This window comes from Dermacentor variabilis, chromosome 1 (assembly GCF_050947875.1).
Source record: "Dermacentor variabilis isolate Ectoservices chromosome 1, ASM5094787v1, whole genome shotgun sequence".
NCBI classification, from domain to species: Eukaryota; Metazoa; Arthropoda; class Arachnida; order Ixodida; family Ixodidae; genus Dermacentor; species Dermacentor variabilis.
In genome coordinates this window covers 105216330-106213258 of record NC_134568.1, presented here as the reverse complement: position 1 = coordinate 106213258, position 996929 = coordinate 105216330, and the positions used below count along the sequence as shown (strand labels likewise).

The 996929-nt window shown below is 45.8% G+C and overlaps 8 protein-coding genes, 1 non-coding gene and 1 pseudogene across 31 annotated transcripts; 7 read left to right on the top strand and 3 right to left on the bottom strand.

Annotated features, from left to right (window-relative positions):
• Positions 1-28435: 28435 nt before the first annotated feature.
• MICU1 (Mitochondrial calcium uptake 1) lies at positions 28436-107247 on the top strand. Of its 5 annotated transcripts, XM_075692408.1 has the most exons (12): positions 28446-28945; positions 30664-30844; positions 45128-45290; positions 46655-46692; positions 46853-46897; positions 55083-55191; positions 66297-66379; positions 69553-69747; positions 70428-70571; positions 91064-91172; positions 105191-105280; positions 105646-107247. In XM_075692408.1, the coding sequence occupies exons 1-12, from the start codon at positions 28710-28712 to the stop codon at positions 105798-105800; spliced, it is 1548 nt and encodes a 515-aa protein (XP_075548523.1). In that variant the 5' UTR covers positions 28446-28709; the 3' UTR covers positions 105801-107247. The 5 variants fall into 5 exon arrangements, 4 of the variants coding, with proteins under 4 accessions (XP_075548540.1, XP_075548549.1, XP_075548523.1 ...); XM_075692425.1 differs by lacking the exons at positions 105191-105280; positions 105646-107247 and adding an exon at positions 92728-92909 and having other exon boundaries at positions 28436-28945; XM_075692434.1 differs by lacking the exon at positions 70428-70571 and having other exon boundaries at positions 28437-28945.
• A 6876-nt stretch (positions 107248-114123) lies between these two features.
• LOC142582530 (uncharacterized) lies at positions 114124-282755 on the top strand. Of its 5 annotated transcripts, none has more exons than XM_075692360.1 (22): positions 114124-114270; positions 119319-119623; positions 141199-141672; positions 148251-148359; positions 150172-150287; positions 151793-151874; positions 165333-165468; positions 165573-165626; positions 172482-172582; positions 189857-189948; positions 195623-195741; positions 195832-195904; positions 196401-196631; positions 200638-200731; positions 200812-200958; positions 201043-201136; positions 201228-201375; positions 202699-202982; positions 215396-215631; positions 256105-256406; positions 259279-259485; positions 278197-282755. In XM_075692360.1, exons 2-22 carry the CDS (start codon positions 119435-119437, stop codon positions 281023-281025), a joined length of 6117 nt encoding a protein of 2038 aa, XP_075548475.1. In that variant the 5' UTR covers positions 114124-114270; positions 119319-119434; the 3' UTR covers positions 281026-282755. The 5 variants fall into 5 exon arrangements, with proteins under 5 accessions (XP_075548475.1, XP_075548512.1, XP_075548485.1 ...); XM_075692370.1 differs by lacking the exon at positions 114124-114270 and adding an exon at positions 114333-114456; XM_075692378.1 differs by lacking the exon at positions 114124-114270 and adding an exon at positions 114920-115007.
• A 17690-nt stretch (positions 282756-300445) lies between these two features.
• Positions 300446-448891, top strand: LOC142582501 (uncharacterized). Of its 5 annotated transcripts, none has more exons than XM_075692305.1 (17): positions 300446-300665; positions 303981-304101; positions 309399-309641; positions 350486-350568; positions 366919-366976; positions 383444-383580; positions 393990-394090; positions 394212-394372; positions 397282-397380; positions 405975-406089; positions 407863-407935; positions 409375-409440; positions 414626-414698; positions 415361-415488; positions 416656-416736; positions 444790-444841; positions 448764-448891. In XM_075692305.1, the coding sequence occupies exons 1-16, from the start codon at positions 300610-300612 to the stop codon at positions 444839-444841; spliced, it is 1647 nt and encodes a 548-aa protein (XP_075548420.1). In that variant the 5' UTR covers positions 300446-300609; the 3' UTR covers positions 448764-448891. The 5 variants fall into 5 exon arrangements, 4 of the variants coding, with proteins under 4 accessions (XP_075548420.1, XP_075548430.1, XP_075548451.1 ...); XM_075692315.1 differs by having other exon boundaries at positions 300446-300681; XR_012828451.1 differs by lacking the exon at positions 415361-415488 and having other exon boundaries at positions 448764-448835.
• On the bottom strand, positions 445916-468697 carry mRpS18B (mitochondrial ribosomal protein S18B). Its single transcript, XM_075692348.1, has 7 exons — positions 468515-468697; positions 468015-468180; positions 463355-463452; positions 462119-462190; positions 459916-459982; positions 455040-455099; positions 445916-446068 (listed from the first exon to the last, which is right to left on the bottom strand). Exons 1-7 carry the CDS (start codon positions 468671-468673, stop codon positions 445995-445997), a joined length of 696 nt encoding a protein of 231 aa, XP_075548463.1. The 5' UTR covers positions 468674-468697; the 3' UTR covers positions 445916-445994.
• A 294-nt stretch (positions 468698-468991) lies between these two features.
• Positions 468992-532787, top strand: LOC142582493 (serine/threonine-protein phosphatase 1 regulatory subunit 10-like). 2 transcript variants are annotated; one of them, XM_075692294.1, is made up of 10 exons: positions 468992-469319; positions 469872-469941; positions 513988-514085; positions 523053-523242; positions 523683-525024; positions 526470-526716; positions 527004-527079; positions 528464-528893; positions 530780-531061; positions 532297-532787. In XM_075692294.1, the coding sequence occupies exons 2-10, from the start codon at positions 469939-469941 to the stop codon at positions 532416-532418; spliced, it is 2790 nt and encodes a 929-aa protein (XP_075548409.1). In that variant the 5' UTR covers positions 468992-469319; positions 469872-469938; the 3' UTR covers positions 532419-532787. The 2 variants fall into 2 exon arrangements, with proteins under 2 accessions (XP_075548409.1, XP_075548399.1); XM_075692284.1 differs by lacking the exons at positions 468992-469319; positions 469872-469941 and adding an exon at positions 493627-493773.
• A 4585-nt stretch (positions 532788-537372) lies between these two features.
• On the top strand, positions 537373-669584 carry tst (superkiller complex helicase subunit twister). 10 transcript variants are annotated; one of them, XM_075692223.1, is made up of 26 exons: positions 537373-537577; positions 538752-538816; positions 541546-541588; positions 543608-543725; positions 545224-545333; positions 550785-550902; positions 552175-552232; positions 559141-559301; positions 573781-573846; positions 575315-575449; positions 595418-595563; positions 595665-595811; positions 597866-597950; positions 604058-604164; positions 604545-604673; positions 604785-604842; positions 607037-607363; positions 607869-608005; positions 608693-608912; positions 626304-626600; positions 633064-633218; positions 641416-641617; positions 643596-643925; positions 651336-651476; positions 659011-659212; positions 662770-669584. In XM_075692223.1, the coding sequence occupies exons 4-25, from the start codon at positions 543627-543629 to the stop codon at positions 659209-659211; spliced, it is 3429 nt and encodes a 1142-aa protein (XP_075548338.1). In that variant the 5' UTR covers positions 537373-537577; positions 538752-538816; positions 541546-541588; positions 543608-543626; the 3' UTR covers position 659212; positions 662770-669584. The 10 variants fall into 10 exon arrangements, with proteins under 10 accessions (XP_075548338.1, XP_075548330.1, XP_075548362.1 ...); XM_075692215.1 differs by having other exon boundaries at positions 541531-541588; XM_075692257.1 differs by having other exon boundaries at positions 537405-537462; positions 541531-541588.
• On the bottom strand, positions 588162-589222 carry LOC142582448 (uncharacterized; annotated as a pseudogene).
• A 20599-nt stretch (positions 669585-690183) lies between the features above and the next one.
• On the bottom strand, positions 690184-789065 carry LOC142582441 (nose resistant to fluoxetine protein 6-like). Its single transcript, XM_075692168.1, has 14 exons — positions 788281-789065; positions 755628-755827; positions 755442-755547; positions 752071-752158; positions 750917-751008; positions 749612-749782; positions 747449-747542; positions 744687-744773; positions 743224-743389; positions 711012-711091; positions 707527-707649; positions 702016-702350; positions 696476-696618; positions 690184-694843 (listed from the first exon to the last, which is right to left on the bottom strand). Exons 1-14 carry the CDS (start codon positions 788993-788995, stop codon positions 694580-694582), a joined length of 2664 nt encoding a protein of 887 aa, XP_075548283.1. The 5' UTR covers positions 788996-789065; the 3' UTR covers positions 690184-694579.
• Positions 789066-897975: 108910 nt separating this feature from the next.
• Positions 897976-962430, top strand: LOC142582436 (aldo-keto reductase family 1 member B1-like). The gene is made up of 11 exons (XM_075692157.1): positions 897976-898254; positions 925017-925102; positions 925975-926142; positions 929999-930115; positions 930670-930747; positions 934494-934610; positions 939376-939482; positions 944797-944878; positions 952272-952355; positions 957727-957809; positions 960696-962430. The coding sequence occupies exons 2-11, from the start codon at positions 925025-925027 to the stop codon at positions 960736-960738; spliced, it is 957 nt and encodes a 318-aa protein (XP_075548272.1). The 5' UTR covers positions 897976-898254; positions 925017-925024; the 3' UTR covers positions 960739-962430.
• On the top strand, positions 914423-914495 carry TRNAL-CAA (transfer RNA leucine (anticodon CAA)). Its single transcript has one exon. It is a non-coding gene; the product is annotated as a tRNA-Leu (tRNA).
• Positions 962431-996929: the final 34499 nt, after the last annotated feature.

Here is a 996929-nt window from a genome sequence, read left to right as displayed (position 1 = left end):
AAGGCGGACGGGCGAGTACAGGTGGAGGCGCAAGCGGGCAAGGGCATGGCGGAAGCAATGACCAAGGCGCGGGAAGTAGTTGGGGTCAGCACGGAGAGCGACAGCTTGGTCATTATGCATTCTGGGCTCAATGACGTGCTTAAGGGGAGAAGCCAGGACCTTGAGAGGCACATTGAGACTGGGCTGAGTAAGCTTAGAGAGGCCTCCGGGAGGGTGCATGTGACCATATGCACTATCCCAGAGGTCCAGGGCCAGGCTTTACCAGGTAGAAAGGAGGGTGGTTGAGGCCAATCGGGTCATTAGGAGTCTGAGCGGACGACTCGGGTACAGCGTGATGGAGGTCAACAGGGACGTGTACGGAACCGGCCTCTGGCCTTTTGTGCAGGATGGCATTCACTACAGTGGTGCCACTGGCAAAAGGATAGGGGGCAGGATGGGTCGCCAGGCAACAGCTTTTTTAGGGGGACCCAAAGCCCTGAAAGAAGCAGTGTAGGCGTGGACGATTCGAGGCAGGAGCCACAAACACGCAAACATCGGTACTGTAGGAGAGGTGACAGGAATAAGCGCAAGAGCCAAATTAAGTCAGACATAGGGTTCATTAACATGCAAGGTGGCAGAAATAGGCTAAAGTGGGAGGAAATCGAAGAACAACAAAGGCAGGAGAACTTAATGGTTTATGGGTTTGTAGAGACACATCTTAGGGACATGGAACAACCGCCCTGTAACCCTCATTATGCATGGGAATACTGCAACAGAGTGCAGGGTAGCAGAAAGGGTGGGGGAATTGGAGCACTCATTCATAAAAATACAAATTGGCAAAGGGTCAAACAGGAATGCAAGGAGGATTTATGGCTAAAAGGAAAAGTAGCTGGGGCGAAAACACTTTAGGCTTTGTATACCTTTGGACAGGATCAAATGCTAAAGAGGAAAACAAAAAATGTTGGATTGTATAGCAGCGGACATCAATGAGCTAGGAAAAGGATGTGAAGTAATTGTATTAGGAGACATGAATGCGCATGTTGAAGATATGGATGGGTACAAAGACTCCACAGGTAACATGCTGCTGGATATGTGTGGGAGGCTTAACTTAGTTGTCTGTAACTCTACTGAAAAGTGTGACGGGATCATAACATGGGAGGTAGGGTGTCGACACTCGACAATAGATTATGCTTTAATGTCACATAGGATGTACGATAGATTAGGAGCCATGATTGTAGATGAACAGGGCTCCAGAAGTATAGGTAGCGACCACAAACGTATCAAGTTGAGTTTTAAGAGGGAAACTAAAGCACGAACGACGCGCGAGGAAACGCCAGATGTGATTTTTTACTCAGAAGACCAAGTGGAAATAGCGGCCAAACAAATTGAAGAGGAAATATCAGAGGGTACTGAAACTGATTGGACTTACCCAAAGTTAATGAGACTATTTGAGCGTGAGCTAGGTAAGGCGCGAGTCAGGAAAACAAGGCAAGGGATACGAAAACTCAAGAGCTGGTGGGATGAAGAGGTTAAGAAGGCCATAAAGAAACGTCAGGAAGCCTCCAGGGAACACAGGTATTCCAAAAGTAAGGGAGAACCTGAAGCAGAAGTAGAGAGGAAATGGGTAAACTACATAAAATGCAAAAGGGAAGCAGCCTATTTGATCAACGAGAAAATCAAGACAAAAGGGTCCCAATGGCTGTCAAAAATAAGCAATAAAAAAGATAAACAGGCAGCTAGAAAATTCTGGCAACATCTGAACTCCTTGGGTAATAGGACAAGCCTAGAGCAGAGGTATATAGTAACAGCACAAGGTACTCGGTTGGAAGGAGAGGAGGCAATGGAGCATATAGGAACCATGATGAGGGAAAAATTTACAAAACAGAGAAATGATACATGCAGTATGTCGGCGAGGGATAGCCCGGTCAACCCACTGCTTTTGCTTGGACAAAAAGAGTGGGAAAGGGCTGAGAAGAGGGTACCAAGTAGCACATCGGCAGGCCCCGATGGTATTCCAATTATGTTAATAAAGAAATTGGGCCCGAAATCTAAGAAAGCATTGAGGGACGTGGTGAGTAAAATGCTAGTGGATGGTAAAGTACCTGACGAATGGAGGCTAAGTAGGATGAGAATGATATATAAGGGAAAGGGGGACAAAGCTGACATAAATAACTACCGGCCTATAACAGTGACGTCAGTGGTTTACAGGGTGGTTATGCAGATTATAAAGGACAGACTGCAGGCATGGGTAGAGAACGAGGGGGTACTTGGAGAGCTACAAAATGGGTTCCGGAAGCACAGGAGGCTAGAAGACAATCTGTTCTCGCTAACACAGTGCTTTGAAATAGCTGAAAAGGAACACAGACCCCTATGGCTGGCTTTTTTGGACATCAAGGGAGCCTATGACAGTGTACTTCAAGAGGGCTTGTGGGGCATTCTGGAAACTTTAGGAGTGCGAGATGGAGTAACCAATTTCTTAAAAGATATCTATAAAGGTAACCGGGTGATTATACAATGGGAAAAGCAGGTTTCGGAGCCTGTAATGATTCGGCGGGGGCTTAGGCAGGGGTGCCCATTGTCACCTCTGATGTTTATGCTGTATCTACAAGGTTTAGAGGCCAAAATACAGCAAAGCGGACTCGGCTTCAACCTATCATTTTTCAAACAAGGAAAATTGATTGAACAGTCATTACCAGGACTGATGTACGCGGATGATATTGTATTAACGGCTGACAATGCAGAAGATCTGCAGGAATTAATGGACATATGTGGTACAGAAGGAGACAGATTAGGCTTGAAGTTTAGCAAAGAAAAATCAGCAGTCATGATTTTTAATGATAACATTTGCGGCGAGCATAAGATACAGGAGGCCACGCTGGAGATATTCGATAAATACAAGTACCTTGGGGTGCGGATAAATAATGGCATTGAGTATCTGACAGAGTACGAAAAATATCTAACGACTAAAGGTAACAGAAGTGCAGCGATTATGAAGAGTAGGGCACTGTGGAACTACAATAGGTACGAGGTAGTACGAGGGATATGGAAGGGGGTAATGGTGCCAGGCCTGACTTTTGCCAACGCAGTTCTATGTATTAGAACAGAGACCCGGCAACAGTTGGAAATTAGGCAACGTGGTGTGGGCAGGCTTGCTCTGGGAGCACATGGCAAGACACCAAATCTTGGAGTGCAGGGGGATCTGGGATGGTCTTCTTTCGAGGGCAGAGAGGCTAGTAGCAAGATAGCATTTGAGGAGCGATTGAGAAAAATGGGGGAAATTCGGTGGGCTAGGAAGGTTTTCAGTTACTTATACACGAGGAATGTTGACAAGAGGTGGAGGAAGCGAACTAGAAAATTGACAAGCAAATACTTGGGCAGCAGCGGGGGGACAAGTAAGGTATCATCCGTCAAGAAAAAGGTTAAGGAGACAGAGAGGGGTATGTGGAGTACAGAGATGCAAACCAAATCGGCATTGGAGACATACAGGACGTTTAAGCAAGAAATAGTCAAAGAAAATATTTACGATAACTCTAAGGGAAGCTCATTGTTGTTTGAAGCCAGGACAGGTGTACTGCGGACTAAAACGTACCGAGCCAGATACCAGGAGATAGATTTGGTGTGCGAGGCGTGTGGAGAGGAGGAGGAAACGGCTGAACACCTGCTACTTGCTTGTAAACAACTTCACCCTGCAGTTGAATCTAACGGGGAACTATTCAAAATCTTTGGGTTTTAAAGACAGTGAAAATAGAATAGACTTTGAACAGGTAGAAATAACTAAACGGAGACTATCTGATTGGTGTATAATATCAACACAAAAGTAAAGGAGTAAATACATAGGTATGCATGCATATAGAACCATTAAAGGCTAGGTGGCGCGCGCCGCCGCCGCCCGATTCAAAGGGTTGAGCCTCAATCATCCATCCATCCATCCGTGCTCCAGCACTTTCGGCCGTCATCGCAAAAAGAGGCACGTTTTCGCCGCCGGACAATACACTACCCTATTCCAATACAACATAGCGGGAGCCCCAAAAGCTGCCCCAAAAGATTTGCGTCAACAAACATGACAGCACCCATCGAAGCGACGGCTCTAACCTAGCACCAAATTTAGCTCGATTCGAGGTAACTTGTGAACTTCACAAGCTAGCAGAAGTGACTGCGGTTGTCGCTTCCTCTCAACTAGCATGTTTTATCAAGACTGATTCATTAGACCCCGCTGATTCCGAATTCGATTGTGGATTTTATGGCTCGTAGGTCTAACACGGCTTAGCTTGGCTGGTGAAGGCACGTAAAGTTGTTTACTCAAAAGTAAGCACAACTAATTGTTTGCTGCTTATAAAATAACCTCTAAATTGTAATTAAACACGAAAGTCAAAATTGGTATTTTTATCATAAAATGGCATATTTTATTTAATTATTTCTAATAGGGTTTCTTTGACGCCATAGTGGCGCTGTCAGCGCAAGACACTATCCGCAAACGCAAGGCCTTACACTCTTCACTCTTAGAAAAATTTACACTCTTTGGATATTATCTTGTCCCACACTCTTACACTCTAAGAAAAGTTTACACCCTTTGGAGTGCCCCTCCTGTCACACAACGATAATCGCCATCTGCCTTGATGCGTTTCCTTTCTTTAACGCTGCGAGCCCGGTACTTTCCAGTAACGAACGACACGCGCGTTATCAGCATGATAGCATTTCCGACAGGAAAGTAGCGGGCGCGGCGTTTTCAAGAAAGGAAACGCATCAAGGTAGATGGCGATTAACGTTGTGTGGCAGAAGGGGCACTCCAAAGGGTGTAAACTTTTCTTAGAGTGTACACTCTTCACTCTTAGACAAATTTACACCCTTTGGGGCGTATCTTGTCCCACAACTATAATCGTCATCCGTGCTGCCCGCGTTTCCTTTCTTTAACGCTGCGAGCCCGGCACTTTTTAGTCAAGAACGGCATGCACCTTATCAGTGTGACGCATCATTCTCGACAGGAAATTAGCGAGCGCAGAGTTTTCAAGAAAGGAAACGCAAGCAAGGCAGATGACGATTATTGTTGTGGGACAAATATACACCCCAAGGGGTGTAACCGTGTTAAGAGTGTTAGAAATATTTACACCCGTTGGGGCGTATCTTGTCCCACAACAGTAATCGTCATCTGTCTTGCCCGCGTTTCCTTTCTTTAACGCTGCGAGCCCGGTACTTCCCAGTCACGAACGGCATGCGCGTTATCAGTGTGACGCAGCTTCTCGAAAGGAAAGTAGCGAGCGCTGAGCTTTCAAGAAAGGAAACTCGGGCAAGACAGATGCCGATTATTCTTGTGGGACAAGATAAGCCCCAAAGGGTGTAAATATTTCTAAGAGTGTAGGCAAAGTTACACCCTTTGCGTTGCCCCTTCTGCCACACAACGATAATCGTCATCTGCCTTGATGCGTTTCCTTTCTTGAAAACACCGCGCCTGCTACTTTCCTGTCGGGAATGCTATCATGCTGATAACGCGCATGCCGTTCGTTACTGGAAAGTACCGGGCTCGCAACGTTATAAAGAAAGGAAACGCATCAAGGCAGATGACGATTATCGTTGTGTGGCAGAAGGCGCACTCCAAAGGGTGTAACTTTGCCTACACTCTTACACTCTACACTCTTAGAAAAATTTACACCCTTTGGGGCGTATCTTGTCCCACAACAATAATCGTCATCTGTTTCGGCCGCGTTTCCTTTCTTTAACGCTGCGAGCCCGGTACTTCCCAGTCACGAACGGCATGCGCGTTATCAGTGTGACGCAGCATTCTCGACAGGAAAGTAGCCAGAGCCGAGTTTTCAAGAAAGGAAATGCCAGCAAGGCAGATGACGATTATTGTTGTGGGACAAATACACACCCCAAAGGGTGCAACCGTTTTAAGAGTGTAAAAACAGTTTGCACCCTTTGAGGTGTATACTTCATGCTCTTCTTATTTTATTTCAACTACCCTTGAATAAACAGTGCAAGTTTCGCACTGCACTAGCAAATCGTCTCGCCCCTGCTTGGTCGCCATGATCTACGGATGCCTGCAGCCCGCCGACAACGCCACGCTACCCAATAAGAAATGTCGGTCGAGCTTCGATAGGCAGGCGCCGCTACTTCTCGGCAGCAGTACGGTACGCTACCCTGGGGTACGCAACAAGCTGGCTGGCAGCGATTGGGATACGGAATCCTGGAGACCCCAACTTGGACGACAACTACGAGATAGTAGCCTCTTCGTCCTGGCGACAACGTTCGGAAGGAAGGTGTCCGGATCATGACTGCATATGGTGAGTGCACGGCTTTTGTTCACTGAGATATCACTTGGCTTTTACGTATTTTTTGGAAAGTACATAGCAGTGATTTTTCTTTAAACCGTTGACGGAAGTTTGAGTACGTCAAGGTTGTATAGAGTGAAGGTTTGGCAGCACTAAGGGCAGCCATGAACTTGAAGGCACTAAAGAAGCCGGAATTGTTGAGCTTGGCCAAAGAGTTGGGCCTCCAAATTGCCGAATCAAAGAGAAAGCCGGAGATCATTGAGGCGATCGAAGCGACCGGGGCAGACGACGAGGAACTGACGGAATGCCTAGAGAGCATTAAAGAGAGAGAGGAAGAGCGTAAGCGCCTAGAGAAAGAGGAAAAAGAAGAGCGTAAGCACCTAGAGGAAAAAGAAGAGCGTAAGCGCCTAGAGGAAAAAGAAGAGCGCGACCGTGTTGCACGCGACGCACTCGAAATGAAGCGCCTAGAGATTGAGCTTCTGAAAGCACAAAGTAGCGAAAGACCTAGCACAGAGGCACGTGAAAGCGAGCGCAGAATGACAGACTTGATGGCACCCTACGCAGTAGGAGGGGACATAGGTCTTTTTCTGGTACAGTTTGAGCGCACGTGTGAGAAGGCAAAATTCGCGAGAAACACGTGGCCGCAACGCTTGCTTACGTTGCTGCCACGTGAGGTAGCTGATATTATCGCCCGCATGAGGAAGGAAGAAGCAGAGGACTTCGATGAAGTCAAAGCAAATCTGCTTAAAAAGTATAGATTATCAGCTGAAGCATTCAGGCGAAAGTTCAGGGAAGTCGAGAAGACCAAAAGTGAGTCATATTCAGATTCTGCGTACACCTTGGAGGTAAACCTGAAGGAATGGCTCAGAGAAGAGGGTGCACTCGGCGATGCCGAAAAGACAATGCAGTGCGTTGCCTTAGAACAGTTCTACCGCCGGCTGCCAGTAAACATCAAGCATTGGGTTCAGGATAGGCCAGGCGTAGACACTGTTACGAGGGCGGCCGATCTCGCTGAGGAGTACGTAACTCGCCGTGCGGACGAAGGCAGCGAAGCTCCTAAGGAGGAGATGAATAAATGCAGACCCGACAAGCTAAAACGATGGTCAAAGTCGAGTCGGTATAAAACAAAGGAAAGATCAGATTCAGGGAAAAGTAGTGACGAGGACAGCGAAGGAGAAAAGGAGTCACCCGAACAGAGGGCAGAAAAGCAAAAGAAAAAGGCTTTCGAGGCCAAGAAACCAGTAGTTTGCTACAACTGCCGGCAAACGGGGCATATCTCCGTGGGATGCAGAAATCCCAAACTAGTGTTGATGTCACTAAGTAGTAACGCAGAGAATCTGAACTTGCTCGAACCGTACATTCGAGACCTCATGGTAAACGCCAAACCGTGTAGAGTGCTTCGCGACTCGGCAGCCACAGTGGACGTAGCGCATCCGTCGTACGTAGAGGCAGGCCAGTTCACGGGGGAATGTGCTTCGATAAGGCAAGCCGTAGAGGCCTTCAGTGTTTGTCTCCCGGTGGCCAAAATTCGTATTGAAGGCCCTTTCGGAGTACTGGACACTGAAGCCGCCGTCTCGGCACATCTTCCGCCGCAGTATCCGTATTTGTTTTCTAACAAATCAGAGGATTTGCTACGACGCAAGGGAATCGGGTTTAGTGAGGGAACAGTGCAAGCCCTAACTCGTTCCAAGGCAAAGGAGATCGTGGCTAAAGCAGTGGGTGAAAGTCCAGTGGTGAAAGAAACCGGTTTGACAGCTGATTGGTCAACTAGTACTGAACAGGATAGCCCTATAGGGGATGAGGCGGAAAGTACGCCAGCTAATGAAATAACCAGGAAAGCAACGGAGCCTGAAATGTCGCGAGAGGCAGAATGTAGGAGAAAGTTGTTAAACGTAAGCCCTGCCAGAATGATTGTTGAGCAGGAAATGCGTAAAGCACAAAACAATGCTGAGCATTACTATGACAGGACGGCTCGCACGCGACGCTTTGAAGTGATGATCCTGAAACCCTCGTTGAAAAACAAACTAGAGGTTCAATGGGAAGGACCGGTTGACATAATTCAGAAATTATCTGAAACAAACTACGTAATCACGGTACCGGGAAAACGAAGGACACCACAAGTGTACCATAGCAATCTACTTAAACCCTACAGGCAGCGGGAAGCCATTGTGACCCTGTCCCTTAACCAACCTGAGGAAATGCCCGTCGACTTTCCAGAGTTACCAGCAGTGACGGAGACAAAAGACATTGACGAGACCATTGATAAATTAGTAGAACAGGCGGAGTTGAATCCCATTCAGAGGGCCGAACTTAGGGAACTCGTGTTTGAATTTAAAGACGTATTTTCAGACACACCGGGCAGGACGACTGCGATCGTTCACGATATCGAGTTAACCTCGTCGGACCCTGTTCGTTCGAAAGCTTATTGCGTTTCGCCTCGTCAACGTGAAGTCATGACAGCTGAAATAAACAAGATGCTAGAGCTAGGTGTAATCGAGCCAGGAGAGAGTGATTATACCTCGCCTCTTATCTTTGTTGAGGTCCCAGGAAAAGAGCCGCGGCCATGTATCGACTACCGCAGGCTCAATTTGATCACGAAGGACCAGACTTATCCGATACCGCATATCGAGGAAAGGCTTGAGAAAGTGAGCAGTGCTAATTTCATCTCTACGCTCGATTTAGTCAGAGGGTATTGGCAGGTTCCATTGACCGAGAGGGCAAGCAGGCTTGCAGCGTTTATTTCCCCGATGGGAACCTTTCGTCCGAAAGTCCTGAGTTTTGGATTAAAGAATGCGCCATATTGCTTCTCTAGCCTTATGGACCAGGTGCTACGAGGAATGGAGGACTTTGCACTTCCCTATCTCGATGACATAGCTATCTTTTCTTCATCATGGGCGGACCATATGCAACACCTGCGAACCGTGTTGTGTCGGCTACGAGCGGCCAACTTAACTGTTAAGGCTCCCAAATGCCAATTAGGGCGCGCGGAGGTAGCTTATCTAGGTCATGTAATAGGGCAAGGCCATCGTCGGCCTTCCGAGGTTAAACTGACCGCGATAGACAACTTCCCGCAACCACGCACCAAGCGGGACATCACATCATTCCTTGGCTTGGCGGGTTATTACCAAAGATATATTCCGCGGTATTCCGAGATTGCGAGTCCTTTAACGGATGCTCTCAGAAAAACAGAACCACAAACGGTAAAGTGGGATGACGCGAAAGAAAAGGCTTTTAGTATGCTGAAGAACGCACTAACGAGTCAGCCAGTGTTGAACGCGCCCGACTACTCTAAGCCATTCATTCTTCAGTGTGATGCCAGTGACAGGGGTATGGGGGTGGTGCTTTGTCAAAAGAAAGATGACGAGAACGAACATCCTGTACTGTACGCCAGTAGAAAGCTTTCAGTTCGTGAGGAAGCATACAGTGCATCAGAAAAGGAATGCGCCTGCGTAGTTTGGGCGGTACAGAAGCTAGCTTGCTATATCGCTGGCTCAAGATTCACCATAGAGACTGACCACTGTCCCCTCACATGGCTGCAGTCCATGTCTACGAAAAACGGTCGTCTTTTGCGCTGGAGCTTGGCTCTTCAACAGTACACCTTCGATATTCGCTACAAGAAGGGTAAGCTTAACGGCAATGCCGACGGTTTAAGTCGTTGCCCCTAGAGTATCGAAAGCCTCATGCTCATCCGGGTTTCCGTGGCATTTTTTTCGTGCATTCATATGTTTTTCCGAAGTGAAGCCGATTGTTAGCTGATTTTAATAACCACGTCATAACGCTTTCAAGAAATGGCTGTTTTTAGTGTTCAGGGGGGAGGAGGCGCGTAGGAAATGGGAAAGGTGTAGCGGGTTTTCTTTTTTGTTAAAAGCCGGGTGTGTCTTGGGGGAGAGTGGCCTTGTGCTCGCTGCTTTGTGGTTGTGGGAACGGCACTGTTCCGGGGTGATTGCTTGCCCACGCAGGAGACGAAAAGTTGCGAGACCTGCTTGCAAAGACCAATTTCACCGGACCGGACCAAGGAGAAAAGTCACAAGAGCGCCACGAGAACGGATGGCCACTCCCCGGAATCTACCTGCTACGAACGAAGGGTTCGTGACCTCTACGGGGAATCCTGTTACCGAAACGCCGATCTCTCGTACAGCGGCTGCTGGCCCCTACACGTCGGGATCTTCCTCCCCCGCCGGAGATGCTGTTAGGGTTGGCGTCTGACACCACGTGGCGACAGGTCATTCACCCTACCCCCTGAGCCGGAGCCCACGGGCGACCTCATCCCCTTCCCCTTCTCTTGGCCGGACCCCACGGCGCCGGAGAGGTCATTCACCCGACCTTCTCCCCGGATTCGTCGAAAAGAGGATCGACTTCTCCTTCCTGTGCTCGGTATTGCTGGAGGAGGGGCCCTCTCTCCGTGCCTGTCACGTGTCATTCGACGGAAGCAAGATCCCGCCCACAACTTGTAGAGAGCCTATTTAAGGGGCTCCGAAATGTACTTTGGGAGACTTCTTACTTCAGACTTCTTACTTCATGCTTTTCTTATTTTCTTTCAACTACCTTTGAATAAACAGTGCAAGTTTCGCACTAGCAAATCGTCTCGCCCCTGCTTGGTCGCCATGATCTACCGGATGCCTGCAGCCCGCCGACAACGCCACGCTACCCAATAAGAAATGTCGGTCGAGCTTCGATAGGCAGGCGCCGCTGCTTCTCGGCAGCAGTACGGTACGCTACCCTGGGGTACGCAACAACCCCAAAGGGTAGTTTTTAGAGTGTACACTCTTAGAAAAATTTACACCCTGTGGGGCGTATCTTGTCCCACAACAATAATCGTCACCTGTCTTGCCCGCGTTTCCTTTCTTTAACGCTGCGAGCCCAGTACTTCCTAGTCACGAACGACATGCGCGTTATCAGTGTGACGCAGCATTCTCGACAGGAAAGTAGCCAGAGCCGAGTTTTCAAGAAAGGAAACGCCAGCAAGGCAGATAACGATTATTGTTGTGGGACAAATACACACCCCAAAGGGTGCAACCGTTTTAAGAGTGTAGGCAAAGTTACACCCTTTGGAGTGCCCCTTCTGCCACACAACGATAATCGTCATCTGCCTTGATGCATTTCCTTTTTTAACGCAGCAAGCCCGGTACTTCCCAGTCACAAACGGCGTGCGCGTTATCAGTGTGATGCAGCATTCTCGACAGGAAAGTAGCGAGCGCCGAGTTTTCAAGAAAGGAAACGGAAGCAAGGCAGATGACGATTATCGTTGTGGGACAAATATACGCCCCAAAGGGTGCAACCGTTTTAAGAGTGTTCGAAGAATTTACACCCTTTGGGGTTTATCTTGTCCCACAACGATAATCGTCATCTGTCTTGCCCCGCGTTTCCTTTCTTTAACGATGCGAGCCCGGTACTTCCCAGTCACGAACGGCATGCGCGTTATCAGTGTGATTCTCGACAGGAAAGTAGCGAGCGCCGAGTTTTCAAGAAAGGAAACGCAAGCAAGGCAGATGACGATTATCGTTGTGGAACAAATATACACCCCAAAGGGTGCAACCGTTTTAAGAGTGTTAGAAAAATTTACACCCTTTGGGGTTTATCTTGTCCCACAACGATGATCGCCATCTGTCCTGCCCGCGTTTCCTTTCTTTCACGCTGCGAGCCCGGCACTTCCCAGTACCTATACAACCTATATGCACACACCCTCTTTCTGTAGAAAGAGGGTGTGCATTTCTACAGAAAGGGGGTGTGTGTATAGCCCCTGTTTTAAGCGACATCTTTTAGCTTCAAAAGACAACCTGTTAAAGCAGTGCTTATCGGGGACAAATGTGATGTAGATCTTTAGATTTGTGGATGATTTTTTTTCAGTGTTCTTAGATTGTGACGGTCCAGAATTGGAGACCCAGTCATCATTAGTATTGTCAGTTTCAAAGAGTCTTGCACCCTCTAACGGCCCTGACTCACGAACTTCCGGCCGATAACTGTTTAAGATTTTTAGATTTGGAAATTACTTTCTCATCATGTCTTGTGTGCTGGCAGTTCAAGCCAAGGGCTAGCAAACCCATCCTCTCCTATCATTCAGCTCACTCAAAAGTACTAAAAATAGCCATCATTTAATCATGTTTAACCAACGCTCTTAACAAGGCATGTGTGCATCGGCTGCAAAGCAGTTTTCATTGTCAGGCCAGCCGCCTCAGAGGGGCAAGTTATCCCCACCATGTGATCACATCTGTTGCAGAAAAAAACAAAAAAATGCTCAGGCAGCTCAAGGAACCTAACGTTGTAAACCAGCTAGCTGGGTCGAACAGGCCCTTCTGAAAGCAGGTGTGCTATCATTCCATATGTTCACGGCATATCTCACAATCTGAAAAAAGTAGGCAAACGAGCTGGTGTTAGGGATTTATTTTCCGCACCGAAACGTCTTGGTACCCGCCATGGTTGCTCAGTGGTTATGGTGTTAGGCTGCTGAGCACGAGGCCGCGGGATCGAATCCCGGCCGCGGCGGCCGTATTTCGATGGGGGCGAAATGCGAAAACACCCGTGTACTTAGATTTAGGTGCACGTTAAGGAACCCCAGGTGGTCAAAATTTCCGGAGTCCGATCGACTACGGCATACCTCATAATCAGAAAGTGGTTCTGGCACGTAAAACCCCATAATTTAATTCTTAAACGTCTTGGTTTGATGTGTGCCAAGGTGAACGCAGGACATCGGGAAAATAAACAGGTGTGCGCAAAAAAATATGGGCAGAAGCATGTCGGATGTGCAAAGAAAGTAGTTTATTCGGTTCCCTTGTCGTGTGGTTCATCATATGTGGGCCAAGCGGGCAGATATCTGAATGATATATAATTGCATGAGCATCGATATAAGATGGAAAACCAGCTCTCCGGTGACATAAGTGCGCATTACATTGTAAGGCTCACAAGTGCATTCCAGATTTCGACAGAACCTGTGTTTTGAACAGAGCTGATGATCAACTGACAAGGGAGATACTGGAACCGCTTGAGATAAAGTGTGGTGATGATTGCATCAGTGAAGCCTCAGTTTCCCTTTCGGCAAAGAAACTGGCGTATCTTGGGAGCGGCACTTAGAAGTTGTTCTGTATTGCGGTTTCCTTGTGCGATGCAGATGACGGCTCTGTTTCTTCTTGTTGTTTTGATCCTTGACAGCAGGTATTTATTCCTGTGCCAAGAAATAAAACGCTCAGTTGTTAGTGCGCCCACGTGGTTGTCTCCTCGTGTCTCCTTCCTACGTCCGTTGTTCTATTTGGCGCCTTCGTTGTAATCAGACCTTGTGAAGTCATCTTACCTCGCAAGAAGACCCTTCCTCACCTCACCCTCACCGCAACCACGCTTCGCCTGTTACAGACCAATGTATACATACCCCTCCCTCACAAGCTATCACATCATATACCCCGACATCTACCCAAGCCAGACGTGCAAGATCTGTAAAACTAAATCAGCAACACTCCCCCACATGCTATGGGAGTGCGAACATCAACACCCAGACCTTAATCCCGTGACCCTATCGTCGAGATGGAACGCCGGCCTGCGCAGCTCCCATCTCGCCGACCAACTCTGGGCTACCCAGCAGGCCTACGAAGCGGCGAAGAGGCAAGACCTCGACGTCCCATCGTGGGAGGCCTAGGCCCAGCTGACTAAACTGCTGGTTCTCATAAAAGTTCACACTCTCTCTCTCCAAAGGGAATCGTAGAATAACATAGTACATATGATCTTGAATTACATAGCGCGAAGTGTATAGACAGAGACTAGAAGCGACAGGACGAGCGCTCATCCTGTCTGCTTCTAGTCTCTGTCTGTGTCACTTCGCGCTACAATTCAAGATCATGTTACCGTACCAACTCGCCCAACTTTCTATCCTTTAGCATTACATAGTACAATGAAGACACAATTAGTACATGACCGGGGTAGTTGGAGAAGTATGGGAGAGGCCTTTGCCCTGCAGCATAGAGTTAGTAGCCCTGCAGTGGGCGTAACTAGGCTGATGATGATGATGAGTACAATGAAAGCCGACACTGTGGCCGCAATGCGCGCGCAATCAGCGAGCGGCATTAAAAAAAAAGAAAATAGAATGAAATAAAGATGAGAAAGAAAGGCATCTATTCCTAAGGCATAAATACGTGTCATAACTAATTACAAAGGGGAACCAGCGCTGGATAGGCGGCGCGTCGAAAAGAGTAGTGTTCCTGTATATGCTCCCTGCGGGAGCATATTTCGTAAGCCTTTTTCGTAAAGAAGCTAGCGCCATCAAGTGAAGAAATGACGAAAAAAGCTTTTTAAGCTTTATATATTTTCACAGTGTGTCGCGGCGAGCACGTGCGTTTCTTTAACGGTTGCGCCTAGCTGCCTCCCAAATCTAGCACCTACGGCTCCGGTCGTGCTGCGCTATGGTTTCGGAAGCATTAGTTGGCCTGAAGACATTCCATATTTCTCTGGCTAGACATAAAAAATTCTAATGTTACTGCGCGACAGCAGTCAATGGAGAAGAAAGCTTTATCGCATCAGCTGACTCGCGCAAGCAAAGGTTTGAACAACGCTGGCTACATTTAGCATTAATTACATAAATTTAGCGGATGCATCTCAGCGCCGAGTCCTCATCCGCATGCGCATATTTAAAAACACATAGACAGCTTAGTCGCGCGTGCGCCGGCAGTACGCGCACACAACTCGTATTACAAGGCAGCTTCCCTCCCACATAATTCTTGGCAATGAATGGATAATATTTACCTTTCGTATCTTTCGCTTGGTGAGGTGACGTTGGAAGGGGCTTGGCGGTGGTATTACGAAGCAAAAATGGTTGGTACATATGCCGGATGGTGCATGCTATTGCTCATTTTGTTTCCGACGAAATGCCGACTGCAGATTCTGCTGTTTGGTACTGTCTGCCACGGCTTACCGTCTTAACTATCGAATAAGCCAAGCACACGCGCGAAATTCGATTTAGAAACCAGCCCGACTACCGCTTGGCCGCGGGCGACAAGACGGGAACTTACTCCGCTCGCCTGACCGCTTGGATCCAACGCGCCGCCTCTATTCTTGTTCGTAGGGTTTAGATGGAAAGCTAGACTCAGAAGGATACATCCTCCCTCATCCCGACATAGCCGTGGCACTTGTATTGGCGGCGAGGAGTTACGGAGTCGCCATCTATATGAAGCGCCTCGCTGGCGTAGTATGAGGGATCATGCGGCGCGCTCCTCATAGGTTTTGCTGTCAGCGCTCACTGAAAACATCACGCGCGAGCTCTCCCGGACATTTCTATAAGTACTTTCGAAACGAGAGAAGGTTCTTACTTGCTAAATAATAATATTGGGCAAACTGAAAGCACACAATCGTTTACAGACGCTATCTCCTTACCGAATACGTACAGTGAACGCCACTGCGCGCGGTCGCCGCGATGGAGTCTCCCGAACCGGCTTCTTGCGTGAAAGGTAGGTAAACGCTGAGAGCAAACTATGTGAAATATGTTCTGATAGTGTTTGTATAACTAAATGAAGCGTAATAGAACGAAGCCTCAATGCAGCGATCGCGCAGATTCGCAGCGACCGACTGCGCGTCTGCATGCTTGTCCGCGCACTGTTTCGCTTTCTCCGCGCGCGCGCGTTTTCGCACCGTGCCATGAGCGTTAGGCCGCAGAATATGAGCATTTGACAGTATACAAGCAACCATTGTTGCGTGGGCGCTATCAGAGCTGTTCAAAAATAATTTCATTGTAGAGACTTCGACGCCTACGGGGACTGTGATGTCCCGTCGCGACGATTCAATCTTTTTTTTTCTTCTAAATTCTTTTACCTTTCGATATTATTTCTCGAGTTGCGTCGCACTGTATGTTTATCGGTGTTCTCAGCGTGCAATTTCCTGCTGCTCCTTTTTTGTAATCCAGTGCATTAATTCATAACACAAACATGACCATATGCCATGCTTTTTTTAAATGTGCTTCTTACCGCTGCCTTTCCGCTCCACTGAACTTGCGAGCATCTATAGCATCGACAAGTTCATAGACCAAACCGTCATGACATTAGTCGGGCAGCGGACTCGGGCGAGCGTCTCAGTGCGCTGTTACGTTTCGCCTACGACGCGCGGTTTAGCCGGCGCGGCTGCAACAAAGCGGCAGACATTTTGGCCCGTTCGGCGTCGCCGCTACGCCTCCCCGCCAAGCGCGTCCAGGCATGTTCCGATGCCGCGTGTCTTCATGTGCGTGTGTGAGTGTATGTGCATATTGGTGCCCACGCTTGCCGAAGCGCGGCAGCCGGGGAGAGGAGCTCCCAACAACTGTGAAGCGAGGGGGTCTGACAGGCGCCGACACGACAGTGTGAGCCACCTTCTCCTCCCCATTGTGCCCGACCGGCGGCGACACGACAGTGTGAGCCACCTTCTCCTCCCCATTGTGCCCGACCGGCGGCGACACGACAGTATGAGCCATCTTCTCCTCCCCATTGTGCCCGACCGGCGGCGACACGACAGTGTGAGCCACCTTCTCCTCCCCATTGTGCCCGACCGGCGGCGACACGACAGTATGCGTCACCTTATCCCATTGTGCCCGAGCGGCACAGTCACGTGCTCGTCTATAGAGGGGTTCCTTCTTGCCCTCAACTGCGAGAGTATAAAAGCAGCTGCCCCCGGACGCCAAAGGAGGGCTCCGATTTCTTCTGTTGAGTAAAGTGCACTCCCGTCTCTCTACTTCGGTCAACCTGACCGCCAACTCTTTGCGATGTTAGAATAAACAAGTTGTTTTGTTGTTAACAGTCGACTCATGCTTTGCCGGGACCTTCGGATGCTTCCAGTTGTACCCCAGGCCGCCAGGCCAACGCTACCCTTGGGGCTTGCGACCCAGGTGCAACAACGGGCGTCAGCGCCGAGTTCCCAACAACTCGTACCAGCGGTGCGACTACAACAACTGTCTGCCAGCGGTGAGATCGCGACAACGGAGGCCAGCAGCGAAGAGATGCAGTTGACTGTATGCTGAGCAGCTCAACAACGATCCGGGAGCAGTGCAACGAGCCCTGTGTGATGACTGGTTGCCTGCAGCGGAACGACTGCGCTGAACTCTTGGCTGCGAAGTTTGGTGAGTGCGGGACTTTCTTCTTCTGAGCTTTGCCAGGCTTTTGTTAGTGTCAGAAACAGAGCTGGTAATTGTGGTTGTCGTTGCTGCCGGGTTAGATTGCGGCAAGACAATAATAGGCAGTAGAGAAAGCAGCATTCAGAGCAGCCATGGATTTGAAGTCGTTGCGCAAACGGAAATTGCTGGAGCTTGCAAGAGAGTTGGGTCTGGATGTCTCAGACAAACTCAGAAAACCTGAACTGCTAAGGGCTATTCTTGAGTTAGAAGCTGAGGATGACGAGCTGTCGGAATGCCTTGAGACCATTGAGGAGAGGGAGACTGCAAAAAAAACAGGAGCGAGAACGTAAAGAACAAAAAGAGAAAGAAAAAGAAGAGCGCGACCACGCTTTGGAAATGAAGCGTCTCGAGGTAGAGATGGAACGCGCTCGTAATGGAAGTCAGGCACACGGTGCAGGAGAACGAGTATTGTTCAAAATGACTGACCTGATGCGGCCGTTTAAGCTTGGAGAGGACATTGGTTTGTTCCTGGTTAACTTTGAGCGAACGTGCGAGAAGCAGGGGTTCTCTCGGGAAACGTGGCCACAGCGCTTGCTCATTTTGTTACCCGGCGAGGCGGCCGACGTAGTCGCTCGCTTGGATAGAGAGGAGGCAGAGGATTTCGACAAAGTGAAATCGAGTCTGCTAAAAAAGTACAGGCTGTCAGCGGAGGCGTTCCGTCGGAAGTTTCGGGAAAATGAGAAAGGCAGAAGTGAGTCATACACAGAGTTTGCGTACAGGCTTATGTCAAACATGCAGGAGTGGCTCAAAGAAGAGAAAGCGTTTGGTGACCACGAGAAAGTTCTGCAGTGTTTCGGGCTAGAACAGTTTTATAGTCGGTTACCGGAGAACGTGCGGTACTGGGTCTTGGATAGGCCAGACGTTAGTACAGTGGCTAAAGCCGCCGAGCTAGCCGAGGAGTTTGTGACGCGTCGGGCTCGCGGAGCTAAGGACGGTCAAAAGGGTGAATTTGGCTCCAAGTTTGAGAGGCCAAAGTTCACACCCATGAGAGCAAGGGGCGACACACGTAGTGCGGATGAAAGGAGACGGCGGAGACGGCGGCAAAACGAACGAAAGGAGACGGCGGCAACCGAAGCCGAACGCAGAAAACGGTTCGAGATGAGGCAAGCGCGCGTTTGTTATACGTGCCAGAAGCCGGGTCACTTTTCGGCGCAGTGTCCGGAAACAACACCAAAAGTTGTGTTTTTTTCATTATGCAGCACTGACGAGAACATGAAGCTTCTCGAGCCTTACATGCGAGACCTCCTCGTGAACGGGAAAGAGTGCCGAGTGCTTCGCGATTCCGCAGCTACGATGGATGTAGTTCACCCCTCTTACGTAGAACCCCATATGTTCACGGGCGAGTGCGCATGGATCAAACAAGCCGTGGAAGCTCATAGCGTGTGTCTGCCGGTAGCAAAAGTGCTTATTGAAGGACCTTTCGGAGCGCTTGAGACGGAGGCGGCAGTGTCTTCTATGCTGCCCCCCCAGTACCCATACCTATTTTCAAACAGGTCCGATCACCTCCTGCGCGAGAAGGGGCTTTTGTTTGGTGAGGCTAGCGTTCAGGCCTTAACCAGATCGAAGGTTCGGGAGCTCGCTGCGAAGGCGGTAGTTGCGGGGCCGACGTTATCAAACAATGAGAAAGGGTCAGAGGCGCAGCAAGCCGATATTCAGAGCACGCCCGAACTGAATAAACTTGAGTCTGTAACGTTAAAGGCACCAGATACCGGAGAGGAAAATCCCGATGCGGGAAAGTTAGAAAAGCTATCTGCAGATTTGCTCATCGCGCCTACGTCAGACGGACTTGATAGGTTGCTAAAAGTCAGCCGGTCGGCTTTGATAGCCGGGAAAAAGAAGGATGGTAGCCTAGAAAACATACGCTGCAATGTCAAGGAAGGTATCGCCAGGAAAAATGCGCGTTTTGTGGGAAGAGGTGGAGTCCTGTACCGGAAGTATCTAGACCACAGAGGAGTGGAATTCGATCAGCTGATCGTTCCTCAATGCTATCGTCAGGATCTGTTGCGCTTGACGCATGGGGGTTCGTGGTCCGGACACCTTGGAGTTAAGAAAACTAAGGACCGTCTCTTGCAAGAGTACTATTGGCCAGGGTGTTTTCGGGACGCAGACCATTTCGTGAGGACATGTGACACCTGTCAGCGGGTGGGCAAACCAGGGGACAAATCGAGGGCGCCGTTGAAGTTGGTACCTATCATTACGGAGCCTTTTAGACGGCTCGTTATTGATACAGTGGGACCTCTGCCGGTAACAGCCACGGGGTACAGACACATTTTGACTGTGATCTGCCCAGCGACAAAGTTCCCTGAAGCAGTGCCGCTTAAAGAACTCAGCTCAGTTGAGATAGTCAATGCACTACTGTCCATATTTGCGCGAGTTGGTTTTCCTGCGGAAATCCAATCAGATCAGGGCACAGTGTTTACTAGCGCTTTGACGACAACTTTTCTCGAAAGGTGTGGGGTAAAGCTGCTACACAGCTCAGTGTACCACCCACAGTCGAATTCCGTTGAGAAGCTCCACTCCGTCATGAAGCGCGTGTTGAGAGCATTGTGTTTTGAACATCGAACTGACTGGGAGCTGTGTCTGCCTGGGGTGATGTTTGCATTAAGGACCGCGCCGCATGCAGCTACGGGGTTTTCGCCAGCTGAGCTGGTGTACGGTCGCTCGCTTCGGTCTCCGCTTCGCATGCTTCGAGAATCGTGGGAAGGCAGGGGCGACGACCCAGTCGTGGTGGAGTACGTGCTTAAGCTCCTCGAACGCTTAAGAAGGGCACAGGAGTTGTCAGGTGAAGCAATGGCAAAAGCCCAGCAGAGGGCCAAGGTTTATTATGATCGGACAGCCAGGGCCCGTCGTTTTGAGGTAGGCGATGAGGTCATGATATTGCGCACATCGCTAAACAACAAACTAGACGTGCAGTGGGAGGGCCCAGCACGAATTGTTCAGAAACTGTCGGACGTTAACTACGTGGTAAGTCTGCCAGGAAAGCGGAAAGCACAGCAAGTTTACCACTGTAATCTGCTCAAACCTTATAGACAAAGGGAAGCAGTGGTGTGCATGATGGTAAACGTTCCTGAAGAGCTTCCGGTCGAGCTTCCGGGACTAGGCTCAGTGACGAACAGGGAAGACACCGGTCAAGTCATTAGTGACTTAGTCAGTGGAGCATCGCTGTCGCGTGAGCAGAAAACCGAACTACACCAGCTCTTACAAGAGTTTCAAGGTCTGTTCTCTGAGAGGCCTGGTAGGACTTCTGTCCTTACTCATGACATAGAACTTACCTCCCCAGAGCCAGTACGATCCAAGGCGTACCGGGTGTCACCCCGCCAGAGCGATATTATGGAGGCTGAGGTAAAGAAAATGCTACAGCTCGGTGTTATTGAGGCAGGTGAGAGTGATTATACCTCCCCTTTGATTTTAGTTGAGGTACCGGGCAAGGAACCTCGTCCTTGCGTCGACTACCGCAGGCTTAATTCCATCACTAAGGATCAAATTTATCCGATCCCTAACATCGAGGAGCGCCTTGAGAAAGTTAGTAGCGCTCAGTTTATTTCCACCCTAGATCTTGTCAGGGGTTATTGGCAGGTTCCACTTACAGAAGAGGCTAGTAGGTATGCGGCGTTCATTTCACCAATGGGAACATTCCGTCCTAAAGTGTTGAGTTTTGGTTTGAAGAACGCGCCATACTGTTTTTCAAGCCTCATGGATAAAGTGTTGCGAGGACAGCAAGAATTCGCTTTACCGTATCTAGACGACGTAGCGATATTCTCCGCATCCTGGTCTGAGCATATGGCACACTTGCGGGCAGTGCTAACCCGCCTGCGCGAAGCGGGCTTGACAGTAAAGGCTCCTAAGTGCCAGTTAGCACAGGCCGAGGTTGTCTACCTCGGTCACGTGATTGGTCAGGGTCGTCGCCGCCCCTCTGAAATAAAGGTGGCCGCTGTGCGAGACTTCCCGCAACCGCGCACGAAGACCGATATTCGGTCGTTCTTAGGTGTCGCCGGCTACTATCAGAGGTACATCCCCAGGTACTCTGATATCGCGGCTCCCCTGACGGATGCTCTAAGAAAAACAGAGCCTCAAACAGTCGTCTGGGACGAGACAAAGGAAAGAGCTTTTAGCGCCCTAAAGAGTGCCCTAACAAGCCAGCCTGTGCTACGATCGCCAGACTATACAAAAGGGTTCGTTGTTCAGTGCGATGCTAGTGAGCGAGGCATGGGCGTTGTACTGTGCCAACGGGAAAATGGAGAAGTAGAACACCCCGTCCTGTATGCTAGTCGTAAGCTGACCAGTCGTGAACAGGCGTATAGCGCCACCGAGAAAGAGTGTGCATGTCTCGTGTGGGCCGTTCAGAAATTGTCATGCTATCTAGCCGGCTCGAGGTTTATCATTGAGACGGATCACTGCCCTCTCCAATGGCTGCAGACCATCTCTCCCAAAAATGGCCGCCTCCTGCGCTGGAGCCTCGCTTTGCAACAATATTCCTTTGAGGTGCGTTACAAAAAGGGGAGTCTCAACGGTAACGCCGATGGCTTAAGTCGAAGCCCCTAACGTAGGAATCAGCCTCAAAATTGTTTGTTACTGATGTTTTTCTTCCTGAGGCAGGATTTTTAACATATTGCTTTTGTTTAGTGTTTCAAAGTGATGACATGCTTTCTAGTGCAATTTTCCAATTTGTGGACGCGTTCTAAGTGCTGCTAGACTACTGTAAGGAACTAGGCAGTGGTATAGAAGGGGAAAGAGCCTGGCAGGGCTTAGTGAGGGTTGTGCCGTGCTTGCTGACTGAGCGGTTGAGTTTCAGCGTAGTTCTAACGCTTGCCGGGAACGAGAACAAAAATGTGCACTCTCCCGAAGTCACTTTGCAGTGTCCTGTGCGAACCTGAACGAGAGAACGAGGCCTTCTCTGTGCGCTGCGCTCAAGAAACGTCGAGGGACGCCCGACTTCGGTTATGAGCATCATCGAGCGACATCCCTCCGGACAGCGGATGCAGTCCCCTGTCCATCGGGATCTCCTTCCCCCGGCGGGGCGGTCTGTTACGTTTCGCCTACGACGCGCGGTTTAGCCGGCGCGGCTGCAACAAAGCGGCAGACATTTTGGCCCGTTCGGCGTCGCCGCTACGCCTCCCCGCCAAGCGCGTCCAGGCATGTTCCGATGCCACGTGTCTTCATGTGTGTGTGTGAGTGTATGTGCATATTGGTGCCCACGCTTGTCGAAGCGCGGCAGCCGGGGAGAGGAGCTCCCAACAACTGTGAAGCGAGGGGGTCTGACAGGCGCCGACACGACAGTGTGAGCCACCTTCTCCTCCCCATTGTGCCCGACCGGCGGCGACACGACAGTGTGAGCCACCTTCTCCTCCCCATTGTGCCCGACCGGCGGCGACACGACAGTATGAGCCACCTTCTCCTCCCCATTGTGCCCGACCGGCGGCGACACGACAGTATGCGTCACCTTATCCCATTGTTGCCGAGCGGCACAGTCACGTGCTCGTCTATATAGAGGGGTTCCTTCTTGCCCTCAACTGCGAGAGTATAAAAGCAGCTGCCCCCGGACGCCAAAGGAGGGCTCCGATTTCTTCTGTTGAGTAAAGTGCACTCCCGTCTCTCTACTTCGGTCAACCTGACCGCCAACTCTTTGCGATGTTAGAATAAACAAGTTGTTTTGTTGTTAACAGTCGACTCATGCTTTGCCGGGACCTTCGGATGCTTCCAGTTGTACCCCAGGCCGCCAGGCCAACGCTACCCTTGGGGCTTGCGACCCAGGTGCAACAACGGGCGTCAGCGCCGAGTTCCCAACAACTCGTACCAGCGGTGCGACCACAACAGCGCGTTTTCAGAACATCGCAGACCGGGCGACGTAGCAGAAATCTTCCTCGCGTCTGTGCTTCCTGCATACCCGAGTTGCAGCCGATGACTGTTTGCCGGTTTTATGTTTCGCGAGCCAAGCTTTACGCAGCTTCTTGTCCTGCGGCTACGTGTGAATAAGGCTGACACCGGGCTCCGTTGCGTACGTCCGGCACTGCGGCACCGAGCAGTAGCCTACCATGTTGCGCGCCTTCAAAGGCAGCCACTACCTATTGTAGTGCTTTGAAGCGTTGTAAAGGAGACACTCGAAGCGGGAAAATTTCACCACTAAATGAGGACGGCAGCGTACGAGGGAATTTAAACTCGTTTTCAGCTCGCTTCGGCGCTCCCGAAGCAGCCGACGCGGCCGCTATGTCCACGTGATCCCTCCTAGCACGTCACGCCGACGGTGGCGTCAGCTTTTCCAGTGGTGGAGCTCGAGGCCAATACGTACCAGTATCGTCGGCGTCCTTTTGTTTACCTTCGACTTTCAGGGCACGCAACGCCACTACCAGTAGCAATTTTCGTCCGCGGTAGCGGCTGCATTGTGCATGTTCTGACCGCCAAAGCGGCGCTGCAGGCGTCGTGAAAACTGCAGCGCTGGTTCCCCTATGCATAGAGTTACTATGCTGACTCTAGAGGACAAGCTACCCATAGGGCCCATGCATTGAAATCGGGAACCGCAAGAGCGCCGCCATGTTGCTACGCGCCGAGGTTGCCAGCTCCTGAGACGCTTGCTAGACTTGGTGACAGTAGTCAGTTTTAATCCGGCAACAGTAGCAGCGTAGCAGCATGGCGTCTCGCTTGTACTGTCGCAAAGCCGGTCGTGTACTGTCGTGATCTGCGCGTGCAGCCGTGTGTTTGGGCTTTATAAGTTGGTTCTTTATTCTATGTTGCGGGACGGTGCGGGTGTGGTCCATGTTGGCCGTACAGGTGGCAGTTATGCAACCGAGGGATGATCCTGCTGAAGTTTCCGGTGGTATGCGGTTTTCAGCGGTCACGCCTGTTGCAGGAGTGTCACTCGACGAGGTTACGAGCTCGAAGCTGTGGTCAGATTCCTCGTTGGCGTTCCGTAATTCTCTTCGCACGGGCGCGGTATGTTGCAAAAGCCGCTTTCGCGATCTATCGTCGCGGCGATAGATCGGGATTTTTTATTATTATAAGCACTGATCCATTTGGGGTAGGGCACATGTAACCTACAAACGGAAGTATCAGGAGAGCACCTGAGATTATAATAAAGCAGGCGGCGCAGGAACTCCAGGGCACCCAAGGGACAGTGGGGGGATCAAAGCTCGAAGCAGAATGGTACGTAGGTATGGGGCCGCCGAGGCATGTGTGTGCCAGGGAGTGTTCGCACGGACAGCTCCCCTGGCACGCGCAGCAGAGCCTCGCAAGGTCGAGATACCTTAAAGGCACCTGCGCTCATCATTTTTCTTTTGCCTCGGTGCAGTGTGCACGATTAAAGAGAATAATATGGAGGGCATCCGGTGCAGTCGCGAATGCGTCATGACAAATGTAGCTCGCGTCGCCTGGCGTGTGCAGTAATACCAGAGTTGGTTGTGTGAACTTTATGCATAATACGCTTTGTTACGGTACCTTAACGCAATGGGTCTAGAGGACGGTGTTGGTACATTTTTTCGTACCGCCCTAATCCTATACCCCCTACTACAAACACACACACACATACCCCCCTCTTTTTATGTATACATACAATTCCTTGCCATGACGGATCCATAGCCTCCTTTATTTTTGAAAAATAGAGGAGGCTATGGACCAATTGACCAGTTCAAGTTGTCAACTTGTCAGTAACTGTCATAGGAATCACTGTATTAAACACAATTCCACGATCGGATTGTTTACTTTCATTTTTTGTTGTAACACTGAGGACTACATAGAACTTTATTTTGTATATGTGAGAGAAGTATGTGGATATCACGAGCTTAAGCCAATGTGCGATACACAGACAAAGCAGCTGCTACAACATGAACTGCATTGAGGGCCACACAACACATACGTAATTAAAGGTGCAAAATATAGGGGGAAGCTTCAAAATACGCTCTGTAGCACTGCAAAGTGTAACATATATTGTATGTGTACAATAAATGTTCAAAAATACAATGCATCAATGTCCCATTTGCCTTCAAGTTTATTATCAAGTTCAAGTTTACTGAAGTTTATTATGAGCATATGTACAACAGGAATCTACTGACACACCCGCAGTCAAGGTTGCTGTTCCGAGGTGTGCTGGCTGCCTCAGTGTAAGAAAAAGAAATTGGGTGAATGTCGACACCAGTGCCACTGCTTCTTGCCTCTGACCTGCACGTGCCTCCACGGCATCTTTGTGCACAAGTGTGCTGGCGTGGCGAGGCGTAGGAGTCATCCGAGAGAAAGAGTATCGTTTACATGGAGAAGTGGCTGTTCACATTGCCTGCCGCTTTCCCTCAAATGTTTCCTTGGCGACTAGGGTGACACACCCGCAGTCAAGGTGGCTGTTCGAGGTGTGCTGGCTGCGTAAACGAAAGGAAAAGAAAGAAATTAGACGAATGTCGATACCAGTGCTATTGCTTCTTGCCTCTTACCTGCATTTGCCTCCATGGCCTCTTGGCTTGCAGAGTCTGTATGAGGGAGCTGCTGTGACTAGGTGTAGGCATTGTCTAAGCAAAAAGAAAAGGCCATTCAAATGGGATATTATTGAAATCAATGCAGTTATGTCTGCTTCTTGCACTCTTCTTGCCCAAAAATTTTCAAACATAGTGTCCAGTACACACCAGGACTTTGACTGCTTTTGCTTTTTACCTGCAGGTGTTGCTGCGAGATCCTTAGTATGGCTGCGTGCAGCATTGTAACACTTGGTGGAGGCATTTGAAGTGGTAGCCAAAAATATAAAGAATCATCATTGTCTGCACGAATGCTTTCAATTTCTAAATGCAGTGGTAACTATCACTATTAGTGCAAGGCCCCCCACATCTATGCGGCAAGTTCCATAGCTCGAAACTGAATTTTTCCTTTAGTGTTTCACAAGGCGTCTGATATGTCCACATTAGATGTGATGTGTTTGTTTTTATTTATCCCAGTATGGAGAGAGCATCATTAAATTGTTTTTTTATTTTTGCTTGTCTTGTTCTTTGGTTTATTTCTGAATTTATCAAGCACCAGTCTCATAATGCTAAAATGACTTATGTAATGGCAATCAGCTTTTGTTTTGCAGAAAAACAACGCATTTCCTGACCCATTGTTTGACATCCCCTCACTCGCATAATTTTGCAGAGTATTCTACCTATATTGACTTGCTTGACCTCCACTAAAGAACCTTGCATTTTCAAATACGACTCTTTCCTTAAAATCATTCGACACTTCTCATAATTTCTGTACCTTGGGCTTTGATACTCTGCATTCACCATTTATGCTTGTTTCTGACTAAAAATGTCTTTTTTAATTTAGAGCTTAAATTTTACCTTTGGAACACACGGAAGGGCTTGCCATTGCATATCTGCATAAAAGGGAAACATGTTTCATTAAACATTTGCAAAATCCAATTGAAGATTGATGAATGCAGCTTGCAGTGTGATATGACTGAATGAGCCATAAAAGTAACTCATTTCACTTGGTAAATTAAAGCACACATTAGTGTGATGTGCAAGATACGTTACACTAACGTGGTGGGTTCTCTTGCTTATACAGCAAAATAATCGGTGCGCGAGAAAAAAATTATTTTTGCATACCCCTTGTACACACTGATTTAAGGAGAATGAGCTGGAGCTGTCCACATGATCTACTTATTTTACCTGCGAGCATGGTCAACAAAAATGTGTCCCAGCTGCTTAGTGGTACTCGGGATTATGTCAGTATTGCATATGTGCCTGTTGTCTAAAATAATTGAATTTTGAAAATGCTCGCAGGGATCTGAAGTGCATATCTTCAGTTTATGGATACATGTAAAAGACTCAGCATCAAGTGCAAGTGAACGTTCCCGCAGGCCCGGAGTCAATCATGCAAATAGATTCGCTGCACAAATTTGTGACCAGAAAAGATATTCCACATGAAATGGCATGCAAGGAAGTGTTGAAAATATTACACAGTTAATAAAACGCCTACGCTATTAATATGTGGGTTGATGCACTCGTTATGCAAAACAGAGGTGAGGCGTGCAGACAGGACACAAGAGTAGAGTACTTACAAGCAAACAACACGAGCGCCGCCCACATCTCTACTCTTGTGTCCTGTCTGCACGCCTCACCTCTGTTTTGCATAATGAATCCTTACCAAGTAGCTGAGCTTTCTGCCGTTCTAAGTCTCGATGCACTCGATTTCGTCCGCATTAGGCATTCGCCTCTTGATTACTTCGTGGCACAGAAATACTCGGCATCAGGCTGTTTGTCTGCTGTGACCTTTGTAGAAGCATGATTGTTCAAAGTGCAACAATTAAACAGATTCTTTGAGTTGCTTGCGGCTTCGCCAGTACAATTCCGGTGCGCTGGTCCGCCTGTGCAGCAATTTCCTACTGAAGGGAAACCTGCAAATAAAAACACCGCTCCGCATGCAGAAAAATGCTCTACTGTGACGCTTCTCAAACGATTGTGAGGCACCACAAGAGCTGCCTATTCGCGTGATATTCTCAACAAGGAGATACATTTGTTTACTTACATGTGAAGGTATATGCCAGAGCACTTCGGGGCTTCGGTGGCACACAAGGCACGAGTGTGTGTGCCATAGCGTCCGATGTCGACGCGCGATCGCATGTCAAACCTAAACTGTACGAAACTACTACGCATCCAAAAAAACAGATTCGAAACCGAAATTCGCGTCATCCTTTATTGCAAGAATGCGTACATCGTGATTTACATAAGTCTCGGACTTAGCGATCGCTTTCTATAAACTTAATATTAACGTATCACCTTCATAAAGCCATCAGGTATGCGTTTTTAGATGAGAAAGCATAAGCTTGCTTTCAGCTCTTTCAATAGTAATTGCGCTGGCCACATTGACCAGTAGCAACAGGGCGGCGCCCTAGAGGTTCCCACTTTTCCGGCCCAGCTTTTCCTCTGGAGTTGTTCTACTAACTCTATGCCCCTACGTTTTCCCTACCAGCGCACGAAGTAGTGCGAATCATAGAGTTTACTCTATGGTGCGAATGACCCTTCCAAGTAGTAGCGGTGGTAACGCCAGCAGTTTCCAACGGCGCGACCTTGATGCGGCCCAATCCACATCGATCGCAGCGCCGCCACAGTATTTTTCATCGTCGCGCGTCTCACTGCAAAGCATGCGCCGCCCAAGCCGCTCGCCCCACTCAACCGTATTCTAGTACACTCTACCAATGCCTCCTTTCGTAGGAGTAGTGACAGTGTAGTGGTATAGTAGCTGTAGTTTTCTCGCGTTCCTCGGCTTTACTTTAAGCTCGTTGTTGCGATAACGCGATTCCCGAATGCTACAGCTGTGCTAGATATTGCAACTTTCGGTTCCATATTATGCGACCTTGGCACATCGACGATTCTTAAGCGACGTTACCTTGAGAACCAGAGATGTTGCCTTTATTGCGCAGAAGTCTTCCCATAGCTGCGAGGCTGCGATATAGCTGCTCGCCTCGTTATGTTGTTGACGCTCATCGAATACTTATTGTGGGCTCGTCATTCGACCGAAACAATATAAGAACTCACTATGATTTTGGCCATAAAAAGAGGAAAACACCGATGTATGAATACGTCTGTTGTTTCGGCGTCTTCTTGGGCACCGTCTGTGTTTTCGTCGACTACGAGGCGTAAGTGCGCTGCAGCTTCGTTATTTTAGCAGTTATCGTTCTTAATCTAGTCGTGCTTTTTCTTTCATGTATACGCCACTAATATTCGATATTCACATTATTCATATACACTTGCAGGTATCCGCTACGCAGTGGACATAACTTAGCAACTGCGCAAGAAAAACCTCTTTTATGTGATGCTCTTTATTTAATAATAAACAATTGGCATAATTAAAACAATGTCGCAATCAAGTTTGAACCTTGAAGCATCCCCACAGTCACGCAATTTGCCATGACTGCTGCTTCATGCACAACTTTTCAAGTGTTCTGAAGCACCAGCGTGAATATGACTGAAGTGCTTAGATTTTTAACCCCAGAAAGCCCATTGATCATTCCGCATCAAGGGAAACAGAACTTGGATCATCTTAATTTCTTACTATGTACCATGCACAAAAAGTAAGGTCAATGTTATTGGGTTGTAAATTAGTTATGGTATTCATTAATTGGCGATTGGTTTGCTAGCTATCCACCACTGAAGCTTCGCTACAGCATATAAAATATGCTGCTATAATACAATTTGTGTTATGCCTCCTGCGCTTCAATTAGTGTGTTGATATATCAAACTTGGTGTATCAAATATAATGCTGGTCATTGTGGGGCTAAAGGAGTATACCGAGAAAAATAGTCATGGTTTTATTTCTTAATTGAATAGCTGTCGACCCAGCAATCGCGCTATGGAGCCTCAGTACCTCGAGAGTAGAACATTTAATAATTTATTACTTTGCCTTTTAATGCGACCAGTTCAAAATGTGCGCCAAGTGCAGCATGGCTTTGGGCAGTGAAGAAGACTATTTACATCGTAAAAACCTGATGCAGCGGTCTTGTGATTCCAGACACTACTGACGTGCACATACAGTAGGATTGTCCTGCCAAAAGCAGAGTCCATTCAGCACTCCACGCCACAAGAAGGGAGAGGAAGTTCCCCTACTTTTCCAAGAAAATTAAGCAAACAAATATTTGAGGGACTGATTTGGCAGCTTTCGGCCACATGGTGATTGTATGGCCTTCTACCACCACAACGGGCTGACTAGTGGGCTCCTTTAATTTGTGATACCATATGACCACTACCTTCCCTTTCAGTGTCATAATGAGTCCTTTCTGACGTGCCATGCACGCCCACAGCTGCACGGCACGTGAAAAGGTCCAGCCCCTCTGCACTTGATGCAGATTTTGAACATGTATAAAATGCACTGTAATTAATTATTTGTGGTGCTCTCGAGGAATTGAGCCTTTGTACCGTAATTGCAAAGTAAACAGTAAAGTGAACAGTTGCCTAAAAAAATGAAAAAAAAAATAAATGTGGGTCACAATGTTATCATAGTTAGGTAATCTATGACGATGAGCAAAACGTGAACAAAATGAATGCAGGAGCCAACGTTTCGACAAGTGGACTTGTCTTCCAAGGAAGGCAAGTCCACTTGTCGAAACGTTGGCACCTGCATTCACCTTGTTAACGTTTTGCTCCATCGTCTTGAATTTCCATCTCCCGCATTCCCCGTCTTTTCCTTAGATAATCTATGTACTAATAAGTGTTATGTTTGTGCAAATCGAAGTTAGGTAAGACGGTTTGATTGCTACTTTTGTTTTACTACAACTTTGTTTTTTCACTACCGGCACAATGCTTCTAGTTTTGTGCTGAAGTTCCTAATTCAGTCCTGTTTAAAATTCTATCCTTTCAGGCTTGGTGAGAAGATGGAGGATGGGATTGAGGCAGTACGGAAGTACTTTCGTGTATCCTCAGAGAGTAGTGTGTCACATCCTGGTGGTAGTGACGGTGAAGAGGACTCTGATGTTGAAGAAACAAAAGGAAAAAGCAAAGGAAAGAAAAAGAAAGACAAGCCTGGGTTTCGCGACAGAAAAGCAAGTTGATTGCTAAATATATAAAAGAACTTCATGATAAAAGCAGGAATAAGTAGATATGCCTGCGTTCACATCTGATATGTAACATTGTACCATTCTTAATGATGTGGACGATCAGCATGTGTAATTTTTATTTTATGTTCTGAGAATATTTTATGATCTATCATCTGAGAGTGATTTTTGTGAAAAAAGCACCAGCACACATTTTTCATTATAAATGTTGACCATGTAATTACGGCATAAAGTCCCAATTCATCAAGAGCACAACAAAGGAATATTAACGTCAGGTTTGAATCATAGGTTAGTTGGTTCAACATTAGGAAAGATAAATCAGTGCTAAGCACGTGGGTGAATGGAAGATGCAAGACCACACACGGGTGCTGAATAACTTCGTTTCCTTTCTTGTGCATATGTATCGTGCGTCCCAGCTAACATGGGCCAAGTGGTTAGGAAAAAAAAATAGCTATGAGATAGGACGATAGGACCAACGGCGTCTTGTTTACGCTCGCATTGTGCATGCTGGTGAATTTTTTATCATTGATTGCCTAATTAGCCAAAACTAATTGCCTACATTAATAATTATTGGCATAATTGCATAAGCTTGAATGTAAAATTGTGCATCACATTCGAAAGCATCATATTCCAAGAGTTTCTAACTTGTTAAATTTTCTCCCATTGTCTTTTCTGCATTTCAAAGTTCAAAATACAAAAAAGAATACAAAATAAATGCAGGCCCGTGTGTTTGCCTGCCGCATGACATGTCACATAGCACTTTTGTATTTGTTTTGCGAGCTTTCTTTGAAGCTTGGAAAAAGCTTTTATGTAGAACATATTTGAGCAACAGAAAGCTGGATCGTGAATTTTTCAGGATGGTCTGCAATTCTCTCATTTATACTTTTGCTCCGAGTATAATATTTGAGAAGTTCATTAATTAATAATAACAAATTATGATGTTAGGCGAAATACAAAAAATAGTCTGACTTGCTCCAAGCAACGGCGAACAACATTACCTTGCCAGCTATGTGGCACTTGCACATTTTTAAATTTTGGTACAAGTTACATGGGACATGTGGTGTATGCATGCATGCAAGCGAATAAAATGAAGCTGTTAGTGCCTGTGTGTGTGTCTTGCATCTTCCTTTTGTCCATGCCTTTTGTGCTGCTTTACCATTCCTAATTACATTAGCTTTTGCTGTGACTGGTTCAAAACATGCACCAAGTTCAGCATGGCTTTAGATGTGGAGCAGAAGGCTGCTTATATCATGGAAGCTAGTGTTGGTCACATTGTACTGCATACCACTGATGCACATGTGAACACTTTGAATGTTCCTTCAGAAGCAAAGTCCATTGAGCACTCGATTGGATAAGGGGGACAGAAGGTTCCAAGCACCCTTTAGATTATCAGAAAAGCAGCAGCAGAGGACCAGGACAAATACATAGAAATGCAGAATGAAGGATGGAAGGGCTTATTTTTCAGCATGCAGCCAGCTTTCGGCGACATAGTCATTGTATGGCCTTGAAGCATTCTAGTGGGCTGACTAGTGTGCACATAAGTGGTTTGTGGTACCATGTGATCACTACCTTCAGGTTGTTATACAACCACTTTCCTGATTTTTGTGTGAAGTCTTGCTGCACTTGGCATTATGTAATCATTTGTTGTGCTTCTTTGATGTTTCATGCCATAAGTAAGGGGTCAACATCTACACAAAGAAGGAAAGAAAATAAAAAAAGAAACGACATGTTTTTGTCAATACGTAAAGAAAAATTTAAATATGTTAAATCTTTTTTCCCCACGTTCTTGTTGGAAGGCTTTACTAATTTGATGTGGAGGAAAAACGTGTCAAACTACAGTGCCCGAAGCGGTTTTCATGTAAATGGTATAAAAACATGAATTCATGTCACTTCACAATGCAGCCTTTTTTGGCAAGTACTGCTTAACCAGAAGTCCAAACCTTAATAATTGTGGAGAGCAAAATTTATAGCTTTCTTTTTTCTTTAAAATGCTAAGAAATTTGTTGCTTGAATTATATGCAAAACTCCACAAGCATGCTTATTTTACATAACTCGAATGTCGCCATTTAGATGACAGTGCACATTTTAATGCGGGTAAAAATTAAGGAACACATTTGAACATGCTGCCTTCCTGTTCCTTAGTGAGCGAACCCCAACTTGCTCCCACATTTGAATGTGGCATCTACTGTCAATGGTGCTGCCCAAGTATTGTAGAATAGCCTACCTGCAGAGTTTTTGCACATCAGCCTTTATGGAGCTTTGCACAGAGTTTCCAAATAAGCACCAGATTCTCCAAAAATTCACAAAGTAGGTTTTATTGAGTAGTCTTCATTTGAGTGCCTAACAACCAGGCACTCAGTGCAATGTTGCTGTAGGTCAAATGCCATCTTTGGCAGCTGTTAATGCAAATAAAGTGGTCCTAGAAAATGAAGACCTTTCAGCTCATATTTCCCTCTGGCAGCACAGTCACTATGCATGCTTTTCTTCCCGCCACGTGCACGACAGCAGCCACTTTTTTTTTTTGTAAAATGCATGTGTCCTTGTCGCGGCATTTCACTGCTCTCAATTGCACCCAGTATTATATCTGAAAAACCGAAAGCAGTATTTTCATGACAATTATATTATCAAATAATGCTACACTTTGATGAATTTAGTGTTATTGGAAATAGCATACAATTTTAAGGAAGAAAATAAAAACTTGGGGGTGTCTCAACTTTTCTAATGCTTTTGTTCAGCTGGTTAACATGCTTCCGAAAACAGCCAGCCTAGTAGAGCAAATTAAAGGCTACAAAATCGGCATGTGTGGCATTAATATTATCACCAACAACTCTTGGCATTTAGTTTTGGTTTGCTAGAAAAAAGCCTTCATGTACAATGATCATGTGTAACCAGCTGGCATAACAAAATAAAGTCGTGCATGTGAGGAAGAAGGTTTATTGAGAAGATGAGCAGAGAGGTCAGCATGAGGTGCAGTGCTTAAGCCAGCTATTTTGCATGGGACAATGGAAAGAGCACCATGATGGATCACGGTGATGGAGAGGGAAAAAGCTACAATTGTGTCAATTTCTGACAGTATTTAAGAGCCTACCGTGGATCACTGTGTCTGGTCTGGAACATGTACTGTAATTTGCAAAGAACTAAACTCCTTTTTCCTGTGCACATGATAGTTTACATTATTTAAAACAGTAATTGTTTTCTCCTTTCATAGCCATTACCTGCGTCATCAAGCATAATTTGTGCTGGAGTATTAGTTTGTTGTAATAAGGACAAAAGGAGGCAGGAAATGAAGGTCCGCGGGCATCGTAACTGTCGGACTTCTCAGTGGACATCTGACCTGACCTGCAGCCATGAGAAAGGCAAAGGCTGAACAAAATTATGCGCAGTGCCAATATTACCGTCACCTGCTTGTATCATGTCTCCTTAAAGGGACACTAATGCAGAACAATAAATTAGTTTAGACTAATAAAGCATTGTTTGAGAACCCTGCAGGCAGTCATTTCAAAATAATAGTTTGATAATTAGATGAGAAAATGAAGGTTGAAGTATCGGCATTTGAGTTTTGTGCCGAAACCCTGACGCCGGTTGTGACGTCAGGGATTCCAAAGTATGTTTTCACATTTGGGCCGCGTTGGCTGAGTAAAGGTTGCTGAAACTTGCTATGTTTAATTTCTGGTTCCTTTCGAACACGATGTAGTCAATCTGTCTCGCTATGTAAGTAAGTAGGCCCTAGAAGATGCCATTAAAATCCATGACGTCACAGCGACCAGGTGCAGGAACTTCAAGGAGGCGTCGCCACCCATCTTTCGTTCTAGTGCTTTTTTTGGCTTACCAAGCATCTTATTGTGGCAAGGGTGGTGTTTTTAGTGTCTTAGAAAGGTAATTTAGTGATGCAGAAGAAATCATTTTTCTCTTTAGTGTCCCTTTAAAATATGCGACTCCACTCTGAGTTGAAGTGGACAGACTGCAACTTTAGTGAAGAAACGTCTTGACTTGTGTCTGCGAGGAGGTGCTCTATTAAAACAACTTTGGAGAGTCACAGACTTCAAGGCATCAGTATGAACATATTCCTAAGGCCATTAAGCAGATTAAGTTTGCTAAGTTGAGAATTGTGATTTGTGTTCAGTTGCCATAGCAATAAACGGTGGGGCAAGAATATACAGAATTTGATGGAATTGCAAAGCAGCTAGATGTATGAATAAGTTTATACGTCAAAAATTTGTGCATGTAACACACAATTGAAACCTGCGCCATTCTCAGACAAATTTAAGCGATTGTGAAGTGCTTCAGCATCAAGATTACTGCATTGAGGATGCATAAACTAGAATGCCTTAAGCAATGTAGCTGTGCTCTGCGTCCACACAGCATTCACACACTCTGAAGCGCAAGCTCGTATTCCCAGTACATTCCTTGTTGCCATGCAAGTTATGGTGACAATTGGCAGCAAGGCCATGTGTGATCACCAGTCATGCAAAAGCTGCAGTGAAACCGTAATTTGGCAATTTCATCATGTATCCTAAAGGGAACAGTTGAAAAAAGGATTGTTAGTAAGTCATCTTAATTAGCTTCCTGGATATTGCAGTTTGTGATGAAAGTAATGACTGCCTCTTTAGGTAGTCATTACTTGCATCATGAAACAGATCAAATTACACTGTATTCTTGATGCAATATTTTATTAAACTGTTCGTACTAAAAAAATTATGATAGAACAAAATTGTAGAGGATGTGTGGTGGTTTAAGCACAATTATGTTTCGGTAGTTTCGAATCTTTTTTTTTTTCTTATGATGAATTTTAATAGCATATATTTAGGTATAAACACATACAAGCTTTGTGATTGTTTGATATCTGCAAAGAATAATTATTTGTGGTGGTGCTCAACTTAGATTGGCTGAGTAATGTATATTTTTGGTTTCGGGTCTCCAAAATTCTGTTTCTGCATAACTTGAGTATGCAAAGTATAACGTAGGTGTGAGCTATGCTTTCCAGTGCTAGTAAAAATATTGTCTTCACTGAATTGACAAAACAGCACCTGGCATTTTTTAGCACCTTTGTGGTTTCCAAATGGTGAGGTGTGGCTCGTCTTTGAGAATGATGTGATCCATTCTGCCAAATTTATTTGCTTTATTGCCCGTACCATGAATGACAGTAAACTTAAGGCACTTGAGTTATTAGCAAGAAAACTAGCCTTGTTCAGCTGAAAAATTTTTTAATTTTTGCCACACACTACATAAAGCAGCACTGCTTCTAGTTGTCCCTCATTCATAGTAATTAAGATTTGTACAAATGCGCTCTGTGTGGCAAGAATCACGGCGAATTTTTAACCATGTGCTTGAGCCAACTTTTTCCTAATTGTATCATTGATATTGGCCACTATCTTGCTATCATTAAATAGCTGTTTGGACATTTCGAGGTTCCTGTATGCCTTTTATGTGCAGTTTTGAAGAAACACCTCTTTCAGAATTGTGTTAGCACTTTCTTGATAGAGGCAGCAGCTTTTCAATGGAAACATTTCGCATAAAGCACAAATTTCACTTTCTCAAATTCTTTCCACACTAACTGGGCTACTGGTTATGTAGCAGTGTTGCTCATTTCATGGCTCTTTTGCAGAGTGCTATGAAGGCACTCACAAAGTCACACAGGAAATGTACAGGAGTTGTGAAGTTAACTTTTACTTTTGAGCACAGTGTGACTATTTTTTTTATAAGCATCACTTAACTAGTGTCATCCACTTGTCACAGCTTGTAGCTTTGTTGTGATAAACTGCTCTTAAAGAGCCATTACAGTCGTTATTCACCGTCTGTCACTTTTCTGGCGTACAGAGCTTCTGCCACTAGTAAAGGTGATTTGTTTGCTATATTGTAGGTGTTGTTTGCCCCCCCTCCCCCTCTCTCTCCTTTCTTTTCATTTATTATTATTATTATTATTATTATTATTATTATTATTATTATTATTATTATTATTATTATTATTGATGTTTTTTCTGTCATCCTTGTGAATATTGATAACTCCTTAAGGGAATGTGTTCATGTACTTAGACGAATATTTCATAGTAAGGGCCTAAAATAATATATAATGCCATAAAAGTTTGATGCATTGTGGGATAGTGGTTCATGCATCAGTTTAGGATATTAACAGCTATTTGACAAGGCACTTTAAATACATTCTGTATTGAGTTCCCAATGAATGACAGTGCATATCTCAGAATGGATGACATTTCAGCTGTGCCTTTTTGTATTTCACTAGAATACTTGGTGAGCACGAATAGTGTTAAGATTGTGTTTTGGATTCTATGCATGATTATCTGACAAGTCTTCTCAATTAATACTCTTGAATTCAATGTTTCGAAAGCATATTAAACTTATTCATGTTGCTTCAAGATCTGCTTTTGCAGTATTTCCTAAAAAGTATGTCCTTGTCAGTATAGAATTTGGTAAAAAAATATATTATCCAGCTTCTATAAACTATTTTTGAACAAAATTGTTTTGTTAAGAAAAAAAAATAAAAATGGGTCTTTTAGGCATATTCCAACTAGTAAATGACATTAAGCCATTGGCTTATCAGTAAAAAAAATGTTAAGGGGGGGGAAATACATGAAATATGTGCTTTATGTCTCCATTCATGACAGTATTATGCATTATGAGAATATTGAATGGTAATACAATATTTTCACATATTCTTTTTTTTTTAATGGTAATAACTTATAAGGCCTTATTTGGTTCACATTGCTTTATATAGTTTGTTAACGAAGCTTTAATAGTTTGTTAACGAAGCTTCCCCTCAAGTCTAAATATTGTAAGGCAGTTTGTCGTGTGCGTATCACGGACACGCATGCTTATATCGCCTTCCGTTTCTCTACCACGGTTACGCTTTAAAACCACGGCGCTGCAAGTTTGCTTCAGAGACTTTCCCTTCCTTCCCTCTTCTCCGCCCTTAAACTGGCTCTCTTAACTACTACACGCACAGACAAAGCAACAGCGCGCGCTTTAGATCCTATAGATGAGATGAATATTTACAATTATTTTATAATTATATTCGAGTGCTGATTGCCGTGTTATAGTTTGTTAACGAAGCTTCCCCTCAAGTCTAAATATTGTAAGGCAGTTTGTCGTGTGCGTATCACGGACACGCATGCTTATATCGCCTTCCGTTTCTCTACCACGGTTACGCTTTAAAACCACGGCGCTGCAAGTTTGCTTCAGAGACTTTCCCTTCCTTCCCTCTTCTCCGCCCTTAAACTGGCTCTCTTAACTACTACACGCACAGACAAAGCAACAGCGCGCGCTTTAGATCCTATAGATGAGATGAATATTTACAATTATTTTATAATTATATTCGAGTGCTGATTGCCGTGTTATAGTTTGTTAACGAAGCTTCCCCTCAAGTCTAAATATTGTAAGGCAGTTTGTCGTGTGCGTATCATGGACACGCATGCTTATATCGCCTTCCGTTTCTCTACCACGGTTGCGCTTTAAAACCACGGCGCTGCAAGTTTGCTTCAGAGACTTTCCTTTCCTTCCCTCTTCTCCGCCCTTAAACTGGCTCTCTTAACTACTACACGCACAGACAAAGCAACAGCGCGCGCTTTAGATCCTATAGATGAGATGAATATTTACAATTATTTTATAATATATTCGAGTGCTGATTGCCGTGTTATAGTTTGTTAACGAAGCTTCCCCTCAAGTCTAAATATTGTAAGGCAGTTTGTCGTGTGCGTATCATGGACACGCATGCTTATATCGCCTTCCGTTTCCCTACCACGATTGCGCTTTAAAACCACGGCGCTGCAATACTGCTTTCCTCTCCTTCCTTCTTCTCCGCCCTTAAACTGGCTCTCTTAACTACTACACGCATAGACAAAGCAACAGCGCGCGCATGCGATCCCATAGATGAGATGAATACATATATATAGAAAAGTATCAGTCATAGCTCTCGTAGTATAGCCTTCTGAGCCGTTTCCCTTTTTTTTTTCTTTTTTTTTCTTTGAAAGAAGTCCTATTAGGGTTATTATAATTACACGAAGGTATTTCGCCCTTGCCAGCAGCAGTACTTAAGATAGCTATTCCGGCGGCTAGCTTCCCACGCTATGCGTGCCGCCCTCGCACCTGTTTAAGCTTTTTCCTAGACGCTAGAGCTATACAATGTCCGCGCAACCTTGAGCGATCGGAAAGCGCGTTTTCCACCCTTGGCCGGCGGAGAGGGGAGACTTCGTTCCGGCCGCGAAGCTCTCTACATCTCAGTAAGGTGCCTGGTGGTGGTCTCGTGCTGACGATGCCCTCTCGGTGAGTGCATATTTCCCCCCTCATCTTTTAAGAGATTCAATACATACAAGCATTTGTCTCGCAAACCAGATTTATTTCAAGGGAGTTTTCCACGTCTCAATAATTTCTCTCGTCGTATACGAGTGCTGATTGCCGTGTTATAGTTTGTTAACGAAGCTTCCCCCCAAGTCTAAATATTGTAAGGCAGTTTGTCATGTGCGTATCATGGCCATGCATGCTTATATCGCCTTTCCGTTTCTCTACCACGGTTGCGCTTTAAAACCACGGCGCTGCAAGTTTGCTTCAGAGACTTTCCTTCCCTCTTCTCCGCCCTTAAACTGTCTCTCTTAACTACTACACGCAGAGACAAAGAAACATCGCGCGCTTTAGATCTTATAGATGAGATGAATATTTACAATTATTATTAGGGTTATACTTATATTCGAGTGCTGATTGCCGTGTTATAGTTTGTTAACGAAGCTTCCCCTCAAGTCTAAATATTGTAAGGCAGTTTGTCGTGTGCGTATCATGGACACGCATGCTTATATCGCCTTCCGTTTCTCTACCACGGTTGCGCTTTAAAACCACGGCGCTGCAAGTTTGCTTCGGAGACTTTCCTTTCCTTCCCTCTTCTCCGCCCTTAAACTGGCTCTCTTAACTACTACATGCACAGACAAAGCAACAGCGCGCGCATGCGATCCCATAGATGAGATGAATACATATATATAGAAAAGTATCAAGTCATAGCTCTCGTAGTATAGCCTTCTGAGCCGTTTCCCTTTTTTTTTTTCTTTTTTTTTCTTTGAAAGAAGTCCTATTAGGGTTATTATAATTACACGAAGGTATTTCGCCCTTGCCAGCAGCAGTACTTGAGATAGCTATTCCGGCGGCTAGCTTCCCACGCTATGCTTGCCGCCCTCGCACCTGTTTAAGCTTTTTCCTAGACACTAGAGCTATACAATGTCTGCGCAACCTTGAGCGATCGGAAAGCGCGTTTTCCACCCTTGGCCGGTGGAGAGGGGAGACTTCGTTCCAGCCACGAAGCTCTCTACATCTCAGTAAGGTGCCTGGTGGTGGTCTCGTGCTGATAATGCCCTCTCGGTGAGCGCATATTTCCCCCCTCATCTTTTAAGAGATTCAATACATACAAGCATTTGTCTCGCAAACCAGATTTATTTCAAGGGAATTTTCCATGTCTCAATAATTTCTCTCGTCGTATACGAGTGCTGATTGCCGTGTTATAGTTTGTTAACGAAGCTTCCCCTCAAGTCTAAATATTGTAAGGCAGTTTTCCTAGTCTCTAAAGCCACTCGAGTTCATGCTGCTCCTCTGGCGGCCATTTTTCCAAGAAATTATGCCTTCCAACCACTCAGAATCAGCAAAAATCGACTGCCGCGGACAACATCAGTCCCTTTCCACATAAGTATGAGGCTCGGAGCAGGAGCTATGGCGCTTGAAAGTAACCGTTGGCTTGACGAACCAACCGACTGAGCTACCTTTCCGGGCAACATTGAAGGATCACGAGTTCAAATCACATGTTATGTTCCTTTTTTCCCCCCTTTTTTTTTCTTTTAATGTATTTTCCTTCATTTTATCACTGTACGGAAACCCTCCTAAAAAAAAAATATTATATATCCTCAATTATGTGTGGCCACACATGTGCAGGTCATAAATACCAGGTTCTCTAGCCGAGTGCCATCCATGCGGTATAACCGAGCTCAGATTGGTCCACCTTGACTGATCAAATAGGGCACCACTGTAGGTTAAATGAGGCGTACAACTCCTGCGGGACCCGCCGTGGTTGCTCAGTGGTTATGGTGTTAGACTGCTGAGCACGAGGTCGCGGGATCGGACCCCGGCCACGGCGGCCGCATTTCGATGGGGGCGAAATGCGAAAACACCTGTGTACTTAGAATTAGGTGCGCGTTAAAGAACCCCAGGTGGTCGAAATTTTCGGAGTCCTCCACTATGGCGTGCATAATCAGAAAGTGGTTTTGTCACGCAAAACCCCATAATTCAATTTTTAATTTAACTCCTGCGGGGACGGTAGAGTATCCGTCTCCAGTGCAAGAGGACCGTGATTCAAATCCCGGTGCCGCGCAATTCTCCACCGGAAAATACAAAAAAAAACCGTGTGTTGAGAAAATTGCACAAACAGGCCTGGAGTGTGGCCTGATCCCGGTGACCAGAACCGGTAACGCACTCTCTCACCAGAGCAGGATTGGCCACCCTGGTGCAGTACTTGGCCACAACCTCCTATATGAATACAACAATCAAACCCCAGCCCTCAGTCCCCAGCAGCCGCGAAGCAACTGACCACGGCGGCGGTCAGATCTGTGACGCTGCAGAGGGTGCTAAGAATACCTGGCTCCGGACAGGCCGCCATTGGAATCTGAACCTGGCAACGTTTAACGTTAGAATGCTATCTAGTGAGGCGAGTCTAGCAGTGTTATTGGAGGAATTAAAGGATAGTAAATGGTATATAATAGGGCTCAGTGAGGTTAGGAGGACAAAAGAAGCATATACAGTGCTAAAAAGCGGGCATGTACTGTGTTACCGGGGCTTAGCGGTGAGACGAGAACTAGGAGTCGGATTCCTGATTAATAAAGAAATAGCTGGTAACATACAGAAATTCTATAGCATTAACGAGAGGGTGGCAGGTCTTGTTGTGAAACTTAATAAGAGGTACAAATTGAAGGTGGTACAAGTCTATGCCCCTACGTGCAGTCATGATGACCAGGAAGTCGAAAGCTTTTATGAAGACGTGGAATCGGCGATGGGTAAAGTCAAAACAAAATACACTATACTGATGGGAGACTTCAATGCCAGGGTAGGCAAGAAGCAGGCTGGAGACAAGTCAGTGGGGGAATATGGCATAGGCTCTAGAAATAGCAGAGGAGAATTATTAGTAGAGTTTGCAGAACAGAATAATATGCGGATAATGAACACCTTTTTCCGCAAGCGGGTTAGTCGAAAGTGGACGTGGAGGAGCCCGAATGGTGAGACTAGAAATGAAATCGACTTCATACTCTGCGCGAACCCTGGCATCATACAAGATGTAGACGTGCTCGGCAAGGTACGCTGCAGTGACCATAGGATGGTAAGAACTCGAATTAGCCTAGACTTGAGGAGGGAACGGAAGAAACTGGTACACAAGAAGCCAATCAATGAGTTAGCGGTAAGAGGGAAACTAGAGGAATTCCGGATCAAGCTACAGAACAGGTATTCGGCTTTAACTCAGGAAGAGGACCTTAGTGTTGAAGCAATGAACGACTATCTCATGGGCATCATTAAGGAGTGCGCAATAGAAGTCGGTGGTAACGCCGTTAGACAGGAAACCAGTAAGCTATCGCAGGAGACGAAAGATCTGATCAAGAAACGCCAATGTATGAAAGCCTCTAACCCTACAGCTAGAATAGAACTGGCAGAACTTTCTAAGTTAATCAACAAGCGTAAGACAGCGGACATCAGGAACTATAATATGGATAGAATTGAACAGGCTCTCAGGAACGGAGGAAGCCTAAAAACAGTGAAGAAGAAACTAGGAATAGGCAAGAATCAGATGTGTGTGTTAAGAGACAAAGCCGGCAATATCGTTACTAATATGGATGAGATAGTTCAAGTGGCTGAGGAGTTCTATAGAGATTTATACAGTACCAGTGGCACCCACGACGATAGTGGAAGAGAGAATAGCCTAGAGGAATTCGAAATCCCACAGGTAATGCCAGAAGAAGTAAAGAAAGCCTTAGGAGCTATGCAAAGGGGGAAGGCAGCTGGGGAGGATCAGGTAACAGCAGATTTGTTGAAGGATGGTGGTCAGATTGTTCTAGAGAAACTGGCCACCCTGTATACGCAATGCCTCATAACCTCGAGCGTACCGGAATCTTGGAAGAACGCTAACATAATCCTAATCCATAAGAAAGGGGACGCCAAAGACTTGAAAAATTATAGACCGATCAGCTTACTGTCCATTGCCTACAAGGTATTTACTAAGGTAATCGCAAATAGAATCAGGAACACCTTAGACTTCTGTCAACCAAAGGACCAGGCAGGATTCCGTAAAGGCTACTCAACAATAGACCATATTCACACTATCAATCAAGTGATAGAGAAATGTGCAGAATATAACCAACCCTTATATATAGCTTTCATTGATTACGAGAAAGCGTTTGATTCAGTCGAAACCTGAGCAGTCATGGAGGCATTACGGAATCAGGGTGTAGATGAGCCATATGTAAAGATACTGGAAGATATCTATAGCGGATCCACAGCCACCGTAGTCCTCCACAAAGAAAGCAACAAAATCCCTATAAAGAAAGGCGTCAGACAGGGAGATACGATATCTCCAATGCTATTCACAGCATGTTTACAGGAGGTATTCAGAGGCCTGGAGTGGGAAGAATTGGGGATAAAAGTTGATGGAGAATACCTTAGCAACTTGCGATTCACTGATGATATTGCCTTGCTTAGTAACTCAGGAGACCAATTACAATGCATGCTCACTGACCTGGAGAGGCAAAGCAGAAGGGTGGGTCTGAAAATTAATCTGCAGAAAACTAAAGTATTGTTTAACAGGCTCGGAAGAGAACAGCAGTTTACGATAGGTAGCGAAGCACTGGAAGTGGTAAGGGAATACATCTACTTAGGGCAGGTAGTGACCACGGATCTGGATCATGAGACTGAAATAACCAGAAGAATAAGAATGGGCTGGGGTGCGTTTGGCAGGCATTCTCAAATCATGAACAGCAGGTTGCCACTATCCCTCAAAAGGAAAGTGTATAACAGCTGTGTGTTACCAGTACTCACATATGGGGCAGAAACCTGGAGGCTTACGAAAAGGGTTCTGCTGAAATTGAGGACGACGCAACGAGCTATGGAAAGAAGAATGATGGGTGTGACGTTAAGGGATAAGAAAAGAGCAGATTGGGTGAGGCAACAAACGCGGGTAAACGACAGCTTAGTTGAAATCAAGAAAAAGAAATGGGCATGGGCCGGACATGTAATGAGGAGGGAAGATAACTGATGGTCACTAAGGGCTACGGACTGGATTCCAAGGGAAGGGATGCGTAGCAGGGGGCGGCAGAAAGTTAGGTGGGCGGATGACATTAAGACGTTTGCAGGGACAACATGGCCACAATTAGTACATGACCGGGGTAGTTGGAGAAGTATGGGAGAGGCCTTTGCCCTGCAGTGGGCGTAACTAGGCTGATGATGATGATGATGATATTTTTGGTAGTTACTATTATGCTTAAAAAAGACAGTGATGTTTATAAATGTAGCATATGTTTTTATAGTCATCATTACTTCTGTGATTATGAATTTGTAATTCAAGAATTTCAAGGTTGATAACTTTTTAAATAAATGTACACTTATTGAAACACTTCTTGTCCAAAAGGCTACTGTATTTCTCTCTTCAAAGCTTTGTTGGATAAAGCACATTGCCTGTGGTAATTAACAACTCACATATTTTGTTACAAACATGTTACAAGGAAAGTCCTTGGCTTTACTGTCTGGAATGTAAAATATAATTTGCCCTTGATTAGGTTATCTGGTAAGCAGCTTCTGTTGGGGGAGCACAATTAAACATTGTAAAAGATGGAAGTAAATTAATAAGACTATCTGCTGAGCAAGTGCAGATGCTTTACAAATGCTTAGCCGCTGTGCAAGGATGACATTGTGATGCAAATTAAAGCATTCACACTTCGTGTGTTTTCTTTGTGAATGTGTTGGTTTGCACTACAATGTCTTCATACACGTGAAACAGCTACACAGCAAGAAGTTACCATTTTTTTTTTTCTACTGTGTTTGTACTGACCTTAGGCTACTTCTTAACCTGTATGTTGCCTGGTGCTGGCGTAGATGTAAGGAGTCCTGCTCTTTACCTGCTAGAGTTGACCGATATCCACAGTGTCTTAAGGCAAACTTGTATGTAGGAGCATTACATTGAAAATTGAAGCTTTCTGCAAGAGTGAGTTCTTGTTTTTTAACTTGTCTTTAATATTTTCCTAACTGCAGATTATTGAGTATGAGAACCGTATTCGAGCTTACTCTACTCCAGACAAAATATTTCGTTACTTTGCCACCATGAGAGTCTACAATGAGGCTGGCGATTCTGAAATTTTCATGTCACCCCAAGACTTCCTTCGTTCTATAACACCTGGTACCAAGCAGCCTGAAGGTGAGAAAGTTTGGCCTGTTGTCACAGCCAACTCTGACAAGTCTTGAATGCACCAGTGTGTAGCCGACTTGTAGATATGTCTGCCACACGTGCTCGTGTGGTGATAGATATGTGTTGCTGCTGTACGGCAAATAATTTTCTGGCTTCGTGTCTGGTGCAGGCACTGCCATTTTTTCTCTGCATATGCTGTTCAGAAGGATAACTTTCATGATATAACTTTCATGAAAGTGTGTTAGCTAATACTTAATTGATTTGGTGCACATGTGCCCTCTAATTAGCATTTGGTGGCACCTGGTGTTTTTGTTGTATCTTATTGCTTGTTAGAGAATATTCTTTTACACTCTAACCTTATTTGTTTGGCATTATGCTAGATTCCATATTTCATAATGCTGTAGTGTGTGAAGATATGTCAATTACATCGTCTCATGCTATGGGTAATCTAATTGTTATGCCTCAAACCTGTTGTCTTTAATCTTCACTTCCTAGAAAATTCCCGGCTTCCTGAAGTTTGAGTATAATATTGTTTTGGTTATACAGTTGAATCCCAGTGCTACGAAAACCAATTTTACCAATTTCTCTATTTTACAAAGAAATTCAAATTCCCCAAATGCTTTCCATTATGTATAATGTATTTACCAATTCGATCTTCTGAAAGAAATCACTTCCATCGCTTCCGATATTACGAAGCCGCCCTGAAGAAAAAAGGCAGAGAAACAACAAAAATGCTGCAAGACATCGACTTTGCAGACTATGTAAGCCTTGATGCCAACAGACATGGTCGCAACAGAAAATTTGTATGACGAGGACGTTGTGGAGCTTGTTGCTGACGCAGAACAAGTGTCAGAAGGTGGCGACATGGACGCAAACATTGATTGTATGCTGACAGTTAGCGAGGTCATGGACATCATCGACCTCCCCAGGTGATTTGCTGGGTCTCGAGAAGGAGGGGAAGAGTCTCTCATCGCTTTTGCGAGCTATGAGAGCTGCATGATGCCCTTACTATTTTTTTAATTCACTGTTGCCTACTATCTTTATATTTTTTTATTTTACAAAATTCTTGATTTTATGAAGGCCTGACGTTCCCCATCGAGTTTCTGAAATTAGGGTTCAACTGTACTGATCATTGAGCACTGCTGTTTATGCTGAAATGCTGCACGTGAAGTCAGGTACATCTCTGCAGCTATTATGACTACCATTGTAATGTTACATTTGTTCCATGCATCACAGCTTTTAGACATCAAATTTTTTTATGGTGCAAGAAGCAGCCCGGCCTTGTGACAATAAACAGCACTGTTCTTGTTTTTTCATTTGTTTATTTGCTTGCTTGTTCGCTTTGTCATCCCTTGCTTTTTGTCACCTCATAGGCTATGGACTTGACCAGTACAAGAGAATCGACATACGTGTAAGTAACTTCCTAGAGGGTCGCAGCTTAGTTGACAGTTCATACCCTTGCTTGTAACCTTTCTGCTGACAGCTCTTTCTGTGTTTGATTAAGCTGAATGACTGGATGGGTGGCGCTTCCATTAACCATTCTTGTTCTTTTCTCTTTGCTTGCTGCTTAGACTGATAATGCTTCTGGAAACAGTTACAAGGTGTCTGCTGACATGGTGTGTGTGCCATCTTCCTTCCCCATTCCTTCCTATCTGCTTTCTCTATAGCCAGTGATGGGCACTGACGGCTTTGTGAGGTACTGATCTGGGAATTAAATTTTTCTGGTCAAATAAGTCATGTCTAGAATGTAGTCATACTTCAACAAACATGCTTGATTGCCCTTTGTTCTGAGTAGCTAGTGTCTGGTTAATGTACAGTTGACATGTGTACTAGCTTATTCGAGGCCGTAATGAGACTTGGAAATAGAAAAGAAATTGTATACTCTAACCGTGCTAGTACTTTGGTTATACACATAAATATTGTTTTATATAAATACATTTATTTGTTCAAGAAGCATTGGAGAGTGCACAGTCAACATTGACATTGTAAAAAACTACTAAAGCTGCATTATGTAAGTGAGCATGAAATTTGCCTTGTAATAATTACAACTCCTGTTAAAATAGTGGTTATAAATAGCCATCGTTTGGGATTCAGGATATAAATTAGGCCTGCTAAAACTAGGCGAGGGCCTCTTGTTAACACATGGTTGTAGAAAGCCATGCATGCATGCTTGCATTATGCGTTAGGGTGGCTAGAACTGGAAGGTGTGAAAACTGGCCACTCCAAGCTTGCCGGGTGGCTGATCCTGCTGCAGTGGCGCTATCATCAGGGGCACAGGGCGCCGTAGCTGCTCGTGGCATCTGTGGCATTGCACTCGTGCCATGTGTTGCTTGCTTTTCACATGTTTAAGTTATGTCACCAGATGTTTAGCATTCAGCAACAGTAGTTCCCTTTCACGGTTTTGAAATATTGATGATAGGCCATTACAAAGATGGTTTTGTAATGAATTGCACCGCACAGGCACATTTCGAACCAACTTTTTTTGGGGGAAAAACAACGTGCACAGTATAAACTGGTAAATATGATAATCACTCATAGTGAGCTGCCATTTTCAATTTAAGATCTTCCTAGGGTAGATTGAAAATAGGTATTGTTATCAGGAGATAACATGTCTTCGATGCATTCACTGTTCTCTGGTGCCGCCAACACAGATGCTGCCGCCATTGGGGTCACGACCAGGTCACCATTTGGGTCAGGTGCATTTATGCGAACAAGTCAAGTTCAAATTACAGTAGTGAAGGAAAAGATATGATATTTTGCATTTGGATCCTGTGAGTTAAACTGCTCAGAATGTTGGTGCTGCCTTTTGCCTGACTGCTAGTGTAGGGCGATAGTCTCTTGAACACGCACTGCCACCTTACTTTATTCTCGCCGCATAGTCCACTGACCGTGCACATAATTTGTGTAATCTGAGAATGTATCAGAAGAAAACCATATATACCACTCAGTATGTGAAAATATGTGCATGCTGGTGAGAGAAATTTTAATATGATATGTGAATAGGTTAGCCAAGCAAAAGGCTGGGCATGCTACTACAGGTTTAATATATTTGAATTTTTATTAGAAAAAGTACAAGGTCATACAAGAAACATGTTGAGAACCATCTGGATCCATAGTATCATGCTAATGTGGATCCATGCAGAGATTGTAACAACAATACATGCATAAACATATAGGCAGGAGACACCTTTATACATCAAAGTAGCAACATAAAAGATTAGCATAAAAACCCAAGTTTAACAAATAATGCAGTTCTTTGTAATAATGCTTAAGCATCACAAAAAAGGCTTTATGTTTCTTTAGCTGAACAGGAAGGTTGTTCCATAAAGAACAACCAACTCTAGAAAGCCATCTTTTTCCATAGACATTCTTTACTGGTGGCTTCAAGAAGTTATACATTCATAGCCTCTTGTCTTGAAATGGGCAGGCAGAAAAACTTAACGGTGAAGTGGGACATTGCTAGTTAAAGACTTATACACAGTCATTGTAGTTTTGTCATTTATTAGTAGGTGTAGGGGCACGATTTGGTATTGAGAAAAGAGGGGTTTGGTAGAGGTCACATAATTGTAGAATTACTATTATTGCAGGAATATAAGTGGTTTTATCTAAGAATCGTATGTATTGCCCCAAGATTCTATACGATAATGTATTTGACTGTGAAATAGGGCAAAATAGATCGTTCTCAATGCCACTACATTAAAGAAATGGCAGCATTTGAAAAGCGTAAAGCAGGCAATGCCAAGCTTTTAGCACAGACAGTCAATATACATTCTCCAGTTGGAATGATAGTCTAATGCAACATCTAAGTATGTTAGGTTACTGACTCTTTTTATAGGTTATCCTTCAGCCTGAAGCACACACCGAGTGCATTGCTGTAGCTTTATGAGAAGAATGCATCCCCATATATTTTGTATTCTTAATGTATAGGAGCAGTTTATTGGCATGAAGCTAATCACAAATTAGCATTGTTTCTTTGTTAGCTGCACGGAAAGCTTCAGCCATGGACTCATGTGCACAAATGAGAGCAGCGTCATCTGCATACATGACAGGAGTGAAGTTATGTAGCATTAATGGAAGGTCATTCACATATAGTGAAAATAAAATGAGTCCCGACACTGATCCTTGGGGGACATCCTATGTAACTGGGAGAAAATCTGAATTAGTATTGAAAAACCAAGCCATTTGTTGTCTCTTTGTAAGGGACTTCGAAAAATTCAAGACATGCCCCCCATGGAAGCCATAGCGTTCTGTTTAAGTAGTATACCATGATGAACAGAATTGAAAGGTTTTTTAATATCAATGAAAATACCAATTACAATCACATTATTGTTTACGTAGGAATTTATCATATCTAAAAGAGATAACACTGTAGTGGAGGTTGATCTCTTGCTCCGAAAACCATGCTGGCTAGGTGTTAATTTACACAGATTCTCAATCAAGTAAATTTAGTACCCACTTGCAATAAGTTTTTCAAATACTATGTTAATGGTACTTAGTACAGATATTGGACGGAGTTATCTAGAAGGTTATGGTCTCTATTATTGTGTTTTGGAATCGCCTCGGCTAGTTTTAAGAGGTCTGGGTAAGTACCTGTGTAAAATGTGTGATTAAAGATTGTAGCCAATGGAGCACAAAGAATTTCTGTGCACTTTTGTAATATAAATAGTGATACCTCATAACACCCGACACCACAGTTGCATGGCATGGTATTAACGACCGTGACAATTTTCTTGACAGTTATGTCAATGTATTCAAAAGAATTGACAATCCTATTTGGAACGGTACCGAGCGGACATCACGGAAGGAGTTCGCAATTTCTTTACCAGTGTTACAAAAATAATGATTGAAAGTCAAAACTATTAGGTCGGATGATATTCCCATCATTCTTATATCAAGCATAGGGGTAGGTTTTATTACAGAGTTTAATCTGCCATGTTATTTTTGAGTTTCTAGAATTTTTAGCAATGAGCTGTGAATAGTAGTGTTTCTTGCAAGTATGGCTGACTCGCATCACCTTGTTTTGGGCTGCCCGGAATTTCGCTTCGTAGTACGGGTTACCTTTATTTTGTTTAACTTGGGTGTACCAACAGTCTTTTTTTCTTTATCAGTTGTAAAATAGCATTGGTCATTCACAGACAAATAGGCTCATGATGATACCTTTTCTTGCGTGTTACTATAGACTGCACAATGGCTTCCGTTATATTACAAATTAATAGTATGCCATATTGTTAGTGTGCATCTTCTGTATGGTCTGGCACAATATCATTAACTGCTAAAAAGCTATGTTTTAAAATGCAAAGATCAATTGTTTCAATAAGTTGGTGTTTGTTGGGTAGTGTTATCAGTATGGGGAAAAGAAATAATAGTCAGGTAATGATCCAAAATTACTGTATCATAATTGTTGCACTTGCTGGTTGTTGTGTCTAAATTGCACAGTATATGGTCGATTGATGTTGAGGAAGTAGCAGTGACCCTGGTGGGACTCGTAATGATGTTATAAAAACTATAGGAGCTAATAAGGGGAAAGTATTCGTTGCTGTCATTTTTTTTGGGAGTCACTGTTGAAATTCATGCTGCTCCTGCACACGCTGCCCCTCTTCGAGTTTTTGTGCGAGTGGATGCTTGTGCTTTTTTTTTCCTCTTGTCCTTTAATATTTTTTTATATGTATTAAACCTGCAGTAGCATGGCAAGCCTTTTGCTCAGCTGACCTCTCCACCTACAATTTCTCTCACCAGTGCACATGTATTTTCACATACTGGTTGATGTTATGATTTTCTTGTGATACATTCTTAATAAACAAGGCATGTGCAAGTTGGGTTGGCTATGTGACGTGAATGAAATAAGACGGCAGTCGTAGCTACGGTTCATGTTGTTCATGTCGCACTTTAAGCACCTAGGGGCAACAAGCGTTTGGTAACCTACTTGTAGAGGGCAGGTTAATTGATATGTGTGCATTGTCTACATGCTTAAATGGCTGTTAACATTTTTTGCCATTGCAGTATATATTGATAGTTAGACACTAAATTTAAAATAAACATCATTGTGCTACTCATTGACTGCCATATTTTGGCAGTCATTGAAGGAAGTATCCATTGCCTCCGAGAAATAAGAAATCACTTTCAACTTTATTAAGTAGGGTCCTTGTGTAACACGCATTCAGTTTTTCTGTCATTTTCTCAGTGATAACATGCTAAATTGAAAATACCCATCAGCAAATCACTGAATTTTTTCAGATGAACTGCAGTTATTATTGTTACTATCCAGTTTATTTTATAAGAGCATTGTCACTTTGAAAAGCAAGCACTAATCGGAAATGATCGTCAGATGATAGCACCTATTTAGCACTATAGAAGCACATGTCACTTCACAGACGTTGTTTCTTTCAGTTGATGTAATTTGCCGTAAACTGCCCATCACTCTTTACTCTCTGTCTCTGTTGTCTCTCCTGCTTTGATTGCATAGTAGTGTTTCTTAGCGCATTTTAGATATTAATCTATCTTAACGCTTTATTAGATTGTGGTAAATATCTCTGTTATCACTAACTTTTTTTCATTCCATAAATGTTTATACTTCTGTGATCTATGAATACATTTGTGTGTTTAAGATTATTTTTGTGTAGTTGGCCACTGACTTGATTGCACTTTATTTCTGGTCTAACTGTACTAAAGCAAAGCCCGCTATTTTATATATAATTGACTGTGCGACACTGTTTCGCAAAAATGCATATCCCAGAGCATTATTGAGGCATATATTTGATCCCATTGTGTCTGCTTTCACTTAAGCATGTAAACTAAATGGAAAAAGTTTTACTAAACCTGGCAAAATTATATTTCACGCAAAAGTAATGTGTTGAAAAGATTAACTGTATATGATTCATTACGCTGCCTACAAAAGCCAGAAACAGACGCTGTCATTTGCGTGTTTTCTATTTCATTTTCTTTTGAGCACCTTGGAAGACATGAAAGTTATGTATCATTCAATTTACATGGGATGTGGATGAAGCTATCTGGAGATTGAAGTTCATTGAGCTGAATAAATCAAGGTGTTTAAAATGTAGTCATTAAAGGACAAAAAGAAGCAAAAAACTTAAGGTACTGCTAAAGCTTTCAAGTGAATGTATTTGGCTTGTCTTTAAGTAAAGCATCATAGAAACTTTAGCATTACAATTATGCTCTCAAGGTAAAATTTAGTGTATGTGTGTGTGTGTGTGTGTGTGTGTGTGTGTGTGTGTGTGTGTGTGTGTGTGTGTGTGTGTGTGTGTGTGTGTGTGTGTGTATATATATATATATATATATATATATATATATATATATATATATATATATATATATATATATATGCACCTGTATTATTTGCCGCTTGGACAGAATTGACTGTTGAGGTTCCATGAAGGTATTGTGTATAGCCCCAATCACACTATCTAAAACATTTGAACAGTGCATTCTGGGGTGCAAAGGCAGCATTTACCAATGCCCAATAAGCTCAAAATGCGTGACTTTGTCTGTACACTGTTGTTTTTAATACAAGACTCTAACATTGCAAAATTAATTTTCAGCTTTTTGCAAAACAATAACTACAAGTATGGTAGCTCTGCTGGGCTGTAACTAATGAATGGGAAAAGAAATTAGCGGGATTCTCGATGTATACAGGGTGTGAGGAAAGTCACTGCCTGTTTAACTTTTTTCAATAACTTACAAATTTGTTAGTGAGCATTCATTGAACGAATTTTGCATGTTAAAATTCTACAATTTTGGGCAACCAGTCAAGTATAGCATCCATGGATTGTCACAGAAACTGTGCTGGAATGTTCATGAAGGCATCTCAGGTTTGCACCTCCAGTTAATCCATGGTCTCCTGGTTGGTATGTTTATTGTTCCCTTGGCCAGCCTCATAGGAAAAAAATTGCTTGCTGCCGTATTATGGCTGCAAAATTTCATTCTGGGCAGCCAGTTGAGCATGCTCATGCATGGTGAAATATCATGCAATTCCAGGAGTCTTCTGTTTACCTAAATTGGCATTGCAGCTTGTTAACAACTACTACTGTCTGTATGGCAGAAAACCCTGTGAACCCCTGTCTATTATGGAGTGAGTTTTGCCCATACAGGGTCTGTCCTGAAAATAAGAAGAATGAGTATAGCACACACTTTATTTGACAGAATCTTTCAATACACCTAGTATTCTCCAAAATAAGAACCTTAATTGGGCATTGACACAGCAAGCCCAGTAAGTTTCCCACTGTTTGTAGGCGTCTTGGAAGTATTTTTCTGCAATCTTGTTGAGCACCTTTGTTGCAGCCCTTTGGACATCTTCGGTGACATTTCAATGCATGTTTTATTCTCAGAAATGGGAAGAAGTCACAGGGAGAGAGGTCAAGGCTGTATGGTGGCTGGAGAAGCGTGATTATGCCTTGTCCGGTCAAAAACTCCCTGGCAGCGAGTGTTATGTGCGATGGAGTATTGTCGTGGTGCAGAACCTGCATGGCGCGGTTCCAAAGTTCGCTCCATTGTTGCTGTAACTCAGTGACAAAATAGGGGTACACTCTTAAGCACGTAGACTTGCTTCACCTGTCGAAGCCAACTGAGCTCATCGCGTTGTGAAGCTGAAGGTTCCCCCACCTTTGCCCACACCAGTTTCCTGATCAAGGCACGTGTACACAATGTCACGTCTTTATAACTATGCTCAAACAGTGTGGCTGTCTCCTTACTTTCAGGACAGACACTGTATAACGGTATAAGTTTTTGTTTTATAGGAATGTGAAATACGCAATATAGGTACTTATAATACAGACACCTTGTGCTGCCAGCTATAAGTACTAGTAGGAGTAAAACGTTGGAAGAAACATGGAACTATTGTGGTGTTAGGTATGCTCGCAAGAAATGGCTTTTAACAATCTTTATAGCAGTAAAAAAGTTCAACTTGACTGTTCAGCTGGGATGAGAACTCAAAACTCAGTGATATGAACTGCTACTGGTAGCACATGTGGTGCTAAACTGAATTACCTGCCAGTTGGTTATTTCCTCTTGATTTGTGGCAAGGCATGAAACATTAGCTTAGTGTCAAAGCACACAATTAAAGATTTTAATCAAAAGTATACAGATTGCCATGTTATGCTGAAACTTTATCACCTGGTTGCATAGTGGAAATCATGTTGTAAACAACTGAAGGCTGTGCATATTGTTGCGGTTCACTGAGCACTGAAGTGGACAGAGATCTTTAATTGTGAGAACGGGTGTTGTTCTGCAAGAGCAGACCCAGGCTAAGTTGTCTTTATTCTTCTCTTGAACCTGCTTGCATGCTCAATGTCATTCTTTTAATCAACATGGTTTGGCACAGATAGAGTCACAGCAATATTATGAGTTATTTTTACCTTTGAAATCCATATGAGCACAAGTAGTGCAACGAGAGACCAACGTATGGCCTGATTGCAGCTTTGGTCCCATCAGTGGCATGTGCAATTTTGACAAATATTCTCCATTCAGTCTTTGCATACCCAAACACCAACATGTATGCCTTTTGCATTCTTTTGTACTCTCTTTGCATACTTTTGTGCACCTGGCTAATGGTGTCTCCTAACTTTAGGTCTCCTATTTCTTACACTTCCTAGTGAAGGCGTCTCACAACACCTGACCTCTTTTAGTGCCCTATTTTTCTGCACTGCAGGTAAACACAGAACCTTCAAATTTTTTTTAAGCACTGGAGATTGTCTAGCTGTGTCTTTGTTTGACTTCCCAAGCTCTTTAGGTATTTGAAGGACACTGCATTGAATAAGAGTGTTACATGCATTCTACCATTTGTTTCAGGATGAGAAAGTATTTTCAGGACTAAGCAAAGACAGCATTTTTTACAAGCTGAGTTCGTCTGGCTTGATCAGCTTTTCGGATTACATTTTCCTGCTCACCATACTGTCAGGTGAGGCCCTCGATGCACAATAATAGAAAATAATTAAGCAAGCACTGGGAGACACCAAGATATGCATATAATGAAAGTTTAGTTTCACACAGACAGCACTTCATCTTGGGATGCCACATGCATTCTACATTGAAAAAATAAAGCATCATTGCATTTTAAGTTTTTATGTGTTATTTGCATGCAACATTAAAAGTGTAATCAAGAGATGAATCAGACCAGCTCTTTTTAAAACTCATGTCAAACTTGTCAGTCAACAATAGGTAGATATCAAAGAATACTTTTTCGCCTTTCTTACACTAATATTCCTCCTGCATGATATGAAATATACCTAGTTTTAGCGAGTGCAAAGCAGTGTGTATGTATAGAATAATCGTGTACAATGCTAGTTGTGCACCTTACACCGAAATATGTTCTGTGTAGGTGCTTTGAAGGCTTTCTGCTGCGAGGTATTATTTTGTACGAGACTAATGATGCTCTTCATGTCTGTGCTACCACTAGCAACAGTTTCCTTCAGTGCCAATTTCTTCAGAAGTATTATTGTGGAGGTATAGCACAAAGGGTAAATGAGGATGTAAACAAGACAAGGATGAGGATTTGTCTTGTCTGCTACTTAACCTTAACGCTGTACCCCCCACCGATAACGGATCACCAACTACCCCAAGCAGTCACCTTGCACATCAAAAGCACATTATTATGACCTGTAATCATGCTTTTTGTAGCGTCCTGTGTCTAACCTCTGCAAAACAATGTAGGTACAGTCGACGCTCATTACAACGGACCCTGATAATCCAAAAAAACGTCAATTTTATTCCGTAATATCCGAAATGCCTCACTTCCAAAAATTTTGCCGCGATGCCTAACAACTTTATTGCAAAGAGTGAGTGACGAACGTCCAAAGTAAAAAACAGAAAGTCGCAGTTTCGCCCGAAAGGCGAAGCATCGATTGCGATAGCAAATTAAGCAAGATAAGTGTGGCAGCAGCAGCGAGCGAATTGAACATCATGCTCTCTCTCGCTCCAACCCAAACTAAACGTCGAAAGCACAGCACATACAAAGCTGCCAACACCAGGCACACTTTGTCCACATCGCAGATCCCTTTGAAGAAGAGGTCCGAGTGGACGCGCACTTTGTTCACATCGCACATTGCTTTCAAGATAAGGCGCCTGCGTGGGCGCGCACTTTGTCCACATCGCACGCAGATCGCTTTCAAAATACAGCGGCCGCGCGCGGCCGCGCCATTAACAGCGGCCATTGGCGTAGACCCCCCCCCCTCTTCCCCTCGCGTCTCGTCCCCCCCTGTGCCTCGCGCGCAAAAGAGGGCGTGCTTCCGCCCCACTTTCCTCCCTCTCTCGCGCGCAAGATATTGAGCCACGATCATCGGCTGACCCTCGCAAGTCAGATGCCAGCTCGTGTCGACACAGCAAAAGTCAGTTTTATACGCCCGATGTTGACAAAAATTGATGCTAATTTCATTCACTGTAGCTGTTACTCCATTATAGCGCGGTCCGTTAAAAGCAAACGTCGTTGCATTAATACAGAGTTTTAGAATAGGGGCCCCAAAAGTTCGGGGCCCTAAAAAGCTTTGTGTATTTTAGTGTAGTGGCACACAGGAATGAAAAGTTTTAGAATAGGGCTTTGCGTTTGCGAATAGCGTCTTGCGCTGACAGTGCCACTACGTCTAAGAAAAGCTATTAGAAATAATTAAATAAAATATACCATTTTATGAATAGAAGAGTAATTTTGAATTTCGTGTTTTCGCATTTAATTACGATTTAGAGGTTATTCTATGAGCAGCAAACAATTAGTTGCACTTAGTTTTGAGTAACCAACCTGACGTGCCTGCGGCCAAGCTAATTTGTGTTAGGCCTACGAGCCATGAAATCAACAATCGAATTCAGAATCAGCGGTATCTAATGAATCAATCTTCATAGCACACGTTAATTGATAGAAAGTGATAACTGCAGTCACTTCTCCTAGCTTGTGAAGTTCACACGTTACCTCGAATCGAGCCCAGTTTAGTGCTAGGTTAGAGCTGTAGCTTCGACGGGTGCCGCTGTGTTGATGCAAATCTTTTGGGGCAGCTTTTGGGGCTCCCGCTAAATCAGTGAAATAGCCTGCCCGACGCAAAGCCCAAATGCAGTTTGCGTCTCGCACATGTGCAGTGGCTTCGACGCTATTTCTTTGGGGCCCCTATTCTAAAACTCTCTAATGAAATAGGTAGAACAAACTAAGGCTGAAATATGGTCCGTTATATCCGAAAACCTGTTGTACGCGGTTTCGTTGTAATGAGCATAGACTGTAACATCATTTTAACTTTACTGAGAAAAGTATTATAATACAGTAGTTTATTAGCTATAGTATTTGAAAGCCTGACAAAATATAAAATGTGTTTCTTTGTTACAAGATCTGTCATCATCCTATTTTACTGTCAAATCAGAGATTACAGTTTCTTGCTAATCAACTTCACTTGCATCAACTACTGATGTTAACATTTTGAGGTGGTGCTAATGCTTGTCGTTTTGTTGAACTGTTGAGGGACGTTGAGAAACAAAATAAATTTTAGTACTTTTTCTTTGGAATCTACAATAGCCAACGATTAACTTGTCATGTGTTATTTGACTCTGTGATCTGTGGTTTTCTGCCTTACTTCCTACTTTGAATCCCAAATTTCTAATTTTTTGTACTATAGTGGAAATTAGTACTTGATTGTTTGTAAATGGTGCAACTTGTTCCATAAGTGTTAACGATGGTTGAACAAATATGGAAACACTGTCAAGCCATCAACTGTTTTGGAATGTTTGAAAAAGGGTGGTTTCCCATTCACATGCACTAGCGTGGAAAGCTTGCTGTGTGGTCACCCATTAAAATTGAGCTGGCTCTGAGCCAATTTGACCTGAAGAAGTATACGAACACTGAAGCAAACATTGAAGTCAGCCAGCCACTGGCCGGCAAAGAAAGCATGTGCCAAGCCACATGTGAGATTCAGGATGACAGCAGCAGTGATGCTAAGCAATTTAGGACACAAGCAACTGTATCTTGAGTGCAAAAGGTTCTTGCAGGGTGGTTTTTCACACAGCGAGCCGATGTCAGCAAGGCCTTGCTGTCTGTATCAGCCATGTAAAATCATTTTTGGAATACCTGGTTTTACAGGTAGTGACCACCGTAATGAGACACTTCTATAAATCAGTGTTTAATTTACTTTAAGTTTGAAGCATATCATCTAATTTGAACTTCAGGTAACTTAGGCCACTTCTGTCTCACTGAGGTGAAATTGGTGGAAAACCAACTGTACTATGGAAAATGTCTAGCCTAGTGTGATGCTGAACACTTATTCTGTTCAAAGGACTTGAAATAATGCTTGCCTTAATATTAATGTGAAAGCACCATATGCCCCATTACGCGAAAACCTGGCGTTGTAGTCGGCGGCATGACCGATTGATAGTGCCAAAAATGGCTGATGGCAAAGAGTAAAGCCATATAAAAACATACTTCATCAAATTTCTCAAGGGAGCGCGTGTAAGCAAAGTAAATTAATGCCTTTGAAAAAAAAATTAGGTATATTTCAGTCTGGGTGGGCAGCAAACCCGGGCCTCCGGGGTGCGAAACGAGCACGCTTCCCCAACACCACAGGACCTCCACGGTTCTGGTTGAATAAATGTGAGCCTAGTGCATGCATCATTGTGCATGTAATGTCGCAGCCATCTGGCTGATTAAACGTGTGGCCTGGTGCGTGCATCGTTGGGCACGTGACGGCATAGCCAATGGGTAGAAGGTGGCGTCACGTCATGAGTGTATAAAATAAGTGTATAAAATAAAAAGCATTATTGTCCAATTGAATGCTGCTGAGTGGTCCTTTGAGTTAAGAACTCCTCGCGGGCAAGCATGTGCGTTGAGACACTTAGTGCTTATTCATTTGGCCTTACCGAGGTGCAGCTAAAGTGCAGGTGAGAGCTTGCGCGGACAAGGAACGCACAGAAAAACATACTTCACCAAAGTGACTATAATACTTTCGCATTCCCACACATAAACAGTCTTAAGTGTCTCTGCCAAATTTTTTTCTCTTGCTCATAATGTTTAAATGATGGTTAAATGATTATGTGGTGATCATGGCTGTTTCAATGTATCTTGCATGAATTGTCTCTTTGTATTACTCATGTTCTGTTGGTTAGCTTCGAAGAAAAGTGAGTGTTCCTGCCTGTCACTCATCGCTGTTTTTCTATCTACTATCCTCGTAATTGTGTTGTAGTTAGCTGTAAAATAAATGCAGTGAAAGCACTGTAGGCTTAGAATTTTTGCTCAAACATTACATTAATTATCATTTATTTGTAGATGTGCAGTTTTCACAGAGAAATATGAATGGGTCTCCTTATATTTTCTCTTTTTAAGTTGTGTAGCTCTGAAAATCTGGATGATGTAATGGATGCTCGTTGTCATCCTCTTATTTAAAAAAAAAAAGGAAACCTTTAGATTTTCCAGAAACTATTTGCAATTTCATGTTTTAAAAAGCCTTTTAAATGGTTAATTTTTGATCAGACTTGCCCAGAACGTTTTGCAAGACACTCACTTTAGGGCTACGCTTTGTGATAATGATGACCCCTGTTAATTATGTAAACTTCATTTAGGTACAAAAATATCAAGATATGTATTTCTAAGAGAAGCATTCATAAATTTATATGCAACCATGTCAACTCGGTCTCCTGCTAGCTTTATGCACATGAATGGATACAACTTTCTTGTACATCCGGCAAGGTTTAACGCGACCCGGGCTCAGGTCTCCCACGAGGGAACGTCAAGGCCCTGCCTGAACGCTGCCTCACGGGCTTGCTGGACTGCCCACCTCTGGATTCCGAGGTCTGAGCTGCGCAGAGCGGCGGCCCACCTCGACGACAGGGTCTCCGGAGTAACTGCCATCCCTCCTATAACTACATTGCACCCCCACAGCATGTGTTTGAGTGTTGCTGGTCCTTCCTGGCACAATTTGCACGTGTCGTCCTGATGCTTATCTGGGAAGATACGTTTCAGACGGAATGGATTAGGGAAGGTGTTTGTCTGGAGTTGCCTCCAGGCGACGGCCTGCCTCCTGTTCAATTTGGGACTTGGTGGTGGGTATATCCTTCTGGCGTTCAAATATGCACTGGTTATGTTGTTGTATCTGGTGAGCCTGTCCCGTTCTGCTCGAGAAGCATTCGCTGTCGTTCGAGAGGCGTTGCCCTGTTTGGCACGGCGGGTCATGTCTCACGCCGTCTGGTGCACCGTCTCGTTTAGGTTCGGGAGCGCATCGCCTTCCGTGGTGACGTGCGCGGGGAACCATATGATCCTTGAGCTCGCGGTTTTGGATCTGCCCGCTTAAGCCAGAATGGACAGGGCTTCCTTGGAAATTTGACCTTTGGCATAATTCTTTACTGCCGTTTGTGAGTCACTTAGTACGACTTCGCATTCCTGTTCTGTGAGGGCCAGCGCAATCGCTACTTCCTCTGCTATTTCCGAGTGTTTGGTGTATACACTACATGTGATTCTGATTTTGGATGCTGCGTCTATGACTACCGCGGTGTATTTTTGGCCGTTCAGATATTCGGCTGCGTCGACAAAGCGTGCGTTTCTCTCCCTGCCGGATGAACGGAGCAGAGCCTCGGCTCTTGCCTTTCTTCTACCTCGGTTGTTATCAGGGTGCATGTTTCTTGGGATGGTTGCCACCGTAATGGTGTCTCTGATTTTGTTAGGGATTTGCATTTTCTGGCCGTGCTGGTTGTGGTACGTTATGCCGAGCGTGTTCATAATGTACCTTCCCGTCGTGGTGGTCGACAGGCGTTCGAGCTGCGAGATGCGTTGTGCTTCGGCTATTTCTTCTAGGGTGTTGTATATGCCCAGCTGAGCCAGGAGCTCGGTGCTCGTCGATTTCAGGTGGCCCAGGGCTATCTTGTACGTTTTCCTTATGAGCGTGTTGTTCTTGTTCTTTTCCGCGATGTACCAGCTGTGGTAGGCGGCTAAGTATGCGATGTGGCTGACAACGAATGAGTGGATCAGTTGAATGAGGTTTTCTTCCTTCATGCCCGCGTGTCTATTGGTTATTCTCTTTATGAGTCTCGTGGCGCTGGTGACTTTGCGTTCGATCTTACTCGCGGTTTCGCCGTTAGCTCCGTTGGCCTCAATGATCATTCCGAGGATTTTGATCTTGTTTACTTTGGTGATTGCATTTCTGTCTTGGGTGTACAGGCCGATTTCCTCGTACTCCAGGGGTCCTGTGTAGCTCTTTAGTGGCATGCCTCTGCGCTTGGGCCGGTAAAGAAGTAGTTCGGACTTGCTCGGGGAGCATTTGAGGCCCGTTCCTTGGAGGTACTCTTCGACTTTGTGAATGGCCGTTTGTAGTACGTGTTCAATTTGGTCGTCACTGCTGCGGTCCGCCTAAATCGTTATATCGTCTGCGTATATAGCGTGGTGGATTCCTTCGATTTCCCGTAGTTGGCTGGGGAGACCCAGCATGACTAAGTTGAAGAGGAGCAGAGATATAACTGAGCCCTGGGGGGTACCTGCACTTCCCTGGGTTCGTTTTTCAGACTCGAGGTCGCCAATCGTCAGGGTGGGGCTTTGCGATTGTCCAGAAAGTCCCTCATGTAGTTGTAGGCCCTTTCCCCCAGGTTCAGATTAAACACTTGTTTAAGGATCGACTCGTGAGCGACGTTGTCGAATGCTTTCTCCTGGTCTAGTCCTAGGATGGCTCTGGTGTTTCTAGTCTTGTCGTCAAGGATCTGGTTCTTTAGTTGTAACATGATGTCCTGTGTGGACAGGCGGGATCGGAAGCCTATCATTGTGTGCGGGTAGGCTTCCGTCTCTTCTAGATGGCTGTTGATACGGTTCAGGAAGGCGTGTTCCAAGACCTTATCCATGCGCGACGTGATAGAAATTGGGCATAGGTTCTCCAAACTCAACGGCTTTCTGTGCTTGGGTATGAGGATAGCCTTGGATCTCTTCCACTGCTCCGGGATGCGGCCTTCTCTCCAGCACTTGTTCATATAGCCCGTGAGTTTGGTGACAGATTTGTTGTCCAGGTTTTTGGGCGTTTTGTTGTTAACGCTGTCCAGTCCTGGGGCTGACTTGCCGTTGAGTCCTTGGAGTGCCCTTCTGATTTCCGCCTCACTGAAGTCTTCATCTAACTTGGGACTAGGACTGCCAGTGTACCAGCCGTGCTCGACCATCGGTCGTTGCGGGAGGTACTTGTCGCAGAGTTTCATGATGATTTGATTCTCGCTCGCCGCCCCTTTTTCTTTGTGCAGAAGTCTCTGCATGTCAGCTCTTTGCTTGGATTTGCTTTGGGTTTCGCTCAAGAGGTGCCTCAGCAGTTGCCACGTACTTCCGTTGTGGAGTTGGCCATCCCCGGCGTTGCAGACTTCGTCCCACTGTTGCTTGCTCAAGGTTTTGCAGTGCTCTTTGATTTGTTTGTTTAGTTCGGCTATCTTTTTCCTCAGCTTTCGATTGAGCTGCTGGCCTTGCCATAAGGTTTTTATGGATTTCTTGGCTTCCCAGAGGTGGGCAAGGCGACTGTCCATCTTCTCCGTCAGGAATTCGGGAGTGGTAGTTTGCGTGGCCTCCCCGACATCCCTGGTCAGGTCCGCGATCCATCTGTCAATGTCACCGATCGGCTCGTCGTCTAGCCTGATATCCTGGTGCTTGCGGAACTTGTCCCAGTCCGTCCATTTGAAGCTTTTGACCGGGAGGGTGGTTCCTGCTCGGTGGATCGGGGGTTCCTGCTCGATGATTGCTAAGTCCGGTGTGGTATCTCTTGCAACCGAATTGACAATACGTGTTGGGGCGCTGGAGTCCGTGATGAGCGTGTATTCCAACTCTTGCAAGTCCTGCCATAACTGTTTGCCCTTGGTTGTGGTGTGGCCGTATCCCCAGGTATGGCACGGCACGTTGAAGTCCCCACCCACTATTAGCGGGTTCAGGCCGGCGAGCTCGGCCGCTGTTTTGAGCAGGGAGAGAAAACGCTGCTGTCTTTTGGATGGGTTACGGTATATGTTCAGTATAAAGATGCTATTCTTTTGCGTTCTGTTAGGAATAATTTCTATCATTATATGCTCGGCCTGCGGGCCTTTAATCTCATGTTCTATGTGTACTAGGCCCTTTCTGATTAGTGTGGCGATGCCCCTATTCTTTTGGAATTTAGGGACGAGGGCGTGGTAGCCCGGGATAGTGGCCGACGCGCCCACGGTTTCTTGTAGCATTATCACATCAGGTTTTGGTTGGATGTTTCTTACGTGTTGTTGTAGGACAGGTTTTTTCCTGGCCAGACCTCTGCAGTTCCACTGCCAGACCAATAGCTCTTTACCATGTCTGGCCATCCTGGAGTCTTGAATAAGGAGCTGTTGAGAAACTGGAGCGGTGCGCGGGGGGCGGTGCCACCATGGGGACGTCTGAGATTACAGGATTTATATTATGAGTTCCCGTGTTCGGCTGTGGTGATTGCGACAGCGACGGTGCCCACATCGCACATTCTTCGAGCTTGACCACCCTGGTTGTGAGGCCGGATATGGCGGGAGACAGATTGCTGATTGCACTTTGTAGTTCGGTAAGCATGGCTTTTATTTCCGATGGCGCCTGTTCGGCGCGGCTGGTGTCTTGGCTTTGTACGGCTCGCTTTTTCGCGGGTGGGGTGGCTTTGTCCTGTTCCTCGCCATTGTTGCTCGGAGCAGGAGTGCTGACGGGAGTAGGTTTAGGGGGTTGCGCGGGAGGCGCGACCTTTCTCAGTTCGCGTACCTCTTGGGTTAGCTGTTGTATTAGGCTCCTGAGCATGGCGTTCTCACATTTTATTTCTGCAGTAATCTCATTGTCTATGTTCTTTGTGACCTGCGGTTCTGAGGCAGTTACTCTGTAGACTGCCTCAAAACCTGATCATATGCCTTGGCACACCCTTGACCGCGTCTGCCCAGCTCACCTTTTCTGGGAGGGCCTGGACGGATCTGGACCTGGCTCGGCCCGGACCCGGGATGCGACTGCGAGCTCTGCTCCTTAACTGGCTGTGCTGGCGGGATTGAGGGGTCCCGGTATCCGACGTCGATCTGGACCTGGCCCAGCCTCTGGATCTGGATCTTGGCTTTTGCGGGGCGGGGGCTTGCTCTGCTCCGAATTCCTTGACTACCTCAAGTTCTGCTTCCGCTTTGGCGCTTTTCCTTTCCCATCTTCGTTTCTTGACTATATACGGGGTCTTGAACTTTGCTCGGCAGGATTTGTCTGCCGTGGGATGTTTCCCTCTGCATAGGCGGCAGTTTGGGGTGCACTGGTGATTGAGGTCTGGGTTCTTGGCACCGCAGCCCCTGCAGATCTTGTCCTGGGGATTTGGGCAGACGTCCATACGGTGCCCCAGTCTACCGCATTGGTGACAGATGTCGACCTGCTTCCTGTACAGCGAACAGCGAAGCAGAGTGCCTCCGTACCTGACGAGAGTGGGCACTTTTAGGCCTTCGAAGGCGATGATGACTGTGGTCGTGTTGCTAAGACGCTTGGCTGCTAGGGCTGTCGGGTTCCTGTCGTTGACAGTCTTGGAGATAATGGTCATGGAGTCTTCTTCAAGAGGTATGCCTCGGATGACCCCCTTGGCTGTATGATCGGGTGCCGTTTATGCACCTGATCATATGCCGTTTGTGATGATGATGATGACATCACTTAAATCTTTACATTGTTTATCACCTGAAGTATTGCATCAAAAAGTGATGCCATGGTCTCTGTATGGTTCACTGCAGCACCTCTTATGAATGTGTTGATGTTGTCCGCTGCAAATCAAAATAACCTATTGTCTGAAATATCATCTTATCTGATATTGTGCAGCAGCCAACATCTAAGAACTGTGATTCCGCAATAGGAAATGTTGCATTGCATACATATTGTTGCACCTTCATGTGCACAACCACCAGACGAAAAGTTGTGTTCTGCACCATATGCATAAACGTGCAGACAGTTTGATAGCAAAATTTTAGGCAACTCTGGTAGATTCCCTGTTTAACCGTTTCAGTGTCACTGACACTGGTACATTTCCACATTTCTGTCCAGCCATGTTTTCGTTTGAAATTCCTTTTGTCAGGTAGGAATGTCAGGACCACACCAGGAGAGCATTTGCTGTTATCTGTATCAATTTTGTCATTTCTGTACCACAAAAAATAAACCATTCTGTTCGTTTTATGATATCCATGACAAAAACTCGACGCTGGGGTACATCACCTGTGAAAAAACCCGCCACTGAAAGGGTTGATATCATGTTTGACTGCATTTTCCTTGTAATTGACACTGAATATAGCTTTGAAATACCTGCTGTGAGAATATAATGTTTTTGTTAATTGATTGATTGATGTGTGGTTTTTAATGGTGAAAGGACCAGCTATGGCCAAAGAGCACCAATAATGCTTTTGTGCTGCACATGTTAAGTGGCCTGGTTTCTAACTGAATAGGTTCCTGTCGAAAAAGAAAAGGCACCCGAAAAGTTCACAACAGGGGATGCATTCTCGGATAGCCACTTTCGGGGATATCCCTTACAAAAAAATTTATAAAAAGTCTATAGACAGTCTATAGACTGTCTATAGACTGTCTATAGACTTTCTATAAAAGTTTTGTAAGGGATCACTTTCAGTGCGTGCTTATTGGCTGGTTTAGAAAAAAACACTCAAATCATACAACATGCCGTGTGCTACGTGATCATTTCAACAATATAAAAGTGTTGCCATTTGTTGGGCGTGTTTGTAAACTGAAAGCATATTTAGCGCCAGCAAACAAAGATGGAAGGGAGACGACACCACAATGCGCATTGTGGTGTCGTCTCCGTTCCGTCCTTGTTTGCTGGCGTTAAATATGCTTACAAAAGTGGTCGTGTGAAAATACATCCCCAGTAGTTACTTATTTTCACACCTATTTTAGTGTAACAAGTCTAGTTCATGCTTGACATTGTCTGAAAGCAACCGCAATTCTCAAGCCTCACTCTTTGTCTGAGTTTATCAACCACGGATATCTTTGTACACAAATTACATAGCGTGTTCTCTTTGTACATATTTATTTTGCCAAGCACATGGTAAAAGCACTCCAAATATAACAATTAATTTTGCAAACTTGTTTATTTTTAGCATCAAAGCATCAGTTCGAGATTGCATTTCGGATGTTTGACCTGAATGGAGATGGCAACGTGGACTATGATGAGTTTGAAAAGGTAGTCATTGTGCTGTGTTTTTCTTGTGCATGATAATTGTAATAGAGTTTCACTTGACCTTTCGTCAAGAACATTAAGTAAAGACAGACAGGAACTGGGCTGATGCACGTCAGCTCATAAGGCCATGCAGATTGGATTTTCTCCTAGATGGCGGCACTCAGAATGGTCCAGCGTGATGGCCACTGCATGTACATGTGCCACCTGTTTTTTCACGTGTGCTCCATGCCTTCTGCAGCCTTGAAGCTCTTGTCGTTTGCTAGCAGCTGCCACAAGGTGCTTGTACCACGATAGATTTATTTGCTTCTGCATAATAAACAGCATTCTCTATGTGAATGCCTGCATAATATTGTACATGCATTGATCTGTGTTTTTATTCTAACAATGTTAATGATCATGTGCTTACCATTGCTTTGTTTTTGCTCAGATTTTGAATTTCAATCACATATTTTGGTCTGCATTGTCCAATGCGCCTTTTTCATTACAGGTAACAACACTGCTGTATGGGTGGAAAACAATGCCATATGGATTCAATCCAACATTACTCTCTCTGTTTGTGTGTGCATCCTTGCATGTGTGCATGATCAATATGAGAACACTCGCTGTAGTGGCTGATTGGTTAAAACCACACTTGCACCTAATCATCAGGCAGCACATATTTCTTGCCAATACAAAAAACAAAATATTTGTTGCATCAGTGATCCATTATTTTATTCCTACTCATATTAGTTAAAGGCATCGATAAAATTTATAGTTCACATGCCATTCAAGGCAAGCATTGTGCGAGACTTCCAGTTAAGCATGTGAATGCTAGTTGGACCAGATTCAAGGTTTATGCAGCAGTTTATTATTTTCACTTTCCACTGCAGATGCATAAAGAGTTAGTGTTTCTGTGCATCGTCATGATGTTGTTTCGTTGCTACTGCTGTGTGTGGATTTTTGATCAGTGTTGATAGGAATAATTTTACAACTTGTCAATTGTTGGGAGGAGTATGAGGGTAAACAAAGGGCTTGCTAACCTGTGAGAAATGAGGTGGTGAGAAAAGGAGGAGGAGAAGATAAAACATTTATTGAAAAAAAAAGAGAAGCAGGTGTCTTTCTGCTTGTGCGGGAAGGCGCCCTCAGGCCAGGACTCCTGCAGCTCTTGCCGTCTCCCAGGCCAGCTGCACCAGTTGCTGCTGGTCATGAGGGTCTGAGCTAGTTAGCACAGCCACCCACTGCTCGGGTGTAGGGTTGGGTATTTTCGGGGCTGCCTTTATGTTGGGGCACACCTATGTGGTGTGATACAGGAAGGCACGGTCGTTACAAAAGAGATATTTGTACGAGTATAGTGTATGGTGTATTACGTGTAGTCTGCTTAAATGTGTTGATTTGTAATTATCCCCATGCTACGGCATCTTCGCGTGAGAGGGTCTTGTGTGGAGGTGGGTATTGTCCTATTTTCAATCTGTGGTGTTGTAGTATGGCGTTGTATTGTAAAGGTACGGGCAGCATATATGTGGCCATATCCCTCTCTTGTGGCGGCCGGGAGGCATGCGCTTGGGCTACAGCATGCGCACACTGACTTCCACAGAGGGACTCGTGTCCTGGAGTCCATACTATTTCAACGTCTGGAAATTGGGAGGCTAGAAGAGTCACAGCAAAGACTATGTGCATGACATCGCTGTGGAAGAAACTGCATCACCAGTTGCAGAGTTGGCACTCCCGTCTGTCGTGATAGCCAAGAGCATGTAGTTTAAGCCCCGCTACACAACCAGAGCAGACACTGGTCCTGGTTGGTGAAGCCAAGCAGTAAGGATTTTAATGCAAACATAGTTCTGTAACATCCTAGAGAGTTAAGAAAACATTTGTCTTGTCTTCATCTTCCATAACCTTGGAGTTGTGGAAATGCAATAGGGGCCCCCGTTGATGGCCCAGTAACTGCTGCAGTTACAGGCAGTGTGGTCTGTATGCCTTTGACAAAGGCTGTACACATATAGTCAAACATTAGTACTAAAACAGATTGTTAGATGCAGTAAAGCAAGTCTAAAATGTACCTGGCCATTGCTTTATTCCAGTGAGTTTTGTTCTGTTATTCAGAAACCGAAAACAAAAGGGTATGGGTTATAGTGAGGCAAAGTTTTGTTTCTTTGCAGCTTGAAAAATGTAAGCAAGATGCAAAATGTCCCAAAAGTTACTCATAAATTAACTCATAAAAGTTACTCATAATTGTTGTGTATCTGTCATCCTGTGCGCAGAAATATGTGTTTTGTGTGTCTAAGCTAATTTTAATAACAAACAGAGCTCACCTCAGGCAAAAAAGGTTTTGCCTGTTGTAGTGTGGAACAACGTTTTGACAAAACAGGTGTGGCTATGCATTACTTGTTGGCACCACGGCATGTATACACTTTTATGGCAGACGTTAGGTATAATAAACTAATTTTCTCCCAGGTACAGTTGCAGTTTATATTTTCAAGCTTAAAATTAGACATAGCCACTGCTTAAGGTATACCTGTGTGAGATGGGAGACTCGCATGCATACATGCTCTGCTCGTTGCATCAGTTTGAAAAATAAATTAGTGGATGCTGTAGTGTGGGGAAGGCAGGATTTTTGTCGCTAGCTCCAAGCATTTTGGCTGTAAGTTCTCATGTAATATTGATTTTATTTTAATAATGCAGCATAGTGTGTAGGATACATGGTAAATTACAGGGTTAAAGGTTTATTGACACAAACATGCTGTCACACTTTTTTTTTTCCGGCTTGATGCCTGAATTCCATAGCACCATAGCAGCAACAAAAACAATTGCGTCACTGTTAAATGCAATCAGTCAAAGATGTGTGCCACACGAAGTGCTGCTTTGGACATGAAGCTGAAAATGTCAGTATGTCACGAAAACTGAAAGTAGTAGTCAGGTGATATCACAAACCACTCATGTACAGGCTAGTCAGCACAGGGCAGTAGTTGAAGGGCACACAGTTTGGTGTTTGTGGCATTTTAAGTTCCCATTCACTAAAATGTCATCACTAATAAGTGATGATGATACTAATATGCTAGTATGCATGACCATAGAGCTTAGTGCTCATCATTGTACACGTTTAGCACAGGAGTTGCTGTTGTCTGGTAAGGGCTGCCTGGCAACTGTGACACTGTTTAGCCTGCTTGATGTCTAGAGCATGTATAATGGTTTGAATGCAGGTGCAGACAATAATCAGGCACCAAACTAGCTTTGGCATGCGGCACAGGGACCACCAGACAACGGGTAGCATCTACAGGGGAGTGAGCAGTGCTCTTTGCAACTACTTTTTTGGCCCCAAGCTTGACAAAAAGCTCACAGTAGAAAAGTTTTTGAACTTTCAACGGCAGTTGCAGACTGAAATCCTCACCCTAGAGGTAAGTGTGCAGAAGCTCTGCGGATTTATTTTTCTGGATTCTATCACTCTGGGTCAGAATGATAACTCACTTTCCCATGTGGCTTCGTAAGCTTCTTGCTGCTCTGCTGTCATCTATTACCTTTATGTCACCCTTTTATCTTTTGTAGCATCCAGATAGCCATGAGAAATTAGCATTCTGATATCACAGATTATTTATGTCAGCTCAACTATGTGATTTTATTAAAATGGGCATGATTAAACTTTTATGAAATTGATGTGCCTATGGTTATTCTTACTGCATGTTGCATACTCTTGGACAGGCTCTTTTTTACAACCATGTTTCAATGCTCATCATGTCTGCTTCTGCGACTCATCAGTGTGTCTTTTCAATGGTTCCTTTGTTCACTGTGTATCAGCAGGCCCAAAAAGTGGCTCTTCTAAGTTTTTTATGTTGTTCACGATAGCATAGGTCTAGAGGAAGATTCATGTCTAATTTCTTTCATTGTTATGTTTCTTCTAAAATTCATTGGTGAAAGCCCATCTGCCTGAAGCAAGAAATGCTCATAAAAGCTTCTCACAAAATGAATGTAGACCTTTAACTTCATTTACCAGCAGAGTCAAGTACTCTGCATGAATGGCACACTGAAGATGGAGTGCTCTGCCAGGTGTGCCATTGAATTTTTGTGCATTAACTTTCAGTTCATGCGTAAAGAGCCTGATGAACAAGGCATGATTAGAGAGTGGGACTTTGCTGACCTGTTGTTGACTTACGCTGGACTCAATGACAAAAAGAAGTCTCGTATGATCAAACGTATAAAAAAAAAGTTCAAGAGCCAGTCAGAGGTATGTGATCTTCCATTTAATTTTTGCTCAGTCGTTTTGATTTATCTCTTAGCTTAGGTGTTGCTTTGGGATGTTGAACCCCATTATTATTATTGTAAGGCAGAGAAACTCAAGCTATGACAAAGTTTATATGAGATTCAGCCATTATGTTGATAAATATGGCTTACACTGTGTGGCAATAAAGTTGGTGGACAGTGAGTGGACATAAAAAGTGCAAAGCATTAAGGGAAACAGGGTGTCTACCAACCGGGAAAACCGGGAATTCTCAGGAATTTTGAGTAATCTGGAAAAACTCAGTGAAAACTCGGGGAATTTGTGCCTCTGTCAGGGAAAACTAGCTGTAATTTTATTGAAAGGGTCGAAAGTCACGGTAATGCTGGCGTGAGTAGCAGACAGGAATTGTAATGAATCATCTTGGACGCCCTGTTGTCGGCTGGAGGAGTTGACAGTGTGCTGTCAACGACCGACTTTCCGGATTCCCGATAATTTGGACGGCTACGCGGCACCACCACGTACCCTTTCAATTTATCAGAACGTCTGAAATTTCGGACGCAAGAACTCTTTGCCGTCCAATTTTCCGGACGTTTTGCCGTGACCGCAGATGCGAAACGGCATTAATTTGCCATCTGCTATTTTGATTACCTCGCCGCCTCGAACAGGCGCTCTCGTACGCAGATTCGCTGCCACCACTGTAGCAACGCTAGGCCTAGCTGCTTCGGCGTTCGCTATGAAGCTTCTTGCCGTTGGGCGCCGTGTTTTTTATTTAAAGGATTCGCTACTGCCAGCAATGGCACAGATTCCGCCTTGTGGTCCTCGCGATTGGCTTAGAAGCTTGGAAACCACGGTGCGTTGCATAATGCCGGTTCCCGAAAGTCAGCATCGCCTCAGTACAGAAATGTTACTTGGTGAAGCATACGCAAAAGTATTGCAGTAAAGCATAACAAGCGTGGAAAGGGGCTATTGCCACAGGACACAGTATGTATTCCTTAATTATACACGCATGCACCCGGTATTTCCTGTCACAGTACGAGCACCGATATGCCTAATACATGTACCGACAGGCCTTGAGAGCGTTTTCGAATGTGCCTGTGGCGGTTTGAGCCCTTAAGGGCACTAAATGACAACCATTTATTTTTTTCCAACTGGCCGATTTTTCGGATGTTTTCGCGGCCCCTAGGGAGTTCAAAAAATCGAATGTGAACTGTGCAACTGACCAAGAAGGTGCTTAAAATGGTCCGTGGGACGAACGAGGTGCGGAAGGAAGACAAGAACATAAAGTACCTACGCATTGAGGAAAGAACGGGAAAGGAAGCGTGCTGTCGCCGTTTTGAAGGAGCTTGAGCTTAAAAAACAAAGTGTTGGCTGATGCCGAGATGCAGGTGTCCCTGATCCAAACCAAAATAAACTCTTTAAAGCAGTGAAACACAACGCTGAGGCGTTGTGGGCGGGCTGAAAGTATGTCAGGACAGTTGAGGTTGACTTAAGAGCTGTTGAGAGAGAATCCCAATTGTGACAAAGTTCGGGGCTCATACCACTGAGCTTGCTGTCAATTGATAGAAATAGCTCATATTTGCTTCTATATGTATCTCCTTTTTATTCGTATTTGAGAATGTCCGAATCGATTTGCATATTTTTAAAGACATTTTATTTGCTGTGCATTTTACTAACCCCTCCCTTTATTCTCTTTTTGAATAACATAAACACTACACCTTAGTATTCAAATTGGCTTAAGTAATTCTTTTTTAATATTTTTTTCGTATGCTTACTTGAGAGTGACAACATCGGGCAGTAATGGTTTCAGCCCATCTTGACATAAAACATAGTTCTGCATCATTCAGGGAATTTTGCGAAGGCACTCAGGGAAAACCTGGAAAACTCAGGGAATTTGGAAATGTCTACTTGGTAGACACCCTGGGGAAATTTTTGTCATAGCTGTGCAAAGTGGCCTTACTAGCGTTCATCCTGTGTTCCTGCTTGTCCCTGTGTCATTTTTTGTGCTATGTATCCCAGTCTGTATGTATCCCACCAACACGCGCAAACTTCTTCCCTGCTTACTCCTTCTCCATTCAGACTTTGGTTGCTTCAGTAGGTGATTACAATTGTTTCTTAAGAGGGCCCTACACTACTTTCTGAACATTAGTCACTAGGCAATACTGCCATAAACATCAGAGCCAAATATCATTCTTGTACATGCAGCTGGGAGCCTACAATGTTGCTTAAAATGCTACCTACCCTTCCAACTTTTCAAAAACCCTGCCACGGTTTTTTCCTTACTCTTATAGAAGAGTACTCACAATGACTACTGGGAAGATTTCTTCGTAAGTCATGACTAAGCTCCAACAAAAAGCAGAGAAATGTCGTCACTGTGGCGCATAGGTGGGAAGTTCACTTTTCCGAGGGGGGAGGGGGCGACCAGCTTTCCAAACCTCATATTTATAATATATATATATATATATATATATATATATATATATATATATAATATTGCAAGGGGGGTTTATTTGGCTAGTAGAGCAGCAGCGACAAACTCAGCACCAGCAGGTAGGGCGCAGCCAGCGAACGAACTGGGTACGAGTCACGCGATGGCAACGGGGCTTTTCAGCCTGCCGATCTTCTTCGTTACAATCACCCCCGGAATTGAAGAGTAGCCATCCTGGCGACCTAGGAAGAGGTGGGCGGATCGTAATAACGCTTCAGCCGGTCAATGTGTACAGTCTCTCGCCCCCGACGACGCAGATCGGGGGATAGCGATAGGGGTGTGACCACGTAATTAACTGGTGATGTTTGCACAACAACGCGGTAGGGCCCCTGGTACTTTGGGAAAAGCATGGACGAAAGGCCAGGAGCAGCAACAGGCGGGACCCAAAGCCACACGAGTGAGTCGACGGGGAAGGGGTGATGGGGAGGATTGAGGTCATGACGTTCTTTTTGGTGGCACTGTTGAGCAGACATCAAAGAACGGGCCAGTTGTCGGCATTTCTCGGCGTGCTGAGCAACAGCAAAAACAGGTGAGCATTCAGCAGGGCCCGGCCAGTACGGGAGAACCGTGTCAATGGTGCTGGAGGGATTGGGGCCGTAAAGCAGAAAGAATGGCGAGAATCCAGTAGTGGCTTGAGAGGCAGTGTTATATGCGTAAGTGACGAAAGGAAATACAAGATCCCAGTTGGAGTGATCAGGTATAGCATAAGTTCTGTTGAATCGTGCTGTTAAGCCATTGGTCTGTGGATGATAAGCAGTAGTAGTGCGGTGAACAATTTGGCATTCAGATAGGAGTGACTGCAGGACGTCCAAGAGGAATGCGCGGCCCCGATCGCTCAACAGTTCACGAAGTGCGCCATGGCGGAGAACGAAGTTGTTTAGAATGAACGAGGCGACATCTTTTGCTGATGCGGCAGGCAAGGTGGCGGTTTCAGCATACCATGACAAATAATCTACAGTGACAACAATCCACCGGTTGCCAGCGCCAGTAGATGGGAGAGGCCCGTGTATATCAATGTCGATACGGTCAAATGGCTGAGCTGGGCAGGGAAGTGGTTATAGAGGTGCGGCGGAGAGATGCAGGACACATTTGCGTCACTGGCAGGCAATGCAGGAGTGTGCGTATTTGTGGACGAAGGTGTACATCTCTCGCCAATAATATCGTAGGCGAAGCCGTGTGTAGGTTTTTGACACTATGCCATGACCACACTGTGGGTCAGAATGAAAAGCGGAGCATAAATCTTGTCGTAGGTGGGGAGGCACTACTAATAGCCATTTGCGGCCGTCAGTGTGGTAGTTGCGGCGGTATAAAGGTCCGTCACGGATTGTGAAATGCTGCGCCTGTCGGCATAATGCTCGAGGTGCCGAAGTTGCCGGAGGATTTGACAAAAAGTCGAATATCATGACGATCCATGGGCCTTTTCTTTGCTCCGATGCCATGTCCAGGATGTCAAGTGGTGAGATGTCATGTGTGTAGGTAGAAGTGCTGCTGTCTGAAGTAACTGGGGAGCGCGAGAGGGCATCGGCGTCAGAGTGTTTGCGTCCAGAGCGATAGACGACACGGATATCATATTCCTGGATTCGAGGGCCCACCGAGCAAGGCGGCCCGATGGGTCTTTTAGGTTAGACAACGAGCAAAGAGCGTCACCACGTCAACGCGTTGACAGTAGAGATATGGACGAAATTTTTGAAGAGCCCATACTATAGCCAGGCACTCTTTTTCTGTTACTGAGTAATTGGCCTCAGGTTTCGTGAGGGCATGACTGGCATAAGCGACTATGTATTCGGCATTAGTGTTCTTGCGTTGTGCGAGCACGGCACCAAGGCCGACACCACTGGCGTCAGTGTGAAGTTCTGTAGGTGCGCTTGGATCAAAATGGCGCAAGATTGGTGAAGACGTGAGTAGGTGATGAAGAGTCGTAAAGGCATCATCTGAGGCTTGTGACCAAGCAGAAAGTTCATTGTCGTTTTGGAGAAGTTGGTTTAGTGGTGCGATCACAGTAGTGAAATTGCGAACGAAATGTCGAAAATAGGAGCATAGCCAATGAAGCTGCGTAGTGCTTTCAAGTTAGTGGGCTTTGGATGCCTTCTTTGGAGACAATGTTGCGTACTATAGTCAGTTTTCGAGCTGCAAATCGGCACTTCTTTAAGTTAAGCTGGAGACCAGCATTCCGGAGACAGGTGAAAACTTGATGTAAATGCCGAAGATGGGTTGGAAAATCAGGGGAAAAGACGACAACGTCGTCAAGGTAGCAGAGACAAGTATGCCACTTGAGGCCACGGAGGATGCCGTCCATCATACGTTCAAAGGTGGCGGGCGCATTGCACAGACCAAACGGCATTACAGTGAATTCATATAAGCCGTTTGGTGTTACAAACGCGGTTTTAGAACAGTCGGCGTCAGCCATGGGCACCTGCCAGTAGTCAGAGCGGAGATCTAAGGAGGAAAAAAACTCTGCTCCTTGCAAACAGTCAAGTGCGTCGTCAATATGTGGCAACGGGTATACATCCTTCTGGGTAATCTTGTTAAGTCTTCGATAATCGATGCAAAGTCGTATGGTGCAATCTTTTTTTTTAACTAGGACGACTGGTGATGCCCAGGGACTACTAGAAGGCTGGATGACACCGCAATTTAGCATATCGTTCACCTGGTCAGTGATAACGCGACTTTTTGTTGCCGATACTCAGTAGGGACGCTGTCGAATTGGTGCATGGCTCCCAGTGTCGATAGTGTGCGAAACAGTCGCTGTACGGCCAAGTAATGTTGCTTGGCAGTCAAAAGAGGAAGAGAAGCCTTGGAGCAAGCGAAGAAGTTCGTTGCGCTACGTCGTCGTAAGGTCACTAGCAATAGCTGGCGTAAAAGAACGTGGCAGTGACTGAGGAGGCGATGTCTCGAGAGCAGCAAGATAAGTGGAGTCGTTCATCATGTCAAATATTGAATATGAGGTCAGTGGCTCTGCTCTGCCAAGGCTTTCACGGCGGCTTAAAGTAATTGGCTCAGCCGATGGGTTTGAGACGCACATGAGAGAGGCGCCAGCTTTGAACTCGAGGACGGCGAACAGCAGTGGTAGTGAACGGCGGCGAACTAAAAGTTCAGACGGAGCGAAGGGTACTATGCCGTCATCTACAGGGACACTAGAGATACTGACAAGAGTGGAAGACCAGGCAGGTATAACGGTGTCTTCTGAAACAGTGATTTTGCGACAATGGTCCTTATGGTCAGTGATAATATTGGTCGAAAACTGAAACAGCTCAATTTCAGCGTGGCCGCAGTCAATGATCGCATGATGTGTGGAGAGAAAGTCCCAACCTAATATGACGTCGTGTGAGCATGATGGCAACACGATGAATTCTATGATATAGAGGACCTCCTGAATTACGACACGAGAAGTGCAGGCGCTGGATGGCTTGACGTGCTGCGCGTTGGCAGTTTGAAGAGACAGTCCAAAAAGCGGCCTTGTCACTTTTCCCATCTTGCGGCAAATACGGGCATCTACTGCTGAAAGTACAGCGCCGGTGTCGACAAGTGCTAGCGTCAATGTTCCTTCTATTGCGACTTTAATAACATTCTTTGGGGAAGTGTCAGGCCTTATACATTTCGCTGACACCGCACTTATCGCCTCCTGAACTGCGATATTTAGTTTTCCTGGCGCAGAGGGCTCCGCCGCCGGTGCATGGGGGAAAGGGAGCGGCGGCGAGGAGAAGGTGAACGATGAGCGGCGGAGAATGCGGTGTCGACGGCAGGAGGAGATTCAAAGGTGTCCTAATGGTTGCGGCGTTGTTGGAAATGTGGCGCATATGGACGCACATTGTTGGGGGCGTTCGGTGTAAGCAGGCGACAGTGACGTGCCACGTGTCCAGCACGGCCACAATAAAAACAAATCGGATGGTTGTATTCCGTGCGCCAATGGTCTTGAGGTCGTGCATAGTGCACCAGTGGACGAACTGGAGGGGATATGGGTGGGCGCAAAGGTGGGCGAAGGGGGCCGTAGGTCTGTGGTGCAGGCCTCATCACGACTTCAGCATACGTCAGAGGAGCGGTCGTCGGAGCCTGCTGGAGAGAAGGCGAAATGTGGTCCTTGATGACAGATGGGAGAGTGGGCGCCAACGGAGTACTCGGCTGGCCGTGTGTAAGTGTAATCAAGGAAAGCTGACAAGCCACCTCTTCACTGACAAACTGCTTGATCTGTAGCTGCAGTGAAGTGTTATCCGGGGCAGCAGCCAAGCTCGACATTGAAGTGGCCTGAGGTGTAGATTGGCGGGTAGCTACGCATTGTCTGCGCAGTTTGTCGAAGCTTTGAAGACTGACGAGTTCAGAGACTTTCGATGAATTTTTTGCCAACAGCATCTGGAAGGCGTTGTCTTGAATGCCTTTTAAGATATGGTGGATCTTCTCGGCATCAGCCATTGTGACGTCGACACGGTTTCAGAGGTCGACAGCATCTTCTATACAGCTAGTAATTGTCTCCCCGCACTGTTGCGCACGGCCATGCAAACGTTGCTCGGCGCGAAGGTTGCGAACTGCGGGGCGCCCGAATACCTCTGTCACGCTAGTCTTGAAGGCCGTCCACGTCGTCAGATCACGTTCGTGGTTGCGGTGCCACACGCTGGCGACACGGCTCAAATAAAACTACACGTAATTCAGTTTTTTGGTGTCATCCCAGTGGTTGTGGATGCTCACCCGGTCGTAGTCAGCGAGCCAGTCTTCTATGTCATGGTCTTCGGTACCACTGAAGATGGGTGGGTCGCGTTGACGCAACAGGCTAGGGCAGACCACTGTAGTCACCGGGGCAGCGGGTTGTGGTTGTGGTGGTCCTTCTTCCGGCATTATGAAGACGGGCTGCAGTGTCCGATTACGAAGTTCCAGGATTCCGATTGTACCCAGCAGCTCCACCAAATGTAAGGGGGGTTTATTCGGCTCATGGAGCAGCAGCGACAAACTCAGCACCAGCAGGTAGGGCGCAGCAGCCAGCGAACGAACTGGGTACGAGCCACGCGATGGCAACGGAGCTTTTCAGCCTGCCGATCTTCTTCGTCACAATATATATATATATATATGTGTGTGTGTGTGTGTGTGTGTGTGTGTGTGTGTGTGTGTGTGTGTGTGTGTGTGTGTGTGTGTGTGTGTGTGTGTTATTAATATGTTTCGGGTGCTCTGACCACGCACGAAATGCAAAAAGCAATGGAATGTGCATAGAATGTTTCAAAACCCTGGCTCTGGTCTCACTGCATCGAAAGAGCACGCACGCAGCTATATTTCGCGCCAGAAACTAATAGCTTCAGACGAAAGCCAAATTAAAGTGAGCGTTTTATTTTTCATGAAAGTGCATTCGTGCTGCAAAAACAGGTTCGCGTCCAAAAATTAAAAGCGAAATAAACAGACCGGGAAACGACCAACGTGTAGAGAAAAGGCAATACCGATGTGTTCAAGAAATTAAATGTACCACTGATCAGAATTGGCAATTGGGACGGCTGCATGAAAAAAAAAAAAAAAAGGAAACACCCGATTTCAGTGTGCCCTTATTATCTTATGAAATCGTAAGTGCTGATGAACACCAGCTCCTGCCTAGAGGACGTGTTCGAATAGGTCTCATTCTGCAGCTACACAGTACTGCGTCCGCTTTATCACATCTTCAGTGGCTTTCTTGATGACCGATGCTCGAATTCTACGGCAGACATCTGTTATCCTTGCCTTGAGCTAATCTGATGTCCGATCAGATTAGTAAGCATGATCTGTAATGATCGATCATGTAAGCATGATCTTTCATCATCATCATCATCAGCCTGGTTACGCCCACTGCAGGGCAAAGGCCTCTCCCATAGTTCTCCAACTACCCCGGTCATGTACTAATTGTGGCCATGTTGTCCCTGCAAACTTCTTAATCTCATCCGCCCACCTAACTTTCTGCCGCCCCCTGCTACGCTTCCCTTCCCTTGGAATCCAGTCCGTAACCCTTAATGACCATCGGTTATCTTCCCTCCTCATTACATGTCCAGCCCATGCCCATTTCTTTTTCTTGATTTCAACTAAGATGTCATTTACCCGCGTTTGTTCCCTCACCCAATCTGCTCTTTTCTTATCCCTTAAAGTTACACCCATCATTCTTCTTTCCATACCTCGTTGCGTCGTCCTCAATTTCAGCAGAACCCTTTTCGTAAGCCTCCAGGTTTCTGCCCCATACGTGAGTACTGGTAAGACACAGCTGTTATACACTTTTCCCTTCTTGAGGGATAGTGGCAACCTGCTGTTCATGATTTGAGAATGCCTGCCAAACGCCCCCCAGCCCATTCTTATTCTTCTGATTATTTCAGTCTCATGATCCGGATCCGTGGTCACTACCTGTCCTAAGTAGATGTATTCCCTTACCACTTCCAGTGCCTCACTACCTATTGTAAACTGCTGTTCCCTTGCGGGACTGTTAAACATTACTTTAGTTTTCTGCAGATTAATTTTTAGACCCACCCTACTGCTTTGCCTCTCCAGGTCAGTGACCATGCATTGCACTTGGTCCCCTGAGTTACTAAGCAAGGTAATATCATCAGCGAATGTCAAGTTGTTGAGGTATTCTCCATCAACTTTTATCCCCAATTCTTCCCACTCCAGGTCTCTGAATACCTCCTGTAAACATGCTGTGAATAGCATTGGAGAGATCGTATCTCCCTGTCTGACGCCTTTCTTTATTGCGATTTTGTTGCTTTCTTTATGGAGGACTACGGTGGCTGTGGAGCCTCTATAGATATCTTCCAGTATTTTTACATATGGCTCATCTACACCCTGATTCCGTAATGCCTCCATGACTGCTGAGGTTTTGACTGAATCACACGCTTTTTCGTAATCAATGAAGGCTATATATAAGGGTTGGTTATATTCTGCACATTTCTCTATCACCTGATTGATAGTGTGAATATGGTCTATTGTTGAGTAGCCTTTACGGAATCCTGCCTGGTCCTTTGGTTGACAGAAGTCTAAGGTGTTCCTGATTCTATTTGCGATTACCTTAGTAAATACTTCGTAGGCAACGGACAGTAGGCTGATCGGTCTATAATTTTACAAGTCTTTGGCGTCCCCTTTCTTATGGATTAGGATTATGTTGGCTTTCTTCCAAGATTCCGGTACGTTCGAAGTCATGAGGCATTGTGTATATAGGGTGGCCAGTCTTTCTTGGACAATGTTCCCACCATCCTTCAACAAGTCTGCTGTTACCTGATCCTCCCCAGCTGCCTTCCCCCTTTGCATAGCTCCCCAAGGTGTTCTTTACTTCTTCCGGCGTTACTTGTGGGATTTCAAGTTCCTCTAGACTATTCTCTCTCACATTATCGTCATGGGTGTTACTGGTACTGTATAAATCTCTATAGAACTCCTCAGCCACTTGAACTATCTTATCCATATTAGTAACGATATTGCCGGCTTTGTCTCTTAACGCATACATCTGATTCTTGCCAATTCCTAGTTTCTTGTTCACTGCTTTTAGGCTTCCTCCGTTCCTGAGAGCATGTTCAATTATATCCATATTATACTTCCTTATGTCAGCTGTCTTACGCTTGTTGATTAACTTCGAAAGTTCTGCCAGTTCTATTCTAGCTGTAGGGTTAGAGGCTTTCATACATTGGCGTTTCTTGATCAGATCTTTCGTCTCCTGCGATAGCTTACTGGTCTCCTGTCTAACGGAGTTACCACCGCCTTCTATTGCGCACTCCTTAATGATGCCCCTTGCGGAAAAAGGTATTCATTATCCGCATATTATTCTGTTCTGCAAACTCTACTATCTTTCTTATCTTTCACATAACCCCAAAGAAAGAAATCGAGTGGAGAGAGGTCAAGTGAACTAGCCGGGCAATTTACAGGCCCGTGCCTTCCAATCTATTGCGCATGAAAAGTCGCATCCTGCCAGTTTCGTGCTCGGCTGCTGCTCTGTACTGGTGCTCTGTCTTGCTGATACCACAGAAGTGGAAGACTTGACAGGGGGACTTCACGGAGAAACTCATCCACCACTCCTTCAGGGATTTCATCCACGTAACGCCGTCCAGTCAGTGTGTTATCGAAGAAGGTGGGACCGATTACAGCACCGGCGTAAATTCCGCACCCCACGTTGAACGACCGCTGTTACTGGTGCCGATTGCGCTTTACGCAATGTGCATTGTAGTGACTGCAATAGTGTGCATTATGCAAATTTACCTGGGCGTTTCTCTAAAAATGGGCTTCATCTGTGCACATGATGTTGCTCAAAAAGTCCGGTGAATCATCGGCTTTTGTGAGGACCCAGTTTGAGAAATCTAGACAATTCTACAGGTCCCTATCTTCCAAGCATTTGTGCTGGTTAAGGTGGTATGGTTGAAAGGCCGTCGTTTAGAATCCTCCGAACTGATGACTTGAAAATTGGTACCTGAGGAGCCACGTCCCGCATGCTAGCATGAGGGTTTGAGGCCATAAATGCTAGAACATCCGTGCGTAGGCTGGAACTCAAAGATGGAGTCTTATGCCACTGTTTCTTGAAGCTGCCGGTTTGTCTCAAGTTTTCATCATTTCTGATGGTAGGCCACGTGTTCGGTCTACGGCCACACTTCCCATGACTGATATATAGTTGCAGACTTCCTCTTGTCATTATTTGCAGCTCCCAAAGCAAGGATAATTTTTACTTTCTGGTCATTAGAGAAAGACATGGTGACTGGGATGAAACGAAACACACCTTTAAACATTTGCACTGACGTGAATTCACTTTTGTGGTGATAGCTTTTGTGGCAAAAAAAAAAAGAAAGAACCATCCGTCCACTTTATTTATGCTAAAGCAACAGCTATCATAGCTTTTTTCCAACTAACACCAAACGCGACGTGTTATTATGGCCAAGGCGTGGCAGATAAGGCACTAGCTTGATCCCGATGTTTTTCTTTATTTCCTTTATTTTGTTATGGCTAACTCAGAGGGAGCTTGTTCGAGGACACTGGTTTATGATGTGGGTGGGATGCCAATCACGTGGTATTCTTCATATTTCGGGGGGTTTGTGTATCGTCAGAAAAAAATTAGTGCGTAATTTGTACGTCACTGAAAATACTGCACTTAGATGTTCTTGGCTCTGCCTATAAATGCCTCACTGACAATTTGATAATTATGATATTACACCTTGAGGTAGAAAATTAGTTACGATTACCAAAATAAATCTCAGTAATGAAAAAAATTACTGGCAGCTACTCTACTGTACCGGAAACAATATGCACGAGGTTTTCTTCGAGTAACGCAATTGCTCTTTTTTTTTAATCAAGTGCATGCTAGTTGGCTGGGACATCCTGTATATATTTATGACCTCTGCGTGCAAGTGACGATGTTTCTATTCCTTATACATGTCGTAAATTATGAGATGTTTTTCATGTGTCGTTAGCATTGCTTAATGGAAAGAGAAGCAATAATGAGACGCATATCATTCACGTGCATTTCACACGCCGTTGATAAAAGACTCTGCCGAAGCGGCCACTGAAGTTGGCAGGTTTTTTTTTTTTCAGGGTCAAAAAAGCACACAAACCAATTTGAAATGAGGTTAACATACAGCAACATATTCATTCTCTAAGCATAGGGTATCCCTACCTTTAGGAATAATTTTTAATTGGCTACCTCTTTCTCTTTAAAAAAATATAATAAACATTGTCCTGTGTCTGTATTTAAATATACTGTGTATGTGCATGGTGTTTACAGTGGAAATTTAAAACAGTGTTGATGTGAGAAAATATGGATGAGGCAGCCGCTGCTGGTACTTCTAATGTGGTTGTTCTCTATTGTCAGGGTTTGCAGAAATAAAAGAAAGTATAAATTAAAATTCGAGCACGTCCGTGCCAACAATGATGCAGTAATCTATTAGCCACAATAAAATTTTAAGTGAAAAGGTCGAGGCAAGTAAAAAAATATCTAAAATGATGTGGGTGACAAAACTCTGGCAATGACACGTTTAGGTGTGGGGGGGGGGGGGAGACTTTGGCATCGCCGGGGAGGGGTGGGGTGCGCTCGGGCCCCAGAGCCCCCCGTAGTCGGCGCCTATGCTGTGGTGCCATCTGGTCGTGAATGGTGATACTGCTGAACTTATCCTATTGCCGCCAAGATGGGTGGTGTGGTGGAGTGTTGCAGTAGCCAATCTCAAGGTCATGCCAGCGCGAAACCTTAGCAGGATGATGGGCAGAGCATAGTGGGCATTGCTTCTCGTGTACACAATTCACTCTAGGAGCGACAACAAGGACAGAAAGGCTGTGAAAACACAGCAGTGGCAGCGTTATAGTTCCATTAATATAACTCACATTATGTAGCTTTCTTCTTGGAGAGGAGGTGCCTGTAATATCAGACACATTATGCACCTTTCATAAAAGGTGTAGAATTCATTGGGACCCGCTTGATTTGTGCAACCACAGTTTTTATGGTGTCAACACTTGTGGAACTTATTTTCCACGGTCATGTCCATATTAGAAATATTAAGTAAGTTGATGGAAGATATGTATCGTTGAGACCAAGGACTTCAGACGTGGCTAGGAACAGTATCACTAACGATGCAAAATAGGTTAGTATGTTGTCAAGGTGGAGCCAACTGCAACGAACCTAGTGTAGAAAAATCTTGCCTAGATTTCCCGTGAGAAGTGCCCAGATGTTCTTACTCTTTGCGCCCACTTCTTTTCTCCACTACTGCTCATTCAATGATTTGGCTGCAGCAGCTAGCACACATGTGCTACGACTTCAGTTAGACTTGCTTACAACTCTTACCCCCCCCCCCCCGCTTATGCCTCTACATCTACCCTGAAAAGGCATTGGTCCCATGTTAGATCTCCAGACCAAGACAATTTTTTCTTCAACCACAAAGCTTTCTTTCTGAGAAGCCTGTACAGGTTTCCTTAGTAGCTTCATGCTACAGTCAGGTGGATGACAATTTTTTCTTATACAACTGGAATAGTAGATTTGGATAAGCCTCAGACATGAAAAAATAGTTAATGTACAGGAAGAAAGCCTTGTTGAAATGCAGTGGGCCAGAAAGACACCTATGCATTTCGGAAGGTTGTTCAATATAAATCATTGCCAGCAAAAACAAAAAAAGAGGAGTATCTACTGCATATACATTGCACGTCACCCATGTGTAGAGCGCGCAAACGCTGGCCGCCGCCAAGACGCTCCGGAGCCAGCCAGCAACGTCTAGCGATAGTGGCTGGGCCCGAGATTAGATGCGTCAGTTGTGCGTGCCCAGACACTTCTTATCTCGAGCCCAGCAGCCACTGTTAGATGTCGCTGGCTGTCTCCGGAGCACCTCGGCGGCTGCTGTTCCCGCACGCTACACGAGGGTGATGTACACTGTACATACAATATGTTTTTTTTTTCTTTTTCTTTTTTTTAATGGCGAATCAGCCAGCAAAGTGGAGGAAAGTTCACGAAAATATTTTCACCCACCCGACTGTGGCACTAAGCTATAGATTTCTGATATGGATTTCTCAGAAAGAAAGTTTCGCAGTTGAAGAAAACTTTGACCTGGTTCGGGATTTTTTATGAAACAGCTACGAGCATAGTGATCGTGACAGTTTTGCAGAGGAGTTGTAAGGAGAGGGAGACATACTTTGCCACTAATAACATGCGATTCAGAAAACTAACCAAATTTTTTTCATGTTTCATTAGAATCATGGGGGCACTGATTTATATAGCAAATTTAGAGGCAGTCACATTTGAGTGCATTCCCATTTTCTTTCTTTATCTTGAATATTGCGCCTAATTTGAAATTATTTGAAAATTTTCAACACTCTATCCAGGCGATATTGACACTGATGTGGGGCTCCTGCACTGCAGGACGGCGCACGCAAAGGTCGGCGCCATGAAAAATGATGAAGCATGTTGTAAGCTGCACGCTCTTCTTCTGGGCCGCCGTTAAAGAGAAGCGTCTATTTTGTAAGACTCCATCTTCAATCTGCGTTACATTTTTCTGGTGGAGGTGTGGGGCACATGCAACCACTCCCAGATCGAACACCATCTACAAGCCCAGTACGAAGTCCGGTCGAGCTGACTCCTGTTCACGTATGGACAAGCCATTGACTTCAAGGACTGCCACCTGAGCATGAGTCTCTACCCAATCGAGTCAGAAGGATGAGTACATCGGTTCCGTCTTCTTCCTCAGCCACACTGACCGAGGTCGTCCTTAACCAGGCTCGAATCCCCACGTCCTTCCATGGGGAAACCTTCGAGGATGTTGAGGACTGGCTCGGTCATTTTGAGCGTGTTGTAGAATTCAACAGCTGGACTCGAGAGTGCAAGCCTCGCAACGCCTACTTTGCCCTTGAGGACTATGCATGGACATGGTTTGAGAACTGTAATAATTGTAATTATGGGGTTTTACGTGCCAAAACCACTTTCTGATTATGAGGCACGCCGTAGTGGAGGACTCCGGAAATTTCGACCACCTGGGGTTCTTTAACGTGCACCTAAATCTAAGTACACGGGTGTTTTCGCATTTCGCCCCCATCGAAATGCGGCCGCCGTAGCCGGGATTCGATCTCGCGACCTCGTGCTCAGCAGCCCAACACCATAGCCACTGAGCAACCACGGTGGGTGGTTTGAGAACTGTGAGGAGGCCCTATCGACATAAGACGAATTCCGATGGCAGCTAATCAGCACATACGCCAGCCTCGATCACAAGGAGCGAGCTGAATCCGCAATTCAGGCTAGAGTACAGAGGCCGAACAAAAGCATCGCAATGTTTGTTGAAGATATGTGCCGACTTTTCCGACACGCGAATCCGACCATGCTGGAAAAAAAGAAGCTCAGGAACTTGATGCGCGGTGTCAAGCAAGAGTTATTCGGTGGCCTAATACACAACCCACCTAAGACCGTTGCGGAGTTTCTTGCGGAAGCCATATCAATGGAAAAGGCGCTGCAGCAGTGAACAAGGCAGTACAACCGCCACGTGTCAACCCTGTCGCATGACCCTCTTGCTATACCCTTGGACAATACCGGTGCCTTGTTTGAGCTCATTAGGCTTGTTGTTTGAGAAGAGCTCCAAAAGCTTCAGGTGGCTCCAGCATCGGTACAGCAACTCGCTCTGGCTGAGGTCGTCCGGGAGGAAATCAGACAGGCAGTCTAAGTCCCAGAGCGAAGTGAGACACCACAGCACGAGGTACGGCAGCCACAGCCTCGCATGTAGTATGGGGAAGCTGCACGAAGTTCGTTGTCCCCGATTTTTCATGATGTGAGCGACGTCCCGGACTTTCGTGGTGGGCGTGCCATTGAACAAGCAGCTGGCGACTTCAGGCCTCACCGCACGCCATTCATGGCTGAAACACGACCACCCTGTAAGAGTGACATATGGCGCACTGCAGACGGGAGACCCTTGTGTTTTCATTGCCGTGAAGCCAATCGCCTCTACAGAGTGTGTCCTTACCACCGAGCTGGGCTCCGTGGATTTTCACTGAATGCGCTGTGCCCGCGCAATGGTGAACGCCCCCTAGAGATTTAAGCCTACCTTGCAGACGCCAGTATCTCGTTTGCCCCACAATTCCGTGACCCCCGGTCACCGTCACCCGCCCGAAACAGGTCTTCCAGCCCCCTCCTCACGCCGAGTGCAACAAGGCATTGCTCATCCAGCCCTGCCTCCCAGGAAAACTGAGTCCAGCGACCTGCGGAGGTGAGGTCGCTGATGTTGTGAATGCTGAAGATCCTGCACTAGTCGACCACAATATGACATAATTGAGATGCAGAGAAAGCAGTGTAGTTTGGTGTCAGTATCTTGCGATGTACCAGTTACCATAGATGACCGCGAAGTCACGGCGTTAATCGACACGGCTGCGGACATGTCTGTTATGACCCAGAATCTCGCGCGTATACTGAACAAAGTTTCGATGCAATGGACCGGAACTCAGATTTGTACTGCAGGAGGGCACCTCATAACTCCAATGGGCCGGTGCACGGCACGAGTCAACATTTGGGGTTTCACTTACATCGGTGACTTCGTCATTCTTCACGAATGTTTAAAGGACCTTATACTTGGCATGGATTTCCTTCAACCAAACAGTGCCATCATTGACCTGCAAGAGTCTAGTGACCTGCAAGAGTCTAGAGTCAGCTTTGATACTACGCAAGCCATAGCGAACAGTAATGGCAACTCGTTTTGCGTAGCTGACAATCACGTCACGTTGCCACCCAAGAGCAGCGTGCTTGCCCTTGTCTGATGCGACATGGAGGACGACGCCGAAGGAATTGCTGAGGCAAACATCCCCCTGCAGCTTGAGCACCACATTTGCATAGCCAGAGGGCTTCTTCAGGTGCGAAACAAATGTTTAGTCGTTTTGCTAACAGACTTTAGCAACGAGTATCGGCATGTACCGCGAGGAACGACAATCACATTTCTCCGCGAAATCATTGATGTTACTGACATTGCCACATTGGAAATCGCATCGTCTCAGCAATCTGAGTTACCAGCCTAAAAGAATGGATTAACGTTAACACTGCTCTGCCAGACCATCATAAGGCCGTCTACTGAGTCTCGTGAATGAATTTGCGGACTGTTTTTCAGCGTCATCCAAAGTACGGCGCATGTCTATCATGAAGCATCGCATTACTGTATTACGGACGAGTCCGCACGTCCTGTTCGTCAGCATCTTTACAGAGTGTCTCCAGTGGAAAGGGAAGTGATCAAGCATCAGGTGAAAGAGATGCTCCAAGACAATGGGATCCAGCCGTCCACAAGCCCGTGGGGCTCCCCTGTAGTGTTAGTCAGAAAGACAACACACTACGCTTCCGTGTAGATTACAGAAAGTTGAACCATGTCACCAAGCGCAATGTTCATCCATTGCCACGCATCAACAACGCGTTGGATCGTCTACAACATGCCAAGTTTTTTTCTTCCTTGGTTCTTAAAGCAGGGTATTGGCAAGTCGATGTTGATGAACAGGATTGTGAAAAAACAGCGTCTGTGACACCTGACGGGCTTTATGAGTTCAACATTCTCCCCTTCGGTCTTTGTTCCTCACCTGCCACCTTTCAGCAGATGATGGATACCGTGCTTGCTGAACTCAAACGGCAAACCTGCCTCATATACTATGACGACGACGTCGTGTTCTCGAGCACGTTTGACGAAGATCTCGCACGACTCGAGAGTGCCCGCGTTGCGATCCCTTCTGCCGGCCTTCATATCAAGCCTGAAAAATGCTACTTCGGGTTCCAAGAGCTCAAATTTCTTGGCCATGTCGTTGGTCCTACAGGCGCCCAACCAGACCCCGACAACTTAGCTGCCGTCACCGAGTTTTCACCACCCACAGACAAGAACGCTGTCCAATGCTTTCTTGCTTTATGTGCATATTATAGGTGCTTTGTCGAGGGATTCTCCAGAATTGCTGAGCCTCTGACACGGCTTACGCGCGACAATGTGCCTTTCATTTGGGCGGACGAGCAGCAGCAGTCGTTCAATGAATTGTGCAAGTGTTTGCAAGCGGCCCCAATACTTGCTCATTTCGACGAAGACGCTGACACTGAAATTCATACTGATGCCAGCAATGCGGGTCTCTTCACAGTTCTTGTACAGTGGCAAGCTGGTGCGGAATGCACCATTGCTTATGCGAGCCGCAGCCTCACCAAGGCTGAGAAAAACTACTCAACCACTGAAAAAGAATGCTTAGCGGTTGTGTGGGCAATTAGTCAATTCCGACCCTACTTGTACGGTAGACCCTTTAAGGCTGTAGGCTGTCAGCGATCACCACGCTCTCTGCTAGCTTGCCAACCTCAAGGATCCTTCAGGCAGACTAGCCCGTTGGAGCCTGCGCTTGCAAGAGTACGACGTTACAGTTGTCTACCAGTATGGAAGGAAGCACAGTGACACTGACTGTTTGCCATGCGCACCACTCCCTACGACGTCATCGGACCCTGACCATGACTTGCCATTTGTCGGCATTGTCGGCATTATCGATGCCATAAAGATGGCTGAGTACCAGTGCGCTGACCCTGAGCTGCTGCCGCTGATCGAGCACCTTCAAGGAGTTGAAGGTGTTTTACCCTGCTCGCTCGTACGCGGCTTATCATCGTACTATTTGCACAACAACATCCTTTACAAAAAAACTGCGGAAGCGGTCCAAATACGTACCTCCTTGTCATGCCGTCGGCACTGCGCCAAGACATGTTGCAAGCCTGCCATGATGATCCATGCGCGGGACACCTGGGATTCGCTAAGACATTAGCGATGATATGACAGAAGTATTACTGGCCCTAGCTTTTTTCTTCTGTGCAACGGTACGTGAAGACCTGCTGCGATTGTCAGCGCCGCAAGAAACCACCATTTAAACTGGCTGGCTTTCTCCACGCTGTGGACCCTCCTCAAGCACCGTTCCAACAAATAAGAATGGATCTACTTGGGCCATTCCCAGTGACCTCTTCACGCAACGGATAGCTATTCGTCGCTACCGACTACTTAACCCGGTACGCTGAAACCAAAGCTATTCCACAAGCAAACTTGTATGAAGTGGCCAAATTCTTTGTATGCCACATCGTTCTACGACATGGTGCACCATCTGTTCTCATCATCGACCGCAGTACAGCCTTTACAGCCGAACTTATGCAGGGTGTTCTCCAGCTGACGGTTAGCTCCTACCGCAAGAGCACTGCGTATTACCCTCAAACCAATGGATTAACGGAATGTCTGAACAGAACGCTGGCTGATATGCTCTCCGTGTATGTCGACGTAGAGCGCAAGACGTGGGACGAGATTTTACCCTATGTGACCTTCGCGTATAACAATGCTGTACAGGAGACTACACAGTTTATGCCGTTTAAACTTGTATACAGGCGCCACATCACGTCAACACTTGACGCCATGCTACCTCTGGCCGATAATAGCCCGACCAACGAACACGTGGAAGAGTTTGTACAAAGAGCTGAAGAAGCACGCCAGCTTGCTTGGCATCGTATCCGGAGCCAACAGCATACCGACACCCTTACAACTAGAGTCGACGCGACGTCCATTATGATACCGGCGCCTACGTGTGGGCCTGGATGCCCATCCGTCACCGTGGACTCTCTGAAAAGTTGCTCCGCCAGTATTTGGTTGCTGCAAGGTTACACACCGCCTCAGTGACGTGACCTACGAAGTCTTCCCCTGCAGTTCTGACCCCGGTTCGCTCCGTCATCGTCCTTGCACTGAAGTTGTTCATGTAGTAACATGAAACCCTACTATGCGCCTACATGAACACCGAGATGCACCTGAGAAGCTCCATTTCTTGTTGTCGCTGAAAAAAATTGTTTATGGGACCGAGACGGTCGCTTTTCGCACGGGGGGCAATTGACACTGATGTGGGGCTCCCACACTATGGGATGGCGCGCGCAAAGGTTGGCGCCATGAAAGACGATGAAGCGTGTTGTAAGCTGCACGCTCTTCTTCTGGCCCGCCATTAAAGAGAAGCGTCTATTTTGTAAGACTTCGTCTTCAATCCACGTTACATTTTACGTTACAATATTGAAACCGAGCACACCAGGAGTGCAGGAAAGGCAGCCCTGAAATTATGTCGGGTGGAAATTCCCTGTCATGAAGTGCATAATGGAGTTTGAATGATGGCATGTTGTGGCAAATACTGATACAGCACATCGCAGCAAATGCTTACCAGGCAAAACATGTGGTATCGATACCTGCCTCAACGTGCTGCAACTAAAGCTTCGTTTTGCTTTTCGCCACATGAAGTGACAAAAAGTGAAGAGCAGTAGTGAATTTGTTGCTTGTATCTGAGCAATAGTTCTTCCTGCACATTCTGCTCAGCAACACCGGATTTTAACATAGATTTTACTGATTTACATAGTTAATAATTGAAAATTTGAATTTGAGAAACTTGCAGCTTATTTTGGTTCATTTACGAGGAAGCATAATTAATGTCATATCCTCATCTATGTACGAATGACAGTAATATTGTGCAATCTGTTTTCATTTTAGATGTGACATTAATATTTTCTGGAATTCTTCAGTGTTTATTGTTTTTTTAACAGTGATGTTTAACATTATCCGCATGCTTGCTTCCTTATACCTAAACACAGGGTATCAGTCTTGAAGACTACCTCCAGTTCTTCCACTTCCTAAGCAACATTACAGAAGTGGACACTGCACTGACATTTTATCACATAGCGGGAGCTTCCATTGATGAAGGTATGTGTAAATTTCTAATAGATCTTGCAAAACTGAAAATTCAGCTACAGCCAGAAGGTGGTCCTAAGAAGTGTCACCAGGCTTGATAGTTGTAAGTTTGAGGAACTTGATAGCTAATAATCTATGCTTGGGTATAGTGTATGAATGATCATACAGTTGAACCCACTTATAATGATACCGGTTTTAACAATATATCGGTTATAACAGTTAGAAGCTGCTGCACCGTCAACTTTTGTATGTTTTCCATGCTTGAATAAACCGCTTGCTACAATGCCCCGATACTGCATTATCGGTTATAACGATGAAGTCTGGCTGCTGGGTGTCCAAGCCAAAAGGCAGCAAAATGCGAAATCCTTGAAAAGAAAAGAAGAAAATTAGAAATTCGAGCTTCTGCACGATGGCCCACTACCCCAACGGCTGCCGTGCGCTTGTTTTCCAGCCTTCACCGTGTGCCTCTCTCCCGTCGCTGTTCCACCCTCCATACGCAAATGGACTGCGCCTGTAGCTCTGCGCCATGCCACCCTTCGAAACACGAATGGACCGTGCCATCTGCACTGCTCGCACGTTGCTTGCTCGCTCCTCATTCAGCGCAGTTCTGCAAACAGCTTAATCGCTCGCATTTGTCTTGTTGGTTGCATTGAAATCGTTCCTTGCCACATGGTTTCTCAGTCTTACTTGACTCGCCGCTGAAACGGAAGATGGCTGATCTGCCCACTGATCATCGGCAATGCACGACGTTGCCGGTGAAAAGAAAATGCATGGCTATAGATTTGAAAACAAAGTGCTTCTAACCGATGAGGCGATTGTTGCGAACGTGCTTGCATCAGATAGCGACAGTGACGACAGCAGAGATGACGTGGTAGGGAAGGCTGCCTCAACAGGCAGCGTTCCCAGGCAGCCAACAGGAGGCCTGGCAGATGATTCAGCCCCTCCAGAGTTCCTTCCGAGGAACCTTCCGCTGCACTTTGTTGAGCACCTAGATGCCTTGGAGAAGGATGTCGGCAAGCTTCGCATAAAGCATACAAGGCTGACGGACATTGGGTTTTCTTATGCAAGCCAGTGAGAATTACGTGGCGAGATGCCTGTGGCAATCTTGCCTCGGCGTTCCTTCTGGATTTCTCAAGCTGACAGGCTGCCACGGCAACCTTCTTGCATATTTTAAAATGCTCCTTTTGGGGCCGTCAAAGCAATGCCTCGGCGGTGCTCACATATCGCTTGCCACCTGTGACTCCTCTTTGCAGTTGTTATAACAGTGCCATTCTTTAATGCCAACAGCCGTGGCTTGTTACACACGATCGAAGCGCCCAAGAAGCAGTTAAATGAGTGAACACAATCAGCAGCTGGATGAAGGAAGGTGGTGGGGAGTGGCACTGGCTTCCCCGCCATTATAGTTTTCTCACAACAGCTCAGCTATCCCCCTATTTTGATTTTTTCATTAACAATTATCGGTTATAACTATGGAATTTTCATGGCACTTGACTATTGTTATAAGTGGGTTCGACTGTATATACTAAGAATTTATAGACAATTTAGCCTAAGTGAAGTTCCATTGCAGTTGGCCTTCAAGGCTCAAGAAAAATCTACCTGCCACCAGGGGTGCAGGCTTGTGACGTTCGGAATGCAAACCATTACGAAGAATGCGCTACTTTGCATTTCATAAAGACAAGAGATGTGTGCCAAAAGCTGAAGCGTCAAGAAAAGGGCGCGGCCACTTGTTCCTAGTGCCCATATTTGATGAATTTTGAGTTGATATTCATGCAATCTATGGTGCACCGAGGTGTTGTTGTGGGCACAGTGTATTTGTTTATATACTATATATTTTTCATGGATTTTTCATGGGTTTTCTTTCTTGTTCGAAAAAAGGTCAGCACAAATCCTAGGTAGCTTTGAATGCTTTTTGTTGGTCATTTCTCTACATCTTCCACACAACATGTAGAAAAGAATAAAGGGAGAAAAGTCACAGTTTCACCCGAAAGGTAAAACATTGATTGTGATATATAGACAGCTATACAAAGTAAAGTTAGTCATTTTATCAGCTGCATAAACTGCTGTAAACATTCACTTTCTAATTAAATTAACATGCACATTGTCATGCATGCACAGGCAAACACGAACACATCTCACTCGATGACTGCAGATGCTTGCTGTCAGAATGTTGGCGTTATGAAGAGTGGCAGCAGCAGCCAGTGAATTGCCCTTCGTGCTGCCTCTTGTTTCAATCAATGCAAATTAGGCACGTGAGAACACAGCACACAGGAAGCCATCAGCTATCTTGACCAGTGAATTACCCTTCATGCTGCCTCTCGTTTCAACGCAAATTAGGCACGTGAGAACATACGACACGAAGCCATCAGCCATCTCAGGTTCGTCAGCCTTCAAACCCACCACAGATTGTCTCCAAGATAGGAAGCGATCAGCCGCCGCAGCTGGACTAGAAGAAATGCGCACTAACCTGCCCCTCTCCCCCTTGAGCATGTTAAAAGATGGCGTGTGCCCTTGCTGCCTTTCTCCCTTGCGAGTATGAGGAGACACTGCTGCATCAAACCACCAACCTTCCTGGCTCACCCTTGCAAGCTTTCGGCGCATGGCTGCAATCTTATCGCACTTGGACTTTATATGGAACATCACGGTGATGCTAATGATGACAGCAGAAATTCGCCTGGAGTGTCCATATAATTGTTATCGCAAGAAGTAATGTTCACTGACTCTGATCAGTGTCGTCGAACAATATTTAGCAGAAGATCGATTATATAGGCTTATTCATGGTTCCGCCGCAGGCTCCATAAAGGCAGTGTAAAATGGCAACAGATAGTTTATATGCCAAATGAGGGTTTATTAAAGGGCCCTTGAAACGGTTCGGACAAATTTTGTAGACGCGTAGGGTAGAGCTAAAGTTAATCATTCGCACCACAATTTGTGTGAAACGTCTCATATTAAGAGAGCTACGGGCGATTACAAGTTACCCTCCTCCATAGTCATGCATTTTCTCCTCAACTCGTGCTCTGAGTGATTGGGGCTAAGCTCCGCCTTCACTGGCTCTGCGTCATGATGGCACGTCGTGTCGTCGACTTCCAGTTCTCTAGGAGCGAGCACACGAAGCCTCTCCAAACTCTCCGCCCTCTGCTTGGCAGTCGACCCCAAGCAAGAGTTATTGAAGCAGCGTGCGTTGCGAGCATTCTGTCACAACGCCGAACATGTCTGATATTCCGGTAACCACAGGTGAGCTGGGCATTTCGGCGTAACAGTGGAGCCATAAACTCAAGCTGATAAAGGAACTTTAGCGTAGACGTATGTGAGCTGCCTGATCGGTCTCCACGGTCCAGCCACCCGTAGGCGCAGAGCTTAATCAGCCAAACAAAGAGCTAATATTGCTCTAACCAAGTGTAAAACATTTCAAACATTTACAAAAATAAGTATTAACGATTACACTCCTGCGAAAAATTTACACCAGCAGCAAAAAAGAATACATTTCGTTACTGCTACTGTGTGTGGTTGAGATCTGTGCCACCAGGTGGCTGCACCGTGCAGACCATTCACATTTGCGCTTCTGCTCATCCCATGAAACGACACGGTCATCTGACCGTGCCTGGCCCTGTACCCTTGCGCTTAAGTTTACCCTAATACCGGACTCGTGAAACACCATTGCGTTAGTAATCTTCTGTTGTAAAGTGACGGCCACAAAAGCGCAAATTCTGGTGCCGATCGGATAGCGGCACTCCGATGTGCTGCAGCCAATCCGCCTATCTGCTGCCTTGCAGAGGGACACGATGTCGCAGCTTGACATATTGCCAGTCGCTACGTTTGCAGTCCACAATGCAACAAAGTCGAACCATAATGCTCGCGAAAAGACTGGGACCGACTCTGACCGCGGAGCACTCGTCAAAATGGAGCGCTTTGTAACACAAGCAGATGACGCTTGCTGTGTGCTGGAAGTGCTCAAGTGTAGTAAGAAATTGTTCTTGTGCATTCTCTTTCTGTTACTTTCTTTTCATAGAAATAACTAACATTCCAACTATTACGAACATCATTTGTTCACAATCAAGGTGGAAAAATTATCGATGACGCGTCTTGGGCAGCCAATCGGACAGCTTGCCCTACTGACGTCAATCGGGTGATTTGCGTCATATGGGTAGGGGCGGCTGAAAATTACGCCGAGCAGTGTGCTGCGATCGGCAACGATGTACATCTTTAAAACCTTATAATAAATTACACGCTTTGCATGGAGCACTTAGATGCGTCAATTAATGATCAGAAGGACCTAATCTAACGACTCAGTACGTTTGTATAAGATCGTCAAAATCGTTTCAGGGTCCCTTTAAGATTTTCTGACTCAGTTTGTGCAAGGCACATTGTGAGCATCATTGCCGCAAATACAATTTTGTCTTTTGCATGTTCTTCCACCTTTAATGTCTGTCATTTGGCCGCTAAATTTGACTAAACCCGGAGCTTCACGTCCTCAACTTGCGGTCTGTAGTGGTAAAATTCTGATTTTGTGTCGTGTGGTCATGCAGAAACTATAGTAATCGGAGTCCCATTAAATATTTTGGGTCGAGAAGCTTAACAAAATCAAGCAGCTTGGTTGTTGGCATGTTGCACTAACATCCCGGTAACCAGACGTGCACGTCCGAAATATGTTAGAATGTTATATACATGGCGTTCACCCCTAATTGACGCAGACTTAGTAATAGAGTGCTCAAGTGAGCCGTAAAATTGACAAAAAGAATTGCTGAGCTATACACTGAGCAGACCGCACTACTTACTCATTCAGCCGAGAGCACAACTTCCTTTCCCAACTACTCCATAAAAAGAGCGCCATTTCAAATCATCTTTAGCTGGTCCACATAGTATGCAAACATGTAAGAATTACACAAAACATTCATAATGCATTGTATAGCACAAAACAAGTTTCATTTTCGGGCTGCTAAGTTAAAATGTGCCAGCAAACACCCCCACACTAAAAAGATGCCGATGCTGGATTGCTTAGGCTTAGATACCAGGGCTAAACGCTAGCCAACACATGGCTATGTGGTTGCTACTGAACACATACATCTCGCAGAATTTAGCGAATTCATTCAAAATAAGAGTTTTGGTGCGGGCTGGTACAGCTTGATGGTTTGGCGCAAAATGGCGCATTTGGCGCAGTAGTTCCATCCCTGCAAATAACACAAAGGTAGGTAACAGGTCACAAGTTTACAGGTCAGCTAGGCAGTCCTGCCTTAAAACGTCAGGACCCCACACATAATTTTGGATTATGCTTGCTAACTGGTGCGTATAGAACTTCGCCCGTCGAGAGTTTATATGCCAAAAGCAGTGAGCCCAGCTTGTTGCACTGAAGAGCCTTTCTCACAATTTCATGTGTCTTAAGCACTAGAGGACTATCAAACCATATATGCCAAACCACGAACAGATTACACCACTATGTAAACAAGCCACACACCATGCGACCACTTGATCTGCGCTTCGAAAAATTTTCCAAGAATACAATATCTTGAGCAATGCACTCTGTGTTGCTGAAAGACCTAGCAGACTGCCCTCATGGCATGATATTGCACATTTTTGAAATTTTACTCTTGCACATCACAAAAAGAAAAACACCACATGAATACATGTTATAAGACTTTTTAGAATTTTACGAAAATTATAAGAACTACATTCAACTTTACATTGACGGGTCAAAGACAGAAAAACATGCTGGAAGTGCAATTGTGTCTGAACACTGGGAAAATTGTGTTAGAGTGCCACAGTTTGTTTCGGTTTTTACAGCCAAAGTATACGACCTGTTTATAGCTCTAGGGAAAATTGTAAGAAAACTTATAAAAGGGCGGTTGTATACTCGGAGTTGCTAAGTAGACTACAGGCTCTCCATAGAATGTCAGAGTGCAAACCTCTTTTAGGCGACATTTTGAGGATGCTATGCAAGTATGAAAATCACAGTAAGGTGATTCATCTCTCTCAAGTTCCTAGCCATGTGGGTATCCCGGGAAATGAAAAAGCAGATAAACGTGCATCAGGGGCAGCTCATGAAAGAGTAACAAAAAAGAAGGTTTCATACTGCGACTTTATCCAAGTAGTCTGCACTGCGATTGCCTCAAAGTGGCAATACAAATGTGACTCTAAAATAAAATAATAAACTGCAAATCTTGAAACCCATACTCAAGGAATGGAAGACATCTCACCACAAGGAATGCTTTATGGAAGTTATTGTATGCCACATTTGTATAGGGCACACACACTTTACAAACAATTTTTTATTTAGATATGAAGAACAACCAGTGCGTAATAGGTGCCAACAACCCCTTACCGTGAACTTATTTTAATAACGTGTCTGCCACGTCGGAACATATCTGCTGCTTGAGAAGGTAAAACAAAAATATTTTTATGAGCTTTGCAAAACACTAAAGTCACTTCATCCTTCTTTGGCCTTATAGGAACATTCACTCATATCTGTTGATTATGCTTGTAAGTTTTTAGAGCAACAGGTTTTTTTTTAAAACAACTGTAAAGTAATGTTTTTGTTGCCTCAAGGGATTTTATATAACTATACAATCTCACCTTGTGACTGGTTCATCATAGCCTAAGTTGCTTTTGTGCCATAATACCCTACATAACTAACAGAATGGTTGAGTTGAGGTGGGGCCATCTCAGCCCCTTTCTTTGCCACATCCAAGATAACTCTAGCACCCACTCTCGCAGAGTCCTTGCCACTCCAGAGCAGAGTTGCGGAGTGGGGCCGTCCATTCCATTTCCATTCTGCTCCAAAGAGTGAAAATACTCATTAATTCCACTTCTTTTAACTCCTTGGAATGGTGAGAGTTTGACTACTCCCCCTTCTGGAGTGGCTGACCTGAACCATTCCATTCCTCCAACTCCAGTAAATGAAATTCTTTCTCTGTAATTGTTTACTACTAAAACGATATTTTAGAAGTCTTAACAATGTTAGAAATAATGTAAAGTGCAAATTTTTTGCACAAGGAACATGTTCGCTGTCTATTATTTCTGCAGCATGGTATTGCATGTACTCTCTCTGGCGTCTACTGTTTTAAAGTGAAGCCTTCTTTGTGAGCACTCCAAAGCTTTCCTGACCGTGATTAGGTGCTGCTGTCTTGCCAGATAGCTCATACCATACTTAAAAAACAAAACAGAAACTGAATTACTGCCCTATGATGGGATTGAACCTCGGTCCTCCAGTGCAGCAGCCCAATGCTCTAACCACCAGACCATTATCGCTTGTATACTCCTGTATACTTCTGTCATGCCAACGCCAACTGGCTCTTTTGAGATGATTGCCGTGTGTGTCACATTGCATAGCATGGGTGCACAACAGCACTTGTTCACGTGTTAGCTTCCTTTATACCAAAGATGCAGGAACAAAATGGGCAAATTTATAGCATTTGATTAATTGCTTCACAAAAACTTCACTGCACATAAATTCCAAGATATGCATTGGATCTACATAATTTTCTTAAAACAAGTGTTCTGTGAATTTTGATTATTGCAAGAACTTCTCTGCCTATGTGCTGTGAAAAGTATCACAAGCCCTCAAAAGAAGCATTGCATAAACACTCAGATGGTAGAGCACATGACTGGTCAATACGGTGCCCATAAATAAGGAGCCTTATTTCACAAACACATATACAAGATGTGTACTAAAGACATTTGCATGTGTAATACGACTAGACAAATCATAAGTAGCCAACAAACACTGACACCAAGGACAACTAGGGGAAATTACTTGTGCTTAATAAATGAAATAAAGAAACGATAAATTAATTGAAATGAAAGCGGATGAAAAAACAACTTGTCGCAGGTGGCAACCAAACCCACAACCTTCGCATTTCGCGTGCGATGCTCTACCAATTGAGCTACCGCGGCGCCGTTTTCCCATCCACTTTCTTGGGTATTTATGTGTCCTAGTAGAACCCAGGGAGCGCGAAATGCAAAGGTTGTGGGTTCGATTCCCACCTGCGGCAAGTTGTTTTTTCATCGACTTTAATTTCCATTAATTTATTGTTTCTTTATTTCGTTTATTAAGCACAAATAATTTCCCCTATGTTGTCCTTGGTGTCAGTGTTTGTTGGCTTCTTATGATATGACTAATAAAAATCGAGCCCCTCAGTTAACCCCCTTTCTTCTCGTTGATTACATAACGAGAGTCTCGAATCCGGCAACATTGATGCCTTCAGGTAGCATATGTGGGTTTATTGACCAGTTGCCTTCACCCAAAAAGGTCACGTTCTCATGACGCCTGCAGCAAAAAGGACGTGTCGATGCCAAAATGTGATCTTTCTGCAAAATTTGAGCAAGAACAGTGCGGCGGTGAGCGCAATATCTTTGAACCCGCGCAACCAAATATTCAGGGCCCTGTATGTACTATCCTCTACAGCTGCCAACTTGTGGCTGCTGAAGTTAGCTTCACTTTTTCATATGTTTTAGGCAGCTCACGACCACATCTAACACTGCAACACAAGCAAGGCTTGCCTTCTTAATGACATCCACCATTTCCAAAAATCTGTAAGTCATCCAGAACTCATTTGCATAAAGCAAAGCAGAAAATAATCTTGCGCCATTGTGTATGCCATGCATCCAGCTAGATTATTAAAGTGAAGCTCTATACCTCTATCATCCAAAGAAATTTTTGTGTCGTTGTGGTAAGCAAAAAACTCCCCATATGTGGGCCGATCCTGGAGATAGTGCAATGCCAGTCTAACCCACGGTGGAGGTGTAGCAGGCATTAAGCACTGCCCATATGTCGGCCGATCCTGAATATAGTGCAATGCCGGGCCGACCCGCGGCGGAGGTGAAGCAAGTGTTAGGCACTCCCCATACGTGGGCCGATCCCGAAGATAGTGCATTGCCGGGCTGAACCGCGGCAGCGGTGAAGCAGGCGTTAAGCACTCCCCATATGTGGGCCGATCCTGGAGATAGTGCAGTGCCGGGCCGACCCGCGGCGGAGGTGCAGTTCACCATTAAGGGGCCAACATACACAGCTTCGTTGGTCATCCTTCTTCACAGAGTGAAAGGTCACTGCGATTTTTTCTGTCACGTTGAGAACTAACATAAAAGTGAAACACATTGATGTGTTTCACAGAGCAATCTTTTTTCATTTTTTATCTTCTGGCATAAGAAAAGGCACCATTTTTTTCAAGCCACCTCTCTTGCCTCCTGTTATCACACTTTCTGGATACTCAACAGTGTGCAAAAAAATGTGATGTGCATTCCAAATCACCGTGACTAATTCAAGGTACAACAGTTTGTGACGTCGTTTTTGGACTGCGTCCTTGTGCCGTAGATCAAGTGTGCTCTTGCTAGACCAAATCATAGTTCTCTACAAATAGAAGATGTCTTTAAATGCACTTCATTCTCGTAACGCAGAAAGGTCCCCATATTTTCAGAAGTGTAGAATGTCAAGAATACAGTGTTGTTTATAATTACTGTGGCAGCTGTAGTCACCCATAGGTAGATACTGAAAGAACCAGTGGGAGAAATGCAATACAGTATGTCTTTTATTTTGGACCACAAACAATTTTAAAGGATTGCCTGTGGCAGAGAGCATAATTCTAGTCAAATGAGCTGAATTACCTAGAGGCGGACATTATATGCACAAGAAATTGAAATGCACATTTAACTAATTAACAAAATCTAGCTTATTAACATTTTATGAATTACTCAAACTCGACGGCTACATTTCAATTTATGAATTGTAGCATGCAAGCCCGCAAGACGATACACTTGAACATTTTTGAGGATGACACTAGTTTCTAGAGATTTGTTCTCAAAGTTTGTAACAAAATACGTGGGCATTCCAGTGACTCTTGTGCTTGTATGCGTAAAATGGCGATGTTTTAAAAAGGCATGTATATAAACCATGTATATAAACATGTTCACTGACACAATTCAAGAGTTGGTACTTTGCGCTTCATCTGTCCTTGTCATAGTCCCGGAGCACCTTTCTTTTATATTTCTCTTTTAGCTCCCAAATAATATATGTCCTTGTCATAGTTGTTCATATTTTCCGTGCTAAACTCGGTGCAGCATAATCACAAATGTGCACCAACTAGCCCTGTTCATTGCTTCATTGAACAGTAGTAAATTTTTATGGCAAGTTTCACGGCGCATACCTTGAAACCTAATTGATTCTTAGAAGCCATTCCAAGTGGACATGCCTTGCAAAGTGGATATGCCAGCTACAATTCGTAAATTGCATTATATGCCATGAAGTAAATAATGGAAGGTTAGTGTATTTTGTTAATTAGTCAATTATGCATTTTGATTTTTCATGGGAGTAATGTTCGCTGTTTAGAGTAATCCAGCTGAAGGACTACAATTGTGCTATCTGCAACAGGCAATTAAACAAAAATTCTGTATGGGTTAAAAAAAAATAGCGCCCTGTATATTGGCCATGTCTAGTTTAGTCCAAATGTCAAATTTACCAGTTTGATTGTGTCGCACAAAATCGGCATTTACAGTTCTAGTACTATATACATATTCCATTCCAGCTCCATTCCAGAAACTCAGGCTCCCATTCCTATTCCCTCCTGGTGTTTAAAAATGTGGTATGATCCGAAATCAATTCAACTCTGCAGTTGCCATTCCAGTACTCTTCTCCACAGTATGCTCATTTGTATTTTCAGCACACGCCCCACCCCGTCTCTTCAGAAGCAAAGCATGTCATGCAGAAAAGAACATAGTGTACCTCTTGTGCCATCTATAGAGAGGTTGTGTAAGCACACAATAGGCTTGCAAGTTAAATTTCTAACCACTGCTGGAGCAAATGTCTCAGTGCTGTGTTGCTTTGCCTCGGCAGGGCAGCCATGGTGAACGAGTGTGGCAGGTCTGTCTGCATATATATAAAGAGATTTATGAACTTTTGATGAATTCTGAATCAGAATAAACTGAAAACAGGGCATCAGTTTCTGTGTAGCATGAAATGTCTGCTCAACCAACAAACACACAAGAAAAGTGGCTGGGGCTGAGGATAAAACTGGCCATGGTTAGTGTGGAAGGTTCATCCACCCAGACTATAACAGACAAAGGAATTTATTAAACTGTTCACAAATACTGAAATGGAAGAAAGTGATTACAAAAAAACCAGCCTTTATGTAGCATAATGACTCTGACAGACGAAGGAATTTATTAAACTGTTCACAAATACTGAAGAAAGTGATTATGAAAAACCAGCTTATATGTAGCATAAACAACACATTAAAAGAAACACACATAGGGGCTGAGGAGCAATTTGGGGGGAAAAATATGCAGATCCTACATACCGTGGGAATCAACATTATGCGAAGCATTTTGCAGGTAGCTGTCTACCCAGCACCATTTGCTGTTCGAAGAATTACCAGAGGGATCAAGCAGTTATGTGTTTGATGTGAGGCTGTGTGTGACAATAGAAGCAAGACAATGGCGAGGGCATCACGACAGTTCTTTTTCTACTCATGGGAAGAAACATACAACCGGTTCCGTTACGACCTGGGTCGATCCCACAGTGTCTTCGTAGTGTTATGAGCTACAAGAAAAGGACTAAGGAGCATGGGCCGAACCCAGAGGTGCTGCAGTGTAACACAGCATCTCAAAGTGTTAACTGCCATGAAGCAAGAATTGGAGAAACTGGCTCATTCTCGTTCATGACGCAAGGGAAAAACGGTGGAAATTGTGTCTGGTCAAATGGAAAGCTGCAGGCGTGTGTGTGCTCTAGCTTGTGCTTTGTCATGTGATGCACACACCAGTTGTCTCTAAGAGCTAGTTGGCATTGGCACGAAAGGAAAAAGCATAGGATTGTGGCCTAATAGAGCATCAGGAGGCTGCTGTGCTCACAATCAGAGGGTTGATCCTACCATCGAACACTTGGATTTTCTTTTTATTGAAATGAGGCAGCACAGGAACCTACCTACTGTAAAGTGCCTGGAATGAGCCAAATAATGCTTTGCATTAAAATGTGTCAATGCATTGACTGTTGTAAGGAGTATGCTTAACTGGTACTTAGAGCTTTACTTAATGCACTAAAATGTTGAGGTGGGTATTCACGCCATCTCATGTACATGAACCAAGGAACCCATTAGTTTTTCATGTGTTGATTGCAACCAGCATGTAATGTAATAAGCAGAAATGTCATCTTTAAGCATTTGTAAATGAGTACCAACCCTCTGCCAGATCAAGGAGTTGTTCAGGTGTTATAATCTTTAATATTATGACGTCCGCAACTATCTACCTCTTCCTTTATTCATGTTCTACGTTCTAAAATACAAAGCTGTCTTGGTTTTGGTGTTTTTCAATTTTAACGGAAAACCCCAACCATGCCTATTAGGCATGTTGTTTCTAATTTGCTTGTGATAATACTTTCAAAGTTAGGCTGTTACAGAGGCATTTTGTTTGGTTGATTCAGTGGCACAGTCTCAATGCACAACACTGCAGACTTTCTTTAAAGCACAACTTTGAAGACTTGGGAGGAGATGCACCTAAGAGATCAATCTTCATTAGTAATAAAGCTAACTGGATGAAATTTATACAAAGTATAGAATGTAATATACCATTTTCGAATGTGTTTTTAGTTTCTTAGTATGTTATCTGGTTATTTTTCTGTGCCCCACCAAAAAGTACGAAAGTATGGTTTCTTATGCAAGGTTGGGGGCTTCATACTAGGCCTAGGAGTGTGTTATAAAATTACCTATATTGCTCCTTATAGACAATTTATTGCAAGTAAGCTAGAAAATGATTTTCTTTTCATTTGATTAGTTTTTTAAAAGTTGTTCCTCTCGAATATATTTATAGAGTATATTGATCACACCCACCGTGGTTGCTCAGTGGCTATGCTGTTGGGCTGCTGAGCACGATGTCACGAGATCGAATCCCGGCCACAGTGGCTGCATTTCGATGGGGGCGAAATGCGAAAACACCCATTTACTTAGATTAGGTGCATGTTAAAGAACCCCAGGTGGTAGAAATTTCCAGAGTCCTCCACTACGGCGTGCCTCATAATCAGAAAGTGGTTTTCCCCGTAATTTAAATATTGATGATTGGTTTGGTATTTGCTGTATATTACAATAAAACCTAGATACTTACATTCTGCAAAGTCTTGTGGATGTGCATCGTATATCTGGCTGAGATTGAGTCACATTAAGTGGTTTAAGAATTTTTGTGCACAAGCACTAAAAACAACCGAAGATTGAAAAAAGAAAATCATGAAGTTGAAAGTTTCTACACATTCTTAATACTATTGCAGATGATCAGTTTACATGAGATTTGCAGAGAATGGAGACTAGTTATTCCAGAAGTAAATTAAAACTGAAATTCTCCTTCTGCACAGGTGATACCCACAGAACCCCTACGAGCTTCCTCTAAGTCTTTGTGGCTCTTGTTCAACCACAGGATGGCTATAGAAGTGACCATATCTCCACAACAGTGCATGAAGCAAATCTTGCTTTTGGGCACAGCAAACAAATCTCACTGTTCAGAGATGCGGACACATTTTGGATTTTGCTTAAAACACAACAAGACAACAGCTTTTCATCTGTCAGCCTCTAATATGCAAAAAGCATGGCCTTCGCCTGAGAACTCGTGAAAATTGGAGAATGAGCTGTTGTCAACTCAGCCAGGGCTAGTGCTTGCTTGTACTTTCACCACGGAAACTCGGCATCTAGGTAAAACTTGTGGTTGCGATCCTCATTGCTCGAGCGTGAATGGAAAAATGAAGCTTCTATAGCTATTATGCCTCAATTAGAATCATTTTTCCGTCTTTCAGTTGGAGAAACGCCTTGCTTTGTTTTTTCCAAATGAGAATAGATAGATTGAATTATAATATTGCAACCAATATCTGAAAAATTATTTTTAAAAAGAAAAACACAATTTTTCTACTCGCATCTCTCCTTTAGATGTCATGTTATAGCTACTAATGCCATGTTATAGCTACTAATGGGTCATGCAAAGAAGTCCAGAAGTTTAGATACATACTGTTTCTTTTTTGGTGTTTATATGCTGAATAAAAATTAGTACTGCTTTTTGCACTTTCTTTCTTCAAGCTACCTTGAAACATGTGGCGAGAACTGTTGCTCATGTGGACCTCAGAGACTATGTCATTGATGTCATCTTCACTCTGTTTGATGAAAACTGTAAGTACATCATGTTGCCTTATGTACTACCATAACCACATTAGCTATAAAAGTTTTCATTGCCCGAAGTTCTAGCTTTCAGTGAACAACAGATTATTTGCATAATGAGTGTGTTGTTCTGGACAAGTTTACCATCTGTAACAGTATTGAGGCTTTTAGCATGCTAATTATATAATGGTACTGAGGTGTGATGTCAAGTATAACGGGTCAGCAAAACAAATCTAGCGACTTTTTAAAGGCATCTACCCAGAGTCTGATAAAATGAACACAATTGATTTAGTAAGAGAATACATGTACATGTATTCTCTTGCTAAATCAATGCATAGTGTGTAAGTTATCTTCAAATAATCTTGCTTGCTTTGCAGTGGACGGTCAGCTAAGCAACAAAGAATTTGTCTCAGTGATGAAAGAACGCCTTCACCGTGGTCTTGAAAAGCCAAAGGATACAGGATTCGTAAAACTCATCAACTCTGCGTGGAAGTGTGCAAAGTTGAAAAAGCCAGTGCTTCTTGACATATAATAGAGGCTCAGTTTTGTGTGTGGCTTTATATGATTCATTGTTTTTAGCGTGTGACAGTTGCCTACAGCATTACCAAATAATCTTTATTGAATATGAATGCATGCTCCCTTTTGAGTGTTTCCTCTTGTGAAATCATTTGTTAGCGAGAGCTCTGTTGTGAAATATTTTTTCCTGATCAAGTGATTTGCGAGTCAAAATTCTGAAAATAACTTCAGATTGGTTTTAACTATGCTATGTGCAAGAATTATGTAGTCCATTGGAATGTTGTTCTGAGATGGTTAGACCAAAAAAGCTGTTTCTTGTTAGTATAGAAAGTAAAGGGAAACTACATCGAACAGTCCAATTAAGCAGTGCCCTAGTACAGTCGACTCCCGTTAATTCGATTTTTTGCTACCCTAAGATTTGGTCCAATTATCAAACAGTGGCAAAATGAACTAATTCAAATCTTTTAGTTGCTTTGAGTAGTCTGCAATATAGTTTCGCTTCTTGCTCTTGAATTGCAACTCAACTAGCGTGCAGTGAAGAGCACTTACATATTTAAATGCTGCCTCAGCATCAGACAAAAAGAAAAATTCCACATTGTTGAGCCCAGCCTCAACATCAACTGCACTCAGTGGCTCCAGTAGGGCACTGTCGGCAACATTGTCAATGTCGCTCTCAATCACTACAGTCTGTGCGGGCTGTCATGTAGTTGACAATGTTGTCGTCCTTCAGTGGCGCTGTGTAATTGCCACATGACGCCATGCTGAATGGACAAAGCAGACTGCTGAGTATGGGAGCATGACACGTCACGAAACAAGTAGGAACGGCTGGCTTCACGGGAAGTAGGAGCACCAGACACTACTAGATAAAATTAAAACAGCTTCCCGCCTACGGAAACAGTAGCGCCATCTGCTAAATTTCTGGTGTTCTCAAGCTTTTAGTACTGCTGCGTGCATGAGGAAGTGTCAGTGGGGGTTGAATTAACTGAAGCAGCATGCTATCCTGTTCAAACTAAATGGGTTTTTCACCCATAGTACTGTATGGTTTCTGGCTAGGACTTGCCAGTGCATAGGGATTAAGCGAAAAGTCAAATTAACCGAATGTCGAATTAACGGGAGTCTACTATAATTTTTTCAAGCAGGAAACGAGAGAGATATTTTAAAGCAAGGGGCAGTCCTTCGAGCTGCAACACCAACTTGATATTGACCCCTCTCTTTCGTTACCATATTCAGGGCCTTCCCAGGGGCCCCAAATACCTGAAGTGTGCAGAATACCTGTCCCTAGAGTACAGTGTTCTCGCATTTAACACACAAAAGCAGTCAGCATTCTCCACCTTGCCCTCCAGCCACTACTGGCACTTCTTTGGCAAGTTATAAAACGTTGGTCAAGGACTGGTCGGTGACCAACCAACTGGAAGTGAATGCTGGACATTGGTGTGACAATAAAGTTTCTTTCTTGCCTCAGATCAATGAGTCAACTTTTTGTAGTTAATATCTCACATTTACAGATGCCACCAGTGCTTGCATGACATGCATATGGTCAATGACAATCTTCAATCTCACTTTATAGTTGCTTTATTTCGCTTTATAGTGAAGTGGAAGCTCTCTGGTCAGACGTCGAGTACTCCTACAATTGAAGGAGAGTCGTGGCATAGACAGCTTGGTGAAATTAGTGTGGTTATGTGATTGGTGTCATATACATTTATGTGAACATGCACACACTGTGTGCACTGCTGTCTGCGCACTTTGTGGGTGGATGGTAAAACGAATCCTGCCTGGCTGTCAATCGGGCATTACTTCATCAGTAGTGCTTAGTAGTGAATTGGAGATCACATAAGGAACGACTGGGGTTCAGCAACCTTGTAGGAGTTTCATTTTATGCCTATCTTTGACTTCACAAGAGAGATATAAAGGTCTACTGGAGGAGATTGTTGTGAAGCTGTTGCTCACTGACATGTGCCAAATTGTGTTTCACAAGGTATGGATTGTGGAATAATTATGCCAGTATTATATTTTGGAAACCATGACTCCGAATATTTGCCATATTACATGCTTGAATGTTGTTGTTTTTTAAATAAATGCTGGCGTTATATCTTTTACTAATTTTTTGCATTAGATGAAACTCGGAACCCCAGAAAAAATATTGGCAAACCTCAGAGTGCCCTAAAATCTTTAATAGTCCTTTTTTTTTTTTAATTTACGATGGTGTATCTGCATATGACATCCTCCAGTGCACTACATCTGCAGGCTTGGAGTGGCACCTGACCACGGCAAAAAATGACGAGAGCGAGTGGGGCTATACTAATCCAGCTACAACCAAATTAGGAAGGCCCACTAAGCTTGAACAAAGACACTCCCTCACCAGAACAGGAATTAGCCTCCCTGGTGCAGTATTCGGCCACAACCTCCCCAATGATATCTACAATTAACTCATGAACCTCAGTCCTCGGCAGCTGTGGAGCACCTGTCCAAGGCGGCGTTCAGACCTGTAACGGAGCAGAGGGTGCTAAGGATTTCTGGGTCCGGGCAGGCCGCCAATGGAAACTGACCCTGTCAACCTTTAATTGCCAAACTCTGTCGAGTGAGGCTAGCTTAGCAGCACTGTTCGAGGAAATATCAGACATTGTTTGGGATATCATCGGCCTTAGTGAGGTTAGAACTGGTGAGGCTTATACGTTGCTGAATAACAGCCATGTCCTCTGCTATAGAGGTCTGCCAGATAAGAAGCAATACAGAGTAGGATTTTTAATCCATAAGGACATAGCAAGCAACATTGACGAATTCTACAGCATTAATGAAAGCGTAGCTGTAGTCGTAATCAAACTTAATAAGAAGTATAGAATAAAGGTAGTACAAGCCTACTCTCCAACATCCAGCCACGACAATGAGGAAGTAGATCAGCTTTATAAAGATATTGAATTAGCAGTGAGAAAAGTGCAAACTCAATATACAGTAGTAATGGGTGAATTCAAAGCAAAAGTGGGGAAAAAGCAGGCGGGTGAACAGGCAATTGGCAACTACGGCATCGATTCTAGAAACGCTAGAGGAGAGGTGCTGGTAGAATTCGCAGAAAGGAATTAGCTGAGAATAATGAACATCTTTTTCAGGAAGTGTAGCAACAGAAAGTGGACCTGGAAAAGCCCTAATGGTGAAACAAGGAATGAAATTGATTTCATACTTTCTGCCGATCCCAGCATAGTTGAGGATGTAGAAGTGATTGGTGGGGTAAAGTGCAGTGATCATAGGTTAGTGAGGGCCAGGATTCAGCTCAATTTGAAGAGAGAAATAGTAAAATTGGTCAAGAAGAAACAGGTAAACTTAAAAGCAGACAAATTTAGGCTGGTACTTGCAAACAAATATGCAGCCTTAGAACAGAGACATGAAGATGACATAGAGGTAATGAATGAAACCGTAACTAGGCTGGCTTCACAGGCAGCAATTGAAGTGGGAGGCAGAGCATCAAGGCAACCAGTAGGCAAGCTCTCCCAATTAATGGAGGACATAAAAAATAAATCGCAAAGAATCAAAGTGTCCAACTCAAGAGATAAGATAGATTTCGCGGAATTGTCAAAACTGATGAGGAGAACAAGGAGAAAATAAAGGATATTAGAAATTATAATGCGAGAAATACTGAAGAAGCCATAAAAAATAGACGCAGCCTGAAATCAGTGAGAAGGAAACTTGGCATAGGACAAACCGAGATGTATGCACTGAAAGATAAGCAGGGTAATATCATCAGCAATCTCGAAGGTATAATAAAAGCAGCAGAAGAATTCTATACTAACCTGTACAGTACCCAGAAGACTTGGGAGTACTCCATTCGAAACAATAATGAACAGGATACAGAAACTCCTCTTATAACTAGAGATGAGGTCAGAAGGGCCTTGCAAGACATGAAATGGGGAAAAGCGGCAGGAGAAGATGGAATAACAGTCGATTTAATCAAAGATGGAGGAGACATAATGCTTGAAAAACTGGAGGCCCTCTATACGAAATGTCTATCAACTGCAAGGGTCCCAGAAAACTGGAACGATGCAAACATTATACTAATCCACAAAAAGGGAGACGTTAAAGAATTGAAAAATTATGAGCCGATTAGCTTACTCACAGTATTATATAAAATATTTACCAAAATAATATCCAATAGGATAAGGGCAACACTGGACTTAGTCAACCAAGGGAACAGGCGGGCTTCAGGAAGGAATTCTCTACAATGAATCACATCCATGTCATTAATCAGGTTATCGAGAAATCTGCACAGTACAATAATCCTCTCTATGTGGCTTTCATAGATTATGGAAAATCATTTGATTCAGTAGAGATATGAGCAGTCATAGTGGCATTGCATAATCAAGAAGTACAGACCGCTTATGTAAATACCTTGGAAAATATCTACAGAGATTCCACAGCCACCTTAATTCTACACATGTAGGAAGATACCTATAATGAAAGGAGTCAGACAAGGAGACACAATCTCTCCAATGCTATTCAGTGCGGGCTTGGAAGAAATATTCAAGCTATTAAACTGGGAAGGTTTAAGAGTAGGGATCGACGGCGAATACCTCAGCAACCTTCGGTTTGCCAATGACATTGTTCTATTCAGCAACGCTGCAGACGAGTTACAACAAATGATTAAAGACCTTAACAGAGAGAGTGTAAGAGTGGGACTGAAGATTAATATGCAGAAGACAAACATAATGACGAACAACCGGCCAAGGGAACAAGAATTCAGGATCGCCAGTCAGCCTGTAGAGTCTGTGAAGGAGTACGTTTACCGAGGTCAACTAATCACAGGGAACCCTGACTATGAGAAGGAAATTCACAGAAGAATAAAAATGGGTTGGATCGCATACAGCAGACATTGCCAGCTCCTGACTGGAAGCTTACCGTTATCATTGAAAAGGAAGGTATACAATCAGTGCATTTTACCAGTGCTGGCATAAAGGACAGAGTCCTGGAGACTGACAAAGAAACTTGTGAACAAATTGAGTACTGCGCAAAGAGCAATGGAACGAAGAATGCTAGGCATAACTTTAAGAGACAGAAAGAGAGTGGTTTGGATCAGAGCGCAAACGGGTATAGGCGATATTCTAATAGACATTAAGAGAAAAAAAATGGTGCTGGGCAGGTCATGTAATGCGCAGATTAGATAACCGTTGGACCATTAGGGTGACAGAATGGGTACGAAAAGAAGGGAAGCGCAGTAGAGGATGACAGAAGACTAGGTGGTGTGACGAAATCAGGAAATTTGTGGGTGCTAGTTAGAATCGGCTGACGCAGGACAGGGGTAATTGGAGATGGCGGGCAGAGGCCTTCGTCCTGCAGTGGACATAAAATAGGCTGATAATGATGATTGTGATGACTCCCCAATTTCATCAGTGCCTGTGTGACGTATACATATAGAAAAATCAAACAAACATCAGACAAATGCAAAACTCTCTGTGCTTAAAATTTTTGTTCATGATAAGACTGCTGAGATATCTTGCCATCAGGAGCTTGCACTTTTTTAATAGTTATTGGGAAAAAAGTGTTGCTTTTGGTCATTTGTTTTACTTTCATGTAGACAGGCCAAACACAAGCAGTTCCACTTGTAGTAAATTTAACATAGGCCCTGTGAGAGAGTTGTGCTGCATGAGCTCAGCATAAATGATTATAAAAAATGGGCTGGGTAAACTAAATAAACACTTTTCTTGTAACCCACATTAGCTAGGTTGTTGCCATGTGCAGCCATCATTGAACCCGTCTATACAGCATTAATGTGTTTCACAGTATGCTGTAGAGCGAAGAATGACATCCTAGTCTATAACCACTAGGTTTAATAGACAGTGCTTGTGCTTCAGGACTGACACACAATTTATATAGTATTAAGCGCCATGCTTTGAATCTGGCAGGTGCTGTGGGACATTTATTTTGGGCTGCAGTGCATCATTATCATCAGCTTATTTTATGTCCACTGCAGGACGAAGGCCTCTCCCTGCGATCTCCAATTACCCCTGCCCTGTGCCAACTGATTCCAACTAGCGCCCACGAATTTCCTAATTTTATCGCTCCACCTGGTATTCTGCCATCCTCGACTGCGTTTCCCTTCTCTTGGTACCCATTCTGTCACCCTAATGGTTAAACAGTTATCTAATCTGTGCATTACATGACCTACCCAGCACCATTTCTTTCTCTTAATGTTAATTAGAATATAGTCTATACCCATTTGCTCTCTGATATTTACGTAAGCGGTCTGTACTCCTTGATTACGTATGCCTCTTGACTGCTGGTATCTCTACTGAATCGAATGCCTTTTCATAATCTATGAAAGCCATATAGAGAGGCTGATTGTACTCTGCAAATTTCTCGATTACCTGATTGATGACATGGATGTGATTCTTACAGTTTTCTGGCACCCTTCCAGTCGATAGACACTTTGTATAAAGAGCCGCCAGTTTTCCAAGCATTATGTCTCCTCCATCTTTGATTAACTCGACTGTTATTCCATCTTATCCTGCCGCCCTTCCTTGTTTCATGTCTTGCAAGGCCCTTCTGACCTCACCACTAGTTGTAGGAGGAGTTTCTGTATCATGTTAATTACTGTTTCGCATGGAGTTATCCAGAGTCCTCTGGGTACTGTACAGGTCAGCATAGAATTCTTTCGCTTCATTTATTATACCTTCGAGATTGCTGATCATATTATCCTGCCTATCTTTCAGTGCATACATCTTGGTTCGTCCTACGCCAACTTTCGTTCTCAATGATTTCAGGCTGCGTCCATTTCTTACGGCTTCTTCAGTCTTTCTCGCGTTATAATTTCAAGTATCACTTATTTTCGCCTTGTTGATCAGTTTTGACAGTCCGCGAATTCTATCTTATCTCTTGAGTTGGACACTTCCATTCTTTGTCATTTCTTTATTAGGTCCTTCGTTAATTGGGAGAGCTTGCCTACTGGTTGCCTTGGTACCTTGCCTCACACTTCAATTGCTGCCTGTGAAGCCAGACTAGTTACAGTTTCATTCATTACCTCTATGTCATCTTCATCTCTCTGTTGTAAGGCTGCATATTTGTTTGCAAGTACCAGCCTGAATTACAGCGAAGCTGTATATCTCTACCGTCCAAGGAAATTTTCGTGTCGTTGATAGCAAAAAACTCCCCATACATGGGCCAATCCCGGAGACAGTGCAATACCGGCCCGACGTGCAGTGGAGGTGAAGCAGGCATTAAGCACTCCCCGTGCGTGGGCCTATCCCAGAGATAGTGCAATGCCGGGCCGACCCGAGGCTGAGGTAAGGTTAGTTTTAAAGTGAAAGATCTTTGTATTTTGGTGTGATCAATGGAGTGAAGCATTTAGCTTTGTGTCAAGTTAAATATTTATCTTGAAATTTTACCAATTTCTCATGAACCACTGGCACCACTTGGTCAACCAAATTTTCCTCACCTATACATCAGCTGACATGCACCTCTCACATATTGAAATAGTGAGTGTTGGGTATGTCAATGACGAGAATTGCTGCAGTGTGTTTATGTACAAGTATGCTCCTCGAAAGGAGTTTCTAGTGTCACATCAAGGTTAGGGCCCACCTAGGCTTTTCTTTTCCCTTCCTTCGGTTTTCATGTTGGTTCAAAGTCTAATTCAGAGGCTAATTGGGTCCAGTTGTGTTCAAAAAACTAATTGGACCTGTTGGATTTTTCCAATGGGTGTCCCAAAGCACAATTGGAAATTTCCAACTGGTTTGAGCAATTTTATTTACTGGTCTCTTTTCTTTTGTTGTGTTCGCACTATATCTTTCGACTACGCCTTGCTGGCGCAACTTAACGCGAAGTGTTCGCAGCAATGGACGTTAGAAATACGACGAACATCGGAAGATACTAAAAGTCTAGCCGCTGATGTATCCAAAGTAGTCCAATTTGCGTACATGAGAAATGCTCCCGTGAATGGGAGACTTTTTGGCGTATTAACTACACATAGCAACATCGTTGCTATTTTACGTTATTTACTTTTATACTCGCCAAAATATACACTAGTAGTGCACAAAATATTGGTAACAAAGCAGCTAGGAACTCAACCGCAAATATAAGTGACGTGTGTGAATCTATGTAAAGAGATGCGGCGAACATCAGGTACCACCTGTGATACCGCACCAGACGCATGCATTTTGGTCCTGCAAGCATTGCTACCCGTGGCGCTAAGACATTCTCAACGCTTACGAAATGGTCATCGGGCACTACATCTTATCACACAGCTCCGTGCTTCTGAAAAGCGAAACCCGCGAAACCACCAGTGGCAATAAAGAAAAACTACCAAAACACCGGCTTCGACGGCCGCGCGAGAAAATGTCTACGGTAGCGCTAACTTTTCCCCTGGTGCCAGGAAAGGAACATCAATGGCCTCGTTTTGATTTCTGATCAGCCATATTTACATTGGCTGTGTTTTTACTCGAATTACATTTGATTTACGCGTGGGTCTCCTCTGTTATACTTGTGCGTAGATTCAGGAATCGTCAGAGGTAAGTCCACCGTTGTTGGTTTTGCATGCGTTGTGAGGAACGCCCTAAAAATAACTGGCAAACACGGGCGACACGGTCCGGTCCGCTGCGCTCGCGGGTCGATGTTCGCGGGTTTTATGTCACTATTTGTTCCCATGAAGGCACTTGATGTGAAGATTTGCACTACAGCTCAGTCGCATTTTCCAGGTGAGCCTGTGGAAAATATTTTATGTAACTTAAGCCGTGTCGCCATCGTCTAACATTTAACCACTCCACATGACTGTTACCACTGTCTGTTCTTTGTCCGCCATTTTCTTGTTTAAGCCGCTATGATCAGCGTGAAATCGTGGGATTCGGCTAGTTAGTAAAAAGAAGTAGTCATTGTGAACTCATAAACATGCGCCTAGGTCCGTTTCCTTATCTGTCACTGACAGCAATGTGGATGGCACGATCAAGAGGCCGGGCTTGACTCGAAAGAAAATGGTTGGCGCTTTCTCTGCCGTTACTCAAATTAAGCCTATTCGTTGGTGCGCTGTTTTTCAGCTTTTCGCTGCGACCAGCGCGAGAACGACAGGGAAAAAAAATAAAAGTGAGAGGGGAAGCGACGTTTCGTGTCATTGAAATTATGTGTCGCTGTGGGTTGCCTGTCGTCCATCTTCGGTAGGTGGTGTGTACTGAAATGTGTGGCCCGAGTGACTAGGTTTCGAGACGTCGGCGGAGAAAAAGGACGCGTTCATTCGCTTGCGTTTGGCGTGCAGGTTCGTTGGAATACCAATAGAGCCGTGGCTGTCTTTTGGGCGGCAGGTGGTAGTGGCTGTAGCGGTGCGGATTAGTGACCGACAGGGCAGCGTGTCCCTGTCATTCGCGGGTATGCAAGCGTACGGAATCCGCAATGGCATCTGGCGTTTCGAGGTGTAGCTTGCCGACGGCTAAGTGCGACTTCTCGGGAGACCTTCGCGCTCGCTTCCGTGCGGATGGATCGATTTGTTGCTGGCGGTTTCGAAATGTATCAGTTTGAAACACGTCTCTACTAGCGCTTTTGTCTACGCTAAACGGCGCTGACCCCACTGCGTTCCGCTCGCGCGTCGCTCCAAGGCACCGGTATTGCGGCGGTCTTTTTCCTTCATAGAAGTAGTTATACAAAGGCCATGTCGGCATGAGAATGTGTGTTGGTGAGTGCCTGAAACTTCTATTTGTTCCAAAAGGATTCCTTGCCGATAATGCTATCAATCTCGCTTTGCCGGGCGTGGTTTTACTTTTGAAGTCTGCTAGATTACCGACAATTCGGTTGCTTCATGTCATCACCCTTTCTTGCCGACGTCTTCACTGCGCAATTTCCCTCTATTATGACAAACCACGCGTCACATTCCCCTCCCGCGAGGCTTCTGCGCAGTTCTGTCATCTTACGACTCGATTCCTGCATATTTAGTTATGGGAGGCTGGTCTATTCTTTTTTGTGCATTATTTTGGAGAGCTCCATCATGTGAAGCAACTGCACAATCGTGGGAGCTTTAACTGCCCTGTTGTCTTCGAAATCAACGCGATGCGTTAACTCGTGTTGCTAACTGCTGCTTGTTTTTCCATATGCCACTGCGAAAAATGTGGATAGTGTGTACAGTCAGCATCTTGCAGTGTTTTTACGAGATTTCTTCGTACACAAACTTTTGGCGGCCTGGTGTTGCAGTGGAAAAATCGGCAACCTTTGCTCCTGGATTTTCGCACACTTAATGCATAATGTACTTCGCACACATAATTTTCGCACCCTTAATGTGACTAAAGCCCTATGGGTAATGTATTCCTATGGACGATCTGCAGTACGTGGTTAATTGAAAATGTGACGTGAGCAAATCTACAGTTAGTGATCATTCATAAAACTTGGCGATGAGCATTAATGCTTCAAGCATACCATGCTGCTTTTTTTGTGTGTGGTGCTGTGTTCATGCTTACAAGAGAAGCAGCAGTTCCGCAACTACTTCCTTGTTGATTTGTGAGACAGTCCTGCAAAACGACGGTGACGTCAGCGTGTCTCAAGAATTTACATTATGCTCATAAACTGCTGCTAAAATCTTCGTTTCTTGCTCTCCTTAAAGTCGGTCAAAATATTCCTTTCTTGGGTTGACATTTTGTCTTCAACTTAATTACATGGTTTATCTGTGATCGCTTTCTCCATCTTGGAAATGGTTCTAGGGTTCCTGTCGCTGTCTTTTAAAGAGTACTGACCTGATATTTTCGACTGTTAAATTTCTTGCTTTAAATGAAGGTCCCATACCTCTAAACTCGTAAAATACTGACGCGCCTTAGATCACCCTAATTCATTTATTATAATAGCTTTTCTACAATCAGTTTCGGTTTTGTTTCCCGGGAGGCGATTGTCGTGGCGTCATGACTCAGGTGGTGGTCACGTGGGAGCAAGACCGCGATGTTTTGACATTCGTTCGGTCGTCTGCTGTGCCGCTACATGGGGCCTCACAACGAGTAGCAGCATAGGAGACGACAAATGAGCGCCAAAGCGTCGTGATGTCCTGCTCACATGTGGCCACCTACCTCCTGCGTCATGTTGTCACGACAATCGCTTCCCACGAAACTGAAACTTGTAGTAGAATATCTATTGCGATAAATGAATTAGGATGCTGTAAGGCTGGCCAGTATTTTTATAGAGTTTATAGCTCTGGGAAATTCACTTAACACAAAAACAAAAGTTGAGTAGAAAATATTATGCCAATACTTGAAGTTATCTTAAAGTCAGTTAACATCGCTTTAAATTGGTGCATGTTGGTGAAACTGTTTTCAAGTGCACAAGATGCATTTGTACTCAAAGCAGGTGTACTTAAAATACAAATTGTGCAAAGTGGGGATGCATGGCTTGGGCACACAGTGGTAGTAGTCCCAAGCTGCTGCATACCATTGCTAGACCTTTCATTGAAGACAGTCATGTGTTATGTGGACGCAGATTTCTGTGGTTGTGAATTGGGCTGGTTGGTACATTTTGAAAACCAGCTTCTGCAGTGCACTGATGTGGAACATACTAAGGTGGCAAAGACATAAGCCTTGTATGTATATGTCCCCTTCCTGTGACCTGTTTTGTCATGCTGTTTGTTTTCCCAGACAAGATCTTTGCTGCACTTCTCTTGATTATACAAAAGCTGCAGGTACTGCCAATAGTGTGTGGATGTTGGGAACTTTAATGGTTGGTTAGTATTATTATTGCCTCTGATATGCACTGCAGCACTGGTGCAACTGTAAAGAAGTAATTTGTCTTCTATTGTCAGGGCTTCTTGAGTCACTCTCACAACTTTTTAAAATTTTGGTTCTCATGACGTACAGGGCTGCCGTTCACCTTGTAATGGGACGATCTCTTAGAGTTTTGTTGTCAGCAGTGGTATACACTGGTTCATGAATGGAAGTAGTTTTCTCTACATTTATTGCTTTAATTATATTGACAATGTATTTTTTCTTGTTGAAATTTGTTTAACTTTTGTAACAGAAAACATGACATGCTGATTACAACAGTTATCTTTTTTATGGGCAACTGAATGAAGAAACATTGCTGCATGTGAGAGATGCTATGACAGCACCACCATTAATTACGATTTCTCTTATAAGACATGGCCAAAAGGCATGCTATGCACATCAGGTTTGTGACAACTGTTTGTGTTAAATACTAAAATGTGCTTTAGGTTTACAGCCATAGTATATTTTACCTTAAGAGAACCGCGACTTCGTCTGACGTCCTGTCTGAAGTCGCGGTTCTTTTCCTCTCTAAAAATACACACACATGTTTTGTCCTGTTGAAAGATGCCTGAAGGCTGCTTTAATTCAAGGAATTCTGCCTTTGCATTATTTAATAAAAAAGCAGTTGCAACATGCTGTTTGTGGCATAGAAGTATGGTGGAAATACTTGCTCTCTTTTCTTCTATTGTACAATTCATAAATGATGTTTTTCAGGAAACTTTGGAAAATGTTTATAAAATATTAAGCTTTCCTTGCCTTTTAGCAGAACATGTGCCGATATGTTCTGTCAAAATGTGAAGTAATTATGAACTCGTGTGCCCATGTTAAACAATAGGGTCGGCTTGCCTACACTTGCTTTGCTCGCCTACACTGAAGCTGACTGCACCACTGTGACATTTTTATATCACATTTTGCTGCTTGCTTGCTGTAAGTTTATCAAGACAAGCTGCTTATGCTGACGTTTTCACATTCGCTGTAATCTTACTTTGCTGAGTGGGATTGCTTCAAGACTGAACAAGTCGCCCATTAGTGATCAATTGTATTTGTACCTCCACCTTGAAAACACTTTTGTGTACTGTTTTACTGCACCAGTGCACTTAAGGGAACAAAAAGTGTGAGAAACCAGAAACAATTTGTAATGGGATGTCAGCTTGATTATGGTACACAAACCTGTTAAAAATTGTGGTCGTAAAGGTGGGCCAATATCTAAGGGAACACCCCTGTACTAAGTTGGCAACTCCAGCAGATGTTTGAACCTTGCACTTCTACCTGTCACATAGCTGTTATGTGGAATAGCCTCAATACGTTTCTTTTATTATTATTCTGCAAGAACATGTTCGATGCAGACCTGTCACATTTGGTATATTTTAATAGCGCATTCTTTCACATTGTTTTCAAAGTGTTTTAAGTTCTATTGGGTATGGAGCTTTCTTCTACTGTAAGTGGAGTTTTACTATATTTATTAGCAAGGCTTTACTGTAACTTTACTGGCTTGTTTTACAGCTTGCTCTAGACAGAGGCAACAACATGCCTTGCAGAATGAGTTGCGTACAAAGGAATCAGTTCTATGGAACACTGCGGTTTTCTTTCTTTTATTTGTTTTATTTTTTGCGGCATTTTCTTTAACATATAGCATCAAAGAAAGGGACAAAGCTTGCTAAGGTTGTATATACATAATCTCAGCATCTGGCTGTTTGTGTTATTTCGTGTTATACCTGCATAAAATGCACCAGCTAGTTCTGTATTGAGCTGTTTTCCTTGATTGTTGTGCTCAATGTCTGTCTCTGTTGGATATGTTGTAGGCTTTGATATATGCCTGTGTTTGGGTATCTCTGCAGTGTTGAGCCCCTTGTTGGGGGCATGGAGTTTGGCTAGGGCTGCGGTGGCAGAGGGACGTGTCTCGCCGGGCCTGGCACTTTTGGGCCATGTGGTACACGCCAGCTGAGTGGCGGCCATGAGGGAGCAGCAGGACGAGGCCGGCCTGTCCCTGGGCCAGGCCCGGCGGCTCATTGAGGTCATCCGCAAAATAAAGAGCCAGAAGCAGCGGCCCTCACTTGAGCGCATCGGCCATGCCTTGGGCCATCGCGCAGATCTGGTGGAGCGTCAGCTGGAGCTGGCAGTTGCCAAGGGCTTTGTCCTCAAGGTGTGTTGCCCTTTACTCTGATTAGGAAGGTCTTTTACAACCCAACATTATTAATAAAGACGGCATGCAAAAGGAGGAAACAGAAGTACAATGGTGGACTTGTCACTGCTGCGCGTTGCAGTGCTGACTTGTACACTTTGTACCCGCATCCTTGTTTCGAGCACTGTGCTTACTGTGTCAATGAATGTGTCAATGAATTTGTCGGTACTCAAACTTGAGCACTGTTGCTTGCTTTCACTGCACCTAGTTTCTGAATGGAGTTCTCATTGTCAGATTTTGCAGATCCATTCTTGCAAATGATTGTGATAAGGCATGTAGCTCTTTTCTATTTGTCAACATATGACCTGTACAGGCATTTGCTATTGCCCTGCTTTATACCTGTGTCTCACACACACATTTTGACTCCCTTAAAATAATGGAGCGCGAGACTTCCTAAAGGAGTTGACCTCAAAAAAGTTGCGCTTGTGTCACACGTGAACTAGCAAGTTTTAAAAAAAAGCCACCAGGGGGGCATTAGGTACTGTTTCGTTTACATATGTGCACAAAAATTTCACATCTAATTCTGCCTATAGCTAATAACCTAATGGTCCTTCAGTAAAGAAGGCTTTTATAAGAACTTTATTCAAAAAATTCACTATTACTATAAAAAAAGTAAAGTGCATTCGATAAACATAAGCAATGATGGCAGCAATGCTGGCAACCTTGTGCGCACCCATGTTTTGAATATGGCATGGTGTGGCTACTGATTCTTCTTTCTTTTTTTGTTTATTGGGTTCCCTGACCGCAACATTGTGCCTGAAAGTTTCACAAGGGTTCCTTGCTATGGACCCTGCCCAACTTCTGCATTGTTCATGTTGCATGTGATGGGGCACGATCGCGACATGCGATCAGTAAACTTTGCAATGAAAAAGAGAATCAAGAGGCTCTGGATGAAGAGTATAGAGCTGCAGCAGGCATAAATGTGATCAAGCGGCACATAAACAAACAAAAGCCTTAACAAAAACAAAAATTAGTTTTTTTTTGTTGTATCTTAAGCACAGCCCTTAAGCTGTCAAAGGAGATCACTGAACAAGCTCCCTTCAACAAAAGAAAGCTTCATTAAACTCTCTTGGCAGAAGGGTGACTGTGTGACACTAAGAGCGTGTCACTCGAGATAAAGACGAAGGATTTAAAAGAAGCTCATGGGCGGCCATGTGACGAGTATTATTCTCTCTCTTTCCGACTCTCTTGTAGTGTGACTCATAGGAGCGCAACATTATATATACCCACAGGGGTCACCAAAGGGCCATGGCATCATACTCGCTGCTTGCATCATATATACACATGCTGTGTTCGTTTCGCCAACAAGGCTCCCATCTTAGCGCCATAAATTTTTTAAACAATTAAGTGGTTCTGCAGTCCAGTTGCATACAGGGTTTAGATTTTCTTTTTCTATCCTTTTTTTTTCCTGCATAAATTTTTTTTTGCAAAGATAAATCTTTGGTAACCCACTACATACATGTGTGCCCACTGCTATAGAACGAGAATATTTTGTGGCCTGCCAATTACTCTTGATGTAGTAGGCATAGAAAGGCATGTCAGAGTGTAGTTGGTAATGCTGCCTCAATGCACCCAGTATGTGAAAAACCATAGTCAACATGGTTTTTGTGAGTTGGCAATTTATGATAGTCCTGAATTTATACAAACTGACCTAACTGAGCAAGAGGCATAATTTATAGCATGGCTGCATGGTTTTAGCGATTGGCAGAATAACCGACTTTTTACCCAATTTATTCCAGCCTTCACAATCCATGGTCCTCATTAGTGCAGTAAGTTCATGCTTGTGGTGTCTGGCACGACCTTACTCACAAATTCAATTGTTGTGGGGCTTTCATGGGCTCTGATATATTACTTTTTGTCCCATGCTTTCACCTTATAAGCGAATTGCCTCAGTTGAAGTTTGAAGGTGAAATGTGTAATTTATAATGATGACGTCTAATAGAAAGGCAATGAGTCTTGCATTAAAAAGCAATGCAAGAATGGAGTGCGGTAGCGCAAAATATTACATACTGCACTTGGTATAGTGATTCAAGCAGCTGAGTACCACTTCATCCAGTGACCATCATACAGAAAGTATACTGTTGGTCAAAAGTATATGGGCTGTGTTGCCTGTGACCCCCATGCTGACTACAGGCTGTTTAAGGCAGTTCATCTATCATGGCTTGAATTCTTATTCCCTAGTGAATGAACTAGTATTGTACTTGCCATGCAGAGTTCCAGAAGTGTCAACGATGCCATGTGAATTGCACCACATAGCCGAATGGCATATATGGTTAAGGTACAAGTAGCTTGTATATATTAACAAAGGCTGTACATGATTCACCATGTGCAATGTAAACATGACAATATTATCCAAAATGATAGAACTGTGCTTACCAGACAGGTATTGCAACTATGTCCTTTTCTTAATTAAGTCAGCTTTTCCACAAGGAAGCTTGTCAGCATGACAACGCAACTTAATTTCGAAACCAACAGATAGGTAGCATGTTTACTGATGTAGAACATGTCGATGTGGTCCCTGTGACATCATGTGAAAGTTAGTACTGGCCTGTGAAGCTTGCACTTTTATTTAAGCAGCGGCTGGTGCCACAATTAGTTTCACACTAGTGCAGCATGGAGAAGCAAACTCAATGATAAGAAAAATGGTGCATAGTACTTTAGTCATTATTGGTATTTCTGTGGGTGAGTGGTGTTCTCGTCTTTACTGTAATAAGAAGCGAAAAAAAATCGGCGGCAGTTATGTAATATAAGTAGCTGCCAAGTTACTGAATGCCGTTAAGGGGTGGTTTGAGGGGCCCTGAACCACTTTTTATTGAACTGGAGAAATGCATTTGAAGTTAAAATAGGGTTTGCTGAAAAAGTACTTAAATGTGTTCTGCAGAAGCAGAGTTATTGGCAATCAAATACACCCTTCATGGTGCTTCCAGTCCTCCTTCAATGCCTTGCACAGTGCTATGGCTACAGCGGATTGGGACATGCCCACAAAGCCATGCCTACTGAATGTCGCTGTGGCTGGCGCGCAGTTCAAATTTTGTTTTTGATGTTCACGTAGACGCCACTACTTACGAGTTTGGCATCTATGACGCACCAAACAAGCGAAACACAGTTGTCTTCAGCAAGCTGCAGTGCGCTTAGCCAGCGGACTTGTCGTGGTAACCCGCAGCAGCTGCGGTATCTACGCTACATAGAAGACTGTAGCTACTTGTAACTCTTGTGCTTATGTGCAGCATTTGATTCGTGCATGACGGCTAGAGTGCATGCTTGCACTCATATGCTCGTCTGGCCAAGCTAAGTGATGCGGACTGGCTTTGTCCTGCACCAGCTTGACCGACGGATAGCAGCCACATCCAACTTGCACATTTTGCAAGTCTGCCAAGGTGTCTAACCAAGAGTGGCTAGGAGTGAGTGCGCGCTGGCAAGCATGCGTGTGGTCTGACGTTAAGGTTCGTGTGGCTTGAAGCTAATTCGGTGCACAAAATTAGTTGAAATTAGCGAGACCGGACGACTACGATACTGATAAGCAGGGTGACCAAAGTTTAATTCCTACGCGGGTGGTTGCAGTCGTGGCCGAGCAGACGATAGTCGGCTTCTTCTGGAAGTGCGTAATTATTATCAAAATTCGAAAGCAGATTTTTGCTTACTTCAGCCTGTTTATTGAACTTCGTCAATAAATATAGACAGTAACAATAGGAAGAAGTGCACTGATCCAAACACCCTTCTTGATTGATGTCAGCTATTGGCCAATAGCAGCCGCATATGGGAATCTGCTATATTACAAAATAGTGTCCAGAAAGAGTGAGGAGCAGGCTTCTGTTGAAAAGAGAGCATTTCAGAGAAAGGTGACTTCACGCTCCGTTTGTGAGCTTCACATGCCACGCACGGCTGCAAAACTTGGCTGAGATGTTCACAGAAGCGTATGCTCTCCGCAGACTGATTTTTCACCAAACCCAAGGGGTGATTCAGGACCACATCAGATTTTTCCAAGATGCAGCTGGTTTCGATTTTTCACATACCTCTGCATTTTCCCCTAGCCTCTTATTTTTCTTCTTCTTCTTTCAAGGCATTCAAGTTCTGAAAAAAAAAAAACTTACAGAAAAAAAAAATAAATGCTAAAAGGATTTTGTGTTTAAGAAAGAAAAAAAGTTATCTGCCTTTCTTTTTTTTTTACCCAGTGAGTTTTCCAAATTCCGTATGCCTAATGTATTTGGAAGGTTAAATTGCTCTGTGGTGTCTGGAAGTGTGCATTACAGCATTGATAATTTGCCCCATAAGAAACCAAAATTACATTTCATTTCATTGCATGATGTTACATATGTACTTCTACCCGCCGTGGTTGCTCAGTGGCTGTGGTGTTGGGCTGCTGAGCGTGAGGTCGCGGGATCGAATCCCGGCCACGGCGGCCGCATTTCGATTGGGGCCGAAATGCGAAAACACCCGTGTGCTTAGATTTAGGTGCACGTTAAAGAACCCCAGGTGGTCGGAATTTCCGGAGTCCTCCACTATGGCGTGCCTCATAATCAGAAAGTGGTTTTGGCACGTAAAACCCCATAATTTAATTTTAACATATGTACTTCTCAGAAATTACTTATCCAGTTAAATTTCATAGTGTAAATATGGAAATATCTTGCGCTCTGTTGGACATGACAGCTCTTTGTTGAATGAAGGCTACCAAGATGCTTTCCAGAGATAGTAGTGACCACATGAAATGCAAGGACCATTTTTAAAGTTACTGAACTGTTTTTATGATAATCATATATAGCAGCAATGTCTGATCATTTCTCTGCTTGCTACTTTGGTGTTTTTATGTGTACGTCATGTGTAACTGCTATTTTATATTTCTAATTCTGTGAATTGACAAAACTTTGTCAAATTTTGCAATACAAGAAGTGAGATTCTTCAGAAATTTTACTGTATACTGTACAAGAATCATTCATATAGTAAATTTATATGCCAAACTAATGCAGTTTTTTTTTTTTTTTTTGCCCTGTGATTGGGAAGGATGTAGGGCTAAGGCGGTAGCACTCACCACAAACTAAATTTATGCTTAGTAGGTACTTCAGTAAGGGATGCATGCAGTTCAGCTCAATTAAGATTGTATCACAAATTCACATTTACAACTATCTTAGTTTGCAGCCTAGGCTTTTGGGTGTCTGGAATGGAGTATGTCTGGCCAAAGTTACGAATTCCATTCTGGATTTTCCTGATTGCATATGCTGTGTCACTTCATCAGCAGTTATTGAAATTCACTCAAAAGCTCCGTTATGGCACTGACACAGATTGCCAAGTTTTCACCCTAAAGAAAGTACTTTTTTTTTCTTTTCTTTCTTTTTTTCATATTTAATTAATCTGTAGTAAGCATTTAAGACCTCATCATCTGTACTGGCTATAGCATGGTCATGTGCTTATGCTTAAGTGCAAATTAAAGAACCCAGGTAATCATAAGCAAAAGCTTCTTTACAGTGTCTCTCATAGCCGAGGTGTTTCTTTTGAATCAGCTGCCAAAAATTAATATTTACCTTCTTCATCCAGTTAGTCAATGAAATTTCATCCTCCCTTTGGATGCTATAAGCTCTGGCATTGGTCCGAATAAGATAATGCATGTCTTATTGCATGCTGGAGGTGCATGTATGGTGCATACTGTTATTGTTGCCGCAAGCTTTGTTATCCACACGTCATAGTGACTATAACTAATGTAAATTTGCAAGATTACAATGAAGCTAGATAAAGCTAAAAGTGTTTAGAAAGTTGTGCATCAAACTCGCATTCAGCGGGGCCCTTTACATTATGTGCTCCCAAATAAGTTGCCTAAGCTTTGGGTCACTTCCCTTTTCTGAAGCACAGCTGTGGTATGACCTGTGAAAAACTGTGATGTGGATTTGGCTTGATGGGCATTTGCACTGCAGTTTTGAACATACAGTAGTGCAGTCTGATAGTAAGTGATGAATTTGGGTGGGTAGTGCAAACTTCAGCTAGGTGCAGAGTTCTGCTGTCAGCGGAAAGTAGAACCAGTTTCATGGCTTTGTTTGTGGCTCCAGCGTTGTTCTTGCATTTATCTGACTGTTATCTTTTAGCACAGTACTTTGTTGGCGAATTGCTCTGTTCATTTTGTCTTCTTTTTTTCCCATGGGTTTTATATGTTGCGCCACAGTACATAGGATTATCCGAGTGTTAGATGGCTGAAGATAGATATCCACATTCGATGGATCTTGTCTGCAGTGTATTGAACCAGAACTGAACCAAAAACTGAAAACAAATTGTTTTTTTGTGAACCACAATGTTACAATCTTTTTTATTCTGGGATGAAACTAAAGAAAGCATAACAATTTTTAAGTTCAGGTTGGCCACCTTCTCTGGAGCTTTTTCATCCATTCATTGCCTGCACTTGCGGCTCAACCATGCTACCTCATTTGTAAATGCACACGAGCTTGCTGTCATTTTAGAAGTGGCGGCACCAGTGGGAAAAGTAGAGCAGTGTGAAAGATGGAAGGGAAAACTCAAGACACGTACAATGCTTGTATGTGTCTAGAGTTTTCCCTGTGGTCCATTTCTTTCCCGCTGTTTTACCATTCCTTATGTCAAACCAACTAGGCCAAGCTTGCTTACTGAGCACCATTAGTGTGGTTTTCAGTGTGCCGTGTCAGGAGGCAGGCATGTTAGTACTAATAAACTATTCAGTGTTTGCCATTCGTGGCCATCAAATCTGGTGGTGAGAGACCTATTGGGTATGAGGGCCACCATTGGGAGCGCTGGTGCTGCAGTCATTCTTGCTTCGAAAGTGGGATTATGTGACATGCCTTTGCTGCAAGGAGTACGCGCGGTGATATTATTCTGTGATTTAGGTGGGTTTATTTTATTTTGAATGTTCAAAAATGTTTCCCCTCATCACTGAATAGTATTGACTTGTGTTAGAACGAGAGAAAATTTGCTCTGGGCAATAAATGTTTCTTAATACGTTCATCGCGGTACAACACCAGCCAAGGCTGGGATTTGTTCTTGTTCTGGCCGGATGGCTTGTTTAGAATGCAGCAACAAGTCGTGGTCTATGCAAAAGTAAACTGATCAGAGATTTTTTCAACAACCTTAATCGGTTAGAGATCACTCCTCGGAATTTAGTTATCTCGGTAAGTTTTGTCAGAGGTTGCGAGTGTTCAAGATTTGTCTGGGTTACAGTTGTTGGTAATGTTTGCCATGGGGGGGGGGGGGGGAGCATTTGACCCTTTTTTTTTCATCAGCAGTGTAAATAAAAATGGGGGGGGGGCCTTGGCTGCTTATTACGTAAAGTGTGAACAAAACAAAAATATGACCTCTCCCCCCCACTCCCCCTCTCACTTTGGAGCTTTGTGCTTTTTATTTCTTCTGTTCTCTTCAAGCCTTTTCTACGACAAAAACAAACGTACACAAGAAATTGTCTGCGTTGTCATGCCCCCCATTGTCATACACACCATCGTCATGCACCGGTATGCATGCAAATCAGACATGATCATGTCTGATCAGACATGATTATGCAGGCTAATAATAATGTGTGCTGAACCTGAAGGCTCTGCAATGTATGGCAACAGAACTTAAACTGCTGCAGAAATTTGTCAACTAACAATATTTAAGGCAACTCGGGCGATTTTTCAATGTCCACTGATGTTAATAAAATTTCGAATATATGTTCTCTTTTGCATTCTGATTATCTGTGTCAAACTATGTGGCTGCAAGTCATTTAGTTTTCCTGAAAGTGAATTTTAAAAATTGGTTGCATTCCCGACTTGCGACTTCCCACTGGCCACCCTGAATTTGTGAAGTCCGAGACTACACCCCACTGTCGCTGAAATTGTCACTTAAATCGCCGCTATCTAGTTTGGAAACTCTGTAAAAGCTTCCTGTGTCGTCAGGAGCCATCATCAGCTTCGCTTCTTTGCTGTTAGAACTATGTGTACTGTTTGTTTAGCATGCATTCTGCGTGTTTACATTATGCTGGTGTAGGATCTGACATCATTGACTCATCGTGACGTCACACGAAGCAGCTACCTGTTTCGGTTTTGCTATCGTGTTTATTCGTTATTTAAAATTATTGATGAAATTCTGAGCAAATTGAACTACCCTACAGGTGACAAGACCATCAGTGCCTTTTGAAAGTAACAATATCTTAATCTGGTTAAAAGAAAAAGAACGCCGGAGTTGCTTTTTAAGTGTTCGAGGATGATACTTGCAGCATCAAGTTACACAGATAACTAAGCCGCATTTCCTATATATAGATGGCCCAAGATAATGATCTGACTGATCTGAAGAATGCAATACAGGTATGTGTGGATGTTTAATTCTGAACATCTATGACAAGATCCCATCAGAGTGTTCAAACCAACTAAAAGCTGTCAATTTACAAGATATGACTGGCTGCATTGGCTGCTTATACCTTGCTTCACGTATTCCTGAGCTTCACAACTTGTTTTTTTTTTATAGTATATGCACTCTTTAAAATTTCCCCCAAGAATTTAACAACTGTGAGGCTTCTGTAGAAACTACCATACTTTCTATTTTTGCGATATGCCAAGCAAAATCTGATGCACATCGGCATGGAGAAACACCATATATTCTTATACAGCATATAAAACCTTGAAATCGTAGCAAGGAGCAAGCGCTCTGAGAGAGAGAGTAAAACGCCTTTATTAATAATATTCGAATGGCGAGAGCAGTGTGGGAGGAACCCTCAGTCCAGGGTCCCTAAGATGATTCTGGCGATCTTTCGAGCCCGTTGTATCACAGCTCGGAGGACCTCGGGAAGTCCGTCGCGGAGGGCATCGTCCCACAGCTCTTTGTTGCGTAGGGGGTACAGGAGAGTTGGCAAGGGAGGAAAGAGGTTTGCAGTGCACTCAATCGTGACATGGAAGATTGTGGGCGAGCTGCCACAGCCAGGGCAACGATCTGCATAACAGTGTGGGTAGAATTTATTGAGAGAGACAAGATTTGGAAAAGTTGCAGTTTGTAACTGGCGTAATGCCACTGCTTCCTCCCGCGAGAAGGACGGCGGTGGTTCGGCGTGGGTGCGACGAATGCGTGTATAATGACTGAGTATGTCTTTGTAACGGAGCAAGGGATCCCCCCAATCTGAACTAGTCGCCTCACCACGCCGAGTCGCCCGGAGGGAAATTTCTCGCGCAACCGTATGTGCGCGTTCGTTACCCGTCAGCGAGGTATGACCAGGGGTCCAGAGTAAGTGGATGCGGGGAGGTGTGGTTGGTGTATTATGTGGGGTCTGTTTGAGAATTTAGTGCGCCGCTCTCGGAATGCCATGTCCTGATAGGAACGCCCGGCATGCCTGTTGCGAGTCCGTCAATATATACACTTCCTCAGGAACACGGATGGCGTTTCGAATTGCAAGAGCAACATCGAGAATTTCTCCGTAAGCGGCATTTGTTCCGCGCATTGCAGCAGAGTCTCTCAGGGATTCGGTGCCATCCAAAACTACCGAGGTATAGCCCTCTTGAGTGCGTGATGTGTCCTTGTATAAAGTATGTGTTTCCGGGATGTTTGCAAGCATGCGGCCAATGTATTGTACACGGGCTTTGCGCCGCCCTTTGTCATGCTCGGGGTGCACATTACGTGGCAATGGATGAATACTTAGTGCTTGGCGTATTGCTGACGACAAGATCGTTGGACGGGTTTCAGACTCAAGGGGTGGGACAGAGTATCCTAGCCATGTGAGAAGATGGCGGCCAGTAGGAGTGAGTAGGAGGCGCTGGCGATGGCTGACCCAATGTGCCTCTAGCAGCTCGCCTAGTTTGTTATGTGTCCCTAAGTTAAGGAGACGGTGTGTGGAAGTATAGTTCGGGAGGCCATGGGCCAGCTTCGTCGCTTTGCGAATCATTGCGTCTATGCAAAGTTGTTGCGCTTGGGTCAACCGCTGAACGCTGAAATGGGAGATGGTATGTAAGGCGGCTGATCACGCATGCCTCCACCAAGCGCAGCAGGTCCTCTTCTCGAAGGTCCGAGCGCCTGTTGGAGACCCTCTGGATCATGGCCAGAATTTGCTCAATCTGTCTGGATAGAAGGGAAACAGTGTAGTTTGACCTGCCATCCGCTTGGACGTGTAGGCCGAGGATACAAGCACAATTAACCTGTTGTATCGGTGTGCCATCCACGTGCACAGTGATAGGGGGAGTAGAGGAACGGCTCTGGTGGCGAATGATTATGAGCTCCGACTTTTCCGGAGCACATCTTAAGCCGCGTTTTCTCGCGTACTCGGAAACTGTATCGACTGATTGCTGCAGTCGGTCCTGGATGGCTCCGTCGGAACCCTGTGGTGACCAGATAGTAATGTCATCCGCATAAATAGCGCGGGCAACATCAGGGATCTGGTCGAGTAGCCGGGGGAGCCCTGCGAGCGCGATATTGAATAGAGTAGGGGGAAAAACTGAGCCCTGGGGTGTCCCACGTCCTACAAGGCGAATCGTACCGGATTGATGCGGTCCCATTCCTACGGTGGCTGTGCGATCTCGAAGAAATGCGTGGATATAGTTGTACATACGAATTCCACAGTGTGAATGTGCAACATTGCGAAGGATGAGGTCATGTTCAACATTATCGAATGCCCCTTTTAGGTCTAAGGCGATGAGTGCTCTCGTTTGGTCGGATGACGGAGGTCCTATGACTTCCTCCCGCAATTGTAAAAGCACATCTTTGGCAGACAGATTAGCCCGATATCCGAATTGAGAGTTAGAAAAGAATGATTTTTCCTCGAGGAAGGGCTGCAGACACCGCAAGAGTACATGCTCCATGAGCTTACCAATGCAGGATGTTGGGGAGATGGGTCGTAAGTTTTCAACCTTAACAGGCTTGCCCGGTTTGGGGATCAGTGTGATGTCGGCGTGTCGCCATGCTTGGCGAAGCACGCCCTTGCGCCAGCAATCATTGAAGATATGGGTGAGGTAGTTAATATCCGCTTCACTAAGGTTACGAAGGGTGGCGAATCGGATGTGGTCGGCTCCCGGTGCCGTGTTGCGGCGTAGGTCTTGTAGGACCACCCGCACCTCGTCAGATGTGATGTCTGCATCGAGCAATTCGTTCTCCTCGCCTACATAAGGATAGTCAGGGTACTGCGGTGGCGGGCCTGTGGGTATGAAATGCTTCTCTAGCTCTCTGAGGAGTGTCGAGACATCGTCCCTGTACTCGTGCATTAGGATGTGCAGCTGTTGAAATGTTTTTCCCTTCGTTGCGGTGGGATCTGTGAGTGAGCGAAGAATCGACCACGTTTTTGCTGTGCTCAATGTGCCTGAGAGGCGATCGCAAAATCCTCGCCAGTTATTCCTCGTAAGGATCTCTGCATACTCCTGAGATTCCCGTGTAATTTGATCTATACGTTTCCTAAGTTTGTGGTTGAGGCGTTGTCGTTTCCATCGTCGTGTCAACCCTCTGCGGCCGTTCCAAAGATGAAGTAAACGCGGGTCTATGTCAGGTGTCTCGGTTGTGGTGCGCAATGTGCTCGTGGCGGCCTCTAGATCTTGTGCGAGAGAGTCAAGCCAGCGTTCGTACCCTTGGCGCTCAGGTGGGTCCTGGCGACGTTCCCTGAATTTCGCCCAATACGTTATACGCACATTTCGCTCGGGTCTGCGCGCACCCCGTACTGATAAGGTGGTCGCTACAATGTAGTGGTCACTACCAAGGTGCTCCTCTAAAGGCCCGTTGCAGCGACTGGGCCAGTATTGTGCACGAAGGTAAGGTCAGGGCATGTGTCACGAGATACGCTGTTGCCCATCCGAGTGGGGTGCTCGGGGTCGGTAAGCAGTGTGTATCTCATGTTACAGATGGCATTCCATAAGCGGGTCCCTTTAGCCTGCGATTTAACGTAACCCCATGCAGTATGCGGAGCGTTAAAGTCGCCGGCCACCACACAACCCGTCCAAACCTACCAAATTGTTAGTAGGTGCTGAAAACAGTGCGTTCGCGAACGGGGGTAACTGTGTGCATTGAGTGTAAAGAGACTCTCGCTGCGTTTACCTTGCGTAAATATTTCCAATATTTGGTGAGGAATGTCAATGTTAGTGGTATGCATGCGACATGTAACATGTTTCGAAACTAAGGCTCCCACAAGAGGAGAGACACCCGAGAGCGTGCTGTAGCCGGATAAAGAAGGGGTGCAATTGACTTCCTGTAAGAGGATGACATTGGGAGGGTTCGTGGATGTGGCGATATACTGCTGTAGGGAACCTCGTTTTCGGCGGAATCTCCTACAATTCCACTGCCACACCACTAGTTGCTCCGCGTTACGCGGCGCCATCATCATTGCGAGAGGAAGCAGGTGGTCGTGCATAGGGATGCGGGCGCCGGGTGCCCACATTTGAAGGTCGCGGCCAAGAGCCTTGGTTGGAAAGCGCGCTTTCGTTGTTACCGCTAAGCTCGGGAACTTGCATGCGTGCGAAAGTGCACTCTATACATGATTTCACTTGCTCCGTAATCCCTATTTAAAGGACCTCCATTTGGCGTTCTATCCTATCCATAGCCGCCTGCATACTAGTGCTCATGTCCACCACCAGCGCGTCCATTTGTTTTTGCAGGCGCTCACAGCGCGCCTCCATGTCAGAATGTAGGCGGGCTATTCCTATTAGAGGATCGGGATTTGGTAACGCATTGGTAATAGGGGAAGGGGTAGGGAGAGATTTACGGGGCGGAGCGAGCTGTAGGGGACCCTCCGCCCGACCTACCTCCCGAGGCGCCTCCATTGCTGTTTTCTTCTCCGGGGTCCGCTGCACCCCTGAAGGGACCAGGGTCACCTTGGCTGGGGCGTTGGTCTGCAGGGCCTTCTTGCAGGGTTGTTGGGAAGATGGGGAACGAGGGCGCTTCTCTGGGAGGCGCACCGATGCCTCGCAGGATCGGGACCGAGACTTGAACTTGCGACAGGATCTCGAACGGGTCTCCGACTGGACTTTTCTAGTCTCCTTCGTTGGGGCGCGTGACGTTCGGGTCTCCGCCGTATCTGTGGTAGTGGTCGGGTCGCTGGATGGTTGGAGTTCACGCTGCTCTTTCTCGAGAGCTTTCCGAACCCGAGCTTTGTTCAGTGTCTGCCTAGCACGCCGCGGGCAGTTTGGATCCGCTGTAGGGTGGGTCCCGTCACAGGATCTGCAGTGTGGGGTGCACGGATGTGACGGGGTGGGGTTGTCAGTCCCGCACGTCGCGCAAATGACCACGTGCGGCGTAGGACAGTAATCAGCCCAATGGCTGAGCTTGTGACATATCTTGCAAACCAGTTGGCAGGGTCCATGGGGGTAGCAGTGGAGTTCTGCACCATAGAAACGCACGTAGCGAGGCACTTTAAGTCCTTCAAATGTTACCAACGCAACGTTGGTTTGACCCATCATTCATGCTTGAAGTATTTGAGTTTCAGGAGCCACAAGCTCATCTACTAGCTTGGAAGACGGTGTACCCGGCAAAAGGCCAGGAACAATTCCCTTGCATGAGTTATCTGGGGCGGCAAAATATGTTGTGATGGGATAGACCCGCTGACCGAGGTTCAGCTCCCTCACCTTGTACAATGCGTCTGCTACGTGTGACTGGGGTGTGCTGATGATTGCCAAGTTCTGCTGAGGTCGCAGTCGGAATATGATGTCCTGACGATCCTCAGTGGTCAAGTTGGCTGCACTTCACTGAGAGCACTGGCGAGTTCTGGGTGCGTCCACATATCGAGACAAAGTCCTCCGTGAGGCCGCAGAATTATCTTTTCATCGTGCAAAGGAAGTTGAGGCAGGTTCCGATTCCGAATGCGCTTGCGTACGGTAGGCTGGGAGGTGTCCGAAATGCCCAAGATGTTCTCGGAGGGTAGCGTCTTAACGCGCGTTTGACGGATGCGTCACTTATGTATGACTGTCTTCCAACAGCCACCTGTGTCATCGTCAGTTTTGTCGTCGTAAATGTTTGGGGCAGCATCTTCCTCCATCCTTTCCCTGGTCGGAGTGTCCACCTCTCGCTGTTGGGAGGGAAAATTGGCGACGATGGGATCGGCGGCCACTCCCGCGGTATACACCTCGGGCGTCTTTGTTGTTGTTGAGGAACGCGCGCCGGCGTTCTTTATTGCCGAGTGTGTCTCCTGCTCGTTGGAAAATGATGTTGCGGTAGATAAATTCTCCATCGAAACGGACCGGTGAATTGGCCGAAGGCCCTTTGCACGCCAGTTTAGAACATGGGCCTCGGAAGAGCTGGTCGCTTGGCGCTCTTGGTTCATGGTGTAGAAAACACGCCAAGGCAGCTATGGCCACGGCAGGGGCAGCCGCGTTGGAACTGCTTCAGAGCTGTAGAGGCGCGGGGAGCGGCAACAAAGTCCCGGGAAGAAAATGCGGTCGGTGGGAAACGGTGAGAAAGCCGCTTCCCATAAGACTCCCGGCGAAAGCGGCCTGGGCAAGGGCTGTCAAGGGCGATCGGTGAAGGTCGCGTAGTCTCGGTGGTTGCGGAGTGCGCCGACGACACGTCCGTTCACTTCGGCCGACCGATTGGAACTCCGCGCTCTGAATAAAACTCCTACATTGGACTGAAATCTTGTGGCAGTATCACAAAAAAACGCACACAATGGCACCGAAGGGAATCTAACTTTACATGTCATATTTGCACTGATGGCAGGCGGTGCCACGATACGGTACACCCAATAATTTCTGAAATGAAGTGCTTTCCAGCTGGGTGCTTGCTGTTCATCACACTGCTATATCAACTGAACTAGGTGCAATGGAAGTGACATAATGCTTTTGAATTGTTTTTGCACAATGTGACTGTTTTGACTATTTGCTGCACGAAAAAGCATCTGTGCCTCTTTTTCTTTTTTTAATTGAATAGCTTTCTTTAACCACAAGAATGGCTCTTTGACCCATTTTTGTGGTTGGTGGTCCATGGTTGGCGGTTGGCAGTCTGGGGTCAGACTTCGCCGCCGATACAAAGGCACCAATGCTAAGTGCGCATACTATTGCACAACCGAGTTGTGGATTGCATTCGCCGCTGAGCAAGATGCACATGCTGTCGTTTGAGAAATTAGGCGTCTGAATGTTTATAGGGTCACCTTTCCCGCTGCTGCTCACGTCATTGGAGGCAACCCACGTGACGAATTGGCTTATATGTAAAGCCACTTTTACAACCGCTACAGATGTGCTGCTTAATGACTGTTCTCTGCGGAATTATGCCATGAAACAACAAACGCTACCTTAATATCCTCACTGCAACAAATATACGTCTTCAAGTGCATCATTCCTTTTATAAGGCAATTAGCTTTCTTGAAGCATTCAGCTATTCGTTTACATTGACATTCATTGCCGATGTTTCTGGCACAATCTTTTTATTCAGTCTTTTTGTCAGCTCAGGAGCACAGTCGAGTTTTAATGCAAATCATCCATGGCTTTTTGCAAATCATCCATGGGTTTTTGTTAAGTAATTTGCTGTATTTAGGTTTCTGTGTGGCCTTGTGCAAGACCGTTTCTTCTTTCTTACATGTACGTGTCAAAAAGGAAAAAATGAGTGATCAGGGCAAAAATTGTTTTGAACAAAGAGACACTCATAAAATAAAAAAAGCAACACACAAACTATGTTCTGTAAACTATGTTAATAAGCAGATGGCTCTCTTCAGTGTGGAGTGCAGAGGTCCAGCAGCCTACGCTGTGTGCCAAATTAGGGTGAAACAGAGTATTGGGGGCGAGGACTTATGGAGTCGCCATCTGTCAGAAGCGCCTCTCTTGCGTAGTATGAGGGATGATGCGGCACGCTCCTTATAGTTTAATAAAAACACCACGTGGCAGCCCTCCTGGACATTTCTGTAAGTACTCTCAAAACGAGGGAAGTTTTTTTACTGTCAAAATAATAATCTTGGGCAAACTGAAAGCATAGAATCATTTGCAGACGCTATCTCTTCACCGAATATGTACAGTGAACACCACTGCGCGCGGTCGCCATGATGGAGTCGCCCGAACTGGCTTCTTGTGGAAAGGTAGGCAAATGCTGAGACTAAACTATGTGAAATATGTTCTTATGATGGGCTGTCTGTATAACCGAATGGAGCATAACAGAATGAAGCCTCAACGCAGTGATTGCACGGGTTCACAGCGAACGATTGCGCGTCTGCATGCATGTCCGTGCACAATGTTTTGCTTTCTCTGCGAGCGCATTTTCGTACCGTGCCGCGAGCTTTAGGCCGCAGTATGAGCATTTGACAGTACACAAGCAACCATTGTTGCGTGCAGGTTATCAGAGCTGTTCGAAAGTAATTTCGTCGACGCCTATAGAGACTGTGATGTGCCGTTGCGACGATGCAATCTTTTTTTTTCTTGTAAATTCTTGGACGTCTCAATGTTACTTCTGAAGTTGTGTCGCATTGTATGTTTATCGGTCTTCTCGGCGTGCGATTTGCTGCTGATTTTTCGTAATCCAGGGGCCGTATTCTGTAGCGGTTCGCTTTGGAACCGGTTCGGACTGGCTGTTGCCATTGGTCGGCGCTTCGTTGTCGTCATCCTTGGTGGGCGGGACGACAAATTTTGTTGTCACACATGTTGTCAATCATCTGGACAGGAACCGGTTCCCTGCTACGAGAGGAACCGCGGAGAAATGGTTCGCTCGAGGGTCGCGCGCGGTGGCGAGCTTGATGTGGAGGGTTGCTAGGGCAACCGTGGCTGCTGGCTAATCTCGCGCCAGCTGACGAGCCGGCACCTAGACGAGACGAGACAGAGACGGCAATGGCGGCTCCTTTGGTTGTGCTGCTGGCGAGCGCCGAAAGACGACGCGATGAGAGGCAACGACGCGATGCGTTCGGCATGGCCGAAGAAGAGTTTCGAAGGCATTTTAGGCTCTCCAAAGACATAGTGCGACGTCTTTGCGATGCGCTGGAAGAACATCTCGGACCTCAAAGATTTCGTGGTGTCGACACTATGATGAAAGTGCTGTGCGCGCTGCGGTTTTTGCCACCGGGAGCTTTCAACAGTGCGTCGGGAATGAAGAAGCGATTGCACTGACGCAGCCTTCGGTCGGCCGGATCATTACAGCTGTCGCCAAGGCCATTATGGTTGCGGGCAAAGAAAAAGGATGAGTTAGATTCCCATCCACGGCGCGACAGAAAGTTGCCGTCAGCTGCTGGCCCAACACACACGACGCCTTTGCTAGGTAGGGGTGCTCCTCGACAAATGAAACGAGTATTTCGTGCTGCCTCGCTAAAACATAAGGACCCAGCTGCCTGTCCTTGTGCGGCGACATCGTTTCGGTTTCGGCGCGCGAACAAGTCCAAAACGTAAACAAAGCGAGGCAAGTTGTTTGCATAACGTATAGTACACCACCTAGCGACTAAATAAGAAAACAACACAAATAATATTACAACTCCCAGTTGCCGCCTGTGCCACAACTCACATTTATTACTGAAAATGATATTTGCAAGTGTTCTCACAAACCACTGTTTTTTTTTTATCAAACCTGCAACATCCTTCAATTGCTATACCGTCCCCCAAGTACAAACAAAAATGATGTGATCTACCGGCAGACCGCTGCTCGCTGATTGGTTCCCCTCACGCCGCCCCGTTCCACTCTTTCTCCGAGTGACTTAATCCAGACGTAACAACCAGACCGAACCGGTTCCAAAGCGAACCGCTACAGAATACAGCCCCAGTACATTAATTCATAACACAAACATGACCATGTGCCATGCCCTTTTTTTTTAATGTGCTTCTTACCGTTCCCTTTCCATTCCAGTGAACTTGCCAGAATCTAGCATCAACAAGTTCATAGACCAAATAAAGAGTCATGACATTAGCCGGGCAGTGGATGTGGGCGAGCATCTCAGTGTGCGTTTTCTGCCACTTACCGAACATCACAGTCCCGACGCCATAACAGAAATTTTTCTCCCGTATGTGCTTGCCGCATGCCCGAGTTCTAGCCGGTGGCTGTTTGCCGGTTCTAAGTTTCACGAGCCAAGCTTCACGCAGATTTTTGTTTTGTGGCTACGTGTGAATAAGGCTGACTCTGTTGCGTACGTCCGGCACTGCGGCACCAATCAGTAGCCCGCCATACTGCTCGTCTCCAAAAGCAGCCACTACCTATTATAGGGCTTTCAAATGCTGTTAACCAGATACCCAAGGTGGGAAAACCTCACCACTTAATCAGAACTGCAGCGCAGGTGGGACTTTAAACTTTCGCTTTCAGTTCGCTTTGGCGCTTCTGAAGCAGCCGACGCAGCCGCTGTATCCACGTGATCCCTCATGCCATGTCACACCGACGGTGGTGCGAGCTTTTCCAGTGATGGAGCTTGCCCCCAACAGAGAAAACATGGCCATCCTTTTGGTGCTTCAGAGCTAAGCACAGGGTTGCGGGATCGAATCATGGCCAGGGCGGCCCGATTTTGATGGGGGTGAAATACGAAAACACTTGTGTACTTAGATTTAGGTGCACGTTAAAGAACTCTGGGTGGTCCAAATTTTTGGAGTCCCCCACTACGGCATGCCTCATAATCAGATCGTGGTTTTGGCACATAAAACCCCATACCATACTTCATACCATGAAAAGCATATGCAAATTTCTTCTAGTGTAGTATAAATGAGGTGCTGCCCTCCGTAGGGATACTGGGGGTGCCAATGGCTCTATGCCTCGGTACACTGCGCACCACCTTGGCACACCGGGCACCACGGTTGGCGCACGCCTGCCCATCAACCATGGTCTGGTACAAGCTCGAGGAAACAGTGGACAATAACCATGTGTACACTCTGAAAGCATTTATGATTGCAACTAACACGTTGAGCAGGCCAGCTAGCTAGAGTTTACATCACTGAAGGTTCCCTCGAAGAGAATACTACGCTAGGTAAAGAGGGGCTTCCGACTTGCCAGCTGAGGACACAGGTGGCGGCTGCGATTGCCACAGCAAAAACATGGTTGACTAACCATGTGCGAGAAAACGGGAGAGGCGGTGGAGACTTCCACACTCGCTGCTGGCTGGAGACCAAAGAAACTGGCAATGTCGGAGGGACCTCATGTGACACGCCTGGTGGTGCTGTTAACTTTTGTGACTCCCATGCACAACCCTCATGAAGGCTTTTCCTCTCCCCAAACGTACTTGGCACGCCTGCCTGACATTTGCCGCGGGAGACCGTCTTGGGACCTGGATTCCCACACCTCATGCACAAATGCTGTTGACTGGAATTATCAATAGTTAAAAAAAATTGCTGAAAAGTGCCACAACAAACATAACGAAAAAATCTCCAAATGGGCACATGTGTCAAGCACTTTCCAACATTTAGGGCGGTATTCTCAGGCGATCACTTTCAGAGATAGTTCCACTTTTACAAGTCTTCGGGTGACTCGGCACCGAATGTGTCCATGTATACAGCCGACAGCATTTTCTGGCATTGTGCCAGCTGCTTGCTATCTTCGCAAGTGCCAAAAGTGCTGTCAGCTCTGTACTTCGACATGTCCAGTGTAGTCTCTCACGAAAGTGAAACTACCTTTGAAAATAATAATGACAAAGAAAAATAATGCCTCTGATGGAAACCGGCATTTTCACTTATCAGGCCTCTTATCAGGTGCCTTCACCTTGTCCATCAAATGACATAATTACGCAATGTATAGATAAATAACCATTCGAACTCTTCTCAAAATAACAGCACAACTTATTCCGCAGCAGAACGTTGCACACTGTTATGATCATCTCATGTTTCGTAACAGCTCATTGCTGCCAAACCACAGCATAAAATTTGAGAATGCTGCAGTATGGGCACATTCATGGAATGAATTTTCAGAAATAAAGAACTGATTTCCGAGGCTGATTGAAGGCTCGAACATGCGTGCACACATAGTGCGGGGTGCTCCGTGTGCCTTAATGCCAGCAGAAACTACGGCTGTGCCCACTTAAATCAGTTCAGTATGACTCAAAGAAACATTTCCCATATGGAAGATGCCATGTCATACTAATAGACCGCACAAGTGGAACAGCAACCAGGAACTGCCACTGAGCGTATAGCTGGCATACAACACCGAGCGCTCGCCTAAGCCAGCAAGCCAGACTGCTCATAGATGGAACTTTGCCTACACAATATGGCAGCGTCCATGAAGAAAAAGTCTATACATATACCTTGAATATTACATTAAGATTCCATCAAATAAAATTCACTTATAGGATGGCCACAGTATCTGTACCCAAGATGTTTTTAATGTGTTAGCATTAGGAGTGGAAAAGTGGAAAAAAGTGTGTGAAGTGTAAGAAGCCAGTCACATGGTAGAAGTATGTATAGGTTTATATAGAAACTGCATAAAAAAAGACCCGCCGTGGTTGCTCAGTGGCTATGGTGTTCGGCTGCTGAGCATGAGGTCGCGGGATCGAATCCCGGCCACGGCGGCCACATTTCGATGGGGGCGAAATGCGAAAACACCCGTGCGCTTAGGTTTAGGTGCACGTTAAAGAACCCCAGGTGGTCAAAATTTCCGGAGTCCTCCACTACGGCGTGCCTCATAATCAGAAAGTGGTTTTGGCACGTAAAACCCCAAATATTATTATTGCATGAAAAAAGACACACGAAACAGAAAGGACACGCAATTGTCTTTCATCATTCTTATCTATGTCTATGCTTGACTTTGAGTTAAACATTAAAAAGCTGTGAAGTTCTGTCTTGACTTGTTAAATTTCTTGTTGAGAGGCTATTTCACTATGGGTGCACGTTTGTTAATTTATTAGGATAAGTTTAATTTGCATTAGAAAGACAGAATAGTCACATCATTCCAGTTCTGGAGCAACCATCTTAACAAACTGCTCTCAAGGTATATGCGTTGCAAACAAACAAGCATGGATGTAGATCATGAGGAGACATTCATGTCTGCAAAGTATTACATTTACATACACTTCGAAAATGGCACAAAATTCAAATGAAAGTCTATGCACCCTTCTCGGATGAGCTGCTTTCCTTGCCATTATAGACATCACCTGTGTACCATTTCCGTGTAACTTGCGTAACACCTGCAGCACAGATATAGCCAGCAGCGTTGTGACAACTCTAATTCCTGCGAATTGCAGAGTGCACAATATCACTCCCGAAATGAGCTGTGCAGCATGAGCAGAAGAGGGGGGAGGTGGAATTTAGGTTGTAAGTTGTGTGAGCCTGCAGCTCTAATGCATGGGAAAAGGCAGAAGAATGTTGCTTGCAGATGCTGGTTGATGCAACAGGAGTGAGCTCCTTATGGAATGCCAGCTCACCTACCTGCAGCATGGCCTTGCAATATTTGCTTCTATCTTCATCTTTATTGAACCCTCTCTAAAAATTTTTGTAGTAGAATGTTCCCCAGATGGAGCTGTACAACTTCCAGCATGTAACCAAGTTTCCAGCAGGGCCTGCTGAGGGGCCCTTTAAAATTCTCTTGCATGTTTTTATAATGTAGATGGATATTGTAACAGGTCGCAGATGTCTCATTTGTTAGCATAGTTAAATTGGGAATTGTAGAGATGTTGTGTAGCAGCAGCTTTCATACTTGCTGTGAAATTCTCTTCTGTGGAATATGCATAAATGGGATGTGGTGTTGTCATCAAGGGAGTAATGACAATTATGGGTATTTCTCCTTGGCAGGTAATGAACAAGGGCCAATGTTCGTACAAGGATGCTGAGACATTGAAGCTTACCATTAAGAAGAAATGTGCTGCTACGTCATCTGTGTCCTCAGCGGCCGGCGGCGGCCCTGGGCGAGCCCGTGCTGCAGCGGTAGCGGCTGCTGCCGCTATCGGTGCAGGCATCCACCGGCGTACGGACCTTATGCACTCTGCAGTCGAGGCTGTGCGTGCCCTTGGGGAGAAAGGTGGCTCAACTTTTCGTGCCATCGTCAAGTTTGTGCGGCAGGCACTGCGGTTGGACCCTGGAGTGCGGTTGCGGCTTGCTGTGAAGCGTGCTGTCACAGCAGGCCGCTTGGTGCGTGTAGGTCGTCTTTACCGACTGCCAGGCAGTGAGAGTGATGAGTCTGAAAGTGACTCTGATGATGAACTTGATGCCAGTGGCCGTCTGGGAGTAGGCAAGAATGGGGACATTGCAGGAAGGACAGGCCACAAGGTAGGTTGGCTGAACTTTTTCATTTGCTTGAAAAAAAGTATGATAGCACCAGTCGTTGCTTTATGTGCTTGTGGCTTTTTTTATTGAGCCCTAGTCATTAATTTGTAATTTTGGAACTTTTCAAGGTCATTGCGGGGCCAACAATGCAAAGCATGCATTAAAGTAGTCCTCATACAGCTAGCCAAGCATTAAGTAGAACGATTATCTATATCTGTAAGTCTAGATTATCGAAAAGCTTTCCATTGTGTGCGGTTTTGTGTAGAAATTTGTAAGAACTGGGACTATGTTGCCAAAGTGGCACTTGGAAGGACAGTCATGCCAAATCTATTCCAAGCAAAGCTTATGGTTCAACAGTGGAAGTGTCAATTTCTATGGCTTACCTCTGTAGTCATAACCTGAATCATGCACACTATTGTCATGCTCAAACTAAGGGTGAAGCTGGAACATCCAAATAAAAGTTCAGGCAGAGTCAACATTTGCAATGAAGTTCTTGTGCTTTGCATGTGTGCAGCCATGATGGAAATATCTAATGCATTTCTGCTCTTGTTTGTGCAAACAGCTGATAAGCCACCATTGCATGAAGCTGGCTGACTTATCAAACTGTTTAACTATCCCAGCTCTCCCATGTTTCTTGTAATGTCTATGAATTTAGGCTTGGTCTGCGATTTTACAAAAGTTGTGCCAAATTTTACTAAGAAGTTATATTTGCCAAAGTGTTCTAAAAGTTTTGCAAGATGGGGTGGTGCAAGATTGCAGAAGAAAAAGAAATGCCAGAAGGAACTGAACTACTTGCACCACACTCTTGTGGCACTGCAAGACGCCATATGCAGCAAGCATATAGCCTCCTGTGTACTTTTCACTGCCTGCACAATGTCTCCGGCGAAGCTGTCCAACCTTTATAAAGGTTAACCATTGGTAATCTAAAGTGTGCATGCACTGCACAAAAAATAAGTGCTTAGGGCAGGCTTAAACAAAACTTGCTATCTGCTGTGTTTATTATCATGATGTGCAGCTTTGTCTTGCTGGCTCATCAAAATTTCACTTGCGCTGATTCGCACAGTGGAAAATCTTCTGTATTTTTTTTGTTACTTCTAAGACTACCAATCTGTAACAGTGTTACCTGTTGCTTGCTTTTCTACCTATCTTGCTGTGGTAGATCGTTTTGCTGTGGCTGATGGCCTGTAATTCCAGTTTATGACTGGTTTGAAGTCAAAAGTCATGGGAGTATGCGGTGTGGATCATGGGAATTAAGTTGCCAGGGGGTATTCTTGCATTGGAAGGCCTGTTGAAGAACCATGTTAAAAGCTACTGACAGATGCAGCACAAGCTGCGTCTGTCAAGAGACTGGAAAGCTGTCTCTGTTGGCGAATAGTAAATGTGTATATTTACTGCGAAGCTAAATTATCTAACACATTTTTTTAGTCATTGCAGTATTACTTTTAGATTTGCACTGTTTTGAAGAAAGTCCCCATTAAATTTGCCCTGCATATAAATGCGCCCTCCAACTTAGCTTTGGGGAAAAAGTGCATTTATTATACGAAGAAGTATGGGGGGGGGGCACATCTAACTTTTACAGATTGATTGCTATGGAAGCAAGTTTTGTTACTGTTTATGCGAGTCTACTATCACTTTAAATTTAAATGTGAACAGGTTGATAGCAACTAATATGTGTTTGTGTTTTTTAGATTGCTTACATTTGTAATACTGTTTGATGCAAGCTACAAAATGTACATTTAGGATTGCACCACCCTTAGAACATGACTAGACGAAAATGATATCCTTAGAAATTAGTGATTCATTGTCGCCCTTTCGTGTAATTATGTGTAAAAGATGTGATCAGCTTTTTTTTTTTTTTCTGTTTGCATTGCAATTTATGCTGGTGGTACAAAATGCCCTTATGCTGGATGCCTAATTTAATTTTGAGTAGCTGGCAGCAGGTTTCTCAGCCTTCCAGATATTGTCACTTCTTTTGAACTTCCAATTATCAAATCAACCAACCTGTGACTGCTAGCCTAATTTAATGCAGTTGGCTCCTGTTAATTTGACCCCTGTGGGATCACAAGATTTGGTTTAATTATCTGAAAAGTTGGTGCGTGCGTGCTAACCAGCAAAGTTGGAACATCCGGTGAAGGTGAATTTCAGGATAGAAATAAGGTAAGTTAGGGCTTTAGAAATGTATGGGTGGTGGGCCAAGATTTGCAGTCGTGATGAAATTCACCTAAAAATTGAAATAACCAGAGTCGAATTGATGGAAGCCTGCTGTACTTCGATTTTTTTTTCCTGCTGTCAGTATAAGACGAAAATTTGCTCTTAAATGTTGTTTCTTCTAAATTGTCCAATTGTTTTTGACATGAGAAAAATTGTGTTGAAAGGACTGCTGCTGTCTTCTTTTGTGTGTGTGAAATTTTTAACTGTGAAAGTAATTGAATAACCTGGAAAAGTCAGGGAATATTGAAAACGGGAATTAACTAGACACCCTGTGAACCTCTTGTTCAGTATTGACTTTGATAATTTGACTTCAGTAATTTCTTTGATAGAAAGCCTCTCGGAGGTTTCAGAATGTAGGATTGGCAGTTTATTGGTAGAAAAGTTTTTTTTTAAATGCTGGCTTTGAGCCATCCTACATGCAAATGCACTACAGTCAAATGCACTCCTTATTGGGAGTGATATATATCAAAATATTTCTTCGGAACTCTGGTGCCACATTTCTTAACACCACACGATAGTTTTCTCGTGGCAGTGGGAACAAATTGTTTGTCCTGCAGAATCGCAGTGTGGTTCAATCGGCCAAATAAATTTTGTTTTCAGCAAATATTGGCTCTTTGCCTGTAATGACTTGTAGATACAAGCTTTCTGGTACATGACTGCTGTGGGCCTTTGAAATGTGAGCAGATCAGCATTATCACTTCCTACCATGTAACGCTAGAAAGTATTTACGCACATTAAGAAGCTATGTCAGGGTGTCTACCAACTGGGAAAACGGGAATTCTCAGGGAGTTTGAATAGTCTTGAAAAACTCAGGGAATTAGTGCTTCTATCAGAGAAAATTATCCGGAATTTTATTGAAAGGGAACGATAGTCGCAATAATGCTGGCTCGAGTGACAGAGAGGAATCGTAATGAATCATCTTTGATGCCGTGTTATCGGCTGGAAGAGTTGCCAGTGTACAGTCAAGGACCAATTTTCTGGACGGCCGATTTTTTGGAAAATGCCCGATAATTCGGACGGCTTCACGGCACCACCACGTACGTACGCAGTATGGTTAATGTATAAGAACGTATGAAATTTTGGACGCAACAACTCTTCGCTGTCCCAATTTCCCAGACTTTTGGCCGTGACCGCATGTCTGAAATGGCATTAATCAAAGCCACCACCAATTTTGATTGACCATTTTGATTATCTCGCCGCCTCGAACTGGCAATCTCACACGCATATCCGCTGGCAGCCGTAGCCACCGCAGCGGCAACACTAGGCCAAGCTACTTTGACATTCGCTACTGTTAGCGATTCGCCGCTGTTAACAATGGCGCCTACTCAGCCTTTGTAATCCTCGCCAATGGCTTCGAAGCTCGGAAAGCACGGCGTATTGCATTATGCCGGTTTCCAAAAGTAAGCTTCGCCTCAATGTAATTTTACGCGGCGAAGCGTACGCAAAGCATTGCAGTCAAGTTTAACAAGTGTGGGATGGGACAATTGTGACGGGACCCAGTATGTAGTCCTTAAATATACACATGTGCACCTGCTGCCTCCTGTCACAGCACGAGCACCAATATGCCTAATAAGTGTACTGGCTGGCCTTCAGAGCTTTTTCGGACGTGCCTGTGGTGATTTCAGCCCTTAAGAACAGTAAAAGCATGCATTCATTTTTTCGGATGTTTTCATGGCCCCTAGGGAGCCCGAAAAATCGGACGTTGACTGTCCACAAGACCAAGAGGATGCTTCAGATGGTCCGTGCGGTGAACGTTGGTTGGAAGAAGGACATTAACAGAAAGAACCGACACATTGAGGAATAAACGGGAAAGGAAGTGTGCCGCCGCTTCTTTCAAGGAGCTTGAGCTCAAAACACACTGTTGGCTGACGCCGAGATGCAAATGTCCCTCATTCAAACCAAAATGAACTCTTTAAAGCGAAGAAACGCAACACTGAAGTGTTGTGCACAGGCTGAGAATGTCAGGACAGTTGAGGTTGACTTCCCAGCTGCTGAGAGAGAATCTCGCTTGTGACAAAGTTCGGGCCTCATACCATTGGGCTCGCTATCAGTTGATAGAAATAGCTCATATTCGAAAGTATTTGTTTCTATATGCATCTCCTTTTTATTCATATTTAAAAATGTTCGACTCAACATGCAGTAAGTTTTACCATTTTTTTTTTTGTCAAAGATATTTTATTCGCTGTGTGTTTTACTAATCCCTCCCTTCTGTTTTCTTTTTGAATAAAGTAAACACTACTCCTTACTGTTCAAGCTCTATTAAGTCATCTTTCTTATTTTTAAATATGCATAGTAGAGAGTGACAGCATTGGGTGGGACCTGTCAGCCTGTCTTGACATAAAACAAAGTTCTGTGCCGCTTAGGCAGTTTTGCAAAGGCACTCAGGGAAAACTTGGAAAACTCGAGAGATATGGAAATGTCAACGTGGTAGACATCCTGTATGTAAGAAGTCAAAGAATAACGCTTCTTGCTTATATAGCACCACTGTTTGTTGCAATGGTTTGGTGAAATCTCTCCACTCCATCCTTGTTAGCCTATATCGGGTGATTATAAAAGGCTTCGACTCTTCATTATGACATTTGATTTGCTATCCAATGTCCTATTACCAGGTGCATGGGTTCCACAATCTGAGCGTTAGACGCGACTGCAACATACTGTAGCATTTGCTCTGATAGACAATTACATCATAATCATAATCAGCTCTGTTAGCAGAAGCTTGCAGCCACAATTTACTTCTACAATGTTTCACTAATACTCTATTAGTCTGAAAAAGACTTTCAGAAGAGAGCAAATAAAAGCTCTTCATCGTATTTCATGTATCATCTAAGCATAAATTATTTTGCTGTTTATAGTAGTTTGTGGTATGTACAAGAAAGGGGAGAACTTTATCTATAAAAATTTTTTTGGATTTATCTATTCCAGTCAGGATTGCTTCTCCATGAATTGGCATGCCACAGAACTACACGTTAAGAAACATGCTCAGGTCCAGTTACGCTTGTTTTTTATGCTTACACACATTCTGCAATGTTTTTTTTCTTCTTGCTATGTCTTGTGTGCGCTCTTCCGATCTATCTCGTGTGTGATTTGTATTTGTTTTTTGTTTGGTGAGCAATGAGTACTTACACATGGAGGCGGTTTTCAGTGACATTCAAGATGCAAGTTGTAGACTTCACTATGGTGGCATGACTGCTCAGTGCCAGTTTGGTGTTGGCAAACAGCCTGAAGACCAGGCATGGTTGGCTTCTAACTATGATCTGTCATCCCTCGTTTCCCTCAAGGCACTCGAGCAGAAGGCACTTTTGGTTCTACTATAGCAAAGGTGATTTCTGACCGTAGAAGCACAAAACCAAACTTTACAAGCACGCGCGCCGACTGTGGGAAAAAAAAAAAGAAAAAAAAAAAACAGCTGCGGGTGCCGCAAACAAGAACCAGTTTTGTCCCCTATACCCTAACACATATCGCTGCCTCCCCCCCCCTCCCTCCCCAGAAAAAACAAAAATGAAAAATCAGTATAATGCATTACTTTGTGCCATGGGACTGATGGAAAATAATTATACACAAATCTGTACTATTATTTTCGTGCTCTCATACATTCCATATTCGGCTGTAACGATCAACACAGAGACCAAATGCCTGCATTCCGTCGCTACAGTGCGGCCGTGTGATGAATGCTCCGATGGAGGCACCAGCGAAAAGAGAAAAACACACAAAAACGTTCGGCTGCTCCCATCCAGCTGCTGGAAGTCTGAGGGAGATCGATCGTCGCAATGCGTGGTGAGCGTGCGAGACTCTCTCGCCACTTCCAGCGGCAGTTTACGCCGGGCTGAGTTTTTCCGATCAAACCAGGTAGCCGGCGGGAGTAAAATTTTTGGATGTCGAGGGTCGAGTGGACGCTGCCGGGCGAATTTCATCGCTTTGATGCTGGTTTTCCGCTCTATGTATCCTGGCCTTAGGACATTATTTCGTGGGCATCGTGCAGTGCATCCAAAACTTGGATGCACTTGTGGCTTTGTGTGGGAGCTTCATGCGTGCTCGCTACCAGTAACAATGAATTCATTTGGCTGCATAGCTGCAGCACCCTTGTGAGAATAAACTCATTTCATCAATTGTTTCCCACCCCCCCTCCCTTAAGCAGGGGTTGACCTATGTTCCCACCCAACCTGTATTGGTATTTATATGGTACTGTTTACCTTAGATGTAGTAAAAGGATGTCATTATTTTTCTTTATATTTAGTTTAGTGCTGAAAATTGAATGTGATTTCGGTTTTACCAGTATATTGCATGCAATTTCAGAGTGATCAGGTGGAGAGCTTTTTAAAACCAAATATTCTTTGCAAATGATGTGCTAAGTTTCACATATTTATGTGCAGAGGAAGTCAGCACTCCAGGGACGCTGCTCGGTTTGTCATGGAACATCAAGGAACAACAGAAATGGAGTGGCTGAGGAACTTCTTTCTTGTCACTCATGCACACTTTCAGGTGAGCGCTACTCCTGCCATGTTCTAGGCTGAGGCCTAGAAAACGAAAGGAAAAAGGAGTTCATTTGCTAATTTCAAATGCTTGAAATGTAAAGATGTTTTGACAGATCAACCTTATGGTGTGTTTCTCTAATACCACCACTGCTGTTGCAAAGGATGATGGTGGTGGCAGTCCTTAGTGAACGGAATTGAAAGTTTAATTAGAAGTGCGTAGCCCTGTTCTTCAATTTTATTTTACCCGCTGTGGTGGCTCTGTGGCTATATAGCATTCTGCTGACAAACTCGCGGGTTCAATTCTTCATTCAAGCAGAGGCAGACTGCAAAATAAGCTTGTGTACTGAGTGTTGGGTGCACTTTAAAGGACAACCAATGCACACTATTTTCTATCATGCTTTTTTTATCATGTAACAGACAACACTGAAGACTAATGTTATTTGGAATTACAACCGTAAAATTTTTGTAGTTCTTGCTACAAAGTGAGACTCAGACCTTGTTATATGGAACACTTATTTAACAAACTATCGAATACAATGAAGAAATTAAAAAATTTGGTTGGTCACGCTTTATTTCAATGGGCTAACCTACGGCTTTAATAAAACCAAAACTCACTCGCAAGTGAAAACAGGTTTCTTGGTAGGCAGGCATTTCGGAGTGGTATTCTCGGTCAACAATTTTTTAAGATATGATCGCCTTCACGTGACTTGGCACCATGTACGAGCAACGGCATTTCTAGCACTGTAAGATAGCGTGCGAGAAGTGCTATAGTCTGTAGATGCCAACGCTTCCGGTGCTGACTCACGTGAAGTCTTGCAAAAGTGATTGCGTCAGTGGCAGGAATTGACCAAGAATACGGCCCCTGGGTGCTGTGAACTAGAATATATGTACAGGCAGTGCGCCAACTGCCAACCAACATGTGCCGCAGTTTATTACGCGTGTTGTGCGAAGGTGTGCTCGTAGCGGTGGCATGGTCGTTCATTATTGAATGTGTCTGGCTAACCGCAACTTCAGTCACTGCCTGTCCAGAGCGCTCGTCTGGCGTCTGAGCAAACGCGCACTCTAGACCGATCGTGCTCCACCAAGTGCACAATGTAGTTCCCCGTGATGCACCTTCCATAGTCAGTTCAATAGTCGTGGGGGAAAAAAAAAAGATATTGCAACAACTAATGTTCAGAGGTGTGGTAGCGTTCACGGGTCGTGCCGCGTGATGTTTGCATGCAATTGATTGGTTGGCGGGCAGGCATTAGTTTTGCTGGGCTCCGACATGGCTGGCACACTGCTCAACAGCTGTTATAGCTGGGATCGGCCACATGGCACCGAATGGCCGATGTTGCGGCAGCTTGCTAGTCATGTCGGGTGGCGTGCTTGGCACAATGCCACGAGGATGCTGTCACCCGTCTACAGCGACGAGTCAGTTGCTAGTCACGTGAAATGCATGAAAAGTTATTTTATCCCTGAAAGTGAATGACCGAGAATACCGCACTTGCTGGGTGGCTTGCAATGCCGACGCAAGGCTTCATGCTTGTGTTTCATTTCACGTAAACACAATATGACTCTTTTTGTCACCAATATTAGTGTGTACTTTTATAACGAATATCTGATATAATTAAGTAGTGTTAGTGGCAGCTATGACTTAATTATAATGATCTTGATCTTGATTGTATTCTGGAAATCTTCCCGAGGCATGAATGCAGCTCATAATACTGCACATGTCATGATGTTAGTTTATGACTAATTTGTGATTATTTTGCACTACAACTCAGTGTGATATGAAGGTGCACTTAACAAGGTCCTTTGTCATTCACTTTTATCTCAGCCCATCCGTCCTGTCTCAAGCACACTAAGGAGCTGGCGCTGGTTCTTCAAAACTCCAGCAAGTGGCAGTGTTCCCAGTGCAGGATGTGTTCTCATTGTGGTAACAAGAAAGAGGGGGTAAGCGGTAGGCCCTTCTTGTGACAATAATTTAGTCTACTGTAGCCTTTTTTTTATCCCCACTTCTAGGTTATAAGTGCAATGTCTCTTCAGTAGGTGTGTGCAAATACTCAAATATCACCTAATCGAATTGAGTAGTGAATGTCCGAATAATTCGATTTGCAAATCAAGTCTTTACCGTTCGATTTCCTGAATATTCAACATATTCGGTGTAGAGACCCATGCAGTGTCGCATGTGCTATGGAGCCTCTCGTGCTCGCTGCCGCCAAGGCGAGCGTTTCACTTCGTTTTCGACTCAAAAGGAGTGCTGAGCGCACTGCGGACGCACTGCCCCGGCTGATGCAGTAGCTGACTAGCAGACTTTGTCACTGCGAACGCTCCCTCATGTCGACCCAATGCAAGTGTTGCACGCACATAGCACCTGAACGTTGCAATCTGCACAGTGGCACCATGTAGGCCGGGGCCGCCTCTGTTGGTACAAGCTTCGTCCGGGTCGACAGGACCGATCGAAATGATAAGATGCGGACAGAGGTAGTGAGGGGTAGCGAGTATCGCACAAACTTGCTATGACTCGGGATTTTGGATTCTTTGACAGGTGGCAAATCATGCCTAACCTCACGATGAAACTGTGCAGATGGTGCCTGCTCCTACTGTCAAAGTGGTGATCGTGTGGAATGGTGATCAAGTCATGTGACACGCAGTATTTTCGTATGTTGTGCAGATTGGCCTTAGGATAACCCAACTGCGTAATGTTGGTTTAGTCCTGTATTTTGGAGAAAAGCCTTTGGAGAAAATTTTCTGTGCAATAAATAAAAGATTGCCACAAAACCTGTCCACTTTTGTACTGAATATCAATGAGGTTCTTAGTATAACAAAATGTCGCTAATTCATTTAAGTTTCAGAAAGGAAAAAAAAAAGCACTCTATTGTATTAAACAGAAATTGTAATGTTAAAAAAAATATTTTTCAGATCTTCATATACTAGAACTGAGCTGTATTCAGTATTGGCATGTTAATTTGGTGTTCCCTTCAATAAGATTAGACCGTACTGTATAACTTGATAAGGTACCAAAGTTACTCATAGCTTGCAACATTACTGTTATGCAATGGTAGGAGCCTTTTAAGTAATGTGCAGCACTGTATTTTCTCGCCCAAAATTTGTAAGCGTTCAATTTAATAAAAAAACATTTGCGATTTGATATTCATTTTGGAATCTACTATTTGGTATTTGCACACCCCTACTTGTCAGCTTGCTGAATTTGGGGTAGACAGTAGACTCCATTTGAGACATGAATGAGAAAACCTTGAAAATGTTTTCATTTTATACTTCCATCATAACAGAAGTCGCGCAGAGATGGTTGAACTGCTCAACCTGTCAGAAAATTTTGGCTTAACAAAGCTTGTCTTAAAGGTATAACATCTCAGTGTTGGCTCTCAGTATTGTATTTGTAACAAAACAGATATGTTTCATCGGCATGGTGTTATGTTCTGCTGCTTGTCTTTCAGGAGCATTTGCTGTGTTGTGAAATCTGTGATTCCCATTTTCATCTTCGATGCCTGAAGCCCCCCTTGCTCAAGGCACCAAAAGGTATTGACTCTATTGTACATGTTTATGAGGACTGCAATAGATCTTCAGTGACTGGGATCAGTAGAGTTTATTTAGAAGCCTTGTAAAGTGTCATGTGTACCACATGCTGGCATAAATATATTTTATTCTTGGCTATTGAATAGTGTAACTTGTTCATGTGGGATTAGCAGTAACAAGGGCATCATTTTACAGTCTGCTTGCATCGGTTGTATTCTAAAAAAATTAACTAAATTTAGGGGTTTTATGTGCAAAACCAGGATCTGATTATGAGGCACACCATTGTATTGGGGGACTTCTGATCTACTTGGGCTGCTTGGTGTTTAATACGTGTATTTAAATCAAATGTAAAATATGTAAAATATTTTTTTACTTAGTACATCATTTTGCTAGGAAGGGCCTTGCCAAGATGACTGCATTGTAGTTCTTTGTCAGCTGTATCGTGTCTGTGATCTATTTATCACCAAACTTAGGGAAGTAATAAACACAGCAGGCACTGCTGTGTGTACAGCCTAGTTATTTTTTATCATGCTTAGTATTTGCTTCTGGAATCTGAATTTTATGTGCAAGTTTTAGGAGAGAATGCCATAAATGCTGAAATCATAACATTGCATTTACTGTACGTCGTTATAACATTGCTAGAAGATTAATGCAGATGTACTTTATAAAGTAAGCTGGGTTTTTGTGTATGCTACAAGGGCGTGCTTGTTCTCAAAGTACATATGATGGATTTTCTACGTCTATTTCGCCAGAATATTTTTTCGTTGGCTAGAAAAACTTTATACAGTTGTAGGTATAAATAGGGATTACGGGTCAGGTCAATATTATTTCTATTGCTCCTTTTCTTTCCGTCGACAAAGATGGTGATGCACCTGTATTCAGACATTATAATAGTGAACAACCCCAAAGTGAATTTAGGTAAATCAAAAACAATTTATATGTCATATGTGGCTTTTTGTAAATATATATCATTTATCCATGGTTTTATTAAACATTGAAAAGTGAGTAGGAGAGAAAACTGAATGCAAAGACAATGTATATTGCTCTTTAAATGAGATGAGCTATATAACAAAAGTTCGGTAACCCTGAGTAAGAACCAGCGCTGGATTCGTCTCATGATAGGCAAGAAAAGTATAACAAATATAATTTATTCGGATATCACTCAGCAAAGCATGCAACAGTGTTGTAATGCAAGAAATCGACTGGCATAGCAGAAGAGACTGCAAGTAATGTTGAATGTTTTACTTGTCTCTCATGTTCGCATCCATCACAAAATATAATTTCTTTATCTCTATCAAATAAATTTATTCGCACTGCGTGCATCTCAGACGGCAGCACCAGAACTTTCTCTATTACCTACTTTAAGGATATGCCGTACACACTTGGAACAATAAAAACATCAGCCTAACAAATCATAATTACCACTAAAATACAAATTTTGCAATGAGGAAGTAACTAGACCTGAGTAATGTTAGTGTGGCTCTTCGTTGCAAGCATTTTACTTCAAGAAATTCCCAGATGTAACATCTGTTCGAGGACCTTCATCAGCTTTTGTTCACGTAAAGGCCCAGTGTACCTTATAAAGTATGCCATTGTAAGCATAATTCATGAAACTTTCACAATGCAGTTACAGTGTGAAAATGTCATTGGGTAGCAAAAATCAACCACCCCTTCCGGTCTGTGAAGATGGTCGAACAGCGAAGCTGTGTTGTGCTGTTGTTGAGCTTTGGCTTCTCGGGCATACAGCTTGGGGTCGGCCTCCCGGCACTGCAGATGTGTTTTCGCGTCTTGGGCGTGCACTTCGGTATCGGCCTCCCGGCGCTGCCGTTTAAACTTGGCATCTCTGGCGTGCAGCTCGGGGTAGGCCCTACGACGGCGAGCCTGTTCACAAGCCAACTCTAGGTGATGCTCGCTGTAGGCACCTTATTCCTCAGCAGTACGCACTACTCGTGGTCTTCCCATAGTTGTAGCTGGGATAGAATGTGCGGAACCACTAATCCGATGCTCCTTATATCGGCAGCAAGGCCCACCACTGGAGATGAGGGCACTGTAATTGTTTTGACGATTGGTTGGATTGGTTCGACGATAGACGTTTTGTGTTTCTTAGTGAGGTTACACAAACCTTCGGCTGCGATGGGAAGAAGGAAGTAGGTGACGTATGCCCGCAGTCTGCCGTTGTCACTTGCATTCGATGTCTCGAGTTTGCTTGGTGGCGTGGTTAGCAGCATCTGCCCAGCATTGCCACTTGCGGTTCTTCAAAATGAAATTGCTCCAAAATTAAATCTGTCCGTCATGTAAGACAATGAATGGCTCATACCCCTGTAAATGTGGCCTCCCCATTTTGACAGAGGAAAAGTGAAATTCTGCGCTGGAATGACGAGCAGCAACAGAGCCAGCTCTGGAAGAAGATGATGACAAACGCAGGAGCAGTGGCACCAGCGCGTTCGCACAGTAGCACCAAGGGGCGCCAATGAGCCATCTGTAGAGGAAGAAGACAATGCTCGAGCCATTACCGATGATAGTTTTGGCGAAGTTCGATAACTACGCCATAAGGTTCGCATAAACAGCGTTGCTGTAAAATAAATCAAATCTGGTAGGTGGATTTTTCTTGAGCCTTAAAGACCAACTGCAACGAAACTTCACTAGGGCTAAATTGTCTATAAATTCTTAGCATATACAGTTGAACCCACTTTTAGGAGTTGTCAAGTGCCGCGAAAATTCTATTGTTATAACCGATAATTGTTATAACCGGGGTGCATGAAAAAATTAAAAGAGGGGGATAGCAGAGCTGTTGTGAGAAAACTATAAAGGCGGGGAGGCCAGTGCCCCCATCCCCACCACATTCGTCCATCCGGCTGCTGGTTATATTCACTCGTTTAACTGCTTCCTGGGCGCTCCGATCGCGTGTAACAAGCAGGTTGCGTTAAGAATGGCACTGCTGTAAAAACTGCAAAAAGGAGTCACAGGTGGCAAGCGATATGCGAGCACCGCCGAGGCATTGCTTTGGTGGCCCCAAAAGGTGCCTTTTAAAAAATGCGATAAGGTTGTTGCAGCAGCCTGTCAGCTTGAGAAATCCAAAAGAAACACCGAGGCGAGATCGTCATAAGCATCTTGCTACATAATTCTCACTGACAACGTTGAGGCAGTCTTCCCTACCATGTCATCACTGCTGTAGTCACTGTGGCTAGCCGATGCAAGCACGTTTGCAACAATCGCCTCATTGGTGAGAAGCACTTAGTTTGCAAATCTATAGCCATGCACTTTCTTTTCACCGGCAACGTCGTGCATTGCCGATGATGAGCGGGTGGACCAGCCATCTTCCGTTTCAGCGGCGAGTCAAATGAGGCTGAGGGAACCACGTGGCCAGGAACAGTTTCAATGCAACCAACGAAGACGAACACGAGCGATTAAGCTGTTTGCAGAACTGCGCTGAATGAGGAGCCAGCGAGCAACATGCGAGCAGCACAGCTGGCAAGGTCCATTAGTGTTTCGGAGGGTGGCGCGCCGTAGAGCTATGGGCGCAGCCCATTTGTGTTTGGAAGGGTGGAAGGGCAATGGGAGAGAGGCATTTTGCGCTTCTTTGCATTGGATGCATCGAACTAAATGAACGAAAGCATTTGTGGCACAGCGCCAGAAGTGCTGTCAGTAGGAACCGCATGCTGCATTTGTCACGAAGGAGAACACGAAGCAGCAGCCATGGAGTCTCCAGAGCGCAATGGGCAAAACTTTATCACGGCCAGAGTCCAACCTGTCTGCCCACGACTTTGTGTGCACTTAGTACCGAGCCCATGTCTGGGCTACAGAGTAGACCCCTCTAGCCTAGCCATGCCGAGCCTCAGCTACTTATCATCCTTTACTACAGGTGGCGGTAGTTGTCTGATCAGTCTGCAAGTCCAGCGTTTCCAATGTGCCAGGCAGCAGCCAGTCGGATACGTCATGCCGGAGACGCCAAGATCGCTAAAATTTTATCCTGAGCTTTAAATGTGACCAGCAGCTCCATGGTGATCAGTTGTTGCCGCAGCGGAAACATACAAGTGCGGGACGAGCGAGCACTTTCTTTGTTGAAGGCACAAACTCAACACGCTCGCATCAGTGAACCCTAATTCTGTCAGTCAGCATCACATCACTCACATCGCAAGCTATTATTCCTGCGGCTGCTGTCCCTGTCACAGATCTGAAGCCTTTCTTACGAAAGAAACTGCGAAGCCACTGGCAACGCTTGTGGGACATGGAAACAGAATAAGCTTCAGTTGATTAAGCCACAGTTAGGTTTCTGGCCCCTGGAAACGAAAACATGACGAACTGATGTCCTATTCTGTCGACTCAGGGTGGGACACACCTATGGCACCCTCAATTTTTTACTGACTGGAAATGAGCCTCCAACCTTTGGTAGATGTGGTGAGAGGCTGACCGTTCTCCACGTCCTCCTGGAGTGTCATTAAGCCAAAGCTGAGAGAAAAATTCTCCTCTTGTATATCGCCAACACACTCCCTCTCCATCCAGCAATGTTTCTTGGTGCAGAACCGTTCTTTGACACCAAAGAAGTTCTAGGTTTCTTGAACGATGTCGACTTGCAAGTTTTTAGTCCCATAAATTCATGGCACATCTCTTTCCAGAGGATGCCGCTGGGAAGGTAGTTTTTTATAGCACATTCTTCCAGGCCCGTGCATCTTAAGGGCTCTGTTAAGGCAGTAGTGCTTATTGTAAATGTTTATATATGACATATTTCACTATATCATCATTATTTCACAATGTAGCTTTCGTCTTTATTGTACAGCTTATTAACCATTGGCATAATTTTATCTCAAATGGGTTTTATGCACTTTACAGCGACTGTTTTTTAGGCTCTTTTACAGCCATGTAACATCTACCCTTCGCCATTCATGGCTCTACTGCGAACTCATTAACACCGACTAGGTGCTCTTTGGCCACATTTGGCCCTTGTGCCACAAAACACCATTCATCATCATCAGCATGCTGCTGGTCAGCCAAGCTAGCACACAATGCACCCTAGCTGTTCCAGTGGCTCAGGTGTGTGGTAGGACATGTTCTATTCCCACGCCAGCTACACTAGACTGTAAAGTGTTCAATTTTCGCTGACATAGCATTAATGTGCCATGCGTGGATTGTACCTGCATTAAACCGGACTATATATGCACCTTTAGCTTGGCCACACCAATGCGCTCTTCTTTGAGCAGAGGCAGAACATATTGAGGCTCTGCTTGGGCAACATAGACAACCAGATAGAGATAAACAGCTCGACTCAGAGAATACTTTGCATTAAAAGGACATCACAGGTGCGCAACGGTGTTAGTACAGCTCACGAAGCAGCTACCAAAGTGTACTAATTCTGGCCAGCAGACCTGCGGGACCTGATCGCTGATACGTGGGAATGGTATACTACAAGCAAGGGAAGTAGACGACCGAGGCGCTGGTTCTCTGCGGTTTGCATACGTCACTTCCGGCGACTGGTAATGGTGTTTTTTTTTAGTTTCAATATGAAAAACAAATTTTTGAAAGTATTTTGTGGAGTACCCACTCATTTCAAGTGTCAAATTTTCCACAGAGGCTAAGCGATTTGTAATGGAGCTTTTTACACGGACCAGTTTCGTTGCAGTTGGCCTTTAAGAGGAAGATTTAGCTCGGGTGCTCCTATCTAAATACATGTAAAAGGAGAATTCGTTTTTCTCCGCAACCACTGAACCAAATTTGACAAGGTTTGTTGCATTTAAAAGAAAAACTCAAAATCTAGTGACTGTTGGTTTCGAATTTTTGAGTTATGTCGTCAAATTTTTATTAAAAGTTGGCAAAAATAGAAAATATTCAGAAAACGAAACTATCTAGTTTACAACTCTGTAACTCAACAACAAAAAATGATAATACAATTCTGTGAATTGCATATAATAGTACATCTAAAGCGGACAAAATTGATATGTCACTCATGAATCTAAACAAATTTAGTAATATGGAAATTGTGGGGAGCACACGCGCCCATCTTCCCCCGCGCTGTCGCGTCGAGAGCCGGCATAGACAGCGGAGAGGCGCACTATGCCCTCTCCCAATTCTCCCTCGCTCTCGCGACGCGCGCGCGCCCTTCTTCCCCAATTTGCGGGCAGGTAGCTGACGGGCGAGGAGGACATTCCCCTCGTCCAGGTAAAAAGGTACAAAACAGCGCGACCGGGGGAGACCCTCGCTCTCTGAGGCCGGACCCCTAACCTGCCGGGCTGGAGTACCTGCCGCAACCCGTGAGTGACCACGTTGCCTGACTATCCCGGGCAACGAGGCCAGCGTATTTATTACTGTTACAGAGAGGACGTCCCTCTGCCAGTGTTCTTTATTGCCGGTAGCAATAAACGTTCTTACAGTTGACGCCGCTGGTTGCCTTATTCGTTCGAACCCGACGTAGCCGCGATTCCCGCGCTACGGGTTGGGGAGTAAAACAAAGCGACTGCGTGGGGCAAATGTGGGGGTTCCACTCTGCGTGCGGCTAGGGCTGAAGGCGAGCTCCGGATCTAGCACCACGCAGTCGCTTTGTGTTACTCCCCAACCCGTAGTGTGGAAATCGCGGCTACGTCGGGTTCGATCGAATAAGGCAACCAGCGGCGTCAACTGTAATGGTACGTTCACACTGAGGAATCCGGCGTCTACAGCGAATGGAATTCTCCTGCCGCCGAAAATTGCGTAGTTCACATTGCTTGCAGACCGCGCCGCCGGAAAGACATACAGTGCCATCTGCCCCATAAAGTGCTAACCTCCAATCAAGCGCGGGATATCCCGGATGTTCGCGTGGCTCGAAATTGCGCAGTTGTCTCCGCTCGCGTCGAGTTCGTGTGTTTATGTTGCGCGTCTCCACGATTATTTGGAAAGACAATGATGAACCCCGAGCAAGAAGAGGCAGTACTGCTCGGCCTGTTGGCAAGCACCTTTCTGGCGATGCATGATGTGCAGAAGCATTCGCCTAAGCTCGCGACCGATCTTGTGCCACAAGTCGTCCTTCAGAACGTTGTCTTTGGGCTTCAAGTGGCGCTTATCGTAGAGGACTGGGTGGTTGCGCACCAGTTCGATGAGCATTTCGGATGTGGATGTCGCGGCGGACTTTGATGACTGCGACATGACGTGAGACTCTGCCACCATCTTTGGAAGTTCTGTTTCGCGCTCCCCGATTGGTCAGCGCCGCGCAGCGGCGAGGCAATCCGGCGGCAGCTGCCACAAAAATCGCTATGGGAGCGATCGGCGTGGAAGGGGCTATTCCGGCGGATCTCGCCGCCGCCGAACTGGGCGCCGCTCCAGACGCCGAATGTCTCGGTGTGAACGGGGCATAAGAACGTTTATTGCTACCGGCAATAAAGAACACTGGCAGAGGGACGTCCTCTCTGTAATAGTAATAAATAGGCTGGCCTTGTTGCCCGGGATAGTCAGGCAACGTGGTCACTCACGGGTTGCGGCAGGTACTCCAGTCCGGCAGGTTAGGTGTCCGGCCTCAGAGAGCGAGGGTCTTCCCCGGTCGCGCTGTTTTGTACCTTTCTTACCTGGGCGAGGGGAATGTCCTCGCCCGTCAGCTACCTGCCCGCAAATCCGGGAGGAAAGGCGCGCGCGCGTCGCGAGAGCGAGGGAGAATCGGGAGAGGGCCTCTCCCCCTGTCTATGCTGGCTCTCGACGCGACGGCGCGGGGGAAGATGGGCGCGTGTGCTCCCCACAAAAATACAGCTTTTTGCAGAACCCGTGTAACCAACATAACAAATTCACGTATGATGTAAAATGACACGCCAAATGTGTCCGCTTTGGATGATCTATTGGATGCCGTTTATAGAACTGCAATATCTACTGTTGATGCAGAGCTATGAATTTGTAAACTTCATGCTTCTATTTTTTTTCAAACTGTCGAATATTTAAAAATTTTTTAAAACAAAAATTCAAGCCCTAAATCGAAATTCGGCTTCCAACAGTCACTAGAATTTAACTTTCTCTCTCAAATGCAACAAATTTCATTAAAATCGGTCCAAGGGTTTTCTCAGAAAAAACGTTTTTTGCATTTTACATGTATTTTGAACAGGCGGCGTCGGAGTTGGGCCCGAGCTAAAGCTTCCTCTTAAGGGGCGAGGCTACCTTGGAGACCGAACATTTTTAATTTTTTTAGGATATCCGTATGAAACTTTCAGGGTACGTTGACACCACCGAACTATGAGGAACTGCAATGTTTCATGAGGATGTGTTTATTAGTTCCAGAGTTATTGAGGTCTAACTAGGTGGTTCATGTATATGCCTGAGGAAGAGCCTGGAGAAATGCCAGGACATCGTAGGAAGCTGAAATTCACTGTGATGATCCCTTGCTAGATATCCCATGGGGCTAAAGAGCCATTTTCTTTAATTTCCCCTCCAAAAAAATTTTTAAGACAACTTTGACGTTGATGTAGCCAGCAATGACCACATTCATCAAAAATGAATTGCTTATTATAAATTAACTGCACAAGCTTTCAAAAAAAGAAGCCTGTTACCCTCTGGCAAAGTCATTCAGGAACAGAATAAAAAAAACTGCATACAAATCTGAAGAGCGGTTCTTAAGATATTGCCTTCCCCAGCACCACTACTAGCAAAAAAATCCATTCCGAGAAAACAGCCCTTGTTGAACGCATGTGTTTTTTATTAGAAAGCTCCTGCGGAGCTTTTAATTAACTCTTGCGGCTCCAGGCACACTCAATATGTTGGATTTTCGACTGGCGACAGCTGACAGCACAGTTCCGCCGCTGAAAAGTGTCTACGCAGTCAGCACTCTCTGCGGAAGATCGGAATTTCGATGCTCATACAAGACGAACATCGCGCTCCTGCGCACCGAACTTCTGCACTGTCTTCGGCTTTGCCGGCATCACGTACAGCAAAGAACTAGCGAAAAAAAAAAAGCTGAGAAAATCTAAAATATAGTGCAAGGCGATGAGCAGCTCGCAAGCTCATGTTGAGGCGGACGGAGCAAGGGGCAACAACGACGTGAGCATGGCGAGCGCGGCATCAAAGAGAGCAGCCGTCGCCGTCTGCGCAGCGGCCAATGGCAGGTGCGCTTTAGCCCGCAAGATTTGAACGCGCTGCTCCGGCAATCAGCGCTCCGTATTGCATCGCAGGAAAACGCCATAATGCCTCAACCGCGCTGACGATGCCATTTTGCAAGGTGGCAAAACAGAGACGAAGAATTCACGGTCAAAACGACACCAAAATGGCGCGGGCAGGACGCATGGGCCAGGAATGGCGCGCGCGCGAAGTTTGACTGCATTTCGGCATTTGCGCGTGTTTTGTGGGCCACAGTGGCCTGAAATGTTGCGTTCTTTTTTTTTGTACTTTGCGGTTGAATTAGGTGTTGATAATTACAGAACAGAGTTTATGAGACATACAACCCAAAAATATGGTTTTTCAAAAACCGACTTTTTCAAGATTTTTCGGTTTTCGAGGGCTGCGTCCCCCCTTAAGGGTGGGGTGTGACTTTGAAAGGTGCTATGAAAGAATTGCAATCAGAGGAGTCATGAACATGGTTGTGCTTTTTAATTTCTTCTTATGGTATCAGTTATACAGTCGCTTCTTGTTAATTCGAACTTCTGGTTTATTCGAACTGATGCTGTGGTACTGTCAAAGTTGTGTATTTCAATGAGCGACAATGCCCGGTAATTTGAATGCGAAAGCATATGTGACAGTTAATTCAAACATGCTCTGCTCCGACAGTGTTCTCAGCAGCGAGCCAAACCACGTGGCAGCGCCTCCAACCGGCATTACTTTGACGCTATCATAAAGAAAAGGCTTAGACCACTCAACGCCGCACGAAAAAAAAAAAAAAAAAGAAGTGGCGCTTTTCCTAGCTTTTGCAGCCCTTGAGAAAGCATGGCTCAGTGCCACGAAGAAAGAAACGTGGCAGAAATTTCACCCTCTCTCAAATGACAAGGTCGCCATTTCTGCGTTGCACCGTAGCCCCTGCCACACTAGCGGCAAAATGCGCGCTGTTGTAGGACCGGTCTGGGCGGATTTATGCGGCTCGCCGCGGAGGCAAGCGAGCCGTGAGCGGAGGAGACCAATGAGAGCGGCCCCTACAGTGGCGTACTTGCGGGGAGCTGGTGTCATGCAGACCCTACCGACTGCTGTATTCATGCTCGCGTCTGGTTCAGCCGGACCGCTTGTTTCACACTATCGTCTGCTAGCATCAGCTCTCACTTGCACTTATTTTGGTTGGCTTGGTTTGGACTTGTCCACACTTTCTTTTTACAATGATGAGTCTAAACTGAGACGTCCCAATGGAAAGGTTGTTGGAGACAGTGCACCATATGAGATTCTGTACGGCAAGACAGGCCCTGAACACAAGGCCACCCAGTACCTCATCGGCCGTGTCCGTTTAATGCGGTGACGCCGCAACAGAAGGGAGCACACCAACTTGATTATGATCAGTGGCAATGACTTCGTCATCTTCATAAGACATGACTCGTGTTAAGAACGCAGGACGAAGAACGTAAACACGACGCTGATCCGTCAGCAGACGAAGGAAGAAGCACGCAGAGGGAAGCAGCAGCGGAGGCCCAGTCCAGCCTTGGCAACTCTGCTGCTTCGGTGGCAGTCTTAGGGCCGAAACACGATCAATCTGCCCGTCCGTTCCGTCCTCGTCCGCCCGCGTGCAAATGCCTGTCTGGTCGTCTGGGCCACAAACGGACAACCGGCCCCCAAGTTTGCCATCGCTAGTCTGAGGCGGTCGGCATCAGGCGTCTTCACGGAAAACATGGCACTTGCTCGAAGCGAAGCGGGGACACAATGGCTAAGCTACAACCGCGTCAGAAACAGTATTTTTCTCGTTTTTGTGATTTTTACTGGAGTTATACAGCACCCGCGGAGATAGTCATAGAAGGCAACAAGCTGGTGTACCCTTCCAGGCCTCAGCAGTGCATGCAATCGGCGACAGAGACGGGAACGCAGGAAATCCGTGTTGTGTTTACGATAACGCCAGAAAAAATATTTGAAGCTGTTGACAACGTGATTTTTTTGTGCCGCGCTTCGCGTTTGCGTCGCAAAGGAGAAGTCCATCACATACATGTGCATTCTGAGCAGGACACATGTTCAGAGCGTGGCGAAATGAAAAAGTGTCAGATCAGCGCACCCAGTGTATGCAATTCGTATGTGTTTTGCATATTCATTTCGTTGCTGCAAAGTGATGAACGCCAGTCCTTTACAACTTTCGGAAATTATGATACGATCAGTAGTGATAAGGTTTTGTCTTCTCGTTACCGCTGTCATTTTGCGTGCGAGCCGTTTTGACAGATGCGATGCGCCGTGGTGACAACCACGTTCGACCTGTGTTCTTGCTGTTACAAAGTGTGTTCACAAGATGCACATTGTGATATAGACATGCGATGTGTTGCAGTTTTACTGGGTGTAAAAGTGCGCACTTTATTGCGATGTGCGTGTGCTCAGAAGTGACTTGTTTATAAGTGTTGGCGATCGCGTTTTCTTTTGTAGTTCCCTGAGATAAGTCCTATCACACCGACCTTTTCTGCTTCGTATATGTATTGTTTGTTTCAGCAGCTGTTACTGCACTTTTGAAGGTGCTTCTATCGGTGGGGTACCCACCGTGGTTGCTCAGTGGCTATGGTGTTGGGCTGCTGAGCACGAGATCGCGGGATCGAATCCCGACCATGGCGGCCACATTTCGATGGGGGCGAAATGCGAAAACACCCGTGTACTAAGATTTAGGGGCACGTTAAAGAACCACAGGTAGTTAAAATTTCCGGAATCCTCCACTACGGCGTGCCTCATAATCAGAAAGTGGTTTTGGCACGTAAAACCGCATAATTTAATTTAATTTTTTTAAACCCATAACCACATGCGTGCGATGCATGATCCAGCGAACGCTGGGCGATTGCACCACTCGGCAAAAAGAGAGTGGCGAGTGGCAGTCGCACCGTATTCTTCAATAAATGTACCAACACAGTGCGTGGCGAAAATACGAACTTGTAGAAAGATTAAACAGATGGCGCGGCCAGTCCAGGAGTACCAGCTCTGCGCTCGAGCGCGAAATTTTGAAATTGTGCATTCCCAAGTGTTACAGTATATTTTTTGAAAGCTAAAGGCATGCATTGTCAAAAACATGCAAAATCAGAAAATTTATATTTTGCACCATAAGGAGTCTCACCCCAACTTAATGGGTTAATAGGAATGTTGATTGTCTTGAATAGAACTATCTTCACCCTCGATTATTGACCGAATTTGGCTCCCATAATGGCTGCTTGCTCGGATTGGACAGTGCGTGTTGATGTTGGGCAGTGGTTCCTCAACAGCAGCCTTTAGCAATCTAAAGCATGGTATGGCTGTTCGTTAGTCTCCCTTTTAATGATGCTACCCATACATAGCAGGGTAGCAGGTTTATTAACCAGGACGCCACATTGAGCCTCCCCTTCATGGTGCTACCCATATGAAGCAGTGTAACAGGTTTATTGGTGACCAGGACGCCACATGGAGGGTGATGTGGTTGTTCAAGTTCACTGCCAGTAACTCTTGGATTGTGCAGGCCTTGTGGGAGTAAATAAATCCACTAAAGAGTGGCGCGTGATGGCATTGTGCACAGAAAACCACTTAATGCTCCTCCATGATTGCCATAATTGGCTTTTCAGGGCTCTCACTTACCATGACCTCCATCTTTAGAATATCAAATGCTTGAATGGCGTTTGACCACTGGCAACACTTATTTGTAAGGTGACTAGGACAGCGTACGGGTTTTATCTCCTATGTTAGGCTGGAAGCTGATACCCTCGAATAAATGTGCTGGATAGGTGACAGAGGGGTTGGTGAAAACAAAGTGCCCAGACTTATCAGAATGATAAGGTTTTTGTGTATGGCAAGTCGAAGCCGTGTTCTCAAATACCTTGCACACGCAGTATGCAGCAAGGACTGAACATTGATTCCTCTGTTATGCTTTCTTACTTAGACTCCTTGTACAGAAAATAAATTCAGATTAATGCAGTGTGACGCATATTTCTCTTTGGTGGCATAAACACCCAAGACTTGCTTTCCTGTACAGTTGGCAACCAAATTTTTAGACATGGCCGATAATTTGGACACTTTATGTCACCACCCTGTACCCCATAGAGCCTATGTATAAGACCATTTGAAATTTTGTGTGCAAAAACTCTTTACCGTCCAGTTTTCCAGACTTTTTGCCATTACTGCAGGTCCGAAACAGCATTAATCGTAGTCACCACTGGTGCCATTTTGATTATCTCACAGCCTTGAACCGACGCTCTTGTACGCTGGTTTACTGGTAGTCACATCTACCAGCACAGAAACACTAGGCCTAGCTGGTTCAGTTTAGAGCTAGCAAGCTTCTTGCTGTTCTGTGCTGTGTTTTTAATCCGGAGACTCCCACTACATCATGCCTCTTAATCACGTAAAACCCCAAAATTGAATTAATTTTTATTTTTGACTCCATTTTGATTTCCTTAACAGGATCTTGGAAGTGTGCATCTTGCTCAAGGAAGAGGCTGAAGAGCATCAACTTTGTAAATAACTTGGCATCAAAAATCAAGCAGAAAAACAAACGTTTTCATAATGGCATGATGCGGAAACAGAAGATTACTACACTGTAAGTAATAGACCCACATTTCTTCTGTTTTGTCCCTCGTGCGTGTGGGATAAAATGCTTGCCTGCTACTTACGTTCCTGCCTACTCTGTGCGATGCCTCACAGTGAAAGGGCGACCACAGATGGTGTGAAGGTTTGCCGCTCTAAGTTGCATAACAGGTACGTAGCTAGTGCCATTATATGGTACTCACATGCTTTTAGTGCTTTAGTTGTGCAAACTTATTTATACATGTAATTTTGTTTTGTGCCTGCTGAATAACTGCTGTGTGGGATGATTTTTTTTTTTTTATTGGTAACTGAAAAATGTTCTCAAGCCTTGGTAAGTTGACAGAAGCAGGGTGTCTACCAACTGGGAAAACCGGGAATTCTCAGGGACCTTGAATAGTCTAGAAATACTCGGGGAAAACTCATGGAATTAGTGCTTCTGTCAGGGAAAATTAGCTTTAATTTTATTGAAAGGGAAGAAAAGTCACCGTAATGCTGGCTCGAGTAACAGGAATTGTAGCACATCCTCTTTGACGCCATGTTGTCGGCTGGAGGAGTTGCCAGTGTACAGTCAACGACCGACTTTCCGGATGCCCGATAATTCGGGCACTCTCACACGCAGATATCCTCTGGCAGCCGTAGCCACCACCGTGGCAATGCTAGGCCTAGACGCTTCGACGTTCGCTATTAAGCTTTGTTGCAATGCTCTGCCACGTTTCTCAGTGAAAGAATTTCCCGCTGTCAGCAATGGCACTGGCTCCACCTTTGTGGTCCTCGCCATTGGCTTCGAAGCTCGGAAAACACAACGCATAAAGTCGATTCTCGAAAGTCAGCTTCGTCTCAGTACAGCAATATTATGCGGTGAAGCATATACGAAAGTATTGCAGCAAGGCATAAGCGTGCGAAGGGGCAGTTGTCACAGGACACAGTATGTACAGTGGAACCCCGTTTATACGTTTTTCACTGGACCGGGGAAAAAAAACGTAACAGCCGGGAAAACGCAACAGTGAGGAAAGCTCCGAAAATGAATGAAAAAATGCAGCTTCAACTATAGACAATTTATTTCCACAGAGTGCGCTTAGGACTTAAAAAAGTCTATAATGGTGGCTTGCCGTTCCTTTCGCTCGCTAGAAATCGCCACACGTTTCTCAATAGCCTGGAAGAGGCCGCATTGCTGTCAGCGTCGCTGTGAGGTGCGACGTACCTGCGGAGGAGGTCCAGAGCCGCGACGGCTTCTCCAAAGCTAGGATTTGGAAACTCCCCGACATTATGCGGCTCGTGCTCCTCATCGTCACCGTGCCACGGCAATGGACGAAGGAATATCCGCGGGAAATTTTGCCCTCTTTGGCGTAATCATGCTAACATGCTAATGATTGTTTAGTATTACTGCGGAGCGCGCGCGTCCGAGCAGCCCGGTTGCGTGCAGCGGGCCGTGGGAGAAATGTAAACAAGAGAGGAGAACTGGCCCGATAGGCGGAGCAACGCCACGAGCAACGCCAACTTCTGGTTTCACTTTAGCTTCACAAAGAGTGACGTCAGGGCCTCTCCTGAGTTTCCTTCTTCCTCCGTTTCCAACAACGATGCGGTGACCGTAATCACAGTGATGATAGCGAGAGCATTTTTCACGAATGGCCACTTAGTGGCGGCCTCTCGAACTGGCGTGCGGCTTCTTGCAGCCAGTTCCATAGCCAAGCCCGGCCTTGCCCAGCCAAAACTCGTCAAAAGCCAAAATGGCGGTTGGAACAACGCGTTGCCTAGTTTAGCCCAGGCGGGTGCGGGGTGCTAAGTTGCGACATATCATGCGGGAACGTTTTCACAGCTACTACGTAACCGCGGGGTTCCTTATACATTGTATCCTATGGAAGCAATGCCGGGACCGGATGAAAACGACGTAGCAGCCGGGAAAACGCAGCAGTGAGGAACGTAACAGCGGGGTTCTACTGTATTCTTTAATTATACATGCATGCATCCACCATCTCCTGTCACAGTATGAGCACCGATATGCCTAATAAGTGTACTGGCAGGACTTCAGAGCTTTTTTGTATGTGCCTGTGGCGATTTGAGCCCTTAACCTTTTCGCTGTCGACCTTTCTGGCCGTGACGCACCCCCAGTGTCGGCTTGGTTTCAGGGAACGCGCATAACAGGGCATGAACATAGCAATTTATTTTTGATTATGATTGGTATAAAATAACATAGTCAATGGAATATGCACATATCAGTGTTCTGCAGCTGTTGTTAGTAAACATCATCATCATCAGCCTGACTATAACATTCATTCAACATCCGAATCTGATGATGCGGAACTCGTCTTTTCCTCGCATGGGACGTATCGGTACGTCTGTGACAGTGAAAGGGTTAGGGCCAGTAAAAGGCACACATTCATCTTTTTTTTTTTTTTTTTCGAACTGCCCGATTTTTCGGACGTTGACTGTGCAAATGACCAGGAGGGTGCTTCAAATAGTTGTGGGGCGAACGTGCGGCATGAGAAGGACAAGAACAGAAAGGACCTATGCATTGAGATATGAACGGGAAAAGAAGCATGCCACCACTTCTTTGAAGGAGCGCGAGATAAAAAAGCGGTGTTGGCTGACGCCAAGATGCAGGTATTCCTCAGACAAACCAAAATAAAACTTAAAGTGGTGAAACGCAACACTGAGGCGTTGTGCACAGCCTGAGTGTATGTCAGGACAGTTGAGGTTGATTAACCAGCTGTTGAGAGAGAATCTCACTTGTGACAAAGTTCGGGCCTAATACCAATGAGCTTGCTATCAGTTCATAGAAATAGCTTGTGTTCAAAAATATTTGCTCTGTATGCATCTACGTTTATTCGTATTTGAGAATGTTAGACTCTAATTGCAATGGGTTTTACCATCTTTTTCAAAGATATTTTATTCACTGTGCATTTTACTAACCCCTTCACTTCCGTTTTTTTTTTTTGAATAAGATAAACACTACTCCTTTCTATTCAAACTGGATTAAGTCCCTTATTTTTTAAATTTTTTAACAAGCTTATTAGAGAGTGACAACATTGGGCGACGTGGTGTCAGCCCGTCTTGACATAAAGCAAAGGCATACGTCACTCAGGGAATTTCGCAAAGGCACTCAAGGAAAACCTGCGAAACTTGGGGAACTTGGAAATGTCAACTTGGTAGACACATTGCAGAAGGCATACTTAAATAAAGAAATCATATTGGCCACTGCCTTTTGAGTTCTGCAAATTTTTTTATGAAAGCTTATACTGGGCTTTTGTATGAAGTGCAAATTGTTGGTTGTCTACTTGATACTGAAGGACCAATGAAATACGACTGAGGTGCAGAGCTTCTTTTTTCCTTGGAATTTCTGACGTTCCTGTGGTTTGTAGTGGTTAGGTTGTTGCTTCAGCAACTCTTGCAGTATATTCTTGAAGGGCCCTTGAAACACAGAAAATGTGACATCATGCTGGTATGTGAGGATGCTTCTGTAATGGCATGAAGAGCGGCGCAATGCATGATATCCTCCTAAGACCCCTTGAACATTGTCCTCAGTCTTTTAGAGCACAGATCTTAGGCACCCATTCCTGCGGCATGCGTGGCTGTTGGCGTCACTCGTCACTGAGCGAACGAACACAACGAAGCATAATACAAACTCGGGGTATGAAAGTTTGAAAGGAGCGCTAGGTGGAAAGCAGAGGAGGAGGGTACGGTAAAAGCCTAAGAAATGCGTAGTGCCATGCAAGACTGGCTCTGCGGCAACGATGACTATGAGGTGGCACCAGAGTAGCATGCATCGTCTGTTCACCGATAATGCCACCAATACCATATACGGAAACAGCTCTGCATGAGTGGAGGTTTGTCTGCAGCTGCTGCTTTGAATCACACCCACACGTCACCCACATGCTGCCTCTCGCAATATCCTGATTAGAGAGGCAGTCGCGCCACACTTCATTCCGTTTGCAATGTGCTGCACAAGACAGATTGTCCGCACCAGCCAATTTCACGCAAAATGGAAACGCATATAGAGTTGCACCTAAATTTCACATTAGGGAATAGCGTAATAGTCTGCAAATGTTTTCAAAACTAACTCGGAAGCGATTACTCAAACACAGTCAACGTCCCCGTTTTTCAGACTTCCTAGGGGCCGCAAAAATGTCAGTAAAATCAGGTAGTCTGAAAAAAATGAATGCATGCCCTTTACTGTCCCCAAGGGCTTAAATTTCCACAGGCATGTCTGAACTAGCTCTGAAGGCCTGCTAGTACAGTTATGTATCGGTGCTTGTACTGTGACAGAAGGTGGCAGTTACATGTGTGTAGAATGAAAGAATACATACTGTGTCTTGTGACAGCAGCCCCTTTCCATTCTTGCTATGCTTCACTACAATACACTGCATATGCTTGATCGCATAACGCAGCTGTATTTCGCTAGAATAGTAGCTTGGGCTTGTTGGTTTTCCATCCTGGCGTTAACAGTGCAAAACTTAGAAGGGACACGAGACGAGAAGACGACACCACAAGTGCTGACTTTCAACAATGTTTATTTGAAAAAAAAACACGGCTTCTTATACCTTTGCCCACACATGCCACAGACACGTCATTGCTCATCATATGAAACATGCGCTTTTTTGCACTCAGGATAATGATAGTATGTGCAAAAGCTCCAGTTCTTTTGTTAGTAACAAGGATGGCGTGCTAACACATTGGTTACGCGAAGCCCGGCAATCTCTGCTGCCTTAGTTATCTCCCGAACCAGCTGGTCATTGTGTTTTTTTAGCACTTCACAGCGTCTGAATTCTGCGGCACAAGCTTTAGAGGGGCAATCCCTGACCTGGATACCTAGATTCCTGTTTGCCTGCTCGATGCTAAGTTTATGTTCCTTTAGTCTTTTGTTCGTGCATCTTCCAGTTTGCCCTATATACTTCTTCCCACATTTCAAAGGTTAGAATACACCACGGCTTCTGTTGGTGTTACGGCTCTGGTCCTTGTTGCTTTATCGGCTCTTCTGCATTGACGCGTCGGCAGAGGCTTTTCAGTTTTACCGAGGCAGTAAGCGCAACATTAACTCCAGCTTTGCTCCTTATCTTTTTCAAGTGGTGAGATATGTTGTGCACGTAAGGCAGGGCCACGGTCCTTCGCTTTTCTTGAATTTTTGTGTTCTCGCCACCTTGCTCGCCATTGACACGCTCAAGTTTTAGGTTCTTGCTCATTCGTTCCGCAACAGACACAAGAAGGTGCGACGGGTAGCCATCCCCAGTAAGGCGGTCAACCTGTCAACAAAAACTTTGTTCCATCGCGTGGATGCACAATTTTTTAAGTGCATTTGTTAGACAAAGATTTGCAATGGCTCTTTTCACCAGTTTTGAGTGCACTGATTGGAATGGCAGTGGTGCCTAATCGCCTCTGGGTTCATAGGCCCAGCAGACCTTCCTCCTAGAGAGCTTGAGTCTGAGATAAAGGAATCTCTAAGACCCTTGCGTGGGGACCTCGTGGGTATTGGCAAGTGGCTGAAGCGCATGAATAAAGCGTGTCACTGCCTCCAAAACTGCGTCACCTGAATTTGCGCCTTGGCCATCACAGAGAACTAAGTAATTATCAACATAACAAAAGACTGTTCGGACTCTGTGATGGCTGTGGCACGAATTCAGATGACGCAGTTTTGGATCGTGCCGATGAAACCGTGCCACCTCGCGACTTTGGCAGTTCCAGCTCGACGACAGAGTGAGCAAGCACGCTTAGCAGCCTTGGCTATGCACTCTTTCTCGCAAAAATGGAAGTGCTTAGATTCGCATGCAAACTTTTTTTCAAATGTTTTTGTGAAAATAGTGGGGGGTGCTTAGAATCGGGTTGTCTAGAATAACTGTATTTGGGTCTTGGGAGGATATCATGCTCAGACTCTCTTTGTTTGCCATGGTTTTGATGCAGAAGCTCGCACTTAAAGACCAGAAGGCCATCATCTAGTTTGCAGGAGGTGTTTAAGATTGTTGAACGCTGTGTGGGGCGAGTGCCAGCTAACGACTGATGCCATCTTTGATATGTGCTTACGAAATGTTGCGCAGAACTGCTGCCATGAATTCGCAATTACCATGAACGCAATTGCACATGAATTCTATGAAATTACCTGGACTGCTGCAATGAAATTAACTGGAGTGCAATACAATATAAGTCAATGTTTGCTTTATTAAGAATAAGTTCTCTTTTGTTTTCTATTCCACTATTTGGCTTGGGTTGCATTATTTGACAGCACAATAGTTTGGCTGATGGTTGGCCCTGTATGATTTGCTAGAACATCTGTTTTATAAGTGTGCCTACTTTGCTGCCTCAGGTTGCATCATAATCATCATCTCATTTTTTTTAATGAACATCTTCCCTTTAGCAGCCATAATAATTCCTTGTAAATGGCCAGCACATAACTTGCACAAATTTGTTCCATAGTTGCTAACCTGAACCTGATTTGAACCTGTGTTTGTGAGGATTGCAAGCGTCATGCCTGCTAATTCTTGGAAGCCTAGACATCTAATTAGCTATAAGTGAGTCAAGATGAAAAATGTTTTGTGCTGCAAATCCTGCATGTGAAGGCTCTAGACTAGAATGGTCATCCTTGCTCTAGGTTGTGTTAATGTAAGCATTCTCTTCAATGACATATACGACAATGCTAATTTGCTGTTATTCACTTTAATGGGTGCTTATATGGTGGCACTGTAAGAGGATGTGCGAGTTTCTCATACTTCTAAAACCATTTTGCTACAGATCTCAAATAGGGCAGATTAGGAATGCTTGCTGCTTGTCTTTAGGCGTGATTTATTAAATTACTGCTTTGTAGATTTCTACTTGTAGCAGTGGCAGCTGTGTAGAAAAAAAAAAAAAAAAAACTTGCGTCATTGCAGAACCAAATGATTGCAAATGAAGTAGCATTTTTTTTTTAATGAAGAAACTGGACCTTTGTACCGTTGAAATTCTGTTCACTTTCTTTTGTTGCAACTTATTGTGCTTGCTTCAGACAGAAAAATTATTGCATTTATGTTTTCTCATTCATTTGTCATGCACTTTTGGAACCAGGAAAGATGTGAAGCTGGCAGCACCACTGAGAGCTAGGCGGCCTGCAAACTGTCTTACTACATCAAGATCTTCTTCAAAAAAGGAAACTTCAAAGTTGACACGTAAGTGTAATTTTCGTTGCCTTTGCACCCCCCCCCCCCCCACCTCTCGAAAACATATACAGTCGAACCCACATGCAACTATATTCCAGTGCCATGAAAATATTATTGTTATAACAGGTTTACATGAAAGAAATCAAAACAGGGGAATGGCAGAGCTGTTACGAGAAAACCATAACAGCGGGGAGGCCAGTGCCCCTCCCCACCACCTTCCTCCATCCGGCTGCTGATTGTGCTCACTTGTTTAACTCTGTTCCTGCATGCTCGACAACTTCGACGCAACCAACAAAGACGAGCACGAGTGACTTAATTTTTGGCAGAATGCGCAGAATTGGGGAACAGCGGTCAATCTGGGAACTGCACAGCACTATTATTTATTTATTTATTATTTATTATTAGTTGCTGCAGTCCATTCATGTTTTGGAGGGTGGAACGGTGACTGAAGAGGCGACAAGGCTGGTGATGCAGAGAAGGCTGAAAAATGAGCGCTTGACGTCCGTTGGGGCGGTGGGCAATCGTGCAGCAGCTCGAATTTCTCTTTTTCTTTTTATTTCCAATTATATAGACACTCAAGATGCATTTCTGCCGTCAGCATCACCATGAGGTTCTGTATAAAGTCGAAAGGCAATGAAATCTTTGCTGCACACCACATGCTGTATGTGCTAGTGAAAGCGTGCGAGGGTCAGCCAGTGATCGCGGCTCAATCTCGCACGCACAAGGGAGGGAAGCGCAAAGGAAGCGCGAGGCTCCACGCTTCCGTCGCATGAGTGTTCGGAGGGATGGAGGAGGGAAGGAAAGAGCGAGGGAGGGCAGGCGGGCGCGAGGGCTTATTCTACTCCAGATGGCCTGGGTGGCTGCATGCGCCCGTTCGGGCCGCTGTATCTTGAAAGCCATCTGCAATGGGGACACAATCTGCCGCACGCTATGGGTACGTTCGATTCGCCCGCACCACCTGAACCAGTTCACGAGGTGCTGCACCCTGCCATTCGTTTCAGCGGTGTAGCAGTGGCGCCCTCTGAACCACGACGTTCATTTCAAAAGATGCAGGACTGGTTCATGATTTTAGTACATTCACTCCACTCTCGGTGCCAACTTGGTGCAGGCCTGCAAGGGTGCGATCTTGTATGCGTCCCAAAATAGAATGGAGGCGGTCTGTTCCACCGAGCCGCACCCGATTGGTCAATTTGAAGCGTGACGAATGCCATGACATCAGTTGTGACGCGAGATCTGCTGTCAATCAGTCTGTGTCGTCTGCTATCGGACGAACGCAACAGAACGGACCGCCTATTTCGTGACGTAAAGAACGGACCGCCTCCGTTCGATTTTGCAACGCATACAAGATCGCACCCCAAATGCAAAGCAGTGGCACAGCAGATGACGCAGCACCCGAGAGCGAGCACCATCAAAACCCCGTTTACGCGCGTCTGATGTGTCTACGCAAGTGTAGTATGTATTTACGACCCAGAAGCCGATCATACCTGCAGTTCAGGACCTCAAACTTGCACACTCCGTGCACATTCTTCTGACATAACATACCGCCTGCACCGTGTCTGCACCTTTGCATTCGTTTTGAGTGTCTCACTGGGCCTGCACCTCAGGAATCGAGCTGCACAATTTCTGAATTCCTCGTGAACCACTGTGAACTGGTTCACAGTGGTGCAAGCGAATCGAACAAACCCTGTGTTTTCGCGGCTTAATTCGCGTTCATGCCAGACTTGGCATAAAGGTTAATTCACTCGCTGCTGCTACCGCACTTCCTCGCTCCAGCGTTTTGACAGCGAGTGAGATGTATTCCGCGGTCATCGAGTGAGTTGTGTTCATGTTTGCTTGTGCGCTCGTGACACCGTGCTTGTTAATCTAGTTAGTATACGTACCGTATTTACTTGAATCTAGGCCAACCCCGAATGTCCGACGCCAGAAAAAATAAACTTGCCTCTAATGTAGGCCGAACAAAAAAAAGCGAGGACAGCATTCACAATATGATAAAAGCATTTATTTAATATGAACATACCGAGCTCACTCTACGTCGTTACCGTCGCTAGCCTCGTCCCTATAGCCCAGGCCACACAATCACTTGCGGACGCTCGCAAGCCCACCTCCGCACTCCCATGCAGGCAATGAATAGCTCCTCTCTGTTATTGCGCCCTTATCTTCGTTAGCGCTCTCATCTGCTCATTGCGGCACATGCAGAAGCATCTGCCATTGCCCCTTCCAGACGTTTTTCCCATTGATGTTGAAGTCCTGCCTGGCTTACTATGCCTCTGTGGATAGCACAACTTTTCGTTTGAAAGCCGCACTATAGTGGCATCGCCTGTTTGGTGCCATTACAATAACGCCACGCCACATGCCGATACCATAGAATAAAGAACTAGCTCAGATACGACACAGGTCAAAGTGACATCGCTCGTGTAGTTCAGTTGGCTACTAGCCCTACTGCCGTATTTACTCGCATAATGATTGCACTTTTTTGTCAGAAAAATTGACGCAAAATCAGGGGTGTAATCATTACGCGGGTTAAATTTCCCACGAAAAGAAAAAAAAAACAACTTTTTTAGGCCCACGTTTGCTACGCGACACCAAAACAAAAATGGCGGCTGGCGGAGCAAGCAGAACGCGCCGAACACGATTTCTTTTTCTTCTCGTGAGTACATTACTCGCATTGAAACAGTTTCTTCCGTATCAGTAATGAATGATGTTAATATCGGCAAGTTTGCGGCAATAACGTAGCCGTGTCCACTTTGAGGGGACAGAAACAGATGGGCGCGCTTAGCTGCCAGTGACATAGAAACACATGGCCGGCATGCTGCGGAAACCATCTGTCTTCACTACTGTCCTAATACGGCACATTTCTGCTAAGGGTGCGTGAATATCTTAGCTGTGTTACAAGCGTCGGCGTATGAATAGGGTACACTTTAACATATCGCTGTGAACGTGGCTACTATCGTTGCCGCTCGCGATTTGTTGCGTGCCCACGAGTGCAGATGAGAAGAATCGAAAGGCGCCATTTTTGTTGTTGTTGACCACAACCATTATAAAGCCTACACATAATAAAGGCAAGTTTGGTTGCAGCTTTTTTTTAGTCATGGAAGTGCAGAAAGTGATGAAAGTAATGAAATGAGGAGTCTACTTAAGAATGTTTGATGCATGCAGACCACTTGGTTTGTCTTGAAGCGTCGTTTGCGTAGCATTTGACAGATGGTAAGCGCTCAATATTAGCTAGACTTGGCACGCGACATATCGCTGCGGCAAGTTCGGGGTGCGATCATTACACGAAAAATATTTTAAAAATCGAATTTTGACGACAAAATTCAGGGGTGCGATCATTACGCGACGGCGAACATTAACGCGAGTAAATTCAGTAATAGCGGCTGCGATACTGACTTTTCTAGATGGAGCTAGCTATGCACCGTATTTATCATTTTCATTCACAAACTGGCATGTATTTTTAAGATCCTCGAAGCTAAGCCGACCATAGAGTTTTGTATATGATTATCTGAAAAAAAAAATCTGCCTATATTCAAATAACTACGGTATTTTTACAAGTTTATTCGATGGATAAAACTACCATCCTTACTTTGTATAGCTGCCCGCCAATTTGCTATAGTAATCGATGCTTTGCCTTTCGGGTGAAACTGCGACTCTTTCGTTTTAAGGATTTCGCATTTCATTACCTTTCAGCATCGACACCTAGCAGCCAGACTTCATAGTTATAACCGATAATGCGGCATGGGGGCATTGTAGTAAGCAGGTTATTTCACCATAAAAGATACAATAGTTCACAGTGCAGTAGCTTCTCGTTGTTATAACTGATATTTTGTTAGAACTGGTATCATTAGAAGTGGCTTCGACTGTACCATAAAAGTGCCATTTTCACAAATGTAATTGGGATTTGTTATTTCGTAATTTCTGTTTTTTCTGATTCAAAACCTGTGCCAAATTTAATGCAATGCTGTTTTGTTGAGGGAGCTATACCTACTTAGGTCACTTAGGTTGCTCTGTTCGCTGGTGATAAATAAGGAACTTGGGAGTACAGTGAAACCTTATTAAACCGTAGTTGGCCTGACCTAGTACTGCTTAACCGAAATAGCATGAGATCGCCCACTTACCTGTCAAAAACTGACCTCAGGGCGACTGCGATGAAAGGGAAAAAAACATGCAATATTTCTTCACTTCACGCGACCAACATGTTATTTTCGTTTGATGCCATGGCGGCCTAGCACCGACGACAGCGGCCTCAGACTTCCTCAAGCTGCGAGCCAGGTTTTCAAAGCCAGCTCCCTCTTCTCGGCAAATACTCTCATGGCAGATTCCTCGTTGGCGTTGAATATTCTCCGTTCATATTCAGAATATTCAGAAGAATAAGAATGGGCTCGGGTGCGTTTGGTAGGCATTCTCCGATAATGAACAGCAGGTTGCCATTATCCCTCAACAGAAAAGTATATAACAGCTGTGTCTTACCAGTACTCATGTACGGAGCAGAAACCTGGAGGCTCACGAAAAGGGTTCTTTCTACTTAAATTGAGCACGACACAACGAGCTATGGAAAGAAGAATGATAGGTGTAACGTTAAGGGATAAGAAAAGAGCAGATTGGGTGAGGGAACAAACGCGAGTTTCTGACATCTTAGTTGAAATCAAGAAAAAGAAATGGGCATGGGCTGGACATGTAATGAGGAGGGAAGATAACCGATGGTCATTAAGGGTTACGGACTGGATTCCAAGGGAAGGGAAGCGTAGCAGAGGGCGGCGCAAAGTTAGGTGGGCAGATGAGATTAAGAAGTTTGCAGGGACAACATGGCCACAATTATTAGTACATGACCGAGGTAGTTGGAGAAGTATGGGAGAGGCCTTTGCCCTGCAATGGACGTAATGATGGTGATGATGATGATCCTTTGTTCACAGGCGCGGTACCGTTGCAGAAGTTGCGGGACACCTTTTCATTGTGGGGTGCTGTTCTCATTGCAAAGATTGCATTCATGAGGCGGACGTAACGTGCAGCTTCGGCCACTGTCGGGCCTGAATCGCTCGTGCTGACGCTTTCTGTGTCATCCTTATCACTGTCGCTAGGCAACACTGTGGCAACAACAGAGGCAACGATGGCGAAAAGTCGAACCTCGTAACTGACATCTCTTCGCAGTCACAGCAGCGCTGCCGAGCAACTTCTTCGCATTCCAAATGCCACACACCGTAGTCAACAGTAGACCCATGTCGCGTGTCAGCACCAACTTCTTTGTGTCACATTCGATAGCACGAAAATTGTCTTAATTTTTCTTCTATGCTGAGCACTTGGAGTCTTTTTTTATCCGAGCTTCGGCATGACGCTAGTCCTCGCTTCCCCGATGCCACAACGCACTCTGGCACGGCACTGAAATGATGTTGATGTGGCTTCATGCACAAACGCACACAACCTTCGCATTTCACGATGGTTAAGTGTGCATTGTGAAGGTTTGTGCACCGTCAAAGTTTGTGAGTGGTGGCGCTGGCTAACACTTCCAGAGTTAGTTGTAGTTGTAAAGCATAAATACCCAAGAAAGTGGATGAGAGAACGGCGCTGCGGTAGCGCAATTGGTAGAGCATCGCACATGAGATGTGAAGGTTGTGGGATTGTTCCCCACCTGCGGCAAAGTTGTTTTTTCATCCATTTTAATTTCCATTAATTTATTGTTTCTTTATTTCTTTTATTAGGCACAAGTAATTTCCCATATGTTGTCCTTGGTGTCAATGTTTTTTGGCTTCTTATACTATGAATAATGTGTGCTTGGTCTGGTACAGTCAGAGAGCTGCTATCAAGCGTTGGCGCTCCTAAGGCAAGCGTTGGCGTTCCTCTTGGCATTCAAACTTGAACACCACTGATGGGCTGCACGTAGTCTCTCATAATGAAATGCGGTTCAAGGTGTGACTCGTGCACAGCGCTATTGGCGTCAAGTGGCTTGTCAAGCCTATAGAGGTTACGCTCCTACAGAAGTCGTCGTTCTTCATCTTTCGGGCCTTTAAGATAACTCACAACTTTGTTGCACACGCGCATATCCAGTTGTGCAACCTGGTGTGTAACAATGGTTTAGACGGCTTTTTTAGCCATTTCACAAGGATAAACAAGCACATGACACGGAAAAAGTCAAGCCAGCCATGCCACAGAGCAAACTAGATGGGAAGAGTGGGCGATAACACCGCCGCCGCTACTTTGACCACAAGCAGGGACAGGGGCAAGCAGGCGCTTCGGTCGCACCACTAGAAAGCCTTCTAGTTCACTACACTTTCAAGCAGCACCGCACCGGATCGCACAAGCCAGAGAGCAGAAAGGCTCGCCAAGCACCCTTTCCTCCTCCCCGATAAAAAGGTCTAAGTAATCGGTTGGCTAAACATCCTACCAAAGCTAAACTAATGTAACCAAGAATTGTTTGGGTACTTTAGGAAGGCAGATATTTTTTGATGACGCTATTGCAAACAAAAATTCCCCCCTCAAAGCTGGAGATAATTTTCAACCACATTAACACTCTTGGTGAGGTGCACTCAACAGTCTCCATTATTACGTCTGAAAGTACACTGCAGTAGTACAGAGAAGGAAAGCAGTCATGAATATGCCACAGGCATGAACTATACGGTGGGCAGCACTTTTGTGGTTGAAGCAGTATGTAAAGCTTTGTAATGCAGTGATGTGTTTATCACTGAGCCAACAATAAAAAGTCAGAAAGTACTCCAAAAAGTACTGTATTTACCCAATTGTTGCGCGAGTTTTTTAAATGATTTTTGTTGCTTGAACTTGACCCTCGCATTACATTTGAATAACGGCATAATGTACCATTTTAAAGCAAATATTCTAAATTCAGCGGTTTTTAAATGCTACATTGGCAACCTGCAACTTTACGTCTCAATTCAATCCACACAGAAGTCGACTGAAGACTTTCTTTTGTAGGAATCGGTGCCATTTTTGCTGTCCTTATGCCTGGTGTTACGGTTAGGGTGCTGCATTACCCTGCGGCCTTTTGCACTTCTACTACATTCATTCGCAATGTTATGGCAACACAGTGTTCAGTATGACGGCCGCTTCGAGAGACCAGTCATTTTTGTGGCCAAGGAGCTGGGAAACTCTGCTGCAGCGGTGTCTCGACGTCAACGAGGTGACAATTCTTGGATGGTGGCACCATTGGGAGGCCCGTTGTGAATGTGGGGCTGGTCGGAAGGGCTTTGTTATGGCCTGGTACTGTCCTCAAGGGAATGGTTATGCGGTCTTTTAAGGACTACTTAATCTCACCGAGCTCAACAGCATGGATAACTTGGCTCGTTTTGGCACCGAACCCTTCGAAGTATATACCCAACAGCACTCTTGGCACTGATGACAAGCTTGAAACATTTGTCAGGGATGCTTTCGGTGCTGAGTCATGCGAAAGTTTGCAAAATTAAAACTATCCCCTAAAGTAATTGCTTGAGAATACCGCCCTAGGAAAGCTCAGTTTCTTGCTCAGAAGACTATGATAAATTATGATAATTCCTCTTTCCGTTAATGTTGTTAGATTCGTGTTATTATTTTTTTTCCCCAGCCTGAAAAGTCTACCCTCACGTTACAATCGTGGTCGTGTTACATTCTAGTAAATACGGTAAGCGCAAGCATGACCTTAACTTGTTTTCCTAGCACCTAGTCCTGCTGCACCCTTTCTGGAACAGGTACATTGAAGCAATTTTTCTTAGGCAAGGTAGTCATTTTCTTGGTTATAACACCAACTACTAGGCTCAGTAAAATAATCTATGCTTGGATTGTATATGAGATATGATACAGAGCTTTCAGGCGCTCCCCCATCTGTTTGTTTTCCTAAACTGATACAGTATTAGTGAAACATTGTTGAAGTGATATTAAAATTATGGGTGCAAGGTTTTGATTTCCGAGTTGATTGTGATTATTATGCAATCGTCTATCACTGCAAATGTTACAGTACTGTTGCAATTGCATTTAACGTTCAACATAAGCACTTGGTAATAAGACATTGGATAGAAAGTTACTGAAATGTCGTGGTCAGGAGTCAACGCCTTTTATAATCACTGGATATAATCGAACAAGGATGGAGTGTAGAGGTTTCGCCAAACCATTGCAATATACTGCACTGGTATACGAGCAAGATGCGATATTCTTCACTACTTGCATGCCTTCTTTATGCATACAAATGCATTCTAGCACTACAGCGTGGGAAGCAATAAAGCTGACATGCGCCCATTTCAAAAGCCAATAGCCGCCATATACCAGAAAGCTTATATTTATAAGTCATTGCATTAAGGAGCCAACTGTATTTGCTGGAAGCACAAAATTGGTTTGCCCAATTGGACAGAATTGTGGTTCTACAAATAGGAAAACAGACTGCACCTACTGTAATAAGAAAACTATCGTGCGTTCGGAGAAATGTGAAACCAGATGTCGGAAGTAAATAGCCTAAATGCTCTCGCTCCAATAAGGTGGGCATTTGCCTAGTATTCTATAGGTAGCAAGGCTCAAAACCAACAGTTACACAAAAATTTTCTATCAGTAAACTGCTGATGTGACATTCTGATGCCTTTTAAAATTCACTTGTCAAAGTTTAGGCATATATGGGAGAAGGACTACATACAGTGAAACCTTGTTACTGTGGACACCACATTAACTCCTTAGATCAGTGAACTTTTCAGAGATCCCTTGCCAACTGCTTATAGCTTCAATGTAAAGATATTTCAGTACTACGAACTTCAGAATACCGAACTTTTCGGATAACAACCAATATTCAGTTTCCATGTCAACACCCTAGTACTATGAACTAATATTCTGGAATCTGAGGATTCTTAGATTTCCACATATCTTTTACGGCAGGTGGAACAGTAGGCTAGCAGGCAACAAGGCGCAGAAAGCAGATGCTGCCGCGCATGGCTTCGCAGAACCGGAGATGGCGCCAGAGGGGGAAAAAACAAAAGCAGGCTTTTTTTTTTTTGTACAAAGGTAGCGACTCATTAGGTTTTGCAAGCGCGTGCTCTGAGCAGACAAGTGTTGCCTAGCAATGGAGGCGCGTCTCTTCCTTCTTTCACCCATGTTTCTCGGCACACCTTTATTTTTGTTTCGAGCTTCTTTCTGCAGTCGTATCAGCTATGCGCTCAAAGATATGTAACCTCTGTGCTCACGGGGATGCTAAACGGTCACACTTTGTCATTTATGTGCTTGGACTTTGGAATAGTTAAGGATTTTCGCCTCAAGCGAAACATTTGTGCTGTCTATGGCAAGGAATGTTAAAAAGAAACAAAAAAATTTTAAAATTCATCGACAATTATCATCCTCCTCAGCCTGGTTACGCCCACTGTGTGGAGAACCCTTGTGGGCGTAACCACATGCCCACTGTGTGGTTACGCTCACTGTGAGGAGAACCCCCCCCGTGCTCTTGGGACAAAGGAACGACAACACAGTAGTGCAAACAGTCACAAGGACATTTATTGTACCTTTCATAGATCAATGCCTGCTAGCCGAGTTGCTATCCACAAAACATGCCGATGGGCACGCGACAAATCTAGAAGTCCGACTCACCGCGACCGGATAGCGAGCGAATATCTTCGCCCCATGCTGGATCCCAACGCCTGGTCACTCGCGTGTACGGTCACACGAACGGTGGCGCGTTCGAAGTCGGCCACGCGAGACGGTCTCGCAGAAGCATGGGTCGGCGCACGCGCTGCACGGCACGTCCGCACCGCTTGACGATCTCGAATCCAAGAGGAGAAGCGCCTTCCGCTCCCGCACCCAAGTAACCCCGCCGGTAGCAGCGCAACACTCGCGCCATCTCTCGCACTGCGCTTCAACCACATCGACCGCCGCGGGCGTCATGCAGGCCATGCGGCGAAGCGGGATTGCAGGAGATGGGGGAAAACAACATATCTGGGGACGCGCGAGATTCGCGCATCCCTACACCCTTAACGTTACACCCATCATTCTTTTTTCCATAGCTCGTTGCGTCGTCCTCAATTTAAGTAGAACCCTTTTCGTAAGCCTCCAGCTTTCTGCCCCGTAGGTGAGTACTGGTAAGACACAGCTATTATACACTTTTCTCTTGAGGGATAATGGCAACCTGCTGTTCATGATCTGAGAATGCCTGCCAAATGCACCCCAGCCCATTCTTATTCTTCTGATTATTTCCGTCTCATGATCCGGATCCGCCGTCACTACCTGCCCTAAGTAGATGTATTCCCGTACCACTTCGAGTGCTTCGCTACCTATTGTAAATTGCTGTTCTCTTCCGAGACTGTTAACCATTACATTAGTTTTCTGCAAATTAATTTTTAGACCCACTCTTCTGCTTTGCCTCTCCAGGTCAGTGAGCATGCATTGCAATTGGTACCCTGAGTTCTAAGCAAGGCAATATCATCAGCGAATCGCAAGTTACTAAGGTATTCTCCACTAACTTTTATCCCCAATTCTTCCCAATCCAGGTCTCTGAATGCCTCCTGTAAACACGCTGTGAATAGCATTGGAGAGATCATGTCTCCCTGCCCGACGCCTTTCTTTATTGGGATTTTGTTGCTTTCTTTATGGAGGACAACGGTGGATGTGGAGCCGCTGTTGATATCTTTCAGTATTTTTACATACGACTCGTCTACACCCTGATTCCGTAATGCTTCCATGACTGCTGAGGTTTCGACAGAATCAAACGCTTTCTCGTAATCAATGAAAGCTATATATAAGGGTTGGTTATATTCCGCACATTTCTCTATCACCTGATTGATAGTGAGAATATGGTCTATTGTTGAGTAGCCTTTACAGAATCCTGCCTGGTCCTTTGCTTGACAGAAGTCTAAGGTGTTCCTGATTCTATTTGCGATTACCTTAGTAAATAGTTTGTAGGCAACTGACAGTAAGCTGATCGGTCTATAATTTTTGAAGTGTGTGGCGTCTCCTTTCTTATGGATTAGGATTATGTTAGCGTTCTTCCAAGATTCCGGTACATTCGAGGTCATGAGGCATTGCGTATACAGGGTGGCCAGTTTCTCTAGAACAATCTGCCCACCATCCTTCAACAAATCTGCTGTTACCTGATCCTCCCCAGCTGCCTTCCCCCTTTGCATAGCTCCCAAGGCTTTCTTTACTTCTCCCGGTGTTAATTGTGGGATTTCAAATTCCTCTAGACTATTCTCTCTTCTATTATCATCGTGGGTGCCACTGGTACTGTATAAGTCTCTATAGAACTCCTCAGCCACTTGAACTATCTCATCCATATTAGTAATGATATTGCTGGATTTGTCTCTTAACGCATACATGTGATTCTTGCCAATTCCTAGTTTCTTCTTCACTGTTTTTAGGCTTCCTCCGTTCCTGAGAGCATGTTCAACTCTATCCAAATTATGCTTCCTTATGTCAGCTGTCTTCTGCTTGTTGATTAAGTTCGAAAGTTCTGCCAGTTCTATTCTAGCTGTAGGGTTAGAGGTTTTCATACATTGGCGTTTCTTGATCAGATCTTTCGTCTCCTGCGATAGCTTACTGATATCATGTTTAGCGGAGTTACCACCGACTTCTATTGCACACTCCTGAATGATGTCCACAAGATTGTCGTTCATTGCTTCAACACTAAGGTCCTCTTCCTGAATTAAAGCCGAATACCTGTCTGTAGCTTGATCTGGAATTCCTCTATTTTCCCTCTTACCGCTAACTCGTTGATCGGTTTATGTACCAGTTTCTTCCGTTCCCTCCTCAGGTCTAGGCTAATTTGAGTTCTTACCATTCTATGGTCACTGCAGCGCACCTTGCTGAGCACGTCCACATCTTATATGATGCCAGGGCTAGTGCAGAGTATGAAGTCTATTTCATTCCTAGTCTTGCCGTTCAGGCTCCTCCACGTCCACTTTTGGCTATCCCGCTTGCGCAAGAAGGTATTCATTATCCGCTTATTATTCTGTTCCGCAAACTCTACTAATAACTCTCCCCTGCTATTCCTAGTGCCTATGCCATATTCCCCCACTGCCTTGTCTCCACCCTGCTTCTTGCCTACCTTAGCATTGATGTCACCTCTCAGTATAGTGTATTCTGTTTTCACTCTACCCATCTGCCAATTCCACGTCTTCATAGAAGCTTTCGACTTCGTCATCATCATGACTGGATGTAGGGACGTAGACCTGTACAGCCTTCCTTTTGTACCTCTTATTAAGTTTCACAATACCTGCTACTCTCTCGTTAATGCTATAGAATTCCTGTATGTTACCAGCTAAATTCTTATTAATCAGGAATCCGACTCCTAGTTCTCGTCTCTCCGCTAAGCCCTGGTAGCACAGGACGTGCCCGCTTTTCAGCACTGTATATGCTTCTTTTGGCCTCCTAACTTCACTGAGCCCTATTATATCCCATTTACTGCACTCTTAATTCCTCCAAGAGCACTGCTAGACTCGCCTCACTAGGTAACGTTCTAGCGTTAAACGTTGCCAGGTTCATATTCCAATGGCGGCCTGTCTGGAACCAGGGATTCTTAGCACCCTCTGCTGCGTCGCAGGTCTGACTGCCACCGTGGTCAGTTGCTTCGCAGCTGCTGGGGACTCGGGGCCGAGGTTTGATTGTTGTGTTCATATATCCTGCTCTGGTGAGCGAGTGCGTTAACGGTTCTGGTCACCGGGATCAGGCTACACTGGCCTGTTTATGCAATTTTATCTACATGCTGATTTTTTTTTTAATCCAGTGGAAAATTGCGCGCGACAGGGATTCGAACCACGGACCTCTTGCACACCTGGTGGGTGTTCTACCTCAACGCTACTGCCACACCTCACTGCTGCACCTCACCGATGCACCTCACCGACGATTATGATACTCCCTAATGCGAAACTTGAGCGCAGCTGTATATGTGTTTTCATTTTGTGACATATTGGCTGACGTAGACAATCTGTCTCATGCGGCACATTCAAAACAGAGAGAAGTGTGCGGTGACTGCCTCGCTAATTGGGAGATCATGACAGGCAGTGAATGGGTGATGCTTGGGCACGATTCACAGCAGCTACCGCAGACATGCAGCGCTTTGTTTCCATATACAGTCAGAGCCCCTTGTAACGATACCGGTTTTAACAACATATTGGTTATACAGTCGAACCCACTTACAACAATATTCAAGTGCCACAGAAAGTCCATTGTTATAACTGATAATTGTTGTAACCAGGTTGCACAAAAATATCTAAATAGGGGGATGGCAGAGCTGATGTGAGAACACTATAATGGTGGGAGGCCAGTGCCCCTCCCCACCACCTTCCTCCATCCTGCTGCTGATTGTGTTTGCTTGTTCCTGGACTGCTTCCTGGACGATCCGATCGCGTGCAACAAGGTGCGGCTGTCAGCGTTAAAGAATGGCACTGCGATAACAACTGCAAACAGGGGTCACGGGTGGCCCCAAAAGGGGCCTTTTAAAAATGCGAGAAGGTTGCTGCGGCAGCCTGTCAGCTTGAGAAATCCAGAAGAAACGCTAAGGTGAGATCGACACAAGCATCTCGCCATGTACTTCTTACTGGCTTGCACGAGAAAACCCTATGTCCATCAGCCTTGCATGCTTTACATGAAGCTTGTTGACATCCTTCTCAAAGGCTTCCAGGTGCTCCACGTAGTGCAGTGGAAGGTTCCTCGTGAAAATGAAGTCCCGGAGGGACTGAATTATCTGCTGGGCCTCCTGTGAAGACAACGTTGAGGCAGCCTGCCCTACCATGTCATCGCTTGCATCCTCGCCGTTGCTATCCGATACAAGCATATTCGCGGCGATCGCCTCATCGGTTAGAAGGACTTAGTTTCCAAATCTATAGCCGTGCACTTTCTTTTCACCGGCAACGCGGTGCATTGCTGATGAACAGGGGGTGCATCAGCCATCTTCCGTTTTGGCGGCGAGTCAGACCAACTGTTTGCTAAATGAGGCTGAGAAACCACATGGCCAGGAACGATTTTGACGCAACCAACAAAGACGAATGCAAGTGATTAAGCTGTTTGCAGAACTGCGCTGAATGAAGAGCCAGGGAGCAACATGCGAGCAATCTGCGAGTAGCGCAGTTGACGCGGTCCATTCGTGTTTCAGAGGGTGGGACAGCTTAATGTTATGAGCGCAGCCCATTCGTGTTCAGAGGGGTGGAAAGGCGACAGGAGAGAGGTGCGCACAGATGGCTAAAAAATGAGTGCGTGGTGGCTGTTGAAGCAGCGGCCAGTCATGCAGCAACTCGAATTTCTCGGTTTTTTTTTTCTTTTCAGGGATTTTGCATTTAACCACCTTTCGACTCGGACACCCAGCAGCCAGACTTCATGGTTATAATCGATAATGCGGCATCGGTGCATTGTAGTAAGCAGGTTATTTCACCATGGAAAACATACAGACGTTGACAGTGCAGCAGCTTCTCATTGTTATAACTGATATATTGTTAAAACTGGTATCGTTATAAGTGTGTTCAACTGTAACAAGAAAAGCTGTGCACCGTCAACTTTTGTATGTTTTCTATGGGGCAATAACCCACTTAATACAATGTCCCCATGCTGCATTATCGGTTATAACGATGAAGTCTGGCTGCTAGGTGTCTATGCCAAAAGGTAATGGAATGCAAAATCCTTAAAAACAAAAAAGAAAAAGTGAAATGCGAGCCGCTGCACAATCCCCCGCTACCCGAACTGCCGCCACACGCTTCTCTCTACGAGAGATGCACGCCAGCCTCATGCACATCTCTCCCGTCGCCCTTCCGAACAAGAATGGGCTGCGCCCATTGCTCTGCGCTGCGCCGCAGTCCAAAACAAAATTGCGCCGTGCTAACTCCGCTGACAATACTGCCGGCACTGCTCCCAGATTCGGGCGTCCTACCCAGATTGCTTGCTGGGCCAGGCCCTTACAGTTGGTTCATTAATCTATGGCCCTTATTATGGGCAATTCTGCTAACGGATTAAGTCACTCGTGCTTGTCTTTGTTTGTTGGGACTCGCCGCTGAAACACAAGATGGCTCATCCACCCGTTGATCATCGGCAATGCACGGCATTGCCGGTGAAAAGAAAGCGCACTGTTCCACTGCTTCTAACCGATGTGGCAGTTGTCATGAACGTGCTTGCACATGATAGCGACAGTGACGGCCACGATGGTAGCGCTGACGCGTTATGGCAGGCTGCCTCAACATTGTCCCCATGGAAGGTCCTGTAGATGATTCAGCCCCTCATCGGCTTGTTCTCACAAGGGACCTTCCGCTTCGCTATTTGGAGCACCTGGACACCCTGGAGAATGATGTCGACAAGCTTCGCATAAAAAGCAAGGCTGACGGGCATGCAGTTTTCTCGTGGAAGCCAGTGCAAAGTATGTGGGGAGATGCTTGTGGTGATCACGTCCAAGCGTTTCTTTTGGATTTTGCAACCTGAGATTCTGTCGCGGCAACCTCCCCGCATTCTATAAAAGGTGCCTTTTGGGGCCACCAAAGTGATGCCTCGACGGAGCTCCCATGTCACTCTCCGCCCGTGACCCATCATCGCAGTTCTTATTGGAACACCGACAGCCGTGGCTTGTTAACAACACATGATCGGAGTGCGCGGGAGGAGAGTTCAAGCTAAACAAGTCAACACAATCAGAAGCCTGATGGAGGAAGGTGGCGGGGAGAACTGGCCTCTCCGCCATAATAGTTTTCTCGGAACAGCTACGCCATCCCCCATTTTTATTTTTTATTTTCATGCAACCCGGTTATAACAAATATAGGTAATAACAATGAAATTTTCGTGGCACTTGAATATTGCCAACTCTAGCATCGGTGTACAGACAATGGCGCGCTACTCTGGCGCCATCTCGTAGCGATTGTTGCCACAGTGACACTACAGTTTTCTTCTCGCGCTTTCACCATACCCTCCTCCTCTGCTTTCTGCCTCATGGTTCTGCTGCACCTCCTTCTCTGCTTTCCTCCTCACATTCTCTTTGCTGTCGACATCTTTCATCCTTGCTGTGCTCTGCATTTGCTCGCTTACGCCGAGGTCACAGGAACGGCCGCCCAAGACATGCGCTCTAAAAGTAACAGTGCTCTTTAGAGGCGACATGGAGCTTCTTCTTTGTTGATGTTTTTTTTGGTGTCAGTGTCTCTTTTGCACGCTACACTGTATATATGGTGTTGCTTGATGGCGGAATCTATGGAAAATAGCGACAGCGTGGGCCGAAAGCCAACAGCGAAGTTTTGGGGGAGAGTGCATATGGTGAAAAATTGATGGGCAAAACGTTTAATTTTGAGGCTTTGACTATTCACTAAAACAACATTTCAGAATAATAAACAATTTGCCGCAGTCCCCTGAAGTTTGTTGTATTGAGATTTCACTGTACTGTGGTGTCCTTGACAGTGGTCCCTTTTCATTCTTGGCATGCATCACCGCAATACATAGCATATGCTTCACCACGTAACACCGCTGTATAGTGGCAAAGGTGAGCTTCAAGAACTGGCATTATACAATGCTTTATCCTTGCCATACTTTTCATCGGCGAGGGTAACAAAGCAGAGTCAGTGCCATTGCTGACGGCAGTGAATTCTATAAATGAAAAACATGGCACTGAACTGCAGGAAGCTTGGTAGTGAACTACGAAGCTGCAACGGCTGCTAGTGGATCAGCATGTGAGAGGGCTGCTTTGATGCTGTGAGATAATCAAAACAGTGGCAGTGGAGGCTTCGATTATTACTGTTTCAGACCTTTGGTCACTGTATAAAGTCCAGAAAATTGGATGACGAAGGGCTTCAGCATCCATTGTTTTGGACGTCCTTACACATTGACATCGATGTAATGTTGCCGCGAAGGCATCAAGTATCGGGCATTTCAGGCGGCCGAAAAATCGGTTGTATACTGTATCTCGTCCTACCTAACCAAGATGTTAGACCTTGCGCTATAATCATATGTAACCGTATATGTATATTCTTCATGCATCCAGAGTTTCAAAGCATGGCTCTGAACTCCATCAGTGCTAACAGCTGGAACTTGATCATCTTGATTTGAACGAGTTAGATGAATCGGAACGGCTGTTTATAGAATTTTTCTTCTATTAGCATTTCTGCATTTCATATGTATTTGAATAGGAAAAGCAGAGTTAGCCTCAATATAATTCCTTATAAGCCCAATCTCTTATCATTTGATTCAGTTGTATACTTGCAATGCAAAACCTGTGGCAGAATCTGTGGTAGTAAGTTTCACGTTGCTGGGAAGTGCGGTTTTGCAATAAAGAATATGCAGTTGTCAAGCTAATGCAGCTGGCTATAATAAAACTACAGAAATTATAGTGTAAACTACAGTGTATTGCACATAACTGACATGGTATCAATCTTCTTCATATTTCAGGGAGCACTCGTGATACACCATCAGATTTGCCTCCATCTGTCTCTGATAAAGATGTGAAGACATTCAAGAAAGCACAGGAGATAGCATTAAAGGTAAGGAAACACATATTTTTGTTTAATAAGGTTAAAGGTTAATTTGACCTTGCCATGGTGGGCCTACCAGAGTCATGTGCTATTTCGTGTCATCAAGTGCTTATTAGACTTTACATGTGTTTGGCTGTATAAAAAAGTCCCTGAACAGGGAAGCTCTAAAGTATTACTGCTATATTTGCTCAAATCTACATTGACCCCGAAATTTGTAAATCCAGAAAAAAAAAAAACTTATATGTAAGCCGAATGAAAAAAAGACACTTGATTGAGAAAAGAACATGCATTTTACAGGGTGTCTAGCGATCTCGAAAATCTGGAAAGATCATGAAATTGTCAGGTACATTCTTGTTTTACCTAGGGAGTCGTAGAAAATGGCCAAGGAAATGAGTTTCAAATTCCCACAGGCCGGCTGCCCCACGAAACCTTTGCTTAACCAAAAAAATTGACTCGTGCCACGGGGTAGTACTCGGGGTAGTAATTACACAAGTAATTATAAAAATGGAATAATTAACAGTCAGCTGAATAATTCATACAATTGATCCTAATGCAATGCATTGGAAGAATATTCATAACCGGTTATACTAGACATACAAACAGCTGATGTGGCTAATTGTAGAAAGTAATTAAATGAAAACCGAAATTTCTGAGGAGAGCAACTGCCGTGACCTTAGGAGACGCACATGATTGATCAGACTGATTACGCCCCACTGTTGGGCCAGTACGAAGCAAGCGTTCTTATAACTTCTTCCCTACCAAAAACAATGAAGGCAAGGAAAAAAGAACCTGCTCTTAAAAATTTATTTAGCGCTATTTCAGGGGCTCACAGAAAAAGATTGGTGACATAAGAAGTATTTTGAAGCCAGAAGCTGTGTCCACAAGTTGTAAAAACGCCTCTTGAGCTGGTCACACCCATTTTATTTTAATGCCCACATTGCCTAATATATGGGGCCCTCCTTTGAAATCGGGGTAAACCATGATGCTGCCTGATAGATAAATCGCACGATTTGAATGCTTCGGAACTATTTGCTGAGGTGTACTTGGACTTCGAAAAAGTGTCTGTAATTCTGCATACTGGTAGCGAACAGTGTGATTTGCGAGAATGCTTGCTGCCTTGTTCTCTTTTTTTAACGGCTGTCCGAGCCGAAATATAGCGTCTTCCCATGGAAGCTCAGTAAACCATGGCTTAGGCTGGAAAAGGCGCATGATTTGATTACCCGCTAGTTTTCGCACAGGAGTACTTGGCTTTAGAAAAACTGTCCACAAATGTGGACACTGGTAGTGAAGAGGATAAAGCCAACATTTTAATTTATAAGCTGAACAAGGAGGCAGGAATATTGTTGCCTTTACAAGCACTTTACAAGGCCTCATAAAATTTTTGCATCTACCATCTCCAGAGTTATATAGCTGTCACTGCTGTGACATCTTAATCCTGGCTGAAGTAAGCATGTCAGCATGATTCCTGCGTTCTGAGGATGCCCCCTGTCACCTGTAGCATAGGCAGTCCCTTCATTCTTCTTCTTTCTTTTTCTCGTGTCATTTCGTGCAAATCGCAAGTCAAAGGTGGATGGGGGTTGCTTCAGGACGTTAAACTCCACGAATCAATCGAATTAACATTAATTGTAAGGTGGTGGCATGTGGCCATCTCTTCAACAATGCTCTCACTATGAGCCTATCATTATGCGGTGAACCCTGGTCCATTCAGGTTTCCACAACAGAGCCGAATAACAGTGCTGGAAGACATTTGTGCAGCTAAGAAAAGCCTGTACAGTAAAAGCTCGTTAATTCGGATCTTACGGGACCGGGAAAAACGTCTGAATGCCGAATTAATGAATGAACAGGAAAAACAACATTAAAATCAAGTTGGAGAAGCATACCTTTATTTACTGAAGTATTTTGCAATAGTTGTCTGCTTTTTCGCGCAGATTCTGGCTGACACAATTTTTCTTAACCTTTCCAAGTGGCCAACAGCCCAGAAACTGTCGGAAGTGCTCAGGCAAATGTCCTCCAATATCAAAAGCGCCTCCTTGACTTCTCGTGAGGTGCGATGAGGTCGTGGCTGCACCTCCTCACATGACTCTTCGTCTGAATCATGGTCTTCCCGGTGCACCCGTGACATCATTAATAATTCTTCATCGGTCAGGAGACCAGTTCTGGCGACACAATCATCAATCGTGATGTAGTCCTGAAGGGTCACATATGCGGGAAGGACAGCATTGAAAATTGGGCAGTCATCATCGGTGGACTCGACTGACACCTCGTCGGCTACTGCCGCATGCTCGGGCCTCACAGAACCACTGTGCCGAAAACAGTTGGTGATGACTTGGGGAGCTGTATTTTTCCACACGTGGCTGATGATGTGCACTGCACCGAGTAAGTCCACTCCATACAGCTTTCCAACTTTTGAGCATAAGATCATTCGCTGTAGCAGGTGCTTTCGGTACTTCGACTTCATGTAGTGAATGATACCCTGGTTCATTGGCTGAAGGGCACATGTAGTGTTGGGTGGCAAAAAAACTACCTTGATGCTCTCAGTTCGACTGTACAGTTATGGTGCACTGCAGTTGTCAAGAACCATAATTATCTTGCGGTCCTTAGACGTGAAGTGCCGGCCTAACTGCTGCAGCCACCCTCGAAAAATGTCCGAGGTCATCCAAGCCTTCCTGTTCGCTCTCTACTTGACATGAAGGCTTTTGATGTTTTTAAAACAATGTGGCTTATGCGCCTTCCCGATGACAAGTGGCAAGCGCTCCGTGCCAGTCATATTGGCGGCAAGAAGCACAGTTATCCTTTGCTTGCACTTCTTGCCACCAATGCACGGGTCCCCTTTGAAGGTCACCGTCTTGTCGGGCAGAGCTCCGAAAAAATAGAGCAGTTTCGTCTGCATTGAACACGTCACTTGGCTCATATGTGGTGATGTGCTCAAGCAGCTTCAAATTTTTCCACTGGTTGGTCATGCTTTCGTCAACGCTGGCCTTTTCACCACACACACTTCTGAAGACGAGTTCGCGTCTCTCTCGAATCCTCGCGAACCACCCTTCTGAAACTCTGAACGATTCAATGTTCATCATTGCAGCGCACTTCTCACCTTGTGCCATGATGAAAGGTCTGCTCAAAGGCAGATGTGCGTTGCGACAGTCAGTAACCCACTGGAGCAAAGCTTCTTCAAGCTGGGGATGAGCTGTGGTTCGCAACCGCTTTCTTGATGCATGAAACTTATTGCTTTCGAAGACTTGAAGAATCTGTTGTTCATTTTTCACGTACGTTCCCAACAAGCTCCGCTTCACGTGGTACTTGGTCATAACGTGTTGTCGCGATTCGCCGTTCTTCAAAGCCTGCAAAATTTCCACCTTAGTCTCCAAGTTCCTGGCTTCGTACTTCTTCTGCTTTGCTGGCGTTGCAATCACTGTAGTGCACGTATCACTCTAGTGGCCACCAGAGTGATGGATAAGAATACATTCAATGGAGAACAAGTTACTGAGTATGGGTCGGCAAGGATGATGGAATTTCGTCCAATGATGCCATGATCCAGTTTGCCAGCTGGCTCAGCAAAGCTTGCTTGATGCATCTGGTTGGAGTGAGCTTTACGAAACCCCAGTTCACTCATAACTAAAATATGCATCTGCCATTTGGGATAACAATCAAGCATCACTAACCGTAAACCTTAAAGCAATTCAAAATCAAGCAGCTCGCTTTATTTTATCTAACTGTTCCTGCCATTCCAGTGTTACATGTATGATAAAAAAAACTGAATCTGCCGGATCTTTCATTATGCCGCAAATGTGCTTGTCTTTGCTTATTCCACAAGGTTTATCACTCTGACCATGTGCTCAAGAATCAACTTATCACTCCACCTTTCTACGTTTCATCCTGTTCTGACCACAGATATAAAGTTGCTGTCCCATCCTGCCGAACGAACAAGTATCATGATTCTTTTTTACCCTGCACAAGTGTCGACTGGAACCACCTTCCTGCTTCCATCATTTAGATCAAAGATATATTTTCATTCAGAACAGCAGTCTACCACGCTATCGCTTAACATTGTCTGCATATTACATTGGTTTGTTATGTACCACTCCTTTCGGTAGTGCCTTAGGGCCTTGAAAGTATGTATAATAAATAATAAATAAATACTCATCCAATGTCAGCCAGTCGTTACAATGTTACCGAACCCTGTCCTTGAACGGCTTCTCCATAGAGACCTCAAGCGATTGCTGTTGGGTCGTCATGCCACCGGGTATGATATGTAACAAAATTGTGCAAAGGAACTTCTTTGGTTCAAGTAAGCTGTATTGCACAAGCCCGAAATCGCAAAATTTAGTATCTGCAAATATGTCTAAAGTCCTTGATTTGCAAACTATTGGGGCAGTGAAGTATTAACGTTTTGCAGTGTGACAAAATTTTCAATGTCAAATTGTCGAATAACAAAGCTATTCTATTCGTGTTGGAAATTTTCAAATATTCACACTTTCATGCTTAATACTTCTTGTCTCCAGTCTTTCTCTATCTGAAGATAGATTACTATGCCATGTTCAGTGAGCAAAGTGCACGCTTAGGATGATGTGAGGGCATTGCTCCTGGATAATTAGAAGGTACATAATAAAGCCCAAGCGGCCGTAAACCATCACACTTGAGGTGCATTCTTCAAGTCACAAGGTAGCTATTTGTAAAGGCTTGTTAATTGAAATTACATAAGACTGGGGAAGATGTACAAATTATCTGAATCTCGAATTATTAAATGGACCAAAAAAATAAACAAATGTTTACTGCATCAGTATGGCTTAATTTAGTGAATAGTTGTTGCTCTCATTTTCGCTGCGCAGAATCTGCACATAAACTAATTTTGTCAGTGATAAGCCTTGCAGTGTTCAGGGCCTCGTGCCGTTTATCATAGTGTGGCAGTGGCAGGACACACATTTTAATCCAAATAGGCGTGCTCCACTGCCATACTTGTTTCTGTATTATTTTGCTACCATTGAGCAAACTCGCAACTAATCGTCCATCAGATTGTAGTCGGTGCGCTTGACGTTGCACACAGCCTGCAATAAAAACACCTTTTATTTTTAATAGTACCGTAGCGCTTATTCAACTTTGCCTGGCAGAAAACTAAAATTAAACCATTGCTTGCTGCAGGTGCCAAAGCGACTATTGTAAAAGAATCTATATTTGCTACAATAGCGACTAGGGCCCTGTCAACATAATGCCAATGCTGTGTTGTTGCATTAGGCATGAAAAAAAAATCAACGTATTCATATGTGCTGCTTTTTACGTCGTATGTTAGCATTGCCTTACAGGTTCTCTGAAATAATCACTGCGTGGCCCAATACTTCAGAATTAACAAGCTTTCACATTTTCCCGCCGTGGTTGCTCAGTGGCTATGGTGTTGGGCTGCTGAGCACGAGGTCGCGGGATGGAATCCCGGCCACGGCAGCCGCATTTCGATGGGGGCGAAATGTGAAAACACCCGTGTACTTAGATTTAGGTGCATGTTAAAGAACCCCAGGTGGTCGAAATTTCCGGAGTCCTCCACTACGGCGTGCCTGATAATCAGAAAGTGGTTTTGGCACGTAAAACCCCATAATTACATTAAATTCACATATTAGTGCTTTTCACTTTTCATACTGACCTTTATTTCTTTGTGCCTAAAACGTGGTGTTGTGTTGTCTGCTGTGTTTCACAGACGATGGGCCAGGATATAGTCGTACCTGACCACCAGACAAGGTGCCCTGCTGCTATTGAGTTCGGCCAGTACGAAATACAGACTTGGTACTCATCGCCCTACCCCCAGGAGTATGCCAGGTAGGGCAAGTGCCCATCACAAATTACATTCAATTTTGTTTTCAATGTTCTCTGCAGTAACACTTTTTACATTTTCCATGTTTTGTTTAGGCTTCCAAAGCTCTTCCTTTGCGAGTTTTGCCTCAAGTACATGAAGAGCCGAAGCATATTGTCAAGGCATCTGGTAAGCCTGATGGTCTCTTGCAAGGCCAATGTTTCTGTTGGCTTTTTGTTTTTCCCCTGCTAAATTCCATAACTATACCATTAACTGTTAAAAGGGCCAGCAACATGTGACAAATTTGTCGAATTCATTTGGCATTAAAGGGCATCATTCAGAAACGTCCTTCAGTAAGAAATATTTGAATGCATTGTGCAAGAGTGCACTTATTGATAATCAGGATGTCACACTGTCTTCACAGTTGTCCCACTTTATTCATACCATACATGCTGGAGGCTATAGTGGAGCAGGATGTTGCCCACAGTACTAGCAGACAAAATCTGTGTCGCTGTGGTGCACTTGACCACAGAGACATGTTTGGAGAAAAAATTGGCAGCCCCAGAAAGGCCAAAAATGCCTGTTTTCTAAAATGTTTTCTTAAATGAACTAATGACATGCAACAAGGCAAAATTTTACCAAACATGTCTTTGCCTTTTCTTTGCTGCGCATGTTCTGTACCCAGCGAAAGTGCACCTGGTTTCACCCGCCTGCCACGGAGATCTACCGCAAGGGTGAGGTATCTGTGTTTGAGGTCGATGGAAATGTGAGCAAGATCTACTGCCAGAACCTCTGCTTGTTAGCCAAGCTTTTCTTGGACCACAAGACCCTTTACTATGATGTGGAGCCCTTTCTATTTTATGTGCTCACCAAGAATGATGCAAAAGGCTGCCACCTGGTGGGATACTTTTCTAAGGTATGCATATGCTTTCCATGTCCTTGTTTTCTGGCTGTACATATGTTAGCAAAATAGTGGCATAGAAAGTTTTTTTTTTTCCTCTGGCATAGCAAAATGCATATATATACAGAGAGATACCAGGTACTGCAGACATTTCTTAATGGTTAGTTGCTGTTAAAAAAAGTCGCACTTTCGCCCGAAAAGCGAAGCACTGATTGCGATACCAAATTAGTAGATCACTATACAAAGTAAGGATAGTAGCTTTATCAGCCGTATAAACTTGTGAACATTTGCTTACTAACTAAATTAACAAGCAGTGTCGTGCACACAGGTCAACATGAACACCTCTAACTCGATGACCACGCACGCTCGCTGTCAAAACACTAGTGAGGAATCGTGACAGCAGCAGCGAGCAAATCGCCTTTCATGCTGTCTCACTTCAATGTAATTGAAACGTCGAAAGCACAGCGTGTACGAAGCTAGCAGCATTAGGCGCACTTCCACACACCGCAGATCGCTTTCAAGATATGGTGCCCGCGCGGACGCACCGTAAGCCGCAGCGGCCGATTTCACTCACACATACCGCATACGGGGCGCAGCGACAACGTTATGGTGTTTGGACTTTACACGGCGAGGGCAGAAATGCACTTGGGGTGTCCATATAATTGCTATCACAGTAATAGAGAAATTTACATTGCAGGCATGTGGGGGTACCTTGATGAGCACCTGTGCTCATCAAAGTAGAACTTAGCATGTACCCACTGCTTACCTTTTCCTGGCAAATGCATACTCTTGGAGAACAAGTAAATTAGCCCAGTCACTTACGTGTATTTTACTGTTGGTTCTTTGCTGTTGCATAATGGTATAAACAGGGTGTCTACCAACCGGGAAAACCGGGAATTCGCAGGAATGTTGAATAGCCTGGAAATAATACTCTGGGAAAACTCAGGGAATTTGCTTCTATCAGGAAAAATTAGCTGGAATTTTATTGAAAGGGAATGAAAGTCGTGGTAATGCTGGTTCGAGTAACAGAGGAATCGTAACTAATTGTCTTTTATGCCGTGTCGTCGGCTGGAGGAGTTGCCAGTGTACAGTGAACCACCGATTTTCCTGACGCTCGATAGTTCGGACGGCTTTGTGCCTCCACCACATACCCCATAGAACCTATGTACAAGGACGTCTAAAATTTCGGGTGCAATAACCCTTTGCTGTCCAATTTTCCGAACTTTTTGCCATGACCGCAGGTCTGAAATGGCATTAATCAAAACTACTACCGCCGCTATTTTGATAACCTCCATGCGTCGAATGGCGCTCTCGCACGCAGTTCCGCTGGCAGCTGTAGCCACTGCCGCGGCAATGCTAAGCTTAGCTGCTTCAATGTTTGCTATTAAGCTTCTTGCCATTCTGCGCCGCGTTTTCCATTGAAAGAATTTGCCGCTGTCTGCAATGGCACCGACTCCACCTTCGTGGTTCTTCCGGATGGCTTCGAAGCTCGAAAGCTCAATTATGCATGTGGCATAATGCCGGTTCCCGAAATTCGGTCTCGCCTCTAAATAGCAGTGTTACGTGGTGAAGTATACGCAAAGGTATTGCAGTGAAGCATAACTAGCGTGTGAAGCGTCAACTGTCATGGAAAACATTATGCATTCTTTCATTATACACGCGTGCACCCGCCATCTCCTGTCACAGTATGAGCACCAGTATGCCTATTAAGTGTACTGGCAGGCCGTCGGAGCTTTTTCGGGTGTGCCTGGGGGGATTTAGCCCTTAAGGCCAGTAAAAGACGTGCATTTATTTTTCCGACTGCCCGATTTTTCGGACGTTTCCGTGGCCCCTAGGGAGTCCGAAATATGGGATAATGACTGTACAACTGACCAAAACGATGTTTCAAATGGTCCGTTGGGCGAGCGCACGTCAGAAGGGGGACAAGAATAGAAAGGACCTATGCACTGAGGAATGAATGGGACAGGAAGTGTGCCGCCGCTTCTTTGAAAGAGTTTGAGCTCAAGAAATAAAGTGTTGGCTGACACCGAGGTGCAGGTGTCCCTAATACAAACCGAAATAAACCTTTTAAAGCAGTAAAATACAATACTGAGCCTTTGTGCACTGGCTGTGAGAGTATGTCAGGACAGTTGAGGTTACCAGCTGTTGAGAGAAAATCTCATTTGTGACAAAGTTTGAGTCTCACACCAATAAGCTTGCTATCAGTTGATAGAAGTAGCTCATCTTCGAAAATATTTGCTTCTGTATGCACCTCCTTTTTGTGCCTATTTGGGGCATGTCCGACAGTGGGTTTTACCATTTTTTTAAAGATATTTTTTTTTTGCTGTGCATTTTACTAACGCCTCCTTTCTGTTTTCTTTTTGAATAAAGTAAGCACTACTCCTTACTGTTCAAACTGGATTAGGTCATTTTTTATTTTTAGCATGCTTAGTAGAGAGTGAAACCATCAGGCGACATGGTGTCAGCTTATCTTGACACAAAACGAAGTTCTGCGTCACTCAGGGAATTTTGAAAATGCACTTGGGGAAAACCTGGAAAACTCAGGGAATTTGGAAATGTCAACTTGACAGACACTTTTATAAATTTTCACCCCCCCTCTCATTTTACATTTATTTGTCCCATTTGACTTTGTAAGTGTAAAGTATACCGTTCGCAACAGCTGTGTGAATTGCCCATAATGTGACGATTTTTGTTCCACTACAGTTTTTCATCAGTATTTTACATTGTCCCTGCCATCTTAGCTCCTTGATTATAATTCACTCGCTGGTGCAGTGTTCTGGTTTTGTAATTTTCAGACAAGTCATTAAATCTATATGAATGCAATTTTTATTGTATGATCAATTAGTTACTACAGAACTATGCCTTCTTTCTGTGTTGTACTGTACATCATGCTAAGGATGCTAAGTTACTTATACCAAGAAATATGCATGATGGCATGACAGTGGTTTATTAATAGCAATTAACTTTTTTTTTTTCAAATATTGGATAATGTATTTTGCTAGTGACAAATATGCAAGCTGCAGTGCTATCACATGGATACACACACGTGGAGCAGCATTCACGTCGTCATAGCAACTATTCTGCTGTGCTTGCTGGTATGCCCTGAGGCTGAAGTAATCACAAGTAGCAATCATCAAGTCTAGAAAATAGAAGGCTGTCTACTTAGGGAAAGGTTAAATAATTGCTGGGCTGTTATAAAATTGGGCCCAATTATTTGAGCTCTATTGCAATTGAAACTTGAAATGTTACATGGCATAGTCAACCATAAAGTTTTACGGAGCATAAGATTTGAGAAAATCTGAATATCTCCGCAGCCTCACAACGCAGTCTGGTATTCCCACAAAGTGCCTCGAGCAGCCAGTCGCGCGGAAATTTTGCATGCATTTGCGGGCTTCTTTCACGCTCCGAAAAACACTTTCAGCAACAGAAACCTGTACCGGGAGTTTTTCATGTCGGTCTACAATTTTTCATTGACACTTTTCATCTAATTATAATATTTGAGAAGTTGAATAAATAAGAATAATGATCTAATTAGGCAGAATGAAAAAATAATTTGAGTATTTCCAAGCAACGGCAAACAACATTACCTTGGTTCTGTACAGCTACGTGGCATTCGCATACTTTTAAACCATGGCTAAAGTTAGCTGGGACACGCTGTATAATAAAACAATGTGTTACTTTTCAATCTCTGCTGTTCCAAGTTTGCTGCTGCTTGTGTGCTGCGTCTAAAGGTAAATTATCTGGTCCATGTGCCAATGAACAACATATCATACTAAATAAAGATAATTACTGTTAACAAAGCTGTATGTGTCTCATAGTAAGCATGTGCTAAGGACATGCTTAAAAATAAAAGTGTACTATTCCCAACCCCTCTGGGTGTCCTGACCATGAGATTATTACAAATTTTAAAGTTTGCAGGTTGGCAGGTTTGGAGCTATAACACACTGATAGGGTGTGCATGTTTTGCTTCTTGTGCCTGCTTGTCCCAAGCACTGACCAGCCTTTTATTTTTCTGTTTAAGGAGAAGCACTGTCAGCAGAGATACAATGTGTCTTGCATCATGACCATGCCACAGTACCAGAGGCAGGGATTTGGACGCTTTCTCATTGACTTTAGTAAGATCTTTACTTTTTTTGTACTTCAGTACATGCACCATAAAATGCTTAGCTGAAACATATTCCAATTACTGTTGCAGGCTACCTGCTGTCTCGGAAGGAGGGGTTGACTGGGACACCCGAGAAACCCCTCTCTGACCTCGGCCGCATCAGCTACATGTCCTACTGGAAAAGCATCCTGCTCGAGTTCCTCAATAACTACAAGGACAGCCACATCTCCATTCAATGTGCGTCTCTTGCTATGTTTTCCTTGGTTTCTTTGTTCTTGAGAGAGAGGGTGTAATTGTTTTATTTTTTTCTCTCCACTTCAGGTTTGTCCTCGTCAACTGGTCTTAATATTCATGACATTGCAGCTACACTGCAGCATCTTAACATGTTCAAGAAAATTGGTAGTGAGAAAAGCCGGTGAGTGCACTAGCTGCTGGAAACTGCACTAGAAAACAGTTTTGGGGGTGTTTGACCATTGGGGTTGTTTGTGCTCTCCGTGTTGTTACAGCATAGTCATCAGCATCGACAAACAAATGCTCAGTGAGCATATGGCAAAGGTTCACTCTGGAAAGGACCGGAGAATTATCTTGGACCCTGAGTGTCTTCGCTGGACGCCCCTGGTCACTCAGCCACAGTTCAAGGATGAAGAGCCTGAGGTTTGATTGAGCTCTTATCTCCTTGATTTTTTTCCTTCCCGATGTTTTTTCTTTTGCTAATTTTAATCTTGTTTGCAAATGTCTAAGTACAGTTAACATGATCTAATGCACATTTTTCCTGTCAGCTCAAGCAGCGCCAAGTTTCTTTCTTTATTATTATTATTATTTTTCTCATCCAGCTGAACTAAAGGAGGAAAAAGTTAAGGATAGGCTGCTTTATGAACGACTGTTTCAGGCAACATACCAGAAAGAAATTTTTTTCTTGCTTGGTTTTCGTATTGAGCACAGAGTGTTTTGCGAAATCTCTTTTGCCAACACTTAATGACAGGCAACAAATGTCATTTGTTGGTTTAGAGCAGGAACACAGGATGAGGAAGGAGTTTGGCACGTGGCTCTCTCTCTTTTGAAAGCACGGTCCAGTTAGAGAAGACAGACCAATGCAAGGCCTCTGGCTGCAGTGGTAGGACACTCATGATGTAAAGCAAATGCAATGTACTATGGTTTACACATGACAAGCGCTGCCTGTACAGGTTCCAAACAAAGTAAAGCCATAGGTTGCTTGGAATGAAGCCCACTTCTAGTTTCTGCCTGGTGGTATGGCAAAAGCTTTGGCAAAATATTTTTCATTTTGTTCGTTTGCTTATTCTTGGTGTAAGTTGCACATTTAAATGAGAAGTAATAAATTTTTCCCCCTGGTACTTGTATATCTCATACTTAAAGAGGTTAATTAAGATGCAGAAACTTCCATTGCATAAAACTTAGGAAGCAAAAAAAAAATTGGTGTTCTTGCAGAATCACAGCCCAAATTTTATGAAGCAGAAACATGACAACACAATAGAATGATTTTATTAGAACTTGCAGAGGGTATCAGCACCTCCATGACATCGCTACAGCGCTTTGTTTTAAGAAGCAGCTTTCTTTTAAACATGCACTTGGCTGCTGCACATGTATGACAGTGACCCGTTAAAATTGGCAGAAGTTTCATTACTGAGAATGTGTTTATAATTTGTTTCTATAATAAGAAAGTAACAGAAAGAGAATGCACAAGAACAGTTTCTCACTACACTTAAGCACTTCCAGCACACAGTAAGCGCCGTCTGCTTGTTTTACAACGTGCTCCATTTTGACAAGAGCTCCGCTGTCGGAGTCTTCGCGAGCACTATGTTTAGAATTGAAGCCCTGCCCTGACTTTGGTGTTGGGCAGTGGCAGATGCTGTAAGCACTTTGGGGTTATTGTGCATGATTTCTTATAGTATATGCATTTCCTGGCATGCAACGTTTGTTTACACTTCCATAATATAAATTGCTGGGGCTTCCTTTCAGGAGGAAGAGCAGCAGAAACATCAGCAACAAAAACAGCAACAAAAGCAGCAACAAAAGCAGCTACAAAAGCAGCAGCAGCAGCAGCAGCAGCAGCGCCAGCAACGTCACCACCCAAGAGATACACCTGTAGTTGAGGAGGTAAAGAAGAAACGACCAAAGTTGATGTCACCTGCTGTTACTGCAGCTGCAGAGCAACGTGCTCAAAAACAGCCTGCACCCATAAAGAAACCGAACCGTCGCCGTAAGCGTAGGATACCCTGGCTAAAAAGGAAGCCGGCCAGAAGGTGAGTGCCCTGGTTTCATTTTTCATGAAGCTTACATTAGCTGCATATTGACTTAAGGGGGGACACAGGTTTTAGAGACCAAGAAATTGCGAAAAAATCAATATCTTGAAAATGGTATTTTTGGAATTTCCAACTATTATTCTACCACATTTCCAAATTTTGCGCATTCTAAATCAATATTTTAGCCGTAAAATAAATTTTTGGCACCAGTGTAGGCTAAATATCAGCCAAAGTTTCCATGAAAAAGTGCTTTTCCCACGGCACGTGACGGCCCCCGCAGTTGTTGGGTTGCACCGACCCGTACATCATTTCAAAGAGCAGTCTCTCGTCTTCATTTTCCCGCCACCACCGGCTCCATCAGAATATTGGCAGTGAAGAAATTCCGCCTCAAAAGGAAGACCCAATGCGTGCTGTAATTGGTCGACAAAGGCACATGACCTTCAGCTAGCCATGCATTGGCTAGACTGGCGTCGTCTGCATCACTCCGCGGCTGCTCCACACACGCCGTGTGTGCCGAGGTTTCCCACGCTGACAGCGATGCCGACTTCGACTCCGAAGTTCAAATATTGAAAAAAAAAAAAAGGAAGAGGAAGTCAACATACAGTGTTGAGAAACGACACTCCGATGACATCGATAAGGTGCGTTTATAGTCCGACGTTACCGGCGCACGGACAAGCGTCGCTCAACACAGGGCACGTCGGAGCCCGTTAGCCACGTCTGGTTACGCTGGCTGCACCAGTGTGTCGAACCATTGGTCTAACGGTAGACGCTGTTCTTGCCAACGTGACGTAACGTGCGCGCACGCTCTCCCGTGAGCTCGAGCAATCAAGCTGCGCCGGAGGTCCCGGTGGTGTGTTAGGCCTAGTCCCCCGAAGTGCTCCTGACAACGGCTGCGTTTCATCGACGTTTCAGCACGATGCTACTATTCTGTAGCCGGAATTTTTGCGGTATATTGACAGTGGAGCTCAAGGAAAACCTTAAGCTTTAGCGCCAACTCCTGCTACTGACCGAAAATCGGAACTACTAAATCACATTGACGACACTGCTGTCGAGACAAATGAGAGATACTGGCTACGTCTGCTGAGCATGCATCTGCTAAAAACTTGCAGCGGGTGCTCAGAAGGCATCACCGTAGTGACACTAGCCACACAGACTACATTCCTGGAGGCTACTAATGCAGAAGCACTCGTATAATAGTCAAATATTTTGTGGTGTTCTGTTATAAAAATAGTCATTTTGTTTTTTGCAGTTTCCTCAAAATCTCATTTTTGGTGTTCTTTAAGCTTGCCGAAGCGCTTTCAGTCTTCAGGGCACATAGAATCGTCATTTTAATAGCTGCATGTAGCTACATCTGTGTACTACCCAATGCTAGGAGCAGATTATTTAATTTTGCTTTTGTAAATTTTAAAACCTGGCTACTAATTGGACCATGTCTAGAGATCGAACTTCAAGTTGCTGTAAAATTGCTAATAGCTGCAATTTAAAAAAAGTAGTCCTACAGTTGTGTTGCTTACACTTTGTAGTATCCAGCCATATGTGTTTATAAACATTCTGGCTGATACTCTTCTTACAGTTGTTCAGATAAATAGGTGATTAATTTTAATTGTATCTTGAACCACACTTAGTCAATTTAATAAAGTAATTATATTTTGGAAATCAGCATGAAAAACTGTCTAGGTGACTCTATTTATTAAATTTTAGCCAAAAAAATAAAGAAAAAGTTTTTAAACCCCTCTTCCCCCTTAAGGCCCCCTACCTTTCTCATTTTAATTTTTTTCCCCTCTTAACTCTTTATGGCAACACTCTTCCATAAAGTGGTTCCATTGTGGCTGCCTGTAGGCAACATGCTGGAAAAAGAAAAGTTCTTTTTTTTCTGAGTTTTAGTATTCAGTACAGAGTTTTGGACTAAATGTATCCAGCCGACACTGAAGAATAGGAAGCAAGCGTCATTTGTTGGATTAGAGCAGGAACAAAGGATCACAAAGTAGTAGTTTGGCACTTACTCGCTTCATTTTGAAAGCAAGGCCAGAGAAGACAGACCAATGCAAGACCTCTTGCTACAGCTGTATCACACAGCTTACTTAAACCAAATGCATTGCACAACTATGTTTCACATCCAACAAGAACTGTCTGTACAAGTTCCAAATGAAGCCATAGGTGGCTTGGGGTGGAGCTTACTTCCAGTGTTCTGCTTAGTTTTGTTCCCATTGCCAATAATGTTTCCAAATTTTTCTTTTCTTTGAATATGCTTATTCTCTCTGTATTTTGTACATTTAGATAAAAAAATGTCCAACGATTACTGCCTAATGCGAAATTTGAGCGCAGCTCGATACATATTTCCATTTCGCGGTATATTGAGGCACAGAATTCGAGACCGAAATCGCTGTACCGAGTGGCATTGGGCCAGTGCGATCAGTGCCTTCGCAGATGGAAGGGCAGTATGGGAATGATGGCATGACGCAGTGGCATCAGAGCCAGCTGGGGAAGAAGAGGACGATGACGAATGGGCAAGTGGCATGAGTGCAAGTGGCATGCTGACATGATGAGCAGCATTAGAGCCAGCTGTGGAAAGATGATGACGATGAATGCACGAGCAGTGGCATGGGCGTGGTTACGCCAAGGGACGCCGAGCTCAACCCAGGACCGGGCACCTAAGAGCTGCGCTCTAAAATAAACATTTTTCATTTGGGTATTTATGTATCGTCCTAAAGGAGGTTAACTGCAAATATGCTGTTCATGGGATGGCTCAAGCCATATACCACCATTTCCTTTGGCATTTCGAAAGTGTGTGTCTCTGACATTGCACTAACAATAAAAAAAAGAAAAGCACAAGTCTGAAGACAGCAGCCAGTTTATACACTATATGTGTGGGATTCTCACACCATGCTCTTGGGACAAAGGAACGACAACACAGTAGTGCAAACAATCACAAGGGCATTTATTGCACCTTTCATAGCAGAGTTGCTATCCACAAAACATGCCGATGGGTGCGCGACAAATCTAGAAGTCCGACTCACCGCGACCGGATAACGAGTGAATATGTTCGCCCCATGCTGGATCCCAACGCCTGGTCGTTCGCGCATACGGTGGCACGTTCAAAGGAGGCTACACAAGACGGTCTCGCAGAAGCATGGATCAGCGCACGCGCGGCACGTCCGCGCTGCTTGCCGTCCCGAACCAAAGAGGCAGCGCCTTATCCTTTTAGCGCCCAAGTAACCCCGGTGCCTGTAGGCGGCGTTAGCAGCGCAACACTCGCGCCATCTCTCGTACTGCGCTTCAACCACTCCGACCGCCGCGAGCATCATGGCATCACGCAGGCCACGTGGCGAAGCCGGATTGCAGGAGACAGGAGCTATGTGGGAAAACAACATATCAGGGGACACATGAGAGTCTCGCATCACCCCAACCTTAAATCACTACATTTACGACGAAACATGTCACAGGGTCTAACATGAACGCGTGCTTCGCGAACAGGGTAGCACATTCAACAGTGGCCGTGCCGAGGAAATGTCCCCACGCTGTCCATAACATGCGACCAGACATTGTCCTTGGGGTACACCGCTGGCGTCCACTGGTCACATCAGCAGCTCTGCAGACTCGACGGCTTGATTCCAGGCCAGGACTCCGGAAACGGCGACGCAGTAGTCGGCACGAGCAAGCGTCGCTCGCGCCGACACACTCGCTGGCGAGCCGCGGCAGCTGTCGGTGATCGCCGGCTCTTTTCTCCGCCGCCGAGGGTTGCGAGCTGGATACAGGCGGCCACAGAAGTCGCTGCGCCGAAATCGCCACAGCATCACCACTGCCCGATGGCTCGATCGTAGTCCGGGGCAGCAGCGCAGATGATGTGCAGGTGACTGCAAACCAGGGGTGACTCCAATCACGCTGCGTACACTCAACACACTCGGCAAACACTAAAGTAGTGCAAGGGAGAGGAATTCTGCGTGCGCATCGTCCACATGGTACGATGTTCAACTCGGCTAGCAAAGATCGGGCAGCTACTCAGATGTTAAGTTCACGTGAACGAAGCTCGCTTTCTTGAGTCGAACGAGTAATTTCAATTCGTGCGAGGCTAACTAGAATGAGGAAAGCAACTTGCAACACCTCAACGCCACGGTCCACCAGGTTGTGTCCCTCCACGTGCGACAGGCAGCTTCGTTAAGCCTTAGGCCTAATGCGTCGCTACCCTGACAACAACCGGCATCCAAAAAAAAAAAAAAAAAAACCCAAAATGGGCGCAAAACAGGCAGCCGCGAGAAGTCAGCCCGTAGTGGCACTCGTGGCTCGCGGCCACCTGGCTCCCAGAGCCGCGACTTCATCAGAGTCAGAAAGATAGAAGAAGCTATTTACATAAGAAATTCGGACCACCCACGAGGCTTCCGCACTCGCTCGTTTCAGGCTTGCCAATGCTCTGCGGGCGCTAAGCCTCGCTTTCCCAGGATGCAGACCACGTGGCTCTTGTACCGACGAATGTCATTAAAGAAAAAACACTTGCGAAAAGGCTTAGCACGTTGACATGTTCACACTACAGCCACCATCGCCTCGCTCAAGAAAGCACGCCGCCAACGCTAGCGATCAAAATCCACGCTAGCACTACGCTTCGGTTCAAACAAAGGTCTCGAACGAAGCAAAACTGTTAAATCTATCGTTCGATGCCCCAAGAGCCCCACGTTGGGCGCCAGATGTGGGATTCTCACACCATGCTCTTGAGACACAGGAACGACAACACAGTAGTGCAAACAATCACAAGGGCATTTATTGCACCTTTCATAGATTAATGCCTGCTAGCCGAGTTGCTATCCACAAAACATGCCGATGGGCGCGCAACAAATCTAGAAGTCCGACTCGCCGCGACCGGATAATGAGCGAATATGTTCACCCCATGCTGGATCCCAACGCCTGGTCGTTCACGCGAACGGTGGCACGTTCATAGGAGGCCACGCGAGACGGTCTCGCAGAAGCATGGATCACCGCACGCGTGGCACGTCCGCGCTGCTTGCCGTCCCGAACCAAAGAGGCAGCGCCTCATCCTTTTAGCGCCCAAGTAACCCCCGCCTGTAGGCGGCGTTAGCAGCACAACACTCGCGCCATCTCTCGTACTGCGCTTCAACCACTCCAACCGCCGCGAGCATTACGCAGGCCACGCGGCAAAGCCGGATTGCAGGAGACTGGAGCTATGCGGGAAAACAACATATAAGGGACGCATGAGAGTCTCGCATCCCCACAAATGTTGTGCTGACTTTATTAGTATCTGCTCCATGCACACTGTACAAACAAAAACATGACCGAAGGCTAGATAAGCATGCACTTGTCATCTTTTCTTCGTTTTGTTTGTTTATTTATTTTAGAATTTCAACCAGTAAATTAGTTTTTATGTCGAGAGCATTAAAAACACACTGGAAGCACTCATGAAACCAAGAGAAAGCACTAGAACTGATAACTGCAACATACAACCTACAATGATGCGGAGTACTGCTAAAAGCACCTCGCAAAGTGTCCACAAGAACATGCCTTTGCAAAGTGTAAGGTTGTCTGGTTGATTGATTCAAGCTTACCCTCCACATTCGCTTAGTGGCTATGGTGTTGTATTGCTAAGCACGAGGTTGCGGGATCAAATCCCGTCCGCGGGGGCCAAATTTCAATGGGGGCAAAATGCAAGAACGCTTGTGTCATCTGGGACACGTTAACGTTCCCTTGGTAGTCAAAATTAATCTGGAGTCTCACATTACAGCGTGCCTCATAATCAAATCATGGTTTCGACATGGAATACCCCAGATGGGTTCAAGCTTGACTGGTGATATGGACTGGATTTCATACTGTAGTTTTTGAATGCTGCATTTCTAGCTTGACAAGTCAAAAAGCTTTACGAGAGCAATTCTGTTAGCGTAAAGCACGTCGTGTTGTCCAACTGCTGTATTGATGACCTGCTGCAGTAACCAGCATAACAGTTTTAGCCAGAAGATTTGCGTAGGTCTTTACTGCTAGCTGCTTATCAGAAAGTGGTGGTGTGTGTATCTGCTTGTGACCAATGAGCTAACACACAAGTGCCTACCTTTACCAAGTTTTTCCGTGTGTAGTGTGACTAAACTGCCACGCGAGCATATCCACAGCCATGTGCTGTCACTTACCAGGGTGTCTCTACCAAGTTAACATTTCCAAATTTCCTGAGTTTGTTTTATTCCCTGAACTTTGTTTTATGTCAAGACGGGCTAACACCATGTCGCCCGATGCTGTGACTCTCTAGTAAGCATGTTAAAAAATTTTAAAGAAAACTACGCAATCCAATTTGAATAGTAAAGAATAGTGTTTATTTTATTCCAGAAGAAAACAAAAGGGAGGGATTATTAAAATGCACAGTGAATAAGATATCTTCGAAAAAAGTGGTAAAACCCATTACAAATCAAGTCGAACATTCTCAATTACGAAAAAGGAGATGCTTACTGAAGCAAATATTTTCGAATATGAGCTATTTCTGTCAGCTGATAGCAACTCATTAGAATGAGGCCTGAACTTTGTCACAAGTGAGACTCTCTCGCAACAGCTGGTAAGTCAACCTCAACTGTCCTGACATACTCTCAGCCCATGCACAACACCTCAGTGTTGCATTTCACTGCTTTAAAGAGTTTATTTTGGTTTGGATGAGGGACACCTGCAGCTCGGCGTCAACCAACGCAGTTTTTTTTTTTTTTTTTTTGAGCTCAAGCTTTTTGAAAAAAGCAGCAGCGTGCATCTTTTCCCATTCATTCCTCAATGCGTAGGTCCTTTGTGTTCTTGTCCTCCTTCCACTGTGCATTCGCCACACGAACCATTTGAAGCATCCTCTTAGACAGTTAGTTGTACTGCCAAGGTCAAATTTTTCGGACTCCCAAGGAGCAGTGAAAATGTCCGAAAATCATGCAGTTAAAAAAATGAGTGCATGTCTTTTACTGCCCTTAACTCTTTCGTTACCACGTTGACAAAATGGCCGTTTTTCATAGGTCTCGGAAGAAATTTTTTTGCCAGTACAAATAATACTCCAGCACACGGTGCAGCGTGCCAAATTGCACCTAATGGAATGCTCTTTCCAAAAACATAAGTTACAAAGCAAACAATTCATTAGGGAACACAAAAATTCGGAAATGTGCAATTTTCATGGCGAGTTGATAAAAACGAGAAAGAAAAGGCGCAATATCTACATATGCATCATTAACAAAAAAAATTTAGAATATACATTTTAAATATCAATGACTCAGGAACACTGTCTAAAAAAATTCTCTGTACCATGCCGTTCTTCAGCTACATAAAAAAAACTATAGAGACTGGTAACAGCTTCATCGCTCGTGCCATGCGATGAAGCAGTTCCTCATTTTTGTGAGGCACAGGCACACTCCGCAGTTTTCACAGAAAACATTCGTCCTTTGTTCGATTTTTCATTCCTGGTAGCACATCCTGCAGTTTCGCCTTTTCAGCATCTTTTGCGGATAGTGCGGCACTTTTTTTGGGACAGGGTCTACTTGGGCAACCTCTTCATCATCAAGCTCGAGCAGCTGTTGGGTGAGCTCCATCTGAAAAGTTGGTAGAAGTGGGCACCTCTTTGAAATTCCAGTGTCAAGAGGTGTTGCTGGCGGTGCTCTTGAGAAATAATGAAGCTATTCACAGCAGCAATGTCAATACAATGAAACAAGAGTGTTTTCCACCACCTCACGCACTTCATCAAAACGTTATAAGATGCAATCAGCTGATCCGGCTTATCAACACAAAGCATCCCAGAATTAGTCAATCAGTAGCAGCTTCTCGATTGGGATGATAGTCCACACGCCCCCTCTTCTCTCTTTTATTGTGGCTGTGACATGCCTGTTGGCAGTGTGCACTGTAGACATCATGTGGACAACCTTCCTGTCCTTCCATTGCAAATAGAGGATGTTGTTCCGTTGGAGCCACCGAACATCACCTCTCTTTGCCTTCTCCCACGACACGTCCTTCAGTTCAAATGGGAAGCACTGACGATCTTTACGTGTTGTGCCACAAGCGAGGGTTTTGGACGATGAGCAAAATGTGAACAAGGTGAATGCAGGAGCCAACGTTTCGACAAGTAAACTTGTCTTCTTGAAGAAGACAAGTCCACTTGTCGAAACGTTGGCTCCTGCATTCACCTTGTTCATGTTTTGCTCATCGTCTTAAATTTCCATCTCCCACATTCCCCATCTTTTCAAGCGAGGGTTTTGTGATTTAGCAGGTGAGCAAAGAGAGACGCAGATGTGTAAAAGTTGTCCATGTAGGTAGATAACGTATCCTTGATTGAGGTAGTTATTGCACAGTTGCATTACCACATCAAATGCTAGTCCACTTGCACTAGCTGTTTCCTGTTTGCCTGCGTACACATAAAATTGAACGGAATAGCCAGTCTTTGAATCAACAAGCACCCACAATTTGTATCCCCACGTTACAATTTTGTCCGGCATATATTGTCGAATACCCGATCTTCCTTTCGATTTTACCATTCTTTCATCCACAGAGAGGTTCCACGCAGGTTAAAAAAGTTCTCCTGAAGTATTATTCACGTGTTGCAGAAGCCACAATATGCAGTGCAGCTTGCCGTGCGAAGCTACACAGTACAGTCGCCGACCGTTTATTCGGACCTCACGGGGACTGCGGAAATGTCCGAATAAACAGGTGTCCGAAAAAGCAGATTAAGAAAAAAAATGAAATCCTTTATTTCCACGCACTTATTCGGGCTCGGTAGTAGGCTTGAAGAAATCGTGAATGCGCCGTTGCACGCTGTTTCGTTTACGCGCAATCAGATAAACCTGAACCTCGGAGAGGGTCGTGCGGTCATTATAGGCGGCTGAAAGCACAGTCACTGTTTGTGCACGCTCCGCATGCGACGGCAGCGTAGCGCATGGTGCGTCATCTTCCGACTCGGAGTCATCGTCCGGCGGTGCAACAGAAACCTGACGAATGATCTCGCCGTCGTCGAGTTCTGCGCATGTCAGTACAGCAGTGTCAGCACCTGTGAAACTGTCAAATGAGACGGTGTCCGGAATCGCAATGCAACCACTGCGCAGGTCTCGGCAGAACATTTTCCGCGTCAGTAGGGAGCACATCGGAAGGCGACAAATCTTCGGCCTTCCAGCACCCGCTTGCCGGCATTCCCCAGCGAAGTCTGCGCGGGCACTGTCGGTGCCATTAGACACTTGACGCAATGTTTCCGTACGCCGCGTTGGATCACCGAAACCTCGACACAGCACACAAAGCAAACACCACCGTGCCGACACCAGTCGCACAAACGAAAAACGTGGCCTGCTCGCAGCGTCGTGCGTGAAGAAACAATCAGCTGCTGGATTGTCTTGACATGGCTTACGAAGCTGAAACCGGAACTGCTGTAGAGCCACTCTATCGAACCAGGCAGAAACGATGATGATGAGCGGGGATTTCCAGTAGCGCCACTTCGTGGGGCAGCAAGGAGGCTCTGTTCAAAACAAAAATGGCGTTCAGCAAGTCTAACTATGCGCCGGTCATAGTCTGTGCATGATGCTCTCGATCGAGTCGGCTCAAGGAGTGTCCGAAAAATCAGACGAGAGGTTGCAACGTGTTCGAACTTTCGGCAGTTGTTATACATTATGGTCTATGGGGAGAATGGCGGTGCCGCGAAGCTGACCGAATAATCGGGCATGTCCGAATTTTTGGAGTCCGGGAAATCGGTCGGCGACTGTAGTCTTCTCCGGATCAGTGACACTTGCGGAGTGCAGAAAACCGTCTCCTTGGCATAACGTTCCGTGGAAGAAGCCCTGAAAAAAGCCTACTGGTATTCCAGTAAAGGTGGATGCGTGGCACGTTCACAACGCTTATATAAATGAGCAGTCCAATGAACTTCACTAGTTCGTCGGGAGTCACTTGTTTCCATGACCCATCTCTTTCAGCATAGCTTGGAAGCTCCAAAATATGCATCCAAGCATATTTGTTCGTGTTCTTGCAGATAGTAGGTATCACTTCTGCGGTGAAGAATAAGAGGAAAAAATCACGCGCCGCCGTAAAAATCTTGCGCTGCTCCGAAGTGCTGGGCTAAGATGTGCTCCAGGCGGCCTTGTTGGCGTGAACTGAAATTTCTTCACAGCCGGTGGCAGCACATCCTGGCCTAGCGACCCACGGACCCTGCAGATAACAAGAATAGCTCTAAGCTTGTGCACAAGGGTCGGCAGATAAGTGCGTGCGACACCGGTGACTGCTCAAGGCTGTAAAGGTAACTCACCGGTGAGCAGCTGCGGATGTCCCGGGCTGACTTGAAACATCGTCACCGTCAGAGCTTGAAGCAGAGGTACTGTCATTTTCCGACTCGGAGCTCGAATCCTCGTCACTAAAATCAGCTGTGGGTGTAGAATACTTTCGAGCAGAACGCTTTCCGTGCAGCGCAGTCGCGTGGGACAACAACGCTATGGCAGCGACCAGAGCGACTGGCGTTGTAGTGATATAGGAACACCGGATGCGGCTCTCTGGCAGATATAACAAGAGAAGCGAAACCAAAACTGCTGCCAACTGGCTGTAAAGGCCAGGTGTACATGTTGGACATGCGGCGGACCTTCAGGAATGCGTTTTCGTAGAATAAAACCACGCGGACTCCAAGTCAAAGCTCACTAGTGAATAGCTGGCGTCATTTTGGGGAATTATCAACACTCAATCAACACCGTCGGATAGCAAAGCCAACAATATGATTCAATATTAGGCTTGCTGGGAGTCTTTTGATCACAAAAACTTGATGTTAATGCTGCATTACTACAAGTGGCAGCTTTTTTTTCTCAAGCGTGGCTGCCACACCCCCTTTCGCAACAACACATGCACGTTAGTTCTCAAGAAGGTGCATCAAAAATTGCAACGTCGCCAGAGTGGGAAAATTTAAACTGGTTCTACAAGAGCACCGCCTAGACTAACCACTGGATGGCGCTAGGTACACGAGAAATGATTCCAACATGTCGAAATCGGCGGTTTAAAGCATTGATCACCGGTGATCGATTTGAATAGGCGTGGTAACGAAAGAGTTAAGGGCTCAAATCGCCACAGGTATATATAAAGAAAGCTCTTAAGGCCTGCCAGTACGCTTATTAGGCATATTGGTGCTCGTACTATAACAGGAAATGGTGGATGCCCGCATGTATAATTAAGGAATACAGTGTGTCCCGTGACAGTTGCCCCTTCCCACGCTTGTTATGCTTCACTGCGTAACATTGCTGTATTGAGAAGAAGCTGACTGTCAGGAACCGGCTTTGTGAAACACACTGCGCTTTCCAAGCATCGAAGCCAATTGCGAGGACCACAAAGGCACAGCACTAGCTACGTTTGGATGAATGTCTCAGTTTCCCTTTATCAATTACCTCTCTCCACCTTGCAGGTTTCTGCAGAACTATTATGTCAAACTCGGGTCTTTGCTTGAGTTGTTGATAAATTCGACTTCGCCTGCCATCTGCTAGCCGCCTGGTTAGCTCAGATGGTAGAGCGGCTGCCCCGGAAATGCGGTGGTCCCGAGTTTGAGTCCTGGACCAGGACGAATTTTTCTTTAACTGTGAAGCTTTCCTTTCAAGGAACCCGTATGGGTTCCCTTTGTAGGACTTTGCTACGTTTGGGTGGATGTCTCATTTTCCCTTTATCAAAGGCGGAGACCGTGCCATTACTGACAGCGGCGAATTTTTTCAATTTCAATGACACAGAACTGCAAAGAGCTTAACAGCGGTCGTCGAAGCAGCTAGGCCTAGTGTTGCCGCCGTGGTGGATATGCGTGCTAGAGTGCCGGTTCGAGGCAGCGAGATCAAAATGGCGGTAGTGGCGGCTTTGATTGATGCCGTTTTGGACCTGCAGTTACGGGAAAAAAAGTCAGAAAAATCGGATGCGAAGGGTTCTTGCATACAAAATTTGAGATGTTATTATACAGCGACTCTATGGGGTACGTAGTGGTGCCACGAAGTCATCCGAATTATCAGGCGTCTGGAAAGTCTGTCGTTGACTGTACACTGGCAACTCTTCCAGACGACGACACGGTGTCAAAGACGATATGTTATGATTTGTCTCCCTTACCCGAGCCAGCATTACCACGGCTTCCATTCCCTTTCAATAAATATACAGCTAATTTTCCCTGATAGAACAAATTCCCAGAGTTTTCCCTGAGACTACTCAAAATCCCTGAGAATTCCCAGTTGGTAAACACCCTGATTTACACTTGGCAGTATCCTGAAAGTGCAAACTTTATTGCGTTGGACATCACATCAAGTGAATTCATTTCTGCCATTTTTGGTTCAGTATATTTCCCGAGCAATAACACAGTAAGGAGGCATGCATTTTAGGGCATCATAACAGTTTTACCGAAGTACATTGATGCACTGTGTGGCGCATTTTAAATGTCTCATGTGATATGACACTCCCCCCCCCCCCTTTTTTTTTCTTATTCTCAGTGTGCCACGAGTACCTCAGGCAGTCATCAACACCGCAGAAGGGAATGGCTCAGAGCCAGCAGATGTGACCCAGGAGGTGCCAAGGACTCCTGCTCGGAAGCTAAGGCGCCTCTCTGAAGCAACCAAGGCTGCTGAGCCAGATGCCCCAAGGGAAGAACCGCCCGCTCGAAGGCTGAGGACCAAGGAGCCTGCCCAGACACCCACTACGTCTGCGGAAGCACCGAGAGCTGCGACTGGTAATAACCCCTGGCCCACTGCTTGTGATCCAGAGCTTGCTTGCATAAGTGCGAGGCCGAGAGCACCAACAGTGAATTACAATTTAGGTAGTCAGCACTACCATAATGATCATAATTACGCAAAAACACTGAAACCAGAAAACGATGCCTATAACATATCCAGTGTCAGCGAAGACTCCATTGCATACTTTATGTCATCTTGTGCGATCACTGCACATGTATCTACTGTCAGCCTAAATTGAAACACGAATAGCAACAAACTTATTTTACACATATTTACATGGAAGTGTGAAAAGTAATTGCTTGGTAGCCCTTTTCTATTCATAAAGTCCCAAGTGTACGTTTTCAGGTCTTTATTAAAGGGCGACACTGCTTTTTGCAGCTGAACCCTGGCCCAAACATCTTTTCACGTTTCTTTGCTCCAGGATGGCATAGAGCATTTATTTTTGCTTGATTGGAATGCTATAGCAGCCTTGACTGATTTAGTCTTTGCCATAATCACTGTGAACGTGTCATGAAATGTTTTTTTATTATTTGGAGTTATGATATCTCTGGTTCTACTTATCCTGTCACATGTGGGTTTTCAAACATGTTCTTTGGACAAAGGAAGAACAACACAGTAGTGCAGACAATCGCAAGAGCATTTATTGCGCCTTTCATACACTAATGGCTTAGAGTCGAATCGCTACCCATAGAACATGCCACATGATGGGCGTGCAACAAATCGAGGAAGTCGGACTCACCATGACTGGATAGGAGCGAATATGTTCGCTCCTATACTGAACATTAAAGCATAACCATTCGATTGTACAGTCACGTGAACTGTGTCATGTTTGAACGATCGTGTTCGTCCATCACGGTGCGCCGCTTCCGAGCCTTCTCCGGACGGTTGCACGAAGCATGTCGGTGCATGTGTGAAACATCCGTGCCGCTCGCCAACCTCAAGTCAAAGAGGAAGAGCCTACTCTCTCTCATGCCCCCTCTTTTAGGTGGCATTAGTGGTGTAACCCTCGCGCCATCTCTTGTAACATGCTGCAACCACACTGACCACAGCCGGTACAAAGCTACACAGCAAAGCCGGATAACAAGAGACGTGAGCCATGCGGGGAGTGTAGTATCGGGGACGTGTGAAAGTGGTCCGTGCGCGCACACAATGATTCCTTTTTTTTTTTCTTTCTTTTTTGGTCAGAAACGTACAACTGGATAGTGTAGTAGGCCTATAATGTGAGCAAATATTATTACAGAAGTTTTCAAAAAGTACTTTTTGTCATGTGTTTGTTACCAAGCCTATTCAAATCGATCACCAGTGGCCAATGCTTTGCATCGCCAATTTCGACATGTTGGAGCCGTTTCTTATCCATTTAAGACGATCCAGTAGTTAGTACATGCACTGAACTTTCAGAATCAGTTTAAATTTTCGTGCTCCGGCGATGTTCTGATTTTTGACGAACCTTTTTGCGAACTAATGTGCGTATGTTGTAGCGAAAAGAGGCGCGGCTGTCACCTTCTGTCACGCTTGAGAAAAAAGCATGCTGCTCACAATTACACTGCACTAGCATCAAAATTTTGTAATCAAATGACTCCCAGCAAGTTAAAGGGAGACGTGGGTTCCAAAACCAATTTTGTTAATTTTAGTGTGAACTGGATGAGATTTAACAGTGTTGTTCAGTTTTTTCTGCTGATTGCAAATATCTAATTAGATTTTGTAACAAATGATGCAAAGTTTTTACTACGGAAATTCAGTCAATTTCTTATGGGACTTTTCATAAACTTTGTCAAAAGCAAAAACAAAGTATACAGCCAGAACACCAGAGAGTAGCTCTAGCCGGTTATGCTATTTTTATTGTTCTCAGTGCTCTTCTGATGCAAAAAGCAACAGATGTAAACATAATTGCAATACTTTTGCTAATTTTCATTTGTATTTAGTGGCAATTAAAATTTAGCTGACAACTTTAGTAACAAATAAATAGCATCACCGGCTAGATCCATTGGACAGAAATATATTGATACCAAACATTTTGCTGGTACTTAGAAAGAACATATGAATATCTCCTGTAAGGCATTGTGTGGTGTCAAAAAAAAAAAAAAATGAAGCTGAGAAAAACGAATTTGAACTTTCAGTTCACTTTAACTTTCAATGGCCTAACAATATGGCAATATGAATTGCATCACTATGTAGCCCCGTATTTCAGCAACAAGTTCATGACATATATATGGCCATTGTGCAAAAATAACACTTGAGATATTGGTTGCAACATCAGGCAGTCATTGAAAGCAATGCCAGAAAGCTAGCACCACGAGCTTCACATTTCTATTTTAGTTGCTTGTTGAACACAAGTTGCTTGTTGTGTGTTGCTAGGCACACAAATGGCATCCCTATGCAAATAAAGTTGCACAGAGTTCATGGCCACAACAAAATATGTCTTTTCCACAAAGTTTCTGGCTACAACAAAAAATCTTGATCAAATCCCAGTGGTGGTGCCACATTTCAATGGAGCCGAAATTCAAAAAAGTTATGTGCTTGTGTTGTAACGCTTCCCAAGTGGCCAAAATTAATCCAGAATCATATCATGGTTTTGGAACTAGAAATCCCAGAATTCAAATTTAAAAAAAAAATTATATCTCTTGCACACTCACACAATTGTGCATTCAGCACAGGTCACACCTAGACCTATAAAAGCCCAGGACTGTAGGCAGAGTCTGTTGCTGGCTTGTGCCTCTTTGCAAGCTTGTTTGTCAGAGTATTTCTGCTTGTGTGATCCTTGTGGTACGTGAAGCCTCCGACGATCCTTTCGAGCATGCCACACGTGGAACACTCCAGCACAAGCTTGGCACAGAGCCCATACTCCTTGGCGGGGTCCTTTGAAAGCATAAGCGTTTTCTTGTCGCACACGGGATGCGGCATAAGTTAAAAAAAAAAAAAGTCTTGTACCATGGATAAAACCATGATCACAAATTCCATTCCGCTGTCGCTGACGTCCTCTTTCATATCAACACCCAGCGGCTCAAACTTCCGCTCCGTTGCAGACTACAACACCAGGCGCGTTTTCGCCTTATCGGCGATCGCTGTGCGCTTGCTACTTTCTTCAGTCATGAAGAAAACTGTATCTACACGGTCTGTGCCAACACGCGAGGCGTGGGTGGACGAAGTGTTGATGCTAGACGTACCGAGTTGCAGCTCGGAACTCAATCCGGCAGAATCTTCAGGCAGACCAGCAACTGGCAACTCCGGGTGCATGACAGGCCGCCTTCGCGCCTTGCCGAATGCTTGACGCGTAGTAGTCTTCAGACAACGATCTCCTCCAGCCATTCGGGCGGCGAAAAAGACACCTTATTGAACGTTGTTAAAAGCGAGCGGTTGAACAAACACGTTCACAGCGGCGCAATAAAACCACAGAGAAAAACGCGCAGCGCACACGAGAGCGACCAGCCTGTCAGGCACGAGAGAATCGGCACCCAAACGGCGCCAGACGAATAAGAGCGAGGCGTGCGGGGGGCGTGCGTGCTTTGGCCAGTCAGCGGCACGGGCACATCCTTTAGAAATGACGCAATAGTGTCGGGTCCTCCTCACCTACGCCATTTTGAATCGGCGCAAAATACGCACAAAGAAAGCAGCTTCCAAACAAGCTCAAAATGGCGCCCGCCCACCACCGCGTTCGCAAATGATGACGGCGCAAAGTTTGAATATTTTTGCCAATTTTTTGCTAATTCCGAGGCCACCCTGGCCTATATAAGTGTGTTTCTTTATTATTGTCCTATTAAATTTAGGTTCTAGATTTTGTGGAGGGATTTTTGAAGTTATGAATGTTGCGAAAATGCACTTTTCCAAAAATAGACTTTTTTGCAATTTTTTGTCATTTGAAGACCCGCGTCTCCCCTTAAGAATTAAATTCTATCGCCGGCTTTGCCATTTCACAGTGCTGAGCAGTGATAATTAACCGAAAATGATGCCAGCTGTTCACTAGTGATCTTTGGTTGCGAGTCCGAGTTGTTTTATTCCGTCAAAGTGTATTTCTGAAGCTCCGCCACATGTTCAACATGTGGACCTGGCATTTCCAACCAGTTTCCAAGAGTTTCGGTTTTCCTTCTCATAAAATCCAGGCAGCGCTGCCAGTGTCACTGCGCAGTTACCGAAAGTCGCTTCCGGCATCGTCCCACATGGCTTTGTCGCGAGGGAAGCATTGTGCTCGAAACTGCGTTGCACCCGCCCTTCAATTATTGGTGAGGACTCGAGTTATGATTCTGAAGATGACAGCACAACAGATTCAACCTCTGCCGGCGACGATGTTTTGAGTCAGCATGAGGACATCCACATCTGTTTACCAGCGAGCTTCCTTTACGGTCTCCTTGTGCGCGCTTATCTGCCAATCTTATTGCACGACCTGAGAACTCTACTGATTATCTTCAAGGTGCATACTTTGCTTGGTTATGTTGTGCTGCCATCACCAGCAAAGAAAGTTCTGTTCACACCAAGAAGGCCACCTGTAGCACATATCTGGCCGGCCCTACGGATCAGTGCAAGACAGTTTACACCGCCGTGGGATTCGTTCCTACTCTGCTTTTCTACAGAGGTGATAAAGACAATACCCAAAAATGCTAACAGATAAGCTTGGATACATAATCTTGTTGCCCAGCTATGCTGAGATCGATCGGTCCTGGAAGAGGTGCATGACTCTAGACTGATTGATGAAGTATGTTCCTTGGTCTTCACTTCGGACCATCTTCAGGAGATGCCGAAACGGTGGAACCGCAAAATGTGTTACGAGGACCGCAAAGTTGAACAAAAACCAGATGTTTTGTGGGAAAAGTGCAGTGTGCACCTATGCTTCACAAGATCCAGGAACTGCTTCACCGCATAGCATGAAGGATCAACTAGTCTTAGTTTCTTTCTTGTATCCGAAGGACGGTGGTGTACTGAGCGCTAAATTTTTCAGACAGTATTCCTGGGTTATTTATCTTTGAAATGTTTATTCTGAGTTTCCTTTGATATTGATATTTCTGTAGTTCATGTTTATTGTAGTTTTTATCGACTGGCAGCAAAAATGCCACTTTCTAGAATTTTTATATTTTGCCTAATAAATTCTTTTGTTTGGCAACATATGTTTTTGGAAAAGCATTTCATTATACACAATATGCTATGCTGCAATGTGTGCTGTAATAATATTTGTAGTGGTAAGTAACTTTTTTCCGAGACCTTTAAAAAGCTACTATTTTCTCGCGGTAACGAAAGAGTTGAGGTATATACACTTTACAGTCAAAAATTTAATTTTGGTGGATAAAATTACGGTACTGCTCTCCCTGGTTGGGCTGTTTTAATGCTAATTATGACTTAAAGGTCTGAAAAAAAGAATTAATGTCTTTTTCTTAACCATTTGCTCTAGCCATAATTCTTTGGGGTTTATGTAGGGCTACCTATGAGCTGTGCAATAAACTTAATTCAAAAACATGATGCATATTCGGGGAAATATCCATCAAAAACGAAAAACTTGCAGAAATACGGCCTTTTCGAGAGGTGATACTTTGAGAAAACTGGCCATAATATAAAATGTTGAGTAAAATTAAATAATCTTAGTTCATTGCACACATTAATAATACAACAGCCTGCAAAATATCAAGAGAATATCTTTATTGAGGAAAAGTGTATGAATGATCATAATTAGAATTTTGATTGGCGTTCCGTTGAAGGTAGGGGGTAGTGACATAGTCAAGTCATATGGCCTCCTTGATCTAACCAGATTTTACATCTATTGCAATCTAGCATTTTGCCTATCTTGATCTTTTCTTTCTTCACTGAAGCGGTCTATATAGTATTGTACAGTTACTTGTGCCTGTAACAGTTATCAATCTCTTCTTTCTTTTTTCTCCATCAGTACTCTAACAGTCTCTTGCTTATCTCGACTGCTGACCAGTAAATGCTTCCATTCGCTTTGATTCCCACTGCTTCTGAAATGCAGACAATTCCTATGGGTATTGCCAAATCAGGCTATTGAAATTGCCCCGTATGTGAGCTTGAAGCAAAATTTCACAATTTTGACACCATATAATTGATGTATGCAAAGAATGATACCTAACTTACCTACATACTGTGACGTCACAGTTAAGGGCCAACCTTTATTGAGCCTGAGAGATGCGGCGAAGGACCCTCGGCCCAATCCACTATGATGATGTGATTACCCGCACGATGAAGAGGAGCACACACATGATGATGATAATGTACAGATGATGAAGTGCACAATAAATGCCCACACTAATTTCCCCCACGCGAGAGCGGCCATCCTGGCCGCAGCCTAGAAGTATGGGGAACGGCGCGTGAAGGGTTTCATACGAGGAACGTGGACAACTTCGGTAGAGCAGCAATGGCGGTCAGTTGAGGAAACAGGGGTCACACGATAATTAACGGGAGAAGTCATTTCCAGGACCGTGTATGGGCCAATAAACGGACTGAAACTTCTCGCACAACCCAGGAGTGCAAACTGGTGTCCATAGCAGCACTTCATCGCCGGGCTGGTAGAAAACTACGCGATGAGATGCGTCATAATGATCCTTGCGATCCTGTTGTGTGGCTTTGGTGTTGAAGCATGCACGCTGCCTGTTGTCTGGCTTCGGTGTTGAAGCAGGCACGCTGGCGACAATGGTCAAGGCGGGAAACATATTCTTTGCAGGAAGATGGCGATGGACTGACAGGGGCAGAAAAGAAAGAACCGTCGAGAAAGGAACTGGGTGAACAGCCGTAAACAAGGTAGAATGGAAAGTAACCGGTTGTGTGTTGAACGGCGGTGTTATACGCGAAGGTGACGAATGGCAAAATTGCGTCCCAGTTTCTATCATCTGGTTGATATAGGCGGCTATCATGTCAGAGAGCGTACAATAAAACCACTCAGTCAGGCCGTTGGTTTGAGGATGGTAACCTGAAGTCGTCTTGTGAGTTGTGCCAGAGGCTCTGAGCACTTTGTCTACCAGTTCTGAAAGAAATGTTTTTCCGCGGTCGCTCAGCAGGACACGAGGGGCGCCGTGACACAGGATTATGGCTTGAAGAATGAAGGTAGCAACTTCGGAAGCAGATGCAGAACTGACACAAGCTATTTCGGCATAGCGCGTGAGGTGGTCGACGGCTTTAACTATCCATTGACTACCGGCTGGAGTCATGGGAAGTGGCCCATAGAAATCAATGCCAACAACCTCGAATGGTTCCGCAGGACACGAGACCGGTAGGACCTGCCCGGCAGGTATAACACCGCCGTTCAACACACAACCAGTTACTTTCCATTCTACCTTGTTTACGGCTGTTCACCCAGTTCCTTTCTCGACGGTTCTTTCTTTTCTGCCCCTGTCAGTCCACTTTCAATGCTGACAAATGACGCAGGAAGAGGCATATCTCGCCACACTGGTAGACAGGCCAGGCCAATAGAAGCGGCTTCTTATGTGGTCATAAGTTTTCTGGATGCCAAAGTGGCCAGCAGTCAAATCGTCATGAAAGGCCTGAAGGACACGTCCACGGACAAAACTCCGTGCTGTACCATGGCGGTACAGCACGGAGTTTTGTAGCTTAAATTGTGTCAGTTGTCAACGGAGCCTGTCGTTAGGCGGGCGTGAAGCTCCACGAAGGCGATCTATAATACGCCAACAGTACGAATCGGCGAGTTGTTGAGACGAAAATGATTCATGGTCGTCCGAAGTGAGATGGTGAAGAGTAGCGAAGGACAAAATTGCCGTTGAAGAGACGTCAGGGATTGCGTCCCTGGAGGTGGTTGCGGAGTCATTGATGAGCGCAACTGTAGGAATCGGGCAGCAAGAAAGAGCGTCTGCGTCTTGGTGCTCTTTACCAGACTTGTAAGTGATCACAGTCATATTCTTGCAGACGAAGAATCCAGCGACCAAGACGTCCTGACAAGTTCTTGAGTTTTGACAGCCAACATAAGGCGCGATGTTCCGCAACGATGGTAAAATGCCGGCCGTGGAGATGAGGGCGAAACTTCTGGACAGACCAAACGACAGCTAGGCATTCCTGCTCGGTGATGGTATAGTTCTCCTCGGCAGGTGTCAGTATGCGGCTTGCATATGCAACGACTCTCACGCAAAGAGGTGTCTCGCTGGAGGACAGCACCAATTCCATAGCTGCTAGCGTCCGTATGCAAGATTGTGGGTGCAGTCTCATCAAAATGACACAGGACAGGTGCAGATGTGAGGTTGCCCTTCAGCTGGTCAAAGGAAGATTCACATTCCGGTGACAACACGAAGGGAGCACCAGAACGAAGTAGATTGTGTAAAGAAGCAGCTATAGAGGCGAAGTCACGTATAAATCGACGAAAATAGGAAGTGATGCCAAGGAAACTGCGTAGTGCTTTTATCTTTTCTAGTCGAGGAAAGCAAAGCACCGCCAAAATTTTGTCTGGATCAGGTCGAATACCATCCTTGCTCACAATGTGACCTAACACCTTGATCGTCTTGCTTGCAAAATGGCACGTTTTGGTGTTGAGCTAAAGACCAGCGTTACCGAGGCATGTGAGAACCTCGTCCAGATGTTGCAGTTGCTGGCAAATGTAGATGAGGAAATAACGATATCGTCCAGATAGCACAAGCATGTTTTCCACTTCAGGCCGTGCTGAACAGTGTCGATCATGTGCTCAAAAGTTGCGGGAGCATTGAAGAGGCCGAAGGGCATGACGTTGAACTCGTAAAGGCCATCCGGGGTTGCAAACGTTGTCTTTTCTTTGTTGTCTTCGTGCATCGAATTTGCCAGTAACCTGAACGCAGATCAAGGCTGGAGAAGTACTCAGCACCTTGCAGAGAATCGAGGGCATCATCAATGCGAGGCATGGGTATACATCCTTGCGCCTAATATTGTTGAGCGCTCGGTAATTGACACAAAATCACACGGAGCCATCTTTCTTTTTGACCAAAACGATGGGAGACGACCAAGAGTTAGCAGAGGGGCAGATTATCTCGCGTTGCAGCATGTCGGCGACGTTTTCCTCAATCTTGCGCTCAGCTAGAGACACTCGATACGGCCGGCGACTTACGATGGATCTGCCATATGTCTGAATGCGATGCGTTGTGATGGACGTCGGCACAATGTCGAAGAATGGGCGTCGAATAAAGTTGCATGCCTCTTCAACAAACTAAGTAACTGTTGCGTCTGCGAAGGGGTCAAGTCAGGGCTGATTACGGCTGCAAGAGGGGAAGTAAAGGGAGAATGTCCAGCATAAGTGATTTCAGAGGTAGCCGCCTTAAGGGGGGACACTGTACTTCAAATAATGTCCATGATGTCTTCTATCAATATTCATGAAACTTTCTATTCTTGTTAAGACTTTTGTGCTGATTTCAAATATGTAATTATTTTTCCAATAGGCCATTTAGTTCTGAAGGTAAATGAAATTCATTGTTCATAATCTGCACAAACAATAGGGAAAAAAAAATGCGCTACAAAATTCATATTGGCACATGCCTGGGTACTAGAAAACATAAGGAACACAATGGTAGGAATACTATTTTGATACAACAAATATTAGTAATTTTATAGCAATTCAATCTTTACTGTTCGAATTGTGGCTACCCCACTATCTGATCTAAAGCAGAATTGAAAATTTTTAAAGCATAAATTCCAAAATCTGACCCTACCACTGTGTACCTTGCACACTCAGCTACAAGCCAAAACAAAAATTATGGCTCTATCTGCTTTGAAGGCAGAGATATCGCCGCGGCAAATCAGCAACAAGTCAAAAGTCGGTGTTTTGAGAAAACGAGAAAAAAGGAATACATTCACTTTTAATCAAAAGTACAGAAATAATTTTGCATTATTTTGCAGTGAAAGTGGCAAAAAGCCACCAGGAATATAGTCGCTCTGACCACGGCCACCCAAATGCGGCAAAAACATCGTTATTTAGCGCCGTTCGCCGATTCCCGGTGGCTTGCATCGCGCGCGCGGCAAGGTTGTCGTTCACGCGGGTCGAGCTCCGCGCCGACGCGATATCGCCGCAACACGCGCAAGTGATAACGATCTTTATGGCGAGGCCAGATTACCGTTCGCTTTTGCCTCCTGCGACGCTGCCGCCGCACACCTTGCACTTGACAAACGACATCAGTGCGTTCACGGAGTCCTACTGAGGATAGCGAAGCCTGCCTCGGCGTCGACTGGCGCGGCTGCAACGCCGTCGGCGCGAGTGAGCAAATCCGACACCCGCTTTGTTGCTGGCGTTGACGCAAGAACTCGAAGTTTTTTTGAGCATTCATCTCCCTCTGCAACAAATCCGCACGCTGCAACATTGCAGTGTCACGCCGAACGCGGCCGCTGTCTGTAATGATTTCACTGATTTGTGAGCTGGCTAAGCCTACTTCGGCATCGTCCGCGGTTTCGGCATCATTTGCGGTTGGCGGCGAGCTACTCTCGATGCTTTCAGAAGGAATGGAGCGCTTTTGAAAGTTATAAGCTGATCGCTTCTTCTTTTTGCCGAACTTGTGCCTCGTGGCGAACTTTCCCGGTGGATCGGACATCGTTGGGCATGTGCCAACAAACCTACGAGACGCGCGGTCGCGTCGCCTCCGGAGTGGAGCAGACGATGGGAACCTCGCGCAGCCAACCACAGCACGCGTTTTTGGTCACGTGCGCTAGTCAACGAATCGGATCGCGCGTTCGGGCTTTTTTCCTCCCCGGATTTCAACGTCACTGGCGTACCGACGGAGTCACTTTTGGCGGGAAATTAAAGAAGGAAGGCTCCTCTTTCCAACGAGACCAAGATGGCTGAGATCGCGCGCATAGAAAAAGAGCTACGCGCCGCGATAAAAAGGGCTGTTTTTGCGCGGAATTCAGCTCACAGTGATGTTATAAATTGATATTGCGGACGAAATACTCTTCCCTGAGATTCGAGACTTGGTGAATTAAAGGAATATTAGCTGTAGATATCGAAAATTTCATTTTCAAAAAATCGATTTTTTCGTGATTTTTTCGCCGCAAAGACCCGTGTCCCCCCTTAAGGGGAACGACACAGAGAGGCTCGGAATGAACAACGCAAGCCAAAGTGGCGCCTTTAGGAAGGAGAATTTTCTCATGTGTTGTTTCTTGTGGCGAGAAGCGCAGAACCATTGTTAAACCTAACTAGGCCTGATACAATGGCTATCCCTTTTGTCAAACAACGTGCAGAAGGTAACACTAGCGCATGTCCATGGTCGATGACATCGGACATGATGGTCATGTTGGAATCTCAGTGCTGACGCCCGTTGTTGCAAATGGGTTGCAGGCCCCAAGGGTAGCGTTGGCCTGGCGGCCTGGGGCACAACTGGAAGCATCCGAAGGTCCCGGCAAAGCATGAGTCGACTGCTAACAGAACAACTTGTTTATTCTATCATCGCATAAGAGCGGGCGGTCAGGTCGACCGAAGTGGAGAGACGGGAGAGCACGTAACTCAACAGAAGAAATCGGAGCCTCTCTTGGCGTCCGGGGGCAGCTGCTTTTATACTCTCGCAGTTGAGGGCAAGAAGGAACGCCTCGATAGACGCGCACGTGACGGCGCCGCTCGGGCACGTTGAGACGAGTAGGTGACTCATCCGCCGGGCCGGCGCCGGTCAGACCTCCTCGCTTCACAGTTGGGGGAGCTCCTCTCCCTGGCTGCCGCGCTTTGACAAGCGTGGGCACCAACATGCACACACACGCACACTTGAAGACACGTGGCATTGAAACATGCCTGGACGCGCTTGGCGGGGAGGCGTATCGGCGGCGCTGAACGGGCCAAAATGTCTGCCGCTTTGAACGAAGCCCCGGCGTCCGTTGCATCCGCGCCGGCTATACCGCGCGTCGTAGGCGAAACGTAACAGACCGCCCCGCCGGGGGAAGGAGATCCCGATGGTCAGGGGACTGCATCCGCTGTCCGGAGGGATGTCGCTCGATGATGCTCATAACCGAAGTTGGGCGTCCTTCGGCGTTTCTTGAGCGCAGCGCACAGAGAAGGCCTCGTTCTCTCGTTCAGGTTCACACAGGACACTGCAAAGTGACTTCGAGAGAGTTGACATTTTTGTTCTCGTTCCCGGCAAGCGTTAGAACTACGCCGAAACTCAACCGCTCAGCCAGCAAGCGCGAAACAACCCTCACCAAGTCCTGCCAGGCTCTCACCCCTTTTATACCACTGCCTAGTTCCTGACAGTAGTCTAGCAGCACTCAGAACGTGTCCACAAATTGGAAAATTGCACTAGAAAGCACGTCATCACTTTGAAACACTAAACAAATGCAATATGTTAAAAAAAATCCTGCCTCAGGAAGAAAAACATCAGTAACAAACAACTTTGAGGCTGATTCCTACGTTAGGGGCTTCGACTTAAGCCATCGGCGTTACCGTTGAGACTCCCCTTTTTGTAACGCACCTCAAAGGAATATTGTTGCAAAGCGAGGCTCCAGCGCAGGAGGCGGCCATTTGTGAAAGAGATGGTCTGCAGCCATTGGAGAGGGCAGTGATCCGTCTCGAAGCATGCGAAGCGGAGATCGCAGCGAGCGACCGTACACTAGCTCAACCGGCGAAAACCCCGTAGCCGCATGCGGCGCGGTCTTTAATGCAAACATAACTCCAGGCAGACACAGCTCCCAGTCAGTTGGTTGTTCAAACCACAATGCTCTCAACACGCGCTTCATGACAAAGTGGAGCTTCTCAACGAAATTCGACTGTGGGTGGTACACTGAGCTGTGTAACAGCTTTACCCCACACCTTTCGAGAAAAGTTGTCGTCAAAGCGCTAGTAAACACTGTGCCCTGATCTGATTGGATTTCCGCAGGAAAACCAACTCGCGCAAATATGGACAGTAGTGCATTGACTATCTCCACTGAGCTGAGTTCTTTAAGCGGCACTGCTTCAGGGAACTTTGTCGCTGGGCAGATCACAGTCAAAATGTGTCTGTACCCCGTGGCTGTTACCGGCAGAGGTCCCACTGTATCAATAACGAGCCGTCTAAAAGGCTCCGTAATGATAGGTACCAATTTCAACGGCGCCCTTGATTTGTCCCCTGGTTTGCCCACCCGCTGACAAGTGTCACATGTCCTCACGAAATGGTCTGCGTCCCGAAAACACCCTGGCCAATAGTACTCTTGCAAGAGACGGTCCTTAGTTTTCTTAACTCCTAGGTGTCCGGACCACGAACCCCCATGCGACAAGCGCAACAGATCCTGACGATAGCATTGAGGCACGATCAGCTGATCGAACTCCACTCCCCTGCGGTCTAGATACTTCCGGTACAGGACCCCACCTCTTTCCACAAAGCGAGCATTTTTCTTGGCGATACCTTCCTTGACAATGCAGCGTATGTTTTCTAGGCTGCCATCCTTCTTTTGCTCGGCTATCATAGCCGACCGGCTGACTTTTAGCAACCTATTAAGTCCATCTGACGTAGGCGCGATGAGCAAATCTGCAGATAGCTCTTCTAACTTTCCCGCATCAGGAATTTCCTCTCCAGTATCTGGTGCCTTCAACGCTACAGGCTCAATTTTATTCAGTTCGGGCGTGCTCTGAATATCAGCTTGCTGCGCCTCTGACCCTTTTTCATTGTTTGACAACGTCGGCCCCGCAACTACCGCCTTTGCAGCGAGCTCCCGAACCTTCGATCTGGTTAAGGCCTGAACGCTAGCCTCACCAAACAAAAGCCCCTTCTTGCGCAGGAGGTGATCGGACCTGTTCGAAAATAGGTACGGGTACTGGGGGGGCAGCATAGATGACACTGCGGCCTCCGTCTCAAGTGCTCCGAAAGGTCCTTCAATAAGCACTTTTGCTACGGGCAGACACACGCTGTGAGCTTCCACGGCTTGCTTGATCCATGCGGAATCGCCCGTGAACATATCGGGTTCTACGTAGGAGGGGTGAACTACATCCATCGTAGCTGCGGAATCGCGAAGCACTCGGCACTCTTTCCCGTTCACGAGGAGGTCTCGCATGTAAGGCCCGAGAAGCTTCATGTTGTCGTCAGTGCTGCATAATGGCAAAAACACGACTTTTGTTTTTGTTTCCGGACACTGCGCCGAAAAGTGACCCGGCTTCTGGCACGTATAACACACGCGCGCTTGCCTCGTCTCGAACCACTTTCTGCGTTCGGCTTCGGCTGCCGCCGTCTCCTTAGGTTCGGTCGGACTGCTTTCACTCGCATCCGCACTACGTGTGTTCCCCTTTGCTCTCATGGGTGTGAACTTCGGCCTCTCAAACTTGGAGCCAAATTCACCCTTTTGACCGTCCTTAGCTCCGCGAGCCCGACGCGTCACAAACTCCTCGGCTAGCTCAGCGGCTTTAGCCACCGTACTAACGTCTGGCCTATCCCAAGACCCAGTACCGCACGTTCTCAGGTAACAGACTATAAAACTGTTCCAGCCCGAAACACTGCAGAACTTTCTCGTGGTCACCAAACGCTTTCTCTTCTTTGAGCCACTCCTGCATGTTTGACATAAGCCTGTAGGCAAACTCTGTATATGACTCACTTCTGCCTTTCTCATTTTCCCGAAACTTCCGACGGAACGCCTCCGCTGACAGCCTGTACTTTTTTAGCAGACTCGATTTCACTTGGTCGAAATCCTCTGCCTCCTCTCTCTTCAAGCGAGCGACTACGTCGGCCGCCTCGCCGGGTAACAAAGTGAGCAAGCGCTGTGGCCACGTTTCCCGAGAGAACCCCTGCTTCTCGCACGTTCGCTCAAAGTTAACCAGGAACAAACCAATGTCTTCTCCAAGCTTAAACGGCCGCATCAGGTCAGACATTTTGAACAATACTCGTTCTCCTGCACCGTGTGCCTGACTTCCATTACGAGCGCGTTCCATCTCTACCTCGAGACGCTTCATTTCCAAAGCGTGGTCGTGCTCTTCTTTTTCTTTTTGTTCTTTTCATTCGCGCTCATCTTTCTCTTTCTGTTCTTTAAGTTCGCACTCCTGTCTTTTTGCCGTCTCCCTCTCCTCAATGGTCTCAAGGCATTCCGACAGCTCGTCATCCTCAGCTTCTAACTCAAGAATAGCCCTTAGCAGTTCTGGTTTTCTGAGTTTGTCTGAGACATCCAGACCCAACTCCCTTGCAAGCTCCAGCAATTTCGGTTTGCGCAACGACTTCCAATCCATGGCTGCTCTGAATGCTGCTTTCTCTACTGCCTACTATTGTTTTGCCGCAAACTAACCCGGCAGCAACGACAACCACAATTACCAGCTCTGTTTCTGACACTAACAAAAGCCTGGCAAAACTCGGAAGAAGAAAGTCCCGCACTCACCAAACCTCGCAGCCAAGAATTCAGCGCAGTCGTTCCGCTGCAGGCAACCAGTCATCACACAGGGCTCGTTGCACTGCTCCCGGATGGTCGTTGTGCTGCTCAGCATACAGTCAACTGCATATCTTTGCTGCTGGCCTCCGTTGTCGCGATCTCACCGCTGGCAGACAGTTGTTGGAATCTCAGTGCTGACGCCCGTTGTTGCAAATGGGTTGCAAGCCCCAAGGGTAGCGTTGGCCTGGCGGCCTGGGGCACAACTGGAAGCATCCGAAGGTCCCGGCAAAGCATGAGTCGACTGCTAACAGAACAACTTGTTTATTCTATCATCGCATAAGAGCGGGCGGTCAGGTCGACCGAAGTGGAAAGACGGGAGAGCACGTAACTCAACAGAAGAAATCGGAGCCTCTCTTGGCGTCCGGGGGCAGCTGCTTTTATACTCTCGCAGTTGAGGGCAAGAAGGAACGCCTCGATAGACGCGCACGTGACGGCGCCGCTCGGGCACGTTGAGACGAGTAGGTGACGCATCCGCCGGGCCGGCGCCGGTCAGACCTCCTCGCTTCACAGTTGGGGGAGCTCCTCTCCCCGGCTGCCGCGCTTTGACAAGCGTGGGCACCAACATGCACACACACACACGCACACTTGAAGACGCGTGGCATTGAAACATGCCTGGACGCGCTTGGCGGGGAGGCGTATCGGCGGCGCTGAACGGGCCAAAATGTCTGCCGCTTTGAACGAAGCCCCGGCGTCCGTTGCATCCGCGCCGGCTATACCGCGCGTCGTAGGCGAAACGTAACAGTCAGAATTTGCTGAGAGCCTGGAGGGAGCTCGGTGTATCTTCTGCAGCGAGCAGACGAAGTGGCTGGTACTGTTCATCGCCAAGCGAATAAATAATCTGTGTCGGTCATATGTATGACACGTTGCCCACAACATATAGCAGCAGAGGCAAGGAAATCCCATCCTAAAATGAACTGGTGGGAGCATGGCAACAGCACAGCAAACTGTATGTGGTGGCTAATGCTGTCGATCATTACATGCACTGTACAAAACGCTGAAGGGTGGATAGAGTCCCCTTGAGCTGCAACCAGCAGTGGTCCATTGTGAGGCGTTGTAACTTTTCTGAGATGCTTACACAAATCAGCATGTATAACGGATAAAGTGGCACCAGTGTCTATCAAAGCTTCAACTTGCACACCCGCAACGAACACAGACATCATTTTACAAGGGCGTGCTGGAGGAATTGTAGTACTGTCAGTAAATGCAGTTTTTCCTACGAAAACTGCATTACTTAGGTTTCCAGGCAACGGTCAGAAGTAAACGTGGCAGGCTGGAGCGGTGACGAAGAGCGACGAAAGGGCGAAGGTGAGCAGCATCTGGTGCTGCGGTAACCATTCGATGTCTCGGTTGTTGCAGGCAGAGATGTGGAACGGCGCTGAGGGGACACGTAACACCGGTTTTGAGAAGGTGCCCCAGCAGAATAAGCATCGCGTTCACTCGTGTGGTACCTGGGACGCGCATCTTGTTGGCGCTTGAGGCAAAAATGTGATATGTGGCCGCGATAACCACAGTAATAGCATATAGGACGAGAAGGTTGCCAAGGCTGGGGTAGTAGGGGCCACGCGATACGCTGGGAGATAGTGAGGTCAGATTGGGAGGCGATCAAGGCTCAAGTGGTATTGAGGAGACATTGGCCGAAGGAGCGACACCAACTGGCGCGTATCTGGGTAGAGACACCGTTGAACGGACACCGGTTGGAGGCGCGGTAGCAACCTGGGCGTATGTTGGCAGGGAGTGAGGAGCAGAAGGGTCAACATGCATGGAGCAAGTGATGGACCCGAGCTCCACCTTGATGATGTCGCGCAATGCTGCACCAGAAGTCTGAGAAGGAAGGACCAACGGAGATGAAAAGCCAAGGGATTGAAGGTCCTTGCGGATAATAGCCCGAATCACTACACGCAGGTCAGGGTCAGCCGTAAAACGGTGTTCGCAGTCCGGTTGCAAGTGTACGGACTCGAGCTCGTCGAGGCACCGGCATGTCAAGACGATGTCAGCGACTGTAGCCAGGTTCCTCACGGCTAGCGCGTTGAAGGCCACAGTCCCAATGCCGTTAAGAGTATGACGCATCCTGTCCGACTCAGCCATAGCATCATTTACATAGCGACAGAGTGCAAGCACATCCTTGAAGTACAATGTGTAGGATTCACCGCAGTGTTGTTTGCAAGCATCCAGAGTTTTCTTCACAAGGGCGGAGCGAACCGTCTGCATTCCAAATATTTATCGAAGCTGCCACTTGAAAGTGGTCCAATCGGAGAAATCGATCTCGTGGTTGAAAAACCAGGTCTTCGCCACACCCGTCAGATAGAACGAGACATGGCAGAGCTTGAGTAGGTCATCCCACGGATTAGCAGAGCTTACGCGCTCGTAATCATCCAGCCAGTCCTCAACATCTTCACCGCGAAGACCAGCGAACGGATGGGGATCACGCTGGTGACCACTGATGATCAGAGAAGGCGTGGCTTGCAGTGTTGAGATGGTTACAGTAGAAGCGCCAGGCTGCTCATTCTGCGACATGCTGGCGGACAGTCGGCACAAGCGGCGACCTGAACGAAGCTCCAGGGGGTATGCCAGGCGTGCAGAGGATGGGGGACCAAGAAGCTCCTCCACCACTTGTGACGTCACAGTTAGGGGCCGACCTTTATTGAGCCTGAGAGACGCGGTGGAAGGACCCTCGGCCCAGTCCACTATGATGATGCGACTACCCGCACGATGAAGAGGAGTACACACATGAGGATGATAATGTACACATGATGAAGTGCACAATAAATGCCCACAATACTATCATTCTAAAAAAGAAAGTAACCAAAATTTGTCAGTTTGGGTTTCACCAAGTACTATGTACGCTACAAATTAGCCTCTAAGTTTTGAATGGCACTAGGTAGAGCTAAGATAGCTTTTTCAATAGGTAGAGGAGTATGTATGTTTGCATAATATTGCTACATGCGTGTGATATTTGATTGTTTGAATGAGGCGCTTGGGCGCCATCACTCGAGAAAAGAGGAGGAAGAACAGACTGGGCTTGCGCTATGAATCTAACCGGTCAGCGCTGCAACCGCTGTTGTAAATAGTTGCTCGTCTTACTGACTCGTCCTTCGCGTAGCATTGTGGTGGAGGGTGCCATTCCCCGTCCTCGCCACGGGGCTTCGCAGCGGCCACACCATCCCGCTTTCCGCCATGGCTGTCGGCGACGACACCTCGTCTCCTTCTACTCCTGCGATCCCAACAACAACGTGCGTTACGGTTACAAATCCCCGCGATCCTGGCATATTCTCTGGCTAAGATAATGTCGACGTTGAGGACTGGTTTAACCTGTATGAGCGTGTTAGCCAAAACAACCGCTGGGACCCTAACATTATACTAGCCAATGTCCTGTTCTACTTGGGCGGAACTCCTCATGTCTGGTTCAGGAGACACGAGGACGAGATCTCTAGCTGGGATGCTTTCAAGGAGAAGCTCGGCGACCTCTTTGGAAATCGCCCCGGTCAGCAGCTGGCTGCTAGAAAAGAGCTTGCTACCCGAGTTCAGTCTTCTACTGAATCGTATCGCTACATACAAGATGTGCTCGCTCTTTGCCGGAAAGTCGACGAGAAAATGGCTGAGGTTGACAAAGTCGGTCACATACTTAAAGGGATCGCAGACGACGGCTTCACTTGTTGGTCTTCAACAATGTGTCCACCGTTGCCGTCATTGTCAAGGCGTCATTTGAGCTCGCCAAAAGATGCCACGTCATTCCACAGTTCTCCTGGCTCCCTAACACGGCTGGGACATCATCTTGCATTGACCTTACTGCTTCACCACCTTTAAATGAGCACGTCACGTGTATTGTTCGCCGTGAACTCGAGGCTACAAGTCCTGCGCTGTTCCATTCACGCCCACTTGAACCCACCATTGACCAACTAGCCCCAGCGATCTCCCTCATTCAGGCAAGAATTCGCAAACCTAGCTTTTGCTGCTGCCTGCTCAGTCTCCCAACCTGATGCCCGACTGGTGCCGACTGCTCCGCCTCACGGCGATCTGTATTCCCCTCCCAGATACTGCAACCCTGCCGACTGGAGAACTCCGGACGACAAGTCCATTTGCTTTCGTTGCCTCCGTATTGGCCACGTCGCTCGCCACTCGTCCTGGACGTCGCCGTATTCGAGCTCCTTTTCCCCGTCTCCTCGCCCATACGCCGACGCTCACCGTTATTCACCTCGCCGTCTGTACCCTACTTCTGATGCCCCTGACACCCACTACTCTGCGCGATCACTGTCGCCTCAACGCCCTTGCTTCCTGTCACCCCAACCTCACCGTTTTTTCTCGCCAAACCGACGGACGGAAAACTAGGCCATGCAGCTCTTGGAGGTAGTGCTGCATCACTTTTGTCCTGTCCGAATCCTCCATTGACGGTCTTCACCAACACGAACCTAATTGAAGTAGACGTAGATAGTGTTCCGTTGATGGCATTAATTGATACTGGAGCCCAAGTGTCCATAATGAGCGCTAACCAATGTCGTCGCCTCAAAAAAAGTTCTTACGCCTGCCATCACTCGAGCCGTATGCGTCACCAATGGCACCACTCTTGCTGTCAGGGGTATGTGCACTGCTCGCATAGGAATTGCTTGCTGCCAGGTTCCAGTCCTGTTCACCGTGCTGACCAGTTGCCCTCATGACCTAATCTTCAGGCTCGACTTTCTGACGACGCATTCTGCCTTTGACTGTTCCACAGGTACACTTTGCCGCGAGCTTCCTCTTCTTTCAGACATTCACCCCGAACAACCGAACACCTTCTGCACTACCGCATTTGTTCGCTTGCCTCCAAAAGTCTTAACCTTCATCGAATTGCCTCAACGGCAACCGTGCCTGATGGCGACTATGTCGTCGCACCTATTCATGATGTCCTCCTGGCGCGCGACGTCTCTGTGCCACACTCCGTCGTAACACTTGCCGCTAATCGGATGTGTCTCCCCGTTATCAATTTTGATTTGACTAAGCAAGTGTTACCTGAAAGTATAGCAGCGGCCACGCTCCGGTCAGTGACAGATGACCACGTCGCTGCTTTTGCAGCCAACGCGTCTCCAGATCCTCCCGATTACCCGCAGGATGCCTTGAACCTTGACGGCCTATTACGTCCCATTGTCGCTTCAGACCTCGCACCTGACCAAGCAGCCACCCTATATCACCTTTTGCTTTCCTACCACGACATATTTGACACTGACAATCGACCACTTAGTCAGACGTCCCTTGTTAAGCATCGGATAAACACTGGTGATGCTGTTCCTATTCATCGCCGACCCTACCGCATGTCCACGGCAGAGCGGCAAGTTATTCAGCAGGAAGTAAGCAAGGTGCTCGCCAGAGGCATTGTTGAGCCCTCGTTGAGTCCTTGGGTGTCGCCAGTCATGCTCGTCAAAAAGAAAGATGGCACGTGGCGTTTCTGTATTAATTACCGCCACCTAAACCGAATTACTAAAAAGGATGTTTACCCTTTACCACGAATCGAGGATGTTCTTGATTGTCTTCACAGTGCCAAATACTTTTCGTCCATCGACCTTCGATCTGGTTATTCGCAGATTTCCGTCAATGAGCAAGACTAAGAAAAGACCGCTTTCGTCACTCTAGATGGCCTCTACCAATTCAGGGTAATGCCGTTCAGTTTATGCAATGCCCCCGCCACGTTCAAACGGATGATCGACTCTCTGCTTCAAGGTTTCAAATGGTCAACTTGTCTTTGTTACCTAGACGTCGTCCTTGTGTTCTCTCCTACATTTGAGACGCACCTTGAGTGCGTCGCAGCTATCCTTGGCGTCTTCTGCAAGGCTGGGCTCCAATTAAACTCATCGAAGTGCCACTTCGGGCACTGACAGACTACAGCGCTAGGCCATCTCGTTGATGCTTCCGGCGTACAACCCAACCCGGAGAAGGTTCGAGCAGTAACGGCTTTTCCTATACCTCAGTCTGTCAAAGACGTCCAGAGTTTTGTGGGGCTTTGTTCTTATTTCAGACGGTTCGTGAAAAATTTTGCAGCAATCGCTCAACCACTCGCTGAACTTCTGAAGAAAGGCGTACCTTTTACGTGGGGTCCACTTCAGGCTGTCGCATTTTCACGCCTTATCATGATTCTCACCAATCCACCGGTCTTGGGTTACTTTGACCCGTCCACACCTACAGAGGTCCGAACCAATGCCAGTGGTTATGGGATCGGCGCAGTCTTATCGCAACGCCATCACAGACACGACTGCGTTATAGCCTACGCTAGCCGGCTCCTGACACCTGCAGAGTGCAACGATTCAATTACCAAGCGCGAATGTCTTGCTCTCGTCTGGGCTGTTTCAAAGTTCCGCCCATATTTATATGGCAAGCCTTTCTCAGTAATCACCTACCATCATGCGCTCTGTTGGCTTTCGTTGCTCAAGGATCCTACTGGCCAGCTCGGTCGTTGGGCCCTCCAACTACAAGACTATTCCTACACAGTGACTTACAAGTCGGGATGCCAACACGAGGACGCAGATTGCCTCGCTCGCTACCCAGTCGAAGACGCGACCTCTACATCTCATACTGACACCGACGCCTGTGTTCTCTCTGTTTTTCCACTGCTCCATGTCGCCGACGAGCAGTGCCGTGACCCGTCCTTGCGTATCATCATTGACCGCCTGGAATTGTCACTTGCCAACAGTTCCCTTCGCTTATTCACACTTCAAGATGGCGTACTCTACTGCCACAATGTTCACCCCGATGGCCCTGCATTACTCCTTGCGATCCCTAAACACCATCGCTCGGTTGTTCTCTACGAATTTCGCGACCTCCCCACTGCCGGTCACCTGGGTGTGTCACGTACCTACGACCGGATCTGCCTAAGCTTCTTTTGGCCAGGGCTTGCTCGCTCTGTTCGAAGATACGTAGCTGCGTGTGAGAAATGCCAGCGACGCAAGACGCCATCAACGCTCCCTCCCTGCTGGGTTCCTTCAACCACTTGACATTCCCGCGGAACCATTTTTTCGGGTTGGTTAGGACTTACTTGGCCCTTTTTCTCTTTCTACCTCTGGGAACAGGTGGATCACTGTGGCCACGGATTACGTCACGCGCTACGCCATCACCCGAGCACTTCTTACAAGCTGTGCCACAGATGTCGCCGATTTTCTTCTACGCAACTTGATTTTATTACATGAAGCTCCGCGACAACTTCTCATAGGCCGTGGCCGGACATTCCTATCATAAGTTATCGCGGACATCCTGCAGTCTTGTGCCACGAGGCACAAGCTATCCACGTCATACCATCCACAAACAAATGGCCTCACGGACCGCCTCAATCGCACTCTCACAGACATGCTCGCGAAATATGTATGTTCAGACCACACTGACTGGGACCTTGCTCTACCGTTTGTCACATTTGCTTATAATTCCCCATGCCACGACACCGCCAGTTATTCCCCATTTTTCCTTCTGTTCGGTCGAGAACCAGCACTGCCCCTAGACGTAGCCCTTCCTGTTCATGCGGCACCGACCAGTGAATATGCACTTGACGCGATTGCCCCCTGTGCCCACGCAAGGGAAACTGCTCGTGACTGCCTTCGGAAATCCCAAGAGAGTCAAATGTGTTTTTGCGAGTGGCGACACCGAGATGTGCACTTCCGGCCTAGTTCTTTGGTGCTTCTATGGTCTCCGTTGCATCAGGTTGGCCTGTCAGAAAAACTGCTGTCTCGTTACACAGGCCCATACTGAGTGCTTCGTGCCGTGACACCCATCACCTACGAGATCGCCCCTGACACCCCATCTGCTTCCCAGTCCAGTGATATTGTGCACGTTATACGACTGAAGCAGTATCACCCTCCCAGTGATGACATTTAGACACCCCAGGACGTCGCTTCTGCCGGCGGGGGATTATGCTACACACGTGTGACATTTGATTGTTTGAACGAGGCACGTGGGTGCCAGCACTCGAGAAAAGAGGAGGAACAACAAACTGGGCTCGTGCTGTGAATCTAACCGGTCAGCGCTGCAACCGCTGTTGTAAATATAACCTGTAAATAGTTGCTCGTCTTACTGGCTCCTCCTTCGCGTAACAATATAAAATTAAAAAGTGCAATGTTTTGAAGGAAACTGGTATTCCAAAAGTGTCCTCATACCTTGAAAAGTTTGACATGCTGTAACGTTGACCCAAATCAGTTTAGAGCATTCATTCTTGTAGCACTGCAAACTGCAATTGTTCAGCATGCTTGTAACATGCCAGTCTCCTTCATAACACCCAGCATTTCATAGAGAGCTGACCTCCAAACTAGACCACATAAATAAGAAATTTCCTAGTATATATCAATTGTTGGACAGAAAAATTATTGCATATTTGAAATCAGCATGTCAAAATACATAATTAATGCAAGTTTGATCAAAATGCACCCATGAATCTTAAAGGGTCACTAAAGGCAAACACTTAAGTCGACGTGGACTGTTTGACTAGCATTTCAGAACCCTCGCAACGCTTCTTTCGTGCCAAGAGAAGACTTAGATTATGAGAAAATTGTATCTGAAGGGTCCGAATACCTTTTTCAAAACTGAACTCTCCGACCACCGAACCGGGGGAGTGGTAACGTTGCATACGCCATCACCACCCTTTGCTGCCATCAGTGAGTAAAATGGCACCCAAGCGACGGCGGCACTGAGCCAAGACAAAGCGGTGGATTCGCCGCTGCAGCTGCTTTTAGGTTAAGTGGCGTAGACCGTTCGGGCATTCCACGACATCACATGGAAGTTGAATTCTCTGCTACTTGTAGTTTGTGCGAATTTCACGAGCCAGATAAACCAGCTCAGCAATATGCGATGACTACTAAAACACGAAAATGTGGGCGACGCGGAGTCCAGCGAAAACGATACGTTTCGACCGCCCGAGTCGTCGTCAACGGTAATTTCAATGAGTTCTTTTTTCTGAGCATGAAATGAAACTGGACAAGTAGCATTTTATTTAATCTTATAATACAATACAAAGATGTCTTGTGAATGGCTAGTTGAGTACTAGTGACAGAATTTAACTGGAGTGCTTTTGTCATCAGGCAAGTACTTGAATGTTCTGGGAGTCTCTAATCATGTCCTGCATTTACCTCAATTTCTCAAATATTAATGCTCTGTTCACGATAATATTGACGCGTTAAGAGATTCTTGAGCTCTAATCCACCACTTTAGCTTGACCTAACATTTGCTTTCAGTGTCTCTTTAAGTGGAGTGTCCTCCATTAACTCTATTAAAAATACTGGTGAAACTAAACTAATTAACACATTAGAGTATTGAAATTGTTCACTCTTGAATTTGTGCTGATGGCATAACCTAATTTTCTGACACTAAATGAACTTTTTCCTTTGGCATTTAAAAATTCTCTATTGAGTTGTCTTGAGTTGGCAGTAGCCATTTTATATATATAAGGTGGTTGTTGTGCTGAGGTGTTGGTATCTATTACATTTGTTGGCACATAGCCATCATCCAGTGTTTCTATACAGTAGGAAACTGTAATCTATCACGACCGTCCCAAAACTTGAGGAACAAACACTTCCTACTTTGCATTTTGCCGGTGACAAAAACTTATCCCTTTTCCTGGCATAGCAGCACAAAATAACATAAACAATGTACTCAAACAGTGCTGGCAAGCTGGGGTCAGAATTAAGTGGACCAAAGTAAAGCCACTATTTCATTGCATGCACGGCAGATTTGTAGGTATTAGCTAGCTTTTCACACCTTGCTACACATTATAAGTTGTAAGACAATAATCTGTTCAAAAAGCACTGATTTTTTCAAAACAATGTGGCATTGGTGGAAGAGTGGTGGGTGTATTCGATTGACTGTACGCCTCATTCACAGGGAACACTCTTTCCGAAACTGGAGTCTTTGTTTAGTGGCTTGGAATAAACTGGGAGGGGGGGGGGGGGGGAATCACACCTATACAGCTGCGTAGGATAATTTGTAATGCCACAGTGAATTTCACTGCACAGAAGTCAGTTAAAATGAATTGTCACCTAAATCAAACAAGACTTGCTGTGCGCCTAGTTGGTGTATAGTTAGTGTATACTGTAGTAAAATGTTGTTAATTTGACCCTCATTAATTTGAAGAATTGGATACTTCGGACTCTTTCTCTCGGCAGGCATATGCATTATTTAATAGAATCAAAGTCTTGCTAATTCGTACGAGTATGACCACACACCAGTTAATTCTGATAACTCGTGGCGCTAGCGTCCAACCAAAACGAGGTGGCGGAGTCAGCATCACCATAGTCATCAGTGGAAATCGTGCATGAACAATAGGAACACCGAAATAAATGCCTTGTGCCTTTATAGCCTTTATTCTCAAGTTTACCGCCGTGTATAACACCGCATGGGCCGTATGGCTTCATAACTGCTTAGTCACCATCCAAGAGTGCGTCAACAGTGACCAAGCTTGCTTCCGTAGTGGTTGCAGCCGTTGCGGCAAACAGTAGTTTCGTTTTGACTCAGTGCAGGACTTGGCCGTGTGCCTTTGGAACTGCATCGCCGCTGTCCATGATTGTGTCGATAGCAACCATTGTAGCGGCAAGCAATAGTTTCATTTTTACTTTGTGCAATGGCTGTGTGCCCAATGTAACAGACACAACGGAATCTGTCGAGGATGAACAGCACCAGCTACATTGCAATGGATGGACGATCTGAACAGCTCAATGGTGAAAAAATCATCGGGACATGTGCTTAATTGCGCATGTCCCGAGATTGCATTGCCCGATTGCACATGTCATATTGCAGATATGTGCCCATATCTCACTTTATTTGATGAGTCAATTTATTGCCTCTTTTATTACTTTCTGTGTCATTAATCCTGCAAAGGATTAATGTGCTTAACGCAATGGTGGGCGTAAATGCAACAAATTAATTTTGTGAAGATTTTTTTTGTAACAGTTATTCTCCTGCGCATTCCTCACATAATTGTTGCTGTCTTTGGTGAAGGCATCAAAGCTTGAGTTGACGCTACTCAAAACTGCTTGAACAAGTAGCCGGGACCATGTCATAATTTAGTAACACGTAAATAACACGTAGTAACAGCAAACTGCAAATGCAGTCTTCACGACCTAATGGGTTGACTTGTCCTGCAGCTTGGGTGTGGTCAGCACTGGATTGACTAGGCTTCATTAGTTTGTAGTGGGTGCCACCTACATGGTTGACAGTGTACTAAAACCAGAATATCACTATTGGTCCTTAAAGGGACACTAAAGGTTACCAGAAAGTCAAGTTAAAGTGGTAGAGCAATGTTCTAGAACGTCTAACGCGTCAATATAATTGCGAACAGAGCTTTAGTAACGGAGAAATTGAGGTAAATGCATGACACGATTTGAGACCCCCCAGCGACATTCCGGTACTAGCCCGATGACGAAAGCACTCCTCATAATTTGTGTTACTAATACTCAACTACTCGTATTGAAAATATCATTTCATTCGATTATAAGACGGAAGAAAATGCTACTTGTCTACGTCTATTCGATTCTAAGAAAAAATAACATTTTGACGTTACCCTTCTGTAGTATGGGTGGTCGAAAGGTTTCGTTTTCGCTCTACTCTGCGCGCTCGACTCTGCGCCGCGCACGCTTTGGGGTTTCAGTAGTTTCGTTATCGCGTCATGCTGTGCGGGTTCTGCTGGCTCGCGAAACTTTCATTTCGAACAAGCAGTGAGAATGCCACGTCCTTGTGATGTCGTGGGAAGCCCTCGTTGCTTTCCCGCTCCGGAGAGCCGGTGTCGAGGCCGCCGTCGTAGTACACGTCGTACACGTCGTAGTACGTAAATGCACGCTGTTTTCCTAACTTTTTTCTTTTCTGGCATGTGCTGCCACTATGTGCGAAAACAGGGAATTTTTTTCTCGTGCCTCCCTTTCTTGGTTTTCGTTGCACGGTTTGTTTTAGAGCTAGTTTGCTCCGGCACGTCTATATACTACTGCGTGCGCGCGTGGGCGGCGGTTTGGGTTTTGTTCCGTGTGCAGTTTCAGCCTCTTTGCGCTTGCAAAACTGATGGCTCTTTCGTTATTAATCGCTCAAAGGGCGACCACCTATTTCTCGCTCATTTAGTGCTCACAGGAGTGCACATGCGTTTGCTTTTATATTCTTTTTTTTTTTTTTTTTTTGAGACTCTCGAAAACTAATTGTCTTTGGTTGGCGATAAGATGAAGGTTAGTGGAAGTTTGTCACATGTTTTGCTTTTTTGACGGGCACACAACCAGTTTTCTTGAGTGCGCTCACCTGGGTAGTTCGATTACGCTATGTACATAAATATTAGTGCAAGAGCAGGAACATTTGACACTTGCGAAATATTCTCGTGTGCGCATTTTCTAAGCCTTATGTGTATATCAATGCACCAAATTTTTAATTTTTATAAGTTTATTTCTTCTTTTATTGTTGTTATTCACCAAACAGTACATATATACCAACGTGAAATATTTTTTTCTCACTTTACAGTCACCCTAAAAAAACTACAGTAAATTTTTTTCGAAATAGGTCCCTCAGAAGAATTCGAATCTGCAATAAAAAAAAAACGACCCTCAAAGGGTTAACATCTACTGTGGCGTCGCTCTTGTTATTCTTTATTGAAGATAATGCATGTAAACAGTTGTAAAATAATAGGTGCGAGTTAGTGCGTGCTTATGTGGCATTCCCATCAGCTACGTACAGTATCATTATTTACACAACTTCTGCAATGACTTTAACTGCAAGTCCTTGTGAGTTATACAGTCAACATTCAATTCTTCGGGCAACCTAAGGGCTGTGAAAATGTCCGAAAAATCGGGTATAGTCTGGAAAAATGAATGCATGCCTTTTAGTGCTCCCAAGGGCTCAAATCGCTACAGGCATGTCCAAAATAGCTCTAATGGCTTGCCAGTGCACTTATCAGGAATATCGGTGCTCGTAGTGTGACAGGAGACAGTGGGTGTAATTAGGAAATACATAGTGGGTCCTGTGACAGTGGCCCCTTTCCACTCTTGGTATGCTTCACCATAATATATTGCCTTTGCTTGACTGTGCAACACCATTGCTTTGCAGTGAAGCTGACTTTTGGGGACCGGTATAATGCAACGTTTAACTCTGGCTGTGCTTTCTGTGATTCAAAGCCATCAGTGAAGCTGACAAAGGCACAGTCGGTGTCATTGCTGACGGTGGCGAGTTCTTTCGATGAAAAAACGTGGCACTAAACAGCAGGAAGCTTAATGAAGAACTTCGAAGCAGCTAGGCCTAGCGTCTTTGTGCTGGCTACGGCTGCCAGCGGAACTACACTGCAAAATCAACAAAATAGTGGTGGCGGTGGCTTTGATGAAATCTGTTTCGGACTTGCGGTTGTGGCAGAAAGTCGGAAAAACAAATGGCGAAAATTTCAGTGTCCGCAATTTCAGCAGTCCTTATACATTGGCTTTATGGATACATGGCAAGTGCCATGAAGGCATCAAACTTATCTGGCATGTCCAAAAAATAGGTAATTGACTGTATTTCCTGTACTAACGTTGGCAGCGCACTGGGAAAGAGCAAGTCTTCTACACCATTGACTCATCATCCTGTTCAGTATCATGACAGTCTTGAAGGACTGGCAGATCTGTTGTAAAAAGTGGGTTTCATGAAGCCTGTGCCCTAACCCAGTGTTGATCAGCAGGGCAAAAGTACCAAACGAAAGCGAAGTATAAGATGAAGTCTCAGCCAGAACACTTTTCCTGAAAGGATCAGTAATACTTGATGAGTGTGTGTAGTGCACTAACAGCATGTTCAGACTGCAGATATGTTAACAGTGCACAAGCACATCTCTGGCAATGATGTAGTATCTACCTCTACAGGCAGCCACCAGCATAATGAGCGAGGCTGCGTGTACCAAGCACCATGGCATAGGGCGCATTTTATTGGCACAATGGGGGGTAATTTTTATGTGTTGCTTCACGTTAATTTATACTTCAAAGCTGCACAGTTCTCATGACAGTCTGTGCATGCTCAAGAATGGCCATGTTGTGGTCACTGCAGGTTTGCATCATTCACGCATGTGCAGAAATTTTATGGAGACACTAGACAACAAGAATTTTGTCAATGTCAGAAATTACCACTAGTGTTGAAGCTGCATGCACCAGGCAGAAATTATGGGTTTTTATAGGCATGTTAGGACATCAATCACATGCAGTGCCTATTTTGAGCCTATTGTCAGTGTAAATACATTTACGGATGTACCACTTGTTAAGTTGGCAGCTCTTCCTTTAAATTTAATTGTAATTTAATTTTTAACACCATTTTTGTATTTCTTCAGTGTAAAGGTATTTCAAAATTATTAATGAATCTTGTCAGACTCATAGGTTTTGTATTGAGATTCACTAATTGAGAAAACAGATCCACCAGAAAAGAAGTACTGCTATGTGTGAGAACAGGTCAGCTTGTATTCCAGGCAATGTCATGCTGAAAGTAAAACCCGTGTATACTAAGCCATCCCTTGGCAACTCTGCAAACATCGGCCACTTTCCGCTAGCCAAATGACCAAAGCTTTTTTTTTAATCGTATACATATATATCTACACTCTACTTTCACATCATCATGGCCTTATTAGCAAAGTTTCATTTCGACACATCTGCGCTAATATTTAGTTTTAAGGGGGCAGCTGGGTGTTCGGAGGCCGAAAATCATGAAAAAAATATATAATTTTTAAAACTGACATTTTCGAAACCTGTATCTCTTTTACGCTAATCTTTAAAGTTTCTTGCTTCATGTATCAATATTATTGCCAAAAAGTCATTTATAGCACGCCTCCGAAGCGAAATGGAGCCATTTTCAATTTTCATACGATGTGCCTGCCTTGATATTGTCACGTGGTAGTGACGGTGAAGAAGGCAGCAAAACTGTGAATGATGAAACTAGCATTTTATTGGGCGAACATGTGCCCTCAAAAGCAAGTTACTCTCAAACAGCGATAGCAGCGAATACAGTCGGCGATCGGCGAAAGTCTGAACAGTCAGCGAGTCAAGCACGTCGACTTTTATACATCAGTCATCGAAGGTTCTAGTGTAATCGCTGTGGCCCGCTTGTTAGGAATGGCCGGCCGGGGTGGCAACGTGCCAGCCATTTCAGCCCGCTGCACTGCTTCGACCGACCCGCGGTGGCGGCACCCTTCAGAAAACGAGCGAGAACGACAACGCTAACCGACCATGCGCCGCGTTTGGAGGATCGGTGACGACAGCAGGGCTGGCCACGTTTGGCGCCCCGTGCATTGTTGGTTAATTTGCCGGTTCGTCATGGTCTCTCTGTGGCAGGGGGAGCCTCCCTGGCAAAAGGGTGCATTGCGGTACGGGGGCCCCAGGATTCGTCACAGTCTGCTGACACACGTGGCGACTACAAAAAAAAGGCCGCTCTGGAGTTTAGCGGTGCCGGCTGGGGTCGGGCGTGACCAGCCGACTACGGGGACGCCAGACAATGGATACCACGACGACTGCGCTGCAAAGGTCGTCTGCCCTCGGAGAGAGCACTGAAACCTGTGCGGCATGTGTGTGTAAAACCCCTACCCCCTTCTCTCAAAGGCGACCACGAGGACTTTCTACGATGACGTCGAATGATGTCAAACGGAGTGGTTATAAGCGGCTGTTGTCGGCTGCTGGGGTCGTGCTCGTCGTGCTCGAAATGTACTCGTGAGCTGTGTGCTCGTTTGCTGTATGCTTCGTCTTACGGGCTCCATTTGGGAGTCACGCTAGACTGTTGATGTACGTCTTGTTTAAACTGTAAATAATGTAAATAAACCCTGCTTGCCTAATCCTGTCGGCCTAAGTTCCTCCGATCGTCCTACAACCCTGACTCCAAATCTAATAGCGTGTCTTCCAGAAAGTTCTACATTATTCACGTCGCGCGATGAAATCAGATTGCACAAGGTTCGGTGACAACAGACAGCGGATAGAACCATCGATAACTTTAGAGAAACTTCCGATACATGCCGGCGCGTCCAGCGCTGTGCGATAACATTTGTTAGGCGGTTAAATGTGGTCACTCGGTAAAGATAAACAAGTACACATGTCAATACCTTGGCACCTAGACCGGGTAAAATATATATATATAATATATATATATATATATATATATATATATATATATATATATATATATATATATATATATATATATATATATATATATATATATCCTCGCCCTCACTCCTGAGCCTTATGTAACGCCAATGGCAGCACGCCGAACACGTTTATAAGAGTACTTCCCACACATTCTGGCGCCACTCTGGTGATGTCTGTGAGCTACTAGGTTCACTGGCTGGTCCCTTGTGTAGTGGTTAGAATATCCTGTGGCTATGATGAGGGAACTGGTTTCGAAAACTCGTCGGGCCAACTCAGGTCAGTCATCGTCATGCTGACTCTCTAACTCCCTATAATGCCAGAACTAACATTTTTAAATATTCTTTTTTCCCACGCACTATAACCGATTGGAATAATTTACCTCAGTCGCTACTAAACAGTACTGATTCCATTGACCGTTTGAACTACTGATATCATTTTTTTTTTCCCTTTTCATTGCTTAAAATTGTACTGACGGTTCATTTGTACATTTACTCTTCACTTTGTTTTGGGAATTGTTTGGTTACAAGACCGAGTGTTCTTTTTACCCATTTGGTTCTCGCAGCTGGTGGACTCCATTGCTATTGTGCACACTAATTTGGTCCTTTTGTTCTTACGTCTGCAAATGCAATTATTCTGTATTTTGTATGCCCCTCCTGCCTGGGCCTCAATGAGGCCTGCAGTATTGTATAAATAAATAAAATAAATAAATAAATATATATATATATATATATATACACACACACACACACACACACTTTTTTTCTTGCAGTAGAAAGTTGCATGTATGATAAAGTAGAATGGGGGCAAACAGATTTATAAATGCTAGCCTCAAAATTTAATTATTTTGCTCCGTTTCTTCCGACTTTGTTTCTAACCTTGCAAAAAAAATGAAGCTCAATTTTTATAATGGCACTTATTTACCGCTTTTCAAAAACACTTGCTTCATTGCATTCTCCACATATCAGGGCTATTCGCCCATTAATTAAAATTGAATCAGTTTGCCATTTTATCACAACAGAAGCCTGAAACAACAGTGTGATATTAATTATCAGAAAATAATTAGCCTACACAAAGGAATACATATTTGAAATCAGCATGAAATACTGATCAAGTATGCATAATTTCATCAAGATCGGTTGGAAAATAAAAGTTTACTTTCAAAACTGCCTACTTAAAGGGGCGATGAACCACGTTTTATTGAATCGAAAACTGCATTTGAAGTTATCTTAGACTATTTCAGAAATACTTTGCCGCAGAAAGTATTTCAATGTGATCAGCAGAAGCCGAGTTACTGGTAATCAAACATTGCGTTAGCATTGCTTTCATTCCTTCTTCAATGACTTGCATTGCGAAGGCTACAGCGAAGTGAGGCATGCCCACAACACTCCGCCTACTGAACGTCACCATGGCACGCAGTTCAAAATTGATTTTGGATGTTGACATAGATGCCACTGCTTTCGATTTTGCCGCCTACGACGCGCCAAACGCAAGTCAAACATGGTTGCCCTCAGCGAGCCGCAGTGTGCTCAGCCAGCAGGCTTATCGCGGCACCCCGCGGCGGTTGCGGTATCTATGCTACGTAGCAGACCGTAGCTATAGGCAACTGCAGTGTGTATGTGCAGCCTTCGCTTTGTGCACAACAGGGCTTCAGTGGCCGCTCGCGCTCACATGATCTAATCTGGCCATGCTACATAGTGCAGACTGGCTTTGTCCTGCACCAGCTTGACCGATAGATATGTAGTAGCCACATCAAACTTGTGCGCTTTGAAGCTCTTTCAACAGCTCAATATGAAGCGACGTTTGCAAAGGCATGTAACCAGGAACAACCAGGGGTGAGCATGCTGGCAAGCATGCATGTGGTCTGATCTTAAGTTTCATGTGGTTATAGGCTAATTGAATGTTCAAAACTAGTCAAAAGTAGTGAGGCCCGGCGGCTACAACACCAATAATGAGGGTCATTTCGATAATTATGGAAATCTGAAAGCAGATTTTCACTTCAGCCTGTATTAAACTGCGACAATATATACAGTAACAGTAGGAAGAAGCACACTGATCCAAACACCACTCTTGAGTGCTGTCAGCTATTGGTCAATAGCAGCCGCATATAGGGATCTCCTATATGTATTACGAAATAAAGCATTCAGAAAAGAGTGAGGAGCAGGCTTCTGTTGGAGAAAGGTGACTGACTGCACTCCGCTTGCGAGCTCCATGCACAGCGCAAGACTGCAAAACTTAAGACATTCACAGCAGTGTGTTTTTTCACCAAGCCCGAGGTATGGTTCCGGACCACTTTAAAGATTCATAACGCCAGTGTTGCGGCTTAGGGTGGCATTAGGGCAAAGAATCCACCAAGCCCATCTACGGCTATGTGAGGTTGTAAGAATCAAGGAAAAAGGAGCTTAGTTACAAGGCTCCACTTACGGAAGCCCACTCCATGCAGGAGCAAGTTAAACATCCCAGTTCACATCAGGACCCTTTGTCCCCTGCTCGAAAAATCTCCGTGTTTAATACGTCGCCTTCCCTATGCGAGTCGACTAGGGAATCTGAAGACTGTCCAGCAGCAAATCACAATCGTCAAATCCGTTGTGATACCACGCCCAGGCTCGCAACACTCCGCAGCTGCGAGCCTGGACATGGTATCGCCGTTCTTCGGTAGCGTTGCATTGGATGGGGACCCCCCTTCATCCTTAGTTCAGGCTGTAAGGTAATAGTGGGGGTGGTGGCCGTTTGTGGACCCGTCAAAAGTCAGTGTCCACGCTGTGTTGACCTCTGCATAGGCACTGATGGATGGGTAGGGGTTGGCATTGTGGCAAGCGTCTAATTAACTGCAAATCCCAGGTCGCTGTCGTTCGGTAGCATTGGATCCCCCCTCCCCCCTTAATCCTTAGTTCAGTCTATCGTGTAATGGAGGGGTGGTGGCTCTTTGTGGGTGTTGAGACGTAACGCCAGACAACATTTGAAATTCACCGAAGAACATGCTACTATGGGCATATTCACATGATTTACAATATCATTAACCCAATTCAGGGACAAACAGATGTGTCAGTGACACAGAACTGCATTGTGAGCAGTTCAACTGCACTCCCGACCACTGCGGCTGCATTTCAATGGGCGCAAAATGCAAAAACGCTTGTTTACCATGCATTTGGTGCTACAAAACATTAAAGTACTCCAGATGGTCCCGCACTACAGCATGCCTCATAACTATATTATAGTTTTGGCATGTAAAACCCTACAATTTATTTTCACTTATTTCGTTTTAGCTCAACTGAACTGAATTCTTAGCAGCGGGATTTGTTCCACTGGGCCACATCCCACTTGTCTGTGGGTGGAATCGTGAATTTGCTCTGTCATATGAATGCAACAGATTTTACATACTCCATAGCTGATCCGGAGGACAGATGGTCATGTTCCAATCATGTTGGATCAACTCTCACCGTGGCAGAGCAGTCCTTCTTGCTCGACTGTCTGAGCATGAATTCAGCCATCAATTTAAGGAAGCATTGCATCATGTCAGCTTGATGAAAGGATTATGGTCTACACCCTGTCTCCCCAACTCTGCATAGAAATGGAAGTGGGGCGGCCAAGCTACCTAAGTGCAGACTACTTGCTCCATTTCCCTCTCTCCTTGCTTTATCGCACAGTAAGAATCAAATGTGTCCAAAATTGTCTCTTGTCACTGATTTTGGTCTTGCAGCATGCCTCATTTTGTACATTTACATTTTATATTAAGTGCGCATTTTACAATAAATGCACATTTTTATATTGATGTTTTTGCCTTATTGCTCACAGTAGTCACCATTAGTGCTTTGTGATAGAGTTGCAACTTCCACTTCTGTTCACAAAATGACTGGTAAAGGGCCAAGAAATGTCTAGCTACATATGTCATATTGAAGGTTTACAGGGAAAATAGTTGCATAAAAATCCCATAGCGTTAAATTCTAATTGGCCTACAATTAGGGTTGGGCAACTGATTATTCAACTTCAAAACAATTAATGCTTTAAGTGCAATTTATTTTTATCACAATTATTCGGTTGAGGTAACATGAGCAAAATCAATATTTCTGTTCAAACAGCAAGAAAGGAAACAAGATAGCTTTAATGTTTCCGCTAACCAATCGTATTACAGTGGTGGTTTAACTGCGTCATTTGCACTATTTTGCTACAATTCGACTTGCCTGCTCCTGGTGCGCCCACTTAAGTTTCATTTGAGCGAACTTGTCAAAAGGGCAATAATTTGTGTTTTTGCGTCAATGCAATGTTTTAAGTAGTTTTATGCAACTACTCCACTGTACAAAACGATTTGTGAACATTCAAATACAGTGAACATCTGAGTTTTCGCACATGACCGAAAATTCGGACGCATTTACGGCAACCGCGTAGAGTCAATGTATCAGTCTAAAATTTCGGTCACAAAAAAACTTCGCCGTCTGATTTTCACGACTTTTTGCCATGACCCGAGGTACGAAACTGCATTTGTCAAAGCCACCAACGTGGCCATATTGATTATCTGGTCGCCTCAAACTGGTGCTCTCGCATGCAGATCCACTGGCAGCCGTAGCCACCAAGCTTGGTGTTCGGCGCCATGTTTTTGATTGAAACAGTTCGCCGCTGTTAGCAATGGCGCCAACTCCGCTTTTGTAATCCTTGCCAATGGCGCCCAGGTGCCAAGTACGATGTGTTGCATAATGTCAGTTCTAGAAAGTATACAGTAGTGTTAAGCGGTGAAGCATACCAAAAGTGGGAAGGGGCAACTGTCACCGGACACATTACGGTTCTGTATTGCACACATGTGCACCCGCGACCTCCTATTGCAGTACGAGCAATGACACACCTAGTAAGTGTACTGGCAGGACTTGGAGCTGTTTAGAGCTTTAAGTGCATATCTTTGTTCTCTTTAGCCTACAAAATTTTGTTTACAAAATTAAGTTCCTTGTCTACCGAAGTAAAAATGCTTGCAACATAGAGTGCATGGTATACCGTTGGTGGGAAGACATACTGTAAGAGTTTGAGTCTGGCATGTAATAAGGCATAGCTGGCCTATGCCGTTGTCGGACTTATCCACACTAAGAACGTTGAAAGGAGGGACTTGTTCTCATAGAGAACGAGAAATACAGGATTTATTTACAATATCTACATGAAGGGTGGAGAACAATACATTACATCAGTTTAGCATGACTGAAAACGAAGCACAACGACAAGCTTTTTTAAAAACGGCTGCTTAAAACCCCCTCTGTCCTCCCTGCCATCCAACCTTCGTCCAATTGGAGCATTCAGTGTCGTCGAAGGACCCGCCGTTGAGGGCGAGGATTCACACACTCACTCCTGCACTTTTGTTTCACTGAACACACCGAGCGGAGATGGGCCTCATAGACAGGGGTTGTCACGCTTGACTCAAGCTGGCACGTCTTGAGTCCAGAGCTGACTCCGCAGTTAGCCGCCGCGTATGTCAAATGATTGTGGCGATTACCAGTGTCTGTGGTAGTGTGCTGTAAAACACCCTTTTGCAGGAGTTTGCTTGCTCCAATTAGCCCGTGAAGGCGACAGCAAACCAACTAACAATACTCGATCCGCCAAACGTGGCTAGCCTTGCTGGTGCCTTGGGGCTGTCTGAAGGAGGTGCACTGTTCGCTTCACGAAGTGATTCGATGCAGCGGGCCGGGAGAGGTTCGAAGGTCACTACCCCCTCAGGCAGATCGTAACAAAGCATAATTGGTTGCCATTGGTTGCCATTGGTTTTGTCTTGCTTCATTGTTGAGAAGCACTTACTGATTGCACAGTAATAACAAGCTTTGACAAATGGCTGCAGATTACTGCTGTACTACTCCAAGTGTTCCAAAAAGACAGTTTTCTGCTCTGAAACTGCTCCAAAATGCTAGTGTTGCTGCTCCTAAACTGCTCCATAATAACACTTTTTTCTGCTCCAGAACTTGCTTGAAATCCTAAACTGGCTGGATCACCACTGCGCAGATTTTTCTTCTACTTTCCGTAGTGTTGCAACCATAGGAGCAACTTATACACAGAAAAATATGTATATTCGTTCATGTCGAATGCTTCAAAAACTTTGAATGCTGAAATTACAAGCCAAAGCAAATGTCAAATAGCATAATATTCAACCGAATATTCGAAAATATTAAATATTCACACTAGCTTAGTTGTCGGAAAAGAAACTCCAGGGTGTCTACCAACCAGGAAAACTGGGAATTCTCAGGGAATTTGTGCTTCTATCAGGGAAAATTAGCTTAACTTTATTGAAAGGGAACGAGAGGCGTGTTGTGTTAATGCCAGCTCCAGTAACAGAGGAATCGCAACAACTCGTCATTGACGCTGTGTCATCGGCACAAGGTATTGCCAGAGTAGTTAACGACTGATTTTCCAGATGCTCAATTTTTTGGACATGCCCGATAATTCGCACGGCTTTGCGGAACCACCACGTACTCCATATAGTCTATGTATATTGCCCTGACTGCAGGTCTGAAATGGCATTAATCAAAGCCACCACCACCTCCATTTTGATTATCTCACCACCTCGAATCGGCACTCTCGCATGCAGATCCGCTGGCAGCTGTAGCCATCACCACGGCAACGTTGGGCCTAGCTGCTTCTATGTTCGCTATTAAGCTTCTTGCCGTGCGGTGCGGTGTTTTTCATTGAAAAAATTCGCCGCTGTCAGCAATAGCACCGACTCCGCCTTTGTAATCCTTGTGATTGGCTTCGAAGCCCGCGGAGCACAGCGTGTTGCGTAATGCCAGTCTCCGAAAGTTAGCTTAGCCTCAGTACAGCAGTGTTACGCGGTGAAGCATAACAAGCTTGGGAAGGGGCAATTGTCATGGGACACAGTATGTATTCGTTAATTATACATGCGTACACCCCAGTTCCCTGTCACAGTACGAGCACCGATATGCCTAATAGGTGTACTGGCAAGCCTCATGAGCTTTTTCGGACGTGCCTGTGGCAATTTTAGCCCTTAAGGGCAGTTAAAGACATGCATTCATTTTTGCGAACTGCCCGATTTTTTTGGATGTTTTTGTGGCCCCCAGGAAGTCCGAAAAATCGAACATTGACTGTACAACTGACCAAGAGGATGCTTCAAATGATCCATGTGGGGAACGCATGGCAGAAAGAGGATGAGAACAGAAAGGATCGACGCACTGAGGAATTACCAGGAAAGCAAGCGTGCCGCCGCCTCTTTGAAGGAGCTTGAGCTCAAAAAAACACTGTTGGCTGATGCCTAAATGCAGGTGTCCCTTATCCAAACCAAAATAAACTCTTTAAAGCAGTGAAACCCAACACTGAGATGTTGTGTACGGGCTGAGAGTATGTCAGAACAGTTGAGGTTGACTTCCCAGCTGCTGAGAAAGAATCTTAGTTGTGACAAAGTAGTGTGACAGGCCTCATACCGATGGGCTTGCTATCAGTCGATAGAAATACCTCATATTCACAAATATTTACTTATCTATGCATCTCCTTTTCATTCATATTTGAAGATGTTTGACTCAATTTGAAATTGGTTTTACCTTTTTTTTTTTTTTTTTTTGCTCTGCATTTTACTAACACCTTCCTTCTGTTTTTTTTTTTTTAAATAAAATAAACATTACTCCTTACTATTCAAACTGAATTAAGTTTTTTTTTTTTTTTTTTTTTGAAATGCTCACTACAGAGTGACAGCATTGGGCAACATGGTGTCAGCCTGTCTTGACATAAAACAAAGTTCAGGCTCATTCAGGGAATTTCGCAAAGGTGCTCAGGGAAAACCTGGAAAACTCAAAGAATTTGGAAATGTCAACTTGGTAGACACCCTGAACTCATGTTCAGTCCTTACTAGGTTGCATGCATAGGATAACATATTTTATGCATAGAAAGTTCATGTCGTGCAAGAAATGTAGTGCTAGGCTCCATTATTACAGTTTGCCATGTTCTTGAAGGTGGTGGTCATCTAGAGTGACAACCATGCTTGAAGGGTCTTAGAGGGCTGGATTTTATAATTAACACTTGGTGTTTCGTATTAGGAGTTTGTGGAAAGGCGATTCAACTGCTATTGTTTCGCAGTTGCTGACAAATCAGATGACAGCGATTCTGACTTTTAAGCTCATGATACTAGAATGTCCCTACTAGAACGTGGTGCAAAGAAAGAACCAGCATGGGAAAAGCCCTTCGCTCTGTGTGTAAGCCTCCTGATACAGGGCTGATAAAGATTGTGTTCCTCTCATGACTGCGAAGCTGTCTATATGGAGTCCATCCTACAAAATTTGCCAGTGTTGAACCATTTGTCATACAATGGGGTGTCATTTGCCAATCGAAACAAAGATATATAAGTCCAAGTGACATAGTCAGCCTTTTCTCGAATCTGTGCTCGATTCAGATGTTCCCTTGTGCCTTCTAGGATGTGGTGCCATTTTTACTGGCCTCCACCAAAAGTGACTGCTAGACCCTTAGTGCATGGTGGTCATCTCAGCTGGCCCCAACCTCACTGTGTCCGACTGAAAAGTGAAAAAACGTATTTTCTTACCAGATGTTTACCATTTTCTTAATAAAATTCAGTTCTAGTGCTCCCAAAATAAACTGATCTTCATGAAAGAGCTAATGTTATGATTATGTTCTCTTAGTGCTGGCATTTCAACTACTAAAAGGAAGAAAAGCCCGATTTCTTTTTTGCCTAATTTTTACATATTATTCACATTGCTGTTTCAATATTGTTTTGGTACACAGGCCCATGTCAAATGCTGCGTGCTGTGACTCCAGTTACATATGAAATCGCCTCACTTAATGCCAGTGCCTCATCTGCCCCGCATTCCACTAATGTGCATGTCGCATGTCTTAAACCTTATTACTCTCCTGTTGACACCGATATTTAGATCCACCGGGATGGTGCTTCTGCCACGTGTTTCTATTTGACGATGCGCGCGGGCGCCTCAACAAAGACGAACTGCTCCTGGATCTCAAGCTGTTGGCTGAAATGGTCAACGCTGCAGTTGTTTTTATAAATATATATTGTAAATAGTCTTCAGTTTTTAATCCCGCGTTCGTGTAAAAACATGAACAGAATTTTGTATGACACAAACCATGTTTCTAATATATAATGTTATAGCATTGAAGAGCACTTTAACGTTGCTTTAAGTTGGCTGGTTCTGCCAAAAGCGTCTGCATTCCTTCGTACTGCAGAAACAGTGGCAACCCACCTCAGGAGTATTCCTGGACACAAAGGCATGGTGCTGCCGCCTAAAAAGTCTCGCCGTGGTGTCCGTCTGATTGGCATGGAGATTCCGGAACAAAATGAAGCAGCTCCTGTTGTTGAACAGCTGGGAAAAAGCACCAGTGATTCGGGCACCCAGGAGGCAGCACAGGCAGCAACTATGTCTCCGGTTGCAGCTCAGCAGCAGCTGGTGGGCGCTACAACCAGGCGAAGAAGCAGCCGTGTAGAGAGCCAACCTCAGCTACGGCCTCGGCGTACCCGCAGTGTGGAGGCAAGTGTTGTTTTTGCTTGCTTTCATTGCTACTAGACAAAGGGGACAAAAGTGAAACTTCAAAGGAATGCATGCAGCACGAGTGTTAATGAAAAGTAACAAGGGGGTCCTTGTTTGAAAAGCCTCTTATGAGGTGCAGATTTATGTGCCCCAGTTATAATGCACTGCTAAAAAAAAATACTTGAATTGGGATACCTGCTCCAATTTTTTTATAAAGCTTGAGGAATTGGGTATCTCTCTATGATATTGCGAATGTTTTGTTTTACATAAAATGAATTCTGTTTGTGAAAGGTTTCGCTCGTCAATCCTCTACCACACTCTTGGAAGTCAGTGAAAGGACATCAGAGGGGTATTTGCTTTGATAAGTGTATTCAGGGCCGTGGTTTCGTATAGTGATACCTTTTCCCAATGCTAATGCCTTTTGGCGCTTTTCGCGTTCGTGAGTGGCCGCGTTTGATGCTCCACGCAGGGCAGAGCTTCTCCTGACCACTCACGAAAGTGAAAAGCGCGATGGGCATTAGCATCAGGAAAGGGCATCTCTACAAAGTCGTGGCCCAGACAAGTTCCTGAAACGGGTGAAATCAACAGCAATGGCACTGAGAAATCACTGATGTAATAACAATGCATTGGTTTTCAGCCACAGTTGTTTGAAGTTTGTGTGTGTGTATAAGTTGGGTATGTATCCCACAGAAGGTGTGTGCTCAAGGTAAACATTTTTTTAAATGTGTGCTATTCCCATTCCACCCTTCATTGTCATGTCTGTTGGATTGACATGAATTTTGATGTTTGCAGGTTGGAAAGTATGCATTGGGTCCCCGAGTAAAAGCAAACTTGTGCATGGCAATCAAGATTTAAAAGAAATAGAAATGTGTTATTACAATCGTAAGTTTTAAGGCTGTACTCTTAGTTGAGCAAATAGCATGTAACAGTATTTCATCATGACCAGCGAAAGTTATGCATACAAGCCAAGAAACAAATAATTACCTTCAACTTCCTCATTGGAGGAAGCTAAGCACGAGGTCGCAGGATCAAATCCCGGCCACGGCGGCCACATTTCGATGGGGGTGAAAAGCAAAAATATCCGTGTACTTAGTTAGGTGCACGTTAAAGAACCCCAGGTGGTCAAAATTAATCTGGAGTCCCCCACTATGGCGTGCCTCACAATCGGATCGTGGTTTTCGCATCTAAAAACCATAATTTTGTTTTCACTACCTTTTGTGGCCTTGATAAGCAGCATTATTAGTACAGTGGTGTGACTGGCAAAGTATGACTTAACAGGAGTAGTTAGTATTCAATATTGTAGTAACAAAATAAAAGCAAAAGAATTAAGCGAGTTTAGCATGTTGTGGCACAGTGCAATTTTGTAAGGATGTTGCACATTTTGTTTTTGGCTAAAATCAAGTCATTTTTCATTGTTTACCTTGGTCATTGCTTTCACATAATGCCATAGAATCCCTAAGTAATCAAAGCAAAAGAAGTCAGTTTAGCATGTTGTGGCACACTGCAGTGTAAGGATGTTGCTCATTTTGTTTTTGGCTAAAATCAAGTCATTTTACAGTGGAGCAGCATATGTCTACCCTTTCATGCATTTTTCGATGTCCGTGCCTCAAAGCTCCTGCACCCTCTATGAGGAGGCAAAGCAAACCAGTAAGGCATGTGCTGACACCTGGTGTAGCAAGAGGAAAGCTAAGAAACCACCCAATACATCGTTTTGTACAATAATTACTAGTAGGAACTCTGGCACTAGTGTCTACGGGAGCTGCAATCGGGGCAGTTCAGTCAGCATGGGAATAATGGGAACTACATGGATTCGCCTAAACTTCATCCTTTTGACTTAAAATATCTTATCAACTTTGTATATTTGTTATTTTCACCAAAGTATGTTGTAATAAATAAATAAAACAAACATTATTAAATTCATCTGCTGGCCAGATTTGAACATGGTGCCTCTAGCACAGAAGCCTGACATTGAAACCATTACCCCATGGATGCATGCATCAACAAGCAGAATAGAACGGCCTTATGAATTCCTTGTGGGCAAGCTAGCGTTTTGAGATGCTTGGCGCAATCCAATATGGACGCCTTGACAGGTTGAGCTGCTATTAGTAGCAATTGTGCATGTTCACAGAGTATTCTAGATATGTGGAAGGGAAAAGCCCAAAACAAGTAAACTTCTACACTCAGTGGCATGCTTTGTCTTTTTTACAGCTCCGCTGGTAGCCCACATTCACAGAGTGGCATGGTTGCAATTTCTCTTCTTTTTTTGTCATTTTTTCTGGTCATTCTTTTCATGTAACATCATAGAAATCCTAAGTAAACTGAAAGAGACACTGTAACATTTGTGTTCACCAAACTTTGTTTAAAAAAATTAAATTATGGGGTTTTACGTGCCAAACCACAATGAGGCACGCCTTACTGGGGGGACTCCGGAATTTTGGACCACCTGGGGTTCTTTAGTGTGCACCGAAAGCTAAGCACACAGGTGTTTTCGCATTTTGCCCCCATCTAAATGTGGTCGCCATGGCCAGGATTTGATCCCGCCACCTCGTGCTTAGCAGCCAGACACCATAGCCACTAAGCAACCATGGCAGCCTAAAACTTTCTTGCAAATGAGTAACTTGCACATCTTGGGTGTTACGTGCACAGCACCGGGCCTGGTTGGATGCACTTGTGGCAATGAAATGAGAGGGATAGCAGATGGCAAGCAGGGAAACAAATGTTGTAAAGCCATGTGGTGTAAGGTCCCTCTAAAGTTCCACGAGATAGTCTTGGGCTTTAGGAGCCTAGGAGATACAGCACCCTACACATCTGACTATTGAGGAAGTCGAGTTCCCATTTTCCCATCAGTAATCCTTCATTGGCCCTGTTGCAGGTTTCCAAAGAGGAATCTGCACCACCTGTGCTGGCTCCAGAGGATGCCCCACCGCCTACTGTCAGAGCAGTCAAGAGCCCTGTTCCTGAAGAAGCTCCTAGGCCACCAGTGTTGGAAGCATTTGAGAACAGCAACTCCAGTGGACCATCTACGCGGAGGGGTACAAAGCGCCTCAAGAGAATGCTGCGAAGGGGCAGGCCTCCTAAGGTGACTTTCTCCTACTCATTTGAGGGTGCTTGAAAGAGACAAGTTTCTGGTAGTAGTTTCCACAATCACGCCTTCTGACAGCAGCTCCCCTAAACTTCGTTGTGGGTTGTGGCGCAAGCAGCTCAGCGCTTCCCTAAGCACCATAAGGAAACATTGCTGTGCACCTGCCTAGCAGCCCAGAAATCCAAGAGGCAGCATGACCCTCCCACCACAAGTTGCCCTTCCATTTCGCCCTTTCATAATATTCCCAATGACCCAAGTGTGCTTGCATGTTGAGGTGCATGAATGACTGAAGGATGATTCCAGTTGTTTATACAAAGAAAGGATCAGAACTTGTTTAGGCTGATGATTTTGAGGCTTATTTTACGGCTTTCTCAACATGAAGTTTCGCTGCTAATCAAGTTATTAGATTTCATTAGCACACAAAAGGGTGAGAGAAAAACACCTGGACTGAATGTACGTCACGTGCGACTGATTCGAGCATTGAAAGTGCAATCTACCATAAGTCGGCCTACGCACTCATGAGTTCACTCACTCAACTCTCTCGCACTCATTTCAAAGACATGAGTGTGAGTGAACAACGAAGAATATGAGTGAATGCGAGTATGAGCATAAGTAAGTGCACGTGACTGTAAGGTAGACGATTGAGTACATGTGAGTGGATGTGAGTGAGTGCCGGTGTGGTCACGTGCGAAGGCACCAAAACTATGCCATTTTCTACCGTGTTCCAGCGCGTTATCATGCTGTGTGATCCGCTTGTTCTGCCTCAGTATTTGTGTAGCACTGAATTATACTGCTAGTCATGTGTGCTTGTGCACAGCACGAAAAATCGTGCGCTGCGCGAAACAATAGCAGCTCACGCGCAATGCCACCAGCGGAAAATCGCATCACCGGAAAAAAGAAAAAAGAAAGTGAAGGCGGGGCTCGTGACGTATGTCTCACGCGATCCTCGAGGTCCGGCATGGGAGAATGCAGGGAAGGAATTTCGCTTGCGAAGGCTAGACGTGGCAAGTGGAGAGGGAGTCTCGCTATGCAGTGGGGCGCGCCTGCTGAAATCATGGGTTCGCGGCACTGAAATATTTATATCTCGGCTATTAATCAGCCAGCTTGAAAAATTTTTGCGGCAGAACGCACCCTAGAACCCGTAACAACTTGCAGCGTATAACCAAAATTTGCTATGGGGCCTGGTGAAGGGCCCTTTAATGTGAATGAGTGCCGGTTGGTACAAGTGGATGTGAGTATGAATGGGAGTTAATGTTGGTGAGTGTGAGCATATGTGATGTGAGCAAGTACTACCCATACATATGAGTGTGAGTAGACGTGAGTGTGAACTGGAATGCAGGTACCCATTGGTATGAGTACACATGACTATGAACATGAGCGATTGTCGTCAAGAGTAAGTACTGTCAAACCTTGGTATATCGAACATGGATATATAGAATAATTGCATGTATTGAACACTTTCTATATCACCTGAAAAATAGCATGCATTTCTTATTTTTTATTTTCAACGGGGTCGGACGTGAAATGGATATATCGAACTCCGCCACCCCAGACAGCATGCACTCTGTAGACAGGCGGTGAGCTTTCCCGCAACACACTAAAAGATAGCGGTGGCGCGGTGGGTGTTCCTGACTGCCGCGCACTACAATAAAAACTCGTTAATTTGACACCCGTTAATACAGAAATTCGGATGGCTCTATTGGTCCCGGCCAAAGTGCATGTTAGTCTATGGGACCATCATCATCATCATCAGCCTGGTTACGCCCACTGCAGGGCAAAGGCCTCTCCCATACTTCTCCAACAACCCCGGTCATGTACTAATCGTGGCCATGTCGTCCCTGCAAACTTCTTAATCTCATCCGCCCACCTAACTTTCTGCTGCCCCCTGGTCCCTTCCCTTGGAATCCAGTCCGTAACCCTTAATGACCATCGGTTTATCTCACCTCCTCATTACATGTACTGCCCATGCCCATTTATTTTTCTTGATTTCAACTAAGATGTCATTAACTCGCGTTTGTTCCCTCACCCAATCTGCTCTTTCCTTATCCCTTAACGTTACACCCATCATTCTTCTTTCCATAGCTCGTTGAGTCGTCCTCAATTTAAGTAGAACCCTTTTCATAAACTTCCAGTTTTCTGCCCCTAGGTAAGTACTGGTAAGAGATAGCTATTATAAGCTTTTCTCTTGAGGGATAAAGGCAATCTGCTGTTCATGATCTGAGAATGCCTGCCAAACGCACCCCAGCCCATTCTTATTCTTCTGATTATTTCCGTCTCATGATCCGGATCCGCCGTCACTACCTGCCCTAAATAGATGTATTCCCTTACCACTTCCAGTGCCTCACCACCTATTGTAAATTGCCGTTCTCTTCCGAGACTGTTAAATATTACTTTAGTTTGCTGCAGATTAATTTTTAGGCCCACTCTTCTGCTTTGCCTCTCCAGGTCAGTGAGCATGCATTGCAATTGGTCCCCTGAGTTACTAAGCAAGGCAATATCATCAGTGAATCGCAAGTTACTAAGATATTCTCCATTAACTTTTATCCCCAATTCTTCCCAATCCAGGTCTCTGAATACCTCCTGTAAACACGCTGTGAATAGCATTGGAGAGATCGTATCTCCCTGCCTGACGCCTTTCTTTATTGGGATTTTGTTGCTTTCTTTATGGAGGACTACGGTGGCTGTGGAGCCGCTATAGATATCTTTCAGTATTTTTCCATACGGCTCGTCTACACCCTGATTCCGTAATGCCTCCATGACTGCTGAGGTTTCGACAGAATCAAACGCTTTCTCGTAATCAATGAAAGCTATATATAAGGGTTGGTTATATTCCGCACATTTCTCTATCACCTGATTGATAGTCTGAATATGGTCTATTGTTGAGTAGCCTTTACGGAATCCTGCCTGGTCCTTTGCTCGACAGAAGTCTAAGGTGTTCCTGATTCTATTTGCGATTACCTTAGTAAATAGTTTGTATGGGACCAAACCTTCGTTAATTCGTCAGAATTCGGCCCCGCACCGCTTAATTCGGACAAATGCTGACGGCTGCTGCTACACGAAAGTGTGGTAAAGCAGCGCTGGCACCACTGAAGTGAAACCGAAACCTGAGAGGCATCGCCATCATCATCAATTGGTGCGGGCGATCGCAGCGTCACCGAACATCGATATCTTCTTTCTTCGCTCCACTGCACCTTCGACGCCATTTTCCCTTGTGTTGTCGAGTAGGCATCATCTCTTCTTGCGGAGTTTTCGTTTTTTGTTGTGGCCGTGTTTTGCATACCACCACCAATCGTGCACTACAGTGATTGCAACGCCAGCACAGCAGCAGAAGTACGAAGCCAAGAACTTGGAGACTAAGGTGGAAATTTCGCAGGCTTTGAAGAATGACGAATCGCGACAGCACATTATGACCAAGTACCATGTGAAGCGGAGCACATTGGGAACGTACATGAAAAATGAACAACAGATTCTTCAAGTCTTCGAAAGCGAGAAGTTTCATGCATCATGAAAGCGATTGCAAACTACAGCTCATCCCCAGCTCGAAGAAGCTTTGCTCCAGTGGGCTACTGACTGTCACATCACACATATGCCTTCGAGCAGACCTGTCATCATGGCACATGGTGAGAAGTACGCTGCAATGGTGAACATTGAATCGTTCATAGCTTCAGAAGGCTGGTTTGCGAGGTTTCGGGAGAGACACAAACTCGTCTTCAGAAGTGTGTGCGGTAAAAAGGCCAGCGTTGACGAAAGCATGACCAACCAGTGGAAAAATGTGAAGCTGCTTGAGCACATCACTGCATATGAGCCAAGTGACGTGTTCAATGCAGACGAAACTGCTCTATTTTTCAGAGCTCTGCCCGACAAGACGGTGACCTTCAAAGGGAACCCGTGCATTGGTGGCAAGAAGTGCAAGCAAAGGATAACTGTGCTTCTTGCCGCCAATATGACTGGCACGGAGCGCTTGCCACTTGTCATCGGGAAGGCGCATAAGCCACGTTGTTTTAAAAACATCAAAAGCCTTCATGTCAAGTAGAGAGCGAACAGGAAGGCTTGGATGACCTCGGACATTTTTCGAGGGTGGCTGCAGCAGTTAGGTCGGCACTTCACGTCTAAGGACCGCAAGATAATTATGGTTCTTGACAACTGCAGTGCACCATAACTGTACAGTCGAACTGAACAGCATCAAGGTATCTTTTTTTGCCGCCCAACACTACATGTGCCCTTCAGCCGATGGACCAGGGTATCATTCACTACGTGAAGTCGAAGTACCGAAAGCACCTGCTACAGCGAATGATCTTATGCTCAAAAGTTGAAAAGCTCTATGGAGTGGACTTACTCGGTGCAGTGTACATCATCACCCACGTGTGGAAAGATACAGCTCCCCAAGTCATCACCAACTGTTTTCGGCACAGCGGTTCTGTGAGGTCCGAGCATGCGGCAGTAGCTGACGAGGTGTCAGCCGAGTCCACCGATGATGACTGCCCAATTTTCGATGCTGTCCTTCCCACAGATGTGACCCTTCAGGACTACATCGCGATTGATGATTGTGTCACCATGACTGGTCTCCTGACCGATGAAGAAATTATTAATGATGTCACGGGTGCCCGGGAAGACCATGATTCAGACAAAGAGTAATGTGACGAGGTACGGCTGCGATCTCATCGCACCTCACGAGAAGTCACGGAGGCGCTTTTGATATTGGAGGACGTTTACCTGAGCACTTCCGACAGTTTGCAGGCTGTTGGCCACTTGGAAGAGTTAAGAAAAATTGTGATGTCAGCTGGAATCTGCGCGAAAAAGCATACGACTATTGCATATTACTTCAGTAAATAAAGGTATGCTTCTCCAACTTGATTTTATTGTTGTTTTTCCTGTTCATTCATTAATTTGGCATTCGGATAATTCTGACATTTTTCCCGGACTCGTGAGATCCGAATTAACGAGCTTTTGCTGTATAGCTAGCTATTCCAGTGCACCATACTATAGCTGCACACATTGATCGCGTCGAGGGCACCATTTCGACGCAGCGGCGTACGCATGCGGCGGGTTGGCTAGTTCAACAACGTCAATGACGCATTGCATTTGCCGCACTGACTCCACGGTGCAGCCGTAGGTGCCGCACTCTGCGCCTGCTGTGCATCCCGAGGACTGCCGGTTTGCATCCACAAAAAAACGCGAGAGCGCGCACTCACTGGGGACTCACTCATAGATGCCTTGGCAGACGCCACTTAATACTTTGTTATTAAAGTATAAACCCCGTGCAAGCAATCTTGCGTGCGACAGCAACAAGCGATGTGACGGAGATGGCTGTCGCGTTTGCTCGTCGCCTACAAGTCGTACCCCATGTGAGTGACAATTTTGATCGACGTCTTCCCGGTGTTGCCGATAAAGGAGGGCAACAAATATGCATTAAAACTTGTGCGACGCCTGCTTTATTAATGTTGTGTTTTACTGTAAAAAGCAGCATAAAATATTTCTGAAGGTCTTGCAGTTCGTTCTTCTCAGCTGTAAAAATTCAATCGTGTGCTCGTTCTGTGTGACAATCAGTAGTACTTGAATAATGTACATCCAGTTCCGGCTTCGTAGTCGCTCATAGCACTTCTGGGCTACGAATTCTCGATTTTCAGAACCAAGCGATCAAGCGACGAGACCGAGCGATCTATTCAAGCGACAGCTCGTTTTGTCGCTCGAAGCCGTCGCTCGTCGCTTTCAAGATCGTTCTCATGGGGTTTAACCTTGACTGTGTTTCAAGATGCTTCGATTTACCGACGTGGAGATCGCAGCAGAAGTCGCCGCCAAATGGAGAGACTGCAGAGGTTGATCCCACAAGCGCTGATGTTGCCCCGCTCCCGACTTCAACTGAGGCTGTAGCTGCTGTGGTCCTTCAACTCCGCCGGTCTATTGCTTGTGGATCGTTTAGACTATGATGAGGACTCGGTGTTTAAGCACAAGGCTGTCAGTAAGAAGCAGGCTACACTGCTGCAGTGCTTTCAGCCAAATAAATTAGCTTTGAGTGAGCATTGGGGCTTTGAGTGAGCTTTGAACTGCGCCACGATTGGGGTGCAATCGGAGATCGTTGTTCAGAGAGCACATGTTCATTTGCACTGCGAGTGATTGTACAGCGATTGGCCTAGGCCAATTGCGCATGGCATAGCCAAATGCGTGCTCCGAACAATGTTCCCTGATCGCACCCTTGGTTCATTGATTGATTTGCAGAAGTTTTTTTACTCATTTTTGACATGATTTGAATTCATATTGAATTCAGGCTATATCAAACTAGTCGAACTCGGCTATACCAAACTCTCAAAAAAACGCCTATCAGTTCAATATAGAGCATAATTCGATATAAGCCTGCTAAATAATTGGATTTCATAAAAGCACATACCATTTATAAAATCACTTTATTGATGAAACTAGCACAGTTTCGCATAAGTTAGTCCTGCATCTTCTTCTGCTTGGGTAATTTCACTGCCTGCGACGAACGCACTTCCCCACATTGTCTAAGGAGTCGGAACAGCTGAGGCAGCAACCTTCCACATTCGCACAGAAGCACCGGACTAGTGCGAGTGCACCAAGCACTTCGGAGGATGTGGGCAAATTACCGTCGTTGCTTTCCTCATTGTGCCCACTTTTATTTGTGCTCAGTAGGATTTATCGGTTAAGTAGTCTTCATTTTCGGGCTCTCCCATGGTTGCGACACCATCATTTGCACTCACAAACTCGTCCACCGTTGATTCATCCCGAAAATTCTGACAGCTCGCTCCAAATTTCGGCAACACCGGCAACAGCTTCGTCGCCTTCATCAGAATTTACAGTCATCACCGAGAACGCGGAAACCAGCACGTATGAAGAACCACTCGTACACGGTCGTGCGTACGTGTCGGGCGTCACGGGGATCGGGTCGCGAGTCTGGCCGCTTTAGCCTTAATTGTGCCGAGAGTGGTCCTCGGAATCTTGCACGCTGTGGGGACATCCGACTTCTCATCGTGTTCGACCCGATTTATGATGTTGAGCTTCGCGTCGAAAGGCGAATTCTGCCGCTTCATCACGGCAACACTGCAAAAGAAAGGCCACAAGGCGCAAACACAATGTACCTGGAAAGCAGCGAGACAACTCGCACTTTCGCCATCTTGCACAACAAAAGCACAAGAGCCTCTGATTGGCTATATGAGCAAGCGCTGCAGGCGGGCCAGGATCATTTTTTGCAGGGGGGTGTCCACGGCTCGCCCGAGCAGCCCGAGGCAGCGCGGTCACGGTAGGGAGAGCAGTTAAATGGAGCCGCGCCGCTGGGTTTCCTCGCTACCGCGAGGAAAAGCCAACTTCTGGGGGCACTTTTCTGCCAATTTACGTTCGATATATCGGGAGTAGCTGCTATATTTGTTCGATGTAAGCGTAATCTTTACTATATATACTCATTGTAACTACACCGTGACCAGAAATTGTTCGATATAAAAAATAATTCTATGTAAATGGGTTCGATATAGTCGCGTTCGACTGTATTTCGCAATAACCGCGCTGTTCGATATACCGAGGTTCGACTGTAGATGCGAGTATTAATATGGGTACCAGACCATGCAGGGAAAATGAATAAAGGGGTGCAAGAGAGTCGAGCGTCCCTGCAACAGATGGGCCTGATTTTTTTGGTAATGGGGATTTGTTTTAAGCGTTGTTCTAATGTGGTGCTGGCAGACAGCCAGGCAAAAGCAAGAGCCAGGCAGACAGCCTGGATTTTGCAGACTGCTACCATGTTTATTCGAATCTAGGCCGATGATTTTTTTTTTCAAATATTGTATACCAAACTCTAATATTTTAAAAAATGCGCCAGTTTGTGATCGAAAATCATAAATATGGTGCCATCTGGAAAAGTCAGTATCATAGCCATTACTAGCCGCACCAGTAGCCAACTGAAGGACATGAGCGATGTCGCCAATTGGACCTGTGTCGTATCGGTGTGGTGCGTGGCACTACCGCAATGGCACCAAACAGGCGATGCCACTATAGTGCTGCTTTCAAACTAAAAGTTGCGCTAGTCGCAGAGGCATCGTCAAATGTTCAAGCCAGGCCGGACTTCGGCACTGATGAGAAAAACGTCCATCGTTGGAGGGGGCAACTTTTCGCATGCATCGCAATGAGGAGATGACAGCGATAAGGGACATACATGCGCAATAACAGACAGGAGCTATTCACCAAGATCGCGCCGTGCGGACGCAAGCTTGCGCACTTACGCAAGCGTACGAGGCTGGCAGCGATGATGACGTAGAGTGAGTTCGGCATGTTCATATTAAATAAATGCTGCTTTCATTTTGTCAATGCTGTCCTCACTTTTTTGTTCAGCCTAAATTTGAGGTAAGGTTTTTTTTTTTTTCTTCTTTTTCTGTCTTTGGACATTCGGGTAAGTACGATTCAAGTAAATTAGATTCAAGTAGATTTAAGTAAATACGGTAATTGTTATCATTAACTAGGGCATCTGCAGCATCAACCATCTTGGGCACTAGCCTGGAAGTAATTCGCACGTACTACTGTAATTAAAATCCTATCTCACCAGGGCAGCTCGGGAGTCTAGTGAATTAATTTGTATTGTACAGTTAAACCTCAATATAATGTAGTCGGTAAAATTGGCAGTTTACTTCGTTATACTGAAATTCAATCTTTTACGCAAATAAGTACTTTTTCCGGTGCATCTTCTTTTGCAAGGAAGGGGCCACAATGTTTTCTGAATTATCGGACCATCAGAAAAAGCAAATTTGTGTAAGAAAAAAAAATTTTGTTGAATTTGAGAATTGACCACGAAAGGTAGTTTCCTGCTGTGTCGACGATACCTTGGCATTTGCAGTACAAAACGAAGCCAGCCTCACTTTTGCATTCAGCCTGCCCCCACGGCTGATGGTGTCGCCCGCAGTAGGGCGATGCTATCATGAAAAATGCCAGGAGCGGGGGGCGAATGCTTCGCCTGCCTCTCTTTTCAGCGCATCTCCAAGACTCGAGACTGTACAACTTCCAGCACTAAACATGCGGGAAGACAGCACAAGATGCCACACCATCTGAATTCGCCCAGTCTTTGCATGTGTGGGAGATTACCGCTAGAACAGGGCATGCGGCCTGCGTATGTTACTCAGCCAAGCTGACTGCCATGCACAGCGCAACTTGCACTTGAAAAGGAAGCGTATGCCAACCTGCCCCCACCCCTTTACCCACTTAGTCGTGTTACCATAAGCTCACTGCTCACCTCTTTCTCCTTGCTCGCGTGGGAAGACTGCACTCACCAAACCACTATCCTTTTTTGGCTCACCCTCACAAGTTTTCACTCTCATCCAATGCACACAGTGCAGGGCAGGATAGGGATCTTATCGCTCTTAGACTTTATACACATGGTGCTGCTCTGCTTCGGTCGTAGTTTGAGGTGCATTTGCAAACAGCTGCATGTAATTCAACCATTTGACCATCTGCAGAAGTTTCCATTTATTGTCTCTGTATTCCTTTGGGGGGCAGTAAAATTTCATAATAAAATTGTGTACAAATACACTTATACCGAGGTTCAATACGCATAGTGTCCGATAGAAAGTCAAATACTTCTTTATATAAAGAGTTCTATAATATTGGGGTTCATTATATTGAGGTTTAACTGTATGTGCGATATCAGTGCTGTCGTGGCCACAGCAATGTAAATGTTTGATTTTGTGCACTTTAATATACATACAAAAAAATGTTAATCATGCTACCTAGCCAAGTTGGAACAGTGGAGTTAGATGCTTTCAATGGTATGTAGCTATCGCCTCCAAATATAAAAATTTATAAAATTACCGTATTTACTCGCATAATGATCGCACTTTCTTGTAAAAAAAAATTGACGTAAATTCAGTGGTGCGATCATTACGCTGGTTAAATTTCCTGCGAAAAGAATTTTTTTTCATCCCACATTTGCCGCGGGATGACAACAGGTCAACAAATAGGCAGCTGCCGCTGTATGTAGTGCCGGACACTAAAACAAAAATGGCAGCCAGCGGAGCAAGCCGAACGCACCAAATGCGATTTTTTTTTTTCTTATCTTGAGTACATCACGTGCATTGAAATACTGTAGTTTCTTCCGTATCAATAATGAATAATATCGTTAATATCGGCAAGTATGCGGCAATAACATAGCCATGTCCACTTTGAGGGGACAGCAGCAGATGCGCGCTTAGCTGCCACTGACATAGAAACACATGGCCGGCATGCTACGGAAACTGCGGCATCTGTCTTCACTACTATCCTAATATGGCACGTTTCCGCTAAGGGTGGGCGAATATCTTAGCTGTGTTACAAGCATTGGCGTATGAATAGGGTACACTTCTAACGTATCAGAGTAAACGTGGCTACTATCGTTTCCGCTCGCGATTTGTTGCGGGCCCACGAGTGCAGATGAGAAGATGCGAAAGGCGCGTTTTTTGTTGTTGTTGACCACAACCGTTATAAAGCATACACATAATAAAGCCAAGTTTGGTAGTAGCTCTTCTTGTCATGGAAGTGCGGAAAGTGATGAAAGTAATGAAATGGGGCATCTACTTAAAGGGACACTAAATGTCAATATTAAGTCAACGTGGACTGTTGAAATACCATCCCAGAAACCTCGAAACGCTTGTTTTGTGCCACGGAGAGACTTCTTTTAAGAGAAAATACATTCTAAAGCATCCGCGTACCTCTAGCGCAGTTCAAATCGCCCGCCCTCCGATCGAAGAGTGGTGACGTCATGGTCTCATAGTGACGTTGCGCCGTCGGTGAGTAAAACGGCGCGCGCAGACGGCTCTACTGCTTTTCTGCGCAAAACACAAAAGCACAGCCAGAAACAGAGCCGATAGCAGCGCGAAAGCGGAACTACAGTGTGCTAGAAGAGTTATAGTGTGCTCACAACATGGCAGAGCTTGATGCACTTCATGTCGCCGCCAACAGGTGGCGCGGTTTGCAGCGTCACCTGAAACTTTTTCCTACGCGTTGCAGTAAAGCGGCTATCGCACGTTGCTGTTTTGACCGTAATAAAAGTAAAATGCACGAAACTTCTTTTGGTGCACCTTCGCAATGTGCACTGAACTAAATTACTATTATTGCAGTAGATCTACAGATGGTTGGCGATGTTTTGTTGCTGGAAGCACGAATGAACTAACCTTGCTATTAACACCGTTAATAGCTTGATACGGCCGCTGCAGTCACCATAGCAAGGGACACGCGCATGTTTTCTCCTGGTAATAGATAAAATTGCGAGTCTGGTTTTGCCACAATGACCGCGCATCCGCGTTTCCAGCACCACCACGCCGAATTCGCCCACCACTTCGTTTTTGTTTTTTTCGCAGGTAAGGCGCGTGCAGCGCAGAAGTGTGTTATACTAAAGCAAGCATTTTCACGTTGCCCCGTCCACGCTTTTCAGCACGTTCTCTGCGTGTTCCTGAGATTTCAGGCTGAGTCCCTAATCAGTTGTCCCCTCATGTATACCTTGCAGTAAACATCAGGTTGTCTGTCGCAGAGGAACATGACTACTTTATCGAACGTTACAACGCCTTCTTTTAGGTTGGTCGACGTGCAACAATGCACTCCGTCAAGGTCGGGAAGTTGGTGTGAACTCCAATACTTGAAAGGAGTCTTTAGATCAAAAATAAATGACGAACAGTGTTGATGCTCTGCCGTAACGCCCTTCTCTTGCGCCGAGTCGTGGTCTATCCCGGAAGCGCCAGGAGCAGACGGTGAAAACTTCGAATGGTTATTGTCCAGTGCGCATCAGCTTGTTTTCTTCGCAGATGCTTTGTCACTTTCACACCTTTTCCTTTTGTTCCTGGGCTTCGGTGTCGTCTTCGTCAGGTACTGTGGTAAATTCGGAAGAATCATGGGAACAGCGTTTTCTGATAGCAGTGGCTTCTCACGAGGACTGCGCACCTCTTTGCCGTATATAAGTTGCACGAAGTCCCTAATTATGAATCGCGGTTCAAAGTGCAACTCGCAAACCGCGCAAGATTCATCCACTGTCTTATCTACACAGTGGAGGTTCCTCTCCCATTCCTTTTGCCGTTCTTCATCACGTGGAACGCTGAAAAAAGACGCCTTTGGTGCATCTTTCACGCGACTGTAGCCAGTTCTGCACCCGGGTGCAAAGTAGTCATTTGGACGGCAGCTTGCCATTCTCACTCACTCACAGTGCACATTGAGTGAAGCGTCAAGCACAGAGCAAGCACAGAGGATACTGCTGAAAACGCCGGCGGGACTTGCTGTCGACAGCACGTCGATTCAACAGAACACACTTCACACGAAGCGAGGGAAAGTTTTCAGGAGAAACAGGCGGCAGTGCCTCTGGCGGGTGCCAGAGCAGTCGACGCTGAGTGTGCCACGGCGATGTGGTGCAAAGATGCGGCAGTGAGCACACTGCCCCTATTCTAGTACACTGTAAGTGTAACTATGGTGGCAAGCGGAAGGGAAAGCGCGCGACGATAAGCTGACGATTAACTAGACTTGGCACATAACATATCGCCGTGGCAAGTTCGGGGTGCAGTCATTACAGGGGAAATGAAAAAAAAAAATCGAATTTTGACAACAAAATTAAGTGGTGCGGTCATTACGCGAGTGTGATCATTACGCGAGTAAATACGATATAATACTCGAACCTTGTTATAACAAAGTTGGAAGTGGCAGTGGAAAATATATCCATAATTATGCTATATCCATAATAGTCACATACTTCAATATGTGTCCAATGAGGTGCGCAATTGTAAACATGGAAATAGGAAGATGGCATTGCGGCTCGCAAGACTACTACACAGCCATGCATGCGATAAAATTTGTATTTGTATTCGACATGGGGACGCACGAGTTTTCAACAGCCGCGGCGAATGAGAGCCAAACCCCGCATAAAGCCATGTATTTGATGTGCAACAGTCGAGCATTTTTTTGTTTCGAGATTACTCTAGTTCATTAGATCTACTGGGTGGGACATTATCACTTCGTTAAATTGCAGTTTTAAATGCACGGGTCTCTACGGGGATTTCAAGGGGAATTTGATTTACTTTGTTATAACAAGGTTTGAGTTTATATATATTTGGACTTCTCTTCAGTGATGCCTCTCTTCAGTGGTGCTGCTGCACTGTGCTGGCTGTTGAGTGCAGCTTATCGTGATCGAGTTTTCCAGGGGCAAAATTCCAAAGCCAGAGGCAAAATTCACATATAACCCGCACCCCAACAATTTTTGGTGCCGGTTATGCACATAAAAATATGGTAGGTTCCCTGTATCAACAATTCCAGTAAATCCACCCTTGACATCTTAAGTGCATTTATGAACGTGAAGAAAAGAGTGCTACAAAGATGCAGACTAAAAGAAGAACACGTAACAACAGACAGGCACTGTCCGTCATACATGTTCTTTTAGTCCGCGTCATTGTAGCACTCTTCAAGTATGTTAAACCAACTCGCCCACATCAAGATTCTGTTGTATTTATGATATGGCTCATGGATTGTGCTTGCACTGTGTGGTTTCTCACAATCCAACTTTCTTGAGCATGAATGTAAATGTGCAAAATTTTATTGTGGACTATGCTAAATGTATAGGAGCTTTTGCGTGTGTAGCAATGGGGCCAATAGATTTCATCACAATAAGGTTCAGCAAGCACACAAGCAACTTGCAGCTTAAGCATGCGGCTGTTCAAAAGGTTGAAAAAAGAAAAACAGTTGAATTGCAATATTCATGGATACCTTAGGTGTGGTTCAAAAAATGTTACACAAAACAAGGAAAGACATCCTTGGGCTACCTTGATTGTAACATATACAGTGCATGCAAATGAGAGCTAGCGGGGTTTTATCATATAAATACAGTAATCTCAGCCTGCCACATGTAACAATAGCTCTACTGCAACAGCCAGCTGAGATAACAAAAATCTTTTGTTACTTTCATCTTCTAATGCACAAAGTTGCTACAACGTAAAACAGCTTGAATGGGATGAAGTGGTTAAGGGGGGAAGAGGTTTTAAGACATAAAGTGTTTTGTTATTTAAGTTAGGATGATCAAAACTTCAGTGATTATGTATTTTAATGTGTGCTCATATCAATTATGAACTCAGTTTTTATGTACACCATGCCATTAATTTTTAAATTAATTGTTCATGAAAACATAATTTGATCACATGTTTAGTAAACTGGCTGCACACATCCTGCTGGATGAAATGTCGCAGGATTCTACAGATATCGAAGAGTGCAACAAGAGCAATTTTATGGTTCTAGTTTTCTTTTCGCCCGACGGCTGCGGTGCACTCCCCTCTAGCTAGCTTGGCACTGTGCCAATACACTGTCACAGCGCGCACTCTTTGTCTTGGACGTTCGAAAACGGCTTCTTCAGTTTTTTGCTGAATTTGAGCGGAGTTGCGACCTTCTGAGTGTAATCCAACAGAAAAGGCTGTCTCGAACGATGAACAAGATGGCGACGTCAACTCACTGTATAGCTAGATTGTACTAGAATATGGTTGGGTGGGACGAGTGGCTGGGGCGGCGCATGCTTTGCAGAAAGGCACACTGCAACAAAAACTACTGTCTCAACGCTGCGATGGAAGTGGATTGGGCCACATCAAGGTTGCACTGTTCGAAACTGCTGGCGGAGCAGGCTCAATCATACCGGCGACTTGAGGTGGTCGCGCGACCATTTGCGACTGGTGACCAAAAAGCGACTGAAGGTGACCAATGCTCACACCGGCACGCCTGGCTGAGTGCGACATGCAAGACGCATTCTCGGAGATTATTGTTCTGAGCGAGAAATGCATGCAAAATTGCCATGCGGCAAGCCACTCGAGGCACTTTGGTTGTATTCGCAGGCTTCTTTCATGCTTGGAAAAACACTTTTATGTAGCACATATTGAGCAACAGAAAGCTGTATCGGGAGTTTTTCATGTTGCTCTACAATTTTCTCATTGACACTTTTCATCTATTATAATAAGGGAGAAGTTGATTTATGAAGACTAATTATCTCATTAGGCGAGATTAAAGAGATAGTTAGAGTACCTCCAAGCGACTGCAAACATTACCTTGGTTCTGTCCAGCTACATGGCATGTTTTTAAAGGGGCACTAAAAGCAAATACTAAGTCGACGTAAACTATTGAAATATCATTCCAGAAACCTTGAAACACTTGTTTAGTGCCAAGAAGAGACTTAGTTTACAATTGCATAAGGGTCCGAAAACCTTTTTCGAAATTCAAATCTCCCGCCACGCTACTGGGGGAGTGGAGACGTTGCATACGCCGTTACCGCCCTCTGCTGCTGCCGCCGGTGAGTAGATCAGCAAGTGACAGACGGCGACACCGAGCCAACACAGAGCAGCGGATTCGCCACTGCAGATACTGTTTGTCAAGTGGCGTAGACCGTTCGGGCATCCTGCGACGTCACATGGAAGTTGAATGCTCTGCTACTTGCAGTTTGCGCGAGTTTCGCGAGCCAGCAGAACTAGTGCAGCACTATGCGGTCAGGAAAGTACTGAAATGCGAAAGTGTGGGCGGTGCATGGTCGAGTGAAAAACGAAATCTTATAGACCGCCCCGTATCGTTGTCAACAGTAATTTCAATGAGTTCTTTTTTCTGAGCATGAAATGGAACTGGACAAGTAGCATTTTATTTAATCTTATAATACAATTTGCGGATGCTTTTTGCAACGACTAGTTGTGCACTAGTGACAGAATTTAACTGAGGAGTGTTTTCGTCAGCGGGAAAGTGCTTGAATGTCCAGGGGGAGTCTCTAATCATGTCCTGCATTTACCTCAATTTCTCGACTATTAAAGCTCTGTTCACTATAATATTGACGCCTTAGAGATTTAGTGTCCCTTTAAACTCTGGCTAAAGTTAGCTGATACACCCTCTATATGACCGTAAGCCATGTGAAATTTTTTATCGAGTCCAAGCTTAACAAAAGAAAAAACGCAACACGGTAATTTGATTAGTGGCTGCATAGTGGATATAGCGTTGTGCTGCTAAACTCAAGCTCGCGGGTTCAACCCGGCTCACTAAATTTGATGGGAACGAAATGAGAAAACAGTCGTACTTCTGTTGCACGTACAAGAACCCCAGATGGTGAGAACTGAACAGGGTGCCTGATAATCATATTGCCAGATGTAAAATGCCAAAATTTGTTCAGTTAAAAAAAGGGGGGGGGGGTAGCTGCATTCAGCTTTTTTGTAGGGGTGTAAACGAAAGAAATATTCCCGAGTATGATTTCTGAGAAAAACGTGTTGTGCTTAACTTATATTTCATACCTAAATGTAATGTTGTTCCACTCAACGTCCACTCAACTAAGCAGCTTCTATATTATAAACGGCTCCTTTCATTTAACCGGTGCACTATCATAAGTACAATAAAACAATTCAAGAAATGGGCATGCCTCACGTGCACATGGGGATATTTGTAGATCTCCTGTGTTTGTTGAAGATAAGTGTGGCACCACATAGGGCACCCAGTTTTAATGGGTTGCAGATTTACAGGCTGCCCGAAAACGGGGCATTTATATTGAATGACAGCTAGGAACTTGTTCAGCAGAACCGATTAGCACCCATGCGTTAATTCTCTCGGGAACTGGTGCGCATTTGCGCAACAGCCACAACTCTTTAGCAGCACAATCATTCAGAATGAGAGACCTCACGTACATCGGCCCCTCACCTTCGAGACTTCAAAAGTGCTGTCATGCGTTACATTCGAATGGAAACAGCTATTTCATAAATTTTAATAATGAATTCTCAAGTCGAATACAATCTGAATAGCAAAGCAGAGCGTGAGTGTGGGCCGGTTGGTGATTCATGACTTTGGGAAGTTACTGTAAGCAACGCAGATGAAAGTGGATGAAAAAACATTGTGCACGTAATACGAAGACGTGGGATCGTTCCCCACCTGCGGCAAGTTGTTTTTGCATCCACTTTCATTGCTATTAATTTATAATTTATCTAATTCAATTAGTAAGTACAAGTAATTTCCCCTATGTTGTCCTTGGTTTCTTTGTTGGCTTCTCATGATATGATTAATAAAAATTGGGCTCCTCGGTTAACCCCCTTTCTCGTTCTTAGAAGCTCTAATATCATTCCTATGTTAGTTTTTGACTTCAAAACAATAAAAAGTGTGTGCGGATTAAATTCAGGGGTGTTTTAGAAGTGGCCAAGTACTGCCAAACAAAGCAGCAATTATTTTTTTCCCTCTTTTTTTGAATCCGACTTGCCAGATAATTTTATCAATTTTGACGATCATGTCAAGATCAAATTAATGGAAGTTGACTGCTGTAATAATAAAATGCATCCTCATAGAAGCAGAAAGTGCAACCATAATTGGCAAATCTTTGTGAGCCTGACTTTTCTTTTTATGAAATGGCTTGCTGTTCTTATACAAGCAACTCTTGAAGTTTTGTGTTTAAAGTTTGAGAATGCACATAAGTCTCTGACATTATTTACCTTTAATGCATCTACCCTACTGTGGCCCTCACCTGCAAATTTGCTTAGGGAAAGTGAAATGGAGTCACCACAGGAGCCATGTTGGGCCATGTTGATGCCAAAAAAGAACCGCAAGCCGTGGCTTCGCGTGCCACGACCAGGTGCCTTCTTTATTTTCCTCTCATGTGAGCGCGCACTGTCCGAGTTCTAGGCGTTGCCCAAGGAAAGGTGCTACAGTATCTTTTTACCTTCATAACATTCTGCGATCCGAAGTTTTTCTAATGCCAACAAGTTTTTATCACATCCCCTTGTGCCACGCCGCGTCTGTAACTGCGGCTGCCAATTTATATCTTAGTATGACAAGCGCCAAATAAATTATTCACATTGACAGCATGTTTCTGACACAATAAGACAGTTCAGATACACATTCTTCAATATCAGTGATCAAAGTATGTTGCAGGAAAGCATGGGAGACGGAGGTCTTGATGGTTTATGATAACACCAGTAGATTCATTTGATGTGCTTTCTCCTTTTATTGTTTGTGCCTGTGATGCATTATGTAAGGTGTTAGCTGTTTTCCAGGCACACTGCATGCAAAGCAGCTTTTTCTGATACATTTTATTCTGGTAGCACATACCTCTGCATTACTGGATACAGTAAAAATCATTGGATAAAACAAAATTTTTTCAGTCAGTTCGACTGATAATTGTTTTCAGCAATGCTGATGCTACAAGGAATGCACTAAAATTACTTTTCAAGAGACACATCTGATGTTTGTAAAGAATGTGGAAGTGTTTTCGAGATTTCTCCAACCATGTGTATACATGGTTTCATGATCGTAGTTAATGGTTGGCCATTTTGCCTGCACAGCCTGCCGAGAGTACTGTCCTTTATACCGTAGATTTGAACCGAAGATGTCGGAATTTTGTATTGTCACTTGTGATAGTATCCAGCTGCTTGGTGTCAGTAAGTACCTTTGGTTGTTTTTAGTGTAATTTGAATTTACATTAGCATTTCCTCTTCTTTTGAGTCACATTAAGTGAAAAATTAGTTCTTAGTATATCTTGCAAAGGAAAATTAGAATATACTTTCTCTGCAACACAGGTTAGCTTAAGATGTAATTCATCTTCTTTTGTTGTGCCTGCCTAAATCATCCAACAGAAGTTACATGGAAAGGTGAAACATAGTCAGACAATATGCAGAACAGGCAGGCATGCCTGAATGGGCATTTTCGTTGCATTGACAAACCTTGCTTCTTGGTCGTTGCCCTGCATCTAAAATTTTGCTTTTCGTTTTTTTTCTCCCCCAGAAACAGTACATTACAGTGGAATCTCCTAAAGCAGAAGATGCTGTGAATTCAGAGAACAATGACCTGAACAGCATAGTTGATGACTCAGCTGAGAACACGCACATACCAGTCACGACTGAAGAAGATAAGCATGTGTGTTCTCCAAAAGACGCTCTCTCTAAGCCATCATCACCAAGTGATCTTCCTGTGAAAGAGCAGGGCACCGACCCATCTGCAGTCGTTACCAGCGCAGAGGCCAGTAGTGAAGATAACCAAGACAGGGAAGATGCCGTGGAGCAGCCCTCTGAAAATGATGCATCTGGAGAGAGCGACATAGTAGTTAGTTGCAGTGGGAAGCCAGAGGAAACGGCATGCAACGAGGAAGCTGCAGTCGCTGAAGAAGCTAAGCATGATAATAGCAGTGCAGCAGCTGTTGAAAAGGCCTCTCCAGAAGCTCAGAGTGTGGGAAGTCCTGCGCAGCTCATATGTGAAGAACGAGAAGAGCCAACTGTAGCAGAAAAATCCCAAGATAGTCCTGATGTAGCAGTTGCGTCGCTGCCAGAGGTGCAGCCAGAAGAGCAGAACGATATGGAATTGCAAACACCCAAGGAGCAGCAAGAGGCTGTCATTGAAACCTGTCGCTTTGAACAGAGCCCAAAAGAAAGTGGCAGTCATCAAGATGTGCCAAGTGTGCCAGAGTGTGTTGAGAACGATCTCGTAGACTCTTTGGAGCCTCGGCCTCCAGTAACATTGCTCCCAAGTGATGCAATAGCAAATAATGCTTCTGTAGTAAGCACAAGCAGCCAAGAAAGTCAAGACATTGTGGTTGACAACCCATCACCACAAGTGCAAATGCCTCCAACACCAATCACTCCCCAGACTCCTGGATCTAATCCACCATCTCAACAGGCCTGCCTTTCAAATCAGTCAAGCTGTGGTGTGGACGAAGGTACTCATGCAGGCAGTTACGACTCCATGCTGGGCCACAGCCCAGCCAGCATGATGGGCTGTTCCCCTCATGACCTCTCCATGGACGCCAGCAGCCTCAAGGCCACCCCACCCGTGGAGCCCCATCGCTACCAGGAGCCGCGGGAGGTGACAAGGGGCCCCCGAGGGGACCCCATGGAAACGGCGCGCATGGAGATGATGCGGCCAGGCCGGCTAGCGGCCCCATCTAAACCAGATCTGAGTTGTCTTGGGGTATACACTCCAGATTCCTCTAGTAGCAGTGTTATGTCTAGTGGTGGTTACACTCCAATGGATATGGAACAATTGCGAGAAGCTGGCCAGCTTCGTGAAGTGAACCAGCTGCGTGATATGAATTCACTGAGAGAACCTAACCAGTTGAGGGAAGTCAGCCAGCTGAGAGATGTCAACCATCTGCGAGAAGCAAACCAATTAAGAGACATCAACCAGCTGCGAGATGTTAGCCAGTTACGCGATGTGAACCACTTGCGTGACATTAATCAGTTGCGTGATATTAATCAGCTGCGCGAAATGAACCAGATGCGCGAGGTCAACCAGATGCGCGAGGTCAACCAGATGCGCGAGGTGAGCCAGATGCGCGAAGTGAACCAGATGCGCGAGATGAGCCAGATGCATGAAGTGAACCAGATGCGCGAAGTGAACCAAATGCGCGAGGCAAACCAGATGCGAGAAGTGAGCCAAATGCGCGAAGTGAACCAGATCAATCAGATCCGCGATGTGAGCCAAATGCGCGAAGTCAGCCAAATGCGTGAAGTTGCCCAGATGCGCGAGGTCAACCAGCTGCGTGACATTAACCAGCTACGCGAAGTCAATCAGCTGCGCGAAGTCAACCAGTTGCGTGAAGCCAGCCAGCTGCGCGAGATAAGCCAGTTGCGTGAGGCAAACAGGCACGAAGTGAACCAGCTGCGCGACATGAACCAGCTGCGCGACATGAATCCCTTGCGTGAAGCCAGTCCACTGTGTGATGTCAGTCAGTTGCGGGAGATGGGCCAGCGGCGCCTGGATTCTCCTGCCTCATCCCTGGCGGCTGGGGAACCTCAGGGGCCTCTCGAGCATTTGGGCAGCCCTTTCCCCGATTGCACTCACACAAGGCCCCCGCAGGCGCACCACCGGCAGCAGCCGCAGCCTCATCGGCAGACACCGCAGCAGAGCTACTGCCGGCCGGTGACAAGTGCGCCCCTTTCGCAGGGGGCCTTTGTGGCGGCTCAGGCAGCCGTGGCACAGGCCCAGGCACAGGCCTCAGCTGGGGTGCCAGGCATGATGCAGGGCATGGTGCTTATGCCACCGGCCTCCAACTACATGAGCATCTCTGGACCGGGGGGTGGCGCCCCCTCTTATGTGATGGGTGTGCCCATGGGCGGCATGATGGCTGCTTCGGGTCCCCCACAGCGAGGTTTCTCACACGGCTATGCCTACGGGCCGGCCTCCAACGCCTCGTGCAGCCTCGCCAAGCTGCAGCAGCTGACCAACGGCATAATGGACATAGCGCCGGGCTCTCCGGGGCAGAGTGCAGCCGCCGCCGCCGCAGCTGCCGCAGCCTGCGCCATGACTCCCCCTGCTGCGCCGGCCGCATCGCGGGCCCTATCTCACGGCCAACCCTATGGGTCCCCTCCAGCGGCCCCACCAGCCGGCTCAACCAAGTACGCGCCACGTTACCAGCGCGCACCTCTGCTCTCAGGCTACCAGGGAGCGCTCAACGGCTACCGACAGGGGACGCCTGCGGGGCCCTACTTGCAGCAGCCAGCCCCCATGCAGATGGTGCAGCCTCAGTACCAGGAGCCCTCCCAGAACCCCATGTACACCTATAGCTACCTGAGTGGCAGCTTGCCTCCCCAGACTCTCAACTCCATGATGCGCCGCTGAAGCCCTGTATATATACACCTGTGATTTCTCTTGTCTGCTGGCCCCTTCAGTGTGCATGTTGGCATAGATATGTACATATGTAGATGTTTGCTTTAGTGCTGGTTGAGTTGGCAGCTTCGGATGGACCAACCACCTCCTCTGTGTTTTTGATCAATTCCATCGGAGGTGTGTGGCAAGGCTGGCATTAACCTGGCAGTGAACCAGGCATATTGGCCAGTTTATGTGCAGACTTGTATTTTGCGGGTAAACAAGCTGTCCATTTATCAGACAACATTGTTTTAAGACCAGCAGTGGTTACACGATGGGGGCCCTTGACTAAGTATGCATGTTGCTGTCTAAGCTTGCATTGTTTTGCACTGTAGTATGCTTACTGGCTGTTTTCAGCCTTTCCATTTTCTTTGTTGTCTCTTTTTTTTTTGATCAGCTGCAGTAGCCACATCTAGTGCTGTTTCAATTTTTACTGCTTTGTTACTTAAGGCATGACATTTTAGTTTTTTCTATGTTAGTCTTGTCCAAAAAGTGTCAATTCCTTCTTGGAACGGCGCTTGGAGCATTGTGCATTTTCTTGTCAATAAAGGTCATAACACTGTCACACATGCAGTTGAGCATAAGTCACTTGTTGATTTATCAATACTCTGGTGGGTGATGTCTACCTCTGGCTGGAAACACAGTGTCTCGGCAAAATCATGCATTTCAGTGCTATACCGGGCACATAATTAGCCAGTCATTTTCTACTTCGCTTTAGTTATAAATTGGGTTGCCTGAATTTGACTTCTCACTGTTTAATTTTTGTAAAAGCAATGGTACTTCTTCACTTGCTAAAAGTACACCACAAGTGCCTTGTTGATTTTTGACAAGCCTGGATACGGACAAGTGTGTTCAATAAGTTCAGTTTCAAAAGATCGTAAAGTATTTGCTTGCAATAGGTGAGACATTCTCTGTCATCTATACTGCACTAATCTGCATGATGTTTGTGAAATGTGCAACGCTGAAAACTTGCATATTCAGACAGCCTTGTGGTGTTGGATTTAAGCGATTTAAGAAAACTGTAGAGAACTAACCAGGAAGCATAGTTGTGCAGGAACCATGTTTGTATTCTTACACTGGTAACTTAGCACACTAAGTCGAGCACATAATCATTTGTTTTACGGACCCCTTGAGCATGATATTTGTATATAAGAGTGTGCTAGCCGTAGGGAACAGTCAGCCAAATTGTGACATGGCAGATGGTTGGTCCACCTAAGGAATGCATGAAAAATCGGTTCTTTGCTAGTGTATTTTTGTAGATTCAAAGTGTTAATTGCTCCTCTGTGACTATTTATTTCGCAGCTGTCGTGACGCTCATAGTTGGCTTGCAGTGATCATGTAACCATTTTGGTTGCGTTACCTTTTAAATATAATTTAATATTTTTATCTTGCCCCCTTTACTGCACTGTGACTGTTATGATGTGAAGTGTACTGGAAATATTATGGATGAGAGCATAGAATGTGTCGTTGTTGAAACAGGTCTAATGGAGTGGCTGTCATATCTCTTTGTTTTCAGTGCAGATTTGTTGCTCTGTGTCATTTGCACTTCATCTGTTCTAGGCAGGTTCTCCCCTTCACTCAGACTCTCAAATTGAATATTGTTGAGTCGCCTGTTTCTTATACCCGGGTTTTGCTGTAATAGCACAGCTACTACAGTTCAAATTAATAAAAGCAAATGAGGAAAGCATTTTTGTTTGAAGCCACTATTGAACATGAGTGCTTTTTGAAAACTGCGTGCACAAATTGCACTCGGAGACGGGTTGCCCTGCTCACGCATAGGCGGAGCGGATATTAGCTGCCGCAGCTACACCATGGCCGCTGCGACGCGTTCTCGAGCGTGTCAGACTCGGCGTGTGGTTCCAGCTGACAGTGTTTCAAGTGCTGTGCCCAGATAGCGTAAAGCGCGTCTCAGACTGCAACGATTTGTGCAATGATTCGCATTATGTATTATGGCGCTCAATGTGGGTTGCAACATGAGCCGTGCACGCAGCTACGTTCTCGCGAAAAATTCAGTGCCCTCCCACTCTGAAGAAGGATGACCAGCGAAGCTGTGAATGTGGGCCCCTTAATGGCGAACTGCTCGTCCGCAGCGGGTCGCCTCGGCATTGCACTACCTTATGTATGGTATTGCACTACCTTACCGTATGGGGAGTTGTTAACGCCCGTTTCACCTCCGCCGCGGCTTGGCCTGGCATTCACTACCTTCGGGATCGGCCCACGTAACTCTATGTCCACAGAGACGAGATCCGCCAGAGCTTAGCCATAAACAGCTTCACTGTGAAAGAGTGGAGGATTTCGCCATTCCAGAATTGCTGGCACCCCCGTGTGATACGCCATCCGCTTTCTTCGCGCAGTAATACTGTGAACGCCGGTATATAGGTCGAACTTTTCTTTCATAAGGCCACAGGAAAAAGTCGACACCCGTCTTGTATACCGGTTATCTTTTACCGGTTTATACCGCTTTTCCTTCTTTAGAATTTTAAGTTTGGGGGGTCGACCTATATTTCGGTTCTTGCAGTTATACAGTGGCCCGCAGAGCAGCCCGTCCTTAGCACAGCGTGTTTCGTCATGCCACAAGCTGCCCTAGCTTCGTAACTATTGTTTCTTTAAAGCCAAGCTTTCCTCGTCTCTTCAACTTTTCTATTACTGCTGTTGCTGACCTGTACATCGTGTTGGAGGGTGGTTGAGAACATGTATAATGTATCATAGGGGCCAACTATGGGGTGGTTCCGAGCCCCCGCCCCCGGCGGTGCCCAAGCCTCTCACCTCTCCCCCCCGCCCCCCCACACACACACACCTAGAATGTCATTACCAGAGTTTTATCACCGACATCATTTGAGGTTTCTTTTGATTTGCCTCGACCTTTTCACTCAAAGTATTACTGTGGCTAATGATTTGGGTAGTTGCCGCAAGGAACGCACGCGACGAAAAAAGGGACAAAATGAAGCGGTCGGTAAGAGCTTACTGCATCATTGTTCGTGCGGAAGTGCACAGTTTTTAATTCATAATTTCGCTTTATTCCTGCAAACCTTGACAATGGGAAGACAAGCGCGTTAGAATTACTAGCAGTGGCTGCCTCATCCATATTTTTTTCCTTCAACATTGTTTTAAATTTACACTGTAAACATCATGCACATACACAGTATGTTTAAATATGCCCACCGGACAAAGTTAATTATGCTTTTTGAAAGAGGAGGTAGCCAATTAAAAGGTATGTATAAGGTATGGATCGGTAGCGTATGCCTAGAGAATGAATATGTTATTGTATGTTCACCTCACTATACATTTCTTTGCGTGCTTTTTTGACCCTTAAAAAGAATACTGCAGACTTCAGTGACGCCTTCGGCAGAGTCTTATCAACGGCGTCTGAAATGCACATGAATGATATGTGTCCCAGTATTGCACCTCTTTCCAGTGAGCAATGCTAACGACTCAAGAAAGAAGCAGAAATTTTATAATTTACAACATTTGTTAGAGATGGAAACATCGTCACTTGCATGCACAGGTCATATATATATATATATATATATATATATATATATATATATATATATATATATATATATATATATATATATATATATATATATATATATATATACAGGGTGTCCCAGTTAACTATCATGCACCCATTTCTTTTTTAAACGCTGCGAGCCCGGTATTTCCCAGTAACGAACGGCATGCGCGTTATAAGCATGACATAGCATTGCCGGAAGAGAAGTAGCGGGCGCGGCATTTCCAAGAAAGGAAACGCAAGCAAGGCAGATGACGGTTACACTCTTAGAAAAATTTACACCCTTTGTGGTTTATCTTGTCCCACAACAATAATCGTCATCTGTCTTGCCCGCGTTTCCTTCCTTTAACGCTGCGAGCCCGGTACTTCCCAGTCACGAACGGCATGCGCGTTATCAGCGTGACGCATCATTCTCGACAGGAAAGTAGCGAGCGCCGGGTTTTCAGGAAAGGAAACGCAAGCAAGGCAGATGACTATTATCGTTGTGGGACAAATATACACCCCAAAGGGTGCAACCGTTTTAAGAGTATTGTGTGGCAGATATACACCCCAAAGGCTTAAAGCGGTTGCACCCTTTGGGGTGTATATTTGTCCCACAACGACAATCGTCATCTGCCTTGCTTGCGTTTCCTTTTATGAAAACTCGGCGCTCGCTACTTTCCTGTCGAGAATGCTGCGTCACACTGATAACGCGCATGTCGTTCGTGACTGGGAAGTACCGGGCTCGCAGTGTTAAAGAAAGGAAGCGCGTGCATGACAGATGACGATTATCGTTGTGGGGAAAGATACGCCCCAAAGGGTGCAAATTTTTCTATATAAGAGTATAAAGTAGACAAAGGTACACCCTTTGTGGTGTATACTTACCACACAACGATAATCGTCATCTGCCTTTCTTGGTTTCCTTTCTTGAAAACGCCGCGCCTGATATTTTCCCGTCGAGAATGCTCTGTCATGCTGATAACGCGCATGCATGTGATTCGTGACTTAGATGTACCGGGCTCGCAGCGTTAAATAGAAATGCGGACAAGACAGATGATTATTGTCTGGCATGATACGACTCAAGGGGTGTAATTTTGCTTGAGTGTACACTCTTAGACAGAGGTACAATATTGTCACGTGGTCGTGACGTCAAAGAACACAGTGGCAATACTGTGAAAAGCAAAACTAGCTTTTATTGGGCGAACCTGTGCCCACAAAACAGGCTACACTTAAAGCACAACGAGAGCGGCGAACACAGTCGGCGATCGTCGAAAATCTGATCAGCGGGTCAAGCGCGTCCGCTTTTATACAGCAGTCGTCGAATGTTCCAGACTAATCGTTCAGATCCACGTGCCTTCCACAATGTTCTACACCATTCGCGTCACGCGATGAAATCAGATAACACAACGTTCGGCGAAAACAGACAGCCGGATAGAAGCATCGATAACTTCCCAGAAACTTCGGATACATGCAGGCGCGTCCCGCGCTGTGCGATTACATTTGTTAGGCGGCGAAACGTGGTCGCCCGATAAATATAAGTACACGTGTCAATATATATAAGTGGGGTTTGGAAAGCTGGTCGGGCCTCAGCCCCCCCCCCCTCCCGGAAGAATTTCCGCCTACGACGTCTACGTCCAGGGTCGCCCACTCTTCGTACGAACACGACGCAGTGTGGCCGCGCTTTAAAAGACTACACGAAGCCTCACCGGGCCCCACCTTCAAGCCCCTGTGCATCTGCGCCGCTTAGCTTCGATGCGCGGCCGCGCAGTGAGCCGGCGCTCCGAGGTACGCGGGCATAAGGTCCTATTATTGAGGGACTTTACGCAGGCACACTGCGCTGTGTGTGGACGACCCTGTCCATGGCGGTGGTGCGGGACAGGTGTCTGAGATCTTTCCACCTCCGTAGGCGTCGCCACAATGAGCTAGTGTCTCTGGAGTTACCTGCATGAGCCCCCCGCGGAAGCGTAGCAGACGCTGCAGCACTTGCCTTTGTACTCACAACAGCCCAGAGGGGAGATAGAATGGTAGAAAGGGGAGACAGAGAATGCGTATGAAGCCAACGCCGTGACGACACAGGAGAATAACAGCCTCTCCACTCTTCGCTCGTACCAGGTTCCATAAATGGGAGGATCGCGGTAGAAGGAAATGGGCGCCGTCAGAAAGCATGCTTCGTTTGGGGTCTTTTCGATAAAGGAAACGCTACTACTAGACATGGCAACTGTTGTGGACAAATTGTTAAAATTTTAGTTGAAGCTATGGTACGGCAAGCTTCCGGTATTTCTAAGAAACAAACCGTGAAAGTTTGTCGATGAGGACAATTGACGCAGCGTGTGCAGACGCACAGCCGCATTAAAGCATCGCAGCGTGAAAACAGTACGCAAGTGGCCGTCCAGCCAGACAACGCTTCAGCTAGGGTAGCTGGAGTTCTACTGGCCACCCTACTTCAGCCACGATGCGATGCGCCGTGTGAGGTAATGACTGTGCTACATTCTCGAGGGCTACGAACAATGGCGCGCAACAACGCCTCGAGAAAACACGTCTCACTGAGTGTGCTGTGTACTACGTAGACAAATGCTTAGACAAATAAGTGGTACACGCAAGGTAGCGCTTAACATCTCGCAACAATTGCCGTATGCCGTCAACATCACCGCCATGTGTCGTCAATGTGAGAAGTGGTTCTGAATGAGAAGGGGGAAAGTTGGCAATAGAACAGAAAACTTCGCTTGCATCGATTCCTACAGTTCGTGGCATAAAGTTGTGCGTGGAATCTGTATTTTTTTTTATTATACGCGATGGACCGTAGCTTCTCAGCGGCTCAATGTATTATCGCTCCGCGGAGAAAGCAGACTACGGAAAGCATGGGGTATGCACATTGGTTAAATGGCGACACCCTCGCCATTGTTTAAGCATGAAATGCTTCTAGCTCCCGTTGTCGGCGACCTTCAAGTGACCTTGAGACAAAAGCCAGAGCCGTTATCCGGGCAAGCTGCTATTGTCAGACGGGAAGAGGACAACCGTAGGTTCCGCGTCCCAGAGCTTACATGTACTACTTATGAACCCAGCTTCATTCGGTACATTGACCCCGGCAACCCCCGTCTACTCGGGTTGACTAGGTGGGGGCTTTGCTTGGGGCCAGTGGTCCTTCCCGGACAAGGCGGTACTGTGGAGCAGCTCGAACTCTACCGTGCTCAAAAAAAAAAAAAAGACAGCCATGTCGGTCTTGCGGGACTCTAGCCCGGCAGAACCTCGGATTGCCTTAACACAAAAGAGGTCAAGTTAAACAACCCTGGAGACTACCAAGGCCGTCCGCGGGGCAGCGCTACAGCACAAAGGTGTGCCAAGACCGGTTCTGGCTCTGGGTTCCACTAAAGCGAACGAAAACATGTGGGTCGACTGGCTCACGCGGCGAAGTCGAGCGACCTTTCCCACCTAACTCATCGTAAAAAATTACGGCAGGGCAAGCCCACACTTCGAGAAACTTCTCCGCTAAGTGCCGTTGTCAGATGGGAAGAGAACTCGACAGCCGGAGGTGCCGCGTTGCATGTACTCATCAACCCAGCATCATTCAGTACACTGACACCGCCCCCCCCCTCAGTACACTGACACCGCCACCCCCCCCTCTACCCGGGTTGACTGGGCGGGGGGCTTTGGTACGGGCTGTAGGAGTTGAGGAGGACGTCGGGATGAAAAAACTTGGGAGGTTTATTTACATTATTTACAGTGGGAGTCAATTAACAGTCTTGAAGTCATTACGGGCCGGTAGCAACTCGGACGCTGCGGCCCGTCGCAAGAAGTTCGAAAGAGATCACTCGAGGAATGCTCTAGGAATGCTCTTCTGCTGCTCCCGGTCTGCGTCTTTTAAGCCCTTCGGTGTCACGTTCGGCCAATGGGAGAGCCCGCTCAGGTGACGCCATTTTCGGCCAATCGGCGAGCCCACTCGGGTGTCGTCATTTTCGGCCAATGGTAGGCGCCCGTGCGATGGAGTCACACCCGGCGAAGAGAGTCGCTCCTTGGTCCCCCTGCGGTCTTGCCTTGTTGACTTGCAATGTGCCGTCACCATAGAGGGAAGGGGGCGATGCCGTCAGGTTGTCACGGCGCATTACAGCCGTCTTGCTTCGGGAGCCACTTTACCCGCCACCAGTGCCAGGCTCTCGCTTTACTTTCGGGAAAAGCCAAGCAGTGAATAGCTCCACCAGCTGCACACGAAGTGGGGTCCGCCAACTTGTTTGCACGTGTCGTGCCTCAGGAATGTGGCATCCGTGCTTCTTCGCTCCTCAATTAGCTGTGGTGCGATTCGACGAGGTCTGGGGAACTCGAAGTAGGCTCAGGAAACGGCCCCGTATCTAACAGGGCCAACGGTCCTTCCCGGACATGGCGGTGCTGTGGAGCAGCACAAACTGAGCTACTGCACTCTTAAGTGCCCCTTCTGCCACACAACAATAATCGTCATCTGCCTTGATGTGTTTCCTTTCTTTAACGCTGCGAGCTCGGTACTTTCCAGTAACGAACGGCACGCGCGTTATCAGCATGATAGCATTGCCGACAGGAAATGCTGTCATGCTGATAACGCGCGTGCCGTTCGTTGCTGGAAAGTACCAAGTTCGCAGCGTTAAAGAAAGGAAACGCATCAAGGCAGATGACGATTATGCTATCATGCTGATAACGTACGTGCCGTTCGTTACTGGAAAGTACCGGGCTCGCAGCGTTAAAGAAAGGAAACGCATCAAGGCAGATGACGATTATCGTTGTGTGGCAGAAGGGGCACTTAGAGTGTGCGCTCACCACACAAATCGCCATGTCGGTCTTACGAGACCCGAGCCCAACAAACCCTCGGTTTGCCTTAACACAGAATAGGTCAAGGCATACAACCATGGAGATCACCAAAGCCTTCCACGGGGCAGCGCGACCGCACGACAGTGCGCCACGAACGGTTCTGGCTCTAAGTTCCACTGAGCCAAACGAAATCCCGTGGATCGACTGGCACACACGGCCAAGTCGAGCGACCTTAGAGGCATGCATCATAACTTAATGGAGAGCTTCCCGCCTCACTCGTCAAAAATCACGGCAGGGCGAGCCCACACTTCAAGAAACTTGTCGCCTAAGTGATGCCGCTCCCGCGTGAGAGGGAATCAGACCTCTTTCCGTGCTTTCGCAAGTACTTCAGGAAGGCCTGGTACCCGCCCCCCAAAAACCGCATCACAGCGTGCTAACCAAATTTGGTATGAGAACTCGTCAAGAAGAAGCACGAACTGGTTGATCGCCTGCTTAGGCAAAGGGTGCAAAAAACCAACAGTCTGATATGGAACACCTGGGAGACTAAAAAGACTAGCAATCCATTGAAGAAGAGCTGCGGGAAGCAAACACTGCGAAAAGATATCAACCGAATAATCACGACCGCCACAAAAAGGACACACTCCACGAGCTGGGATGGCTGTGAAGCGCCTGTAACTTTTCGGCAAACATCCCTGCGCCAGGCGGTACATGAACATAGATCGCCTGGCGTTGTTACGTTTCGCCTACGACGCGCGGTATAGCCGGCGCGGATGCAACGGACGCCGGGGCTTCATTCAAAGCGGCGGAGATTTTGGCCCGTTCAGCACTGCCGTAACGCTTCCTGCCAAGCGCGTCCAGGCATGTTTCAATGCCACGTGTCTTCGTGTGTGTGTGTGAGTGTGTGTGCATGTTGGTGCCCACGCTTGTCAAAGCGCGGCAGCCGGGGAGAGGAGCTCCCCAACTGTGAAGCGAGGAGGTCTGACCGGCGCCGGCCCGGCGGATGCGTCACTTCTTGTCTCAACGTGTCTCTCAGCGTGTCCGTGCCCCGCCGTCACGGGCGCCTCTCGCAAGCCGTTCCTTCTTGCCCTCGACTCCGAGAGTATAAAAGCAGCTGCCCCGGACGCCGAGAGAGGCTCGCTGCGGACATCCTCGAGGAGTCGCCGCACATCACCAGCGCGGCGATTCTCTGCGACTCGAGGTCCGCGCTGCAGCAGCTGCTACTCGACGAGCGCGCGCCGCCCCTTGCACAGCGCCTTGCCGTCCGTCTGCACGCACTGAAGGGGCGATGCAACCTACGCCTGCAATGGATCCCCTCGCACGTCGGAGTCGCGGGCAACGAGACGGCGGACCAGCTGGCCAGGCGCGCACACGACTCGTCGACCGCGCTGACAGACCGGGTGGCGTGTTTCTATTTACTCGCTGGATACAGCGCGACTCCACTTCAGACGGGAGCTCGCGCTCCGCCATCCCGACGACCGAGTTGCGCAGGGGCGCCCACCGCGTCGTCTCCCGCAGACCGGATTCACTAGGCGCGAGCGCGCCTTCCTCCTCGCCCTTCGCACCGGTTCTGTGTGGCCCGCCGAGCGGCGGCATCGACTGCGTGGAGCCCCCTCTCCCCTTTGCCGCGACTGCGGCGCGATCGAGACACTCGAGCACCTGCTATGTGAGTGCCCCAACTTTTCGCTCGCGCGCGCGTCCCTTGCCCGTGTTTACCGTGGGCACGGCCTGCCGTGCGACACCGTGACTGAACTCCTGCACCCCTCGGGCTGCCCTTCACGCCACAGGACACTTCTACGTGCGCTCCTGACATTCGCCGAGGCTGTCGGCCTCGCCGACCGCCTTTAGCTCCATCACATTTCCGCGGCGTGCTGCTGTTTCTGGTGCTCCTTCTCTCCCCCTACTTTCATTCCCTACCCCCTGTGCAGCGCGGTTGAGGTGTCCTCTGCTGAGAGACAGTTACTGCGCTGCACTTTACCCCAACCTTTCCTACCCATACTCAAGAATCTCCTTCTCTCTCTCTCTCTCTCGGGCGCGTCGGAACCCTCGGAAACGCTAGACAGTTATAGCTTAAGATATTAGAGGTTGGATTGTGCAACATTTTGACGAGACACACAGAAGAGAAACACACACCACACAAGCGCTCTGTGGTGAGTGTTTCTCGATCCTCTGTGCGCCTCGTCAAAATGTTGCGCAATCCAACCTCTAATATGATATATCAACACGCCCAGTCTTCAACCTTGGCAAGTTTAGCTTAATGTTAATGTAATAGCGGGGTTAGGGGGAAGGTATCACGGGCGCCATCTTGCGTGTAGTTCAGATTCTCTCACCAGACGACACCACTCAGTCATGTTTGGAAAAATGAGGGGAAAAAACGTGCTCTTCGTCGTCGTATTGTACCAATAACGATACATATGGACGAACATCCCGTCAGGGAGGTGAAAATACTGCGCATTCTGGGAATGTGGGTACAACAGAACGGAGGTACCACACACACCAACCAAAAGTTGAGAGCAACAGCAGGCAACGGTAGCCCGTATGATACGAAGGATATCCAGCAGTAAAGATGGGCTAACTGAAGCAGAAACGATCAGGCTGGTCCACGCCTTTATAATTAACAGGAACGTACGCACTCCCGTACCAAGCACTAATAAACCAAGAGATGAAACAAGCTAATGCAATTATAAGAAAAACCTTCAATGCAGCGCTTAGCCTCCCCGAAAATGCTAACAACGATAAAGTTGACAAACTAGGCATCTACAACACCTTCGAGGAATACGCGAGCGCGGTCCTCATAGCTCAAAGAGAGCGGCGCTGCTCAACGAACCAGGGCCGTGCAGTTCTAGAAAAGCTGGGCTTCACGCCACGACCGCTGTACTGTGACGAGGATACAGTGTTACTGGACAGGGACACGAGATATCATATCACGGTGGCACCGATACCAAAGAATATGCACCCAACGTACCATGCAGGTAGAAGACGAGCACGAGCTGTGCGGAATCGTTTTGGGAAAGGTTCTACCGCGTGCTACACAGACGCTAGCAGAGCCAGTAGAGGGACTCACACGCTAGCAGTCATTCAAAAACAACGTGTTATAACGGCCACAACTCGGTCGTAACTCGGTCGTAACTCGGTCCACGTGTGCGACCGAAGCGGCTGCAATAGCCGTGGCCATTGCAGACACGGAACACAGAAACGAATCGGCAGTCATACTCTCCGACTCGCAGACAGCGTGTCGCCTGTTTCTCAAAGGGACGGTACCCAAAACGGTACGTAGAATTCTGGGACAAACCTTGACAAAACACCACGACATTATTTGGTGTCTGGCTCACGAGGGCTTGGAGGGTAACGTTGCAGCAGACAGTATAGCTCGACGATTCAACAACCGAGCTGCGGCCGAGCCGAGCGCGGAACTTCTTCTAAGCACGCGTGACATTCTTCTACAACAGCGGGAGGAACGCATAGAGTTCCTAGAGTTCCATAGAGTTTCCTGCTCTGCACAGACAGCAGAGTACGTACTGGCGACGCATGCAAACAAACAGCTCCCCCAACCTGCATCAACTCAGTAAAATTAACCCAACTAGATTTCTGGACGTCTGTCCATGGTGTTCTAATAAACCCACACTACAATATATCACATGGGAGTGCCTGGAAAGGCCTTCACATATTACTAGCCCATACATAACAGCGCATCCACTTATGTTAAATAGGCAGTGGCTGGCATGGCTTGCGGACGAGGGAACGCAGAGCCAAGTGGCTCTCCTGGACCAAGGCCAGCGAGCCGCTCGCGCCAGTGGAGCCCTGACCCAACCACGTTCGCCTACTATTCTTTTTGAAAAATAGTTTCTTTCCTTCCTTCCTTCGTCGTCGCAGAGTGCTCCGATCTGTCCCTGTTGTGACGTCGCGACAGGTGATCTGCTGTAGTTGAGTAAAATTCCTGCCGCGTCCCTTCTTTTGAGGACACGTTGTGCCAGGCACCATTGTCGTTTTGTTGCTGCGCGTGGCGGCCTTCTCACGGCTGAATTCTTTCAACACTGACTCGGTTGAACCTTTCTATATGTAAAATGGTCGTTGCCTCTGATTGATGGTGGCTATAGGCGTGGTAAGTGGCTCGTCACTGCCGCTTTTGACATGGCTATCATGCGAGTGCGGGCCGCTGATTCGAAACCATCTCGGTAGATGGCATGCTGACTGCAGCGCTCACTGCCCCGGCGGAACACAAATACTAGCTGAACAATACAGACAGATTGAGACTGAAATGGACGAAACCTTGAGTGACATTGATCGTCAACAAGTTTTGTTTCTTTTTCTCCCTAGCGTCCTTTCTTTTTTTCCAGCATTCTCCAAAGTAGCGGCCCGCTAAACGAAGGTTTAAGGGTTGAAATGATAAATATAGCTTTGTGCCTACAGACAAGAACGGCACCACCGAGCGACGCTGCAGCGCCAATTTTAAAGTAGGAAAAGGCTTTGATCCAGCATACGACGCCAGCGATAGGCTGATCGGTGACATGTGACCTTGCTCCGCTCCTTTGCCGCTATGAAAGTTCCTGCGCTCCGGGCGAAGAGCGCTCGTTTTGCCTGTTGTGCTATGCGCATTGCTGCGATAACTTCGTTCTGGGAGCGCCGAAATGCCTTGTTGCTGTGCGATTGGGTGCCGAAACCGGACGAAGGATGGCAAGAAGTTATTTTGCATCCCGCGCGGCAACCAGAACCTAACCAGAAGATAAATGTGGTCGCACAGAATTGAACGGAAGGACTTTGAACCGTCGGTAACTGCACGACTATGCGAGGCAAGTAACATAGAATGACAGAAACGTGCGATAGAAAGTATACACGTGCGTGTGTCGAGCTGTGATAGTATTTCACTCGCGCGCATGAATGTTGATGGCCGTTGTTTGTGGAGATTATTTATTTTAGTGCATTATGAGCCCGCTGAATAGCTCAGTATGACCTAGGATGCGAAGGACCAAAATGCATTGTTGCTGTGCGGGTGGGTACCGAGATCAGACGGAAGACGACAAGAAGTTCTTTTGCATCCCGCGCGGCAAACAAAATCTAACCAGAAGATAAATGTGGTTGCATAGAATTGGACAGAAAGACTGAACCGTCGGTAATTGCACGACTATGCGAGGAAAGTAACGTAAAGCGATACGAAGGTGCGAGAGAAAGTATACACGTGTGTGTGCAGAGCTGCGATAGTATTTCATTCGCGCGCATGAATGTTGACGGCCGAAGTTAGTGTTATTGATTTTAGTGCATTATGAGCCCGTTGACTTAGCAAGTGCAGTATGACCTAGCATGCAAGTAAATGGCGGGGCAGAAGCGCATTAACTAGCTGAAAAATATCCGCATTGCGTTACGTGCGATAAAAAATGACACATTTCAGCAGCGAATTCTACTTTTACACTTTCCTGTGTTTGTGCGCGCGTTGTTAACTGCGCTTTACAGTATGTCCAAAAAGTCATATCCAACTCTGCATATCCTAATCGTATTTTGTGCATTGCATATGTGAATAAATATATTTTTTAAGTGCCGGCATTACTCTGCTTTTAAAAACAAATACTGCACAGCCACTGCTACTGGCCATCAAATAATAAAGTATAATACAATATATCAAAGTACATTACATACAGCTGCGAGCTCGTTCCTTCCAAGTTTCCCTTATACTCGAAGATGTTTCAGTAATCGGCGATGCCATTTTACTGATGAAAAACACACAACTGCAAATTAACATAAGAAAAAAATTACCGACGATTACGTTACTTCCTAATGCGAAATTTGAGCGCAGCAAATAAGCTGTTTCACCTTTTGGATAGATTGAGGCAAAGAAATCGAGCAACACATGTATGCGCTATCACATAATTTTTTTTTTTCACACGTATTCCTTTAACAAAGACTCCACTAACAGTTCTTGACAGTCATGAAGGAAGCTTTGTGGTCGGAGAAATAGACTGATATATGTTCGACTTGGTACACCAATGCTTGATTCTCAAAGACGAGATCTATACAAGTGCCTCGCGAGGTTGTCACAGCCGTGGGGGAAGCAGAGGCTAAGCGCCGCCGCCGAGAAGACCCTGCCGTTCGCGCCGCCGAAGCGGAGGCTCATCGCCGCCGTCGAGAGCAACCAGCAGTAAGCTCATCGCCGCCGCCGAGAAGACCCTGCAGTTCGCGCCGCCGAAGCGGAGGCTCATCGCCGCCGTCGAGAGCAACCAGCAGTAAGCGGAAGCGGAGGGGGGCGGCGTGTACACCCAGCGGCAAACGATGGGGGCAGAAGCGCGCGCAGCAAGCGGACAACACGATAAAGGGAGGAGGGAAGAGATAGCAGCGACTGACTGATGCCGCTGACGGCGATAGTGAGTCAACCCCAGCTATCCGCCACACAAGAACAGGGGGGGGGGGACCCTTTCCTCCTCTTTCTGCATGGCGGCGACGGTGTTCTATGCAGTCACGTTATCTTGACTCTCTAGCGGCGTCAGCGGCATCCAGCGGTATCAGTCGGTCGCTGCTAGCGCTGGGGGGATGAAAGGGGGGCGGAGCTGGTTACGAGGCCGACGACGACGCCGACGACGACGCGAAACCCAGGAACGGACGCCAAAGAGCTGCGCTCTAAAACGCCAGAAGCGATACACGGATTGCCAGCAAAACACAGTGCAGTAACAGCTAGGCCAATTCGCGTGCGTTTCGTATAACGGCCCTCTAATTCTTACGGGGCTTGAGCGGTGCACGGAGGCAAAAAGGCATAAACACAACAATGCGCGTCATGATTCAAGCTTACGTGGCGACGTCGCATGGTTCACGAGAACAGTCGACCGCATTCATACAAGCGCACACACTACGCTCGATGTTGGTGTGCCGCGAGATTAGATCGCGCTGGCAGCCTGAACACGATCGAGGAGACTCGCTGACACGATCCATACCGCCGCTTTAGAATGTCACGACAGTTGCACTGGCTCGTAGCACTGAACCACAAAACACAACAGTCGTCGTGTAATCGCTACACGACAGACACACTTAGCGGCAAAAGACTGTTGGCGCACTCGTTTCCACACACACACGCAGGATGTTGTTTAGTTGCCGTGAGGGTCGCACGTTTCAGCAACCTTATGTCGACAGTTTTTCGGTCCAAGCGATTGCCCGCCTTCTTTTTTACACGAATTCTTCGTTCAAAGTAACCGCTATGTGTACGCAGCACACTTACAAGCAAAAGAATTCACAGAGCAAACGGGATTAAGCGCAAGCAATCACCAAGGCTCGCGCGATGATTGAGCGCAAACGAACGAAATGTAAACATGCGGAATCGAGGCGATCAAGCACTCATTCCGCTCTCTTGAGCGTTTTTCTTTCAGCGCTCATTTGAAATTAAAGGACTAGATTTAGCAGTTCGGGCCCTTCTTTCGTTTTTCACTACAGTCGGGCACCAGTAGACTTTATTTCCGCGCGTGTGCAGATATTTGTTCACCTCACGGATGCCGCGGTTTAGCGTGGGCGCCCGTCTGCTACAGGAACTTCCTAGCTGGCGCGCGCGGCAGATGTCGCTTAACGTCCTTCTATAAAAAGGTAGCGACATCTGCCGTGCCCTTCCCCCACAATAACAACAATTCCTCATCACCAAAAACTCAAAAGACGAGCAGACGCTGTCCAAACAAAGGTCGGGGTAAGCGGACGCCGCCGCCGCCGCCGGAGAGACCATCATGTATGAAACTGCCTGTCACTTCGTGACCTATGCAAGTGGGAACAAATGTTTCCAACCACAGGCAATTGTTTTGAAATCTGAGGCTCTAGTTACGTTCAGTCATTTTTCTTGTTCTTCGAAGAAGTGCATACTTATTGTTCTTTCTCATTTCATTTGAAACACTTGAGAAAACCTTGTTTTTCCGGCGTTCACTTTGCCAGGCGTCTGAAAAGCTCGGTACGTGCGCTAAATTTTGTCAGCAATTTTGTCAGGAACATAAGCGTGGCACCTGCGGCGTAGGACACAGTGGCTGCATCAGGGGCGGCGCCAGGGGAGACGGCCCCCCCCTTTGCCCCCCCCCCCAAGAGCGCCCAAAAGCTGACCCAAGGTAGACGGTACGAAACAAAATGTCAATTTTGATGTCTTATAATCTGGAGGCAGCGCCGCTTACAATGGCCAGCCTTGTTTAAGCATGACAATTTATTACAGAAAATTTCTCATCACAAGCAATGGACGATTTGCAAAAATACTGCTGCGCATGCGCGAACACGGCTGTCACGAGCGTTGGTTAGATACGAGAAGCAGACGAACAGCCAACGCAGCCCCAGCGTGCCTTGAGACGCCGGTTTGTGGTGGTTTTCATAACGGTATTTTCGTGAAAAGGCCGGCTAGTTGTGTTGATTATTGTGCACAAATTGTTTCACTACCAAATGGAGTACGAGTTTATTTTGGTTTCCGTCCTAGAAGAGCTATCCGGCGAGGAAAGCAGCATGGATAAGCGACGGCCGGAGATGGCATCACATGCAGCACACAACTTGCTGGCTCCACGCAGAGCCGGTTCTCATCGCGCTACTTGCCGCCAGCGAATTATCATATGCCAGCGCCGTGAGGTTATATTGGCCTGCAAGCTTCGAGACACCCTTAAGCGCAGCCGCATTTTGCCGGCAATGCGGAAAGCTCAAGATGGACGAGGACGGACCGCGCATAGCGCAGTGGTGTCACTCGATCAGTTGTCGCTGACATATAATTATAATAAATATTATAAAGCGATGTTGAAAATGCGCCTCATATGACAATCAGCGCCCAGTACTACGCCACTGAAGTGATCGAAACACCATCCGATGGCAGTTGGTGTCGCCGACGGGAAGCGCGGAGCGACCACCGTGCGACGGAGTTCGCCTGGTTGCTCTTTTCTGCCGACGGTGTACAGATATCCAAATGTACTTTTTGGCCTCTTAATATTTATGCATGCGTTAAAGAGTTCGCAAAAGACTATGCGTTCAATTAATTGCTAGCACAAGTTTCGTAACCGGCGACACCCACGGCCAGCGAGCAATAATAACAATTATGGGGTTTTACGTGCCAAAACCACTTTCTGATTATGAGTCACGCCGTAGTGGAGGACTCCGGAAATTTAGACCACCTGGGGTTCTTTAACGTGCACCTAAATCTAAATACACGGGTGTTTTCGCATTTCGCCCCCATCGAAATGCGGCCGCCGTGGCCGGGATTCGATCCCGCGACCTCGTGCTCAGCAGCCTAACACCATAGCCACTGAGCAACCACGGCGGGTAGCCTGCGAGCAAGGCCTACCGTCTTCGTAGGTGGCAGTTAGTGCCTACAGTCGAGAGAACGGCGCGCCGTTTGAGACTTTCCCGTATTTACCGTACGCTGAAAAGGACCGTCGTAATAAGACAAACACTTCCTTGAAACCTTGCTTTCTTGCAGATGGGCCATATTAGTACGGTAAACTCTCCTAAGCGGAGCATATCAGGCTCGGCGCGCTGACTTTGTCGGCAGCCGCCGATCGCTAGAGCCGGTAGGCCTAGCTCCCGGTTGTCGAAGCCGTAGCCGACGGCGCTTGCAATGAAAACGCCGTGAGTCATAAAGCGTTTATTTTCGTGAGAATTTTAGCGCCTGGACAATAATGTCGAGGTTAAGTGAACACAGATTTCGTTCTCTCTATACTCTGTTGGCAGCAAAGCGCAAATGATTTGCAAGTGCGTAGCAGATTTTCGCTTGGACATCAGGTTCGATTTGTTCAGCCCTCTGACAAAAAAAAAAATGGAGCCTCTTTGTTGCAAGTATTCGTCAGGTTATTCAGAAAAGAATCTTTGCTCGCTGCGGCGTCTTTGCATGTGTGCATTTCACATGCCTGCTACAGTAGCTCTATAGCGGCATGCATCGCCAGTACAGCCTCGGCCGTGCGCCTCGACTTGCCTAAGACCCCGCTTCATCCCAAAAGCCGCCGCCAGTCTGCAAGAGGCGCCTCCCACTCATTCGGCAAGGAGAGGCGTCGCGGCCGCGACGAAGTGTCTACCAGGTTAACCTGCCCAGGGACCGTGGCGGTCCAGACACATCCTGCCGCCAAAAAGGCCGTCGGCGCGGAGTCAAAACGATATCATTTTCTTACCAGAAGCACTACTGTGTAAATATGCTAAATTTTAATTTATATCTTACTGCGTTGCTGGAATAGCTTATTCACACTGATGTGTTTAGAAGACCTTTAGCCCAGTCAAGCTGTTCTTTAAAGATTTTAGTCATCAAGCAATTGGTATCCGCATCGCAACCCTGTTGTGCTCTCGGACGAGTGTGTTGAACATACATAAATGTTCGTTTTTTACACCGAAGATGTATACCCAGATAGCCACAAACATCCAATAGATATGCCGGATTGATCCAAACATCCAGCAAGAAATGGTACGTCCTATGGACATCTTTTAAATTCACATAAATCTAAGGGACGTGCAATGGCATCAAAGTTTTGGATGTCCATTGAACATCCATTTAGTTCATTCAACAGACGTACAGCGGACAAAATTTTGGATGTCTATAGAACTTCTCTAAAAAGAGTACTGTGTCATCAGTTCACATGCAATGGTCCATAAGGCGTCCCATTCTTTCGCTGGACATCGATCGAACGTTGCTACTTCATAAAATGAATGTTTGCGCATGAGATGTACATTTTTTTCAGTAGAACAAAATACACAAGCAGTGGGCGTAGCGAAAGAAGAATGTACATGCGCCTAAAACTTTCGTGTTGCAGATTCTGAGTTTTTGTAGACTTCTTGTTTCCAACTTTGGAAAAGTAATCGAAAAACAGGGTACAGTACATTCAGCAATTAACTGATGTATAGCAGAAAAGAAAGCGCATGGCAATTATATGAAGGGACTCTACTTTTATCAAGCACCACCATACATTTTAAAACGGCGACAAACCTCACGTAGTACGCAAGTTATTGCGTGGCCTCCGATACTTGACACTTTGTCTCGGAGGCCTTGTGTGGTCGAACGCAAGGAGCCGGAAGCACGCCATAAATGTCGCACTAAGTGAAAAATGATGTTTAAAAACGTTAGAAAAGTGAAATGATTTAAAGAGGTTTTACGTAGCATTATTGTCCAATTATTAATTATTCTCACAGTCGCGTGCCTGTCATACGTCACGATAAGCGCAGCCATCAAGCAAGTGTATGCGGGCATGTGCCAGCTTGTGTTTCGGCGTTCTTTATTCTATGGTTTCGGTGCTGGCGCTGAGCCGTGCTGCCTGATGAGCTGCAGAAGATAGCAAGATAGGGCCAGCCTCTCCGTTCTCACAACGAACCACTTTTAGGTTGCGGTGCTGATGCTGCGACATTTCTTATTCTCGCCATATCTGCAATGGTGTCTGGTCATCAGCAGGTACCTGCTTTTCAAAGTATGTCGGCGGTTTATTTTTGTACTTCTTTTATGTCGGTAATGAGTGCCTAGCATGGGCTGGAAGAGCTGATGCACAACGCAAACACACAACGGTTTCGGCAGTACTCTTCAAGGCGTGTCGGCGGTGTTTCTTCTCGGAATATTATTAAACTGAGCTAGCCGTGCGGGGGCCCAAGGACCTGCGTGTCCGCAACTCCCCTGTGTGCAATAAAGTTATCACCACCACCACCACCTGAACTGCAACCCGAAACAAATGGTGATAGACAAGCGACCTTCTTGTCTGTCTCCCTTTTTCCGGCGTTTTTCCGCAGGTTTTGTGCACAACGCCACAATGGTTTCAGTGGCTCTGGCACACGTTTCCGATAGTGGTGCTCGATCTTGTGAGGCAGTCACCGTTCATGCATTGCTTTTGTTCTGTCTGCCGGTGGAGGTCTTTTGTAATAAGGGCTGTCTGTAGAGCTGCGTGATATTTTGCGCGCTTTGTTGCTCCTCTGTACGTTGAAGTATAAACACCATGCAAGCGATCTTGCGCACGACAGCGACAAGCGACGCGATGGAGATGGCTGTCGTGTTCGCTCGTCGCCTGACCTTTTCATCGGGCGAGGAGGATAGGGCGCGCGGAGAGCCTTTCCTCCTCTCTGGCATGGGCGATCCGGCGCGGCGATGCTTGAAAGTATTGCTGTTGCGTGCTGCGGAACGATTTCGAGATGTTTTAGATGGTACTTTGTAAAATTTATGCCATGTCCGTTCATATAAGGTCGTCAGGGAGGCCTTTCGGTGCATCGATCGGTAACTACAGTACGCGGAAATATCTCTTGGGGGCGCAAACATGCGACGCGCATTATCAGCCGCGGTGTACGCACATTATCAGTCGCGGTGTGTGTATGTGTTGTGAACTATTTTGCTTATATCGGTTTTAATTGAACAAAGAAAACCGGTGTCTCTGTATTAGCAGCATGGAATGGTAAATCTGCTCACTATCTGATCACTTGGCGTAGGGAGTAAAACATAAAGAATAAGAGCGCATGCTCGTGCACGGCCAACCTAAGGCAACCACGAAACGTCTAAGCGGCAGGCACTATCAAATATTTGTGATGCACCGGCATCGTTCTCGCGCATTTCAAGTCTAGTAGGCTTCAAATTACCATATATCTACGCTAGCCTTCCTGCATTGTGCCGATGGCGCTGCTCAACACAGCGATCACTGCGGTTGGTGAATCAGCACGATACATATATAAGCTGTGCGCTTCGGCATAGCCTTTTTGGCCTGTATACAGCCATAATATATGAGAGGAATCGCATAAAATGAATGCGACGCCTATTTTTGAGGACAAAACTTCCGTAATACGTGTGAGTGCGTCGTAGAAAACGGAACGAACACAACCGAAAAAAAAATTCGGTTATCATCCTCTTTCTCGAAAAAGCAAGAGAAAACGGTCTAACGCCGCAATACGACCTCGCATAGTCACGCAGCACAACGTTTATATATCTATATATATATATATATATATATATATATATATATATATATATATATATATATATATATATATATAACAGCTGATGCCGTATGCTTGGACCATGCATGCGCTATTAAGAACAAAGATATCGGTAACCCAGCACCTACCACTGCTTAGGACGCTCGCGCAGTTCGTAAACAGTCCCTTTGCTGGACAAGCTTAATTAAGACTGTAAGGTATGCTGCTATTACTTGCCAAAACTATTTTATTCAGGGGCGGAAACCTCATCCATCGAACCAAGTAGTCACGCAATGTAACCTGCAGCGAACAGTTTGAACGCTTGTCAAAGTATAACATCAGAGCTCCTATCGTAGCAGAACGGTACCCACGCTGTTACGATCGTCGCGTACGTTTCATGGCTCCTAAACCGCAGCTTAGAAATAGAGGAAAATACCGCAATAAGGTCACATTAGTGATTGGAACATTCAGAAGTACACAATTGATCTCCTAGCCTGATTGTAGGCTCAAATGTGCGCGCACACATCGCGTTGCGTGTTCCGTCCACCTCAACGCCAGCAGAAATTCCGGCCATGACGCCTTAAAACAATTCATCACGCCTCACAGAACCGTTTACCAAGTAGACGACGCACGTCATACTAAACAGACCGCACGACCGCGAAAACAAACGCCAGAACCTACCGCCGAGCGCATACCTGCTATTCAAAAGACCGCTTTCACCCAAGCCAGTATGGCGCTGCTCATAGACGGCGCCACTGCGTTAAAGTATTCTAGTGTAGTGTAACTGCGTTCACGATATGGCGGCGCCTACAAAAAACTGTCTATACAAGTCGTTCCCCATGCGCGCAATGACTTCGAGCGACGTCTCCCCGGTGTTGCCGGTATGAGGACAGCAATATAGGCGCCGAAACTACCGTGACGCGTGCTTTATTAATTTAAGTTGATGTATTTTACTGTAAAAAACAGCATAAAATATTTCTGATGGTCTTGAACTTGCAACAAGTTCTTATCCTTGCAAGTATAAAAATTCAATTGTTTGCTCCTTCCGTGCGACAATCGGTAGTATTTGAGTTACGTACATCCAGTTCCCGCTTCGCGCTATTGGCTAGTCGCTCATAGCACTTCCGGGCGACGAGCGACGAATTCTTGATTTGCAGAACCGAGCGATCGAGCGACAAGACCGAACGATCCGTTCAAGCGACGGCCCGATCCGTCGCTCGAAGCCGCCGCTCGTCGCTGTCGCGCACAAAATCGCTCTCATGGCGTTTAGCCTTTACATAGCTCCTGTGTATAGCGTGCGATATTACGTGCTTGTATCATTTGTAGACACAAGCCATGAACTTTCACGTGTTCTTGAACAGAGAATCTTTTTGCACATTATATAAGCTTCGCTGTGCCCTACTGCTTGTGAGGACAAATTTGAATGCCAGTGGTACTATTTAAGCAGATGCCTTAGATCTGCCCCCATGATAAAGGAGATGCTATAGGTGTGGATTTCTACTCTGGCATTTTAATCTAATCACTGAATTTATAGAGGCTGAAAACCGGTTACTTTAGGCGTTTTAAGCTACTTTGTATGTCTTACCCCCTCATTCAGAAATGTGCCTTAACTTCAAGTCCATGCTTGATTTCGTCAAGATAAAGTCTGACGCGAACGCGCCCAAGGAAAGGCAATGAGTGTCTTGGACACTTTCACGCCTGTCGTTAGTGACAAAATCAAGCATGGGCTCCAAGTAAGAGTGAATATCTGAATGTGGGCTAAGTAACAAGCGATGTGTTTGCATAGTTGTAAAGATTCTGTCCTCTTTTTCATGTTTAGGATGCTCAAGCCAGCCAGCAAGAGAGTGGCCTTCCAAGTACGATCCGCCCTCCAGCCCCGCATAGCATCGTACCGTGTGCCTTTGGGAGTGCTGACAAATTTTCTTCCTCTTTTGAAACTGGTAGTGGTCTAACTTTTAATCACGGTAATAACTACAAGGTTAAACCTATCTTCAGCGCAGAAAAATAATGTTTCCTTTGAAGTGGCAACCTTAAGATGATCACTCAGTTCAACATGTTTCCTTGGTGGTACTGCTGCGGGGTTCAGTGCAATTAACCACTGCTGCTATGTTGAGGCCGGTGAACACCAACCAGATAACGCTACGGAAATGTAAATGTAGCAGCTCGTCTCCAGCATCAGCTGAATCAATGCTTTGGCCTTTCGTGGCACCTGATTGCATTATAACTCGTGCTGTACGCATGTTTTCAATAATGTGACAAATGTAGAATACTGTTACCTGGTGTCAGGCTCAGTGTACGGAAAGCATTGAGATTGTTTAAAAGGAAAGGGAGGAAAGGAAAGGGAGAGCAGCATGGTATGGCCTGATGCCACTGCACTTGGTTGACTACTGCATAACAGTTGTGCTGGGGTACCAGGTAACCACTAACTGCAATTACATTGACATTCCTAATGATCCATGAATCTACACACGAATTGGATGTAGTCTCACTCGCATGGAAATATGGTATAGTTATTCTGTTTGAATAATTTATAGAGCACACCATGGTTGCACTTGGGCTGCATGCTTACATATTCGAGGAAAACGAGGCAAAAATTAAGATACTTCCTCGTTATGTCTTCATTTCTAAGAGTGAGAACAATACGTTAAAACTATTTTTTATGCAGTAGCTGTGTTCCGAATATTTATGCTTTATGGAGAAGCTAATTTGGCACCCTTTTGCTGCAAGGGGTTCCCTGCTTCTCTTACACAATTTATCATTGTGCTAACGTATTTATCGCTTTTAGATTGTTTTTCTTATAGGATATATTGCTATTTTGGGCCTTCAGCTGTTGCTCTCCTTTATGATTCACTACGTTGTTTCTATTGTGTCTTTTTTTCATTTGCTGAATACAAGGCTAGTCAAATATTGCTTTGATGTTTTCATATGTGAATTCTGCTTTTGGTTTTGTTCACGAGAATTAAGTCTCACAATGTGCCCTCTGTGTTTTATTTTACTGGAGAGAATGCCGCTAACACTGCGCTCGTTTCGTTATTTATGAGAGAAATGTTCATTTTCAAGCGTTTCTTTTACTGTCTTATTTTATTTATCTTTTAGTATGTTTATGCTTACCTGTTATGTAAAAATGATATTTTTGTATTGGTTCGTGCGTTAAGTGCTTATTGTGCCTTTCAGAAACCAAGAGATGGCATTATGTTGTATATTTAGTGTTCACTTTATTTTGATGAGAGAGCTGCAGTATGCCATTGTATTTCACTGCAAACATTGCGTACATCATTACATACTTGTCAAACGGTTGATACCAATAAGAAGTTTCACAGTAAAAAGGCTGGTGGTGACAACTTGAGTTTTTCTTCGCTTAGTAATCGTGGCACTTTGATTTGTTGTCTCAAATGGTCCAGGACTGTCCGAGAAGCTACGTACGCCAATAATCACTGGCTGTACTAGCGTCTCAAGCAGTCTGGGACAACACATTGAAGAGGCCCAGTGCATGCATGCATGACGAATAAAAGAAACATCCATAAATAGTACAGGGCACATCCAATGGATGTCAATGTGGATATCTATTGGATGTTGCGGATACAGCCATACGTAGTACAGTAAATGTTCTATGGACATAAGTGTGGTTAATATAGATATCCATTAGATGTAAATATCTATTGGATGTTGTGGACGTCTGCTAGATGCTACATATATCCAGCCCCGACATCCCCACAACGTACCACTTGCATGTTCTGGATGCATTTGTGATGATCCATAGTACATCCATGCAACGTTTTCTGGATAAAACTGGATATCTAATAGACGTACTGAATGTCCAAAGTGTACCATATTATGCACATCTAATGGATGTATGTGGCTATATAGATATGGCTAGTTTCCAGCGGATCGATGTCCGTAGACCAAAAACGTGGGCCGATTTCGAAGATAGTGCAATACCAGGCCCACCCGCGGTAGAGGTGAAGCAGGCTTCAAGCACTCCCCAAATTGAAAAAAAAAAGCTTAATATCTTGGGTCCAAATACAATCCGTATCGTATATTAAACTGATAAGCAGGGGTGGCACCAGAATTTTTTTTACTGGGTGGGGGGGGGGGGGCACCCACGACAGGTGAGTTCCTTCGGAGGGGGGGGGGGCAAGGAGGCGGGGAACTTGTGCATTGTGTTTTGACTGTGTTTAACTGGGCTGAAGGCCTTCTAAACACACCAGTGTGAATAAGCTATTCCAGCATCGCAGTAAAATATAAATTAATATTTAGCATATTTACACAGCAGTGCTTCTGCTAAGAAAATGAAAATTTATATAATACGTGATAAGGCACATACATAAAAGCAATATTAAATAAAGAAAAAAAAACAGATACCCAGCAGCAACATTATAACATCAGTTAACTAGATCGCAATATAGCTTCAAAATAGTATATTTTACAGCAGGAGAGAGAACTAATACGGCTAAGCAATGTGCACATCAATTCTAACTTTGGTAAAGACGCGCTAGATTAAAAAAGAAAATTATACACCCTTGTGGCACCGGCTGGTGACTCTAAACGTTGGAAATGGGAAAAAGGATAACAAAAAAGTTTTTGTGAAAAGAATAACAAAACAAATAAAGGAGAAGAGAGAACTGCAAGAAGAGAGCACGCAATCGGCATTTCAGTCAGCGTCATATTTGGCCATACAGTACAACATGTTTCACAACCACAAATAACTGCTCTCCAAATATATACACTATTCACAACACAAGCGAGGCCACCGACGTGGCCTCGGACAGCACCCTATATGGAATCTCTTTCAAAGCGATGACAGGGACGGAGGAAGGTTTCGTCACAACCACAGATGCCAACGCCTGCGCTGCGACAGTACAAGACAAAAAACAGCCGGGATTTATTCGATGGTCAAGCGGGTGTTCTGATACCGGTATAGGTCTCTAAGCTCACACCTTTATTTTTTGGTTGAAATAAAATAGCTTTTGTTTTGTCAGTGTTAATTTTTAAGCCATTATCCTGTGACCATCTGTGTATTTTTCCAAGAACAGAGTTTGCAGTTGAAACCAGCCTTTCAACGTTGTTCGATGAAAACAGCAGCGTAGTGTCATCTGCATAGATGATGTATTTAGGTTCACTATCGACAAGAACAAGGTCATTAACGTATATGTTGAAAAGCAGGGGGCCCAATATGCTTCCTCGGGGAACACCAACTGTTACTTCCTTGAACTGGGAGCAGATGCCATTAATTTCAACAAGTTGATTCCGCTGATTTAAATAAGATTTCACTATATCCAAAGCAATACCACGAATACCGTAGTACTCTAGCTTCTTTAACAAAAGTTCATGGTTAATAGAGTCAAACGCTTTACTGAAGTCGATAAGAACCCCGAGCGTGAGCAGCTTGTGTTCAAAATTTCGCAATATTTGTTCCTTTTGTGTTAGTAACGCGAGCTGGGTTGACCGTCCCTTTCGAAAAGCATATTGACAGTCAGTGAACAGGTTATGTTTTTCAAGGAAATCTGAAATACGCCGAAATATTATTTTTTCAAGTCCTTTTGAAAATACTGGAAGTATTGAAATGGGTCTGTAATTAGATATCACAGTTTTATTGCCTTTTTTAAACAGTGCAAGTACTTCAGCTGTCTGCATTTTGGCAGGAAATACCCCAGATGTCAGGCAGAGGTTGTAAATGTATGTTAAAACAGGCGATATAATGTTCAAGACGTGCTTTACAGGTGTAATCTGTATGCCGTCAATGTCACACGACGTGGTATTACGTAACTCAGAAAATAAATGGACTAGCTCAGACTCAGTAGTAGGATATAAGAATATACCATCGGGGCACCTGACCTGAACATAGCGGGTGGCATTTCTGTGCACACATAAACCAGCTGCATTAACAAAGAAATCATTAAATTAATCAGGAAGCACTTCATCCGGGATGATAATGCCATTTTTAAAAATCTCAATATTTGCAGGCGACGACGGCGCTCGGTTTAACAGAACATTTAGTTTTTTCCAAGTTTTGCGACTATCATTTTGACAAGACATGAAGTATTCATATTCATAAGAGGCCTTGGCTTTCCGGAGCTCATTTGTTAGCTTATTGCGGTAGCGTTTAAATATGTGTAATCAGTTATATTACGATACTTAACTGGTTATAGAGCATGTCTTTAAACTTTATTTTGCGAAAGAGGTCGTCCGTGATCCACGGTTTGCGAATGTGCGATGATCGCTTGCATCTAGTTCGCAGAGGAAAGTTTTCCTGGTAACACGTGATGAAAATATGCAGAAATTCCTCATATGCTGATTGTGGACATTGTGTGGCATATACATCGCTCCAGTCAAGTAACTGAATCTGTCTGCGAAACGTTTCGAGACGGTTTGGTGTAATCACTTGGCTGGGGAAAAGACGCTATCCGTTTTTTTTTTTTTTAGTGCATCGTTTGAGACAGAAAAAAACGGGCATATGGTCGCTCAGGTTACACGAAAGAACGCCGGCTTTTATGATAGCTGTTGAAACATTGGTGATAAACAAATCCAGGCAACTTGACGCGGCATAGGTTACTCGTGTTGGAACAGAGATAACGCTTGAGCAACCATGCGACTGAAGCAGGATATGAAATTCCCGAGTTAAGCACGTGTCAGCTAGGAGATCAATGTTAAAGTCACCACCCCAGATTACGTCATACTTATACGTACAGACATATGCAAAGAAATTTTCGAGAAAACTAAAGAAACGTGGAATATTGCCTCCAGGTGGACGATAAAACACCGAGTAAACGCTTCTGCCGCTGAAAAAGGATAGAACTTCGTAGTCATCTGTGACACATGAGAATTCTTCGATGCAGTCGACATTAATATTGTCACGAACAAGCAAGCTAACACCGCCACCTCGAGAGGTAGTCCTAAATTGGTTGAAACACTGATAGCCCGGTAGATGCCAAACAAGAGAACTGTGGTTGTACCATGTCTCAGATAACATAACGCAATCGAATTTAAAATTAAGTCTACCAAAAAACACATCTAGCTCATTATGTTTGTTTCGAGCAGACTGGCAGTTTAAATGAAAACATTTAGTGGATAGCCAGTGTTCCGAACCGATGAAGTCGAGTAATTCTGTAGGCGATACCCAATCTCCACTTGACATTGTGAACTGACGGCATGCAGATTAACTCGTCATTTGAGAATATATAGATCAGATACATTCTTTACCACATGGGCGCTATCTCCGTCTTCCTTCCTAATAAAGATCTTGCCACCACGGTCGGAGACCCGTTCGAGATCCCGTCGCAAGTTCTGGACCCCCTCCAAGTCTCGGTCCCGATCCTGCGAGGCATCGGTGCGCCTCCCGGAGAAGCGCCCTCCTTCCCCATCTTCCCAACAACCCCACAAGAAAGCCCTGCAGACCAACGTCCCAGCCAAGGTGACCCTGGGCCCTTCAGGGGTGCAGCGGACCCCGGAGAAGAAAACAGCAATGGAGGCGCCTCGGGAGGTAGGTCGGGCGGAGGGTCCCCCACAGCTCGCTCCACCCCGTAAATCTCACCCTACCCCTTCCCCTATTACTAATTCGATATCAACTCCCGATCCTCTAGTGGAAATAGCCCGCCTACGTCGTAACATGGAGGCGCGCTGTGAGCGCCTGCAAAAACAAATGGACGCGCTGGTGGCAGACATGAGCATTAGTATGCAGGCGGCTCTGGACAGGATAGAACGCCAAATGGAGGACCTTCGAATAGGGATTACGGAGCAAGTGAAATCATGTATAGAGTGCACTTTCGCACGCATGCAAGTTCCTGAGCTTAGCGGTTACAACGAAAGTGGGCTTTCCGACCAAGGCTCTCTGCCGCAACCTTCAAATGTGGGCACCCGGCGCTCGCATTCCTTGCACGACCTCCTGCTTCCTCGCACGATCATGATGGTGCCGCGTAACGCGGAGCAACTAGTGGTGTGGCAGTGGAATTGTAGGGGATTCCGCCAAAAACGAGGTTCCCTACAGCAGTATATTGCCACATCCACGAACCCTCCCGATGTCACCCTCTTACAGGAACTCAATTGCACCCCTTCTTTATCCGGCTACAGCACGCTCTCGGGTGTCTCTCCTCTTGTTGGAGCCTTAGTTTCGAAACATGTTACATGTCCCATGCATACGACTAGCATTGACATTCCTCACCAAATATTGGAAATAATTACGCAAGGTAAACGTAGCGAGAGTCTGTTTATACTCAATGTATACAGTTCACCCCGTTCTCGTACGCACTGTTTTCATCACCTACTAACAGAATTTGGTAGCTTTGGATGGGTTTGGGTGGTGGCTGGCGACTTTAACGCTCCGCATACTGCATGGGGTTACGTTAAATCGCAGGCTAAAGGGACCCGCTTATGGAATGCCATCTGTAACATGAGATACACACTGCTTACCGACCCAGAGCACCCCACTCGGATAGGCAACAGCGTATCTCGTGACACATGCCCTGACCTTACCTCCGTGCGCAATACTGGCCCAGTCGTTGCGCACGGGCCTTTAGAGGAGCACCTTGGTAGTGACCACTACATTGTGGCGACCACTTTGTCATCACGGGGTGCGCACAGGCCCGAGCGAAATGTGCCTATAACGGATTGGGCGAAATTCAGGCAGGACCCGCCTGAAGGCCAGGTGTACGAACGCTGGCTTGGCTCTCTCACACAAGATCTAGAGGCCACTACGTGCACAGTGCATACCACAATCGAGACACCAGACACAGACCCGCATTTGCTTCATCTTTGGAATGCCTGCAGAGGGTTGACACGACGATGGAAACGACAACGCCTCAACCGCAAACTTAGGAAACGTATAGATAAAATTACACAGGAATCCCAGGAGTATGCAGATACCCTTACGAGGAATAACTGGCGAGGACTTTGCGATCGCCTCTCAGGCACACTGAGCACAGCAAAAACGTGGTCAAGTCGTCGGTCACTCACAGACCCCACCACAACAAAGGGAAAAACATTTCAGCAGCTGCACATCCTAATGCACGAGTACAGGGACGATGTCTCGACACTCCTCAGGGAGCTGGAGAAGCATTTCATACCCACAGGCCCGCCGCCGCAGTACCCTGACTATCCTTATGTAGGCAAGGTGAACGAATTGCTCGATGCAGACTTCACATCTGACGAGGCGCGAGTGGTCTTACAAGACCTGCGCCACAACACGGCACCGGGAGCCGACCACATACGATTCGCCACCCTTCGTAACCTCAGTGACGCGGATATTAACCACCTCACCCATATCTTCAATGATTGCTGGCGCAAGGGTACGCTTCCCCAAGCATGGCGACACGCCGACATCACACTGCCCAAACCAGGCAAGCCTGTAAAGGTTGAAAACTTAAGGCCCATCTCCCTAACATCCTGTATTGGCAAGCTCATGGTGCATGTACTCTTGCGTCGTCTGCAGCCCTTCCTCGAAGAAAAATCATTCTTTTCTCACTCTCAATTCGTATATCGAGCTCATCTGTCTGCCAAAGATGTGCTTTTATAATTGCGGGAGGAACTCACAGGGCCTCCGTCGTGCGCCCAAACGAAAGCACTCATCGCCTTAGACCTAAAAGGGGCATTCGATAATGTTGAACATGACCTCATCCTTCGCAATGTTGCATATTCGTACTGTGGAAGTTGTATGTACTATATCCGCGCATTTCTTCGAGATCGCACAGCCACCGTAGGAATGGGACCGCATCGATCTAGTACGATTCGCCTTGTAGGACGTGGGACACCCCAGGGCTCAGTTCTTCCCCTACTCTATTCAATATCGCGCTCGCAGGGCTTCCCCGGCTACTCGACCAGATGCCTGATGTCGCCCACGCTATTTATGAGGACGACATTACTATCTGGTCGACATGGGGTTCCGACGGAGCCATCCAGGACCGACTGCAGCAAGCAGTCGACACAGTTTCCGAGTACGCGAGGAAATGCGGCTTAAGATGTGCTCCGCAAAAGTTGGAGCTCATAATCATTCGCCCCCGCAGCTGTTCCTCTACTCCCCATATCACTGTGCACGTGGATGGTATACCCATACCACAGGTTAATCGTGCTCGCATCCTCGGCCTACACGTCCAAGCGGATGGTACTGTTGCCCTTCGATCCAGACAGATTGAGCAAATTCTGGCCATGATCCGGAGGGTCTCCAACAGGCGCTCGGGCCTTCGAGAAGAGGACCTGCTGCGCTTGGTGGAGGCATGCGTGATCAGCCGGCTTACATACCATCTCCCATTTCAGCGGTTGACCCAAGCCCAACAACTTCGCATTCACGCAATGATTCGCAAAGCGACGAAGCTGGCCCATGGCCTCCCGAACTATACTTCCACACGCCGTCTCCTTAACTTAGGGACACATAACACACTAGGCGAGCTGCTAGAGGCACATTGGGTCAGCCATCGCCAGCGCCTCCTACTCACTCCTACTGGCCGCCATGTTCTCACACGGCTAGGATACTCTGTCCCACCCCTTGAGTCTGAAACCCGTCCAACGCTCTTGTCGTCCGCGATACGCCATGCAAGCACTGAGTATTCATTCATTGCCACGTAATATGCACCCCGAGCATGACAAAGGACGGCGCAAAGCCTGTGTACGATAGCGATATCCTTCAACGTGCCAGAAGGCGAAATTAAGTAGACTTATAGTCTAATCGAATGGTATTTGCTATTCAGAACGTATTCGATTTCAGCATTCACTATTAAAATTCAGAGTCATTCCACTCTGTGAAGGTAGATGACCAGCGGAGCTGTATATAACTATAAAGAAGATAAATCAACAAAACAATATAACAAAAATATGCGCGTTGTTATGTTTATTTGTATTTGCGTTTATCTCGTGACCACAGTAATAACGGCTTTATGGTCGCTATGATAGACGGCCATGGGCTCTGTGACGACACTGGAGATGTTCTTAGCGAACTTTAGGTCTATGCACGGCCGATGGCGCGTCGTGGAAACTTTGGTCCTGGTGTAACATTGAAGGACGACCCTTTCCAAGAGAAACACCAAGAACCACTTTCCGTCGGGACGCGACACATCGACGTTAAAGTCACCCACAATGACGATGGTATTGGGTTCCACCGGGAGGATCATCCCAATTGTGCCGATCATAAAGTCTTCAAGGTCCCTCTTTGACGTTCCGGGATGAACGTATACGGTGGCGAGAACGATTCCGTCCCCAGTCTATACGGCGCACTCGTCGGCACATTTCCACGGCAAGGCTCTCGCCCGTCGTCGGTAAGCCATAGGACGCAACGGCCGCGCTGTAGTTGCGCAGCCGCGCGCTGGCAAATTCCCCCGGACTGCACCGTGGACCACGTAGTTGCAGCTTTTCATTGATGGCTAGCAAATTTAACGAAATACCCGTGCGTTACACTTGGGCGACACTTAAAAACGTCACGTTGCTGCGTCAGCCCTCACTTGCTGGTGGTGGCAGCGCGGGCCTGACTGCACATACTATACTTTAAGGCGCGGTAACACTGGGTCGATACGAGACCGACAATTAAGACGCTCACGCCAACGACTGACCGACTTTTTTGCGTCACTGAAACCATTTTATCGTACCAGGCCGACAACGACGCAAAAGACGAGCTCGAGTTGTCGTACTGCGACGGGCTTTCTTGTCGACGGCACCGACAAAATCAGCGTGCCGACCATCGTTCGATCGAACACCGCGCGATCGGCCGTCGAACCGACAACGCGATAGCGTCTTCGCTTGTATATATAATTAATCGCACTCAAAAGGACTCAAACATGCCTACCGAGTTGAAATGCACAAGCTTCAACCCTCTCAAGCCGTGCGCATGAAATTTGAGCCAATGTTGAACCGCAGAACACCTATATAAATGGTTGAACCTCTTCAGAGAAAGTAAAGCCTGGCGCCGTCCATGCAGTTCGTGCGCCCGCTACCGGCGGACCTGAACTGAAATCTAAGCAGTTAGGACGAACGAAATTGCTTTTATCGTTAAGTTCTGGTCTTTGCGATTGGAAATCAACTACACTTGCTTCGCACGGCGCGTACACAATAAGCGGCAAGCGACGACATAGCGCTGTGCCAACATCTGTACGTCACCGTACCCGATAGGCTGCCGGTCGCATTCGCTACGTAGAAGGCCGGGTGGTTTGTACGTGCTGTTATGCCGACACATTTCTCAATTCCAGCAGCAGTGTTTAGCTCTGCGTTCAACGGGAAACTAGAGACGGTGTATTCGGTATACAGCAGCATAAACAACCACCTCGCTTATTTACCAACGGTGTCAGTGATGGCATCCGCGTTTCCGCGAGAGAACAACACGGCCTATAAATGAGCACTTATGCGAGCACAGTTTTCTCTAATAATACTTTATGGCACGCGCAAACTGTAAGTATGACGGAGTTAAAAAAAGGGAGAATCATTAATACATTAACAGTCCGTAATATATGTATTTGGATCCCAGTTGGCGTTCTAATGAAGTGGTTCAGCCGTTCATATTAATAATAATAATAATAATAATAATAATAATAATACTTTATTGATGACTTGAGAATCATTACAGTGGAAGAAATCGGGCCTGCCAAAGCCACAGTGGGCTTGAACGGCAGTGCCTGGCAGACAGCGACAGAGCCATCAGAAACACATTAGACAACAGTGAGAGAAAAAAAAAACACGAATGACAGGCTTCCCATCACGCATTAAAGTGTCTAAGAGCCTTTCTAAGACCATATTTCGTTTTCACATCTTGTATGCTTTGAGGGAGTAAATTAAACATTGCTGGGACATAATAGTTACGGAGTCTTCGACCATATCGCGTCTTACAGCGGGGTGTAACGTAAGGATTCTTTGGTCTCAGGGAACGAACAGGCACATAAGGAATTTTATACTGACTTAACCAAAAATGCTTTAAGACAACATATTGACTATAGATAGTCAATATGAGCGGCCGAACCACCGTGTTGTTCCACCCTGAGACTATAGTCTAAGGGTGGAACAACACCGCACATATGCGCAGATATATATATTTTGATACGTTTTGACATTATTTCATATCAACGATGCATCTTTTCCACAATATTTGACGCTAACGACGACCTGCGGCTGTGGGTGTCGACGTAAACAAGTGCATCGCTTTGATAAATCCGACGCAGAAGGCTGCGCTCGAAGACTTCTTGAATATGCGAAATGCCTAAATAACGTGTAAAAAGAATACAAAAAGCGAGCTCCAAGTGCAGAAATCAGCGACAACAAACTCCAAGGCCGCCGTGTCGGCAAACGGAACTCAGCGTGCCTTTATCGGCCGTACTTTTCGCACAACAGCGCACTCAGGCCTGCTCACCCAGTAGTTGGCGAGTGCTAGATGGCTTCGAGGAACGGCATCCTGCCTCGATGAAGCCATTAATAATGATTCGCGATCCACGAAACACACAACCGGCGCGCACTCAACGTGGGCGCAGGTACGCAAATCAACCGATGAAAGCCACGGCACCCTTCCAAAACGTTTTCAGCGGCATGCGGCAGAGGACAGCACACGAAAATGAAATAGGCGGGTTCTTGAGAAAATTAACGCAGGGGTGCTACTCGGTTCTGCTGAACAAGTTCCTAGTTGCCATTCATTATAAACGCCCCTCTTTGGGGCGTTTACTAAAGCTCATTAAAACTGGGTGCCCAAAGTGGTACCACACTTATCTTCTTCAACGAACACATCAGATTTACAAATATCTCTACATGTATGTGAAGCATGTCGTTCCTTTAATTGCTTCATTATTGTCCTCATGATAGTGAACAGCCATTTATAATACAGAAGCTGCTTATAGTTCAGCGGATGTACAGTTGGGAACGGCATTACATTTAGGTATGAAATATAAGATAAGCGTAACATGTTTTTTCTCAGAAATCAGACTCGAGAATATTTCTTTCGTTTAGACCCCTAGAAGAAAGCTGAGGGACGCAGCTACCTTCTTTTCTTTTTTTAACCAAACAAATCCTGGCGTTTTACGTCTGGCGATATGATTACGAGGCACCCTGTTCAGTTCTAACCACCTGGGGTTCTTTAAAGTGCGCCCAAACAGAAGTACACGAGTGTTATTACATTTCGTTCCCATCGAATTCCGCGACCTGGTTTGAACCCGTGAGCTCGAGTTTAGCAGCGCAACGCCATATCCACTATGTAGCCACTAATTAGGCCACCGCGCCGCTTTTCACAGCGACGTTGTATATGGCTAGTCGATTCGTCCGTCCAGCTGTGTGCCGCCTGTACGCCGCCCATGACGCTGCCGAAAAATCCTCCGGCTCAACCCCCTTGCGCATAAGCGAAAAAAGAAAAAGAGGCGCGCGATTGGCTGCGCCAGTAGTGACGTCGCTGCTCTCCGACGCAACCGAGCGCGCGTGCAGCAGCTTCTCTTCAGCTCCGAAATGGGTAAGGAACGCGTCATACGTACTCCTTAGGAGCACATCTTCGATCAGCATCGCAGTGAGCAGAACCGGGAACGAGCTCGTCTACGCCGTGCCGATGCTGCAGCCCGGGCACAAAAACAGGCTCGTGCAGCCGAGCGCAAGCAACAACTGCGTGCTGAGGGCCTGGCACCCCACCAAGCCGTTGTTTAAAGGGCCCCTCACCAGGCCTGGTCACTATGAGCTGAGAAGCGCAGAGCATACAATGCGCGCCAACGATCGTGTTTGCAAAGAATTACATCACTATGCGCCGAGGAAAGGTCTGACATTTCAATCCGAACGCCGTTTTATCTTAACCCCGTGGCGACCGCGCTCCAAGCCGGACGGTGACGTACTCGTGTCCGCAGTGTGACGTCGCTCGTGGTGACACGTGACTTCGGTAATTATTCAAGGCAACATCTGTTAGTGTGATCTGTTGCTTGAATTGACGAATTGAAGTTAAGGGAAATGATAAAACACTCAAACGGAATGCCTGCTTGTTTTTTGTTTTACTTCGCACCGAAGCAAGAGAGATGTAGTTCCGCTTCGTCTGCTTGTTCCCACGGACGTGCAGTCACGTGCGCAGGTACCGAGACTATGCCATTTTCTACCGTGTTTCAGCGCCCGTGATCGTGCTCTGCGATCCGCTTGTTCTGCCTCACTATTCGTGTAGCACTGAATTATACCGCAAGTCATGTTTCTTTGTGCACAATGCGCAAAATCGTGCGCTGCGCGAACGAGACAACAGCTCGCGCGCGACGACGTCAGCCGAAAGGCGTAGCGCCGGAAAAAAAAAGCGAGGAGAAAAAAAAATAGTGAAGGTGGGGTCCGCGACATATGTCTCACGCGATCCTCGAGGTCCGGCATGGGACAACGCAAAGGAATTTCGCTTGCGAAGGCTGGACGGGGCGAGTGGAGAGGGAACCTCGCTATGCAGTGGAGCCCGCCTGTCGATATGATGGTTTTGTAGCACTGAAATACTTCTATCTCGGCTATTATTGAGCTGACTTGAAAATTTTTTGCGGCAGAACGCTCCCTAAAGGACACGTAACAACTTCCAGCGTATAACCAAAATTTGCTATGGGGCCTGGTGAGGGGCTATTTAATAAACTGTCGGGATTGACCCAGTGATAAACACCGGGGCCGCACGATTGAGCTTCAACGGTTAATCATGTGTACAGAGTGCTAAGGCGGTGATTTTTTTTTCTTTTTGTTGTTGTTAAGCATGGACTGGGAACAAAAACATTCACATGGCTTACCGGCCAAAGATTAATTAACATATATAATGGCTATCTAAAACTGTTTTCGGCGCCCGAGGTCCGACCGCAATAAAAGAACCCGTACCAATTATTCCGCATTCTGAATTACGCGAGGAAGACGGAAACATGAATGGAATGTTGCACTGCAGTTTTCTTCTTTTCTTCTTTTTCTATAAGAATATACTTCCCGTAAATTTGAGTACAAGGCGCCGGATGGGGCAGACATGTTTTATTTGTTTGAAGCGGCAAGCAGCAAGATTACATATGTTATTCCGCCTGCGTTTGGCAAGAGCTACTGATGGAAAACCATATACGCAGAAATACACACGAGAGATACATGCTGCTTGAAGAACGAGAAAAATGTTCTCCAAAGGGAACGGTACGCTAACATAGCAGAATGAAAGCCGACACTGTGGCGGCAATGCACGCGCAGTCACCGAGCGGCATTAAACAACTGAAATAAAGAAGATAAAGAGCGGAAACTATTCCTAAGGAATAAATACATGTCATATGCAATTATAAACACCCTGAGGGATCTAAAAGTATATACCACCGCGTGAACTGTTAGGAATGACCCTTCCGGGAAGTATCGCCAGCAGTTTCCAACGGCGCGACCTTGATGCGGCCCAGTTCACTTCCATCGCAGAACCGCCACAGTATTTTTCGTCGCCGCACGCCTCTCTGCAAAGCATGCGCCGCCTCAGCCGCTCGTGCCACTCAACCGTATTCTAGTATACACTCCACCTAAACGGTAAGTTGACGTCGCCATCTTGTTCGTCGTCCCAGACAAAGGCTGCGCACTGTGACGGCGTATTGGCACGGTACCAAGCTAGTTAGATTTCCGTGCGCCGCAGCCGCCGGAAGCGAATTAGGCCTGAGCTCTTGGCGCCGTTTCGAAACTTTGACCATGGCGAAGCCATATCGAAAATTCTGCAGCGTATATAAATTCGGAAAGAAGCGCAAGAAAAAAAAAACTAGCCTAAAGCGAGATCACGGCTCATCACAAGTGATTACAGCGCAGGGCGGCGGTGCAACGCGATTCATCGGTTGAAATGCCGATTTATGCGCCTGTTTCGGCGGCCTCGGACGATGTCGGTGACCGGCAACGTGGCACAAGGATCAACGTTCTTGACGCGCACCGATCGCGCACAACAGCGAACATAGACGTAAGATCTGCAGCTTATGGTCAACTTCCGCGAGCGAGCGCAAAATGCAGACGCTCGCAACGGTGCGCGAGGACTCTGGGCCAGAGAGTTTTGTTTTCCGCTATTTACTCAGTTTCAACTTTTCGTAACCTTACAATCTTCTCACAAGCTCTTCTCAGCTTAGGCACACTCAATTTTGATCAGTTTCATTTTGCTGAAAAGTTGAATTTGAAAGAGTGCAAAAGGGCGTCAAATGTTGCTTTGGGAAGTCTTAAAATTTCAGAAAGGGTGAAATAAAAGTGTTTCTTCTCAGTCATTCAAATGAGAACATTGAAGCTTCATAACTTTATTCTGAGAAAGCTAGAACCATAAAATTACTCTTGTTGCGCTCTTTGATACCTGTAGAATACAATGAAATTTAATACAACAGGATCTATGCAGCCAGTTTATTAAAATGTGATCAAATGATGTTTTCATGAATAATTTAAATATAATGGCGTGGTGTACATAAAGACTGAGTTCGTAACTGATATGAGCGCATGAAGATACAGAATCACTGAAGCATCCATTATCCTAACTTAAATAACAAAACACTTTATGTCTTAAAACATCTTCCCCCCTTAACCACTTCGTCCCATTCAAGCTGTTTTATGTTCAGAATCGGAATCAGAATCGATTTTATTGTGATGATTAGAAAGATTACAAGATGTTAATATACAGAAGGAGGTCTAGTGCAAGTCTTCTAGTGCAACTTTGATTGTACTAGAAGGTGCAAGTAACAAAATATTTTTGTTACGTCAGCTGGATGTTGCAGCAGAGCTATTGTTACATGTGGCAGGGTGAGATTACTGTATTTATTTGATCAAATCCCGCTAGCTCTCATTTGCAGGCACTGCATATGCTGTGATCAAGTTAGCCCAAGGATATCTTTCCTTGTTTTGTGTAACATGTTTTGAACCACACCTACAGGGTGTTAATGAATATTGTAATTCAACTGTTTTTCTTTTTTCAACAACCTCCTGCACAGCCGCATGCTTAAGCTGCAAGTTGATTTGCTTGCTGAACCTTTTTGTGATGAAATCTATTGGCCCCATATTGCTACGCACGCAAAAGCTCCCATACATTTAGCATAGTCCACAATGTAAAATTTTACACATTTATATTCACACTCAAGAAAGTTGGATTGCGAGAAACCACACAGTGCAAGCACAATCCATGAGCTATATCATAATAATGAAATTAAGAAGTCACGGATGGATTTGCTGAAACTGTTGGTACAGGACACCCACCATCTTTTTGCGCGCATAACCTGCACCGAAAATTCAAAACATTTAAACCAGAAAAGTTGGGGTGCGGGTATCACGGCCGCCTTCTGGCGTCTAGTTCAGATTCTCCTACCAGGCGACGCCACTCAGTCATGTTTGGATAATGTTTCGACTGGGACGCTCATAGTATCCATCCACCCATCCATCCATCCATGGAAAAAGGGGAACAAGAAATCTACGCTTCGCCGACGCAGCATGCTCCGGTCTGTCCCTGTTGCGACACTGCGACAGGTGATCTGCTGTAGTTGAGAAAACTGCCTCCCGCCTCCCTTCTCTTGAGGGCGAGTTGTGCCAGGCACCATGGTCGTTTTGTTGCTGCGCGTGGCGGCCTTCTCACGGCTGATGCTTTCAACAATGGCTCGGTTGAACCTTTCTGTATGTAAAATGGTCGGTGCCTCTGATTGATGGTGGCTATAGGCGTGGTAAGTGGCTCGGCACTGCCGCTTTTGACATGGCTGTCATGTGAGTGCGGGCCGCTGCTCCGAAAACCGTCTCGGTGGATAGCCTGCAGAATGCAGTGCTCACTACCTCGGTGGAACACAACACTTACAATACTAAAGACAGATTGAGATTGAAATGGACAGAACCTGGAGTGACGCTGATCGTGAACTAGTTTTTTTTTTTCTTTTTCTTTCTGCTGTCTAATTTTTTTTTTCAATTGTTAGCATTCGACAAAGTACGGGCCCGCTAAAGGAACGATCTAGGCTTGAAATGGCAAATGTAGCTTTGTGCCTATAAACACATAAATATAAAGGGAAGGAAATTGCGATAGACTGCAGTAACTCTCTAGCGCTGTCTGCTGACACCTGAACAGCGGTCGGCAGTGGAGGAGGGTTGGCGATAAAAGAGTATGCAGGCATAATGGTTAGTAGGGAGTATACAGCAAAAACGAAATATTTACAACATAGCGACTAAGTAAAGAGAAAAAAAAAAGACAGCTCGTTTGTGGAGTGAGTTCCTCGAGAAAGATTGCCACCGGCACTGCGAGGTCGCGTGGAACAGCGGGATGGCGAGGCCCGACTGTTCGAAGAAGTCGCAGCGCTTTTGTAAGCTACCCCGGACCACGTGCACGTGCTTAGAAATTAGAGTTGTGTGTACCGCTGATACCAGTTTTGTTTTGACCGCATGCGCCGCGTGACCTGATGCTTAATTCCTTACGTTTTAAAGCCGCCCCCCCCCCCCCCAGCAGGGGCGTAGCCAGAAATTCGTTTCGGTGGAGTTTTCCGGCGACAACACCACATTTTCACCTCTCTCTCTCTCTCTCTCTCTCTCTCTCTCTCTCTCTCTCTCTCTCTCTCTCTCTATATATATATATATATATATATATATATATATATATATATATATATATATATATATATATATATATATATATATTGTTTTTTTGTTTTTTTTCATCCACTTTCATTTCCATTAATTGATCATTTCCTTATTTCATTTATTAAGCCCAAGTAAATTCTCCTATGTCGTCCTTGGTGTCAGAGTTTGTTGGCTTCTTATGATATGACTTATAAAAATCGGCCCCCTCGGTTAACCCTCTTTCTTCTCGTTTATATATATATATATATATATATCATCATCATCATCATCAGCCTAGTTACGCCCACTGCAGGGCAAAGGCCTCTCCCATACTTCTCCAACTACCCCGGTCATGTACTAATTGTGGCCATGTTGTCCCTGCAAACGTCTTAATGTCATCCGCCCACCTAACTTTCTGCCGCCCCCTGCTACGCATCCCTTCCCTTGGAATCCAGTCCGTAACCCTTAGTGACCATCGGTTATCTTCCCTCCTCATTACATGTCCGGCCCATGCCCATTTCTTTTTCTTGATTTCAACTAAGATGTCGTTTACCTGCGTTTGTTGTCTCACCCAATCTGCTCTTTTCTTATCCCTTAACGTCACACCCATCATTCTTCTTTCCATAGCTCGTTGCGTCGTCCTCAATTTCAGCAGAACCCTTTTCGTAAGTCTCCAGGTTTCTGCCCCATATGTGAGTACTGGTAACACACAGCTGTTATACACTTTCCTTTTGAGGGATAGTGGCAACCTGCTGTTCATGATTTGAGAATGCCTGCCAAACGCACCCCAGCCCATTCTTATTCTTCTGGTTATTTCAGTCTCATGATCCGGATCCGTGGTCACTACCTGCCCTAAGTAGATGTAGTCCCTTACCCCTTCCAGTGCTTCGCTACCTATCGTAAACTGCTGTTCTCTTCCGAGCCTGTTAAACATTACTTTAGTTTTCTGCAGATTAATTTTCAGACCCACCCTTCTGCTTTGCCTCTCCAGGTCAGTGAGCATGCATTGCAATTGGTCTCCTGAGTTACTAAGCAAGGCAATATCATCAGCGAATCGCAAGTTGCTAAGGTATTCTCCATTAACTTTTATCCCCAATTCTTCCCACTCCAGGCCTCTGAATACCTCCTGTAAACATGCTGTGAATAGCATTGGAGATATCGTATCTCCCTGTCTGACGCCTTTCTTTATAGGGATTTTGTTGCTTTCTTTGTGGAGGACTACGGTGGCTGTGGAGCCGCTATAGATATCTTCCAGTATCTTTACATATGGCTCATCTACACCCTGATTCCGTAATGCCTCCATGACTGCTGAGGTTTCGACTGAATCAAACGCTTTCTCGTAATCAATGAAAGCTATATATAACGGTTGGTTATATTCTGCACATTTCTCTATCACTTGATTGATAGTGTGAATATGGTCTATTGTTGAGTAGCCTTTACGGAATCCTGCCTGGTCCTTTGGTTGACAGAAGTCTAAGGTGTTCCTGATTCTATTTGCGATTACCTTAGTAAATACTTTGTAGGCAACGGACAGTAAGCTGATCGGTCTATAATTTTTCAAGTCTTTGGCGTCCCCTTTCTTATGGATTAGGATTATGTTAGCGTTCTTCCAAGATTCCGGTACGCTCGAGGTTATGAGGCATTGCGTATACAGGGTGGCCAGTTTCTCTAGAACAATCTGACCACCATCCTTCAACAAATCTGCTGTAACCTGATCCCCTCCCAGCTGCCTTCCTCCTTTGCATAGCTCCCAAGGCTTTCTTTACTTCTTCCGGCGTTACCCGTGCGATTTCGAATTCCTCTAGTCTATTCTCTCTTCCATTATCGTCGTGGGTGCCACTGGTACTGTATAAATCTCTATAGAACTCCTCAGCCACTTGAACTATCTCATCCATATTAGTAACGATATTGCCGGCTTTGTCTCTTAACGCACACATCTGATTCTTGCCTATTCCTAGTTTCTTCTTCACTGTTTTTAGGCTTCCTCCGTTCCTGAGAGCCTGTTCAATTCTATCCATATTATAGTTCCTGATGTCCGCTGTCTTACGCTTGTTGATTAACTTAGAAAGTTCTGCCAGTTCTATTCTAGCTGTAGGGTTAGAGGCTTTCATACATTGGCGTTTCTTGATCAGATCTTTCGTCTCCTGCGATAGCTTACTGGTTTCCTGTCTAACGGAGTTACCACCGACTTCTATTGCGCACTCCTTAATGGTTCCCATGAGATAGTCGTTCATGGGAACCATATATATATATATATATATATATATATACCCGCCGTGGTTGCTCAGTGGCTATGGTGTTAGGCTGCTGAGCACGAGGTCGCGGGATCGAATCCCGGCCACGGCGGCCGCATTTCGATGGGGGCGAAATGCGAAAACACCCGTGTACTTAGATTTAGGTGCACGTTAAAGAACCCCAGGTGGTCAAAATTTCCGGAGTCCACCACTACGGCGTGCCTCATAATCAGAAAGTGGTTTTGGCACGTAAAACCCCATATATATATATATATATATATTGTTACGTGTAGCTGTAGCCCAATGCTATATACAATTTATTTAGAGGAAGCTAACGGAAGGCCACAATGGCGACGCTATATCAAGCGGGCCCACGTCGTCTTCCTCCTCTTCAGTGCAGCCACACTGCGGTGGCTGTTTCGTAGCATCACTCCCGGCAGTAGAAGCACCGTTCCGGTGCTTAATCTACACATCCGCGGTGAAAGGTGTATGGTATGGCTTTAGTCTCGCCACGTAAACGATGTCACTTGCAGCCGACGATGACGCTGAGGGGTCGGCGGGGACGACTTCATACGTGACGTCAGTCACTTGTCGCACCACACGGTATGGGCCAGTGTAGCGCGACAGCAGCTTTTCAGAAAGGGCCACACGTCGAATAGGTGGCCTGAGAAGCACCAGAGAACCCGGAGTAAAGTGCACGTCGCGATGGTGGCAATCATAGAGGCGTCTCTGATGCTCCTGTGAGGCCACCAGACGGGTGCGGGCGCGCTGGCGCGCGTGGTCGGCGTGTGCGATCGCGTCGCGGGCGTATTCAGGGGCTGAACGTGTGGCCGAGGGCAACAAAGTGTTTAAGGGCAACGCGGGTTCTCGGCCATATAGGAGGTAGAATGGTGAATAGCCGGCGGTGTCGTGACGCGATGAATTATGCGCGAACGTCACATATGGTAAGTGAAGATCCCAGTCGTGGTGGTCGGTCGCAACGTACTTCGAAAGCATGTCGGTGATGGTCCGGTTGAGGCGCTCCGTGAGGCCGTTGGTCTGTGGGTGGTAGGCGGTGCTGAACTTGTGCTTTGTCGAGCAGGAACGGAGGATGTCCTCGACGACTGCCGACAGAAAGCTGCGGCCACGGTCAGTGAGTAATTTGGCGCGGAGCACCGTGCACTAAAATGATGTCATAGAGCAGAAAGTCAGCGACGTCAGTAGCAAAACTTGTCGGAAGGGCCCTGGTGATTGCGTACCGCGTAGCATAATCAGTAGCGACGGCGACCCATTTATTTCCGGAGCCCGAGAGAGGAAACGGTCCAAGAGACCAACACGGAAAAAGGGTTCCGGTGGGATGTCGATGGGCTGGAGACATCCAGCTGGAGGTGTGGAGGGCTTCTTCCGGCGCTGACAGAGCTCACAAGAGGCAGCGTAGCGCCGCACGGAGCGGGCGAGACCCGGCCAAGAGAATCGACGTCGTACACGGTCGTATGTGCGCGAGACGCCCAAGTGTCCAGCCATGGGAGCGTCGTGAAATTGTTGGAGGACAGTCGAACGCAGGTGCGATGGAATTACGAGCAGAAGGTCAAGGCCATTTGGATCGAGATTACGGCGGTATAATGTCCCCTCCTTAAGGAGAAACATCCGGAGAGAGGCGTCGCCAGGCGTTGACTCCATATGGTCGATGAGGGCTCGTAATGAGGGATCGCGGCGTTGCTCGTTGCCGATTTCAAGCAACTGGGACACAGAGAAAACGCAAGCGATGACGTCCGCATCAGCCGGTTCATCGACGGGGTAGCGGGACAAACAATCGGCATCCTGGTGCAAGCGTCCCGTCTTATATACCACGGAAAAGGTATATTCTTGCAGGCGTAATGTCCAGCGAGCGAGTCGTCCCGTGGGGTCCTTAAGCGAGGATAGCCAGCAGAGCGCGTGGTGATCAGCGATGACACAGAAGGGGCGTCCGTACAAGTACGGACGAAACTTCGCAACAGCCCACACAAGAGCGAGGCACTCGCGCTCTGTGATTGAATAATTGCGCTCGGCGGGTGATAGAAGTCGGCTGGCATAGGCTATAACACGATCATGTCCACGCTGGCGTTGTGCTCACACTGCTCCTATGCCGTGACCACTAGCTGGCATCAGTTCGAACTTCCGTTGAGGCAGACGGGTCAAAGTGGGCCAAAATTGGAGGCGTGGTAAGGAGAGTAGTGAGCTGCGAAAAAGATGCGGCATGGTCAGGTCCCCAAGAAAATGGGGCGTCTTTCTTCAAGAGGTCGGTAAGGGGACGTGCGGTGGTCGCAAAATCCTTCACAAAGCGTCGGGAATAAGAACACAGCCCTACGAATCTGCGAACGTCCTTGGTAGACTTCGGAACAGGAAAGTTCGTAACGGCGCGAATTTTGTCCGGATCAGGTCTCACGCCTCGGGCGTCCACGAGGTGTCCAAGGACGGTGATTTGGCGGCGAGCGAAATGACATTTTGACGAGTTCAGCTGGAGACCGGCGCGGCGGAACACGTCAAGAATCGCTGAAAGACGGTCTACATGCGCGTCAAAAGTGGGCGAATAAAAGATGACGTCGTCCAGATAGCACAAACAGGTGGACCACTTGAACCCCTGAAGCAAAGAGTCCATCATTCGTTCGAAGGTGGCGGGCGCGTTACAGAGACCGAAAGGCATCACCTTGAACTGATAAAAGGCCGTCAGGGGTAACAAATGCAGTCTTCTCTCGGTCCATGTCGTCGACGGATATCTGCCAGTAGCCGGACCGTAAGTCGATAGAAGAAAAATAGGTGGCACCGTACAGGCGGTCTAGAGCGTCATCAATACGTGGCAAAGGGTACACGTCCTTTTTTGTGATTTTGTTGAGGTGGCGATAATCTACACAAAAACGCCACGTTCCAGCCTTCTTTTTGACAAGTAGGACGGCAGAAGCCCAGGGACTATAGGAAGGCTCGATAATGTCCTTTACAAGCATCTTTTTGACTTCCTGTTGGATAACAGCTCGTTCGGACGCAGAAACACGATATGGACGTCGGTGAATAGGGTTGGCATCGCCAGTGTTTATGCGATGGGTCACGACGGACGTTTGACGTAAGGGTCGATTGTCAAAGTAAAAAGTCTCGCGATAGCCTTCAAGAACGCGGCAAAGAGCTTCAGCTTGAGCAGGTGTAAGGTCAGAGGAAACCATCTTCTCAATGTCGACGTCAGTACCGTGCGATGACGTCACGGTATGGGCTGAGCTGTGATGATCTTCCACTGTGAATGGCTCGATCTCATCATCCTGCAAAGCGCTAATTATAGCCAATGAAATCCCCTGAGGCAGAACTTGCGCGGTTAGCGCGAAATTTACAAGGGGAAGACACGTGCGGTTGCCAGTAATTGTCAGCACAGTGTGCGGCACGGTAACACCACGTGTAACTACCGGCATTGGTGCGACGACATAATTACCGTCAGGTACAGCTGGTGAGGACAACAAGTCGACGTGTGTCACAGAGTGGGGCGGTAGGCGAATAAAATCCATGCAGCTCAAACGGCTTGGAGGCGGGTCCACAGGTTCGGCAAGAAGAGGCAAGTCAAGGCGAAGTGAGCCGGCCGAACAGTCAATGAGGGCAGAATGGTTGGCGAGGAAATCCAGACCGAGAATGAGTTCGTGAGGGCAATGCTCGATGACGGTGAAGAGAACGACGGTGTGTCTCTGAGCAATGGTGAGTCAGGCAGAGCACATGCCAACAATAGCGACAGTCCCTCCGTCGGCGACTTGCACAACTCGGTTCAGGGCGGGCGTCAGAACTTTCTTGAGCCGACGGCGAAGAGCAGCACTCATAATGGACACATGCGCCCCGGTGTCAATCGACGCGCACACAGGAACATTGTCGACGAGAACGTCCAAAAGATTCTTGTTCGTGGATTTCGTGCCAATGTCGTCATTGCAGCTTCACCTCCAGAAGCTGCACTATCTAGTTTTCCTGTCGGGGGTGCGGCGAGTAGGTCGGAGAAGGAGCACGGCGTGACGGGGGTGAACGAGATTGACGACGGGAGGGAGAAGGTGAGCGGGAGTAGCGGGGTCGTGTCAAAGGTGTCGCAGGGTCAGATGATGCAGCGGGCATAGCAGGAGCGAAGGAAAAGGATGCGCTAGAGGGGCAAGGGTGGTAATCAGAAGAATAGAGCGTCGGAGAAGTCCAGCGGCTGCGGCAATGGCGAGCGACATGTCCAATGCGTCGGTAGTAAAAACAGATCGGCTTGTCGTCCACGGTTCGCCATTCGGAAGGGTTGCGCTGTCCATAAGAGTAAGAAGAGCGCGGTGGGGACGTGCGTAGAGAGAGAGGTTCTGAGCGTAGGGAACGAATGGACTGCAGGCCGACGTAGGACAACTCTTGACGGACGACGGCCTGTATCAAGGAGATTGTCACCGGAGAATGATCAGACGATGGGAACGAAGGGGCCGGGCCGCCTGTTGTGCCGCTTCGACCTCACGACGAATGATGCGGGTCAAGTTGTCACATCGAGACGGCTGGTGAAAGAGGTCGTCACAAGATGACGTAGCAGCTGTGTTAGGAAGTCGCGTGATGTGCTGGTGTACCCGGCGGCTCTTAGCCTGCTCGAGACGGCGGCACTCCTTGAGGATCGTATCGATGCTGGTGACGTTCGTAAACACCAGTAAATTGAAGGCGTCGTCAGCAATGCCTTTGAGGACGTGATTAACCTTCTCGTCCTCAGACATGGTCGGGTCAGCCTTGGCACAAAGGGCCAAGACGTCGAGAATGTACGACACGCAGGACTCGGTCGACGTCTGTACACGTGTGGCAAGGGCTTTTTTGGCATTGCCTTGGCGACCGAACGGATTGCCAAAAAGGTCGCGGAGCTTCTCTTTGAAGAGATCCCAGCTCGAGATCTCCTCTTCGTGAGCCTGGAACCATGCAAGTGGAGCTCCGTCGAGGTAGAAAAGAACGTTCGCAAGCATAATAGTCGGATCCCACCTGTGACTGGTGCTGACACGTTCGTATCAGCGGAGCCAGTCGTCAGCATCAGGACTGCCGACTCCGTTATATATATATATATATATATATATATATATGTATATATATATATATATATATATATAGAGAGAGAGAGAGAGAGAGAGACTTTATTTGACAGGAAGATATTTTAAGGAGGTGTGGTCGGAGCCCCCAGTCCAGGGCCCCACTGGCTAATGGCTAATGAAGGGATTTTGTCCTGCTAAGTCGAAACGCACGAGCTGTGCCTCCCACTGCTCCATTGTGTTATTGCTAGTTGGCCTATGAGGGCGCTTAGTGCGCTCCCAAATTACATGTATTAGGGTGGGTATGCCACCGCACTAAGGGCAGTTGGCCCTATAGCGAGTGGGATACATGGGGTTTAGCCATTTTAGAGGGGGGGGGGATACACCAATCTGTATTTTGCCTACGATCTGTATTTGGCCTATGAGGGCGCTTAGTGCGCTCCCAGGTTACATGTATTAGGGTGGGTATGCCACCGCACTAAGGGCAGTTGGCCCTATAGCGAGTGGGATACATGGGGTTTAGCAATTTTAGAGGGGGGGGGGATACTCCAATCTGTATTTTGCGCCAATCTGCGGCCTCTTCCCCGCTAAGTTGTGGGTGAGGCAGCGGGTATTTTTTTTTTTTGCGGACTCCGCGCTGACGAGCAAGGATGTCTTTGGCATTTAAACTGACGGGACTTTGAGAAAGATAGTGCGAGTGGTTGGGATTAGAAGAGGACGCCGTCGCTCGGTTGGTACACCCTCGAGCTAACGCGTTAGCCTGTTCTTTCCCTTGTACCCCGAGTGTCCCAGCCACCAGAGTAGGCGATGACGGTGGGCGACAGATTTGGGAATTATCGCGAAGCTACCCACAGTCACGTGCCCCTTGAGAAACATGCGACATGTTTCCCGGGAGTCCGTGACCACAACCGAGTCCCTTTGCGAACGCTCTGCGTGAGCGGCAGTTCCAATCAGTCGGCGGGAGTGAGCGCACGTGTCCTCGGCGCGCTCCGCAACCACCGAGACGACGCGACCTTCACCGACCGCCCTTGCCGGGGACGCTTTCGCCGGGAGTCATATGGGAAGCGGCCTTCTCGCCGTTTCCCACCGACCGCCTTTTTCCAGGGACTGGCCGCTGGATCCTCTTCGCTTCGGCTCCCCACCTGATATCTCGAGTGCGCACAACTACACCGACGCTTTCATACAGGTGAGCGCTCTCTACTGACCCCTCTTGAGGCTTGTGTGATCCAGGCACGAAAACCCGGCCCCTTTGCGTCACTGCCGTGCTACGCCTCGGGACGCAACTTCCCTCTACTGTGACCAGCATGGAGGTTCAGGTGCAAGGTACGGACATGGACCCGAGCCAGTATGACCCTCGGGACTGGACCCAAGCCCTGAGAACACAGGCGAACCACCGGGAAACCAGAAAAGCGACCCAAGGTTCAAACGCCGATCCTGCCGGTCGGGAGACGCAGTCAGTCGCGGGAAACGCGGGAGACCGCCGCAGCTCCCGCACTACACAGCTCCTCGACGCAGCTACGCGCGCTCCGCGTACAGCTGCAAAAAACGTCAAGCAACTGCCGGCTCTTCCCCCAGACGAATACAAAGTCGTTTTCCGCTCCCAGGGAGGCCTTGACCTGACGATGCTCTAGCCACGCTACCTCCTCACCGCTATCGTGCAGGCCGCTGCACTGATCGACCCATCTACGCTGACACTTCGGATTCACCCCGTCAATAACACTTGCATAGTGTCTGCGGCGAATCAAGATGACGCTCTCAAGCTCATACAACTCCAGCACATCATCTACGACCAACTTGAGTATGCCATGGCGGCATATATTGCACCCCCTGATGGCTCAGTTAGGAGAGTTATTACGAATGCCTACTGGAAAGAATCGCCGCAAGAACTCCTAGCAGACATGATCGCCCACAACCCCCACACTACTATACTAGATGCTCGACGGATGGGAATTACACGCTCGATACTCATCACCTTAGGTCAAGCCATCGTGCCCCGAAAAATTGTTTATGGCGGAGGACTGCATCTGTGCACGCCCTATACAGCAAGGATCGAGACCTGCAGTAACTGCCGGAACATAGGCCACCGCTCGGATGTCTGTATCCAACCTAGGACACACAAGTGCCCCAGATGCGGCGAGTTACACCCGAAGGAGCCAACTCCAACATGCACTCCAGTCTGCATCATTTGCCAAGGCCCGCACTTCTCCGGGACCCGTGAATGCAAGCACCGCCACTTCCATAGGACAACCAAGCCCGCCTCCGAACGCGAAGCACGATCCCGGCCACGAGTAGACCTCCACTCACCGCGCAGTGCAGGATCCGAACGCCCGGAACCATCTGCCGGCCAACAAACAGGGCGCTCCAAGAGCTCGGACCGACCGACATGGGCCGCCAAGCTGAAGAAGCCCAACGTGAACACAAAACTGGCAAGCAACACCCCGCTAATTACCTCGGACCCCCGTGACCAGGAGCTTCGGGCTCTGCGTGTGGAGGTAAGCCGTCTCACAACACATATAACACACAACCCCGTTCCTCCCTCCCACCCACTGTGGAGTCACCCACCGCTCCTGCCATACCCGCCTCACCCCCCCCCCCATAAAAAGAAAAGCACATCGGACTCGCATGACCATCATCAAGCTCATCTCAAAGACTTGAAATCCAAATTTGACGCTAAATTGGTAGCTCTGGAGGCGCGCCTCGAAACCTAATTCCCAACACTCGCCGAACAGCTATCTTCTCGCCTTGAGCAACAGATGGACACACTTTTCACACGCTTAAGCCTAACTCTCGAACGTACTTTTGCACAATTTGAGACGCGCCTTTAGAGGCTAGAGACAAATATCAGCTCTTCACATGAGGGGTCCCCTACCTCCATCCTTACACCTATACCTACTACTCCTATCCCACATCCCCTACCATCAAGAGAACCTATCCTCGCCCCACCCACGCTCCAATATGGCAGACCGGGATAATTCTACCCACCTATCACTAATCCAATGGAACTGCCGCGGCTTTCGGGGCAAGCAAGCGCCGCTGCAGCTCTTAATACCTACCCTCCCTGCCATACCTAAGCTCCTTTTGTTGCAGGACACACAACACCAAGCCAAACTTCCCAGTTACCACGCAGTACACTCAGATACCACCGCGATAACCCTCGGGTATCCACACTGATACATCGCACCATTATGTACCAAGAACACACAATCACCTCCAACACCCCGTGTGTCCTCATCGAAATCATCCCCATGAAACGTAATACACCTCCGATCTTTATTGCCAACATATGCCGCACCCCACGCCAAGCCCCCCATGACCCACTCTCGATACTCTACTCCAGAAAATTCATCGCATCGCGGGCCGAAATCCCCTACTCATCCCCTACTCAGCACACGAGCTTTAGCTTGGGTGCTCCTATCTAAATACATGTAAAATGAGAATTAGTTTTTCTCGGCAACCACTGCACCAAATTTAACGAGGTTTGTTGCATTTAAAAGAAACTTAAAATATAGTGACTCTTGATTTCGAATTTTTTAGTTAGGTCGTCAATGTTTTATTAAAAATTGGCAAAAATCGAAAATTTTCAAGAACGAAACTATCAAGCTTACAACTATGTAACTCAACAACAAAAAATGATAATACAATTCTGGGAATTGCATATAATAGTACATCTAAAGGGGACAAAATTCGTATGTTACACGTGAATATTGAAAAATTTCATCATCATCATCATCATCAGCCTAGTTACGCCCACTGCAGGGCAAAGGCCTCTCCCATACTTCTCCAACTACCCCGGTCATGTACTAATTGTGGCCATGTTGTCCCTGCAAACGTCTTAATGTCATCCGCCCACCTAACTTTCTGCCGCCCCCTGCTACGCATCCCTTCCCTTGGAATCCAGTCCGTAACCCTTAGTGACCATCGGTTATCTTCCCTCCTCATTACATGTCCGGCCCATGCCCATTTCTTTTTCTTGATTTCAACTAAGATGTCGTTTACCCGCGTTTGTTGCCTCACCCAATCTGCTCTTTTCTTATCCCTTAATGTCACACCCATCATTCTTCTTTCCATAGCTCGTTGCGTCGTCCTCAATTTCATCAGAACCCTTTTCGTAAGTCTCCAGGTTTCTGCCCCATATGTGAGTACTGGTAACACACAGCTGCGGAAATACAGCTTTTGCAGAACCCCTGTAAACAGCGTAACAAATTCACGTAAGATGTAAAATGACATATCGAATTTGTCCGCTTTGAATGATCTAATGGATGCCGTTCACAGAACCGCGATATCTGTTCTTGATGCAGAGCTACGAACTTGTAAACTCCGTGCTTCTATATTTTTCAAACTGTCGAATATTTGAAAATTTTTCAAACAAAATTCAAGCCCTAAATCGAAATTCCGCTTCCAACAGTCACTAGAATTTTACTTTCTCTCTCAAATGCAACAAATTTCATTAAAATCAGTCCAGGGGTTATTTCGATCAGAAAAACGTTTTTGCATTTTACATATATTTAAATAGGCCGCGTCGTAGTTGTGCCCGAGCTAAAGCTTCCTCTTAACTCTCAGCATACGGACTGGGGTCATCGGTACACCACAGCACGGGGTCGCAGGCTTTGGACTACCATCCAAGACGTGCGCCTTACTACACATGACAACTTTCACATACTAACCCGAATCGGCAACAGTGTAAGGATGAATACTAGTCCGGACCTTAAACTCAGCTGTTGCCTCAAAGGTGTCTCGTGGTCACGACGCAACACACACTCGGAAGCGAACATTACATTGTCGCCATCCAAATACCTCGCACACAACACAGCCCTCGACTCCTCAGCCACAATCTTATTAAATGGGATGCAATCCGGTCAGCACGCCGAGAACACCCAGACACCCCTATACAAGACATCAATAATTGGGTCACATCTCTCCTAAACGACATAACCGCACACACACAACACATTACCACGTCACCGGACACCCCAACACTGGACGCTCGCCTAGCCCACCTCTGGGAGGCACACCACAGCATCTTAGAGAGATGGAAAAGCCAAAACCATAATAGAAAGTTAAAATGAAGACTGGCCACGCTACAGACAAAAGTCGCTGCACACGCCGAAGAGCCGTGCCGTTCCAACTGGGGTCAGGTGTGCAACAGTATATCTGGCAACCTCTCAACCAAGAACGCATAGCAACTCCTACGGCACCTTGTTGGCCCCATACACTCGCGCACAGCATCACAACACCACATTACACGCCTCATTCACAACTCCACACTTTCCCCCGACACCCTTCTGGACCAACTCCGGACCAGGGTGTCTACCAAGTTGACATTTCCAAATTCCCTGAGTGCCTTTGCAAAATTCCCTGAGTGAAGCAGAACTATGTTTTATGTCAAGACAGGCTGAAACCATATCGTCCTATGCTGTCACTCTCTAGCAAGCATATGAAAAAAATTAAAAACATACTTAATCCATACTGAATACTAAGGAGTAGTGTTTATGTTATTCAAAAAGAGAATAGAAAGGAGGGGTGAGTAAAATGCACAGTAAATAAAATGTCTTCGAAAAAAATTGCAAATCGAGTTGGACATTCTCAAATACGAATAAAAATGAGATGCATACAAGCAAATATTTTCGAATATGAGCCATTTCTATCAACTGATAGCAACCCGAGTGGTATGAGGCGCAAACTTTGTCACAATTGAGATTCTCTCTCAACAGCTCGTAAGTCAACCTCAACTGTCCTGACAGACTCTCGGCCCGCGTACGACGCCTCAGTGTTGTGTTTCACTGCTTTAAAGAGTTTATTTTGGTTTGGATGTGGGACACCTGCATCTCGGCATCAGCCAACACTTTGTTTTTTGAGCTCAAGCTCCTTCAAAACGGCGGCAGCACGCTTCCTTTCCCGTTCATTCCTCAATGCATAGGTCCTTTCTGTTCTTTTCCTCCTTCCGCCACTCGTTCGCCCCACGGACCATTTGAAGCATCTTCTTGGTCAGTTGCACAGTCAGTTGCAAAAGAGGCCGCAAAAACGTCCGAAAAATCGGCCAGTTGGAAAAAATAAATGCAAGTCATTTACTGCCCTTAAGGGCTCAAACCACCACAAGCACATTCGAAAACGCTCTGAAGGCCTGTCGGTACACGTATTAGGCATATCGGTGCTCGTACTACGACAGGAAATACCGGGTGCACGCGTGTATAATTAAGGAATACATACTGTGTCCCGTGGCAATACCCCTTCCCACGCTTGTTATGCTTCACTGCAGTACATTTGCGTACGCTTCACCAAGCAACATTTCTGTACGGGGGCGAAGCTGACTTTCGGGAACCGGCATTATGCAACGCATCGTGCTTTCCAAGCTTCTAAGCCAATCGCGAGGACCACAAAGGCGGAGTCCATGGTCCGCACAGCGGAGGCACCGGTGATAGACTCTCACCTGGTGAACCTATGTCAATAGCGGCGGAAACTGGCCAAGAGGTGGAAAAGACAACGTCTAGACAAACACCTGAGACAACGCATCGCTCTCTTGGCAGAGCAAGCCCATGGCCAACGAGCTAGCTAAAAACGAGTGGGCGATGTTTTGCGGAACCCTATTAGGAACTCTGGGAACGACCAGTACGAGGTGAATACTACGGAGTATGCTAGACCCAATGAGCACACGTACTGAGAATAACAAGAAGCTCCAAATTATAGCAGACAACTTCGAGGGTACAGATAAAGAACTAAACTCCATGCCCTTTAGAACAAATACATACGACCCTCACCCGCGACGGGATCGCCCTAAACGACGAGACCTTACGCGGGAGAAGCCAGCACTACATGCAATGCAATGAGAATGTAATGCAGAAGTGTGGTTAGCACGCTAGTATAGGATTTTACAAGCACGATTACTTTGTCAACAAAGCTTTTGTTAACATGTTTCGTAAGCGTCCAAGTGATTACGGTAGCACGCCCATCGTAATATATAATGCTGTGGTCATGAATTTACCTACCATCTGCAAAAAGTTATTGTATTGCAATACAAATAAACCACGATAATGAAACGGCGACGTTGTGCGATATTGCAAAATGACGTGCACCCGTACAACTAAAAAAAAATCTGCAGAAACTTCACCGGAGTTGTCTAAGCATTTGGAAGCATTGTGCCACTTGCTCATCTCTATTGTGTACTACTGACCATCGCTTGACCATAACTGACCATCACTTGAGCTTTGCTTAACCAGTACTGACCATCGGTTCAATACACCACACGTAAAATATCGGGGTTCAAACACTATATGCATCGGAGGTCGAGAGTTCGATACCGTGCATGCTTGGAAGGTTCGGGATATCAGTTTTTATCTACTTCGGAGGTCGATGGTTCGACAGCCTACGTACTTGGAAGGTCGAGGGTTCGAGCCCCCACATGTTTTGTAGGTTGTGTCCTCGAGTCGTTATCCACTATATACCAATATACAGGGTGTCCCAGTTAACTTGGACCAAGATTTTTAAAAAACCCAAGAGCGCTAGAGAAATCGTACCGACTGCATAGTAGCGGGAGTCGTATGTACTTACAGCCAGTATTTTTTTCATCACGAAGTATTAATTAGTTAATTGCTTTAAATTAGGGAACTTTTTAATTATTGCTTGAATCGCAAACATATTAATTACAGTGTTGTAGGGCACCTTAAATAACCTCCGAATCAATCGTTTATTTCGTGCTGAAGTGGTCCTGGTTGTTTTTTCCAAGAAAAAACAAAAGCTCGCGAAATACGCGAAATACGAAATAGATGCGCCCTCGCACGCCGCTATTCAAGCGCCTACAAGCAACCATTGAATGATATACGGCTGCATTCTATTATCGCCGCATCGTACAAGGCTCCGCTACGCTTATCAATGCGTCAGCGGCGTGTTCTCTTGATGCCGCGACCAATGTCACATAGCGTGACGCCCTGTATCGAGCTGCTGCCGCTGGTAAAGCCGTGCATCCGTGGCTGTTCGCTTGGGAGCGCTTGATTAGCGGCGCGCGAGCGCGTATCTATTTCGTATTTCGGATGTTTCGCGCGCTTTTGTTTTTTCTCGGAAAAACCAACGAGGCAAAGCTGAGCACCAAACAAATGCTTGATTAGGAGGTTATTTGAGGTGCCCTACAACTTTGTAATTGATGTGTTTGCTATGTTTGCGATTCAAGCAATAATTAAAAAGTTCGCTAATTAAAAGTAATTAAGTAATACTTCGTGATGAAAAAAAATACTGGCTGTACATACGACTGCCGCTACTATGCAGTCGGTACGATTTCTCTAGAGCTCTTGGGGTACTTAAAAATCTTGGTCCAAGTTAACTGGGACACCCTGTATATGCATCCTACGTATTTCCTATGAAGCCATGTGTATTCCTATGGGAAAGACGTTAAGTTACGGACATATTTGTTGGGGAAGTAGCCTAACAATGCCTACGCATTAAAAGCGAACGCCACAGGCAGCGGTCGGCAGCACCGCGTGCAAGCCGCTTGCGAGTAAAATCAAGTAAAGGCACGTTCATGCTAGCGGTAAATATCCCTTAACGGCAAACCGGCCTCCAGTGCCGCAGAACGGCTGCCGCGCGAGAAGTGTCCAATGTAGACGGAAATGCGGCCGGCGCACCGCCCGCCGCCAAAGCCACCGCATGACCGACGGGACAATCCATGACCGCGAAGCTGCGTGCCACCGGCAACGCAAACATCGGCTGCAGTTCCCGTTCCATGCAAATCCCCGCAAAATGATTTCCACTACATAAAGTGATGCGTACATTGTACATGTTACGAAAGACGATATCCACTGTCAAACGTTAAAGACGAACGAGAGCTCCGATACCTGTCCAGCTCAGCTGCACTGCACGGCTACCGACAGTATAGACGACGGGCGCGGCTGTGCTCGCATCGCTGTCGACGGCGCCGCTAATATTAGCGTATTTTCTTCGACATATGCCGTCAAGACAGACGTGGAGCGAAAACGTTCCCTCAAACAAAAAAGGAGCGGAACGGCGGTTGTACGGAAAGCGGGATGTGTAACGTCTCGCGAAAACCGGCGATGACGAACAGAACCTCGATGAAAGCGATTGAAAGTGAACGAACGTGCGCGAGTTAACCCCTGAAACAAGTTATACAAGTATGCGATACACATTATATGCCATCATAGGGTTACACGTATATATGCAAGGGATTTTCTGCATTGTGCATAATTATTGCGAAAAGCGACAGCAACGGTATGAAATATTGCGGCTTGTGAGCGTCGGTGATTCATTCCGAAGCGCCATCACCTTTCGCTTTGAGGTGAACCGGAAAAAGACGATATCGGCGCCGCCAAGCGATGAGCGGCGGTAAGGCTGCCGTCGTTGCCAGAACGACCACTCCTTGGTCGCTGATTGGCCACTTCGCTGTACGGCTGCCGCACAAACGGGTCCCGGCCACATCATATAGTTATATGCTCTTTACGGAAAGTAAACCTCGCCGTTCGCGAGGAAAACCGCCGTAGAATGGCGGCCCGCGAACGGCGCGTGCCGGTAACGTGGACGGGCAGACCACACGTACGCTTGCGGACACGCGCAAGCTCGCGTTCACGCGCCCACGCATGCGCTGACGGCGCGGCATGGCTCGTACGCGTCGAAACGCGGCGTGATCTTGGGGAACAGCTACTCTCTCTTATCGCGCGCTTGGGTCGCCTCTCGTCAGCGCGCCTGGCTACGCAGTTACGGCGCGGAACATTCAACTCTCAGTGAAGCGGATTTATATCATGCAAGAAAGTGCTTCTTCTTTCCTTTTTGCGTTGATCTAACACCTATAAAAATATAACAATTACCAGGGTGTCTACCAAGTTGACATTTCCAAATTTCCTGAAGTTTCCAGGTTTTCCCTGAGCACTTCTGCAAAATTCCCTGAATGAGCCAGAACTTTGTTTTATGTCAAGACGGGCTGACACCATGTTGCCCGATGCTGTCACTCTCTAGTAAACATGTTGAAACGAAAAAATAATTTAATCCAGTTTGAATAGTAAGCAGTAATATCTATTTTATTCAAAAAGACAACAGAAAGAAGGTGGTAGTAAAATGCACAGTGGAAAAAATGGTAAAACCCATTCCGAATCAAGTCTGACGTTTTCAAATACGAATGAAAAGGAGATGCATACAGAAGTAAATATTTTCGAATATGAGCTAAATCTATCAACTGATAGCAAGCTCATCGGTATGAGGCCTGAACTTTGTCTCAACTAAGATTCTCTCTCAGCAGTTGGGAAGTCAACCTCAACTGTCCTGACATACTCTCAGCCCGTACACAATGTACTCAGTGTTGAGTTTCACTGCTTTAAAGGGTTTATTTTGGTTTGGATGAGGGGCAGCTGCATCTCGGCGTCAGCCAACGCTTTGTTTTCTTGAGCTCAAGCTCCTCCAAAGAGGCGGCGGCACGCTTCCTTTCTCGTTAATTCCTCAGCGCATCGGTCCCTTCTGTTCTCATCCTCCTTCCGTCACGCGTGCGCCCCATGGATCATTTGAAGCATCCTCTTCGTCAGTCGTACAGTGAACGTTCGATTTCTCGGACTCCCTAGGGGCTGCGAAAACATCCGAAAAATCAGGCAGTCCGAAAAAAATGAATGCATGTCTTTAACTTTATTGTTACCACGCATATTAAAATCGATCCGCGGTGATCAACACTTTAGATCGCCGATTTCGACATGTTGGAGCCGTTTTATCCACTTAAGGCCATCCAGTAGTTAGTACAGGCACTGAACTTTCATAATCAGTTAAAATTTTCACGCTCCGGTGATGTGATTTTCGATGGACCTTTTTGCGAACGAATGTGCGTATGTTGTAGCGAAAAGAAGCGTGGCCGTCACCTGCTGCGCTTCAGAAAAAATCATGTCACTCGCGTCTACACTGCACTAGCATCAAAATTTTGTAATTAAATGACTCCCAGTAAGTGAAGAATTAAATTATATCGCCGGTTTTCCCGTCCGACAATGCTGAGCGGTGACAATTAATCGAAAATGACGCCAGCTGTTCACTAATGAGCTTAGGTTTGGAGTCCGAGTCGTTTTATTCCACCAAAGTGTATTTCTGAAAGTCCGCCGCATGTCTAGCATGTGGACCTGGCATTTTTCAACCAGCTTCCAAGAGTATCGGTTTCGCTCCTCTCGTAAAATCCAGGCAAGGGGCGCTGCCGGTGTCACTGCGCAGTTATTGAAAGTGGCTCCCACGGCGTCATCCCGCGCGGCTTGGTCGCGAGAAAAGCGTCGTGCTCGAAACTATGCTGCACCCGCACTTCCATTTAGTGACGAGGACTCGAGTTATGATTCCGAAGATGACAGAAAAGCAGACTCAAGCTCTTACGGCGACGATGTTTTGAGTCAGCATGGGACATCCGCAACTGTTCACCGGCGAGTTTTCGTTTCGGCCTTGAGCAGTCTCCTTCCTTGTGCGCACTTATCTGCCAATCTTCTTGCACGACCTGAGAGCTCTCCTGATCATCTTCAGGGTGTATACTTCGCTTGGTTATGATATGCTGCCATCGGCAGCAAAGAAACTTCCATTCACGCCAAGATAGCCACCCGTAGCACATCTCGACCCGGCACTGCGGATCAGCGCAAGACAGTTTGCAACGGCGTGGGATTTCTTTCTACTCTTCTCTGCAGAAGTGATAAAGACAATCTGCAAAAAAAATGCAAACAGATATGCTTGGATGCATAATCTTGTAGTTGCCCAGCTACGCTGAGAGCGATTGGTCCTGAAAGAGGTGCATGACTCTAGACGAACTGGTGAAGTGCGTTCCCTGGACTCCTCATCGGACCATCCTCAGAAGATGCCGAAAAGACGGAACTGCGAAATGTGTTACGAGGACCGTAAAGATGAACAAATACCATACACTTTGTGGGGAAAATGCGGAGTGCTCCTATGCTTCACAAAATCCAGGAACTGCTTCACCGCATGCCATGAGCGATGAACTGGTCTTAGTTTCCTTTTTTTTTTTTTTTTTTTGTATCCGAAGAATGGCGGTGTACTGAGCATTTACTTTTTCAGACACTATTCCTCGGTTATCTTTGAAATGTATATTCGGAATTTCCTTTGATATTATTAATGTTTTATCAGATATCGTTTTTTTTTTATTTTTATCAACTGGCAGCAAAAATGGTGCTTTCTAGAATTCTTATGTTTTACCTAAAAAATTTGTTTGGCAACGTATGTTTTTGAAAAGAAAATTTCATGATGCACAACACGCTATGTTGCTGTAATATTATTTGTAGTGGTAAATATTTTTTTTTTTCCGAGACCTATAAAAAACTACCCGTTTCTCGCGGTAACGAAATAGTTAAGGGCTCAAATTACCACAGGCACGTTCGAAAAAGCTCTTAAGGCCTGCCAGTACACTTATTAGGCATATCGGTGCTCGTATTGTGACAGGAGACGGGGGTGCACGTGTGTATAATTAAGGAATACATACTGTGTCCCGTGACAATTGCCCCTTCCTACGCTTGTTATGCTTCACCGCGTAACATTCTTCTATTGCGGCGAAGCTAACTTTCGGAGACCGGCATTGCACAATGCGTCGTGCTTTGCGAGCTTCGAAGCCAATCGCGAAGATTACAAAGGTGGAGTCAGTGCCATTGCTGACAGCGACGAATTCTTTCAATGAAAAACATGGCACCGCGCGGCAAGAAGCTAGCAAACGCAGAAGCAGCTAGGCCTAACCTTGTGCAGTGGTGGCTACGGCTGCCAGCGGATCGGCGTGCGAGAGCACCGGTTCCAGGCGGCGACACAATCGAAATGGCGGGGGTGGTGGCTCTGATTAATTCTATTTCAGACCTGCAGTCAGGACAATATATATTGACTCTATGGAGCACGTGGTAGCGCCGCGAAGCCGCGCGAATTATCGGGCATGCCCAAAAATCTGGCTTCTGGAAAATCGGTCGTTAACGAGTCTGGCAATACCTTGTGCCGATGACACGGCGTCAACGACGATTCGTTACGATTCGTCTGTTACTGTTACTGGAGCCAACATTAACACGACTTTGGTTATCTTTAAATAAAATTACAGCTAATTTTCTCTGATAGAAGCACAAATTCCCTGAGTTTTCCCTGAGTATTTCCAGACTATTCAAATTCGCTGAGAATTCCCGGTTTTCCCGGTTGGTAGACACCCTGATTAGGTTTATAGATATTGAAGCATTTTGAAATACTGTCGATAACAAAGTACGAAGCGGCGCCTGCCAAGGCGTCTGTGAGTGAGCCCGTGAGCCCAGTGAGCGCGCGCTGTCGCGCATATTTGTGGATGCAAACCACCATCACTCGCGAGACACGGCACGTACTAGGCACGCGGTCGCGAGCTTGCGCGCGTCCGCAAGCGTACGTGTGGTCTCGGCTTTAAAGCTTCCGTTTTGACCGTGGCAGAAACACGGATGCGTTTCCGCGCAAATCGCTGCTTACCCCTTTGCGTTCTTTTTTTTTTCACTTCCCTCCCCTCTAATGAAAGAAAAGCTGCAGCCTAGTTATGTACTGAATACAGACAAACCAGCACAATGCAAGAACACTTACCAAGTTCGTCTATTTTTCCATGCTATCCGGGGCTGTGGTCACAGTAGTCAAACCGAATGTTCGCCGAACTGAGGACACTGTAGCGCTCACAGTCACAAAATGACTCCTTGCAGTGGCCGCGTGCTTTCCCAAACAAGTCCAGGTCCGTCACTGCCATTGCCACTGACAAAATTGGCGCGAAACCAGCAACAAAACATACATGCACGCATGCACACCTCATAACGCCATGTTTGCAACTACGTCCCGTCATGCAATGCTGGAACTATATAAGGGCACGCGGAGAGATGGCATAACAACATGGCCGCTGCTTCTGCACTGAAGTACAGTAACTGAAGCACGATTCGGACATTCAGATCCGGCTCCACATATTAAAACAAAAAGAAGTTCGTTGAGGGTAAAACAAAAACACAAATTTGTGTACATAGTGCGCTCTTGTAAACAATGTTGCCGCATTGAACATAATCATTCTTTATTGCCATCATGGTGGTACAACTTCAGACAACTGTATCTTTCATCTGTCTATGCGGGTCCCCGGTTGCGGAGCGGCTGTGTGCGGCTTTTCCGCGCTGGGTTTGCTGCGCTGTCATGCATTGGCGCGTTGCACCAACGGTGTTGCCGCTGTACAATAGAGCGAAATGTGGCGTGTTGCAGACGTTTACTCGCACCGTTGCGGAGTACACAAATAATAATGGGAGAAACGCCCCAAGCGTTTTAATGATTGTATTTTGTTTGCTCCAATTTCGCACCTCGGCTGCAGAGATTGTTTCCTAAAAATGCTCAATTAATACACCTTCCGTTGGGGCAACACTCATTAAATTCTTTTGACGCTTTCTAGGCAACGACGCATTGCGCTGGATGGGGGTAATATGAGGAAAACTTTGGTACATCAGTCTGCGATTGAGCTTGCTCCATGAATGCACCTAACCAAATTCGCACTGAGTAAACATGGCAAAAGGGCCTTCCAGGTTCCTACCATATAATAATAATAATAATGCTTCTTTTTTTCTCGCCTCATGAAGAAGGGAGAAGTGCCAGAGGAGCATTATTTTGTCACGTGATAAACTAAACGCATGTCAAAAGTGCTCCCCAATCCGTGAATGCGAGACTCATAACAAACAAGAACAAAAACCCTTGCGGTGGCGTGTGTCGGCAGCGGCCTTTGGCGGCAACGAGATAGCTTTGTGCAGGACACATGTAGGGCCTGTGAAAAGCGCTAATTGTATATAATATTTGCTCAGTCGGTGATTGTACTTCCGGCAAGAATCGTCATTATTCTTGCAGAACATTCTTTTCCCGCGGCCTACTTCCGATATGCGGCTCTGCCGGCTCAATGAGTAATTTTCTCTCAGGCAAAATTGCGACTGAACACCCGTACACGTGCTTATCAAGTGGATAAACCATGTGTGCACGCAGGTAACTTATCCTGCGCTTTGTTAATGTGTAAATTGCGAACTTCCACTCCCTATATAAAGTCTCCGTGGGGTCTCGGTTAAAGGTTACTTAAAATTCTATAGGTTACAATATAGAGGTTACATGCAGGCAGCAGAACAATGTAACTAATAAACAGCTTCCGTCGCGCTCAGTTTCGTCATTGTAACCTTAGTATGAGCAATATAATGAAAACATCAAAAGGACGGAGGATGTAACCGTTATTTTATTCGTTACTCATGCTTATAGGTATACTTATAGGTTACCAAGATTACAGTGTACTCCCGCCGATCATCGGAAAACTGACGGGCGCAGCTCCGAGAGGTGAGCCTGCCACGACGACCCGACCCGAAATTCCTCTGCTCACACTACCTGGACATCACAACCTCATCAAAGTAGACGTGGACAGTATACCTGTCACCGTACTCATGGACACCGGCGCCCACATACAGTGATGAACTCAAACCTCAGTATTCGTCTGAAGAAAGTTCTTATCCCTGCTCCGATCGCTGCAGTCCGCGTACCCGATGATGCGAGTCCGGCTATTGCTGGGTGGTGTACCACCCGTGTCACTCTCGCCGGACGCCACACTTCAATTTTGTTTTACGTCTTGGATCAGTGCCCACATTGTAATCATCTTAGGACTTGACTTTCTCTCGGCACGTTCGGCTCTTATTGGATGTTCTGCAGGGGTTATCCAAATTGCCTTACCTTATGCTGTTGAGCCTTCCGATCCTGCGCTGAGTCTGTGTTCCGCCGATTACATTCGTCTACCACATCTCGCCGTGACGGACATCGGCGTCTCTCCTGATCCCCCTGTGTACGACGGCGATTACATCGTGTCGGCCAACACTACCGTCCTCTGTTCGCAGAATGTCATATTCCCGCACTCGGTCATCAGTATAAAGGGCAATGCCGCATGTCTCCCTATTGTGAATTTTGGACTAAGCCCTCAAGTGATACCCCAGGGTATCTCTCTTGCAACCGCAGCTCCAGCTTCCGACTATTATGTTTCCGTCTTAACTGAGCCTGCTGCACCACCTCCTGCTGCTATTGATAACCCCACGATGTTGGATAACATAACGAAGATGATCGCCACGGACAGGCACGTACCTAGCTCCCACGTATGGGGCCCACGTATGGGGAGCGCTTCAACGCCTGATTCACTTCCGCCGCGGGTGGGCCTGGCATTGCACTACCGTCGGGCCGACCTGCGGCGGAGGGGAAGCAGGCGTTGAGCATTCCCCATACGTGGGTGAAGCACTTTGCTTTTCGTTTGAGAGTTTTGACTGTGGTCAGCTCTCGCTGGCGTGATGATCTTCACAGAGTGTAATGATTGTCAATTTTTTCACTCCTTTTGTATGGCGGTAGTTATCGGCATCTCCTGGGGCGTGAAGGCCAGTTTTCTCATCGATTCGGTGCCCGAGCGATTAACTCGAGATGAGTTCAGTTGTCACCATCTAGTCAACGATCACACGCATCGCTGTTGCTTTCTTAGTTCAACCTTTTTTTGTTTTGACTGATCCAAGGACAAGGAAAGGGATTCGGTTCGCAGTGAGCTGGTCTGTATGCTCGAAGAACGAGTTGCCGCCGGAGAAAATGCCACTAGCGTTAAACTTTTCCTTTTGCTTCATTATTTCCTCGAGTCACGGCTCGCCGCTACGCTGGCAGATCCTCAGAACCCGCTATATGGGTTAGAGAAGCTGGAAAATAAAATAATGCCAAACAGCGTCTATCACCAGACCTTGCAATCCGATAAAACCATAAACAATATCATTGTCACCTGTTACCTCGTCTGGCTTTTCCCTAATTGTACAGCACTTTTCGTGCAAAATTGGCAACTGAAAACAAGAGTCTCAAGCAGTTGAGAAATTAAGCGATCTACTAAGAAAGAGAGCCAAGGCAACAGCCAAACAAGAATGAAAAGCGAAAATTAACAAATTTAACTGTTTGTGAAAATATTTATGGATCAACATCTCTTTATTTAAAAAAGGAAGTAGAGAAAAGGCCACCGGAAGTGGAGAATAATTCCGTGTATTTTGAATCATGCTTCTACAGTTATCAGTGGAGCCGCCTGACGTAGCCACTTCTCTGCTGTGATAATGTGAGTGTTTTTCTAACCTTCCGCGGTGGCCGCAGTACGTCTAGAACAGAAGCGTCCTGCGCTCTACGCGATTGTACGGGACTGGTGATCACGCATCGTTACGCAACTTCCCAAATAGCAACTCGGCTCGGTTTTCGCATTAAATTGGTAGAGCAGTAAACGAGGGATCCAAAAGAACTGTGATTATTCCGCAAACATATATGTTTCTTCCAGGGATAATTCAAAAAACGCTATAGAACTCTTAATTTTTTACTTTCGCTTGTTTACTTGTTCTTGGCAGCGTTCTTTCTGTGCTTCTGTCATGCGCGAGTCCATTTGATGTGCTTCCTTGTTTCCCAAGTAAAGAAGTGGTGTATCTCACAGGCGTACCTGTGAGGTGCACCTTATTTCAGTTCTCTTTTGCGGATTTACGCGTCTTTATGGCGAATGGTGGGCATTATTCACATTTGTACTAGTAAAGCGACCTCCCCTCCCCCACACTTGCATAGGAAGAGTTACCTTGGGTTGCCCCCCCCCCCCCCCGATAAAGAACCCTGGGTACGGACCTTCCGGCCGAACACGTACACGCGCCTCTAGGCCTGCTCATGTCGTACCAAGACATTTTTTTATCTCAATGACCGACCGCTGGGCCAAACAACAGTTGTCAAGCATCGGATTCACACCGGTGATGCCAAATCCATACACCGACGTCCCAATCGTGTGTCCTCCGCTGAGCGCCAAGTTATAGGAAAGGAAGTTTACAAAATGATTGCCTGTGATATCATCGAACCTTCTTCAAGCCCATGGGCATCTCCTGTCATGCTCGTTAGAAAGAAGGAAAACAGCTGGCGCTTCTGTGACTACTGGAATCTTAACCAAGTCACAAAAGAAAGACGTGTACCCCTTACCTCGGACCGATGACGCTCTTGACTGTCTCAGTGGTTCCAAGTATTTTTCTTCGATAGACCTTTGTTCCGGGTATTGGCAGATTGCAGTTGACGACATGGATTGTGAAAAGACGGCGTTTATTGCACATGATGGGCGCTACCAGTTTAAGGTGATGCCATTTGGGCTATGCAATGCTCCCGCCATATTCGAACGTATGGTGGACGCCCTCCTTCTCAATCAATCTGCTTGTGCTACCACGATGATGTCATTGTCTTTTCGCCGAATTTTGACACACACCTCGAGCGCCTCTCGACAGTTCTTTGAATGTTCCGCAAGGCGAGCTACTTCAGCTCAATTCGACGAAATGTCACTTCGGCCGCCGGCAACGAAAACTGTGCTTGGACATCTCGTCGACTCTTCCGGTGCTCGTCCCGATCCGGAGAAAGTTCGCGCGGTCAAGGATTTCTCTGTGCCAAGCTGCGCAATCGACGTTCGAAGCTTTGTAGGCCTCTGCTCCTACTTCCGCGGATTCGTGAAAAATTTTGCTGACATCGCACGCCCTCTAACGGAAATTCTTAAGAAAGATGCGACTTCTGCCTGGGTTTCCGACCAAGCTAGTGCATTCACGACGCGACTCACGTCGCCACCGATTCTCGCCCACTTTGACGTGTCCGCCCCAACGGAGGTCCGCACCGACGCCAGCGGCCACGGTATCGGCGCTGTTTTGGCGCAACGACAACATGGTTGCGATCGTGTCATTGCGTACGCTAGCCGTCTTCTGTCCCCAGCCAAACGCAATTACTCGATCACCGAATGTGCATGCCTCGCCTTCGTTTGGGCAGTAGGTAAATTTCGCCCCTACGTCCATGGACGGCCTTTGACGGTTATCACCGATCACCACGCCCTATGCTGGCTTTCGTCTTTAAAAGATCCAGCTGGACGACTCGGTCGGTGTGCTCTACGGCTCCAAGAGTAGCCTTACACAGTTGTGTATAAGACAGGCCGACTCCATGAGGACGCTGATTGCTTGTCACATCATCCAGTAGACCCACTGCACCAGCCAGAGACCGGCGAGTCAACTTGCGTCCTCGCGCTTACCGCGTTTGGTGACATCGCCGATGAGCAACGACGCGACCCTCACCTGAGAGACATAATTCTCAGCCTGACGGACCTGCCAACTTCCCCTCTTCGCGTATGTTTGTGCTACAAGACGGCATATTGTACCATTACAACATGTAACCTGATGGCTCTGAACTTGTACTGGTCGTTCCCAAGTATGTGCGTGAGACTGTGCTTGCACAGTCTCGCGCATGGCGCACAGTTTCACGCATTGCTTTGCGTGATGTCCCAACTGCTGGTCATCTGGTAGTCTCAAACATATATGACCGTGTTTGGCGTCGTTTCTTCTGGCCCTGGATTTACCGTTCCGTTTGCCGTTACGTCGCCTCCTGTAAATCTTGTCAGCACCGCAAAAAACCAGGAGCCCTACCAGCTGGCCGTCTTCAGCCCATTGAAATACCATCTGCGCCATTCTTTCGAGTTGGTCTTGATCTCCTTGGCCCTTTTCCTCTATCGCTTAGTGAGAACAAGTGGACTACACCACCGGTACGCGATCACACGGGCTCTCCCTACCAGTTGTGCAACCGACGTCGCTGAATTCCTCGTCGACGCAGTAATACTTCAACACGGCGCTCCCCGACAACTCCTTACCGACCGGGACCGCTACTTTCCCTCACAGGTTGTCCAGGACATCTTGCACACCTGCGCTATAAAGCACAAGTTTACAATGGCGTATCACCCTCAAACCAACGGCCTCACAGAGCGACTCAATAGAACTATCACAGAAACGCTCGCTATGTACAGTCAACATCAAAAGTTTGCGGGATATGGTTTCCCCTGTGTGTATCCGCGCACTGTGAAGGCGTGGCACTCCTAATTTAATGAATCACTGTGTAGGTGGCGGAGGCTGCTACATGATGGAACATTTAATTCGACGCCGTGTGACCACGCTTCGCCAGAATTAAGCTTCTTGGCAGATCCTGCGTCCCGTAAACTTTTGCGGTTGACGGTACGTCTCCACCGACCACCGTGACTGGGATGCCGCTCTGCCGTTCGTCACATTCGCCTACAATACGTCCCGCCATGATTCTGCTGGTTTCTCTCCATTTTTTTCTCTTGTATGGACGAGACCCTGTACTACCGTTTGACACGATCCTCCCAGCCGTTCCCGACACAACGTCAGAATATGCCCGAGATGCCATATCTAGAGCTATATACCGAGGCTCGTGAGATTGCACGCCTGCGTCTCACCACTTCCCAAGAAAAGCAACGACGCATATGTGACGCTCGTCTCCGCGATGCCCACTTTAACCCTGGATGGTGACGTCGTGCTTATTTGGAAACCAGCACAGCGAGTTGTATTTTGTGAGGAGCTGATTTCGCCCTACTCAGGCCCATACCGTGTCTTGCGTCAGCTGACAGACGTTACCTACGAGTTACAAGCTCTCGATACCCCCACACCGCGATCCTCCTATGACATCGTTCACGTCTATCGCTCGCCTGTAGCGATATCACTCACACCTACCAAGCACTGGGACAGCGCCTTCACCTCCGGGGGTCATGCTACGAAGCGCTGCAGTAGCTAACGATTATGAGAGGACTGACGAAGACGACGATCGCCGATAGTCGCGCGCACGGGCTCTATCTTGTATGCCTGTCTTCTGCCCGTTGTATAGATCTTGTAAATAATTATATTGTCAAGCATATATATATATATATATATATATATAAACGAGAAGGAAGGGGGTTAACCGAGGGGCCCTATTTTTATTAGTCATATCATAAGAAGCCAACAAACACTGACACCAAGGACAACATAGGGGAAATTACTTGTGCTTAATCAATGAAATGAAGAAACGATAAATTAATGGAAATTCAAGTGGATGAAAAAACAACTTGCTGCAGGTGGGAACCGAACCCACAACCTTCGCATTTCGCGTGCGATGCTCTACCAAATGAGCTACCGCGGCGCTGTTTCCCCATCCACTTTCTTGGGTATTTATGTGTCCTAGTAGAACCCTGGGTGTGTTAGCCAGCGCCACCACTCACAGACCTTGGCGGCGGACGTGGAACGTCCTTCTTGCCGCAGGTGTCACGAGAACTTGATCTTTTTGGGTGAAGGCAACTGGTCAATAAACCCACATATGCTACCTGAAGGCATCAATGTTGCCGGATTCGAGACCCTCGTTATGTAATAAACGAGAAGAAAGGGGGTTAACCGAGGGGCCCGATTTTTATTAGTCATATCATAAGAAGCCAACAAACACTGACACCAAGGACAACATAGGGGAAATTACTTGTGCTTAAAATTACTTGAACCCACAACCTTCGCATTTCGCACGCGAAATGCGAAGGTTGTTGGTTCGGTTCCCACCTGCGGCAAGTTGTTTTTTCATCCACTTTAATTTCCATTAATTTATCGTTTCTTCATTTCATTGATTAAGCACAAGTAATTTCCCCTATGTTGTCCTTGGTGTCAGTGTTTGTTGTCTTCTTATGATATGACTATATATATATATATATATATGAAAAGCACACAGCTGACGACTGTGCGGACATTTCTGTATAGGCGCGTGTTAATTCGCTTTCGTTGTAATGCTGACCCATGTCTTTGTGGCCCAACACGCCTCCTTAATTTCTCCTTCTCTATTCCCTCCAGCTGTCTAGAGAGCGCACGGAGTGTCCCGGAAAGCGGGGCACAGAAGGGAAAGGGAACTCTTACTGCGTACACGGACCGACAACGTGAGTGCACGTGTATCCGCTACTTCGGGGCTGTATCGACTGCATGGCGCCAATGAAATTAGTTGCCTCCGGTTACTTCGCGACGTCTCCCAATTACGGTCGGCAATCGATTCGTGCCGATCGTCTGCGACAAAGCGCCACCCCACTGACGTGGCCCCGGACCGGGCAGCCATCGCGAAGCGTCACTCCGTTGCCAGGCGCGCCATCGAGTCGACCATGGTCATCAGGCCAGCCAAAGCACTGGTCGCTGTAGGCTGCCTCGTCGGCTTCTTGTACCAGAGCCAACAGGTGGTAAGCAGCTACCTGCGCTACGACTTCAGCGTGGTCCAGTGGGAGGTCAGCCGCACGGGCATCAAGTTCCCGGCAGTCACGGTGTGCCTGGATGCATGGTAGGCTCCCTGGGCGGGAATTCTCTAAGCTGTACAGGAGAGGCGAACACTGAATCGGACTAGAATTGTTTTAAAGCACACTTTTGAAACCCTCTGCGTACCGTTTGGTAGGCGAAAAAAAATGGAGTAAAGACGACTCGGTAGCGGTGAAAATCGCCACGGCATACCGACCCGCTCAATTACCGTCTAGCTAGCGAAAGACAGCAACGGTGGCGTCAGTGCGCGACAATATGGCGGTGGCCTTTTTGATTATTTCTTATTCAGCTGGCAATATTTCGTACAAAAGCTATCAGGTTGACTTTTTCGCTAGCATCTAATGTAACTGTCTTAGTGTGTGCGAATGTGTGTTTAATAACAAACAATCAACTAGGCTCAGATAATCATTACTGCAACAGCGCATGACACCACGGAAAGGCTATAGATGGTGGTGTCGCCCGGACTGCTCAATATTTTAAAGCATCTCTAGGGGAATGGCTGGACGCACACACACACAATATATTATATATATTTATATATATTCACGCTGGCCACGGTAGTTTAATTCCAAAGAAAAGAGAGCACGACGTACGTTGTTAATGCATAGTATATTTCTTTGATGTTTCGCTAGGTGAACGAGCCTTTGTCAATGTAACTTTTGCGTGTGTGTGCTTTTCTCCTAAGCTCACGTGTTACGTGATGTCATCTGTTAAAAAAATCCACCGACCATTACGACAGTCCCTAATGCGAAATATATATATATATATATATATATATATATATATATATAGATTATACAAGCATTTTCAAAAATTGCATCTGGCAGCTAGCACAATACTAATCCTTCAACTAGATCGCTCCAAGAGGTGGACATTACTTGCACAATAAATCGAAATTAATATTTGGCTAATTTAATTAGCAAAATTTTACTGGTTAATTTTTTCACTAATTCTCAGGGTCACGTTCAGTCTCGAGATACTCATTCCCAGAGTGTGCGACGAAACGCACTGGCGTTCCGTTACTTTTGTTCTTCAGTGCATAAAATGGCATTTTGTCAAAAAAATCTAAGTGGAGCAACAGGGCATTTTTACAGCATGTTTTATGACGCTGGTTAACTTTGAACCTGCCCTGACGAAGAGAGCTTATATCGAAACCGGTGGCAAAATAATTTTTATGTTTTACTTTACGGCAACGCTTCACTGTGCCATCATCTTTTCCAAATGACAACTGGCCCATTGATCTTCTACCTTCTCCGTGTGTGTGTATGTGTGCTGTCCCCGAAGTTTGCCTTTCGTGAAGAGACTGACTGAATAAACTTTATTGAAACCAGCAAGAGATGGTGGCTGGGCCTAGGCCTCCCACGTGGGGACGTCGAGGTGTTGCCTCTTCGCCGCCTCGCAGGCCTGCTGGGTCGCCCAGAGTTGGTCGTCAAGGTTGGGGCTACGCAGGGCAGCGTGCCATCTCGACGAGAGGGTCGTGGGGTTAGTGTCGGGGTATTGGTGTGTACAGTCCCAAAGCATGTGTGGAAGTGTGGCTGGCTGTGTCTTGCAGATATGGCACGTGGGATTGGGGTAAATGTCTGGGTAGATCTTGTTATAAAGTTGTAACGAGGGGTAAGTATTGGTTTGTAGCAGGCGGAAAGTTGTAGCCTGCGCTCGGGATAGTTTGTTGTGTGGGCCGGGGAAGGTTCTACGCTCTAAGTAGAAGGACTTCACAAGATCATTGTAGCCTGTCAGGCGATCCTACCGGTGGGGGCAGCCTCCCCTTCTCCCGCGCGGCTAACTAGGCCTCGCGCTAGGGAGTGGGTAACCTCGTTGAGGTTGAGGAGGTGCGAGTGGACGGTGCCTACATGAGCCGGGAACCAGACGAGTGTAACCTGATGGTCGGTTGAGCGGGGCGCTTGTTGCAAGATGCGCAAGGCTTGGTGTGAAATACGGCCGTTGATATAGTTGATAACGGCGGAGCGGGAGTCAGAGACGATGGTATGGCATGTTGGGTCTAGTGTGGCTAGCGCGATGGCCACTTCTTCAGCTTCCTCAGCGTGTGGGGTTACTAGGCTGATAGCATGGTGGAGAGAGCCTTCACGCGTGGTGACGGCTGCAAAGCGGGTACCATGGGGATATTCGGCGGCGTCGACGAAACTCACACCGTCGTGGCGAGTAAGGGATTTGGTGAGAACCGTGGCACGTGCTGTGCGACGTGCGTGGTTGTATTCGGGGTGCATGTTTCTGGGGATAGGATCGGCGTGAATCCAAGCTCGTATGGTGGAAGGGATCTGGTGCTTATGGCCGTGTTGATGGTGGTAGGTGATACCGTGCGAGGTGAGGATATGGCGACCCGTCGCTGTGAGAGTGAGTCTCTCCAGCTGAGAGCGACGTTGGGCCTCCATGAGCTCGTCCAGTGTGTTGTGGACGCCTAGTTGAAGGAGGAGGTCAGTGCTGGTGCAACCGGGGAGGCCGAGGGCTTGTTTATAGACACCGCGTATAAGGATGTTGATCTTGATTTGTTCAGCCTTGTACCAGTTTAGATGCGCAGCAACGTAGGTGATGTGGCAAATTACGAATGACTGGATTAATCGGAGCAGATTCTCCTCTTTCATACCCCCACGGCGGTTGGAGATCCGCTTCAAAAGTCTCATGGTGTTGGCTGTATTCATCTTGATTTTGGCGAGGGCCATGCCATTCGCTCCGTTCGCCTCTATGAGCAAGCCGAGCACACGGATATTGGTGACGAGGGGTATGGGGCTGCCATCCATGAGATGAAGCGCAATGTCTTCGTAATGGCGTTTAGCGGTGGAGTATTTTGGACGGTGGCCACGGAGAGTAGGCCTGTAGAGAAGGAGTTCGGACTTCGCAGGGGAGCAGCGAAGCCCCGTGCCTTGGATATAGGTCTCGACTGTTTCAATGGCGGATTGTAGTGCCGTTTCTATTTCGCCGTCACTGCCTTTGTGGGCCCAGATGGTTATATCGTCAGCGTATATGGTGTGGGTGACACCGTCCACTTGCTGAAACTCCTTGGCAAGATCGATCATGACAAGATTAAAAAGCATTGGGGAGATAACGGAGCCCTGGGGAGTTCCCGCGCTGCCCAAAGTCTGGGCGTCGGAGCGGAGATCCCCCACCGAAAGGAAGGCCGTGCGATTAGACAGAAAGTCTCTGATGTAATTATAAGCGCGCGCACCGATATTAAGGCGTGATATGCGGTCGAGAATGGTGGAATGGGCTATGCTGTCAAATGCTTTTTCGAGGTCGAGGCCGAGTATAGCTTTTGTAGTACGTGTTAATAATATTTGGGGTTTTACGTGCCAAAACCACCTTCTGATTATGAGGCACGCCGTAGTGGAGGATTCCGGAAATTTTGACCACCTGGGGTTCTTTAACGTGCGCCTAAATCTAAGCACACGGGTGTTTTCGCATTTCGCCCCCATCGAAATGCGGCCGCCGTGGCCGGGATTCGATCCCGCGACCTCGTGCTCAGCAGCCCAACACCATAGCCACTGAGCAACCACGGCGGGTGTAGTACGTGTTCTATCTTCTAGTATATGGTGCTTAAGTTGTAGCATGACGTCTTGGGTCGACAGGTGGGCCCGGAAGCCAATGACAGAGTGAGGATACGCTGCACTGTCTTCCAGATGGGTGTTAATTCGCGTGAGGAAGGCATGCTACATAACCTTTCCCACACATGAGGTTAGTGAGATGGGGCGAAGATGATCGAGGCTAGAAGGTTTGCCAGGTTTCGGAATAAGGATGACCTTTGCTGTTTTCCAGGCCGGCGGAATGGCACCATTACGCCAGCAGTCATTGATATAATCTGTCAGGTGAGTGACGGAGGCATCATCCAGATTACGGAGGGCTTTGTTAGTGACCCCATCGGGCCCAGGGGCAGAACGGCTGTTTAATTTATGCAGGGCGGCTTGGATCTCAGCGACACTAAAGTCTTCGTCCAGTGGGCGGTTGGGGGCCCCGGTGTACGAGCCGTGAGATTGCACTGGGCCCACGGGGAGATACTTGTTGGTGAGGTAGTCTAATACTTGGGCGCGGCCCTGTTTCTTCCTTTCTGTATAGAGAAGTTTAGTGAGGCGATCTTGTTGGGAAGAGCGGGTGGCTTGACTATCGAGGAGGTGTTTGAGAAGCTTCCAAGAAGAGGGACAATGGATCTGTCCATCAGCAGTATTGCGGAGTTCAGTCCCCTGCTGACGGCTCAGAGTGAGGCAATGGGCTTCGATTTCCTTATTAAGGAGGGCTATTTTAGCGCGGAGGCGCCTGTTGAGACGTTGCCCTTTCCAGCGGGATAGGATGGATGTTTTAGCCGCGAGGAGGTGGGCCAGTCTACTGTCCATGCGCTCGACGGGGGCATCGGTGGTAACGGTGTGCGTGGCTGCATTGGTATCGGAGTGGAGATTTCGGGTCCATGCATCAATGTCCGCTATGCGTTCCGCGTGCTGGTCAGCGGATCGATGCTTGCGAAATGCATCCCAGTCAACGCAAGTGAACTCACGGGGTTTGGCAGTAACTGCAGCTATCCGAGGGATAAGTATGGCAATGATGCAATGGTCACTACCGAGATCATGTTGTGTGTTGCTCCATTGGGCGTTGGTGACGTTCTTGGTAAATGTCAGGTCGGGGGTCGTGTCGCGGGAAGTGGAGCTACCGAGGCGTGTGGGGAACGTGGGGTCTGTAATGAAAGTGAGGCCGAGGTCTTGGGAGTCTTTCCAGAGGTTTTGAGCCGCCGTCGTCGAGTAGCCATATCCCCATACCGTGTGGGGTAGATTGAAGTCTCCACCGATAACGAGGGGGTTGGTGCCAGCTACGTTAATGGCCTTCTTGAAGAGGGTGAGAAAACGGCTTCGAACTTTGGCAGAGGGATGGCTGTACACGTTAAGGAGAAAAATACTTTCCTTACGTCTCCTGGTGGGGATAAGTTCAACGAGAAGGTGTTCGATGTTTCGGTCGTGGAGATTGTGTTCGATGGCGGTGATTCTCTTGTGTACAAAAGTGCAGAGGCGGCGAGAAGCATGTGGCGGGATGAAAGGTTGGTAACCTGGGAGGGTGACCGAATCGATATGGGTTTCCTGAATCATGATGACGTCCGGTTGCCGGGTGACGGTACGAAGGTGTTGACGGATGACTGGCTGTTTGCGGAGATAGCCTCGGCAGTTCCACTGCCAGATAAGTGTATCTCTGTTAGTGTGGGCCATGATGGGGATTGGGGGATGCCGTCAGGGGCAGTGCTGGGGTTTGGAGGGTAGGAGGAGCGGGCATGGGGAGAGCTTGTAGGTGGGTTTCAATGTTTGTGACGCGCTGTGCCAGTGCGAGAACGGCGTGTTGCATGGATTCGACTGCGTTCTGGAGTGTGGTCATCGTGCTTTGAAGTGCGACTAGCATGTCCTCAACCTCTGAGCGCACTTGGCCCGTGGCTTCCTCTTGGAGGGCCCGCTTTTTGGGGGCTGGAGTCAGTGGAGCGTCGTGGCTAGAGGAGTGGGACGCTTCGGCGGGTGGTGTAGGAGCGGGTGTCTTGGATTGTTTAAGATCGCGAACCTCTTGCGAGAGCTTGTGAATTAGGTCGCGCATAATGGCATTTTCTTTTTTGAGGCGAGCTATTTCTGCGTTATCATTGGTGTTCGTGGACTGTGGAGAAGGTGTGTTGCGACCCTCTCGCGAGGCGCCCTTAAGGGCTTCTGCGAAGCTCACCTTGTTAGCAGGAGACTTGGCGGGTGGGGCAGAAGTAGATCTGGATCGGGAACGGCGCTGTCTCGAACGTGAAGGGGTCCGGGAACAATGTTGCCTCGAGCGTGATGGAGTCCGGGATCTGGAGCGGGGCCTGGAGTTCAAGGGCGGGAAGTCGCTTTCTTGAAGGGTGGCTTGCATTGCAGCTCGGCGTTCCCCAATGCGCTTGCGAATAACGTATGGTGTCTTGTAGCGAGCCGTACACGATTTGTCCGCTGTAAGATGAGGGCCGCCGCACAGTGAGCATTTGGGGTTACAAGTGTGATCGGGAGGTGGGTTGCGGACTCCGCAACCTCTGCAGATCTTGTTATTGGGAAAAGGGCAGACATCCATGCGGTGTCCGAGGCGGCCGCATTGGTAGCAAATTTCTATTTGCTTGCGGAATAATGAGCATGGGATTAAGGTAGCTCCGTAACGGACCAGATATGGCACGTCGGGGCCACTGAAGGCGATAACAACGGTGGTTGTCGTTCCAATGCGTTTTGCGGCTAGTGCGAGGGGGTTGCGAGTATTGACGATATTGGCGTTGACTTGCTGTGGGGTATCGGAGAGGGGGATTCCGCGGATGACTCCCTTCGTGGTGTCCTCGGCGGCCGTCTCATACGCGTTAACGTCGTGCGTGACCCCATTGACTTGAATGGATTTTATGCAGACATACCGGTCGGCGTTCTGAAGACTTGGCGTACTGACAACGACAATGTTTTGTTGGGTGTTGGGGCACACCGTGTCTTGTTGAATATCAGCTGGGCTGAGCTGTGCGGCTTGGAGAACGGCTGTAGTCACGGTAGGGCTACCAGTTTTGGCGATGATGAGGGCTCCCTTGGGGCGAATGATAATCTTGATTTGGTTGGAAGGTAGCGGAGGCATGCGTCCAGCCTTGAGAACTTGTGCTTTGACTGGTGGCCTGGTCTTGGAACGAGAACGAGTGCTTGAGGTTTGGGTGGAGTCAGTTTGGGGTGAAGAGTCGTCCCTCAGCTTCGCCGGTTGGCGAAGGCGAGTTGTTCGCCAGCCCGTCTCGGCGGCCACTTCGAGGTCCATGCTCTTTGCTGGGGCAGGGAAGCTTGATCGGTGATACGGAGCTCGCTCGAGTGCGCGCCGCGCATCCGGCGCCCGGCATGCACGCGCGGGGGCGGCGTAGGCGATTCACAAAAACGTTCGCAGCACAGCAAAATGTCCGTAGCACAGGGAAATGGAGTATCCCACCTGAAAATGAGGCGTCTACGGAGTCCTGGTATCTTCACGGATCGACTGGTGTAAAAATTAGGCCACAATTCGCAAGAAAATGCTTCAAAATCATTCACGAACACGGAGCAGAAAAATTATGAAACGCATTGCCATGGCACATACCCACCTTCGTAAAGAGAGAGAGAGAGAAATTTATTTACAGAAAGGCAGAGAGGTTGGCCTGAGCTATAACTTGCTCTGGCCTGCTACTCTACACTGGGGAAAAGGGACGGGGAGAGAAAGGGCTGATGAATGATGATGGTATAAGGAAGAGATGCGTATATTTATATTCACAGAGTTGTGTCATTTCTAAAGCAGTGCGTCCAGCCCAGTGGCTTGGAGAAAAGCTATAGCGGCACTTGTTACCAGGGCTGCGCTGTTTGCATTAGGCCAAGGACCTAAAAGAAACTCGTCCGATAGCGGTCTCTTATGGATCGTTACAATGGAAGACACAAGCTTATCTCGTTCTTGCATGTACGCGGGACACACGCAAAATATATGTTCAAGTGTTTCTGGCACCTCACAGTATTCACAGTTTGGGCTAGTACCACTGGCACCTATCCGATGTCTATGACGCTTGGTGAATGCTACACCAAGGCGAATCGGGTGCACCGTGCTCGTCTGGCTTCTTTTGAACTTGTGAGGCATACGAAATTTCATTTCTTGGTCCCATTTGTGTAATCGCTTGTGTCGTCGATCTGGTTGGGTCCAGTGTTCCAACGTACCGTTGCGTATTACGCGATGAAGTAGGGCGTTTGTGTCAGTTCGTGAGAACGGAATGCGTACTTCACATGCATTATCTAAAGCAGTTTTCACTTCAGCATCTGCCTGTTCGTTCCCGATCACGCCACAGTGTGAGGGTATCCACTGAAAGGTGACACTGTGGCCATTTATAGTTGCGTGTTCGAGACGCTCTGTAATTTCTATAGCCATGGAATAATACGGGCCCCGTCTGAGGACACAGTCAATCGTTTGAAGAGCTGGCTTGCAATCGCAGAATATTGTCCATGCCTGAGGAGGCTCCTCAGAGAGAAATCGAAGTGCCTCCCGGATAGCAACAAGTTCTGCGGCAGTTGATGTTGAGCTATGGTCTAGTTTAAACCGCCGAGCGATAATCATATGTGGAATGACAAAGGCTGCAGTGGAGGCATATGGTGTGACAGAGCCATCGGTATACACGTGTACAGTATCTCCGCACTTTGCAGAAATGTGCAACAGGGTGAGTTGCCTGAGGCCAATAGATGCAACGGATGACATTTTAGTAATTCCAGGGATCTGCAATGTAACGACAGGTTTAGGCAGAACCCATGGGGGTATTCTCGGAATACAGGCGGAAGAAAATCCTAACGGCAGAACACCCTGATGGCGCGATATAGTCCTTGAAAAGCTGGAACCTGGGTGGGTGGCAGGGAGCGATGACAGAGGATGGTGCATGTGTCGGGTCAACACGCGAAGATACATTCCAAGAGGCTTGCAGAGCAAGTATACCCCAATAGGACAAGCGCGAGCTTCCGCTATTGTTCCATTGGTTGACGTGCATCGTGGGAGGCCCAAACATTTGCGCAATACTTGAGCTTGAATGCTCTCCAGCGCGCACACAGCTAAGTGCCATGCTTGAGAGAGCCGGCATGCTGTACCGTATGCACCCTACGAATAGTGCTTGGTACAATTGGAGTAATGACGACTCCGAGGGTCCCCATCTTGTTCCTGCAACGACGCGAAGGACGTGAACAAAACTCTTCAGCTTTGACTTCAGTGCGGCGACGTGTCTTGACCAAGATAATCCCCGGTCTATGACTAAGCCAAGAAATCTGTGGTGTGTAACCGTAGGTATCGCTACTCCGTTAACGATTATCGGATATCTGGTCATTTGTTTTCATGTGAATGTAATCACGGAACATTTTTCTGTTGACAGTTGGAGGCCTTGACGCTGCAGATACTTAGTTGTGATTGTCACTGCACGTTGAAGTCTAGCACGCATTTGGGCACGGGTGGTTCGAGATGCCCATATGCATATGTCGTCCGCATATGTGCTAATCTTCACCGTGCTAGGAAGTTCAGATGCAAGGCTAATCAATGCAACATTGAAAAGAGTTGGACTGAAAACTCTCCCTTGTGGAACACCTCGATGTATATGGTACTGTCTGGTGTCTCCATCACTTGTCGACATATACACCGTGCGGCCACTGAGGTAGCTAACAATCCATGCATATAGCCGGCCACCGACGTCTAAATCTTCCAGTGCATCGAGGATTGCACAATGGAGTACATTGTCGTATGCACCCTTAATATCCAGAAAAACAGCTCCAACTAACCGACGGCGACTTCTTTCCTGTTCAACAGTGGATATCAAGTCGATAACACCGTCAGTGGAAGAACGGTCTCTTCTAAATCCGTGCATAAAATCAGGAAAGCAATTATTTTTCTCTAGAAACCATTCCAGCCTTGACAAGACCATTCTTTCCAATAATTTGCCGACGCAACTGGCTAAGGCGATCGGTCTGTAGGAGGAAAGCTCGTTAGGGCACTTCCCCGGTTTAAGCAGCGCTACAACGCGACTGCATTTCCAACTATCTGGAACATTTCCTGTCTCCCACGTCGTATTATAATAAGATAGAAGAAGACGTCGTGATTCGGTGCCTAGATGGCAGAGTGCAGCGTATGTGATTCCGTCTGGTCCTGGTGCCGATGAGCGTCGAGAAACCGAAATCTCAGCGTCAAGCTCTTGCATCGTAAACGGTACTTCGAGTCGTTCATCAGGTGATTGGGGCGCGATGTTGACAAGGGATGAAGTCACTGCATTAGATGCGTCCACAATGAGTTTACAGTAGTCCTCTGCTACCTCCAATTCGGTCCGGCGTTGATGTAGAGCCACCGCACGGAATTGGTGTCTTTGTTGTGGAGTTGCCTGGAGACTTCGTATGACCCACCAGATCTTAGAAAGAGGCTGTCTTGGATCTAGGGATCCACAGAATGTCCTCCAACGCTGTCTGTCAAGCTTCTCCAGATGTCGAAGAACATGTCATTGAGCTCGGCGACTGCTCGAAAGATCTGACGGTGACTTTGTTCTTCTGTATCGCCGTTCCGCGCGGCGACGGATTGCACGAAGGGCCTCATACTGTATGTCGACCGATGATCTGTGCCTCGGTATGCTGTCTTCTCTGGTTTTGTCCCGCAGGGCAGAGGCAATGATGTCCTCTATTTCGGATGGAGATGTCATACTCTGACGGGCGGTGTCGACAGAGGTCTTAAATAAAATCCAGTCTGTTTGACGAATGCAACGTGAGGCTGAAAGGCGAAACCAGCTAAAGTGAACGTAAGTGGGGAGGTGGTCACTACCATGAGTCTCTAGATCCGTCGACCAGCATGCTGAAGACAGAAGGTTCCTTGATACAAACGTTAGGTCAAGATAACTGCTCTAAGGCGTGCCACGAATAGATGTAGGAGACCCGTCGTTGAGCACATGTAGTCCCTGACTACACATGAAGTCGGCTAAATATTTGCGACGAGAATTCATCGAAGTGCTACCCCACAGCGGGTGGTGCGCGTTAAAGTCACCAGTCACAATATGAGGACCTTGCGATGCTTGCAGCAGAGACATCAGGTGCGAGCAATCGATCCTCGCCCTTGGGTGGATGTATCCTCCGTCACTGTAACCGTGCGACATCTGTGTTTCTTGGTAAGGCATACGTAATCATTAGTAGTATACGATGGGACGTCATGCCTGAAATACACCAGATCGTGACGTATACAAACTAACGCTTTGCTTGAGGCTTGGTCGTTACGAGACCACATCTGGACATATCCAGAAATACGGAAAGAAGAATCCATATTAGGTACACAGATAACAATAACTGGAAATTGGTACTTAAAGACCCGCTGTCGGAAATCCGACATGGCATGGCGATGACGTTTGAAGAACGGATGCGTCAATCGCCTTTTCGTAAAGGACAACAATAAATGCAGGTGCTACAGACTGAAGAACGTTAACCACCTCTTGCGAGCAAGTGGTCAAGACATTATTAATCTTGGAATGTAGTATACTACCTCGTTTTCACTTAACACTCAGGCGAAAATCGGCACATACAAAACTGCAATATATTGAGTGCCTGCCGGCCTCGAGTGAACGAAAGCTTGTTGCCTTTTTTAACAGCCATGTTGATATAAATACGACAATGGTGCATTGGATTGTATTTCCTGCATGTCGCATACATGTAAACGGCAGAATTATGCTAGAAAGCTAATTAGCATAGCACTCATGATGTTCTGCATTGCGCACGGCAGCTGTGACAATGAGACGATGTTTACCCACCTATACGTTATACGTTCAAGGAATGGCTGATTCGCCCAATTGGGTATTCCATTATTTTGTTGCAAGATCGAATACTGGGGACCAGTAAAACAGGACAACAGACAAGGATGAAACGCCCGACAGGTCTAGGACGGATACAGAAACTCTCCCATTTGATACGATAATTTACGTCAACAAGGCTTTATAAGGATAAGGAAAAGCACCACAGCTTCTGCGAAGCACGCCCACGTGCAATCATTTTAGCACTCTTTTTCCTTGTTAAACAAGTGCAGAGAACAAAAGAAAAGAAACAATGGATCGCAAGACCCGTCTTTATTTGTTGCTTTTTAATGTGCTTTCTTTTATGTTTGCTAACAATGTCTGAAAACGAGGATTTGTAGAGGTGAGTATGTCACATGATTTGCGAGCAGCTCTTTTTGTCATCACATGTTGCTGTGAGTGATCCTGATCGCTTGTTCAGATAGAATGATTGCGTCCAAAAGGAGACCTTTGCTCGTGTTGATCGTTTGTAAAAGTTACCTGAAAAAAAAAAAGTACTTTGCACTGCCAATACTCCGTTCCATACATAGCAGTCACCGCTGTGGAAGCTACGCAAGAAGTTCGGTCAAGAAAAAGTCATCACTCCGCGCGTTCCGTCCGCGCATCGTTGCGCGCTAACAGCGTTCGCTCGCGCGAACACGCACGGGAGGCTTGTCGCGACGGGTTGCAAAAATGAAAAAAAAAAAAAGATAAAAGAAGAAACCGAAAAGAACAACAAAAATAAAAATTATCTAAAACGGCGCATTAGCAGCCGTATACCACAGTGTTTGTTTCCAAGGATTAAAACTTGTTTTATTCAATACTGAGTCAACATTAAACAACAGGTGCGCACAATTGCGGTAAAAAAACATCGAACTATATCCAAGTGCGAATGAAGCCACTGCAAGAAGTGTCTCTAGCCTCCACAGCGTTGACTGCTACGTATGGAATGGAGTATATAGACAACAAAAACGCCGATTTCACCCCGATTTCTCTGTTTAAAACAGCACCCAATTTTTACCCAAGAATTTTATAAAACATAAAACCCCTAAGCGAAAGCCTCTATATATGTATGTTTGCTTTACTTTACCGCACTACTATAGAGGGCTCCAGCACACCGACCTTCCCCTTACACGACACCCTACCAAAAATCAGTTTGAAGCAGGGCTGTACAGCTTTAACCTGCATGAACTAGAACAGCTGGTGTGGCGTTGCGCGAGCGGCAGCCCAGGCGTGCTGGGATCCTGGACTGAGGACACCAGGTGACGCACGTCGGCTGGACAAAATCCGGAAAAGAACACCCACGTTAATCAATACTAAATAAAGTTCTATTCTGTCTCTCTATATCGTTCTACGCGCAAACGGAAACGCCGTTGCGTCGTCGTTTATTTATTTATTTACAATATACCGCAGGCCCATGCGGGCCCAAGCAAGAGTGGTAAAGTTAAAAAAAAATAATCATACATGCATTCAGAAGAAAACCAACAAAACGCTGACACCTGTGTTGCGAAATTAACACTTCAATTAAGTCAGTGCTGTTTAAGAATGATAATGGTAGTGCGTTCCATTCTTCAATAGTACGGGGTGAAAAGGAAAATTTGAAGGCATTACTTCTTGTTTGATGGGGAGTTAAGGATTCAGAGTGATGATGTCTTATTTGTCTTGTGGGTAATGGTCGGGAATATGGAGCAGGATGGATCGAGAGTTTGTTATTCTTGACTAGAAATTTAATCCTTAGGATTTTCCGCCATAGTGGTAATGTCTATGTACCATGATCGTGCATGATAGTTGTTGGTGAGTCAGTTATGCGGTACTTGGAAAACATAGACCTAACTGCTTTCCGCTGAGTCATTTCCAGTGTATTAGTAGTGTGTTTATTATGTGGATCCCAGACGGTGCATGCGTATTCCATTTTCGGCTTAATGAATAATTTGTATGCATGAAGTTTAGTTTCTGGGGGCGTTTGTTTTAGTTTATGACGCATAATAGAGTTTGTGAAATGATGCAGCACATACATTGAGACATGAGAATTCCAACTTAGGTTGCTAGTTATTGTCACACCCAAATATTTATATTCATTTACTTCAACGCGAGGATGAGTAGTAAGGCTACAGGGAAACGCCCATCTACGGTCCTTATTTATTTATTTTTTTTGGTTATCTGCATGTATACTGTTTTTTTCTTTATTCAGCTCCATGTCCCGTTCTTCACACCATGAATAAATGTTATGAAGGTTAGTGTTCAAAAGTTCCTGATCCTCTTGGAAAGCGATCTCATGAAACAATATGCAGTCGCCTGCGAACAAACGTACTTGTACTGGTTCAGGGAAAACAGGGGGAAGGCGGGCGATGGAAATTCTAAACGATAAGCAAAACGAGAACAAGGTGAAAGCAGGAGCCAACGTTTCGACAAGTGGACTTGTCTTCTTCAAGGCGACATATGCTTTCCTCGCCACAGTATATATAGGTGGGGATCTTCTAAAGGGGAGAGGGCGTCAGGCGGATGGGTGCGGCAACGAGCGAAGGTGTGCCAGCGTGTAGAATTGCGAATAAAGGAGCGCTGTGCACAAGGCCAGTGACACGGCCGTCTGCCAATCGTGTGTCAACGGCCGTGCGTCAGCCGGCGTGTCAACGGCGTACACAGCACCCCTCTATTACCTGCTTCGCTGGTGGTCGTGGGCTATCGTTTCTCTGAAAGAGACAATAGAAGGAGCGGCAGAAGCCGGTGCTCGTGAAAAAAAAAAGAACTAAGAGAAAATATGGAAATAGAATAAATAAATAAATAAATAAAAGAAAAAAGGAAAGAAAGGGGGAAAACAATAAGCAGCCAAACTAAGGCTATGACCTGAAATTTAGCATAGCGAATAGATTTTAAAACTCCCTTTGAAACGTCTATGCCTATCGGTTGCAATGTCTCGAACTTATGGATAAGGTATATGATTCTCTGTATTTTCTTCCTCTCTCAGAACGTTAAGTTGACATTAAGATGTAGAGTTTAAGTTCATCAAAGCTATGACCTGGTGGGTTGAAATGCTCGGCGACGGCTTTGTCAAGCTTTTTAGCTGTGTCTGCGCGATGTCTGTTTGATCTGACGCTCGTTGATTGTTCCGTTTCACCGATATATTGTTTCTTACAGAATGGACATTCAAGCATATAAATCACATCCGAACTTGTACAAGTAAAGCTAGATTTCACTTCGTGAGTTTAACTATTTGCGGTGCTCTTAATTTTAATGTCACTTTGAAGGTGCCTGCAGGTTTTGCACTTGGGGCGACAACATGCTTTTATTACGGGGGAATGACGTTGGCTGACTTTTGCATGCACTAACATGTCTTTAAAGTTCCTGTTGCGGTCATAGGTAACCCTTGGTAAATCCGGGAACGCTTTTCTCAGACGCTCGTTACTTGATAATATTGGGTGGTATTTTCGTAGGATGTTGTTAATGTTTGGGAGTGCATTAGAATATTTTGTTATAAAGGTTGTTTGTCTGTCAGATTCTTTTGTAGGCTGTTTCTTCGCTAATTCCGACTGTCTCTCCAATCCGACGCGACTTCACAAGCTCCATCGAGAGCAACCTGTGGATAGTTTCTTTCTGCTAGCGTTGTTTTAAGGCCATTTAGGTGGTGGATATAATCGTGGTCTTCGCTTCAGGTTCTTCTTATTCGTTTCGCTTGTCCGACAAAAATTTCTTGCTTGTAGTGTCGTGGGTGATGACTGTTGTAGTCTAAATATTTCTGGCTATCCGTAGGCTTCCGGTAAAGTGTTTTTCTCAGTTTTCCGTTTTCTATGTAGACCGTCGTGTTGAGAAAGTTTATTTGACTAGGAGAGTGGCGAGCACTAAATTTAATACTCGGGTGAAAGCGATTAAAATGGCTAATTAAGTAGGTTATCGCGCTTGTGCCGTGTTCCCATATTGTTTATATGTCGTCAGTGTAACGAAGACAGGCGTGGGGTTTTAAAGGGTAGGATTTCAACAGGTCTGCTTCGAGCTGTCCCGTGAATATGTTCGCATATGTGGGAGCGAATGGTGTTCCCATGCTAGTGTCGAAAGTTTGCAGGTAGTGAATAGAATCGAATTCGAAATAGTTGAGCGGGAGAACTAACCTAAGGAGCGACAGGCGGAAAGTAGGCGGAAATCCAGTTTATTGTGGAAGAGGGCAGGCTGATCTATTTTGGCTTGAAGATTAACTTTTGATGTGAAACAAGGTAAAACGCTTTTCGAAAGCCTAAAAAAATGACGTCAGTTCGACCAGACTTGTCGATAACGCTTGCAAAATTGGGAATTACTGTGGTTAGTTGTGTGACCGTAGAAAAGACCTTCCTAAAACCAAAACCGGCGTAATAAGAAAAGCGAGATGTGATCCTAATGATGTGAGCCAAAATACTTTGAGTAATATTTCACTATATGAGTTCGAGGGCAACATGCGGTGTGCGTGACGCTGCTTGCTTTTTGAACGCGTGCGCCCGAGGCTGTATAGTGGGCGCGGAAGGCACGCGCCGCACGGAAATGACGCATGTTTATGAAAAAAGTTTCATGACGTAGGAGAGCGAAGTAAGCACATCGGTATTGCCACTGAATGGCATGCATGTTCTGCGTATCAAGGGCGCCTCGATGTGCGTGCGCTATCACGTTTAGAACGCCTTCTCAACCGATAGACTACTCGGTTCGAATTCGACGTTTAATCAAGTTTCCTTGCTCTTCGCAGGATGAGCGTTGACCACCTGTGCAAGTACACGAGCGGCAACTGCTCCAAGAAAGACATGGTGAGTATATAAGCTTGGATTCGTGAAGATTGCTTACCTTCTTTTAACGCTATTAGGATTCTTGACGAACTTCACCCGCTTAGCGGCTTGTATGTATGTATGTATGTATGTATGTATGTATGTATGTATGTATGTATGCGGCACAGCCGTATCCTACCTCTTTCAAGCACTCTCCAATTTGAAAAAATCATTTAATATTTCTCTGGTTAAGTGCGCACTCGAAACCGACATCACACCCTGAAGCACAACAGCCCGACGATTTAGCGTTGCTAGCCACCCTATAGCGCTGCGCCACGATATGCGAACAGCGAGTGAAACGGCGGGCCACACACGCTTGCTGGCATGTCATTTGTGCCGTCATTTTTTTTTTCACCTGCGCCAAAGAAACAATGTCAAGACACTGATGCCAGCAAAGGCAACTACGTTCTTCTTTATTTTTTACTTTGACTTTTAATGGCGAGCACACATTGAAGCTCTTCCGTTTTAACGCGACAGCGTTAAGGAGCTCGTGTCGCAGAAAAGCCGGTGTCGTCGGCGTCGGTGTCGGCGGCGTTGGCCGTTAGCGAGAAATTCCGGAAGGCAATTCATAAATAAAACAACTTGCAAGATGGGCTGGGTGGGAATCGAACCAGGGTCTCTGGAGTGTGAGACGGAGACGATACCACTCAGCCATGAGTGGTAGCGGGACAAAAGCGCCTCTAGTGAATGCGGTGTTGCCTTAGAAACGCGCCGTAGAAAGTTATACTGCGGTGTATATCAGTAATTATGAGCATGTAAATTACAGAAGTCGCAGTTAAACGAGTAGCGAAGTACGTTTCCGCTACATTTCTTCTGCGCTTGGCGCACACGTAGAGCCATCTTGCGGCAAACAAAGAAGACCCCCTCCTCGCAATGTACGGCGCTGCCCCGACAGTTGGCGCGCCATTCGCCCGCTTCTCCCCTTCCTCTCGTTTGAGCGCATTGGGGCCGTGCGGGGACCGGTGCGAGGATGCCCCAATACCCTTGCGCTTAATAAGTTTTCTCGCCCTCTCCCCTTCCAACTTCCAGCGTGTGTCACTCGAACCCTCGTGTTTAGGCGACGCGGCTCCTCTTTCCGCTCACAGCGCAATTCCTAGCTGCAGCGTCCGATGCGGGACGCCTCTGACGTGGTCACTCCGCCGTAGCGCGTCTGGTGGGAAAGCGTCCTCTGCGATGTATGCCGTGCTGCTGGCGAGGAGTCATGCATCTGCGTGGTGCTCCTGGAACAAATAATTAGGAAAAAGTTGTGCTGTGGACTTAGAAGTGTTGTATATGAAAACTATGTCTTTGCGTGACTCAAGAGCATGCCGAGCGAATGAGTGGGCGGTGCGAACGGGGTGCGATAACGCTATGGCGTTCCACTCTTGAAGGCGAAGCTCCAATTTTTCTTGTTCTCATACCCGCAGGTTGCCAGAGCCAGCCAGAGCACATGCATTTTTCTCCTGTTGCCCCAGCCAACGCGCGGCGCCCATCGGTGCGCGTTCATTTTTTTCTGGCCGAGTGGATTTTAGTCTGCCAGAGTTTTGGACTCCTTCTGGCTAGCAGACGAGAAAAAGAAACAATGCATGGTCGCTCGCAGCCATCAGTGCGGGGACTCGACAGACTGCAACGCGTTCGCTTGAGCGCAACCTCTCCGGAAAGCCTTGTCTCGCCGGTGTAGGATACCGAGCAGTATGAGTATGGTTCTCCGTGGACCAAGCGTCTCACGTTTTCTTCGATATTCCTTCGATAGCCCCACTAGGTGCCAAAAGTAGGCATTCGATTGTAGCCAACATGCTTTCCTTTCCGTTATTTCATTTCGGTGCCCCCGCAGCACAAAAGAAAAATAAAAAAAAGAGATTGTTGCGGCGCAGCGAATTGTCGCATGATAAAAGTTCGATTTTGTTAGTTCTTCTTTTGCGGAAAGTAATGGGCCACGGGACGCTTCAGTTGCCGGATATTCTTATTACACTATTGCGATAGCGATTCTACGGACACTCCAGGCGCATTCCTGCCGTCGCCGTCGCCCTCATGTTCCGTATAAAGTCCAAGGGCGGTAGCATCGTGACCGCGCGCCGCATGCTGTATGTGCGAGTGAAAGGGGGTGGGTGTGGGTGGGGGTGGCATGGCTGAACCGTTTAGTGAGCCGACGATGGTGGCTCAGTCTTGTGTGCGCAAGGAAGAAAAGCGGGGAGCAAGCGCGCCGCCTTCTGTCGCACGCGATACATCGGATGGAGTGGAGGGAGGGGGGCTGTGATCTGTTAATCTGTGGTGGCGCAACATGTTTATTGGCCTTGTTTGACGCATAATATATAATTAATTTTTCTTAGATACGTAGCCTACCGTATTATGCTTTTGACGCATAATATATACTTACTTTTTCTTAGATACGTAGCCTACCGTGTCGCCGGACCTCATTGGAGCTCTCAGTCTCCGACGGCAAAGTGCCAGGCCTTTCCTGACGTTAAATGGAAGTTGTCCAGGTAGAAGGAACAGAGATTAGGCCGGTAGATTTCGGCGAGAGAGTAAAACATCTTTATTAATAATATTTGAATGGCGAGAGCAGTGTGGGAGGAACCCTCAGTCCAGGGTCCCTAAGATCATTCCGGCGATGTTTCGAGCCCGTTGTATCACAGCTCGGAGGACCTCGGGAGGTCCGTCGCGGAGGGGATTGTCCCACAGCTCTTTGTTGCGTAGGGGGTAAAGGAGAGTTGGCAAGGGAGGAAAGAGGTTTGCAGTGCACTCAATCGTGACGTGGAAGATTATGGGCGAGCTGCCACAACCAGGGCAACGATCTGCATAACAGTGTGGGTAGAATTTATTGAGAGAGACAAGATTTGGAAAAGTTGCGGTTTGTAACTGGCGTAATGCCACTGCTTCCTCCCGCGAGAACGACGGCGGTGGTGCGGCGTGGGTGCGACGAGGGAGCGGGGTGGTGCGATGTCAAGAGGAAGAAACAGGCCGACGGTGCGACCGAATCGGCGCATAACCAGCATGTGCACATGCAGCGACGGACGGTAGCCACGTCGACTACGGGAGTCACTACAGCGCAGTACAGGAGGGAGTACGCCCGTCAAGTGCAGCAGATTGTCATGGCAAGCCGAATACCAGAGTTACCGCCGGACGATTACAAAATTGTCGTACGCCTCCGAGGCGGTTTCAACGTGCGCGATTACGGGACGGAGCGCATTTATTGCTGCCTACGTAACGCGGCGGGTGTAGGCAGAGAAGCGGCCGGGGAAGATAGCATCTGCCTCAGCGTTAAACAGAACGTCGTGGTGCTCAGCACGCCGTCTGAAGACAGAGCCAAACGCTACGAAGCCATTAGCAAGCTTTCTACCGGAGACCGAGAGTATGAGGCGAACATCTATCAAGCCGCCCCGGAGAACACTTCCAAGGGCCTGATTAGGAACGTTTCCAAGAGCGAGAGCCCGGCAGACATCATCGCTAATCTAGTGACACAGCGCAACCCCGGAGTGGTGCACGCAAAACGCATGAGCAACACGGACAACATAATCGTTTTGTTCGACGGATTCCACGTACCGAGATACGCATATTACGGACCTATGCTCGTCAGATGCTCCCTCTACAGGAAGTAGATTGACGTGTGCTACGAGTGCGGAATGCTGGGACACCGCGCCGACGTGGGCCCCAATCCCAATGACAAGATTTGCTGTGGATGCGGACGCAACAATCCGTCGCCTGACCATCGATGCGAGCCGCGGTGTCGACTGTGCGGCGAGGGACACTTCACGGGACACCACAGGTGCAAGGCGAGATGCAAGACCCCATACATAGTCAAGCGTCGCCAACTGGAGCGAAAAAGACAGGAAGAGGAAGAAGCAGCCACAGCGTGCGGCAGTTGGTTACAACAGCAGCAGCGACTGTAATGGCAGCGCAGGCTACTACCTCAATTTTGCAGAGATAGACCGTCATTCAGTCACCGACAACCGAAAAGGACGCTCGACTAGCCGGGGCGGGAAGGGCAGCGCGGGAAAATCCCGATCGCGATCCCGCTCTCGCAACCGAGCACAGAGGCCGAGAAGCACGTCGATGACGCGTGGTGGCGGCGGTCCGGGCACCGCAGCTGTGGGCCACATCAACCAACAAAGTCAGCAGCAGCAGCCGTGGCAGCAACAACAAGGTCACAGGAGCACTGGGCAACAGGTGAGCTGGGCGGCTGTCGCCGCTTCTCCCGGCGGCGGAGGCACTCCGCCGTGCCGCCCTGGCGGGCCCGCCGTCGGCGGCGGCGGTGGGAGCGAGCTCGAGCGAGCGATAGAGCGAGTCCTACAACAACGCCTAGAACCATTAGAATCAATAATTGCCGAGCTTAAACGCGGAAATGCGCTCCTTAGAAAGGAAAATTTGAAATTGAAAGGTGAGGCTCCACAACCGCAGCAACCACAGCAACGTCAAACTACGATGCCGCCGTCCTCGGCGCCTCGATCGTCGACTCCATCACGGCCTGAGCCAGCCGGGATGGACACGGACGACGAGGGCAGCTCGGGAGAGACAGCGGATGAACGCGATGATCGTCCAGTTACCGCGAAAAGGATCGCACTAGAGCCCGCAAGACCCGACACCAAACAGCGATGCGGCCGTTACGAGAAATTAGAGGAACGAGTAGACAGCATCGAGAAGAGCCTCGAGGAACGTTTTGCAAAACAGACGGCACATATGAACGAAATGTTTAATAGCGCGGTAGCTAAGCTCTCTGAGCAAATAACACAAATGTTCGCTGCGCACTTGGCGCGCATAGACGACATAGAAGCGAGGCTGCCGCCAGCTGCGGGTAGACCAATAAGAACGATGAGCAAGCCGTACTCTAGACAGCAACACAATCAGCCGCAGCAAAACACGCTCACAGATGTAGAGACGCAACCGCAGCAGCAACCAAGTCGCCTCGATGGCGACGGGTTAAATTAAACACAGGCATCACCATGGCTACACACGCAACGAACCACACTAACACTGGGAAACAACAATACACAATCTGGCAGTGGAACTGCCGGGGCTACAAGAGGGAGCGGGGTAATCTCCAGCAATTCATACCTAGCCGCGAGACGAAACCGGACGTGATCCTTTTACAGGAGACAAACCATCCGGTTAAACTAGCTGGCTACAAAGCCATAGACGCGACTGCGACGGAGAACAGTCAAAGAAGGAAACAGGCTACAGCCCGCGTAGCGGGTGGCGCGGGGCCGGGAGCGATGGTGGCGCGCCGGCCGTCTCCCCCGCCACGCCCGTCGCCGGTCGCCGCCGTGCTCGTTCGACGTAACGTCACTGTGGCGCAGCGAGGACTTGCCAGCGTAAAGATACCTCACGTGTTCGTAGAATTAATTCCTAAGAGCGGCCGAGGACTCTTCGTCCTTAACGTGTACAGTAAACCCACGCTGCAGCACAGATTCGGGGACCTGCTGCGGGGCGCGCGCGCGGCTTCCGGCGGCGAGCCTCTACTTGTTGCGGGCGACTTTAACGCGCCCCACGGAGCCTGGGGCTACACCCGAGAAACACCCAAGGGCAAACACCTTTGGGAAGACTCGCAAGACCAAAGGCTTGAACTGGTCGCGAATCCCGCCGATCCTACACGCAGAGGGAACAGCGTGAGTGCCGATACGTTACCAGACCTTGCGTTCGTTTCAATTGTAACAACAGCGCACTGGCAAAATACGCAGGAAGATTTGGGGAGCGACCACGCGCTGATCGAGATCACGATAGGCACGGGCCCGAGCGGTCGTGGTACTAACCCTGAAGGCACAGGTCGTAAGCTCGAACTCGTGAAGTGGGACACGTTCCGCAAGAAGCGAGAAGAAGCGGGGCGAGGCGACGAGCCGATTACGGACATAGACGAGTGGACCGAGACGCTCAGAAGGGACGTAGGCGCAGCAACGAGCGACGTTCCGCCAGAAGTGAACCTCGAAATAATTGACACCAGACTCCTACACATGTGGGAAGCAAAGCGAGCCCTCCTAAAGAGATGGAAATGCCACAGACATAATAAGGCGTTGCGCAAACGCATAGCACAATTAGACAGAGGCATCGAAGAACACGCACTCCAGGTGTGCAGGGCACAATGGGAAGACACGTGCAATGGCCTCGAGAGGCAGATGACCGGGGCGAGTGCTTGGCGCCTTTTTAGACACCTATTAGATCCGGAGGAGACTCGGGACGCTCAAGGCCACAAGACTCGTAGACTAGTAAGAGATTTTAAAGGCGACAACTTCCTCGACGCAATACGTGACCGTTACTTTAAGAAGGCCGAAAGCATCCAGCACGCCGAATACGACGGCGTCGCAAACGAGAAACTGGACGCGCAGTTCTGTTCGAACTAAACACTCGATCGGCGCCCTGCCCGGACCGGGTTACCAACAAGACTCTCCGCAACCTAGACGACGAGTCAATTTCCCGACTCGCGGCCTACGTCAATGAGTGCTGGCGAGGAGGTCCCCTTCCCGAAGCGTGGAAACGGGCCCGCGTTATCATGATTCCTAAACCTGGCAAGCAAGTTACGCTCGATAATCTAAGACCGATTTCGCTTACGTCTTCGGTCGGCAAAGTCATGGAACACGCAGTTCTCACCCGCGTGATCGACTTTCTCGAAGATCGTGACGCGTTCCCGCACACCATGCTATAGGATTCCGCCGCAACCTCTCCGCACAGGACGTATTGCTTCAGCTTCACCAGATCGTAGACGACACTACCAGCTCCACTAAGGCAATTCTAGGCTTAGATATTAAAAAGGCTTTTGACAACGTTAAACACGAAGCGATCTTAAAATCAATTAGAACATTAGGACTAGGCCAAAGAATGTATAATTACGTTAGAGATTTCCTCGCAGGCAGGCGCGCATGCATCGTCGTCGGCGACGAGGAATCGCCGGAATTTGAGACGGGTCGGTGCGGCACGCCGCAAGGATCCGTCATATCACCATTACTCTTTAATTTAGTTCTACTCGGTCTACCCGAGAAATTAACAGAAGTAGAAGGATTACATCACAGTCTCTATACGCGGATGACATCACCCTCTGGGTTCCCGGGGGAGGATGTGAGGGTCACGTCGAGCGAACGCTACAGGCAGGAGTAGATGCGGTCCAGAATTACTTGCGTGGAACGGGCTTCAAGGGCTCGGCTACCAAGTCCGCACTCTTACTCTACAAACCCACAAGGAGAGGTCGTAAAACCCTGCGCGAAGAGGAACGGGAATACTCCAAAATACGCATTACATTGGCAGATGGTACTCCCGTACCGCACGTAGAGAAAATTGGAATCCTAGGGTTACACCTGCAGGCAAACGGCCATAATGGAGAGACGGTGCGAATACTTCGTCGTTCGGTAGATGGCACGATCCGACTCTTGCGTCTCCTCATGAATAGACGCAATGGTATGCGTGAAGAGTGCGCGATCCGTCTCGTGCAGGCGTACGCGATCAGCCGCATAACGTATGTTGCCCCCTACTTGAAGTGGATCGGGTCCGAAAAAAACAAAGCCGAATGCATGATCCGAAAGGCTTTCAAGAGGGGGGTCGGCGTTCCACTCAGCGCGAGCACCGACAAGTTTCTAGAGCTCGGAGTTCACAACTCACTTGACGAGTTAATCGAGGCGCACGACGTTGCGCAATACGAACGATTATCGACGTCAAAGGCAGGTCGATGCATACTCGAGTCGCTCGGCATCACGTACCACACTCAGCATGGAGAAAAGACGGTGGTTCCCGCCTCTGCAGTTCGCGACCGCCTGATCATCCCGCCGCTTCCCAAGAACATGCACCTGATGCACCACGCCGGGAGACGCAACAAACGAGCAAGCGACCTTCGAAGAAGTTTGGTAACAGCAACGAGGCGGTGTACGTAGACGCGGCGCGATATGGAGGAGGGAGAAGCACACACGCGATCGCTGTTGTAGACCGCACGGGTAAGTGCCTCGCGAGCGCCGCGGTTACCACGGGACACACGGAGGCCGCCGAAGAAGCCGCGATAGCCCTAGCACTCGTCGCGGTGCCGAACGCTGCGATCGTGATCAGCGACTCACAGGCGGCAATCCGCGGCTTCGCGCGCGGTCGTGTCTCGCGGGAAGCGGCCCGCATACTCCAAATTTCTGACGACGGCGACTCGTCATCGCCCTCGCAACTTCAAAATTCTACGGTCTTCCTCCTCTGTACCCCGGCACACACCGATGTTCCGCTCGCGGGCAACGAGGCGGCCCACGCCATGGCTCGAGGTCTCACACGCCGAGCCGCCGCTGATTATGTGGCCGCCGCCTCCGCCCCCGAGAGCGGGGCATGGGATCTGCCGGATCGGGACACTACAACAGAAATACAGCAACAAGAAGCACACTGGGCGTGGGGTGATCGCCTAACCACGTTCAGAGATCTCACCCAACACTACAGACTCGAAAGACTCACATTCCCGCCACCGCACGATAAATTGAATAGGAAAGAGGCCGTAACTTTACGCTTGCTCCAGACACACACCTACCCTATCCCCGCTATCTTACACCAATGCTATCCGCGTTTATATCCAACAGACGCGTATAAAACTTGCGGACAAAGAGCAACGCTGCGACACATGCTCTGGGAATGTGCCGGCAACAACGGTAATCAAACCAGCTGCGTTCGCGACGCGTCCATAATCGCGGCCGTTGCCAGAGTACGGGAAGGCTCGAGCTTGCTTCTTCCCGACGCCGCCCCGGATGCGGGAGCCGCCGGGGACCTTCTCCATGGGCGTCGCCGCCGCTGGGAGGCGGCTATCAAAAGTTCAGAGTTGGCAGACCAGCTCTGGGCCGTCCGGCAAGCCGAAGATGCCGCCCGAGTCCAAGGACTTCGAGCCGCCACCTGAGGCCACCACAGCAAGAACTGCCGGACTATTCTTCAATAATGTTTCTTCTTCTAGATACATATAGATTGATCGGAGACTTATACGTATATTTAAATATTGTAAGCACTATTAACGTACTTCGTCGTTTTCATTTGTACATAGCCATCATCATCTTCCCTGTTCTTCTAGTTATTCGCGCATGAGCTGGGGCGTTCCCTTTTCTTTACAATAAAGAGCACTTGACAGCTTGGTCGGTCTCGGTCTTATAAAGTGGTGGTGGTACGTCAAGACCCCGACGTCCTCTCGCGTTCCCGTCTTCTCTGGAGCTACGTTCCGGTCGTTGCCTGCGCCCGCCTACCCCTACAACGATGGACACTTCCGACCCCGGCTCTTCCAGCGCCTCTAACCCTACCACATAGACGATCCCGCCTGCGGTGCCCTCTTGGACTGTGCCCTCTTGGAACCCTCAACGCGATCCCCCTGTCTTTGCGGGACTCCGCGGTGATGACGTCGATGATTGGATCGACCACTACGACCGCGTGAGTTCTTGCAATAAGTGAAACGACACCCAGAATTGAGGCACGTCGCATTCTACTTGACCGGTGTTGCAAAGACGTGGTATTTCAACCACGAATCCGAGATCGCGGATTGGTCCACGTTTACCTACAAGCTGCGGCAAATCTTCGCTTCCTCGTCTGGCCGTGCAGAAGTCGCTAAACAGAAGCTGGGCACGCGCCTCCAACATCCACAAGAGTCTTACACCTCATACATAGAGGATGTCTTGGCTCTGTGCCGCCGTGCGAACCCTAGCATGACGGAAGCCTAACGCGTTCGACACATATTAAAAGGCATTGGGTCTGTCGCGTTCAACGCCTTAATCGTGCAAAATCCGGCTTCTATCCAAGACATCACTCCCACGTGTCAGCGCCTAGACGAGCTGCAGTCCCTTCGTCTTCAACATGACAGCAGCGATCCTCAGGTTCCCCATTCTTCAGACCTACGTGCTTTTATCCGCACCATCATCCGCGAAGAGCTTCAAATACAATACCTGAAGCGTTCACCTGCTGCCTGTGCCCCAACCCCCACCTTCGACTTGCGCGAGATCGTAAAGCAAGAGTTGGACAGCGATGACTACACCCACGACACATCTTGCTCCGGTAGCGCGCCCTACACCTACCTACGCGGATGTTGCTTCGCTACCCACCCCTACCGTGACCTCCGTGCCTACTGACGTCACCTATAACCATTTGGCTTTGATGGGAACCAGAGCACTTGCTGCGCCATCGTACCCTCAGTGGCGTCCACCTCGTCCGGTTTGTTTTTACTGTGGTATACGCGGCCATATATCTCGCTTCTGCCGCCGTCGCCAGCAGGATGAAAGACGAGGCTATGCTGAGCACGAGAGAGACCGCACTCGTCGACCAGGCGCCTACTATCCCGGATCGTACTAGTTCCCTCAGCAGCGTTCTCCCTCTCCTCCAGCTGCTCTCAATCTGCCTCACAGTTCCCGTTCGGCCAGACGCCGTTTTCCTTCGCCTTACCGGCGCTTTACATCACCGCTTCCCTCCACTTCCCATCTTGCCGACCAGCACTCGGAAAACTAACTGTTGCAATTTTTGGAGGGGAAACTGCTTCCTATCGGTTTTCAAAAATCCCTCCTGTTCGCCCGGCCAACATGCTTTATGTAACTGTTGAAGGTGTTCCCGCGTCAGCTCTCATCGATACCGGTGCCGCGTTTCTGTTTTTCGTATAGTGATCAGTGTTCACGGCTCCGGAAAGTAAAAACGCCTTATCCTGGACCTATTTTTCGTGGTGCTAATAATGCATTCATTCACCCCGACGGACAGTGCACTGCCCGTGTTCTCATCGACGGCATTCGCCACCACATTGAGTTTATCATCTTTCCAACGTGTATCCATGAACTTATACTGAAGTGGGACTTCCAACATTCTGCTTCAGCCGTCATTTCATGTAGAGAGGAAGTTGTCCATATCACGGATACAGCGCTTCCACCTGTTAAGGACTCTTCACCTTCATGCGTGAACTTCGCCATCGCTGTAGACTACGTCCTGCGTCCTGGTTACGAAGACGTTGTATACCCGTAACATGCAGTCAGATCGCCGACGGATTCGCCCTAGTTGCCCCTTCTTCCCGCTGTACTTCTCGCGGAGTTATCATTGCCGCCTGTCTCATCCGGTTTTCACGCGGCCGCGCCCTTCTGTCTGCTTGCAATACGACCTCAGATCCTGTGATGCTGCCCAAAGGGATGACTGTGGCAACCCTCGCCGACACTCAACCTATCTCTATAGTCACGCTTTGCCCCTTTTTCATCGTCGGCACCAACTTCAGGTTTGGATGGTTCTTTCCCTCCCCCAGCCGTTCTTGGTTCTGACCTAACAGCCGCGCAGTCCGAAGCCTTACTGGTGGTCTTGGCGAATCACAAAGCCTGTTTCGATAGCTGTTCCCCTGTGTTGAGCCAAACTTCTACGGCTACACACCGCATCGAAACCGATGTTTCCGCTATAATACGACGTGCCCCTATATCGTGTATCGCCGTCCGAACGAAAGGTCATAGAACAACAGGTATCTGACATGCTTGCTCGGAAGATAATACGACCTTCATCTAGCCCCTGGGCTTCTGCCGTGGTTCTAGTAAAGAAAAAAGATGGCTCCGTTCACTTTTGCGTCGATTATCGAGCGCTCAATAAAGTCACGCGCAATGACGTATATCCAATACCTCGAATTGACGACGCTTTGGAGACACCACAAGGGGCGAAGTATTTCTACAGCCTTGATCTTCGATCAGGATATTGACAAATTTCGATGAACGAGACTGACAAAGTGAGGATCGGCGCGAAGCTCCTCCCTGATGTGACGAGGCTGTTGCGTGCGGCGTTTATTCTGACAACAGGGCGGAGGCATAGGCAAAGATGATAACTGTTCTCCTTCCCCCTCTCGGCTGGCGAAATCAAGAGATGACATCGCAGTCTGCCGTGCAGTTGTTGCTCTTGATTCAAATAAACCCGCCGTGGTTGCTCAGTGGCTATGGTGTTCGGCTGCTGAGCACGAGGTCGCGGGATCGAATCCCGGCCACGGCGGCCGCATTTCGATGGGGGCGAAATGCGAAAACACCCGTGTGCTTAGATTTAGGTGCACGTTAAAGAACCCCAGGTGGTCAAAATTTCCGGAGTCCTCCACTACGGCGTGCCTCATAATCAGAAAGTGGTTTTGGCACGTAAAACCCCAAATATTATTATTATTATTTCAATAAAACTTACCGTACTTGAAAATCAGCAGTCACTTTATTTGCGTAGCCCAGGCAAGGACCATGCCCGCTCGTCTAGTCACCATTACGCACGCGCACTGCCTTCCGGCTCCTCCGCTCGCGCCATTATCTCGGTACGGCAGCTGCCGCCATCATTACAGGTCGCGTGGTCGCGTGGTAGCACAGCGGTTCCGGTTCTTCGATTTTTTATTTCGCTAGCCGAGAGGGGAAGGGGCACAGTTATCATCTTCGCCTATGCCTCCACCCCGTTGTCAGACTAAAACGCCGCACGCAACAGCCTCGTCACATCAGGGAGAAGCTTTGCGCCGATCCTAACTCTTTTGCATGCGTAATCATGCGAATGACAACCAAAATTTGGAGTCGAATACCTCGGAGCACAGACACGCTAGAAGAATTCTTCCAAATGACACTGTGTAGAAACACAACTGCCTCTAACTTTTGAATACAAACATACCCACTTACTGCGGTCAACAAAAAGTTAATTATTCAATTTTAGTTAATTGGGCTGCTGACAGCGATAATTATCATCTCACTTTGTGTCCCCCTAGCCACATAACTTATTTGCACAGGTGGTCTTCGCCTGTCTCCCAGTGTCTAATTTGAAGAAAACCATAAAGCTTAATTTTGAACACCGTGTATATCGCAATTCTTGAGTTCAATAAGGGCCGCGCAGGATAGGGCAGGCAGCGGACGCGCGACGATATACGCCGCGGTTCTCATTCATGTTTGGCTGACGACCTGGAGGGGAGTAGTGCAAGCAGGCTTTCGAAGCTAACATAAGGGACTTTTGTTGGCGGAAAGTCGGCAAGTTAAAAAAAGAAAGCACAAGTCGATTATAGGAAACAAGCATCGAGCACCGAATAACCTTGATTTGCTATCGTGTTCTTGCGGTCGCTTTTTCTCACATAACAGCGCACGTCGAATGCGATTCCGCAGGCCGCTTTGCCATTCATCTGGAATGTTACGTGAGATGCGTGCCTTCCTCCCCCCCCCCCCCCCCACACATTTATTTTTTCTTGTGGACCGAACTGTTCGCCTTTGTGCGGTGATTTTTGTGCTGTGTGCTCGTACATAGCGATTGCACACGTTCCGTGACAAAACTACATCAAACTCACTATCTCTAGATTAGCATTGCATAAAACGACAGATATTACACTTTAGTACGGAAACACAACATATATACGCGTACCGCTGCCAAATATGTGAAGACCATTGTCAATTATAATAATCACTTTAATGTGTCAGTGTTTCTCACGCCTTCTCTTAGTTTTAGACGAAAATATTTTGGTAATTACAATATTTCCCTCCTTAGCTAGTGTGCCAAGAATGGCTTGGAACACAGTACTATGTGTAATAAAAGAATAGACTAATATTCTTATTGACCATTTTGGCTCTCTTTCCTTTTTCCTAGAGTTTCTTGCTTTGCGCCACAGTACGTCGGATTAGCTATGCATCAACTCCCTCAACAAAATACTGTGCCTATAGTCACTGACTCTGTCAAGCACATCGCGCCTCACCGCGTGGTTGGGAAAGCAAGCGTTTGAGAGTGCTCGCCCTTGCTGCAGTTACATGATGTCTCTCGTCGATGGTTGAAAAATGTTCCGTCTCCATCGCGTCTGACTTTTCGCCATACCGCATGTCGGGGAAAATCTATTTGCGAAAATAAATAACTTCGTTGCTACGCAAGGCTCTCTTTCAACGAAAAGCTCGCGTCTACAGACTACGTTTCTTCCTCGTGTACGGTTTCCCTCCACAACCAGGGAGCGAGGGGAGTGCCATGGCTTTCCGATAATTACTCCGAAGTATTCCTGTCGTCATAGGACCGCCACGGCCGACACCTGGCTACCGAGGAGTAATGGATTGTTGCTATTCAATAGCACTTACCACCGCCCAACTCTTGCAGAGTAGAGGGATGTGCAGGGTCCGGTTATGGCAAAGGTGAAGCTATATAGAGTGGGAACAATGCCTTATTCTGCTAGTCAGAGGTCGAAAGTATTTTCGACTTAGTATACATTTCCCGCACGTATGCAATGACGAAGCAATTAGCAAAATTTCTTAACAAAAACATTGCACAGCACTCTCACAAAGGTGTTCAACCGTTTGAACAGCAGACGTTTCGCCGTTCAAACTGATGAACACTTCTGTAAGAGTGGAATGTAAAGTTGTTGCTAAAAAATGACGCAGGCCACATTTGAACGACATGCGGAATTAATCGCTAGAACAAGAATCTGCAGAGGGCCTATGCAGGGCGTCTGTGTATAACCTTTGCAAGCACAAGCATCCACTCGTGCGCACACAAAACGGTGCAAATGAGCGCTCAATTCTTGCGCATGAAAACAAAACTACGTTTTCGTTATGTGCTTGCTAATGCCCTGATGTCCAAAGTAAGCTGCTCATGGGACTAGTGCATACATAATGAAGAACTCTCCAACCCATAGTTTCTGTTCTTTTCAAGTAAAGAATCTCATATAATTGCCCGAGGAAACCACCGTGCAACAGCAGGAGCCGCACGTATACAGGCGGCGTCCCTGTCAGCACGCTCCTGATTATGGAAAAAGTGACTCATTTGCAAAAAAAAAGCCTCTGGAAATGAACCTCTTCATACAATCAAGTTTTGTTTTTGCTTTTTTTCCTGCTCTTTCCTGCCGACGCTTCTCTCAATGGGAGCAGCACGAGTCGCTGCCAGATCTGCGCTTTCCAGATATCGGCGTGCGAGTCTGTGAGGAGGCGAAGGCACTTTAGTTGTGTGTGCACTTCCAAACCCTTCCACAGTCACCAGTTAACAAAAGTGGTCCGCAGCACAGTTCTGGAATCTTACTTTATCCGCAATTTCTCCTGGGCACAATGGCACAATAACCTAACGTGCTGGCTGGCTTGCTGGTGCGCACTCAAGATGCACCATGCGCAGGAAGCAAATGTGGCGAGGAAATTGGGTGCGCTATTAGTCGTTATCGTGAACAGTAGACCCAATAGCCCATCTTCTTTCGTTCTTCTGGTAACTTTCTGGCTGCTCCCTACTTCCATAACTTTACTTCCCTACGGCTCCTGCTTGGAAGCCGTCACTTTTTACCCCAAATCCCCTTCGAATTTCCCACAGCGGGACGCGTAAGCGTACGACTATACGCAGGAAAATCGTGAACGAATGGACGCGCGCACAAAGCTCGCTTATCCAATTGCGTTTGTCATGACGCGATTGGCGAGGCCCCGGGTATTCGGAGGAGGTTCGTGCAAAGCTGGCAAAAAGAAGCAAAACTGCTCGCCCAGAAACCCCCTCTCACCCTCACACGCGTGGGGCCTTTCGTGCCGGCCAAGCACGAGTAGGGGTGCCACAGTACGAACACTCAACTCACTTTGGATGGCCCGGTTACGTTGTTCGGACTCAGTGTGGCGAGCCATGACGGATTACTAGATTTGGCACTTTTCGGTTTGAACCGCGAATTCCTAAAATAAAAATCGGCAGGTACTTTTCAGCATTTATTGGCAAAAACCATAAACCCCAAAGTCAAGATTTTACGGGATAACAGCGCCCTTCATCTTGCCCATATTGGCACCTCTTATCGTCGAAGACACGTCTTCGTTTGCCTTGAGCCAGCCTGCCGCTACCGTCACCAGGACATGACTTCGATAGCCAGCCTCGTGAAGACTTGTGGCCTGCTGCCTGATAGTGTCCATTAAATGCTTGCATGACATTTTAAAGCGTGATTTAGGCACGGAGGATGAGTGGGCCCGTGGCCATAACACGATCGAAGTGACGCGGGCTTGAAAGTGACGTGTAGCGGTGCTCCATTTACGCTGAGATATAGAGCTTCATTGACTCGAAAGTGCCCGTTATGTGACAGGAGCGCCAGGCCCGCCGTTGCGTCCACCAATCGAAATTTCACACGTGTGCAGGAAACTTCAAAGCACGATTTGAAGGGACGCTAAAGAGGAACATGCTCTAAATAAATTTGGACATAGAATAGTATACCTGTTCCAAACCATATTTTCATTCATCTGGCGGAAAGAGGTTGACTATCGTTTAAGAAAGTGAAGGCCAAAGTTCCATTTATTGGATTTCACACCGTGTTCTCAGCATCGGTAAGTCAGCATGAGGTCACGTACTTTCATAGTATTGCCATATTTGGGCCGTTACGCAGAAAAAGCTCTCGATACTTGGCCGGTTAACTATTCAGTTGATTTAGATACCATGAACTACCCAATGACCCATGTTGGCGTAAAAGAGGTTAGATCCATAGATATTGCGTGAGGTATTCTGAGAATGCTAATTACATTGAATGTTCCTGGAGCAGACACATACGCGCATAAAGAGTAATGCATACGCAGAACACTGTGATTGTGCTGCTTTCAGCTAACCGCGTGGCTTGTATTGCAGACGATCACGTATGGAGTGTTCCATCCGCAGTACAGTCCGGACCTCCGTATACATGGTGCGTACTCGCCACAGGAAATCTTCCAGTGTCACCTTTCCTCGTCGGACGCTCGCTGCGAATCTTTCGACTGCATTTCCAGGTGAGTTCGAGCACATACAGTTTCTGCAACACACGCTGCGTGATTGCACGTTATTTAGATGTCGCGGCGTATACACATGGTCTTCACAGAACCTTTAACAGAAACGCAATGTTACGTATGCAAAAACTGCTTTAAAAAGTGGTTTATGCGCCTTGGCGGTTAAAATTTCCAGAAAGAAATTGAGTCATTCAACGTAAAATTAAGAAAACGTCTTATTTAACTTTTAATGCGAAGCATTCTTTGTCTCATTCCAAGCACATTGCTGTAGGTAGCTAGGTAGCTAGGTATTTCCTGTCTTGCCCCACTTTGGACTTCAGTGATAAAATTATGCAGATGCCATGCATTGTGGGAATCGATGCAAGCGAAGCTTTCTGTGCTGTTTGTGTTCACTGAATGTATTTGACCTTACCTTGAGAGTACTTGTCACAGCTTGTAAACCGTTCGCCGTCGGTGCAAAGTCGTCGACGAGGTATGCAAGCCGGTTGGTCGTTCCGTACTCCACATTCAAGCGAACACAGTGAAGGAGTCAGAGTCGGGAGAAAGAAAAAAAAGACTTTTATCGACTGACAACGATACACATTTAAAAAGAATGACACAAAAACACTAACACACATTGACTTAATAGAGATCAATGATGACTACAAAAGAAATACAACGAGCAATTAACAGTGGATATAAAACCTAACACTACACAAGAATACACTTACCAGTAGCCTACTAAAACAGAGCTCACAAGAAAACAAATGATGGCATACGCGTGGCCGGGCAGCAGCAGCAAGTCCGTAAAGCGTGGAGTCGACGGCAGAGCTTTCCCGAAGAACACTGGCGAGCCGATTTCGTTGCGGTGGGTGCGATTGCTGTGCTGGGTTTCCCGGGAGTCTAGATATGACGTCTTCCCTCGAGCAGGTTGAGATTACTTGAAGGCAACTACAGTGAGCTTCGTTGCAGACGTTGGTTTGTCGTTTCTTGCGCCAGCTAGTCACTCGGAGTTAAGATGCGGCTAAGCGGCCCAGGCGTTACTGGACGGCACAAGCCCCTCGACGCTTCTCAGCAGATTATAGGCTCATCTTCTATACTCCCTGGTTCGGTCTAAAACCTGCCGTTTAAGTAACTTCTCTTTTCCCTAGTTCCCTAGGTCGGGGAATGGCAGATATTGGTGACGATCCAATTAAGTTCACCTATTTGTATCACGACTCTTCCCAAGGTCTCGGCCGCGCCCCTTTTAATCAGGCGTGAAGTAATGGGTGATTCCCCCCTGCTGTTAGAGGTCACGCCCTTGCATTGCACCACACAGAGACACACGCACACCCCTGAATCCATGGCAGACTTCTATATTGTCCGTTGACAAACACAGAAGCAGCAACGGCAGGCGGCCATACGGCGCCAGACCCTCTGACACACATACACTGTTAAAAATTCGTGGACATGGGATTGCACAGAGACACCACATATTTAGGGGTGTTCGCCACTCTTCCCGTCTTAGCAACCTTCTGAATGCCATCGCGGGGCAGAGAATGCACAGGGGTTCCTACAAAAGACCTCTCGGTATGTCATGCTCGCACCACCACCACCACCACCACCAACAACAACAACAACAAAATAATATCTAAACCTGCCTTCGAGCTTGCTAGGGCATCCCCATAAGATATGATTTTGGGTAAGACTTAAGATAAATAGCTGCTGCCACGTGCCGCTCGCGTATTGTCGTCTTGACTTTGCGCCTGCCCGTCCTGTGTCATTCGTCCGGACGGACAAACTTGCTTGATGTTTATGTTTTAAAACTGTCTTTAATTTTCAAATACAAACATCTACTGCAATCGCGATAACAAGGAAATAAATTAAGGTGTTTTCTCTTAATTATGTGTTTGGTGAATGTAATATTCTGAAAAAGTGGGTCCGCCAAATCGCATAAACCGCTTCGGACAAGCAGATTTTGAGCAGCAAGTATAGCAATTGTATTAAAGTACCTATTAGCTTAACATCGAAGAGCCTGTATGCATGGGCAGACTTGTCGGCTCGCCCCCGCTTCCTGCGGCAGTACTTGACTGATACGTGATATTTAGCGGCTCCGCGTGCTTCTCTTCTAAAAAAAGTTTCACGATGCCTAACGTTCTTTGTAGCATTTCTTGCGTCTTTTCGTGTCCGTGAATTTTTCGTAACGTTCCACTAGGTATACCTGGGTTGTAAGCTGATGCGGTCTCATCTTTAAGAACCATGCAAATTAGTAGTCTCTTTTTTTTCTTGGTGAAAAGTTGCGCAACACAAGAACACTTCTAATGCATTATAGTTTATCATAGCGGCGTCGAAAGGTGTCGCCACGAAAACCGTGGTCCCCATATGTATACTGAAAGTAACGAGAAACAATTTTTCGCAAGTATTATGCTGCATTAATGAAAGCGAGACTTTGTCATTTTATTTTGTCATTTATGCGGATCCATAAATGACACCTCCTCCAGTACACTACATCTCCGGGCTTGAAGTGGCATCTTACACAGGCAAAAACGTCGAGAGTGTGTGGGGCGATACTAATCCAGGTACAACCAAATTAGGAAGACCCACTAAGCTTCAGAAAAAGACACTCCCTCATCAGAACAGGGATTGGCCTACCTGGTGCAATATTCGGCCACTCCCTCCCAAATGACTCATTCGATTAACCGATGGCCCTCAGTCCCCAGCAACTGCGGAGCACCCGACCAAGGCGGCGGTCAGACCTGTGACGCAGCAGAGGGTGCTAAGAATCTCTGAGCCCGGAGAGGCCGCCAATGGAAATCGACCCTGGCAACGTTTAGCACCCGAACACTCTCGAGTGAAGCTAGCCTAGCAAGACTCTTGGAGGAACTATCAGTCATTGTTTTGGATATCATTGGCCTTACGGAGGTTAGAATAACTGGTGAGGCTTATGCAGTGCTGACAAATGGCCACGCCCTCTGCTATAGAGGACTACCAGGTAAGAAGCAGTTGGGAATAGGATTCCTAATCCATAATGACATAGCGGGCAACATTGACGAATTCTACATCATTAATGATACGGTAGCAGTATAGTAATAACGCTTAATATGAGGCATAGGATAAAGGTAGTACAAACGTACGCTCCAACCTGCAGTCATGATCATGAAGAAATAGAATAGTTTTATGAAGATGTTGAATTGGTGATGAGAAAAGCGCAAACTCAGTATACTGTATACTTATAGGCGACTTCAATGCAAAAGTGGGGAACAAGCAGGCTGGTGAAAAAGCAATTGCCAACTACGGCGTGGATTCTAGGAACACTCGAGGAGAGATATTGGTGGAATTCGCGAAAAGGAATAAGCTGCGAGTAATGAACAGCTTTTCCAGGAAGCGTTAAAACAAAAAGAGGACCTGGAAAAGCCCTAATGGTGAAACAAGAAATGAAATTGATTTCATACTTTCTGCCGATTCCCAGCATAGTGCAGGATGAAGTGTTAGGTAGGGTAAAGTTCACGGATCATAGGTTGGTGAGGGCTAAGATTCACCTCTATTTCAAAAGAGATAGAGTAAAATTGGTTAAGAAGAAACAGGCCAAACTAGACACAGTAAGGGTAAAAGCAGACCAATTCAGGCTGGTACTTGCAAACAAATATGCAGCCTTGAACAGAGAGCTGAAGATGACATAGAGATCTAACTAGGCTGGCTTCAGGAGTAGCAATTGAAGTGGCAGGTAAGGCACCAAGGCAACTAGTAGGTAAGCTCTCCCAAGCAACAAAAGACCTAATAAAGAAACGACAAAGAATGAAAGTGTCCAATTCAAGAGATCAGATAGACTTCGCGGAATTGTCAAACTGATGAGGAGAACAAGGAGAAAATAAGGGATATTAGAAATTATAACGATATATATACTGAGGAAGCAGTAAAAAATGGACGAAGTTTGAAATCAGTGAGAAAGAAACTTGGCATAGGACAAACCAAGATGTATGCACTGAATGATAAGCAGGGTAATGCCATCAGCAATCTCGAAGATATAGTAAGAGCAGCGGAAGAATTCTATACTCACCTGTACAATATCCAGAGGAGTCAGGATACCTCAATTAGAAACAGTAATGAACAGGATACAGAAACTCCTCCTCCTATAACAAGTGATAAGGTCAGAAGGGCCTTGCAAGACATGAAACGAGGAAGAACGGCAGGAGAAGACGGAATAACAGTCGATTTAATCAAAAATGGAGGAGACATAATGCTTGGAAAACTGGCGGCTCTTTACATGAAGTGTCCATCGACTGCAAGGCTCGCAGAAAACTGGAAGAATGCAAACATTATACTAATCCACAAAAAAGGGAGACGTTAAAGAATTGAAAAATTATAAGCCCATTAGCTTGTTCCTAGTATTATATAAAATATTCACCAAGATAATCTCTAATAGAATAAGGGCAACACTGAAGTCTGATGCTTTTTCTTTGTTTCTTTTTTTTTTTCCTTTTTTGTGCCGACATACTGATTGTCAAGTCGGCTCATTTCGAAGTGATATATTTACTTTCTTGAACGCATCACTTTTGCCTTTTCTTTACACGTTGGTCGCTTTTCGGTCTGTTTATTACGCTTTTATTTTGTGACACGAACCTATTTTTGCAGCACGTATCAACTTTCATGAAAATAAAACGATCACTTTAATCTGACTTTGGTCCGAAGCAAGTTTCTGGAGCGAAATATAGCTTCGCGCGCACTCTGTCAATGCGGTGCGAATAAAGCCGGGATTTTGAAACATTCCATGCCTATATTCCATTGCTTTTCCCGTTTCGTGTGCAGTCAGAGCGGCTGTGTTATCAGGGGGCTTTTGTTATCAGTGTGATCAGTCGGCCTTGTGAGACGGATAATGAGTGTGTCATAGAAATGAGAGCTACGAAACACGAAACCTGCTGTTGGTGCTCCTTCCGTACCATTATCAAGGTGATGCGCTGCCTCTTCGGGTTTGCGACAGGCAGCGCAGTTGCTTTCATTCTGCTTATTTCAGGACGCTTCTTTATGATGCGGGTGTGAGCGCACTCACGTGGTATTTTTCATACTTCGTGAGGTTTCTTTGCCAGTCGGAAAAAAATTGTACGCAATTTTAGTACGTCACGGAAAACACCCCAGTTAGATGTCATTTTGGATGCCTACAAATGCGTCATTGACACTTTGAAAATTAGGACAGTACTTCTCTAGTTAGATAATTAATTGCAGTTACCGAAATAAATCTCAGTAACTAAAGAATTACTGGCATCTACTCGACTGTACTGGAAACAATATGCACTAGGTTTTCTTCGAGCACTCTTTTTTAAAGTCTTGGTGCATGATAGTTGGGACACCCTGTATAATTCACTCAGTCACCGAAATGAGGCCAAGCCGGATTCACTCGAAATCAGAATCAACAGCATTGATGCGCAGCAACGCTTATACTCGGACTCACAAAAGAGAGAGAGAGAGAGGCTGCAGTTTCGCCAGAAAGGCGAAGCAGTATTAGTGATAGCCAACTATGCGACAATTAGACGAAGGAAGATTACACCACCGAGAGGACTCAGGCTGTGAAATTGTACTGTCTCCTACTATGAAGTCTTGTATATATATTCATATAACGCCCTCACTTCAGCGCTCAATTCCTCGAGGTCACACGAAGTTCGAAGTGCAATATATATATACATATATATGGGGTTCGGAAAGCTGGTCGGGCCCCAGCTCCTCCCCCCCCCCCCATACCCCACCAGAATAAGGAAAACTCTGCCTATGCTTGCTTGCAACACTGCTGTTTGCGTAGTACACACAGGACACATAGGGGGAGGTGTTTGCTTCAGACATTGTTGTGCGCCATACTTCATAACCCCTGAGAGGCTTGAGCATATTCGTTACCACACATGGCACATCGCATCGTGGCGGAAGTATCAAAATTTAATTGAATTATGTGGCTGCACGTGGTATAAAACAAGTATAAGACAGAATAATACATTCATGTTAGACTTGGCAATGTTGAAATGCAAGGAACTTAACTATGCTACCCGCACTGGCTTCACGTGGTTTGTGCCTAAAACGCGAACGAATTATGGTCGCCAAATGCTTAGATACATTCTTCCACAGACGTTAAATAACGCGCTGTGAATTGATGTTAATTTATGTACTGCTGACACTTATGTCATAGTGCTTTGTGCTTGCTTTTGTTTTTGCCTGTAATGTTCAAATACCGTTTCATTTGTGTCAATGTTGTTATTGCGTATGCTTTACACATGCTGTATGATACACTGCGATACTGTTGCCAAGTCATTGTAGGGTGCGTCGACCTCTGTCAAGCCTTTCTTCTGGCTTTTTGTCGATGCACCCAACATCCTCATGACGATGTTGAATAAAGAATTGAATTGAATTGAATTGAAATTGAATAATCACAATCAGATTATCAGGCACGCCGCAGTGGTGGACTCCGGATTGATTTTGACACCGTGGTGTTCTTAAACGTGTTCCTAAATATAAGTGCACAAGTGTTTTTTTTTTTTTCGCTCCCGTCGAAATGCGGCTGCCGCGGTCGGGATCAAATCTGCGACATCGGGCAGAGCCATAGCCGCATAGCATAAATTTATCCCGTTTTCCTGCAACCGCTGTCGTGTCTAGTAATAGCCTTTCCTTGCCTTCTGCTTTCTGAGAGAGGAGGAAAGGCTCGCCGCGCACCCTTTCCTCCTCGCCCTATGAAAAGGTTTCGCCACCACATGCATTACATTCGGCGTTACCGGTTATTCGAATCAAGAATGAGTACGGATGACTATAGGGTAACCAACGTGCAGCAAGGGATCAAAGCAGGGACCAGGGCGATCCGTGGATTGGGGCCGCCGAGGCCAGAGCGTGCACTGGGGCACGTATTGCTAATATGTACAGCGGGGCGTGGCACTTGCAGAGACAACGGACGTTTGCGCGCATGCGCATTCAGAGCGGCTGCGAGAGAGGAAATGTGCGGACTTTTGCTCTTTGAATATACGACTCTGCCTAGGCACTATGGAGGAGTTTCTTAGCGCGTGTTCTATGCGTTTGTCCCTAGGCGCGCCGGCACAAGTCGCGGGGCGCTGTAGTGCTGAACTTAGCATCTCAAGTTCGCGGCTGGACGCAATTATATTTATTCAATCGTGTTTCTTCTTTTTTTCTAATTAAAACAACGTGTCATTATTTCGCATTATTGGCGGCGCCCCCCAGGACAGCGAAGCGGCAACGGGGCATCAAAGCTAGAACCCGGACTGGTCCGTGGGTTGGGGCTCGCAGAGGCCAGCGCGTGCCGCCCTGCTTCCCGCTCCGATCCCCCCGTACCGCTTGGGTGCCCTGGAGATCCTGCGCCGCCTGTTTTAATATAACCTCAGGTGCTCTCCTAAGGCCTCTGTTTGCCGGTTACATGTGCCCTCCTGGAGTAGTGATTGTAAAAAATGCAATCTATCGTCGCGACTAAAAAAGCGACCCGCGACTTATACAACACCAGTCAGAACATTGCCCCTTCAGGCACAGCGATCACCAAATGGGGCACCCGTACCCGCTGCCACACCGCGCGGGCAGCCAGCGGCTGAGAGTAAACAAACTTGACCGTACTCCGCAATGCCGGCATGCCTAGGGGTCAAACGCATACAACACGCGTTAAGAAACCCCCTCCGTTGTGTCTATAGGCAGACTCACATAGTCAAGGAGTAAAGGCCCTCAGATTTTCTGTCTCTCACCCGCTCTTACTTGCGCCTGTGCAGAAACGTCGAGCGCCGTGAAAAGCGCCACGCCCCGCTTTACCTACTAGCAATTGTAAAAATGCCACCGGGGGCGGTGTTCGCGATCTTTGCACGGGCAGTCCAGGTTCTATAGCTTCGATGTCCTGGAGGCCCCGCCAATCAAAGTATACTAAATAATGACAGGTTGTTTACTTGCACTGGCAGCTCGATTTGCGAGCGGCACGAGAGAAGGAACATGCCTGCCGGCTGGAACGTCTTGCAAGGAAACTCGGAGAAGTGCTTACTGGTTTCCTTCACGCGCAAGGCAATGACACCATGCGTCATTAGAATTAATGAGCACGCAATCAATTACGACAAGGCCTACCGCTTTCTGGGCGTAATAATAGATAGCGATCGACCTCCCCTGGAGCCCTCACACCTATTTCAAATATAAACTCACCATGATCACCCTTGTACTAAGATTTCTCGCGGAAAAGTCGTGGGGTGCATCTGTACAAGCGATGCTTCAACTCGACACCGCACTGTTCACAGGTATCCTACGCTATAGCTTACCTCTGCTTGGTAGGACCTGTAAAACGAGCATTCGTACCCTTCAGTCAGTACAAGCTCAAGCACTGACATTATGTCTAGGCCTTCCGAAGTGTACATCTTTTCCGGCGACTTTGGTCATCGCTCATGATCACTCAGCGACAACATACGTTCACGTCGACGCTTTCAGGATACACATCAGACACTTTGCCCGGCTTCCATCACACCATCTCGCCTCCCATTCTGCGGCTAAGCCACGTTTTGCATTCAGCAATATTATTGCTGCTCATGATGCAACTCTATCGTCTAACTTCACGCCTGCAGCAAGGCCATCGTTACCGCTGTGGTGGCTGCAACCCCTCCAAGCCCTTCTTATTCCTAGTATCAAAAATAAAACCGAGTAGTCATCTTTAGCCTCGCAACAAACCATACTACTATACCTGCTTGAGAAGCACAGTGGATGCCTGCACACCTACACGGCTGGTTCTGTTTTACCTGCAAGCTCATCGGGTGCAGTGGTCGGTCCCGTGAGATCCGTCGCCATGAAAATCAAGACATATCTCATTTGATTTCATCGATGACTGCAGAACTTGCTGCCCTCCGTGCAGGTCTGGAGTTCATATTTCAAGAACTGTCACAGGCATGGTCCACCATATCTGAAGGCAGCTCTCCAGTGTCTTAGATGACAGTTTTAACACTAATATAATGAACAATTAGTCGCTGACTGAAAACTACTTCCTCACCATGCAATCGACCAAGGACACAGCACAGAATATATATATTAGTGGATACCCGGCCATTGCGGCATACATATGGTAGCGACCGTGAGAATGAAGCCGCCCTATCTGCCCATAACGGTATCCATTGTATAGCAATCCCACTGTCGAGAACCGATATATCTATAAGTCTTCGCTCGCTAACACGCGAGCTTACAATGGCACAAAGGAACACGGCGGAATTTACAAACCCTCGTCTCTATAATTCGGATCCGCATCGATCTACAGCTTCGTCTTCCGCCCAAGCCGAACAAACGCTTCTGTGCCGCCTGTGACTTGACATGGCCTGCACAACCACGCTTATTCATTTCGCATTGGAATGACCGACAGTCCTATCTACACACCACAACAGTGGCTGCGAGGAGACGACAAAACCTTTTCGTAATTCACAAGTGCCCTTCTCTGCACTGCACATTCGTCCAACTAATGGTAGCCCTGATCACGGTTCAAACGAAGACTAAGTGTTAGTTACACATGCTGGGAGTTGTCTCTTGCACGTGGTTTCGTCGCAAGAGCCACGTATCCATCTTCCACGTCATAATTAACACACGCAATCCTGCGCTTGTACATGTTGTTGGCAAAAATTTACTAAGCCCCTATTAGCTGGGTGGACTGCCCGCAAAAAGCTAGCTTTAAATTATGAATAAGTTCGATTGCGCATCTCCTTTGTGAACGCCCTCGCTTCAATGCGCCTTGAAAAGAACTCTCAACCACATTAGAAAGACTAGAGAAGCGCTCTTTGTCGGAAGCGAGAATCCTCGGACAGTGGTCGAGACCGTCCTCAGTAGAGGAGTTGAACGCGTTGTTGCGCTTGTTGAGGACCAGTGGATCGAGTGACAGCCTTTGAGAAGTGTCGCGCGCTACATCGCACTGATGCAGTATTTTCTTTCTCTTGTCTTTTTTTTGTTGTTGTTCGTGTGCCTACCACTTTTAGTTTTCTTTACCTACCTTACCCTAGCACAGGGTAGCCAGCCGGTCTATGTATGCATTGGATAACCATCCCTGTCTTTCACTCTCTTCGATCCTTTCCTCCTCCTGCAACGAATTGCTCCTCTTGTACTGCTTGTACTTATGGCCCTCTTATGTACTGTCAACTGATCACTCCATGACTCACATATAACAAAGCCGAGTTAGCTAGTTGGGGCGTTGTTTCAGAATGCAAAGCAGACTCAGCACAAATGCACAACGTATACAAGGATAGACGTAGAAGTTGATGTTGAGCGCTTCTTGTCCCTTGTGCATTCGCGCTGCATGTATCAAGTATGCATTCAGGAATCGCAGTTCCTACGCCTGTCTAGTCTTGCTCCGCTGTTCGTACACGCTTGTTCGGCACGTGCCGCAGTGCCCACTTCATTTTTTGAGTACAGGGGGATACACGCACCAGGATACACGGTCAACAGAGACATTATCTTGTCTTCTGCTGTCCACGCAGCATGAAGCGGACTTATTTCCGGCCCTTGACGCAGCAGTGCTATACAGTGGATGCTTGGAATGACTCGCATTTTCTGAGGTGCCCCTCGCCGTGGACATGGGGTACGTCAGCTTTATTCACCCATCACTTGTTCCACAATCAATCAATCAATCAATCAATCAATCAATCAATCAATCAATCAATCAATCAATCAATCAATCAATCAATCAATCAATCGAATAGAGCTGCGGCTGGGCGCCTCGTGGGACCCACGGCGTACTATGGTGTTTTTCGACACGGGATCTCTGGCCACCGTTGTGCACCAAGCGCGCACCTGCCCCGCTGACAAGCTGACCGCCGTGTCACTCCAGCCAGGGAAGCTTCTGACCGTCGTCGTGAGTCAGGTATTACGCTCGCACAGCTCTCATCTGTCTGCATAATAGCACTTTCGTGAGCCACTAGCACCGGTAAAAGCAAGCGTATTCTGCTTGCGGCTTTCACAGTCCGGGTGCTTTCGTCGCGGCCAAATCAGTTACAAGTACTTTTAATCTCACTAGTGCCGCGTTATCGAATGCTTGGAAGCGCCTCCCGTGCCCGTGTTTTCGGTTGTGAAGGCTGGAAAATACTGCTCCTTTAATTCATACATTGCCCGTGACAAATTGGCTTTCAAAAAAAGAAAAGAAAAGAAAGATGAATAACAAGAAGAAAGAAAGGCACCGTATAGTTGCACGGATATTAGTGACTTTTCTTTCGTATAATTCGACAGATACAGAAAATTAATGCGAACTTCATAATCGTTATTATCAATCAAAAGGCAGCCTGTAAACATGGTGATTCTTTGCACTAGAGACTAGATGGCATGTCGAACTACAAGATCGCATGCACTGCAGTGCAGTATCAAAACTGCGCATCAATATATAGTTAATAAAAATAACGTTTTCAAGTCTGTGGTCTCTCAAACTTGACGTACATAGGAGTCATGACGGCACTCTCATGCAATAAGCAAAAAAGAAAGCGGGGGCGGGAGGGGGGGTATAAGGCAGGATAACGCCTAAATTTTTAAATTAGGAAACAGACAGACTGAGAGAGACTGAATTTAAGAAAGAATGATAAACATGCAATAAACAGCAAATTTTGTGGTATTAGAATAATTTCGAATACACGATTGGCAATTTGGTGAGTTACCCAATAATTGATTCCGAAGAAATAGCATAGTACCCTCATTGTGCCACAGAGTTATTCGAAAACTGTCATGCAGACGTTCCTGTGGCTAAAGCCCAATGCAGAGGCGCCGAAAGAGCGAATATTTGATTATTTACAGGAATATCTAATTATTTCTTCTGTGATTTGCAAATCGACGGCAGGTCAGTAAAAATGGTCAATGTTTTCAGTCTCCTGACATGCATATGGCATGGAGGGGACGGCGCCAGACGGGACCTGCATAGATAAATAATTTATGGTGGGATACTGTAGCGTAATCGTGTAAGGGAGAATTCCAATTTACGTGTGAGACGCCATTGATTGTCTTATGGGAAAAGCAAATGGTTAAATTCCGGTGTTGGGATCTTCAGTTTTGAAGAATCTTGAAAGAGAAAATTTTCTAAACCTAGCCGCAGTGACATAAACCGAAGTCAGCATAAATGACACAACTGCATAACTGGTTCATCAAAGGATATCCGCGCGAATGTGTCAGCCATTTCGTTTTAAATTATATCACGACGACCTGGTATCGATAGCAATCGCACCATCGTAAGTTTGGATAGATTATTGGATTAAGTGCATTCAATACAGTAGTGTCTAAAGATGAAGCAAGTGATGTGTCTACTGACGAAATATATTAAGTCACTATAACAGCTGTCGAATAATTTAAAGAAAGTTTTTGAAGAGTTCAAATAATCGCCAATAGTTCAGCTTGAAATATGGGTATAAAATACGGAGCATGTAATGTACATTACCAGGATAATGACTCAGCTAATACACCCGCGCCCGCTTTGTCTTCACACATTGAGGCATGAGTCGCGATTACATTATTGATCTTGTAACATGCCGTTTTTACATATGTAGTGGGCAGAAGTTTGGCATTAAATGGTAATATATAACCAATTTCAATATTTATATTAGGCAATGGTTTATCTGGGCAAATGATTTCCCGCACATTAACTTCTAATGGTTCTAACTCAGCTTTCACACACAATACCTGAGGTTTATACAAAAGGGACCATGGGTCATTAAAAAAAAGAGCATCTGTTTCACTAATAACTATAAACTGTGATCATCTTAATGAAGACTCGTAAATATCTAAATATGTTTTTACTGGGAGGATGCGGAATCTGCAGGCAAGAGTAGTCAACAGTCGTGCTTCTTGATATAAAACATTATTTGCAACAAATTTTGGTAATGCAATTCCGAACAGCCTCCCGCTCTATAAGAATGAGGGAATTAATCTTCTATGCTGCCCACCAATGAATAGCACGCACCCGAATTCCAGTATTGGTCGAACGTACAAATCATAATGAGCGTGTCCCTGAGTAGCCCAGAGTGGTGTCGGCCGAGCTTGCTTATCATGCCAACAGTGTGCGCTGCCTTAGGTTTAACATGATCAATGGGATTGTGCCAGCTCAGTTTGGCATCATCACACCCAGATATTTGATAGAGTGAACTTGAGGAATTATTTCTTGACGGTATTGGATATATATTAACCGTACATTCAAAACAAAAAAGAAAACAAAAGACAATCAAGGAACTAAAGCGGCGAGGCAGGCTAGTTGGTTGCTAGATTTCGCATCCATCTTTGCAGCGAGGACTTGGAAAACACTCACACAGAAGGAAACAAGTAGACTGGACTAAACTGGACTGGACTTACTAGACTAAACAAGTCCAGCCTACTTGTTTCTTGCCGTGTTTTTTCAAATCCGCGCTGCAAACATGAATGCGAAATCAAATAGCTTTCGCTAACATTTATTGACATTCGAATGTCGAAACTGGAGGCGGCAACACTAGAAATGCATGCTGGGCCGTTTTTATCGTTTGGCAGCTGACTGCCCTCCCATGATATCTGCAGAACGGAAACCCCCAAATCTGCATAACGCTCACGGTTAAACTAAGCACATGAGGTGTGGGCGTAGCGGGCTGCGCGCGCGTAGCTGAAACCACTGATCTCTATTATAATCTACTATAGTGGAGATCAGTGGCTGAACTGCTCAGACGTTCATTATAAGTCTTGTTTAAAGATCATTTTGTGAAAACAACGGTTGCAAACTAAAGTCGCTAATATCTTTTTCTGATGCTTCCATGCCACCAATATCTTGAACAGCGGCGCGTCGAACGTCTTCCATCGCCGTACAAGTCTCAATGTTCCGACTACATCGCCCGCGGCATCTACCCTGCTTTTGAAGGCTACCTGAACTATGACGTGAGTAGAGGATTCGAAACCTTCCCTAAGATTTCGATGTTTAGACGCGTAGATATACAGCACAATGTAAGCATAGCTATACTGTTCCAATCTGTTCCAATCTCGAACAGTTCTAACAAAAAAGGAATAACGGAAGACGTCACCCCTACAAGAAAATTCCCTGACCTTCAAACAGTGTTCCAGTCGCTTAGATATGTAGTGTGGTGCCTGGATATATTGTTCGCGGTTTATACCTGCTTTAGAATAATAAATATCGTGGAAAAATTTTAATCTGATATTCCTTCTACGATCCTTCAGCTCTTGCCATTTAAGTTTAAGTTTGCTATCTGTCATGCTAAGCTGCCGGCTATAGTTACCAAGAACAAATCTAACTGCCCTATTCTGGATTTTTAAAAATCTATTTATAAGCTCAGATGTGTGTGGGTCCCAACAAACACATCCATATTGAAGTACTGAACGTACATCACTGAAATACAACTGCGTTTTTAAGTTACTCGGTAAATGACTAAAATTGCGCCGCAAGAATCCCAAAACTAATGCTGCCTTATTTCCAATATAGTTAACATGCTTGTTCCATCGTAAATCAGAAGTAAAAAAACACACCTAGATGTTTAAATTCCTTGCTTATGTTTAGAGTTAAATCATGAACGCTATACCTATACGGATGATTAGCTAGTTTTTTTGTGAAGCTGACGTGAACAGTCTTATTTATATTTAATGACATATCCCAACGCACACACCAGCCTGCTATAGTATTTAAGTCAACTTGCAGGATTTCTGAATCGAAAATAGAATCTAAGACTCTATAAACAACACAATCATCGGCAAAGATCCTGAATGAAGACTGTATACCAGTTAAAATATCATTAATATACAACAAATAATATATGCCCGGTATACGAACGAGAAAACAACCATTTCAGTCCGTGATCCACTTGCTTTAATGCTATTTGTGAGGTCGGTGCGGTGAATCCTTACACAAAATTATGCACCTATCCAACGCATATCTTGTAATCTACCCGAAGCGAAGCTTTCGTGAAGCAGTTAATGAAATGCTATAGGCTTGCCTTTTTCACTCTGGCGTCTTTGGCGTAAAGGGAACCGGCAAGGCCGCACGCATTCTCTCGCGCACCAGTGGTAGATACACGCAATGCGACACTCGCGGCGATTATCTCGATGATAGCTACAGATGGCACGATCGGTTAGGCCACGTGTGATTTCGGCCTGTACTGGTTTGAGCATCGCGCTGCTTTGCTGGGGGACCGAGTTCAGCCCAACCATCAGGCACGTAAATCAATTTCTTTTAAGTATGAGCTATTCGGCAAGATAGCAGTATACCACCCAGCAGCCATGGTGAGCAAAGTCCGAGCAGGGTTCGCTTTAATACGGCTAAGCAAGCAAGCATGCAAAGGTCACTTTAAAATTAGGCACAAACACTCGCGCATCCTCGCGCGCGCACGCGCAGACCCCCGCTTCACACATACACTGAACGACTCGATCCTCAAGTAATCACTATCTCTGATATTTTCACATCTGCATGGCAGAATGGCCTCTCTCTGGAACTGCGGTTGCTATTGCTTAAAGCTTATCATAACGTGAGTGTTGAAAGGCGTCATTGTGCATGCGAGCCAACAGGAACTCGCGAATCGAAGCTGGTTGCGATAAGAGTGGCGATGTGCGCTTGTTGTTCTTGAAAGGAGCGAGTTGTAGCGCGGACATATGGAACAAGAGCACGAGAAGGCAGGAAAAAGTAGACACACGTAGCGCGACGTGTGTCTTTCCTTTCGTGTCCTTGCCCCTTGTGCGTGCGACAACTCGGTCGTTGCGTCTCATATACTGGGTGTTCGAAAAGTAATTGCTCAGTGAAAATGGTCTTCTTGCGTTATCATATCGGCACGTAAAAAAACAGATTTCAATCACAATCATCATCATATTTCGAATGTGTGTGCATTTCTGTGCTTACCCAACGACAAAAACTGTCTGTCCGTCCATCACGTAAGACGAATAGCTATAAAGCAATTAATGTATAAAACCAAACAAATTGAAAACGTTGGAAGTGGTGAGTTTCGAACCTATACGGCTGCAGGCTCAGAAGCCGGGTGTCTTACCCACTGGGCTAAACATGAACGTTTTCTTAAACGCGTAAGAATTTCTATGCCTACCCGACGAGGAGAACCATCCGTCCGCCAGTCAGTCCGTCACGTAAGGTGAATCGCTATAAAGCAAATAATGTATAAAACACAACAAATTCGAAAGGAAAAACGTTTGCGGTGGTGATTTTTGAACCTACGACCTCCACGCTCAATAGTCGGGTGTCTTACCCACACGGCTAAACACACATTTCTTTTTTCTTTATTGCTTATAAATAATGTCAGAGATGTAGAACACACACTAGATATAATAAGTAGATGCAAAAATGGGCAAAATAAGCACACTATGACATATATCAATGTTACCTTGCACTAACGATTCAGGTTAGTGCTCAATTTCACACAGTGAAACAAACAAACCAAAAACAAGAAAGGAGTACATTTAGAATTATTGTATTTCAATCAGTCGGTCCGACCATACGACCTAAGATGTCTTCGTCGTACTGGGGCTTTTTGTAAACTGCGTGCAACTTAGTCCCACTTTCAATAAAATATCAACAAACCGGTCGCGCATCAACGTCGCAGTTCCTAACAGACATGCGGCTGCGCCAGATGTTGTGGAGCCCAAGGATTAAGAAAATGTCATAATTTAAGTCATCTGGTTCGATTTCCAAGAAGTGGATTCAATGTTAATTCTACGGTAGGTCTTTTTTCAGCGTCAGCTGGAGCACATCCCAGAAAAGGAAAGCGTCCCAGCAGTCTAGGAAGACGTGTTCGATTGACCCGGGCTTCCTGCACAACCAGCAGTCTATACCCATACCTATACAATACAACCTATACCTAAACCACATTCCAGAGTAAAAAGAAAAGAATATGGGGTTTTACTTGTCAAAACCACTTTCTGATTATGAAGCATGCCGTAGTGGGGGACTCCGGACCACCTGGGGTTCTTTAACGTGCACCTAAGTACACGGGTATTTTCGGCCCCATCGAAATGCGGCCGCAGTGGCCGGGATTCGATCCCGCGTCCTCGTACTTAGGATCCCAACTCCATAGCCACTAGGCAACCACGGCAGGTCACATTCCAGAGTACTATATATACATGCGATATGGATGTTAGTGAAAATGGTCCTACCCTTAATGCCGCACATTTGATGTGGTTCCGCGATGTCCGATATAGTAGACTGCAACCTGGCAGCAAGAACTTTCATGATAATCTTGTAGTCGACCTTGGCTAGTGTTATTGGTCTGTAGTCCTTTACAGTTCTTACCTAACATAAGTCCTTCCCCAACGGGATAAAAACGGTGTGCGCCCGCGAAAAGGATGGGGGTAGCGAACCCCTGGCAAAAGGTTCACTGATTACTTCCTGGTGTATGATAGCAAAATTATGTTTAAATGTTTTATATAGTGCTACCGTTAGCCCATACGGCCCTGGGGACTTTTCAGAATTTAGGTAATTAGTAGTGCTTTCTCTTTCACTTACGGTGATGTCTTGCGATACTGCTTCGCGTACTTCGCTATCCAGCGTGGGGAGGACGTCAAGAAATTTCGTGTCGAAACCTGCATCCTTATGTGCTGCGTCGCGTGAACAATTCCGAGTACTAATAAGCGGAAGCACTTCTCATCACGGCATCATCTGTGCAGACATTGCCCTCATGCAAATTTCAATGCTGGGCAGTATCGCAGATGCATGTTAGATACTATCTTAGATTCTCTTTGGGTATCTGGTATCTGTATCATGATACATCCGGCAAGACGTGTATCAGCATCTGCATTTCCGATACATGAAAGAATGTATCGTGTATCGTAAGATACAAGATGCTGGCTATCGCAAGACCACCGTGCGAAACTATAAACATTGACTGAACTCAGCTTCTCGAGCTGATACTGCTGCACTAAGCCACCTGAATAAAACTAAAGGCAGCGTTTCATCTTTCCGCCAGAGCCCCCGTGCGAGGGCAGGCGATGAGAAAAAAAATTATGGGGTTTTACGTGCCAAAACCACTTTCTGATTATGAGGCACGCCGTAGTGGAGGACTCCGGAAATTTCGACCACCTGGGGTTCTTTAACGTGCACCTAAATCTAAGCACACGGGTGTTTTCGCATTTCGCCCCAATCGAAATGCGGCCGCCGTGGCCGGGATTCGATCCCGCGATCTCGTGCTCAGCAGCTCAAAGCAGGCGATGAGGTCTGCGCGTAAACGTATATTGCGTAAGTGGTAACACATTTAGGGACAAGGTAAAACGGTATTTGCTTCATCGTGCAGAGGCTTCTTATTGACGTTCTTGTTATTAGATGGCGACCCGCTAGCTGGTTGGTAAGCAGAGCAGTGACTCAAATAAATTACAAACACGACAAACAAAAACCGCTGTACAGCGCAGCGTTTAAAGAGCTTTCATGTTAAGCAGCTTAAACAACCCCAATAAATTGTTTCGGAATGAAAATATTATACTTTGAGCAAGAAAGACGAAAGCTTTCCAAAGCAAACAAGGTTGGTCGAACTTGAGAAATTCCCTAGCAAACAATTTTCGTGCATACACGTTTTCTGCGACATGATATAGATCTATAATAAGAAATTTGCAAACATGTCGAATTATCTTAAGATACAAATTGAAAGTATCGTATGGGATACAATAAATGTGGTAGTATCTTGTATGTGTATCTCATATACTTGTTGCCCGAATATCTTGTACCGTATCATGATACAATTGGAAATTATCTTTACCCAGCCCTGCATGCAATATCTGCGTAACCTCGTTGCCTCGCACGTACTTATTTTCTGTCGCGAACGCACACCGACTTGGGATCTCACCTCGTGAAATTTCCTGAGTGCGAGCGCGTACCGAAGCCCCTTCATATTTTTGAATGTCAATGGCCTCGATTTTCCCTTTTGTGTTATTAATTCTGCTGTTAGGGAACCCGGTGCCTGTGTTTCGTCCTCAAATATAGTTTTGGAGCAAACTTCTGAGCCACGCTATTCCTCCCAGCGCTCCTCATAGCGAATTTCGCCCGAGCGTTGAATAGCTGCCATGTTTATAAAAACCTTAAACGCCTCCCATTTTTCAGCCGAGCTGCGTGACACACCTCAGAAACCAAACGGAGCTCGGTCTTTGTATTCTGTACAAACTTTTCATCACGTAGGAAGTTAACGTTGAGCTTCCAGAGTTTCCAATTGAAATTGTACGTTATTCCTTTGCTTTCGTCCTATATTCCACATATAACCAGAGCATGATCGCTAAGTGAGACTGTTTCAGTTATATAATCTTCGCAGAGTGCTGCGAGATCAGATGAGAGGTAGGCCCTATATATATGCTCGCTTGGCTGTTACCTTGGAAGTGCGCGTATAGCGAATTGAGAAGCATCCTTTAGTGAACTGCGTGGCATCTTCTAATAAATGCTTGCCGACACACTCCTTCAGAAAAGCAATTGTTTTATTGTTACCGTTGCGTTTGGAACGATCTTCCGGCTGCAGGACACGATTGAAATATCCTAAAGCTATACAATGGCTATTGGTATCGAAATATTTAGCTATTTCTTGGAAAAAAGTAGGCTTTCATTGCACTCAGTGGGTGCGTAAGTACATATGACCCTGACATGCATGTTCCCCCTTCGAGTACAAAATCGGTCACCACAAAACGCCCGCGTGCACAACCAACAACAGTATCAACTACTACACTGATCGAATTTCGCAAAAATAAAATGCAACCTGCTGAAGTGCCTGCCACGTCGCTAACACAAACGCTGTATCTTTTGCGGGAAGGGTTAATCATATTGTTGTCGGCCTTGCTCTCACATTCCACTTTCGTCTTCCAGCGCCGCGATCATGCTCTTTCATCATCTCACGCCTGCCTCATCGCTCGTGATTGCGGTACTGATCAGATGTTTTTGTGCAGAGCGCGCAAAAGTGTCCATTGTGCGAAACGAGAGAAACGCAACAGCTCGCCCGTGAGACCGTCACCTGAAGTGCGCCACTCAACAAAAACGCGAAAAAAAAATTCACCGACGATTACGACACTCCCTGTAATGCGACATTTGAGCGCAGCTCTATATGTGTTTTCATTTCGCGATATATTGAGGCAAAAAATTTGAGAGAGGCATGTAGAAGAGTCGGCAATCGTCGAAAATCTAATCTGCGGGTTAAGCGCGTCGGCTTTTAAACATGACTCGTCGATGGTTCCAGTGTAATCAGTGGTGTCACGTAGCTTCCAGAAAGTACTACACAGTTCGCGTCGAGCATACAATCAGGGGCTCTATAACGTAAAACTATTCCAAACTTTTCTATTCCAATTCTGAAATCCGCCCTCCGCGATTGGTGAAAAACTTTTTTGGACCACCCCTATTTCACCTGTCTGTCACGCGACGTCACGAAAACCGCGATAGCTCCCCATCTGATATAACGTGTGCACACAGATTATGCATGGTTTGACCGAACAAAAGAACAAGAGTTATTTCTGATTCGACGCCTCTTCGCCATTAGCCCTTGGCTATTGGTAAAATGATGTCGGGCTGCGCCCACTTAACCTGCCTCTCACGCGACGTCACAAAACCGCAAAAACTCACCGCGTCAAAGTGACGTGTACACGATAAAGATGCATTAATATGCCGAACAAAACTGAATTTTCTTCTGAATAGCCGCAGGCTGCCCCGTTCCGAAAGGAATAAAAGATGGCTGCCGCCGATCGCTCAGGCACTGGCTACTCGCACCTGTCGGAGAGCATGGATTTATTTGCGTGTAATAAAACTTCTTGCGTGGCCGTGTAAGGTTTTCGAGCATTTTCGGCACGTTCACGACCTCGTTCTGCCAACTCCTTCTTTGCTGAGGATCCGTTTTAGCGTCATTCTTAAGCTTCCGTTGCATGTCGCCGCGATTGTCGACGAGCCACCGCAAGCTAAGTAAGGGAAAGCGGACCAATCGCAGACGCCGGCACCACCCTCTTCATCCGATTATAGATTTTCAGTGCAGTGGCTCGGCCCTATTTAATCCCTCTCCACTTGAACGTGCTCCTCGCCTCTTGTGAGCCAACTAGATAAGACAAGTCGCTCAGTATAGGTAATGTGCACGGAATCCCGTGAACCTTTGCGGTGATCTCACGCCTCACGGGATCTATCACCGCGAAATAGTATCCTTTCACTTCCATATCTCATGCTGGGACCATTCCTTGGCATGAGCGCTGCGGAGTTTCTCCAGTCAGGCGTGGCCATTCTGATACGGGCCAATCCCCCTTATTTGTTTGAGCACAGCGAGCTTCTCCAGTCGCGCTCGAAAATAATGGATGCTGTACGGTCGGCGGGAAAATCGCAGTGTAAAAACACACAGTTCTTCATGCCGTCGTTTGAAGGGAGCTGCGGCAGGACGAAGTGATACTCGGTGCTTTCCTACCCCGGCCGTCGCCGGCAGAAAAAGCACTTTGCACGGAGTCCTGCTTCCGCTCCCGATGAGAGCCGGTCAGGGAATGATGGCTCATAAGGGCTAATGAGTGCTAATGAGGGCTAAAGACCTACGCTTGCGGAAGGTGAATATATGTGAACCATATGAATGTGTTGTGTTACAAATGTCAAACACTCTTAAAAAAGTTTGCACCCTTTGTGGCTTATCTTGTCCCACAACGATCATCGTCATCTATCTTGCACGCGCCTTTAACGCTGCGCGCCCGGTATTTCCAGGTCACGAACGGCATGTGCGTAATAAGCGTTACATATAATAGTATTCTCGACAGAAAAGTCGCGAGCGCAGAGTTTTCAATAAAGGAAACGCGAGCAAGGCAGATGACGATTATTATGTGTGACAATTAAGATAAGCCTCGAAAGGTGCAAACTTTTTTAAGAGTGAAGGAGAACAGTTTCTATAAAGGCTCTGTTGAAAGATTTGGTGATGGTGAAATAAAAGCCATCTGCAGGACCACATATAGAGACGAGTTGGAGAATTGTAGACATCAGGAAAATACCGATTTTCCGAAACTTTAATACCAAACACGCCACATCCCCGATGTATTTTTTTAACATTTATTATTTACATTTCGGTGGTCTTCCGTTGGGGCGTTCCTTCACCGACCGAAATGCCAGCGATCTCTGAAAGCTCATGCGCTTCACGTCGCGCAACACGCACGGATAAGCAGTCAATGAATTGATAAGGACGATAAGGAGTGAAGAGGGGTTATATGGGCTTCATTACGGTTGATAATGGTTCGACGCGGATGCATAAGGTGCTAAAGAGCGATAAGGGCTTATAATGATCGGATCAAGTTTCATAGCATTGATAATCACACCGGGCTGCGTGGAGATGAGCAAGTGGCACAATGCTTACGCGTACTTAGGCTATACTCCCAGAGAAGTTTCTGCGTGAATTTTTGTTGATTTTCTCACTGCAAAGTTACTGTTCGGAAACCCCGTATATACTTGTTGCACTCGTACGTAATATGCCTATATAGCGCAGCTTTTCGCTCAGACATTGATTGCATGGTTTCGTCCTGGCGCATGACGGACCCTGTGTTCTGGCGGGCAGTCATGTATGCAACACTGCAGCATGAAGCTGGAGCATGAGCGGTGCGGTTGCGTGCGACCCCAGCACGAGTTTGCAGGCGCTGTGGGATGGACCAACTGCCACATTCAGGAGTCAGGTTCGTGCCATTGCCGACAAGGGACCATTAACCGCAAAAGTTGGGTAGCCGCTGACCGAGAGACGGGACGACTACAGAACTATAGCCGGCTGTCGACTACTTTTGCAACTTGAAATTCGCATACCTCATGGTTACCACTGTATACTTGTCATTCCGTCTCAGGTTCCTGGTGGCCAGCGGAGTGTCAATCAACCCTGTTGCTTCTTCGGCGACTTTGCTGACGATATGTGCGAATTCCTACAGTTGTAGGCATCGCATATCCAGTGCGTACACATATTCCCTTCCGGTCAACGGTGATCGTTCGCTCAGAGGTTGGACAGGTGTGAGTCGATCAAAAGCTAAACAGGAATCGGGCCCCTCGGTTCCCCTTCTTGTTTATAACAGGGTGTGTCAGGTGCGTAGCTTGGAAGGGTATGAATGCGAGCTAGTTGGTACAAATCCACAAGTTAAAAACAGCTCAAAATAAACCCGAAAAAAAGGAGGAACAAGGGAGCGCCCGTCCTGTGTTCTTGCCTTGTCCGGGTTTATTTTGCGCTGTTTTTAACTCAAGGTAACTTGTGCCAGGCTTTAAAGAAACAGGTTAGCGCTACGCCAATGCAACCAACTCAATATTCTTGATTTCCTCTTCAGCAACTCAAAGTATGTTTTACTATGCGTGAGCTGAAGTCATAATTAAAAATAATCATTTAGCCAGCATTTAATTTTTTGGTATAAACGCAAAAGCCACCAATGGAGACGTTGCAGAGCACAGTTATAATGTCTAAAGGGTCAAGCATCTGGGCGCGCTCTGTCGCGATTGTGGTTGTCGGCCTGTTTTATCCATCATGCGTTTGTATATTCGCCAAGCGAATATACAAGCTTACCAGACAAATTACTGAGGTGCTAGAAATATCGAAACGTAGGAACAAGTGTGTCAGCATTCCGGCTTTGTTGCTATATCGAGGAAGGAATGCGAATTCCTTTCGTAGAGTAATTGACACGTGCTCCTAGGTGCTTTCTTAATTTATCTTTATTTTCAGTTAACCTTGCTGTCTCTTCGTTGTTCTTGCGTTTCCAGTATTCCGCGTGTCAAGCGCATTTACACCTGCTCTCAGAAAATAACTTTCTAGTGTTAGTTCGGCGCTACGTGTCTTTTTTTTTTTTTTCTGTTGTCCTCGGACTAGGGCGATACACAGAAGTGCTGCTTAAAAAAAAAGAAAAAGAAGAGAAAGAAAAGCTTCGCTCGACAAATTCGTTTCCAAACACCGCACGTTGTCGATAATCATGATCAGTGTTCATTATCGTGAGTTGCGGTGTCAAAAAAAAAAAAAGTTTTGTCCCCGCAACAGGAAGTGCCACCTCTAGGAAGCACTTTTTGTCTATCACTGATGGTGCTGACATAATAAATGTTAACAAAGCGAGGCGCCCTTCCATGTCCAGCTATTTGTTGCACGATCACCTTTGCGTCTGCAACGCGGTTCTCACGAGAGTCAACGACGCTGCCGCCCGTTTCGACTGCAGTCGAACACCCGTCCCTCACGATGAGAAATGCTGGGCGAGAATTAAGAGGTCTCTGCGTGCGGGACATATTGGAGCATTTTTGTTTCGTAATTCAATATACGTAGCCAACAATATCCGCCTGCAGCTCGGAGAGAATCTGCGTACGCGGGACTCGAATTATTTCCGCGCGGGCGCTGATCTCGAAGTTTGAAGCGAGCGCTGAACCGTGATCGTTTTGCCCGTGTGCACCGACAGAGACGGTTAATTTGTTTATCCTCTTCTTTCGCATTGCAGGCGCTTGTTTCCATGCACTGAACGCAAGTGGAGCGTACACGCGCTGCGAGAGTCGTTGCGGTCTGCCATGCGAGTAAGCGTTTCTTTTTGAGTGCCCCTGTTTACCATATACATACCATATATATTACAGTGTTTCAGCAACAATGATGCCAAGATTGTTTAAAAGGACACTATCTAGAAGCACTAAATGAGTTTCAGCTGATAAAAATGTCCTTATAAAACATACGGTTGTTAATTTCGTGGTAGTAGACTGACTATTAAAAGACAAAAGGAAGCTCAAGGTTCCATTTCGTGAATTTCGTGCCGAAACCCCGGCGCCTTTACGTCACTGTGGTATCACATATTTCAATGTTTGTTTTCGTATTTGGCCCCCATTGCGGCTCAGTAGAATTTCTTAAAACTTGCTAAATTCAGAAGTTGGCTCCTTTAAAATGCAATGCAGTGCATATGTTTGCCAGTAAAAAAAAAGCAAAAATAGAAAAGAAAAGGAAAAAAAGAGCTCAGCAGACGCTGTGAAAATCCGTGACGGCTATAGCTGGTGCAGAAATTTCACCACAGCGTCGCCACCAGTCTTGAGATTTTGCCTCTTTCCCGGCTATACCATGTCTCATCTTGCGATAAGAGTAGTGTGTTTGGTATTACAGAAAAATATAATCCACGAATGATCATAATCTACTAATATTATCTGTTTTCGCGGATGTTTTTTGCATCGCTCACCAATTTGTACTTATTGTTTCTGGTCCTTCACATTGCCCGTGTTTACGGGCATTTGTATGGTTTAATATAATGTACAGGGTGTTTCACTTAACATGAGCCAAACTTTCAACATATTCAAATGCCACGTAGCTGGACAGAACCAAGGTAATGTTGTTTGTCGTCGTTTGGAGATACTCAAATTATCTTTTTATCTATAACATGTTTCAGCTATATATGCTCAATATATGGGACCGTGGAGCGTCGTAAGCGTAAATACTGCGACTTCACTCGTTCGCTCGATAGCTGACTTAAGCGAATAAGCACCTATTCTTCTTCTTTTTTTTATCCTGGCGTTTTATGTACCAAAACTATGACCTGAGTGAGTTTCTCTTTAACGGGCACCCAATACTCGGTGCACTAGCGTTTTCGCATTCCGCGCCCATCGGAATGCTGCCGCCGCGGCCTCATATCTGTTTCCCAAATGTTGTTTTATGTTTTTGTTAAAGCTTGGAAACGAACGGAAGCTGTGAAGTTTACAGTTCAAGTGCGTTCTCACAAGTAACGTGGGCTGGAATACGCAAACAGATTCAATGTGTCGAGAGATCGCGCAGTTACGCCAGCCTTGCATAATCGAGTACCCTTGGAAGCTTCACTTCAGCGATGTCGCATATATACTCTACAATATATTATTATAATCGCGTAGGAGTGCTCTATCATATCTAAACAGCAGTCAATATTCTTTAAATCAAAGGACGCACAAACAGTGAGTCGCAATGTTTTTTTTTTCATCCAAAGCAACGTGAATTTCATTTTCAGAGAAATCGTGTACGACGTGAAGCTTGCAGGCATCACCGAAGAAGATGGTTTCAAGCACGACCGAAAGTTCGTATCAACCATCATTTTATTTTTTTGCTTTCTTGCAGTTACCTTTGACGTAAACACACTGATTTACACTAGTGCGTATGCATGCACAAGGGTAACAATGTTTTTTTTTTTTTTCCCTCATGCACAAATGAGAACCGGAAGATCCTTATTAACCATTTGCAGACTCGCAGAGATTCGTGCAGCACAGTTATAGTGACTAGAACGGAAGATGCAAGCATGGATGGCCGCGGAGCGCAGCAGCAATTAAGTCAGCAACAGCGGCGCTGCTGTCGCTATATGTGCTTAGACCGGCCTACTCGCGCCGCTCATCGCGTCGCTAATAGGCCGGTGCTTTGGTCGATATAGCATGCATATATTCGACGTCGCCGTTCCGCTTATAGTCTTAGACGCTTTTTATTGCGATAGCAATTACATTGACACTCCAGGTGCATTTTTGACACCGTCATCGCCGTCGCCGCGATGTTCCGTATAAAGTCCGAGGCCGATAACGCCGTCGCCGCCCGCCGTATGCTGTACGTGCGAGTGAAAGCGTGCGGGTGTGAGCTGACGATCGCGGCTCAATCTCGCGTGCGCAAGGGAGGAAAGCAGTGAGAAAGCGCGCCGTCTTCCATCGCGTACAAGGAAGCGGGGGTAGGTGGGGACGTTGTACTTCAGCAGCAACTGCGCATGGCGCGGCCGCGCACGGTCGCGCGGGCTTTATCTTGATAGCGATCTGCTTTAGGGACGCTTTCTAGGTGGGCCGACGGCTAGTGCCTTTGTGTGTGCTGTGTTTTCGCCGCTCAGTTTGCGCTGAAGCGATACACAGCACGAAGATCACTTCGCTCGCTGCTGCTGCCGCGCTTCCTCCCGCCAGCGTTTTGACAGCGAGTGTCCGCGGTCATCGAGCGTGATGTGTGCATGTTTACCAGTGCGCCCTGACACCATGTTTGTTAATTCAGTTGGCAAACGAGTGTTTACAAGTTTATACGGCCGATAAAACTACTATCCTTACTTATTATGGCTGTCTACTAATTTGCTATCGCAATCGACGTTTGGCCTTTCGGTCGAAACTGCGACTTTTTTGTAACAATAAGCACCAGGGCTTAACGACCAGATGCGAATAATAAGTTGAATTCCACAAGAAATATGACCATGAACGTCGCTGCCGGGGTACCAGGCGCACCGATCCTAGACGGGCGGCATTTCCTGAGCTGCCGAGTAAATGCTCACTTTTACAAAATTATGGCATCTTCTTTAACAGTTTCAAAGCATACGCAGCCTTTAAGGATAGTTTCGTTTTTCTTTTTTTCACTACGCGGCCGTTCATTTTCGGGCTATCATATGAAAGTTCGGTGCTTTGTGAATGAAGGTATTCTGAGTTGCTGCCGCCTTGAGGCACGCTCATATATACAAACACAATGTCCAGAGTGTCGAAGATTGCGTGTTTATTTTGGTATATCATCATGAATGTCACGTAGCAAGCAGTTCAGGATCACAATCAAAAGAAAGCATATCTGCAGGCACACTCACGTCACACGACCAAGCTTCAGATAGCCCATTCGCTGCTATTCGCCTCCTCTTCCCTTGTTCTCTGCTTTTACAAGGAAATGCAGCCTCATCATTGCACAGAACTTGCTGAGGCTGTTAAATTATTCTGTGTTTCCAGGATCGTGCGCAGCCAGCTGGAACGAGTTCGTTTCTTGTCAATCAGACGGGTAAACCACTCTCTTCCCCTCTCTACTTCCTTGATTAAGTAGGCATCCGCAGGCATTTCAGAAACAAGTGGCCAAATAAGCGCTCTCGAGCACTGGTCAGATTTAATTTTTCTGATCATTCTTCGGACTACAGAGCTTGTTACATAATAAATTATTTACTAAATAACAATTATTAACCTAGTCGAACCCAGCAAATCAAAAAGAAACCCTATACCCCAGATTTTCGGACATGTGCGCAGTGAAAACTCCCAAATGCGATCAAACAGAGGCGTCACTGATACAAGTACGTGCACCACCACCTGGACGAATAAGTAAGCCGCTAGGAGCTGGCGTGCGACAACATTACTTTTTCCAAGCAGCTTAAAAGACCCGAACAATGGCTTGTACGAGCTTACACCCGAGTCCAATGAACGTGCCTGGCGTTTTAAAGGTTTATTCATTATCGCTTCTGTCTTGAAGGTATACATCGAAGCTGTTCTAAACAAATTGAAACAATGGTAGACGCCGAGAAAACAGGACACTCTCCGCGTTACAACAGCCAGCTACTACGGTGCCACCCGGAAACAGGCATATTTCAGAGCGGTGTATAATTAAGAAATCAATCTTGACCGCTTTTAGATGCTTTAATACGTGCGGTTTACAGAATTCTGATGTATTTTTTTTTATTGCTCAGTTAAAGAGTTGTAAACTTCACGCTTCAATTTTCTTGACTTTGGCCCTTTTAACCAGTTTTGCAAAAAAGAAAAACTCATAGCCTGAGCAAAATATCTCCTCCCTATCCAGTCGGCAGATTTTTACTTTTTGCTTCAAATGCAACAGACCTCATCAGCTTCGATGCAGTGGATGCAAGAAAAACGATTTCTCCGTTCTCATGTATTTAGATGGGAGTTTTCGAGATTTCATGCCGCTTCTGTCAGAGTGGCACATATATCCATAGTGAAGGATTGGCTAAGAACGGACACCCACCCCGTGGTATATGCCAGGGGGCCAATAATTGGTAGCCTAAATATAAAAAAAAATTAAAGAATACAAGGAACCCACTGAATATCATGCGCTATTTCATTAATGCATCTGTGTGCTGTTCAAACGAGGCGACATTATAACGGGTGTTCAAAATTAAGTTTTATGGCTTTCTTAAAATTAGGCACAGGGAGGCACGCGGAGACCACCTGTGCAAATAAGTTATGTGGCTAGGGGGACACAAAGTGGCACAAGATAACTATCACTGTCAGCAGCCCAATTAACTAAAATTGATAAATTAACTTTTTATTGACTGCAGTAAGTGTGTATGTTTGTATACAAAAGTTAAAGGCAGTCGTGTTTCTACACAGTTTCACTTGGAAGAATTACTCTGCATGTCTGTGCGCGGAGATATCCGATTCCAAATTTTAATTGTCGTTCGCATGATTACGCATGCAAGAGAGTGAGGATCGGCGCAAAGCTCCTCCCTGATGTGACGCGGCTGTTGCGTGCGGCGTTTATTCTGACAACGGGGCGGAGTCATAGGCAAAGGTGATAACTGTTCTCCTTTCCCTCTCGGCTGGCGAAATCAAGATATGACAGCGCGGTGTGCCGTGCAGTTGTTGCTCTTGATTTCAATAAAACTTACAGTACTTGGAAATCATCAGTCGCTTTATTTGCATAGCTCGTCTAGTCACCATTACGCACGCGCACTGCCTTCCGGCTTCTCCGCTTGCGCCATTATCGGCATGGCAGCTGCCGCCATCATTACAGGCTGCGCGGTCGCGTGTTACGACAGCGGTTCCGGGTTCTTCCATTTTTTAATTTTCCCAGCCGTGAGGGGGAGGGGAACAGTTAACATCTTTGCCTATGCCTCCGCCCCGTTGTCAGACTAAAGGCCGCACGCAATAGCCGCGTGTCATCAGGGAGGAGCTTTGCGCCGATCCTCACTCTCTTGCATGCGTATCATGCGAACGACAATTAAAATCTGGAGTCGGATACCTCGGAGCACAGACACGCTAGAAGAATTCTTCCAACTGATACTGTGTAGAAACACAATTGCCTCTAACTTTTGAATACAAACATACCCACTTACTGCGGTCAACAAGATGTTAATTATTCAATTTTAGTTAATTGGGCTGCTGACAGCGATAATTATAATCTCACTTTGTGTCCCCCTAGCCACATAACTTATTTGCACAGGTGGTCTTCGCGTTTCTCCCAGTTCCTAACTTTAAGAAAACCATAAAGCTTAATTTTGAACACCCTGTATCTATAAGTCTCATGCCGTGATTTATTGCATTGTTACGCAGAACAGAGGTACCATGGCACCACTCTGTCGGTAAAATTTCCGGTTATATAAGCCAGACCATTGGTACGTATAGGCACCTGACCCAAGATTGCAGTAGACCAAATATAGGAAATTTAAGAAAATCAAAGCTGCCAGATATTATGCACTCTTCCATTAAGAGCTCCGTGTAACATTGAGTTGCTATGAGCCAACATCATATGGACATGTTTTATGTCGTGGCTGATTTTTTTCCCCTTTTTTTTACGCAGAGCACAGCTGCTCTTTCGCTGGCAGTATTTTGTGGGCAATTTCGTGCTATCTATATAAGCCAATTTTCTCTGTTCTACTCGGCGAGACAGCACGGAATTACGCGAAACCCGGAATAGTAGATTAAGGTAGCTTCTCCCAAGGAATATATAGTCGGGAGGCCCGAACTAAGGCCAACGGATATATTGCATGTCACTAGCGAGTTACCCGAATTTCCCATTTCGCGAGCAGCTCTGCGGGTACGCCTGTCCTGTAGCTGTAAAATGAGCGAATACAATTTCCTAGCGAATGTATATGTATATATTCATTTTGGGGTGCGATCGCCGCTGTATTCTCAGCTTACTTGTGACGTCTGCGTCTAGATTCTTCGAAGTATACTATATTGTGCAACTATACCACATTATAATAGACAACTTTCACTGCATAAGTGCTTCGGCGAGCATTGAGGACCTATTCTGTAAGTGTCCACGGACACGTCCATTTCGTCTGCTGCTGAAGTGCTGATTGGCTGGGGGTGCCTGTCTCCTTCTGACGCGTACCCTAGCCCAGCCAATCAGAGATCCAGCAGCAGACGAAATGGACGTGTCCGCTGGATGGACACTTGCAGAATACACCCCCCCCCTCCCTCCCCACCTGCTCTTCTACGCAACCCATGCACCAATTACTAGATGACGCAGCTGTTGCCAAAAAATAGTGCCCTGCAGTTCCTCATATATTCTTAGCCCTCATTGTGTAGAGATGCCGAACGTGACAGAAGTCTACACAAATGTGGAGGTTTACAGGGATGACAGGTAACCTTGCCGAAACGTTGGCACCGGCGACATCCCTTGTTCGACCGCTGTTGATGGTCCCTAGAAGTCGTATATACTTGCTCCATGCATCACATATACTTCATGACGACTGCGCGTGCATATACGCTAGTGCGACATATGCAAACGAAGCATGACCGTGAACACGTGATTATTTTCAGGAACAGGGTCGGCCTCGAAGTCAAATTCAGCTCTGACGTGATGCAAGTGGTCCAGTACGTTCCAGTGATCACCGTGAGTGTTCGTCTCCAGCTATAGCATAGCAAGAATTATTTGTGCTTCTATTTGCGCACACACTTTGCGCCGCACGGCGACAGCCTATAGACCCCGGTCGCTTATGTGCGTACATGCAACGCAGTGGAACGATAAAAGAAAATTAAATTATGGGGTTTTACGTGCCAAAACCACTTTTTGATTATGAGGCACGCCGTAGTGGGGGACTCCGGATTAATTTCGACCACCTGGGGTTCTTTAACGTCCACCTAAATCTAAGTACATGGGTGTTTTCGCATTTCGCCCCCATCGAAATGCGGCCGCCGTAGCCGGGATTCGATCCCGTGACCTCGTGCTGCATTTCGTATTTGCGCGACTTCAGGCACATCAGGCGAAAATCGACTGAAAGTTGTGGTCACAGCTCTTCGGTTCATGTTATTCATGCTCACCATGCGAAGCCGGTGGAAAGAACTAATTCATTTTTAAGGACTCGTGAAGGAACGATTCGTGGCCCCGGGTACGTGCACATGCGCGCGGAGCGTTGCTTGGCAACAGCTCCAACTGCCGAAGCGACCATCAAAAATGCCTTTCTAGAGCAGGCACTCCCGCTGCCACCCACACACCACCAGACGTTTCTGTTTCCTAAATGTTGTCTCGGCGCAACTGCTCTCTCGACTGTGCAGCGGGTGGAGGTCCTCGGCTACCTAAGCGGTTATCTCGGCATCTGGCTGGGACTGTCACTTTCCGCCTTGGCTATCCAGGCCCAGAACCGCTTGTGTCCCTCTCACCGGCGCTCGCTGACGGAACGACAGTAAGCAATGTCGAGTTTCTGCACGCATTCCGCGTAATCGTAGGTCAGTAAGCTATATACTGATCACTGCGCATCCCCCCCCACCTCTACTGAATAACCCATATGGAGGCGTGTTAGGAATACAAATAAATAACAATAAATAAAAGTAAATAAATAAACAAACGAAATTAAAGGAAGCTGGCAGATGTGTCTCACAGAAAAAAAAATCATGGACAGTTTGATTACAGTGTGCTGTGAACACTTGTATTTGTAACAGCTGTAAAGTTTAGTAATCCGCATGCAGGGCCAGTACGAGGGTTTTTCAATAAAGACTGAGACATGCTCTGGAAACATTATTTCTGAAAGATATTCATCGGCACTTGTATCCCTTCTTCCCCAGTAAGTGAAATGCACGCGTCTCACCATCTCTACAACAAGTGAAGCCATCTTTTTACACCTACTTAAAAAATCGCCTCCAATGTCTTAACTACACTTTGTTCCATGTCAAGGCAATGTCCTTTTTTACCGTGATGCACATAAATAAGTCCAAGAGTGCCCCATCTGGACTGTAGAACGAATAAGGGCATCGTTGCGATGCTCCGGAGAACGGTAAAAAAATGACATTGCTTTGACTTGGAACAATACATGGAACATGGCGTAGGTACCACACTGGAGGTGATTTTAGGAAGGTGGCAAAAGACGGTTCGACTCATATTACCTACGCTTTGTGGAAATGGTGGGACGCATGCGATTTGCTTTCTGCGAAGCAAATAAAAATGGAAACAAAATCTGCCGAATAATAATTTCCAGAAATAAAGCTCTCAGAGCGCCAGTCTCAGCAGTTATTGAACAACCCATATATTTCCGCTTACACGCATTCGTTTCCACCAAAGTCATCTCGTGCGCATCTGTATTAACATCGGTTCAGTTGTTAGAATCAAAGAAAACTAACGTTTGTATCACATGCAGCATGCTCGAATGTGGCAGAACATAAATAGTGATTAGCCTAAACGGGCACCTTTTGAAGCACCAATACCTGCCGTCGTAGCTGTTGAGATGGGTGATATTCTGAAAGCTTCCGCAAAAGCAGAGAAGTGTACATGTAATTTCATCTGTAAAGCTGAAATATGTAAATGGAAAACAAAGTACGTGGTGAAAGACAGGTATACCGTCGTGTTTCTCATGCAGGGCGTCATTTCCTGAACATGATATCCCTGGTTTAAGATTCTGCTTAACCTACCTCGGTAGGAGACTACCGTTGCAAATCAGGTAAGCTTTATTATTTTTTTTTTTTGCCTTCCTTTATTTTTTTTTCAGAGCACTTCAAACAGCTGCCTATTTCCTTGTGCGAGAACGGCCTGGAATTAATTTCGTGCACAAACCTATTTCTCTTCTCCGATAGACACGAACCATGCATAGCCCTTTTTCTTTCCATGGTAGAGTGTGTAAGCACGACTGAACGAGGACGTAGAAAGAAACAGATACACAGAAACAGCGCTGTTTCTTTCTACGTCCTCGTTCAGTCGCGCTTACACACTCTATCATGGATTCAAACCAACTAGCCCGCCAATGTGTTCTAACCAAGACCTTTTTCTTTCCCATGCTTCACAGAGCTCCAATATGCTAAACATGCACAACACTACACAAATTAATGAAATTTACTGTTCTGGCGAAATGGTATAGCATGAAGAGACTCTCTGTAAATATATTTAAAAAATCACAGAAACACTTTCAATGACCTACCAAAGAAATAATTTAAGGCTGTCAGACAATTAGCTATGCATGACAAAATCAATTTATAGAATATATCACCGCATCTGGTAACTCAGCAGGCAAGACTGATGCATTGTGGCAGGTGTCTTGCTGAACGGCCGTATCACTGAAAACTCGCTCCATGGAGGAAAAAGAGCCGGAAAGACAGGGAAGTTAACCAGTTCGCTCGATGTGTACAATGAGGGGTATAGGGTGGTGTCATAGTGTCATAGGCGGAAAGTTTAAATTTTTTTCCGACAGCTTGCCGACCCCCATATATATATATATATATATATATATATATATATATATATATATATATATATATATATATATATATATATATATATATATATATATATATATGTGTGTGTGTGTGTGTGTGTGTGTGTGTGTGTGTGTGTGTGTGTGTGTGTGTGTGTGTGTGTGTGTGTGTGTGTGTGTGCGCGCGCGCGCGTGTTGTGGGGATGCGCGACCCTCGCGCCTCCCCTGATGTTTTTCCCGCATAGCGCGTCTCCTGTAGTGCGGCTTCGCCGCGCACGCGGCGGTCGGAGTGGTACAGGCGCAGTGCGAGAGATGGCGCTAGTGTTGCGCTGCTGCGGGGTTACTTGGGTGCGGGAGAGACAAGGCGCTCGCTCTCGGGGTTCGAGACAGCAAGCAGCACGGACGTGCCGTGCCGTGCGTGGAGCGACCTTCTTTCCCGGCGGGTCGGCTAACAGCGAGGACGTCCCGCGCGCCGACCCATGCTTCTGCGAGACCGCCTCGCGTGGCCGCCTTCGAACGCGCCACGATTCGCGTGACCGTACACGCGAACGACCAGGCGTTGGGATCCAGCAGGGGGCGAACATATTCGCTCGCTATCCGGTCGCTCGGTGAGTCGGACTTCTAGATTTGTCGCGCGCCCATCGGCATGTTTTGCGGATAGCAACTCGGCTAGCAGGCATTGATCTATGAAAGGTGCAATAAATGCCCTTGTGATTGTTTGCACTACTGTGTTGTCGTTCCTTTGTCCCAAGAGCACGGGTGTGAGAGACCCCACAGTGTCAACCAAAGGACTAGGCAGGATTCCGTAAAGGCTACTCAGCAATAGACCATATTCACACTATCAATCAGGTGATAGAGAAATGTGCGGAATATATCCAACCCTTATATATATAGCTTTCATTGATTACGATAAAGCGTTTCATTCCGTCGAAACCTCAGCAGTCATGGAGGCATTACGGAATCAGGGTGTAGACGAGCCGTATGTAAAAATACTGAAAGATATCTATAGCGGCTCCACAGCCACCGTAGTACTCCATAAAGAAAGCAACAAAATCCCAATAAAGAAAGGCGTCAGGCAGGGAGATACGATCTCTCCAATGCTATTCACAGCGTGTTTACAGGAGGTATTCAGAGACCTGGATTGGGAAGAATTGGGGATAAGAGTTAATGGAGAATATCTTAAGAACTTGCGATTCGCTGATGATATTGCCTTGCTTAGTAACTCAGGGGACCAATTGCAGTGCATGCTCACTGACCTGGAGAGGCAAAGCAGAAGGGTGGCTCTAAAAATTACTCTGCAGGAAACTAAAGTAATGTTTAACAGTCTCGGAAGAGAACAGCAGTTTAAGATAAGTAGCGAGGCAGTGGAAGTGGTAAGGGAATACATCTACTTAGGGCAGGTAGTGACCACGGATCCGGATCATGAGATTGAAATAATCAGAAGAATAAGAATGGGCTGGGGTGCGTTTGGCAGGCATTGTCAGATCATGAACAGCAGGTTTCCATTATCCCTCAAGAGATAAGTGTATAACAGCTGTGTCTTATCAGTACTCACGTACGGGGCAGAAACCTGGAGGCTTACGAAAAGGGTTCTACTTAAATTGAGGACGACGCAACGAGCTATGGAAAGAAGAATGATAGGTGTAACGTTAAGGGATAAGAAAAGAGCAGATTGGGTGAGGGAACAAACGCGAGTTAATGACATCTTAGTTGAAATCAAGAAAAAGAAATAGGCATGGGCAGGACATGTAATGAGGAGGGAAGATAACCGATGGTCATTAAGGGTTACGGACTGGATCCCAAGGGAAGGGAAGCGTAGCAGGGGGCGGCAGAAAGTTAGGTGGGCGGATGAGATTAAGAAGTTTGCAAGGACAACATGGCCACAATTAGTACATGACCGGGGTAGTTGGAGAAGTATGGGAAAGGCCTTTGCCCTGCAGTGGGCGTAACCAGGCTGATGATATATATATATATATATATATATATATATATATATATATATATATATCCTTTAATAACAATTTCACTTGAAGAAAGTTCGTTCACCTCGAAGAATGGTTCACTGAAGTGGCGGCCTTATATGAGTGTATACAAGACCGGAGACAGTTCAATTTCACAGCCCGAGTCCTCTCGCACCACCAAGAATCTCGCGTCTCTCGGTGGTGTAACATTCCTTCGTGAAATTGTTTTATACTTTGCTGTCACTAATACTGCTTCGCCTTTCCGGAGAAACTGCAGCTTCTCTCTCTCTCTCTCTCTTCTCTGTGAGTCCGAGCATAAGCGCTGTTGCACATGACGGCTGTTGATTCTGGTTTTGAGTGAATCCGGCTTGGCCTCATTTCGGTTAATGAGGGAATTATACAGGGTGCCCAAACTATCATGCACCAAGACTTAAATTAAGAGCAACTACGTTACTCGTAGAAAACCGAGTGCGTACTGTTTCCAGTACGGTGGAGTAGCCGCCAGTAATTCTTTCGTTCCTGAAATTTAATTTGATAATTGGAATTAATTACCTAACTCGGGAAGTACTGTCGTAATTATCAAAGTGTCAATGAGGCATTTGTAGGCACTCCACAATGACATCTAGCTGCGGTGTTTTCAGCGACGTACTATTTGCGCACAAGTTTTTTCCGACTGGTATATAAACCCCAAGAAAAATGCAAAATACCGCGTGACTGCACTCCCACCCAGCGCCGTCATATAAGCTGAGTGAAAGCAATTGATTTGCCTGTCGCAAACCCAAAGAGACAGCGCATCACCTTGTTAATTGTACGGAAGTAGCAACAACAACAGATTTCTCGGCTTCGCAGATATTCGTTCCTCTCATTTCTGCGTCACACTTATTATCCTTCTCTCAACGCGGCCGAAGCGCCGCTCTAACCAGGCACGAAACGCAATGGAATACGATGTTTCAAAATCCTGGCTCTGCTCGCACCGCATCGAAGAGTGCGCGCGCATCTATGTGTCGCGTCGGAAACTTGCTTTGGACCAAAGCCAAATTAAAGTGACTGTTTTATTTTTTATTAGAATGTATACGTGCTGCAAAAACAGGTTCGTGACAAAAAATAAAAGCGAAATAAACAAACCGGGAAGCGACTCACGTCTACAGAAAAGGCAAAACCGATACGTTCAAGAAAGTAAATGTACCGCTTTTAAATGAGCCGAATCGCCAATCAGGACGTCTGCACAAAAGAAAAAAAGAAGTTTACGCAGAATCTTCTCTTGGATTTATCTGAATGATGCGTAACATTTCGTAGTACTGACGTGGTGTTTCGTGGTAATATGCTGGTGTGTTTCGTATAATTGCGAGAACTATCGCGAAAGAACTGTGAAACAAATAAGCGCGGTTGCAACACCGAACTACAGTGCTCTAGTAACCGAAGTGTTAAGTGAGACCTGCACGAGACGACGTAGAAGCGAGTAGAAGCAATGTTCACTGGTGTTATACATAGCCCGCAGCGGATGTGGACGTGAGATGGAATGACCAGGGAGATGTAGAAAATTAAGGAAATATATATGCAACATTTATTAGGCACACTGAACCATTGTGAACCGTGATCAACGTTGCTCCAGCGACCGCTACGTCTGGCGCGCGCTGCAGCCCGAACCTTGAAAGCGATCTGAGAAAGCGGCAGAGTGCGGTATGTGCCGAGAGCTCTGTGAGCGCTTTCTTCTCGCCACATCGTTGGCGTTGGAGCGAGAGGCTGCATGCAGGTGAATTCGTTCGCTGTGTGGGCTCTATGTTGAAAGCGATCTTCTAACGGGACGGACGGAGGGACACTTTTTCCCTTGGGTAAGGATAAAAGTGCTTATGCATTTAAAACAATCAGATTCCGGTATGCCCTTATTATCTATGAATTCGTAAGTGCCTTTGAACACCAGCTGCCGCCTAGAGGACGTGCTCAAATAGGTCTCCTTCGGCAGCTAGGCAGTACTGAGTCCGCTCGATCACATCCTCTGTGGCTTTCTTGATGACCGACGCTGGCATTCTACGGCAGACATCCCTTCTGTTTGCCTTGAGCGCATCTCACGTGCGTCTCGATCATGTAAGAACGATCTTCCACATAACCCCAAAGAAAGAAATAGAGAGGAAAGAGGTGACCTAACTGGCCAACTTACAGACCCATGCCTTCAAATCTATTGCGCATCAAAAATCGCATCCAGCCAGTTTCGTGCTAAACTGCTGCTGTGTGCTGGCGCCCCATCTTGATGATACCAAGGAAAGGGAAAACGTGACAACGGGACTTCACTGAGAAACTCATCCACCACTCCTTCAAGGATTTCGTCCACGTAACGCTATCCAGTCAGTGTGTTATCGAAGAAGATGCGACCGATTACAGCACCGGCGTAAATTGCGAACCATACACTGAACGACCACTGGTACTGCTGCCGAGTGCGCTTTACCCAATGTGGATTGGAGTCACTCCAATAGCATGCATTATGCAAGTTTACCTGGCCGTTTCTGCAAAATTGGCTTCATCTGTGCACAGGATGTTGCTCAAAAGGTCCGGTGACTCATCGGTTTTTGTGAGGACCCAATTCGAGGAAGCTAGACGATTTTGCAGGTCCCTGTCTTCTAAGCATTGGGTGCAGGTTAAGGTGGTACGGGTGAAAGGCCGTGTCATTTATAATCCTCCAAACTGATGACTTGGAAACAGGTACCTGGGCGACCACGTCCCGCACGTTAGCATGAGGGTTTGAGGGCATAAATGCTGGAACATCCGTGCGTAAGCTAGGCCTAGTCCTCCGCCACTGTTTCTGGAAGCTGCCGGTTTCTAAAGTTTTCACATTTTCTGATGATAGTCGATGCGTTTGATCTACCGTCACACTTCCATGACTGATATATATTTTCGGCCTTCCTCTTGTTGCCATTTGCAGCTCCTGTTAGATATGGACCATTTCTCAGTGTAGGGTAGCAAACCGGATGCTCTTCTGGCTGACCTCCCTGCCTTTCCTATCCTTGTTTTCTCTCTCTCTCAGCATCGGTCAAGTTCTCCGGGCGCAACCCCGGCTCGTCCGCGTCGACCGTGTTATCAGACCCGCCAGACAGGCTGGTTAGCCTTTTGAAGTCTTCACGCCCCAAGTTACGTGAGGTAACTCTCACCGCTGACAGCGTTGTGAAGTCGGGGGTCCGTGCGGTCAACGAAGTTTCTATCGATGGTGCCGTGCCAGGTGCCGGGAAAAATGGTTCCGAGCGGCATTTAAGAGAATGGAGGAAAAGGAATATATTCAAAAAGATACATGGTTGATATGTACAAAACGGCTCCAACTATCGGAGCGAAGTATGGTAGCGTCTTAGCCTGTCCAAGTATCACACTGTTTTGTCGAGCGTCCTTAATTCCGCTTCTCCCAGCCGTCTGGATCCGCTTTTTATGCCTGCGTCTTCATTGTTCATGGTTTCCACCAATCCGACGTCAGGGAAACGATGGGGTCTGGTGACCAATGGCGTCGGTAGGACGGTTGCCCTTTTTCTCCGAAGGGAGCTTGGTCGAAAACGCACGCACCTCACTTGGCACAAAAAGGGAAAGATGGGGAACATCCGCTGACTCCGATTCCGGCGTGGTCGTACCAATTTGGGCTGCTTACAGGTGTGCAGAATCGTAGCGTGAAGCATGACAACTGCATGTCGCCTGAGGGGGGGGAGGGATCCCCCCTCTGAGTTCGGATTTTGTGGCGAATGGACGTGCTTTTCGGGGTTCCGTGGCGGCGACGAAATCATAAGTTTTTGTGCATGCTTTGAGCTTGCTTCTGTTTTTGATTTGGTGATTTTTTGCCTTTAAATAGTAATTGGGTGGTTTTCTTTCTTTTTTCTCTCTCTCTCGTATTTCGTGTGCGCGGGTGTGTTTCGTGTACATTTGGTTTTGCAGGATGGTTAGAGTGTCCTTTCGCGCCACGTGTTTCAACACGTGCAGCCGGATGCGACGTTGAGTGTTTGTAGTCTTTAAATGGTAACTTGGAGGTGGCAAGACTAATAGCTATTAGTAGTTTTACTGTGCGTGTTTTGGTAGGAAAGTGAGAGCGTGACCGCGTGGTTGAGCGCGTGCGAGAGCGTGTCATACATTCGGTCTCGGCGGCATTGATTGCTTTTGAAACAGTGGTGAGAGTTGCTTTGCGACATTTTGAGGATTTGAATCTTGTGCGTATCGGTTTTTGCTAAAAGGCGCGTGCTCTGCATTAATATAGTATTATAGTATTTGCATCAGAAAAGCCGTGCAATACATGGCAAGAAAGCCGGGAAAGCAGGCAGTGCGCGGGGGGTCCCTCAAGGCAGATGAGGAGACGGATGAAAATGGAGAGGGAATAGAGTCAACAGGCACACACTGTGATGTCGATACTAGGCTGCAGAAAATGGAGGCTTTCCAGGAAGAGCTTGTCAAACAGGTGCAGGAGCTCACAAATGAGCTAAATAGGGAGCGTGATGCACGGAAGGTAGTTGAAAAAACACTTGAAGCAGCCAAGGAAAAGCTGTACATGGCCGCCATTGTGAATGAGAATGTGCGTGACAATGGAACGCAGTCCCCCGACGTGACAGGAGAGGGAGTGTCAGCGAAATACGTGGAACGCATGCAGGGTGATGAAGGGTTAGCTGGAAAGAGCGGCACCTACCTTGAGGCCGCTACGCGGAAAAAGCAGGAGCCCAGGGGACAATGCCCTCTGTCGAGTCCGAATCACGCGAAAAAGGACAAAGGGAAGCAGGGAGACGTAGGAGAGAGTGAAAGGGTGATTATCACCGGTGACTCAAACCTGGCTAGGCGCTCAGAAGCAATTGTGGAGAGGGGGAAAGGCGATAAAAGAGTGGCGGTAGGGACATTTCTAGGGCGGACACTGGGTTCTGTCATGGAGCGAGCAAAAGAGAGAGAGAGAAGAAACTTTATTAATGAATGGTCCGGCAGTTTCGTTGTGGTGGCCTCAGGTGGCGGCTCGAAGTCCTTGGACTCGGGCGGCATCTTTGGCTTGCCGGACGGCCCAGAGCTGGTCTGCCAACTCTGAACTTTTGAGAGCCGCCTCCCAGCGGCGGCGACGCCGATGGAGAACGTCCCCGGCAGCCCCCGCAGCCGGGGCGGTGTCGGGAAGGAGCGAGCTCGAGGCTTCCCGTACTGTGGTAACGGCCGCGATTACTCTCCAGTAGCCTATCTCTCCAGTTATGTAGCCTATCCAGTTATCTCTCCAGATTACTCTCCAGTTATGTAGCCTATCGCATGGAGAGTGCTCTCCATGCGATAGGCTACATAAACGTGCAGGGCGGCAGAAGAAAGGAAAAGTGGGCAGAGATTGAGGAGCAGTTAAATAGAGAACAAATAGGGATGTATGCGGTAACAGAAACGTACCTTAGAGACTCGGAAGAGCCGCCAGTTATTGAGAATTATGTTTGGGGAGGGTGCAACAGAACTAAGTCGGAAAGAAAGGGGGGGGGGGGGAGTCGGAAGCCAAATGGAAAAGATTAAATTCAAAATGTAAAGAGCATCTTTGGTTATCAGGTACTATGAGTGGGAAAAAAAGTTGGCTGGGATTACGTATTTTAGGACCGGACATAATTGCACAGAGAAGAATAAAGAGTTAGTGGAATGCATAAGCGCTGATATTAAGGGTTTCGGGAATGGTGCTGAAATTGTCCTATTAGGTGACATGAATGCCCACATACAGGATTTAGATGGCTATACCTAAATCAACGGGAAGTCAATGCTAGATCTTTGTGAGCAACATAACCTCGTTTTCGTGAATACAGGGCCTAAGTGTGAAGGGCAGATCACGTGGGAAGTGGGAAACCGGCAATCTACCATTGATTACTGTCTGATGACAGAAGAAATTCATGATAAGTTAAGAGAAATGATCATTGATGAGGAAGGGTACAGCAACAAAGGAGTGACCATAAACGCATCATTTTGAAAATGGGATATGTAGCTGGGAAAGAGAGCAAGGAGTACAAAGTGGCCTGTCCAAATTTGAAAGCTGGACAAATAACAAACATAGTAACTAGAATCGAGGAAGAACTTGACATATGGCCAAGTAAAGAGTGGGAATATGGCGAGCTTCTAAGTGTAATAGCCACAGAAATACGGGAAGAGAAACATGTTCGTTGGAAAGGAACAAAGAAATCGAAAAGCCGGTGGAACAGGGAGATACGAAAAGCGATCGCCGAACAACAGAAATCATCCCGCGAGCACAGGCAGGCAAAGAAGGCGCAGTTTCCACAGGATGAAGTAACTAGTAAATGGGAGATATACCGGGAGAAAAAGTCTATGGTTCAAATACTGGTGCAAGCAAAATTAAAAGGTGAAAGTGAACGTTGGTTGTCAGAAATACGTGAGAAAAAGAAGGCCGCACCTAGAATATTTTGGAATCACATAAAATTATTAGGCAGGAAGTTAACAACAATACAACAACATATCCTAGACGAAGATGAAAACAGACTGGAAGGAGAAGCGGCAATAAATTACATCCGAAAAATAACAGCCAAATATTTACAAGGCTATGACGAGGTTGTATTCGAAGAAAAAAAGAGCATGAAAGAAACCCAGATGGAAAAGGAGCTAGTGCTGACAAATTTCAACAGGAAGAAAGCCGAAGAGAAAATTTCTTAGCGCACAGCCACAGGGCTAGGCGAGGTTCCCGTTAGGCTGATTAATGAACTAGGACCAAAAAGTAAGGAAGCTCGGGTGAAAGCAGTGGAAAAAACTTTAAAAGATATATGAATACCAGACAGTTGGCGACAAAGTAGAATGAATTTAATTTATAAAGGTAAGGGGGAGAAAGAATTCCATCGTATAGACCGTTGACCATTACATCGGTAATATACAGGCTAGCAATGCAGGCAATCAAATTAAAGCTTGAAGCATGGGCAGAGAATAATGACATTTTGGGAGAACTTCAGAATGCCTTCAGAATAGATAGGCGCTTAGATGATAACTTATTTGTTCTTACTCAGTGTATTGAAATATCAAAAGTAGAAAGCAGACCGTTATTTGTGGCCTTTTTAAACATTACAGGAGCATATGACAACGCAGACCGCTACATTTTGTGGGATATTCTGTAAGGGGAAGGCTTAGGTGACGATTGTCTACAGCTTTTGAGAGAGATTTGCCTAGAAAATACCGTTTGCGTTGAATGGGAAGGGATAAGGAGCGAGGAGAAAGTTCATATCAACAAGGGACTGAGGCAGGGGTGCCCTTTATCACCGCTGCTGTTTATGATTTACATGGTGAGGATGGAGAGGGCGCTAGAAGGAAGTAATATCGGGTTTAATCTCTCATACAAACAGGCGGGTACAGTAGTAGAGCAGCAGCTTTCAGGTTTATTTTATTCGGACGACATTGTGTTGCTAGCTAACGAGCAAAGTGGTTTGCAACGTCTGGCTAATATCTGTGGACAGGAAGCCAACAATTTAGATTTCAAATTCAGTGTTAGAAAATCAGGTGTTACGGTATTCAATGAAAACAGTGAACAGACAGTGGCGATACAGGGCTAGGAAATACCTCGGGTAACAGAATATAAATACCTTAGTATATGGATAAACGAAGGCAATTGATATATGGAAACACAGGAAAAAAAGAATAACAGTGAAGGGGAAGAGAAATGCAGCCATAATGAAGCACAGAACGCTATGGGGATACAACAGGTACGAGGTCCTCCGAGGTATGTGGAAAGGTGTATGGCTCCAGGACTTACTTTTGGAAATGCAGTTTTCTTTAAATCAGGGATAAAATCAGGACTCGATGGGAACCAAAGGTCAGTGGGTCACCTCCCATTGGGCGCTCACGGAAAGACTGCAAATGAAGCTGTGCAGGATGATATGGGCTGGACTAGTTTTGAAGTGAGGGAAGCTCGCAGTAAAATTGAGTATGAAGAACGGCTGAGGAATATGGAGGAAAGTAAATGGGCTGGGAGAGTGTTCAGGTATCTGTACAGGAAAAACATTGATTCACAGTGGAGGAAAAGAACTAGGAAGCTTACCAGCATGTATGCGGCCTGTAGGGTGGGCAACACAGCAACAAAGAACGTCAAGCGGAAAGTCAGGGAGGCTGAAATAATCTCATGGGTGGCGGCAATGAAAAAAAAAAAAGAAACCTGCCATGAGTAACTACTTAAGAGGAAAAAACGAAATCAGGGAAGAAACAATTTATGATAACTCAAAGGGAAGCTCATTACTTTTCGAAACGAGATCGGGATGCCTTAGAACACGCACCTATAAAGCGAGATATAAGAAGGAAGAAGAAGCATGTGCTTGCTGCGGTAAAGCTAGGGAAACTATGGAGCATGTTTTATTAGAATTTGAAGACGTCTATGCAACGGTCGATTTAGGCACCCCTGGCCTCCTTGATGCCCTTGGGTTCAGCGAGAGCAGTGGAAAGTAACGCATTAGTAAGAGGCGATTGGAAGATTGGTGGAAGAAAAGTAGGGAAACGACAAAAAACGGAGACATACAAAAGCACTGTTCGCAATAGGGGATCAGAAAATTTGGTTGTGGGAGTTCATAGTGTTTTTTTTTTTCTTTTTTATTGTTTAAACAAGGTAGGACATTAGGCAGTATAATAGCAACAGCTTAGTGGCGCAACCCACCGCCCCGTTCCAATGGGGACGCTCATAACATCCATCCCTAGGTAGAAACAGTGTAGAAAGTGCAACAATAGAGGCTGACGCCAATAATATGGCCACTAGGAGGTCCAGGAATGAAACTACAAAGAAATTTAACACCAGGATCAGGTACATAAACATGCAAGGCGGTAGAAAGAGAGCGAGGTGGTTAGAAATAGAACGGAATTAAAGGACGAAGAAGTAGGTGTATACGCGCTATGCGAAACACATCTCAGGGATCTAGAAGACCCACCGTTTATTGAAGGCTACGTCTGGGAAGGGAGCAATAGAACAACAACGGAGAGGAAGGGAGGAGGAGTAGGTATGCTCATACACCAAGGAACAAATTGGCAAATAATAAAGTTAACTTGCAAAGAACATGTCTGGGTATCAGGTACAATTGCCGGTAAAAAGGCATGGCTAGGAGTAGTTTATTTAGGGACAGGGGACAAATGCAGGCAAGAGAACAAAGATCTAGTGAAGTGTCTCGATGACGATATAAAGCAGTTTGGAGAAGATGCCGATATTTGTCTGCTGGGTGACATGAATGGCCACATCGAGGATCTGGATGGATACACAGATTGTAATGGGAAATTGATGCTAGACTTCTGTGAGCGAGACAACCTAGTTATAGTAAATAGAGAAACTAAGTGTGAGGGACAAATCACGTGGGAGTCCCGTAACAGACAAACGACCATTGACTACTGCTTAATGTCGCAGGGGTTGTATAGCAAGCTCGCAATAATGGAAATAGACGAAGAGGGGAAGTACAGCCTCGGAAGTGATCAAAAGTGTATTAGTCTACAGTTGGGAGCCCTACTCAAAAGAGAAATGCAGGGAAGTCAAAAAGAGTACGCAAAATTAAATGACGAACAAATAGCGCAAATAGCGGCTGGCATAGAGGAAGCAATAGAGAAACATCCCATGGAAAGGTGGGATTATAATCAGTTAGAACTACTCATTAGTACAAAAATGAAAGAAGTAAAAGGAGTAAACCACTGGAGAGGAAAGAGGAAGCCACGAAGTTGGTGGAATAAGGAAATTAGAGAGGCCATTGAACAACGACGGTGGGCATCTCGGAAACACAGAGGAGCAACGAGGGCGCAGTTATCTGAAGAGGAAATAGGCCAAAAATGGGAATATTATCGACAAAAGAAACAAGTGCAGGTCCTCGTCCAGGCTAAAATAAAGCAGTCCTCTGACCGCTGGCTGGCTGAAGTTCGCGATGCAACTAAAGGGGGGTCAAGAAAATTCTGGAACCATATAAGCTGGCTGGGTAAAGCTAATCACAGAAAACAGGAACAGATTCACGATGCCGAAGGAAATTGTTTGGAGGGAGATGACGCTGTGAACTACATTGGTTCAGTTATAGCAGAGTCATTTAGGAAAGACGATAGGGTAATCTCCCCAAATGAGGGAGCAACACAGAATAGCATAATAGAAAACAGCTTAGAATTGACCAATCTTAACTGGAAAAGGGCGGAAGCAAATGTTCCAAAATGCACGTCCGCGGGCATAGACGAAATTCCAATCAAGTTAATTAATGAACTTGGCCCAAGAAGCAAGGAAGCGCTGATAAAAGCATTGGAGGCAGTCATAACAAATAAGCAAATTCCGCACAGCTGGAAACAGAGTAAAATGAATATGATTTATAAAGGGAAAGGTGATAAGAAGAACATAAAATCATTCCGACCAATTACGATAACATCAGTTATATATAGGCTGGCGATGCAGGCGGTGAAATTAAAAGTGCAGTCATGGGTAGAAAGTAATAGAATACTCGGAGAACTTCAGAACGGGTTCAGAAGTGGTGGGCGCTTAGATGATAGCCTGTTCGTGCTTACCCAGTGCATAGAAATAGCTAAGGCGGAAAATAGACCTCTGTATTTAGCCTTTCTGCACATAAGTGGTGCATACGACAACGTGCACAGTGAACTCCTGTGGAACATATTAAAAGCTGAAGGTATCGGTCATGAGCTAATTGATTTTGTACAGGAACTATATCGAGAAAATAATGTTGAGATAACATGGGAAGGAATTAGGAGTACGACAACTGTTGAGGTTCACAAAGGATTAAGGCGAGGTTGTCCTCTATCACCGCTGCTGTTCATGCTTTATATGATAAGCGTGGAAAGAAGGTTACAACGAAGCAATCTAGGGTATAATCTGTCGTACAGATTAGGCGAAAAGGTTGTTGAGCAACGACTACCGGGTTTAATGTATGCGGACGATATTGTACTGTTAGCAGATAGCCAGGAAGATTTGCAAACTCAAGGAGACAGTTTAGGTTTCAGTTTTAATGCAGCTAAGTCCGGTGGGATGTTTTTCAACGATACCACTGATCAGGTGCTTACAACACAAGGCCATGAAATACCCCGAGTGGCCGAATACAAATATCTCGGGATATGGATAAACAAAGGGCAGCTGTACACGGAAAAGCACGAACAGTCTCTCATAGCAAAAGGGCGAAGAGATGCCGGGATAATGAAACATAGGGAATTGTGGGGGTACAGCAGGTATGAGGTACTGAGAGGTATTTGGAAGGGAGTAATGGTGCCGGGGCTTACTTTCGGGAATGCGGTCCTGTGTTTAAGGGCAGAGGTTCAGTCGAGACTAGAAGTAAATCAGAGAGCTGTGGGAAGGTTAGCACTAGGTGCCCACGGGAAAACCACAAACGAAGCAATACAGGGGGACATGGGCTGGGCATCGTTCGAAGCACGGGAAGCTCAGAGTAAAATCCTATACGAAAAACATCTCAGGAAATTGGACGATAACAGGTGGGCAGCTAAGGTGTTTCAATACCTATACAGAAAGAGCGTTGACTCACAATGGCGGAAAAGAACTAGGAAGCTAACCCGTAAGTATGCCAGACACGAGGACGAAGAAAGACAGAGCATTAAACGACAGGTTAAAAACGCGGAAGGTAAAAATTGGATAAATTCAATGGAAAAGAAGCATAGTGTGGAACTATATCGATACTGGAAACAGCAGATCAGGAAGGAAGCGTTTTATGATAACTCAAGAGGCAGTGCCCTACTCTTTGAAGCTAGATCAGGATGTCTTAGAACGCGGAGCTATAAAAAGAAATTTAACGAAGAAGAAGACACATGTACTGTGTGTGGTAAATATGTAGAAACAATGAAACACGTCATACTAAAATGTGATGATATCAAGCCCGATGTCGATGCGGCCACAGTCACCCTTCCTGAGGCCCTAGGGTTCAGAGATAATAATAGTCATGTAAATAAATATGCGGTGGAAATTATCAAAAGGCGTTTGTAGGATTGGTGGCACAAAAGCAGAGAGGTGACATAAGGTTAAAAGGGTAGGAAGACGTATTTAAAGGAAATCGAGAAATTCAATAACACACAACACAGATAAAAATAAAAGGCAAAATAAAAATCTGAGCATGGTGGCAACTGCCATCGCCCCGTTTCAAAGGGGACGCTCCTACCTTCCATCCATCCATCCACCCATCCTCCATCCTGAACGGCCGCTGGGCTCAACCCACACCTCCTAGAGTTCTCTAGAGGGTGTTGGCTCAACAGCCTGCCCTCGTGTGTCCCGCGGGGAGTCTCTCTCTCTCCCTCACCCCCTCTATGTGGCGATTCCCCGAAAGTGTACATGTAGTTCGGCACGTTTCGAGGTGGTTGACCTTAGTACCGAGAAAATTTGCTTTGCAGCAATGAAAGGTCGTTCGGGGACGAACAGGCGAGGAGGCAGCGTGGCACGGATATGCGGCACGCAGCAGTCTGTTTTTGCTCTTGCAACATCAACCGATTAATCGCGATTAAATTATTAATCGAAAAACTGGAGAATTAGATTAGCCCCGCCCAAAGCACTATTGGCAATAAAGCGACCACCAGAGCTTGTCGGATGGATACCGCAGTGCGACAGTTGACCTGCCGAGGAGGGGCCTTGAGCTACGTCACGCAAAAAAGGCCCACATAGAAGTTCCGTGCAGCGAGCTACGAAGCTACGAGCGGCGCACTTGTGTTGAAAATGAGACGCGGAAGACCGACCGAGTGGGCAACGACGGCGATAACAATTCGATTAATTCCGGGAACCCTGCCGCTTCTTGTATAGCTTCGGGGTTCGAAAAGTCCTGGCATGCTGCGACATGTTTCCGAGCGCACTTCTTTTTCTGTACGTGAACCACGCATGTAGTCTCTGCGCTTGTGCTGCGATTGCGGTTTTGTGTCCGGCAAGCCTTCATTGCCGCGGAATGTGGATTACGTTCATGCCAGGATATGCCTAATAAGTGCTGCGTGCCCAATTGCTGGAGCAATTACAAATCGGGGCCGAAAAATCATGCGTTCATGTTTCCGCAAGCTCAGTGACAGAATATTGGGTGCCAATGCTAAGGCAAAGAAGAGAAAGCCTGGAATTCTGCCGAATAAGGCAGCTGTTTCTTTGAAAATAGTTGCACGAATGTTTTGTATCTGCATTGCTAAACTCATTTGAGGTGTTGTAAATATGTGGACTGTGGTACTGTATGTAATAATGCCTCGAAAGCGAAATTATACGTTTAGAGCTTAATCTACACTGGAATAAATACATGTGTCCCGAATGCGAAGACGGGCACACCAGTGAAGTTGTCATGAGATATGTGTTATGGTGCAGTGCTAACATTTTGTTGAACTTTTGTGGTTGCATGAACGGCAAACTCTTTGACGCCGACGATAAATCAAGGCAAAGAAGCTACCCTGAAGAAGAGGGCAACACTGTTACTTTTCAATATAAGCCATGCTCCCTGTCACAATTTACCCGAAATTCGTTCTCAATCCTAAGGTTGAACCATTTCGTTTTTCTTTATGGACGTGCTTTTTAATAATGCAGCGCGTAAATAGTTTTGCATAAATAAAATAATATTGGAACACCCTCTGTTCTCTGCGAGCTATCTGCTCAACTATGCATAAATAAAGATAACTGCACTCTTGTTAACGTTGCCCATAAGGGCGCGATCCCTTCATTCAACCCGTATCCCCGATCACGCCGCCGGCCTCTTCTCCGTGACGTCACTCGCCGAGCGCTCAGGCAACACCCTCTAGAGAACTTGTCTAGGAGGTGTTGGCTCAGGCCTTCTCTTGTCTAGGTGGTGTTGGCCAGCGAACCATCGGAAAGGGAGAGACACTCAAAGACGGGCTTCTTGCCGCGGGCCGCAGCGTAAGATTTGCTGTCGGCCAACGATGACTTTTTACTGTCATTTTACTTGTTTCTAAGTCCTGTACATAACGTAAATAAACCTTCCGTTCTCAAAGTCCACTTCAACATCGGCCAACTCCCGCCCACTCAACGGCAAGATCAAATACTCCCAACGCAGGGATCACGGTTTCCTTCTGCTCGTTAGAGAAAGACGTGGCGACTGGCACGAAACTAAACGCACCTTTAAACCTTTGCACTGACGTTGCTTTTGTGGTGATAGCTTTTGTGGCAAAAATAAAAATAAAGTAAAAACCTTCCGTGCACTTTACCTACGCTAAGACAACAGCTTCACAGCTTGTTTCGGAGTAACACCAAACGCGACGTATTACTTCAGCGGGGGGCGCGTCAGATAAGGAATTACACTCTAAGAATAGTTTACACCCTTTGGCGTGCCCCTTCTGCCACACAACGATAATCGTCATCTGCCTTGATGCGTTTCCTTTCTTTATCGCTGCGAGCCCGGAACTTTCCAGTAACGAACGGCACGCGCGTTATCAGAAGGGGCACTCCAAAGGGTGTAAACTGTTCTATGCTGATAACGCGCGTGCCGTTCGTATACTGGAAAGTTCCGGGCTCGCAGCGTTAAAGGAAGGAAACGCATCAAGGCAGATGACGATTATCGTTGTGTGGCAGAAGGGGCACGCCAAAGGGTGTAAACTGTTCTTACACTCTTAAAACGGTTGCACCCTTTGGGGTGTGTATTTGTCCCACAACGATAATCGTCATCTGCCTTGCTGGCGTTTCCTTTCTTGAAAGCTCGGCGTCCGCTACTTTTCTGTCGGCAATGCTATGTCATGCTGATAACGCGCAGGCGGTTCGCAGTGTTAAAGAAAGAAAATGCGGACAAGACAGATGACGTTTATTGTTGTGTGGCCAGATACGACTCAAAGGGTGTAAACTTTTCTTAGAGTGTAGGCACTACCGAGGAGGTTTCCTAGCGCGTGTTGTAGGCGTTTGTCCCTAGGCATGCCGGCATCGCGTAGTGGGGTCGAGTTTGTTTCCGCTCGGACGCTGGCTGGCGGCGCTGTAAAATAGGTGAAGCAGCGGACACTGACGCCCGATTTGGCGACCGCTGTGTCGGACAGACTGTCTCGCACCTGCGGCGCTCATGATAAGTCAGCCGTGGCGGATCATAGCTTTCGCCTTACGGCGATGTACCTTGTATATAGCATCACAGATGTTTCTGTGGGAGCGGTAGCGACCGTAGTAGAGTCCGGACCGCATATATTGGAGAAAGTCGCGGGGCGCGGCAGTGCTGAACTTAGCGTCACAAGTTGGCGGCTGGACGTAATTATATTTATTCAATCGTGTTTTTTTACTGATTGTAAGAACGTGTCATTATTTCGCATTACTGGCGGCGCCTCCAGGACACTAAAGCGCGGCAGCGGGGATACCAAAGCTAGAACCCGGACTGGTCCGTGCATTGGGGCAACGGAGGCCGAAGCGTGCCAGGAGGTGTTCGCATAAGAGATTGGCTGTCCGACAGCCGATCTTATACACCCCTGGCACCCCTTGCCGCCCTGCTTTGAGCTTTGATACTTCCGCTACCCCTTTGGTGCCCTGGAGATCCTGCGCCGCCTGCTTTATTATAACCTCAGGTGCCCTCCTGAGGCCTCCGTTTCCCGGTTACATGTGTCCTCCTGGAGCAGTGCTTGTAAAAAATCCCATCTATCGTCACGAAGAAAAAAGCGACAGTCAGAACCTTGCCCCTTCAGACATAGCGATCACAATATGGGGCCTCCGTGCCCACTGCCTCACCGCGCGGGCTGGCTGCCCGCGCGTTGAGGGATTTGTCTAGGGGACAAACGCATATATACAACACGCGCTAGGAAACCTCCCCCGTAGTGCCTAGGCAGAATCATATCTTCAAGGAGCAAAAGCCCCCACATTTTCTCTCTCGCGCCCGCTCTTACTCGCGCCTGTGCGCAAACAGCTGGCGGTCCCTCAAATGAACGTCTCGTCTGATGTGAGTGAGCGCAGTCACGTGGTATTTTTCATCTTTCGCGGGATTTATCAGTCGAAAAAAAATTAGTACGTAATTCGTACGTCACTGAAAATACCGCAGTTAGATGCCCCTTCGCTGTGCCTACAAATGCCTCATTGACACTGATAAATAAGCATAGCACGTCTCAAGTTAGATAATTATAATTACAATTAGCTAATTAAATCTCAGTAATGAAACATTACTGGAAGATACTCCACTGTAGCGGAAACAATATGCACTAGGTTTTCTTCGAGTAACGCAATTGCTACTTTTTAAAATCTGGGTGAATGGTACTTAATTGGGACACCCTGTATATATTTATGACCTCAGCGTGCATCTCCATCCCTTATGTTGTAAATGTTATAAATTTTAGTATTTTTTTTTTTGGCGAGCCGTTAGTATTGCTTACTGGAAAAAGAAGCAATACCGAGACATATCATTCACGCGCATTTCGCACACCGTTGATAAAAGACTCAGCCGAAGGGGTCACTGAAGTCTGCAGGCTATTTTCAGGGTCAAAAGAAAGCACGCAAAGCAATTTGAAGCGAGGTTAGAATACAGCAACATATTCATTCTCTAGGCATAGGGTACTCATACCTTTAGAAATAACTTTTATTTGGCTACCGCCTCTCTCAAAAAATATAATAAACTTTGTCCTGTGTGTATATTTACATATATGGTGTATGTGCATGGCGTTTACAGTGGAACTTGAAACAATGTTGAAGTAAGAAAATACGGATGAAGCAGTCGCCGGTAGTGCTTTGTCCTTGTCCTTCTATTGTCAGGATCTGCAGAAATAAAGCGAAAGTATGAATTAAAAGCCGTGCACGTCCGCGCCAACAGTGATGCAGTAAGCTATTAGCCACAATAAAATTTTAAGTGAAAAGGTAGAGATAAGTAAAAAAACATCTAAAATGATGTGGACGACAAAACTCTGCTAATAACATTTTAGTTGTGTATGTGTGTAGCGGCGGGGGGTAAGGTTTCGGCATCGCCGGGGGGGGGGGGGAGTAGCTTCGACTAGCATAGGGAGCTCTGCCCCCTTCGGAAAATTCCGGAAGGGGCTCGGGCCCCGGAGACCCCCCCCCCCCTTCTTTGTCGGCTCCTATGGGTGGTGTTGTAACGTACACGGATCTCACGCACAAGATAGTGGTTACTGTTGCGTACTCCAGGGTAGCGTATCGTACTGCTGCCGAGTAGTAGCGGCGCCTGCCTATCGAAGCTCGACCGACGTTACTTATTGGGTAGCGTGGCGTTGTCGGCGGGCTGCAGGCATCCGGTAGACCATGGCGACCAAGCAAGGGTTAGACGATTCTCTAGTGCGAAACTTGCACGGTTTATTCAAAAATAGATGAAAGAAAATGTGAAGAGCATGAAGTGATCAAAAGTACATTTCGGAGCCCCTTAAATAGGCTCTCTACAATCGTGGGCGGGATCTTGCTTCCGTCGATGTCACGTGACCGGCACAGAAAGAGGGCCCCTCCTCCTCTGGTTATACCGAGCCTGCTGAAAGGAAGAAGTCGTCCCGCCTCCTGGAATTGTAGACGCCTTTCCGCCTGTTCTGCGCTTCGCGGGTTCGTGGAAGTTCTCTTCTAGATCCAATTCGAGGAAAGGGCCTCTCTAAACTTGCGCAGGCGCACACACACAAACACACACACACGCACACACACACACGCACACACACGCACACACTCACACACACTCACACAAAAGAGGCCTGTACACTGCGGGGCTTCCGGCAGACAGGTAGACACTCGAAACGGTCATGGCGAATTAGGAAGTCACGCTTCATTTCGACGAGGCCTGGTGGAAGGAGGTCGGGTGAGAGAAAGTTCTTTTTGCGCGAGGTACGGGACGCTAACCATCGCAGGAGAAGTCACGCCTCATTTCGACGAACATGGTCGGGTGAAATTCCTTTCGCCATGTGGTGTCAGAGGCCAACCCTAACATCTCACCATCTGGGTCCTCTGTGAAGCACGGTGCTTTAAGCTATGCAAATGAAAAGCTCGAAAAATCGCCCGCTATTTCCTGACCCTAAGTGGCCTTCGCTATTGAGACATACCAGCGCCGGTTCAACGAGGAAAGAAATGCTGAGCTCCCGGTTTGGTCTGTCATGCGCATTCGCGAGGCTAGCGGCTGCGTGGCACGATCTCGGGCGTTCTACTGTAGCTTTCGCAAAATTCAGGTCCTCAAAGCTGTGTCGCCTGTTACAGCTTGTCTCCTCAAAAATGTAACGCCCCTGAAGACCTGCGACATGTTTTGTGTGACTGCTACCGCTACGCGTCAGATGGAGAGAGTCTCAGAAGGCGTCACAGCACCTTCAACGGGATTTGTCACTACAACACATTCTGGGCCCATGGCAAAGCACCACGTGTGCGTTACGCGCCACGAGGGTGTTGCTGGAGTTCTTCCGGGCCACAAGCCTTAACGAAACTCTGTAAATATCGCTATTGGCCTCGAGCTCCACCACTGGAAAAGCTGGCGCCACCGTCGGCGTGACGTGCTATTAGGGATCACGTGGACATAGCGGCCGCGTCGGCTGCTTCGAGAGCGCCGAAGCGAGCTGAAAACGAGAGTTTAAATTCCCTCGTACGCTGCGGTCCTCATTTAGCGGCGAGATTTTCCCGCTTCGAGTGTCTCCTTTACAACGCTTGAAAGCACTAGAATAGGTAGTGGCTGCCTTTGAAGGCGCGCAACATGGTAGGCTACTGCTCGGTGCCGCAGTGCCGGACGTACGCAACGGAGCCCGGTGTCAGCCTTATTCACACGTAGTCGCAGGACAAGAAGCTGCGTGAACCTTGGCTCGCGAAAAATAAAACCGGCAAACAGTCATCGGCTACAACTCGGGTATGCAGCAAGCACAGACGCGAGGAAGATTTCTGCTACGGCGCCGGGTCTGCGATGTTCGGAAATCGCGCGCTGAGACGCTCGCCCGAGTCCGCTGCCCGACTAATGTCATGACGGTTTGGTCTATGAACTTGTCAGTGCTATAGATACTGGCAAGTTCACTGGAATAGAAAGGGAGCGGTAAGACGTACATTAAAAAAAAGGCATGGCACATGGTCATGTTCGTACGTGTTATGAATTAATGCACTGCATTACAAAAAAGAAGCAGCGGGAGTCGCACGCTGAGAACACTGATAAACACACAGTGCGACGCAACTCAAGAAATAATATGGAAACGTCCAAGAATTAAGAAAAAAAAAAAAGATTGAATCGTCGCGACGGCACATCACAGTCCCCGTATGCGTCGAAGTCTCTACAATTAAATTATTTTGAACAGCTCTGATAGCGCCCACGCAACAATGGTTGCTTGTATACTGTCAAATGCTCATATTCTGCGGCCTAAAGCTCGAGCATGGCACAGTAGAAAACGCGCTCACAGCGAAAGCAAAACATTGTGCGCGGACATGCATGCATACGCGCAATCGGTTGCTGCGAACCCGTGCGATCGCTGCATTGAGGCTTCATTCTGTTATGCCCCATTTGGTTATACAGACAGCCCACCCTAACAACATATTTCACATAGTTTACTCTCAGCGTTTGGCTACCTTTCACGCAAGAAGCCGGTTCGGGAGACTCCATCGCGGCGACCGCGCGCAGTGGCGTTCACTGTACGTATTCGGTAAAGAGATAGCGTCTGTAAACGATTCTGTGCTTTCTGTTTGCCCAAGATTATTATTTAGACAGTAAAAAACTTCTCTCACTTCGAAAGTACTTACAGAAATGTGCGAGAGAGCTCGCGCGTGGTGTTTTCAGTGGTCGCTGACAGCAAAACCTATGAGGAGCGCGCCGCGTGATCCCTCATACTACGCCAGCGAGGCGCTTCCGATAGATGGCGACTCTGTAACTCCTCGCCGCCAATAGTGTATCTCTCTCTCTCTCTCTGAATGTGTGTGCGCGCGGGACTGTACGTGCTGTTAAATGTTTATCACTATATATATATATATATATAATCATCACCCAGCACCTGGAGTTGCATGTCAGACGAACAGCCATGTGAACATCTGGTTAGTAAAATAACTGGTTGCATGTAAGTGGTTACTAAAATAAGGTGTACAAACTTTATTATAATGTAAACAAACTAATCGTTAAATCACATTACAAAAATGTATTTGATCACAAATAATTACACGCAATTTGTTATACGTATAAGTCTGGTTGATTCGCCAAGTCGCCCAACCATGAGCGCTGTCAGAAAAATTGAGCGAGACACCGCATGCTGTTCCGGTTTCCTTTTTGCGTTTTTTCTACGGGTTAACAACTCACAACTACAAGATACGTCGTAATGAGGAGGAAAGGGGAGGGGGGGCTACTGATAAATTTACGCTACCTGTGTTCATTTCACGTGTACAAAAGAAAGTTCTATCGCACGCTTTAACGTGTTCCCCCATGATCAAGCAGCAGTACGCTATAGCCGCTGCTGGTAAAGTGCACGAAATACTCGAGCGTTTTATTGCGATGCAGTTATATGGACACTCCAGGCGCACTTCTCCCGTCGCCGTGACATTCCGTACAAAGCCCAAGGGCAGTTGTCGCCGCGCACCGTATGCTGTATGTGTGAGTGAAAGCTTGCGAGGGTGAGCCGGCGAACGCGGTCAAGCTCGCGCACGCAAGCGAGGAAAGCGGAGAGGAAGCGTGCCGTCTTCCGCCGCGCGCTGTGTTTTCGCCGCTTAGTTCGCGTTGATGCGAGACGCAGCACGAAGGTCAATTCGCTCGCTGCTGCTGCCGCGCTTCCTCACTCCTGCGTTTTGACAGCGAGTTTCCGCGGTCATCGAGTGAGATGTGTTCATTTTTGCTTGTGCGCGCGTGACACCACGCTTGTTAATTTAGTTAGTATGCCTATGCTTACAAGTTTATACGGCCGATAAAACTACTATCGCTACTTCGTACTGCCAGCTGTCCACTAATTTGCTATCACCATCGATGCTTCGCCTTTCGGGCGAAACAGCAACTTTTTGCACTCTGCCCTCCTCAGTATGCGGCTGCCAGGGCTGCGAATGGAACCAGCGAGCTCGTATGCAGGCAGCACCGAGCCACCGCGGCGGGCGAGGGTGATGTGGAAGCGTAGTGAATAGAGAATACTCAGGTGAGTCGTCGTGCGAAGCTCAGTTTCGGAAATTGCTTGCCCAAGAGAAGTCCGTGTATCGAGTAGAAACATTACACGAATGGAACACGCGCTTCGAAGAACGTGCTGGCAAATTAAGGTGCTCCCTCACACACACACACACACACACACCCACACACACACACACACACACACACACCAAAAACCTATAACATTGAATACTAGATATAACAAAGTCGTTCGTGCTGCAAGAATCTTTGTCAGTCAAGTCATCCGTAATAATTATTTGAACAAAGTAGCCCAGTGATGCAAAGACTGGCAGATGGTAGTTAATTCTGAAAAAAAGAAAAGCCACAATGACTATAGCAAAGGAGAAATGTAAATTATGATTCCCACACTCCTTTAACAGCATTACCCTGTCAAGCTGTAACTCTTAGGGGTTTTAATATCCTCCGACTTTTGTCAGATGCACTTCTCCTAAATCATGTTTATCAGACCGGTGCTGGAATATGTGAACATAGTGTGCATTCACAAATACCAGCACTTCTATGTTTGCGAGCGTATAGCGCAAGGCAGTAGGATTTAGCTTTAACCGCTACAAGCGAACGGATTCTGCTAGCGCGCGCCTGCATCGCATGGGGCTAGCTATACACTGTGTCGCAGAGCTAAGATACATTGCCTGAAGTTATTTTATTGATTGCTGAACGGCCTCTTCAAAATTTATGCTTTAACCTTTGCTGATGTAAAGGGCAATGTTCACCAAAAGCACAGCTCAACGTATAAAGAATAATTCTGTAATAATACGTTTCACTTTTCTTTAGCCCCTCAAGTAATCAGGGAATGGAACACACATGACCAATTTAATGTATAGAGCAGCCAACACTATAAAGGTTTGTAGATGAAATTGAGAAACATATATTGCCTGTGCTCCCTATAAAGTGATGGAACACATCTGTGTGGATAGGATAGGAATAAACTTTATTCGTCCAACGATTATTGATGTTGGTGCCCGGGGCTAGGCTGCCAGGGGTCCATCGCCCGAGGAAAATCTTTCGAGATGCTCAGCAACGGCCCTGGCCACCCTGGACGGCCCACTCCTGGTCTTCGGGTGCCTCGCTCAGGAGGGCGGCTTGCCATCTCTCACTGAGGTGCCCCGCTTCAGAGTGTCCTGCTGTTGTCTTCCCCCTTCCTCCTTGTCCTTCTTCCTCATGGCGTTGGCATTCCCAAAGCACATGGGCCATATCGGCCCGTTCATGCTCGCACAACGGGCAGCCGGGCGACGGGTGCAGCGCGGGCCACAGGCGGTGCAGGTGGTAGGGGTTGGTGAAAGTGCCCATCTGCAACCGTCTCAGGTCGACCGCCTGGGACCTGACTAGGCGCCCGTAGGGTTGTGGATATTTTTTTCGTTCTTTCCTATAGTGGCCAAGCACCTCTCTGTACGTTGCCGGAAACTCCTTGACATCGCAGTCGGCGTCCGCGTGATCCCCAGCTCCGTCCGCCGCGATTTGTGTTGTGTTGGTAATGTGCTGTTACATTTTCTAACACTTTATTTTTTGCCTTCTTTAGTGCACTGCTTGTGCTTGTATATTGTCTATGTTGTACACTCCCTCCTGTACTCCCCCGCCCATGGAATTGACAGTAGACAGAAATAAAACGAAACTAAAAAAAAAAATTGCTAATTTCGTTGGGTATCTTATGTTGTATAGTAGTAAAATATTGTGCAGAAACCATCGAGCGAGCGAGCCACCACAGCATGTACAACGTAGTATAGTGATCAAGCTAAAAAAATTAATTGTTGGGTTTTATTCCCAATGGATACACGAGACAGCGAATATCCACATTATTTTTATGCATATAGAGACACCTAACTAGACTTGCACATAAGAATTCATCATCATTGGCATCAGCCTATTTATGTCCACTGCAGGACGAAGGCCTCTCCCTGCGATCTCCAATTACCCCTGTCCTGCGCCAACCGATTCCAACTAGCGCCTGCAAATTTCCTAATTTCGTCGCACCACCTAGTCTTCTGCCGTCCTCGACTGTGTTTTCCTTCTCTTGGTGCCCATTCTGTAACCCTAATGGTCCAACATTTATCTAATCTGAGCATTACATGACCTGCCCAGCGCCATTTCTTTTTTCTTAATGTCTATTACAATATTCTCTATACCCGTTTGCTCTCTGATCCAAGCCACTCTCTTTCTGTCTCTTAAAGTTAGGCCTAGCACTCTTCGTTCCATTGCTCTTTACGCGGTCCTTAACTTGTTCTCAAGCTTCTTTGTCAGTCTCCAAGTCTCTGCGCCATATGTCAGCACCGGTAAAATGCACTGATTGTACACTTTCCTTTTCAATGATAACGGTAAGCTCCCAATTATTAGATCTAAATAATTACTTCTAATTAATTACATTTCTAGAAGTTTTCTCAATTTATCAATTATTTTCTTTACTCTGTAGCATTCGCTGTCATTCAATTACTTTTTTCAACAATCATTTACATATGCAACAAGTTACTTTGTTGACAAGACAAAAATGGAACAGGCGACAAAGCTTTTAGCATTTGAATTTGTTGGGAACTACACTAGAATGCCTGCGGTCATGCCATGCAGAAGCCTCGCAGATGCTTCTGTACATACAAGGAAACCCCCAGGTGTGATTATTTCTTTCCTGATCTCAACACACTCCACTACATATTCGCCAAGGATTTGTCAGGAAGTCACCTACAGAATATTTTTTTCAGCTTTTCAGTGGCCCTAGCAGGAGCGCCTTCTCCAAGCCCCAGCAACAACAAAGTGCTGTGCTTTATAGAGCACCCATGCACGAGCATCACAGCATTCAATAATCGAAATCTCACCGTTACAACACCGCTCTTTCCATTGCACCACATCGAGCGAGCTTTCAGTCCAGCTTGCTGATGTCTTCGCAAGGAAACGTGGAGAGATGTGAACAACGAAAATTTTCAAAAGTAATTATTAGTGATAATAAACAATGTGGGAAGGGCTGCAGAGTACACACTGAGAGAGCCAGGCCAGCTCGTTCAATTTACTGCATTTGCGCTGCAGTGTTAATAAAAATTGGGAGGTAACATAAAAGTGATCGATTACAACTTAGTAATTTTTTAATTGCTTACATGGGGCAGTAATTTGTCATTGCAATCAATTACAATTTTGAATGAGTAATTGTAATGGTAATCTGTTACTTTTTTTCTGCTACATGTACACGTCTGCATCTAATGTAACACTTAAGCCTAGGTATTTCTTAATCTAGACTGTTGGGCTTCATGCTACATATTAAGAACCTTAACACGCAGAGTGTGTACATACAATGGCGGCACTTCAGAACCGCTATTTTCTGTGCTGTCTACCACAAGTTACAGTTAGTAGTTAGAGTAATGGACCATTTGCACAATTTGTAGCTGCCTCTAGCACCAGAATCTGGAACCGTGCACTTCGCCGCGTGATTAGAGAACAACTGTTCTCAAGGTTGTTTTTCAACAAAACTCTCATCCACTAACTACATTTCAACCTCCATGTGCAGCTGCACATGGAAGTGCAAGCACAAAGGCTTTGCGAGAATTCATCTGAAAACACACAGAGTAGACGGGTGTGCAGGGAAGGCCAACCATGTAAGTTAGAAAAGGTTATGCGTGCACAGTGCAGACATGGACACAAGAGGAGGAAATGGACAACACAAATGCAATTGCTGGGTTCACTCCTTGATGGCCAGGCGAGGCAGTGAATATCCACATTAATTTTCTTTTGCATTCAGTAAACATCACAAGTTTGTTCTCCATTTCCCCTTCTTATTGTGTCCGTCTCTGCAAGCCTAACTTTTTCTAACATGAATTCCTACCAACTACTCAAACTTTTGTTGTTTTGAAGGGCCCTGCAATGCCGGCAGCCATGGCATCACTTTTATGGTTACAGCAGCTTCCACGAGGGGGCCGTTAGCGTGCCAAAGTGCTCGGCATGTGATGCGTCATTCCGGTTGTTGCAACCCCTCGCCCGCGGTACATTCTACGATACTTAAAATTGCTCTAAAACGTAATGCCATAGCTTTTTTTGCAGTACTCGCAGTATCATGTGAACGTAAAATGTACATTACGTTTTAAACAAATAATCATAACGGCACTCTTGTTCATCACATCCTATCCACAAAGCACACAAAATCGCTGCATCGAGGCAATGCCATTGGTGCTGTTCAACAAGCTTTGCGTTGCAGGGCCCCTTTAAAAGTGAAGCTGTTGAACGAGAACAATACTATGCCCAACCACTCTGTGGTCTAGAGTATTTTCATTGGAAAATACCTTCCTCGGGCATGCACAACAACATTTTTGCAAACCATAATAATACAACCTGCACTTCCCATTTACTAAAAGTAGACTTCTAAACCACGCATAATTATTACGATACAGTTTCCACTGTATATACGGTATTCTTCACAGTAGACTCCTCCAGAGTTCTCGACACATTCTTTTCAGGCGCAGGAGAGCTGTGGTGGCAGCATTCAAGCAAGCTCCGCATCTATTTTAGGCAAGTTTGTACCACTATTTTTCTGCAGCTCTTGATTGTGACTGTACTCCTAAAGACAGTATCTCACCGGTAGGACCTAACCCATGATTTTTACATTACAAATGTAGTGTTCCATTAATATGGGATATTCAAAATGTTAAGCACATTCTATCAACATTACAGTCAGTAGAAAAAATTGTTTTTCTAGTGATCCGATTCAATCAACATTGAAGCAAAGCACCATCCACCATCTTACCTACGGCATAGAAAAACAAAACTGCTCTCTGGGCATGGTGGTGATTGTCCCTTCTTCCACTTTCCCCGAGTTTGCACATGCATGTGTATGTAACCAGGCTTGAGCAGGTTATACTCGTCGACGACTTTCTGTGTTAATCAACTCTATGGTGGCACTGAAGGGAAAGTTATGAAAGCAAAGTGCATACGAGCATATGACCACTCCCGAAAATAGTTTCACATACTAATTCACATTAGTTTAAGCTGGGGAACAGAAAAACAAACATATTTTAGTATAATAAAATAAGACAGAACACACTACTGAGTGTTAAATTTTACTTAATCAGCTTTCCTCTTCCGCATTTGGTCAAATGTGAAACCATCGCACATGGACACAAAGCTCACTTTCCAAGAAACCTAAAGTGCCTTCAAGCTCACATGGTCAAGCTATGCCGGACTACTTGGTGCAGTAACACATGTGTAGATACTCCACACCTGTAGCTTTCTCGTCATGGCTACAGAAAGTTGTCCACAAGCACAGCCAGCATTGCTCAGGAGCGACGGCGATCAAAACAGCCTTTGAAACTGTAGGTACCATGTGGAACGTGATTTTAGGAGCAGGCAAGTGGCCATTATAACCAACCGACTTATGATATATATGGCACTAAGTCAGTTACATTTAAGGATTTCGCTGTGCACTTTGCGGGAGGAATCATGTGAAAAATCGTGTGAAAAAAGCATGCAAGAAATTAAATGTTTTTTTCCACAGACAGCCATTTCACAAGCAGCGCTTATTAGGAAGCTTTCTCTATTGGCTTATTTTATGAATGCGTATTCTAGAACTAAGACAAGATGCATATAGGAGACTGCAAATGACTTTTATTATAATTATGCAAAGCAAGGGAACCCTTTACTCAGGCAGACCAGCCACAATTTCTTTCTAGGTTTCCTGGAGCTGTGGGTAGTAGTCCTTGTAGTCGTAATGCCTAAATGGCACTTGGTAGCTGATCAATCCTAGCACCAATGAACAGAAAAAAGAAGAAAGTTTATATTCAAAATGTCATACTTTAACATACAAGGGTGTACACAAAAATAACAAAATTATTCCCAGACCATTTGCTGTTCTGTAAAGGCAATCAATAGAGTAAGGCCACATGCATCAGTTACGCATGCTATATGTTATAGCTAAACAAAGAGAGCGCGACTTTTTCGGGCACATTTGATCTAAGCATGCAGAAATTCATTTTCACGTAAGCGAGCCTACCCTCTGAGACAATCTATACATGCTGACAAGTCCATCATAAAAAGAATGCTTTTTGCCTGCTACACCGTACAAGTTCTTTTATACAATTCAAAGGCAGTGACATGTCAGCTCAAAGCAAACCAAGACACTTTAAGTAACAATGAACAGTGATGTACAAATCTGAAGAGAAATTCAGCATCGAATCAAAATTTAATTTCACTGGGAAGGCTTAAATGGGATTTCAAAAGGGACAGAATTATGGTGGAGGTAAGGAAGTAAATATTATCAAATTGTTTCCTGAGGAACTGAGTAGTTTCATTGACACTCACAGGGTCAGAAAATGACGCTCATCAATTTACTGCAATGTTAAAGCTGAAATTTCTATTATAACGAATCACTTTAATATTATGGAACTTCTGCAAAGGAATAAATCCAGAAACGGAGCAAGTAACAAGCCAAGGAAAGAAAATACAAGTTTGTTACCCACTGTGCTCAATGATCAGAAATTGCCAAGTATTAAAAGTGCATATTTGTGGCTATAGTGTTTGGTAAACTGTCGTGGGAGCCCTTCCACTTATAATAGCTACTGCTGTATGTAAGAAAAAGCATCAATGCAGATTGTGGTGTTGCACTTAAAAGACTTTAACGTAACATACAAGGGATAATAAGAAAGCCTTTGCCCCTATTTCTTTTAGCCAAATTACAACTGTAAATGCGAAGTCAACATATCCATTCCCGGCAGTGGACCTTTCTTGGACCAACCCAGCCTTACATGTCGGTAGCTTTGCGGCATGGCGCTGCTGTCAGTTGTTGAAAATGGCAGTTATGCTTCACACGTCCACGGCGTACGAGCAATGAAGTGTGATTCATTTTCTATGGAGCAAGGGACGAACGCCCATCAAAATCCACAGGGAAATGCAGCACACGTATGGGGAAAAGTGTGTCGCTTTGAGAAGTGTGAGGTGGTGTTAGTTTGCAAAAGGCCATGAGGACTTGCATGACAATGAGCGTTCCGGGAAGCGCCTGCGTCACTGACTAACGACAGGAGCACCTCAAATTTATCGATGCGATGGGACAAGTGTGTGAACGGGTGTGGGGAATATGTGGAAAAACAGCATAACGTACTCTATGTAGAACAGTGCATATATTTGTAATTAGGTTTGACGACTGGTATACTGTGCACAATACAAGAGCTAATCATTGTTGGCTTGTCTGAGCCTTCTGTTCTGCTTTCACAGAATCTTTTTAAGAAGTTTTCTGCAACTGAAGCTTGCACTGGCATTGCGTAGCCCGATTCAGTCAAGTGCCCCGAATGCTGCCAGACGTTATCTGTCGGAGCGCTGTGGTATTCAGCTCCTTCTCGGTGTGCGCGTTCTTTCGTGCTGTTGCATTTAGAAATGGGAGAGAGGCTTGCAAAGCTTTACTAAATGGTCTGATTCGCAATAATTTATTTCAAACTGTTATATCATACTTGTCATTACTTGAATACCGGTATCAGTAGCCATACACAACTTGCCGCGGTAGACCACTTGCTATGGCATTTCGCTGTGGAGCTAAGGTCGCAGGTTCAATTCAGGCTGCGGTGGTTGAATTTCGATAGGGTGAAATGCCAGAAAGCTTGTGTACTTATATTTAGGCACACGTTAAAGAACACCAGGTGGTCAAAATTAATACGGAGTCCCCCACTACAGCGTGCCTCATAATCAGGTTGTGGTGGCTTTGGCATGTGAAACCTCAGCATTAATTCTTCATTTTTTAGTTGCCATATACAACTGATGTGTGTGAATTAAGTAAATGAAGTTAATTATGAAAACTGTTCACTGCTAAGTCAACTAGTATTTTTTGCAGTATTCTCAATGGTCCACCTTGAAGTCTTTTTTTCTTCTTTTTTTATTATTTTACCTTAGCCATAGCACAAATTATGTAACTGTGCATTACGCCACAGATTTCATGGTTTTATTCAGCATATGAGTGTACAATATCGTTCGGTGGCTCAATTTCCTTTTATTTACGAGTTATGCAGTCATCTTTTTCTAATCATAAACAACAGACAGGCATCATTTAGTTGCCACAATTTGTGACACGATGGAAGGCTTCTTGGAAATTTTAAGATGGCATTACCAAGTCTTTTATATCACTTTTCTGACTTACTACAAACCCATGAACCCATAGTGAAATATTTAGCGCGCACAATTGACAAGGACACAGTGAAGGGGGACACACGAGCGCTTGTCAATTGTGCGTGCTAAATATTTTACTATGAATTCGTACCAACTCGCCCAACTATCAGTTCTGCTCCATGAACCCAGCTGCTTTTTAAAGTAATTTACCACTCTCTGCTGACTCAGTATTTCTTTTTTAGAAGTAAGAAAAAAAAAGAGGAGAAAGAAGGGCCAGTAAATTATATGTCACCTTATACCTTAGTGTCCCATTTGTACTGTTTACCTATAACAATACTTGTTACAGGGTTCTTGTGCTGCAATGCTGCCAATGAACACACCCAATGGATACGGACATGCAAGTGACTCATGTCTGCACACAGTATGCTTAGTAGGACATTCACGGTACTAATCGCCGTGAACGAACTGTAGTTTTTTTTTTCACTCATTAAAGAAGGTTAATATTAGGCTAGGCCATAAAATAACTTTTTTTTTCATCTTACTGCTGCACTGCAGCATCTAGGCACTGAGCCATGGGTATGTGCTCTACTGAAGTGAACACTGTATTCTTGTGAGGGCTTTGAAACATCAATAAAATATTCTGACAAAAAAAAATTGTTGCAGTTTCACTTTCTAAATCCTCTACACTGCACAGCTACATAGTTATTTTATGACGAGCATTTCACAGCACCCTATTTAGCCTACACCATAAAAGTAATAAATGTAAAAAAGTAAGACACTTTTAGCACTCACTGCCATTGCTCCTACTACTCATCAAAAATTCTCATGGCGATGGCTAGAGATAAGACTGAACACTGGAGAAAAGGGTGTTGTCTTTCTACTTGTCTGCTTTCCACCACCACATCCCTTTTGTTTAGAGAAAAATTAGCTCATTATTAGGGACACCAGCCTAGTTAAGTCCGCTACAGGACCAATTAATGCTGTGTGTGAGCTGAACACACTTCACACCTGCATATTCTCTCACTACGTTACCTCTTCTAAGCGTTACTGACCTTCCCACCTCAACGTCTTTAACTATTTCCTTATCACGGGTGACTCATGAGTGCCATGTTCAATTTCAAGGCTTGTGGCATCGTTACAGACTTATTGTGCCATATAGAACATAGTCTAAGAACAGAAATCGCGTGGATGTTGTTAGCGTTTATCTAAACTTGCAGTACCATTTTCTTGCTCATCTTCTTTTTGTGTAATTAGCCGAGATAAATTAACTTTTTAAATATAGCTTGAAACATTCAGGCGTCAATAGGAAAGTTGTGGAGCTCCACAAATATTGCCCAACCCAGGCACTTCCAACGAGACAGACTTAGCGTGGCCGTTTTTATTTGGGAAAAATGAAAGCCCGCGGAGTTTAAAAAATACCACGCGACAGTGCACTCCGTGCGCCCAAATGTGCCACGGTTACAGTGCTCTCAACCGTGCTTTGTAAAAAACATTGCTCGCTTCACGCCTTTCGTGCTGCTCATGACAGAGCTTTACGTCGTGCTTGGTTCCGAGATGCCAGTTGGTTTGGGCGGCAGTTGAAATACAGCGCGGCTCCCGTTTCTGCAGCGATAATTGCACTCTCAGGCTAGCAGAACGCACGCAAAGGAAACATGACAAGCTCATGAGTTCGAATTTGGGAGCAAGACCCCAACAAGCAAACACGCATTATAATAAGCTTGATAACGTCGTGTGAATTACACTGGTTGTCACAAAAGGAAGAATTGTAAACAGACATGGAAGGTTGCTTTTTAGTTTCCTGTCCATTCCTTGTCGGCAGAGAATTTGTAATTTCATATTACTTACGTGCCTTTTCCATGTCGTACAAGAGTTTCATACAGATGGCTCTTTTCATGGATAATGGTTGTAGAGATTTATTCCCTGCGATGTCTGTCTAAAGAATGTGTTCAAACAAGTCGCCCTCTGCCATAATGCAGTATTGGCACCTTTTCAGCACGTCTGATGTAGCTTTTTCGATGACGCAGAACGGTATCTTGCTGCGGGCCTCAGCAATCTCTGCCTTTAGTGCTTCTGGTGTAGTTGTAGGTTTGCGGTATGCTTGGTCTTTCATATGTCCCCACAAGAAGAAGTCAAGAGGTGTCAAGTCCGGTGACCTTGCAGGCCATACCACTGGTCCATGCCGCTCGACCCACTGGCGTTTGAAAGCTTTCTCAAGCCAGGCTCGGGCAAGGCTGCTGCTGTGAGCCCGTCGTCCTGATATACCAAGTTCACTTTAAAAACGCAAGAGGAAGCTCACAGCGAAAAATCTTCGACTGGGCCTTCCAAGATGTCGTTCAAGTACCACTGAGCAGTGAGCATGTGGTCAAAAAATATGGGGCCAATTATTCTTCCACCAAAGATGCTGCACCACACACTGAATGACCATTGGTACTGGTGTCCGGTCTGCGCCAACCAATGCGGGTTCGTATTGCTCCAGTAATGCGCATTATGGATGTTGACTTGAGAATTTCTGGAGAAGGTTGCGTCATCTGTCCAGAGCACTCTGTCAACAAAATCCGGTATTTCATCACTGTTCACAAGGATCCAATTTAAGAAATCAAGCCACCATTGAAGGTCTCTTTCTAGCAGCTTTTAATGCAGTTAGAGGTGATATGGATGCATTTCAGCCTTCCTAAGAACTCTTGACACTGAAGACTTTGAAATGCCGACCTCACCACTCACATTACGCACGCTGGAATGAGGGTTCACAGTCATGAAAGCCAAAATGTCTCCTTCAGCCTCTTCGCTGATGGTCCCCTATCTGTGTCGCGTCTTACTGAAGCTACCTGTTACTTTCAGTGTCAAGTAACTCCTCATAATTGTGTTCGCGCGTGGTCTTCCCCCACATTGCCAATTTCGGTATACCTTGGCAGCTTTCCTATTGTCGCCCCGTACTGCTCCCAAGACTAAGACCATGTTCGCTTTCTGCTCGCTTGAGTACGGCAAGCTTTAGGCACTGCAAACAAATTCTTCAAAACGGTTGCGCGACATGACAGTAATAGACAGTTGAGCTCACATACATCTAGCCGCTGGCACAGCTTGGAAGAAAAGCGGCGTTGTAACAAATGATGCTTTCTCTCGCACAGGTTCCAGATGTATGATGCATGTTTTGTGTGTATTTTTTCTGTTCTACATCAATTTGAACACTGGAAAAAAAAATTGCTCTTCTCATCATATCGGAATAAACGGCTGATGACGGCGCATTCTTCGGCGATAGGCGCGAGCGGCTGCTGACAAAGCGCTTTTCCGAAGCACCGTCGCCAGCCACTGCCGGTAATGTCAGAGCTGAGCAAGGGATGAAGCCCTTTCTTGTCAGTGAAGGGAAGGCGAGACGCTGGTGATGTTTTTACAAATCACTCATGAGAGCACTGTAATCGCAGTGCATTCAGGCGCACAGAACGCGCTGTCACGTGGTATTTCTTTTACTCCGCAGGCTTTCGTTTTTCCCAAATAAAAACGTTCACGCCAAGTCTATCTCGTTAGAAGCACCTGGGTTGGGCAACATTTGTGAAGCTCCACAACTTTCTTATTGACTCCTTAACATTTCAAGCTATATTTTAAAAGTTAATTAATTTATCTCGGCTAATTACTCAAACAAAGATGAACAAAAAAATGGTACCGTAAGTTTAGATAAATGCTAACAACATCCATGAATCCTTTGTTTTGCCCTAAACAAAGTATTCATGTATTTGCACCAACTAGCCCGCCAACGCATTGTCCTGAGCTAACAACATCCACGTGATTTCTGCTCTGAAGAACGCATAGGTTTTTTTAAAAATCTTGGTTGAAGTTAGCTAGGCCATCCTGTATATACAAAGGTTATACGTACACTGAACACAAGTAGTACCAGCAAATGGGTTTATATAAATAACCCCTGTGTGTTGACCAACAAAGTAGTGCCAGTAAGTGCACATCTGTCTTGTGTTAAAAAAAAAAAAAAAAACCCTACCCAAAACCTAAACACATATAATGCAGGCCCACATGTTTCTCTAAAGACTACCGACCTCTTGATGAAATAGCACATTATATTTAACAAATCCTTTGAGCTAGTTTTCCTGGATTTAGCCATTTGGTATGCGCCACTAGTATGTGTCACTATAATGCAAGACGTATAGATGTGTCATGCTCCTCTGTGCAAACACCTGTCATCGCCATTCTTCCCTAGACAAGCACCGTACATCGATCTGGTCCTCGTGACATTGCTGCAAAGACATCTGAAACTGCGCATGCACTTCATTTTGTGCTTGCATTTCAGCATAGCTTGTGAGCAGTGTAGTGCATAAAAATTGCACAAGAATAAAGATGTGACTTTTGTTGTGGATAAACCCTACACAACATTACACATTGCACACAATTTAGTAAACACAATTGTATGCATTAACTGCTTCACTAAAACTTTGCTGTACATATATTTCATCACGTACAGTGGATCTGCATATTTTTTCTTAAATACAGCATATCTACTGAACCTTGTTCAGTTCATTATCCGAAGTTTTGATAGCAAATCCAATTATAACAAACTCCTGATAAAGCAAATACATTTTGTAGGGTTAAGGTGTTTGTTGGATTTGAGCTCAACTGTATTTCTCCCTTTTATTTTTTATGTTATCAGAATAACAATGTAAATATTACATATTACACCCTAACATGCATTTTGTAAAATTTCTATATTTGAAAAGTAAATTTCTTTAGCTTTCCGCTGATTCGTAACACATTATTGCAATCCTGAAGGTGTATTCAATAAAAAAATTCTGACTAGAGCTTTCAAGAAAGGATCATTTCTTCCATAGTAAGAAAAGATCTAACGTAAAATATTGTAAACTCTTGTTTGACTACTTGCTACCTGAAGGTTATGCCTATGCTTATATAGTAGTGAAAGAGCTTTCGAGGCACACACATTGTGACAAGCAATAAAGTCTGCACCATTGTAAGATCTGGTGAGCCTCAAAGGCCGAGGCACATGCAGGTCGTCTTTGAGCATTTGAGAGCTCATTAGCATGCACAATACAGAGCCTGCATGTCACAACTGAGCCCATTAAGAATATAAAGAAAATTAGCAGCTCTTACATAATTATGGCTTGTATTTATTCTTCAATGCTTGGCAGCTCAATCACTCATACAATCTTGTGGTAGTAAGATTGTATAGTCACACTTGTCTAGGCATTTCCTCCAAAATATTGCACTAACAAGTCTCGCTAGTCCAGAGGTTTCCCTTCATCTATAGTCGGATACAACTTAAGTCCGCAGTGAAGCCCAGCCCACACCCTCATAACCGCTAGCCACTGTTCGTCCGTGAGGCTGCAAATAGTTTGTACATCAAATTTTCCCTGTTTGGCTAAATAAGGCAGTAACCACAAAAATAAAATTATAAGCGCATAATTTTATACGTCTTCACTCGTCTTTTATAGTGGAACAGTGAAAGTCCAATTCTTTATTGAACTGAAATAAAATGTTTGCTTTGCTACAACTATTTACTGCCAAATTTCACTTCAGTTGGCATTGAAGTTTCATGAGTAAAATGGACTCGGTAGCGAAATGAACTGTACCATGGACTTTTGATGAGTGAAATGCTCAGACTCCATACACTTTGCACATGTCTGTTGCACACCTCATCGCTTCCACCGATGAAAAGACTCTTCAAGAATGGCAGACGCTCCGGAGGTATCAAGTACGACGCCATTTTGAATATATCGCATTACGATGACTTCATTTGCTTCTGTGATTGGCTAGCGGAGTAACACAACCCCGCGCAAGCCGTGTGCCAGGGTTGCAAACTGTTGTTTTTTTAAGATGTATCCTACTATAGTGAGTGCCACAAAAGTGTAGCAGTTGTTTTCATAATTTCTGTGGGAATGCTGCGCTATTAAATGACACCAGCTTTCAAGGAAATTTATTTTTTGAGTGCATAGTTGGTTGAAACCAAGCAGAAGTTCAGCTCCGCCGGGTTTTAGAAATGGTGGCATGGAGTGAGGCAGCTATAGTGACTGCCTTTTTTAATGCTGAAATTGTGGTGTCTTGGCATGTTTCCTCGCATCAAGTAAACAATTAGACCTGGAAAGCTCTAGTGAGTTCTATTCGTAGCTTCAACTTAGTACCAACAACTGCGAAAAAGATTTATAGCTTCTGGTGGCTTCTCTAGCATGGACACAGCTCGACAAAAATGCCTTACCACCAGCTTCTGTATGATTTCCGTTCCTCGCTATGCCAGCAATAATGCATCACACAGAGGACAACAATAGCATGCTTGATTTTTGTTACAAGAAATATTGCACTTCACACAGACTGCTTTTATGGCCTAGCCTATCTGCAACTTAAGAACATGAAAAAATAACTAAGAGTAAGGAAAACATAAAATAACAAATGCACTGCCGATATTGCATAAATGAAAGCTGTTCACAATGATTCAGCCATTAAAAAATTCAGAAAATGTTGGTTGCTTTCTGATAAAAAAAAAATGAAACAGAAAGGTTAAGCCTGTTAAGCAATATGGTTACCACAGCAATAAACTTTCATTCGGATACTGTGCTATAACAAGGTTTTGCACATGGTGGCAAATGGAAGAGGACTCGTGAAAATGACTCACCTAAATCTTTGGCTTTTAAGATGGCCAGATCAAGCTGGAACTGTTTCTCTCTGCACAAACCTGCAGGAAAACAGCGATTTTAATAGGACACAATGTCCGTGATAAATAATAAGCACAGATAAAAAGATAGTGTATACATTACCCATAAAAACCACATGGCACTGACAGAATAAGTGCCATGACAAGCTTTGTCATTCTTTATGAGATGTACAGCATACAGTTTACACAAACAGCATGACCAAATTATCATACAATAAACACAACCCACGTGCTCTTCTGCAAAGACAAAAGTAACTGCACCTTGTTAGTTGCTGTCTTGCAAAGCACGGGTAACTTTTCTGTTTTGGTTATTTGCTGAAAAGTAAGTATACTGTACCAACTTCAAAGATCATTGAAGAGTTAATGTTTAAACAAATGACATGTAGATTACATTTGAAAATGCAAACTTATGCTGCACACAGCACACTATTTTTTGTGCAGCTCCATTGTTTATTTACAAACAACTTTTGAGAAATTAAAAAAAAAAAAAGTAGCACCACTTTACACGTGATGTCAGTGCTACAGAAAAACCTTGTGCGATGCAAATCTTCTTAGGTTACACAAAATATCTATATCTAAAATTCATATCCAAATTCTTTGATTAAACCATATGCATATTGTTTGTTTGTTTTTTAAGACAATGTCTTTCTTAGCGAGTTGCCACCACTTTTCTATATCGGGTATGTTTCTAGTCTTCGTGGGCTGATATGTGCTGGCAATCAGTGGCCAGGCCCATTTGGGCCTGGCCACTGATTGCCATGATCTTTTATATATACAGTAGAACCTCGTTCATACGTTAAAAAAAAAAAAAAAAGCGGGGAAAACGTACAATCCGAAGTAACTAAAAAAAACTTCATAGACTCAACTATTGTTGACATCTACGTAATGCGACGTGTCGCGCGGATCGTTGCGGCACGAGACGCCGACGCGCGTCGAGCTGGTGGTGCTCCGGCGGCCCGAGATGCGTTTTGTTAATTTCCTATTGCGTGGTGTTTTAAGAGGGCGACGGGAAACCGAAACGAAATCTAGCTGGTGGGCGACGCCGGATGCCGCCGAAGTGAAACGTGATGTCCACATCGCGCAGCCTGCAGCAGGGAACGGCGGCGCGTTCAGATTATCGCCTACTAAAAGCGTGCAGTATGCTACCAATGGCACTATGCACCACGCGCTGTAAAACAGATAGGCAAAGATGCTTATCGCAATAGGTTTCGCGGCGGTAGCTCTGAATGCGGCGTGAGACGACCCGGGCGGAGATTCGCTAATACCCGAATAAGAAGCTGTGCGCGCCATCGTTTACACGCAGCTTATACTACTCTCTACCAAGCACACCTTTTCTTCTTAATATGGGGTCTAATGGCCATACCAAGCGTGCCTTTTCTTTTTAATATGGGGTCTAGCGGCCAGAAAACGTATACGACCGCAGTCTGCAACATGGAACGGCGGCGCGTTTTGGTTGTCGCCTATTAAGAGCGCGCGCTACACTACCGACGACACTACGCGCGGTGAAACAGATAGGCGAAGATGCTTATCGCAATAGGACTGGCGGCGATAGCTGTGAATGCCGCGTTACCCCGGAGAATATTTGCTGGTACTGAAATGAAAAACTGAGTGTGCGCCGGCGTTTTCACGTGAGACGGGCAGGCGAGTATAGCGGTGAACCTGCCGCGGTCGGCAGATACACTGTTCTCGACCGTGCCCGCCCCGCGCATTTTCTTGTTTACACGGAATCTAGCGGCCGGAAAACGTATCATACGATCGCAGTTTGGCGACGTACTGAACGTTGGTGCCATAATATCGTGCTTTCCAGGAACGTATGAACCGGTAAAAAATAAGCGTAATTCTATTGGGTCCTTTTTTTTTTTGTGTTCTCGATTGCGAACGTTGGCGCCTGGAAAACGTACGTATAACGGGAACATATGAACGAGGTTCTACTGCATATATTATATATACTTTTAATATAAATAAATCAAATTGCCTGATGGCCAGATACGAACAGAAGACTTCTAGCATAGAAGTCCCCCACTATGGTGTGCCTCATAATCAGATGGCGGTTTTGGCACGTAATACCCGAAAAATATTTTAAAATGATTAACACAGCATCAAATGTGAAAATGTGGGCCAATTCCGAAGTGCAGTAAGAAAATTGTAGTCTGACGCTCCTCCCCCTCACAAGGGGAGTGACACGATAGAGTGTCAAGCGCCAGTGATTCCGCCCCATTCTCATCCCAAATTTGCTCGGGAAGATCGACTTCAACTGGAGCTTCAATTGCCTTCCAACTTTTTTTCTCTTTTAAGGTTGCCAACTGCATACAGCCTCCTTACTATCTACTGTCTATTCTCTCTCCTATCGATGCTCCTGAACACGGCATCAAATGTGAAAATGTGGGCCAATTCCGACGTGCAGTAAAAAAATTGTGGTCTGACGCTCCTCCCCCTCACATGGGGAGTGACACGATAGTGTGTCAAGCGCTAGTGATTCCGCCCCATTCTCATCCCAAATTTGCTTGGGAAGATCGACTTCAACTGGAGCTTCAATTGCCTTCCAACTTTTTTCTCTTTTAAGGCTGCCAACTGCATACAGCCTCATTAATATCTACTGTCTATTCTCTCTCCTATCCACGCTTCCTGTATTATACTTCTATTCACCCTACCCCCTCTATTGACTGCCATTCAGATGTCAGTCATAATGTTAGACAGCTACAGCGTGGTAAGCAGGAATTTCCCTTGTGTTCCTCCTTTTCACCATTAGTACAGCAAAACAACCAATTACTACTGCTACTACTGCTACTACTATTACTAATAATAATTAGTAAGCAGCAAATGTTTATAATTTGGGAAAAAATATTTCTGGTTTGATACTATCACACACAGCAACCACAGCCACGAACTTGGAAGCAACAGAAAAGATGTATGCAAATACCTATAAATGGCACAGACAGCCTCACCCTGCATCGCCATTTCACCACTTTGTACAGTACATTTCACTGTGCAAGGTACACTAAAGGCAGACACAAAGTCAAGCTAAAGTAATAGGATAATGCTTGAAAACATCTAAGGCATCAATATTACCAAGAACAAAGCTTGAGTAGGTGAGTGAGAAAATTAGGAAAGTGTAAGACACGCTTTCCTAATTTACAAGGACCTTCCAACAATGGCCCAATGAAGTCACACTGCCTCGTTATAATTTTGCCGCTATCCATCTGCCCATGTTAACACTTTCAAATTCCCAGAATTTTGAAGGTTTTCCTTGACTATGAAAATTCCCTGGCAGTCTATGACACTACAGGGTGCATGTTAGAGAAGGGATATGGTGGTTTCTAGCTTGCCAAGCTACTACGCCAGCCCATAATTTTCAATAACTGCTACCAGTAAGCGTAGATCAGGCGGGATGGACTACTAGATTTGAATGAATTGTGCTGATATTTCAACCATATGGCCAAGCTCACACTAACAAAACCAGCATAAGACACCATTATTTTGTGGATTGCATAGGTTCAGTTGAAATCTTTACTTTATTCTGGTCACTGTAGGTATACTAATTTCCCTGATTCAAGCGAGCTAGGGTGAAAATTTTCTCAATTTTTTTTCCATTTTCCTGAGTTTTCCTGAACTGACAAATTCTCTAAGAATTCCAGGTTTTCCCTGATGATAGACACCTTGTTAAGTTTATTATTAGCCAATCATTGATAATAAAAATATGACTACATAGCATTTTAAAATGGAAGAAAGTGCTAGTTGTCTGCTATTGGATTCTCAAAAAGAACTAATTAAACGGTACCCTTGACGATACTGTGGATGGTCAAAAAGTTTAATTTTTGCTTAACCACACAGCATCCGTGCTCTCATGTTTCGGTAGTTTCATTACCACGTAAGACTGCACTGATTCTTTTGTCTTGCAAAGCTCATGCTGACTGCAAGCCGCAGGAAACATTGCGTTCATGCGACATTATGAGCATAAATTGCTGAAATGGTGTCCAGCATCAGAAGCCAAAGCATCCTTACAGGGGGCATTAACAGGGCCAATGGTGATAAGCCTTCTAAAATGATTAGTAGGCAATGTTCACGATAGGCACATGTTTTGTTTTGGTCTCATGACTGCACCTGTTTTGTCTCGGTTACCAGCCATCCCTTCACATCACACAAAAAAGTTATAGTGACAGCTATGGGGCTCCATTTAACTCACAAATGGTGGTGGTGAAGTATTCTTTGTCACACTGGCTCACTAGTGAAAGGATTATTGAAATTGCGGCAGAGGAATGCAGAAACTTCAGTCGTGATTTTCTCTGTAACTAAGTTTTTTCTTACTGCAAAACAAAAACCCCAAAGTTTTTTGGATAGGTACTTTAACAATCTGTGTTGCCTTAATATTTGCCTTTAGTGTCCGCAACACGCACATACTGTTTTGCCATTATCACTTAGACATGGCTTAAAAGCCCACAGACTAAAATTCTAATGCATAACTGTATATTATATTGGCCACTTGAAGATGAAGAAATGTTCCATTTATATAAGACTTATTACTGGTTAGGTGTTCCCTTTAACAGTGGAACATACTGTACCTTAGGTACAAGGTGAAGTCCACTTACAAATTATTGAGTGAAGTCTTAGCTTAGCCTTCTTCCACCTGTCAGATAGGTAGTGGTAGAGCCCAATGCACTGAACAAAAATGTTCTGTTTGGAGCACAGTACCGATTGCAGTGCAAGCTGCACATTTAGGCTTGAATTGACTTACCTGGGGCTCTACATTAAGCATGATTTCACTAGTTGCTAGACAAGGTGTCTCTGCACACAACTACATAATTCCTGCTACACTTACTATTTGTTCTCTCACACTCACCTGTTTTTTGTGGTTGCAGTGTTTCTCCTGTGTATGGTGAAATGAACTGAGTTAGTAATTTAGTGTTCTGCAAGAGACCAGAGATAAATATTCATGATCACAGAATGCAATAATTGTCTCTAGAACAGATAGTCTGGCTTTACTAATCATTGAATGACATCACTATTACGTAAATTATTTTATCTCACGAATCCTCTCTCGCAAACATTTTTTCAAAACCTTCAAGCACAAGTGAAGTTAGACCTAGTTATCAGACAAATGGGCGACTTGCTTTCTCTTTTCATTTCCACTAGCGTGCTGGAAGCTACACAAGGGAGACGGAAAAGGGGCGCAAAGGGGCAATGCCCTGCTGGGCCCGCCCAAAAGGCTGAATGTCTTGGTGGCAAGATGGCTCATGGCAACAACCTCTGGCCCCGCCGCGGTATCTACACTACGCTTTTTTATGACAGAGGCCACACGCAGCAGACCCAGCAACACGTAACTGTCACGTGTAGACCGACAGTGCAAAGATGAAATGGTTTTTCTGTTGTTTTGAGATTGCAGATATATATATATATATATATATATATATATATATATATATATATATATATATATATATATATATATATATATATATATAGGTTTTTTTATTATGTTTATATATTATGTTTTTTTATTATGTTCAAAAAGTGTTTCAGGGCCCCTTTAACTACATTTTGTTAGCACCCAAGTTAACATGGAGGTTTTGTTAATATGACTCTAAACAGGTTTTAGTGCTTTGTACTTCTTGCCCTTCAAGTGTCTCGGCAAGGATGACTCCAATGCCCTCTCTTTGCTAACATCAGCTTTGGAACTGCTACCATTGGTCACCGGAACCTCCATGATAACATACCAATGCGTAACCAAAGCTGACACATCCTGACATCATGAGGGCCTGCAGAGGCTAGGCTGTGTGGGTGGTAATAGCATAATAAGCACTAAATGAGGATGTTCTCAGTGCTCTTACAGGTGTATGGTGGATGCAACAGCACAAAGAAAACTTTTACACTCCAAACATTTATCATTCACATGGATGTGCACCTTTGACTGCACATGGTCCAAGCCTGCTAAAGACCGCTTAGGGTTTCGCACATGATGCTGCTACATTCTGCCACAAGCCTCTTATGTCAAATGTCCAAGAACTGAGTTATTTGTACAAATAAAACTAATGCTTTTGATAAAATTATCTGCAAAGGGCCAACAAAAAGACTTCGACTTACAGACATGGCAGAAATGTTGTACACAACAGTTTATCTACTTTTATGGGTGCATTTCAACTAATTTTCTACCGAGACTTTCTAAAATGACAGTGTAGATATTACACTAGCTTACTCAAGGTGAAGCTCATATACTGCTTCTAAACTTCATGAAGTCTAGCCTGCCAGATCTTTACACAAATAATTAGTACTTCAATCAAGATATATGTTACTAGGATGCAACCACTAAACCAAGCTAAGCGCAGATGCATCCTATGTCAAAAAAACAAACAAAAGAAAACAAGAAAACTTGTACAGCCTTTTTACCAAGGGCAGCATTAACAAATTTATAGACTGAAGCTTATGCACTCAAATACTTCTCTCACATGGGGGAAAAAAAGAAAGAAAGAACACACGTTTTAAAGAGACACTAAACAGAAAAATAAGTTGAGGTGTACGTTAGTAAATTACACATTTACAATACTAAAGAAGCCACTCTTACTATGAGAAAAGGTTTGGCAAGCCAGAAAATATGAAAAAAATGAAGACAGGTAGTGACGTCACCTTGAAGTTCTCACAACAGCTTGCTGTAATGTCCTGTAATTACAGCACCTGCTTGGAGCCCCTTAATTTTCTACCAGTAAAGGTTGGCTACATTCATGCTAAAGGAGCGACAGACTCAACTTTACAAGTTTCAAGAAAGTTTACTGTGCCACTATGCTCTAAAGATAAGAAAACATTTTGAAATCCATGATGTCACACAGACATATTAGCGTTAGGGTTTTGGTGAAAAAAGATGTATGTTTGGCCCATCATTTTCTTTTCTACTACTAAACCTGCTAGCGTAAAATTAATGAAAACAGAGTTTTGAAGGAATACATTGTAAGTCTAAACTGATTTACGTATTTTTTTTGTCCCTTAAGCTCAGAAATAATAACTGTTTCAAATGCAACAAACCTAACAAAATTTTTGGTTCAGTGACTCACAGTGTGGTGAATGACAAGGTACTCATCTCTGCATAGAGGGCAGGGGCTGCCCGTGGCAATCAAGCCCGCCTTCTGAAAAGTGAAGTACGCCAGTAAACAGATAAAACACACACGCCGACACTAGCATTGTTAACATACACTTACATTTTATGCCCCCACATTTATTATTTCACTCACTCGTAATACCCCACGAAAATGGCCTGTTAACCCAAGAGCACCCTGTATAATTTTGAAATTACAGCACTATTCTTATGTCTAAATATTTAAAGAAAAACTTTCCTTAGTACATAATTTGGTGCAAAGGGTCTTGCAAAGATGATCATGTAGTTTTTTGTTGGCTGTATGATGTCTTTGATGCCACCTGAGAAACTCTCCTTACATAATACATCATACCTGTGGAACTTATAACTGCACTTACCATACCGAGTTGTATCCTCTACTCATTCCATACTTTTCTCTTTCCTCCTGCAGCAATTCATTTATACCAAAGGCACACCACCAGATATAATTATGCTTCAAGAAACTAATTGCACACCCATGCTGCGAGGGTACAAGTGCCAAGAGAGCGGACGAACCGCAACCCTCGTTAGCAACAAAATTATAGCCATAGCCCATGACGAGATTGAGGATACACAGATTGAACATGTAATAACAGAGGTTATACCTAAGAAGAAAAGGAAAGCCAGGAGCACCCTCATTATACAGCCCCCCAAGGCAGAAGAAAGCAGATTTCATTAAGCTCTTCGCCGGGGCGAGCAAGCTGGCCGGGCAGAACACCCTAATTATCTTGCATTAAGAATGAATTCTGGGGTTTTACGCGCCAAAACCACGATTGGATTATGAGGCACCCCATAGTGGGGGACTACGGATTATTTTTACCACCTGGGGATATTTAATGTGCCCCCAATACACGGAAGAATATTTTGAAATCCATGACATCACACTGATGTACCGTCGCTAGGGTTTAGGTGTGAAATTGAATAAATTAAGTTTTGACCTTCATTTTCTCTATTAATAATCAATTTCTTATCATGAAATTAACGAAAATAAAGTTTTCATGGAATACTTTACCAAAGTCTAAACTGAATTACTGTTTCTCTTTAGTGTCCCTCTACTTGTTGGTGCCAAGATGAATGCGAAAGCATTGCGCATCATTGTAAATTATGGTTGATAAACGTTCTATATATTCAGCTGGTTGCAAAATAAAACCAGATGAAGGTTTCCCACACTACTCACAATGCATGTACGCCGTGTTTTTGGTGGTGGAAATTGGCCTTTGAAATTTCTTCGGTACATGGTCCACACTGGGTCATCACCATAGGTGTCCTTGTAGGCTGCGAACAGAAGTTCGTGACAAGTTGGTATGCCTCAAAACAAGCTATACATAATCTCTTGCATGAGTGAACCAATCATACAAAAAGACTACAGTCCCACCTTAAATCAAAGGCACACTGATTTAATTTTTTATGTAGGTTGTAGAGGATGTGGCTACAGCACTCTCCTGCCACATTCCAGAGCTAATTCGTGTAGAAAATGCCAAAAGAGAGGGCATACACGATGACGTGACTGTCACTAGTATGAAGTGCATCAAAATTCACTGCAATTATGTTTTTCTGTATTCTCAAATAAAACACTACGTCAACATTCATATGTGTTTTGCTTTAAAAAAAAATGGCAAAATAAACAGTCTCAATAAAGGGCCAAGTATAACATAAGGATTCAGTTTGCTTGATTCTGTTCCTTTCTTATCCAACATTTACTGCCAGCTGATCTCAGTGATTTGTGGGTGGGGTGCCACTCTGATCATTCATGAAGCACAATAAGAAAAATCATTTGAAAGAGAATCCTCACGCTATTCCAGCCCAGTCCTCTGACATAGTATGCTGACTAGCAGCTCCCTGCAGGAATGGAGTGGCCTTGGGGCATGCTCCTAGGTGCATATACCATAATACTAGCCCCACCGGGAGGTGAATTAGAAACCATGTTACAAGAGTTACAAGAACCTGGACAGTGCAGGACCTCAAAGCAGAAGAACATGCAAGGTAGTCTGCACTTGTACACACTGGAGTAACAGATGCAGGCCACATGTGTACATTTGAGAGAATGTTTTAGTGCTTTAATAAGAAGTGCAGACATGCCACAGTTCCTACTTAAATATGGGAGTCCCAAAGCAAATCATGGGCTACGAGACATGCAGTAGCTGGAGATTCCATATTAACTTGACCGCCTGGGTTTCTGTAATGCGCAACCAAAGTCTTGGTACATGAGTGTATTTGCTTTCTGCCACGATCGAAATGTGGACGCCATGGCATCCTGCACAGTTTCCTCATACGAGTGATAGAGGCTCTTTAAGAAAATTTTCACTGTAACACAAATGTATTTCATAGCACATTGTGGGATGGCTATATGAAGATTTCTGTTAAATGGACATGACTTAGAAATTGTTTCTCCATACCTTACCCATTTTCCTGTACCTCAGCACAGACCATGGAGTCATACTTTCTTAAATAAAATATATATTGTGAGTGCAACATATGCCTGACTTTCAACTTCATCATCTCCACATATCAGCTTCATCTGTATATATCATCACCAGCAGCAAAGCTTGATTCTCGTGGTAGTAGCACGAGCTCAGCTGGAATAAAGCAGTTCCTTACAATATTCATTCATTCATTTATTCAAAAATAAAGGTTATGTCCAGACCTGCTGTATCTATATGTAAATACAACCACATGTAATTACAAGTTTAAGAGCAAAAATACAAAAAAGGAAAATAAAAAAGACATAAAACTTACAATGCAACTATCTTGTGATACACTTCACATGACACACATCTGCCTTAGATCTGCTGATGCACCGCTCAGTGGAAGAACAGATATATTCAGCCTCTAGTTAATCTCATCATTTAAGAGTTATTTTTACCTAAAACATATGCATCTATGAAATATGGAAAGCAGCGCCATATTTGTCAGTGTAACACATGAAACCCATAAAACGGAGCTTCATTAACCTTTTTGCTACATTCTTGCAATCACTCAAACGTGCCTGTCTGCTTGATGTAACATTTAAAATAAGACAATACAATGTTGTAAACCGCCCCTATAGACCATGCAACAAACTTATATCAGTATTTCTTTCGGAAGTGTGGATTTGTCTTTCTGCAAAAAAAATTAGCCAACATATTTGGATGTAAAAAGACAATCTCTATGTTTCCTCAGTGCCCTATTTTCTATAAGGTGCAGATGTAGGGAATTAATGCTGTGTTCTTCTGTCATTTTTTCTTGCATTCACATGGACACGGTGATTTGTCATGCAACTGCCTGCCTCTTAAGTATAATCCACCAGAAGATGCAGAATCCGAATTGCCACAGGTGATTAAAAAAAGATCTGTTTGAAAAGGGAAGTGTATTCCCCTTCGTAGGGCAAGAACTGTGCGTTTCAAGTGCATGTAGTTGAGTAATGAAATGTCAGTAATAACATGTCAAAATGCTATCCTTCACGCCACAGCTAAAGCAGGCTGCGTAACCACAACACTCCCGCCTACATAGAAATACGATTCATTGCATTGCACAACACACATATATAAAATTTTTTTCTTCTATCTCTTTTGCCTGGTGAAAAATTTTTTGAAGGCTTTATAACACAAGTTATTTAGAGGTAAGGGTATCAGTTATTCTGATAAAAACACTATGCTAGCTACACAAATAGTTAGCAATTTGACAAAGACAATTTCTATTACTATGTGTGCACTAGATCTAGTCCTGAAGTGTTAGCCAGCACCACTTAGGGTCTTGGTGGGCACATGTGGAGCATCCTTTTTTACCAGATAGTGTCATGTAACATGCGAACTTAAAGGGGTTTTGCAATGCGCCAGGGAAAGCTTGTTGAGCAGCACCGATGACATCACCTCGATGTGGTGATTTTGTGTACTTCGTAGACAGGATGTCACATGTTAGAGTGCTGCTATGATGATTGGTTAAAAATGTAATGTGCGAGTGACGTTCACACGATACTGAGAGTATGCAAAAAAAATCTACGGCACTACCATTTTACAATCATTTTAAGTATTGCAGAGCCAGAGTAATGATGCATCACTTGCTGAGCACTTTGGTGTGCCAACAGCTACCTGCCTCATGGACGCTGTTGTAACCAGAAAAGCGACGCCATGACCTCTGAGATTTGACCGCGCACGTGAGTGATCGTGGAGGCCATGCGAACGCCAGCAACAGGTTGAGCAGGCTTGGAAACCGTGGTATGGCTACTTCAGCTAAAGCCCTCCTGCTATTCAGTGGCACCATATGATGCCATGGGAAAGTGAGTTGTACTCCTTAAAGCCGTAAATGTTTGAATGGAGGGCAGCTTTCATTTTGCTTGTATTCTGAGTTTTCTCCGACCAATAACCTAGGTTTGTTCGGGTCAATTTTCATAATTCCTTTTACTCTCTGTTCTACGACATGCTGAGAATAGATATACAGCAAATATGGGGACCTGAAAATGGCATTGCAGGGCCGCTTTAAGAGCAAGCATGTGCGAAATAAACCCACGAAAGCTATCTAATGACATCACAGCTGCCAGATTCGAGACACTCGCTATGAATGAACAAGAAGGGAAACAGATGGGCTCGATTTTTGTTGATCACTACCATATAAAATCAACAGGCAATGAAGTCAAGGAAAGCATAGTGGTAATTAGCTGTGGTTGAAGCTGAAATATAGAAAACAATAAGGAAAAGGCAGAATGAAAGTAGACGAAAAGGTAACTTGTTGCCAGTGGGAGCCAAACCTAAAACCTCCGCATTACGCATGCACTGCACTATCTATGATACATATATATATATATATACATATACGTATATATATATATATATATATATATGAATGACGCTATGTGCACTTTGGAGTACGCCCCTGCTGGAAATGGCTGAGTGCACGACAATGCAGCATCATCTAGGGAATGGCAATTCTTGCACTGGTGAAACTCTTTTTAGCACATGTTATCACATAGATTAAGGTTGGTGCAAGGTTAGGTAAGCCTAGGTTAAAAATAAGTTGGGGATAATTGGGTCAGAACAAAATATAACTGAAGCTCCGCGATTGGGTGCATGAATTATAGAAGTCTAAGCCAGACTCGGTATAGCTGGCTAATGTAGGTTTCGATAGGCAAGCTACTGTACTGCTGAAATAACAAGCCTTACAAGGGATGTCGCAGCATCACCGTGCGGCACCTGGGCATCGTGCACCCAGCCATTTCCAGCAGGGGCACACTCTGTAGCGTGCATAGCATCATCCTACACACACACACACACACTACACCATGTGTCCCACGTAACTTGTGACAAAATTAAAAAATATACATATGCCACATAGGTGGACAGAACCAAGGTAATGTTGTTTGCAGTAATTGGAGCAAGTCAGACCATTTTTTGTATTTTGTCTAATTACATTTATGTTATTATTAATTAATCTACTTCTCAAATATTATACACAGAGCAAATGTGCTAATGAGAAAATTGTAGACCATCTTGAAATATTTCAGATCCAGCTTTTTGTTGCTTAATAAGTGCTACATGTTTTTTTTCAAGCCTGAAAGAAAGCCCGCGATACGCGTAAAAGTGCCAGGTGACTGAAGTTCTGTGGAAAACAGGTATTTCCCAAGATTTGAGCAAATACTGAGAGGCCGGATTAAAAAGAGTATTAAGCCTTTTTTTTTTCTTTTTTAGCGCTACAAACATCATTTACACTCTGACAAAACACATTTGGAGTGGAAGTGTATTAAGGCACCTTTATCAGTGGCATATATTCCAATGTTATCGTTTAAGCAGCGCGTTTCTGCCATGATAGCTTCAGGCAGATCTTCGCTAAGTGCTCTACCAGAAATGAACAAAACATGGACAGACCTTTGCTTTCTAGGTACTGGATGCTTATTTCCGGAGGGTGAAGCGTCACTTTCTTTACGTTCAGCTTGTCGTCACCGTCAGCATTTTCAGTATCAGCTCCGGCCTCTTCATTTTGCAAATCGTCTTTACAAGGACGGCAAACTGACGTCGACAACTCTCTGCAGCTCTGCCAAAAGAATTACACCACATGAAATGTCATAATCATCACATCGCAACTACGAGACTCATTTACTATTACTGCTTTTTTTTTTTTTTTAAGTGCAAGTTTACGGTTACTGCACCTAGTACCTTTCATTTACTCGGTGCGAAAACATCTCACGAAAGCAAACAAATTAAATATTAAAGCGGTACAAGATGAACAGATGCTTAGCGCGGTTCTGCAAATTCGCTTAATAGCATCTAGTTACAAAGGCCCTGTAAGTATCACGAAATCGTCGATTCTGGGATGCTCACTACTGTACACATGCAGAAGTGTTTATCGATCACATATAAGTGCTCACCTGAGATGAACGTAAGAAACCAGCAAAAATAGGTTTTTTGGATATGGAACGCTCGAAACCTAACGATTTCTTTTGAAATGATTCTAAATGTTTAACTGGAGAACTCAACGCAACGCGCAAATTCCTCGCCCAACTCGCCTGCCGCACGAGCGCAGCCATTTTAGCAAGCGGATTTGTCTTAAGTCATTGCTTGGCTTCGTCTCAAATCATTTGCATTGTCGCTTGGCGTCGTCAGTAGCCGTTCAATTAAATATTAACCAACTCTAAAATATTTATGTCTAACTTATCAACATGTATCTATCCGAAGCTAAATAAAACAAATTTTATTTGCAAATAAATTACTAACGTTTTGATTTAGAGAGGAACGAAGATTGGATCGTACTGACTACCATGGCTGTGAGCTCGCATAGGCAACGGTGATCACGTGCCACATTCCATTCTTGCGATCGCTGAGGTAGGTGACGGGCGCTTGTTCTGCGTCTTTCCGAGAATGTGCTGTTCTGTACGCCCTTGCGTTTGAAGCTGTGACCTTTGATGGTAAATTCGACGTTTCTTATGTTCCCGTACATGTTTTGTTTTGCAGAGTGACTGGCCGTTGCCTGAAAGACTGAGGACTTCGAAAATTGACCCAGGAAGAGCTCGCGGGATTACCACGAAAAGAAAAAAATACTGTTCCTTTGAACGACTTGGACACCCCAGCTCTTCTGAACTAAACACGGTCTTTTTCCTGTTCGCGGGTTGTATAAAGGCAACGCCAGCATTAAACAGATCGCGTATTCATAAATATACCATAAAAATATAAAAGGTACGCATCGTTTTATTCTCTCTATATGCCGTAGGAAAAGATACAATATTGTTTTAGTACGCAATTAAACTTACTGGTGGCATGCGATTTAACGCGTGAAAAAGTAATGAAATACCGCGCTTAGCCCGCGTGGTGTTGCAGCTTTCGAGCTGAGAGCCCGTGGTGCTGAGTGAAGTAATTAAATGAGTAAGATAAAGGGGCAATGCATGTACGCTGGACAAAATAGCAGCGTTAGAAAGCGTTCAGTCGAGTTCGTGATAAAAGCGTATGGAACGCTGAGTCACCCCAATACCAAGATGGCTGCCCATAAGACTGCCTCCCTCCTATGCATGCTCCTATGCCTTGCGTCCAAGATGGCGCGCTCGTGCACACCATGGCTGCGTAACGGGCCGCATCTTGCTTTCATAGCGTCTAAGTATACAGGCTAGTTGGCTGGTGTGCTTAGAAACCAGTCGTGAAATGCGTATGGAAGTTTCAAGTATGCGGTTTTGCCACGCTGCGAAGGGTTAGTTAACCCTGCGTGCTAACGTGTCGCTTCCGGCTCTCTTGCAGTATGCGGACTATGTTGCAGAACACCAGCTGATAGACGAGTATTCGCGTTTCCTGAGCGAAATCTGCGATGGTGAGTGATTTACTACGCTTCTGTTTTCGGCTTCTGGCGCGGCGTCGGCGAGGCTCGTGATAGTTCGAAGCGGAAGTTTTTTTTTTTTTTTTTTTTTTTTGTTATCCGTATGGCGTGCGTTATTTCGAACTTCGTGTATACGACGGCAGGCTTTATGCGTGTACTGTGCGCGTCCTGCACCATCGATTACTACTTAACATCATTTGACCACCACCTATTTTGTCTGTCGCATCTTGACACGCCCAATTAAGAGGTTCAGATTTCTCATCTAAATATACGGGTACGTAAAGGAAATAAAACACGTCCTTTTTTTTTTTTTCCTGAATACTTGTCACAGAAGCAGACACTGATGTTGTGTAAATTTAGATTGATTTTATGGTGTAGTCCTTACTGCACTCACTGACATACCTAGGATGTGGTGAACTTATAGGTAGCTTCTGTTTAGGGGCTCTCGTTCAGAATTACTTGGGCCATCAGATTTTAGTGTCCGTATAAAGGTGCGATGATCTTTTCCTAAATGTGTATTTGCATTATCGACCTGTTAACATTAAGGACAATGCTTGGCATCAGGGTTTGCCATATTAATTTATCCATGTTTATTATTCTTGAAAGCTTGAAAGGCTGGAACTAGTGCTGCAGCTTATGCTTTTAGTTAGCTTGCATCCCTCAGTTTGAGTTTGTTCTGGCCATTAATGTGGGTCTGAAATTGTTGTTGGCATTGTACACTTTACACACCTAGTCCTACAATCATGGGCTTTGAAATGGCTTTAACAGGCAGGACGTACCACTTGGCCATGCGTTTTCACGTAATGTGAGCACTGCATTGAAGAATTGAATTTTTCCTGCAGGGTTGCTTTGCAGTCTGCTGCTGCTTGACACAATTTTGTTCCTGCTGCTTTTGTTAGCTGCTGCCACCTTAACAATATGTAACCTGTCAGTGGTGTACTATCTTACGGCTACTTCTTAAGGAAACCTTAAGTTGGATGCTGAAAGAGCAGTACGTGATGAACGCTACATAAATTAGTTGCCGTGCACATGTTATTTGGTAGCTTCACTCACAAATTATCGTCAAGCACCTTCATATCAAATTTCTGAGGATCTCAAAAATCCTTTGTTATACAGGTCACAGCGTTGTAAAGGTCGTGCACCCTACCACTCACAATAAAGCGCGCTAAGCACATTCAACAAAGGAAAGCCTCTATATGACATGAATTAATGGAATCTGTCACTAATTTTCTTGTGCACACTGTCTGACAGAATCTGTGATTGCAAGCAACCTTATTGTACTAAGGTTTGCAGCATGCTCCACAAAAAAAAATAGAAAAACTTTGCTGAGTAAACCTGTATAGTTCGTCAAAAATTGCTATGCCTTCCTTGCTATCAAAATTAATGGTTCACTTACAGGATTTTCATCACTGTCGCCTTCGGTGACGTCCAAGACATAATCAGACGTTAGCTACAATTACATTATCACATAGTTATGCAACTGTGATACCTTCATCAGCTGTCATGCCCGTTACAAAAAGTACGTACAAGCTGAATGATTCCTGGAGCAGTGCAGGACTACTAATATGGGCACGTTGTCAGCGCAGCTTTTTGTGCTGGTGCAGAATGCACCTTGGTGACGTCTTTGGAAGGCGTTTGCGGCAGTGCTATCTGGTATTCGTTCAGAAACACATAAGCTGTCGGGGACTCATGTAGTGGTTTTCATTGTTGAGGTATTCACAGTACATGTAGAAGATAAAAGTTCAGCTGAGATATCATCAATAATTCGTACACAGCTCATTTCGATTTAGGGACATTCGACTGTACATGTCTCAGCTAGCAGTAATAGCGCAGGCTTAAGAAAACATGCTTATTAGCTTGCAAAAACATGCATTGTAAAACTTGAAAAGAAACAAATGAAACAAATCCCACTCGATGCCTGCACTGCACATGCAGCTGCTTTCCAGGCCATACCATGCTCCTTACGTTGGGTACACGCTTGAACAATTAAATATGCCATACAAACCACAGAAAATACTAATGTGAGAAGCTTGAAAATCAAAGAACCATTTCTTTTATTAACTAAACACTGCATTGACTTGGTGCTGCTGCCTGCAGAATTTCCGTATAAGACACTTCATTTTAGATTTTAATAAGATATTTTTTTACAATAGCCTAGAGGACTGTTTCCTGCTCTGGGAGGGTTATAGCCATTCACAGAAACATATATTGGCTTGCATGCAATGAAGGACCTGTTCAACCAGATTTCGGTATGGCTTGTGCTCGAACTTTAAAGGGACCAATAACCAATGAAGGCTTACTTACTGGTCAGTATTTGTAATACTGGACTGGTAATGTGCAAAACATTCTGGGACATTTATCGGAACTTCTCTATCTGCGTTTGCTACAGTGTTAATGAAGTCATGTGGGGACATGCTGGAAACAGTGATAGGTGAGCCCGATACCGATTCTGCGCTGGCATTGGTGGGAAGCAGGCAAGTGCAGCCCTAGATGTAGGAAATTAATATTTTATCAAGTTGATGGTCATGCGAAGGCATTTTGCTGCGAAACCACAGAACTCAGTCGACATGCTCACTCCCATGCATACAAAAGAGCTCATGTGCGCCGCCATACATAAGAGGGGGCCGTATAACGTAAAACTATTCCAATATGTTTTTATTCCTATCTTCTCACGTCAAGTAACCGCCGGCGCAAGCATTGGCGGTCGCCGGCAGGGTTGTCTGAACGAACCAATCAAATGCTCCCCTCGTTCATAGAAGGTCACTTTTGTTTGCTTGAAAAACGAATAACATTGCCTGCACTGAGCTCACAAGAGGCGAGAAGCATGCCCAAGTGGAGAGGGATTTGATGGGGCCGACCACTGCACTGAATATCGATAACCGGATGAAGAGGGTGGTGCCGGCGTCTGCGATTGGTCTGCTTTCTCTTAGCTTGTGGTGGCTCGTCGACAATCGCGGCGGCATGCAACGGAAGCTTAGGAATGACGCTAAAATGGATCCTCAGCAAAGAAGAGTTGGCAGAACGAGCTCGCAAAGGTGCCGAAAATTCTTGAAAACGTTACACGGCCACGCAAAAAGTTTTATTACATGCAAATAAACCCATGCTCACCGGCAGGGGCGAGTAGCCAGTGGTGAAGCGATCGGCGGCAGCCATCTTTTATTCCTTTTGGAACAGAGCAGCCTTCGGCTATTCCGAAGAAAATTCAGTTTTGTTCGGCATATTACTGCATCTTTAATGGGTACGCGTCGCGTGAGAGGCAGTTGAAGGGGTGCAGCCCGAAAACTTTTGACCAAATGCCGAGGGCTAATGGCAAAAAGGCTTCGAATCGGGAATAACTATTTTTGTTTTGTTCGGTCAAATTGTGCATAATCAGTGTGTACACGTAATATCAGATGGGGAGCTATCGCGGTTTTTGTGACGTCGCGTGACAGACAGGTGAAGTGGGGGTGGTCCAAAAAAAATTTTATGACCAATCGCGGTGGGCTGATTGCAGAATCGGAATAGAAAAATTTGGAATAGTTTTACGTAATAGCGCCCAGGAATGCCAACGCTCACCACAGTTGCACTTGTTGCTGCGAAGGCAGCGCCACTTGTTAGTGTGGCCGTTTTTTATATTGTAATATGCATAGAATAAAGTGCCTGTATAATATAAAGACTGCAAATTTAAACAATATATATAGTGCACTTAATAACAGCAGACCTGCAAACAGTAATTGGCATCCAGCTCTTATAGCAAGGTTTTACTGCAAAGTGGCATGACAAACTGTTTTTGGGGACATTGTCTCAATTTAAATTTATACTTCCTACTTAAACTGCAAGTAGCTGCATACTGGATTCTATCCTTATAAATCAGTCTTCATTTCCTTCAAAATCTCATGACATGTTCTTGATGGTTGTCGGCCCTTTTAAAGTTAGAAAGGGTAATACAGCATTGTATATTTTACATTGGGCATGTTAATCAATTAGCCAAACCCTATCTATTGATTTGTTTCTCATGCACTGGCATTGTACTGAATTTCACTAGCATGGCGGCAGCTATTTGAACAATTGTTTATTTGTAGGTTAGTTGTATACTTGTTTGCACATACCTTTAGTTATTGAGTACCATATTTGGGGTTAGTCACTTCCCAAGCAGCAACATGCCATCACCCATGCAGCTTGTACTAGAGTTGCTTACAATGTCCACTAAAACTGATGCAGTAGGCTTTCTATCCCGAATCTGCCATTGGGGCCATAGTAACTTTGTTCTGAATAGGTAGTGTTCATGATAACAGCTACAATTGAGGTATCGTTACAGTTTTTCAGATTATTCTTTGCTTTATAATGATGAGCTTTTCTCGGTAACTGCTGGATACATCGCCACTATTTGACTCAAGCCCACCCCTCAGTGCAAAGCTAACAAGTGTCAATATATTTAATGGGGTTCACGTAGGCATTCCCAAAACGAAGACACATGAGAGAAGTGTGGCATGGCTAGGCCATTTGTTGACTTTTGATACTGTTTTGTGCTACTTTACTTTTACAGATGTGTTGTTCTTGCACTTCTTGCATGCTATTTGTTTGAAGATCACTCTCTCAAAGCATGTTCAAAATCTGTTGCTGTTTTAACTCAGCAAAGCACATGGCTGGCATGCGTGAATGTTTGGCCTATGCAGGAAGACTCGGCTTATTCTTTACTTTAGCAAAGGCAGTATTGGTTGCTTTGTTATAAACATTCTCCTTATACCATATGCTTGCAGTCATTTTTACTTAAATTTTGAATGCAACTTAATTTATGTTTCTGTTTCTTCTAGGCATAACATTATGAACCATATTTCTGCATCACATTCTTATTCTATTTGGCTTAAGTGTAGTGCCACAGTGAAGTCTGCAGTTCTTTCAGTTCAGATTGCAGAATACCTTTCAGGGTTTTTCTTTCTAAAAGAAGTATACTTGTAATAAATTTTATGGCTCCCACAATAATGAAAACATTGCCACAAGTGGAGAAATGAGATGCATAGTCTTGCAGCTTGGGGCAAGAGAGGCTGGGTGCTGCTTACATGTATCCTTTTAAGCTTGCCTCCATGACAAGCATTTTACTCTGCAAAACTCTTAATCTCGCATTTAAGGCTACCACATACCAGATGCCCTGCTGCACACTGAGCACATTAGTCAAAATTTGCATGCAAGCAAGGACACCACGTTTAAATAACGAGTGCACAAGTCACTAGGTTATCACCAGTTAGTGCAGGGTTTCTTCATTGTTGTGTGTACAGCACTGTTAAAAAAGAGAATTGCATGTCTGGTCCTTCATAAAGTGATCAAACAAAAGCCTTGCAAGATTTTATGAATGCTATTTCAAGTACCTCGTTAGTTTTAAGCCACTGCTGACTGAGTGTGTCCACCAAGATTCTCTTTGTCATGTGCCTCACTATCTTGGTCTGCATCAGAGCCCTGAAAAGGTGAACACAATGGGAAAAAAGCCACAATTTATTGTGGCTGACTTGCTCCTCCAAAATATCACATTTTTTAGTCATAGTTAGAGAAGCCCAACTAATGCAGACCCTCCGGTTTCACCTCCTAAGCATGACAAGCAGATTAGCACCAGTACTGTTATGGTACACTGTAGCCATGAAGCATTTAACTATTCTGGGAAGGGTAGGTTTTCAGAAGGTACCATAAATGTGCAAGTTAACAGATGCCATTTGTCTGAATTTTGCAAACTTGAAAATGGCAGAATCGTTAGTCCCCCGCCTTCTCTTTAAGCCTGCTAACTGTATGCTAGAATTAATGGGCATATAATGTTTTCGAGGTACAGCTCCTTACTGAATTCCACCATTTTGTCATACAAAGGGGAAAAAAATTGTAGGCACATTGAAAGTTTTCAAAAAAAAAATTTGGAGGAAAGTGATGTTTGCACTGCGGGAATTTGGTTAGAAAGGTAAAGTTTATCCTTGTTTTGTTACTGCTTTCATTCATTAAGGACTAAATAACTACTATTTACTAATTGCAAATTAAGGGACGTTCAGCACCCACTGTAACATGGTAGTACCCGTTTATAAGCCCAATTTGCATCCAATGCCGCATAGTGAACAGTGCAGCCAGCACTTTTTGTAAATTTTGCAACAATTCAGGATTTATTTATTGTATTTGCCATTTCTTATGTAACTTATTTGAACTGTGTTAGTCAGTTGGAAACTAATTATCGGTAACTGTGCTGACTCGTCTTCAGATGTGAACTCTCTTTGCAGTTAACGCAACTGCAATAAAAATTCACAGCCTCTCGTCACTTTAAAAATAACTTTTGGTTTTAAATAAATGTAAGCTAACAGATCGCAAAGTTTGTACTTTTTTAAATGTAAACAAACAGCGTGGTAAACTTTGTTAGTAAGAATACTCAAACAGGGTTTTAGTGATATTTTTTGTAGGGCTGATGGGAGTTCAAAGTGAATATAAGGTGGGCAGCACAAGCTATGCTGACTCATGAAATAATTGAGTAATAGCCAAGTCCTAAAGCTACTCTGTGGTCTGCAGTAGTGGACAAAAAGTACATTTTGACTATATGGTCTCAGAAACCTGGCACTGTGTAATCTTAGATCTCGATAGCTTTGGACAATGGCCTCTTGAACACAGGTCACTGTTTGTGCCACATAGTCTACCCATTTCTTACTTACGCAAGGAAACCATGTACAGAACGGTCCAATGTTAGAAAGAGCACTGGAGTATGTGGCCCCTGCTTGGTGCCACGCTAGTGGTGGCTGCAACAACACTCGCACAGGTGCAGTGAGTGCTGTGGGTGGTGCTCGACTCTGACTGTTGCAAAGCAGCACTAGCATATTTTTTGGAGTTGACCAACAACTGCTTGGTCAATCTCATAGCCAGAGGTCAGGCCACTTACCCAAAATATTGCATAGTAATCTTCATCGTTTCAACTTACGAGTGTCTTGACAAGCTCTTCTACATTCTCGTTACTTCACGCTATCATTTGCTGTTATTGGAAGATGGCGGCACAGCAACAATTGGAAATTCCTGTGTGTTCTGTGCACTAAAGCACTATTCAACTGGTGTGTCAGCTGAACAACAAACACTCGGGCACCTCCAAAGCGTATCCCAACAGAATGCGCAGGGGATAGGAACTATGGGGGATTTGTAGCCTCTGTGGTCTCAATAACGTGTTTATTACTAGTAACAAGCACTTTGATGTAGTATCTAAAGTTTTGCAGCAAGAAAACATTGTAAATGCTTGGGTTCAAAATGTCTTTAAGATTGTCTGTGCCTCCTCTTTATTTTCGGAATAGCATATTGACTGTTTGCCTAACTATAGCCCAACAATACACTGGCTTTCATCAACCGCCGCTTGAACCACTGTGCAACTGCAGGCATCCACGAGGAATTAAACCTTTTGCTCAGCAGCCATTTCTTTATTAAGCAAGAATGGCGAATAAAGGGCTGCAGTGTCATTGCTGCTGCAGCCCTACATTTGACCTTGTCGAAGTTAGGGAACGCCACCTAACACCCATCACCTGATTTTATAAATGTCAGCCTCTTAGGCCACTGGCACACAAGCATTAGCCAGCAGAACAACCGAATGTAATTTTGCACTTTTGAAGAAAATTTTCGAAGCGTATGGTTGCAAGGAAAAGGGAAAATACACAAGCAGCTTGGGAAGTGGTGATTCGGCAGTGGCCTACGCTGCTCAGAGAGGAAGCAGGTGTGAGCTGAGCTGCACCTGCGCGAAACTATTGCAGCAGCTGCTTGGAGATGGCATCTAATGGTGGCCAGGCACTCTGATATTTAAACAGTGGACTGCTGTGTACATTGACCAGTACATCGACCAGCGTGTGCGAGAGAAAATGTAGTGCTAACTGGAGATATTGTCCTAGTGACAGGCTTGGCATGCTACTGCAGGTGCAATATGCACGTCTGATGAGTGGCAAAAGAAAAGAAAAGCACTCATGCGCAAAAGAGCACCATAACACGAAGTGGAGTTATGACAATGTCAAAAAAATATGTTGTCCTCCTAGTGGCAGCAGTGTACATCCTGTGTGCCATCATAAAAACAATCCATGCCTGCCAACTCTTCCCAATTTTCTGTTATGTTTATGGGTTAGGGCTCGCTCTACTAATGTTGCTCCAAGTTTTATGAAAAATTATTCGCGATGTTTTGCTCGCCAATCTTTGAACCTTAGGTTGGGAAGTCTTCTGATGGTGAAAGAATGCCAGCAGCATGTTTATGAGGCAAATCTTTAAGCATGGGAAATTGGCAACAAAGTCTCTTAAAAGGTTACAGTAATGTATATGAAATAGGGTCCTCATTAGTCTCTAAAGGTGAATTATCATTGACAAAATGCGTATGTATCCCCACCAGAGGCATGTGCTCAGGATGAGCTTTTAAAAAAATTTATGCGCAATTCCCTTCGTCCGTTTGTGTCATGACCACAGGATTTACGAATTTTAGTTTAGATTGGCAGGTATGAGAACACTTGTAAATAAATTTTTCACACAAAAAAAAGAACGTCTTATTGTTCACTATGTGATTGATGCTGCAGTGGAGGCTTCTGGATTTTGTTTTATCACCTCTGTTTATTTAACTTGCACATAAATTGAGGTACATGAACGTTTTTGTATATCGGAATGCTGCCAGTATTCGATCCTGTGCCCCCACACATAGCAGCAGAATGCCACAGCTGTTGAGGGACCGTAGCCTGTTGCTACACCTACGTGCACACATACTATTGTCGTCAAACAGTTTTTCTATTATCTCTTGTGCCAGCTAGCTCAAGTCAATTCTCTAGGGGCAAACTTCTCCCGAGTGAGCACTTTGCTAATCGGCTCCATTTTCCGTGATCTGTTATTGGCAGTACCAACCATCGAAGGTCTCCACTGTATGCGCAGGGTGATCATTTATGCGGCCAACGTGTAGGACACACAGCTAACTCCTAAATATTGCAGCAATATTGCAAGTGCGCGCTGCAAATAAGCTGCAGTGCGTACATTGTCTTTATGTACAGTGAGTATAGTCTTGTTCTATGCTTCTTCAGCACAGTTCCAAGTTCTCATTTTTTATTCATGAATTCCCAAGAACGCCTCAGCAAAATGCTCTTTTTGATTAGGGAATAAATTTCGCAAACATTGGCACGGCAAATATCTATAGAAGCTCACATGTTTTCATACTTCCACCTATGCAAGCTTTAAAGATGAGTGTTTGCTGGTGACCCGACCCATCATACAAGTCCTAAGACTTGCACTGAGCGCCCATGCAAGGGCTAGGTGGTCTCTTTTATGTGGGCTAAACGTTTGACCAAAACTTCTTTTAGCTTCTGTGAAAACAGTTGTCCCATTTTCGTGCACGAAACAAACTAGCTCAGGTCTACCGCGATTCATTCTTTTCGAACTCTTAATCTGTGATTAGGGCAGCTTCAGCAGTGCCACGCATCAGGATGCATCGTGTGATAAATCAGTTGTGTACAAGTGCGCAAAACACAAAACTAAAAGTGGTTGACTGTTATGTGCTGTAGTCTTCTTAACTTTAAAGTTTTGTTCCTTTACTGCTCCTACAGTTAGGTTCCTCTAGTTCGCGTAGGCAAGGTCTTTAAGAATGCAAATGCAGTTTTCAGTGGGACTGTTTCCGATTATGTGTAGCCATTAACATTGCGAAAAAATGGAAACCTCACTAACAAAATTTCCAGAATGCATTTAACGGCATCCAGCACGACTTCGTTAACTGAAGGTTCAGTTTGTTGTTTTAGCAGCCACATTTGTAAGTAATGTCTACTTTATATGCTGCTAATTAAAATATGGATGCAACCTTTTTGTTGATTTTAACTTTGATATTTGCATCAATGGTGTGATCTCTCAGCACCCGCACTGTGCAAGCGTTTGCCTTCTGGTGCAAGTTTCTCAAATGTCCAGCCTTGCACCATGCGCTTACATGGCAACATTTTTTCTAATAGGCTGAAGTATTATAGTACATAACCAAAAGAATGCCTCTGACAGCATTTTTGAGAGCTGGGGGAAGCTTTATAAAGGTGGGGGGGCCTCACATGTGCAAATTTAACTGCCTAAGGCAATAGCATTTTTTTTGTTTAATAGTGTTACCAAGAAGCCTGCTTCTTTTTAACAGTATCAGTTTGTTGATTTGAATAATGTAAATCAGCGTTTACTTTGCTGCTTACATGTAAGCGCATGATTTCAATGGTTCACTGTGTTTATATACTGAAACTATAGTACTATAAAATTCATGCAGTTGCTTATATGTTACAAGTATTTATGACTGCAAATGTTTGCATGGCTCAATCCCTCTACTCAGAGAAACACATTTTCCATATCTAATGAGAGTATTAGTGCGTAGACTACTTGAGCAAAAGCTAGTGACATGCTCATTGCTGTAATGTGAATTACAATACCCTGTCATATATATCGGCAGTCATTTTTCTCTTTTTTCCATTGGAGCAATTGCTGTTTAAAGTAAGGGGCGGTGCTACACTTTTCGAGTGCACCATTTTTTCTCTAGACTTTAAAGGGAAACTGAAGTATGGCAATTAATGCATGCAAACCCAAGTTGTTGGTTGCAGAAACATCAGAACACAAGCAAATGTAGCCCTCAACTCTAATGTTTGCAGCACTGGATGCCACCATTGGTGCCACATTTATGATTACAACAGCTTCCACGAGGCAGCCATTGGCGGACCATGTGCTCAGCTTGTTCATGCATCATTACAGTTGGGATGAAAACCCACCCCTACTGTGGCTGTCTTAAAATGTTCGTAAAACGTTAACGTCGCAGCATAAAAATCTTTTATTCAGAAGTTGCCTACATTTCCCTCTTGTGCATATTATGTGGGTTCTAGAGTTTTTGTAAACATGGTGTACAGCATGTACGCCTTTTCTTGCTTACATGTGTCCATTTTTTAAGTTAATCCATAGGCTGTGGCTTTAATTTCACTGCTCGTTCTTTTGAACATACCCCCACACCCTCACCTAAGACAGTGGTTGCGTAGTTTCACTAGCATATGATAATGTTGTATTTCTAGTACATTGCATTTCACAACAGAAATATGACTTCTGTTTATGCTTTGTCATGTTTTAATATTACGTGTTTCACCAAACTTTTAAATTTATGCTTGAAACAGAAAGATGCTTTTTTTGGTGTCATTGTTTTCAGCAGTGGCAGTTGTCAGATGTGAGAGTTCTTCGATGAAAAAAAAAAATTTTTAAGAACACTGCACGGTACGATTTTAACACCTACAGTGTTTGGTCGTCAGATCTCTGAGGACAAAACATCTTAGGTTTTATAATTTTATCCTGCATGTTTTTGCAATCTCCTTTTCCGCTGAACAGCTTGGCTAACATTAGCTGGGGCACACCGTATATAGGGGATGTAGGCCGCAAAATCTACGCTAAGTGGCTGAAGAGCTCGCTCAGCCACAGCCTTGATCAGATTGGAGTATGTCACTAAGCAGCGGGGTGCGTCACACACCGTGGCCTGCGTGGTAGGTTTCATTGCTCAGTGGGACATTATTTTTTATGATTGCATCAATTCAGACACAATTGCACTGCATTTGCGGACACTGTCACTGCTCAGAGATAGGCCACCCATTGCTGAGCCCAGTAACTAGTTAGTCCACACACACTACGCCACTCCGTGCCATTGGGGGCTAGTTTGCAGCGTTATGTAAACAAGGCCACGGCGCTGAGTGATGTATCCCAGTGGCATGGGAGCACACCTGTGAGCTTCAGTTTCGCCCGCCCAGAATGTTGTGCTACAGCCCTGAAAACAGTTTTGTTTGACGTCTGCAAGTTAGTTGGTATTGCATGTACGTATAACCTTGCTTCAATTTGCCAATTACAGTGAAACTCCTAAATATAATAGTTCATAAAATATTTAAGTAGTCTGTCAGCGTTGTTACTGAGAGAAGCATCTTTTTACTTCGAAAGCCTTTTAACATAACTGAAGTCTTTGAAACACTGAATAGGTGACTGCTTAACCTGGACAACACTGCATGTTTCATTCCATTTGATTTAGAAAATCTTGGGAGCCAGACAGACTTATTGTTTATTTGTATTTATTTGTTGTGCTGTAACAGTGAAACTATGGCTTAATAGCCTTATTCTCTACCATTGTGTTACTTGAATATTTGCAGTTTATTCCTTGGGAAGCATAAAAAGACAACCTTTTCTATTTGCAAATGCAGCTTGACCATTCTGGCTTTACAGATCAGCTCCATTAACAGCTCACAATTCTCAGTAGTATATTATCTTTTTGACTCCTGGAAGGTGACAAGGAGGCAGATCAACATGAAAATACTATTGGACAGCTTTTCTCTTGTGAATGTTCCGAGGATGGGCTAGTGCGACATGCCTGGTTTTGCTTCTCCCCTTCATCTGTTGAATGTTTATAGTGAAATTTTAAAAGTATGTTGCTTGTAAAATTTGTTCTTAGATTTCTCCATACCTCCAGCACAATTTTAGCTATTGCCTGCCCTTCGGTTAATGATAATTTTGCTTCTTTGAGTTGCATGAATAAACACTTGGGCAGTGAAAATGGTAGGAAGCTTTCAGTGTGGCCTGGACAATAATGAGCCCACAGAACATTGTGGCCCGTTGGTAAATGTTCAACGAAGTTTTTGTCTTGGAAAATAAGCACACTGCAAAAATGAGTGTTGTTTGATAATGTGTTAATCTTTTAAGTCGTTACTATTTGCTTTGTTATTTAGGTAACATCTCAAGCATTTGCAACACATTATGTACATTTTAAACTCTGTAGTAGTAGTACTCAGATTTTTTGCCATTTCATTTCTACTACAGCATATGTAAACAAGCTGCATGTGGATTCTCCAAGCACAAAGGCAAAAAAAAAAAAAAAACCTGCAGAAATTGTCAGCTCTTATTTATGTCAGCTATTACCTGCACTCACAATACTTGACAAGGTTAAATAGTTTGATATGCCATTCGTCTCTTGTAACCCTTGCCAGGCATCCAAGTTTTTGCAATGCATGTTAGCATGGTTCTTTATGAGCATGGATGAAGCACTCCTGTTGCCATATCTGTGCACATAGTTAGCATCCAAGCATTGGCAATCTCATTGCAATGTCTAGTAGTACCAAAATTTCGATTGTTTGGCATGAAATGTTACTCCAACTTGTTCAGCTTCGGAAGTGGTCGACGAAGTCGCTTACAAAAATAAGACTTCTGTGGTGTTTTGTCGGCAGTACTCTCCCAGGAAGTCGCTACCTATTCAGGCTGTGGCAGTGTAATAACAGTAATATGTATTTGCGAAGCCTAAGTGTTTTAATTATGTGCCCCTCTTTTCTTGAGAAGTATACGACTATGGCAGAGACCTTCGCACAATTTTATAACGGCGATGGCCTTTGCGTTCTTGTCACTGGCCAAATAACAGTAAGAAAACTTCTTTTCGCCGTATCTAAATAGCTCGAAACATCGAATATAAGCATAGACGGCATGGTACTGTATAGATTGTGAAGTTAAATGCATACCTGAAGAAAATGGCAATGCAGATGGTTCGTTGCCAGTGTGCGAGTATTTTGTTTTAGCCGTCGCAGACATATATACCTCCGCCTGGTGTTTCGCATGGCATGCTGTGTATGCGCTTCCGCTCGTTTCCCCTTTCGTCGTGCTCGAGGATTTTGCACTCGCACGTATTGTGTGTGTCGACGGCAAAAGCGCAAGGCTGCATCGGGTAGTCTGACAAGACAAGGGAAAACAGCTGTCGTGGGGAGTTTCTACTGCATCCTGCTAGCATTTTAAAGGCGGTTTTAACGTATGGCCGCATCATCGAGAAAAAAAATTTGCCGCCAAAGCTGCATTCTTAGCCAGGACTCAAAGTTTGTAATGTGCCGTTGACCAGTTGTCACTGCTGCTGCAGTTTTATCTGGGCATTTTTTATAGCAACTGCTGTTTCGATTACTAGCTTCCCATTGCACTACGAAAAATAGGGCGGGCGGTGGAGTCGTCCAAATCGGCTGTCGGCCTCTTCAATATGCGATTTCATTATTAGCAGTCAAGCACATTTTAAATATTCTTGTGGTTGCCTGTTGTCTCTGTTGATCATGTGACTTTCCCTTCTCGCGAGAGGTGTGAGCTTGTGCATGAATGCGTGCCTCTTTGGGATAGCTGCGTACGGAAGACTTTTCTATATAAGCATTGCCGTTTGAAGGGGCCGTTGCTGCTAAACTTTCCAGCGCAGATGTTCATGGCGTAACTATCATTCCTTGGAGGAACCGAACGGCGATTGTGTGGAAAGTGCCTTAATAGAAGGTTAACACTGGCCCGACACGTTACCAGGCCAACAGCTGAACATGCACCAGATGTCGAGCCAAAGTGCTTTATGTTGCGGCGACACTCGTCGAAAAACCATTGCTTGATTTTACTCACGTCAAAGTTTGCCTCCTTCGCCTGCGTGAGTTAGTAATGTAGTAGTAATAACCAAGTTAGAAAGTGGCGACGTGCTTAAAAGGCCCCTGAGTGCATGCTATCACTTTTGCGCCATATGTGGCCTTGGCACCGAAAAGAATAAAAAGTTTTCGGTTCAGCTCGAATTTTGGCGGGTCTTTGCATTTCGCTCTTGCTAGTGACGTTGCTGGATGCTACCATGCGCACAGGCGAATTGCTGACACTTCGAGGAACTAGGCCTACTGTCGCGGCCAATTGGTCAGCGCCTGAGGTAATACGTGACTTAACAATCGCCCTCTAGTTTTTTTTTTTTTTTTTTTGCTTACGTCCTGGTTTTACTAAATCTAAGCCGAGACTACAGAACGCTTCTGAAAACATTTGAGTGGATTTTCCATGGCACACTTTTCACTTACTTTTTCCTTACTTCTTTTTTCTTCCGTTACATCGCCACTGTGAAAATGTGTGCTACCACTGGTGCTGCATAAAATGTCCCGGATAAAATAAAACGTTAATTGTTCCTAATGTCTCAACGCTCCTACGAGCACCAAAGTACCGCCGTATTCATGCGACACGAGGGAGAAAAAAGTCTCGAATTGTGCAATGCGGGGAACCTTGCACGCATTTTAAACAAGCAGTGTTGGTGACCGTGGCATGGAAAGTGCTGGCCGAAACAACTTGTTTTGAGTTTGGTGGGTTAATCTTGGAGAAAGAGGGGGGCTAAGCTGTCTCCGAACGTTTTGAAGAACAATAGCATTAGCTGTTATGCTATTTTTGGACGTACTTGCAGCTGCGCAACTCTTACACAGAGAATTCGTGTTAGAGACACACAGGTGCGATAGATACCTGTGTGCGCAGTGACGCACGTAATATGCGTATTCAATATACTCTGAGATGGTAGCGGCGGGGCGTGATTTTGCATAGTAATAATGGACCTCCTGTCTTCTAGGTAAGGCCGTCGCGTGATGCGCTGTCGTTAAGGTTACGCTTACGAATAATCTACCAGCGATGTTAAATATGCTTTTGAGCATGACAGAGCCACCAGTATTCCGGACCTTTAGCAATTTGGCGGGCATTCATGGTACCGCAAGGCGTTAGTGTTGTCCACTACTTGTGTTTGCACGCTTGCCTTTCAGTACCATGAGTGGACAAGTTTGATGTCGCTTTCAGTTTCTGTGTCGCCTACAGCGCTGCCACAAAGCTTTTAAGTAGAAATTTTGTACCGTAATGGCAAACACCACAGTATAATTCAATAGAATTCTACAATTAATAGAGTTCAATCTTTGTTACGGCTAAAGCGGTCATCAAATTTGGCAGTGTATACAGTAGCGCTCTCGAACGCGCGCTTCGGTTAAAGGGACACTAAAGCGAAACAATAAATCAGTTTAGACTAATGCAGCATGGTTTGAGAACCCTGCAGGCAGTCATTTCAAAAAGATCGTTTGATTATTAGGTGAGAAAATTAAGTTCCAAGTATCGGTATTTGAATTTCGCGCCGAAACCCTAGCGCCGGTACGTCAGCGTGACGTCTGGAATTCCAAAGTATGTTTTCGCATTAGGGCCGCGTTGGCTGGATAAAGGTTCCCGAAACTTGCCATGTTTAATATTTGGTTCCTTTAGAACACAATATAGTCAATGTGTACCGCAATATATAATTAGTAGGCCATAGAAGATGCCATCAAAATCAAAGACGTCACAGCCCCCAGGTGTGGGAACATAAGTAGGCGTCGCCACCCGTATTTCGTTTATGCGCTTTTTCTGCCTTACCAAACGTCTTATCGTTGTAAGAGTGGTGTTTTCGGTGTTGTAGAACGGTAATTTACTGACGCAGAATAAATCATTTTTCACTTTAGTGTCCCTTTAAGTAGCTTTGTGCACGTAGGTGCAGAGAGCTGTACCGTGTGAGCGCGATGACACACTGTGGCGCCGTCTACCACCGGCGCTGGGCGCCAGCCACTACTGTCTTCCATGGTCGGTTACGGTGATCATTTTTGCGTTTTTATTCTTCGTGTTATTATTGATACGACTGTTCTGTGTGCGACGTCGCATATTTTAGCGACGACTCTCGCTTGATAACGGCGGACATCAGGTTTTGCGAGATAATCGCCAGCCCGACTATTAATGAAATTTGATCATTTGTCTTTAGAGTTCGTTTTGTAATTGAAGTCGGCCAGTGCTCAAAGCGTGACCTCTTGCTGGAAACTGTGTGCCTTGCACCGAGTTCTAGAAATAAGTATTCAGTCTGCGGTGAAACGCATCGCTCTTTCAGGTGTTGCCGCCATGTGTAGCCCGTATTGAAACTGGATCTAGGCACAAAGCGTTAGCAAAAGTTGGATTTCAGCTCATGCAATTACAGCATGGTCCCTAATTTTAATTGGTAAATTATTCGCATTGACCATTATCGTGCAAATTCCCTAACTCCGTCACGGCTGTGAGGCTTGGTAAGCAAAATATAAGTGTATGTCGAGTCCCCAGTTCATAACAATCTGACAGTGGTCACAGGCACACGCGGTATGAGAAAATCTCGCGTTTTTCTCTGCCATTTTCTCAAACTGCCGTGTGTACTGCCTGTGCGGCAACTGTTCTCTGCAAATAGGCGGGCTTGCAAGCTTCTCTGGAGTTTTAGCGGTCATATGTACAAATCATGGAAGGCGTCTTTGAAACACTGACGCATTCGGATGTGGTAAAGAAGTCGTGCAATCATAAATTCGTGCGACATTGTAACCGTTCAAGTAAAACCAGAAGCATTTAACTGAGTGGAACACGAACGGCAATCATTCCAACAATGTTCAAGCTTTGCTGGTACAGCTTTTCGCTGACCACATGAGCTCATCTGTTCGTTGGTACAATCGGTCCACCGTGTTTCATATATGCGTAACGCTGGGATGTGAGCACGTCTATCGCGTGCAGTGCCTTTGGCGTCAGCGTCCGATTAATTTCTTGCAGATAACAGCGGACCGCGCCGGATAGATAACGTATCTCTGCACTGACACAGAAGACGAGAGGCTCTGTTCTACTTTTCGTACTTCGAACGACTTCTAAAAACTGATATTAACGCGAAGCTGCGATGGGTGGCCCATTATCGCATATTATATTATCATTATTATTATTTAACAACCGCAAGCGCGATCACACAGCTTTCCGAAGCCTCGGGGGGCGGGGGAGGTAATACAATAGTATAATACAAGGGCAACGTTTGTTCATAAAAAAAGCAAGCAATTGAAGTCGTACGTGCTCTGTCAAGGCGGAGCAGTGTCATTCAACTTTGGACCCAAAAACGATAGCAGCGCTTGCGCTTCTACCGGATTGTGAGAAACATTGTCTAGGTAGAGGAAGCATGTCATCTCTCGGCGTGCACTGGCACATTGGCAAATCAGATTGCACAATTTCAGTTGTTCCGGGAGTTCACTCCACAGCACTGGCATTTTGCGTGGCGGCACTGTGATCACATGTGCGCCAAGGCACGTTGCTGTGCTTTGCTGCGTCTTAACTCGGCCAGAAACATCAATGTGACCGCTGGCTGCACCGCAGAAAGTAGTGCTTTTCGGAGCGCGAGATGTTGAAACCAGTAGCATTTACGAGTAATCGGCTTGCTTTCTGCGCAACTGGGCAAACTCGCAACCTCGTGAACAGATACTATTTCCAACAGCTGGCTTTGCCCCCACTAGATTCCGGCCTCTTTTCCATACAATTATCGGCGCGCTTCATTGTTGTCTTGGGCTTATCGCCGTTGGTCACTGGTGGACCTCGCCGCGCATCTCACTTAACTGTTCTTCAATGCAGGTTTCTTCAATATGCGTGGGATCTTTCGTTGGGCGAATTTTAGTTTTGCTAGTGGAATTTATTCCCCTTTCCCGCCTTTTTTTTAATATGGGGGGCTCTACGGCGATCTTTGCTCGTTCTCATGACATTTAGAACGTTATGGCTACAGGTAGTGGCCTCAGACGAGCTCTGAAGTCATTAAAAATGGTAGGTTACCGCAAAATTAGAACCCATCCTCCAACGAGAACTGATGAAGAGCGTGCACGTTGGCGTGCTGGTCAGTGGCGTAGCCAGGTCGTCTGGCACCCGGGGCTCTTAGCTATTCTGTCAACGCCCCCCCCCCCCCCCCCCCTCCCCGGTGTTGTCGAGGAAGGCGGGGATATCGACAATTTCCGGTGTCTTCAGACGTATATGACACCCCCCCCCCCTCTACTGGCCCCGTGCACCCGGGGCCCACGGCCCCCCGGCCCCCCCCCCCCCCCCCCCTGTTGCTACGCCAGTGGTGCTGGTTTTACGGGCGCCAGCCATCCACCGGCGGAGGCTGGCGGCGATTAGCGAACGCTCTTCTCTCTAAAGTATGGCATCCGTCGAATGGTGTAGCGCGGAGCACCTTTCGACGGCTGGCCCATTTCATTACTTCACCCTCTCTTCCTCTACTGTTATGAGACAATCTTACTGAATAAAGCTTGATCAGCGTGCTCAGCATGGGCGAGTGGTGTACATATCTCGTTACTTGAGTCTTCACGCGTTAACTATAAAAAAGTCATGCTAGTGCTACTTTCATGTGGAATTTTTTTCGCGAGTATGCTGTTAGCCCCTCTGGTTTATTAAGGGCCGTGTCGCGTAGTTATTAGCTTTCGCTTTTTTTAAGCGGTAATTTTAGTGACAGACGGCATCCCAACTTCCAGCACATCGCATGACAAGTGTGCGGACGTGACGTAGAGAATCCTGACACTGTGAATGTGGGATCTTGATAGCCGCAACTCGGTAAACGTGGCCAGTATGCAATTTATTGCTTACGTTATATCGAACAACTCTGATCCTGTACCTACACCACTGCTAGAACATGTCTGCTTTCATTAGTGCCGGCGCATGTCTTTGGCGCCAGTCAGATTGACTGACATCGAGCAGCGCTGCCAGCAATAACGTAGAAGTACAGGACCTTGGCGTCGAGAGCATTATTCGTTTGGGAGAGCTGAAAGAAGGATTACAGAAGGTGCCAGAACTCCACGCTTAAAGACACATCAGGCATAGCCGACCGGAATATAGCCACAGCGGGGCACACTGCACGAGTGCGGCAGCCCTGTGCGTGGGCCGGTAACTTAGTACTGTACCTGTTGTGGGGGTGCACCTCATCACGGTTGCCGTAACTCGAACCACGGTACGCCTCACTACGAGTGCGAGATCGGGAACAGTTAGCGTCGATGTCGGGCTGAGCTTTCAGAACGTGTGGTTGAGAGGGGTTGCCTGTGACTTGTTGCATCTGTTTCTTTGAAAATTTTCAACAGTATATGAAAACTAAATACATTACATGCCTGATAAGGCCCCTGCCTCCTTTTGTACAGTATCAGCCGCACGTTGTAAATTAAATCATTTGTTCCTTGAAAGTTATCATTTAGAAACGACGCAGTAACAGGCTGCAAAAGCTATTCTAGTAAATAACAGCGAAATGGTTGTTACAACCGATATATAAAAAATTTAGCCATACTTTATATTAACACGCATAATAAGCTAGCGAACGCAGCCGATGGGAAAGGCGTTCGCTCATGTCCATAAACGTTGAGACCCTCGATATTGCACATTTACATGTAGGCGTTTTTCACAATGAAAATTCGCGAACACCGAACGAGATTATTTATCTTCAACATTAATGCAATTTATGTATGCTGTGGGCACATACAAGCCGTGAAACATAACCAATTCGCTTGAAAAAGCTCAAGGTCCCTTGTAGGAGGTGCAACTAGAGAATATCTATTGCAACTTGTTTTGGCATATACAGCAACTTTTTTATTAATTTCTCCCTTCTTGCTGTAGCGAAAATCGAGACCTGCTTTTGCGGTCTCCAGCGTGCATAGATGTTCATAGAGTTCCAAAGAAGTAGGGTGTCCTTGCACAGTCGTTGAACTTTGGAGCCGCATTTCGTAGCAAGTGTTCTTAATTCTGCATTTCATGACTGGTTCGCACATAGGCGAGTCTCCGCTATCTCTGGGATCGGCCACTCATCGAAATGAGTGCAATATACTCGGAGGATAATTCTTACAAAACGTGTCTCCACCTGTCGTTCGTATGAGGTCACGAATCCCTAACTTTACAACTATTTTAGAAATTGCACCATAAGTTTACCGCGCCATATTAGTGTAACGGACGGGAAACAAAATAAAATGAAAAATGGCTGTCTTCGTGACAGGAACGTGCACCGTCCACGCTAGACGCTCGTGCTGCCTCGGACTGTCTGCTGTGCGGCTGCGATGACTCGTCCGATGCCAGAACAACGCACGTTTTGTCTCTTGGGGGAAGTGACGGTGTGTGCAGCTGACACCGTACTTCCCCATCCCCGCGCCGAAGTATTTCAATAACTAATTTTGTGTTTTGTGCCGTGTTTTTGCTGCGAAGAAAAGCGGGGCCTTCAAGCAATTTCCTTCGATTATGCATTTATTTGAATACTTTCAGGGTCCATAGGGCGTTACAGAAAGGAGTGGTAACAATAAATAGAAGAAAAAAACATAAAGCAAATATTGCGCAACATAACCAAGCGCATTAAAGTCGCTGGGGTCCGCTGTATGTACAATCATAAGTTTGAGGAACGAAATATGAAAGTGTTGGTTAGCATGACAAGGAACAAACACTTTATAACAGCGGTCAATACGAGGTTATATGAATGAAGGGTGGGAAAGTAATTCTTACTTAAGACGAGGGTTATGGTAGTGAATCTCCTGAAATAAGGAAAGACGTGCTATTTTCCTGCGTAAGAGACGGAAGTCTTAACGCAGTTTATATATATATATATATATATATATATATATATATATATATATATATATATATATAGATGAAACACTGGAAAGACGGGAGTAGTTGGTAAAAAGGAAGCGTGCGCTACGATTCTGTGCAGCTTCAAGGTGACTAATAAGGTATTCAGTAAATGGATCCCACACAGCTGGTGCAAATTTTAGTTCGGAACGAACAAAAGTTTTGTAAAGAAGTTTCAGAGAAGGGGCCATAGAAAAATTACGACGCAGGTACCCAAGCATGCGGTTAGCATTACTGCCAAAGTAATTAATATGTGGTTGCCTAGACAGCTTAGAATTAATGTGGACCCCTAAGTATATGTAAGTAGTCACTTAATTCTTCGAGAGGGGAGCCATTTATGTTATACTTACAAGCGTTAGTATCCGTAGCGTCGTGTGGCCGGTTCCAGTGGTAACGGCAGCACGACGACGCGGAAGCCGGTGGCCGTGCGTGAAAATGGTTGAGCACAAAACCCGACCCTTGACCCAGGTTTTGTAAGAGTACTCAGCCCTTGTATTTTCGCTTCATGGCCACTGGCTCGGACGCTGCCGTTAACGCCGGATTCAGCCACTCCCCTTTGTGGATAACAGAATCTAAGCAAAGTGATTTGTTCGAAATGCGGCCCTTGCGCTGCTCGTGTAAGCGCGTTACCGTGCATAACGCGTCATTAAAGATGTGTGAGTGCTTTAATTCCTGTAGAAAAATATTAAAAGCTTGTAAAAAAAAGATAAACAGATCAAGATTGGTCAACATGCTGTTCGTCGGTAGTCACATAGGACTAGTTCTTCGCGTTTGTTGTTAATCGCTTATAATATATCGCGTACGCGCGCTATGCTCATATTTTAGTTTTCAAAGGTGGACATCTGACAGTGAGCTGCGAGTTGACAAGGCGTTCGTTTACAGATTATCAAAGGACATGTTTTAATGAGGGCGTGGCTTCGAGCGGCTCAATGACAAAGGGCAAGAAAATGAATGGGAAATGGAAAAGAATCGTCTTGAAACATGGCATCAGGTTTCCATGCAGGCCACGTAGTACACATTGGTACTGCTTCATCTGCGAGTGGCCTCCTTGGCTTATGAAGGCACGTTATGGTGGTGTGCTCTGCTCTGCAGATGTTTTGTTGTTGTTATTATTATTATTATTATTATTATTAGTAGTAGTAGTAGTAGTAGTAGCACTTGGCTACGTTTGAGTGGATGTCTCATTTTCCCTTTATTTAGTAGTAGTATCGTATTGGGGGGTGTCTCCCATAGGCTTATGTTTGGTCCTCTAAGCAGCGAACTTGAGAAGCCATTATCAGGGTGACGACCACTGTCCACTGAGAATAGGTCTCGTTTTTATTGGTGAATAGCCGACCCAGTAATTACTCTGTATGGGGGCCTCAATTCCCCGAGAGCGCAACCAATAATTGCAAAACGTGGTATTTCAATGCGACCAGTTCAAATCGTGCGCCAAGCGTGGCGCGGCTTCGGACGTGAGAAAAGAAACTCGTCACGTCACCAAAACCTGTTATGGCGCTCTTGTGTGAGTACCACATACTATGGCCATGCTGCCAGACGCCGACGACACTCATTATTCGATGGGACAAGATGCGAAGGCATGTCCCCCTGCGTTTACATGAAAAAGCGAACAATCAGAAGGGCTAATTGGCAAGCTTTTGGCCACTCTGTCATGACATTGTATGGCCTTCAACCAACCCGCTGGTGTGACCACATGATCACCAGATTCTCTTTCCGTGACTTACGTCGGAAGTCGCGCTGCTCTTGACCTGTGTTTTTATGGGTTGTCTAAGATTGCGATATTTATTTAAGGCGTACTCGCAGAATCGAAGGTTCTTGACGTAATTATGGAGTCGACAGCTACCTAAAAGGGCGAAAAAGAAAAAAGTTGAGCACAATTTTCGTGTCAGTACTCCGTTGATTTAACATTCGTGCCACTTCTTGCACGTCAGCACTTAAATATTTCTTGGCACTTGTAGGTGGTCATGAGATTGACAAAGCGGCTGCGAGCGACCAAGCATAACCACATGGAACGCATCTTCATATTCTTTTTCATCACCAGGATGTTGGCGCAACCACAATACCGTTCCGGCGGAAATATGCGCAATTACGTTATCGATTAAAATCCCTAAGCACCATACTACGCGTTTCGGCCGAAGTAATTTGTGGTCATTGGTCCGATGTGATATGGACGCGCTGACGGCTATAGACGCCTCAGTGCGTCGAATATGCGGTCCATGTAGTAGCCTCGTAACGGCTGTTAGTGTATATTCCCACTGGCAGCTGCGAGTGATAAGCGGTTGCAAGCAGCTTTGCCGCTTCTGCCGCGGTAATTTGCATTGTTTTGGGCGCTTTTTGTCTACAGGAACTGAAGTACTGCTGCGAAGTAGGGAAAAATAAAAGCTAGCATAAAATATATGCGTCAGGAAAGAGCAGTTGCTGCTGCGTTGTAAGAATTCTGCACCGTTCCCGATTAGTCAATTTGTTAGCGCCGTTGACCAAGAATGGTAGTAGTGTCTGCAGTTGCTTCGGGCATTGTCTGTCCGCCCGCGTAAATAGGCCTTAACTGCGTCATAGTGACGCATGGTTTGGGACGAAGTTTCCATCTGGCGAAGACCGGCGCAGGACACCAGGCATCCTCCGAGTTGGGGCAAGCGCTGCGGTGAGGTGAGAGCATGGGGTAGTTTCAATGCTTCGAAGACAGTTTTCCCTGCATGAAATAGCAGTGGATGAATAAGTTAATCGGCTGTGACAATAGCATAAAGAGCGGCTCACAAGTGTAAATTGGCACCCAGTAGCCGCAAAAATATGTGCCCTATTCTGTATTGACCAACTATAGTCACAAGCAGGCACCGAAACCTCGTTTGGACTTGTAGAGCAGGTTTTCGAGCATAAATTCCGTTATACTGACGACCAAGCTTTGGGGAAGGGGTTAAGGCTGTCTAAAAATTTTTTTTCACCCATTACAGAAACTCGTGTTTACCGTTCGCTCCCAGAATATGGCTATCAGCGTGAAAAGTTATTGCGATTATGCACTAGGAAATCTGAGAGGCTATGCAGGTCTACATTTCTAGATCGTGTATTGAATTCTGGGGTTTTACGTGCCAAAACCACGATTTGATCATGAGGCACGCAGTAGTGCGGCACTGCGGAATAGTGTTGACCATCAGGGGATCTTTAACGCGCCCCCAATGCACGGGCCGCGCGCGTTTTTGTAATGCGCCCCCTATCGAAATGCGGCCATTGCGGCCTGGATTTGTTGCCGCGACCTCGTGCTTAGCAGCGCCAACACCATAGCTGCTAAACCACCGCGACAGGTTCGATCATGTGTTTTCACACTCGTAGCCATCGTATTTTTTAATAAACAAAAACAGCTCGACAAAAGACCACAGGACTACTTTGCAGACCATTAAAAAGTTTCAGCGATGGGGTGGTTTGAATGAACACGCTTTGTGGCATTGAGTTAGAGTACGTTTCTCCGAAAGTTTGCTAACGCTCATCCGCCTGCTTAACTCTGCCTACCATGGGGAAAATAGGTGTTATAGGTAACGCCACATTTTTTTCTGAAGGAACTACTGCACTCGATGTTTTGTAACGCATAAACAAAAAGCAGAATAAATGCACTTTTCACGCATAAGTTTTATTAACGAGATGAGTGTCAAAAAAAGATAAATTACCAGATTAAAGGTTGTGGGATAAAATAAGTTCGAGCACTACAGTTTGGCGTGTCGGGCTGCTGGCGCCGTCGTCGCCCCGAGTCGGACGTCCGACGAAAATGTAGCTTCCTCAGACTCGTCGCTGCTCACTCTAAAAAAAGTTTATAGCCTTTGGGTTGTGTTTCGTCTCCGAACGATAGTGGTCATCTGTCTTGCCTGCATTTCCTTTCTTTAACGTATCGAGCCCGGTACTTCCTAGTCACAAACGGCTTGTGCGTTATCAGCTTGACAGCATTCACGACAGGAAAGTAGCGAGCGCCGAGTTTTCAAGAGAGGAAGCGCAAGCAAGGCAGATCACGATTATTGTTGGGGACAAAATAAGCCTCCAAAGGGTGTAACCTTTTTTTAGTGCTCGATCTATCGATAAAATCAGCCGCGCGCGCGCGCCGCTCCCGGAGGCGGCCATTTTTGCTTTCTGTTATGACGATCGCGAATACTTCGGAGCGCGTTAGAAAATCACCGCCTGGGGTACAAAAAAAGCGAACTGCTTAGCAAAATACAGTTCTCTTTCACGTCCGATAGCGCAGTGTGTCCGTGAGCGGCGTTTCAAGTCATCGTTAGCGGGCTAACGATGCCCAATGGGCGCGGTACCGGAAGGGTTAAGGAATGTAGTAATAATGTATTGCAAACCGCTGTCTATCGTTCCTCATTCAAGATGCCCGATCTCGAAACGGCATGCTATATATTATGAAACAGCTTAACTTATTCTTCAGTTTCGTGTGGTCGTCGGTGCTGTCCGTAGCGCATAGCTTGACAAGCACACCAGAAAGTGTTTCCAACAGTGAGTGAGTTCGGTCACGTGTCGTGTCGTTCGGTCACGTTCGGTCGTGGAGTAGCCTGCAAAAGATTTGCTTAGAAAGCCGACAGTGGCGCTGCAGATGACTTCCCGTCATCTCTTCCATCGCGTATCGCACTTCCAGCCGTCGTCGACACCGAAAGAGCAACGCCAAGCAGACGACAAAAGGCAAGTGATAGCCTCCGAAGCAACCAACGCACGTGCGCGCGACCCCCTCGTGTCTCAGGGGTAGCACGGCCAGGGTCGCAAACCACAAGCAACTGAACCCAAAGCGAACTACCTCATCGCCGGTTCCGTTCTTAGCCGATGACGGGTTCGCTTTGAAAACGATTTACTGATGCGTGACGTGTTGATAATTTGCGTTGCCGCCCCGCGGTCTCTCACAGCCGGCGAGGCAAGCACAATTCTGACCAATCGCGTGAGGCCAAGTGAACCGTTCGCTTCCAATTCCGCCCCAGCTTAAAACATTAGTGTTAAGGCACGTTCACACCGAAGGCGGAGCGCACAAGCGGACAAGCGGATCCGGCCAAGCGGCCGCGGATTTTCCGCTTTGCGGAAAATACGCGGCCGCTTTGCCGGATCGCGCCCGGACCGATTTTTTCCGCGCGGATAAGTTGGCCGCTTTGGCCGCAGCCAATCAGAACCCGACATTGCGGAAGCGCTGGTGAATGAATGTAAACGAATGTCTTTCTCTGGGCTTTTCGCTTCTGTTATTCAAAAGTGTCAAAATGGCAAGTTGGGCCAGTTGGTTGGGATTCATAGTAAGGTTTGTTACAGCGCAACACAAGACAAGGACAAAAAAAGGTATAAAACGACGACACGGCGCCGTGTCGTCACTTTATACCTTCTTTTGTCCTTGTCTTGTGTTGCGCTGTAACAAATCTTAGACCGACTAGACAAGTGACGAGTAAAATGCCAACGATCTCGTCTTCTTCGTCTGAGCTTATTTTGCAGAAGTACATAGCGGACGGGAGCGCGCCGACCCACGAAGAAAAAAATATCGAAAGTGCGCGCACAAACCCAAAGTGCCGCGAGATGGCGCCACGTCCTTGAAATTGCTAAAGAAATTGCGAGATGCCCCTCCTTCCCGGCGGCGCGGATAGCCAGACAACGCGGCCGGTCTGAACAGGCGCGGGCGCTCGCCGCCTCACCGCTTTGAAAATCCGCTTGTCCGCTTAGACGCTCCGCTTTCGGTGTGAATGTGCCTTTAGTGGCGCCATCTCGCGCGGATGCTAGAAAACTAGCGTGCTCTTCAGTCACGTCATTTCTGTGACGTACGTGCATGTAGTTCTAACCTTACAAAGGCCGACATCACCCTGTATTCAGGCTCCCTGCGCATCGCTAATGGCGGAACTCGCCGATTGCGCCTGCAATATCGTGGAAGTTTTTCCGCGGCGCGGTTACGCTTGGGGGGGGGGGGGGGGGGGCATTTCCTTCGTGAGTCGGTGGCGGCGCGGGCGTTTGCCGCCACGTCACGTTAAAAGGGGTCTTGAACCACCCCTCGGGCTTAGTGAAAAAAATGATGTGAAGGTGGTTGGACAGCGAAGCTGTCAACTAGAACCAGTGTCCATTGTGACGTAGGTTGAAAGTATTCACGTGGCGACATTCACATGTAATTTACCTTATTAGCCGAAGTTGTTTCGGCGGCCTGCGACTTCGCCTGCGCTGCAACTTCGTGCACCTAAAAAGAGTAGACCAGAGAGGGAAATTCGCCGCGCCTCGTGTGCACGCTGCTCTTCAGGAGTCCTTATTATACACGACCTTCCCATAGCCCTGGCACAACACAAATCAATTGCTGGCAGGGTCTTCTCTTAAGTATGAAAGTGTAGTTACGTCACTCCCTGCTTCGTATGCTACAGTCAAGCGGCCGTCGCCGCGGCAGCTTGCGAGGCAATAATGTTTACCCGGAAACGTATGCGGGGGGCGCTACGTCACGTGCTTCGCATTGCTTGTAGGTACAGGAGCGCCTTATTAATTACGTGGTACGGATGCTTGTTTTAAACTTGTTCTTTATTGAAACGTATATGTATGTTACGGGGGTATGAACCATTGCATTTGGAGGTATGGGCGATCGATTATAGTTTTCTGCCGTCGTTATGTCACGAAGAAATCGCGGAATCCCATAGACAGCTTCGCCGTAAAAACCTCGTCCGCGGATAGCATACGCTACTGTTAACATCTCGTTCTTTAGTGGCTGTGGTGTTCGGCTGCTAAGCACGTGGTCGCGGGATCGAGTCCTGGCCACGGCAGCCGCATTTCTATGGGGGCTATATGCGAAAGCAGCTGTGTACTTAGATTTAAATGCACGTAGAGCCCCAGGTGGTGCAAATTTCCGGAGCCTCCCACTACGGCGTGCCTCATAATCAGAGCGTGGTCTTGGCACATAAAACCACATAACTTACTGTGCACATCTCGGCCAAGTGTTGCAGTCATGCGCGGCGCGTGGAGCACGCAAGCGAGGCACGAATGCACCTTTCTCTGAAACGTTCTCCGTTCAACAGATGCCTGCTCCTCACTTTTTTTTTTTTTTGTCTGGACACTTCGTAATATAGCAGATTCCCATACGCGGCTTCTATTTGCCAATAGCTGACATCAGTCAAGAAGGGTGTTTGAATCAGTGTGCTTCTTCCTGCTGTTACTGTTCATACTTAACGAAGTTCAATAAACGGGCTGAAGTAAGCGATAATCTGCTTTCGAATTTCAACAATTACGTACTTCCGGAAGATGCCGACTATCGTCTGCTCACGCTTGCCAGCTAGCGCGGACTCCTGCCACTCCTGGTTAGACGCCTTGGCAGACTTATTGATAACCCTTCAGAATGCGCAAGTTAGATGTCGCTACCAGGGTGTCAGTACGAAATGTTTTTCGTTCTGGTTTTAGTTTAGTTCCACTAGAGAAAGTTCGATTCCGGTTCTGCTCCAGAACGAAAAAAAAATGGTCCGTAACGGTTCGTAACGTTTTTCGTTCTCATGCAGAAATTTTCAACGTAACCTTAAAGAACAGTGTATCTTACTAAATAAGGGAATTATGAATTCTGAGATAATGCTCAGTCCCTTGAGTCAAGGTACTGAGCACGATCTCGGAAGCAGCACGTCATTGAGGGTACTCTCCGAAATGCGACACCGCTGTTCCGATAAAATTAACTAAAATGAACAATAAAGCTTCTGTAAGAAAGCGCTGTACCCGTAGAAAACGAACGATACGCTCTTCAGCGCGCGAGGCCTAGGTTTTGCTGCGATGCCGATCGGCTAGTGCATCAAGCGGCAGGCTTAGGTTAGTGGAGCGCTCGACCGGCTATCGCTCGCATTATCCCTGCATGAGATACGCGCTTTTGCGAAACCCAGAGATACGCGCTAGCTCTGACATTGTCTGACGTCGATTGTTTGGGATTGCCGATTAACCCCTTGAACCGAAAGCCGATCAATAATATTTCGGTTTCACTCGGAACCAAAATAACGTTTCGGTCACGTTTTCGTTCCGGTCAAAACTATCGTTTTATTTCGTTCCGTTTCTACCACGGAGCAAGAAACATTTAGGAGAGGAAACTCCGCTGTTTGCGGCGACCAGAAAAAGTCACAAGCCTGCGGAGCCGTTATCGTGCTGGCGACGCCCAGCGGCGTGGAAAGAAATTACCGCCGTTGAGAGCGCGCCGGAGCAGCCTGCCCGGGCTCTGCATTTTTTCTTTCGCTGCCGGTTCTACGACGCGCCGCATGGCGCCGCCACTGTATACGGTCCCGTCGGCGCATACAACAATTGTGACCTTATCTGGTCGCTCGCGCTGACGGGAGTTTCACCTCCTAAATGTCTTACTCCGTGGTTTCGACACAGTGGTCGTATCCGTCGGTCAAGCTGGTGAAGGACAAAGCCAATTCCACTACGTAGCGCGGTCAGACTGGAGCATATCAGCGCGAGCACGCGCTCAAACCCTGTAGTGCACAAAGAAAGCGCTGCGCATACGTACTACAGTTGCATATAGTTCCGGTCTACTACTTAGCCTAGATAACGCGGCCCCCATGGGGTTGCGCGACGAGTCCACTGGCTATGCGCCTCGCTGAGGACAACTTGAACTGCGCGCCACGGTGACGTTCAGTAGGTGGAGCGTTGTGGCCACGTCCCGCCCCGCCCTTGGCAGTGCAAGGCATTAAAGGGCCCCTGAAACGGTTCGGACAAATTTTGTAGACGCGTAGGGTTCAGCTTAGGTAGAACATTCGCACCACAATTTAAGTGAAGCGTTACGTATTAATGGAGCTACAAGCGATTGGAAGTTACCCTCCTCCCTAGCCGTGCTTTTCCTCCTCAACTCGTTCGCCGAGCGAGCGGGGCTAAGCTCCGCCTTCACTGGTTCAGCGTCACGATGCGACGTCACATCGTCCACTTCCGGTTGTTTTGGAGCCCGCCCCCGCCCGCGCGAGACCTCTCCGCTAGCCGCTTGGCCGTCGACCCCAAGCGAGAGCTATCGAAGCAGCGTGCGTTGCGAGCATTCTGTCGTAGCGCCGAACATGTCTGGTATTCCGTTAACCACACACTAGCGGTAACCACAGGCAAGCTGGTCATTTCGGCAAATGTCTGGAGGCATAAACTCAAGCTGATGAAGGAACTTTAGCGTAGACGTACGTGAGCGGCCTGATCGGTCAGCACGGTCCATACACTTGTTGGCGCAGCGCTTAACCAGCCAAACACAGCGCTAATATTGCTCTAACCAAGTGTAAAACATTTTAAACATTTATAAAAACAACGTGTTGATGATTACACTCCAGCGAAAAATACACACCAGCAACAAAGAAGAATACACTTCTTGCTGCTACTGTGTATGCTTGAGCTCTGTGCCACCAGGTGGCTGCACCGTGCAGACCATTCAAATTTGCCCTTCTGCTGATCTCGTGGGTCATCCCCTTACGGCACAGTCAAGCGGCCAAACCATGGCCAAACTCTGTCCCCTTGCGCTTGCGTTTGCCCTAATACCGGACTCGCGAAACGCTATTGCGTTAGTAATCTTCCGGTGTAAAATGGAACGGCCACAAGCGCGCAAATCCTGGCGCCGATCGGATAGCGGCAGTCCGATGCCCAGTAGCCAGTTCGCTCGTACGCTGCCTTGCAGAGGGACACGATGTCACAGCTTGACACATTGCCACTCGCTACGTTTGCAGTCCACAAGGCAACAAAGTCGAGTCATAGTGCTCGCGAAAAGACTGAGACCGAGTCTGACCGCGGAGCTCTCGACAAAATGGAGTACGTTGTAACACAAGCAGACGACACTTGCTGTGTGCCGGAAGTGCTCAAGTGTACTGAAAAACTATTCTTGTGCATTCTCTTTGTTACTTTCTTTTCATAAAAACAAATTAGCTAACATTCTAACTATTATGAAGGTCATTTGTTTACCATAAAGTTGGAAAAATTATCGATCACGCGCCCTTGTCAGCCAATCGGATAGCTCGCCCCCACTGACGTCGTATGGGTGATCTCGGTCATATGGGTAGGGGCGGCTTAAAATTCCGCTGAGCACTGTGCTGCGATCGGCAGCGATGTGCATTTTTAAAACCTTATAATAAATTACACGCTTTACGTGGGGCACTTAGATGTGTCAATTAATGATCAGAAGGTCCTACTCTAACGACTCAGTACGTTTGTAGAAAATCGTCAAAAGCGTTTCAGGGTCCCTTTAAGGAAGCACCGTCAAGCTTCACCTTGGAACGCGATAGCACTCAAAGATCCGTGACTGCTTCTCACGCTTCCCGGCAACTGCAGCGTATGTACCCGTAATGTTTACCGGGAAACGCTCGCGGTGAACGCTGTGCACGAAGTCGGGCTTTCTGGCCGAAACGCGGCCTCTTGCAGAGGCGAGCGCCATCTGGACGTGTTTCAAAGAAGCGGACAAGCCGCTCCGTGGACTCGGAGATATTTACGTGCCGGCATGCGCAAATCGCGGATGCAATCTTTGGTCTGTACATTGTAGAAACGCTTTAAAAGGGGTTTGCTTGGGTTCGCGTAACATAATTCTTTTCTCGTATATTTAAATTACAATCGGAGAGCTATCATGTAACGATTTTTCTGCGTATTTTAGCGTGAGAAATTCAATTATTTCAGTGCATTCCTTGCGTCACATGAGCGGCATGGGTATGTGTGGCTCGAAAATCTTTTTGCCGAAACGACGCGGGACGCCGACACCTGATCTGCGACACGGGCTCCTTAACGCTGTCGCGTTAAAAGGGGTTCAGGGCCCCTTTAAGGCCCGGACACCTGGCGCGAACTTTCACGGCGAACTTCGCAGAAACAGACGCGGCGGCACGACGCCGATTGTTCGCTGGCTTGGCTACATGGAGCGAAAGAGTCTTACGGCGCTGCGCGTTGCCGTCTCTGTTTTAGTGTTGCCAGACTATAAACACCTTTTAAACAGATGCCTGTGCAAGCAATTTCTACATTATATTGAGCTGTAAGCATTTTAGCGTGCTGGCATCGCGCCGTCTGACTACGTTGTGCTGTGGCACGAGCTTGGTGCCTGTACAGTACTGCAGTGCTTTTTTAGCATGTATAGTGTGGGTGCTACCTCTTTCACACGTAAGTCTGCAAGCGACAGCGCGGCGGCGGTCGCGGCGTCTAGTATACTGCCGCCGGACAGGGTAGCGGAGCGTTATCGAAATTTGGCGTGCAACAGGCCTGTCAGCGGCTCGCGTTCTCGATGCCGCCATCCTTGGCCGTCTGCGCCACACAGATGCAAACAGCCCGGGAACCAGGCACAGTCGGCTTCTGACTGTAATATCTCCGTCGCTTTCTCCCTGAAGGCACCCAGCGCTCAAGACACTCGGCAGTGCGACAGACGGAGCGTTCCGCTCGTGGCACTGAGAAAAAGAAAAGGAAAAACTTGTGGCGACGACGAGACGTTCATTTGAGGGGTTGCCAGCCGTTTGTGCGCAGGCGCGAGTAAGAGCAGGATGCGCGCTCGCCGCTTCCGGCGGCAAAGTTCGCTTGGCGAAGTTTTCCTGATCGAGCAGGATCGCCGGCAGGCGTCAAGTTTTTGGACGCTGAGGGTCGAGCGTCCGCCGCCCAGCGAAGTTCGTCGCTTCGCGCTCCATGTAGCCCGGCCTTTAACCAGATGGTATTTACGCCGTTGGGTCGCTTGGCTCTGCTCTGCTCCACTGGTGTATGTTTGGAAAGCCGTTTGGCGCTAGATCATCGCAGATGAGCGTAGTAATTTAAACCAGAACACCTAAACATCCTTTACACTGAATTTTCAAGTTGATTGGCAGGGAATTCAGTCTCTTAAGCGTTTCGGCGAGCTCGAGATCACAGGCGAAAACGCCTAGCCCGCACCACAGCTAATGCTTAAACATTCGCGGTGAGACTTGCCTATCGAGTGACCGAGGGTGCTACTCTGTATACGACTTAAACCAGGTTGTGCGTTCAGGGCTGAGACTGTTTGTGTGAACACGCTTGATGTCTCTAGGTTTGAGCCCGCGTTTCTCCCAAAGTTTGACAATATTCGCTAGCTTAAAGGGGCCCTGATTCACGCTCGGACTTGGTGAAATATAGTCCGCGGGTAGCATACGCTGCCGTGAACATCTCGGCGATGTTTTGCTGTCGCACGCGGCGCGTGGAGCTTCGCAAGCGGATCGCGAAGTTGCCTTTCTCTCAAACGCTCTCTTTTCAACAGAAGGCCCTGTGCTCACTCTTATTCACGCTTTATTTCATAATGGGACGCTTTGTCTAGTCATTCCCTTATCCGGTTGCTATTCGCCTATAGCTGACATCACGCTGCGGCTCGCTAGGGACAACCGCGTTTGGTGGCTTACCGTTAGCGCCTCGTAGGCACCAGAGGCGGAAGTCGTGGTGTCTACGTCAACATACGAAATGAAATTTGAACTGCACGCCACGGTGACATGTAGAAGGCGGACTTTTGTGGGCACGCCTCACTGCGCCGTAGCCTTCGCAGTGCACTGTGCAAGGCATTGAAGAAGAAACGGGAGCACAGCGGGGGCCGCGGTTGATTGCCAATAGCTCCGCTTCTGCTGAACACATTGAAGTACTTTTTGCGGCCAATATCTTTCTGAACTAGCCTATTTTCACTTCAAATGCCTTTCTCTACTTCGATAAAACGTGGTTCAAGGCCCCTGAAGTTTTTTTTAGTTGCGCAGTTTGTGTACTAAATTTCAAGACTGGCATTATCAGAAAATAATGCAGAAGAGAATTGCCTTGATTGGCTGCTAATATTCAATATACGACCCTCCTTGTTGTATTCAGCCAATTGCACGGCTCTGTAGTTTCTGGATTCCTTTCTGGAAGTCCTCTTGTCCAACAGTGTTGGGTTCCTTCACCGAAGCCCTTTGGATGTCCGAAATTGAGTCAAAATGTTTTCCTTTCAGCGTCATTTTGATCTTTCAAAAAGAAAGGGGGGGGGGGGGATAGTCTGCTGGGGCCAGGTCAAGTGAGTAGGGCGGATGGTTGAAACATGTTACATGTTTTTTTTTTCCAAAATGTCTGTGCTTATAAATGGCTCTGTGGCATGGTGCATTGTCGTGCAACAAGAGCCAGTCGCCCGAATGAACCATTTCTAGACGGACCCGTTGCATTCTCTGCAGTAAGCGTGCTAAAATTTCTCTGTGCGTGGTAGCATCCACAGTTTGACCTTCTGGAATCAATTCTTTATGCACGCACGTTAAAAGAACCCCAGGCGGTCCAAATTTCCAGAGCCCCCCCCCCCCCCCCCCCCAATACGGCGTGCCTCATAATCAGATCGTGGTTTTGGCACATAAAACCCCATCATTTAATTCTTTATGCACAACACCTTGCCAGTCAAAAAACACCACTAGCATTGTCTTCGCGCTTCTGGATGTGGAGTTTTTCTGGTGGGGAACTCTTCCGCACCCATACTGCTGATTGTCTCTTTCCATTCTGGGTAATTTTCGGCCTGTTGGACCACCCACTCTTGACACGAAGACGCCCGGTCTTGTTGCTCTTCTTTCAGACTGTGGGGCAGAAATCTGGAACAAATCCTCTTCTGTAGATCTTGTTCAACGATGTTCCGAACAGTATACTTACCAATGTTCAAGTACTCCGCAATCATCCTGAGGGTCTGACAACGATTTTCAGCCAGCTTTTTCGTACTTTCTCAACATTTTTGTCAATTCGAACGTTTATCGGACGGCCATGTCTAAGGCCGTCCGTAACCACCTCCCGACCCTCATGAAAACGACGATGCCATACGAAAATGTTCGCTCGAGAAAAAGCATCATTATTGTAAGCTGTTTGAATCATGTCCACTGTCTCCGTGGTTGTTTTGCGAAGTTCTACACAAAACTTGATGGCTACTCTCTGCTCCACTTTACTATCCATGATGAACACACAAAACACAGTTCGCTTAAATCACTGTACATCACAAAATTTGGAACATAAATTCTTGAATTCTTCACACAAAGCACAGCGCACTCGACACTAAAAACTACACACAATTCCCGCTTGCCGCTTGGTGGCTCCACCGGTTATCTTGCAGAGTTGTCAATCTTGAAATTTAGTAGACGCACTGTGTACATTGCAAACTGCTGTCCACCATCTGGCGCTAGTTCTAAATAATAAACTTTGCTGGCGCGAGCTGTCCGGAGGTTCAGTTCGCGTGACTTCGCCAAGGTCTTGGAGAAAGAAAGTGGTAAAAATCAACATGCATAAATTGTTGCAATCCAAAAATTTGAACGCGATTACGTGCGTACGTCGTTAATGTCAAGGCAACCCACGGTTTTCTCTAGCAGTCTTGCGATCGCTCGAATTCGTGATCAGTGTCCAAAGGCTCTCTCTCTCTCTCTCTCTCTCTCTCTCTCTCTCTCTCTCTCTCTCTCTCTGATATAAATATTTCATCTGACTTAGGTGGAGAAACCTTGGGCGCTATTCTGCAGACCATTTAGAACAGCAGTTTAACAATTTTCGAGGCTGTATGTCCACTTTCAGCACAGGGGCCCTGTTCGAAAGAACTCGCTTTGTGGCATTGTGTTTCAGCGTACTTTCCAAAGTTCGCTAATGCTTATTTGCCAGCTTTACGTTCTTCACTAATAATATATTACAAACGGCTGCTCGCCACCACCTACCTTTAGTTTAAAATTAAAGAATTTTACAGTTGGCTTTGCGGAGAACGAGCTTTCCGGGCGTTTAATTCGTACCGATAGAGCGACTTTGCCTAGCTAAGCTCATGGAGAAAAATGAGGATGGGGGTAAAAAGCAATATGCATAAACTAATAGCCAGAAACAATTTCATCTGTTTTGGTTTCGGCTCTGTTGTAATACAAGAAGCCGGATATTTGAGCGTTTTGACGTGTCCAGGCGTCCCTTCCACGGTTTTTCTTACCAGTCTTGTGATTACTCGCTTTCTTCTCCTTTCCTCTCCCTTTAGTTGTGTAGAGACCGAGAGCGCTACTCTACAGACCAGTTAAAACAGCAAGTTAAGAATTACGAAAAGTACGAGGGAATGTGTTGGGGCTGTTGAAATTACCCGCTTTGTGGCATTAGGTTTGAGCGTGCTTCCAAAATTCGCTAATGCTTATTTGCTAGCTTAAATAATTTAGCAGTAATGTATTGCAAGCCGCTATCCACCTTTCGCCTTTAGTTTAAAATATAATTTAACAGTTTGCGGGGATTAGCTTTCCGGGGTTTCGATCCGTTCCAACAGAGCGCGATTGCGCTTAACGAAGTATTTTTTATGGAAAAATAAGTTGCAGAAAAACAATTTACATAAGCTAATGGCGAGAAACAATTTTTTTACAGAATCATCTTTTGCGTTAGGTTGTTTTGCCATCGAAAAAGTTGCATCGTTCGATAGTTACTACGTGTCCATGTACTGCATGTCAAGACGTCCCTTCACGGTTGTTCCTACCACGCTTCCGGTAGCTCGAATTCTCAAGTCTGCTGGAAGCCTGAAAACCGGGTTTTCGTTTTTTTTTTTTTTTTTTTTTTTTATCGGCGGTGCTTTTCTACAGAATAGCTAACCGGATGAGGCAACCCAAATGCCTTTTGCTCTGTTCCTCTGTTCTGAGCTTTATTTATCTTGTGAGCGCGGGAACGCATATCTGCAAACTCTCCCGGGTATTTTGTAAAGTTTACGAATTTGGGCCTGTTAAGATTTTACGAAAAATAATTGTTTGCGAAAATGTATCGCATGTCGGTTTCCGTATCTTCCGTTGAAAGTATTTTGGTGATGAAAGGAGGCAAGAAGGATAGTTTAAAGCTCGTTTATACAGACAAGTTCTTTAATGAGGTAAAATTGGCAACAGCTAAATCTCTGAAAAAGTAGCTGTGATCTTGAAACAGCTTGTCGCTTGTCAGTATTCGCTTTTCCATATTTGATGCTGCATGCTCGGTGTGCGGCGTCTAATGTTAAATCCTGGTTACTCGAGTGCGAATGCCTGAAAAGACGTGCGCTCGGGGCAAGGTTTAGCAAGGAAAAGTGCCCGATTTCCCGCTGCCCCTGTGGGATCTTACGAAATAAAATTAACAGGTCGGCAGATACAGGTAAAGGCGGCAGATTATGGCGAAGCGACCTGTATGTGTGCTGTCGGATTTGCGCGCGCGAGTAAGTTTTCTACGTTAGTCTTGTTAGGCGCAAGTGTAATCACAAGTGAAAAAGCAGCGCTGGTGGTGCTAAGTCGTATTTTAATTGTACTGCTCGTGCTAGAGATTTGACCGCGTTTTATAACTTCGGACTAGAAGCCCGACTTTTATGCCTGTTTATACTAGTCGTGGTTTTCCGTGAAAAACAAGCTGTTGCAGAATTTTGTGAATGTTTGCGGCGGGAGTGCGGGCGGCACTCGCAGCTGTCCACTGCCTCGCGTGTCCTTCGGCAGGTGTCCCGCCGCCGAAATAGCGCGCGTATACATTCGATTGATTTTGAAATACTTACCGGGTTGTGGGCAAGGCGCGCAGTGCCACATGCTTACCGAATGTTCTTATCCCAGGGAGTTTCGGGGGTGACAGTGCACGCGGGCATGTGCTTCCGATGGTTATACACAGCTGTGTGCAAGTGAGGTAGGCTTCTTTGCGTCCAAAGAAGCTTCCGAAAACATTTAAAACTGCGTGCTGTTTCCCACCAAATGCCTAGTTTCGCCACCGCATTACCAACCCCGGTATAATTTCAGGCAAACAGAAGATTCGGTTTAGTATAGCGACACGAGCGTACAATGAGGCTCATGAAATGAACGGCAGTCGCTGGCTGCCGCTCCGTGTCTCTGGGTTGTAAATGGAACATTTTTTAGCTTCGTGTCGAACGTTTGAAGTAGCGGCGTTTCAGAATTCGCTTTCGCTTAGGAAGCCCTAGATTCCCTTGCCATGTTGACCATAGTTTACGCAAATTTCAGTCGTAAATCAGTTTACCTAGATTTCAGATGCGACACCGACCCCTCGAACCGCGAAGGTGCTTTGGACTTGTTTTTGGCGCAACTGAGTTGTCTTGCAGTCGGCACACTTCACCCGTCCGCGCATCGCACTTCCCGTTGTGATTGACTGGAGCCCCGTCCCTTTTCTTCGTTTTCATGCCCATCACGTGGGTACGTACCGGCAGCCACACTGTGAACCAAAAGCTTCGAACCGTGGAGTGAATAGCAAGATTGTTCTACCCATTGCGTCCGTTGTCAAAGGCATTTTAGCCCTCCAGACTTTTCCACTCGGTTGCATGCGTCTTTGATAGGCATGTGCGTTAAGTGCTTAAATACGAGCTGGTAATAAACACTTGACACCGCCTTTCAGCCTCGACTAGTCGGCTCTTGAATGAATTCAGCCGTTGTCGCGCACGAGCCTTGCGCTAGACATCCCGCGACAGACGCGCGTGCTATAGTGTCTTGCCATGCTTGCACGGTTGTCGGGAAGGTCTTCCAGCTCCATAAAAAGCAAAGGTGCTGCCCCTGCTCCAGTTTCCCGGTGTACAATCAGACATCCTGTATTATGGGCTCGTACTGTCTCCTCTTGGTTAGCTACTATAGACATCACATGGGAAACTTCGAAAGAATAAATTGCCAGTCTAAGTTCACTCCCAAGTTTTGGCCAAGTATTCTCTGAAGCAGACTTGTACGCAGCGAATTACATGTAATAACTTGTAATCACATTTATTGGTAATTTTGTAATGCAAGATTGCTTTGTTTATACAGTAACGCTCGCAATTACATGCAGCCTATTACTTTATTGACGGGACAAGCTGTAACAAGCGAGGCAACCTTGAGAACCTGAATTTGCCAAAACCTACAGTAGACCGTCTCAGATATTGCCACGCAGTAGCCTCGAGATTGCGCATGTTCAACAAATACTGAACCCGGTGGTTCAGTATTTGTTTCCTCGTTAAACCCGTGCTGGTATGTTGATAGCGAAGGCCATTTACGACGTGAATAACAGGAAATCACATACGGCCCACCTTTTCAGCTTTTCATTGGCCCAAGCGGGAGCGTCTTCAAGTAACAATGAAGCGCGCTGCGCTTTATAGAGTACCGATACGCTTAGTAACGGTAATCTTGCGTGCAAGATCCGTATACAACACCGCCTTACCCCCCAGCGCGCACATCTGATGGACTGGTTAACCTCCCTTTCTTTTTCTTTGTCGTCCTCGACTGAGTTTTCAGTGTCGCTGCAGCTTAATTGTGCTAGTAACAGCTAGTGTAATTAAGCTGTATATGAAGGGCTGCAGAAGATAAAGTACAAAGCCTGCTTTTGTTACTGTATCTATGCAATGTTAATGAAGTTGGAGAAAAGTAATGCCGATGTACTCGAATAATTTTCACTGATTCCTCAATAATTTTCGTGGGGCAGTAATCGGTAAGTGTAATCAATTACATTTTTGAATGAAGTAATTGTAATCTGTTACTTTTTTATGTAGCGTGTACGTCTGCTCTGACGTAACCGTAGCTGGAGGTTCGGGGTGGGCGAGCGCGTTACTTGTCATGGTTGCATTCTTTTTTTAATTCGGGCCTGTTGGTTTATCTACTGTCTACTTTTGCAGCAAATTACTATGTGGACTATTTCCTTAGTGATAAATTCGATACAATTGGGAAGACCGCAAAGTGCCATTTTTACGAGATTTTTTGTTTTATCCCACTATTGTGACAAGAACTCCATGCCATAATGAGAGGTCGGGTCAGATAACCGAACATAAGGAGACTTGTAAAATTTGGAAGTTTTGGTCGTCGACAGCCTTGCGTTAAACGTTGCATGTGCTTGCGTGCGTTCTTGGAGCTAGCGCTTAGGTTTCGTAACTACCTATATAAAACGGGAACAAGCGAGCGGTCAAAGTATTAGCGAATAGTTACTCCGAGCTCGTGTTTCCCTCTCAAATTTCTGTGTACCAAGATACCTGGCAGAAAACGGCGTGTGACAACACACAGCGCTAGTGGCGCCATATTGTCAATCTTAGTTCGACCAGAGCACACCGAATCGTTGTTACCAAATTGTTACCGAACTTAGGCAAAGGCGTAGGTGCGTCGGCATTAACGTTATCATTAATTTATTGACTTTTTTTTTTCGACCAAACAAAAACGTATGAGGTTTATTGGTTGAACAAACAGCAGCCACGGGATGTCACTACTAGCGCTGCTGCTACCGTCCATGTTATTGCGCCGTTATTCAGTGAAAATGCAATGGTATAGTGGTATAGCAAAGCGAAAATCCGCGTTATCGCTCGACGGCTTTTTCGCGCAGAACAGAAAGGCTAGCGAGGCTCGGGGCCACAGCGGGTATACAAAAGTCGGTTTCTCCTTGCTCCGTTAATCGTCGCAGCTCAGTCATCCCTGAACGACCGCGTTTACGAGCGTTGTGTCGGCGGACCGAGCGAGTCAGCTCGTCCCAGCTGCTGCAGGCGGTTTGATGTAACCTGACCCGAAGCCGCTCGCCCCGACCTGCCAAGCTGTGTCGGACAGAATGTGTGGGGCGTCTTGTGTGGTCTGAAACTACTTTTAACAAGTGCTTATACCACCGACAAGTTCCTTCATTTTCATAATCACGCCGCGAAAAATCAGCGCGATCGCGGCGCCTACTCGTGCCGAAGTTAGTGGTGCGCTATCAGACAGTTCATGCCTTTAAAAGGGTTTAAAAGCCTATAGCCGCTACCCTTCGTATGCTTTATATTCAAGATCAGTCGTTACATGGTTGTTGCTCACGTGAACGCGCTTTAATAGCAAATACCAACTGAAAGTTGCAATTGTGAATCACCCAGCATTCGTTGTGCGTAGTGGGCACGGTTCCTAGAAGTAATTAATAAAGGTTACGTAATCTCGGCGTAACGTACTTTGCTGAACTTGTGTATGCATACGCAGAATCCTTGTGTATGCATACGCAGGAACTTATCGGGCATCCGTTTTGAAGGATTTTGCTTCGTTTGTGCGCTTAGCGTGGTTTGGTGGCGCCGATGGTAGCTGGAACCGCACGTTTCGAGCGGAATTTGCCGTAGGTGCGTTAAGTTACCATGCCTATCGCTCAGCGCCCCCATGCCCCTTAAAAGAAATTATTTCGCTTAGTCTTAACTAGCAGCAATGACAAAGTATTAAGATGGCCCTGAACCACCCCTCGGGTTTGGTTAAAAAACACATTCTGCGGATAGCATACGCTGCTGTATCTCAGCTAAATTTTGCACTCGTGCGCGGCGCGTGGGACTCACATGCGGTAAAGCCCCTTAAACTTCGTAAAGTAGCGGTACGCTTTGAAGAATGCCGCCTCATCCTCGTGCGCTCTGGCCGAGGCCGCGTCGCTATTTGTCTAATAGCATCGCGTGGGCCCTCGCGCCGTGCATCAGCGCCATTTTTGCTCGACAAGCGTCTACGGAGTGGCGAGGAGCACATGATGGCGCCATTGCTACGCTCGAGCAGTGTAGGCGGCGCCAGGGTCGAGGAGGGAGCGTGAAAGAGAGGAGAAACAAGGAGTGAAGGCGGAGGAGAGTTTCGCTGCTCTACGAAGTTTAAGGAATTCATTTAAGGCAGTGAGCGGTGGTTATTCGTATAAGGGGATATAGGGCGGTAAAAAAGGACACGGACAAGCACATGAAAACATTTTACGCGCTAGTGCGATGTCCCCTTACACGAAGTCTAAGGGGCTTTAGCACGCGGAGCGCGCAGTCGCCTTTTTCTCTAACGCTGTATTCATCAGAGGCCTTCTCGTCTTTTCGGGGCTGCCAGCGGCTGCCCCTTGACGTCAGCGGGAATATTCCCATAGAGCGCTGCCATTGGCCGATATGCAACATAAATCAGAAATTGTTTGGATCATTGCGCTTCTTCCTGTTGTTTCGATGCATATTTATCGACGCAGTTTATTAAACAGACTGAATTTATTAAACAGACCGAAAAATCTTCGCTTTGAATTCTAATAAGAGTTACTCTACACTGTAATAATAGTTTACACCCTTTGGGGTGCATATCTGCCACACGATAATCGTCATCTGCCTTGCTTGCGTTTCCTTTCTTAAAAACTCCTCGCCCGCTACTTTCCTGTCGGCAATGCTATGTCATGCTGATAACGCGCATGGCGTTCGTTACTGGGAAGTACCGGGCTCGCAGCGTTATAGAAAGGAAATGCGGAAAAGGCAGGTGACGTTTATTGTTGTGTGGCGAGGTATAACTCAAAGGGTGTAAACTTTTCTTTGTGTACGTACTTCCTGAAGCAGACTACTGTCTGCTCACGCATGGCCGCGACCGCCCGTCTAGGAACTTTGATCACATTGCTTACGAGTGCCGTAGCCGTCAGGTCTCACCGATTTCGATTAGCTTTGAACACTCAACTAGCCGCGAACCACGCGAAACCTTAAGTCGGACCACGCGTATGCTTGCCAGCGCGCGCTCATGCCTGGCCGCTCGTGGCTAGACGCCTTCGCAGACTTCGCTTGGTAATGAGCTATTGCGTAATGAGCATGTGGCTACTGTCCGTCAAACTGGCGCAGGACAAAGCTGGTCGGCACGAAGTAGCACGGCCAGACTGGAGCACATGAGCGCGAACGCGCACGCCTGCCCTGTTGTGCACATAGCAAACGCGATACAGCTGCATGTAGCGCGTCTTCTACAAAACAGATCCCGAGGAATGCCGCGACGAGCCCGCTCGCTGAAGACAACCGCGTGGTCTCTTGTGAGTGATCTGGCTCCAGGCGCGTGCCAGCCCGAGCGCCAACATCCGACTAGAACAGGTCGTCAGCTTTCTGTGTCGCACATTTTCGAGGTGTCGCCACATGAACAACATAAAGACGTTTCGTTCGACCCTCGGAAATTGTGCGATTGCCGTAGAGATAAGTGCGAAAGGAAATGTGCTACTCATGCCAGTCGGTGCGAGAAAGCCGCGCTTAGCTATCAAAGTACTCAGTAGCACAGGAATTTGTACTGTTAACTCCACGTTAAGTTGAGGGATAGCCTCCGAGATAATATAACCAACTCTAGAGGTAAACCACACCATAGCGCCGTGGATTGAAATCAGCAACCGCATAGGCGCCGCGATGTTCCATCTACTCGGTACAGGCGCGCAGGCGCAAACGACGAGGGGCTATCCCTAATCAACGCGTTTCCCCCGAGTATCCTCCAGTATGGTGGCGCCATCTAGTTTAGGTTACTGCAAACGCGCATCCTTTCACACACCGTAAATTTTGCATCAGTATTTCATATTCATTCGATCTTGCTGAAGAAATATACGGAATAAACTTTACATACTGTTCCATACTTACTTGCTACATATAAATGCTTGTTTTTGCATGAGATTATGAATATTTTAGCGTTACAAAAATGAATCGTAGCAACATGGCAGCGCATGCCTTCTAGTTTGGAGCGTCGTAGGCGCCAAAATCGGTAGTGGCGTTTCCGTGAGCAACCAAAATCCAATTCGAACTGCACACCACATTGACGTTCAGTAGGTTGAGCGTTGTGGGCGTGCCCACTCAGCCTTCATCCTCGCAGTGCGAGGCATTGAACAAAGAGCGGGGGAGCACCGCGAAGGGGATCATAGGCGATCTTTGATTGCCAGTAAATCTGCTTGTACTGAAGGAATTGAAGTACTTTTCGCTCAACTTAAATTGATTTCTGTATAAAGGGGTTCAGGGATCCTTTAACGCATCCAAAACCTGTAGGCTTTGGGATGCGTGCCTTGTTTCATCACCACAAGGCTCATGTTCACCAAAGTGAATTGTTGACGAGGGAGGTTGTTATAGAAATGCAAAGCATACCGTAATGTTTCCAATCCGCAACTACCAGTAAAAATGCTGTCAAATGTTACATGCCGCGCTCATCGTCGAGCAAAGTTCGGTACTAGTGTTGCGTACCAGTCAAACGCAAAGCCCAGTTGCCATGTGGCCTAATTTTATTTGTAATATTTTCCACATACGCAGCCGTGCCGCGCCCTCGCTTGCATGCCTGCTTTTGTACTCACCGGACTTATTTTGTCTATTTTCAGGCTCCAATTGACCCGCTGCAGCTGCTAAAGGCACTGTCTCCTCTGCTGTCGCCGGAAGGTGGCATCCGGAGTTCCGATGAAGTGTCCAGGTTGTCTAGGTGAGGACCTCGCCTTACACTATTGTCCTCACTGGCTGCTACTCCTGAGTAATGACTACACTACTGGCTGCTCTTTGGAACTTTTTGGTTGATGGGTGGTTCACCGTGGGAGCTGGGATTTTGTTGCCCTTTGCATCTATGAAACGCGGGTCTTGTTTTTCCAGGACAGGGAGGGCCCAGCTCGCTCTCCGACCCTGGAGGAAATGGCGCCTGTCCCGCCGGACTGGCGCCTCTGTGTGCGTTTCTCTGCGTTCGCTCCCTCTTTCCCTCCCCGTTTCCTTTTTACCCGTCTCCCACTGTGATCGTTAGCACCCTTTGCGGATCGCCAAGGGGACCTGCCGTCCGGAAGCCGTCGGGGACTGGCCCGTCGGCTGGCGACAACGTGTGTAACTGGCAAGCCAAGAGTAAGGACACTCCGCACCCACGCCGCTTGCTTGGGGCTGCGCAAGACGCATCGCTCGCCAAGTGGCTGCGGCGCCATCGTGGTGGGGACGGCGCGCGTGGGTCTTGAGGGACTGACTTCTTACTGATGTGTGGTGCGAGCACTTTTTGCTTACGCTTTCAGTGCCAGGGCTCGTAGGGTTGGGTGTGCGCGTAGAATTTGTGTGAAACTAGGGCGCCTTGCTCTCGGCCCAGCTTAAGCGCGATATGGCAGGGCTGAAGAAGCGATTCTGCCTTCGTCTTAGCCGGCCGTCCTCCCCTCTACGGAGCACGAAGACGATGGGGGGTATATGTATGGAACCCCCCGTTGCTTTGGCAGCTACTCCATATTCCCCATCTGAGAAGCTGAAGCATGTTTCTGTGAAGACTTTGCAGGTAAGTGGAAGCTGGAGTTTCTCGGGGAATCGACTGTAGCGATGCTGGCATCGCGTGCTCACCATTTAAGGGATGAATTATCGGTAACTCGTGGAGAAAAAGCTGCCTGCGGCAGTTTTAAGAGTGTCGCCGTAGTCGGTGGTAGGTCTCAGGCACTTATATAGTGCATGGCTAAATTGCTGAATCTTTCACCCGGGAGATATTGATGTGTGCAGCATGTTTCGTTCCTGTAATGGAGAAAAGGAAAACTGTACTTTTGTCTGGTGCCCAATAAATGAACATTGATGGAATTTTGGGCTGTTTCTTTGGAAGCAGTCTCTCATCTCAGCTACTATATCCCCATCCTCAGGCCATCGAATGTGGTGGCAAGTGTTAAGCGACGCCCTGGAAGTAGAACAACCTGCTCAATGACACGTTCTTTATCCAGCGCCCAGGAGAGCCACGCGTTGTAACTAGCCTTTCAGCAACATTAATAATCGACGTTTCCATCCAGTACTGCATGACTGCATTGCAGATCCTGAACGCCGCAACACTGGCGGCGACTGGCAATGGCTGTCAGTTCAACAAGCTCCGCATGTAGCGAGTGGTGCACCCGACAAGGACAGACTTGGGCATCTGTTGCCTGTAGCTAAAAGGAAATGGCAAGAACCAGCGCAGCCAGGCACGTAACCAGAAGTTTTTCGCTGGTACGGTTAACGTTAGTCTGACCGGGCCGAAGTTTCTTGGACAGACCACACCGAATCTGGATACATGCCTCTGCGCTGCACTGCTTTCGTCACCGACTAATACGTGTCCCGATTGCATTGCACAAAATGGACATGGGTTTGTCGCTGAGGCTGTAAGGCCTATTAACTGAGAATCGCTGGTGTGCCGATTGTCAATGCAGAAACTCACAAAATACGGTGCGACAACAGCTGTAAAGAGCTGTTGCCGTTAATGCCAATACTCGTGTCGACCGAAGTTGCAGACGGAAAGCCTACAAAGATTCAGCCTTAAAAGCACTGCGGTCGGTACAACTGTATTTGCTTGCGAGCTTGTGGTACGTTATATGCAAATTCTTGTCAGTCTACCAGAACAGCTGCGTCATGACAGAGCTACCCCCTCCGTGCAGCAGGTGATTTTCAAAGCTCGGTGCAACCGAGGTGACCTGTGCCGAGTCGACATCGAGAGACGAGCTGACCGCGTCTATACTCTGTTGCGACTCCGCTCAGTTAGCTCCTGCAGGGTTATGAGCACAGTAACAGTTCACATGATTCTGGTGTAACGTTTTCTGCAGCGTGTTGCGTTGTACCTAGACATCGGCTGCTATTGATGTAGCACTTGCGCGCAAGCACATTTCATCGCCGTTTAGCTGAACAATGGGAAGGACTTTTACAACACAGGCGTACAACACCGGCTTGCGTCACGGCCCATCTGCTTAGTTTGGGATTGGGAGGCTTCCGGTACAGAAAACAAGGTTTTAATCATAAACGAGGTGGCTTTCGGAAGGCCGTCCTGGTTCAGGCACTTGGCTCATTCGGCACGGCACGCAAGCTGATATAGCCCAGAGAGCGTCATTTGCGCCAGACGTGCATTGTTGGCGCAAGTTACACGCTGTATAAAAACGGTCCCACCAAATGAAAGCGCTAAAGCATTTATTTTTAAATGTCTCCGTTCTTGCATGAAAATAAAAAAAATGAATTCTGGGGTTTTACGTGTCCAAGCCACGATCTGATTATGCGGCACGCCGTGGTGGAGGATACCGGATTAATTTGACCTCCTGGGGTTGTTTAACGTGCACCCATTGCACGGTACACAAGCGTTTTTGCATTTCGCCCTCATCGAAATGCGGCCGCCGTGGCGGGGATTTGATCCCGCGACCTCGTGCTTCGCAGCGCCCTAGCCAGTAAGCAACCACGGCAGATTATTTTTTACCGCAGGACCTATTGGGTTGTACACTCTTAAGAACAGTTTACACAATCCTTAGGGGACAGCGAATTTTTTCATGCAGCTTTCAGGTTTGTATCTTATGTGCGCCAGGTTCGGCAGAACCTGTGGATTAGATCAGTGTGGTGCGCCTACTCCTTACCAGTACTTTGTTTTACGCCTGTGGGACGTAATGAAACAATTTTCCATTGACTTCTTTCTCTAATAAAGTAACGCTTATTCACATCGCATTAAGAAACTGGTGGCACGTCGTGTGCACCATCCACTGGGGAAAAAAAAAACTGCGTACTGGACGGGCGGCACTGTCAACTGATCGACAATGTCTAGCGTGTGCATCTCGACCCCGGGCGCCACGTATGCAAGCGGTAGGGGTCAGCCGTGTTAGCGCGCTATTGGCAATTCGCTTCTATAATCTGCATCAATTAGGGGATGCTCGGTGTTAAACCGTGGCTTCAGCTGATTCGCAGAGTCCAAAGGTTGTGAATTACTAAATACGATGAATACCCATTTCGGTTACCAAGGGCTCTTAATCTGCGGCTAAAACGAGGCTCTCAAGCGTTCTGGCATTCCGCCCCATCCGAGTGAGGCCGCTGGAAATCAAGCCTGCGACCTCGTGCTTTGTAGCAAGAATGCCTTAACCACCGAGCTACCGCGGTAGGTGGTGCGCTATTGTCTCGGCACGTGAGCAGCGTTTTTGTTAATTCTGGTCGTGCAATCTACATACATTTAGGTTCGAGACATCTTGCAATATGTAGGAAGTATGAAGCGGTCCGCTTCTTTCATAAGCAGGGGATATCGATTTATCCGAGGGCCGCGTGCTGACGCAGATACCTTTTCTGCTGCCGAAAGAATCTGAAATAGTTACGATATTAGTGCTGTGCATTGATTGATGCGCGTTGTGCTCATGCGCAAGCACACTGATGACAGTTCATGCGGGCAATGCGCTTCCCGATTTGCTCTAAGTCGTGTGCCACTGGGATCGCAGAATTATGTTCCGTTTACGTTACGCCTGAAATAGCACCTCTAGCGAATGAATACGACGTTATAGATTACTGATCCGCCTCTGTTGAATTGGTATAGCTGTTAAACCGCGAAGGCAGGATCGATTTTATAGCTCGTGTGCAGATTTCGTTCTTGTGCTTACGCCATGGTGCAGCTGCAACACATGAATTCATAAAACGTCAGTGCCGCCCGTGCCTCCTTCAGGGTGCTCGCTAACGTGAGTTAGTTCGGCCCCCTTTCTGCCAGAGCATTTGTTTCAGGCCCTATTGGTACCCGGCTGCAAGCAACGTTCACCACTCCATCTAGTTTCCCGTGGTTCCGTCACAGAACGGCGGAACAACGCCGCAGGGCTTGCATAGCCTAGCACTCACGGGACGAAGAAATGGGGCCTCGACGGCGACCAGCTACAGTACTACCGGTTTACGAGTCGGTGGGATACCCACCTTATGGCTACCTAGAGACTGAGTTGTACGTACTATTGCAAGAGCCTTCACCTTAGCTCTGTGAAGAAGCCGGCGTGGTAAACGCGGCATATCACCCCAGAATTTGCATGACCGATCAAACTTGTCCTGCGTCGCACCTTAGTGGCGGTTAAGGCCCGTAGCTGTTAAAGCGTGTGTTTGTTCGTTATCGGTGGCAACCCCGTTTTGTAGTAGTGATATAACTGGAAGGTAAAAAAAAAAATGCGGCTTTAAAGTTAGTGGCTTGCCTATAGTAAGGGCGCCGCAAAGAGGAAGCGCATTAGACCGTCCGCGATAGGATCTCCAGAACTTGCGTATACATGCGTGTTTCCCTCGCTTTTTTTTTTCTGTAGAACGACGGTGTATCGGGGACCGTGACCATCGATTGGCTAAATAGTATCGCAGCGCAGCATGTGAAGAGGTACACGAGCTTTACATGCGTCCATGCGTCGCTCTCTGGGCTAGCGTGAGTGGCACGGCTTTCGTGAAGCAAGTTACTGCCCTACAATGCCGTGAAGAGCTGCGTTCCACAGGATATGCGACGGCATGAATACTTTGTTTAGCGCAAAAAGACAGACACAAGAAAGACGACAGGACAAGGCGCTTGTCTTGTCCTGTCGTCTTTCTTGTGTCTGTCTTTTTGCGCTAAACAAAGTATTCATGGATTCGCACCAACTAGCCCGCCAACGCATTGTGCTGATATGCGACGGCGCTTGAGGCACCCAGATATCGCAGCAGCTGGAACAGTTCTGTGTTGGCTCTGCGAGAGTGGCAACCTCCTAGAGCGCGAGACTAAGCGTCGGTGTCGGAATTTAGTTAGCACCTTAGTTAATAGGTATGGCGTTAAAGGAGGAGAGCATAAAATAAGTGCTTCATTCATGACCAGCGCGCAGCAACATGTCAACGCTTTTGCAGAACGAACGGACGAGAAGGAAATGCCGGAATATGTCTGCGGATAGCGTTATCTCTGTGCTTATGGATGTTTTCTGTTAAGCTGGAATTACACGGCACGAGAGATCGCCCATTCAGCACACAGACGAGCGTGACGTAGCTCTGCCGCACGCATCGCGCCGCCAGCGGCTCGTCCGTGGCGCTCTTCGGCGGCACTTAGCCGCGTAATGCTCGTCTAGGAATTTGGTCTGGAGCCTGGAGCTTCAACCAAGGGCGGGGGGGGGGGGGGGGGATCCAAAAGCAGCGCTTCGCGACGCGCGCGCGCAGCCAGAAAGGAGCTTCGGGAAAACTTGTGAGAGAGGGTGGCACTGGTTGCCATAGCGCTTTCCTCGGAATCGGCGAGAGAAAAACTGCATAGGCAGGTTGACGAGGTCGGCTCGCGTGAGGGGCGTGTTGCCGTAGCAACGCAGCTGGCGAGTGCTAGGAAGAGGACTGAAGTCGCATGCGTCATTTGGTTGCGCTGAGCCGTGCTCCCTGCAGGGAAGCAGCAAATAGTGCCCTTTCCCAACTGGGTGTCACAATTCGGCGCGCGGCCAGGCGAGGCAGGCGTAGCTCGGAGTCTCCTCGCTCGCCTTGGGTATCTCTCTTCCTTGTCTCTCTCTCTCAATACTGGCTTGCGCCGTCGCTACTTGATTTGCGGCGCGCGTTTTCGAAGTTTCTTTGCCCGCCACCACAGGAGTTGTAGATGATCGCATCTACAAGTAGATTGACAGCCTGTAAAGCATACATGGGCGTCGCGCGATAAACTCGACCTACATGAAATGTTACTTGCGGAATGTTTGAGTGAGCGCGGTCTTGTGACAATTCGCGACACAGTTGTGCATGTATACTCGAGACGCATGGCACTTCTGTGTGTGTGTGTGTGTGTGTGTGTGTGTGTGTGTGTGTGTGTGTGTGTGTGTGTGTGTGTGTGTGTGTGTGTGTGTGTGTGTATATATATATATATATATAAACAAAAATTTATGTACCTTTGCCTAAGGTGTTTTTCTGCTCGTTTTATCCCCTAGACGTGTGATTAGCAGTAATCTTAGTGGGGCTGTGTGGAACATGTTCTCCGGCTGCGGCTGCGGCTGCAGTTATGTGCTTTCCGTGACACCTTCCTCTGTTGCACTGTTTTTTCCCCTCCACCGTATCGCAGAAAACAACACGTTGCCAACCTAATTTGGCTGTAAGCTAATGGAGCGAAAAAGCAAGCACAACATTTACAATGCACCTTCACAAATTTAGCTGGCTATGTTTATATGAGCATGTATACACTAGGTAGTTTCAAAAAGCTGTGCTAAAACAAATTCATGCCATCTTGAATTTGCATGTGGCTTAACAGGACACCATAAAAGCATTTTACACATGTGATGTAGCACTGATGCAAAATGAAATAATGTCGCACGTGAGTGTTACTCTGAACTTTGTTTTTTAGTGGGAGTTCAGAAAATCAGTTGCTAGATGTTGGCCAACGCATGTAAGATAATGTACATTGTACATATCCATTGTATTTCTGTAATCGCATTTGATTTCACCTAGTAGAATTTACTCTCGTTGAAGTTGCAAAGCCTTTCTAGGCTTCCCACATGTGAAGGCTATATAGCTTTCCGTTTGGTAGGTTGCAAATAAATTAAAAGCTTGTACAAAATGTATTTTCTGCATAACTTGTGTGTGGGTACTCGATTGGCTGCTGTAGCCTATACGAATTGCAGACTGTGTTACATGTTGCTACAGATTCGAAGTTTGAAAATTGCAGCACAAGGATTTTTTTTTTTTTTTGCACGTTCACAGAAAGAGAACACCAGGTCATCTTGCAAAAAAATAAATGACAACTGTGAACTGCCATTTGTTGTATTGCAAACAAAATGTCCATTGTTCTCATGTAAGTGGCGAGTTGTAAATACTATATATCTGTACAGCAGAGCTTCAGTAGCTCAGAATGTGTACAGTTCCATTCTGACAAAACTCACAAATGTTAAGAATTGTATTGAGAGAATTGTAAGTGTTCCTATGTAGCTCTAACAAGCACATAAAAGGAAACAGGACAATGCAACAAAGCAGCTGGGCATCAAGTGTGTTAGCTTGTGGGCTTTAGTTAAAATGTGAGCTGCCAATGTCAGCAAAACATGAGCATATGAACTGTTAGCAACTGGCCATTTGTGTTGAAACAACGTAATAAAAGCAATGAGTTGCAATTCTGTTTATTCGATTTGCAATGAGGTTTTATTCGAAACCACCATTGCAGGAAGTAATTATGGATAGATGTGCAGTAGTTACAGCTTGTTTTTCAAATGTGTCTTGTGTGTTTGGCTGTGTGCAATTGTAAATGTTTCTATTGTATCTGTGAGTTTGCTCACAGCCAGAGAAATGAAAATAAAGGTTTGTGAACTGGAAAATGTGTGTTCTCTGTTCTTTTTCTCTAAACTGTTCCTAGTTGAACACCAGATGTGCAGGAATTTAACTACATTTTTAGCATGGTATTCCTAGAAGGCAGTTATGATTTTATAAGCGCTTGAAGAAAAGCACATAAGCAATACGTATACAGCAGCCAGAGTGCAGAATACACATGAGTAGCAGCAAGTGTTGCAGCAAATTAAAAAAAAAAAAGATATATGCAATTGTGTTTAAAAAAGCGAACAAGCTCGTGGTTTGTTGCCAGTCTACTTTAGTGGCACAAAATGAATACTCGCCAACACTGTGGTTAACCAGGTGCTGTGTTCACCAGACAAGTAGAAATTAGCTTCTGTGCAATGGGAATTAAATGTTGTGCAGCTTGTACATTCATACCAGCTGCTTGGAGCAAATCACGAGCTTATTTGTGTTCAATGTGTGACCTTGAGCATGATTTTAATTTCATGTACCAAGGCACAGTAGGCCTGCAATGCCTTTTCCCTACAAATGCATTACAGGACTATTTTTGTTGCCGTTTTGCATGGCAGTATGTTGAACCGTAACGTGGCTAATTTATAAAAAACCTTGAGTGGAGGTTATTCCTCTGTGTGTAGAGTAGTGGGAGATTTTCTTTTTTTTTTTTTTTCAAAGGCTGGAACTTGCATCCACTTGTTTCCGCATTTAGCTTCAGAATAATAGTACTTATTCTTTACATTGTGGAAGACATTAGTCGGGATGCCTAAAGCAATTGCTTTTTGTCTGAGGGTTAATGCCTACGGCATTGTCACCTATTTGTTTTTATTGTAATTGGAGATGCCTATGACTTAATTGCTGCTTAAACGTTTTTAATGAAAGGGCATCATCCTCATGCAATGTGTTATGGCCCTTCTCAAGTGTGCTTAGGTCATGCACACTAAAAAGCACAAAAGGATATTGCAGAGAAAAAGCTTTTTGGCCTAGTTAGTATTATTGGATGTTTACGCTTGTTACCAGAAAGTACCTCCAAGAGTAGTTTTTTGTTATTAGTCCCATCCTATACCTATGCAGGTGGCCACAGAAGTTCTTGGAACATGGAAGCCACGAAAGAACAGTGTTTTGTTGCAGCATAGGCACACTGCCTAAAATTATGGGAGTACTTCTTGGGTCATGCACACAAATGCAGTGGCTGGCTGCGTGCTTTGGCAACGAAGAAATTATGTGCTTTCCATGTTCCAAAATGTTGGTGCTTACACATATCTTGTTAGCTTATGAAAGAAAACTTGCACCGTGCCTTAATTACAAGCCTCCCCTACATTTCTCGTAGCCCACAGTAAAGCTGCTGGCTATGCACTACTATAGTAATTGTCAATCTGCAACCATTCCAGTGAAGCAGATTGTTGTGCTTGTGGAGGACTGTGCTAGACTAATAGACAAATATTTTTTCTTTGTGTACCTTCAGCCTTATGAAAAAGTTTTCACGTAAGCTGGTGAGCCGGTGCATCTACTGCAATGTGCTGCGCGCTACGTCGCCAGACATCTTGGAGGTGTTTCTGGAGCTGGATGGTTGGTCTACAATTCACATGTGGCTGCAAGAAGCTAAGACTGCTGAGAACATGCCATTCCTATGTGAGCTGCTTAAGCTGTGCCAGGTATGAAACATTTTCTGATGTGTATTAATTGGAGTAGCCTGTTTGAACGCTGCACATAAGCACCCTTGAAACCTGAGTGAGGATTTGCAGTTTCTTCATTATGTTAGAGCCCAGTTGGCTGAAAAGCATTTGTTGCAGTTAAATGAAGAAGGTATAGGCCCTGCTCTGAATGAATGTGTTGCAAGTGCTTAAAGTGATACTGTGTAGGAACTGTGCATCTTGTAAATTCATTGCGAGCAACTGCTGTGTAGTTTGACCTACATGTTGACACATAGGTTCGAAAGCTAAATTCAAATGGAGTATTGATTGTGTAAACAAATGGAATGGGTAATCTAATTAGATGTGTTGTGTGCTGTGCATCTTTAATTTGAGCTTGGGCATTTTTAAACATGCATGAATCAATGCTCACATGTCATTTTGGTTATGCATATCCATTTCAGATTCTGCCCATGTCACTGGAACGATTGAAAGAGAACAGCAGTCCTAAACTTATTAAGAGTCTGATGAAAAGCAGCGATGAAAATGTGCGTTTAACAGCTGAGAAAGTTGTTAGTGGCTGGATGAAGCTGATCAAGGGCGATTCCAAGGAGGCTGTCAAGCCAGCCCGGGAGGCAGACACCACGGTCAAGAAAAAGAAAAAGTCGTCATCAGCATCTGCGAACACTCCAAAGGCCGCTCCTGTGAAGAAGGATCGCTCAAAGGGTTCCATAGATGAGTCTAGCAGTGAAAATAGTAATACCTCTTGTGGCACACACGGCCCTTCTAAAAGTCCTTCATCCAGTGGATCCTCTGAAAAGGAGACCACTTCAACACTGAAAGAAGTGCCAGCTAAGAAGCCTAAAGTTGCTGATCGTCCGAAGACGGTGAAGACCTTTCAAACACGGTTCCGATCTACAGGCCTAGAGGAGGCACCCCTGCCACCACCCACAAAAGCAGGTACCAAGAAAGTGAGTCGGCCAGCTGTTGATAAAAATGCAGTTCTGTCGGCACGACAAAGGCTTGCTCCAACGGTACATGCTGAGAGAAGGGTGAAGCCTTCAAGTCTTGTATCCATGGGTGGGGATGGACGTGACACGGCAGGCCCTGGAATTCGGCTCATTGCACCAAAACCTGTTCATGTACTGCACGAGGATGGCGGATTCATGGATGCTCTGACAGCAGCTCCTGCACCATCGACCACAACAGCAGCACGGCGCAAGCGCAAGCCTTCTGGTGCTGCCACAGCTGCGGGCCCTGGAGGTGGCAAAAATGCTGCTTCCAGTTCTCCCACCAGCCCCACGCCTGCTGCGCCGAAGTTCCAATTCTACAAGGACACACTGGAGACTGCAGAGGCTGTAGGGGATGCGGACAGCGAGAAGACAAAAGAAGCCGCAAAGACAGAAGAGGAGGTGGAGGAGGATGATGATATTGGAAAGAGAGTGAAGCGGAGGAAGAGGGGACAGGCCACAGCAGCAGTTGAAGGCAAGTCTGATGGAGAAGGTATTGAATCCCCAGAAAGGGAGGATTCGCCGCCAACTCCAACAGCTACAGGAGAGGAAGAAGGGACAACAAGCGAAGGCCAGGAGGGGACAGCAAAGGCTTCAGAAGGGGACAGCAAAGAAGAAATTGCCAACAAGGAAAATGAAGGTGAAGAGAAGAGCAGTGCGGTTGATGTATCATCATCAGACAGGCCAACTTCAATACTTTCAATGACAAGGAAAAAGACCAAGAAGTCTGTGCGCTGGGTGGAAGAAAGCAAACTGAAGCAGTTTCACTACTTCGAGCTTGATGAGACTGAAAGAGGTGAGTTACCCATCTTTATATATCCTCTTCAGGCACCAGTTAGTTCTGTTTGTCGGAAATTTAGTTCTAGTAAATTTCTGGTGTGTTCAGCCTCATTCGAAACTTGAAGCAGCAGAACAGATTTGGAACCTTAAATTTTTAGTGAGTTTTGTTGCATCCACAAATATGGACCCCGTGCTGAATTCTAAAGAATGCTTGAGGTGTGGAAACCAGATGTAGACTATCTCTCATGGATTATGCTTTGAAAGCAACAAGTCCCTTCAAAAATTGGCCTAGTGAAAATCATTGCTGTCAAAAGCAGGGAAAGAACCAGTTACATGACAACATATTACCTTTGCAGCAAACCCATAAGTCTATTGTAGCTCTTTTTTAATAACACATGTGGTGTATGTTAAGCTCGAGCACAGGTCTGATCACAAGTGTCTGGAAACGTATGTAAAACATTCAAAACATTACCTGTATAATGCTTCTGATTTTGAGGCACTTCCTTGGCCTGAACACTAGTACACAGAGCATCTGAAGGGGATATCCGCAGTATGTTGCAGTGGTGGATGGTAGTAATTATCCTGACTGTATGAGGTACAAGCTATTAGCATTAGTGAAGCTTCTGTGTGTTTTTTGTTCTGTTGCTTTAATGCCTACAAGAATCTTCTCGGGACTATAAGTTATATTTATTTATGCAAGCAAGTCTACCATGTCCAGGCATTTTCATTCGCTTAAAACACAGTCTGTGGCAGGCCTCTTAAAAAGCATACTAGGAAGTGGGTGAAGACCTGTAGATGCCATTTGAAAATAGTCTTTTGTTTTGTCGTTGGCTTTGCCAATTTTTAGGGAAAAAATACTGTCCACTGTTGACAGTGTTGTGGTTTGTCCACATTGCAAGATCAAGCATATACGTTCGAATAGTTCTATAAGTGGAAGGCTTGAAATGGGGGGGCGAGGGGGGAGTCTGCATATCATAAATCATGGAAAGAATAATGGAAATCCGACATATACAAGGCACAATGTGTCAGTGTGAACTATGTGTGTATGTGTAGAGTTCATATTGCTTACAGAACAAATTCTGTTTGAGCAGCTCCAAAAACAATGTTTTGCTTTTTGAGGCATTAGAGATGTCACCAAAGCATAAACTCTGGCAACTGGTGTTGCGCAGTGAAGCCCATCACTGGGGCTTCTATATTAATGACATTTCTGGCTAAACTAAGTGTTTTAGCACGGGAATTTCTATGAAAAGCTGTCTTCACATAAAAAGCTAGAAGATCTTATTGTAAAGTTTTCATTTCTTCAGAGCTGAAAAGGCTAACAATGTGCCGAGGAAAGGAATGTAGCTCATTATAACATTTTAGTGTTGTGCGAGTTTAGTGTGATGCCGAATGTACGTAATATTCAGTAAGCCTTAGCATGTGAAGCTTGATGACAAAAATGTTTTTCCCCCATTTTTGCAGTGAATGTTAATAACCTGCACAACTTTGGTGACATGAAGACCCTAGAAATGAAGCGTGAGAGGCAAGCAGTTGAGACAGCTCGTAGGCTGATGGGCGACCGTATGGAGGAGGCCATTCCATTTCGACCACCTCGGCGGTTGACACTGCCTGAACCTCTTGCTGAGCCAGGTGCCAACAGCCAGGAAAAGGAAATACAGAAGCTTCGGCAGCAGAAGACATTGCAGGAAATCTATTTCTCAAAAGAAATGTAAGTGAACTAAAAATACATTGAGCTATCATTTAACAAGTGCCAGTAAGAGCTACCTTTTCATGTGTCTGAATCACATGCTTACCTTTTTTATTCAACCTTAAAAATAGGTCTAGCTTGTTGCCTAGCAATGAGCAAGTCGGGTAATATTCTGTCTCATACTGCTGTGAAAGCTATGTTGCAAGCACTCTGAAAAGAGGCAACAGATTTTATTATCTTGTTCCCCATGTGTGCACATATCAGTTTCTGTGAAGTTAAGTCGATTGTTGTTAAATATTTCTTCGCAGGATTCCAGACTCTGCATATGAACCTGACCCCGAACAACTGTCTTCACAAGAACCGAAGCTTATCCCACTTGAAGATGTAAGTGAAATTATTTTTTGCCCTTTGAGTTTTTAAAATCTTAGCTAGGTGTCTATTCCATACCTCTGTGCTCTCCCGAATTTTCTGCAATACCTATGCCACCCTCTTGTGGCAGTGTCAGTTGCCATACACCACAAGTGTAGTGCCCTATATATATGAGGACTCTTCAGTGCCTGCACAATAGCCCTTGGAGTGGCTATCTCAACTTCATTTATTCCCCTTTTCCACTGCTTTGATGCCCTGGCACTGAAGGTAAATCATTGTTAATAAAGTGTGTGTCTACTCCACAAAAGACAAGTGGTCTTGGCAAATTTACAAAAAAATTTTTGAATGCCAGTAGACATTTGTTGTGGCTTTCCTGCCGTTGTACATGCACTTAAAGAGGCCTTAAAAGCCTCTTTATCTAATCATAGAATGGCCTCACTACTAAAGGAAGTTGTCTCGTGAATCTCATGCCACAAAAATTTTTCGAATCTTTTAACTATAAGTGGAGTTATCGCACGGATACCTGGCTTTTTCTCCCTTTTCGCCTCCATTAGCGTGCTGGAAGCTACACAGCGGAGAAGCCAAGAGGACAAAGCCCAATTAAATTGAATTCTGGGGTTTTGTATGCCAAAACTATGATTTGATTATGAGGCACGCTATGGTGGGGAAATCCGGATTAATGTTGACCAGTTGGGGATCTTTAACATGCCCCCAATGCACAGGACGCAGATATTTTTGCATTTAGCCCCCATCAAAATGCGGCCGCCACAGCCAGGATTCGATCCCGAAAGCCCTGGCCAAAAGTTGAGTGTCGTGGCGGCAGAAGAAAGGGCTCATTGTGGCACCCCGTGGCAGCTGCGGTAGCCTACACTACGCAGTGCGCCGCTGCCATCTAGGAGGCCATATGCAGCAGACACAGCTACGCGCAGTGCAGATTAAATTGTTTTTCCATCTTTTTTTTTTTAATTTTTCCATCTTTTTGAGGATTTAACTCAAAATTAGCAATTATGTATTACTGCGAATGCTCTCGCAGTCACGAAATCAGCCAGTAGCGTTGGTCGGCTAGCTGCTTTCGATGTGACGGCATTGAGGGCAAACATTTTTGCACAGGGTTTGGCCTGAGATTGTAAATTCTCTGCTGCATGCAGTGCAGTAATATTTGGCTCGCATGTTCACAGCAGCCTCGACTCCAGATCGGCAATGTTTATGTTTGAAAGGTGTTTCATTACCTCGTTAAATGCGAGATTTGAAAAAAAATAAAAAAAAATAAAAGAAGGCTAATCAAAAATCACCTGCAGGTGATATGATCATCAGCCACGTGTTTAATTTCACAAATCAACTTCTGTTGGTTTTATCAGTCAGTATGCAGTGGAAGTGACTGAGAATGTTTATAATGCAGGAAAACAGCCCGGGAGGTACATTGGACTACTCGCACATGGAGCTTCCCAAATCTAGCAGCCTGCCACCTATCTTGTCAAATCTGGTGCTCTCCATAGCTTCCAAGGGTCAGCAGCCTCAAGGAACTGCCCCTTCACACCAGGGGGTGCAGCAGCCGCCGCTTCAGGGTGGCCTCCTACAGGGACAATTCCAGGGTGGTGGTCCCATGCAGCAGCAGCCGCAGCAGCAGCAGGGAGCCCTCCTTCAAAACTTGGCTGGCCTGCATCCTGGCAGTGGCCAGATTGCAGCCGACATTCAGCAGCAACAGACACTGGCCATGATGGGTGTAATGGGCCCAGATGGAGTGCAGGCTGGGATGCACCCAGGAGGCATACCTATGGGAGGAGACCCCAACGGGCCTTTCATGCATGGCAACTCCATGCAAAACCCAGGTGAGCCAAGATCTGTCCAGCTGGCCAATGTAGTCCTTCCACATCCTAATTTCAAAAGGAATGCACAAATTTAAAACGCTGTCTTTTCTGTTTTGCTTTAATGTTCTTTTAGAAGTAATGTACATACACCAGCAATAGCTTTTGAATAAGTTTACTGCATAATACCGTATTTACTCGCATAATGATCACACTTTTTTGTCAGAAAAATTGACGCAAAATCATGGGTGCGATCATTGCGCAGGTTAAATTTTTCGCGAAAAGAACAAAAAAATTTGTTTTGTCCAGTGTTTGCTGGGGGGACACCAAAACAAAAATGGCGGCCGGCGAAGCAAGCCGAACGCAATTTTTTAATTTCATTTTTTTTTCTTCTCGTGAGTACATTACGTGCATTGAAACAGTTTCTTCCATATCAGTAATGAATAATATCGTTAATATCGTCAAGTTTGCAGCAATAACGTAGCCATGTCCACTTTGAGAGGACAGAAACAGATGGACGCGCTTAGCTGCCAGTGACATAGAAACACATGGCCGGCATGCTGTGGAAACTGCGGCATCTGTCTTCACTATTATCCTAATACGGCATGTTTCCGCTAAGGGTGAGTGAATATCTTAGCTGTGTTACAAGCCTCGGCGTATGAATAGGGTACACTTTTAGCGTATCAGTGTATACGTGGCTACTATCGCTGCCGTTCGCGATTTGTTGCATGCCCATGAGTGCAGATGAGAAGAATCGAATAGCGCCTTTTTTGTTGTTGTTGACCACAACCATTATAAAGTCTACACATAATAGAGGCAAGTTTGGTTGCAGCTTTTTTTTTAGTCATGGAAGTGCGGAAAGTGAAGTAATGAAATGAGGCATCTACTTAAGTATGTTTGGTGCGTGCAGACCGCTTGGTTTGTCTGGAAGAGTCGTTCACGTAGCATTCGACAGATGGTAAACGCAGTCATTATTAGCTAGTCTTGGCACACGACATATCGCTGCTGCAAGTTCTGGGTGCGATCATTACACGGGAAATAAAAAAAAATCAAATTTTGACGACAAAATTCAGGGGTGCGATCATTACGCGAATGCGATCATTATGCGAGTAAATGCGGTGTGTAAATGTTTTGCATAAAAAAAAGGAATCCTGAATATTCTTGTATATGTGTTGATTGTTCTTTGAATACACTTGTTATGCATTTGTAAAATCATTCTCTTTATTTTATTGGTGGCGGAAGGACTCTGAGATCATCCCGCAGACTATATGATGTAATTTGGGAGCAAATTTCATGGAGTGGCAGGATTTTGCTATAGTTTTCCCTGTAAAGTCTCCTTTTATAATGTGCATACCTTCCAACTATCCGAAATTTTCCCTAAGGTGTACGAATTTGAGTTTATGTTACAGTTTTGCAAATGTTGCATAAATATTTATGAGAAGGTTTTGCTTGTTAATCTCCCTGACTTCTCATGGTCTTGTATGCAGAGCTTCTAGCTTTTGCTGAAAGCGGCGCAGCATGTTTAACATGTACATAAGAGAGGCTGCCAGAAACCTTGATGTAATAATTGCATTGATGGCAAATCAGTTCTGTGGAAATTTGCAAGGTGGTGGAGGTTCCACCTTTGTCTACGTTGCAGATTTCCTCTGAACTGATTTGCCATATTCAGTGTGCCTGCAGTTCCAGTTGTCGATTAATTTGACCTTGCCCTACTACCTGCTAGCCTCCTGGTTAGATCAGAAGGTGTTGGCCTCGAGTTCGAGCCTCGGACCAGGTCAATTTTCTTAAACTGGAAAGCTTCTATTCTGGGAAACCGATACTGGTTTCCTTTGTAGCTTTGTGCTACTGTTGAGTGGACGACAATTTTTCCATTTTATCAATAGTAACCTTGATGTACCTGTTTTTTCTAGGCATCGGAATGATCGGTCCTCCAATTGGCATTGGTGGAGCTGCAGGCTTCCCCATGGGAGCTGGTGGTCCAATGCACCCCCACAGCGCAGGGGCCAATGCTGGGGACTGGGGCATGATGCACCCTGGCATGCCTCAGGATGGGGCAGAGTACTACAGTCGAGGGCATCATCCAGGCATGGGTGGTCCACACATGGGCATGGTAGGACCACCAATGGGAGCCGGTGGTGTAGGGGGCCCGCACATGATGGACATGCCTCGTGGAGGACCACCTCATGGAAGAAGTGAGGACTGCTGACATCATGCATGAATCAACCATTCCTCTGTGCATATTGGTGTAATAGAAATAGTATGCGCACAAAGAAGAGAACAGGACAGGTGCTAAAATTCATTTTGTTTGCAACCCATGGTCTCGGAAATTACTAGGTGCAGTCCACGCCTGTTACAGCGGATCCAGATGCAGCATACTTTCGGATATAACAGACTATTCTTCTCACTTAGTTTGGCCTGCGTATACAGCTGAAACTCAATTTAACGAAGTGATGTCAACGCTCAAATTATTTCATTAAATCTGGAAGTTCGTAAAACCGAGAAACGGATTGTTCGGTGCTTCAAAATCTTAAATAGTAACGTAGTGACACCCAAAAGCTACTGTGGCATTGTACAGTGCACTCTCTTTAAACGGTACCTCAAGGGACCAAAGAAAATGGTTTCATTTATCAGCAGTTCCATTTACTGAGACATTGCAGAGAGCATTACATGAATACAAAACCAACCAACCATGAGGATGGTGTTCCGTTGCAGCAATTCCGTTTAAGCGATTTCCGTTTATCGAGATTCCACTGTATTTGCTGCTAGCCCCCCCCCCCCCCCCCTGCACGTGGTAAAAGTCCGCGAGGGCAGCTCAAATCGCTTGTGCATGAAACCGAAATAAAAAAAAAACACACACTTTGGTGTTCCAGAGAAAACTGCGAATTTAGTATTTTGCAGTAAAAAAAACTCCTGATCTTCGCCTCGTGCGCTTCACTAGCAGTGGGTGGTACACACTCTGATAGTCCACAAGCGCTTGCAATGCATCCTCGGTTCTCTCGTAGGCCCCAGCAAACCGCCTCATGAGATCAATGGTGTCCATATGCAAAGACGCATTATGACAGGCTGCCACTATGCAAAGACGCAGAGAATGAATGCAATGATTGTGCAAGCTGGCCGGAGCAAGAAAGTAGTGAGGACACGATCAGTGCCATCTGTCTCATAAACCATGAAATAACAAAAGCAACCACTGCCGTCTCTAGCGCCAACTAGTACGTAACAGTGCTACTGTCTGCCGAGTCCATTGTTCCATGCATGGGCATTGTATGCAGCCTCATCTTTGTAATGGCACAAGGGCTGCTGTCTTTGTCTTTTTCTTTTGAACAAGTTTCATAGAAGCATCATTATGTAATTGTATGTACATCCAATGCCACCTGCTAGTGAATCAATAAGCCATGCAGTAATAAGCTATTCCTTTGCTTTATTTCAGACTCTCGCATGAGAAACCATCCACCCCGTGTACCCTGCAAGTACTACATGACCTCACAGTGCCGGTTTGGTGCAAGCTGTTCATTTTTGCATCCTGGTGTGAATGGACCACCACTGCAGTGATTCAAGAACATGTTCACTTAAGTGTCACATTGTGCAAATCTCGGTGTATATAGGTGCCTGTATAATCTGTAAATAGGTTCACAAACAATGTTTAATATGAAAAATTGTGAAAAAGTGGTGCTTATTTATTTCCAACCCTCATTGTTTCATTTGTGGATGATGCATCCTGAGAAATCACGGTATTTGTGGCTGATGGCTGCTTGTGTGACTGTAAATAACAGCACGTATTTTGTATATACATTTTCGTGCCACTATAAATTTATCATGCATCATAAATTCAGTGTGTACATACTTGTAGATATGCGCAGACAAAATCATATGTAAATATTGCAAACTTTTCTAAATGAATTAAAGATGTTGATTTTCGTATTGCTGACTTGGTGCATTTTATTGTGCATGTTTTCTCTTTTTTCTTTTTTTTTTCTCTCCCCTCTGTGTGTTTGTGAGCATGTTTTACCTGATGCTTTTTGTTTAAATTACAATGCTAAATTTTATCACTGCTGTCATGTCAGTTACTAAACCCCCTAAACCAAAACAAGCCCTGGCTGTTCTCCCTCATAGTCCAGTTATAGCTTCGGGATGTTAAACCCAGTCTCTATGATTGTGCCACCTCTTGAACTTCAGTTGACGAACCTGGTTAACAGCTGCAGTGCCTTGGTACAGTAAAATCTCATTAATACTAGTTGGCGGGGAACACTGATCAGGTATGCGCTAAGCAATGTACTAACCGACAATGCCAGATGAGTGGCTATAGACTTACTGGCCAAGAAAAATGTCTTAATTCTCACTCAAACATGCACGCAGACAAAGTTTTATTTGCAAGCAGGCAGTAAAAAATCTGATTTTCACTTGCCACCATAGAAGCCTTGCAGCGACAACGCCATTCTCAAACTCGGCGATGCCATGAGCCAGTTTCATCAGGCACCACTTTTCTGCGAATGTCCTCATGACGTTCAGTGCACTAGCATCGGATATGGAAGGGCCATCATCCATCAATGACAACGACATGGAAATGCCAGAAGCTATGGGTTCAGAAAACATTTCATGGCTACCATGCTTTGACATTGCTATCGGCGGCGACTACAGTCTGGGAAAGGTACATGCGTAGCGATTTCACTATCTGTTGTCAGTGCGCACATTCCACCGATGCCACACTTGTACATGCCGAAAAATTAAGTAAATGCTACACACTAACCATTTAGCATGTGTTGAGCGACTACAGCTTATGCGGTCAGCCAATGCATTAGGTTCAATGGCGACAGGTTGGAGGATTTATTACTATACTTAAAGCAGAATTGCTTATTAAGTGGGTGTGTATTAATGAGGCTTTACTGTGTACCATTGCACATTGAACAGTGTTCAAAAGAGGTGTGGCTTAAAGAAAAAGGGGCAGATATGAGTGTTCTGTGCATACTTTCTATAAATGGAAGGCCTACTGAAATTCCAGGTTCATGCAAGACATGCTAGTAAAAACCTAAAAATAAGAAAAAGGATATCCAACAACTCTCAAATCCAAATGCCTTTGAAAGAAATTTCATGGTTGACTGCAGCAGCATCTTGCCTGGTGGACTGGTAAATGCATTCAAATAGTGTCTGGGTCTCTGAATGATGGCAGAATATGTATAACCTTATGCAAGTATGAAGGCAGGTACTTCCCAACAAATACTCTTGCAAGGTGATTTTAGACTGGCAGACACCTTATAAGTAACAAAGGTTAACACTTTTGCCGGTTCATTGTGTTTTCTGTTGTGACAAGTGCAAAGGACCACAAACTCGTTTCACCTAGTTGTGGCCTGCCTTTCTGCATGGCCAGCTGCACTTATTTACTGATAAGCATGCTTTGGAACACTCTGAGAATGTTTACTAAAGTAATGAAATACCGGAAGCCCTGTATGAATGCGTGTATGTCTCGGCTCGAGGCTCCCTACGTGTCGTCGTCGTCCAGACCCACCAGAAGCAAGTTTATTTTAACGCGGTCACATCGGTATCAGTCAGCCCGAATTCTGACTCGACCCACTTGCGTCGCATTCATGTAAACGCAGCCCAATATGCTTTGCTGAAACACTAATAATAACAGCACTACCGTTTTTACCAAAGCCTTCTCACACGTGTGCTCAAACTGTACCAGAAAAAAGACCTATGTCCCCTCCTACTGCATAGGGTGCCATCAAGTCTGTCATTCTGCGCTCGCTTTCATGTGCCTCTGTGCTAGGTCTTTCAGTATTTTGAGCTTTCAGGAGCTCAATCTCTAGGTGCTTCATTTCGAGGTTGCGCTCTTCTTTGGCCTCACATGCTGCGCGCTCGCGCTCTTTAGTCTCTACTTCATTTCGAGTGCGTCACGTGCAACACGGTCGCGCTCTTCTTTTTCCTCTAGGCGCTTACACTCTTCCTCTTTCTCTAGGCGCTTGTGCTCTTCCTCCTCTGCAATGCTCTCTAGGCATTCCTTCAGTTCATCGTCTGCCCCGATCACTTCCATTGCCTCAATGATCTCCGGCTTTTTCTTTGATTCGGCAATTTGGAGGCCCAACTCTTTGGCCAAGCTCAACAATTCCGGCTTCTTTAGTGCCTTCAAGTTCATGGCTGCCCTTAGTGCTGCTAACTCTTCACTCTATAACAACCTTGACATACTCAAAACTTCCGTCAACGGTTAAAAGAAAAATCACTGCACTGTACTCTCCAAAAAAATATGTAAAGCCAAGTGATATCTTAGTGAAGAAAAGCCGTGCACTCACCATATGCAGTCTTGAATCCAGACACCTTCCTTCCGAACGTTGTCGCCACGACGAAGAGGCTACGATCTCGTAGTTGTCGTCCAAGTTGGGGTCTCCAGGGTTCCATATCCCAATCGCTGCCAGTCAGTTTGTTGCGTGCTCCAGGGTAGCGTATCGTAATGATGCCGAGTTGTAGCAATGCCTGCCTATCGAAGCTCAGTCAACGTTAGTGTTGGGTAGCGTGGCGTTGTCAGCAGGCTGCAGGTATCCGGTAGACCATGGCGACCGGGCAAGGACGAGACGATTTCTAGTGCGAAACTTGCACGGTTTATTCAAAGGTTGATGAAAGATGATGAGAAGAGAATGAAGTGATCTCAAGGTACATTTCGGAGCCCCTTAAATAGGCTCCCTACAGTCGTGGGAGGGATCTTGCTTGTGTCGACGTCGCGTGACCGGCACAGAGGCATTCGCGGAAAGAGGGCCCCTCCTCCTCTGGTCATACCGAGTCTGCTGCAAGGAGGAGGGCGTCCTGCCTCTGGTTATACCAAGCCTCGGGTCCGGGAATCGCAGACGCTTGACCTTCTCTTTTGGGCGTTGCTGGTTTGCGGAAGTTCCTCTGTAGAGCTGGACAGATTGAGGAAAGGATCCATCTAAAGTCGCACACACACACACACAAAAGAGGCCTGAAAACTGCTGGGCTTGCACCAGACCGACAGACACTCGAGATGACCATGGCGAATTAGGAAGTCACACTTCATTTCGACAAGGCATGGTGGGTGAAAGTCCTTTCTGCACGAGGTGCCAACCGTAACATGAGAAGTCACGCTTCATTTTGACGAGGCATGGTGGGAGAAAGTCCTTTCTGCACGTGGTTCCAAACGTAACAGGAGAGTCACGCTTCATTTTGACGAGGCATGGTGGGAGAAAGTCCTTTCTGCACGAGGTCCTAGACGCTAGCCGTATAACACTGCGCAGACTTGACACGCCGAGTGATTTGTTTGTCTTGCAACATAGTCGCTTCTTGCGTGTTAATTTTTTACTCAATTGAATTCTTTCTTATTATGCTTACGCCGCAGAGGACTAAACCCGGCCTTGCCGCCAGCGCTCATCTACTTTGACTGGCGCTGCTATGCCTTTGAGTATATCATGTGGCACCTCTCTCTAGTAACATTAAAAAAAAAAGTCCTGAAAAGTTAGTCAGACTTTACCTTTGTACGTTTCCAAGCAGCTCACTTGGGGTATTTAAAATTGCGAAAACTGCAGCGGGAACGGCAGTTCATCGGTAGTACAGCGCTAACACGCGTTCTTATTAACCCTTGCGTTTGGTGACTTCGTTCACTATAGTGTACGCGTTTCTATCAATAAATTCGCAATTACTCTTCTTGAAGCGACTTTGATTGCACTTATTCGGCGATGTCACATGTATTCATCGGCAGAAAAATCACAGCGGAATATGTAGACATCGCACCGTGCGGATTTGTTTGATATAATTAAGTCTGCATTAACGACGGGTACTTATTATTGAGGTACAGGGGGGGGGGGTACAGGGGGAGGTACAGAAGCAGCATTACGGCAAGGGTAGCATAAAAAAGAACACGATCGAGACAGCACATTAGTCAACAAAATTTATCGGCTAGTTCGCATGAGCTCTACTTCATGTAAATGGGGTTCATGGCGTTTGTCTGCGTCCCGCAGACAAACGGCACGTATGTGGCACGTATGTGGACCATGTTGTCCCAAAAACCGGTAACATCGTGTTCATACCCGCTCCCACAGAGGCCAACTTCTTTCCTACAGCTGTCACAGCAGAAGAAGCAGCCTGGCGCCCGTACAAAGGAGAAATCGCAGCCGCGAACTTCAGCCATCCTTGCTGCAAAGGGTTGTCGTCTGCTACTGCTCTCACGCGTACTGTTGGAAGCACCCGCTAGGTGGCTATCAGTGGCACGAGGCGTTACTACTTGACGACGCTAATGAACACTAAAAAAATAGATTTGAGACGTCCGTATCTGCATACTTTCTAGGACAACAAAACGTCTATGAAAACGCACTATGAAAAACTGAATTGCTTTTTTATATTTATTTCTGGAGTTTTAAGGATAGATTTAGGCATTAGGATTTTAAGGAGGATTTAGGCAAAACCGGAACTCAAACACATTATAGATCTCTGGTAGAGAAGAAAGAGACGCCGGGGACGCTACTTGCATTCCTTAATCTAGCTTTGCAAATAATTCTAACATAACGTATATATATGCGTACACGATAGACAACCCCAACCGGCCGACCCTCGTCGCCGGTCCATGTGACTGTTGTCGATGTGTAACTATGGAATGCGGGTAAATTAATGCTACAGGTGTAGCACTTGGCTGTTTGCTCGCTTCCTGTCTTGTCAGACCGAGTTGTTGCCGGCTGTCGTGTAGCATGGCTGCCTGACATCAGTAATCAGCTGTGGTATGTTGGTCGCATGCGTTTTCGGTAACCTCGCACGTTTCGCATTAGTCGCATCTGTCCCTCATTGGTGATTTAATTTGCAGTCTCGATCGTATATTCGTCGCTAAGACATGTTCCTGCCAATTGGCGTGGCAGCATGTACATTTATAAATTTTGCTGCAATGTTCTAAAAAAAAAAAAAAAGATGTCATTCAAGTTACGTGCTATAAAGCGGGCTCTGTGTCGCAGAAATGTAATTTTGCTTCTGAGATACCTCGTCATATGCACGATAAGCTTGCCCTGTAAGTTGAGTGCAGGGAATTGAATTTGTTCACATCTCATCAATAATAAGGCGTCCAATTTTGTTTCTGTCCAAATTTCTGTCCAATTATGGCTGTACCTCGCGGAGATCAGCGAGATATGTGGCCACGCGAAAGAGGGCCGGCGGCGGAAGCGGTGAAACTGACCAGGTAGCAGTCTCTACGTAATCAGAGCTTCTGCTCCGTTGTGAATAAATTTGCCATGAGACCTACTGTTTTGCACTGTGCTGTTGTTTTACGTGAACCATTTTACCTCATTACCCACCACGTCGTGCCGCGTCTAGGGATGCGCTGGTCGAGAGCTCTAGAGAGGAATCAGAGCGAGGAAATCGGTGCGGTTTGTAGTGGCCATGGTAGCGGCTTTAGTATACCGATTACTACTATCTCAGAAGAGTGGGTATCTTGTACTTTAGGCTAATTATGAAAACAAAAGAAGGAAAGGAAACTTTAACCTCAGTGTTGTAGGACAAGTTATACTCCACATGCATTGTTATTTTTAAAGGGAATTTTACAATTGCTTCAGTCGAGCTCAGACACTGCAGATTTTGCATTTGCTGCATTGGCAGCTAGAACCTTGGGACTGAAACTAATGTCAAGTTTGGGATCATGTCGCAGCTGATCTCCTTGTAGTGTCATGCAAAGTAACTTCATTTAACAAGTACGATTATGTGCCACAACAAGATTTCCCTTCCCCTCCCTGTCCTCCTTACCAGAACGGCAGTTTTTCACTGTGAGTGCACAGGCATGCAGCATGTTGTAAGCAAAGTGGGCACGGTGGTGTTGGACTTAGGCAGTGAATTTCAAATTACTGTGGGTTTGTCATGTGCCTTGTTTGCACTTCGTTAATGTTTCATACTTATGACTTGGCTTTCAAGTGAACAGTTATACTGCATGGAGACATACATAATCTTCCTTTGTACAAGCACTAATCTTACTAAGGGTAAGTTATGTTCTTGTTTTGTTGTGTCTTCATTAGGGGAGGGCTTTATGCATGAGCTTCAGACTCTTTTGTCACGTGTAAAAGCAGGTGTTCTTTGGCAGCTAAAATTTTCTGCCCCCATTTTTCTGCCTTAATATTACGTTCATACTTGGTAAAATTTGTAAACATTTTGTAGCTTTAAGCCTTTCTGCATATGCCCCCTCATTTGAGATTCAGTAGCCAAGCAGGCAGTGAAAACCATTTCATGTGTACAGTGCTTGGCCATTGAAACACGATACTAGGACTGCATGACGTCCAATGCTTTTTGCACCTGCCATGAGCACAGGGTGATCGCTGAGGGACTGACGGCAGTCACAATGCTTAGTAATGCTTGCTTTCATATGATGCAAAAATGTGTCAGTTTGGTGTCCCCAGCACCCACCGGTGGTGCAAAATTTGCTGGCGGCCACGCGCTCTGGGTATCGTGTTTCAATTGCTGAGCACTGCACATATACACTTGTTATATATTTACGAGGTCAGGGATATGTCTATGATTTGTTCCTTCCTTACGCGACAATTTTTTAAAGCATAACTGTGTAACTTAGGCTTATCTTGGAATAAGACACGCTTTTCTACTTAATGTTTGTGAGAAAAAAAAATGTCACCTACACTTTGACAACTGACAGTATACCAGAAATTCCTTAAATTTCTTCTGCTTAAGTTTTGGTTTGTTGTGATAAGAGGAATGTCTCTATCCTAGTGCAACGTAGCTACTCTCTCAGCTTATTCTAGTCTCTTCTTTTTCTCATTATTTTTAATGAAAGAGGAAAGGCACGGTTGGAATAGTGGCCTTTTGGTCTGCTGTTTTATAGTTTGAGTATATCCAGCATGGACTCAGGCTCTTTTGTCTTGGTGCCCTCTTATCATTCAAAAGGAAAAAGACTCTCTTTCAGTACAGAGCAAAGTCAGAATTCTAAGTTCACTGTTGTGTAACATCCATCAAATTGAAAGCTCCTTTTAGCTTTTATAAAGCATGCTGGGTGGAACCAACAGTAACTCGGACACTATAGAATGTGGCCTAACATTAGTAAGCTGTAGCAGGAATTTGCATTCAGGGACGAGATTTTATTATTCATATCAAATAATGTTATAAATGTAACTGATGAGAATTTGAAAGCTATCAATATACTTATGGCAGTCGTACCTATGTGTCTCTGCCTACGTTCTTGGGTTTTATATTTCTTTAAATTTTTGAGGTAGAAATGATATATTATTTTTGAAGAAAAAAAAAACTGGGAATAAATCGGGGATTTTGTTGTCTCGCAGCCCAAAGTTCAGGATTTTCCTAGTAACTTTTACAAATAGTTGACACTTGCAATAGTCTCTTTTTGAGCACAAATGTATTTAAACGAAATCACTCACGCGAACATGTAATGGCGAAGAGGGCTGCTCGCAGTTCATGTGGTGAACTCATTTATACAAATCCTCGTTGGCAAATGTTATTTTATGCTAAAGAAACAACAACACATAAACAAAAGTAACAAATAGGTATGTGTTTGGCCATCTATATTTTACTTTCTTGTTTGCACTTCATTCAACAAAGGAAAGAAAGTATAGCAGTGCATACAGGCATGCTTTGCAATGAGGTAAGATGCTGTTCATTGTCTTGCGAGCCTTTGTTGGCATACATTATCGCATACATTTTGAGCATTTCTATGTCCATCCTAAACCTGTAAGGCCTTTCGTCCTTGTCTGTTGTCGTCCTATTTTACTGCTTTGTCCCATATGCTCTTGCAACAAAATTAATGGAATACCAACTAGCCCACTCTGCCACCCTTTTTTGAATGTAACGTAGTCGATTAAATATCCTCTCAACGTCACAGCTACACTTCGCAATACAGAACACCGTCCAAAGCATGGCTCACTTCCTATATCTCTTTTCCACTGTTTACATGTGTGCCACGAGCAAGAAATGCAATGCGTTGAGTCATTGTCATATTCATGTAAATGCAGCTATTAAAGAAGCAACAAGCTTTGTTCACTCAAGGCCGACAGGCACTGAATATATTATATATGCAAGTTTTCGCTTGAGTGTCTAGACGAAAGGAAGCATAAATCATATTCATATATGAATAATATTACTAATATGGTATACCTTGACTATTTGCTCACACCAGATGGGCAGTGTTTATTAGTTTTTTTCACCTGCACTTATTATTATCCTTTACTAAATGTAACACCTTGGGGAGAAATCGGGTTGAACCCAATTGTGAAAAAATTTGTTCGGGGTGTAAAAAAATTGTGAATTATCAGGTTTTACTCAAAAACGAAGCACCTTATGTATACGTAAATAAAAGGGTTGCTGTTAAAAGTCTTGTTAATGACCACTTATCAATATATATATGTGCTGAAACACTAAACTAAAAAAAAGAAAAGTTCACGTCCTCCAGGCCTTGTTGCCCCCCCAAAATAATTGTCATATATCTTGCGTACGTTTCTGTAATGCTGCCCGCCCAGTCCTTCGAGGTCACGAATGGCATGCACATTATCGATGTGACATAGCATTCTTGACAGGAAAGCAGACCTGCCAAGCTTAAATGTTGTAAAATTATACTGAAGTCGAAGCCAAATAATACTAAAATTTAATGAAATATGCTAAAAATTGTTTTATGGTTGACATATTGACTGTTAATGAAAACATTTGCAACTTTATTTTGTACACATACTACAAACAGGCATTCTGCTTACAGCAAGAATGATCTGTGCCTCAGAGAAACGGAAACATTCATAAAGGTAATTCATGAAATACGCTACAATGGTCGAAATTTTGGTTGCAGTTATTCAATAATTCTTTTAGTGGGTGGAGCTGCAACTGTGGTTAGGTTTAAATAATCGTGCAAGTTTAAAAACTTGGCTCCAAAAAACTGGGCTCTACAATCTGTTAAAGACTGTATTTATGTTATTTAAGAATCAGTGTTGCCCTAGTTAAAATCAGCTTTACGCAATACGACTTTATGATAAACTCGTAAAAATGTGCAGGTGGTTGAAAGTAATGAGTGCAGAGTTTTCAAGAAGAAACATTTAGCAAGACAGATGATAATTATTGTTCCAGAACAACATATACCCCAAAGGATCTAAACTTATTTCAGTGTAGTGGTGAGGAAATGAAAAAGAATTGCTGCCTGAGAAATATTCTCTTTCTTTCTTGCTTTCTTATTATTTCTTTGCTGAAGGAATCATGTGAAAGAACTGTAAGGTTCTTGCAGCTATTCTTTGGCAGGTTGGAAGTCACTTGATGATTGCTGTTCAAATGATGCATAATTACATTCGGATATGAATTCAGTGGTAGGTAAGAAAATTGTTTTTAATGAGAAGAAATGGGAAAATAGAGAAGCTCCTTGAAGAAATGGTTTACAAATATGTTTGTATGGCATACTGGGAAACACACTTCTGTGCCCAATCCATAAAATTGAGATTAACAGAGGACCTGTTAAAATATGTAGAATATAGCGATACTGTCACTGATTTTTTTATAGGATGCAAAATCTGAATATTGTAAAAGTTATAGCTGTGTCTGGCAACATTAATGCTGATAATTTGCAGCACAAATTATTGCTTAAGCTGCACTAAGCATTCATTTGAAATTTTGAAATATTGCTCAGTGACGCTATCATTACAGCCAAGCCATTAGCACACCTTTAGCGCACACATTATCATCATCACAATTGAATCACCTGCATCAATCTGCAGCCAACAAAGGCAATGTGTTCTTTTGTCGAAAGGCAGATTGTAAAGTTTTTTTTGTGTGGTTGTAACACTAAAAACAGAAATGCAAGCAGTTTCTACTGCCTTAAAATCACAAATTAAATTAAATCCAAAAAGCATTCTATTGGTGCTCACCCACATTCTTTGAAGGAGTACCGAGACACATTTTCATAGTTGTAGAAACATTACCACATGCTTTTCACACATAAGAGAACCACACTTGGCAACTACGAAGGTTGGAAAACATATTTTAATTTGATACTAAAGTTGGTCTCAAATGCTGCCCTGGTATTATCGATATTATCACGACAGCATGGTAAAGAGCAAAATTTACTAACATTGTGGAGCAGTAAGGCTAGGCATGACAACTTATAAGAAAATGAGGAGTGCTCTGTGTGTGTTCTGGCGATGCTCACATGTGGCACTCATGTGGCACCTGCAGCACTTACAGGGACGGAGAAAGTTCATTGACGTATCATTACGTCATGACACATCCAACTCCTGGGTAATTGAAACTGAAACTGGTTCATAGAAACAAGTATTGTAGGGAATTATTTAGGGCACTCCTACGCTTGCCAGTATTTTTTTTTTCTAAAGCTTCGAGAGTTTAGATCATCATCTAATGCAAAATATAAAATAGAAAAAAATGCTAGTATAAAATGTCAGTACTTGCTATCATTAACCTCTGTAATACTTCCAAATGATATGTAGTTGTCTGAAGTTGTAGTCATGTATAAGTTGTGCATTAAAAACAAGTTGAAAAACATGTTGATTTTAGTGTTGAGCTAATAACCTTGGAATTCCTATAGCCTGCCATTGAAAGCTAAAAAAAAATTCCAGAAATAAGAATAAAATTGTCTTGAATTAGCTTTGAAATAAACTCTAGAAAACACAGAACGTCAACCTTATGTCGGCCTAGTCTTTTACCTTAAAAATGGTGTAGTAGCTCTGGCTGTCTGGTTTAATGGAAGATCAAGGTCCATGATTGCTGTTTATGTTTCTGGCATTATGATCAGCATGGCTCATGCAGTATTGCTGCTGTTTCAGGGGAAAAGCTTGCAACGCCATGGAAAGTCTACCACAACATTTGCGCTTCAAGGAGCTGTGGGGCGGAAAGGATGTTGATATTGAACCTGGGCAGTGTTCCAATCTCTTTGATTCACCAGTAAGTGGCAGCATATTTCCTTACACCACTATTTTGGTTAGGAACAGTCTCCCTCAAGAGTTTTCAGATCACTTCACAAGTGGCATGGTCTGCAAGATTTGTAACCAAGCTCTGTAGCTAGGATCTTCCAGGGCAGATGCCACTTGGAAGCTTAAAAATGAAGAAGTTCAGCTGCTTCTGATGGCAGCAATTGACAATTGAAAAGAACTGAGCCCTGAGGAACATGATTCGGCTCCCCAATCAAGTTGGTGGCTCCGCCCACTGTAAAAACATCAGAGTGCTGAGCTTTGAGTGCATGGTGAAGAAACCCCAGGTGGTCAAAATTAATCTAGAGCAGTCCACTATGGCTTTCCTCAGAGCCCTGTGTTGCTTTGGCATGTTAGGCCCTTGTCGATTAAACAAGCAGTCTTATGCATGTGCAGGATAAAGGCATATTCACTGTGAACTAGTTGTATGTTATATAGTATGACAACCTACTGGCAATATTGTCACGTAGTAGTGATGGTGAAGAAAGCAGTAAAACTGGGAATGACAAAACTAGTGTTTTATTAGGTGAACTTGTGCCCTCAAAAACAGGCTACACTCAAAGAACGGCGACAGCGGTGAACACTATCGGAGATCGACGAAAATCCGGTCAGCGGGTCAAGTGCATCAGCTTTTATACATCAGTTGTCGAATGTTCCAGAGTAATCACTGGGACCTGCGTGTCTTCCACAAAGTTCTACATTATTTGCGCCGCGCCTACATGCAATCAGATCACATAAGGTTCGGTCACAGACAGCGTATGGAACCATTGATAACATTCCAGAAACTTCCTATACATGCAGGTGTGTCCTGCACTGTGCGATAACATTTGTTAGGCGGTGAAACGTGGTTGCCCGATAAACAAGTGCACGTGCCCATATCATCACACAGGAAAAAATGGTGCAAGATAGAGAAGAAAGAGAACATTTATTACATTGTGGAACCTTGTTGATACCAAAATATTTTACTTATATGGAAAATTATTAACTAGACAATGTGATAACTGGTATTTCAGGCATGCATCTGGCACTGTTCTACTGTACTACACTAAAACACAAATGAATATGAAGTTTCTTTTTGTAGAGCTACCCCTTGCACGGGTTCGATTTTTCACATCTTCCATTACTTGGGGGTAGTTAGGTGTGTAGTGCAGGAAATGTCTCATTGTATTAATAGCACAGCTCTGCATACAAGTGCGGCGTTTACCTTTTGGTAGGACGTTTCTCCAGAAATAAGGTAACCTGCATTGTGTTTATGCATGTATGATGTTAGTCCTACCATTTATTGTGACAGGACATTGATAAATAAGATGAACTCAGAAATTTTCAGTGTTTGAATTATTTTCTAACCCTAATTATAGTAAAAGGAACGATCGATTTTGATGGTAGAGAACTTGTATGCTGGGCAGGGCCTGGTGTGGAATTGCTGAATATTTACAATACTGTTTTGAAAGAAACTTGCTTGGTCATTGCAGTTTCCATTTGGCATTCCACCAGTCATACCTGATGTTGAGGATCAGGCTAATGAAATTTTGGATGATATTTGGGAAGGCTGTACCACACATTGCCCACATGGTTCACAGAGGTGAGCAGTTTACAGCACTTTTCAATTTACAGTTTTTATGCACTGTATTGTTTGTGCCTCTGTATGAAAAATAAAGTTTTTAGTTTAAATAAAATGGAAAGGAAAGAACAGTTTCACTAGGTGAACTGCACCAGGTGAACTGCAGCAGGTACTGGCGATGACTGCACTTGTGACCAATAAGTCTTATGTTATAGCCTGGCTCGGTTGCATGCTTTGTCCTCCTTGCCAGCAGTACAAGTCCTTGTGTCTATGTTGGGGTTGCTATCGATGAGCAGACAAGTCTTGGCTTGAACCAGCTAGACTTTCGGGTGGATCTATAGGAGAGAGTAGTTGCTCATGCGTGGAAATTGTGCGAGACACATCTCTCACTCTAATCTTTATCTTGCTTTTTTTTTAAGTACTGAATTCGCATAATTGATGTTCATCCAGTGCAAATCAGTGGCCAATCTCGCATGTGGAAATTTGAAGACAGTAGTCCCTAGTTAAAAAGAAAGATATTTTTTATTAGGACAGTGTAATAACATTGGGTCTTCAACCTATAAACACAATATTATGTGTAAGATAGATATTTGCATACCAGTGAAACAAGTCAAGCTGCTTGATGATTATGTGAGCAGAAAAGCCACAGTACCTTTGCTTCTCAGATCAGGCATTCTCAGATCATGAACAGCAGGTTGCCATTATCCCTCAAGAGAAAAGTATATAATAGTTGTGTCTTACCAGTACTCACCTACGGGGCAGAAACCTGGAGGCTTACAAAAAGGGTTCTACTCAAATTGAGGACGACGCAACGAGCTATGGAAAGAAGAATGATAGGTGTAACGTTAAGGGATAAGAAAAGAGCAGATTGGGTGAGGGAACAAACGCGAGTTAATGACATCTTAGTTGAAATCAAGAAAAAGAAATGGACATGGGCAGAACATGTAATGAGGAGGGAAGATAACCGATGGTCATTAAGGGTTACGGACTGGATTCCAAGGGAAGGGTAGCGTACGTAGGAGGGGGCGGCAGAAAGTTAGATGGGCGGATGAGATTAAGAAGCTTGCAGGGACAACATGGCCACAATTAGCACAGGACTGGGGTAGTTAAAGAAGTATGGGAGAGGCCTTTGCCCTGCAGTGGGCGTAACCAGGCTGATGATGATGATGACCTTTGCTAAGTTGTTATGAAAGTCACAAGTATGCCACCTTTGCGATGCCATTCTATTCAACTCCTCCAGACAAAATTGTTTGAGTTTTCCCATAGGTAGGGTTAAGTGTTTTTGGTTTTTATAGTCACAAAGTTTGACATACTTTTTTTCAGTTTTTATTTGCGCCAAAAAATTAAACTTTTTTCAGTGGATAACTTTTTGCATCAAGCTTACCTCTTCTTTATTTATTTTTTGTGTACGTCTGGTTTCCTAATTATGTGGACGCTGAAATGTACTGTATGACTTCAGATTGTTCTCTTCAACACTCCAGTTGTAACCAGTGCATAGAATAACAAAGTTTTCCACAAGCAGTCTAGCAGTTGCATGATGCCATACGACGATCTGACCATACAGGAATTACAGTTCGTGCATTTAATGTTTGAACACAAACAGAAATAAATTTTATTTCTAAATTAGGCTGGTACAGCTGTAAGGAAAGAAAGGAGAAAAAAAGATGGCCAGGTAGACCCGACCCTGTGTTACCTTCGGTGAACTTGCTCATCCACCTCAGTAGCCACAGCATAATACTTTCCCCCGACCCCTCCATGTAGCCCCCACCTTCATTTTGTTTTTGTCTTGGCTTAAGGCAAAACAGATGCAAATAAGAAAAGAAGCAAAGATTGCTTTGGTGGCAGGCTGACACCAGACGTCGAACTTGCCAGGCTGCTTACATTGGAGTATACTTATAGTAAGGGTGTGCAAATATGAGAATGTTCGAATACGAATCAAATACATATGCTTAGCTTCGAATATCAGATCAAATATCGAATAATGATATGAACAGGCATTAGCGAGGTGGGTTAATTTCTTATTTTGGAACATTGCAATTACATTGTCAATGTTAAAAAACTGAACTAGTATGCCATTGTGCTAAAACATTGTGTATTTGGCAGATGTTAACTTGGAAAATTTAGTAATTCCCAGTAGCTGACCTTGCCAGCCTGTGCCTTACTATAGTGCATCAAATGCCCGTAAAATCGGGAGCATTTGACTCTGTCCCAGTCGTCACTCGTCGCACTTGCTGTCAAGCAATAAGCTCAGGATTGGGGTTAGCGCCGAAAAAAAAAAATTAAAAATTCAACGACAGTTATAGTATTCCGGCAGGCGAAATTTGAGCAGAGCTCCATATGTGTTTTCATTTCGCGATATACGGGCTGGCGCGCACAGTCTTTCCCGTGCGGCACGTTTCAAACGGAGCGAAGTGTGGCACGACTGCCTCGCTGATAGAGGCAGCGCGTGGGTGACGCGTGGGCGCGATTCACCGCAGCCGCCGCAGACAGACCTCCCAGGCAACTCGCGCTACTCTAGCGCCATCTCGTAGCCATGGTCGCCGCGCTACGCTTTTCCTCTCGCGCTTTGGCCATACCCTCTTCCGCTTTACGCCACATGGTTCCGCAGCACCCTCCGCCACCGCTTTCCTCCTCGCGTCTTTCATCCCCCTCTGCGCTCCGCGTTCACTCTTTCATTCTTCGCTGTGCTCGTTCGCTCGGTTAAGCCGATGCCGACGTTCGTCGCAAGAACGGGAGCTGCGCTCTAAAAAGTGCACCCTCGCTGTCCACCAACGTGTGCCCCTTGCTACTAAGAGGCTGGCTTTTCCGCAAAGTTTAGACGTTTAGTGGCTAAGTGTGCTTTACAGGCAAAATTTCGCTAGCAGCACGAAATCATCTTAACATTCAGCACAAAATCGCCCCAGTATTCTTAGATTAGGTAGAAACAAATTCTAAGAACCGTGTTTGCACCCGCACAGCCAACATTATATTCGATTTGATTCAAATATTCGTGTCCAATCGAATATTCGAACATTTTAGAATACCTATATTTTTTTATCGAGTACGAATAATAAAAATATATCAAATAATATTTTAAGTTTTCGAATATTCGCACACCTGTAATTTAAAGGCTTGCCTCTGTGCGCCTATCGCCATCTTAGCTGTCTGGTACATTTGCTTTCATTGACTTTTTGCGTTTAAAACTGAATTCTGTAAAAAAAATATTCAGCATACTTTTCCAGTTTTTTTATTTAACCCATTGGCTACCACATTTTGCACACGTTGCGTGGCCCTCTATTCTTATTCTTGCCCTGTACGAGCACTACACGAACTTACACTGCCGTTTTTTTATATAATTCTTGACAGTAATAAATGCTGAAAACAATACGGACAAAGAAATGTACAATATAAAGCAGCACTTTTTAGTTAACGTTAACTGTCAGCCACAGATTCTTTTTGTGTGGAAAAGCTTGAAACACTAGGCATGTAGACAACAGCACTGCACTTTTCACACTCTTATCTGTCGCTTTTTTTTAACTTTTTGCTTGGTGCACTTTGTACTGCAATGACAAATTTGTTTGCCAGGATTTGGCAGAATATGACATGGGAAATGCACCCACTGCGTTCTAAGGCCCACAGGTGTTAGAACACATGTACAAACGTTCTACAAAATTAATATCGCCAAAAATAAACAAAGCAAACCACCTCTGAAGTTAACACATAGTGTCATCTATTGACAACAACATTTCTAAATTTCTCCAGTATATGTTGGCTACCACGGCATCCATGAATGACTTTTTGAACCAACAATATCTTCCATCCGGTGAATCGGTGGCTTTGGCAATATGCCACGCCCTGTCTTATGCCCAGCGGTTTGCTGCCTTTGGCAGCCAATGGGTTAAACCGAAAATGTTTAGTCCCATCCATATGTAATTACTACATAGGTAGTGGGTGTGTTCTTGCAGTTTATCTCAGTTATAATTTCTCTTGTTTCCAGGAAAGTGTCTGATTTCACTGAATAGTATAGGGATACTTTTTCTGTACTCAGATTTGTTCTTTATTGAACAGAAGTTCCTGATAACTGTGGAACATAATTTAAGGAAGTCATGTTTCTTTTAGTTACAAGAAAATTAAAAGTGTATGCACTCCTTATCTGAAAGCTTTTTCAATATTGCAAACAAACTGCTCTAATTATTTATTTTTTGTGCGCTTTGTTTGCTGTTTGAATGCCTGAAACCACTTAGCCTCTTAGCAGCTTTTTTTTGGTCACATATCATTTTACAAAGCCATATTTCAATTTCAACTAGGTGCCCTGGGCTAGTTATGTTCGTAGGAATAGTTTTGTTGTGGTGTTGCATGACTTGATTTTTTTAAAATGAATTGTGGAGATTGTTTATTTGGAATAGTATTGCAGTAGAATCTCTTTCTCATCGTGGCCGTGTGTTGTGTAGCGACTGTGCAACAAGCTGGTGTCACCACCCTGGCAGGCTCTGATGAAGTTTACCTGATGTTTACTCTCCCTTTTTTCCTCTTGCTATTCCCCTTTCCCCGACCCCCAGTGTAGGGTAGCAAACCGGGTGCTCTTCTGGTTGACCTCCCTGCCTTTCCTGTCCTTGCTTTCTCTCTCTCTTACCTGATGTGATACCTGCAGCAGGCAATAGCAAGCAGGCGCACAATGCTCACTGTGAGCTGAGCTTTGCTCAAACTTTGATGCAAAATATGCAAATAATTACATAGTTACAATACCTTGCTTTCTGTTGCTGCCTTGCCTGGTTGAACTTGTAGTGCTTTGCATTTTCATTGGGCTTTTGTCAGGTGTGTGCACCTGCCAAACAGATTCTTTCTTATATATATAATCATGGTTAGTACTTTCATGTAAATATCGTATGTAGGTGTACACGGTGTAGCTCTCTTCTACTTGCACCTTCTGAAGAGTGGTTGCACTGTTTAGAAATGCGAGGGTGTCAACAGGGTAAGCGGTCTTTCTCTGCCTGACCATGCATCTTACATAAAAGCGAAAGAGCTGAAAATGAAATTGGTAAAGGGATAATAATAGAAGTGCTGAATCACTTCAGACTGGTTAAATATTTTTCAGAACTGCAGAAAAGAACAGCACACTTTCCGTCTTGAATTTCATATGGTATGCGTGGTAATGAATGGTATGGTATGCGTGGTAATGAATTTAAGTGTATGTATACTTTGACTATGTTTACTTGGCAGAAAGTACCAAACACTGGCAGGCTTACTCATCACATACGTCTGTATTCAATGTAATCTTTTATTGCCAAACACTTAATTAGTTTTGAGCAGGTACTGTTAAAATTTATGAGATCACGGGAGCTGGTGTGGGAATTTTAAGGCCATCTGCCTGCCTGTCCTTTGTTTTTGTTGCTTTGATTTTGTTTCTTTAGTTTTGTTCCTATGGTCTCATTACTTAACATTGTGTGACTGTTCAAGCGGTTTCTTCACTGACATAAGATTTTTTTTCTCCAGGTGCTTTTTGTCCCCTCCAAACATAAACTCCTTGTTTTCGTGTGATGTTTCAATGGCCCCATCAGAGCTCAAGGTCCTAAGAAATCTAACTACAGGAACACTTGAAGGATATGAAGAGGTAAACACAGTGCTTTGAGTTAGCGCCTTTACAGTCATTATGAACATTCTTTATCTCCATGTGCTACGCCTTGACAGGAAGCAATGTTTTAGAGCGCAGCTCTTAGGCACTGGTTCCTGCGGCGAGCGTCGGCACCAACGTCAGTGTCCTCAGTGTAACCGAGTGAACGAGCACCGTGAAGGATAAAGAAGCAAATGTGGAACGCAGCGGGGGATGAAAGACAGTGATAGTAAAGAGTGCGAGGAAAGCGGAGGAGGAGGGTGCAGTGGAACCATGAGGAGGGTATGGCAAAGGCATGAGAAGAAAAGCGTAGTGCCGTGAAAGAAGGGCCCTTTGGCGACAACGGCTATTAGATGCACCAGAGTTTCACGCATTGTCTGTTCACTGATGACGCCAGCGATACCATATATGGAAACAAAGCGCTTCATGAGTGCAGGTCTGTCTGCGGCGGCTGCTGTAAATCGCGCCCACGCATCACCAATGCGCTGCCTCTCTTGAACTCTCGATTAGCAAGGCAGTCGTGCCACAAATCGCTCTGTTTGCAACTTGCTGCACGAGACAGACTGTTCGTGCCAGCCAATATATCACGAAATGAAAGAAATGTATAGAACTGCCCTCAAATTTCATGTTAAGGAGTATCGTAATCATTGATGGAATTATTTTTATCTGGCAACAAATGTGAATTAAATAATAAATGGAATGTAGTACTGCCTTGACATCCTTCTTTAAATTTGAAGCATTTTAACACCCGCCGTGGTTGCTCAGTGGCTATGGTGTTGGGCTGCTGAGCACGAAGTCGCGGGATCGAATCCCGGCCACGGCGGCCGCATTTCGATGGGGGCGAAATGCGAAAACACCCGTGTGCTTAGATTTAGGTGCACGTTAAAGAACCCCAGGTGGTCAAAATTTCCGGAGTCCTCCACTACGGCGTGCCTCATAATCAGAAAGTGGTTTTGGCACGTAAAACCCCAAATAATATTATTATTAAGCATTTTAACAACACATACATGGGCCAGCTACATCAATATTAAATAAATTATAATCAGTTACTTTTTTTGCCTTCATGCAAAAGCTTTAGTCAGGCTGTTTAATTTCATAGAAGCGATCTGTAGCTGTATGATCACATAGCCTTTAGGTTTTATTTGTAGTTGAATATCTATCACATATAAACTTTCCATTGGTAATTGCGCCACATAAGCTACATGCTGGCATGTTTTGCTCCTGGAGCAGGTAATAGTAGATGTGTTCATGTTTCTGTTTTGTTTTTTCTAGGTGTTTACAGAAGAAGCTGCGCTAGAAGATAATGAACAAGTGATAGATCTTACCAAAGGTACTTCACTGATCTTCTGGCTTTGTTGTTGTAAAACTGTTTATCACACTGCAGAAGATGCACTGGAATATATTTAATTACTGATAGATCTTATCAAAGGCACGTTGCTAAATCTTGTGGCTTTGGTACTGTAAAGATATACTTTTTTGCACTTTATCAAACTGCTTCTGTAGGGATGCTTTTATCAATGCAATGAAAAGCATCTACAATGTGTGTCCATAGTACTACAAAATGAAATTTTTAATCAATACATTATGGTCTGGCAGGCTTCTGACCGTAGACATGTTTTGTGAATTGTGCTACAATGTAGATTGCAAGGTTACCTTATTAGTAACCCATGCGTTTAACGAAGTTGTTTTTTTAACTCAGTCATTCTTTCGTATGTAACGACACTCATGCATTTCCCAAGTCATAATTTTTTCTTAGCATTTCAGGAGCGGATTTGGCGACATAAAATGACAAAGCATAGACCATTCCCTGCTCTTGCATGAAAGCTCAAGAAGGCAATAATTTTCCACAACTTGTCATTTGCATAAGAGGGCATCTATTGTGGTGGAACTGAGATGGCAATTATTTCCATATTGTAAAAACAAATGACAACACTTGTTTGATATTTCAGCTAGACATTACCTTTACCATAACTGTGGAAGATATTCAGTATCTTGCCTGTTGCCATCAGTACTTGCCATGTATGGCATGGAGTTGTATCAACACTGCTGCCTCTGTGCGTTGCTCATCACTGCAAGTGCTTTGCCTCAGCTGAGCTTCAGTGATTTCGCTAAGTGTCCCAAACATGCATTTCGGCACTACTTCTGTCACAGTGCTCCTCATGTGCAAAACAGCCTTGAGTATCGAAGCAATGTGCAGTGTGTTGTGGCTTTTCCAATCTCATTGCTGCAAGCCACAAGTGCAGGGTATGCTTTGGTTTGCTGCATCTTACATTGGTGGCTAAATGTGATTTCTTGACAAATGATGCATATTTATAAACATTGACGCACTGTCGCTCTCAGTGTGTGTGTGCAAAATTGACAAGCTAGAGGCCAAACGAGATGTGCCACATGTTCTTGTCTAAAGCAACGCTAAAGTGAATTCAAATTTTCTATGCGAGTTGTAGACCACATTGTACAGGTCAGTAAAGCACCATTTGGCCAGGTTCCTGAGCACTAATTTATTCATAAAATTTAAAAGGAGAAAAGATAACTGGCTTCACCATTGGTGATTGTGTACACTGCTGTCAGCCACGAATCAATAATATGCATGTGGCTGTTGAATACCTGCATATTTTTGTTGACTGTGCCGAAATTCAGTGTCGTCATGCTTCATTCCATTTTCAAAGAAAGTGCACTTATGCCATATTTGTACCTGTAAGGCTTCAATACATAATATACATGAACAAGCAACTGACAGCACCAATTCTCTCAAGTAGCATGCTGATCAAGGACTTCATGCAAAGCTTGGCCTGGGCTCCTTTCAGTATGGTTTCCTGTAGTTTTCTGTCATTTTGCACCCTAGATGCTGTCTCAACTTTGCACAACAAAGTGAATTTGAAAACCATGTAACTTGCCCTGGTGTGGAGAGATGCGCACAGGAGTCTGTATTCGTTTGGTCTAGACACCCTCTGAGGTTGCACTCCTCTGTGCACTCAGGAGACTTCGCTCAAAGAAAGAGCCACATGTGGAGTACTTTAGGTGCAGGCATCTCCTTTCCTATGTCCATATTGGGCAATGCAAGCTAGCTAAGCCAGTACTATAGTGAAGCCACTCAAAAGTGAAGTCCTCACGTGGCTGCTGTAGAGCCTACTGAAATAAGTGTTACCAGCGTCCTGCTCATGATTAGCTGATATAAATATGTTCCTGTGAAGTTGTAGGGACATCATCGGGAATGGCATTTTTTAAATCCGATGTCTTGAAAGGAACATACGCTTAAGTGATTGTGGAACCTGCAAAACATAGTGTAGGAAATCTGTTTGTATTTTAGCAAGCAAACAAATGAAATATAAAGTCATCTTTAGTGTCCTTTCAAGAGACACACCTATTTTGTGGGACTAAATACACACAAACAAATATTTCTGAAGTTATTCTTGTATTGCCCCCTCCCCCTCTCACATGTTGAAAGCATACCAATTGCTGAGATGCACTATGGCTGTTCTGCTACGATTGTGTGATAGTCTGGGATGTGTTATGGTGCTGTGCTAACTCTTTGTGTTGTCAGTATAACATGATTTGATGTCAGTATAACATGATTCGATGTCAGATAACAGCCAAAGAAAATTTTGTTGGCCTAAAGTGTCATTGTCATGTAAATCTTATCCAGGTGCCCCTCGCGGCTTATGTCTTTGTGATTTCCCTCTGTGCAACAAGAGAAGCTGAAAACCTTTACCCAGTACGTTCTGGCGTGTGGCAGCAGAGTGCATGTTGATTTTTCTGTGCGCCTAAAGACGGCCTTTACAAGCACTTGCACTGCCTTACCTCTGTCACAATGTTCTTTTGCATGTGTGTGCATGTGTTCATTGACTGCACTGCTTGCTGCATGGGCTCCTACTGCTATGTGCGTTCACTGCCTTTTTCACTCTCACACCATGTGAAACTTGCCTTATTGCTATCATCTGTAAAACTCCCGTAGTTCTTAATTGCGTAAATTTTGTGCTCTTGATCAGGCGGTCTTTCCTCCTTCCCCTGCCAACGCAGTCTCGGGACTTCGTGCATGCGAAGTTTAGACCTGAATCAGCAATCAAACATATCTTTGAAGAGCTCACTTCCTGTGAACCAGACTCCAGATGCTTCAGCTGTGAGGACACTGCCAGCAGCAACGAGTGACATAGCGACTGAAGCTAAAAATAAAGACTCATGTTTGCTGCATGAAGCTGCAACTCTGACTGTTTTTCAATGCACAGACACACTTATATACATTTTATTTATGCATGGGACACACAAGAAATTCAGACTCGAATTGAAAAAAAAAGAACAAATGTGGCCCTTACATTAGAATATGCAGTACATTACAAATTAGTCATTGCTTCCATTCTTATATCTGCTTAGGCAACTGAGAGGAACTGAATTTGTGAGCAGATAGAGAGACAGAAAAGTGGGGCTATGAAAACTAATACTTTTAAAGCTATTAAACCTGTACGAAGGAGACTCGGAGGACCTGTAGTGGCTCGGTAGCTGTTGTGTACAGCTGCTTCTCTGGGTTGTCACAGGTTCACTTCTCAGCTGCATTGACTGCATCAAAATAGGGGTGGGATGAAAAAAATGTGTCACGATTTTGGTGTATGTTAAGAAAGCCAACTTGGTGGATATTAATCCAGAGCCCTCTGAAAATAGGGGTGGGATGAAAAAAATGTGTCACGATTTTGGTGTATGTTAAGAAAGCCAACTTGGTGGATATTAATCCAGAGCCCTCTGATACACTGTGTCTTGCTGTCCAGATGTTACTCGCTCAAACCTGGACCAGAAGGAGCATTGCTTTCAGTAGCACTTGCAAATTCCTTTCTCTAGAATTGCTAATTGTTAGAATGTGTAAATACATTCAGTGGCTCAGGCATGGAGAAAGAAGTATTTGAAGAGAAGAAGTATCTGCTAGGCTGTGAGAGCGCATGTGGACGGCCCTATAACGCCACTGTCAGGCAAGGAGGCAACATGCCCGACGCATCATCTGTATTGCTGCGGCAAAGCTGCATTTACATGTTCTATGGATGTGACGCACAAAAATCACGATATCGTCTCATATATTGCCTCTTCGGAGAGCATGCCATGCATGTTTTGCATTCTTGGCGAGCCGACTCATGACAGAAGGTGCGTCGGTGCGGTGCCCCACGCCGTGACTTTATTGCTATGCTTTCTCAATAATTCTTGCTCCACACATTCAGGCATACAATGCCTATTTCCAGGTTCCCTTCTATGCTGAATTATAACTGCTGACAACACTTTCTGTAGGGCTTGGGTGTTGCCTTCCTTCTCAAGTTCCTTCAAAGCATTGCTTAATATATGCAGACCAGTGGCTACCATTCACTTGCAGTGTACACTATCATGCTACTGTAAGGTCAGCCAGCACAGCATTACAGCCAGACCTAACATACTTGTGCTGGTTTGAGGTATTGTTGCTTCTTGTGCAGCAGCATAATGGCAAGGTCATTAAGGCATTATGAGTACCAGCACAAAGTAGTGCGAGGAGCACTGTTTGGCAGCCCTGACACCAGGCCCTCACCTCTCTATGCAGTTTCTGCTTGGAGTTGCTGAAACACCTGCATGGCCACACCATGCACTTCTGAATTAGCTCCTGTGTCTCTGTGAAAGTGGAATTTACCATCTGAAAGGTCGGCTCTAACATAGGAAGTAGAGGTGCCACTGATAATGGTTGCTTCCAGTTTTGAATATTTTTACAGGCTGGCTGAGATATTTGCCACATTACTAAATAAGATTATTGTTTATTGTTTACCCCTCCTGTGGACTAAGCAGAAGAACTTGAGTTGGCTCGCATGATCTTTTTTTTAAAGCAAAAAAACTGTAGGCTTGATAAGTAGAACTCATCTTTGGTAATTTTTTGCATACACTACAGGTGAACTACAGCTTGCATTTGGGACATAGTGTTACAGTCAAATTTCCATATAATGATCATGGACATAAGTTATTGGATATAACAATGTAAATCTAACATATTTCTTACCATTATCAGCATGTAAGGAATACATTCTGATAATGAATATTGGATAAAACTAAGGTATTTTCATGTCGGACGCGACTTCGTTATGATGAGGTTTGACTGTGTTGGGACAGAACTGGATGCAGTACATGATAGAAAACAGGACTCTGGGCTTATGGGTTTATCATTGGCTGATCAATGGCTGTGTCATCTGTGAATCCTTGAACTGAATGTTAGGTGCAAATAAAGTACCACATGGTCCTGAAGTGCATAGTATTGCCTTGTCCATGTAAATAATGCTGGAGAAGCTTCAGAAGCTTTTACTGCACTACTATTTTAACCACATTAGTGCTTTATGTGCTGCCTTTGTTAGTGGGAATAAAAAAAGGCTTCCTTCCTAGCTGTAATAAAAGGGCAGCATTGCATTGAAACACTGAAACAGCTGATCTGCTCTTTCTTGACCAATTTAGTCGAAGGTAGTAAATTTTTGAGGCATACAGAGAATATGTTTTTTAAGAAAACAAAAAAAGTTGCTTTTCATCCTCTTCAGTTGCCATTTGCACAATTGTGCACACCAAAATAGTGCATCAAAAGCAAGAGCACAGATGAAAATAATGAAATTTAAAACACGTTGCATAGATCTTGAAACACTTCTGATAGGACCTGTGCTGCAGGTTTCAATATTATATGTAAAGTATATTAGTAAAACGAATTGGAAGTTAGACAGCTGGGGGCTTGCTTTGTGTGTCAGTATGTTGTTATCTGGTGGGTTCATTTTCATCCTTTTTGACATTGTTTTACATTAGGCATAATTTTCAAGTAGCTGAATAGGTACTTTGTGAGTTGCTAGAAATGAAATAGTTGATGCTCTCATATCTGAGGTTCTCATTACAGGGTTCTCACGTGATGTCCACTTTCTGTAAAGTTGACAAAACTATCTGATGAAAGTTCTGGAGCCCTATAACGTAAAACTATTCCAATATGTTTTTATTCCAGTCTACTGACGTCACATTTGCATAACCGCCAACGCAAGCATTGGACGGTGACCCGCAGGGTTGTCTGAACAGACCAATCAAACACTCTCCTCGTTTATAGGAAGTCACTTTAATTTGCTTTAAAAACGAATATCATTGCCTACACTGAGCGGCTTGTCTTATATAATTGGCTGACTAGAGGCGAGGAACACGCTCAAGTGGAGAGGAATTTGATGGGGCAGAGCCAGTGCACTGAAAATCAATAACCAGATGAAGAGGGTGTGGCTGGTGTCTGCGATTGGTCCGCTTTCCCTTACTTAGCTTGCAGTGGCTAGTCGAAAATCGCAGCGGCATGCAACGGAAAGTTAAGAATGCTGCTAAAATGGATCTTCAGCAAAGAAGACTTGGCAGAGTGAGGTCGTAAACTTGCCAAAAGTGCTCGAAAACGTTACACTGCCATGCAAAAAGTTTTATTGTACGATAATAAACCCAAGCTCTCTGGCAGGTGCAAGTAGCCAGTGCCTGAGCGATCAGCGGTAGCCATCTTTTATTCCTTTCGGAACGGGGCACCTGTAATGCATGGGCGCCTTTTATTCCTTTCGGAATGGCGCACCTTCTTCTGAATAGCCTGCGGCTATTCAGAAGAAACTTCAGTTTTGTTCGGCATATTAATGCATCTTTAACGCTTGAACGTCACTTTTACGAAATGAGTTCTCGCGCTTTTTTGACATCGCGTGACAGGTGGGTGAAGTGGGTGCAGCCCAAAAACTTTTACCAATAGCCGAGGGCTAATGGCAAAAAGGGGTCGAATCAGAAATAACTATTTTTCTTTTGTTCAGTCCAATCATGCATAATCAGTGTGTCACGTCATGTCAGATTGGGAGCTATCGCAGTTTTCGTTACGCTGCGTGAGAGACAGGTGAAGTGGGGGTGGTCCAAAAAAGTTTTTGACCAATCGCAGAGTGCTGATTGCAGAATTGGAATAGAAAAGCTTGGAATAGCTTTACGTTATAGCGCCCCTGAATGCTTTCTGCACCGCACCTGTACACTTTGGATAATTATGAAGATGCATGAAATGTGAAACTACTATTTTAGTGAACTTAATTGGTGCCTGAAGAAGTTATTAGGAATGAATGCTTGGATGCAGTAAACGTTAAGTGTGAATTTTTTAGTGTGTTTTTGCATTTAGTATGCCAAAGGTGTATTGGGGAGTATTAAGTACGAAGGGCTGTCAAGAACAAAACAGGCCTTATTAGCTACGTTTTGTTGACTTCATTCTTTTCATTGCGGTAGACTTGCTGACAGTTCCACCTGGATTTGAAGAAGGCATGACTTTTGGCAGTGAGCAACCTTCAAGTGAAGACAAGTTCTCTGTGCGCCATGTGCTCAATTTGGCTGATGTGCTGTCTTCTGGAGAGCCACAAGTCTCGGAAGAATCCAGCTTAGAAGTCAAGGTCATTAATCTTATGCACACCTTTATTCCTGTTTATATATACGTGACACTGCTTATTAATGTATTCGTTGCGTATGATAGGTACAGTGTTGTGGCATTTTAATTGAGAGCAGAACTTGTTTTTGTGGGGAAGTTTATTGTAAGCATGTCAGGGCAATAGTAGACTTAAAGGCCAGCTGCTTTAATGTTTCGCTTTGGCAGACTATGTTATGAGTATGTATTACTAAAGCAATCTTGACAAAGCTGCCAAAGCTAGTTATCTAATTTTCTTTTTACCAGGCTTTAACTAGCAACTAAGCAGACGACACATGCACTTGGTGTTTAGCAGATATGTCACAAATCGCAAGCACATTGTCTCCGAGATTTCCAGCTTGTTGCGACATGCTGCATGTGCTACCTAATCCAGGAGATAATGCAGAGGAGCCGCTCTGGGTCTCAATGTTCTGGATTGTGCGTCATTTCTGGCAAGAGATAATGACAGTGTTTCTCACTTTTGGTATCAAAATCGTCTATTCTTGAGAGCTTTTCGTGACCTTCGACTCATATTTCAAATACGAAATTTTGCACGTTGGCTGCTGTATATCCATGTTATCTGAAACTAGTCATTTTACATGGTCTTTGGCAAGAAAAATTGAATGAATTATTGCATTGTCTTATAGTAGTTAGCAGTTTTCTGAATGTGAGCCATGCTGCTTACTGGCAGTGACTTTGAGCAGTCTAAGAACAGACTGCACTGAGAACGGTGAGCCCAGTGCTTATGTGACATGTCTAGGCTTCATGAAATTAGAGGGTTGTGCAAACAAATAGACAATGAAGGAATGAAAAGGATATGTACTTTTATTTCAGTTATGCTGTAGATCGTAGATTGTTAGGAACTTGGCTAAATCTGTCATCGTAATGACTAGGCTCTCAATTGTGCATTCTTGTCTTATTGCGATAGCAGTTATATATGAACACTCCAGCCGCATTTTTTCCATTGCTGTTGTCGTTGCCGTGATGTTCCGTGTAAAGTCCAAAGGCAATAACACTGTTGCTGTGCATTGTATGCTGTATGTGTGAGTGAAAGCATGCGAGGGAAGCTGACGATCGTGGCTCAATCTGGCGCGTGTGAAGAAAGAAAGCGGAGAGCAAATGCGCCGCCTTCTGTCACGCGAAAGACTGTGGGGGGATGGTAGGTAGGGAAGGGGGACGGTGTTGTGCTCTGGCAGCAACTGCGCATTTCGCGACCGGGCACAAGGGGAAGTGACGATCGCGACTCAACCTTGCGCGCCATGTATGGAGGAAAGCGGTTAGGCAGCACGGGAGGCAGTGGGGGCGGCTTCGACTCTGCCAACAAGTGCGTAGTTTGCATGGTCACGTATGCTATATCTTGAAAGTCATCTGCAGACGGCTCATACCATTGTGTGCGCTGTGTTCTCACAGCTCTTGAGTTGAAGCAATAGACTGCACGAAGGTCACTTTGCTCACTGCTGCTGCTGCCTCATTTGCTCACACCAGCATTTTGACAGCGAGTGTCCGTGCTCATTAAGTGTGGTGTGTTCATATTTGCTTGTGCGTGCCTGCACAATGCTTGTTAAATCAGTTAGTATGTGAATGTTTACAAGTTTATACGGCCGATAAAACTACTATCCTTACTTTGTATAGCTGTTTATAATTTGCTATCGCAATCGATGCCTTGCCTTTTGGGTGAAACTGCAACTTTTCTTTTTTAGATCAAGAACTTTAAATAATTCTCATATAAATGAACATTTTATCATTCGTATTCTTGCGATAGCTATGCCGCTTAGCTAGAATATTATAAATTTGTTGAGTGATTTCATTACGTTACTTAGTATATGGCTTCTCTAAAGATTGTAGTTGACTGTGCTCAGTCCTGCTTAACCTCCCTGCCTTTCATTTATACTTTTTTCTCTGTCTCTTAGCTATACATTTATGTATTCAGGAAGTATTTGTAAAGTTGTGATAATTGCGACTGCTCACTTTTGTGAAATGATATTACGTTTCCTTTTGAAACTAGACGCCTTCTTTCATTTTTTAAAAAATGAACACACAATGCATGGTCAAGGAAGCCTTCGATGATGTATATTCATTATTTACAAGGAAATGCAGACAACGAGCATGAGCAACTTTATGCGAGTACTGACATAAACTTTTGACGTCTCGCTTATTTTATTTCTCTATTAGGTAGCTGCCGTCCCCGCAACTGCACTATGGTGCCAGAATTCCTTGAACGCGCAAGAAATAAATCGCCTTTCGAATGAAACTGCGACTTTTTAATTTAGCAATCAGCCAGCAAATGTTTATTTATTCATTTATTTTTTGCCTGATAATTGGCGCATTTTAGTGTGCAACCCCTGATCATGAGGAAAAACAATGACTAGAGAGAGAGAGCAAGACAGAGGAATAACCCCCATAACTGAGGTTAAGTGCTAAACAGAAGTGCGCAAAACTGAATTATTTTACGCCCAGATGAACATTCATTCTAACATTTTTACAGTGATAGAAGCCTAACACACGTCTTGCTCTAAATATGTGCCATTGCTATATTGTCTGTATGCCAATGGACCTTTTTCATAATTGCAGAGCTAGCTATCCCACAAGGCAGTTTGTCAAGCTAATGGTCATGTAATGAACAAGACGAAAGGCGGTTAACCGAGGGCCCAATCTTTTATTAGTCATACCATAAAAAGTCAACAAACACTGACACAAAGGACAACATAGGGGGAATTACTTGTGCCTAATAAATAAAATAAAGAAACGATAAATTTAAAGCCCCTCCATCCACGCGCCACCGCCGACCAGGTTAAGTACCGCCAACCTACCTTCCTCCTCCATGCTCCTCTCCCACTCACCCCCTCGGCTTCCGGCGTCAAGCGGAACTTACGTAGCTGCAGCTTCCTGTTCTGAGTGGAAGTGACGTTATGTTTTTTAGCGTTGTTTACTTTCGCGTCGATGGAGAGGCTTTAATTGCACCAGCTGTGAATGCGATTTCATCCAAGAACCACCGCCTATTGTAATCAGCGATCTGGTCGTGTTCAATGCTTCACGTCAACCTGCAACAGGTTGTGCCTCGAGAGACAACGTACAGTGGAATGTAGTGCCTGGGTGCTTGGAGACCACTGCCGTTTTTCGTGCATTTGGAAAACAGCGACCGCGAACTACTACATCAGCGGAATACAACAGCTTGTCCCCTTTGCATTCTTCTCATGGTGGCTGCCAACAGCTCTGCTAAGCACGTGCGGGCGTCTCATCGTCTAACAGCAGTCAAAGCAGGAATTCCCGCAGCACAACCCCAGGAAGCGGAAACGCTGGAACTGGATTTGATGTGAGGGGAAAAGCGGCGAACAACAAAGGTTGTCGCTACTTAAGAAAGCGGCGGTGGCGCGTGGATGGACGGGCTCTAGATAAATTAATGGAAACGAAAGTGGACGAAAAAACAACTTGCCGCAGGTGGGGAACGATCCCACAACCTTTGCATTTCGCATGCGATGCTCTACCAATTGAGCTACCGCGGCGCCATTTCCCCATCCACTTTCTTGGGTATTTATGTTTCCTAGGAGAACCCTGGGAGTGTTGCCCTATGCCCTATGCAAAAGTTGTGGGATCGTTCTCCATCTGCTGTTGTTTTTTCATCCACTTTCATTTCTATTAATTTATTGTTTCTTTATTTCATTTATTAAGCACAAGTAATTCCCCCTATGTTGTCCTTGGTGTCAGTATTTGTTGGCTTCTTATGATATGACTAATGGTCATGTAGTCAGTTTCGTAATCAATGCGTATGAGCATAGTTTACATGCTTATGACATGGAAAATGTGACATAGATGTTGCCCTTGTGATGAAACCATATGCAAGAGATAAGCTCCAGTGTGTACCGCTAGTACTTAATTTTCATTTGAACTACGATTAGTGCCGCTATTAGTTGGACGGATTTGCAACACAAAGAAGTGAACTTCCATATTAGGAAAACAGTCTCCCAGTTTAATTGTTGCTGAATATGGAAGACGTTAGGCAAGAACTGCTCTGTACCATATGCACTTACTGTGCCGCCTGTGAGGGCACCATTGAAAGCTTCCTGTTGGTGTATTTCAGAATCATGGATTGGAGAAGGACTGTAGCTATTCAGCCATTGCACCAAGTAGTGCAGACATACCAGGGTCATGGTCCGCTTGTGTGCGTGAGAGAAAATTATTTCTGTGGTGACAGTGTCCAGAAAGAAAAGGCACTGTATAACAGTGGGCATATATTTAAGGTTCGTTACAGCGCAACACAAGACAAGGACAAAAGAAGGTATAAAACGACGACACGCCGCTGACTCTCAACTGATATTTTATTGAAGATAGCTCTAACATATATATAGGTGCCAGTTGATAACCATGACATGCACGAGACACAGAGATGCATTGAGGCAACTGTGACAAACTGACGCGTAATCAAAATTGACATAGGTAACGCAGTTCCTTGTTATGAAGAGTGATAGACGGTTCGCTGATACATGCTTTGTCCCTAATCTTTATACTGTAAGACTTGGCAATTTCCCTTGTCAGTTGGCTCGCGTGTTTAAAAATGACACTAGTTATCTTAAATTCGGGGTGACAACCGCACGACTTGCAATGCTCCCGGAGATGAAGTGGCACAACCTCTTGAAGAGATAGCTCATGCTCCCTAAGTCGAACATTCACACATCACTTCGTTTGTCCCATGTACCAGAGTCCTTCCATGTTTTTTCTGGTCACGAAACTGCCGCCTCAGTTTCATATAGCGCCAGCGCCCGCCGCTAGAGGCGCAACCGTGCATGAGAGGGCATGCGAACGCCGCTGCCGCTGTGGTTGTGTGTGGGGCAGCCTCGGTATTCTAGCTTTCTCAACTTCCTCAACCATCGCTTTAGTTTCACGTAACTATTTTTAACATTGAATATAATTAAATTACTGCCTTAGCGTGTCTTCTGCGATGATATGAGCGCACGGGACGAAAAAAAAAAGCCACTCATAACATGGAGCTTGCGGCGGTCTCAGACCGAAAAAAAAGAAAGATCTGGAATTTTAAGAGCCAGAACCGCTATACGATTATGAGGCACGCCGTAGTGGGCGACTCAGGATTAGTTTTGATCACCTGGGATCCTTTAAAATGCGCCTAAATTTAAATAAATGGGTGTTTTGCATTTCGCCCCCGTCGAAGTGCGTCCGCTGTACACGGCCGGGCGGTCTCGGTCCAGATTTCTTCATCATCGCCGTTCGCCTCAACGCTTCGGTGGGCTCTGCTTTTTAATATTTGCCTTAAATTAAACACCGCGCATATTCTCCGTTGCGCATAGCGCCAGATTGTTCGCCGAGCACAGCTGTTCAGTTTCTGTTAAACTGTGGCAGAGAAGGACTCCGTGGGCAGTATCTTATAACGAGATCAAAAGAATGAAATTGCTATTGCAAAGGGCTGCTACCTTAGAATACTTCATGACAAAGAAAAGCGAACTGAGCTGCTCCATGCGCTTAAGATTTCTTGCAAAGCGATGCCATTTCTGAATAAGATAATGCAAGACGAACTTCGCTACTAAATGTCTTCGGTGCGGCTTTTAACAACGGATTAAGGCGAGCCTGAAGTGTTAGGTTCAGTTGAAACTAGCTGTAATTAGGCAATTGCCTTAGCAAGCAGTCGTTTAGAAGCGTTGGTAAGCCCAGCACTTATTCACGCTGCTCGTGGTTTCGACGCAGAAACGACGAGACTAGGTATTTTGGTTCTTAATTCGCAACTATTTACAATGTGTTAAAATGTTGCAATCACCGGTCCTGATATTCTTATCATGGTCGAAAAATGAAAAAAGAACTTTATAATTCGATTAAGAAAAGAAATAAAACGTGTTGGTGCAAAAACAAAATACAAGCACGATCATTTATTTGTCATGTAAAACAAGCGGAGCGAAATACAGATAGTACAGAGGCGTCCGGTCATAAATGGTCCACCATTCACAATGCAAGAAGTTTGTTAAAAGCATCTTTGAAACGGCGTTAGTCTTCAGCGTCGGCTTCTCACGCTCCAGGGACACGTCGTCGCCGTTGATGTTGAAATTGTACGCAGTGACGATGTCCGAGGCGTCAAAGTGTTTCGCGCACACACGTGTATACTTCGATTCGAAATTAAAGCCGCCACTTTCCTGCCGCGGTATGGCCCGCTTCCATTTCTCGCGCTGCTCCTTGTTATTAGGTAAACAGAACAACGACACCTTTTCGGTCGTGTCCTTGTAGCCGGAACGGCACCCAGGCACGCAACACGTGTTCGGCATCGTTGTCCCACCCCGCCACTTCAACCAAACAGCCCAGCACTCGAAAAATAGCGCAGCACATGCACATAACGCACCCGATCACTCAGCTTGCCTCGCACTGCGCGCGCGTTTCGGTACGCGAACGATGCCCTCTGTGGCACAGTGGCGCCGCATCGCGGCACCTTTGGGCAGCATATGAACCTCTCCCATAGCGTGACGGCGGAGTTTCGTGACCAGAAAAACATGGAAGGACTCTGCATGTACTCTCTGGCACAATATAATGGAATGCCATACACAACCTGCTTAGCACAAGTGATGTACCTGTTCACATCTTTGACAGTGTATTTTTTCTGCACTTGCTTATCCTTCAGCAAATTATCAATTACCGGGCATATGCGACCTATCTTATGTATCGCAGAAAAACGAGCATCAATGCTGTACCTTGAACCAACGTTCTTAAGCCCATGCGCTAAGTTGTGTACGTATAGTACTACTGCGTTTTTTTCTTTTTTCTTCTAATTTAGTTTTAATACCTTGGTCATTTATGCTCTTGACGCCGTGAACCATACTTTCACTCACAGATGAAATAATTGCTTCAGAGTAACCAGCGTCCAGTAAACGATTTACCTGATCAGAAAAAGCAGCCTTCGACATATGAAAACACGACTTCTTTAATGCAGCATTTAGGAGAGTCGTCACTATAGCCCGCTTCACTACTTTAGAATGACCGGATTTATAGTTCAAAAAGGGCTTAACCGACCTGGGATCATATTTCCAGCACACATGATTTTTACCAAAGATTAACCTCAGGTCTAGAAACTGCAGTTGATGGTCCTTAGGGACTTCGATAGTAAAATCAAAGCCCATGCCGCACTGCCTGAATAATGTTAAAATTTCATCAACACCCTCGGCATGAATGTCACTGGTAAAAAATATAACGAAATCATCAACATAGCGAAAAACACTATTGGAAAGCTTAGCAAGGTGGCCTGTAGTTGCCTATCAATATTGCTACACGCGTGTGATATTTGATTGTTTGAACGAGGTGCGTGTGCGCCATCACTCGAGAAAAGAGGAGGAAGAATGAACTGGGCTCGCGCTGTGAATCTAACCGGTCAGCGCTGCAACCACTGTTGTAAATATAACCAGCAAATAGTTGCTCGTGTTAGTGACTCGTCCTTTGTGTAACGTTGTTGTGGAGGTGGAACGTTTCCTGTCCTCGCCCCGGAGCTCCGAAGCGGCCGCACCATCGTCTTCTCAGCCATGGCTTCCGATGGACCCACCCTGTCGCCACCTACACCTGTGGCGCCAACCACAACGTACATTACGGTTCCTAGTCTCCGTGATCCTGGGACATTCTTCGCCCAAAATGACGTTGACGTGGACAACTGGCTCAGCGTGTATGAGCGTGTTAGCCAAAGCCACCACTGGGACCCTACCATCATGCTTGCCAATGTAATATTTTATCTGGACGGGACACCGCATGTCTGGTTTTGCACCCATGAAATTGAGCTCTCCAGCTGGGAAATTTTCAAGGAGCAGCTTCGCGACCTATTTGGCAACCAGTCAGGTCGCCAACAAGCTGCACGAAAAGAGCTTGCCACCTGTGTCCAGTCGTTGACTGAATTGGATGTCTCCTACATACAGGAAGTGCTCGCGCTTTGCCGGACAGTCGACGAGCACATGACTGAGGTTGACAAGATGGGCCATATCCTAAAAGGCATCGCGGACGACACCTTCAATGCGCTCGTCTATAACGACATTTCTACCATCGACGCCGTCGTCAAAAGCCACCGCGTCGTCCCACAGTTTTCCCGGCTCCCAAACACCCCTGCCACGTCCTTTTGCTCTGCTTTTACCGCCACACTACCATTTCAAGAGCATCGCACGTGAAATGCGAAGATTGTGGGTTCGGTTCCCACCTTCGGCAAGTGGTTTTTTCATCCACTTTAATTTTCATTAATTTATCGTTTATTTATTTCATTTATTAAGCACAAGTAATTTCCCCTATGTTGTCTTTGGTGTCAGTGTTTGTTGGCCTCTTATGATATGACTAATAAAAATCGGGACCCTCGGTTAACCCCCTTCTCGTTCATTTCAAGAGAACGTCACACGTATCGTTCGCCGTGAGATGAAGCGGCGAGTCTGGCCCCCCTTCATCCACGACCCCCTGACAATACCTTTGACCAAGCGGCCCCCACTATTTCTGTTATTCAAGCAGTTGTGTGGCAAGAAATTGCAAACCTTGGCATCCCTACCGCCTCCTCTGTCTCCCGACCTGATTCGGCACCCATTCCCATGTCCACAACCTATAATGACCAGTATTTCACTCCCAGACCACGCAATCCTGCTGAACGGCGAACCCTAGATGACAAACTGATCTGCTTCCGCTGCCACCGCGTTGGTCATGTATCCTGCCACTGCGGCACCACCACAATGCCGCCGTACTGGATCTCATTCCCTGCTCCTCACTCATACGGCGACGCTCACCGTTATTCACCTCGCCGTCTGTACCCTATTTCTGATGCCCCTGACAGCCGCTCCTCTGTGCGATTACTGGCGCCTCAACGCCATCGCTCCCCGTCACCCCAACCTCGCCGCTTTTCCTCGCCAAACCGACGGACGGAAAACTAGGCCATGCAGCTCTTGGAGGTAGCGCTGCATCACTTTCATCCTTTCTAAATCCTCCATTGACGCTCCTCACCAACACGAACCCAATTGAAGTAGACCTAGATGGTGTTCCGTTGATGGCATTAATTGATACTGGAGCCCAAGTGTCCATAATGAACGCTAACCTATGTCGCCACCTCAAAAAAGTTCTTACGCCTGCCATCACTCGAGCCATACGCGTCGCCAATGGCGCCACTGTTGCTGTCAGGGGTATGTGCACTACTCGCATAGGAATTGCTGGCTGCCAGGTTCCAGTCCTGTTCACCGTGCTGACCAGTTGCCCTCATGACCTAATCTTCAGGCTCGACTTTCTGACGACGCATTCTGGCTTCATCGACTGTTCCACCGGTATGCCGTGAGCTTCCTCTTCTTTCAGACGTTCGCCCCGAACAACCGAACACTTTCTGCACTACAGTGTTTGTTCACTTACCTCCAAAAGCCCTAACCTTCATCGAATTGGCCTCAACGCCAACCGTGCCTGATGGCGACTATGTCGTCGCACCTATTCATGATGTCCTCCTGGCGCACGACATCGCTTTACCACACTCCGTCGTAACCCTTGCTGCTAATCGGATGTGTCTCCCCGCTATCAATTTTGGCTTGACGAAGCAAGTGTTACCTGAAGGCATAGCGGCGGCCACGCTCCGGTCAGTGACAGGTGACCACATCACTGCTTCTGTAGGTGACGCGTCTCCAGATCCTCCTTATTACCCGCAGGATGCCTTGAACCTCGACGGCCCATTACGTCCCATGGTTGCTCCGGACCTCACACCTGACCAAGCAGCCACCCTATATCGCCTTTTGCTTTCCTACCGCAACATATTTGACACTGACAATCAAGCACTTTGTCAGACGTCCCTTGTTAAGCATCGGATAAACACTGGTGATGCTGTTCCCATTCACCGCCGACCATATTCGCGTTTCCACGGCAGAGCGGCAAGTTATTCTACAGGAAGTAAACAAGATGCTCGCCAGAGGCATTGTTGAGCCCTTGTCGAGTCCTTGGGCGTCGCCGGACGTGCTCGTCAAAAAGAAAGATGGCACGTGGTGTTTCTACATTGATTACTGCCACCTAAACTGAATTACTAAAAAGGACTTTTACCCTTTACCACGAATCGACGACGCTCTTGATTGTCTTCACAGTGCCAAATACTTTTCGTCCATCGACCTTCGATCTGGTTATTCGCAGATTTCCGTCAATGAGCAAGACTAAGAAAAGACCGCTTTCGTCACTCTAGATGGCCTCTACCAATTCAGGGTAATGCCGTTCAGTTTATGCAATGCCCCCGCCACGTTCAAACGGATGATCGACTCTCTGCTCCAAGGTTTCAAATGGTCAACTAGCCTTTGTTACCTTGACGAGGTCCTTGTGTTTTCTCCTACATTTGAGACGCACCTTGAGTGTGTCGCAGCTATCCTTGACGTCTTCTGCAAGGCTGGGCTCCAATTAAACTCATCCAAGTACCACTTCGGGTGCCGACAGATTACAGTGCTAGGCCATCTCGTCGATGCTTCCGGAGTACAACCCGACCCGGAGAAGGTTCGAGCAGTAATGGCTTTTCCTGTACCTCAGTCTGTCAAAGACATACAGAGTTTTGTGGGGCTCTATTCTTATTTCCGACGGTTCGTGAAAGATTTCGCAGCAATCGTTCGACCATTCACTGAACTTCTGAAGAAAGACGTGCCTTTTACGTGGGGTTCCCCTCAGGCTGCCGAATTTCCACGCCTCATCATGATTCTCACCAATGCACCGGTCTTGGCCCACTTTGACCCGTCCGAACCGATGCTAGTGGTTATGGGATCAACGCCATCTTATCGCGACGCCAACATGGACATGACCGCGTTATTGCCTACGCTAGCTGGCTCCTGACACCTGCAGAGCTTAACTATTCGATTACCGAGCGTGAATGTCTTGCTCTCATCTGGGCTGTTTCAAATGTCCGCCCATATGTATATGACCAGCCCTTCTTAGTAATCACAGACCATCATGCGCTCTGTTGGCTTTCATCGCTCGAGGATCCTACTGGCCGGCTTGGTCGTTGGGCCCTCCGACTACAAGAATATCCCTACACAGTGACTTACAAGTCGGGACGCCAACACCAGGAGGCAGAGTGCCTCTCTCGCTACCCAGTCGAAGCCGCGACCTCTACGTCTGATACTGACACTGACGCCTGTGTTCTGTTTTTCCACTGCTCCATGTCGCCGACGAGCAGCGCCGGGTCCCGTCCTTGCGTATCATCATTGACCGCCTGGAATCGTCACTTGCCGACAGTTCCCTTCGCTTATTCACACTTCAAGATGGCGTACTCTACCGCCACAACGTTCACCCCGACGGCCCTGCATTACTCCTTGTGATTCCTTAACACCTTTGCTCGGCTGTTCTCCACGAATTTCATGACTTCCCCACTGCCGGTCACCTGAGTGTGTCACGTACCTACGACCAGATCCGCCGACGCTTTTGGCCAGGGCATGCTCGCTCCGTTAGAAGATACGTAGCTGCATGTGAGAAATGCCAGCGACGCAAGACACCATCGACGCTCCCTGCTGGGTACCTTCAACGACTTGACATTCCCACGGAACTATTATTTTGGGTTGGTTTGGACTTACTTGGCCCTTTTCCTCTTTCTACCTCTGGGAACAGGTGGATTGCTGTGGCCACGGATTACGTCACGCGCTACGCCATCACCCGAGCCCTTCCTACAAGCTGTGCCAAAGATGCCGCCGATTTTCTTCTACGCGATGTGATTTTATTACATGGAGCTCCGCGACTTCTCACAGACCGTGGCCGGACATTCCTATCAAAAGTTATTGCAGACATCCTGCAGTCCTGTGCCACAGGGCACAAGCTATCCACGTCATATCATCCACAAACAAATGGCCTCTTGGAGCGTCTCAATCGCACTCTCACAGACATGCTCACGAAATATGTGTCTTCAGACCACACTGACTGGGACCTCGCTCTACCGTTTGTCACATTTGCTTATAATTCCTCATGCCACGACACAGCCGGTTATTCCACATTTTTTCTTCTATTTGGCCGAGAACCAGCACTGCCCTCGGCACAACCCTCCCTGTTCACGCGGCACCAACCAGTGAATATGCACTTGACGCCATTGCCCGCTGTGCCCACGCAAGAGAAATTGTCCGTGACCACCTTCTGAGATCCCAAGAGCATCAAAGGTGTTTGTATGACCAGCGACACCGAGACGTGCACTTCCTGCCTGGTTCTTTGGTGCTTCTATGGTCTCCATCGCATCAGGTCGGTCTGTCAGGAAAACTGCTGTCTCGTTACACAGGCCCATACCTAGTGCTTCATGCTGTGACTCCCGTAACCTACGAGATTGCTCCTGACGCTCCATCTGCTTCCCAGTCCAGTGATATCGTGCACATTACACGACTGAAGCAGTATCACCCTCCCAGTGATGACATTTAGACGGTCCTGGACATCGCTTCTGCCGCCGGAGGATTATGCTACACGCGTGTGGTATTTGATTGTCTGAACGAGGCGTGTGGGCGCCATCACTCGAGAAAAGAGGAGGAAGAACGAACTGGGCTCGTGCTGTGAATCTAACTGGTCAGTGCTGCAACCGCTGTTGTAAATATAACCTGTAAATAGTTGCTCGTCTTACTGACTCGTCCTTCGCGTAACAATATAACCTAGAAAAATGTCACTAATGATAGGAGCTACGCACGAGCCAATGCATACCCCCGATTTTTGTATGTACAGACCCCCTTTCCATGAAGCAAAGGTAGATCTCAAGTAAAAGGAAAGAAGTTCAAGAAAGGCCTCTACTGAGATACCGCTACTATTGATGAAGGCTTCTTCATCATTGTCATGCACACGTTTTATACCTTCTTTTGTCCTTGGCTTGTGTTGTGCTGTAACGAACCTTAATATGAATTAGTCAAAATGTCCTAATTTTTTTGCAGAGTTCCAGTAATTGTAGACATTATTTGGCTAGATATCGGCACTTTTCAGTCTACAAAGAGCTAAATAAGCTACAGAGTGATGATTTTTATGAAAAATTTAGTACAGAAGAAAAGTTGCTGCAAAGGTGATTATAATTTGCCATTTTGTGTGACATAACTCAAGAAATATAGCAGTTACATGAAAACTATGTTGTATTTGAAATCTGCATAGGAAACTGCGTAATTGGCTGAATTTGCGTGCCTCTAGCACAAATAATAAAAAGAGAACTTGTTTCGAGGAACATATCCGCTTAATTGCTATTTCAGAGGCATGAGTACAGGTTGAAGTTTCTATTTTTGTATCACATGTTCATCATCATCATCATCATCATCATCATCATCATCATCATCATCATCATCATCATCATCATCAGCCTGGTTACGCCCACTGCAGGGCAAAGGCCTCTCCCATACTTCTCCAACAACCCCGGTCATGTACTAATCACATGTTCAGCACATTCTAAAGACCAAGGTATTTGTGTTGGCGACCAATTACTAAGAGAATCGGAGGCATATTTATGATTGCTGACTCCAAGACGCACACTTTTTCTTGGGTTCTCTGGTGGTCCCTTGGTCCTCCTTCCATTACATGGGTGTTTCTTACAAGTGATTTATGTTGCATATAACATTGTCCCTGCTAGTCCCTCTGCTCCATTGTCAGCATCAAGTGACATTGTTGATGTGGCCAGGTCCAAGCCTTACCACACTCGTTTGACCAATGATGCATAGAAGATGTACCAGGATGGTGCTTCTATCTTTGAGAGTCGTGATACAGAACAGCACCAGATGGAGTATGCCTCAGCATGGCTGCAGTGAAGCTAAGGAAGACAAGCTCATTCCAGTTGCTAGTTGATTACATCTTGGTTGCCCTAACACTAGCATTGTAAATATACCTTGTAAATCGTTTTCTGCTGGTGTTGCACGTAACATTCTTTTGCGTAAGAAATAGAAAAGCAATTTTATGTCGAGGGAATGGGCATTTCGGCACTAAAGCTCGCGATAATTACTGAGCAATGTGATGTCTTGAAGAACTGTGCTTCGATAATTCTTGTAGAAGGGTGCTTAAGCATCAGCACATACTCCTTCTGATCTGATCCCCAAAAACCCAGTTAACCAAATGTAGCAGTGGTGTTGCAATGGGGGGGCAATACCACCACCCCCTCCCAAGCTTGCTGGAGGAGGCATAGATTTTCCTCGTAGGCCATTGTCTCCTGTAGAACTTGTATGACTATGAAATGAAAGCTATTTGGAACAATGCATTGACGAAGTTAAGGACGCTGAGCAATGAGTGGGAGTGGGCTATTCCTTCATTTTTGGTAAAATGCTCTTGAAAGGCTGTATTTGAAATGTTTGGCAACACTTTAGCTAGCTAGGAGCTAACTTGAGCTGGTGAAAGTGCCCTAAGACACTAATGGGGTTTGTACTTCCAGGAAGTTAAGTCCCCATTTTGGGACACCCATGTGCAAACCTATGCCAACAGTGTTTTCTTTGTAAAGTGTTGTGCATGTCTTTTGTGTAATATTGTAACCACTCTAATTGAGTTTTGAACTATCGGAAATGATGCATTAATGTTCTTTCTTCATACAGCAAATAAGTGACAGCCTGCTAAGCCAGACCCTGGATGATGCTGGACTGTTGGAGAACCTTCCATTGGTACGTCGTTGCTTGCCCATGAATGGGGCAGTGGCTATGATGGGCCTTTGAGTGCCATAGTGGTGATTCCATTGTCAATTCTGCAGCTCCATTTACTGAGCTAGGATGACTACAGGACCTTTCATGCAGGGTACCCTCTGACGAGAGATACCACATCACATTGTCTGGTGCACTTATTAGGAGCTGCATGCATGGACAGTCTGTCAGGACATTTGGATCCCCCTGATTTTGTTATCACTGCAGCTGGCAGATGTGAAAATTGCTATGTCATCGCATTTCAACACAAAATTGTTAGGGATCCTAAGGGTGATGTAGGGCCTCCTTGCAACAAGGCATCTGCTTTCTTTTGGATTAGTAAACCGTCATCATTAAGATGTTTAGTAAGGATAGCGAGCTGGGCTAGTCGATTCTGGTTGGCTGGCATTGTACTAGCACAACACAAGGAAGAACTGACAGTGAGAAGGGAACCATGCAGGCCTAAATGCTAGGGCCTCAACTGCTGTTTTTACTTCACGTCAGTTACTCAGTCTAAGTACTTCGATCTCTAGCTCTTGCATACTTCTTACATTTTCTCGCGCACAACCTCTTTCCCTTTTGTAAAGCAAAATCAGTAGTTGTGGTCAGACATTAGGAATTACGTGATAATCACCGATTAACTGTTTAAAAATTCACAGACTAACTTCACACAGATTCGAGTATTCGAATCAAATCGAATTTATTGCTGGTTGTGCGAGAGCAAACACGATTCTTAGCATTTGTTTCTATATAATCCAAGAATACTGGAGCGATCTTGTGCCGATTTCGTGCCACTTGCCAAATTTCACTTGTGAAGCACGCTTAGCCACTAAACGTCCAAACATTGCAGGAAAGCCCGCCTCTCATTAGCAAGGGGCACGGTTTTGCGGACAGCGAGGGTGCACTTTTTTTTTTTTTTTGCAACGCCACTCTCAATTCTGAGCTTATTGCTTGACAGTAAGTGCGATAAGTTACGACTGGCACAGCGTTAAATTCCTCCGAGTCAATTTCCTCCGAGTTTATGGGCATTTGATGCTGTGTAATAAGTCATGGGCTGGCCAGGACAGCTAGTGGGAATTACTAAATTTTCCAAGCTAGCATGAGCCAAATACACAATGTTTTAGTATAGCGGCTTACTAGTCTAGTTTTTTAACATTGACAATGCAATTTCAGTGTTCCAACATAACAAATTAATTGAACTTGATAAATGCATGTGCATGTGCAGTCGATATTCATTTAGATATTCGAAACTAAGTATCCTTATTTGATTCGTATTTGAAAATTTTGATATTCACACACCCCTAGTTACAAGCATACACACATATAAAAAAAATTGTAATTTTTATTTATTTTGTTATATCTATTAAGTAAATGGTGTGGTGGCTTACATACTTTTCTTTTGTTATGATTGTCTTTTGCTTTGATGCATTCTTTGTTTTTTATGATGTCTTAGGAGCCTGTGGCCAACGTTCTGAACATCAGCAATGTTACGAATGACCGTAATGTGTGTCTTGAGTGGGCTGAACAAGTGGACATTTCCAAGCCCATGTTGGATTTCCATGAAAAAGTGGCTGACCCTGCCTTCAGTGTATGCTACAACTGTTTTCCTATGATTTTTTGTCAATTTCGTGGGCAGTAACTTGTGCGTAATTTTTTCTCCATGTGACAGCCTTTTCTGAAGGTATCTGATTAGTCAGTTTGCCTGTGGCACCTCCTCTATAACAGCTTGCAAAATTTAACAGCAGCCACTGGCAAGTAAATATAGGCAGAGCACCAAAAGCATCCGCTTAGTTCTAACCAGTACTGTCTACCGCACTAGTTCAACATTGTTAACTGTTTTGTAAATTACCAAATTTTCTTAGTCATTGTGCATGTGCTATGAATTGCACATTCTGTGTGCGGGCTCGCCCAGATTTGTTGGGGTGCTAGGGGTGCACTGCTTGTATTGAAGTGCCGCTGAGTACCCCCGCTGCTGTGATACTCAAGGTGGCACAGCAGCATTGAAACTCACATCATTGAACCTTAAACCCAGTCATTCGCTGGATTTATGTATTGCCAATGCAGGATTGTCATTAAGGCAGCATGAGGATGTTATCTATGTTCACTGTGAAACAAAAATAGCTTCTCAGGAATGTGTAAATAGCTTAAACAGTTACTTTTGTGTTAGTTAATTGCCAGCTGCAATAATTAATCAACAAATAGTTGTGACAGGGGTATGCAATAATTGCCCCATTATCTACCTCCTTTCATGCTTCTAGTTCATGCATGCAGAATTCGGATGGTAGCATGATGGTCAGTGTTTGAACAGGATTTGTTGTATGCTACGCTGCTGTTGCCTTCATGCACGGATAAAATATTTGTCTGGAATCTCATTTGAATGCCTTCAGTGTTGTGAGACTTTGAAGTTAAGATTACTGGAAACCTGGGCTTGTTGGTCGAACATTATGAAAATAAAACAGCACAAAAGCAACAATGGGGACCAAAGAAAGATGACACCATGGTGCTGGTGGCGTCATCTTTTTTTGGTCCTCGTTGTTGCTTGTGTGCTGTTTTATTTTGAAGTTAAGCACCAGAAGAACGCTCTATTGAGTTTCAACTTCAAAAGCTTACAACTCGTATTCTAGGTAAGGCAGGGCAACAAAGTTAGTCTTACGGCATTCCTTAAATCATACAGAAGCCATTCATACCCTATTTAGTGAAATCTGAAGAACATGTATTTTGCAAATCTTTGCAGAAAATAATTAAAGGAAGCTTGCATGAAATTAGAATTGAAGCACATAAATAAAAATGGACCTTACATTCGAAATAAGCACATGAATTACATATATCTACAAGTTTTTAGTGCCATACCTTGAAGAAATGTTTTAAAGAATGCTTTAAAAAAAAGATTTAAAAAATGTTTGGTGTAAGACCCACATCTGCCGATGGGAAACTGAAATGAAATCGAGCTGGTGGGAGACACTGAAATATGATGCCATCAGAGCAAAACATGACGCTCACTTTGCATCGCCTGCAGCAGGGAACAGTGGTGTGTTTGGGTTATTGCCTATTTAAAGTGTGCAGTAGGCTTCTAACACTATGCCATACAGGCTTTGAAACAAGATAGGGTTGGTGGTGAGAAGATTTGCTAGTACTGGAAGAGGGAACTGAGCGTGTGCTGGCATTTTCACATGACACGGGTGGGCAAGCACTGTGGGGAGGCTGCTATGCTGGGTGTCTACTGCTCTCAACTGCGCATACCTCGCGCCTTTTCTTGTTCACATGGGATCTAGTGTCGAGAAAACAGATCATATGATCGCAGTTTTGCGATGTAGTGAATTTTGATGCTGAAAGACCATGCTTTCCGGTAACATATAAACCGATAAAAAAGAAACATACTTATATTGGGTCATTTTTTGTGTTCTCAATCGTGAATGTTGGTGCCATGAAATCGTACGAAGCGGAATCGTATCAATGAGATTATGCTGTATTACAGAAATAGAGACTTCGGGCACTGCACAGTAGCTCACTAGAATTCTTGGGTGTAGTTCACATATGTAATATTGTAAACATAGCAACTGCAAGCAAAATTGCTGCCATTTGAGTTCTCCCATGCCCTCACTTTTGTTAATAAAAGCAATTTTCTAGCTTTCCAGGGCTTCTTGGCCACCAAGGTTTATAACAAAGAGATTTTTGTCAACTAGTATTCATGACGTAACTTTCAACCACTGGGTCTGTGTCTGGAGCAGCAAAGCTCTCGGCAAAAGAATGTGGTTGAAAAGGCATAGTCATGAAGACGCTGAAATTTACTGGCTGCATTTTACGGTGTGTTTTCTGAATGTTGCACTGAAGCTTGGCGAGCCAATAGAAATTCTGTATTGGCAAGCATGTGAGGTGCTATATTACCACAGTAACAGCATAGCAATAGTACTGACAAAGAAAGACATACACCAACCAAATAAAACTTTTGAAAAACAAGACGTTTTGCTTGTTTTTAAGAAGTCTTATTTGGTCGGTATACGTCTTTCTTTGTCATATTTCATCCCGACCAGGTGGCTTTCTGTCGAACTCTTGATTACAGTGATAGTATTGGTGGTCAAGGCACATACTGTGCAATGGAAGGGCAGTTCGTTGTTAGCCAAAGCAATGCAGGACCAGCAATGACTGGCTGGCAATTACCACATGGCCTACTATTTGCCAAGTTCATTTGTGGACTTACATGGCAGAACAGAGTGTGCTCATACACATTCAGAAAGCTCTCAACTTGATGCATGCAGCAACACCTGAATTGCTAGCAGTGCACAGTTAAGGCTGCATGCAATTGTCTGTACTTACTGGCATCTGTACTTGACAGCACAAGATGCACGTAATTCTGCACACTGTGAAAATACTATTACTGGTGTCATGCACTGCTTTCGTGAAATTTAAAGCAAGTAATCACACTGAAACTAAAAACTGACCGAAAGTCTATTCTTGAGATTTTCATTGATCCAGTTACTATAAAATGCTATCAAATGAATTTTTGCTTAGGGAAATCAGTTTTTGTGATCACTTGATTATTTCAACATTGTCACTGTTCTCACTTTGTAAAAAAGAAAAGAAGAGAAAAAGAAAGGAAATCCCCCAATACTCTAATTATTAAAACAGAAAACTAGACACAAATATGGTGTGCTGTTACTTGTTAAAAATGTTCCCCTGCCCCCATTAACATTTATACCACTTATTGCCATGCACTTACCTTGTAAGATGGCTCATTTGCCTCATGCCTCAGCTCAGTCATCACATAGTGGGCATCACATAGCTAACATTTTAAGATGAATCAGCTCTCTGACTGGTACTCCAGCATTGTAAAAATCACATTGTTTTTTATTAACCTTTATCTTGGCATTTAAACAACTATGAACTGAAACCACATTTTATGTATTAACCCTTCCAGGGTCAATTTTTTTCACCTTATGCAACTGCCCAGGGTTGTTTCTTTTATTGCATATTTAAGTTCTTTAGAGAGACCTATTTTTAAAAAAATTTACCATAATTTTTCTAGGGGGACCGTAAAGTGAGAAAAAAATATTTTGCTTTGGTATATATGTACTGTTTATTTGTGAATAACAACAATAAAAAAAGGAAATACACTTATAAAAATTAAAAATTTTATGCATTGTTATACACATAGTTCAAAGCTTAGAAAATGCGAACACGAGAATATTTCACAAGTCTCATATGTTCCTGCTCTTATACTGATATTTACGTCCATAGTGTAATCGAACTGCATAGGCACGGAGCAAGAAACATTTAGGAGTGGAAACTCCGCTGTTTGCGGCGACCAGAAAAAGTCACATGCCCGCGGAGCTGTTATCGTGCTGGCGGTGCCTGGCGGCCTGGAAAGAAATCGCCGCTGAGAGCGCACTGGAGCCGCCTGCCCGGGCGCTGCATTTTTTTTCTCGCTGCGGCTTCTACGACGCGCCGCATGGCGCCGCCACTGTATATGGCCCCGCCGGCACATACAACAATTGTGACCTTACCTGGTTGCCCGCGCTCGCTCGTGCTGACGGGAGTTTCACCTCCGAAATGTCTTACTCCGTGTGCATAGGTGAGCGCACTCAAGAAAACTGTGTGGTTGTGTGCCCGTCAAAAAGCAAAATGTGTGACAAACATCTGCTAATCATCATCTTATCGCCAACCAGAGGCAATTAGTTTTTGAGTCTCAAAAAAAAAAAAAAAAAAGAAAGGAAAGGAAACTTATGCACGGTGGCATCCTTCGTATGCGCCCCCCTGTGAGCAAAAATGAGCGAGTAACAGACGGTCGCCATTTGAGCGATTTAGTAACGAGATAGCCATCAGTTTTATGAGCGCAAGAAGTCGAAACCGCCCGCGGATCAAAACCCAAACTAACCACTGCCTGCCCCAGCGAGCGCCAATGCACTAGGGGTAGTATGTAGACGCGTCGGAGCAGAAAAACTGGCTCTAAAACAAACCATGTAACGAAAACTGAGAGAGTGAGGTGCCAGAAATAAATTCCGTGTATTCCCACATAGTGGCAGCACATGCCAGGAAAGAAAAAAAATTAGGAACTTGGCTCGCTTTTTAAATGTACAGACGGCAATGTAAATATATGGCATTGACCATTTTTTACTTGTTCGCGGCGCCGTCTATTTACGTCATTGACCCTGAAAGGGTTAAGCTTGCAAAATTAGTTGACCCTTTGAGGGTCGATTTTTTTTGCCAGATGCGACCGCCCAGGGTCGATTTTTTTTATTGCAGATTCCAATAATTATTAGGGAGTTATTTCGAAAAAAAATTACCGTAATTTTTCTAGGGTGACCGTAAAGTGAGAAAAAAATATTTTGTGTAGGTATATATGTACTCTTCATTCATGAATAACAACAATAAAAAAGGAAATAAACCTTTAAAAATTGAAAATTGTATCCATTATTATACTTCAAGGCTTTGAAAATGCGCACAGTAGAATATTTTGCAAGATCCAAAAGTTTCTGCTCTTACACTAATATGTACATCCATAGCGTAATCCAACTTCGTAGGTGTGCGCACTCGAGACAACTGTGCGATTGTGCGCCCATCAAAAAATCAAAACGTGCAACAAACTTCCGCTAATCTTCATTTTATCACCAACCAGAGGCAATTAGGTTTCGCGAGTCTTAAAAAAAAAAAAAAAGAAAACACGGAAATGCGTGCACGGCGGCATCGTTCATATGTGCACCCCTGTGAGCACTAAACGATCGAGAAACAAGCGGTCACCCTTTGAGCAACTAGTAACGAGATAGCCATCAGTTTCGCTAGCGCAAGAAGCCGAAACCGCCTGCGGAACAAAACCCAAGCCGCCGCCAGCCTGTGCGTGCGCCAATGCGCGAGCGGTAGTATATAGACGCGCAGGAGCAAACTAGCCCTAAAACAAACCATGCAACGAAAAGTGAGATAGGGAGGTGTGGAAAAAAATTCCCTGTATTCCCACATAGTGGCAGCACATGACAGAAAAGAAGAAGTTTGGAAATTGGTGCGCTTTTTAAATGTACAGATGGCGTCGTAAATATACGGCATCGACCATTTTGGAGTTCGTTCGCGGCGCCGTATATTTACGTCATTGACCCTCAAAGGGTTAAAGATGTGTTCTTGGATTTGCAGCTGGGTTGAGCTTGAATATCCCCGCAGGGGCATCTGTCAGCAGGTGTTTGGTGTGTGTTGCGACATCACGTACCCGAGCACATGGAGGTTGGACCACCATGCGTGTAACTGTGCATGGCTTAGCTGTGTCCCAGGAAAAGGGGATCCTGGGGGTTGAGCCGATGCTGGGTGTTTGGAACGTTATGGCCCCTTGGCAGAGGCGACACGCCCCTTTGGCCTCAACTTCACGTAGGTAGCACCCCCAGACTGACCGATCTGGGAAAAATCGGTAGTTGCCTTTTCTATACACCTCAATAATTTTTGTCTTTCTCTCTCACTTTCTATTTTTCTTGTCCTCTCTTTATCTCCTTTTACTTACAATTTTCCACACAGCAAAGGTTAACCTTGTGTAGGTAGCCAACCTTGGCTATTCCATATTTGGTTATAGTAGTGGCATACAGCTGGCATTTGCAGGACCTGTCCTTTCCAAGTCCTGCAGGGTCCCCTCATTGAGCTCCATAGTGGTTAGCTGGCTTTGCTTCCAAAAAAATTCACCTACACTTATGGCAAGTTGTTTCCCCACACTCCCTGATCGCCCTCAGAAACGAGGATGCACCGAAGAAGTCTTCTGGTTTTTTGGCCGAAAAATTGACAATTTTCCACAATTTCATCTGATACATTCTATGAAAACAGAAAAGGCTGCGAGAATGATCTCGCCTTTTCTGGTTGCGAAATCGCTGACTTAAGCTTTTGGCCCAGGTTATAAAGTCTCCAAGTTGGCAAGCGATGATCTTCTGGAACCCCGTGATAAAAAGCAACACGGAAAGCTACCGTATTTTGTGTCTTTCAGGGACATTCCAGTGAGTGTGACCCCACAACGTACCATGAACACCATCTGTGGTATCATTTCCAATGATGATTTGGTAGAGCTAACCGAGATTGAACTGTTGAAGTGACCAAACTGTCATCAATGTCAAACAAATTAAAATGAGGCGGGATGGAAAAGAGATTCAGACTAAGCATCTAATTCTGAAATTCAGCTCAAGCATGCTACCCGAGATTATCGAGACAGGCTACTTAAAGATCCGGGTCAGGCTGTATATCCCCAACCCCCTCCAATGCTTTAAATGCTAGAGGTTCGACCACAGTTCACAGAACTGCCAAGGCCGGCTGACTTGCTCCAAATGTAGTTCACTGAACATCCAGCTGAATCATGCAGGAACGTTCCTCACTGTCGAAACTGTGATGGTGAGCACGCCACCTACTCACGGTCCTGCCCATCCTGGATAAAGGAAAAAGAAATTGTAACAATCGAAGGGAAGGGAAAGATATTGTTCAAGAAGGCACGAAGGCAGCTATTGTACCTGCCAAAGAACAGTTTTGCCAAAGTGACACATCAGGGGGCAGTGCCACAACGGTTCCCAGCAGCTGTTTGGCCCACACACAGTGAGCCAGATGTGATGCTATCCACCCCCTTGGCGGCAGCAGCCAATGCTGCTCCACTGTCCCAGAAGAAGGGGCCATCAACCTCTGGGCTGGTGGCCTTAAGGGTCTCATCTCCTGAGATGAGGCCTTCACACCAAACACACCGCTCGCAAGAGCGCGTGCCCAGTGCCTCGCAAGAGGCGATGGACGTAACACCCAGTCAGATTGCACTGTCTGTGCCTAAGGAGTGACGCAATTCTACCGAGCACTCTAAAAAAGAAAATGCTCATGTGGTGGTGTCCGGAAAGGGCCCCGTGAGCTAATTTCTGTTTCTTAAACACACAGCTCAAACATCATTGCTAATACAGAGGCACAAATTTTACAATGGAACGTCAGATGACTTTTCCACAACGATGACAGTATCAGAGAACTCCTACACTCATTTAACCCAAATGTGCTGTGTGCTCAAAAAAACACATTTAAAACCCATGCAAACAAACTTTCTCTGGCAATATCCCATTTTCCGCAAAGATTGTGATGATACGAACGCTCCGTCCGGGGGTCCGTAGCAATAGTCGTTGACAAGTCTGTAGCTTGTCTGCATTTAGCTCTTCAGACGCCCCTCAAAGCAGTATCGGTACGAGCAATTCTGTTCAATAAATTGGTGACTGTCTGCTTTATTTACATTCCACTGGATTATCACCTCAGCAAGACAGAATTCTATGGCCTCAATAATCAGCTCCCTGAGCCTTACATTGTCGCTGGCGACTTTAATGCCTACAACTGCCTGTGGGGAAACTCCTAGTGTGACCGAAGGGGCCAACTAATAGAAAACTTTCTGTTGAGTTCTGGTGCTTGCCGGTTCAAAAGAAAGAGCCAATTTACTACAACGTCCATTGTGATTCCTATTCTTTGTTAGATTTAACGATTGGCTAAGCAGCTCTTTTTGGCTACTTGGAGTGAAGTGTCATTAAAGATCCTTTTGGAAGGGACTGCTTTCCTGTCACGTTAAGCTTGTTAAAGCAAGAAGATTGTGCTCGGCATTCCTCTAGATGGAAACTTGCATCGGCTGATTGAGAGTTTTTTAAAAAGTTATCATACTTAACACGAGATTTTATCAGTGATTTTAGCATAGACTACACCTATTTCACTTCTTTTAATATAGGCACAGCAGAGAAATGCATTCTTCAAAGAAAGGGTACCTCATCCAAAAGACAAGTTCCCTGCTGGAATAATGATTGCAAGCAGGCACAAAAGAAACAAACTAAAGTAGGGAGCATATTGCACTGATTTTCATCTGTGGAAAATCTTGTTGAGTTTAGACACGTCAAGTCACACGGAAGGCGGACACGAAGGCAGGTAAAGAGGGCAAGCTGGGAAAACTTTCTTTCAGGCATAAACTCTGCAGAAGGCGAAAGTGTAGAATGGTTTAAAAAGGCTTAATGAGTAGCAAGCCCAGCCATTACTCTTGGTTGGTTGATGACCAAGGAAATACATTGTAATACCAGGCTGATGCTCTTGCCGAACACTTCGAGCGTGTATCCAGTTTTGTTCATTATTCCGAGGCATTCCTAGAAACAAATAAAAAGCACAATGCAATGCAATGCAACCGACCGCAAATGTAGCCACAGCGAACCTTATAACTTCTCTTTTACCATTTTGTAACTGCTTGCCTTAGCTCTGCACCCGGACCTGACAAAATCATGTACAGCATGATTAAGCAGCATAAATGATGCTCATATTATGCCACTTGCACTTTACAATGCTACATAGGCTGCGGTGTACCTTTCATTTAGGTGGAAAGAAGCCATTGTCATTTGGTTTTAAAACGGGAAAGACTCCTCCTCTGTGACAAGTTATCAGCCGATTGCACTCACGGGTTGGCTTTTTAGATTATTTGAAAAAATTATTAATCATTGTCTTCTGTATTTTCTGGAATTAAATAGACGGCTTGATCCTCATCAATATGGTTTCAGAGAAAGCCGGTGTACAACCGACCATCTCGTGCTCATTGAAACAAACTTTCATGATGCATACATGCACAAGCAATCCAGATTTGTATTTCTCAATATGGAAAAGGCGTACGACACAACATGGCGTTATGGAATCCTGCGTGACCTGTCAGCAAGAGGCATCTGCGGGAACATGCTAAACGTTATAGAAAGTTGCTTGCACAACTGTACTTCCTGGGTCAAAATAGGTAATGCACTGTCCCATCCATTCATACAGGAAACTGGGGTATCTCAAGGAGGCATGCTCAGCTGTGCACTCTTTATAGTTACAATGAATTCACCCCAAACATCATTGCCTTTCGCCATATTTTATTCTGTGTACGTTGAAAATGTTCAGATAGGTTAGAAATCCTATAAGCTTGCAGTGTGCGTGCGACAGGTTCAAGTAGCCCTGAACAAAGTGTCTAAATGGGCCATTCAAAATGGGTTTAAAATAAATCTAAATAAAAGCTCGTGTGTTCTATTCACACAAAAGAGAGGGATCATAGCAGATCCTGGAATAGAACTACACAGACAACACATACCAGTGGACACGGAAAGCACATTTTTAGGCACTGTTCTAGGCTCTAAACTAACTTTCATTCCCCACATAAAGTATCTAAATGGTAAATGTTTAAAAGCAGTAAACATACTAAACATTTTGTCGCACACCACATGAGGCAGTGACGGGAAGTGTTTATTAGACTTATACAAAAGCCTCATTCGTTCACGCATAGAATATGGTGCCATACATAGCTTATCAGTCCACTGCACCCAGTGCTCTAAAGATGCTGGATCGTGTCCACCATTTAGGCATCCACCTTGAGACTGGAGCCTTAAGGACAAACCCTGTGCAAAGTCTTTATTTAGAGTCAAATGAGTGGTCCCTCTATCTTGAAGGTCTTACTCCAATCTTACATATCTTCTGAAAGTAAATTCAAACTGCCAACATCTTTGTTACTCCATAAATGGTACTACATGTTCCACACTTTTTCATAAGCAACCTATACCAAAAAAGCCCTTACTACTGCAGGTGAGCGAATTCTGTGAAGAAATGGGTGTGGCACTCCTTGAGCATCATCTAATGCCTCCAACAAAGCTCTCACCGCCATGGCAATGGCAAATTGTACAATTTGACACATTGTTTGTTGAGGTCACAAAGCATGCTCTGGAAATACTCATCCGAATGTATTTTCTTGAACTTCAGTAAAAAGAAAACTCTTGCCCAGAATTTTACACCGATACATCAAAGTCACTCACATGCTGGTGTGTCATTTCATTTCATTTCATTTTATTACCTTAAAGACCCCATACGGGGTATTACATAAGGGGTGGTTAACATGTGAACATAACAAAAGGCAGGTGTTACATCGAAATACAAGTTTCAACAGTTTCTAGAAATTGTGAATGACATGTGATGGCAGCGACATTAATGGGTAGGTCGTTCCAGTCCTTGGCAGCTCGAGGAAAAAATGATGATTGAAAAGTGACAGTTCGTGTTCGAGGACGAGAAACTTGGAGTTGATGGCTGGTGTGCTGTGACATGCGTGAAGATGATGGCGTGACGTAAGGCGGGCGATTTAGTGAGCTGTAAAAAAAATTTGTGATAAAGAGAGAGCGTGGCGATGCGACGACGAAAAGCAAGAGATGCCAAGCTAGATTGTGCCTTTAAGTGTGAAATGCTGATGTTATATGAATATGAAGAATGGATGAATCTAGTCGCACGATTCTGAACCGACTCGAGTGCATTGATGATATATGTTTGATGAGGGTTCCAGATGGCGGCGGCATATTCCAGTTGTGGTCTGACAAATGATTTGTATGCGAGTAGTTTGACGTGCTGTGGAGCATGACGAAGATGATGCCTCATGAACCCAAGGGACTTGTTTGCTGACGAGATTATGTTAGTCGCATGCGCATTCCAGGAAAGGTCGTGGGACAGGGTTACGCCTAAGTACTTATAGGATAGAACTGATTCTACTGGGACGTTTGCAATTGTGCAAGTAGACAGATAAGGATTACGACGGCGGGAAATTGAAATAAATTTGCACTTGTTAGGGTTCAAGGCCATTTGCCAACGGTTGCACCAGTCCTGCACGTTATTAAGGTCATTCTGGAGAGATGCTTGGTCAGAGATGTTAGTCACCGTACGATAAATCACACAGTCGTCAGCGAACATACGAATTGGACAAGATACATGCAGCGGAAGATCGTTAATGTATATTAAGAAAGGAAGTGGTCCTAAGACGGAGCCTTGAGGGACACCTGAAGTGACAGGGAGGGGTTCGGAGGAGATGTTATTGACAAAGACGAACTGGGAACGATTAGTAAGGAATTCTTTTATCCATTGTACTACAAGAGGATCCAAGTTCAATCTAGGCAATTTTATTAGCAAGCGGTTATGAGGCACTGTGTCGAAAGCTTTAGAGTAGTCTAGAAAGATTGCATCGGTTTGAACGTTGTTATCAAGATTAACGTGGAACAACAGAGTGAAACATGCCGCGGATATATGCTTAGTATTCATTAGGATCTTTGAGTTAATTTCGTCTACACCAGAAGAAGTACATAATTTGTTTTTTTCAATGATTGATAGTATACCATCTACCGAAAATACAATGGGTGGCATATGTGATGTTATGTTAATAGGTAGTGGAAAGTCTGGAGTGGTAGTTTCTTTTGTAAACACGGAAAAAAATGTCGTGTTGAATATATCAGCGCACTCGGCATCCGTGGCGGTGTCGCCTGCTGCATTCGTCACGCTGATGGTACGAGCTTCTTGGGGATTTAAAATGCGCCAGAACTGCCGAGGATTTTGAGTAAGTAGCCGGGGCAGGTCGACGTTATAAAAAGATTTTTTAGCAGTGCGAAGGGCACTCAGGTAGGCGTTCTCTGCCGTGTAGTATTTTGACCAAGCCTCGGTGCTTCCAAGACGTGTGGCTAGCCGGAAGCGACGTTTCTTTTGGTTTTCAAGCTTCTTTAAAGCTCTGGTGAACCATGGCTTATTTTGATTAGTGTGCATAGTTATTCTTGGTATATGTTTGTTTACGAGTTCATTAATTTTATTTTTAAATAGTGTCCAGTTTTCTTGAGGGGAGTGCATATGGAATAATGTCTCAAAAGTTGAAAAGAAGTCACCTAAATTGTAATTAATACCTTCGTAGTTCCCTTTATCATATAAGCATATAGTTTTGTTAGATTTTCGTTGTCGCATGGGTTGAAAGGTGAAGGTGGCATGGATTACTTTATGATCACTTACCTCACGGAGGTAAGTTATGGATGATAGACTGTCAGGATGGCTGCTTAGTATAAGGTCGAGTACATTAGATGTGTCTTTTCTAACCCGCGTAGGCTCTAGCACAAGTTGAGTTAGACTGAAATTAAGACACACATTAACAAATTCTTTAGCAGCTTCATTGCCTATTATTAAAGCACTGTTGTTAGTCCAGTTGATTTGCGGAAAATTAAAGTCGCCGAAAAGCAGGATTTCTGCGTTAGGGTGTTTTTCACTAAGTTTGCTCAAGATGTTATTAAGTTTATGCGAAAAATCAGGAGTGTTATGTGGTGGTCTGTAACAAACGCCCAAGAGAACAGTCTGTGGTGAAGCGCGGCAGATTAGCCATATTATTTCCAAGTCAGTCTCAATGGTTGCAAGCGTGCACGATAAATGGTGATGCACGGCGATTAGCACACCACCACCTCGCGAGATTTCGCGGTCTTTCCGGAAAAGGCAGAAATTCGGCAAGGCAGCAAGAACCTCAGTATCGGTAATATCGTAAGTGAGCCAGGTTTCGGTTATTATTAGCAAATTACTGTTAGATGACAACACGAGGTTAGACAGAATATCGCGTTTAGGGAGGAAGCTGCGTGCGTTGGCAAAGATTACGGAAAAGTAGAGGTTAGCTCGTGTCGATACCGTAGGGCGTTTCCCACGTCAAGTTGGCTGCTATTGCAATTCTTTCACACTCTGTGTGCGTTCATCGAAAACATAGCGCTTATTACCCATAAACAGAGTTTTAAAGCGCAGGGAGTAAGGTGCCGATTTGCTTTTTGCGAATGAAAGAAGGTGTCTGCGGGCCAATTGAACAGGACGCGTAAAATCCTCGCCAATGCTGAAGTTTGTTCCTTTAAATTTAGGGCCGTTGGAGAGAACAAGATCTTTTGTTTTATGAAAGGTGAACTTCACTATTATGGGGCGGTTACGATTAGCTGCACGATTGCCCAAGCGGTGCGCGCGCTCGATTTCTTTTGGGTCAAGAGTGATGCTCATATGTTTGCGGCAGTGGTCAATGATTATGTGCTCCGATTGCGCAAACGACTCTGACCCTGAAGATTCATCAATACCATAAAAAATTAGATTGTTGCGCCGAGAATGATTCTCGGCATCATCAAGACGCGCTTCCAGCCTCTGAATTGTGTGTGCTGCACAGGCAGCATCACTCTTCACGCTTTCTATGCCAGAACGCAAGGGGATTAAGTTTTGGTAGTGGGTCTCCAGGTTCGTCATGCGCACGCTCAGATCGGATATTGCTTTGTCAGTTGTTAGTAACTGAGACTTGAGGCCTTGAATCTCGGTGATCAGTTGCGATTGGCCTGCGGATAGGCTCTTTAAGTTCTTTTAGTACGGCTTGACTATCAGGTCCAGGGTTAGTTTCGATGTCACCAGCCAGCAACAATAAAGAGCGAATAACATCACAACACTGAACAACAATGGAAAGGCAGCAATGTGGGCCCGGCAGCTGCAGTAGAAAGTAATTACTTGAATGCTTCGTGAAAAGACTGTATGATTTACTAACCTGCATGTAGAACATCAGCGGATTAGCGTGCTGTGTTGAAGCACAGCAGCCGGGCCCACAAAACGCCTCCGTGCGCGCCTGCTCTTTTATAACTGATGGGCGAATTGATGTTGGTGGCGATAGGTATTCCGGCCGCAAGTCGAGTGACGCTGCCAGGAACAGTGGCGCTGCCGGACACACGAACGGTGTCAATGGTCTGGAAGTGATGCTGGCATTCATTGGGTGGTAGAAAACAGTTGTGGCGTAGTCGACATGCCAGGCAGGATGCGGTTGGTGTGCGTTTGGAAAAACCATAGCCAGGGCAAGGAACAGAACGTGGATCATCGTGGGAAGTGACACCTGCATGTAGAACATCAGCGGATTAGCGTGCTGTGTTGAAGCATAGCAGCCGGGCCCACAAAACGCGTCCGTGCGCGCCTGCTCTTTTATAACTGGGTGGATGGATGGATGGCGGCTATACCCTTTGTAACGGGCGGCGGCTGGCGCCACCTAGCCTTTTGCTCCCCCTCCTATTTTATTATTATTTTTATTCCTTTCTTTATATCCTCTTTTCCTTAACCTAGTTTTCACTCCCCTCCTCCCCCCAAAATAACTATATAAAACAGTAGAGGAAACATTATCTCCCCGGTTTATGGTATTATCTATCCCTTGACTTCCTCCACCAATCCTCTAGCCTCCCCTTCGTTACTGCCACTCTTTTCTCGTCTATTTGCCCTCGTTCCTCGGGAAAACCTAATGCCCCTTCCATATCTGCCACTGTTCCCTCTGCCAGGGTCGGGCGAAGGTCTGTGTATCTCAGCACTATATGCTCAGTGGTCTCCATTTCGGCTCCGCAAGCTGTGCACCGAAGGTCCATGTCTTCAAATTTAGCCCTGTATGTTTTCGTTCTCAAAACCCCCGTCCTAGCTTCGAATAATAGTGAGCTGCCCCGCGAGTTATCAAATAAGAGCTCTCTCTTAATCTCCTGTTTTTGTGACCTATACATTGATAGCGCTGGCTTTCCGAGCGTTCTTTCTTCCCACATTTTTCTTTCTGTCTCCTTCACCTCCTTTCCCACACTAGAACCACGTTGGACCCCCTCCCTCGGCTGTAGGTATCTATTCCTCAGCTTCCTCGTCCTGAGTGCCCACTTTGTGTTCAAACTTTTCATGTACAGAAATTTGTACACTTTTCCTGCCCACCTTTTTTCCTCCAGTGCTGGGAGTCTCTGTTCAAATTTTAGTTTACTTATTGCCTCTCTACCTTCGAATGACGTCCATCCCATGTCCCCCTGCACTCCCTCATTAGGGGTGTTCCCGTGTGCTCCTAAGGCCAACCTGCCTACACTTCTCTGTCTCGTTTCCATGCATGCCTGAACTTCCGATTTCATGCACAGTACTGAATTTCCGAATGTGAGGCCAGGTACCATAACTCCTTTCCATACGCCCCTAACCACCTCGTACCTATTATAGTTCCAAAGTGCCTTGTGTTTCATTACTGCTGAGTTCCTTTTCACTTTTTCAATCATAATTTTTTCCTGTTCTTCCAAGTACTTTTTGCCCTCGTTTAGCCATATGCCCAAATACTTGTATTTTTCAACATGATCAATCTTAGTGCTTTGTATTTCAAATGGTTCCCCCCTTTCTTCATTGTATACTATTATCCCAGACTTCTCTCTACTGAATTGTAGTCCCAATTTTTCCCCCTCCTCTCCACATATGCTCATTAGTTCCTGTAGCCCTACTCGGGTGTCAGCAAGCAGTACAATATCATCTGCATACATCAGTCCGGCTAGTACTTGAGCTACCTTCTGCCCTTCCAGCATATAGCTTATGTCAGTTCCTATTGTGCTCTGTTCTAGTCTCTTTTCCATTTGGCTCATGTAGATCATAAAGAGCAGAGGTGACAATGGACAGCCCTGCCTGAGACCTCTTCTTATTTTAGCTGGCTTTGTAGTTTCCCCCTCCCATGTTATCTCTACCTCATTATCTATATAAACTTGTTGTAGGAATTCAATCATCTTTCTATCTAGACCATATTCCCTCAACTGGCTCCATAACTTTTCTCGGTTTACATTACCATAGGCTCCTCTAATGTCTAAAAAAGCTATCCATAGCGGTTTCTGCCTGGCTGTCGCTATCTCTATGCACTGTGTTATAACAAATAAATTATCATCTAGCCTTCTGTTCCTTCTAAATCCATTCTGCAGTTCTCCCAAGATCTCTTCATGTTCTGCCCATTCCTCCATTCTCTTTTTCACCATCTGCATTGCTACTCTGTATATGACTGATGTGATAGTTATTGGCCTGTAGGATGTAATGTTGTCCTTGCTTCCCTTACCTTTGTAAACTAATATCATTCTGCTTGATTTCCAGTCCTGTGGAACATCTCCCCCTACTACTATTTGTTCAATAAGTTGTCGTAATGTTAATTTACTTTTCTGGCCTAATACGCTTATCAATTTCATAGGTATGCCATCAGGTCCTGTCGCTGTTCCCATGGGAACCTTGTGTTCAATTCTGTCCCATTCCTTACTTGTCATCTTTCTGTACTCCTCCTCTAATTCTGTCCTGCTGTTGTCATTGTTCTCCATTTCGCTACCCACTGGCTCTGCAAATGCTGCCTCTATTGTGAACCTAATATATTCCTGAGCTTCCTCTCCCTCTACCTTTGTTCCTTCTGGTGTAGTCAGTGAGTGCTGAACCACCTCAGTCTTCTTACTCTGTTGCTTTATGTGTTCCCAAAATTTCTTAGAGGCATTTCTGTCTTTTTTTCGTATCTCTAACATCCACTGTACCCCAACTTTTGCTATCTTGGCTTGAATTAATGCCAATGCTTCTCTTTTCATTGCAAGGTAATCCTCCCATTTTGTCTCCACCTCTTCTGGTGTGGCTCCCCTTTTCTTCGCTGCTCTGTGTTTTCTGCACGCATCTTTGCGTTGCTCTATGGCCTCCTTAACTTCTCGGTCCCACCAGCTTTTCGGTTTATATTTTCCCTGCTTACTTCCTAGTTCCATAATCTGTCCCTTCTCTAGCTCTCGTTTAAAAATACCTATTAACTCGTCGTATGTCCATGCCCTTTGCGGTTGCTTGGATACCATGCTTTCAATGTTTTTGGCCACTTCTTGTAGCTGCCTGTCATTCAATTTGCTCATACCTTTCCTTTCTTTAGTTTCTACCAGTGGTACTGTCCTTCCAAAACTGATTTTTATTCGTTTGTGATCACTCCCCAGGCTTTTTGTACCTTCCTCATCAATTTCCATACATCCCAACCATTCATACAGCTTGTGGGACATTAGGCAGTAGTCGATTGTCGAGTGGGTGTTATTTCTTCCCCATGTTATTTTCCCGTCGCATTTAATTTCAGTATTAACTATCACAAAATCATGAGCCTCACAAAAATCTACTAACATCTGCCTTGTTGCATCTGTCGCCCCGTCAAAGTATTCCAGATGTGCATTCATGTCCCCTAGGATGATTATCTCCCGTTTCATAGCTAACTCCCTGATGTCCTTGGCCATACATTTGAAATGTTTTGCATTCTCCTCTTTCGACTCATTCCCCGTTTTCAGATAAACAACTCCCAGGATTGTCTCAACATTCCCTACGGTGCCCTTGAGCCACATGTGCTCACTGCAGCTCTCCCTTACCCTTTCCCAGTCCTGTCCCTTCACTAGCACCCCAAGGCCTCCTCCTCTGCATTCTTTCCTTTTTCTGTTGCACCCAACCCAGGTGAATCCCGCAATGAATGATGGCTCTTCCTCATCTCTTAAATGGGTTTCGGCAACTCCATATACCTGAAAATTTTCCGTTTGTAACTGTTCTTCTATTTCGCCCCACTTAATGCGATTTCTTCCCCCCTGCATGTTAATGAACCCTACATTTACTGCCCTCTTCTTCCTCTTCCTCCTTCGTGCTCCTGTCCTGCCCCCCCTCCCCTGTCCTTCATCTTTTACGTTTTGGCTTGCAGGGTCGCCCTGCGTGCCTGCAAAAAAGCCTGAGCCCTACGACCCACCCTCGTTCCTACCTGCCATCCCGCCGGTTTATTGTAGTGAATGCCATCTCAGCTGAAAGGGGGGAAGTTTTTCCCCCCAATCATTCTGTTCACCTCCACCACATCACACTTGAGGGCTCGCCCCAACTCCCTAATCACTACATTTGCCGCCACTACCTGTTCTTCAATGAAAGGGCCCTGTCCCCTGACCTCTGGGACAGTACACAGGGCAAAGTGCACCGCCTCAGAGGTCGCCCTTAATTTCGCCACTCCCTCTTGAATTTGTCTGCCTAGCGTTCGCCCCCTATTCTGCAGGACGTCATTCACCCCAGCGTGCAAAATTACCAGGTTTCTTGATTTGGTGTTGATGGCGATAGGTATTCCGGCCGCAAGTCGAGTGACGCTGCCGGGAACAGTGGCGCTGCCGGACACACGAACGGTGTCAATGGTCTGGAAGTGATGCTGGCATTCATTGGGTGGTAGAAAACAGTTGTGTCGTAGTCGACATGCCAGGCAGGATGCGGTTGGTGTGCGTTTGGAAAAACCATAGCCAGGGCAAGGAACAGAACGTGGATCATCGTGGGAAGTGACACCTGAATGTAGAACATCAGCGGATTAGCGTGCTGTGTTGAAGCACAGCAGCCGGGCCCACCGGCTGCGATATGCTGCGATTGGTCCATCCTTTTCTCAATCCAATGTCCCGCACCCAGAAACAAGTATAGTTACTGCTGAGGCCTGTGCACTGTTGATTGCAGTGAAACATATAAGGAAAAATATCTTCAAAAAACAGTTATATTTACTGACTCTTTTTTAAGTGTCTCAAAAGCATGAATGTCACTCTGTGAACACAAAAATCCTGTTGTCATTTAGCTATATTCAGTACTGTGCACAGCATTAGATCTAAACAGCGTGTTATAGTATGCTGGGTACCTGGCTATAGAGGTTTTGAGGGCAACATGCTTGCAGTTGAAACTGCAGCTTCCCTAGCCATGAAGGGGAAGTCCTCCCCTATAGCTGTCCCTGTGATGGATTTGAAGCCTTTCCTGCTGAAAAGCCTTAGGGGCCATTGGCAGCACTTATGGGACACAGAAACACTTAATAAACTCCATGTCATTAAGCCGCAGTGAAGGAATTGGTCACCCGTTACGAAAATACGACGAACTGAGATCATCTTCTGCTGTCTTTGAAATGGCCACATGTATGAAACACACTCTCACCTGTCGATCGGTAATGAATCTCCTATCTGCAGTATGTGTGGCGAGACGCTGACTGTACTTCATGTCTTAATAGAGTGCCATGAATTAGAATCTCAAAGAGAGAATACTTCCCTTTAGCATATAAACAACATGCTCCTCTCCACCTAGCAGTGTTTCTTGGCATAGAACTGTTTTTTGACCACAAGTTAGTTTTAAGGTTTCGTCAAGATGCTGTTACATTGGGAATTGTTAGCCCTCTAGTCTTGTAGTGCATCCTCTCCCCAGAGGCTGCTGCTGCGATTGCATTTTCGCGGAGCACATGCCTCCTGGCCCTTGCGCTCAAGGGCCCTGTTGAGGCACCAGTGCTACTTTCACGTGCACATTTTATTACATCATCCCTTCATAGCAAAACATTTATGGTTATAGCTCGCATCTCTGGTCATTGTCATTATTTTAATAATATATTTTATGCAATTTACAGCAACTGATATTGGTCCTATTTACAGTCATGCTACATCCAACATTCACAGTACATTTCTCCATTTCAAAAATAATTCATTGAAAACTTATCACTATGTGTATAGCGCTCTTTGGCCATATCTGGCCCTTGTGCCATAACTCCCCCCCATACATCATCATCAAGCTTGAATATCATGTGTATTGACGTGACAGCATTAAGGAGCCCGTGTCGCAGAAAATCCGTCGGCGTCGGCGTCTGGTGTCAGACATTGTTTCCACAAAAAGATTTTGCATACAGTTTCTGCATGTGCGCTGCTTGCAGCCCTTTGGGGTGTATGATATCACGTGGCATGTTACGGAGTAGCCTCAATGATGTGGGCACAATGACTTTAACTGACTTAAATGTCACCTACTTCAGGTTTTATTATGTTATTCCATTTAATAACCTATAAAATTACTCTTTCATAGAGCCCACACAAAAGTTAATGCCAAAGTGGCTGTTCATTATGAGCAACATTTTGTACCCTTATGAGTAGACCATGCTTTAAGAGTCGATATGATTTAATGAAAAAGTTGCTTTTATGTTGTACTGTGTTAAGCAAGACTTTTGTGGTCTTTACAGTGGCCGTTTGAACTGGACACCTTTCAGAAGAAGGCTATTGCTCACTTAGAAAACAGGGATTCTGTGTTTGTGGCTGCTCACACTTCTGCAGGCAAGACTGTAGTTGCAGAATATGCCATTGCACTCTCTCGACGTCACATGACAAGGTCTGTGTATAGGCTGGAACCATTACTGATGAATAAGCTTGGTTCTTTATAAAAAATGCAAGTCCTGATCTGTGTTCTGAGCTGAATTTTTCTTTACTCAGGACAATTTACACATCACCTATCAAGGCTTTGTCCAATGAAAAGTACCGTGACTTCAAGGAAACCTTTACAGACATTGGGCTTATCACAGGCGATGTACAGATCAACAAGGAGGCATCCTGTCTCATCATGACAACAGAAATCCTCAGGCATGCACCAGCTTGATTTTCATTTTTACCCAATAGTAGCATGATTTGTTATGATTTTGCAATGTCTCATTATTAGCATGTTATAGCATACTGGGAATTTGGTTCTAGTATAGCATGTGGTACGTGTGTGGACGTGATGCCACCGTGCTTGCACGCAACCAGTTCTGACTTGCTTTCATATGTGTTCAGTGCTGCCATGTCTCTTTTATGCACAATATCAGGATTGAATCCCTGATCTGCCATGACTAGATGGGACGAAATTTAAACAGGACATATCCTTCTTCAATAAGAATGGTCCCCGTGGCCCTATGCTTTGTCCGACTTCTGTGTGCCTGGCTTGTTTCCAAGCTATGGTACAGCTTGCGGCTACAGATGGACATGTAGCAGGAGTCATAAGATTTTCCTACAAAAATTATTTTGTGCAGCGATTTTTCAGCTACCATGGAAATGATGGTAATTGTAGTACATGGATTTTTCTAATCTTCGTACTTGTGGCTAAAAATGTTCTTGTGACATTATTTCTTGCAGTTTAACTTTCTAAGATTTCCAAGCTTAAAGTATTCTAAACATAGCAAGGCAGTAAGTCTCTGCACACAATCGTAATCGTTGTGCATTATTCTCTTTATAAGACAACATCTTGTTGAGTGTGATCGATTTGCCAATTCACAAAGCCCTTTGAAACTGAAGGGGCGAAGTTAGGCAAATTCATGTACTACTTACCACTCCAGTGTTATTCCAGTAATCTTGTGTCACATTGGTAATTAATCTGACACGCATGCATGAGACACTGCTCTTTTGGCACGTTCTGTAAGCTAGGAAGTTGGCTCTTTTGGGCTCAGGATTTGGCCTGGCACTGTTTAAGAGAAAACGACATTAAGCACCAATACCAAATGAGAAAAACAGTCTTACTGCATGCTACAATTCTGTAACATCTAGCCTTCTTGTCTCTGCCTACATTGACTTACCCCTACTGTCATACAATTCTTTATCATAATCCAGGAAGTTATTCATAGTTCCATTAAATGACAATATTTGTTAACCATTTCTCATCCATTCTATTATGGACTTCCACAGAATTCAGGTCAGATGAGTTCATGATGTCGGTGTTGTGCTCCATCCATTATGAGCTCAACATTGTTAGGAGCTTGCAGCTGTTGATAGGTGGACAGTTGCCCTTGGTTCTGTTGTTTCCGATCTTGCTAGCACTTAAATCAGTGGGCTTGCTATTATATCAGCCCTTGGCACTGTTTTTCTTTGCATTAAATGCAGCTTTGGGTTTCACTGTTATTTTTCTGAATCCTGTGAAGGAACAGAGAATACTAACAAACATGGTGGCTTAAAGGGACACTAAAGAGAAAAATTTTCTTTTGTATTCGTAAATTACCCTTTCACAACACTAAAAACACCGTTCTTACTGTGAAAAGTCGCTTTGTAATCCAGAAAAAGTGCAAGAACACAAGACAGGCAGTGACTCCTTGAATTTCCTGAAACCAGCTTGTTGTGACATTATGGATTTTCATGGCGTCATCTAGAGCCTAGTTATGTATTTAGCGGTAAAGATTGACTAAATTGTGTTCTAAAGGAGCCAAACGTACATGGCAAGTTCCTGGAACTTTTGCTGAGCCAACACTTCCCAAGTATGAAAAAAATACTTTCAAATCTGTGATGTCACATTGACATACCAGTGTCGAGGTTTTGGCACGAAATTGAAAAACTGAAACTATGAGCTTTATTTCGTTTTCTAATAAGCAGCATATTATACTGAAGTTAACGACAACAGAGTTCTCAAAACATTTTTTATCAGTCTAAAGTGATTTAGTGCTTTGCATTGGTGTCCCTTTAAAGAATGATGATCATTATGACAGTGGATAAGTGAGGAAGAAGTTTCAACAAGGTGCTGTGTGACTACTGCCATGGCTGCACATGCCAGCTGTACGAATTCACACAGTATCTGCTATTGGTTTGTGGAAATACAGTGCCTTCCAGACTAGTGTTTGGTGTTTAGTGGGATGTTTCTTTATGTCCGACTTACTTCTCTCCACTTGTGCTTACAGGTCTATGCTTTACAACCAGTCAAATGTGGTGGCTGATCTAGAATGGGTCATATTTGATGAATGCCACTACATTAATGATCCTGATGTGAGTTTATGTTCATCTTAAATGTGGTGCTATGTACTGCTTTGAAAATCATGATTCGGTTGTAGACTTCTTCAAACTATGATCTCAATGGTGTGTACTGGATAGCATGAAAGCTCTTCGTTGCCTTACTCGCTTGTGGTGTAATCTCACAGTGCTCACTAATCTGCAAAGTCATAATGTGTTAATTGTTACCTGAATATTTGTCTCTCGGCCTTAGAATGTTTATGCAGTGGAAGCTGCATAAACATTCTATAAACACGTTAAAACCAGAGTATGTTTTTAAAAGATAATTTAGTTTCTTTAGGAAACTTTTCTTAGCCACTTGTGTCCTACTGAATATGTTTAGTTATGTTTAGTGCTGAGAAATTCTGATTTACTTATATGCATATGGACAACATAATCTGTCAAAACTGAAAAACGTAGTAAAATATACAGCAAAAATATTTCCGTAATTCCAGTTTCAAATAAAAAAAGTCAATTTACAAAAGACATACAGCACATAACAGGGAAAAAAAAAAAGACTAAGATTTTGTTCACTCAAACTTGCATGTCCCTAATTATCAGCTATGTTGAAATATTTTCATGTTATGGTGCCAGCTCTTATAAGTGTCCTTTTATCACAAATGCTATTCCTGGTGGACTCTGGGATGCGTTGAAACTATGACATACCAGTAAAGGCTGTTACTGATGGGTAACCGTAGTAGTACTGAGTAATAAGCCTTAATTTACTCATGAAAAATATCATACATTACTGATAAGAAGAATAAAATAATAAAAGAAAAATGATGTGGTTGTATCCATTTTCCAGCAATGTCAATTTCCATTTACGCTCTATCATTATTTTTTTTTTGTTTCTGGCTTGGGGATAAAGCTATGTGAACGCACAAGACAAACGTGCGGAAAGCAAGGGAGCACAAAAGGAAAAAGGAGTTCGAAAGTTTGTCTAAATGGGCACAGCTGTGGGCATTGGGCAATAAATTCTATCTCCAATCAAAGATGCTGATTATTGACCCTTTTATTGCAGCCTTTCTTTCGAAAATTTTATCAATATTGACAGTGTATGTGGAAGTACTGTCCTCCTTACACTACTGCAGGGCCCTGACAAATGATGATCATACATGCACATTGTGAGCGCCACTGCAACCAGCAGTGACCTTTATGCAAATCTGATAAGTGTGTCGGAGTGCACTCTAGACTCTGATGCTTCAGAAGTGTTCTGCACGAGGCCAGTACCAGAAAGAGTTGTTACTATTGTTACTGTTTTTTTTATGGACCATTAATATGTAAACGTCATGTACCCACTCTTGTCTTGGCTACCAAAAGGCAGCCGGCAGTATTGAGTAAAATAAATAAGTAAATAAATAAATAAATAAATAAATAAATTGCCGAACTTTGTGTCATGATATATCAAGTATTTTTATGCACCAAAAGTAGCTTTAGATTATGAATTGACTTAAACTTCAAAATTTACGATGCATTGCCACTACACAGAAGTATTGCTTATCTTGAAATTTATTCCTGGTTTCACAACTTTTAGTTAAACAAAAAAATGGTGAATACAGTTGTGCACAGCTCCTATATGCCAGTTTAAGTGCAGATTTAGCTGAAAATTAACATATTATTGAGTAAACCATTACTTTGAAGTGCAGTAATAGACAGGAATGCAGTGACAGACACAAGTGCTTATCACAGTGTTCACGCTTTGGCTGTTGCACTTTGAAATACTCCTGACAAATTTCATACTAGCCCAACTCACTATCCTGCTGCAATGAATAAGGCATTATAGGAACACATGTGCTTAGTAAAAACCTTAAACTTGCTGCAATCATGGTGGTGGTTAAACTTAGAAGCTTTATTTTCAGTGCTGTGAGGGGGTGAGGGCATGTGAATACATTGCTTAATTTTTATTGCATATTTTACGTGTTCATTTTAATGTGTTATTTTGTTGCTACTTAGCTTTATTTGCCATCACATATCTGGGTGCATTCACTTCATGAAGATTTATACAAACATTACTGAAAGAAATCTGGCACTAGTGTCTTTATGAGCACCAAATGTGCCATTTCACTCAGTGTGGGAATGATGGATAAGACATGAATTTTCTAGGCTTCATATGGACCCCAGTTTTGGTTGCCCATGTGGCTTCTTATACAGGGTTTATATAAAAGGTACTGGGAAAAGTTTCGGAAAAACATATTTACTAGAGATATTGTTACAATGCCTCAAAAGTCTTCAAAGTACTTCCCTTGAGCGTTGGCATACTTTTTCCAACGCCTTTTCCATGACTTGGTAGATTCCGGGAGGTTCGTAAGGGCACACGTACAAGCCTCTTTGACAGCACTTACGGTCCCATGGTGGTGTCCTTTGAGGGAGGATTGCACTTTTGGGAATAGGAAATAGTCTGCTGGTGCCAAGTTGGGACTGTAAGGGGGTTAGGGCATCGTCGTGATGCCGTTTATCATCAGGTACTCACTGACCTTGGTGCAGATGTGGCTGGTTGCATTATTGTGACGCAATTTCCAATTTTCAGCGGTGGCTGTCCTCACCTGGTTGACCCTTCAGTTTTCTTAGCACTTTTAGGTAAAAAGTGCCGTTCACTATCTGCCCCTTAGGTACAAATTCGTAGTGGACCACCCTCTTTGCATTGAAGAAAACAGTGAGCATGGCTTTCACTCGAGATTTGCTCATTCGAGCCTTTTTTGGATGACTTGATGCCGGAGTGTGCCATTCAGAACTTTGCCGCTTTGTTTCCGGGTCATATTGAAATATCCAAGTTTTGTCTCCTGTGATTGCGTTGTCCAAAATGCTGGGGTCTTCCTTAACGCATTACAGAAGGTTGCAATGCTAGCAGACACTCGCCGCTGCTTATGCTTTTCTGTCAAAATCTTCGGGACGAGTTTAGCGCATATCTTTTGCATTGCCAGATTTTCAGTGATAATGCTTTGCACTGTCATCTTGTCAATGCCAATTTCATCTGCGACCATTTGCAGACTTAAACGATGGTCTGAATTCAGCATTCCACTCACATATTGCACATTGTCGTTGTTTCTTGACGTCAGCGGCCGTCCAGCGCAGGGATCATCCTCCACAATCTCTCGGCCATCTTTGAAGAGCTTGTGCTACTTAAGAACTGCAGTTTGTGACATGCTTTCATCCTTGAACACTTGGTGAATCATGGCCAATGATTTATCCGTATCTGATTTACCCAGTCCAACACAAATATTGATGGCATACCGCTGTTCCAATCGTTCGCGGTATTTTGCATTTGCAGCCAGTCACTCGACACGGGTCCATTAAGAACTCGATCTAACCTGAACGAATGCTTGCAGGCGACTGGCGCTTGGCGCGTCTTGAAGGTCACATTCCCCACCACCGTGCATGCATGGTACGAGCACACTGCAATGTGCAGTTACTTCAGAAAACATTTGTTCCCGATACTTTTTATGCAAATCCTGTATTATGCTTCTTGAAGTTAGCTTTTCATCACAAATTTTTGCATGGCAATGATTATTATAATTTAGCCTGTGAATGCTACTATTCAGCTGCAGAGTACTTTTTAGAGACAAAAAGACTGTTTGAAGTATTAAAGCTAATCTACCCATTGTGAGTATTTCTGTTTATTGTAAAAAATTGGAGCCACATGGTTTCTAAACAGCCGGCATTTTGTTTTCACTGAAACGTTCATGACTAATTGAATGAGTTGGGAATGTTAAATATCTAGTTTCTTATGGCAAGAACAGAAAACAGCCACCGACCAAGGTGAAATTTTTTTCTTCTTAGTTCTTCTCTTAACTGACATGTCAGACCTCACACGGGCGCTTTGTTCACACTGCTTGGACAACGTCTCCGCTTGATCGTGTTCTTGCCATCATTCTTCCTGACTAGACGAGATTTTCTCAGACCCTCGATTTCATCTAACTGCTTAAATGAGTGTCATGAGGCCGGCAGGCAACAAAAATGAAGCTCAAAGAGATGTAAAAGAAACCACAAAATGACTTCGCAGTGGAGCTGTGGTAAAGTTAAAACTGTATGCTCTGCTCATGATTTTTATGGTTGTAGTGGCTGTAGAATTGCGGCGCCCAACTGCTCTCTAGTAATTTATGTATGAAACCTTATGTATATAATAGCCGCATATTCTTAATGATGGAACCAGCTCGCATGTTGTACACTGTGTATACTTTGCATCTAAAACAATTCCTTGCAAAATAGCGAGCATCTTTTGTATAAATAGTGGTCAATAAATATAGTAAGCTTTCATGCCAACAGAATGGTTTCTGGACAAAATGTAAGATTATATTCCTGGATTAAAATAAATAAATAAATTAATTGATTAATAAGTAAATAAATAAAAAGTATGATCAAAACGAGACCAGACTGTTGCAACAAGGACTTCATTTTCTTTTAATAGGCAGCTTACTCAATTTTGTTACCATTGAAGTAGTTCCCTTTGCTTGCAACAGTTTTCTTCCAACTTTGGAATGCCTTCTGGAACGTTTCTTTATAAATAAAGAACAACTCATTATTCGAATTTTTCTTGATCTCTTCAAATGTGATGAAACAATGTCCTTTCAAGGGAGACTACTGCCAGCAAGTAAAGTATGTTAACTCATGATGCCCTACGTAGGACAGTAACTAATGTGTTTAATTTTATGGTTTTGTCAAGGTTTATGGCAATGTTGAGCTTAATATGATGGTTTTGTAAAAGTGTACGACCATGTGAACAGGACGTGTGCACCTCTGCTGTTGTCTTTGCCAGCATGGGGGCGAAGGACTCCCTCAAGCCATCCTTGAATGGCTTTTCCCTTTGCCTATATGTGATAAACCAATAAAGAATCAATCAATCAATCAATCAATCAATCAATCAATCAATCAATCAATCAATCAATCAATCAATCAATCAATCAATCAATCAATCAATCAATCAATCAATCAATCAATCAATCAATCAATCAATCAACTTCAATAATGGAAATTAAAAGAAATCTGCTGGAACAGTATCTGGGGAGTAGTATGACTGGAGTGCAATGGTCGCTTGGCTTTTTGTCAGAAAATTGCACACAAGGACCGAAGAATGAGCTGGTGCATTGTCGTGTGGTGCAACACCTAACTCTCATTCGCCTACAGCTGAAACCTCTTCCAGTGTACAGCTTCCTTAAAACGCTTCAGAACCTTTACATAGAAATCCTTGTTTACTGTTTGTTCATGCAGAACATTCTTGTAGTAGATTGCACTTTGCCAGTCAAAGAAAACCACCAACATCATCTTCATGTTGGAGTGGCTCATATGAGCTTTATTCTGTATGGGCAGTGCTTGCCCCACCCACTGTGATGAGTGAGCTTTGGTTTCAATGTCAAACCTGTACACCCACGTGTTGTCTTCTCTTATAATGGGTTTTAGAAAGTTTTCCTCAGCGCTGGCACAATCAAGCAGTTGGTTGACGTTTGACGTTAACAGGGTTCAGTATTTGGTCCTTTGTCAAAACATGGGGCCAAATTGTATGGCAATGCGATTTTGAGTTTTTCTGTCAGAATTGCTTGGTACAATTCGAAGCTGATACCTACCTTTCCAGCAATCTTTGTGATAGTGAAACGGTGATTTTGGAGAACCAAATTTACATCTGCTTGCGTAGAATGTTGTCAATTTCGGAGATCTTCATTACTTGACATTTTTTCGCATTTAAAGACTGTACCGCTCAAACCGCCATAATTGGCTCGCACGTTCGTCCCCAAAAGATTGTTGAACCATTTTCTACATTTCAGTTGCAGTTTTCCCAAGTTTAAGGTAGAATTTCATGCACACACATTGCCTTTCCAAGTCCTTCATTTTTGCTGCCTCAAAAAATCGCAGGCCAGTAATTGTGCCTGTTTAGTTCAGTGGCTGTAGCTTGCTTATTGGTAGTGATAGAGCGATTTGGCAAAAACCGTATTATTAGCAAGGGCTGCCACTAGTGAGCATAACTAGCCGCTATGCATTCTGTTCACTGATTTGAGCACTGTGCAATCATTTCGGTCTCTTTTTGATCACACTTGTAAATAAAGCCAGAAAATGCTCAAATATGCTTTATGAAGGCATGCGCATTGCATAATTTTACTTCTCCTTTACTGCAGCGTGGTGTTGTTTGGGAAGAAGTCCTCATCATGCTGCCAAGCCATGTTGGACTTGTCCTGCTTAGTGCCACTGTACCAAATGCATTGAGCCTTGCCAATTGGATCGGGTTTGTGTTTGCATTAGTAGCATTTATTGCAAGCATTTTTCTTTCCTGGACTACAAAAACTTGTGATAAAAAAAGATAAAATTATTTTTTAAAATGAACTTGCTTGTCTATCAATGTGCCTTTCTTTCTCTAATGCTTTACCACCGAATGCCTAAGAACATTATAGGTCATAGGAAGGTGTTTATAGCATGTTGTGCATTGTTGTGCATTGCATCTTTTTGTACAGTGCACCTTATTGTGTATTGTAAATTATTGTACATTAAGTGCTGAAGTTAGGGACTTGTTATTAACGCACAACTAAGCTAACAATTGTTTCCAGCCATGAAACTAGAGAATTTTTCTTTTTGAAGCTCAGGCCTGTGTATTATTTTTTGACTCAGGCGTATTAAGGAGCGCAAGCTGTACGTCATTTGTACCACGAAACGTCCCGTGCCTCTGGAACATCACCTGTATTTCAATCAGGAAACTTTCCTTATTCTGGATGCTACTAACAAGTTCCAGACTGCCAGGTTGGTCTCCCGTTTAATCAACTCTATTGTAGATCTGAGAAATTTTTTTACCAATTAGCTTTCATTCTGAGTCTTATGGTTGCAACCTTTCCTGTGCTCTTTGTATTATAGCTACATGAAGGCCTGTGCAAGACGGAAAGAAACCATGAAGGCGACTCGAACGTATGATGTGAGTTTTTTAACAATGAATAGGCTGGTCAACATCTCTGTTGTCAAAAGCAACAATGTTGCTGGATGTGAGCTTTTTGCAACAAAAACGAGTGACAATATGTTTGCAGCTGAAAGTGCAGCCACCTTTTTCTGCTCATTTTTTTTTCCATGTACACATCCAGGTGCTTGCTGTGAAGCTGCGCTACTTTTTTTCATTTTGTTTATTTCTGAGGTGCTCCAACTCTGCACATTCCATTAAACTTCGCTATTATTTTCTTGTAATTTCTAATCCATTGGGCAGCTCAAGGGTCGTTTCTGCAAGGAGTGCCTATCACATAATGTTGCCTCTTTGCAGAAACTTCTGTTGCCAAGAACAAAAAGTGAACCATGGATTTCCAAGATGCAGTGTGGTCTTCTCATGCTTTAATTTTGCTGTAAGCTTCTCCCCAGTGAAACCACCTCTACTGTGCTTGCTTTATACATTGCCTTATGGCATCAATAATGAACACTTCTCTGTGGCATATGCATGGTGATGCGTACCACTTGCATGCACTATAAGCTTCAGGCATGCCTAAAATTGGGATGGAGTCATAATTAAGACATATCATCACAGGAAATTTGTGACAAAACCAAGGTAAGGCGAAACTGCTTTGCAAGAAGGGCCTTCTTGCGACAAGGACCTTCTTGCGACAACAGTGAAACTACATATGTATACTGAGCAGTTCGTGCTTTTACTACAGCCACCATGTACACAGAATATCTTTTTTTGTGGGATGCTGTTGGCCAACAGGTTGTCAGTGCTTGTGAAGACCATATTTCCCAGCATTTTGTGGTGTTCTGTTGTGACACGGCTGCCAACAGAACATTTCTTGTATGTTTCGGACAGTGTTGGCCAACTTGTTGCCCAGGGTGAACAGGCCCTAATGTTGTAGTTCGTTAAGTGCCACACAAATTGTTTAACTACCTGCGACATTGTCTGTGAAGTTTATGCCACAGCACACATCTCAACACCAGAGGATTTAAAGGCCTGTGCCTATGCATTTCAGTTGCACCACAGTTGCTAGGTGTCAGCACAATGCTACACATCAAAAGACAAGTGGAAAAGTGTTCAAGCCATGCCTTGCTTTCATTGCCATGATTTTAGTGGTGGCCTTCAAAAATTACAAAATGAAAAAAACCCAAAGCATGTTGGAAGAGTGGGAAGTGACTATGCTGTTTGCTCAAAGTTTGTGCAGTTTGGTGAAATTTTTGTTCTTTCAGTGTTGTCATGCTGTTGCATGTGAATGGAGACGAATATATTCGATTGTCCTACTATGGCGCCATTCTTTGATCATTGTTGCAACCTTGTTCTTGTCAAATGCGTATGTCAAAAGAACACATGCATGTATGCAGTGTGGTATAAGCTCAACAGGTAGTGTGACTGAATGAATATAGTCAAACCGTTCTCTGTATATACTGCAAGGATTTTCTCGTTCAATTTCTCACCTCAAAATGTGGTGGGCTCACCAACAATTTATATCTGGAAGTGGATGTGCAGCAATACAACAACATAATGATGTGTCGCTGAAATAAATGCACAAGTGTCACTGACATTTGCGCTAGTGAAAAAAACAAATAAATGAACTGATCTAGCTCTCCTGCCAAAGACAACACATTTATTGATGAAGCAGGACACTTGAAATAGACATGTTCACTCACACATGAAAAAGGACATATGCAGGTGGTGGACTGCAACTACTGCTTTATTGCTCAAAGACCCGCCTTTTATAGTATTGCTTGACAAGTGCACATGCTTGTTTTTCATGTATGTGTGAAGTGTCTATTTCTAGTGCACTGCTTCATCAATATTGTGGTTCACCAACTAGACGATCAGTATCCATTAAGTAAACAAATTTATAGTCTATCACTCCTTCATAGCATATCTTCTATGTTTATTCTATGTATAATGTTGCAGTCTACATATTACTGTCATGTTTTTAATACATACACATTTTATGCACATTACAGCAAATGTTTTGAGGCTACTATACTGCCATGTCGCATATACCCTTTGTGATTGACTATACCATCGACTAAATCATGTCATTTCTTGGTGCTCTTTGGCCATTACTGGCCCTTGCGCCATAAAATCCTATACATAGTCATCAAGCTGATCTTACATTGAACTTGCGTTGACTAATATTTGTGTTGTCATGCTCATCTGTATTTCCTAGGACAAGACCCGGTACCAGGGCCTAATTCAGCACCTTCGCAAGGCAGACCGGCTACCAGCAATTTGCTTCACTCTGTCACGTCGTCGCTGTGATGAAAATGCCCAGTTATTGCAAGCACTTGACCTGACTACCGCCGAGGAGAAGGGGGCTGTACGGCGCTTCCTGCAGAACAACGTGGTGTCCCGATTGAGCCGTGCTGACCAACGGCTACCACAGCTGCGCTCACTGCGAGGCCTCCTGGAGGCTGGCTTTGGAGTTCACCATAGCGGTGTGCTGCCCATTCTCAAGGAGGCCGTGGAGATGCTCTTCCAGCGTGGCCTTGTGAAGGTCAGTGCGACAAGATCGAACTATGAAGCTGTTGTGTTTGCAACTGAGTGAGATACATGTTTGTTAGGGACATGGTATGAATAAGCATGCTATATTTTCCAAAATTATGAGCAAAAAGACAATATCCACTAAAATGCAGAAATATAAATCAGCTTATATGTAGTGAGCCTTGTGCAATGTGGCACAAAAATCCACTGGATCATCTTGAGTCATGTACTCTTTTCATTTTCAGCATTTAAAGCGCCATTACTGATAACTCACTACAGTGTCACATACAGTATTAATTTCATTTCCCAAGTGTGCTTTTTCTTTCAGCATGTGTGCATTCCAATAAGTTTGTTTATAGATACTTGGAAGTGTCTACAATAATTTGGTAGGAGAACCTGCAGAATTGTTCTGCTTGAATTTCCTGTTTACTAATAACTCACCATCTCATAATGAATCCTGCCTGTTGCAAGAAACTCTGTATGAATACCTGACAGGTATTGCATACTCTTCTCTCAAGGTGCTGTTTGCTACGGAGACATTTGCTATGGGTGTCAACATGCCTGCTCGGACAGTTGTTTTTGACAGCATCCGAAAGCATGATGGCATTAGCAACCGGGACCTGCTGCCTGCTGAATACATCCAAATGGCTGGAAGGTGAGGGCTTTGGGAAAGTGAAGGCTTTGGGCATGCATTGTGATGGCGCACACCTACGTGCGGAGGTTGTGGGTTCGGTTCCCACCTGCGGCAAGTTGTTTTTCCATCCACTTTAATTTCCAATAATTTATCCTTTCTTTATTTCATTTATTAAGCACAAGTAATTTCCCCTATGTTGTCCTTGGTGTCAGTGTTTGTTGGCTTCTTATGATTCTACATACTTCAGTATCACATCTCAATGTTTCAGTAACAAAAATGAGCTATTTTAGCGTTTGTGTTAAAATCTTCCACGGATAAAATTCACTAAAAGAGTGAGCTTAGACACTGTATTGTTTTGAAGGCACTGCAAGTATGCATGCTGGTGCCAAAAATGTTTGATGTAGCTGTAAATGTCTTGCAGGCTATAGGTCAAGCCAATAAATTATCTTGGTTGGGTCCTGCTGGCTGTTCAAGTTATGTAGTAAAATTTGTAGTATTAGTGCAATAGTGAGACGCAATACTGCTCTGCTCATTATGATCCTCAGTAATGTGCTGAATGTTAGAATTAAGCAAATGCAATATGCCTATTATAAATTGCTCACATTCTATTGTATGTCTGTTTCTTTTCATCAGTATTCCTGCACAAAAATATTATTCTGTCTGGGCTTCACTCTGGAGTTCTGAGTTAATGTAATTGCAAATTTTCAGGGCTGGTCGGCGTGGCAAGGATGAGACAGGCACAGTATTGTTACTATGCAAAGGAGATGTCCCAGAGTCATCACAGTTGCAAGCGATGATGCTTGGGCGACCAACAGAGTTGCAGTCACGGTTCCGTGTTACATACTCCATGATCCTCAATCTCAAGGCCCAGGCCAACAAGCGCGTCGAGGACATGATGAGGGACTCTTTTCGGGAGAACTCCAGCCAGGTACGTCATGGAACGTAAGCGTTGCATTGAAATTTCTTATTTCACTAGTTTCATACTTGTGCTGAACTTATCTTGAAAGTGCTGTGTCTTCCTTATGCGATGGCACCATAAGTACCACCCTCATTTTGTTGTATATACACCTAAGTATTTCATTCTGTAATTAAAGTAAAAACAGGCAGTAAATTTCTGCACAGTCTTCTTGCCATTTCAGTTGTAGAAACTGTCTGCATTGTTCATGTGCCTCAATCCTGTATGTTGTCAAAGTCTTACCTGCTCTTCTGTACATAAAACTTGAAATGGATGAGCTTCCTTGCTGGAGCAGCCTCTTTGAATGCTTCCTTGATGCTAGACAGTGTGGACTGACAATTGTTTGTGGCAAAATGGTTAGTCTCCATCACTGTTCATATTTATTAATTGCTCAATTTTCTCTTAACAAGGATGTCACTGCGTCCTCAGTCGTGATTGGTGCAAATAAAGTTAGACAGTTGCTTCTCTTGCAGATTTCTTTAACTGATGCTCCATGATGCAAATGCAGCATATGAACATGGTTGTCTGTCTGGTCTGCTGACATCAGTGTGCATCCAAGCATGGCTATTATGTCATTTAAGAGTGCTTACAACATATGTCTGGCACTTTTCACCAACCAGTGCTCTATGCAAAAGGAACATCTGACAAGTGCTTGACAGGTCCTGCTAAGATCCTGCAGTTCTGAATTGTCTGCTTGTGCTTGCTGCGAAAGTAAAACACACACACACGCACATGCACGCATGCACGCACGCACACGCACACACACACACAAACAAACAAACAAACAAACAAACAAACAAACAAACAAACAAACAGAACAGAACAGAAAACAGTCGCAGCAAAGTAGTATTGCATGTTGCCTTCTAGTCCGTTCATCCTCTTATATATGTGCTGATTCAGTTTATTTTGTAGACTTATGTTATTTGATTGTGCACTGTAGCAGACAACAGAATATAAGGTTAAGATGTTTGCTTGTTTGCTAACAGGGTGCCCCCCCCCCAAAAAAAAACAAAGAAAAGAACAGACAAAGTAAAAAAATATAGTTTTCAGCTCAAGCTGGTTATAATTTACAGCACAACTTGCCCTTAAAGGGCCCCTGAGCAAGTCTGGCCATTTTGAGCTGACAAACGCCGTGCGTTAGTGGGCATACAATGCCCACTAACGAACGTGTCTGCTAAGTATTACATTGCTACGCGCCACGGAAAGAGCTGAAATTTCAAACTCTACGCCATTTGCCCTTCTCCTCGTGGGCGCTGTGCTCCCAGCTGGAGAGTCGACGAATATCGTGCAAGTGCGCCTATGTCCATGGCAGTGCTGTGACGTCGCTCGTAGTGACACGTGAGTTCGAGAATTATTCGAGGCAACATCTATTATTTGCGTAATCTATTGCTTCAGTTGACGAATTAAAAGTTTAGAAAAATAATAAAGCACACAAACCGAATGTCTGCATGTTCTTGTTTTACTTCGTACCGCAGCAAGAGAGATTACTTCTGTTTTTTCTGCTTGTTCCCACGTCGTGCAGTCGCACGTGCCGACAACGAAAATATGTCATTTTCTACCGTGTTCCAGCACGGGATCATGCTCTATGAACCGCTTGTGTCTGCCTCAGTATTCGCGCAGCACTGATTTATACCGCTAGTTAGGTGTTCTCGTGCTTAGCATGTAAAATTGTGTGCTGCACAAAACAAGACAAATGCAACAGCTTGCGCATAACGCCGTCAGCAGAAGTGCGCCACGCAGCATAAAAGTGAAGAAAAAGAATATGAAGGCAGGGCCCGTGACGTATTGGTCACGTGAACCTTGAGCTCTGGTATGGGAGAACGCAGGGAAGGAATTTCGGTTGCGGAGGCTAGATGGGGCAAGTGGAGAGAGTGTCCCTGTTGGTAGAGGCCTTCACCTTCTGAAATCATGGGATTTCTACCTCGGCTATCAATGAACCAATTTGAAAAATTATTTCGGCAGAACGCTCCCTAGAGGCCACGTAACAACTTCCAGTGTATAACCGAAATTTGCTATGCGGCCTGGTGGGGGGCCATTTAAGATGGCCTATGGTATAACACTATCACTTCATGACTGCTCTTACTGCCATAACTGGGTACAAGCTGCATGTGTGCTCACTATACATACTGTATAGTCCGGTACATAAGTCGCGTTTTTTTCTGAATTTTTCGTTGGTGCATCTTATAGAATGGTGCCACTTAAGTATGTTTTTTTTAAAACTGCCATCAAAATTGGATTCGATGCTATGGCCACATGAAGTGTGCTGGGTTGACCTCTTCTGGCAGTTTGTACGGGTTGTGTGTGCGCTATTGAGGTACCAGGTTCCTCCCGTGATCAAGTTGCCGAGCGCCGTGCAAGAAGGACGGAGCAGCAACGCAGGTGGCGGCAGGCTGACCACGAGTCGACCAACTCCGAGGCCGTCGCAGCTGCGGATCGCTTTCAAGATATGGCGCATGCCGCTGCGCAAACTACGCAGTTGCTGCCAGAGTACAAGCCGCCCCCATTCCTCTCGCTCTGCCTTCCCATTTTTCTCCCTTGTGCGCGATTTGGACCACCATTGCACGGTTTCACTCACACATGACAGTATACGGTGCGCGAGGGCGATGTTATCGCTGTGTGGGATGGAATTAAAGAGCATGGAATATTGTGGCGACCACGATGGCAGAAATGTGCCCGGAGTGTCCAATTCTATAGGAATGGAACCGATACGCTTGTGCATGACGTGCGTTCGTGAATTGAAACGTCACTGTATTTAAAAAAAAAAGAAATAGCTTACCAAATTAACAGGTGCGTCTTGTACACCGGTGCAACTTGTATAATATTTTTTTTAAGAACTGCCATTTTGAGGGGGGTGCAACTTATAGATTGGAAAATATGGTGCTCATGTGCATGCAGGTTTAGCTTCTGGCAAGAGCAGTTGCTGCAGTACTGTTGCAGATGAAATGGTGTGCAGAATATTCATTTATCTAGGAGAACTGTGAATTGGGCTAGTTGGGGCTAATCATAATTACTATAGTGCAAACAACAAAGACAAATTGGAGACACGAAAGGGAGACACTTGGTCCTGTTGTTTCGTGTCTCCCCTGCATCTTTGTTGTTTTCGCTGTAGTAATTATGATTCATGTATCATCTGAGTCATGTTAACTGATTTCTGATAATGTTTGTGGTGCGCTCTCATGCCATGTGAGGGCAGCTTCGTTCCCTGTGGTTTCTATACTGGCTCTGTAGGGAGCTGTCTTAGTAAACTGCATGCAGGGTTGGACTAGCTGGTATTCTAGTTTAGATTTATTTTTTTAGAACAGAAGAAACATATTAAATGCAGAAAATATGCGATGCACACAAGTACTTGTTCTAGTTAGCATGTAATATAAAATACATGCCTTTTATACATAGTGTAGTGAAGAAGAGGACGAAGAAAATGCTCTTGTGTTGGCTGTGCGTGCAATCAGCGTTCGTGTACTGCCAGTGCAACTAGACTGTGCCTAGTGTCTTATAATAAATCCTCATACTACATTTGGTGGAAGGCGCTGCACTCCCCGACCTAACCCTGGAACTTCGCAGCCGAACTTTGACAACTGCTCCAGCCGCTACCATGAATGAGGCTTCCAGCAATCTGCTTGGAGCATCCGCCGCTCCTATCATGTGCGGCGCCAGCCAGCAGCAGCGGGAACCTCCTGTTTTTAGAGGATCAGGTGAGACTGACGTGGAAGATTGGCTCTCTACCTACGAGCGCGTCAGTGATCACAAGTGGGATGACCCAATGAAGCTACGCACCGTCATCTATCTTGCTGACGTTGCGAAACTCTGGTTCCACAATCATGAACGGGAACTACAAACCTGGTCCGCTTTCAAAACAGCACTCGTGGAAGTCTTTGGCCGCCCGGTCTTGCGAAAACTCCGTGCTGAACAGCGCCTTCACCAGCGCGTTCAACAGCCCGGCGATACTTACACCAGCTACATAGATGATGTCGTGGATATTTGCGCCTGCGTCGATTCCACCATGAGTGAAGAGGACAAGGTGATGCACATCCTCAAGGGCATCGAGGGCAACGCATTTCAAATGCTTCTAGTGCGAAACCCTATTTCTGTCACTGCTGTCATCACTCTTTGCCAGAGCTTCAATGAGCTGCGTTGACAAAGGGTCCTTGCACACAGTGCTGTTTCACCTGCCGACTCTCTCTTGGGCCTCACGCTTCACTCCAACTCCATGCCAGCATCATCGCTCTCTGTTGTGATTAAGGATTTCATTCATGAGGAGGTGGCGTGCCAACTGTCTATGCTGCCTCTCAGTGATCGACCTCTCCAGCCTGACACATCTCTGGCTGCTCCCATTAGGCGAGCCATTCGTGAGGAACTTGCTGAGTCGCTACCTTTAGTTCAACCCAGCCCTCCCATGGCGGCACCTCTGACCTATGCCAAAGTCGCCGCGCGACCTGTGCTGCCAACGTTCGCGTTTCCTGCGCCAATACGACTTCAAGCTGCGCCTCCTCCTGTGTCGCCTTCAATTCCGTCTCGAAGCCCAGTTCATACCTCTTGGCGCGCACGCGACAACTGGCCCATATGCTTCGCTTCGGTTTCGCCATCCATGTTGCGCGCTTCTGCCATCGTTGCATTCCACGTGCTAACTCTGCTGTTGCAATGCCTGGATATGGCTATTCCTACGATGCTACCGGCCATGCGATGCTTCCCAACCCAGAGTTTTCGCCGCCTCCTCTACGCCCTGTCGTCACCCATCGTTCGCCATCACCGTGTCGTTGCTCGCTTTCCCCCTTGCATCGCTGCCAGTCACCTAGCGAGGGAAACTAGTTGCTGCAGTTCCGCAGGCACGAACTGAAAGCTTTGTGACTTCTACAAGGCCAGCACAGTCACCACGCAATTTATTGGATGTTTTGCTCGAAGGAACCGCTGCAACTGCGCTTATTGATACTAAGGCTGCAGTTTCTGTTATAGACGAAAATCTTTGTCGTAACCTCCACAAGGTCATAACACCGCTGTCTGGTATGCTTCTATGCACTGCGACTGCGCAGCATATTGCCCCGCTTGCTCAATGTACTGCAAGGGTTGTCATTGACGGCATTGTCTATAGTATTGTTGAATTTTTCGTTTTGTCTTCGTATTCACATGAGATCATTCTTGGTTGGGACTTCTTGTCTCACCATCATGCCATCATCGACTGTGCGCGGGCCGAAGTGGCGCTTTTCCTGCTTGCCGATGCCCCGCTGCCTGACTCTTCTGAAGATAAAACCTTCAAGGTCACCGTTGTGTCCGATACGGACATACCAGCCGAAATGTCGGTGCTTGTGCCTGTCTCTTGCTCTACCGCGCTAAACACTACTGTACTTTATATACCGTCGCCTATTTTTCTACGTCGCAAGGCCCTACCTCTCTCATTTGCTGTCCTCACCACTGTGTCTGGATTATCCTCTATGCTTGCGTGTAACCCGTCTCAATACCCTGTGACCTTACTGCACGGTGAATCACTAGGTCGTGTTCAGCCCCTTGACCCATTTCATATTCTCTTTACTTCCGACGACGTGGCCTCTTATCAGTTCGACTGCCTCACTTCTCCCATGCTGCGCTCGTCATCATCATCATTGTCGTCGTCATCGTCAGACGCTCTTGAATCTGTCGTAGACGCTGATCTGCCACCTCCGTATCGCCAGCAAGTCCTCACGCTTCTTCAGAATTTTTGCTCGTTGTTTGATTGTGAACAACCATCTCTGGGGCGTACGGCAACCATCACTCACAGCGTCCACACTGGTTGCCATCCTCCTTTACGCCAGTGACCATACCGCGTGTCTGCAAACCGAGCGAGAGATCGTTAACGAGCAAGTCGACCACATGCTGCACCGTGGCGTCATTCACCCTTCCCACAGTCCTTGCACATCTCCTGTAGTATTAGTATGCAAGAAGGACGGGTCAATACTCTTCTGTGTGGATTACCATCGACTCAATGAGATCACTCGTAAAGATGTCCATCCGCTGCCTCGGATAGATGACGCCTTCGACTCCTTACAAGGTGCAGAGTACTTCTCATCTTTGGATCTTCGTTCCGGCTATTGGCAAGTGCCAATCGCAGAAGATGACTGTGAGAAGACAGCTTTCGTCATGCCTGATGGCTTGTACGAATTTATCATAATGCCATTCGGGCTTTGCAACGCGCCTGCTACTTTTGAGCGTATGATGAACACCATCCTTTGTAACTACAAGTGGAAAACATATCTGTGCTACCTTGATGACATCGTAATGCTTTCACCAGATTTCCCCACGCACCTCGTTCCCTTACGTGAGATACTGACCTGCCTCATCTCTGCTGGCCTCCAACTCAGCATCAAAAAGTGCCGTTTTGCTGCCCGCAAGTTAACAATATTGGGACACATATCGAAGGACGGTGTGCTTCCTGACCCAGCCAAGCTTCGCATGGTCGCACAGTTTTCGATGCCCACTACTCTTAAGGCGATCCGCAGCTTTATAAAGCTCTGCTCTTACTTTTGGCGTTTTGTGTGCAATTTTGCAACTATCATCGCACCACTGACCAATTTGCTTACTGCTGCCAACGGCATCTCCGCGTGGTCAACTTCCTTTGACGAAGCCTTCAAGCAACAATGTCGCCTACTTACTTCGCCACCGATTCTTTGACACTACGATCCCAAAGCGCCTACAGAGGTACACGCAGACGCCAGCGGCATCAGACTTGGTACAGTCCTCGCACAACGGAAAGACGGCTATGACGAGTACGTTGTCGCATATGTGAGCCGCACTTTAAAGAAGGCAGAGACCAACTACTCTGTAACAGAAAAGGAGTGCTTGGCCATTATTTGGGCTCTCATCAAATTTCATCCATACCTATATGGTCGCCCTTTTGACATTGTTACCGAACACCACTCCCTTTGCTGGCTGTCCTTGTTGAAGGATCCATCAGGTCGCCTAGGCCGATGGGCGCTACGCTTACAAGAATATGACATCCACGTTATCTACAGCTCGGGCACAAAGCACTCTGATGCCGATGCGCTTTCCCGATCGCCGATACCTTCTGATGTGGCTCCAGTGTCTCCACTCTTCACATCCATGTCAGCCTTCAACGTCGCTGATATGCTGAACGAGCAGTGTAAGGGTCCCCTGCTTTCAACTATGCTGAATTTCCTCCACTATCCATCCTTCACACTCTCTTCTCGAACACTTCATCGCAAAGCCGCTCACTTTGCTGTACGTGACAACGTCCCTTACCAAAGAAATTATTTGCCTGATGGTCGCAAATGGCTCATCTTCTCTCCCGGGGGCCATTGTAGTGAAGAAGAGGGCGAAGAAAACGCTCTTGTGTCGGCTGTGCGCGTGATCAGTGTTCGTGTACTGCCGGTGCAACTAGACTGTGCCTAGTGTCTTAAAACAAATCCTCATACTACAATAGGATCAGTGTCATAAAGATTACCAAGGAAGACCAATAAAAACAAGCTGCAATAACTGCAACAAGACCAATGAATGTAGTGATATAAAACTCTTACTGACATTTCTGCACCCCACATGGCCTGTCAACGGTACATGTGAAGCTTGCCTTGACTCTTATCTCATTGTTGTATGCCTTGTTGGTGGAGTGGTGACTTTATTGCATAAACCACAGGGATGGAAGTGCTGCACCAATTGTGCCATCTTGCACCTAACAATTGAGCTGCGACTACCTGAGCCGAAACACTAATTTCAAATGAAGTTGCCAAATTTAGCCAGATGTGCGCATTCCATGGCGACCACACAGCCATAGACATGCATTGGTTAGCGCTTAGCCCTGCAATCCAAGCCTAAGCAATCCGTTTCAGTGTCGCCGTCTTTGGAGTGTGGGTGTGTTTGGTGGCATAATTGTAACTATGGGCCACAAGAAAATGAAAACCGTTTTGTGCTATGCAATGCATTAAGAATGCTTTATAAAAGTGTTACGCATTTGTGTATATGCGAACCAACTAAAGGTGATTTCAACTAGCACTCATTTCATGGGGCACACAGAAAGAAAAGCTGCACTGAATGAATAAGGTCATACAGCCTGCTCAGCATGTAGCTTGTTAGTTTCGTTATACATTTTAGCACACGATTTTGCGTCGTATTTGTACATCTGTGTCGATTAATGTGCGAACGTTGTGTGTGTGACATTCTAAATCTATTTTGCATGTGCACCACGTCTGGTTACCGGGATGATAGTGTGGCATATTGACAAACGACCTGCTTGCTTTCATGAAACTTCTTGGTCACAAATATCAAATGGCAGCCACAGTCGTCACTCAAATTCATTTGCACTCAGGCTACACTACTTTCTGCCCGGCGACACCACACAAAATCAGGCTCTTGCCGTCGCACATCTCAAGCCAAGGATGTAAAGTTTCGTATTTAGTCAACCTTAGCAGCCAAACTGTGGTCGTAAGTAAACGTCTGGCGAAACCACAAACCTTCAAAATTGCATTCGCCGCAAAGATGTTCACGACGCGACTTGCGCAGGTTGAGTCCAAAAATCTTAATAAATCACGTTGAGCACATAAAATATTGGTCACTGTTTTACATTGCCTCTATGGCGCCTGTGACGGAGCTGTAAATAAGATCAAATAATCGAGCTTATTCAATATATCGCTTGACGACGCAGCCTGGAAAGCCTGTGAACATTTTTATTGCCTTGTTGTTTTCAAAAATATTTTAGAGCTTTTTCTTGGAAAGTGATGTGAAATGCTGGCAAACGTGCAATGACCAGTACGTCACTTCATATTGTAACGACGTGGGATCGACGAGTATGCGTAGCAGCACCGCCATGAAACGCACTTTATCAGTCGTCCAAGGGAACAACAACAACGTCTTCTTCGTTTCCCCCGCTTCACCTAAAAACCCGCGCTACTTCAGCGTCGTCCCCACTGGCGCATACTCGATGAATTATGGTTCTGCCAAATATAGTTGTGTCATTTGCTCCCCCTTTAGAAAAGATCATCGTCCCGATGATAGAGGCTTGGAAAGCAGCGGTAAAGAACTGCGCAGTCTTGGCAGTCCTCATAGTACGGCTTCATACGCAGCATGTGAACGACCTCGGGTAAATGCCGTCGGCGCTTTGAACAGTGCGAGCTGTCTGGAACGACTTCGTAGTTGACGTCACTGATGCGTCAGAGAACTATGTAGGGCCCGAAGTATTTACGTAGGAGCTTTTCAGAGAGCCCACGCTGTCGAATAGGTGTCCAGACCCACACTTTGTCGCCGATCTTGTATGTTACGGCTTTGTGCCGAAGATTGTAGCGTCTGGCGTCAATGTCCTGCTGTTCGTGGATTCGCAGATGCGCAAGCTGCCTAGCTGCCTGTGCTCGGTGTGTTATCTCTTCAGCACCCGTCTCGTTGTCGTCAAATTCATGAGGGAGCATTGCGTCTAATGTTGTTGTAACTTCACGGCCGCATACGAGACTGAAGGGCGTCTTGCGAGTGGTCTCTTGACGAGCCGTATTGTACGCGAAGGTGACATAAGGTAAAACCTCGTCCCAGTTCCTATGCTCTACATCTACGTACATGCTTATCATATCAGCCAATGTCCTATTGAGTCGTTCTGTCAGTCCGTTCGTTTGAGGGTGATACGCTGTTGTCTTCCGGTGGGCGGTACCACTTAGACATAGAACGATATCTAAAAACTGGGCCATGAACGCAGTACCTCTGTCCGTGACGACTATTGCGGGAGCGCCATGCCTTAAAACGATGGAGTCCAGAAAAAATCGTGCCGCTTCATCTGCTGTTGCCCGTTGCAGGGTACTTGTCTCGGCATATCTAGTGAGATAATCCGTGGCAACGATTATCCACCTATTACCAGTAGTAGACGTTGGGAAGGGGCCCAGAAAGTCCATGCCTACTTGGAACAACAAGTAAGTAGTTGCAGCCGCTAGGCGAGAAGTTCTTCTTGTAGAGGACGTTGCGACGCAAGCAGTATGATGCCACCCCTCTTGCAAAGAGCCTCGGCACGTGGTTGGTTCGTCCTTCGAGGTAATCAATAAGCAGCAGCAATTCAATGTCATCCCGTTGCTGGCGTGAAAGATCGGCAGTATCCACGAGTCCCAGAAAAACCGTGTCGTCATCGTCTTGTGCTGCCGGCTCAACAGGAGACCGAGAAAGGCAGTCGGCGTCTGCGTGCCGTTTTCCCGACTTGTATGTAACAACAAAGTCGAACTCTTGGAGTCGAAGACTCCAGCGCGCGAGCCGGCCGGAAGGATCTTTCAAATTAATGAGCCAGCAGAGGGAATGGTGGTCACTAACGACGGTGAAAGACCGACCATACAAATACGGACGAAATTTCAGAACTGCCCATACCATTGCGAGGCATTCTTTTTCAGTGGTGGAGTAGTTAGCTTCGGCACGGGATAGGGTCCTACTGGCGTAAGCAATCACCTTTTCGCTGTTGCCCTGCCATTGTACGAGCACCGCCCCTAGACCGACATTACTAGCGTCTGTATGCAATATCGTCGGGGCTTCCTCATCGAAGTGTGCTAATACGGGAGGCGATTGCATGCGTTGCCGGAGCTTGTGGAATGCACGCTGCTGGTCTTCGCCCCAAGTAAAAGGCATATCTTCTCGGGTGAGCTGTGTTAACGGCCATGCGATATGCGAGAAATTCGCAATAAATCGCCGGTAATATGCACAGAGTCCCAGAAAACGTTGCACGGCTTTTTTGTCTGATGGAATCGGGAAATTAGCGACGGCGGCAATTTTATCCGGATCAGGTCGGACTCCTTGGCTACTGACGACTTGACCGAGGAACTGGAGCTCATGAAAACCAAAATGGCACTTCTCAGGCTTCAAAGTAAGACCGGCAGAGCGTATCGCTTCAAAAACAGTTTTCAGCCTTCGTAAGTGTTCGTCGAACGTTGCGGAAAAGACAATCACGTCATCCAAGTACACCAGGCATGTTTGCCATTTGAGTCCGGAGAGCACAGTGTCCATTAGACGCTGAAATGTTGCTGGCGCCGAACGCAAACCGAAAGGAAGTACCTGAAATTCAGAAAGTCTGTCAGGCGTCACAAAGGCTGTTTTCTCACGGTCTCTCTCATCCACTTTGACCTGCCAATAACCGCTTTTCAAGTCCATTGAGGAAAAGTAGCACGAGTTTCGCAACCTATCCAAGGAATCATCAATACGCGGCAGTGGATAAACGTCCTTCTTTGTGACCTGATTGAGCTTCCGATAGTCGACGCAGAAGCGCAGGCTGCCGTCCTTCTTCTTCACTAAAACTACAGGTGATGCCCACGGACTATTAGAAGGTTGAATAACGCCATCTTCTAGCATCGTCGTCACTTGTTTTTGTATTGCTTCGCGTTCCTTTGGGGCCACACGATAAGGGTTTTGTCGGATGGGTCTGGCGTCGACATCAGTAATGATGCGGTGTTTCGTAAGTGGCGTTTGACCAACTCTTGACGCAGAGGAGAAACAGCCCTGGTACTGCTTGATGAGCTCAAGCAGACGGTTCCGCTCAACGGCCGTTAACGTCGGATTAACGTCTACAATAGGTGCAGCTGTGTGGATTGTAGAGGCCGACTCCTGCGCTAAGTGGCAGTCTTGTATTTCTGTCACTTCGTCGAAATAGGCGACAGCAGTGCCTCTAACGATGTGTCGGCGCTCCCGTCTTGTCAGCAAGAGTTCGGCGCTTCCGTCGATTACATTGATAAGTGCTCTGGCAATGGACACACCGCAATTCAGGGCTAGCGCACTGATGTGTTCAGCTACTCCAGTCCCACTTTGCAGGCTGTCACAGCGCACCTGTACGAGAGAGCAACTCCGCGGCAAAAGTATGACGTTGTCCGTGGCAATACGTAAGCGAGGTTGTTGTGGCTTCTCATGGGTGACATTATCCGAACTCGTGGCAAATGTGACGCTTCTGTCACGGATGTTAATCACGGCGCCGTACTTCCGTAGGAAATCCATACCCAGTATAAGTTCTTTACAACACTCAGTAAGGATGACGAGGGTGACGACGAAGGTTGAACCGGCGATTAAGAGTCGGGCCGTGCATTTCCCGACAGGTGTCATCAACTGACCTCTGGCGGTTCTTATGTTGGGCCCGTGCCATGGTGTCTTCACCTTCCTCAGTTTGTCAGCGACCTGTAAGCTAAGGATTGAAAAATGGGAGCCAGTGTCAACCAGAGCAGCTATTTCGTGGCCGTCAATGCAAACGATGAGCTCGGCGCTGACGATTTCAGTTACGTCTTTCGTACTTCTATTCGTCGTATTCGTCGTTGTGCTGGGCGTCTTTTTCGTCAATGTAGTCTTCACGTCATTGTTCGTCGATAACGGGGGATGTAGAGCAGTTAGAGTATTGGCAACCTCACCCCCGGAGGTCGCTGCGGCTAGTTTCCCCGTCGAGGGCTAGGCGATCTGCCCCTAGTGACGTCGGCAAAACTGCGACGAGTCGGCGAATTGTAGCGCGCCGGAGATGGAGAAGGAGAACGTGGTCGGGGCGTCGCCGTATTTGGTGGCTGACTGTTCACAGGAGCATCGTTGTAAGCGCGTCGACCGTCGTACGGAGAATAAGCATAGTTGGCAGGAAAGCTTGGGTGTTGAGCGGCGCGATAGTTGTTCCATTTGCGGCAAACTCTATAGACGTGTCCAGCTTCACCACAATGGTAGCACACTGGTCGACGGTCGACGGTGCGCCACAAATCAGTTTTCCGACGCTGGTAGTTCGGCGGTAACTCTCCATGGAGCCAAGGGGTGGCGTGCGCATGTCGAAAATACGGCGTTGTTTGTGCAGGCATGATCGGCGGGGTCGGTAGAGTCGACGAGGGTGACGATGTCGGCTCTATTTGTGGCGTAGGTGGTGTTGTAGTTATGGGTGTCAACGGCGTTGAAGTTGCGTTGAGTGGACGGCGAACAGCTTCCGCATAAGTGAGGCGCCGCGGAACGTTGCCACATTCTGGCGCTGAAAAAGCTTGCCGGACTTCCTCCCGGACTACATCAGCAACAAAAGATAACGCTGGCGTCGGTTCCGTAGGCGCAACCACAAAGCCGAGCTGCCGAAGCTCTTCTCGCACCACTTCTCAGACAACTTCACGCAGAGACATGTCGTTACTCGCAGCCAGTACGGAAGTGTTCGCCGTCGAGTTGCCCATGTCATGCTGGCGGTATCGTTGATGCAGGGCCCGTTCAATGGCTGTAGCCTCTTTTGTGAACTGTGCCACTGTTGTCGGTGGATTTCTCACAAGGCCGGCAAACAGTTGCTCCTTCACTCCTCGCAGGAGATATCGCAGCTTTCTTTCCTCTGGCATGTCTGGGTCTGCCCTACGGAAAAGACGGGCCATGTCTTCCGAGAACATAGCAACACTCTCATTGGGCTTTTGAACGCGGATTTTAAGGAGACGCTGCGCGTTTGCCCTCCTGTCGATGCTTGAAAAGGTATCCTGCAGCTGTGCGCGGAAGTCGTCCCACGTGGCAAAGCTCCTCTCCCGGTTTACGTACCACGTACGAGCATTGTCCTTCAAATAGAAATAGAAACTCGAGAGTTTGTCCGCCGAGCTGGTCTTATGGTTATACTGGGCGACGCGCTCGAACTGGTCTAGCCAATCTTGGACGTCTTCAAAGGCATCACCATGAAAGCTCTCTGGGACCATAGGATTCTGTAGTGTTACTTGCGATGGAGCTGCGGTGGCCATGTTATTTGTAGGAGGCAAACGATTTCTCGAAGTTTCTTGCAGGGGACTGGACTCGGGCGCTAAGCCTAGCAGGCGACGACTGAAGCGGTGGACCGGTGTTTCGATGCGCGATGGTGATTCCGGGCTCAATCGTCGGCTCCGCGAAGGGGTGCCAAGCATGAAGAATACCCCGCACCTCCACCAGTGTAACGACGTGGGATCGACGAGTATGCGTAGCAGCACCGCCAAGAAACGCACTTTATCAGTCGTCCAAGGGAACAACAACAACGTCTTCTTCGTTTCGCCGCTTCACCTAAAAACCCGCGCTACTTCAGCGTCGTCCCCACTGGCGCATACCCGATGAATTATGGTTCTGCCAAATATAGTTGTGTCAATATTTATTCTGTAGTACTCTGCTATCTTAACTGAAGGTCACCAAGAATTAGAAATTACCAGAATGCATTGCACGAACTGCATTCACTGTACATTGATGAGTGGTGTTCATGGTTAGCCACTGTCAATATTTCTTGTTCATTGTGCACGAATATGTTTAATTAGCTAAATTTATAAATTTACCTTATCAATGAGATGCTAATGAAAAAGTTATGGATGACGTTCACAAATGACCGATAACAACATCTTAAACAACCTAGGATTTGTGCAGACTTTTTTTTTAACGAGAAAGAAAGCTCGTAAAATAAAATAAAATAAGAATGCTGTGACCGGGACAACGCTTCTGCACACTAAAGATTGCATCAATATTGTTACGGGGAGAAAATATATGTGTTTACAATATATACAGTTACAAGGGTAACAGTGACCAGGGTAACACCATCAACCGATCATCGAGACACTTCAATCTCCTCTTCCCCTGCCAACGTCATTTTGTCCAAAGCTGCACAAACTCGTATGTGACAATGTTTATGCAAACCTCGTCAAATAGCGGCACTGCGAACGAACTGCATGCTTTTTTCTCACCGCGTCAGCAGTTTTTGGCATGCATCATCGGTCCCTATCGAACGCGAAGTAGCACGATCTTGTAACAGTTCACTTTCTGAACAATTCCTAGACCGTGGCCCAGGCTTGCACATTTGTAATTTACACAGTGCACTAGATGACGACATTTACTTGTGGGGATGCATTGTCACGAGGACTCAAATAATATTCTCAGGTTCTTTCTTGCCTTTTTTTTCGTCAAAAAAAAAAAAAACAGACTACACAAGACCTAGGTTGCTATATATGCCGTTGTCAGTCATTTCTCTACGTATTGCACAACTTTTGCATTAATGAATAAGTAAGGTAATAACTGTTAGTACATTAAAACGAAATACCAGTTGCTTGTTCATAATAATAATAAAAAAAACTCGACTAGCATTAACACAAGCCTATAAACATAGAGTGGGCGCTGTTCACGAAAAGCCCTCGGGCATATTTTTTTTGGTTACATTTGGTTGGCACATCCGGTATGTAACTTAATGGTGGTTTCTCAGAAACCCGTTTGGGTTTTTTTGAAGCTTCATGCCACAGTCAGGTGGATGACAATTTTTCCTTGTCATGAATTTGCTTGCCTCGCTGGCTTCCGCAGAACTAATCTGATATAACCTAATAGTGTTCTGCGAAATCATATAAGTAACACCTTTTCTTCATATGTCTGTAAGCCTGCTCACATTGACGTTTACCAAACTGCTAAAAAACATGTATTTACTGCTCCAAAACAGACAATTCTTTCTCCAAACCTGCTCCAAAGTGCCAAATTCGCTGCTCCCAGAGCTGCTTCAAAACTTCCTTGGCTGCTTCCAACCCTGAAACCAGAAATACCAGTAACACACCCACTTGATATTCATTTGCACTAAAGGATGTGAATATTTATACAAGCCTAGATTTTTTTTGACTAGAAGAAAAATGAGTACAAAAAGATACTATAGCTAGACACTATGTACAGTGCTCACGGAATGAAACGCATCAATTTAGGCCTAACCAATGCGCATACTTTCATTTCCACCGGCTGCAGTTTGTGACACATTGACGTAATTTTGGCGCGTACACTTAGATCGGAGTCCATGTCACCTTTGGTGATCAGACTCCTAGTGACATGACATGGTACTCTTGAGTACTTTGCACATATGCAGGGTTCTACTAAATGCTCCCTGTTGCGTTTAATTCCATGAGCACTGTATGTGCTCTGTGTAGTATGCTTGTTAGCTTCTCCCTTTGCTCTCTCTATAATATTCTTGTTACATGGTCAACCATAACCGTCTTTATTGCTAAATGAGGTTAGCGCTTAGCAGGCATTGTTAGGCTGCTAACCGTGGTTGACTGCAAACCAAGCTTGGCAACCTTAATTTAGAGTAACCATCATTTCGCAAATGGTCAAGGTGGTGGACGGTACATCAATGAAGTGCAGTATTGGCCCTCTGCAGGTCACCCGAAAGCATGTGAACTAACCTGACTCAACAATGGAGGCCATGATAAATATTTTTATACATTTCCGTGTGTGTGTGTGTGTGTGTGTGTGCGTGCGTGCGTGCGTGCGTGCGTGTGTGTGTGCACCATTAACGGAAGTTGTGAGTTTGAAAAGAAGTAAACCACCTAATTTCTGTGACATCATTAAACTGTCAAAAAGAAGGATTGCCTGGTGGGCGCCTGCATGCGTGCAAGTGTGGGAACACTCAGCCTAGCACAGGTGGCTCATCATCTTACACAGTAGCTCACATGGCTTCCCCTCGGCTGAAGCGCGCTGTAGTGTGTGTTCTGGGACATGCTGTTGCGCAGTGCCAATCGGCAAATAACACATTTTTGGAGCATGTAAATAAAGAATTGTTTCACTACAAAGCCGTATTAATTTGGAAAGGTAATCCGACTGCTCAACGCTTGAATACTCTGAATGCAAACCTCTATGCTGACATAACAGCCCTCCTGCCATCAAGGGACCGTACAAAAGGAAACAAGTGCATCTGAACCTGAACAAGTGCTACCGGTAACTGGTGCTGAATGTGCTGAATGTGCAAGTGTTCGGCTCAGAAGTGCTAGCTGCTTCAATAGCAAAGACGTGCTAAACCCCCAATGGGTTGTCAGGCTTGCCGTGTCTATGTATTATGTTTTCTTCTCTCTGTTCATGCCGTACTCATATTGTGTCACAAACACGCTTTGTTTTGTACATGGGTGTAATATTTTTGTGCTGCATTGGAATGGAAGTGGAAATTGAAAGTAGCAGCGTGCCCTATTTCTTGGCACCATAACCCTGTGAGAAAAGTCCAAGTATAACTTGGGGCTAACTACAATCCGGGCACACCACAAACAAAAAGGTAACTAGCCACCGTGGACAGGAATGTGCATGTAATTCAAGGGAACTATAATTGCCACTAACCGGGGTTATGTATGTAACCACTGGTAAGTTTAGAAGTCCAAGTATAACTTGGGGCTAACTACAATCTGGGCACACCACAAACAAAAAAGTAACTAGCCACCGTGGACAGGAATGTGCATGTAATTCAAGGGAACTATGATTGCCACTAACTGTGGTTATGTATGTAACCACTGGTAAGTTTAGCCACAGTTAAGACCGCCCATATATCAACTGTGTACCAAATATCCTGACAATTCTCCTCTAATTCACTGTGGTATTGGGTCGATGCAACGACCCATCATTTGCTGCTGTGTGGAGCTGCATTTATGTAGTCGGGACTGAATTGTTGCCTTTTGTTGTCTGTAGCAATGCAGTATGGTGCGTTTCTGTGTGCAGAGTCAAAGCCCAAGCTTAGCTGAGCGTTGTGCATCCTTGGAGAACGAGTTGAATTCACTGGCACCTGTTGAGTGCACGTCGTGTCAAGAGCTGCCATTTGAGCTTCTGGAAGAAGAAGCTGCTGCACGAGTTGCTGCCTGGGAGCATGTGCTGACACAACCTCAAGCTGCTCGTTGCCTGTCACCGGGGCGCTTGCTGCTCGTGCGCTGCCCGGAGGGACGCAACCTTCTTGGGACTCTGGCCTCCCTGGCGCCTCGTGAAAAGAGGCTCACACTATGGACATTGGCAGATTCACAGGCATGTCTTTGACACTGGTCTTCACAAATTCAAGTTTGAGACTGACTATCATATTTCGGCACCAGCAAGTTTGTAGTTGGTCTTTTGTTCCCCTACTACTCTGTGGAAGTGTTCATTTTGTATGAGAAGTAATGAAGGTAGCAAGCTCACTTCTGTGAGGCAGCTAATGATTACCGTAATAATGATGGTTATTTTTAGGGGCGTTCGAATGTCAAATTTTCAATTTTCAAGTGAATTCGAATAGTGAAAACCAAGTGCAAATCGAATTAAATATTTGTCAAATATTTTTTAATATGAATACAATTGGGGGTTTCTTAAAAATGAAATTTTTTTTTCACCAACCAGTGGTATGAAAAAAAAATAGGGTAAGCAAGAAAGAAACAGCAAATAACACAGGAAAGTTACGCTATGTTGTGAACACAATTCTCTTGTACAACACTTTTACTTCACAGTATCATAACTGCAGTTATTTAATGTTTTCGTGAAGGATGGACAGCTGCTTGACACATTTTGGGAGAAGCGACATCCTCCCGCATGTCACAATTTTTTTCAGACACCGAAATGATGTGCTCACTGGACACACTAGTGTCTGGTATTGCCAAGGATCTCTTCACAAGCCCAGCCAACAGTTGGCACTATGCTTACACCACCACTGGCACAGATATTCTTTTTGGCCCGAAATTTCATCATGCACATATCTTTCAGCCTGTGCTTGTGGCAGTGAAAATTGCTGCCACAAGCAAGTGAAAATTGCTGCTGATTGATGAGCTTATCAAAGACTTTCCACAGTGCTGACGTGGAAGGAGCCTGTTCTGAAACTTTCGTTGTTGAGGTCATGTCTGGGTTCCTCTATTTTAAAATTTTCCTTGCTTCTTCTAAATCCAGGTTTTTAATTCAGTTTACCATTGAAGCATCCTGGTGGAACTCAAGTACATTAGAACGAGGGTCTAAAAACATTACTAAGCTTGCTACTTGGTCAAATTTGTAGTTTGGAAACCGTGCTTTTAGGCACTTAGCCAGACTAGCAGCTGACAAAGAAGCTTTCACCTGGCAGCAGCTATTGTCCAGATGCATGAAGAGGCAGCAAAGGGGGGGGAGCGGTAATTGAGCTGATAGTGAAGCATAAAACCATAAGCACCAGCAGGTGCCCTGCGACAGTGCCTCTTTTTACTTTTCATATGCTTCACTGCATGACAAATATGCTTCACCGCCATATAGTTTATACGCTTCGCCGCATGGCACCGCTGTGCTGCGGCGAAGCTGATGGAAAAACCTGACAACAGCAATTTTCAGGTGCTCGAGTAATTAGAATAGTAAAAGTGTCTTTTGAATCGAATTGAATACTCCAAGTTCAGAATAGTCACACGCCACTAATTATTTGTAACAGAAACTAGAATAACCTTGCAAAGTCGAAAGTTTTGAGAATTTGTGTTTGTGTACAATGCAATTTGCACAAACCTGCAGGCAAATGGCAACTACATGAAGGCCTTCGCTCAAGGCATAATGATGACTTTTCAGCAGATTACATGAATGGTTCATTCTGGGATGGCCAGTTGCAGAGTTCATGAGATCTCTGTTCACCTTTCCCCGAACTAGTACTGGCCAGCCCAAGAAAATACCTGGTCTCTCAGGTTAATGCAGTTGTGAAAACAACTAGTGGATTTCAGAAGAGAAGTTCTAATGCTGCCCCATCAGCTTCAGTGTGTCAACTACCTGAGCTTAAAAGTAGGCTGCACTTGCTTTGAAATTTTTAGTCAAGCACATTACTTACATATTTTTCGTTGGTGAAAACCTCATTCTTAAATATTCCGAGTAGAATAAGTAGTAGAGTTGTGGAAGGGCCCATCAATTTCATTCCATTCTGTGGAATAATGGACTATAGCATTTCCATTACTTTTCATTCCCTAGAGTGAATTTTGTGCAGTTCTCACTTGTGGAATGGTGACACTCACATTCCACACCTTAATTTTTGCCATATTGTCACATACTATAAGATGCCCCTTTATTTATGTAGGGATATGCGTCCCATTGTAATTATATACTGATTTCAGTATGAGTTCCACTGCATCACCACAGTATGACAAAATAGTCGAGTCTGTCAAATTTTTAAAATTACTTCGGATCGTATATTTTCCCGGTTAGTGAGTTTTTCTCTCGCGGTTTTTCCAAAAACATACAAACGAAGTTTTACTGTATAGCGAAGCTTTCTGTGACTGAATAGGGAGTCTAAACATGAGTACACAAGTGCAGGCGCACGCAAATTATACCGAGCCATTTGTTAAGTGGAGTTGCTGACTACTAGCGAGTATGACAGACACCTTGAACACTTCATGGTTTCATAGGCAGCATGCACATACGTACGTAGCACAATTCAAATCCATTCTATCTGCAAGGAGTGTTTACTTCCTTACTACTGTGCAGCCGCGGATGCACGAAGGTGAGCTTTCTGGTTCCTATTTTTTGTTTCCCCCCACAGCGTGTGTCGTCGCTGCTGCGAACGTATGGAGGCAAGCACCATCTTGTGGTGCTGCAAGAAACACAGCGGGGGGCATGGCGTGCGTGCTTCGCTTTGATTGTTTGGTCTATTCGGCAACAGAACAGCCACGCAGCTCCCACGGTCACGAAACCCGGCGACGTTCGCAAAGAAAAGCTTCACTTGTAATATTACGAACCAAGCAATGATTGATTGAATGGAAAATTGTAGGCATAACCTTAGAAGAGGTGGGAAAACAGCAGTGTGAATTAGAGAGCAAGCATGGACAGCTGACATTCTGGCTAAGATTAAGAGGAAAAAGTGGAGTTCGGCAGATCATGTAATGCGTAGAGCAGATATCCAGTGGTCTATTAGAGCGCTATAATGTGTTCCAAGGGAAGGGAAACGAAGTCAAGGATAGCAGAACATTAGGAGGTATGATGAGTTAAGGAAAGCTGGGCCTATAGTGCATGAATTACAGTGAATTTATGATGAGGTTAAAGCAATGGGTGCTGTCGCATTTCTTGTGCTACCCGTTCTGGATGCACATTCTCTTTCTTTGTAAATTTAGATTTGAGTTGGGTACAATCACGAATACTGAAGTACAGTACATATTTTATGGAAATGATCATAAATAATGGGAAAAAAAAGAAATCTTTTATTCAATGCGTTAAAAATGACCATCATACTTGGAACTATGTCCAGCAACATGTAGAACAATTCACAAGAGAAATAATGAGGCTTACTACATGAAATAAATGCAGGCAAGTTGTGTCAGCCAGCTGTTGGTAGTTCTTTATGAGAAAGTGCTGTCTCTTAAATTTTGGTTCGGTAAGCCATTTGTGTGCTCTGCCATTTATAATTTGTTTTGGCAGTTTGCTTTACACTCAATGTCAGACATGTCTTTTTTTGTATTGATTGATTTTGGTTGACATGTGCTCATTCCTAATTTTTTACTTGTGTATTAATCTATGTTTTCGAAGTTAGCTTTTAGCTGATAGTCAGCACTTGTATTTGCATCTTTCCTTAGGTCAATGCTTACATGCTGAATGTTTTACATTAATTCTTACCAGATTTCTCACCTCACTCTTCCATTTGTGCTAGGTGGCATGCATGCCAGTGCATGTACAGTGGTCACTCATTGAATAATGAAGCCATTTCGCTCCCGTCCTGTTCTGGATAAATTTGACAAGCCTCTATCCCATTCCTGCTGCACTGGTGAACACGGCACTCCAAGCTTCCATTTAATTTCCATCATTTCATTTCCTGCAGCATTCGCAAGCATTCTACTCCCAATACATTCTTGGCCTCCCCCCTCCAAAATTCAGATAATTACAGAATCATTTTAACGGCAGAATGGCAGCTCTACAATTCTGCCAGGAAGGTCATGCCCTGACCACATCTGGATCCATTTTGACTGCTGCGCTGCCGAAGGGATATGGGATTTAACTACTGTGCCATAATGCAAAATTGTATGGATTTTCAGCTTTGTTCACTTTCTTTGCCTACTTCATGAGAGGAAGTTGACTAAATGTATAGAGAAGATGCTTCTCAACCATGAGGGATATGTCTTAGTGCTTAGCTATGGCATTCCAAGAGAGATTGCTGTGAGCGTAAGAGCCTGGGGTTTATTGAAACATTATTTTGACTTCAAAAGCTTTTTGATAAATTGACACCACCAGTCCAGATTCATAATTATAATTATGACAAACTCTCATTAATTCAAGCTCAAATATCTTGATATATTGATGAGGCTAGAAGCTTTCATGCCACATAGTCAACTTTGTAGGTGCCATGTATTTTTTATTTCTTTGCTTAAGAGCATTTCTGGGTGGATTCTAGATACATTAAAATGTTGGCTGCAAAAAACAGCAACTGATGTACTGGTGAACACTAACTATGGCTAAAACATATTGTCACCGATGGTTTCTACAGATGTGGTAAAGGTGCACTGGCAGATCTGTAGGGCAGTTCAGGTTTCCACTGGGAAGTGAGGCAGTTATGATGCCCATAGGGGTTCTTCCTTTCCTTCCCCCTTTTTGTTCTTCTTAATGTAATAAACAACTACTATTACTTATATCAGTATGCTGCTGATGTTTTTTTTAATGCAGGCAGCATCTGGTGATGGTGAATGGTTCAAAGATCTCAATTTGAAATGTGCAGCTTATGCACTGAAGTTTTTGCAATTTTGCTGGTCTTGTAAGATTTTCCACATTTTATGGCCAAGTTTAAAAATTATTCGCTGTATGTGAAAGACAAATGCGGGAATGTATACCAGTTCAAATTGGGGAAGAATAAGGGGTCTTGGGAGGATGATTTCACAAGAAAGGACAAGTTGGTTTTTAATACTTTACGTGGAGGTTCTTGCTGTTTTAATCTGTAGTCACTGTCCTTCTTTGTATGTTCTTTCTATAGTTTCTTTGGAAAAGAACAGGCTTTTAGTGGGCATATTTTTTTTTTGGAGTTCTTTATTTTTCATTTCTAGTAGCATGCCTTGTGGCATATATGTGTACTTAAATGTGTGGAGGGCCTATTCTTGTAGAAAGTAGAGTAGTGGCTTAGCAAACTTATCGTCCATGAGCCATCACCTATGACTGTCTGTTTCATCCATTCGTAGCTTGGCAGCTCTTGGAATGCTATCTTGATTATAGAATAAAAACAGGAACAGCACAACACAGGACGAGCGAGTAAACAGGACAGGCTCGTCCTGTGTTGCGCTGTTCCTGTCTTTATTTTAAAGAAGAACCAACCAGCCTCATTGAAAACACTGCTAACGTTCATCTCTTGAGTAGCCCGCGTTCCTGGACAGAGTCTCAGCAGGTGGTGGATGTCCACTGTAGATACTGGAACAGCACACTTTGGACATCTCATGAGGTTTTCAGGTGTTGGACCCCAAGCACAAGTGGCGGAAGGTGTAAAGGCTGCCCCAGCCTGCATTCTCTGAGGAGAGACTTCTTCTACCTTAGAAGGATTACAGGGAAAGGAGCAGACACATGAAGGGATTAAGGCATGTGTGTTCTGATCTAGAAATCATTTTTAGGCTTAAAAAGACAGAACATGGGTCTGAAGAACGGAAATCAGGTGCAATTTCTGTTTTGGAAATAGGGTGTGTTTCTGTCTACTAGATTGTTATATTAGTTCTGACAATGACCCTGCCCCCAGTGCACATTGACAATGAGTGGGAAGACGTGTGAAGAATGTGTGTAGCTTTGCAAATTTATGGTATCGTGGAAACTTTCGTGAAGTGCTTTACAGCGTTAAGCAAGTCAGCACAGATGTCGACCACAGTTATACTATTTGTCAGCATATTGGCAGCTTTGACTGAGTCTTGCATGGCCTGCAGTGAAAGTAGCAAGGTGTCTAGATTTTCTCTCGGGTGGCATCCAGTAGCTTGAGTTTTAGGGTGTGTTGGACTGATGAAGCCGGCTGACTCTGGAGTTCTGCATTGAAATTTGAGCTGCCTTCTGTAGTAACCTGTACAGCATGTGCTGGTCACATAATTTATAGGATGTTATAGCAAGTGCATTCATCTGCTTACTCTTGTCTGCTGGCGCAATACATAAAGTTGAGCAGTAGTTGCCCAAGGCATAGTTATTCCCTTCATAGTATGCATTGTATAGTGGCTCATTGGCTAATGGGGTTCTGCTGCTGAGCGTTCCTCCACATTCCAATGTTGGAGGAATGCAAAAGTGCTGTTGCACTTAAGATTTAGGTGCATCTTAAAAAACAGCCAAGTAATCAAAATAATCTGTAGTACTGTGGCATTCTCCATAAGTCACTGTGCATTTCCAGGATGACAAACCCAAATGGTATATTATTATCATTGTTCCCTTTAGAGAAACAAAAAAGATTATTCTCGATGTCTTATTTCTTTTTTTTTTCTATTTTTCACTTGGGAGGTGCATTGTATGCCATTAATTCTTTTAGTCCCTGTGGATGTACACTTAACTTACAAAAAACAGTGTTCTCAGTATCACGTATCACCTGCAGCCCCAGTCAAGTGGCAAGGCATCACTTCCTTGGCCACTGTCCAAGAAGATTGCCGTCCCGGATGCAGCTCTCAGTGTACAGGAGATGACAGTCACGTTCAGTAGCATCCTCTGCATTTATGCCAAAAGCGTCAAGGTTGACCCCAAACGCATGATGTGAGTTGTAATCTTTACTATTAGTGCAGTTTTTGTTGAAGGCAGGATGCACATTTTATAAGGCATAGTAAAACCCACCTAACAATGCCATTAAAAAAAACAGCATGTTATTCATAACGTATTTGGCAACCGTGGTGCAGTCACATTCAATATGTATGTGTTCTTTGGTAAAGTAAGCATCTTATTACAGGGCTGCCGTTTAATGCGGTGGGTTATAACCATGAAATCTAGGCACATTGAGGAACATTTGATGGGCACTAAGGAGTATTCAGTCATACACTCTAATAGCAATAAGCCATTTGTGCATTACTGCACTTTTTGGAGGTGCAGCGGCCTCAGTGACTGTTCATAATCCTGTGCATTCTCCTGCATACCTGCATTGCTCATTCTCTCCCTCCTTTCTTCTTTCTATTCCACCTTTAACTTACCCTCAGTGTAGGATAGCAAACCCAATGCTTGTCTGATTGACCTCCCTGCCTTCCATCTCCTTGCTTTTTTTCTCTTATGCTCCGTAGACTTCTGCCAGAACGTGTATGACAAAAGAAACAGGAACTACAGTCAAAGCTCAGTATAATGAAAACTGGTAAAACAAATTATTGGACACAACAAAGCTCACTTGAAATTGTGCTTGCTGTGCTAAAATGGAAAATTTTATGTTTCATTACAACAAACATTCTACGACAATAACAAAAAATGATAACTGTCTGGCTTGCCTAAATTTATCTTTAATTCAGGCTTATCTGTCTTCTTGCAAGACTGGAAAGACAGGAATTACATTACTTCATATGTGCACATTTATAATCAGAAAGCTGGGACAGGAGTGTCCCAGCAGCTATTGAAAGAAGTGCGCAGTTTTCTTCCCATCAGCAGTTCCGCTAGAGAATGCTTATTCGCTTGGGGGGGCTTGCTCAGTAGGTAAGCAAGGTCAGGTTGAGCTCTTTTGTTTTCTTCAGAGACTACTTTTGTATCCTTACAGATCCTTCAGCCGAACTGTTTATATTCCTGGAGCTTGATATTTTATGGTTGAAATTGTAGTCTTGAGCAAAACTTTCAAAAGTGAGGCCTAGGGTGCGAAAATTGGTCAATATCTGCGGTGATGACTTGTGGTACTTTATTTTAGACAAAGACTTGATTAAGATTAGGTTCAATTAGGTTACGCTACGTTAGGTTAGGCCCTGAGTTAGGCTATTTCCGAAAATCTGAATAGACCATTTCTATGAGCCACCAGCATCCACCAAGCCAAAACAGGTCCATTGTGACTCTTTGCATAGCTGGTAGGGAATTCTGTGAGGAGAGTCGTCTTAATGTGCTGTTTTACAGGGACACATGGCAGGCATTAATGCGCTCTTCTTTGTCGAATCAATCATTGACCATTAGACAGAATTCTCTCTTGGCCTTTTATTGGCACTTGTCAATTATGAAGTGTCTAATGTAGAGCTCGTGAAGCATTGGGACAACTTTGCCCAGATGATTATGCAAGATCTGAACATAGGATGACATTTGCTTCTGTGATGTGGTCCATGTGGAACCAGTACTCTGAGTGTTGTACTCAGCACTCTATGTGAAGGCAAGCCTTGATTATGCAGTGTTGGGTGCAAATGGGCTTGATGGGCTGCCTAGGCAGCGCTGTGGAAATGCTGGTCAACAGAACTCTCCATGCTGTGCTTATAGGCTTTAGGTAGTACAAAACGTGATGTCCTGCTGGTGAATGCATGGCGTCTGCTCGTTTCAGCTGTGCTGCGGTGGGAATTTTGAAGAATTTAATGCATGGGAGGCCTTGTAGCATACCTTCTGTCGCCAAGGGAGCAAAGCGCTGTGCCAAATGCGTGCAGTGTGCATGAGAAGTCATAGATTCCGTTTCGATATGCTGCCGCTTTCGTGCATGTGCTGCTCAAGTCACGCGATGCCAAGCTGCAACAACAGACTGCTGCGATATGTGTCTATTCGCTTAAGCACGTGCACCAACTCAGAACCATTGCCTAATAACAATGAATTAGTTAACTAGTGAAACTAATATAATAAGCTGCTGGCATTGGCACCGTGACTCGATCAGCTTGACCGGCTCTGGTGTGTGTTGACGCTGAGACTGCCAGCCACATGCATGCTTAGGCCGCAAAAGCGCATTTCCAGACATGGCAATCGATGCTGTGATTGAGTGTCTGTAGCCTTAGCACTGATGCGCAGTAGTAGTTTTTCTTTTTTTGGAGAAAGAACGATTCCACGACAACAGTTTCGTTTGTTGTCATTCATTTGTTTAACATGTAATGTGACAATGGCTGTTTAAAAACCACTTTTTATGTACAGTTCCCTATCTTATTGCCGCAACTGACTCTCTATGCCACGCCAGTCAAACCTTTTTCTATCACTTGTTCTCTCAGCAATGCATTCTGAAGCAGTTTCAACCGTTCTATATGAACTTTTGCTTAATTAGGTGGGTCACTTCACCATCAGGAATTCCTTTAGGTCCTGTAAATTCCAGTGTATGGAAGTTTTCTAATGAAAAGAAATCATCCACATGCGCTTTTAGAGACAACTGCATTTTTCTTAGTTAAGCCAAAATGAGGCGCACTCTCGGCGAAATGATCTACAGGCTACTCTCAGTGAACGCAGGTACCTTTTTTGATAGCTGAATACCAAATGAAACAAGAAAGAAACCCTGAACATACATACACAAAGCAAATGAAACTGGCTGTGCACAGCCCGGTAACAGCGTAGCTTAATGCGAAGAGCTGCCACTTGTATATATACTACCCAGCCAATTTTGTTGCTCACCACCAAGTTGTTGCACAGTGTGTTGAAAATCCCAGCATGTCAGGCCCATGACCCTCATGACAATTCACCACGCATCTTCAATAACGGCGGTGGCGATGCTTGGGGACCGCGTGCTGTTCAGACCCAAAATTAAAAAGTGAACTTTTGTCCGAACCTGCGTACATCTCGTACTGACCATCACCATGAATTAAGCGTTCCACACTGTCGCACGAACCTATTTTTTTATTCATTTATTTCTAAAACTACCAATGAATGGAATCATTTGCTGGCCTCAATTGTTAACATAACTGATACATCTGCCTTTAGAACTACTACTGAAGAATACTTTTGTTAATCCGCACTTTCTAATTTTAAAAATTTTTATACCCTGTTATCTGCAGATGCTCTGTATTTCGTTCCACTCCCTTCTGTAACGCATTTGGGTCTTGAAGTTACAATAAATAATAATAATTAATAATAATAATAATAACAATAATAAATGATAATAAATAATAATAATAGCCTGGCGTATACTTGCCTAGAGTTTGCTACCGTCTTGCCGGGTCTGCCCACCTTCAGCACAGTTTGTCAGACAAAAAGCGCCTGCATTCCATGACCTGTGCTGCATTTGGTAGCGTACAATGCCTTAAGTACATGTCGAACACTTTTCGAGTGCGAGAACTATGCACAGAACTCAAAACAAAGCACAAAACGAGCGAGACCCGTGTACGACGTATTTTCCATACTACCCAGGCAACTTCATTGACCGCCATCAGGTCGCTCCAAGGTGCGTTCAAATTCCAGTCTGTAAGCCCCATAACATTGTTGCCTTGTTGTTTAAAGTGGCACTAAAGAGGAATATCAAGTGAAGCTGGATTAGTAAATTACGCTTCTGAGACACTGAAAATGTAAATGTTACCTTGTGCAGAGATTTGGTGAACATGGAATGACACAAAAATGGTAAAGCGGGGGCAACAGCACTTTGATGTTTCCACACTAGCTGCCTAATCAAGGAACCAATCTAGAGATTTTTAGAGCTTTCTTTTCAATAAAACAGTGAGGTCAATGTAAAATACCTTGAAATACATGATGTTGTAGTGTTGTACTGGCATCACAGTATTTGCATGAAATTCAAAAAAGAAAACTTCGGCCTTTATTCTTTCCGATAGCAACCAACCTTATTCTGCCAAATCAAGAACGCTTCACTAATATTGTCACATTGTCGTGACAGTGAAGAATAGAACTGCCAAAATGCTAGTTAAAAGGGCCTTGAACCACATTTTTTTAAGCCTCAGAAACGTCTTTGAACGAGTATGGTACCTCCCAGTAGTATATTACAGAAATAATTTTTTAAAAAGACGCAGTTCGAGCATAAATACTTTGAGTGCAGTAGTTACGTTTACCTTTCAACCTCAATGTCTTCCGTTTTCAAGGAGTGGAGGAGCACCAGTGGCGGTAGAGTAGCGATACTCCACCTATGGCGTTATGGTCAGTGGGCTCGTCGCAGCACCCTGCGGCGGCCATGGTATTTACACTATACAGCAGACACAGCTATGTGTTACTCGATGCAACTGTAAATGCACAGCAGGGCTGAAGTGCATGCTTGCTTGCTCCAACTTGGACATGCTACATAGTGCAGACCAGCTTTGTCCTTCATGGATAGTAGGTAGACCCAGATTGCCCACTTTGTAGTAAAATGAAGCTCAATATGAAACATGTTTAGCCAGGAGCGGCCGGGAGTCAGCGTGCACAGGCATGTGTCACTTGTAGATGCTAACTGCTATCCATCGCAAGGCGCACCAAGCGTAGTGAACGTGTGGCCTGAGCTTAAGTTTGAGACTAGTTTAGTGTTTCAGACTAATTGAAATTAGTGAGAATCGACGGCTGTGACACCCCGGTAAGCAATGTGGCCAAACTTTAATTCCTACTTGGGCAGATGTGGCTGAGCTTGGAACAGATGATAGTCGGCTCATGCTTCTTGATTGATATCAGCTATGGGCTGATAGCAGCCATGTATGGGAATCTGTTATATGACGAAATATGGAAGCCCCAAAAAGGGTGAGGAAAAGGCTTTTGTTCAAAAGAGAGTGTTTGAGAAAAAGGTGGCTTTGTGATCTGCTTGTGAGCCCCATGCACCGTGCACGAGTGCAAAATTTGGCTGAGATGTTAATAGCAGGGAATGCTATCCACGAAATGTGTTTTTTCACCTAGCTTGAGGGGTGGTTGAGGACTCCTTTAAGGATTCAACTTCATATTGAATGAACTTGTACCCAGCGAAGCAAACAACATACAAAGCATAACGATAGCCATGAGGACAGTTGTTGATTGTCAAAATCTGATCTACAGGCCAAGTGCGTCGGCCACTCATACATGGCCCATCGTGTACTCCAGCACAACTGCCCTTGCTCGTGCACATTCTAGAATGCGCACCATTTCCTTTGTTGTGCATACCATTCAATTATAGACAAGATTGCTTCGCTATAGAAATGGTGCAACAACCGAGAAAGTTCTGACACATGTCGGCATGTCTTGCGCCAAACAACAACATTGCAAAAGTGGTCAGCCATTGGAAAATGGTCACCGGCAAAAAAAAGAGAAACATTGTACGTACGCCAATATAAAATATAGTGCTGCTCTTTAGTGTCCCTTTAAATTTATTGAATTATGCATTTGAAATGGGTATTGCTGAGACCATTTGCAGCAGGTAGTCCGTGGTCTTTCTGCCTAGTCAGTTCCAAGTTATTCAGAGATGAGTTTGAAAAGGCATTTGCTACCGCAACTTTTTTTTTCTTCTTGGTACATAGAGGATACTGCAGCTGTCACATCAGTTGCATGTGCATTCTTTGAAGTTATGGAATCAAGTCCCCTGTTGGGCTTGAATCTAAACAGTAACTTTAATTCTTAACCTGCCCAGAATGCAGTTACTTGCAACAATGGCAAATTATGGCAGATAATGCAAACAGCAGCACACATCAGTTTCTTTCAGGAAAAAAATGTTACCATGAGGCAGAGTACTGTGCTCATGTGTGTATCACACATACTGTGCTGATGTAACCACTGTGGCTTGCCGAGGAGTGGAGTGCCCATTTTCCTTTCCAGCTTGCAAAGGAGATAGGATACTTGCACACCTACTGTGCGAACATGTTTCATGCTTTTTTCTTTCGCATAGTTTCTTGTCTATGATGCTGTTTACTTCATTTAAAACATTGCACTTTACAGTTCATTTGTTGCAAAGAAACTATTGCTCATGCCATCCATGCAATTAAGCACAGTGGCAGGGACATCATGACAATTTCTGTGCTATGGTTTTATCATAATGGTACCATAAATACCGAATTTGCATAAGTATATGGGATTCTTTTGTAGCGATTTTCTGTTCTGATTTTTCTGTACTATTCGAAGCCATGCTTCGATCATAATTCATGGTTTCTTTCCCACAATTTCATACTTCAAAATACGACCCGCTGTGGTGGCTTAGTGGCTATTGTGCTCCGCTGCTAAGCACAAGGTCGCAGGATCAAATGCCGGCTGTGGCTGCCGCATTTCAATGGAGGAGAAATGCAAAAATGCCCATGTCCTGTGTATTGGGGACATGTTAAAGATCTTGTGGCAGTCAAAATTAATCTGGAGTCCCCTATTTCGGCGTGCCTCATAATCAAGTTGTGGTGTTGGCACGTAAAACCCCAGAATTAAAATACTTCAAAATATGGTTAGATCACCCACGAGGTGATAGTGATACGGCAAAGCCAACCCTTCAATAATAGTAGTGCGGCTCTGTAAGTGCACATCCACACAGCCTCTCTGCATAAACATAGCTTTCCTGGCATGTGCATATCTGCTCCCACCCTACCCCCCTTGGCGTAGTGCTTTGCTATCATTATAATGTTTTATCGCAGTGAAATGGTCGATCTGCCGCTGCGGTGCATGCCCACACATGCCTTGGCACATGCAGCTGGTCTCAAGGTGCTATCGTGCATTGTAGTAGTGGATCACACATGCTTTTACACTAAATAAAATGTCATGGTTTAAGCCCACAGCTATGGTTACATAATGAATTGGAGTCCACATTGTAATCCTAATATGTATTAGAATTTAAAAAATTTCCCGAGCTATTAAAAGTCTTTCCTCACATTATATTGTGGTGGCATTAGGAGTAGTGAGCCCTTCATTCATGATGGCAGGTTTTATGATTTGGTTGTTCACTTCATTTGCTATGAGATTAGGCTTGTATGCATGCAAAATACACAGTGTAAATTGTATGCTCAACGTAAGTGATCTCTCAGTTAATTAAACATGTCCTTGCAACATGAACGCAAATAAACTGGAAATTGCCACTTGTTATCACTTATATCTCTGATGACAGCACTCTTACCATTGTGCTCTTTGTTTTGTAGCTGAATGAGGCATGCATATTATGTTTAGTATTGTTTTACTACAGTAGTATCACCCAAAATTGAGAATATGTCTGTGACATGCCTGCTCTCCTGTGTTGCTCTCTCTCCGGTGCACAGCCCTCTCCATGCATGTGCACATCTGACAGAGTGGGGGAGGGGTTACCTATAGTGTTCCCATCTCTGGCATGCGCTGCAGGTGGTTGCATCAAATGTGACAGGTGACATTATTGAAGCTTATACTATACAGCTATGGTATGATGGGCATGATGCACTTGCCCTTCGTTGGAGTAAGATGGTATCCCCTCACAGTGTTCTGTCTGCCAAAGAGATTGTAGTGTACGAACAGCTGAAGGTACATAGCTTAGCATAAGTGTACAGCTTAAGTGTCTTCTGCTGTATGTGAACATCGTGGCACAGCTAAGCAGGTATATTGTGCTGCTACAATGACAGCAGAAGCTTAGACTCATTGTGCTGCCAGCGAATGTGAGTGGCATGTTAGTAGCATAAAGAGGGCATGGTAACGGCCCTTTTACTTAGAATAATGGGAGGGGCACATAATAGGCACAAGCATGTGCTGTTTTTGCAGTCAGTGTCCTTTTGTGCAAGTGCCTATGTAATTGGCACTTAAAGAACTTTTGACTTTTTCTGCATGAAAAAGAAAAATGAAGCGTACGTCAAATAAGCAGTCATTAATTTGTTGTTCCATTTGACTGCACACATACTGTGTGGGCATGCATCATCATGTCAATCAACCTTACAATGCCTTGTGTTGATTGATTGACAGCGCCACTGAAAGCTAGTACGTATGTGCTCTTAAATTTGTTACCACTCTAAGCCAGGATAGCATATTGACATGTGCATGTTGTTTGTTCCAGTTACAGTTTCTCACCAGCTAACAGTTTTTGTAATGTCTGTTTCTTTATTTTCATTACAACATCACAGTATGATGCAATTATTTATGATAATATCATGGCCTTCTGTTGAGACAGAACCTTGAAACTGCTTTTATGTGATGTGAGACTCCTGCGTTACCATGTGGCAATTCTTTACAGGCAGCCTCAGTGCAGAAGCGTTTTAGGCCAGGAGCTGCTTGAACTGGTGGAGGCACACCCTGGAGGTCTGCCAATCATCAATGTAGTCAAAGAGCTTCGCCTTTCAGCTATGGAAACTGTGGAACTGGTGAAACATGGCCAGCAGCTTGAAGAGAAGCTGCTTCAGAGCCAGTGCCTTAGTTGCCCACTCTTTGAGAGCCATGTAAGTGTCAGTATTAGGCTTTCTGTTCCTTTGGCTGCGTACAGTAAACCTTTGTTATAATGAAGTGAGCGCACACATAAAAAATCTAATGTAAGCAGTAATTTTCTAAAAACTGATGTGCTATAAGAGCTACAACAGTACTATTTTCCAAGTTGTCTCAACTTGGTATTGACCAGCTTTCAGTCTCTTCATTGCAGCAGGAGGACAGTTGATTTTGCCACAGGCAGGTTTTTGCGAGCACTAGCAGTGACCTTCTTTGGACTTCTTCTGACACTGTTTGAGGCTGCAGCCCCTGCCACTGAATTCAGCTTTGTTGCACATTATATGGAGGCATTCCTATGTCTGTACCATTGTATTGGTATCTCCAAAGGCTTCTTGTCTGTTGCCACTTCAGCTTCGTCAAGTCTGTCCAACAGATTTGTCATCTTGGTATCTCTGCGAAGGGCCACAATGACAATGACTGTGCAAGTCAAGTCAAATGAACCTAAGTCATCCTTCGGAGCTGACTTCTTCATAAGCACTCCTGTACAGATTGTTGCACAGCTGCAGACCATGCTGAGGCTTGCTTGAAGTAAGCACACTCAAGGAAACAGAATGCATGAAGTAGTTGGTGATCTTTGCCAGTGCTCAATTGCTTTGTAATTTCCAGTTTCAGCTGGCCAAGGTCATACATTTTGAGGATAAAGAGGACTATGAATGATTTAGAGCAAGTGGTTTTGAGATGTTGCCTTGCATAGCTGATTCAGGTGCAAATGTGCCACTTCAGCTGAAGGGATTACTGCATGTTTTTACATAGTTCAACAGTGACTCACTCGAATGTGGGAAAACAGGCAATTCTGTGCTTGCTACTACTGGCCATGGAGTTGGCCTGGCCATGTGCATCAACAAGTAATAATGTAGGCATGCATTATTGTCATGTGAAAAGTGATCCCATTTCATAAAAGCCCATATGGCTGGCTACACAGACACTGCCCAATGCTCTGTAAAGCATTGCTGCTGGGCCTTGACATGTTCCAGTATTCAATGTAGAACTTTCATGTCAATGTCTTCACCTTTGCAGCACAGGTGTATCATAATTTCACATTCGTTTCGAGCACCACGATTGTTGAAGTGCATTCAATTGAAATTGTAACTGCAGCAAGATGAATGCAGCATTCATGCTGCATGTGTTAGAGAGACAAGTCTGGAATGATAAAATAGAACACTTCTTCCAGCATTAATAAGATTCCTGGTGCTTGCAGAGAATCCATCGACAAAAACACATCAGATCGATACAACTTGTGCTAAGCAGTCAACAAAACTTTAGTGATGACATAATCTTTTACTATGGAGGTTACATAATTCGAGCAGGTGACAGCCGCAGGGAGCGCAGCCATGGCCATGAATGGCACTAGCTAGCCTTTCCAGGGTGATATCTAGTACACATGCACACAAAACCAAGGAAGTTGATGTTAGCAAAGCCACCGTGGTAGCTAAATAGCAGAGCATCTCACACATAATGCGGAAGATGTGAGTTCAGCTTCCCACCTAGTCTCAAGTTGTCTTTCCATCTATTTTAATTTTTCTTGCCCTTATTATTTATACATTTCAATTAAAAATGAACAGTGAGTTTCTCTATGCTTTCCTTGGGCTTCATTGTTGCCTTCATGCAGTTTTAAATAACAAAAAAATTGAGCCCCTCTGTTCCCATTATTCTTCTCGCTTGCGAAATCATTGTTGCATGTCGAACATGGTTATTCACTCTGTTCAGAAAGTGTTGTGGGGCCTCTTTAAAAGACTCATTTGTGGAAAGTCAGTACCAAGTTATCGCATGCTTATTAGCTCTGAGCTGTCTGCTCTCAGTTGCTTTTAATGGATAGCACTTTGTAGTAGTCTTCACCTACTTATTATAATCTTGCACATTGGAAACATTTAAGAGCAAGTGTCTGAGCATTGTCTGTTTCGAGTTGCACTGAACAAGTGATATCTGGGTGGGCAGTTTGAGCAGGAACGTCGGCGACGGCGACTATCGGAGGAGGTGAGAAAGCTGCAGCACCAGCTATCAGAGGAAAGCCTTGCTTCCATGCCTGACTACCGAAGCCATGTTCTGGCTCTGGAGAAGCTAGGCTATGTGGAGCCAAGTGGTACACTCACACTCAAGGGCCGTGTGGCACGTGCTCTCTCCAGCCATGAAGTAATGCTCACAGAGCTGCTGCTGCAGGAATCACTGCTCACCCTGGGCGCACCTGAGGTGGCTGGCCTGTTCTCTTGCTTTGTCTATGAGCAGCGCTCCAATGCCGAGGTCGTCATCCCACTCTCTATGAAGGCAGTGAGTATGTGGTGACCAGGCTAAGCATGCTTAGTAGTCAAGTGTATGGTTTTATCTACATACAAATGCTCTATTATGCCTAAGCTAGACTGAAAAACATAGGAGGAATGTTATCATTGTTCTGGGTTGGGTAGGTGGGTGGAGGGGGGGGGGGGAGGGTCTGGTGCCCGACCAGCTTTCTGAACCCCACCCATGTATATATACAGTGAACTTTCATCAAGACAAACTCAGTTAAGCCGAATTTTCACGTATAGCAAACAGCATGGGAATGTTTGTTTGGTTTTACATAGACTCAATGGGCAAAAAAGATATGCTTATGACAAACCACCTCAGTCATACTCCTCGGTTAAGATGAACATTCGGAGTGACCGCCACAGCTGCCAATCCTAAAGGTTAAGGCACCTCGATGTGCGGCACCCAGGGGCGCACGCGTTGAGGCGCCCTACTGAAGGGCTGCGGCGCACATTGCCCGTGGACATATGCGAAAACACGAGGAGGAAACAAAAAGAGACGTTCACGTTTCACTTTGTGAACGCGGGTGATGCGCAAGCGTATGGATGCTATAGCACATATGAAACTATCAGCCCTTGGTGCACTTAGACTGTCCACATCGCAGATCATATTCAAGACAGGGCTCGCACGGCCACACCATACGCAGCAGCTGCCGGAGTAGAACACCCCTTGTAAACATTCGTTTACTAACTAAATCAGCAAGCATGGTGTCAGCGCACACAGCAAACATGAACACAACACACTTGATAACCGCGGACACTTGAGGTCGAAACACTGGCATGAGGAATTGCGGCAGCAGCAGCGAGTGAAGTGACCTTTGTGCTGTCTATCACTTCAACACAAGATGAGCAGCGAGAACACAGTGCACACAAAGCTACGAGCCATCGGCTCACCATGACTGTGCCCCCAAAGCAGATTGCTTTCAAGATAAAGGCCGCGCGACTGTAGGTGCCTGAAGTACAGCGCCCCCTCCCTCCCCTCCCCCGGTGCCATGCACGCGACGGAAGAAGGTGCGCTGCCTCCCTTTCCCTCTGTAGCCCTCTCCTCCCTTGCAAAGGCTCGTTGTCGCATGCTTTTACTGGCACACTTAGTGTACGGCACGTGACGAGGATATCACGAGACAAAGCCGGTATGTTGTATCTCAAACAAAACCTGTAGAAACTTCTAGAGGTCAACCCAGTGCGCCTTCACCTACCTTCCTCCTCCACGACGCTTCGTCTGGTTTTCCTTTTTCTATGAAAATTTCTATTAAGTTCAGCTAAATAAATGCTTTTTATGTCATTTTGCCCCCATTGTACGCCTACTTCATTTACCATTTTGAAGTAAGATGTTCAGATGCACCTGGTCATGTTGCCAATTTTTCTTCTGATTGGATGAACAAATTTTCATTGTCCGTTTGAGTTTGCTTTAAAGTGAGTCTATTGTATATATATATATATATATATATATATATATATATATATATATATATATATATATATATATATATATATATATATATGTGTGTGTGTGTGTGTGTGTGTGTGTGTGTGTGTGTGTGTGTGTGTGTGCACACACGCATGTGTGTTACCTTTAATAACAGTCGCACTTGAAGCAACTTCATGTCATATCGAAGAAATGTTCACTGAAGTGATGGCCTTATGTGAGTATCTACTAGACGTCATAGTAGGAAACAGTGCACTTTCACAGCCTGAGTCCCCTCGCACCACCAAGAGACTGGTGTACATCTCTCGAATTAGCCATGCGACAAATGGATTCAGTGAAGCACGTTAGGGAGATATATGTGTTTTTTGCATATTAGGTCGCACAAATACACATCAATGAAAAAAATCAGGAGCCATTCCACTCTGTGAAGGCGGATGACCGCCGAAGCTGTGTAGCACACGACAAAGTGGTGACACAGAATTTTCAACAAAGGTATGAACACATTTATTGTCTTGATCGGTGGTCATCGTGACAAAAAGTGTACACACACATTTATTTTTATACATTTGTGTCCATTCGTGTTATACATTGGTTATACACATTCGTTATATAAATTTGTGTTTTCATTTTCCGGTATATTGAGGTAAACATTTTGAGACCGAAATCACCATACCAACTGGCAGTGGGCCAGTGCCGCCAGCGCCTTCGTAGAGCGAGGGGCGGTATGGGGACGCTGGCGTGATGAGTGGCATGGAGCCAGCTGTGGAGGAAGACGCGATGGAGGGGCGAGCAGTGGCACGTGCGTCAAGGGCAGCATGGGAATGCTGGCGCGATGAGTGGGAAAGGAACCAGCTGTGGAAGAATATGACGACAAATGCGTGAGCAGTGGCACGGGCCATTGTTGATGATGATTGTTTTTGCTGACACACATGAAAATTTAATGAAACCTTAGTTGTAAACAGCTTCCCTGTAAAAAGCCATGTAACGCCTTATGTGCTGTCTCCCTGCGTGCCAAGTGTTATGTTTCCGTTTGTGCTTATACGGTAGAAAATATGCTTCCTTCTCAGCTTCAGACAGGTTCTGTCGAAGTACCGATAAGCGATGTGCCCAGTTTTGGCTTTTTCATTGGTGCTCATGCTGTGTTTGTAGCCGGAGCACATTGCAACCTCTGTAGCCATGCTAGCAGTAAGCTCAGCGCATGTTTTCTATTTCTTGTTTTATTGCAATGGCAATTATATCAACACTCAAGTTCAATTTTTGCTGTCGTCACCGTGATGTTTCGTATAAAGTCGAAAAGCCATATGAATGAGCGACCCATCCATTGTGGGTGTAAAGTAAAAGAAAGCATGCGACAGTGAGCCAAAAAGGATGGCGGCTTGACGGGCATTACCTTCCCACGCGCTCAATATTTGGGTTAGTTGGAGGTCACATGATCAAACGTGTGTTAGGGAAAGAGAGCGCGTCTTCTATTCTAGCCCTGCCGTAGCTGCAAATGACTTGTGTGCAGCTGACCCTTAGGTGGCCCGCGTGCCGTACCTAATTATTGGTAATCATTGGTGGGGGTAATGAAAGGGCAAGCTGGGATGTCCGCTAACTTCATGTGCGCTGTCTTCCTTCCCGGGCTGTCTTTCTATGCCCTTAGTGTTGCATATTGCATTGTCTAAGTTAAAAGACAGGGTAATTGGAGATCATTGACAGAGATCAATGACGCTAGCATGAGGAATAGCGGCAGCAGCAGCAAGCGAAGTGACCTTCGCGCTGTCGATCGCTTCAATGCAAACTGAGCGGCAAGAACACAGTGCACGCAAAGGAAGTGTATTTTCCACCGTATAGGTACTAACGAAAACAAAGCACTAGGCGCATGGGCAGACAGCGCACGAGGTGTTATATGGCTTTTTACAGCGAAACTGTTTACAACTAAGGTTCCATGAAATTTTCATGTGTGTGAGCAAATACTATCATCATCAGCAACGGCTCGTGCCACTGCTCGCGCGTTCGTCGTATTCTTCCACAGCTGGCTCCTTTTCCACTCATCGCACCAGCATTCCCATACTGCCCTTCACGCTTGTGCCACTGCTCACGCCTCCATTGTCGTCTTCCTCTACAGCTGGCTCCGGTGCCGCTGATCACGTCAGCGTTCCCATACCGCCCCTCCCTCTGCAAAGGTGCTGACGGCACTGGCCCGCTGCCAGTTGTTGCGGTGATTTGAGTCTCAAATTCTTTGCCTCAATATATCGCAAAATGAAAATACAAATGTATATAACGAATGTGTATAACAAGTGTGTAACACGAATGAATGCGAATGTATAAAAATAAAGGTGTGTGCATGCCTTTCGTCACGATGACCACCGATCAAGACAATAAATGTGTTCATACCTTTGTTGAAAATTTTGTGTCACCTCTTTGTCATGTGCTACTCAGCTTCGCTGGTAATCCACCTTCACAGAGTGGAATGGCTCATAATTTTTTCATTGATGTATATTTGTGTGACTTAATATAACAATATAATATATATGACTTAATATAATATAAAACACATGTACCTCCCTAACGTGTTTAACTGAATCTACGTGTTGCTTGGCTCATCCGAGAGATGTACACCAGTCTCTTGGTGGTGCGAAGGGAGTCAGGCTGTGAAAGTGAACTGTCTCCTACTATGAGGTCTTGTATATACTGATATAAGGCCGTCACTCCAGTGAACAGTTCTTCGATATCACACAAAGTTGCTTCAAGTGCGAATGTTATTAAAATATATATATATAGACATACAGTACACTCCCTTAAAAATAAACTCAAACAGACCATGAAAATTTGTTGGTCTTATCAGAGGAAGAATTGGCAACATGACCAGGTGCATCTGAATATCTTACTTCAAAACTGTAAATGAACTAGACTTACAAGGTGGGGAAAATGACATAAAAAGCATTTATTTGGCGGAACTTAACAGAAAACTTGATAGAAAAAGGAGAAATGAGGCAAAGCGTCATGTAGGAGGAAGGTAGGCAGAGGCGTGCTGGATTGACCTCCTCTAGCAGTTAGTTTCTACAGGTTTTGTTTGCAATACAGACGTACCGGCTTCGTCTCATGTTAACATTGTTGTTGCGCGCCGTACGCTGTGCGTGCCAGTGAAAGCGCGCTACGGTGAGCCTTCGCAATGGAGGAAAGGGGGGGGGAGGGGGAAAGTGGGCCCTCTTGGGTAGTGCGCATGGCACCGAGAGAGGGGAGGGAGGGGGCGTTGTACTTTGGCTGCCCGCAGTCGCGCAAGCTTTATCTTGAAAGCGATCTGCTTTGGCAGCACAGTCTAGGTGGGCTGATGGCTGGCACCTTGGTGTGCGCTGTGTTCTCACTGCTCAGTTTGCGTTGAAGCAATAGACAGCACAGAGGTCACTTCGCCCGTTGCTGCCGCGATTCCTCATGCCAGCATTTTGACTTCGAGCGTCCGCGGTCATCGAGTGTGATGTGTTCATGTTTGCCTGTATGTGCTAACACAATACTATTTAATTTAGTTAATTAGTGAATGTTTACAAGGGGGCTTTCTACTCCGATGGCTGCTGGGTATGGCGTGGCCATGCGAGCCCCAAGTATGATCTAAGTACGATCTTGAGCACGATCTGTGATGTGGACAGTCTGGGCGCACTGAGGGCCGATAGCTTCGTATGTGCTATAGCACCCATACGCTTGAGTGCCGCCCGCATTCACAAAGTGAAATGTCACTGTCTCTTTTTGTTTCCTCATGTTTTCGCCTCTGTCCATGGGCGATGTGCGCTGCAGGTCTCCGGTAGGGTACCTTGATGCATGCACCCCTGGGCACAGCACATCGAGGCACCTTAGCCTTCAGGATTGGTAGTGGTGGCGGTCACTCCGAATGTTCGTCTTAACCGAAGAGCACATCTGGGGCGGTTCGTCTTCAGCGGATTTCTTTTGCATTGAGTCTATGGAAACCCAAACAAATGTTCCCATGTTGTTCATTATATGTGAGAATTCGGCTTAACCGAGTTCGTCTTAACAAGAGTTCACTGTATTGTGTCTGTGCATGGTGGAAATTTAAAAAAAGATGTTAAAGTGAAAAAATATGAATTATGTAGCTGCCACTGGTGCTTCTAATGCGCTTGTCCTCATATTGCCAGGATTTGCAGGAATAAAGCGAAAGTATGAATTAAATGCCATGCTCGTCCTTGCCAACAATGACGCATTAAGCTTTTAACCATAATGGAGGCAACTCAAGAGAAACCTCAAATGATATGTGGTAACAGAGCTCTGGTAATGACACTTTAGGGGGTAAGGGAGGTAGGCTTCAGCATCGCCGGGGGGGGGGGGGGGGCGGCTCCGCCCTTGCCGGAAAACTTAGGAGGGGGCTCCGGGGCCCAAGCCCCCTCCAGTAGTTGGCACCTATGCTTAAAAATATTTTTGTTTAATTAGAGCAATATGCAAACACTCCTAAGTGATAAATAGCAGCTCAGTACCTTGAAAAGTACTTGTAATCATTGGATTCTCTGAATATTTACCTTTGTGGCTGAAACTTATATGATACAAAGAAACTTGAAAGGAAGCTTAGGACCGTGCAATGAGCCATGGAAAGGAACGCTCACGGATCAACATCAAGTGATTTAAAGGTGGCAGAATGGGTCACGTGAGAGTTAATGATATTGCTGCTCAAATTAAGAGGGAGGTGCATAGTTGGGCATGCCATGTAATGTAGAACAGATAGCCAACAGTCTTTTAGAATAGCGGAATGATTGCTTAGGGAACAGAAAGGCAGCTGACGATGCCTGAGAATGAGGTGGATTATGGAGGCTAGGAAATTTGTAGGAATGGTGTGGTTTTAGATGACAGAAGATAAAAGTAATTCAAGATCTGAGAGGCCTTTCTTCCTGCAGTATTATTATTATTATTGGTTATTGAATAGTGTAATTCCACAATTGAATCAAATGCAAATATTCAAGAAAAATGAACTTCTAATGTCGAGTACATATTTTCTAATCCTAAAGAAAGTATGTGAAATATAAAGGTTCAGTGAAACCCTTTTAGTATACTGTATAAAGAAAGAAAGAAGAAGAAAAAGAAAGAGGCTTTTTACATTATATTGGGCCTGTAAGGACGTCCATATTTGGACGTCTGATCAACTGATGAGCTTGTAAATGAGAAACAGCTGAAAGGTGATCATACCGGTGCACTGTGACAATGACAATAATGAAACAAATGAAGAGCACAACACCAGTTCCATGTAAAGTGTCACATTCGTTGAGTGAGCCAGGTTTAATACTACAGCACCGCATATCAGTTTAAAGGTGTAGATGCAGAGCTTCTGTGTTCGGGGCATGTACCCATTCTTGGAGAATGGCCAAGAACCAGGTAGTTCAAAATAAAATTTGAGAGAAGTTAACATGGCGAGGTTGGTTAAATAACAAATTGCTTCACCTAAATCGAGACAGCAAAGCTGTAGGCTGTCTAAAGGCTAGGCATCCTTATTGAATGACTTGAAATGATTAAACAGAAGTTATCTGCTCCATGCGTTCGCTCAAGAGCCGATGCCTCTTCCCAACTACCACGGCTCTCCAGCAGCAGAATCATTCAGAACAACTACCACTTGCCTAGATCTTTCATCCTGTAGACTCCAATAAGTATTGTTATCCCTCATATTCGAACAGGAATGAGTACCTGACAATTTTAAAGAGCGAATTTTTTAATCTAATATTCACACATCCCTAATTGTTATTGTTGATATTACACATGTAAATATGGTGCTACAAAAATTAGAAAATGTAGACTCTTGTCGCCTACTAGTTTTGTCATGTATGAATAATCGTGCAGTGTGCTTACATGAATGGCTCTTCATCCATGTGCCTGTTACAGCACCGGCATTTTGGCATTGCTGAAAATGTTCTCGTCATTCGTATTGCCTACTGACATTTTGATGTTGGCCCTGTTTGCTTTGATTTGCCGAGCATGCATTGTGTTGTTGCCTTGTTTCAGGCGGTGGAAAAATTTGTGGAGGTTGCTCACAAGATTGGTCGTGTACAGCGGGAGAGTGGCTTTGATGAACCTGCTGAACAATTTGTAGAGCAGTTCAGCTTTGGTCTCTGCAATGTGGTTTACCACTGGGCTAGAGGCATGGTGGGTATTTATAAATTCTTAAAGTATGACCGACACGTTTTTTTCTCTTGGAATTTGGCTTCCCTACACAATTTTTGTATTATTGAGTGCTGTGTGTGGCAGATTTCAGTGTTGGCCATGAGTCCTCCCTTAGGGCTTGCTACTTAGGTTCATGAACTGCATGGTGACATTTTTGCTGATGTTAGTCTATTAAGATTATGAAAGCCCAACTAAATACAGTCGAACCCAACTATATCGAACCCGTTTACATTGAATTGTTCTACATATCGAACAATTTCGGGACACGGTATAGTTACAATGAGTATATATAGCAAAAATTACACTTACATCGAACAAAAATAGCAGCGACTCCCGATATATCGAACGTCAAGCGCTGGAAAAGTGCCCCCAGAAGTTGGTTTTTCCTTGCGGTGGTGGGGAAACTTGGCGGTGCGGCTCCATCCAACCATTCTCCTTACCGTGACCTCGCTGCCTCGGACGAGCCATCGACACCCCCCTGCAAAAAATGATCCTGGCCCGCCCGCAGCGCTTGCTCAGACAGCCAATCAAAGGCTCTTGTGCCCTCCTCGTGCAAGATGGCGAAAGTGCGAGTTGTCTCGCTGCTTTTCTGGTTAATTGTGTGTGCACCTTGGGGGCCTTCTCCTGCAGTGTTGCTGTGATGAAGAGGCAGGATTCGCCTTTTGTCGTGAAGCTCAAAATCATAAATCGGGTCGAACGTGGTGAGAAGTCAGATGTCCCCCCAGTATGCAAGATTCTGAGGAGACCTCTCAGCACGATCTTGAAGAATAAGGGGGAGATTAGGGCTAAAGCGGCCAGACTCGGGACCCGGTACCCGTGGCGCCCGATGCGTACGCACGGTCATGTAAGAGTGGTTCATCGAAGTTGCTTCAGCCGGGCCGGCGTCCACATGCTCGGTGATGACTGTAAATTCTGATAAATGCGACAAAGCCGTTGCCGGTGTTGCCGAAGTTTGGAGTAAGCTGTCAGAATTTCCGGAAGCTGTTGACGAATCGACGGTGGACAAGCTTGGGAGTGTAAATGATAGTGTCGCGACCATTGGAGAGCCTGAAAACGAAGACTACATTGCCGACATCGTACCGAGCACAAGTGGAAGTGGGCACAATGAGGAAAGCAACGATAGTCCTTTGCCCAGATCCTCCGAAGTGATTGGTGCGCTCGCACTAGTCCGGGGCTTCTGCGCGAATGCGGAAGGTTGCGGCCTCAGCTACTCCGACTCCTTAGACAATGTGGAGAAGTGTGTGCATCGCAGGCAGTGAAATTGCCCAAGCAGAAGAAAATGCAGGACTATTTCATGCGAAACTTGGCTAGTTTCATCAATAAAGTGATTTTATAAATGGCATGTGCTTTTATGACATCCAATTATTTAGCAGGCGTATATCGAATTATGCTCTATATCGAACTGATAGGCATTTTCTTGCGAGTTCGATATAGCCGGGTCACTTTCAGATAGAAGTCTGAGCATTGGCAGTGTAAGCATGAATAATACCAACTCAGTTTCGTTCAGAAGTAGCTAAAGAAGCAGAAACTTTACTGTTCTGCAAGTCATTACAGAATATGGGCTCTAAATGCTCCACTACGTGAGCTTTTCAAAGCATCCTGCAGGGCATCATGTGATTATTGAGCTACTACATGCATAGCAAGGAATGTAAAACATGTGATAGGAATTCACTTTGCAATTCAGCTCCATAGATATTAATGCATTCCATAACTTTTGCTGTCTCAATCTAGATGCAGTCATGAATTTCTAAGCAGCTTGCCACATTGCAGTGCCTTAAACAAGCAAATTTTTCTTGTTGCCGAGAAAAATCTTGCCTCAAAAAGATATCCTGAGAAAGATTAGGCCTGTCCCCCACTTTGTGCTATGGGAAGAGGGATTACTGTGCTTTCTGTATAGGGTCACTAGGTCACAACAGAAAAAGCTTAGGGGGAGGAAGTGAGTTAGGCTAAAGTCCCTCAATGAACAAAAGTGCCGTGTCGTCGTTTTATACCTCCTTTTGTCCTTGTCTTGTGTTGTGCTGTAACGAACCTTACTATGGATCCCAACCAACTGGCCCAACGTGCCGTTTTGATGCAGTATATTTCTAGTACTCGTGGCTCTTTTCTTTGTGTCAACTCGAACAAAAGTAAACCTGCCGTGGTTGCTTAGTGGTTTTGGTGTTGCACTGCTAAGCACAAGGTCACGGGATCAAATCCTGGCTGCAGTGGCTGCATTTCGATGGGGGCGAAATGCAATGTACTGTGCAATGGGTTCACGTTAAAGAACCCCAGGTGATAAAAATTAATCCTGAGTCCCCCACCACAGCGTGCTTCATGATCAGATCGTTCTATTGGCATGTAAAACCCCAGAATTAACAAAAGTAGCGCCGTCCTTTGAACTTTGCCGCCCCCTTGCCGGCTCTCCGCTGTTCTCCTTTGCACACCTCCTTCTTTTTACTGTATTAGCGCCGTGACGTGACACTGCAGGCTTTTGATTTCTTTGCTTTCTGCATGGAAATAAACTGTGCACTTTGTATAGAGGCTCTCCTGCGCCATTATTGCCGAGCTGCATGCATATGCTTCAGTGTATGCTGTTTGCAGTTTCTCCGTCATGAACGTGCCACTCGAAATGGCACACGGCTCTTTCTGAGGGCTCCTGCGTTCCGTGTTAAGCTGCCGTGCACATGCTTGCAAGAAATGCTTAAATACAAGAAGCCATTTGTTTTGCACTCCAATTGAGGAAGTGTGTAGTGAAAATTCAGGTGACTGCATATAATAATGGGCTGCCATACTTTTGTACTGTGAGGTAAATAGGAAGCTCCAAAATAGCAGTGGATATTACTACCTTTTTTTTACCGCATGCACTTTTTGCCAACGCTAAGTCATTTGTGTATCTTTTTATACACTGTGTTCCCATATTTTTCTTGTCTTTGACCAAAATTATGCGCTGCAGTTTGGCAGGGAATAATTCCATTATATTGATAATTCCACACTTGCTTTATACGCAGTTGTAGCTAAGCTGCCAGTGGTAATGAAGCATTTTCAGTTTAAATCTTCCGCTACAGAGATTTTATTTATTTATTCATTTATTTATACTGCAGCCCTATCATTGGGCCATAGCAGTAGTGGTCAAAATTTGTATATCAATATAAACCAAGCAAACATTAAAGAATTGAAGAAGTTAACTTACGCAAGTGAACACAATCAAAGAATGTGAATGCAGGTAAAATAAATTATATATTCTAAATGTACTCTCCTGCACTCACTAAAAAATCATTTCATGACAAGGAACAGTACTGGACAATGAAATGAAATTGAACAAAGAAAAATGTAGTATCAGCTATTTTGCAGTTTTCTGTACGGGCATTTTGAGAAGAGATTCACACTTTTCACAAAGAGTGCCTTTGTAAGAAGAAGGACTCTCGTCCTCTCAGGCAAACTGGTAATGCATAAAGCATTTCCAGTGCAAAGCTGTTTTTTATTCGTGCAAAAAGTGACTGCTCAGTGAAAGATCACAGCGATCTTTACGAGAAATGACCCATAAGTGAAATAACTGCAGAAGTGTCATGCAAGAGAGCTGTGACGACTGCTGCATTTTGTCGGAAATGACCATGGAAGACACACATGAAGTGTGGTAACTGCTGTAAAAAATGAGTGATAACAAGCTAAACGCACTTCTGCTCTCGCCTAACAGCTTTTTTCACCATCCTATTACCTGAAGTAAAATATGGAGGGCCGCAGCGCCATGCAAAAGCCTTCCTCAGAAAACTTCGGTGTGTCCCACTTGTTTTATTGTGTTCTATTTTGACTCTTACATCAAAGCGGTCCCACATTATTCGAGTTTTGTCAATGGTGTCAAGTGTGCTGGGACATTGAAAAGTAAATTAACACATACACTTATATTAAACAAAGTATAATGTTCACTAAAACTTAACGTTACAGCACAAACACCTAAGACGAACCACAAAAAAGATAGACACGACAGACACTGGCACTGACTAACAACTTCTTTTTTAGAGCGCAGCTCTTTGGCGTCCGTTCCTGGGTTTCGCGTCGTCGTCGGCGTCGGCCTCGTAACCAGCTCCGCCCCCCTTTCATCCCCCCAGCGCTAGCAGCGACCGACTGATACCGCTGGATGCCGCTGACGCCGCTAGAGAGTCAAGATAACGTGACTGCATAGAACACCGTCGCCGCCATGCAGAAAGAGGAGGAAAGGGTCCCCCCCCCCCCCTGTTCTTGTGTGGCGGATAGGGTGCTCTTCAGTTGCCGACGCGCCGGTTATTCGTTGTCCCTGAAACCAACTCCGCAGCTGGGGTTGACTCACTATCGGCGTCAGCGGCATCAGTCAGTCGCTGCTATCTCTTCCCTCCTCCCTTTATCGTGTTGTCCGCTTGCTGCGCGCGCTTCTGCCCCCATCGTTTGCCGCTGGGTGTACACGCCGCCCCCCTCCCCCCTCTTCCTGCGAGTCTCCGGTTGTCAAAGCGCCGGCTCGAACTTAATTCCTTTCTTCGCTCCTCCTCCAATGCAACCCCTGTGCGGTGGCAATCAGAGAGCCAGATCGGTGGCGGCGGATCTGTATATGTGCACCGCCCGAGCCGAAATTGCCGCTGCCGTTCGCCCTGTGCGGTGGCAATCAGAGAGCCAGATCGGTGGCGGCTTGACATAAAGACAAACAGCAATTTCCTAACACTTATGCGGAAGAACATCCCGTTCCTCTCGCTCGTAACGCGTCCCACGGCTGTGACAACCTCGCGAGGCACTTGTATAGATCTCGTCTTTGAGAATCAAGCATTGGTGTACCAAGTCGAACATATATCAGTCTATTTCTCCGACCACAAAGCTTCCTTCATGACTGTCAAGAACTGTTAGTGGAGTCTTTGTTAAAGGAATACGTGTGAAAAATAAAAAAAAAATTCTGTGATAGCGCATACATGTGTTGCTCGATTTCTTTGCCTCAATCTATCGAAAAGGTGAAACAGCTTATTTGCTGCGCTCAAATTTCGCATTAGGAAGTAACGTAATCGTCGGTAATTTTTCCTTCGTCGTCGATGCATATATATACCTAGGCCACACAACCGCGCAGGCGCAGAGAATACATTACTGACATCTATGGCATACGCAAACGTAGGAATTCAACTTCTGATGAGTGCAGGGTCAAAGATGTATCACTGATGCAATTATTGCCTTGTCTTTTAATGTGGTAGGCCTCTAAGGCAAGCCGCGCATGTTCATTCTTGCTTTTGCCAAGAATTACCGTCCGATCAAGTCACGCCTCACAATTGCTGCAAGAGTTTATATGCGCAACAAGGTGCACTCCTCCAATCTACATTTTTGTTTACTTTCTGTGCATGTTCCCTGAGTCACTCATTGACGCAATGCCCTGTCTGGCCAACGTATGTCTTACCACATGAGAGTGGAATGCCATATACCACGCCGACAGTGCATGACACGTATGAGGCACCATGCCGAATTTGGCATCCTCCTCTGCTCTCTCCGCAGGTGCGGGAACATAGCTTTGAAAGCTTGTTTGGCGCAGAAATTGCCAAAGGAACGCCATGCCTGCAAGCAACTTTCTTGAGTTGATGGGTCACCTTATGCATATAAGGGACCACTGCAGGCCTTCGCATTTCACGTTCAGCGGCCGGCCTTGTTGTGGTTTTCCTTCTCTGGACCAGAGCTTCAACCACGGCAGTCAAAACCGGCATAGGGAACCCAGCTGCCAAAAGTTGGCTAATCTGATTATCAAAACTTTCTTGCATCTTGTGCACACACGAACTCTTAAGAGCCAATTCCATACATGACGACGCAATGCCTCTTTTAACAATCTTCGAGTGCACAGACCTAAAGGACAAAAGTTCCTTTTTCGCACGGGGTTGATACGCCCTACACACATGGCGTTCACAGAATTCAAGCTTCAGTTCCAAGAACTGCAATACATTGTTTTGTGGATTCTCGTGGGTAAACACAAGACCTTGTCTATGTACCTTAAAATCCTCTAAAACCTTATTGATCGTATCCTGGCAGGACGAGTCAAGCGATAAAAATACCAAAAAATCATCGACATACCTAAAAACTTTTAAAACTTTCCGCTCAATAAAAGCATGGTCTAAAGAATGATCCACACTAGACAAAAAAATATCCACAAGAACGGGAGCAACACATGACCCAATACAAATACCATTCCGTTGTAAATACGGTTGTAGATAGAGGAGTGCACCTTGTTGCGCATGTAAACTCTTGCAGCAATTGTGAGGCGCGACTTGATTGGACGGTAATTCTTGGCAAAAGCAAGAATGAACATGCACGGCTTGCCTTAGAGGCCTACCACATTAAAAGACAAGGCAATAATTGCATCAGTGATACATCTTTGACCTTGCATCCATCAGAATTTGAATTCCTACGTTTGCGTATGCGATAAGTTGGCAGATGTCAGGAATGTATTCTCTGCGCCTGCGTGGTTGTGTGGCTTAGGTATATATATGCATCGACGACGAAGGAAAAAAAGGAGTTGTTGGTCAGCACCAGTGTCTGTCATGTCTATCTTTTTGTGATTTGTCTTAGGTGTTCGCGCTGTAACATTAAGTTCAGTATAATGTTCGCGTATGCACAGCGCACCAGAGGAGTCGCGTCTAGAAGCATGGGTTTGCCAAGGCAACCATGCTTACTGAGTGCTTTTCTACACACACCAAGCATTTGAACCTGCGCACAACTGCAACCAAATAAGAGAAGAATTGCCAAACGTCCGCGCGGAGTCTAGCATGCCATGGCTCCTTTAAGCATGTATCCCACGCAATGTTTCAGCTTGATACCAAGGGAACAACACTTTTCGATTTCGTAATGTTGAAGTAAACATTAAAGAAGTGATTCCTGAGAAGAATGAGAAATCATGGTCAAATTGAAAGTACCCAACTCGAAGAACTACCAGAAACGCGCAAAGATACCTGAGATTGTCTGCTATGTTGCAACAGTATCGGCTGCACCACTGTTGATTTGAAGGCATGGGAGAGTGAAAAATGAGTGTGGAGATGGGGATGGAGGAGGAGATGGCACTACCTTTAATCATTGAGGGGTTTGAGGTTAGTGGGCTTGTTTCCTGTTGCTACCAACCTTTTTGTATAGTGCTTAAAATTTAAGGGAAGAGCAGCATCAAATTAGCTTAGGTCAGTACAATATTATTTCACATGTGTGTTTCATTTGCTTGGCAGAAAAGCACTATTGGCAAACAAAATGCAAGGCCAAACTTTCCTTTCTGACATTTATGCCCAAATTGTAGTGCTGATGACGTCGGTTACATACCATGAATTTCACAGTGTTTTCGCATGTTCTCATTGTTATTGTGTCGAAATGTCTCCAAAAGCTCTTAGGCGGAGTCTTAGTTTTGCTTTTTTGGTGGAAGTACTTTTTCTTTCAGTTTTTCTTTCTTTCTTTTTTTTTTTTGCTGTCTTGTAAATTGATTGGTTCAGAGCTTCATTCCACATTTAAAAAGTTTGAGATAAGGCTGCTTGAAACATTATTTGTATTCTGCCCTTTAATGCAGCATTTTGCACACATCATGGAGCTGACAGAAGTTCAAGAAGGTATTATAGTCAGGTGCATTCAACGCCTGGATGAGCTTCTCAAGGATGTCAAGACTGCTGCAGGTATTGTTGGCAATCCTGAACTTCGCACCAAGATGGAGGAAGCGTCACGCCTGATTCGGCGGGACATTGTTTTTGCAGCCAGCCTCTACTTGCAGTGAGGTAGGGCACTACCAATGTTATAACTCAATATAGTATTGATGTTTGTCTCTTTCTTATGCTGGGCTCTTTGTAGTGTCATGTTGGAACACATTTCTGACGCGCACCTTTTTCGCCACACCATTGCCTTCACTAATTTTCAAGACATGGCAGCATTGAATAATAAAGAAACTGAGTCAGATTTATTACAACTGTTGGCCATTGCGAGTGCCTTTGCTATCATTTTCTTCATTATCATAGGTGGCAAAGAGACTCCTAGAGGTGTACTTCAAAAAAATCCCTGAAATTTTTGGTGTAGATGAAAACGGGCACTTAAGGTACATCACCGCCTTGTGAAATACATTAATTTTTTTTTTTTTTTTTAGCATTTTAAGCATGCCAAGACATCTGAAATTGTGTTGCCAAAAGAATTACATCATTTCTATTTTGTTCTGTTGAAATGCTATAGAGAGTTCTCAAACTGCTGACAGGCGCACCTGTTTGGGTCTAAAACACGTTTTTTTAAGCAGTCTCGGGGCCATATTCCTTACAGTTGCTTCTCGTAACCTTATTATCAATTAATGTTCATCACTGAAACTTTGTATGCTCCTCACAGTCACTAAAGCAGCTATTAGCAGGGCACCGAATGTATGACCGCATTAAATTTGTTCCATCTTTTTTTTTTTCTTTTCATTGTCATGAAGTTAAAAAAATGGTTTAAAAATGTTTTAGTTTCATGTAATACTTGCCACTAAACACAACATATGTACTCTGATATAACGTCTTAGAAATTGAGCTGTCGATTTTTACTAGAACGAATCCATTTACGGTTTATAACCATTAACTTCTTCTTGGTAATAGCTATTCATTACATACTGTACTAGCTTAAAAGCAGCATCCGCACTACACATGAACTCACAATTTCACATATTAATATTCTGTCCACAGGCACAGCAATGTGGCACCGTATGCTCTTTCTGTGCAGCTTGAGAGTTCGACTTGTGCGGATGCAGCTTTATAGCTAGTGCATTTTTGAATGAATGGTTGTTGTAGAGCATAAATGAGTGGTTATCCACTGCAGTTCAATTTATTCTAGCAAAAAATTAACTACTCTAATGTTTTTAGCTCCGACATGAATGCATTATGAGTAAGTTGTAAGGATGAATGAATTGTAAACAGTTGAGTGGCCTTTTGTACACTCGTCACTACACTTCTGTTCTAGAGAACAGACTAGTGGGCTAGTTGGTACTGCATAACTTGAGGCAAAGTACAAAAAAACACGAGGACCAGAGAAGGAAGCGGAGACACAGCGCTGTGTCTTCATTTCCTTCTCTTGTCCTCGTGTTTTTTGTGCTTTGCCTCAAGTTACACTTCTGTGTTTATTCTGAATGAAGATTTTGGTTATTGTTAAGCACATTTCAATTAATTAGCAGTAGCAGATAGTCAGTAAGAGCTCACACACGTACCTAAGTTTGATGAACTGTACCAGCAATCATGACGATAAACGAGAAACATCTCCCTGGCTGTATAAACACATGTTCCTAGACATGTTGTAGGAAGTACTGCTCTTCAGAAGGGGATGTTTTAGTTTCAACAACCTTTATTCTGAGTACATAAATCCTTATAAAGAAGGAAACCCTCAGCCAACTGCAGCCTCATCGAAGAACAAAATGACAGAGTGAGTGCTTTGGTGCAAGATTTGAATTACTTCTAATGTTTACTTTTTTCCAAATGGAAAATTTGTTGGGCAATAATCTAATAACGCAATAGCATAACTTAGTGGGTACAGCTTCACACACTTGTGGCTTTCACTCTACTTGATGCTAATAAATGTCAAGGAATTATCAGTCTAGCTTCCGGACATTCAAGGGAGGCAATTGTAGTCATTGGCATAGCCAGGGGGCGGGGGTATGTTTGGAGGCTCAAACTCCCCTTTTCGCCCATGCTAAGGAGCAAAAAGTATCAAGAGGTGGGCTCAGAAAGGGCAACACAGATGAAAGGGAAAAGTTGAATGTGAAAGCAAGTCAAGGTCCGAAAGGAGGGGGGCAGGGTGTCATGTGGGAAAATCCCTCTCTTGTGCACAAAACGTCTTCGCCGTCATGCCAGGAACAAGCCGGCAAAATGTACAGCTTACTATGCGTCCCCATCAGCTCACATCTGATTGTGGAAAAAAGCAACCAGATTTGTGCTTGTTGGAAGAACGAGAGAGAGTTTTGCTGGCCTACTGGCGATGGCTGACACCTGAACACCAGGGAACAGAATTGGAGAAAGTAGAGTAGGGAGCAAAAAGTACAGAAGGCCTATTTACAGTAATTACAGTATTTGCAATAGTGAATATTTGGGCAATTTACTCAGTCATTTCACCTCTCCTGCAGGTGACACACCTGCTAGTGGGCATGAATAGGGTGAGCAAACAGTGAAGAGAGCCCATTTCAAGAGGCCCAAAATAAGTTTCTGGTTATGCAACTGATAGTAGTAACTATAGAGGCACTGAGGACAAAATTATCAACAGTTTGTGTGCTGTCACCATGGATTACTCCATTCTTAATTGGTGAGAAATGTTAGCTGTTGCAAGGATGTTGAGGAAAAATGAGCATGTGGGTGATTGGGCATCATTTTAATAGCGGACACACATGTGCTGACATGGGTGTTAACCCTGTCAAGTGCCATGCCCAAGTCAATGCTCGATTCATCTGGGTGCCTGGGCACACTTTGTCCATGCCCGTGTAAAACTGTGTCACAATTTCCACTTGCTCCTTCGGTTTTTGATTTATGCAAAAATTTGACCTTCTTGTGAACTCTGACTCAAAGGGCACCGATATTTACTGTGAGTTGTTTTCAAGGGATAGTGATAGCAACGAAGGGTCCAAATCAGTGATTAGCATAACATAATTTGTATTTTAATATTTGGAGCAGGACACTTTGTAAACATTTCAGCAACATATCATCACTAAATGCCATATGAAGCTAAAGCCTGCTAATCTGTTACTTAGAAAAACTGAACTTGACATACTTAAGAAAAACCTGTGGCAGATGGTGGGTGGAAACAGCCAAAATGCCAGGCAGACAAAAGGTTAATGGCACATTATCAAGCCGTAATACGGTGATAGTGTCATTACCAACAGCACCAGCATATTTCATTTTCCCATTCTGTCAAAACTATTGCATCTTGTACAAACTAATAATTCATTCAGAAAGACAAAAGAGAACTTTTGTGAAGTGATCCAGTGTGTCATCTGCTATTGATAAAGGAGACTAAAATGATAGTAGTGCAGTGATGTGCCTGAAGATGGCAATACCCATGTAGCTATGCTGTGAAGTGTCTATGTTTGTTGAGTTTAGTGTCAACCTTTGGTTTCCTCTGTATTTTCCTTTTATCAGCTTTTGTATGTCATACCATTTTGATAAGCTCTGCCAACTTTAGATGTGTGACACTATTGGTGAATAATATTTTCAGTTTACAATCCTTTTAGATTGCACAGTTCTGCTCAGTGATTGGCATGGAGCTCTGCCTGTGTGCCATGCAGGAGTGATGCTGCAGCATGGTAATGTTCAACTCAATAGATTCCTTCTTTCTACAGGTGGTCATTGGTACACATGACAGCAAAGAGGACACGTGGCTGATCAGCATGAGGCATCTGTCTGAAGACCTACCAATATTTGCACTTCAGTATCTGCAATCAGTGAGCACAGAAGGGGGAGGATTAATTTGCACTGTTGTGTAATGTGTAGTGTGTACGAGCCTCTTGCCAATGAGTTGGCTCCTGCATGAGTGAACTGTGCACAGCAGTGGCCTTTTCTTTTTTTTGCATCTTTGTCTATTTGGGTATGCACATGGCGCATTTGCTGTACCAACCTGGACCAGGGTTTAGTTCTGCTAAGCCACACGGTGTTGCTGCTTAGGCTTATGCTTAGGCTTAGTCGATAATTGCCTCTGAGGGCCAATTATTGGCTTCTGTGTAAGTGGACTGTGCTCTGCCAGTGGCTTCTTTTTATTTTAAACTTTATTTTCTTCAGCTGTGTCTATTTGGGCATGCACATGGCACATTTGCTGTACCAAGCTGGATCACAGTTTGGCTCTACTAGCTGCATGATATTGCTGCTTAGGCTGGTAGATTTTAATGCTTTTCTTGGAATAATTTTATTCGGAGTATACTTGGAGATGCTGAGTGTCAGTTATTTAAGTTATTTGCTTTTGTACAAGTGTGGCTTGTTGCTCAGATCCAGAGGGTACTGGCTGTTTTTCTCCACTGCCCTTAATTTTGTACATCCCTACACCCTATTGTCTTTATACAAAAAACTGTGATACTGCAAAAAGTAGCGCTTGATTGGCTTAGCTAAGCGAGCTGTTCAGGCCTGGTTATGCCTCTTTTTTGTTTTTTTAATTTTATGCCAAGAATCTTGCCATTAATCATTGAAGTGGCTCTAAGCCAGGTACAGTGATTAGAAAGTGGAGGATGTGCTCTGTGTAAAATTTGGCAAATAAGCTTGACAAGTGCCAAAAGCAGGCTGTGCTGTTCCTCAAGTTTCTTGCCGTTCCATGTTTAGTGGTGTGCACCAATATTTTTCATCTGTATTCTGTAGTGGACTGGTGATGAGAAGTGATTGTATAATCCAACAGGGTGCCATTGTAGCATATGTGGGACTAAGTCACTTTCTTAGCATTTCATAAGAAAATTTTCACTTTGTGTAAGCTTTACAGGCACATGCAGCATTTCACTTGATGCTCTTGCTATTTGTATATTGTGGCAATGCTCAAGGGATTTCCTTGTTTGTTGAGTAATTCACCTTGCCAGAAAGATACTGCTCAGGCAACACATATTTAGTGCTGCATGTCTCTTATGCATACCTAGTATTTATAATCAGTGTGAGCCATGTTGTGCATTTTGTTGACTGGCAAATAATTTTTAGCCATTAGTAACCATGCTTTTTGAGAGAAGCTTGTGCAAGGGCACAATAATTGTTTTACTATTTGTTAAGGTCTTATTAAGAGGGCATATCAAGAAGTGACACTTTTAGCCAGAATATTTCTACCTGCCTTTTGTTTAAGCTGAAATGGAAAACTGCTTGCGCTGATGTCACTTGTTAGACTTTAAGTAAATTTCAACATTCTGGTTTAGTGCATGATCAAAATATTTTGCTTGGAACTCTTGATGCCTTTCATTCAGTGGTGCTTCCAATAGAACTATACAGTAGAGCTGGTTGACTGTGTATAGCACTTGATACCAGTGTGTAAAATGTAAAAAGTAGAAGCAAGAAGGAAAGAAAAAATAAATGGACTTTGCTTGCATCCCTCCAGCTCTATGAGCCCCTGTACTCTGCACACCACTTACTGCTTGCTCATTGGTTGCTTATATTGAACCACTGTCAGGCTGGAACGAATGTCATTTGCATGTAAGCCTAGACTATGACTATCTCTCCTTACATGCACTTCATAAGTTGTTAGCAGCAGCTGTTTTGTGCCCAAGATAGAGTTTCGATGTATGGCTAATGTCAGGTATACACATTGTATTCTGCATTTTGCATTGTCTATTTTAGTAATTAGGCTGTTAGAGCGGTGTACCCGTTTTTTTTTTTTTTGTAATTGTCATTTGGGACAGCAGAACAGAATGCCGTGACACCAGAAGCATTGTCATTATGAAATGCATACATTAATTAAATTGTTGCAATTAATTTGTCTAATTTATTCTAATTATCGTTATCATATACTTAATATGAGAGATTATATTGAGGAAAAGTAATAAGTAAACAAGAATAGGTGAACCTCATCCAAATGTTTTGGAAAGAAATGTGAGAAAGGAAGTACTAACCGGGAAGTCGTGCAACCCGAAGTCACTAAAGATTTGGCTGACTTAACTGTGGTTGACATCTACATAATGTGAAGCGTTAGTGAATCGTTGCAGCACAAGACTCCAACAAGCACTGAGCTGGTGGGGCTTGAGCGACCCGCGATGCACTTTGTCATTTTCCTATTGCATAGTGTTCTAAGGTGGCAATGGGAAACCAAAATGAAATTGAGCTGGTGGGCGACGACAACATATAATGCTGTCAGAGCAAAACATGATGCTCTCATTGCGCCGGCTACAGCAGGGTACGGCGGTGCGTTTGGAGTGTCGCCTTTTAAAAGCATGCGGTACACTTCCAATGACACTATGCCACACGCATTATCAAACAGACAGATCAAGATGCTTATTGCAAGAGAGTTGACGGCAATAGCTGTGAATGCGATGTGCAACAACCAGTGAAAAGATTTGCTGGCATTGGAAGAGCAAACTGAGTGTGTACCGGGTTTTTAATGTGGCATGGGCCGGCGAGTACTGCAGGGAAGCTGCTGTGGCGGGTGTCTACTGCTCTCAATCGTGCATGCCTCATTCCTTTTCTTGTTCACATGGGGTGTAGCGGCCGGAAAACTGTACGGAATGTATGGAATGTTGGTACTGAAGATTGTGTTTTCTGGGAACGTATTAACTGGGAAAAAAATGAAGCACACTGTATCAGGCAATTTTTTTTTGTTCTTAATCGCAAACATTGGCACCGGGGAAATCATACGAAAAGGATAATATGAACGAGGTTCTACTGTAATTAGAGGGAGTTTGCAGGAAAGCGGCACGTACAGTAAGTTTGTCATGAAAAAACAGGTGATGGTGTTTGTGAGAAATGTTGCCTTGTATGATGAAGTGCATAGACAAAGAAAGAGGAAATTTAAATTTAATGATGCCTATGTGGTGCACACAAAAAGAAGATGAAGATGACTGAAAGAGCACGAACGGCCACACAAGGCAAGCATGTGAGGAGAAGTATTTGATTGGCAGAGGTATTAGCTGGTGTAGTGAGTCAGACTAACACTCTTAGCTAGGCTTGTGTGGTAGCTCAAGCTCTTGTTGTAATTTTCTCTCCTTTTTTTTCTGCGCATGCACATGTGCCACTCAATTGTGATGTCTTCTTTGTTATCCATGCACTTGTTCACATCATAGATGGTATTTTTTGTGCTTTTGTTTCATTACCAGCCCACCTTCCTTTCCCTCGTCTTTTGTTTTCTTGAACTCTTGAGTTAAAGGTTAAAGAAGCATTTAAACACTTTTTGAACAGGGTAAGAAAATGTTCCTGATCTGTCTACAGTGCTGCTGTAGACATGCGAGGCAAATATTATTCTGCCACGTGCAACCGGGAGTGTACAATCTCACATTTAGGTCACTTGCTCTCTCCCATGTCTTTTGAGGCTCCCCACTCTTTTTCTGCCTTATGCCACGTCAGCGGTGACACTACAGCCAACATGACGGCCTGCAGGCACCAGCCATTGGGCAAGTGTCCACAACCAGTAATTATTTGTACAAAAAGTTTGTGCACCCTTACAGAGTTTCTTAAAAAAAGGGGGGGGGGGGGAAAGCAGTGATAGTTAACATGTCCTGCCTATCCAGTCACCACTCCTTTGTTGCTCTCAGGCACCTTTGTCTGACACCAGCCTTAAAGGTTACCATAAGTGCACTGTAAGAAGGAGAAAAAGAAAAATGATGTAGGCAAGCCATCACTATTGGCTCTGCCACAGCTAGGAGGAACCGATAAGTTGAGAGAGAACGATAAGTCAACATTGCACTCTTTATGCCTATTTTCAAATTAAGTGCTTTTCAAAATTTTCTCTATGAATATATATTCACATAAATTCATCACCCTTATTCCAACATATTTCTCAGGTTGCAAGAAAAGTTTTCCAGTGTTTCTTAAGGAGGACTGGCATATATTTTCAAAGTTTCAGAAACTCTCCCACACGCTTTTCACACTACATTAAATCAGTACTAAAGTTAGACTCGAAACACCTGACCTGGCATCATCGACATTATTGTGACATTATGACACAGTGCTAAATATGCTGACTCTGTATAGCAGTGAGGCTAGGTATGATAATGTTGCTAATAAAAAAAGGCCAACAGGAATTCTGCAAGCATTTCTTCTAGCTGTGCTCATGCGTAGCAAACGCATCAATAACAGGAATGGAGTGAGCCAGCATATAAAGACATCATGCGTACATCATGCGTAGAAAGACACTTCCTGCGTACTGAAACTGAAAATTGTTTATAGAAAAGTATCCTATAGTAAATTATTTGAGGTGGTCTTACACTTGCTGCTATTTATGTCTCAGGTTTAGACGATTCGTACATTCATTTGCCATACAAACACATACACAAATAAAATAAATAAAATAAAAATAGATGTAAAAAAAGACATTTACAGAGCATGTTGTGCACATATTGTGTGGACCTGTGGAAATGTATATTTTTTAATGAGATATTCTAACAGAACTGTAAGTGCTTCTGTTTCGTACCACCAGTCTGCCTATTATAAATGTCCTGCAATTGCACCTCTATTTATATGCAGCCTTAAGGAAAAATATAAGGCTTATAACAAGCATAGTTATAAATATTAAAATAAACTTCCTTGGAGCATTCTTGAGTCTGGGTAAATGCATACATTTTACAAAATGTATTCATCAATTTGCAAATGAGTTGTGTTGTGTGTAGGCCCCTCACAACATGACTGCTCATACATGTAGTGCCTATTAGATGGTGCTTTTTCTGATTGCCAGTCTGCCTCCTATGAATTTAACGTAACTGTACATCTTAAATTGCAGTCCCTGTGGAAAACAAGAAGTACTGTGATTTTGGCTGTAGGAGTGCTAACTGATATGATGTAAGATCATATACTTCAGAGGAACACATATTGTTTAGTAGAGTCCCAGTGGTGTGTACAAGCAGAAAAAAATGTTTGCAGCTGTGCAAAGACCATGCTGTGTATATGGACAGTTTTCATGTACTTTTCTTGTAATATGGTTGAGCCCAGTTATAACAAACCTAGATATTTTGAATTGTGTATGTTAAATAATGAAAATATCACATTGAAGGTCGCATGTAGTGGAGTAGTAGTATGCCCATATCAAACTCCATCCAGCAGCACATTCAATATATTGAATGACGCATAGCACCATGCTCCTGCAAATTTCATTTTCCTTGGAACTTCCAATTCTCTTGCTCTGCTTCAAGTGACATCATTCACTTTCCTTAATCGGAGACTTGCTTCAAAGGTGTAATGCAGCTTGTTATACTTGCTATATGTGTTATACTCCAGCAGAGGCTGCGTATGGTGTGGCTGAGCGCAGCCACATGGGCCCTATCTCGAAAGTGATCTGCTGTGGGTTCAGAATCTAAGCGTGCCAAGAGCTGATAGCTTTGTGTGCGCTGTGTTCTCGCTGCTCAGTTCACGTTGAAGCGAGAAGCAACACGAAGGGCAATTTGCTCGCTGTTGCTGCTGCTCTTCCTCATGCCAGCATTCTTACAGCGAGTGTCCACAGTCATTGAGTGAGATAGGTTCATGCTTGATTGTGCACGCAAGACACCATGCTTGTTAATTTAGTTAGTAAGCGAATATTTACAAGTTTATATGGCCGATAAAATTACTATCCTTGCTTCCTATCGATGTCTAATAATTTGCTATCGCAATTGATGCTTGTCCTTTCGCGCAAAACTGCGACTCCTGCGCACTAGCACTCTCCCCATCCACGATGGCGCAGAGTTCGAATTATCGGTGGCGGTGCGGATTTCAGTGTGAATTAGCGGGATGTGTTACATATTGCTGGACGGAACATGGCGGCTACTTCGAATTATCCGAAATTTTGAATTGACGAGTTGTGAATTAACCAGCCTTTACTGTATTCCTTTACCATATGTTCATGCATTGGTGTATCGAGAGGGGTGCTCTCCTGCTCCTTGACACATTCTGGCTGACTGTATTAAGCTTGCAGCAAGATGTTTTGACTTTGTTTTATGACAATGGGCACCATTTCTAACGTCATTGATGCAAAAAAATTTTTTTTGTTATCGGCATACATTGACTTGCAGTGATGGTGTGCTGTTAACTTGTAGCAGATGCCCGCTGTATACATTGTGTGGTCTACAATGTTTTTGATACTGTGTGTGCCTAAGTGAGATAATGATGCATGTCCTGAATGTGTGTTTCTGTTGTGGTTTCAGAGTTGAAACTCATTGCTACCATTTTATAGTGTGTATGTCTGCTTATAAGAATGCTGCTTTATATAGCGCAGCTGGAATCTGCAAATATTGTGCATGGCATGGTTTTGAAGACGTAAATTTCGAATTCTTCCTAATGGAAGTATAGCATTTATTGCAGTGTAAAACCTGTTGATCCCCGCACTTGTGAGGAATTAAAGATGTTTTTGCGGGTACAGGTATATTTTTTGTACTTGCTTTACAGCCATGACTTGATGTTTATTTATCTGTTGTAAACGCTACTGGCTGCAAACTTGAAGTGCAACATGGTTTTCTGTTTGAACGTTTGATGAGCAAACATGGCAACGGAATTAAAGCTGATAAATTCATGAACTATATGTGGCTTGCGTTTCTTCTAGCACAGTGTTATGATTACACTATTGGAAAAATGTATGCAGATTGTGCAAAACTGCAAAAAATATTAAACTTGATTTAAGAAGTGCTCTATTTGCCATTGTGTACTCTTTTTAACACTTCTTTTTCGGGTTGGTTTTCATTGTGACATTCCTGCTACTAGGCGCATATCTTAAACATATGGGAAAGTTCTGTTTGCAAATATTCGACTTCATTATTCGACCTTGAAGGAACCGACAGAATTGACTGAATTATCTGGCGGCTCGAAATAAGGGACAGAAAAGTTCATCCAAACACAGTGCTGCTTTATATTTGGCAGTATTTACCCAGTTCTGACGCATACCCAGTTTTTAACAGTAGAAAGGGTGCACCCAAATCTTACACGCAGCCGATTTTCTGACATGAAACTGTAGTGTGCCTCTGATTGAGTTAAGAAAACTAAACTTGCAGCAGTTACCCACAGAGTGGAAATTTATTTGCAATTAATGTCTGTTGTCATCACTCAGACAACTCCTTATGAGGCACATCTCTAGTGGGTGTCTTGCGCTGGTAAGTTTGCCTCTATCGGCGGTACGCGCGTCCGTGGGGGGATGGTACATTCTAGCCACCCTAGTGATACCGGTGGCACATGACCACTTTCGATCGCAATCATGCCCGATCCGGATTGAAATTCTCGACTGCGATTGGCTCCCTTGCGCAAAGGAACCAATCGCGATCGAGAAATAAAGTGCGCCGTGACACCCGTATGATAGGATGGCCCCTATTGATACAGGTAATGTACCTGTAATATGCTCCCAAAGAGAAGCAGAGTTGCGCAGAGGTCCGGCATTTTGTTCCAAACCTACAGCCACTAACCTGCTCGAAAAGTGACATCAGTGCCTAAGGAAGACTGAAACCGCCCATTCCGGGCGAAATCCGACTTCTTTTTGTGCTAAGAACGATTGTCGGACCGAGAAGCTCTGCTGCCGAGCTAAGCCTCTATCAGACCCTGCCTTCGCCGATACCGCCGCCGATGGCAGCCGTTAACGTAGAAAGTTAAAGGCCACAACCTAACCGCACAAGAGCTCCAGTCAGACGATTGGACACCAGTTCTGTATAAAGCCTAAGCCTCCCGACCAGCCAGTTTGCCGAAAACACCTCACCGCGCTCCGAAAACGCTACCTCCAAGGCGGACAACCTAAATGCCAGAAACGCATGCGACGCAGCAGCTGCAACCGGCAGCGGCCAGGCGCCGGCCCGCCTACGCTCTTAGACAAAGGTACACCCGTTGCGGTGTATATTTGCCACACAACGATAATCGTCATCTGCCTTGCTTGCGTTTCCTTTCTTGAAAACGCCGCGCCCGCTACTTTCCTGTCGGGAATGCTATGCCATGCTGATAACGCGCATGCCGTCCGCTACTGGGAAGTACCGGGCTCGCATCATTAAAGAAAGTAAATCCGCACAAGACAGATGACGATTATTGTTGTGGGGCAAGATACGACCCAAAGGGTGCAATTTTGTTTTACACTCTTAAAACGGTTGCACCCTTTGGGGTGTGTATTTGTCCCACAACAACAATCGTCATCTGCCTTGCTGGCGTTTCCTTTCTTGAAAACTCGGCTCTGGCTACTTTCCTGTCGAGAATGCTGCGTCACACTGATAACGCGCATGCCGTTCGTGACTAGGAAGTACCGGGCTCGCAGCGTTAAAGAAAGGAAACGCGGGCAAGACAGGTGACGATTATTGTTGTGGGACAAGATACACCCCAAAGGGTGTGAATTTTTCTAAGAATGTAGAGTGTAGGTAAAGTTACACCCTTTGGAGTGTATCTCTGCATACAGCGATAAGCGTCATCTGCATTGCTTGCGTTTCCTTTCTTGAAAATGCCGCGCCCGCTACTTTCCTGTCGGGAATGCTATGCCATGCTGATAACGCGCATGCCGTTCGGTACTGGAAAGTACCGGGCTCGCCGCATTAAAGAAAGGAAATGTGGACAAGACAGATGACGATTATCGTTGCGTGGCAAAAGGGTGTAATTTTGTTTAAGATTGTACCACCTGCGATCAAGGAGGCTCCCTCCCAGTGTAGCGCCGCGAGCAACTGCCACCGCTCCCACCCTACACTATTTGAGTGGCCGTTCGCCCGCAAGGTGAACTGCGACTCCGAGATATCCCAACACCTCGACTCGGGAAGGCAGTGCAGATCTAGCTCCAAATAACTCTATAGGACAACCTATGCCTGCGCATCTGCCTAAAGCCCCTCCATCCACGCGCCACCGCCGCTTTCCTGGTCTACGGAAACATGTATGGAGGGGCTTTACATCTGCCGACCAACAAAAATAACCGTGGAAACAACACACTTCCCAACAGCTGAGTCTCTCAAAACGCTGACTTCTATTGGAGACCAAACGTACCCGTGCGCGATTTACGTGGCACCCCCACCGGGGGCTACCAGAGGAGTAATCGCAAACGCCTGTGACAACGGGATCGAACGCAACTATACCAAGACCTCTGGGGCGCTATGACGTAAAACTATTCCAAAGTTTTCTATTCCAATTCTGCAATCAGCCCTTCGCGATTGGTCAAAACCTTCTTTGGACCACCCCAATTCGCCTGTCTGTCACGCAACGTCACGAAAACCGCGATAGCTAGCCATAAGTTATGACGTGTACACACTGATTATGCATGATTGGACCGAACAAAATAAAAATAGTTATTTCTGATTCGACGCCTTTTCGCCATTAGTCCTCGGCTACTGGTCAAAAGTTTAAGGCTGCGCCCACTTCACCTGCCTATCGTGCGACGTCACAAAACCGTAAAAACTCATCGCGTCAAAGTGACGTGTACGCGTTAAAGATGCATTGATATGACGAACAAAACTGAATTTTCTTCTGAATAGTTGCAAGCTGCCCCGTTCCGAAAGGAATAAAAGATGGCTGCCGCCGAGCGCTCGGGCACTGGCTACTCGCACCTGCCGGAGAGCATGGGTTTATTTGCGTATAAAAAACCTTTCTGCGTGGCCGTGTAATGTTTTCGAGCACTTTCGGCACGCTTACGACCGCGCTCTTTGCTGAGGATCCATTTTAGCAGCATTTTTAACCTCCGTTGCACGCCGCCGCGATTTTCGACCAACCACCGCAAGCTAAGTAAAGCGCGAGATACATGGTGCGAGCGGTTGTACAGCTCGTCGTGTGCAACTTGCCGCATGCGGTGATTCTGAACACATGGTACGAATGAGCGAGCGGTGCGTAGCTCCGCCAAGAACCGGCGCCCGTGCGTGGAAGCTCGGAATGCTGCGTAACTGCTATCAGAAAGTGAAAGCAAACGTATTTGCACAGCTCTCTTGTTTGAAACAATCGATGGCAATATAGACACGTCAGTGCGAACACCGCAGACGTGTTTCCGCAAGGCCGCGTTCGCAGTGTCCGCTCCGTTGCCAGCCGCCTATCGCTTTAGGAGCCCGCAGGCATAGCTCGCTCGGCCATCGAATCCGACACCGGTGGCGCTTGTGACACGATCGCTTGCAGCTCGTATAACAAAGCGCCCATGTTAGTCGGCACAACGTGTACACACTTATGTCACGCTTAAATTCCAGCACATTTGATTTCATCGGCGCCGACAGAAGCGAACGAGCATGCCAGGCGAGCTTGCGGTCGCTGGAAGATGGTGTAGGCATAGCTCGCTGGCTGTCTATCCAGGAGCGCGTTTTACAATTGCTAGCAGGTACAGCGGGGCGTGGCACTTGCGAAGACGGCGGACGTTTGCGCGTATGCGCGAGAAGAGTGGGTGCGAGAGAGGAAATGCGGGGACTTTCGCTCCTTGGATATATGACTCTGCCTAGACACTACGGAGGAGTTTCTTAGCGTGTGCATGGCCGGACTCGACTCACTCGTTCCTCCGCGCTTAGGAGAGAGTCGAGTCAGGCCGTGGGCTGTGGCGTGTGTTGTATACGAGACGTTAATTTGAGGGATCGCCAGCCGTTTGCGCGCGGGCGCGAGTAAGAGCGGGCGCGAGAGAGAAAAGCTGGGGGCTTTTGCTCCTTGAAGATATGGCTCTGCCTAGGCACTACGAAGGAGGTTTTTTAGCGCGTGTTGTATGCGTTTGCCCCCTAGACGTGCCGGCATTGCGGAGTGGTCGAGTTTGTTTACGAACCGCCGTGGTTGCTCAGTGGCTATGGTGTTAGGCTGCTGAGCACGAGGTCGCGGGATCGAATCCCGGCCACGGCGGCCGCATTAGGATGGGGGTGAAAACACCCGTGTACTTAGATTTAGGTGCACGTTAAAGAACCCCAGGTAGTCGAAATTTCCGGAGTCCTCCACTACGGCGTGCCTCATAATCAAAAAGTGGTTTTGGCACGTAAAACCCCATAATTTAATTTTTTTTTAGTTTGTTTACGTTCCGACGCTGGCTGCCCGCGCGGTGAGGCAGTGGGCACGGACGCCCCATTTGGTGATTGCTATGTCTGAAGGGGCAAGGTTCTGACTGGTGTTGTGTAAGTCGCGGGTCGATTTTTTCGTCGCAGCGATAGATTGCGACAAAGTTTCATCCTAGACGCCAGCGCTCGTTTCTCCACTGGCGGAACGATTTCACCTCCAACGGGTGTAGGTTTCCGCCACCGCTTCCCTTCACGGTCGCGCCCGCGTTCAGTTCGCGCTGCGCGAGAAACGTCTCTTGTTTGCGACGGCGCCTCTTCGGATGGCCGAAAATTACGATTGCGTTGTTAACTGTCGCGAAAGCAATGTAAACACGAAAGGGTTGGTGCCACCAGTGAAATTCTGCCGATTCACAAAAAAATGATACGAAAAAATCAGACGACACACATGGATTACTGCGGTGCGCCGAACGAAGTAAACAATTAACTGGCAAACGAAGCGAGCTTGTTCATTGATCACTCCTGAGTGTATGACGGTTTTTGTATGTCACCCACATGAATTGAATAATTACTCGGTATATAATCCTTTTATAATATAGAAACTTTCAGTTGTTCGACCAGCGCTTGCCCTGTCTTCTTTCTCGCGTTTCGTTTGTGTGTGCGCTGCCCAAGAATGGAAACCACTTCTGTTGTATGCGCCAGCAGTGGCCGAAGTTCATGCGTGCCGAGAAATTGAATATGTGCACGATGCATTGAACATGACCGGAGTTCATTTCCACATCACCACTGCACCGATCGATCGAGTTTCTTGGATGATACACGCCCGCGTCTTGGTCGCGCCGGCATTGCTGAAGCAGGAATGATTACTAATACTTTCAACTTCCGTCTCTTGAGCACTGTTAAAATATGGCCAAGCTGTCTACATTGCTGCCTCTATTCCATATTGTAGGGGACGTACTAGTTAAAGTTGTGTGCGCATGTGGTACTTGTGCTATGCAGCAATATATTTTGTTTATTTCCGCACAGTGTCGATGGAAGTCCGTTGTCGCCATCAGAGACAACACGGATTTGTAGCTAACATATTGTGAGAAACTGCAAAAATGACTTTAGCTCGTATGTGCCGTATGTATGTGCCGCATAGTATGCGCTGACGATTTTTCCGGCGGCACATACGATGTCGTTTCCAATCCGCCTCTTTCATTTTCCTGCCCTCTGCCGCACGCCGCTGAAAACGTTTTGGAAGGGTCCCGGGGCTTTGGCCGGTTGATTTGTGTGCCTGCGCCCACGTTGAATGCGCGTCAGTTGTGCGTTTCGTGGATCGCGCATCATTATTAATGGCTTCTTCGAGACAGCATGTCGTTCCTGAAACCATGTAGCACTCAATGACTACAAGGTGAGCAGGCCTGAGTGCGCTGTTCTGCAAACAGTGCGGCCGATAAAGGCAGGCTGAGTTCCGTTTGGCGGCACGCTGCCTTGGAATTTGTCACTGATTTCTTCACTTGGACATCACTTTTTGTATTCTTTTTACACATTATTTAGACGTTTCGCATATTCAAAAAGTCTTCGAGCGCAGCCTTCTGCGTCGGATTACATCGAAAGCTACAGCCGCAGGTCGTTGTTATAGTCAAATATTGTGGAAAAGGTCCATCGCTGATATAAAATAGCGTCAAAATGTAGCAAAACATGCATATCTACGCATATGTGCCATATAGTTACACCCTGAGACGAGTCAATATGAGCGGCCGAACCACTTAAACAACGGCAACTGTGATCCAGATACATATATTACTGGCTGTTTACTCATTCTCGCTTTTCTTTAACGCCATCATACTTACAGTTTTAGCGTGACATAGAGCATTATTAGAGAAAACTGTGCTCGCATAAGTGCTCATTTGTAGGCGATGTTGTTCTCTCACGAAAACGCGCGGATGCCATCGCTCACACGGCGTTGGTATAAATGAGCGAGACGGTTGTTTATGCTGCTGTATACCGAATACATCGTCTCTTGTTTGCCGCTTGACGCAGAGGCAAGCTGCATCTCTAAAATTGAGAAATGTGTCGGCAAAGCAACACGTACAGGCCCACCCATATACGTAGCGAATGCGGCCGACAGCCTACAGGTACGGTGACGTACAGACGTTGGCACAGCGCTGTGTCGCCGCTTACCGCTTATTGTGTACGCGCCGTGCGAAGTGAAGTGTAGCTGATTTCAAATCGCTAAGCCCAGAATTGAACTATAATATCAGTTTCGTTCGACCTAACTGCTTACATTTCAGTTCAGGTCCGCCGGTAGCGAGTGCACGAACTCGACGGCGCCAGGTTAACCTTCGCTGAACAGTATCGACATTGGCTCAAACTTCATGGTGTTATGATTGGGGGCTCAATCCCATCGCTCGTGATCCGTTCTCAAGGTTGGAGTCGGGCATGAATTAGAAGGTAGCTGGCCCATGCCGACGTCCAACTTATCCACGCTGATGACGTTGATGAAGGGAAGGACTGCTTCTCATCGAGAACGAGGAATATGGGTTTATTTACAGTATTTATATCAGTCTAACGTGACTGTTTGAGAAAGTACATCAGTCTAACATGACTGCTTGAGAGAGAGTGACCTGAGCAGCCGCACAACAGCGGTTTTTAAACACTCGGTCCTCTCCCGATACAAGGTGATGCGAACGTTCGTTTAGTCATCGCAAACTAGCCGCCTCTCCGCGGCACGGTTTACACACACACACGCACACACGAATACACACAGGGGCGATGGTCCGGAGCCGACGTCAGAGGGGCTTCGTAGAACTCGGAGCCGTTCCGGGTAGTGCGTTGTCTTGCGTCTTGGCAAAGCCATCTAGAATTAAAATTCTAGATGGCGCTGATCTTGGTCGGTGCGTGGGAAGGAGTGTCCGTCGGCGTCCCCGCGGCAGCTCCCCCGCCCTTAGGAGATCAGGTCCGCTTTGTCGTGTTGCGCACAAAGCCTGCTTCGTCGAACTCCTTCAGTCACAACGCATCCTAGCTGAACCGACGGAGAGTGGAGGATGCGCGTACTGATATCGACACAAAGTCGACTTCGCCACGCCGTGGCTAGAGGTTGGCGGCGATGCTCCCGAGATGTTGCTTCCACAGTCGGAACTGGTTGGCAAAACTTGCACTGCAGCTGGCCGTTCTTAACAATGGGCACGGCATGAGAAGGTTAAAGCTTGTGCATTTCAACTTGGTAGGTGTGCTTGACTCATTTTGAGCTCGATTAAAGTGAAGGCGCTGTCGCTATTGTGTTGTCGGTTCGACGGCCGATCGCGTGGGGTTCGGTCGAACGATCGTTGGCACGCTGATTTTGCCGGTGCCTTCAACAAGAAAGCCCGTCGCAGTACAAATCGCGCTCGTCGGTTGTGTCGCTGTCGACCTGGTACGATAAAAAGGGTTCAGTGACGCACAATAGTCGGTCAATCATTGGAGTGAGCGTCTTGTCGGTCTCGTATCGACCCAGTGTTGCCGCACCCTACGAGTACGTGCAGTCAGGAACGCGCTACCACCGCCAGCAAGTGAGGACCGACGCTGCAAAAAGACGTCAGCAACGTGATGTACTTAAGTGTCGTCCAAGTGTAACGTACAGGTTTTTCGTTAAATTAGCGAGCCATTCATGAAAGGCGGCAACTACCAGGTTCTCAGTGCAGCCCGGACAACTCGGATGATGCCCTGGCCGCTTTCTCTTTTAAAGTGGAGTTGCGGTCTTACGCTACGCACGTTTTCGGCACCTCAACGACGTCGAGCTAACAGTAGAGTTTCGATGCGTACACGGCACGAGTGCTTGCAGCAGCGCGCGTCCGAGCGCTTTTTTTTAGGGGGACTTCCGGGCGCGCGGCCACGCGCGCGACCCTTCCAAAACGTTTCGCGACTAATCCGCCAGGACAGGGCGCATGCGCCGTCGCGCCATGAAAGAGACGGATTACCTGCTCAGCGTCACTTACATGGCTAAGCAGACGCTGCCCTTTCGCCGCATTGCAGCCATAAAAATAATCGTCAAGCGTATCGATCTTCTTAAAGGCAAATAGAAGCGTGTACAGTCTGTTTCACACTTAGGGTAAAACTCGGAACGTATTGCATCGCGATGCGGCAAGCAATGGAGTCGTGCGGCGGCAGCAGCAGCTCGAGCAGGCGCAGATAAAACCCCTTCATACACGTTTCCGCCGGATGGAGAGGCTTTAGGCGCAGACGCTCAAGACGCTCGAGGGGCGGAGTCGTGATCTGCGTCGTCTGCTACGGCGGCGTGCGCTGGCCGCATTGTCGGGAAGCGTGCTACTGTCAGGGGCAGTGCACCGATTTCATCGGTACTGTGGGAACTGAGCTGATATTCTTTACTAAACGTTGTGCGTCGCCAAACTCTGAGCCCTCATTAGCGATAATGGAGTTCCACAAGCTTCTTTTGACAGCATGCTTCGTTTGTCTTTTCAAAAGGCCGGGGTACTGAGCGCGTGCACGTATATTTCTTCACTGTGTGTGCTACCGTAATAAGCTGCGACAAGACGCACCAAGATGTGCGCGCAACGGGCTCAGTCTTTATTTGACTCGAAAGGAAAACAAAGCACTCAACAATGATAACTATGGGGGTCGAACACGATGAAACAAACGGATACGATTAAGGGAATGTTTTAGGTTAAGACAATGAGCTGGAAGTGATTTTTCTCGACAATCATTCACTACACCAGACAGACCCTGCCCGCCGGCGGGGAATTGGACACGTCACGCTCGGAACTTCAGTTAGTATCTCGTCATGTCCCGAGCGGCAGCGATGACAGCGCTCATCCCGGGAGGCAGTGAAGTGTAGAATGACTTGATCAGGGATGTTCCATTCACAGCACGTCTCAGTCGCTGACGATGGTGGATCGAAGCCTATCCTCGGGCGACTGATAGAGCGGATGGTGCGCCAGCGATACTTTCAACGAGCCCCAGACATACTAAATGATGTTGGCGCCCGGGGATTCAGGCGGCGACTCCAAGAGAGTGACTGCGCCCTCTTCCAGCAGTTCTTGCACAACACGAGCAGTGTGGATCGGCCCCTTATCGTGTTAGAATATATAGTCGCCCTCCAGGAACGGGCCGTCAAGAATGTATGGCAGTACGTCGTCTATGACTGCCCTGCACCTTTCAGCGATGAACTTACCTTCGAGGCGTATCAGTGGGCGTCGAACAACGCTTAGTAAAGAATACCGACTCATTTCACGCAGTAATGATGAGATCGGCGCACTGCAACTGACAGTGGAACGCTTCCCGACAATGCGGCCAGCGCGCGCGCGCCGCCGCCGTAGCAGACGACGCCGTTCAAGATCCCGCCCCTCGAGCACCTGCACGAGCTGGTGCCGCCGCCTGACTCAAGCGCTCGCCGCATCGCGATGCAATGCGCTCCGAGTTTTCCCCTAAATGTGAAACAGACTGTACACCGCCCTTTGAATAAAACGTCCACGCACACACACCTAGGCACACACCGTGCGCGGTAAGAAACGTGCCCAAACACGCGCAGTGCAAGAGGCAATCAAGGTAAATCAAGGCGGTGCGAACGAGAGATGGGAGAGGCGTACCACCCGCTAGTTGAATTTTGCCCCGCATGCGGCGCTCTCAACGCCGGCGCAGCAGCGCCGCTCGCGGTGCCGTTCTTGTCTACGCTGGCATGTCTAGAGGACGAACGCATACGGCACGCACTAAGAAACCTCTTCCGTAGTGCCTATAGGCAGTCACATAATCAAGGAGAAAAAGCCCCCACATTTTCTCTCGCGCCCGCTCTCACTCGCGCCTGCGCACAAACGACTGGCGATCCCTCAAATGAACGTCTCGTCACCGTCTGTCCGAACTGCAGCAGACAACCAGCGCGAGTCCGTGCCCTTATGTCACGCGAGCGGCATTCGCAGCGCCCCTGTAGGTCGTTCTCGTGGCTACTAGAGAAACGAGATGGCGCTTTCGGCGGCGCGCCCGCACCGCACGTCGCCGCAGCGACAGCTAGCGCACGAATACGAAACCATTACCGCTTCCACCTTGCTTCTTCGCGATCAGCTGTCGGAAATGCAACTGAGGTTTTGCTAGTGCGCTGTGCTCCAATCATTCTGGATTGAATCATGTGGATTGAAGACGTGTGCAGTAGTTGGCTGCAAAAATAGTTACTGGTATATGAAGGAATAGAATGAACCTGTGTAGCCAAGTTCGCGGACCGTTGCTGCAACTGACCATACGTTTTACCGTCACTTCAAGCTGTACGGCTTTCTTCGAGGATACAGAAACTTCCCATCCGCTAGCGTTGTATCGCTAACCTTCAAAGAAAATGCTTCAGCCCCGGAACGTCGGCAAGGGTGAGTACCACTCGTTAAGCAATGACAGAGGGAGTAGCGCCGCTTCCTGTCATAGTGCGTTTCGCGCACGGTATCTACACACATCTAGCCAAACTGGCACGGAATATTACGGCCACTCTATCGCCAACGTGTCAACAAGGGAATGGGCGCACACTTGAATATATGCGCACTGTTGCGTTTCGCCTGCGACACGCGGTTTTGCCGGCGCGACTGCGGCGGGGCGGCAGACATTTTGGCCCGTGCGGCGTCGCCGCAACGCTCCCCGCCAGGCGTTTCCAGGCATGTTCCGATGCCACGTGTCTTCATGTGCGTGTGTGAGTGTATGTGCCATTGTGCCCGAACCAGGCGATGCGACAGCAGGGGTCATCCTCCCCTTCCAGTCATTGTGCCTGAACCAGGCGATGCGACAGCAGGGGTCATCCTCCCCTTCCAGTCATTGTGCCTGAACCAGGCGATGCGAAAGCAGGGATCACCCTCTCATTCCAGTCATTGTGCCCGACCGGCAGCGCTACGACAGTGTGCGTCACCATTAGCCCATTGTACATTCACGTGCTCGTCTATTGAGGGGTTCCTTCTTGCCCTCAACTGCGAGAGTATAAAAACAGCTGCCCCCGGACGCCAAAAGGAGGGCTCCGATTTCTTCTGTTGAGTAAAGTGCTCTCCCGTCTCTCTACTTCGGTCAACCTGACCGCCAACTCTTTGCGATGTTAAAATAAACAAGTTGTTTTGTTGTTACCAGTCGACTCATGCTTTGCCGGGACCTTCGGATGCTTCCAGTTGTACCCCAGGCCGCCAGGCCAACGCTACCCTTGGGGCTTGCGACCCAGGTACAACCACGGGCGTCAGCGCCGAGTTCCCAACAACCGATGCCATCGGTGGGATCCAAACATCTGGTTGGCAGCGGTGAGATCGCCTCCGACTTCCAGCGGTGAGGTTGCCAGCGGTGAGATCGCGACAACGGAGGCCAGCAGCGAAGATATGCAGTTGACTGTATGCTGAGCAGCTCAACGACGATCCGGGACCAGTGCAACGAGCCCTGTGTGATGACTGGTTGCCTGCAGCGGAACGACTACGCTGGACTCTTGGCTGCGAGGTTTGGTGAGTGCGGGACTTTCTTCTTCTGAGCTTTGCCAGGCTTTTGTTAGTGTCAGAAACAGAGCTGGTAATTGTGGTTGTCGTTGCTGCCGGGTTAGTTTGCGGCAAGACAATAGTAAGCAGTAGAGAAAGCAGCATTCAGAGCAGCCATGGATTTGAAGTCGTTGCGCAAACCGAAATTGTTGGAGCTTGCAAGAGAGTTGGGTCTGGATGTCTCGGACAAACTCAGAAAACCAGAACTGCTAAAGGCTATTCTTGAGTTAGAGGCTGAGGATGACGAGCTGTCGGAATGCCTTGAGACCATTGAAGAGAGGGAGACTGCAAAAAGAGAAGAGCGTGAACGTAAAGAACAAAAAGAAAAAGAAGAGCGTGAACGTAAAGAACAGAAAGAGCGAGAGCAACAAGAGCGTGACCGTCAACACGCTTTGGAAATGAAGCGTCTTGAGGTAGAGATGGAACGCGCTCGTAATGGAAGTCAGGCACACGGTGCAGGAGAACGCGTATTGTTCAAAATGACTGACCTGATGCGGCCGTTTAAACTTGGAGAGGACATTGGTTTGTTCCTGGTTAACTTTGAGCGAACGTGCGAGAAGCAGGGGTTCTCTCGGGAAACGTGGCCACAGCGCTTGCTCACTTTGTTACCCGGCGAGGCGGCCGACGTAGTCGCTCGCTTGGATAGAGAGGAGGCAGAGGATTTCGACAAAGTAAAATCGAGTCTGCTAAAAAAGTACCGGCTGTCTGCGGAGGCGTTCCGTCGGAGGTTTCGGGAAAATGAGAAAGGCAAAAGTGAGTCATATACAGAGTTTGCGTATAGGCTTATGTCGAACATGCAGGAGTGGCTCAAAGAAGAGAAAGCGTTTGGTGACCACGATAAAGTTCTGCAGTGCTTCGAGCTAGAACAGTTTTATAGTCGGTTACCGGAGAACGTGCGATACTGGGTCTTGGATAGGCCAGACGTTTGTACGGTGGCTAAAGCCGCTGAGCTAGCCGAGGAGTTTGTGACGCGTCGAGCTCGCGGAGCTAAGGACGGTCAAAAGGGTGAATTTGGCTCGAAGTTTGAGAGGCCGAAATTCACGCCCATGAGATTAAAGGGGGACACGCGTAGTGAGGATGCGAGTGAAAGCAGTCCGACCAAACGTAAAGAGACGGCGGCAGCCAAACGCAGAAAGCGGTTCGAGATGAGGCAAGCGCGCGTTTGTTATACGTGCCAGAAGCCGGGTCACTTTTCGGCGCAGTGTCCGGAAACAACACCAAAAGTTGTGTTTTTTTCAATAGGCAGCACTGACGAGAACATGAAGCTTCTCGAGCCTTACATGCGAGACCTCCTCGTGAACGGGAAAGAGTGCCGAGTGCTTCGCGATTCCGCAGCTACGATGGATGTAGTTCACCCGTCTTACGTAGAACCCCATATGTTCACGGGCGAGTGCGCATGGATCAAGCAAGCCGTGGAAGCTCATAGCGTGTGTCTGCCGGTAGCAAAAGTGCTTATTGAAGGACCTTTCGGAGCGCTTGAGACGGAGGCGGCAGTGTCATCTATGCTGCCCCCCCAGTACCCGTACCTATTTTCAAACAGGTCCGATCACCTCCTGCGCGAGAAGGGGCTTTTGTTTGGTGAAGCTAGTGTTCAGGCCTTAACCAGATCGAAGGTTCGGGAGCTCGCTGCAAAGGCGGTAGTTGCGGGGCCGACGTTATCGAACAATGAAAAAGGGTCAGAGGTGCAGCAAGCTGACGAACTGAATAAACTTGAGTCTGTAACGTTGAAGGCGCCAGATACTGGAGAGGAAACGCCCGACACGGGAAAGTTAGAAGAGCTATCTACTGATTTGCTCATCGCGCCTACGTCAGACGGACTTAATAGGTTGCTAAAAGTCAGCCGGTCGGCTTTGATAGCCGAGCAAAAGAAGGATGGTAGCCTAGAAAACATGCGCTGCAATGTCAAGGAAGGTATCGCCAGGAAAAATGCGCGTTTTGTGGAAAGAGGTGGAGTCCTGTACCGGAAGTATCTAGACCGTAGAGGAGTGGAGTTCGATCAGCTGATCGTTCCTCAATGCTATCGTCAGGATCTGTTGCGCTTGTCGCATGGGGGTTCGTGGTCCGGACACCTAGGAGTTAAGAAAACTAAGGACCGTCTCTTGCAAGAGTACTATTGGCCAGGGTGTTTTCGGGACGCAGACCATTTCGTGAGGTCATGTGACACCTGTCAGCGGGTGGGCAAACCAGGGGACAAATCGAGGGCGCCGTTGAAATTGGTACCTATCATAACGGAGCCTTTTAGACGGCTCGTTATTGATACAGTGGGACCTCTGCCGGTAACAGCCACGGGGTACAGACACATTTTGACTGTGATCTGCCCAGCGACAAAGTTCCCTGAAGCAGTGCCGCTTAAAGAACTCAGCTCAGTTGAGATAGTCAATGCACTACTGTCCATATTTGCGCGAGTTGGTTTTCCTGCGGAAATCCAATCAGATCAGGGCACAGTGTTTACTAGCGCTTTGACGACAACTTTTCTCGAAAGGTGTGGGGTAAAGCTGCTACACAGCTCAGTGTACCACCCACAGTCGAATTCCGTTGAGAAGCTCCACTCCGTCATGAAGCGCGTGTTGAGAGCCTTGTGTTTTGAACATCAAACTGACTGGGAGCTGTGTCTGCCTGGGGTGATGTTTGCGTTAAGAACCGCGCCGCATGCAGCTACGGGGTTTTCGCCAGCTGAACTGGTGTACGGTCGCTCGCTTCGATCTCCGCTTCGCATGCTTCGAGAATCGTGGGAAGGTAGGGGCGACGACCCAGTCGTGGTGGAGTACGTACTTAAGCTCCTCGAACGCTTAAGAAGGGCACAGGAGTTGTCAGGTGAAGCAATGACAAAGGCCCAGCAGAGGGCCAAGGTTTATTATGATCGGACAGCCAGGGCCCGTCGTTTTGAGGTGGGCGATGAGGTCATGATATTGCGCACATCGCTAAACAACAAACTTGACGTGCAGTGGGAGGGCCCAGCGCGAATTGTTCAGAAACTGTCGGACGTTAACTACGTGGTAAGTCTGCCAGGAAAGCGGAAAGCACAGCAAGTTTACCACTGTAATCTGCTCAAACCTTATAGACAAAGGGAAGCAGTGGTGTGCATGATGGTAAACGTTCCTGAAGAGCTTCCGGTCGAGCTTCCGGGACTAGGCTCAGTGACGAACAGGGAAGACACCGGTCAAGTCATTAGTGACCTTATCAGTAAAGCACCGCTGTCGCCTGAGCAGAAAACCGAACTACACCAGCTATTACAAGAGTTTCAAGGTCTGTTCTCTGAGAGGCCTGGTAGGACTTCTGTACTTACTCATGATATAGAACTTACCTCCCCAGAGCCAGTACGATCCAAGGCGTATCGGGTGTCACCCCGCCAGAGCGATATTATGGAGGCTGAGGTAAAGAAAATGCTACAGCTCGGTGTTATTGAGGCAGGTGAGAGTGATTATACCTCCCCTTTGATTTTAGTTGAGGTACCGGGCAAGGAACCTCGTCCTTGCGTCGACTACCGCAGGCTTAATTCCATCACTAAGGATCAAATTTATCCGATCCCTAACATCGAGGAGCGCCTTGAGAAAGTTAGTAGCGCTCAGTTTATTTCCACCCTAGATCTTGTCAGGGGTTATTGGCAGGTTCCACTTACAGAAGAGGCTAGTAGGTATGCGGCGTTCATTTCACCAATGGGAACATTCCGTCCTAAAGTGTTGAGTTTTGGTTTGAAGAACGCGCCATACTGTTTTTCAAGCCTCATGGATAAAGTGTTGCGGGGACAGCAAGAATTCGCTTTACCGTATCTAGACGACGTAGCGATATTCTCCGCATCCTGGTCTGAGCATATCGCACACTTGCGGGCAGTGCTAACCCGCCTGCGCGAAGCGGGCTTGACAGTAAAGGCTCCTAAGTGCCAGTTAGCACAGGCCGAGGTTGTCTACCTCGGTCACGTGATTGGTCAGGGTCGTCGCCGCCCCTCTGAAATAAAAGTGGCCGCTGTGCGAGACTTTCCGCAACCGCGCACCAAGACCGATATTCGGTCGTTCTTGGGTGTCGCCGGCTACTATCAGAGGTACATCCCTAGGTACTCTGATATCGCGGCTCCCCTGACGGATGCTCTAAGAAAGACAGAGCCTCAAACAGTCGTCTGGGACGAGACAAAGGAAAGAGCTTTTAGCGCCCTAAAGAGTGCCCTAACAAACCAGCCTGTGCTACGATCGCCAGACTATACAAAAGGGTTCGTTGTTCAGTGCGATGCTAGTGAGCGAGGCATGGGCGTTGTACTGTGCCAACGGGAAAATGGAGAAGTAGAACACCCCGTCCTGTATGCTAGTCGTAAGCTGACCAGTCGTGAGCAGGCGTATAGCGCCACCGAGAAAGAGTGTGCATGTCTCGTGTGGGCCGTTCAGAAATTGTCATGCTATCTAGCCGGCTCGAGGTTTATCATTGAGACGGATCACTGCCCTCTCCAATGGCTGCAGACCATCTCTCCCAAAAATGGCCGCCTCCTGCGCTGGAGCCTCGCTTTACAACAATATTCCTTTGAGGTGCGTTACAAAAAGGGGAGTCTCAACGGTAACGCCGATGGCTTAAGTCGAAGCCCCTAACGTAGGAATCAGCCTAAAAATTGTTTGTTACTGATGTTTTTCTTCCTGAGGCAGGATTTTTTTTAACATATTGCTTTTGTTTAGTGTTTCAAAGTGATGATATGCTTTCTAGTGCAATTTTCCAATTTGTGGACGCGTTCTGAGTGATGCTAGACTACTGTAAGGAACTAGGCAGTGGTATAAAAAGGGGAAAGAGCCTGGCAGGGCTTAGTGAGGGTTGTGCCGTGCTTGCTGACTGAGCGGTTGAGTTTCAGCGTAGTTCTAACGCTTGCCGGGAACGAGAGCAAAAATGTGAACTCTCCCGAAGTCACTTTGCAGTGTCCCGTGCGAACCTGAACGAGAGAACGAGGCCTTCTCTGTGCGCTGCGCTCAAGAAACGTCGAGGGACGCCCGACTTCGGTTATGAGCATCATCGAGCGACATCCCTCCGGACAGCGGATGCAGTCCCCTGTCCATCGGGATCTCCTTCCCCCGGCGGGGCGGCCTGTTGCGTTTCGCCTGCGACACGCGGTTTTGCCGGCGCGACTGCGGCGGGGCGGCAGACATTTTGGCCCGTGCGGCGTCGCCGCAACGCTCCCCGCCAGGCGTTTCCAGGCATGTTCCGATGCCACGTGTCTTCATGTGCGTGTGTGAGTGTATGTGCCATTGTGCCCGAACCAGGCGATGCGACAGCAGGGGTCATCCTCCCCTTCCAGTCATTGTGCCTGAACCAGGCGATGCGACAGCAGGGGTCATCCTCCCCTTCCAGTCATTGTGCCTGAACCAGGCGATGCGAAAGCAGGGATCACCCTCTCATTCCAGTCATTGTGCCCGACCGGCAGCGCTACGACAGTGTGCGTCACCATTAGCCCATTGTACATTCACGTGCTCGTCTATTGAGGGGTTCCTTCTTGCCCTCAACTGCGAGAGTATAAAAACAGCTGCCCCCGGACGCCAAAAGGAGGGCTCCGATTTCTTCTGTTGAGTAAAGTGCTCTCCCGTCTCTCTACTTCGGTCAACCTGACCGCCAACTCTTTGCGATGTTAAAATAAACAAGTTGTTTTGTTGTTACCAGTCGACTCATGCTTTGCCGGGACCTTCGGATGCTTCCAGTTGTACCCCAGGCCGCCAGGCCAACGCTACCCTTGGGGCTTGCGACCCAGGTACAACCACGGGCGTCAGCGCCGAGTTCCCAACAGATCGTACCAGCGGTGCGATTCAAACAGCACCATATACGCGCAATAAATGACGAACTACCCCGATAGCGCACGAATGGTTAAATCTGAATGTTTCGTGACGGTTCACAAGAATAAGCGAGTTTCTAACGATAATACATTTTTGCTACAATATGGCTACGTTTCAAGCCTTGCGCGCAGCAAGAACAAATCTATCGGAACTGAGCACATATCCGCGAGGCAGAAATAATCTCATAGTGACCGCACCAAGGAAATATACTGATTCAAAAAATTGACAAGCCGCTTCTTCAAAATATTTGCCAAATAAAGAGCGAAGAGCAAGACACACTAATCCTGATTTAATTCATGACTGGGAAGTCTGGATAGCTTGGAATAGTTAATTAGCCTCGCTTCTAAAACAGGCACCATATACGTTCCTTGCGCCGTTTGGACATAGATTAAGTAGCTTCCAAAGCGCTTTTGCATGTTCTCTGAAGCTGTGGCCAAAGCTTCGTGTCGTCTACCCAGTCACTGTCTACGATATCTCCCGAAATAGAGGTTTGCTAAGCCTCTCCGGCGTTATACACACCCGTTATAAACGCGGAGGCACTTGAGGCAAGCAATGTGCGCGTCGCCACGTGATCAAACATGGCAGCGCCCACGGGATCGCCGCGAAAGGGGTCAATATTTTATGCGGAGCATTACGGTGGTGGCGAAAATTCGCCTGGAGTGTCCATGTAATTGTTATTGCAATAAAGAAGTATGTAAAGTACACCGAGAGTGCACCAACACGTTACTGTGCTTATATATCTTTGCTTTCTACGCCACATTTTTTTCTGCTGACAACTGCATAAGTGGCTATCTTGTATTAAAGTGACTGGATACTTCGCAACTGAGTAAAGTGTCTGAACAAAATGAACTTTAGAAATTATTACTGTTTCTAAGTTCTAGAAGAATGTTCGAGAATTGTTTCGCAGGTAAACAAAAGATATGTGGAACTCCTATTATTTAAAGTTTTAGCTCCTACTCATTTAAAGTTAGGCAAGGGTCTGTTTCATTCCTGAAGTTCTTGCACATTTGTGTGAAAGGTCATGCTGTATACACTTGGCAGTAGGTTACAGCTTAAAACATTAAAACTGCAAAGGAGGGTGGTATGTCTACTGAGATGCATATATGAATTCTCAAGGAATCATCCTCGACTTGCTCCTATAACGAGAAGAAAGGTGGTTAACCGAGGGGCCCGATTTTTATTACTCATTTCGTAAGAAGCCAACAAACACTGACACCAAGGACAACATAGGAGAAATTACTTGTGCTTAATAAATGAAGTAAAGTTTATTACATAACGAGGGCCTCGAATCCGGCAACATTGATGCCTTCAAGTAGCATGTGTGGGTTTAATGACCTGTTGCCTTCACCCAAAAAGATCACGTTCTCGCGACGCCTGCGGCAGAAAGTATGTTCCACATCGCCGCCAAGGTTTGTGGTGGCGCTGGCTAACACTCCCTGGGTCCTACTAGGAAACACAAATACCCAAGAAAGTGGATGGGGAAACGGCACCGCGGTAGCTCAATTGGTAGAGCATCGCACGCGAAATGCGAAGGTTGTGAGATCGTTCCCCACCTGCGGCAAGTTGTTTTTTCATCCACTTTCATTTCCAATAATTTATCGTTTCTTTAATTCATTTATTAAGCACAAGTAATTTCCCCTATGCTGTCCTTGGTGTCAGTGTTTGTTGGCTTCTTATGATATGACTAATAAAAATCGGGCCCCACGGTTAACCCCTGTTCTTCTCGTTTATTACATAACGAGAGCCTCGAATCCGGCAACATTGGTGCCTTCAGGTAGCATGTGTGGGTTTATTGACCGGTCGCCTTCACCCAAAAAGAACACGTTCTCGCGACGCCTACGGCAGAAAGGATGTTCCACATCCGCCGCGAAGGTCTGCGAGTGGTGGCGCTGGCTAACACTCCCAGGCTTCTTCTAGGAAACATAAATATCCAAGAAAGTGGATGGGGAAACGGCGCCGCGGTAGCTCAATTGGTAGAGCATCGCACGCGAAATGCGAAGGTTGTGAGATCGTTCCCCACCTGCGGCAAGTTGTTTTTTCATCCACTTTCATTTCCAGTAACTTGTCATTTCTTTACTTGATTTATTAAGCACAAGTAATTTCCCCTGTGTTGTCCTCTGTGTCAGTGTTTGTTGGCTTCTTATGATATAGCTTTTAAACATACCACACGGTATGTCATTAGAGACTTTTAGATTAGGGGATACAAGGCGCACGCGTGCGTTGGGGGACGCAGACTCCATTGTGGGCTCTTCGCGCTCTGTTGTGCTCGATTTGGGTTCTTTTCGTACGCCCGATAACGTGCATCCCCTAATCTAAAACTCTCTTCATGGAGCCATTACAACGCAGGCGGCATGAAATAGACGCCGCAGGGTTACGGCGATTATATACGCTTATACGTTGCCCTATGGCGGTCGCTTCATAAGAAATTTGTGACGAGATGACGGCCGTCGTTGTGTAGCAAAGTTACGCTCTAAATAGAGCATGATTTTCGTTCAAGGTTATGAAGTGCTTGCCACCTGCCCTGATTATGTGAATCTACCACAAAAACACATTCGTCGAGAATTCGTCAAATGTGTAAAGGAGGCATTTCGATTGGTAGTCAGAGGCCGCGATCAAGGATTCCATGCAACAACCTAAATGTTCATGACGAGTAATAAAGCGTCCGGCTATCTTTGCAAAACGATGACGCAGTATAGGCAGTCCAAGAAGGAAGTATAAGCCGTGTCACCCGTAGTGCGAAGCACTTGCTGGCATCGGTATTCAGCGTAGTATCATATATCCCCAGAGAATGCAACCCCACAAAATGTCAGAGTTCTTCAATAGGACCAGTTCTGACATTTTTTTTTAGGACACAGTATACGCCCGGGCGTGGTACCTTCTTGGAATGTAAGCACACCTGCCATATTTGCACGTCTGCCTTTCAGTACCATGAATTGCGTGGTGTGAGTGTGTCGTAAATTACGAAGTCCCGCAGAAACCCTGATCAACCAAGCGTTTAATCAGAAAGCATGGAACAATGTTTATTGCAGAAAAAAAAAATCCATCATGTGACTAGTGAAATACGATGTAGCATCAGCATGACAGGCGAAGAGAAATGACTCGGTGAGACGAGTAGAAAATGGAAACACGTACACCCATTCACGCACTGATTATTTGAACTATGTACAGGAATTGCCAACTGTTCCAAATAGCTAAGCGCCAGGTGGCTTGAACGCCATACTTTTCGTTTAATTTTAGTTCATCTAGACGCTGGATACAAAATTGGCGTTGATGTTCTGTCCGATAATACAGAGCCTTAAGTCAGTCATGTACATGCACAATTCTTCGAAAAATCTACGTAGGCACAAACATGCGATGATTTATGTAGTGGAGGTCAAGCATTTAAATATACTCAATGCAAGTACGGAACACCTTGAAATTTTCTTTGCGCTGTAGCGCTGCACATCTTCGGCACACTGTCGATAATGTAGACCAAGTGCGCCATCAGTCAGAGGCGCCGCGCGGTAAACGAGACATTGCATAAAAGATTATTCCAGTATACACGCGTCGTTATGTCGTTTAACAAGTGTCTTGACTTCTGAGCAGCTTATGCGTTTTCATTATCCTTTTCATCTTCAAGTGTAGCGCTGTCCCGTCGAAGTCAAATGCCGCCATCGCCCTCACACTTACCAAACGACCGTGGCGCCGCATATTAAATGCCGTTCACGTAATGCTGAAAAAAAGAGAAAGAAATCAATAGCAGCTATGAAGTGAGGTTCAGTTAACCAAGGTTCACCGGATTTTCGAGGTAACAGAAGGATACGCCCACAGCTGTGGCCCCGGAGGTATCCTTGCGACCGCCTATGTGCAGACCACTGCGGCCACGCGACGCACCCTGACGGGGAATCGTCAGCCACGAAAAGACGCCACTCTGCGACAGCTCACGAAATAGTACATCCAGCGTATGCCTGTAGCGTCACGCGTTGTCATACCGTCACGTATGCTTGAAGCAGCAACTGTGCCTCCAAGTTCGCTTCGCTGAGTGGTTACGCCTGGTCGAAAATTATTTGTCAATACGGAAGCGGAGCGTGCCATACGCGCTCTTCGCACGGCACAGCACTCTTTTGCACCAGTGGTCGTCCTTTATGTTAGCGGGTCACACCACACCAAGCGCACAAACGTACCAAGCATTTAGCTCGCCTCTCTCTCCTTTTTTTGAAACAAAATAATAATAAAAGAAGTTGCGGCTTATTACACGTTTTGATAACCGTGTGCCAGGATGTTCGACGCCACCTTTTTTTCTGCTTTTCTATTTCACTGCGTGAGCAGTTATGATTTGATGATGGAAGGAAAAACTTGCCGTTGAAGGAAACGCTGTAACAAGTTTTTTTTATAGTCTCGCTAAAAAAACTTTCATTTTGTTTTTTTTTAGATTGGAGCCCTCATTTTGTCTGCAGGGAGCGCGAGTTAATATGAAAAAAAAAATAAATAAAATACAATATGGAGCAGACTTCAGGTTTCGAACAAAATGTATCCGCTCACCTTCAACATGTATCAAGAACTGGCCCTGGTACCTTTAAACATGGTCAATGATTATAAAGTTTTTTACCCACCCAAATAAAAGCGGAATACTAGAGATAAATAATTGTGCAATACACTGTAAAAATGTTTACACCCTGAAGGGTGCTTTCTTGCCGCACTGGTGCGGCAAGAACCACGGCAAGAAAACACCCAAGCAAACACCCAAGAAAACAGAAACACGGCAAGAAAACACCCAAGCGCTTGCCGCACTGGTGCGGCAAGCGCTTTGTGAAAAAGAAATGGTATATGATCCACTTTCTAGCAAATCGAACGATGATTGCTTTTGAAAGTTTAACAAAAGCGACTTTTGTTCAAAGGAAAAAAATTAGGTTGTGAAGATGTATAAAAAATGCGAGCTATATTATGCATTCAAAAGTAACCTTAATATTGATTTGGTCTGCATTATAAAATCAGATATGAGTTTAATAGAAGGCCACTATAACAGTCATCTAAGTAAGTTGTGGAGTTTTAATGTTTTGAGAGAGAAAAAAAAAAATTGAATTCTGCTCCTCATTCTGTCCTCAGCATTGCTTCGTACTGCGTTTTTACTGCATCGCAGTTTTTGATGCAGTGAAGACAACGTTGCAGTGAAGGCGAAGTGCACCGCCAGCGTTAACCCTCCTCCCCCTCGCTATCTTCTTTCTCCTTCTTAAGAAAATAAAAATAAAAGGAAAGAAAGAAAGAAAGAAGGAAAGAAAAACTCGTTTTAGACAAAATTTGCTCCACTTAGACTCTTTTTTTCTTAGATTTCATCATATCCTGCCATCAAATTCGCTAGCATATTTCCCGTGGCCTAACACAAACCAAGTCATATACAACTCACTTCTGAATTCATTTCAATTAATTACATTTTTACACATCTTCACACGCTCAATATTTTTGGCGTTCTTGTGAAACAAAAATCCCTGTAATTAATCTTTTGCTTCATTATTCCTTGAAACGCACCTAATCCCCGATTTCATTCTGTATACGCTTCAATCACATGTCGCTAATATTTCATTTTCTTTAAATTTTAGAAATATTTATCACGTATATTTTGATTTTGTCCTATGCCGAAACCTCTTTAACTGCATGCATTCTCTTAAGAGGGCCACAAACGCGGAACGATGGAACGCTGCGCAAGTTGGTAATGATACACGGACCCGCCGCGGTGCCTAAGCTGCTATGGTGTTGCGCTGTTAAGCGCGAGGTCGCAGGATCGAATCCCGGCCGAGGCGGCCGCATTTCGATGGGGACGAAATGCAAAAAACGCCCGTGTCCCGCGCACTATCGGGGGCACGTTATAAAGATCCCCCGGGGGTCAAAATTTATACAGAGTCCCCCACTATGGCGTGCCTCATAAACAAATCGTTGTTTTGGCACGTAAACCCCAGAATTCAGTAATGATGCATGGCACTAAAATGCAGGCGTGAAAACGCGGATACTGGTGTCTGTGTTTTCACGCCTCCATATGCAGTTGTTAAAGCATCTAGCAGAAGAGCGAACGCTTTTATTTAAATGCGAAATCAGGCTCCTCGTGTACTTTTTCGATGGCGTAAAGACATAAAAATTGGCTTACGCTCACTGAACAGGGGACTGGATTCACAAAGCTGTTCGTTCGTAAGTGCTTCGCCATTGGCCAGCCGCCTTCACTAATAAGATGTACAGCATTAGTATTGGCTGGGATTTACTCTTACGAACATTTCTAGCGTAAGAGCGTTTTTTGTGAATATGAGTCATGCAGAATGAATACGAAGACCCAGTGTTTATACATAGCTAGGAAAGACTTTGTAGTTATATTCTACAGAACCTTTTTTTTTCTTTTTTCTTGAGTGACTCCTTCTTGCGTTTTCGCTTTTTTCTTTCTCTCTTATTTTGTGCCATGCTTTCAGGCCAACCGTCAAATTGAAATGGTGCTCGCGCAGGGAGTTTCTTTTTTTTTTCCGCGGGCGAGAATTTGAGAATAAGTTCTTGAAGTGGGTGACATTCATCTACATTAGAAAAAAAGAAAGAAAAACAATGAGAGAAGCTTAGCGATTTCTGATTTTGATGTGGAATGATGCTAGCGGACATTCTTTATTTTTCTTCTCGCTATAACGATATTGAAGAACAGACTTTGCTAATATCAACAACCCTAAACATGAGGTAAAGGATAAGGAGTTGAACTGTCCTTTGTTATGCTTCAGAGCGGACAAGACAGCATGAACAGTTTGTCCGGCTAAACGCGACCCGTAGCGTAGATTCCGTCGTTCAAGGTTTTAAAATGCTTGACTACTATCACTTTCAAGAGCGCTTTAATTCGCAACATATGGCTGAAACTGCTGGCGCTAGCCGGTGACTAATGTATCCTTAAAAGTTCGTCACATTCCGCGAACCGTTGGTTATACTTGACTTACGGTGCTCTGCTAACCAGTTGACACAGGACTTGCCCGTCCGTGTTCGTCGTCTATCGGGCGCCCGCTAAAAATTGCAGAGTCAAGCTCTACGTGTAGTCTCCCGGTCATGTGTGAGTGATTCCCAAAGCTATATATACACCCTGGCTGTGAGGAACGATTGCGGATTGATTTTGGCCACCTGCGGTTCTTCTAAACGCGCAGCGAAGTGTCATTACGTGTTCGATTTTACATCCCGCTCCCGTCGGAATGTGGTCGCCACGGCCGAGAATCGATGCCGCGCGCCCTTGTGTTCGGCGGCGGAACGCCTTATAGCCGCCGAGCTACCGCGGCGGGGATGGAGGAATCTGGTCGAACATGCTGTCAGAACATGCTGTCTGTGCTGCCAGACTCGCGCTTGGAGCGAAGACTCGGCAATGTACACATCCGAAGAGAAGGCCTAAAGGTGGGTGGACTTCGGCCCTTGACCGTGTAGTCCTTCAGCTCCGTTGGACTCCTTGGGCGGCTTCTCGGTGAAACCAATGTGGGCAATTTTGTTGCCGGTGATGTGTCGCTGAGCCGGCGGATCTTCAGGCAGCAGCAGTTTCCCTGCAACTGCTGACGTCGCCATGGTGAGGAACTGCGTGGTGGGCGCCTCGAAGAGCAGGTGGAACACGTAGGCGCCGCTGTACGACAGCACCGTCACTACGATGAACTCGCACATCTGCGTGGTGAGAATGTTGTGGCAATCAAGTGAGTTTCTTCGTTATTGCCTTTATGTGACTGGTGCATGCACGTAAAATGGTCCATGCGTAACCTTACGAGATTGGTTGCAATGTGAACGCTTGTGCGCAGCATTTGAACTTGAATGCACTATCAAACAGCAGAATTTTGAACAGCTCCACACAGGACGAAGGGGCACAGGACAGAACGCTGTGTTTCTTCGTCCTGTGTTGCGCTGTTCAAAATTCGGCGGTTTGACAAGATGGTGCTAACCATCCCAAATGAACACGGGTTTGGATGAACCGCTTTGAAGCGCATGTAGAGGAAGACGCACGACTAGGTGAACCGTATGAAACGTGCATCTCCCTCAATCTTTCGTCCATTGGACAACTTTCTGTGGCAATGATGGGAAAGCTATAAGGGCGAAACTTCGAATTCAAATTCCAAAAGTCAAATTTAGCACTGAAAATTACATTCTGGGGTTTTACGTGCCGAAACCACTATCTGATTATGAGCCACCCCTTAGACTACGGAATTATTTGGTCGCCTGGGGTTCTTTAGCGTGCACCTACGAATATTTTTTCATCCGCCCAGCCGCAGAAAAACACAATTAATAGAGCTCAAAAAAGTTTTCACTCATCCACTCACTCATTTCGCGCCCGTCGAAATGCAGCCGCCACGGCTAGGATTGAAACCGTGACCTCGAGCTCAGCAGCGCAACGTCATAGCCACTAAGCTACCGCGGCGGATAAAAATTTAGCATTGAGTAGTATATTTTGTCAAATTTTTATGTTATAAATAAGATGTTTATGTTTTGTCTTCTGCAGCCTAAACTAATGGAAATGAAAATGCGGGACATTTTTTAAAGAGCACACTTATACTTCTGGGCACCTTGTCTCCGTATAGTTTTTCCTTCATTGCCACATAAAGTTGTCCGCGAGCGTTACCACTGGTGAAGCAGTATTGCTAACACTTCGAGGTAGTGCTGAACACGTTTTCTAAAGACCGGAATTTTCATCTCCATTTTGTTCTTAGCGGGCAGTTTAACCTTCTAAATTATTGTACTTCACAAGACACGAAAATCGGCGATAAAACGCTGCCGCATTGCTTCAAGAGTGGTTTTACAATTCATTGGCTGCCTGCAGCTGACAATTTCTGACTTCATAGGCTGATATACGACTGGTGAATTGCCCAACAGTGGCACCTCTAGCGTTGATAACAGGCAGTTGAAGTTCACTGCAGTGCAAATAGTTTGTTCGGCATGGAAGTACATCACTATCAGTACTTCCAGAAAGAATACAGTCAGGGAAAATGTTTGCTAGTAGTGTTCGAAACAATGACACAGCTCTGATATCCAATGAATTAAACTAGTGCTACCAAACAACAACAACAACAACAACAACAACAACAACAACAACAACAACAACAACAACAACAACAACAACAACAACAACAACAACAACAACAACAACAACAACAACTGTCATCCGCGCAGCTGGGGTTGCTTGACAAGCTCGGTTGGAGCTGGAGCAGGCTGGATGGATGATCGACGCAGGTCAGGCGATACACAGTGCACGCGGGTACAGCTGTCGGCAGCGCAAGCGGCCACAAGAAGCAGCGCCCTGCTACTGACCTGTATGAAGTGGCTGCTGTAGAGGCGCTCCCGGATGCTTCCGAAGCGCACGAACAGCACCAGGATGTGCAGCAGATATGCGCTGAACGACAGCCGGCTCAGCGCCACGAACGGACCCCACGACAGAAATCGGGCGGGAATGCCTGCACGTAGCGATGAGGCTCATGATGGTTGCAGCGCTGCGGACGCTTTGGTGCGGAGTGCAGTTGCGATTTACTGCGGGCCCAGCGACGGGCATCGATATGGCGGGTGTTGTTCCGTGCGGCACCGTCGTCGACGGCCGAAGGACGTGAAGCGCTTCCGGCTACGGTAGCTGTCACGCTCCAGTTAATATCACCGTAGCGTTTCAAAGCGAGATAGCTTCTTTGGCTCTTTCGCCCGTTTTCGTGGTGGATTTCAGCGCGGATTCAAAGGCGCCGATGCAGAGCGCACGTGCTCTCGCGCCACCGAGTTGCGCGGCGCGTTCGTCGGCGAACGCACGTCGGGCGACGGGCGGCCGCTGAATGTTCGTCGCTTTTTTGCTCCATGGAGGCTTGCCTTACTCTTTGAGACGCACGTGCTCTCACGCGAGAGCTTTGGACCGTGTTTACATGCGCTCGGGAAGGACAGCCTTCCTCTCCTACCGCACTCCCCCCTATAAGGCGGTTCTAAAAGAGTGCTCCGTCGGTGGGAGACGAGGATGTCAGTCACCTTCCTCGTCAGCGCTCTCGCCGCTGGAGACAACACACATATGGCGAATCTGCTTATATGTACAGCCACATATACTACCTCTACACATGTTCTGGTTAACGGATATGTTCTCTACGGAATTACGCAGTGAAACAACGAGTGCTACCTAAATATCCTCACTGCAATAAATATACCAAACGCCTTCAAGCGCATAATGCTTTTATTAAAGCGAATAGTTTTCCATAGAAGCGTCCGGCTATTCGCTTACATGGACAAATGTCGTCGATGGTTTCGGCACAATGTTGTCTTCCACTGAAAAGGTTGTGCACCATCCTGCGGAACTAGGGACTACGGTAGCCGGGAAGGAGCACATACGACAACCGTACGTGCCAGTAATGACACGCAACTGCTACTATACTTTTCATATCGCCCTTTTTTCTTGTTTTAGCGCGCTGTGACAGGAACACGTAACAGCTAGCGAAGAGAGAGAACCTGATAAAGGCGTCAAGCTTGTTCATAAGACGATTCATCAATAATATGTGATCCTTAGATGTGAAAAGAGCAGAAGGTAGGAGAAAGGCTTAAGTAGGCGTGAGTTCAGTTATATATATATATATATATATATATATATATATATATATATATATATATATATATATATATATATATATATATATATATATATATATATATATATGTATGTAAAGCACCGAAATAAAGAGAACACTGAAAAAATAACGCTCAGCAATCTGTGGTGTTAACTATGGCCTCTTCGAATGCACAAATTCTCAAGCCTAGCGTTTCACTTTTTCGCGCATAGCCGTCTCAAAAGCCCTGTTTATTTTCGTGCTATGAGCTGAAGGAATTAAGCCGTGTCTGGATAAGGCACATGCCCCGACACCATGACCACTTGTCACCTGTGAATGGTCAGCATATTCACTTGGATGACTTTGTGAACACCAGCGCGTTGAACCCGTGGAATGTTTAAGAGGTGGTGCTCTATCACTTTTCACTTGATGCTGTCTCGCGTCGCAACTGAAGCTCCTCGTAGCCACCCGGTATGTCTGTTCTCACTAATTTCTCCTGTTCTCACTTCCTGGCTACTGTGTACGTTGATTACATATCAGGATTCACCCAGACGAAGATATCACTTTGTATTGCTAAAGATCTTCCACTCTACGACGGTAGTTTTTCTTTTTGTGTATAGATAAAGTTTGCACTTGGACAAGTGCACACATTGGGATGGGACATAGCTTTCCGCATCGTGTATGTACGGGTCAAAGTACGGGTATTATTTGACTCCTTTAGTGCGATGACATTATATGCCTGCGATGCGGGAAACAACAGACTCTACCCAGTCGCGCTCAGACACACATGAAGTGAGGTGAACTATCCTTTTTGTTTGGAATGACCAGCGTTCAAAACAACGGAAACATCGACACTGGTTTGTTCACCAGGCATTATTTTTTCACTTTACGAGGAGCTTTTCGATAGCGATAGATAATAGTGCTTATGCTGGGTGCGAGCGCAAGCCTGTTTCATTGGCAGCATTTCTTTATTTTGTCTCCTTGGGAATTCGTGCCTGGGCAATGCTGATCTGAATGGTGAAACTAGTCGACACTGCGCGCTCTTTGAGTGAATAGCTCGAAGTCCCACCAGGTCCAAATTGCGGGTGCAAATTATATTGTTGGTTTTAACTGCAGAGTGCCTAGCTCAATGGAAGAAAGGTGCTATTTAAGAGGAGAAGGTACCCGCTTCAAGCAATACTGTACTTACTTTTGAAGTATTTATCTTGTTTCACTGCATTACTCATAGGTGAAAGGTGAACGCAGCTTGCCGTGATTCAATGTGTGGTGCTAGCTGATTAATGCCGTCCCGGAGTAGCATATCTTTCCGCAAGGCTGCTCAGTACCGCGGCCGACAAATCACTTGATTTCAAGCATGGCACATACGTGAAAAAAATTGTAAATATTTTTTTGCCGACCGGCAAGGATGGCAAGGACAGCGTTGCAGTGTTGTGACTCATGTGTGAGCAGTGGATATGGGACGTTTGATGATTAATTGATTTCAAAGAAGACAGACAGCCTTGGCAACTTGTTAAAGGAAATGATAAGTAAAAGAATGTCAACATCAAGATCAGGATTCCTTAACCTTAAAATGACCGCGCAACACGCCTGGAGTTGTCAGCAGGCGCCTACGGAGAACATGGTGCCATAGTTGAGAGCGAGAGAGAGAGAGAGAGAGAGAGAGAGAGAGAGAGAGAGAGAGAGAGAGAGAGAGAGAGAGAGAGAGAAAGAAATATGGGCAGGCAGGGATGTTAACCAGTCAAGCTTTTGGTTGACTACCCTACGCTGGGGGAAGGGTGAAGGGGAAGAGAGAGAAAGGAGAGAGAAGGTGTAGAGACGTGTACGGACAGTACTTGAGTTAAAGCCGCTCGCGCAAACCAGACGTTCTGAGAAAGCACAAGAATACCTTCACTGCCTTCTGAGCCGATGATCGGTGGGGACGGTGCTCTAGTACTGTCTGCTCACTCATAGGACGATCATCTGATTTCCTCAATGTGTTGGACAAAGATTGTCTTTGTGCTCGAAATTGAGGACAATGGCAAAATAAATGGTCAGTGTTCTCCTCGCATCCGCAAAGATCACATGCAAGACTATCAGCCATTCCAATTAGTGCTGAGTAGGTATTCATGAAGGCAACTCCAAGTCACAACCGACACAGAAGAGACGCTTCGCGTCGGTGCAGACTGGCCGGAGGTCTGAGTTGCAGTGAAGGGTTTAGTCTGCGCAGTCTTGTGCGCCTTGTATGTGCGGTATTCAATTTTGCTAAGGAGATCGTGCGTGCTAGAATGCGAAGTTTCATTGGTGTAAAGCAAGTGGTACCTCGAGAGATTCGATCGATATCTTTAAGTAAATTTAAGTTTACTCGTACTTTGTGTTAAGGTAAATGGGCGCTTTGTTGTGCCCGGTTTAATGCTTTAGGGTGCAGAAATTTCAGCGTAACATGCACTCCGAAATTCTTTTACACAGTTTAGAGTTTGCCTTGTCTTACAGGAATGATAGTCATTAGTCTTGCATGTATTTCATTCCTGCGCTGCGATCCCGCCATATTTTTTTACAGGTACGCCGTGTGTGTCTTAGCATGTCATAGGGTTTCCGACAGGGAAGCAGCGGACGCAGTGCTTTTAATAAAAATAATGAACAAAAGATTGATGGCGATTATTCCCACAGGACAAGCTAAACCATAAAGGCTGTAATTTAGAGCGTATATACCCTAAAGATAAGCGCGTTTCTTTCGGCTATGTGAAAAGTGGACAGAATAAATGCAAACGAAACTTGCATCAAATCTGTCTCGAACCCGCAGCCTCCAGGTGCTCAGTGCAGTACGTTGCTCACATGGACATGGATGCTTCGTTGTCTGCAGCTGGTGGCGCCACACTGAGATAAAAGCCGATTCTTTATGTCTCAAAGGAATATCTCAATTACTCGGCCACGCTACCGGCAGAGTCACGATGTGCGGTTCTTGCATTTTCCTTTCACACCATCTCTTCGGGTGTCATTCCGTGCAGACAGACAGCGATACCTCATGTATTCGCACGGGTGCAAATTATCACAATCTATACTTCAGCCAGAAACTATATATACATATACCTCCTCTACCTACCTTTTATACTCCGTTCTTTTCGGAGGGTATTTTTCATCTGCATTAGGTAGCAAAGAAAAGAAGAACAAAACCTTCGGCAAAAGACAGCGGACCTGTTAATATCTATTTATGCTCACTACAATGCATTCCTCGCTGTGTCATCTCAACGACAACAGTGTCCGACAGTAGAGGATGGACAGCAGTGATCGCATGTGTGCCTCGTTAGAGGCAAACCCGAGTTATGAGGGTCACAAAGGTCACTGAAGAAAGGCTCACCATTCAGTTGCGGTTTTCGCGAGAGGCCCTTATTTTCGCGTACTCTGATGACTTTGTGCCTTTATCTGAGCTTCAAGATTTGCCTTTGTTCATTTTTTTATCGCTTTATAATGTGCCTTCTTACCGCGGCGGTGTCCGCTTTATTTCGCTCATTAGCTCGCTCTTCGCACGAGTATACGAGAGACTGAGCGAGCGCGTCTATTTTCGGCACAGTTGGAAGCATCATGGCCAATGTCCACGCGAAACGTTTGGCGCGGCTCGTCGTCGAACTCGTGGTGCATAACTCGCTGGTTTCGTGGATATTTTATTGTATATAAGTCTTCTCCCACCAGAAATGCTGCAGTGTTATTGGTGACGCGACTTTGCGCGTATACCATTTTATATTATATCGCTAAGTGCCATTATGACGAATATGCAACTGTTTCTACTTATCTCCATGCTATGATGCGTGGAATTTGTCGAATGGGCTCTGCCCTTGCGAATGCAGAGGATGCGCCATTATCTTGTGTATCTGCGTAGGGACAAATATTACGAGAGAGAAAGTAAACTAGATGCGTCTTGTCATGAGCAACCAGTTCCACTAGATATATTTGCAGTTTCTGCATTAAGCAGGCCTGCGCATCTTCCATTAATTATGGCGTGGCGTGTAACAACTCGGATGGATGGATGGATGGATGGATGGATGGATGGATGGATGGATGGATGGATGGATGGATGGATGGATGGATGGATGGATGGATGGATGGATGGATCGATAGATAGATAGATAGATAGATAGATAGATAGATAGATAGATAGATAGATAGATAGATAGATAGATAGATAGATAGATTTCTGATGCACTTGAGTTGACCGTAAATCCGTGCAATGGGCAGTGTAAGGCTTTCGTGTTAATAAACCCAACATGTGCAGCGGACAATTGGAACCGTATATGTGAAGTCGCGGCGTGCCTTTTCGGTCTGTGCAGACGACGTAGGCGACCCAGGCGACGAGCAGTCCCCACGCAGTCTTGTGCAGAGACGCGTAGAGGGCTGCAACCGCTGGTCCGGGTAGCAGGCCCTTGTGCCACTGCTCGACCCCCAGGAGGACGGCGAAGCCGCAGCCTGAGGCCGCGGCCCAGCCGGCGGCGCGCCACGCCCCACCGGCCCACCACGGGGATCTCTTGGTGTCCTGGCCGAGCCGCCCGGAGGAGCGCAGCAGGTAGGCCAGCAGCAGGCCCAGCGAGAAGGCACCCGCGTGCGAGAAGGGCCGCTTGAACACTTCCGTGTGCGTGCGACGAGACTTCCTGCATGACAGTGAAAGTTGGTTTCGACATTGTGCCCGCACAGTGCCCCGTAGCGCGATGTATTCTGCTGTAGCCTCAAGGTGTACGCACCGGGTGGAGCAACAACGGCGTATAACATACCGATATAGCGCAGTTAAGATCAGTAAAAAAATTGCATGCTGCTTAGCACCCGACTGGAAAGGAAATTCAGTGGCAGACTTTCTGCGCAGAGGAGGTGGAAATTGCTTGCTACAGGCGGATATATAGCCTCGCAAAGGTATTCCGGCTGTTATTGTAGGGCCGAGTGTCTTCCTTTAATGTGTGCATAGGGCTAAAGATGTCACAACATTAAATAAGGCATGAATAGCTTTAGTACGCTACCAAGGAATGTCAGCAGTGCCAATAGGAGCGACACAGATGAGGCAATGAAGTGTAGGAAGCATATATAGCGTAAAAAGCTAATGGGATATGCAGCTATATAATATATTTGATCTAGCACGAGTGCATATTTCATTTTAATAAATAACACTATACCGCGTGACATTTTATTGATCAAGATGCGCGCCCGAAGTAATGTTTCGCGCATTTTTTAATTTTTTTTTGCTTCTTGAAGCTCACCCGCTGCGGAGGCTAGGGCATTCTGCTGTTGAGAACAAAGTCGAGGGTTCGATTCCCTGCTGCGGCGGCAGTATTACGGAGGAGCCGGAATGTAAAAACGCTACAGTACCGAGATTTGGATGCGCAATAAGATACCGAGGTGATCAGAATTAAAGTGGAGCCCCTTATTCACAGAGTTCACAATGGCTCCCTTACACATCCTGTGTTGCTTTTGGATGTTAAATCTCATTAAAATCAATGTGTACTGAAACTAGCTTTTCCGATATGAAGTACGTGTATGTCTTCCGTTAAGATATCGAGTCTAGCTCCAGCGCTTCCTTCCCTACTCACGATTTGCCTGATACTTAGTCGGCGCATAGGTAGCCATCGAGTCACTGTTTGTCGAACTTGTGCAGTGCGATCAGCTGTTCTGTTTGCTGCCATAAGTTGCCTGGTCCTCCTCTCTCGTCGTGCACACAATGCTTCGACTGCAGTGCCTGTGCACGACGGAGTGTGTGCAGCAGTGTATGCATAACTTTTTGTTCTGTTTGTGATGCCCGTCACTTGCCATCAGTAGGTTTAGTACGCGCCCTTTACGAAAGGCACTTTTTTTTTCGGCTGGTACCAGGTGATTTACCGGTACTTTTTCAGTTCGTAAAGGCAACCGCTTGGCCAGAATGAGTGCCAGGGATATCAGGCGTTGCCATCATCGTCACTGCATATAGCGTTTGCGCACGGGCACGGTTGTGTGAGTGCGCGTATGCATGCACTTGTGCGTGCGTGTGGACGTGCGTGCATGCGGGATTGAGCGCGACACACCTGCTGCCCATCGAGACTGCAGTGGGCAGACTCCGCTAAACGGCTAGTCGTAGAAGCGTTCTCTGTTTAAACTTTAATGACGTTACTAGATTTATTGCAGTGTAGGCACGGCTGCACAGATCATACGTTAAAAAGGTGACGTGGATTTTTTTTCTTACGAATACGAGAAGCTGTTCTTTTATTCAAATGGAATATTCTGTATTGTTTCTTATTCAAATTTGCATTGATGTGGTCTTTCGTGCCCCAATGTCAGCGTAAACTAAAAATTCTTGTCAAGTTTTTTTTCTCTTTTCCGGTACACTTCATGAAATTGTTCTTACCCACTGTTAGCTGGCGTTTGCAATGCACAGGAACGAGGTCTGGTGAGGTTACCTATCGCTTTAACCTAAATTCCTTGACAGAAGTATTGTGCTGAGCTGGCTCAATGCTGTCAAACTGTGGTGCTACTTTGCCTATACTACTACTACTACTACTACTACTACTACTACTACTACTACTACTACTACTACTACTACTACTACTAATAATAATAATAATAATAATAATAATAATTTATCTTTCACATCATTGCGAAACGTGAAAGTATCACAACCAATAAAAAGTCACGCCGAAACTCCTCTGGGAGTTGTCTAAGCATGCGTAAGGATTGTGTCACTTGCTCATCTCCACGCATCCCGATGTCATTATCAGTGTTATGAAACTTCATCCGACCAGTATACACGACAGCGCTGAGGCGACACGAACCGTTGCGGAAGGCGGCGCAAGGTGAATCGATGACGCAAGCAATCTATTGCAGGTGGCGGTGCCAGGTGCACTGATGACATTTCGATCACTCTAAGCCATTATCGCTCTTTAGCGCCTTATCCATCCGTGTCGAACCATTATGAACCGTGATCAACTGTACCCCGGAGGCGGCTGCGCATGGCGCGGCCCCTATCTGGAAAGCGATCTGCGATGGGGGCAAAGAGTGCGGTGACTGACACATTCGTGATCGCTGTACTCTCGCCGCTTAGTTCGCGTAGAAGCGAGAGTCAGCACGAAGGTGAATTCGCTCACTGCTGCGGTCCCTATCTTGAAAGCGATCGTCTGAGGAACGGACGGACGGTTTTTCTCGTTGGGTAAACATAAAAATGCTTACGCATTAAAAAAAATCATCACTGCAACGTTGCTATTTGCCCTTTCCGCGTATCATTTCGGACGATATACCGCGGTTTTTCTTTTCTTTATAGTTTGAACAGCACAGAGCATGAAGTGCAATTGGGCCTGTTCAGGTGGATTACCTATGGAGGTGGGAATCACTTTCACGAGAAATTAAAAAGGTTCACGAAGAACAGACATATCCAACGCAACGTTGGAGTCTAAATGACTCGAAGGTTGTTTGAGTTAGCGAGGTAGGTGGCAGCAGGTGCGGATGATACGGCCACATTAGCGCCCGGGCTGAACTTGCAGGCAACAAAACAAATGCTGATGTCCGGCTGATGAAATTTACGCTCTACGCTACAGTAATCATTAACAAACTAGGAGAAAAAGAAACAGCTGCGTCGCCAGGATGTCTTGCAGTGCCTCTTTAATGGCGTATTGGTGTGACCGAGATGTTACTGCATGTTTCTTTGTGAGTGTCCCCGCTTCAGTGCGCCCAGGAAATAACTCTCAATAGTGTTGGACATCTTGACAAACGCCCGTTGGCGGAGGAAAGGGTCCTGGGACGCTGGCCGAGACCGTCCTCAGCACAGAAGGCGCCCGCTCTCCCCGGCGCTTCCTCCTCCACGCCTCCTGTGGCGCTTCTTGCGGAGAACTGGTCTTAGAGGCAGACTTTAAGCAGTGCCGTATTATCCTTTCCTTCTCTTTTTTTTGGCTCTTCTTTCCCTTTTTTGTAGCATCCCTTTTTTATTATCTTTTGCTCCCCCTACCCCTTTCTCCAGTACAGGGTAGCCAGCCGGTTTGAGGACTGGCTAACGTCCCTGTCTTTCCGTCTATTCCTGCTTCCTTCCTCCCTTCCTTCCCTGCAGGTAGTGCATAATAAAGAAAAGAGCCGGGGACGCAACGTACCACTGCGTACTGCCGTCTCTGCTTTTTGTCCTAATTTAAAGCACGTTACAGTCACCGAGTCCTATTTAACATGTTTTGCAACACCTCCAAGTGTGACACTAAACGCGATCTTAAGTATGTTCGGTACTTCGCAACATCATCTACAATATTCCCATAGCCCAGATGTAAATCTGAGGGCACGGTAGAGAGCGAAAGTGCTAACTTACTAAATTGAGGGATTGCCCCTGGAGCAACCTGTCTACATTAGTCTTAGCAAGAACAACATAATTAGCTGTTGCATTGATTAGCGATAGCAGATCGCCATAATGTGGCGACTGTACGTAATTCCAGCAGGTGTTACACATCGGATTTCGTTTTTTATTGTTTTTCTTTATGATGAGCCAACCCACTCGAGTAGATACCTCAGTTTAGAGTCAATTCATCCGACGGCCCACAAACGCTCAGTGGTTTGTTCGTTAGTTGAACGGGCCGGGCCCTCCGGACCTGTTCTGATGCAAGCAGCCTGCAAGAGAAGCTTCGGATTATTGAAGAGGATCTAGCGAGGAACGGGTGCCCCAAGCATTGTAGTCGGAGGACAACCAAGTTCCTGATGAGTAATTAGCAGACTGACAGACAAGCCACAAACGCTTCAGCATCGAGACAGAAGCGCGCTGCTGTCCCGCATGTTCGGGGGTTAGCGAAGCCCTTGCTCGTGTTTTTAATAAGCGTGGTGTACAAATCGCGCACGTGGTATCAAGCGAGCTTAAAGGTGACTTGATGAACGTGAAGGATCCTCTCCATCGGGCGCGTTTTCCTGGCGTACATGATTCCAATTGCGAACCGGCGTATATTTGCGAGAGCGGAAATTTTTGCAGCCGTACGTCTCAACGAGCGAAAGAATGATGCCGCCAAAGGCCACACAGTGACAAATGTCCTCGCAGAGCATGCCAAGAAGACGGGTCACGAGATAAACTGCGACAACGCGCGTATCGTGGCCACAGAGAGAAACTTGACAACGAGGCTCAATCTCGACTCTTTGATAATTCGAACGACAAATAACGCAATCAATAGATCACCCGGCACTCCAAACCACGTGTACTCCCGAACTTTGCGTCATGTGCCGAACGCTATTTAAGAACCTTGTGCTTAGCCGACATTCCATTGTGAACAAGGGATCCGTAGGGATTCCTAAACGTCATTTCATTTGTATTTTGACCTTGGTCAGTGACCTGCTTCATTTTCTAACAACTCTTTTACCTGACGAGACGTTATTGTTGTCTAACACTAATCTAATTAGGCGGAATGCAAAAAAGAAAAAAAATCAGAGTATCTCCAAACGACGGCAAACAACATTACCTTGGTTCGGTCCAGCTACGTGGCACTTGAATATTCTTAAAGTGCGGTTCAAGTTACGTGAAACACCCTGTAGGTATCTGAGGACGTACAACAGAGTTAAACTAGCAGCGGGATGCGGTGTACGCAGCCAGTGACAGGCTGCGACGGCGGCACCTCAAATAATCCTCTGAAGCGAGTATTCCTTATCAAAAATGCGCGGTATACAATACAACGACTCCTTATGTATGCGGATATATTTTTGTGTGCTATATCCATAAGGGGATATAGTACAAAGTATAGTATGGGAGTTGATCACACTTAATATTTGTCAATTGAGCAGGAATAGTACGGAAAACGTATGAAATTCTTCAACAGCATGCGGATACGTTTTCAGCAGGGTTGGAATACACAAACGTACATGACGTCTTCCGCGAAGTATATGGTAACTGGGTAGAGGTCGCTGTATAGCGTCTGCAGGGCGATGTACACGGTGCACGCCAGGACCATGGTCAGCGTCAGCGCCAATCCTGCCTTGGGCCACCTGCAAGGACACACATGCACACGTTTTAGGCGCAGTGAATTATTCGAAGTCATGCGTAAACATTGCTTCCCGTGTAAATTAGCATATTGCACAAGCTTTGGAGCTCGATACCTGTTCGCTATAGTTCTTATTCTTTTTTCCCGGATCACCAATTTATTACTGGCGCTGGGTGGCTTTTCCGAAGCCCCAGGAACCGTCGCCATTGCATTGCGTTTCCGTAACAACGCCGTGCGCGCCGTATGGACTTTTACTTCGTTACAAGAATGGAAGCTTGGACTATAGCTGGCTTGACATCAGGAACGGTAAAGCAGCACGAAAGACATGGACAGAAAGGAAGACGTATGGACAGACACAGACGCTGGTTGTGTGTCGAACCACAAGGCATGTCATTGGAAAGATAAATTCTCGTAAGCCTAACACTTCCAGGGCTAGATTAAATATACATAAACAGCAAAGAAAGTGGACACCAGCCGTAGGTGTAGTTCATTTGGCAGAGCTCAGTAATCGTCATGCGCAGGTAGCGAGCTCGGCTCCCACTGACAGCAGGTCTTCCTTTCTTTCGTCTCCGTTTTCTCTTATTTAACATTGCAGGATCGTCGCAAATTTTACATTCACATGAATTATTTCGTAACTACAACTAAAAACATTCATGTATTTCCTCGGCTTCACTGCCGTTAGACACCGTACCGCTTACTGTATCCTGTACGGTATATAGGATATGTACTGTACGGTACACCTGTACCGTATCGCTAGCGTTTCCTTATAATTACTCCATATGAAATTCAACGTAAATGTCTGTGCACATCGAGCTTCTCTTAAATCGGAATTTGCACCTGCGGCCAGGCCATCGTTTCGTCCATGGTGTGTGTTTGAATCGTCTTCAACTTCAACTTGCAATTGCAACTTGTAGACGAAGTATGTCCTATACCGTCGTCAACCTTCGATTAGCAGATGACATTGTCCTATTCAGCAACATTAGGGACGAGTTACAACAAATGATTGAGGACCTTAACAGAGAGAGTGTATCAGTGGGGCTGAAGATTAATATGCAGAAGACATAGATATTCATAGCCGGGCAAGGGAACAAGAGTTCAGGATCGCCAGTCAGCCTCTAGAGTCTGTGAAGGAGTGCGTTTACCTAGGACAATTACTCACAGGAGACCTTGATCACCAGAAGGAAACTTACAGAAGAATAAAAATGGGTTGGAGCGCATTCGGCAGGCATTGTCGGATCCTGACTGGAAGCTTACCATTATCATTGAAAAGGAAGGTGTACAATCAATGAATTCTACCGGTGCTAACATATGGGGCAAAAACTTGGAGAGAGAGAGAGAGAGAGAGAGAGAGAGAGAGAGAGAGAGAGAGAGAAGTTTAATGATACGAAATGCCGAGAGGTCGGCCTGAGGTATATTCCTCTAGCCAGCTACTCGGCATTGGGGGAAGGGGAAGAGGGAAAGAAAGAGGGAAGAGGTGCATGATGGGTGACGATGACGATAGAAGGAAGATGTAGAACATATGGCAAGCAATTTGGCATGCTCAAAGTCTGCAATCCAAGCCCATAATTTTTAAAAAGTTCGGTAATGCCTGGATGGCCTTGAAACTCGATTGAGCATCTGGCCAAGGGCCTAAAATAACGTCCTCCGACAACGGTGCGCTGTCGAGACGCGTAAGGTCGTTGTCCAACCTTTCACGCTCTTCCACGTACTTAGGGCATAAAAACTTGGAGTCTGGCAAAGAAGCTAGAAAACAAGTAAATGACCGCGCAAAGAGCGATGAAACGAAGAATGTTAGGCGTAACGTTAAAAGACACGAAGAGAGCGGTGTGGATCAGAGAGCAAACGGGGATAGCTGATAATCTAGTTGCCATTAAGAGAAACAGAAAGTCATGTAATCCGTAGGTTAGATAACTGGTGGACCATTAGGGTTACATAATGGGTGCCAATAGAAGGAAGCGCAGTCCAGGACGGCAGAAGACTAGGTGGGGTGATGAAATGAGGAAATTTGCGGGTGCTAGTTGGAATCGGTTGGCGTCGGACAGGGGTAATTGGAGATCTCAGGGAGAGGCGTTCGTCCTGCAGTGGACATAAAATAGGCTGCTGATGCTGATGATACCGTCGGCTGCAATTATTCACTCCTCTTATATAAGAAATAGTGACCTCAGCCCCGTCTACACTGCACGGCTCGACTACATCTACCTGATCTGGCGGCGGCATACTTTCACAGACAAGAAGAATAACACTACGGTTCAAGACTTCAGACATTACAACGTCTGCAACTGCACAAGTGACACCCTTGCGCGGTGCTGTACAGTTGATCGGTAAAGTCACATGTAAAATGGTCCACTTCTTGCGGTTCAAAGTTTTACTATATGTGCGGAGTCAGAATTTCGTCATGGATTTCATGGCCAGCTGACATGGGCAACCGTGCAACCTAACTACTAAATGTAAGGAAAACGTCATAAAATTATTTTTTTCTTTCACTGGTCACCTGGCGATTGCAACATAATTGGCATGACTGCGCAAAGAACGATGCTCGAACATAGCACGAAGGAGACCACTGCGTTTTAATTCCATATTCAAGGATAAACACTGCGAGGCAGCTTCGCCTTCCGGCGCGCGCACTTTCATTAGCCGAGTGGAATACACCAAATGGGTGCACTAGAATGCGCACACTGAATCCATCGCTGCAATTCAGATGTATACACCCGAACTGCTGCAACGTGGGACATCTCTAGTGTGTCGGTCGGCTGTGGGCGCAGGCCTCACTCTCACAAAAGCATATTCAACACTCATTGGAATGGCGGTGTCTGCGACAGCGCAGCAAGCATACACCACTTAATTTGCCTCTGTACTCGGTTTTACTGTAACGGAAACAACGCCCCTTGAACGCAGTGGTATGACTGGACGATCGTCTACTGTTTATTCAGGCGCTATACTTGAACAACAACCTCACCATTCTTTGGCCCAAAATGCAATGGAGACATTTTTTTAAAGAAAAACAACTGACATGTGCTGATGTCTTTGACCGAGTGGTGTTCTCCACACTAGTGCACGCAGTCACCCCTTTTTCCTCCCAGGACTATATCTCTGCAATCTCTCTCATCTTCCTATCCGCTCTTTCCTTCCCCCAGCGTAAGGTATCCAGCGAGACACCTTTTGGTTAACATGTCTGCACCCCTCCCTCCCTCCCTCCCTCTTTCTCTGTAAATGAAGACATGCGGGCGCACAAGTCAAGAACTGCAACAGTATTGACCTGAGGATGCTTGAGAACATGACTTGTTTCTGACTTTGCAATACCTTCGTTAAAAATTCTCCCTAATCTGTTTTAATAATGAGTGACGAGCGTGTCGCAAGTGAACTCACCTGACGAGAAGGATGACCGCTGGAGTGAAGCCCACCAGTAGCTGCAGGTCAGCCGCGTAGAACCACAAGTGTGGGAGGCACTGCATTTAAACAAACCACCGACGCCGCATCTGTCAGGGCTGTTAATCGCGAAGCGTCTCTTGAACCAGCCGCCGACAGGCGTACCCAAGTCACAGACGTACCTAAGTCACAGGCGTGCTTAGGCACGCCTGTGACGTCCAAGTGGTTCGAGGTTTTGCAAGCAAATGCAACGTGCTGCCTTGCATCTAGTGGCACTCGCATACAGTCTCAGCTAGCACCAAAACGTTAAACTGACAACTTTTTAGGAAGCCGAGCTGAGCACGCAGAATTGAAGCCCTATGAAGATAGGCCCTGGCAACTGCATGCTCTCTAAGAACAAAACGTGTCGACCACGAACTTGGTGAAGTCTAGCTATGCCTCCGTTAAAATTGGTGCTCAGTACTTGCGTGGTGCGCTTTGACGGCAACACTCAAAGACCAGAGTGCAAGCGCTTGCGTGATTTTCAGAGTGGAAGTAAAACGGGCACTCACTAAAATAAAAAAAAGTCAGCTTGACGTTAGGAGCCCGTGCTAGCTAGGAGCCTTTCGTTCTCGATAAAACGAAAACACAAGGCACCTGTGGGGCCCGTCGCTTCACAGCCATATTATGCCAACTAGCTTTTTGTAATATATTCTGCACAGGCTATCTTTCCTATGCCGTATATAATTTTAAGCACGAAACATTTATAGCTCACTGCGGACATTATTTACGCATCTTTACGTCGAAACCTGATTCGAGAGTTGCTTCGGGAAACGACAGTCCGCGCCAAGCAGAATTAGAAGCACCGGATAATCCGCCGTTTATACGGTCCTCACACCGGAAGGCGACGAAGGCATTGCTGAAGTTTCTTCATTCAAGCGACCTAGTTGAACGAATCTAACGTTCCCGTCTTCTTTTTAACACGAAAGCGTTTTATGCTGGTAGCCACCGAATATCTGTGCCGTGTACGGTACGTCACGCTATCATCATGACGCCAATCCGCGAGATGGTGTTACTTTGCCGTTTTGTGCCTTCCTAATGGTTATGAAAGTAGGCATAGCAAGGTTATAAAGCTTTTACTGTATTAAAAAAATTGGGCTATTGATGACGTGTACTTGTTGCACTGAGGATATTTAGGTATCATTTGTTTTATCACTGAGTCACTCCGTAGAAAAAAAGAAATGCATGGTAGCCTGGACACATTGGGTGGTAGTAAAGATGGTAGTGCGTTCCTGCGCGTTCGTTACGCTTCTTAATTCGGAGGTGATCCCTGACAACCGTCGCCGTTCGGTGGTGCCGCGACGATTCACCTTCCAACGTGTATATAGGGGCGCGCGCGTGATGCCCCGGATGTTTAACGACAGTTTCGCCACATACACACTCACCATCGAGCAGTGCTGGGCAGTATCGAAGATCCATGTATCTTAGATACTGTCATAGATACTATTTGGGTATCTTGTATCTGTATCACGATACGTCTGGCAAGACGTGTAGCAGTATTTGTATTACCGATACATGAAAAAATTGTATCGTGTATCTTAGGACACAAGATACTGCTATCGCAACACCACCGTGCGAAACTATAAACATTAGGTGAACTGCGCTTCTCAAGCTGATACTGCTGCCACTAATCCACCTGAATAAAACTAAAGGCAGCGATATTCTTTTATCTTTGTGCCAGAACCCACCTGTGAGGGCAGGCGGTGAGGTCTGCGCGTTCCTATTGGTGGAAAAGAGTTACGTGGCAGAGCCATTGCAGCTTTATGTGCTCTCTAGATGTATACACGATGCGCCCCCCCCCAAAAAAAAAAAATAAAAATAAACGTCACTACCAGCGTTGTTGCTCCTGTACACCTATCCGGTGATCCGGTATTGCGTAAACGGAAATACATTTACGGACAAGGTAAACAGTACAGCGGCATTTGTGCCATCGTGCAGAGGCTTCTTATTGAAGCTCTTGTAATTAGCAATCCGCTAGCTGATTGGCAAGCAGAGCAGCGGCTCCCATCAATTACAAAAGCGACAGGCAAGAACCGCTGACATCGCTTCACGTTGAGAGCTTTCACGTTAAGCAGCTAAAGCAACGCCAGTAAATTGTTTCGGAATGAAAATATTATACTTAGAGCAAGAAAGAGAAACATTGAGATACGAACAGACATTTCATTCAAATGAAACAACGTTGGTCGGAGTTAAGAAGTTTCCAAGCAAACGTTTTCGTGCATACGCGTTTGCTGCTACATTATATAGATCTATAATAAGAAACTTGCGAATGTGTCAAATTATCTGAAGATACAAATGGAAAGTCTCGTTTCGGATACAATGATTACGGTAGTATCTTGTATCTGTATCTCAAATACAATTGGAAAGTATCTTTGCCCAGTCCTGCCGTCGAGTCGGATATACCTATGACGCCTGGTAGCCTCCGGGGGGCCGTTTACGCGGCACAGCAGCAGAGGCCTCGCGTGCTTGCTATCGCTGCCATTGCTTCGCCCTTCGAGCGAAACTGTAATTAATAAAAAAAAACTGAACTTTTGTAGACTTTTTTGGTTGTCCAACAAATTCATCACTAGCTCTTAGGATACACGTTTCACTTTCGTGTCATGACCAATTCCTTGGAAAGAGGGCTCAACCAGTTTTGTGCCGTGTAACGTGTTGCCTTTTCGTCTCCACTTGCCCCTATCCCAGTGTAGGTTGGCAAAGTGAATGTTTGTCTTCCGGTTGCCCTTCCCCTTTTCGTATCTCATTTCTGCCTCTCTTACCCGCCGCAATAATGTCTCATTCCCTATGGCGTTCTGCTTGATGCATTACGGTGCGACAAAATGTATAGGTACTCGTGCATCGACATACCGGTGCACGTTAAAAAGAACTTCAGATGGCCAAACTGAATACGGTACCATTCTCTACGGCGTTTCGCATAACGCTCTGAACAGCTGTCGGAGAAAAAAGAAAAAAAAAAAGAAAGGAGAAATGACGTGATAGCGATTGGTAGCGGTGGCGGCTGAGTTGGTTTTAAGTTGATTTTGCACAAATCGCGCAAGTGATGAGCTGCAGACATGGCCGCTGTTGTCTAGACATGAACACACCAGAGAATATGTTTATTTCAGACATGGGAGGCGCAAAAATTGGGCCAGATACACTGTATCGCAAGCTGTGTGCATACCCATCTTTTACGACGCCTGTGTGATCATATTCACTTACGGCAATGTGCAAACTAGTGCGATCGTAGAAAGAAGCTACGTGAATATAAATAGTATCTCCTCGGTTGCAGAGGTGCTCATCGAATTTCGCGGAAAATATTATGCTGTATGTGACCTGCTTTCGGCTATACGGCATCACAATTTGTATTTTGTTTAGACACTCTTATTTTCCAAAGTGCTCAACGAATGCACGAGCTCTGTGCATATTAAAGGTTTCAACTCGCGTAAGTGGCGCATCTTATATACATCCTGGCGTAAGGGTTTGGATTATTATTATTATTATTATTATTATTATTATTATTATTATTATTATTATTATTATTATTATTATTATTATTATTATTGCTACGACAGCGACACTTCGCATAAACTGAAATTTAAGGCATGCAGCGACCACTTTAGTGCAATAGATACGAGCACTTTCCTGAAAAGCTCCGCTTAGCAGCTGTACCGCATGACCCTGGTAGTGCAATAGCTGTTGCATCGTGGTTCTTGTAAGTGGTTGCCAATGGCGATAGACAACTCGTAATTAACAAGTTGGTATCGTTCTGCGTAACTTACATTCATGACGCAGCTGGGTTCACTTTTTAAGTGTTGCTTGAAGATACGGCAAACTATTAATTTTTGCGCACCTGTTCCTGCGTGTCGACTGCTCGGAATCCTCTCGTTATCGGGTGAAGTGCTCGATAAGCGAGACTTCGCTGCGAGAGGAGCCAAGGGAGGCTGCCCGCCCATCGACAGAGCGGGCTCGAAAGGAGACTGTCTCCATCCAGCAGCCTCCACTCATTGGAGCCCGCAGACATGGTGTACAGATCCCGCTCTCTGTAGATGAGTGTTACTGCGTCAAATGGTGTACCTTAAAACCTGCATTTTCGTAAGAATGCGCACAGGTTTGGTGTTCATAAATTAATCTTAGCTGACACTCACAAGAAAATTACGAGCGCTAAGGTTCGATCGTGACACCTATAGCGTAGATATATTGTACGGCGGGGTCGTTCTTCGTATTGATTCAGCCTCGTCTTTGAATAATCGTCACATTCAAACGTTCCTCTTTGCCGCTTGCCGCTGAACTTAATCTTACAGCGCAAGCACCTAAGACGGACCACAAAAGGTGTTTGCGCTGTAAGTTTAAGTTCAGAATTATGTAACAGCTAGGCCCAAATGAAGTTTTACTGAAATTCGCTTACTGCTGGACTAGGTTTTTTTTTTTCCTGTAGTAAGTGTTATTGCTTCCTGCAGGCTGTCACGTGTATGATGACTAATATCGTCTAAAAGTTCATTAAAAACACATCAGCCAGAGCGACCTCAATAACGAATAGCTATACGTACATGGTGGGCGGGAAGTGGGAACGGGGTCAGACCTGCGCCGTATATTCCTGGTGTCCCGACATGCCGCAAAAACCGCAAGGTCTCAGCACGCACGCAGTTACCTATAGCCAGACACATTCCCACACGCGACACGCAGCAACCGTAAGGTAAGGTGCGTAGCACGTTACACGCGATGACACCAGGAAGAAAAGGGGGGAGGGGAGAGAGAGAGGTGGTGGTTGCGGAAATCGCCGATGGATGCGTTCCGCGCTGCTGCCTCCTCGTTGCACGAAAGCTCGCGATTTCTCACAAGGCCAATCGCAGAAACGAAAGAGGCCCTCGCAGCAGCTCGGAGAGTCGAAAAACCATCGTCGACCATGCCCTCCTTTAGCAACGGTGACTCTGTCATCGCGCCGCGAACATCGGAGCGACTGGAACAAGGACGCGTAGATGTCTGGCCGGATGCGCGCACATCGTCTCAGTCTCACCGGTTTTGTGAAGTGGCGGCTGATTGCGCGTGAGCAAGGATGCGCCGTCAGCGTGAAAAGGCCTAACCAGAATGTGTGATTTCTCTGTCGCCGCCGCTTGAGGATTGCTTTCTTTCTCTCAGCGCGTGCCCTTTACCCGTGAAGGACCATGAAGTATGATGGCACGACAGCCCGTCTTCGACGGGGACTAAGTATATGGGCGCGCGGGAGAAAGTTAGGGGAAGTCACTTGAGCTGCGCTATAGAGAAACGAGCTGGACGGATTCAGACGCGGGGCAAATCTATATTGTGGCGCTGTTACTTTTGCCATTAGGGCGCTTGCAATTTATAAGCCGAAATGTGCACGAGAAGCTGATCCTCTAAGCTGTCACCGATTTCGTATTGTGCGGAACGGCGACGGTCAGCGCGAATAGACCGGACGGAAAATGACTGAGTGACTGAAAATGAGTGACTCTGATGTCTTTTATATATCCCCTCTTACACTGCGCTACTCATCGGCACTTTTGTTATGTACCAACTAGCCCAATACAAGAGAGAGAGAGAGAGAGAAGGAAAGGCAGGGAGTTCGACCAAACGCTCATCCGTTTGCCATCCTACGAAGGGAGAAGAGGGTTGAAAGATGAAAAGAACACTTGATTATGCGAGCATTCGGAGGTGCACATTGATACTGCAAGCCCGTTTACTCATGCCTGTCGACTTCAGGAACTGCAGCGCTGCACGTGTCGCCTTCCGAGTTTTCTACGCATATGGCCGCGCTCCATGTAGCTCTGTGAACTAGAATGACCTAGAGTCCAGGTGATGTAACGTGGAGCGGAGCAGTAAGTTCTGCTCGTCATAACGGGCGTAGATGTAGAGTAGGTGTTTGAAAGACTCCTCACACTCGCAAGTGCCGAATGAAGGTATGTCACTCATCCCAATGAGGAACGAATAAGCCTCTGCGAAAGCTACACCCAGCCAGGGCATGGTCCTCATGGCGTGGTCCACCAGAATCAATAAGAGCTCGCACGCACATTCACACACGAGTCTTGGGTTTAGCCGTACGGTGGTTCATGTGTCCTTCGCGTAAAAATAGTCGCAAGGGACTAGCATACACCACATATGCCATTTCAGCCGTTTCTCGGTGCGTGGCCAATGCCAAAACTACGAGACGTAACAACGCTTGCACCCTGTTACGCCTCGCGATCAAGTGCGTTTTTCTACGTCATTCCATTTTTTATGCACTAGACGTTTGTCGATCGACCACATCCGATACTCTTCGTAAAAAAATAATAAGGATATTCACCTTCGAAGTAAAATGCGAGAAATGTTTTCCACCCGAGAAAATATTATTACTGCATGAGCACCTATGGAATTGCGCGCTTGACAGTGAAAAACGGGTCTTGCACGAAAAATAATCGAAAAATATCTCGCTCACGTAAAATGAAAAAACAAAAAAAAAAAAACAGTTTGCTCTGCAATTTAGAAACGCAGCGATTAAGCATGGGGTTTGGGTCCAGGGTTCCAAAATTCTCTGCTCTTTGAGCTATAGTTATGTGTTCCCAGTTGAATGTAGTATATTTCTGCCCCTTACGAATGTATCGAACATGCACCTTTAACACTGCTCCTTGAACTGGTAAACTTAAAAATGTATGACGCACCGTAGTTTTTTTTATTTCTTTCACATATGTTGTTGTCTGTTTGAAGTTAACCTGAGACAAATAAAACAAGCAGTACGAACTCAACAATTATTCGTACCCTATTATGTTATCTTGACAGTTAAACCGTTCGTAAGGCAGTGTGTAACGTGACATGCATATATGTTGAACGCAAAATTTGCAAAAATGAATAAAACAATAGAGCGAAGCGTTAGAGAAGTTCAGTCAGCGCAGAACGAAAAATATTCAGTGTCAGGAAAAGTATAACAATCTTATTTCACAGTTTATTCCATTGTCTCATAATAAATAATAGCAGTTATGCCGCAGAGTTCATGTAGATGAAATAATGAGTTGCGGAAATGCCACTGAAAGAGGATGTGTGCGCAGGAGGCAAATAAATATTTTTTGGTGCGGTGGTTACATTGTATATTTGTGTGTCAGTCAGGCTTTCAAATAACCTTGGTTTCATATTCGTCGTATTCCGCATACCTGGCTGCATGTAGCGAGCTGTTCTTTTCATTCGTCCACGCAGCGAGTAACAGCGAGAGCGTTTCACACATAGGCAGCATTACTAAGCTTTATAACAAACCCAACGGTATAATTACAAGCGATTAACCTAGTTTGAACGGTGGATATCACGCAACGCTAAAGAACGCCAAAGGAAACGCTAGGTCATAATGCTCTGGTTGCTGTATAATTCTGTTAAGCCCATTTTGGCCTGAGAAATGTGCGCGCGACACGGAGATGCTCGGCTGGCCATTCCAGTGCACTGCACGGAATTATCACCAGGCGTGATGGCCTCCCTTGGTTGTGCTTTTGGTTTTTTCTTCGAAACGCGCCGTCGCGCGAACGCGCGCTGACTTCGCGGTCAAGGGCAGAGGAGCCTCGCCGGGCGTCCGCGTCTAGCGTAACGCTTGACCTGTTCGCTTTCGCTTTTGAATTATTTTCCCGCCGCCGGTCTCGAAGCGCTTGTTCCGCTGAAGCTGGCTGATCGACCTTACGGCTTTTCTCGATGGCACCCACTATAGTTTCTAGCATTTGCTGAACTGTTTCTCGAGCAATGAGAGATGTGCTATGGCAGAGCACTCTTCCGAGATCGCCACTGCCCAGTATCGGGCCTGTGGCTGATCACAAGAAAGAGCTCGAGGTGTTAGCTCAAAACAAATGACTCGCACGACGCATGCGACCAGAATGGCTCTTGTGAAAGGTCCGAGTTGCTCCTCTTGATTACTCTACTAAAGCGCAGTTTTAACGATATTACACCTTCTGAGCTTTACTTTCTTCGCACAATAATCGTCATCTTTACATTGTGCCTTCTTTCTCGCGCGCGGGGGGGGGGGGGGAGGGGGCTGTTGCTTTCCCGTCAGTGACGTTTATATGCGCCTAGAGTTTATTGACGAGAAATAAACGGGTTCCCGCTAGTTTATGTTATTGATAGGAAGCACGCTCTAATGTAATGACCATTGTTGTAGCGCAAACTAGTGCATATTTAGGTGATGTAAAAGAGTGCAAGCTAAGAAACTTTCTCTTTGTCCCTTTCCCTTCACGAGCGCTTTGTAGGTCGCTTGCGGATAACTGCGTAGGTTATGCGTGAGGCCCGAATACTGATTAGCTTGAAGCTCCTGCCTGAAACCAGGACAGGCAAGCGCGTGAAAGTTTTACCTGATCAAGAACTTTTATAGCTAGCACATATATATATATATATATATATATATATATATATATATATATATATATATATATATATGGCGATTAACAACGCCTTCTGCTTTTAACAATTGTTCGCCATTGATCAGCGCCTCTATTATTATCTCATTGTTAGAGAATATTCGTCTTCTTCCGGGAACTTATCGAGACAGGCTTACTTCCGTGTTCAGAAATGCGTCTTAACTTGAAACACACGCTTGACTTGATCTAAATGACGCCTGATGTAAACGTGCGAAAGACGCTCGTTGCGTTTCCATCGGCGCGTTCACGACGGGCGTCATTTAGATCAATTCCAGCATGGGCTTCAAATTAAGATGCATTCTTGAATACGGAGGTAAGTAAAGGAGAAAGCTAAAGGGAAGGTTACCATAGCAGAAAATCCGGTTTACTGCTCGGTACTCTGGGAGGGAGGAGTTCGAAAGATAAGAAAAAAAAAAGGAGAGAGAGAGAGAGAGAGAGAGCACAGGGCACAGTATTACAGCCGGTCACGTTCACCGTACACGATCGATCACGGTATCACGTGCGCCTCCCCCTCCTTATAAACCTGCTCTTGCGCACCGATGACAGCGCAAATACATCCTGTGATGTGCGAACAATTAATGATAGACAAGCGCTTTATATATATATAAGGCAGGTTCGGGCTACAAGTGGGAAAATTGTCTGTTTAGTTGCGCTATATTATATATAAATATGTCAGCGTATAGAACCAACTGGCCCAACCTACGTTACTAAAATATTGTGTGGCATTGAACTAACCTTCCTTTCGCCGTCCCTTCAGCCCTTCAAGAAAGCCATCGATCACGTACACCACAGAATTGGATGAGAACCTTGAAACCGGTTGCCCAGTGTGCCCTTGCAGTCGTGCACGCCAGTGGCTGATCATGGTGCGGCTGATCACTGAGAATCTGGTGGCCACAAGCGCAAAACACTTAGGCCCGCGTGAAATGCTGTTCGCGTGCTCTCTACCGGCGTTGCACCCTTGATCCAATTCCACAGACGTTTTCACGCACCGAAACCCAATGCATCTGTGTGAAGCACATGTTGCTTGTGAATGCGAAGTGCTTCTTTCGTACTGCGTGCGGTCCGAATGACCAGCAAAAACAACAAGAAAAGCGATATGCCACACATTGTGTCAAAGGAATAGTGCTTTTTTTTTTAACAGCGATGCGAAAAGGAGGATTACAACAGCGCTTTGAGCATGCAGACTAAGCGCATCCTGTTCTTGTGTAATCATCTCCCGGTTTTTCTCAATGTCTTGCACGGACGCTCGCAGAAATCGCTCACGTTTCAGCTGCACCGCGATATTCTTGGACCACTGCAAGTACGCAGAATGTGCATCACATGAGAACGCGACGTGGCTGAACAGCCTCGCACGACTAATCGCGACAAAATGACGGGTTCCTGCCAAACCCAGAGCTCTCTGGCCCAGCCGACACCATGTTTTAGTATTTTACTGCGTCAAACATTTACAAACCTTTATAAGGTAGGGAACCGGGTCGCCATTCCAGTGACTCGGTGAGTTCATTACTCTATATAGAAATAAATGGTTGCAAGTACTGACGCTGATGTCGTATACGACGTAAAGCCCCTGTTACACGACGTGGAAGCGAGCGAGCCTGGTAGGCAGAGGTAGCGCGGAGGTGTTCGCAAGCGGTGGCATCAACGCCGAATGGGGCATCGTCAGAATCTTGTGTTTAACTCGTCCTACTTACGCGCTGCTGTCTTGGTGGCAGTAGTACAGAGGCAATGACAGGAGTATGTCAAACGAATAGTTAGGCTAACATCTCCAGCGTGTATCTCTCTCTCGCTCTCTCTCTGCGATACAGGGAGAAATTGGTGAAGCACGACGAAGCCGAGGCGCATATTTCTCAATGCCTCACCAATAATGAGAATACCGGAGCGCCTCTGCAGCTGTGAGGGAACGGATGAGTGCATCGAAGGCATCACCGCACAGAACTCCCACGTCGTTGAGTATTGCCCGAGGGTTACGTCACGAGACAATTTGGAGCCAATGGGGCGTGGACAAGATTATGCCACGTGCGCGCCTGTGACACGTGACAATATTAAGAGGTGGTCGGAGCGGTACCGTCACTGAAGTATTGCGTAGCGCGCGATGGAAGAGGCGCAGGGTTAGAGTAACGTGTGTGCTTGAGGCGTGACCCATCACAGAGCGAGTTGCTTGGCGCAGTACTTGACTCAAGGACTGGTATAATGTAGCGATTCCTTTCGAACGATTCCATTTCTTTTTATCTACTGCTCACAACCGGCCGATAGCGGATACATAGCCATCCCGGTCACTAACAAAGCACGAAAAGGAAAATAATTAGAATAGAATCGTTACATTATGTCAGCCAGAGTTTCCATGAGTCTACCGCTTTTAGAACGTCGTTAAACAGTTAGTAATTGTGCACTATTGCTTTGGGACACCTTAGTGGGCTGCATGCACGTCTCCGGCGCAAGCGGAAACGGCCACGGACAAATATGCTAGCAGGAAACGCTAGGATAGAGAAATCTGAATATTAGGAGGCCTCCTATCTCGAGTGTACTTGTTCTGACACACTAAATGGATACTTTTCATCCTACTAGTGCCTTTATTTTTTGCTATGGTCTACATATAAAAATAGCGCTTGGAAAGTGTAGTTCCTGTTGTTTCGTTCGCTAGCTGCAGTTGTAAAAAGCACTGCTGTGGTAAGACACATGTGACAATACTTGTGTGGAAAAGAAAACGGGAGCAACAGGGCTCGAGCGCACAGGAAACGAGCGTTCGACGCAGTGCGATAGATCATTTGACTAGGCTGGCTGGCTTGACTGGCTGGATACAGCGTGGTTAGTTCTCTCATAACTGCTGCCCGCGCAAAAGCCGTGCTGCTGGAGACGAGGCCGATTGGTGAATAATTTGTTTTTCAACGTGGCTTGACAAAACGTTTCACTTATCTGTCGCTTGGCGCCGTATACAGTAATTTCGACTTTCAACCTGTGCGCAGGAACCGTAATTTATTACTATTTATTTTTTTTTTAATTCTCAATTCTATTTCGCGCTTCGTCAATACCTCACGCAACGCCATGCCCTCGCTTTCGGCTGGATTGTCCACTCAGCGGGACGGATGATAAGAAATGAACAGAATCAGGAGAAAATAAAATACGGCCCCGGGACTTTAAAAAGGCCGGCAACTGTCAGTGTAAGTGCGCAAAATTATTTGTGGGCGCCAAATTTAATTCGCAATGAATTCGTGGTCGCTCATGTGCACGGCCAGCCTCTCGTGCCAAGATAAATTGTACTGTACCTAGCATAAGTCGGCAACAAGAAAAAGCAGAACCAACTTACATTTTGTAATCTGTGTGAAAAGAAGCTTTCGTGGAAATGGAGAATTAAATGCTCTAAATTTGCTCATTTCATTCTTGCGTATTTGATGTGACGAAAACTGGAGCGCGCGCATGAATCACCGATTCACTTAAGCTCCTGCTTACCTCATCGGCCCAGACTCGACGCAATTCACGGAATCACAGACCCCAATTCACAAAATTGGGGCTCAGTGGCACTGATTACTTTATAGAGCCGTATATATCGACGAACGCGGCCGTAGCGCCCTTTGTGCGTTGCGGTGTCGAGGAGCGTCGCGTACTTTCCTGACCGCGCTTGCAGCGTAAGCCTCGCGAAAATCCGTCTCCACAACATATCGACCATATCTGTTAAAATTTGCATGGTATATGATAAGCACACGGGCACTGGACCCTGCGCCAAAATTGCTTGCTGCTGCGTCAAATCGGCTTTTTGCTTGTGCCAGGACCTGCGCCGAAAGGTGAAATGACTGTTCCACCACTGAGTTTGTCATATGCGGGACTGTATGGCGTTCAAATTGCCTTGCGCCTGAATCAAATTATCATTCAAGGGTAGTGCAGTCGGTCACGTTCCCTGTGAAGCATATTACTCGTCTCACGAAATGGCTTTCGCATCACTTTTCTTTTCTTGTGCAAGTAGCGTACGACGAAGCCAGAGGAAATTGAACATAATGTCGCGGTCGTTCTATGGGAAAGACGTAATTGGCTGAAATCACGCTTCCTTCATCAGAGCCCCCTTCAGACGCTGTATATAGTGCGTGTCTATACTCATTTGTTCTTTTCCCGCAAAACGTATACAGCAGCCGATTTACAGAGCAGCTACAGGTCATAAACTGTAAATGCGCCCTTACTGATTCGTCACATGCGATCGCTATAGCGGACGTGCTACAAGTTTGTTGGTTTTGTGAACGACGTTGCCTTGACTTCATTCTTCATGTTTATCACGCAGAGAGAGAGAGAGAGAGAGAGAGAGAGAGAGAGAGAGAGAGGGGAGAGAGAGAAAGAAACAGAAGAGGCGAAAGGCGGCATTTGTGCAGCGGCCATGCAAGCTGCCTTCTGCTAGGGGCGAAGCGCGCCCTGTTCACTCCAAGCATTCGTCCTTACGCTGCCTGAGCGTTTCGCGTTCGAGATAGCATCATGATGAAATGGTGCGCGCGTACGTTGTCGTGTTGTTGCTCTGCAGGGCATCAAACAAGTGTCTCGTACAATCGCATTATCAGGCGCTTCGAGCACGCTTGAGCTTGTGGAGGTGCTGTTGGGATGTATGACTCGATTAAGCCGTTGCGTACGCTGAGCCTACGTTGTATTATTACGCCCATTGGTGCCCGCCTCCAGTGGGCGCCTAGTTAGTTGAGTGAAAATAGCCTGTCGTGTTTGTTACATGCATGGGACATAGCAGCAAGAAAACAACTTGCCCCCAATAGCGACGTTATCTGGCTTCTGGCTTAACAAACTTCACACAGAACCTCTCTCTCTCTCTCTCTCTCTCTCTATATATATATATATATATATATATATATATATATATATATATATATATATATGCAATCACTAGCCCAATTTTTCGCGATCTTAGTCTACTCCAGAACTTTTGTCGTAATTTGCGGATGCTAACATGACTGAAATGTCCATATTGTCATATATAAATGACCATACTAGTTGTTTGTCGGAACAGCTCTTTGTGATTGTAAATCACTCACGAAACTCGCTAAAATCAGGTCACTGCGAGAATTAGGCCGTTTACTCTATTGTCTGCGCCAATGATCAAATGACGACATTTTGATGGTGTGTGGCTGTCGGTGGGGATATTTTAAGGTTTTCAGTGTTAGATTAGCAATATAAGAGAGCTCCGGGTATTTCAAGTAAGCCCAGTGTAGCGCAGCACTCACTCAGTGAAATATAATTCGGGTAGTCTGTATCGGGGACTCAGCCGCAGTGGCGTACGTGAAACGCACTGTCCGTGCTGCTGAGGGTGTATATGCACTAGGATACAGAAATGACATAACCAAATACACAAGTTACATCATGGAGGAAGGAAACTGAGGAGAGGCCCTACCCCCTCCGCGCCCTCGGAGAAAAGTGTGGAGGAAATGACGTAGGAGCTTCTCCTCTTTTTTACTGTTTTTTATTTATTTGCTGTAGTGGCCACGCCTTTCGGGCCACAATGGCGGCTTTGTTATGGTTATGGGCGCTCGCACGTGTTGCTCCGTAGGTTTCGTACTGTGGCAAAGGCGCCGTGCGGTCAGGTTTTGCGTTGGTCTCCGTGTTTTGTTGCGATGTGTTATCTGGACCGTGCTCTCCCGGATGTTGCTGTGGCCAGGGGGGACAGCAGGAACTAAAGTTCGTGAAATGAACGCGTATGCAACGCTCTACGCAATGTACCTCGCCACGGCAATTGCAACGGACGAAGGAATATCCGCGGGAAATTTTGCCCTCTTTGGCGGAATCATGCTAACGTGCCATCGCAGGCCGAAACCGATGCGTTTCGGAATCTGTACAGTTAACGCCTTGCAGGTCAGTGATTCCTGCTTTTGACAGCGCATATGATGCATTTGCGGCAAGTAGGAAGTACGTTATGAATGCATAGGTTGTGTTCAGTAACAACTTGCTTTTGTACATATTAAAACACATGTTGCTTAACTGTAGCTTGTTCCTCGCAGTACTCGCGACAGCACGAAGTCTTTTAAGCAGAGCGCGTTCGAGGTTCTTGCACACCTGCACAGGTGCGCCACAATAGACGTGCTGATAGAGCAGTACGCAGAATATGTGCATTTTGCTGCCCTCGGCACCGTGCGCCTGCCAGCCGACGCTTCATCCTGGAGGATGGGAACGAAGCGGCCGCTTTGACCTAAGGAACGAGTCCTCCCTACCGTCGGCGTATCTTATCTGTGCGCGCGGGAAGCGCTGGAAAATGAAGGTTAGCGGATGCGCTGCAAGAGTCGGCAAGGCTCCACAGAACGTACGCCTGCGAACACATCAAACGGCTGTTCCGTGGTCGCATGTAGACCGGTTCTACGCTGCACTGTGTACCGGCTATTGCAAAACTTTGGTTCCGTGATGATTCACTTACCGTGGTAATTAAGAAGTCACCTCAGGCCGCAGTCAATGAATCAAAACGCGGAGTCAGAAATGACATTCTGCCTCCTCGCCGGCGCGCTGTCATAGTGATGCGCGGCCACCCGAATTTAGTTCAATAAAGCACGACGATTACGCAAGCGAGAATGTGTTTGTGCTCATAAACTCCAAATGGATCGCAAATGGGTCGGTGTGTAGTACGTGTCTCCAGTGCGTTCTTGCAGTGCAGTGAGAATGCGCACATTTTTTGCGTATCGCCAGACGTCTAGCTCGCAAGTCCGTCTGAGAGCCCCAGGTAGCCCAAGCTGAGAAAAGCAAGTAGAAGGCAGCGATAAAGGTGACCTTCTTTTAAAAACACGCAAGAACTGAGCAGCGGCCGCTACCTGCGGTTGATGAGAAAAGTTCAGTTGGCAAGCCTTACAAGGAATGCTTACTTTAATAAAAGCCGGTAAAAACGGCCTATTCGACCTCACGGCCAAATGTGCGAAGTTCATTATGAACTTCTTTCAACACGTCTTCGGCAATGGTAATGCAATGATACATCGCGATTGTTTAGTATTGCTGCGGAGCGCGCGCGTCCGAGCAGCCCCTTTGCGCGCAGCGCCGCGTGGTTTCTCGAGGAATGTAAACAAGAGAGGAGAGCTGGCCCGATAGGCGGAGCAACGCCACGAGCAACGCCAACTTCCGGCTTCACTTTAGCTTCACAAAGAGTGACGTCAGGGCCTCTCCTGAGTTTCCTTCCTCCGTGAGTTACATTTATTGACACATTGCCAAGCTTGCAAGCTGAGGAGGAGGAGGAGTAGATTTTAATGAAGAGAAAGGAGGAGAGGTTGGCCTGGAGAGCGTGTCTCTAGCCTGCTACTCCTCACTGGGGAAAGGAGAAGTGGGAAATACCGGGAAAGGTGCAGGCTGAACTTATGATACAGCTAGAGGGGGTCCTATAGTCTGATTTTGCAATCGTGCTCGCTCCTTACGGCGGCGGGCGCGAATTGGCATCTTCTCAAGCAACCGTCAGAATTCTGCAACAATTTGCACTGTTCTAAGCCTTATAACTACTGATAAGCACAGGTTTGAATTTGATGGATTATAACTATCATAGCTGAGTGACCTCTCTCAAACGCAACCACTCCCGTTCGGATCGGCAAACGTACTGCTAAGCTATACCTCTCTGATCGCCGAGCGAGAGGCTAAATTTAGCTCCGATAGCGTCATGAGTGGCACTACAGCGACGCCATCTGTGCACGCGACACATGCATGATCGCGTAATGACGCTCTTGCTCTACACAATGATATCAAAGTAAGATGCTCTTAGTAGTACGGTTGCAAAGATATAGGCAATAAGAGTACAACCTGTTTTCGTTACGTGTGGCTTTAGCAAGCGACTCCATAGCTGACGGAACTCAACAAAAAAAAAAAAAAAAGGAGGCGTGCCACTCGCTCGCATCAGAATATAAATGTAATTGGAATTCTGGGTGGTGTATATATATATATATATATATATATATATATATATATATATATATCAAAACCACGATCTGATTATGAGGCACGCCGTCGTGGGGGACTGCAGATTAATTTTGACCACCAGGGGACCGGTAACGGGCTCCCAATGCACGGGCGTTTTTGCATTTCGCCCCCATCGAAATGCGGCTGCCGCGGCTGGGATTTGATCCCGCGACCTCGTGCTTAGCAGCGCAACATCATAGACGCTAAGCCACCGTAATTTAAAATGCAAGCGTTTGCGCAGTTGGAGCGGCCTCCCAACACTTCTTGGCAACCATCAGTGCGCAGCATGTTCATAACCCTTCCTCTGCTAAGCGGAAGCGATGGTGTTTGTGCACGCGCTGCGCGTGCATGCGTGGGCGTGCCCACGAAGCGAGGATACATCAGAGTGATGTCTTGCTGGCGCGCACTTCTTTGTCAAACTGCCCGTTTGTGCGGCTGAGAAGCTTGTGTCTTAAGTGCAAGCAAATTTCACTCGCGTAGAAAAACTCGCTCGTGGAAAAGGCTGCCAAAGTTATACCACCATGCGCGAGCACCGACTGTAGTTTCAAACGCAGCGCATGCGGCCAACGGGTGTGTCCATTTCGAAGCAATGTTAGGAAAAGCCAGCGTTGAGGTATTCGAGGTAACCAACAAAGAAACTGCACGAAAAACAAGGCGCAATTGAGCACCCTGTCGGCGCTGCTGGCGCCTTGCCCTTGCACTTTTGTCGACATCATATCGCGCATAGAGTATGAGCACTACGACGAGAGCCGAGTCCCGTATTGCGACTACGGGACTACAGACTCGTTGATAAGCTGTCCGAGTGTGAAATTATTGACAGAATTTCAGATCACAAGGCAGTATTTATATCGCTCAGTTGCCCAGTCTGTAAACTGCGTGTCGAAATTTAAACTTTTTTCGACTTTAATCGTTCTGATGACACATCTGTTCTTGAAGTTTTATCAGAAAGCTTCGAATCATTCTGCCCACTCGGTAAATATTGTGATGTGATACATTTGTTGGAGAATTCGTAAGCGTTACAAAGCTGTGCATTCACCGCGTTGTTTCGTTAAAAAGTAAGAAAAAGAAATCGTGCCATCCCTTGAATGACGAGAGAAATTTTGCAGTTATCACGCCGCATCAGACGACTCAGATGTTCCAAACACAGCAACGACCCTGATGCCATTGCTAGATTCCCATCTACCAAAGAGGCACTTATTCTGAAAATTATTATCTGTGGCTGCCCGCGATACAGTGCTCAGAGACAAGTGAAGTGCAGAGTACTGGACCAGTTGCATAATCGTCCACTTTCAGAACTAAAACCTTTAGGCCAATGCTTCGAAAGAATATCCACGTTGAAGGCCTTACTCGCGCTATTAAGGTTCTTGCGGTCTACGGGGCTTCACGACAGACTCTAAGAATGCCGCCCCCTACCGCTCTGTAGTGTACGCGCTTTGTTCGTGCTTGTCTCCCTTTCTTTCTATCTCCCCCTTCCACTCTGTTTCTCTTTTTATCCCCCTTAACCCTTCCCTCTGCGCAGGGTAGCCAACCGGAACTACCTCTGGTTAACCTCCCTGCCTTTCTCTGCATTATTTTCTCTCTCTCTCTCTAATCTGAAAATGAATCTGGCCAAATATTTTTTTCTGTAATGTCGAGATGCCATGATTACTAAGAAATAATCCTCGGAAGTTCTGTCGTTCTGTCATACCTGTTACTGATTCTTCATCTTCATTTATTACTATCAATAACGAAAGTGTAAATGATCCTCTGCCCATCTCTAATGAATTCAATGAATATTTAAATTCTGTCTACGCAAACGATTCTCACATGTACCCGGATTTTGATAATAATTCAGTTGATTCCAGTTCCTACATTACAGTTAATGTTAATGGCGTCCTTAATTTGATTTTAAAGCTAGACACGAAAAAAATCTAGTGGCTCTGATGGTATGCTAACTCGCTTTTATTTCGCTATTCACAATGTGCATCACGCTATCTTGAAATTATATTTTATAAACCTCTAGAAACAAGAATCATTCTGTCATTATGGAAGCTTGCAAGAGTAATACCCTTGTATAAGACAAGCGAAAAGACCGACCTAACGACTTACAGACCAATTTCTTTAACTCCCCACTCATGAAAAATGCTGGAAAATATTAGTTACAAATACATAATAGGCTTTATTCAGTCTAACTTTATTTTAACTAATGTTCAGCATGGATCTAGACGGGGTTTCAGCACTATCACGCAACTAACCGAATTCACCCATGTCATTGCTTATCAGTTAGATCTAGGTAAACAGATTTACGCTATTGATTTTCTTTTAGGTTTTCCATTTAGTACTTCCTTCTCATCTCTTGCAAAAATTAAATACGGTACTAAAAAAATTCGGTCTGGTCGACTGGATTGGGAGTTTTCTTTCCAATCGGTCCCAATACGTCGTCTTCAGTTCGGCAGTGCCATCAATTCTTGAAGAAGGTGCTGGGGTTCCTCAAGAATCAGTCCGGCGTCCTTTATTGTTTTTAATTCATATCAGTGACCTGCCAAAAAATTTTTCTTTTGTTTCCGTTATCTAAATCGTCTTTATGCTGACAATTGCGTCTTAAATGACGTGATTGACTTTGCGACTAATCATAAGCGACCGAACGAGTTCTTTGGCTCTTTCGGTTCTTGGTGTGAAAAATGGAAAATGAACGTAAATTTAAAAAACAAGAACGGTTGCTTTGTCCTTTACAAAAAAAGCAATCCGCCATGGTTGCTTAGTGGTTATGGTGTTGGGCTGCTGAGCACGAGATCGCGGCATTAAATCCTGGCTACGGCGGCCGAATTTCGATGGGAGTGAAATGCGAAAACACCCGTATACTTAGATTTAGGTGCACATTAAAGAATCCCAGGTGTTTCAAATTATTCTGGAGTCTCCCACTACGGCGTGCCTCATTATCAGATCGTGGGTTTGGCACGTAAAAGCCAATAATATAATTTAATTTTACAAGAAGAGTGGCGCCAGTAATTGCAACGTATTCCTTGAATACCTTGGCGTAACATTTACTCACAATCTCCCATGGTCTGCAAAAATTGACCAAACACGTTCTAAAGCTCTGAAACAACTGAACACCTACGTCGTACTATGCAGAAGGCTCCAAAGGATACTGAACTCTCTTGTTCGCCCCATTATTGATTATGCCGCCCCCGTGCGGCCACACCCGCAAAAAAAAAAAAAAAAAACACGACCGCCCTTCAACTACTGTGAAGAGAGGTGCAAGCGAAACTCGGCAACCGCGGCTCTTCGTTGTCGTAATGCCTCGGCTTCGCGCTTCCTCACGGTGAGGTCGGCACGTCCTCGAGAGAGCCCTTCCTCGAGAGAGTTCCCGGCAGCGTTCATCAAACGCTGCCTGTTTTTCGGCCGAACGCACGACGCGCGGCCCGCTACCGTTCCTTCAGCCAGGGCCTCCTTTTTCAATGCCGACCGTTCACCAGCCTCTCCTATCGTCCTTTCATACTCTCCCCCGTCCGCTAGCGTTCGCGCCTGCTTTACGGTCGTGGGGAAGAGTACCGTCTGGGTGGTGCCTCATGGCGGAAGTCGGATGAATACTGACAGACGTGTGATAACCAGACAGACGCAGGGACGGAGCGTCTACCGCTACTCCAGCTAACTCCAGCGAAACGGCAGCGCCGCGAGCTCGCACACACGTGTGACGCAAGCAGCCGTACCATCTGAGTAGCGTCGCATCGCGGCAACTCACTGAACTAAGGCGCATCAACGGCTCCCATAGGGGAGCGAGCGATTGCGCTGCCATTGAAAAAAACAGGGGAGGCGTTGCTTTTCTAGTGTAATATAACAATTTTGGAATGACACTACTCATAATTAAATGCAATAAAGAAAAAAAAACTGACACTGGATGAATCTGTTAGCGTGGTGGTCTCGCAACCCGGGGGTCGGTGGTTCGAATCCGCAGCACGACAAGCGATTTTTTTTTTTACTTTCGCGTGGCTTGGGTTCTTTCGCACGGCAACGCCAACACCGACACGAGTGAGGCAATACAAGCTTCGCTTGAATAAGATAATCAAACTAGAAGCAGTTGGAGATAAAGCAGCGCGCTTCATTTTTCACCAACATACGACCTCTATTTTTCAACCTCGTCTGTCCTCTCTGCGCTGAACCTAACACCACTTTCCGTACGTCGTGACATGGAACCATTAAAAGTTATGCACAACATGATTAACATGTCCTATCATACGTGGAGCACAGCTTGCTTATCTTTCACCAAGCCTTCTCCCGCGCGTAACTTCCACAAGCGTAATTATATCCCTTTTTATGCCCGTTGAGATACTTTCAAGTACAGCTTCTTTCCTCGCACTATAGAACTATGTAATTTTTTATCTGTCATGCTTTCGTTCATTCCCGATAAGTGAATTCGAGAGTGCTCTTTGTGAGAATAAGTGTGTGTAACTGCATGTTTAAATTATGCTTAGTTTAAGCTTGATGTGTAAGTATTTCACTGTACCGCTGCTTTTAGTATTGAAAAAAAAAACGTTTTTCTAGTGATTTGACTGTTGTACTAATATTTAAAGTTGGTAATGGTGTAAGAGTCATTGCTCAATTCACTTTATTTTTTGTTCACCATTTTATTAACCCGCTCCTGCAATATCATACCTATGGGGCTGCAGTATGTGCAAATAAATAAAAAAAAAATAAATGCGTTGTGGTGTGCTTTCCTCTTCTCTTTCCCCTTTTTTATCTCCTTTAAGAGAGAGTGGTTGTCTTTTTGGGCATGTGTAGTGCTTATTTACGTTGCCATAATCATTAATAAATGGCATTGTAGATCGGATATCGACAGTGATGATGGCTAGTGAAGCAACCACGCCATCGGTAAATGTGTTGAAGATCAGCCGTTTCCGGCAGTTGCTAGCATGATTGCACATGCTTGTTTATGTGGTTCCTAAAAATCCAAGATCGTACGCCAGCCATTCTCGTCTAACAAGAAGTACTTGCACGTTTGTGCTTCCTGTCTATTTATAATGATTTTAAACGTGTGGTTTTAGCACGTAAAACTTCAGAATGTTTTAAAGCATGTAGCACTTTGCTGTGATTTTTTTACAGCTTATGCCGCTGAGTCTATATAAAATGCAGCTTTATATTAAAAGCAGGTTCGTTGGAGGTGATACTAGCCACAATATTAAAATGGGTGTAGTGCATGTTCGCAACGGCACACCACACCACACCGCACCGCACCACACCACACTACATCATGCTGTGCACTGGTCCATATGGACACTGCCCAGCTAGAAGAAGAAAACCGGCTGAAATCTGCACGACAGGCAGCGAAAGACGCCAGGGAGACAGAGCGCACTGCCTAGCTAGAAGAACAATGAATTGAATGGCTGTAGTTTTATGCGCCAAAACCACGATTTAATTATGAGTGGAGGACTCCGGATTAATTTTGACCACCAGGGGATATTTAACGTGCTCCCAATGCACGGTACACGGGCGTTTTTTGCATTTCGACTCCATCGAAAATGCGGCCGCCACAACCAGGATTTGGGCCGGTGACCTCGTGCTTAGCAGCGCAACACCAAAGCCACTAAATTATGGGGTTTTACGTGCCAAAACCACTTTCTGATTATGAGGCACGCCGTAGTGGGGGGACTCCGGAAATTCTGACCACCTGGGGTCCTTTAACGTGCACCTAAATCTAAGTACACGGGTGTTTTCGCATTTCGCCCCCATCGAAATGCGGCCGCCGTGGCCGGGATTTGATCCCGCGACCTCGTGCTCAGCAGCCCAACACCATAGCCACTGAGCAACCGCGGCGGGTACACCAAAGCCACTAAGCAACCACGGCGGGTAGAAGCGCCTGAAGGAGGCGCCACGCAGCGTGGCGCCATCTCTCGAGACGACGCAAACCTCGCGCCGCGGAACTCACGGACTCGCGGACCGCTGGCGTTCAGCACTCAGCGCCAAAAGATGACAATGAAGTTTATACTGGTGCCCTGTATCTGGCTCCACGCATTCTACAATCTACGAAATGTTGGCGATTCGGTCACAGTGTCAGGGGCTGCAGATCTGCACCCCGCTGCCGTGCTTGCGGCGACAGCCACATTGTTAGTGATTGTTCGTCCAATGAAGATAAATGTTGTCTCTGTGGTGGTGGTCACCCCTCCAATTACTCGAATTGTCCCGCAAAATCACAGGAGCTTCAAATTATAGAAATAATTGAAAGGAGACGTTGCTCACGCCGTAATGCTGTTGCTGAGGTCCAGGGAAGATCTAAGGGATATGCAGGAGGGACAGCCCGTCAGCAAATGGTTGCTGACTCAGCCTTTTCCGATTCTATTGCGATAGCGGTCGAAAAGGTGTTGTCAAAAGCTATGGAACGACTAACATCAAACCTGTCGGAGACTCTAGCTCAAATGTTGACACCACAAATGATTCAGCTTTTCAGTTCTGCAGCCAGTTCTAATGCTAGCTCTCAGATCCTTACTCATCGCCTAACATCGAATGCTGAACAGCTAATGGATCCTTTATCAGTTATTGTAGAAAACGCAGAAAATAAAAGGCCATCAGCTTCAGCTCAGCAGACCGACAACGGATGCTTCTCTGGATCAGTGTCGGAAAACAACCAGGATTTAGAAATGGATCTTCCGATGCTTAAACGCACAATATCATCTAATGATAATTCATCGATCTCTATGCCGCAGTCAACAACCAAAAAGTTTGTTAAAGGTAGTCTTTCCAAGACAGATTCTAATCCTAATTCTTCCAGCTCTGTCCCTCAATCAAAACCCACAAAGTATGGTAAAGACAGTCTTTCGAAGAAATATTTTTTAAAAGACAGCATTTTAGAGCAAGCGGTTTCTAAAGAAGGCATTAATTCAACATAGGTCATTTAAAGGTATTACAGTGGAACTGCTGTTCCATTATTTCTGCAGCTGCCGATTTAATAAATTTTTGTTCACAACTTTCTCCCGACGTTATTCTTTTGGAGGAGACTTGGCTCTCAAATGCCAAGATTTTCATATAAAAAATTATCGTTTACTTCGATTGGACCGTCCATCGAGAGTCGAAGGACTTGCTTTCTTGATAACAACTAAAATATGCCACAAATTAAAAATATCCTATCTGTATGTCTACAGAGTGTGAGATACTAGCAATAGAGGCAACTATTCCTGGTTATTCCCCATTTTCCTTAGTTAATATATATTTTCCCACAGGCATGCATGATATTCGTTTCCTTGATACCATTGTCAAATCTTGTAGGAAAGAAACTGTGATAGCCGGAGACTTTAATTCGCATCATGTGTCTTGGGGTTTCAAAACGGACTCATGTGAAACGCTATTGTCGGACTGTGCAATTGATCAACATTTTTGTTGGTTAAACACGAAAGTAGCTACGTTTATTCAGGGTCTTTCTAAATCAGTATCGGATCTAACATTTGCCAGTTCAGGGGTTTCCGAAACTTCCTGGTCTACTGTCGACTCTGCCTCAAACAGTGACCATATGCATATTAGGTTTGATATTGTATGCCCTCTTATTCCCCTAGAGTCTCCAGCGCGGACTTTCGTTAATTTACCAGAAATTTCAGAGTGTCTTGAAAATGGTCTACAACTCACAGATAACGGTGTCCAATGACATCAAAGCCATGAGGCTTTGCTCTGTATTAAAAAGTTCCTTTAAAAATTCTTAATTTAATGTTAACATAAGTACTACCTCTCCTTGGTGGAATTCAGAGTGTACGCGGGATTATAGACGACAAAAAGCTGCTTGGAAGAAACTATTTTACAATCAGTGCCCGAGTAACTGAAGTGATTATAAATTCCTAGCTGCTACTGCTACCTAGCTGCTGAATGCCAAAGACTAGTATGATGAAAAACAGAATGACTTCCTCTCTAAGTCCAGCAACAACAACAACAAAAAAGCTCTGTTCAGATTCCTTCGATATAGAAAATTTATACCGGCATCAACGAATACTGAGTCGATAATTCTTTCGCCACGCGAAATATCTGCTTCTTCAGAATTCATAGGAAAGGGCTTAGCGCAACGCTTAACATCACGTTGGCCGAATAGGCCACTAAGGCCTTCCATCGCAGATGACCATAGTCACAGTGTCAGAGCTTTTTAATATCCTTAGATCTCAGCCTGCCTCAGCCCCATGTCCTCACGGCATTTCCAATGCCATGGTAAAAATTTTGTTTGCAATGTCTCCTGACGACCTTCTGAACACAGTGAATTATTCTCAAAAAATGATTTGACTCCACCAGAATGGAGGACAGCCAAAATTATTACGCTGCTTAAAAAACAAGGAGCTGGCTACAATCTCGACTACATTAGACCGATATATCTTACGTGAAATATGGTAACAATTATTGAAAAAGTTATATATGAGCGTATGATGGATTATATATCTGAAAATTCGTTACTGGGCCCACGTCAAATAGATTTCCGGCCCGGTCTCTCCATTTGGTGTGCGCATGTAGATTTGGAAAGCCGCATACAACTTGCTCGGCACAGAAAATAATTTAGTGCTTCAGTGACTCTTGGCACAGCGAAAGCTTATTACAGCGACGAGTACTCTCTACTGCTGGACCGATTACAGACCTACAATTTGCCGAGATATGTAACGGCATGAATTTTTGAATTTCTTAAAAAACAGAAAATTTCATTGTTTTTAAAACGGCTTTTCTTCAAGGAAGTTCGATCAGACAAGAGGAAGGCCCTAGGGGACTGTTCTGTCTTCTATACTATTTAAGCTATTGATGAGTTCAGTGACACTGCGCCAGCATTTGAATCTGTATGTCTATGCAGACGACGGCGCATTTTTCGCGACCGCAAGAGGCATCAATTCCCTTCACTTGTCTTTGTAAACGTACCTTTGTACTCTAGAGACGTGGCTTCACAATCTTCATCTGTCGCTAAACGTAAACAAAAGTGCAGTCCTTGTTTTCCCGCTTGCCAGGCTGATACAGTTATCATAAGTATATGATCAGAGAACCATTTCACAGGTAGAGTCGCTTAAGTACGCTGGTATCAGATATGACGCAAAGCTGAACTGGGGTTTTCACATAGAAAATATTGCAACGAACAGGACACGAGCCGTAGGTTTACTACGTAGAATCAGTAACCGGCGTTCTGATATGCGAAGTGTTTTGTTCTCTTGAAGTGCAAAATATAAATTAAGACCACTTGTTCTTTTAGGAAGATAAGCTTTTCGACTATGTTTAGGTCTTCCTAAATTCGTTGCTAATAATGTATTTACCGGGAAGGGCGCCTACTCTTCACACGTGATTCCGCATGCTTACGGTTCAAACCTATTTAAAAACTTATTAATCTCCTCTACGACGGAGACAATAAGCATTTATTAGAGAACCAAATTCATTTTTTTTAGAACATGTGGTCACGGTAGCATGCACCACAGGTTGTATTAGCACCTTTTAGCACAATTAGCACCTTTAAATGTTCGCCTTAGAGGAATCACTCCGCTTGATAAGTCCACAGTGTCGCTCAAAATTAAATTTGCATACACTTTTCCCAATAATGCGAAATTGCTGCCCCAAACATATTTGAATGACCGTTTACAAGACTATTTGAGCCGTTTCCCAGTAAATGTAATAGCGACTGATGATTCTTCGTGTAAAGAGAAGGCAGGCGTGGGAACCTACTCATCATCTCTCGATTGCTCTTTTACACTTCGCCTACCAGATTACACATAAATTTTTCAGGCCGAACTTCCGGCAATAGTTCTTGCCTTGCGAAAATTACCCGTTCATACTACAAAAGTTATTCTCGTTAGAGATTCTCTATTTGTATGCAGCGCGTTAATGCGTCTACAAAGCCGACAGCTTTGAACACGTTTTATACATTAGGTCCGCCCCACTTAAGTTTACTTCATTTAGTATGAGTCCCAGGCCACCAAGACATTCATATTAATGAAATAGCCGATTACTTAGCACGAGCTTCCTTAGCAGGTCCGGTGATATCTGTGCTGCCGGCAAGTGCGCACATCACTGCAGCCAGATTTAGGCTGTTTTCTTTGATTGATGACAAAAAAAGGCCTCTCATTAGCAAAATCTACAGATTTTACGTATCTAAATTATTCTTGGAACCGACAATGGTGTCCTAACCGGCAATTCGAAGTATCATTTACAAGGCTGCCCCCCCTCCTTGTTGCCGTGTTCCGACACTTAATTTTTACTTGCACAGTTGTGGTTTGGCGGTATCCCCTTTATGCCGGAATCCATCGACCATATCTTATTATTGTGTCGGCGGTTTTCTGCTCATCGAAAACGATGTCTAGAAATTCCGCTTCGAAATCTAGGACTACCATTAGGCAGTACTGTTATACCTGTTATACTCTCCCTTGGAGCAATGAAATTAAGATACAGCCTCAGGAACGTTTGCATATCCATTTATAATTTCCTATATGACACAAGAAGACTTCCTTATTAATATTTCGTAGTTTCCATAGTTGAATCACTTCTCCGTCAATTGAGAAAATTCAAAAAGTAAAAACACAAATTCACTGTTAAAATATTGTTATTGTTCAAAAGTTAACTTGCTCATGTTTAAGTATATCATTTACTTTATGTTTTTCAGTAATAAGTTCTTGTTACTGCTCCTGTCAAAGCAAGCCTGAATATCGTATTATTTAATACGATAGACTTTTCCATTGTAAGACAAGCTTTGTCAGTCAAAGCTTGTAACTCGGTCGCATTCTATGTTTCTTTTTGTGGTTTTTATTCTCCACTCCTGTAATAGCCCTAAGAGGGCTGACCGTATGAATAAATGAATGAATGAATGAATGAATGAATGAATGAATGAATATCTTATCTAATTTATTAACAGCTTATTTCTCGTCTTAGATTATTCATTTATTTCCTTATTTTGTGTTACTATTTACTAATCTATTTCATTTATCACTCATATTACCACCCAATTCGTGGCCTATCCCCCATAGTCGGTTTGTGCCATTAATTTAGGCTTCATCATCATCATCATCATCATCATCATCATCATTGAACGTCGTATTGGAAATGACAAACTTCAGCACACTAGAAGTTACAGCTTGAGTGATATTGTGAACAAACATTAGGAAGAAAACTCGGAAGCAATATTTTTTGTAACTTGTTTGGGCAGTAACTAGCGTATGCAGTGCGGTCCTGTACAAAGTGTTGGAAGCCAGAGACCGCATTTTTTAAAGTTCTGTCTGGTTGCCCGGATGTTCTCGTTTGAGTGCCCAGATGACGGTTCTGGCTTTTGGCTAAAGGTCACTTGAAGGTCGCCGACAACGGGAGCTAAAAGTATTTCATGCTTAAGATTATGTACTTACATGGCAAGCGACACAACGAAATCTTTGAATGACTGCCGGAACACTGCAGTATCGGCAGGATATGTATATTCCAGTTCGTATAACTTATATTTTCTTACCATTTATGTTTTTATTGCGCAAGTGTCTTAACGCTTCCCTACATTTGCGATTGATTGTATATTTCATCGTTTTCTACAACTGCTTGTTTTATTTGCCTGAACACTTATGTGCACGAGTCGTACCAAATGTCCTGCTGCGCCCACTACATTGCTTGTCGATTCAAGCACGCTGAAGCTAAGTGCCTACCACAGTATGTGCATGCCTATGTTCTTATTGATTCGAAAGCATCAAATGGCCCATTGAGTGCGAGAAAGCCGGCGTACGTCGTCTGGACAAACGAAAACGGCACCTAAATTCCTATTGGCTGCGACGCCATGTCACGAGCGCGCCTCGACGGAGCAGAGCGTGCGAAAGGGAACACCTACCGCTGCAATAGCGCGCCAGGTGTTGCGTGAGGGGAGAATTAGGCATCATCGCGACGCCACGCCACCCTCGATCATGCTCCCGGAAGCCTGTGTTATCCGCGAGTTCCTTGTCCGCGTAAGCTCTCGCCTGCGTTCTAGCTGCGCCTCGGTATAAGGCCAAATCAAAATGCGCCAAGCCAACGCCTCCTAGATAGCAGGCCTGTGCGCTCTGCTTTATGGCGCCATGTTACTTGGACCGAAATTTCCACGTCCAAGCCCGGCGTGACCAAAGCGGTTGCGTCAAATTCACTGCGGTTTACCCGGGAGCGTCCCCATTAGATTTTATGGCAGTCGGGCAAGGTAGCATGAAGTCACGGATCGAAGCGCACTGGCCTTTGCTATCGGGGAGGCGTTATCCAAGCGTCTCAACGCGCTCGCTCGATCGCAAAGAGTAGATAGCACAAAGGACCGCTCAGCGGAATTCAGTTGGACAATTATGCTTTCGCATTCACAACTCACAAGAAGTGCTTAGGTGTCCTCGGTTTTTTTTTGCTCATATTTTCCAAAAGATGAATAAATAAACTACGGGGTTTTACGTGTCAAAACCACGATCTGATTATGAGGCACGCCGTAGTGGGGGAGTCCGGAAATTTGGCCACCTGGGGTTCTTTAACGTGCACCTAAAGCTAAGTACCAACAAGTGTTTTCGCATTTCGCATCCATCCAAATGCGGCCGCCGTAGCCGACTCATATTTTCATACCATTTCTGCATATTGATTAGACAATCAAATTCTGGGGAAAAGCCGACGACGGCAGTTGCCAAAATTTCCAAGATTGTCAAATCAATCAATCAATCAATCAATCAATCAATCAATCAATCAATCAATCAATCAATCAATCAATCAATCAATCAATCAATCAATCAATCAATCAATCAATCAATCAATTCCGCACTATGTGCGCGCGAGAGCGACTGGAGCGTTTTTATTACGCTTGCGCGAACTACGCTGCTGTTGGGCTTCGCTCGATTAGTCGTAAATGTGTATTGACTCTATGGGACTCGAACAATTTCGAGATCTCAGGAGTGTTTTCGGTGTCGCCTGACTTACAAATAAGTCTTCCAGCTGTAATATCATGACGCGAGCAGATTGTACTGTGCCGTCTGCATCTTGGAGGCGCATTACAAGCCCATGTTTATTTCTAGTTGTAACGGTGACAGCTCTGCCTGTGACAGGCGCGGCTGTGACGACCCTATCTCTGAACTTTGTATTTGTGTCAACGCTTTAGCGGGGAGAAGCAAATGTTGTGCAACGGGCTTGACAGACCAGACTGTTGTTCACTATCATAACACTAGGTTTTTTAATCAGCACTTACAGAGGTGACTACGGGGAAAAGGTTATCAATGCGCGGCTCCAGTTCCGAGAGACTGCGGGCCCATATATATGATAGGCTTTTTTTGTCAAGGCGGCTTGTTATACCTTGGATTATGCCACGCGTTTCAGGTTATTTTCGCTTCTCTACCCATGGCCCCACGAAGAGCAGCTGACTGGATCGCTAGTTGACTTCTCTTCTTTTTATACCTACTTTTAATTCCTTTAGAAGGACACTGTGGCTATCACGAATCGATTGCTGTTCGCTATAATAAGGCATGTCCAAAGTCGAAGGTAATTCTCGTTCGCCGATCTCAGCCTCAAGGTTCTTTATAAATGTCACACGCGCAGTTAATGACCTTCGCATATCCTGACAGGCAGATGGAAGGAGGGGACGATATTGAATGGATAGCTTTGAATTTTTGCAGAGGAAGGAATTCAAAGTTATTTTTTTTGATGGTATAATTTGAAAATGCGGCGCCTCGACTTCACGAAAAAACAGTGGACGCTATGCTAAATCTGGTTTGTCTGAGATGCCTAGATATGCGTGTATACACGTGGTTTTGACCTATATGTCTGTTCTGACCCAGGTCTGCATTCTATTATGTGTATGTCCACGTTTATTAAGAAGTCAATCTTCAGCATAGTGTTCAACGACGCTCGACAGGCGCTAAGACCGTCCCACACGAATTTTTCAACTCTTCACCCATTCAACATTTTCACCAGGCATGCTCAAAAATTGGTTATTTTCCGTGACAGTTGTGACAGCCAAGTGGTTTTTCCCCTTCCTTTACATGAGCACAGGAGTGCTTAACGCCGTCCTACCGCGAACGGTAGACCCATCGACTTTTCTAATGCTATCAAAATGAAGCAAATATATTTCCAGTAAATATTTTAACGCTGTAATACACCCCAGAAAACAGCAGCTGATGTCGCATCGCACAAAGTGGATGTACAGCGAAATGCCTTTACAACGAACGCCTATACAACGAAGATACCTGTATAACGAAGCATTCAGAATTCCTATACTTTATGTGTATTGCGAAAACATCTACAGCGAAAACCACGACAACGAATTCGCCTGTACGACGAAGGAATTTAGGCGCCGGCAACGGCTGATTTGTTGCTGTACAACGAACGCACCTAGCGGCGCCACCACTGCCATCCGCACTGGCCACTGAGCTACGGTCAGCGCTGGCGCGGATGGCTTATGAATACTTCGCGGTTCACGACGATGACCTGGTCGGAACTAACTATTTATGACGACGCCAGCGCCATCAAGGAAAAGAAGGATGCGAAGGTGTAACAAGGCAGCAGATATTAAGAGTCAACAAACGAACAAAAAATTTTACAAGGTAGGCAATAGTGACATTCGACATTGTGCAGCTGTGCCTTGACTTCGTTGCTCAAGAAGGCTTCGTCAAGAAGTATGTCGTGAGCCTCGATAATATAACGCCGGCACCACTTGCACTTTTCGTCTAACAAAGTGTGCGGAAGGAATTATCGGCTTCTTTCGGTAAATATATTGAATTCATATTTAATAAAAGTTGTTCTTCTAGTGAACATGCTTAGCCTGCTCTATTTCGGCTGGTACGGTGCGCGATCTTTACAACGAAGTGATTGAAATGCCTCGATTCTTCATAATTAGTTGGCCCGATTTCAAGGAACTCTGGGCTGTTTACTTCTACTTAAAAAAATCTTCCTTTCTCGTATTCCAATCCGTTGCGCACCAGTGTTGCCAACCAATTTTTAAAGGAAAGAAGGCTACGCAGTGGCTTAGATGACCCCTTACGTACTACCTTACATTACCCTACGTGGCCATCTCCTTGACACTACGTTTGACCTTACATTTGACCCTACGTTTGACACTACATGACACACATGTCATTATATTCATGTCATGACCGATCGTTTATGTTTGTTATACACTATTGTCATACTATGCCAATTTTGGTACATACCAAGTTAACGAAACGACCATGAGAGCACCAAGACGTAGGCGGCTAGATGGATACTGCCAAAGTGGCAAATGTTAGCCAAGCAATTCTTCACATTTAAAAGATCTTTTATTGCAGCTTACATTTTCTTATTACCCACGATAGTTAACAAATTCGAGTGTCATTCGCACTTATCTAGCTCAGTGCCTGAACAGTAGCGCCGTCAATTCAAGGAGGGCTAAATTACCACCGCTAATATAGTAAATAATATAGTAATATTAGTATGTGGACGCAGAATTCATCCTCCCGGCTTAGAGAAGGGCTTCTTTCGCGGAGAAAAAAAAACAAAAAAAAAACAACCTATTTCCTCGTTGACTTTGCTTACGCGGCTCTATGTCTTGTTCGTTTAATTTGACACTAATTCAAGAAGTTGTCGTTTTGTTCCAATTTTGCTCCGCATTAGATTTAACCGTTAATGCAAATTTAACACATGCAATCAACGCAAGTATCCAGAGTCGTCTAAAAAGAGCAGACGAAATATCCTCGCAGGCAATGTGCGCAGTCTGAATTGCAATATGCAGTCCGCATTTGTGCCTGCGACGATCGACCGCAGTCGCATCTCGTATCCTAGGCATAATTCCAAGATGACCATCCGTGTCCTTTGGAAATGCAACTTTTTCATGAAGGCCTCTGTGTCACGTAAGCATTTGCCGTCGGGCGCGCAAACACTCAAGCTTAGCTCCGTCGTTCTGAGTGGACCAAGAAACGCGCGCTACATGACTAGCATACAGTGGAACATCGTGTTGGAATTAGCAGCTTATATGCCGGTCGTGCACGCTGTTTAGCACATAGGTGGGCGCTACTCACAGAGTCGAGGCTGTACTCCCAGTTGTTGATAAGGGCCGGTATCTTCCACCAGCGGGCCTCGCAGTTTCCGCGCAGCAAGGCGTAGTTGTCGCGCCAGATGGGTCCCGACGACACCAGGCCCAGAAGCGAGAACACCAGCAGCAGGCAGAAGCACGGTATGATGACCCTGTCTCGCCCCCGGGTGCATGAAGGACGAAGGCGGACAGAGTCCGACCAGAGAGCGAACGGCGTCATTTTAAGCGCAACCGTTATACATGTCGCCGTGCCTTTGCGCAGTGGCAGCGGGACCGGGACAACTCGCGCGCGAATTGTGCGACTCACTCACTCACTCACTCACTCACTCACTCACTCACTCACTCACTCACTCACTCACTCACTCACTCACTCACTCACTCACTCACTCACTCACTCACTCACTCACTCACTCACTCACTCACTCACTCACTCACTCACTCACTCACTCACTCACTCACTCACTCACTCACTCACTCACTCACTCACTCACTCACTCACTCACTCACTCACTCACTCACTCACTCACTCACTCACTCACTCACTCACTCACTCACTCACTCACTCACTCACTCACTCACTCACTCACTCACTCACTCACTCACTCACTCACTCACTCACTCACTCACTCACTCACTCACTCACTCACTCACTCACTCACTCACTCACTCACTCACTCACTCACTCACTCACTCACTCACTCACTCACTCACTCACTCACTCACTCACTCACTCACTCACTCACTCACTCACTCACTCACTCACTCACTCACTCACTCACTCACTCACTCACTCACTCACTCACTCACTCACTCACTCACTCACTCACTCACTCACTCACTCACTCACTCACTCACTCACTCACTCACTCACTCACTCTTTCTCTGCAGCCTCGTATTCACATGTGGGATCACCAGCATTGCATCATGAAATCACCGTGTGACTGGCCGGGTTATTATCAATTGCAAATACATTTGCTTTCATTACCGATAGTACTAACTCGTCTTCTGCAACCCTTCTGTTTTAAACATCGCAGATGAATCGGCCCAGTGGCGTAAAGCCGCCGTATGGACCACCCACGCGCTATGGAGCTTGGACGGCCCCTATCTTGGCGCTTAAGGCTTCTTGATGTCGATATCTCTCATCTCTATTCAAGTATATAAAGAAAACAGTTACGTCACAGTGGCGACGGCTTTTCACTGAACAAATACCTAAATTTAAATATGGGTTACCTTCCTGCTCTGCAATATTAAGTCGGTTGCCTGGCTGACATAAGTTTCCTTGTAAAAGTATACTACGTCGTCTCGCCCTTCAGCCGAGCGAAACTCAGGCTATTGACATTCATTGAAGCGAAGACGTCGGACATAAGTCACGGTGGTTGCGCTGTGCGCATTTGTTCCGCAGCCCCACCTTGGCAGACGCGTAACAAGGTGGCTACTTTGCCGACTCACCGCACGTATCTCCTGATCAACAGGATCGGCAGCCACTTGCTAAGGTTTCGGCGCTGCTTGAAAACGCTGTAGCCAAACAGGAATCCACTGAAACAGAGACCATTTGTCAGAAGAACTGCTAACGGATGAACGTCGAACTATGTCTGCCTGAGAAGTGCGAGTAAGGTTGCTTATTGAAACCCAAGATTTTTCTCCAAGCGCACGACTTTTCAAGAAATCTCGATCAATAAAAGGCGTACCTGTTGTGATGTAACCAAAGAGTCTAAAACTATTTTTTTAAAAATCTTGCTCAGAGGAAAAGCAACAAGATGATCCAAGTGTGTAGAATTTTTGCTTTGTAGCTTTGCGGCCAATTGATGAGCTGTGAGCACTGCGCAAGGCAGCAGGATGTGGCCGACAGTTTCTATCAGCATTGATTCAAATGCGAACGACTCGAAATTAACTATAATGTGTTTCTACGTTTCCCACATTCAAAGTTTCTTTGTGTGTGTGTGTGTGGGGGTCACTTGTTCCGATGGACTCGCGCAAGTCTGGACTGCACAACGTTTAAAAAGTGGCTGCGTAGCAATTGCACATAACGCGTAAAATGTTTTGTCATCAATGTTTTCCTGTTCGTGTTTTAATATATGCTGATGGCAAATGAGGCTTTCATACATTGGCGTTTCTTGATCAGCCTCTAACCCTACAGCTAGAATAGAACTGGCAGAACTTTCTAAGTTAATCAACAAGCGTAAGACAGCGGACATCAGGAACTATAATATGGATAGAATTGAACAGGCTCTCAGGAACGGAGGAAGCCTAAAAACAGTGAAGAAGAAACTAGGAATAGGCAAGAATCAGATGTGTGCGTTAAGAGACAAAGCCGGCAATATCGTTACTAATATGGATGAGATAGTTCAAGTGGCTGAGGAGTTCTATAGAGATTTATACAGTACCAGTGGCACCCACGACGATAGTGGAAGAGAGAATAGCCTAGAGGAATTCGAAATCCCACAGGTAACGCCAGAAGAAGTAAAGAAAGCCTTAGGAGCTATGCAAAGGGGGAAGGCAGCCGGGGAGGATCAGGTAACAGCAGATTTGTTGAAGGATGGTGGTCAGATTGTTCTAGAGAAACTGGCCACCCTGTATACGCAATGCCTCATAACCTCGAGCGTACCGGAATCTTGGAAGAACGCTAACATAATCCTAATCCATAAGAAAGGGGACGCCAACGACTTGAAAAATTATAGACCGATCAGCTTACTGTCCGTTGCCTACAAAGTATTTACTAAGGTAATCGCAAATAGAATCAGGAACACCTTAGACTTCTGTCAACCAAAGGACCAGGCAGGATTCCGTAAAGGCTACTCAACAATAGACCATATTCACACTATCAATCAAGTGATAGAGAAATGTGCAGAATATAACCAACCTTTATATATAGCTTTCATTGATTACGAGAAAGCGTTTGATTCAGTCGAAACCTCAGCAGTCATGGAGGCATTACGGAATCAGGGTGTAGATGAGCCATATGTAAAGATACTGGAAGATATCTATAGCGGCTCCACAGCCACCGTAGTCCTCCACAAAGAAAGCAACAAAATCCCTATAAAGAAAGGCGTCAGACAGGGAGATACGATATCTCCAATGCTATTCACAGCATGTTTACAGGAGGTATTCAGAGGCCTGGAGTGGGAAGAATTGGGGATAAAAGTTGATGGAGAATACCTTAGCAACTTGCGATTCGCTGATGATATTGCCTTGCTTAGTAACTCAGGAGACCAATTGCAATGCATGCTCACTGACCTGGAGAGGCAAAGCAGAAGGGTGGGTCTGAAAATTAATCTGCAGAAAACTAAAGTAATGTTTAACAGGCTCGGAAGAGAACAGCAGTTTACGATAGGTAGCGAAGCACTGGAAGGGGTAAGGGACTACATCTACTTAGGGCAGGTAGTGACCACGGATCCGGATCATGAGACTGAAATAACCAGAAGAATAAGAATGGGCTGGGGTGCGTTTGGCAGGCATTCTCAAATCGTGAACAGCAGGTTGCCACTATCCCTCAAAAGGAAAGTGTATAACAGCTGTGTGTTACCAGTACTCACATATGGGGCAGAAACCTGGAGACTTACGAAAAGGGTTCTGCTGAAATTGAGGACGACGCAACGAGCTATGGAAAGAAGAATGATGGGTGTGACGTTAAGGGATAAGAAAAGAGCAGATTGGGTGAGGCAACAAACGCGGGTAAACGACATCTTAGTTGAAATCAAGAAAAAGAAATGGGCATGGGCCGGACATGTAATGAGGAGGGAAGATAACCGATGGTCACTAAGGGTTACGGACTGGATTCCAAGGGAAGGGATGCGTAGCAGGGGGCGGCAGAAAGTTAGGTGGGCGGATGACATTAAGACGTTTGCAGGGACAACATGGCCACAATTAGTACATGACCGGGGTAGTTGGAGAAGTATGGGAGAGGCCTTTGCCCTGCAGTGGGCGTAACTAGGCTGATGATGATGATGATGATGATGGCAAATGACCCGGCTTGATGTTCACGTTTACACGCAAGACAGCTGATTTTTAGTTCTGAGCCGTAATTAGACTCACTTGGATGACAGCTAATTACACGTTATTTCCAGTGGTGATGATCACAGAACATTTTTGCTTTCCATGTGTCTAACGTCACGAAGAAGTGTTAACAGTTTCCTCATCTGTTGTCATATATTTGCTTAGAGAGAGAGAAAAAAAAACATTTGGTTTGCTGTCGTGATTTCAGTGGCACATACCTTAGACAGAAGAAGGTGTCGGCAGCTGGGTAAGCGTTGGCGATGAACATGAATGGCGTGTGCTTGACGAAATCAAACATGTTGAAGATTCTTCCTGCAAGAGGTCGCAAAGACCCATGGGTAAACTACGCGAGATTGAAATTTAACGATGCCCACACTGTGAAAGTTTAAGCTAATTCAATATAGTCAGAAGCAAAACTATCGATGCATAAATTTATACACTTCAATGTTTCATTATTTAGGTCACTCCAGTGTCGAAAAAAAAATATACGTCTTCAATACAGCCGCCAGCGGCATTCCTGGGTCAATGAAGTGATATCAAGTCGGTACACAGGGTGTCCCACGTAACTTAAGCCAAACATTAAAAATATGCAACTACTACGTAGCTGGACAGAACCAAGGTAATGTTGTTTTCCTCGCTTGTAGATACTCAAATTATTACTATTTTTCATTGTACCTAATTCGATAAGTAGTCTTAATTAATTAATCAACTTCTCAAATATTATAATTAGATGAAAAGTGTAAATGATAAAATTGTAGCGCAACATGAAAAACTCTCGATACAGTTTTCTGTTGTTCAATAACCCGCCGTGGTTGCTCAGTGGCTATGGTGTTGGGCTGCTGAGCACGAGGTCGCGGGATCGAATCCCGGCCACGGCGGCCGCATTTCGATGGGGGCGAAATGCGAAAACACCCGTGTGCTTAGATTTAGGTGCACGTTAAAGAACCCCAGGTGGTCAAAATTTCCGGAGTCCTCCACTACGGCGTGCCTCATAATCAGAAAGTGGTTTTGGCACGTAAAACCCCAAATATTATTATTATTATTATTGTTCAATACGTGCTACATAAAAGTGTTCTTGCGAACGTGAAAGAAGCCCGCCAATACACGCAAAATTGCCGCCCGACTGGCCGCTCGAGGCACTTTGCGTGCATTCGCGGGCTTCTTTCACGCTCGGAAAAACACTTTTATGTAGCACGTATCGAGCAACAGAAAGCTGTGTCGGGAGTTTTCCATGTTGCTCTACAGTTTTCTCATTAACACTTTTAATCTAATTATAATATTCGGGAAGTTGACTAATTAATTAATACTAATTATCTAATTAGACAGAATGAAAAAATAATAATTTGAGTATCTCCAAGCGACGGCAAATAACATTACTTTGGTTCTGTGTGGCTAAGTGGAATTTGCATGTATTTATTGTTTGGCTCAAGTGACGTATATAATTGTTATATGTATATATAACATTATATGCATATATACATATACGTTATATATACGTCATATATATGTGTATATGTATATGCATATGTATATGTATATATACATATACATAACGTTACATATAACGTTATATGTATATAATCACCCATGACAGCACTGTGGTCTTGCACAATCTGGGAATACGCTAACGTGTGTTGCTTCCAAGCGCTGCATAAAATTTAAAGGGCTTTCTATTGTTATCCAACTGCGTGTAGACAACTGAAAATGTCTTGAATGCAAATGAAATGACCCAATCGTCCGACATTATTTTCTAAATTGCACAGCACTGTTCGACGGCTTTTCGCCTATTTCGTACCGGTGTTACGTGGAAAGCCTTTGTTCTGTAAAGTTTAATATTGACGGACTTAGAGAGAGAGAGAGCAAGGACAGGAATGGCAGGGAGGTAAACCAGACGAGTACCCTGTTTCCTACCCTACACTGGGTGTGGGGTAAAAGGGAATAGAAAGAGGAAAAAAAGGGAGAGAGTAAACACTGAGTGCTTAATTTGTATGTTTAAACACTTGAGCAGGAGTGCGCCAACCGATACGGTTCATCTCAAGCCCTGCGCGGCGTTTCGTGCTCTTTGAGCTGTGCGTTCACACGAAGGTTCTACTGTTGTAGAATCATCAAATGTATTCTCGCCTCCTGTACGTGTAGTAATATAAATAGTTAATAAATAGTATAAATGTGCATAGCATAAATATGAATAGTATAAGTAGTCAAGTATAAATAGTGTGGGTGATCGCATACTTAATAAGAAGGTCAGAGGCCGGCGCTCCCAAATAAATCGGCTCATGCCCCGTGCACGCTCGCGCAAAGCACCGAGAAGCGCGAAAAGTGCTCTTGCAAACACAAGTGTCGCGTATAGCGGAAGAAGACACGTGCGCGTTCGCGATGCTCACTGCGGTTGGGAATGGGCGTCAGGGCGTAGCAGTAGCCCAGGATGATCCACAGCATGGTGAGGAAGCGCACACCGTGTAGCGCTCGCAGCCGCGACCCGTCGTCGGAGACGTCGAACAGCCGCAGCGTGTTGCTGTACGCGGACCAGGACGTAAGCGCCCCCAGTACCGCATCTGTGCGCAAGGCAGGCACAAGCTGTATAATCATCGCTCCCGTGTGCCGTTACTTCGTTTCGGCACTTGCGAAGTCGAGAGAGAGTGCAGAATCGAAGGTTCTAGCGGAAATCATTAAAGGAAAGAGGTACGAGATTCAGCAGAACCAGAACAGTTACGTCATGGCCGGCAACACTGGAATTTAGGCGAAGGCATCAACTTGCACTATGCAACAATCGATAGGCCAACTAAGTTCACCTGTCGTTTAGCGGTGAATGAAGACAACGTATACGAAGTAACCACCAGGATCGAGACAGAGTGACATAATTAGAAGGGCGTTCCGGGTGTTCTTAACGACGGGAAGATCCCAGCCATGTCTAAAGGCTACGTTGCCAATACAGAAGCCCGCTCGGTGTATGTAACCAAAATAAACCTAATGAAAAAAACTTTAAAGATTCAAGTTGCTTTCTTTAAAAACAATTTTTTTAGAGTGTAAGAGTGTATACGCTCTAAAAAACGTTTGCACCCTTTGGGGTGTATATTTGCCACACAACAATAATCGCCATCTGTCTTGCCCGCATTTTCTTTCTTGAAAACGCTGCGCTCGTTACTTTCTCGTCGAGAATGCTCTGTCATGCCGATAACGCGCATGCCGTTCGCGGCTTGGAAGTACCGGGCTCGCAGCGTTAAAGAAAGGAAATGCGGGCAAGACAGATGACGATTATCGTTATTTTGTGTGGCAAATATAGACCGCAAAGGGTGCAACTGTTTTTAGAGTGAGGAAGAAAATAGTTGTGTTAGATGAAATTATTTGCGACCTTTAACGAAGCAAACGCCCCGTAAATTTTTCGCAGCTTGCATTCGTGACTGACATGAATACGAACTGTTGTAATTGAGATTATCTCTTACACGCCAGTGTAACGTTTCCGTGTGGTGCAAATTCCCGCGACTGAGGCAAGTGAGGTGCCTCCACGCACACTTTACACTGGCAGAACCGTGCTGGAGCAACATTGGTTCCTAGGGCCAACGAGATCATTGAACACAGAAAGCGCATTGAGTGGTGCAAGTTTAGCACTCGTGGTCATGTTCAGTAAACGAAGGAAAAACACAAAGCATGAAGTGACTAGTAGAAGACAATGAAATCAGCATACGCACGGGGCTTGCGGTCCTTGTCTTGACGGCTCCTGAGGAAGACGTCCACCAGGGTCCCGAGGCCCACCATGCTCAGCACCACGCACAAGCAGATCCTGTAAGCGTCAAGGATGCGCATTCCCACGGTCGTCGTGTATGTACAATTTCGTGCGTCACTGCCTAAATTTACCCTGCTCTCGGAGTATAAATACCTAAGAGCGTTTACATTTTACTGAGTTCTGCGAGGAGCTCAGTTATAGAGTGATGCACGTGCAGATACGCATGCGTGAATGAGCTGAGCAGTGCTGGTCGTTTATGCTCAGCAGCGCTGCAGTTTGCTCAAGATGAACTGCCTGAAGCCAAATGCCTCTGCGAACATTCTTAGTTGTTCATCCTATCTCACCTGTGCAATTTTTCCACCTCGACATTGTTATGAACGGAATTGCAGAATGGCATCTGCTGACGCCTTCAGGGGTGCACATTTCTTTACTTGTTCATCCACCTCACCCAGCACTCATGCACGCACGCGTACACTCGGTAAATGGTACCGATGCAGCATGTATCGCCGGTAATTCGGAACTGTTGTATCACTGCTACTCCCACGAAAGTACCGATGCCATCACTGCCGGTTAAGCACGTCACCGATCGCGCTTCTAGCTCTCATGGAGGCGGCTCTTGTGGCTAATAGGGCATGTGTTCTGGTGTGCGGCCAATCTTTTTGCGTAGCTTAGCGAGTGCTGCGATGTTTGTGGCGCAGCGTAGACAGAGCAACGTGCGTGACACGCATGCGAGCTGCAGCGAAGCGAAATGAGCAACGCCGTCGCGAAGCAGCGTTCTGCAATAGGCGGCGCCAGTGCGCCTTAGACGAGTGCGCTAACGCTAGCGCTACTTCCTGCTTCGGTTTCATTTCAATTCACAGATAAACGCTTTGTTTACCAAAATATTTGGGATTGTGGCGCACGGGCGATTGCGTTTGCGATCATTTCGAAGTAACATCGAATCGAATGATAATCACATTCAATAAACCGCGCTTACACGTTAACACGCAGTGGAATGACTGGTGTCACATAAGAACCACCAACTCCACGTATATTTGGTATGCTGAAAAACCAGTTTCACAAGTGACCTTCGCCTAGGTGACGAATATATGGCGGCGCGTTCGCCGTGCGTTTGCTTACAGTGCCACTTGCTGCAGGTTGTCCAGTTGGATGTCCCTCTGCACGTCGCAAAGAGGCACTGATGCGTTCACGCCGTAGTTCTTGAAAGCTGCATCACAGAAGAAAAGGCAGAGGTTAACGGAAGGTACTGATAGACTGCAAAAGCAATCTTTAGCTTGGGTTCTGCGCTACTCGGTGCTGTGCTCTGTGACTTCGAGGGCAGCGTTTGCGAACGTCGGGTTGTGCGCAGAGTGGAAACGGGATGAAGCGCTAGCGAAACAACCATGCAAACCGATTGAAGCAGCTCTCAAAGTCCTGATAACGCTAAAGGCCACCATGAAAAATGAAAACCATGCTGCGTTCTTCGCTTATATCGAGGATGGGTTCGTTCAAGTCGTTCAACATCTTGATCATCTTTTTCATACGATGAGTAGAAGAAACTATGTCAGATACTTGAAGCGATCGACAGTGGTTGAACAACGGATGCCGCTGTAGCCGAGGTTTCGACTAGTGGACTTGTCTACTTGTCCACTTCTTTGAAATGTTGGCTCCAGAGTGACATCCCTAGCTGAACTACTGCTGATCGCTTCAAGTCTCCATGTTACTGTGACAGCTCTGTCTTGTTTGTATTTGACATACTTGTATGAGTGAGTCGCCCGCTAACGCGGCTTGCATTTCTTGTTTATGAGAATAACAGAAGTGTGGTTTATTGACGCCGACTAAATTCGCAGCTTTCTCCGCATGGATCTTCTGGTTATTTGTGTAACGTTCAGCAGTATAGGGAAGTAAGATTGAAGTAATACTCTTCGTAGTTTGGTGTGCTATTGGCAGTTTTGTGGTGTTTGGCGTTCACGCTGTACAACAGAACAGTGAGTGACATCATGACATTTATTGGAAATTGGAACTGCTACTACTGTGGCTGTCTTGGAGGCCCAACAATCCTACACAGCTATACTGTTAAATTAGTAAAACAAAGCCAGGAAAAAGGAGATATAAAAAAGGAACGTTCCTCCTAAGATTAGGTAAATCGGTTTTATTGTTTACGTGCTGTAACTTTACTGTGGGATAAAACTGGATCTCAGTCAGCTTTATTTGTCAGAAATAGACTTCACGAATTGTTCATTATCTACGCCATATTTCCCAGAAACAAACAACTCAAACTGTGTAAGGGAGTTCTTGCAGCCTGGTGAATAAGACAGCGCTGTCTGGAAAACCCCGACAGAATACGTTTTCCGCCCTGGCAGTACGGTACACATCGCCGCCTCACTAACTGTGCAGCTCGTGCGACCCGAAAGATGCACAAGTGCTTCAAGGACGACGTAGAGGCATCGTAAGCGATCGACCGAAGCCGGCGAAATTATCAACGCAGCGCCGTCATTATTAAGGGAACCGGCAGCGACTGGGATTTGGTGAGGGAGACCACCCTTCAATCGCCGGAACGTTTCCGCCGCCAGACGAGGACCTCCGCTCAGTCAGTGTGCGGAAAAATTGGATTCACAAGGCGACCGCGCGGATTCAAGGCCATGCATTGCTCGATGCGGGAACATCGGCGCTTCCGGCGACCGCGCAGCGAGAAATGAAGCATGTGTGCGCGACGACTTCGCGGAAGGCGGTCTCGTCACAACCACCAGAGACGTTTCGTCCCCCCTCCCCCCTACTCCTTTCTTTTTCTGACCTCCCGCCTACCTTTTCGTCTTGGAGAAAACATATTGCATATATGTCAAACGTGCGCAGGCCGAACTTGCGCCGACGACAACCTAACAGGCAGGGATGCGTGCCACGACGTCCTTGTTTCCGAGGGCCCTGCCAATTTCGTCCACAGTCCGCCGATAGAAGTTGGTGTCAAAACAGCAGGCACGTATAATCAAAGTGCACTTAAAGACCTCTGACCGGACTACTCTTCGCTTGCGTTTCCAACAGCATTTGATTTTGTAGTTTCACGTTGTTTGCTACTTCGGGTCCATAAGTGTAGATTCGAGTGTCCTTTAGATATTGCAAGATTTTTACATTTCTGGCCCCGTCGTCATATTCGTGTCTATGTATTCAAACATGTAAACAGCGGAGGCAACCTTGCCGAGCGCCTCCTTTCTACTCGTACTTCAGTCCGACCCATTTGGTTTTGAAGCTCTGCGCCTTTGTGTCCACACAAAGGCGGTCTCGCCGCTGTACCCTGGTAGATTGCCGACAAGCTTCTTTGTCATTTGTTCCTCCTAGTGCTTCCTCATTTTTTCTAAATGGCTAGCTTTCGCGAGTGACTTCACTTAGCGTTTTGTTATTGTTGTCGCGCAAGCCTTATATATAATGGGTACACAAGCTCCTTTTTGATTACTTAATGGTTCTCACGGCAAGGTGCCAAAATATCCATTGATTTAATATTGCATTTATGGGTAGTCTTTCAGTTCACGCACACTACACAAAGGCATCACACGCATCGAAGTGGCATTTGCCAGAGGTGTCCCGAGAGGCGCGCGCGTCGTACTTACGTATGTATGTATGTATGTATGTATGTATGTATGTATGTATGTATGTATGTATGTATGTATGTATGTATGTATGTATGTATGTATGTATGTGTGTGTGTGTGTGTGTGTGTGTGTGTGTGTGTGTGTGTGTGTGTGTGTGTGTGTGTGTGTGTGTGTGTGTGTGTGTGTGTGTGTTTGCTGAACACGAATGGCGCACGTGATTCGTTTTCTTTTTTTTATACCGAAGCGAGACTAAGAATGACGTTTATGTTTCCGGTTGTATAGAAAGAAATCAAAGAAATAGCTGGCTCGAACTGTGCACCGCATATCCAGCTTGCGACGTAAGCGAACTGTCACCCCTACCCTCAAACATTCAGTATAGTGTGACGAACTTTCTGCAGCATTATTGCGCATGTTTGTGGTACTTGGCGCATCCAAAGCGATATCTCAACTACGTGATGACTTTAGCACGCTTATATCGTTTTGTACAAGGGTACTACTTGTAACGACTTACTTGCTTAGTACAATAGCCGGGGCGTGAACACCAGGGACACAAGAAAGGTGACAGGACGAAAGGTGTCTAGGGCGGTAGCGTTCGCCTTGTCAACTTTCTTCTGCCACTCGTGTTAACGCTACGGTTATTGCTTTAAGTACGAAAGGACCAGCCCGAGAACGAGTTCTTCTAAGACTTACATGTCATACGAAAAAATAAAGAGCTATAGTGTTAGTACGACTTACACTTTTACGCGAGCGAAAAGAAAGTACAACAGAAACGTGGCAACCACTTGTAAATGTCCTCACTGACCTTTGTGTACCACCGCGCTTGTAGTAAGAGGCAGGTATGTCTATTTAGGAAATGGCGAGAGCCATGCACGTACGTACCCCATCCCTAGTCGCACCTCTCGTTGGGAGTTTCTATACTGAACCCACCGGATTTGATGAGCACGTCGATGTCGTTCCTGGAGCAGGCGGACGGCACGCAGATGCCGAGCCGGAATCCCGGAAACCAGATGGACTTCATGATACGGCTCAGGTTCTGCGTGCGAGCGAGCTGTGAGCCATCGAGGCGGCCGCCATCACCATAAGCGGCGGCGCCGCGGGAGACACAGTTCGTACCCTGCGGCTGTTCCTGAGGAAGCTGATGGGCCTGCTGGTGTCGATGTTGGGTTTGAGGAACAGCGAGCAGTACTGGCCGCGGAACGTCTCGTCGCCCCACGAATCCTGGGCACGCACTTCCAGGCACTGGTCGAACGAACCGAAGTCCGTGATGGTGCCCTCGAAGATGCCCGCCGGCGGTCGGCCCATCGCATCCACCACTTGACACATGCGGGGAAAAAAAAAGCGAAGTTCATTGCCGTAACGTATAATTTAAGCGTTAGAGACGGTACAGCCACGCGGGGTGTTTTGGTGTCTTCTCCTACCACTGCCGCCGCGCTTCATTTTTCACACTGATGGATCGCTGCTGGACCCATCAGGTCAACGTTTAGCACACAGCGGACACTGCGCGCTGAGTCGCGAGTCATTAGATGATCTTTGCGAGCACAGGTGCGTTAGGTTATGATGCTGCAATTGGTAGAGATGAGATTAGAAAGGGTATTCTTGCATTTCGGCTGAAACAGCTTTTTTAATTCTTTTTTTATTTACAACGACGCCTACGGTCTCGCTATCATAACTTTTCGCTTACAAACGCATCACGCACAAGCACAGCGACACACCGTTTACCAAATGTAAATAAATTTAATGCATTGAAGAATAAAGTCCTGCTGTAGGGACTGTTCAGAATGTGTTGATTTAGGCTACTGACGGACTATCGCCTAGGGTGTACGACCCTCGATGGTTACCTGTACGCGAGTGGTTGTGCGTCTCGATGCCACCAAGCCCCCCCCCCCCCCCCCCCCCCCCGCCGCTTTATCGCGTCCTGCTTACTTTTGTACAAGAAACTGACTAGGCTTGCTGTTTGTAGCGCATTTTTTTCTGCTTCTTTTTTATACTTTCTTTTGTAGTTAGTGTACGACACTGGACGAATCAGTGGTTGTGCGTCTCGACGTGATCAGGCTCATCGCGCTCTACTTACTTTTCTAGAATTAACTCACTTAGGTTGATTTCTAGCTCAGACATTATTTCTTCTATTGAACATTGTGTAGTAGTGTGACCTGCAGTGACCGGTCCAACTGTGTCTGACCTGTACTGTGTGTTCTACTTCATTCTTTAACATTTGTCATTTTGCTCTTTCTCTCGTCTTTCCTCTCTTCCTCTCTGTCTTCTATTTCTGCATTGCTGTCCCCTCCTTTCTGAAGAGTAGGAAGGCGTTGTGCCCCTTCCAGTGGCCCAGCCTGTTCCTCGCTTACCCTTTCTTGTCAAATGTACATATGTTTTCAAAACAAATAATAATAATAATAATCAATCAATCAAAAGTGTTTGTTAAAATGCCCAGGAATAGCCTCGAGGGTCTTGGTGCTGGTGCACTTGGCAAAACGATGCACAGGAAAAACAGTGCACGCCCACACACACATGTACACATACGCACGCGCGCACACATAAAAAATAATAATAATGATAATTTCGCGAATACAGATTTTAACAGAGCACAAAATGTCTACACAAAGAGAATACAAAGCAAAACAGGAGAAACAGAAGAAAGGATTACAGAATGACGGAACGCACAAGATATGAGAGTTTTTGTTCAGTTATTGAAATTCCTCTGCAACTCCTTCCAGGAAAATATTAAAATTACGCATGAAGATATCCAGCCACTGTGAATGGGCGTTGTATGTCGCCGGCACCCTAGACAGAGGGTCACGAAAATCGGAAAGTCGAAAGGTGCCTTTCTGCGGGATGTAAAAGCGCACATCAGAAAGCAAGTCAGAGCAGCAAATTTTTCCATGTATTAAATTGTGAAGAAAAAGAACATCCGATTTATTGCGTCTACAGGTGAGGGTAGGTAACGTGAGGGTCTGTGTTAGCTCTATAGAGATGGAAGGCTTTTGACAGAATCGATCTTTAAATATAGATGTGAACTTTTTTTTGCACATTTTCGAGAAGTTCCCAATTTGACCTACAAGTGCCGCTCGAAACGACGGAGGCGTACCCAAAAACTGGAAAGCATACGCTGTTATATAAAGTTACAAATGGCCCAGGTTGTTTGAAGCCTCTCGTCACCCGACATCCTGTGCCGAGCGTTCGAAGTGCGCGCTGCCCCGTCTGTTGAGCGTGGGGCGGGAAACTCGGAGAGCTACCGAAGTAAACTCCAAGTTCCTTCGTTCCCCGAGCTCTTGGCAGGAGAACGTCTTTAACGCTATAGGGAAATAAACTCCCGTTAGTCTTCCGTGTGAAGCTTACTACAACTTTCGTTTTTGATGCATTTATGACCAGCTTGTTTTCAGCGCACCATGACGCAAGGTTCGTAATGTCCTTCTGAAGAGCGGCGCAATTATTAACATTCTTTGCCGGCTGTGAAAACTTTCTCGTCATCAGCATGTAACAAAATTCAAGAGTGTGAATGACTGCCGAAACGTCGTTAATAAACAGCGAGAAAAGAAGAGGGCCCAGGACAGACCCTTGAGGAACTCCATCTGTAACCGCATAAAGTTCTGATGACTGATCATTTAAGCTAACGTAGCACTACCGGTCGCTGAGGTAGCTTCTTATCAACGCTGTGACAAAGTGGGGCAGATCAAGTTGTGTCAACTTTTGAAGGAGTATTTTATTTATTTATTTATTTAGTTATTTACAAATACTTTACAGGCCCCCATAGGAGCATGACGTAAGGGGGGCATAAACGGAAAGAGTACTATAAGAGCTAGTAAACATATTATGTAACAAGTGGCACTTATACATTTCTAATACAAAGCATTCAAGCACAAGAGGTACACCATACTTTCAAAATGTAACTGATGCGCAGTGCAAACCAGAATGCAACTGAGAAATAACAATGAAAAGCAACAAGTCGGTGAACAGATTAAAAGGGTCTTATTGAAAGATGACTGCTGGCTTGGTTGCGGAAGGAATAATGGTTTGTTAAGGGAACGATAGTATCGGCCAAATCGTTCCACAGAGAAATGGCACGTGGAAGCGCAGAACTGTTCAAGGTTAATGTGTGACCGAAGATGCGCAAGTAACTGAAATTGTTATGGAGGCGTTTTGACATGCGCAAAGGCCTTTCGAGAGGTAGCGTAGACAGCCTATTACCATGGATGTACTCGTGGAACAAACAGAACCCGCCGTGGTTGCTCAGTGGCTATGGTGTTGGGCTGCTGAGCACGAGGTCGCGGGATCGAATCCCGGCCACGGCGGCCCCATTTCGATGGGGGCGAAAATACCCGTGCACTTCGATTTAAGTGCACGTTAAAGAACCCCAGGTAGTCGAAATTTCCGGAGTCCTCCACTACGGCGTGCCTTATAATGAGAAAGCGGTTTTGGCACGTAAAACCCCATAATTTAATTAAATTTTTTTGGAACAAACAGAGAAGTACGATGCAATGGCGAGTTTCAAATGAAATGATGTCGTGATTCTGTTTAATCTCAGTTACGCTATTAGAATAGTTATAATCGCAAGAAATAAAACGTGTTACTCTGTTCTGTACGGCTTCTAGCATATTGATTAGATATTTTTGATGAGGCGACCACACAGACCTTGCAAATTCTAGTTGAGGCCGGAGAAATGTTGCATATTCAAGCTTCCGGATGCTGGTTGGGGCGTTTTTTAAGTTTCTTCGTAAATACCCCAACGTTCGTGAGGCTTTGGCGCAAATCGCGGTGACGTGGGATGCCCAGGACAGGTTAGGAGCGAGGTGAACTCCGAGAGATTTATATGAAGATGCTTCCAAGACCTGAGAACAGTTAAGAAAGTAGGTGAACTTAGAATTTGCATGCTTAGGGCTAAAAGTGATAACGTTACATTTAGATTCGTTAAGATGCATTTGCCAGGTACTACACCAATCAGAAACATTTTTGAGGTCATTTTGAAGTGCGATGTGGTCGTCGATAGAATTAATGGTGTGGTAAATTATGCAATCGTCAGCAAAAAGACGGATGGAAGAAGATATGTTAGTAGCAGATCGTTGATGTATATTAGAAATAGTAAGGGTCCTAAAACGCTGCCTTGTGGAACACCGGAAGTGACATAGCCAGGGGGTGAATACGAACTGTTAACAGTTCGTATTCGTAGAAACATTTAAGGTTTTAAGAAACATTTAGTTCGTAGAAACATTTAAAGCCTTGCCGTACTCACGCAACTTTTTCCTGGCGATACGCGTGACAAAATAGTGCAGATCAAGTTGTGTCAACTTTTGAAGGAGTATTTTGTAGCATACGACATCAAATGGCTTACTGAGGTCAAAATAAATGACATCCAGCTGTACTTTCTTATACACTGCTTGAGAGGCATGCATCATGAAGCGAGGTTGGTAGTTGTGGAGCGTTGCTATATGAATCCATGCTGCTGAGGAATGATAGTATTTTTAATAGCAGATGAAATTATTGAGTGCAGAGTTGACTCGAATAATTTAGATGCTGCGCATAGGAGAGAAATAGGCCTCTAGTTACTCGCAGAAGTTTTTACCCTTGACTTAAAGACGGGAACGAACCGCGCTGTTTTTCAAGCCTTTGGAAACGTGTTCGTCTTTAAAGCTGAATTAAAAATACAAAAATGCAAGCAAGCACTGGAACAAGCAAAGACCTTTACGTCCTAACAAAGCAGGTGGAATGTCATCAGGACCACTCCAAAAAGGCAGTTTTAAGCATTTTATGCGCTCAAAGACAAGTTCCCCTGAGACCGATAGACTTGAATCTAGGGAAGGGGGATTGGAAAGCTCCGTCACTGTACCCTTCACCGTACACAGACTCGAAGTGTAGGGAGAAGGCGCCCGCGACATATGGAACAGGTTGGCTGTCACCGCTAAGTATAGAGATATCTTGTTTTGTATTGCTGGATGACTGTTCACGAACGTGTCTCCAGAAAGACTTTGAATTTTTAGAAGTACTAGCTTGCACATGTGCCATATAGATTGAATGATCAGGCTTGTAAATACGTTTAGAGAGTGCCCTGTACATGTTAAAATCTATATGCCAGTGCTCCTGATTTGTACGCCGTGCCTTCCTGTGAGCACGGTCTTTAAGCTTCAAAGCTGTTTTCAGTTCAACAGAAAACCACTGGGGAAATTTAGAGCGTTTATCACCTTTTAGTGGTATAAGGTTCTTAATTCCATCGTGAATAATATTCGTGAATGCCGTGACTTGGTCATTGACATCTCTTAGTTCTACTACTGAAGACCAGTCCGCATTATTAAGATAATGGTGGAAACTCGCGTAATCTCTACTTGAGAAATTTAAAGACTGATGTGTTGCTGTATCCTTTAATATCCTGCTACTAGGTATGGCGAATTGTAATGCGATATGAAGCGGGAGATCATATTTATGTCGCTTAACAAGGGGAAAGTCGCCACGCGACACACTCACAGCTTCTGCGTTACTAACTCATGGGTCTAGTACATTGCCACAAGAATACAGGATATTGTTAAATTGGCACAGACACGTAAAATATATAAAATAAAATAACGAGTTGCACATGGCCGATAAGTAAAAAAGAATGGGTTGAAATTTCACCAGTTTGCCAGGAAATGCCAGGGGTATTAAAACCACCAATTATCAGTATTCTATGGTTAGCATGGGCCGATATAAAATTTTTTTTATGGCTGGAATAGTCATGTACATCTCAACATTCATATCAGCCGCAACATAGAAATTCCCTTCTAATAGCTTATTGCTACCAGCACCAAAAATCTCCGCCCAGACACATTCTCTTGCACATTCTAAATCACGGCGCCGAACGGATCCGAATGATCGATTGATCGCAATCAGGACCCCGCCGCCCTTTGATTTAGGTGGAGGATCGTGGTCTCGTCGGAAAACTTGATAAGTGGGCGGTAAATATGAACTAGATGGTATTTCACGGTAATAATAATAATAATAATAATAATAATAATAATAATAATAATAATAATAATAATAATAATAATAATAATAATAATAATAATAATAATAATAACTAAACTTCTTGCAAAATTTTCAAAAATAATATAAATTAAGAAAACTGAAGAACCAAGTTTACAGCTCGTATAACATTGATACACGCCCAAGAAAAATATATCTTGCAGTTCTATAAACGGCATGCGTGAGCGCAAAAGTAATAAAATTATTAAACATTGCCTAAAAACAAACATGTTCTGCCAACAGCACTTTAGCGAAACCCACGTTATCATCATAACGATTCCACGCTGTAAACTAGTGCATTGGCTTTGTGCACTTTTGATGCTTACAGAATTGGGGCAGAGTTGCGGCGTTGTAAACTTGGCGCTTCGTGTTTGTTTTTCTTCATATTTACCGATTTTCAGCAATATTTCTTTTGTGAAAAAATTGATCACTATAAAAAAAAAAGAAATCTCGGCAGTCATTATAACTTCTGTTCTTGACAAGCTTCGTTCATATTGCTTTAGCCCTAGATTACGTAAAGATAGCATTCCTGCGTTTGATATATATTTGAATATGACAACTTAATTGACCTGGGGGACAGCTGCGTTTGCGCGTCTGGTAGCGTTTCGGCTACCAGACGCGTACATGCACACGGAAGGCATCACCTTCCGAAATGGCAACGAGCGCGCAGGCGCTCGCTTACTGTACGGTAGCTTAGTCTGAAACTCTGTAGCTCGTCGTGGTATCTCTCTAGTGGGCTTGTGCGGACACAGACAAAACTCTGATGCCTCAGTGACGCTTCCGCCTCTAGAAAGACCAATTACATCAGCTACACGGCTTACATCAATCTAGACATTTTGATGATGGCAGTTTCACCGCGTGCACGGCTTTATGGGGTAGCATGACGCGCCTGGCGCTGCTAACTGGCGCTTGAGCACAAAGCCAGCCACTGCGAACGCAAATAAAATGTACGCTCGGTATCAGTATAGTACAACGCGAAAGCTCAAACGGTGCTCGCGGTGGAGCATACGTCGAAGACGGAGGTCTGCGTCACCGAGGCGCAACAGTGAGTTGATAATCACGTGACTCGACACAATGCACTGAGTCATTGCTGTCACCAAAGAGGTCTGCAGCTGAAACAGCTTAGCAGCAGTAAAAGCCCACGATAAACGGCGCCATTCGCTTCGCGAACTCCGGTATACGCTACAGGTGACAGTGTTTCGCTGATTGACGGCCGACTTTTGGTTTTCTGTGAGACTACAATCCAAATACTAAAGAATGACAAATGCAACCAAAAACCGAAAGTAATTTCATCAAAAGGATAAACTGGGGAGTGTTAATTACTTGTGTGCTCGTTGAAAAACGCCGAATAACAATGTATGGCAGCGCTTCAAAAAAGCCATAATTTCAGGTATTGACGTTCCGCGGAGCCACAAGGCAAGTAAAACGGCCTAAAACAGAGATGGCAAAAACTGTAAATTTTATTCCAGCCTGTTGTACCCCAAAGGTTGACTGGCCGGCATTGCTGTCATACGCTGCATATGCGTTAAGAATGCGGCGCGTATTTTCTGGAGAAAGAAAGAAAGAAAGAAAGAAAGAAAGAAAGGAAGAAGGAAAAAAACAATTCCGCGCCTTTCAACACGGATTGCGGAGACGAGCGCGACTGGCCCTCGCCAGCATGGTAAGACCAGCCTAGCAAATTCATACTCACGATGTCCTCGCAAAAGAGAACCGCGATGTGACACGAAGGCGTGAAAGAGACGTTTCACAGCACGCGCCGAAAACCTTTACACGTGCGCCGACACACTCGGGAGATACGCGTGAGCGTAATTACAAAGAGCGCGTCGCTCTGTCGTGTACAAACGAACGCAATCGCACTGGGGTGTTGATGAAATCACATATACAGAGGCCCGCGTATTCTGCACAATTACAGAAACGACGCTGCGACCTGTCCTTGCACCTCATTTCGTGATGCTGCCCTTTGACAAAACACTACTACTGGAAATCTCCTTTTTGTTTCTGTTTCTTTGTTCTTTCTTAGCGCTTCGCTGTTGCATACGTTGCTTTAGCGCGGTAGTTCTCACGCCCGTAAACAAATGCCATTCCAATAGCCTTATCAAACGAGGCTGGCGACTTGCATCACGTGTATGTGGGTCGGCACGCACTGCTAATATCGATGGGCGCCACCGATACCGGTACGTGCGAGGGATCCCCGCGGGGGAAACAGCGCACTGCGCCTCCTCACCAAATCTCCGGCGATGTTATATAGGAACGAGCGCTCTCCGGCCGGTGCCCTTCTACCGCTAGAGCAGGCGGCATGCTCTTGCAGAATGTAACCCGTCACAGGCCACAACCTTGTTATAACGAGCTCGATTGCTTCATGTATGACCGCTACACTGTCCCCCCAAAAGGTCATCCAACTGGCAGCCGTGGTCGGATTGCTTTGGAAGTATAGATGACTCTACGCCCTCTAGACATTCTACGCTACCCGAACAGGCCAGTGTCCACGACAATAGCTTCATCATAAGGCCTTATTTTCTATTTTTATGTTTTGTGTGTGTGGGGGGGGGATGACACAGGTTATACAGTTTTCGCCAAAAGTGCATGGGCTACACTGCATGCTTGACTATCTTCGGCGTTCTTTCTTTCTTTCTTTCTTTCTTTCTTTCTTTCTTTCTTTCTTTCTTTCTTTCTTTCTTTCTTTGTTTCTTTCTTAGTACTAGCTGTTTGGGGGCGTCAGAAGATGACCATTTTGCTTCAGGTATCTTGTTTCTCTGCATGGGCTCCTCACTTTGCATCACATAGTTACCTGTGGTGCGTTTCTGCAAAACGCTCCCTTCAGCTCTGCCATGTAAGCTGAATGACGGAAATGACACTGCTTTCAGCCCTAAACGCCATAGATTAAGTAATAATACCCTTAGTCGAATTTGGTTTGAGGATACTGTGAGTAGATTTATAAGTAAAAGTTATCATCTATAGATACGGCTGGTCACGACCAGACGTAGAACGCATACATAAGCGGAATGTTTCACGTAATCGTAGTGAAAATTTGTTCTCTGCTGAGTTCGAACGATAACGAAATGGACTATTGTCACAATAGAATGTGCCGAAACCAATCGTTATCGACCGCTGTAGTTGTTACACGACTCTCGACAAATTGTGCGAAGTCGTCACGTGTTGGCCACGTGCTGGACACGTGTTGCCGTTGAAAAAAGGAATGAAGGAAGAAAGAAAGAAAGAAAGAAAGAAGAAAAGGAAGAAAGAAAGGGATATTTCGTGAAATTATTGAGATGAAAATAAAAGAAGGATATTTAGTCACATAAAGTGGTGACGGTTACTCTTTTTCACGTAATAGTAATACTAATAAATACGCGTAAAGGAAACCCGGGAACCTCTTCCTTTCGAGTAACAACAACAAAAGCCACAACAATAATGATAATGATAATAATTAATAATAAACCAGTCACTTTCAAGGAGCCGGAAGAGGAAGTCGTGTGGATGTCCGCAATGTACAACACATACAAATTCACTGCATATGTTCAAAACTTAAGTCCGGGTCTAACCTCTCCTTCTATCGAATGTATAATGTGCCTCAAACCGCCTCGTTCCTCCATCTTCAACAGCGCCCCGCAGGGTAGACGAGAGGGTCGACATTCTTCTACTAAATCTATCCCTTTTACTCAAATGTTTGTTAACACATACCCAAAATGTGATCCTCGCATGTCGAGTGGCCGTTGAAGGCATGACCGTGTAGAAGTTAAAGCTGCACTCGCTTAAGCGTCGCCTACACGAACTACATTGGACGCGAGGTCGCGGGATCGAATCCCGGCCACGGCGGCCGCATTTCGATGGGGGCGAAATGCGAAAACACCCGTGTGCTTAGATTTAGGTGCACGTTAAAGAACCCCAGGCGGTCAAAATTTCCGGAGTCCTCCACTACGGCGTGCCTCATAATCAGAAAGTGGTTTTGGCACGTAAAACCCCAAATATTATTATTATTATTACATCGGACGCAAAGTGCAATAAATGCGATCGCCACTCTGTACTGTGCGCAATGTGCGCGATGTCTTACGCCATGCATGGTGCAAGAGCAGCCCTCAAATCAGCATAAAAAATTTAAAATTTACGTGGCAGTTCCTTCAAGCTGCATGTAAATTTTTTTTTTACCTTGAAGCAGCGCTGCTAGTGCTTTGCGCGCAACGAAGGCGCTATTGTTCTTCCTGGTGAATACTGGTCTGAACCAGCCGCTCTAGATACTTGCCACCGTGTACGGCTGCGCTTGTTACTTGTGCGCTTTGCATGTACAGTGTGTGAACATGGCATCATATACAGGGCGCTTCAGCGAACACTTTCAAAATCTTTAAAAGTTGCCTTTGACGGATATCACAATTCTAGTTCATGAGCTGTTCTACTCGAAGCGGCGGACAACACTTGCACAAAAGATTGAGATTCAAAATCGACTATATAATTAAGAAAGACTAATTAATTTTTAAACTCATTACATTATAGCCTATATTGCAATTTACAAATTCTAGCCGTGGAGTTCGCAAGACGGATTTGAACTAATTTTCAAGATGACACTAGTTTCGAGATATAAATTCCCGAACTTTGCGGAGAAATGCATTGGCGTTCCGGTTGATTTGTTAACAAAACGTCGTTTCATGCACTGAAGCACACAAGTAACTGGAACACCGATCCATTTTTCCGCAAAGTTCGCGAATTTATATCTCGAAACTGGTGTCGTCCTGAGAATTCGTTCGAAGTGGATCCGCCTTGCGAAGTCCACTGCTAGAATTTATAAATTGCAATATGCATGGGTCATAAGATAATTTGCTAAAAAGCTATTTATCGAATTCTTGTTAATTAGTCGATTTTGCATATCCTTTATTTGTGCAAGTAGTGTCCGCCGCTTCGAGTAGACCGGCGCATGAACTAGAAATGTGATATCTGCCACAGGCAACCTTTAAAAATTTTTGAAAGTGTTCGCTGAAACACCCTGTATGTCATCGGGGGCAACATACTAGTGATGTAGCCAAGTCTCCACCGCCTCCATTAAACGTTTCCAGCCCTTATTAAAGAATGCCTTTATTTTTTGATAACACATATTATGCTTCAGATACATCTCCACAGATAAGAGAACACATGTACACTATACCGCAGCACGCCATGAAATATTTGCGTTGCAGAAAGCGCATTAATTTCATTATGAGATTGAGGGGCAGTACTGGGGCTCACAGTGTTGTAAATTAGCTTTGCTGCACAATAACACGCAGGCGAAACACAACAGAAACTAGCACAGGCACGAACGCAAGAATTTTTCTGAATTAAAGTTTTGTTTCATAACATGAAAGATGAAAGAATGAAGTTTTGAATTACTGTTTGCGTTGCCTGGAGAGTGCTGAGGCCTAACGAGACAATTTTATGGTCTCCGCAATCTATAATGAGATCCAGAATTGGAACCAGAGTTGTTTACGCCTGTGAGCAGCAGTGTCCCAACTTCGGCATGCTTATTCACGGTACCAAATCAGTCAGGCACGCTCCGTAGCTTGAAGCACGTATGCAGAACGCGAGCGACTGCATGTTCTGTAGTCGTTCAATTAGCGGTGATGAGCTGTAAATTTCGACACACATGAACTGTTGCATCTTCTTATGACTTCTAATGAATCCTCGAAATTAGCGAGGACATTGCAGTGCATCTCTATTTAAAAAAAAGATCATAATAAAAGAGTTTAGCGCCTCTCACAGGATATGATGCGTCCTTCAACTACGTGGATTATATATATAGAATGGTGAGGTCAATAACAGTGGTCATTGGCATGCCATGCAGCGCACATCAGTGCCCTGGACCTGGGGCCGAATTCACGAAGGTTTTCGTTTGTAACTGCTATTTGCCGTTGGTCGTCTGCCTTCGCTAGTGTAATGTCCAACATCACGGTTGGCTGACATCTGCTTTTACAAATATAGGTATAGCTTAAGAACTTTTTGTGAATAAGAGGTGCTGGTGTGCAAGCAATATTCCACGGCTGCGAGGAATTCAGTTTCAGAAGGCTGATAAAATAACATTGCTGAGATTGAATCTTTCGAAGCAACACATGCGGCTGCGAGAGACGCCGGGGTAGTGGGAGCTCCGGAATAATTCCGATAGCCTGGGGCGTCAACCGAAAGCCCGGTATACACGAGCGTGTTTGCATCTCGCCCCCATCGGAACGTGGCCCCCGTGACCGGGCATCGAACCCGCGACCTCATGCCCAGCAGCAGAGCGCCTTACAGTCACTGAGTCACCGCGGCGGGTGCGGAAGCCTTCGCAATAAGTGCGGCGCTCTGGCATTATTAGACGTACAGGCGAAATCTCAATACACGGACATTTTCGCAATTATTTAGATATAAATATGGTTGCCAAGTAACTAGGCAATGGAGTCATGAGGTCTCGTGCCCAGCAGCGGTACAAGTTCGTAGCTGAGTCAGCCCGGCGATGGAATTTTAGCATGCGTTAGTGCTAGAAGCAAGTGGGATCTCGCTCGTTGCGCTCAGTTTTCTGTGGTGCTCGGAGAGTCAAGCAAGGTCTTTTGAACTCGCGTGTGTGCGCACCAAAGCATGTCGCTTTCCGTTCTCAAGGCGCAGAGCGTTGCTTGCTGTGATTCGGCTCCCCCTTTCAAATGTTTGCTCGATTTGAGATCCGCCCGTCGAATGCGTGGGCCAAGACTCGCCCTTGTATGAAGCTTTGACTCCAAATCGTTGACACAGCACTCTAGCGGCCGAATGCGAAAATACCGGCTGGCAGTCGACGAGACCTCAGAACGAAGGCTGGGCTCTGCATGCACACTCTCAGCAGCATCGAAAAAAAAGAAGTAAAACGAAGGGGCAACTTGGCACTGTGATTCATCGTGTTTTTCTCACGCCTGGCTTCTCCCGCGGGAGAGAAAGTGAACTTCTCGAATGGCACGCGCAGGTGCCAGCACACGCGTGTACAAACATTCGGGGTAAGCGAATGCAGTCAGCTGAGATACCAGCTCTTTTTTTTTTCCTTTTTATACGTTCTTGCTTTCTTTTTCGCACTGGCGTTTGCGCTTCGCTATAGCGTCGCTGTGTACATATTGATCGACAGCTCCGGAGGAGCGGCGTTTCTAGCCGGCGCTCTCCCCCGGCGTATTTTCACGTTGAGCCAAGGTCACGCGGGTAGAAGTTGAAAAAAAAAAAAAAGCTTATCTGATAAGGCCATTGAAACATCGCAGCGATGAGCCGTTGGAACGTATAGCCCGTGTAGGGTGTCAAAGCCGCGCAGTCGCCACTATTGCGACGCGCTCCTCCAATTCCCCCAGCTGCGCCAAAACATTTGCCGCGGGTTTGGTTGTGACGGATTGGAGGCCGCCACGATCAATTTACCTTTGGCGTACGCGCGCCCTCGGCATTTTTTTCTCTCCTTGCTTTAGACGTGCAGCAAGTCGCAGCAGGTGGTGTTTAGGACAAACCGGGGAACGAAAGATGTCATGCTGAGTGTTGTTTGTCACGTGGAAGACACAACCTCCTACGCGTCGACGCCGAAAGAGCGGTGAACTGCACATCACCCGCGTGAAGACTCGTATTGTTTACCAGAAGACGCTGATACGGAGACAATAACACGACGAGCCAGAGAAACAGCGGGAGACGTAAAAAGAAACGCCCCTGCCCGCGCCACCAAAATATTGCGGGAAAACGTTGCTACAGGAAGGCTGAGAGAAGGTAAGACAGACGTGGTAACGAAGAAAAGTGCCTGCAATAGTGCAAAGTGAGAAGGCCGAATGCTAGCACGCCACCGGAGTTTTCGTTTAGTTGGCGTTAATGAAGTGCGTCCAGCATAATAATTCCTTGTTACACACTTGGATACGAGAGCTACACGAATGTTAAGTTCGCATGTCCCTCGTTCTTGTCTGTGTATGCTTTATTTGTGAATGGTCAAACTCGCTAAAGTGCGACCCGTTTGGGGGGCAGGTTTGTTTGATTGGTCTATTGAGTTTATTTCTTCAAACCAACACATACTACAGAGAGACGTCGTATTGGAGAGCTCTGGATAAATTCTGAACAACAGGAATTCTTTAAAGTACACGTAAAATTTAAACACACGTGCCTTGTCGCATAATGTATCCATAATAATGTACCTCCTGCCGTCGGGAATCGAACCATTGATCGAATTCATGCTTGGCAGCAGAGCACCATAGCGATTGAGCCACCACGGTGAGTTATCAGAGAAGGGTAGACTATGCATTTCGTGCCTTTTCTCTATTTACTAGAGAAAATAAACTATACACTCCAGCTCACGAAGTGATTTCTAAGCTGCGAGAATTTCTTTTCTTTTTTTTTTCTTTTTTGCAACACCTTTCGTGCAGGTAGCAACAGCGGCAGCGGCAACAATACCAACAAAGAAAATGACAAACTTCGAGAAGCGCGTGCAAATATATGGCGACTAGAAACTCGCAGGATAGCAGCACTCACCAGCACCGGGCGCTTTACAACTCAGCTAGCATAAAGGAGCTGTGCCGTGTGCCACTTCCCTTCCGCACGCTTCGCCCGAGCACTTGCGTCAGTGAAAGCGAAGACTTTTTTTTTTCTCTTGCTTCGTGATCGATTGCTCACAGCAGCTCGACCAGTGCTCCTGTCCTATATATCCTCCGTGGCACGCTTAGTTTCGCAGTATTCCATGCCGAGCAGCGATTCTTTTTTCTACCGGCCTTGAGCGGTGCAGGGCTTGCCTCGGTCGGAGAGACAGCGTCGGCTGCATTGAGACGCGCGCTGGTTTGACGCCGCGCGTGGCGCTCACTCGTATGCTGGCGCGGCGGAATGCGGTTGGCGTAACCGCTCGGGGTCGGAGAGCGAGGCGGTAACCACAGCAGATACGCCGAACGGCATCTCAACTCTGCGATTTGTTATTTCTTTTTTCCAGAAAACGCACGCTCACACACACACACACACTCACACACACACGCGCGCACGCACGCGTGCCACTGCAGCGACAAATAATTCATTCGGCTGAGACTTTTGTCGGGCTTTGTGCCTTTAGTGTGCGCCTCTCCTTGCTTGAATTAACGAGAAAAAAATGTTTATTTAATTTACAAATTTTGGGAGTTTCGCCCGAAGGGCGAATTCTTCACAGCGACAGCGAGGTTTAGCATTGCGCACGAACTTTTCGGATCATTCTCTAACTATACGCGGGTTGCGCGGCATGGCGCGATGCGGCACTAAAGGTAACTGCTGATGAGCAGAAGTAACGGCGCCCTGGCAGTTATACCGGGCGTCCCACAACGCTGGCTTGAAGAGGAGCGCCACCATTATCGGTGCATGGAAGCGTCGCACCTCGATGGTGCACGAGATAAGGCCGGCGGAAAACCGTCGGCTTTAGGGAGCATCCAGCGAAATATTAGATAACGTCAGCTTGACATTTACTGTCCTTTCCACTTAGACCAGAGCATACGCCTAGCAGCTTAGTAGCAGCGCTTGAGTGTTTATATAGTACGCGTGCGCACAACGCCCATGCCAGCTGTGGAAGGCAGGATGCTGTCGTGGCTCAGTCACTGAGCTGATTGAGCGGAACGTTGATGTTGCGTACACTTTGCTTTATCGTTGTTGCAGCCAGACGCACTCCGCATCTCTGCAGGCCCTCTAATACTCTGCGCGCGAACCGCGCATGCGCCATCCATAGCGGTACACCATGACAATGCCGACGACGGTACCAATGGCGACAGCGAGAACGCGCCTCGAACAACTGTTATCGCAATAAAACTTACGCAGGTCCAAAACGATGCTGTGAATGATTAAGGAAAGATTAAATGTGGAAATAGAAATGTGAGAGAGATTAAGATAAGAAGCGAAAGTCTACTGTGGATATTGCCGTCGTGCAGGACTGTATTTCGCATCCGCATACGAGGTAATGGCGATATCTTGCAGGGCCCTGTGCCTACCATCAAGAGTGAGAATAGTTGATTTCAAATGATTGCTTTACGTGCAGTCACCGCGTGCCGACCGCTAGGCCGACCGCCTTCAGCGTTCGTGTCGCAGTGCGGCGCCCTCTCGATATGACTTGTCTGTCTCTTGTGACAGACGCCGACTTTCACAACTCATAAATCAGGTATGACGCAGTGTCACACCCTGGTTCTCCCACGAATGCCGACAGCATCAAGTGGCGGTGGCCTTAGTAACGAGAAGACGACGCTCACGAATCGGCCCCCAGCGCTGTCAGAAACAGTGCCACAAATGCCCATATCTCTGCTTTTTAGAAATGGAGCAATGTAGTTCACCCGCAGCGGATATCCATGCACTGGTAACGAGCTGATCCGGTGATCGCATGCTCTATCGATACAAAGCAATGGGCGGAACATGTGCGCTCATACCGTGCTACTCAGAAGTTGCCTAGAGACTGCGCTGTCAAGTAGTCAGAAGGCTTGCTGCCTTGTCCCGTTTACATCTGGTTAAAAGGGCGGTGTAGACACGCTTGCGGGGCTCTCGGCATGACGCTTCCGTATAACAAGCCCGTTTGCATTTTTGTCTCACGGCAACGTGCCAGAACAGAAAAGACCTAGGAGCTGTATGTTGATGTAGAAACCCTCTGGCACCCCTACCTCCTTCTGTCGCAAGCTTCACTTTTCTTTGCATAAAAACTATATATATATATATATATATATATGGTGGTTCATCACCGATGTAGTGAAGGGTGGTAGAGGGCGCTACGAGCTCTGCTACCGTAAGCCGCGCCGCGGAACGAAGTGTCACGCGTGCTCGTCGCGTGACACGGAATCACTGGACGCTTAGCGACTTGCATCTGTGTTTCCGTGACACCAATTTCCTGAGCTACTGTTCATTTTCACCTGTGTTTGTGAAAAGGCAATCAGGCGGAAAACTGCCAGGTTGAGCGAACACCACCTTTATACCACCACCAGTAACTTAGGCCGGATATAATGACGACGCGGATCGCACGAACAGTTAGTATTTCAGATTGCTGAGACGATGAACCATATAAGTGATCCAGGCCATGAAATAACCTTCCATCGGTTTCCGAGCCACTGAGGGATTATCGGCAATGAACGGGCCGATCAAGCTGCCCGTTCAGCCCATACTGAGGACCACCGCGTACGAATACCACTTTCTAAAACTGACGCAGCACGGAAGCTCCGCCTGCTTGCTCGCCAGTGCACCACGTCGCAATGTAATGAGCCACATATCACGAATTCCCGACTGTACTCCCTTGATCCCACATTAAGCCTTCGAGTCCCATCAAAGCTCCGCCGTGGGGACGCCGCGCTTTCGTATCGACTGTGGTTGGGCGACACCGCAACCTGTGACCGCTGCTGCCGTGAAGAATCGATTGGCCATATTTTGTGCGACTGCCCGCAGCACAGTCCACAGAGGGAATCCCTTCGCCACGAGCTCAACCAGCTGGACGACCGACCACTATCGGAAGAAGGAATTCTACACCATCGACAGGACATAATTTTATAGAAGAAGGCCGTGCAAGCGCTACTGCATTTTTTGCGATCTACGGGACTCTGTGAACGTCTCTAACTGGAACGCCCTTCGTGTGCGTGTCCCTGTGGGTGCATTTTTTTATCCGTTCCTCTGTCTTCTTTTTATCCCTATCTCCCAACACCAGTGTAGGGTAGCCAAACGGATACTAGTATCTGCTTAACCTCCCTGCCTTTCCTCTTCATATGTATATATATCTCTCTCTATCTCTCGTTCCACCACGCGGTGGGACACTCCTAATGTAGGGTACTCGCGTGTGGGAGGCCTTTATTCGGCACGCTTTCAAACCGTCTTTGCCGTTCGGCGTCGTAGAATAGGTACAATGAAATCAAGTGTTCGGTTACTTTTTATCTGCATGGTTGAAAAACGCCGTCAATATTTACGATAGTTTTCGCCATCAAGTTTCGGAAGACATTACAAAGCTATTTCCTTTTGTGACAGGTCACCGTCTCTCACCATTTATTCGTTCGACCACGCTGCTGCTGCACACCAAAGTCACCTAGATAGCATAAGGCCTGTAGTACGCTCCGTTTTATGACGTCATGATATAGGGCCGACTTCCATATAATCTAATGGGAATGCTGCCGAATAAACTGCGATGATTTTGACGTCACTGCATTTGTCACGCAGAGCTTGGCAATATAAATTTCGGCTCTATTAGCGTGACGTCATAAAGCAGAGTATGCAGGCCTTGTGATATCTAGGTGGTATTGCGCACACCTGGACGAGCGGCGTCACCTATGACGAGCATGAGCGCAGTGACGGATAGGTAAGTCGCAGTGGGGCCTCCGGTCCGCAGGTCGCCGGCGACGTCCTCAGAACGACGTGGCGCCGGTGCCGAGATGGCGCCGGCCGGAGAACGCACAGAGACTCGGTAACGGAAGACGGAACAGGCGGTCGTCGCGGAAAGGCGACACTTGAGTGCAGGCCCAGTGTGGACTCCATACGGCAGCCGAGTAGCCGCCAGCGGGCTCCGGGAATCGGGGTTGCGCGGTGATGCAAGGGAGAAAGTGGATCAGCCGTCGACCGCTGCAGCCGACGGCGCGCGCGGCTAGCCTTGACCTATAGCGGCCGCCTCGGAACGGGCCCGCTTCCTTCGCGGCCCTTGCATAACGGCATGACGAGCGGCGGCCGCGGTACCGTAACCCGGTAAAACGAGGGCCCCTCTCGCCCTCCTCTCGGCCGTCTCTGTGTATACGCACCGATACACGCACCGTTACGCGAGCCGCCGTTGTTGCGTATTACGACGCGGCCGTGGACGCCGCCGCCTCATCGCATGCGCGCGCCCGCGTGCGCCAGCTGAACAGGTGGGTGGGGGCCACGCGCACGCTTGCCGAGGAAGCGCGCGTGCCGAGTCCCCTTGCGAAGACGGACGACTCGCTGGCGGCATCGCTCGCCGGCACTGTTGCAGCGGGCGAAGCCGAGTGAAAGCAGATGGCGATACAGGGCAGTGCGCCGGCACTGACAAAGGCGACGAGGCGCAGGAATTTGTCTCTTTCTCAGTACTTCAAGTCGATCTCGTACGTCAGCAATCGCAGTATAAAGTTTAACGTGAAACCACGTCGGCCCTCGAGCTTTTTGCGAGCGTGGATATCGGGCTTCAAGCAGGGGTAAAAACGTTGCAAAATAAAATAATAATAATAAAACGCACAGAGGATGTGCAGGTCAACGGAGTGACATACTCATTTTTGGCTCACGCACCGACTTGATTTTCCTATGCGGGAGAACACATTTGTGCGTCCATTCATGCTGCGAGTGAAAACATCGTCGTGCGGGAAGGATGCACTACTACATGGCTGGCCTGGATAGCTGGAAGAGGAGTGAGCAACTGTGCAAGGGGCAAGGAGATCGTGAATTTTGACTGCTCTTGCAGTACAGTATCAGCGGTGCTGCTAGCGTCAAAGGTGATATTTCTTTCTGTTTCTTTTTTCTCAATCTAAGCTGTGCATTAGATGCCTTTCCATACACAAATACGAAAACTACTGTAACAGAGTGTAATTATTGAGTAATTTTACGTTCTGATCACAAAGGAAAAAAAAAAAAACACTCGCGGAACCGCTTTGGTCATAAGCGGAGTAGGAAGACGTGAAAAAAAAAAAAATAGGGTAGCAATTACAGCGAATGCAGTAAGCATGAACTCATTGCGAGTTTTGTTTAAAACATTGATGATCCTTTCATGACTGCTGCGTTCAAGTAAATGATAGAGTTATGTGCACTAAAGTGTTTTGGTTATCAGTTGTGCCGTCACGACACTTATGTCTGCTGTACCATCAGCCTGGCGAAATAGCAATATACTACAAAAGTGGAATTTGTGCAGCGGCCGTATCGCTACACAATCCTGCCTATACCCCATCTTTGCTTATTACAAACCATTTCGAAGAAAACAAACAATTGTATTACTATGAGAAACAGTCTGAGCACCAAAGCTACTACATATATGGTTTACCAAACCGACGGCCCTTGCACCAGCAGCAAGGAAGGTGACCTAATTTCAGGGCCGAATTAAAGATGAAAAGAATGAATTTTGATTGTGCTTTAAGGACACCTTTCCCCGACGCCGGCGTGAGACCGTCCACAGTCCCGGCGCTGACCGCTCGGGCAACTGGGAGAGCACGACCTGCACCTCCTGTGCCGTGAACAGGCGATCTTGTGCTCCTTTGTTAAGCGACTAACGCTACTATTTTTCGATTTCCCATAGGTTACTGAAGTGGCCGATGTGCCCCTGTCGTGCCTCAACTGATGACATCTGCCTCGTTCTTGTTTATTAATGCTAGTCACTAAATCTGATTACTGTACTTGTCATTTTGGTAAAACGTGGTACTTTTGATTGAACTTTTTTGTAATCGTGCATATTGTTACAAACGGGCCTACTGGGATTAATTAAGAAGACTACAATCACTGGGACGTTGCGTGTGTCCAGCAATCTTGACTACCTCTGTAAATAGTCGGTACATAAATCGTGCTTGTTTTTCATCTATTTGACGCCCCGTCACACATTGGTGGAGCTGCGGAGTATTCTGGCCAGACAACGGAGCTCCGAAGCGGTCGACGCTGCGTGCTCGTGTACGTGTACGCGTTTTGAACAGATATGCTTACGATGATATAGCTTCGTTAATGCGTTTTATGCTAGGCGTGAAGGGTATTTTTCTTCTGATACGTATGAGAGAGGCGATCCAGTGCGCCAGCTCTTACCGGCTTTCGGGCGCTGGGTTTGGAATGGGCCACTCACCAGAGACCTCTGATCCGTACTCATAAAAAAAAAAGGTCTTACGCTATTATTATATTTAAGAGCACATGTGAGCCAATCGTGATGTTGAACATATCAGTAGCGGAGGCAGTCGGCCACTGGCAAACAGCACTGGCGAATAAAAACAAATTGTGAATTCGGTGCCTCATTTGCACCTGGCCAGAAAATTTGTTGCTTTGGAACTTCAGAAGTAATCTGTCTGAATTTTCCCCTTTTTTGTTTGTACAGTTGTTGCGGTGTCTTGTGCGCAGCTATGCGAAGAAAAAAGTGTTTGTAACCTGCACCAACATAGCTAATAATAAAACCAAAATTAAAAAGGAGTGGAAGGACGAAAAATAGGACGCAGAACGCTGCTTTGAGCTTCCAAAAAGGGGTTTGCATTAAACATAAAGCTACTTACAGTGAAAGGAAAAAAATAAGTGAGCAAGTTTCGGCCAGTAGCAGTGATGGCTAGATAGATAACGCAACTCCGGAGAATCGACCTACTGCATTTTCTTACACACATTTTTTTGTTACTTTTTCTTCTTTTTTTTGCATCTCAAGAAGGGGTCACATGATGGATGGTCTACGTTTTTCCCAGCCAACATCAGATTGTCGTAAACCGCGCAGTGTCCTCCCGTGCAGAAATTGCTGTAAAACAACGACAAGAGCGGCAAAATAAGAGGCAGGAGCTCAAAGCTTCCTCTCGCAGGTCTGCGTTCATGATATATATATATATATATATAGACATAAACAGTTCACGACAGCCCGTTCCTGCCAACCCTGGAGTTCGTGTTAACCCCTCCCCCGCCCCCTTTACATAAAATGCTTGTTCTTGTAGTTGTTGTTGATTAACTTCGACACTATAGAAAGTTTGGCTACTGCAGCTCCGCTGTACCAAAATCGTAGACTGTGTGCATGCTTCTCCCGTGCCTGCTGCGCTGTGTTAGGTGTGCGTGCGTGCATCCGTGCAGGTGTGTGTGTGTGTGTGTGTGTGTGTGTGTGTGTGTGCGTGTGTGTGTGTGTGTGTGTGTGTGCGTGTGTGTGTGTGTGTGTGTGTGTGTGTGTGTGTGTGTGTGTGTGTGTGTGTGTGTGTGTGTGTGTGTGTTCAATGCTTGCTCGATGTTTGCTTCCTCCACAGCGGAAGGAAGGGAGTAGCTCACATTTCCTAACGATCTTGACATCTCCTTCACAAAAGTTAAATAGAAAGAATTCTAGCGCATTCTTATCATCAGTGGAAAGTTTGTCCCTATAGTGGCACGGTTTCTCCTGAGTCACTTACAGTCGCTCTTAGCTAACTACTTTGCCCTCAGTCACCCTGGCGATCACCAATTTTCGACTGACAATCTGCCCTCAACCTTAAGCTAGCCGTGTAAGAGCAGGTGACAGCGAGGACGCCTTCACGATGGTTTTTGCATGTGAGTGTTTCTGTGCCGGGTTATAATACGCACCATTGATTAGAAGTGACAAATAACAATAAACTCACAGAAACTAGTGAGAGAGAGGGAAAAGAAATTCGACTACAATCGAAACTGGGGAATGTATTGCAACGCTCTGAAAGTCCAAGCCGATACACATAATATGTTCGCTAAGCCTAAGAAACTGTTATATGGCTCTTGTTACTGATCATTGACGACGTAAATACGCCGTCAAGTGTTTCTAGGCTCACCATCAGGAATTACGCTGCCTTATCCACGTAAAACAGATTCGTTTATGTGTAAAATTTGCGTATTGTTCTGCGGCACAATTCTCAAATAAACGCGTTTACTGTAAGCACCGTGACTGTGTGTTCTCATTTAGGGCAGGCATGGCATGTTCTCATTTACACGCCTGCAACCGAAGCTGCTACACTTTCCTCTGTGTTTACCTGTGATGAAAACATGCCAAATTATTGCCCACCTGGAAACATTACTGCAAAATTGTTATGAGCGTTCATAGATCCGACGAAACATTTTTGGGGAAAATTGAAGTGAACATTGAAAGAGCTGAACAAACTGTTGTTTCTCGTCTTACGCGGCCGCGGTGTTTTCTTATGTTGATTCAGTGCAAAAACAATGAAAATGCAACAGCCATGCCTTCTGGTGGCACGCTACACCTTGTGCAGAAGCTCTAGCCGTGATCGGGGGTGGTACGTGCTTGCATATCAACCTCGGATTTCAACGTCGCGCCCTGTAACGCCGTTGAGTGATTTAGGTGTGCAGACAGTGGATTTAATATCAACGTTGCTCATTTGTCGCTGGAATTATACAAAAAATTGTCACTCGCAAGTACTGTTCGTTATTGACCGATACCCTCAATATCAACTTATTCACCGTCATGATTGATCGGTAAACATACATACAAATAATTATTGCGTGAGACAATGCACCTTTGTTAATATAGGCCCTGATTAAGGTTTATGATCCTATGTTTACAAAGCTTTCGCAACTACACAACAGCGGTTACTTATGTGTAGTTGCGAAACGCGTTCTGAGAGTCAACGTTAGCAGTTGTAAGTCATAAGTTGCCAAAAATAATGTCATCGGGAGTTGGTTGCCCTTCATGCTGGCGCAGGTTGCAGGAGCGGTCAGTGGTAGTGATCGATCAAGGCCAGACTATTGCTTGCGCCGCACGCGATAATATAAACTAAGCGATAGACGTAATTAAAAAATAGTGACAAAAAAGCACCGTTATTCTAATTGGGTATGAAAACATTGAAGGATGTGTACACGAAGGAATAAAACAAAGAAGAAAATATGGCAGATTTCTGGTGAATGGGTAGAACTTTCGGAAAGGAAAAAAAAAGCGAGAAAAGAAACACTCATTTCATGTCTAAAACACAAAAATACCTGAAGAAATACGGCATAGGGGTCTATCGTACAGTTGTATATACACAAGTGCTATCGTCACGCGAGTGTTACAAGCAGGGGACATAAAGAGAGAACAGTTTTCATCTAGGCTAGTTTATATTCCTTCAGCGCTGCAAACCACTCTGCACTTCACGCATTTCAATTATACGGCTTCACAAAGTGGGGTTGGTGGCGGGTTGTCGCCGCGATGTTTTCTGGCCTTACACTTACTACGGAGGTAGAAATCAAGCAGCATAGGAACAAAACGCACGCTTGTTTGTTCGTAAGAAAGCGCTGAAGTCTTGGGCGTGCCTTGGGACGAGTAGAGGACGCCTACGAACGGGCTCACTTGCACTGTGCGCTCCGGCTGCCCTCGAACTGAAGCGATACGCAACGGGGCGAGATATCTGCTCACCTGGAGATTCCTCTGCCGTCGGTGACGTCGTATAGAGCTGTCTCGCGGAAAGAGCATTGTTTTCTTTGCGGTTTGCGCTATCAGAAAGAATGGGGGTTACAGGCACGAGACGCTGCTCCGCAGAGGCTAATCTTATGCAGTAATTCTGCCGACTTTTTCCTGGGGCGTCTGTGGTTTGATTTATGTATGCGACGTGCGATTCGCAGTGGAGACGTGTATTTGCGTCTGCTTCTGGTCACAGGGCACACGAGGAGGAAACGGCGCACTCCACAGGCTAGAACATTGACATCCAGAGCTGTGCAGTCCTGGTTGTTAGTGCCGTACAGTATGTAGCCTTGATGGGCAACGCGACGCAAAATATCATGTACACAGTAGCTTCGCGGACGCAACGAGAAAAAATAACGCTGTTTGGAGCGTATAGTTTCAGATGGAATAACCATGTTGTGCATTAAGCAAACAAACAAACACAAACAAACCAATCAACAAACAAACAAACAAACAAAGATTGAAGAAAGTAAAATATGAGGTAACCTGAGTACTCGAACAACGCAGTACTGTCAATTAGCGAAAATAAAAATAAAATTATCGTATATGTATGACATATAGCAACGTAAATTAAATAGGAAAAATTAATTTGGACGCGAGAAAAGGACAGTGGCTACTCTTGAGCTCGGAATGTTGTGCACTACGGATAGGCTTCAAATCAACGGATGAACGCCAACCTATAACATCGCAGATGCCGGGGGCGAATTAAAGATTTCCGTTATTAAGTGTTGTTTGCTTTTGACCTTCCAATGTTCGCTAATGTTCTTTGGGATCCGTTTCAATCAGGATTAATAAACCGCATTGAGAAGATACAGAGAAAATGTTCAAGGTTCATTCTTTCCCGGTATTATCGTACTGACTCTGTTTCCGAAATGCTTCGGTTGCTTGATTTGCCTCCACTGGCTCAACGGCGGAAGTTGGCTAGACTTAAATTTTGTTTTTTGTTATCAAAAGGCCACTTCAATATTGAAACCACACACTATCTTGCTCCCAGGCAGGCTAGAAAGGTCAGGTCAAACAATCATTACATGTTCTCAATTCCAAAAGCATATCTGGACATGTACGCTTATTCATTTTTTCCGCGAACGATTAAGGAATGGAACAGTTTGCCGACGTCTGTTTTGCAGTCGAGTCGCATTAAAATCTTTGAGGAACGCGTTAAAAACCTTTTATGAAATTGAAGCTTAGTAGTGCCGTACAAACATTGTCGCACTATTCTAGAAATACATACAATAGTCTTTCTTTTATGCTGCTTCCAATATCACTGTCACAATGTTACAAACATGTATTTCTTAGCCAAACTATTGTATTTGTTTTTCGTTATTTGTTTTGCATTGTATTTCCAATATTCATTGCTTCATGTCCTATTTACGTTTGTAAGGTGCTTACATTTTTTACGCTATGTGCACACTGTACCCACCCTGTTACGTCCAAGACGGCCAACAGTATTCGAAAAAAAAAAATACGCCCAACATCGCGATTGGCTAGCATATGCTTTTGCGAACAGCTCTGGCGCAAGTACATTTCTTGTGAACACGGGCCTGGATGTACATCTACACGAAATATAAGTCCGAATTGACTAGACATTGTATCACATTTTTCCGAATTGTTACCGCACTCTAGCTATTCAAGTCAGCGGACAAAAACTGTTGTAAATGACAAAATGATCTAGCAACCACTACGCTTCTACTATTATTGTCTCCACCGTCCTCCAGGTTCACTCGGCTTAGCACGCACGAAGATGGCATTTGATCGAGATAGTGGCACGTAGTGTACACGCTTTCATCGGGCAGAGCGAGAACCTCCTCTCTGGGCTGTGGCGGGCGAGTACAAAGGCACGCGCAGCCTCGTCTGAAATAGTTTTGCGCGGGGGGTCCACACGCTATTGCTACAGTCCAGAGGGCATTATGCCGACGCCAAGGGCGTTCTCGTTGAAAAGTACTACAGCGCTAGAGCCGAAGCGTATGCTGCAACTCTCTACTGATGTGTTTGCTGTGTGTTTTTTGGTGCATTTTTATTTTGTTTGTGCCACTTAGAATATCCAGAATTTTCGTCTAACTCAAAATATTCCTCTATATTAGCGTCAACATACATACATACATACATACATACATACATACATACATACATACATACATACATACATACATACATACATACATACATACATACATACATACATACATACATACATACATACATACATACATACATACATACATACATACAATAAATAGCTACAATAAATAAAGTGAACCAAGGACTGTATGCCATTGGCCGGCTGCCTTCGCTTATGCTACGTCGGTCATCACGACTGGGTGGCACACGTTCTTACGAACATCTCTTACGAACAACTCTAGCTGTGAATTAGGCCATTGGGTCAATGTTCACAAAACTTTCCTGGCTTAAAAGCGCTTCCCGATTGGCCAGCGTTTAAACAGCCGTCGCTCATTTTAGCGATCGGCGCGATAACGAAACGATTACCGCGGTAATGGCTAATCGCAAGCGGCACTAAAGAACGAGTCTTTTGGGAATACGATCCCCGGGCCCGTATTAACAGAAAATATGAGCCTTGGGTCTGTATTCACAAAAACGTATTTACTGGCTCAGGGCTTCACAAAACTCCTCTTCGGTGATCGTGTCGTTGTTATTCCGATCGCTAAAATGAGTTGCAGTTGCCTAAACATTGGTCAATGAGGAATCGCTCTACGTAAGAGATGTTTCGTTAACACTAGCTCAGGGGCCTTATTCACAAAGCTTTTGTTTTGTAAGTGTGTTTTGCCATTGGCCGGCTACCTTCGCTAATAATAAGTTCGACGTCACTATTGGCTGACATCAGCTCTTACAAACAGATCTGGCATAAGAACTTTTTTTTATTAATACAGGCCCAGATGTCGAAACGATGTGCCACAACTGGGAGCTCGAAGAATAGAATAAATTTTAAAGGCTACTCAGAACCTAGGGATCGCACTCACAAGAGCTCTAACGTTAGAATCGCTCGTAAGAGAAAATTCCAGCCAATCACGATGCCGTACTTACTGATAACGAAGGCGGCCAGCCAATGGTTAACCGGCACTTACGAATGAAACGTTTTGCGAATTTGCGTTTTTCGCCCTTAGAGCCATACTTGACGATTTGTGGACAAGTCCACACAACGTGCCTTGTTTCCTAGGTGCCCGACTTGTGGTTATTTGTAGACGTGGACTTGTATTCAGGAAAAATCTCTTAAGCTATAATTGTTCGCAATAGCGAACGACAGCCAATCCTGATGCTGAAAATATCATTAGAGAAGACGGCCACCCAATAGCAAAGATCGCTTGCGAACGAAAAGCTTTGTGAATTCGACCGTGCGTATTTGTAGACCCCTTCATTAAGTTGGATGCCTCCTGATGCGACCACAGCGCACAATTTTCAGCAAGAGCTGTGGTATAACGGCTGATTGTGTGGTGTGAAGGACATACTCCGAAGCTGTAGGAGAGAGAAAAAGCTTTATTGCAGTTCTCGGAACTTTAGTAAGAGACTCTCAGTCCAGGGTCTCGCTTGCTGCATTCGCCAGCGCCGATTCGATGAACGCACCAAGAAATCTTTGTGCTTGGGTTTTTGAGGCTTGAGTCAGCCACCCGGCGTTGGGGGGCAGGGAGAGCTGGGTTTCTGAGGGGAGGAATGGTGGGGTTGGATAGAAGTGCCAGGGTATGTGTTCTGTGTAGGGGTGTTGTTAGCAGTGTTTTACGTTTTGAACGTGGTGAATCTTCTGAGCCCCAGATAAGGTGGAGTCTAGCAGGTGTGGGTAAGGCGTAGGTTTGTGCTTGTTGTATAAGAGTGCCCTGTATGCGTTTAAGTGTTGGGCATAATTTTAGGGACAATAGTCTGGCCTATTTGTATTGCCTTAGTATTATGTGCGCGGGTTGTAACACCGTGTGGGTTGGATCGGGGATATCTGGCGCCCGGAGCAGCGCTTCTTGGGAAAATGGAAAGTCGGTGAGAGAAGGCACAATATAAAACCGAAATACTGTGCTATTTTATCATTGCTCCGCGGGCAGAATTTATGTCTTTCGCGTAAGACTATAAGGCCAGCGAAGCGGCCGACATGTCCCAAAATGTGAGCATCTCCTAAACATACACTGAACGAAAGAAAACGGCTTGATTATGCCACGTTAATAATATTTGAAAAAAGAGGCTGTAGTGTCAGCCGTGATCCCGGATATTGCCTGTCAGGCAAGATCCCATTATATTGTCGCGGCGTCGGAAACTCTAGGGACAAACGCACCAGCCGGCAGGATAAGTAGAAAGAACGGACTGTTTAATGCCGCGCGCTAGTCACTTCCTCTTCTTGTTCGATATGTTTCATTTAAATGCCGGTGCATCTTCTTATGCTCATCGTCCATGACGCATTACAGACGCTGCATTTGCCTCCCTTCCTAGGGAAGCATCGTCACGATGCGCAATTCAAGCGTGTGCATGCACGAAACATTAAAACGTCAGTCACTGGGATAAGTACGGCTTCATGCGCACCACATGCACCACTTAAGCGCTTCATTTGTCACTCCGCAAGTCGCAAAGTGCGCAGGCGGCCGAGCAGGCGGTGTGCGACGCTCATTGCAGCCACCTCGAGCCCCGTGCGAGAGCAAAACACGAGTGCCCAACCTTGCGTGACCTCTTCTGGAAGAGCGCGGTACGCGCCAGCGTCGACTGACCTTGTGCACCGCCTTGTCGAAAGTTAGTCGATCTAGTCGGGTGTTGTCTAAGAGGCACATGATGCCTCAACTCGAATGTTTTGACAGAGACGACAAGAGAAAGAGAAAAACATCTGAGAGACTCTGGGAAGCGGGGCTGGCGAGAGAACTGAGAGAAACGGAAACTAGTGTATTCAGACTTTTACGTGCAAAATTGAATGAAATCATCGTAAACTGTCAACGCAAAGTGAAACACGAGCAAGGGAAAATAACCGATACGTGTACGACGGAATTTCGCGCGTCCGTGTACGCCTGTGTGTGCGTGATAGTGGGCCGCCGCGCGTAAACGCTCGACAAGAACGTTGGAGACGGAAGCGCGGGACGAGCAATGCTCGACTCTCGTCTGTCCTCCTCTGCGTCTTTCGCATCCTACACGTTTATGGGTCTTTCTGTGTATCTTCCGTGTGTCGTCCTCGTGTATTTTGCATATCTTCTGTACATTTTCCTCTGTGTCGTACGTTTGTGTAGCGTTACGAAGTTTGATATGAATCTACACCTAGTCCCACTTGTCAATTCTTTCTCATGCGCCTATAGCTTGCAAGCGACAGCGCATTTGGTAGCTAGTTCTGCAGCAGTGAGGTAACGTATATTCTTAGGTAAAGCTGCCTAGTATAAGTCTTTAGTTTCCTTTTCTTTATCTCTCCCCGAATCTTGGATTATTTTAACGTTAAGATCAACCGAACCTTGTGACGGCGTCACTTATGCCATAGCCTGTAGTCGTGCCGACGGGCAAAACCACGCATTCGTCATTCACGCTTCCATGACGAAAACAAGGAAATAGCATGAATTAGATGCAGTGAAGTGGAGCCAAGCGTCGAGGTCTCGACGAGACGATGGCAAAAGCAGTCGAGAGAGCATAAGTGTGGCGTGTATTCAGGAACGAAAGGGCTGTGGCTTATTTTCTGGAGAACGCCCGTCGCTGGATCATTGCAGGTATCATATTTCTTGCAATGTAACCCTGAACAAGTGGCACGTACGCTAGGGGCAAAAATGCAAACCAACGCAATATGTTTGCCATAGAAATACTAGATTGTGTCGGAGCGCCATTAAACGTTCGCACATGACACCCTACATGACGTCCCGAAGTCGGGACCGCTGTGGCGCAATAGTTGTAGGTCCAGCGGCTTCATATATATATATATATATATATATATATATATATATATATATATATATATATATATCACTCCTTTTTTTTCTGCGGTTTGTCAGAGCGGAAATTCCGGTAAACCTACTTTAAACCAGTGTACGCACTTGTTGGGATCGTAATAATTTTGCTCTCCTTGTACTGTTGCTACCCTCTGTTTCAATTCATTCATTCATTCTATGGAGGCTCATCGTGTTGACCTGTTCGCACACTACAGCAAACACATTTGAGCGCTAAACGCCGCAGAAAACGAAGGACTGATGTGCTGTAGAATGCGGTTGTGAACGTTCACTTGCCCATATTGTATGTCATTGCGGAGTACTGCAACGGCACTGACGACCAAGCTTGCGGGAATAAAATGTGGTGCGAGGTTTCTTCTTTTATATACTGCTTTTCACTTCGGAAGAATGAGCGACGGCCATAGTACTGGGACGCATGCATCATTTACGTCCGTGTAAATTATTGTAAATCAATGGTATACTTCTGCCACTATATTGTGGCATATCGCTTGGAAAGATGCGTTGTTAACGAGACGAATTTAGGAGCTTGACGCATAATGCTCCCTTATCGGGTACGAACTGTCCATGGAGTTTACGTTATACGCAAGTTTCCACCGCCTTAGCGGGCTTGTTTTATCAAATATCAGTGGATCTTTACCAGTCGACATTTTATGATTGGCGTACTTTGGCACGTTAGCCTTTGCAAACTAATAAGAAGCAACTACTGGCTAACAAACAAAGAAATAAAAGAAAGGTGTAAATGGTCGACCCCATTTGTGACATCAAGAGCAACTGCCCGAGGAAGAGCATTCGGCAAGTGTTAAGGGGCATTAACGCACGCACAAAGAGAATGTGTTAATGCCCTTTCAATAAAAAGATCTTTCTATTGTTTAGCAGGTAAATACGATAATAAGATTGATGATGATAAAAAATCTAACAAAATGGACAGTTCTGTTACTTTAAAATCGCTGTTAAGGAACTTTCACTTGGTCAAGTGTTCGTATAGCAAGATATTGCAGTGACATGTGGTGGGTAATGTTTAACAGGCTGTTCGTATTACGGAAGGCAAACAGTGCGCGGTGCACAGAAGATTGGTTGCCGCTGAATCCTTGTTAGATAGAACAAAGTTAATATATCCTTCTCACTTCATTATTGCCCAGGCACCTTGCACAGCTTCGTATAAACGGGCAGGAGCTGTTGCTTTGCTTCATTTTTTTTTTGCGTACAGGTGCGTAATGTTAGTAACGAAAACAATTTATTGCACATGTTAAAATGAAGAAAAAAAATGGAAACCAATTTATGATGCCCAGAATTGTCAAAAAAGAAAGCCATGCTTTTTATTGGTTTTGAACTGACCTCTGTTCGAAAGGGTGTGCATCGTTCACGCAACATCTCATTGATAGCATGCACCTCGGCAATTGAAATTCTTGTAGCCGCTTTATATCTTTTCCTGCAGCCTCAGCAAATGTTCCCCGTGAGGAACATTTTACGCTGTCATAAATCCACACAGACATTAATACGCATAAAATATTTGCGCGGCACCCGGGACTGGGTCCTTATCATCTTTAATAAAGCTTGCTTCCTCACTACCGCAACTACCCCATGAAGTGAACTCGCCAAACTACGTGTTAAAAAGACGTTTTATCAAAGCTCGCAAACATAATTTAGCAAAAAGGTAGCAACCAAAATCGTTACTACATTTTTACTAATTTTTGTCTTCGTGCAGTCCTTCATTGCTAAGGTAAAAATAAAGTTTTAAAAAATGCTGCACGAGACCTACTCTAGTTAAAGAGCGACTACTACTGCAAAAATTGAATCACGGTAGCTTATTTACATTTCTTTTTCAAGGCTTTCGCCGGTAGCAATATACTCCAAAGCGATAACTGCTGACTGGCAGCACTTCTTTGGAGCCCCACATGAACATAAGAAAATGAAGGGAACCTGCGCGAGGAACTTTCACGACGGAATAAATTCTAATGAAGAGGCAATTCATACGCTTAGGTATCAGTATGCTGTTGAAATGTGTGGTCAACATTTCTCGTGTTTTTAATTGTAATTCGAGAACACGGCGCAGACTTTGATTCAGAGGGCGGCCTTATTATTTACACTCTACAGAAAAGTCCCTTTCTTAAATGGTGTTAGTACTGCTGATAGTATTGCCTGCGTCGTGGCTCCTACTCTATTTATTTGCGTGCTTTAATCACTCAGGATACACTAGGCGCACACAAAAAGTATTCACGTCGACATCAGTGCTCTGAGACAGCACGACGAACGTATTTCATGCTATATTACACCATATAACGCATTATGGCAACTTTAGCAAAGCAGCACATAGCATAGTCTTACCAATGCGTGCATGGCCGTACTGCATTAATGTTGTCACGTGCGCATTTTCGTTTTGTAATGGCAGCAAACCACACCTAATATTTGCATTTCTCAACGTATTCGTCAACGCTACTCATTACTTCTTTATTACCACAGGAATAAAAACGCTCTATTCGGTGAGCCATTTCGCACTCTAAACTTACAGCATTTTGCCGTGTACAAATGCAAGAGGGCTGAAGAAATGTCAAATCTCAAGGAAACTCAAAGTAAGAAAGGGAGAGTTGCTTAAGCCCTCAACGGCATTATCCTTCTAAGCGCTGACGTCCGCGACAACCACAAAGCGGAAATAGTGTTTGTTTCAGACTTTGCTCGTAACACTTTATCTGCAAAGGGCTTAGGCTACCCAGTTATTCAGTTCAGAGATCCTAATCTAAAGAACCTATGAACTTCAAATACGTTTTTCGCCCTTTGGCGCGTGACTATCTCGCCAGACGAGCTCTATACCCACGAACAATCGTGGTTAACTGAAAATGCTATGGACCAGCAAACTTCTACCATCTGCATTGCATGAGCATAAAAGCGCTGCACTCACTCCTGAGAGCCCATGGTTCGAGCCTGCGGATGGCCAGCACCCACTTGAAGAGTGCGCCCATACAATCGGGAGAAGAGCCGGCGCCGGTGGAGAAGCGGTACACGAGCGGCAGCGCCTCCTTGAAGATGCGCTCGATTACGGCGCGCAGGTTCGTCTCCAGGTCAAAGCCGCCCGCGGGAGGAGCTTCCGTGGTTGTAGTCGCCGGCTCCCCCAGTTCCCCTTCCTGATGTTCCCCATCAGTCTCTTCCTGGCTCGCGTCGTGTGGACTCACGCTGCTCGAAGCCATCATCTCGACAGAAGTTTGGACCAGAGCCTCAGCGGCGCTGTGGAGAGCCGGGCCTTCAGACTCCGCATCGAGGCTCTGGCTTGGACTTCGGGACTCGGTTGACGATGCGGTGGGATCCCAGTTTGGCGGAGTGGCTCCCTCTGGAGCTTGCAACGTCGTTAACTCTGCTGAATCGGCGCTGACATGGTCCCGACGGTAGAGCGATGTGGTGAGTTCGGAATGCAGAGACTGTCCTTCCGGGTCTTCAGCAGGCTGCAGTCCTGGAGCGACGTTCAGGGAGGGAGCTTCCACTCCGGATCCTCGAGTAGCAGGGTCGGCTCCGGAGTCCTTCTGCGCCGCTGCCTCTGCTTGGGCGATTGGCCGCAGGAGCAGGACCACCACCACCAGCAGCAGCCGGAGGAGCGGCACGGCGTTGCGCAGGCGAGCCATGCCGTGGGAGCTTCTGTGGCAGCAGCGGTGTGGCAGCCGCTCTCTGGTCGGCTGCTCAGGTCGCGCAGGAAAGGGAAGTGGCTGCTGCCGCCGCCGCCTCCGGAGACGCCCGCCAGGCGAAGGTCGACGCGTTCACCTTTATCCGTGTTGGCCGCTCTCGCTTTCCGCGGCGATCGGCGACCCCGCGGGGCGTCAGTGGGGGCTACGCTGAACGTGAGCCACTAAAAGGCGACCGGCCGCTCGTGCGAGCCTTCCTACCTATGCGCGCAGTGAACTCTGTTTGGGACGTCCCGCGGCGACGGAAGCTGCGAAAGATGCGCCGCGCGAACGTGAGGCGCAGAGAACGCAGAGCATCGGCGCGCGCGCCTATTTTCCGCGTCATTTGATGCGCCGGTAACTTGAATCGAACTATGTTTGGTTCATAGTGATTTGCCTTGTAGGAATAAACTTGCCAAAGTTAGGTTAGGAAGGAATATGGTTATGGACAACGTGAAGTTGGAAAGTTCTCTTTTGTGCACTATATTACTCCGGATGCTCAGGGCTGATTGTCAGTCGCTGCCAGTCAACTAACTATACAATTCAGTACTACTACTTTCCATTTGACATAAACGTCAACCCATGCATTGCGTTTTGTCAGTAACAAATATGCAAATGCAGTTTTTTGCATGTGGAGCGTTTTTTGTTGGAAATACGACCAATTAAAATTTAATTTATTTGCCTGTCAAATCAGGGCGCTGTGACGTTCGTCACTCGAGGAAGCATCTACTGATCGCAGGGAAGTCCCTTGGCGCGAAAGTGACATCATGACGAGGCATAACGGAGTTCACGCTAAACCTCACCGAAGCAGTGTCTTTAAAATTGTGCTTCACTCAAGTCCATTAGCGGAAACGCTGATATCTGGCTAGTGTTCTGTTAAACTGCGGAACGTTCTCTTCAATTAATAAAAGGGCGCATTCTAGATGGCTACAGGAAAAAAGAAACTTGATCATCTGGCTGAGTCAGAAAGAGAGAGAAACAAGCTTTAAAGGTATGCTGGGGATGTCAACCTCCTTCGCTAATGATATGTCCAGCCCACAGCCCGTATCCATAAAAATCTCTTAAGCTATAACTGTTTGTAAGAGAAAGATACATCCAATTCAGATGCTGTAAATATTGCTACGGAATAGTATTTCCAATGACGAAGAAGCGAGCAGTCAGAAGACGACGACGACGATTGGAAGCTAGCGCGGGCTGTTGCCTCTTGGCCAAGCGCGGCGTATTACGTTGTAAATATAGCTGTATATAGCTTTTCATCTGCGTCTTCTTACGTAACAATATCATTAGCGAAGGAGGTTGGCCAATGGCAAAAAATGCTTACGAACCGAAAGCTTTGTCAATTCGGCCCCGGTCTCGCAAACGGAAGGTCGTGAGTTTGAGTCCTGCCTGGAGAAAAAGTTTCTTCTTCTCAGCCGCATTCCCGGTTGCAAACATCCGCAGTAGGACCGCGTTTATGGTAGTAAGACTGGAGCATACTGAAGGGTGCTTTAGTCGTTAAATGAAGCTTACGCTTATCATCGTTAGCGTAGTTAAGGCATTTTTCTATCGAGCAAGGCATAAGTTCGATGAACATCGCTGTTTGGCTGATGCGGCGACCACATTTTGACGACGAAGGGCAAAATTGCTCGTGCACTGAGAACTTGGTCCACGTTAACGAGTCCTATGCGGTTGAAATTATTCTGCTACCCTCTATTCCACTGCGTGTCTCGCAGGCCTAGCTTTGGTACGTAAATAACTTAGGCAAGACCTGTCTGTATACTGCCTAATAAATAATCCGAAAAAAATTAAAGGCTACAGTCGAAAAGGTAAAAGTACTTAACACCTTTGCTACTTCACAATGTATTCCCAAGGACAGTCTGTGTAAAATTAAAGGGTACAGTCGAAAAGGTAAAAGTACTTAACGCCTTTGCTACTTCACAATGCATTCCCAAGGACAGTTTGTGTTAGTACGTGGTTTCGAATGCAGCAGGATAAACAATCTGGCCTCGTGCCACTGTTGGCTGAAGGGGGTGGGGTTAACACTGAGTGGCTGGCGAATTCAACACTAGGCACAGCGAACGATAAAAGTGCCTGATGACAAAATAAAAAGCACTATACAACATCCATCTGTATCGATTTCATCTTGAAACGACTGCAGTATGTGCGTACGACCAGCCAAGCGTGTAGCCACAACTTGTTATGGGCGCTGCTTGCGTCCAGTCGGCCAATTTAATCCTTTCAGCGTCTCTGCAGGAGTGCTTCACCGACACAATGCGCTTTTATTATTTCTGAACGACGCAGTATGCAGACGGCTCTGCACTATAGACGCTGCGGGGAGTCGGAAGTCCTTGCCTCATGGACTTGCCTCGCGCATTTTCCAGGTCATCGAAAGCAACCGCACGCGCGCAGCTTTTTACAAATTTCCTGGGCCGTGCGAAGGCGGAGAGAACGCGCCAATGTCCCGCTCTCCGTTATTGACACAGAGTGCACGAGCGACGCAGCAGAATCTGAGCTCCTTCCTGTGATACTAATGCTTGATGGGAAACATACTTTAATATGTATATAGGGATTCCCGACGCGCTCTTCTAAGGCTTTGGTGGACACGTCGTTATGCCCTAATTGCACATCAGTATTGCCACAGACAACCGCAGTTTCCTGCGGCCGGTATATTGTAACGATTCTATTCCAGTGTTATTCCTTCCCGCGCTTCGCCGAAGCTCAGAGCACCGCTGCGCCCATTAGCATCTCTCCCCAGGTTCGCTCGCTAGTGAACGGTGGATGATCAGAAAGGAATAGAATAGAGCGAATGGAATCCTTGTATTATACCGGCCCTGTGTTGTGCCCACATTTTAAAATAACTTACACCCTTAAACGTGAATAAGGGTGTAAATTATTTTACAGTGCACCCTAGAGGCATTATTCGGCGTAGCATCCCTGAAATCGTCAAAATAACACGAAGTTTGTTGAGTCAGTGCGTCTGATTCAACAGGAATTCTGCAACAAGATGGCACAAAAAAAAAAGAAAAAAGAAAGTGATAGGCTGGCCTGGTGCGATGCTGCACACTGTAGACCTCGCGACGATGGGCTGTAGTCGGTCGCTCGAAAGGGTTAGTTGTCAACATGCTTTATTCTACAGACGTTGTATTATGCACATCGAACTTCCAACCTGGTCCTTCCGCAAAGTTTGTCAGCTGTTGACTGACAGTTATATCTGATATGCGCGTATACAAGTACAGAAGCTGTAACTACTTCGAAAAACCATGCTGTTCGGCTTTTGAGTGTTGTGGCGCGCCTTTTGAGGATAACCGTAAAATTGGTATCATGATGAAAAAGCTTATTGAAGCAGACCACGTTGGAACACAGACGAAGAGCACACTTGTAAGCCTTTAACTAGAAGCATTTGATGCCACATTTGCCTGGGGCGCGCAGATTTCCATTGTGCTGCATTAGTGTGCTCATATTTTCCGGCCCATTGCTCGTTGTCGGATTTGAGGGTGTCGTGGTTGCGGGAGTCTGGCGTCATACTGAGGGTCGCGCTCTAGCCTACGCTGCCAGTGCGTATCGTAACGGGTTGCTGGCCTATACGCTACCGGGGCGTAACACCGACGCTTAGCGCGCCCACGCCATCGTCGGAACTTTCACGACGAGGCTTGCTGCTTTGTGATGAGTGAGAGGTCGAGAGGTTGGAGCAACGGTACAGGGTGTTTATTTACATAGGAGAGGCAAAATTATTTACCGAGAAAGGTCATACTTGTACTGGCAGGAGCACGGAGCACCGTACGTCGAAGCACGCAGAAGCTACATGTCATAGCTACTACATCGTTATGGGAGAGCAGCCTCCAGACACTGAAGATGTCTCGCTCTGTATTCCACTCCGTCTTCCCTAGATCACTCACTAGGGAAACGGGTAATGTCCAAGTAAACCAGTCCGGTGGTTCGTATTGGCGCAGCTCACCGCCTCTGAGGTGGAGAAGGATGACACAAAGCACACGCGCCACCCCCGAGCTGATCCTGGAAAGGAGGAAGCAGGCGTACAAGACCCAGTGTTTCACTGACGACCGGGGATAGATCAATGGCCCAAGCTCGCCAGAAAGTAAAGACACTCCAGGCCCTGGCGTCTCTGTCTGAAGTTATGGAAAGTCCTCCCCCGTCTCGTTCCCAGGTCGAAGTCTACCAATTTGTCGTCACTGAAAGACACGCCTTCTGGTAAATATGCCGAATCTTTCAGCATTTCAGTGTCCATGTTGACCCGCTGAAATGCTGTTGGACGTAGGTATAACGATGACCCGACTTCCGCTCTTCGGCGAATACTCCTAAACCAACAACGTACTACCATCTCTCACTTCTTACCTTGTGAGCGCGAAATCTGTGCAACTCTTTATGCCATTGGAACCTTTATTGATTCGTAGCATTTACGATCGCTTAGTGACACCTTGACTATGAGAGGCTAGATTAATTCTTTTGCGTCTTGCTGTTCTTTAACGTGCACCTAAATCTAAGTTGACGAACACAGTTTCGTATTCTGCCCCAATGTAAATGCAACCGCCGCTTCCCGAAGCCGGATTACCGTTCCCATGATCAGCGTCAGAACGCCACACACACTGAGTACCCTGCGGCAGGTGTCATTGGCATCTCCTTTGCCGACACTTCTCCATAGGTACACCTATCAAGTGTCGCCTTTTGATTACAAAGCGAGATATGTTCCAATGTAGCGTTTTACTCATGTGCTTGTATACCGCTTTCACATCATCCGCACATCGTGTAGGTCTTTCGGGTGCTGCCAGGCGCTGCATCACCTGATACTGGAGTGTCCCGTTCTCATTGCGCAGCGCACGTCGCTAGTGAGGGACAATCATTGCCTTGGCCTGCGGTGTACCACACTCGACGAACGTTTGTACACCAGTGATTGTGCGTCTCGAAGCGATCAGGGTCATCGCGCTCTTCTTATTATTCTAGAAGTAACTAACTTAGGTACACGTTTGTAGCTTATTTCTGTTTTCAAATGACAAGACCTCAGACACTATATCTTCTACTTTAACAGCCTCAAGTAGCGTGACCTGCAGTCACCGGTCTTAGTGGGTATTCTGCTTTATTTTTTTAGATTTGTCATCTTGCTCTTTCTTTCCTCTTTCCTCCCCTCCTTCCTATCTTCCATTACTATGTTTCTGTATCCTCCTTTCTGAAGAGCAGGCAGGCGTTGTGCTCCTCGCTTTCCTTTTCCTGTCAAGTGTATATATGTTTTCAAACCATAATAATAACAATAATCAGCTCGTGCATTACCACAAATATTGTGCTGCCCAAAAATCTATTAAAAAAATATGCCTTCGTTTGCAACAGCTCGACGGCACAGAGTCGAGCTGAAAAAACAGTCTAAGGAAATCGCACTCTACTCCACTTATATGAACTCGCTTAAGGCAGTCTGAGATCTTAACGGCAGCCAGCGTTGAAAGCGAGACAACAAAGCACGCTAATTATTCATTGCTGGCTAGAAACCATGCACCGACACGATTGCAATTACATGGACCCGGCCGTGCTGAGCCAACACCTCCTAAACCATTTTCAGGCCTGCGCGTTACGTGACATGACGTCAGCCACCTCACTGCCCACCGGCCGACCGGCTTCGCCTAGCCTTCGTGCTTCCGGAAGGAAGGAAGGAAGGAAAAAGTGGAAAAGGAAAGGCAGGGAGGTTAACCAGTTTAGCTTAACCGGTTTGCTACCCTACACATGGGAGAGGGATGGGGCGATTAAAGATGAGGAAGGGGGGGGGAGAGCACATAGCACAGCACACACACGTCCGGGATGCGCTTTGCACCTATGGCCTTGAACAGGAAGCATGGTGACCATAATAACGCATGTTTTACGTTCTAAATTGTGGGTTGTGCGTGCCACAGTAGCTTTATGGCATGAAGAACCGCAGTGCGACATGACTACATGTTAGGGCATTTCTCGTCTTTACCAGTTTTTCAGCTGGATTAGCCCTTAGAGACTACTACCTATTTGTTCACGTTCATTTTTAGCTCTTATTTGCAAATGTGAACAGCTTCACTTATACTTGTAGAGACGGGTCTGCGTAAAAAAAAGAACACTGTATTTTAAAATGAAAGAAAGAGTTTATTTCAACCAACTATTTGATTATATACAATGCACAAAGTTTACCGGATTCCGGCTTTGATTACTCAATACATAATCTATAGGCAGAAAAACAAACACACTGATATCAAATGAACGCAGTGACATGCACGTACAGAAATTTCGAGGTGCAAGTAACTAGAAGATATTTTTGCGTCACTGTAGCTCTATTCCTTTTCTTTCACTTTTACTTTTCTTGACGGCGCCTTCACGAACTATTTCTGCTTTTTTTTTAAACTATCAACGCTGTTTTCTTAAATGTACAAGAACGAATCAAAGGAGAGAGAAACGAAGAGGGTCAGGTAGGGAAGTTAACCAAGGACGTGCTCGGTTGGCTACCCAACACTTGTGGAGGGGGAAAAGGGAAGAACAGATAAGGAGAGAAAAGAAAAATAATAGTCAGTCATTCACAGTAAGTCGCAGAGGAATCTCCCCTATCACAAGCGTTCATACAGTACAATGTCCTTCAAGAAACGCAGAAGGGCTTTAGTGTCATTTTGCATACAAGAACGCATAGGTCATGGCCCAAGGATCTTTTCTTCTGAGAGCGCTCTGTTGTCTAGTAGGTTGAGTTTCGCTTGTAAAGTACGTCGTTGAGTGTCAAAGCATGGGCAGTGACACAGAAGGTTCTCTAGAGTCTCATCGCACCCGTACAAATTGCACGCCGCACCGTTGGCCATTCCTATCAGGAATGAATAGGAATTTGTAAATGCGACGCCCAACCACATCCAAGGAATTTATATAGTGTCTGACAGAATATTGGGCCCCAATCTAGCAGACATGGACTGTAAGGTTATCAGCAATTGTCATAGCAACTTTCAATCAAGGTCTGCTCTCCACAATGCTCAGATACTGGCACACCTCCTTTTCTTTATTCCTTCTTTTTAAACGTACACTTTACTACCAGTGCGATTATTCGCAGGCGTGCATTCTTTTCCCAAGGATTTCAGAAACGCAGTTGTTCCGGCTGCGTTTTGCACGTTGGCGCAAATTTTTTGATGGCCCAAACAGTTTGTAAAGATTCTTGCCGACTTCTGTTAACGCCAGGCACCTCGCGTCGACTCTGCTCTGCGTTGAATGGTTCGATGGGCACTGCGCAGCACAGCGATTCTAACGCCATAACTTTCCCTGTCCGCTCGTCAGTGTACTGTGTATTCTGCTCCTATATAACACGAAGCGGGAAAATGAACGGCGCACACACGCACAACACCTGCACACGCGTGGTAAGCGAGCAGTGAGTAAACATTGCCAACTTCGCTATTTTGCTGCATACTTATGTAATGCGACGCTCCCACATTGAAGCGTTGAGCGTAAAGTCGTCAGGATGGCGTTTCTTGATCGTTTATTTGGTGGGTAGCTTTCATTCTTCGCGTACTTTCCCATTGATTTGCACCAGACGCGTCGGGTAGCATTTAGCTCACGAACAGACCCGCTATTAATGCGAGGCTGTATGCGTCGAATGAATCTGACGCGTCTGACGGCAATTCACGCGAAATTCAACACCTTCACTGCACCAGCTACAAGGAATACCGCTTCAAAACAGCGCATTTAAAAGGGAGAACACGATTGACGAGAATGAGTGGTCCCAGAAATAATGAAGTGCAAAACTTTCTTGCCTTCGTGCATGAGGTCGGCACAAATAGTTTCCGAGGAATAGCGCTAATCCGACTATTCTCACCTTTTCTTTTAAATGAAAGCACTCGCGGTTTCTTCATGTTTGCAAAAAATTCCAAAACCACGATCTGATTATGAGGCACGCCGTAGTGAGGGAGTCCGGAAATTTTGATCACCTGGGGTTCTTTAACGTGCACCTAAATCTAAGTACACGGGTGTGTTTTCGCCCTTGCAGTTCGCGAAGTTGTGGGGCCATGGATACTTTGCAGGCCTTCCGTGTCGCCCCTGTACTGTTGGTCACACGTGGTGGGGCTGTCCGCATGTTTCCATGGTCGTTTTCATCCTGCTGATTTATTGCAGTGTGGCTGCTCGCATCGATAGCCACTCACTGCTTAAGAACTTCTGGTATGGGGAGAAACGCCGGGAGGAGATGAAAGGGTAGAGAAAGAGAGAGAAAAACATTTCTTTGTACTAGGATGGGCCATTTTCCTCGTAATGTGGGACCCTTAGTTCAGGGCAGCATTGGTTCGCGCCACATTGCATGCCCACTGGAACCACCGTCGCTGCTCCTGCGGGTCTGAGCTGGTCAGCGTAGTCTCGCAGGAGGAAGTTAAGGGTGAAGAAACTCAGGGAGAAGTTATCAGGCCTGTAATGAGCCTGGCAGCTGTTCAGGGTGGTTTAGACAATGATGATGATGATCTCATACATAGAGAGAGAGAGAGAGAGAGAGGAAAGGGGAAAGGGGAAAGGCAAGGAGGTTGACCAGAGAAAAAGATCCGGTTGGCTACCCTACACTGGGGAGAGAGGGGAGGGGGAGGTAAAGTGGTAACAAAGTAGAGATAAGGAAAGGAAGGAGCGTAGACACACAATCACAATCGGTCACTGGCACCGAATACTGTCATCGCACAGCACAGTGACACTTGCCGCACTATCAACATCTGTTCAGGCTACAGCCGCCTGTCCAATTCTGTCGCCCTCAAAAACCGCAACAGTGCCCTCGTCGCCCTCTGCTGCGATGGCTTGTGATGGCGGTATTTTAAAATAAGTTCCTCTGTGAGAGGTCTTTGGTCAAAGCGCGCTATCGCGGTTGCGAGTGATTGTCTCTGCAAATTATATCGAGGACAGTCACAAAGAAGGTGTTGAAAAGTCTCCTCGTTACCACAGTCCTCACACGTGGCGTCGTCGGCCCATCCAATTCGGTAAGCGAAAGACTTGGTGAAAGCCACCCCTAGCCATAGTCGACAAAGCAGGGTAGCTTCGCGACGGCAGAGTCCAGCTGGAATACAAAGGCGTAGAGGGTAGTCAAGATTCTGGCGTCGGTAGTCGTGAAAACTTCCAGCGTTCCACAAGGAGAACGTGATGTCACGGCTGATAATTCAAAGTTTTCGAGCGGCATCTGTCCTTGATAACGGTATCGGCTCCTTTTTGTCCCCTTGAAGAGCCGACCGAGCAGCGTTGTCAGCGTGTTCGTTCCCTATGACTCCGCAGTGACTTGGAAGCCACTGAAATGTCACGTGGTGTCCTTTCTCAGTTAAGGTATGAATGAGTTCTCTAATCTCAAATACCAGTTATTCGTTTGGTCCGCGCCGCAGGGCCGATAGCAAAGATTGCAGTGCAGCCTTCGAGTCACTGAATATTGACCATCTTCGAGGTTGCTCTTGGCTGACGAGACGAAGTGCAGCGCGAAGGGCTGCAAGTTCCGCGGCCATCGGTGTCGTTGGGTGACATGTCTTGAAACTGATGGTGGTGGCTTTCGCTGGGAAGACCACGGCTCCAGAGGAACACTGGAGAGTTGCCGATCCATCAGTATAAATATGTACGTGTTCGGCGTACCTCTCGTGTAAAAGGAGCAGAGTTAGTTGTTTAAGAGCAGGTGATGACAGCTCAGATTTTTTCCTGATTCCGGGTACGGTGAGGTGCACTGCGGGTCGAGCCAAACACCATGGAGGAATCGATGGCTTAGTTGCGGGGGTGAAGCCTGACGGGAGGCAGGTGTAATACTCCGAAAGCGTAGTACAAAATCCTGCCTGCGGCCTTTCTGACGGTAGTGTTGCCAGATGGTGGGAACAGGCACGGGCAACGTGCCTAATGTGCACTCTCAACACTTCTACCGCAATGTGTGTTTGTATAGGTTGGTCCCGAGCAAGCGCAATAGTCGCTGCTATCGATGTGCATTTTGGCAAACCAAGACAAACCCTGAGAGCCCGAGCTTGAATAGCCTGTAGAGCACGAAGATTTGTCTGGCAGGTGTTGGTCAGTACGGGCAAACTGTATCTCAAGAAGCCCAGAAAAAGAGCCCTGTACAATTCCAACATTGCATGCACTGACATTCCCCAAGTCTTTCCTCCCAGAAACTTGAAAAGTTGGGAGATTGCTGTCAGACGCTTTTTCAAGTAGGTCACGTGCGGGCTCCATGAGAGATCTCTATCAATGATTATGCCAAGAAATTTGTGAGTCTTGTTACGTTTCGCCTACGACGCGCGGTATAGCCGGCGCGGATGCAACGGACGCCGGGGCTTCGTTCAAAGCGGCAGACATTTTGGCCCGTTCGGCGCCGCCGCTACGCCTCGCCGCCAAGCGCGTCCAGGCATGTTCCAATGCCACGTGTCTTCGTGTGCGTGTGTGTGTGTGTGTGTGCATGTTGGTGCCCACGCTTGTCGAAGCGCGGCAGCCGGGGAGAGGAGCTCCCCCAACTGTGAAGCGAGGAGGTCCGAGCGGCACCGGCCCGGCGGATGCGTCACCTACTCGTCCCAACGTTCCCGAGCGGCACCGGCCCGGCGGATGCGTCACCTACTCATCCCAACGTGCCCGAGCGGCGCCGGCCCGGCGGATGCGTCACCTACTCGTCCCAACGTGCCCGAGCGGCACCGGCCCGGCGGATGCGTCACCTACTCATCCCAACGTGCCCGAGCGGCGCCGGCCCGGCGGATGCGTCACCTACTCGTCCCAACGTGCCCGAGCGGCGCCGGCCCGGCGGATGCGTCACCTACTCGTCCCAACGTGCCCGAGCGGCGCCGGCCCGGCGGATGCGTCACCTACTCGTCCCAACGTGCCCGAGCGGCGAAGTCACGTGCGCGTCTATACAGGCGTTCCTTCTTGCCCTCAACTGCGAGAGTATAAAAGCAGCTGCCCCCGGACGCCAAGGGAGAGGCTCCGATTTCTTCTGTTGAGTAACGTGCTCTCCCGTCTCTCCACTTCGGTCAACCTGACCGCCCGCTCTTTGCGATGCTAGAATAAACAAGTTGTTCTGTTACCAGTCGACTCATGCTTTGCGGGGACCTTCGGATGCTTCCAGTTGTGCCCCAGGCCGCCAGGCCAACGCTACCCTTGGGGCTTGCGACCCAGGTGCAACAACGGGCGTCAGCGCTGGGGTTCCCAACAACTGTCTGCCAGCGGTGAGATCGCGACAACGGAGGCCAGCAGCGAAGATATGCAGTTGACTGTATGCTGAGCAGCACAACGACCATCCGGGAGCAGTGCAACGAGCCCTGTGTGATGACTGGTTGCCTGCAGCGGAACGACTGCGCTGAATTCTTGGCTGCGAGGTTTGGTGAGTGCGGGACTTTCTTCTTCTGAGTTTTGCCAGGCTTTTGTTAGTGTCAGAAACAGAGCTGGTAATTGTGGTTGTCGTTGCTGCCGGGTTAGTTTGCGGCAAGACAATAGTAGGCAGTAGAGAAAGCAGCATTCAGAGCAGCCATGGATTTGAAGTCGTTGCGCAAACCGAAATTGCTGGAGCTTGCAAGAGAGTTGGGTCTGGATGTCTCAGACAAACTCAGAAAACCAGAACTGCTGAGGGCTATTCTTGAGTTAGAGGCTGAGGATGACGAGCTGTCGGAATGCCTTGAGACCATTGAGGAGAGGGAGACGGCAAAAAGACAGGAGCGCGAACTTAAAGAACAGAAAGAGAAAGAAAAAGAAGAGCGCGACTACGCTTTGGAAATGAAGCGTCTTGAGGTAGAGATGGAACGCGCTCGTAATGGAAGTCAGGCACACGGTGCAGGAGAACGAGTATTGTTCAAAATGACTGACCTGATGCGGCCGTTTAAGCTTGGAGAGGACATTGGTTTGTTCCTGGTTAACTTCGAGCGAACGTGCGAGAAGCAGGGGTTCTCTCGGGAAACGTGGCCACAGCGCTAGCTCACTTTGTTACCCGGCGAGGCGGCCGACGTAGTCGCTCGCTTGAATAGAGAGGAGGCAGAGGATTTCGACAAAGTGAAATCGAGTCTGCTAAAGAAGTACAGGCTGTCAGCGGAGGCGTTCCGTCGGAAGTTTCGGGAAAATGAGAAAGGCAGAAGTGAGTCATACACAGAGTTTGCGTACAGGCTTATGTCAAACATGCAGGAGTGGCTCAAAGAAGAGAAAGCGTTTGGTGACCACGAGAAAGTTCTGCAGTGTTTCGGGCTAGAACAGTTTTATAGTCGGTTACCTGAGAACGTGCGGTACTGGGTCTTGGATAGGCCAGACGTTTGTACGGTGGCTAAAGCCGCCGAGCTAGCCGAGGAGTTTGTGACGCGTCGGGCTCGCGGAGCTAAGGACGGTCAAAAGGGTGAATTTGGCTCCAAGTTCACACCTATGAGAGCAAGGGGCGACACACGTAGTGCGGATGCGAGTGAAAGCAGTCCGACAGAACGTAAGGAGACGGCGGCAGCCGAAGCCGAACGCAGAAAGCGGTTCGAGATGAGGCAAGCGCGCGTGTGTTATACGTGCCAGAAGCCGGGTCACTTTTCGGCGCAGTGTCCGGAAACAAAAACAAAAGTCGTGTTTTTGTCATTATGCAGCACTGACGAGAACATGAAGCTTCTCGAGCCTTACATGCGAGACCTCCTCGTGAACGGGAAAAAGTGCCGAGTGCTTCGCGATTCCGCAGCTACGATGGATGTAGTTCACCCCTCTTACGTAGAACCCGATATGTTCACGGGCGAGTGCGCATGGATCAAGCAAGCCGTGGAAGCTCATAGCGTGTGTCTGCCCGTAGCAAAAGTGCTTATTGAAGGACCTTTCGGAGCACTTGAGACGGAGGCCGCAGTGTCATCTATGCTGCCCCCCCCAGTACCCGTACCTATTTTCGAACAGGTCCGATCACCTCCTGCGCGAGAAGGGGCTTTTGTTTGGTGAGGCTAGCGTTCAGGCCTTAACCAGATCGAGAGTTCGGGAGCTCGCTGCAAAGGTGGTAGTTGCGGGGCCGACGTTGTCGAACAATGAGAAAGGGTCGGAGGCGCAGCAAGCTGATATTCAGAGCACGTCCGAACTGAATAAAATTGAGCATGTAGCGTTGAAGGCACCAGATACTGGAGAGGAAATGTCCGACAAGGGAAAGTTAGAAGAGCTATCTGCAGATTTGCTCATCGCGCCTACGTCAGACGGACTTAATAGGTTGCTAAAAGTCAGCAGGGCGGCTTTTATAGCCGAGCAAAAAAAGGATGGCAGCCTAGAAAACATACGCTGCATTGTCAAGGAAGGTATCGCCAAGAAAAGTGCTCGCTTTGTGGAAAGAGGTGGGGTCCTGTACCGGAAGTATCTAGACCGCAGGGGAGTGGAGTTCGATCAGCTGATCGTGCCTCAATGCTATCGTCAGGATCTGTTGCGCTTGTCGCACGGGGGTTCGTGGTCCGGACACCTAGGAGTTAAGAAAACTAAGGACCGTCTCTTGCAAGAGTACTATTGGCCAGGGTGTTTCCGGGACGCAGACCACTTTGTGAAGACATGTGACACCTGTCAGCGGGTGGGCAAACCAGGGGACAAATCGAGGGCGCCGTTGAAGTTGGTACCTATCATTACGGAGCCTTTTAGACGGCTCGTTATTGATACAGTGGGACCTCTGCCGGTAACAGCCACGGGGTACAGACACATTTTGACTGTGATCTGCCCAGCGACAAAGTTCCCTGAAGCAGTGCCGCTTAAAGAACTCAGCTCAGTTGAGATAGTCAATGCACTACTATCCATATTTGCACGAGTTGGTTTTCCTGCGGAAATCCAGTCAGATCAGGGCACGGTGTTTACGAGCGCTTTGACGACAGCCTTTCTCGAAAGGTGCGGGGTAAAGCTGTTACACAGCTCGGTGTACCACCCACATCGAATTCCGTTGAGAAGCTCCACTCCCTCATGAAGCGCGTGTTGAGAGCATTGTGTTTTGAACATCAAACTGACTGGGAGCTGTGTCTGCCTGGGGTGATGTTTGCATTAAGGACCGCGCCGCATGCGGCTACGGGGTTTTCGCCAGCTGAACTGGTGTACGGTCGCTCGCTGCGATCTCCGCTTCGCATGCTTCGAGAATGGTGGGAAGGCAGGGGCGACGACCCAGTCGTGGTGGAGTACGTGCTTAGGCTCCTCGAACGCTTAAGAAGGGCACAGGAGTTGTCAGGTGAAGCAATGGCAAAGGCCCAGCAGAGGGCTAAGGTTTATTATGATCGGACAGCCAGGGACCGTCGTTTCGAGGTGGGCGATGAGGTCATGATATTGCGCACATCGCTAAAAAACAAACTCGACGTGCAGTGGGAGGGCCCAGCACGGATTGTTCAAAAACTGTCGGACGTTAACTACGTGGTGAGTCTGCTAGGAAAGCGGAAAGCACAGCTAGTTTACCACTGTAATCTGCTCAAACCTTATAGACAAAGGGAAGCAGTGGTGTGCATGATGGTAAACGTTCCCGAAGAGCTTCCGGTCGAGCTTCCGGGACTAGGCTCAGTGACGAACAGGAAAGACACCGATCAAGTCATTAGTGACTTAATCAGTAGAGCATCGCTGTCGCCTGAGCAGAAAACCGAACTACACCAGCTCTTACAAGAGTTTCAAGGTCTGTTCTCTGAGAGGCCTGGTAGGACTTCTGTCCTTACTCATGATATAGAACTTACCTCCCCAGAGCCAGTACGATCCAAGGCGTACCGGGTGTCACCCCGTCAGAGCGATATTATGGAGGCTGAGGTAAAGAAAATGTTACAGCTCGGTGTTATTGAGGCAGGTGAGAGTGATTATACCTCCCCTTTGATTTTAGTTGAGGTACCGGGCAAGGAACCTCGTCCTTGCGTCGACTACCGCAGGCTTAATTCCATCACTAAGGATCAAATTTATCCGATCCCTAACATCGAGGAGCGCCTTGAGAAAGTTAGTAGCGCTCAGTTTATTTCCACCCTAGATCTTGTCAGGGGTTATTGGCAGGTTCCACTTACAGAAGAGGCTAGTAGGTATGCGGCGTTCATTTCACCAATGGGAACATTCCGTCCTAAAGTGTTGAGTTTTGGTTTGAAGAACGCGCCATACTGTTTCTCAAGCCTCATGGATAAAGTGTTGCGGGGACAGCAAGAATTCGCTTTACCGTATTTAGACGACGTAGCGATATTCTCCGCATCCTGGTCTGAGCATATGGCACACTTGCGGGCAGTGCTAACCCGCCTGCGCGAAGCGGGCTTGACACTCAAGGCTCCCAAGTGCCAGTTAGCACAGGCCGAGGTTGTCTACCTCGGTCACGTGATTGGTCGGGGTCGTCGCCGCCCCTCTGAAATAAAGGTGGCCGCTGTGCGAGACTTCCCGCAACCGCGCACGAAGACCGATATTCGGTCGTTCTTAGGTGTCGCCGGCTACTATCAGAGGTACATCCCCAGGTACTCTGATATCGCGGCTCCCCTGACGGATGCTCTAATAAAGACAGAGCCGCAAACAGTCGTCTGGGACGAGACAAAGGAAAGAGCTTTTAGCGCCCTAAAGAGCGCCCTAACAAGCCAGCCTGTGCTACGATCGCCCGACTACACAAACGGGTTCGTTGTTCAGTGCGATGCTAGTGAGCGAGGCATGGGCGTCGTACTGTGCCAACGGGAAAATGGAGAAGTAGAACACCCCGTCCTGTATGCTAGTCGTAAGCTGACCAGTCGTGAGCAGGCGTATAGCGCCACCGAGAAAGAGTGTGCGTGTCTCGTGTGGGCCGTTCAGAAATTGTCATGCTATCTAGCCGGTTCGAGGTTTATCATTGAGACGGATCACTGCCCTCTCCAATGGCTGCAGACCATCTCTCCCAAAAATGGCCGCCTCCTGCGCTGGAGCCTCGCTTTGCAACAATATTCCTTTGAGGTGCGTTACAAAAAGGGGAGTCTCAACGGTAACGCCGATGGCTTAAGTCGAAGCCCCTAACGTAGGAATCAGCCTCAAAATTGTTTGTTATTGATGTTTTTCTTCCTGAGGCAGGATTTTTAACATATTGCTTTTGTGTAGTGTCTCAAAGTGATGATGTGCTTTCTAGTGCAATTTTCCGATTTGTGGACGCGTTCTGAGTGCTGCTAGACTACTGTAAGGAACTAGGCAGTGGTATAAAAGGGGAAAGAGCCTGGCAGGGCTTAGTGAAGGTTGTTTCGTGCTTGCTGACTGAGCGGTTGAGTTTCGGCTTAGTTCTACCGCTTGCCGGGAACGAGAACAAAAATGTCAACTCTCCCGAAGTCACTTTGCAGTGTCCTGTGTGAACCTGAACGAGAGAACGAGGCCTTCTCTGTGCGCTGCGCTCAAGAAACGCCGAAGGACGCCCGACTTCGGTTATGAGCATCATCGAGCGACATCCCTCCGGACAGCGGATGCAGTCCCCTGACCATCGGGATCTCCTTCCCCCGGCGGGGCGGTCTGTTACGTTTCGCCTACGACGCGCGGTATAGCCGGCGCGGATGCAACGCACGCCGGGGCTTCGTTCAAAGCGGCAGACATTTTGGCCCGTTCGGCGCCGCCGCTACGCCTCCCCGCCAAGCGCGTCCAGGCATGTTCCAATGCCACGTGTCTTCGTGTGCGTGTGTGTGTGTGTGTGCATGTTGGTGCCCACGCTTGTCGAAGCGCGGCAGCCGGGGAGAGGAGCTCCCCTAACTGTGAAGCGAGGAGGTCCGAGCGGCACCGGCCCGGCGGATGCGTCACCTACTCGTCCCAACGTGTCCGAGCGGCACCGGCCCGGCGGATGCGTCACCTACTCATCCCAACGTGCCCGAGCGGCGCCGGCCCGGCGGATGCGTCACCTACTCGTCCCAACGTGCCCGAGCGGCACCGGCCCGGCGGATGCGTCACCTACTCATCCCAACGTGCCCGAGCGGCGCCGGCCCGGCGGATGCGTCACCTACTCGTCCCAACGTGCCCGAGCGGCGCCGGCCCGGCGGATGCGTCACCTACTCGTCCCAACGTGCCCGAGCGGCGCCGGCCCGGCGGATGCGTCACCTACTCGTCCCAACGTGCCCGAGCGGCGAAGTCACGTGCGCGTCTATACAGGCGTTCCTTCTTGCCCTCAACTGCGAGAGTATAAAAGCAGCTGCCCCCGGACGCCAAGGGAGAGGCTCCGATTTCTTCTGTTGAGTAACGTGCTCTCCCGTCTCTCCACTTCGGTCAACCTGACCGCCCGCTCTTTGCGATGCTAGAATAAACAAGTTGTTCTGTTACCAGTCGACTCATGCTTTGCGGGGACCTTCGGATGCTTCCAGTTGTGCCCCAGGCCGCCAGGCCAACGCTACCCTTGGGGCTTGCGACCCAGGTGCAACAACGGGCGTCAGCGCTGGGGTTCCCAACAGTCTTCTCATAAGAAATTATCTGGCCATTTATTGATATGGCGTAGGGCGTCATTGGTTTGCGAGTGAACGCCATCAGTGCACATTTGTCTGTCGAGATTTCAAGACCTTGGTTGCGGAGGTATATAGCTATTAAAGTAGCAGCTTTTTGAAGTCTTGCACGTATCTGAGGACGTGTCACACCTGAGGTCCATATACATATGTCGTCGGCGTACATTGATATCTTGATCGCTGCTGGCAGATGATCAACGAGACCAATGAGTGTGAGGTTGAATAGGGTAGGGCTTAGTACACCGCCTTGAGGAACACCTCGGTACGTGTAGTGTAGTGCGGTTTTACCATAACCGGTACAGACAAAGAACGATCTCATAAAAAGGTAATGAGAGATCCATTGGAAAACTCGACCACCTAGACCAACCATCTCAAGAGCATCGAGGATAGCCTCGTGAGATACGTTATCGTGTGCCCCCTTGACATCCAAGAACAAAGCTGCACATAATCTTTAGCGTGACTTTTCAAGCTGGACGTACGTAGCGAGATCAACAACACTGTCTACTGAAGAGCGATCTCGACGAAAACCAGCCATGCAATTCGGTAACATGTTGTAGTGCTCCAGGTACCACTCCAAGCGGGCAAGGATAATCTTTTCCATTATCTTTCCCACACAGCTGGCCAGCGCTATTGGGCGGTATGAGGTGGGTTCAAGTGGGGACTTGCCTTGCTTCAGGAGAGGGACCAAGCGGCTTATCTTCCATTCTTTGGGAACCATGCCATCCTGCCAAGATAAGTTGTAGAGATGTAACAGTTCTCGCCGTGCGCCATCACTCAGGTTGTTCAAGGCGCGGTAGGATATTCCATCTGGTCCCGCGGATGAAGAACGCCTGCATAGAGCAAGAGCCGCATCTAGTTCCTCCATTATGAAAGGAAGATCCATGCGGCCGTCACGTGAAACAGGGATGCGACTGGGGGCTCGAAAGCCTGGACCGGTTGCTTGGCCAGCGATCCTTGCACAAAAGTCTTCTGCAACATCAGCCTCTAGCCGCCCCTGGAAGAGCGCCAGCGCTTTGAATGGGAAGCGTTGTTCAGGGAAGGAACGTAGACCACGTATGGTTCTCCAGATGTGGGAAAGTGGTTTTTGGGGGTCTAGTGACTGGCAAAATCTTGCCCAACGTCGAGATGCCAATCTATCCATGCGACGTTGAAGTTTCTTTTGTAGTCGTCTGGCTGTCCTAAGGTCTTCGATGGATTTTGTACGCCGGTAACGCCGCTCCGCACGACGACGGAGTGCACGAAGTCGCTCCAACTCTATATCCAATTCCGTGTGCTTCGACGAAACCGTGACCGTGCGCGCGGCGTGTAGCATTGCAGACTTGATTGCTTCCTCTAATCCAGAGGACAAGCCCTCTCGACAAGCATCCTCCATGGTGGAAGTAAAAGTGGTCCAGTCAATTAATCGAATGGTGTTCCGTGGGGTGGGACTGGACATTCATTTGATGACAAGGTATGTGGGAATATGATCACTCCCGTGTGTCTCGATATCCGAAAACCATTTAACATATCTTGTGAAACTGCTGGAGACGAAAGCTAGGTCAAGACAGCTGCCATAATTCACGCCTCGTATAAACGTTGGGCTGCCGTCATTCAGGAATGAAAGGCCGTGGTTACAGGCGAAGTTTGCAAGTCTTTGCCCTCTTGCATTTGTTCTTGCGCCCCCATGCTATATGGTGCGCATTAAAATCTCCGATGATGACATATGGGGCAGGGCACACAGACAAGATGTTCGCTAATCGTTTGGGATCAAAAACACTTGAAGGCGAGATATAAACGCCAACAAGTGTAAACATGAGTTTGCCCTTTTTAATTGTTAGGCAAACGTATTGATTTTTATCATGAGGCGGAATCGGCTGGCGAACATATGTCAGTTCTTGACGAAGAAAAACGATGACTTTGCTGCATGCATTAGTTGTTGCGGATATAACAGCTTCGTATCCCGATAATCTGACTGGTTTTGACACATTAGGCTCACATATGACAATGACTGGGAACAAATTAGTATATATATACTGACGAAAATCCGAAAGGCGTGATTTTAGTCCTCTTGCGTTTCATTGAATGATCGACGCTGCCTTGACTTCCTCTCGAAACGATGGGCGATGGCTGGCCATGTCTCTATTCGAGGCACTCAAGCACTGGGTTTAAGGCGTCCAGTACTTTCAGTGCATTTTGAGCAGACGTAGTTCCAAGGTTCGACAGAATCACTCGAATGGCATCTATGAGGGGACGCAGCATTGAAAGGACTTGACGATCTGCTTTGGGCGTGGCATCGGCGGCAAGAGCAGGCTCCCGAGCGGGCTTGACAATCTGTAGTTCTGTGGGAGATTGCTGGCTCGGAAGCGCAGGCCATTCTTCTTGAGGCAAATTCCTGTCAGGCGACTTCCTTGTGCTGTTCAGCCCCTTTTTGGCTTGATTGGAGAAAGTGGGTGCTACAATGGAAGCGGCCCTCTCCTTTCGCGGCTCAGCCTTTTTTGAGGCGGTTCGGTGACGCCGACGCCGACGCCGGATCGTTGCAGCAGCCGCCTTGTGTGTCGAATTGTCCCGAACCATTTGCTTGAGAACAGCGACCTCCTTCTTGATGCGAGGGCAGTCCCTAGACGAGGCAGCATGGGAACCATTACAGTTGCCGCACTTTAGGACAGTAGCCCGGCACGTCTCCTCCGCGTGAGGTTCAGCACAACGGGGACATAGTATCGAGTTTGGGCAGACACCCTTGACATGACCAAGCCTGAAGCACTGATGGCATTGAAGAGGCTTTTGTATGAAGGGCCGAACAGGGTGTCGGAAGTGACCGACTTTGACGTGTGTTGGTAAGCAATCTCCTTTAAAGATCAGTTTGACGCAGCGCGATGTTCCAAGGCGGCTCACACGCGTGATGACAACACCCTCACTTGCTGGTTTGACGAGGATAGGCAAGTCCGCGTTGGGAATGGCGACATCGATGTCATAAATGACACCTGCTGTGGATGCGTCATCCATCGGGATATATGAACGCACTTTGATGCGCCCTAGCACCGAGATTTGCTTCAGTTTTTCGAGCGCACTCCCGTTGGTAACATCGATTGCGAGGACATTTTTTCGTGAATTTATCCGAATAGCCTTAATTTCATTCGGCACGACCCCTTCCAAGAAAACAGATAGTTCTTGCCTGTTTAGCAGTCGGAGGTTGTTTGAGGGCTCTTCGGGTACGAACACGATGGCGTGAGGCCAGCGTTCAGGCCTTGACTTCAACGTCGCCGTGCTCGCTTGCGTTGATGGGTTCGCGTTGACAGTCCTCCTTTTGGCCCTCTTTCTGCGGACAGTGATGAAGCTATCATCCGATGAGTCTTCATCCGACATCGAGTATAGCTCAGTGTCCTCGGTGTCACTGAGCACGCTTCCTCTCTTCCTCGTGAGGGACGGCCTTGATGACCGCTGGCCAGGAGGGCCTCTGGAAGGCTCCGCGTCCATGGCCACAAAACCGGGAGCCGAGGCACCAGGAAATTGAGTATGTGGTCATACATGACCACATACTCACAATGGGGGCTGGCCAAGAAGCTGTCGGTAGAGCAATAAGAAAAAGAGGGAGTGGGAGAATATTAGTAAAAAAATTTAAGTCAAAATTATTAACGTCATTATTTTATTGAATATGAGGTTACGCCAGTGTCTTATAGTTTCCGTGTTACAGATCTCATTGTGGGCCGTGGGCATTAGGTAGGAAGATTAGTAATAGCACTGAGGAAAATGTTATTGATGGGTAGGCGGCGCTCGATAACTATAGAGCTCGCGCAGCCTCACGGACCTTGTCACCCTGCGGTTTGCGGTGGGACTTGAACAGAGTGGACAACTACTTCCTCGGCTGGTACGTACCTTGAGCTGCTGCTTTTTTAAAGGCTGCTTGATTAGAAGCACGGTAGAAGAATTTGCTCGTCCAATTTGAGCCTTTCAAACCTGCGTAAACGTAAACATGGGCACCTCCCGATAAGCGCTATGCTATTTGGTAGCCCGTATGATATTGCTCGGAGTGCGAATTCTGTGAAACCCAGCTAGTTTGCTTTTATGTTTCAGCGTGGCCTCTGCCGGCGTTGTGGAGTAGAGCCGTCCTTGCGCCATCACTGATGTCGAAGCTTGCCACCTCTGCGTACAGGTCAACGATCACGTGAGTGCGTTGCTGGGCAATCTCTTGTACGTGTCTGCTAGCATGAGCTTTGCAGTGCTCACAGCGCGCTGGGTGCACGTTCCCTCTCACTGTCAAAGGTGGGAACGAAGTGACCACTGCTGCTTCTTGGTGCACTAATACTCTCGCCGTGGTGGCGCGGGGGCGCACTGGCTATGACATTCTGCTGCTGAGCGCAATAAATAAATAAATAAATAAATAAATAAATAAATAAATAAATAAATAAATGAAGTGCACTAATGAAGTTTTCTCATTTTGCGTTTTGCTTTGTTACAACGTCATGTTTGAAATATATAAAAGTCAAGCGATAGTTTCCCGGTAGACCTGCCGAGACACGCTGCTGGGGGCACTTATCAGCTCTGTTGATACTACGAATCGTGTGGGTGCTTCAACGTTGCATTGCCTCCAGGATTGGTCCATGTTGCAAACCACAATAAAACCCTTCCGTAGTACAGATCATGCACTGGTGTCAATATCGGCCGACTGAGTCACCCCTTTGCGTTACATCGTCTCCGGGATCGGCCCAGTTTACTCGGCCTGACAGCCGTCCATGCAAAGTGGTGGGAAGAAACAAAATAAGCTTCGCCATAGAAAATTTGCGCTATAGTTCAACAGGCGTGCGTTTGAACAAACGGCGAAAAACAATCTACTATATGACCAACCACTGCGATAAGCACTCTAAATCATAACTATTGGTTCTCGCATAAGAATAGTGCTGTGAGAGACACGGCAATAGAACTGAGTTTACCCCTATTTTTTAGACCAATAGACATCGCTGACGTGGCGCAGTCAGCAACACAGCACCTCCTTACATTCCGTCAGCACAGAAATATCTAATGCTATCTTGTACAAGCAGGCCGCTTCTTGAACTGCTATCCTGAATCGTGCACCTCTGTATATCTGAAACAGTGCATACACATGCATGCGGCCACGTCGAAAGTGCATTGTGCGTTTTTCCGAGTAGCAGCAGCAACAACGGAGAAATTTTGACATCCGCTCGCACATTCGCGATTGACAGCGATCACTATATATCCAGTTTAATTCGGTGCGATGTGAACTCGTTATGAAATGCTCGTTGCCAACAGCATCTTTGAAGACGGTTCACTGGCATTTTTGTAGTAGAAATAAAGGTAGGACGTGAAGTAAGTAAGTAAAGCGAGAATCAATACTATTTCGTAAATGCCTGTCGCAGTAAAATGGCATAATCTTGAACACACACACACACACACACACACACACACACACACACACACACACACACACACACACACACACACACACACACACACACACACACACACACACACACACACACACACACACAAACACACACACACACACACACACACACACACACACACACACACACACACACACACACACACACGCAGACACACACACACACGCAGACAGACAGACAGAAAGACAGACAGACAGACAGACAGACAGACAGACAGACAGACAGACAGACAGACATTGAGATAGAGAGAGGGGGAGAGATAGGGCAGGTATGTTAACCAGATGTAAATCTCCGACTTGCTGTACCCTGCATGGTTTTGGGGTAAAAGGGGGTTAGAAAGAAGAGAGGCGGAGAGATAACGAAAGACAAAACTATCGATGCAGATATATTTGTATTTATTATTTCTTAGTCATTTTTGCGTGTACGGCATTTAAGGAAGAACTTTTCGACGCCATGTGCTTGAGCTCAGTGGCCTTCTGCGCTTATCACCGTCTGATCTGGACGGCTGGAGTGCTTTCAGCACTTTCGTTCGCGAAAGGGCGCGTTCTGTAGCTCGGTTGTGTGCAGTCGCGGTCATGGCGAAGAAAAACGCTTAGCGATACAGCCGCCGACGTCGCTGAGTGTTATGACGCCCCGCAGAGTTACAGCAGCGCCTTGAGTGCTTTCGCACGTGAACGTAGCGCGCTGTTGTGTGGCGCCTTCTACGACGGTATCTAAGCGTCAACGAGTTGCAGTATGCCCGTTGCCAACACGACTCAGGAGACGTTCGCTCCAAGGTTGCGGGTCATGGCTAATAAACATACCAAGGCAGAATTTCTGTGCCCTTGCTTCCCAAACGGGGCAGGTTTAGCGAACATTGAACAGTGTACTTTAAAAGATCAGGTGCCCAATCCTCGAAGCTTTTCGTTCGTAAGTGCTGTTTGCCATTGACCGGCCGCCTTCGGTAATAGCATGTCCAACTTAATTCGCTGATACTTGCTCTTACGAACACTTTCAGCGAAATAAATGTTTAGTGAATACGGGCCCAGGGTTTTACTTATCAAAACCACGCTATCTGATTACGAGGCGCACCGAAATGGGAGACTACGAATTAATTTCGTATTTCAACGTGCACGTAAATTTAAGCGCACGAGCGTTTTTGCGTTTGCTTCTGATCGAAAGGCGGCCGCCGCGGCCGGGATCAAACCGGTGACCTCAAACTTAGCAACGGAACGCCATGGCCACTGGGCTACCGCGGCTGGTTGAGTAGCTCAATTAGCTGGCTTGCTATACATGGGCATATACTCCGCTTCTAACATCTGAGTGCTGTATACGCTGACTCATCATTGGCAGGTACGTCCTAAATCATTGCAAGTCTCTGATAACGATGTTCTCATACGGCAGGTTAGTCATTGTCAGTGAGAAGACAAGGACGGTTATAATTGGTGATTCGCCACATTTATTTTTGGCGTTATACTTCGATATACCTAGAAAGAGTTTTAGGCAGGACAACCTTCTCGAATCACTGTGCTGTGTGCTTGCTATTGTAGGATAGGATGCTGGTCGCCTATACTCTTCCTAATATTGAAGAGAAGGACATATACCCGGGTGCTTTCTTTAGAAGGTCCAAAAATTTTTGAATTGCCTGTGGCAGAAAGCACAATTCTAACCCTTGATCTAAATTACTCCATGAGGCGGCGGTTACTTCTACGGAATATCAAAATTTCTAATTAAATAATTAACCTAATTAGCCTAACTCTTTTAATACATTTACGGTACATGTATATATCTACGAATTATAGCCGGTGAGTTCGCAAGAAGTACACACTTGGAACGAATTCGCTGGACTGTGCCAGTTTCCAGATATTAAGTTTCATAGTGTCCGACGAAACGCATTGGTGTTCCAGTTACTGTCGTGCTTAAATGCATAAAATAGCGTCTTCCTAAAAGAAGTAACTGGAACGCCAATGCATTTCGTCGGACACCTTGAAAATTAATATCTCGAAAATGGTGCCGTTCTGAGAATTCCTTCCAAGTGGATACTTCTTGCGAACTCACCAGCTATAATTTGCAGATTTAAATATGTGCCGTAAAGTAATTAATCACAAAGGTAATTAGCGTAATTATGTTAGGTATTTATTTAAATGTTTTGATTTCTCGTTGAACTAATGGCCGCCTCATCGAGTAATCTAGATGAAGGGTTAGAATTGGGATATCTGTCACAGGATTTTTAAAAAAATTTTTTACCTCCTAAAAAAAAATACCCGGTATACTGTTATTCTTCTAATTGTTTGCATTCATTTAGATAACGAGAGAAGAAATACAGAGAATAACCGACGCTAGGCGCGGACCTTGCTTTCCTAAGAGATCTTATCTGTGGCAGGTAGAGTTCCTGATATTCACTTGAGCTCGAATCCCGTTACTGACTCTCACTCTCAATCATACTGAGCAAGTGGAATGAAATATACAAACGCCCATGGTGGTGTTTACAAGAGCCCCTCCGGTCTATATGAGAGATGTTCATTTCCATGTCAATCTGACTCTCGATCCGAAGCAGTTCATTCAAACAATAAATGTTAGCAGTAGCTTCATTCTGTACGTTAAAAGCAACTTCGTTTTGCCCCGTATCGACCTTAGTTCGCTCGTCTTAGCTGTGCGAGGGCCGCCAATGTTGCAGGCACACTAACGATACCACTTTAACTCGATGCTTAAATTGTCCAATTTTGATTAAAGCAAAAAAAGTTCGATTACTAATGTCTAAGTACTTAGAACACAAAGGCTAGGATGAATTTAGTGATATCAAGTGAGGGCTTGCTTGGTAAATCTTGCTGCTATGCTTACGAACAGGCGTACAAAAGGAATTAAAACGTTCCTTTCGCCCGATGTACAGCTCATCGCGCAATAACAACGGCCTGCAGACCGCTTCTTGTAAGAGACGAAGTGTTTCCTGAACATGAATAACGAGAAACTTCTGCTGTACCTCTGGTGCCAATCTATGTAATATAGTTTGTAAAAGGCAGAACAGTCAAGGAGTCAGTCTGTGAATTTACAATACATGCATCTACATCCTGCAGCGTACGCCAATGCGTTTGTCCTAGGTCTAAACTCATTAGCAAATCACTACTGTAACCTCTTGCTTGGATGACTGGTTAACTTCTATTGCTCCTCAACCTCTTCTCTTATGCTACTGAAAGCACAGTCGATCCTGCTCTTGGCTTAGACGAATAGTTTCTTTAGACCAAAATGCTCCAAAATACAGATTCTCCGGAACGACTATGCTTGCTTTAATAATCTAACGATTTCCATAATTCTAAGTTGACTTTCCTTAAACCAATTTTTAATTTTTCAGAATGAATATGGGCAATTTTATCTCGAAGAGAGAGAGAGAAAAAACAAGGAAAGGAAAGGCAGGGAGGTCACCCAGAACAGCGTCCGGTTTGCTACCCTACACTGGGGGTGGGAAAATGGAAATAAAAAAGAGCGCAAGAGGGAGAGAGTGGGCATTGTGTGCTCGCGGGAGGATGCACAGGAACACTATACACGGTCACTCAGGCTGTTGCACTTCAAGGGTGCACTTCAAGAAGTTCCCTGGAATGCAAATAGCTTTTTGTACTGGTGCAAAATGCTATTTGCAATCGCGGGAACTTGTCATCGGTAAGAACAAATGGTCTCGAGTCCAGCTGGTTTAAAAGTTGTACAGATAGAGGGGCGTTGGACGTCGTATGTAGGAAAGGTACAGAACAAGTGCTTAATGGTTTCCTCGCATATACAAGAGTCGCACGTCGGACATTCGGTCAATACAGTAGGAGTAAGCGTTCGTAAACGTCCCTCCCAGCCTTAAGCGGTACAGCAATGTTGCTTCGCAGCGGAAAAGGCTAGATGACACTTGCAGCCGTAACGAAATGTCCAGGTTACGCAGATGAACATTGGAGACACTCATATAACTCAAGAAAACTTGTCTCTTTGCGTAAGGAAGCAGACGAAGTTCCCTGGCAGCATTCATTCACGTCAAAGGAATTGCAAGCGTCTGGGTGTAGTTGGTGGGCAGACTGAGCAGCCTTGCCAGCAAAGTCATTGCCAACGAACCCGTAATAACCCGGAAGCCACTGAAAGATGATGTCGCGCCCTTTTTCGAGAGCATGATAGTTTATTTCCCTAATGTCCGATACTATTTGCTCGGATGACCTGTAAAGCAAAACAGACCGGAGGCTGTGAAGAGCCACTTTAGAATCACAAAACACGACCCATTTCTGTACCGGTTAATACGTGACGTAGATCAAAGAGGCACGGAGAGCTGCAAGTTCTGCCGCAGTAGATGTGGTTGTTCGTGACACTTTGAATATAATTGTGACCTGCTTCGCTGGAACCACGTAAGCTACTGCTGATCCGGTCGGAGAGGTAGAACCGTCGGCATGAATAAGCATGCGCGGTCTTAGTATGTCTGGTGCAGTGATAGCAGCGACAGCTGCTTCAGAGCCGTAGGGAAAAATCATGGTCTACTTTGTAATTCCAATAGTAGCTATAGGTTCACTTGAGGCTGTCGTAGGTACTACAGGGGAGATTAAGTTTTCGCCGCCAGTATGTAAGTGAACACTCTTAATGAGCGCTGATCACTCGTGAAAAGGTCGCTTGAGATCTTTGTGCAGGCAGTTGAACTGTGCGATGGCTGGGAACCCTTGAAAAATTGTGAATGTGTGATCTGAAAGAGTGGACAGCCAAATTAGTCTGGATCAGATGGCATCTTTCGATGGTGATGGTTGCTCTGGTTAAGGTGCATCGAGATAGTCCCAAGCAAGTGCGTAGGGCTTGACCCTGTATACTCTTCAGAGTTCGAGTGTTCATCTATGTATTTAACAAGAATGGCAGACCATAATGCAGCACTCCCTGAAACAGTGCCCTGTACAGCAGCAGCACAGGTTGCTCTGTGTACCCCAAGTTCTTCGGCAGAGTAACATTTACACCAGACCACAACCTCTCGCGGAGCCCCTACTGCGTTTATCTGAAGAAGTTATGTGCCATATCTTGTTCTTACAGTGTATACAGAGACCTCTGACTGGCCCTTACGCTGTTCGCAAGTCTGCGCCAACGTTTAGGCGTAGCATCTAGTTGGTTACTGCAGAAACACCGTATTGTAGGACGCGTCATTTTGACGCTTCCAGTTGATCCTCGGTATGCTACTTTGTGCAATAAAATTCTTGCCTGGTCCAGCCTTAACGTGATGTCAAGTCATGGCTGCAGCACTATGTTCCAGGAAACTAGGAACCGTATTTTGTGATAATTATTTCATTTGATCTTATTATTCAAGGCACCGAGTGAATCATCATCGTTCGGACGATGACGACGGCGTGACCACGTCCTAGCCAACGACGAAGGACAAAAGAATTGAAAAATTAATATCAACTAACTTTAAAAAACATGGCTTCAGAGGAGCGCGTCGACGCGCGGTAATCTGCGGCGCCATTTCAGGAGTCTGCCGCCTGAGTAGAATGGTGTTATCATCTCCTAGATGTCTTCATGGTAGACAAAAATTCTGGGCCCTTTCGTTAGTATATGATCGAACTCGTATTACTCAAATATGCGTACAATATTTCGTGTATGGGATACTTAGTCCAGCACCGACTTTTCAGACACACTATAGACCGCCATGTGCAGTTAAAGATATGAGCGTATTTCGATGCTCGTTACAGATCTCTCTGCGCAGAAATGCTATACCCCTTTATCGAATGTCTTAGCTTGGAAAAATGTTAGCGTTTCATGACGTGTGGTGTACTGGCAAAAAAAAAATTCGAATTGCCACCACCAATACGAAGTGTGCACATTATCTTTCACTGGCGAAAAAAAAATGTGATACGACACAGAAAACCCCATCCCCGAGGCCACTTTAAAAGCATTGTTGAAGGTGGCAGTTTGATTGTCTACGGTCTTGCGCAATGGGCTGGCGTATGTGATTAGGTTGCCTATATAAAGGCTTTCTGTCGTTTCAGGAAATAGAGTTGGTAGTTTGCGCTGTGTCCTGTCCTCTTTTTCTTTTCCTGTGCATCTTGCGCAGCACGGTTATAATTATAGTATGAACCAACTAGTCCGCAAGAAAATATTATTGAAAAGTTTGTGCCAGGCCTTCTCTTTTCTCTCGGAAAAAGAAAAGGTAGGAGAGAGAAAACGCTTTCAGCGCTGTTCATTCGACAGCGGCTCGACGTAGTGCAATAATTGCTCTGAACTTGGGGCATCCACTCACAACGTTCTTACGTCAGTAGAATGGGTTTGAGCGTAACACCTTTGCTATCGGCAGGGCAGGTAGAGATCAAGTAAAATCGCTTAATCGGCTGAAACCTAATCACAGCATAGAATCGGATTGGCACAGCGTGTTTGTGCCTTTTCAAAATAGACATCCGAACAGAACGACTGAGAAACTGGCGTCAGCAGGCCACGCAGCACATTGTGAAAACGCGGTTGGCACCGGTTCGTGCATCTGTTTATGACGCACTCTTGAGCTTCCTAGGTCGGCTGGAAAGGGGCCAACAGAGTTTCTCTCATAAATAGTGAAGTAACGCGCACCTTACTCCGGAGCTATGCCATGGTCCCTCAATATACTCTTCGGTTTTCTGCTAGTCCTATAGCAAAAAGTTAACTGTATAGTAAGGGCATTATGTATGACCTCACGAATTTAGCTTTCTCGCATGTAGTGAACCACTGAGTGTACAGAGCACCACATTCCGATACTTGTGGGCAGGTACGCTTCCTGCGATGTGTGCACGAGAGGATGAGGTATATTTACGTGTGTACACGGCTGTACATCTGCTGTTGTATCCATCGTTCTTATTTATTCTTTATTGACACGGCGAGGCGAGATTAGAGCTCTGCATTCCATGAGACTTGAAACAGCGCCTACATATCTATTTTTTTCATTCTTGCATCACTCCTTTCTACCAGGTGCTTTTTTTTTTCTTTAGACTATGCAGAATTTCTAAAAACTGCCTGTGTCAGATAGTACAATCCTAATCCTTCAACTGGATTGCTCGAAGAGGCGGACTTTACTAGTACAATAAATCGAAATGCATAACTGACTAGCGAGCAAAATTTCAACATTTACTCTTTTCAAGTAATTACTTCATAGCACATATTACGAGTTGCGAATTGTAGTCGGGGAGATTGCAAGACACATTCTCTTGGAACGAACTCTGAGGATGGCACCGGTTTCGAAATATGCTTCATCAAACGTGCGATAGAAATGCAGTGTTGTCCTCCCCTCTCTCTCTATCTCTCTTTCTTCTTTTTTTTAAAACCAAAACGCTGTCCTTTGCATTGAAACGCACAAATAACTAGAACGCCAATCTATTTCGTCGCATACTTTGGGGATGAGTATCTCGAAAATGGTGTCATCCTGACAATTCATTCCGAGTGAATACGCTTTGCTGACTCATTGGCTATAACTCGCAAATTGCAATATGTCCCCCAAAGTAATTAGTTAAAAATTTAATTAGTGAACATTTGTTGACTTTTAATTATGCTTTTCGATTTCTCGTGCCAGTAATGTCCATCCTTCTGAGTTATCCCACTCCAAGACAAGAATTGTGTTATTTTCCACAGGCAATCTTTAAAAATTCTGTATAGTCTAATTTTTTTGAACCGGTATAGCTTTCAGCAGCATGGAAGATTAGCGAGAACGCCGTAAGTGTGCGCCGATTTACAGTGAAAGACGGTCCGCTGAAATGGCAAAAAAAAAGTGCAAATACGTTATCACTCGCATAATGGGTCTGACCTTTTTTTTATCTTAAAGACTTGCCTGTGCCATACTTGTGAATATTTCCAAATGAATGAAAGCGCACTGGACATCCACTTCAGGTAGCACGTACCCCCACAATAATATTTTCTGGTTCGTGTTTTCCCCTATAACAGCGAAAGACCAAAATGGCCTCCCTTTTCCCTTACAAACATCTTCTTGGGTACTAGGCGCGAACACACACAGAAACAAGGAAGGAGTACGTTCGCGCCTAGTACCGAAGATGAAGTCCCTACAGGACTTCCTTACAAACTTCGAGACACTCACATATTCTTACGCATATGTAGAAGTGGTTGGCGACCATACTTCGCCATAAATACCTGTACTAAAATTGCCTTCTATTTTATGTAGCCAAGTTGTTATGTAATAGCCCTGACAAGGCCCTTAAGGAAATGAAATGGAGTGAAGGATGAGATAGGCGCAAGTTATCCTCGTGACGACATATACGCTAGAATGCGCGAGTGAAATCTCGTACAGTCTCACTGGGGACTTTTGGAGGTCGCGCTCAGCGCAAGAAGTGACAGCTGGCACGCTTCCTCGATTCATAGATTTTTCAAATACCCATGACAAACGTGCGGGATTTAACGCGTGAAGAGCCATTTTACGACAAGTATGTGCTTTGCGAGCGTCTCGAGATTAGTTGGGAACGTCCGCCGGCACACTTCCGCAATTCCAGTCGTAGTATATTAACGCACTTCGTGGGACTCGCGAAAATTCCTACGGGACTCCATTAAGATTCGCTGCCAGTGGCCTGAATCACCAGACTAACGTATTCAAGCGCTGCCCCGTTATTTCACGCCTTAGTATGTGGCAAAGAGCTCTTTAAAAATAAGTTATCTTTAGTGCGTCGCTTCTTGCGGCGTTTTGCGTCGGGCGCCCTGAGGGCTGCTTGTGTCAGTCTGTGTGTGTGTCTTCATTTTCGTGCTTTTTGCCTGCCTGGAGATTTTCTCTGAAGGACGTCGTATATTATAATAAATGGTGCAGAACTTCCCAAGCAATAGGCATCGCGCAACGCACAAAGTGTGTGCTAAAGATATAGTGTAGTAAGGAAGGGACACTGAGAGCCGATATGAGCGGTACATTTGTGGTTCCTTAGTATAATAGGGCTCGTTAGCAACGTTGACAACTCCACTTAAGATTTCCGGCGAACGCAAATCAATTGAGTGTCAGCTTTGTGCCCAAGAGGCGTGTGTGCCTAATGACACCACGTATAAATGTTCTTCCCAGCAATACGCACTACACAAGCGTTACGGAGTAAGCAACACTTGCAAGTGCCATGCTTTCATATTAGAATAGGTACTGTATTGTTTCAAATTGACGTCAGCAGATGGACCCTAACACTTCCGTTCTTTAATTTACAGAAGATTGAGGCGCGAACTAAATCAAATGGAAATCGGGAAGCAGAATTAACGAACAAGCGCGCCCATCATCAGCATCATTAGACAAGGCATCGTGTGTCCTTAATTTGAGCCATGGCTGCTAGGCCTCGCATGATTCACCGTTCTTTTGTATCTGTAGATAAAGATTTCTTTTTCTCCATCATCGTGTAATGTCGTTTATATGAGGAAACGTTATTATTATTATTATTATTATTATTATTATTATTATTATTATTATTATTATTATTATTATTATTATTATTAAACTAAGGAAAACGGAATCACAGCGCCGCATGTGCTGTGTTACGTGCAGCAGTTCTTTCGCTCGCAATGCTTGCTCACCTCACTGTAGCCAGAACAACATTTACGAGAGGAAATAAAGCGAAAAAGTAAATAAACACTCAAAGCACGCCACGAGGGTCATGCACGTAGGCCCAGGGAGCGGCTTCTTGTCAAGGTCGTTCCCGACGGTCGTGCCCTCACCTCGCGCACCAGAACGTAACGCAACTCGAGTACAAAGACCCGGGTGATACCACCGCCTCCTCCTGAAAGCGAGCGAGGGGCATCGACAGTGGCCCAGTCATTACGGCTGGCCACGGTAACAAGAAAGAAGCGAAAAAAAAAAAGAAACACACACACACACGGGAGATTAGAGCAAAGACTGAGCGGCAGTAGTGGGACAAGGAAGCTGCCCTTCAACCCTCCTCCTCCCCTTTCCGCTCTCTCTTTCGAGAAGCACACGAGCCTGGCGGGGTGCTCCGTTCGGGAGGAGGAGAGATTGCGTTCCCCGATTGGGGAACAAAACGGGTCACCGCTACGCACACGATCGTGCACTCAGCACTGCGTTCCACCTCGTCTCATGCCTTTTTTTTTTTTGCTTATTTGCGTGATGTCTGTCCTACACCGTTTTTCGCTCCCTCGCGGTTGCCCACTTCTCTGTTTTGCGCTTGTAGAGGCCGCGGACAATGTCTGAAGCCAAGGAGCGATGGAGGGGCCAGGCGGCGGAGTGCCCAGTAGGGGGCCAGCCCGCACCTGACGACCCGAAATTCCAATTTCAGTCGGGGGTCGAGGCGCGCTGTTGTTTACCGAAGCCGAGCGTCTGGTCACGTAGCCCAAGACCATAGGGGACGCCAGCTTCCCTGGTGCTGGACTGTCACCTCTGGTATTTTAAGAATAATAGCCTGCAAAATGCTTCCGTTGAACGTCGCTGATGCGGGAGACATTTCACACGAAACAACCAGGACGAAGAACTGCAAATATTAAGCAAATACTTGTATTCGAAGTGAAACAGGAGAGAATAAAGTAAACAAGAGGCAATACGGCTGACATGCCTCTTGCTGTCAGCTAGGCTGCTAATTCGAGTACTAACCACTGTGTGGTACTTTAGTAGTATGGTTGAGGCTTATTAAAGGAAGAAAAAAACTATTTTGAAATTCTCAGACAACTTCATCTCGTACGGTGAGCCCACCGCGTCAAACACTAAGTTTATCATTCCACGAACGTTCTGGATGTATGCGCTGTGGAGCGTCATTGGCAAAGTCGTTGAGAGTAATCACGTGCCATGAGCGACAACAGCAAATATAGTAAGCGCACATTGACGCTATATAGCCGTGTACTTTCGCGATGCGGACCTTGCGTGATAAAACGATATGAATCTGCTTGAGGCAAAGTATGTATAATAGAGAATACCTTTATAATATAGCTCGGTGTTTTGAGACTAGGTGAACGACATGACCGCCAATGACTACCAGAAAAATGGACGAAACTTCTTGCCAATTGTCTAAGCGAGTGCCAACAGTGTGTTATCGTTATCGCGGGAAAGATCCGGTGTGTTTTTCCCGTCGCCCAACAGTGTCTTGCATGTGCGAACACCATAATGATGGTTGCGTAAGTGGCAGTTTCCGAACGCTGTAGGAGGTACACTCATGCTACGTTCATTGGGCGCGCGCGGAGCTACAAATGCCGACAAACATTACGCATACAAAACCGTACTGGTGAACTTACGCCGCAGTGCGCATCCAGTCATGGTGTGCTTTATATCCGATAAGCATTGGCACACTATTAACAGTCAAAAGCAGTCTGTATTCCTTTTTTCTCTTTTGCCCCTCTCCTTTGTTGAAAAGTCAGTGGCAACATATACGCGTCTGCAAAACACTTACTCAGCGTTTTCAGCCTAACAACAGGCACCACTCCTGTTGGAGTACAAAGTACTAGGAGTGGTGCAGTGTTGCTTAGTGCAGCCTCGAGTATGAGTGAAGAACAGACTTACCGAACGTATGGAGCTCGTATTTTCTTAATACATGCTGAAGCGGCCGTAGTGTGCATAGAGGGGCTTCAGAGTGGCTGAGCGGCGCGCTCCGGACCACACTAAAATTACCAGAGGATAAGCACAGCACTAGTGTCATCGCGATACGCCAATGTGGCTGTTCATCGAGCATAGAAGAACGACATATACGTATATATCTATAGTGCATGCATTTGCCTACACTTCGTCCTTATGGTTTCGAACGCGTTTGTAAATGTTTATAGTCACTTTCTTTGAGCTTATTTTTCGTCACAAGATTGTTGTACGATCGACATCATCTAGTCTTACTGAGCCTCTTAATTCTACGGCTACGTGCTTTTTAGGACATTCCATTTTAGGAAAAAAAGAATAATTACTCATTGTGAATGTTGCTTGTGGAGAATTATCTCTATATTTAGCGACGCTTCTAGTCCAAAATGTTTGTTTAACTTCTCTGCCTTTCACCTCTTGTTTTCCATCCTTCATTCCTTGTTTGTGGTCTGGAAATGACGTAATGAAATATATTAAGTGCAAACGTAAACCGCTTGACCTCTGTAAAGAAACGTTAGGCTGGAAAACAAGTGAAGCGTAGTCAACAATAATAGACGCTGCGACATTCATTCGTAACGAATGCGTGCTAAATCGTATACACCTCCGTGTACCAGCCATGATTCGCACGGCGGCTGTGCGATAGCACGATCGTCAGAATTCCCTCTAGCAATCTTAGTATGAACGTATAGAAATGTGCGAAACTTTATGTCGGACTAACATGCGACGCCTGGCAGCAACTGCAGGTATCGCGATCGGTTTGCCATGCGCGCCATGATCATACAGTCGACGCACGTGCGGACCTTTTCGATAAACTGGCGCACGATGTATAGCACTCGCAAGAGGCGGCAGCGACGACCAGCCGGTGACCCTTTACCGTCCGTGGTTCTGCTCGCCAAGAGCCTGGTTGTGCGGATTCCTGGCACTCGTTTCCCAACCGATCTCGAAACCAGCACTTAAACAGCCGGATGTCGCAGGTGTAGTCCGGAGGTGCGCCAGCCATGCGTAACGCGGTCTGTATGCGGTAACGTGCGCACGCTCTGGATCTCGTCATTCCAACACGAGCGAAACACGCTTCGTAACGCGTCCCTAATTGAAGCCATAATTTGAACCGCGCATCGTGGCACAACCGAATAAAAGGCTTGTTCGACAAATGCTGCGCATTTGTACGAGAATCCGATAGACTCAAATGCGCGCCACGCAGCTTGCAGATCCGTTTGACGAAAGACTGTTGCTGATCGTGCACGAGGTTCGAGAAACGCGTATCGCAAAGTGGCCAATTCATGCATCATGCATCATGCATCATGCATAGTGCTTTTTAGTAACTGAACCTCTTGGAGAGCTCGGCGAGCAGACCTGCAGAATCGGGGACCCTTTACATCTATAACGCTTAAAATACGATAAATCTACATAGATAAAGGCGGAAAATATTACCGCGTGATTGAATTTTGGCGCAAACAGACTTGCTAAAAAAAGTACTTGATAAAAGAAAGTAAACGATTGTCGGTCTTGGAGCCGGAATCAGGGCCTCATAAGGAACACTGAAGTTCAGGCTTTAAAGGCTCTCTGTCGTCCATGGACTGCAAACTCGACAGCACCAGCATGTTTTCGGACGAGCTCCTGTTGCTTCAGAAACGTGCGACGCCTGAAGCGATATATAAGCAGTCAAATCAGACGTCGATGACTGGTGGCCATAGCAGGATATGTAGTTGTCACGGGAAACGGGCGGGGTGACAGCGATGTAAGTATTCTGTAGCCGTGATAAAGGTGTTGTCGATGGCCACCATAAACGTACGTTGATGAAATAATTATATATATAGAAGCATTTTAAGTGAACACCCATACTTTTTAAACCTATATAATTCCTCATGCGGTATATGGGGTCACTTTTTTCTATCTTTCAAACGTATGCCGAAGAGTGCTGCCTCGCAACAAATTAAACGTCGACAGATGCCGCACGCGTGAAAAAAAAATAATTCCCCAACGCTACGCGTGGTTGCATCCAAAGGTATGATTCTTCTTTCTTTCTCTTACTTTATTTTTCAGATAAGTAAACTAGACCAAAGTGCATGGGCGGCTGGCATTTCTCTTGCGACAGGCGCTTGTCTCGCGTACACGATTCGACGTCTTGTTCGAGGCGCGCCGACACTCCCGATCCACTGCGGTCGTCGCCAGCATTACGACTGGGAGGCCCGCGCGCGCTCGTACGTGCCACCCATAATTAAGCCCAGCGCGGCGCGGGGAGACGCGCGATTCCAGATTGCCGCGGAATTGCCACACTTGTCAGCCACATGGGAGGCACCCTAGACCCACTGAGGTGTGACCCAAGGCCTTAAGGCGCTGCGGCGGTGGCCGTTACGGTATCGGAAGAAAACCGGCGATTGTGACATTGTGACGCCGTCGACACCATAGGGCGGGGTAAGAAAGCGTTTCGACTGCCTCGGCAACAGTTGTTTGCTTAAGAACAGTTAATATCGAACGCGTGCAATGCCTCTGGCGAAGCGAAGATGGGTGGATAGACGCAAAACGTCTGTTCAAAGAAGGCGAATGATCTCGACGCTGACATTTCGCTGACAGAAGAAGATACACCGAATCAGCTGTTTCTTTACTTCCTGTGATGGACGCTCAGCTTTTTGGATTGCATGCCGGCAGAAGGGCGCGGAGTTGTTGTGTGGTGTGGTATCACAGCCATAAATTAGAAAACGCCAATCGCCGTGCAGACGACTTTTCACTTTTCTGATAAGGTGAATGTACAATAGTCGATTTCCGTTAATTCGAACCTGATGGGACCGACGAATTGGGTCGATTATCTGGCGGTTCGAATTAAACAATAGGGAGAAAAAACACCAAAACACACCCCGGAATAATTTGGCAGCATCTGCCCCGAATCGAACATGTCCACGAATCAAACGCACACGCACCTGTTGTTGGTTCAAAGAAGTAAAGTAATGCAAAGATCGCATTAGAGATCCAAAACAAAGTAGAACTCGAACGCATAGCCGATTTCTTAGCAAAAAAAAAAAAAAACGCAGCACGCCTCTGATTCTGGCAATAAAAAAAAGACGAAGGCAACGAACTTTACCGTCACAAAATGTAAATTTCTTTAGTTAATGTCCACCGTCATCACTCATAGATAGTATTTTACCTCTGTCTATGAAGCAACACAACATGTATGCCGTACTGTTCATAGTGGGCTTGATATTCTGCATTTATCAAGCGACTCCGCAACACTCGCATGGTGGCCCATGCCTAGACTAACCACTGCTATTCTCCTGAATGGCAGGAACATGTTGCGCGACTTGTTGCCGCTAGCTTAAAATGTAAAATATAAGGCTTCCGCCTTAAGAACTTGACGTTTGAATGAACTTTCGTAATCAGACTAAGCGGCGCGTCGTTTTCATGCTACGCGAAACTCGTTCTGTCGCAAATCATGGTCACCATCTTGTGATGGCAGTGACGATGGCACCGGCTAGGCTGGCACTGACGGTAGGCTGTTGCGAGTGAGTGAGTGAAAACTTTTGAGTCTTTCAAGAGTTTCGCGGTTACGAGGTCTCCGTCGTCTTCATCTTCTTGGCGCTGGCGACTTGAGACTTCTCTTCAGCAAGGGTGGGCCCCTATTCCAAGGCTCCACTGAGTCGTGCTGCATCGCTCGCGTGCTGCACTAGGGCCCTTTGGGCCGTGAGCTCGCTGCTGGTGTGCCGACTCTCCCACTGCTCCGCACTCGGGTGTTCGTGTTTGTGGAATGCTTTGTTGCGTTCGCACTCCCAGGTGATGTGGTAGAGTGTAGGTTTGGCACCGCACCAAGGGCAGGTGGCCCTGTATGCGAACGCGGTTCTGGATTTGGGGGGGGGGGGGGGGGTGTAAGGAGCAAGCGAATTTTCTTGGAAAATAGTTAAAATTTAAAGTTAGAAGGTCGGAAAAAAATAGGAAAAAAAAGATAGATAAAATCGAGCAAATGCTGTGGTAGTTCATTGTGAGCTACCGTTTTCGCTTTACGATCTTCCTGTGGCAGGCCCAGAAAAGGAGTTCTCGACCGAAGATGACGTGTGTTCGATGCATCCGCTGTATCCTAAGCGCAGCCAAGGCGGACGCTGCCGCTATTGGAGTCGGCACTGCGGTCGCCATTGAGGCCGGGCGCGTGTGTGACGACCAGCCAAGTTCAAATTATTAGTCGAAGGTTAATTTCAGGATCGAAACAAAGAAACTTTGGTCCAATGGAATGCATGGGCGCCAGCCGGGACCTTCGGTAGGGATCGAATTAACCGAAAAATTGAATTAACAGAGTCACAATAATGGGGGAAGTCTACTTATGCTCACGGAATGAAACGTGACAGGTAAACTTTGAGCACAACACTCAATTTGTGCGATTACTTGAGAATGCCATGTCACGCTGCTACAAATTGGGTCACTAAAGGTGATGCTGACTCTGATCTAAGTGTATACGAGCCAAAATTACGCCGATTTCACACTAACTGTAGACGGTGTCACGGTGCAAGCGAATGTTTGTGCATTGTTAGTCCTAAATTTAAGCGTTTTATTTCGTGAATATAGAGTACTAAGCGCGGTGCCCTGGATCCAATGAAAAGAACAAGCGATATCGGAGACAGGATAAAAAAATGTTGCCGTTTCGCCTAAAATGCGAAGCATTGATTGCAAAAGCAAATTATTAGACAGCTATGTGAAATAATGATAGTAGCTTTATAGGCTGTGTAAACTTGTAAACATTCACTAACGAACTAAATTAACAAGCATAGTGTCACGTTTGCACAGGCAAATATGAACGCGTCTCACTCGATGGCCACGGTCACTCGCTGTCCAAACGCTGGCGTGAAGAATAGCGGCAGCAGCATGAAGCGAATTGAGTTCCATGCTGCCTCTCGCTTCAACGCGAACTAAGCGGCGAGAACACAGCGCACACCAAGCCATCAGCCCTCGGTGCACCTAGACTCTGTTCCCACTGCAGATCGCTTTTAACTTATAGGGCCCACGGGACCGCGCTCAGCCGCGCCATTTGCAGCCACCTCTGACGTAGAAATTCCCTCTACCTCCTCTGCTGCCTTGCGCGTCATAGAAGACGGCGCGCTTCCTCCCCGTATTCCTCCCTTGCGCGCGAGAGATCAAGCCACCATCCTTCTCAGCTCACCCTCTCCCGCGTTCACTCGCACCAAAAGCATACGGCGCGCGGCCTCGATGTTATCGCACTTGGACTTCATATGGAACATCACGGGGACGGCGACGCTGACGATGACGGCAGAAATGCGCCTGGAGAGTCCACATAGTAGCTATCGCAGTAAAACTAACCGAGCGAGATATTGGAGGTTCCATTACAGGTGACCCCTAAGCACCCTTAAGACATGCATCCCAGGCGTGCATGAAAGCATGTATACTAAGGATGAACGGACGGTTGCATGGATGAATGGATAATACCACATTGTAACGTGATGGTGACAGGTATCGCATTAACGAGATAGAGATGATAGAGAGAGATTGTGAAGAGGAAGAGGCGCTTTTCTCAAACGTGGACTTAACGTGTGTTTCTCTCTCGCCCAGACAGATCTAGCGGTATTATGCGCCAATCCTTCAATGTTCCGCATCTTACGCATCTCCGCCTTGTGCATTGAGATCGTTGAGATGAATCGCAACGCTCTAGTACAGATACCCACAGCTACCAAGTTGCACTACGCGTGATGATAGTTTACTCGAGCAGACCTCCTGACTTCATGGGCACGGATCGATTGATCATCGCATACGTCGTAGGTCAATTGCATTAAGGACACGTGATGTGTGAGCCGCGTATCCAGGATGTGTTTTTTTAGACCATACAGATTTGTTGTAAAATTGTAATGAGCGCAGCGAACGTGGCGTTCTAACAGAGGAGCTCCTAGTCGAGGTGTACATACTTTTCAGCTAATAACATCAGCTGTAGAAGAATAAATAACAAGAGTTAATTAATTATTTTTATTAGCGCCATAAGGGAAGTTATCTAAATGGCAAATTTGGAAGCAGTAACATTTTATCGCACACCCATTAAAAAAATCTTGAAAATTGCACCTAATTAGAGATATTCATGATCGAATTTCAAAGCTCAATCGAGGCAATATCGAAACCGAGCGCCTCCTGCTGCGCGTCAAGACACGGGCAAAACGCGGGCAAGACAGATGACGATTATCGTTGTGGGACAAATATACACTCCAAAGGTTGCAACTGTTTTTTGAGTGAAGAAACCAAGCAAAAAAACCGATAGTAACCAAGTGGCCACATATTCAGACAGTCTGTGGCTGCAGTCGGAGATACGCCAATTCATTGCTTGATAATGATAACGAAGGTAAGCTTACACATGCATGGCCCAGACCAATAATAGCCTTTGCTTCGATGATTTCTCTTATGAGCTGATTACGACTGCGACCTAGAATGACGGATTCCTCTAAGACAGGTTCGCAACCACACGTTTTGCAGTGCTGCGCAAGAAACCCCCCAGCTGTAATACAATTCTTGACATTGTAACCATGTTCGCGCAGCCTGTCATTCAGACATCGGCCAGTTTGACCAACGTAACGTTTTGCACACTTGAGTGGAAAACAATAAACAACACAATGTGCGCAATTAACGAACTTATTTTTGTGGTTCTTATCACAGGAAAGAGGAGCTACCTTATTCGGATTAGTGAGCGCGAAAATCCTCATGAGCTTGTTAGGGGCAGAAAACACTACACGAACATTCGCTCGCTGGGCGATTTTCTTAAGATTATGTGAGACGGTGTGAATATAAGGGATGATGCTATAAGGGATGACGCCAGAGATATCCACTAGCGCGACGCAAGCGCTGGCGCTGGCATCTCTTGTTCATTTCGCTGGTTACTCGCACCGCGGGAGGAATATAATATAATGGAGGTGAATATAAGGGATGATGCTATAAGGGATATGACGCCAGAGGTATCCACTAGCGCGACGCAAGCGCCGGCGCTGCCATCTCTTGTTCATTTCGCTGGTTACTCGCACCGCGGGAGGAATATAATATAATGGAGGTGAATATAAGGGATGATGCTATAAGGGATATGACGCCAGAGATATCCACTAGCGCGACGCAAGCGCCGGCGCTGCCATCTCTTGTTCATTTCGCTGGTTACTCGCACCGCGGGAGGAATATAATATAATGGAGGTGAATATAAGGGATGATGCTATAAGGGATATGACGCCAGAGATATCCACTAGCGCGACGCAAGCGCCGGTGCTGCCATCTCTTGTTCATTTCGCTGGTTACTCGCATCGCGGGAGGAATATAATATAATGGAGGTGAATATAAGGGATGATGCTATAAGGGATATGACGCCAGAGGTATCCACTAGCGCGACGCAAGCGCCGGCGCTGCCATCTCTTGTTCATTTCGCTGGTTACTCGCACCGCGGGAGGAAACTTGAAGGCGCCGCCTTGCGTACATTTCCTTTTATAAATTAGAAAGAGGCCGTTGTCATAACTTTTGATTGTGCGAAAAGGCATTAATCTTGATTACAATACAAATGCAGCAGTGAAAAGTGGACAACCGTGAAAAGTGGAAACGGATTGCCGAAAGCTTGCTATGTTCAACCAATATTATTTCGTATAAACGCGTTCTTTTAAAAAATGATGGCCCCAAACACAAATGCCAACACCACCCCAGAGCGATGCAAATACTATGAGCACGCGTTACGAACAAAAGATTTTCGTGACGCCAAACGACGGGGAAAATGTGGTGATACGCATTCCTCTCGGCTGACATTGCATATGGCTGCTCATTAGCATAATTCGCGCGGCTCGTCGCAGCAAAAATTATGGCAGAAAATCTCAGCAATGGCGGCCCAGCGCAACATCACGCATCGTCAAAATGACGTTTACGAAACAGCCCTTCCTGTGACGCTCCTCACGAGATATTCCTTCAGCCAATCAGCAAGCTGGCATGGCGCATATCTTGGATCGACACCACATATTCGCGCAATTGCACATGCATTGCACTGGTTGTGCATGCTACCGCTCACATTCTTTTTGAAGCGCTAACATCGCAGTATAGCTTCCAAGGACCAAAAAAATGTATTAGTCCATAAAATTTGCAGCTCCACGTCTGGTTTCGTCATCTTAATGAAAACGCAAAATTGGATTTTGCAATACTTCCGCTTCCCGGCACAAATTTCAAAACGCATGACCTCTCGACAGCCAATCAGAGAGTAAACATTGCGGATAATGGCGGCCGTGCAGCCGCCATGCGTGTCCAGAATAGCGCCCCAGATCCTGGATTCGCTGTTTATCTAGAGCGGGGTTGGAGATCGTTGTTGGAAATCTACGTACAGCTTGCGTTCAGTTTCACTTCACGCGATTGCGTGAGGCGAAACCGAACGCAAACTGAACATACATTTCGAACAACGATCACCGACTGCGCCCCTGGTGTCCGACGAAATGCATTAGGGATCCAGTTACTTTTGTGCATCAATTCATAAAACATCGTTTTCTTAAAAAAAAAAAAAACGTAAGTGGAACAGTGAATCTTTAGCGCAAGTTTCACAGCGCATATTTCGAAACCAGTGACATCCTAGAAATTGTTCCAAGTCCATATGCCTGGCAAACTCACTATCTACAATTCGTAGACTGAAACATGTGCCGTGAAGTAATTAGTTAAGACGATAATTAGTGTGCTTATGTTAATTATTCAATTTGGTAGTATGATTTCTCCTAGAAATAATTGCCGCCTCATCGAGCACTTTAACTCAAGGGTTAGAATCGTGCTAATTGTCATAGGCACTTTTTAAAAATTTGGTGCGGCTAAGAAAAACAAAGAACGTCCTATATTCTTAAAGCATATCCGCCGTGCCGCGACGGCTTTGGCGCCTTTTATTAGCTCACACCATAACTGTGGCCTGGTCTGTTTCCCCCTTCCGCTTAGATGGTTCTTCAAAACTGCGTGTTGTAAATAGCGTGACTTCAACGACCGGTTCCGTGAACTTTCGGGTCACAGTCTATATTGTCGGGCCTCGAATAAAAGGGCGTCGAATAAAAGGGCCTCTATGCGGCAGCATTTTAATGTTTCGCCATACTATTCGCAGAGGTCACACGCTGTAAACAAAGTCAGCATGAACGAAGGAACCCAAGCATATTTTGTGTCTCATTATCGCCCTATACTGCCTTTCAGAAAAAAAAAGTTATCCGTTTAATACTGCTTTAATTAGCGCCAGGAAAGTGATTGGGAAAGAGACATAAACCGGTCGTTACTTTTTCAGACTCCATGTCCGCCTGCTGGCATACCGTGCAAGTATTTACCCCGCGGTTAAGATGCGCTGAAGACACGCTTAAAATTATTTTAAGAACGTTGCTTACGTTTTTTGTTTCTAGAGCATAGGTCATAGGGTTTAAATTATGATATTGCTAACACCACCAAAAACTGCTTCTTCCGAGGCGTTAGGTAGCCGTTCATGTAAGAAGCCCCGTCATAAAATATGTTCACATAAGACCATACACTCTTACTAGCACAGCTTCTACATTTTACGGCTTCATATTAAGTGTAACTTCAACTGGCTGTTCCGAATGGAGTATACTTTGCTTTAATGCTCTGTCTGCAACAAGCATACACAGGCCAGAACGAAACGCCATTTGGATAGCGCTTCAATGCCCTCGCACTAAAGACATTTGAGTCCTTAATTAAGGGTATTTTTTGTGTCATAGCTCATACCCTGATGTCCGTAGAAACGAGCGTTTTGGTACACTAACACACCCATATGAGATATTCCTTTGCTGGAATTACAGCCTTTTCTCCAAACGGGTGTTTTCCGTAATTGTGGCCTTTTTACAGCGATATCTGTTATTCTCTCATTCTCATATGTAGTCGTTTGGCTGTCCACATAAGGAATCCGATAGTGGCTTTGTGAGACGATAATAATAATAATAATAATAATAATAATAATAATAATAATAATAATAATAATAATAATAATAATAATAATAATAATAATAATAATAATAGACAAATTACGTGCGTATGTGCGAATCTGTGATAAGCAAAGCTTCATTTGACGTTTACTGATAATGTCTTCATGTCTCCTTCTATGTTGCTCGACGCTTCTCGCTCAATGCACGCACTGGTTACAATTTGTCCCTTTCATTTCTTTCTCCACACTCAACTGCTTCTGTTGCCAACTTCTTTACTTCTTGCCCCCTTGTTTATCATTATAACTCTATGCAAGGATATGTCGGTGCCTGTTAAACGGCGCCGACTGCTTCTCTTTTCTTAATTCATAGATGCTCAAAAAAATAATAAACGGTAAAGCAAAACATAGAGAAACGACTGTAAACAATAGTTCCAAAGTTCCCATGCACACAAGAAATAAATCACGAGCCATTCCACTCTGTGAAGGTGGATGACCAGCGAAGCTGAAGTAGCACACGACCAAGAGGTGACACAATTTTGAACACCTATTGTCTTGATCGGTGGTCAACGTGACGAAATGTACTATCGCGAGCAATACGAGTTGGAACACAGAAGCGCGTGTGAGATAGCCTCGAACCCCGCTATGGGCGGAAACAAAGTGGAAAGGAGGACGCTGTCCTAATAACTCCTACTGCTCCTACCATGCGTCTCTTTATACAAAGCGTGGAACTTCGCATCGCCAGCGCACATCGATAAATCTGTTTGATACTGACGTTACCGATAACTTTGCGCACCGAAGCGTGGCCAATAGCAACTCGAGAGCTACTACCCTGGCAAATCTCTCCGTCTGTCTGGAACGGATGACACGACGCGCTCCATAAGATATACATGAAGTCCCATGGGGATATATATGAAAATATCTTACGCTAAACGCAAAAACGAGCGCCTAGGAGCTGCGCTCTAAAAAAAGAAGCAAGAAAAGCATGAGGAAAAAAAAAAAAGAGACTCGCTGTAAGTCACTGCGCACGTAACCGTCTTATCGGCTATCGGCAGCCAGTGAAATGCCGCAAGCTGCCGCTTTCGCCAAACGCAGGCGTGGTGGGAGTGTCAACAGTTAGCGGAAGAGCGTCCCCCTTTCCCCTCTGTTTTCGACAGCGCCATCCGCGTATCGCTGTAACTCGGTTTCGAGGCTGTTTGCCACGTGTTCGCGTGTTCCCGCGAGTATTGCTCACGATAGTACGCGCACACACTTATTTTAATACACCCGCGTTCATTCGTGTTATCCATTCGGTATATACATTCGTGTTGTCATTTCGCGATATATTCAGGCAGGGAATTTCAGACCGAAGTCCCCGCGCCGACTGCCAGCGGGCCAGTACCGTCAGTGCCTTCGCAGAGGGAGGCGCAGTATGGGAACGCTGGAATGGTGAGCGGCAACGGAGCCAGCCGTGGAAGAAGACGCCGACGACGAACGCGCGAGCAGGGGCACGAGCCATTGCTGATGATGACAGTTCTTGCTCTCTCTCACACACACACACACACACACACACACACACACACACACACACACACACACACACACACACACACACACACACACACACACACACACACACACACACACACACACACACACACACACATATATATATATATGTTGGCGGACTCGAAAAATGCACGGAACCCTAGCAATAAACAGCTTCGCTGTAACACAATTCGTTTCTGAGCTGTTCAGAAGCGTTAGAGTGTTCATGTTGACGGATACGCGGTGACCCGCGCTGGTGGAAAACACATAGCATACAAACACACACAAAAGAACCACAGGAACACGATAATATGAGTTAATGTGGGAAACACGTATGTATGAAAATGTTGAAAAAATAAGAGACTCACTTCGACAAATACAGCATCGTGGTCAAGGTTAGAATAACAAAAATTTAGTAACTTTTAGATATTCCCGATTCTTCAAGAAACTGTACTAATGCATATGCTGCATTGTGTTGCGAGTGTTGTGATGGACATGCACAGGATTTTATCTAGTGACACTGGCCTCCTGTACGCAGGATTTATCCTCGCAAAAAGCCTCTTACAGTGAATATTATAATGTTTGCAGTGTAAAAACAGATGCTCTATATGTCTTGTTCAGCCTACTCACAAGAACACCCAGCACTGTCGGTCTTTCTTAGCTTGTACAAGAAACACTTATTATAAGCTGTGCCAATCCGAAGTCTATGAATTGTTGTTTCTATTGAGAAGCTGGTTTTTATAGGTATGATGAATTGCATATTAGGGTCTATCGCATATAATCTGGTGCTTTCCTCACCAATTGCGAACCAAGTTTCTCTGGACATTCGACCACAGAGTCTACTTAAAAGACAGCGCGCATCACTCTTCGCTAGGGGTGGTAACGATAGTACTCCATTTTGGTGAGCTTCATGTGCCATATCATCTGCACTGGCGTTCCCCGTAATTTCGCAATGACTTTGTATCAACTGAAATACCATATCTTGGAGAAGACCCCTTGCTGTAGCGTAAGCCTTTTGCATTTCGTATATTCATGTACTGTTTACTTTATCCAAGCTGATTTCCTCTGTGCACAACAGTGAAACTTGCGAATCGCTCAGAATTACCCATCGAAAAGACCCTGAGTGTAAACATATGAAGCTTAATGCAGAAAGTATAGTACAGAGCTCTGCCCTCGTAGATGTTTTACAGTGACACAGTCTAGGTGTCCATCTCTCTTTATGTGCCGGAATATGGAACGCCGATGTAGAGCTCCCATTCTTACTCGAACCGTCTATGTAATTATAATATGTTCCCTGTATGCACTGTAGAGTTGTGACAAAATTAACTGTTTTATTGCGATCATTGGCATGCCGCACATACGAGTTAGACTGGGAATGGAAGTGACGATTTTTGGAATTGGGAGAAGCCATGGGTATGCGAAACGCTTGTTGGCCAATATTCATGAACAGGCAGAAGTGTTCGGCACTGTACTCATGCAAGCAGGCCTCGTTGTTTCCATCTTCACTGGCTTGACAAAGGACATGACAGGAATGTTGAGTTACCAAACGAAAATAGTGGCTACATGTTTCGTCAAATCTTGGCGTCTGAAAAGGCGGCCTGGCGAGACTCGGCAATAAGCAATGCGCTGGAAGATGTCCCAGGCATATGCGGAGGCTTCTGGCGACCAGTCGTTGAAAAGTGTCTTCTAGGCTGCGATAATAATTTCACAGTGAGCATGTATTAAGGCTGATGTTGTCCTACCCAATCTGATCCCAGTAGAATGAAGAAGAACGCTGATAAGGGATTTCACTTTTTCCCCTTGTGCTTTTGTGTGTGGAGCCCATGACAGCCTCCTGTCAAGAAAGACGCCCCGAAACTTGTATTGCCGCACAAGCTCCAAGCGCTGAGAGTATCGCTCTAAACGAAACTTTTTCAAGTATATTCTGGTAAGAGGAGGAAGACGACGAAGTGTCTTTTGATACAGTGCTGTTCTTTCTAGCTCCGGTTAATAACTTAACATGATCTTGGACTGTAGCGCGAAGTGACACGGACAGAGACTAGAAGCAAACAGGACGAGCGCTAACCCTCAAGAAGCAAACAGGACTAGAGCTAACTCTCAAGTTGAGAGTTAGCGCTCGTCCTGTTTGCTTCTAGCCTCTCTCCGTGTCACTTCGCGCTACAATCCAAGATCATGTTACCGTACCAAGTCGCGCAACTTTCTATCCTTTTGTAATAAATTGATGTTCATAAAGAATTTAGAGAAGCCACTTTCTCCTTGATTGTGCCCTCTTTTAACATTCACCTTTAATTTAGTCTGACTGCTCGCTCGCATACTAGTCTAGTTATTGCATCATCTTGTTTATTTCTTTTACTTTGCGTTTATCGTCTTAAAATAAGAATTTCTTTTAGCTATCTCCTGCCGCCCGATTCTTGGCCTATCCCCCTTAGTGGGTGCGAGCCATGACACAGGTTCATCATCATCATCAGCTCCGGTTTATTTCTATGAACATCTAAGTGCGTCCACTGGTCCTCGCACCCTGCTCGGTCGTGATGCAAGTGGACCACCCCGCACGTCTGCTGGCGACGATGGCGTCAGCGGCGGCCGCCTTCAGGAAGTGGATCGGTCATCAGAGCAACAGCGACAGCGATGACACCCGTGTTTACTCTCTCAGCAGTGAGGACCCTCCCGATGACGACTTCCAGCTTGTGCAGAGCGGTAGAGCGAAGAGAAGGAATACCAGGACGTCTTCATCGTCAAGCACGCAAACAGTAAGACACACGCAGAGGCCGGACGCCAATACCCTCATATCTGTGCACGTGCTTCCTAACGTCAACATGAAGCTACTTAACAGGCAATCTGTGTCGATGTCACTGGAAGCCCTGGTGCGAAACCAAATATCGGACATTCGAGTGAGCACGCGAAAAAATCTACTGGCAGTTGATGTCCAGCATGCGGCTGCTATGGCCACTCTACGCAGCGTAACGGTCCTCGATGGCATACAGGTGCGCTCTTACATCCCTCTGGGATCTGATGTACTCACCGCCGTTATCTACGACGTAGATGTCGCCATCCTTAATAACGACTCCCCGATTCTTATCAAGCCAGCAAATGATGAGGTCATTGTTGATGTTGCTCGGCTAGTTCACGCTGCGTGAAGATTGCATTCAAGCGTAAGTATGTACCCTCGCATGTTAAGGTGGGACACTTCAGACATGCTGTCCGGCTTTTCATTCCGAAACCTTTTCAATGCTGCAAATGCATGAAACTGGGACAAGTAAGCAGTGTCTGCGAAAATCAGGCACCATGTCCCCTCTGCACTGAGCCCCACGCTGCAGATAAATGTGACGCTACTGTAATGAAGTGTTCGAACTGCGGCGGGTCGCATGAAGCTTCATCGAAGAATTGTCCACATATTAAGAAGGAAATGGCCATGTTGAAAGAGATGGTGAAAGATCATTAATCTCATCCCGAAGCCGCCTATAAAATCAGGAAGCGAGGTTCCCGTCGCCGACGATCCTCAAGGAAGGTTGTTGCCTCTGCGAGGCGCATGCCACTTCCTACAACACCACCTCCTCCTCTACCGCCCAAGCCAGACACTGTGCAAAGGACCGTGAAGAACAAGGCCACCGAGAAGACCACAGCTGCAGAATCTTGGCCGGCTCTACCGCAACGACAGCATTCACCAACAGAATCACAGCAAACTTTTGTTGGACAACCCCCGCCGTCTACTGTCGGTGATTTGTGCGACCAAGACAGGCAGGTGGCTGATATACTGCAATCGCTAATTAATACAACGTGCATCATACTGAACATGCTGCAAACACCAGCAGCTCGAAGTGCTCTGCAAATACTGGATGCACTAAATCCAGTGCTTGCTAGCATCGTTTAAGCATCATGGCTCTACCAATAGTCCCCTTCCGCACTGAACTTAAAAGTGCGTCGATCTTTCAATGGAATGCCAGGGGTCTAAGGACCCGTATATCAGACTTTCGCCAATTAATTTTCACAAATCGCTTCCCCATACTGGTCATTTGCGAACCAAATACATCAACTCCACTCAGACTGTCCGGTTATGAATCTTTCGTCTCGTCCACATGCGGTGCGAGCACGAAACTGATCATCTACATCCGCACGGACTTAACATATGTCGCTAACGTGATAGAGTCACATGACGACAACCAATATGTCTGCCTAAATGTCCAAAAGAAGAATGTGTCATTTACACTAATTGGAGCCTACATATCCCCAGCGGGTCATTTTGACGGCGAACGACTTAAGTAAATATTCCTGATGAACAATGGCCCCTGGGTTATCACAGGTGACTTCAACGCGCATCACCAGCTATGGGGAAGCACTAAAATTGACTCCAAAGGCAGGAGTCTTGCCTCCTTTGCTGCCGACCATGATTGGTGCTGTGTGAATGACGGCAGCCCTACATTTCTGTGAGACACGACCTTTAGTAGTTGCTTGGACTTGACTTTGGTGTCACGGCGCTTTGTCTCGAGGTCCAATGGTTTACGGGCATAGAAACACATGGAAGTGATCATATTCCAACATACATAAAGATTAAAGGAGTTGAGCAACGCTCCTCTACTGTCTTGCGTACAGGTGATTGGTCAAGGTACGTACATGTACTCTGAGCATCTGTCCGTGCTAATAAATAAGTCTTTCTCTGCAATGAGGGCTCCCCTTTCAAGGCTCGCACGAGTTCAAGAACAGGAACAAGTGAAGGAATAAAAAAACAAACTGTCAGGGAAATGTGCGCAATTTGCAACAGCTACATTTCATAGACAATGATCTACATGTTGTCGTTGTTGTTGGTGTTGTTCTGCTGAGTGTTTGTGGTGCATACTGCTGTCAGTACCGCTTAACTTCTTTCATCTCTTTGCTAGTTTAGGCTACCTCATGCACTGTGATGCGGCAAGGTGATAGGTGACGGCTATACTGCGCTTGCGCTTTGTCTTCAGTACAGAACGCGAAAGGCTCCCGAACTGCAGCTGCACTGTGCACTTTTCAACATAATGAGACCATTTCTTCTTGCAGACGGGAACTGGCGTGGAGAGGGGAATTAGAAGCTGTTCGCTGCACAATATGGTGGTAGGAAAGATAACCTAATAATTCTATGAGGGAGTAAAAAGAAAATAGAATTTAAAGGTCTTTATTTCTGATCCCCCTTATTAAGGTGAATTAGCTAAGCGAAGTTTGTATTGGGCGGTTATCTAGTATTCCCATCGTGAAGCGAAACACGCTAATTTGGAGCAGAGGAAATCACTGCTGATTCCACTGTTTACCAGAGTGGAAATATTGCCATTGTGTAAAGCGTGGGAACGAATTACACCCGGCACAGTGACTTAGTGGCTATGGCGTTGTGCTGCTAAGCACAAGGTCGCGGGATCAAATCACGGTTACGGCAGCCGCATTTCGATGAGGGTGAAATGTAAAAACACCTGTATTCTTACCATGCATTGGGTGCGCGTTGAAGTACCCCAGGAAGTCAAAAGTAATCCCTGGCCCACTGCGTCGTGTCCGCGAGCCAGGACGCTATTACCCTAGCTCAGCTGTTTTCTACTGATTTTCTTCTGATAGGAAGCGGATCGGCCTCCAGAGCAACACCGATGGCAATGACACCGCTCAGCAGTGAGGACTTCTCAAAGGACGCCTTCGAGCTTGTGCGGAGCCGCACGGCGAAACTAAAGCACACCACCAAGGCATCCACGTCTTCGAGCACGCTAACGGTAGGACCAAGTCGCAATACCGCAGTCATTAGGATTCTGTTTGTACCAGAACTTGCTAACGACAACCTGAGGCGACTCAAGAGACAGTCTGTATCGGCGCAACTTGAGGCTGTGGCGCCAAATCAAGTCAGAGGCGTTAGAGTCAACCCATGAAAAAATGTGTTGGCTATTGACGTCACACATGAGACTGCGCTGAGAAATTTGAGCAAACTTCCAGAACTTGGTGGCATAAAGCTCCGCTCGTACATCCCCCTGGACAGTGGTTGCACTACTGGTGTCATCTACGACGCGGGCGTCTCCATTTCCAGGGCTGACTTGCCGATTCTCGTGAAGCCTGCGATTGATGGCGTCGCCATAACATATGCGTATCACCTCGGCACATCCCGCTGTGTGAAACTAATTTTCGAGGGTGAGACTCTCCCTTCACACGTCAAGGTGGGCCACTTTAGGCACCGCGTGCGACCATTTATCCCCAATGCCACTCCAATGGCGCAGTTGTATGAGGCTGGGACACGTGAGCGACCTGTGCGAGAACACGAGAGTTCATTCACGCTGCAGACTCTTGTACGGCCACGGTTCTCAAATGCACCAGTTCCCCTGGGTCCCATGATGCTTCCTCGAAGGAGTGCCCCAAAATGAAGAAGGAAAAGACGCGGTCTTGAAGCAGATGGTGAGAGACCGTTCGTCTCGTCGGGAAGCTCTTGCGGCCGTTAGAAAGCGACGCTCCCGACGCCGTCGGACTTCAAAGAACGCCGTCGCCTCTGTGAAGAGTATGCCACATCCGACAGCACCTCCTCCTCTGCCCCCTAGGCCTAGCGGAATCCAATCTAAATCTGACAACGTCATGGCAGAGAACAGTACAACTTGGTCCGCACTACTAAAACCACAGCCAAAGACAGAGTCACAGCGGAAGTTACAACCGAAGCCACAGCCGATGTCACAGCGGATGCCACAGCCGGAGCCGGAACCACGTCAAGTGATACAGCTGCGCACTGCTGTAGAGTGCACAGCGCGGGCTCCCGACAAATTGCTCGAAGAAGACCGGCAAGTGGTTATGATGCTGCGCTCTCTGATGAATACTTTTCGAATGTTCTTGAATAACCTGCACCCTCCGTCAGCGCGAAGTGCAATGCAAGTGCTGGATGCTCTCAATTCAGTACTTGCAAGTCTTGAGTAAGCACCATGGCTCATCCGCAGCATTCTATTCGCAATGAAGTCAAAAAGGCTGGGGTTTACATTTAAAGATATGCTGCCACTTACTGCAACGTACTGCTGACGACCAGTTGTTCCTTGGTCTTCACAGGTGACTTCAACGTGCATCACCAGCTATGGAAAGCACCAGGATTAGCTCCAGACAGCAGAATGACGGCAGCCTAATGTATCCGCGGGGCACTTGCTTGGACTTGACTGATTTCAAAGCGCTTTGCTGCGTGCACACACAGTTTTCACTCTATACCGCTTTCTTCTTTCTGCTCCCTCTTTCCCTTCCCCCAGTGTATGGTAGCAAACCGGACGCTCATCTGGTTGAGCTCCCTGCCTTTCCTCTCTTTGCCATCTCTCTCTCTCTGTCTCTCTCTGGCACGTAAAGCTCCAGAATGCAATTAATTTAGGAACTTATTGCCCCCAATTCGAATTTCTGTAGCCCTACTTGCAATGTTCGGCATGTGATGAAGCTATAGACAAGTTACGCAAGGGACGTAAATTGGAGAAACAGCATCTTCGTGTAGCTGTAGTTATAGGTAAAATCCGACGGGGGGGGGGGAATAAACGTTTATTGTAGAACCAGCACTTTATGATGGCCGGGCCTAAGCCTCCCATGAGGGGACGTTGAGGGCTTGCCTCGCCGCCGCCTCACGGGCGTGCTGGGTCGCCCAGGTTTGGTCGTCGAGGGCGGAGCTCCGCAGAACCTCATGCAACCTCGACGAGAGGGTCGTGGTGTTAATGTGTGTGTACTGTGCTGGGCACTCCCACAGCCTATGCGGAAGCGTAGCCGGGTGAATGCCACAGCACCGGCAGTTGGGGGTAGTGTAAACGTCTGGGAATATAAGGTGGAGGCGGGTGGTTGAAGGATACGTGTTTGTTTGTAGCAGACACAGGGTGGTAGCGTGCGCCCTTGGCGTGAGGTGGGGGGAAGGTTCGGCGACTGAGGTAAAAAGGCCTTAACGAGATCGTTATAAGTGGTCAGATTGTCCCTGGTGTCCAACTCGTCTCCAGTGACTCCGGCGCAGTTGACTAGGCCTCGCGCAATGAAGTTGGTGACCTCGTTGAGATTGGGGAGGTTTGGGTGGACAGGGCCCGCATGGGCCTGGATCCATATCAGGCAGGGGCGTAGCCAGGGGGGGGGTTATGGGGCTTCAGCCCCCCCCCGAAATTCTTTCGTGCTGTCATGCGCCGCGGACCAAAAAAACTCACGGCGCCGGAAATCATGCTCGATTTTGTTTAGAATGACCTTAATTCACGCTCGAAAAGACATTTTAGCGCGAACATTGCCAAATCGGGCTGGATTTCGCGGCAACGCCCATGCTTCGGGAGTCACATATCGTAACGCAAGGAGCCCCACCGAGCACAAAATTTCAAGGGCGCTTTGATGGCAAGCGGGCTCGTCTCGGCATCTCGCGGAGGCCGCGGAATCTACGGAGCGCTTGGATTTCAAGTCTCAAACTTTGTGGGTATAAAGTTCTCATAACATTTTGATGCGAAAGGTGCATTGACATTTCCAAAGTCGTGCTTTAGATCTTCAATTACGGAACTTTGTGGGTTTAAAGCTGTTGTAAACATTTGACGCCAAAGGTGCATCGACTTTTCTAAAGTCGCACATCGGGCCATACAACGAGACAAGCCAAATCAACATACTATCAGACAAGTTGACAAAGCACGCAGCGAGGTCCGATGAGACAAAGCGCTGTGGTGGTTCATTTGTGCCGTCAGGTCACAGAAAAGAATATGAACATTTTTTTGTCCACCTGCGCCAAAGCATCCATGTCAAGACACTAAATCCACCATTGTAACTCAGTTCTTATTTATTTTTCTACCTAGACTTTTATTCGCGAGGATACATTGAGCCTCTTTCTCTTTTTTTTTTCTTTTGTTCTTGTAACCCGCGGGCTGCCGATCCAGCCAGAGCGCATGCGTTTTTCTCGTGCTGCATCGACAACCGCGCTGCGCACTTGGATGCGCGTTCGTTTTTCTCTGGCCGACTGCATTTTCGCATGGCAGAGTTTTGGACGCTTTCTGGCTAGCAGACGAGAAAAAGAAACAATGCATAGTCGCTCGCCGCCAGCACTGCGGGGACTCGACGGATTGCAACGCGTTCGCTTGAGCGCAACCTCTCCGGAAAATTTTGTCTCGCCGGTGTAGGATACCGAGCAGTATGCGTATGGTTTTCTGTGGACCAAGCGTCACACGTTTTCTTCGATATTCCTTCGGTAGCCACACTAGGTGCCCAAAGTAGGCATTCGATTCTAGCCAACATGCTTTCCTTTGCGTTATTCTATTTCGCCGCCCCCCGCCCCACAAAAGAAAAAAAGACATTGTTGCGGCGCAGCGAATTGTCGCATGGTGAAAGTTCGATTTTGTTACTTCTTTTGCGGAAAGTAATGGGCCACGGGACGCTTCAGTTGCCGGATACTATTATATTATTGCAATAGCAGCTATATGAAGACTCCAGGCGCATTCCTGCCGTTGCCCTCATGTTCCGTATAAATAAAGGCCAAGGGCGATAACATCGTGACCGCGCGCCGCATGCTCTATGTGCGAATGAAAGCGTGGGGGGGGGAGGGGGTGAGCCGACGATGAGTCTTGTGTGCGCAAGGGAGAAAAGCGGGGAGGAAGCGCGCCGCCTTCCGTCGCACGCGATACATTTTGGGAGTGGAAGGAGGGGGGGAAGGGTGCTGTGATCTGTGAATCTGTGGTTGCGCAACCTGTTTATTTGCCTTGTTTGACGCATTATATATAGTGACTTTTTCTTAGGTACGTAGATTTATTGGAGACTTATACGTATATTTAAATATCTTGTTGCGAGGTTTTGTGTATATGCGCAGTGAACTTTGTTTCCAGTGACAATTTTTTGCCCTGTATCAAGCTGTAGCTTCACATTTGTGTATTCCATTGTATCTTCGCATTTCTAATGTACGAAGGCAAGTCAAATGAAAGTGAGACAACCCGCCCCGCGCAATAATGGTTCGGTTCATTATTTTCGAGGCATGCGCGTAGCACATACGCATCTCATTTACAAGTGACATGCAGAGGTGAGGTTAAATGTTCTTTAATGCTCTCATACACTGGGTTGAACATGGTTGCGTGACATAACGGACACTCCAAAAGTTGAACAGTTCGGTGTCGTGAGGTTTTTGATAAATGAAGATGTTTCCCAAAAAGAAATTATTCGCCGTATGGCTGCCGTATGCGTTGAACATTGCGTTTCATTGGCCACTGTGAAGCGTTGTAGCAAACTGTTCAAAGGACATGAAAGCTACAAAGACGATCCATGGCCGGGCCAAAGCCACCGTGCAATCACCCCCAACACAATTGAAAAGGCCGTGGTTGCTCAGTGGCTATGGTGTTGGGCTGCTGAGCACGAGGTCGCAGGATCGAATCGCCGTCGCGGCGGCTGCAATTTGATGGAGGCGAAATGCGAAAACACCCGTGTACTTAGATTTAGGTGCACGTCAAAGAACCCCAGATGAGGGTGACGCCTTTTTGTCTGCAATTGTGACCGGGGATGACTCATGGTGCCGCTACTACTAGCCTGAAACATTACGGCAAAGCTTACAGTGGAAACATTTGAATTCACCACTCCCAAGGAAAACAAAGGCCGTCATTTCTGCCGGAGAAGTGTTGACTTCTTTTTAGATCGTTAGGGGCCATTACTGATAGAATTTTCTAAACCTGGAGAGACTCTAAATCGTTTCAGATATAGTGAAAGGTCGTATCGGCTGCGTGTCGCAATCAAGAACAAACGAGGTGGAAAATTGAGCATTGGGAACATCTTGCTTCACGACATTGCCCGTTCCCACGGCGCTGATGTGGTTAATACAAATCTGGGAAAGTTCAAGTGGGAAACGCTGCAACATCCCTCATGCAGCCCAGACCTGTTGCCTTGCGTCTTCCACATTTGGTAAAATTTGAAGAAACTGCTCAAGTGAACCAGATTAGTGTCGGAAGATGACGTGTAGTCATTTACAGATTTTTGAGGCAGCAATCCAGGGAGTTTTATGAGACAGGAATAACGCGACTCGTTAGTAGGACAAGTGTCTAAATACTCATGGTGACTACTTTTAAATAAAGTACCCCGTGTGTCATATATTCGCATTGTCTCACTTTCATTTGACTCGCCCTCGTATATTTTGCAGAACTCCTGCTTTTTATATGTGCTCTCTGTTGCGACTATAATTTCCGAGCAATTACTCGCAATACACAACCGGTGACAGCTGCTCCTGCGCAATACATTCTAACAAAGGGCAGCGTCATTGAGATTTTCCCCTGGTCGTTGCATATGTACGAAAATGTAAACAAGGTTGTTGAATGACAGATATATATATATATATATATATATATATATATATATATATATATATATATATATATATATATATATATATATATATATATATATATATATATATATAGGGGTTTTCTTCAAAGTTCAGCACGCAGGACCCGACGTAACATACGCAGGAAAGAGACGACGAACTTTTTGGGAGACTTCTTTTACTTAACGTTTTCGGCTGGTGGACCAGACTGTACTCTGACGAAGGCTGGTCCACCAGCCGAAAACGTTAAGTAAAAGAAGTCTCCCAAAAAGTTCGTCGTCTCTTTCCTGCGTATATACATATATATATATATATATATATATATATATATATATATATATATATATATATATATATATATATATATTGATTCCTCGACTAATTCTATAAGGGGAGGCCGAGCAGCAAAGTGAGCGCCCCCCCCCCCCCGAACGAAATTTCTGGCTACGCCACTGATATCAGGGAGATCATGCTGTCTTTAGAGTGCGGTGCCTGACAGAGGTTGCGAAGAACTTGCGGAGAAATACCGCCTTTGCTAAAGTTAGTGATGGCTGAGTGAGAGTCGCATAAAATGGTGTGACAGGTGGGATCTAGAGTGGCCAGGGCGATGGCCACTTCTTCAGCCGCCTCGGCAGTGGGGGTAGTGACACTGGAGGCGTGGTGTAGGTCTCCATCGCCTGTGGCGACGGCCACAAATCGTGTGCTATGGGAATATTGGGTTGTATCAACAAATGTGACGCCAGGTGCGCGAGCAAGGGCTTTTATGATAGCTCCGGGCCGAGCTTGGCGCCGGGCCCTGTTATATTCAGGGTGCATGTTTCTAGGGATAGAGATACATTTAAGAAGGCGTAGGGTGTTTTGTGATTGGGCACAGATCTTGTTGAGAGCCAAAGCGTTGAAGCCGTTGATAGACATGGTGAGACCGAGGACCTGGATACTAGAGACGTGTGGGATAGGACTACCATCTTGAAGGCGTAGGGTGATGGCGTCACAGGGTCGGTGATCAGATTGGTGTTTGGGAGAGCGACCCCGCTGAATGGGCTTGTAGAGAAGAAGCTCCGATTTAGCCGGCAAACAACGCAGTCCGGTTCCTTGGGGATAAGCTTCAACCGTGTTAATAGCCATTTGGAGGGCTGACTCCACTTGACCATCACTGCTTCGGTACGCCCAGATGGTGATGTCGTTGGCGTAGAGGATATGGTTGATATTGTCGACTTGTCCTAGTTGCTGGGCAAGGCCAATCATGACTAAGAGCATGGGAGAGATAACTGAACCTTGCGGGGTGCCTGTGCTGCCAAGAGGAAGCTGGTCTGATCGTAAATCCCCGGCCGAGAGGGTGGCCGTGCGATTGCAGAGGAAGTCACGGATGTAATTGTAGGCTCGCTCTCCCAGGTCCAGGTGAGAGACCTGGTCAAGGATAGCTGCATGGGAAATGCTGTCAAAGGCTTGAGTGAGGTCGAGTCCGAGGATGGTTTTCATGTTGCGGGAACGATCGTTGAGCACTTGATGTTTGAACTGCAACATAGCCGTCTTAGCAGGCATCCACACTCACCTCGAAGACAACTCTCTCTATCCCCACACCATCATTGGATCTCGCCCTCACCTTTCTACTCAAAATCTGACGGCGTTTTTTTTTTTGCGCGCCATTCGCCGATAAGGCGCATGATTGTTTCTATGTTACCAAAAACTGGGTATAGACGGCTACCGGCCATTCCCGGAGGAAAAGATTACGCATTTAGGAGTGTCGTTCCGAGCCATAGACGACACAAGACAGCTGAGTCACGCCGGAGATGCATGCATATTCAGAGAGCATACGAGTTATGTCCGACGCTTTCGCTTTCCTCCATTGCCTTTGGAGGAAAGAGTTGACGAAATGGATGTCGCAACTAAGACACTACTACGGTCGTGCACGCGCTCATCGACAATGGAGCATGTCGAAGATGTTTGACGCCTGTCCTCTATGCAGAGACAGTTACGATCTGCTGCGCAATTTCTGTCCCGCCTATCTTACTTAAGGAAGCAATTGCTGCTTATTTCTCTGCCTTCTCTGACGCGCGCTTATGCTTTCGTAATCACCCCAGTCGTTCTTAACACGGCCTTAAGACGGCAAATTTTTTCGCTTCTTTTTTTCCCCTCCTATTATGCAGCGCCGTCAGCATCCGAGCGAGCGTCATGCCGAAACTAGGCGCGTTTTTCTGGGTAGGGCTTTATGAGTCTTTCTGCCGTAAACGTAAGGACACACAATATTGTTAGGTGTAAATCTGCTGCGTGAATACCAATTAGAGTAAGGAATCTACTGGGGAGGGGGGGGGGGGTGTTACTTTCATTATGGTGTGGTACTCGTGTCAGTCACTTGAAATACGCGGTGACTCTGAAATACGCGAACGACGTGACAACAGCAAGATAGCCAGAACAAAAAGAACGCAGGTTTATTGGGAAGTGTTGCTTTTATAGCCTACCAAGTGATAACGGGCCGACCGCAGCGCGCATGTCAGGAACAGGCGCACGGTCATGCACGCGCCTGATACACCATTTCGTGTGAACAAACAAAATAGACTCTTGACAGATTAGTTAAGCAATTTGATTAAATGCCTCGTCATAGTGAAGGCGTTGCGGGTGTCTAGTGCTCCGGGTCGATTTTCTCCGAGCTGGGGTCTGCACAGAATCCGGTGTTGGCCTTCCTTCTGTGTTGGCTGTGCACTGCTGTGCCCCATCAGTCATTCGTGACGATTCCGAGGCCTGCGATGTTGACCCGGCCGAAGAATGCATTGCAGGTACCTGAGGGTTGTCGACAGGCGTGCTCGCTTGGGTTATCTCTTCCCCGTCTTCGCTGCTCGTCTCAGCATACGGCTCATCCGTTCGTATGAGGTGTTTGCGGCTGCGCCGCAGAACTTGCCCATCTTCAGTTACCAGCTGGTAGGACCTTGGAGCTTGTGTGCCTCTTACCCTCGCTTTCCGGGACCACGTTCTCGCTCCTCGCAGCCGTACTACGTCCCCTCGAGAAAGCCTCGGCAAAGGTTTGCCTTGTGCGTGCTGGCAGTACTTTTTCACCTCGGTGCAGGGTACTTCATGGAAGTCGGGAAGATTGGCTCGCAGGCGCCTCCATTGCAACAGTTTGCCAGGGGATCGCCCGTCCTCGAGTGGAGCTGAGCGATAAGCCAGTAGTGCTTTTTTCAAGGTGCGTTTGACAATCTGTACACCTTTTCCTGCCAACCCATTTGACTGCAGGTAATGAGGAGTAGAAATTACATGTGAAAAATCATAGTTTCGTGCAAACATGGCGAAGTCTAACTCGAAAACTGAGGTCCATTGTCCGTGCAAACTTCTAACAGGACGCCATATTTTGCGAAGATAGCGCTTAGTGCAGCTATCGCAGTCCTTGAGGTAGTGTCCTGGAGTTGTTGGACCTCTGGAAAGTTCGAGAAGGCATCATAAGCGACAAGGTAGGAGTCTCCAGTAAAGAAAAATATGTCCACTCCAACCCTGTACCACGGGCATCTGGTAACTGACCGCATCAGTAGAGGTTGTTTTGCTTGTGCATAAGCATATTTCTTACAGATTGAATAGCTTGCATGTAGCGCTACAATTTCACTGTTAAGGCCTGGCCAAAAAACGAGGCGGCGTGCCCTCTCTTTGCACTTTTGAACACCAAGATGTCCCGCATGAATTCTGGACAAAATCTTCTTTCGCATGCTCTGGGGTACGATTACTTTGGAGCCTTTGAAAGGTATCCCTTTCACGACTGATAGTTCTTGCGCAAAAGGCTTGAGTTCACCCTCAACGGGTTGGCTCCTTGACAAACGTTCCACCACTACCTGCAGGTAGCTGTCGCGCGCAGTTTCTGTCGGCAATTCGCGCTCTGTCGTTGGCGTCACCATGTAACCTAGGGACTGCCCTGCGTGAATTTCCACGTCGTACAAGTTTGTGTCTTGTCTGCTGCAGTCATCAGCCGTGGATCGTGATAACATATCAGCCAGAACTAGGTTCTTTCCCGGAATGTAGCGTAAAACAGTCATACCTAAACAGACGAAGAAAAAACCTTTGCAGTCGGGGCGGCATGCCATCAATTGCTTTTTCCGCTATCGACACGGGTGGCTTGTGGTCAGTTTCTATGAGTAGCTTTCGCCCGTAGACGAATTGATGGAATTTTTCGCATCTTAAGAAAATGCCAAGGGCCTCCTTTTCAATCTGATGCTATCTTCGGCTGGTCGTTTCTGAGCACTCTGGAGCGCTCTCGTGAGCTGCGTTGTCTTCGGCTGGTTGAAAGAGGGTGCGTGCCATGCGTTCGGCTGGTTCTTATCGATTGCTCTCCCCTATCTTGGAGCGCTCTGAGGCGCTCCGAGCCCTGTCGTCGGGGCAGTCATCGAGATTGAAACGTCATCGCAGCGCCGCGTCGCTGCTGTTGGCGACGGCCCACCGTAACCTTGGCAACCTAGGCCACTGCATGCTGGCGTCTCGACGAACGTTCGTCCCGCCGGCACGTCCGCCAGTTTTTCCGGCAGCGCCGGGAGCTTTGGATAGGCGAAACATCGGACGTTGGCAGTAGTCACGTGGTTTCGCATCAGCAATTTCCTCCTCCGACAGCGAGTCGCACGTTCGGCTTGCGCGCTTGTCCCCTACCTTTGAGCTCGGGAAACGGCCGATCTACCCGACTCTGCTTCGGGGCGTACAGGCGACGAGTCGAAGATACCATGAGTGTATCTTTGCTCTGCCTGTGTGAGTGATGCGTATGCTACGGGTCGCCATTCATCGCTGTGACAGCAGAGCTGTTCCTACACCGTCCCGTGAAGCGTCGCACGAAATCTTGGTTTCCTTTTGAGCATCAAAGATAGCAAGCACGGGAGATGTGGCCAAATCTTGTGTTACGCTCTTCCACTCCCTAGCGTGGTTTTAAGTCCACTGAAAATCTGAGCGAGACTTGATAAGATCTTGTAACAACACTGTTCGTTCAGACAGACGCGGTACAAATTTTCCGATGTAGTTTAGCACTCCCACCATGCGTTGAACATCGGGCTTGCTTGTTGGTTCCGGCATTTCAATCATGGTTTTAACGAGCTGTGGGTTGGGTAATATGCCATTTGAGTTTATTATGTCACCAAGAAACTTGATTTCTGTGACGCCAAACTTGCACTTTTGTGCATTAAAAGTTAAGCCAGCTTTTTCGGCTGCTTTCAGGACAGCTACTAGGCGCTCGTCGTGCTCTCGCCGCGTTGAACCCCACACCAAAATGTCATCCATGTATACTAGTACGCCCGGTAGCCCGTCTAGAACTTGAGTCATTGTTTGTTGAAACACTTCTGGTGCAGACGATATTGCAAACGGTAGACGCAAAAATCGGTATCTCCCAAAAGGCGACGAGAAAGTACATATCTTTGAGGTTTGCTCATCCAAAGCTATCTGGTGGTAGCCAGAGTTAGCATCCAAACAGCTGAAGTACGTGGCGCCCGCTAACTTAGCTTCCAAGTTTTCACGCTTAAGGAGGGGAAAATGCTGCCTTTTCACTTGCTGATTGATATTCCTAGGATCCAACCACACTCGTAGACAGCCATCTTTTTTCTTCACAAGTACCAGGGGGCTTACCCAGTCCGTAGGCTCCTCTTCTTTCACGAAGATTTCAGCCCGCACCATTCTTTCGAGTTCATTTCTGAGAGGCTCTTCCAAGGCCAAAGGAACACGACGAGCTGGCTGGACAACCGGTACTGCTCCAGATTTCAGGACCATGTGATACGGCTGCTTCAGGCAAACAAATCCCTCGAAGACATGTCTGAAATCCTTCAGAGTACCATATATAGAAGCCGCGTTCACAGCATCCACAGTACGGTGAACCACTCCCAAGGACTCACTGGCTTCTAGTCCCAGTATGGGCTGGCGACCATTCTTTTACAATGAAGAATTTCACCGGAGTGTGGGCATTTCCAACCCGCACAATTTTCGACACTGTCCCAAACCACGTTATGACACCGCCGTTATACGCCCGCAGCACTGTGCTTGTCGGCTGTAGTTCCTGATGTTGCGGCTGTAGTTCCGTGTCTATATTGAAGGAAATTCCCTGACCATTAACTTGAGCTTTTACAGTTCACTCACTGGTTTTTCTACCTTTACTGCAGGCTTCTATGACATCAAAGTCGCTCTCCTGAAGTTTGTTGACTTCACTCTCTTCTCTCGACTTCCTACAGCATTTAGCTAAGTGATTGACACCTTGGCACACATAGCATTTTTTTCCAAATGCTGGGCACTGCTTCGGTCTGTGCTTGCGGTTACAACGCCTGCACTGCAACTGTTCCCCGCCGACCTTGCTCTCGTTTGTGCGCCTCGAAATGGCATCGATGCAGCCTTCTGCTTTGCGCCACACCTCATTCTGTTGTGCGACTGACTCTGCAATTTTGCACATATCTTCCGTTTCAATAACGTCAGCTCTTTCTCACGCACCCGCCTTGGTTGCTCAGTGGCTGCTGAGCACGAGGTCGCGGGGTCGAATCCCGGCCACGGCGGCCGCATTTCGATGGGAGCGAAATGCGAAAACACCCTTGTACTTAGATTTAGGTGCACGTTAAAGAACCTCATGTGGTCGAAATTTTCGGAGTCCTGCACTACGGCGTGCCTCATAATCGGAAAGTGGTTTTGGCACGTAAAACCCCATAGTTTAATTTTTTTTTCTTTCTCACGAGGCTTAGCTTAGCAGCTTAGCGTTGTTGGTACGAAAGACAATTTGGTCCCTTACCAGTGAGTCGTGCGATGTTCCAAAGTTGAATTGTTGAATACATCGAGCGCCTCGTCACCCGCGATGCTCAGCAGGAGTGCAGCTTACGACGCCTCACTTTTTGGCTGGTCCTTCACTTCCGTTGCTTGCCGGAAGAGCGCAAACTTTTGCTTGAAACGCTTCCACGATGCCGAGACGTTCCCCGCCAGACGCGGGGCTCCGGAGCCTGCAGCCGTTCCATGCTTCGTACTCCACCGCTGCCGAAGCTAGACCGTCGTGGCCACTTCTGACGCCATGTACGCGCCTGATACACTGTTGGACGCCAAAAGGTCTCTAGCAGTTTGTAAATCAAAGTTGATCTTTCCCTCTCTCTGTGTCTATTACAACTGTTTTCACTTGAATGAGTACCAGTAAATGTTGCAGGCTGTATACTGAGAAAGCTCCCAAAACTTTTTAACACTTTTTTTTTGCTTTCTTTGTTGACCTTACTGAGATACAGCAAACGGGCTTACTTACAGAAAGAGGTCCCATGGTACGCCGGCGACGGAATTATTACATCGTCCACTACCAATCACAGCTCCCTTCATTCGGTTTTTCATTTAGCACTCTGTGCCGAGTAGATGATAACGTGTGATATCAATGTGTTGTTGCTGCCTAAATGCTGAGGTAATAAACACAAGACTGCATATTTATCTATTGGACGAGTCGGTGCGGATACATTGTTTGTTTTGCCGATCGAAACGTTTTGACAGCATTTTCTGAGCTCTCTCACACTGGAGCCATTACATGAGCTAAACGTAGGCGCGCTTCTTGCGGAACCCACAGGCGTTCAAGTTAGCGCTGAAAGGAGGTACCTGCGTCATTCGGAGTCACAGACACGCGGCGGTCGAAACTTCGCGCTGAAGAAGTCGCGTCAGGTATTATGCGCTCTCTCCACAAAACTGCTGAGGGAAAGCCCTTTAGTTTTCGGGAAGGCTTCGCAAGCGTGCATAGTTGCTTTTAGCTGGGCAGCAACGTACTTAAGAAATAAATGCGCTAGTCCCATGCAACTTTTCGCCACCTCCTTATCCCCGCGCAGCGTAGCGTACGCCAGCGCACCGCGGCACGAGTTCGCGACGGCGTGTGGTCACGCTCAGTGGCCACGCGAAAACGGCCCCTGCTTGCACAAGGGCCGATGAGTAGCACTGGCCACGGCGGGGTCATGGTCCGTCGTCCCACATAACATCGAACGGGGCACTACGCTCATACCGCCTCTCGTCTCTTCGTACGCGGGCAGCGGCCATTAGCGTTGTCCGGTGGTGGCCGCGACTCGCCGGATCTTTGCGGCCAAGGGCTAGCACACTTTGCGCGTATACACGAGTGACCCATGCGCGGAGCTGACATACGCTCCCTCGTACATAGGTGCGTATACAGCGCGCCAAGCTTGCGCTAAGCGAGGTTCTGCAGATTGCGAGGGAGTAAAGGGATCGTTGCATGGACTCTTTTATGGACGTTGCGCAACGGTGAAAAGTATAAAGAAGGAATGAAGTCGCAATTCTTGCAACTTAATTGCCCGTCATGTCCGGGAGAACCTGCAAAGCGTTTCGATGCATCTTATGCTGAGTTTGTCTGATTGCGTCCTTATTACACGGTATCCTGCGAGGTGCGAAATAGTGTGGCTTGTTTGGATCGGACTGCTGGTACGATCTGTTGGGAACTCGGCGCTGACGCCCGTGGTTGTACCTGGGTCGCAAGCCCCAAGGGTAGCGTTGGCCTAGCGGCCTGGGGTACAACTGGAAGCATCCGAAGGTCCCGGCAAAGCATGAGTCGACTGGTAACAACGAAACAACTTGTTTATTTTAACATCGCAAAGAGTTGGCGGTCAGGTTTGACCGTAGTAGAGAGACGGGAGAGCACTTCACTCAACAGAAGAAATCGGAGCCCTCCTTTTGGCGTCCGGGGGCAGCTGTTTTTATACTCTCGCAGTTGAGGGCAAGAAGGAACCCCTCAAAAGACGAGCACGTGAATGTACAATGGGCTAATGGTGACGCACACTGTCGTAGCGATGCCGTAGCACCATGTCGAGCACGATCTCGTAGCACCCTGTCGTGGCGCTGCCGGTCGGACACAATGACTGTAATGAGAGGATGGTCCCTGCTTTGGCATCGCCTGTTTCGGGCACAATGACTGGAACGAGATCCCTGCTTTGGCATCGCCTGTTTCGGGCCCAATGACTGGAATGAGATCCCTGCTTTGGCATCGCCTGTTTCGGGCACAATGACTGGAATGCGAGGATGATCCCTAGGCGGTCGCATCGCCGCAGTCGCGCCTGGAAACACCTGGCGATGAGTGTTGCGGCGACGACGATCGGGCCAAAATGTCTGCCGCCCCGCCGCAGTCGCGCCGGCAAAACCACGTGTCGCAGGCGAAACGCAACAGACCGCCCCGCCGGGGGAAGGAGATCCCGATGGACAGGGGACTGCATCCGCTGTCCGGAGGGATGTCGCTCGATGATGCTCATAACCGAAGTCGGGCGTCCCTCGACGTTTCTTGAGCGCAGCGCACAGAGAAGGCCTCGTTCTCTTGTTCAGGTTCGCACGGGACACTGCAAAGTGACTTCGGGAGAGTTCACATTTTTGTTCTCGTTCCCGGCAAGCGTTAGAACTACGCTGAAACTCAACCGCTCAGTCAGCAAGCACGGCACAACCCTCACTAAGCCCTGCCAGGCTCTTTCCCCTTTTTATACCACTGCCTAGTTCCTTACAGTAGTCTAGCATCACTCAGAACGCGTCCACAAATTGAAAAATTGCACTAGAAAGCATATCATCACTTTGAAACACTAAACAAAAGCAATATGTTAAAAAAAAAATCCTGCCTCAGGAAGAAAACATCAGTAACAAACAATTTTGAGGCTGATTCCTACGTTAGGGGCTTCGACTTAAGCCATCGGCGTTACCGTTGAGACTCCCCTTTTTGTAACGCACCTCAAAGGAATATTGTTGTAAAGCGAGGCTCCAGCGCAGGAGGCGGCCATTTTTGGGAGAGAGGGTCTGCAGCCATTGGAGAGGGCAGTGATCCGTCTCAATGATAAACCTCGAGCCGGCTAGATAGCATGACAATTTCTGAACGGCCCACACGAGACACGCACACTCTTTCTCGGTGGCGCTATACGCCTGCTCACGACTGGTCAGCTTACGACTAGCATACAGGACGGGGTGTTCTACTTCTCCATTTTCCCGTTGGCACAGTACAACGCCCATGCCTCGCTCACTAGCATCGCACTGAACAATGAACCCTTTTGTATAGTCTGGCGATCGTAGCACAGGCTGGCTTGTTAGGGCACTCTTTAGGGCGCTAAAAGCTCTTTCCTTGGTCTCGTCCCAGACGACTGTTTGAGGCTCTGTCTTTCTTAGAGCATCCGTCAGGGGAGCCGCGATATCAGAGTACCTAGGGATGTACCTCTGATAGTAGCCGGCGACACCCAAGAACGACCGAATATCGGTCTTGGTGCGCGGTTGCGGAAAGTCTCGCACAGCGGCCACTTTTATTTCAGAGGGGCGGCGACGACCCTGACCAATCACGTGACCGAGGTAGACAACCTCGGCCTGTGCTAACTGGCACTTAGGAGCCTTGACTGTCAAGCCTGCTTCGCGCAGGCGGGTTAGCACTGCCCGCAAGTGTGTCATATGCTCAGACCAGGATGCGGAGAATATCGCTACGTCGTCTAGATACGGTAAAGCGAATTCTTGCTGTCCCCGCAACACTTTATCCATGAGGCTTGAAAAACAGTATGGCGCGTTCTTCAAACCAAAACTCAACACTTTAGGACGGAATGTTCCCATTGGTGAAATGAACGCCGCATACCTACTAGCCTCTTCTGTAAGTGGAACCTGCCAATAACCCCTGACAAGATCTAGGGTGGAAATAAACTGAGCGCTACTAACTTTCTCAAGGCGCTCCTCGATGTTAGGGATCGGATAAATTTGATCCTTAGTGATGGAATTAAGCCTGCGGTAGTCGACGCAAGGACGAGGTTCCTTGCCCGGTACCTCAACTAAAATCAAAGGGGAGGTATAATCACTCTCACCTGCCTCAATAACACCGAGCTGTAGCATTTTCTTTACCTCAGCCTCCATAATATCGCTCTGGCGGGGTGACACCCGATACGCCTTGGATCGTACTGGCTCTGTGGAGGTAAGTTCTATATCATGAGTAAGTACAGAAGTCCTACCAGGCCTCTCAGAGAACAGACCTTGAAACTCTTGTAATAGCTGGTGTAGTTCGGTTTTCTGCTCGGGCGACAGCGGTGCTTTACTGATAAGGTCACTAATGACTTGACCGGTGTCTTCCCTGTTCGTCACTGAGCCTAGTCCCGGAAGCTCGACCGGAAGCTCTTCAGGAACGTTTACCATCATGCACACCACTGCTTCCCTTGGTCTATAAGGTTTGAGCAGATTACAGTGGTAAACTTGCTGTGCTTTCCGCTTTCCTGGCAGACTTACCACGTAGTTAACGTCCGACAGTTTCTGAACAATTCGTGCTGGGCCCTCCCACTGCACGTCTAGTTTGTTGTTTAGCGATGTGCGCAATATCATGACCTCATCGCCAACCTCAAAACGACGGGCCCTGGCTGTCCGATCATAATAAACCTTGGCCCTCTGCTGGGCCTTTGTCATTGCTTCACCTGACAACTCCTGTGCCCTTCTTAAGCATTCGAGGAGCTTAAGCACGTACTCCACCACGACTGGGTCGTCGCCCCTACCTTCCCATGATTCTCGAAGCATGCGAAGCGGAGACCGAAGCGAGCGACCGTACACCAGTTCAGCTGGCGAAAACCCCGTAGCCGCATGCGGCGCGGTTCTTAACGCAAACATCACCCCAGGCAAACACAGCTCCCAGTCAGTTCGATGTTCAAAACACAACGCTCTCAACACGCGCTTCATGACGGAGTGGAGCTTCTCAACGGAATTCGACTGTGGGTGGTACACTGAGCTGTGTAGCAGCTTTACCCCACACCTTTCGAGAAAAGTTGTCGTCAAAGCGCTAGTAAACACTGTGCCCTGATCTGATTGAATTTCTGCAGGAAAACCAACTCGCGCAAATATGGACAGTAGTGCATTGACTATCTCAACTGAGCTGAGTTCTTTAAGCGGCACTGCTTCAGGGAACTTTGTCGCTGGGCAGATCACAGTCAAAATGTGTCTGTACCCCGTGGCTGTTACCGGCAGAGGTCCCACAGTATCAATAACGAGCCGTCTAAAAGGCTCCGTAATGATAGGTACCAATTTCAACGGCGCCCTTGATTTGTCCCCTGGTTTGCCCACCCGCTGACAAGTGTCACATGTCCTCACGAAATGGTCTGCGTCCCGAAAACACCCTGGCCAATAGTACTCTTGCAAGAGACGGTCCTTAGTTTTCTTAACTCCTAGGTGTCCGGACCACGAACCCCCATGTGACAAGCGCAACAGATCCTGACGATAGCATTGAGGCACGACCAGCTGATCGAACTCCACTCCTCGTCGGTCTAGATACTTCCGGTACAGGACTCCACCTCTTTCCACAAAACGCGCAGTTTTCCTGGCGATACCTTCTTTGACATTGCAGCGCACGTTTTCCAGGCTGCCATCCTTTTTTTGCTCGGCTATCAAAGCCGACCGGCTGACTTTTAGCAACCTATCAAGTCCGTCTGACGTAGGCGCGATGAGCAAATCAGTAGATAGCTCTTCTAGCTTTCCCGCGTCGGGCGTTTCCTCTCCAGTATCTGGCGCCTTTAACGTTACAGACTCAAGTTTATTCAGTTCGGGCGTGCTCTGAATATCAGCTTGCTGCGCCTCTGACCCTTTTTCGTTGTTTGATAACGTCGGCCCCGCAACTACCGCCTTTGCAGCGAGCTCCCGAACCTTCGATCTGGTTAAGGCCTGAACACTAGCTTCACCAAACAAAAGCCCCTTCTCGCGCAGGAGGTGATCGGACCTGTTTGAAAATAGGTACGGGTACTGGGGGGGCAGCATAGATGACACTGCCGCCTCCGTCTCAAGCGCTCCGAAAGGTCCTTCAATAAGCACTTTTGCTACCGGCAGACACACGCTATGAGCTTCCACGGCTTGCTTGATCCATGCGCACTCGCCCGTGAACATATGGGGTTCTACGTAAGACGGGTGAACTACATCCATCGTAGCTGCGGAATCGCGAAGCACTCGGCACTCTTTCCCGTTCACGAGGAGGTCTCGCATGTAAGGCTCGAGAAGCTTCATGTTCTCGTCAGTGCTGCCTATTGAAAAAAACACAACTTTTGGTGTTGTTTCCGGACACTGCGCCGAAAAGTGACCCGGCTTCTGGCACGTATAACACAAGCGCGCTCGCCTCATCTCGAACCGCTTTCTGCGTTTGGCTGCCGCCGTCTCCTTAGGTTCGGTCGCACTGCTTCCACTCGCATCCGCACTACGCGTGTTCCCCTTTGCTCTCATGGGTGTGAACTTCGGCCTCTCAAACTTCGAGCCAAATTCACCCTTTTGACCGTCCTTAGCTCCGCGAGCTCGACGCGTCACAAACTCCTCGGCTAGCTCAGCGGCTCTAGCCACCGTACTCACGTCTGGCCTATCCAAGACCCAGTATCGCACGTTCTCCGGTAACCGACTATAAAACTGTTCTAGCCCGAAACACTGCAGAACTTTATCGTGGTCACCAAACGCTTTCTCTTCTTTGAGCCACTCCTGCATGTTCGACATAAGCCTATACGCAAACTCTGTATATGACTCACTTCTGCCTTTCTCATTTTCCCGAAACTTCCGACGGAACGCCTCCGCAGACAGCCGGTACTTTTTTAGAAGACTCGATTTCACTGTGTCGAAATCCTCTGCCTCCTCTCTATCCAAGCGAGCGACTACGTCGGCCGCCTCGCCGGGTAACAAAGTGAGCAAGCGCTGTGGCCACGTTTCCCGAGAGAACCCCTGCTTCTCGCACGTTCGCTCAAAGTTAACCAGGAACAAACCAATGTCCTCTCCAAGCTTAAACGGCCGCATCAGGTCAGTCATTTTGAACAATACGCGTTCTCCTGCACCGTGTGCCTGACTTCCATTACGAGCGCGTTCCATCTCTACCTCAAGACGCTTCATTTCCAAAGCGTGTTGACGGTCACGCTCTTGTTGCTCTCGCTCTTTCTGTTCTTTACGTTCACGCTCTTCTTTTTCTTTTTGCTCTTTAAGTTCGCGCTCCTGTCTTTTTGCAGTCTCTCTCTCTTCAATGGTCTCAAGGCATTCCGACAGCTCGTCATCCTCAGCCTCTAACTCAAGAATAGCCTTTATCAGTTCTGGTTTTCTGAGTTTGTCCGAGACATCCAGACCCAACTCTCTTGCAAGCTCCAACAATTTCGGTTTGCGCAACGACTTCAAATCCATGGCTGCTCTGAATGCTGCTTTCTCTACTGCCTATTATTGTCTTGCCGCAACTAACCCGGCAGCAACGACAACCACAATTACCAGCTCTGTTTCTAACACTAACAAAAGCCTGGCAAAGCTCAGAAGAAGAAAGTCCCGCACTCACCAAACCTCGCAGGCAGGAATTCCGCGCAGTCGTTCCGCTGCAGGCAACCAGTCGTCACACAGGGCTCGTTGCACTGCTCCCGGATCGTCGTTGAGCTGCTCAGCATACAGTCAACTGCATCTCTTCGCTGCTGGCCTCCGTTGTCGCGATCTCACCGCAGGCAGACAGTTGTTTGAAGTCGGAGGCGATCTCACCGCTGGCAACCAGATGTTTGGATCGGACTGCTGGTACGATCTGTTGGGAACTCGGCGCTGACGCCCGTGGTTGTACCTGGGTCGCAAGCCCCAAGGGTAGCGTTGGCCTAGCGGCCTGGGGTACAACTGGAAGCATCCGAAGGTCCCGGCAAAGCATGAGTCGACTGGTAACAACGAAACAACTTGTTTATTTTAACATCGCAAAGAGTTGGCGGTCAGGTTTGACCGTAGTAGAGAGACGGGAGAGCACTTCACTCAACAGAAGAAATCGGAGCCCTCCTTTTGGCGTCCGGGGGCAGCTGTTTTTATACTCTCGCAGTTGAGGGCAAGAAGGAACCCCTCAAAAGACGAGCACGTGAATGTACAATGGGCTAATGGTGACGCACACTGTCGTAGCGATGCCGTAGCACCATGTCGAGCACGATCTCGTAGCACCCTGTCGTGGCGCTGCCGGTCGGACACAATGACTGTAATGAGAGGATGGTCCCTGCTTTGGCATCGCCTGTTTCGGGCACAATGACTGGAACGAGATCCCTGCTTTGGCATCGCCTGTTTCGGGCCCAATGACTGGAATGAGATCCCTGCTTTGGCATCGCCTGTTTCGGGCACAATGACTGGAATGCGAGGATGATCCCTAGGCGGTCGCATCGCCGCAGTCGCGCCTGGAAACACCTGGCGATGAGTGTTGCGGCGACGACGATCGGGCCAAAATGTCTGCCGCCCCGCCGCAGTCGCGCCGGCAAAACCACGTGTCGCAGGCGAAACGCAACAGGCTGCAACTCGATCACTGTGCATGGCTCGCCACTATACGGACAGTATAAACTTACCATCGAAAACAAACAGTGTGATCATCTCTAGTGTACAGCCACACCTGCGGGTGTGTGCCTAGTTTTACGGTATCGCGATTTTATGAAAAAACATTCGATGGCGAGATTAATTATTGCTCGAAAATTGTATCACATTTATAAAGAATCCACGCATCAGTGATCCAACTCTTCATCTGTACACGAACTTTGCTTCCTTGACGCGTTGCTATGATCCTAGCCTTTGCTTTCGCGTGTTATGTTTCCTGTTGAGTAATAATAATATTTGGGGTTTTACGTGCCAAAACCACTTTCTGATTATGAGGCACGCCGTAGTGGAGGACTCCGGAAATTTTGACCACCTGGGGTTCTTTAACGTGCACCTAAATCTAAGCACACGGGTGTTTTCGCATTTCGCCCCCATCGAAATGCGGCCGCCGTGGCCGGGATTCGATCCCGCGACCTCGTGCTCAGCAGCCCAACACCATAGCCACTGAGCAACCACGGCGGGTGTTCCTGTTGAGGGTGGGGGGCGTGCACACGTGTATATCTAAAACTAATGGCGGTAATACAAGCCAGTAGCTTACCTGTTGTCTTTTGCGTTCTTCTCACTGTAATCGTCCAAATTTGCGTTCGACAGACCCGTCGTTCAAAATCATGGCCTACTTGCCCAATTCCTTGTGATTCATATTAGTCTTATCGTTTAATTGACATCCCTATCGTAGCACAGGAGATATCAGGCGCCGCATTACACAAATAGCGTATGTGTCATTACGACCGCGCTACGTGGAGCAGACCTCGTTATGTACGGGGAAATCGAAAGCGGCTGGTTCTGCCGCTGTTTTTTGCCTAAGGAACTGACAAAGCGTCTCCACCTGCCCCTGCCGAACTGTCATTTCTGTGTTGGTCTATATTGTCGTAATTGTGTATGTATCAGTGTTAAATAGTATTCATATTGTTTACGCTCTGCCTACCACGCTGCTGTTAATTCTGCGGCTTCATGTGCTGTAAGAGACCGCACATGTAAGCTCACCGCCACAGGTATATCGTTGCATTTTCAGCGATGGTAGGTTGGCTTTGTTGGTAATTAGCTTGCAAATAAATGAATCTGCTCACTAGGCACAATGTTATTTACTCGTCTGCGCGAAGACTAAAAGTGTTTTTGTTTATATTAATTCGCCGTGGTTCCTTAGTGGCTATGGTGTTGGGCTGCTGAGCACGAGGTCGCGGAATCGAATCCCGGCCACGGTGGCCGCACTTCGATGGAGGCGAAATGCGAAAAAACCCGTGGTACTTAAATTTAGGTGCACGTTAAAGAACCCCAGGTGGTCGAAATCTCTGGAGTCCCCCACTACGGCGTGCCTCATAATCAGATCATGGTTTTGGCATGTAAAACCGCATAATTTAATTTTTTTGTTTATATTATATAATTGTACGAACAGGGGGAAGGGGGGGGCAAACAGCATCCAAGTAATTTCAAATTTCCAGCGCCACTCGCTGCTTGTCCGCCGCAGTCCGAACAGTATGCCACAAAACGCCGCCAGAAACTGAATAGCTATAGCATAGAAATTTGCGTAAGAAAATCAACCTGCATGTAAGCGTCGATGTAAAATTTGACAAGGGGCCCTATAACGTAAAACTATTCCAATATGCTTTTATTCCAATCTCCTGACGTCAAATTTGCGTAACCGCCGACGCCAGCATCGGGCGGTCACCCGCAGGGTTTTCTGAACAGACCACTCAAACGCTCTCCTCGTTCATAGGAGGTCACTTTTGTTTACTTGAAAAACGAATAACATATTACCTACATTGAGCGGCTTGTTTTATCTAATTGGCAGACAAAAAGCGAGGAGCACGCTAAAGTGGAGAGGGATTCTATGGGGCCGTGTAACTGCATTGAAAATCGAAAACCGGATGAAGAGGGTGGTGCCGACGTCTCCGATTGGTCCGCTTTCCCTTACTTCGCTTGCGGCAGCTCGTCGACAATCGCAGCGGCATGCAACGGAAACTTAAGAATACCGCTGAAACGGATCCTCAGCAGAGAAGAGTTGGCAGAACGAGATCGTAAACGTACCGAAAGTGCTTGAAAACGTTACACGGTCACGCAAAAAGTTTCATTACACGCAAATAAACCAATGCTCTCCGGCAGCTGCGAGTAGCCAGTACCTCAGCGATCGGCGGCAGCCATCTTTTATTAATTTCGGAACGGGGCAGCCTGCGGCTATTCAGAAGAAAATTCAGTTTTGTTCGGCATATTAATGCATCTTTTACGCGTACGCGTCACTTTGACGCGGTAAGTTCTTGCAGTTTTGTGACGTGGTGTGACAGGCAGGTGAAGTGGCTGTAGCCCGAAAATTTTTACCAATATCTGAGGGCTAATGGCGAAAAGGCGTCGAATCAAAAATAACCATTTTCCTTTTGTTCCGTCAAATAACTAGTTTTCTTCTGTGCGGTTAAATCATGCATAACCAGTGTCTGCACGTCATATCGTGGAGCTATCGTGGTTTTCTTGACGTCGCGTGGCAGACAGGTGGAGTGGGGCTGGTCCAAAAAAGGTTTAAACCAATCGCGGAGGGCTGATGGCAGAAATGGAATAGAAAAGGTTGGAATAGTTTTACGTTATAGGGCAATACACAACAATAATCAATATAGGGTTGAACAACGATAATCGTCATCGTTCTTGCCTGCATTTCCTTTCTTGAAAACGCTGCGCTCGTTACTTTCCTGTCGGGAATGCTATGACATGCTGATAACGCGCATGCCGTTCGTTACTGGAAAGTACCGGGCTCGCCGCCTTAAAGAAAGGAAATGCGGACAAGACAGATGACGATTATCGTTGTGTTGCAAATATACACCCCAAAAGGTGCGACTGTTTTTAGAGTGTGCTTTCGTTTCCCGTCTTGAAAACGCTGCGCTCGTTACTTTCCTGTCGAGAAATCTCTGTCACGCTGATAACGGGCATGCCGTTCGTGACTTGGAAGTACCGGGCTGGCAGCGTTAAAAAAGGAAATGCGGGCAAGTTGTGTGGAAAATATACACCTAAAAGGGTGCAACTGTTTTAGAGTGTTGTTGTGTGGCAAGATACGACCAAAAGGGTGTAATTTTTGCTTAAGAGTGTACTCCATATTGCCGATAAGGATTTATCTAGGCTTGATAAAACGCCGTCGAAATTCATGACGTCATGGCGCGCAAGGTGCGGGAGTGAGAGGGGCGTCCGTGACGTCACATGAAAACTATCTGTATAAGGTACCCTGGGGTGCACCTATATAACGTAAAGCTACTCCAATCTGTTTTTATTCCAATCTCCTGACGTCAAATTCACGCAACCGCCAACGAAGCGCTGTTTTAACCGCCCAGTCAAATACTCCCCTCCATTATAGGACGTCACTATTGTTTGCTTTCAAAGTGAACTTGAAATCTAATCTAAAGCGAGGAGCACGCAGAAGTGAATAGGGTTTCTTTCGGTGGGGTCGAGCTAGCGCAGTGAAAGTAGATAATCGAATGAGAAATGTGGTGCCGGCGTCTGCGATTGATCTGATTGATCCGCTTCCGCTGCTTAGCTCGCAGTCGTTGGTCGAGAATCGCGTTGGCGTGCAACTGAAGGTTTAAAATGCCGCTAAAGGGGATCTTCAGCTACGAATAGCTGGCAGAGCGATGTAGTATACGTGCCGAAAGAGTTGACGAAGTTATACTGCCACGTAAAAATGTTTATTATACGGATATAAATGGTTCTCGCGGGCAGTTCCGAGTAGTTAGTCCCAGAGCGATCGGCTGGCTGACGTTTTCTATTCCTTGCGGAACGGGGCTGTCTCCGGCTATTCCGAAAAAAAGTTCACTTTTGTTCAGAATATTAGTGCATCTTTAACCCGTACACGTCACTTTGACGTGCTGAGTTTTGTGACGTCGCATAATACATAAGCGAAGTCGGCGCAACGCGAAACTTCTGACTAATAGCGGAGGGCTAAAGACCCCCTCCTCCCCCCCCCCCAAAAAAAATAAAAGCAAGACAAAAAACAAAACGTGCGGTATTAAGTAATTAATTTTCTTTGGCTCGGTCTAATCACACATAATCAGCGTGCACAAGTCATATCAGATGGGCAGCTTTCTTGGTTTTCGTGAAGTCGCGTGGCAGACAGGTGGAGTGGGGGTAGCCCGAAAAATGCTTGACCAATCGCGGAGGCGGGCTAATCGCAGTATTGCAATAGAAACAGTTTGGAATAGCTTTACGTTATAGCGCCCCTGTTGTAGATCCGTGGCAGGGTATCATCACCATGTCCTTACTCATCAATACAAGCGTATGGTATTCCTGATGGCAGGTCCTGAACCTGTCGCAGGCATGTGTTATCGATACAGAAAAGCTGTTTCGCAACCCAGTAATGCCACCAAGGTGCTTTCATCATATGTTAATCTTGGTTTCAGGTCTCTAAAATTAACTTCTGCATTTTTATACATACCATAGAAGGCAATTCACCATATGGGGACTGCCTTGAAACAACGATATTTTCCCTTTAACAAATACCCCCCCCCCCTTTTTTTTTCATGTTGTGCATTATGTAATGTGCGACACAGACCGTCTACTGGTAAGAGGTAATATGGACATCAAGCTTCCAAACTTACGTATTGTTTACAGATATTACAGGAGAAAGATGTCTCAGCCTCCTTGCAGATTCTTTAAGTAACTTTATAAATTAATTAGTGACTGGTAGCTTGCCATCTTGTATTGTTCATTGCATGGAGAGGCGACCACAACACTCCGACGAGCAGCGCCTCTGACGCAACAGGCCGAACAACTGCTCTAATCTGAAACAAAATACGAGTACTTTTCTTTCACCTTGGCTATATTCACGATTGTAGTTTTTTTTTTGGCCGGGACATTTACATAGAACAGTTTCAAAAAGCTATCGTTGAATAAAATATAATTTCCATTGCAGATGCATGGCGCAAGAATCGGAAACGTTAGGATGCAACTTTCCCCGTCTATTGCCTTTTAACGCCTGGTTGCGCTACAGTAAGCCTTGTCGCAACTTAATGCTTCCTTCGGGGCATAAAATGTATTCTTCTGATCACGATTAAAGATAAATAACTGCGTGAGCTCGAATGCAAATACTTGGTCAGTCAATTGGCCTTAACTGCGACATAAAAGAACGTGGAGGAAATTTACAGAGGGCTAATGACGCAACAACGTTGGGCGTTCTTTTAATACGTAAGCCCAAATTTCAGATTCATTTTCAACTACGGATAACATATGTTACTCTTAATGAAGCGTGTTGAACGCTTCGGTGCCTGTGACGATGTTTCGGGGCAACGAATGTCTACGCGGCCGCAGCTCGTTATGCACGCAAGGTGAACTCGGCGCGATTACGCAAGGCACTGCTGAAATACCCAGAACGTCGTTCACCGGCCTGTGCATCCTTCCGTGTCTGCAGCACATGCGCATTCACGAAAGCTAGAAGTGTTATTAGTCTTCTGCCAGTGCACACGTATGTACAGACTGCCTCCACCAGACTCGCCGCCCCGTTGCGTTCTGCGTTTCTTTACTTTGGAAAGTTGTCCATCTCAACCACGTGCAGCTCCTGCCGCCTACTTTCCTGCTTTCACTGGTGGAGAAACAAAACAAAAAGGAACTACTCCTGTCTTCACGCTACTACTGAACGCGACTTGTATTGGCGAAGCCTTTGGACGCTGTGCTACTATATAAACATCGCTATCCGAACGGCATGCAAACACTGCCATGCGAAGCAAAGAACGACCTGCAAACACGCAATTCGCGGCACCGTATGTTGAGTTACGTGCAAAGTGACGAACCGAAACTATTTTTTTCATTCCATCGTACGTACACGACTTTCTTCCAGATTTCCGGAGCAAGAAATTAACAGTTCATACGTATTCGAACCTGTTCAGGTTCGTTTGCATAACTTTGGAATAATTGCAGGAAAACAGGATACATTTTTTTTTCAACAACTTGACAGTACTGTTCGTCAGGCCACAAGTAGTTACAAAAATAGCATGGTGAGAGCCCATCTCTGAAGGAATACGCCATTTCTATCGCACGTACTTCAATTTACATACCGATGTCATCGAAAGCGGTTGCTCTGCTAAGAAGCGCTTCTTCATTTCAGCGATTATGGGCCATGAATAACATTGCCTACACTGAGTCGCTTGTGTTATATAATTGGCTGACAAGAGGCGAGGAGCATGCTCAAGTGGAGAGGGATTCTATGGGGCCGAGTAACTGCACTGAAAATCGATAACCGGATGAAGAGGGTGGTGTCGGCGTCTCCAATTGGTCCGCCTTCCCTTACTTAGCTTGCGGCGGCTCGTCGACAATCGCGGCGGCATGCAACGAAAGCGTAAGAATGACGCAAAAATGGATCCTCAGCAGAGAAGAGTTGGCAGAACGAGATCGTAAACGTGGCGAAAGTGGTTGAAAACGTTACACGGTCACGCAAAAAGTTTCACTACACGCAAATAAACCCATGCTCTCCGGCAGGTGCGAGTACCCAGTCCCTGAGTGATCCGCGACAGCCATCTTTTATTCCTTTCGGAACGGCTATTCAGAAGAAAATTCAGTTTTGTTCGGCATGTTAATGCATCTTTAACGCGTACACGTCACTTTGACGCGGTGAATTTTCGCGGTTTTGCGACGTCGCGTGATAGGCAGGTGAAGTGGGTGCAGCCCGAAAACTCTTGACCAACAGCCGAGGGCTAATGGAGAAAAGGCGTCGAATCAAAATTAACCATTTTTCTTTTGTTCGGTCAAATCATGCATAATCAGTGTGTACACGTCATTTAGGATGGGGGGGGGGGGACTATCGCTGTTTTCGTGACGTCGCGTGACAGACAGGCGAAGTGGGGGTGGTCCAAAAAAGTTTTTGACCAATCGCGGAGGGCTGATTGAAGAATTGGAGTAGAAAAGTTTGGAATAGCTTTACCTTATATCGCCCTATATTTAGGTCTCCCACCGCCAGAGAACCTGTTTGACGGTCACCATTTTCAAAGGCTCATGAACTTATTACTAATTAACATACCTGCCTCTCTACGCGCCACCTTAAAAGCCGCAATAATGGTGCTGCCACTCCTAAAGTCACTACCGGGGTCTTGGTAGGCCGACCCTTATTGCATGTGTCCAAGCAAGGGTACGTCGCAAATGGGTTTCTTACGTATATTTCAATGTGACCCTTTGGGGTCACATTCAATATCGGTAAATGCCCTTTGGACATTTACCGATATTCTTGGTGCAGTACTGCATTTCGGTGCAGTAAATGTCCAAAGGACATTTATCAGCGTCTCGATTGAGAGACGCAGTCGATCATGTCTTTGCAGGGGTGTAGTCGTTAAACGTCAAGTGCAGCTTCGTAGTGCAGCGAAGCTTTCGTACAGCCTCTTTCTGTGGTTTTGCAAGCATATTTCATCTAACCGCTATCGACTACGAAGGTGCACACTGACGTTGAAACGCCGCGCTCCCGCAGCTCATGGAAATCGTGCCACGAGATATGCAGGGTGTCCCAACTAACGTGCACCAAGATATAAAAATATACAAGCGCTACGCATCTGGACAGAACCAAGGCAATGTTGTTTGCCGTCGCTTGGAGATACTCAGATTGTTTTTTTGCATTCTGGCTAATTATGAGGGACGTTCCGAAAGTAAGTTTCGTCATTTCTTTTTGAAAGAGAAGATGGTACACCAGGTGAAACAAACAATGGCCATAAGAATGCACGACCGTTGCTGATTCAACGACGGAAGGAGCGTCAGCGGTGGAGGAATGAAGCATGTGCAGAGCGCCGAAGAAGAGAGAGTAGCAGAAGACCGGCGGGGGGGGGGGGGGTGCGAGGTTATTGGAGTACAAATCATGATGGCAGACAGACGTGTGCTGACAACGTGGTCACCAATGGCCATTAGTGCCGCGTGACGCACACACGCACACACGCACGCACACACCCCACGCGCGCGCGCGCTGGCCATAGTCTTATGGTAGCCTAAACCAAGATAAAATTTTTGCATTTGAAAGTTGTAATGAGATTTATTTGCAAGAAAACAGGGGAAGGCATCCTAGTTTATTTCCACGTGACAATGTTTATCAAAGTGAGCTATTCAATACAGTTGTACACTAGTTATTGTAACATTGATTACGAAAACAATGGTGTAATAATTAAATAAGCACGCAACCTTAGTAGGTTGCGTGTCACGCCATAAGCGTCACGTATATATATAAATGAACGAGGACAAGGGAAAAAGAGGGGCTCGATGTTTTGCCAATCACGATCACAAAAGCTGACAATGAAGTCAAGGAATGTTTTGAAGCCAAGGAAAGGAAAGTGTTCGCTTTCATGTGCGTTATATATAAATGAAATATACGCTGACAGATACCATATCGACAACATACATGACTGATTGACATATACGACTGATAAGCTTTTGTTAAGAATACACGGCGTTTATTTCATTTCTAAATGCTATGACATCGCGAATGCTAACAATGTTTTCAGGAAGACCGTTCCGAAGCACTACGGTACGAGGCAGTGCCTATGAGTTGAAAGCATGTGTCTGGTCGAAAATACGTTGGAAGCTGGGAAGTGCGGCATGGTTTGGCGAGGGGCAAGCTAGACGGATGTGGACTTTATATTATTTTTTAAAACAAACATAGAAGCGAGACATTTACGCAAGAAACTAAAGATGATAGCGATAATGATAACTTAGTGTTTGCCCGTTGCAATATGCTGCAGTCGCTGGCAATGAAACGTGCTGCATGATGTTTAATCTGATTCTAGTGAGTGTATTGGGTGATCATGTGACAATACACGAGATGTATTCAAGTTATTGGAGTACACATGATTGGTATGCGAGCTCGCGCTTAATGGATGGTGCGTCGCGAATATTGTGCTTTAGGCAGCCTTGCACGTAAAGCGTCAGCGTCGAGTGGACCATGAATAGTTTATTGTCAGGTGAATGCCGATGAACTTGTTTAGACAACGTAGGGCTAATAGGTTTACTACAGGGGAGTAGTGAAACGTACAGTAAAACGGGAAACTCAGAGAGAAGTACTTCGGCAGTGTCCTAATCGGGGGTACGCCGCTTTGGAAGCTGACGCTCCAACCGACCGCGCCATCACATCGTCAAAAGGCGAATACCGAAAGACATAATGCCTCCACAGGCAGCCTTTCCCGTGAGACAAATGTACAGCAGTACCGCAACCGAAGAAAATGAGAAGGTGGGATTAGGAATGAGCAAGCAGCACAAACGATGTCTCTTTACAGGCGTTCGTAGTAAACGGGATGGCTGTGTCGGCAAACAGCTGTGGATGTGAAATTCGAGCGAGAGGAAACGCGAGAGAATAATGGGTGGAGGGGGGGGAGGTCGTGACATTTTGCTTTCAGTTCTCAGTATTGCGCACAGCTTCTGCGCGGGCTCGGGCTGCTACGAAAGCTCGTGACGAGCTCGACCTACTATGACGAGGGCCACGCAACTCGCATTAGTCAAGGACTCGAGTCTTGCGGCACGCCGTATGTCTTCAGCTATTACTGCCACTGTATCGCGAAAATGCGGGCGGTATACAGGGTGTCCCAGCCAACTTTAGCCAGAATTAGAAATATGCGAATGCCACGTAGCTGGACAGAACCAAGGTAATGTTGTTTGCTGTCGCTTAGAGATGCTCAAATTGGCCCCTTGTGGCACTTTGCATGTATTCGCGGGCTTCTTTCACGCTCGGAAGAACACTTTTATGTAACACGTATTGAGCAATAGGAAGGTGTATCGGGAATTTTTCATGTTGCTCTACTATGTTCTTATTGACACTTTTCATCTAAATATAATATTTGAGAAGCTGATTAATTAATTAAGACTAATCACCTAATTAGTCGGAATGAAAAAAAAAAGCTATCTCCAAGCGACGGCAAACAACATTACCTTGGTTTTGTTCAGGTGTGTGGCATTCGCATATATTTAAACTCTGGCTAAATTTAGCTGGGACACCCAGTATATTGAAAAGTTTACTTTATCTTTCTCCGGTGATCGATTTTCACCGGCTAGGAAACATTAAACGTTATCTCTCGGCGCAGGGCGCGCCTGTATGTATCGGTAGTTTATTGAATGTTACCGATGGTTCAATTCGATGTCTGTTGTCAGCGGACCTTGTGCGATCTGATCGTATGCGCTACGCGAATTATGCAGTACTTTCAGAAAAGCACGCGGGCACCTTCGACGAGTGATGCTGAAAGCCGACGCGCTTGACCCCGCCGATCAGATTTCCACCATATCGCCGACTGCGCTTACCGCTATCGTTGCGCTTTGAATGTCATTTGCTTTTGTGGGCACAGGTTCGCCCAATAACGAGTTCGTTGCGTTATTCACAGTTTTGCTACTGTGTTCTTCACTGTCACTACAGCGTAACCACACACACACACACACACACACACACACACACACACACACACACACACACACACACACACACACACACACATATATATATATATATATATATATATATATATATATATATATATATATATATATATATATATATATATATATATATATATATATATATTTAATGAGACTAGCTGTTTGACGATTCAACACTAGAAGATAAATTAGTTCACTCAAGAACTACACATTTAGCATAATTTGCACTGACTACACCGTGTTAGTGAGCTTTAGTTATGGTATACTCTAATATAGCGCTATCTTGGGCCGAGAGAGAAAAAGCAGGGAGGTTAACTAGAAACAAGTGTCCGGTTTGCTACCCTGCACGGGAGTTGAGGAAAGGGGGCTAGAAAGAAGGTAGGAGGAGAGAAAAAAACACGACTCCGACGGACCGCAATAAAGCGCAACAATGCTTTATCATAGAGTTCAGGCTTCTGCTTGGATAGACTCACGTCTATTTTGGAGCATTATACCTGTTGCCCGAAGAAATGCCTGTATTACTGCACGCTCATCTGGAACTGTTTTATGAATGAACAATTTCTTCACTTTGTCGCGAAATGACAGAAGTGTCAATTAGAAATCTGTGGAGCGGCGCTGCATGTGCGCTGCACGTGCTGGGACATGTATGAACGTTTTACCGTAGCATTGTTTACAGGCCAGCTGTTCTTGGTTATGCCATAAGGCCTACTTACCAACTTCGTATCTCAATTGCTGCCTACCATCATGACGCTCATGACCTGCCAAACTCGCGTGCAGCACCGCGCAAGTGGCGTCGTTCGCACGATGGTGGAGTCACCTCGTAGCTGTCCGCGTAACTACGAACGGGTATTCGTTTCCCTCTGTGCTCGTGCGAGAGCGCGCGAGTGCTTTTGATTGCGGCGGTTACATGAATGCTCCTACCAAACGTTTCTTGCTAGAAATCTACACGGGGGAGACGTCCTACTACTAGAAATTAGATTGCCTACCTTAAACCATTGCCCGTCGAGACAATGCACAGAAGTCGAGACAGGAATTAGAAGCATTCGTATCGCGCTGCCAAGCTACCGTTGTGCTGGCAGCGATGGCGTAGCATAGTGCGGGCTAATCGCACTTTTTCGCTATTTTTATCAGCAGTAACTGTTGCCGATTCATTCAGGTCTCGACGTGCCTGTGTGTCCGGTGCGTCCATGCCGGAAACGCCATCAAACTACACTTTAAAAACAGTTGCACCCTTTGGGGTGTATATCTGCCCCACAACGATAATCGTCATCTGCCTTGCTTGCGTTTCCTTTCTTGAGAACGCTGCGTTCGATACTTTCCTCTCAAGAATGCTGTCATGCTGATAACGTGCATGTCGTTCGTGACTTGGAAGTACCGGGTTCGCAGCGTTAAAGAAAGGAAATGCGGGCAAGACAGATGACTACGCTCTAAGAACAGTTTACACCCCTTGGAGTGCCCCTTCTGCCACACAACCATAATCGTCATCTGCCTAGATGCGTTTCCTTTCTTTAACGCTGCGAGCCCGGTAATTTCCAGTAAGGAACGGCATGTGCGTTATCAGCATGATAGCATTCCCGACAGGAAAGTAGCGGGCGCGGCGTTTTCAAGAAAGGAAACGCATCAAGGCAGTTGACGATTATCGTTGTGTGGCAGAAGGGGCACTCCAAAGGGTGTAAATTTTTCTAAGAGTGTAGGGCGAGAGATGAGCAATATTGTACTTGAGAATATGGATAGAATTGAACAGGCTCTCAGGAACGGAGGAAACCTAAAAACAGTGAAGAAGAAACTAGGAATAGGCAAGAATCAGATGTGTGCGTTAAGAGACAAAGCCGGCAATATCGTTACTAATATGGATGAGATAGTTCAAGTGGCTGAGGAGTTCTATAGAGATTTATACAGCACCAGTGGCACCCACGACGATAGTGGAAGAGAGAATAGCCCAGAGGAATTCGAAATCGCACAGGTAACGCCAGAAGAAGTAAAGAAAGCCTTAGGAGCTATGCAAAGGGGCAAGGCAGCTGGGGAGGATCAGGTAACAGCAGATTTGTTGAAGGATGGTGGTCAGATTGTTCTAGAGAAACTGGCCACCCTGTATACGCAATGCCTCATAACCTCGAGCGTACCGGAATCTTGGAAGAACGCTAACATAATCCTAATCCTTAAGAAAGGGGACGCCAAAGACTTGAAAAATTATAGACCGATCACCATGGCATTTACACGAAAGTCAATGGCCTGCTACCCCGTTATGATTGATGGGAAGATTATACCTTCAGTAACCCACTACAAGTTTCTCGGAGTCATCATCGACCGTGACTTATCTTGGTCAAAGCACCTCTCAGGATTAAGAAAAAAGCTAGACAGCTTTACTCAGATCATTCGGCATATGTCTGGAAAATCATGGGGGCCATCCAAGTCATCTCTTCTGCAGCTCTACCAGGCACTTTTTGTTGGCTACTTCCGCTACAGTGCGCCTGTACTTTCTCGGGTTAGTACAACTGCTGTACGCACACTTGAAAGTGCTCAGGCTCGCGCACTGAGAATTTGCCTAGGACTACCACGATGTGCGTCTACTTGGGGCACTATTGCAGAGGCACGTGCGTGGCCAGCTCGAGTTTATCTGCAACATGAGCCATTGCGAGTGCATCTAAGGGTACTGACTAGACACAGAAACCATCCACTCACGAACGTCACAAGCGTACGGCCTGTGTCCGCCTACTCAGAAGCCGTGTTGTCGCAGCAAGACTTATTGCCGTCGGACTTCGAACCGTATGACATACCCGAAGTTCCACTCTGGACATTGGCAAAGCCAACGGTGAGGCTCTCAATCCCTGGAATAACGAAGAAGTCGAAGATGCCGCTTGCTGGCCTCAAGCATTTCGCGCTATCATACATTACTTACATGTATGGATATTACGAACATATTTTTACAGATGGTTCTGTGACACAGACCTCTTCCGCGGCGGCCTACACTGTGCCAGGAATGGGGATCTCACAACGGTTCAAGATAGGACACAGGACGTCGTCTACAGCAGCTGAGTTGACCGGAGTTCGAGAAGCAGTTCGCTGCATACTGCAACAAAGTCTCGAGAAGTGGACAGTGTTCTGCGACTCAAAACCAGCACTGCAACTCATCAGCAATTATATGAGTGACAGAACCGCATATAGTCCCCTGGTTTATGACATCATGTATCTGCTTGCTGAGGCGTCTCATTCCGGACATACCATCGTGCTGCAGTGGATTCCTGGCCATTGTGGAATAGCTGGAAACGAACAGGCTGACGCAGAAGCAAAACAGGCACACACTGACGGAACTATTATACAAATTCATTTTTCCCGGTATGACATTAACGCCTTGCTCCATACCTCCCTTAAAACTTCTACGGCGCAACATTGGGACAACCCCGAACATCGGCAAGAGCGCCTCCATAGACTTGACGCTGGATTACAATTCCGGCATCCACTTCGGTTGCGGAGAAGCCAGGAAACGCTCATTCATCGATTACGGCTGGGTGTGGCATACACCAATCGATACCTTCACAAGATTGGACAAGCACGGGACCCTGAATGTAGCGTCTGTCCCACTCTCGAGACAATAGCTCACGTACTTTGCGTGTGCCCTCAATATGCGGTGTTTTGATCGGACTGCTGGTACGATCTGTTGGGAACTCGGCGCTGACGCCCGTGGTTGTACCTGGGTCGCAAGCCCCAAGGGTAGCGTTGGCCTGGCGGCCTGGGGTACAACTGGAAGCATCCGAAGGTCCCGGCAAAGCATGAGTCGACTGGTAACAACGAAACAACTTGTTTATTTTAACATCGCAAAGAGTTGGCGGTCAGGTTTGACCGAAGTAGAGAGACGGGAGAGCACTTCACTCAACAGAAGAAATCGGAGCCCTCCTTTTGGCGTCCGGGGCAGCTGTTTTTATACTCTCGCAGTTGAGGGCAAGAAGGAACCCCTCAAAAGACGAGCACGTGAATGTACAATGGGCTAATGGTGACGCACACTGTCGTAGCGCTGCCGTAGCACCATGTCGAGCACGATCTCGTAGCACCCTGTTGTAGCGCTGCCGGTCGGGCACAATGACTGTAATGAGGGGATGATCCCTGCTTTGGCATCGCCTGTTTCGGGCACAATGACTGGAATGAGAGGATGATCCCTGCTTTGGCATCGCCTGTTTCGGGCACAATGACTGGAATGAGAGGATGATCCCTGCTTTGGCATCGCCTGTTTCGGGCACAATGACTGGAATGAGAGGATGATCCCTGCTTTGGCATCGCCTGTTTCGGGCACAATGACTGGAATGAGAGGGTGATCCTTTGCGGTCGCATCGCCGCAGTCGCGCCTGGAAACACCTGCCGATGAGTGTTGCGGCGACGACGATCGGGCCAAAATGTCTGCCGCCCCGCCGCAGTCGCGCCGGCAAAACCACGTGTCGCAGGCGAAACGCAACAGACCGCCCCGCCGGGGGAAGGAGATCCCGATGGACAGGGGACTGCATCCGCTGGCCGGAGGGATGTCGCTCGATGATGCTCATAACCGAAGTCGGGCGTCCCTCGACGTTTCTTGAGCGCAGCGCACAGAGAAGGCCTCGTTCTCTCGTTCAGGTTCGCACGGGACACTGCAAAGTGACTTCGGGAGAGTTCACATTTTTGTTCTCGTTCCCGGCAAGCGCTAGAACTACGCTGAAACTCAACCGCTCAGTCAGCAAGCACGGCACAACCCTCACTAAGCCCTGCCAGGCTCTTTCCCCTTTTTATACCACTGCCTAGTTCCTTACAGTAGTCTAGCATCACTCAGAACGCGTCCACAAATTGAAAAATTGCATTAGAAAGCATATCATCACTTTGAAACACTAAACAAAAGCAATATGTTAAAAAAAATCCTGCCTCAGGAAGAAAAACATCAGTAACAAACAATTTTGAGGCTGATTCCTACGTTAGGGGCTTCGACTTAAGCCATCGGCGTTACCGTTGAGACTCCCCTTTTTGTAACGCACCTCAAAGGAATATTGTTGTAAAGCGAGGCTCCAGCGCAGGAGGCGGCCATTTTTGGGAGAGATGGTCTGCAGCCATTGGAGAGGGCAGTGATCCGTCTCAATGATAAACCTCGAGCCGGCTAGATAGCATGACAATTTCTGAACGGCCCACACGAGACACGCACACTCTTTCTCGGTGGCGCTATACGCCTGCTCACGACTGGACAGCTTACGACTAGCATACAGGACGGGGTGTTCTACTTCTCCATTTTCCCGTTGGCACAGTACAACGCCCATGCCTCGCTCACTAGCATCGCACTGAACAATGAACCCTTTTGTATAGTCTGGCGATCGTAGCACAGGCTGGCTTGTTAGGGCACTCTTTAGGGCGCTAAAAGCTCTTTCCTTTGTCTCGTCCCAGACGACTGTTTGAGGCTCTGTTTTTCTTAGAGCATCCGTCAGGGGAGCCGCGATATCAGAGTACCTAGGGATGTACCTCTGATAGTAGCCGGCGACACCCAAGAACGACCGAATATCGGTCTTGGTGCGCGGTTGCGGAAAGTCTCGCACAGCGGCCACTTTTATTTCAGAGGGGCGGCGACGACCCTGACCAATCACGTGACCGAGGTAGACAACCTCGGCCTGTGCTAACTGGCACTTAGGAGCCTTGACTGTCAAGCCCGCTTCGCGCAGGCGGGTTAGCACTGCCCGCAAGTGTGTCATATGCTCAGACCAGGATGCGGAGAATATCGCTACGTCGTCTAGATACGGTAAAGCGAATTCTTGCTGTCCCCGCAACACTTTATCCATGAGACTTGAAAAACAGTATGGCGCGTTCTTCAAACCAAAACTCAACACTTTAGGACGGAATGTTCCCATTGGTGAAATGAACGCCGCATACCTACTAGCCTCTTCTGTAAGTGGAACCTGCCAATAACCCCTGACAAGATCTAGGGTGGAAATAAACTGAGCGCTACTAACTTTCTCAAGGCGCTCCTCGATGTTAGGGATCGGATAAATTTGATCCTTAGTGATGGAATTAAGCCTGCGGTAGTCGACGCAAGGACGAGGTTCCTTGCCCGGTACCTCAACTAAAATCAAAGGGGAGGTATAATCACTCTCACCTGCCTCAATAACACCGAGCTGTAGCATTTTCTTTACCTCAGCCTCCATAATATCGCTCTGGCGGGGTGACACCCGATACGCCTTGGATCGTACTGGCTCTGTGGAGGTAAGTTCTATATCATGAGTAAGTACAGAAGTCCTACCAGGCCTCTCAGAGAACAGACCTTGAAACTCTTGTAATAGCTGGTGTAGTTCGGTTTTCTGCTCAGGCGACAGCGGCGCTTTACTGATAAGGTCACTAATGACTTGACCGGTGTCTTCCCTGTTCGTCACTGAGCCTAGTCCCGGAAGCTCGACCGGAAGCTCTTCAGGAACGTTTACCATCATGCACACCACTGCTTCCCTTTGTCTATAAGGTTTGAGCAGATTACAGTGGTAAACTTGCTGTGCTTTCCGCTTTCCTGGCAGACTTACCACGTAGTTAACGTCCGACAGTTTCTGAACAATTCGTGCTGGGCCCTCCCACTGCACGTCTAGTTTGTTGTTTAGCGATGTGCGCAATATCATGACCTCATCGCCAACCTCAAAACGACGGGCCCTGGCTGTCCGATCATAATAAACCTTGGCCCTCTGCTGGGCCTTTGTCATTGCTTCACCTGACAACTCCTGTGCCCTTCTTAAGCGTTCGAGGAGCTTAAGCACGTACTCCACCACGACTGGGTCGTCGCCCCTACCTTCCCATGATTCTCGAAGCATGCGAAGCGGAGATCGAAGCGAGCGACCGTACACCAGTTCAGCTGGCGAAAACCCCGTAGCCGCATGCGGCGCGGTCCTTAAAGCAAACATCACCCCAGGCAGACACAGCTCCCAGTCAGTTCGATGTTCAAAACACAACGCTCTCAACACGCGCTTCATGACGGAGTGGAGCTTCTCAACGGAATTCGACTGTGGGTGGTACACTGAGCTGTGTAGCAGCTTTATCCCACACCTTTCGAGAAAAGTTGTCGTCAAAGCGTTAGTAAACACTGTGCCCTGATCTGATTGAATTTCTGCAGGAAAACCAACTCGCGCAAATATGGACAGTAGTGCATTGACTATCTCAACTGAGCTGAGTTCTTTAAGCGGCACTGCTTCAGGGAACTTTGTCGCTGGGCAGATCACAGTCAAAATGTGTCTGTACCCCGTGGCTGTTACCGGCAGAGGTCCCACAGTATCAATAACGAGCCGTCTAAAAGGCTCCGTAATGATAGGTACCAATTTCAACGGCGCCCTCGATTTGTCCCCTGGTTTGCCCACCCGCTGACAGGTGTCACATGACCTTACGAAATGGTCTGCGTCCCGAAAACACCCTGGCCAATAGTACTCTTGCAAGAGACGGTCCTTAGTTTTCTTAACTCCTAGGTGTCCGGACCACGAACCCCCGTGCGTCAAGCGCAACAGATCCTGACGATAGCATTGAGGCACGATCAGCTGATCGAACTCCACTCCTCTTCGGTCTAGATACTTCCGGTACAGGACTCCACCTCTTTCCACAAAACGCGCAGTTTTCCTGGCGATACCTTCTTTGACATTGCAGCGCACGTTTTCCAGGCTGCCATCCTTTTTTTGCTCGGCTATCAAAGCCGACCGGCTGACTTTTAGCAACCTATCAAGTCCGTCTGACGTAGGCGCGATGAGCAAATCAGTAGATAGCTCTTCTAACTTTCCCGCGTCGGGCGTTTCCTCTCCAGTATCTGGCGCCTTTAACGTTACAGACTCAAGTTTATTCAGTTCGGGCGTGCTCTGAATATCAGCTTGCTGCGCATCTGACCCTTTTTCGTTGTTTGATAACGTCGGCCCCGCAACTACCGCCTTTGCAGCGAGCTCCCGAACCTTCGATCTGGTTAAGGCCTGAACACTAGCTTCACCAAACAAAAGCCCCTTCTCGCGCAGGAGGTGATCGGACCTGTTTGAAAATAGGTACGGGTACTGGGGTGGCAGCATAGATGACACTGCCGCCTCCGTCTCAAGCGCTCCGAAAGGTCCTTCAATAAGCACTTTTGCTACCGGCAGACACACGCTATGAGCTTCCACGGCTTGCTTGATCCATGCGCACTCGCCCGTGAACATATGGGGTTCTACGTAAGACGGGTGAACTACATCCATCGTAGCTGCGGAATCGCGAAGCACTCGGCACTCTTTCCCGTTCACGAGGAGGTCTCGCATGTAAGGCTCGAGAAGCTTCATGTTCTCGTCAGTGCTGCCTATTGAAAAAAACACAACTTTTGGTGTTGTTTCCGGACACTGCGCCGAAAAGTGACCCGGCTTCTGGCACGTATAACAAACGCCCGCTCGCCTCATCTCGAACCGCTTTCTGCGTTTGGCTGCCGCCGTCTCTTTACGTCTGGTCGGACTGCTTTCACTCGCATCCGCACTACGCGTGTTCCCCTTTGCTCTCATGGGAGTGAACTTCGGCCTCTCAAACTTCGAGCCAAATTCACCCTTTTGACCGTCCTTAGCTCCGCGAGCTCGACGCGTCACAAACTCCTCGGCTAGCTCAGCGGCTCTAGCCACCGTACAAACGTCTGGCCTATCCAAGACCCAGTATCGCACGTTCTCCGGTAACCGACTATAAAACTGTTCTAGCCCGAAACACTGCAGAACTTTATCGTGGTCACCAAACGCTTTCTCTTCTTTGAGCCACTCCTGCATGTTCTACATAAGCCTATACGCAAACTCTGTATATGACTCACTTCTGCCTTTCTCATTTTCCCGAAACTTCCGACGGAACGCCTCCGCAGACAGCCGGTACTTTTTTAGAAGACTCGATTTCACTGTGTCGAAATCCTCTGCCTCCTCTCTATCCAAGCGAGCGACTACGTCGGCCGCCTCGCCGGGTAACAAAGTGAGCAAGCGCTGTGGCCACGTTTCCCGAGAGAACCCCTGCTTCTCGCACGTTCGCTCAAAGTTAACCAGGAACAAACCAATGTCCTCTCCAAGCTTAAACGGCCGCATCAGGTCAGTCATTTTGAACAATACGCGTTCTCCTGCACCGTGTGCCTGACTTCCATTACGAGCGCGTTCCATCTCTACCTCGAGACGCTTCATTTCCAAAGCGTGTTCGCGCTCTTCTTTTTTCTCTTGTTGCTCTCGCTCTTTCTGTTCTTTAAGTTCACGCTCTTCTTTTTCTTTTTGCTCTTTAAGTTCGCGCTCCTGTCTTTTTGACCTCTCCTCAATAGTCTCAAGGCATTCCGACAGCTCGTCATCCTCAGCCTCTAACTCAAGAATAGCCTTTAGCAGTTCAGGTTTTCTGAGTTTGTCTGAGACATCCAGACCCAACTCTCTTGCAAGCTCCAACAATTTCGGTTTGCGCAACGACTTCAAATCCATGGCTGCTCTGAATGCTGCTTTCTCTACTGCTTACTATTGTCTTGCCGCAAACTAACCCGGCAGCAACGACAACCACAATTACCAGCTCTGTTTCTGACACTAACAAAAGCCTGGCAAAGCTCAGAAGAAGAAAGTCCCGCACTCACCAAACCTCGCAGGCAGGAATTCCACGCAGTCGTTCCGCTGCAGGCAACCAGTCGTCACACAGGGCTCGTTGCACTGCTCCCGGATCGTCGTTGAGCTGCTCAGCATACAGTCAACTGCATCTCTTCGCTGCTGGCCTCCGTTGTCGCGATCTCGCCGCTGGCAGACAGTTGTTTGAAGTCGGAGGCGATCCCACCGCTGCCACCAGATGTTTTGATCGGACTGCTGGTACGATCTGTTGGGAACTCGGCGCTGACGCCCGTGGTTGTACCTGGGTCGCAAGCCCCAAGGGTAGCGTTGGCCTGGCGGCCTGGGGTACAACTGGAAGCATCCGAAGGTCCCGGCAAAGCATGAGTCGACTGGTAACAACGAAACAACTTGTTTATTTTAACATCGCAAAGAGTTGGCGGTCAGGTTTGACCGAAGTAGAGAGACGGGAGAGCACTTCACTCAACAGAAGAAATCGGAGCCCTCCTTTTGGCGTCCGGGGCAGCTGTTTTTATACTCTCGCAGTTGAGGGCAAGAAGGAACCCCTCAAAAGACGAGCACGTGAATGTACAATGGGCTAATGGTGACGCACACTGTCGTAGCGCTGCCGTAGCACCATGTCGAGCACGATCTCGTAGCACCCTGTTGTAGCGCTGCCGGTCGGGCACAATGACTGTAATGAGGGGATGATCCCTGCTTTGGCATCGCCTGTTTCGGGCACAATGACTGGAATGAGAGGATGATCCCTGCTTTGGCATCGCCTGTTTCGGGCACAATGACTGGAATGAGAGGATGATCCCTGCTTTGGCATCGCCTGTTTCGGGCACAATGACTGGAATGAGAGGATGATCCCTGCTTTGGCATCGCCTGTTTCGGGCACAATGACTGGAATGAGAGGGTGATCCTTTGCGGTCGCATCGCCGCAGTCGCGCCTGGAAACACCTGCCGATGAGTGTTGCGGCGACGACGATCGGGCCAAAATGTCTGCCGCCCCGCCGCAGTCGCGCCGGCAAAACCACGTGTCGCAGGCGAAACGCAACAGCGGCCGAACGAAGAAAACTCAAATCTACAGTTGACAGCTTGGACTCCCGCCCCTTTTCAGAAGAAAAGGTTTTGGGCGCGTGGAGGAGTGTTGACTGTGCCCGACGTGCCATAAAAGCACTTTTGAACTTTTTAAGTGAGACTGGTTTAGACGATCGCCTCTAGAAGCTGTGAGACGTGTAGTCAGTGCGAAATGTGTTTGCGCAAAAACTTTTTGTGGCAAGATTACTTTTTGTATGGACAAGATTACTCTTAGTGTATTGCGTCTCCAGTGCGCATCCGCATATTGGCCAACGTGTATATAGTATCTCATTGTACCATATCATAATCATCCGCCACCTACCTTTCCCTGTATTTCCCACTTCCCCATTCCCCAGTGAGGAGTAGCAGGCTAGAGACACGCTCTCCAGGCCGACCTCTCCTCCTTTCTCTCCATTAAAATCTACTCCTCCTAGACCGATCAGATTACTGTCCGTTGCCTACAAAGTATTTACTAAGGTAATCGCAAATAGAATCAGGAACACCTTAGACTTCTGTCAACCAAAGGACCAGGCAGGATTCCGTAAAGGCTACTCAACAATAGACCATATTCACACTATCAATCAAGTGATAGAGAAATGTGCAGAATATAACCAACCCTTATATATAGCTTTCATTGATTACGAGAAAGCGTTTGATTCAGTCGAAACCTCAGCAGTCATGGAGGCATTACGGAATCAGGGTGTAGATGAGCCATATGTAAAAATACTGGAAGATATCTATAGCGGATCCACAGCCACCGTAGTCCTCCACAAAGAAAGCAACAAAATCCCAATAAAGAAAGGCGTCAGACAGGGAGATACGATCTCTCCAATGCTATTCACAGCATGTTTACAGGAGGTATTCAGAGACCTGGAGTGGGAAGAATTGGGGATAAAAGTTGATGGAGAATACCTTAGCAACTTGCGATTCGCTGATGATATTGCCTTGCTTAGTAACTCAGGAGACCAATTGCAATGCATGCTCACTGGCCTGGAGAGGCAAAGCAGAAGGGTGGGTCTGAAAATTAATCTGCAGAAAACTAAAGTAATGTTTAACAGTCTCGGAAGAGAACAGCAGTTTACGATAGGTAGCGAAGCACTGGAAGTGGTAAGGGAATACATCTACTTAGGGCAGGTAGTGACCACGGATCCGGATCATGAGACTGAAATAACCAGAAGAATAAGAATGGGCTGGGGTGCGTTTGGCAGGCATTCTCAAATCATGAACAGCAGGTTGCCACTATCCCCCAAAAGGAAAGTGTATAACAGCTGTGTGTTACCAGTACTCACATATGGGGCAGAAACCTGGAGGCTTACGAAAAGGGTTCTGCTGAAATTGAGGACGACGCAACGAGCTATGGAAAGAAGAATGATGGGTGTAACGTTAAGGGATAAGAAAAGAGCAGATTGGGTGAGACAACAAACGCAGGTAAATGACATCTTAGTTGAAATCAAGAAAAAGAAATGGGCATGGGCCGGACATGTAATGAGGAGGGAAGATAACCGATGGTCATTAAGGGTTACGGACTGGATTCCAAGGGAAGGGAAGCGTAGCAGGGGGCGGCAGAAAGTTAGGTGGGCGGATGACATTAAGACGTTTGCAGCGACAACGTGGCCACAATTAGTACATGACCGGGGTAGTTGGAGAAGTATGGGATAGGCCTTTGCCCTGCAGTGGGCGTAACTAGGCTGATGATGATGATGATGATGTGACAAAAAGGTTTTCTTTCACCTTTTTCACTTCTTGCTTTTATTTTTTTATAAATTATTTTATGCTTTTGAATTTTTCTTTTGGTTTCGATGCCTCTGATGATTATCGCCTGGACCAAGGAAATATTTTTGGGTGGTCCGGTGCACTAGCAGCGCCCCCCCTCCCCCTGTGTACATAAAGCGCTGTTTTCCGTGAATAAAATTTAGTTAAATTCCGGCGTTCGTGGTATCCTCCTCTTTTCGTCCGTGTTCAATTGTGCTCTGGAATGATGTTTCATAATGCCAATCACAACCAACTAGCCCAGCTGTCCATATACTTGCCTTAGTGATTAATTATCACTACTGGCAGGACCAAATAAAGTTTTCCTTCCTTCCTTCCTTCCTTTCTTGGAAACGCCACGTCCGCTACTTTCCTGTCGGGAATGCTATGTCATGCTGATAATGCGCATGCCGTTCGTTACTGGAAAGTACCGGGCTCGCCGCGTTAAAGAAAGGAAATGCGGACAAGACAGATGACGATTATCGTTGTGTGGTAAAAGGGTGCAATTTTGCTTAAGAGTGAACGATAATCGTAATCCGCCTTGCTTGCGTTTTGTTTCTTGAATACGCCGCGCCCGCTACTTTCCTGTCGGGAATGATATATCATCCTGATAACGCGCATGCCGTTCGTTACTGGGAAGTACCGGGCTCGCCGCATTAAAGAAAGGAAATGCGGACAAGACAGATGACGATTATCGTTGTGTGGCAAAAGGGTGTAATTTTGGGCTTAAGAGTGTGTAGTAGCCTTACACAACTTATCCGCGCAGTTGTTTCAGATAACTACGTGGATGCCGGAAGTGGGCCAATAGTGTTCTTTTGTGTCGGTAGAGCCGTAGCGATGGGGAGGGTCAATCGGTTCTGACACCCCGAAATTATCGCTGCCGGGATATACTGTTTAGCACAACTTGGGTATATCTGAATATATGTTTGTGTCAAAATATATAATATGTTTATACCACTATATGTCAGCGATGTGCTTCATTCACGCGCAATACCGGACACGGTAGCCCAGTGGCTATAGCGTTGCGCTGCTGAACTCGAGGTCACAGGTTCGATCGCGGCCGCGGCGACCGCATTTCGGTGGGCGCGAAATGCAAACACCCTCGTTTACTTACATTTAGGTGCGTGTTGAAGAACCGTAGGTGCTCAAGCTAAGGCATTAAAATAAGTAGTGTGGGTCGCTTTCAACGTGATTTTTAACTCAGTGTGTTAAAGCAAAACGCAAGAAGCACTGACACCAAGAACAACATATAGGGGAAATTACTCGTGTGTAATAAATGAAGTAAAGAAACGATAAATTAATGGAAATGAAAGTGGATGTAAAAATGATTTGCCGCAGGTGGGGAACGATCCCACAACCTTCGCATTTCGCGTGCGACCCTCTTCCAATTGAGCTACCGCGGCGCCGTTTCCCTGTCCACTTTCTTGAGTATTTATGTTTCCTAGTAGACCCGTGTGAGTGTTAGTCAGCGTCACCACTCACAGACCTTGGCGGCCGATGTAGAACATCCTTTCTGCCGCAGGCGTCACGAGAACATGACCTTTTTGGGTGAAGGCAACTGGTCTGTAAACGAGACCCTCATTATGACATAACGAGGGTCTCGAATTCGGGAACAATGATGCCTTCAGGTAGCATGTGTGGGTTTATTGGTCGGTATTTCACGCACCACTGACTCACCTTGCGATGTCTTCGAGCGTCGCTTTGTTAACACGACCCGTTCGATGGAAGTGTTGCTAGCTACCTTGCATAGAGCTTTTTTTTTTAACGTAAGAATCGGTTTCATTTTTTAGTTTGAGTAGATTAGTTGCGATTGTAACGCGTATGCCAATTTGAACGCAGCTTTTATTTAAAAAAAAATATGCGCAATAGAATCGTGCAAACACGGTACATGCAGATGCATTTTGAGCCAACCTATATATTTGTAACCGCAGTTAGACGTCGAAGAAAGGTCACCGGAATAAGATAAAACCATAACACAGTCACCTTAAATATTATCTTAAACATGGTGCACGCGGTCGAAGGGTCTGCCACTACTACGCTGCGGTGCCTTCATTCCGAAAATGGGAGAACTAAACACTGTTCTAATTACTGGTAACTAATAAACCAGTATTTCACGTGTCAATGTAGCTGTGCAGTGTTGCGGCCCCTTCCACCACGGGCACACCGTGTCGGAGCTCACTTAACGCGACTGTACGTGTGTCAGTATTGTCACATTATCCCTGTATTCTTTCTTTTTTTCTGTTTGAACCTTAGACAGTCAATCTTTTTGCCGCAACGCACTTATCCTAAAGTTTTGGTATTTTCCATTTCGGCGCACGTTTCCGCACTGCCCCACCTGTTACGAATTGCTGAAACAAAATATCCTACGCTTTCATCGAGAAATTATTTAGCAGGGAGCTGTTTTCATTCCTGATGACGCCAGGAAACCGAGCCTGATGCCAGCAACGTTCAGAAATCTAATCGGAAGCGATACAATGTTCTTTTACACCTTGTGTGACGTACCGTAGTGCTGAGGTGTTTCTTGTATAATGTAGGACACTCCACTGTAAAGGCAGAAGTGCACGGTTGGCCGCATGCGTTTAAGTTCATGAACTCGGTTTGCGTCTGTAAAACCTGTTCAAGCTTTCGCACTTGCTACATCAGAAGCGCACTGCACTATCAATATGCTGGCTGTTTCTTTTTAACTGCACCAAATTCTAAGTAATAAACAAATGCAAATTTTGGTAATATTATTTTATCATTCGAACGTTCAGATTGGTAACCTCTAGGTACAGAGTAAGCTGAGCAGTTTTGTGCGCCATTAGCGGAGCTACGTTAACTAAATTTCCAATAATTGATTTTAGGTGACTAAAGCAAATGAGTAGCTTTGAGCCCGTTGTCGACATTATGTAGCTGAGCGAAGAAAATTTTTTGAAACGACTGTTGTTAGAGCTACGTGAACAAATACATAGTAGTTAAACGCTCTCTGAAAGGGTAACTGTCGCAGAAAAAGAACGCCTATAACGTTCACTTTCCACGCTCAACCTTTTGAGATGTTGCCATTGTCATCAATGACAACATGGCTCTGTAAGCAGGCTCCTTCACTCTTAAAAAAGTTCGCACCCTTTAGGGCTTGTCCCACAACGATAATCTTCATCTGCCTTGCTTGCGTTTCCTTTCTTGAAAACTCTGATGAGCAGAGTACTGGACCAGTTGGACAATCGTCCACTATCAGAATTTAGAGCTCTAGGTCAGTGCTCCGAAAGACCATCCGCGTTGAGAGCTTTACTCGCGTTATTAAGGTTCCTGTGGTGAACGGGGCTTCACGATAGACTTTAAGAATGCCGCCCCTTACCACTCTATAGTGTGCGCGCCTTGTTCGTGCTCGTCTCTCTTTCTCTCTATCCCCCCCTTCCACTCTTTTTCTCTTTTTATCCCCCTTAACCCTTCCCGCCGCGCAGCGTAGCCAACCGGAACTACGTCTGGTTAACCTCCCTGCCTTTCTCTGCATTCTTTTCTCTCTCTCTCTCTATCTCTGCGCTCGCTACTTTCCTGTCTAGAATGCTGGTTCGCTCTGATAACGCGCATGTCGTTCCTTACCTAGAAGTACCGGTCTGTTGCGCTGCTAAGCACGAGGTTGCGGGTTCAAATCCCGGCCGCGGCGGCCGAATTTCCACGTGGGCGAAATGCAAAAACGCCCGTGTCCCGTGCATTGGTGGTACGTTAAAGATCAAACTTAATCCGGAGTCCCCCACTACGACATGCCTCATAATCAAGTCGTGGTTCTGGCACGTAAAACCCCAGAGTTCAACTTAACGAAAGGAATATATGCGGGCAAGATGACGTTATCGTTGTGGAACAAGATACGGCCCAGAGGGTGGAAACTTTTTAAGAGTGTTGCGGCCGGCCCGCTTTTGTTTTTATTCACTTTCATTTTTCGAAGGAAAGCAGTTCTTAAAATTCTAATGACGACACAGTAGTGAACGCGTGCCGCCGAAACTTGCTATAGGCCGCTGAAGCGATGCGCTACACAATGATGATGCAGATTTAGCACGTCACCTGCATCAAGACATTGCGCTGCCACCCAAGGAGAGAAGCTAGCGAAGGTGAACCTTTATAAGCAGCTCCTCACTGGAACGTGCCGACGGTGCCATCGTGATAAAATGCAAGGCGGCGGTATAGACGTCAAAGGCATTTCGTTTTCCTTGTCAGTTTTGCTTTCATAAAGAGATAATGCTATAAATGCAGCGTCATTCGTTGTCTTGCGAATATAAATATAGGTTTAAATAAACTTATTGGGCAATTAGTCTAGGTGTTAAAAGTTTAACTAAATTGTGGGATTTTACGTGCCAAAACCACCATCTGATTATATATGAGGCACGCTGTAGTTTAGTTCAGTTAGCATTCCGGATTACTTTCGATCACCTGGGGTTAATTAACGTGCCCATAATGGACGGTAGATTGGCGTTTTTGTATTTTGCCCCCATCGAAATGCGGCCACAGCGGCGAGGATTCGATCCCGCGATATCGTGCTTAGCAGCGCAACGCTATAGCCGCTAAGCTACCACGGCAAGTCGCCACACAACATTAGCCGCTAAAACAACTGAATTCCGTATGCTGGACACGCTCGTGAATCATGCAGGGCTAAAACATTTGGTTTGAGAATCCGCCCGCTTCAAAACTTTTATTATTTGCCCTACGACCCCTTCTCTAATTCTCTTCTCTAGCGCGTCAGTAAGCATTCCCGCTGCCATTCGTTGTTTTGAAGTTCTTTGTAAACTGCAACAATCGTGGCAACGTCCTTGGTGGTGCTCATCTTCCCGCGGGGTTTGTTTAGCATTCCTCTCGCGGGAAGGATTTTTCACTTAACCCTCCTCTCTTCCTCGCCATCTCGATAGGGTACATCGCCGGCCGTGCGTATCACCTATCTGCAGCTCTATAACTCTCGAAAGAGAGCAACAAAAGGAGTAATCACGTTGTCTCGTTCCGTCATGCATTTGACAGGGAGCAAGGCCGTGACGCTGCCCTGGAGGACGTTACCCAGCGGCGGGCGACAGTAGCCCTGTGGACCTTCACGTAGCTTCTAGGCTTTCGTCGCTGAAAGGTTTTATAGACACGTTCATCACAAACTCCCTCACATACTCTTCCCTGCACGCATATAAACCTTCAGAAATTTCTCTGGATATTTCATTCCAGAGTTCTTCTCGAATTCTTTTCGACGGACGTTTAAGGCACATATCTTAGGTGTTGGCCAGACATGGCTAGATATTCTTTTGATAGAGCATTAAAATTATTCGTGCCTCTTAAATCAGGCATAATAGGCAGGAATGAATGTAGTATACGTGTACACAAAAGTATTCAGAATCCGATAATTGCGAAAGTTTGAATACCTTGTAGATTATGTATGTAGCTTGGATTTCGGAGGTGCATTAAGTAAAGTACACACTAGAGTGCATGATTGACCCTAATTTGGAAGCGGCGTGCCCGACTTGCGTGGTACGGAGCTTTTCTTCTCCTTTTTCTGAAATTCTCGCAATAGTAGACAAGTGTAACTGTGGTCACCAAATGCGGTTTTCAAGTGGAAGCTTGCGTCTAGGGTGCAGTATTCATTCAGGATTGTGCTGGTGAAGCATCGACCTTGTTCGAAACGTTTTCACATTCGAGTAAGGCGTCGTACAGAGAAAAAAACCGGATTTTTTGGGACAGTTTCATATACTGACGATTGTGAACGGAAACGGAACTTATGTTTCTTGCCTGTATATATTACACCACTTGCGTCTTTCGGCCCTTTAACATGAGTTTGTTTGGCACACACTAATCGGCAAAGGCGAATAGGTCTTGTTGAAGTAGAATGTAGTCTTAGAAGTAGCGGATTAAAAGAAAAATATCTTTATGTCGTACGCATCAAGCAACAAAGACAATTTCTCTATGACTTTGGATACATCATTTACAAATAGACAGAAAAGAGGCGACCCAAGGACATAGCCCTGTAGCAGACCACTGGAAGGTATGTACATGCTTGAGGACTGCCTGTTCGAGGTGACATATAGCATTGTCGGTCTGACAGACAGTCTTGCAACAAAGGCATTAAAGATGAGGAAACATCGCTTTCGTAGAGTTTTGGGAGCAACAGCGCATCACAGACATCAAACGACTTGCTTAGGTCAGAGTAAACGGTGTAAACAGATCAATGAATGAATGAATGAATGAATGAATGAATGAATGAATGAATGAATGAATGAATCAATCAATCAATCAATCAATCAATCAATCAATCAATCAATCAATCAATCAATCAATCAGTTTTATTACTATGCCCAGGAAGCAGCTGCTGGTATTTGTAGTGGTGGATGTGGGAATTGGTATAATATGCTACATACACAGCCGGTCAAGCGTCCACCACATTTGACAGGGTGTAAGAAATAGGTTCATTATATATATATAACATAGCCCCCATAACCTAACTTAATATATAACATATAATATGCAAAGAATAACATTGACATTTATGCAATCTAGCAGCTCTACCTACGGAGAGACCACGTGCCTCGTTCTGCCTAACGGTATGTACCCATCATGAGTCTATACCGTCTTGCTTCACACCTGCCACAAGATCTTGGACTCCTCCTTGGTTCCTCTTTCAGCCAAAGATCAACCTGATAATACCTTGAGTCCAGAAAGAGCAGATATGTCATTGCCGGCGTTTAAACAGCTTACCCTACTCCTTTTATATGAGAACTACCGGAATTACACACACATATGCGCTGACGCCTCCGTCCTGTCGAACAGCTCTATACCGCAGTTATCGCCGTTCCAGTAAAATCCAACAGATCGAGTTAAGAACTTACTTGACAACGTTGACGACAACAGAACTATCTGGACTCCGCGTTGCATTACACTATATCGAACCGACACGCAAATGGTCCATTTTCTGCTACTCGAAGATGGCACTCCAGTGTTTACTGTCAGCCCTACGGTAGGGTCCGCATGAACAGTTGGTGTTCGAAAATACAGAGACCATACACCACGTCACTGAGAAAGGACACGATATCATTTTCACTGGCCGCCAAGTCACTGTGGTACTATCGGCAATGAAACTGCCGATCAAGCTGCTGATTTAGCTCATGTGGAATACAGCCGCCTATAAATCCCGCTGTCTATGACAGATGCTGCAAGGATGCTCCGCATACGTGCACTCCAATAGACATCACTGGAGTGGAATGAACCAGATTTCATGCATGTCCGATTATACGGGGAAGCATTGCACCAATGCTTCCCCGAAAAGACGTGACCGTTTTGCGTAGGCTATGGTTGGGCGTCGCATTTACCAATGCCTACGCGTCCCGCATAAGGATGGCCGACACCGCAGCCTGTGGCCATTGCGGCGAAGAGGAAACAATCCGTCATGTTCTGATCTAGTGCCCGTAGTACAGCGTGCAGATACAATCGCTTTCCTTCGTGCTCAACTAGTTCTAGAATCCTTTCTTCCGGTAGAGGCTGATCATCCGCCCTCTGCTGGAAAAAATAATTCTAGAACATCGATGGGACTTAACATCGAATCAGAACGCCGTGCAAGTGCTACAACCCTTCTTGAGACCCATTAGCCTGTGTGAACGCCTGGAATTGGAATGCCCTTCCTGTTACCTCGTTTTCTCTCTCTTTCTTTTTGCCCTCTTTCGAACCCCTATTTCCCCCACTCCAGTGCAAGGTAGCAAACCGGAAACTCGCATCTGGTTAACTTGCCTGCCTTTCACCCCCCCCCCCCCTCTCTCTTGACATTTCTGGAAATAGGTTATGAAATGGATTCCAGTTATAAGTCAACAAATTTTTTTGTGAAATATGTCAATTTTGTGTGAGAGTTCGTTGAAGGCCCGCAGAATCTTGGTCAAAGGATTCTGTCAGACGCCAGAAGTAGATACACGAAAAAGGTCTAGACACCCGTGTTATTGTATACTAACGTTATACAAAATATTTGTACAACCAGTGAGACCTTTACAAGAGTGAATAGTAAAGTTACAGCTTTGGGTCCGTCTGCAGTCCAGGTCTTCTGGACCGAGCGAGGACTCCGGGCGAGGCTGTTGTTCACGGACGACCTTCCTGGAGCACCGATATCGCTGTATAGACAAATTTTTTTTTCTGAACTCTGCCTACTTGATCTTTGTTAGATCGGCAAGTACTGTTCCAAACGACAGCGGCATATTCCAGCGGATGTCGGCAGAGAGATATGTGCTGCTTAAGAGATGCACCTGTATTTGTGAACTTCCTCGACATTCAACTTGCTGTGTCCAGGGTGTGCAGGCCACGCTTATTGATACTTTCTATGTGGGGCGAGAAGGTGAGCTTCGAATGAAAAATGATTCCAAGGTCAGTAACTTCGCACTCCCGAGAGAGTGTGGCTTTGCCCAGGTGCTAAGGGAAACGAAACTCAGCTGTCTTGCATGTAAATGCATACTACTACTACTACTACTACTACTACTACTACCACTACTACTACTACTACTACTACTACTAATAATAATAATAATAAAGTGGTGTCGTAGTATCAGTAGTAGTAGTAGTAGTATACTATGGGGGCTTCGTTCCGCTTCCATTCCTGCTGGATGCATATATTCTAACTATCTTGTTAGGATATGCGTTAAAGAAATATTTCCTTTATTGTGACAGCTGCACATACGCGCCGCAGTGGAGCGCTAAACGGGCAGTTGGCATATTGATGAGGTGGTAAAGGTATGGCGGTAAGGCTACGCTAAACATCCGATCCAGCTACATATGTCGTTCCCAGTCTTGCACGTTCACCGTGCAACAGAACGCTTACGTTGTTGGCGCTCGCCTGGCATAAATATTGCTATTTGCATATTATTAAATGTAGTTTGCGTTGCACATGGTGTTGTGAGTTTTATCTAACAATCCACATGGGCGAATCGGCACAGGGTGTGTTCCAGCGCTCGTTTGCGTATTCTATGTTTTGTATGCGCGGCACGAAGCTTCCACTTGTACGCGTTACGTTAGAGCTGCAAGGTGCGTCCTTATTGGTCCCCCTTCTGGATGCACCTTGTCAGGCTTAGATCGACTTGACAGTTTATTTTTTTTCAATTGACGTTCCTTTTTGTGACGTGTTTGCGTAGCGGGAGGAGCTTAGGTATCCCTTTTCTGTGTCATTTGCATGGACGGGAACTTCGCTTAAAGGTAAGACTCGAGGCTGGTGGTGACCCAATTTTCGCTGGGAGATAAACGCAAAATGGGACGTGCACTGGTATTTCTGCAGACATATAAAGTGCTGCGCGTCCTACGCATGGCATCTACTGAGACGTCCTTTGCGGCCATTATTACTGTTGCTTCGGAACCATAGGTCAGCACAGGTACCAAGAAAATTTCGTGAAAATAATTGCACATATCTCGAAACTTGGGCTCACTTATAATGACTAACTTTTGAATGGTATTTCTTTGTAGCTATATGCTATAAACACCTTGCGAAGGTCGTGGTACACGATAAAAACGGTAAGTGCATCAATTCGGCGACCAGCAAATACAGGCGTCAAAACTTCAATGCTTTTGTTATAAGACTACACATTTGTTTTTGTGCGTTGTTAATTTCGAGTGATTCTTTGTCAATTCCTTTTCGGTAAAATACTGTTTTTCATTACTGGCAACGGCACAATAAGGTCGAAATCGAAGTGCTATGACTGCGGTCGAAATGCCCGCAGGTAAGCATACCATGCTTATTAGAATGTTAAATCACTTTCTTTGCCTTATTAGCGAACTTTGTTGAAGCTTTTCCTGGCATAAGTTTTCTGCAAGCGCCGAAGAGAGCAAGTCAGGACGATAACTGCTGTATTTACTCTATTTTAACACGGCCTCTATTGTCCGGCACACCACAATATTCATGCCTGAAAAAGTGCAAAAGGCAGTACCCAGCATTGTTTCCTAACCACATTTAAATGATATGAAAACAAAATAGCTATTTCTTCTCACTCAGAAAAAGAACATTTATTGCGTATGAGCTATGTACAATAGATCACCAGCCATCACTTGTTGGTCTCTGTTCGGGGCGCCCAAACCAACTGCCTAGAGCATATAATCGTCGGTCACGCTTCCGGTTCAAGTTCTAATCATGGGGGGGGGGGAGGGGGGATTTGGACACCACCTAATACAGTTTTGGTTTCTTACTTGATTTTAACTCGTATGTCATTTAAGTGTGCGTTAGAATTGAGGAACTGCGGTTTGCATGAATGCTTGATTGCGACTGGAGGCGAACAGTGTTAGGCGAGGCTATCTAGGGTCCTGACGGCATCACCAACCAGATGATGCAGAACCTACCTCTGGAACACCGGAAGATGCTCCTAAGCTATCTCAATCGAGTGTGGGAGACTGGCGACGTTCCTCCTTCATGGAAGGTGGCTTGCGTTGTCCCAGTGCTGAAGCCCGGCAAAGAAACGACAGACTTGGCCTCGTATCGTCCTGTATCACTGACGTCGTGCGTGGCTAAGCTCATGGAGAAGCTGGCAAGTAAGCGTTTATCTTGGTTGCTCGAAGATAGAAGGGCTCTGCCAACATGCATGACTGGATTCCGAACAGGTTTAAGCGCGCAACATAGCGTCTTGGACTTGATAAGCCATATTGAACATCATGGAGCTTTCGGCCTTTCAACACTAGTTATTTTCCTAGACGTATCAAAGGCTTATGATAGCGTCCTTCAGAGCTCAATACTAAATAGTTCCGCAGGCCATGGGCGTACAGGGCTATCTTCTGCGATTCATTCACTCATTTATCAGTGATCGTAAAATTCAAGTGCGGTTAGGAAGTACCACAAGCACCGAAAGGGCGGTACAAATCCGCAGGCCACGGGCGTACAGGGCTATCTTCTGCGATTCATTCACTCATTTATCAGTGATCGTAAAATTCAAGTGCGGTTAGGAAGTACCACAAGCACCGAAAGGGCGGTATCGCGAGGTGTACCTCAGGGAAGTGTTCTTTCCCCAACGCTCTTTAACGTTGCAATGGCTGGTCTTCCCGCTGAAGTGCAAAAACATTGCAGGCATGTCCATATGTCGATATACGCGGACGACATTTGTCTTTGGTTAACCGGATATCAACACAAGCGTATAGCTCTGATAGCTCGACAGGCATTACTTTCAGTTCAAAATTACCTTCAAGGTGTTGGGTTGACTCTCTCGGTGGAAAAATCTGGCTTCATCGTGTTTCCAGGTAGAGGAAGAAGGTATGCGCGGCTGAAGATAGACCTTAATCAATCTTGTCTTCGACAATTGAAACACAAACGCTTTTTGGGCGTCATTATTGACTACCGTTTACAGTGGCGACGAGCTGTGGGCTCGGTTGTGACATCGATATCTTCGCGTCTCAATGTGATCCGTAGAGTTGCAAGTGAGCAATGGGGAAATCACCCTTCTTCAATGATCAGGTTGCACGATGCACTAGTGACAAGTCGAATAATCTATCAGCTCCCTTTAATTTCCCTATCGATATCACAGCTGGAACGACTTGAGGTTCTGCATAGAAAGGGCCTAAGAAGGGCTCTTGGCGTTCCGCAGACTGCTCCTAACAATGCAGTACTTTATGAATCTCTATCGAGACCACTTAGCCTAGTCGCTTCACAAAGGTTATTGATGCAAATTGGCCGCCTCAAACAGACGGCAGCCGGCCGAGCCCTTCTACAGCGCCTTCGAAAGAGATCCGAGTCCCGAGCGTACTTGGCTCTTAATACTCTTGGTTACCTGCGTCTTGACGCTAGAGGTCGAACTAAGAGGTTGAAACCACCTTGGTCTTTCGCGAGCCTCGATTGTTCGTTGGCAATTCCTCACGTTCGTGCTAAGCGGAGTTCTCCTTTGGCGGCAACGCGTTCGCTGGCACTGGAACATCTTGAGACTGAATATGCACGTCATCTTCAAATTTTTACTGATGGCTCTGTGGACAAGGTCAGAGGATCTAGTGCAGCTGTTTTCACATTCCCTCTTTGAAGTATGATTGGTCTGTTCGCTTCACTGCAGTCGTTGGAGTTGCAGTTGTGGAGACAACGGCCGAAAGCGTTGCCATTGAGGCAGCTCTCAAAAAGCTACGGTTTTGTACGCCTCAACCTATTGTCATTCTTACAGATTCGAAATCTGCCCTTCAAAGGTTAGGGCACGGGTTCCCTACTGATGCCTTATCTCTAAGCTCCCTACGTTCGGTGCAAAATCCCCGTGTCAAAGGCTTCTCCATACGATTCCAATGGGTGCCATCACACATAGGTATCATAGGCAACGAGATGGCGGACAGCCTCGCCCATAGAGCGCTCTCTGGGAATTCTTTGAGAAAAGTGCCTCAAGAAGACAAGAGACTCTTCAGAGAAGCGGTGTCGTGCCACTTCAGTTCTTTGTGGAGCTCACCTCACAAGCCATTTGTGATCAAGGGTCTCAAAAGAAGCCAAGCCACCTTACTGCTCCGCATTCGCACGGGCTCTGCTCGTACCCCTGCGTCGATGTATAACACTGGCCTGGCGTTGTCTCCATTATGTTCAACGTGTGGTGTGTGCGGTGACATAGAACATTACCTTAGGTGCTGTACTGTGTATAACGCGGAAAGGAGTGTGTTAATCGGGTCCCTCAAGAAGACGGGAGTTCCTCACAGTTCTCTTCAGGATATTGTTTTCCCGCGCGGGAACCGGCTGTGTAGGAAGGAGGTCTCTCGCCTTCTGTTAAATTACCTACAGGACACGGATTTGGCTTCCACATGGTGAACTGAGGAGTGACCATTTGTAATTGGGAGGTCTGTGTCTGATTATGTGATTTATTTAATTTAATTGTCGCTATGGTGGAGCAATTGCCGGCAGCAACTGCAAGGCTAATCCCACCAGTAGCCTACAACAACTCAACTCAACTCAACTATCTAGGTTGTCATATCTATTATAAACTAAGATTTCTTTTTGAGCGGATGAAACCAATTGCATGTTGCGATGAAACTAACAGCAACTTGAATGAGCCTCCAGTGTTTCTTAATTTTTTGAAATGTCAGTCTTAGCAACTCCTCTAAGGTCACCTCAAAAAGATGTGTTACACTGTGCATATTTCCTCGATCTCTTGGGTGCATTTGAATTTGAAGTCACCAGCGGCTGCTCCGGGGCCACGAATATTTCGAATGGTGGTGGAGCCAATCTGTTGGTCATCAACAGCAAGTCTAAAAGTTGTTGACAGCTGGGGAGGAAATCCTATGAGAAACACCGACGCTTCCTGCAATCTCCGAACACTAGCCGAGACGTTCCGAGCAAAGCATTGCAATGAGACCCCATCCCTCAAGACAAGCAATAACAATAATGGTACAGGGTTATCAAGTTTTCTAACTCGGCGTTACAGTTTTAATTAGTCATTTCTATAAATACACGCCTCCGCTCCCCTCCTCATTCCGGTTTGTACTCTACAGCCTAAGACATTTCCTTTGAGTATAAACCGAGGTACGGTATTTACAGAAACAACTTATTTCAACGGTAAAACCTGTTCTAGGCTTTCTTTTGCACATTAGCTTTCGCAGTTTTCTAAATGGAACTGCCCTATCCAGGAGGTTTTTTTTTGTGTGTGTGTGTGTGTGTGCTCTGTCCCATTTCTCGGCCTAAATATGTTGAAATTGATCTCATGGCCAGATCTCTTGGCGTGCGCGGTCTCTCTTGATCTGATACTGATGATCGTCAGTTAAACTGTACCTGTCCTTGTTTTGGACTCTACGAGGCCTATTGTCATAGTAACAGAACTGTCGTTGCTTTTCTCTACCGCCAACCCCTCCCCACTTTTTCTTTGATCCGATTCCCTGCCAGCGTTGTTTGTTCTTCGTATGAAGAGAACAATTTATCTCGCTTGTAACTCGGCCGCAAGTACACGTCGCTGCAGCAGTGGGAGGACTTCGATCGCGCGTCCGAACGAGCTCTTCGAATCTCTTTCTCGGCGTTCGCCGAAGAGTAGACCAACGATCGGCGCATGTGGGCCGACGATACCGTGCCGGACCGCCCTTTCGCGTTCTCTCGCGCAAACTACCGCTCGAACGGACTTCCGCCCTGCGCATAATTACACTCTTGACGGCGACTGGCCGAGTCGATTTGGGCGTCACGCAAGGCTCGCACGCGCAACCTTGGGCTGGCGTCCAAAAAAAAAAAAAAAGAAAGAGAAAGAAAGGAAAGGTAGAATATTCGGTGCCTAGAAATCCACGGTTCGCGGACTGCAGTCAGCTATCGCCGGCGACACGCGTGAGGAGTGCCGACCGACTCGGACGCCGAATGACATCGCAAGCATCGCGCTGAATCGGCGTCAATTCGCACTGCGCTCTCGATCCGATCTTGAGTCTCAGCCTCGTCGGCTACACACACGGCAAAAAGCAAGAGACGCTGAAAGCATACCGACTTGTATACGTCGTTGCAGCGGGGAAGCGCCCTCAAAGCGACCAAATCCTGACCAGCAAGTGCCGCCTCGGTAGGTGCCAGACTTCTGGTTTTCGTTACTTTACGCAGAGGTTGGACTTTATCGAATAATTTGGAAGTATGTCGCGTACATACAGCTTCCGCAACGTTGATAGAAAATTTTATGATACCGCCACCATATATAGGTCACTTGCCAGTTTTGCGCGTGCTAGCTATATAAGTCGCGCCGCGATTGCATCTGGTGCGACTTAGCTATGGCATGAGCAAAAGCTCGTGGTTGTCGAAGAACGATGGCGGTAACGGTATATTGCTACCACAATGCTAAATGACAATCTAGCTCTCACATTTGCGATATGAACTGCAAAGCTGATATCGCGCCTCAAAATTCACTTTTCCGCTCTTGCCGGCATGCGCAACACGAACGCTAGTTTCTGAAAGAGACGTGGTCAAATTAATTGGCCAAAATAAGTCGTGACACATTCTGAGAAGAAAAAAACTATATACACGAAGACGCGGACAAAAATGCCGTGTAAGCGGTGCAAATGTAGCTTAAGATGGAAAGGACATACGGACATTTGCGTTCGTGTCCAGTTCAGATATTTGCCAAATAACCCAACTTGATCTTCGGCTGCCCATTAATCATTGTTCAGATGAAATGCAGATATTCCGCTACGTATCGTCAATATATGCCTATAAAGGACACATAGAAATTCGCATGCAATGCTGCCTTCAACAATAATCTCTTGTTGATAAATTTGCTAAGCAATCGCAGAATTTGTAATCTTAGCGCATGAAAACTTTAGCTATATATAAAAGGTAGCAGGCACTCAATTTATTAAAGATAATAAAGCGTTCTGAAAAAAGATTAAGCACGCATCGGCCTCGTAAAAGCCGACGGTGGCCTCGAAAAGCACTTTATCATCTTTAGCAATACTGTTCAATTCAGTTTACGCGGGCAAGCAATGTCGCAATCGCTACCTCTCAATCAAAACAATTTGTGCGTCTTGATCTATAGCGGCTGTGGTTGCAATACGCGTTGCAATCTTATAACCACAGACACACATACAAAAAAAATTGGGCATGGGACGTTACCGTTAATACTTGGCACGGTTGCGGCGGCTGAATCCAAACCTTTCAGTTTCAGTTGATTATTCTTTCAAGATACATAGTTGGTTGTTAATAGCATACAGGCGAGGGGCCCAAAGTCGAACGACTGCAGCGCGATCCTCGGTTAAAAACCTTGTGCGTCTTGATCGAGTGACCAGAATACGTTGAAACACGGACCGTTCATAAACTGCAGTCTAGCAAACGCACTTTGATATTTACTCTGAAGCAGCTTTTGACCGGAAGTCGAAAAAAAAAGGCACATGGTTCGCCTCGACTCCACGTCAGCCTGCGCTAAAAGGACACTCCACAAAAGTAAGTATCCTTAGGCTAGATTTGGCAATCACATTGTTCAGAATTTGGAGCAAGCCAAACAGAGAGGAAAAAAATTAAATAAAACAGGGGCCTTAGCGACTTACAAAGCTGAAGGATAGGCGGAGAGTTTTCATTTCTTCGGGGGGGGGGGAGGTTACCAACCAGCTTTCCTTACCCCATGTATATATATATATATACATATATATTGTGGGATACTTGGCTATCACTAATAGTGCTTCGCCTTTATGGCGAAATTGTAGCCCCCCCTCTCTCTCTATCTCTTTTTTCTGAGTCCCAGTATAAGCGCTGCTGCGCATGGCTGCTGTTGATTGTGATTTCGAGTAAATCCAGCTTGGCCTCATTTCGTTCACCGAGTGAATTATACATGCAGTGTTCCCTGATTATCATGCACCAAGACTTAAAGAAAGAGCAGTTGCGTTACTCGAAGTAAACCTAGTGCATATTGTTTCCAGTAGTCGTGTAGCCGCCAGTAATTCTTTCGTTATTGAGATTTAATTCAGTAATTGCAATTAAGTATCTAACTCGATAAGTGCTGTTTTCATTTTCAAAGTATCAATGAGGTATTTGAGGCATTGCAGAATGACATCTAAATGCGGTGTTTTCAGCGACGTACTAATTGCGTACAATTTTTTCCGACTGGCAAAGAAACCTCACGAAATATGAAAACACGCGAGTGCGCTCCCACCCAAATCATAAAGCAGCGCCCTCAAATAAGCTGACTGAAAGCAACTGCATTGCCTGCGGCAAACCCCAAGAGGGAGCGCATCACCTTGATAATAGTACCGAAGGAGCACCAACAGCAGGTTTCGCGGCTTCGCAACTATTTCTTCCTCTCATTTCTACGTCACACTTATTATCCGTCTCTCAAGGCCGACTGGTCACATTGATCACAAAAGCCCTTTCATAACGCTGCCGAAGCGCCTCTCTGACTATGCACGAAACGCGAAAAGCAATGTAATAGGCATAGATATTTCAAAATCCGGGCATTGCTCGCAGCGCATCGAAAGAGTGCGCGCGAAGCTATATTTCCCGCCAGAAACTTGCCTCGGACCAACGCCACATTAAAGTGACCGTTTCATTTTTCATAAAAGTGTATACGTGCTGCAAAAACAGGTTCGTGTCAAAAAATAAAAGCGAAATAAACAGACCGGGAAGTGACCACCATGTAGAGAAAGGTGGTCAAGAAAATAAATATACCACTTCTAAATGAGCCGTATCGGCAATCAGGATGTCTGCATACAAAAAAGCAAGAAAAACCAACAGGTTTCATTGTGCCCTTATTATCTATGAATTCATAAGCTCCGTTGAACAGCAGCCTAGAGGACGTGTTCGAATAGGTCTCCTTTTGCAGCTACGCGGTACTGTGTCCGTTTTATCACATCTTCAGTGGCTTTCTTGATGACCTCGTGAGGCTTATAGCGCGTGAGAAGACAAGGACGAAAGGAAGACGTGACACACACAGGCGCTTTTTGCAGCACGTCTTCCTTTCGTCCTTGTATTTTCACGCGCTATAAGCCACACGATGTCATACCAACAAGCCCAAATCACTGCATTACAGCATTTCTTGATGACCGACGCCGGAATTCGTCGGCAGACATCCGTTATCCTTGCCTTGAATTAATCTGATGTCTGTCTCGATCATGTGAGCACGATCTTTCACATAACCCCAAAGAAAGAAATCGAGCGGAGAGAGGTCAGGTGACCTAGCCGGCCAATTTACAGGCCCGTGCCTTCCAATGTATTGCGCATGAAAAGTCGCATCCGCCAGCTTTGTGCCCGGCTGCTGCAGTGTGCTGGCGCCCCATCTTGATGATACCGCACAAGTGGAAGACGTGACAGCGGGAATTCGCCGCTGAGAAACTCATCGACTACTCCTTCAAAGATTTCGTTCACGTAACACCGTCCAGTCAGTGTGTGATCGAAGAAGTTGGGACTGATTATAGCACCGGCGTAAATTCCGAACCACACATTGAACGATTAGTGTTACTGGTGCCGATTGTGCTTTACCCAGTGTACATAGGAGTCCCTCCAATAGTGTGCATTATGCAAATTTACTCAGGCGTTTCTGCGAAAATTGGCTTCATCTGTGCGCATGATGCTGCTCAAGAAGTCCGGTGACTCATTGGATTTTGTAAGGGCCCAATTCGAGAAATCAAGCCGATTCTACAGGGTCCCTATCTTCCAATTGGGCATTGGCGCTGGTTAAGGTAGTACGGGTGAAAGGCCGTCACTTAGAATTCTCCAAACTAATGACTTGGAAATTGGTACCTGGGCTATGTCCCGCACGCCAGCATGAGGGTTTGAGGCCATAAATTGTAGAACATCCGTGCGTATACGCTAGGACTCAAAGATGGAGTCCTCCGCCACTGTTTCTTAAAGCTGCCGGTTTGTCTCTGGTTTTCATAATTTCTGAGGATAGTCGATGCGTTCGGTGGACCGCCACATTTCCATGACTGATACATACATTTGCGGTCTTCCTCTTGTTGCGATTTGCAGAACCCAAGGCAAGGATCATGTTTACCTTCTACTCATTAGGGGAAAACATAGCGACTGGGACGAAACGAAACGCGCCTTTAAACATTTGCACTAACGTTGTGAATTTGGTTTTGTGGTGATAGGTTTTGTAAAAAAAAAACATCCGTGTACTTTATCTACGCTAAGACAACAGCTATCACAGCTTGTTCACAACTAACACCAAACGCGACGTGTTACTTCATCCGGGGCTCGGCACATACGGAACTAGCTCGATCACTGTATTTTTCTTTATGTCCTTTATTTCGTTCTGGCTAACTCAAAGGGAGCTTGGTCGAGGGTGCTGCTTTATGATCCGGGTGGGAGCGCAGTCACGGGTATTCTCCATATTTCGTGCGGTTTATTTATCAGGCGAAAAAAAATTTATGCAGTTATTACGTTGCTGAAGATACCGTAGTTAGATGTTCCTTGGCTGTACCTTCAGATGATTCATTGACACTTTGACAATTAAGATAGTATGTCTCGTGTTAGGTAATTACAATTAGCTAATTAAATCTCAGTAACGAAAAAAATTACTGGCAACTACTCCTCCAATGTAACCAACATTCAGCAGGTTTTTTCGAGTAACGCATTGCCCTTTCTTTAAACCTTGGTGCATGATAGTTAATTGCGACACCCTGTATATATTTATGACCTTTGCGTGCTACTGACAATGTTTCCATCCATAATAAATATTGTCAATTATTAGAAATGTTTTTTTTCATGAGTCGTTAGCATCGCTTACTGGAAAGAGAAGCAATACTGAGACACACAACATTTACGTGCATTTCACACACTATTGATAAAAGGCTGCTCAAGAGGTCACTGAATTCTGGGTTTTTTTTTTTCATGGTCAAAAAATCACGCAAAGCAGTTTGAAGCGTGGTGAACATACAGCAACATATTCATTCTAGTTATAGGCTATCCATACCTTTAGGAATAAGTTTTAATTGGCTACCTCCATATCTTTCAAAAATATAATAAGCTTTGTCCTGTGCGTATATATAAATATATTGTTTGTGTGCATGCTGTTTACAGTAGAAATTTAAAACAATTCTGAAGTGAGAAAATACGGATGAGACAGCCGCGGCTAGCGCTTCTAATGCGCGTGTCCTCCTATTGTCAGGATTTGCAGAAATAAAGCGAAACAGTTAATTAAAAGCCGTGCACGTCCGCTCCAACAATGATGCAGTAAGCTATTAGCCCCGGTAAAATTTCAAGTGAACAGGTCGAGGAAAGTCAAAAGAAACCGCAAATGATGTGGGTGACAAAGCTCTGGTAATGACACTTTAGGTGTGTCGGGGGAGGGGGCAAGGGGGGCTGACCCCCCCCCCCCCTGGAAACTCCGGGGCCGGGGGGCTCGGGCCCCAGAGCCCCCCGTAGTCGGCGCCTATGAGCTGAAGTATATTCAAATCCACGCACGAGCTCCGCTTGACGTCATATATATCTTAGCAGTGCATAGGTTAGGCTAAACCAAATGTTATAAATCAAAGTAACAGAATGCATTCTGGAAAGAGAGAGAGAAAAAGATTGATTAGGAAGAGCCTTGTAACGTCCGTGGGTTCTTTGTCAAGTGTTATCGAGATAAGCGAGAGAGAGAGAGAGAAAGAGAGAGACATCAAGAAGAGCGAAGGCAGGAAGGTCAACCACAAGAGCCTCCGGTTTGCTACCCTACACTGGCGGTAAGGGAAGATACTGTAAAAGCTGTGTCGTAATCAAACCACGATAGACGCCGCAAGATAAGCGCGAAATTTATGGTAATTTTAGCCTTCATTTTCTCCTCTGAGCTGTAATCTCCACCGAAGAAATGCAGGGGTACTTTTGAAAGAGTGATCTATTTTTATTGTGCCCCTTCACACGTGGGTGAAGGATAAATTCGCCTGGCTCTGAACCTTGAAACCTCTGAAGCATCGAAGCCTTGCGCGGGCCCATTTTTGTTTATTAAATTGGTAGCAGGGCCTTCTGCATGGCTCTCCTTAACATTTATAATCGCAGCTTCGGAACTATAAGTGTGGACGGCGCATCTCTAACATAGAAGGTCGCCTGTACAAAAGCTGGGTGAAGCTGCAAACTTGTCATTTCGTGATGACGGTAGGTGCTCCTAAAATGAAAGGAGGAAGTAGTGGCGGTCATTTGTATTTGCCGAACCCCTCCCGAGTTTTCCGACCAGCATGTCTGTAGGCATTCATTACCAAAACAAGATCGCTGCGGTCGTTCAACGGCTGTATACGGAGTACTGTATATATACTATACTGCTAAGGAAAAGACTGGGGGCGAGACTGTGGGTTCGATTCCCGGCACCAGTGGCCAAATCGATTATTATTCCCATTATGCAAACAAGCCGAGTGAGGAGAAGGAGGAGGGCGAATATAACATGGTGAAGATTTGACTGCTTTCTGAGATGCCGATTTTCCTATTAGTTCCGTACGCGCAGTAACCTTACTCTGATCTCGCAGGTTGGCGATTAACTTGTACATACTGCTTACCGTAAGTAAATTACATTTAACGATTACTAATTAATTACGATTACTAATAATAATTGCATTACTTGTCTTATCACAATACCTTCACCGCATGTCAGCCCGTACTTCCTCGATTGCTGCATGGGATTTGCATAACGGCGACAGAACGGCGGAATAATTTACAGGAGGAATGACATTAATACTTATGTTGAAGATCGGTTATCTGCAAATTGAGCATAACGGATGAGTCTGACCTTTCTGTTTTCAACTAACTGCCTCGATTCTAAAATGTCATTACCATCCACCATGGATTCTTACCTCTCAACATTTGAGCTGAATGAATTCATGTCGCGCGACTACCATTCAATTATTCACTTCAATGCAAGAAGTCTCCGCAAGCATTTTGACGATTTTCAGCACCTGTTCTTTCGACACTTAACAACACATTTTCAATATGTGTATCTGAAACCTGGATTAGTAATGATGGCAAGGACCTATTCTGTTTTACCTCATACACTTCTGAGTATTCTCACAGAGAAACGAGTAATCACGGCACTTCAGCTATATTTGTCTCATCTAACATTCCAGTTGAATATTACTAACTGTGAATCTGTCTTTGTTGAATTTGATTCCCCCGTCTTCAGTATAGACAAAAAGAACTTATTGTTTGGCTGCATTTATCGCTCACCTTCTTCTCTAGTTACTGACTTCTGTAGTGCCCTTGATCAAACCATGGAAAAATATCATGCGCTAATTGTAACGCGATAATCATGGGCGATATCCACATTAACCTCATAGATACCAATTCATCTAATTCCTCTAGTTATTCGAACATCTTCCATAGTTTTGGATATGAATGTTTAATTTCTCTCCCTACTCGTTGTCCTAACATTGCCGATGGCACCTTAATTGATCCCGCATTATCGAACTTAACAGATACACCTGAAGCTGGCATTATTACCACCGATATTACCGATCACTATCCTATCGTTCTACGCCTGCCCAATCACTCAGCCATATCTAACACGTCATTTTACAGAGTTATACTTGACAAAGAGATGTTCCTTGCTAGCGTAACTAAAACTGACTGGTCGGAAGTTGTATCATCTAATGAACCTCAAAAAGCTTTTTCACAGTTTTTAACGACACTTTCATCGCATTTCAACTGCCACTCTCATAAAATAAAGTGCGGAAGAAAGGTATCATCGCCAGAAAATCCGTGGCTTACAGATAGCCTTCTGAAAGCAATGCGGTCACGTGAAAATTTGTATAAGAAAACAAAGAAGCAAGCTTTCAATACTAAATTACTTGCCCGTTATAAAAAATTTTCTAACTCACTTTCTGCACAGCTGAGAAGTCCGAAGAGAAATTATTGCGAACAAAAAATGATAGAATGTGGTAATAACACTAGAAAAAAGTGGGAAATAGTAAACACCTTTTTAAACCGTAACTCTCAGAACATCAGTTCGAGAATCATTCACAATGACATGGTATACATTAATCCGCTTGATATTGCAAATACCTTTTGTGATGCTTTCTTCAACAACACTTCTGATTCCGCTTCATGCTGTAACATGTCCTTTAAACGCTCACCTCATTCATTTTTCCTTTTTCCGACAACACCTGATGAAGTACTTTTAGTAATTAAAACCTTTAAAGCCACTAGTGCTGGCCTAGATAATATTAACGCCTACCACATTAAAATGATCGCGGAACATATCGCTAACGTCCTCTCGGCTATCATGAACCTGATTGTTAAAACCGGTGTTTTTCCACGTGAACTTAAACGCGGTCGAGTCATTCCCGTTTTCAAAAAAGGTGATCGCACGCTTACACAAAATTATAGACCCATTTGCGTTCTTCCATTTTTTAATAAAGTTATTGAAAAACTTATCGAAAAGCGTCTAACAAAATATTTAGATGAATTCAGTATTCTTTCCCCTTATCAGTTTGGCTTCCGTTCTGGCTTTTCAACTAATCTAAAACTTATTTCTCTTAATGATTATCTTAAAAAAGCGATTGACGATGGTAATTTTGCAGCGTCGATATTCGTTGATCCATTCAAGGCCTTCGACACACTTAATCATACAATCCCTTGTGCTAAACTTGAGGCCATCGGAATAACTGGTCCGCCTCTACTTCTACTCCTCAGTTACTTAAAAGATAGAAAACAAGTCGTTTACATTTCTGGGTACTTCTCTAAAGAAACTACTACTAACATTGGTGTACCACAGGGGTCCATATTAGGTCCTCTACTTTTCCTAACTTATATTAATGATCTGTCTAGTTGCCTGTCCTCATCGAAGTGTATTCTTTACGCTGATGATACTACTATATTTAGTTCTAACAATTGTATATTAACGCTGACACGTAAGCTAAATGAAGATCTCGTGAAAATTTCCACATGGTGTCGACTTAACAAGCTGCAGATTAACCATAAAAAAACTAATTTTGTCGTCTTTGCCTCACATCAGCGATCACCTGAGCTCCTTCAATCTATTTCTATCAACAATCACCTAATCACTGCAGTCGATCATTGCACCTACTTAGGTGTGGAATTTGATCGTCATCTTAAATTTCACCATCACATAGCTAATGTGAAAAAGAAAATGGCATACGGAATACGCGTTTTAATCAAAGCACGACCATATTTCTCCTTTTCAACTCTCAAGTCGCTTTATTATGCTTTTGTTCATTCTCATATTAACTATAACATTGAATCATGGGGAAACACTTATAACAGTCACCTAACTTCGGTGCAAGTCATTCAGAATCGAGCTATTCGACTAATAACATTTTCACATTGTAGCATTAGCGCAAATCAGCTGTTACATCCACATAATATTTTGAATATGACTAATCTTGTTAAATATAACCTGGCCATATTTATTTTTAGGTCATTAAACAATGATATTCCAGTAACCATCATACCAAACACATCCCTTACTAATGTAAATAATACGAGATTTTCAGGAAATATGAACTTCATTTTACCCATCGTTCGCACCAACTATGGTAAGCAGTCATTAGATTTTTTCAGCTTTATCTCTGTGGAACACATTACCATTCCCTTTAAAATTGTTCAAAGCTCACAGGTTTCGTACAGAACTTAAGTATTTTCTTTTAGCTTCCTCCGACTTTCTCATTTGAGTGTACTATGTGTTATATTTTTAACTTTCACTTGGTTTTTCTTTCACTTTCACTTTTACTTCTTTTTTATTCTTAAGCTATTTTTTGTAGTTTCATCTTTTGTTGTGTAATTAAAAGCCTTGTTATTGCTTAATACATTCATCTGCTGCTTTTCTGTTGATTTATGCCTTGTCTCCTAAAACCTTTATTATCGGATATTTCACGCGTTGCCATTGTTGTTTTATTAATTCTAGTCATCATGCACAGGAGGTCCCATTTCAGTTTCTAACTACGGGACGTCCTTTTGTATATACTTATCATGTAATTATCCCCATTTTTGCCTTGAATAAACTGATTCTGATTCTGAACTTGGACACTTTCCTGAACCATATATCGCTTGATAGAAGCATCCTCTGTGTCTAGTTTACCCGCTTCCAACTGGACCCACTGTGATAAGGCAGTGATACGATGAGAGAGAAAGATACTTTATTGCCTCAAAGACCGATGTCCGCGCTCGCAGGTAGGGGTGCGAAGGGTGAAGGGTGGGCAAATGCCTAGTTCACATCCAAGTCCAGGATGTAATGTTGTTAAGAAGGGCACGTATAGTGTCGGGGGAGGAGTCCACCAACCACTGCTCCAGGGTCGCACGTCCTTGAGAGGGAGAAAGCTGAGCAAGGCTGTCTGCACTGCACGACCGCGTACCTTCCCGGGTATGGGTCTCAGAAGAAGTAGGATTTATAAGGGAAGCCGTCGCAGCTGTAGCCCTGGTGGTCTTGATAGCTATGTAGTAGAGGTATAATGAGGTTGCGCCAGGGAGTGGATTTAGGCCTTTCTCAATACAACTGCCTCTTGATTCGTGAAGGTGTGAGGTACTGGTGAGGGTATTACGAAGTGTGCGCGGTAAACCCTTAATGCCAGTAATTAATTATCATAGTTGTCATACAGCAGGTGTGCGCGCAGCGGTAGCCGGTGGAAGGACCTCTAAAGCTTATAACAGTCTTCACATAAGCTTCTGTATACTTGGGAGATCTCTGTGAGGATCCTGCATCAGCCAAAGAGCGCATTTGCGAATCATTTCGGGCTATTCGGGGTTCGCTCTCAACAGACGCTGTTCTTGATATACCTACTAAATATTTTTATAACGATCTGCAAGTTTCCTGTTTCATTTTCTCTTTGTCCAGAAAAGAGAGAGAAATGAAAAGAGAAAGGCTGTGAAGTTAACCAGTATGGAAGATCCTGCTTGGGGAAAACAGGATCTGGAAAACACTGGGAAAAAGTGGGAGAGGGATGTAAAAATATAAGAGACAGAGAGCATGGATGCACGATCACTGCACACTATCACAGCACAGGAACACGTGCAGCACAACTAACACCAACTCAGGCTACGTCCGTTTGTGCAGCTGTGTTGCCCTACAGTAGTGTTCTTCGCCATTTTCTGGGGTGTCTTATAAAGTCAGTATTCCAAAATGGTTTGTTCTGAGAATGGTCTTTGGCCAAAGCGGGCTAGTGCAGTTGCGGACGATCGTCTCAGTACGCTGTAACGAGGACGGACACATAGAACGTGTTGAAGGGTCTCCTGGCGACCACATTCACCGCACGTACCTAGGGTTGTCGGCCATTCCAATGCACGAAGCAAAATACTTCGCAAAGGCCGCTCATAGCCATAGCCGACAAAGAAGGGTGGCCTCCGATCGGCATAGTTCATTTGGAATGCGAAGGTGGCAGAGGCTGCAGGTGTTGCAGCCGGTTGTTTTTAAAACATGGGTTGTTTCACATATTTCACCATATGCTCCATAACACCGACATTTTTTAATTAGTTACGTTGTGTTGTATGGGAGAAACTCGTATTTTTCCATACGATCATGTTGGTTGGTTGGATACGGGGACTAGGGGTGAAACGGCCATTTTAGTTACACTTTTTTTGAGGTACACTTTCTTACAATTATGGTAATGATGGTGGTTGCACGATAGGTGTGCTTTATAGTACCATTTTGGCTTGTTTCAAAAGTATCCACATAGTATGGAAATACCCAACCTGAAGCTTTTCCTGCGATGAGCCTTCAAAAGTATCCATTTGAGCACGAAGTATTGCCAGTCTTGGCCCCCAGAGTGATGAGCCCTCAACGCATCGATGCATTTAGAGAATCCCACGTGAACTTTTGCAAGATTCTTCCGGTCCCGGTGATCCTGCAGGAAGACTTTGAGGTAGCTCAGATGTCACTTGAAAGACTCATTGAAACGCCAGATCAAAGCTAAGCGGCTTGATGACGCTGTAAGAAGCGTCACCAAGCCATCATTTCCAATAAAGAGATGGAAGACACAAATGGTACGCTGTGGCTGCGGTTAGTGACCCTGCCGCGAGCTCGCTTGCACTGAGTTCGTTTTTGCTCCTGGCGGTTTTAATGTGATTAGCATTCTTAGGATACTTCACGCATTTGCAGGTGTGTCTAACCGTTATCCCGGCAACTTGGTCCACTGGATAGTCCGTGGTCTAACGGGTAGAGCATGGGGCTGCTGTGCCGAGAAAATCTGGTTCCAAACCAAATGTCCGACCAACTTGGGTAACTCAATATGTAATAGTGGGCATGTGCTTCTCGCATGCGATGAAGCTCTTTGAAGCTAACTTGGGTTAATGGTATGTGTCACTATATAGGTATGTGCCACTGGGTATGTTGCCGCTCTTCAGTGAACTTCTTTGACGCCAACTTTGGGTCACTGCTACTTGCGTATTTCGAAGGGGAAGAAGATGACTGTCGACGATAATTGCGATTAGCGTTACACATCACCACATTCACCTGATGTGCCCCAGAAGTAATAGATCGATTCTGCTCGGCTCTACTAAGTGAATGCGTTGGACACAAAGGCTGGGTGTGCCGACCGCCACCTGATCGGCGAATGCAGGTCAAGAAAGCAGCTTGAGCACGCAACAATAAACACTCTGCACTTGAATACATCACGCCGTTTGGTCTCTGTCTAGTTAGTTCCACCATCATAAGAATCCACATCACGCACCATCACTAATTACGCACCAATCGTACGAAAAAATGCTAATCGCAATAACGTCGCCAATCATCTTCAAAGAATACATGTGCTGCGAAATGCGTCAAAATGTAGGCCTAAACGAGAACAGAAGGGAGAATTAATCACAGAAGATTAGGTAAAATTAAAGGTACGGGCGTAATTAGTGTCAATGCAGCCGAAAATTAACTGCATTGCACCATAGACTGCACTATGTCCGAGATCGGCCCCCCACCTGACCCCTTACAAAATAAATAAATAAATAAATAAATAAATAAATAAATAAATAAATAAATAAATAGATGCGTGTCAACCAAAATCGACATGAAGACAACGTCGACACATACATGCACGTAAAAGAAGTATAAAAATTACATGAAAAGGGAAGTGATAAAAACTCAACAATAATAAAAGAAACCGAGGGGCCCGAAAAAAAATTCTGGTCTGACAGCGGAAAGCAGAAAATAATGCGGCTAATGCAAAATTATCATGCATTTATGCAATATTGCATCATCTTTAATACCCCAATTTCAGTTACATATGCCATGCACGCTGACTTTGTCTTCATTTGCGTGTCGTCGACTTTGGTGGGCGCGCTTCTTTTATCAAGTGAATTGACCTCCACTCATGCATGACGATGGTTCGATTTACATTCTGCGTGCCAGAATGCCTTAACAATGGTGAGATGCATAAAAGCATGCGATTTTACAACTTTCCAACCAAAAATCAACATCGGGGAAGAATGGACCGGAAATGCGGAGTGGACGTGGGAACCATGCAATGACGTGGATAGTCGGACACGTCACTGTGTCCTGCCTGCATATTTCTGTGTTGCGGGCCCCACGGTTAACCCCATTATTCTCTCCCTCTCTGTTTCTTTCTCTACTATATATATATATATATATATATATATATATAAATTGTCTGCTTGCAAAAGGCCCGACAGTCACGTTTCGGCTCGACGACTGGCTTGTGCCCGTTCAGCCTGCCGTTCTGCTCGCGTGCAACCTGCTGCACACACTAAGCATCCCGCTTGGCCTTGCGCTTCGGTTCGTGCGGCACGCCCGCACGCTCGCAAAGCCGACTCGCTGCTAGAGTCTTGTAACTTACTTTTCTCCATCTGCTAAACCAAGTATCTGGGTCATTCCACGCCAACTGTCCCAACCGTGGCGCTCGAGCAATATCAATTTCCCTCAAAAAGATCACAAACAAATACGCGTATAGAAGCATTACTTGCACAGTATATTACCAAGATGTTTTGAGCGGAAACATTTCTTTTTGCGCCCGTGAAGACCATTTGAATTTCACGAAATGTTACAAAACCAAGTGCGAAACAAAAGATTACCGAAAATCGACTGTTTCGCGCATTCTTTCAAACTTTGCGTTCTTGCGTTTTACAAAGCCTCGAGCTCCACCACTGGAAATACTGGCGCCACTGTCGGCGTGACGTGCTATTAGGGATCACGTGGACATAGCGGCCGCGTCGGCTGCTTCGGGAGCGCCGGAGCGAGCTGAAAACGAGAGTTCAAATTCTGTCGTACGCTGCGGTCCTCATTTAGTGGCGAGATTTTGCCGCTTCGAGTGTCTCCTTTGCAACGCTTGAAAGCACTACAAGAGGTAGTGGCTGCCTTTGAAGGCGCGCAACATGGTAGGCTACTGCTCGGTGCCGCAGTGCCGGACGTACGCAACGGAGCCCGGTGTCAGCCTTATTCACACGTAGCCGCAGGACAAGAAGCTGCGTGAAGCTTGGCTCGCGAAACATAAAACCGGCAAACAGCCATCGGCTACAACTTGGGTATGCGGCAAGCACAGATGCGAGGAAGATTTCTGCTACGGCGCCGGGTCTGCATGTTCGGAAAACGCGCACTGAGACGCTCGCCCAAGTCCGCTGCCCGTCTGATGTCATGACGGTTTGGTCTATAAGCTTGTCCATGCTATAGATACTGGCAAGTTCACTGGAGTGGAAAGGGAGCGGTAAGAAGCCCATTAAAAAAAAGCATGGCATATGGTCATATTTGTGTTATGAATTAATGCACTAGATTACAAAAAAGAAGCAGCGGGAAATCGCACGCTGAGAACACCGATAAATATACAGTGCGACGCAACTCGAGGAATGCTATTGAAACGTCCAAGAATTTATAAAAAAAAAAAAAAGATTGAATCGTCACAACGGCACATCACAGTCCCCGTAGGCGTCGAAGTCTCTACAATGAAATTATTTTTGAACAACTCTCATAGCGCCCACGCAACAATGGTTGCTTGTGTACTGTCAGATGCTCATATTCTGCGGCCTAAAGCTCATGGCACGGTGAGAAAACGCGCTCACAGCGAAAGCAAAACATTGTGCGCGGTCATGCATGCAGACGCGCAGTCGGTCGCTGCGAATCTGTGTGATTGCTGCATTGAGGCTTAATTCTATTACGCTCCATTTAGCTATACAAACAATATAAGAACATATTTCACATAGTTTGCTCTCAGCGTTTGCCTTCCTTTCACGCAAGAAGCCGGTTCGGAGACTCCATCGCGGCGACCGCGCGCAATGGCGTTGCGTTCAATGTACGTATTCGGTAGAGATAGCGTCTGTAAACGATTCTGTGCTTTCAGTTTGCCCAAGATTATTATTTAGATAGTAAAAAACTTCTCTCGTTTCGAAAGTACTTACAGAAATGTCCGGGAGAACTCGCGCGTGGGGTTTTCAGTGAGCGCTGACAGCAAAACCTATGAGGAGCGCACCGCGTGATCCCTGATACTACGCCAGCGAGGCGCTTCCGATAGATGGCGACTCCGTAACTCCTCGCCGCCAATTGTGCTTTCATTAAAAGCAGTATCGCAAAATTTTTTTTATGTTGTTCTATCCTGAGCACTGAGGTTAAAATGCGCAAATTATAGCGTTTTTCGGAAATATGTCACAACAGAGTCACGGAAGGAAACCTGAAATTATTTTTATAGAACTGTCCCTGAAACGTAATATATTATAAAATTTCATTTTCGCCGACGTGCTGCGCATAGACTCTAAAATAAAGGTCTGAATTTGTTAAAAATGTTATTTTGTCCTATCTTATACGTTGGGAAAACACTAAGGAGCTCCACGGAAAAATACGTAGAAAAGCGGATGTAATTTAGAAGCATAACAACTTTCGCCACGGAAGTCTTAAAGTAAATAGCGTTGTATTTTATTTTTTTAAATATTTTTAGATATTTCATATTTTTAATATTTTTTAACCTTCGCATTTCCCGAAGGTTGTGGCATCATCCCCCTCCTGCGGCAAGTTATTTTTTGATCCACTTTCATTTCCATTAATTTATCGTTTTTTATTTCATTTATTAAGCACAAATAATTTCCCCTATGTTGTCCACGGTGTCAGTGTTTGTTGGCGTCTTATGATATGACTAATAAAATCGGGCCCCTTGGTTAACCCCCTTTCTTCTCGTTTATTACATAACGAGGGTCTCCAATCCGGCAACATTGATGCCTTCAGGTATTATGTGTGGGTTTATTGACCGGTTGCTTTCACTCAAAAAGATCACGTTCTCGTGACGCCTGCGGAGGAAAGGATGTTCCACATCCGCCGCCAAGGTCTGCGAGTGGTGGCGCTGGCTAACACTCCCAGGGTTCTACTAGGAAACACAAATACCCAAGAAAGTGGATGGGCAAACGGCGCCGCGGTAGCTCAACTGGTAGAGCATCGCACGCAAAATGCGAAGGTTGTGGGATCGTTCCCCACCTGCGGCAAGTTGTTTTTTGATCCAGTTTCATTTCCATTAATTTATCGTTTATTTGTTTCATTTATTAAGCAGAAGTTTTTTCCTCTATGTTGTCCTAGGTGTCAGTGTTTAATGGTCTTCGCAGGAACACCAGGTACATGCGTCTGTGGTTGACTATTCGATTCCTATACGAAAACTTTGGTATTCGCCCAGCTCTATTTATTTAGCAAACGTGTAACCTATCGAAACTCCATCGAGCCACTCCATGCAGCGGCACCGAGCAAAAAGCGCAGAGTTTGTTTCATATGACTTCGATGGCGATGGCGCCTAATCTGCGCTAGCTCGCTCGCTGTTCCAGTATTCACAAAATCGTCCTACGCGTGAATGGCTTGTAGTAGAAAATTACAGCCGATCCGGATGCCACATATATTAATAGCGACGGCTGCCGGCCGATGGCAAATCGCATTTACGAACGAGAACATTTGTGAATTTCAGGTCGGGCCATGGGCGGCTCGTTCTTGGTTCATCCTCGGACTGGACTGGCCGCTTTGTGCTAGCATCAAGCCCAGGCTGAGCCGACAAACTGTGGCACGTGCACATCTGGAGTCCCGGCCAACGCGTGCTAGATTATGTGTGCCAAGCATGGTACAAACGGTTGCGCCAAGCTGGCGTTAAAACATAGCTTCCTAAAATGCAGGCACTAAAACCAAGTGTAGCAATAATCGGAATGCGTAGCGTGTAAACAGCGTGCTCACGTATAAGCGCACGTCGTACTCCACGCTTTTGTGCCTCGCAGGTTCGGATTTCCGACCGATCGACGGCACTGCTGATTTGTTCACTCTCCCAATACATGGATGTACACAAGCCAGTAGCGTGAACTAAGCTGCATCGTTCGAAGAATTCGTCAATGTCGCTTATCCTTCCGTAGCCGCACAACAGCAAGTGCGGCTCATTTAGCCGCGACTCCATTATCCCATTATCGCACGGCGACAGCCACCGCACGAGGCGCATATATATATATATATATATATATATATATATATTACGATATCATCGAGTGATGCTCAAGAGATGAGCCGCCGCGAGAACGACGAAGTAGTTGGTCGGTGGCCTTGGCACGAATGTGTGTCAGCCTGGCTGCCTGGCTCCAGTGTAAATAGCGTGTAAATAGCACCTTTCGTCTGTGTCTTTCCACACGTAACATTTCTGGTGGAGGTGCTGGGCCTGTCTGTAACTTTGGATTGGCAAAGCAAATTCTACCGCAAGGTATTTGCCTTGCCACCATTGATTGTCTCGGAGACCAATACGTGGCAGCGTTATCGACCGATGGTTCTCGCGAGCTTAGCAGACCCCTCGCGCCAGCCTCGGGTGCCGATCCCAATATAAAGAAAATGGTTGCGTCGGACCTGTCCTCGGCGCAGTCTGAACAGCTTTGCCAAGTATTATCGTCCTACCGACATATTTTCGACATCGACAATCGCCCTTTAGGCCAGACGCTCGCGGTCAAGCATCGGATTCTTACTGGCGATGCTACGCCTATTCACCGACGACCGTATCGAGTTTCTGCGTCGCAACGCCGAGTAAGTCAAAACGAAGTCAACAAAATGCTCGATAGAAACATTATTGAGCCTTCTTCGAGTCCCTGGGGGTCACCTGTGGTGTTGGTTAAGAAGAAGGACGGCACGTGGCGCTTCTGTGTAGACTACCGTCATCTGAACAGCATTACAAAGAAGGACGTCTACCCGCTCCCACGTATAAGACGACGCCCTTGACTGCCTGCACGGTTCCAGCTATTTCTCGTCTATTGATCTTCGTTGGGGATATTGGCAGATTGCTGTTGACGATATGGACAAAGAAAAAACCGCGTTCATCATACCTGATGGCCTATACCAACTTAAAGTAATGCCGTTTGGATTATGCAACGCCCCTGCCACCTTTGAGCGTATGATGGACTCCTTCCTCCAAGGTTTCAAATGGTCCACATGCCTCTGCTACCTCGACGACGTCATCGTCTTCTCGCCAACGTTCGAAACTCACCTTGAGCGTCTCACAACTATACTTGATGTATTTCGAAAGGCGAAGCTGCAACTTAACTCGTCCAAATGTCGTTTTGGCCACCGACAACTTACTCTTCTGGGCCATCTCGTTGACGCTTCCGGAGTACAGCCTGATCCCGACAAAACTCGCGCTGTCCGAGAGTTTCCGGTTCCGAAGACAGCCGCAGACGTTCGAAGTTTTGTAGGGCTGTGCTCGTACTTTCGTCGTTTTGTTCGAGATTTTGCGACAATAGCTAGGCCCCTAACTAATCTTTTGAAGAAAGGCGTACAATTATCGTGGGGTACTGCAGAAGCCGCCGCCTTCTCTCATCTCATCACTCTTCTTACCTCACCACCCATTCTCGCCCACTTCGACCCTGATGCCCCTACAGAATTACGTACAGATGCCAACGGTCATGGCGTAGGTGCCGTCTTAGCCCAGCGTCAGCGTGGCAAGGATCGCGTTATTGCTTATGCGAGCCGCCTCCTAGCACCATCGGAGCGCAACTATTCCATTACGGAACGCGAATGCCTTGCTGTTGTCTGGGCGGTTGCGAAGTTCCGTCCTTACCTTTACGGTCGCCCTTTTTCCGTAGTCATTGACCATCATGCTCTCTGCTGGCTCTCATCGCTAAAAGATCCTACAGGCCGGTTTGGTCGATGGGCTTTGAGGCTACAGGAATTTTCATATTCCGTGGTGTACAAGTCTGGCCGCCTGCACCAAGACGCTGACAGTTTGTCGCGTTACCCTGTTGACGACTCTGACTCCTCCAGTACTGCCGGTGCTTCTTGCGTATTCTCTGTATCCCAGCTGCTTCATTTCGCCGACGAGCAACGCAGTGACGCCTACATCAGAGCACTCATCGACCGTTTTGAACACTCTCCGGCCGATGCTGCTCTACGCCTCTTCGTCCTCCGCGACGGTACTCTGTACCGTCGTAACCTTCATCCGGACGGCTCCGAGTTCCTGCTTGTAATACCTAAACACCTCCGCTCTACCGTTCTAGAAGAGCTTCACGACGCACCAACGGCAGGACACCACGGCGTATCTCGAACCTATGACCGTGTACGTCGCCGTTTTTTCTGGCCGGGCCTTGCCCGTTCCGTACAACGTTACGTAGCCGCTTGTGAACTTTGCCAACGACGCAAGAAGCCTTCCCAGCTCCCCGCTGGTTACCTGCAGCCGCTCGACATCCCTGCCGAGCCCTTCCATCGTGTCGGCTTGGACCTTCTCGGCCCATTTCCGGAATCCACATCAGGAAACAAGTGGGTTGCAGTCGCGGCGGACTACGCGACCCACTACGCCGTAACCCGTGCTCTTCCGACCAGTTGCGCAGCTGATGTTGCGGACTTCCTCCTACATGATATCATTTTGATGCATGGTGCTCCGCGTCAATTGCTTACAGACCACGGCCGCACCTTTTTGGCCAAAGTCATTGACGACATCATGTGCGCCTGCTCAATACAGCATAAATTTACCACCTCCTACCACCCCCAAACGAACGGCCTCACTGAGCGTTTGAACCGCACCATTACAGACATGCTATCCAAATACGTTTCAGACGACCACCGTGACTGGGACCTGGCTCCACCTTACATTACCTTTGCATACAACTCTTCCCATCTCGAAACTGGTGGCTTTTCCCCGTTTTACCACTTGTATGGCCGCGAACCGACGCTACTACTGGACACTGTACTTCCGTCCGCCACAGCTTCAACTAGCCATTATGCGCGTGATGCAATCGCCCATGCTGACCATGCTCACCAACTGGCGCGCGCTCGTCTACAAATGTCTCAAGACAAGCAGAAACAACGCTACGACCTCCGTCACCGTGATGTCCATTTTGTGCCCGGCGCCCTCATGTTGCTTTGGTCACCATCGCGTAAAGTCGGCCTTTGTGAAAAACTGCTTTCCTGTTACACAGGCCCATATCGCGTGATACGCAAAGTGACCGATGTCACCTATGAAATCGTTCTAGCCACGCCCACTACGTCCTCCGCTGTGACAACCAGTGACATTGTCCACGTTGCCCGACTCAAGCGCTACAACTCTCCATGCACCTTGGATATTTAACAGCACCGTGACGGTGCTTTTGCCACCGGGGGGTAATATTACGATATCATCGAGCAATGCTCAAGAGATGAGCCGCCGCGAGAACGACGAAGAAGTTGGTCGGTACCCTTGGCACGAGCGTGTGTCAGGCTGGCTGCCTGGCTCCAGTGTAAATAGCGTGTGAATAGCATCTTTCGTCTGTGTCTTTCCACACGTAACATTTCATATACTTGTGCAACTTCAATAGTTTATTGCAACCTCTATATTTATCTACTTCACTGCCAACGTTACTAGAATCAAACTCAGTTTCAGAGCACCATATGCCGCCCTACACAAGTGGGGGCGCAAGGGTAAAGCGATGTCGCGGGAAGTACCAGCGCTGCGGTCGTGTCTGTTCCTGTCTAGTGAAGTGATATCGCCGAAAACAATGATCCGAGAGATGAATTCTCGGGCGATCGCTTTATCACTCCCAGTGCGGGTTTAGCGCTTAGTGGCTGGGTAGCTGGTTGAGCAAAACCGGATCCCCAGACAGCGCTCTATGGGCAAGGCTGTCCGTCATCTCGTTGCCTATGATACCTACGTGCGAGGGCACCCATTGGAAACGTATGGAGAAGCCTTTGATATGGAGATTGTGCACCGAGCGTAGGGAGCTAAGGCATCAGTAGGGAACCCGTGCTCTAACCTTTGAAGGGCTGATTTTGCATCTGTAAGAATGACAACAGGTTGAGGCGTACAAAACCGTAGTTTCTTTAGAGCTGCCTCAATGGCAACGCTTTCGGCCGTTGTGGAGGACACGGCTGCAGTGAAGCGAACAGACCAATCATACTTCAAAGAGGGAATGTGAAAAGCAGCTGCACTAGATCCTCTGACCTTGTCCACAGAGCCATCAGTAAAAATTTGAAGATGACGTGCATATTCAGTCCCAAGATGTTCCAGTACCAGCGAATGCATTGCCGCCAAAGGAGAACTCCGCTTAGCGCGTACGTTAGGAATTGTCAACGAACAATCGAGGCTCGCGAATGACCAAGATGGTTTCAACCTCTTAGTTCGACCTCTAGCGTAAAGACCCAGGTAACCAAGAGTATTTAGTGCCAAGTACGCTCGGGACTCAGATTTCTTTCGAAGGTGCTGTAGAAGGGCTCGCCCGGCTGCCGTCTGTTTGAGGCGGCCAATTTGCATCAATAACCTTCGTGAAGCGACTAGGCTAAGAGGTCTCGATACAGACTCATAAAATACTGCATTGTTAGGAGCAGTCTGCGGAACCCAAAGAGCCCTCCTTAGGCCCTTTCTGTGCAAAACCTCAAGTAGTTCCAGCTGTGATATCGAGGGGGAAATTAAAGGAAGCTGGTACATTATTCGACTCGTCACTAGTGCATCGTGCAACCTGATAATTGAAGCATTGAGAAAAGTACCTCAGGAGGACAAGAGACTCTTCAGAGGAGCGGTGTGGTGCCACTTCAGTTCTTTGTGGAGCTCACCTCACAAGCCATGTGTGATCAAGGGTCTCAAAAGAAACCAAGCCACTTTACTGCTCCGCATTCGCACGGGCTCTGCTAGTACCCCTGCGTGGATGTATAAGACTGGCCTGGCGTTGTCTCCATTATGTTCAACGTGTGGTGTGTGCGGTGACATAGAACATTACCTTAGGTGCTGTACTGTGTATAACGCGGAAAGGAGTGTGTTATTCGGGTCCCTCAAGAAGACAGGAGTTCCTCACAGTTCTCTTCAGGATATTGTTTTCGCGCGCGGGAACCGGCTGTGTAGGAAGGCCTCTCGCCTTCTTTTAAATTACTTACAGGACACGGATTTGGCCTCCACATGGTGACCTTAGGAGTGACTATGTGTAGTTGTGAGGTCTGTGCCTGATTTATAGGATTTATCTATTTTAAGCGTCGCTACGGTGGAGCAATTGCCGGCAGCCACTGCAAGGCTAATATCACCAGTAGCCTACAACCACTCAACTCAACTCAAAACCGGATGACCTTATTGGCTAGTTGAGCACTGCGTCACGCGAAGACGATAGTAGCGATAACTGTGGCGATAGTATCGCCGGAAGTGATCGTACGAGGTCTCCACTGGTTGAAACTAATCAATGTATACGCCAATGATCAGACAGTGATAGTAGTTGTGACATGCGCGGCCACACCTGAGAGCAGACTACAGCATTTTTTCATACAACAATAATTTTTTTTCCAATTTTGCCACACTTTAGCGGCTAGCCGCGCGATAGAAGAATGGACCAATGAGTGCTGCCGGTGGTTTCACCTGCGCTGCAGGTCACTCTAGCATAAGTTTCCTAGAGAAAACAAGTTTACCGCGTTGCAGCTTGTGCAGCTTGTCCTCAACATGTTCCTCAATGACTGCAGCCGCTGCAGCCGCGTGATGCAAATGACGGGAAACAACGGAAACATGGAAGTTGTGATGGCTCTGTCTACTATAAGGGCCAGGTCCTTGCCCGCCGTCTCCAAAAATTGTTGGCAGCTGCGTCTTTGTGGTTGCGTTATGCTTGTGTCAGGTTGTGCCGATGCATCTCGTGCCTACAGCAGCACATACTTGTTTAGCAGCAGCACGCAATAACTTGTTTAGGCACGTCCACTTGTTTCATTGCCAGAAGTATAGTGAAATCCGCGCATACCTTGATGTGAAGCAGCCGTGTGAGTAGTGATGAATCAACAGCACCACCTGAATGAAGTGACCCAAGTGATCATTGTGGTGAGAAGAGCACAGTTCAGAAGCTTCGTAACAAAACACTTGCGATTCCGTCTGCTGCGGTATCAACGGAATGACGCCAGCGCGGACGACGTCAACGCGTTGGCTCGACCGACTGTCGGGAAGCACACCAGTGTGGATAACTATAGCAGATGACTCCGGCTTCAATGATGCAACGAGTAATCGGCGTGTGCGAGTGTCGCAGGCGAGCCACAAGATCATAGCGATATGTACGCCCAAATGTCGGCTCTGTACAAACGTACGTCAACACACGTCTCTCGGCCGAACAGAGCCATAAGCCGATGCAAAAAAGTTAAGGCAGGCAATGCCCAGCTGGCTTTTATGCTTTGGATCGTGTTAAATTGTGCGTCGAGGAAGTTGAAAAGCTGACTGCTACTTCAAAGCCAGCCTTGCCGTAACAAAAAATAACGTTTTCGTGATAGACCTAGCTATCTGTAGCCACTTAAGCTGTCTTCATTGCGGCTTAACTATGTCGAAACGAGGTGTTAAATTAATACCGATGTCACATGGCGCACTTTTGATCGCAATCAAGCCCGGTCCGGATCGAATTTGTCGGTCGCGATTGGCTCCTTTGTGCATGCTGAGCGATGGAGCCAATCGCTGCAGAGAATTTCGTTCCGGATCGGGCTTGATCGCGATCAAAAGTGCGCCCTATGTCACCGGTATAACACAGTAATATCAAGGCTTCTAAGGCTTTCGTGCGTACTTATATGAATGGCATTGAATTTTATTATCTTGGGCATATTTATAAATTCTAAAAGGCATTAGTAGAGCACTGACATTTCTTGAAAGAAAGTTCAATTTATTTTCCCTCTATCCTTCCCATTAGGGGATACTAAAGAGAAAATACGAATCAGTTTATAGTGATGAATGGTCTTTAGAAACCATAGTTATTTATTAGAGCAAATGGAAGCCAAATGTGCATTTTTGAATTTCGCACCCTGACTGTATGGGACCAGAGACATGTAAATCATGAATTTCACAGTATCTTTAGCTATATATAGGTCCCTTTTTTTCAAGAATAGGAAAAACCATTGAAGGGTGCCAGGTATGGTCGTTGGTTACTTTTTAATACAATCACGTTGATGACCGAGTATGTGGTCCCAAGCCAATATTGCTGCAAAAATCTTTAATGTTTCGATATGAGAATTGGAATCTGACACGCTGACTTGCCACCTCCGCATTTTTGCGCCCTTTCTACTTTATTGTAACCTGAATGTGAATGTCTTAGTTTATGACTAGGTGCTTTGTCGTAACTTTTTAAAGGAACGGGAGTATTTTATTTTCCAAGCAAGATCAGTGCAAAGAAAGGTGAAAATACTGTATGAAAAAACATATAATATTGTAGTTACTTGCAAATCATTAATTACATTAGATGAAAATAATGAGTACTTAAGGACGCCTCATTTCTAATTATTGCATTATTTGTTTTACTTGTTTCTAGATAAGCGTGGACATATCTTATTGAGTGTGAAGTACACCGGTGACCGAGTAATAGCACTAAAATTATCAAAGAAAGGCACCCATTATAATATATTGCAAGGATGGATGCTATAGAATTCTGATGCCCTTGCGCCCCTCAAGTTAATGGACATATTGTTTTGTTTTTGTGCCTTGCAATTCTTAACACAATTTTTATTTCTCTGTGCACACCAACATTCACTAGCTTTCTTTGCAGACAGCTTAATTCGAGGCCAGTTTGCATTATTTCAAGTTTTATTAGGTTCATCTGGTTCTAAATGATGCGCTTTAATTTTCACTTTTAGAATTTATAGTCGTCCATACATATGGGAGCTTGCAGCTTATATTTTTCTGCAAACATTTACTTCTGTGAAAGCCATTCTGTGCAAGTACACAAGCTACCTCTTACCTTCAAGGTGTATCAAAATTGGGAGTAAATCGAAAATTCTATGACTATTCTTAAGAATGGTACATGCATAAAAAAAGTGAGCAGCCCATGCATTGCTCGTGAGTATTTCTGAGAGCTGATGGCTACACGCCTTGTACGTTTAACGGAATTCATTGAAATTATCAATTGAACTCTAATGAAACAACTTGGCTGTTATATATTTGACAAAGCTTTATGTAGATAACAGACAAAAGTACCTTCTCCAGGCCTTATCACTGAATGTAGGTAAAATATTTACACATGCCTTCAAAGATCCTCCTGTAGAGCCATCTGAAAAAGTAACTGCTGATTTGCCACAGGGTGGCATATAGAAGGTGTACTCCAAGAGTAATAAAACGTTTTGCTCCTCTCCACAAAAAAGATGCACAGGTCTGTATAGGAGCATGATTAATGCAGATGGATCTCAAGGACACATTTCGCCCATTGTCAGTTGAATAAAGACACTTAGTCAGAAAATCCTTTCTCCCAAATGGTTCAAATAGGTAACAGTGTGTATGGGCCAGATTTCTTGTCAGGGACACAGATCTACAGGTGGCAGAAAGCTTTTGAGGACCGCTATGAAGACGATGATGAAGGGTGATCTGGCCGGCTTTGTCCTTAAGAATGGAAGTCAATGTTTCCCATGTGAAGGCAGCTCTGGATGCTGACAAGCCTCACTGACTGCCTCAGGGAGCGTTGTACCCCAGGGAACACTGTTAATCGAACTTTTTATCATGAGGTCCTTGAATATTCCAGGAAAACAACTTTGAATGTTCACCCCGGGGTTGCCTCTTCATGGATGCTTACCATGACAATGCCCCCTGCCCTATCCGTGCACAAATTTTTGTCAAAACAGATCTGTCACAATGCGTCCACACCCTTTCTGCAGCCCTTATCTGGCCTCTGTGATTTGTTTTTGTCCATAAAAATCCAAATGTCACCTCAACGGAACTTATTTTGGAACACTTAAAGACATCCAAACTGCTGTGACGACGACTCTAAACATGTCAGAAAGTGACTTCCAGGATTGCTACGAACAGTGGAAGGACTGCTAGAACTGCTGCATTAATTCCCAAGGATGTTCTTTCGAGGCACATATTGTTCCTTTGTAACTTTTTAAACAAAACGAAACAAGACAAAGGATTGCAAAAAGGGGGACGAAGACAAATGGCGCTTGCCTTCATCCCCCTTTTTGCCATTCTTTGTGTTGTTTTGCCCTGTTTAATGAGATGGAACACCAACTAGCCTAGTCTCATACCTTACTCCTTTGTAACATTTCAGAATAGAAGTAGTTCTACAAAATCAGTTTCATTACGTTTGGGACACACCTCGTAGATATGTTGTTAGCAGGCTTCTATCAATGCTGACTGGTTGCTTGAACCATGTAGCATTCTTTTGCTCCTTTGACTTTGTGCATATGCTGTTTTACTTCACACTTTAGGCCCTTGGTGTTTATGCCGCTGCTGAACTTGTGACTTCAGTGTAGAAACTCATCTTGGGCAGAAAGTGCCTGAGCTTTCGAAGGAATTGTCTTACCTTAAAATGAAATAAAAAGACGAGAACATGAATAAGTGTGTGAAGTTAACATAACTCAAGCGGTAATTTCTGGATTCTTTGGGAAATTCCTGTGCTTGTTTCAGAACATTAATAGGTAGCATAAGTATGTATTAACTGTAGGGTATAAAACATCATTATTTTTGGGGCAGGAATAGTTGGCATTCCTGTATGTGTCATTTTCCTTTGTCTTTTTTGTATGTTTTGCTTCATACAGTGTCCAGAATGTACTAGTTTAATATATGCTGTGGCTCAGTTACTCATCTTTATTGCATTCTTCTTCTGCAGGATAAAAGATGGCCGCAAATTCTGTTCCTACTGTGACACTGTCGACGGGGTTCAAAGTGCCAATTGTTGGCCTTGGAACATGGCAGGTGTGTTGGTTCACTTAATCATGTTTAGTCTATTTCTTTTTTTAACAAACAACAAATTATTTCAGCCTGTAAGTTTGCATTCTGAAATGCTATGTGAAATTCCATATATGGATCATAAAATCTCATTTTTTAAACGATATTCTGTTCTGTAATTACCTTGAATTATATAGTGTGCGTTTTTCTTCCAAGATAAATTCATAGAATTGTGTTATAATAATGGGACGTATATAATAATGTTGTAGGCTCATGTTTGAGATTTAGGAAACAAACGATATGAGATGACTAGATGATAAGTGAAAAATAGATTGGTAGTACTACAGGTAGCTAAGATAGCTCCCTGCCATACATCTCTTATAGCATTTTTGACACGCTTGGAAGTTCATGCATATTGCGTCGCTTAGCTACATGCACACTGGCAGTTGCATACGCATAGGCTTATCTGCACTAATTTTTTAAAGAGAACTTATTTAATTGAACGGTGATGACAATTAACAGTTAGGCCTGGAGTTGGGCCTTCTGCATTACTAGCTTAAAGTGATCAATAATAATATTAGCTCTGTTTTCTTTGACAAGTGGTCGCCACTGTAACTGACAAGACAAACTATATCATTACAGTTTCTTCTATTGGCACAACTGAATAAAACGAGGCGTTCTAACATGATCAATGATTTTTAGAAAATGCAATACAATTTACTCACTTTTTACTGCAGAATAAAACATTCCATTTTGCAAGTGTTAATCAAAAAGTGCACTTCACAGATGTGATTTTTTTCCTTCAATGTGCCTAGATGAAACTTCGGTAACAGCGTGATTAAAACGTTTTCTTTGTCTCTTCTTGTGGATTTGCTCCGTCCCTGGCAATGTCTATACAGTCAGACCCAGGCAAAGTGGAGGAAGCAGTAAAGATTGCCATTGATGCTGGCTACCGACACTTTGATTGTGCCCTTGTCTATCAGAATGAAAATGAAGTGGGCAGGGCCATCAGTGCAAAGATTGCTGATGGAACTGTGTGTAGAGATGACCTGTGGATCACCAGCAAGGTAGTGTCTGCGTGCCATATTTTTCTGTGTTTGTTTCCTTCCCTGTGAGCAAATAGAGAGGAATGCATTCACATACTCCTTAGCGGATACAAACAACTGATTTTAGATACTTAATTTTTTAATGCAGTGGAAAGCTTACCATCAACAGTGCCTAGTCCCACAGCAGTTACAAGGCAAACACCGTATAAAAATTTTATGAAAATTTTTGAACATGTGGTGACGCTCGTACTTATGTAGTTGTGTGCTGGAAACAGTGATTTGTAAACATGATACCTTTTGTACACAGGCATGAAAAATAATGCGAAAACGTGTAGCCGCGGACTAAAGCAATCAATCTATTATTTATCGACATGATAATTTTGTGGTTAAGGCTTTTGGAACTACTGAAATAATTTTCACAATAATATATACATTCCAAGGTTATATATATCATGCCAAACTTTTTTTACAATGTTAGAGCAAAGTTCCTGAAAATGAAACACTTGCACACGTGACACCACAGTTATTCTTCTCGCAGTGCCAGAACTCCTTCTTGGCACAATGAGATGAAAGTGTTTTGTAGATCACAGGGAGACCACAGAATACTGGGAGATAAGCAAACTCGCATGCGTACAAAAGAACTCAGCAAACCACCATGCAATGAGGGCCACAACTATTCCATTTGGGAACGCATAAGGAGTGCCACTTTTCAAAATAAACTTTCTTCTGTCAGTTGCTAATAAAATGGAACACCTTTTAAAGTAAAAGGCATGTTGTAGGAGCTAAGTTATGTATACCATTTAGTAGACTTGTGGGGGCCACTGCAACTCCGATAGTACCTTACAAAATTTTCACAGTAGGGTGTTGCTTCATCCAGGTTTAGATTACTTTCTGTGCTAATGTAAATGTATAACCTCTATTCTTGTGGTCAGTTCTGTCAATATAAAACTCAATCTTTTTTACTTCCACCACAATTTTAAGGCACATTTTTTTCAGCCATGTGTGTATTACCTTCATCAAATTTCACCTGAATGCATGAACACATGGCTCATGTAGCCACAAGCACCACAGTGTGCTATTTTGGACTCTGCCAAACATTGGTGTATGTCACATTTCACTATGTTTGCAATGTTTGCATTTTAAGCCAATCAGAAAGGGTGTAGCTGCACTGTGAGTTGGTCAGAGCCAACGAAATAGTGAAATTGGCAGCGATCATTGTCCATAATAGCATTCTACAGAGTGTTGGCTGCTGGATTCCAGGTGGTAGCACATGCCAGCTTATGGTACCTTTTGATAGAAAACACAATTACTGTCATCACTGGCTGTTCTGTTGCAGCTATGATGGTGATGTACATGGTTTACAAGGGCTGCATGCCAGCTCATGGCTTTCTTAGGCACAGTGGCCAGTCCTGTATGACACTAGCAACTGTTCAGCCATCCATGTCTGCATGCTCAGGCCAAGTCCCATGGTGACGCAGCAGATTAAGGCGGAAGAGTATGCATGAAAAGTTTTGACACCCCTTCCGTGTAGAGAAAAAAGAACAAATAAACAGGAGCAAAATTATATCTTTAAAACAAAATGCTAGCTAACTACCATGCTGCATGCATTATGCTTAAGAAATAGTGTTATAATGCACATCATTCAGCTTCATCAAAATTTTTATAAGTTATTGTTTAGCTTCAGCAAGTGTAAGGAACTGAATTGTTTGAAAGAATGTAAGTTTGGGCATGTTAGCATTTCATTTTAGCCTTTAGCGCACAAAATAAACAGGGACAGTGTAGACAGATGTAGATGAGTGCTTTCTCTGTGTCTGTCTACACTGTTCCTGTATCTTTTGTGCGCTAGAGGCTGCATTTTTTGTGTATCTGCCTGGCACAAAATAAATTAAACTAACATGATTAGGTGAGATGATGACAAAAGTGCTTTTGTTTTGCATGAGTACGTCCATTATTAAAAGTATGCAAACCACAAGAAAATGTGCCATGCTATCGGCAAGCCCATTTGCTTGAGCAGCAGATGCTCCGGCAAAAGCTGCTATAGAAACCTCTCAGTGCATCTCATCTTTCTCACAGGCATGTTGCTTTCTGACTGTAATGTTGTGCACTGAATTTCACTGGTGCACACCATTTTTGCTGATACATCATAACGTCATATATGTCTTCAGATTATGTCACATTCGGTGAGGTGAGTGACGTGGTCCACATGTGGTACGATTTCAGTTTTGGCCTGCTCTCAGAGGTCGCTGGGACGGTTGAGCAATTTTGTGATTTTCCTTCTTCGGCATGCATGTTTTATTGCCAATGCTTGCAATAAAAACAATGTTGACTTCATGCATTACATTTTAAAAGGTGTCGCCAGTTCCGGTAGCCCTCAAATGTAAAACATATAGTATGTAGAACATATTGTATACTTAGCAGTGCAATGGCATGCTACATCATAGCCTCCTATGTTTATTTCTATACTTCCATTACCCGAAGGCCTTACAGAAGGCATGGTGAAAGAAAAAAAAAGTGTATGTCATAAGCGGTTAGTACATAAATAATCTTCAATGGCAGATTTAAATGTGGAGACGTTGAGAATGATGATGACGGAGGTGGGAAAATGATTCCATTCTTTTGCTGTCTTTGGGATGAATGGATCAGAATACAAATTAGTGCAAGAAAAACGCCCGTCAACCTTTTCGTGGTAGTTAATATGACATGACAGATAAGTTGGCTCACTGAGTTGATCTTTCAAAAGTGCATTATGAAAAATTTTGTGGAAAATTGGTAAACAGGACATTTTCCTTTTACTTTATAAGAGTTTACAGGAGGCTATGGCTACTCACAGAAAAAAAGAAAACCACAGGACAAACACTGCAAGAATTTTTTTATGCTCCACATTGTGTTCCATTAGGCTACTAAATTGTAGTTATGTCACATCTACAAGCCTGTTTCTCATTCCTTTAAAGGACATAATGTCGTGTGTGCTGACTAAATTAAAAAACTGTCTTACCAGTGCGACACCAGACTTGCTGTTGTGTCTTGCAAACATCACACATACAAACATGTACACATCAGACAGAAAAGCACGAAATAGCTTGACCTTTTGGGTGAACTCTGATAGTGGCACAAAGTTGTGAAAAAAAGTTTCTACTGCACTGCGGACCATATGTGAATCCTGGTCGCTCATCAAATCTGGGGAGACATGCAAGGTGATCACGGAAAAGCCATAGTGGCACCCCATGCTGGCACAGACGAAGTGCAGCACATAGCATTAGCACATGCCTGCAGGTAAGGGATTCACCACCAGGTTCTATATGAGGTGCCTCACAGGCAATGGGGCATTTATGCACTTTGGAAGATGCTCCTGTGGTCTGTACACTTTTGCTCACAGGTGTGTATATGAGTAGTATTAAGAAACAAATTCATCTTAGTACTATGGCATGAAATCACTGAAAGTTACTTGAATGCTTGGCTATGTTTAATAAACGTACAAAAGTGAAATAGTTTCAGTGTTGTTCAGCCTTGCTATTGATTTTTAATGAGCATTTATAAACATATAATGAAATAGCTTCCGCATTGTTCAGCCTTGCTATTGATTTTTGATGAGCATTTCATGTTTGTAATGTATTGTAGCCCCTTTGCTTTCAGCAGTAATGTTGCTTCATTGCTCACATACATCTTAGTACTATGGCGTGAAATCACTGAAAGTTACTTGAATGCTTGGCTACGTTTAATAAGCGTACAAAATGAAATAGTTTCAGTGTTGTTCAGCCTTGCTATTGCTTTTTAATGAGCGTTTATAAACCTATAATGAAATAGCTTCCGTATTGTTCAGCTTTGCTATTTATTTTTGCTCACTCACACACACACACACAAACTGTGACTTTTGCAGCTGTGGTGCACCTTCTACACTCGTGCCAGAGCAGTTGAAGGATGTGAGCTGTCTTTGAAACTGTTGGGTCTGAACTACCTTGACCTCTACCTTATGCACTGGCCATTTGGTTACAAGGTGGGACAGCACCTTAATCAAAGTGTGGTTCATTGTGACAGGGGTCACATAGCCTCAATTCTTAATGCTGTTTACTTATGCATGGAAATTTAAAAGTAAAGTATCACAACATTTGTTCATGAGAGCTGCTTTGTGATCAACGTAACTGAAGTGAATAATCATAGTATTTGAAATACTGTTGATGTGTTTCATATTGCAGTGGATACCAAACAAGATGGAATTTAAGGAACTTTTGAGTTCATCCATTATTTTTTTGGGTGAAATGAACACGTAATAAATTTTCATGGTATCAGAAGCAAGAGAAGTACCTTTAGGAGTGTAATTTAGTCATGTTTATAAACAATATTTCTTTATGCTACCTATAAATATTTATTTGTAGCACAACGTTTACATTTGATATGCTTTATATGTTTCTCATAAATATTACTTTGATAATCAGCAGATGAAAAAATTGTGCTCACTTTCTTATGGATTAGTAAAGTATGTGACAAAAACTGTGTTGAAAGCACATGACAAAACTACTTCTTGTCTTTTAATATGTTTGCCTTGTTCAGGATGGCACTGACTACTTTCCACGTGATGCTGCTGGGGAAATAATTGACAGTGATGTGGATTACGTTGAAGTTTGGAAGGTAAACTGTATGCTTTTTAAGAGTATTTTTTGTAACTATCTGCCAGTTATTAAAATGGGTAATTAAATCGTACAGCCTTTGTCAAAACGAAAAGAAAGCCAGTATCCAAATAAGTGCACTAAGGATGGTTGATTATATTTTTTCTTCGATTGACGAATAATAATTAATAATAGTAGCCTTTAATTGATTAATGGCTTTCGATGTAGTGTTTTTCATTGACGAATTGATTGATAGAAATTTTTGGCGGGCACATTTTAAAAGGTTGCGACATAGTTATCTACCTTTGTAGGACCCTATTTTAATGCTTTTGAAGTGGGACCAAGGTTGAAAACAAGTGTATAAACGTTTGACAAATGATAATCTTTATCTTGTTAAACACTAAATATAGTTGGCACTAGTGGCCTTTGAAAAGATAAACAATATATGTTATTAAAAGGCACTTAGTGCAGAATTATACCCCTGTCACACGGGCAAACAAAAGTGCACTTTGAACAAGCACACTTCAGCACGCTGTCATTTTGGCGGCATGCTGCTACACGAGAAAGAAAAGTGTTCTTTCAAATTGGTGGCGATACTGCTTGCGAGTCAGGAGGCGAATCATATATTTGTTAACTTAAAAATGCGCCCACAAAAACAGTTTGTTATTCTTAGAAATAGCATTTGCAAACAAGTGACGCCAGTGATGGCAACTTGACCAGTACCAGTCCAAACGATGCGTTCAGCCAAACAACTGTGCGGCCATTACCTTGTGTGGCCGTAAAAAGCCCCAAAAGGATGTTTTTTTAGTGTGGCACATTTTATAACCTTGTAATGTTACTCTAATGTAATGTTAAAAAATATGTTATTCAAAATTACTCCTGACACTGCTTTCAATATTACTTTACTTATTTTTTACTCATTGCTAACGAAGCTACACACTTCACCGCTGCGAAGTGTGTTGGCCGAACACACACGCTGACGAGTGGACTCTGCAGTAAGTGTCACGAAGCATTCCTGCGTGGCAACCTACAAATGACACTAGCGGCAAACTGCCCTCGCTCAAAGTGCGCCTAACTTTTCCCGTGTGACAGGGGCATTAAATATTATACATTGTACTAGAGAATACCTGTAGAGTACATTTAAACAAGAAATAAGAAAAATGGCAAAAGTGGAAGGTGAAGTTCAAGTCAAATAAGCAAGAGAGAGACAAAATGGGGGGGGGGGAGAACAGGGAGGTTAGCCAGTGTAAGTACCGGCTGGCTACTCTGTGCTGGGGAAAGGGGCAAAGGAAATAAAATGAGAAAGAAGAAAAATTTTTTTGAAAAATTCACGCAATAACACATTGCTATGCGCTACAACATTCAAAGACGGTCGCACAGTTCACAAACCCTTAAAAATTTCAGCAGAGCCCTTAAGGCCTTGAGTGCCGGAACTCGTCTGGACCAGTGTCCTAGAAAATTTTCTTCTGTGAAAGAGCGATTATACAGTTAAAATAAGCAAGAAATGGCAATATTCACAAGGGAAAAGAAAATTACTCGTTTAGGATTTTAAACCACATGCTCTTTTCTACAGAGCAAATGAATGTCACTCGGCTGGGATTATTGGGTGAAGCCGACACCTTCTTTCAATGGCCACGCAACCAGCATGTGAGAATAGATACTTGGATGCTATAGATTTGCTGGAATCGACATGAACTCCATCGCTGTGTGTGAAATACATGCTCATAACTGATACTCATGCTGTGTCACGTTTTTAGTGGACAGGGAGTGGCATGACGATCAACAACTGGCTTGCTATAGTACGCTTTGAATTGCGAGGGCATTTCAAGCTTCCGACTTCGGCCGGCATGTTGGCGTGTACGGTGTTGGGGAAGAGAGGGACAGCACTTGGGCTCTGCATCACTTGGGACTGGGAGAAACGGCTAACAGTCGCTCTACCACAACCGCACAATCACTGCTCGTGCACCGCCGTTCCAGTACGATTGAAAAATTTTCACACTATTCCTGTCAAACTCTAGAAAATGATTAATCAACAAGTCTAATTGATTAAATCAATTAAATGAAAGGTGCACATTGAATATTAATCATTTTGTGGGATACATTTAATTGAATAATGAATTATAATCATTCATTGATATTACCAACCCTAAACTGCACTTGACTGTAGGACATTTAGTGTGCCTCCTGTTACTTTGACATTGTTTTCAACTATGCAATTGTGCTCTGACTGCCTGTATTTGTGCACTGTAAAGGTATTTGTAAATAAATGCTAAGGAATTCCTGAAACTGAACTAAAGGGAACGCACTGTAAGAGCTTGTGAGCAAGAAGCCAGTTATGTTCTTTTGCCATCAGCATAATAATAAGTACAGTTTAAGCTAAAAAATGTTTCTGTGAGCTTGTGGATATGTTGCAATTTTACAATGACAGCTTCTATAGGAGCTTTGAACTTTGTGGGTGACATTGACACCGTTTTGTCCTGGGGTCATGACGTAGCTCTCTGCACAGTATACTAAAAGCTCAAATTGTAGTTTTTACTTTTTTATGTTTGTAACAATAGAAAAATGTTAAATCACCAACTGATATGAATATGTTTAGTCAGTGCTGCAAGTGCTGTATGTCTCTCACATTTTTTAAAGAAATTTTAGGGGCATAAGCACCTATTTAGATACACTACACACATTTTGCTGAGTTTGTATGCAATACCAGAGGTCCAGATGTAACAACTTAGATGGTGCATTTCTAAATAAAACCATTTGATATCATGTAGCCTTATATATGCCTGTACACTTCAGAGATATGTAAGGGCCGACAATGTAATTACTAGGTATTACGTTGTGAATTATCATTTGACTGCAAAGAACAAAGGTGTGCACACTATTTGGTTCAAAATGCCGTGCTATATGAGCCGGTTCTCAGGTGCTAGTATTGTCGGAAGCGCAAGTAATATTTGTACACTAGTGTAATGACCTTTCATTTTAAAGTTAGACTGCCAGTGTAGCAGTGCTTGTTCTTTGCACGCTTGCATAAGCACTTTTTAGCCACTGATGTTTAGCTCATTCCCACTGTTTATGCAGTCAGCAGTCCCAAGTTTCTTTGTATAAGGTTGGAAACTAATGTCGTGAAGTTACAGCTTAGCTCCAAGAAAGACTGACAGAAAAGTACTTGCATTGGCTAAAAATACATTCCCATCTCTGCTGCAATATCTTGATTAGTTACACAGCTGTGGTCGCTTTTTTAGCTGAACGATGTCTTCTATTGCTGCACTAGTCACTCAAGCAATTAGAAGTTTAAGAAGCTAAACTAAATGTTGATAAAGTTGTGACTCTGTAATTTTGTCAGGGACTGAAGGCTTATCTTGCTTATATCACTGCGGGACGCATGTAACCTGGTAAACGTCGCTTTTTAGTGGTTTTATGACTCAGTCAGACCCTGACAACCTCAAGTACCAGTAATATTGTCACATTTTGCATGCACGTTTATTTTCTGGTTGCTGATGGGATTATAGTAGTGTTGGTATGTATACTAGTATATAGACATAGCACTTTCCAGCATGGACTTTTTACTGAATAACCTGCTTTTGAAGTTATTATGCTTTGTGAACTATGAACAAAACATGAATACACAAATATATCTGTTTCAGTTACTTTTCGAATGTGACTTTTCACAAGTTACTATGGGCAAAATGAAGTTTACAGCTGTGATGCTTACATAGTTGCTTAGGTTAAGAGTAATGTTTAGTTGGCCCTATAGATTGTTTTTCCTTGTAGGGAATGGAAGACTGTGTTGCCAAAGGCTTGGTACGAAGCATAGGTGTCTGCAATTTCAACAAGCAGCAAATGGCCCGACTTTACGAGTCTGCTACAATAAAGCCAGCAGTTTTGCAGGTAAGTGCAATGAAGAAAACTGAAGGGGTCAGCAATCAAAAAGAAAGCAAAATAGTTTACAGCTGTGAATACTGATTGTGTGGTAAATCAGTAGGGGTTGCGAATATTCTAAACTTTCAAATAATGAATTGAATCTTGTCATATTTCATTCGGTCCTTGAATCAAGTAGTCACTTTTAAAAGCTGACTATTTTTAAATAGTCTTTAGCACTTCATGTCATCAACTTAGCACGATCAAACATGAAACTGAAGCAAAAATATGACACCTTTAATCCTATCCACAGTCTATATAACGTAGAGCATGCTGCATCGCTGAGTGAACCAGAATTTTCTGGTAATATGACGGTCAGTTGCAATAGCATTTTATTTAGACATATTTGGCAGTGGGTATTGTTTGGTATTATTTATAGATGCAGTACCTGTGTGCTCTCATTGAATAAAATCTGAATACCTTTCATTGCAATATACTTCACAATAAATAGGGGCAGATCTGCTGAAACCATTCTGATTAGAGAAAAATTGATCTTTTTCGTTCTTCCATCACTTTGGTTTGATAGCCAAAGTAAGGCAGATGCTAATTGACTCACATTATCTTTATAAACTTTATATGATAATGGATAACAGGATGTGCTTCGAAGAGCCCTGGGTTAGCGAACAAATTGCTTAGTTCTTCCTAATGCACCCTTTGTACGTTTACTAAAGCATATTTTGTAACATCCAGTGTAAAGGCAGAAACATTCTAATATTGTGATGTGAATAGCAGGATGGGAAAATTGTTTGATATTAATGGTGAGAAGGCTGTTCATTATTTGCAAACTATTTAAAAAATATTTATTCATATTTGATTTGGTCTCAAAAACTATTCGTATACCCCTATAAATCAGTCTTCACTCGCACGATCAATAGTTGCGCCTGACTTTCAAATTGGACCTGTAGCAGCAAGTTATCCTACAATCACAGATAGTATCTGATTATGTATTTTGATTATCTTTTGCAGTGTGAACACTTCAGCTAGGTGTGAAGTGACATATCAAGGAATCAAAGTTGTATCTGACCAAGTTTATGAGCCAGCTATACATGTGGTATAAATGACTAAAACTTACAATTTGTAATATAAAAATCTGCTTCAGTGGGCATAGTTTTTTTTTATAAGTAATGAGTTCAAGCGTAGCCAGTATCAATTGTTGAACAGCTTCATTTATGTGTCTTCTCTGTATATTAGTATTCAGGTACAAAAACCACTGTTGAGCTTGAGTCGGTCTCTTCTGCAAAATACTAACTCATAGTCTGGCTGGCTTTTCTGCCTTATGTACAGTTCAGCTGGGGCAGAATTTGGTTAGTGCACATTCAGTAGTGTTGAATTCCTTGTTTGAGTTGCGTAATGCTAGGTGGTGCAAGCTCAGTTTGCTCATTTGTTACTTCCTTACTGCAGGAAGTGTACTTGTGCAAAGAACTACATTTCCTTTGGGTATGGCTACATATATAATCTAATTTCTTTTGTTTATTTAGCTGACCTGCCTAACTTGCCGTGGCCCACCCAATTTGACAACTTTTTACCTTCAACGCCGACCATGGCCGACGTGTGCGGCGCCGATGACCGCGCGGAGCGGTGTCAAGTGACGTGATGCGCATTCCCCGCGGTTGTCTGTCACTCAGATTGGCCTTAAAGAGCTGATGATAACCCACAGAAATCACCTGCCATGAAGATGGAAACACCCTCCTATTTTCTGGAAGAAAATTTCAAAGCAACACTTTCTAAGCAATAGAATATTGCCATAAAGCAAGTATGGCCCACTATTAAACTAAAACACCATTGGTATTTAGGACAACCTCGCTATTTCTTCAGTGTCAAAGAAAAAAGGGCCGAATTTAATTTGACAGACATTTCATAAAGAAAAATACTTTCCAGAACTTGTGGAGTTCTCTTCCCGTACTCTTGGGACAAAGGAACGACAATACAGTAGTGCAAACAATCGCAAGGGCATTTATTGCACCTTTCATAGATCAATGCCTGCTAGCCGAGTTGCTATCCTCAAAACATGCCGATGGGCGCGCGACAAATCTAGAAGTCCGACTCATCGCGACCGGATAGCGAGCGAATATGTTCGCCCCATGCTGGAACCCAACGCCTGGTCGTTCGCATGTACGGTCACGCGAACGGTGGCGCGTTCCAAGGCGGCCACGCGAGACGGTCTCGCAGAAGCATGGATCGGCGCACGCGCGGCACGGCACGTCCGTACTGCTTGCCCTCCCGAACCCAAGAGAGAGCGCCTTGTCTTGCGGCGCCCAAGTAACCCCGCCTGTCGGCGGCGTTAGCAGCGCAACACTCGCGCCATCTCTCGTACTGCGCCTCAACCACTCCGACCGCCGCGGGCGCCAGGCCACGCCGCGAAGCCGGATTACAGGAGACGCGCTATGCGGGAAAAACATATCAGGGGACGCGCGAGAGTCGCGCATCCCCACAACCTTCATATACAAACTGAGTTATCAGTGCTGGTGTACTAACTTGGTGTTCTCTTTAATAAGAGCAGAGCGTACTATGTGTCAATTTTATAGGTACCGAAATAAGTTACTGATAGCTAACAAGATTCTTGTTAAGTGTTGTGATTAGGTTCCTCAGCATCTTCAGCACTGTGGTTTTTGCACAAAATTTGGTAGCATAAATGTTTGTGTTCAATTTGCTGATATTCAATATTTGATTCAATATTCAGCTTTCCGGATTCGATTTAATATTCGATTCAAAATCAAAATTCAATTCAAAATTGGGTATTCACACATCCCTACTTTATATGCACTTAACTGTGATTTGTTGCATGGAATAAAGGAAGGAAAGGACAGGATATGGCCCTTGTACCTTTCTTTAGTGATTATAAAATGAGAGTGCTCATATTGAAGGGCTCTGCATGATGTGCATAGTAACTATGTTGCCGCAGTTCATTCAGTGTGCTAGATGGCAGGGTGCAGTGGCTACGGCTGCCGGGCCTTATTATTCTGGCGAATAAAGTGTGGCTTCGGCAATGACTCAGCTGTGTGACCTTGAAGATCATACATTGAATTTCATTTAGTGCCAGCCTTGGGTACCCTCTTCTGGTCATTCTGCGAAAATGCTAACTTGAGGCTCTTGAGGCTCCTGAGTGCATCAGTGGCCTGGGTGTAGGGCTGCTCTGCTAACAGTGTACATAGTGCTTTTGTCTTCGATTGAACTTTAATAGCGGCTATCTACTACTCTTTAAGGCCCCCTATACCTTTGTGCTGAAATTGTAGGCTTATCATCGAAGGTGCTAATGCCTGCGGCAGTTTCTTCAGAAAATAGGTGAACATCTTTAAAACAAACTTTCGTTTCTTTGAGGTTGCTTGAATACAAGCATATGTAGGTCGGCAACACTCAGATAACTGAGAGTTCTTGTGAAAGAACACTGAAAAATTAAACCCGGAATGACTGCAGCGTTAGCATCGAGAAAAATAAGTTCTGGAAAGGAAAAATTGTCATCGACCCAATTGTAGCACAAAGCTACATAGGAAAGTCGTGCTGGTTTCCCAGAAAGAAAGCTTCGCAGTTGAGGGAAAATTTGTCCTGGTCCGAGATTCGAACCTGGGACCAACGCCATTCTGGGGGGGGGGGGCACTCTACCATCTTAGCTAACCAGCAGTCTAGCAGATTGCAGTGCGAGGGTGAGTTAATCGACGACTTGAAGCAAAGGGAGACAGAATATGGCAAATCAGTTCTGTGGCATCCCGTAAGGTAGAGGACAATTCCCGGTCCAAGTTGGAATCCTGAACCAGGACGAATTTTCCCTCAACTGCGAAGCTTTCTTTCTGAGAAACACATATGAGTTTCCTTTGTAGCTCATGCTACAATCGGGTGGATGACAATTTTTCCTTTCATGAACCTTCCTCCACCTTATGACATACCGCAGAGAGGATTTGCCAAAATAAGTTCTCCAACTATGCAATTGAAACATTAAAAAATATCTGCAAATTGTGGCAGACTTCTGCAAAACTTTTAATTCAATATGCAAATGTGTCTTTTTTCTATCTCTCCAAGCACTGATATACATCCCAGCTACGTGCGCAATTTTAGGAGTGGTGGCAGAGTCACTCACTAGGTAGTGGACCCACTGAGACAGGCATTTTGCGAACACCGGCAACACAGAAGAGTATGTGAATGGCACATGGCCCTCCAAGGGGGAAAAGAAAGGATAAAAGTGTTAGTTAAGTTCTAAGTAGACTTAAATGGCCACACGGCTACACGTATTAGGCAGTGTGGCAATACCTGGTGTGAAGGCAGTGCCAATTTTCTGCAAAAATTCCCCCTAGTAGTACCTGCAGAAAGCTAACAAATTAGGCAATAAATAAAAGTGCAAAAGCACCACTGCTATTGAAAAACCACTGTTGATGAAAAACAGAGTATGTAGTAGTTGCTAAGGTGTATGTAATTATATGTCATGTCATGATGGTGGAATGACAACCTATTTGGTCGTGATGGACGTTTCAGCAATGTGTGTCGACTCATGTAGTAATGTTTTCGTGGCTTGTTGCGTCAAGTTAAGAGTAATTTCTTAAGAGATAAAACTATACTTATTCTTGTCATTTTGAGAGATGATCATTGCCTCAGCACTATAATCGCGGGACGCATTATGGATGCAAGATGGTCCCTTTAGATGATCTATTGCCATACTCCTACTGTATGGCAACGGCCTGTATCTTCAGGCTGCTCATGTTACATAAGGCCAGGATATGTTTCTACTTGTCACCATTGTTTGCAGGTGGAGTGCCATCCATATCTGAACCAGAGTGAGCTGCTCAGCTTCTGCCAAGAGCACAACATGGCGTTAACTGCATACAGCCCACTTGGCTCTCCTGATCGACCATGGTACGGTACTCTACATTGCAAGCCAACATGCTAAACAGTATAAAATGAAAGGCCAAACACAATCACTCTTTGCGGATGCAAACTCTGCAATAACATACATTTAAGACACTGCCAGTATCTGACAAGACCTTGAGCGGGAATGAAGGATACAATTGCATTGGCATAGGCAAATTGCATAAGCATGGAGAAAATCCATGGCACAAGCTAGATATGGTGTATATAGTTCTACTGGCTGAAAGGCTGATGAAGGAGAGAATGATGAAAAGATTAGAACAAGCTGATATTGAATGTCATAATGGTCACTAACTTGTAGAGTTAAAGTAATGAAGGTCTTATATTATGTGTTTGCACTTTATATGATAGTTAGGCATTACCATGTATCTCAGCTAATCCGGGTCAAGCTGTTTTGAAGAAGGGCAATGAGATATGAAGAAGGGACCAACGGTGTTTTGTTAGCAATTACCTTGTGCATGCTGGTGATTTTTTCTGTTATCAGTTACTTGCATACTTGCGTAAACCAATGCGTAATGTCAAATTACGCATTGCATTCGAAAACATCATATTCAGCAGTTTCCAACTCTCTAAATTTTGAGTTGTAGTGCAAAACGCGAAAAAGAATGGGAAATGAAGGTGGGACCGCAGGCTTCACCTGTGCAACAGTAGTGCTCTTAAATGGGATGTTGAAAAAACAAAAGTATTCGATGGCTGATTTGTAAACAGCGAAAAAGTGACAACTTAAGGCAACGACATAGCTGTTGGCTGCTGCTACAATAGCTCGTATTTCTTATTACTGCAGTAATCCAGTACACAATGCTCTATGAGACAGCGTGATGTGGTTGCTTGTTTCTAGCAGCACCCAACAGCTATGCCTTCACCTTGTCCCTCTTTCGCAGTCACCATGTCAGCCATTGAGCAGTGTTGATTCTCAGAAAGTCCTTTCGAGAGTGCTGCTGTCACACGTGCAAAAGGCATGAGCCTGCCTTCACTTTGCATTCTTTTTCGCGTTTTGCGCCAATACTTTCGAACACAAGAAATTAACTAGGGAAAATGTAGCAAGTAGAAAACTGTTGAATATGATGTTTTTGAATGTGATGTACAAGCTGACATTCAAGCTTACGCATTTGGGCAAGTAACTATAAATATAGGCAGTTAATTTTGACCACTTGATTAATCAGTGATGACAAAAAGTCACAGTTCTGCCCGAAAGACAAAGTATCGATTGCAATAGCAAATTAGTAGACAGCCATAAGAAGTAAGGATTGTAGTTTTATCGGCCGTATTAACTTGGAAACACTCGCGTGCTAGCTAAATGTACAAACATAGTGTCAGTGCGCACGTGCAGATATGCACAGGTCACACTCGATGACTGCAGACACTCGCTCTCAGAATACTGGCGTCAGGAAGCGTGGCAGTAGTAGTGAGCCAAATGACCTTCATTCCGTCTATCGCTTCAATGCAAACTGAACAGCGAAAACACAGCATGCGCAAAGTTTCGAGCTGTTGACCTACCTAGACTCTTCCCTCAAAGCAAATCGCTTTCAAGATAAAACCTGCGCGACCGCTCCATACACATTGCTGTCGAAGTACAACGACCACCCCTACCTCGCCTGCCCCCGCTTCCTTGCGCACGACGGAGGACAGCGCGCTTCTTCCCCGCTTTCCTCCCTTGCACGCGCGAGATTGAGTCACGACCGTCGGCTCACCCTCGCACGCTTTCACTCCCACATTCAGCATACGGTGTGCGGGGACTGTGTTATTGCCCTTGGATTTTTTTATGGAACATCACAGTGACGGCGACAGCAAGAATGCGCATGGACCATCTATATAATTGGTATCGCAATAAAAGATTTACCAGCTACGCGTAAAGCGACTGCTAACTAAACATTGTTAGGCCTATCATCGTATCTCGTAGGCCTTTATTAAACAGCCTGGCCTGCCTTAGCCGGGACACACAGTATACAAAAAAAGATTGATAGGAGGCTTAGTGTTGAGAGAAACTGATCATTTCTCAGTTGTCTTTTATTCTGTACATTGCATCTAAGTCTGGTTGCATATATGTATATATTAGTCAACTTCCGTTAATTGAATCCTGACAGGACCAATGAAATTGATTGAATTATATGGCGGGTCGAGTTAAACAGGATGCATAAAAACGCCAAAACACACCTGCCGCTGATTAATTTTACAGTATTTGCCCGAGTCTTACTTGCATCTGAATCAAGTGCTCACCCACTTTTTATGTGTCCACAGCAGTGCTTTCTTCGTCCTTTGTGGTGGTGGGGTATAAAGTCACTATTCCAAGATGGTTTGTTCTGATAATGGTCTTTGATCAAAGCGAGCTAGTGCAAATGCAGACGATCGTCTCAATACGCTGTAACGAGGACGGACACATAGAAAGTGTTGATGGGTCTCCGTGCAACCATAATCACCACACATACGTAGGGTTGTCGGCCATTACAATGCAAATAACAAAATAACTTCGTAAAGGCCGCTCCTAGCCATAGCCGACAAAGAATGGTGGCCTCCGGTCAGTATTAGGCCAGTTGGTATGCGAAGGCGGCAGAGGATGCAGGTGGTGCAACCAGTTGTTTTGAAAACATGGGTTGTTCCACATATTTCACCATATGCTTCATAACACTGACATTTTATAATTTTATGCACTAAGTCGTATGGGAGAAACTCGTATTTTTCTGCACAATCATGTTGGCTTGGATACGGGGAAAAGGGATGTAAATGGACTTTTGATATATATATATATATATATATATATATATATATATATATATATATATATATATATATATATATATGTGTGTGTGTGTGTGTGTGTGTGTGTGTGTGTATGTGTGTGCGTTAACTTTCATTAATTCGATCCTGACGGCACTGACGAAATTGTTCAAATCATACGGTGGGTGGAATTGAACACTATGCATAAAAAACGCCAAAACATACGTACCGCTTATTCATTTGACAGTATTTGCCCGAGTCAAACGTGCCCCCGAATCACACGTGCGCCCACCATGTGTCCAAAGCAGAAAATTAACGTAGAAATGACGTTTAAGCTCCTAAATAAAAACTCTTAAAAATTTACACTCTTTGGGGCTTATCTTGTCCCACCACAATAATCGTCATCGGTATTGCCCGTATTTCCTTTGTTTAACGCTGCGAGCCCGGTACTTCCAAGTCACGAATGGCTTACGCGTTATCAGCGTGACACAGCATTCTCGACAGGAAAGCAGCGAGTGCCGAGTTTTCAAGAAAGGAAACGCAAGCAAATTAGATTACGATTATTGTTGTGGGACAAATATACATCTCAAAGGGTGCAACTGTTTGAGAGTGTAAAGTAGGAATCTAACGCGCACCCGATTCTTTATAATGGCGGCCGGTTTCTTAAGGTCAGATTCACCGCAGTACCGTTGTGTTATGCGGTAAAGCGTACTAACGCCACGAAGGTGGTTTTGGTTTCGTGTCCGATTGCGCCGCACTGGCAATTTTCGCCCAAATTTCCTTGGAAAACAAAAGGCGCGCGTTAGAATCTGGTAAATACCGTAATGAGACATTGTAAGCAACCGTTAAAGCTTGAAAATATTTCTTGGGTGAGTCCACAGAAGGTGTTTTCGACGGGAGATGACATGTGTTCACGCATTCAAGGTCCCCATAGCTCCGCCGAGACAGGCTTTGCCCTTAAAGGGGTTGTTATTGGGGGTCGCCATATGAGCCAGGAACGTGCGTGGTGACTGGAGAGGTAGATGACATAATAGTGTGTTTAATTTGAACTTTGTTACGTGTTACGGTGCGCTTGAGGAAGGAACAACCGTCTAAATTAAGTGTGGTATGTCGTTCAACAATGTCCAACAGCAAAAATCAGTTTGTGTTTGTGACCATTGTCATTCAGTTGTCCATTTACGCTACATTTGTTCATGGCTATGCATGTAGGAAAACGGATGTCAGGACTACAAAAAGAAGATATATATATCACAGTGAAATGCAGAAGTGTTGAATCCATAGACTAATGTATAGATACAGGGTGCCCCAGAAGTCTTTCCCTGATTACAAACATGTAGAAGGCAGAAAATATGACACATAGACACATATGTTTTATCTTGAATTGCATGTGACATATTCAGGTTTTTGTTGTGCATGCATGCATACATACATACATACATACATACATACATACATACATACATACATACATACATACATACATACATACATACATACATACATACATACATACATACATACATACATACATACATACATACATACGCACGCACGCACGCACGCAGAATTATTGACATAACATCCATCTCTCACGAAATGTTGACCAACAGATGGGTGGAATTGGAATATCGCCTGGGTATTCTTCGGGCAAAAAAACGAGCACACGTTGAAATTTAATAATCGTCTGTGTGTAAACAAAAACTTGAATATTGTTATCTGCACTTCAAGGTAAAAGATATGTGTCTATGTGTCATATTTCTTGCCTTCTGCATGTTTGTAATCAGTGAAGGACTTGTGGGACACCCTGTATAATAAGAATAATCAATTCTCGCACTTTGCGGAGAAATGCATTGGCGTTCCAGTTACTTTTGTGCTTGAATGCACAAAAGGGCGTTTTGATAAGAAAGTAACTGGAATGCCAATGCATTTCTCAGCAAATTTCAGGAATTACTGTCTTGAAACTGGTGTCATCTTGAGAATTTGTTCCAAGTAGATCGGCTTTGCGAACTCCACGGCTATAATTTGTATATTACGATATAGGCCATAAAATAATTAGTTAAGAACTTAGTGAATGTTTTAGCTAATTAATTATGCATTTCATTTTTTTGTGCAAGTAATGTCCGCTACTTCGAGTAGACCAGCTCATGAACTAGAATTGTGCTATCTGCCACAGGCAACTTTTAAGCATTTTTGAAAGTGTTCACTGAAGCACCTTGTATAAACACCTGCTGCATAAAACAAAGAAGTCATTGCAAGAATAAAACAAAAAGAAAGAACTGGTCGAATGTGAGCACAGTGGTGCAAGCATACTTTTGTTCTGTTCCAATCCTATACGAAGAACTAAGGAAAAAAATAGTGCAGCAAGTACATATATCACTGGTTCAGTGACTCTAGGATTCATGTTTTGCAGGTATCACTTCATTTACATCTGTTTCTAGGACGTGAACCTTCTGAGGCCATACACTTTATTTTTGGAAAGTTGCTGGTCCATGCGGCTTAACCACTTTGCATCAAAATCATCAAAGCAGGCTGAGTACTTGTACTTGAGCGTATCAATTTCATTGAACCTGTCTGCATTTATGCGCAGGGCAAATCCTGATGAACCAGTCCTCTTGGAAGACCCTGCAATCAAGTCCATTGCTGAGGCGCACGGCAAGACAACAGCTCAGGTGATGGAACACATTAAATAAAACCGAACCTCATTATAAAGAAGTTGCACCGAATACGAAAATACCTTTGTTATGTATTCTATATTCGTTTAAGCATACACGTAGATATCAGTGTAAAAAATGGGATAATTTCTATGTGAATGAAGCGCTAAAGGTGTGCTTCCGACAGGCCAGCAAAGGGTCTCCTGTGGATTTTGATGATGCGTCGACATCTTGTCGTGTTGATACGAGGCACGGGAACCACTATAAATTATATCCACGCGCTCTGCGTCACCTCGAATACGCAACTGTGCGATCAATCAGTGCTATTGCATGGGATCGGCACATTGGCTAGTTGACTGTGGCCCAACCAAGCCAAACCGCTGGCCAAAATGTGCACGCCGCCGACACACTTTCTTGACATGGAGGCGACTGCGCGTGAATACGTACTCCGCTACTGCGGTCGTTAGTCTAGGCCATACATCTTATCGCACGCTCAGATCGCCAATGTCTACAAGTGCGAACATAAAAACGCCTATGCTGCCGACAGACTTTTCGACCACGCAGTGGACCACACGTAGATCAGCATCTTACTCAGCTACTATGGCCATCTAGTCAGTGTGTCTGATCTCGCGCTTGATCGCCCATAAGGACTACGATGGAGTGCGACCATATTGGTGGCGAGCCTCCAGTGAAGACTTGTAAGGTATCTGAAAAATTGATTGGCTACTGTACATATTTGAAATTTTTGTACCAGAATTTATATATTGAGGCATACGCAAACAAAAATTTGCTTCGCTAGAACTGATACTGTGTCGGATCCCGCATTTTTCATTTCAATATAGCAAGAGAATACTCCATTGCAATAAAGCGTGATCAACTAGATGTCATATTTACTTTGTTTATTCGTGTTTGCTATATTGAGGTTCGACTTGACTGTCTTCTGTGAAAATGCAGACAGATATTTAACTCTTCATATCTTTATTAATTGTCCCTGCTATGGGCAGTAAAAGGTGAAAAGTGGCGGAAAATCCCTTTTTATGTTTCAGGTGGCTATTTACACAGTATCAAAAAAATAGGGCTTTGCCATTTTTTTGAAGGAAAGGGTGTTATGGGGGGGGGTATGTTTGTGCAGTGATCACTTGCCAGTTTTTGTACTTCAAATTATAACTTTTGGGGCATTGTATATTAAGGTCTCTAAATAACTGCTTTATTCTGGCTGAGCTCAAGCTGTGATAACAAAAACTCAGCATGTGCTGATGATGATTTGTAGAGATGTGAAAGATTTACGCGTGATTCCTGGTATGTACACATAAAGAAGATGGAAGTCACACAGTGTGCTTACATTCGCATAGTATGATCAGTCTACATAGGTACCCAATATGCATAGAATATTTTCTGCTGGTAATGGTAATGCTGCTGCTATATTGGGCCTAATTGCGAAGGTTTTACAACACGAGAAACCCATAAAGAATTATGGGGAATTATGGGTTATTATGGGGCCAAAACCACTATCTGATTATGACGCATGGCGTAGTGGGGGACTCTGGAAATTTGCGCCACCTGGGGGTTCTTTAACGTGCTCCTAAATCTAAGTACATGGGTGTTTTCGCACTTCGCCCCCGTCAGAAACCCATGAACACATGCACAAGAGTTATTAACATACCTCTGGGTGACAGTGTTGCAGCAGCCTTTATTTAAGCGGAGGTGTGGATAAAAAACTGCATTATTCTTAAAAATATTTGCTTTTGAACTTTCTCTTGCAAAATTAATGTTGGATGTTCCTTGTTTTTGCATCAGTTTTTAAGGCGAATTTCACAGCAGAAGTTGGTTAATACACTTCAACATCTCTACGAATACAAAGTCAATTCATATGCATGGAAATAAACACAGTAGAAATGACTAAGAAGACATTGACAAACATGCAAAGAGAGAAAGAGAAAAATTTATTTACAGAAAGAGAAAACTACAAAGTGCCATATACATTCGAAACCACAAACCTCCCCAATAGGAAAACATTAATAATTTGCTATGAGTAGGGTACGAAGGACGTAAACACGTGCAAGCCCAGTTGACAAATCATCTGTATTGGCACATGTCTTCCAGTAGAGTACACACACGTGCACAAAATGCGCATGTAGGTGGAAGCAGTCAGTCTCGACGTGGTATATATGAACATCTGTAAATTTGGAGTCTTGTGAAGATATGAACACTGGCCGGAAAATTTGCCAGACGTTTGCTTGGCAGACTTTGTTGCGCACATGTGCACCTACAGGAAACGGCGCGAGCAAGCTGTGATTCGGTACCACTTCTACTTCATCGACGACATAATGAACTGCAAGTGTGGAACAGTCACGCTCTTTCTTCCTTTCTGTTGCAAAGTAGACATTCTAGACATCAATGCTTTTGAGCATATGTACACGGAACACCAGGATGTGTTGTTGCTAAAAAATTCTGATTATGCAGCAAGCTCAACCTCCAGCAACTGCATCACTTCTGCCTCCACATGTGCACAGATTATGCCCATGACACTAAACGCCCTCTACGGAGGTCAAACGACCTGCAACGTGTTCCTTTGTTTGACCAAAATGATGAAGAAGATTTGCTAGGAGCCCCAAATGCTAACCTTGTTGCAGCGTCAGGCTATTGCACCAACGCCTGCTCACGTCAGAATGTAATGACCAGTGATGCCTACAGAAAAATGATGTGCCTCACAAAGAACAGTTAGAGGTTGTTTGTGAGGACCTCCACCGCCTCACAATGCGAAATTCCGAGCCACTGTGAATCTTCCTGACTAGTGTTGCAGATTGTAGCAAGACCTTTATTCTGCACCTTGTCATGGACGCGTACAACTGCTGCATAAACACTTTCTCCATGTGAACGCACGATGCGTACGTCACATGTGCCACAACAGGCAAGCCAGAGGTTGTGATGGAGGGACTCACTGTGCACACTGCCTTCAAGGTGATCATGCACGCTGATGGGGGCTTGCGTGACAGCGACCTAACTTCTTCCATATAGCTTTAGGAACATCAAGTGCGTCATAGTGCATATAGTTGCTCTGATGAGCAGTGACACTCTTGCGCGTGTCGACGGCCACTTGCGAAAGATTACCGGCCATTAGAAGGACCGTTTCGGCAGCTTGGACTTCATCCTGTGCAGCGACTTGCGGCAGCTGCCCCCTGTCCTGGCCAGTAATGTCTACAAATGCAGCAGAACATGTGATAACGTCTTCAACGATGAGGTTACTTGGCGTCACCTCTCCTACTTCCCGATTCTGCAAGTAATCCGCCAAAGAGACACCATGTCCTCATCACCCTGTCAAAAAACTGCAATGGTCATGCACTCAGGAAGATAGAAGTCGAAAGGTTTGAGGTCTATTTCATCTTCAAATACGGCGCAAAGTGCCACTGTCTTCGTGGCATCAGAAAATACAACCCTAACAAGGGCACCAAGGCATACAACACACAGGGAGCCATCCAAGACGTGCATGGCATTCATGAGGGCAATGCGGATGACACCATCATCAACTACTGCAGCGGTGCCTACTGCGAGAGTGCTAAGTGTTGGCTCGACTTGCTTGTCACTGCTGAGGCAGGTAACGTGCCACAAAAAGTTGTTCTGGGCTTAAGAAAACCGTACATGCTTACCCTTAACATTGACGTTTTCAATGGCTTGGTTAATGGAGTGATGGATAACCTCAAGTATGTGCAGCTTGATGAAATAGGCCTTCCCAAATGTCCTTGGCTGAAGTTTGACTCTCAAGCAACCGGCAAGACCACTCATTTCTAGTCAAAATCCATACATCAGGTAGCTGGCCCTATCGTTCCTGTCGATTGTGTTCCCATTAAACTGCATACTGCCGCTGTGACGTTGGAAAGGAATACGGGTGTGTGCTGCTGTCGCAAGCAGTTCTCTGTGATGCAAGCGAGTGCTGTCACATGCGCAAATCACCGGGCGGAACATAGAGTGAGGTGGTCTACAATTATCATAATTGCCGTCCACAGAAGTTCATTTACATTGCCTTAAGCCGAACCACTAATCTGGATGGATTATGTCTCACTAACACAGAAGAAGACTTTGCCTTTTACCACGGAAGGGAAAACCTGGATTGTGCCTTGTCTGAGGAATTTCATCGGCTACAAACCATTGGCTAAACATGGTCACTGCTACGTGCCTTGTTCGAGAAACCCCGAACCTGAGCTTTATGCTTCATCAACGTACAGTCGTTGCCATACACGCCTTTGACATCTCGCACGATCAAGTCATCTGTCAGGCGCCACTCCTCTGTCTCTGTGAAACCTGGACAGTGGGCTTGCCTGGTTACAAGTGCATTAATTAACATCGCCAAACGACATGATCACTGAGCTGCTGGAGTCACCGTTTATGAGCGTTTACACAGAACTATGCTCTTAAGGCAAGGAGTTCCCTACCAGCTCACCTCACTGCCCCAGATGAGTTGTGGCAACACATGTGCCATGAAGACCTCTGAGGGGGTGTTAGTCGCAGTGGTGTGCCTCTCACCTGTAACCTCCCAGACCAACATTACTAACTTCATGCTGCCTAACTTTTGTGGTGTGCCTGGAGGATGCACCGGTGCTCGTTACTGGAGACTTCAACGTTAACATCCTCCGATGCGAAAACAGTTGGCTCGTTGCATTCTTTCATGCCGAACTAGGACTTTGCCTGCTATCAAATGTTACACAATCCTAATACATGTAACAACACATGTTTTAAACCTCATCTTCAGAAAGGGTGTTGCCTCCCAAGTGCACTGCATGCTGTTTCCCACATACTTCAGTGACCACAAGGTGGTTCTGATAGGCATCAAGTGAACTCTGTTCAAGCGTGTATTTGGCCGCATGACACCACGTATGCGTGTTTACTTAGTAAGCCTATATTTAGTGCACTTTATACGCTTTATAGTGCTACTCAACAATAGACCATATTCACACTGTCAATCAAGTGATAGAGAAATGTGCAGAATATAACCAACCCTTATATATAGCTTTCATTGATTACGAGAAAGCGTTTGATTCAGTCGAAACCTCAGCAGTCATGGAGGCATTACGGAATCAGGGTGTAGATGAGCCATATGTAAAAATACTGGAAGATATCTATAGCGGATCCACAGCCACCGTAGTCCTCCACAAAGAAAGCAACAAAATCCCAATAAAGAAAGGCGTCAGACAGGGAGATACGATCTCTCCAATGCTATTCACAGCATGTTTACAGGAGGTATTCAGAGACCTGGAGTGGGAAGAATTGGGGATAAAAGTTGATGGAGAATACCTTAGTAACTTGCGATTCGCTGATGATATTGCCTTGCTTAGTAACTCAGGAGACCAATTGCAATGCATGCTCACTGACCTGGAGAGGCAAAGCAGAAGGGTGGGTCTGAAAATTAATTTGCAGAAAACTAAAGTATTGTTTTACAGTCTCGGAAGAGAACAGCAGTTTACGATAGGTAGCGAAGCACTGGAAGTGGTAAGGGAATACATCTACTTAGGGCAGGTAGTGACCACGGATCCGGATCATGAGACTGAAATAACCAGAAGAATAAGAATGGGCTGGGGTGCGTTTGGCAGGCATTCTCAAATCATGAACAGCAGGTTGCCACTATCCCTCAAAAGGAAAGTGTATAACAGCTGTGTGTTACCAGTACTCACATATGGGGCAGAAACCTGGAGGCTTACGAAAAGGGTTCTGCTGAAATTGAGGACGACGCAACGAGCTATGGAAAGAAGAATGATGGGTGTAACGTTAAGGGATAAGAAAAGAGCAGATTGGGTGAGGCAACAAACGCGGGTAAACGACATCTTAGTTGAAATCAAGAAAAAGAAATGGGCATGGGCAGGACATGTAATGAGGAGGGAAGATAACCGATGGTCATTAAGGGTTACGGACTGGATTCCAAGGGATGGGAAGCGTAGCAGGGGGCGGCAGAAAGTTAGGTGGGCGGATGAAATTAAGACGTTTGCAGGGACAACATGGCCACAATTAGTGCATGACCGGGGTAGTTGGAGAAGTATGGGAGAGGCCTTTGCCCTGCAGTGGGCGTAACTAGGCTGATGATGATGATGATGATGATGATACAGCCAATAAAATACGAACATTACTTCGTGTGTGATTAGTGTGATAGCAACTATACGGACACTCCAGGTGCACGGCTGATCACCTGCGCACCAAGTGTAGCACATTGTGTGATTTGCTGCGGGTGCGATGGCGGCCACATTGGAGTGACAACAAGCTGAGTACACTGCTTGCCTGGTGCCTCTATGTATGCTGTCTTCCTCCGCACCCGACAGTGAAGGTGACGTGAGCTGCTGTGCTTTGAATGTGTGGCACAGTTGAAATGGTGAAGGGAATGGCAGCACGGTACGTTTATACGCTTTGGGAGAGCACGCACTGCCCACGGCCGGTGCTCCTCATCATGACAGCATTCTAACCACACCTTGTTGCTGTCATTGAGTTCACTCTGTTCATGTGTGTCTGAGAATGCCACACAATGTGTCTTTAGTTAGACAGCTATTGTCTAGTGCAATTCATACTGCTGCTAAACCTACAAGCATTCTTTATTTTTTTCAATTTATTTTTTCACGAATAGCGTGTAACCGGAAATAACACACAAGAAAAAAGATTGACAGGTACTGACTCCCAAGTACTTTTATTGATAATCAAACTCATATTTATATGCATGCCTCGTGGGCTGACATCATGCATGAAAAACACGTCAGCAAGAAGGAATAAAAACGATCAAACTAAAAAGGATCGAACGTCTACGATTAGGCGTTGTTCATAAAATATGCATAACCAACTCTCTCAAATTCACACGTTCCAATGAGCCTTACTTCAGGTAATACATATATTCTGGTATGTGTCTATCACATTCATTGTTTCGCCCTTTGGGTGAAACTGTGACGTTTTGTAACACAACTTGCATTGGTCATTGTAGTACTGCACTTGACGTAAAACGCACTCGATGGTTAAATAGAGATTTATCGATTATAAGTTGTGTGCAGTCATACAAATGTATGTGTAAACAGATGCCCACAGAAGGCACATTCTCACTCCGAGTTATTATTGCAGCTCAAAGCTACAATTTGAAGTGAAAGCATTGTAGCTGCTGGGCTTAGTTTTTCTTTTTCTTTCCTTTCATTCGTTTTCTTCTGGACTCCTATCAGTGGCCAGAAGGTGTGGCGCTCTGCTGACCAGCACAAACTTGTGGGTTATGTATTAGGACTTAAAAGCCATATTTCAGTAGGGGCACTGTGTTTATGTACTAAGATTTCAATGCACATAAATGGCCACCTGATTGCAAATAATCTGTAGCCCTCCACTATAGGACCCCGAACCGTAGGTACAGTTCTGTGATGTTCTTTTGATTTCAAAATAAGTTTCTTTGATTTCTCAGGTTTTGATTCGTTATCAAGTTGAAAGAGGAGTTATCGTCATACCAAAAAGTGTCACAAAGGAGAGGATCATTGCAAACTTTGATGTAAGTATATTTTATCTTCTACACAGCTGTATTGCCAGTTAGAAAAAAAGGAACAATAAAAGAGGCCTTTCTTTGGGGAAAGCAAGTTATTGCCTTGCTGAGAGTTGATTTCTTAACACAGGTCAGACCTGTATAGTTATGCTTTCTCTTCCAACTTGAGCTTTGTTGTGTAATCTACATTTATTTAGAATTGAGCCCATTTGTGGCTGCCATACTTTTAAAATTCTGCACATTATACCGATGAGTTGCTAGCATCTTGTTAGAATATGCGGCGGTAGACAATATAGAATGAGCTTACAAAAGGCACTCTGCAACATTTTTTTAAATGGTGAATAAACTTGCTTTGTGGCTATAACAAAGCTTTCACGAACATTTCAGCCTAATATTATTCTTGTACATGCAGCAAGTGCCTACAACTTCATTCAAAGAAAACAAGAGACATGATCAACACTGACAGTCAATAAACTTTGTCATGTCGTCTATTGTATAAAAACAAAGCGTACCCTATACTTTTAGTTTAACCAACTTCTCAGTAGATTGCAGGACCACTCTATGAACATTTCAGGTACACAAATCATCTTCAAGGTGATCATGCACGCTGATAGGGGCTTGCGTGACAGTGACCTAACTCCTTCCATATAGCTTTAGGAACATCAAGTGCGTCATAGTGCATATAGTTGCTCTGATGAGCAGTGACACTCTTGCGTGTGTCGACGGCCACTTGCATGGCAGTTAAAGGGTTAAAGCAATCATATATCTGATAGAAATCTTATTGCTGATAGTGTTGCAACTCCACCTAGTAGTGAAAAATAAATGGTACCACTTTGCTGATACTGTGGCCTCTGAGATCAGGAAGTGCTATGGAGGGCCATGCCACAATTTTTCAGCCGTGGCAATACGTAAGGTTGATGTGGTGTTGGGCACAGCATGTCGCGCATCATTATAGGCAGACTTTAATATTGAATCTTGTATTAATACAAAGCCTGGTAAGTTCTCGGCTGCAATTAATTTAGATGAATTTCACACCTATGGTTGTGCCACATTATAATCTCTGTCATGTGTGTCTAAGTTGAATGCTGTCATCACTCAGCTATAAACATTTTGCTTCCTCAAACACTAATTTTGCAGAAAATAAGAGATGTTCCGTAACCTTTTGCTGCTGCACATAAGTACTACTGCAAAGCCATATAATTTTGTTGTCCACTCTCCTGATATAGGCACATTGGGCATACTTGCAGCTACTGGCCACTGAATTTCAGTTTTTCCATCTTGAGACATCAGGCTCAACTGGCCTATGGCCTTCACATGCCTAGTTTTGTATACTCTTTTCAGTTCTCAAAGTTCAAAGGCGTGAAGTACTAGAAACAATCACTTTCAGTTCTCTCATCCAGCTTCAGATCCTTGTCAGAGCATATAATAGCTCTGTTACTAAAAGCTGCACTGGCGTTATCATTGTGGCAACTTGCTACTAGAGGAAGTCATTTTTCAAGCATTTGTTGCTGGAAGGATGCATTAAACCACTGGTCTCTGATATTTTTGCTGGGGAGTTTTTAACTATTGCCATTTATCTTAATCTTCAGCACTTCAAAGGTTAAGCAGCGGCATTTCGAGGTACATCTAATCCCTCAAGAATGCTATATTGGGGTGGGAACTTGGCTGCAGGCCGACGAACTCCCACAATAAGTGGTGAATCGTCGGGCTGGTACTAGCATCCAGGTCAACCATATCAGTGCCAGTGGTCTCATTCTCGTCGTTGGGGCAGTTTTGGTTGGGTGGCCTTCTGCTTCTGATTTTCATGCTCCACATGGCGAGGATGTCCTCTGTATAAACCGCTGAGTAAACAAAAATAAAATTTGAAGTTTACTGAAGCTATAATGGAGTCATGGTGAATTGAGAGACCTAAATATTTTATCACTGAGCGTCTGCCATTTGACACACGTGTGCTGGCTACCACTCCAACTTAGTTTGAGAGGCAGAATGGTCTGCATTCTTTTAAAATTAGCCTTAGTTGATTTCCTGTCATTGTGCAAAACAGGTGAAGGGGGTTGTGTTTTTTTTGAAAGTTTGTTTTAACATTCCTGCATGACATTGAGTTGCATTTTTCAGTATTATATATAGTTGGCCTTTATATTTCTTGTACAGTATTTGGCATAATTAAAAGTGCCATAGGATACAGAAACTCCTCCTATACCTAGTGATGAGGTCAGAAGATCCTTGGAAAGACATGAAACGGCGAAGAGCGGCAGGAGACCATCGAATAACAGTCGATTTAATCAAAGATGGAGGAGACGTAATGCTTGGAAGACTGGCCGCTGTCTATACGTAGTGTCAATCGACTGCAAGGGTCCTAGAAAACTGGAAAAATGCAAACATTATACTAATCCACAAAAAAGGGGGACGTTAAAGAATTGAAAAATTATAGGCCCATTAGCTTACTCTCTGTATTACATAAGATATTCACCAAGATATTCTCGAATAGAATAAGGGCAACATTGGACTTTAGGTAACCAAGGGAACAGGCAGGTTTCAGGAAGGGATACGCAATGGAACACATCCATGTCATCAATCAGGTAATCGGGAAATCTGCAGAGTACGATCAGCCTCTCTATATGGCTTTCATAGATTACACAAATGTATTTGATTCAGTAGAGACACCAGCAGCCATAGAGGTATTGCGTAATCAAGGAGTACAGGCCGCTTACTTAAATAGCTCGGAAAATATCTACAGAGATTCCATAGCTGCCTTAATTCTACACAAGAAAAGTAGGAAGATACCTATAAAGAAAGAGGTCAGACAGGGAGACACAATCTCTCCAATGCTATTCACTGCGTGATGTAGGGGTTGGCAAGTCGTAGGGAGGAACTTGAGAGGACAGGACTAGGCGAGCAGGATTTATTTACAGATATTTACATTAGAACAAGGGATACATTCGGCAGTCTAGCATGACTCCCAAATGGAGCACGCAAGACGAAGCATACAGCATGCGAGCACGGAGCTCCAAACACACTGCTTCTCGTGCACGAGCACGACCACGAGCACGATCACAGAGTACGATGAAGAGTACACCCTAGCAGCCGACAACCAGCTGCTTATAAACACTCCGTGCTCCCTAGATCCCTAGGTGAGGGAAACGGCAGTTCACCGCCAATTCGTAGCGTCCAACGTCATCGAACTTGACCCGCCTTTTTGGAGGAGGAGGGCTCACACACACACGTACGCACTTTGGATTCCCAGAACCCGAGTTGAGCGCGTCCTTGTAGCTACGTGGTCACGCCTGACCCCAGCCGGCGCTTCTAAATTTCAGAGCTGCCTTTCTCCTGTAGTCGCCACGAGTGTCAGCAGACTTCGACGAATCCTGGGGCCCGAGGAAAACGTACCGCAAAGCACTCTTTTGTTAGCGAAGCTCTTCTTGCTGCAAAGAGACCATGAAGACCCGGCAAATCAACCAACATTACACGGGGTGCCAAACGTGGCCAGCCCTGCTGCCGTCGCCGATTCTCCGAACGAGGCGCATGGTGGATTAACGCTGCCGTAGTCTCCAGTTTTCCGAAGGAAGTTCATGGTTGGTTAGCGCTGTCGTCCTCGCCGGTTCTCTGAAGGGCGCCACCACCGCGGGTCGATCGAAGCACGTGCAGCGGGCTGAAGTAGCTTTGCAGAGCAGTACCCCTGCAGGCCGATCCTAACAAAGCTTGGAAGAAGTGTTCGAGCTATTAAACTGGGAAGGCTAAGGAGTAAGGATCGACGACGAACAACTCAGGAACCTTCGGTTTGCCAATGACATTGTTCTATTCAGCAATACTGCACACGATTTACAACAAATGATTGAGGACCTTAACAGAGAGAGTGTAAGAGTAAGGTTGAAGATTAATATGCAGAAGACAAAGATAATGATGAATAACTGGGCAAGGGAACAAGAGTTCAGGATCGCCAGTCAGCTTCTAGAGTCTGTGAAGGAGTACGTTTACCAAGGACAATTAATCACAGAGAACCAGGATCATGAGACGGAAATTCATAGAGGAATAAAAATGGGTTGGATCGCATACGGCAGACATTGTCAGATGCTGACTGGAAGCTTACCATTATCATTCAAAAGGAAGGTGTACAATCAGTGCATTTTACCGGTGCTGACATATGGGGCAGACACTTTGAGACTGACAAAGAAGCTTGAGAATAAGTTAAGGACCGCACTAAGAGCGATGGAACGAAGATTGCTGGGCAGAATGTTAAGAGACAGAAAGAGAGGGGTTTCGATCAGAGAGCAAACGGGTATAGCTGATATTCTAATTGACATTAAGAGAAAAAAAATGGGGCTGGGCAAGTTATGTAATGCACAGGTTAGATAACCGTTGGACCATCGGAGTTACAGAATGAGTACCAAGAGAAGGGAAGTGCAGTAGGGGATGGCAGAAGACTACATGGGGCGATAAAATTAGGAAATTCGCTGGTGCTGGTTAGAGTCGGTTGGCGCCGGACAGGGGTAATTGGAGATCGCAGGGAGAGGCGTTCGTACTGCAGTGGACATAGAATAGGCTGATGATGATGATGATTATAGTTTAAATGTTTGCATCTGTATATACATTTAAATCTGCATAGAGTGCAGTTACCGGCTGATTTTATGGCACCTCCGATATTATTGTATATATTTCCTCAAAAATAATGTTCGTTTATATAGGCGGTTTCAAATGCATATATGCTTTTCAAATTATCAACTTTTCGAAAGCTGCAGCAATTCACAATTTCTAGCCATGTTGAGCAAAATAAGCTTTTTCATGATAATCATTGTAATATATTGTCACATGGAAAACCCTGAAGAAAAAGTCAGTATTTCTTCATGGTGAATGGGACTTCAAAACGAAACAGTATCACAGTGTTAATTTTTACAGCCCTACATTTATTATTCCAGGTGTGTCTTAGCTCAATATCTTCAATAAGTACGGGGCCAGCTGATCATTGCCTAATGAGCGGGCTTATTTCACAGTATAAATACATATTTTTGTCTTAATAATTCTGACATGGAGGAGAGTGTCAAATATTGGCTTTGGTCGTGTAACTTCATATTAAATGTAGTTTATATATGGCTATAGATAATATGTTGTTATTCAAACAGTTATTCAATAATTCAAATGAATATCTGTGGTTCCAAGAAGATGAGTTAGTGTGAACCTGCATGACCTGCATGCATCCATGTTCTTCTACTGTTTGTGCTATCTTGTATTTTTTATGTTTGTCATTTCAGATTTTATGACATGGGTTGTGGGTTATCTTCCATTTAGATCTTCGCCAATACAATGCAGTGACAAGTTGTTTCAAGCAGGTGTCTATAGCTGTGGCATGGTGCTTTGCACCATCCATCTTTTTCTTAACATACAGATTTTTGACTTCAACCTTACTCCTGAAGAGATGAAAACAATCGATAGCTGCAACAGGAACTTCCGATATGTTCTTGTGACCTGGTAAGGAAAAACAAACAGCTTTCATTTGTGCATGCATAATACATTCTCAGTATACCGTATTTCTAGTGGCTAAATATATACCATGGTTATGGGCCTTTCATTAGGTAGAAATATCTCTGTGTGTTGAGATTATCAAGCACGTGAGTCAGCTGTGAAGTTGCTATGTTCCCTGACAACATGTCAGGTGCAAAAAATGGCCAACAGTTAGATGAGGCTTACGGCCAAAATTGCTGTGAAATAATGTGTGGCCAAGCAAATCATTCAAGAGCCGCCTCTAGTTTTTGGTAGGAGATATTAATGAAAAAGTTATGGGAGGCCAGCTAGCTTGGCGAACTATCTCTTGCATCCAAGTGCCTGTGGTACTTTCCAGTCGAAGCATAACTATAGTCTTCCAACAGAATAACCAAAAGCTGGGTGAGTTAATTGGTGCCTATTCATATTCATATTTTGGGTAGTGCACAAAACACATTTACAAAAGGAAAACACTGGATTGTGGGGTTTTACATGTCAAAATCCTTATTTGATTATGGGGCGCATGTATGTCAACTAGACCCCACAAGTGCAAACTCTCAACTGGTAATTTTATTGAACAAACATTAATTAAGGAGATGCTTGTGTCGGTATACCATCCATTTAGTTGACTGAAAAAGAATTCGCCTATCTTTGCAGCATGTGTCACGAAATTGATTGACTTCAATCTTTAGGTTATTTCTTGTTTGTCATAGTGTCTGTTTCATCACTAGGTGGTGCTTGTATGGTTTTTAAATGGGTTCCTTAAATTATTTAAATCTGAAAATAAAGGGGAAGCGGAATGCAGCAATAATGAAACACAGAGCACTTTCAATAAATATGAGGAGGTGCGTGGAATCTGTAAATGAATAATGCTGCCAACTTTAACATTCGCAAATGCCGTTCTGTGATAAAAATTGGATATCTTGTTGGGGTTGGAAGTCAACTAAATATCAGTAAGCCATTTAGCTTTGGGAGCCCACAGTAAAACCACAAATGAGGCAGCGCAGGCTGATATGGGTTGGGTCTCTCTTGAAATCAGAGAAAGGCGGAGCCAAATTAGTTTTGAAGAAAGGCTCAGGAACATGTATGAAAATAAAGGGACGGCTAAAGTTCACAAGTATAGTACCTGAAAAGTGTGGACACAGAATGCAGGAAGAGGTCAAGAAAGTTGGCAACCAAGTACAGGGTAATACAAGTGTAAGTAGACAACCAGGAATCATCAAAAAGAAAGTGAGAGAAACAGAGACAGTGAATTGAATGCATGGAATGGAAACAAAAAGGACCATGGAGATTTAGAAGAATGGGAAGAAATTAGAAGTTAAAATCTGTACTGTAACACAATGGTCAGTGCTTTGCTATTTGAGGCTCGAGCTGGTTTCCTAAGGACAAAAAAATACCGGAGCAAATATTCGCAGCAAGATGACGTGTGGGTCTGCTGCAGCAAAAATCCGGAAACCGCTCAGCACATCCAAATGGAATGCGAAGGTATTCACCCAGTGAGACCCGTACTTAACATACACCTTCCACAAGTGCTTGGATTTAAAGTGGCAGAAGCACCAATTGGTCATCAAACGAGATAAACAAGAGATGTTCAGGACATTTATTGGAAAAAAGCAGCGACAAGGTTGATACGACCGGATGTGTTACAGGAATAGGTAGCAGTACCAGGTAGAGGGAGAAGTTTTGAGGAAGAGAAAAAAGATTAAGGAGATGTATACAAAAATGCTAGAATCAAAAGCATGTATAGCATACCTGGTTAACACGAGCAGGTTAGGTGACTATTTGTCACTGCCAAATTTCCAAGGGGATTCTCCTAAATCATCATCATCAGCAGCAGCATCATCATCAAGTTCTCTACTGCAAATCAATCACAATGGAGGTCTGGTGGCGGAAAAGTAAGGATGCCACAAACAACAAAGGCGTACAAAAAACAAAGTGCCCAATAATGGTTCAGAAAGTTTTATACTGGACATTTTGTATCTGTTAAAGACAAAAAGATAGGTGAGACATTAGGCAAAATATGAAAAAGATCTCGAGCTTGGTGGCACAACCCACCAGCGCGTTTCAAATGGGAAGCTCATAGCATCCGTCCGTCCGTCCAATAAAATTGCCAATTGAGATTTTGCGCCCGTGTCGTCTAGTCCTTTCTTTTGGTGTTTCATGTGCAACTCAAAGTATAAGTATTTCTAGCCTTCAAGGCAGAATTTTTGGGGATAGAATATCTTTTTTCTGTGTTCCTAGTGAGCTACTTGCTGCAGCACATAGGAATCAGACTTGTGCTAGCTTGCTGCTGCTGTTGCTTTTGTTACTGTTAAAATTGCATGGCCCAGAATTTGAATACTTTGTACGCAGCTACTCACTCAAGGTATTCATGGAATAATGTTGTGGAAAAAATATCTTAATTGCGAAGTGAAGGATCATATCTAGGGATGATATAGCATCTTTACCAATATTATGGACATACTGGACTAGAATCCTTCAATATTCTTTGTGCCCTATGCATATTCACACTCCAGAGCCATGTTATGGTACATTTGTATTTTAACTGAATTATCTAATCTGCGACAGTCTGCAAAACACTTATGTACAGATTAGGTGCACGTTATAGAACTCTCGGTGGTCAGAATAATCCAGAGTTCTCCACTACAGTGTGCTTCATAATCAGATTGTGGTTTTCGCACCTAAAACACGACAATTCCTTTTCTTAATCATGTGATAAATTCATCAATGTAAAGTAGTCAGATTGACGTCGTTTTCCTTCACTGTTTAAATAGCTTGCTAACAAACTCTGGTACATTTAACGTCGTTTGGTCTGGCTGTCATGTATAAATGTATTTGCATGTTGTACATTGATGACCTGCTTTTCTCTTACAGGTCAGTTAAGCACAAGTACTACCCTTTTCATGACACAGCATAAAATTGCAGCACTGCCCTGCGCTGTTTTTCATGACACCAACTCACATGTAGGTAGCAGTGCTTGGCTATTTAGAACTAGTTTTATTTGGAAGCACATATATGCAGGGACTCTATCAGAGTTCTGACTATGACTCCAAACAAAGCTTCAAATTTTTTTGTGACCACTACAAGCAAACATCTAAATTACTGGGTTCCTCATATCATTACACAATAGGAGCCTCATTTACTCTGTGGATGTTATTGCAGTGACTATAATTACATGATAATGAGCTTTTCAGAGTGCAGCTCTTAATAGTCCGTTCCTACGGTGAACGTCGGCATAACCGAGCGAAAGAGCGCCGCGAAGAATGAAAGTGAACACGGAGCACAGTGGTAGATGAAAGAAAGGCCATAGCAAAGAGAGGAAGAGGAAAGCGCAGGAGGAGGGTGCAGTGGAATCATAAGGTGGAAAGCAGAGAAGCAGAGGGGAGACAGCCTACGCATGCACTGAGTTGCCAGCAGCTAAGGCATCCGCAGCTGTGTGGGCGATCTCATGTGCGCTTCCGAGTTGGAGGGGAGGGGGCGCAGGGGTCTGTGAGGTGGGGAGGGTTACGCTCGCTCGCAGCGTCTGCTCCTGAGATCTGTCCACGGTACCACCATGTGTGATGGGGATCACTACTCCTGCAAAGAGCGATGGCAAGCGGCTACGAGTAAGGCTCGATGTGACGCTTCCTTGGGTGTTGTCGCCGCTGACACTGGTGCCACGACCTCCCTGCGATGAAGGGCCACTCTCGTCATTGGTGGAACGAAAGCGTGAGAAAAACTTCGCAGTGGTGCACAAGATGGGCTGTGCGGAAACGATGGCTACGAGATGGTACTAGAGTAGCGTGCGTCGTCTGCTGTGAATCCATGGAGGAAGGAAAAATATAGGAGGGAGCATTACGTCATGCAGCCAGCCTTGGAAAGTGAACGCTCCGTGAAGCCACAGTGGTGGACCAACACGTGACCTCTTGCATTGAGATAACGGAGCAAGAATCGAGATTCGCTGAGACGTTTGGTTCCCAGTAAATATGTCAGTAGTTTTTATTCGGTGCGCGCTTGTTCAGTTGATCTGCCGTGGCTCTGCCTGCAGAGCGGGAACACTAAAACAAACTGAGCACATTGACGTGCGATTACATGTTAGGCCACCAGGTTTGGCTTCAGTCGTGTTGCGGTATACTACCTCCTATCTTTTTCCTTTCTCCATGTGCGAATCGCACCCGTGTGTCACGCATGCGCTGCATCTCGCCATCTACAGATTAGCGAGGCAGACAAGCCACACTTCGCTGCATTTGGAACGTGCCGCACGAGACAGATTGTCCGCGCCAGCAAATATATATCGCAAAATGAAAACACGTATAGAGCTGTGCTGAAATATCGAATTATGGAGTATCGCAATCGTTGATGATCTTTTTAGAACATCAAGTAAAAATAATTATGGCTTGTTATTTTGAGGCCTTCATGTTGTGCTTACGTACTAAAATTACCAATGACTGACATAATGTGTGAATCAACATCTTGAACACATTTCATTCTTAACAAAATGCAGCTACCATGAGTAGTAACAGAATTTATATCCCAGTGCACTGCATTTACCTTTACTTTTTAAAAGTTGCCTTGTCCGAGGTGTGAAAATGCTGTAATCCCCAAAAAATAAACTAATACATGCACTGTTCACATGTACTGCTTCCTTTCTGTTGCTCTTAAGCGACAATGACTAACACATACATTGGCTTATGCACAGTTTGAGTAGAGAAGCAAGCACTTTACACAAGATACAGAGGAAACCGCGTGTGACCTGAACAAAAGTAGAACGATGAGAAATATATGGCACTGTAGAGGCTGTTGAGTGCATCTTTTATGTATATGGTAAGAGGTATTTATTGCGTCTTATGTTTTTTTTTTATTGTTGTTGTTGAGGTGTCTACGGTTAGTGCCTTGTCTACTTCATTCTGTATTCTTCATTTCTGCTCTGCATTTGAGATGCAGTATGGCCATTGATGAGTAGGGCTTTGTTGCCAATATTTATACAGTGTGTCAAATAGGCAGATGGTATGGTATGCTAAAACTTTATTCTGATCCTCCGAAACGCGCGTCAGCACGTAGCGGGAAACTCCCATGTTGGTACAGTAAGGCCGAGCTTCTCTGCTGCGTCGCGGGGCCCGATGGACAGCACATACTTGTGTGCTTCAAGATCGGGGCTGCTTAGGGCAGCCTCCCGTTTTGACGACCTGACGCCGCCGCCGTCGTGTAACGTGGGGCACCACCAGAGCATGTGTTCTAAGTTAGGTACAGTCGACCAAAAAAGTTTACAGACCAAGAGATCTGACAAAAAGCTGAATATATCCTGTCTCAAAACACATGCTGTTATTCCCATTTCCAGCCTTTTGTGGCATATTCGAAGAACATTGTGATGCCCAATTTTACTGGCTGCTTTTAAAGGCTGCTCGTATATTTTGAATTTTCTGAGATACCGTGGTCCGTAAACTTTTTTAGTCGACTGTACATCTGAGCATAGTTCGGAAATATTGGTCGATTGTATCTCTGGACAGATTCTGTGTAACAGTGCGGGGTTAGGGCACGCCCACTTGGAGTAACCTGAGTGTTAAAGCCTGTGGTGTGCCTAGTTTCCTATGTGGCGGAGAATATCGTCTCCGTCCAATGTAAAAATGTTTGGTAAGTTCGTTATATGAGGAGGGAGGGTCTCAGTTGTCCATAACCTCAGCGCCGCGCCACCTGCGGAGCAGGTCCTGCTCCTGCTGTGCTGTTCCCGAGGGAGAGCACAAAAGTGAGACTCGATTTCCACCAGAGGAACCCCTCGCTCCCGCAGGATGCTCCTACCCGCTTGGGTGGTGGACATGTCTAGCGTATTGGGCGCTCTCCTGCGTGTCATTTTTTAGTTTACTGGAGAAAGGTCAAGAGTGATTATGTGGCCAAATGTGTCACATGGTGGTTGAGTGCTTATGGCAGCACCAGCAGGAAGAGAAGGACTGAAAAACGCTGGAGCAGCAATATGGCAGTCTTGCATGGAAAGCAGAGTTCTCAACACAATGCTACCTGCACAATTTTGTGAGACGGTCCGAAGCCAAAGTCTGGTAGACTGATTTGGTTATGAAAAACTATGATCACAGTGTAGTGAAGGGTCCCATTGTAAACGAAAATGGCATCAGTAATATTTACTATGAAGTACAGGTAAACCTCAATATAACGAAGTAGGTAAAATCGGCACTTTGCTTCGTTGTATCAAAATTCCATTATATTGAAATTCGACTTGTTATGCAAATAAGTACAGCCGCCGATCAATTTTTGTTACACGAAAAGTGGCCGCAGAACTTTCCAAATTATCGTGTAATCGAAAAAGCAAATTTGAATGAGAAAACAATTCATTTTGTTGAATTTGGGAGTCGGCGAAGAATGATACAGTTTCATGCTACGTCGACGATATCTTCACAGAGGCGGTACGAATTAAGCGAAGCCAGCCACGCTTTGGCGTGCACTCCGCCCCCGCGAGTGATAGCCTCGCCCGCACTGGGACGACGCTATCATGAAGAGCGCCGTTAGTGGGGAGTGATTGCTTCGTCTGTCTCCTTCCAACGGGTCACTGAAACTCGAGATTATGCAACCTTCAATACTAAACGCGTGCGAAGACAGCTTACATGATGCCACGCCGTCTCGGCACGCTCACTGTTTGCACACGCGGCAGATTACCTCTAAAGCAGGGTGCGCGGCTGCGTATGTGCTCAGCCGTGCTTACAGCGCAGCGCCAGAAAACACGACGCAATCACAGCGCCTTAAACAAGAACTATGCTTACTTTATTCATATCGAACATTATCACTTGCCAACGTGTTACGCCCATGGCTATTAAAGGTACTGTATCAGATAGCACTTAATGCACATCAATGGTTCTTTCAAGACGCGGGCATTTGTGATTGACTCTACCACATCATGTGCCTCTCATTCTTGCGTCCAAAGCATGTGTGACCCAGACCTCTGCTACTTTGTTTCAACGAAAACATATTGATAAATACTTTTACTCTTACTGTTTCATGTTCTTTTGTTTTGTTTAACTATTACCTGATAGAAAATTGTATCCTTCTTTAACTTTTTTATGCTATAATATTAACCAAGTCAAAACGGGTAGCCGGCGCCAGCAAACACTGACAACGCCTCTGTTTATTTTGATGTCAATAAAAAAAGGTTCTCAAATATAGTCTAAACTTGAGATTAGTGAAATGGCTGTCTGGTGTGCGTGGAAAGGCCATAAGGGAATTAATAATGAAAGCAGAACCTTAATAGGACACTTTTACCGAGATTGGAAACGGCAGGTGCCAGAAAAGGCCTTGATACACGGGTAGTGATGCCCCATAGCACTTCCCATACGAGCTCGTCATGTCACAACTTTTGGCGAGGTATTGCTGAGACTAAATAATTCCAAATTATTAGCGGAAACATGCATAACATTCCAAATAAACAAAGCTAGGGCAAACATAACTTTTGTTTACGTATAATGAGCAGTGTGGATCCGAAGGAGCATACATACATTTAATCCTTGGCATTACAATTATATGATTTCATCTATGCTTTGGCTGCTGAATACAAAAATGAACCTTTAACCTCTCTTTTTCTGGTAATGGTAACCTTTCTAGATTAGATGAATAAAGATATATGTTCCAAAAAGCCATCTACAACTCTAGAGTCTCATATGTACAACATTTCTATTTAGTATTCATTTACTATATATGCGAGCTGTTTGTGAGAACCTAACCAGTTTGAACTATTTATCTTTTACAAAGCAACTTTTAGCCTCACTGCAGCTATATAGGTAAATGCTGGATGGCTTGAAGGTGAACTGCAATGCTCGAGAAAAACCTTCTTGGATGGCCTCGATTGCATCATCTGATTCTAACTCTCTAGTTCGCTTATTTTTTCCAGCACTTTTCAATAGTTTTATCCATTGATATTGTAGCACTTATGCTATGCCCAATAATGATTTTTTCTAAATAAACCATGTGTGGGTTGCCACCCCATTCATTGCCTCTGAACTTGTAACTTATCGGAGATGGCAGAGTTTAATGGTTGTTGCCTTGCTTCACTTTTTTTCTGTCTTTCTTTCTCATAATTTTTTTTCAATTTGTATTCTGCTGATTCAGGAATTTATATGGTAATTGTCGGGCGTTTGTACACCTACTTTGTAGTGCAATGATATTCGTGTAATATTACTAGTGTATCTTACAATGCGCATTTTTGCTGTTTTATTGCAATAGCAATTTATGGACACTCCAGGCGCATTTCAGCAATCGGCGTCGCCGTCGCCGCGTTATTCCGGAGAATGTCCAAGTGCGATAACATCCCGACCGCGCGCTGTATGCTGTGGGCGCGAGTGAAAGCGTGCGAATATTAGCCGAGAAGGATGGTGGCTCGATTTCGCGTGCGCAAGGGTGGAAGGCGCGGGGAGTTAGCGTGCGGTCTTCCATAGCGCGCAATGCACCAGGTAGCTGCTCGAGAACTGCAGGGTCTTGTCAGCGTTGTCGCTTTGCATCGGCCTCCTGTTCCCGCAATACGGCATCCTCACGGCACGCACAATATGTGTCCACTTCTTGCTCGAGAACTGCAGGGGTTAGTCGCCGTTGTCACCTTGCGCCAGCCTCGTGTTCCCGCACTGCGTCATCCTCACACTTTGACGGGCGCATTAGTGCGCATGAACACAACTGTGTTCATTGTAGTGTACAAGTGCTGAACGCGTGTAAATATAGTCCTGGACGTCTACGGGCTAACTCAAGTTCTCCGGATTGTTAACTCACGCAGGCGCGAATGTAAGCGCGGTACAAGTATTGAAATTTTCCATGTATATGTAAATACATACAGGCGCAATAACACGGTTTGCATAGATGTTCAACCCGCGACGGTCACGAAGGTATACGGTGGCACTGCTGTGAAAGGTGACCTTTGCGCGGAACGCACTTCGCCGCCTCTCCCTGTGTGTCTGTCGCACAGTAGGCGCAGATATCGCGTGTGTGGGGCAATCTGCGCAACACAGCGCGAAAGAGACACGTGTGTTAGGAAGCCACTGGTGTTTCTGTCACAGAAAGAGTACGCCATCTTGAACAAAAACGTCGCAGTTTCGTCCGAAAGGGGAAACAACACTTGCGATAGCAAATTACTAGACAGCTATAAGAAGTAAAGATAGTATAGCTTACATGCAAACATTCGGTTACTAACGAAATTAACAAGCATAGTGTCACGCGCGCACAGGCAAGCGTACATACTTCGCACTCGATGTACACGGACACGCTGTCAGAACGCTCCGTGAGGAAGAGCAGAGCAGCAGCGAGTGAATTGCCCCTTCGGGCTGCCTCTCGCTTCAACGCGAACTAAGTGACGAGAACACAGTGCACACGAAGCCATCACTGCACGTCGCGCCTAGGCTTTGTGCCCACCGCAGATTACTTTCAAGATAGGGAGTAAAACGCCCCCCTCCCCGGCTGATGCCTTTCGCGCGATAGAAGATGGCGCGCATCCTCCCCGCCTTCCTCTCTTTCACGCCCGTGATCAAGCCACCCTCCTTTTCGGCTCACCCTCGCAAGCTTTCACTCGCAACTGCAGTATGCGACGTGCGGCCGAGATCTTATCGCACTTGGACTTTATGCGGAAGATCACACCGACGCAGACGGTGAAAATTCGCCTGGATCGTGCCCATATGATTGATATCGCAATAAAACAAATTCGCTCTTACAACGTGTCCCCATTGATTGGTCTGCGGCCGCTAAAGCGGCGTCTACCTAGAGTCCCCTCTCCCGTTTCACTTGCAACTGTATGAGTGGCCTGTCTCAAGGTGAAGATAATCGGGCTTGGTAATGACGGCCATTGGTGTTGTACGTTGCCTAAGAACGTGAGCGACTAGGATGAGAATGAATGACAGTGCGAAAGTGGTTTCCAAAGCGACATTACTTTTATTGGCTTCAACTATAAACTCACAATACATGACCGAATGAGAAAATATGTTTAAATTGATGAAAGGTAGTACGCCCTATACACAGTCACAATATTGCAGTATATGCGAGACCTATTCACAGAATCCTCGAGCCATGTGCACTCAAAATTCCTTGCAAGTTCCATGTATTTATATGTGACAGTTATCAGACAAGAGAGCATTGTACTATGGTATATGTTGAAAAGCATTTCAATCTACCAATTTTGCTGACTGTAGTGCGTCAACAGCTTGTGTTACGAAGAGTGAGAACTGTACGGCGTTTCCTCGCGTATAGCGCTCCACTTTCGTCGTCACGGTGGGACACGTCACATCGGATGCAGCAGCGTCAAGAACGCACAGTCTGCAGTCACATCTTCCTATGCCAATAAATGCCGTGGCCTAGCTCCGGCAAAATTTGTAGCGAGGAGCACGTCACGCCTTGAACAAACACGCAATGAAATGGAAACTTTGACCAAACCGCCGCGCTCAATCGAGCAACGCCAGGAGTGCAGATTTTTTAAGTCATAGCGCTGGATTGACACGGACAAGTGTAGTCGTGTAGAAATGTGTAGGATTGTGTAGTCGTGTTTGGGGGGGAAGGGGGGGATACAGATAAAGATACGAGGTAAATTGTAGAAGCAAGCTTGATTGCAAAAGAAGGTGCTAACTGCGTCAGCGCGCCGTCGACTACTGTAGGCAGAAAGGAAACTTCCTATCTGGAAGATGTTGGGTTGCGCGTGCAACGATTTCCACTCGTTTGCTCGGTATAGTGCACGTCCTGTCGTCTTTATTGTCCGTGTCAATCCAGCGCTATGACTTCAATTGAGCAACGCCATTCTGCGCGACATAATATCTGTACAAAGGCTTGCACAGACCAACTAAATTTTGTACCGAAAGTATCTGTAGGGGGTCCCCCAGAACCAACTTTTGTATTGTAAAATGAAGTAAATGCAGAGTTCTTTTTTTTAGGATGCCAATTTTTTCTAGAAGTGATTTGTTACCTTGTTTGTCAGTATTCTGATGGAACATTTTCGAACGTTTTTTTCTGCATAGTTTTGTTTTATTTCAGTGGTTGTCCCCATTCACCTCACCTATATATAGTCACTCTTCAATCGCGCTGCACTCGAGCAATAGCTTTTTGGCACGCTTTTCTTTCTAAGTTTTGCGACCTATGTGGCACCTACGTGGAAACCAACAGTCGGCATGTCGCGAATACGCTTGTGTTGAACGGCAGGCGTAGAAATCGTGCCTTCTTTATTCTATGTCATGCCGTGGGCGTCACACGGTGGTCGCCACCATCAGCTTGCTGAGCGCACGCCTAAGTAAATGTACACGTGGCAGCGAAACTTTCATAGAAGCCCGTAGGTTTTGGAAATGGCGGTTAATCAGAGATTCTTGGGGTTTAGCGCCATCCATGTGAGGAGGGGACACTTTCAGCGGAAGAAAAAATAAACTGGAAGTGGCGCAATATCTAGTAAAAAAAAATGGTGGCGTAATTTCTGTCATTGGTTATTTTCTAAATATTTTTTTCGGGTAGGCTTGTAATTTGTGCGGTATTTTTAAAACATTTTGAAACTCCGCATTAGTACGATGTGGACTAGTCATTGGAAATTTCAAATTCCGCTCAATGGGCGTTTTAGGCTGATGACGGCTTTAGTAGATCCAAAGCCTTATCAAATGCGGACTCATATCTAGTGGCAAGTCGATGAAATCTAGACGTATACTGCCATTCGTCCTGCAGTTTCGCTGCGAGAATTAGTGCTCTCGTGACCTTGCCATTAACTTGGCCCTTGATTAATATTCATTTCGCATCCGGCTAAGAAAACCCGGCCACGTTACTACATTATTTGGTTGTTTACGTATGTAGAAGACCCTAAAGTGCCGAGTGATTCTCCACACTGCGAACAGTGACCTCGCCTTGAAACAAAATTGCTACTATTTATGCCCGAATTTCTGAGAATAATTGAGTTGTAAAACAAGAATTATACAGTTTTGCATACAGTCCGAACCAACTGTGGCAACGAAAGAAACCTACATCAGCACTATGCGCTCCAAAAAATTTGCGCGTAGCAATCGCAATGCGCGCGATCAACATTGATGCCTAATTGCCTAAATACTAGCATAACTATAGGACATACGCCATATCGTAACTTCTTGTGACAACCAGAATATACATACAGCTTTTGCTCAAACTTGAAAAGTTGATTCGTGTGTGTGTGTGTGCCGTGCGTCTATTTCTTTGGTCGGCAAGCAGATCGGAATGATCTAAATTTAAGTTTAGGGTCTATGTATATTCCGGATGATATAAATATGTTGTTTTTCATAAAAGAAGTGATGTGTATTTCGAACAACTTAAAACACTTTTTATTCCGCCCTCTTTCAGGATCGCAGGAAAGCTGTGCGCGCGTGAACCTTGGCGCAGACATAACTAGTAACTTATCTGGCGTTGTGCACAACGCGCAATGCGGTGGAATACTTCGTACTGCGGTCACAAGGTGGCAGCGGAAAATAAATCACTCAATCGAAACCTGTCATGACTAGGACGCCACATGCGGAGCGTACGAGAAAACAACCAACCTTTTACAGAGGGGCTGAAATCTTGCTTGTGGGGAAACTCAGTCGCCTGAACGTACCCTTTGCGTACTCCAGGTAACCTCAGGTGCGAACCCGTCGTTCGCAACAATCCCACGAAGACCGCTGAAGAAGACACTTGCCCGGTGTTCTTTAGTCACTTCGCGTGAAAACAGTTCAATAAATACTTTGACTCGCGACGTAACACTACTAGGAAACAAAGCGCTCAGCTAGGATAAAATTTGCTCCACCAGAATTCAGAAATCACATGTAGGGGCACAACACCAAAACGTTTGAAGGGGAGGGGCCGTCGTATCGTTAGCAGACGAACCACTTTACGAGCGCGTTTTCGCTCAGTGCCATGAACGCCCTCTTTTTTCTCTCAGGGGCGCTAATAATAAAACAACAGTTTTTAGTAATACTGAAATAAATGGCAGTCGTCTTCTTTTTGCGCATCTATTTAAAACTACGTAGGAATTACATTTTGTATGAAGAAAATAGAACGTGGCATAATTGTTCTTTCGAAAAGAATTTGTTTCCCTAATAGTGTACCCCCTCCTTTTAACCTAGTCGTTCTTTAATCGGTGCTCTTTTTTTTTTTTTTGATGTCGTTCGTAATTGGTTCTGGACCGCTTTTCGTCCAAAGCTTCGCGACAATGTGAACTGAACTCACACACGCTCAAGTCAAACACACAGCTGTTCGTCTTACCCAAACGCGTTAATCCTTCTGGCAATGTTTTGCGTAATGCCAAACGATGCTGGGTAGCCAACTACCAGCGAAACGATCAGCTCAGCATCGACTCCCACAGTGTGTGGGATCTGCCTCATTTTCGCCCTTTTATTCTTTGACAGATGGTTCTTATAGATCGCAAATACTTTATTTGTAACACCGCATCAGTCCAACGATTTGAAATTTCACAGATGCGGTTTTGTCAGCCGGATAAAATTTCCAATCACCGGGAATCTTGCTAAAACGATATTGGACTAACGTCGTCGTCATCGTAAAGCCAGCGTCAAACCTGCTTCTACTGTAGGCGAAGTCATCAGCAGTTGGACCAGCCGCTACACAGGGGCTTGTCGAGCGCCACAAAAGTCGACGTGGAGCACTGAAGGCAGGCGGGTGTCTGCAAAAGATAGTATTCGGCCACCAGGCGGTGGGCCGTCCTCCTGGCAAGGATGGTTAACAGCTCCGGCGCGTCGGAGATATGGTTCCTGAAGTGCACGTGCATTCCGCGGATCAGTGGCAGATTGTCCAAGCAGCATTGGACATCCATATTTATGCTTTCCTTGGATTCATGAGCATTCGACAGCAGGCAAACAAAACGCAGGCTTTTTGCCTGCGACACCTCTCGCCAAAATGCTTGCCACCCCACCGGTAGTCGCTCGTGCTCCATGGTCAAAGAACTGAGCTTGGTGTTCTTCCTCAGTAACCCTCCGAGGCCTCCTAAATAAGGGTCAGTCAGCATGTCGACGCCACAGAGACGAAGCTCGGTAACGCAGCAGGCTTCGAGAAAGGCCACCGAATGGAAACCGGGCACGTAGTACAGCGTGAACCTTTGAAGTCCTGGAACCATTTTCCGGATCTCGAATGGCTGGTTGCTGAAACAGGACGCGCATGACAAAGCAAACTTGCCAGGGAAGTTGCTACGGATGTCCAGTTCTTCGAGCACCGGACAGATGACTGCAAGGTGCCCCAGACAGAACGGCACCGGCTTCAGTGCACATGGTGCCACTGACAGGGCTCTTAGGTGCGTCATTGCCGAACGTTCGGCGATGGAAAGGAAGGTAAGATTATCGGAGAAATGAAACTGGTTCAAGTTCAGCTCTGTGATCGCGCTGAAGGCTCTGAAGAAACAGCACAGGTATTCGGCGATCGCATTCGGAACGAACATCGGTAGATGTTCCGGAGGCATGTGTTCTACAATGGCCGTCGAAATTGAGACGAGCGTCAGAGCTTGGATGTGGTTGAATGTGTACACTTCGGCAAGCCTCCTTAGCTTAGCCGCGGCGGTCTGCGTTGCGTGCACCGTCAGAACCATCCGAGATGTTCGTGGCGCTCGGATGAGGCCTAACACAAGCTGGTCCAAGTCGACAATGGTGCTGAAGCGCAGAGGTCCCTGCCAGTAGTAGGTAACGTTTCCGCACAGGGCCAGATCAGCGAACGACCTCTTATGAACCACAGGCATATTCATCAACTCTCGGGATAGATGCTGCACGCTTTCATCCGTCGTGTACGTGAACTCGAGGAGATTTGCGGGACGTTCAGTCGCGAGTCGGGCCCAATGCGGAATAGACTTGGCGTGAGTGCCGCTAAGTGTGTGCACGTGCAAACGCTCCATTCTGGGACACGTCTGCAGGAATGACGTCAAATGCTCATTGCTAGAGTGTTCGGCGCACGCCACTTGAACATACATAAATGTCAGTGCACACGGATTTTGTCGTGCGGTTGCGCTAAGATCGGGAAGGCATTTCCAGACGTGGCAGCAAAAGAGCGTCCATTCGAGCCGCTGCAGGGAACGAAGACAGTTGGCAACGAGAGGGAAAAAGATGCACGCGTCGAAGGTGCAGCCGACACAGTATAGCTCGGTCAACTGATCGCAAGCCGAGACGTTAGCCATGAGGGCACCCCCATTGGCCACCGCAGAGCAGTTGGTGAGATGCAACACACGTACGTGCCTACGGCCACGTTTCTCGAGCAGTCTTTGGAGGTGGCGCACGTCGTTGCTAACGCCCACACGAACAGTCTGCAACGCGCTCTCGCTGCAGTTCAGTACTGTGAAGTTGGTCCCGAGCGCTGCGACGTTGAGGCGTGATTCGGCGTCCAGGAAATGTAGGATGGTGATCCAAGCTCTTCTGGGAAGGTAGCCGTAGTCGCGTACCGTCCGAGGATCGATGCGTTCAGTCACAGCATTCGTCGACGTTTTGAAGGTCAAGTGTTGCTTGGAAGGTCCAGGTTGGTCAAATGTTGTCTCCATGAGTGTCGCTCGTGTACTACGCCAGTCCCTTCACTTGAAGCGCCTGTCGCGAACTGCTGGCCTTTCGTGTAGCTCGATGCCTTATAACCTAGCCTCAAGCTTTGCAGCTATAGTGGGCGTTGTGACCAAACAAATTCCGCCAATCTTGGATAATATGTGCGCCGGCGATAGCAGCGCTATCTCGTTCATGTTCTTTCTTTTTCTTGCAAGTGACAGCGCAGACTCAGACGAAGAACGGTGACAGGGTGCACTCATTGCTGACTTGCAACAGCGATTTATACAGAGAATCTGCGGACCTTTGTTGCCATACTCCATCTCAGTTTGCGTATTCGGTTCTAAAGATGCTTTTCTAATGGGTGCATGTCATGACGTTTACTTCTTGCTTTCTTAGTTATACCGATCATAGTACTTATGAAAATTGCAAAAAAATATCGGTGAGTTAAAGGGACTGACAACGAATTTTTTTATCGTACCCACTTTTTTAGTGCATTGTAAAGCTTACCGGACAGAGCGTGTAATCATGAAGTAGTAACGCTGAAAACGCCGTGGAACATTTTTTATCAGAATTTTTCCATCTGCAGTGAGGATGAAGCCTTCACTGGAAGCATGCTGAAAACTGTGATAGGTGAGCGCGATAGCGATTATAGGCCGGCACAAGTGGGAGGCAGACGACAAGTGCGGCCGTAGGTGTGAGAAAGTATTATTTTGTTTATCGAGTCGATGTTCCTGAGATTGATGTTTTCCAAAGTGTTAAAGTATTTCTGCCATAATAGCTACGTGTTGTTACGGTTTCCTGTCCAACTGCTTTGGTGTTTGACTACTCAAAACGAAATCAAGCGCATCAAAAACGACGCGTTTACACGTGATATACGGTTCGTGTTGCTGCAGCCAAGCGTGCGCTTCTGATTTCCGATGTCGTCTCTCGGAGCTGGAACGAAGGATTTTAGCTCGCATGCGTGCTCAGGATTTAGATCCTTACGAAGTAGCACCCTAACGTCATGCTTCGATGGACGAAAGCGGCAGCGGAAGTGACGAATCTCACTTGCACGAGGCCACCGTCGCCGCCACAAGCAACGCGCCTGGAAAATGCCGATTAGTAAAGGCTCATTCACACTTGGCGGACCCGACACCGATTTCGGTCTGCCGACTGCTCGCGTAGAGCTCGGCGTCGGCACAGTGTGACAGAGGCGCCGATATGAAGGAAAAAAAAAGCGTATTCATTTACGGCACAACTCTTCGATGGCATCTTGTATCACAGGGAAATCACAAAACTCTGGGGACTTGCAAACTCGCGCGCTTACACAGCATGTGCGCCGCCATGCATTTGGGACGACGCGAGCGCCACTCGTTAGCGTGGACTTTCTTTACTTTGTAATATGCATATAATAAAGCGCAAGCGTCTAATGATATACTGACTGCAATTTTAAGCAATAATTGTACTGTACCCAATGACGGTCGACTTACGTACAGTAATCTCCTGACTACATTTCGAAGTATCCAGATTTCACCGCCAGGCCTCGCCACTTACTGGTTGTTCTCACTTTCTTTGCCAATTTAAAATTATATTTCCTACTTGAATCTCGAACAGCGTGCTGGATTCTTATCACTATAAATGATGACCATTTCATTTCCATCAGCATCTCACACATCCTGGCCATTTGTCAGTCCCTTTAAAGAAAGTTGACGCACATACTTTACAAGTCCGTAACTCTGTACTACAAACAGATATCACATTTCTGTAAAGTGCACCTGTTTTAGCAGTTGAACCGGACAAATTGTTGATCTATGAGGGCACAACTTGTGTGGAATTGTTGCTAAGCTTAGGGGGGTTCCGCAGAAGTGCCTAGTGCTCACATATAAGTGATATTCTATTCCGATATATGGACACTTCAGAAAAAGTTTTGCTGTCGCAGTCGCCGTGAAGTTCCGTATTAAGTCTCATATTCAGCTTTTCTGGACACGTACCAACTAGCGCTCCAAGCGGCCGTGGCGCGAAGCTAGCGCGTTTTCAATGGAATGAGCGGGGTTTTCGCGAATAAATAAAGCTGCAGGTCGATTATTGAAAAGGCAGGTGACAGACATGTTCTGGAAGACAATGCACACGAGCCAAATGCAGTGATCACCCTGTGGCAAGCTAGAACCCCGAGCGGTTAAAGATTCAGCAATAGAAGCCCATGGAAACGACAAAAATGTTTACTCGATTTTCGAGACAAAAATGGTAGCTGCGACAAACTACGGCTGCTATCGTAATAGCCCCGACAGTGCATGTAGTCGGGAGACTCAGCTTTTGATTGATGCCTAAGTCTACTCTCTACATATGGTGTGACACTGTTCCCAAAAGAGATTTTCGAAACGCAGTCGTGCGAATTCACGTGGTAGTATCTATAAAAACCCGAGCGTATCACTTGCGGACGCGTTGGAAGCCGTGGCTGAGGGGTTTATCGGTTTAATCGCTCGCACCTATCGTTCCGCATAATGCTGGCAGCGGTTCGATGCCGTGCTGCGCGATACCTTTTCTTTAACGCCACATAGGGCTGAGTTCGACAGTCAGCCATCAGATTTTATTCCTTGGACGACAACAATGAAGAATTGTGATTCAGGTGCGCTACCGGTCACTTCTGGCGTGCCTCAGGGAAGTGTGTTAGGGCCGCTGCGGTTCTTAATTTATGTGAACGATTTGCCCGATGTCATTCATGGTGGTGTATCTATCCGGCTGTTCGCAGATGATTGTGTTGTTCTTAAATAAATTACTTATCAAAATGACCACTACGTATTGCAAAATAATTTTCAGTGTACTGATGATTGGTGCAAATCCTGAAATATGAAACTAAACAGTGAAAAAACTGTTCTGTTGCGCCGAACAAGAGAGGAACAACCTAGCAAATACACTTATTCACTAAATAAGCGCAATATTTTATAGGTAGACAATTACAAGTACCTTGGCGTCACGTTGGCAGGAACGACAACGAAGTGTTTCCATCATAGAACGTATTATTCAATATTTTACTAAATCACATCCCGACACATGATGACGTACAGGTATACGTATAAGCTGATGATATCGCATTTTTCACGGTATCGAATGATATACATAGCCTATATAAAACTTTGCAGTCATATTTGAATCAGATTGAAATTTGGCTAAAAGGAATACAAATGTCGCTAAATGTCAACAAAAATGCGATCATTGTCTTTCCTTTAACTTTTCTTATCCGAATAACATTGTCATATGGCCAGGAGATTATTCCGCAGGTACATTCATTAAAATATCTGGGAATGATTTACACCGAAAAGCTTAATTGGCAGGCACACATAGAATACATCGCATCTAAGGGAGCACGCGCTGTTGGTTTATTACGAAGAGTCTGCAGCAGTCGTTTTGGAATGCGCAGGGAGACCTTGCTGATGATTTATTGTATGTATGTCCGCCCCATTCTAGAGTTTGGATGCGTGTTATTTTCAGGAGGTCCTACGTATAAGCAGAGTCCTTCCATGTTTTTCTGGTCACGAAACTCCGCCGTCACACTATGGGAGAGGTTCATATGCTGCCCAACTGTGCCGTGACGCGGCGCCACTGTGCCGCAGAGGGCATCGTTCGCGTACCGAAACGCGTGCGAGCTGAGTGATAGGGTGCGTTCTGTGCATGTGCTGCGCTATTTTTCGAGTGCTGGGCTGTTTAGTTGAAGTAGCGGGGTGGGACAACGATGTAACAGCTGAAGAAGTAGAATGGTGATATCTCTAGCAAGCCATTTAAAAAAATATTGCTGTATTTGTGATGTGGCTACTTGTGTTCGTTTGAGAGTTGCTTTGCCATGTGTTATGAAATGCTTATGCTTCACACTTTCTTGTTTATAGAAACAATCGATTATGCATTCTGTATTTATTGCCATTCGTTTGCTGGTGTTTGTTTCCTGCCCCCCAATGCACACCTCTCACGTTTGATGTTATTTCTTTATGCTTATTATATCAGTGTCACGCTTTTAACAAACTTCTAGCATTGGTAAAGGAGGACCATTCGTGACCGGACGCTGACGCGATGTGCTGTCTGTATTTCGCTCCGCTTATTTTACATGATAAATAAATGATCGCGTTCTATTTCTTTTCTTAATCGAATTATAAAGTTTTTAACATATTGTAAATAGTTGCGCATTACGAACCAAAATACCTAGTCTCGTCGTTTCTGCGTCGGAACCACGAGCAGCGTGAATAAGTGCTGGGCTTACTGACGCTTCTAAACGACTGCTTGCTAAGGCAGTTGCCTAATTACAATACAGCTAGTTTCAACTGTCCAGGTCCTAACACTTCACGTTCACCTTAATCCGTTGCTAAAAGCCGCACCGAAGACATTTAGTAGCGAAGTTTGTCTTGCATTAATCCTACCTAAATGTCATTCAGAAATGGCGTCGCTTTGCAGTGAAATCTTAAGCGCACGGAGCAGCTCAATTTCCTTTTCTTTGTCATTAAGTGTTCTACGGTAGCAGCCCTTTGCAATAACAATTTCATTATTTTGATCTCCTTATAACATACTGCCCACAGTCAGAGTCCTTCTCTGCCACAGTTTAACAGAAAGTGAACAGCTGTGCTCGGCGAACAATCTGGCGCTACGCGCAACGGAGAGTTGGCGCTTACTTACGGGTAAGCGGGGGTGCAACAGCCCATATGTTTGCATCTGGTGATAAGTGGGACCACTGGCGCTTTGTTGCCAATGCGCGGTGTTTAATTTCAGGCAAATATTAAAAAGCGGAGCCCACCGAAGTGTTGAGGCGAACGGCGATGATGAAGATATCTGGACCGAGACCGCCCTGCCGTATACAGCGGACGCATTTCGACGGGGGCGAACTGCAAAACACCCGTTTATTTAAATTTAAGTGTATTTTAAAGACATTTAGTAAGTTTGTCTTGCATTAATCCTATCTAAATCTCATTCAGAAATGGCATCGCTTTGCAGACCTTTCGGTGCATTTAAAGACATTTAGTAGCGAAGTTTGTCTTTCATTAATCCTACCTAAATCTCATTCAGACATTTATTTACGTTTATTTAAATTTAGGTGCATATTAAAGGATCCCAGGTGGTCAAAATTAATCCTGAGTCCCCCACTACGACGTGCCTCATAATCGTATCGCGGTTCTAGCTCTTAAAATCCCAGATTTGCAATTTTTTGTTGTCTGAGACCGCCGCAAGCTCCATGTTATGAGTGGCTTTTTTTTCGTCCCGGGCGCTCATATCATGGCAGAAGACACGCTCAGGCAGTAATTTAACCATATTCAATGTTAAAAATAGTTACGTGAAACTAAAGCGACGGTTGAGGAAGTTGAGAAAGCTAGAATACCGAGGCTGCCCCACACACAACCACAGCGGCAGCGGCGTTCGCATGCCCTCTCATGCACGGTGGCGCCTCTAGCGGCGGGCGCTGGCTCTATATGAAACTGAGGCGGCAGTTTGGTGACCAGAAAAAAAAATGGAAGGACTCTGGTATAAGTTACGTCCTCTGGTTCTTTTAGAACGCGAATCACTACGTCTGTGTCTCGGCCTTCCAAAATTTGTAGCCAATAATATTTTATATCATGAAACTCACCTGCCTTCTCTTCAAACTCGATATCGTATACTGACAGTCCAAACATTTCTAAACATCTATGCTTCTCCCCAGAGACGCTCCTACTATATTTTTACTCGAGAACCAACTGCATTCTTTGAGAATCAATGGTCCAGACTGCGTTTTCCACAGGTAGTTTTTGTGCAGAAGCTATTAGAGCCATTACAAGTATCAATCCGTGATGTGGCTTTTCAAAATTTACCTACTTCGACAGTAAGTGTTGAATTTGGCGATATATTTCCCAATAACGCTAAGCTCCTACGTATTCGATACCTAAAAGGTTTATTAGATGACCACCTTGAAAACCTCCAAATAAATGCAGTAATAGCCACAGATGCTTCTGTCAGTGAGGAGAAAGCCGGAGTGGGCATTTTTTAGAGATCATTAAATTGGTCTTTCTCTCTTCGACTACCCGACTTTACGCCAATATTTCAAGCAGAGTTATTGGCGATCATCCTAGCTCTACGGAAACTTCCCATATCTATTTCTTCAGCCGTAATCTTAACCGACTCCTTGTCTGTTTGCTCCGCTTTATCTGTGCCCAATTCAAATATCATTCTCCGAGAATTTCATTCATTGATTCCCCAACATTTACGCCTCATCCACCTGGTATGGGTGCCAGGGCACGTGGGGCTCACTTTAAACGAGTCAGCAGACGCACTAGCAGCGGCATCTCCTAAAGGCCCGGTACTGAGGATCCTAAAACCTTCGGCATACGTCACTTCTGCAAGATTTAAAAAATTTTCCATTCAAGAAGAACATGCGAAATCATATGTATTAGGTGACGCCGATTTTCAGCACCTTAGATTTCCTTGGCACAGCGGATGGTGTGCAACAAGAAAATTTGAAGTTTCATTTACGCGTATGCGTTGCCGAATACCACGGCTTAATTTCTATTCCCATAGGTCTGGTTTGGCACCTTCTCCTAAATGTTTTTACTGCAATGAACCCGAAACTATGGATCATTTCTTTATAGAGTGTCGTAGGTTCAACGTGCATAGAAAACGACTTCTAGAAGGTCCCTTCCGCCAACTTGGATTAGCCATTACGCTACCTATCATTCTGTCTCTGGGGGCGTCGGCACTAGGACACTGTAATAGGAACGTATGTGATGCCATATATAATTTTATAATAGAAACAAGGAGACTTCCCTGCTAATTTTAATGTTTCATTTTCCACAACAAGAAACCAAAACCAAAAATATTAACTTCTAATTTTAAGTAACTATAGCATGAAAATTATTATCACCGATTATATTAACTTCTAATATTAACTTATTCTAATATTAACAACTTCTAATATTAACAATATTAACTTCTAATCTTCAGAAACTATAGCATGAAAATTATTATTACCGATTAGAATTCATTTAATATCTCATTTTCAGTAAAAAAAATCCTACTTAGGTATTTATTCTTTTTCAACCAACTGCCGCCTGATTCATGGCCAATCCTCCGTAGTAGGTTGTGCTATAACTACAGACACCAAACCAAACCAAGCCAAAGCTTGTACCTTTGTCTCGCTTTGTTTCTTCCCCAACTCTGGGAGCTGCCGCTCCCTTGTTGGGGGAATGGATGAAGCCCTCGAAGACCTTCCTGGAGCCAAGCCGTCACGTGGGGTCGCGTTCAGGAAACGTGGAAATACGGCAAGTGACACGAACAGCGAGGCAACCGAGTTGTACTCGGACAGCGTCGACTCGCGGGACGACGATTTCACACTTGTCATGAGCCGAACCACAAAAAGAAGACTGCTACGGAGGTCATCGTCGCCAAGTGTCTCCACCGTGAAGACAACACCACAGCGCTGGCCGTACACTATGCTCTTCATGCCTGTGGACCCAGTGTTCAATCTGCGACTCCAAAACAGGCAAGTCATTTCTGCGTTTCTTGAGGGAATCGTGCCAAACGAGATAAATGACGTGAGAATAAACGCACGGAAGAATGTCCTTGCAGTACATGTTCTACACCGTAGTGCACTGCACAGCCTGCGGCACGTAACGGAGATCGACAAAGTACAAGTGTGATCCATGATACCTACAGGCTGCAATGGCACTGTCTGCGTCATTTACGATGTCGATATTTCTATACCAACCGACGACTTACCGACATTAATAAAGCCAACTACAGAAGGCACTCTTATCACGCACATCACAAGACCTGTCAACACACGTTGCCTGAAGCTGTGGTTTGAGTGAGACAGCCTTCCCTCACACGTCAAAGTTGGCCACGTCCACCATCTAGTCCGCCCATACGTACCGAAGCCCCCGCAATGCTACAAATGCTGCAAGATGGGACACGTAAAAGGTGTCTGTAGGAATAACGTCGTGTGCCTACGGTGCGCTGAATCTCATTCAGCAGATGCCTGCCGCGCAACTGTGTTAAAGTGCCCTAACTGCCATGGTACTCATGAGGCCTCATCCAATGATTGCCCGCGGGTGAGGAACGAGCGAGCAGTACTCAAACGTATGGTACGGGACCATTCAACACGCAGAGAGGCTGCCGCTACTCTCAGGCGACGACGACATCGCCACCGAAGAGCATCACGAAGAGGTACATCTACGGAAAGATATACACCATCTTCCGGCAAAGCGGCTACCGTATCAACGCCGACTTCCACAGACAGACACTGCGAAAACGAAGAAAGGGGCAAGACTCGCACCTCCTGAAGAGTGGCCTACACTTCCACGAGCACAACCTATATCGGAGTCACATCAAATTGCGCCGCCCTCAATGACCTCACGAACCGCGGATGCGACGACGACTCAGGATCGCCAAGTCATAGTGATGCTGAAGTCACTTATGGACGCCAGGCGCATTCTACTGAGCAGCGTGAAAACCCCGGCGGCACAGAGCACACTGCAGGCGCTGGGCACCTTGAGTCCGGTGCTTGCGGCTCTAGGGTAAAACCACGGCCCGAGCATTGCCGTCGTGTCAAGAGGAGGTCAAGAATGCATCTGTCTTTCAGTGGAACACCAGAGGGCTTAAGTCACGCATGTCCGACTTTAGACAGTTTGTCTTTACGCACCAATTCCCCATTATCGTGATTTGCGAGCCCAACCTATCAGCTCCCATCAGACTGTCCGGGTATGAGTGCCTTATGTACTCTACTCACGGAGAGGGCAGCAAGGTTGTTGTGTTTATACGCCGTGACTTGACTTATGTACATCACCCAGTGCCTCCTGACGAAGCAAATCAGTCTTTACGCACCAATTCCCCATTATCGTGATTTGCGAGCCCAACCTATCAGCTCCCATAAGACTGTCCGGGTATGTGTGCTTTATGTACTCTACTCACGGAGAGGGCAGCAAGGTTGTTGTGTTTATACGCCGTGACTTATGTACATCAGCCAGTGCCTCCTGACGAAGCAAATCAATACGTTTGCTTAACAGTTAAGAAGAAAAAGCTCACGTCCACAATTCTTGGAGCCTATTTATCTCCAACAAGCCGTCTAGATTGTGAACACTTACGGAGAATCTTGACATCGACTCCACAGCCGTGGGTGCTCACTGGTGATCTTAACCCCCACCATTACCTATGGGGAAGCTCCAAAGTGAACTCTAGAGGCAGAACGTTGGTGTCCTTTACCTATGAACTCGAATTTTGCCTGTCAAATGATGGAAGCCCTACTTATCTGCGTGGATCAGCGTATAGTAACTGCTTGGACCTTACTTTCGTTTCACGTTCGCTTTCGAGAAGAGTGCACTGGTTTTGGGATTTCGAAACGCGCGGTAGCGACCACATTCCAACCTATTTGAAGATCGAAGGTTTGACTAGCTCCAAGTCCTCCAGAACCGTCCAGTGCACCAATTGGCCTAAATACAAAATAATAATGGAAGACTGTTGTCGTGACGGCACCTCCTATAACCTATACAGGGCGCGATAAAGGATGCCATACAAACAACCACGCATTTGCTTTCGAAGAGTTCTTCCCGCACCGATTTCGACATCGAACTAGCGAAACTTCGAGCAATTCGCCGTCGTGCGGAGCGAAAATATAGACGCACGAAGTCCAATTATGATTTTAGATTGGCTAGACGAACACAAAAGAAAATACAGCGTCACATGAACAAGCTGGCTTCGCGACAATGGGTATCCTTTTGCGAGTCCCTGGATCCGCGAAAACCTTTGTCGCTTATATGAAGGACTGTTCGTGGCCTTCCCACCTTTGGTCAGCGCCACCCGTTTAAATCTCTGGCACTCCATCTACAATGTAGAGATATTGACGTCGCAGAATCTTTCTGCAGAAAGATTGCTGGCGAAGCAAATTCCGATGGAACGGGTACGGGAACGCTCGACGACCCACTGTTCTCACGCGATCCCCGCATGGAATGCCCTTTTTCTATGGAAGAACTAGAAGCTGCGCTGGCTTTGTGCAGGTGTTCTTCAGCGCCAGGACCTGATGGCATTACATACCGTGCCCTGTGTAACCTAGGAGACCAAGCTCGGAAGGCACTCTTGCTCCTGTACAATGACTCCTGGCAGACTGGTACGGTTCCGCAAGAATGGAAGTCAACTCGCCTCATTCTACTTTTCAAAGCTGGCAAGTCGCCTTTGGACATTTCCTCCTACCGTCCGATCGCACTTGCCAGCTGTGTCGGGAAAACAATGGAAAGAATGATTTTAAGACGTCTGGAATGGTACTTAGAGTACTATGAAATCTACCCAGATGCTATGGCCGGATTCAGACGTGGCCGTTCGTCAACAGACAACGTTGTTGACTTGATAACATTTGTGCAACACCAAAAGGCCTGTAAGCGACTGTCTGCTGCTCTGTTTCTAGACGTTAAAGAGGTTATGATAATGTCACCCATGAAGCCATCCTTAGCACGTTGGAAGCCGTCGGACTTGGTGGTAAGATGTATATGTGGGTGTGCACCTACTTACAGAGGAGACCATTCTACGTGCACACAGAAAATGGCCCGACATCCGAGCATTACGGTAGCCGACGAGTCCCTCAAGGCGGAGTGCTTAGCCCGACTCTTTTCAATCTCACCCTCAGTGGATTAGTTTACAACCTGCCAAACACCGTACGACTTTCCATCTATGCGGACGACATCTGCATTTGGGCATCAGGTGTAACATGACTTCAGCTTCGCGCTCGGCTTCAGAAGGCAGCCACAATGACATCTTGCTACCTTCGTGAACAAGGACTTGAAATTTCATGCGGGAAGTGCGCTATGGTGGCATTCACGAGGAAGCGAATGTCTGCTTACGGCGTATCTAATAACGGGCAACTTATACCATACAGCAGAACTCACACGTTCTTGCTAGTCGTAACTGACAGAGACCTCCCTTGGACTCCGCACGTGAATTACGTGAAAAAGCGGCTGACTGCTATTTGTCACCAGTTCTGGTTCCTTGCAGGAAAAAGTTGGGGAGTATCTATACACGCTATGTTACAGCTGTACATGGCGTTGTTCGTTGTATTCCTGCGATACAGCCTGCCTGCAATATCCAACACCTGCAAGAGTAACCTGCGTACGATTCAGAGTATTCAAGCCCAAGCCCTTAAGATATGTCTTGGCTTACCACGCAGTGCATCAACGGCTGAAACCATTTCCCTTGCGCAGGATTACCCAATAACGACGTACATTATCGTTGAGATAATGCGTATGCATCTCAGGCATTATGCTAGGAACCGTTCCCACCACTTGGCGAGCCTCACTGCTGCAAGGCCCTGCTCGACATTTAGCGGTATTGTCAGTGCACATCGTACGTCGTTTACTTCAGGGTATGCACCTGCGGCCAAACCAGCGTTTCTTTCGTGGTGTTTGAGCCGTCCACAAGTACATATAATGATTCCAGGACTACAGAAGAAGACATATCTACCGGCCCCCGCTCTAAAACAGCTGAGCTTACTTCTTTTGCGTGAAAAGTACAGAAACCACGTGCACATCTATACCGATGGATCGACCACCTCGTGCAGTTCTGGTGGTGCCGTGGTTATACCAACGCAAGGAATGACACTGCGGTTCAAGACATCGCATGTCACGACCTCAACGGCGGCAGAACTAACGGCCCTGCGTCGAGCACTGGAATTCATTGATTCTGAAAGACCTGAAAAATGGGCTGTGTTCCGTGATTCAAAACGGGCATTACATTGCACGTAGTCAGTTCTCCGACACGGATTCCATGACCAATTGACATACGAAATCGCGAAGCTTTACCATCACGTCCAACAAAAAGGTTACGAGGCCGTTTTTCAGTGGGTACCTGGCCATTGTGGAATCAGTGGCAATGATTCCGCCGATAACGCTGCTCGCACAGCACATCAAGAATAGCACAGCGTTCTAATTCCGCTTTCGAGGACTGACGCCGCAAGGCAGCTTCGACACCTGGCACGCAGTCTCACACTGACCGAGTGGAACTCGCCAAACTTACGACTTACACGAGTGCATCGACTAAACCCCTCCCTGTAACTCCGACTTCCACTCGGACTTCCTCGACGTGAAGATACGCTTCTCTGTCGCCTTTGCTTAGGAGTTGCCTTCACAAAGGCATACTCTACATTAATTGGAGTGACTGACAGTGCAGCATGCGAGGTCTGTGGCACCGAAGAAAACATCGACCACCTGCTGTGCCACTGTCCACGATACAGCCCAGAGAGACAAGAACTTTCCAAAGCTTTCCAGAAACTGGACAATCGGCCGCTTTCTGTGCAGGTGCTGCTGGAACACCGCTCCCATCGCCCGTCGGCCCATAAAGCGGTGAAGGCGCTTTTGTGTTTCTTAAGGACGACGGGTTTATGCGACCATCTGTGACTATTAATGCAATTTCTGTAAGACCACACGCGTCAGCGAACTCACCGCAATTTCCTTCTTTCCTTCCCTCCTCTCTCTCCCTGTTATCTTTGTTTTCCCCCTTTCCCATTCCCTCGGTGTTGGGTAGGCAACAAGACGTTATTCTGGTTAACCTCCCTGACTTCTACTTATCTCTTTCCCTCCCTCCCTTGGCGTCACGTTAGACAGGAAACTTTCTTGGTCTACACACATTTCTAATATGTTCATCAGCTCTAAAGATATGGCTTTTCCGGAGAAAACAATGCACCATGCCATGTTATGGATAAAATAGGTATAACTTTAATAAAGTGCCGGCAAACGACGTTTTAACGCGTCGTGACGCTGGCCAAGTGTCGACCCGGGGTTATACCCTACTCTGCACTAGCCCAGTTGGCCCCGTTTGTAGTGGGTCATGAGGCTTGTGCTTTTCGAGCGCACCCCGGGCCTGCTGGACGGCCCATAGTTGTGAGTCCTTGTCTGCAGACTGCAGTGCACCTTGAAGTTCGGGCGGGTAAGTCCTGGAGGTAGCTGCCGTCGGGAACCTGGCACAGTCCCACATGATGTGCCATTGGTCCGCCGGATCCGCTGCACAAACACCGCACAGCCCACTCGGATAGAAAACTTCTCGCATATAAAGCTTGTGTTAAAGCGAAGCTTGAATACGCCGCGATTGTAGGGGACCCACACAATCAGGCGACTTTGCGCAGCTCGAGCGTGTTCAGAGGAGGGCAGTGGGATTCATTTTATGCACCGAAGACACGGCTCGCCCGCTTTCTTAATGCGTCAGCACTACATTCCTACTTTGGATACCCGCAGACAAGTTAGCCGCTTCGCGTGTTTACGCAAATGTCGTTCCGGAACTACTATATATATATATATATATATATACATATATATATATATATATAGACTTACCATACCAGAGGCTCTATTCTCAACACTCATGGCGGCGCGAGACATTCATATGAGGGATCGCCAGCCGTTTGTGCGGAGGCGCGAGTAAGAGCGGGCGCGAGAGAGAAAATCTGGGGGCTTTTGCTCCTTCAATATATGACTCCGCCAAGGCACTACGGAGGAGGTTTCTTAGAGCGCGCTGTATTCGTTTGTCCCCAGACATGCCGGCATTGCGGAGTGCGGTCGAGTCTGTTTACGCTCAGCCGCTGGCTGCCTGCGCGGTGAAATAGGTGAAGCAGCGGGCACTGATGGCCGATTTGGCGAACGCTGTGTCGGACATACTGTCTCGCACCAGCGGCGCTCGTGCTAAGTCAGTCGTGGCGGTTCATAGCTTTCTAGCGCCTTACGGCGACATACCTTGTAAATAAAATCACAGATGTTTCTGTGGGAGCAATAGCGACCGTAGTAGAGCCTGGGCCGCATATATTGAAAATCTAGACGGCAGAGCGCCTTAGCAACGGCGGTTGAAAGCAAGTGGCTGAAAGGTCGCCGGTGACGATGACTGACTCAGCACCAGCTCCGCAAGCGCGAGAAAGTCTGTCCGACGTACGTTCAGAGGCGAGGCGAAGTTCTGACTGATGTTGCAGAAGTCGCGGGTTGCGGCAGCTATATGCAATGGCGTCTGAGAGGAATGCGTATCGCCACATTTTCCCCTTCGTTTGGCGCCATGAAAATCTTTTGTTGTTCATAACGCGTGCTCATAGTATTTGCATCTCTCTCGGATGGTGTTGGCATTTGTGTTTTGGACCATCATTTTTTTAATGAACGCGTTTAATGAAATAATATTGGTTGAACATAGCAAATTTACTGCAACGTTGTCCACGTTTTACTGCTGTGTTTGTATTGTAATAAAGATTAATGCCTTCTCGCACAATCAGAAGTTATGACAACGGAGTCGTTTTAGTTTATAAATAGAAATGTACGTAAGGCGGCACCTTGAAGTTTCCTCACGCGGTGCGAGTAACCAGCGAAATGAACAAGAGATGGCAGCGCCGGCGCTCGCGGATACCTCTGGCGCGCCCAACGCCATGCCAACGGTATCGCTGATATTCGGCCTTTCTCAGCCAGCCTTGTCGGGCTGAGTCACTTGCGCTTCACGAGATAGCGAGGCCTAGAATGTGCGCGCATCACCACTGGTATGCCGCGTGTGTTGCCTCAAGGTAGAAAAGAAGCGCGTTGGCGCCAACGTACGACGACTCATTCCTTTTCCCGGGGACATCATCCTAGCTAATGAAGCAGACAACGGGTTGTAGGCAGCAGACGACGGAAGCGAGAAGCGTTTTAGAAGGAATAATCATGTGCTTTGAGCTAGCTGATTTATTTTTACTGCGGACCCTTTTGCGTTACCGAGAACCTTACGTTTGCGTCACGTTACGAAAGCGAAATGGGGCCATCAGCGCCATTTTATACGCGTCGCGTCTACGCCACGCATCGAAGAAAATGGCGGAATGTCCAGAGTAGAACCCCAGTAAAGACTCATTCTACAAGGAAAACTCGACATACTTATGATAGGGCACTGACGCCGATTTTCGCTAGGACTAATGCATTTAAGAATAGCTTCTTTCCTACCTTCCGTGATTGCTTAGTGGCTATGGCCACGGCGGCCGCATTTCGATGGGGGCGAAATGCGAAAACACCCGTGTACTTAGATATAGGTGCACGTTAAGGAACCCCAGTTGGTCTAAATTTCTGGAGTCCCCGACTATCGCGTGCCTCCTAATAAGAAAGTGGTTTCGGCACATAAAACCCCATAATTTAATTTAATCGCTTCTTTCCTAAAACTGCTTCGGAGTCGAACAAATTACCTGCAAGTGTCCTTGATTCTAGTGATTTTTTGCAATGACAGGCTGGAGTGTCATTATTGCGGTCGTTAATTTACCATATCCTATGTGTGTGACATTTACATTGCGCATTTATTATGTATTTGGGGTTGTCGGCTCTACCTATTTTTGTCATCCCGGTTGACGACCCCTCCTGCTTGGACAACAGCAGTGGTAAGCAGTATGTATAAATAATAGCAATAGCAAGTACAACAAGCATGCGCATGTCTTTTTGTTACGTTACAAAGAAACTATCGTGCCTTGCAGCATGGACATACTCAGGAATTCTGGACATTCCACCTTCACCATTCTGTGGAACTTCACGGCAATGCACATGCGCAACTGTGTGGGAAAAAAATTTAGACATTTCAATATATCAGCCGAGTATCAACAAGTTTCAACTGACTGCGCCGAGAGGGTAGTCGCGTGTAACAACATATGCCTCTATGGTCGGGGATGGGCGCTTATGTCACACGACAGGAGCAAATGGCTTTGCACCCTCTCAGCAGAGGGCACATTGACTTGAAGAAGCGCCAAATTTAAACCGCATAGCGCCTTATTACAGCTGGGGTTTCAACGGTAATTCCAGAGCGAGTGTCATTCAGTCCGCACACGCATGTTTTGTGAGGCAGCAGGGAAGAAGAGAGAGTGTATATGCGCGTGCACGCCTTGGGCGTGCGTGCGTGTGTACTTGCATGGGCGTGTGCGTGCGTGTTTGTGTCTCCGTACTTGAGTTAAAATTAAATTATGGGGTTTTACGTGCCAAAACCACTTTCTGATTATGAGGCACGCCGTAGTGGAGGACTCCGGAAATTTCGGCCACCTGGGGTTCTTTAACGTGCACCTAAATCTAAGTACACGGGTGTTTTCGCATTTCGACCCCACCGAAATGCGGCCGCCGTGGCCTCTCCGTATTTGAGTATGCGTTCGCAAAAGTGCGTGTACACGTGTGCGAGCATACGCGCGTTTGTGAGTGGGTGCAGTTCCGTGTGCGTGAGTACATTTTTGTGCGTGTGTACATGCGTGGGCGCGAGTAAATCTGAATGCGGGCGGGGGCGCGCGCGTCTGTGCGCGCGCGAGCATTTCCCCGCTTACAGCTGCTCTCGGGGATGAATGGGATACAGTTTATTTAAGCCCCTACTTAAATCTACGAAACAAGAACGAATGACGCTGCATTTATGGCATTATCTCTTTCTGAAAGCGAAATCAACGAAAAAAAAGAACCGCCTGAGCCGTCAATTTCGTCACGATGTCACCGTCACCACCGGCGCGGCTACGTGAACAGCTACCGAGCGATTCACTTTCGTTATCTTCCTTCCCTCGGTGGCAGCGCATTCTCTTGATGCCAGCGACGCGCTAAATCTGCACCATCATTGCGTCATCCATCGCTTCTGCGACCAAGCAAGCTTTCGGCGGCACACGTTCGCTGCTATATTGACATTAAAACCATAGAGAAAGGATTTCAACAAAAGGGGACACTCGGCGAAAACCGGCAACAAAAAATACGTCACGCTAGTATTAATGTGGACCGTTGCCTGCCGCGAGCATCGGGAAAACAAAAAATGTGAAATGAAGTTAACATTGTTTTATTTCTTTTTACTTGTTTCCCGGCAAAACTAAAAATATGTGCGTATAAATTAAGTTACATTGTACGACTTAGGTTTCTTGCGTTACCTAGCGACCGGCCAATGACGCGCCAGATGCATACGTCATGCGTCAGAGGCATCTGCTTGACATATGAGGGTAGGGGGGGGGGGTATCTGTAAGAGTCCACCTAGTGGACTGCCCATTTCGGCGGCCGCTGATTGGCTATGGCCACTCGTCCCCTCTTCGCTCGTATAGCTGCATCCAATCAGCAGCGCCCGAAATGGTCAGTCCACTAGGTGTACTCTTACAGAATAACCTCCCCCCCCCCCCCTGCACTGCCGAAGCGAGCGCGTCCGGTTGCGAGTGTGAGCGTTGGCCTGTTCGGCGACGGTCGACCCGTCTGCTTGTTTTTCTTTATTTGGATTTAGCCAGGTTTTTTTGGCTAGCTGCGTATTCTTGCGTTCCTTCTGCACTTCGTCACAGCACCACTGCACTTTTGGACTACGGCAAGGTGAGAAACTTTGACAGTCTGGGACGCATTTCGAGCAGTTAGGTTTACGGCACGGAACCTAGACTTGCGACGCAGTTAGCAAAAGACAGCTCAGCGGTCTTGCCTCAGTTAATTTGAGTTAATGATTTGTACTGGGACATGTTGGCGACGCTTTCTGTGAGTCCCACATTATTGTGGGACTCACTACGCTACGCTAGTTTTTGGGCGCGCTCGCCGTGCCTGCTGTTGTGACGCAGTTAGCGAAAGACTGTTCGGCCCAGAGACGCAGCTTTTTTCGCGTGTTTGAATATCACAAGGACAAGTTCGTGACGTTTTCTCTAACCCCCAACATTATGGTAATATTGTTACACTTTGGGATAATTTTGAGGCCCACTCGCCGCGCCTGTCATGACGCAGCGAAAACCAGCTCGACCGTGGTGGCAGTTTGGCGTGCATTGAATCTTAGTGGGACAAGTTTGTGACGCTTGTTATGGCGCAGCAACATATGCCTGCTTTCGGTACTCACGCTTGTCGAAAACGCGACGAGTGATTGCCAAGAGTGATAACACGGGAGTATGTTGCTTGCGCCGGCAGAACGCGCGAAAGATAACAAGGAGCTCAAACACCAGGAATTCGAAAATTCCGTCTTCGGAGCGACTGCAGATCGGCTTTTAACCAAAGCATTTGTCATACTCTTAAATCATCTGTCTTGTCCGCATTTTCTAAATCATCATTTTCTAAATCATCTTTCTTGTCCGCATGCCGTGAGCCCGGCACTTCCAAGTCAAGAACGGCATGCGCGTTATCAGCATGACAGATCATTCCCGACAGGAAAGTGGCGAGCGCAGCGTTTTAAAGAAAGGAAACGCAAGCAAGACAGATGACGATTATCGTTGTGTGGCAAGATACGACCCAAGGGGTGTAATATTGTTGAGTGTAGAGGAATTCAAAAAGAGGGGACACTCCGCGAAAACTGGCAACAGGAAATACTTCATGTTAGTATCAACGCCGACTGTTCGCTTATAGAGGCTATAGCCTTCTAGCCCCTATAGTTTGCTGCCGTGAGCATCGAAAAAAAAAATGCGAAATGCATTTAGTAGACACTGCTTCATTTTTCTGTTTCTCGGCCAAAAAATATCTGCGTATAAACTATACTTTGTGGCTTACTTCCGTTGCCTAGCGACATGCGAATGACGCGCCAGATGCATGCGTCATTCGTCAGTCATGCCGCCGAACCGAGCGAAACCGGATGCGCATCTGAGCGTTGGCCTGTTCGGCAACCCGTCTGTTTTTCTATTTTTGGATTTAGCCTGGTTTGTTGGGGATCCTGGCCAATTTTTGCGTTATTTCTGTGCTGCGACACGGCACCACTACACATTTGGACTACGGCAAGGTGAGAAATTTTGTTCGACAGTCTGCGGCGCATTTTAAGCAATTAGGCATGTGGCACGGAACCTAGACTTGTGATGCAGTTAGCCGAAAACAGCTCGGCCATCGTGGCACAGTTAAGTTGAATTAATGACTCGTACTGGGTGATGTTTGCGACACGTTCTATGAGCCCAACATTATTTTGACTTATTTCGGAAGTTTTGGGGCACGCTGGTCGCACAGAGCGCTGTGATGCCGTTTCGCGTGCACTGAATCTTAGCGGAACAAGTTTTGGCGCTTTCTCTAACCCCCAACATTACTGTAACTAATGTTACTTTTTGGGTTGCTTTTCAAGCGCAGTGGCCGCGCCTGGCGTTGTGACGTGGTTAGCGAAGCAGCTCGGCCCTATAGTACGCGGTTAAGTTTCGCGCTTTAATGTACGGACAAGACAAGTTTGTGGCACTTTCTCTGATGCCCAACATTGTTGAAAATTAATTTCGGTACTTTATTTTGTTATGAGGCACACTCGCTGCGCCTGGCCTTGTGACGCAGTAGCGAAAAACAGCTCGGCTGTGTGGCGAAGTTTTTTCACGTGTACTGATTCTTACTGCGACAAGTTTGTGACGCTTTCTTTGACCCCCAACACGATTGTAATTAATATAGTTGCATTTTGGGATCATTTTGAGGCACACTCGCCGCGCCTGTCGTGACCCAGCGAAAATCAGCTCGGCTATGGTGATAGTTTGGCGTGTATTGAATCTTACTGGGACAAGTTTGTGACAATTTTTATGGCCCCGCAACAACTTAAACCTTCTTTAGGTTCTCAAGCTTGTCGAAAACGCAACGAGCAATTGCCAAGAGTGATGACGTAGTGTCGCTTGTGCCGGCAGAACGCGCAAAAGATGACACCAAGGAGCTCAAACACTAGGAACTTGTAACTCGAAAACTCTGCCTTCTGCACGACTGAAGACGGGCTTCGCGCCCACGTATTTGTCTCGAGTGCGAGTAGAAGGAATTCTGCGAGCGTCCAGCATGGTCTGGTTGAGGGCCTGTGTTGTGGCCACATGTGCATTTGTAGCGTGCGATCGCGTCGATTGTGGACAAATTCTTTTGGAAACGCAAAGTAGACCGTGTATTGGTGCTCCTAAAGTGCAGGAAATGAGGCCCGGGAAGAGGGGAATGCTTGGAAATAGGTTTTCGAGGTATGTACGGTATTGGGGGGGGGGGGGGGGGGGTTCAGGATGAGTCGGGTATTTTCTGCGCCACGTATGTAAAAGCGAACTCCTTTTGTTTGTAATGCTGCCCATTCACCACTTTCGCACATTTCTCCTGTACACGCATTATTCGTATGTGTTAATACCAAAATTACACATGCTTGCAATTTACTTTTTTCAGCTGACGTCGTCCGGTGGAGCTTCGTACGGGAATTACTGCTGTTTACCTGGTGTCATAACGTTGGATGACTGCACAAAAAGCCCCCAACGATTATTTATATAGAATAAAATAAACATTTCCTAATTTCACAAGGCGTCTTGCGTCTATGAAATTGCACGTGGAACATATTCAATGGAGGCTTGTACAGATCGTTCGCAATCATTTTTACTTAATAATAAAACGATTTCGCACGAAAACCATGCGCGGTTGAGCTGTGGAAGCAAAAAAAATAAATAAAAGCGCCGATCACCGCAGCCGGTGTAACGCGTACCAGCTAGCGTTCCAAACGCGCGCGCCCAAAACCGAAACCGGAAGTGTGGTTCAAGTACTAACGCCGGTGGCTTGGTGCGCTGCCGTCAGTTTGGCCGATGGGCTCTATGGGAGTGTCGGCTCATAGTGAATCCTTTCTCTGTTAAAACTTTAAACTGCTTGCCTTCGAAAAAACAGCGCGAATAAAAAGTGAAATCTTGGCCACAAGGAACATGCTCACGGGGTCATACTATTGATGACATCACAAAATGCTAGGTGCGGTCAGGTTGACTTTCCAGGTTAAACGCGTGCACTTCTGCTTTTGCAATCGATTCTCCTACATTAAACAAGAAGCACCTCAGTGCTACGGTGTATCACAGAAGGTGTGCGAGAACATTGTGCGCGCTCCCGGTCAGATTTCAGAGCGTTGATGGCATCAGGCTCCGTTTCCTGGCGTCATTAGGAATAGAACTGCTGCCTGGGGGAAAGAATTGGATACGTTTTCAGTACTCTTGTAACATATGGAGCAGCACGGACATGTACGTTAGTACGAATAGTACTGAAGTATCAGGATGAGGGTTTTGCTGCATGTATTTTGGCTGTCTCATGTTACGACCTAAAGAAAAAGTTTGTGGCAATTATTTCTGGCCTACGTACAGTCATGTGAAATATCAGCTCCGACACATTGCCCGTGGTGAAACTGGCCCCTGGACGACAGGGCTACATGGAACCACGAAATGCTGGTTTCATAAATATCAGTAATCGGAAAGTGTTTACCTCTTGAATTTTTGGTATGTCCCCGCCGCTGTGCATTCTTGGGGGCCCTTTGCACCACGAATACTGTTTCAGCTAATATTTAAAGCAGCTTTAAATTATTTTTTGGTGAGGTTTCTTTAGCATCTAACCACTGTTCCAAAGTTATCGGTTAGCTCAAGACGCGCCTGTATGTATTTATAATATCCAGAATGTCGTCACGGATTCAATAGCGAAAGAGAGTTATCTAATCAGATGGAGCGCGTTAAGCGAATACTGGCGTACATTCTCAATCACATTTGAGCACCCGAGTTTGGCTGCAATGTACGAGCATTCCAATCTGATGAACCGATGCCTTGATCCGTAGCTCAGATTCAGAAGAAGCACTACTTTGCGCGCAGCCATCGTTGTGCTTTGAGTGTCTTTTTTTCTAGTGCAACCTCTCATAATGAGTTAGATTCGTGACTCACTCTTTTGGAACTGCCTTGTTTTTCACATCGCTACAACGTGACAGCATAGACGTGCTACATTTTCATTGAGTGAATACTGGAAAAATGACTTTTTTGGCATGTGCGTTTACACATTTAACGCAATAATTTATTATTCATAACATACTTCTTAATTTAGGAGGTTGTAAAAGACAGCAACCTTATTTAACCGGTTTTAAGAATAAATAAAATTAAAAAAATAAATTAGAGAACCCCAGGTGGTCGAAATTTCCGGCGTCCTCCACAGCGGCGTGCCTCATAATCAGAAAGTGGTTTTAACACGTAAAACCCCATAATTTAATTTAAATAAAATTTAAATGCTTATTAGTCAGCTTTCACCTCATGGCAGGCAAGGAAATTTCAATCAGAATGTACTTATTAATATAAAAGCCTATCCGCTTGAGAACGTTTCACCTGAGTTCCCTTTTTCCAAGCTGACACCGGCTTGAAGGTGGTTCGTATCGTGGGCCCTAGACGTATATCCAACCGTCGTACAATGCGTTATTCCGAATGTTTTATTTCCGGAAGGCGTGTTACCCTGCTGCCCTTCACTCCGGTTCACAACCATGCATAAGCCGAAAGTGCTGCGTAAAGAGCGTCGTTAGCACAAGGTCGCGGGTTCGAATCCCAGCCATGGCAGCCACGTTTCGATGGGGACGAAATACGAAAACACCCGTGCAGTTATATTTAGATGCACATTAAAGAAACCCAGCTGGTCCCAATTTCCAGAGTCCGCCACTACAGCGTCCCTAATAATCCGATTGTAGTTTGGCATGTACGGCCCCATAATTCTGCCAACACTTCTGCCATGATGCGACGTGACATGTGGGGCAATGACAAGGCTCAACGTTGTCATACACTGTTAAAAAAACCGCCGTCATATTACGGTAAAACAACCTGCTAACTCTTAATGCCAGGGAGTTCCTGTAACGACACATGATACTACTGCAGCCGTAGTTAACAACCAACATTATCAATGCCGTAACTCAAGAAACTACCTTTGAAGCCGTAGTGTTCCTTAACATTACCAATCCCGTACCACAAGAAACTACCATTAAAGCCGTAGTACCGCCCAACGTTGCCGATGCCGTACCACGAATGAAAACTTTTAAAGCCGTAGTTACCTACCAACATTGTCAATGCTGCACCACGGGTGAACGGCTATACAAGTGTAACATGCAAGTTCAGGGTCGGAACCGCAACTGGCGCACGAGGGATCTCACCTGTGAGAAATTGTGACTGTAATGACACCGTAATGAATTTGTACGGTTGCTCTGCTGTTGTGCAGGTTTCATGAATAATGTAAATACTATCATAAAATAATGCAACATAAGTAGACAGAAGAAAAGGAATCTGAACATCAGTGATTGCTACAGTTGCTCATGTGTCACTCCTTTCCTTCTGTCGTGTGCAGCATTCCCCATTGTTGTAGCCATCTGTTACGTTGTCTAATTAAAGTGGAACTCGTACAGTCGAGTCCATTAAGAAATCAAGATGTTAGCCAGAATAATGAGCAAAACAACCTTTTGGTTCTTGTATGGGAATTAGGAGCTGAACTTTTGTTGGTGAGCTTTCTCCTTTTCTAACACCACCAAATGTCTTTCATGCAGTAATAATTGATACTCCATAAAGGTTACATGAATACTCAGGATAGTCCTTAGAAAAAAGACAAACACAAGAAGGTCAATTTTCAATTGTGTATTCAAAGAACATGAACGTCAGCCAGAACATGAGTCTGTCTTCGGCCATCAGAGGAGCAGAAAATGAAAAGCAGGAAATGCAAGTCACTACCTGAAGTCACTCAAGCAATAATAACAGACTCGCAGAGCTCCATTTCTTCTTGAATGACGCAATCTCTGCGTACGCCGCCAGAGCTTTCGAACGGGCACCTTTGCTCCTTTTAATTTGCTGGCGTGTGTCTTCCTCTCCTGATATGCCGACGAGGTATCTGGAATGAATAACAGATAGGCAGGTGACAAATGCAATTAAAAACAGCTATGCAAAAAACCATTATGGTAACTAAAATTTCCAGGTTGGTGCTGCATCCTCTACTAAGCTTGGCACGTAATTTCAGCCCCTACCAGTAGATACACACATATCTCCGCAGCTACAGACAATCGTCTATTCAAATCTTGGCACTCA

Bases quoted from the DNA above. Each gene is read 5' to 3' on its own strand.
- mRpS18B (XM_075692348.1), bottom strand. From the start codon at position 468,673: ATGGCTGCGCTCGTGCGGCAGGCGAGTTGGGCGAGGAATTTGCGCGTT. The intron at 468,181-468,514 runs GTGAGCACTTAT...TTCTTTTGGCAG, and splicing joins GTTTCTTACGTTCATCTCAG to AGCTGCAGAGAGTTGTCGAC. The intron at 462,191-463,354 runs GTGAGTAGTGTG...TTCACTTTTCAG, and splicing joins AAACACGGCGTACATGCATT to AAGGCGGGCTTGATTGCCAC.
- LOC142582441 (XM_075692168.1), bottom strand. From the start codon at position 788,995: ATGGCTCGCCTGCGCAACGCCGTGCCGCTCCTCCGGCTGCTGCTGGTG. The intron at 755,828-788,280 runs GTGAGTGCAGCG...GCATGTGTCAAG, and splicing joins CGAACCATGGGCTCTCAGGA to TGGTGGATGCGATGGGCCGA. The intron at 694,844-696,475 runs GTCAGTAGCAGG...CTCACCACGCAG, and splicing joins ACAGCAGCCACTTCATACAG to ATGTGCGAGTTCATCGTAGT.
- LOC142582530 (XM_075692360.1), top strand. From the start codon at position 119,435: ATGAGGGAGCAGCAGGACGAGGCCGGCCTGTCCCTGGGCCAGGCCCGG. The intron at 165,469-165,572 runs GTAAGTAATAGA...GATGCCTCACAG, and splicing joins AAACAGAAGATTACTACACT to TGAAAGGGCGACCACAGATG. The intron at 256,407-259,278 runs GCAAGTGTTGTT...GCCCTGTTGCAG, and splicing joins GGCGTACCCGCAGTGTGGAG to GTTTCCAAAGAGGAATCTGC.
- MICU1 (XM_075692408.1), top strand. From the start codon at position 28,710: ATGTTGCCTTTATTGCGCAGAAGTCTTCCCATAGCTGCGAGGCTGCGA. The intron at 55,192-66,296 runs GTGAGGCCCTCG...GTTTATTTTTAG, and splicing joins CCTGCTCACCATACTGTCAG to CATCAAAGCATCAGTTCGAG. The intron at 66,380-69,552 runs GTAGTCATTGTG...GTTTGAATGCAG, and splicing joins ACTATGATGAGTTTGAAAAG to GTGCAGACAATAATCAGGCA.
- LOC142582501 (XM_075692305.1), top strand. From the start codon at position 300,610: ATGCTGCGACATTTCTTATTCTCGCCATATCTGCAATGGTGTCTGGTC. The intron at 350,569-366,918 runs GTGAGTGCACGT...TGCTCTTCGCAG, and splicing joins TGCGTACACGGACCGACAAC to GATGAGCGTTGACCACCTGT. The intron at 397,381-405,974 runs GTGAGTAGAGGA...TCTGGCGGGCAG, and splicing joins AAGGCTACCTGAACTATGAC to TCATGTATGCAACACTGCAG.
- tst (XM_075692196.1), top strand. The intron at 575,450-595,417 runs GTATGCTACAAC...TGGTCTTTACAG, and splicing joins TGGCTGACCCTGCCTTCAGT to TGGCCGTTTGAACTGGACAC. The intron at 643,926-651,335 runs GTGAGTATGTGG...GCCTTGTTTCAG, and splicing joins TCCCACTCTCTATGAAGGCA to GCGGTGGAAAAATTTGTGGA.
- LOC142582436 (XM_075692157.1), top strand. From the start codon at position 925,025: ATGGCCGCAAATTCTGTTCCTACTGTGACACTGTCGACGGGGTTCAAA. The intron at 930,748-934,493 runs GTAAACTGTATG...TTTTCCTTGTAG, and splicing joins ATTACGTTGAAGTTTGGAAG to GGAATGGAAGACTGTGTTGC. The intron at 939,483-944,796 runs GTACGGTACTCT...ATTTATGCGCAG, and splicing joins GGCTCTCCTGATCGACCATG to GGCAAATCCTGATGAACCAG.
- LOC142582493 (XM_075692284.1), top strand. From the start codon at position 493,690: ATGGTTTGGGACGAAGTTTCCATCTGGCGAAGACCGGCGCAGGACACC. The intron at 527,080-528,463 runs GTAAGTGAAATT...TTTATAATGCAG, and splicing joins AGCTTATCCCACTTGAAGAT to GAAAACAGCCCGGGAGGTAC. The intron at 528,894-530,779 runs GTGAGCCAAGAT...TGTTTTTTCTAG, and splicing joins CAACTCCATGCAAAACCCAG to GCATCGGAATGATCGGTCCT.